The 1,151,018-nt window shown below is 38.6% G+C and overlaps 6 protein-coding genes, 10 long non-coding RNA genes, 1 other non-coding gene and 3 pseudogenes across 44 annotated transcripts, besides 19 other annotated features; 10 read left to right on the forward strand and 10 right to left on the reverse strand.

Moving 5' to 3' along the window:
- Positions 9,314–9,608: an enhancer, noted in NCBI's record as "tiled region #10947; HepG2 Activating DNase matched - State 8:EnhW". NCBI's record gives its function as "activates a minimal TATA promoter and a strong SV40 promoter by Sharpr-MPRA in HepG2 cells {active_cell/tissue: HepG2}" and the evidence as "EXISTENCE:reporter gene assay evidence [ECO:0000049][PMID:27701403]".
- Positions 25,214–149,458, reverse strand: EIF3H (eukaryotic translation initiation factor 3 subunit H). Of its 8 annotated transcripts, none has more exons than XM_047422385.1 (10): positions 149,388–149,458; positions 148,599–148,741; positions 147,203–147,266; positions 138,750–139,103; positions 41,897–42,064; positions 40,299–40,398; positions 38,940–39,089; positions 31,890–32,010; positions 29,555–29,687; positions 25,214–28,187 (listed from the first exon to the last, which is right to left on the reverse strand). In XM_047422385.1, the coding sequence occupies exons 4-10, from the start codon at positions 139,075–139,077 to the stop codon at positions 28,090–28,092; spliced, it is 1,098 nt and encodes a 365-aa protein (XP_047278341.1). In that variant the 5' UTR covers positions 139,078–139,103; positions 147,203–147,266; positions 148,599–148,741; positions 149,388–149,458; the 3' UTR covers positions 25,214–28,089. The 8 variants fall into 8 exon arrangements, with proteins under 8 accessions (XP_047278341.1, XP_047278339.1, XP_047278342.1 ...); XM_047422383.1 differs by having other exon boundaries at positions 148,599–148,967; XM_047422386.1 differs by lacking the exon at positions 148,599–148,741 and having other exon boundaries at positions 147,203–147,254.
- Positions 32,894–32,943: an enhancer, noted in NCBI's record as "active region_27825". NCBI's record gives its function as "activates an Ori minimal core promoter by ATAC-STARR-seq in GM12878 lymphoblastoid cells {active_cell/tissue: GM12878}" and the evidence as "EXISTENCE:reporter gene assay evidence [ECO:0000049][PMID:35858748]".
- Positions 33,004–33,073: an enhancer, noted in NCBI's record as "active region_27826". NCBI's record gives its function as "activates an Ori minimal core promoter by ATAC-STARR-seq in GM12878 lymphoblastoid cells {active_cell/tissue: GM12878}" and the evidence as "EXISTENCE:reporter gene assay evidence [ECO:0000049][PMID:35858748]".
- Positions 35,179–35,318: an enhancer, noted in NCBI's record as "active region_27827". NCBI's record gives its function as "activates an Ori minimal core promoter by ATAC-STARR-seq in GM12878 lymphoblastoid cells {active_cell/tissue: GM12878}" and the evidence as "EXISTENCE:reporter gene assay evidence [ECO:0000049][PMID:35858748]".
- LOC105375713 (uncharacterized) lies at positions 35,184–37,709 on the forward strand. The gene is made up of 2 exons (NR_136278.1): positions 35,184–35,540; positions 37,243–37,709. It is a non-coding gene; the product is annotated as an uncharacterized LOC105375713 (long non-coding RNA).
- Positions 35,869–35,918: an enhancer, noted in NCBI's record as "active region_27828". NCBI's record gives its function as "activates an Ori minimal core promoter by ATAC-STARR-seq in GM12878 lymphoblastoid cells {active_cell/tissue: GM12878}" and the evidence as "EXISTENCE:reporter gene assay evidence [ECO:0000049][PMID:35858748]".
- Positions 61,192–62,105: an enhancer, noted in NCBI's record as "H3K27ac hESC enhancer chr8:117690347-117691260 (GRCh37/hg19 assembly coordinates)". NCBI's record gives its function as "activates a minimal SCP1, AML or CMV promoter by ChIP-STARR-seq in primed H9 embryonic stem cells {active_cell/tissue: H9 hESC(primed)}" and the evidence as "EXISTENCE:reporter gene assay evidence [ECO:0000049][PMID:30033119]".
- Positions 73,407–73,912: an enhancer, noted in NCBI's record as "NANOG hESC enhancer chr8:117702562-117703067 (GRCh37/hg19 assembly coordinates)". NCBI's record gives its function as "activates a minimal SCP1, AML or CMV promoter by ChIP-STARR-seq in naive H9 embryonic stem cells {active_cell/tissue: H9 hESC(naive)}" and the evidence as "EXISTENCE:reporter gene assay evidence [ECO:0000049][PMID:30033119]".
- Positions 113,140–113,691: an enhancer, noted in NCBI's record as "NANOG hESC enhancer chr8:117742295-117742846 (GRCh37/hg19 assembly coordinates)". NCBI's record gives its function as "activates a minimal SCP1, AML or CMV promoter by ChIP-STARR-seq in primed H9 embryonic stem cells {active_cell/tissue: H9 hESC(primed)}" and the evidence as "EXISTENCE:reporter gene assay evidence [ECO:0000049][PMID:30033119]".
- Positions 113,251–113,300: an enhancer, noted in NCBI's record as "active region_27829". NCBI's record gives its function as "activates an Ori minimal core promoter by ATAC-STARR-seq in GM12878 lymphoblastoid cells {active_cell/tissue: GM12878}" and the evidence as "EXISTENCE:reporter gene assay evidence [ECO:0000049][PMID:35858748]".
- LOC124902006 (uncharacterized) lies at positions 116,214–130,210 on the reverse strand. Its single transcript, XR_007061066.1, has 2 exons — positions 120,321–130,210; positions 116,214–117,438 (listed from the first exon to the last, which is right to left on the reverse strand). It is a non-coding gene; the product is annotated as an uncharacterized LOC124902006 (long non-coding RNA).
- Positions 149,525–149,674: an enhancer, noted in NCBI's record as "active region_27830". NCBI's record gives its function as "activates an Ori minimal core promoter by ATAC-STARR-seq in GM12878 lymphoblastoid cells {active_cell/tissue: GM12878}" and the evidence as "EXISTENCE:reporter gene assay evidence [ECO:0000049][PMID:35858748]".
- On the forward strand, positions 149,608–157,768 carry UTP23 (UTP23 small subunit processome component). The gene is made up of 3 exons (NM_032334.3): positions 149,608–149,875; positions 153,276–153,450; positions 154,540–157,768. The coding sequence occupies exons 1-3, from the start codon at positions 149,688–149,690 to the stop codon at positions 154,924–154,926; spliced, it is 750 nt and encodes a 249-aa protein (NP_115710.2). The 5' UTR covers positions 149,608–149,687; the 3' UTR covers positions 154,927–157,768.
- Positions 149,685–149,994: an enhancer, noted in NCBI's record as "active region_27831". NCBI's record gives its function as "activates an Ori minimal core promoter by ATAC-STARR-seq in GM12878 lymphoblastoid cells {active_cell/tissue: GM12878}" and the evidence as "EXISTENCE:reporter gene assay evidence [ECO:0000049][PMID:35858748]".
- A 4,289-nt stretch (positions 157,769–162,057) lies between the features above and the next one.
- LOC112268030 (uncharacterized) lies at positions 162,058–233,672 on the forward strand. Of its 2 annotated transcripts, XR_002956724.2 has the most exons (3): positions 162,058–162,670; positions 169,587–169,733; positions 231,972–233,672. It is a non-coding gene; the product is annotated as an uncharacterized LOC112268030 (long non-coding RNA). The 2 variants fall into 2 exon arrangements; XR_007061065.1 differs by lacking the exons at positions 162,058–162,670; positions 231,972–233,672 and adding an exon at positions 163,664–163,792 and having other exon boundaries at positions 169,587–170,378.
- Positions 229,018–257,860, reverse strand: RAD21 (RAD21 cohesin complex component). Its single transcript, NM_006265.3, has 14 exons — positions 257,695–257,860; positions 249,670–249,845; positions 246,214–246,343; positions 244,925–245,024; positions 241,436–241,542; positions 240,351–240,557; positions 239,730–239,855; positions 239,250–239,372; positions 237,329–237,552; positions 235,633–235,792; positions 235,032–235,180; positions 233,702–233,851; positions 232,030–232,113; positions 229,018–230,775 (listed from the first exon to the last, which is right to left on the reverse strand). Exons 2-14 carry the CDS (start codon positions 249,811–249,813, stop codon positions 230,584–230,586), a joined length of 1,896 nt encoding a protein of 631 aa, NP_006256.1. The 5' UTR covers positions 249,814–249,845; positions 257,695–257,860; the 3' UTR covers positions 229,018–230,583.
- Positions 257,168–257,217: a silencer, noted in NCBI's record as "silent region_19473". NCBI's record gives its function as "represses an Ori minimal core promoter by ATAC-STARR-seq in GM12878 lymphoblastoid cells {active_cell/tissue: GM12878}" and the evidence as "EXISTENCE:reporter gene assay evidence [ECO:0000049][PMID:35858748]".
- Positions 257,378–257,697: a silencer, noted in NCBI's record as "silent region_19474". NCBI's record gives its function as "represses an Ori minimal core promoter by ATAC-STARR-seq in GM12878 lymphoblastoid cells {active_cell/tissue: GM12878}" and the evidence as "EXISTENCE:reporter gene assay evidence [ECO:0000049][PMID:35858748]".
- Positions 257,508–259,952, forward strand: RAD21-AS1 (RAD21 antisense RNA 1). Its single transcript, NR_033886.1, has 2 exons — positions 257,508–258,069; positions 258,505–259,952. It is a non-coding gene; the product is annotated as an RAD21 antisense RNA 1 (long non-coding RNA).
- Positions 257,808–257,857: an enhancer, noted in NCBI's record as "active region_27832". NCBI's record gives its function as "activates an Ori minimal core promoter by ATAC-STARR-seq in GM12878 lymphoblastoid cells {active_cell/tissue: GM12878}" and the evidence as "EXISTENCE:reporter gene assay evidence [ECO:0000049][PMID:35858748]".
- Positions 257,812–257,884, reverse strand: MIR3610 (microRNA 3610). Its single transcript, NR_037404.1, has one exon. It is a non-coding gene; the product is annotated as a microRNA 3610 (primary transcript).
- Positions 284,871–284,960: an enhancer, noted in NCBI's record as "active region_27833". NCBI's record gives its function as "activates an Ori minimal core promoter by ATAC-STARR-seq in GM12878 lymphoblastoid cells {active_cell/tissue: GM12878}" and the evidence as "EXISTENCE:reporter gene assay evidence [ECO:0000049][PMID:35858748]".
- Positions 285,011–285,090: an enhancer, noted in NCBI's record as "active region_27834". NCBI's record gives its function as "activates an Ori minimal core promoter by ATAC-STARR-seq in GM12878 lymphoblastoid cells {active_cell/tissue: GM12878}" and the evidence as "EXISTENCE:reporter gene assay evidence [ECO:0000049][PMID:35858748]".
- AARD (alanine and arginine rich domain containing protein) lies at positions 321,291–327,571 on the forward strand. Its single transcript, NM_001025357.3, has 2 exons — positions 321,291–321,651; positions 325,642–327,571. Exons 1-2 carry the CDS (start codon positions 321,328–321,330, stop codon positions 325,783–325,785), a joined length of 468 nt encoding a protein of 155 aa, NP_001020528.1. The 5' UTR covers positions 321,291–321,327; the 3' UTR covers positions 325,786–327,571.
- Positions 321,561–321,660: a silencer, noted in NCBI's record as "silent region_19475". NCBI's record gives its function as "represses an Ori minimal core promoter by ATAC-STARR-seq in GM12878 lymphoblastoid cells {active_cell/tissue: GM12878}" and the evidence as "EXISTENCE:reporter gene assay evidence [ECO:0000049][PMID:35858748]".
- On the reverse strand, positions 328,434–331,008 carry LOC105375715 (uncharacterized). Its single transcript, XR_928565.3, has 4 exons — positions 330,926–331,008; positions 329,469–329,702; positions 328,970–329,121; positions 328,434–328,704 (listed from the first exon to the last, which is right to left on the reverse strand). It is a non-coding gene; the product is annotated as an uncharacterized LOC105375715 (long non-coding RNA).
- On the forward strand, positions 333,301–559,798 carry SLC30A8 (solute carrier family 30 member 8). 6 transcript variants are annotated; one of them, NM_001172813.2, is made up of 11 exons: positions 334,059–334,203; positions 390,075–390,197; positions 518,316–518,482; positions 529,903–529,932; positions 530,038–530,237; positions 536,028–536,174; positions 540,775–540,928; positions 544,822–544,972; positions 546,509–546,614; positions 554,118–554,252; positions 555,620–559,798. In NM_001172813.2, the coding sequence occupies exons 5-11, from the start codon at positions 530,114–530,116 to the stop codon at positions 555,763–555,765; spliced, it is 963 nt and encodes a 320-aa protein (NP_001166284.1). In that variant the 5' UTR covers positions 334,059–334,203; positions 390,075–390,197; positions 518,316–518,482; positions 529,903–529,932; positions 530,038–530,113; the 3' UTR covers positions 555,766–559,798. The 6 variants fall into 6 exon arrangements, with proteins under 6 accessions (NP_001166282.1, NP_001166284.1, NP_001166286.1 ...); NM_001172815.3 differs by lacking the exon at positions 390,075–390,197 and adding an exon at positions 422,303–422,342 and having other exon boundaries at positions 518,364–518,482; NM_001172811.2 differs by lacking the exons at positions 390,075–390,197; positions 518,316–518,482 and adding an exon at positions 333,301–333,469 and having other exon boundaries at positions 334,103–334,203.
- RN7SL228P (RNA, 7SL, cytoplasmic 228, pseudogene) lies at positions 401,030–401,332 on the forward strand (annotated as a pseudogene).
- LOC105375716 (uncharacterized) lies at positions 467,521–903,804 on the reverse strand. 7 transcript variants are annotated; one of them, XR_928571.2, is made up of 9 exons: positions 903,638–903,804; positions 902,123–902,261; positions 848,754–848,991; positions 824,044–824,296; positions 792,248–792,345; positions 777,816–777,915; positions 689,840–689,914; positions 687,998–688,169; positions 686,937–687,060 (listed from the first exon to the last, which is right to left on the reverse strand). It is a non-coding gene; the product is annotated as an uncharacterized LOC105375716 (long non-coding RNA). The 7 variants fall into 7 exon arrangements; XR_007061068.1 differs by lacking the exons at positions 686,937–687,060; positions 687,998–688,169; positions 689,840–689,914; positions 777,816–777,915; positions 792,248–792,345 and adding exons at positions 467,521–469,753; positions 555,699–555,829; positions 556,444–556,572; positions 834,242–834,390; XR_928572.3 differs by lacking the exon at positions 792,248–792,345.
- On the reverse strand, positions 481,544–490,763 carry LOC105375719 (uncharacterized). The gene is made up of 3 exons (XR_002956725.2): positions 490,700–490,763; positions 489,081–489,199; positions 481,544–481,618 (listed from the first exon to the last, which is right to left on the reverse strand). It is a non-coding gene; the product is annotated as an uncharacterized LOC105375719 (long non-coding RNA).
- Positions 547,052–547,339, forward strand: RN7SL826P (RNA, 7SL, cytoplasmic 826, pseudogene; annotated as a pseudogene).
- On the forward strand, positions 656,838–694,167 carry LOC105375717 (uncharacterized). Its single transcript, XR_928573.3, has 6 exons — positions 656,838–656,924; positions 657,429–657,510; positions 667,731–667,880; positions 668,516–668,600; positions 693,232–693,435; positions 694,061–694,167. It is a non-coding gene; the product is annotated as an uncharacterized LOC105375717 (long non-coding RNA).
- Positions 740,837–741,338: an enhancer, noted in NCBI's record as "NANOG hESC enhancer chr8:118369992-118370493 (GRCh37/hg19 assembly coordinates)". NCBI's record gives its function as "activates a minimal SCP1, AML or CMV promoter by ChIP-STARR-seq in naive H9 embryonic stem cells {active_cell/tissue: H9 hESC(naive)}" and the evidence as "EXISTENCE:reporter gene assay evidence [ECO:0000049][PMID:30033119]".
- Positions 771,163–772,362: an enhancer, noted in NCBI's record as "CDK7 strongly-dependent group 2 enhancer chr8:118400318-118401517 (GRCh37/hg19 assembly coordinates)". NCBI's record gives its function as "activates an origin of replication core promoter dependent on BRD2, BRD4, P300/CBP, MED14 and CDK7 cofactors, with strong dependence on CDK7, by STARR-seq in HCT116 cells {active_cell/tissue: HCT116}" and the evidence as "EXISTENCE:reporter gene assay evidence [ECO:0000049][PMID:35650434]".
- MED30 (mediator complex subunit 30) lies at positions 903,797–923,346 on the forward strand. Of its 3 annotated transcripts, none has more exons than NM_080651.4 (4): positions 903,797–904,137; positions 911,735–911,893; positions 913,807–913,911; positions 922,967–923,346. In NM_080651.4, the coding sequence occupies exons 1-4, from the start codon at positions 903,961–903,963 to the stop codon at positions 923,060–923,062; spliced, it is 537 nt and encodes a 178-aa protein (NP_542382.1). In that variant the 5' UTR covers positions 903,797–903,960; the 3' UTR covers positions 923,063–923,346. The 3 variants fall into 3 exon arrangements, with proteins under 3 accessions (NP_542382.1, NP_001350111.1, NP_001269915.1); NM_001363182.2 differs by lacking the exon at positions 922,967–923,346 and adding an exon at positions 919,185–921,445; NM_001282986.2 differs by lacking the exon at positions 913,807–913,911.
- Positions 906,301–906,810, reverse strand: RPS10P16 (ribosomal protein S10 pseudogene 16; annotated as a pseudogene).
- A 70,634-nt stretch (positions 923,347–993,980) lies between the features above and the next one.
- Positions 993,981–1,115,223, reverse strand: LOC105375721 (uncharacterized). 7 transcript variants are annotated; one of them, XR_007061069.1, is made up of 10 exons: positions 1,096,583–1,097,163; positions 1,096,129–1,096,187; positions 1,094,422–1,095,985; positions 1,075,368–1,075,477; positions 1,066,673–1,066,773; positions 1,017,873–1,017,967; positions 1,017,051–1,017,200; positions 1,015,777–1,015,831; positions 1,002,060–1,002,252; positions 993,981–997,358 (listed from the first exon to the last, which is right to left on the reverse strand). It is a non-coding gene; the product is annotated as an uncharacterized LOC105375721 (long non-coding RNA). The 7 variants fall into 7 exon arrangements; XR_001746050.1 differs by lacking the exon at positions 1,075,368–1,075,477 and having other exon boundaries at positions 996,422–997,358; positions 1,016,955–1,017,967; positions 1,094,422–1,094,542; positions 1,095,561–1,095,985; XR_001746049.1 differs by lacking the exon at positions 1,075,368–1,075,477 and having other exon boundaries at positions 996,422–997,358; positions 1,016,955–1,017,967; positions 1,094,422–1,094,581; positions 1,095,561–1,095,985.
- Positions 1,115,224–1,119,244: 4,021 nt separating this feature from the next.
- Positions 1,119,245–1,123,980, reverse strand: LOC107986970 (uncharacterized). Its single transcript, XR_001746051.1, has 2 exons — positions 1,123,887–1,123,980; positions 1,119,245–1,121,414 (listed from the first exon to the last, which is right to left on the reverse strand). It is a non-coding gene; the product is annotated as an uncharacterized LOC107986970 (long non-coding RNA).
- Between the last annotated feature and the right edge of the window lie 27,038 nt (positions 1,123,981–1,151,018).

Below are 1,151,018 nucleotides of genomic sequence, written 5' to 3' on the forward strand. Positions count from 1 at the left end.
TCCCACTCGAACAGAGATGGTAAGATCTGTACAGCAGACCTCACGCTTCTGACGTAAGCAGTCAAATAGATGAGGCTGACCAACCTGTAACAGGGACCGTCGGGGATGGTTACTGCCCTGGAGGCAGAGGGCTTAAAGTAGGAGACTTAGGAAGCAGGCAGAGAGAGGAGAGGGGATAGGTTCCATCAAGGCTTCAGCCTCTGACTACCCAGATTGGAGGCACTTTCTCTTGTATTGGGATGAAGCTAAGAAATGGGGGGGTGAGAAGCTGAGCACAGTGGCTCACGCCTATAATCCCAGCACTTTGGGAGGTTGAGGCAGGCGGATCACCTGAGGTCAGGAGTTTGAGACCAGCCTGGCCAACATGGTGAAACCCTGTGTCTACTAAAAATACAAAAAATTAGCCAGGCTTTGTGGTAGGCGCCTGTAATCCCAGCTACTCAGGAGGCTGAGGCAGGAGAATCGTTTGAACCCGGGAGGCAGAGGTTGCATTGAGCCAAGATCCTGCCATTGCACTCCAGCCTGGGCAACAAAAGTGAAACTCTGAAGAAAGAAAGAGAAAGAGAGAGAGAGGGAGGGAGGGAGGGGAAGGAAGGAAGGAAGGAAGAGAAAGGATGGAAAATTCTTCACCTCCATTAGGCAGAAGTGAGAATACAGAGAGAAGATCCTGAACATTCCCCTCCCACTACAGAAAGCTGGCCTGATGCGGAATTGAGGGTCCTAGAATCTAGGGTGTCTGGACAATCAGGAAAACATGGGGGGGACCATGTCTTAGAAGAATTAGGAAAGAATTCGAGGAAAGAAAGGCTAAAAGAAAGATGCAAGACATTAGAGAGATCTTATGCCCTCTTTCGCTGTTTTCTCAAAAGTCTTTCTGAATTTAGAGATTTTTTTTTTTTTTTGAGATGGAATCTCACTCTGTCGCCCAGGCTGAAGTGCAGTGGTGCGATCTCCACTCACTGCATCCACTGTCTCCCAGGTTCAAGCGATTCTCCTGCCTCAGCCTCCCCAGTTATCTGGAACTACAGGTGTGCACCACCACTTCCAGCTAATTTTTTTTTTTTTTTTTTTTGTATTTTTAGTAGAGATGAGGTTTCACCATCTTGGCAAGGCTGGTCTTGAACTCCTGACCTCAGGTGATCTGCCCACCTTGGCCTCCCAAAGTGCTGGATTACAGGTGTGAGCCACTGTGCCCGGCCCAAAATTTAGAGATCTTATATGAACTTAGCTGTAATAGCTCATAAACGCATAGGTGACCGTCTCCTATAGATTGAGGCTGAAGAAGGCAAAACTCTCTCACCTCTTGCTGGGCCAGCATAGCTCCATTCCTTTCTAAGAGAGGTTTGTTAATAAGTTGGCATTCATGTTACTCTGGTGAGTTTATTTCATCACAGACTCACTGAGAAAAAAAAAAAAAACATTGCAACTTACCACAATAAAGTAAATATCACAAGATAAATGACAATGTTGGAATGGAAACTACTTAGGGACTCAGAACGGTCAGACGCAAACAGTTTCAAGACTATTAGCTGTTAAAGGTTATGCCTTATGTCACCCAAAAGGGTTTTCCCCTAGATTTATAGCACAAACTCATGGAAGATTTATTGCCGTCTTAATTTTTTCCCCAATTTTAACTTTACGAACAGTCAGCCTGGAATTCCTCCTAAGTCATTTAGGAATGAGGAGCTGCCGGTTCTTAAGAAATGCTTTGTGGCACATTTTCTGCAACTTTAGTGTCTTTCTTATGAATTCGATTATGATCAAATCATCTCATGTGCCTCTCCAGATATACCCTCTGCCCTTTGCCACCCACCCTGTTCTCTGTCCCAGGAAGCTGGCCTTTAAGAGCCACATAACGAAGTCTCTTGCCTTTGGCTTTCAGATGGGCACAGCCACAAGGGGGAATGACCAGAGATTGGCAGAAGGGAAGAGACGGGCTTGGGCTGTTTGTTTCCCCAGATCCTTTCTGCATGCTCCACGGCTGGCTGCACCTTGGCAAGGTCTCAGCTCCTGTCAGGCAGCCTTCTCACAACGCTCTCTGCCTCCAAGTTCCAGTAACCATTCCGTCCCAGTGACAGAGTGTACATTTGTTCACAATATTCATTCTCTCTCTCAGGGCCCACCCCACTTATTTTGGCTTGGCCATTTGATTTGCATTGGTCCATGGAATGTAAGCGGGCGCGTCGTCCATCTCACGGAAGCAAGAAGCTTTAATGTGCTCTTGGATGATGTGGCTCTGCCCCTCGTGCTTCTGACCTCCATCATGAGAAGAGTAGGTCCCAACGTGAGACCACCGTGAGCCTGCACTCTCAAATGAGAAGGCCATGTCGGGCCCAGCCAAGCCCAGCAGAGTCCAGCAGAACCACAGCCAAACTACAGCCCTCATGCAACATGCACGAGAAATGATGTTTGTTATCATAAGCCACTGAGATACCGAGGTTGTTGGTTATCACTGCAAAAGTCAACAGATGCGGCCGGGTGCAGTGGCTCAGGCCTGTAATCCCAGCACTTTGGGAGGCCGAGGCGGGTGGATCACAAGATCAGGAGATGGAGACCATCCTGGCTAACACGGTGAAACCCCGTCTCTACTAAAAATAAAAAAATTAGCTGGGCGTGGTGGCGGGCGCCTGTAGTCCCAGCTACTCGGGAGGCTGAGGCAAGAGAATGGCGTGAACCCGGGAAGCAGAGCTTGCAGTGAACCGAGATACCGCACTGCACTCCAGCCTGGGTGACAGAGCTAGACTCCGTCTCAAAAAAAAAAAAAAAGTCAACAGATGCACTCCCACCCAGTGCCTCTTCAGACCTAGGGGTACCTCTGACATCTACTGCTACTAGGCACAGTGTTCTGCTATACGCCTTGTGGGTTCTCTACTCCCTTCCCAAACCTTTATGAATGGTTCCTTTATTAAAGACTCTTCAGTATATCCAATTCAATTATGTCACCTGCTTCTTGTTGAGACTGTGACTGAAACGTGTCATGTTTAGAATGGAGAATATTAGAACAAACCACAAAGAGATTTAATATAGCATGATATTGACTGACTCTCTTTAATAGCAAACAATAACTAAGAGGAAAAGGAAGAGGGGAGAGAGGAAGCAGAGGGAGACAAACAAAAGGAGAGGAGAGAGAGAGATAAGGAGAGGAAAGGAAGAAAAAGAAGAGGAGGAGGAAGAGAAAAAGGAAGAGGTGGAAGTATGGAGTGGGAGAGAAGAAAGTAGTTATTGAGGGCTTACTACATGCAGATATTGTGAAAAGAACTTAAAGATAATCTTGACTATAGTAAACAATAATTGAATTGTTCGTTTTTAAATGATTAAAGAGTCTAACTGGATTGTTGAAAACACAAAAGATCAATGGCTGAGGTGATAGATACCCCACTTACCGTGATGTGATTATTATGCATCGCATGCCTGTATCAAAATATCTCTTGGAACCCATAAATATATACACCTACTATGTACCCACAAAAATTAAAAATAAAAAAAGGTGATCTCATTTGATCCTTACAACAACCCTAGGTACTATCAATTATGTGCATTTCGTAAATGAAGAAATAAGATAAAAAGAAGGTAGGGAGTTTTCTCAACGTCACCCTCAGAAATGTCCAGAAAAACTGCTTTACAGCCTCAAGAAAAAGAGAGCACAAAGTGGATGGTAGGAAGGCCTCGTGGTGATAACATCTTCGAGGGCCATGAGGGGTGACAGAGTGATGCTACTTATTCAAAACTCTTGGACAACATATGCCAGGAAATCTTGCTGGCTAACGGAAATACATCAACAACTACAGCTTGTGAAACACCAACAGTCTGTAAGTAGCTCCAGAGTTCATTTGGATTCTGTGCTTTTTTAAAAAGAAGCTCCATTAAACTGCCATGATGAGCTGCTCTGATGCTGGGATTATTCACTGTAGTGCAAAATAAAGTCAATTATGGGGCTCTCCTATGAGTGAGGGACTAATCGGCAAGTTCCCATTTTCTCTTGGGCTTTATTTCTGTTTCAAGATTGTCAAGCAAAAGTGATAATTACAAAGACGACTCTATCTTGCACCTATTTTTCACACCAGTCACCCATTGTTCATTCACAGGTGTTCCATGGAGGTCGATCTCTACAAATGCATGCAGATGTGCTATGATTCAATTCTAATGAACCTTTCAGAAGAAGCCACACACAACCAGCTCTGCAACATCACTACTTTCACCACTTACCAAAATGATCAACACACATCATTTCTCTTAACTGTTTTATGCAAACTTAATACATATTCTGAAAAGTAAGAAAAATATAACTCACATTCGGAAAGAGGGGAAGCAAAGTAACATTTATTGACTGATTAATAGGTTCAGCTCTCTATCTACAATCTCCTTTGAGAGGAAGAAATCATTACTCCCATTTTATCAATGAAGAAACAAGATCTCAGAGGCTGAATGTAATCGTTAATATTGAGTGTCAACTTGATTGCATTGAAGGATGCAAAGTATTGTTCCTGGGTGTGTCTGTGAAGGAGTTGCCAAAGAAGATTAACATTTGAGTCAGTGAACTGGGAAATGCAGACCCACCCTAAATCTGGGTGGGCACAATCTAATCAGCTGCCAGCACAACCAGAGCAGTAGAACGCGGAAAGACTAGACTGGCTAAGTCTTCTGGCCTCCATCTTTCTCCCGTGCTGGATGCTTCCTGCCCTCGAACATCAGACACCACTTTCTTCAGCTTTTGGATTCTTGGACCTACATCAGTGATTTGTCAGGGGCTCTCGAGCCTTTGGCCACAGAGTGAAGGCTGCCTATCAGCTTCCCTACTTTTGAGGTTTTTGGGACACAAAACCAGGTTTTGGCTTCCTGGCTCCTCAGCTTGCAGACAGCCTATTGTGGGACTTCACCTTGTGATCGTGTGAGTCAATTCTCCTAATAAATTTCCCTTCATATATACACCTATCCTATTAGTTCTGTCCCTCTAGAGAACCCTGACTAATACACGAGTAAGCCCAGGGTAACATAGTTGCTTCATGGCAGAAGCAAGGTCCTAACAGACTCTTGCAGGCTGTCTTCCTACTGTGCGCTCCTGTTCCAGCACAGACCTGGCATGGGCCAGTCATAGGCCAGCCATGCCCAAAGCCAAAATTGTCTCAGGGAATGGTGAAGCCTTGAGAATATGTGCTAGCTGTCTGTGGTTGACCATGTTGATATTCAAAAGCATGCAATGCCCTTCTTAGGGAAAGATTTGTTCTCTCCCTATCAGCAGCAGCCTTGGTTGGACATCTTGATTTTGCCATAGAAACATGAACAGAAACAAGTGAGCTATTTCCAAGCAGAGGCTTTAAAAGCCAGCTCAGAGCTCTCCATGTTCTCTTTTCCTTTCACTACAAGCAGCGTGTCATTCAAGGTAGAGGCTGTTCCACCAGCCTGGGTTGTGGAGTGAAACCCCCACCATGGATATGAATCGTGAGTGCAAGATAAAACCTTAGACTGGTAGGTCACTGAGATGGGGTCCTTCATCACTGCAGTGTGACCTAGCTGGGGTTCAGGGTTCTGAAGCCCCAAGGGGCACATCCACTGCCAGATGTTTGTATCTTTTTAAATTTATGACAAATACCAGAGTGGGGAAAGAACAAGTTGGGTTTGAATCCTGACCTTGCCATTTACAACCTGAAAATAAGCCATCTTGTGCCATCTTTCTGCATCTTCATTTCCCCATCAATAAAAATAAAAATAATAATGCCTACCACTCTGATATGGTTTGGCTGTGTCTCCACCCAAGTCTCATCTTGAATTGTAGCTCCCACGATTCCATGTGCTGTGGGAGGAACCCAATGGGAGGTAATTGGATCATGGGGGCGGGTCTTTCCTGTGCTGTTCTTATGATAGTGAGTAAGTCTCATGAGATCTGATGGATTTATAAAGAGAAGTTTATAAATCCTTATAAACTGCAGAAGTTTATAAATCCTTATAAACTGCAGAAGTTTATAAATCCTTATAAACTGCAGAAGTTTATAAATCTTTATAAACTGCAGAAGTTTATAAAGTTCTGCACAAGTTCTCTCTTACCCACTGCCACGTAAGAAGTCCCTTTGCTCTTCCTTTGTCTTCTGCCATGATTGTGAGGCCTCCCCAGCCATATAGAACTGTGAGTCCATTAAACCTTTTTTTCTTTATAAATTACTCAGTCCTGGGTATATCTTTATTAGCAGCGTGAGAACAGACTAATACACACACATACACTTCTCTCCCACTCCATATTTGAGGTGGAACGGAAATGAGATGCCAAGGCCCTCAATCTGTTTCCAGTACTCCATAAGCACACCTCAACCTTTCTCTATCTTCTCCCAGTTCTCACCCCCTTTCTCCATTCCCTGTGAGCCCTGTCCCATCCTTAAGGATGTGTGTTCAGGCCACCTCCTGCCTGTCTCCACACTTCTGCACTTTCCCTTCTGTTGCCCTTCTCTCTTCCCAGAACCCGGCTGTCCCCTGCATGCACACTCAGATCTTCATCTTCCTTCTGATGCTTTCCCTTCCTCCTGCCTTCAGCTACTACAACTGCCTCACTTGAGAGTCTCGACCTCCTTCCCTGCATCTGTAATCGTCAGTGAAATGTTGAGCACAGCTGGATTTTCTAAGCCAATGGTTAATTGCAGGGAGCTGAGGGTGACCCAGTGGCAGTTTCAAGTATTTGGAGTGTGAAGTAATGAAGACGCTGGTGAGCAGACCAGCTGAAAATCAGCAAACAGGCCCCCTGAACAGCTTCCAAGGAGTCTGATGATAGTGGCTTTCTCTCCCCAGCTGGCAAGGCTTGTGCTTCAGCCAGAAGCAGACAAGAGTCAGAGACCACCCCAGGGAGATGCACAGTGGGAAGAGTGTGTCCTCAGACCTGCAGAAGGATTTTGATAACTACCCCAGTTACCATGGCAGCTGGGCTCACAAAGGATTACACAGGAACTAGGCAGCAAAATCTTTAATGAAGTGGTGACCCCAAGAGCCTAGGTCTCCCCTCACCGGCAACAGTGGCCCCTCAATCCCCATCTCTGCTAATGAGGGACTCACTAACACCCCTCACACAGAGGACAGTCTGTACCGCCCCGAAGATGAAGGGGACAGCCAATCACATATGTCATGACCTCAGCTCAGGGTTGTGAAAACCGTGAGAACAGTCCATCTGTGCCCCCTACCGTCTCTTTCTTTACCTGTCCACAAATCCAGACAACGGATGGGCAGATAAATACTCCAGGAGGCCACTCTGCAGGCCACTCTGTGGTCCCATGGGTTTATCTGCACTGAGGGAAATTTCTTGAAAAGTCTTCAATTTTGAAAATGCAGGATTTTAAGTGCTTACTCTATACAGGCATTGGGGGCTAAGCAGTGAAAAAAATCTAAGCACCTACACTCAAGGAGTTTACAGTCAAAGTGACTGAAATGCGAATAAACTAGCAGTTCTAACAGAAAAGCTTAGGGTTCTGGGAGTGAGGGAGTGATGAAAAAATGCGTATCATATGACAGGTGCACAATCGATACTTAAATGAATTTGTTTATTGTAAAAGTGATCAATAAATTGAATCAACAATACACCAGGCACCTTCCTACCCCAGAATATTTGTACTTGCTCTTCTTGTCTGGAACATTCTTTTTAAAAAAAAAAAAATTTTTTAATTTTTAGTTATTTTTTTTAGCCCACCTGAATTCACCAGCACTGTCTGGAACATTTTTCCCCCGAATACCTTTGTATGAATTTCCTGCTGCTGCTGTAATAAATTACCACAGACTTAGAGGCTTCAAACAACACAAATCTATTCTCCTGCAGTTCTGGAGTCTGAAATCTAAGATCAAGGCATCAGCAGGGCTGCATTCCTTCTGGAAGTTGCAGAGGAGCATTTGCTTCCTCACCTTTTCCAGCTCCTAGAGTCCTCCTGCATTCCTTAGTTCCTGGCCCCTTCCTTGCCTCACTCCAACCTCTCACTTCAGTCATCCCATCTCTTACTACCGACTCTGACCCTCTTGCCTCCCTCTTATAAGTAAGTGAAGACATTGGGTCCACCAAGAAAATACGGAATAATCTCCCCATCTCAAATCTTTCGTCACATCTACAAAGTCTGTTTTACGAGGTAAAGTAACATATTCACAGGTCTGGGCATTGGGATGTGGATATATTCATGGGGGGTCACTATTCAGCTTACCTCAACCCTCAGGATGCCTGTCCTTAAATTCTTTCTTTCTTTCTTTTGAGATGGAGTCTGGCTCTGTTGCCCAGGCCAGAGTGAAGTGGTGCAATCTGGGCTCACTGCAATCTCCGCCTCTCAGGTTCAAGCAATTCTCCTGCCTCAACCTCCCAAGTAGCTGGGATTACAGGTGCCTGCCACCATGCCTGGCTAACTTCTTTGTGTTTTTAGTAGAGATGGTGTTTCATCATATCGGCCAGGCTGGTTTTGAACTCCCGACCTCAAGTGATCAGCCCCCCTAAGCCTCCCAAAGTGCTAGGATTACAGATGTGAGCCACTGTGCCCAGTCACTCTTCATCTGTAAGGCATTCTCGGTCAATCTAGCATAAAAGAGATACACAGCCATGCCTCTGGCACTCTGTCTTCCTTACCCTGCTCAGTTTTTCTCCATTTTATTGATTCCCATCAGAAATACCAGGTATCTGCTCATTTATTATTTATTTATTTCCTCCCTCGACTCCATTGGAACGTAAGCTCCAGGAAGGCAAAGAATGTCCTTTGTCCACTCTTACAGCACCAAAGCCCAGAACAGAGCCTGACACTTAAGTGTTCATTCATATCTGTTAAATAAATGAAAACATTCAGCCCATAGGTGAGATGGCATTGATGAAAACTCAGCCAGGCAAAGGAGTAGCAGAGAAAAAGGCGTGAAGAGGGCCCCAGATAAAGAGAAAACATGAACAAAACAAGAAGGTGTGGTTAGTTCCAGAAACAGAAAGACATTTGGTATTAGTCAGTGGTGCTCACTGTTGGTTGCCTGGCCAGAATCCATCCACCCACTCCTCTTCTAATAGATCCCCAATTTTGAACATATGCCCACCACCCCCATATACACACGCCCCACATCACCCAGCAGAGTCCGCCCCACGCGTTGTTATCATACAAACGCTGGTCCCGGTAGGATGTATTTCCTAGGTTCCCATGGCAGCCACCGGTTTGACCCAAGGGAGGTGCTGATTAGAGATAGGAGGTGCTATGGACTGAACTGTGTCCCCCCAAAATTCACACATTGAGCCCCTACCTCCACTGTTGTATTTGGAGACAGGACCTTAAAGGATGAATTAAGGTTCAGTGAGGGTGTAAGGGTGGGGCCCTAACCTGATAGGACAGATGTCCTTGTAAGAAGAGAAAGAGACCCCAGAGCCCTCTCGCTCTGCATACACACAAAGGAAAGGCCACATGAGGACACAGGGAGCAAGTGGCCATCAACAAGCCAGGAGGAGGGCCCTCACCGGGAACCAACCCTGCTGACACCCTGATCTTCGACCTATCTCCAGAACTGAGAAAACAAATGTCTGTTGTTTACACCAGCCACTGTGTGGTATTCTATTATGGAGGGGCAAGCTGACAAATCCAGGAAGAGAAGGAAAGAGCCAGGATATCCCCCTCCCTTCTTCCTTGACTCTAGCAGCATTCCCGCTTCCCCCAGGACGAGAGGCCCACGTGGCTCCTGTTCCTGCCAGGTGACTGAGGCCCAATCTTCAATCTTCGGACGATGTCCTGACAACTGTGTCTTGCTGCCTGCTAACCTCTGGGTGGCCACAACTTCCCTTGCTGGCTTCTCAGCCCTTCGTGACCTATGTGACCAATTCCCTTCATTCATTCCCCTCTGTATCAAGAACTCACACTGATTCCTGTGTTCCTTGCTGCACCCTGCCTGACACCTTCTATGGAGCATAAGGTGCCTGAGGGGAAGGCAGCACCAGAGCAGGTTCAAGGGCATGCAGAGGCCAGTTCACCAGACTCCTTGCCCATCTAACTGCAGAGTTGGAATCATATCTAGAGACCAATGAGGAGCCATCCCTGCAGGCTTTTCAGCAGGTGGAGGGACATGTTTAGGGCTCCATTTTAGAAAGATCAAGTCACAATGAGCATCTACCAGCAGCGCCTGGAGAATAATTCTTTGCGGCCTATATTTTCCACGTGGTTTCTCTAATGCTGTGTAAACATAGCCCAAGACTTTTTTCCCCAAAAGAAATGATAGTGGACAGAGAACAGAGAAACAACAAAGAATAGAAGGTGAGAGCTGGCCTTGCACCTTCCCTAGAGCTAGGCCTTCTGGCTTCTAAATTATGTCTAGCTCCTAAATTGTGTGCAAACCACAATTTGGGGGGGCCCACTACTGAAGCAACAGTGTCCCCACTCACACTCATTCCCTTTACAAACCCCAGACTCTTGAATTTAAAAGGGAAGAAGGGGTCAGGCACAGTGGTTCATGACTGTTATCCCAGCACTTTGGGAGGCCAAGGTGGGCAGATCACTTGAGGTCAGGAGTTCAAGACCAGCCTGGCCAACATGGTGAAAACCCATCTCTACTAAAAATACAAAAGTTAGCCAGGTGTGGTGGCATGCGCCTGTAGTCCCCACTACTTGGGAGGCTCAGGTGGTAGAAACACTTGAATTGGGGAGGCAGAGGTTGCAGTGAGTGGAGATAGCACCACTGCACTCCAGCCTGGGTGACAGATTGAGACTTCGTCTTTAAATAAATAAATAAATAAATAAAAGCAAAGAAGAGTAGAGGCTGAGAAAATGCAAACAAGAAACACCCCAGGCAGCACTTTGCATATAGGATTTATCAATTCCAAGTAAGGGTGTCATATGGGGAATGCCAGCTGGTAGCTATAATTGAAAGGGCCAGGAGTTTGGTCTGTATGATTAGTCACACGAAGCTAGGAGAAGCCTAATTGTTCTTTGTCATTCTTCAGCAAAACTTCTCTCTCCCTTCTTTTAGTTGGTTTGCCTTTCTCCCTTTTTCCCTTCCTTTTCTTTTTCTTTTTTTTTTTTTTTTTAATATTCTTGGAAACCCTTTTCTGCCAATCACTGTCAGCGGCTACTCAGGCCTGAGCAGAGCAGCAGCAGATGCACAATGAGATATGCAGACTTGGAAATGAGCTGTGGACGGTGCGTGGGAGGGAGCACTCCTCTCACGAGAAAGAGCAGAGAAAACACTCAATGCGAATACAGCCTTAGACAAATTCTAATCTAATAAGAATCATTCTTCAGGTGCACAGACGGGCAGAAAACAGAAGTAAACGCTTCATCATGCAGAACTGATTTCTTTTAAGTAATCATAGGAATGTAATTCTCCAAGAGGTCGCTGAGATTCATACATATTGCTAATATATTTAAAGCTGAAGAGGGAAAGACAGCAGTCCCCAAACAGTGGTGCTGGAACTAAATGGAAACAGACAGTGTCAGAGCTCAAGGTGAGGCTTCCTGTCCCAAGAGGCCAGGAATCATGAGAGATGCTCCTATGACAGGTATCCTTAATTCTCCAGGTCAGAGGGTCTGGTTAGGGCAGTTAGGGGAGGGGAGACAGGTTTTAAGAACACTGGCTTCTTTTACAAAACAGCAAATATTTCCTAGTGCTTGAGAAATGCCATGGATTTCAGGAAAAGGCTCATGAGGAAATTCAGAAGATCTATTTCTCTCCTGGCATCTCTCACTCATCATCAACCTAGACTCACCTCTGTTCATCGGTGTGTGCAAGTGATCCTCTGTCATCTTCACAGCCACCTACACAGAACCACTACACAGGGCCTATGGCTGGGAAGCAGCGTGGGGTGGGGTGGACAGGACGCCATCAGCCTTCCACTTAGGCTCTTGTGGCTAATCTGGGAACATTAAGGTGACATATGGGGTCCTTGAGATACACTTGCAGGACTAGTTTTATAACCTGTTTCAGCATTTCATCATTTTTTAATACAGTGGAGATGACTGGGACTTCTCTTCAACTCTGAGATGGCCTTGGAATTAACGACTTGATGAAGAAAGTCTTCATCTGTAAGATCAGCATGTCCCAGTGTCCCCCAAGGAGCAGATAAATCCTGATTCCTTTGATATTTTATGTACAAGGTCTCAATTGGATCTCCTTAGAGTGTATGCTTTAGGGTGGGTGGAAACCCTTTTTTTCTGAAAAAATACGCAACCATTGAATTCCAAGGAAAAGAACATTAAAACATTAACAACAAAAATGATCCTTCTTTAAGCCCCTAGAACTTTATGACAATTTGTCACACATCAACTGTGCCTGCGTGTTCTCACCCTGTCTGTCTCTGTCTCTCTCTGTTCCAGCCTGTCACTCTCTCTGATATACTTTTCCCTCCCCTCTTCACCTGGCCAACTCCAGCTCATCTTCCAAACCTCATCCCTGAGGAGTCCCTTCCTCAGGGAAGTCCCTACCTTTACTAATACAACCCTCTATGATACTATCTCATGGCCTCCTGCACTCCTCCGTGGTGCCAGTCACAGCTGCAAATCACTGATGGTTGACGTCATTATTTGTTTAATGCCTGTCTCCCCTCCCTGACTGTGAACTCCATGCAGGCAGTATGAGAGCCCTAAAAATGTGCCACTCAGGTCTCCTGCTGTAGGGAGGATAAGTGAACAAATGGCCCCAGCTGCTCTGCTCTGAACCCACCACTGCATTGTGCCCACACCACGCTTCCCAAGGGCTACTCCCAGCCACTGGCTGAGCCCAGCACTGAATGCAGTCCCTTCTGGCCTCTGGGACTCCTCTGACAAGCTACCTTACATCGAGGGCTCGGTAGTCACCTAACCAAAACCTTCCCAGCATGGGGCTTCAGCCTGAGACTCTTCTTCCCCACCACTCCTTCCCGTCCTGCCTCCTTCACAGGGGCAGACTTGCAAGGTCATTCAATGGCTTGCGCCACTTCCTCTGGCTCCCTTTCTTGAGGACCTGTAGGATTTGCCTGTTGCAAGCAGCAGTTTCCCCTTATTACCCTCTGTTTCCTCAGGGCCTGGCACAAGGCCTGGTATATAAGAGGTGCTCAATTAAGATGTGTGAAATGCATAAATGCTCACAAACATGGGGGAAACCAGTTGAGAGAGGATGGACCAATCAGGGCAAACATGACTCAGTCTCTGGGAAACTCCTCCAATGGCATTCCCTACAGAATCAATAACAGTGCCCTATTCCTCAGGGCCTTTGTGTTATATGAATGAGCACACCTAAAGGAAACAACTGCAGGCCGCGCATGGTGGCTCATGCCTGTAATCCCAGCGTTTTAGAAGGCCGAGGTGGGCATGTCACTTGAGGCCAGGAGTTCGAGACCAGACTGGCCAAAATGACGAAACCTTGTCTTTACTAAAAATACAAAAAAAATTTACAGGTATTAATTTGTCTGATTCGAATAGTTTAAGTTTTCCCATGGTGACAAAAAAAAAAATCTTTGTGGCTTAAGACTCTCATCTGTAAATCTGAATTCTGTTCTGGACAGCCTGCATTGTCCTTCTCATTTTCCAAAGACAGAAGCTAATAAGGCTTCTGAACACACAAGGTATAAAGCTGGACCCCCAAATCCAGAGAAGGTGAGGCCCTGGCTGGCTCAGGCCTGACTTCACTCAGGAACACCTATGACATATTTCATATTTGCTGGAGTTGAGATTCAGGGACCTGAGGTCATGTCTATAGATTTGTTCTTGTGCTGAAACTCCCTTCTCTCATTAGATCTGGCAAATCCAAATCAGTTGGCTTTCCTAGCGCCATGCAAAGCACAACTGCTGACCCATTCTTGTCCCTGATGAGAGCTGGCACTCAGCCCTTTTACAGACGTGACATTTTGTTATTTTCAGTCTTTACCTTATCTCCATGACAGTGTCCAGAATTCCTTGCTCTGGGCTTGTTGTATCAGCCAGGCAACTAGAAAAGAGTCTAGTTTTATTTCTTTCCTCCTCTTTTTTGTTTTTAAATCCATGTTTCCTTTTCATAAACATTAAAATCTTCCATCCTTCCGACAATGTTTAGAATCACTGGTTATCCCAAGTGGCCAGGAAAATGTGACTGAGTTCCACTGTTGGTAGTTCACTTTTGGCAAATGCCAAAGTAGGCAAATTACAAAACCAACAGGTTCTCTTTTTTTTTCTCTCTCTCTCATTTCCAAAATACAAAGTTAAACTATAACATTAAATAAACGTATTCAAACTGTACCTAACACTCCCAGTCCCCCAACCTTGTCCCCACTTTTGGAGATTCTGATACGCTCTCCTTGTTGGTAACCTCTGCCATGGATGGGGGTGAAGGGCTGAGACATTTTGCTCCAACACTGGACGGGCTCAGAAAAATTGAAAGTGGCAGATGATCCCAACCATCTCAGCAGGAATCCATTTTGGTACCAGGACCCTTCTCCACCGAGACACAATCTTACTACAGGCCACTCATGGGACAGAAGCGACCCACCCACGAAAGGAAAGAGAGAGGCCTCTTCTGCACTGTGCCGCTCGTCTCTGACAGATGCAGCCTCCTGACTCACAGCTCCAAGGCTGCCAAAGTTCTTTCGCCCTGAAGCAGCATCTGGTTTCCTGATTAGAGCCTCTCCTTCGTCAAAGTCAAAAAACGGGTTCCCTCCCAGCAGGACCTCGAGTCCCTCTAACGCTTCTTAGGTTTAATTGGAGTAGTGGGTCGGAGAAGTCTCAACTGCCCTGGAGAGTAAGGCAGTCCCAGGGAGAGAGGCCTTCAGCCCAATCCTAGGGCTTGTCACATTGGCCTGAGTCCTATATCCAGCAAGCTGTGATCTGAGTCAATTCCATAACCGTTTCAGTACCTCCGTTTCCCCACCCATAAAACTTAGCTCTGGGACTTGGGAGTCTTAATGAGCATTGGCCTTTCCTGAATAAATTAACCAGGTGCCGGAAACATCTGTGGCTGGAGGCAAATCTACTGTATAAACAGAATATGGTATTCTTATACACACGACTGTAGCTAAAGCTCAAATACTAAGCCTGACTTCATCCTAAGTCCTGCGCAGTGGGTATCTGGGAAAAAGCCAACCTCTTCTCCTCTAGTCTAGGTTCTATTTGGAGAACTCACCTTCTCCTTTACGTTGCTCTGTTCTACTCAGGACAAAGGGGTTTCTGTCAAAAGTAAAGGAATCAATAGTTCTTACAGCATCACTTTTCATTTAAATCATATAACAATACTCCAAAAATAAATACCCCCAGGAGAATGTATGCTTCATCCAGACAAAGCCAATATCTGTCTTATTCACCACCATATCCTCAGAGTTCAGCACAGTACTGATTCATGCTAAAAATAAATTAATTGAATGAATGAATAAAAGCAATAATAGCTCTAGAAAAAAATATTATATGTTTGCATAGTTGCTTTATAGCAACTCCTTCCATGCTCTCCTCAATATATGAGTTTATTAGAGCAGAAAATACTAAGCAACTTGGTAAACTAGTGAATTAAGCCTCAGATTGAGCCTTGACAGTGAGTGGCAGAACTGGAACCAAAAGCTAGGTCTCCAAACACTCAATTCTGTCTTCTCACCTTAACAACTCACTGCTTCCCTTTATCTCTAGTTAGGGCCAGAAAACTACAGCCCTGAAAGCCGAATCCAGACCAATACCTGATTAATAAAGTTTTCAGAACACAGCCACACCCATTCATTCACAGACTGTCTATGGCTACCTTTCCACTACAGTGGTAGAGTTGAGTAGTTGCCATAGAGAGCATATGGCCCACAAAACTGAAAATATTTACTACCTGGCCCCTTACAGGAAAAAGTTAGCTGGTGCCTGCTCTATATCCTCCTTCCCCTAGAATCCCATATCAGTCCCATATCAATCCCATATCAGTCTTTAGAAACAAGGGCTCTACGGGCCGGGTGCGGCGGCTCACGCTTGTAACCCCAGCACTTTGGGAGGCTGAGGCGGGCGGATCACGAGGTCAGGAGTTTGAGACCATCCTGACCAACATGGTGAAACCCCATCTCTACTAAAAATACAAAAATTATCTGGGCATGGTGGTGCGCGCCTGTAATGCCAGCTACTCAGGAGGCTGAGGCAGGAAAATCGCTTGAACCCGGAAGGCAGAGGTTGCAGTGAGCAGAGATCGTGCCATCACACTTCAGCCTAGGCAACAGAGAGAGACTCCATCTCAAAAAAAAAAAAGAAAAGAAAAGAAAGGAAAGCAAAACAAGGGCTCTATGATTACACTGTTTTGGTCACACAGCCCCACAATCAGAAACCACTAATGAGTGCTTGCTATTGTGAGATCAAAAAGCTTTACCACATCATCTTATTTAATTCTCCCAATAACCCTATGAGATATGCATTATTACATGCATGCATAATGTGATAATAGAATTGGCCTGAACCGTATGAAATTGCCAATTTTTTTTTTTGTCGATTGAATAGTGGCAATTTCATGTAGATGAAGAGAATACCACTATCTGTTTTAGAGCTGAGAAAACAGGAGAAAGTGGTGCATTGGCACACAGTTAATAAATGAAAGAATGCTTTTTCTTCTTAAAACTTTACACTCCACTTTATTTATTCAAAGTTTTGCTAATTTTGAAGCAAAACACTCAGTCCAATGATGCTTAAGCAAGCCTTTCCCAAAATTTATTTTAGAAAATTTTCTGTTTGTCTTTTTATCACCAAGTAGTACCTATGAATATTCCACAAAACTACAGTTCCTTAGAATAGACTTTGGGGTTTCACCGTGTTAGCCAGGATGGTCTCGATCTCCTGACCTCATGATTCACCCGCCTTGGCCTCCTAAAGTGCTGGGATTACAGGTGTGAGCCACGACGCCGGGCTAACATGGTGAAACCTCATCTCTACTAAAAATACAAAAACTTAGCTGGGCCTAGTGGCATGCGCCTGTAATCCCAGCTACTCGGGAGGCTGAGGCAGGAGAATCGCTTGAACCTGGAAGGTGGAGGTTGCAGTGAGCCAAGATCACGTGCCATTGCATTCCAGCCTGGGCAAGAGAACGAGACTCCGACTCTGTCTCAGAAAAAAAACCAACAAACTTTGGGAAATACCTCCTCTTCCTTCATCCGCATCAAATTTCCCGCAGCATTTCATAGATGCTGCCACCTCTGTCCCCCTAGCTGCAGTCATCTCCTGCCTCCCCAGAACACCCACGCAACTGCATTGGGCATGCCCAATTTGAAAACACACTGTACCTTGCTCCACTGGCAAGTGAAACTCCATTTTCACTGAAATAACCTGAATAGTCCATGCTACTGCTGAAGGCTAATTCCATGTACAGGAATAATGAAGCTCCATCCTTGTGTGGCCTCGGATGTCAATTTCATACACTTGACCCATCCCATACCTCCCATTTGTGATGCAAATAAACTGCATGTTCCATCAAAACTGCTTGCTCTCCCTCTAAGCTCATGTTCTTTCAATTTATGTGCCAAATCAGTTGTAGACTCTTTCTCAGCAGTAGTGTCCAAAATCTGAGGCTGCCCTCTAGCCCAGGTCAATTAAGCAACATAATATATGTTTAACTGTGCTTTGCTTTTTTTAAAGAGAGAAAAAATTGCTTATATATATAAAGTTTACCATCAGGGTTCCATTGATTTCTGTTTTCCTTAGGAGTAATGTAAGTCCGTAATTTGTCATAATCATCCTCCCTACCCCCTCCTAAAATATTAACTTGGTAGGGAGGTTGGAAATCTATCACAACCAATGGCAGACATCTGTGCACAAAAATAGCAAGTCTCGTATTTAATATTTTACTGCCATATTTTGAAACAACTGGTTAGGCAGCTGCTACTGTTATCTTCCAATTACTTCTCATTTTTCCAGAGACTTAAATGCAAGCTGTAACAAATTAAATCTAAATTTCTATATTCTCTTTTAAAAAAATAAAAGACTTTCAGAAAATACTGCAAAAAAAAAAAAGTCATTGAGAGGAAAAAAGGGATAATGGTGGCAAGACAGAGGACTTTATTCTCAATGCCTCCAATGATTTGTTTCATTTGCCTTAAGGTGTGAAGATATGCTGACCCCTAAGTGATCCAAGTATTCTCCATTCTACATAGGCTCTTAGTGCTGAGACTTTGCAGTTTGCTAAAAATGCACTTTTCCCTGCAATCTTGTAAAGGTGCCCCAGAAGAAATTCCTTCACCAAATGTTAAATATTCTCTGTTGTACCACTCTATCAATGGTGTTCAAATACACAAGAAATCTCTCAAAAGCCTTAATAGGTCATATTTTGGAGATACCAATTCAAACAAAATTGCACATGGTTCCAATTGAACAGCAAGGCGGAGAACAGTGTAATTATTTTTTTTCCAACATCAACATGCTTTTCACCTTAAATTATGAGGCTTGTGCTTAGAAATTATATTTTTGCTAGAAAAATAACACATTTTCTAATCTTGTCTGTTTTCATTTTTCATACGATTCCTTGATCCTAATTAGGGGGCACTGAGGGTGAGGGTAGGAGGCCGACTGTCACAATTTGTCCCTCTGACTGCCAGGATTCAACATAGATTTCAAAATAGAACTTACGTCACTGAGGCTTTTTTCAGTGCAAGGTTCTGAAGTGGAACACACTTGCTGTTCTTTTGGATGCGGTATCTACACTGCTCCTGCACAGTGGCTGCTGCAATCAGCACAGCCATGTAAACAATGCGCCACTATCATCTCAGGCTTATGGCATACGAGGCTCTCTAGACCTGGATCCTTCCAGCCTTCTGTGTCCCTCCTCCTCCTCCTCTTCCCTGTCCTTGTCCTCTTCCTGCACAGTCCAACATAACTATTACTCTTAACCTCTCCAGAGAGGTGGCTATTCTATAGTGAGTTATTAAATTATGTCTTCCCAATATCATCTGGTAACTTTAAAAATAAAAAAAAAAAAAAAGTCCAGGCCTTATTGAAGCCTTTAGTTTAAAAGAAAAATCTTGGCTGGTCGCGGTGGCTCACACCTATAATCCCAGCACTTTGGGAGGCAGAGGCGGGGGATCACCTGAGGTCAGGAATGCGAGACCAGCCTGGCCAACATGGTAAAACCCAGTCTTACTAAATATTAAAAAATTAGCTGGGTGTGGTGGTGTGCACCTGTAATCCCAGCTACTCAGGAGGCTGAGGCAGGAGAATCACTGAACCCAGGAAGCGGAGGTTGCAGTGAGCTGAGATCACACCACTGCACTCCAGCCTGGTTGACAGAGACTCCATCTCAAACAAACAACAACAACAACAACAAAACTTCCTTGGCAACACAGCCAGATTCAGGAACAACAGTATGGACACCTCCTGACTTAGGATGGCTTAACTTACAATTTTTCAACTTTACGATGGTGCAAAACAATGCACATTCAGTAGAATTTTGTTTTGTGATTGCCTTTTTGTTTTTTGTAGAAGCAGGTCTCACTGTTTCCCAGGTTCAGGTTGATCTCAAACTCCTGGGCTCAAGCAATCCTCCTGCCTTGGCCTCCCAAAGTGCCGTGATTAGAGGTGTGAGCCACGGCACCCAGTCTGAATTTTCAATTTTGATCTTTTTCTGGGCTAGTGATAGACAGTATGATACTTTTTCATGATGCTGGCAGTAGCAGCAAGTTGCAGCTCCCAGTCAGCCACCCAATCACAAGGCAAACAACAGATACAGTGTATTGTATTCAGCAAATCACATGAGATATTTACCACTTTATAACAAAATAGGCTTTGTGTTATTTTGCCCAACTGTAGGCTAATGTAAGTGTTCTGAGCACGTTTAAGGTAGGCTAGGTTATGCTATGGTATAGGTTAGGTGTATTCAATGCATTTTCAACTTACAATATTTTCAACTTACAATGCATTTGTCTGGATGTAACTGCACTTCATGTCAAGGAGCATCTGTACTAGAGCAAACTTCACCAAGCAATAGTCACCTGGGGTGCTGGTGAAGACAGGTGCTTGGTTAAGCTTCATCCTCAAAGCTCTTGATTCAGTTAAGTCTGGGTTGAGGCCTGAAAATTTGCATTTCTAACAAGTTTGCAGGTGATTTTTACCCAGGGGCCATACTTTGGGAACCACTGCTCTTGGTTAAGTCCCATGTGGGCCAGGACTGACTGCCTTTTCATCCTGTGTTGAGCAGTGTTTGGCACATTTGTTGAATGAACACCAAAAGGTGCTCTAACACTACAGAAGAAGACCCACCACAACAATCACCATTCTGAAAGTGTAAGTTCGCAATTCTACTTTCCCCTACAGTGTACTCCATTTGCAAAGCTAAAACCCACTCACCAAATTACAGATAGAGACTCAGAAGAGCTGAACTGACAAGGTAAGCAACACTCACTTCTTTAGATGGAAAAGTGCCACTCTTGTTGGTTGGCTGGTTAGTATTTTTTTCCTAGAGGCAATGAAACGCAAGCATCTAGTACATAAGAGCATCAGCAGAGGATCATCTTTTTGTCCAAGTGTGCTTTAAATCAGGAGCAATGATTTACTGCTAACACCGAATATATTTGGAATTCATGGAGGCTTTGCATTGCCAGCCTCTAATCACTTCTCAGCAGAGTACCCTAAAATTGCTACAGTCCGTCAATACAAGATGGGAGATTGTCATCTGAGACTTGCCACATCAGGGATTCATCAAAATGCAAAATCAACACCTTCCCTTTCTCTCTCTCCTACTCCAGATGATTTCTGAATTTCTGTACATTTGTGAATTCACAGAAGCATGAACAAAATGACATGAACATTACAAATGCAAATGTCTTTTTTCCTAACAAATTACTCCAGTTTTCCCTTCTTCCGTAAGTCTGGGAGTGGGAGGGAAGGGACTTCACATTACCATTTCAAAATCACCATACGTTTAGAAGCCAGAGGCAAAGGTGAATTATAGTTTCCCAAAGTTTTTTTTTTTTTTTGTCAGGGATAGCTTTTAAACACACACAACCTCAAATATTATTTTTCCAATGCTGATTTGTACTTTTATAAACTGACATCTGCATCTCTAAAGAAATACTTCACTGTCAAAAGAATCTAGCTTAATTTTGTTTGCTTGAAATGTTTTCATCTCAGACCAAATTTAGAATACCCCACCACCTGTTGACACCAGTCTCCAGCAAAGCAGCAAAAGCTCACCTCTTCGATTCACTTCCCAGCTGGAACAGTCAAGGTGATGGGAGTTGTAAGATGTTTTAAATTAGCCTCCAACTCCTTGTTCATTTCTGAGAAAATGTGCTACCCTTGAGCTCCAAATGCTACACACTTCAACTCCAGAGTACATCAGGGAACATCTTTGCAAACAGAAAGCCTCAGTCATGTAAGGGACGACATTCTGCAGAAAATGTTGAGGCACAGAACAATACAAAAGAATGGTGAATAGGCTATTTTGGAAACAATACTTAAAGCTCTTGGTACCTCCTTCCACATCTGTGAATGGGGGTGTTAGTGGTCATAGAGAGACAGGGCTAGTTCCTCTCGTTCTAAAGTTCTGTTAACATATTTGCAAAATACAATAGCTTTTATTCTCCAATTCCCACTTAAGGCTGCACCTTCTAAAATCTTTTGAGGCCTGATAGCAAATAAGCCTTGGCATATACATGAGTTGGGTTAGGTTTTTTTTTTTTTTTTTTTTTTTTTTTTTTCAGGTTGAAAGCAACAGAAACCAATTCATACTTGCTGAAGAAAAAAAAAAGGCAGTGTTATTAAGAAGATTCAAATGTGTTTTTGTGAGATTCAAAGGCAAGAATCTAAACAGGTCTCAGAAAGAGACTGGAAACAGAAAATGCCAGTGTTAGGAACCCAGGCAACATTCTTTTATTCTTGCTCCAGCTGATTCTTCCTTCCCCTGTGCTCTGCTACTCAGCCCTGAATTACAAAGTAGTCAAGAGATTAGACCACCTCTACTCAAGGAATGAGCCTGGATGGACACTAGCATCCCTTAATTGTTGTTTATCTGAAAAGGGTAACTGATTAAGATATCCACCTTGGTCCAGTTATAAACACAGACACTGGGAGCTCACCACTGGGATCCTGTGAATCTTGGGATCAGGGTGAATTAGGAGGTGAAACAGTTCCCAGAAATCGGTGGGGGAAGGAGAGAGAGTGGCTCACCACAGAAGAGATGATATTGCATAATATCTTGAAACAAGAACTATTTTTCCAGTCCTGTTGAGAAGGGAGGTTGTGCCACATATTGGTACGAGTACGATGGCACTGACACCCAAGACTTGAGCTCCAGTCCCGGTCCTGCCACCTAGGGGTGGGTTAGCTTTAGTCAATCACAACCTTTTTGAAGTTTGGTTTCATCATTACTAGGCCATTACTGTGTTTCAAACCTAGTATTTTCTGTATCAAGTGCATTGGCTTCATAATGCATTTTGTACTCTTCTCACATTCCAAATGAGAAGATACATGAGCAAGTACTTTGTGAACTGTAAAATATTAATTTGGAGATTGCTCTTAAAAAGCTACTTGAAATATAATTTGTCTATTCATTTTCTTCTCCAAGTACCTAGGTCTTTTGCCTCCATAATGAGGGCCCCCTTCAGCAGGTATGGAACATCAGACACTACAAGCCAAAACAATACCTACATTAAGACTAGGCAAGATATTTTATATAAGCAGCACATGCATTTTGGTTTCTTTGGCCCATTGCCTCCTGAGTATGCATTTGTTATAGTACAGTGGGCTAGAAGTGGAAATCATCAGCTGCAATTCCTCTCTGTATCTCATTAGAGGTCTAGTTTCCCCTTAATGCACATGAAGACCTTTCATTAGCAATAATGGGAGCTGCATGCATCAAAAGGAAAAATAGACCTTCTCCATTGTGATCTAGGAGATGAGGTTATTGGGACACTTGCTTGCCTGACTGGAGAATTATGACATTCAGAGATGCATGATTATATCATGGAAAAATTAAAATCTGTGACTGTTTTAATAAATAAAATGCAATTTTAAAACCTCAAAATGGAGGTCAAGAATCAACACTAAAGAATCATAGGCAGATTGAAATTAGGAATGAGTTAAGTAAGTGAAAGCCAAATGACAAGATAAACAAAGGTAGAGAAAGATCACCCAGGGGATTTGACAAAATAAGAACTGTTTCCAATACACACATAGTTAAGACACTGGCAAGAGAGACTACAGTCCAAGAAGAGACGGCAAGGACCATTTACTGTCAGAAACGGTAAACACTGCTGAAAGTTAAACAAATCCTTTGCTTCCATGTCCACAAAGGAAGATGGAAGATGCCAGAAATGGCTGTGCCCTGAAGAAGGGTCAATGAAATAAAATATTACTCAAGGAAATAAAAGTGACACCTGAGTTTGTCTTGAGGTTGACATAAATGCCAGAAGTAGTATTTTCCTGCTGCAATAAACTTTAAACAAGGACACTTGGAAATTGGCCATTCTGCATTGTTAAGGGTCTGAGGAAGAAGTGGCACAGTCCTTCACTTTTGTTCAAATGTAAAAACAGTAATCTGTGGATTAAAGAAGAATATATTTTCTTTACAAGACAACATCAGACAATGAGACCTATTTTGGGGGTTAGGTGGGTGGAGAGGGTGGAGAATGCTCAGGAAAAGCAAGCAAACATGTACCTGAATCCTATTAAAAAGACTTCAAGCAAGTCCTAGAATAAGCATGAATTCAGCACTCCATCTCCTATCCTCTCAACTCATGATGGTTCCAGGGAATACTCAAGTTAGTAAGACTCTGAGGATGTATTCAATCTGTAGCAGACTGCTTGCCATTGAGTCAATGAAGATTGAAAATTGGTTGCCTAACTCATAAAAAAATGCAAATGGCCTCAACATCTAATCTCATGGAATCAAACATTTTTTAAGGACAGGTGCAGTGGCTCACATCTGTAATCCCAGCTCCTTAGGAAGCCAAGACAGGAGCCAAACCAGCCAGGACAACAAGGCTAAACTCCGTTTCTACAAAAAAAATTAGCCAGGTGTGATGGTATGTGCCTAGGGTTCCAGCTATTCGGGAGGCAGAGGTGGATCACCTGAGCCCGGGAGGTTGAGGCTGCAGTGAGCGGTAATTGTGCCCACTACACTCCAGCCTGGGTGACCGAGTGAGACTCTTTCTCAAAAAAAAAAAAAAAAGTATAGAGATGGAGTCTTCACTATGCTACCCAGGCTAGCCTTTAAAAAAAAATGTCAATAGCTTTTGGGGGTACAAGGGGTTTTTAGTGACATGGATAATCTGTATAGTGAAGTCTGACATCTTAGTGCATCCTTCACCTGAGTAGTGTACATTATACCCAATATTCAGTTTTTATCCCTCATGCCCCTCTTACTCTCTTCCCTTCTGAGTCTCCAAAGTTCATTATACTCTGTGTGCCCACAGCTTCACTTAGAATAATGGCCTCCAGATCCATCCGAGTTGTTGTAAAAGTCATTATTTCATTCTTTTTTATGGCAGAGTGGTATTCTATGGTGTAGAAATCAAATTTTGACTTTAATAAACTCATCACATGGCAACTACGCGAGGGCTTAACAGCCTGTAAGAATAAGAATGCAAGTACTCAGACAAAGAAATGTCTGGGAAACACCGAACTCCTACAGAATGGCCCAAACTCCCCACATTGGAGCAGGGGTATAGCACTTGGAAACCATTCCTTGCATACCCGGACTATATCCCTAAAATCACCATTGAGGCTTATGCAAAGCCATTTCAGGTTCTGCCAGTAGCTGTGGAGCCAAACAGGCTCAAGGTGCATTATAGGGAAGTGTCTATTTATATAAAATGAAGTCTCAAGGCAGTAAGTACTAGGCCACAGCAGTTTGCTCCAGCAAACTGTAATTTCCCAATAGTTCTGGCTTCCTATTTCTCACTCCCTGTCTCCAGTAATTTGGAGTCAAATGAACCCCTCTTCCAATCCATCCAAAGAGGTTCTGACTCCAACTTGGGAGTCACCACTTTTCAATAATAGACTCAGATCTTTATCCTTTTACCACAATGACTATTAACCACTGTCACCCCTTCTGTACAACCCAATTGCAGAAGGATCCTCTGTTAACATGGCCCAAAGCACTCTCCAAGGCACTTATGACTTCATACTCTATCAGCTTGTAGGACTTCATGTTCCCTTCTTGGGTCATATGCTGATTAATAAGCTCAGAGGCAGAATCTGTGTCCTGTCTGCTTTGGAACATCAAGAGTGCTTGACATAGTAGGTATCTGATAAATACTTCTTAAATTAGAAAAAAAAAAGAGAGAATTTTTAAAAATACAGAGCTAGCATAGAAAAAGATGCCCAGTGAGATTTTTTTTTAAAATGACAGTGTATTACATACTTAATTTGGTTGAGAAGTGTTTATTGTAAAAATGGAGTTTATAATGAAAATAAAAAATTATTTCATAACATTCTGATACCACTACACCTGAGTTCGATGCCAGCATGGTTTGAAAGTGAAGCTGATACAAGTTTTCTAAAGGATGTTAAAAAACTATAGTATGAAGAATGTAATAATATTTTAGAAGACATTAAAACTTAAATATTTAGATGCTGTATATGAGAAATCACACCAAGCTCTCTTAATTAGGTTAACATTAGACAACTACATCTCAATTTCCAAGCTTCCAAAAATAGGTAAAAAAATTATTTTAGTTTAAGTTGATATTAAAAACACATTGGGAGCAGGAATCCATTCTTTCAGGTTTTAAGAATAATGTTATGATTATTAGATTATTATCAATGATTAGAAAGTTAATGTCAAATATCTTCTACTTTCTTGGTTTTTTAACATTCGATTTTTTCATTAGATTAACATGCTAGCTTTTCCTGTCTTTCTGTTCTTGGGTAAGTGAATGATTTATTAGACCTGGTGCTCAATTTACGAGCTTTTCTCATTTCAACTTGAAGAAACTGCAAATATTTATAGAAGATGAATCACATGTATTTGTTCCTGAAAAATGTCAGAATACAGCACTCAAATCAAATGCCGAACAGAAGCTATTCCCTAACACTACATACTGTGGCGAGTTAATTTCCACTGACATGTTTTCCTAAACAGTTTTTCCCACTATGATTAATTCCCAAATCAAAAATTACTGAAATCTTTCATTAAGTGTGTATTCATGTTACCAAGATATAGAAATCTAAACAATCATAAAGAATTTAAGAATCACACCTTTAAAAACATATTGAATTGACTCAGTTAAATTACTCTTAATCCTAAAAAATACATAAGTTATGTTCCAACTGATTTTCCTTGCTTTTATTTTGCTCGCTTGCTACTTTAAGGGTGCTTTGTTTAACTCCACAATAAGATCCCAAGTCTAGAAAATTAGAATGCAGAGGAAATGAACCAACAGAGCATATACTCCACAAGGGCAGGGGCCATGGCCAGTTTTACCTGTTAATATATCCCTTCTGTCTAACACAGTCACACTCAAATTTGTGTTGACTCCAATTTAAGGTTATCACTATGGGTAGGAGGGCAAAACAGCAGAAACTTTTGAAGGCAATTTGGCAATACAGGTAAAAGGGCTGACATTTTACATACCCTTTGACTCGTAAGTCTATATCAAAGATTATCCTAAAGAAATAATTATATATGTGAGCAAGTACTTGGATTCTAGAATGTTCTAGGCCCTGAGCTTTTTAAAGTAAAACCCAGCCAACAACCCAACATCCTGGAAGGGGTGCCTAGAATGCCTCCCTCATCATAAATACAGGCTGAGTGGCTGCCACATACCAACCAGAGTTTGCATGCTTCACCCAAACCCCCAACAAACGTCTTCAACACTCACAGCCACCTTGTGAGGTAACAGACCTGCTCTCATTTCTTATCTTATCTGGTTGACAAAAAGTGAGGCACAGGGAGGTTAAATAACTTAGGAAAAGGAGGAGCCAGGTTTCAATCTGGCTGCCTGATCCCAGAGCCCCAGTAGTGCCTTCAAAACAATGTTGTCCAAAAAATGAATTTCTCGACTCTCCTGATCTTTCACCCATCTCCTTTTTTGATAACCCTCCTAGGGGATCATAATCAAAAATTCTCATAGGCACACCCCCACCAGCTGGCAGATCTCACTGATTTTGGTGATGCACAAACAGCAAAATCTGTGATTATCTTTAAAATATAAAAATTACTAAAATATGTTTTTCCCAATGTACTACCATTCTCCTAATTCCTAATTCCTCATTCACAACACTTGCTGTTAGCAGAATTATACTTCATGGTTTCGGAAGACAAATGTGAAGTCCTAAATAATATAAACAAAATGAAGTTTACTTGTGGTGGCATGATTCTTTTCTTTAAAATTTCTGTGGCCTGTCCAGGAGTGGTGGCTCATGCCTGTATTCCCAGCACTTTGGGAGACAGAAGCAGGTGAATCACTTGAGGTCAGGAGATGCAGACCAGCCTGGCCAACATGGTGAAACCCCATCTCTACTAAAAATACAAAAATTAGCCAGGCGTGATGGCACACGCCTGTAGTCCCAGCTACTTGGGAGGCTGAGGTGGGAGAATCGCTTGAACTCAGAAGGTGGAGGTTGCAGCGAGCTGAGATTGTGCCACTACACTCCAGCCTGGGCAACAAAGTGAGACTCTGTCTTTAAAAATAATGATGATAATAATAATCTTGTGTCCCATGGCCTATGAGTACGGGGACTGGTTGACCATCACCTGCAGAAATGAAAAGGCAGACTGACCGGAATTAGGCCAAGTGATTCCGGGTCCGGGGACAAGGAATTCCTGGGCAAGTACATGAAGCCTGGACTTCTCTCGGGGTGCTCATTTGGGAGCAGCGAAGTATAAAAATTCAAAAAAAAAATATTCACAGTAGATGCCAGGGCCTCGGGGTCAGGAGCTGGGATAAGTAGTTGGGAGAAGTGGGTTGAAAGGTGGCACCTGAGAGGCAGCAAAAGTGGTGGAGCCTATAGGTTTCTGCCTGGTGAAACTTCCGGTCAGGGCTTGTTTTAGCTTTTAGAAATAAACAAGTATAAGCAAACAAAAGTAAGCCAGAGAAAATACATCTAAAATCAAATGAGCAAGCAGTCAAGATTTTGTTTTATTTTATTATGGCTAGAAAGACACTGTTATAGCCAAAATCGGCAATGACACTAAAGAAATCCTCTGTGCTTTTCAATATGCAAATATATTTCTTCCAAGAGTTGCCCTGGTGTGACTTCAAGAGTTCATGTTAACTTCTTTTCTGGAAACTTCCTTTTCTTAGTTGTTGTATTCTTGAAGAGCCTGGGCCATGAAGAGCTTGCCTAAGTTTTGGGCAGTGAACTCCTTGATGTTCTGGCAGTAAGTGTTTATCTGGCCTGTGCATTTGAGAAAGAGATAGAGCCATAATGTTCCACAAATTGTAAAATGATCCAGAAAGCTAGTCAAACAGAAAAATCAGCATAAAACAGAATCACCTGTTTATTGTTTTGAATCCAGAGTTTATTTTTCCATAAGGGATAAGAAATACAAGTTCTTTTGAAAATAAGCTACTGTCCACTCTCAATTACATGGAGAATAAAGAAAAACTACTCCTCAAAAGCTTATCAGCCCTAAGGACATAATAGCTGTCAGTCAAAAGGACTGACTAAATAGATCAAACCAATGCTGTACAACTGAGAAAACAGCGCTGACTAGCCTTCACAGGTAGAAAGGAGATACTAACAATAAATCACAGAGCTGCAAACCAGCCAGACCCACTGGACCCAGATGTGAACAAGTACGGTAGGTTTTCAGTTTGTGCTTTGGGAACGTTAAGGAGTTTTCTCCTACGAGCCAGACAGAGTAAGAGTAAAGAGTTCACTTGAAGAAAGGGCTCCATCATTGCTTTTTATGTCTTTAATGATCTAATCCCATGCAACAGTTACATCAGTTACATACTTCTTCAAAATATAAGGATCTCAATTCTGTTTGAATTGGACCTTTGGGAAGGAATTGTGTCTCATTTCCAAATTTAATTTGTATGTACACTAGAAAATGTTAAGGAATTTGGAATTTCCTCCCACATTACAAATGTATCAATATAATTTGAGAAATTGCCAATCAGCTTTTGAGTAGGATTTTCACTTTGATAAAATCTTCTCACAGGTAAGGATCTGACTGAATCAGATGGCATTTAACATTTCTATAAGATTATAGCCAAATAAGGGCATGAATGTCATATATTCAAAATCAAGTCCTAGTACAGGACACAGGACCTCTCCTGCTTAAAGGTGGTATTAAACATTAAGTATAACCAGAAAAAGTTTATCCGGAAATACATTTGTGCTGCCACAATTTAAGTCCAAGTAAGGGAAATAATTTCCTAAATTCAAGTCAAGTACCCACTGTACAGTGCTGTGCTGGAAAAGGAAGAGTAAGAGGCCTGAGCTAAGTGGTCTTCTGCATTAAGACTGTAAACAATTTTTCTGGGTTTCCATGAAAAAGGACTCATTTTAGAAAGTTTATGCCATCTCAAAAATGTTTAGAAACACAGAGTGAAGCACTGAAAGGACCTGGACAAAAGAACAAACTCTTACAAGTTCTTAGATTTCAGATATTACAGGTGCTAGATTCAAATTCATCCTGCAACTATTTCAAACATACTAGCTTTTACGGCATGCTTTTCTGTTTGTAAATTTCTCACTGTCTTCTGCTTCCTAAGAAACGAACAAAACCAGCCAGGTTTTGCACTGGGCAACAATACCTGCAATGAGCAGCGAGTCCATCCTGGCAGGCGGCTGTGGTGGTTTGAAGAGTTTGGACAGGTCCTCCTCAGGGAGCGGGGGTTCTCCTCGGCTCTGGCGCTGCATATTCTCCTGCTGGCGACGCTGCTGATACTAAAATTCAAAGGGAAAATGGTTTGGTTATTTTTCTCCATCTGAGGAGGAAAAAAAGATGTCCTTCCCCTACACAACCAGCAGAACCCCACTGCTCTGAATTCCAACCTCAGTTTTTATCATTGGCAACATTTGGTAACTTGCGTCTAAGAAGCTAAATACGCCAATAGCAGAAGAAAATTCCTTTGTTGAAAACTCTAGTGTCACTCTAGCTCTAAGAGTCTATAACTAATGATTCAGAAAACAAAACTAGTTATGTAAGTAACAGGGGGCTTAAAGGGAAAGAAGCTCATGACTAGTAAGGTAAAGGGAGTTCCTTTACCATTCATGACAATGAGGTAATAAATGATTCATCCTAATTTTAATGACTAAGTAATGAACTACCACACTGGAAATTCTTTCACCTTTACTCCTATTGACCTAAAATAACAATACAGATGATGTTATTACTGCTATGTTCACTACTGTTACGGCTTTTTTTCTTTTCTTTTCTTTTTTTTGACACAGAGTCTCATTCTGTCACCCAGGCTGGAGTGCAGTGGCACAATCTTGGCTCACTGCAGCCTCCGCCTCTCCGCCTCCCCGCCTCCCCAGTTCAAGCAATTCTCCTGCCTCAGCCTCCCGAGTAGTTGGGGTTACAGGCGCCCACCACCACACCCGGCTAATTTTTGTATTTTTAGTACAGACAGGATTTTACCACGTTGGCCAGGCTGGTCTCAAACCCCTGACCTCGTGATCCACCCGCCTCGGCCTCCCCAAGTGCTGGGATTACAGGCGAGAGCCACCACTCCTGGCCTATTGTTACTATTCTTAACAGATAATTGTCTGTACCTTAGCTCTATAACTAAAGATGGATAATATTAATAGCTCAGATAATGCTTCAAATACTTTCAAACTCTGGATTCCTATGATTCGCTGAAGAGAAAGCAGGGATATATATAAACTTTAACTATAAACTTATAGATCAACTACAATAAGAGCTAACAGCTATGACTGCTCCCAACAGTGAAGCACGTAATATCCCATACACAACCTTAAAATGTCAGGTAATGAGAAACCAAGCTGGGCTAGTAAAAATTTAGTCTTTGGATTCCTAAGAAAATCAAGGGAAACAACAATTCTTTCTAGTGAAGGAACGTAACTTGCTTTGTAAAGATTCCTGTATTCATTATGGGGTACTCATAGGAAACAAATATTCAATTTGATACCCTGGATGAGTCCTTCACCTACAGGAAAAACCAGCATGAAAATGAAATCCAGCTGAGATGACTTTTTTCCCCCTCAGTTTATCAGACATTTGTAACCACTCCCATCTTTTTAGTTAAAAAAAAAAAATACTGATTTACATATGTTTTCTCAATTCTAAGCTGGTAGAAACAAAGTACTTTAAATTTCACTATATACTGAAAATGAACTCTGATATTAAGAGAAAATTTAAATACAACATTCTTAGAAACCACTCAGTTGTGCTTAGAATTCTATATTTAACAAAGCTCTGTTTAAAGTACATTTTAATGAACAGAGTAGTCATATATAAATACTACTTTCACAGATAAACATTCTGGAATCAACTAATCTATGAATCAAATGCTAAGAACACTTTAGAGCAGTATAGTCCAAATACAATATTCCAGGAACTGTGAAAACCATGTGGCCTGCAGGCAACATGAATAAAGAAAAGGTTATATGGTCACAGCCGTAGATGTGTGCATATGAGAATATTCGGATAATTCTAGGGTTTTTGTCTGTATTATACTATCTACTTCACAGCAGTTGGTCTATTATTTCCTATCAACATTGCTTGCTCTTAATCACAATTGCTCCGTTTTTTAAATGAACTGAAGATTGCTAACTATGCCACAATGAGCCACTGCCAAACCAATTATAGTTAGTAAAGAAATGAGCTGTGACATTCTGGAATCTCTTTGCTTCTGATTTTCTCAATAAATGTATCTCTTATTTGCATAACCTTGGCATTACAATCTGAGCTTAACAGCTCTCTTTAACACAGGTATTTTTAAGTATAACCTGTAAATAATATGTTACAAACATGCCATAAAAATAATAATCTTTTAAAAATATAATATAGAGTAGCTAACGGTCAATAATTTACCAAAGATAATTTAGGTCATTTTGAACATGACTCTTGAAATACATGAAACTTAGAAATAGCTGTTTGTTGAATTTTTCCACAATACCAACCTGATGTTTCTGCTGCTGTTGTTTACTAGTATTCCTCATGTATGTGTTGTATTTAACTATATCTTGGCTCATTTCATCCACTCTGTCCATCAGCAACTGTAGATTCTTCCCCAAATGATTGCTGAAATGTAAAGTAAATATACTGACAAGTCTTACTTTAAATTATAGCTTTGCTACTGCTCTAAACAGTTTTAAGATATGAACTTGAACTGGCTTTTGCTAAAAGAATGAGAGCACACATATGCATAAAAGCAAGAGCAGAGGAAAAAATCTGAGTCAACTTGTTACTAAACTTTCCATACCGAACTTCCAACTATAATCTCAGGGATACCTGAAATAGCTGAGTTTCTTATTGTGAGAGCACAGGTATGTTAGGGTAGGAACTGTTAAACATACCTAGTGAGACATCTATAATACATATTTTTTATACCAAGTTCAGTATTCCCAAATTCTTTTCATTAACTTACTCCTGCCCAAATGCATTCCATAACATTTTTATCAGTAATCACAGGAAAGAACCACACAGATTATGACATCTGGCACATGATTTCTCTATCTAGGTTTTAAATGAACAATGGTAACATTTATTCTACAAAACATGATGAAGAGGCTCCTTTCCTCTTACCTTTCCTAGAATCTGTAGTACAGTCTTTCATATTTCTTATTCTCTCCCGAAATTTCTATTGCAGCTCAGTTACCAACATCGCTTTATAAAGTGATGTAATGACTGGCACAATGACCACCATATTCACTGATTTCTGCCTGCAACTTATCTCCTACCATGGTAACGCCTGGACAGCTACTATACATATATATATTTTTAAAATAGCAAGCTTCTAAAGAGTAGTACCCATTCATTAACTGCAAACAGGTATTTACTAAACTCCTATTATGTGCCAGCCTTAGTACTAGAAAACAGGGAGACAACAGTGAATAAGACATACATGTTCTATATCTTCATTGATCTTATAACTGATTAGGGATGGAGGAGAAAGAGAAGGGGGAGGTGAAGAGACACTTACTTTAGATAGCATGATCAGAGTATCTCTTTGAGGAGATGACAGACTGAAAGTGAAAGATGAGTCAGCTATGCCAAAAATATTGTAGGCAAAAGAAAATACAAGTACTGAATGCCTGAGATGGGCAAGAATTAGGCAGATTTGATGACACAAGAGGCCTGGCATGGCTAGAGCACAGGGATTAGGTCAGGCAGACCAGACAAGCACATGTAGGAAGCTCACTAGCACCATACAACTCCCCAGCAATGTAGTTTGTTGTGAATGAGACCTCACAACTGCAATGTGAATGATATCCTGGAGTTGTGCATGTTTATGACACATTTTGCTTAAATTTTAAAATGATCATTCTGCTGCTATGCAAATAGACTGGAGAGGAGAAACCAGGAGGTTAGTTAAAAGTCTACTGTGGGGTGTTGGCGAGGATGTGGAAAAATGAAAACACTCATACACTGGGAGGGAAGGTAAAGTGATACAGCTGCTGTGGAAAACAGTTTGGTGGTTCCTCAAAAAGCTAAACCAAATTACCATATAACCCAGCAATTCCACTCTTATGAATATACCCTATGAATATGTTTATACCCTAGGGAATTAAAAATATATACTCACACAAAAACTCATACATGTATGTTAATAGCTACATTATTCTTAATAGCCAAAAACTAAAAACAATCTAAAATTCCATCAAATGATGAATAGATAAATAAAATATTATATATCCATACAGTAGAATGTTATTTGGCCTTAAACATGAATAAAGTTCTGATATACCCCACAACATGGATGAACCTTGAAAACATTTGCTAAGGGAAAGAAGGTAGACACAAAAGGCTGCTTATTGTAGGACTCTTTTCTTTTTTTTGAGACAGAGTTTCACTCATCATCCAGGCTGGTGCAGTGGGGCGACCTCCACCTCCCGGGTTCAAGCAATTCTTGTGCCTCAGCCTCTCGAGTAGCTGGGACTACAGGCATGCGCCACCACACCTGGCTGGATTTTTTGTATTTTCAATAGAGACAGGGTTTTGCCAGAACTCCTGACCTCAAGAGATCCTCCCACCTCGGCTTCCCAAAGTGTTGGGATTACAGCCATGAGCCACTGTTCCTGGCCAGGACTCCATTTTATAAAATATCCAGAATAGGCAAATCTGTAGAGATAGAAAGTGACTAGAGGCTGCCAGGGGTTAGGGGAATAGGAATGACAGCTTAATGGGTTTGGGTTCCCGTTCAGGGTGATGAGAATGTTCTAGAGCTAGTAATGGTTGTAAAACATTGTGAATATACTAAAAATGACTAAAGTGTACATCTGAAAAGGGTTTAAATGGTCAATTTTTTCTCTATATTAAAAACTGCACCTCCAGCAAATAATCTATCGTGATATTACAGAGAGAAATTGTGGTGACTTGAACTAGGATGGTGGCAGAGCATAGAGAAAAGTGAGCAGAAATGAGAGAGATTCTGGAGGCAGAGCAGGCAATCTTTATTTGATAGGAGGCATCAGAGAGGAATGGAGGGTGACTCCCAGTCTTCTGGCAGCTGGTTACTACATTTACAGAGAAGGGAAAGACTGAGAAGGAAACAGGTTGGGAATATTGAGAATGAATAAAAATAAATCCAACTAAAATATGGATTCTATCAGTAACCTCAAGAAAATCAGGAAGTTTTGGCTCTTTCTCAAATAATGGAAGGAGCATAGAACTAAGGTGTATGTGAGTAAATTTATCTTTTAATCCCAGCCTGGCACTACCTAGATAACCTTGGTCCAGTAACATGGTCTGATGACTTCACCTGCTGAGGAATCAAGTGCTTCTTTCATATTTATTTTGTTGTGTTGTAATTTTTTAAATCACTTTTAACTTCAAAACATTTCTTCTTCTCTGGATACAATGTATTTGCTTCTGTTTTACCCTAATTTCTAAATAGTTGATTTAAATTCACTCCGACTTAAGTATTAGAATTGGGCAAGACTGAGGAAAAGAGAGGCAGACAACGGTCAAAGTGCAATGACTTAAAAACATACTACAAGTCTGGAATCTGTCCTAAGGACAGTGGGAAACCAGCTAAAGATTTTAAGCAAAGGAGTAATATGAGCATCTAATTTGCATTTAGCAAGATCATTACAATTTTGAAAGAGGAAAAGGTCAAAAAACAGGAAGTGAGGAAGCTGTGAAAGTAATGAGGAAGAGAAATAAGGTCCTAGACTAAGGCAGTAAGTCACAGGAGTAAGACAAAATCGCCCCACGAGTACATGTGTGAGAAGACAGACCCTGAGGAACACGGACAGAGATGAGCACAAGAGGGGGTTCACTGTGGAGAATGAGAGGAAACCCAGAAGAGCTATAGTTTCACAGGCTCCTAGGAAAGGATCTCAGGAAGAAGGCCTTATCAACATATTACATGCTGAAGAGTCTAAAATACTCAGTGACATAGTGACATCAAAGTCTTCTGTGACTTTGGAGGGAGGTCTTACTACATATAATGGGTGGAACACCACAAACTGTTGACAATCACTGGGAAATCAGTGGGAAATGAGGAAACAGTGACATCAAAATTCTATCGAGAAGTTTGATTATGAAACAAATAGAAAAATTTAGCAGAAGACAAAAGGAGATGGATACTAAAGGCATGAGATTAAAAGGTATTCTTTTCATAAGTTTTTCTTTTGAGATGGGGGGATGTAAACAAGTTTAAATGTCTTTGTTTTTAGGAGATGCACGCATTTTAGAAGTATTTAGGGGTTAAAAGTCATGTCTACAATTTACTTTCAGATGGTTCAGAAAGAAAAAGTGTTTACGTACGTAGATAGAGTGCAAATGTGGCATGATATACAATTGGTGAATCTAAATGAAAGGTTTATGGATGGATGTTCACTGTATTTTTCTTTCAAATTGTCTAAAGAGTTGAAAATTTAAACATAAATTTTTAATTGGAAAAATGAGCCTATAAAGATTGAAAAAAAAAAACTAGTATAGAAAGAAACTGAAAATCTATGAAGAAGGAAGGAGTAGATCAACCTAATGAGGTCCTGAGAAGGCAAGAAGACAGGAGGCACTAGCTTCAGGTTTCTGATCCTTTCATTTTTACCAGTGAGCAACCTGAAGCCCAAAGGGCTATACTAAGTATAGGAAATGTCGTTAGCTACATGATTAGTTGTTAAGTCATTTATGTCATTAATTGCAAAAGGAAATCAGAGAAAGAAAAGATCATCACCAATGCTGTGGCTGGGAGGTTAAGGGGAAAGCAGTGACAGTAGGGAAAAAATAACAGCACAGGAGAGGTACTGCCATATGCAGAGAAAATACACCTAGACCTTAAATCTTGGAGGTTGTTTACAGTAATGAGAAAGGCACTACTAAAACAGACCCACTGTTTCTACCAGAAAAGTCTTTAATATAAAGTACTAATATTATCTGCTGCAAGTATATGAAGTTATTGTGAAAGAACACTGCTACAAGCACAAATATGTGGACTTTAAGCATTTCATAACTTTTATATTATGATAATGCTCTTCAGAAAAAAAACAATCAGAAACACACACACACACACACACACAATCTGTGTACTACAGGCCTTAAAAGGGCATCAGAAATTAACAATGACAGAAAATCAGACCACTACCAAGACCAATTTTGTGGGAATCTTTTCAGTACCAGTTTAACTAGGATGCTGAAACAGGGACTTATTGTTAGGAGTTTCAGTAACATTGCCTTTTCTTTTATTGCCAAGCAAATAAAGAACTGAAAACAGATAAACAGATGTGAACCAGGACATGAAGTGTTAAGTCTGCTCTGGCTACAGTATCAATTTATGCTTATAATCCTTAATGTATGATGCCCACCCTTAGTTTACTTTTTTTAAAAGAGGAAATAAAAACAGAATTGTTTTACATGTGTGAAAAGCTGAACGCCTGTGATACACATTTTTAAAAACTAATAAAGGCTGTTATGGAATAACTATTACTAGAACTTCCATCTAATAAAATTAAAATAAAAAAATTTGAATTTTTCAACAAAAGCAAATACAGTATGTTTTAGTCGTCGCAGAGAACAAACTTATCAGGCACATCAAAGAAACTGGTGCCCATGTCTATAGGCTGTGAAAGGAAAGACCAAGTTTAAGCACCTGCATAAGAATTATTTCTGATGGGGTTTCTTATACAAACTTTTATGGCAACTGGCCTGAGCCATCATCACACAATTACTGTCAGAAATTAAAAATTGAGATGTACAAAACTTATCTTTCTGTCTTTTAAAATAGTATGGTCGATTTGGTTCAATGTAAGTGTCTACTAGCAAAAAAGCACTGCTTCAAAGTTGCTTCATTTTTTTTCCTCCTAACAGGAACACCAATTTACACTTTAAATAACTTCATATGGAAAGCAAAGAAATGGGACCTCTTTTTCCTCATTTACGTAAAAATACAGAAGACAAAAACTATAATAAAATATTTGTCTAGGTCTCAGTTGCTAGGGCAAACTGAGAACATTTTCTTGGCTATTATAAATGCTGCTTTGGACAAATGGACATTATAGACCAGCTCATTGGTAATGTTAAAGCACCATCAGGGATGTATTTCTTTTGTATGCTCAATAAAGGCAGCCTGGGAAAAGGTGAAGACATGAATTATGTAAGCAAAAGCTTTCATGCAGTAAATTTAAAAGTATTATATAACTATATACTTAATACATCAAATTGTAACCTTGTATGCTGAAAAAGGTTCTTAGCTAAATGCTTTAAATACAGGTGTGCCCAATGTGTTTGTAAAAGCAATAAAGAAAAATATGACCTTCTAAAACAGACAAATTAAAGGACTATTATGAATATATGTTTGCAGTCAAACAGTATGCTTTTTGGTGCCAAATTAGCCTTGCAACCTGGCTGTGTTACTGAGCACTCCATTTACATTCATCGTCCATCTCCCTGCCCCGTTAAGACTTTCTAGTGGCCTTTGTGATCAATTAACGCAATGGAAGGCGGCGCTTCAACCACAGTCCTACCCGTGCCAGAGCATAGAGAAGAACATTGATGTCTCTGGCCCTTCTGGGTTCATCCCACTTGCCTTATATCGAGGAAGTACAAAGTCTGTACACTTTTTTTTTTTTAACAAGTCTCTATCTAAGATAACTAGAAATCTGATAAATAATTTAGTCTGCTCCAAACTGGTTGCTTAAGAAAACACACCTTGTTTCTTTCAGCCAACAAGCATATATTGATTCTTTACCTACTCTGACCATTTAATTTCATTCCACAAGTCTGCTGCTAGCCTCCTTCCACCACAGACAAAATAATCACTAACATAACGCTCAAAGGGCATTTAAGAGGAGCTATACATGTGGCTCTATTCACATTTCTGTTAAGAGTAATAGATGAGGGGGAAATAAACATTAATTTAACAAAGGGAACAATACTTCCTTTTGGAAACCTCAATCTGCATTTTACAAATATAATAAACATTATCTCAGCAACTAGATAGCTAAGGCAGTCACGGTGGAGGAAATCGTTATCACCAACTAAAATAGGTGAAGCCAATGTCAGGTTCAGAAAATTCAAATTTTAGTTGAAAACTCAAACAACTGTAATTTTACAACTGCAAGAGTCTGCATCTGAACAAGGGTAAGTACAACCAGTAAAAGAAAAAAGCATTTCTGTTCTTTTCCTGAGCATTATTAAATATCCAGACCTAATACCCTAAGCCTCTTAGGATCGTGTACAAGAAATAAAGCTGAGCCATATAAAAAAGCCCTCCCTCTTGGGCACTGACCTTATCAAAGCACAAATGATACAGCAAAGAAGGCAGCAGAGGGTTCTTCTAATATGAGCAATTAGTATTCAAATAATGTGTTGTTTCATGTTATCAGTTTGGCGTTTTTCCCTGACATCCTAACAGGGCCAGACTATTACTCCATGTTATACATGTTTTAAGAACCTATAAACGTTCTTAAGTAACTGTTTTCTTGTTTCACAGGTAAAGTTTATGTGAAAGAATCTTTTGCAAAAAGTTCTAAAACATGGGCTTTTCATTAGGCAGGGCCACTTACCTGCTGGCAAGGCTGAGCAATTCATGTTTATCTGCAACAGCTGACTTCTTTTCAAGTTCCCACATTAGGACATTGATCAGATGTGAATTTTTAATTACAATCGGCACTTCTTCAAACATGTACTCAAAGGTGATATTTGCTTTTTTCAATCTGTGAAGCATGTTAAAAATACTTTAGTCTGATGGTCAAAAGTAAGTGCTAAACTGACTACTTCATAAAATTTACCTAATTACAGGCCCTATCCAAGATCTTTGTTTCATTAGCACTCTTAAAAAAAAAAAAAGTAGAGAAACTGGAGTTTTACAGAGTCAAGCATAAGTTGAGTGATTTGAGTAACTTTGAAAATGATGCGAATTTGAGCTAAAGCCCAGAAAATGAGATTCTTGGCAGAAGAAACTACTCATTCTTTGTTATCAGGTATCTTTAAAATTTCACTGATACTAAAATGTAAATGTCACAGTAAGTTATGCTACACAACCTACACCTACAACTTAATTTAAAATAGCTAGAAATGAGAAATACTCTATTTCTTGAAAAGTTCATTTAAAAAGCCTCTTGAATTAGAGTTTAACAAGTAGCAGAACACAAGGAGACTCCAGATACAATAGTTAGAACATGCCAAGAACACAGTTTCTCATAGATTAGTTATAACCACCACATCCAGGAATTGTTCATGAGTTAGCTTTTCTTTTAAAATTCTCTGCACCTTAACTTTTTAGGAGCCAAATGGGAAACTAGAGAAGAACCGTCCTACATGAAGTCAAAACCATTAATTTTGATTCAATAAGAACTAAAAATTTCTATAATTAACAGAAAATGGAAGAATTCTAAGTATTTAATTTATTTAAAGTAAATATTACAATGCCATTAAATAGGATCCCAAAACAGCTCCATCAGTTAATTCTCTGCATAACTGTCACCCATAAAATTTCCAATAAGCCACATTCTTTACCAAATTCTTAAAATGTTTATATCTTTCCCACCCCCTCATTAAACAAGGGTTCGGAAAATAAGACACACAGCTCACAACCAGTCTGACACAGAGCTTACAATCTGACAGCCACTGATCACTCTTTCCACCTCCCTTTATTCAATCATTTATTTCTTCGAATCCAGTAGCTAATTAATTCCCATTCTAACTGAATTCACCCTTGGTGAGAACAACAGATGAGATATTCCCTAAAGAATAATTTAAACATGGAAAGGGAGAGAGCAAGCAGCACTCGGCATGCAGAAAACTTCTACAGTCCACATGGCAAAAGCATTACCACACCACAACCAAGGATTCAAGAGATGTGGCAAAGAAAAATCTTAACAGAAAAATACCCAACCCTTTACCAGATGCCCCCAAACACTTACGCTTCAGGGGAAAAATCCTTTTCTTTACAAACTTCCATCAGTTTAGGAGTCAGTCTGTATGCCTTTAGTGAGAGAGATCCTTGGGCAGTTTTTATGGGATCTCAAACAAGGAAAGAGAAATAAATTACTAAGAATTTTGTCACTGCCAGGCTTGAATGGCATTGGTTCTAGGCACATTCTGTTACATATCGCACAATCTTTGCAAAATAAAGATCAAAATAAACAACCAGAACACAACTTGAAGCAGACTCAAAGCACTATTGCAAATAGCACTTGAAAATGCAGGAATACCTCTATCCTACTTACAATAGAGTAATTTCCTCTGTCAAAAACTAAAGATGCAAAAGAGTTATTTTCAAATTCATTCCTCAGCAAGAACTAGTAACCTTGCTGAAAATTAAATGTATCATATGTTCTAGACATATTGTATAATTAGGAAATCACTGATAAATATTAAACATGAAAATTCACTGCATGTACTTGGGTAGCTCCTCATTCAACTTAAAATGAATAGCCCCGCACACAAAATTTATCAATCCTAATAATCACTGTTCACATTTCTTCGTTAAAACAGATTGTAAAAACAAAACCATTCAAGTCAAACTGCTATCACAAAAGTGTCTTTCTGGTTTTGGAGAAACTAATTTTGTCAAAGCTAACCGCTGAAACACTCCATGAGTAAGGGAGCTTAGCACTTGCTGCATGATAACGGCTCTGGCATGCCAATATTCGCCTAAAACCTGTGTTAACATTCATGTTGTCTGAAACTTAACACAGTGAAACTTTTAGCAATAGGTGATAAAATGAAAACCAAAATAGATTGAAACAAGTGGAAAATTCATCAAGGTCTGATGATGCAATGTTTCCAGCCAATATAAGTATACTTTAACAACTTGTTCTTTACTGTAATCCAATTGTTAACATACTGAAACAATTTTGGGGCAGCTCATAAGATTGATCGTATTCATTAGTATTTTTTCTGACAGATACTCAGGACGTTACATTTACTTCTCAGCTGGAAACTATATGCAAGTCTGCCAGATATGGCAAACTGTGAGTGTTTGGGGAGGGGGAAGGCTATAAAGCTGTTAAATTGCCTACAGTTCTGATACAGCACAGAACATCTGGTCTGGAGAGCTTGAGGAAACACCATTAAATAGGCCGAAAAGAAAAAAATCTTTGTGCTAAGAAACAGTCCAGGTTTTGTACGCTGTTGTCAGAGGTATAAAAAAAACTTGGCACACCGTATTATGATTGGTCAGTCACGTACAGAGCCAGACACTCTAGCAATCGGGGTTTGTTAGACATCTGGTCTAGTTCCACCAGCCCCTTCAATGAGGGAGGGGAGATGGAGGAATAGAAATGAAGCAGCTACTCCAGCATTCCAAAATGTACACATCAGGGCTCTGATAGCAAGAAAAATAAACAGAAAGAAGGAAACCCTGTCTAGACTGAGCTGCTGCTGAGGCTGCTGCAGAAACAGGGTTGGTATTTACTTGAGAAGGCCTGCCAGACTGCTCTTAGAGGCAAAAAGGACAGAAAGCAAAAATAGTAGTAATAATATTAAGGGAAAAAAGAATAATAAACCTCCTACTAACCATAAATGAGAACGACAGATTCTTCAATGGCATGCTGGTAACTAAACTGAGAGTCCAGGAGTGCCCGGGTAACGAATGAGCCATAGTATGTGGACTGATACCAGCCCACGTGAAGATGATCAATGTTTACATGGCGAAGGCTCCGCATCATTTCCATCTGATATTGGACTGGATGATGGGGAAGAGGAAATTAAAAGAAAAAACTTTTTAATGATGTTACCAACATCAAAAACAAGCCGTTTTGGAAACAAATGTCTACATAACAATTTATTAGCAATAGGGAACAGGATTCCAGATTTAAAATTCATTCAGTTCACATATAAAGCAAAACAAAATTAGGCTTTTAAATCATCAGGGGTTTCCTTTTATTCTTTAATGAAAAAATATTTTGTAGAAAATGTATTACACACAATATTAATACCTTGTTCTAACCAAAGAATTATTAAATGTGGCGTCTAACTCCCCTTTTTGAAACTCTCAAAATAGTAAATGTTTAAGAAAAATTTGTGTAATTACTAAATTGGTTGGTTGTAAGAAGTTTCATTTGAATTAATAAAAGAGGAAGAGTTATCAATCTCTTCTTCAACACAGCTTTTAGAGCTGAGAAACTAAAACCATTAGGAAAACTAAGGAGAAACAACTACCAACCACACTGCTTATATATGAAGAGGATACAGGCTGTAGCTGATTCAAAATGTAAGAGTACATTTTTGCCTTCATCTGGTGCCCCCTGCTGCATATGCTAAATTTTTTAAAGAATTATTTTTTCTTGTCTGTGTGTTCCTTTAAGTAACAGATACTATGTTTTCCTTAGAATAAAGTTATATTTTAATGACCATGTATAGAATGAAAAGGTTTAGTGACTTTTACTTTTGTCAAATTAATGACTACAAAGTATAGTAATGACTATAATGTATACTATATTAAAGCAGTATTACCAGAAAAACAGATTAAAACTAGCAATATAATAAACGACATTTTAAAAAGCAATATAGCACAATAATGCACAGCAAATATATAATACAGGAGAAAACTTTATAGTCAACATAATAGCCATGCTATTTCTATTATTATTTATTATTATTATTATTGACACAGGGTTTCACTCCCATTGCCCAGGCTGGAGTACAATGGCCTGATCTTGGCTCACTGCAACCTCTGCCTCCCGGGCTCAAGTGATTCTTTTGATTTAGCCTCCCAAGTAGCTGGGACTACAGGTGTGAACCACCGCACCCGGCTAATTTTTGTATTGTTTTTTTGTAGAGATGGGGTTTCACCATGTTGCCCAGCCTGGTCTCGTACTCCTAGGATCAAAGAATCCACCCACCTCGGCCTCCCAAAGTGTTGGGATTGCAGGCATGAGCCACTGCATCCAGCCCCAAACTATTTCTATTATAATGAATACATGACCATGCTGAGTAAACGTATTTGCTTAACTTGAAACCTGTTTCATTTTCAAAATTCTTACTCAGGTTTTAGCAAAAGAAAAGTTATATATCTGTCATTCTTTTGGTTATACCACTATGGTTTTACAAAGCCTACAAGACTCAGGATCATAAAGTATAAAAGAGTGTTCCTCAGATGGACACAGTCTGATTTTTCATTACTTGTAGGAGAAGAAGTTATAAATCTGCTTATTCCAAGGAAGGTTACAGTTCTCATGCTAAAAGATGGCAGCCAACTCATCAACTACACAAGAATTGCGTGTTTTTTGAGATTTTTTTTTTGCTATGTAGAAAAGCTAAACAAACAAACAAAAACAACCAAAGTTATTTTGCCACTATCTGAAGAGACTTTCTTAAGCCTACGGCAATGTTGCAACAGAGCTGGAAACTGCACTACTGTAAAGATGTACAGTTTAAGTGCCTGTTTTGAAAGTGGGCTCATTTATTCATAAAAAGGAAAAAAAGTGTTAATATAGAGGAAGTTAGGCTACTAAGGGTATGGGGGAGAAGGTGATACCAGACACCAGACACCAGATACCAGACACCAGACACTTTGTATACCAAACCAGTGTTTCTGTATATTTATGAATAAAATACAAAATCAAAGTCATATAACCTATGCTATACTCTAAACCACCATTAAAAACATCACTACCTTAGAAACCTATTTTATACACAATATGACAGCCGAAAAAGCAGTATGAAATATGATAATCTTACACCAATTATTTTTTATCTTCATATTTTATTTCTCTAGCATGTAAGAGGAACCTCACCTCCCCCCAGCTAGTTTAACAGATTCACATCAACCACATAAATTTGGCAAGTGGGATAGAATCACTGCTATGATCTCCTTCTGTTTCGAAATTCCATAATTCTTTTAAATCAAAGTAAAATCACTGATTTGGCTAATAAATTTTAATCAAATTTAATTTATGAGTGAAAAGTCCCAGTATTATAAGTAAAATGGGAGCTGAAACTGAATTTGCTATTTATTTTAAAGGGAAAGGGAAGAGGAGAGATTAAGCAACTGACAGAACGAGTAAGATTTTAAAAAACATTATTTTTAAATCAAAACTTATGCAACGTATTAGTATAAAATTTAGCTACAATATAAGAAGAGGTTGGAGTCTGCCAACTTATAATAGCAGAAAAGAAAGACTTGGAATCTAGAGGTCGAGGTTCTCATGCCAGCTCTGAGATTTCCCCTGTGGGGATCTTGCTGTACAGTTAATAATTCTTCTTTGATATTTAATTTTCCCATCTCCAAAGAGATCTGAGAACCCAATCCCAGTCAAAACGCTATTATTCCACATTGTTCACTGGACATACTAATTATAAATAAAGAATTTTCTATTAGCTAAAGGGGCCTCCAGCATGCATTATGATTTAAAATAAAAATACATTCCTCTGAAAAATATTCTGTAATCTTGCTAAGTCTGTCCTCAAATAGCCTGAATACAAGAGATTCTCTAACAGCATTTCAGGATACACAAGGTAAAAAACTCCAAGATCCATAGCAAACTTCCAAATTTCTTCTTTATCCAGAGTCTTACCTATTCTACAGCACCTCTGATAAGGGTAAGAATGAAAATGAAACGTTCCTCTAAACTAGGGAAGAAAGTCAAGAAAGCCTATAGCCGTGTGGAGATACCACTCCTCCAACATATTTCTGGGGACTGAGGAGTAAAGAGAGATCAGCTTCTTTATTAGGGGAAATGAGGGGAGCATTTCCATTTCCTCTTCCATGGTTTAGAATATGACATAAAAGATTTTGCAAGATTTTGGACACATTTGTAAGTCATAAGAGTTTTCATATCACCTAAATATCAAAATAAAGAGGCTAAAGAGCAATGATTGGTCAATTAAGAAAATCACTTTAAAAATATACAATGCACTAGAATTTCACTAATAAACAATGTATGTGTTGGGCCTAATCTATGTAAAGTGAAGGAGATTCTCTATCTTGGTTTGGACTTACCACCCCAATTTTAAAATTAAAAACAAAACTTTTTTTTTAAGTGCCCTCTCAGAGGCATCATATAAAGAAAGGACCTAAACAAACTGCAAGTGAGTCTTAAAAGGTGGGGCTGGGGATGCTAGAGCTCCGAAATGAACCACAGTGCACAGAGGCCCAGTTCTCACCATGACTGCTCCTATGAAGCGCCAACAAATGCAGTGTTTGAAAAGAGCTCACTTTGATGTAATAAGGTAAAAAAATAATAAGTAATACTGTTTCTGTTTATTATAAGCCAAGGAACAAGAGACACAACTCACAAACAGCCACATGAACTGCGTTATCTCTGTAGACTTTCAGGTCTGTGTCCCCATTCTTTGAATCCCATCTCCCTTCACCCACAGTTTATCCTCCCCTTCCCACCCAAATTTTCAAAAAGTAGAAAGCCAACTCCTGCAAAAGCTTCCTGGTAAACCTAAGTAGGAATACGAAATGAAAAGCAACTGTCCCAGTGACCTGTCTGAAAACCATGCTCCTGGCAGGCACCATCAAGGGAGCTAAGCTGCCACACCAGCTGACATGTATTTACCCCTTTGGCCTATGGACAAGGGAACAATCGTGAAATTATGGCATGCTGGTTAAGTTTTACACAGAAAATAAGAAATTGTCTTTCCAGATTCCAATCTCCTGGATGAACACCCTTGCTTTTGTGGCTATGCTAGTTTCTCTCAGGAGTTACATTGGGTAGGTAGGTAAGGAGAGCACAAGAGACCCAGTTTGGCTACAAAACAGGTAAATGAGGGAGGGAAGAAGCCTCTGCATATCTGGAATTGGTTTGTGATGAAGATGCCATGTCATAGCCCACAGGCTCTGGTGACTATGAGGTCCTGCTATTTGCCTCCTCATATGCAACCAGTCCTCACTTTTCTGGCTGGAGTTTTGGTATTTCACTCTCGAGAAATAAGGCTCAGGAGTGGCTCACACCTCAGAAGGAAGAGAATCATCTCAAAGAAACAAAAGGAAAAAGGAGGAGGAAAAGAAAAAAAGAGGCTCCTTGACTCGAAGTGCCAGCTGCCTACTACTGTGTTAATGCAGATCAATGAAGAAACAGGCACTGATTGGCAACTTTGCAGAGTTGGTCCAGGGTTAGACAAGCTTCAATTTTTGTTCTCATATTTAAGGGAAGTCAAAACAGCAATTTCAACTAATGACATTCTCTTCTAAGTTAATGTCTAAATATTCCTGGAGAAATTTCCCAAAGATGAATGGCAAGAGGATAATCCTCTTGGGAGGGAGAACTATTTTAAAATTCATAATGTTTAAGAGAAGGACTTAGTAGAAAAGAACCTTTTAGGCATTCTTAGTACAAAAAAGCAAACATCCCCACTGAGGAAAAGTAGTATGCAACACATAAATTTCAAAGACAAACTGGTCAGCTGCACGCCGTGGCTCTCGCCTGTAATCCCAGCACTTTGGGAGGCTGAGGCAGGTGGATCACTTGAGGTCAGGAGTTCGAAACCAGCCTGGCCGACATGGTGAAACCTCGTCTCTACTAAAAATACAAAAATTAGCCAGGCGTGGTGGCAGGCGCCTGTAATCCTAGCTACTTGAGAGGCTGAGGCGCAAGAATTGTTTGAGCCCGTGAGGCAGATGTTGCAGTGAACTGAGATCACACCACTGCACTCCAGCCTGGGAGACAGAGCGAGACTCAGTCTCAAAAAAAAAAAAAAAAAAAGACAAACTGGTCGTTACTATTAGGCCAACTCAAACTACTAATACAAAAAGCCACACTTGGATGCAGTTGAGCTCGTGCCGCAAAATTTGGAAGGATTATAAAAACGAGAAGTTTTATAAATCTCTTCAACTTCTGCAATTGTTTTAATTGGTAAGCATGTCCCAAGCAAAGGAAAGCCTGCTTTACAACACTGAATAACTGCCTGAAGTTTGGCACCAGTATATTCATATTCAGTTTTTCCAGATATCCTCTTTGCAAAACAGTCCATTTTAAAGCACCTAGAGCTAAATCTGTCTTCACTGAGGTGGACTGTCCAACAACTATCCCTTTCAAACATCAGCCACATTTGTTGGGCTTTCTCTTGTTTTACTGTCACATATGAAAACACTGAAAATAATATGCTGTCTTACATTTAAATGTTATATATATCTGAAGTTGCAATGGCAACCAACCAAACAACAGTATGAGATTCAAGAGCTCCTGAAGATCACTGGAAAGGACAACAGAGTAGAAGCTTTTCAGTTCAGCAGAATAACGAAACAGCATTCTTCTCACCTTCAATTCTTCATCCTCATTTTTAAAAAATCATCTTTTTGATTGTGTTAAGTGAGCCCTTGTGAAATACAATTTCTCACTGAAAAACAGGAACAAAGAATTGCCACCAATGGATAGGCTGGGATGAGGAGAAAGTAGAAAAGTAAAAATGGAGCTTATTCAAACTCGAAAACTCAAGATATGTTCAGTAGATCAAGAAAAAAGAAGTGTTTTGCAGATGTGTTATTAGGGAACTCTTAATTAACAAAGTCATTTAAATTCTAAAAATTAAAAACAATTTAAGAATCTACCATCTAATATTTAATGACTTAATATTTTATCAAATAAATCCAAATTATTTAAAAATACAATAAAATTATTTCTAAAATAAACACAGCCTGTAGGGAAAGAGTAGAGCTAGGCACAGAGAAAGAAATTACCACTTAGTGAGCACTTATTATGTCAGACTTCCTGCTAAGTGTTCCACATATGTTATCTAACTTTATATTCCTCACAATAACTCTAATGAGCTAATCATGATTATTGAAATCCTTTTAGAAAAGCTGTTTACCACAGCTATTACTTCAGACTCTGACTCCAAAGGCTAGCCAGCCACCCATTTTGAGAGCCTCATTACTTCTTATTGGTGAAGTATACAGTAAATTATTTCTGAATCATTGAAGCACAGCACAAATACAAGAGAAATACACAACAAATTTCTAGGTTTCCAGAAACCACATCTTGTCTATATTTGACATTAAATTAACCAATAATAAACCAATAAATGCCTGTAAAATTTTAAGTGATAAAACCACCAAAGATTTTTAAATACTACAGTTGATAATTATCACAAATACATAATCAAGCCCCTAAAATGCTGCATTCTATGTTACTATTTGAGGCTTGTGCCATGACTACTTTGTAACTAAATACTGGCTTAGATCAAAGATGACCTATACAGGTATATAGATGGAACAGAGATCAGATCTAGTACATGTTCTTTGCAGCAAAAAAAACCCACAAAGCTCAATCAGGAGATGCAAATAGCTTAAAAAGCAAGCAAACAAACAAAACCCCACAATTTCCCAGAAACAAACCAATGATTTCAACAAATACGACAGGGAGGTGGAATGCATAAAAATCTCCTATCTGTTCTGGCATGGGAGCTAACCAAAGTAGGACTTTTAAGAATAAAATTATAGGCCTCCTTCCCAGCTGCAACATGGGACACCAGTGAGCACTAGGCTGTGAACAGTGAAGGCTCTGTGCCATTATTTAACAAGACAAACTTTATTCTGTGCTTTCCTCTTCATATCAGACTTTTTGCCAAGCTGCACATACGTTTCAGGCAATGTTCAAAGCTACTAGCAGATGTAGACTTAGGCAAACAGAATGTGCATTTGAAAAAAGAATTAAATAAGAGTCTACTTTGGGTGGAAAGAATTATGGAGTACACAAGTTTCTTAAAACGTCCATATTCTCTGCATCCAATCTGTACCACATATTCCTCTCGTTTCAATTAATACATCTGTTATTAATACCACCCTGTGACTGCTTAAAAATTTTAGTAACAGTTCAATTTTTCACAATGAAGTGTCCAATATAAGTTCTATTCTACCTAGACACTAATCTGTTGTATTGTAAAAGAAGTAACAAAAATACTGCCTTTCTTAATCTTACAGAAATATTTTTTAAAATAATGGGTGGTTTAATGTCTTCTTTAAAGTGTTTATGAATTCTGAAAAAATATTTTTTTGAATGCCAAGCTGGGGAATAATGGAATGGGAATAGGGTGGGGGCAGGCATTGTCGCCCTATTTTATCTTTAAAACTAGTACGAACTTTGACAATTATTAGAAATCAGGTATTCTGAGGTTTTACTGTGTCTCAAGAAGTCTTCTATGAAATAAATTGGATTCTTCACACAAAATAACACTTACATCCTGTAACAAATTTATATTATCTTCTTAACCAAATCATGAAATAAAACCATGAGATCTTATTTCTTTGAGGTTATAACAATCTGAAATACATATATACATTTATGGCGTTGGTCATGAAAACACATACACATAGTGGAAGATAGAGAGCCATCAGGAAGTTAATTCTATGTCATTTGAGATGTGTTTATACAAACAAACTGAATTTACCTGGAAGGGCTCACCATGAAGAACTCTCATATAAAGAATAGCTTACTGACCAATGCTACCTCTTGCTACAATTAAGAGCATGGTATGTTAGAAGACCAAATGAGAATCTTTAGTGTTAGGCAAAAAAAAAAAAAAAAAAAAAAATTACACTATGTAATAGGCTCTTTCATGAGGACAAGTAACACCTCTTGTCATATTTCCAGGTATTAGATTAATGTTAGCAGAGAGGTGCTGAAAATATTTCCAAAGAATGGAATATTTAAAAAACGTGATTGTTGTTAACATACTTGAAAAAAGTCACAACTACTGGGAAAGTATAAGTGTGTGTGCATACACCTGTGTGCATGTGTACACGCTCTGCCCCATTCACAAAGGACTTGAGGTAGCTTGCATTAAACCATACAAGGTGATAAGTAATATCAGAACTACAAAACATCTTAATTAGAATATAGAAACTAGAAACTGAAGGAGAGGCAGAGACTTGAACAAAGTGAATCAGGCCATGGATATTCTGATTAAAACATACAATTTGGCTCCAAGCCAAATCAAAGCAAAAAGGAAAACATGGTCATTCATATCCAAAGGGAGACAAATATCAGATCTTAAAGTAGGTGAAACACTTCCTAGTACTTAACCCTGAATGAAATTACCCTAACCCTAAAATGAAATTTTCATGTGGGGCTTCAATGAAAACTATTTTAAGAAGACATTTCTGTTATAGAAAAATCATGCTTGATTTGCCTTTCCTATAAATCTCAGTTTCTAATGTAAATCAAGGAGAGAACGACCTGAGTACTTTTCTAAACACAGAAAACTGTTTGTACAACTTCACAAAAAAAAAAAAAAGATTAAGGGGCTAACAAAATGAATTAATAGTTTCCTTCTATTTACAGAAACAATCTGTAATCAAATTTACAGAAACAATCTGTACATTTCAAACTCCACTTGTTTACAAAACAGAAAGAGATCTATCAGAAGTGAGCACTAAACATTCAAAGGAGAACAAATGATCACTTTTTGGAGGTACTGTTTGTAGTGTACACACAAAAGTGTGGTGATAATAAATGACCCACAGAATCACTTAACTTTCTTTGCTCCTAAACCATTTACTGGGCACTGCTTGCACTAGGAGCCTGATAATGCTATAGTGACCTCATCTTCTAAAAGATACTCTCTTCAATAAGGTTGCCCAATGAACTGGTGGTAGTCAACACATTTGTCTCTCTAGGCCTTAATTTCCTCACCTAGAAAATAATAGTTTCAACTTCCAAACACATGATGATGGCAATTTAAAAAACCTTCCTACAAGCCCAAGGGCTCTTTTGTTTAATGAGCATTTTCAAAAGTCCCATAGGTACCACACACCATAAAGGTATAGACTGAGTTTATTAACCCCATCCTCAAACTCTACTACTTCCATATTTTCTCCCTCAGTTAAGAGGATTTGAGCCGTCAATTGTGACTACTTCTCCAACACTCGGGTTATAATAGTCAACTACCTTCTGAGTAGACTTTGTTTTCCTCAAGGCAAAAATCATTTAGAACATTTCTAAAAATTTTAAATGGCATAGGAAAATGCTCATGAGGTGCTAAGAGAAAAAAGCAGAATATAAAACTATAAAACATCTATAAATGCCAGTATGTAAACAGTGTGGACTGCACTCTCCTCCTAAGGAGAAAGACTGGAAAGAAATATGCTAAAATGGTAACGGAATTGTTCTCCAGAGAGTGAGATCATACAAGGTTTTTGCTTTCTTATTTATTCTTATCATCATTTTCCCATGTTTCTTTGGCAAACGAATTATTCAATGCATACAATGTTAAAGAAGTACATACATATACATACATACATAGTGACAAAAGTTTTCTGTTGCTTGCCAATTTGCTGATTTTCCCATAGTCACCTATAACCTGGTTACTAGTGCTCCTAAACTGTGGGAGCAGCAGGATAGGGTACCAGACTACTCTGAATCTGAAGCACCTAACCTGGTCTGAATAACATCTTTACCACACATTAATTGTGTGACCGGCGACAAATTAACTAGACTGGCCTCCTCTGTTGCCAAAAAAGAAAACATGGGGAATGTGGGGGTCGTAGGGGCTGGGCAGCGGGGGGTGGGCACAATACTATCTACTTCATAAGGCAGTTAAGATTGAACAAAATCATTTGCATCAAAAGCTTGGTGCACTGGAAACCTCAGGAAGAGCTCAAACCCTTACCACCATCACCTATTATTCAGAAGTGTTCCTTAGAACCCAGGTACTATGATACTCATCTGGGTCAGAAGGAAATGTTTGTGTAGAATTGGATTGGATTAACTTGGCCTCCATGGAGTGTTACGCAAGCTCCCCTTTTCTCATCTCCATATTGGCGACGGGGGAAATCAGGAAAATGGGGAGGGGGACTGGAGATTGTATGTGTCACTACAAAAATCAAAGTCTATGCATTTCTAACATTCATGTCATGAAACAGAATTCATATGTACAAATAGGAATATGATCAAAAAACAATCTACCATGAGAAAAAAATACTTCTAAGATACTAAAAACACTAAGCTAATTATATTCAGTACAATAAAGAACAGATTCAATAAAGAAAGAGACAAGCTACAGAAATTAGATTTCAAGAAAAGGTAATCTTGGGTGTTCCATTATTACTGTGCATATAACAATATAATTGCATTGTACCATATAAGTTTCTATCTCCTGATTCCATTAATAACTCTTCCAAAGAGAGGAAATAAGCTTCCTGCCCCTATCCCCAACAGGTGACTTTTTTAAAAAAGGAAAACACTGAGAAGAGCAGTGGGGATGGGAAAGAGGAGTGAGCAGTAATGCCAGCTTACTCAGGGGACTGGGACAAGGCTATCTGAAAAAACTGCCCACCCAAGTGAATAGCTAAAGTAGGTTAAATATAGCAAACAGCTTTATCATACACCATGTATTGCTTAGGAGAAGGGCCCACTCCAGCAACCTCAGCTGCCCAAAGATAAGCTTCCTTTACCTTCAAACATCAGGATGATTTGGATTTTAAAAAATAGTATCAAAGATATTATAAAAGAAAGCCTGAGGAATATAATTTTTGAAGACTATCCTTAACTGTAACCTAAAGAAGTGGAAGATGGCAAGAATGGAAAGTGACAGCAGTTATAGAAAAGGTTAGGAAGAGCAAACAATTTCCTATGGTTTAGTTAAACCAGAAAAATAGAAGTTTTTATAACCACACACTCCACCCATCCTTTCTTGTCCTCACTTCCTCACCTCTTTCCCTACACACTCTGCTTCTACCAAACACTTTTCGTAGGATAGGAAATACAGCATTCCAAGCTAAGAAAAATGATCAAGCAGAAACCTTCATGGCAGCCCATGATAAACGACAAATCTGAGGTTAGGAACCTATGGTTTATTTTTAAATGGGGCCATGTTACATTTCCTGTTATGACAATATCTAACCCAGGAATCCTTATCCTGGGATTTCAAGGAATGTGTGAATTTCCTATAATCATATGCATACGCACTACTATGGAGATAGTCCAAAGCTTTCACCAAATTCTCAAAGGGGCTCAAGATCTAAAAGGGTCACAAGTACTGAGATGCAATGGAGAACAAACCAAATGTGCTCCTGGAACTCCCACTGCCTCACAAGTATGTGGGGAGAATGCGGAGGTGAGGCTAGGTGTGAGGCAGTTATCAATCCAGTTCCGGGGCAGCTACAAAGTAGCACAGATCAGTACTGAGATCACCAAAGATACACTATCAGGACAAGTACAAATGACAGACCAAGGGTTCAGAGAAATCTCCAGCTTTCAGCAGGACAGCCAATAGAATGTGACTTTTACCCTTACCCTTCTCCTACCAAAAACACAAAGTGCATGATGAGGGAAGCTGGATGGAGGCTTCACCTAACTACTCTGTGATCCAGACTATTACTTTCCAGGGTGGAGAAAGAGAAAAAGCTGTGCATGCCCTTACCCGCAAGGTGATATGACCAGAGACTTCTACATTTGAGAAGAATACGTGTTTATAATTTGGGGGAAAGTTAGTCTCTAGCAAAAATATCACATTATCACATTTTTGATACTCTCAGGACAAATTTTATCCTATGTTAGAAATGTACCTTAGATATAAATAGCTCTACTGTCACATACTAGGGACTAACTTCAAGCAACCAACAATCCTGTTACTTTTTGCAGTTTTTACACACAGATCTCTTGAAGTCATTACTGAGATTAGCCTTATCAGCTGCCATTAGGTAATCTGAAGCTCATGAAGATACTTTCCTATGGAGGGCCACTAGGATTAGAGGAAGGTGAAATACAGTATATGAGGCGGAAGTAAAAAATATTGGACGGCAAAAACATTACTACAGAAAGATGTCCGAAGGCTACAAAACAGATCAAATAATTATCTTCTGCAATTGGCAAACAGGCTCCTGCCAGATGTTTAAAATAGAATTAACTTCTATGGGCTATACTGATAGAAATAAACTGTACGACTATAAATAAATAAACATCTAGGAAAGCATAAATAACTGTCTAGGGAAGGACTATCTTTGTTTTACTTTCCCTAAACTTGCTTCAGCTTGTTTGTCATCCCCTAACGCAGCACAAAAATTGTCGTTCAATGTAGTATCCACTGATACTAAGCTAGCAGTGTATCCCAAGGCTTTTGAGAATGTGTCAAAGGCAGACCAAACAATATCTGCATAGGGAGCTAGGTTTAATCAGAGTATCTGCAATGTTTCAAAGCATCTCAAACCAGGTAATATCATCTTAACAACAACAAAATCTTCCTTTTCCCCTGAAGAATATACATCTTTTCCTTGCAGAAAAGATTATGAGGCTCAGTTAGACCAACGCGTTAAATGGCTTTCTCCTTATATTTTGGGGGACAAAAATCAGAAAGAATGAATTCATGCATTCATTCCCATGACAATTATTTATTCTGTGTTCTAACTGTGCCAGACCTTCTAGGCGCTGTCCAGCATAGGGCAGTAAAGACAGAGAAAGCTCCTGCAGCTGACATAGTAGTGTAGAGGAGCAGACAGGGCACACAGACTGACAGTCAGCATTCTAGGGTCTACTCAAATGCTTAACGTTTGTTCCCTAAAGAAAATATCTGGGTAATCCCACAGAGTTCTCCACACCTTTAAATTAAACAAACTATCTCTGTCAAGAACCACCAAAAAATTGAGCTTGGAAGTCAAAGGCCCAGCTTCATACCTTGTAAAATAATACAGTGTAGAAGAATAGTTGCAGGCTGAGAAAACAGAAGATCTGAACTGCAATTTTGGCTCTGCCATTACAAATAATAAATCAAAGCAGAGAAAAACCTCCGCAAAACCTAAATGCCCTTAAAAATAGTTTAAAAATAACCTAATTTTTAATTTATTCCAAATGAAAAAATTGTCTGGTTTAATGTTTATTACAATGGTATGGAGGCAAAATAGTAAAACAGCAATGAGTATCCTTGTTAGATAGAGAAAGCTGACATTTTAAAAGAGTTAAAGCAGAGACAGATAAAAATCTGCCGTGAATAAAATTCCATGTATTTCTTTGCTAAGTTTTGGTATTAGAATCAATTATCTCTACTGTGTGTTCAAAAACTAGTATTCCATAGAGATAAGTGGAAAAAGATAGTTTCACTAAAAATATGGTCTAGAAATCCTAATAACCTGAAATGAAAAGAAAATAAAAATAAGACTCAAAACAGGCCAGGTACAGTGGCTCACGCCCGTAATCCCAACACTTTGGAAGGCTAAGGCGGGAGGACTGCTTGAAGCCATGAGTTCGAGACCAGCGCAGATGACATAGCATCTTTACAAAAAAATTTTAAAAATTAGCCAGGCATGGTGGCTGTAGTCCTAGCTATTCAGGAGAAGGAGGTATTCAGGAGAACGAGGTGGAAGGATCACCTGGGTCCAGTAGTTTGAGGCTGCAGTGAGCTATGATCATGCCACTGCACTCCAGCCTAGTCCACAGAGTGAAACCCTATCTCTTAAAAAAGAAAAAAAGAAAAAAAAAACTTGAAACAGTGGTCAGTGGTCAGGAGAGGGAGAATACCAACAAGAATCACAATTTAAGAAATGACAAGATTTCTAGTCTAAAGATGACACCAAAGAGCTTATGTGGGTTCCCTGACAGAAAATCGGCCTCAAGATAATCTGAAAAGGAGGAGGAGGCAGCTCAAGATCTGTCATCAGATCTTCCTCCCAACACTTTAAATTTTATTCCAGACAAACAAGAACGCCTCTCTCAAACATTTACCATTTGCAGACCCTTTAAAAGACATATGGCACTCATGAAATCCACTGAGTCCAAGTTTTAAAAAGTTATCCCAATCTTAATTATATAACTTAAAGTTTTAATAAAATTACAAAAAAAAAAAAAAAACACCACAAAAAACTGCTGTGTGCCAATGACAGGGACAAAGATGATTTGTACCTCTCCCCAGGGTTTCAATACACAGCCAGGAGGCAATGGCTTGCACTATAGGTTCCATGTCTAGGAAGCTTATTTTCTCAATTTTTACTAAATTAGAAGCTCTTTACTCAGACTTTTAAAACATCAGCAAAAGCAGCAAGCATTTGGTCACTGCCGGAGGATCCTAGATATATAAACAAAATAGAGACTCCAAAATTAAGACTCCACCCTAAATGTCTAAGAAACACACTATATCTAAAAATTAATATTTCAATTACGGGGATTTGATTCCGATCCTTTAAAGCTCTGGAAGCTATTCATATCATACTGTGGTATTTAGATGCGGTTTTCAAAAATATGCCCAGTAATCTCATCAATTTCTTCCTCTAATAAAATTATCAAGGTTTAGTAAAGAAAAAACATCTTACTAACTCCAGTATGATAACCTAAATGTTAAAAAACTGTGATATTTTTGCTCAGAAATAATGCTGTCAAGCTACCCAGGAAACTATATGTTTAGCAAAGCATGTCACTTTGGCAAATTATTTATAAAAATAGAAATGGCTTTATTGGCATTAACTGTGTCATAAATAAGGGGTAAAAATGTAATCTCGTCTCTAACTTCGAAGATTCATGCAAGCATCTTTCTCCTCACAGGCAGTATGGAAAAGCAGGGTCAGACTTAAGCTCATGCCACACGTTTTTCATTCAGCACACTGTAAAGAGGAATACTTGGGCCGGGCATGGTGACGCATGCCTGTAATCCGAGCACTTTGGCAGGCCGAAGCGGGCGGATCAGAGGTCAGGAGATGGAGACCATCCTGGCTAACATGGTGAAACCCCGTCGCTACTAAAAATACAAAAAATTAGCTGGGCGTGGTGGTGGGCGCCTGTAGTCCCAGCTACCCGGGAGGCTGAGGCAGGAGAATGGCGTGAACCTGGGAGGCGGAGCTTGCAGTGAGCCGAGATCTCGCCACTGCACTCCAGCCTGGGGAACACAGCAAGACTGTCTCAAAAAAAAAAAAAAAAAAAAAAAAAAAAGATGAACACTTAAAGGTGGAAATTTTAAATTTATTATTTTGACTACTTCCTTCCACAATGAATTAAGATTAGAAAGTATAATACATTATTTCATAAAGCCCAAGACTCTGCTGAGTAGAAGAAGGAAAGAGAGCTGGCAATTTTAATTCTAAGACATCATATATTAACAGATGCATCCCAATTTCATAGAGTTCAGGTGCAAAAAAAGAGGCCTGGGGGTGGAGGTGGGGGGGGGTGGGGGGGAAGGGATTCTAAAGCAGATAAAGCTGTTCCCAGCAAACGAAGTAGTGGATGGGGAGGCACTGTGGTAGCAATATCCTCTTCTTGAAGCACAGCTGCATTCTATCATACGCATTCTATCCATCCCACTTTTTCCAGTCTATGTCATAACTCAACACAATTGTTAAATAGAAAGTCTCTTCCCTTGAATCAGGGATTTTCCATTACAAACGAAAAAAGAAAACACCTAGTACCTCTCCATACAAGAACACATATGTTCAGAATGAATACTCCTGAGCAGATCAACTACGAGCCTGAATATCTAGTAATGTGCACAATTAAAATAAGTGCTTTTGTGTATTGTATGTGACTGATATTGACCAGTATTATCCAACAGTCATTTTGTAAAGGAAATATAATTACTATACTTTCTCTCCAAATAATATTTGTCAGTAACTCATAAAGCCCAAGACTCTACTGAGTAGAAGAGGGAAAGAGAGCTGGCAATTTTAATTCTAAGACATCATAGATTAACAGATGCATCCCAATTTCATAGAGTTCAGGTGCAAAAAAAGTTGTTTTTTTTTAGATGTTTTTACAAGGTTCTCTGCTACTACAGTGAGACTTCTGCTTTTTTGTGTTAAACAAAGTGCTACTTTGAACACTGCTCCTGTAGTTGGAACTCTTGTCCATCTTTAAAGACAAGATTCATTATTTTTGGAAATAAGCCTTTGGAAAATATAAAATATCTCATTTCACATCTATCCTCAAAAACTTTATTGATTTATAAAAAAATCTCTTTGTATTTTTAAATCACATATGTCCTGATGGCACTGTGCTACCACTTGATAAAGTCATAAATACACAAAGATTCTTGGAACTAGGAGCGAATGACTCAAGCAACCAATAAAACCTATTTCAGACATATGTCACTGAAATTCCTATTTACACTCTTGTTTTTCAACTGCCTGTGTAAATCATCAAACTCCTAGATTCTTATTCCCAGTATATACAGATCCACATTCCATTTTAACCAGAATTTCCCATCCTGGCCACTAATGATGACATTTTGGGTAGGCTAATTTTTTGTTGTGGAGGACTATCCTGTGCATTGTAAGATGTTTCATTCACAGTGCCCCGGCCTCTATCCTCTATATGCCAGTAATGAGCGCACACACACCTCTTCCCAAGTTGTGGCAACCAAAAGTGTCTCCAAACACCTCCTGATGTCCTCTGGGGAGTAATCCCCAATACCCCTCCAGCCCTGAACACTGATTTAAGCACTGGAATTCTGTTTAAATGTCAAATTTATTTTAGTCAAATAAAACAGTGCTATGTTACTATTTTTATGATTGGATAATCTACTGCTGATCCACTTTTGAGAGGGGATTATAACACAAGGAGAATGAAGCATCTGAATGCAACAAATATGTAATTGATGTAAAAATGTTAACCAAAACAAACTACCCTATTAATTGAATATTATCTGACACATGGTAACCAACTTACTATCCTTTATGGTACATATACAACCTTTAAAAAGTTAATAATTACTAAGAACATAAAAAAGCATTCTAGAAAACACATAACCAATCTTACATTTCAATGTGTAAAACGTATATGAATAAGATTGTTTCAATGCCTTATCCTCCAAAAACATCAAAATATGAGGATCTTTTAGAAAGTAAAGGCCAAGTTAAAAAAAATTAGCTGCTATTTTAAGTAATAAGTATTTAAGCTAATTCACTACCATCGAAATGTGATATAGGCCCCAGAACATGCAGGAACCTTTAAAAGGTTAGATTAAACTAACAACAGATACATACGCAATTAAGATCTTGAAGTTGGTTGTCAACTGCAGCAATTAGGACTTCTCATAAAACTTGTCTCTTGTTACAATACTATTTACTAATACTAATGAGAGAAAGAATACAAAGTGGGGAAGAACACGTAGTAGTCTGTTTTTATACTGCTATAAAGAACTGCCTGAGACTAGGCTGTGTAATCTAGAAAGGACTTTTAATTGACTCACAGTTCAGCATGGCTGGGGAGCCCTCAGGAAACTTACAATCATGGAGGAAGGCAAAGGCGAAGCAAGACAACTTCTTCACAAGATGGCAGGATGAAGTGCTGAGCAAAGGGGGGAAGAGCCTCTTATAAAACCATCAGATCTCCTGAGAACTCACTAACTCTCATGAGAACAGCATGGGGGAAACCGCCCCCCATGATTCAATTACCTCCACCTGGTCTCTCCCTTGACAAGTGGGGATTATGGGGATTACAATTCAAGATGAGATCTGGATGGGGTCACAAAGCCTAACCATATCAGACCACAAGCCTGAATTAGTATGACAGTATTACTAATGTAAATGGCAAGGAAGAGAAAGGTTAAACATACGATGTTCATCCTTCAGTCTTGGCTTAGAAGCCCCTTCTTTCTAGAAACGTACTTAGTTCCCCAAAATTCAGGTTCAGTTTCTTCACTTGGTGCACTATATTTCTGCTTTCATAAGATTAGCCCTAAATTATGCTATAATTGTCTTGTTTTGTCTACATTTTCCAAATAAGCCACTGTGTCCCCAGCACCATGCAGATGATTGGCACCAGTGGGTGCTTTACTAAGTCCTTGCTTTAAAATAAAAAAAAAAAATTCATATGAATACTGTGATAGCTCTCCTTATGGTATGTAAAAGAAATAACATACACAAATTTATCCAGCATAATTAAGAATATCAAGGAAAGGGGAGAAATTCCTGATAGCAATCTAAAACACTGTAAAGACTCCAAATTTTTACAAATCTCAATGAGCTCTGTGTATGACGGTCTCTATATTTAGAAGGGGTGAACTGAAATTATATAGCTAATTTTACTTACGTCTTTTGCAGAAAAATACTCTGTGCAAAAATAAAGATAATATGTTAGATGATGTTTAAATCCAGAATTTTACTCCACTGGGCTTATCCAAATAAGCAGCTTACAAATCAACGTACTTTGCAATCAAATACATTTTCAACTAAAACATGTAATTTTCACCTGAAAAATGTGCAATTGAAAAAAAACTGTTCGATGATGGTTAAGATGTGTTTTAACCATAGAGGGGCATATGTTCTAATGTGGCTGGATCCCCATTTTTACATGTCCTAATGTCCCCCATGATTTAGCATTTACTTGGGAGTAAGGCATTCCAGTTTGTATGGTGAATTATATGGTCACAGTTAAATGCCATTCTCATATACTGAGAGCAACAACGTTGAAGAAAAAATGCTGGCACTAACAATAATAGCTTCCATTTACTGAGCACCTATTACACTTCAATCAATAAACCTGACAGTTTCCATACTGCACGTAAGGTAGGTACATTTTTCCAATCGTCACATGTGTAACTTGCCCATATAATAATAAGTGACAACTACAGCTCAAGGCTAGACTTTCTCAGTTACCAAGCTCATGTTCCTTTCAATATACCATAAAATGTTTATGTCCTGTGATTCTTTGATTCTGTTGATAGAAATCTAGAATAAGGTTACAATTCTAATTTGAAAGAAAAAATATTTGTTTTTAAATGGTTACCAAAAACTATGTATACTAATAAAAAAATCAGAAATTACCTAACAGGTCTGATGACAGGAAATGTTAAGTTAAATGTAATATATTCATGCTTTCAAGAGTTTACAGCCCTCTCCCCCTTCCCACGGTCTCCTTCCACGGTCTCCCTCTGATGCCGAGCCAAAGCTGGACGGTACTGCTGCCATCTCGGCTCACTGCAACCTCCCTGCCTGATTCTCCTGCCTCAGCCTGCCGAGTGCCTGCGATTGCAGGCGCGCGCCGCCACGCCTGACTGGTTTTCGTTTTTTTTTTTTGGTGGAGACGGGGTTTTGCTGTGTTGGCCGGGCTGGTCTCCAGCTCCTAACTGCGAGTGATCCGCCAGCCTCGGCCTCCCGAGGTGCCGGGATTGCAGACGGAGTCTCGTTCACTCAGTGCTCAATGGTGCCCAGGCTGGAGTGCAGTGGCGTGATCTTGGCTCGCTACAACCTCCACCTCCCAGCCGCCTGCCTTGGCCCCCCAAAGTGCCGAGATTGCAGCCTCTGCCCAGCCGCCACCCCGTCTGGGAAGTGAGGAGCGTCTCTGCCTGGCCCCCCATCGTCTGGGATATGAGGAGCCTCTCTGCCTGGCTGCCCAGTCTGGAAAGTGAGGAGCGTCTCTGCCCGGCCGCCATCCCATCTAGGAAGCGAGGAGCGCCTCTTCCCAGCCGCCATCCCATCTAGGAAGTGAGGAGCGTCTCTGCCCGGCCGCCCATCGTCTGAGATGTGGGGAGCACCTCTGCCCCGCCGCCCTGTCTGGGATGTGAGGAGCGCCTCTGCTGGGCCGCAACCCTGTCTGGGAGGTGAGGAGCGTCTCTGCTCGGCCGCCCCGTCTGAGAAGTGAGGAAACCCTCTGCCTGGCAACCGCCCCGTCTGAGAAGTGAGGAGCCCCTCCGTCCGGCAGCCACCCCGTCTGGGAAGTGAGGAGCGTCTCCGCCCGGCAGCCACCCCGACCGGGAGGGAGGTGGGGGGGGGTCAGCCCCCCGCCCGGCCAGCCGCCCCGTCCGGGAGGTGAGGGGCTCCTCTGCCCGGCCGCCCCTACTGGGAAGTGAGGAGCCCCTCTGCCCGGCCAGTCGCCCCGTCCAGGAGGGAGGTGGGGGGGTCAGCCCCCCGCCCGGCCAGCCGCCCAGTCCGGGAGGTGAGGGGCGCCTCTGCCCGGCCGCCCCTACTGGGAAGTGAGGAGTCCCTCTGCCCGGCCAGCCTCCCCGTCCGGGAGGGGGGAGGGGGGGTCAGCCCCCTGCCCGGCCAGCCGCCCCGTCCGGGAGGGAGGTGGTGGGGGTCAGCCCCCCGCCCGGCCAGCCGCCCCGTCCGGGAGGTGAGGGGCGCCTCTGCCCGGCCGCCCCTACTGGGAAGTGAGGAGCCCCTCTGCCCGGCCAGCCGCCCCGTCCGGGAGGGAGGTGGGGGGGTCAGCCCCCCGCCCGGCCAGCCGCCCCATCCGGGAGGAAGGTGGGGGGGTCAGCCCCCCGCCCGGTCAGCCCCCCGCCCGGCCAGCCGCCCCGTCCGGGAGGGAGGTGGGGGGATCAGCCCCCCGCCTGGCCAGCCGCCCCGTCCGGGAGGTGAGGGGCGCCTCTGCCCGGCCGCCCCTACTGGGAAGTGAGGAGCCCCTCTGCCCGGCCAGCCGCCCCGTCCGGGAGGGAGGTGGGGGGGTCAGCCCCCCGCCCGGCCAGCCGCCCCATCCGGGAGGAAGGTGGGGGGGTCAGCCCCCCGCCCGGCCAGCCGCCCCGTCCGGGAGGGAGGTGGGGGGATCAGCCCCCCGCCTGGCCAGCCGCCCCGTCCGGGAGGTGAGGGGCGCCTCTGCCCAGCCGCCCCTACTGGGAAGTGAGGAGCCCCTCTGCCCGGCCAGCCGCCCCGTCCGGGAGGGAGGTGGGGGGGTCAGCCCCCCGCCCGGCCAGCCGCCCCATCCGGGAGGGAGGTGGGGGGGTCAGCCCTCCGCCCGGCCAGCCGCCCCGTCCGGGAGGGAGGTGGGGGGGGTCAGCCCCCCGCCCGGTCAGCCGCCCCGTCCGGGAGGGAGGTGGGGGGATCAGCCCCCCCCCTGGCCAGCCGCCCCGTCCGGGAGGTGAGGGGCGCCTCTGCCCGGCCGCCCCTACTGGGAAGTGAGGAGCCCCTCTGCCCGGCCAGCCGCCCCGTCCGGGAGGGAGGCGGGGGGGGGGTCGGCCAGCCGCCCTGTCCAGGAGGGAGGTGGGGGGATCAGCCCCCCGCCTGGCCAGCCGCCCCGTCTGGGAGGTGAGGGGCGCCTCTGCCCGGCCGCCCCTACTGGGAAGTGAGGACCCCTCTGCCTGGCCAGCCGCCCCTTCCGGGAGGGTGGGGGGGGGGGTCAGCCCCCCGCCCGGCCAGCCGCCCCATCCGGGAGGTGAGGGGCGCTTCTGCCCGGCCGCCCCTACTGGGAAGTGAGGAGCCCCTCTGCCCGGCCACGACCCCGTCTGGGAGGTGTGCCCAGCGGCTCATTGGGGATGGGCCATGATGACAATGGCGGTTTTGTGGAATAGAAAGGCGGGAAGAGTGGGGAAAAAATTGAGAAATCGGATGGTTGCCGGGTCTGTGTGGATAGAAGTAGACATGGGAGACTTTTCATTTTGTTCTGTACTAAGAAAAATTCTTCTGCCTTGGGATCCTGTTGATCTGTGACCTTATCCCCAACCCTGTGCTCTCTGAAACATGTGCTGTGTCCACTCAGGGTTAAATGGATTAAGGGCGGTGCAAGATGTGCTTTGTTAAACAGATGCTTGAAGGCAGCATGCTCGTTAAGAGTCATCACCACTCCCTAATCTTAAGTACCCAGGGACACAAACACTGCGGAAGGCCGCAGGGTCCTCTGCCTAGGAAAACCAGAGACCTTTGTTCACTTGTTTATCTACTGACCTTCCCTCCACTATTGTCCTATGACCCTGCCAAATCCCCCTCTGCGAGAAACACCCAAGAATGATCAATAAAAAAAAATAATAATAAATAAATAAAAAAAAAGAAAGTTAGCAAAATGTCAAAGATCATGAAATTTCATGTTTATTGCGCATGTCTGGGTGCTCTGTTGATGGGCTGACAATATTGGGATGAGTAATAAAGATGTGGAATTTATAAATTAAAAAAAAAAAAGAGTTTACAGTACAGCTTAAATAATGATCGTGATGAGGATTATTCAATAATACAAAAATGTACTTAATCTGAAACACATACAAAAGGTAAAAACTGGCCAGGCGTGGTGGCTCACACCTGTAATCCCAGCACTTTGGGAGGCTGAGGTGGGCAGATCACCTGAGATCAGGAGTTCGAGACCAGCCTGGACAACATGGTAAAACCCTGTCTCTACTAAAAATACAAAAATTAGCCAGGTGTGGTGGAGCACGCCTGTAGTCCTAGCTATTCAGGAGGCTGAGGCACGAGAATCACTTGAACTGGGAGGCAGAGGTTGTAGTGAGCCGAGATCAGGCCACTACACTCCAGCCTGCGTAATACAGCAAGACTCTGTCTAAAAGAAAAGGTACAAACACTCTATGACCGGGCACAGTGGCTCATGCCTGCAATCTCAGCACCTGGGAGGTCGAGGCGGGCGGATCACCTGAGGTAGGGAGTTCAAGACCAGCCTGACCAACATGGAGAAACCCCATCTCTACTAAAAATACAAAATTAGCTGGGCGTGGTGGCACATGCCTGTAATCCTAGCTACTAAGGAGGCTGAGGCAGGAGAATCGCTTGAACCCGGGAGGTGGAGGTTGTAGTGAGCCGAGATCGAGCCATTGCACTCCAGCCTGGGCAACAAGAGCGAAACTCCATCTCAAAAAAAAAAAAAAAAAAATCTAAAATTTTAAAGCATGTTTTAAACGTTTAGAAAGAATTATACCAACCTAATAACTACTGTGTTAAAGATGACACAAGATAAACAATTCTTTTCTAAATTCTGTAAAATACTGTTCTGATAATTTTATTATTCAAAAACTTACCAAGGGCTAAAAGTTCACAGAGAGTACATTCTGTTCTCTAATTCATAACAAAATTCACATGCTCACAAAAGTGATAGTTAAGTTTAAAGATATAGATAAGATAGGGAGAGAAAAAGCAAATGAGAGATGCAAGAATTTAAGGAGTTCAGTAACGGAAGTATTTCAAGAGGTAAACCAGATGTTCCTATGGAACTGCATCATAGAATCCAGGAGACAGAAAATCATAATGTCAATAGCTGTACTCAGATCAAAGAGCATAAAAGCAGCGTCCATCCACTACAGAAATGTCCATTATACTCAAAGGATCAGGCCACTCTATGCTCTCAGCAAAACCCAGAATTAAAATCAGTTGAAGGCTGTTGATTAAGAAAGTACTAGAAAGATGAGAAGATTGCTTCCTCAAACTTTTCACTGGTAAATGGAAGCTTGGCAATCGGGGCAATACATAGAGGTCAAAAGCATAATTTAAGTCAATAAAGTCTCAATTGAAGCTTTAAAAAGTTACTAACAGTGATTGGTATAGATCCATTTTACTTGCTTTTGCTGCCACCATCATGCCTTCCTTTCCAAGCATCTCTCTCTTGCTTTACTTTTACACAGGCAATGTTGTAGACAATGTTGTAGGCACTCCCTCCAAAAACCTCTCAAAACCAGATGAAAAACTCCTTAAGATATTCCTGTCTCCAGAGGCAGCACAGTTCAAATGCCGTCACAAAACACTTCCTAGGTCTATATCACCTTTCAAGAGGATAAAAGATGAATACTCTGGTTAAATTACTCACAATAGGTAAAAAGTAAAAATTATTCCAAGCGATCTGTACCTATTAAATTTACCTTCCCTCCAAAATTAAAATGGAATTAAGGTTATACAGAGTAGTATGTAGCTACTTAAGCTGAGAATGTTTGGTTTATTGAGGGGTAAAAGTCTTACTTTCCAATTGCCTGTTACTTCTATTCAACAACCTAATCAAGAGAATATATAAAATGAAATGCTGTAACATGTGGTTTGCTACGGTTGTGACCCATGAACTTTTCCATAGAGAACTATGCTTAGATGATAATCATCTGACACTGAATTATGACTACTACATTAAGTGCCTGTCCAGAGAAGATCAATTAAATTTCCATGAATGTTAAAGGTCAAAACATCTCAGGCTACCTACCACCTACTAAACAATAACATTTTACAGATGGCATCATAAAACAAAAATTTCAATAGACATCCCTTCTATCAGGAATAAAGGCAGATAAAGCTATACCCCACACATTAAGCAGAATGCCTTTTCATTATTTCATGTTCTATGTAATGAATTTATCTCCTTAGTATAGATAGAGATCAGGCTGCTTCATACATATTTGCTCCAATTTTCAATTTCACTTGTGTATTGCTCTGCTCTGGCTGCCATTACAAAACAACATAGACAAGGTGGCTTAAATAACAGGATTGTATTTTCTTACAATTTCTAGAGGCTGGGAAGTCTAAGATCAAAGCTGCCAGCCAATTATACTCCTTGTAAGAGACCCTTCCTGGCTTGCAGATGGCCGGCCATTTTCTCACTGTGTCCTCAGGTGGCAGAAGGAAGAGTCACGCTCTCTTGTGCCTCTTCTTATAAGGACATGAGCCCTGCTCTCATTACCTCATCTAACCCTAAGTACCTCCCCAAAGGCCCACCTCCAGCTATCATCACACTGAGGGTTAGAAATTTGACGTAAGAATTTTAGAGGAATGTTAGACATTCAGCCCTTAACAACTCTTATTTAACTTTCTCAATTTGGTGATGGTACGTGTGCATGGGGATGGATGACATAAATTAAAAGTTTTTATTTAAACCGTAAATTTTGTAATAAGAAATGGTTGATATCAATATTCACAAAAAAGACTATATAAGAAAATAATACCAAAGTTGGGTAAAGCAAAAAACAATCTCTGGTTACGAAGATGCTATTTTATAAATGCTAAAGGTCACATTAATACTTGGTGATTTATATAATCCAGGCAGGTTACATATGTTGAATTCTTTCTAATTCTAGCTATCCTTATTTTTTTCTGAAGCCACGGGCATGATTAATAGTAGCCCATATTTATTCACAGTTTACTACACAGTAGCCACTTAGCATGTATTCATGTTAATCTTCCCAACAGTTCAACAATAAGACTACTGTTTCTGCCCCCATTTGACAGGTGAGGAAGTCTAAGCACTGTCCCCTGCAGTAGTACAACTTTAAAATACAGAGTTTAGAAAAGAGAAAAATAAGATATGTCACTAATAATTCCATTTCTGCAAAAAGAACTAGTCAAAAATCTGTAGCCTTTCATTGGACTATTAATAAAAGGAGCCTGTCTTTGTTCTATGTTTTAATCTCAAAGAGATGCTCTTATACAACCACTGGAGAGGGCCAAGATGAAACTGGGCAGAAAGGATCAAGTTCTTCCCAGATGGAAGTCCTGCAGATGTGAGGGCTTTTTCCAAAGTATTTGATTGAAAGTAGAAAAAACAGAGAGTGAATTTTCTAAAATATATCCACTGTAAAACTGTTCTTTATGGATCCCCCCTAAAGTGAAGATCTAGAATGAACACAGTTTTAAAGCAGTTTCCAAAAGACACGGTGATTCTTCCCTTTCTTCAATTAATATAAACTTTAAAATTACCTTGCAGCTATTCTATTCCTATTATTCCAAAGAAACAAGATGATGCATTTCTCCTTAACTACTACTGCTATTTTTTTTTTAAAGCAACAGTCCTTAATGTTACATAAAACTGCTAGACAATTATTGATGGGAAGGAAAAACACAGAAATCTGGAATATCATGAAATCTTTTCCAGACTCAGAATTATGACCAGGGCTAAAATTCAAAGATTGAAGGAAATAGATAAGAAAATAATTCTTTTGAACTGTACACATACACTACAGGAAATATGCATAGCATCAAAACAACACAGCATTTTACAGTGTTTATAAATCAACATCCTGCAGATGTTATCATTAGGAATATCCACAATTTGTTCAATTATAAAATGTTTTAAATTGTCATATTAACAAGAAACTCATATCTGCTTCAAATGCTTTTTTGGAAGGAGTATGTAAATCATAAATATTTGCTGTACAGTCAAGAAAGAATACTAATTTACTATTTATTCGTAAGGGATACTTCTTAAAAGGTATTTTTCCCCAATGTTTTCATACAGAGTATAGATGCAATATGAATCAGAAAAATATTTATAAAATGTAGCTGTAGCACAACTTATTTGATATTGATATTATGCAAATCACTCCGTCTTTAGGTTATACAAGACTGTGTGTTCTCCCTCTCTTATGTGTGTAAAACAAACTTCAAATTCTGATTTCTTATGATGTTTGATGTAAGAAACTAACCAGGAGGATACCCTACAGAGAAACAGAACATCTGGTGAAACGTGTAACATGCCTCAGGATTATGTCTGCTACTAAGGTTAGTGTGCAATGTGAGAGCTGCAATCTCCGTGTTAAACAGTAAAAGCATAAGAAAGAACTAGGTAGCAAGAAGCCTGTTCTTCAGCCACAGAATACTTTCTTCTCAGCAATGTGTTAACACTGAGCCTCACACAGTATTTGGAGAAACAGTTTTATAATAAGTATACTTCGGTTCAGAACACGTAGCTGTTCAATAGACTGCTTCTCCCATATGACTGCTGATTACATCCCTTCCCCAAATATACTAACCTAGGCATTCATCAAGACAGGATGTATGCTGTTGCTTGTCTGTGATTCATCAATCTATTCTGCTTTTATTTTTCAACCCACCAGTAAAAGAATTTGGAGCAGAAGAAATAGGAAAGAAAAACTGAGCAAGTCCAGGTGACCAGGAGAGATGGCATTATTAACTCAAAAGGCACACAATGCTCAGCAGCCTTGCTCCTCCATTTGTTTTTAACTTTCAATTTTCGACCATAAACAGCAACAACCAAATTCTACGCTTACTTCAGTATAAATTGCCTTACATTTGTGACATTTTTAAAAGCCCCTACTGTGTCATGAAAGGTTCCCAAACAAGGAAAGATCTGCACAGCAGGAGAAGAACCTACTTGGATTTTCTGACAGCTGTGAAGGATCAGTCTCCTACAGTAATAGAAATCAACGGCAAACTGAAAAGTGTTTAGAAATAAAATGTTTCCATCACCTCACACTATCAGCTACTTCCATTAGTACCCATGAAAAAGACACTGGATTTTACCCAGCATTTTAATACAATAAACTTTACTGACAGTAGAAAAGAGAATACAATTACAAACTAATCCTATTATTAAACATAGGAAGTCATCAATGAAGAGAAAGAATACTTCTATCCCTTCCCTACTGGACTATACTAATCACAAAAGCCTTACACAACAGTTTACAAACGCTACTCATGAAGCTTATTTTGGGCTCTATATTCTGAATCAAAACATTATTACTTCAAATATAAAAGCATCTCATCAGGAGTTGATTTTACATCAAGTTCAAAGTCAATGATAAGCTCCATGGAATGAGTTTTGTGTGTCTGTGGATATCCTGACTACCTACTTATCAGAAAGAATAATACAATCTACAAACCCTGGAGACCAAACGTGCTCGAGTCATCCATATTACAATAAAAATAAAAAGGTTGTGGAAAGATAGTCATCAGTCATTACAGAGTCAGTCCCAACTCCAGTTCTTGATTTCTGCCAGTATTTCCTGAGCACTTAGCTCTGTTTCTAGGATCTATGGTAAAAGCTGACACAGCCAGCTAAATTAAGACACATTCCTTGCCTCTGAGCAGTTCAGAGTATGTTTAAAAAAAAAAAAAGCCACATAAACAATACCAGCTGATCAACAGGTTGTAGGGTACAGAATTAATGCAAAGGGGATGACTGTGGGGACAGGGGAATTAGGAAAGGCTTTGCAGAGGAAATGATACCTCTGCTAGGTTTTGCGGGATGGGCAAGAGTTTGCCAGGCCAAAAAAATAAAAAATAAAAAGTGAAAGCAGTATTTCAGCCAGAGGAAACCACTGTGCAAAGGGATAAAAATGTGGATAAATTTTTAGGGTAATCTTCAAACAATCTTATACTATATATAGGAGAAAGAATAAAAAATAAAGCTGGGAAGGCAGGCCTGAGCCATTATCTCAAAGGGCCACAGGCCAGGGAAACTTAGACTTTACTGAACTGGCAAGAAGGTGTCAGACAAGGGTTTAGTTGAAGAGTGACACTCAAACTTCTGCTGTAAGACATTACCTAGGAACAGAGGATGGACTAAAAAGGAAAAGACTTGGATGAGGAAACCCAGTAAGAGGCCACTGCAGTAATTCATGCACAAGATGATAATGAAAGCCTGGAGTTAGGAAATGTGAATAGGCAGTTAGCATGAAAACTGGAATATAAGCAAGAACTGTATGTGTTACCTTTAAAAGGGGCTCATGGAAAAGTGCATCAACAAGAAAACATCAAAATTCCAGGAAGAATTTTAGGCCAGATACAGTACTAAAGGAATATTGCAAAACAAATTCAATTATTAAGAATCAACAAAGTTTACACATTCACAAAAATGACTAAAAATCTCCATCTTACTTGCTGAAACTTTTGGAGCTTCAGCAAAAGAAAAGCAAATCACAAATTGATGGCACTAAATTCACAAATCAACAGTGTAATCTCCAAATTTTTAAATAACTGCTACAATTTATGATTACATTGTTTCATTACTGTATCACATAAAGACAAAAGTAGGAATTCACAAAAAATTGATTTGTCTGTTTGTGCTTTATGAAGGGTCAGGAAACATTTGTTTAATTTGGGGCATTTTTATAGGATTTTAAAACTGCATCATTTCCAATGCTGCTTTCATTTCTGAAATAATTTTCAAATCTATGGTAAACCATCTAAATTTAAAGAAAAAAAATCTCTAACAATGAGGGTTGCTAAGTTATTTGTGTACTCCATGATTCCTTTTAAAGATACTTAGAAACAGCATCATGAAAGCAATCATTCATTTAAATAAGCAACCTGAAATGTCCAAGATACCCATCTAGAATGAATCAGTTCTGACTACTGTCAGCATATCCTTAATGACACAAGCTAAGAATATTTGTAAAAAAATAAAGTACTTTAGAAGGTCCCGGCCTTCTAAATATTGACCACAGCTTAAGTTCAAAACAATAAAGTGTTACTACCAATGCAAAGAAACAATCTGAAGATAAAAATCATATTGAACAGTCCAATTTAACTCATAATTTCCTTCACTTATGTAAGATACATTATTGGGGAAAATTGTAGAAACATACCTGAATTCTAAGGGAAACATTCCAAAAATTTTGCAACAAGCCACTACTGACAAGCTTACCACAAGCTAGACAGTAGTGAAATACCTTCTACAGAATATGCAATATGCTTGAAACACAGAATGTTGTCTTATCTCTCTGGTATTCAGACCTTAGATAAGGGCTGTGAAATGGCTAGCTCTATAGGACAATTTCAGCATACAAATGTTCTGACATATACAGGGCTTTAAAAGAATCTAGAAATTTTACATAAAAAATGGGAACAGCCAAAATCCCTATTGACAGTAGAATGAAAAAATAAAATGTGATATATTCATAACAAAGGATATAGCAATGAAAAATGAACTACAGAAAATGAACCCACAAACAATGCTGAGTAAAAGAAGCAAGACATAAAAGATATACTGTCATTACATTTATAAAGTTTAAAAACCAACAAAATTAAATTCATAATGCATGTAAACACTGCTGCAAGAACTACAGAAAACTGAGTTTCATGAAAGTCAATATACTGGCTACCTGAAAATAAGGGGGAGCAACAGGAACACTCAGGGAGAATCCATGGTGCTACCTATGTTCTATTTCTTGACCAAAGTAATGGTTACATAGATATTTGCTTCATAATTATTAAGTTGTGCATCTGTTTGATGCACTTCTCTTGTAAATATCTTTTGCAACAAAAAGTTTTTAAATAGAATACGAGAAGTAATAAAAACTAATGGGTAGTATCTTGATTTAAAAAATAATAGAAACGTGTAAATGGTGCAACTGCTTTGGAAAACAGCTTCGCACTTCCTAAAGGGATTGTATGTAGAGTTACCATATGACCCAGCAATTCCCTCCTAGGAATATACCCGAGAGAAATGAAAGCAATGTCCACACAATTTTGTACACACAGATTTACAGCAGCATTATTCATAATAGGCAAATGTTCAGATGAATAACAAAAACGTATTACTTACATACATTTAATGGAATACTACTCAGCAATAACAAGGAACGAAGTTCTGATGTATGCTGCACTATGAATGAACCTTGAAAAGATCATTTTAGTGAAATAAGTCAGAGACAAAAGGACAAATATTGTATAATTCCACTTACATGAGTTATCTAGAAAGGGCAAACTCATAAAGACAGAATGTAGATTTGAGGATACCAGAGACTGGGAAGGAAGGGTGATGGGGTTTCTCTTTAAGCTGCTGAAAATACTCTAGAATTGACGCTAGCGATGGATGCACTTATCTGTGAATATACTAAAAGCTACAGAATTGTACACTTTAAACGGGTGAACTATAGAGTATAATAATTACACCTCAATAAAACTGTCAAAAAATAATGTGTAAAATATTTCAATACAAGTGAGGGTAATGTTTTACCCCCAACTGTTTAGAAATAATAATGCAGATTCAAATTATATATTTTAATAACTATAGATTTCTGAATTAAGTATATAAAAAGCATCCATGAGCAGAATGCAGAAACAGGTTTCATTCTTTTCATCTAACAATTAATTACAATTGACTATTTTTAAGAACCAAGAAAAACTAAAGCCAAAGAAAATAAGTGTAATATAAAAGAGCTCAGTAATATGGGTTGTATACAAGTTCATTAATCAAAGTACTAAAACCAATGCATTGCTATTACAAAATCATCAAGAACGCTGGAAACCATGTTTATATTTATTAAAAACTCAAATGTAGTCAGAGGCTCTATCACATTGAAAGGTCAGATTTCCTGAATTTTAGTTAACTAGTATGAGTAAAATGAATGGCACAATAGGAAAAGTATATATCATATGAACACAACCCAAAAGATGCAAGAGGTTTGAGAGCTGGTGGCTTGATAATGCCATATCTACCCCTCCCATATATAATAACATATTCGTATCTATAATAATCCCTATCAGTTTAATACCTGCTTAAAATAATTTCCACATTTAGAATTATTTCTAAAAGTCAGTCATATCTGTTTTTTCAGAGGATACCACGTCTCAGGTCCTTCTCCATACTGGCTCTCCGCTCATTCTTTTCTGTTTCCTACTATTCTACTATTTTGTGTTAAGTGAAAGCAAAGAGCTAGCATAGATCTCAGAGATGACAAACCTCTGATGGACCACACAGCAGAAACTACTAGAGTCACATGCTCTATTACAGAAAATACAGCAATATAAAACTATCAGATTGAAGGGCTAATACAATTCAAAAGAAAAACAGGTCCTCTCTTCCTTTACCCCTCAACCCCACCAGTAATAATGGTTATTGGAAATAAACTAGAAAAAAAAAAACCCATAAAGTTTGAAAAGAATGGGCTGGACAGAGCGGCTCACACTTGTAATCCCAGCACTTTGGCAGGCTGAGGAAGGAGGACTGCTTGAGCCCAGGAGATCATGACCAGCTGGGGCAACACAGTGAGACCTCATCTCTAAATAAACAAAACAAAACAATTTGAAAAGAAGTTCTAACTGAGCTAAGGCACTTACTGAAAAGGCTGTAATAGCAGACATTTAAGCCTAGGAAAAGGGGCACAGAATGTACTAATCCTTGTAGACTGCTATAACATTACTTTGATCCTAACTGCCACTTCCAGGTGTGATTGACATTAGGATCTAATTATAATGTATTTTTCTTATAATTCTCAGTATGTAGAAGAAAAAATGCTTACTATAATCACACACAGCAAATATTCAAAGATTATCTCTGCTCTCTGCACTCATTTTAAATAAAAAGTAAAAACAGGTAGAAAATACTTTTCCTCTGTTAAATTAAGCAAATGAATCAGAAACCCATTATTCTCAACACATTAAAGGCTCTGATAAGCAAAATGAAAATGTATCATGGCTAAGTCCATACTAATTTTCACCAAAATCAGTGATACTGCTCTGTCTCTGGGAATACATTCAACCCTAATGCTTACTGTTCAGTCAACTCTGTTGCCCCTCAGTATTCTTAGATCAAAGGGGCATTTTATAACCCTAGCTCAAACACAGTTTACTACGTTACTAAGTTTGATGGCAACTCCCAATGAGAGCAAACATTGGTTAAACTACTTAGTTAGGAAATGTAAAAACAACTTTAATTTACCATTCATAAATAACAATCCATTTGCAGACTGCATCCACAAGAAACACACATATACCACACTTTGAAAGAAATGTTGCCAGCAGTACTAACAGCTGACTGCAGTTCAAGACCAAATGCCACCTTTTGGTTTTGACTCACTCCCCAAGCTCCTACAAACCTGGGGGAAGAGGAGTGGGGGGAGGTGCTGGGTATTACTCTGTCTAAAAAGCCCCAAGACATCCCAAATATATGGACTCTCAAGTGTTGTTTCCTTTGGTCAGTTAATATGTACTACATAATCCCCATGCATTTTCTGCCTGACATACCATGTTCTTCAGTCATCTAAATTTTGCCTCAAAATACCACCAACAGGAAGCTCTATTTTAATAGGAAAAAAAAAAAAGCCTATAAAAGAAATGCCCTTTTAGGCCAGGCACAATGGTTCACACCTGTAATCCCAGCACTTTAGAAGGACAAGGCAGGAGGATCACTTTAGGCCAGGAGTTCGAGACCAGCCTGGACAACATGGCGAAAGCCCGTCTCTACTAAAAATACAAAAATTAGCTGGGTGTAGTTGTGCACGCTTGTAATTCCAGCTACCTGGGAGGCTGAAGCAGAATTGCTTGAACCCAGGAGGCGGAGGATGCAGCAAGCAGAGATCACGCCACTGCACTGCAGCCTGGGTGACAGAGAAAGACTGTCTCAAAAAAAAAAAAAAAAGAGGAGGTACAACATTTAAAGTTTCTATTTTGAATGTTAAGGTTTTCTGGGTTAGACACAATTACCTTTTATGTTATTCCTCCTGGAACAGAAGTTTTCTGATAGCTTGTGCAAACACTAATACAAACTTCCCTCTTCCCAAATGCTCACTGTTTCACATTGTTGTCAGTTTAAGTAGTACAGCTTTCTAGATTACCAATCTCCCAAGAAATCCTTCCTAGGATCCCACTCTGGCACTACCTTCTTTTACTTATTGGACTGAACTAAATCTAACAGACTACAGGGGTAAGCATAGACAGATACACATGCAACTCTGCAGGCACTCTGAAAGACTCCCTAACTCCAATAATTCCACAATTTCAATAATATGAAATAACCCAGAAGAAACTGGGAGAAAAGAACCATTACCATTCACTTTATAAAGACCTTCCCAAGATTCCTCTCAATAGAAAATTCTCAGCACATTTAAAAGATTATATATTTACAAAAATACAAGCTACATATTTTTCTAGGGCCTTGATTATATTAAAAAAAAGCATCAATATGATAAAGACCAATTAAATCTTCTAATTTAGAGAAAAGACCACCTAGCTTATTAACTCTGAATAAAGGTAAATATTGTTTTAAAATCTAACCTAACTGGAACTTGAGCAAAACATTTAGAGAGTGCTTTCATACGATAAATGACTGAGACTTACTTAATTAAGACAGGATTTCACAGCACAATTAAAGAACACTCAGGAAAAGTACAGTTTGTCCTACAGAAAACAAACCCCTTTCCTTCCACTCAGATTATATTTTCACTTTATATTGTGGCACTCAGACATTTATTTTAAAAGACTGTATTCGTAATGTTTAATGAGTTTATTCTCCAAACTAAAATATTAAAATAGTAGTTTAATATCAAATTTGAGACACTAAGAAAACAACAAGCCTTCAGCTGGTTTTCACAATCTGTTGAGAAGCTATTTTCTTAATAAGCCCCAAGTTCTTCTAACTGGCACAAAGCTTAATTTTATCTTTGTATCAATATAAATTAATTTTATCTTTGTATCAATACCATACTTCCTGATCTTTCCACTTGGGAATAAAATGGAATTAATTTATATATGCCAAAGTAACTTACTTTGTAGAGAAGATTTTTTATAACCCAAATCTTTAAATACTCAAAGTTCATATCCTGAAAAGCATATAATTAAATAAAAATGTTATCCTTCCTGAACCCTAAGTAAGTTTTTCCCTTTCAGTGACAATAAGGCAGGAATATATTTGGAAGTCAAAGTACTAAATTCAGTTATGTTAAATAATCAAATAGACCTAAAGTATAACTGAAATATAAAGAACATTCAATTTTTAGGAAACTACATTCTTAATTTTATAACTAAGTATCATTTGACATCAGAAAATTTTAGCAACTGCTTGTTAGCTCAACAGAGTGAGCTCCTTAAGAGTGAGGAGTGCTACTCTTCAGGGCCATTTTTTTTTCCAGAAATAAAGTTTCAATCACTTTTAAAATGGCACCACCTACGTGGTAACAAATAGAGAAACACACTGCTGCATTGATAAGTAGAAGTTAAATGTTGAACTGGGTGGCATGCTAAGCTAATTTCACCAAATGATTATATATTCTGTCACCATGCTGGAAGTAAGAATGATAAATCTGTTAATGTCAACAGTCCACTGTGGCACTTTAAATGGAAACCTATGTTTCAAAATTCAGTACAGACTGAAAACTAGGTCTCCCTCCCACTGGTATCTCTCTCATACAGAGGTAACCACTCTTTCCAGTTTATGTACATTTCTTTTTTTTTTTAAGAGACAGGGTCTTGCTCTGTCTCCCAGGCTGGAATACAGTGACATGGTCATAGCTCACTGCAGCTCTGAATTCCTTAAGGGATCCTCCCGCCTCAGCCTCCCAAAGAGCTGGGACTACAGGAGTGCACCACCACGTGGCTATTTTGTGTAGAGTCGGGGTCACTCTGTGTTACCCAGGCCGGCCTTGAGCTTTTGGCCTCAAGAGATCCTTCTGCCTTGGTCTCCCCCAAAGTGCTAGGATGACAGGCATGAGCTGTCACACCTGGCCAGATGTATCATATTTCAATCATTCTCCTACTGGTGAGCGTTAAGATTTTTTCAATCTTCTGATATTAAACATTCCTATAATACTCTTGTATGTATATCACTTTACATATGTATATGAATATGAGTAAGTCAAATTCCTTTCAGAGAAACTGCAAGGTCAAGAATTATGAGCAAACCTTTTTTTTTTTTTTACATTGCCAAACTTCTCTTCACATAGTTTGTACCAATTTAAACTCCCATCAGCAATCAGCAGTACATGAGTGTGTCTTGTTTCCCTCCAGTGTCTGTCAAATTCATCATGCTATAAAACTTTTAATCTTTGCAAATCTAAAGTGTGAAATGTCATGTTTTGTTATAATTTGAAATTGCATTTCTTTCATTATGAATAAGGTTGGGCATCATTTTACACATGTAAGTGCCATTTGTATCTTTTCTTGTGAACTGTCTAAACCATCTTTGGCCTGCTGTGGCCACTGGTCTGTTTGTTTGTTTTCCTTCTCAATTTGATTAGTAAAAAAATCATTCATATATTAAAAATTTAGCCTTTTGCCAGTGCTAAATTGCGATAATTCTCTTTCATTTTGCCATACAGATTTGTTTTACTTTTATTTGTTTTAGGTATAGACCATTTATTTTGTGCCTTCTGGGTTCTGTGTCATACATAGAAAGGTCATATCTAGTCTCACACTGCGGTGAAATCATTCATGTTTTCCTTTAACTGTTTCACAATTTTTTTGTTTTATGTTGAAATGTCTGACCTACATGTAAATTATTTTTGAAAAGATCTATAACTTCTACCAAAAGAAGTTTTCTTAACACTAAATTATCTTCAGGAGAGATGGAGATACATACTACAGGAGATGAAGACATATACTAGCAAGGCAGATAGTGTAATCCCTTAAAGAAGGAAGAATGAGACAGAACTGACTTGTATAGCTGTATTCCAACATAGTAACAGAGAATAAGAAAATAAAAATGTATCTCCATACTTCCTCTGTTTATCCCATGGTCCTGCCCGCTGTCTTTAAAAAGAAAGTGAAACAAAGCAGCAGCAACAAAATGATGTAGTGCAAAAAAAACTAAGGTAAACTTCCTAATTCTTTTTTTTTTTTTTTTTTTGAGACAGAGTCTCACCCTGTCGCCCAGGCTGGAGTGTGGTGGAGCAATCTAGGCTCACTACAACCTCCACCACCATGTTCAACCAATTCTCGTGCCTCAGCCACCCAAGTAGCTGGGTTTACAGGCATGCCCCATCACGCCCGGCTAATTTTTGTATTTCTTAGTAGAGATGGGGTTTCACCATGTTGGCCAGGCTAGTCTCGAACTCCTGGATCTCCTGGCCTCAAAGGATCCGCCCACCTTGGCCTCCCAAAGTGCTGGGATTGCAGAGCCACCACGCCCACTGCTCCTGAATTCTTATGCATAACTTGGCACACAGGTACATTTTTTTCTGAAGAAAAGGTCTACAGCTTGGTGGGAGAAGAAAATGCAATGGCTCAGAGCAGTGTTGCAGCCCAACCAGGTAAGTAGGGTATCAAAGTAGGAGGCCTGTCCACTTTACAGTGTCAGAGACTAGACCATGCAAGAAAGGAATACTCATAAGATAGTGGTTGTCATGGGGATTCAGAGACTCAGTAAAGTGAGGAAGGTATTGGGGATAGGAGGAGGAATAGCACAAGGAGTCAGCATCTGAGCAGGGTAAGGAAGGCAGGGCAACCCATGCATGAGGCCTGGCATGGGTCTTCAAAGCCCAAGTGGGATGGTATGTGGAGTCAGAGACTGAGCAAGGTGGGGAGGGCATCTGAACAGGAAAAGGCTTGGGAGCAGAAATAAATTAGTTACATAAAAAGGAAATTAACCAAATAAATAAATGTATTAAGAATAATATGAACAAGTGTTTCACTATCAGAGAAGGGAATTACAAATATGAAAAGGGAGAAAAGTAGAATAAACTCAGTTGTAATGAACTGGAGTTGGAGCTATCAGTGTAAACTCATGGTTTTCAATATAAATAAATACAGAAATACAGATGTAAATGTGTTTATCTGTGTGTTATTTGTATATTCAAATACATGCTCAGTCAGCTCAAAAGCCCTTCAAGTAGTAATATCCCAAGAGCAATGAGCATGCTCAGGGTGTTCTTGGCATCTAAATACCATTCTTCTCTTGGACGATCTAGGGCTCCTTAGAAATGACTGAATCCAGAGATGGGACAGGGAAGGTACAAAATGAGCCTGGAACATTACATTATGCCAAAGAGTGAGAAATGCTCAAATAATTGATGGAAACATTGCAAAAGGGCACAAGCTACCTTGAATGGGATTCCACTGATCAAACTGGGGATAAACTGAAAATTAAATAATGACAGTAACTTGTTAATAGCCCACTGAATAAAACAGGAAACCATAAGTTTATACAGCTACATGACTAAATTGAAAATTATATAGATACATGACTAAATTGAAAATTTCTTAAAAGAGAATAGTTACAAAGTTCCCCATAAAATACTTGGGAATGGTTCTTTCCTGAGACTATTTAAAGTTTACTAGCTCTATAATACAACTAATAATTAGGAATAATGATTGAGGTTTGAAAGAAGATAGGCATACTTCATGACTGCATCAAGGATCAGATTCCAATGCACTAAACATACTGTTTTTGAAATAATTTATTTCTGCCTAAAATACAGAGTTCAATGACTAAGGCTTCAGAATACTTACAAAATAGTGGGGGTTTTTTTTTGTTGTTGTTAGCATGATATTGAATCTCTACTGAGTACTCATTTATTTATTCCCTGTATCATGCTTAGTCTTCTCGAGGAATAAAATCTAAATAATTTGTAAGGGCAAAATGATAAAGTACAAGTTTGACTACAAAACATATGAGGCAGAACAGCCCTGCACACACAAAAAAGTCAAAAGCACAGGTGACAAAACTTTTGTAAAAGAAAACACAAAACCAACAGTTAAGGCAGAACATGTACACAAACAAAAAAAGCTAGGACACCAACCCTCTCCATATTACATGTTAATACAATTAGGGCACAGAGATAACAGTAGTCTCACTGTGGACAGCCCTGGCTCACCTCTCCAGCTGGGATCTCTCTCCTGAGAGGCCTCCATCACCACCCAGCTGTCCCTGGTGAATCTCACTCTCTTAGTGTCCAACCAAATTCTGCTTCCCTTCCCTCCCAAACCTGTGCCTCTTCTCCTGTGTGTGCTTGTCCCTTTTTCCAGGGGTTGACAGATCACCCCAAAGGAAATACTGGGCCTAGATGAAATCAGAAGAAACAAAAAAAGAATAGATTTTTAGGGGTTTTCTTAAAGTGTAAAAAGAAAAAAATTGCATGCCTGCTTGCAAACATATGGGATACTGAAGAACTATTGCTGCTTTCACCAACCCAATTGCTGGTCAGTGTCAGGTGCTGACAAACTTGCTTGCTTTCCTCCACTGTTTTACTACCTACATCTTCTTAATGACTGGGAACAAAGAAGTCCAGTCCTTTCACCAGTCAGCTTTTGAATTACACTGAAATTGTAGGGATGACCACAACCTACTCTGTACTCAAGCCGCTATCCCTATATTCCTTAAAGCCACTATAAAGAGGTGAGATTCCCACTGCATTATGTTACAAATTTATGTTTACCCCCCTTACCAGAAACCTCTAGCTGAGCTTGTCCTCTTCACACTGAGTAATGGTTTATGTTTCTTCCCTGAGGGCCTAAACTTTTATTTGTTCTTATTAAATATTATTCTCTTTTAAAAGCTTCTAAATTTCAACTGGCCCTGATTACTTTGAATTATGCAATGCAAATTAGTCTACTGAATAAAGATTGGTCTTGAAATTTGATGAGCATCTCAATTGATTAAGTTAAATTATGCTTTAGTGGGGGGCATACCCTATATACTTCAAATACTTCCAGACACACAATGAACTAATAATTGTACCAAGACTTTTGTGAAAAATAACAATATCTACTACACATTAAGTGCTTACTAAAAGGCAGGCACTGCCTTAATGTATTCTATGCATTCCTTCTTAAACTTCAGAACAACTCTTAAGGGTAGGCAGAATTATCATGCTCAGGATCAGACTGGATTCAAATGCACCAAGTCTGTTTAACTCCAGAGACTATGTCTTGATCATTATACCCGAGGGCCATTATCATGGCTACTAGGTAGCTACAATTTCACAGGCAAAGTAATTATAAAAGCAGTTTTTTTTTTAACCATGGCTTTAACAAGTTGATCAATATGATGTAAAATAAATTTCACAAGATGGAATACTCAAAGAAGTAAACCATACACATTTCATTCAAAAGGGGCATAAGGTACAATTTTCCAGATACTCATGAGCCTGGCCCACAAGTCATGAGTGACAAGTTAGATGTCACTCATGAATGAAAATTACCCCTCTCCTCAGTAGACACCACATTCTCCTATCTACCCCATCTTCATTCCCGCCACCACTAACTAGTCTTCTTGCATTCAACTATTATTTTTTTCTTAAAACAGATCTAAATAATGTCATGATACTTACAAAAAGCCTTCATGGTTGCCCACTATCAATAGTATAAAAGCCAAACTCCTGACCAAAATGATCACAATTAATACATGTTATGCTGTAGATATCAATTGTCTCTGTTTTACAGATGAGGAAACTGAAGCTGAAAGACTAAATTTTAATATAACCTGCATCTCTCGGCATCCTTGCCCATGCCATAGCCTCTATTTCAAAACCTCTTGCCACTACCAATCTCTTTCTGCAACTTAATGTTGCCAACTACCAACTTTCATTGTTTAAGATGATTTTTTTTTCTACTGAGACATAAATCACTGTATACCAATGGCTCATTAGAGCAAGAAACAGAGGTGGAGCTGTTAAAAATTTATATATAGGCAGAGTGCAGTGGCTGACATCTGTAGTCCCAGCACTTTGGGAGGCCAAGACAGGCAGATCTTTGAGCTCAGGAGTTTGAGACCAGCTTGGGCAACATGGCAAATCCCCGTCTCTACAAAAAAAATACAAAAATTAGCTGGGCGTAGTGGCATGTGCCTGCAGTCCCAGCTACTCTGAAGGCTGAGGTGGGAGAATGGCTTGAGCCCGGGAGGCGGAGGTTGCAGCATGCTGAGACCATGCCCCAGCAACAGAGCTGGAACCTGTCTCAAAAAAAAAAAAAAAATTGAATACACACATACCCACATATTTACTTGGGTGTACATGCCTAAATCCACTGAGTTATATATAGGTCCACCATTCTTAAACTACTCAACTGTATCATATGAATTACAAAAAAATACTGATATCATGACATACACTTCAATTTTCATCCATTTCAGAGTTCAATTTCCCAACAACTTTTGTCAAATTTTAGACATTTGACTCTAAATTCAACAAACTTTTTCTTTAAATCTTGCTAAAACAGGTAATCTACATGAACACTGATGCATGCCATTATCCTAAGCAAATTAACCTAGGGACAGAAAAACAAATACTGCATGTTCTCACTTGTAAGTGGGAGCTAAAAAATGGGTACTTATGGACATAAAGATGAGAATAGAAGACACTAGGAACTACTAGAGTGGGTAGGGAGGGAGGGGTACAAGAGTTGAAAAACCATTGGGTACTATGCCAGCTACATGGGTAGCAGGATCATCTGTATCCCAAACCTTGGCATCATGCAATATACTCACGTGGCAAATCTGTACATTTACCCTGTGAATCTAGAAATTGAAATTATAAAAATAAATACATATAAATGAATGCATAGGCGCCCTAATTATTCTCTTCTAAAGGTGAGGGTCTTAATGGCAAATGACAGTGCAGGTTTTTTGGTTTTTTTTGTTTGTTTGTTTGTTTGAGATGGAGTTTCGCTCTTGTTGCCCAGGCTGAAGTGCAATAGTGCGATCTCAGCTCACTGCAACCTCTGCCTCCTGGGTTCAAGAGACTCCCGTGCCTCAGCCTTCCGAGAGCTGGGATTACAGGCATGCACCACCATGGCTAATTTTGCATTTTTTAGTAGAGACAGTGTTTCTCCATGTTGGTCAGGATGGTCTCAAACTCCAGGCCTCAGGTGATCCTCCTGCCTTGGCCTCCCAAAGTGTTGGGATTACAGGCGTGAGCCACCGTGCCCGGCCGTAGGTTTTTTATTTTTATTTTTTAATGGAAACAATAAAATAGAAGACAGTATTTTTAACAGTGCCAAGTTGCCACTTAGAAGTCTGGCACTGGAGCAAGAGCTCCCTAAATTAATTGCCTAGGGAAAAATGGAGGTAGAGAAAACTCAACCTTCTTGGGATGGTGGCAATAGCAGCTGAAACAAAATATTAAAATCCATCTCCTAAAGCAAGTTTGTACAACCTGCGGCCCAGGACAGCTTTGAATGCAGCCAAACACAAATTCGTAAACTTTCTTCAAACATTATAAGATTTTTTTCTTTTCTTTTCTTTTTTTTTTAAGCTCATCAACTACCACTAGTGTTAGTGTATTTTATGTGTGTCCCAAGACAATTCTTCTTCTTCCAGTGTGGCCTAGGGGAGCCAAAAGATGGAACGTCTCTGTCCTAAAGTCTTCAAGTTATTAAGGGAAAATCCTCTCTACTTTTTACCAACTATTTAGCAAAAAAAGACAAAGATCAAATGCAAGTATGGCTTACTGTTCCTGTTTCTAGTGAGTCAAGCAACATAAAGAAAAGAAAAAGATTTATATAGTTTGATCAGGGAGGCCGGAAGACATCCATAAGTAAAACTGGCAACTACTATGAAAGTTAAATTTAGCATGGTTGGGGTTCAGGGAGTCCATTTGTAATGCAAAAGTTAGGGTAAACATAATAAATTGATGCTTTTAAACACCTTTTTTGAGAAATGGGAAAGAATTTTTCTATCACTGCTAATTTACTTACAAATTATATGCTTTCCCAAGTCAGTCCACCCTTCTAAATATAGGGTATACTCAAAACATTGAACTAGCTATCTTTAATCATAAAGTAAGACTTCTGGTCTAAATTTATATTGTTAAATTACTTTATTCTAATCAGTTCTCCAAAGCCAGAAAGAAAAATTACTTTCTAAATATTGTGTTAAATTTAGGAAAGAATATATTCCTCAATTTCAAACAAATTTAAAACAAAGGAAACTGACACAGTAATTTTTGGGGGGCTGGAGGGTTCACATCATTCAGTTAATATTGTTCTATACCTACAGGATTAAATTTAGCTACTTTAGCTTCGTATGCAATTCACAATCTCCATTTAATCCATTCAACAAATATTTTATTGGGCATGTATTATATTCCACTATTCTAACAATAAATATTGGGGATAAATAAATCTCAGCCCCTGAGCTCAGTGAGTATCCAGTCTAGCAGAAGTGAATAATAATTGATAAGATATAGTGTGATAGTCCCCATAATATTAATTAGTAGGGTGTTTTTCATATACCTCCAAAAATTCTTTGATGTTCCTTCCCACCAAGCGACAGAATTTAATTCCCCTCCTCTTAATTATGGGCTGGACTTAGTGACTCAATTCTAAGTAATAGAGTAGGGGAAGGAATAAAAAGTAACTTTTCAGTGAAGAAACCTGGCAGTCACCACCTAAACTAAGTAACCAAGGTTAACATCATCATCATTAAGACATGTTGAGATGATGCAATGAAAGGGCCAATTCACTTGTATAATTCCCCAAATCATGGGGATTATTCTTCCCTACAATCATGAGAAAACATCAGATAAGCCCAAATTGATAGATAATGTATAAAACAGCTGACAAGCACTCTTTAAAAGTGTCATGGCCAGGAAAAACTAGGAAAAGAAACAGACTGGAACATACTAAAGAGATACAATGAAATCCAACATGGCATCCCGGACTGCATCCTACATCAACAGAAAAAGAACATGAGTAAGAAAACTGGAGAAATCTGAATAAATTCTGCATTTTAGTTAATGGTACTGTACCAATTCTAATTTCTTACTTTTGACAAATATCATGGTTACATGTTAATGGTCTTTGCAAGTTCTGTAAATCTAAATTTTTTTTTTAAATAAAAGATTTAAATATATACAGTCTGGTAAGAATCATCATGAGATAAGCATATGATCTATGAGACATGCAGCCAGGGTCAGCACCAGGGGTTACGTGTGTGAAGTCTGGGAATAATGTCTCAACTTACTCTTGAAATATGGGAAGGAGTTGATCAGCTGGAATGGGGAAGGGGGTAGAGAAAACAGAATAATCCACTATCCAGGAACAAGGCAGATTTTTGGTTTGTGTAGTTAACAAATGGTTCATTCAGCATGGCTGGCATAACGGGAGAAGAAATGGAAGTAGTGTCAAGAAATAAGGTCAGAGAGAAAAGCAGGAATTACTTGTCTTGGAGATCCAGCCTCAAATCCCACATATATCATATCAACCTAGGGCTGAAGTGACTTCATCTCCTGAAATCATTTCCTATACCAGTCATTTAGCCATAACCACGTACTGCCTTGTGATAAGTTTGTCCTATTATTTTAATTTTCCCAATTTAAATCTTACTCCACAGAGTGAGATAGCAGGAACCAAGCTTCACATACTCCCTGAAATTTACCTTACTGGTTTCTACCTTATATCATGCCTTAGACAGTGTCTAGCATAGTAGGGACTCAGTGGATGAGCAATATATAATATAAACTGGTCATCAGAATTAATCTGAAGAATATGGTATCAATGAGAAGCTGATTTTAATCATCATAAGCTGATTCACTGGGGAGGGGGAGGGTGCACAGAGAACAACAGTACAGATATTTCCAAAATCAAGTACGAATAACAAAGGACAACATATTAAAAACCTTAGAAATCATTTTAGGGCAGTGGTACCCAACCTTCATGGCACCAGTGACCAGTTTCCTGGAGGACAATTTTTCCATAGAAGGTTGTGGGGATTGTGGGGGGTGGCAGTGATCTTGGAATAAAACTGTTCCACCTCAGATCATCAGGCATTAGATTCTCATAAGGAATGTGCAGCCTAGATCCCTCACATGCGCAGCTCACAACAGGGTTAGCGTGTGGGCGGCAAGCCACCCAGGTGCCAAGGCAAGAGACTGAAGGCAAAAGCTGTTCCAGTATAATAAAGAAGATACTTAAAATAAGAATAGTTGTATTAGATGTAGAATGTAGATATGATTATATATGAATACTACTAATTATTAGTTTATGGTATTATTCTTTATTCCAAAATAATAATCTTTCTTCTACCATTATAACCTAGGAAAAACGAGGGCATACAGAGATAGGAGCTGAAGGGACACGGTGAGAAGTGACCAGAAGACCGGGACAGGGCCACTAGAGGGCTCCCTGGTCTAGTGGTAATGCCAATGCCTGGGAAGCACCCATTACTTAGCAGACCGGGAAAGGGAGTCTCCCTTTCCCCGGGGGAGTTAGAGAAGAATCTGCTCCACCACCTCTTGTGGAAGGCAATGTCAGGCCTGCCCGCAGCCATCCGGAGGCCTGACCATCTCCCTGTGATGCTGTGCTTCAGCGGTCACGCTCCCGGTCCACTTTCATGTTCCACTCTGTACACCTGGCTCCGCCTTCTGGATAGCAGTAGCAGAATTAGTGAGAGTACTAAAGTCTTTAAAATGTGTAGAAGAAATAATGATGTAAGCTGTCCTCTCTCTCTCTCCGCCTCGGCTACCAAACAGGGAAGGGCCCCTGTCCGGTGGACACATGGCTTGTGTGACCTTACCTATCATTGGAGATGGCTCACACTCCTTACCCTGCCCCCTTGTCTTGTACACAATAAATAACAGCACACCCAGGCATTTGGGGCCACTACCGGTCTCCACATCTAGGTGGTAGTGGTCCCCCAGGCCCAGCTGTCTTTTCTTCTGTCTCTTTGTCTTGTGTCTTTATTTCTACCATCTCTCGTCTCTGCACACGAAGAGAAAAACCCACAGGCCCAGTAGGGCTGGACCCTACATTAGTGCTCCTATGAGAATCTAATGCCACAGCTTTTCTGACAGGAGGCAGCACTCGTGGTTCTTAACAGATCAGTACTGGTCCGTGGCCTGGGGGCTGGGGACTCCTGCCTTAGGGGACTTAAAGACTAAGAAGATAAAAACCGTTCCACATAACATCATTTCTGCCTATCATTCTGATACTCTGCTCCATTCTACCTCCTGACAATTAACAATCAACAAAAGGGTGTCCTATAAAGTGGTTAAGAACCCAGGCTTTGAATCCTGATTCCATACATTGTAGCAAAGGCTCTTGGACAAAGTACTTAGCTTCTCTAGCCCTCAGTAAAATGGGAACAGTAACAGTACTCAACTCTTAAAAGAGCCATATGGATTCAATGCATGCAAGTCTTCAACACAATCAATGTTTGGCACATGACACGTGCTCAACGAATGTTAGCAATTACAACTGTGACTGTAATGTTATCATTACCAGTACAATAATGGCGAGGATGATGATACCATTCAAGAGTACTGCCTTGCCACTCTGCTCACTTCTAAGTCTCACTTTTTAATGACCTTCTCTAGCTTAAAAGATAGAGGGGAAAAATTTCTTGTTGCTGTGTTCTCCCTAAAAGCTAGTAAAAATATCTATTTTACTAAAAGTAAAATCTTCATGTACAGTTGTTGTTTTATTCCACATACAGAAGAGTAAGGTTAATCGACAAACAGGAAGATATCCTCGGCGTCAATAATCAGATAAACGTTGAAGAACAACTGCATAAAAGGGAAAACAAAGGAATAGCCCTAAAATTTTACTGTTTCTTTTCCTATTATTTTTAACTTCAACAGTTTAAAAGAGGTCAAGCTAATACATTTCAAGTATCTACAACACAAACTACTTACGGCTATTTTAAAGCAAATTATTTCAAGCATTTTTTTTTCTTCAACTATTTAAATAATTTCATAGATTGTATGCAATGTGTAGCTCTCACGTTGACAGTGTACTCTGTGATAGTGGCCAAAGGTACATTATACCAAATGTAAAGGTCTAGAGAGTTCCTCTGTACAAAAGGTACTTTCCAGTGGAAACCAACTATGCCAATAACACTTTGTAGCACTGCCCACAGGAAACACTAACTGCTGTATCAAACATTCCTGATGCTGTAGTGCTTATTATCTACAAAGAATGTTCTTCAACATCTAATTCATACTCGGTCAGAGATGGATCCTAATGCACCCATATGAATTTAGATAATCAACAGTATGACCAAGATACCTATATACATATTTTCATATGATATTTGTAAAAAGTTATAGATAAAGGCACAGAATATATTTATACATTTACCCATGTTGTTCAGACTATGAAAATATTAGCAAGAATCAATATAAGGAGAAAAGCTGTTCAAGTTGTTTTATCCAAGAGAAATGAATTTCTAATTTCTTAACCAAAAGATTCATGCCCTAATGCTTCCTTAGGTTATAAAGATTCACAAGATAGTAAGGTAACTCAGAAAGACATTAGACACTACCTTCACCAAGTGACCAAGGTTAGCATCACCAGTGATGCCATGTGGGTAACATGTTACACCCCCCCCCACCACCAACACCCCAGGAGAATGCAATGACAGGGGCACTTCAACACTGAGATTTCTTCTCAAAAATCTGTAACTCCAGTTTAATCATGAAAATACATCCAACATATCCAAACTGAGGAACATTTTACAAAATACTTAAGCAGCACTCTTTAAAACTGCCTAGATGGTGGGAAACAAGAAAAGACTGAGACAGTCACAGACCAGAGGGGCCTAAGGAGACATAACCAGCGCAACGTGGTATTCTAGACTGGATCCTAGAAAAGGACGTCACCAGAAAAACTGGTGAAATCCAGATAAAGTTAACAGTAAGATGTCAATGTTGGTTTCTTAAACTAATGTATCTCAGTAATATAAGATGGGAATATTAAGGGAAAACTGGTTGAAGGATATAGGGGAACTCTGTACTATCTTTGCAACGTTTCAGTAAAATCTAAAATTATTCCAAAACAAAAAGTTTATTTAAAAAAAAAAAAAACTCCAGACACACTTGTTTACAAAGGTTATCTAGCAGCCATGGATAAACTTTCTTGGAGTAAACACTACCACCGATAAATCCAATCACCAAGCTGAGTTCCCATAAATATTTCAAATGTCAAATGAAAAGTCCTAGATTAAGTCACAGAATTATAAAGACATTGATGACAGCTGATGAGTCATCAATTCAACTAGATTACTACAGATAGCTTAAAACCTTTTAGTAGTCTCTTACAGTTTACAGAATAAAACCTAAACTTCTGTAAGCTCTGAAGAACACAGCCCCTTGGTTTTCATTCAGCAGGATTTATTCAGACAGATTAACCTTCTGAAAGTTCCTGAACAATGTCAAGCTCATTCCCACCTCAGGGCCTTTAGCACTTGGTTTTCCTCGTCTGTCTCTCTTCACACAGCTAGTTACTTCTTATCTTTCAAGTGTCAGCTGAGCATATCTCCATTCCAGGGACTCTCCAAACACTCCATATAACCACTCTGTTTTTCATGTTTCAATACAGCATTCAATAAATTATGTGAGATATTTAACACTTTATTTATTTATTTATTTATTTTATTTATTTAGAGACTGGGTCTCACTCTGTCACCCAGGCTGGAGTGCAGTGGCACCATCTCAGCTCACTGCAACCTCCATTTCCCGGTTTCAAGAGATTCTTGTGCCTCAGCCTCACGAGTAGCTGAGACTACAGGCGAATGCCACCACACCTGGCTAATTTTTGTATTTTTAAAAGATGGAGTTTCACCAAGGGTTTTGACATGTTGGTCAGGCTGATCTTGAACTCCTGGCCTCATGTTATCTGCCCGCCTCAGCCTCCCGAAGTGCTGGGAATACAGGCATGAGCCACAGCACCCGGCCAACATTTTACTATAAAACAAGCTCTGTGTCAGATGATTTTGCACAACTGTAGGCTAATATAAGTGTTCTGAATACATTTAAAGTGGGACAGGCTAAGCTATGACGTTTGGTAGGTTAGGTGTATTAAATGCTGGGTTTATCGGGACGTGACCCCATCATAAGTTGAGGAGCACTTGTATTTTATTTGGTTAACTAATGTCTCTCTCCTCTACGTTTTCAACATGTTATTCCAGAGACAAGGCAGAATTATCCACGGAATCCCATCCTATAAATGGAATATTGCGTTGAAAAAGTATCTTATTTCTCTTTTAGTAATCTTAGTTCTGTCTTTTGGAGCTTGACAGTAAAGATTAATCCTCTCTCCAGAAAACAGGCCTAAAAAATATCAGTCCACATACGTATTACACTGACTCACTACTCCACATAATGAATGTACTTTTTAAATGGTCCAAAAGGATATCTATAATTTCTGAATTGAAAAACCTTAAATATTTCATATTTTAGTGAAGTTGATATTGTTATAAGTACAGGAATTCCCCCACTGGTTATCAGCAGCTTACATTTATTCATCTGCTCTGTAATACATACTATCATCACAGAACAGGTGCTTTTTACAAAGTATTCAAGATAGAAGGGAAGGCAAACAGGAATTTAATTCTGTATGTGTGAGGTATTAAAGTTATTTGATAATATTCAGTCAAATATCTCATACGTGAGATACTTATTTGATAATATTCAGTCAAGCCCCTAAAACATGAGTGTACTCTTTTACTCAATCTTTTGTCATTTCTACCTCTCTCTAGTGTTCATCTTTTCATTCTCATTGCTACTGTTCACATATCAGTAAAGCCCTCATTATCTGTTTTCCCCACCTTCAGCCACAAAATATTGGTTTTATATCAACACACCTCTGCCAGAAAACCCAGAATGATTCACAACTACTTCAAATCTAAGCTTCATTTTGAAGAGTTCAAAGTTTTCCATAATCTGACCCTATTATTATTCAGACCATTCCCCGAACTAAGTCTCTGATCTAACTAATCTCATTTTTCTATGCTCATAATACATGCTTGTTTCTAATTCTATGCCTTTGTCTGTTATATAAATTCATGTTTCCTGATTCAGTCAGTCACGAATTTCTAAAACTTTAAGTACAGTCCTACTCTCAAAAAAATAATATTACAAACTCTTGGTAAGCAGTATTTGCATTATTCAAATCTTTTCCTTTTTAAAATACTTTTCTCCTTTATCAGGAAAAACAAAAAGGCTGTTGATTGTCACTTCCAAAAAGACGGTAACATTCTTAGGTGTCTTTAAGTTACACCGGAATTTGGAAACTTCAAGCCAAATTACAACAATATAACAGAGTACTCAAAAATCAAAACAGCAAAAAATAATGGGCACATGAATAAAAGTACAAAGCAACTTATTGTAAATTTTCAAAATGTCACCTCATTATTATTATTATTATTTATTATTACTATGCTAAGGACAACAGTATCTTAAAATTATAAACCTTCATAGTCTTCCCTTTACTAATCAAAATGAATATTTTTCCAAGACAAAGCAGTCACTTAAATACATAACAAAGATACCAATAAATACCTGTAAAAGACTATTCCACAGTATAGAAAATTAGTAAAAGTGCTGATATTGATGACTATAAATTTCATTCAATTATATTAGGCTAATTAAAATTTAAAGATTTCAAGTTCAAAGGCCAAGTGAGATAATTTATCAAGCAAATTAAATTCTGTGATTAGTGTAATTCATTCACTATGGGTAAAGTAGTTAAAAATCTTTCCGAATTCTCAAAGATGTTCATCAAAACCACTTAATACCAGCTGAAGGGAAACTGAGAGCAGTACTTTATTCTTAAAACATGAAATATATATTTTAAATGCACATATTTATATCAAACAGTAACTAATTGAATTATACCAAACATCCTTATGGTACTCACTACCATATGATAATTATGATCCAAGCAAAAAACTAAAGAAAAGCAAGGTCAGATGAACTTAATATTCAACTGCTGTACTTCTAAGCTTTCCATTTTTTTATGTTGAACAGGTTTTCTAGTTCTAAGGTTTGCCTAGCTGTTGAACTTGTACCTCCTTAACAATTTTGGTTTAGCCAGGGCCTTTCTTTAAAAAAAAAAAAAAATTTTTTTTTGCAATAAAAGAAATTATGGTCTAAATCGCAAAGATGACAAGAAACCTTAGCAATTTAAATAGACAAGCCTTGAAATAATACTGTGATCAAAGTATCAAGCAGCCTAATATAACCCAGCTGGCTCAGGCTTATCATATATGGTACTCATTACCACAATTGCACTATTTAATCTACTTCCTGGTGTCAACAAAAACTTTCTGTTATTAATTCCTCCCAGTTATGGATCTGCTTAAATTATTGCACTTTCTGATAAGACAACCCTTTGCCCAAAAAATTTTTTAAAAAGGAGCAGGTCTTATTTTAAATGTTTTAGAAATGGAACCACAGTTAGTAAAACCACAGAAACCATCGTGGCTTTGTATTATTAGCCATCTATATAAGGGTATGTTAATTTCTATGGAGATAACAGATGACTCATGGTTAACACAATTTTGTAAGGGATCACATGTTTTATCAAAAAGGTAACCATATGCACGTATGCAAAAAGAACTATTGTACAAATTTTTGAAATTCAAGTAAGAGATGTATCCACTGACAAAGGTATACAGGTTAGATTCTGCTAGCCAGTCCTCTTATCCATACACAACTTCATCACTCATGTATATCCTTGTTGGGTTACAACTTGTAAGATTTTGAAGCTATAGCTCTTGTCTTTAAGTAGTTAAATGTTTCTTAGGAACTTGCTTTTACACATAATTTGTTTCCAAAAAGACTCCATTTAGGCAAAGTAAAAATGCTAGGATTATTAAATCTACCTCAACATTGTGCCAAACACTGAAGCAGCAAAAAATTAAATCAAAAAATACGAAGAGATAAATAAGAAAAGGGTAGCGTGATCATGATTACTGTCACTGGATTTACTGGTCTGTCTCAGCCATAGGTACCAGGACATTGAAAAGATGAATTGTGAGAGTTGTTCACGGTGCACACCTTCATTTTTTACAAAGAGCTAGTTGGACTGGTTACAAAGGAGTCACTAACTGCTCAGTGTTTCATGAGTGGCACCCAGCGTTCACACAGATTCCTTACAGCTAACTGATCCATTTCCTTTCCATGCTCTTTTCTCATTCTGCTTGCCCAGATGGCAGTCACGGCAGATTGGAAGCACTGCACAACATACTACTTAACCATACTGTGTACTCAGTAAAGAAGGAAATTCACATGACAGGCTTTATCAGTATTGTCTGTTTAAGTCATCTGCAAAGCAATGTATTCTAGAAAGTCTTCCTGTGTCATCAGTCAGGCACTGATTTCCTAAGTCAAATTAAACCATCTATTCAAACTATTATTTGTAATGGCATTCAGTGATATTTAATAAGAACACATTTTTCTTCCCCTACCCTACCCAGCTTGATCTGTATTTTCAGTTAGTTTCTCCATTCCATGTAGCAAAATAGTAGAGGCTGTGCTGACTTTCAGCAGTGAAATGGGTTTAGTGTCTGTATACATTCAACCACCGCTAATTTTCTGTTGACCTTCATTTTTATTTAATATAATACCTAGTGTACACCCACAAACTTAACTTTCTAAAAATCTGGTGTTAAATTTAATATCATTTGATTTCAGTTGTGCTGATAGTAAATAGTAATGCCAAGAAGCAGCCTTTTAAGTAAATACAATATGTCTACAAGTCACAACTGCAGGCAACTGCATCACTCACTGTGCTTCTGAAAACATACTGGAATTACTGCCACCTCCCTAAATTGTGATGGATTATATATTAGATGGGCATACTGGGTTTTCTGGTTCTGCATTTGCCATTAATTTTAAACTTGGGCATCTCTGGGACTTAGTTTCCCATCTGCTAAAATAATTACAAAAGTTCCTCCTGTGATTCTCTTTGTAAACATGAAAAGTAAGGCTGTAGAGACTCAAGACTCCAATTAGCAGTAAAGCCAAAATCATCAGTAGCCAGAACTCAATGTAGATTTCCTGTTATGCCTATCTGAAAGTTTGCCATACATAAGAAATATATATATTTGCTATACATACATTTTAGAAATATATTCTATTTTAGAAATTTTCTTAACTAAGAACTATAATGGTATATGTGTACACACATTGCTTCCATAATTGGATACTAGCATCTTTTCAGGTTGCCCAGAAGATGAGGAGACAATTTAGACAGAAATGTAAATCTGGATTCTGAAAAAAACATCAGAGTCTCACTGTCGGTCACATCAAGTATCTCTGAAAGGGGCAGGGAGGCAAACCAGATATGGCTTACAATGATCTTAACACTGCATATAACTTCTATACCACCCTATTCCCCATTTTATCAACAGAGAAAATAGCTCATACCCATCAAGGTATTTTATCATCATCCTTTATACAACTCCTCATCCTCTTCTAGTACTGAATCTTTTTAATGTTTTATTTTATCTTTTTTCATGGGGTTGGTGATGCTGGTAGTTGGAGGAAGAAGAGAAATTAAAATATTAAGAAGAAACAATCCACATTACCAATAATCCTGGTAATAGACTTTTTTAAAAACTGAGTACATTTAAAGTATTGGGAGTTGCTACCAAATGACAATGAATCAAAAATGAAAATAAAATACTTCTAATATGACAAAGAAAAAAAGATGGTCAACTTACAAATTTTCAAGAACAAAAGTATCTTATGAAACAAATACATTCAGAATGACTTTGAATTACAAACTTGGAGATACACAGTTACGTAAATATGTGTTTATAACCCCAATACATTCTCCAGGTAAACAAAAATATATTCCAGACACATTTACCTGCATATTAATGTAACATTCACCTTTCAATAATCTGATTCACTAACATAATGCACTAAAACAAGTCCTCCTCATGCTTCTCATGTTCAAGTCAAATACACTGCTTAAAACCACTAAGTTCTATAAATAACAAACATTTCAAAAAATATGTGTAGCAGAAATGTAGGTAAGCAAAGGCCAAAGTGCCCAGCACACAGTTTCCACTCAAATATTGGTTTGATGAATAAACAACAAAAGAAGAAAGAAAGAAAAGCAAAAAGGAGACACTAAAGTGAGAGCAGATGAGCTTGGAATCTATAGTGACTTGAGAACAACTGGAATTTGTAGGACTGCTGCTGCCGCCGCCGCCGCTGCTGCTGCTGTCATTGCTGTCTGCTGAGGATAACAGCATGCCACAAGTCTAGGGAGCCCCATCGAGGGCTCTGCTGCCAAACTCCTTCTACCACAGATGCTGGTTGTGAGGTTAGTAGCCTACCACCAAAATATGTCTCCATAAGGGAGTCACCCATCCAATTCTATACACCAGAAAAAAGATGAGTACAATTCTGCAAAGACCACTAGAATAATTGTATGGCCCTCTCATCGGTCACAGGAAAGAAGGGCTGTCTATCAAAAGACAATGTCTGTAGGTTAGATGTTAGAGGGCAAAAAAAACAGTAAATATGTATATAAGGGTAAGGAAAGAGGGAGACGTGGGGTTTCATTATAAACCTACACCATTACATTATTACTTAAAGTCAAAATAAATACTGCCTTTGTTTTCAACTATATCAGAAAGCATCTAAAATGTACTGAGTAAAAATTACTGGTAGAAAAAAGCATTAAATAATACTCATGGTGGAGAAGTGTTAACGGTATGAAAACACAATTCTGAAACTGCTAATAGGTAAGCCACGAAGAATAATCTCAAACAGATATAAGAACAATCTCAAAACAGATAAAGTCCCAAACTATCAAAATTTCACCTGAAGAGAGATGAATATAAAGCAAACAGAACACTTTACTGGCATAACTAAGATAGCACTCTTTTAGGATGAAGAGCAGTTTGGAAAACTCAGTATTAGCACCAAAACATCAAATGTAATTATAATTAATTATCGATCTGTAAAACATACTTTAGGTAATATATCTAATTGGGGGAACGAAACTGAGTACCATTTCTCCTGGGCAAGATAGGAAGCAAGTCTGAACTTGAAAAAAAGAAATAGCAAGGATCTTTGGTTACATACTGTAATTGTGACTTTTTGACATTTTAATTAGTACTAAAACAGTTCATTTTAATGGCTATTACCTTAAAGTTTAGTAAGAAATTCAAATATCTTTACGTAAAGTTGTTGTGGGTCAAAAGTAAGACAGTTTTTATTTAATTAAAATTTAAACCACTGGGAACAGTAATTTAAGGATTACATTTTTAGACTTGGGGAAACTTAGGAATTTTAAATACTATTTAAGCACTGTATCCACCTGTAATTTTCAAATCTTACGGTATTACTTTAAGTCTGCACAAAATTTGAACAGGTTTTACTTGGCTTCTTTCCAAACCATAGCACTTATGCTTTGGGGACTAAGGGAGAGTATAGCGTAAAGCACTTTAATTTCTTTAAGCAGAAAAATCTTTTACCTTGACCACATTTTCAAAAGTATATCCTTTCATGCACAAGAGTTTCTCAACTCATTTTTAAAAAAGAAAAAGAACTAAATTGTAAAACATGAAGTAAATGCAAAAATATTTTTCAAGCTTTCAAAATGAAGCTAGACTTTGTTCCTACTATTGTATTTAAAATCTTGAGACACTCAAACTGAAAGAACCAAAAAGCCATGAAAATACGAGAACTGATGCTTCCTATTCAGATTTTGCTTCTCGTATATTCTAATCACCTTAATAAACCAAAAACCAAACACATAAAGTAAATTTAGGTTTTTAAGTTAAAGTTTTACATCACAAACCAGGCTTTTCTGAGTTATCCAAAAAAATGTAAGTGAGCAATAATCTAAAGTTCATTGCCCTGATTATTTAGCAGTAAATCACTAAATGTGAACAGTTTTAACATTTTCAAAATACTACGTAACAAAAAGATGAGTATCAAGGGGAATTATATCATAATTCAGTGTACAGATTCTCTCTAGTTACCTGCATACATAATGCTTCTAAAACCAAGTATCTATTAAGTATTTTACTAAATATTTTAAATAGAACCAACTGCAATATGGGCCCCGAGGTTCTATAAACATGACACTAACATCATTATCAGGAGAACTTTCATGTATAAAAACAAACGTCAAAAACAACTTCTCTACCTGGATACTAAAGCAACAGCAATATCTGAAAAGTATTTTCAAGGAATCTGAACAATAAAGATGTCAAATAAAAAATATATACATATTAGTTTGTTCTTGATTTCTAGAGGTGTGTGTGCCACTTATGAGGACCCAAACATACAAATAATCAGAACACATTCAAAAGACACAACTTTCTTGTTTAACAGTTTCTTAAAATTGCAACTGACATCTATCTATAGAATCAAACTTCACCTCTCCTGTGAAGTCATCCCCGAAAGGAATTAGTGGCTGATAGCTGAGTGTTCGCATCATTTTTTCCTTCCGTAGTCTGGACTTATATCAATTCTGTTTTACAATTTTTTTATGTACACACTTGTCTCTCCCACTTAAAATCTTCTGAGGCAGTAAGCAGGATTTGGTGTCTTTGTATCTTTTTTACTTCCCACTCAAGTAATTTGCTGGCTAAATGCTGAAGTGAATTACAGTGGACTAATTTTTTTTTCTGGATATTTGAAACATTTTATTATACCTCCACACTTGACCACAACGATATGAGGTCACTAGGTAAACATGCTATTTTTCTGCAGTAAATTTCAAAACATGCCCCCAAACTGTCTACATATTATTTCTAACAGTTCTACCAAAAATATATCATTTTTAAAAATGCAACAAAAGAAAGAGAGTTTTGAAAAAATCTGTCAAACAGACCACAACGATCACTGACTAGTCATACAGATAGGGGGTAAGACAAAATAATAAGTAAACACATGTCTATTCACAAAATGTCCCCATCTGTCTAAAAAATATTAAAAGCTTTCTCTGTCCAAATTCAACTCTTCTCTGAGCTCTAAAGCAATACAAAGGCAAAATAGTAACCACAGACTAGGTTTCCAGCAGTTTTACCCTAGGTGTGGGCTGCAGGAAAGCTGAGAAGGAAGGTGAGATTTGAGGAAGCAAGTAACTAAGCAGAGATTTTCTCCAATGTAAAACATGACTAACTTGCACAGAGAGCACTGCAAATAACATCACCATACAAACTTATTCTCTCCAACCTCAGTCACACAAAAATAACCCTATGCTGGGAAAAACTACTCTAAATACATCAATATTTTAATTACAGTTTTGTCAATTCATATTTTAGCCTCTGAAAGGATTGATTCTACAACTCTGCTTTTCTTTTCAAAACTTAAACAAAATATGTTAACAGTCGACACTAGTATCTCTTACTCCAACACCAAATTTGATTAATACAAAAACAAATAATTTTCAAGTAACAATTTTCTCCTACTGAAAATGAAAAAAAAACAGATAAAAGCTATGTGTTTTATTTATCACTACATTGTGAACTATCACTTTAATAATTATACATGGTGCACACATGAATACTGTCTGAGTAAAAAGATATTATTTTAATTCCCCTAACTGAATTTTAGGAGTACAAGGCAGTCTTCATGCTTCGTTTTGAAATCAACCTATTTTGAAGGCTAAGGATCATCCTTTGTGTTGTAGTAAGCAAAATTAAAAATTGGCCACTCCAAATATGAAAATTATGGATTTGGCTCTGACGCAAAATAAAGTAAGCTTCCTATATCACCTGAAATAGTAAATCAATTTAGCCTGCTGAAAAGCAAGGCAGTGAGTTATTGAATCTGTGTTTAATTCAGTGCACTTTATAACATATTTAAGGAATTCAGTTGTATAAAACAGTATCTGAATCTTATAAGATGAAAATATTTCTCCCTTTTAGCAAGCCTTGGGTTGCACGTTTGAGAAAACAAATTAGTCTCCAGTTCTGCTAAGCTTGATAACAGTGCCCCCTAATGGGAATTTTAGTATGAGTTTTTCTACTCTTTTTTGTTTGAAAAAGCATATATTCTCTAATATGATCAAATTATTTCACTTTCAACTAGAAGGTAAATTCTGTAATATAAAAGTTTATGAAGACTGAATCCACTCAAAGGAGTTACCACATGTGCAAAAACAAATTGTGAATTAAGAGAGAGACAAGCAACAGAAAACTTATAATAACAGTTTTCTAGGTTTTGAATCATCCACTAGCATAATCTAACACAGAACAATACAAAACATTAATCTCATAAGGAAATTATCATTCTCGTTGTTTCTAGTACTCAAGTGAGCAATTAAAAAGATACTAGAGTCAGAAAAAATTGGTTCAGAAGTTATTCTATGTTGCACAGCTCCAAAGTATAAAGCTGAGATTTCCACCCAGGTTTTTTGGCCTCATACCATTATCTTTCCACAATGCCTAGTCACAGGTCAGCAACCATGAATTACAACTTAATATGTGTTTTCTTTTTAAATGAAAAAGGCACTAAAACTAAAGCAAAAACTACCTATTCTGATACTTCCTAGGTGTGCCAGTGAAACAAACATCCTATAGTGTATTTTCGTTTCAGTGCTCAAAATATATTCTGAGCTCCGTCAAGATTAAAGGTAACATCAAGAACAAATATCGCACAAAAAATTATCAATTTATGATGAAAGAGAGGATTTACTGCCTTATTCTTTAACTTTACAGGAGAGGGAGAACAATAAGACATGAAGTTACATAAATCACAGGTGGTCAAAATTTCTTTAAGGGTCAGACAGTAAATATTTCAGGCTTAGGACCCATATGGTCTCAGCCACAACTACTCAACTGTGCCACTGTAGCGGGAATGAAGCCATTAAAAAATATGTGAATGGGCATCACCGTGTCCCTACAAAACTTTATTTACAAATCAGATCATTGTTTGTCCATCTCTGATTTAAACCATTTATTAACATTTCACTTTTGGACAACAGATTAAAAATCTCCTCTTTACATGAGGCACCAAAACAAACAAACAAAACACCTGAAATATATACTCATTAAAATTATGAAATATTTGGTATATTACCTCCCCGAGGTGGATGGCACAAAAAAAGATCTTCCTCTGAATAACTGCTAGTTTTAGAGAGCACAAAACAATAGAAAAGCAGTAAGAAATGCAATGGGTCTTTACCATGATTTTTAAAAATCAACATACAGGACTATTCTAATATATATCCATATAACAGAAAATTATAGTTTTTATCTAAGTTTAATAAAAATCTACTGGTGACTACATTTTAATGCCCATTAATATAGAGTATATGGGTTAGCAAGGAGGTGAAAAACCTCTACGAGGAAAACTACAAAACACTGCTCAAAGAAAACATAGACTACACAAACAAATGGAAACACATGCCATGCTCATGTATGGGTAGAATCAATATTGTGAAAATGACCATACTGCCAAAAGCAATCTACAAATTCAATGCAATCCCCATCAAAATACCACCATCATTCTTCACAGAACTAGAAAAAACAATCCTAAAATTCATATGGAACCAAAAAAGAGCCTTCATGGCCAAAAGAAGACTAAAGCAAAAATAACAAACCTGGAGGAATCACATTACCTGACTTCAAACTACTGTGAGGCCATAGTCACCAAAACAGTATGGTACTGGTATAAAAACATGAATATAGACCAATGGAACAGAATAGAGAACCCAGAAATAATGCCAAATACTTAGAGTTAACTGACTTCGACAAAGCCAACAAAAACACAAAGTGGGGAAATGACACCCTATTCAACAAATGGTGCTGAGATAATTGGCAATCCACATGCAGAAGAATGAAACTGGATCCTCATCTCTCACCTTATACAAAAATCAACTCAAGATGGATCAGAGACTTAAATCTAAAACCTGAAACCATAAAAATTCTAGAAGCTAACATTGGAGAAGCCCTTCAATACAGTGGCTTAGGCATATTTCACGACAAGAACCCAAAAGAAAATGCAACAAAACCAAGATAAATTGATGGGACTTAATTAAACTAAAAAGCTTCTGCACAGCAAAAGAAATAATCAGCAGAGTAAACAGACAACCCAGAGTGGGAGAAAATCTTCACAATCTATATAACCGACAAAGGACTAATATCCAGAATCTACAACGAACTCAAACAAGTCAGCAAGAAAAAAACAATTGCATCAAAAAGTGGGCTAAGGACATGAAAGAGGATATACAAATGGCCAACAAACATATGAAAAAATGCTCAACATCACTAATTATCAGGGAAATGCAAATCAAAACCACAATGCAATACCACCTTACTCCTAGCTAAAACGTCCATAATAATAAAAAAAAAATTATAGATGTTGGCCTGGATGGGGTGAAAAGAAAACACTTTTGGTGGGAATGTAAACTAGTAGAATGACTATGGAAAACAGTGTGTGGTGACTGCTTAAAGAATTAAAAGTAGATCTACCATTTGATCCAGCAATTCCATTCCTGGGTATCTACCAAGAAGAAAAGAAGTCACTATACAACAAAGATACTTGTACATGTATGTTTATAGCAGCACAATTTGCAATTGCAAAAATATGGAACCAGCCCAAATGCTCATCAATCAATCAGTGGATAAAGAAAATGTGTTGCATATATATATATATTATGGAATATTATTCAGCCATAAAAAGTAACAAAATAATGGCATTTGCAGCAACCTGGATGGAATTAGAAATCATTATTCTAAGTGAAGTAACTCGGGAATGGAAAACCGAACATCATATGTTCTCATTCATAAGTGGGAGTGAAGCTATGAGGATGCAAAGGCATAAGACCGATACAATGGGCTTTGAGGAATTGGAGAAAGGGTCGGGGGCGGGGTGGTTAAGGGTTGAAAGACTACACACTGCATACAGTGTACACTGCTCAGGTGATGGGTGAACCAAAATCTCAGAAATCACCACTAAAAAACTCATTCATGTAACCAAACACCACCTGTTCCCCAAAAACCTATTGAAATAAAATATATATATATTAAAATTAATAATAAAACCTGCTTCCCCCAAAAAAGAAAAAGTTAGGTGTTACATTGTATTGAAAATGCTAATTGTGATAAAAACACAAAAGAATAAAGAAAAATTACTACGGTGGGAAAGAAAATGAAGACAGAAATAATTATGTCCAGTATCTGTATATCTAGAAATACGTGAATAGTACATTCGAGGCCAGGAGGAATGAGCCTTAGTTTAATAACTGACCATTGGATCACATCACAATTCACTGTCTTTGTGAGGACAACGGATTGAGAAACAGCACTTGGCAAGTTTGTAATCTTCTCTCAAATCAGAGTTGGGTGAAATATCAACTGCATAATAATGGGCCCTTTAATTCTGAATAAAAGACAGTTACTAACTTTGCATTTTTTCAGAGCTACAGTTAGAATGGAAACTGTGGCTATCACCATCAAGCCTGTCATCTCACCAACTTCTTAGAGAAACTATGGCAAGGCTCTGGAAGACAGAAAAAGTAAATGTTTATAGGGAATGAATAATCTGAGATGAAAAAGAAAGAGTGGAAAGGATAGAAGTAGGGAAACTTAAATGGAGAGAATGTAATATGGGAAAATGTTTGAATGGAAAGCATAGTCATCCAGGAAAAAGGCCAGATAGAGGACAGCACACAAATAAAAAAGAGGGAATGTTACCATCACCAAGAACACAGTCATTCTAAAGGGTTGAGGAGTAAATGGTTGTCAGAAAATTTATGAATATTTTTAAAATTCTCATGAAAAATAAAATGGAGAGATCAATGCAAATATTTTTAAAAAAAGAATATATGGGTTAGGTGAAAGAACCTAAAATTTAAATCTATCACATGAGGTTATGAAAAACTAAAGAAGACTGTTGTCTTAGATTTTTCACATGTATAAGAAAATGACAATTCCGATTAATTTCTAAAGGCAGACCAAGAAAAACTTATTTACTTGTTTTACACAAAAAGCGGATTTCAGATACGGAATAATGACCTACACTCAACATCCTTTAACCTCTGGCATACACTTCACTAAGAGTCTAAGAGTCTATTATAGTAGAAAAACCATGGTATTTGGAATCCAGCCAGCTACCAGTTTCAGTCCCTGTATTACCAATTCCTAGTTAAATGATTTCTGATAAGTTATTTATGTCACTAAACATCAGTATCCTAATTCTGGAAAATGAGACTGAAAAGACCTTCAACTGTGCAGATTAACAACTAATCATAGGCAATTTATATAAGTACACAGAATACAATGCCTATTTTTATTATTTAATGCTAAACTTAAGTCTCTATCTCAGGACTGTTAAAATATATTTTAATATTTACAATTGTTTGATTTAAATTTAAAATTTTTTTAAATTGAAATTTTAAAAACTTCAATTGTTGTAATGTTTTTAAATTTAAATTTTTACATTGAAAAAATATTAAATGTTTTCATTTAAATGTTTAACATGCATGTTCATGCTCATTTTCTCTCTTGCCTGCCACCATCTAAGACATGTCTTTTGCCTTCTGCCATGACTGTGAAGCCTCCCCATCCACGTAGAACTGTGAATCCATTAAATCTCTTTTTCTTCAAAAATTGCCATGTCTCAGGTATGTCTTTATCAGTGGCGTGAAAATGGACTAATACAGTAAATTGGTACCAAGAGTTGGGTGCTGCTGTAAATACCCGAAAATGTGGAAGTGACTTTGGAAGTGGATAACAGGCAGAGGCTGAAACAGTTGGGAGGGCTCAGAAGACAGAAAAACTGTAGGAAAGTTTGGAACTTCCCAGAGACTTGTTGAATGGTTTTGACCAAAATGCATAACGAAAATCCAGGCTGAGGTGATCTCAGAGGAACTTGTTGGGAACTGTAATAAAAATGACTCTTGCTATGTTTTAGCAAAGAGACTGCTAAATGATTTGTGGAACTCTGAACTTGAGAGAGATGATTTAGGGTATCTGGTGGAAAAAATTTCTAAGCAGCACAGCATTCAAGAGGTGACTTGGGTGCTGTTAAAATCATTCAGTTTTAAAAGGGAAACAGAGTATAAAAGTTTGGAAAATTTGCAGCCTAACAATGCGATAGAAAAGAAAAGCCCATTTTCTGAGGAGAAATTCAAGCAGAAATTTGCATAATGAGGAGCCAAATGTGCATCTCCAAGACAATGGGAAAAATGTCTCCAGGGCACGTCGGAGACCTTCACAGCAGCAGCTCCCACCACAGGCCTAGAGGCCTAGGAGGAAAAAATGGTTTTGTGGGCCCTTCTGCTGTGTGTAGCCTAGGGACTTGGTGGCCTACCTCCTAGCCACTCTAGCCATGGCTAAAAGGAGCCAAGATACAGCTTGGGCTGTGGTTTCAGAGGGCGCAAGTCCCAAGCCTTGGCAGCTTCCACGTGGTGTTGAGCCTGCTGGTGCCCAGAAGTCAAGAATTGAGGTTTGGGAACCTCCGCCTAAATTTCAGAGGATGTACGGAAATGCCTGCACATCAGGCAGAAGTTTGCTGCAGGGGCAGGGCCCTCATGTAGAACCTCTGCTAGGGCAGTGCAGAAGGGAAATGTGGGGTTGAAGCCCCCACACAGAGTCCCCACTGGGGCACTGCCTAGTGGAGCTGTGAGAAGACGGCCACCGTCCTCCAGACCCCAGAATGGTAGATCCACCAACAGCTTGCACCATGCACCTGGAAAAGCCGCAGACACTCAATGCCAGCCCATGAAAGCAGCCAGGAGGGAGGTTGTACCCTGCAATGCCACAGGGGCAGAGCTGCCCAAAGCCACAGGGACAGAGCTGCCCACTTCTTGCATTAGCTTGACCTGAATGTGAGACATGGAGTCAAAGGAGATCACTTTTGGAGTTTTAAGATCTGACTGCCCCACTGGATTTCAAGACTTGCCTGGGGCCTTCAGCCCCTTCATTTTGGCTCATTCTCCCATTTGAAATAGGTGGATTTATCCAATGCCTGTACCCCCATCATATCTAGGAAGTAACTAACTTGCTTTTGATTTTACACGATCACAGGTAGAAGGAACTTGCCTTGTTTCAGATGAGACTTTTGACTGTGGACTTTTGAGTTAATGCTGAACTGAGTTAAGACTTCGGGGCACAGTTGGGAAGGCATGATTGGTTTTGAAATGTGGGGACATGAGATTTGGGAAGAGCCAGGGTGGAATGATATGGTTTGGCTGTGTTGCCACCCAAATCTCATCTTGAATTGTGGCTCCCATAATTCCCACATGTTGTGGGAGGGACTCAGTGGAAGATAACTGAATCACGGGAGCAGTTGCCCCCATACTGTTCTTGTGGTAATTAATAAGCCTCACGAGATCTGATGATTTTATAAGGGGAAACCCCCTTCACTTGGTTCTCATTTTCTTTCTTGCCTGCCACCAAGTAAGACGTGCCTTTCACCTTCCACCATGATTGTGAGGCCTTCCCAGCCATGTGGAACTGTGAATCCATTAAACCTTTTTCTTTGTAAGTTAGCCAGTGTGGGGTATGTCTTTATCAGCAGCATGAAAATGGACTAACACAAATAACATACACTTGTGTCCTTGCTAGCTAACTTAATTTTACCAATAAAGCTGAAGTCTTCTGTGTCCCCTCTATACCTCCCCTTCCAGACGTAACTATTACCCTGAATTTGGTGTTTATTATTCTCATGCATGTTTATACTCTTACTACATATGTATGTATCTTTTATCAGTATGTAGTATTATATTTTTTTAAATTTCACACAAATAGCAGCATGTAGTGCTTATTCTGCAGCTTGCTTTTTCTCTAACCCAAGTGAAGAAGCAGAGAAAACTGGCAGGAAAACCAAAGAATTGAGGTTTTGTTTTTCTTATCAGTTAAAGGTCCTAAATGATCATTTTTTTTAAAAAATCTACTCTCGCGAAGTCTACCTATGTAAATCCAAACACACAGTTATTCTTCTGTTCTCAGTTTTCCAATCTGTAAAATTAGGATAATAATCTGTGCTTCTTATTCCATGTGAAACTTTTGAAATAAACATTCTTTTAAAACTTTGAAAATAAAGAGCTTGTAGAAATTTAAAAAATAAAGTACATGTTCGTGAAATAAAACATTGGTCAATTCAAGTACTTCAAGCTCGTAAAAGAAGTTAGCTTCCAATGATCTAGAATTAGTAATATATTTTGTTTCGTTCGCCTACCATAATTGCAATGAATATTATTTCTTCATATTCTAAACCAAGAATATGATTTAAAAAATTAATTACCTGAGAAAACTGTGTGACAGTGTTAACTGTTCTGGAATAGATTCTACTTCCAACTGTGCCACCAACCCAGTAACCAAACAAAAAACTTAAACCTCTCAAGCTCCTCACTTGTAAACCAAAGAAACTGCATTAACAATCTCTTCTTTTCCAGACCTAAACTAGTGATTATTTAAATATAATTAAGTACCCCCACATATGTGCATGTATAGAGAAACAGAGGTATTCTAATACTGCCAGAAAGAACTACAGAGAAATCTCAACCTTAATTCTGTGGGAGGTAATTCAAATGAAATAGGGAGAGCATAGCCAGGTTAAAAAAAAAAGATGCACACTGCATAAGGGTTTAAAAAAATCCAAGTATGCTAGTGTTCAGGTGCCTAGAACAAAAGTAGCCCTGGTTAGTTTCTAGAGGAATTACTTTAATGAAAACCTGCTTTGCAGACAAACTGCAAGGTATTTCACTTTAGCAAGCATATACTTTGTGTTTATTATATGCTCAAGGTACTATGAAGGTGTGTAAGTCAAATGAAGCAAGTAACATTCTATCAAAGTTAATGTGATCAGTTAAAAGTCATATCAAAAATGACAAAAAGGAAATTAAGAAAAATCCAATTTACAATAGCATCACAAAGAATAAAATACTTAGGAATACACTTAACCAAAGAGGCAAAACACTCGTAAACTGAAACTACAAAACGCTGCTAAAAGATGATGTATATAAATGGAAAGAAAAGCCATGTTCAGAGGTTAGACTTCATCTTATTATGTTGTCAATACTACTCAAAGACAGATTCAATGCAATACCTATCAAAATCACAATGACATTTTTTGTAGAAATAGAAAAATCTATTCTAAAATTCATATGGAATCTCAAAGGACCCTGAATAGGCAAAACAATCTCAAATGAGATGAACAAAATTTCTGACTTCAAAACCTATTACAAAGCTGGAGTAATCCAAAAAGTGTACTTCTGACATTAAGACAGACATACAGACCAGTGGAATAAAACAAAGAGCCCAGAAATAAACCCTGGCATATATGGTGTCAAGTGATCTTTAACGAGGGTGCCAAGATGGGACCCTCAATGGGAAAGGACAGTCTCTTCAACAGATGGTGCTAGGAAAACTGGATATCCACATGCCAAAGAACGAAGCTGGACCCTTACCTTGTATACAGCACAAAGATTAATTCAAAATGGATTAAAGACCTAAACATAAGACCTGAAACTTCCTACCAAAAAACAGAGGAAAAAAGCTTCATGACATTGGATTTGGCACTGATATCTTCAATACAATACCAAAAGCACAGGCAACAAAAGCAAGAACAGACAAATGGGAGTATATCAAATGTAAAAACTCCTGCCCAGCAAAGGAAACAATCAACCTAGTAAAAAGGCAACTTACAAAATGGGAGAAAATACATATTGCAAACCCCATATCTGATAAGAGGTTAATATCCATAACTCCTTCAACTCAACAGGAAAAAAAAAGCCTCCAATTTTAAAATAAGCAAAGGACTTGAATAGACATTTTTTCAAAGATATACAAATCACCAACAAGCATATGAAAAGATGCTCAACATCAGTAATCATCAGAAGTGCAATTCAAAACCACAATGAGATGATCACCTCACATCTGTTAAAATGGCCATTATCAAACACACAGAAAATAACAAGTGTTGACAAGCATATTAAGAAATTGGAACCCTTGTGCAAGGTTGGAAATGTAAAATGGTGCAGCTGCTATTAAAAAAAACATACAGAAGTTCCTCAAAAAATTAAAAATAGAATTACCATGTAATACCACTTCTGGGTACATATCCAAAAGAAAATGGAAACAGGATTTTGAAGAGATATTTGCACACCCATGTTCACTGCAGCATTATTCACAATAGCCAACAGGTGGGAGCAACCTAAACTTCCATCGCCAGATGGCTGGATAAGGAAAATGTGGTATATACAGATGATGAATTATTATTCAGCCTTAAGAAAAAAGAAGAAAATCCTGTCATTGCTACAACATGGATGAACTTTTAGGACATTATGCTAAATAACATAAGTCACTCACAAAATAATAAATGCCACATGATTCCACTAACATGAGGTATCTGTAGTCAGACTCTTGGAAACACAAAGTAGAATGGTGGTTGCGGGGATGAAAGAGGTGGAAAAAGGGATTGTTCGATGGATACAGAGTTTGAGCTTTGCAAGATGAAATAGTTCTAGAAACCTACTGCACAATATGCATACACTTAACACTACTGTAATGTATACTTAAAATTTTTATGTGCTTTTTACAATAAAAAGTTACACAGAAAATGAAACCAGGGATTTCAAACAAGTGAGAAGTTATTTTCAACTTGATTTTTAAAAAATCTTCTAGATGCTGATTTTAGCCTTTGATGTGAGCTTTTAACTACTCTCAGCCTTTGCTAACAAAGGAACTACACCTATAGTACAAAAATAAAATTTCTGAAATGCTTGAGGAGTATCTTCTTTCTGAAGCAGAAAATTGAACTCCATCTCTTTCTAAACACTGACTTATTCAAAAGAGGATAGAAGGGAATGGATAACAGACACATAAGGATGATCTTTGTCCCTCAAAACTTTATTTAGCAAGCTGATTTCATGTTGACAAAGTCAACATCAGCACAGTTCCTATCCAATCTATGACAAATCAGAATCACAAATTCCAAATAAGTAAAGGCCAAACTAATGATGTCTATAGTATAAACCCTCATTTCCCAGAATTTATATAATTTTCCCAAAGTATCAGACATCAAGTGAAGTAGGCTAGCCTGACAGATTCCCAATTCACACATTATCAAAAGTTATGGTGAGACCTGTGTCAATATCCATTTGTATGCACTGCAAAGACACACTTGTGATGAACACCCTTACCTTCATCAAAGTCAGCATCATCCTCTGTGTGCTGAGGGAAAGGAAAGCAGTTGGTAATTTCAAGCCGATCTTCTACAACCAGACCCAAAAGCACTCCTTGAACAACTTCAGTTCCTTGTCCTTCTTCTTGATAATGTTTGATTATCTTTAATACCACCTAAAACATACACACACAGAAGGGAGCTTAACAACCATCCTAGTTTATTATTTCCTTTATTTCTAAGAAAAAACAAAAGAAACTGTACTAGGTTTGCAAAACCACAAATTAAATAAGAGGAATAAATAAATGTCTTACAAATCCTTTCCTTTACCCTTACATAAATAATAAAGCTCACATAATCTAAACGCAGATCTGAAACTCCAGGAGTTTGATTACATGTCAAAAACGTCCATCTACAGCAGTTATGCTCTTAAATCAAAGCTTCCCCATGGTCTGGCATCCAGGAGTTCCTTCAGCCAAATCAAAGAATACCCCCTCAACCTGAGGCTATTATTGAGAAAGTGATCCTGTTAATAGACACATAAATGACAAAACTATCAATAAGACACAGAGATAAAGGTCTCAATTATCGGGACACCTGAAAGCAGAGCCTTCTGATAAATTCTCATTTTGCCTTTCTCAACAGATCATCTCCATAGTCAGAGGATGCAACAACGGGAACACGTACCCACACATATCCAACAACAATCTGGTTGGTATAGTCTCCAGCATGATCTAGTTTTCCTCAACCAGAAGGATTCACTAAGCAACCTCTAATGGAATAACCAGGTCTTCTACTACTCTCTCCTTTAATATTCCCATAAAGATAAGAGGTAACACCGTGCACAGGTGGACAAGAAATTAAAGTCTGCAATAATCATAATCATTAATAATTCCTACAACATGGCGTTAATATATGTAAAGTGTTTTATAGTGCCTGGCACATATTAATAATAATAGCATTAATATTTAATATGAGCCCATGGCCTGAAGACCCAAAAGGCAACACATTCAAAATTGTAATGTAAAGTTCTCAGAGGAAAAATAATTCTAACAAGAAAATGACAATTTATTTGTACGTTATTAGTGTTTCATTTAAAACAAATATATTATTGTTAGAAACGAAGTAATGGGTGGGCCAGGCACACACAGGGTGAGCAGCTACTTCTGTGTGCAGCCTGAGCCCACAGGTCAGCTCAGCCACACGGATGGTGAAGAAACAGCCTAAGAGAGAATCAATGCGGTTGTCAGCTAAACCTGCTCCCGCCAAAGTGGAAACGAAGCTAAAAAAAGGCAGCAGGAAAGGATAAATCTTCAGACAAAAAAGTGCAAACAAAGGGAAAAAGGGAGCAAAGGGAAAACAGGCCAAAGTGGCTAACCAGGAAACTAAAGAAATTTACCTGCACAAAACGAAGAAACTAAAACTGAGAAGAGTCCAGCCTCTGATGACGCCAGAGATAAAGAAGCCAAGTTTGACTGATATCATAACACACTGTATCTTATCAGTGGTCCCTATTTCCCATCTTGTACAACCCAGAGGAATACTGTTACCAACTATTTTGTAAACACAGGTTTGTGTGAGATACTGAATTATGGGAGGGTTTGACTGTCCTGAGTGTCAGCTTAACATTCCATAGTTGGGGGGTTAGTTTTTATATCCTGTAATACAAAGCATACTAAATGGCAATATGGAGTTGCAGTCCTGCATTTAATGTCTTGAACATTTTAAATTACTTTCATTCCCACATTATTTTTTAGTAGAATTGTTTCCTAAAGAAAAACACTCTTTGATCATGGCTCTCCCTGTCATAATTCTGTGCACTGTAACATCTTTGGTCGTGGTAGTCCTGCTTTTCTAATGAACTTTGTTAATGTGCTGTGGAAGATTGAAAATTTGAGTATGTAGTCTATATGGTATTATACTGTGAATTGGTGAGATCTATGTAACAGCTTACTAACATGTGAAGATACTGGTACTTGATAGCCTCTTATGGAAAATTTGCTTCCCAATTTTAAGCTGGAAAGTCACTGAAATAACTTTTTAAAAATTACAACACATGGCTTTTTAGATTTTCAGTATATATGTTAAGAATTGTGTACAAATTGAAATGTCTGTGTACTGATCATCAACACGACCAATAAACCAATTATGAAAGAAAAAAAGAAACTAATGACCAGTTAATAACAGCACATTACATTTACTAAACATTGTATGACAGGCAATAATCTAATTATTTCACATGTATTACCCTATCATGTAATTCTCACAACCACCTTAGGAGAAAGGTACTGTTAATACTCATTTTATAGATAAGAAAACTGAGGCAGAGAGAAATTAAGTAAATGGCTAAAGGTCACACATCTAGGAAGTAGTAGAGCCAAGATTTAAACCTAGTTTAAACCTAGTTTTAGGTTTAAAAGTAGGTTTTTAAACCTAGTTTTTAAACCTGGGAGATGATTTTCATATTAGTAACTAAATTGATAGTTAAAATAACCAGGTAGTAATAGACAACAGATATGCAGTAAAAACTGTGTTATGAATAGACCCAAAAAGACTACACCAGTAAGATACAGAACTCCAAAGGAGAGCAAGCAGTCAGCAGGGAAAAGAGCTCAAAATGGAGTAACACCAACTAATAAGATTGGCAGACCTTCAATACTACGAAATGAAAGTGCACAACCTACACATTCCTGTATGAAAGACCTCTCCACTTCTTGAAAGGCACAAAAATGGACTTGATGAGTCATACAAGTATGGGTATGAGTTCCAGCTCCAGCATTTACTAGCTGTGACCTTGAGAAAGCTATTTAATCTTCTCAAGCCTTAGATTCTAATTTGCAAAATAGCACTATTTCATAGCATTACTGACACTACTAAAAATGACACAGTATAGAGTTCTCTGCACAGAGTCTGCCACATAGTAAGTGCTCAATAAATGACCAATATTGTTGATATTTGTCAATAACTATTTAATGCTTATTCAACATACCTCTCTGCCAAGAAAAATTATTTCTACACTTAAAAAATAGAACAAATACAGGTGATCAAGACGGGATAAACTAAACTGATAAAGAGTTATTACAAACACAACTACCAATTCACCTAGGTTACCTAGATTCCTTTATACTTACCCCTACTAATGAGATTGCTAAACCACTACTGAAATCAAAGTAAACAAGAGATATTAGAAGATATATGAGCTTAACATAGTTCTTCAGACAAATTCTAGAAGTGATTCCTAAACAGCTGATTCCTACATATGCAAAAGGGAATACTGGTGACTAGGACCAGCACAGTTTCATAAAGAAGCCAGATGAAAATAACCTCATTTCCAGTTATGAAGAAAATAGCAATAAAAAAATTAATATATTTTAAAACAAGTTATTACAGTTCAAACTATATTGAAAACTGTCTTAACTCTAACAAAAGTGAATTCTAAAGGGATCAGTAAGGATAATGTAACCAAACAGCACACCAGGCTTGACATGCTTGCCAAACAGCCAATGCAATTTTATGTAGTATCAATAGAATACAGCGCTCCAAGTAAAAGAAATAATTATCTCGCTCTTTCGACATCACTGAACTGTTATCCTCAGTTCTTTACAATGACCCAAGAGAAAATTTACCAGTAACAGTACCAAACTAAGAAATGAGAAAAGCACAAAAAACAATCAGTATGAGTAAGAATCCACAGAAAAGGGTAATTACAAGAGAGAAAGCTTAAAATCCTGTGATGAGAACCAGTAAAATTAATGCAAATCTCTCTCTAGGCAAGGGACACTCAAAAAAAGCACTTTCCAAATACTGAAGAGTTCTTTGGCTGCTTAGAGGATTAGTCTTACTTTGAAGGCAAAACCTAAGAACCACAGGTGACAGTTTCTGGAAAGAAGATTTCAACTCTAAGGATAAATTCTCTCTAGTACTGAAGGCTGTCCAAAAAAGAAAGCATTCAGGAAAGACTCAATCACTAAAATAATTTCCAACTTTAATATTTATGATCTTGTCATTTTAATATAATCTGATAAAGTACTCAGGAAAAAATCACTATTATCAAAACTAAGCTAGCTCATTCTTCATTGTGACATTTTATGATCGTCCTATTTCCTACATACACACTAAAACCTCAGTTCTTTAGTTCAAGAAGTAATGTCATGGAAATGCCTTACAGTAGGATTCATTTGGAGCAGGGGTTCCCAACCCCAAGGCCACGGACAGGTACTGCTCGGGAACTGCTCTGTGGCCTGATAGCAACCTGGCTGCACAGCAGGAGGTAAACTGCCTAAGCTCTGTCTCCTGTCAGGTGACCAGTGGCACTGATTCTCATAGGAGCACAAACCTTTACTGTGAACTGCACATACAAGGGAGCTAGGTTGCATGCTCCTTTGAAGAATCTAATGCCTGACAATCTGAAGTGGAACAGTGTCATCCAGAAACCATCCTCTCACATCCCCGCAACCCCCCACGTGGAAAAACTGTCTTTCACGAAACCAGTCCCTGGTGCCAGAAAGGTTGCAGACACTGATTTAAATGTTAAAAGGAAAGGAAATTCCTGATTAAATATAACTAAATGACATACATACTTCTGCTATTCTACATAGATAACCAAGAATTTGCCATGTATATATATTTCAAAGTTTCATAGATTCGAAGTATCTTTTAATAGAGACAGAATCCATGTTGTGCTCATTGTTTCCCCTCGTGAATGTTCCCATAAAAATGAAAGGATGATTTACTCACCACATCTTCAACACCTAACACAGATACTGGCACATAAAAGATACTCAAAATATATTTTGCTGAAGGAATGAATGGCAAACACTTATCACTTATGATATGTCAAGCACTCCACCGTCTTACGTGCAAGGACTCATTTAATCCTTACAACCACCCTGTGAAGTCAGTTATATTATTTTCCCATTTTACATAAGGAAACAAAGATAAGCTGACAGGGAATTTAGCCAGGGAAGTGAGATCTGACTTCTGAGTCCAAAGCACTTCTAATTACTTCACAATAAATGAGTGATACCAAACTGAGTGCACCAAATATGTTGATAACAGCAAGGCTGAAAAAGACACATGGAAAGCTTAACCATTCTTCAAAACAAAAACACTCTCCTGTTATATTTTGCTTATATGTATCACAAATGACCCCACATTTGTGATACATATACACTCAGGAGCCCTATTTACTCATTCCCAGCTGAGCAAAATCACCTAAAGAGCTTTTTTTAGATAAATGAAGAGGGGTCCTCATTCTGGATACACATTAGAGCCATCTGGGGAGCTTTAAAGTATACTAATGCGTGAGCACACTCCTGAAATTCAGCTAACTGATACCGGCTGGGTTCCTATACTGGGTTTGGTAGGTGGTGTCTGTTTTTAGTTCTCCAACTTACTCTAACATCCTATTTAGTTCTAATTTCTAATGAAGTTGTATGGCCTAGCTTTCCTTTGTTTTTGTTTTGTTGTAACTCCTCAGGTGACTACAATACACTGCTGGTCAAACCCCAATTTCCTTTCCTCTGTTTTAAGACTTCGTGGGTTGCTGAAAAGTGAAGGCACTGAGAAATACAGACCCAAAAGTGAACATGTTGTTTATAAAAGCATAAATATCACCCTAATAAGAGGAATTCAAGCCCTAGTTGGAACAATCTCTACAGCATATAAACAAGAGGGAAGGTAATACCAGCAACCCATCTTGAAACATTCATGTTTTCTGCAGCACAGTAAGACTTACACCTTAGCATCTGACCCCGTTATCTAAGACTGTTAAGAACCGATGCTGACTAGATTTGTTTACCCTATAAATTAGTGGGTAAATGAGGATTCTTCCATGAATTATGCCTCAAGGGACAGAAGCAAACTTGCCAGTAGAAACCCAACTTAGCAAATTCTTCTACACCTTCTGAAACTTTGTCATGTTCTGGGTGTAAATGCTTAAACTACTCTATGTGCCCTAAACAGTAAGTATTGTTCTCTGATTAGGTCAGTTGTCTCTCAAACTGTTTCCCAGATTTCTGAAGTTTACACAGTCTCAAGTTGGGCAGATCTTCAAGGAATCCCAACCTGCAAGATAGTAAACAGATGTCCTGTCTGCTGAAATTACCCTGCAGGGAACAGTTTTCTACTATTGTTCATTATTCAGTGCAAACTATTTGAAAAAGCAAAGCAGACTATACGCCATCTCTAATGAACACAATGCTACTTTTTAAAGTGTCTGGCTTTAAAAAAAAAAAATTAAAACCTATCTTTGCCCAAAAATCTAAAAGCAAGAACGGATTTAACTTCTATGACAAGTATTCTCTGTATTATAGGGTAAAATATAAATACCAATCTAAAATAGCCAAATAAATAACATTATAAGTCAATAAATCTAAAATTTAGAAGAGTTAAGGATGGCAGGTAAAATCTCTCATCCTTCCTAAAGGGAAAGATTTAACAGAATCTCTAAGACCTCCCTATCAAAATCATATCAAAGACTCAGTTCCATGACAGGGAACAGTTCAAATTTGACCAAAATAAATATTAAAGCTTTCTGATGAACTAGAATAATTTCCTATCAAACATAATGTCTGCATAGACCAGTAACTACAGAAAGATTTGAAATCTTTCTGCATAGAATCACTAGGCTTCTGTTATTTTGACTTCTTTCATTCCCTCATTCATTCATTCATTCATTCATTCACTTAGATATTTACTGAGTGACTTTTCAGATCAGTCACCTCTGCCAGGCCCTGGGAATATGAAACTAAATCAAACACATAGGTCTTACTTTCATGGGGCTCATATTTTTAGAACAGCAAGTCTCAAACACACTGTTTCTCTTTATTCTCACACAACACTGCTGACACCAGATGTGTGGGTTCTTTCTATACCACGTAATTCTTCAATTCGCCCAACACCAGCTGGGTATCTTACAATTTAATTCAATTTTTGACACTATCTTCCTGGAGTTAGTGTCAGATTCCCAAAGTTAAGGACACAGTCCTACAAGACTGCCCTCACTTCAGATGCCAATCCCAAATCCAGGCCTCCAGTACTTCTGACCAACCAGTTATAAATCAGGAGTTCCCACAAAACCCTCCTCAGATTCAGTAATTTGCTAGAATGACTCACAGAATCCAGAGAAACACTTTACTTACATTTATCACTTTATTATAAAGGACATGACAAAGGACACAAATGAAAAGCCAGATGAAGAGATGCACAGGAGAAAGTATTGGAGGTTAGGGGGCAGAGCTTCTCTGGGCCTGCATCCTCCCAGCTCCTCCAAGTGTTTGGAAACCCAAAAGCTCATCAAATCTTGCACAAGAGTTTTTACAGAGCTTAACGGAGCTTCATCTCCAGCCCACCTACCCTCTTTCCCAGAGGTCAGTGGGGCTGAAGGTTCCAACCTTCTAATCACTTGCTCTTTTGGGTGACCTGCTCCATCCTGAGGGGCCTGACCTAAATCACCTCATTAGCATTAACTCAGGTGTGATCAAAGAAAAAGCATTATGAATAAAAGACAGTCCTATCACTCAGGAAATCCTAAAGGTTTGGGGAACAGTGTGACAGAAACCAAGAACAAAGACTAAAGATATTTCATGTATTTCAAGGCCCTTTAAAATTTAAAAAAAAAACAAACTCTTAAAAAATTTTAAAAATCCCTAAAATTTTCATGGACCCCCAAAAATCTTATACATTGATATCTGCATATCAGAAATTCAAACCAAGAAATGTCTGAAATATTTATTTCTCTTAAAAATAACCTCTATTGCAAGCTTTGAAAAAAATTAAAAATAAATGCATTACATGCTAATATAAACTATGTTTTAATGAAAAATATTTTATAAAACAAGGTAATTTTATCAGAATATTAGAATGACAATGTTTCACATTTTTGTAAAAAATCTACATTTTCAAAAAAAATTTAATCCAGGAGAGGAGAAACATAGTTTTACATTTTTGTAAATCTTTTTAATATCTGGTTTAATAGAAAACAGATGGATAATCGTATCTGTTCTTGCAGTCAATCCTTTATGATATCACACTAATCATGTAGCATCTGGAAACCTCCATTAAACAGTCGTGAAAGAATGAGAGTAAAAATGGCAAATTATGTATTATTATGAAAATAAGTTTTGACCTTGGAGACTCTCTAAAAGGGTGTCCAAGATCCTCACACTTTAGGAGCCACTATTCTAGAATGACAATTAGGAAAATTAATGTGATTACAGATTGCGGAAATTGCTAAGAAAAGGGGAAATGTAACAAGGAGGGGCAGGGAAGCAGCCTTACCTTAGGGGGATCCAGGAAGGGCTTCTGAGAGGATACCTGACCAGAGAACTGAAGAACAAGCCATCAGCCCTATGAAAACTTGGGAGAAGAGAATACTTGACGACTATGGATTTTTAATCTTTTAATAAAAATGCTAATATTTACATTTCATAAATCACACAAGTTGTATTTTAGGGGAAGAAAAAGGCCTCTAGATGGATAAGCACTAGGGTGGGAGTGATACACGTTCACGTTTTTACTAAAAGAACTGGTAGATAAATAATAACCCCACCTACTGGCAGAAAGTTGTTTGTTTTTGAGACAGGATCTCGCTCTGTCACACAGGCTGGAGTGCAGTGGCATGATCCCAACTCACTGCAACCTCTGCCTCCCAGGTTCAAGTGATTCTCCTGCCTCAGCCTCCCTAGTAGCTGGAATTACAGGTGCACGCCACCACACCCGGCTAAGTTTGTTCTGTATTTCTAGTGGAGACAGGGTTTCACCATGTTGGCCAGGCTGGTCTCACACTCCTGGCCTCAAGTGATCTACCCACCCGGGGCCTCCAAAAGTGCTAGGATTACAGGCGTGAGCCACCATGCCAAGCAGGAACAGTTATATCTTAAAATAACATTAAGTAATTCAAAACTACCAATTTCATTTATTTTTTGTTAATGAATTATAAAACACAATATACTAGTAAAATCCTTTCAGGAAAAGTTACCATAGCTTTTAATTAGCAATATGCGTATTCCTAATGCCAGGGTCAGGGTCAATCTTTACCTAGTAGGCATGTCTATGAAGCTAACACCAGAATTCCTCCAATATAGGTTGCAACTCCAATAAAGTTCAGAGGTAAAAAGAAAACTATTCAAGAAACACATTGGACTTTCAGGACCTGCAAGTTAATGCAGCCATGCCCCAAAATACATCAGACATAGACATAATCTGCAAAACCTAGGAGCTAAGTAATAATCCAATCTCTGTTCTTGGGTCAGGATATGGAGTTTTGAACTTGGCTGAGCCACGAAAGTAGAAACTGAGACCTTTCTAAAAAGCTTCAACTCTATGAAAATTGCTAGTGCGAAAGCAGAAAACAGTAACTACAGTATCTTATAAGCTAAACATAAACGCACCAAATGACTATACCTAGTCCCAGGAATCTACCCAAGAGAAATAAAAACATCCACACAAAGACATGTCTACAAATGTTCATGGTAGCATTATTCATAACAGCTAAAAACCGGAATCAACCCAAACCACCAAATGCAGATGAATAAACTGCAGCACAGGTTGAGTATCCCTTATCCAAAATGCTTGGGACGACAAGTGTTTTAGAGTTTGGAATAGTTGCATTTTCAACCCTATCTTTACGCCACAGAGCAGAGAATAAGCCAAAACACCACCACCACCACCACATAATGAGTAATGCAAATAGGTCGTCTTGGCCCCATGTGGATCATCGTGGGGAATCTGCTGTTGATGTATCAAGCCCCCACTTTATTACGCTCTGCAGGTATGCTTGCAGGAGGCGATTTGGGCATGCAGAAAAAAAAAAAAAACGTAACACAGCTAAAGGAGGCTGGGAGGGTCTTTTTTCCCTTGGAGACCCCGAATAAACTGTGTGGTGTGCAACTGTGTTTTGACAACAATCCATCACATGAAGTCAGGTGTGGAATTTTCCAATGTGGCATCATATCAGCGCTGAAAAAGCTTCACATTTTGGAACTTTTCAAATTCTGGATTTTGCAATTAGGGATGTTCAACCTGTATATCTATTCTATGGAATTATACTCAACAATAAAAAGGTAAAATACCAATAGACAAAACAAGGAGAAATCTCAAAAACATGCAAAGTGAAAGAAGTTAAACAAAATGTTATGTATGACACATATGATTTCATTTATATGAAATTCTAGAAAAGGCAAAACAATAGTAACAGGAAGCTGATAGATAAGTGGTTGCCTAGGGCCAAGGTGAGAAGGCAAATACTGACTGCAGAAGGATACCAGGAAACTCTCCAAGTGGGGAAACTATTCTATTAATACATCTTGATTGTGGTAGCAGTTAAACAATTGTTTATAGTTACTAAAGTTCATCCAACTGTGCATTTAAAATGAGTGGAATTGCCAGGCGCGGTGGCTCACACCTGTAATCCCAGCACTTCAGGAGGCTGAGGCCAGCGGATCACGGGGTCAGGAGATTGAGACCATCCTGACTAACACGGTGAAACCCCACCTCTACTAAAAATACAAAAAAATTAGCTGGGCGTGGTGGCACGCGCCTATAGTTCCAGCTACTTGGGAGGCTGAGGCAGGGGAACCGTTTCAACCGGGGAGGCAGAGTTTGCAGGGAGCCGAGATCGCGCCTTTGCACTCCAGCCTGGGCGACAGAGCAAGACTCCGTCTCACAAAAAAAAAAGGTGGAATTTATTTTGTATAAATACCTTAACTGAACAAAACTGTACACACTTTAAAAGTCTGATGAAGAAACAATTCATACATGCGCTGACTCCCAATTTTACTCTCAATTTCAGAGTTCAAAGGTCCCCTGAGATGCTATAATACCCAAAGAGCTAAGAACCACAACTATAACCCTACCTATTATGTATAATATAAAATAAATATCTATTGACTCATGTTTTTAATAAACCTAGGTCACCAAAAATAAATTAAATTGTATTATTGTTGAAGACAAAGTATACTGCTTAGAATTTTGCTGTTTACAGTATTTTGGAATTTAATGAGATTATTTAGACAACAGATAATTTGTTCCTAGAAAAGCCTGTTTACGTAAAACAAATTCAAAGAAATTGGAAAATGTTAAAATATTTACCATCTCCCTGCCCAAAAAGACATGATTTTTTTAAAAATTCACACTACCCAATATTCTATATCAAAAAGCATACTTCTCAAAGTGTGCAAGCCCTAAAAACAAACATTCAAACCTGAAGGACAGGTAGGCATTTGAAAAGATCTACGAACCTCTTAAAATCATCAGCAATATTTTCTATCTACGTACTTGAAGGCATTTCCCTGGGGAAGAAAAAAAAAAGACTTTGTCATTCTTCAAATTCCCAAAAAAGCCCATAACCCAAAAATAAAGTTTTAAAAATTAATAGGGCTGGGCGCAGTGGCTTGTGCCTGTAATCCCAGCACTCTGGGAGGCTGAGGCAGACCGATTACCTGAGGTCAGGAGTTCGAGACCACTCTGGCCAACATGGTGAAACCCATCTCTACTAAAAACACAAAATATTGGCCAGATATGGTGGCTGGCACCTGTAACCCCAGCTACTCGGGAGGCTGAATGCAGGAGAATCACTTGAACCTGGGAGGCGGAGGATGCAGTGAGCTGAGATCCCACCACTGCACTCCAGCCTGGGCAACAGAGTGAGACTCTGTCTCAAAAAAAATAAAAAATAAAAAAATTTTAAAAAAAATTAATAGTAATAAAAACTTATTACCTACATGCAGTTACGTGTTTGAATGAAGAACAATGAGGCCAGGTGCGGGTGGCTCATACCTGTAATCCTAGCACTTTGGGAGGCCCAACTGGGCGGATTGCCTGAGCTCAGGAGTTCGAGACCAGCCTGGGCAACATGGTAAAACCCCATCTCTACTAACATACAAAAAAGTAGCCAGGCCTGGTGGTGTGCAACAGTAGTCCCAGCTACTCTGGAGGCTGAGGCAGGAGAATCGCTTGAACCCAGGAAGCGGAGGTTGCAATGAGCCGAGATCGCACTATTGCACTCCAGCCTGGGCGACACAGCGAGGCTCCATCTCAAAAAAAAAAAAAAAAAAAGAATGGTATGGACGGACATACTTCTTCCTTTATACATCTGCATTTTAGTTATACTAGAATGGAGCATGTGTTTGTTTTTAATTCAAAAAGCATCAAAAAAAACTAAGGAAAAAGATTTTTAAAATACAGCAGTAACTGATTTGCTATGTGGAGTTTCACAAAATAGAACAAACTAACGTTTCATTTTTTCTGACAGTACTACTGAGTTGACAATGATGGACACATAATATATCTTGATTTTAGCAGGTTCCTTTACATTTGTAAAATATGGGCTGAATGAAGCAGTTAAGACTTGAAAGGATGAGAAAAAGAAGCCCACACACTACAAGCCAAAGCATCTGCTGATTTTAAATTCTCATCTCTTGTTAACCTGACTCCTCTTCAACTCTGTGAATATCACTGCACACATATATACAAATTGCCAGAAAATATGCACATATACACACACCATCAACATAAAGAGGTAACTAACGTCTGGCCTGGTTTTCAACAAGCAGAAAGGCCGTTTAAGAGAAGCCTAACTTATGCTTCAACAATTGAACAATTTGTTCAAACTTACTACAATAAACCTTCACCAGGAAAAGCAGGTTTCCCATCATCTTTGTAACAGACACAATAAGGATCTGCTGAAAAGCCCTGCTAAAATAATTAGGGACGGAAGTAATTTTAAACTGTTAGAACCATACCACCTATCATTTTTAAGCCTGCTTTATAAAGCTGAGCTACGGAATGCCGAGGTTACAACCTGTTCATCTTTTTAAACATTTCACAGTATTAAAAAACACTGAATTATTAAAATGTTTTACCACTAAAACTAACTTAAAAGTTAAGTAAATCTAATGTAATGGTATTTAGTGATCACAATACTATTTTAAATACAGTTCAATTAAATTATTAAATTATTACTCTTGTTGGGAACAGGCCCCAAAATCCGGCCATAAAGTGGCCCCAAAACTGGCAATAAACAAAACCTCTGCAGCACTGTGACATGCTCCTGATGGCCTTGACACCCACACTGGAAGGCAGTCAGTTTACTGGAATAAGAGCAAGGAACACCTGGACCACCCAGGGCAGAAAACCGCTTAAAGGTGTTCTCAAACCACAAACAACAGCATGAGCGATCCGTGCCTTAAGGACATGTTCCTGCTTCTTAAGGACATGCTCAAGTCTTAACTAGCTTCTGCTGCAGATAACTAGCCAGACCCATCCCTTTATTTAGGCCCATCCCTTTATTTCCCGTAAGGAATACTTTCAGTTAATCTATAACCTACAGAAACAATGCTTATCACTGGCTTGCTGTCAATAAATATGTGGCGGCCGGGCGCCATGGCTCACGCCTGTAATCCCAGCACTTTTGGAGGCCGCGGCGGGCAGATCACGAGGTCAGGAGATCGAGACCATCCTGGCTAAAACGGTGAAACCCCATCTCTACTAAACATACAAAAAATTAGCCGGGCGTGGTGATGGGCGCCTGCAGTCCCAGCTACTCGGGAGGCTGAGGCAGGAGAATGGTGTGAACCTGGGAGGCGGAGCTTGCAGTGAGCCGAGATGGTGCCACTGCACTCCAGCCTGGGCAACAGAGCGAGACTCCGTCTCAGAAAAATAAATAAATCAATCAATAAATATGTGGGTAAATCTCTGTTGGAGACTCTCAGCTCTGAAGGCTGTGAGACCCCTGATTTCCCACTCCACACTCCATGTTTCTCTGTGTGTGTCTTTAATTCCTCTAGCGCCGCTGGGTTAGGGTCTCCCCGACTGAGCTGGTCTCGGCAACTCTGGTTACAGGAAGATGCCATTAGCCAAAATAGACATGAAAATAGTTTACAGCAATGCTTCTCAGGTTATCAGTGGTAAAGAACCCATTTTCCCCCAATCTATCACAGACCAACACTTTAGTAAAATACAATAAAAATTACTCACTAGAAAGATGAAAATAAAACACACACACACACAAAGCCCAGGGATATCACTTGGATATCACAGCAGTGTCAAACTACTATAATAAAAGTTTCTAAACACTCTATCTTAACCCTGTGTTTATACTGTGCAGACCAGTGTTCCCAAACCATACCTCATACTTTGAATAGCACTGGTTTACAGAATCAGTAACATTAAGCACGTAAACAGTTATTTCCCAACTCCCAAAACTGAGCATTTAGACTACAGAAGCAAACACTTCTTAATTTATGTCACGAAGTCTCTCAAAATACGTGACCACAATAGACATGAGCTCCAAACTGTGTAGCTACCAAGCACTTATGTAACTGTAAGCCCAGTGGCATAAGACTGTGGCAGTAGTTGAGAAGAGCAAGAAATGAATAGTTTTCTCTGCCACTCCTTGCTGCTTCTACAGGAGATGACAGGCATACTCCTCCACTGAGGTCAGATCACGACTCCCTTAGCTCTAATTCTATTCTGAACATCGTATTTTTAAGAATGGTAAAAACAAACTTTTTTCAGCAGCAGGGCCCACTTTGAATCACAACTTCTGTAAGACAGTGATTTATTTATTCAGTGAGTAAGCCCAGATGAAACCCCAACATTCAAACCTCTCACTGCTGTCTTCTACTTGTTGTCTAGTACACAGTTATTCTAGAAATCTTTATTTCTTTGCAAAAATGTAATGTTTGAGTAAAAGAAAAAAATTTTAGTAAAAGCTTAAACATGAATTCTTATGAATGTACACACCAATGTGACTAACTCCCCAACCCTGTAGTCTACACAAACAGAAAAATCCTACAGCAGAGTGGTTGAGGGGCTGGGAACCAGAATCCAAAACAAAGTTTGAGTGCCAGCCCTGCGGCCTTAGGCAGGTTACCTTATCTACCCTACCCATACCTTCCTCCTATAAAGACAGTACCAATCTCAAGCACTGTTGCAAAGATTAAAAAATAATCCCACTCAAACTACCTAGCACACAATTACTAGTAAGTCCTCAGTAAATGTTAGCTACTATTATAACAACTATCACAACAAACATTTCACCTCTTCTCTTTTTTCCTTTTTATGTTTTAGAATCATCAAGTCTGATTTCTTTTTTAATTTTTTCTATCTTTTTTTTAGAATTGTCATATTTCACCTATTCTCATTCATTCATCTATCCATCTGTCCATCCAAGGAATATTTAGTGACTAAAATATGCCTAGTTACCCTTATGGCACAGACACTTGTCTCCCCAGAATGTTTTCAGTTCATTCCTCAGAGATTTTTTTTTCAGCCTAATAAGAGGTGAATTATAACTTATTAACCCAACTGATGCCAAACTTCCATTTTCTTTAAGACGCATCAATCAGCTGGACATACTATCTCTCATAACAACCAATACCACAAAGTTTTACAACACGATGTTTTGAATCTGCATTAAAAAGAGTTCAATTAAATTTACTCAAAATATTCTGTATACATATGTGTGTTTATGTGTAATTTTCCCTTAAAACATCATTAAAGACAAAGTACAGTCCACAAGTTTCTTAAAAGTCTGAAATAAAAAAGACAAAGCTCAAACTATACCAGTCACTGCCTAGTTGAAGAAGAGGTCAGGCAGGATGCACAATTCCTACTCGGCTTTATTACAGTTTTGTAGCTTCTGGGAGGTAAGGCCCACAGCCTGAATTTCTCACATCAATCACCGTCAAAGAACAGCTATTACTGTAGAAGATTTTTATTCTCAAAGAAACTGTAATGCTGTAAGATCTCCCTTTAGCATATTCTGCAAAGTCAGTATCTAGACTTTCATTTAATTCTGTAGACTTTCATTTAATTCTGGCTTCTTTCACTGACTGGTCTGTGAACTTGGCAGTTTTCTTATTTGGTTAAGCCTAGATAATTTTTTCTAACACTGAACAAAGATGGTAGTTATTGCCAAAATGTAAATTCAAAAAGCAGAAAGCTGCATTAGTCTTAAATTTAACACATTTTATGGCTCAAGTGGGATAGGGTTCCATTTCATAACTGGCTGAGTCAAATAATAAACGGGATTTAAATCACTGCTGTTAAGTTTGATGTGAAAGAAATTTAAGTAACTTCAATAGGAAAAAAAAAAAAAAGATTTTCTGCTCCTGACACACATGGGATTAGTTACAATGCTCCAATACACTTAATCAATATCAACCTCTATAATATTTCAGTTTGAAAGGGCATATTTCATTGCTATTCTCTTGGATCTAATGCTCACTGATGGTCCACATTTTTAAAGTTAAATCAACTAATAATTGTTGGGAAAAAGAGAAGATAGAGGATTTAGCCTCAAGAAATTCAAAAGAATGGTACTAATCTTATAAAAATTAGTCACATGTAAGTATAATGATGCAATCAAATGTACAAATATATAATCATAATTAAGAATTAACTGATAAGATGTTTAATTTATAAGTTTCTGCTTTACCAATTCAATATATATAACCAACCTGCAAATTTTCCCACATGTACCTGGTTGGTAATTTTTCTAAAATAATATGAGTGATTAAAAAGCTTAGCTGGAACAAAATTCATTTCCTTTCTCATAAAACAAAAAACTTTTCAGAATTGTTAAGATCTACCTTCTAACACATTCTAAGTTTATTACATTCAAGTTTATTAGATTCAGGAGCACTGGCCACTGCTTAAATAGAAGGCAGGACTTTAGGTGATTTGGGGGCACTCTCATTATAATTTGTTTCTGCCTCCTTGCTAAGGTAAGTGCAGAAGGAAACATGTATAAAGCAACTATGATTGCCTCTGGGAAGAGGGTGCTTGGAAGACAGGGATGACAGTGAGAGTTTCTCTTCACTATATACTTTCACTTTGTCTTTGATTTGTGTGCCATATGCATGTATTATCCAGTGTAATGGCTGTGTTTAAACAGGTTTAATAAATTAAAAGGGTTCCCATTTTCCTGTATAAAAAGCGCACCACAGTAAGTCCACAAGGTGGTTATTCATCATCTTTCTAGTCAAGAGGTCCTTTAGAATGAAACCAAAGCTGATGCATTTCTGTGTAAAATGTAAAATGGGAGTTTTCTTCTCTCCAAAAGGAAATACTTTTTATTTTGTTTTAAAGGCTACCAGTAAACCACACTTGAAAACACCATCTACAAGCCCTCGTTTGGAGGATGAAAACAAAAGCTGGCAGGCAAGGCCAGGTGGTGGTGGCTCACACCTGTAATACTAGCGCTTTGGGAGGCCAAGGCAGGGGGATCACCTTAAGGCCAGGAGTTCAAAACCAGCCTGGTCAATATAGAGGCCCCATCTCTACAAAAGAAAAATAAAAAAATTAGCCAGGCAAGGTTGCACACACCTATAGTCCCAGCTACTAGAAGGCTGAGGAGGAGGATCACTCAAGCCCAGGAGTGGGAAGCTGTGGTGAGCCATGACTGCACCACTACACTCCAGCCTGGGCAACAGAGCAAGATCCTGTCTCAAAAAATAATAGGCCAGGCACAGTGGCTCATGCCTATAATCCCAGTACTTTGGGAGGCTGAGGCAGGCGGATCACTTGAGGCCAGGAGTTCAAGACTAGCCTGGTCAACATGGCGAAACCCCATCTCTACTAAAAATACAAAACAAAAACAAAAATTAGCTAGGTGTGGTAACATGCACCCATTATGGTCCCAGCTACTAGGGAGGCTAAGGTGGGAGGATCACTTGAGCCCCAGAGGTGGAGGCTGCAGCGAGCCGAGATCGCACCACTGCACTCCAGCCTGGGCGACAGAGCGATACCCTGTCTCAAAAATACATACATATATATATATATATATATATATATATAAACACACACACACACACACACACACACACACACACACACATATATAAATAAGTTGGGAAATAAAGTTTGATTTTATTTTGTGTGTAATAGTGATTTTCCAAAGGGTTGAGTTTTAGGACTACAGCTGTCCATTGAGAAGATAACTTAGTCAGCAGCACTGTCCAAGTACAAAATAAAGTCTGTAAGACCAGTTATACAGGCTTTGGTGATAGTTGAGAAAGAGTGCAAGAACTGAACAGTACAGACAATGTAGTTATAAATTCAAAGAACTAAGTAAGTGATCTTAGGAAAAACCTCAAGAAATAGTCAAAGACGATACCAGAAGCCTTCATGACTTGGGTAGACAGTGGTTATCACTAATGGACAGGAAATAAAATCAGATGGCGACAGGGAGAGGTGGAAACATAGAAAGTATTAAAAAAAAAAAAAACAAACAGTAAGCCTCAAGATACAATAAACATCTGTGGCACTTAAGTACCACTTTAGGTACTATTTTGGAGGCAAAGAAAATCTTAAAATTTTATGCCAAAATGCAGCTGATGTTTAAAGGGTCAAAGACTCAAAGGATTAAAAATATATATATTTTGACTAAGTTAATACTGAGTTATCACTGTTTTTCCTGAATCCAATTTTTCTCTTATATGCTTGAGCATGGTACCAACATTAACAAGAATATGGCATATTACTCCAGCATATTTAAGCATCCACTTCAGCCCTTTCAGTTTTGATGAAACAAGTACAGTTTGTCATCAAACAGCTAAGTAAATTACACTACACTTTGCTATTAAACCTAATCTTTACTGCATATAGCCATTTTAAAGAATGATCTACCTACCAGTAGTAGTTTACAAAAAACGAAGCCATATTCTCTTTAAGATATTATCTAAAACCTTGCCAAATAAAATAACATCCAAGTACCGTAAATTAAATATTTTACGAAAAACATTATAAACTAATTTTGAAAAGAAAGCAAATGCAACTAAGTTTTCTGTAAGTGCTAAAATTAGGAGCTTTTATCTAAGAAACGACCTATGGTAGACTTGATGAAGTAAAAGAAAATCTAAACACAAAAATAAGAACTTGCAAAGATTCTTTTCAAACTTCATGCTTTGTAGAGGCTTTTTTCTCCAAGGTATGGGCTAGGACTGAGCTGCAAGTCCAGAGCATTGCTGCCAAGACTTAAAATACCTGGAGTTGCTCAGCCAAACCAATGAAGTCCAAGATATTGAACAAAAGATCCAAATTTATCATATACAGAAACCAGTTGAAGCAAAAGGTGACAAGAAGGCAAAAGATAAAAAATGCTTATTGTACACCCACACCTTTTAATGTTAAATAGATATGTGAGGCATTAACCATATAAATCCAGGCCAGATTTGCTGTAACAACTAAAGTTAAAATATTTTGATCATATTCCATTTACTTGGGAAACCATCCAGTTTGGAATCCAACAGTAACTATTACCAACTATTAAAATCAATATCTACTACTAAAAATCATATCAACAATGTAAGAAATTACCCATTCAGGTTCTCTTTATTACAGTAGGAAGGCCATTCACTATCTTCATATCAAACTAAGGCCTAGAGATCATAACTGATTTATTAAGTCATCTCCTCCATGAGAAGTACTGCATATGCTGCCTTAAATAATACCCAAGAAGACAGCTACAAGAAACAAATGATAGATTGTCATCACTAGCATATATGTCACGAACACAGTAAGCACTGTCAAAAAGCAAATGGCAATGAATTTCAATAAGGTGTCTGACCTTAACAGAAAGGACCAATGGCCCAGGATGTTTGCAGGTTTATCCAAATCTTGGGAGGAACATAAAAACGGAAAAGTCTGGCCCAGTGTGGTGTCTCATCCCTATAATCTCAGCACTTTGGGAGGCTGGGGCGGGTGGATTGCTTGAGGCCGGGAGTTCAAGACCAGTCTGGCCAACATGGCAACACCCCGTCTCTACTAAAAATACAAAAATTAGCAGGGCATGGTGGCACACAGCTACTCGGGAGGCTGAGGGGCACGAGAATCGCTTGAACCTAGGAGGTGGAGATCACAGTGAGCCAAGATCGGGCCACTGCACCCCAGCCCGGTCGACAGAGCAAGACTCTGTCTCAAAGGAAAAAAAAAAAAGGAAAAGTCAGATGGACTTAGAATTACCACCCAATGCAGGTAAACTAACTTACTTAGGGACACGTACCAGTACTCTTCCCAATGCTCCTTAATATGCTGATTTTCTTTACTATTGATCCCCAGTATCTTAATATGTGAACTCAGCAGTTTAAGGTTGCATTTTTCCAAACTTCAGAATATTTACTAAATTGACTTCTTATAGCTACAAATCTTCTACAATATGACTGATTATCAAACGTAAAGATTCTAATGTATGTTTTCTCATACATTTTAAAGTTAGAAGTCTGTAAGACACCTGAGTTCTGAAAAACATATTTCCCAATGCTCAAACAAGAAGCACTAGATTAACTATTCTGTACACACCTTAACTTCTATTTCCTCCATCTGTACATTAATCAAATCACATAAACTATTTGTACCCACGTCTCCCCATTGATAAAATAGGGATAATGATGGTTCCTATATCAAAGAGTTGTTGTATTGCTTCAATGCCATAATAAATACACAATACTTAAAACAGTACCTGTCACATAACACAGAATAACTACTGGGGTCTTCAAGTATATGAAGCTGCTATAAAATGTAAAAGAAAATGAGTCAAGGATGGCTAGATGTGATCTGAATTCAAGCTCCAGGATATATTCACTTTATGTCTTTGAAAAGCCACCCAGCTTCTTGGAGTGGGAGAATCACATGTATAATCCAGATAATACTAGTCCGCCCAGTTCCTGGAGCTACCAAGATATAATAATGTACGCTAAATGATTTTTCTATTATAAAAAGTTACTATTTGTAAGCAATAACATCTTACTTGCCTAAGCAAAAAATATAACTAAGCAATCAAAATGTCAGACTGCATAACGAATTTAATCCTCACTCACAAATACTCAGGTTAGAGATAATCCTGCATAACTGGTTTTTCACTCACAGCAAAAAAAAACCTGAAAAGCAAGGGGATAAGAAACAGATAAATTTAACAACCAAAAAAGGCACCAACTAGAAACATAAACCACTCAAGGCACCTAAAGTTCAACAACAGGGGACATTTATTATAGAAATAACAGACTACCCGAAGGGATTTCTTGACAGATCTACTGTCCTGTCTGGTTCAATAACATGTTTTTTTGTTTTTTTGTTTTTTTTGAGACAGAGTCTCTGCCTGTCGTCCAGGTTGGAGTGCAGTGGTGTGATCTCGGCTCACTGCAACCTCTGCCTCCCAGGTTCAAGCAGTTCTCCTGCCTCAGCCTCCTGAGTAACTGGGATTACAGGCATCCGCCATCATGCCCGGCTAATTTCTTTTGTATTTTTAGTAGAGATGGGGTTTCGCCATGTTGGCCAGGTTGGTCTCGAACTCCTGACCTCAGGTGATCCGCCCACCTCAGCCTGCCAAAGTGCTGGGATTACAGGCGGGAGCACGGCCCAATAACATGTTCTTAATGATAATACTATGCCATCAAAACATGGTTAGATTGTGTTCCATGTTCTCTGACTAAAGCAGCAGAAAATTATGTATTACACTTCAGAAACACATATAATTAAAATAGCTAAAATGTGCAAGTTTTGGTGCTTGAAAGGATTTCAAATTATCTGACTGAAAAAATTATCTCACATGTCAAACAACTTACGTATGCACCACTCAAGTCAGAAAACTGGAAGAAGAGGCCAAGGGTCATATAATTTTTTTTGTTGTTAAAACATTAAAAGGCCAAACTGTATTATACTTCAGACCAGGATCTCAGAGAAGAGCTTCCATTTCAATGGAATTTAAACAAGCTGTTGTCCAGTCTCTTTAAATTCATAAGAGTATCACAAAAAATCTACAGTGACACATGTGATAGCCTGGCATTACAAATTCGAAGTATTTGATTCAACTCACAAAGCATTCCCACCAGCCTGCTGCGGTGGCTCACACCTGTAATCCCAACATTTTGGGAGGCCAAGGTGGGTGGGTCACCTGAGACCAGGAGTTCGAGACCATCCTGACCAACATGGTGAAACCCCGTCTCTACTATAAATACAAAAAATTAGCCAGGCGTGGTGGCGCATGCCTGTAATCCCAGCTACTTGGGAGGCTGAGACACGAGAATCGCTTGAACCTGGGAGGCGGAGGTTGCAGTGAGCCAAGATCCACTTGAACCTGGGAGGCAGAGGTTGCAGTGGGCCAAGATCATGCCATTGCACTCCAGCCTGGGCAACAAGAGCAAAACTCTGTCTCAAAAACAAAAAAAAAAACAAAAACAAAACAAAACAAAATAAAAAACAAAGTACTTCCACCAAAATTTTTCCATTAGATTTGAATAACCATCAGGTAGGTAAGGTAGTGATAACATTTATCCCCAAAGCTGTTGTGAGGATCACAACATCTAAAATTTAACAAAAAATTTAACCAAACAACACAAAATTTAACCAAACATCCCTGTACAGGGTCTTATAATAGGTGTCCAATTAATATTAGTGATTTTTCAAACAGATAAGAAATCAACAAATAAAAAGATGGAGAAATATGAACAAGCCCAGAAAGCTAACTAGCTTATCCTCAACTGTGTGCTCTTTTCTCACCAACACTCAAGCATTTACTAACCCAGTTTCTTCATGATTGATTTTCAAGAAAATTTCCACACAACAGGAGTATATTCATTCATTCACAACATCTGAGTGCCTTCTATACACGAGGTACTGTTCTAGACCCTTAGAAATACTGTAGTGAACAAACCTGACATGGGTGCCACTTTCAGGAAGCTGATATTCTAGTGTGAAGAAATAAGCAACAAGTAAAAAGAGTTTCAGACAGAAACAAGGACCAAACTGGATACCAAAATTCGCAGATGCTCAAGTCCTTTATATAAAATGGTGTAGCATTAGTTATTGCATATAACCTAGGCACATCTTCCTATATATCATCCCTAGATTGCATATAACATTTAATACAATGTAAATGCTATGTAAATAATTATTATACTGTATTGGTTTTTATTTGTATTTTTAGTTGTTTTTTTCCTAGTATTTTCGATCCATGGTTGGTTGAATCCATGGATGTGAGATTGCTGGATTCAGAATCCAAAGATATAGAGAGCTGACTGTATATGTAACTCATACTTTTCTATTTATTAATAACATACTCTACCTTACTTACAAAACCAGGGGAATAAGGTATCTAATAAGATAACTTAAAGGGGAAAACAAAATTTAAAAGGTAAGAAATTTCAATAGCAATGGGTTTCAAGCACTGAATTATGGAGGAGACAAATGTTTTATACTTCAGCCTTCAAAAGGGTTATCATCTCAATGAGAAGGGGAAAATATATTAACAGTAAATCACTAACAGTATGGATCACATACCAAGGTGAATGATACAAGCTGTCATTAAAAAGCTCAGAGAAAGGAAGAGAGCAAGCTTCTTCTCAAACAGTAAAATGCTATAAATCACCTGATTGTGTAGGTCAGGAGAGGGGCCTGAGATTCTGTGATACGTATGTCTGCATTTCTAACAAACTCAAGTGTAGCCAACATTGCTCATCTTACTGGACATGGATCATACTTTGAATAGCAAGGTCTAATGAACATAAGAAAGGTAAAATTCAAATGTTCTAGGGAACAAAGTGGGTTCAACATGAAAAGTTTAACGGGAAGAATTAGCTTGATCTTGTCTAGGAACAATGAGACCACCTGACAGAATGAAGACCCATTCTTTCTTTATTTTTGTTTTTTTTCTTTTAACTCATCTGTATTTGTTACAACTTTAAGCAGAATGTGACTCAGGCACTACATTTCCATCCACAAGACTAGCTCTGAGTTATTTTTGAACAGCTTTACGACATGCTTAGGTAGGCTTATAACTTTGCTCCTCCAAATGATACTTTTCTTTGGAAAACAAGCCCTGTGGAGGGCTTACTTTTCTTTGGAAAACAAGCCCTGTGGAGGGACTGCTACATTACAGATACAGAGGAAGTGATGAAACAGGTCTAAAGGTAGGAAAGGAAGGGTTCAAAAATACAAGAAAAATTGGTCTTGGCCACTATCAATGTGCCAGGAAGGAACAAATGTGTTAAAACATCAGGCTAAACATAGGATGAGATTAATCTCTGGGTTCATCTACATCTATATATGACTGAGAATGGTCATGAGAGTCGGGACTGGGTTCTACCTTGCTCACCTATATAATATCTTATATAGGTTACTGCAATATACCCCAGCATGTAGCAGGGCTAGACCTGGCATGTGGTCGGCAATCAATAAATATTTGTTAAATGAATGAAGAACAGAATACATCTGGAGTATACAGATTCAAGTTAAACTATATGGAGAATTTTTAAAAAAACAGAGTAAGTCGATTAAGTCACATTTTTTATTCAATATGTGATGATGAAAGAGAACAATTTCAAAGAGAAAGAACTTCATGAACAAAAGCAAGGTCATGCTTACTGCTTTGAATAAGGATGTGACTCTAGGTCTGTCTTTAGCATGACTTTTTTTTTTTTTTTTTTTTTTCTGAGACGGAGTCTCGCTCTGTCGCCCAATCTGGAGTGCAGTGGTGCAATCTCGGCTCACTGCAAGCTCCGCCTCCCCGGTTCATGCCATTCCCCTGCCTCAGCCTCCTGAGTAGCTGGGACTACAGGCACCCGCCACCACGCCCGACTAATTTTTTGTATTTTTAGTAGAGACAGGGTTTCACCATGTTAGCCAGGACGGTCTTGATCTCCTGACCTCGTGTGATCTGCCTGCCTTGGCCTCCCAAAGTGCTGGGATTACAGGCGTGAGCCACCACACCTGGCCTTTAGCATGACTTATTAAAGAAAAAACTAAGTAGTCTGAGGGGCTGGAATGTACAGTTCCTACAAAGCTTGGAAAGAAAGGAAATAAACCTGAACATAAATGCAAGAAACAAGGACAACATTTTGGTCCTTCAATTCAATGGAAAGTCACTGAAAACATCTAAGGAAAGAAGTTAAAATCTGAATGTTCACGTTAAATAAACGTTTTAATAAAAGTATGAGGCCGGGCACGGTGGCTCACGCCTGTAATCCCAGCACTTTGGGAGGCCGAGGCGGGCGGATCACGAGGTCAGGAGATCGAGACCATCCCGGCTAAAACGGTGAAACCCCGTCTCTACTAAAAATACAAAAAATTAGCCGGGCGTAGTGGCAGGCGCCTGTAGTCCCAGCTACTTGGGAGGCTGAGGCAGGAGAATGGCGTGAACCCGGGAGGCGGAGCTTGCAGTGAGCCGAGATTGCGCCACTGCACTCCAGCCTGGGCGACAGAGCGAGACTCCGTCTCAAAAAAAAAATAAAATAAAATAAAATAAAATAAAATAAAAGTATGAATGGTAGACTGAAGAAGGCAGGGGAAAACAATATTAAAATAACCTGCATAAGATATTAGAACATAAATTAGTATAAATAATAAAATGGAATACATACTCATTCATTTATCCTACTTTGTGAATTAACAGGTTCAGCACTGGAGATAAAACAGGTGAAAAAGCATAGTCCCTGCCCTCAGTAGCATACATTCTGATGAGGAAAACAAAGAAGAAAACAAACAAGATAGTTACAGGCTGTGGAAAATTCTAGAAATATAGGGTGCTGTGATGGAAAGTAAGGAGAAGAACAAGTCTATAATTCTATTTTGTACATGTTAAATATGAGATGCCTATGAGATATCCAAATAGTGACGTCAAACAGGCAATGGGTATTCAAAAGAGGCATTCAAGAGCCATTACTGGCAGAAATATAAATCTAGGACTTATTAGAATATAAATATTTAAAGCCGTGAGCACAGATAAGAATACCTTAAAGAATACTACTATAATTACTGCAAATAAAGCAGCAGCAAAGCTTAAATGGTGACTTATTCTGTCCCAGACATTGTTCTAGTTATTGACATATATTCAATCCATTTAAAGTCTCAAAACAATTCAGATGAGGAAAATGAGGCACAAAGACTTGCCCAATGTCATGCAGCAAATTTCAGAGCTGGGATTCAAATCCAAGCAGTCTGGCTCCAGAGCATGTACTTTTATCAACTTCGTTACACTACCTATGTCAAGCAGAGACTAAAAGAAAAGCCAAAACCTAAACCATGAGGCACTCCAATATGCACAGATGGAGAAGAAACATAAAAGGAAAGGAGTAAGTGGCCTAAAAGGAAGGATAGTGATTGACTGGGGTCACACACCAATAAGAACCCTCAGGATTCAGGTATGAAAGCAAAAGAAAGAAACCATAAACCATGAAAATTGATAGGGATAGTGGCAATCATTTTGTGGATGAGAAAATGTACCTTTGGAGTAAAACAATCATAGAAGTGTTGTTAGTTACTGGTGGATGCAGACTGGAATGCATGTCTCCTGATTACCAGGAGCACTGAAGTGCTCTTTCTACAATTCCAATCTACATTAGCAAAGTTAGCATTCGAAATGATTTGAGAAACATTAATAAGGATGAGAGTGGTAAAGACACAGTAATCTGAGTGTTTACGATGACACAGGTACTATACTAAACACTTTAAATACCTCGGAATTTCATTCTCACAACCCTTATGAGTTACTACTTTATCATCATCCCCATTTTACAAAGGATACACCTGAGGCCTAGAAAATTTAATAACTTCCCCAAGGTCATGCTTACTGCTGGAATAAGGATCTGAATCCAAGTCTGTCGTCAAGATTCTCTTGGCTAGTATGTAATATTGCTTTCCTAAGAGTAACACTGTTCATCAAGACAGAAATGAAGAAAGAAAGAAAGAAAGAAAGAAAGAAAGAAAGAAAGAAAGAAAGAAAGAAAGAAAGAAAGAAAGAAGAGAAAGAAAGAAAGAAAGAGGGAGGGAGGGAGGGAGGGAGGGAGGGAGGGAGGGAGGGAGGGAAGGAAGGAAGGAAGGAAGGAAGGAAGGAAGGAAAGAGAGAGAGAAAAGAAAAGAAAAAAGAGAGAGAGAAGAGAAGAGTTTAAGGAAGGAGTTTTTTTTAAATTGTATCTGGGCAAACGTGGGTATACCTATCATCCATGTGGAGATAGTATTCAAGATGGATGATTCTTGGTTACTCCATCTGCAATAATCCATTAATAAAATTTAGAGTAACCAGTATTCCCTGTATTAACAATGTAAAACGCATAAAGAACATACCATTTAAATGTTCCCTACATGATTTATGGTAACTGGAAAACATTCACCATTAAAAAATGAGCAACCAAGATAAAAGAACCTTGCAACTGCAATATAATCTAGCTGCCTAAAACCATATAAATGACAGAAAGGCAGATGTCCAAAAAGGGGGAAAGTTGTTAGGAACTTATTTTGTTAATATCTACCCAACCGATGGAGAACAAAAGCACAGAGGTACCCACCACCGTGAATAAGAGATAATTCACTAAGTTCGTCAAGAATCTGGATATAAATAACTCTCAAGTAAAATAATCCTTTACCTGCTCTTATTATGATTGATTTTGGAGTCACTGGTAAGCTTCTGATTTTTTTTATTCGATTTCCAAGGTGCTTTGGTAATCAAAAGGGTCTTTTTGGTGGTAGATATGAGCGTTTTCACCACTGAAAAGGTATGTCTTCCACAGTAAATGAGTAAATCAACATTTACATGTATATAAACCAATCTCCTGTGAGAAGGACTAATTGGTTCCTTAGCATTAATCAATTCTGAGAGAGCTGATAAAAAATAATAATTTCTGAGTCCAAAAAATTGAGAACCAGTCTCTTGACTAAGCACCCTTGTGAAACCTGAAGTGATCCAGTCCATCTCCACCTGCAGGTCTCTGTTTAATTCAACAATCCCTCTTAAAGCTGCCAGGACATTGTTACTGAAGTGCTTTTACCACTGCCCTGTGTTAGATAGTATTTGGCACTTAACAGAATGTCCTAAAATATTTGCTAAATAAATGATCTCCAAATAGATTTATGCCACCGACCTGTTGCCTTTTTCAACTCTGGAAACTAAGTGATTCAAAGAGTGCTGTTGTGACATAGCAAATTTAATAAGAAATATGTTTCTAAGAAATAAACATTTCCCAAGTGCATAAGTGGTACTTATTTTAACAAGTGTAATCTAAGTCCACCCACTAACTTTAGAGATTTGCAATCTCTAAAGATACGTCATTTATTCCTGAACACACATCTGCCTCCCATGAGCCAGGGAAAGCCACAGTGCCAGTACACAGGCCAGATAGTACTCCATTTTCTTTTTTTTTTTTGGACGGAGGCTCGCTCTATTGCCCAGGCTGGAGTGCAGTGGCACAATCTCGGCTCACTGCAACCTCCGCCTCCCAGGTTCAAGCGATTCTCCCGCCTCAGCCTCCTGAGTAGCTGAGATTACAGGCGCGTGCCAACATGCCCGGCTAATTTTGTGTTTTTAGTAGAGACGGGGTTTCACCATGTTGGTCAGGCTGGTCTCGAACTCCTGACCTCCTGATCCGCCCGCCTCGGCCTCCCAAAGTGCTGGGATTACAGCCGTGAGCCACCACGCCCGGCCTGCATTTTCAAAGTATTACACAAGTGACATTTAGAACAAAACATTCCAAAGTTAATCTCTTGCCTGCATCTTTCAAACTCTGCTAACCACAGACATTAAACTCATAATAATAATCATAATTAACATTAAGTGATTACACTGTACTACAGGTCACCACATAAACTTTTTCATTTAATCCAAACAACTCTATGATACAGATACTTCTCATTCCCACTTGACAGATGAGGAAAGCAAAGCCTGGAAAGGCTAACTTGCCTTAAAGTCACAGAGCTGGTTAAGTGGAAGAGCCTAGAAGACTGAATGAGCTCTTAACCACCAGGCTACACTCTTGTATCCAGTTTAACTAAGTCAGTTCAACAGATTCAATTATATGCTGCGTTTAAATTATCAACAGTTTCCACTTAAAAATACCTGCTTGCAATTACAATTTTCACATGAATTTAAAAGTACTTTCTTATTACAAATATCTAAGATCTGCATTAATAGGAAATAACCTTTAAAAAAATCAAAGGAAGAGAGGATGCTTTTTAAAAAGAGGGCAGGAAGGATACTTTTAAAACTAGAACGTCATATAAATGCATTTTGCTTCGAAACAACAGAAATAAAATTTCTCATTCTAGATTTTCCTCTTCCCAGCTAAGTCCATTTCCTTATCAAGAATTTCCTTGGATGTCCTAGTTCATGAACCTTAACTACTAAATACATTTAAGGCCCTTCTCTTTGATATTCTTTTATGTTTTTCAGAATGAACACTACAAAAGAGTATTCTAAATTATACGGTTTCAGATAAAGCGCCGAAGTACAGGCTCAAAAGAGTGGCTACAAAGTACATCTCCACTTGGAACGTTATAGATGTCAGATCCCAGCAGGGAATCAGTGGAGTTTCCTTACTCTCTCCTTCCCAGAGCCCTACTAGGTCCCTAAATCCTTCTCGACACCTTCGTTAGCTGCTGGTCTCCAGGAGTCTTTCTTCAAATCCCCCCACCGGTCATCTCAAAACAAGACCCCAGGAACCTGTCACTCACACCCCTATTCTCAGTCCCCTTCCTGAAGCCCCAACTGTCCCGTTAGAAGACAAGAGAAGGCTGTCGAAGCTCCTGAACAAAAAGTGAAGATGAAAGAGAAACGTACTAGGGAAAAACTTTGGCCCAGCCACACCAAGCCCAAGGGGGAGAATGCTAGAAAGTACGTCTGGTGGGACGGGGCTGGGAACTGCGCTCCCCACGTGGGCCAGAGGAAAAAGAACAGCACTCACAAGGCCATCTATCTGCACTTGCTTCACGGCTGAATCTCCCGAGCCGCCTTTGCCTTTGCCTTTCCCTGCTGCGCCGGCGGTGGAGCTGGAAGAGGTGGCAGTAGAGCCGGTACCTTCCTTGCGGGACGCCATCTTTCCAAGCAGACAGGAAGAAAGAGAAACGTGAGTTACCGGAAGCGGAAGTACAAGTCTCGCGTGACGTCACTCGCAGGCCGGCGTTCGAGGGGCGGAGACGGAAGGAGAAGCCAAAATTGGGCCCCGCCTCCCTCCTGTTTTCCAGTTTTACCTTCTTTCCAGGCGGTATCCTTTGTGCATGCCTACTGTACATTTTCGACCTCTTTCCGATGGAATGATCTAAGATGAAAGTAAACTTTTTAAATGTTTAATCATTCACCACTAGGCAAACCGTCATAATAGCATTACAGTTCGCATTATTTCTGTAGTGTCTCTTATGTAAAAATGCTTTCATTTCTGATCTTGCAATGAAGTGCTGTACTAACTCGCATTATGCATATTAGAAAACTGATAAGTGATTTGTCCGACATTATTCTGTTAATTAGCGATGAGCCAGTATTGCACAGCTTGTTTTACGTAATTTTAGATAGCTGCTTGTAACCACTTAGATTATATAGAAATTAAGACATAGAAACTTTTATCAGAATTACCAGAAATAGTAGCCTTTTGCTATTAGCTTCATGTAGAGATTTACCTGAGTAAAGTACCAAAGAAGTTATCTGAGGTATTGTTGAAGGATGATACAGAATATATTTTCTAAAAATCACGCTGATTTATGACACATTACTCTGAAATACACATCTCAAGTCCTTAAAAGAATATATGACAACTGTAAGAAGCCATTTTAGATAAGTAATTTGAAACATTCTTTTCTACTTCCAAATGACTTTTTTCCTATCCCTTATTTTTGAAATGTTTATTCAATAAATATGTATACAGAACTGATGAAATAATTAAATCAATAAACGGCATATCCTGCCCTGAAGTTTTTTGTTGTTTTGTCATTGGGATCTGGTGTTATATTTCAATCTGGGAGGAGAAATAGTTACATGTTACAAATTCTTAACACTACAAAATGAAAAGTTAATATCCACTCATTTCAAGTGTATATGAAATATTTATTAAAATACACCAAACCCTAGGTCACACAGAAAGTCCACAAATTTAGAGGTTTTAAAGGTTGATCCTGGTAAAATTACACTAGAAATTGGTAACAGAACATTCACAAAAAGAAGAAAGAAAATCTCGCATGGAAGAACCAGACTGGAGGTTTTTGCCTACCACTAGGTAGCTGGAATGATGAGCATTAGAAAACAGTGAGGCTACTTATAAACAATAATACATTTATTTATTGCTTTATCCTACAACATACATAACACAGTTTTGTTTCAGAATTACAATACCAATATCCTCATAGCAGTAAAACTACAAAGTAAAGTTTAAAATATTTTGCAATTTTTTTGTCCTTGAAAATATCCAACTAAGGTTTTGCAGCCACGTGTGCTAAACATACTACAATGGGTTATTTTCATCTGTCCTGAGACAGTTCATGTGGGCCCTCTTTATGAAATACACTAGATGTAAGAGGTACAACTGAGAGAGAGAGAGAGAGAGGGCCAGAGAATATGAAGAATTTGAATTAGAAATCAATATGATCACCTTGACAAGAAAGGGCCCAGAAGCATTGACATTTCCGTCACTTCGGTTCCTAATTTCATTCCTATCTCACTGGCTACCTCCTTTATTCTCAGTTCCCATTGCTGATTTTTCTACCCCTTTTCAACCTTTAAATATTGAAGAGCACCAAATTTAGACTTTGAACATCTTCTTTCCCCTATTTTTGTTCTCTTTTATGGTGACCTCATCCAAGCTTTACAAAGAGATACACTCAAAATAATGTAAATAAATCAATATATTATTTAAAATGTTCAAATAACCCAGAAGAATGAAGAAAAAGAAAAGAGAGAAATGAAAACAGAGAGAATGAATAAAAAATAACTTAAATGGCAATCTTAAGCCCAAATATATTAATAGTTATGTTAATTTTTTTTTTTTTTTTGAGACAGAGTCTCCCTGTGTCACCCAGGCTGGAGTGCAATGGTGTGATCTTGGCTCACTGCAACCTCCGCCTCCCAGGTTCAAGCGATTCTCTCGCCTCAGCCTCTTGAGTAGCTAGGATTTCAGGCACCCACCACCCTGTCCAGCTAATTTTTGTATTTTTAGTAAAGACGGGGTTTTGCCATGTTGGCCAGGCTGGTTTCGAACGCCTCACCTCAGGTGATCCGCCCGCCTCAGCTTCCCAAAGTGCTGGGATTATAGGCGTGAGCCACCGCACCTAGCCAATATAAATGTTTTAAATATACCAATTAAAGGAAAACAATTGGATGAATGAATAAACGGATAAAAACATGATCTATCCATAGGCTATCTATAAGAAACTCACTTCAAACATAGTAATATAAGTACAAAGAAAGTAAAACGATGGAAAAATATATCATGTAACCACTAATCAAAAGAAAGCAGGAGTGGCTATATTAATATCAAATAAGGCAAAATTCAGAGAAAAGAAAATAATCAGAGACAGAAGGAGACATCAAATAATGATAAAATGATCAATCACAAAGAACACATGAGAATTCTCAATGTGTATGCCCCAACAGAAATCAGAACCTATGTGAAGAAAAATCTCATAGAGCTGAAAGGAAAAAATGGGCAAATCCATAATTATAGTTGGAGATGTCAACTCCCTCTCTCAACAATGGATAAAACAACTATGGAGAAAATCAATAGGATATAAGGAACTCAACAATACCATCAACCAACAGGATCAAATCAGCATTTATGGAACACTCAAAGTAGAAAATACACACTTTTTTGAAGTGTCCATGGAATATACAGGTCATATCCTGAACCATAAACAAACCTCAGCAAGTTTAAACCTCAACAAATTAAATAATTTCTGAGTTGAAATTATTCATAGTATGTTCTCAAATCACAATAGATTTAAAGAAGGAATTAAAACATAGGATAACAAAATTTTCTGAATATTTGGAAACTAAACAACATACTTCTAATAATATTAATCCACAGATCAAAGAGGAAGTCTCCAGGAAAATTTTAAAACATACACACAAATTGAACTAGATGAATATGAAAATATAAAATATTAAAATGTGTGGGGCACAGATACATCAGTGCTGAGAAAGAAGTTTATAGCTAACTGCCTACATTAGAAAAAGGAAATGTGTCAAATCCATCATCTAAGCTCTCTAACATCCTAGACAAAAAAGAACAAAATAAACCTGAAGTATGCATAAGAAAGTAAATAACAGATTGTAGCAGAAACTGAATGTATTTAATCACTTAAAGATGGTTGGTCACAACCATTAAGTTGTCTTTCTGGCCTCCCATAAGGAAGTTCAATATTGTGGGTATTAATTTCATTGTGGATATTTATTTATTGTATGAAATAAATTTATCTTGTATTCGCAACAAGATGTTCTTCATTCTCTTTGTCACAGAAACTAATGTTTTTAGCATACTTCTCCAATTGCTGGAAATATTTCTAATTTAGTTACAGGCAAAAAGAGAGAGGCTGATGAGGGCCTTCCAAACTAAGCTGTGGGCGCTGCCCATGTGTGATTACTGCCTGGGGACAGGAAGCAGAGGATAGCCTGTCACACCTGAGTGAGCAAATAAAAAATAAACAGTCTAACTAGTTCAGCTTTTGTGGCATAATAACTCTACCCACTAGAAAAACACTGCCCAGTAAAAGTCAGGCTGTGACCATTCCATGCCTCAGAACTACCCAGTATTGGAGCTGCTTTCCCTCACTTGGCTAAGACACTTAAACCCCTTTCAATGCAGTAAAATGAGTCAGGACACCAAAGATGAGCCCCTAAATGTTGTTAAATGTCATTTTATTACGATAGAGAGTGCTAACTTACAACAGAGAGTATACATTTCGGGGTTCACCTGGCTCGTTCTATATTCAGATGAGCCAAAAGATGTGTGGGGTGTGTTTGTGTATGTGTGTGTGTGCGTGTGCGCGCGCACACACGCACATGCTTGCCGTGTCTTACTTTGTTGCCCAGGCTGGAGTGTAATGGCACGATCTCAGCTCACAGCAGCCTCAACCTCCCCAGGCTCAGGTGAACTTCCCACCTCAGCCTCTCGAGTAGCTGGGACTCCAGGCACACAGCACCACACTTGAATAATTTTTGTACTTTTTGTAGATAACCAGTTCCACAATGTTGCTCAGGCTGGCCTCGAACTCCTGGGCTCAAGTGATCCTCCTACCTTGGTTTCCCAAAGGGCTAGGATTATGGGTGCGAGCCACCATGCTCAGCCTGCCAATTTAAATTATTTTAAACAAGAGGGAAATATATGCTATCATGGATCTGGATGTCTAGAGAAGGGCATACTCCAAGTGAAGCAGCATAAAGACTACAGTTTCATTACTTCATGACTCTCTGGACTCTGTCTCCTGCCATGTTTGGGTTCTGACCAAAGACTGGCTACCACTATAATCTCAAGCTCACAGTAGCAATTGAAACAATACACTTTTTGTTTTGTTTATTTTAAGGAAACCTCTCCCCCAGTCATAGAAAAAAGATCTTGCTCATTAGCCTCATTGAGATCAATTTAAGTCATAGGCCTCCTTTTGTCTACAAATGTGAAATAAGACTATGGGAGGTTATACTTTGAAGAGCTAGGTAATTTGTTCAGTGTTATGAAAGAAACTACAGAGAGTATAAAGTTGGAGCCAATAAAAAGAAAATAATATTCATTTACACATAAGAATTAGCATGTGGTCATTTTCTGTATGTTTGCTAAAATAATAATAATTTTTAAAATGACATTGGACTTTTCATCCCAGTATTTTGATTCATCACTTACCAACTAATATTTAAACAAAGTAATCTTGCAGTAAAAAAAAATTTGAGAGGATTGTAAGAGTGACTTTTATTTTGTATAATATCATGTAATTAATACTTCATATTGGTGTAATTCAATTATAAATACTAGACTTTGAAATAATATTCTACTGGATTATTGAAAGCATGTTTAATTTCTTGCCACCAGGAGTTCAGTTTCTGCCCTGAGTCCTCCTGCTGCTTAAAAATATATACAAAACCATGAGTGAAAGAGTTGGCTTCAACATTTTGTTAAATATAAATAGTGTTTTTTAGAAAATCCTTTTAAAGCTGTAATCTGACATAATTTCCAATCTTTAAACTTCTTTAAGTAACAGTAATAATATTTGGTTACCTAGAGTAATTTTATAAAGATTCATTAATCTTCTAAAGTGCTTTGATAGATTAAAATGAAAGACCCATTTAGTGTGAACTTCTCTATCAGTTTGAATAATAATTAAATTTCAAATGGCAGTTTGCTTTGCATTACAGTAAAACATGTTTGCCACTGGTACTATTTCTTAACTTTTTGCTCTGCTCTACCAGTTTTTATTTTCACCATTTAAATTAATGCCATTAAACATTTTGTAGTAAAATGCCAATGGAGAGCACTATTTAAATCTGTTAGAGACGGGCTGGGTGAGGTGGCTCACACCTGTAATCCCAGCACTTTAGGAGGCCAAGGTGGGCAGATCTCTTGAGGTCAGGAGTTTGAGACCAGCCTGGACAACATGGTGAAAACCTGTTTCTACTAAAAATACAAAAATCAGCCAGGCGTGGTGGTGGGCACCTGTAATCCCAGCTACTCAGGAGGCTGAGGCAAGAGAATCGCGTGAACCCGGGAGGCAGAGGTTGCAGTGAGGCGAGATTGCACCACTGCACTCCAGCCTGGGCAACAGAGTGAGACTCTGTCTCAAAAAAATAAATACATACATACATACATACATCTGTTAGAGAAATAATAAATTTCTTTCAATTTACCTAACATGGTAGTATTTGTTCTAAGTATGATTTCATCCAAATAAATTATTACAGAAAGCAAACTTGCTAGTCTAATTTTATAGTGATCCGACAATAGTCATCTGATAACTGATGATGGGCACTTCCTGTTTACTGTCTAGTTTAGAAATATCCTCGAGAAACAGAAATCTCTTGAAATCTTTTTCTAAGAGACAGCTTCTCCTTTGTCATTTGACCTGAAAGAAGAGCTCACTGATACTGGCAGGACCTATATACATGAATTCCGCTTGCTTTCTTTAACTGACAACTGGATGACACTAACATTTCCTTGATGTTCCTTACCCAAGCAGCTGGGGCTCTTCATATTTAACTAACTTTTCTCAACAGGAGATATATCCCACTGACACACCAAATTCAAATCAAATTGTTTATACTTTCAAGAGAAACAAATGTCAAGACAGTTTCTATAGTATGTAAAGAAAGATTTGGTTTATTTAACTTGGAAGACTTTCCACCTTTTAGAGGAAACATATAAACTAGTATTTTGAACCTGTTCAAAGGAAGGGCAATTGTATTGACTGACATCAGCTAACATCAAGGTCTCATCAAACATATTTGTTCATATAAAATTATCTAATTCTGGCAAGTAGTTTTAACTTCCTCTATCATTTAGCATTGAGTTTGGCTACATATAAAATAAACTTATGATAACTTTTTTTTAAAACCAAGGTAGAAGTTTATTTTTCTTCTCATGTAAAAGAAATCCAGAAGTAGAAAGTCTATGTTTGGAAAGACACTTTCACAGTTGCGAGCGATCCAAGCTCCTCTTATCTGCTTTGCCAGTGTTAAGTGAATGACCTCCATTCTCAAAATTACCTCATGGTCTAAAATCGGTTGCTGGAGTTAAAGCTATCACATCCAAATTCCAGGGAGTAGGAAGGAAGGAGATATAAAACACAAAAGTGCCCACTGCCAAGCTAAGTTGACTTCCTTTAAGCCGGCTTCCCAGAATTCCATGCAACACTTACACTTACATATCTTTGGCTAGAACTTAATCCTGTGGTTCTACCTAACTGCACAGAATGCTGGGGAATGGGCTGGCTGCTGTGGCTCACGCCTGTAATCCCAGCACTTTGGGAGGCCAAGGTGAGCGGACCATTTGAGGTCAGGAGTTCGAGACCAGCCTGGCCAGCCTGGCCAGCATAGTGAAACCCGGTCCCTACTTAAATATACAAAAATTAGCCGGGCATGGTGGCCTATGCCTGTAATCCCAGCTACTTAGAAGGCTGAGGCAGGAGAATCGCTTGAACCCAGGAGGTGGAGGCTGCAGTGAGCCAAGATTGTGCCACTGCACTCCACCATAGGCAACAGAGCGAGACTCCGTCTCAAAAAGAAAAGGAAAAAAAAAGAATTCTGGGGAATGGATTTGCTTATCTGGGCACATTACACTCCAGAATAAAATCAGGAGTCTATTCCTACAAAGAAGAGAAGAGATATTGGGTGAAAATTCATAGTCTGTGTCATATCTATTATGTTATATTTGGTGGTTTTGTGAGAAATGTCATGCAGCCATTAAAAATAATGAATGAGAACTCTGCCAATTGACTTTGGGTAGATGTGTGTAGGGATTTCTACAGGATTGTTAGGTGAGAAAAGCAAAATGTATAGAATTGTTAAATATGATTCAATTTCGCATAACAGAGTATCTCTACATAAATATTAAATTGTATATATATGCATATGATATATCAATATGTAAATATGGAAACATTGCCAAGAGATACATAATACATCATCAAAGTGTTATCTGGGCAAGGGGAGAAGAAATTACTATCTTCATGTTCTTCCACTTGTTTTAAGAGGCATATGTTATTTTTGTAATTTGAAATACATAAAGTTTTTGTTATTTTATTTTATTTTAAAGATTATTTTAAAAAGTGACAGCCTCCATATCTGACCTTTGTAACACCTTCTGACATATTTGAAATTTCACAGTAAGGCATTCCATGATGGAGCCTATCCTAGGGGATCTTAGCGAAGAACCTCATAGGACCTCAATACAAAGTGCTTTACCTAAGTTGTCGTAAAATATTTATTTAGCTAAATTATTTATTTAGGCAGTATGTTAGATAATGTTAGGTAGAAATTGTTTTTGAGCTAATGAATGTTAACAAATGTTTATAAATATTTAGATATGAATATAAGGAAGAATAATACCACAATAGATATGTTAGCTAAATTGTCTAACATTTACGAAATTAAACAAAATTATACTAACATTGATGAAATTCAACAAAGTAACCTTTATGAATTATATTTAATGTTTACCTCTTTAATTCCATTTAGGCCATGAATCTTTCATGAGAAAGTCCTATTTGGGAATTAGTCATACGTTTCAAAAATAAATTATTCTCATGTCAACTTGGCTTCATCAAAATTTCATGAAGAAAAAAACTTCAAAATCATGTACAACAGCATAATATTATAAAACTATATTTGATCCAGACATAATAAAATGAAGAACATAAAAAATAAAGAAAAATAAATTAATCGCCTACTTACTCCAGCTGAATGTGGATTTCTATTTGGCATGGAAAATGTCCAGTGGACTGACCTGAGAAAAAAGCTAAAAACTAGCAATGCTGTTATAAATTATTGTTCCTTCAGTATAAGGTCAAAAAAATTTCAATGAATATTAAATATTTTAATAATGACATAACTTTCAAAATAAAATTTCAGATTTAAATTTATATCCAAATGGTTCACTCAATAATGGCAGTATTTGGCTTCTGCCTTGGTTGTGGCTAAATATTGATTTTCCATTACAGATCATTTGGCATCTAAACAAAAGTGTATTAAGTGGACCAATTAATAAAAATATCTTATTGGATAAACGATGCTTTATTACAAAAAAGGTCCTTCAGGAACACTAATGAGCATAATAATGATTTGGGGAGATTGTAATAAATGTCACTTCCTCTTTGAATAGTACCCCTCTCCCTCAATACTTATTCTGAATCAGAAATGGGCATTTTAAACAAGCACACTAAGAGCTTTTTCTGCATATCCCAGGACCTTGTTTTGAGAAACACTGCTGTAATAGAAAACTCTATTTTTTTCTCTTTTTGTCTTCTTTTAATTTAGCAGAGACAGGGGCTCCCTATTTTGCCCAGGCTGGTTTCCAACTCCTGGGCTCAAGTGATCCTCCCGCCTCGGGCTCCCGAAGTTCTGGTATTACAGGCATGAGCCACCATGCCCGGCCGAAAACTTTGTTTTAAACTTGATAATCACCATTATAGACCATCTTCATGTTTTCATAATAAAGATAGGGTGCAAACTGGCACTGTCATATACATAGAGCTTGGGGAAAAAATGTGCTGTAGCTTGGTAAATTAAAAAACGACAACAAAAACTAAGATAAGACTAAAATCCCTAGTGCTGCACCACATTTTTCTTAGTACTGAAAAGTGGCCAAGGAGCTGGTAGATAAATCTGAGGCTATTTAAGAAAAAATGTTTTAACTGTTTTGCAAGACTCAGGTGGTATCTCGTTTCTCTGTCTGTGGTGGGCGCATAGTTGGAGTAGAGAGTTGGCATACAGGGATAAAAAGAGGATTCAAATTGAAAAGTACTGAGCAATTACACTCAAAGACCTTGAATCCAACCCTGCAAAAGTTTTCATGGCTTCCAATTCCTAAATTCATTTTAAGTTTAAATGAAAGCAACCATCTAAGTGATGTGCTGGGACTCAGATCAGGGCTAACATTATAGATCTTATTCCAATTTCATAAACCTACATATTGAAATAAAACCCCAAATGCAAACAATGCATTCAATCACGTTGTAAATCATTTTCTGTGCTGGTTCTTTCAATCTTTAGCCAAAACTAGATCTGGGACAGATTCCAGGCAAGGACAAAAATGCAAAATTCCATACTCCCCATTCTTTGATTATTTTACCTTGAAGTGGATACTCGACAGTTAGCCACGGGAGAACTTGAAATTTTCTGATTCATTCTCCTCATTAATCAAATTGACCAAGTAATTTTTAAACCTCCAGTCAGCTTTGTGCCTTCCTGTTACTGGCCCAGTATGTAGTCTTCCTATGTCAGAGACCATGCACATAAAAAGAGTACTTGAAACTTATCTAGACCTACAACCAGTTTGACAGTGAGGAAGTTGAACCCAGCTTTCTTCGGGAGTTGCCCAAGATCAAACGGCTTGGGTTTGTGGCAAAACCAGGACTCAAGGTTAGGAATTCTGACTCTAGGCAAACGAAGCTCTTGAGAGTTCTTCCAAAACACTCCATGCGAGTGATTTAGGATGGTCCTAAGGCAGGAGGAAATGCAAAATGGTGGCACCCTTTGCCCTGACAAATGGTTCCTGAGTGACGTTAGTTTCTATGGTGGTGTAGCAAGAACATTTGAACTTCAGGCACGAAAACTGGGTTCCAGACACTAACAAACTACGTGCCCTTCGTGAACGTGCTTAATTTCTTTATGGGAAAGCAGCCAGTACAAACCTCCCCACTCATAGCTATCCAATATATCATTTCCTTCTTTCACTTGGGAATTATAAACATTCAGGGGAATAATGTAAGGTAAATCACTTAGGACAGTGTCTGGAACATATTAAGGCTCAATATTATCACTGACTACTACTATACTGCCAGTCTTTCAGAGAAGCTCTTGCTACGCGCCTCTAAAACGTAGGTAACACGCTAAATGTATTCTCGTAATTTTCTTTTACCGTGGCCCCAGACTGCGCATGTGCGCCCCCGTGCGGAATCGCGCACCCCAGCGGTTTTCCAGCGTACGCACAAGTTCCGCCCTAAGGGACCGCCCCTTTAAGCGCGGGCACTGCGGTGGAAGCGCGCGCTGGTCTGGACATGACGTAAACCAATGGGCAGGCCCGGAAGACAGAGGCGTTTGCTTCCGTGGCCAAAGGCGCTTCATTTCCGGGTGAAACTGGCATTGAGGGTACTGGGGCGTGCGTGAGGCGTTTACTGATGCTTCCTGGTCCGGTGGCCTCGGTCCCGGTAAGCCAGGCATGAAGATCACAAGGCAGAAACATGCCAAGAAGCATCTTGGCTTCTTCCGCAACAACTTCGGAGTCCGCGAGCCGTACCAGATCCTGCTGGACGGCACCTTCTGTCAGGCGGCGCTGCGGGGCCGCATCCAGCTGCGGGAGCAGCTGCCCCGCTACCTCATGGGGGAGACGCAGCTGTGCACCACAAGGTGGGCCCGGGGGGCTGGGGAGGAGGCACAGAGGGTCCGTCGGGTGTTGTAGAGGCGAGGCCGTTGCTCACAGACCTTCATTGCGAGCTCAGGAGGTGCAAAACGCCCCGCCCACGTGGAGTTGACAGTTAAGTGGAGAGGTGAAGGTGGTCAGGCGAATACCTATAATAGAGGCAGATTGGACAGTGCCCTGTGAATATCACGTGTCGTTAGCCTGGCGAATGAGAGCACATTATAGCAGAGAGATCCGACTTCGAATCTTGATCCCAGTTCTACCAGCTCTGTGATTTCTGTCAAGTTATTTAGCCTCTCTGAGCCTCGGATTCCTCATTTGTAAAATAAAGATGATAACTGCTTAGAAGATTGCTGTAAGCTCAAACGAGTATAGTGTACTAGAGCATTTTTCGGTATCCAAAGTGTACCCGTCTTCAAATGGTTGCTGTCATTTGCATAGCTTTTCTTAGTTTAAACCAAAACTCTGCAAGCCTCACAGTGAACCTGTGAGTTACCATCTTTGATGTCCAGGGCAAAAAGTCAGTACTTGAGATTAAGGAATCTGCCCAAGCACATTTGTTTATTCAACTCGCTTTATTAAGTACCTCCTATATGCCACATACTGCTCCCTCATGGCCAGTAAAGTGCATAAGTCAGTCTGCAGTGTGTGTTTTCACTCTAGGTCTGATGTTTCCCCACTTCATTGAAATGTGGGAACACTTAGGATGGAAGCTTGTCGGGATGAAGAGGAGAGAGGAGAGAATTGTGACAGATTTCAGATAACATTTGAGCCCATTCACTTGTTCAGTTCTGAGAGGAAGAACTATTTTGAATGACAGAAAAGAATGACACTTCTTGTTGTGGAGACCTCTTCACACGAAATGGAGTTATGAAATGCCTGGGAAAGAGGTTGCAGCACAGAATATATTTGGGAGTGAAACTAGGAAGAAGGCAAATTGAGGCTAGGCCATGAAGAACTATTAAGAAATTTAGTAGTTTTTTCATTGTAGAATATTTACTTTTAAAAAGCAAAAAAAGAAAATTAAAATGACTCATAATACCACTACTCACGAATAATCACTGTTAACATGTGCAGTGTCATCCATCCAGTTCTTTATACACACTCACACAAGCACAAGAATGGACTTTTAAGCCAGGCAAGGTGGCTCACACTTGTAATCCTAGTAGCTACACAGGAGGCTGAGACAGGAGGGTTGCCTGAGTCTAGGAGTTTGAGGTGAGCCTGAGCAACGTAGGAAACCCCCATCTCTAACTACAGCCATAACAAAGTATGGGCTTTTTCTGTGTATACTGTGTTAATAGTCTCCTTTTCCTCACATACGATTACTTAATGAACAGCTATCTGTATTTGTTCAGAATTTCTCAAGCAGGGTCTCGGCTGGGTTACAGATACCCCCAAAGTTTTGATCCCCTTAGTCTTTAGGGCTGTCTAACAAATCCTTCAGTAGTCTTTGCTCCTGAATTGATTGCTTTTGTCTACAAGCAATTTGTCCATATACTCCTGTGTGCCATAGAAATATTAACATTTTAAATATAGTGCTATGATATTAAAAAGGTTGAGAAGTGCCACATAAAATTATATTCTACAGCAATTTTTCTAACAAATTTATTTTAACTCTGGAATTTTTCAGACAACTCAAAGGTAGAATAATATAATGAAACCTCTCTCCAGCTTTTGCAGTTATTAACATGGCCAATCTTGTTGAATCCCTCACCTCTCCTTACTGATGGGTTGCTTTGGAGCATATTATTTATCACTTCTTTGGCATGTATCTTGAAAAGATAAAGAAGGCTTTTAAAAATCAGTATTCAAACTAAATACATATATTACATTTGATTTATATGTCACTTAAGTTTTTTAAAAAAATTTATTTTTGAGATGGAGTCTCACTTTATTGCCCAGGCTGGAGTGCAGTGGTGCGATCATGGCTCACTGCAGCCTCCGCCTCCCGGGTTCAAGTGATTTCCCTACATCAGCCTCCCAAGTAGCTGAGATTACAGATGTGTGACACCACGTCCTACTAATTTTTGTATTTTTTAGCAGAGACAATGTTTCACCACGTTGACCAGGCTCGTCTTGAACTCCTGACCGCAGGTGATCCACCCACCTCGGCCCCCAAAGCATGGGGATTACAGGCATGAGCCACCATGCCAGGCAGTTTTTAAAAATTTTGGCAGTTTCCCCTCCCTTTAAATTTTGCAATTTATGTTTTTAAGAAATCAGGTCATTCGTTTTTCAGTGGAATATATTTCTTGGCCACTAGTAGTTAGGTCTCTACAGAGTTTACTGATATTCAGGTTTGAAGATGTGTGGAGTTAATTGATGAAGTAGAACAGCAGAATGTTATCAGGCCTGGGTTTTATTTTAGAAAAGATAACTGCAGTGATGTGAAGGGTAAATTGGAGAAACAAGAGAGCAAAGGCATGAATCTGTTTTGCGGTTGTTTAATCAAGAAGTAAGGGGAGCCTAAACCTGGGAGAGGAAAGGCAGGAACCCAAGGGTTCTCCAAAGAAACGCTACGTTACTGAGATAGATAGGTTGAGCAGCTGATGGCATAGGAGTATGGGTGAAGAAGGGCAGGAAGGTCAAATGTGATTTCTGATTTCTATCTAGGGTGTCTGGGAAAATAGTAATTTCAAAGAGATAGCAAGTCTTGGAGGATAAATTTGGATACAGGAAAGTGGTTTGATCTTAGACATGGTGAATTTGAAGAGTTGATAGCAGGACATCCACAGGCTGGCAGTACTCAAAATAGAGGTCAAGTCTAATGACTAAAGCAAGCAAAATCTTCTTGAAACAGAAAGATGATAAAGGAGATGAAGCAAGAAAGAATCTGGCAAATGCTGGCTAGGGTTGAGGAACTCTTATGACTAAATGTTTTTTTAAAAACAACTTGATGATGTGAGAAGTTTTACTGTTCTGAATTGAAAATGTTTTGAAAGTATACCAATTTGTACTTGAAGCAGAAGCTTATTACGCTATGGTTGGGACAAGGGAGCTGTTGTCAAACTGCAAGTCTCGGTACCACTTGCTAGTTACTTGAACTTTGGCATGTTACTTGAAATCTCAGAATGGGGTGCTCTAAAATAAGGATAATTTCAAGGTAAGCGACCTAACTTCATAGGGTTACTTTGAGATTAATCAAGAATTTATGTAAAGAGCAATTTGCATACTACATGGAACATAATAAGTGCTCAGTTAATTTTAACTGTTGTTCTTCCTACTTGGTAAATGCATTTTTCAAGTGATCTTTTAAAGTAAATGGTTACCAGATGACAAATTTAGATTGTAACAGCATAGTTTTATTTTAAGAAAAAATCGACTATTGTTTTTTACACCTTATGTAAACAAGTGAAATGTATCTGCTATAATTTTTCTTTTCAGATGTGTGTTAAAAGAGCTAGAAACATTGGGAAAGGACTTATATGGGGCAAAACTGATTGCACAAAAATGCCAAGTTCGAAATTGTCCTCATTTCAAGAATGCAGTGAGTGGATCAGAATGTCTGCTTTCCATGGTTGAAGAGGGAAATCCTCATCATTATTTTGTGGCAACACAGGTGATACTACTTTTAAAACCACAGGCAATTTTCACCATTTCTATTTATACTTCATATGGAGCTATTTATAATCAGAAAAAAGTTAGAATGATTAGACTTTTAAAAATACAGGCTTCTAAGTTAATTTGCAGTCAGTAAAAGCAATTGTCATTTGAGAATTTGAGGAAAACTTTAAGCATGTTGATATTCTTTTTAGTAGTGGAAGGTTGGGTTTTGTTTTTTTTAATGATTCCTTTGTTTTGCTTTTTTTGTTTGTTTCTTGAGACTTGAGGGTCTCACTATATTGCCTAGGCTGGTCTCGAACCCCTAGGCTAAAGTGATCCTTCCACCTCAGCTCCTGAGTACCTGGGATTACAGGTGTTTGCCATCATGCTGGACACTGGCAGAAGTTTCTTTTTTTAAAACAAGAAATTGTTGACATGAGATGTGATGATTTGTTGTAGGGTTCTTGAAGGGAAGATAAGTAGAGCAAAGTGCCTGTATTCTGTTAATTTTTTTCATGTTCCTGTATTTCATACTGTTTCTCAAAGTCATGGTTCATACTGCTTAAGACTGTACCAACAGTATGAAATATTTCAGGCTTTTGAAGAAAAATATTCCCATCTTCTTGAAGGCAGGAGAAGAGAGACTTTTGGGGGTGATATTAAGTTCACATACATACAGATTTGATTATCAGAATTATAAAATTACACAGAGGTAGAGCTGAATTTAGAATCTGAGTAGCTAATTACTACCCAGTTTCTTTTCCTTTAACCTCTTTAAGCATTCTTGACCCTTTCCAAAGAATATCTTAGAGTGGAAACAGGAGAAACCCACCTAACACATTTACCTTTGCATTAGTTTGTAATTTGTGGCTCTAGAGTATCGATAAATCCGGTTCACACAGCTGCTACTAACACTGTGCTCAGTTTTTATGTTTTTCTTCCTTTATCATGAAATATACCCCCATTACTCAAATGAATAAGTGAGGCTTACTCATTTGAAAAATAAAATCTGTGATCTCTTTTATTTTTAATACAGTTCTTGAAAACCTATTTAAGGTACCTTAATTGACATTTGAACTAAATAATTCTGTTTTCTTTTAAATAGGATCAGAATTTGTCTGTGAAAGTAAAAAAGAAGCCTGGAGTTCCTCTCATGTTTATTATTCAGAACACTATGGTTTTGGACAAACCTTCTCCCAAAACAATTGCCTTTGTAAAAGCAGTGGAGTCAGGTCAGCTTGTCTCAGTGCATGAGAAAGAAAGTATCAAACATCTCAAAGAGGAACAGGGTTTAGTGAAAAACACTGAACAGAGTAGAAGAAAAAAGCGCAAGAAAATAAGTGGTCCCAATCCTCTTAGTTGTTTGAAGAAAAAGAAAAAGGCACCGGACACACAATCATCTGCTTCTGAAAAGAAAAGAAAAAGAAAAAGAATTCGGAACAGATCTAACCCAAAAGTACTTTCTGAGAAGCAGAATGCAGAAGGAGAATGAATCCTTTGGATACTTTCAAGGACATTCAAATGTGAAAATGAATTTTTTACAACTAGAAGTATTTATAATAAAAGACCAAACTTATTTTTGTAAATGAACCCATATGCTTTAGCTAAAATTAATTATAAAATAAAAACAGTGACCAGTCTAGCCAGCATGGCAAAACCCCATCTCTACTAAAATACAAAAATTAGCTGGGCATGATGGTGCACAGTTGTAATTCCAGCTACTCAGGAGGCTGAGGCATGAGAATCGCTTGAACCTGGGAGGCAGAGATTGCAGTGAGCCCAGTTCGTGTCACTTCACTCCAGCCTGGGCAACAGAGTGAGAACATGTCTCAAAAAAAAAATAAAAACAGTGAATGGGTGTAGGTGTGATGGAATTCACTTTACTTACTAAATGGTTTCGGGAGGTTGTTTCTCCAGGTAAAATTGTCGCCTCTCTGGTCCCATTCCCACCTTCAAACATTATATGCAAACAGTTTTAAAAAATCTTACAGTTCTAAAAGGCTTGTGACAAAAAAAGAGGCAGTCCCTCTTTCACATTGACAGAAGAAACTTCCTCTTTCAATTCTAGTAGTTGAAGAATTTATATTTCCAAATTGTATGATTATACCGCTACTTTTTGATACATCAATTATTTATTGACTTCCTACTAGAAAGAGTGAAATTTTGCCCATTTATACTGCACCATTTTTCCAGTATATGAATATTTTACTCTTTGTACATCAGAAACTCAGTATTTTCATTATTATGACTAGAGTTTTTTTGTTTGTTTGTTTGAGTTCTACTTGTCCAATAAGGATGATGATTTTCTTTTAGATGTAAATGTTAACTTCAATAGCAAGAATTCAAAAATAATATTCTCTTTGAGATTGACTGTGAATGTTATTGAAAAGTGTCTAAATTAGTCTGAGGATCAATGAGGGTCAATTCAGTTAGGAATTGAATAATGAAACGTGTCTCTCTGAATTCCCCCGGCAATTGTTTTAGTCATTTATCAGGCCAAAATTAAAATGTTTTTGTACTACAAGATGGAAGTATAAAATTATTGGACAAGTGAAATCGTATCAGTAGTTCCTGACTGACAGCTTCTGGAGCCACACTAGAGCAGTGATTCTCAGTCTAACATTAGGTTATCATGATGACGTATGAGTAAATTCTTAATGGTTAAATGTGAGACAGTTCACATTTATTCCCATAGAAATGTCATTCTCATTTGAATTCAGAGATACTTCTTTGCTGGAAGTTGGAATTATAGCTTTACACCAAGGAGTGACACGTAGACTAATCTGGCAAGCCAAGGTAGTGTTTGGATTGCAATGTCATGATTCTATTTTAAATTCTTGATGGTAGAAACATTTTTAATAAGGAAGGTAAAAATACTGGAAAAAAGTGAATAGTGTAGGTTTTGTGAGGAAAGTTAACATTTGTCAATGACAAGCATTAAGGCCACCTAATAAAGTGTAGACAAAGTGATAAATGAAATATACACTGATGATACTCATTTCAATATGCTAAAATACATTAAATTTAGGTATTACTCTTAATCTATTTCTACTTAGTCAGTGCTATCTGATTACCTGTTAATAGCATCTGAACTGGAGAGCTGGAAAAATCCACTTTTTTATGAAGCAGTAATTATAGAAGTACTAAAAATTACAATGTATTAGTAAGTTTAATATTTTGACAGGGCATGGTGGCTCACACCTGTAATCCCAGCACTTTGGGAGGCCGAGGCTGGCAGATCACAAAATTAAGAGATCAAGACCATCCTGGCCAACATGGTGAAACCCTGTCTGTACTAAAAATACAAAAATTAGCTGGGTGTGGTGGTGTGCGCCTGTAGTCCCAGCTACTCGGGAGGCTGAGGCAGGAGAATCGCTTGAACCCAGGAGGCGGAGGTTGCAGTGAGCCAAGATCATGCCACTGCACTCCAGCCTGGTGAGAGAGTGAAACCCCGTCTCAAAAATAAATAAATAAATAAGTTTACTATTTTAAAACTGGTTAATCATTTATGTATTTTGCCAGTAAAATTACTTTAAAAGATATTTTAACAAAAGTCTCATATCCTTGTACTTCAGTTTTTTTGTGTGTGAATACTATCCCTATACCACTACCCCTAAAACCTCAGAATTATTTGCTTTATTTTTTCATACAACTTGGGGAAGGGAACCATGGGAGTATGCACATGGGATCATAATCCATTCTGTGGTTTGGAAAAAGAAAATGTTAACCTCTGCTTTAGAGGGTAGCTACTAGCTTTGTTGGGGATAAAAGTGTAATACATGCACTTTTGAACTCTGAAAGTTTGCCAATCTGAAAAGGGGTGTTTCTGAAGACCACTATCTTTTACGAACACTTAAAAATAAGTGTTTGCAGTTGTGTATGGGCACGATACTGTATTCTTTACATTTTTATGGCCCTACAGCTACTTCTTATCCCTGCAAGTATATAAATTAAAACCAAGTCACTTTAGAACAGCTTTGAAACTAGAGTTTCAAAGGTAAAAGGATCTCATGTTTCTGAATCTGCGTAAAGCAAGATGGCTGTGATTTGACAGGTTTAATTGCTAGTTTTTTATAGGTGGATAGAAATGAATAGTTTGGAGTCTTTAAAATGTTTTAAAAAATGTTTGCTTACTATCTATATATATGACATTATTCCCAATTAGTTTTATATCTCCAAGATATATATATGTATATAGGTATATACACATATGTATATATACATAGTCTATATATTCTATATAAGAATATATTCCAATAAGAATATATTCCATACGGGAATATATTAGTCATTGATGTATTTTGCCGGTAAAATTAAAAGATATTTTAACAAAAGTCTCATCTCCTTGTACTTCAGTTTTTGTTTTTTTTTGTTTTTGTTTTTGTTTTGTGAATACTATCCCCATACCTATATTCCATACAGGAATATAGTCTATATATTCCATATAAGGATATATTCTATATATTCCATTTAATATATTCTATAAAAATATATATTCCATATAAGAATATAGAATGTATAATACACGAATTTGTACTGAGTAGAATGTGTCAATACATATTTGTTGAATGAATGAAAATGAAGGCCAAGTGTGGTGGCTTATGTCTGTAATCCCAACATTTTGGTAGGCCAAGGTAGTAGGATCACTTGAGCACAGGAGTTTGAGACCAGCCTTGGCAACATAGGGAGATCTCATCTCTACAAATAATCGAAAAATTGCCAGGTGTGGTGGCATGTGCCTGTGGTCCTAACTACATGGGAGGGTGAGGTGGGAGGATCACTTGAGCCTGGGAGGTTGACATTGTAGTGAGTCTTGATCATGTCACTGCACTACAGCCTGGGCGACAGAGCAAGACCCTGTCTCAACAAACCAACAAAAAAGTAAATGAAATAACGTCAGGTCTACCAGAAGGGAGAGTCATGACTCATCCAATTTCCAGACTAAAATAGTTCAAGGGCCAGAACTCCTTAATTTAAGGGGACGCTGGGTTCTCTTGAGAAAGAATCCAGTATATAAAAATTACAGTATATACTTGTAGCAGTGCTTCAAGTCCCCTTTCCCAAAGGGACCTGTGGCCACTTTCTAGAGGGACTGTGAATTGGGGAATAGAAATACTCAGACCTTTGGGAATATTTCTGGTTCTGAATTGATGCTAGTTGCTAGGGTCTCAAAATGCTACTGGACCACCATTTAGAGTAGGAGTTTATGGTGGTGAAGTGACAGAAAAATTGAGTTTTAGGTCAAATTTGAGTCCAGTGAGCTCAGTAGGTACTTGAGCCCATCCTGTTTATTCCCAGTTCAGAAAGTACAGTCGTTAAAGACATACTTGGTAACTGGTCATGTCCCCATATTGGCTCTCATTTATGGGCTAAGGGTCGTTAGGATAGGAAGGGTCAAGTAGAAGCTGTTGGAATTTCTCTTTTCTGCTGTATAATAAACCAAAAGATAGGACATCACTGGGGGAATTGCAGAGATTATTAACACTACTATCATCAAATGATAGAATGAGGTAGAAGTGTTTATTCCTATTACATCTCCATTTAATGCATCTATTGGGCCTCTGCAGAAGGTAGATGATCTTAAAACCAATGACTGTGGATTATTTTAATGTTAATCAGGCAAGATTTATTTCCAGCAGTTTTTTCAGATGTAATGTCTTCACTGGAACAATGAATACAGCTCTTCACACCTGATACAAAAATGTGCACCGCCCCCCCCACCCCCACCCCACCTGGCCCCTTCCCCATACCCTGCTCTTTATCAATGTGCTAGGACCACTAAAAGAACTTTGTTTTTTGGCTGACTGCAGTAGCTCACGCCTGTAATCCCAGCACTTTGGGAGGCTGAGGCGGGTGGATCATGAGGTCAGGAGTTCAAGACGAGCCTGGCCAACATAGGGAAACCCGGTCTCTACTAAAAATACAAAAGTTAGCTTGGCGTGGTGGTGGGAACCTGTAATCCCAGCTACTGAGGAGGCTGAGGCAGGAGAATCGCTTGAACCCAGGAGGCAGAGGTTGCAGTGAGCTGAGATCATGCCATTTCACTCCAGCCTGGGTGACAAGAGTGAGACTCTGTCTCAAAAAATTACATAAATAAATAAATGAAAAGAACTTTGTTTTTTCTTGACAAGGTTAATAGTACACCTTCACAGTCTTGCATCATGCATATGTTGGCTCATAGGCTCTCAGCCATAATATAGTCTGAAGAGATCTCGATTATCTTGACATTCTACACAACATCACATTGGCCCACTACAATGATTTATTTGTATGAAAAATAGTTGCACCATCTTAGGTGAAAGAGGGAGGGCCAGGTGCAGTGGCTCTCTCCTGTAATCCTAGCACTTTGGGAGGCTGAGGCAGGAAGATCACTTGAGGCCAGGAGTTTGAGACCAGCCTGGGTAACATGGCAAAAACCCTGTCTCTACATTTTTTTTTTAATTAGCCAGGCACTGTAGCATGCACCTGTAGTCCTAGCTAGTCAGGAGGCTGAGGCAGGAGGTTCTCTTGAAACCAGGAGTTGGAGGCTACAGTGAGCTATGATGACACCACTACACTCCAACCTGGGCAACAGAATGAGTCCCCATCTCCTAAAAAAAAAGAAGGAAACAGATTGTTCATTGTTGTATGAAAGTTTAAATATATGTATAGAAAAATATAAATATATGTATAGAAAGTTTAAATATATGTATAGAAGGGTGCATATGGATGCAGTGTAGGCAAAGGGGTGGGTTGGGCCAGTTCCAAGCTCACCTTTCTATATTCTACATTGTGATGCTGGAGCTGGAACTCTGCAACGTGCAATTTTCCAGTGACAGGTACTTTTTGTTGGGTTCTGCCAATAATGGGCTCTAGAGGCAGGATCTGGAAGGTTAGTGGGGGAGGAAAAGACTGAATTCCTCCTGTTGCTTCCTGTGAGCTTACTGCTTTTAGCTTTTGTGAATATCATTTCTTCCCTTCTAGCAGCAGCAATTTCTCATCCAAGTAGGCTTCAGATCAAGTTTGCAACATTTGCAGAACCTGCTATATTGCTTCAACCCACCTCCCTCCCATCAGAGAACCAGATACCAGCACTAGCTGGCTGGAGCCCACTCTTCTGAGATTTGTCTGGGTACTTGGCCCTGCCTCTAAGCTGAGAGACATCAGCACCTGTGGATTAAAGCCTAGCTTCTCAGAGGTTTCAGCTCCATAGGGATCCTTTTTCAAGCTTTTAAATTTTAAGAATTCTAACCCTTTCCTTTTGTCCCCCTTGACTTAGGGACAGAAACTGCTTCCTCCAGTTACTACCTCCAGAATCCTGAGTTCACTTTTTAGCTATTTAATTATCTGGTTAATAACTTTATACCTAATTAATATTGTTTATATTAAATGTTCTCTGTTTACATTACTGCTGTGTTTTTTCTCTTAACTAGACCCTGATGGACTACAATAATTTTGCTTGGCCAGCCTTGCTTCTTGTGTCCATTCTGGAGCTAGAGGAAGAGATCACCTCTACCTAAATTAGATAGACTGAGATTGAATAAGGCATAGTCTACTAAAGCAAAAATATAAGGTCCTATTACCAAGACAGGAAAGGAGGTATCAGAAAAAAATCATATCTAAGCACTAAGTTTATCTTTAAACTTGGGAAGTTGAAAAGACAACCTCCAGAATGGAAGAAAATTTTTGCAGCTAACATATTTGATTAAAAAACTTGGCCAGGCATGGTGGCTCACGCCTGTAATCCCAGCATGTTGGAAGGCCGAGGTAGGTGGATCACCTGAGGTCAGGAGTTCGAGATCAGCCTGACCACATGGAGAAACCCTGTCTCTGCTAAAAATACAAAAAAATTACCCGGGCGTGTTAATGCTTGCCTGTAATCCCAGCTACTTGGGAGGCTGGGGCAGAAGAATCGCTTGAACCTGGGAGGCAGAGGTTGCAGAGAGCCGAGATCACGCCATTGCACTCCAGCCTGGGCAACAAGAGTGAAACTTCGTCTCAAAAAAACAAAAACAAAACACTTGTATCTAGAATATAGAGTAACTACAAGTCAATAATTTAAAACACCCAATATTATATCAACATAAAAGTTTAAAAACAACCCAATTAAAAAATGGGCATAGGATATGAATAAACGTTTCTCCAAAGGAATATACAAATGGCTAATAAGCAGAGGAAAAGATTTTCAACATCACTAGCCATCAGGGAAATGCAAATAAAACCACTATGAAATGCCATTTCATACCTAGTAGGATGGTTATAATCAAACAGAAAATAACTGCTAGAGAGGATATGGAGACATTGAAATCCTCATATATTGCTGGTGGGAATGTAAAACGGTACAACTGGTTTGGAAAACAGTCTGGCAGTTTTTCAAGTAGTTAAACATAGAATTACCATATTATCCAGCAATTTTACCTGTAGACATATACCCAAGAAAAATTAAAACAGATACATGTACATGAAAATTCACAGCAGCATTATTGATGATACTCCAAAATGGAAACAACTCAAATGTCCATCAACTGATGAGTGGATAAACAAAAGGTGGTACAATGGAATATTATTTAGCAGAAAAGGAAATGCTACACATTACAAGATGAATGAACCTTGAAAATATGCTGAAAGAAACCAGTCATGAAGGATCATATATAGTATGATTCCATTTATATGAAATTCCAGAATAGGTAAATACATAAGACAGAAAGTAGATTAGTGGATTCCTTGGGCTAGAGGAGATGGTGATGAAGAGGGGGGTATAGGGATTTTCTGGGAGGGTAGTGAAAAAATTCTAAAGTCAAATGTTATGATCGATGCCCAACAACGTGAATATATTAGCAGCCATTGAATTGGTATACTTTAAATGGGTGAATTTGTGTATTAGGTAAATTATTTATCAATAAAGCTGTTTAAAAAGTGTTGTACACACAGTAAGCATACAATACCTTCTTATTCATGAATTAGTCAAGAAACCAAGTGGATTGAACAAATTATACCTCTGCACTTTAGGTGTATTTAGTGGTAGGTAAAGAAGAAAAGCAAATATATCCAATTGTTTCCAGTTTCCTTAAAGGGGGAAAAAAACAAAATTTACTGACAAGCTATTTGGGTGCTAATATTTTATTTCTTTTTCTCCTATGAATTAATCTCAAGTGGATCTCTGCTAGCTTACTAATGCTCACTGTCCACCACCTCATGCAGTCAGAAAGATGCCATCTGTTCTCTTCAGCTGCCAAAGTGTCACAGGTTACCCACAGGTACTAAATGCTGAAAAGATAAATCTTCCAGATGCTCATCATTTTGCCCAACTATTTTACAATGATATTTTGTTTAACTTTATATGAAAATGATAATCCCTATGTGATGAAATATTTTGATCTCCAAAATTGAATTAGCAAACAAATCTTTTATGTGCTGAGCAACATGAACATGGTGCAGTTTAGCTATCGGAAGTAATAGCATTCATACTGGGACTTACTTAGTTTTCTGCATTCAGAAAGAGCAGGGCATGAAAGGAATGTCATTGAAGTTTAGAATACCCATGTTTGCTATTAGCATGTGCTCTCCCCATCCGAGGCCCCTGAGAATGGTGGTAAAGCCAGGTAGCTAGTCAGGTAGGCAGCAGCCCTGATTTCGACAGCTCTGGGTTTTTCTCTCTCATCATCATTCCCTGAAACCGTACATTTTGACACTTAGAACTGTAACTAGGATTTTCTTTGGTTAAAGTTCAAAGACATTATTTTATTCCACTCTTGTTTTCCAGTAGTGCTTGATGTCATTTCTGGCACCTAAGTGCTTAATAAATGTTGAATAAATGAGTAAATGAATAAATGAACAAATTGAATTGAAGTAAATAAAGTATATTATTATCACCTGTTTCATAGGGTCTCCAGCCTTCCTGATTCATGACTGTCAGTATCACAGACATGTTCTCACTCTTTCTTTTATGTATGACAAAACAGGAGCTATGTAACTTTTCTTGTCAATACAGCACAGGTATTGCTCAAAGCTTTATGCCTGGAATGCTTGTACATTTGGAAATAATCAGCAGTTAGAGAAAAGAATCTTACATTGTGGTCAAAAGGAAGAAATAGTTAGAAATCTATTGTTGGCAAATATGTATTTTTTTTATAAATATGTATCTTAACTGAAATATTACTAACTTACTTCTAAAAATTATTTACTGCTTTTCTCATCACTATATATATATATATATTTTTTTTTTTTTTTTTTTTTTTTTTTTTTTGAGTCAGGGTTTCACTGTGTCACCCAGGCTGGAGTGCAGGGGCACCATCTCAGCTCACTGCAACCTCAGCCTCCCAGGCTCAAGTGATCCTCCCACCTCAGCCTCCAGAGTAGCTGGGACTATGGGACTACAGGTGGGTGCCACCACACCCAGCGAGTTTTTGTAGTGTTTATAGAGACGGGGTTTTGGATGTTGCCCAGGCTGGTCTCAAACTCCTAAGCTCAAGCTATCCACTCTCCTTGGCCTCCCAAAGTGCTGGGATTACAGGCGTGAGCCACCACACCCAGCCCTCATCACTCTATTTTAATGGATTATTTTGATTGGGAGTATTCTGAATATGTGTGTGGGTGTGTACACACTGTTGCACATAAAACACCTATTATTTTTTAGAACAAGTGTAATTAATAGTGCAAGACTGCCTGCTGCCCCTCACCTTCTAGCAATCCTAAAGCTGTTTCCCAGAGATCATTGCTAATTTCAAGAGGACAGAGACATACTCTTTCATTTCTCTCTCCGTCAACCAAAAAAAGCTGATGATAAGAGAGCCATCATCTGACCAGTGTCTGACTCGGTGTCCTCCCTACTGGGTCATTATCCTTTGTACTGACATCTACTCTGTACTGGCTTCCTGGAAGACACCTAACCATCCTCCATTATTTCTCACTGCAATGACGAAGTACTGTAACCTTTCTGGAAATAATGGCCTATCATTATGCATCTGGTCCCTACCATGCTCTGGCTAAACATACCCAGGACCTTCTGAAAAAAAGAAATCTGAAAAAGAAAAAGGAAGTCAGAAATAGGTATATGTACAATCAGTGTGAGAAGCAGAATGCTGTGAGACAACGATTCTCAGCTCTTACTGTGCACCAGGATCATGGGGAACAGTAATAAAACTAATAGATATCCAACTCCAACCTGAGAGAATTAGATCCCTTTAGTCTGAGATGGGTCCAGCCATTTGTGTAATGTAAATGTCCTCCAGGTGTTTCTAATGTGCAGGTTGGTTGAGAATCTCTGGTGTAGGAAAGAACTTGAGTTTGAGAGTCAGGTAATTTCAGGTTCAAATAATCAACTTGGGCCTCTCCTTTTCAGTTTTCTAATAGGTAAACTAGGGTTGATAGGGGTGTAAATAATTATAGTGTCTGTCACCTGATACATGGTCAATAAATAGTTTCCAGGTTAAAGTGGATTACTATGCAGCCATTAAAACTTTTGGTGGGTAGATCACCTGAGGTCAGGAGTTCAAGACCAGACTGACTAAAATGGTGAAACCCTGTCTCTACTAAAAATACAAAATTAGCTGGGAGTGGTGGTGGGTGCCTGTAATCCCAGCTACTAGGGAGGCTGAGGCAGGAGAATCACTGAACCGGGGAGGCAGAGGTTGAAGTGAGCCGAGATCACACCACTGCACTCTAGCCTGGGCCACAGACTGAGACTCCATCTCAAAAACAAACAAAAAAACAAAAAAAGGGATGTATTGTCTCACAGTTCTGGAGGCTGGAAGTCTGAAATCGAGGTGTTGGCAGAGCCAGGTTCCCTCTGAAACCTGCAGGGCAGAATCAATCCTTCTCTGCCCCTTCCTTGCTTCTGGCAGTTGCTGGCAATCCTTAGCCTTAAGGAAGGCCTCCTGCTGCAGCACTGCCACCTCCACGTCTGCAGTCACAGGGCGCTGTCCTCACCTGTGTCTATGTCTCTGCATCTCTTTTCCTCTTTTTTTTCCTTTAAATATTTATTTATTTATTTATTTTAGCTATCTCCTACTAGAAGGATTTTGTTGTTTTTTATTTTCTTTTTAGTTTCCTTTTAGTTTCTTTTCCTCTTCTTATAAGGACATCAGTCATATTGGGTTACAGGCCCATCCTACTCCAGTGTGACCTCATTCCCAACTTTAGTTACATCTGAAACGACCCTACTTTCTTTTCTTTTTTTTTTTTTTTTTTTGAGATGGAGTCTCACTTTGTTGCCCCAGGCTGGAGTGCAGTGGCACCATCCCGGCTCACAGCAACCTCCACCTCCTGGATTCAGTGATTCTCCTTCCTCAGCCTCCCTAGTAGCTGGGATTACAGGCACCCACCACCATGACCGGCTAATTTTGTATTTTTAGTAGAAACGGGGTTTCACCATTTTAGCCAGGCTGGTCTCGAACTCCTGACCTCAGGTGATGCACCCGCCTTGGCCTCCCGAAGTGCTGGGATTACAGGCTTGAGCCACTGCGCCCGGCCCCTACTTTCAAATAATGTCACATTCCTAGGTACTGGCAGTTAGAACTTCAACAAATCTCTTTAAGGAACATGATTCAACCCACCACAGAATGGAAAGAAAAGAGGTAAAATGATGGGTTTTGGCTTGAGCAACTGGAAGGATAAAGTTGCCATCAGCCAAAATGGAGAAGGCGGCAGACAAAGCACATTTTGGGGGTGAAGATCAGCATTTCCAAAATATTTCAACTCATACTACATACACAATCAGCTGCTTGTTCCACAACTAAAAAGGGAGGGGAGAATTACATTCTTGTAAATGTATGTGGATTATGGCAAAAATAATTCTGAGAGCTACTGCTCTCATAAGAAATTCATATATATTCAGAAAACAGTTATTCAGTTTCCTGAATAAAAGCTTAAATTGTTTAAATGAATGGGAAGTTTAAAAATTGCATTTCATATTTGTCAGGACCCACCCCCGCCCCTTTGTTTTTTTGCAAATTTACCTTTAGCACACAGTTTCGGCACTGAAGAGGAAAAACTCTTTTTGAAAATCTATAAAAGCTTTCTGAACTCTTTAAGTAGGCAGAGACGACTCTTAGGGGATGAGTCTAAGTAAACACTTAGCTCATTATGTAAATTTGATGTGTGGGTGCCAAAGTCATTATAATATTTCAGTTGAAAGTTACTGAATGTTCATAGCTTTGAATCATTTTCAGAGAGTTTCATCTTTCTTTGAACACCTTGTCATATTTCCAATGTCCTAGGGATTATTTGACTGTACAGACTAAAATCTATTCAAAATGACATAAACAAAGGAAAGGCTCTACTGGAGCATCTCCCAAAATGCCAGGGAGGGGAGAGAAGCTGGGCTTCATGAAGACCAGTAACTGGAAACAGGGCCCAAGGCAGCTGCCCTCTCCAGCCCCATCTCTTGGGTTCCCAGGGCTCTTGTCTCTGCATCTGATTTGCCTTGTGTTTTTGCTTCATTTTCCCCTCCCAGATGGGCAGTTGCCCCTCTTCTGCCTGCTCATGCTGCCTCCCCATCCTCCAGTGGCGCCCTTAGCCTCAGAGTTTATATCACTCTAGGAAGCCAGGGCTGACGGCTCAGGAATCTATTCTCTCCAGAACCTGAATTCACATCTTTGCAAGAGGGAATCTGATTGGCCCAGCGTCCGAAATTGTTTACTTATGGTCTAATCAGCTGTGTCAGGGGGGCATGGTCATGTTCATTCATTAGAAAAATGTTTACTGAGAGCCTACTGTGAGCCTCTTGCTCTTATAGGTTATATGGATATTGCAGAGTAAAGTCCCCACTCTCAGTGGAGCTTAAAATCCACTGGTGTTGAGGAAAAGTGTCTGTTTTCCACCCTGTGTATATGTGTATGGAACGGGCTGGTGTTAGAGCAGGGTGGACAGACATCCTAAAAAGATAATATTCTATTTTGAAATCTGCCAAAATAAGAGATGTCATATCTGTCTGGGCTAGGCTATACTTTCATTTTTTTTAAATTGCAATTGCAATAAAGAGATTCACTCTCCCTTTATGCCTTATCAGAAGCGGAGAGATCTGCTGCTTAGAAGGTGAGATTCTTCGTTTGTTCACCCATTCCTGCCCCAGGGCTGACATAGAGCTTTTTGTGATAGGAGCAGGTACAGGGAAGGGGGAGTGGGGTGTGTGCTCCAGTCCACAGTCAAACCTCTATTCAGCTAACCAGCTGGATGTTCTACCAAATTATAATAACAATAAGGGCTGACCTTTCTGGAGGGTTTACAATGTTGCTTTGCAGTGGTCTATGATAATGTGTATTATCTTACTTAATCCTTACAACCCCATGGAAAAGGTCCGCATTTTACAGATGAAGAAATTAAGCAGAAAGATTAAGTGACTTGCCCAAGATCTCTCAGTTAGCAAACGATGAGCCAGGATTTGAACCTAGAGTCAGTGGAACAGTCACTAAATTACAAGATCTCCAAGGCACCCTGGAGATGGCGATGGTTGAAGCTTCTAACTACTGCTAGTATCTTTCCTAGACAGAAACTAAAAGTTCATGGAGATGTCCAGTTATTCTTTTCATCCACCTTATTTGGGATGCAAAGTGACAAGTACTCTGATTTATAGAACTCTGTACCTTAAATGAATAAGCAGGCAAGCTTTTTAACCAAAAAACCCTTAAGCAGAGGACTTGTGGGAGTTACAAGTTCTCCTCCCTCAAGACTCACAACTTACCTTTTTGAAAAGACCATAGCAACCTTTAGAGTACCTGTCTTCAGTGTCTTGCCCAAACTTGTTCAGCAAGCAAGTGGTGAAAGGAAGACACCACCTAAAGCCCGTGGCCTTAACCACTAAAATACGCAACTCAAAGGCACTTGTGATGGTAGGTAATTCTAAGAGACTCCAAGGTAATTGTGGTCTGTTGATCCCATCTGCTATCTCTAGTTGAAAGAAAACCTTTGATGTTGTATTGGGGTGTGCGTGGCAGGATCCAAAGCTCCTTATAGTGGATTTTCCTAAAAATCTCCACTAAAATCTTTCAAGTCCAACCCTTATAAAGCCTTCTGTGAATTCTCATCCCCTAAAGCAGAGTTGATCATTCCTTCCTACCTCCCACAATGTCCTTTGAATATATTTCCATTAAATTATGCAATTATCTCATTACAATACTTTTATTTTTTGAATTTATGACCTGTGAGCTTTTGGAGGTCAGAAGTTTCTGCTGTTCTGTGCGCTGCTGAATCCCCATTGCCTAAGCGCTGTCCCCAGCATGTGGCAAACACAGATTAATGCTTGTTGAAGAAAGACCAGAAAGAAAGAAAAAAGGAAGAAAGACAAAGTGATAACCAACTTCTGTGACTATTTTCAAAATCTTTACAACTATTAGTTTTCTTATTTCTAGAACTAAAACTCTTTAAAGTGTCTAGATGTCTTTCACATTATCAAAGAAGGAATCTGATGTCTTTGTGGTATCTGTTTATGACCTTGTTCTGAGCCCAAATCCAATTATTCTTGGGTAATCTTGATTACATTGCAAACTTTCAAATTCTCTCTCATCACACACACACACATACACACACCACAACACACAACATGTGACAATCATTCTATTAATAGTTTATATATCTTATCATGCTGTATCTACCATTTACTCAGAAGTCAAATTAAATCTCAGGTGGGATTAGTCTGTCATTTGTTTTGCCCATAAAACACATAGTTAGCAGAAGTGAAGTTTATTCAGCTAATTAAAAGCTTACTAATTGAATTTACTTTCAAAGATATTACTCTTATTATAAACAAATCTATGTGCTTTAGGAATGTACCATTATCTTAGTTATAATTTGAGTTTAGGTTGAAAACAGAATGGGCTAGGTTTAGGGTGGCTGGGATCTGAAATAGGAGCAACCAGAGACTTACAGCTGATGAAGAATGGGAATTGCAGTAGTCAGGACACTTATGGTTGCAAATGACAGAAAATTGGCTTTTACCAATTAATTATTGGGCCACATAATAACCTAAAAGTCCTGGGATAGCATTAGCTTCAGTCTCAGCTGGATCTAGGTGTTTGATTTCATTCAGACCACTCTCCAAATCCATTTTTCATTTCTGCTTTGCTTTGCTCTGGTTTTACCCTCAGGTACATGTTTCCCATCTGGTAGCCTCCCAGAGGCTGTAGTTTCAAGATGCAGAAAAGAGTTCATTTCTCATTTCTCTCTTTCTTCTCTCAGTATATCCCAAGAATGTACACATTCTGCACCAATTATGGAGGACAACAGTATGTGATTGATGCTCTGATTGGCTAGCTCTGGACCACATGACCAACTCTGCTCTGGTGGTAGAGCTAATTCCACTTAAACCACATCAACAGAGAATGGGTAAGATGTGTTTCCTCAAGGGAGACTGTAACACTATTAGAAGGAGGAGTGAAAGTTGGCGTGTAAGAAGCAAATGATCACTACTGATATGTGGGCATTTGAGGTGAATTAAATTTTTACTTGAATTATTTTATGTTTTCATACTCATCAGAGTTTGTATAAACTATGGTAAAACTTACTGTCAGCTCTCAGCATGCTTAACTGGTCTTTTACTGTCATCATCATATGAAGACAATATCTGTTATGGTCTGAATGTTTGTGTCCCCTTCAAATTCACATGTTGAAACCTAACCATCATTGTGCTGGTATTAGGAGGTGAGACCAGTGGGAAGTGATTAGGTCACGAGGGCAGAACCCTCATGAATGGGACTAGTACCCTTGTAAAAAAGGCCCCAGAGAGCTGCCTTGCCCCTTCTAGCATGCAAGGACACAGTGAGAAGACGCCATCTATAAACTAGGAAGCAAGCCCTCACCAGACACCAAATCTGCGGGCATCTTGATCTTGCACTTTGCAGCCTCCAGAACTGTGAGAAATAAATTTCTGTTGTTTGGAAGCCACCCAGTTTATGATATTTTTAAATGGCAAGCCAAATGGACTCAGACAATACCCAACATCCAAATAAAGAACTTTATAATTTATCTTCATTTGCTGCTGCTCATCCCTCTTATTTCTTTCATCTGACTTTGGTCTCCAGGTAAAATGAACAGAAAATGGGCATAAATTGAGGTATCCTATGACAAATGCATTTGCTTTTTCTATAGAATTACATCCTAAAAAATTTGAAAATTCACTTTCTCCTACGACTACCTTTTTTTTTTTTTTTTTTTTTTGAGGTGGAGTCTCGCTCTGTCACCCAGGCTAGAGTGCAGTGGCGCGATCTCGGCTCACTGCAAGCTCCGCCTCCCGGGTTCATGCCATTCTCCTGCCTCAGCCTCCCGAGTAGCTGGTACTACAGGCGCCTGCCACCACGCCTGGCTAATTTTTTTGTATTTTCAGTAGAGATGGAGTTTCACTGTGTTAGCCAGGACGGTCTCGATCTCCTGACCTCGTGATCCTCCTGTCTCGGCCTCCCAAAGTGCTGGGATTACAGGTGTGAGCCACCGTGCCCGGCCTCTTAAGACTACCTTAGAAAGTAGATTGCAAAAAAACTTTAAACATGTATGTATTTAAAAATTTAATAACAAAACCCCCCAAATTCTGTCATGATCTTGATCATTAGAAAGATTTATGTAATTGGAGAATTTCAGAAATATCTTGGCGGCAGAACTAGATGCCTTTTGAGGTTCAATTTAATTCTAACATCCCGTTAAAATTTAATGTACAATATGTAGAGAAGGACAGCAACTACACACTGTACACCCTAAGACTGATTTTTAAAAAAGCAACATCAACTTCAACATCCAAGTATCCTATACTTTACACAGTGCCTGGTATGTAATAGTTGCTTAATGTTTGCTGAATGACAGTGTGATCAAAGGAGTGTTGTTACATCTGTCACTCTGAGGTCCTTCTGGTGATGTTGCCATATCTTATAACATCAACAAATGTTTTCTTAAAAATGAAATTTTCAGGTGCATTGGCTCACACCTGTAATCCCAACATTTTGGGAGGCTGAAGTGGGAGAATTGCTTGAGGCCAAGAGTTCGACACCAGCCTGGGCAACACAGTGAGACACCATCTCTACCAAAAAAATTAAAAAATTAGCTAGTCATGGTGGTGTGTGCCTTTAGTCCTAGCTATTCCCAGGAGTTTGAGGTTGCAGGGAGTATGATTGTGCCACTGCACTCCAGCCTGGGTGGCAGAGCAAGACTCGGTCTCTATTTTTAAAAAAAGAAAGAAAGAAAAATTTGCCTTCACTGCCAGTTCTACATTGTGGAGGATACTTTGTTTTGGCCCCTAGAGGGAGCGCTAGCCTCCTCTATAAATCTCATCCTCAGCACTCTCCTCCAGGGTTTTCTTACGCTACATTAAAAGAGAATTGAGAAGAAACTGTTAAGGTCAAAAACGTTTCATGGGCATGTTTGTAGGAGCGTGGATCAATCCAGTGAGTGTGGATCACTGAAATCAATATGTTGAATGGATATCTGTGCTCTCACGTTCATTACAACATTCTTCAGAATCCCAAATATACAATCAACCTGTGTTCATCAACAGAGATGGATGAAGAAAATGTGGTATATATGAACAATAGAATACTATTCCACCTAAACAGGGAGAAATTCTGTCATTTGTGATAACGTGGATAAATCTGGAGGACATTATGCTAAGCGAAATAAGCCAGGTACAGAAAGACAAATACCTCTGACCTCACTTATATGTGGAATCTAAAAAAGTCAAACTCACAAAAGTAGAAACTAGAATGCTGATTACCAGAGGCTAGGGAGGTGGAGAAGGAGGAAATTGGGAGATGTTGATCACAAAATACAAAGTTTGAACAAAAAAAAAAAAAAAGAAAAAATACAAAATTTCGACAGACAGGAGGAATAGGTTTTGAGATCTATTGCACTATTGATTATAGTCAATAATAATGTATTCTATATTTCAAAATAACTGAGTAAATTTCAAATGTATCACCATAAAAATGATAGGTAAGTGAGGTGATGGATATGTTATTTGGCATGATTTATCATTCCACAAAATGTACATATATTGAAACATCGCATTGTATCCCATAACTGTATGTAATTATGATATGTCAATGAAAAATAATATTACTAATAAAAATTTTAATTTTCAGTTGAAAATTAATTAATTAAAAAATAGCACAATGATCAAAATATATTGGTTCTTATTTTCTCTGTATCACAGATGAGAAAACTAAGGCTCAGACAGCTCAAATGTTTGCCCACATTTAAACCAATAACAAGTGACAGAGCTGGGGCTTGAACTGAAATCTTTAAATCTAAGTAATTTGGGGGGTCTGGGTAAGGGACAGGGATGGAATCGCTATGACAGGATGAGACTAAAATATTTAGATGTCATCTACAGTGAGATTTGTACCTTCACTCTGGCGATTCACCATCCTTTGAGAAGGAATTTGACTTTTGGAAACAGCCTAAATAAATTTATAATCAATTCTGGAGAATAAAGTGTTTTGGGGAAAAATGAAACAGCAAGTCAAAATAATATTTCTTGTTCTCTTGTGTGCTTTTGAAACTTGTTCTGAAGATAATTTCAAATTTGGAAGGAATTTTATGCAGTGTCAGCATTATTGAAAAATGCACTCTTTCCCGAGGTACTACTTTGAAAGATAACATTTGCTTGGTGTTTGCTCATATATGTGTGTCTGTATTCATTTCCTGAACACCTACATGTGCTGGGATTCAGTGATGAATAAGATACAGTCTTCCCTCATGAAGTTTGTGATCCACTTGGGGAGGCAGGTAGGTAAATAGTGACTTTTATTATGTAGAGATTAGTGGTATAATAAAACTCCTTCCAGCCGTAAAATCACTGGATTGTATAATATGTAACATCAGTCTAAATTCTTTTTTTTTTGACACCAGGCAAGATAAACTATAGATGGGTAAATAAATACATTTATTTACATATAGTTTTCAAAGAGTCATTCTGCCTGAGAGCTTTGGGAAAAGCTTGACAGGGAGGTGACATTTGATCTAGGGCTCAAGGTAATTTTATAAAAATGTGCACCAGAGACAAAGAGGTATTCAATAAATATTTCTTAAATGAACCAACGACATAAGGAAGCACCAGTTTTTCTTGAGATCTGTATATATAGTGTTGTGCCTGTCTAAAAGCTGACCGTCCTATTTAAATTATGTCCATTCTGGTAGAAAAAGCCCTTTTGAAGTCGTCTTATATAGTTGGCAGAGTTGGCTAACTGAATGAATAAAAAATGTAACATAACCAAATATAGGCCAAATAAATTTATGTTGCTCAACACTAAAGCTTTGACAGGTACAATCAATGTGCAGCAGCCTGATTTCTTGTCTCAGCTGTTTCATTAAACCAGCCCTGAGATCTTCCTAGCATTAGGCCACAGCTTTCAGGGTCTTTATTCTTTCCTAGGTTGCATATTCTGTATTTGCTCAAGATTAACTGTCTTTCAGTGTTATGTTTCTGAATATATTTAGGCACTCCCTTGTGAAGTCACAAGGATGGGAACAAAGCAAGAGCTGGACCCCACTTTTCCTCGTTTTTTTTTTTTTTTTTTTTTTGACAGGCTCTTGCTATGTCACCCATACTGGAGTCCAATGGTGCAGTCATGGCTCACTGCAACCTTGAGCTCCTGGTCTCAAAGTGATCCTCCTATCTCAGTCTCCCCAGTAGCTGGGACTACAGGCACACACTGCCATGCTTGGCTTTTTTTTTTTTTTTTTTCAGAGATGGTATCTCGCTGTGTCACTTGGGCTGGTCTCCAACTCCAGGGCTTAAGTGATCCTCTTGCCTTGGCCTCCCAAAGTGCTGGGATTACAGGTGGGAGCCACCAAACTGAACCTACTTTTCCTCCTTCCCACCAGTGATGTGCGGGCATCACTACAGTAGGCAGAACTGCTCTGCTGTGGCCAGCTCTGCAGTTCCAGGGGGGCCAGTGTTTCTCCAGAGTGGTGCATGGACCCCTGCCTCAGCGTTACTTGGACCATTGCTTGCTTAACATGCAGATTCCTGGGCCCCACTTAAACCAATAAAATAGAAACCTTTGTAGATGAGACCTATAATGTATCTTTATTTTTCATAGGTTTTTGGGGAACAGGTGGTATTTCGTTACATGAGTATGTTCTTTAGTGGTGATTTGTGAGATTTTGGTGTACCCATCACCTAAGCAGTGTACACACAACCCAATTTGAAGCCTTTTATCCCTCACCCCCTTCCCACCCTTTCCCCCAGAGTCCCCAAAGTCCGTCGTATCATTCTTATGCCTTTGCATCCTCATAGCTTAGCTCCCACTTATGAATGAGAACATATGAGGTTTGGTTTTCCATTCCTGAGTTACTTCACTTAGAATAATAGTCTCCAATCCCATCCAGGTTTCTGGGAATGCCATTAATTCATTCCTTTTTATGGCTGAGTAATATTCCATCACATACACACTACAGTTTCTTTATCCACTTGTTGGTTGATGGGCATTTTGGGCTTGTTCTATATTTTTGCAATTGCGATTGTGCTGCTATAAACATGCGTGTGCAAGTATTTTTTTGTATAATGACTTCTTTCCTAAAATGTATCTTTAACAAACACCAGGTGACTATGATTCTTGCATACCCTGAAGTTAAAAATCTGTGAAGAGAGAAAAAACAAAGGAGATTCTTACTTTTTTTCTGTGGTTTCTAGTTTTCTTGGGAAATGACTGATTATATGTAGTCCCCTCCTAGGGACCACCCTGGACTTCAGCCTTCTTCTCACGTAACAATCCACTGGCGCGATTATTATTAACTTGTTTACTAATGACAAGTTGGAGTACAAGGGACTGAGTGCTCTCAAAATTCACATGTAGCTCTAGGCCTTTACAACTGGAGAGTCTAATTTGAGGGGTGTTAAGCGATAATTCTGAATGACTTGCCTGCAGAGGAAGAGGTACAGAGGACATGGCTGAAATCCTGAGGGCCAAAGATAGTGGCACCTCCAATGCGTGAGGGAGACCACGCTGCCAGCTCTTGAGAGATGGTATTTTTGCTTGTTTTGAAGCTTTTCTCTCTCTTTCTTTTTTTTTTTTTTTTTTTTGGCATAAAAAGTATTACATATTTATAGGAAAAATTAAAACACAGAAATGTGAATTGGAAAATGAAAGTCAATGGCTTAAATACCCTCAATAGAGGAGTGGTTAAATGAAATGGGGCACATCTGTCTTTTATAGAATTCTATATAGCCATTAAAAAGATTAGATACACGTATTGACCAGGCGCGGTGGCTCATGCTTGTAATCTCAGCTCTTTGGGAGGCCAAGGCGGGCGGAATACCTGAGGTCAGGAGTTTGAGACCAGCCTGGCCAACATGGTGAAACCCCATCTCTACTAAAACTACAAAAATTAGCTGGGCATGGTGGTGGGCGCCTGTAATCCCAGCTACTCAGGAGGCTGAGGCAGGGAGAATTGCTTGAACCCGCGAGTTGGAGGTTGCAGTGAGCTGAGATGGCACCACTGCACTCCAGCCTGGGGGACAGAGGAAGACTCTGCCTCAAAAAAAAAAAAAAGATACATGTATGACTACAGGAAGAGCTTTACCAAGGAAGGTAAATAAACAAGAGGCAGAACATACTATAGTATGATCTCATGTATGTTTAAAACAAGAAGATGCATGTGAATATATGTATATATATGTATATAAAGTATAGAAATGTATATAGCAAATAGAAGGAAAAATTGCTCACCAAACTGTTGACAATGGAGTGGAAAATGAGATGAATTAATATGGGACTTTCATGTTTTGTTCCATTTGCTTCTTTTTCTAAACAATTATTTTTCTATAGAAATGTATTTTATCTTTTTTTTCCTGCTCCTTGTCGAGCAGAGCTACCCCATAGGCCGTGTGCCCAGAGTAGCTGGAAACATAGTTTTAAAAGACATGCAATTTTTTAATTTTTCAATTTTTTTTTTTTGAGACAGAGTCTCGCTCTGTCGCCCAGGCTGGAGTGCAGTGTCAAAATATCCGCTCACTGCAAGCTCTGCCTCCCGGGTTCATGCCATTCTCCTGCCTCAGTCTCCTGAGTAGCTGGGACTACAGGCGCATGCCACCACGCCTGGCTAATTTTTTGTATGTTTTAGTAGAGACGGGTTTTCACCGTGTTAGCCAGGATGGTCTAGATTTCCTGACCGCGTGATCCTCCCACCTCAGCCTCCCAAAGTGCTGGGATTACAGGCGTGAGCCACCACGCCCGGCCAAGACATGTATTTTAAAAAAAAAAAAAGCTACAGTTTTTTCTTAACTGAAAGTTCCATGTGGGAGACTATCTTGAAGGCTGTATCTTTTGCTTTTTTTTTTTTTTGAGAAAGGGTCTCTGTCACCCAGGCTGGAGTGCAGTAGCGTGATCACAGCTCACACCAGCCTCAACTTCCTGGGGTGTTTCCCCCACCTCAGCCTCCCAGGTAGCTGGAACTATAGGCATGCACCACCGCGTAATTTTTTGTATTTTTTATAGAAACGGGGCTTTGTTATGTTGCCCAGGTTGGTCTTGAACCCGTGGCACAACCATTCTCCCACCTTGGCCTCCCGAAGTGCTAGGATTACATGCATGAGCCACCGTGCCTGGCCAAGGCTGCATCTCCACCTTTGAAGGGAATGCCCAGGGAAGGAGCCTAGCTAGGTGGAAATGAAGAGCTGGGATACACGTGTTCATTCACTCACTCCATAAAAATTTCTTTGCCAGACACTGGATTAGGTAATGGAGATCAGTGGTATCCAAGACACCATCCCTGCACTATTACAGGATCCTGGGGGAGACCAGTGAATAAAAACACAATGGAAACAGTTTGATAGGTGTTAGTATTCGGATATATAGGAGGTATTAGGGACTTGGATTTGGGGATGCAGGCAACATTTCTGGAATAAGTGACATAAACTGAACCCTGAAGGATGTGCAAGAGTTAGGAAATGAGAATGAGAAACAGTTCTGGTTTAATAAGGGTACAGTAAGGGTGATGGCTCAGTGGGGGTGGGCAAGCAAGCTGAGCTGTTTCCCTCCTCTTAGAGAGAAATACTTGGGCTGTGCCTTTCTGGAGGCAAGACAAAGTCTGTTTGTCACATGGAATATCTAGGTGAGAGCCAGGAAAGGGAGAAATGGCTTGGGATTTTATTTGCTCTTAATCTTCTCCTGTCTCAAAATGCAGACCAGGAAGGTTGGTTTCCCAAGACACACTTGTAGTTTGTCCACTAATCCTGGACAGTATTTAAAACATGTTGACTTGTTTGCCAACACTTAAACATTGTGGGATTTTACATAAAAATACAGATTTTCAGCCTTTTTTGAAATACTTGATAATTGGGCCTCAACAGTCTTTTACAAAGGGCAGGAACTTGCCAGTTTGTTCCCTCCATGTTTGTCTCACTTATTGGTTTCACTTAAGTTTTTGTTTTTGTTTTTTAACAGCAAGTTTTATTGAAGTGACAGTATACAGCAGTAGCACAGGTACTGTTCCTTGCAGAGCAGGGCCATGCCATAGGCACTGGACCCAAAATAGCAGCCCAGAGGCAGTTCGGCAGTGGTATTTATACCCACTTTATTTTATTTTGTTTTTTTAAGTTCCAGGGTACGTGTGCAGGATGTGCAGGTTTGTTACATAGGTAAATGTGTGCCATGGTGGTTTTCTGCACCTATCAACCCATCACCTAGGTATTAAGACCAGCATGCATTAGCTCTTTTCCCTAATGCTCTTCTCCACTGCACTCCCAAAACAGGCCCCAGTGTATGTGGTTCCCGTCCCTGTGTCCATGTGTTCTTATTGTCCAGCTCCCACTTATAAGTGAGAACATGCGGTGTTTGGTTTTCTGTTCCTGCATTAATTTGCTGAGGATAATGGCTCAACCTTGCAGTGGCTGGTACTGGTTGTTCCTTTCCTGGAACAACTGGAAGCTTCATCCATGTCTCTGCAAAGTACATGATCTTGTTCCTTTTTATGGCTGCATAGTTTTCCATGGTGTATATGTACCACATTTTCTTTATCCAGTCTATCATTGATGGGCATTTGGGTTGGTTCCATGTCTTTGCTATTATGAATAATGCTGCAATGAACATACGTGTGCATGTATCTTTATAGCAGAATGATTTGTGTTCCTTTGGGTATATACCCAGAAATGAGATTGCTGGGTCAAATGGTATTTCTGGTTCTAAATCTTTGAGCAATTGTCACATTGTCTTCCACAATGGCTCAACTACTTTACATCCCAAGCAATAGTGTAAAAGCGTTCCTATTTCTCCGCAACCTTGCCAGCACCTGTTGTTTCTTGACTTTTTAATAATCACCATTCTGACTGGCTTGAGATGGTATCTCATTGTGGTTTTGATTTTCATTTCTCTATCAGAGATATTGAGCTTTTATTTCATATGTTTGTTGGCCGCATGCATCTCTTTTTTTGAGAAGTGCCTGTTCATATCCTTTGCCTACTTTTTAATGGGGTTGTTAGTTTTTTTAACTGTAAATTTGGCTTAGAGTTTTTAACCTCTTCTATAGTGGTTGTATCTTCCCTTGGCTTCTTTCGGAAATCCTGAGGAAGACTGGCAATCCTTCACTTGGCAGAGAACTAGAAGCTTTCATGGTACCCCAGTGGTGGTGGATATATGACCCAGCAGGTGTGGCAGACAGCAATCTTAATGTCCAAAAAGCAGTCATGGAACTGTCACTGAAAAGACTTCAATGACGATATCTATCAACAGTGGTGCTTTGCATGTTGATATACAATTTGCCTAGCATCATTTGGGAAAAAACTATCCTTTCTCCTTCAAGTTACCTTTGCACCTTTGTAAAAAAATCAGTTGAAAATAAATGTGTTGGTCAATTTTGGGGCTGTTTGTTCTGCTTCATTGATCTATTTGTCTATCTTGATACCAGTACTATACTTTCTTTTTTTTTATTACTGTAGCTTTATTATGCTATCATAAATGGGATTGTTTGCTTGATTTCTTTTTTGGATAGGTTGTTAGTAGTGTATTAAAATACTGTTGATTTTTGTATATTGATTTTATATCCTGCAACTTTACTGAATTTATTATTTCTAACAGTTTTTTGGTTGAGTCTTTAGGATTTTTTATATATAAGATTATGTCATCTGTAAACAGATGCAATTTAACTTCTCTCTGATTCGGACACCTTTTCTTTCTTTCCCTTACCTAATTTCTCTGGCGAGAACTTCTAGGACTATGTTCAATAGAAGTTGTGAGAGTAAGCATCCTCATCTTTTTCCTGATCTTGGAGGAAAAGCTTTCACCTTTTCACCATTGAATATGATATTAATTTTGGACTTGTCATAGATTGCCTTTAATGTGTTGAGGTACATTTCTTCTATGTTTAATTTGTTGAGAGCTTTTATCATGAAAGGATATTGTACGTGGTCAAATGATTTTTCTGCATCTATTGAGATGATCATATGGCATTTATCCTCCATTTTAGTAATGTGATTTATCACATTTATTGATTTGTATATGTGGAACCATAGTTATATCCCAGAGATAAATCTCTCTTGATCATGGTAAATAATCTTTTTAAAGTGCTGTTGAGTCAACTTGCCAATATTTCATTGAAAACTTTTGCATCTATATTCATCAGAGATGTTTGCCTATAATTTTCTTTTCTTATAGTGTTCTTATCTGGCTTTTGTATCAGGGTAATGCTGGCCTTGTAAAATTAGTCTGAAATCTGAAAGTATTCCTTCTTCTTCAGTTTTCTTGAAAGAGTTTGAGAAGGATTGGTATTAGTTATTCTTTTTTTTTTTTTTTTTTTTTCAAGATGGAGTTTCACTCTGTTGCCCAGCCTGGGGTGCAATGGCATGATCTTGGCAACCTCCACCTCCCGGGTTAAAGTGATTCTCCTGCCTCAGCCTCCCAAGTAGCTGGGATTACAGACATGTGCCACCATGCCTGGCTAATTCTGTATTTTTAGTAGAGACAAGGTTTCACCATGATGGTAAGACTGGTCACGAACTCCTGACCTCAGGTAATCCACCGGCCTCGGCCTCCCAAAGTCCTGGGATTACTGACATGAACCTCCATGCCCAGCTGGTATTAGTCATTCTTTAAATGTTTTGTAGAATTCAGCCATGAAACCGTCTGGTCCTGGGCTCATCTGTGATGGGAAATTTTATATAACTGATTAAATCTCCTTACTCATGATTGATCTATTCAGATTTTCTATTTCTTTATGATTTAGTCTTGGTAAGTTGAATGTCTCTGGGAATTTAACAATTTATTCTAGGCTATCCAGTCTTTTGACTTATAATTGTTCACAGTAGTTTCTTATGATCTTTTGTTTTTCTGCAGTATCAGTTGTAATGTCCCTCTTTCACTTCTAATTTTAGTTACTTGAGTTCTCTCTTTTTTAGTTAGCCTAGCTAAAGATTTATCCATTTTGTTTCTCTTTTCAAAAAACCAACTATTAGTTAAATTGATCTATTTTTTTCTAGTCTCTATTTTGTTTATTTCTGCTCTGATCTTTGTTATTTTCTTCCTTCTACTAACTTTGGGCTTAGCTGGCTTTTCTTTTTCTGGTTTCTTGAGGTAACCTTAGTCTGTTTATTTGAGATCTTTCTTCTTTTTTTTAATAAGTCATTTATTGCTATAAATTTCCCCTCAAAACTGCTTTTGCTATATTCCATAAGTTCTGGTGTGTTTTGTTTCCATTCTTGTTTCTCTAAAGATATTTAAAATTTTTCCTTTTCATTTTTCTTTTGACCCATTGTTTGTTCAGGAGCATGTTGTTTAATTTTAGTTTCAATTTTTCCTACATTTCTCCTGTTACTGATTTCTAGTTCCCCTTCATTTTTTAAACAAATTTTTATTAGGTATAGAATTCTAGGGTGATAGTTTTTATCTTTTAGGATTTTAAAGATTTTGCTTCACGTTCTTCTAGCTTTGTATTGTTTCCAATATGTAACCTCTGTCTTCTTTTTTTTGTTCCTCTATATTTAATGTGTCTTGTTCATCTGGATGCTTTTAAGGTTTTTTTTTTCTTTATTACTGGTTAGATGCAATTTGATTATAATGTACCCTTGTATAGTTTTGTTCATGTTTCTTAAGCTTGGAATTAGTTGAGCCTAGGGTTTGTGAGTTTATAGTTTTCATCAAATTAGAAAAGTTTTCCACTATTATTTCTTCACGTGTTTTTTTCTGCTTCTGTCCTTTCTTTGCTGGACTCCAGTGGCACATACATTGGGTTTCCTGAAATTGTCCCACAGCTCAATGATGCTCTATTTTTTTTCAGTGTTTTTTCTATTTGTGTTTCATTTTGGATCATTTCTGTTGCTATACCTTCAAGTTTATTAATCTTGTCTTTTGCAATGTTCAGTTAGCTATTAATTTTATTCAATTGTTTGTCTTTGTGTTTTTTTATTTCAGACATTATAGTTTTCATTTCTAGATGATTGATTGGGGTCTTTAAAAATTTTGCATTGTCTTTATTGAATGTGCTCCATCTTTTCTCTGGCTCTTGAACAATGGAATACATTACAATAAGTGTTTTTGTGTTTTTCTCTACTAATTCTATATCTGTGTCATTTATGGGTCTGTTTCCATCGACTGGTTTTTCTCCTCATTATATTTTCCTGTTTATTTGCATGACTAGAAGTTTTAATTAAATGCCAGACATTGAAAATTGTACCTTGTAGGGTGGCTACACTTTTCTATTCCTATAGATATTGAGATTTTTTTAGGCAGTTAAGTTACTTGGAAACAATATCATTTTAGGTTTGCTGTTAAACGTTATTAGGTGAGATCACAGTTGTGTTAAGTCTGAGGCTAATTCTGCCTCACTTTTTTGGAGCACCTACCCAACATTCTGTAAATTGTGATATTCTTCATTCTGGCTGGTAGGAACAGGAATTTTTTTTGGTGGGGGGGGCTCTGTTTGAATTCCAAGTGTTGCCCCTTATAATGCTTTCAAATGGTTCTTTTCCTATCCTTAGGTAGTTTCCTTACATATAAGCTGATCAGTACTCAGCTGAAAACTCAGGCACCCTCTGCAGATCTCCCAAGTTCTCTCTCTCCGCAGCTCACTCATCTCTGGTACTCTGTCCTGGGAACACGAGCCAGCTTATCTCTCTGGACTTCCAACTTTGTCTCAGGAAGTTTGATGGGCTCCCCTTCCATGCTCTGTAGCCTGGAAACTCTCTCTAGGCAGAAAGTTACAGCAACTGTAGAAGTCATTTCATTTCTTTTTACTTCTCAGGAAACATATCTTTGTTGCTGATGTTCAATATCTTGAAAACCCTTATTTTATATATACTGCTGTTATTTCAGCTGGGTGAGTAAATCTAGTCCCTGTTATTCCATCTTGGTTAAAAACAGAAGTTTCTCAACTGTGGTGTTTTGAGACTTCAATCCTAAAATATTAGTGATATTTGGAAATGAATGGGTGGAGGTAAGAGGTCAATCATGGGTTAATTTCCAAAGAAGAGGAAAAACTGCATGGATATGTACAAGGTTAGTCCAAATGGGAATATTTGAGTTATTTGTTTATTAGTGATGAGTCTTCTCTCTTTGGTGGTGGAAGTTCTATTGACTAAGAAGAGCATATTTTTCCTTATGGTCTCACTGTAGATGGGGCTATATAAAAGCAAAAATACCAGGGACGATCTGTCTTCCAAATCTAAATCTAGGGTAGTTTGGCATATACAGCATTGGGCCTTATTCTCTCTGGAGACTCTTGTGTGGGATAATTATTATTATTCATAATAGTAACAGCCATTACTTCTTGAGCACTTTCTATGTACAGGAATCCTTCTATGTTACACAAATTTATATAAGTATACAACAATCTCAATAGGTAGATACTTTATCATCAGTTTTTAAATAAGGGAACTGAAGTTCAGATAGATAAAATAACACACCACATGTCTCATAGCTACCAAAGTTACAGTTGGAATTTAAACCCAGATCAATATGACTTCAAAGCCAAAATGCTTATATAGTATGGCATGCTAAAGGAACTCTATACAGCCACTTTAGAAGCTTCTTGAGAAGATCCTAAGGAATCAAGAATTCCATAGCATTTTTACATCTCCACACACATTTAGCAAAACATCCTAAGGAGGAAGGGATAGAGCTGGCATTAACCAATATTGGCCTGGATTGAATCAAACCTAGGGAAGAGAAACTAGGGGACTTGAATGGGGCTCTCACTCATCGTAGATGCTTTTGGAGTTCCAGGGCACTGTCCGAATTTTAACCTTTGAAATCTAAACCCAAGTTGAACAGAGATTGACAGGTCTTTCCGAGAAGAAATCTCATGTTTGCCGAAAGCCTGGGGGAAGAGTTGGTCAAGACGTCATGTCGTTCCACTTTAGCAAAGTACTTTGAAGATAAAATCAAGAAAGTTGAATTCTTATTATGTTGGGTAAGAGCTCTAAAGTTCTGTTGCTAAGGCCAGGAGTCAATTGAATTTAATTCAACAAACATTTATTAAATGCCTTCTCTATGCCAGACACTGTTTTAGGGTGGAAAATCAAAGAAGAATAAGACACAGCCCCTACGCTAGAGGAAACCAAAGGTCTAGCTGGGAAAGTGGGTGCATAAACAAATAATTATGATAGGATGGGATAAAAATGTACACAGACAACTCTGAGGGTTCAGAGGTGGGGCCAGGGAACCCCATCTGGGGTTGGGAATGTTACAACAGGATTCTGCAGCCTTGTGTGTTTGCTTCATGAGCAGCATTTAGAGTTTTAAGATTTTTAGTATTACACTAGACTTCCTAGGGCAAATAGCAGTCATGTCACTTTCCTTTTGTTTTTGGTGATTCCAAAGCCACCATGCTGGGAATATACTGAGAGGAGAAAGGAGAATTCAAAATAGAGTCAGGAGCTTGTTCTGCCTTCAGTGTGCTCTGTGATTTGAGTGTGCCACTGGGCCTTTTAATTATCAAAAGGTGTTGATCTTGTGAATACACATTGCTAAGTCACCTGTTGGATATTAATAGCAGAAGCCAAGAGTTTACCCAAGGGAGTGATGAGATCAGAATTCTATTATTAAAGGGTGACATTCTCTTGCTGTGTTGAAATTAGACTACACTGTGATTATATCCTACAGTCCTAGAAAACAACAGCAACCAAGCTACATTCAACTGTTAAAAGTGTTATTCATAATACCTCTTATAGCAAGCTATACTTATTCCTTCCTTTAAATTAAGTTGCCTTTTTCTTATAAAAGTAGCATATGTTGATTAAGTGGAAGTACAGAGCCAATTATTGTGTTAGTTTCCTATTGCTGCTATAACAAATTAACACAAATTTAATGGCTTTAAATAACACAAGTTTATTCTTCTGGAGATCAGAATTCTGAATTGACTTTCCCAGGCTGAAGTCAAGGTGTGGGCAGGGCTCATTCCTTTTAGAGGCCCTAGGGAAAACCTGTTTCCTTGCCTTTTTGTTGCTGGGGGCTACCCACATTTCTTTGTAACCTCCTTCCCTCATCTTCAATTTTGCTTCTGGCATCATATCCCCTTTTCCTCTAACTCTGCCTTCTCCTGAGTTTTCTTTTTTTTTTTTGTTTTTTGAGACGGAGTCTTGCTCTGTCGCCCAGGCTAGAGTGCAGTGGCGCAGTCTCGGCTCACTGCAAGCTCCACCTCCCGGGTTCAGCCATTCTCCTGCCTCAGCCTCCCGAGCAGCTGGGACTACAGGTGCCTGCCACCATGCCTGGCTAATTTTTCTTGTATTTTTAGTAGAAACGGGGTTTCACTGTGTTAGCCAGGATGGTCTTGATCTCCTGACCTCATGATCCGCCCGCCTCAGCCTCCCAAAATGCTGGGATTACAGGCTTGAGCCTTCTCCTGAGTTATTATAAAGACCAGTCTGATCATATTGGGCCAACCCAGGTAATCCAGGATAATCTCTCCATCTCAACGTCCTTAATTTAATGACATCAGCAAAGTCTCTTTTGCCATATAAAATAAAATTCATATGTTCAAGGGATTAGGATATGGAGATATTGGAGGGGGTTATTCAGTCGACCTTAACTACTGTCTATGTTTTGGAGCATTTACTTAATATTCTTCTCGAATTTATATAATTCAGATTATTCTGTATAGATACATTGATGTTATGCCTTTGTCATTTACCCTTGTATTATTTGTCCATCCGAATAAGTTTTTTGAAATAATACTTTTTGACAGCTGTATAATTCTTCTGTAGGGATATATGATAATTTATGAAGTCATTGCATCACAATTTGGACGCAATCGTTGGAGCAATCATGGTTCTAAGAGATAGAGTCCAATTCAACCTGCTTAAGCAAAGCAAGGAAGTTATTGGCTCTGGCAATCCAATGCACTGTTAACAACCAGACTCCATGGGATTCAGCAGGGCTTCAGGGGCCACTGCAACCATGGATTCTAATAGTGCCAGGACAAACTTCATCTTCATGTCCTTTTCATGCCCTCTCACATGTTATGATCTCATCCACTAGAGAGGCACTAGCTGACCACAAGCCCTTTGTTTAACTAAGTCAATCCAAGCCCCTTAAAAAAAAAAGAAAGAAAGAAAAACCCCAGTTTCTTTCATCATGGCCTGAATCTAATCTCAGGGAGTTCAATTGCAGGTCTTGGTGAGCTGGGTCCTTGTCCCTATCAGCAATGCCTGGCAGCTTGTTAGAAATGCGGAACTCAGGCTCCACTCAGGACATAGTGAATCACAGCCTGCATCGTAACAATATCCCAGGCAGCTTGAATGCCCATGGATGTTTGTGAAGCACCGTTCTAGTAATTGCCTTAGTTCTGTCTTTAGATTTTTGTGGATGTGGACAAAGCCTGTGTTGACTGACCAGCAATCAAGGTTTATAGTTGTAGGAGAGGAACAGGTAAGGGCGGTTTAGCAAGACAGAGCAAAAACAAATAGTTTCACAGATTTTTGAGAACCATACTCATAAAAATGATCATTGCCTCTGCACAGCAGTTTCTTGCACCATGAGGCAGCTAAATCTGAATAGCCAAGACCTGCAGCTGTGTCATCTGTAAGTTGTCTGAAGCACCTCAGGAAAATATGGTCTTGCCAAGTAAATCTGGTATCTCTCTGGTTTAGGCTCTGTCCCTGCCTGGTTCACCCCAGAGAGTCAGCTGATTTGTCCTTCCATGTGTTTGCAATTAAATGGGTGGACAAGGGTGAAGCCAGCACAATCTGGTATCATTTTGTTGATTACCTATGAGGCTTCTTTTCCATTCTACAAACATCACCTGCAGGGACTTACATCTGGGACTGTTGTGATTCCTACCTTTTTGTTGTTGTTGTTGTTGTTGAGACAGAGTCTTGCTCTGTTACCCAGGCTGGAGTGCAATGGCACGATCTTGGCTCACTGCAACGTCTGCCTCCCGGGTTCAAGCAATTCTCCTGCCTCAGCCGCCCAAGTAGCTGGAATTACAGGTGCCCGCCAGAAAGCCCGGCTGATTTTTTTTTCGTATTTTTAGTAGAGGCAGGGTTTCACCATGTTGGCCAGGCTGTTCTTGAACTCCTGACCTCAGGTGATCCACCTGCCTCGACCTCCCAAAGTGCTGGGATTACAGGCGTGAGCCACCGTGTCCAGCCCTCCCATCCTCTTAAGAAGCACGTAGTTTTCACACTGTTGCTAGCCAGGGAAACAACCTTGAGTAACACGTAGAGGAAACACTAAGCAAATTTGCAGAAGAATGATTTTAAAATATTCTTCAGATAAAATAATTGGTAACATGTATATGACTAGGAAATACGGACCTTGGTATCAGATATGTCTTACTGTCACAGAGTAAAAAAGGGCATAGATTCCTCTATATCTGGGTTCTGTGGTGCTAGAGAAGGATTTAAGGAACAGCGACAGTCACTCTGACATATTAACAAAACGTTTTCCAATGGCTTTTCTTGTAAAACAAATATAAGTCTCATTACCAGAAGTAGAAATAACATTAGAGGTACAATGATATGTTTCAGAGAATGGAAATCATCGCATTTTCCTTCTGATATGGCTTGGCTCTTTGTCCTCACCTAAATCTCATCTCTAATTGTAATCCCCACGTGTTGAGGGAGGGACCTGGTAGGAGGTGATTAGATCATGGGGGCGGTTTCCCTCATGCTGTTCTCATGATAGTGACTGAGTTCTCACGAGATCTGATGGTTTAAAAGTGTTTGGCAGTTCACCTCATTGCTCGCTGTCTTGCCTCCACGTGAAGAAGGTCCTTACTTCCCCTTTGCCTTCTGCCACAATTGTAAGTTTCCTGAGGCCTCTCCAGCCAAGCAGAACTGTGAGTCAATTAAACCTTTTTCTTTCTACCTAAATTATCCAGTCTCAGGCAGTTCTTTATAGCAGTGTGAAAATGGACGACTACACCTTCTAATACACCAGATAGGAGGTAGAGCTCTAGGGATCTTTTGGACCATAGGTGGAAGGGAAGTGCGGTATGGGGAGCAATGTTGGGGGTATTTATAAAAGGGCAACATGAGGGATCTTTGTGTGGATGGGATGGAAATGTTCTGTATCTTGACTGTACTAATACAAATGACCTAGTTGTGATATTGTACTATATGGTATGTTACTACTGGAAGAAACTGCATAAAGGGTGCCTGGAGTATTATTTCTCACAATTGCATGTGAATCTACAATAATCTCAAAGTAAATTGTTTAATTAAAGCATTGCGCTGAAGTAGTATCTATCTTAATTACTGAGGGTTTTTTTTTTTTTTTTTGCAGCTTCTTAAATTTTTCTCCCATGGCTAGTTCCTCTCCTGCCTCCTCTCAATTTCATCCCTACTCAGGCTGAGTGCCTCGTTCTAGCAAATAAATATGGGGCAAATAAGGTATCCTCCCTAGCCTCAAATTCCTCATCTGCAAAATGGGAATGACGGGAGTTCTCACTTCCTAGGGTTTTTGTCAAGATTAAATGAGATAACGCATGTAAAATAATTAGTCCAGGGCCTGGTATATAGTAAATTCTAGTTAAATGTTAGTTATATAACCATATCGGAACACGGTAATCAGAGTGTCTATGTAAAAATGTGCACACATGGTTACAGGGGATGGGATTAGAAGGAGCGTTCATTTTGTTTAATGACTCTACTTCCAGGTGACAGGGCCCGTGTGGGTCCTAAAAATGCTGTGTCCTCTCGGGGCAGGCTTCATGGGTGTGTGGCTTGTGCAGGCTTACAGGGTCACATGCTGGGTTTTATGTTCTGCTATGTATTAGGGATTAATACGACGTGTGTATATATGGAAGGGAGTTTGTTAAGGAGAATTGACTCACACAATCACAAGGTGAAGTCCCACGATAGGCTCTCTGCAAGCTGGGGAGCAAGGAAGCCAGTAGGGGCTTAGTCTGAGTTCAAAAGCCTTGAAATCGAGGAAGCTGACATTACAGCCTTCAGTCTGTGGCTGAAGGCCAGAGAACCCCTGGCAAACCACTGGTGTAAGTCTAAGACTCCTGCCCTGGTGTCTGATGTTAAGGGCAGGAAGCATCCAGCATGGGAGAAAGATAAAGGCCAGAAGACTCACAAGCCAGCTTATTCCACCTTCTTCCACCTGCCTTTTCTAGCAGCGCTAGTAGCCGATTGGATGGTGCCCACCCACATTGAGGGTGGGTCTTTCTCTCCCAGTCCACTGACTCAAATGTTAATCTCCTCTGGCAACACCCTCACAGACACACCTAAAAACAATACTTTGCATCCTTCAATCCGATCAAGTTGACAATATTAACCATCACATGCCGTCACCACTTTTCAACAAGAGGCCACACATTTTTTTTCTTTTTTCTTTTTGGTGCTGGCCCACAATTATGTAGCTGGTCCTGTCTCCCCTTAATCAAAGTCAGTGTTTCCCCAGAGAGGGCAAGACTGATAGTCACTAGCTCCTCTTCAGAGTAGAGGACAATGGGACTTCTCCCCAGTATCCCAGCAGCCAGGGCTGTTAGTTCAACTCAATTAGAGGGAGTTCTGCTCGCAGAGCTGTTCTACCATAGCCCCTTCTTTTTGTGCACCTCCTCATTCATTCGAAGAGTCTCCTCAGATCCCACCACAATAACTACTCTCACATGAAAACTTTGTTGGCCTGTGAGTATATGGGTGGAGGGTTTTCCCTCCAACTTTGTGGGTTTGGGTGCTTTTGCTTGATCGTTTCTCATTAGACAGAAAAGATTTTGTGGACAGGATTAGAGCTCTGCTCAGCCACAGTTTAAAAAAAAAAAGTTGGTCTTGAAGAAACAGGAGGCTTAAGACAAAACACACATAAAATCACTAACCTTTCACTTTAATGGTCTTTCCAAATTGTCAAAACCACTGTGGTCTGTCTTGCTCACAAGAGGCATTCTTGGGGTTTACAGACACTGAGTTGAGAAGGAATTTCTCTGTTGGATGGCTGAGGATGCAGCCAGTAAAATGATCCTGTGGAGCAATATTGCCCTTGGAGCAGACAAGTTTGAGTCCTGTTTGTCCAGGTGCAATGCTTGTGTGCAAATCTGTCCACTCAGCCACTCTGCCATAAGGGTCTGTCAAGACAGTCAGGTGAGTCCTGGGCTGGCCGGTTTAGCCCTGGGGAGGCTGCACCTTGCACGGAGCTGGCGGGAGCCAAGAAGGGGGCCTGGCTCCTCTTTGTGAAATGATGTGTCTGGAATAACAAAGGGAAGAAATCACAATGAAGGGAACCCACAGCATATGAGTTCCTACCAAGCTGAGAAGTGATGAAAGTGAAAAGAAAACTTAAGCTGGAGTTCAAACTGTGGCTAGGGTTATGACAGTTAATAAATCAGTGAGTCTGGAAAATGTTGTCTCAACAATAAAATTAGGAAGTTGCAATACTGTCATTAAACTAGTGTTATTGGCCGGGCGTGGTGGCTCACATCTGTAATCCCAGCACTTTGGGAGGTCGAGGTGGGAGGATCATTTGAGCTCAGGAGTTCAAGACCAGCCTGGGCAACATGGTGAAACCCCATCTATAAAAAATTAGCTGGGCATGGCGGTGCATGCCTGTGGTCCCAGCTACTTGGGAGGCTGAGGCAGGGAAATCATTTGAACCCGGGAGACGGAGGTTGCAGTGAGGCGAGAGTGCGCCACTGCACTCCAGCCTGGGCAACAGAGTGAGACTGTCTCAAAAACAAAAACAAAAAACAAAAAAGTAGCGTTATTAAAAAACAGTAATAATTAATTTGTGTGTGTCTCCTCTCTGCAGATGTCTTTAATTTATTCATCAGTAAGGCTTGCCTTCTCCAGGAGAGAATGTGGTATATTAAAATGGTAAATAAAAGGGGTTCTGTCATTTGCTCACTGAGTAGATTATTTAAGATCTCTGAGCCTCAGTTTATCCATCTATAAATTGGATTTAGTAATAACTGTATCTATAGGTGGTAGTTTTCAAATATTTTAGCAGCAAGCTAAGAAATATCTAATATTACAATGTAATATGCTAGATACATACAACCACACTTATATAACTGAAACAAAGCTTTTATAAAGTAGTGTGTCCCATAGCTGAATTTGATGCACTTATATTTTTTAATGCTTCTTTTTCCATCACATTTTATTTAGAAATACTGGTTGTGACCCATTAAAGTGGTTTCATAACTTAATATTTCAAAAATGCTATGGTAGATTAATCTGCCCATTAAAAAAGATATTATACATAAAGTGCTTAGCTCACAAAAAAAGGCCAATAAATATGAACTTCCTTCTTCCTCCTTTGGGAGCCAAACTTACAGCTACAATTTGTACTTTGGGTTTCTGTGACATTTACATGTGTGATGCTTATAAATTTTCATAATATAGTAAACTAAAGATATTATTTTGGGCTTCTCAGTATCAGTGTTAAATCGATCAGAGCTGATGACAAGCAGTTAGAAACTTTTGACTATTCACCAAGAAACTTATATGATCCTGGGTCATATTCAATCTACAATACACCAACAATCCAAGAAGTAAACATTTGCAAAGGATTACTACATATGAATTGTTAAAAACTGCACCAGGTGCAGTGGCTCACACCTACGAGGCCGAGGTGGGAGGATTGTTTGAGGCAAGAAGTTCGAGACCAGCCTAGACAACATAGGAAGACCCCATCTCTACAAAAAAGTTTTTAAAAATTAACCAGGCATGGTGGCACCTGCCTGGAGGCCCAGCTACTGAGGCAGAAGGATCACTTGATCCCTGGAGATTGAGGCTGCAATGAGCTATGATCATGCCACTGCTCTCCAGCCTGGGCAACAGCAAGACCCTATCTCAAAAATAAATACATTAATGAATGAAAATTGCATGTATGTTCTCAACCCTGGCTGCAGATTAGAATAACTTGGGGGAACTTTTAAAATATGATCAATGCCTATCCATTCTCCAGAGATTCTGATCCAAATGGTCTGGATATAGCCTGAACATCAATCAGTATTGTATTATCTAAAAGAGACTCAGGTTAACCCAGCATATAGTCACATGCTGGACTGGTTGAGGAACATCGGGTTACTCAGTGCTGAGATTAAGAAGCTGATATGATAACTAAAACTAGATATAATAATATAGTGAGAAATTTTCACCATTCCCAGAACCTCCTGTGCCCATCAAACGTTGTACCGAAACAATTTCTGCTGAAAATCAGTTCTGGCAAGTTGTTTGAATCATTGTACGTATTCACGAGTTAGAAAAAGAAATTGCCTAGGAAATATTCTCAATGCAAACTTCTTGCTAATTCTGACTGGCTTGTTTTCTGAGTTAGTGTGAACTGTGAGATCTAACTGCTCATTATCCTGTCTTCACGGGTAGCCTCGGGAGGGTAGAGACAGTCCTGCTGTCTCAAAATCCTGTCTTCACAGGTGGTTTCAGGAAAGTAGAGACAGTCCTGCTGTCTCAAACCTGGTAACAATGGCAGCTAATAATAAGTCACTTCCCCCTCTTTGTCTCCATCACTTTGGTTCAGTCCTCTGCTGTCACACCCTGCAGATTATATTGTACTCAATCTCTTTCCAATCTTTCTTCACTCATAGGCTGTGAGTCTTCAGGGCACTCACCATGTTTTAGACACCTTTGTGTTTCCAAGACTTAGTACAGGGCCCAAGTTGTTGCAGAGGCTTAAACATGTTTTATTTTATTTTATTTTTTGTAAAGAGATGAGTTCTTGCTATGTTGCCCAGGCTGAACTCAAACTCCTGGGCTTAAACCATCTTCTCGCCTTAGCATACCAAATAACTGGGACTACAGGTGCATGCCACTGCACCCAGCTTGCTCAACAAATTTTATTGAATGAATAAATGAAGGATTTTGGTGCTCAGAGCAGGTCCCTGGCTCTCTGGGAGGACAGAACTGAAGTTGCCTTTTACCGTGTCTTTTGATCTGTTTCTTCTACTACTCAGCCCTTTTGCTGGAAGGATGGGTTTTCTTTATCATGTCAAAAAGAAGTGGGTTTTTTGATCAATATTAAGACACCATAAAGAATAAAACCCTCTGCCGCAGAGTCCCTCAGATTTCATGGTGGATTTCTAGTTCCTGGGCAGCAGTGGCACTGCCAGCTGCCTCCTGGTTTGGAAGCCAACACCACACTGCAGGGAAACCAAATCTCCTGAGAACCTAAAATCCTTCAAAGGCAGTGCTCCCAGGCTGGAGCTGGCATTGCTATTCCAGGCTTGGGGTTCTGGCCATTGACAGTGATTATGATTTAATACACCACATTGGTGAAGTAGCAATTCAGGAAATATTGTTTTTAAAATCAACCACGAAACTTGGTTGATTTGTCTTGGAAGTTGAAATCCCACATTTTAAGGATGGATGAGTCTGGGTGGTCCTGGTAGGAAAGCAAAGGAGAGAAAAACATTACAAACACGAAATGCGTATGTTTGATTTCTCTGCTTCCCACTTCCAGGAACATTTTAACCCTTAGTAGCTTTTTACTTCTAATACAAACTTTAGTTTCTTTCATTTTAATTTGATTTTTTTTTTTTTTTAATGACAGGATCTTGCTCTGTCGCTTAGGCTGCAGTGCAGTGGTGTGATTATGGCTCACTGCAGCCTTGATTTTCCAGGTTCAAGCAATCCTCTCACCTCAGCCTCCCGAGTAGGTGGGACCACAGGGGCGTGCCACCACACCCAGCTAATTTTTGTATTGTTTATACAAATGGGATTTTGCCATGTTGCCCAGGCTGGTCTTGAATGCCTGAGTTCCAGTGATCTGCCTGTCTTGGCCTCCCAGAGTGTTGGGATTACAGGCATGACCCATTGCACCTGGCCAAAACATTTTTATTTTAAAAACTTTTTTATTTTACTTCTAATATGATCATCAAAGCACTATAAACATCCTCGTTTTTTAATTCTTAAAATTTCCCTTATCCTTAAATATCTCCTCAAGAACACCATCTCTACTGAGTCCAGCAATGTTACCAGGAATTTTTCATGGTCTTTGGTGCATCATCTATGTCTGTCAGGGTCCACCACACTCTTCTCTGTTTACAGAAATCACATTATGCCCTGTGCACAGCAGGCTCTCAGGGAACACACTAAGTGTTCAATGAGGTGAATGGGATGGAACAACTCAGCCGTTTCCACAGCCTGCTCAAGTGTTAAAGTGAGTGAGAGTGTATTTGGCAGAGGTACCGAGGAGTCTTTCAGGAAATGAGGTCCCATCTCGGGGTATTTTTTGCATGAGACAGCCTGTCATTCTGGAGCTTTAGTGACATAACTGGACATGTCTGGCCCAGTATCACACTGACCTAATAATATAAGACCACAGGGTCTGCTCCATCATGGATTTGTTGAAGCCCTCCATGCCTTCATTTCCTTATCCTGGTGATGAGCCTAATACCCACCCCACAGGTGTTGATGTAGTGAACGTGAAAGTTCTGGGAGCGGTTGTGAAAATAAATTCTCTATAAACCCTCAACTGAGTGGAATTTCTGCCCTTTTTAGGCCACACATAAAATCACAGCTTTTCCAAGTTCCCGTTGATGAAGAAATAGGACTAAATAGGCATCCTGCAAAAAAAAAAAAAAAAAGAAGCTCTTTTTTCCCAAATTAAAATTGGGAGTTCACTTTTTTTTTTTTTTTTTTTTTTTTTTTTGAGACGAAGTCTCACTCTGTCACCAGGCTGGAGTGCAGTGATGCCATCTCTGCTCAGTGCAACTTCTGACTCCTTCATTCAAGTGATTCTCTTGCCTCAGCTGGGATTACAGGCGCCCACCATCACGCCCAGCTAATTTTTGTATTTTTAGTAGAGACGGGGTTTCACCATGTTGGCCAGGATGGTCTTGATCTCCTGACCTCGTGATCCACCTGCCTCGGCCTCCCAAGTGCTGGGATTACAGGCGTGAGACACTGCGCCCGGCCACATATTAATATTTTTATTTATGTTGATGACACATGCAAGCAATGCACCTCTTGGTCTCTTGGGATCTGGTTTGTTTCTATTGGCATCTTCCAGCTAGACTTGATTTGCATCAGGTGAGCGCTCCCTCTAACAGCAGGCTTAGGTTATGCTGATTGGAAAGGAAACTCTGGAGACCTGTGTGGTTTATGCATTTATTTGCCTGTGCATTAATACATTTAACAAACATTGTGCACTCACGTTTTGCCAGGCTCTGTGACAGGTGTTGGGATACAGAAACAAAAGAGACTGTCTTTGACTCGTAAGAGCTCACATTCCTGACTGGGCGTGGCAGGAGAATTGCTTGAACCCAGGAGGCGAAGGTTGTGGTGAGCCGAGATCGCGCCATTGCACTCCAGCCTGGGCAACAAGAGCAAAACTCCATCTCAAATATATTTCTGTGTGTGTGTGTATATATATATATATATTATATATATATATATGTGTATATATATAATATATATATACGTATATATATATTATATATATACGTATATATATTATATATATGTATATATATATTATATATATATGTATATATATATATATTATATATATGTATATATATATTTCTGTGTGTACATATACATATATATATTTCTGTGTATATATATACATATATATTTCTGTGTATATATATTTCTGTGTATATATATATATTTCTGTGTGTGTATATATATATATATACACACTAGTATAAGGGGGAAGTTATGATTTGGCTGTTATAGGCATAGAGGTGAGGGCATCTAACTTCATCTGGGGAATCACAGAAGACTTCCTGGAAGAGATGATGTTTGAGCTGAGCCTTAACAATTGAGTAGGGGTTTTCTGAATGAAAGCTACAGGAGGTGGAAGCTAAGGGGGAGGATATGGAGCAAAGAAAGGGATTTCCAGCTGTTTTCCAGAAAAAACAGCATCTGCCAGTGCAGGTGTGGTTACATTCTGGGAGTGGACAGAGATGAAAAGGTCAGATTACAAAGGAACATACGTACTTTAAAAAAGGAATTTGAACTTCAAAGATGTTGGACTTTATGCAAAGGCTCAGCATTGTAAGGTTTGTGTTTTAGAAAGGGTTTTCAATGGCAATATGGCAAATGGATTTTTGGGGGATGTGGTGGGCAGTAGTATTGTCAGGGAGAAAGGTTAGGAGTCAAGTCCAGTTGTCTAAAAGGAAATCAGTGCTTGAACTAAAAACAGTGGTGTTGAGAACGGAGAAGGGATAGATTCAAGAGAAACGTAGGAGATAGAGTCTACAGATCTATAGAATGTGAACTGTGGCATGAGATGAGGAGCATTAGAAGACGTGGAGGCCTGACATGGTGGCTCAAGCCTGTAATCCTAGCACTTGGGAGGCTGAGGCAGGAGGATCTTTTGAGACCAGGAGTTCGAGACCAGCCTGAACAACATAGCAAGACCCAGTCTCTACAAAAAATAAAAAAAATGAGGCTGGCATGGTGGCTCACACCTCTGGTTCCAGCTACTCAGAAGGCTGAGGCAGGAGGATAGCTCATGAGGCTGCAGTGAGCTATGATCGCACCACTGCACATCACCTGGGCGACAGAGCAAGACCGCATGCCTAAAAAAAAAAAAAAAAAAAAAAAATTAAGGATTACATTTTAGGATTCTAAATCCTAATTTTATGATTAAATTACTTAATTCATGGTAATTCCTGAGACTTGGCAGTGTTTAAAAAAAAAAGAGTGGAATTCAGAGGGACTTCTAGGTTTCTGATTTTAGTGACCTAAGTGGTTGTCACATGCTGATGCTGCAGGGAGCATAGAAAATCATCCTGGGTGTTCGTTTGCTAATTTTCAGGTTGCCATGTAAATAAGGCACCACTGTCCATGGTGCAGACAGCTTGTTGACTTGTACAAGTCCTTTTAATCTAGGAATGCAGTTTTATACTTTTTACATGTATAAATGCATGTGTGCATGTGTATGTAAATTCGACATATGTACTGATCTCCACTTGGCTAAGAGATCACCCATGTGTTTATGACTATCTCTTTGCTCTATTTTGAATGCCATGTTAATGCAGCAGTACAGTGCTGAGGTTACGTGCATGGGCTCTGGAGCCAGACTGCCTAGGCAGAAACCCTGTCTCCATCCCTCACTTGCAGAGTAACCTGGCGTGAGTAATATAACTATTTCCTCCCTGAGTCTCCTCCCCCTATAAAGCCATCATAACAATTATACCTGTCTCATAGGGAAGTTGTGAGGATTAAATCAGTTAATTCACGGTAATTCACTTAGAACATGGCCTGCCTGGTACATAGTAAGTGCTGTGTAACTGTTATCTCTTATTATCACAGCAAGAATGTCTCCATTGGAAAAATCCTTCAAGTGTCCCTGATCCTGCTTGAGTGGCATGTTTACCTGTTGCTGACCTGCAGAGCCCTAGCTCTAGGCCAGACTCTACCCTGGGGGTCTGCATGTATTACCTCCTTCAGTTGTCACCACAGAGCTCTCTGGTCCTGAGTAGGGCATCATGATCCCAGTGTTACCGGTAAAGACATAGAGATTGGAGATGCTAAGCAACTTGCCTGAATCACACCACTAGCAAGTAGAAGAACCAGGATCCAAACCCAGGACTGCCTTACTCTAATGTCCCTGGACATAATCTGGGCTGTTGCTAGGGCAGCCAGTGCAGCCAGCTATTTCCAGCAGGACACTGGTAGGAAGGGCCTCATTATTCCAACATCAAGAGCCACCTTGGTTCTCTGAGTTCAGGAGCCTACTCCAGCACCGCAAATGGTGATGAAGTGCAACCTAAGTGGTGTCATTCACTAGTTAAAAAGAAATTGGGCTTTTTCTTTTTATCTCTCCAGCCATCCAGCCAAACACAATTAAGTTCCCCTACCTCCTTATTTTCTTTTAAGGATTTAGATCTGCTTATAGAAGCCTTGAAACAAAAGACCCAATTTAACAGGTAGCAAAACATTGTAAGGCTGGATGCGGTGGCTCACACCTGTAATCCCAGCACTTTGGGAGGCCGAGGCGGGCAGATCACTTGAGGTCAGAAGTTCGAGACCAGCCTGGCCAACAAGGTAAAACCCATTTCTACCAAAAAACACAAAAACTAGCCAGGCATAGTAGTGCTTGGTCCCAGCTACTTGGGAGGCTGAGGTTGGAGGATCACTTGAACCCTGGAGGCAAAGGTTACAGTGAGCTGAGATCTTGCCACGTTGGTCCAGCCAAAAAAAAAAAAAATTGTAGCAATGTGATCTGGAAAAGATCATTTTAAATGGTAGTTGCCTCAGCTGTGCTTAAGTAGCTTTTATGTGAGTCATAAAAGCTACTTGGAGAATATACTTTGAATACACATTACCTGTGTGCCCAGTTCATCCATTTCCACATCATTATCTTCATGTCTTGTTGGAACTTGGTAAATATCAGGTCTCATCTTTCATTTTGCCTCTCAATCAGGTTTCTGTACATGTTGCTGACAGTTCTGACCAGTGAGTTGCCATTTTTCATGAAGCTTTCTCTGATGCAAAAAGATCATAGATCCTTTGATACAAGTGTCAAATATTACCAGTCACATTGTCATTTCCAATTGCAAGCTGAGACAGTAAGGGGGAATTTAGGACTAAGTTATTGATGTGGGTTATTGCCAGGGTGCTGAAGTCTGAGAACTTTGTGCCATCCCAGGTCACTGTTTATTAGCTCAGTGCAGACTCATATTTCTTAGGAACTATTTCAGCCAAAAAAGTCTTCCACAAACAGCTTTCATGAGGTTGTGGAAATTGAATTTCCTAAGCTTTGCATCTGCTGCTAAAAACAAATGCATTTTCCCACTCTCTGAGAAACACCACTCTTACCAGTCTCTCATGTTATACTCTCCTGGAGAAAGAAATCTGGCTTTCACCCAAGAGAGATAACCACTTTATCTCAGCTGGATATTTGAACATCTACACATTGAAAGCAGATAAAATATATAAACTGGGTCAAACTAGCAACAATGCATTGCTTTTCTTAAGGATTCACTCTCAATATTCTTTATATTGAAACCACCATTGTACCTTTAAGATGATGTACAAAACCTAATTTACACAAAAGCTTTTCAAGAGCTTATATTTTGAGTCAAGCACTGTTGTATTAGTCTGTTTTCACACTGCTATAAAGAAACACCCGAGACTGGGTAATTTATCAAAGAAAGAGGTTTAATTGACTCACAGTTCCACATGGCTGAGGAGGCCTCAGGAAACTTACAATCATGGCAAAAGGCAAAAGGAAAGCAAGGATCTTCTTACATGGCAGCAGGATAGAGAAGAGTGAGGAGTGAAGGGGGAAGAGCCCCTTATAAAACCAACAGATCTCGTGAGAACTCATTCACTATCATGAGAACAGCATGGGGGAAACTGCCCCCATGATCCAATCACCTCCCACTAGGTCTCTCCCTAGACACGTGGGGATTATGAGGATAGCAATTCAAGATGAGATTTGGGTAGGGACACAACTAAACCATATCCACAATTGTCAGTATTGTTTCGAAATCCTTGGTTAGCAGGGCTTGAGTACAAATCTCAAAAAAGGAAAAAGATAAACCCTATATCAATCATTTTTAAATGTGGTCTTTTGGCACTATAGGCATTACAAGAAAATGAGAAATTTACCAAATTATCGGTTTGGGAGGAATTCATTCTTATGGATGCAGGTGTGGTTCCCATATTTCATTTCTGTACACATTGATATATGGACGGTGCTGTCTCCTGAGTCTGAAGGTGAATTGGAGGCTTCATACAAATATTCACCAAGTTGCAGACAAATGGAAAGAACAGAGGGAGGTGTGTCCCTTTGTCTTGTTTTCTTTTAAAGCTTCCATTTTCCTGGGTGCTTATTATGGGGTGAATGATTTGCAAAGTGCTTTATAGATATTATCTCATTTCACCTTTGCATGAAACTTGTGAACTAAAACTAATTGTGTTCATCTTGCCCATGAGAAAACTCAGGCTCTAGGAGGTGAAATCATTTGTCCAGGGTCACACAGGAGTTTTTGATTCAAAACAGGCTTTTGCAGAGTCATAGCTAACACTCACTGGGCTCTTGCAGTGAACTCAGACGTGGTTCTAAATACTTTACCAGCATTAAATTCATTTAATCCTTACAACAGCTCTATGTGATAGGTTCTTACCTCCTTCTCATTCCACAGATGAGGAAATGAAGGCATCAAGAGGTTAAATGACTTGCCTAAGGGCACAAGGTTAAAAAATGAGAGACATGGGATAAAAAACCTTGTTCCTCTGGCTCCGCAATGTTCTCTCCTAACCATTGTGTCTAGAGGCTCTCTCTAAAATTCTGCCTCATGATTTTTCCACTTCCACTGCATTGTCTAATTCTCTTTCCTACTTCATTTTTACTGTGACACTTCTCATAGCTGACATACTTTATACTTGCTTGATGATGTTTGTTTGTTTCTTTTTGTGTGTCTCCTCACACTAGATTGTAAGCTACAAGAGGGCAGAGATCTGTCTTTCTTGTTTACTGATGTTTTCTTGGAATAGTTATACTTCCTGGCACATCTATGAACTATGGCACATTTATGATAAATGTAGGATGGCACCTGGAACATAGCAGGCAGTGAAAAGATCAATGGGAGAATGATGGAATCATGGGCATATCTGTAAGCTTATTAGAACTGACAGCTACTCAGGATCCATCCTGCTTGCAGTGGTGATTTTGAATCCAATTTAGTAGAATGGTAGGTATATAAAACAAATTGCTGTGGGTCAAAGAGCGGATGAGAAGTCAAGAAGTAATTCAGATGAAGGGAAGAAAGATATAGGATGTAGCTGGAAGAGGCGTCTGTGGTGGGGGAATATATCTATGGGTGAAAAGGTTTACAGCCTAAGAGGAAGGAGCAAGTGGAGAGGAAGATCTGAGTGGAGGTGACTGATGTCTTAGCAAAGAGAGCGAGGAATTGGCCTAAGAGCTGTAGTGGAAGGGCCAACCTTGCAACAAAGGAGAGCTGCTTTCTGAAACAGGGCAAAGGGAGGCAATGATTGACAATTATGAAGAGAGATCTGAAGGAAAGAAATTGAGAGAGCTCCTATTGCATGCCCTTGCTCTTCCCAGGGTAATAGCAAGGTGAAGCCCTCTACAGATGATGGTGAGGAAAATTCTGCTTTAAAAAAATGTTGTCAGATAAAATGATGGTTTGCTAGGACTGAAACAGGGAACAGGGGACTGAACTTCACCTCATTTAAGACATAAATTTCTTATAGGCAATAAGCAACAGTGACAGGAAATCAAGACCAGGCTGCAATTAATGTGAAATTGCTCTCTGTGAAACTGTTAGTAAAAGGAGATTGTGGATGATGAAGGGGCACTGGCTTAAGCTGTTTTCATGGACTCCACTCGTGTAGAAACAGAGCAATTGCTTCATGTCTTAGTGTTCCCACAGGATCAACCAAAGATTCATGCCAGTGGACAAAACAGATAGCTTTCCTCCCAAAGTGATGTGGTCACTGGATTTCTCAGTCTGAGGGGACACCAGTGATTCCTGGTTACTGGTGGCAGTCATTTGCTCCACTTAGATCTCTGGCTACATTCGTCTAGTCAATGTGAGACCTGCTTCCAGCTTATTCCTTGAAACTTGCTTATGCCCCTTTCTTTCTCTTCCCAATATCCTCCAAGGCATGAATCTTCCCTCTTTTTTCCTTTAATGATAATTATTTTCATTCTCCAGAAATCCTCCTACTCAGGAACTCACTCTTCGTATTGGTTATCTGTTGCTGAGTAACAAAATTATCCCTAGACTCAGTGGTTTAAGACAACAAACATTTATTATCTGTGCTGTGTCAGGAGTTTGAGAGCAGGCTTGTTGGTGCCTCTGGCTCATGGGTACTCATAATACTGCAATCAGGGTTTTGGCTTGAGCTACCATCTCCTCTGAAGACTCCAATGGGGAAAATCAAGTTCCAAGTTAGGCCTCGCCCATATGGAAGCTCACAGCTTAGTAGCTGGCTTCCCTTAGAGTGAGCAAGTGAAGGCGAGCAAAATGAAAGTCAGGGTATTTTTGTAACCAAATCTCGGAAGTGACATCTCATCACTTTTGCCATGTTCTACTCATTCGAAGCAAGTCCCAGTTCCAGCCCACGCTCAAGTGGAGGGAAATGTATGAATGTCAGGAGGGGAAAATCTTGAGGACCACCTTAGAAACTGCCTACCGTATTCACATTCGTTGCTTCCCCCATCCTATGCTAGCAATTTATTTTCCTGAAAGTAGTGAGTAAAAGGAACCATGCCCAGATACCTTCTTGAACCCAATTGCCATAGTCATTCTGTATAGATGGGATGGACTCTCCCCTCCCTTGTTCCCAAATTTGTTTGACATGCTGAAACTGATGCCACTACACATGCACCAAGAGGATAATGAGCTGGCTCCCAAGTTGGTCCAAAAACAGCCTGAGAGAGCAAGGAAAGAAGACTGGCATAGGGTTTTATGTTGATTAGGACCTGGGGCTCACAGGACGGTTTCTGTGTGGGGCCTGGGGCTTGTGTTCTTGCCTGTTAGAGCCAATGAAGATCATGTATAGGCTTTCTCATCAACTTTTCCAGATGTGGGGCTAAAAGGGAAAGGGAAGTCATGGGGCCTGAAAGCTGTTAACAGTCAAACATCAAAAATGGAGTCAGACCCTACATTAAATTATTGAACTTGAAATTTGATGGATAAAATCGGATGTTGAGATTCTGAAGTCTGACTCTGCAGTGGAAGCACATGGCTGAAAAGACTTCCACACCCTCAGGGAGAAGTGACTTTAAATAAATGTGGCTGATCTCACTTACATGTGGAATCTAAACAAACAAACTGAACCTAGAGAAGCAGAGAGTAGAATGTTGGTTACCAGGGGCTGGAGAGAGAGGGGGACTGGGGAGATATTGGTCAAGGAATAAGAAATTTCAGCTAGGAGGAATAAGTTCACCTGTTGGTGAACATTATGGGATTTGTTCCAATTTAGGGCCATTGTTAATTAACCTTCTATGTAAAAGTCTACATAGGACATATGATTTATTTTTCCATTGGGTAAATACTTAGGAGTGGAAAGACTTAGACATATGTCAAGTATCTATCTACCTTTTTAAGAAATTGCTAAACTGTTTTCTAAAATGTGGTTGTACCATTTTGCATTCCCATCAATGGTGAATAGAATTTCCACTTGCTGCATATCTTTACCAACTATTAAATATGGTAAAACTTTGAATTTTAGCCATTTTACAAGTTACATGTTGTGGCATTTCATTGTAGTTTTAATTTGCCCTTCCCTAATGACTAATGTGGAACAATTTTTTTATGGCCATAATTTGCTCTCCACATCCTTTGTCTGGTGGATTTGAATTTGGTGTCTATTTGAACTTTTGTCCATTTTTATTTTCATTGGGTTGTTTGTCTTATTATTGAGTTGTATGTGTTCTTTATACATTCTAGATACAAGTCCATTGCTGTATATATAAAGTATATTCTCCTAGTCTATGGTTTGCCTTTTCATTTTAACAGTGATTCTTTTTTTTTTTTTTTTTTTGTAATATCAACTTTTACTTTAGATTCAAGAGGTCCATGTTGAGGTTGGTTACATGGATATATTGTATGATGCTGAGGTGTGGGGTATGAATGATGCCCTCACTCAGACAGTGAGCACAGTGCCCAACAGGTAGTTTTTCAGCACTTGGCTCCTTCCCTTTCTCCCCTCCCTGTTAGTCCTCAGTGTCTATTGTTCCCATTTTCATGTCCATGCTTGCCCATGCTAGCTCCCACTTAGAAGTGAGAACATGCAGTATTTTATTTTCTTAACAGTGACTCTTGAAGAGCAAAAGTTTATGATATCAGTGAAGTCCAATTGTTGATATTTTTTCTTTTAGAGTTTATGCTTTTTGTATTCAAGGAATCTTTGCCAAACCCAAGGTCTTTATAACTTTCTCCTTTGTTTTCTTCTTGAGTTGTACAGTTTTAGCTTGTATACTTAGATCTACGATCCATTTTAAGTTAGTTTTTGTGTATGGTGTGAGGTAATAGTTAAGATTCATTTTTTCTACATGTATAGCCAATTACTCCAGCACCATTTATTAAAAAGAGTATTCTTTCCTCCACTGAACTGTTCTGGTACCTTTGTCAAAAATCAGTTGACCATTTATGTCTTGGTCTATTTCTGGACTCACTATTCTATCGTCTTGATTTATTTATCTCTCCTGATGCCAAAAATGAAATTGCATTGACTATTATGACCTTATAATAAACCTTGAAACCAAATAGTATAACTCCTTCAACTTTGGTATTCTTTTTCAAGTTGTTTACAGGTTGAGCATTCCTAAAATGAAGATTCAATATTCAAAATGCTCCAAAAATCTGAAACTTTTTGAGCAACAACATGATGCCACATCAGTGACTGAATAGTGACACCTTTGCTTTCTAATGGTTCAATGCACACAAACTTTGCTTCATGCACAAAATTATTTAAAATATTGTATAAAATTACCTTCATGCTATGTGTATAAGGTATATGTGAAACATAAATGAATTTTGTGTTTAAGACTTGAGTGCCATCCCCACGATATTCCATTCTGTTATGCAAATATCCCCAAATCTGAAAATATCCAAACTTCAAAACATTTCTGGACCCAAGCATTTTGAATAAGGGATACTCAACTTATACCTGGTTCTTTGCATTTCCATAGCTTGCTGGGCTTTTGACTGAGATTCCATTAAACCTATAGACCTCCCAGCACTTTGGGAGGCAAGGCAGGCGGATCAATTACGGTCAGGAATTTGAGACCAGCCTAGCCAACATAGTGAAACCCTGTCTCTACTAAAAATACAAAAATTAGCCAGGCGTGGTGACAGGTGCCTGTAATCCCAGCTACTCGGGAGGCTGAGGCAGGAGAATCCCTTGAACCCGGGAGGCGGAGGTTGCAGTGAACCAAGATTGCGCCACTACACTCCAGCCTGGGCGACAAAGTGAGACGGTGTCTCAACAATAATAATAATAATAATAATAAAATAAAATTAAAAAATAAAATAAACCTGTAGATCAGCTTGGAGATAGTGACATTTTAACAGTGAGAAGTTCTTTGTCTTGCATCCTTGCCTAAAGCATTTAAAAATACATGTCCTAGAATTTTGTACTTAAATAGTCAATGTTGCCTCTGAATATAGCTGTAGGGTTTTTGTAGATGCCCTTTACTAGGCTGAGAAAGTTTGCTGATAATTTTGATCAGAAGTGGATTTTTTGTCAAATAAATACTTTTTATGCATCTATTGAGACAATCATATGCTTTTTGGAATTTTAGTCTGTTAAAATGGTAAACGACATTGCTTAATTTTCAATATTTAAACAACCTTGAATTCCTGGGATAAACCCCACTTGGTAACTGTGTATTATACCTTTTTATATTGTTGGATTCAATTTGCTAAAATTTTGTTGAGAATTTTTGCATCTATGTTTATGAGAGTTATTGGTGCGTAGTTTGCTTTTTTGTTAATGTTTCCTCTATGATTTTTCTCTTGCCGATTTCACTTTTTAAAATTTTATCTTTATTATTTCCTTTCCTATGCTTACGTTGGGTTTAATTGGCTCGTCTCTTCCTAGTTTCTAAAAGTGATCAGACATATATGCTTCAGTACTATAAATGCTGTTCTATGTACTTCTTTAGCTGAATTTCATAGATTTTAATAGTTTGTGTTTTTATTTTTACCAGTTTAAAACAATTTATAATTTTCCTTTTGATTTCTTCTTTGATCCTTGGATTATTTAAAGGTCTGTTATTTAGCTTTAGGAGTTTTCAGCACATCTTTTTGTTAATTTTTAATTTCATTTAATTGTGATTAGAGGATATATTTCGTTTGCTTTTAACCCTTTTAATTTTTTTGAATCTTGTTTTGTGGCCCAGTATATGGTCTGTCCTGTTAAATGTTTCATGTACATTTGTAAAGAAAGTGTATTCTGCTGTTGTTGGTAAGAGAGCTTTGTAAATGCCATTTAAGTCAAGCTGATTAATAGTCTTGTTCAGGTTGTTCATATCCTTACTGATTGTCTACTTTTTCTCACAATTTTTATAAAAGGGGCAATGAAATCTCCAACTCTAATTATAAATTTGCCTATTTCTTTTTGCTTTTTTCTCTCTCTCTCTTTTTTTTTTTTGTATTAGAGTCTCATTCTGTCATCCAGGCTGGAGTGCAGTGGTGTGATTACAGCTCACTGCAACCTCTGCCTCACAGGTTCAAGTGATTCTCCTGCCTCAGCCTCCTGAGTAGCTGGGACTACAGGTGCCCACCACCACACCCGGCTAATTTTTGTATTTTTAGTAGAGACGGAATTTCACCAGGTTGCTCAGGCTGGTCTCGAACTCCTGGCCTCAAGTGATCTGCCTGCCTTGGTCTCCCAAAGTGCTGGGATTACAGGTGTGATCCACTGCACTGGCCTGAATTTGCCTATTTCTTTTTGAGCTCTATCAGATTTACTTCTTATATTTTTAAGTTCTGTTATTAGGTGCATAAATATTTAGGATTTTATATCTTCTTGATGAATTGACCCCTTTATCATTATGAAATGATCGTGGTAATATCCCTGGTAATATTGTTTGCTCTTAAATCTACATTGTCTGCTACTAATATCGTCACTCCAGTTTTCTTTTTTTTGTGAGATGGAGTTTTGCTCTTGTTGCCCAGGCTGGAGTGCAAATGGCGCGATCTCGGCTCACTGCAACCTCCACCTCCTGGGTTCAAGTGATTCTCCTGCCTTAGCCTCCTGAGTAGCTGGGATTACAGGCGTGCACCACCACGCCCAGCTAATTTTGTTTTACTAGAGACGGGGTTTCTCCACGTTGGTCAAGCTGGTCTCGCACTCCCGACCTCAGGTGATCCACCCGCCTCGGCCTACCAAAGTGCTGGGATTACAGGCGTGAGCCACTGCACCTGGCCCCAGTTTTCTTTTAGTGTTTGCATGTTATGTCTCTTTCCTTTCTTTTATTTTTAATCTACTTGTATCTTTATAGTAAAAATGGACTTCTGTAGGTTGCAAGAAATTTGGCTTGCAGTGTTTCTTGTTGGAATTCTCTTGTTATTTTTATCTTGATTTCTTTCTGCATAGTCTGTCTTTATTCTTTGGCTGCTTGTAAGATTTTTTATCAGTCAATGATTTTTAACAGTTTACTATGATGTACCTTAGTGTAGGATTCTTCATGTTTATTGTACTGGGGGCTTGTTAGCTTCTTTATAATTTTTTTGTCAAATTTGGGGAAATTTTGACCATTATTTTCTTAAATATTTTCCATCCCCCTCCACATTTTTCAGGGACTCTATTTATACAGTAGGCTGCCTGAATTTTCCCCAGAGCTCACCGTGCTGTGTTCAACTTTTAAAAATCTTTTTTCTCTGTGTGTTTCATTTTGGATAGTTTCTATAGCTATGTCTTCAAGTTCACTAATTTTTTTTGCAATGTATAATAGTCTGTTAATGCCATCTAGCACATTTTTAATTTCAATCATTGTATTTTTTTCATTTTCAGAAGTTTAATTTTGATCTTTTAAAAAAGATTTTACAGGATGGCTACCAAAGTAAATTAAAATTTAAAAAAAATATATATATATATACACAAAGATTTTACTTGTCTTTAACTTGATTGAACTTAACATGTTCAATCTTTACCTTCTTCAACATATGGAATATAGTTATAATAACCGTTTTATTATCTTTGTCCACTAATTCTATAATCTATGTCATTTCTGGCACATTATGTATTGCATCTTCCTCCTTTTAGGCATGTCTAGGATTTTTGTGACTCACAGAACAAAACCTGTGAATTTAACCTTGTTGGATATTTTCATATTCCTATATTCTTGAGCTTCTTTTATGGGGTGTAGTTACATTCCTTAGAAACCATTTGCTTCTTTCAAGTCTTGCTTTTGAGCTTTGTTAGGCAGATGCAGAACAATCTTTAGCCTCAGACTAACTTTTCCCTACTACTGAGGCAATATCTTCTTTTTTCTTTTTTGGGACGGAGTCTTGCTCTATCGCCCAAGCTGGAGTGCAGTGGTGTGATCTCAGCTTACTGTAACCTCCACCTCTTGGGTTCGAGCAATTCTCCTGCTGAGGCAATAATCTTCTGAGGACTCTACCCAATCTCCCCTGATTACAAGATTCACCACTATGGATGATGGAATACAAATTCTTCCCATGTTCGTGTGATCTGTTGGTATTGACCCCCTGTTCTCTTTGTGTGATGCTTTCCCAAGGCTTGGGCAGCTTGCTCACATGCATGCACTGATTAGTATTCAGCTGAAGACACAAGGTGGACCCTCTTCAAAAAGCTGAAGTTTTTTCTTTTTACGCTTCTCTTCTTGAAGGTGACCCTCTGAATTCTAGTTGTCTTGACCTTGTTGGACTCCCAGCTTCATCCCCTCAACTCAGGAATACTGTCCAGCTCTATTTTGGTTTCTCCTTTCTTCACTGCAACCTGGAAGTTGTCTCTAGGTGGTAAGCTTGGGAAATCAGGGGGCTCATCTCTTTTCTTTCTCTTGGGCACTGCTGTCCTAAGCTACCTGATGATCAATGTCTGAAAACCACTGTATCATATGTTTTGTTTGTTTGTTAGCTTTGTATAGGAGGATAAACCCAATCCCTGTGCTCCATATTGACTGAAAGAAGGTATCTCTCAGAGATGTTTTAAAATGTGTATTTCTCTATTATGTGTGAGATTAAGAACCCGGTATTATATTTAAGGGCTATTTTTATTTCTTTTGCCTTTCTTTATGTTCTTTGTTTTTCCCTTTTTGTCTCATTGAATTGTTGGTCATTTTCTTCTTCATTTCTAGAAGCTCATAATATATTATAGAGATTAGTTCCCTTTTTTTTGGGTAAATTTTCCCGTCTCTAATTTGTGTTTTTACTTTGCTTATGTAATTTCTAATTTATGTACATTGTTTCCATTTTTATGTACTCAAATTTGCTAATATTTTCTTTTATTGAACTTGGGTTTTTGTAGCCAAGATTTTATATTTGACCTTTATTGAAATAGTACAGTATTACTCTAAGTAGATTGTGATATGTTAAAGATGCATATTGTCCTGTATGAGGTGTAATTCTTTGTTTGTTGAGAATATGTTTGATTTTTACCAATAGGCTAAAATTATTTGGAATAAAGTCTAGTGAATAAGGTGAGACAACAAATTGAGTAATGATAATTTTGAGTAAATCACGAAGTTTTTTTTATAGTTAAGAGACTGATTTTAATATCAAATGCATACATTTGTTCTGAAGTTGGTTCCAAAGTGGAATTTTATTTTATTTTATTTATTTTATTTTTTTGAGACAGGATCTCCTTCTGTCGCCCAGGCTAGAGTGCAGTGGTGTGATCTTGGCTCACCACAGCCTCCGCCTCCCAGGTTCAAGTGGTTCTCGTGCCTCAGCCTCCTGAGTAGCTGGGATTACAGGCACCCACCACCACGTCTGGCTAATTTTTTTTTTTTTTTGTATTTTTAGTAGAGATGGGGTTTCACCATTGGCTAGGCTGGTCTCGAACTCCTGGCCTCAAGTCATCTGCGAGCCTTGGCCTCCCAAAGTGCTGGGATTATAGGCATGAGCCACTGCGCCCAGCCTAAAGTGGAATTTTAGAAATGTACAATTGGATAATAGGTTTAAACATTCCTTCCCTCCTGTTATTCCTCTTTTCCCTTTCCCACATTTAAGCAGGTGGTCTGTCCTATACTTAGTTGCCTTGGAGGACATATGTGCAGAGCTATCATGGGGAGATTGAGGGCTCCGGAGTGGAATGGCTGTATGATATCTGTATGAAGAAAGGCGCTAGGCAGACATAAAGAAAAATGTCTGTGTCCCAAGAAACGCAGAACCATTGCACTGAAAGTAGCTCTAAGAGAAGGACAGGGGACATCACAATGGTACCCTGTATGCACAATCAGCATGTAGGCCCTTCCTGAATACTGTTAGACTGGGGAAGACCCTGGAATTATGACAAATTCCTATAGCTGGTGGGGAAAGACACCAAAACTGACCGGCATGAGGTTTCTAATTAGCTTGATTGTATGGAGGCTTGAACTTGAAATTAAGTCAGTTTATAGAAAATAAAGACATCTTAATATTTAGACGAGATCCCCCCTTTACAAATATTTTGACAAGTGGTTAACAAATTTGTTGCTCTGCAAAGTAAGCAATTTGAAGAGTTACATCATTTGCCTCTCTGTTGGGAAAAGCAGTCAACTGAATTAGTTTCCATTACCTTATAATAAGGCTTTTCATGTGAAGCCCACAGACTCCAGCCAGGTAAGGTGACTCACACCTGTAATCTCAACATTTTGGGAGGCTGAGGCAGAGGGATTGCTTGAGGCCAGGAGTTTCAGACCAGCTTGGGCAACTTAGTGAAACCCTATCTCTACAAAATTTTTTTTCTTTTTTAAATTAGCTGGATGTGGTGGTGTGTGCCTGTAGTCCCAGCTACTCAGGAGGTTAAGGCAGGAGGATTGCTTGAGCCCCGTAGCTTGAAGTTACAGTGAGCTAGGATCACTCCACTGCACTCCAGCCTGGGCATCAGAGTGAGACCCTGTCTCTAAGAAAAAACAAACAAACAAAACTGAAGTCCACAGACTCCTAAGGGATCTTTGAACTTGAAAGCAAAAAGATTGCATCTTGACCAACTTCAATCTGAAATGTAGCACTTCCTTCAATTATAAATGTCGACAACAAATCACAAGAGTATTAATAATACCTGTGACTTTATCAACAATATGAAAGCATACACATTTTTATATCACAGTACAATTACTGCAGACATATGCAAGTATCATTTATTTTAATTACTATTCATTGCTACTTCAAAATTATGGTAGCTTTTAGGCTTAGTACCAGTTATTGTTATTTAATTCATTAATATGAAGCACTATTACAATTTTATCACAAACACATTTTTATTTTGTTTTGTTTTTTGAGACAGTCTTTCTTGCTCTGTCACCCAGGATGAAGTGCAGTGGTGTGATCTTGGCTCACTACAATCTCTGCCTGTCTGGCTCAAGCAATTCTCCCGCCTCAGCCTCCTGAGTAGCTGGAATTACAGGCACGCACAACTGTGCCAGGCTAATTTTTGTATTTTTTTTGTAGAGATCGGGTTTCACCATGTTGGCCAGGCTGGCCTTGAACTCCTGGCCTCAAGTGATCTGCCCGCCTCAGCCTCCCAAAGTGCTGGGATTACACGCGTGAGCCACCACACCCAGCCACAAATATGTTTTTAAAATCTTTTGGCAACTATATTTCAGTATAATGAGTTTTCTTTGTAATCAGATATTTTATTTTGTGCATATATAAACATTATTCTGACAAGAATTGGCTTTGGGAGATAGCTGAAAGGATAAAATAGACTAGGAGCCCTTATTTTAGTTATGCGTCGTATAATTCCTAGCTGGAGTCACCTCAAAAAGAGAAGAGGCAGCAAAAAGCAGTTCCTAGCTTTTCATTTCCAGCTCCTCCCCAGCTGGAAATTTGAGGATGTAACCTAACTCTGAGAGAGTCCGACCTTCTGCACTCACTGCAGGCTCAGTACACTGTAGGAACCCGGCAGTTTATACATCGGATGTAATAGCTTCCACCAGGAGCAGGGCTCACCAGGTTTTTGGGGCTGAAACTTCTCTGCAAGCCTTAGCTGATGACAGATTTCCCTCTCTTCTTTCCTTGTGAGCTGGTGCCAAGATGACTTTCCACATCAATGGAAGAGCTTTAAATCTGACATTCTGAGCTTGCGGCCTCCTTTCATTTAATCAGCACCAATTTCATCCTCTGTCTTGGAATCCATTGCATTCAGGGCACAGGGCCTGTGTCATCTCACTTCCCTCTAACGCTGCCTCTGCCCTCCCTATACTCCTTCTCCTCTGTCCACACTCCCTCCAGCAGTGTCAGAGATGATGCCACGATACTGGAGGATTCCAGCATCCAAGCCTTGCAGGCCCCTGCTGAGACAAGCTATCAGCTTGCACTATTTGACAAAAAGAGAGCAGAAACAAAATTGAGCCAAAAGCAAAGGCCATGTGGAGTTACATCTCTGATCTTGTCATTCTTTGACCACAAAACTTGCTGACCCAGAACTCTCTTTTTCTAAGATTAACTCAATGACAAAACTTTTCAGTCTCTTTTACCTGAAAACGTTTTTACTGCACACATCTCATTTTCTAGCTTAACTGTAGTAATGAAAATGAACATTTTACAGTTTATAAAGTGCTTCCTTTTTTTGTTGTTGTTGATCAGAGCGTAGTTTTAATTGTATTTTTGATACACTTGTGAAATATTTTATAGAAATAAAAATTTTTACTTAGGAGCAAAAGAAGTGTGTTATCAATCCCAAGGTAACTCTCTTTAAATGTGGACATATAAAATTCCAACTGTATGTAGAAGGGCCTCTGGTTAAATCTAAGTTGTAAGAAGGCATACTAATTAACAGAACAGATGTAAAAATAATGAAATTCTGCCATTTCAGCAACATGGATGAGCCTGGAGAACATTATGTTAAAAATAAGCCAGGCACCAAAAGACAAGTACTGCATGTTCTCACTCATGTGGGAACTAAGAAATTTGATCTCACGCAGGTCTAGAGAGTATAATGATGGCTACCCGAGGCTGGGAAGGATGTGTGTCTGCGGAGGGCTGGGATGGGGGATAAAGAGAGATTGGCTAATGGCTACAAACATACAGTTAGCTAGAAGGAATAAGTTCTAATGATAGATAGGACAGTAGGGTGACTATAGTTAACAACAATGTATTGTGTATTTCAAAAGGGATAGAAAAGAATATTTGGGATGTTACCAACACAAAGAAATAATAAGTGTTTGAGGTGGTGGTACATATCCTAAATACCCTGGTTTGATCATTACCCATTATATGCATGTATCCATATATCATGTGTACCCCATATACAGGTACTACTATTATCATATATTAATTTTTAATAGCCACTTTGGTATGGTCTAAGAGTAGAGGATCAGTGTTGAGGGAATGGGCAAAATGTATCATTGTACCATGCTTGTCACTTAGATCACCCTCCAGCCTGGCCCCTGAAATGCATACCTGAATGATAGGGAGATATGCTGAAAGAGCGTTCCATTAAAATGCCTGTCACACTCAAGGATGGCAAATTTCTATACTTGAGGGTCTGTGGACCCTCATGAGCATATTACCAGCCAGTGGTTTCTGCAGCAACAGGAAACCACACCTGGGCAAAGACCAGCAAGCTTCATCAGCAATGGCCATTCCTTAGAATAGGCACAGCAGGGGGACCAGCTTTACAGGAGCAGGGGCCCCTTTGCAGCAATCTTCACCTCAGTAAGTGGAGCTCAAGGAAAATGAAGGGTGCTGCATGGAACCCGAGAGTGCCGAGTTCATTGAGTACACATGAGGTTCACTTTGGGAATCCCATACAGAGCTGAAAGAGTTATGAGCATGATAAAGTGCTTTCTTAGGAATGATTTCATTTGATTCTTAGAGCAATTGTGTACTTGCTTGCATTTCACAAATGAGATATATGAGCCCAGAAGGGTTCAAGGCTAGCTCTATAAATGCACTAGAATGAAGAGCTAACCTAGGATTCCTGCCTCCAGAGGCAATGCTAGTTCCACGGCCCTGTACTTCCTGCTATAGGAAAAGGAAAATGTGCTGACACATGAGACCTCAGTTTGCTGGCTTGTCTGCTCTTTGTGTTGTGCACATTGGTTTTGTTTCATTCAAACAATGTTTTATAAGAATTCGTATGAGTTTCCAACATTTAAAAATTTGTAAATTTCACATCAAAATCTATAATCCTGGCCAAGAGCAGTGGCTCACGCCTGTAATCCCAGCACTTTGGTAGGCCGAGGCAGGTGGATCACCTGAGGTCAAGAGTTCAAGACCAGCCTGACCAACATGGTGAAACCCCTTCTCTACTAAAAATACAAAATTAGCTGGGCGTGGTGACGCATGCCTTTAATCCCAGCTACTTGGGAGGCTGAGGCAGGCGAATCGCTTGAACCCCGGAGGCAGAGGTTGCATTGAGCCCAGATAGCTCCATAGCACTCCAGCCTGGGCAACAAGAGTGAAACTCTGTCTCAAAAAAAGAACAAAAAAATGACAAACCAAAATCTATATTCCTGATCTTTTCCCCCTTCAAATGAATTAAAAGATATGGCCATATAGGACCCACATTACCCCAAGGCAACCATTAGCTTGATCTGAGTAGTGGTGCTCCTTTTAGATGGGATGTGAATTTTCCAGATACTGTGGAGTACATCACTAACTATCATCTCAATATTACGACTATCAGTTACGAAGACATTTATTATTGTCTTTGTGCTGTTGTTTTTCATATAGTGGATTTAAAAAAGGAAGGAAAATAGTTCTGAAACTCACTTCCATCTCAAAAGTGGAGAAATAAAATATGAACCTAGATAACTTTTTGTTTATTTTTAGACTGAATTGCCTGGGTCCATTGTAATCATTTGGGAAGCTTTGAAAAAATACAGATCTCTGGGCTACACAACAGACCCATTGAATCAGAATCTGCAGGAGTGGGCCCTAGGAATCTGTAATTTTTAAAACTCCCCAGATTATTCTTATTGGGAAACCACTGATTTAACTCTTATGATCCCTTTTTTTGGGATATACTCTGATGGAAAAGAGATGCCACTTTCTCTGAGGCTCTTTTAACAACCCTGTGCTAGGAAACCCAAGTACGCCAGAAACTGATGGTTAGCTGAAGGCAGCCAGGTGGAAACAACCCATTTGGAGTTTGTAATACATGGAACATCAGTTGAGTCACTGGTTTGGCCTATAAGGTCACCAACAAAAAAGGCATCAGGAGATCACATCAGCGCCGATTCCCACCCCTTGGCTAATCACAGAACAATATCCTGATTCACGCTGAAAGGAACTGCTGTGGTTTGAATGTGTTTTCCAAAATTCATGTGTTGGAAACAATCCTTAATGCAGTGGTGTTGGGAGGGGCCTAATGGGAGGTGTTTAGGTCATGAGGGCTCTGCTCTCATGAATGGATTAATGCCAATTATAAAAGGGCTTCTGAGAGTGAGTTTGACCCCTTCTACCCCATGCCATGTGAGGACACAGTATATTTCCCTTCCAGAGGATGACAGCAACAAGAGTCCTTCTTGAAACCCAAGATTGAACCTTCCAGTGCCTGGATCTTGGACTTCCCAGCCTCCGGAACTGAGATAAATAAATTTCTCTTCTTTGTAAATTACCCAGTCTGTGGTATTCTGTTAGAGTAGCACCAGATGGACTAAGACAGAGACCTAAAATCATTCAGCATTTCTGAGAAGTTACTTCCCTTCCCTGTCTCCAGCTTCTAAATATGAAAAATATTAATAAAAGTGTAAGAAGAAACAGAGACTAAATCAGGGCTTGAACACTGGTTTCCTAAGTCCTAAACATGATTCTTCCAATATGGACTTCATTTCATAGAACTGGACTTTTTCTCTGAGAATTTTTTTTTAAACCAAATCAGGATGGCCTAGGTTGGATATAAACACATATACCTTAAGGCAAAAATGAAAAATTGGCACTTTCTTGTAATTTATTTGCTACCAGTTTTCTTACACCAAAAACAAATTTGTTATAATGTTGAATACCCTGTTGTCTGGGCCAACTATTTAAGGGAATCAGAGACGTGTTTTCTTTCAGGCTTTTTAGAACAATAATAATGGTAGTAGTAGTTGTAGATACCTTTTATTGATCACTAATTCTGTGGCAAGAACTCCTCTCTTCACTTTTTATACATTATCTTATTCACTCTTTACAACAACCCTCTGCAGTAAGTATTTGCTTCCATATTTTACATATAAGGAGTTGGAATTGAAGCTCTGAAAGTAACTGCTTACTATTTATTGGGCAGCTACATGGCACAGAGTATGTAAGTGGTGAAGTTTAAAATTTGAATCTCATCTTCTGATTCTCAAACCTATGGGACCGCTGTTTCTCAGGGCTCTGTTTTGTCTTTCCCTTTGGTCCTATGCTGGCCTCCATTCTGCCTTTGGTTCTAATAACCCTTCTTTTCTTTTCTATTTTGTTGTTGTTGTTGTTGTTGTTGAGACAGAGTCTCGCACCATTGCCCAGGCTGGAGTGCAGTGGCACAATCTCGCCTCACTGCAACCTCTGCCTCCTGGGTTCAAGCGATTCTTCTGCTTCAGCCTCCTGAGTAGCTGAGACTACAGGCATGCACCACCATGCCTGGCTAATTTTTATATTATTTGTAGACTTTTCACCATATTGGCCAGGCTGGTCTCAAACTCCTTACCTCAAGTGATCCTCCTGCCTCGGCTTTCCAGAGTGCTGGGATGACAGATGTTAGCCACTGTGCCTGGCCCTAATAACATTTCTTAATATTAATTTCTCTACTTTATTTGATAAATATCCTGTCCAGAACAGGTCTCCAGAGGCTGGAGCCAGTCAGTGCGTGGGTAGGGTGCACAGGGCGGGTGGAGGGTGGAACAGGAAGGGCTAAGCTCTGGATGCCAGGGCACCTCCAGGAACAGCCACAGGGAGGCTGCTGCTCTGAGGCAGGGGAGCTGGACACATCTCCACAATGTCAGGATTTACCTCTTGAGGACAGGTGAGACAGGGTCATCACATCATAAATCTAGTGGGTCACAAGTCAAGCAACATTTCCATATAACTCAGAAACAGACCATAGTCTGAGTGAATTGAGTGAAGGGATAAAGGTAGGAAATACGAAAATATAATTAAAATTATCAGTACATTTCGAAGTTACTTTTTAAAGCATTTCCACATATATAATGTTATTGGATGCTCAATTAAATCCAGTAGCATAGCAGAGATTCTGTACTTAGAGCGGGTCAGATACTGTTGACAGCTACCGTGAGTCATCCTTCCTTTAGCCTCTCAGGAGCCCTTTCATCTCCAATCAAAGGACTGCAAACAAACCACACAGATGCTAGGCCAATTCCTGAACATAGTTCAGTGGAATACTTACATTATGTGTGCATCATTATAGAAATGGTTTCTGGGTGAGACCAAGAGTGTTACTTTTGAAAAACCTGGGGTGGCCCTTGGGGGATGAATGTGAGGGTGTTGAGATCTTGGGAGACCTTGGGAGACCCTGGCAAACAAATGTAAAAGTTGCAGGGAAAAAAAGCGTTAAGGTGGTATGAGAAAACAAGGTAGGGAGCTGAAAAGGATTTAGTTTTATGCCAAAGGAACAGAATGTTGGAACATAACTACCCTAGATCACACGTTACAATATGATCCTTTGGGAAAGCTGCACATAATCTGGCTTCTGTATGTGAGGATAAGCCTATATCATTTTAATGGAATTTTGATAGAATACCAAAATTTAAAAGTAACAGGGCTGTGCTTCCTTCAAGAAGTAATTCTCTTCACAACCCATTTTTCATTTCAATGTGCAGTGGGGTGGCTCACTCATTGCTCTTTCTCTTTTCTTTTTCATGACCATCCTAAGTGTATTTTTTTTCCCAAAAAACAACCACTGACAACCCCAGAGCCATTGTTCCGAGCTCTTACTTCTGTGAGTGTTTCAGGTAATACTGTTCTTAGCATTCCATGTCATCTTTCTTATCCTTTCATTTACTTTCTTGGCTGCCAAAAGTCTCCCATTTATCTGTCTCCCCTCTGTGCTGTCTGAGAGGTAATTTTTCATCCTGTCTGTTTCCTTATCCCAATGGTCCATTCATTTCCTTCAGGCTGCTTTTCCTTGCCCTCCATGCCCCCTTCATGACAGCACTTTCTCTAGTGAAGTTTTAAAGCATTCAGGAGCTGACGGCTGAAGACGGTGATTGGGTTGGAATGAGAGGATGAGCTGATTTAATAGCTATTACAGGGTTTCAAATCAGTCAGGGCTCTTGGCTGCACGTGATGAAAACTCAGCTCAAGCTGGCTTAGGGAGAAGGGAGTGTGTTGGGTCACTCATCAGAAAAGGGTATTTTGGTAAAGCAGAATGGAAGGAATTACTGTAGGAACCAGGACCTCTTAAACCAGAACCAGAATTCAATGCCCCTGGGTCACTGCCTCCAATTTCTCCTCCCTGTTTTGCTGATTTGTTCCACTCTGCAGACAGGATTTCTCTATATGCTGGGAAATATGGCGGCTGACTTTTAGCTCCAGATTCATACCCTCCAGCAGACAGAGGGTTCCCTCTACCCCACCCCAACCTATCACTCCCAGGGAAAGCATGTGATTGGTTCTGCCTGGTCATGTGTTCTCTTCCTCGACCAGCCTCTGAGGCTTAGCCAGACCCGAGTCAGGAGGTGGGATGGAAAGGATTAGGATAAAGCACCGTGACTGACAACCTCACTAGAATCACTGTATGGAGACAAGTGGTTCTTCAAAGGAAAGGATGCTAGGGAGACAAAAAACAATGCATAAACCCTGCAGAATTAAAACAATGCATTTTCAAATAATTTGTTTTCCTGCAACAGTGTACAGGGAAGAAGTTTTTTTTTTTTTTTTTCTGGTGTTACCCTGAATTATTCAAATTTTAAAAATTGCTTTCAGGAGAATTATAGTACAGAGGGCTCCCAAATAGTTTAAAACAACAACAACAACATCATGTTAGATTATTTTTTCAAATGTCCACAATAATAATCCCCTTCCCCGAATCCACACTGCTTGAGTACCACCCTCTCATACTGAGTCTGGGCTTAGAAATTTGATTTGTGGTCAGGTACGGTGGCCCACACATGTAATCCCAGCACTTTAGGAGGCTCAGGTGGGCAGATCACTTGAGGTCAGGAGTTTGAGACCAGCCTGGCCAACATGGCTCTACTAAAGATATAAAAATTAGCCGGGCGTGGTGGTACGCGCCTGTAATCCCAGCTACTCAGGAGGCTGAGGCAGGAGAATCACTTGAACCTGGGAGGCGGAGGTTGCAGCGAGCCAAGATCTTGCCACTGCCCTCCAGCCTGGGCAACAGAGCGAGACTCCATCTCAAAAAAAAAAATTGATTTGCTTTGGCTATTTAGGCTATTTGGACAATAACAAACATGATAAAAAGCTGAGCTTTGAACCACGTTTGTGCATTGGGGCTTGTTCTCACTTGCTGCTCTTGAAAACCCTCTTAAGCCTGGGTTAGCCTGCTAGATTGTATGTGGCACATTGTCTAGTTATGTCCATCGTCCTTGAACACAGCCACCGAATACCAGACACGTGAGGGAGACTATGGACCACCAGCTGACCACAAATACAAGAGTGAGTGCCTGAATGTTTCCTTAAAGCACGTAGCAAGTTGTCTGCTAAATTTAAGGAGGCCGAGGGAGGGAGTGTGAGCAGATTTGGGGAGAGTCTTTTAAATTAATCATTAAAAGTACAGGCACTGGTGAAGGAATTGACCAGTAGTATCAATTAGTGCTGAAGGTAGAAACCAATCTATAATTGGTTAGCGTAATCCTGTGTGTGTGAGACAATGAGAGGGTTTCTCCCATCATCATTGATCATGAAGTTTTACCCCACATCTTAGGAAAGCATACAGGGATAGAAAAGGACAATCAGACTACAGGATCCCCTGCTGGTTGAAATTTGTACAAGCATCTATTTGATGCCAAAGATAAAATGATGCTACACAAGAGTGCGTGCTCACCTACCTAAACACCCATTGCCATCTTTGCCAGATGTTGTGGTAAGGAAGAACTTAATTCAGCTGAACAGAACCTAGGAGAAAAATGTGAGAATGAACTCCCCATAAAGGGGCAGTGCTCTCAAGAACTTGGGAACAGGGGACTTCAAATGGAGCTGTTCTTTGAGAGTCAAATTAACAATCAGCACATAATGGACACAATGTAACTCTACAGAAGATAGAGAATGGTTCCTTAACCAAAGTAAGCTTCAACTATCACCAGGTTGATGATAACAATATGTTTGAAGAAAACAAATAGATCAATTTTTCAGGGGAATTACTTCATTCCTGAAAGATAACATTGGCAGTGGAAAATCAGTGGCCAAACAGACTGGAATACTTTGGTCACTATGACAGGTACATCTGCATTCTAAAATGATGCCATTAAAATATTTAGCTCATCAGATACTGTCCCTGTTCAAATCCATGCTCACCAGGCAATATTCTACACATAGTTTGCTATATGTATAAGCTGTAGAATAATTATTTATCTAAAACAGGTATCAAAAATCTTCTATGCTTTAGGGATTTTTGTTTAGGTCTTGAAGATACAGGGGTGAATTAATAAAACAAAACCCCCAGCCCTCATGAAGTTTACATTTATCATTTATTCTAACGGAGATCCATGCATGTACGGGCACGCACACACACATGCACACACACACACACACACACGCACGCACACACACTACATAGTACTTTAATTGTGGGCCATGGAGAAAACTAAAGCAGAGGAGAGGTATTGGAATTGCTAGGGGTGTTTCCATTTTTGTTATGTTGGTCAGGCAAACCCTCTTTGAGAAGATCAATTTAAACAAAGACTTGAAGAAGGCGAGGAAATGAGCCATGTAGCCATCTGAGGGAAGACCGTTCTGGGCAAAGGAAGTAGCCAGTAGAAATATGTTGAAGTGGGATGGGTTTGGCTTGTTCTAGACATAACAAGGAGGCTTGTTCTAGACATAACAAGGAGTGGAGTGAGCAGGGGGGATAGTGGTAGAAAATGCGATCAGAGAGATAATGGCATGGGGCAGGGGGAAAAGGAATTACTATAGGAACCAGGACCTACAGAAGTTGCATGGGACCTTATTGTCCATTGTAATGACTGTCGTTTACTCCGAGAGATGGGAAGCCATCGGGAGGTTTTGAACAGAGGGATGACGTGATCTGACAAACATAATCACTCTGACTTCTGTGTTGGGAAGAGTTTGAGGGAGGGGAGTATGCTAATGGAAAGGAACCCCAGTTGGGAGGCTGCTGCAATGATCTAGGGAAAGAGAGGATGGTGATTTGAACTTGGATAGTAGCAATAAAGGTGGTAAAAAGTGGTCAAGTTCTAGCTATTTTTTGAAGCTAGAGCAGTGGGATTTGTCGGAGGGCATGAAGTGGTGCGTGTGAGAGAAACTGATGAGTCAAGGGCTATTCCAAGGTTGTGGGTCTGAGCAACTGATAGGACAGTTCGACTAATTATGATGGTGAAGGAGCAGAAGAGCTCATTTGTGGGTGAAGATGAGGAGGTCAGCTCTGGAGATGGTAAATTTGAGATGTCTGTTAGATATCCCAGGGAAGATATCAATCAGTCAGCCAAGAGTTCAAGAGAAAAGTCACAGCTGGAGGGAAACATCAAGTTAAAAGTCATCAGCATGTAGATGGTATTTAAAGTCCTGAGAGTGGAAGAAATTACTATGGGAATGTAAAGACGGAAAAGAGAAGTCATGGACTAAGCCTTGGGGTATTTCAGTATTAAGAACTGGGAGATGAAGAGGAATCAACAAAGGAATTTAAGAAGGAATTTAAGAATAAGCTTCCAGTGAAGCAGGAAAAACAAACATCAAAGAGATTAAGAGTGAGATATTGCAGAAGCCAGGTCAAGAATTAGTCTCGGGGATGAACTAGTGATCAATTGCATTAACTGTGAGAATGTGCTGATTAGTCAGGCCAACAAAATCATTGTGAGCCATGTGACAACTATATTTCTTATTGTAAATTAATAACTTGAATTTATTCATTTATGTTTTAGAGACAGAGTCTTGCTCTGTCTTCCAGGCTGGAGTGCATTGGCATCATTATGGCTCACTGCAGCCTTAAACTCCCTGGCTCAAGCAATTCTCCTACCTCAGCCTTCCAAGTAGCTGGGACACAGGCGTGTGCCACCTGGCCTGGCCTTTTTTTTTTTTTTTTTTTTTTTTTTTTTTTTTTTTTTTTTTTTTTGTAGAGAAGGGATCCCACTATGTTTTCCGGGCTGGTCTTGAACTTCTGGGCTCAAGTGACCCTCCCGCCTCAGCCTCCCAAAGTGCTGTGATTTACAGGTATGAGCCGTTGTGCCCACCCTCAACATGTCTTAAATACTGTCAAGGATCAAAAGACAAACTAAAATGTGTCCCAGGCCACTAGACTTAGTGTTCTGCATTTTGGGATGGACAAAGATTGAGAGCAAACAGAATCTCAAGCCGTTTCTCCCCTTCCTGGCTACTCACCTAGAAGCCCAGGTAATAGACAGCCTTTCTCTTGCTTCCAGAAAGGCCCTATTTTTCTGCACTCTGTGGAGGGAAACAGCTCAGCAAGCTTGTTCACCCCCTGAACCATCACCCATACTGTCCCTTTAAACCAGAACTCTGCTTGCCACTCTCCTTTCCTAACTCTTGGGCATCCTTCAAGGCTCAGTATTTGTCACTTCGTCCAGAAATGTTTCCTGACTCCCCAATCCGAGTCCCTAATACCTGCTGCATAGCCCAATCCGGCATCTATAAAATTGTTTCAATTGCATTCTTATTCATCTGTGTCTCCTAAGACACTGTGATAGGGCAGGAATGGTGTCTTGGATATCACTGATCTCCAGTCCCAGTCAATAAATTGGATTTCTGATTTAAGTCTCCTATGATCTGGATACTCCAAGTTGGAGCATTCAGAGCAAAGAATCTGCTTGGAGTTTCCTTAGCCAATTGGGTAAGCCCCAGGCTGGTGCAGTGGCTCACGCCTGTAATCTCAGCACTTTGGGCTGCTGAGATGGGAGATTTGCTTGAGCCCAGGAAGTTGAGGCTACAGTGAGCCATGATTGCACCACTGCGCTATAGCCTGGATGACAGAGTGAGACCCTGTCTGAAGGAAAAAAAAAAAAAAAAAGCAAATTGGGCAAGCCTTAGGGTCTGAACCATGGTAAATTTCTGTTACTTTGTGAGGCTATTTGGCGACCACTGTGCTTGTAAAATAGCTTTAGTGACAGTTAAGCTTTGTCACAAGCAGGGTCTACTTTGAAATTCAGTCTGCACATCTGCCTCTAACCAGCCTTCCCTGTCAGAGCTCATAGATTAGCTGCCATGAAGAGTCATCCCAAATGTGTTGGGTCTTTCATGGATAGGTTCCGAAGTCATTCCTACACACCAGAGTGGATGGTGCAATGGAAGCTATGGCCCTTATCACAGATTCGGATTTGTGTAGTAGAAAAAAAGACTTGTCTGGGAACCAGGAAATTGCGGTTCTAGTTCCAGCATAATCACTTAACTCAATCTATAGTTACTAAACTTCTTGAGGCCTCAGTGTATTACCTGGATACACTAGGTTACGTAGCAATAATAAATTAACAATGACCTCTCAGTGGCTTCACACAACAAAGGCTTATCTCTTGGTCCTCGTGTGTATCTATTCCAGGTCTGCGAAAAGGCTCTGTTCCCTCTGGTCACTCAGGGACCCAGCCTGATGGAGGTTCCATCACCTAGTAGTTTCTGTGGCATTTCTACCCTCCTTAACCACCAGGGGTCCAGGAAAGGAAGAGATGGAGGAGACGTGCACATGGGCTTTCACTGCCTTAATTCAGAGCTGTGCTTCACTTCTTCTCAGAGCCCATTGGCCAGAACTTGTCATGTGACCTCGCCTAACTTTAGCTGAGCTGCGAAATATAGAGGAACAAATGGAATCTTCAATGACAATTATAGTCTAGGCCATATTGAGTTTCCACATCTGTTGATAAAGTTATGATAATAATAGTATGATTTACCTCATAGAGATGTTGGGAAGATGAATGCATGTGACATGATTAACATTGTGCTGGCTCATAGAAAGTATTTCACAAATTCTAGCCATAATAAGTATATTATTATTATTATTATTATTAAGTGGGAAATAAGTTGTAGCATTATTATCACTATGTAATTCTTCTAAGAGCAAAAGTGACTGTGCCTAAGCTCTTAACCATTTGTGCCTAAGCTCTTAACCTGTTGAGCCATCCTGAAGGCATTCTGCTGTACACTCTGCTCAAGGAAGAAGAAAAGCTTGTTCCAGGAAAGCTTGTTGTTGAACTGTATGCCCTTCCCCCCTCTACCTTTGGTCCTACCCCTTCTGCCAATCCTGGCCATGACTGCCCCTGTCAGCAACCCAGGGAAGGGTCTGAGGACATTGGAAGCCTCCAGCTCTTTCTTCTCCTACATGATTTTCCAGGGCTCAGTGTTCCCCTGATGCTCCCAGGCTGTCAGTGTGAGACACCCCTGTGGCCTCCAGAGTCATGATGGGCCCACTCAGGTTTCCTGGCAGTAAGGCTCATATGCAAACAAAACTGGAACCAGAAGGAATTATAAAAATGGTTCCACTCCTCAAGCACACTCTTGTCTGGAAATGTTTTTCAACTTTCTATTCTGTTTGGTTTGTGGAGGTTAAAAAAAAAAAAAAAGAGAGAGAACGAAAACAAACCTACAGGATCTGATTAAAAGCCAAAAAGGCTGTTGTAGGAGAGGCCACACTTCTTATAAACATACAAATGCACAGCAGACTATCTGAAGTCAAGGTGGTCTTTGAGCCTAATAATTGGTAGCAAATTTAGCCAAGCTGCTTAGCCTGAGAGTGATTTCTGTCCTCTGACTGCTACGTTGGCTTTGCTTGCTTACATTTGGTCTTCCAAATCAGTGCCATTCCTTTCTACCTCCATGCCTTTGCCTGTGCTATTCTTTCTTCCTGGAACACCCTTTCTTCCTGTCCCTTGCACGCCACCTGTTGAATAAATCCCACTAATTCTTCAAGGTGTAGTTTAAATGCCACTCATTGTTTCCTTCTAATCTTTCAAGGTATAATCACAAGGATTATGTCTTTGTATGCTATTAGCACCTAGCATGGTGTCTGGTGTTCAATAAATGTTGAGTTGAAATCCCCCTTTTCTTCATTAATTTTATCCCTTAGTGTTATGTTTATGGAGACTATCAACGGGGACAAAGTTTCAAGAAATTTGGGGAAAGCTGCTTCTGCCCCAGAGTCCCTTCAAGAAAAGCCTTAAGTGCTGAAATTCCCTGAGAAGTTTAAGCTTGTAACACTTGCAGTGGTTCCCCCAAGAAATCAACCCGAACTATCTTGTATCCTCTTACCTTGCTGAAATTGATTTTCAAATGAAGGCATAATGTTAGCTTCATCTCATATGAGGACTCTTCTTCCCAAGGAAGCTACCTTGTTATTATAGCAACTACCTTTATGGAGCTTTCCCGATTGCAAAGTATATGTGCATACATTATCTTGTTTAGCACTCATTGTGATCATGGGGCTTGGTAGAGCAGAGGATGACATTGCGTACACAACTCCTATAATCAAGGGAATCTGGCAGTCTCTGTTATTTCAGCAGAGTCAATCTAAACAAATTTTGGATGGCTTGGGGGAAAGAAACTCAGAATTTACCAGCTGCTATAACCTCCCAAACAGCATGAAGAAAATGACACTGTTGTTTTCTGGAAAGCAAGGTTTCATACCCAAGAATTATTGTAGGGATTTGGAATCCCAAATCAAGTATTCTCCTGTATTTTACCACATATTTAAACTCTGAGGTGCTTGCTTCCAAACTGGTCAATGTAGCAACTGAATCCGGGGCCATTAGCCATTTGTTCTGATCCAGCCACGTCGGCTAGCAGGGCTCTGAATCAATTTCAAAAGGACATACCCATAAGAGCCTTTTGATAGGTGAGGTAGGGGTTAGCTTGGTGGCCCTGGAAGAAATGGGTAACTAATGTTCCAAGAGCAAATCTTTGACTGGTGGGAGATGGAAGGCGGTAGATAAATTATTCTCCCGTTTTTTTTTTTTTTTTTTTTTTTTTTGCAGGGGGTTTGAGGGGAAGGAGTCTAGCTCTGTCACCCCGGCTGGAGTGCAGTGGCGTGATTTCGGCTGACTGCAACCTCCGCCTCCCGGGTTCAAGCGGTTCCCCTGCCTCGGCCTCCCAAGTAGCTGGGATTACAAGCACGTGCCACCATGCCCGGCTAATTTTTTTGTATTTTTAGTAGAGATGGGGTTTCAGTATGTTGTCCAGGCTGATCTCAAACTCCTGACCTCAGGCAACCCGCCAGCCTTCGTCTCCCAAAGTGCTGGGATTACAGGCGTGAGACACTGTGCCCGGCCCCTTTGTTTTCTAAGCAAAATAACACACACTTACCAAAGTTTACAGGAACTGTATGTTTAGAAACTCTAAGAATTCATATTCTATTCTCAAAACCAATTTTCACAGAAATTGGCTTCATAGGAGTTATTTTATTTTCATCCTTTACGATGGTCATGCTGAAGCCAGTAAGACTGATTGCACCCTAACTCAGAGTCACACACTGGATTAGGTAGTTCTGGAATTATAGACAAGTCTTCCAAAAATCCATAGTCAGCTAGTCAAGAGAAGTAGACAGGTAAAGTATGACATATTGTGAAAAGTTTTATCAGTTATGAATAAAATATCATGGAAATAGAGAAGATGGGGGAATAGTTTCTCTAGGGGAATTGAAGGAAGGTTTACTTCTTTGGAGATGTCCTTTCTTGAACTTACCAAAAACTTACCAAAACTTACAGCAACTCTGTGTTTTGTTCACATCAGTACACTTAGTTGTAGTATCATTCCTTGTTCAGAGCAAAGCATTCAGTAAGTATTTTGGCCTGAAAAACAGCTAATATATAGCGGCGACCACTGGCCAGGCACTGTGTGCTTTCCTTGCATTATGTTATTTAATCCTCACAGGAGCCTTACGAGCTTCCTCAGGAGAGAACCAAGAGTTAAAGAAGTTAAGATGGTCACCACAGTTCCTAGTTAGAGGCAGACCTAATCCTGAACTCACCTCTCTTGGATTCCAACCCATGTTCTCAACCACTGGACCAAACTCACTCCATTAATTAGAGAAGCTGTGTTGCTGTTTTGATGATCATTGCTGGTATGATTACTGGCCACCCATTGGTGCCCTTAACTCATTTTCATAGCAAATAGGAGACTGTCACAGCTGGGGTAATTAGAACAGGACCTGAGAACCCCTTTGGCCAGATGCCTTCTAGAAATAACAGTGTACCGGTTTGCTCAAGTTGGAGAGCTTCATTCTCTTGAATTGTATGAGAATTCCCTGGCTAAATGTCAAGCCTACAGGTTTACAATCTTCCATCTGACTCTTGAGCTAACTAACATCTGAGAATCCCTGCATTGTTTGGCTTTGGAAGATATGAAGAAATTAGACTTTTGTCTTTAGGTTTACATTTTTCGAGTCCTGCTTTTCAGAAGACATTTCCACTAGGTTGGGAATGTTATACAACAGCTGTCACACAAAGTTAGCAGGGCGCACATGAAGTATAAAGTCAGGTGAGGATACTGCCTATGGGCATGGAACATCAAATAGGGCCTTAAAAAAATTGGACAGCATTCTTTAAGAGGAATCAGCCAGCCTGTGGCCTTTGAAGCAGTGACAGGAAAGAGCCCAGAAAGCCTTGCTTCTTTAAGTGGCACAACTTGCTTTCCTTGTGGTCCTCAAAGTCAGCTCAACAGAAGCCACAAACCTGAGGTTTATGAGCTGGATCTGTCTGCCAAGGTATGGGTGGCCCGCATGGTATTGAAACAGTTTTGAATCATTTATCACGTTTTAAAATCAGGAGTGAGAAGAATCTGGACCTCTGGCCTTTCCTGAGGCAATGAGGCAATATTCTGTCTCCTTTTCTGAACCAGCAGTTAGTGACATTTGAGCAGACACTGTGCTCAGCTCAAAGGGAGCCCCTGCCGTTTCATCCAGTTCAGCACTGTTCCTCCTCACCCTCCACTGCTAGTCACCTGGCTGCTTCACTCATTTCCATGACCTGCCTGGCCACTAAGCGTTTGCACACATGACCTAGAGCACAGCTGGGAAGACAGCTGGGGGAATACAGAAAGCAGGGCAGATGGCTGCTAGGGCATGGTCTTGAAATAAAAACCTTCCTGTCCTACCTGTTTAAAAGTCCCTCTGCTGACTTGCCAGTTGACTCTAATGTATTTGGAGGTAACAGTCTAAATTTTGAGTAGCTGGAGCTGTTGAAGTCATCTCTGCAAGTCTTCAATAGTGTGAGCACAGGAATGGTTATTTGAAATATAGAACACTGAAGCACCAGGTCGAGAGGACATCGAAGGTGAAGGAGCCACTCACCAAAGATGAAGCATTAGGAAGGTCTAAAGTAGTAAAGTAGAATTAATTCAGTTTTAGAGAAACTAAGTTAAAGTGTATGTAGTTCCTCCAAGTAGAGATGTCCACCTCACGACGTACTTTAGAATTAGAATCCAAGTTTAAAACCTTGCCCAAGTGCGTGCACCTAAGCGGCCTGAATGAAAGCCAATGTTATCTTCATCATACAAATGTTAGCTGCTTTTCAAACTGCTTTTAATTAGCTCATAGGGTTTTCACAACTCTTGGAAATCGGTGGGACTCGACTTTCACTTTTAGACCCAGATACAGAATGACACTTATGAAGTTTCAGGTTCTATAATCAAATTAAGATTACAGCCTGGGGCCTAGGCCTCTGGCCCATTGCTCTTCCCACTGTACCACTCTGGTAACTCCAAGTTTCAGGACAGTCAAGAGACTGGATTCTACTGTCTACACCTAGGCCTTTGAATTCAAACACGCATGGTTCTGCTCTAGCTAAACATCATTTCACTTTACTCACTATGCCAAGCCATCTTTTCAATTTTAGCAAAAGCTTTTTATCATCTGAGAATCTTTTATTTCTGAACTTCCCCCAGGTACTGTGGCATGCTGTATTCTAGGCTCTCAGCACTTTCACATTAATCATAATTCTTTACTAGAGGCATCTATGGCAGTGAGCCCCAAATTCAAGCTGCTTTGGGTTTCAGGATAATTGATGCTTAGTAAAATCTGATTTTTTTCTTTTAAAAACAGCAACAAATTTACACTCAAATCAGGGTTTAAACCATAAAATCGCAGGGCTTTAAAGCTCACAGTGGGGGCCGGAGCGGGGGCAGGGGCAACAGGCCTAGTCAGAGGCTAGAATGTAAAAGTGGGTACATGTCAGGTTACTGAACGTCCTGGTTTTGAGTTTGGCTTCTCAGATTGACCTAGGATATTTCTAGCACCTGCCTACCCACCTAGCTTGTTTGGAGCACCAAGGATGTACACACATAGCATGTCAGTTTGTATGTACTTAGCAGTTACAGAGATATATTTATGCCCCAAAGCTTCCTCTGTACCAGCCATTTGTTGGTTTCATTTTTAATCTTAATACCTTCACACATAACAATTATATATTTATTAAAATTTCAGATCACCTAGTTCTGTTAACAAAGAAGGTTGGAGACAAGCTAGTCTGTCTTCCATTTTTTAGTCTAAGACCTCTTTCTTTTGAAAAATTCATTTGGTTTGTATGGATAACTATTCTAGATAAGGCAAACAAACGAAGTGTTTGGCTCTATTAACTTTTTCAGCCAACTTTCCCTTGGGGACCACCACCAACTGAATAATGAATACTCAAAAAAGTACAGCTTATAACACAACTTTTATTAGAAAAGTTATACATAACATAGCATCAACTATTTTCAAGAACAATATTAAACCCGATAAGCAACAAAAACCAGACTAACAAAATGTGTAACAAGAAACTAATGACCTTTCTAAAATCAAACATTCAATTATCTACAATGTCTTTTTACAAACGGGGAAAACTCCTTGGTTTACAGGCACATCATATTGAATGTAAAGCTGCAATAGCAATTTTATACAATTACCACTCTGAAGAAACTGAATCATTAAAACAGTAATTACGAGTTCACAAATTTAAAACATTTCACATAATTTTAAATTATTGGGTATACACTGAAGTCTGAGTTTCAAAAGTGATTTTTTTTTCCCACAAAAGTTTCAACACTTAAGCTAGAACTTTCAGTGTTAACTTTGCCCTAAAAAGTTAAGACATTCTGATAATCATAACAGTCACATGATTTCTGATGCTATCTGGTCTGTTAATAATAAAGTCTTTATTTGGATGTATTTTTCTTCAATTAAATTACAGGAAACTGGATATAGGATTTCGTTGCAACGCTATTAAAGTTCCAAACCAGGAGTGTGCAGCACTGGAAAAGGAGATCAGTACTAAAACTTACAATAAATATCAGAGAAGCCGTTAGTTTTTACAGCATCGTCTGCTTAAAAGCTAAGTTGACCAGGTGCATAATTTCCCATCAGTCTGTCCTTGTAGTAGGCAGGGCAATTTCTGTTTTCATGATCGGAATACTCAAATATATCCAAACATCTTTTTAAAACTTTGATTTATAGCTCCTAGAAAGTTATGTTTTTTAATAGTCACTCTACTCTAATCAGGCCTAGCTTTGCTCATTTTGGAGCCTCACTAAAATAACAGATTTCAGTATAGCCAAGTTCATCAGAAAGACTCAAATGGAATGATTTACAAAATAGAACACTTTAAACCAGGTCAGTCCTATCTTTTTGTAGCTGAAGGCTATCAGTCATAACACAATTTCGCGTACACCTCTGCTCATTATGGAATTACACTTAAAACGAATCTCAAGAGGGTGACCATTGTTGTTTCAGATACCATCCCTAAGGAGAGTGGTTAACAGGAAGATTGCCAGTGTTACTGATGGAAAGAAGTGTTTGTTTGTTTTTTTTTCTTGTCAAAGACTTACACCATAGTTTTAAATTAAACTGTCAGGCATTTTCTCAGACAGGTTTTCCTTTTCAATGCAGTAATGAAGAACTAAGATAAAAATCATGACTTTTGACTGCCACTCAACATTATTACATGCACCAATATTGCACACATCTGTTCTGAACTGTTAAAATCATCTTCTGAGTCCTTGGGGTGCTGTTTTCTCCATCAGAACACAAACACAACCCATCTAATCAGTTTCCCTCAAAGATGAAATTGACAAATTTAATGTACTGGAAAAAAATGAAGAAGGAAAAAGGCAAAGACTTTGTACAGACAAAAATCTAAGTTTTCTCAAAGGGTTCTGTGTCCCCTACACATGGGGGCAATTTGTAAGCACTAGTGAATCAAACACTAGCTATAATGCTTCTAGCTCCTTATATAATATGGAACCTTGGTCCAGGTGTTGCGATGATGTCACTGTACGGTTCTTCCTGTGTCAGCTCAATAGCTTGCTGCTTTTTAAGAACCAAGAAGCTGTAGAACTTTGCGGCAGCTTGTTTTCTGTTCGTATTTCGACATAACTCAAGCAAACTGATAGATTCAGCTCCAGTTTTAGCAAGAGCACGCTGAAATAAAACCAAAAAAGGGTAACTTAATCTGTATAATAAAGTAGTAATTCAGTGAGGATGCTGATACAGTTTGAATATTTGTCCCCTCCAAATCTCATGCTGAAACGTAATTTCCCAGTGTTAGAGATGGAGCCTAGTGAGGTGTTTGTGTCATGGGGTGGGGATGGGGGTGGTGGTGGATCCCTTATCAATCACTCCCTGTGGCAATCAGTGAATTCTTGCTCGTTAGTTAACACAAGAGCTGCTTGTTTAAAAGCGCCTAGCCATCTCTCTCATGCCCTCTCTTGCCATGTGACACACCTGCTCCCCCTTTGCCTTCCACCATGACTATAAGCTTTCTGAGGCCTCACCAGAAGCAGATGCTGGTGCTTTGCTTCTTGTATAGTCTGCAGAACTGTGAGCCAAATAAACTTCTTTATAAATTACCCAGACTCAGGTATTCCTTTAGAGCAACACAAAACAGACTAACACAGATGCTAATTTTGGTTACTGGAAAAAACAAACTATATATTCTGCTTAGGACAAAGATTGCACTTTTTTAAATAGTATGTGATTCTCATGTTAATCAAGAGGGTAAAAGGCCAAAGTATGTTATGGTACATCTAAAATCCAAATAAGAAAGTCCAAGAAACCAGCAAAATTGTTCTGACATGTATTATTAAAATAACCAATTTCTTTAGACAGCTAATGTAATATAGTAGTAAAATCTAGCACTTATAGTTTTTAAAGTAAAAAATTAATAAACACATGTCAACTGTCCTATTTTAAGAAACCTTGAGCAACTTGCTTGGCATTTTGCAGACATTCAAGATATCCTGTCTATGTCTAGGACATTAAAGCACAAGGAAAAGTAACGTCTGATGCTACACAATGACCCAATAAATTTAATGATTCAGCACATTAAATTTACTCAACAAAAAACAAGAAGGTGCAGGCATACAAAGGAGTTGTGTGGTATGTCACCATGGTTCTGCTTTTCAGGAAAACCACAAGCATTCTCCTCCATGCTTTTCCGGCTTACTCTTGGCCTAACAGTTTATGTATTTAATTAAAACTTAAACTATAATAAAAAAAAAAAAGAAAAGAAAACTCTCCCTCCAGAAAAAATAAATAAATAAATAAAAATGTAGTTTTGGAAAAAGTTTGACAAAGGTATGCTTTCTGTTTCCAGCATCTAACTTTTTTTTTTTCAGGGAACAATGGCAAAAGCCTTTGATGAAGCATTTTCCTCTGAGACAACAGCGGCAATACCTGAAGACCATGAAGCATCTGCTGAGTCCTTTTGTTCCATCTTCTTTCTTCCTGATCTTGATCGCCCCCTGATGCATCTTCATCCTGAATAAAAATGACCCCCAAAAAGCTGACAAAACAAGTCCAATGAAAAATGAAGTATTTCTACATCTCCTAAAAGCTCCTAAATTACCTTGAGATTGTGTATTTTGAACTAATAGAAAACTGTACTTAATGCTGCTGAGCAATCACTTAGCATTTAGAGTACAAACTGAAGAGTCTGTTTTTCTTAAATTACAAGGCAAAGTCCTCTATGTGCAAGCAAACATTTGGCTGAAAGTATGCTTCTATATTGCGCTATAAGGATGCTATCTACACACACTATGTGGTCTGTGGACTGCTGCTGATCATGGAGGTTTTGGTTACTGGCCCCTCTTAAAGAACTTCAGGATATAAATCAACTGTACCACTAAATATACTGTTTATTTCAACTAAATATACATACATAAATATTGCAACATGATTTTCTAGATGACTAATGTTCTGGCAGACTCTTAATCTCATTGTGGAGCAGTACCAAAGAGCCTGCAGACTACCTAAGTTGATTTATATGGTGTTTTAAAATGAATGGGCTATACTCCTTATTATATATTTCACTTGAGCAACCTAGTTCTCAGCCACATGCTGCCTAAATGACTTTTTAAAGTCCAAGGTGGGTGCAAGGCAGCAGTTGTGATGTTCCCAGGCTATGGTGAAACTATATACCAGCCATAACAGAAACCACAACTATTTTAATACTCATTCACAACTAAGTCTGAGATAATGGCACATCCTCACACATAGGTAGAAGTGGCTCTGAAACTAATTTTGGCTTTAAAATAAGATATTCATATTAAAGATAAGCACTATTATTAGAATTAAGAACAGATGCTACTGAAAATTTATCCAATCCATAACCTTTTTTGGTCTTGAAGAAATTTAAACAGCTTCAATGCTACCTAAAGGACACCTTATTTTAAATTTAAAGGTTTAAGTAACATATCCGATAGAGTATCAAACAGAAGAATAAATTCTAAGTCTTAAACAACAACCTCAATGATCCAGAAATTAGGAAGAAAAAGAAGAAAAAAGACCTTCAACAGTGTAAACATGCCCCAGGAAAAAGAAATTGATTCCTAAAACACCTCTTACTTTGTAAAAAGAAAAAGTCATTTAAGCCTTCACTCAGTCTAAGTGTTTTAGCAAAGTTATGCTTTACCCTGGTCCAAGTAAAAGAAAAACAAAAACAAAACCCAGACAAGTGGAAAACATATGGTTATCTGATTTCCAGGCCACCACAGATACAGAAAAGGTTATATCAGAAGCAGACAATAACAGCAGTAAGAATCGTCCACTGACCACAAGATAGTAAAAGCAGCTACACGCAATTTAGAAGCCAAGCAAGAAATCAGTGTAAGGACAATTCCATGTCCTTCAAAACCCCACAAGAGAGCCAATGAGTTACAGCGAAGCATAAAATTTGATGTTCCTAATGATGATCAATACCACGAAGAATATGGTAAAATTTTGCTTATATTCTAACATTTTTAAATAACTCTGATGCTCAGCATCAATTAAGTTAGCCCCAATATGAAAAATAAAGCTGGTTGGAGGTTTTTGCTAAATCTGGAATGAAAATTATTAATTAGTTTACCTCTTCCTCTTCATCATCTTCTTTTTCCTTCTCTTTCTCCTTCTCTTTTTCTGGCAGAAGTTCTAACTCTGGTATTAGCTGACAGATATTTGGAGGTTCTTCTGGGGGAAGCTCTACAGGTGGTATTTCCATCTGCTCTACCTGCTGAGGCTTAAAGCAATACAAATAAGACAATTTAAGATATATGCTTTTAAAGTAGCTTATTTTAAATATGAAAATACACAGTGGCTGAAGTTTTCTAGTCAAAAAGAAATACTGAGATTATATCTCTATACTTCCCCACAAGGAAAAATTTATTACAGTATATATCTTTTTTGATTTTTTATAAAACTACATTGAAGTAGCTTACAAAAGAAACTGACTGCTTATCCTAAACCATGTTTCATTTTCATACTTACTTTTTAGGAGTCAAATGCTTTTTAACTACTAAAGCTTCTGTAAGGTTATTATATTGTAACTTATAAATCATAAGCTTTCTCTCTGAGAGTCTTGAATGTCTCACGGCAGCAAATAATAGGAGTGAGGACATTGCTTTTCTGGGTCCACTTCCTATATCTTCTCTCAGGCTTTACAGAAAGAGTTAAGAACATTAAAACCAAAGTCTTTAAAAGAAACTAAAGAATTACCAGAAGGAGGGTGGTTATGAAAGTCACCTACTCATTACTGTGTTCCTATTCCTGAGCTCATACAGAAAAATGCTCTTATTGACAACTCTTACCACCAGAGGGCACAGAAAACTAGTTCTTAAAATTGGCAGAGTATTCTTGATGGAGGCTGAACAAGAAGCCTAAGGTTATCTAAAAGCCTCCCTTTGCACAAATTCATTTATTCTATGGACTTAAGATTGGAAAGCCCTAAACCAAACCCTACTATTTCCTCCTTCATACTTGCTTAGCTTTCCTATCCTAGCTGAACTCAATGGTAGTCAAAGTTTGAATGAAGCAGACAGATACTGCTTTACATTTTCTCAGGTATTTGAAGTTTATTCTGATTACTTAATAAGATGACCTAAAACTGCCTAGTACTGAAGGTGTGCAGGAATGTTTGCCAAATAATAAATCAGAACCAACTTCAGAGTCAAGGATGCTCACTCTGGAGCACTCTAAAGCAATACTATTCAAAAAGAGTCAGGAAAGACTGCACCGACTCCCAGAACATATTCTCTCACTCCGAGTGGACTGTCTATATCCTGTTGCTCTTCTTCCTCTGGACTCATTCCTTACCATTTTCTGTCAAAACCAAGATACTTTAAAAGGCCTCCCTAAATACCACTTGCTACTGACTGTATGAATACCTTCAAATGACTTAATGGATAGATTTGCTTACTTACAGGCATCACAGGCTCTGGGTCAATTTGTCCAGCTTTTCGCTTAACTCCCTGAGGTGGTGGTGGAGGCATAGCTGACTCATCTATGTTTGTTCTGCTGGCCTCCATCACTGACTCCTGGAGGCGGCTTGGCTCTTCAATAATGGGCTCATCTGCAATTGGTCATATGAAGAGAAAACATAGGTCATACAGTTTTGAACAGTATTATAGAACCATTTATTTTTTAAACTAGTACACTAAGACATACATAATGCTTTCTTTAATGAAGAAGGCCAGATAAAATTTTAGCTCCATAAAGATTTACTCAATTTTTAGCAATATACGTAAAGGGGAAAGGGGATCTTAAAAGGACAAGTCCTACCCTCAGTACAATGTAGGACAATTCTTTAGCAGACTATCTACCCTGCCAGTTCTGAACCTTAAAACTCTGGAAAGACAGGAGGCTTCATACTTAAATAAGGCAATCAGATCCAATGCATTTCCCTGCCCAAACATTTGAGTATATCTTTGATTCCTCATTTCTTTCACTCTGACAGTATAAAGGTAAATTTTAAGCCAAATACTCATGTGAACTTCATCAAGGAACTATTCCAACAGAACAAACCGATAACATCACGCTGCTGATGCTGCTGTTGCTGGTCCTCTCTAGGAACCTCTGGATTTTCAAATTCTTTGAGGAATTCATCCAAATTATCTGCCTCTCCTCCTTTCCTCCTTTTTCTAAGGTCTTCTGGTACAAGCGGTGTAAGACAGCGTGTAAAGAGCTATTAAAAAAAAAAAAAAGAAAAATTTCAATTATAAAATAAATCTAATTAAAAAGTCACCACTGATTTCTATCTTCCAAAGGTATGTTCTAATAAATATAAGTGTATAATTTAGCATGGCTTTTATCATATTCACATTTCATTCCATCTGAAAATGATTTTAAATGAGTTTTCAAATTATAACTGCAGACATTTTAGATAAACTAAAAAAACTGTATCCATTATCTCACAACCTTAAGGGCTTTTCTATTTATCTGCCTGCAGTTTATTTTCATATTCATCAATTAAAACTCATCCTAACTGGTCTCATACAAAATAGCTTTAAATTGTGTTTTCTTCCCTTACATATGGTAACCTTATTAGCTATCATTTAAACTATTTTTTTTTTGAGATGGAGTCTCACTCTGTCGCCCAGGCTGGAGTGCAGTGGCACAATCTCAGCTCATTGCAACCTCCGCGCCCCCGGTTCAAGTGATTCTTGTGCCTCAGCCTCCTGAGTAGCTGGGATTACAGGTGTGTACCACCACACACGGCTAATTTTTATATTATTAGTACAGACGGGATTTTACCATGTTAGCCAAGCTGGTCTCAAACTCCTGACCTCAAGTGATCCACTCGCCTCAGCCTCCCAAAGTGCTGGGATTACAGGCATGAGCGACTGCTTCTGGTCTCATTTAAACTACTTTTAATGGCTACATAATATTTCATTTTGAACCATTCCTCTACTTTTAAAATTTCAGGCTTCTCTCTTTTTAAACTGTAAAGAACAATGTAATCAACATTTTCACAGAGATAGCTTTTCCACACTTTGAATTACTTCCTTAGGAAAAATTTCTAATAATGAAATTACTGAGTCAAAGAATAAATAGTTTAAGGACCTTCTTAAAAATAATTATATGATAGGGCTTACAATAAAGAGCACAATGTTGTTGCTCTGGGATACTTTAGATTTAGAATATATTACTATATTCTAAATACACGGTAAAATCAATAGGTTCTGTGCATATCTCAACTTCAGACAGAATAGTAGCCTAACAGCACTGCTTCATTCACCAGACACCTGTGAGTCTTATTTTGGAATACTGTGGAATGTGAGCAGAAAAGAGCCTATAAATGGAAAAACAAACAAACAAACAAAAAAACAAAACAACAAAAAACCTCCTGAAGCCAGAATTCTTTACTGTGGAAAAAGGAGAACCACTCATGTTTCATTCAGAAAACATTTCAAGAATTCAGATGTAAAACACACTAAGACGATATAACTAATAATTTATTACAGAGAGAAGTATTATTAAACACGTCAGTGGCTTTTTAATGTAAGGAAAATTCATTTTACATCTTTTAGAAATGCAGGTCTCACTTATCCATATATTTCAGATGAAGTTATGCCCAGTACACTGTGATTTAAGGGAGAAAAAAGAAAATGTGCCATACAGTTGCAAAATACTTGATCAAAAATGATTCAAAGGTTTTAGAATCTTTTTTTTTTAGATGCTCAAAATGTATATGAAGTAAAAATTCTGCAAACTATATTACCTTCAGTAGTCTGTTATTCCACAAAGGCTGAGCAGGTAAAGAAAACAGTTTTTCTACTCCTCCTGTCTCTTTCCACATCATCAATTTCTTGGTGGGCGGTGCCAGATCCAAAGTAGTAACAATATCTGAATAATCACTAAGTTGGGCTCTAATTGTCTTGCTATCCAACTCTTTGACACTGTCAACAATTAGCTTCCTCTTCCTCTTGGCTTTTGTTTCTTTAACTGGAATGATAATAAAAAATAAGATCATTTTCCTGAGAGGCCAGCATGGAACACACAGCTACAAGATCTGGACTGACTATATTCCCCTGCTTTTCTACACACAGACTCTAGCAGAGAAGTTAAACTTCATGAGGATAGAACGTTTTAACTCATGTTTTCCAACCACCATTCAGAAGAGAGGCTGGAACACAACGGGCATTCAACAAAAATTTGCTGAATGAGTATGTATAGACTTTTAGCACAAAATAAGCAAAATGACGCAAGGGCCAACACATTTTTGCCTATGTAGTTTTATACTGTAAACAATGAACATATCACACTCTTCAGAGTTGGGCTCATTTTCTCATTTGAAACAGGGCCCATCACTCAAACTCACAGATTGAGTTTTCTTTAATGATTGTAAATACTGTTATTTTTATTAGAAAAGTTGTAATTCACATATGGCAGTTGTGGAAGCTGCTTGATAGAATGAAACAAGCCCAAGCCCAGTCAGATAGACCTGTTAACTCCATCCTAGACATTTTAAGAGTCATTTCTAATCCTTACAACTTACAAGTAGGTTGTATTGCCTCACTTTTTTAAAATGCAGAAAAGCGCATGGGGTTAAATAAAATCCTCAAGATTTCACCCTGTCAGACATACCCCAAAGGTTTTTGGTTCAACACTTAAAAAAAAAATACAAAAAGATGTTACACAGTGAGAGTCTCTCTCTAATCTCACCATCTAATACAGTATATATTTTACTTAATTGCCCATTTCCCTCATCAATGGGAAACCCAAAAGGGTAATCTTGCTCTACTTAAAGGTAAAAACTATGTCTAAATTACACTGTAATCAATTTCAAGTATTCTATCCTACTGTCCTCATAAACCATCTAGAAATTGTTAGGTTTTATATCCCCATTATCTCAAATTGTCTGTCATTCAGAAGCAGCCTTCCTCAAATTAAATAATGTGTCTTGCAATGTTACTTAAAAAAACTACAAGAAAAAGATTATTCTAGAAATTTTGACATTTCCAGTTTTTAAATTTAAAAAAATTTCTTTTTTCAGAATGTGTGGAAAAAGGCAAATTCTAAGAGTGCATAAAATTTTTAAAAAAATTTCTTCTTGAAGAGACAGGTCTTACTATATTTACTGCCCAAGCTGGTCTCAAACTCCTGGCCTCAAGTGGTTTTCCTGCTTGGGCCTCCCAAAGTACTGGATTACAAGTGTGAGCCACCACACCAGCCTCTAGTTTTGTTTTTTTTTTAAAAAGAATACTTTTAGTTTTTTCCAGCTCGTAGACCAACTGCACAGCATTTAGAATTGTACTTTATTGAAAAAAGCTTTCCAATGTTTTCCAGTTGTTACACAAGTAAGCTGCTAACTTTCTGGGAACCCCAGGAGACTAAGATATGCATTATCAGAAAGCTTGTTCTATACTTTTGTATTTCACAGCAACTTGCACAGACATTCTACAAAATACTCAAAATTATAATTGGATAGAAGAAAGACTCTATGACAGATGACTGTGACATAAAAGCAAGAAGCTAGTTAACTAAAGCAACAGTAGCAGATCAGTAGACAGGCCAAAAAAACAGAAAAAAGCAAGAAGCCTAGTTATCTAATACAACAGTAGCAGATCAGTAGACAGGCAAAAACCAGAAATAGGACCTTATGTTGTATGCTGTATAAATCTAAAGGTTCATATGCTTACCAGTTATATCAATAGGCTCCAATGCAAATGCTTCTTCCTCATTTGGAACAAGTGTTGTTTGATCAGTCATGGTTGGCATTGGTTCAACGGGATCCACTGAATCAGGACTATCAGGCCCACCCACTGTAAAAAAAAAAAAAAAAAAAAAAAGTCACAAAAAGCTTTGGTATATAACATATATCCCACAAATGGGGAGGAGAAAAATCTCTTCATGAAATGGAAAGAAATCCTGTTATTACTAAGAAAAAATATTTTTCTAGTTAATGGGAAAGCCCCGCCAGACTTGAACCCAATTGGCCAAAAAAATGGGGAGGGGTGCAAGATTAAACATAGAATCAGAACCAGTAATCATAAGCACTGTACTTAAAGATATTTATAATTCACTAAAAACTACAACTTTTAGTTTGTCATCTTCTATGGTAAGTATCTTTCTGGATGCCATACAATCATCCCCAGAATCACTGAACATGAAATGCTTACTTGATACATTATCATCCTCATCCATATCGTCATGTGCAGGCTGCTCTGGCAACATCACCCCTGCCTCAGAGAGGGCAGGGGGATCATCAAAGATACCGCCATCATTATTACTAATAAGTTTGTCATCTGAAATAGGGAATGTAAGTTAGTTATAATTTGAAAAAGAAATGCCAAACCACAACAGCCAATCAATGGAAAAACAAAATTATGTTAAAAGGGATAAAATTTAAACGTATACTCAACTTTTATCTGTTTCTCCTCCAGGTAGTTTATAAAAGTATAAAACACTTGGTATATAAAAAAAAATTCTCATTCTTCATTTGTATTTTCTAGTTTATTTATCTATTTTAAAAAATATTTTACTTAACACAGCTATCAAACACAAACAGAACAGTTTTAAGTACTAATAAAATTTAGCATTCTGAGATAAGCATATTTAGGTTTTGTTACAACATTTTAAGAGGCTAGTTTTACCGAAATGTCCTATTGAACCAACTGATCACAATTCACTCATATATATCTAAAAGCTGTTCAAGACTCAGAATTAGCAACTGTTTCCAAAACTTTACAACTTAATAAAGAAATTCTGTTTATGCTGGAATAACCATCATTCCCACATACCTAATATTCCACCATCATTTCCTTCTCCAAAATTATCATCCTTATATTGATCTTCATATTCTAAATGGTTAATTTTCTCATTCAGATTGCTGGTGCTCTGTTCAGACTCTAATAGGAGGTTAGAAGTAGTAGTGCTTACTAACATGTCGTCATCCTCAAAAGCACTGCCTTCTCTCATTATCTCACGATCATCCATTCCAAAATCACCTAAACAAATTTTAATTTGTCATTAGTTTAGAAAGATTAGAAATAGCACTGTGATAAAAGAAAACTGCTAATGATTTATTCTAATTATGTCACATTTGCTTACTGAAGTCTTACTTCAAATGTTAAAATATCTAGTTTAAACTTTAATTCTTTAGCATCTGAATTTTTTAAAATGACTCAATTACACACAGTTACAACACTGGGGCATGACTAGCAAATTCAAACTTAGATCTAGATTTAAATGATCCTAAAATATGTTTGATAAACTCTAAATATGTATGTATGTTAAGTTACATTAACAGTCACAGCTGAAACTTTCCCGTTATAATGTGTTTCATCAAGAAAAGAATCTGGTTCTGGGCACAGTGGCATGTGCCTGTAGTCCCAGCTACTTGAGGCTGAAGTGGGAGGATCACTTGAATCCAAGAGTTCGAGGCTGTAGTGTGCTATAATCCAGCCTGTGAAGAGCCACGGCACTCCAGCATGGATAACACAGCAGAGACCCCGCCTCTTAAAAAACAATATGCCTTGCTAACTAGTTTTGAATACCTGTTTTTGAATAGCAAGTATAACAGGGAAACTAACTGTTCCAAAATGGTTGGTTTAAACGTGATCACCACTTCAATGTTGGGACTCCTCGCAGAAATCAATATATAGGTTCTATGATTGCATATAGGGAGAGAAGTAGGTAAACAATTAGCTCCAAGTATGAAAATAATGCTTAATCTACTGGTAGAAAGCCAAATTCTTTTCTTGATGAAAATGCATTACATGAAATTTTAAGTCTTTCTGTCTATAGTCTGGTTTTCTTTTGAAATTGCTATTAGCAACACAATATAACATTATAATTAATGGCTAATAATTTGTTTCTCTTTTACCAAAATCATTTTCTTGTAAAATACTGATGTTCCCAACTTCTTCTCTCATGGTTATCTCTTCCACTCTACTCTGATTCAAGCTGAACTGCTGGGCCACATCGATGTCACTTTAAAAGAAGGTCAAATACATTTTAGTTTCAAGTCTATGTATAAGAAAAACAAATCCCAATTCTCTCTATAAGAAAAATTAAAAAAATATATATGTATAACCCACCAAGTTTTAGAAGCCTTAATATTTAATACTTTCACACATTCCAGTACAATCCAAGAATGTAAGTGATTTGGAAATTAACTTGTATTTAAATTTGAAAAGCATCAATAATCAGCAAATACAATGTAATATGCAGAAGTCACTAAATCAAGTACAGAGGAAAAAATTAGAAATCATGGGCTAGATAGGCATGGGTTTTCATTAGGACCCTGCAACTTACAGGCGGTGTAAACTCTAAAGTTCCCTGACTTCCCTGAGACTCAGTTTCTTTCTCTAATAAAGAATAATCTCTCATATAGTTTAAAAATACTAAATAAAAAATAAAAAGTATGTAATGCTAAACACCAATCTAAACACTATCAGCCATATCCAGAACATTAATACCTCAAAACAACTGACCAAGTCTGTACAAAAAATAGATGGCAAGGAAAAAAAAAATAGGAGGCGGCAAAGCTGTAATAGATTCTCAGGAGACCCATAAGCTATATCAACCAGATGCAGTTTGTAGACTTTGTTTAGCCTCAACTCGAACTGGGAGAAAAAAAAAAAAAAAAAAGCCGACATGTCAACTGGGGACATTTGAATGCTGACTGGCTATCATATAGGCATACCTTGTTTTACTGCACTTTGTTTTACTGAGTTTCGCAGATGCTGAGTTTTTAACAAACCAAAGGTTTGTGGTAACAGTGCCTTAAGCAAGTCTGTTGGTGCCATTTTCCAACAGCACAAGCTTACTTCATGCCTCTGTGTCACATTTTGGTAATTCTCATGCTATTTAAAAATTTTTCATTATTATATTTGTTATGGTGATCTTGATTAGTGATCTTTAAAATTTTTTTCCTTATTTTTTAGTAGACATGGGGGGGCGGGATCTTACTATATTGCCCAGGCTAGTCTCAAACCCCTGGCCTCAAGTGATTCTCCCACCTAAGCCTCCCAAAGCACTGGGATCATAGGTGTGAACCACTATACCTGGCCCAGTGATCTTTGATGCTAGTATTTTAATTATTTTGGAGTGCCACAAAGGATGCCCAAATAATATGGGCAAACTTAATCAAGAAATGTTCTGTGTGTTCTGACTGCTCCTGCCCTCCCCCACCCCCGCAATGTTTCTCCCTCTTCTTGGGCCTCCCTGTTCCTTGAGACACAACTACATTGAAATAAGGCCAATTAATAACCCTACAATGGCTACTATTTGTTCAAGTAAAATGAAGAGTCACATGTATCTCACTTTAAATCAAAAGCTAGAAATGAATAAGCTTGGTGAAGAAGGCATGCCTAAGCTGATTTAGGCTAAAAGCTAGGCCTCTTGCACCAAACAGCCAAGTTTTGAATGCAAAGGAAAAGTTCTTGAAGGAAATGAAAAATGCTACTCTAGTGAACATGAATAAGAAAACAAAACTACCTTATTGTTCATATGGAGAAAGTTTCAGTGGTATAGACAGAAAGTTTGGAAGAAATTAACATTAACCCTGATGCATGACTTTGAGGGGTTCAAGACTTCAGTGGAGGCAGTAACTGCAGATATGGTGGAAAAAGCAAGAGAACTAGAATTAGAAGTGGAGCCTGAAGGTGTAACTAAATTGATGCAATCTTGGAATAAAACTTTAACAAATGAGGAGTTACTTCTTATGGATGAGCAAAGAAAGTGGTTTCTTGAGATGGAATCTACTCCTAGTGAAGATACTGTGAATATTGCTGAAACAACTACAAAGGGTTTAGAATATTCCATAAACTTGGTTGATAAAGCAGTGGTAGGGTTTCAGACGATTAGCTCTAATTTTGAAAGAAGTTCTACTGCGGGTAAAACGCTATCGGGTAGCATTGTACGCTACAAAGAAATCTCCCATGAAAGAGTCAATTGATGCAGCAAACTTCACTGTTGTCTTATTTTAAGAAATTGCCGCAGTTACCTCAAACTTCAGCAACCACCACCTGTATCAGTCAGCAGCCATCAACATGGAGGCAAATCCTCCACCAGCAAAAAAACTGCAACTTGCTGAAGGCTCAGATGATCACTAGCATTTTTTTGCAGTATTTTTAAGATAAGCTCACTGCTTTTTTAAACATAATGCTATTACTGCACACTTAATAGACTACAGTACAGTGTGAACATAACTTTTATAGGCACTGTGAAACCCAAAAATTTGTGTAACTTGCTTTACTGTGGTGGAACCAAACCCACAGTATCTCCAAGGTATGTCTATATTAAGGAATAACTGATAATTTTTTTAAAGGTGTGATGGGTCATGGAGGCTTTAAAAATTCTTTACCTCTAAGAGACAAATATCGAACTATTACAGATGAAATAAGATTATTGTTACTTGATTTAAAATAATCTGGTGGGGGTTGTGAGGTAAGCTGGGGAAACAGATGTAATAAGACTGGCAATATACTTGTAACTTAAAAAGCTGAATAACTGACATATAAGGTTCATAATCCTAATTTCTCTAGTTATTAGCTATGTTTAAAAATTTCCATAATAAAAAATTTTCAAATAAAATGTCAAAAAGAGAGAAAAAAGTAAAATAGCTAGATAGAGCCTAGAACTAATCAACACACATGCAGTAACAAAATAGGTCATAACTTACTCTAATTAGAAGCCACAGATCATTTCAAAAAGCAGAGAAATCTGTAATGGTGTAGAGTTTCTTGGTTGTCAGTTATGCTAATAAGTCACTTGGAAAGCTACAGTCACGTTCCAACATCATGGCATGATAGCTGGATCGTAAGGGCTTGAGAAAAGGGAAACATAACTACAGTACTCTGCTATAACAGCCATCTCTGTGTAACTCTCTCCTCTCAAATGTGTGTCATGACAATGACCCTTTGTTGCTCTTCATAAAAAGTTATCTCGTATGTTCATTTAAAACAAAAATAAAAACAAACCAGAACAGAATTATGGCTCTGAGTATAGCCTGGCCAATCCAGTAGCTGACTTTAATATATAACTCTGAAAAATATCATGAAGCAACAGTTTACATTCCCTGCTATCATTATATAACAAGCGTATCTGTTTCAGTTTACGTAAGCTTTGGCCTAAGCTTGTCAAAACTCTCACATCTTAGCTGTGTTAAAGCTGACATCCACATGATTTTCTTACAGAAGAACAACTTTCTAGGTTTTATGTTCCATATTTATATACTATCCTATATAAATATATATATGCATTTTAGCTGTTAATGTAAAACATTCCAAGGAAAACTATACATTTGGAAGCTAATACTACTGCTTATTGCAGACCAAGTCAACAATTTTTTTTAAAAGAAGACACATACTCTAAGTCAGGCAGTGGCTGATCAAAGTCATGAAATTCTTCAGGTAAAGTAATGGCATTATAAGCTGCTTCCCGATTTTCCTCAGGCAGGTCAACCACACCTAGAAAAGAAATGCTAAGCTTAAATATCTAGCTACCCATAAATTATCTAGGGATCAGAGGGAGATAAGTAGGTATAACTTCCTAAGTTTATATTCTCATAGAAAGGTTGATAACATATGCAAAATACCTTGAAGCACAAGTACTTCTCTTTTTCCATGCTCATAAATTGTATTCCTTGCTTTAGGAAAAAGTCAAAGCACTAATTATGCATTAAGCTCATAAATGTTTAAACGGACATATCAACAAATAACTAGTAATAGTTTCCTAATTAAACATGATATTTATGAGGGGGAAAAAGAATAACTGCAGAAGAGTACCTTAAATGTTAAAAGGAGCTGGTTATTTTGGAGAAAGAATTACACAATTTTAATTTTCTTTATCTTTTTCCTATATTTTTCAAGTTGTCTATAATAAATATGCCTTACTTTGAAAGACAAAAAAAAGCATGTTATTTAGATAAAATGTGCTTATTGGTCACATGTTAATTTAAGTATTGTAGTCTTTTTCTAAATATTTTACTTTTAAATAAAATCTTAGATCTCAGACATTTTACTGTTCACATACTGACATAAACTGAAGTACTAGAATGTATCCTCAGTAGAAACTGTTTAAGGCATTTCTTAATAAAATACACATTATTTTAATTAGAATAAAAATTTCATCAATGCTTTTAAAAATTATAGAAAGATATGTGAATTTAAATATTAATTATCTTCTTAGATGGTGGTGTGGTTGGCAGACTCCAGTTTTATAACCAATCATTACCTAAAACAAAATAACAAAAAACTACGAAGAATATTTACTTAGGAAAAAAAGTTTAAAATCCTAAAATTGTCTTTTCTGAGCTATATTTTAAAAAATCATCACATAACAATTAGTTTCCAACATTTTAACCTCTTGATGACTCAAGTCTATGTAAGCTGCTGAAAAAAGTATTAAAAAGGCAGCTCCAAAGGAAGAACAAATGGGGGTGAGCTCCATTACTTCACAGGGAGAACAGACGCAAGTAGGTTTCCTCCCTTGAAGCACTGCCTCCCCAAGCCTTGCTCTATCTTTGAAGGGTTCCTCGTATTTCAATTAAAACAAAGCATGTAGATTTAGAAAATGTGTTTAGCTACAGTAACACAAAAAACATGAGAAACTCCAAAGTAAACAACAACAACAAAAACCAAACAAGTTTAACAATACCTGGCCGAAAAGCCATCTTTATCTTAATGAATGCTTCATTACAGTCTGCAAGAAGGTATTTGGCTTTCCTGTGATAGATTCGAACTACTCCCAGTAAGAGATGTCCTGATGTCCGTAATGCCATTTTCACCTATGAATAAAACATTAATCATATTCCAAAACCTGCATTTCGTGCCATTCATAGTCTTCTTTTTATCTTTTTCCTTTAAAGTTGCCTTATAATCACATACATTTCTCTGTCCTTACCTATAAATTCCCTGAATATCGAATATCCTGAAAAGACAGAGTGACTGGAAATTCACGAATTAACACAAACATGAAGGAAGCTAGGAAGCAAGCACTAAACCATTCCATGAATTGTGTCATTAGCACATTAAGGAGCACGTAACACTTTTGGTTGCCAATCCAGGGCCATTGTTTCTTGCTAAGTCAATTCTGATTTTGTTTGAGAAGCAAATGTCCCCCACATTGACAGATGTCTCATTCCTCTCTGCTAATACCTGTTCTTCAGTGGGCATGAAACACAGTTCAGCCAATTGAGTAATAGGTGAAGTATGCCAGAGAGTTTCTGAGAAAGATTTCCCCCCCAAAAGAACAACGCCTCTCTTCCTTCCCTCTTTCCTGCTTTGTGAATAGGTAGGGCTTGCTTGGTGCTTCATGCAGTCACCCTGTAAACCACAATGCTAAAGTATGAGGACAGGAAGCTAACACACTAAGGATGGAGAGTTCTTGGATGACATAATCAAGCTGCTGGACCAATCTCAGATCTCCCTGTTTCCAAAATTTTAGTTAATTAAGCCTGTTATTTCCCTTATTGTTTAAGCTACTTTTTAACTAAGTTTCCATTAATTGGAAAGCATACCGATTTAAAAAAAAAAGTTTGGAAAGCATACTAATTGATAAAGAACAATAGTATCCATAGCTTTTTTTCACCAGAAAATATACTCCCAACCTTTTTTCGAGGCAGATCTTGATCAACATTAACATGGGATACAGTATGTGGAAAAGCAGTAGTTGATAAAACAATGAGATAAGACTCCATCTAAACACAAGTATTCAAAATTCCTCTAGCCATAAGGAAAATTTACTGAAAGAACAAGGCAATATGAACTCAAACATCCCCAGATACTTTCCCAAACCACGCCATAAAGCACAACAAGTTCTAAGGTAACAAAAAAAGCTTTTAAACATTTGCTTAATGTTTAAATTATGATTAGTATATTGTTATTTGTAAAAGAAAATGTTGTATTTTAAATTTTATGTGTATTTTCTACAGCACTCTAGGACCCTACTTATGACTCTCAGGTTCTGTATTTATGAGCATTTTATGTGACTTACAGCATAAATGATGATGTATATGGCCATACATTTTTAGACATCCAAAATTATACCAAATTTGTGATCAAATTCAGAATTTATCAGACAATGAATCCCTAATTTTAAAAAAATTCAAAGTAAAATGTTGCTCCTAATGGAAAAACAGAATCTATTTTTATGTGGTGTTATAAAATTTAAAATTAATATTGATTGAACCTTCACCTAAGAACAAAGGAGGGAAAAAAAACCTCTGCTATTATCTTATCTAGAACTAGCAACTTTCAAAAAGTGGTGTTTGGGCAAAAGCTTTCTTTCTGGATTAGTCTGGTTCAGAGTTTAGCCTAGGAGTAGGTAAAATGAGGTATGGCATATGTTTTTGAGCTAGTGTGTGTTAAAGTGTAAACATAAATATAATAAAGATTCCAGGCTACATATTCTGGGAAAGCTCTGCAAATAGGGCCAGTGGTTCTTCCAGTGGGGGAGTGGAAGAGAGAAGAGAAAAAGTATGCAAGCTTGCAGTTGCAAATGAGCCACGTGTGACACTTATGCTAAACAACTAAACTGACATTTTCACAACAAGAACTGCACACCAAAGCAAACATTAGAAATTTCAGGCCCGTTCACTCTGTGGAAATATCTTTACATCCTGTTACCAAATAGATAAAAGCTCAGTTAGAAATGGTTTAAAAAATTTGAAGAGAAATCACTTTCTCTCATAAACACATTACAATCTTTTACATTATTCCTGAACTGTCTGCTTTCCTTTGTGGCTGTTCGTGTATATGTTCAATTATCAGATTGTCTCATACTCGTTTGTAGTGTCCCTAAAGTGGCACAAAGTACTCGGTACATATCATGAAAAAAATCTGTTATCCTTTTAAGCCACTCAATATTTGCTTACGGATGTTAAAGATTAGCCACACATATACTTTCCAGAAAGGAGTACGATTTCTACGTTTTCCATTAACTTATCCCAGTAAGCATACCTATAAAAAAAATTGAAAATACCAATGTTCTCATACAATTTGACCAGCAGTGCAAACTGGTATGATCTCACCAGAACAAACTGTTAGTGCATATCACAAATCTCAAAAACATGTCCATCACTTGGCCTATCAATTATAATCCTAAAAATAAATCTTAAGAAACACTTAAGGGCGTGAACAAACATTTAACAAGAAATGTTTACTAAATGGCTAGTCTTTAAAAAGAAAATAAAACAACCTGTAATCCTACCATCTACAGAAATCTGTAATAATCTTTTGGTATGCCTTCTAGGCTTTCCTGTGTACATGTACACAAGTTTTCTTTGTGTATATACATAAAAACTAACACAATGATTGTTAGAAGGCTGCATCCAGGAAATAGAGCAAAACTTACGAAAAGGCACAGATTTCTTATAAACACCCCCTTCCTCACACACAGATAATCTTCCCCACAATTGACACCTCCCATCGGTGTTTCATTTATTAAAATCGATAAACTTATATTAACACATCATTACCAAAAGTCCGTAGTTTACATCAGGGTTCACACGTGGTGTTATACATTTTATTAGTTTGTACAAATGTAAATGGCATTTAACTATTATACTATCATGCAAAACAGTTTTACTGCTCTAAAAAGAATAGTCTGTGCTCTGCCTACTCAACCCTCCATTCTCTCCCCAACCTACCATCTTTTTACTGTCTCATTTGTATAGTTTTGGCTTTTCCAGAGTGTCCTATAGCTGCAATCATATAATATGTAGCCTTTTTAGATTGGCTTATTATACTAAGTAATACGCATTTACAGCACTTCCACGTCGGTTTTTTTTTTTTTTGAGACAGGGTCTCAAATAAAAGCTCCTCTGAGGAACAGATCAGTAAACAATATTTGGGCATTGCCCTGACTGATGCTTATTTGCCATTAAAAATAGGCAAATCAAAATATATGCACTTAGAGATTTTTTTTAAAATCTAATCTGTAATCATATCAAGTCTATCTAGAGGTGATAAGGACTTCACATAATAAAGAAACATTTCTAAGGATTTTCCTTGCACTCCAATGCCCCTACCTAAAAAAACTGTTTTAGAAGTTCTATTTCACATATCAATAAACAATCAACAAAGTGAATAAAAATGTCAACATCAAACATACCTTTGGTGAGATGATACTCTCCACGCTGCTCTCTAAATTACACTCGAACACATGGGCTTTGGTTAGCTTCTTATCCCAATGGGCCGCTAGCCAAATTTTGGCCAGAGGCCCTCTTTTACTGAGAACAAAATGTGCGTAGAACATTGTTCTGGCTGGCTATGAAAACAGAAGAAAACCTAAGAGGGGAAAAAAAAGTTAATGTAAACATCATCTGACAATTTAAATACTTATCAAGACATAAGAAATTTAAAATTTTTCTTCTCTCTTTAATATGAAAACTATAAAATGCTTGAGTAAATGTTTAATATGTATTTTAAAAACAACAGATTTAAAACAAATCTATTGTTTTAATTTTGAGAGAGGAAAAAAAAATAGACCCCAAAATACTAAGAGCTGAAAGTAAAAGGGACAAGAGTCAAATTGCTTTCATGCCTTGTTTCATTTCTATCTTGATTGACAGTAGAAATAGTCTGTTTACTGGCCAAGAGCTAGAGAATATATTTTTCATGGCAAGAAAAGAAAATCTATGAAGAAAGATACTCAGGCACAGATAAAAATCTGTGGAAATTTCCATTTTTAGAATGCCATTAAAAATCGCGATTCTGGGATAAATTATCTGTAAAATTGCTACTACACGAAAAGTACTGTACTAAGCATTTCATATTCCACCAAGCAAAGCTAAGCAGATGGGCTGGCCCCATTTTACAGGTGGGTAGTTTAGAAAAATCGAAGTTCAAAAAAGGTAAAGAATTATATATATAGTTTTCTTAACTTAAGAACTTACAAAGCATTTATCTACTTATAATTTAAATATTAAATCAGGGACAATGGTACAGCAGATTTATCTTATGACTGAAAGTCTTGGAATCACAAATATGTTACTGACATTCTACTTTCCTTCAGCACTCTAATGTATTAAGAAAGGCCGCTTGAAAACCCCAGTTCAGAAGAGTACATTAACTGCAGGATATTTCCTTTATATCATTTAATTCCCCTCTTTCACGGATTTAAAAGAAATCTACTTCAGAGAATGAATTTCCAGATTTAAAACAAATCTATTGTTCTGATTTTTTTCTAAAATGTCCACGACTAGAAAATGATATATGCCTTGCTTTACAGAAATAAAATCAAGTGCATGTACAATACATAAAATTTTAATTTGAAATAGAGTCACAGGGAGTCATAGATAGCAGGTCCCATGTACTTTTTTAAACCTAGTTTCTCCCAATGGTGACATCTTAAATAACTACAATATAGTATCAAAACCAGGGCACTGACATTGATTCAATGTGTCTACAGACTTTTATACCATTTTGTCACATATGCAGATGTGTATAATCACCACTGCAAAAAGATACACAGCTATTCCATCACTACAAAACTCATCACATTCATCCCTCTCTCTCTGCCATTTCTAAGTCTTGACAAACACCACCTGTTCTACATTTCTAATTTTGTCACTTTTTTTCTTTTAAGAGATGGGGTCTCATTCTGTCTCCCAGGCTGAAGTGCAGTGATGTGATCACAGCTCACTGCAGCCTTGAACTCCTAGGCTCAAGCAATCCTCCTCCCTCAGCCTCTCAAGTAGTTGGAACTACAGGCATTGAGTCACCACACTGGACTTAATTTTGTTGTTTTGAGAAAATTATATAAATGAATCATATGGTATGTGACTTCTTGAAATGGCTTTTTGGATCTAGCACAATGCTTCTGTGATCCAAGTTGTTACGTTTATCAATAGTATATTCCCTTTTACTGTTGGACAGCATTCCGTGAGATTCATATACCACCATATGCTTGGACATTCACCTATAGAAGGACATTTAGTTGCTTCCAGTTTTTGGCTATTACAAATAAACCTGCTATAAATATTCATGTACAGACTTTTGGTGAACATTAAGTTTTCATTTCTCTAGGACAACTGTCCCGAATGTGACTGCTGACAAGTATTGTTAAGTATATGTTTAGTTTTTAAAGAATCTTTAATACAATTATCAAAATGAGTTTTTTTATATTTATAGGCAAGATTATCAAATTTATATAGAAAAGCAAATAAACTAAAAAAGCTAAAACTATTTTGAAAAATAGTGAGAAAAATTAGTCTATTTGATTTCAAGACTTACTATATAGCTATAATACTCAAGATTGGTATTAGCAGAGGAAACACAGTCAATGTAACAGAACTGAGAACCCAGAAATAGCCCGCACAACTAAGTTCAACTAATTTTTTTTTTTTTTTACAAAGATGCAAAAGCTATCTAATGGAGAAATGATACATTTTTCAACAAATGGTGCTGGAGTGATTAAATACGATCTGAAGACCAGAAAACATGCACGCACGCACGCACACACCCCCCACAAAACAAAAAAGGCAAGGAAAAAACCCTCCACCTAAATCTCACACATTATATAAAAATTCAAAATAGACAAAACTTTTAAAAAATGGCAGAGGGGAACCTTCAGTACCTAAAGCTTGGTAAAAATTTTGACACATCAAAAACACAACCCATGAAGGAAAAGTTCTTGCTCAATAAACTCGCCTTTATCAAATTAAACTTTTGCTCTACGAAAGAAATGCAAAGACAAGCTATAGACTGGGGAAAAAATATTTGTAAACCACACATCTGACTAGAACTCAGATATAGAATATGTAAAGAATTCTTAAAACTTCAGGGGTAAGAAGAAAAAAAAACTCCAATTAGAAAGTAAGCAAAAGAGGCCAGGCAGGCTGGCTCATGCCTGTAAACCCAGCACTTTGGCAGGCCAAGACAGGCAGATCACTTGAGGCCAGGAGTTCAAGACCAGTCAGGACAATTTGGCAAAACCCTGTCTCTACTAAAAAACACAGAAACTGCTACGTGTGGTGGCATGTGCCCGTAATCCCAGCTACTCAGGTGGCTGAGGCAGGAGGATTGCTTGAACCCAGGCTGTGGAGGTTGCAGCGAGCTGAGATCGCGACACTGCATTCTAGCCTGGGTGACACAGCAAGACTCTGTATAAAAAGAAAAAAAAAAGTGAGCCAAAGAAGAGAAATTTCACAGAAGAGGTTTACTGATGACAAATAAGAACATGAGATGTTCAATTATCCTAGGCATTTGAGAAATACAAATTAAGGCCAAAAACATTATCACCACACACTTAATATAAGAGCTAAATTAAAAAATAGTGGCAACATCAAATGCTGAAAGACACAGAGAAGCTGGATCTCTTACACTGCAGGTGGGACTAAAATCTCTTGAATTAGCTTTTCTCTAAAAGATACAGAGTAATTATTTTTCATTTTTTCACAGTCTGTAAATCTTAAAGAATTTTGCTTACTGTACTTTCAATTAAAAATGTGCCAATTCTTTCCCATGATGTAGAGAAAATATATTTTAGTTACGCGTATCACAAGCAACAGATTTCTTACATGTCAAAAATATTTTGGAGGGTGGGGGGCTGTGGTGCAAGACTACTGCAGTCAGGTTTGCTTTATCTCCATTTCCATCACTTAAGAGTAAAGAGTCTTGAAATTCTCATTCTCTGAATCTAATGTTCCCAAAGGATTATTAATTCATACTAAAAAAACTTTTCCTCAAAAGAAAAAAAACCAGGCTTTGTCAACTGTCTAATGTTGTAAACTCTTCCTCCCAAATTTGGAGTTAAGGAAGGAAGAAATTGGCTAGCGGTGGTGGCTCACGCCTGCCATCCCAGCCCTTTGGGAGGCCAAGGTAAGAGGAATGCTTGAGGGCAGGAGTTCCAGACCACCCTGGTCAATATAGCAAGACCCCGTGTTTATTTTTTAAAAAAAAGAAATTAAAGAATGAAGAAATACTATATTCTATACTAAGAACTCAGACAAAATATTCTTAAGGTACGAGCATTAAATAACACCTCAAAGGTGCTTTATTTGCCATTTGTTATTTTATAGATTAAAACATGCTTCCCATACCGGAAGAGAGCCTCCTATGTTTCAAATCAGTGCCTACTTCAAGCCTTAAAATGTTATCACAAAACTTAAGCTGCTCCTACTATGTTATAAATAAAATCTAGAGAACTTTACAGAAATCCAACATAGCAGCATGTTCTGAGAAATATAATCGCTGTTGTACAGGACAAGCCCCAAGTTCCACTATGGAAGCAAGCAACTGTATCCTAAACAAAAAACTCCTTAATATTAAGCTTCTAGAATACTATCTGTGGCATGACAATTACTAAATATGTGCTTAATGAATAAGTAAGTAAGATCCACCAAGTGATCTCATAATTGGCATATGTAAAAAATTTTAGACGTTTTAAAAATTAAAACTACTGGCATTTTTCAACAGGTGTCAGTAGCTCCTGGCCAGCACTTCAGCTGCTGGTCAGAGCACCGTGCCTAAAATATCCCAGCTATGCAGAGGCAGAGATTCCTAAACAGAAGCCTGTTTGGCATAGGATGGGGCTAAGGAAGGCAGAGTGATGCTAAAATTAATGTGGGAAACAATTAGCAAGAGGAAATCACTCTAATAACTAAAGGAAGCCAAAGGAGCAGTGGTGGATCGACTCCTGGTGTATATCTGAATAAGGAGAAAGTGTAATTATAATTGCCTTTTAAGCCTATTTTTTTTTCCTTGATAATACCAAACTTCATCCAATCTTTAAAAAAGTCGATTAATCTGTTTAGATTTTGAAGATTCTATATTCTGCTAAATCCTTTATGAAAACCCTGTGCAGAAAATCTGCATTTGATACCAGAGCACAACTTAGCATTTCATGATTTGAGAATCATTTTTTTCTAAAGCGGCAAGCAGTTTTTTTCAATTGACCCTAAAAAATTAAAGTCTGATGTGAAACAGCAGAAAGATTGCTATTTTAGAACATATTCAAGAATACAAAAAATGGCAATTTAAGACTGTTTCAAAGAATCAAACTGAGGCTCATGCTTCTAGGATAGTATCAGTCATTACCAATATTTCACTCATTAGAAAGCATGGCAGGACTGCGGTTGTGTAAATTGGTACTGTCCTCTCTGAAGGACAATATGACAACATTTTATAAAAATTTCACTTACACTTTCTAGCCAGAACTTGCACTTTCAGTAATCAATACAAAAGATATACTTGGAGATGCATATTACTAAAGACAAAACCAAAAAACCAAACACGAAAAAATCCTAAGAAAACTTACTAAGCACTACGTGTTTTATGTATCCAACCTCTTCATGACTGTCCTACAGAAGTAAATTACTGGCCCATTTTAGAGATGGAGAAAACAGATGAAGATAAGTAAATGTCACTAGTATTTAATGGAAGTGGAACTTGAACTTCAGAATCCACACTTCTAACTACAACACTATGCTGCCTTGCCAGAGCAGAACAGAACATTCGAAATAACCTACTTGGCCATCAATAAGTGATATGAAAAATTAATAAACCCAAACAACGGAATATAGTCGGTCCTCCTTATCCATGGCTTCTTGCATCCATGGACTAAACCAACCCAGGATCAAAAATTGTTGGAGGGGGGGACAAAAAAACACAATAATAAAAAATACTACTAATAAAAAACTATAACAACTATATTAACTATTAACATAGCATTTACATTGTAATATCATAAATGGAGATGATTTGAAGTATATGGGATGTTAGTAGGTTATATGCAAATACTACACTATTTCATATAAGCGACTTGAGCATTCGTGGTTTTGGTTCTGGAACCAATTCCCCTTTAATATCAAGGGACAATTGTACAGTACAACTTTAAACAAGAATACAACATTTGTACTAACATGGAAAATCTCCAGGTTAAGTGCAAAAAAGTTGGAGTTTTAAAAAAGAATGCTCTTTCTCTATATATTTACGAGTTCTTGAATAAGCTTAAAATACCTGTGGCGTACACATGAAACTGGTGATACTGGTTACCTCTGGAAAGTAGGTATGCAGGGCAAGTGAGGCCTACCTTTTTGTACTGTTTGATATATATATATACATACACACACACACACACACACACACACATATTTTAACTCGGGACATAAATGTACACCACCTATTCAAAGTAAAAACTACTATCTCAGAAGTAAAGACATAATCCTGCTATTGTCATTAACTAGCAGTTAAGCTGCCTAACCTTTATGCAGTTCAGTTTCCCTACTATGAAAACCTGAAAGGTTGAAATCTGGTGGTTTACCTAACCTTTGAAAACGTCAATACCTAACTCAGATCAGAACGGAGCTACCTCTTCAGGGGAGTAGGGGGAAGGATCTCTGAAGATATTTCTAACCCTGCACACTAGAAATCTCCTCTGTTTTGGTTCTAACATCCTTTGACCAAGAGTTTTACAATCAGACAGTCGTAGGTTCAAATTAAGCTCCCTCTTTGCTCAGTTGTTTTGTAACGGTGAATAAGTTACTTCTCAACTATAAACTGGGATAATATTCATCAAAAAAGATTATGAAAATTAAATACAAGGGCACACCTAACATAGTGCCACTGCTGATGCGAAAAGTAACTCTGAAGACAATCTTGCAGCAAAACATTAACCAGCCAGTATAATCATGCCTAACAACTCTGGTTTGACATTTAAACTAAAAACACAACCTTATTTCTCAAGAATTAGAAAATTTCCATTCTGTACCAAACTGTAAAAGCGTTTCTTAGAATTTGTATGTTTCACAAAATAATTCACCAGAAATTCTTTTGTAATTCTGACTTGTGTATAAAAAAAAGCACTATGTCTATTAGTTATGCACTGCTGTCACCTCAACTATACAAACTGTTAACTTATTTGAAGATCAGATATGGCGTATGTCCTCATCAATGCCTTTCCAAAAATAATTAGTTGCCTCCGACATTAACAAAGGTATTTAATGACTTCACGATTTGAGAAACCTTCTCCTGCCTGTCTCCAAAATTCTATAGACTCGCACTGCCCGCTGGCATTTACACCCAATTTAAGAAAATAGAAATTTTTGCCTGAAAACCAATTACTCTTCTAACCAGTATAATGACAACAAAGATTAACTTTCCCTTGCAAAAAGAAGCCGATAAACACAAGCCTTTCCCAGAAACTCTTCGCACAAACGCTGTTTTTTTTTTCACGCTGAAGACACTAACAAATCAGAGTGACCAAGTAAATCCCCCAGGGTTTCCCTCTTACAAATTTGAAGAAGGCCGCTAAGTCTGGCAGCACAACCCGACAGTGTCACCCCACACTATCAAAGCGGATCATTCGCAAAAAGCCTTTTTCAGCGACGAAAAGGGCATCAAGCATTTATCAGAAACACACACCTCCCCCAGAGCGTCTCTACAACACCCGATATCCTTAATCACTTTAAAGAATGATCAGAAAAGTTCAGGGGAAAACCAATTATGCAAATATCCTTGGAAAAAGAAGCAACTTCCCTCCGTCTCTTTTTCCACGCGTCTGTGAAATATTCAGCATTCCCAACGTAAAAATTATCTTTTTAAAACGGGAGGGCAGCAGCAGTCACTGGCCGAGGGGCACCCGCCGACCCCCCGCCCCACCCCGCCCAGCCCCACCAGCTCCGCACTTTCTTGAGCCCCGCACCCGAGTTCGGCGGAAGGTTGCTGCTCCCGGGGCTGGCACCGCGGGCGCCGGGCCCGCCACCGCCTCCTCCCAGACAGCCATTTTTACCCGCGGAGTAGGCGGCCCGGTCCCCAGAGCGGGCTCGTTCAAACCTCCTCCCCTCCCTCCGCAGCCCAGGGTTTCCCCGGCCTCCTGGGGGACGTGAGATGGACCTGCAGGGTAACAGCCTTTGTAGATCTCAGAATGGATCAGAATCATTTGTTACCGAACAAGCGATGATGCGGGCCCAAGCTGCATGGGTCCGGGCCGAGGGCGGGCCCGGGGCGAAGGGGGCTGGGCGGGTGGCGCCGCCGCTTGGGCGCCGGGAGGGTGGCAGCACGCGTGGGCGCGGCGAGGGCTGCCTTCTCCCTCGCCCTCCCGCCCCCAGGAGTCCGGCTCCCCGACGGCAGAGCGGCGGGGAAAGGGTGGGGGGAGGGAGCTGGAGGAAAAGAAGGGGTCGGCCGAGTCTCTTACCTTGCTCTCCGCTGGGAGTTGGGCGGGCTGGGTGGCCCGGGGAGGGGAAAAGGGTCGGGGGAGGGGGTGGGGAAAGGGGGGAGCCCTTGCGAGGTGTAGCTTCCGAGCAGCTCCCGCCGCCGCCACAGCCGGCGCCTCCTTTCCGATTCACTCAAACAAACAAGATGGCTGCCGTTACGCCGCGGCTCTTCCTGCCGCCCAAATCCTCGGTTCAAATCGGCAGGATGTTTACGGTCAAAATGGTACCTGTGCGCCTGCGCAGCCAGCCCAAGCCCCCCCCTCCCCCCAGAAGGAGCGGCGCAGGCGCAATGACTATTTCCTTTTCTTTGGAACCCGCCCTCTGTTTGTGGAGTCCACAACTGAGCAAGCGCAAAGGTGATTCTCTTGCGAGGGTCTTTGAGAGTTGCGGTGTTAGCCAATAGCGTAAGATAGCGCACGCGCAGTGCTTTCCAGTGCGGTGAATATTTGCGTTTAGCTTTATTCTTGTGCTTGTTTTAAAGAAAAAAGCTGTCGTGGTGCAATTTTGTGTGCCCCCACCAAAAAATTCATTTTATGGCTCTATAGGGATGAAAGTAACATAAAAACCTCAAACTAATTCCATAAAATATAGAGGTTCATTTATTCAGTCAACCTATATTATAGAGGGTCTTCTGTTTGCTACACGTTGGGCTCTGGATATAATGATTAATATAACAGAGATAATAACTGCCTTTTGGAAATTTTCAGTATTGCTTGGGAGGAATCTTAAAATTTCTTATCTTAAAAGACTTACTTGTACCACGAAGAAATTTACTTTTGTTTTTATTGTAGAGATCTTTCCAGTGATGAAAGAAATTGAAGAGGACACACAAAAATGGAAATATATTCCATGTTCATGGATTGGAAGAATCAATATTGTTAAAATTTCCATACTACCCAGAGCAATCTACAGATTCAATGTAATCCCTATCAAAATATCAATGACATTCTTCACAGAAAGAGGAAAAAAATCCTAAAATTTATATGGAACCACAATAAGACCAAGAATAGCCAAAGCAATCCTGAGCAAAAGAATAAAGCTGGAGGCATCACATTACCTGACTTCAAATTATACTACAAAGTGATAGTAAACAAAACAGCATGGTGCTGGCATAAAAACAGACACATAGACTAACGGAACAGAATAGAGGACCTATAAATAAATCAATACATATACAGTCAACTAATTTCTGACAAAGCTGCCAAGAACATACGTTGGGAAAAGGATGGTCTCTTCCAAAAATTGTTCTGGAAAAACTAGATAACTATATGTAGAAGAATGAAACAGATCACTATCTTTTGCCATATTAAAAAAATCAAAACAAAATGGCTTGAAGACTGGAATCTAAGATTTGAAACTATTGAAACTACTAGAAGAAAACGTTAGGGAAATGCTCCAGAACCAAATATTTCTTAGTAAGACCTTAAAAGCATAGGCAAGCAAAGCAAAAATGGACAAATGGGATCATGCCAAGCTAAGAACCTTCTGCAAAGCAAACAACAAAGTGAAGAGACAACCCATCAAGTGGGGGAAAATACTTGCAAACTACTCATCTATCACAGAATTAATAGCCATAATATATAAGGAGCTCAAACAATATAATAGGAAAATAATCCAATTAAAATTGAGCAAAAGACCTGAATGGTTATTTCTCAAAAAAGACATACAAATGGCCAACAGGGATATGAAAAAATGCTTAACATCACTAATCATCAGAGAAATGCATATCAAAACTAGGATGAGGTATAATCTCATCCCAGTTGAAATGGCTTTTATCCAAAATACAGGCAATAATGAATGCTGATAAAGATGTGGAGAAAGAGAAACACTCGTACACTGTTGGTAGGAATGTATGTTAGTACAGCACTGTGAAGAACAGTATAGAGATTCCTTAAAAACCTAAATATAGAGCCACCATATGAGCCAGCAATCCCACTCCTGAGTAAATACCCCCCCCCAAAAAAAAAGGAAATCAGTACATCAGAGTGGTATCTGCCCTCTCACATTTATTGCAGCAAGATTCACAATTGTCAAGATATGGTATCAACGTAAGTGTCCATCAGTGGATAGATGGGTAAAGAAAATGTGGTACACATACACAAGATAATATTTTTCAGCCATAAAAAAGAAAAAAAGTCCTTTCATTTGCTGCAACATGGATAGAACTGGAAGACATTAAGTGAAATAAACCAGGCACAGAAAGACATTAGTGTGAATGTTCACACTAATATGTGGGAGCTTAAAAAAAAAAAAAAGAACTCATTGAGATAGAAGGTAGAATGATGGTTACCAGAGCCTGGGAAAGGTAGTGGGGAGGGGGCAGATGAGTACAAAATCTGCCCCCTCAGATTTGGTACAAAAATACAATTAGAAAGAAGGAATAAAGTCTAGTGTTTGGTAGCACAATAGGGAAACTATAGTTAATAACTTACTATATATTTCAAAATAACTAAAAGAGTGGAATTGGAATGTTTCTAACACAAAGAAATGATAAATACTTGAGGTGATGGATACCCCAATTACCATGGTTTGTTACACATTGTATGCTTGTATTGAAATGTCAGACGTACCTTATAATTGTGTACAACTATTATGAATCCATAATAATAAAAACGTATTTTAAAAAGAAATTTTGTGTCCAGTTTCTGAATGTATTTTCATTTTAAAGTAAAACACACAGGAAAAGCAGACATTTAAGTCCATATACTCCTCATTGTCAGCAACCACTACTTCTGGACACTTCCAGGATTTTAATGACACACAGAACACCTCACTTTTACCCTTCTTATGCTGATATAGGAGATGGATAAGAAAGTGGACAGTCTTGTGCTCCACTCACTGTGGGTCCACTGTTTTTGGGTTGGGGCAAGGTTCGTCTCACTGGCTGGAGTCCATTAGCTAAGTGGCCATACTGGCCACAGCTCAAAGCTTTATCAAGTGAATTTCTGTTGTAGTTAGCCAAATATTTTATGTTCTTTTGGTTTGTTTTTAATGGAGACTTTAAGAAATTGGCATTAAGGATAGTTGTTAAAATCCCAAGCTGGGGAGTGAAGGAGTACAAGCACTTTTAACATTTTAAGCATGCTTTCCCTCGACCAATATAGATTAGATGCTCAAAGCACTTAAATCCTTCCTGCTGGTGTGGCTTTAAGCAAACTCAACAGTGGCAGTTGTTGCATCATCTCAAAAAAAAAAAAAATACAAGCTCATTAACAATTAAACTCCTTGCAACAGAAATTAGATTTCTGCCAGTGAACAATTTAATTCTTCACTTCAAAATAATTTCGGTGTATCAGCTGCTAAATGACCTCAAAACTAATCATGTGGGAAAAGTCTCCTGTCAGGTTAAGAATCACACAACCATGTTGCATGGTGAAGACGTTGTCGTTCATATTAAATTTCAGTTTAAATCAATCCCAGCTTCAAACTATGGCCAGGTGAATATGCATTGCCACTTCTTGTCTCTCTTATATTACATTAGCTTTTAGAGTTTTTGTTCATGGAACCATATATTTTTCATCTGTATTTGAATAAAAACAATTCTCTTTTCCTCATTTCTAGCAGCAAGTCTGATTCTAATATTTAAATCAACAGGCTTACCTTTTTCTTAAGACATTTATTTTTCTACTTTTGGGGGATGGTTATGAACATGGGCTTTGGGTTCAAATTCTTCTCTTCTACCTCCCAGCTGTTTTAACATGTACAATTAATGTCTGAGCTTTGATTTCTTTATTAATAAAATGAGGGTAATACTTGTCATGATGTTTGAAATAATTCAATAGGATCACATACACAAAGTGCTTAGTATAGTGCTTGGAACTGAGTAATTAATAAATGGCAGGTATTACTCTAGTTTTATCTGCTTTCTGAATAATAAGATATCAAGCAAGGTATGGGAAATATTTATCAGATATTCAATTTATAAGAACATCAGTAAACACCGGGATACTCTGCCCCATTCTGACTATATCCTGTTTTATGTTTATATTTGAAAATTATTCTCTCTCTCTCTCTGTCTTCTCTCTCCTCTCTCTCTCTGTCTTCTCTCTCTCTTCTCTGTCTCTCTCCATCTTTCTCTTACATGCTGTTCTCCTACCCCAAGTTACCTCCCAAAGTACTACATTTCTTTTCTCTTGAACTATTTATTCTTACTCAGAGCTCCCAACTCTGAGCCCGCCTTCCCATTTGTAGATTTTAATATAGTTTCTTCACATACAGTCCTAATCCCCTAAATGGCTGGATTTGATTCTTTGAACAAGTTGTATGTTTTATTCTGGCTTGGAGTCTCCTCTTATCAACATACCCATCCACCTCCTTGTATTAAAATGTCAAGTTAAATTTCTTATTGCAGGAGTTAGCTGCAGTATCTCTTCTCCCTGGAAATACTTATCTGATGAATGTGCATTTGTCAAAATTAGTAATTGTGAATTTGTTTGACTAAAACCATGAGAGGACAGATTTCAGTTACAGATTTTGTCTTTCTTCAGTTGCAAATGGTATGCTTTCCTTTTCTGATTAGTCAGTTGATGACTTGTATGATTTGGGGAAATCACTGAGAAACTGGGTGTTGCCACTGTCTTGAGTATATCTATAAAAACAGCTGCGTTCTGTCTATATCACGTTATTTTATGATGACACCCCCCCCACACACACAACTGAGAGTTTTTTTTGTGAGATAAAAACTGTTATGGCAAAAAAAGAGAGAAAATATACTGTTATAGAAAAAGATGATAAAACTTACAGTAGCAGATTTGTTTAAGATTTACATATACTGTTGTAGACTTGCTCCTCTGAACTGGCAAACTTTTAAAACAGGATTCTCTATAACATTAAAATAATTATAGAATCCCAGCACTTTGGGAGGCCGAGGTGGGTGGATCACAAGGTCAAGAGAGCGAGACCATCCTGGCCAACATGGTGAAACCCCGTCTCTACTAAAAATACAAAAATTAGCTGGGAGTCGTGGCACATGCCTGTAGTCCCAGCTACTAGGGAGGCTGAGGCAGGAGAATTGCTTGAACCTGGGAGGCAGAGGTTGCAGTGAGCTGAGGTCATGCACTCCAGCCTGGCGACAGAGGGAGACTCGAGTCTCAAAAAAAAAAAGTATTATTATTATTATAGTAAGTAGGAGGAATTAGGTGAAGAGAAGAATAAGACAAGAAAATAGATATTTCAATGTTCGGGAGGATGGGTATTAAACATGTGGTGCACCAGGTTTTTAAAAATTTTTATTTAAATAAAAATCAAAGTATAAAATATGATGATCAAAGAAAAGTTCAGAAAGAGTGAATAGCCTTTTTAAGGTTTTGGGCTAAGCAAAGAAAAATGGACTGAAAGTGACTTTAAAAACTGTAGATTCTGGCTTTCCTTCTAGTGCCAACAGTATCCTTACAAGGGGTTTTGGTCAAAAAGGGAATGCATTTTAAGGACAAAATTCAAGGAAGAAATGTCATAATCAGACATAAACATTATATGAGATGTAGGGGAATTAAGGACAAAATGTCATTATTTGAAACAATTCCTAATTCACTAGATATTAATTAAATTAGTGATAATAGTGTGTGCATGTGTGTGAGAGAGAGAGAAAAAGAAAGAGAGAGAGAAACCGAGAGAAAGAGTTTTGTAAGCCTTAGAAAACATAGGTTTCATTCACAGTCACATCCTCAACTTCAAGCAGAAGCTGAGGTTTGAGTTTTAACGTTTGAGCTGAGGTTTGGGGTTTGAGGCAGGACTCCAGAAAGCGGCTGCAAGCATCCCTATTATGGCTGGGCTAAGGGTCTGCTCACGCAGGTATGTATCAGCAGTGGAAAATCACCAGGGGCCAGGAGTGGGCCCAGGGATAATAGGGGGTAGTCTCTGGGCCAGATGGAAATGTGAGTTTATCAAGGACCGAAGTGGAGATGAGGGGAAGCCTCAGAGGCAGAAGCTGGGTCAAGGTCTTATGTTAATCACTTGGACTTCTCTCAGAAAATTTCATTATGCTAATATTTCAATACTGGGAGCATTTTTAACTCTAGCTGGGAATTTTTCTCAGTGAGTATTTTGATGCATTTCCTCTATTTTAAAGCCCATCATATCTTCCACAATTGTGCCGCATCTTTGAGAATAATGAGTGCTAGCTGGATAGGTAGTGTGCACCTGTAGTCCCAACTACTCAGGAGGATGGCTTGAGCCCAGGAGTTCAAGTCCAGCCTGGGCAACATAGCAGACCCCCAGCTCCAAAAACAGAAAGAAAAAATAATAGTTGCTTTCTAAAAGCAGAAGGTTAGTGTTTATTCTGAAATCCCCTCGCCATTCCAGAATGCAGACATTTTTGTTTTAATACAATATACATTGTTCCTTTGATTCTGTGAAATTGCTTGGAAAAATTATTGGGAAAACTCAGGAAAAATAGGGTTGAGATAGATTTCTTAAAACCAATGCAACTAACAAAAGTGCTAACAATCCTAATAAAAATTATTAAATATATGTTAAATTGCCACCAATCAAGGAAATAATATAGCAAATATAGTACTTTTACCACAAAGAAGGTGAAAGTGCTTGGAGAGAAGGGTGTAACAAAAGGTAGAAGTTACTGAGTTATGAGAAAAGAGTCAAATGCAGAGATTAAGTGCTTGCTGCAGTAAGCAGTCCAAAGACACAACATGGAGATAAAGTGAGCCAAAAGCTAACTTGAAGTGAATGGGCACTATGTGCAGTCCTTTGTTCTCTGTGGCTAGATGCTCAGCTGTGTTAATGTGTTTTACATGAACTTGATGGGATCAAAAAATTAATGTGCTGGGAAACACAAAGTTACAAAGGTAACTTCCATGCCGTTTGGAAATCATTCCCCTATTTGTTAATGACATATGAGGAATTAGTGTTATTATAGAAACTCACACTGCAACTTAGTACCTAAGACTAAATTTGGGGTTTTATTATCAGTGAGATCTGATATATTTATGGTAGGGTGGTAGAGAGTGATATTTCTCCACTTATAATGGGCTATTTACCTTGGGGTCTTGGCTAAATCAGGTTAAAATTTAGTAGTTTGGGGTGGGGCTGGGGAGTCTGCTTTTTTAACAGCTTCAGGTAATTCCAAGGCTGCCACTATGGGGACCACACTGAGGATTTTTCTTTGATTTAATTTTAAATCATGTTTAATTTATTTTTATTTTCTTTTATTTATTTTATATTAATTTCTTTATTTTTATTTTGTATTGTTCTCTAACCCTCGTAGATGAAGAGGATTTTTGAAAAATAGACTTTGGAATCAAGTAGAACTTGGTTTGCATCATGGCTCTTCTATCTAGTAGCTGTGTAACCTTCAGCAAGTTGCCCAACCTCTCTAAGGCTGAGTTTTCTTATTTGTAAAATCAGGTTAATTGTATCTACCACCTCAGTGCTGTGTTGTTTATGTCATGCAATGATGTATATAAAGCATCTAGCATAGTGTTTAGCATGTTATGTGATCTCAGTAAATAATGGTTAAAGAGCATCACTCTTTTGCCCAGGCTGGAGTGCAGTAGCAATCACAGCTTACTCTAGCCTCGACCTCCTGTCTCGAGTGATCCTCTTGTCTCAGCCTCCCAAGTAGCTGGGACTACAGGCATGCACCACCATGCCTGGCTAATTTTTCGTAGAGACAAGGTCTCACCACGTTGCCCAGGCTGGTCTCAAACTCCTGAGCTCAAGCAACCCTCCTACCTCTGCCTCCCAAGGTGCTGGGATTGTAGGTGTGAGCCACCATGCCCAGCTCTAATCACACACTCATTTGCCTCAACATATTTACTATTTTTTTCCTCCTGAAATGTACTTATTCTCTCTTTTCTGAATCGATCTTTATTCTATGCTGAGTTCTATGGCAAAAGCTGAGAATTGTTTCCCAACATCTTTGTTTTTTTTTTAGTTTTGCACATGGCACCCAGCTAAATGATTACATTTTCCAGTGTCTCTTGCATATAGGTGTGGCCAAGAGAATATGTTTTACTCAAATTTTATGTGGGCATTACTAGAATATATCTACAAAATGGAGCAACCTTTCTTCTCATTCTTTATTTTGCTGCTTGGAATATAGATAAAATGGCTGGTGCTCCAGCAGCATTTTGGGCAATGAAGACAAAGGATAAGCTAAGGATAGTAAATCAGTGATATGGACAAATCTGAGTACATAACAACTTTGTAAAGCTGTCTCATAAACCCGCAACTGGCTACCTCCAGACTTATTTTATGTAAATGAGAAATAAAGTCCTGTCTTGATTTTTTTTCCTGTTATATGTAGCTTACTCTAATCCTCACTGATACAAGCACTTACCTGGTTCAAAGAAAGATGAAATACAGGGGGCACAAAAGTTAATGTCTGATCTCTCCTGGCGAGTAGTTCAACCTTCTATGTCATATCAGTTGTCTTTCACAGAGTACTATTTTATAACTTTTTTGAGAGAATTTTCCCTCCTATAAACTTCACTTCCAAATGCTCTTCCTCCCTTATTATTCTTTTATTTTGATCACTCTGGTAAGTCTCCCACAAAATGTGTTCTTCCAAGTCTAATCACACATTCCATTCCTCTTAAAAACATAAACTATGGGGAAGAGAATCAGGATCTGTAAATCAATATTTGTATGGCCAGTTTATCTAATGTCTTTTATTTTCAGAGTCAGTACCTTCACAGTTGAAAAACTGAATTTACGTGTTTAATCTCAAAACTTGCAGTTCCCTAACATCTGGAGACTTTTGGCTTCCTGACAGTATGCATTTCCTCTAAAGGCAGCATTTCATTTTATCTGAAATGGTTAGTCTTTGATAAATTTAATGAATCCTGGAAAACTCTCTATTATCTCTCTCCAAGATGCTGCCCTTAAAACCAAAAAGCATCTCTCTTTGACCATGTCAAGTCCATACAGGGCAGTTGTTGAACATCTCAATAAAATGATCAGGATATGTGGTGGGTGGATAGAATTTTCTAGCTAGCACCTTTCCTCTTTGATACACTATTGAGTATAGGTAACTATAGCCTTTTTCTCTGAATGTTCCAGAATCAATCACTCCTCATTGGCTAAGTTGCATCTGTTATAAAACTTTTTTCTTATGAACTGTGCACTTCTTGTCTGAAATTAACTGGATTCAATTTATGTCAGTGTTACTTCAACCACTGATAGAATTTTAAGTTGCAGAATATAAGTTTTTGCACTGGATGAACTCTTTGTCAACTAGATAGTGGAAGGTCAGGTTAAAAGGGATGATATTTAGCAATTATTATTTATTTTTTATATGAAAATGGCATGGTGGTTTTGTTTTTAAAGAATGGCCTTATGCTTAAAAGATACATACTAACATAGTTACAGGTAAAATGGTACATTATCTGGGATTTACTTCAAAATAATCCCCAAGAAGTAGAAAAAGGAGTGGATGTAGTTCAAAACAAGATTGGCTGTGGGTTGATAGTTGTTGAACTTGGGTGATACATATATGGAGGGTCATTTTAATCCTCTTTCTACCTTTGTATATATCTCTCTTTACCTTTGTATTTCCATAAAAAAAGGATTTAGAAAAGTAAGATAATTAGATGGAGATATGAATACTAATTTTAATAATTTAATAATGGGAATCTTCAATAAGCAGATTTCTAATGATTCATAGAATATTTTCAATCCGCATTTGGAGTTTATCAGTGCATATTTATATGCAACCATCCAGTTCTATGAGTTATTCATCTGATATATTCACCAACAATGTATCAATAGGAATACGATTTCTCATTCATACAACCAGCTATTAGCACACATGAGTGAGTTTATCCACTAACTCACTAGGGGAAGACAAATCGGGGTGAAATCTAATTGCTTTTCTAAGCAATGCATCGGTTATTTTCTATGGTCATCTATATTTTATATTGCTTTCCTAGTGCCATAATTCATTTCTTTAGCATAGTGAGGCCATGAGTGTCAGTGGAAAAAGTGGGTCATGATATCTGTTATGGCTCTAAAGATTCAATGTCAGTCTTCATCTATTCATCCTGAGGTGAACTCTGACACTCCCTATGCCTGTTTGGTAGCCATACCTCATTTATTCATTCATTCTACAGCATCTACTTAATAATTATAAAATGCACCTATCTTCAATATTTTAAAACCTTTCCCTTTGCTCCATATCCACTGCACCATTTATCAACTCCCCCTTACAGCAAAAGTTCTGAAAGAAATGTCCATGTTTTCCCTCTCTAATTCCTTCCCTTTCATAATCTATCTTTTTTATTACAGTACAAAACACATAGTATAAAGATCACCATTTTAACTGTTTTAAATTGTACAATTCAGGGGCGCTTAATACATTTACAACTTTGTGTTACAGTCACCAGCATCTAGTTCCAGCACATGTTCATTACCCCAAAAGGGAACCCTCTACCCATTAAGCAGTCCCTTCCCATTTCCTCCTCCCTGTAGCCCCTGGTGACTACTTTTCTATGGATTGATCTACTGAGTATATTTCATATAAATCGAATCATACAGCATGTGGTTTTCTGTGTCTGAATTCTTTCACTTGGTGATATGGTTTGGATCAGTGTCCCTGCCCAAATCCCATGTCAAATTGTAATCCCCAGTGTTAGAGGAGGGGCCTGCTGGGGGGTGATTGGATTGTGAGGGTGCATTTCCCCCTTGTTGTTCTCATGATAGTGAGTGAATTCTCATGATATCTGGTTGTTTAAAAATGTGTAGCACCTCACCCTTTGCTCTCTTCCTCCTGCTCCAGCCACGTAAGATGTGCCTGCTTCCCCATCACCTTCCGCCATGACTGAAAGTTTCCCAAGGCCTCCCCAGAAGCCAAGTAGCCAAGTAGATGCTGCCATGCTTCCTGTACAGCCTGCAGAACCGTGAGCTAATCTTCTTTTCTTTATTAATTACCCAGTTTCAGGGTATTTCTTTATAGCAATGCAAGAGTGGACTAATACACTTAGTGTAATGTTTTTTAGATTCATCCACATTGCAGCATGTGCAGCATGCTGCTCTAAAATATGTAACATTTTAGTTTCATCCACACTGAAGCATTGTTTTTTCATGGCTGAATAATATTCCATTAAATGGATCTACCACATTTTGTTTATGCATTCATTAATTCATGGACATTTGCGTTGTTTCTACTTTTTATCTACTATGAATAGTGTTGCTAGGAACATTTGTGTACAAAAATTTTTGTTTGACTATCTGTTTTCAGTTCTTTTTGGTATATATCTGGGAGTAAAATTGCTGTATCATATGCCAATTTTATGTTTAACTTATTGCAGAACAGCCAAACTCTTTTCTATAGCGCTGAACCATTTTACATTCCATTAATAATGTATCAGGGCTCCAGTTTTTCACATGCTCACCAACTTTTATTACTTTCTGTTCTTTAAAATTAAATCCATCTCAGGCCAGGTGCGGTGGCTCACGCCTGTAATCCCAGCACTTTGGGAGGCCGAGGTGGGTAGATCACCTGAGGTCTGGAGTTTGAGACCAGCCTGGCCCACATGGTGAAACCCTGTCTCTACTAAAAATACAAAAATTAGCCGGGCATGGTGACACAGCCTGTAGTCCCAGCTATTTGGGAGGCTGAGGCAGGAGAATCACTTGAACCCGGGAGGCGGAGGTTGCAGCCAGCTGAGATTGAGCCACTGCACTCCAGCCTGGATGACAGAGTGAGACTCCATCTCAAAAAAAAAAAAAATATATATATATATATATATATAATATCCATCTCAGTGGATGTAAAATGGTATCTCATTGTGGTTTTAGTGTGCATTTTCCAAATGACTGAATAATGTTGAGCATCTTTTCATGTGCTTATTGGCCGTTTGTATGTCTTCTATAGAAATATGTCTATGCAAGTCCTTTGCCCATTTTTAATTGGGTTGTTAGTCATTTTATTATTGAGATGTATGAGTTTTTAATATGTTTAAAATGTTAGACCCCTATCAGATTCCTTATCAAATATATTATTTGCAAATATTTTCTCCACTATTAGTCATTCTTGAGAAAGAATAGCACAAACTTAAAAAATTTAAATATTCTGAATTCAATTGTGTGGGTTGAAAGTATATAGGTTAAAAGAGTAGTTTGTCTATATGCTCACTGTTAGTAGAAGTAAAAAATATTTCAAACTCTTGAGCTGTAAGCAACAGTGGAGTCTACTTCTGGTATCCAAACACTTCCCCAAACATTAAAGCATTTAGATGTACAATTTAATTCTCAGGCTGATCTTCAAAATCATGTCTTGGAGACACAATTAAAATACATGTTAATTGGTTTAAGGAAGTCTACCCTAATAGAAGTTCAATTTCTTTGAGACTTTTCTGATTTTTGGATCTTTGCAAAATAATATATGATAATTAATTAATGTGCTAGATTATTTGGCCTTACATGCCTGACATTCCACCATATAAGTTAATTTAGTTTAGAATGCAGTAAGCTCCTGACATTTGTGACAAAAAAGAAACCCCATGCAGAATTCCTATGAACCTCCTAGAAATGTTGTGTCAGTCAGGGTACAGTCAGGAGATAGAAACTACTCAGTAACTTGAATGGAATATTTCAAATATAAAGAATTATTATAATGAACTAAGAATTAATTAATAATAGGATTAACTAAGAAGCAATAAGGAGAACGCTACAGAATACAATAGTAGCAGATATTGGAAGTAACTATTACCTCTGTAGCTGAGGCCAAGTACCCATTGAGGGAAAAGACTTCCAAGGAGGCCAACATTGAGATCTAAACTCCTATATGGAGATGGTGTGGCCCAGTTCATGGCAGATAAATTTGCTGAGGTCCCAAAGGTCAGGGGTGGCTGGAAACTGCCTGTTGGGGTTACCAGTGAACTAACTGGGAATCAGGCCTCTGGAATGCTGGTGAAACTCACTGGAAAGCCACCCTCTAAGGAGCTAACAAGACTTTACAGGGGTGCTGGCAAAACTTGCTGGAGCATGAATGCCACTGGGTGTTCCACACACTGCTAGCTGTCAAGTGCTATGGGAGCAAAAAGGCACACAAAAATCAGGAAAAGTCCCTTCCTCCTGCAATGTCCCTCTTCTGCCCTCTGTTGACAAAGCCTAACATTGCACCCTCTGACAAAAGAGAAACCTTTACGTAGTCCAGCTCCTGTATCACAAAGCAAGACAAAGGTTAATCTGGAACTGGGATGCTATAAATTGATAAGTGGCACAGATAGTGATTTGTGATTCTTTGAGGGAATAATCCAGCAAAAAGATGGTTTATGAGGAAAGTTTCAGAAGTGGTTATTTACACAGGGTAGCAGTGTGATTACTTAGAAGACAAAAGCTTAATAATGGCTAAACCAGAAAACCTGGTTTAAATTAAACAATTAAAATTATTTTAATTTCAATGATCTAATTAAAATAAAAAACAGATAAACAGATATGTTGAGGATAATCTGAATCTATGAGCCAAAAAATCTCCAAAGCAGAGAATTCTCTTAAAGCAGATCCCAAAGACAAGGTCAAAGGTAGGTCCTATACTATCAAGTGAGAATTGATACCACATGTCCTAGGTAAGTTGTTCTATGAAATGACGAATTGCAGATATAAGCAAGCAAGTGACTTTATTTGCTTGTTTTGTTTTGGGCTGCTGTGGTGAAGGAGCCATCAAATCAGAGTGGGTATATTTTTGAGGATCTTGAAAAAATAAAAATTCCTCCTTTTAGAAGTACATCAATAGAAGTACATAAGTTAGGTGCTGCATTCACTGCTATTACTAAAAAAAGAAAAGAAGAGAAAAAGAAATACATCTGTTAGGAATGCTTTTTGCTGTGTGTAATAAATGACCTGAATAACAGAGATTTCAGAAATAAAGAATAAACACTTTTTTTTTTCTTTTGAGATGGAGTCTCACTGTGTTGCCCAGGCTAGAGTGCAGTGGCATGATCTTGGCTCACTGCAGCCTCCAACTTATGGGTTCAAGTGATTCTCCTGCCTCAGCCTTCCCAGTAGCTGGGACTATAGGTGCACACCACCACACCCGGCTAATTTTCGTATTTTTAGTAGAGACAGGGTTTTGCCATATTGGCCAGGCTTATCTTGAACTCCTGACCTCAGATGATCTGCTGCCTTGGCCTCCCAAAGTGCTGGGATTACAGGTGTGAGCCACTGCGTGGACTAAAAACAGTTAATAATCTCATATAACAAATGATCCAGAGGAAGCAGTTCCTTGATTTCTTCAAAGACCCACCTCTTTTGCATCTTTCTGCTCCAGTATCCTTAGACTACTGTCTTGTTGCTTCATGGACAGAACTTGGTGTTTCTCGTTCTTTCACCATTTAGACAAGAAGAAGGAAGAAAGGAGTTAATATGTGCATCTGCATTTATGAGTATCAAGCTGTTTGACAGATATTAATTGAACAATCATGTGTGTGTGTGTGTGGGGGGGCAGTGTGTCTGGCTGTGGAATTTAATAATTAGTCAAAGCATGTACAATTTTGGCCCTTTAGCAAATCTTACAGATCCAAACATGAGACTTCGTCCTAGAAATTTCTTTTTCACCTTATACATGCCTGATTACACAGAGGGTCATTCCCCAACCCCTGCACACTCATAGCAATTCTTCTGCTCTGAATCTTCCTGGTGCATTCTGGGAGTTATCCTACTTATTTATACTTACTACATAATATATTGAGGATGACATTTTATGTAACAGATTTTTTTCTGGTGCCATAATTCTCTAATATAAAATCCTTAAAAACATAATATATATTGGTAACAAAGATTTTATTCTCTTTCTCTAGTCTCCCTCTCTGCTAAATCTAATAAATGATTAAATAATAGGAAACTGCAGTTCTTAAAGGGCAGTCTCTTTGTTGTTAGGATCTGATTTCCATTTGAGCAGTGGAAGATTTAATGTTGCAATTGCAAAGAGAGAATCTCTCTTTTATTAACTTTTATACAATTTCTCATTATCTAATTTATAACTTTGAAGGGACTATTCATTCCTTCTGTACTTTTTTGGACCACTTTTTAAAAACTTATGAAATAACTCTTTAAATAAATAGAAAAAACACAGGGTCAAGTGCAGTGGCTCATGCCTGTAATCCCAGCACTTTGAAAGGCTGAGGCTGAGGCTGGTGGATCACTTAAGCTCAGGAGATCGAGACCAGCCTGGGCAATGTGGCAAAACCCCATCTCCACCAAAAATACAAAATGAACAAACAAATAGCCGGTTGTGGTGGTGCATGCCTGTGGTCCCAGCTACTCAGGAGGCTGAGGTGGAAGGATTGCTTGAGCCTGGGAGGCAGAGGCTATAGTGAGCTGAGATTGCACTCACAATGAAACAGTGTGATAAAAGTACAAAAAATTAACCCATGTATTGTTTAATAACTTTGCATTGCTAACTTTCAAATATTTCTGAAAGAAAACATATCGGGCCTATTCATCCTCTGCTCTCTCCAACTTCATTTGCTTTCTACATTGTGAAATCTCCTGTTTCCAGATTTAGTTCTTCAGAGAAGCAGCCTGTCCTTGGCTTGTCTGTTTGATGTTATGTAAATAATGGATAGAATTTTCCCTGTCCATGTTTTTTCTGAGATGGTTTTCTCAAAAAAATTTCCATTTCAAAAGCAAACTCCACAAATACACAAAAAATAACTAAACATGGAAAGAGGTTTAGTTGCCTTAGATTGTGCAAAAGACTAGAAGTAACCGCCAGATTCTCAGCCCCTGATTGTCCCAAATCACACGTCATCAACTGACTAACCAGAAAAGGAAAACAAGCCAGTTGCAGATGAAAGAAGATTTGATTCTAATACAGATTGTAAACCCACAATGACTGTTTTATAAGCAAAGAGTCACTTTTGTGACTGAATTTGAGTTTTCCACTGCAATGTTTCTTGAAAATTCCTAAAATATCATACATTATACATTATGCCAAACACTCAACTATTGAGCGGCAAGATTTTATTGTTTTTGGGAACACTCTTAACAGGCATTGGTAGGAAATGCAAAGAATTCCAGAAACAGAGCTGGACTGGAAAGAACACATTTATCATTAGTTCCATAAATCTATGTTTCTTAGGATTAGAAGAGGAATTTCTTGGACTGAGTAGGTTTTAAATATTCTGAGCCATTGGCAGAGGGAGCTAGGATTGTTCTGTGATGTTGTGAAATACATATTTGATCTTCATTCCATTTCCTGGAGTACAGCTCCTAAAATCCTTGGAATCTCCTGAGTGATAAGAGTTTTTTTTCTTTGTATGTTACTGAGATAACAGTGGCTAAGAGCACCTAGGTAGTTTCAGGATGGGGGTCACTGGAAAGACCAAGGCATGATTAGAGAGTTGGGAGTTTCAGCCTCCCCAACCCTACTCCCCAATCCCTGCAAGCAGCAGAGAAAGGCTGAAGGTTAAGTTGATCACCAATGGCTAATAATGTAATCAATCATGCCTATGTAATGAAGCCTCCATAAAAACCCAAAAGAATAGTGTTCAGAAAGGCTTCTGGATTGCTGAACACGTGGAGGTGTCTGGAGGGTGATATGCCCACAGAGGGCATGGAAATTTCACTTTCCTTTCCACATACATTGCCCTATGAATGTACTCTGTCTGGCTATTCATCCATATCTTTTGTAATATCTTACAGTTCATTTTGTTTGTGGGATCATATAAACTTGGGCTTGACTTATTGTTGTCATTTTATTTTCCTGATACTTTGTTTTCTTGTTGTGAAATGGGGATACAATACTTTATTAGTTGGGGCTCAGTTGTAGGTGACAGGAAACATTAGGATAATCAGAAAAGAAAGAGGTTAATCATGGGGAAGAGCTGGTTTTAGGCTATGTCTCTGGGATTGACTTCCAGAATGTCAACCAAGAACCAGCTCACCAAAGAAAGGGCTACCTCTGCAACCTTCAGAAAGCTGGGGAGTCAGGAAGACACTATCCCAAACTCTTGATTCCAGCGTCAGACCACCTTAGCTATGAACTGGAGTAAGAAGCTGCCACCAGCATTATAGACTCAGAGTCACATGGTGCATACAAATCCATTCAAGCAAAATGTATGTCACTGGCATCCCTACTTTCCTTCCTTTTATTTACTGATTAATGCAATACATATTTACTGAATTGTAGTAAAGAAGTAAAATATGTAATACATTAGAAAGAGATAAACGTAATACATTAGAAAGGGATAAATGCAATGACGAAAAGTAGTGTAGGAAATGGGATTACAGAAAATTGACAGCATCGGCCTTAGTCTGTTCGTGTTGCTATAAAGGAATACCCGAGGCTTGATAATTTATATATTTAAAAAAGAGGTTTATTTGGCTCATGGTTCTGCAGGTTGTACAAGAAGCATGATGTCAGCATTTACTTTTGGTGAGAGTTTCAGACTACTTCCACTTGTGGCAGAAGGAGAAGTGGAGCTGGCATGTACAGAGATCACATGGTGAGAAAAAAAGTGAGAGAGAAAGAAGGAGGTGTCAGGCTCTTTTTAACAACCAGCTGTTGTAGGAACTAATAGAGCGAGAACTCACTCATTACCTAGAACTCACTCATTACCTCAAGGATGGCACCAAGCCATTCATGATGGATCCACCTCCATGACTCAAACCCCTCCCACTAGGCCCCACCCTGAACATTGGGGATTATATTTCAACATGAGGTTTAGAGAGGTCAAGTATCCAAACCATAGCAGAGTCAAAGAAGACCTCCTTCAGAAGGTGATATTTATGTGAATATCTGAAGAAGGTGAGAGGACGAACCATGTGAGTCTTTAGGGGAGAAGTGTCCAGGAGAGGGAGGAGAAAATGCAAAGGCTCTGAGACAGGAGATTCCCTGGAAGGCAAGCAAAAGCAAAGAGGCCAGCATGGAAGGAGTGGAGTGAGTGAGGGAATGAGCCTGCTGTCAGAAATTCACATTGATTTCAAAGTAGAAATTTCCTAAGTAACTATTGCTTGGTTTTCTATATAGACAGTGTATAAGTATTTTAAACTAAAATATTCAAAGATTTTGATATAATTTAAATGAATATATGCTCCTTTAAATGAAAGGACAGAGCTACCAATATCACTATATTTGAAGCTACTGTTATTTTAAATAATAATCCGTGCTATTAACAATGTCATTATCTGGTTTGGTTTTTCTTTTTCCTCTTTTGGAGACAGGGTCTCACTCTGTTGCTCAGGTTGGAGTGCAGTGGCATAATCATGGCTCACTACAACCTCCACCTCCCTCCCACCTCAGCCTCCCAAATAGCTGGGACTACAGGCACATGTTACCACACCCAGATAGTATTTTTTGTATTTTTTTTTATAGAGACAGGGTTTTGTCATATTACCCAGGGTGGTCTTGAACTCTTGAGCTCAAGCAATCCACCTGCTTTAGCCTCCTGAAGTGCTGGGATTACAGGCATGAGTCACCATGCCTGGCCTTTTTTCCTTTTTTTATAAGACTTTTTTTAATCATAAAAAAAAGTCTGTCTTTGATGTGACTTTTTCATGTAGAATTAATGAGTTACATGATTGACTTCTACCTTTTGAAAGATTCTTACAGGCTTCATTTTTATAATAGCACAGTTATAATAGCTGAAAAAAATCTGAGTATAGCTTGTCAGATTCATCACTGAAATATGTTTTAAGGGTGCGGAATAATAAGTAGGCTGGCTTTGACACACTGCTTTTTTTCAATGGAAGGCTAAAAGTGAGAAAATAAACTCATTTCTGTAGGAGATAGAGATTTACATTTGTTTTCCTTTGACAAAATACTCCATTCTCACACATTATACACCATTTTAAGAAGATTAGTATTTGTCTGAGACAAAGTGATCTTAGACTTTCAGTTTAAATGGTGGCATAGAAGCAAGCTGGTCTTACTACCCCACCTCCTTGCCAGAAAACCAAAAACAAATATACAGCAACAACCCAGAATCAAATATGAGGATGAGACAGATCCTGGGGACACAGAGAAATGAGAGTACTTTGAGCAGATGGTGGGAGAATCAGACTTTCACATCCATGACACCCCATCCCCCCATTCTGCCTGGCAACTAGCACCTGGAAAATCTTCTCCAACTCATGGTTTCTACAAGGGAAGGAGTGAGATTGAGATGGCCAACCAGCTTTTCTACCATCTTGGATATCTTGGGAGGAGACCTGTTATTGTCTTAACCCAAGGGAAGCACTGTGGCTGCCTGAAGGGAGAAACTTCACAGAGGACAGGTGAAGACAAAGGAGGGAAGTGGAACTACCACCCCCAGCCCTGGAAACTCTGCTCTGCAACTTGGCAAAAGAAGACATCAAATCAGAATGGTTGTTCAGGAGCATCACACCATAGAAGGTACGTTTCATAGTTTCCTTGGGTGTAAACTCCTAGCTAGCCTTCTAACAGTGCCAGGTCCCTTTAGGACCTCACCCATTCAAAACGGACATCACTCTGATCATTTACCAAAGCCAAGGTGAACCTGGACTTAAGACACACCTAGGGCCAAAAAGAAGGCTGCAACATAGTGGTAAAGATTTTCTAGGCAAATATATCCACTAAAAAAACAAAACAAGCCTGTCAGAGGAAATTTGAAAAAATAATTAATCCTTCAATACAAAGGCATAGATGTATCCAGGAGGGAATGGAATGACATTTTCAAAGTGTTCAAAGAAAAGAAAATCTGCCATCCAAGAATATTGTGCCCAGCCAAATTATTCTTCAACTATGAAAGAGAGATAAAGTCTTTCCCAGACAAGCAAAAGTTGAGAGAATTCACCACCAGCAGATCTGTCTTACAAGAAATGCTGAAGGGAGATCTTCAGTCTGAAATAGAAAAAAAAATAATGCACAAAAAGAAAACTTTTCAAGGTGTAAAACCCACTGGTAGAATTAAGTACGTAGACAAACCAAGAATACTCTATTCCTATAATGGTGGTGTGCAATCTACTCACAACTCTGATAATAAAGCCCAAAAGACAAATCTGTCAAAAACAATAATAGCTACAGCAACTTATTAAAAGATATGGAATGTAAAAAATGTAAATTGAGACAACTAAAACTCAAAATATGAGGGTGATAGAGTTAAAGTGTAGATTTTTTCGTATGTGTGTTTTTTGCCTTTATTTCTGGTCTTTATTGTGTGATCTAAGGTAAATGTCATCTGTTTAAAATAACTTGTGATATCTATGGTTTTTTTTTGTAAGCCTCATGGTAACCATGCAAAAACCTATAATAGATTCACCAAAAATAAAAATGAAGAAATTAAAACATACTACCAGGGAAAATCACTTAAACATGGAAAAAAAAAAAGACTGAGAAAGGAAGACAGTAGTCTCAAAACAACCAGAAAATAGGCAATAAAATGGCAGTAGTAAGTCCTTACTTATCAATAACACTGACTATAAATGGTCTCAATTCTCCAATTAAAAGTCATAAAGTGACTGAATTGATAAAGAAACAAGACCCAACTATATGCTGCCTTCAAGAAACTCACTTCACCTATAAAGGCACACATAAGCTGAAAGTGAAGGGGTGGAAAAAATATTCCATGCAACTGGAAACCAATAAAAAGCAAAAGTAGCTACACTTATAACAGATAAACTAGAGTAAAAAGCTAAGGTTATAAAAAATCACGAAGAAGTTCACTATATAATGATAAAGGAGTCAATTTGGCAAGAGGATATAAAAATTATAAATATCTATGCACCTAACATCAGAGCTTCCAAGTATATAAAGCAGATATTAATAGATCTAAAGGAAGAGATACACTGCTGTATAATAATAATAGGATATTTAACATCTCACTCTCAGTAATGGACAGATCATCCAGACAGAAAATCAACAAAGAAGCACCATGGTTAAACTATATACCAGATCAAATAGGCCTGACTGAAATTTATAGAACATTTCACCCAACTGCTACAGAATACACATTCTTCTCATCAGCACATGGCACATCCTCCAGGATAGACCATATGTTAGGACACAACGCAAGTCTGAACAAATTAAAAAATATGTAAATTGTATCAAGTGTTTTTTTCTGACCATAATGAAATAAAACTAGAAATCAGTAGCAAGAGGGACCTCAGAAAATACAAAAACACATGAAAATTAAACAACATGCTCCTGAAAAACCAATGGGTCAATGAGGAAATTAAGAAGGAAATTTTTTAAATTTCTCAAAGCCAATAAAAATGGAAATACAACATATCAAAATCTGTGGGATACATCAAAAACAGTCCTAAGGGAGAAGTTTATGGCGATAAATACATTTATCAAAAAGTAGGAAGTCTTCAAATACACAACCTAACAGTGCACCTGAAGAAACTGGAAAAGCAAGAAGAAACCAAGCCCAAAATCAGTAGAAGGAAATAAATAATGAAGATCAGAGCCAAAATAAATAAAATTGAGACAAAATTTACAGAAGATAGATGAAACAAGAAGTTAGTTTTTTGAAAAGGAAATTGACTAACCTTTAGCTAGACTGAGAAAAAAAGAAGACCTAAATAAATAAATTCAGTAATGAAAAAGGAGACATAATAAATGAGACTTCAGAAATACAAAGAATCTGTGGACAGTATTATGAACAACTATATACCAACAAATTGGAAAACCCAGAAGAAATGGACAAATATCTGGACATGTACAATTGATGAATATTGAACTACGAAGAAATAGAAAACCTCAACAAACCAGTATTGAGTAATGAGATCAAAGGCATAATAAAAAACCTCTCATCAATAAAAATTTCAAGACCTGATGGCTTCACTGCTGAATTTTGCCAAACATTTAAAGATAATAAACTAACACCAATTCTACTCAAACTCTTCAAAAAAACTGAAGAGGAAGGAACACTTCCAGACTCATTCTATGAGGCCAGCATTATGCTGAAACCAAAACCAGACAAGTACACAAGAAGAAAAAAATAAAATTACAGGCCAATATCACTGATGAACATAAATGCACAAAATCCTGAACAAAATACTAGCAAAACAATTTCAACAACAATCAAAAAGATCATTCATCTTGATCAAGTGGGATTATTCTAGGGATGCAAGGATGGCTCAACATATGCAAACTAATAAGTGTGACACATCACATTCACAGAATCAAGAACAAAAACCGTATGGTTATTTCAATAGATGCCAAAAAAGCATGTGATAAAATTCAGCATTCTTTATGATGAAAATCCTCATCAGAATGGGTATAAAAGGAACACACCTTAAAATAATAAAGGCCATATATGACAAACCCATGGCTAACATTGTACTGAATGGAGAAACATTGAAGGCCTTTCCTCTAAGGAATGGAACAAACACAAGGATGCCCACTTTCACCACTTTTTTTCAACATAACACTGGAAGTCTTGACTGGAATGACTAGGCAAAAAAAAAAAAAAAAAAAAATCAGTAAATTTGCAGGATACAAAATTAACATATAAAAATCAGCAGCATTTATATATACAAATAGTAAACAATCTGAAAAAGATATTAGGAAGGTAATTGCATTTACAATAGCTACAAAAATATCAAATACCTAGGAATCAATCTAACCAAAGAAGTGCAAGGTCAATACAAGGAAAACTATAAAATTCTGAAAAGAAATGAAATTAATATAATAATTAATATTGTTAAATTGACAATAATACCCAAAGCAATGCACAGATTCAATGCAATCCATATCAAAATACCAATGACATTCTTCACAGAGACAGAAAAAAAAATTCTATAATGTATCTGGAACCACAAAAGACCCTCAATAGCCAAGGTAATACTGAGCAAAAAGAACAAAACTGAAGGTATCACACTACCTGATTTCAAAGCTTACTATAAATTTATAGTAACAAAAACATCATGGTACTCACATAAAAATAGATACATACAACAACGGAACAGAATAGAGAATCCAGATATAGATACACACATTTACAGCCAACTCATCTTTGATAAAGGCACCAAGAAATAAAATGGAGAAGGGACAGTCTTTTCAGTAAGTAGTGCTAGAAAACTGGATATCCATATGCAGAAGAATTAAACTAGACCTCTATCTCTCACTATATGCAAAAATTCAGTCAATATGGATTAAACACTTAAATCTAAGACCTAAAACCATGAAACTACTAGAAAGAAACATTGGGGGAAAATCTCCAGGACACTGGCCTGGGCAAAGGTTTACTCTGTAAGATCTCAAAAGCACAAGTAACCAAAGCAAAAATAGACAAATGGGATTACATCAAGCTACAAGGCTTCTGCACAGCAGAGGAAACAATCAACAAAGTGAAGAGACAACTTACAGAATGGGAGAAAATATTTGCACACTATCCATCTGAGAAGGTATTAATAACCAGAACATATAAGAAGCTCAAACTATTTAATAGCAAAAAAATTAATTAAAAATGGGCAAAAGATTGGTATTAACATTTCTCAAAAGAAGACATACAAATGGCCAACAGTTACATGAAAAAATATTCAGCATTTGATATGGTTTGGCTGTGTCCCCACCAAAATCTCAACTTGAATTGTATCTCCCAGAAGTCCTACGTGTTGTGGGAGAGACCCAAAATACCCAGGGGGAGGTAATTGAATCATGGGGGCTGGTCTTTCCCATGCTATTCTCATGATAGTGAATAAGTCTTGTGAGAACTAATGGGTTTATCAGGGGTTTCTACTTTTGCTTCTTCATTTTTCTCTTGCTGCCACTATGTAAAAAGTGCCTTTTGCCTCCTGCCATGATTCTGAGGCCTCCCAGCCATGTGGAACTGTAAGTCCAATTAAACCTCTTTTTGTTTCCAGTTTTGGGTATGTCTTTATCAGCAGCATGAAAATGAACTAATATGGTAAATTGGTACCAGTAGAGTGGGGCGTTGCTGAAAAGATACCCAAAAATGTGGAAGCGACTTAGGAACTGGGTAACAAGCAGAGGTTGGAACAGTTTGGAGGGCTCAGAAAAAGACAGGAAAATGTGGGAAAGTTTGGAACTTCCTAGAGACTTGCTGAATGGTTTTGATGAAAATGCTGATAGTGACACGAAAAATAAGGTCCAGGCTGAGGTTGTCTCAGATGGAGATGAGGAACTTGTTGGGAACTGGAGCCAAGGTGACTCCTGTTATGTTTTAGCAAAGAGACTGGCAGGGTTTTGCCCCTGCCCTAAAGATTTGTGGAACTTTGAACTTGAGAAAGATGATTTAGGGTATCTGGCGGAAAAAATGTCTAAGCAGCAAAGCATTCAAGATGTGACTTGGGCGCTGTTAAAAGCATTCAGTTTTGAAAGGGAAACAGAGCATAGAAGTTTGGAAAATTTCCAGCCTGACAATGTGATAGAAAAGAAAAACCCATTTTCTGGAGAGAAATTCAAGCCAGCTACAGAAATTTGCATAAGTAGCAAGGAGCCTAATGCTAATCCCCAAGACCATGGGGAAAACGTCTCCAGGTCATGTCACAGACCTTCATGGCAGCCTCTCCCATCACAGGCCCAGAAGCCTAGGAGAAAGAAGTGTTTTTGTGGGCTGGGCCCAGGGCTGCCAAGCTGTGTGCAGCCTAGAGACTTGGTGCCCTGTGTCTCCGCTGCTCTAGTCATGGCTGAAAGAGGCCAATGTACAGCTTGGGCTGTGGGTTCAGAGGGTGGAAGTCCCAAGCCTTGGCAGCCTCCACATGATGTTGAGCCTGTGGGTGCAGAGAAGTCAAGAATTGAGGTTTGGGAACCTCTGCCTAGATTTCAGAAGATGTATGGAAATGTCTGGATGCCCAGGCAAAAGTTTGCTGCAGGGGCAGGGCCCTCATGGAGAACCTCTGCTAGGTCAGTGTGGAAGGGAAATGTGGGGTTGGGGTCCTCACACAGAGTCCCTACTGGGGCACTGACTAGTGGAGCTGTGGGAAGAGGGCCACCATCCTCCAGGTCCCAGAATGGTAGATCCACTGACAGCATGCACCATGCACCTGGAAAAGCCACAGACACTCGACGCCATCCCATGAAAGCAGCCAGAAGGGAGGCTGTACCCTGCAAAGCCACAGGGGTGGAGCTGCCCAAGACCACGGGAACCCACTTCTTGCATCAGCTTGACTAGGATGTGAGACCTAGTCAAAGGAGATCATTTTGCACCTTTAAAATTTGACTGCCTGCTGGATTTGACTTCCCCGCATGGGCCCTGGAACCCCTTGTTTTGGCCAATTTCTCCCATTTGGTATGGCTATATTTACCAATACCTGTACCCCCATTGTATCTAGGAAGTAACTAGCTTGCTTTTGATTTTATAGGCTCATAGGCGAAAGAGACTTGTCTTGTCTCAGATGAGACTTTGGACTGTGGACTTTTGGGTTAATGCTGAAATGAATTAAGACTTTGGGGGACTGTTGAGAAGGCATGATTGGTTTTGAAATGTGAGGACATGAGATTTGGAGAGGCCAGGGGTGGAATGATATGGTTTGGCTGTGTCCCCACCAAAATCTCAACTTGAATTGTATCTCCCAGAAGTTCCACGCATTATGGGAGGGACCCAGGGGGAGGTAATTGAATCATGGGGGCTGGTCTTTCCCATGCTATTCTCATGATAGTCAATAAGTCTCACGAGATCTGATGGATTTATCAGGGGTTTCTGCTTTTCTTTCTTCCTCATTTTTCTCTTGCTGCCACCATGTAAGAAGTGTCTTTTGCCTCCTGCCATGATTCTGAGGCCTCCCCAGTCATGTGGAACTGTAAGTCTAATTAAACCTCTTTTTGTTTCCAGTTTCGGGTGTGTCTTTATCAGCAGTGTGAAAATGAATTAATACATCATCACTAATCATCAGAGAAATGCAAATCAAAATCACAATGAAATATCATCTCATTCCAGTTAAAATGGTTTGTATCAAAAAGGCAATAACAAATGCTGGTAAAGATGTGGAGAAAGGGGAACCCTTGTACACTCTTGGTGGGAATGTAAACTAGTACAGCCAATATAGACAACAGTATGGAGCTTCCGCAAAAACTAAAAACAGAACTACCAGCAATTCTAATACTGAGTATATATACAAGAAAAAGGAGATCAATATATCAAAGAGATATCTGCATTCCCACATTAATTGCAGCACTATTCACAATAGCCAAAATATGGAATCAACCTAAGTGCCAATGGATGGATGAATGAATAAAGAAAATGTAGAATATACACATAATTATTCAGCCATAACAAACAATGAAATCCTGCCATTTGCAACATGGTTGGAACTAGAGGCTATTATGTTAAGTGAAATAAGCCAAGCACAGAAGGACAAATATCACATGTTCTCACTCATATGTGAGAACTAAAAGAGTGGATCTCATGAAGATAGAAGATTGTTGGTTACCAAAGGCCAGGAAGAGTGGGAGGGAGAAGGGTTTGAAGGGAAAAAAAGAATATAAATGGAGCCATTATCACTTAATTGTACACTTAAAAATGGTAAGAATGGTAAATTTTATATGTATATTTTATCTCAATAAAAACCCCACAAAATTGCAAAAATTATTACTTTGTAATTATAAGCATATACTAGCCTAGGGATTAGAAGGAATACATGGTGGTGGGTTGAGGAGAAAACTATGCCAAAGACGTGTCTAAGAGAGCAGTCTTAAAAAAGGATTTCTTAACCTTTGCATTGTCATTAGGGGTGGACAATTTTCTGTTGTGGGATGCTATCTTCCGCCTAGGATGTTTATTAGCAGTAATCCTGGTATTTACGTGCTAGATGCCAGTAACATCTCCCCTCAGCCCTCCACCCCTGCCCTGCCCTGATGTAATAACCAAAAATGTCTCTAGACATTGCTAAATATCTCCTGGGGGCAAAATTATTCAGGGCTGAGAACCACTAAGTTGGAGTCAGAAGAGTGAAACAATTTTAAAAATTAGCTGGGTGTGGTGGTGCATGTCTGTAGTTCCAGCTACTCAGCATTGCTTGAGCCCAGTAGTTTGAGGCTAGACTTGGCAACAGCTCTGCATGCTGTATAGAGGTAGAGACCCTGAAAAAAGAAAGAATGAAAGAACGAAAGAAAGCAAGAAAGAAAGAAAAAAGAAAAAAATTGATCTAATCTTGAAATGTGAAGGAGACATCTCACTGCACAGAAACATAGAGAACAACTGTTTGTAATAATTATTAGTTTAATATATATTTTCTTTGCTAGATTGTAAGATGCACGAGGACAGAGACTGTAACTCTTATTTTTATAATCAGATCATAATCTGAAAGTTAGTCGACAGGTGTTTATTGCATTGCTATGGGTCTATCAATGGGTTATGTGCATTTGAGGCAGGATAGGTAGTCAAGGAAGTGACCATGTTGCCAGGACGCAGTGATCGTGGTGGCCATACAACCAACACAGGCCTCAGCGTTCGCAGTATAATTGAGCTCATTCAAGCAAAGCTATCTGCGGTGGGGACTTTTCCTTCTAGAGAGCATGTGCACTTGGATTTTACCAGTCCTCAAATTGGCGCTTTGCTCATTTCAATAGTGAAAAATACACTCCTGGGTGGAGATTTCAGATGCTAATGAGACACACGATGCATGAACAAGCATGTGCAGCTACTGTGCATGTGCACCCAGAGGACCACCCAGAACATACCTACTAGTAACGCCTCTTCCCACCTTCTTATGAATTATTATGTAAAACTCCCATAAAGGGAGTCTCCCTAGTGCCAGTCTTTGCTGGCTCATCCTTATGGGCAGCCCACCCTGAATCCTCTCTCTCTCAGGGTGTCCTGTCTATTCTGTACCTACCTTTCAAAATATTCTTTTTCTTTTGCAATAAATCACTGTATGCTGCACCTTCTTTGCCAGGTGCTCTTATTTAAATTCTTTTAAACTAAGGAGACAAGAACTGAGGTCTCACAGAAACCATCAATATTTTGGAAATAAAAGAGAGGATTTAGAACTGAGTCTGTTCTTAAAGTGCTTCATGGCTTATTTTCTAATTGCTTACTATACAGTAGCTCTTTTCTGTGCTACTAGATAACAAAACCTATAGTACTAAAAACCATGTTCTTTTTCAAAGAATGCAGAAAAGAGTATGAAGTAGAGGAAGTAGAGGAGGAAGTAGAATTAAAGTTGATTCTTGATGAATGGACTAGTTTTCAGTGGGTGGAAGAAAAAAATGAATGAGGGATTCCGGATGTGGTGAACAGCATAAGCAGAGCTATTCAGTTAGGAATTAAAATCATTTTGGTGTTGAGAGCAAGCAACTATTTTTTTTTCTCGAGTACTTACTATGTGTCAGTTACTCTGTTAACTGGTATGTATATATTATTTCATTTATAGGACTCAGCCAGTGAAGGCATGAAAGTGTTAGAATCATTTTAATGGACTTGATTCAAATGAGGGTGGGGAAGTATAAGTAAAAGTCAATCCAAGATATTGTCTCAGCTCCTGGAACAGTGGTTCCATTGATGGCATGGCTGCTTGGAAAAGTGGTCAAAATTTATTGGTAATAGGAATTTTCTTTTTGCATTTTAGAGCTAAAAGGGGGCCTTCAATGTCATATTTGAATCTGGCAACAAAACAACCAAAAAAGATATCCTCTATGTAATAGGAAATATGAGATCAGAATCCCTGTGAGAGGACACAGGTAAAGATGTAAGTTTGGAAATCATCTGTCACGGGAGTGGATGAAATGGCTAAATGGGTAAATCAAGAGAAGAGCTGCTTGCCAAAATGAGAGCCTCAGTGGACACTACCTATTAGAACACCTGACAACAAAGAGAAGATGAAGAAGAAATCAGAGAGGAAGGAGGAGAAACAGGAAAGTACAGAGTTGAAAAATATTTAGAAAGGAAATGATACATGATTATTAGGATTTCCTACCACTCTGAGATGTAAAAAGAGGCAAAGTCAGTTTGGGGAATTCTTCAAGTCAAGAAGCCTGGTTATCTTCATTCAGAGAATGGAAGAGCTCAGCCTCACCTTTCAATTCTCATTGGCTCTGAAACATCATAGGGGTGGGGTGGATAAGTTACTTTGTAGCTTTTATTTCTATTTGTGGCTATGATCTGGGTTGTTTACACTTTGTAAATAATTTTACAGAAATATAACGATATTAATGTTTTGAAAAAGGAATTGCTATAGGAGAGCAAGTGTGGAAGGATAAGACCCACAATGGAATCCAACGTAGATTAGTAATGAAGTTCTTTAAACTTGTCCAGCATGACAATGATCTAGAGCAACAGAAATGTCTTCTTGGATTCATTCCATGCGAGCTAACTTGGCCTCCGTGCTCCTATTCCATTGTTCCTAGAACATAACACTCATTGTCCATGCACTTGCTGTCCCAATCTACTCAGGAGGCTTTTCCTCCCAATATCTACAAGGCTTACTAACTCACTCTCTTCAGATCTTGCTCAAATGTTACCTTATCAAATCAGCCTTTCCTAACCACTCTTTCGAATACAGTAACTACCATTTTTACCCTAGACACTCCTTACTCTCCTTACTGTGCTCAAGGAAATTAGGATAGACTTATTACCATCAGATAGACTATGCATTCTCTTATTTATATGTTTATTGTCTGATCTCCCCTTACCCCTGTGCACATACCAGCAAATTATCTCTATCATGATGGAGATCTTTTATTTTATACTTGCTGCTACATCCCCCATGTTCTAGAACAGTTGCAGGTACTCAATAGATGTGGAATGAATGGATGAAAAGGCACTATCTTTATAATACCGTGTAGTGGTTAGGACAGATGACTTTGAAGCAATGTTGCCTGGGTTTCAATCCTGGCAGTACCACTGATTCTAGTTGTGTGGAAGGTTAGTTAACTTCTGTGTACTTCATTTTTATTGTCTCTAAAAAATACCATAATAAAAATATTGTAAGATTGTTTAAAGAATTAAATGAATTATCTCATGTAAAGAACTGAGGACAGTGCCTGGTACAGAGTTGTTGCTCTGTTAATGTTAGCTATCACTATTTTTTTTTTTTTTTTGAGACGGAGTCTTGCCCTGTCACCCAGGCTGGAGTGCAATAGTGCGGTCTCGGCTCACTGCAACCTCTGCCTCCCAGATTCAAGCAATTCTCCTGCTTCAGCCTCCTGAGTAGCTGGGACTACAGGTGCGTGCCAGCACACCCAGCTAATTTTTGTATTTTTAGTCGAGATGAGGTTTCACTATGTTGGCCAGGCTTGTCTCTAACTCCTGACTTCCTGATCTGCCCACCTCGGCCTCTCAAAGTGCTGGAATTACAGGTGTCAGCCACTGCGCCCAGCCTTAGCTATCACTATTAATGTGGTTCTGTAATGTGACTGAAAAGTGTAGTACTTTCAAATCTGGACGTATAAATACATGCTATCCAGAGGTCAGAAGGGAAGGGATTGTTGGGGCCAGAGAGGCAGTGAGGAGCTATAGTAGACTGAATGCAAGAATGGTCACCACCAATTCCTTCTACCCTAAAACATGCCATTTCTCTGTCAAGAGGTAGAGTCTATTTCTCCTCTTCCTTTAAATCTGGTCTGGCAAAGAGTGCAATGGAAGTGATGTTTTGAGACTTCCAAGGAAGATCATAACAAACTTCAGCATCCTATGGGGCCTCTTAGAATGCTCCAAGTAAAGCCAGTCACTATCTAAAAAGTTTAACTACTGTGAACCACCATTATGTAAAGACACTCAAACTAGCTATGTAGTAAAACCATATGGAGAGAGAGTGATGCAGGTCAGCCCCTAGCTGTTCCAGCCATTCCAGTCAAAGAACAAGGAATGTGAGCAAAAAAGACATCTTGGACATTCCAGCCTCAGCAGATGCCATAGGGAAAAAAATCAAGGCCACTGTCTTATGGCCCCAATTTAGTCACCTCATCCCTCTTCAGCCATTTGTGCTACCCTAGATGAGGGCCCAGATATTTTGGAGCAGACATAAGCCATATCCATTTTCCCCCAACCAAATTTTATATACAGAGAATTGTGAGCATAACAGACTGATTTTTAAATGCAATTGTATTTTAGGGCAGTTTGTTACACAGCAACATGTAATGGGAGCTGGAGACATTCAGTTTGCAGAAATTAGGAAAACTTTAAAATGCTCTTTATATTATGAAAGCAATAATAATGAAGATCATGATAATGACAACAACACTGGTAGGCATATTTTATTAAAGGTCTAGTATATCTTGGGTACTCTAATTACTAAATTTACTTCTTATAAGTTTGAGTAGTGTATGTGTGATGGTTAATACTCAGTGTCAACTTCATTGGATTGAAGGATGCAAAGTATTGATCCTTGGTGTGTCTGTGAGGGTGTTGCCAAAGGAGATTAACATTTGATTCGGTGGCTGGGAAAGGCAGACCCACCCTTAATCTGGGTAGGCACAATCTAATCAGCTGCCAGCATGGCTAGGATAACAGCAGGCAGAAGAATGTGAAAAGACTACATCTTTCTCCCGTGCTGGATTCTTCCTGCCCTTGAACACCAGACTACAAGTTCTTCAGCCTTGGGACTTGGACTGACTTCCTTGCTCCCCAGCCTATTGTGGGACGTTGTGATTATGTGAGTTAATACTACTTAATAAACAAACTCCCCTTCATATATATATATATGTATATCTTATCAGTTCTGTCCCTCTAGAGAACCCTGACTAATACAATATGTTAATGTAGTTAGACAAGTTTGCACATTTGCATATGGTGATGGAATCTATCCAACCACAACTCATTTTGCTTGTCTCCCCACCACTCACATGTGAGGGGTCTTGTGAAGCATATCAAGAATTTGAGACTTTATGGGTTTTTTTTTTGTTTCTTTTTTTTTTTGAGATGGAGTTTCTCTCTTATTGCCTACGCTGGAGTGCAATGGCACGATCTCGGCTTACCGCAGCCTCCGCCTCCTGGGTTCAAGCAATTCTCCTGCCTCAGCCTCCTGTGTAGCTGGGATTACAGGCATGTGCCACAATGCCTGGACAATTTTTTTTTTGTAATTTTAATAGAGACAGGGTTTCTCCATGTTGGTCAGGCTGGTCTCAAACTCCCGACCTTAGGTGATCTGCCCGTCTTGGCTTCTCAAAGTGCTGGGATTACAGGTGTGAGCCACCGCCCCGGCCGAGACTTTATCTTAAAGGCAATGAGCAATCATTAAAGAAATTGTATCAGGTTGCTGGTACAATCATATTTGAATAATTATAAATTATTTTGGCTGCAGTGGGAAGAAATGTTGTTGCAGTGGTCAAGTAGTCTTCAAATGATTCACTAGGGTGAAATGATGGGTTTGGCACTAGGGTGGAGATAACTGAGATAAAAAAAGAAGAGTTGACTGATTTAATGGAGGTGGGTAAGTATTGGAAAGATTGTACCCAGGACAAATTTGAAGGATTTGGGGTTATTCTCCAAGTTTTTATTCACATATTCCCAGAAAAGTCTCAGGAGTTATTCTATCTGGCCTGGGTGGCCTGATAAATTACATGTAATTTAATTTCCTTTAATATCATTCTAAGACGGTAAACTTAACTATAATTTTTTTGGGGAGAGGATAGGAAGGTACTTTGATACTTTCTCATTTACCCAAGAACAGGGCTTTCACAGGCATGGAGAGGGTGGGAGAGAGGGTGTTTGTTCTTAGATTCATGCTCTTATAGGATGCATGGTGGCAGGTGTGATAATGATGTCTTACCTTGCAAAATAAAAGGATGATGCTAATAGTTCAATTCCTAGATAAAATCAGGATAGCAGAGGAGGAATCTTGTGGAAGCTTTTGGTTTATTTGGGAGGGAACTGTAATTATGAAATTGGGTAAGATGGTGGGAGGCTTCCTCCCTCACACCATCACGTTTGTTTCTGTCCTTTTGGCTCACTGTACATGGCCAGGAATAATAGTCTTCAAGTGTCACTTTCAAGCTATGAATTTCCCAGAAAATGGAACATGGATGATTTTTCTTGCTTAGTTCAGGGCCATGTGTATTGATTTGTATCTGATCTTGAATTTTTCTAACTCAAGGTTTCTACATACTACAAGGTTTCTAACTCAAGAACATTTTTCTAACTCAAGGTTTTTACTACTAATAGCAGCAGTTGACATTTATATAGTGGTTTCTCTGTGTCAGACACTGTTCTGAACACTTTTCATGTGTTAATTTAATCATTATGAAAACCTTATGAGGTAAGTACCATCATCATTCCCATTTTACAGACAAGAAAATTGACAGCAGAGAGGCTTTGTAACTAACCCAAGATCACTAGGAAGCAGTAGAGGGTGTATTTAAATCCTGGAACTCTAGCTTCATAGACTGTGCTTTTTAACCAATGGGCTTAAGTTGGTAATTCTTACTGATTTGGTTAATCACTTACTGATTTTGATAATCACTTCTATTTCTTGAGTATTTACTATATTAAAGACACTTTGATACGTAGTAAGTGAAAGTAGACACTGGCACTATTTAGTTTCTAGAAAGAAATAAAATATTACCTATATATTCTTATATAGGTACTATTTTCAATCCCATTTCATGAGGGGGAAACTGAGACTTAGGGGGGTTTAAGTATCTGCTGGTAAGTGGCATAGTCACTTTGAATTGAGGTCTACCTCATACCACAACCCATGGGATCAACTGTCAGCTAATACCTATCTAGCTTATAGAAATTTGGTTTTGCCGGTTGTCTCTACTGCATCCTGCAGGTCTTTCCTAATATTACAGGATCTCTTGGGAATAAAACAACTCTTTGCCTGAAGTCCAATGATCAAATAAAAAAGCCAATATCTCTTTTAACTGTGCAATTCAAGCACATCTAGTGTAATTTTACAACTCATCCCAGATTGCATTTATTACTCTGATGGCTTGTTCCAAATACAGACTATGGAGCCCATGTAGCTTGTTTCATGAAATATAGGATAGAGTGAGGAGTCTTTTGGTTTTCTAATATGGAAGTAGAGGATGCCAGCAATAACTTTCCATATTTCCATTAAGACATATTTATTAGTGCTTACACTCATATAGTTGAATCTATAATTTTATAGGAAATTATAATAATTTCTTCATCCCAGAAAGTCAAACATTTCCAAGTAGGGAAGAAAATTGACTTTCATGTAATTTTCTCAGTTTATTTATGCTGAAGAGGCTTTTGCCATGTGAAGTTTTCTGAGTATGGCTTAGAGGCAAATAAATCTTTCATTTTAAATAGCATAAAACATCTGGGAATTAGTTCTTATCTATTAAATTAATAGTTCATGGAACTCCAGTTTTGTGGAGTTTGTCCTAAATTCAGGGTAGAGTGGAAATCATGTTCCCTGATGGAAAAAACTTGGCTGCTAGGCCAAGATTGGTTTTGACAAAAATTGCAGTTCACTCGTTGATTTACTTAGATGATTCTCATTCTACTTTACCTTAAGAAGATGTCTTCATGGGATTCAGCGAATGTTTTTAAACAGATATATGAGGCAAACAAGAATGAGTTATCAGCTAATATCACAGATAGTTGATTCCATGAATAGACTGTCAGGCTGAAGTGACCCAAGATGATGAGATACTTTTCAAGAACAGTCTTCAGATGGTAAAAATTAGACAGTATTCCACATAAGTACTCCCATTATAGTAAAAACATCACCTTTTAGAATTCAAAACAAGTGGTAAGCATGAAATTCCCTGTTAAATGCTTTCTGTTATAGCTACTCTGATAAACATTTTCTGTGGCGAATTTATTTCACTAAAGATTTGCAGACCCAAACATGCATTTTCAACATACAAAATTGTTCCCTTTTGTTTTAAACAGAGCACTGTTATCAAGATGGGGTATGACCTTCACAGAATGAAACTGATTGATTCCTTCTCTCATTATAAACTTTTAATGATGATATGGAAGACCCAAACCCATACGCAAACATAAACCCAATATAAGCACTTATCTTAGTAAGGACATTTTACGGAAAAGAGGATGGTTAGCTCATCTTTGTTGGAATAAAAATTTAATATTTCTTAACAGTCACTGAGTGAGAGTCTGCTGGGAGGGTAGATTACTGGTTTCTTAGAACAAGTCCGAAACCCATTAAGCCTCACGAAAAATTGTTATGCATTTTATCAGGAAGTCTAATTTCTTCCCAGAGGTAAGTCTTGAATAACATTACCAAATAGGGTTTTATCCCATACCAGGTTTTGGACAATTTTTCTTTTATAGAGATAATAGGGTCTTGTATCTATAAATAAGCCTGATTAAAAATTAAATAAGTTATTTGGTTAAGTCTCATTAAAGAATGTAAATTTAGCTCCCACGCTCGGATATCAAAGGTTTGTGTTTATGAGGAAAATAAAGAGAGAGAATATGTGTGTGTGTGTCTCTCTGTGTGTGTGTGTGTGTGTGTGTGTGCACACATGTGCTCTCCACTCCCTCAATCTGTGGACACATGATTAGAAAAACTACCCTTAAGCATTTTGATCACTTATGGCAAAGCAAGTGTTACAGGAGCATGTTGCAACAAAACCAGAAAGAATGCAAACTGGCTAGCCATATGTAGAAAGCTGAAACTGGATCCCTTCCTTACACCTTATACAAAAATTAATTCAACATAGATTAAAGATTTACATGTTAGACCTAAAACCATAAAAACACTAGAGGAAAACCTAGGCAATACCATTCAGGACATAGGCATGGGCAAGGACTTTGTGTCTAAAACACCAAAAGCAATGGCAACAAAAGCCAAAATTGACAAATGGGATCTAATTAAACTAAAGAGCTTCTGTACAGCAAAAGAAAATACCATCAGAGTGAACAGGCAACCTACAGAATGGGAGAAAATTTTTGCAACCTACTCATCTGACAAAGGGCTAATATCCAGAATCTACAATGAAATCCAACAAATTTACAAGAAAAAAACAAACGACCCCATCAAAAAGTGGGCGAAGGATATGAACAGACACTTCTCAAAAGAAGACATTTATGCAGCCAAAAAACACACGAAAAAATGCTCATCATCACTGGCCATCAGAGAAATGCAAATCAAAACCACAATGAGATACCATCTCACACCAGTTAGAATGGTGATCATTAAAAAGTCAGGAAACAACAGGTGCTGGAGAGGATGTGGAGAAATAGGAATACTTTTACACTGTTGGTGGGACTGTAAACTAGTTCAACCATTGTGGAAGTCAGTGTGGCGATTCCTCAGGGATCTAGAACTAGAAATACCATTTGACCCAGCCATCCCATTACTGGGTATATACCCAAAGGATTATAATTCATGCTGCTATAAAGACACATGCACACGTATGTTTATAGCGGCACTATTCACAATAGCAAAGACTTGGAACCAACCTAAATGTCCAACAACAATAGACTGGATTAAGAAAATGTGGCACATATACACCATGGAATACTATGCAGCCCTAAAAAATGATGAGTTCATGTCCTTTGTAGGGACATGGATGAAACTGGAAACCATCATTCTCAGCAAACTATCCCAAGGACAAAAAACCAAACACCGCATGTTCTCACTCATAGGTGGGAATTGAACAATGAGAACACATGGACACAGGAAGGGGAACATCACACATCGGGGCCTTTTGTGGGGTGGGGGGAGGGGGGAGGGATAGCATTAGGAGATATACCTAATGCTAAATGATGAGTTAATGGGTGCAGCACACCAACATGGCACATGTATACATATGTAACAAACCTGCACGTTGTGCACATGTACCCTAAAACTTAAAGTATAATAATAATAAAAGAAAAAAAAAGAATGCAGCTGTTAACAAAAGTATATTTCAAGCCAGTAAGGTCTAGTTAAAAAATACTGAGACCTAAAAGACCTGCCACACATTAAAATTGTGAGGAAATTGATTTTGCCTTAGCAAAATGATAACACATCAATGTAACCTGAACAATAGAAGAAGGTAATTCATGAGGATTATCTAAAACAAGTGAGTTTAATGTCGTGAATCTGATTTGTTTTGGAAGCAGATCATTTTATTTTTAAAAATATATATTTAATGCTATTTAAATAATTTTATATGAGACCTATTTTATATGAGACCTTGATTTATGTTAATCTAGAGTTTGACAAAAATACGATTTTTTAAGAATGTACATCCCAGAGGCTGACAAGGGATTACCATATAAAGTCACCTAGGGCAGGGATCATGCTTAATTTGTCTACTCAGTAGGCAATTGGAAGTTTTGTGTTAGGTGAACCTGTTCGGTAAAGGTGAAAATGTATTCTGCAGTTCTTTTTAATCTATTAAGGGCTAACCAGGATATGATACTGTACCAAATCATAGTCTTTTGATAATGGATGAAAGAAAGAATGTGCTTAGAGTTGTGTTTTACGATTTATATTTTCTGCAACTAGTATGAGTTACTTTTTACATAAAAAATGTGTAAAAATATCTTAAACCTCAAGTTTATATAGTTTTGGTTTAATTCCTGAGTTTTCTCATACATAGAGATAAATACTCACATGGCCTTCAGACTCCATTCCCACACTCCCAGTAGTTATACTAGAAGAATTGTGGAACTGTGGAAGGAATTCAGCCAGAATAAGGTTGGGCTAGATTTTATGATTCTGCAACATTCATTATATTTCTAGCCATTTTGAAGCACATAATTAGTGTGCTAAGTCCTAGGGATAACAAGGTAAATAAAACCATATCCCTGTCCCCATCTAGCTTGCATGTAGGCAAGTACACATCTCATCTGAAATACATGTAGTTAGTCCTGAGTGAGTGAATGATTTGGGATCCTACAGAGCTGAAATGATTTCGTCACTCATTCCACCTCCTGGGAGGCTTAGAACAGACTTTATAAAATAAGCAATTGACTTCTCTTAAACTGAGTCTTGAAGGGTTGAGTTGTGAAGTAAAGAAGGGAGGAGGGATCAATCCAGATAAAGGTAAAGGAACCTGTGCAACTGTAGCCGCCCAATTCTGTGCTCTTGCTGGAAAGGTGTTGAGATCATTTGGAGGAGAAGAGGCACTCTGGCTTTCTGAGTTTTCAGCGTTTTTTCGTTGGTTCCTTCTCATCTTTGTGAGTTTGTCTAGCTTTGATCTTTGAGGCTGCTGGCCTTTGAGATTTTTGTGGGAATCTTTTTGCGGATGCTGTTGTTGTTTTTGTTGCTTTCTGTTTGTTTTCCTTTTAACAGTCAGGCCCCTCTTCCGTAGGGCTGCTGTGGTTTGCTGGGGGTCCACTCCAGGCCCTATTCACCTGGGTGCCTCCCTTCCCTGGAGATATCAGTGGAGGCTGCAGAACAGCAGAGATGGCTGCCTGCTCCTTCCTCTGGGAGCTCCCACCCAGAGAAGCACCTACCTGAGCCAGTGGGAACGCTCCCCTATAAAGTGTCTGGCGACCTCTACTGGGGGATCTCATCCAGTCAGGAGGCATGGGATCCAGGATCCGTTTAAGGAAGCACTCTGACTGCCCCTTGGACAAGCGGGTGTGCTGTGCTGGTGGGAATCCCACTCTTCCGGACTGCCCGGATTCCTCAGAGCCAGCAGGGGGAAAGACTGAGTCAGCTGATCCTGCGGAGACTATGGCCACTCCTTCTGCAAGGGGCTCTGTTCCAGGAAGATCAGAGTTCTGTCCTTAAACCCTTGGCTGGAGTTGCTGAAATTCCAGCAGGGAGGCCCTGCCTGGTAAGGAGGTATGGGTCTGGCCTAAAGAGGCAGTCTGGCCACAATTTGCCATAGCTGCTGTGCTGCACTGTGGGGAATTTCTCCTGGGTCCAAACTGCCCAATCTCCCTGGCACTGGCAGGGGAAAATGGCTGACAGGAGCTGCGGTGTTGGCTGCCACCCCTCCCTCCAGGAGCTCAGTCGTCTTAGACGGACTCCAGCCCAGCGGCTGCTGAGAATCTGCACAGCTCCGTGCTTGAGACCCAAGGCCCTGGTGGCATGGGCTCATGAGGGGTCTCCTGATCCATGGGTTGCAGATCTGTGGAAGAAGCATGGTTTCCCAGGCGGGGTAGCACAATCAGTCGCCGCCTCCCTTGGCTGGCGGTGGGAGCTCCCCTTGTCCTGTGCAGCTCCTAGGTGAACCACGGCTCCACCCTGCCTTTCCTCACTCTCCATGCGCCAGCCACCTAGTCAGTCCCAGTGAGAGAACCTAGATACGTTAGTTGCCAGTGCAGGTCGCTCACAGTTTTCATTAGTCTGGATGGGAGCCTCTGACCCCAACTGTTCCTAGTCGGCCATCTTGGTCCTCTTAGCTGTTCTTTTCTAAAGACCTTTCGTCTTCCATATAAATGTTAGATTGAGTCAGTCAAGTTCCTAAATAAATCGAGCTGGACTTTTGATTGGGATTGAATTGAATTTGTAGTTTGAGTTGGAGTATATTGACATTATTAATATATTCTTTAATACTGTATATTGTATAGTATATCATTTTAAAGATATTATATGTATGTATTTAAATATAAAATGTTCTATATGCATTCCATATTCTGTGTTCTTCAATATTCTGTTAATTCCCAGGTACTTGATGGTTTTTGTTGCTGCTGCTGGTATCTTTTTTTCTATTATATTTTTCAGCTGGTCATTTGATATTACTTTGTAAATAGGAAAACATGTACATCTAAACAAAATGTTTATCTTTAAAACCAAAAGATTCTCTGCTGAAGTTGCTACACTAGGAGTGTTCATTGATGCCCAATAAAAACAGATTTTTACTCTAATAATTGTTCATTTTCCTGTAACAAGCTTGGGGGATTCACAGCAGAGAGAAAATTATAAATTTGCTGTTTGTCTTACTTTCTGTTGTCTACAGTAGAAAGTAAGAGGATAGTGGGGTATAAATCTTAGATAAGTTAAATAAACATTAACTTTCCAAAACTAATAGTAATAGTAACACCTATTGTAGTGGACACCATTGGTTGCTCCCATGTCATCCATTCCTCTCTTCATCTTTTCATACAGAATCTCAATTGTTTTCCTCACACAGCTGTGTGCTTCAGGAGAACCTGACCTACCTACAGATCCAGGGGTGCTCCTGATTGGTTTAAAGACAGCCCATTCTCTCGCCAGTGATTGGTTCAGGTATGGGGAACATGATCCAATTCTGGCCAATTAAATTATATTTGCTGGGTGGATTCTGGGGCAAGTTTTCTCATTCCCAAGGAAGAGACACAAAAAGACGTGTTTTCTCTATCTGCTTGCATCAGAGTGTTTCTGATTTAAATGTGGATTTAATATAAAGTCTTTATATAAAAGAACTGAAAATAGAACAAAGGGTATTTACATTAAGTTCAAAATGCACAAGAGATTTTGGCAAAAAAATAATAACAAGTTTTATAGTTAAAAAGAGTAAGAATAATATCAGGTTAATCAATTTTTAAAATTGGGGTAAATTTACATACCATAAAAAGCCGTTTTCAATGTTTAGTTCAGTGAGTTTTGACAATTTTATACACACCTGTAAGTACACCCCAAACAAAATATAAAATATTTTTTATCACCCGAGGACGTTCTTTCCTGTCCCTTTCTAGTCAAAGATCACCCTTTCAAAGGAAATCACTTTTTGAGTTTTGTCGTCACAGATTAGTTTAACCTGTTCTTGAATGTGACATAACTGGAATCATACAATATATATTTTGGTGTGTGCCTAGCTTTTTTATCTCCATATAATGTTCCTGAGATGCACACAAATACAAGTAGTCTGTTATTTTTTTTTTATCGGTGAGTAGTATTCCACAGTACAAATTTAATGAAATTTGTTTACCTGTTCTTTTATGGATGGACATTTGAGCAGCTTTTGGTTTTATGTATTACGAGTAAAACTATTGAATGTTTTTGTATAAATAGTTTTGTAAATGTATGTTTTCAATTCTTTTTGATAAACGTCTAGAGAGGAGTCATATGGTTATATGGCTAGTACATGCTTAACTTAATGTGAAATTTCCTGAATTTCTTTAAAGTGGTTGTATCCTTTTACACTTTCACTGAGAGTTCCAGCTACACCATATCCTTAACCATCACTTAGTGTCATGAATCTCTTTCATGTTAGCTCTTCTAGTCAGTGTGAAATGCTATCTCGCTGTGATTTCAAATGGAATTTTTAAAAATTACCAATGATGTTAAGCAACTTTGTCATGAATTTACTGAGGATTTGTATATCTTCTGTTGTGTAGTATCTCTTCAAGTTTTCACCTATTTAAATAACTGGATTTGCTCGTCTTTTTTTTTTGTTTTTGATTTGTAGAAGTTCTTTTTTATTCTGGGTGTTAGTTTATAGATTAGATGCCAGGTATATGTATTGTAATATTTTTCCTAGTCTGTGGCTTGCATAATCATTTAAAAATGATGTCCTTATATGAAGGCAACTGTTTAATTTTGATGAAGCCCAATTTAATTCGTTTTATGGTTGGTGAGTTTTGTGTCCTATCTAAGAAATGTTTGTCTAATCCAATGTTTCAAATATATATATTTTTTTCTAGAAGCTTCATATTTTTGGATTTTATGTTTAGGTCTGTGATCAATCTCAAATTAATTTTTATGTGTCCAGTTAGATAAGGATTGAAGTTCATTTTCTTCCATATGAATATCCGGTTCCAGTAGTGTTTTGTAAAAAAAAAAAAACTTTCTTTTTTTCCTACTGAATTGATCAGATCCCTTGGCCAAAAATTAATTTACTGTATTTTAGTCAGTTCATTTCTTGACTCTTTATTCTGTCCCAGTGATAAAACTTTCTTATTAGGTGCAGACATATTAAAATGTGTTATGCCTTCTTAATGATTAAAATCCTTTAAGCCAGTGTCCTTCCTAGCACACAAAATTTTTGAACAAAGTCAGGTTTGTTCTACTAAGATTTTGATGTACAGTCATGCATCACTTAACAACAGAGATATGATGAGACATGTGCCCTTGGGTGATTTTGCCATTGTGTTTACATCACAGAGTGCACTTACACAAACCTAGATGGTATAGCCTACTACACACCTGGGCTACAAACCTTTACAGCATGTTACTGTACTGAATATTGTAGGCAATTGTAACACAATGGTAAATATTTGTGCATCTAAACATATTTAAATATAGAAAAGGTAAAGTAAAAGTTTAATATAAAAATAAACATGGTGGACCTATACAGGGCACTTACCATAAATAGAGCGGCAGGACTGGAACGCGCTGTAGGTGAGTCAGTGTGTGAGTAGTGAGTGAATGTGAAAGCCTAGGACATTACTAGACACTACTGTAGACTTTATAAACACTTACTCTTAGGCTACACTAAATGTAGAAAAATACATATTCTTTAACATACATATTCTAAAAATACATATCCTAAACATACATATCCTAAAAATACATATTCTAGGGAAACTAAATTAACTGTAGCTTACTATAACTTTTGTACTTCATAAACTTTTAATCTTTTTAAACTTTTGGACTCTTTTAATCTTTTTTAAACTTAGCTTAAAACACAAGCATATTGTACAGCTATAGAAAATATTTTCTTTATATCCTTATTCTAAAGGCACTTTTTTCTATTTTTAAATTTTTTATTTTTATTTTTTAGCTTTTTAAGCTTTCTTGTCAAAAATAAAGAAACAAACACACGCATTAGCCTAGGCCTACACAGAGTCAGGATCATCAAGATGTTGCTGGATGATAGGAATTTTTCAGCTCTATTTTAATCTTATGGGACCACCATTGCATACGTGGTCTGCCATTGACCCAAACATTGTTATACAGTGCATGACTATACTTGTCTAATACTATCCCATCTCACAAAGCAACCTCAGTGAATTAAAACTCATCAGTACCTCAAGTTTCCAAGGCCATGTTTAGCCCCTGAGGACTCAGTTGCTCACTTTTCCTTGTGGCAATTTAATGCTGCAGCAGTGTAAGAAAGATCATCGTAGCTGCATTTCCAAGCCTCATCCTCCAATAAAGCTTTTGTCAATAATTTTATTTCTTAGTGAATGTCAAGCTCAAGAGTGGAAGAAAAGAGTATTACTTATTGGCCTCTTAAAACGTCACTCACTTGAAGGGCTGCTATGTGGGGTTAAAATAGATATAATAGTTTGGTTTTCTATTAGACTTTTGACATGTTAACTGATAAGCATTCTGGTTGGCTTGACAGTTGTATTTTCTTTTTGCAAATTAATAAATGACTCTTTTGGTCCATGAGAACAGATAGCAAAAATGTGCCTAATTATACCATAGAATCAATTTGTAGGTCAAATCAACTTTCACCAGAATAGTGTCTCCCTGCAAATTTGATACATAAAGCTTATTAATTGTGAGTCTTTCTTCTAATGACAACATTATAAATAGGCTTTATCTAACATTTTTAGAATTCTCACCAGAATGGGAACATTTCTACTTAAATAGAAAAGCTAAAAGCAAAGATATTTTGCCAGTTAGTTATTTTAGTTACTAAGCACTTCTCAATAGATATTTATGATTGCTGGACTATGGCATCAAATTTTGTCTCACTAATAACTTCTTGAGATTACAAAGTCCAATAGCAATAATTTATTATATTAATTAAGAGACATCGTAGTGATGTGTTTAATAGTAATAGGAATTAGACAATATTATTAAGGATTTGGTGTATATATAAAATAATGCTATTCATGACTAAAATTTATCTTGATTCATTTTCTAAAAATAACTCAATATATTTCATGTCTCTAGTACTTTTATTACAATTCTCTATGAATATCCTTTAGCTTAGGTAGGATATTTCATTAAGCATACATCATGCTAACTCAAGGCAGGAAATAATAAAATTATGTGAAGTGTTAACATATCTGAGAGTAAATGATAAAAATTAATCTAACCAAGATGCCAGCCATAAAATAAATTACATGGGCTGAAGAAAAATGTGAACATCAAATAAAAAAGAAGAATTGCATTCTAAATCTAAGGCAAGGTAGATGAGTAGAGTTGAGTTCCTTATAAAGAAATATTTGAAGTCATAACTATAACTAGACTTTACTTCAAATGAACAAATCTCAATTCAGATTCTTTCTTGCCCTGAGCTGCAGCTAATATGTCTCCATTTCACGACGAATACTGTCAGGAATGACAATGACCGATAAGTAGAACCAGTACAAAGTTCCTCCTAGAATGGAATGTCACCCATGTGAGGGAAAAGAAGACAAATTAAGACCAAAATTAAAATATATCACCAGCAGCCCCAAAGCACTGACTCAAAATCAGGTCAGTTTAAACGTTTGTTATATGTTACTTCAATTTTTAATATTTCCTGGATAAGTAACCAGTAAGTGGGGGATTTTCCCAACAGAAAACAAATGTCTCTCTAGGAAAACTAAGGCAGTGAATTGTCAACAAGAGGAACAGTCAATGAAGGCAAAAAAAAAAAAAACCAAAAAAAAAAAAAAAACACAAAACACTGGTTAATTGCTGTTTCAAATTTTTCCATTCAATTTGTAAAATTTCGATTTTTTTTTTTTACAAAATTTCCTCTTAGTTGACACATGCTTATTATAGAAAAAATGTTAAAATAAAAGAAACAGAAAGCAGAAAAGTAACCTATGCAATGTTTAGCACTCAGAGAAAAGCAATTTAAATGTTGTTCCACACCCTCCTGAACTTTTATTATTTTTTTAACATAATTGTGTTCATATTGAATATACATTTTTTGTATTCTGGGTATTTACTCACTTAATGTGACATAGGTGTGTTTGCATATTATTACATACTCTTCATAAAGATAATTCTTAACAACTTCACAATATTCTGACAAGTATATGTGTTCCCAGAAGTATGAATATTTTATTAATTTGACACACATTAAATTGATACATATAGACAATTACCTTTCCAAGAATTGTACTGATTTACACCATTATATTATGATACCATTATATTGTGTGAGCATGCCTATTTCACCACATTTTCAATAGCATTAATCTATTTCTGGACTGTTTATTCCAAGATTTATCTTTTTTCACCAGTTTTGTAAAAACTATTACACACTTTCCCTCACATTAACATTGAAATTGCTTCTAAATGCAATTAATAAAAATAATATTGAGATTTTGATTGTGTCTCTTTCCGTCAAACCTTTCCATGACTTCCCTTTTGTCTAGTTCAGTGGTGCTCAGCCAGGGGCGATTTTATCCCCCAGGAGAAATTGGACAATATCTGGGGGCATTTTGGTTGTCCCAACTGGAGGGTGGGACTGGGGGAGGCAGGGTTAGTGGAGAGTCTTGCTACTGGCATCTAGTGTTTAATGGCCAGGGATACTGCTAAACATTCTTCATTGTGCTGCATAAGACAGACCCCCAACAACAAAGGATTTCCCCAAGTTTTCCAAAATGTCAATAGTGTGGGTGGGGGTCAAAAAACTCTCATCTATGGGATATATTGGAAACAACTTTGCTTGGCACACCAGCCTGTCTTTCATCCAACTCAATAGTCTTCTAACTGAGGTACTTAAAAGCCCTGGTGGTTGGTTTCTAGATCCTCAAAATGATTTGCAGGATAATATATCCATGTTCAAAATAATACTACAGGAGAAAGAGGAGAGGAGGGAGGACGAGAAAGAGGTATATCTTTCATCTATTTCAAATCATGCTATGTTGCAATGCCTCTAGGGTGAAAAGAAAAAGCAAACTAGGAGCACGACTTTAAAGATTAATCAAGGTAACGCATAAATCCATGTGGCTTCAAACTCTTTATAACAAAATGAGATACAGTGTGCATTTAATATTTGGTAAGGATAGTCTTATCTTTTCTTGTTTAAATTTTTTCTAGATATTTCCACAGACTTACAATTTCCATTTGAACCTGAAAACTGGTTCAGTTTAAAAAAATTCCCGTCCAATTTTTTACAATCAATGAACCTACATTGAAATATCATTATATGTACATATACATATAAATTACATTTCTATAAATTTGTCCTAAGGAATGAAGTAGAATTGGATAGAAAGATATGCAAATAACACTAACATTTACAGCATGCTTACAATGTGCCAGCATTCTAATACATCTTAATGTCTCAGTTAATCATCACAACTACGCTCAAGTTGGTAACACTGCGATCTTCACTTTATGAAGAAAACTGAGGCTCAGAACAGGAAGTTGTTCCAAGTCACAGATCTATGAAGATTATAGATCAAACCACATTCTGTGTGATGCCAAGACCCTATATCCAGCTTTTTCTAAATAGCAGTCTTTTGGGTTTCACTTATGTGTGTGTGTGTCTTTGTGTCTGTTTCAAAGTAGTTGAACAACAATATCAGGGAAATCATGGTTTTAACGTTTTAGGTATATTTCTTATATTTCCCAAAAAACCAATTTGAAAATATTCTACCTACGAGCCTCTCAGAGAGGCTGTCTCTTTTATATCCAGGAACCAGCACTTTGCTTCAAAGGCTAACACAACAATGGCCTGAAGGCAGGACCAGTGTTGTGTTAGTAAAGTTGTGTAGAGTAAAACATGTTTCAGGATCTGTCAGGGACTTCAGATACTTTACTGATGGCATTGAATTCCTGGGCTTGACCTATTACTGCACCTCCAGCATCCAAGAGCACTGTCTTACAACTTACTCCTTATGACTCACCTATAACAAACATCACTGATTACATCAAAGAAAATTATTGTTAATGCCACTTAGACTAATTAACACAACCTTTGGTGTAGATACCAATAAGAATAGTTTAAGTACCAAGTAATCTACTCTTAAAATGTTGATTCTTCTTAGGATATTTCAGTGCTAATTAATTGTCCAGAGGATGTGGATTAGGGATAATGTGCATTATGCTATCAAGGGCAAGCTCACATGCGTGTAGGCACACACACACACACACACACACACACATCACCCCCCAAAATGTTTATATTGAAGCAATTTAAAGTAAATTATCACACAGACTACAGAATAGTCTCAGCAAACAGTAACTACCAGAATTATCTTTCCAGTGTTACTTATAATAATAACAAAATTTATTGAAATGTCTAAGACGACTGGCTTGATTTAGAAAATATCTTCATACATTCTTGAGTTTCTCAACTTCACTATTTTTGATATTTTGGGCTGGAGAATTCTTTGTCTTGGGAGAGATTGTCCTGTGCATTGCAAGAAGTTTAGAACCCTTGGTGTCTCCCAAGTACATGCCAGTAGTAGCTCCCTTTTCTCAGTAGTGCCAATACAAAATGTCTTTAGACATCGTCAAATGTCCCCTGGGGGCAAAATTGCACCTAGTTGAGACCTATAAAATGGACTACAACCCATGTAGCTATTAAGAGTATGTTAAAAAAATATTTACTTATCTACGCAAATGTTCATAGTATATTTAATGGAAGAATCAGGACAAAACAACAGATAAGTTAGACCTTGATTTATAAAATAAAAATGGATACATGCATTGAAATACAAAGACAGCTAGCCTTTTTTGTGTGCTTACTCTGTACTGCACACTAACCTTTCACATGTGTTATCTGTTTAATTTCCATAATAACCCTCAGAGGTTGGTAATTAACCCCATTTGATAAATAAGGAAACAGAATCTCAGACAGGTTAAGCAGCTGAATGATAATTTTATAATATTAACCGCAGTCATGTCTGGGTAGTGAAATTGGGTGTAATTATTTATCTCTGTATTTTCCAAGATTTCAACAATAAGCATCTATTATTTTTAATCAGAAAACTTAACAAATGACATTATTGGGCCGGGCACAGTGGCTCACACCTGTAATCCCAACACTTTGGGAGGCCGAGGTGGGAGGATCACTTGAGGTCAGGAGTTCAAGACCAGCCTGGCCAACATGATAAAACCCCCTCTCTACTAAAAATACGAAAATTAGATGGGAGTGGTGGCAGGCACCTGTAATCCTGCACTCCAGCCTGGGTGACAGAGTGAGACTCCATCTCAAAAAAGAAAAAAAGACATTATTAAATCATAAACCTTTCTTTTAGAGAATAAAATGTATGTATTGAGTGCTTGCCTTTTGCTTTCTTTCAGATAACAAAATATAGTTAATGAATGCTATCTGGTTGTTTTAATGAAATACTTATATTCTTAGCCTCTTTTCCTATGCCCCAACTTCTTTTTTGGTAACATTTTCTTCCCAGTTATTCAATTACTGAAACCTGTAATAGAGAATCTTTCCCATTATTCCAGCTCAGGTGTATATTTGGTACTTCAACTTAAATCACTGAACTACAATCTTGACAAACTCTTTCTAGATAAATAAAGCATTTATTGAAAATTTGTTCCCTTATTTCTCTAGAAAGAGTCCAAATTTCTTGAAATAATTTTTTAAAATTAACTTAGAACTCACTAGAAAACTCTCAAAAATCCTGCTGAAGATCATTCGAAAATATATCAGCTAACGTTCCCCTCCTTGGTGAACTATGTTAACAGGCATAGCAAGTTAAAACAGTGTTCCTATTCCTTGAGGCTAAATAAAGCTTCTTGGAGATTCTGGAGGTTCCCTTCACTGGTCCGTGATTAGGACGTGATACTGACATTGAGGAAAGTAAGCCCTTTCTCACACCGGGAATTATTTTTATGTTGCTTCTTGCTTGCTTGAAGGTTATTCAAAGGGGCAAACTAAATTGGTTTATGATTCATTAGCTAAGGCATTTTCTGTATACTGCTTATTTAATACGTGATTTTCCTGGTGTGGCCAGAAAAAGGAGTCCTAATAATCATGGTCAACCTCTGCTTACTCTTCTGGTCATGACTTTTCTTTCCTTTTTTTTTTTTTTTGAGACAGAGTCTTGCTCTGTTGCCCAGGCTGGAGTACAGTGGCGCAATCTTGGCTTACTGCAACCTCTGTCTCCCGGGTTCAAGCGATTCTCCTGCCTCAGCCTCCCTAGTAGCTGGGATTACAGTTGTCCACCACCACGCCCAGCTAATTTTTGTATTTTTTTTTTTTTTTTTGAGATGGAGTCTCACTCTGTTGCCCAGGCTGGAGTGCAGTGGCACGATCTCGGCTCACTGCAACATCTGCCTCCCAGGTTCAAGTGATTCTTCTGCCTCAGCCTCCTGAATAGCTGGGACAACAGGCATGTGCCACCATTCCCAGCCAATTTTTATATTTTTAGTAGAGATGGGGTTTCACCATGTTGGCCAGACTGGTCTTGAACTCCTGACCTCAAGTGATCCACCCGCCTTGGCCTCCCAAAGTGCTGGGATTATGGGCATGAGCAACTGCACCCGGCCTATTTATTTATTTATTTACTTACTTACTTATTTATTTATTTATTTTTTGAGACGGAGTCTTACTCTGTCTCCGGGCTGGAGTGCAGTGGCATGATCTCGGCTCACCGCAACCTCTGCCTCCCGGGTTCAAGCGATTTTCCTGCCTCAGCCTCCTGAGTAACTGAGACTACAGGCACGCACCACCATGCCCAGCTATTTTTTGTATTTTTAGTAGAGACGGGGTTTCACTGTGTTGGCCAGGATGGTCGTGATCTCTTGACCTCGTGATCCACCCACCTCGGCCTCCCAAAGTGCTGGGATTACAGGCGTGAGCCACCGTGCCCAGCCCAATTTTTGTATTTTTAATAGAGATGGGGTTTCGCCATGTTGGCCAGGCTGGTCTCGAACTCCTGACCTCAGGTGATCTGCCCACCTCGGCCTCCCAAAGTGCTGTGATTACAGGCATGAGCCACCACGCCCATCCTGGTCATGACTTTTCTTGGCAATTCCTCTGAGTTCCTGACCCTCATTCAGTCTGCTTTGTTGCCCTTTCCCCTTGTATCTTCTGAGAGCCCCGCAAGCCACAAAGAGATTTATCACAGTGTCATTTGTGAAAACTCATCACACTTTGCAAGCTGCCTCTGTGGGGAAGTAGATGGTGTTTTATTGATGCTTAGGTATTGTTGCGGGATCCTGAGGACCAGAGAGAGACCTTGGGGTGTAAACAGGAGGATACATTTATTATTGAATGCACTCAGACCTAGCAGACTCAATGTCCAAAGACTGGGCCCAGAACAAAGACAGCACTTGACTTTTATACACACTTCACAAAAGAGGTGGGCTAGTTTGAAGCAGGCTTATGGTTACGGTCACGTGAAAGCAAGGATACAGAGGCAGAACAATTAATTAAATTGTGACAGGTTTATAACTCAGGATTACACATGACCATTGCCAAGCAACCCAGATGTCCATTATCTAGGTTTTGCTCTAAAGAGCCTTGCACTGGTTCATCTCATAACGTTTACTATGGTGCCCAGGCAGCGGTAGTTCAGGCCTGCTCAGGCTTCTGATGACCTTCATTGTACTTCTTAGATAAAACAGAATACTTGAAGTTACTAGTTACAGAGAACAAGAATCTATAAACTCATTCCATAAAACAAAGGAAAATTTGTTTTTTCTTCTCCCTGTGTTGAGGGAGTGCTGGGAGAGTCTCCAGAGCGCATTAGATAATATTATCAGGACTTTTCCTGGGTCTGGGCTGTGCCTGTTGCTATCTCTGGGACAAGTCAGCCTAATACAGGAAAGCTTATTTTTCTTTCTTTTTAATTTTATTTTTCTTTAATTTCCCACCTCAGTATCACTACTAAAGTTTACATCATTTTGTGTGTTTTTTAGATAAATTAATTACTATACGGTATTTGACTCTAGGCTTCAAAGTCAGGTTTCGAATTATGAAACATTCAGTTCTACTTTCCAGTCTTCATTCCCACAACATACTTGCCAGGAAGATATTTCTCAAAATAAACACCTGTCTAGCACACTGAGGTTTCACAAGTATATTGGGTCCTTGCCCAATTCTCTCTGTATTTAATATCTCTTTCTTTGGAGTAAGTAAGTCTATAAGAAAGCAAAAGTCAGGTATACAATTTTATCCGAGGGCTCTTTAAAATAGATAACCAGAGGCTGGGCGTGGTGGCTCACAGCTGCAATCCCAGCACTTCAGGAGGCCGAGGCAGGCAGATCATGAGGTCAGGAGAGCGAGACCATCCTGGTTAACACGGTGAAACCCCATCTCTACTAAAAATACAAAAAATTAGCCGGGTGTGGTGGCGGGCGCCTGTAGTCCCAGCTGCTCGGGAGGCTGAGGCAGGAGAATGGCGTGAACCCGGGAGGTGGAGGTTGCAGTGAGCCGAGATCGTACCACTGCACTCCGGCCTGGGTGACAGAGCGAGACTCTATCTCAAAAAAAAAAAAGAAAAAAAAAAGTAAATAAAATAAAATAAAAAAATAAAAAATAAATAAAAAATAGACAGCCAGAGTGGAGGAACTAGTCAGTACTAGCCATTTCACTATGTCTGAGCAAACTTGGAGTCAGTGAAGTTTTCTCTGGCTGGGTTCTGCCTCTGAAACAAACACTTTGCAGCCAGGAAAGTTATGCAACGTCTATAATCTAGGAGGCTCAGACCATCTTTGCCCACCATGCGTTACCTTTTTTTCTTGCCTACCCCCTACCCTTTTCTGGCCAGATATGAGAAATTTCAAGCTATTATGTATGTGGTGGGGAGGGAAGATAATTTGGGGAGTGTGGAAAGAGAATTAGCTCAGCATATTCAAGTATATTGGAATATATCTTCTATACAAATAAAAATAAAAATGTTATTCAAATGTTATACCATTCATTTGTTTGAAATTATCTACTTTACATAGTAAAGTGCACAATTGTTCATCTATATTCAACCAGCACACATTTACTGCTGCATTTTGCTGGTAAAATACTGCAATAATTAAAAAAATCAGTTATTAACGTCATTTGCATTTGCTCTTACAAAGTTTATCTAACAGTTATTGTTTATGCTTATATCTTAGGCTTCACAAAATAGCGCATTGCTGGTGCAAGTTAGGTAGTCAAAAATTATAGGTATTATTATTTTGAGGTTTTTGTGGAAGAGAGAGTTAAGAGTATGGTACTCTGTAATTTTTAAAACCTCACATTCATTATCTGTACAATGACTTTGGTTCGGGGGGAGGCTTTCAAATATCCAGTATCCAATTAGGCTAGGTGATAAGTGTTATTCAACATTACAAAACTGAAAAGTAACTCTGTAGGGATTTAAATCTGCCTGCTTCCAAAACCAACTCTTACCTATTATGCCAGTGCTAAGAGAGTTAGAGTGAATGAAGAATACCAGGGCTGGAGTGGCGTTGTCAGTGTTTGACAAGGGTAGCAGAGCAGGCTGAGTGAGACTCATGGACTCACCACAACATAGGGGTGAAGGAGAGATGAGATCAGACAATGCTGTTGGCTTGAAACATGGCCTTAGGGTTTTAAAGGTCAAAGTCTGCGAGTTCAGAAAGAGTAGGGAGCTCCAATATTAGGTACCCAGTTAACAAAATTAATAAAACCTTAATGGTGAAATATCAGATTTTAGTTGAATGAGAGAGGCAGAAGGTGAGGAGTGTAGCTATGACTCTGATTGTAGTTCAGGTGTGATACAATGAGAAGCTGAATTGCAGTAGGAGCTGGCCTCGCAAGGAGGACATGGGCTGGGCTTGAAAAAACAGTGTGTGGGAAGGAAGCAAGTGGTTAAGGCTTCTGCAGCTGAATTCTTGATTCAAGTCCCAGCTTTGGTCCCTGCCATATATATAACCTCAGGCAAGTTAATTAACCATCCGAAACCTCAGCCGTCCTCTCACTGAAATGAGCAGCATAGCCTGACTTATAGGGCTATTGAGAGATTAAATGATATGTAATGCATGTGAAGAGCTTAGCTCAGAGCCTGGCACATAGCCCAAGTTCAAGAAACAATAGCAACACTGCTGAAAAAATGAGTAGGGGCGGGAAGAATGGGGGTGGGGGTGTTGATCCAGGGTGATTTGGATCATGGCGGTACCATTAAGAAAAGTTAAAAACCCAGAAAGAGGACGTGGTTGATTCAGAAGGAGGATAGTAAGAACAGCTGATATTGATGCTCTGGTGTATGAAATGGTAAGTTTTAAAGATTGCATGTTAAGTGTCCAGCGCTGCCTTATTAGCCTGGGGAGAGGCTGCAGTGTCTTTTGTTTTTCTGGACAGCAGGGGGCTCCCAGGTACTGGAAAGCAGCAAGTGAGGGTCTCCTACTGTTTTCTGTACTTTGCTCACTAATGCTTGCAAAAGTGAGCTAGCATCATCTGATGCTATGGTTAAAAAGAAGTTGTGTATTCCTGGACTTATAAATGCATAATTTTCTCTATGAGGTACTTGAAATCCATTGAATCTTATAGAGCTGGAGTGTAGCTTAATATCCAGCAAAAATGGAACAGATCAGACCAAAAAAAGAGAAGGTGTGTGTGTCACAAACTCACAGATTAAAAGGAATAATGGGGACTAGAATGTAGCATAAAAATCAGGAACTAGAGTTGTGGATGCAGTGGTAGGAACACACAAAGGAGAGAGAGTCTTTTCTTGCCTTGGGAATCTGGGGAAGACTCATTAGAAGAGCTGGGTAAGGCAGGAAGGGCATTCCACGTGAAGGAACAGCACACGTGCAAAGACACGGAGAAGTGAAATTGCCTGAGAAATTTTCTGAGCACAGCAAATGTAGTTTGTAGAAAAGTAATGATAAACCTTAGACAAATTAAAATTAATAGAGTTTAATTGAGCAAAGAATAATTCATGAATGGGGCAGTCCCTGCCCAGAACAGGTTCAGGGAGGCTCTGGTGCAGCTACATGGTCAAAGAAGATTTCTGGACATAAAAAGAAAAATGATGTACAGAAAACAGAAGTGAGGTACAGAAACAACCAGATTGGTTACAGCTGAGCATTTGCCTTATTTGAACACGGTTTGAATAGTTGGCCGCCTTTGATTAGCTGAAACTCAGTGATTGGCATAAGAGTAGGTTACTGTCTGTTTACACATCCAGTTAAATTACAGTTCACTATGTACACAGACACGCTTAGGCCAAACTTAAAATATGTAAGGAGACAGCTTTAGGCTAAACTTGATTTAACAGTAACAAATGAGAAAAAAGAGAAGCCCGGAGAGAGAGCGTTTCGCACGGAGTCAAAATCTGAATAAGTAAGGAGCCCACATTTGTAGATTTCTAGTACCCTTTTCCTTGCACTTTGCTGGTCTAATTCCTTCTACACAGTTAAGAGCTCTGAGTAACTGAGTTACTGAGTTTGCAATTTCCAGACATAATGTTTCTACCAGTATATTAATTATTCTCTTCCCCTTTCAAAGAATCACTTCTCAGGAGTCACTTTTCTCTTTCTAATTTTGATTTTGTTGAGGCTCAGAAAGCAATACTCCAAAGACTTGTGCTTTGACATGCTGAGAGGCCTTAGATGCTGCTTCAGAGGCAAGAGTTTCTAACCTTGTCTCGTTCCCCACTCCAACTTGTCTTGTTCCTTTAAGTGCAGGAAGGGACTCTGGAATTTCTTTAATTGACCAAGAAAGTTTCTTTCCAAAATAAATGCAATTGTCCTTTTTTGTTGTTGTTAGACAGGGTCTCACCCTGTCACTCTGTCACATAGAATTGAGTGCGGTGGTGCAGCTGTGGCTCACTGCAGCCTGGACCTCCTGGGCTCAAGCAATTCTCCCACCTCAGCCTCCCAAGTAGCTGGTACCATAGGTGTGCACCAGCATACCTGGCTAATTTTTTAAAAAGAATTTTTTGTACAGATAGGGTCTTGCTATGTTGCCCAGGTTGGTCTTGAACTTCTGGGCTCAAGCAATCCTCCTGCCTCAGCCTCCCAAAGTGCTGGGATTACAGGCGTGAGCTACTGCACCCTCCCTCAATTGTCTTAAACCCCCTCTGTAGGGATCTCATTAGATAACTAGGAAAGATCAACCATCAGAGAAGAGAAGAGACTGGGAGTCAGCACCACGTTGAGAGAGACTTTTCATCTGTTCTTCTGAGGACAGCCCTAAGAAATTACTTGGGGTACTTTATTTGCCTAATAAGACAAACTTTGTGCCCATACAGCACCACGTCTCACCTTCCCTTAATGTCTCTGCCTTCCACTTTTGGAGTCCATTCATTCCTAATGACTTACCATCCCTCAAAACAATGGTCTATATTCCCCATCTTTCTCTTGACCTATGAAAAAGTGTATATAAGCTTCTGTACTGCATTGGGTTACTTGATAATCACTCTGTGATTTTTTTCCCCCTGTACATTAATAAATTTGTATGCTTTTCTCCTATTAATCGGTCTTTTGTCACTTTATTTTCAGGGAACCTTCAGAAGGTGAACGGGATCCCTGTGCCCCTACAATTTGTTATTTTCATCTAGGATTTTTCTGTAATTAAAAAAAGTTTTTTGAAAAACAGGTGTCTATATTGTTTTACACTAAACTAAAACTGAAGTAACTAACAAGTACAATTCACTGCAGGTACTCTCTTCATCTTGTAGTTCACGCTTAAGCACTGAACCTGTGCTAAGAAATGTGAGTATTCCTGTAGTCAAAGAGAGTCATCACTCAACCAACAAGCTACGTCCCTGTGAAAATTTTAGCATCTAATCATTAAATTGATTTAAAGCAAGAGAGATAGTATTGCTATTGTCTTATTAATGGAATGGTTTCAGTCATGTATGCTAATTTTCAATATTAGTACTTTTCAAGACTGGGAAACTCATTTGTTTTTCACTGAATGTGAATTTGAAAGGGTGAAATGAAATAAACTAAGAAAGGACAATCAAATTAATGTAAAAAAGGCAACAGTAATAAAAACAGTGTTCATACCAGTATTTAGCATAGTGCCTGGCAGATGATAGGTACTCCAAAATACTTTTTTTTTTAAAAAGATGGGGTCTTACTAGGTTGTCCAGGTTGGAATGCAGTGGCTATTCACAGGTGTGATCATTGTGCACTACTGCCTCAAACTCCTGAGCTCAAGCAATTCTCCTGTCTCAGCCTCCTGAGTAGCTGGGACTACAGGTGCAGCCACTGCACCTGGCTTCCCAAAATTCTTCTTGAATGAATGAATATTGAATGAATGAATGTTCCTTAATTCTAGGTACATCAAAAGCAGTGTGAATTGGTGCACATGATTTTAGATGTTAGGCTGTTTCAATATTACACAGAAACTAAGTCTCCACATGATAACCCTAGTGTTTTCCCTAAAACAACAAACCATTAAGTTGAAGTACCAACTGTTTCTTCTCATCTTCATGATCATTTAAAATATCTGGCTCTTTTCCTCTCTTTTATGCATCATAATTTTTCAAATGTTTTTCTATTCTGTGTCTACTGGAGGTTGTTAATGTTGTTATGACTGTTAATTCTTCTTTATAGAGTTATAGAAGGATCTCATAAAAAGTAATATTGGTGTGTAAATAAGATGCAAGAAGCAATGACCTTCATTTTTCTATTCAATAGAAAGGAGATAAAATAATGAGTAATAAAATCCTTCTAGAAATTCTGATTCTTTTTTGATCAACTTGATACAGGTCAGGTAGAAGTGGTCTCCTGACAGAAGTAATAGTCTTTTTCAATCCAGTGGAGAAAGCCTATGTGCTCCCAATAACCCCACTTAGTTTTGTTGATATTTGAGCATTAGTGGGTAAGTTGTGGTTAAATATCACCTTGTTTTTTCTTACTAGAAACTTAATGTTACATTTTTAACATTTAATGTTAATTTTATTTAATTTCAATTTAATTTTAATGTTATGTTGATAGAAGAGATAACACTTTATGGTTAAAATCTTGTTTAGGATCTGTATAATTTGATTTCACTTCTCAATCAGATGGATTCTATGAAGAGTTCAATCAAAAAGATAGGAGGTATGTTTCCATTTCTATTCAGAGTTTTAAGGAGAGAATCTTATCTTTTGGGGTTCCTCAACCCTTTTTGATAAATGGTAAAGGAACATTTTGAAAATGTTGTTGTACAGATATATTTGCAGATATATGGTGCAGATATAGTTGGTATTTCCTAAAAAATCAACTCATATAAATATTTGAGAGTCTGTTGTTTTGGTGAAACAATGGAACCATTATGTGATTGGTATTATGTAACTGAAGGTTTCAAATGGCTTCCTGCATTTACCAATAATTCACAAGGGATGCATTTAGGTATATTTTCTACCAAGCCCACAGCATTTTGGCTGAGATTTCCAAGTCAGGTGAATCTCTTCTATTGTTCACATTGGTGTCTATGCCAAAGAGGAGTGATTCAACAGAAAGGCAGTCTTGCAGCACATAGCTGCCAGGTTTCTGGATCATACCTATTTAAAAGATGTAAATTTGGGACCCAGTCAAGACACAAGAAAAAAAATGCAGGTTAATGAATGGCATAAATATTTATATTTTACCTATGTATGTAATACCTAAAACTAAAGCCCAAAGAGAAATGAAAATCAATAGAAAGTGAAAACAAATGAATCTGAACTTTCAGATTGTATTTTAATTCACTGCCTGATATGTTTAGACGACTGCATAGCATTCCCTCTTTTTTTTTGATGGAGTTTCACTCTTGTTGCCTGAGTTGAAGTGCAATGCCATGATCTCAGCTCACTGCAACCTCCACGTGCCAGGTTCAAGCGATTCTCCGTCCTCAGCCTCCCAAGTAGCTGGGATTACAGACATGCACCACCACACCTGGCTAATTTTGTATTTTTAGTAGAGGCGGGGTTTCACCATGTTGGTCAGGCAGGTCTGGAACTCCTGACCTCAGGTGATCCACCTGCCTTGGTCCCCCAAAGTGCTGGGATTACAGGCATGAGCCACCACGCCCGGCCTGCATAGCATTTTTTTTTTTTTTTTTTTTTTTTGAGACGGAGTCTGGTTCTGTCGCCCAGGCTGGACTGCAGTGGCGTGATCTCGGCTCACTGCAGGCTCTGCCTACCAGCTTTACGCCATTCTCCTGCCTCAGCCTCCCGAGTAGCTGGGACTACAGGCGCCCACCACCATGCCTGGCTAATTTTTTTGTATTTTTAGTAGAGATGGGGTTTCACCGTGCTAGCCAGGATGGTCTCAATCTCCTGACCTTGTGATCCACCCGCCTCAGCCTCCCAACTGCATAGCATTCTTTACAAGTTGCCCCATGTGCCAATGAAGCAGAACCCTGTCCAAAGAAATCCCAAGTAGTTAGGGTAGAATGGGTTCTACCGACTTCTCTTTTTCTTCACACCCATTATTTTTATAACGCAAGTAATGCAGCATGTATTTGTTGTTAAACATTGAAATAATAAAGAGATACACATATTAAAGAATAAAAGACTCCTACATTCATTGCTGCCCAGCTCCCAAAGATAACCACTGCTAACAAGTTTGCACTCATTTTTCTAAACCCTTTTAAATACACATGCAAACACATTTATCTATAGTGTGTAAAAAATTCTACCATATGTTACATATTATTTCACAGTTTACTGTTCTCTCTTATTTTTTTAAAGAGATGGGGGTCTCACTATGTTGCCCAGGTTGGAGTGCAGGGGGCTAGTCACAAGCATGATCATAGTATACTACAGCCTCAAATTTCGAGGCTCAAGTGATCCTCCAGCCTCAGCCTCCCTAGTAGCTGGGGCTACAGGCATGTGCAACCATGCCTGGTTACTTTTTTCTCTTGACGGTATGTTATGGACATTTTCCCATGCTAGTACATGGATCCACCTTTTTAAAGATTGAGCCTATGGAATTCTAAATTATGGGTATACCATAATTTATTAAATATTTCTTCTCATTGTGTTAGGAATTAGTTTTGGCACTAGTAACAGAGACTAAAAAATTTGGCAAAAAATTAAAAGTTTTATCTTTCTCATGTAACAAAAGTTGTATAGTCCTGGGCATATGTGATAATTCTGTGGCGTTTTCAGAGATAGACTGATTTTGGTGTTCTAATACTGAGTGTAGCTCCCATCCTCAAGGTAATATTATGGTCCCAAAGTGACTGTTGGAGCTCTAGCAATCAAATCTTCATTCCAGTCAGGAAGAAGTGAAAGGTAAGGAACACACTGGTGTTCCAGTAAAGTCAGTCCACCTTTAAAACACTTTTGTACAAGTCCTACCTAACAATTCCTGCTTATATCTCATTGGTCATATCTTAACACATAGCCATCCCTTTCTGTCAGGAATTAAGGGAAATTTAATACTTTAGTCAGATATATTGATACCACCAACAATCAGGTTCTTTTAGTAAGGAGGAAGGGGAGAATGGAGATTGACTGGGTATCAAGCAATCTTACCACATGTATTGGTATATATTTTGGTTGTTTACAGTTTTCACTATAACAAATAGTGCTGCAATGAATATACACGAATGAGTTTCTTTTCATTATATTTGTTTCATATTTTTCTGTAGCCCGTTTTTTACTTTGGTTGATTTATTAATTATCTTCTATATGTTACGCCTTTTCATTATTTATAACTTCACCCATTTTTCATCTGTTCTTGGCTCAAAGGAGGAAGCATCCTGCTCTCTTCTAAGTGTTCTCTCTTGTTCCCCCTTTGATCTTGGTGGTGAAAACAGAATAATAGGTTAAGATGTTGATGTTTGGAGGTAAAAGAAATATAAACTGAGGGTGTCTCCACCTGATCATCTTTATGAAAAGGCAAGGTACCAGGAGCAGACAGCACAGAATGGGGCTAACTTCTCACTCCATGACTTTCTAAGGGTTGCGACCTTCAAGGAATTACTTAATGTCTTTGTGCCTTAGTTTTTCCATCTGTAAAATGTTGTTAGTTTTGGCATTTACCTCATAGGGTTGGTGTGAGAAGGGAATGTAAAGCAAATGGAAATAGTAGCTGGCATATACTAAGTGCTATGTGAGTTAACAGTTGTCAATTCTCACCTCAGTGAAGTAAAAAATGGTTTCTGTGCAGTATAATGGGAATGGAGACACAATGAGAGGGTAGGTGGTGGTCAGAGTCCACATGGTCTTTGTGAGAGATTTGAGGTGGTCAGGGAGGTATGAATCAAGGGATGGTTGTGTAATGTTGAGAGGACATCTGAAGTCGGGCATCACATTGACTGCTTAAAAACAGGAGTAAAGACATTGAATAAATAGGATTGAAATTAACTGGGTAGGGTTGGCAGAAGGCCAAGTGGATAGAGCACTAGAAGGTGCTGATATGAGTTAGCTGAAATAATTTACCACAAGATTCTGGGTGGGAAAAGAGAAACAGAAGAGTACTTCAGAAAGTCATTTCTCTTGAATTGAGGGGTCAGAGTGAATTGTGGATAGAAAAAAGGATGTGGACTGAGAATAGATTTTCAGAATTCAGGCTTTTAAAGATATCATTCTGGGTGATAGCATACTTTCAGGTGTGGCTCATGTGACTGGATTACTGCAGTGAAACAAATGCCAGAGATGAAGATCAGGGAAATAGAGGGAATCAAATATTTTGTTCAGTTTAATTAACTAGGCAATTGATCACCTAGTATGTGCTAAATGGGTTTTGTGTTGTTGTGAACAAGATATAGGTATTTCCTAACCATTAAGTTAAAAAATGTATATAACAATATATATATTTGTTTTTTAAAAACATATATATAAAACCATATGTTTATTAATTAAGAGGAATCAAAGTCACTTACGTATACCTAGATACTTACCATTTCTTATGTTACTCATTTCTTCCTGAAGATCTGTGTTTCCCTGTACTATTATTTTACTTCAGCTGAGGAATTTCCTTTAGTACTTCTTATAGTGTAAGCCTGCTTGTGACAAATTTTCCTAATTTTCCTTTTTTAAAAACATGCTTTTTGAGATTGGTTTTTGGGAGGATATTTTTGCTGAACTTAGAATTCTGTGTTAATTTAGTTCTCTCTGCGTTTAAAAATATCTCAATGTTTTCTGGACTCCTTTTTTTTTCTGCAGGAAGTCAGAAGTCATTTGTATCATTGTTTACTTACGTGTAATGTACATATGTTTCTCCCATGGTAGTTTAAAAATATATTTGGAAATTTTTGATACTCCCTACTTCAAAAGGTGGAGCTGAGGTTCCTCCCCTTGAATATAGCTCCAACTTAGAGACTTGATACTGATCAGCAGAATGGTAATAACTGACTTCCAAAGCCAGGTCATAAAAATGTAGTTCAGAGCACATGTAAAGAGCTTCTCTCTGGCTCTCTGTATTTCTCTCTTCTTGTTTTGAGGGAAGTCTACCCACTATATCATGAAGACGCTTACACAATAGTAGGAAAGAGTCCACATGGAGAGGAACTGAGGCCTCCCACCAAGTGCTGGCTCCAATTGCCTGGCATTTGAGTGATTCATCTAAGTGATTCACCTTGCCAGCAGATCCTCCAGCGCCAATCACATCCAGCTTCAGAGGATGGAGACCTTGCCTGACATTTGGTTACAACAGCATAAAAGCTAAGGACCATAACCTAAGCTGTTCCCAAATTCTTTCCCACAGAAGCTGTCAGAGAAAATAAATGTTTATTTTTTTAAACCATTGAATTTTGGAGTAATTTGTTATGCAGCAATAAATAATTAATACATTTTCTAATTCAAATGTCTGTGGATGTTATATTCAGTGCTCCAATTCTTCAATTTGCTTTGCCTGTGTAAGAGAAAGAAAAAAAATTGTAAAATTCAAGGTGTACCACAACTGAAAAATTAACCTATAGAGGAAAATTATTAATTTGTGGTAAACCAGTTTATTTTAAAAAAACATTTTGTCTCCTTGGTTTGCCATTGTAGCTTGAGCACCTTGTGTAATGCTTGGTACATAATAAGACATTAAATAAATATTGTTAAATGAATGAATCAATAAATTTGCTTCCTCAGGTTTTAAGCTTCTGGGGGACAAAAACTATGCCTTATTCATCTTTGTATCTCCCTCATATGGCACAATTCTTAACACTGAACATGCGCCATTCACTGTTGAGTTAAATTGAACTTAACTGAAATTCTTGTTGAAGTAAATGATCTGGAAATGGAAGTGAAAAATCATAGCAAAAAATTCATTTTAAACGTTTATATTGTACATTGACTAGTGGTGGTTTTCAAGCCCCATCAACCTATCACCAACCAACAAACAAAAAACCCTAAATTCACACTCCATTGCTGCATGGCAGACCACATGGATTTTTATAATTTCTACCAAGACAACACATCTTCAGATGTTTCTAGGGAATCTTTATGAAGCAATATACAATGGTAGGAATTTTACTGTGCTTGGGTTGTAAACTATTGCAAGCTGTTCAATTTAGTAGATTATCTGCACAGGCTGAGTAACCTGTATTGTTCCTTATCCAGTTGAGCCTTAAGCCATTTCAATAGAGCCGAATTTTATGAACATAGTGAATTTAAACACTTATTCACTCTTACTCACTCACTCATGCAACATATAAACTGAGCAACTCTCTTCCTCTTTGGGAGATAAAGCGTATCCAGGGTGTATCCCAGTGGTTTGGAGCACAAGCCAGACTTCCTAGGTGCAAATTTCCAGTGGATCCCTTACCAGCTTTGAGATCTTTGGTGTACGTCTTAATCTCTTGCCTTAGTTTCCTCAATTGTAAAATGCAGAAACTAATAGTACTTACCTCACAAGGTTGCTGTGAAGATTAATACATAAAAATTGCCTGGCACATACTAAGCATGAATAAAAATCAGTTGTTATTGCCTTCAATGCCTACCATGGACCCTGGAACATTGCAAGTGACTTGTAACTTTTGAATGAATGAATGAATGAATGATGAATAAGATGAGAGTTGTGTCTAAACTATGTTTTGTTTTTTTTTGTAATTGCATTCTTTGATCATACAAAAGTTTTGATTGTTCACTCCTTTTTAGAAATTCCCTATTAGATCAAAAAGAGGCAGAATATGTTCTTTGATAAAGGATATACAGGTAATATTGGCACATGATTACCTGGAGTTGGTGTATTAGTCTGTCCTCTCACTGCTATAAAGAAATACCGGAGACTGGGTAATTTGGAAAGAAAAGAGGTTTAATTGGCTCATGGTTCTGTATGCTATACAGAAAGCATGGCAGCATCTGCTTCTGGGGAGGCCTCAGGGAGCTTTTACTCATAGTGGAAGGCAAAGCGAGAGCAAGTGTCTTACATGGCAGAGCAGGAGTGAGAGAGAGAGAGGAGGTGCCATACACTTTAAACAACCAGATCTGGTAAGAACTCATTCACTATAAAGTACCAGGCGGGAATGGGGCTAAACCCATTCATGAGAACTCTACCTCCATGATCCAATCACCTCCCACCAGGCTTCATCTCCAACACTGGGGATTACAATTCCACTGGAATTTGGTGATGACACAGAGCCAAACCTTATTAGTTGGGAATTAAACACACACACTTTGGGCTAAGGGGAATTTTGATTTTTCATTTTAACCCCTTCATAAACGTGGACATGGCAGACAGGAGTCAAAATAGAAAGGAGCATGGAGACTCAGACTTCCAGGTATGCCTTACTGAACCTGTAGAAGGTACATTCTAACTAGCAAGCAGGGCCAAGGCTCTCCCCCTTGACTGCGGGCAATACCTGGGGAAAGGTGAGGGGTCTAATTAAGCCTTTGCATTCCCCAAACTTGGCAAAGTGCCTGGCAGAGTAGGAAGAAAAAAAATTGTTTTTAAGGAATGACGTATTAGACGATCAAGGCAACCAGGAAGGCTTTGGGTTGAAATATTCTAACCTTTGGTCATAAACCTTCCACCTGTACCTCAACTTCCACTTACATAGGCTGACTGCTCAGTTACCAAGCCTTCTCCTTAGAAAGACTTCCTTTCAATGCAAGCAGCAGAAAAAAGCGACTCAGCTTAAACTTCTCCTGGAGTTATGGGAACCGCCTCCTTCCTCTGTCGCTAATGGAGGACTAAGATGGGACTGGGAGCAAAGGAGCGTCTCTGAATGGCGGGGCAGTTGCAGCATCCCACTTGGCAAGGGTCCTTGAATTACCTCCGCCCCCGCCCTGACCCCGCCCTAAACATCAAACTTAGAAACTCATCTTTCAGCAGCAGCGGTAGAGCAGTGACCAGGCGTCTCCGCGATGGGCCCCGGGGACTTCCGCCGCTGCAGAGAGAGAATTTCCCAGGGGCTCCAGGGACTCCCAGGTAGAGCGGAGCTTTGGTTCCCACCTCGTCCCGCGTGCGACTTCTTCGGGGACGGCAGGAGCACGGACATCCAGGAGGAGGCCCTCGCCGCCAGCCCGCTGCTGGAGGACCTCAGACGACGGCTGACGCGCGCCTTCCAGTGGGCGGTGCAGCGCGCGATCTCGAGGCGCGTGCAGGAGGCGGCGGCGGCGGCGGCGGCGCGGGAGGAGCAGAGCTGGACGGGCGTTGAGGCCACCCTGGCCAGGCTGCGGGCGGAGCTGGTGAGAGAGCGGGCTAGGCGGACGGCTCCCAGGGCTCCCTCTCCCGGGTCCTCTCCTCCAGCTGCAGAGCCGCTGGCCGCGTAGCCCACCCGACGCCTTGGGGGGCCCCTCAGGTCTGGACACGGCGTTGACGCCCCCGCCTCCCCAGCATCGTTGGGAAGGAAAAGGGCCCTGCAGGACCCATGGTGGGGGGTGGGGGCGGGGGTGCCTGGTCTACCAGTGACATACCCAAGATGTCTCCTCCCCAACCCGTTTCTATAGTTTTCTGCCCTGTAGGGAACTGTGACTATGTGTATGTATGGCTCGCGGAGGAGGAAATTTCCATGAAATAAACTCTCTCTTGCGATTGATGGAGTGTGTCCATCAGTAACTCTTTCTTTATGCCCCGCAAGTTTTATTCTTATCTTTCCCGTGGGTAATAATTTAGAAAACTGGAAGTGATAAGGTATTTTGTAAAATTGCACCATTTCGAACATTACACAGGTTACATCCGAATATTAAACAGGAGGGTGTATAGGTAAATATTTTAGCTGACTGATTTTTTTTAATTCAAAAAACTGGAAATTAGTCACAACTTGAAAAGGACACAATGAATAGGAGCAATCAGACTTTAAAATGGTGCTGCCTAGGAAAGTGTGCAGTGGAGACTTGACTTGGAAAATTCTTCTCTTTTGCACTGATTACTAATACAATTAACCACTACTTTAGAACTGAGCCAACCATTAGTAAATTGTCTTATTTAAGAATGTTATCGCATTTCTAAGTTTAAGAAGAACAGTATTAGGCCGGAGCTGTGGCTCATGCCTGTAATCCTAGCTCTTTGGGAGGCCGAGGCAAGTGGATCACCTGAGGCCAGGAGTTCGAGACCAGCCTGGCCAAAATGGTGAAGTCCTGTCTCTACTAAAAATACAAAAATTAGCCAGGTATGGTGGCTGGCACCTGTAATCCCAACTACTCCAGAGGCTGATGCAGGAGAATCGCTTGAACCTGGGAGGCAGAGGCTGCAGTGGGCTGAGATTGCGCCATTGCACTCCAGCCTGGGAGACATGAGTGAAACAACGTCTCAAAAACAAAAAAAGGACAATATCCTAAATTCCGTGTCAGATTCAGATTGTTAACATGGGTTACATTAGATTTACTACCAGATTTACTATCTTATCCAACAATGTCAAAGAAACACCTGGTTTTCACCCTGAGTCTAAGCAGTGAGTCTGAGCTGCAGGGTAGCCGGAGCCACCTCATTCGGCCACTGGAGGCCTGTGCTATGGGCCAGGATGCTAAACTGGAAGGCTGAAACCTGGCGCAGCCATCTCTGCATTGTAGTCTTGGGATCTGCCGGTACTCCTTCCTGAGCCTCAGGGGACTCATATTTAAATCAGATGAGGAGATTACACTGAATAAGCTCAGAGACAGCTTTCAATCATAACATTTTAATAAGTTGCTTGTTAGGAGCTTTAGACAAGCAATATGTTGGGGGTGGCAATAAAATCTCACGAGATCGGGTGCGTTCAGGGTGGTATGGCTGTAGACCGCTGGTGGCAATAAAATCTAAACAGATGAGGGCTCAAATACCAACATTACCATTTACAGGTTCTGCTAACACTTGTTGGCCTTACAACTTTGGGATCGTTACTTAGCCAGTTTGAGTTTGTTTACCCATCTGTAAAATGGAATTTATAATCTCATAGGATTCCAGAGCTTATGTGAGATAATATTCCATGAAATGCTTAGACCATGGGTATTGTTTAGTGGCTCTTATTATTATAATGATTACTATAGACCTTGGACTCTGACTGTACCAAAAAAGAACTGATACATTCCTATAAAAAAATCAGGAGTTTTTCTGGAAAGGAACCAGAGAAGTTTACACATACACAAATAATGTGTCCTTGGGTTACAGACGATGGTCAACATCTTGGTCAATCATTTTATCCTGGTCATAAAGAAGAGGCAAAGGAGTGTGGATACTGTACCTTAATATCATTACCACTAGAAGACTTAGTTTTCAATTTTCGGCTATTAACTGGATTTTTACAGGAACTGACATATATTCCTATACAAGTGTACATGTATCATATATTAGGATGATATTCGTAAGGAACGATGAACAAATTTAATTAATTTAGAGTTGTGTTGCAATTTATACTATTTTCTATTGTTTGACTGGGTTTTCTTAGTAAGAATCATTCACTTCTAGGGTCTGTGAGTGCATCTCAGGGGTTCTATATACCTAAAATTGTATGCAGAATTTTTGATGTGCATATAGTTTTTCCTCAGAGAGGGTTCATAACTTTCATCAGATTCTCAGAGGGATCCTTGATGAAAGAAAAGTTAAAGAACCATTGATGTTTGAATTTCCTAAGTAAGTGTGAATTATACATACTTATTTTACTTAGATGGTAAATCATTACCAATAATTTTTCTCCTTGATTCTTGCATGAAAGTACAGGACGGATATTCATCAGTTAATTAATTAATTAATTAATTCACTCACTCTTATAACAAACACACAGAGAACCTACTAGGTTGTGTGCCCAGGCAGTGCACTCTTAGTTGGGGATACAATTATGAATAATATACAGCCTCTACCCTCAAAATCATCAGTCTCGTCTGGTCAGCGTGTTATGAGGCACTTGTACAGAGTGCTGTGGATGCACAGATGAGAGGCAATTATGTCTGCCCATGCAATCAGGGAGGGCTTCTCAGAAGAGCTGGCATTTGACTGGGTTCAGCAGAGAGAGGTGGCAAAGGGCATCTTAAACAGAAATGGGGACAGAAAGAGGTGAGCTTCAGCTCAGCATTTATTTAGGGACTGGCAAGGTTTCTGACCAGCTGCAATGGGAGCTGGCATGGGAAAGAGGGCCAGGAAAGGAAGCTCAAAGTAGGGCAGGATTATAGAGCATCTGGGCCACCCTAGAGAGCTGAAGCTTCCTGCAGGCAAGGTGCAAGGGTTTTTTGTTGTGGTGGTTGTGTGGTTACTGTTAGTGCTTGTTTGCTGGATATTCATTTACTTTATTCTTTGCTAATTCTTGCTGTCAGAAAAATGATTCTAGGTGCTTCAGAATGGAGAGGAATGTCTCAGAGAAAAACTGAAAGATAATTTTATCCAGTAGCTTTATTTTGCAAATCAGATGACCATGAATATTTGCTTTTTACCAACACACTGTCCTGGTTCATCCTGGGGTGGTTTCTATTGACAAGCTGATGAAGCTTTTTTAGCAGAGAGAACAAATTCCTCGTGAACTGCATTAAACAAGCCCTAGCTGAAGAAATTTGCAAGTAGTTGATCATTAGTTTTCAGTTATAATACAAAGATTATGTTGGACTAAGCTTTCTTGGACTGCCCCCGGGTAACATGCCCTAGAGATCTTTTTTTAAACGCACGAGGACCTTCATAAACTCCCATTGAAGGATGGTATAAATCAGCCTTGATATGAAACAGATTTCACTCCAGAGTGAAAAATGTTAGATTATATAAGTACACATAACTATACATGTGTCTCTAAGGTGTCATTAAATGTTTTTGCTCAGCAGGTAGACCATTTAAAATCCTGAAAACTTGAAATGATAAGTAATCAAGTAAATAGCACAGATTCTGAATACTCAGGTGGCTGTAGGCAGTTATCCTGTGGCTCAGAAGGCGCATAAAGATAAATGATTTCATTGTGGATCACATGCTATTCCTTGAAAACAGCCTTCGGTGCATAGGTATTTTTCATATGGACAGCTTTGTGCATCAGCTACTTTTGTTTTCATTTCAAGCCATTTCAAAAACTATTTATATATCTGGATTTTACCTTGTCATATAGAAAGTCAGTTTTATAGCCAGACCAAACAGTTAAAACTGGAGAATAAGATGAGAAATACATCTTCCTTGATATCTTATTTTCTTTTCCTACAAACTTCTTATTTCTTCTGTGTAGTCAGAGAGTGGTTTCATTTGATCTGCATCTCAGGCTAATAAAATTTTTATTTTTTTCTAACTTTTAGGTGGAAATGCATTTCCAAAACCACCAGCTGGCTAGAACTTTACTGGACCTAAACATGAAAGTGCAGCAATTGAAAAAGGAGTATGAACTGGAAATTACATCAGACTCCCAAAGCCCAAAAGATGATGCTGCGAATCCGGAATAAAGAAATGCACACGCAAGGGCTGGGCGCGGTGGCTCACGCCTGTAATCCCAGCACTTTGGGAGGCCGAGGCGGGCGGATCAAGACGTCAGGAGATTGAGACCATCCTGGCTAACACTGTGAAACCCTGCCTCTACTAAAAATACAAAAAATTAGCCAGACGTGGTGGCAGGCACCTGTAGTCCCTGCTACTCAGGAGTCTGAGGCAGGAGAATGGCGTGAACCCAGGAGACAGAGCTTGCAGTGAGCCGAAATCCTGCCACTGCACTCCAGCCTGGGTGACAGAGCAAGACTCCATCTCAAAAAAAAAAAAAAAAAAAAAAGCACACGCGAAGCTCTGGATCCTAAAACTAACGCATACAACCCTGAAACAATTCTGATGAACACATTATGCTTTGCATAAGTTTTGAGGGGCAATTTATAGACCCAAAACAAATGACAGGGGAAGGTGACAGAAAAACATCTAAGAGAGGGGAGAGAAAAATGATGTATTACCAAGTTTTAAAGTTATTTATTTGTTATTTTTACTGGGACATAGAAGTAAAATATAACTATAGATAAATCTCTCTCTGTCTCTCTCACTCAAAGAATGCTTTAATGCCAACTTTCGGTATTCAACCTTGTGTCACCTGACCTTTCTGGCATTGCCTGAGCTTTCAGAGTTTGTGCTTGTTTTGTTTTACTTGATTATTCTCAGTTTGTCTGTCCAGCAGCCTGCCCTGCTTCTTGTGGAGAATTGTTTCTACTTGGATTCTAACCATGCCCTTTAGGTGGTCTGTGACTAAGGGTATTCCATCTTCCTGGATATAGTCATGCAGCTCAAGGCAGGCAGATGGGTTTGTCCTTAGGATTTTTGAATGGGCACTAAAAGAGTAGATGACTATTTCTGCCAGTAGAAGCTGTGGATCAGGGGCTTGGAAGCTGCTGGTGGTCACCATGTGAGAAAGCCCACACCCTAATGGAGGTGACTGAAACGGAACCACTAAAAGCACAAAAGGGGAGGGAGGGAGGGAGGGTGCTTCGCTTCCTTGTTCCTGGGGTCAAGCTGTATAAGACTCCAGGCCTTGCTCTTGTTTATGTACATGAAATATTCTGATATCCTTCTCATAAAATCTCTTTTTGCCTAAGTAAATTCAAGCTGGAGTTTCATGACTTGTATCTAGTGTTCATAACTAATACAGTTGTTCAGTTTTAGGAGTTAAAATGGTTCTTACTGTTGAATTGGACTATCTAACTGTACCCGAAAAGTGCTGTCTTTTTAATGCAAACAGTAAAGTTAATAAAAAATAGTTGCAGATCTAAGTGATATTTATAATGGTTATTGTCTGCAAAATACAAATTAATTTATAACAAGCTATGTAATTTTAATATTTAATAAACTATAAAAATCAGTTCTTGAAGACAAAGGAGAACAGAAGAGACACAGTCTTTCTCTTGTTAAAAGAAATACAAGGACAAGCATGGTGGATCACGCTTGTAATTCCAGCACTTTGGGAGGCTGAGGTGGGCAGATTGTTTGAGCTCAGGAGTTTGAGACCAGCCTGGTCAACATGGCAAAACCCCATCTCTACTAAAAATACAAAAATTAGCCAGGCGTGGTGGTGCTCGCCTATAGTACCAGCTACTCAGGAGGCTGAGGCATAAGAATCACTTGAACCTGGGAGATGGAGGTTGCAGTGAGCCGAGATCATGCCCCTGCACTCCAGCCTGGGTGACAGAGGGGGACTTGGCCTCGAAAAAATAAATAAATAATAAAAATAAAATAAATGCAAGTTGTTTTATGTGTGTGAGGATCTGAGAATTATCTGGACTAAGTTTAGTTTGTCCTTAACTTTTTTGTCCACAATAAGTAAATTATTCTAGCCCTTTGGTACTTAATTTCCCTCTGTATAAATGAGGAATTACCAAATTCAGCATTGGCAGATGAGCAGTTGCCAGCATCTCAATATCTGACCATTGTGTTCCTTCACACATTTTACGTATGAGCTCTTGGCCTATAAATATACGACTACTATATTAAATTTCATTTGTAAACTAGATTTCCTGTTTATTTCTTCCTTTGAATTTTATAGAAATTTTTAGGAAAGGGTTGGCATAGTTCCTTGTGATCTGTTTTTTGAAAAAGCTTCCACTTAACCTTTGGGACAATCATTCTCAAGTGCATTTTAAAGATTAACATTTATAAATTGTTGTAATTTTGTGTTTAAAAAATACTCGAGGTGATTCATTGTATGAGCTCAATTCCTTACAGAATACAGACTGCTGATGTTGGTTAATACTAATGTCATTTGATTATACTGATAATATATTGGGGATCAAAAGAAAGAAAATTTAAAAGAGAAAGTATGAAAATTGATGCATTGATTTTCACATTTTTAGATTTAAAAAGGTCCATTATTGTATTGCAAAGTTTTGATCACCACTTTTTCCCCACATCTTTTAGTGATGAACTTTGGATCACTGTATTTTTTAGAGGCGACAGATACAGAAACAGAACGAGAAACTCCTTTGTGTCCAAAGTGTCTTGTTTATGGAAGTCTGAGTCAGTGGAGGTGGCCTCTGATATTAACTGTGCAATGTGGAAATACAATGGGAGATTGATACATGGGACACTATCATTATTAAAAGTTTTTATTTTGTTTTCTCTCCAGTATGCTATCTCTTGCCTTTTGTTTGTAAAGTAGCAGAAGCCAGATGATTGTCTTTATATCGTTCTTTGCCATGGCGCTCAGCTGTTGGTCATTAGCTTGCTGGCCTGGCATCCTGTCAGCTGGGACACATGAGAAAGCAGAGAAACTTTTCTGAGGGCTGAGGCTGCCCTGCAATCTCCACTTCCCCTCTTTCCAGGATTTCTAAATAAGCTGGAGCAACAGTGTGACATTGTAAAGATCTATGAAATGGGAGCGATCAAACTGGTGCCAGCTGGAGGGGAAAATGAGAAAATAATTATAACCTAAATTATGCATCGGGGAAGCAGTAGCTGGATAAAATGAAGAAAGTAAGATGTTCATAACAATAGTGGGAGAGAGAGGGCCAAAAGAAGAGACACTAAAAACAGTTTTGTGAGGAAAATATTGTGCTTGGGTTTTTCAAATGACACAATTTCTCACAGCTTTAATTATGTGGGGGATTAAACCACGTTAGCAGGAAATGGGCTTTCACCATATGGTACTTGTTTAGCACCTACCAGTGAATAGATGCCAAATTAATTATGACAATTAGAAGCTTTGCATAGGTTGTTAGGCATTAAATTCCTTTACAGGTGGCCTGGATGAATCCGCATTTTGTTTGGCTTGCCAAATGACTTCTGCTGTAACAGGTGCTTCTGCAACTCCCAGCCTGGGGACAGATCAGAGTCCTCTGTGGGTAACCCCATGATGGCTGAGTCTAAACGAGTGTAATTATAAGAATCTCATCTCCCCTGCTCCCTTCCTGGCAGGGCCTAGGGTCCCGGCACAACCATCAGCTCTATTTACCGCTGTAATCACTGCCAGAATCCCTCTGTGCCTGGAACCTGGCACGATGCCCTCCAGTGCCAGCTGCCTTCTCTCTTGGTTGCTTTCACTGTTGCTGCTGCTGCCATTGCCGCAGCCTCTGTTTCCTTTTTGACCATGTCAGTAACGAAGGTTATGGTAGGGTGAGAAATACAGTTAGGGTGACAGTTGAGTCTGTGCCACCTTGCCTACCTCTCGTCTGGCAGCCTCTTGTTCCATCTGAGCTGAGTGCTGGGCAGTAGGATTCAGATGGGTGGACACCTATTACAGTAGCCTGTGTCAAGCACTGCTTCTCAGGGGGCTGTGTACCTCTCATCTGCTTCCTGATTCTGACATTGATGCATATTGGGGGTGAGAGGGCTTCACCTCTTCCTGAGGAGCAATAATGTCATAGTCTTTCTCTTCTGGGACCAGTACAAGAGGGATCTGTTGAAAAGTAATAATGATGAAACTAACAAAGGAATCAGCCACCACTCCCGTACCAGCCATTGTGCCAAGAACTGTGCATGTATCAGCTTATTTAATCCTCACAGTGACTTGTAGGTGTATAGGACCTGTTTTTGGAGCTATTTGAACTTGGTGTTTAGTCCTGGCTCTGCCACTTACCAACTATATGACCTAAAGCAAATTGCTTTAAATTCTTTAGGTCTCTCTAAGGAAGCCAGTGAAAATGGGACCTGTCTTATTTAAATCTTAAGTAACTCAAATCAGGTTTGGGAGAATGAGTTAATGGCGAATGAACTTCTACGTCATGTGTTTATTCCATATCTTTAGTTTCATATGATCTTACTACCTTTTTGGACTGATACTTTCCCTGCGCCCTTCTCTTCCTCACATCTTTATGTCTTGGTGACCCTCTGCCACCTGCTCGCTGTTAGGATGTTGTCTCAGAGTTCCCTCTGTTGATTCAAAAATTGACTTAGCAAACATGGGAATAGGCAGCAGGAAGATAAAAAGTGAATAGTCGCTGCTACTTGCCAACCCCTGAATCTGCCTGGCATGCAGCGCTATGTATGTTTACAACGTAATTGTCCCAACAAAACTGTGAGGTTGGAACTATCGCACTTCCCATTTTACAGAAGAAGAGAGTGAGTACTGGAGAGATGATGTAATTTATGACGATCCACTCAGCTAGCACGTAGAGATGTCAAGATTCACATCTGATGTTTGGAGTGGTCTGGCTATTGGGCCCCTCCCAAACTAATGAGAGAGACCTGGAACTAGTGAGTAAATTCAATATTATAATAGAAGAATGTATGAATTGCTAGGAGGGATGCTTTTTGCAGGAGTCAGACAATGAAGGTCTCATTGAAGACATGCCTCCAAGTTATTACTTGGTGTCCACCTGAAAAAAAGCCCTCACATCCTGTCTAAACTAGTTGAGTGATCTTGGATAAATTACTCCACCCTATTTAGCCTCATTTTTTTTTCATTTGAAAATGAGAGAGATAGTGGAAATGCCCCCTAAAACATTCCTCTAACTTAGAGCCTCTATTTTATTCTAATCCTGCCGGCTTGTAACTGGACCCTTCAATCACTTGCTCCTGACTTGCCAAGACTTTCTGATTCCCGTTACAGCATGATGGACAGCTGACCATTTGTCCCTGGCCCCTGGCAATGAAGTAGACTCTCCTGGTCTCAAACCTTACCTGACCACAGCGTGAGCTGACGCAGCCTTGATGATGACAGAAAGCAATTCTTGTCACTCTTGGATGCCCCTCTGCTCTTTTCACCCACACCATGACTGCAGCCAGGGGCAAATGTCACATTTGCACTTCTGAGACAGACAAACATCACTTAGAACTTTTACGTGTTATGATTTTAGAGGCAGCCTGCTGTGGCAGACGCTGCTGGCTGAGAACCGCGCCTTGTGCAGCCTCTGCGGCCGGATGGTGGAGTTGGAATCTTGGCTCCTTCACTTCCTCACTATGTTAACACTTCTGCAGTTCAGTTTGCTTATCTGTAAATGATTATGAATCATACTTACCCCAAGAGTTTGTTATGAGGATCTAGTGGACTAATACACATAAAGTGTTTAGAAGCATGAAAATAGTGGCTTATTTTTACAACAGCCAACCCAACAAGTGTTTTGCTCATCCTTCTTGCCTGTTGGAAGTGCCCAATTCCAAGATAGGGACAGAGATGATAGCTTCACTTTTCCCAGTCCCTCTTGCAGTTCAAGATGGCTTTTGAATCCAGTTGTGTCTGATAAAACATAAAGGGAAGTTTACTGGGGGGTTTCTGAGAAACAATTTTTTCCCCTTACATGAAGAGAGAAAATAAGGTGTCTTCCTCCCTATCTCTTTTTTTCTTTCTTCCAGGTATTTTCACATGCAATTGTAAAGCTTGCCTATGCTGCAGCCACCCTGTGACCTAGGTGGGAAATATAGCGGCACTTTGAAGATGACAGGACAGAAAGATGAAAAGCAGTGTCTTCAATGACATCAATGAGCTTCTGACCCCACCCTGCAACTGCCTACCTATGGCTAGTCTTGTTCTGTGAGACAATAACAATAATAAAATCCAATTGTTTGAGGCACTTTTATTGGGGTATTCAGTTTCTTGCACCTGAAAGCACCCTAACTGATAACTTAATCCCCCAAAACCTCCTGCCACAAAGGTTTGTGATAGTGCATCTCTGATGGCAACTGTACATATCATTGGAAACTATCGGCACAGGACTTCAGAGACATCATTACGTTGCTTAAATGTTTCACATATGCCTTTGGCGAGGATGAATTCTATGCAATAGTGTGTCCAGAATTTGGTGGGTTCTTGGTCTCACTGACTAAGAATGAAGCCACGGACCCTCACAGTGAGTGTTACATTTCTTGAAGACGGTGCGTCCAGAGTTTGTTCCTTCTGATGTTCGGACACGTTCAGAGTTTCTTCCTTCTGATGGGTTCGTAGTCTTGCTGGCCTCAGGAGTGAAGCTGCAGACCTTTGCAGTGAGTGTTACAGCTCATAAAGGCAATGCAAACCCAAAGAGTGAGCAGCAGCAAGATTTATTGTAAAGGACAAAAGAACAAAACTTCCACACAATTGAAAGAGAGCAGAGCCGGTAGCCACTGCTGGCTCTGGCAGCCTGCTTTTATTCCCTTATCTGGCCCCACCCTCATCCTGCTGATTGGTCCATTTTGCAGAGAGCTGATTGGTCCGTTTTGACAGGGTGCTGATTGGTGCGTTTACAATCCCTGGGCTACACACAAAAGTTCTCTAAGTCCCTACTAGATTAGCTAGACACAGAGCACTGATTGGTGCGTTTACAAACCTTGATCTAGACTCACGGTGCTGATTGGTGTGTTTACAATCCTTTAGCTAGACATAAAGGTTCTCCAAGTCCCCACCAGATTACCAAGATACAGAGTGCTGACTGGTGTGTTTTACAAACCTTGAGTTAGACACAAAGTGCTGATTGGTGTATTTACAATCCCTTAGCTAGACATAAAGGTTCGCCAAGTCCCCACTAGACTAAGGAGCCCAGCTGGCTTCACCTAGTGGATCCTGCACTGGCAGCAGGCGGAGCTGCCCGCCAGTCTCGCGCGCCCTGCGCCGGCAATCCTCAGCCCTTGGGCGGTGGACGGAACCGGGCGCCGCGGAGCAGGGGGCGGCGCTCGTCGGGGAGGCTCTGGCGTCGCAGGAGCCCACCGCGGGGGTTGGGAGGAGGCTCGGGCATGGCGGGCTGCAGTTCCCCAGCCCTGCGCCGCGGGGAGGCAGCTGAGGCCTGGCGAGAATTCGAGCGCAGTGCCGGCACTGCTGGGGAACCCGGCGCACCCTCCGCAGCTGCTAGCCCGGGTGCTAAGCCCCTCACTGCCCGGGCCGGCCGGCGGCTCCGAGTGCGGGGCCCGCGGGGCCCACGCCCACCCGGAACTCGCGCTGGCCCGCGAGCGCCGCGCGCAGCCCAGGTTCCCGCCCGCGCCACTCCCTCCACACCTCCCCACAAGCAGAGGGAGCTGGCTCCCGCATTGGCCAGCCCAGAGAGGGGCCCCCAGAGCGCAGTGTCGGGCTGAAGGGCTTCTCGAGCATGCCCAGAGCGGACGCCGAGGCCGAGGAGGCGCTGAGAGCGAGCAAGGGCTGCGAGGGCTGCCAGCATGCTGTCACCTCTCAATAGGAGATCAGTTAATGCATACTGAAGGAAGGCTTGTTGGAGAAGAATCCTCTCCTGAACCCTGTGGAGACTCTAGAATCCTGCGGTAAATGTTCTAATTATTGAAAACATTTCCCAATGCTCACCCTCATTAAGGATGTTCTAATGCCTAGGAGACCTACTACCTATCTGATTCTGTCAGAGAAGCCATTTTGTTTTTTGGCAACTGGAAGCAGTGGGGATGAAATATTTTCCTAAGGCGTCTCAGGACTGAACTGGCAGCAAAATAGTAAACTGTTTATCAGCTCTTAAATTTTTATACCAGGGAGGTTTAGCAAACTGTCAGAAAACAGCCTGAATTGAATTTCTATAATTACTGCTTCCAAATTGGTACTGAGGGTACTAGTTGCTCTAAACTTCTGCAGGATTCAGTCTGGGACTTTTCATGCTAAGAAATATCTCAAGATTTTAAGGTGGGATTGTCAGGGTCAGAGGACAATGTCCTCTGAAATCCACCAGTATTTTACTGGACTTTACGGTTTACAGTTTACCAGGTACCTTACAGTTTACCAACTGCTTTCCAGTTTATAATTTACCAGGTGCTGCCATAGCTGATAGCTCGTTAATCTTACAGTAACCAGCTGAAGTAGGTGTGCCGTGAGGCTATTGAATTTTAAGAAGCATCAAGAAAGCCTGCCTGTCTAACTTTGGAAATATCACCCTCATGCTGTCTTCCCAGGATGTCTCTCTCCCTAAGTAAGAGATGTTACTTCCTGGAGGGAATGCAGTGTTGGGAATCTGAAGACCCAGCTTTGAGCTGAATTTGCTTTGTGATACCTGGTGAGTCATTGATGTCTCTGGGCTTCAATTTTCTCATTTGTAGAAACTTGTAGAGTAAGGCATCGAACTCATAATCATCTTTAAGATTCTTTGGGTTAAGCATGGGCATCTCCTGCTAATGGTTTTAATTTGAAACAATGTTGTTACCAACTCATTAGTGTGAATTAACCTAGGTGGTGATACCAAAAGGTTGAGCTTTATTTAAAGTGTGCTTAGTGAGCAATTAAACAAGGGAAGCTTGTTTAAAAAGAAGAGTAGAAAAATACTGAAATTAACACCATTTGTCCCTGGCCCCTGGCAAGGATTGCTATCTGCTCCTCCTCCCAACCTTCTCTTGGCTATGCTCCAAAACGCCTTCTCTCTTGTAGCACATCCGATGTAAGTTTGCTTCCTATTTACTCCCTTAGCACTCAAGTTTCCCCTATGACAGCATCTACCACATGTATCGTAATACCTTATTGAATTATCTGTTCCCCACCCCGCCGTCTAGACTACAAGCAACATGAGAGCCCAAATCCCATCTTCCAATTTTTTGGTGATTCCTTGTATTTTTATAATTTTGCCTTGGGTTAACTTTATTGAACAGCATGAATCTAACAGTGCAAATTTGCTCTCTCTTCCTGTCATTCATTCAACATTTTTGTTGTGTCTACGGGGTGCCAGCCACTGTTCTAGGTATGTGTTGAGCATCAGTTTTAAAATAAGCATCTTTCTGGATGCTGAGCGTAGGACAATAAACCTGAAAAGATGGGATTGGGCTCTCATGTTGCTTGTAGTCTAGATGGCAGGGTGGGGAACAGATAATTCAATAAGATATTATGATACATGTGGTAGATGCTGTCTTAGGGGAAAGTTGAGTGCTAAGGGAGTGAATAGGAAGCAAACTTACCTTGGATGTGGTACAAGAGAGAAGGCGTTTTGGAGCATAGCCAAGAGAAGGTTGGGAGGAGGAGCAGGTAGCAATCCTAGAGAGAAACAACAGCTCATAGAAGGTGCTAGAGGTGAGCAAAGTCATCATCTGTATTAGGGAGTAAAGAAAGCTCAATATAGTTGGTGCTTAGAAGAAAGAATGAAGGTGTTAAGAAGTGTGGCTGAAGTGGTTGACAGAGGTGGACATATCATGACAGGCCTCACAAGCCATGCTTTGGGGTTCAGACTGTATCCTAAGAGCCTGGGTAAACCATTGAAAAATATTTTAAAATTTAACTTTTATTATAGCAATACTTGCACATAATATACAAATAATTAAATAATTCTAAAAGTCTTACACAAAAATTATCAGTCCCTTGAAGGCATCATGGCCCCTCACCCCAAAGGAAACTACTTCCAATTTTTTTTTTTCCGAGACAGAGTCTCCCTCTGTCACCCAGACTGGAGTGCAGAGGCATGATTTCTGCTCTCTGCAAACTCCGCCTTCCGGGTTCAAGCGATTCTCCTGCCTCAGCCTCCCGAGTAGCTGGGATTACAGGTGCTCACCACCACATCTGGCTAACTTTTTTGTTTTCTTAGAGAAAAAAAGTAGAGATGGGGTTTCACCATGTTGGCCAGGCTGGTTTTGAACTCCTAACATCAAGTGACCCGCCCACCTTGGCCTCCCAAAGTGCTAGGATGACAGGCATGAGCCACCGGGCCTGGCCACTTCCAATTCTTTTACCTTCTAGATAATGTGAGTAAGCATCTTTGTTTTATAGATTTTAGACATTATGTCTTCCTATTATGACAAAGAAGAATTTTATTTATTTATTTATTTATAATGTCAATTTTTATTTTAGATTCAGGGGGTATATGTGCAGATTCTTTTTACCTGGGTATATTGCGTGAGGCTGAGGTTAGGGGCATGGTTAATCTCAGCACCGAGATACTGAGCATAGTGCCCGGTAGTTTTTCAATGCTTGCCTCCCTCCCTTTCTCTCCCCTTTTAGTAGACCCCCATGTCTATTTTGCCATTTTTGTGTCCATGAGTACCTAAAGTTTAGCTCCCACTTATAAGTGAGAACATGTGGTATTTGGTTTTCTGTTCCTATGTCAATTTGCTTAGGATAACAGCCTCCAGCTGCATCCATGTTGCTGCAAGGACATGATTTTGTTCTTTTTTATGGCTACATAGTATTCCATGGTGAATACGTACCACATTTTTTTTCAATCTAATCCATCGTTGATGGGCATCAAGGTTGATTCCATTTGACAAAGGAGAATTTTATATCTCTTATGCTTTCTCTTCCTAATCCCTTTATTCTTTCTAATACGACTATTTTGTATTTTTCTTACATTTCTATTTATAATTTTAATTATTGTTCCATGCTGAGTCAAGTAGTGGACTGTGATTATATTTTCTTCTTGTATAAATTTTCATTTCCTTTGATGTTGATAATTACATTGCTTGTTCTGCTTAGCTTTCTTTGAATCTTTGGCCGAATCTTCTCATATCATTCCACAGCTCTGTAAAAACACTTCTACTATCATCTCATCTCTACTTCCTGTATTACCTGGAACTTGCAGCTTTCTAGGGTTCTATGTGGGCAATTTTGCTTGCTTCTTATGAAATTCTTAATTTGCAGGCACTCATGTCTGACTTTCCCTGCTCTGCTGGGTTTTGTAGCATTTTTCTATCAACTTTTTTTCTTCATCTCGTTTTCTGTTTTCCCCCATTTCAAGTTCTATTTATTTCTGATTTAATCAAAGATGAAATCTGAATTCCTGTTTCTTTCTGGAATAGAGTTCCAGAAGATCTCTACTCCATCTTAAAACTGTAATTCATTCATGAGATTTAAGTAGAGGATTCTCATATTTGCTTTGAATAAGCATCTCTCTGGCAGCAGTGTGGAAAGAATGAATCTGAGGGGAGTTGGATTAGGTTTAGGGCCAGCAAATAGGTCAGACGATAAGAGACTGGAGTAGGGTGGTGTTAGTGAGGATGCAGAGAGTAGTCCTAACTTAGAAATAATTAGGAGAAGAATAATCAATAATTTTTGGTAAGTAATTGGATGTGGGAGTGAGGGAGAAGTTGGAGATAAGATAATGAAGATAATGCCCTCATTTTTAGCATGGAAAGATGAGTAGATGGTAATATCATTTATGACAGTAGAGGGCACCAGAAGAGGATGGGACTTTGGAATGGGGAGACATGAGAGTTCAGTTTTGGACTATTGAGTTTGAGGTGTCTTTGATACATTTAAGTAGAGACATCAAATAGGCAATATTAAATGGCATTTGAAACCCATGGCAGTGGAAGAAATTAACTAAAACCAAGAGGAGAGAAAAGAGGAATTGGATAGAATCATCATAAATGTCAACATCTGATGGCTGGGCAGAAAAAGAGGACCCTACAAAGACGTCTGAAAAGCTATTAAAGAGAGAGAGAGTATGGTGTCAAAGAAAACTAGTAATGAGGGCTTGTCTAGTGGTCAAGTATGATAGACTAAAAATATCTTTTAAATTTAGTGACATAAAGGCCATTGAAGACCTTGGAAAGAACAATTTCTGTGGAATGGTAGGTGTAGAATCTGAGTAATAATGGGTTAAGGAGTAAGCAGGAGATGCGAAAATGAAAACAGTGAATGTATAACATTCTTTCAAATAGTTTGGTTTTTAAGAGGAAAGGAGGAGATAGCTCAGTAGCTAGGCAAAAATGTGATGTCAAGTTTCTTTTTAGTTATTTTTTCTAAGTGAGATATTTGAGTGTGCTTAAATGTTAATGGATAGCCAAATAAGAGTAGAGATCAATGATGTAAATAAGAGTAGAAGTCAGTGATAGAGTGAGGGCCTTGAGAAAGTGAGAGGGAAGGGTCTACAAAGTACAGGTATAAAGCTTAAGATTGGAAGAGGAACGCCACATCCATTGTTATAAGTGGGCATGGTAGAGGGCCAGGTAAATGTATCAGTTGATGAAAAGTTGAGAGAATTCTTGATGGCTTCCGTTGTCTGTGAAGTAGTAAAATTCAAGGATTCAAGGTTGTGTGCCTACAGTGAAGAAGAAATAAATGATGGGATCTGAGATCTGAGGAAAGTGGGAACAATTTGAAATAGCTGGTGTATTGGGTTGAATAGTATCCTTCCAAAATAGATGTCCACCTAGAACTTCAGAATGAGACCTTATTTGGAAATAGGGTCTTTGCAGATGCAATTAATTAAGATAAGGTCATTTTGGGCTAGTGTGGGCCCTAAATCTGATGACTAGTGTCCTTCTAAGAAGAGAGAAACAGTGACACGGATGCAAACAGTGGGAAGATGGCCATGTGAAGACACAAAAAGATACACAGAGAGAACACCATGTGAAGACAAGAAGAGAGTGGAATGCTGCACCTACAAGCCAGGGAATGCTGAGGTTTGGCCGGGTGCGGTGGCTCACACCTGTAAACCCAGCACTTTGGGAGGCTGAGGTGGGTGGATCACTTGAGGCCAGGAGTTTGAGACCAGTCTGACCAATGGGGTGAAACCTTGTCTCTACTAAAAATATAAAAATTAGCCAGACGTGATGGTGCATGCCTATAGTTGCAGCTACTTGGGAGGCTGAAGCACGAGAATCGCTTGAACCTAGGAGGCAAAAGTTGCTGAGATCACGCCACTGCACTCCAGCCTGGGTGACAGAGCGAGACTCTGTCTCAAAAAAAAAAAAATAAAAAAAAAGAAAACAAAAAGACAGAGATGCTGAGGTTTGTTGGCAACCATCAGAAACTAGAGGAGAATTGTGGGACAGACAGATTCTCCCTCAGAGTGCTCAGAGGACTAACCCTGCTGACTCCTTGATTTTGGACTTCAGGCCTCCAGAACTGTGAGAGAAAAAATTTCTCTCGTTTTGAGCCATCCAGTTTGTGGCAATTTGTTATGGCATCCGTAGGAAACAAACAGGAAAAAATGGAAAATGAGAGTGCATTACCAAAACTCAGAAAGATTATAAGCACTGTTGAGAACTTAGTTGAGGTTGGTGATCATGAATTTATGTTGGCAATAAATGTACAGCAGCCCAGGATTAACTGTGAAAGGTGAATAGATACATTAAAGCAGGATTCATATTCTGTCATGCATAAGCAGACTATGGACAAGGTGGCAATAAAACTGAAAATATTTCAACAGAATGGATGCAAAGATGATGAAATAAAGTGTGCTTTGAGTAAAGATTAAAGACTTAAGGTGACTGGAGGCAGGCAGCAGAGGGGTTCAAGGGACAGGCTGAAAATAGCTATAGTAAGAGAAATTGAGTAACAGTCAAAATAAGGGGTTAAGGTGAGAGAGTAAGATGAAGCTGAAGCATTTCTAGGCCATGACAAATTCCAGGATGTAACTGAAGTGTGGTAGAGATGACATTTCGATTTCATCGAAAATGAAAATTTCAGGGCCAGAAATTTAGATGGGTCGTCTATACTATAGTAAAAACTTCACTTTCTAGTGATTCTTATCTTTTAGTAAAAATCATGCTTACAACGAAAATACAATTCATTGGATTTAAAAGCATGTTAAAAAAACAGTGTATATCTATATAATAGAAATTCATATCTACTAAGGGGATGCCATAAAAAAATCAATTGGATAGTCTCTCTCTTATTTAATCCCATGGAGAATTACAGAAAGTGGACTTCATGTTTTAAATCAATGAAATGCCAACTTAAATGAAGTTGAGTTCTATTTTGAAACTTGAATTAAGTAATCCTGAAATGTTTCAAAATTAAATTCATCATCAAGGCACCGAAGTAAAAATGTTAAAATATAATAAATCTGTATCTTTCTGTCAGAATTACAAATGACTGGTACCAATTACAAAGTAGTCAACATCTTATTCATAGGCCTTAAAGCATACCAAAAATGACTATCATTGGCTATGTGATCACATTTTCATTTAATAAGTGACATGTAGAATAATTTTGACTCAAATAGTTTCAATACTCATGATATGAGTGCAAAACAAATATACAAATACTACAGATTATCATCTGTACAGCATAATTAAGAAAGACCCTGTCAGGGTACAGATGGTCTTACACATAAAAAAGTGGCATTTTTTATATTTCTTTACTTATAAAATCATCCTTCAACTCATGGGAGTAGTTAAAGAAACTGAGATAGCTATTTTGTAGGTGAGAAGACATAGGGCTAAGATGATAATTTCTTTCACATAGTTAAAGGGCTATTATGGGCAGCACCATTCTTTTTTTTATTTTTTATTTTTTATTTTTTTTTTGAGATGAAGTCTCGCTATGTAGCCCAGGCTGGAGTGCAGTGGCGCCATCTCCTGCAACCTCCGCCTCTTGGGTTCAAGCGCTTTTTCTGTCTCAGCCTCTCGAGTAGCTGGGATTACAGGCATGTGCCACCATGCTCGGCTAATTTTTGTACTTTTAGTAGAGACAGGATTTCACCATGTTGGCCAGGCTGGTCTGGAGCTCCTGACCTCAAGTGATCTACCTGCCTTGGCCTCCCGAAGTGCTGGGATTACAGGCGTGAGCCACCATGCCCTGCCTAGACAGCACCCATTGTTAAACTCAGGCAGTCAGCCCCTTCCCCCTGCAATGGGTCAACATGATGCCCCGAGAAACTCTGAGACTCAAAACTAGGGGACTGTCTTGAGACTCTGGCCCTAGGACAGTGACTTGGTGAGAGGATCATTCTTGCTGAATGGTGAGGTATTTCTATTGTGGGATTGTATGATATTGGCCAACTAGACTGGTGCTGACATGCTGATTTTGGGTGATATTTATTCCCATCAGAAAACAGGAAGTATCTGGGGCACTGGGCAACCAAAAATCAATAGCCATGCACCAGCTTTTTCCCTTCATGGTCTTTTTCTTACCATGGTGAACATCCAGTCTACAGCACCTGAGGGCAGCCCTGTGTCCTCCCACCACTGTCACCCATCTTCCCCACAGGATCTATGCCTCGTGTCAGGGAATCATCCAGATTTGACTGTGCCTATCTCCTTTGAGTGCTTTCAAGGCTTCTATTCCATGATTCTAATGTGCCTTTGTTAGCAATATCACTTATTTTCTTCAACTGATGTTGAACACATTGTGCTCTCCCAAGCAGGTCTTAAGTCATGCCACGTCAGGGCTGGACCGCTCTTCTTATTCTGCACATGGGCCCTCACTTAGGCAGGGGTGCGGTCAACATTGAAAGAGGTTCCATTCTAGGAATGTAGTGGTTATGGCGTTTTCTAGTGCTCTGCATTGTTTTGTATAGACCCATGTTTCCATCTGGTATTATTTTTTTAATGCCTGAATTATTTCCTTTAACATTTTTTTTTTTTGTAGTGCAGGTAAGCTGATAATGAACTCTTTTAACTTTTGTATGCCTGAAAAAGTTTTTACTTCTTTTTGTTTTTGAAATATATTTTTATTAAGTATAGACTTGGGGCTGACAGTCTTTTCTTTCAGTGCTTTAAAGATGATTCTTCACTGTCTCTTGCTTGCATCATTTCCAGTGAGAATTCTACTGTCATTTTTATCTTTGTTCCTCTGTAGGTAGTGTGTCGGCTGCATTTAAGATTTTTCTTTTTATTACTGGTCTTTAGCAATTTGATTATGATGTACTTTGATGTGTCTATCTTTGTGTTTCTTGTGCTTGGGTATTGTGAATTTTTGAGGGTCTCAAGGTTTATAGTTTTCGTTAAATTTGTAAACAATTTTATCATCACTTTAAGTATTTTTTTCTTTCTATCCCTTTTCCTTGGAGAATCTACTTATATGTATATTAGACCTCTTGAAGTTGTCCTATAGCCCACTGATGCTCTTTTCATTTTTTTTTTTTTTTTTTTTTTTTTTTTGAGGCAGAGTCTCACTGTTGGCCATGCTGGAGTGCAGTGGTGCGATCTCGGCTCACTGCCACCTCCGCCTCTCGGGTTCAAGCGAGTCTCCTGCCTCAGCCTCCCGAGTAGCTGGGACTACAGGCGCCTGCCACCATGCCCAGCTAATTTTTTGTATTTTTAGTAGAGACTGGGTTTCACCGTGTTAGCCGGGATGGTCTCGATCTCCTGACCTCGTGATCTGCCCGCCTCGGCCTCCCAAAGTGCTGGGATTACAGGCATGAGCAACCGTGCCCGGCCCACTCTTTTCATTTTTTAAAAATTTACTTTCTCTCTGTGTTTCGAGTGGTTTCTATTGCCATATCTTCAAGCCCATTAATTATTTTTCTGCAGTATCTAATCGGCTAGTGATCCCATCCATTATACTTTTGATCTCCCACATTATAGTTTTCATGTCTAGAAATTTTCCATATCTTCCATGTTTCCACTTATCTTTTAAAGCATATAGAATAATTTTATAGTAACTGTTTTAAGGTGTTTATCTGTCAATTTTAGTATCAATGTTAGTTCTAGATTGGCTTCAATTGATCGATTTTTCTTCTCATTATGGATCATATTTTCCTGCTTCTTTTTATGCCTAGAATCCTTAATTGGAATGCCAGACATTATAAATTTCACATTCTTGTGTGCCAGATATTTTTGTGTTCCTATAAATATTCTTGCAGTTTTTTTTCTGGGATGCAGTTACATTACTTAGAAACCATTTGATCCTTTCAGTTTCTGCTTTTCATAGTTGTTAGATGGAACCAGAGCAGCATTTAGTCTACTGTTAACTATTCCCAGCTATGGAGGCAAGATCCTTCTGAGTACTCTGTCCAAGGTCTTATGAATTATAAAAATTTCCACTATGGCTGTTGGAGACAGGCGCTATTCCCAGCCTGTGTGAAGACTGGGTTTCCTTTAGCCCTTTCAGATCGTTCTTTCTGTGCACATGGGCAATTTTCTTATATGCATGTGTTTATAAACATTCTGGTGAATTATCAGGGCATATCCCCTGAAGATCTTGAGTCTCTTTCCTCACCTTTCTGTCCTGCAATCTTTAGCTTCGTTGGTCATCATGCTCTCAACTCTATCTCTTCAACTCAGAGAGCTTGTCAGGCTACTCCCTGCATTGAAGCCTCGAACTTCTTAAGGCAGTCATCTGGGTCACTTGTAGGGATTCCCATGTTTGTTTTCCATCTTTCAGAGATCACTGACCTTTGTTGCCTAATGTGTTCAAAACTTTTATTTCATATATTTTGTCTGTGTTTATTTTGTTTGTTTCAGGTGGGAAAATGTATGTAGCCCTAGCTGAAGCTGCCTATCTCATCATATTTTAGGAGCTGTTAGTTTGTAAGGACCAATGAAGTAATGTATCATAGAATGCTACGTCATTTGATAGAATAGAGGATGACATTTGACCTTCACTTTTTTTGAAAGGATGCTCTTTATTAATATTAACAGAAGAAGATAGAAAGTTCAAAAGGTCTTGTTTGCTTAAACTGATGTTAATCATGAAATTTTTAATCTAAGAAAAGATAATTACTGGGACATTGTGGTAAGAAGTTGAAAAAGCATGTAACTTGTCTCACTTCTTTCATTACTCTCATTGCCTTTACAAAGGGAAATACCGTAAGTATTCGTAATCAGAGACATGATCTCATCACCCCAGTCCATAGACTTGTCTCCACATACAACGTCGCAGTAAGAGGTAGAAATAGTAGAATTTATTTATACATCCAGTTATTTTGAGAACAACTCTACAAATTCATTCAACTAATTGACTAAATATATTTGGAATATGTATGTGTATGTGTGTGTTCCTATTTCTTTCTACTTGTGTAGGGTAGAATGGGCAGAATCTAGAGTAACTAGAATAATTGAAGCAATCACATCTGAGAAACTGTGGGAAATGCAGGTCTTGACATCTTTAACAAGACTGTAATATGAGGAAAATCTCCTCTTTAATTTTCATCTTAAAGAATGTGAAAGACCCTAATGTTTGCATGCTATTGTGACTTGCTTTTATACCTCTGCTCTTTATGACTCTCCTATTTTAAGCAATGAGTATCCTTAAGATCTCTGTAATATTATTAGTACAGAAGGAAGGAAGGAAGGAAAGAAGGAAGGGAGGTGGGGAGGAAGGGAGAAAAGAAGGGAAGAAGGAAAATGAAATAAAACTGTTTATTCACTTGCTAATTTATTAAAGATGTAGTTGTTATCTATATTAATGGAGTGCCTTGTTTTAAAAAGATTTATGGGCCAGGCGCGGTGGCTCACGCCTGTAATCCCAGCACTTTGGGAGGCCGAGGTGGTTGGATCACGAGGTCAGGAGATTGAGACCATCCTGGCTAACACGGTGAAACCCCGTCTCTACTAAAAATACAAAAAATTAGCCGGGCGTGGTGGCAGGTGCCTGTGGTCCCAGCTACTCGGGAGGCTGAGGCAGGAGAATGGCTTAAACCCGGGAGGCAGAGCTTGCAGTGAGCCGAGATCGCGCCACTGCACTCCAGCCTGGGCAAAAGAGCAAGACTCCGTCTCAAAACAAATAAATAAATAAAAAAGATTTATGGCAACCTACAAGTATATATGCAATGTAAAAACAGAATAAAAGACATGAATGAGATGGTTGGACAAAGAGAAATAAAACTGCAGAATGGTTGACAGTGGAGCAAGTTTAGGGTCTCATTCTGTTTGTGCTGCTATAACAGAATACCACAGAATGGGTAATTTATAAAAAACAGAAATTTATTTCCCATATTTCTGGAGACTGGGAAGTCCAAGATTAAGGCCCTGGCCTCTGGGGAGGGCCTTGCTGCATACTATGGAGGGGAAGAATGCTATGTCCTGACTTGCTAAAAGGGAGAAGGGTAAGAGAGAGAGAGCACCTACTTCCATGAGCCCTTTTTTTGTGTCGCTCAGACTAGAGTGTAGTGGTACAATCATAGCTCACTGTAGCCTCAAACTCCTGTATGAGCCTTTTTCAGAATGGTATTAATCCATGCATGAGGTCAGAGCCCTCATGACCTAAACGCCTTCTAGGCCCCACATCCCAACACCGTTGCATTAGGGATTAAGTTTCTAACACTTGAATTTCTGGGGAACACATTCAAATCACAGCAGTCAGTACTTGAAATATCTAGTCTTGGATACTTGCAAACAATAAGTTGAATGTTGAGCTCTAAGCTTTCTAGCAGCTAATAGCAACAACAAAAAAGATAATTTAATCTATTTCTGGTGTTCCATTGAAGACAAATTGTTTGCCATATACGTGGCTAGAAACTAGATAAGTTAACTCATTTTATTGGCTCATTAACTGTAAGGCAATTAGGTTCAGTGATGGCTGCCGGCAGTGATGACTTTTGGCTTTAGGACAGTTGAACAATAGACCTTATAGAGCAGTAACTAACAATAAGCACCAGTTTTCTGTGTAGGCCGATCCTAAGTTATGCCAAGAAAAGCCATGCCACCTGCATATAAAAAATGATTATGTTAATGCTCTTAAGTAATTCCTCCCTTTTTCCTGTCTTCATTTTAACCTTCTCCTTTTACGTTAGTGTCAACACATTATCCCATCATAGCTTTTATTCTCCTCAATCCGTCCCCAAACTGTTCTTACTGATGCTCACTCTAGTCATGGCATTAAGGTCACAGGATTTTATGAGCATCAGTAGCCTGGGAATAGTTTGAGTTTGTTCAGTTTAGTCACTAGTTGATTCGTTTTCACAGAATTAGAAATTAAAGAGCAAACAGTAAAAGTCCCAAAAATTGCATGTTGCTCTCAATACATTTATTCACGAGGTAATATTGTATAACCAGAGTCATGTCTAAAGGTGCTGCTTTTCATGTCTGACACTGCCCTGCAAAGCCCTGGTTTCAGTTTATTGGAAGAAAAACTGATATACCCTTTATTAGAAGGATTACTTCGTGAATTAACAGGTTAATAATTTGGGAGCAGCGTATGGTTATCATTTTAACATATAAGATAGAGTAATTTTTGGAAACTTTCCCATGTGCCAAAGCAGGGTACAAGGCAGAGTACAAGGAAAAGTTGCAGGCCTCAAGGAACCCGGAGTCTGGCGGGGAAGGGGACAAGTCAGCAAAGTTATGATGTGACCTGGTAGTTTGGTGAAATTAAAGAGAGAGAAACACGCAGCTCAGTTGGCCTGGGAGTGGAAGAGGTCAGGAAAGACTTTAAGAATGTAGGAAATCTTCAGGCTTGAAGGAAAAATCTCACATCATGGAATTGTGGAAATTACTTAAATTGGGCTTTATTTATTTCTCTAGAACCCAAGGCCCGTGAGAACCCTGCAGCTGTCAATAGCCCTCTTAGATTTTGAGCAGGACTATGGTTAAGCCCTTCCAGAAACCTGATAATTGAACTAACTTGAAAGTTAAAAATAAAAGCTGTGGTAGAATACACATAACATATAATTGACCATTAGTGACACTTAGCACTTTATAGTGTGATGCGACCACCATGACTACCTAGTTCCAGAACATTTTCATCACCCCCAAATGAAACGCTGTATCCATTAAACCATACCTCATCTCTTCCTCCCCAGATCCTGACAACTGCTAATATACTTTATGGATTTGTCAATTCTGAATTTTTCATATAAATGGAACAATACAATTTTTGTATCTGGCTTTTCACTTAGCATAGTATTTTTTAGGTTTCGTCCATATTGCATTAGTGCATCCTTTCTTTTTATGGCTGAATAATACTTTATTGTATGGATATCCCACATTTTATTTATTCATTTTTCAGTTGATGGGCATCTGGGTTGTTTCTACTTTTTGGCTATCGTGAATAGTGCTGCTATGAGCAACTGTGTGCAAGTTTTCATTTGAACACCTGTTTTCATTGCTTTGGAGTGTATATCCAGGAGTGGAATTACTAGGTCACACAGTAATTTTTTATTTAGCTTATTAAGGCACTACCAAATTGCTTTGCACAGCAGCTGTACCATTTTACTGAACTTACCTTTAATGAGAAAGTATTTCCTTCAAGGTTACTGTGCACCTTGGTAAATTATTCTCCCTACCAACTTCAAAAGATTGTTCTGAGGATTAATAACCTTTGTGAAACGTTAAAGGCCTTCTGAAAGCAGCCTTTATATAAATTAAAGGTATTATGTACTCAGGCATTCATTCCAGTGTAGTTCACAAGGAGTTTGATAGTTCAATAAATTTACATAAAATTCGATCTGGATAGGTGTGGGCTTTTACAATCTTATAAGACCTGAAGCTGAAAAGAGACAAATTGAGCTGAATTAGTTTGTCTTAATTTGACCTGTTTTTCCTAATAAGATATTGGAGGCATTAAAAAAGAGTACTATCCTTTTGAAGTATGAGCACGCTGATGCTGGTTGTTGGATCCATTAATTAATTTATCTCTATTCAGAATATTCTAATGAACTAAAACCCAAGATTGCTGTTAATTTAAAGCAGAAGCAAAAGCGTGGCTGAACAGATGATGTTTGCCACGTTTTAACAGACTTCCACAATGGTTCCTGAGAGATAACCAAGTGAAAAACAAATTTGAACTATTTTGTGGCTCTAAACTGTGTTTTAAAACTCTAATTAAGGGGGGCAGCCAGCTCCTATTACATATCTGGTGCACGTGGAGCTTTTAGGGGAGCTCATCATCCTAGCAAAGTGTTTATGCAGCACCTGCATCCTGGATGGGAAGCTTTCTGAGAATAACCCATTTCCTAGGTTTGAATCAATCCATGACTTGCCTAATGGATCAAGGTGCCAAAATGAGCTCACACAGCAGGCACAGAAGCCACATAAGATACCCAGAGCTCTGTTTTTGTTTTTCTCTAATTTAACATTTCTAAATGGCCTGAGGTTACTCATCATCTCTTATTAACCTACTAAAGCCCCACATTGGCTAAGGTAGATCCTTCACATACCCTGACTCAGTAAACACTTGGGAAAGAGTTTTAAAAGTAGTAAATCTTTAAGTATCTACTATGTGTTAATGAATTTCAAATTTGTTATTTCAGATCCTTACAACAACCATGTAAAGTAGGTAGTGCTTTTTGTTTGTTTGTTTTTGAGACGGAATTTCACTCTTGTTGCCCAGGCTGGAGTGCGATGGTGTGATCTCAGCTCACTGCAACCTCTGCCTCCCAGGTTCAAGTGATTCTCCTGCCTCTGCCTCCCAAGTAGCTGAGATTACAGGCGTGCACCATCATGCTCAGCTAATTTTTTGTATTTTTAGTAGAGATGGGGTTTCACCATATTGGCCAGGCTGGTGTCAAACTCCTGACCTGAGATGATCCACCCGCCTTGGCCTCCCAAAGTGCTGGGATTACAGGCATGAGCCACCACGCCTGGCTGGTAGTACTTTTATATTCATTTTGGAAGCGAAGAAAGTGGGTCTCCAAAGGCTAAGTAATCAGCAAAGCTAAAATACAAACTGAAGGATAGTTGATTCTAAAGCCTGAGATCTTGCTAATATACCAGTTACCTTCTCAAACAAAATAAGAGGGAAATGTAAAAGTAACAAGAAACATTAAAAATTAAAAAATATGTTCCTCCAAGTCAAGACATAAGATACATTGGACTATTTTAAAAATGTCTTACATTTACCTGCCCACTAGCTAGGTGTCTGCTGAGGTTGTTCTGTTCTTTGAGATCCAGATGAATTTGACTGGAACCCTCAATCTCCTGTGTGGTGTGAATTCCACATCTTTGCAGGATTTTGAGGGGCTTCCCATCGCCTATTCAGTCTGGCTCCAAGCTCCAGCATCTTCTGAATTAGTTTAGTTTATTGAGCATTCTCTTTCCCCTCCTGACCCCTAGAAGTGAAATAACAAAAAATTGACTGGTTTAAATCAATTTTGGCTTAAATAACTATTCTTTCTTTATGTGAACCCTGGGCATTAAAATCCCTGGATAATTCTTGACATTAACCTGTTTTTTTGCTACTCTAAAATCTTCTTGCTAGAGGCTCTTCCCTAACAATATTTTTAATTTTTTTTAATTTTTTTTTTTTTTTTGGAGATGGAGTCTTGCTCTGTTACCCAGGCTGGGGTGCAGTGGCGTGATCTCAGCTCACTGCAACCTCTGCCTCCTGGGTTCCAGCAATTCTCCTGCCTCAGCCTTCCAAGTAGCTGGGATTACAGGCACACACCACCATGCCTGGCTAATTTTTGTATTTTTAGTAGAGACAGGGTTTCACCATGTTAGCCAGGCTGGTCTCGAACTCCTGACCTCAGGCAATTCGCCCGTCTCGGCCTCCCAAAGTGCTGGGATTACATTTAATTCTTAACAAGACAAAGCAAACTAAGAGTGTAGCTGAAGCATGGTATAAAGATGGCGAGTGCAGGAGATGGAAGAGACTTGAGTGATTTGTGCCTTCAACACCTTTATATTATAGTTGAGAACACAGTGGATCAGTGTGGGTTCTGGTTTGCTCAAGTTCAATGGCTAGTTACTTGGCATATGCGACCCGTAGATATCTTGCTACTCCCTTTTCAGTTGTGTCTGCCTTTTTCAGGCCCTTTAACTGAGAATTGGAGTTTCTGGCATTCCTAAGTTCACCCAGCCCTATGAGACAGAAGCAGGGAATGAGGCCATAATCCTATAAACATGTTTTGCCTTAAAAAAAAAATCCTACAAGTCGGTAATACCTCTAGGTAACTTTAAGTAATGTTTTCTTCTTCTCTGACTTTCACAATCACAAGCAGCCTCGCACACTGTCACAGCTTAGGTTCTCCAGGACTGATGAATTATAAGGGGATAAGATTCTAATGAATTTGCCCACAGAAAACCTATTTTAGAAAAGAGTAATAAGAATCTCAGTTCTCCTAGCTGACATCAGATTCTTGAAGAAATATTTTCCCAATAATAGAAGAAAATTACCAGGGAAATAAGAGAGGAGGATGTTGTTACTCAGGTATAAAACAAAAACAGAAAGCCCATCAGTGGCATGATGGCAATGGAATTGAATCTCACAAAACACTTTATTGCTAATTTTCCATTTTCTAAACATGCATCTAAATATAATGGCCAAGGATTTGAATAAAAATCATTCTCTGATTCTTTCACCAAAGGGAGATTCAGAACAATTTGCAGTGATCTATTCTCATTTCTTGAGCATTTCTGACTTTTCAGCTGCTTCTTTTAAATCTTGAAAAGTAGTAAACAGCTATAGCTTGTCATTGTCAAAAGTGAAATGTAAGGGTATGCATTCTATAAAGGACCAAGATAATATCATGACTCAAATAAAAATTCCCCAGGGTAGAGGAATGGACTTTTAGCAATGTAGAATGAATATATTTTCAAGATTTCTCTGTCTTAAACGGTAGCCTAAATTTAAAAACACAAACAAAACCCACAAAAGCTGATTTAGCTTATATTAAAAGTAGATGGAAGAGAAGAGAGGAGATAATAAAAGAGTAAAAAAAAATTGAGGAACAACCAAATATCTTTTCCTTATGATTTTTAGATTGCCTGGAGAATTAATTTAATTTGAGCTAGTGTCTATCTGATGAAAATTGTCCAATAATGTATTTTTTTCCACGTTGCCCTGAAGATTGTCTGCTCAGGACATTGGTAGTTGACAAGAGTGTGATGCTGCCTGATTTCTATACTGATTATGCTACATTTTACCTCCATAGCTCTGAACCCTCAAGTCGAACTGTATTTTCCAATCTGCAACATGTAATACTGTGTCTTTCAGAATTCATAGGGGGTAATAAATGGGTACCTGAATGAACCAAGTCCTTAAATAAAAATCAAGTATTGATAAAATATACAGTAGGTTTCTTACGGTGGCGTGTAAGTTTGGAGAGCATAATCAGCCACAGTTAGAAGTGGCAATTCTTTCTAAACAATATGATATGATTTTTTAGATTAATACATGAAACAAAATACTGTGACACATCCAGCAATTTAGGGGTACATCTAGCTCAAGTTGGTTGAAGGTTGGAGATTCTGTTTCAAGCTGTAATGTCACAAACTCTCTGTAGGCAATATGAATCGTCCCGGTTTTCTCTCCTTCTGGAAGAAGATGCAATGCAGTATCATAAAAAAGACCTGTGGCTTGGGGCTGCACAAACAGATGAGGGTTGGGCTGGCTTTGCAATACTAATTCTGTGATCTTGGCCCAGTTACTTAAAATCTGAGATTACCTGCAGATAATGATATTTTCCTGATAAACGTGAAGATTCTTGACGTACTCAGATTTACACAAGTTACCTTTGTGGATTAGGAAGAACAAAGTATTGTACTTGGCAAAATTTGATAATTTGTTTCAACTCACTTGGCCTCAGGAGATGGTAACCACACTAATCAGCTGTCCTGCAGCAACAAATAATCCCCAGATTTTATTAGATTTATTAGATTACAACAAAAAGATTTATTCTCAATAGCTTATTATATAGCTATAGTATAGCTTATAGCTATACTATAATAATATATAGTATAGCTATATTATATAGCTTAGTATATATAAATAAGCTATAGTATATTATATAGTATACTATATTAATAAGCTATAGTATAGCTTATTGTACTCAATAGCTGTGAGTCAGATGGAGCAGCATCTATGTGGGGACTGTTTTATTCATGGCAGAGACAGAGAGATTGAGAATTTGAGGAAACTGATGCCTCTTCAAACTTCTGCAGGAACTTGGAAGATTGACATTCCATTGGCTAAAGTAAATCACATGACCAAGCCTGCCATTAGAGGGAAAGGAAGTATAGAAGTGCCACCAAAGGCACTGCAGGTCTCATGACAATGAATATATATATATATATATTCCATTCTCTTATAGGAAAGAGGAGTGAATAGTTGGGAACTACCTTCTGCCACAATGACTATTTCTTTTTTTTAATTTATTTATTTTTTGAGATGGAGTCTCGTTCTGTCACCAGGCTGGAGTGCAATGGCACGATCTCAGCTCACTGCAATCTCAGCCTCCTGGGTTGAAACGATTCTCTTGCCTCAGCCTCCTAAGTAGCTGGGACTACAGGCATGCACCACCATGCCTAGCTAATTTTTGTGTTTTTAGTGGAGAGGGGGTTTCGCCATGTTGGCCAGGATGGTCTCCATCTCTTGACCTTGTGATGTGCCCGCCTCAGTCTCCCAAAGTACTGGGATTAAAGCATGAGCCAATGTGCCCAGCCCACAATGACTATTTCTATTATCAGAGAAGGTGCATGAGATGCATGGACTTTTGAGCCTGGGTTTGTATCCCACCTCCAGTGTTACTTGCTGTAAGAACTCGGGGCTTGACATGGTGGCTCAGGCCTGTAATTGAAGCAATTTGGGAGGCCGAGGTGGGCGGATCATTTGAGGTCAGGAGTTCGAGACCAGCCCGGCCAACATGGTGAAACCCCATCTCTACTAAAAATACAAAAATTAGCTGGGCGTAATGGTACACGCCTATAATCCCAGCTATTCGGGAGGCTGAGGCAGGAGAATCACTTGAACCCGGGAGGTGGAGGTTGCAGTGAGTCCAGATTGTGCCACTGCACAAACTTGGGCAAGTTACCTGATGTTTCTGTGCCTGGTTTACCCATCTGGAAAACTGGGATAATAGAATCTACTTCATCTCATAGGGTTAAAAAATGAAGTAACTTCGTATGTATTTATCTATATGTACAGGCATGCATCACTTAATGACAGGAACACATTCTGAGAAATGCGCTGTCAGGTTTTTGTCATTGCGCAGACCTCATAGGGTGTACTTACACAAACCTAGATGGCATAGCCTACCACACACCTAGGTTGTATGGTATAGACTATCGCTCCTAGGCTGCAAATCTGTACTGCCTGTTACTGTACTGAATCCTATAGGTAATTGTAATACAGTGATATTTGTGTATCTAAACATATTAAAACAAAAATATGGTAAAAATATGGCATAAAAGATAAAAAATGATATACCTGTATATCAGTTACCATGAATGGAGCTTGCAGGACTGAAAGTTGTTCTGGGTGAGTCAGTGAGTGAGTGGTGAGTGAATGTGAAGGCCTAGGTCATTACTGTATACTCCCATAGACTTTTTAAACACTGTATGCTTAGGCTACACTAAATATAGAAAAAAATTTCTTTCTTTGATACTAAATTAACCTTAGCTTACTTTAACATTTTTACTTTATAAATTTTTAAATTTTTTATACTTTTAGTCTTTTGTAATAATGCTTCACTTAAAACACACATTACTCCAATGTACAAAAATATTTTCTTTATATTCTTATTCTATAATTTTTTTTCTATCTTTAAATTTAAAAAATTTTTAGAACTTTTAAATGATTTCTGTTAAAAAACCAAGACACAAACACATACATTAGCTCAGGGTCACGATCATCAATATCATTGTCTTCCACTCCCACATCTTGTCCCACTGGAAGGACTTTAGGGGCAATAACACACATGGAACTGTCATTGCCTATGAAAACAATACTGTCTTCTGGAATACGCCCTGAAGGACCTGCCTGGGGCTGTTTTACAGTTCACATTTTTTTAATAAGTAGAAGGAGTACACTTAAGTGACAATAAAAGTATGGTATAGTAAGTACATAAACCAATAACATAGTCCTTTATTATCATTATCAAGAATTATGGACTGTACATAATTGTATGTGCTATACTTTTATACGACTGGCAGCACAGTAGGTTTGCCTACACCAGCATCACCAGAAACACATGAGCAATGTGTTGGACTATAACTTTATAATGGCTATGATGTCAGTAAGCTATAGGGATTTTTTCAGCTTCATTTTAATTGTATGGGACCACCATCATATATGCTGTCTGTTGACCAAAACGTCATTATGTGGCTCATATCTGTATTCATACCTACACACACAAATATATAAAATCACTTAGAACAAAGGCTGACATACATAGCCTCAGATGTTAGCTATTTTTTTTATTACTGATTATATTATGAAAATAAGGCCGGGGGTGGTGGCTCACACCAATAATCCTAGCACTTTGGGAGGCCGAGACAGGTGGATCACCTGAGGTCAGGGGTTTGAGACCAGCCTGGCCAACATGGCGAAACCCCGTCTCTACTAAAAACACAAAAGTTAGCCAGTTGTAGTGGTGCATGCCTGTAATCCCAGCTACTTGGGAGGCTAAGGCAGTAGAATAGCATGGACCCAGCAGGCGGAGGTTGCAGTGATCTGGGATCACGCCACTGTATTCTAGCCTGGGCGAAGAGTGAGACTCTGTCTCACAATAACAACAACAACAACAACACACACACAAAAAAGAAAAGAAAAGAAAATAGTTAATGCATGTTGAGCTGAATACCTAGGTGATGGGTTGATAGGTGCAGCAAACCACCATGGCACGTGTTTACCTATGTAGCAAACCTACATATCCTGCACATGCATCCCAGAACTTAAAATAAAATAGTAATGTTATAGAGGCATTCCCTGTAGGAAAAAAAAAAACAAAAACACATCAACTAAATTAAAGTAGCTGTGGTGGGGAAATGGTGTACGTATTTCCTCTTAAGTGACTTCTACACAATTCGATTGCTCCATGACATTGATTCTTTACTACTTTCTTCCTCTGTCTTATAGTCACCCATCTTTAGAGATGAACTGGCAGAAAATGTAAGCAGTAAGAATTCATGCCTAATATTATGGTATAAACCACTAACTTTGTTTCCTATCTTTGAGACTTTTTGATGATATTCCTATTTTCAACAGCTTTTAGAGGAAACATTTTTTTTTTTTCCAGAATCTTTTCCTCTGTGTTTTCAAAGAATCAAATTCAGAAAGATGTTGGGTTCTGGGAATGAACAATTAATTTTTCATTCTGCCCTAGGCTTGTCTCTGTAGACAATGAATATTGGACCCTTCCACTATTTTAATACTCTATTTTGAGGAATAATCAAATAGGCAATTTCCTAAATAGCACTGCAACTGTAATAATGCAAATGCCTCACCGTCATAATGATAGAGGTTCTATAATGCAAATTGAGTATGGCTTATTTCCTTTCTCTATATCACAGATTCTGCTGGAAAATTTAGTGTTAATTTCCTTTGAATAGCATCTCTGAAATTTAGTAGGTGAGGAGAAATATCTATAAACTGAGATATATATACTAATAAATGTTTAAACTAGAACAATGATAATTTTTCCTATCATAAAGAAACCTAGTGAAAAACTAGCTCAAGTCTTGTAACTGCTTATTTCAAATACTATAAAAGCCCTACCAAGTGGAAAAGAACCAGTTATGTAATACCTTTGTTCAAAAATTTTTATTTTCTTCTTCTTCCCAAGAAACATGTCTAATTATAAATTTACACCTCACCCTCTAACCATTAGAAATATCATGCAACATTCTTCATGCTCCTGATGGCACAAAGATCAGTCATCTGGGGAGCAATTTATACTTTTGCTGAAAAGGCTGTCTGGGCACCAGGTTTGAATCAGAGATCTGGTAACAATTCTGTAGGCATCTCCATCAAAACAAAGGCAGCAGAGCTGTGAACTCTTATTAAATCGATGCAGAGAAGTGAGTCAACGGGCAAGTGACTAACCGTGGAGGAATAAGCGACTGCTGTTTTTGACTTGGGTTAAGATGGTTAGGACCATGGGAAGAGACGTAGAAAAGAAACCAACTCCATGCTTGTTTCCGATGTAGGTTTTTCACCTTCAGCAGACCTAAGCTCACAAGGAGGAGAAGCTTTAACTTTCAATGGATGTTTGAGTTTTAATTATTATACTGGACTAAACATACGAATTAGTGAACTGAGACTATTTTGGGGGACCATAGTGACCAGTAGACTTTTTACAATTTGAGAGTAATCAGAAAATCATAAGGCTGACTCTAGATTTTACTCAAGTGGTCAGAGAACTGCTTTCTAGAGCCAATATGCAGGAACTGACGTGATAAATTATATCTTCTTTTCTACTTAGGCTTGCGGAGGGACCACGAATTGTTCACAATTTCAAGTCCATTTGTTTTCCTTATTAGTAAAAAAGCCCTCTAATTTTTAACTAGGGATGTGAATTTCCACTAGTGACTACATTCTAGGATTCTGCTACTGTCTGAATGTTTTAGTCTCTCCAAAATTCATTTGTTGAAACCATCCCCGATCTGAGGATATTAGGAGGTGGGGCCTTTGGAAGGTGATTAGGTCTCATGATGGTAGAATCCTCATGAATGGGATTCGTTCTCTTATAAAAGAGGTCCCAGAGAGCTGCCTTGTCTCTTTCTAACATGTGAGGACACAACAAGAAGATGCCTTCTATGAGCCAGGAAATAAGCCCTCACCAGCCATCAGATGTGGTACCTTGATCTTGGACTTCCCAGCTCCAGAACAGTAGGAAATAAATGTATGGTTTTTATAAGCCACCGAGTTTGTGGTATTTTGTTGTAGCTGCTCAAACAGACTAAGACACCTTCCTTGTAGTTAATTGTGGCCACATGACTAGATTTGGACCAGTGAGATGTGGGTGGAAGCACTTTATGCAACTTCTAGGTCACTTTCTTAAAAATAAGCTCCTATACACCAATAACAGACAAACAGAGAGCCAAATCATGAGTGAACTCCCATTCACAATTACTTCAAAGAGAATAAAATACCTAGGAATCCAACTTACAAGGGATGTGAAGGACCTCTTCAGGGAGAACTACAAACCGCTGCTCAACGAAATAAAAGAGGACACAAACAAATGGAAGAACATTCCATGCTCATGGGTAGGAAGAATCAATATTGTGAAAATAGCCATACTGCCCAAGGTGATTTATAGATTCAGTGCCATCCCCATCAAGCTACCAATGACTTCCTTCACAGAATCGGAAGAAACTACTTTAAAGTTCATATGGAACCAAAAAAGAGCCCACATTGCCAAGACAATCCTAAGCCAAAAGAACAAAGCTGGATGCATCAAGCTACCTGACTTCAAACTATATTACAAGGCTACAGTAACCAAAACAGCATGGTAGTGGTACCAAAACAGAGATATAGACCAATGGAACAGAAAAGAGCTCTCAGAAATAATACCACACATCTACAACCATCTGATCTTTGACAAACCTGACAAAAACAAGAAATGGGGCAAGGATTCCCTATTTAATAAATGGTGCTGGGAAAACTGGCTAGCCATATGTAGAAAGCTGAAACTGGATCCCTTCCTTACACCTTATACATAAATTAATTCAAGATGGATGAAAGACTTAAATGTTAGACCTAAAACCATAAAAACCCTAGAAGAAAACCTAGGCAATACCATTCAGGACATAGGCCTAAGCAAAGACTTCATGACTAAAACACCAAAAACAATGGCAACAAAAGCCAAAATAGACAAATGGGATCTAATTAAACTAAAGAGCTTCTGTACAGCAAAAGAAACCACCATCAGAGTGAACAGGCAACCTACAGAATGGGAGAAAATTTTCACAATCTACCCATCTGACAAAGGGCTAATATCCGGAATCTACAAAGAACTTAAACAAATTTACAAGAAAATAAACAACCCCATCAAAAAGTGGGGGAAGGACATGAACAGACACTTCTCAAAAGAAGACATTTATGCAGCCAACAGACACATGAAAAAATGCTCGTCATCACTGGCCATCAGAGAAATGCAAATCAAAACCACAGTGAGATGCCATCTCACACCAGTTAGAATGATGATCATTAAAAAGTCAGGAAACAACAGATGCTGGAGAGGATGTGGAGAAATAGGAACATTTTTACACTGTTGGTGGGAGTGTAAACTAGTTCAACCATTGTGGAAGACAGTGTGGTGATTCCTCAAGGATCTAGAACTAGAAATACCATTTGACCCAGCCATCCCATTACTGGGTATATACCCAAAGGATTATAAATCATGCTGCTGTAAAGACACATGCACACGTATGTTTATTGTGGCACTATTCACAATAACAGAGACGTAGAACCAACCCAAATGTCCATCAATGATAGACTGGATTAAGAAAATGTGGCAGATATACTCCATGGTATACTATGCAGTCATAAAAAGGATGAGTTCATGTCCTTTGTAGGGACATGGATGAAGCTGGAAACCATTATTCTGCACAAACTGTCACAAGGACAGAAAACCAAACACTGCATGTTCTCACTCATAGGTGGGAATTGAACAATGAGAACACTTGGACACAGTGGGGAACATCACACACTGGGGCCTGTTGTGGGGTGGGGGGAGGGGGGAGGGATAGCATTAGGAGATATACCTAATGTATACCTAATGACGAGTTACTGGGTGCAGCACACCAACATGGCACATGTGTACATATGTAACAAACCTGCACATTGTGCACATGTACCCTAGAACTTAAAGTATAATAAAAAAAGATAAGCTCTTTTCCTTATGGATAGGGAATAGTAATAATGGAGCAATCTGGGCCACAAATTGAAGCTAGCAGAGCTACACTGCCAGCTTTAGACTGCTTAGCTCTGGGATAGTATAAAAGAAAAATAAACTGTGTTTATTTAGGACTTTGCATATTCTATATCTTTGTTATAAAGCTTAATACATACCCTAGTTAATATAGAAATTAGTGCCTAAATTTATGTTGCTGTTGTCACAGAAAATCTTTAAAATATGTGGTCTGTCTTAGTTGTCAAGTAGAAGGTAACCAAGGAACATATTAAGGCTAGAAGGCTGGAAGGGTCATGAGCATTTTTTAAGGCCTTGGCAATATGTTTGGTAAAGTGTCACCTGCAATGACGTAGAGGACAGACCACTTTAGAGAAGTGGTCAGAAAAAGGTAGACTATCATGTGTGTTAACTGTTTCCTTCTGCATTTAGCAAGATTTCAGAAGGAAGAAATGAGCTTGCGCAAGAATTGGCCAGTTTTAAGCAGAGATGGAAAGAATTGAAGCTGTGCTAAAGGAGGCTTTTTCTGCCTTTGATTTTTAATCTAAATTGAAGGTCCAGAGATTTGAGGCCAGCAAGGTTGGAAAAGCCAGCTCTATCTTTACCTGGAATAGCAGGAGATAGACTTATTCATAACTTTTTTCAGAGGTGTCCTATTAAGACTCTCAGCTCGTGGGAGGTAGCCCTCAGACAACGATCATTTGAAAATTATGGCCTTCTGATTCAAGCCTTAACAAGACAGCTCCTGTTCAAATATGGGAGAGGAGAATGGGTTGAACTAGAAGCCAATAAGGAAGGGGAGAGCCAGCAGGCTTAGGAAGCTTGTCCAGAAGAGATCTTGGGAATAATGATTACTTTCATATAGAATCAGTGAAGCTGGTAAATGTTTTTTTACCAGACCATCTTGGCCAATATGGTGAAATCCCATCTCTACTTAAAATACAAAAATTAGCCAGGTGTGGTGACGCACGCCTGTAGTCCCAGCTACTCACTTACCAGTGAAGCTGGTAAGTTCTCTCTCTTTTTTTTTTTTTTTTACTTCCAAGGTATAAATGCTCCCACCCATGACCTATTTCATGATACCTACAGGGTGTGTCACTGATTGTGTGGAGTTGGAAAAAGATGTGCACAATAGGCTCCTACAAGCCGATGTAAGCCAGACCCAAAACACCACTGCATGGAACTGATTGGAAGAAAATAGGCTGTCTACTAAATTTTGCAAGTAGTTGTATTCCCCAAGAAACTAAAACCCTAGCTGACAAAAGCCTGTGAATGTTCTGATCCCTAAGGAATCCATCAAACTCTCAAGCACGCAAGAGCAGGAAATCAGGAAATCTGTTGCCTAGAAGGGCATACTCTCCAACGTCTTCAGCTGGGGCTACAGAGACTAACTGATAAAGAGGGCTCTTCCAGAGGGCAAAGCCAGGAGCGCAGAGGGCAATTGACAGGGAATCATTCCCAGACATCACAATGTAGGTTACCTGTTCCTCTGCTGGGGTAGGGGGGTCTTACAATGACTACTTAGCAGGATGTCATCATTGCTGTGGACCAGGGGATGCTGAGTTTCCCCTTTTATTTTTCTTTCTTTCTTTCTTTCTTTCTTTTTTTTTTTTTTTTACAGAGTCTCTCTCTGTTGCCAGGCTGGAGTGCAGTGGCACGAACTCAGCTCACTGCAACCTCCACCTCCTGGGTTCAAGCGATTCTCCTGCCTCAGCCTCCCGAGTAGCTGGGATACTGCAAGCATGTGTCACCACACCTGGCTAATTTTTGTATTTTTAGTAGAGACAGGGTTTCACCATGTTGGCCAGGATTGTCTTGATCTCTTGACCTTGTGATCTGCCTGTCTCAGCCTCCCAAAGTGCTGGGATCATAGGCAGGAGCCACCGTGCCTGGCCTTTTCTTTCTTTTTCTTTTTCTTGCTTTTTTTTTTTTTTTTTTTTTTTGAGATTCAGTCAGTCGCTCTGTTGCCCAGGCTGGAGTGCAGTGGCACGATTTCCGTTCACTGCAAGCTCCGCCTCCTGGGTTCACGCCATTCTCCTGCCTCAGCCACCCGAGTAGCTGGGACTACAGGCGCCCGCCACCACACCTGGCTAATTTTTTTTTTTGTATTTTTAGTAGAGACGGGGTTTCACTGTGTTAGCCAGGATGGTATTGATCTCCTGACCTCGTGATTCGCCTGCCTCCACCTCCCAAAGTATTGGGATTACAGGCGTGAGCCACCGTGCCTGGCCTTTTCTTTCTTTTCCTAAATGGGAGTTTATTGTAGACACACTGTTACTACTTTACCACTTTTTTTTTTTTTTTTTTTGAGATAGAGTCTGGCTCTGTCGCCCAGGCTGGAGTGCAGTGGTGCGATCTCTGCTCACTGCAACCTCCGCCTCCCGGGTTCAAGCAATTCTCCTAACTCAGCTTCCTGAGTAGCTGAGACTACAGGCGTGTGTCACCACACCTGGCTAATTTTTGTATGTTAAGTAGAGATGGGATTTCACCATGTTGGCCAAGATGGTCTCAATCTCTTGATCTCATGATCCACCTGCCTCGGCCTCCCAAAGTGTTGGGATTACAGGTGTGAGCCACCACTCCCAGCCTGCTCTACCACTTTCTATTGGATGTGGGGGAAGGGAAAGCCTGTTTTGCCTGGCAATGAATAAGCTCAGCTTAGTTTTCTCAGCTCTGATGGTTATATTTTTACATGAATTTCTTAAAGATAAGCTGTTTCCCATGAACGTTCCTTTTCTTCCCTTCTGCTTGCTGGGAAATGGCTAGTACCCGAAGAGCATGTTAAAGATGGCAGAGCTATCTTGCCAACTTTGGTCAGTTCCCCTCTAGGTTGTCCTGAAAAAGAAAAGCACCCTTCCCATTTAACCTTCCTGTAACCTTCCTGTATTTTGGTCACTTTTTCAAACCAGTATAGCCTAGTCTCTAACTAGTACTCAACATAAAAGTCCTGGTCTATCAACATACTGGTTACATACATAAAGTCTTAGCCTGGTACCTTGCATATTGTATTTTTTTTAGTCAGTGTTTGATATTATTATTAATAATGAATATGCTTGTTGACTGACTGAATGAGGAATAGGTATGTAAAATCTATGTTACTGTTAAAAGACTTTGGGAAGGATGGGGTAAGAATTTTGGATACCATTTGCATCATTGAATAGAAATGAAGAAACACATAAAACCACTGGCTATGATGCTCTAACAGTTATTTTGAGCATACATGATGCTTGATGCTTTATATAGTCTTTTCTTGGCACGCTTCTAATCTAAATGAGGTGATTAGTAATATTGCAAACTGAGGATAAAAATGCACGTTAAGTCTGACAGGTGGTGATTATTGCTTGCTCTTTTTTTCCCTTTGTCTCTTTTCTCTCTTATTACAGTATGTGCAAGAGCTTAAATAAAATATCTCACAAAAATGTTATGAAAGAAAGCCACATGCTGTGTATTTACTACAAATATGTCTTAAGTGTTCAGACATAATCTGATGCTGCCCCTTGGAGATATTCTGCATAGATAATTATTTTCTGGAAATTTTCTGAGACCAGTCCAGTGGCCTTAAAAATGCATCAGTCTCCAGCAGCCTTAAGAATGCTTCATATATATATGCATATGCTCACCTATATGTGCATTTCTGTTTTAGAAACACCTGTGAGTCACTGTCATCCTACCTGTGAAGGGCTGTATCTTTTTTTTTTCTTTCTTTTTTTCTTTTTTTTTTAAATCATAAGGAGGCCGGGCACAGTAGCTCATGCCTGTAATCCCAGCACTTTGGAAGGCCGAGGAGGGTGGATCACTTGAGGTCAGGTGTTTGAGACCAGCCTGGGCAACATGATGAAACCCCGTCTCTACTAAAAATACAAAAATTAGCTGGGTGTGGTGACACACGCTTGTAGTATCCCAGCTACTCGGGAGGCTGAGGCATGAGAATGGCTCGAACCTGGGAAGCGGAGGTTAAAGTAAGCAGTGATTTTGCCATTGCACTCCAGCCTGGGCAATAGCGTGAGACCCTGTCTCAAAAAAAAAAAAAAAAAAAAAAAAAAGAAAACAAATCATAAAGATAATTGTGTCTCTTTTAAGCACTCATTCTAGGTGTGACTGGGTTACAATTTACTCCAACGTTATCCTCCTCGAAGAAAACATAAATGCATAAAGCAGAGAAGGGATAGAGACTAAATGTCTTGGGGAATCCAGAAATGGAGCAGGACATCTTTCTTTCCCTGTCGTTGGCTTCCATTCTGCCAAGGTTAGATAGGACCGGAGATTAGTGGTCCTCTGATGAGACTTTAACGAATCTTTGGGTACTGGTGGTCTCAGACCCATTTCTGAACGGCATTTGTCCAAGTCTTGAAAATTTCTGGACCAAGTTTCCTTACAGTGTCCTCAGGGGACTGTCTGAAGAAAAATGGCAGAACCTATGCCAAAGGCCATGGAGGCACAGAGCAGAAGTGTGAGGCCAACGCAAGTGGATTCTTCATGTACTCACTTGTCCCGGGAGAGGTGAGCTTCCCCTAAGAGGGCCCCTGAAATAAGGCATTTGCAAGATGTCGCTACCCATGAAAGCAGTCTGTTATCTTCTGCCCTGGACCTTTTTACCCAGGAGCTTGATTGCTGGGACCATGCCAACAAATAGCATTCTCTTGCAGCAGAAATAAAATGAGAAGGAAAATTAAAAACTTTTATGAGGTAAGGATAGGATCATTTCCAAAGAAACAGAAGCTTAGAGGAAGGAAGAAAAGAAAGTGAAGACAGCATAACATCAGGTTTGACTTTTCTGAAAATCACAATGACCAATACCCTAAATGATGTTATTAAAACAAAGGGAACGACTATGGATGTGATTCCTTGATCCCTGCTCCTTCTGAGGCTTGAGAAACTTTATATAACCTTAGTAGAGATTTTATAATCTGGGCTGCTGAAATTTCAAATAAGTACATATTGCCTTAATTTTATCTTAACCCCTGCCATGTGATTGATGCATCACTTTTTTTGGTAGTTTTGGGCTGTTTAGTTATTGTGATTTATTTGTAAAAATAATACATATTTGTCTTAGAATGGATTCTACAGAGGCTGGGCCTGAAATGGGGAGTCTTGTCCAGGTGATCTGTAGGGAGAGTCTTCTTGGGAGGAGGGGACTGAGGTAGCAGGAAAGGGCAGGGGGAGAATTTAAGCAGTATGTAGTCTCAGCTGGAGACCAGCTTTAATCTCATCCCACAGGAAGTTCTGGAGCAGAAATCACACCACACAGTTGGTCCTCCCTTGAAGTGAGGAGGCTGGCTCTGATTTCCTTGTGTCAGTCAGTCATTGGCTGAGGTCTGGGGATATAAAGTGTCATCTTGGCAAAAAGACTTTCATTTGGCCAAGAGCAATTCTCCAGAAAAAAGGACAACTGTGAGTTATTTATCAGCCAACACACACAGCAACTGGAAGATGAGTCTACAACTGGAAAGGGGAATAGAAAACTCTATGCTGCAGCAGAACAAGGTAAAGAATGAAGGAACACTCTCAAAACACACCCCCATCGAAAGGCAACTACCATCACCTTTAGGTGATTATCCTTCCAGACATGTCTGTTACCTCTCAACCAATGCACATATGAATATTTCTGCTAATGTGATTTTCACATATTAATTATTATAAAGACACTATCATTTCTGATGGTGCCATAGGATTTCACTATGATTTGGTTAACAAATTTATTTAATGAATGGGTGTTCTAATTACTATTGCTGCATAACAAGTCACCCTAAACTTAGTGGCATAAAACAACAACCATTTTATAAATGCTCACCAACACCGAGGGTCACAAATTCAGGCAGGGCCCATGGGATGGCTCTTCTGCTTAGTGATGTCTTGGCCATCGGCTGGTACTGGAGGTGTTAAATGGTTGGACTGAAGGATGTACTGCCACAATAATTTCACTTCCATGTGTAGCAATTTGCGGTGATGTGTTGGCTGGAAGGCTGTGCTAAGCTGGGACTCTCACTCTAGTATGGTGACTTTGTGGTAGCTGCACTTTTTGCTTGACAGCTTGGTGCTCTAGAGAACCAGGTGGAAGCTACATGACTTTTCTTGACCAAGGCTCAGAACTCACAAAGCATCCCTTCCACAGTCCTCTCTTGGTTCACACACTCATGTGAAGTCACAAGTAGGCCCTGATACAAGAGGAGGAGAAGTCAGTCCTACTTATTTTTTTTAAAGTTATATTTTAGATTCAAGAGTACGTGTGTAGGTTTGTTATACAGGTAAATTGCATGTCACAGGAGTTTAGCATACAGATTATTTCACCACCCAGGTAATAAGCATAGCACCTGTTAGGTAGTTTTTCGATCCTCCCATTCCTCCCTCTCACTACCCTCAAGCAGGTCCTAGTATCTGTTGTTCCCTACTTTGTATGCATATGTACTAAATGTTCAGCTCCCACTTGTGGGTGAGAACATGTGGTATTTGACTTTCTGTTTCTATATTAGCTCACTTAGGATAATGGCCTCCCACTCCATCCATGTTGCTGCAAAAGACATGATCTTGTTCTTTTTTATGGCTGTGTAGTATTCCATGGTGTGTATGTACTACATATTTTAAATCCAGTCTATGATTGATGGGCATTTAGGTTGATTCTGTGTCTTTGCTATTGTGAATAGTGCTGTGATGAACATATGTGTGCATGTGTCTTTATGATAGAATCATTTACATTCCTTTGTGTATATACTCAGTAATAGGATTGCTGGGTTGAATGGTAATTCTGCTTTGAGTTCTTTGAGAAATTGTTACACTGCTTTCCACAATGGCTAAACTAATTTATATTCCCACCAGCAGTGTATAAACATTCCCTTTTCTCTGCAACCTTGCCAGAATCTGTTATTTTTTCATTTTTAGTAATAGCCATTCTGACTGATGTCATAGATGGTATCTCATTGTGGTTTTGATTTGTATTTCTCTAATGGTTAGTGATGTTGGCCATTCTTTCATATGCTTAATGTCAAAGAATTTGAGGTGACTGAAAAAAATCTTCACTGTAAACATTTAGGTTGTTTCCAGTTTTTTTTTTTCATATCTTGTTGCTAACAATGCCACTATGAATATTCATACACAGTAAGTTTTCACTTAACATTATTGTCCATAGATTCTTGGAGACTGCAACTTTAAGCAAAACAATATGTAGGGAAACCAGTTTTACCATAGGCTGATTGATGGAAACAACAGTGATATTCCTACAGCATATTTGTAGTCACAAAACATCACCAGACTTCTAAAGAGAGATAAAATACTTCTAATATTTTACATTACAATAAATGTGAGCTACACACACAAGAAAGATTAATAAAAGCAAATAAGATAGTTATTTACTTAATTAGTCCAGTTCAGCATGGTGGGTGGCTGGAACCTGTCCACTGATCAATCAATCCCATTTATTCCAGTCAGAATCAATTTTTTTCCCTATCAGTCCAGAACAAAATGACATTGAACCAGATTACATTGTTCCAGAATCTGCTGCACAAATAATCTCTCACACGTGAAACATTATCACCTCAGGGGAAATTCCTTTAGTGGAACTCCTAGGTAAAGGGGCACATATATTTTTTTAAAAAAATTAATTCATGCTCCCTGGAGAACCTGCATCAATTTATACTTCCATCAAAAGTGTAAGAGAGTACCTTTGTGTGCTTGTGTATTTGTGTGTGTGCATGTGCTGAATTTGTCACTATCAGGGCCACACATTAGTAAAATGAATGAGAACTTTTTCACTTTTTAAATATAATCTCTATACTCTGTCGTATATCATTATTTTTATATTTGCTTTGATAAATTGAAAGAATCTACCTTTCAAACCATTTTGACCAAGTGCATTTTTTGGGAAGTCATTGTTACATTGTTCTGAAATTATTGGTAAGTTAGTGTTTATAACTTCTATTTTAGTAGTGTGTACTTTTTTATAAAACCATGTATTGAGATTGTCAAATTAATCTTGAGTAATAAAAATTAAGATGCATTCTCTCATTTAAAAAATTTATGTCTACAGATATAGTCCCTTTCTGAGATATAATTTTGCATATTTCACCTTTTATTTTTAATTGTAATTCCTGGTGAGTCTTTTAGGGCAAAATGATCAGAGGCTGTGAGCTCTGGAATTTCTACTTTTTGAAATTTTTGAGGTTATTTTGTAGCTAATATGATACACTTTAGGAAATAATCCAAGGTACATGAAAAGAATATTTAGTCTCCATTTGTAGAGTGCAAGGGTCAATATACTTCTCAAAAAGTGTTACTGGTGTGTTAAATTTTCCCACTACAGTTGTATTTTGTGGCATATGTCTCATGTACTTTTTTCATAGACTTTCATGCTTTGTCATTTGGCTTTGTAACTTTTATCAACACGAAATGTCCCTGTTTAATAATATGATTGGAATTTCACTTTTTCTATGTTATTTGCTTTCTTTTTTATGTGTTTCTTAATATATTTTTGGTCTTCCTTTTTTCCCCTCTACTATTTTAAATGCTTTTTCATTTGATTCCATGTATCATTCACCTAGTTTGTTTTAATGGTAACATCTTGCTTAACTACAGTACAATATCAAAACCAGGAAATTGACATTGGTACAACTCACAGATCTTACTCCAATTTTACATGCGCTCATTTGTGTTTGTGTGTGTGCAGTCCTGTGCAATTTTTATCGTGTGTAGATTAATGTAACCACAATCACAATCAAGATGCAGGGCTATTTCTTCAACACAGGCTCCTGTACTGATCCTTTACAGCCATACCCACCCTCTTTCCTCACCCTTAACCTCTAGCCACCGCTAATCTGTTATACATTTTTATAATTTTTATTTCAATAATGTTATTATGGATAGAGTCATATAACATGCAACCCTTTGAAACTGTGTTTTTTCATTCAGATTGTTGTGTGCATCACAAATTCATTCCTTTTTATTGCTGTGTAGTATTCCATGGTATGGATGTGTCATAGTTTGTTTAACTTTTCACCTATGAAATGACATTAGGATTGTTTCTAGTTTTTGTCTATTATTAATAAAGCTTCTATGAATACTTATGTAAAGGTTTTTATGTGAACTTAAGTTTTCATTTCTCTGGGATAAATATCCAGGAGTACAACTGTTAAGTCATATAGTAGTTGCATGTTTAGTTTTTTAAGAAACAGCCAAACTGTTTTCAGGATGGCAGTGTCATTTCCATTCCTACCAGCAATATATGAGTGACTCAGTTTCTACATGTCCTCACCAGCTTTTGGTATAGTTATTATTTTTTTATTTTAGCTATTCTGATAGTTGTGTAATGATGTCTCATTGGGGTTTTAATTTGCATGTGATGTTAAACGTCTTCTCATGTGCTTATTTACCATCTGTATATCCTCTTCAGTAAAATGTCTGTTCATATATTTTGCTCACTTTCTAATTGGGTTGTTTGCGTTTTATTTTTTTCTCTTTGCATTTCAATGGCTACAAATGTCTGCTTTTTAACTGCCGAGTTTTGAGAGCTCCTTGAGTTTTTAGAGTATATATTCTAGATACAAGGCCTTTGTCTGATATGTAATTTGCAAATATTTTCTCCATGTCTGTAGCTCATCTTTTTATTCTCTTCCCTGGATCTTTCACAGAGGAAATTTTTAATATTGATTTAATCCAATTTATAATTTTTTTTCTTTTTGAATTGTGCTTTTGGTGTCAAGACTATGAACCCTTTTCTGGCGTTAGAAAGTACCTTTTAATGAGTTCTCCCCTTTGGTATTAAAATGTAAAAATAAAATTACAAGGTTCAATTTGTTGGTCTTTATATTTATGGTTTCTGTGTTTGTGTGTTGCTTGAGAAGGTTGTTGCAAACCCCAAAATATAAAATTAAACCATGTATTATTTTAGATACAAGACTTTTTTACTAACTAGTTTTATATTATAAAAATAACATGCAGAAATGTAGAAAGGTCAAATTAGAAAAAAAAATTTGCCTTTACTTCTTCCACTTTCATTTCCTGGGGTAGCTACTATAATTAATTTCTTGTATCTCTTTCTAGAATTTCTCTAAGTATATGCAAGCATGTGCATGCTCACACACATACACACACACACACACACACACACACACACACACACACACAAGTATGTATATCTTTTTTAAAACCCAAAGGGGACATTAGATGTATCTCTCTGCAGCAGTATCTAAAGATCATTTTCATTATTTTTTTAACAGCTGCAAGGATAATATATATAACCTTCCTGCTAATAATAGAAAATTAGGTTTTTATAGGAATTTTCTTTGCTATGATGAGTAATGCTGCAATAAATGTTCTTGTACATAATGTTGTACAAGTATGAAGAATAAATTCTCAGACATGAAATTCTTAAATTACAGGTATGATTTTACAATTATTAAATTACAGATACAATTTTACAATTTTGATAATATCAACAAATTCTTCTTTAAAAATGGAGCATCATAATACACTTCTACCAACAATGCATGAAAGTACCAATTTTCCCATGTCCTCACTTACTCTGGAAATTACCTTACTCTGGAAATTACCTAATTTTTTATTTTCTGCCTATCTGAGAAGCAAGAAATGCGTTCTGTTTTTTCTGCATTCTAAATAGATTTAAGACATGGGGTGTGCATGCATATGTGTGTCGTAAGAAAGTTATCAAGGAACACAGTTTTATTTTTTATCCTGTAAAATTAAAATTGTTTGGAATATGTGCTAAGGTTTTACAAAATAAAAAAGATGCTTCTGAAACCAACTGGGATGAGTCTTTACACTCTGGAAAACCAGCAACTTTCCACTTTCTCATGCTAATAAGGGAAGGAATGGGATTCTTTTGAGGGGTCATCAGTAGGAAATATCCCACCCGTCACATAATTCTAGAAGTCTAACAGGAACACCTAGTGGTTATTGAATGAGGGAAGATTCTTTGTAAACAGAAAAATACCCAGTACGTAGTTTCTTCTTAGTTTTCTTCATAGTTTAGTCATCAGTTCACCCACACATATATGTGTTCATCTAATTACTATTTATTCATCATCCTATTGGCATTGGCCTGAGCACTGGGGACATAAGCATTGTGTTCATTGACCGGTCTGGTAGGAGAGTGGGAGAGAACTGAGCAAACACCTCCTCACCCTAGTGCACTAAGAGCCTCTGTAGTCTCCTGGTTGGGGAATCAGGCGGAGACAGGAGGTCACACTAAATCCCATACTGATGAGCAGGCAATAGGGTAGAAAGGGCAGTTCTACCTATTGGACATTTTGGAAGCTGGATCGAAAACTTAATTAAAATTCAAATTAAAAGCCGGATCAAATACTTAATTTCCATTAATGATCTGCAGTGGGAATCAATCATCAAGTCAGAAGATAGACCGAAAAACAAACAAAATTAACAGCTCATCTTGTATGGTGTTCAGGGAGAATTAATCAGTTACACCCCAGTCAGGAAAGCTGGATGTGACAGCCTTCTCAGTCATCAGCAACCACAGTGCAGGATTGGGGAAGGGAGAGCAGGCACTCCGAGGTTTTGTAACTAGGCAGATGGCTTGAAGTGGATTTTCACTGCAACTCATAATGATGATCCTCATAAATGAGCATATTTTATAGTTTAAAAGCTGGTTATGATAGAGAAAAAAATGTAGACCCAAGAAAAATCAAACGTTTCTACTTTGTATATCTTTATTCTTCTTGCTTCACCACCTTTCATGTTCTAAGAAGAAATGTAAATGTAATGATACATCACATAGTCCTTTATAGGTCTATATCATTATTGTTTAGTCTTCTCATATTGAGACACATCTCTAAGTAAAGACACAATATGATAGCGCACTGACAATGGCACATTGGTATGGAAGAAAAATCAGTTTTCAGACTGAAAAACAGGATAAATATTGCCCAAGTCAGGGAATCCAGTGTCTATTCATGTCATGGTATAGAACTTCTATAGGATATCTTTCTGAAAGGCTTTTTATAATTAGGGGAAGGTTCTGTTAAGGATGGATGATTAAAATAAACATTATCTAGAGATAACATGGACACAGGAAGGGGAACATCACACACCGGAGCCTGTTGTGGGGTGGGGTGGGGTGGGGGGAGGGGATAGCATTAGGAGATATACCTAATGTTAAATGACGAGTTAATGGATGCAGCACACCAACATGGCACATGTATACATATGTAACAGACCTGCACGTTGTGCACATGTACCCTAAAAGTATAATAAAATAAAAAATGCACACGTAAAAATAAAATAAAATAAATATTGTCTAGGCTAGGCTAGACTAAGGGAAATTTAATTCTACATCTGTTAAGTCTCTATATTCTTCTTTCAAGTCTTGAATACCAACATGAAGTTCCGTCAGCTGTTTAATTAGCTTCTGATCCAGGCATCTCACTACTATTTACCAAAAAAGAAAAAAAAAAATCCATAGCCTGTGAGCTAGGTGAAGTGTGTCCTTAATACTTTTATTATTATTACTTTTTTATTTTTTATTTTTCTGAGACTGAGTATCACTGTGTTGCCCAGGTTGGAGTGCAGTGGCACGATCTCTGCTCACTGCAACCTCTGCTTCCTGAACTCAAGCAATTCTCCTGCCTCAGCCTCCTAAGTAGCTGGGATTACAGATGCGTGCCACCACGGCTGGCTAATTTCTTTTGTATTTTTAGTAGAGATGGGGTTTTACCATGTTGGCCAGGCTGGTCTCGAACTCCTGACCTCAAGTGATCCGCCTGCCTTGGCCTCCCAAAGTGCTGGGATTACAGGCATGAGCCATTAAGCCCAGCTGCCCTTAATGCTTTTATTTATTATTTTTGTTTTTTGGTGGATGCTCTCTTCCCCTCTCTCCTAAACTGAGATATCCCCATTTGGCACTTTGCCTAGTTGGAGTCAAGCTCCAAGATTTAGACTTATAAGAGTGATGTATGTGCTCATTCTTCTTCTGATAAACTCACCCATGCAGAGGGGATGATGGGTGATCTGGATGGGCAACACTTCAAAAGGGCATTTTGGGGGCAATATCTTAATCCAGAGGAGCTCATGGCAAATAATTAGAAGATATTTTAGGGTAAGCTCCACTTTTCATGCTGTTATATTGCGTACTGCATAGTCAACTGATACCGTTAAGTACCGTGAAGCTCAGGCCTTCTTCTTTCCGTCTGCTGGCTAGCAATCCAGTCCCCCTTGCATGGACAACTCCTTTTCCTCTCATGGTACCAGGTATATCATGATGTCTCTTGCTTTATGGGCTTCCCCAAGCCCTTCTCTCTTTGGGAGCGGTGCTTTGGCCCCGTTCACATAATTACCTTCTGTTCATTCTTTAAAACTTGGCTCAAGAGTTACTCCTCTTAGAAGCCTCCTGGAATTTTTGCCTTTATATTAATCCTTTTTAGATGATTTTCCTCTGAGCTTCCTTAATATCTTATGCGTGTTTCTCTTAGAACAATTGTCAAAGACCATGCTGGTAATATTGTTTATTCAGCAAGAATAAACTCCATATTCTTGTTATTTTACTATAATCGCCAGCCTCTGGCATATACTTAAAATTTGATAAGTATTTTTAGACCAGCTGGATAAACTAAGGCTTACATTGGCAACTATACTTGCCTTCTCTACTACTTCTCTGAATTATCTCAGTGAGAAGGAATCCCTATCTTCTTAATGCCTGTAATACTCTTCCCATTCATATAGATTTTCATTGTATTCCTGACTTGTGGAAAAGTCTCCTCTTGTAGGGTATAAATTCCTCAAGGGCACTAATACTATGCTATGAACCTCTGTGGTCCCTAACACAAGTGATTGGATAAGATAGATATTCAAAAACCACTTTGAATACATAAGAAGAGATAAATAGGCAGGATCACATTTATTGATTTCTTAGAACTATATCATATTTATGCTGAATTAAGCATGAAGGAGGAGGTGAATAAAGATGCTGGCAACTTTGAATGTGCTGTACAGCTTTAATTCCCCAATAAAGACTGTTGAGTCAAAGCTAAAATGCTTGCTGAAGAAGAAGGGCAAATTTGTGGTGGTGTTTTTCAATACTGGAAAGCAAACTAAGAAGTGATGTTAGGTGTCTATTTATGCATCTACTGCCATTGCCAATGATTTAAGCTAAGTGTAATGACAAGATAAATTTCATAGTAATGGGAGGCATTTTTAAATTTTGTAAAGTATATGAAAACATGTCTGAAGCTGTTGACCATAAGTTCACCAAATTGTTCATTCTTTCTCTCACCTACCTCATCCTATATTGTTTATTATTTACCTAAATTGTTTATTCAGTTAAGTAAATTAAACAATTTAGTTTACTCAATTTATTCAAAATAATTATTATTGTTTATTATTTACCTAAATTGTTCGTTCTTTCTCCCATTTACCTCATCTCAAGACTATTGTCATCTAATCCTGAAAGAAAAGAAGTATAATAGAAAAATGATGGTGAATGTGGATATATCAGAAGGATGCAGTAGGACACGAAGTTGTATACAATTGAGGATAACAATAAGTGTATGCAGAAGAGGACATTTCAGTCTCTACTCTGAGGATGGATCAGAAGTAAAACCCCACCTGGAAATGTATCATGGGAAACAACTTCTTCCTGGGCCCAATGGTCAGTCTTCTGATCACATTTGCCAGGAATGGCAAACAGTTTTCAACTTGTGTGCCAATGATTCTAGTGTATTGATAATAAGAGAATTCCAAAGCTACATCAGGTAAAATTAGGAGAGATTCCTTGATTGATTAGTGGTGTCTGCCATGAGACAGAAGATGGGAATAGCTTGCCTGTGCATTTACCATCTCAGGTCTGTGTCATATTCCCAGTCATTCAATTGAATAGCAAGAACTGCAAGCCAGTTTCCAATTCCTGAGGCTGAAATAATGATATTTAAATTTTTATTATGTTGGATGCTGAAATAACATGCTATATACTGGTTTAATGTTGTTATTGTTTTTGAGAAAAGAAATTTGGATTTTTTTCCCATTTTCCTGCTTGTTCCTAAAACCTAGGTTTCAGAAACATTGATTGCCCCTCCGGGAGGTGACACCCAGTCTTACCTTTTCTCTTTGAATATGGCTTCTGAAGAATAGTGTTTAGAAAGGAAAAAAAAAATAGCTCTACAGTGGAGGAATCTGGCAAACCAAGTGATCAAGGTTATCCTCCCCAGTGATGATAGTTGCGTTGATATTATGTACTTTCCGATATCATGTAGCCTCTTCACCTTGTTGTATTTCTCCCTAAAACTTAAAACTCTTACATTTAATCATAAGAAAGCACAAGCAAAAATCAAATCTAGGAGAATTCTACAAAATATCTGACCAGTACTCCTCAAAACTGTCTAACTTATGCAAAATAAGGAAAGAGTGAGAAATATCAGAGCCAAGAGGAGTCTGAGGCAACGTGATGACTATATGCAATGTGGTGTCTCGGAATGGAAAGAGAACATTTGTGGAAAACAGGTGAAATCAAATAAAGTCTGAAATTGAGTTAATAGCAATGCACCAGTATTAGTTTCTTGGTTTTGACAAATGCACCATGATAATGTAAGATGTTAACACAGGGGAAACTGGGTGAGAGGCACACAGAAACCTCGTACTATCTTTGCAACTTTCTGTAAATTTATAATTATTCTAAAATTTAAAGTTTATCTAAAAAACAACCAAATAAGTGAATGAAACTTGTTAAAAGAGAGTTATGTATTTTTGCATCTGTGTGTGTCTGAGACAGAAAGACTGAGAGAGAGAGAAAGAATTAGTATTTTGTTCAAATAATATAGACCTGAAGAATCTGGGCTTTGGAATAAGAACATTTATCTGGGGAGGGTCTTGTGGGATGAGTCTTATTGGTGACTTGCTTAGTTATTATTTGCCATTCTATTTTTGAATCTCCTTTACCTTACTATAGAAGAATTTTTCCTCCTTCTTTTCCCTTTACGAATGAGATTCTAGAAGAATAGTCATCGTTTTAAAAATTTTCCTTGCACTTTTACTCTCAAATACTCATTCTACTATCTTTAGTCAAGAATCTTTTCTTTTTTGATGTCTAACTGTATTTTCATATGATATTCCAAACTATTTTACCTTCTATTTTCTTTCTTTTTTTTTTGTTTGAGACAGTTTTACTCTTCTCACCCAGGCTGGAGTGCAATGGCATGATCTTGGTTCACTGCAACCTATGCCTCCCGGTTCAAGCAATTCTCCTGCCTCAGCCTCCTGAGTAGCTAGGATTACAGGCACCCGCCACCACACCTGGGTCATTTTTGTATTTTTAGTAGAGACGGGGTTTCACCATGTTGGCCAGGCTGATCTTAAACTCCTGACCTCAGGTGATCGCCCATCTTGGTCTCCCAAAGTGCTAGGATTATAGGCGTGAGCCACCATGCTCAGCCTATGTTCTTTCCATTTTCTTACAAAACTTAGATATCTTTTTTATAATTTGTGGCATCAGTTGTAAATCTTAATCTTTAAACCAAATAAAAGATTTGCCATGACAATAGATAAGTAAATTCAGATCTTTTTTCTTTTTCCCCTTGCTGATATTTGTCAGTACACATTCATAATATTGGAATTTAAATTACTTTTTTTGACTAAAAAAATACTTTCCCTTTGACTTGTAGCCTAAGGAATCATGCAAGGGTCCACTGCTAATGCGGAAAAAGAACACAACAGCCACATCTGATGATGCTTATCAAGGTCCATTTAATTTTGCAGTGTCTTGTGGCCCTGAAGATGCAGTGCAGGGTCTACATCCAACATCTTGCTCTTCAACAGTTGTGAAATTAGCTTCAAATTTATGGTTCTGGCGAATACTTCTGGCTTTTTACGTGTTACTTATTAACTAAGAATATTTCACTAGGGAGATTTATTTGACTGAAATGCATTAAAATTACTTGCGTCAATGAACTATATTATAGGTGAAATGGTATAAATTATGTAGGAGGGGGTTCAAAAATAACAAGGTGACAAAGCCGAGAAAAATCAAGAGTCATGTCATCTCTTGATTAGGTGTTATCTTATTTTAACTTTTAGGCCAGAATGTGAAAGTTAAAGTGAAAATGCAAATGAGGAGTTTTGCAATGAGCGAGTAACTTGTATCAGACTAAAGCTTCCGCCAAGAATAATTATAAACGTTGGATTAAAACTGAAAACAAAGCAAAAAGCAGCTGTTTGAAGGTGACCAGAAGCATAGGGCCAAGATTCAATAGGCAAAGAATGTACACGATGAGCCCTAAATTGTCATGGGTTTTGTCTTCTTAGAGCATTTGCCTAGACACAATATGAGACTTAGAAGTTAAGAAAAAAAAAAGTGCTGTGTTGAAGCTTTATGGAAGTGTCATGGGTGGGAGGGACAAAAATTAGAGAGCAGGACTAGCAAAGCAGTCCCAAGTAGGTCCAGCAGTTTGTATGCAGTCTCTCTATGAGGAGCTTATCAGTTACCAAGGGCTACCTGTATTGAGAAAAAAGTTCAGAAACCAAACAGAGAGAGGAGGCTATGAGGCTAACATCTAAGTAGAGGAGACTTCTCTTATCTTGCATTGGACTTAAACTATGGTAATGAACATATCTAAGAGTTGAACAAAGCATATAAAATAATTATTTGCAGCCATGGGGTAGCAATGAAAAAGCTGTAATCCTTGAGAGAAATAGAGCATAAGAAGTGATCCAGCATTCCTGATGCTTTTTCTCTGACAGAGTTTTCCAATTTGCAGCACAAGAATACAGAGCCTACGCAGAGAATCGTGGCCATGTCGAGTAAAGAAGATATAGAGATTAAAGTTTCAGAGTGCCATGGTGGCTGAGACTTAGTAGCATGGTCTTAAAGAAAACATAGCCAAATTATTAGTGGGGGAAAATCTGTCAAAATCTGAATAGATAATCTCCTTGAGTTCCTGGCCTAATCCCAAACTACCTAGTCACAGGGTGCAACTCTGAGAGGCTTAGTAGAGAATAGTTGCTTGAGAGCTGAGCAAAGATTATAGAAGCTCTGCAGTGCTAGAGAGGCAGAGTTTGGAGTTGGGATCCAGGCAAGATGGAGCAACCTCAGGAAACCCTAAAAAATTTTACCCAGGACAATAGGAAGTCCACATTTTAGGAGTCAGCACAATACTCTACAAGTGTGGGTAAAACTAAACCCTAAGAACTGAACTAGCAAAGCCTTGACAGAATCAAGATGATTTGTTTGTAATTTAACTGTCTACTAGAGGAAGAAAACTGAGTTCACAGTGTAATTCAAAGCATCTACAATGTCTAAAAATTACTGACATGCAAAGATGCAGGAAAAGTGATCTATCATCAAGAGAAAAGACAGACCCAGACCCAGAGACAATCTAGATGTTGGAGTTAGCATCTAAACCTAATCACCAAAATTATTATGTTAAAAATAGAGGAAAAGTTGAAAAACATGTGACAATATGGAGAATAGAAACAGGTAACCAGAATCTACAAAAAAGAATAAAATGAACATGCTAGAACTGTAAAACACAGTATCTAAAATTGAGAACTCATTGAAAAAGCTTAAAAACTTACTGGATATGATAGAAGACAAGATTAGTAGCATGAAGGGCATATCAGCAGAAAATATCCGATCTGAAAGACAAAGTAAGGAGAATAACAGTAATAAATAATAATACAAAATTCATAAAGAATGCAAGCAAGAGGCTATTATAAAAAGTTATACCAATACATTTAAAATATTAGGTTTAATAGAAAATCTTTTGAAAATGCAACTTGATATAACTGATAGAAGAAATTTAAAAATCTTAGCATTTCTATACTTACTAGAGAAATGGGATCTGTAATTAAAAATCTTGCTACAAACAAACAAAAAACTAAATAAAAAAAAAAGAAAGAAAAAAAGCACACTCTAGGCTCAGATAGCTTCACTGGTGAATTTTTCCAAAATTTTAAAGAAGAAATAAAACCACTTCACAGAAATGATTCAAGGGAATATGAATGGAGAGAATTTGGAGCAACTGGACCTCTGTGATTTGTGGGAATGTGAACTGGTGCAACCACTTAGGAAAATAGTTTGGCACTGCTACTGAATCTGAATATATGCAGGCCCTGTGACTACATTTTGCTACTTCCAGATCTAGACTCAACAGAAGAGATTACATCCGTGCACAGAAAAGAATGCACAAGTGTTCATAGTATCATTACTCATGATAGGAACAACCAGATGTTCAGGCAGTGTCAAATGGAAAAACAAATTGTGGCAGGTCACTTGATAGAATACCATACAGCAATGAAAAAAATTACAACTACACATTTCAACATGAATGAATCTCACAGAAACAGTGTTAGCTGAAAGAAGACAACATACAGTTCTGTAGGATTCTATTTGCTCATGTTAAGAAACAGGCAAAAACTAATCTATGCCGATTCAAACAGGAAGTGGCTACTTGGAAGGGTGATTTCGAGAGAGGGACTTCCAGTCCTGGTAATATACTATACGTTGATTCAGGAAGTGGTTACACAGGTAGATCACTTTGTAAAAAACTCATTGAGTTATAAATGTGGGATTTATGAATCCTTCTGTATGTATATTATACCTCTCCTGTCTTTCCCAAAAGCGAAGTTAGTCCTCAAAATTTTAACATGTATAATTCATGTACTTTGAGGCATGGAGAAATGACTTGTGTGTATGTTTTAGCTGGTAGAGGAAGGGCTCTTTTTAAATTAATTATGCATCTGATTATGGAAGAAGACTGCAAAAATGTAATCAGGATAATAATGTTAAGCACATTCTTTTTACTTTCTCTCAATTTCCCTTTTTTCACTTGTGACTGTGTGTTCACATCTGTAATTAGCAAGTTCATGGAAGGTCATGCTAATGCCTCTTCGATTGTTAATGTAATGCGGTGTAAATGTAACATAAAACAGATACAAAGCTGCCCTAGAAGAGATCTCGGCTCTAAACTGATTCTGCCCTACCTCAGCCTCTAAACTGATTCTGCTGTACCCTGAGATGGCTGTGATGCCATTTTCCTTGCTTTGAAGCAAGGTTTAATGCATCTTTGCTTGAAAAGTGCTGAAAGATGCTTGGGTATGGAGAGCTCTTGAAATTCCAAGAAATCATTTGAAAGACCCATGGGTTTTAGACGTAAATAACTTTAAATAAGCCACCAAATAAAGCCATCCAAATAGGCCACCTAGGGTCAAGTTTCTTAGTTATTTCATGGCCACACCTCACAGATGAAAAAACTTCATTTCCCACTAGATGTGATTCTCCACTGGCAGTACCCAGCAGAATCATGTTTATAAAAGCATGAAAACCCCTTCCTACTTACGGAATTTGTATCTGGAGGTGCAGGTTGTGGGATGTGTCCCTTTAGAAAGCCCTGTTGGTGACTTGTATGAGCTACTGCAGCTAAGACACTATGTGAACAGAGCCCAAAGGGGAGGCACTGAATGTATTGGGGGCACAGTAGGGAGGGGAGTCATTTGAACAACACTGTGCAGGGTTTTGTATCCTCAGAATAGAAGAGTCTCTAATAAGTGAAGTATGTGGAGTCCTAATAAGGAAAAAGGAGCCAGGCTGGTGGGAGCAGGGGAAAAGCAAAAACCAAAAGCAGATAAGCTGTAAGTCTGGCTTTCTTCATGGTTCGGGACAGATAGCCGTCCTGCACAGATAACGCACAATCTTCTTGCACCTGAAATCACCAGACCATCACTTGATAGAAAAAAATGCAAGTTAATGCACTGCAACCTTGGCATTTTCTGTACTGCATGTAGCCCTCTCCAGCACAAGCACCATCCTGTAAAATCCCCGGTAAGCCTTTGTCTCTTTGCAGTCAGCTCTTCTTTTGCTGATCTGCCCATTGCATCCTTGCAACATATTTTCATATTTTCTCTAATAAATCTGCCTTTCTTTACTTCCAACTGTCTTGGTAAATTCCTTTACCATCCACACCACCAGCCCCAGTTAGTCGCTACCCATGACAAAGTGGATTGTTCAAGTATTTTTATTTTTAGTCTCACAAAATGTTAGCTCTAAAAGAGATCTTAGACATTGTCTTGTCCAAAGCTCTCTTCTTATAGGAGGAAACTGAGGCTCAGAGACTAAGCTGGGGTGAGAACTCAGTGCTTTGGGCTTTCAGTCAGGAGCACTTTGAAAATACCCATTGTCTGTCTTTATTTTATTTTAATTAATTATTTTAAATAAACAGATTAAAATTTGTAAATTTATGGTGTACAACATGTTTTGAAGTATGTATACATTGTAGAATGGCTAATCAAGCTAATTAACATGTGTTACCTCACATACTTATTTTTTTGTGGTGAGGGTACTTAAAATCTACTCTTAGCTATACTTGTTCTCCCTAAACCCCAACTCTCTTTCTGTCTCTTTGTCTCTACTTGTCTTTCTCTTTCTCTCTCTCCCTGAGCAGGAAGGGTGATCTTGGCCAGACAGAGACCTTATTCTTATCCCGTGTAGGGCTTATAGGTCATCACACATTTACCCTTGTATAGGCAAACCCCGTGTATGCTGTTCTACAAGTGTAAGCTTGTGAGACATGTTGGTGGCTGTACATTTATTTGGTAGCTATGAAACTTTGAAAGTTTGATGTTTTGCATGTATATATGGCTCCTACTCAGTGGTATTCAGGCATTTGGAAAGGCATGCAGAATATTGTCATCAGAAGAAAAGTGCAAAAGCAAATGAAAACTTGGCCCAACTCCAAACCCCATTGTTTGCATTGTTTCCTAAGTAGAAAATGATTTAAACATAGAGACTTGGAGTGCTTCAAGAAGGAGGCATTCTTTTTTTTTTTTTTGAGACGGAGTTTTGCTCTTGTCACATAACTTCACTCTTCAGAGTCCAGTTTAGCAAAGACAATATGTGTAGTGTTTCTGTCTCTAAGGAGCAGAATGATAGTTGGGCACAGTTTCTAAAAACCTGTTTGCATGTTTGAACTGCAAGAGGCAGAAGACGAAGGGGGTGAAGCACACGATCCCATGCTTACCATCCACCTCTGAAGCATGATCATCTAGGGGCTAATGGGTTACAAAATGAGGAACTGCACAGTTTGCCTGTTCTTCTGATGATAGTCTTTATGAGATGGGAGCCCAGAGCACACTTTAAAATGTAATCTATAATTCATTGCAGGTGAACCATAAAATGCAAAAACATTAATTTTTACAATGTCTCATTATTTATGACATTTTCCTGTCCTCTATTAAAAATATTTTTTGTTAGATGTATAGAATATTCACAGCTGCTAGATTATTTACAAGGAAGATGATAAACAGTTTTAATGATTTAGCTATTAGAAAATTAAATCAGTTTTTTTTTTAAAGTAGCTTGCTTTTGGGATGTTTTTGCATTGAATGTAGATCAAAACAGGGAAATGAAATTTACTTACCAAAACCTAATTGTCAAGTAAAATTTGATCTAAAAATAGGACTTGGAAATTTTATTTTAGTCAGGGTACATAGCAAAACACCCCAGACAGTGTTTTGAAAATGAAGAATATTTATTAGAGGAATTTCTTTGGAATGAGGAACAGGTAGAAATATGAGTAAATGAGACCCAAGGCTTGCGAAGTTATTGGAGTTGCTCCAGTCGTTCATTCATTCAATCAGTGAGCATAGATGGGCCTCCTGGGAGCCATATATAGTGCCAGATACTGGGAGTATAAAGATGATAAAACAGGGTCTGTTCTCTCAAGTGGTTCCCAGTCTAAAGATGAGACAGGCACATGGAAACAAAGCTACCACTTGGTCATTGCTGCAAAGGAGCTGTGTATAAAGCAGAATGGGCTCTTCTTCTGTGTCTGTGGAGTCTAAAAAGACTTGCCAGAATTCAGAATGTTTGATCTAAGCAGAGATTGTAAGGTGACAGAGGCTGATTTTATTTGACTTATTCAGCAGGCATAAAAAAGTTGAAGAGGAAATTCTTCAAGGTGATGTAGTAGACTGATGTCTTGATGAACCCAAACACATAACAATATGAGATAAAATATGAAAAAAGAAAGCTTAGCAGACACAGGTTCAAATCAAGGCAAACATCTTCAAAAACTGGAAATGGAACAGAAACATGAACAGGTGGTAGAGCTAGAGTGAAGATGCACTGTGCTCTCAAGTGGCAATGATGGCCAGAAATTTGGCTTCTTCAAGAAGCAGAGGGTCCACTACAGGAGACAGAAGTCCCTCCCATACTATTTAAAATGAAAAGCTGGGAAAAATGCTGCAAATTACTGCCTGAGTCAAAGTACCAAGAAACAGCCTTGTGAGCTGATAAAATCATCCTACTGTCTTGGTAACTGTGTCTATAATTCTCTTCAATTTCATCTAAGGGCCTATGCCCTGCAGTGGGTTGAAGAGCGTCCCCCAAAATTCATGGCTGCTCAGAATCTCAGAATGTGATCTTATATGGGAATAAGGTCTTTGTAGATTTGCATATGTAATTAGTTAAAGATCTTGAGATGAAATCAACTTGGATTAGAGTGGCCCCAAACCCAATAACTGTGGTGTCCTTATAAAAAGAGAAGACACAGAGACACATAGGGGAAAAGGCCATGTGAAGAGAGGGACATAGCTTACAATTAGCTGCAAGCCAAACCATGCCAGGGAATGCTGGAGCCAGCAGAAGTTAGCAGAGAGACAGGAAGATTCTTACCTAATACCTTCGGAGGGAGTATGGCCTTGCTGACACCTTGATTTCAGACTTGTGGCCTCCAGAACTATGAGACAATGCATTTCTGTTGTCTTAAGCCACGAGGCTTGTGGTAATTTGTTACAGCAGCCCTAAGAAACTAACATATGGGCCACGCGTGGTGGCACACGCCACCCAGCACTTTAGGAGGCTGAGGCGGGCAGATCACCTGAAGTCAGGAGTTTGAGACCAGCCTGGCCAACATGGTGAAACCCTGTCTCTACTAAAAATACAAAAATTAGCCCAGCATGATGGCGCATGTTTGTAATCCCAGCTACTCAGGAGGCTGAAACAAGAGAATTGCTTGAATCCAGGAGGCAGAGGTCGCAGTGAGCCGAGATCATGCCATTGCGCTCCAGCCTGGGTGACAGAGGGAGACTCCGTCTCAAAAAGAGAAAAAAAGAAAAAGAAACTGACATATGCCTCACACCTCCTTTAGAAGACCTGGTCTGGACTTGGGGCTGGGTGTGGAAGGCATGTAAAGGCAACGATAGAGGAAAGCAGGCAAGCAGGCAGAGGTTGGTAGCAAGAGAAGTGAGCATGAGAGTGACAGCAAGAGAGGGAGAGACAAGGCGAGGGACAGTGCAAGAGTATGTGGGTGTGAGGAGACATAAAGTCCCTGTCCAAGCCCAAACCAAAAGGCTTTTGTTCAAAATGACACTGCAACCATGAATTCATAAACACATGAAGAAAACTAGCATTAAGAAAAACCAATGGAATCAGCTATTGGAACATAAATGTATTCCAGATGCAATTAATTCTATTGCAGTGCCTGACACAGACTTTACTTATTTATTTCATTGATAAATGAGGTTTCCTGTTTCTGATACCATTAGTATCCCACTTCACACCATAAATTCTTTGATATTTTATATTGACATAGGCTTTAAAATAATTATAGTAGGATATGCAGAGGTAAGTTAAAGTTTCACATTTATAAGGAAAAGAAATTATGAAACAAAAAAGCAGACATAAAAAATTAATAAACAGATATGAAAATAATTATATAGAATGTTATTAGCTGCTAAGAGAACAACAATAGACATATTTTCCTAAAAGTTTTCTGTTCATGAGAAAGTAGGTCCCAGGAAGCCCTGTGACCTAACATGGCCCTGGGCATTTTAGTCTTTGGGAGATCCTTAGTGGAAAATCTGGTCCTTTGAGGACGTGCTTCCACTTACAGTAGAAGGAGAAAAAGGCCCACAATTTTCTTCTCCATTTCAAGCTGATTGAGCTGGTTGCTCTATTTTAAACGCTATGAGTCAGATCAAGCAATGTTAGCCATGTCTTATGTGTTGTGGATAACAGTTCTTATTTCTTGAAATCAGAACAGGCCTGAGAGTCAAGACTGGGGCCAGTGAGGTGGGTGTGGGCAGTGATGGGGGAGTGGGCGCAAATTCCTATGACCGAGTTGTCTGGACCTGGGCGAGGGCAAACATTTAAATCTTGTGTGAAGATTTTTAGTCAGTCCACCCTCACTGTGGGCCCTGACGCTTCCAGTCCAAGTAAGGCTTGTAGAAATTGTGACCAGGTTTGTCGTAAGGATCAAATGAGCTAATCCAGACACTATTTTGCAAGCTCTGAAGAGCTGTAAAAGTGTATAAATTGTAAACTTAAAATGAAGGCCAAGTATTTTATCTAATGTGCTTAGTTTTGTGCCTGGATCTAGACATTTGTTGACTTGAAAAGTGAAAATAATTGTAAAGTAGCATATTAATCCAAATTATTTGGCTGTATCTGCTGATGCTCAAATGTTAAGACAGAAAAAAAAGAAAAAGCAATACAAGAAAGCAAAATAGTCTAGCAGTTATTATTAATATCTAATAGTGGGTGCTGTGCCAAGAATTGTTCTAAGTGGTTTAATAGTAGAATGGGCTTTGGAGTTAGATGGCCTGGGTTCAAATCTTGACGTTACTACACGGTGGCTGTGTGAACTTGGGTAAGTTACATAACCTTTCTAGACTTAATTTATCTCATTTAAAATGGAAATGATAATGGGCACATTGTGAGGATTATATATAATAATACATAGAGTTTAGTAATATACCTAGTATGTTAATGAGCTCTTAATAAACATTAGATAATGTAGAAGTATTTGTTGGTTGCCTTCCCAGAATCCATTTTCCCCTTCATCTTTTTTCAGCATAATATTGAATTTCTCCACTATGTGGTTTGTATGAGAGTAACCTTACCTTCCGTGTATCAGGGTGGGCTCTGACTGGCCTAACCCAATCAGCTGGTTCTCCTAAATTTTTGGCCATAGGTATTATGTTAGGGATAGGCTGATGACCCAATTTGAACCAATAACGTAGGAGAAAATATTTGCTAGGGGCTTTTTTTTTTTTTTTTTTTTTTGGAATTTTCTCTTTGCTCATTGGGTGAATAAGAAAGCACATAAACTTGGTGCTGCTGATAGCCATTTTGAGAATACAAGGGGCATCTTTTATGAAGTTGATATCACGCAAGGCAGACTGTGGAAATGGAAAGAAACTAGGTCATTGGTGAAATCATTGAGCAGCTGGATCAAGTAGCACCTGCAGCCTGACTATCTCTCTTCTCAGTTATATGAGTGAATGCATCTCTTTTATTGTTTATGCTGTTGGAGTAGGGTTTTTCTATGACTTGTGACTGAAAGCATCCTGATACAAGTATTATTATTGCAACATGCCAAATGGCTGACTCATTCTAAAATGATGGTAATTATTGGCATTGAGAAAAATATTCAGGTGACTAGAATAGTTTTTTTCACGTGAACATTTAAGCTTTGAAACTGGGCTAAGATTGTATTTCTGAAATAATAAAGTTGAGCTTTAGTTACATTGGTTAGGAGATGGAGAATAAAGAAAATCAAACTGTAAAAGTCAGATTTCCTCCAGATATGCTGGTTTATCTGGATATGGTTTCCTTGCCATAGAAACCATAATATCATATTAGCTACTATTCAGCAGTCACCTATTGTATTTAAGGAGCTCTGCTAGGTGCTATGCTTATATTTTCTTTAGTTATTTCTTAGAATTTTTAAATAAAGCAATGGTTTATTTATAAACCATTCTCTAAACAGAAGCTTAGGGAATGGTTTTAGGTCCTAGTGCCTAAAATAGTGCCCATTATGCTGAGCTCTCAATAACTAATTGTTGTGTGTTAATTAACTGCCCAAGTAAATTCAAAACTAGGGCTCAGACCTTTGTCTGCTTTCTTCCAAAGTCCTTGCTTCTGTCACTGTACCACATTGGTTCAGTGCATCAAAAATTCCATCCCATTATTACTAGAAGTTTGTTTATGGTGTAATTTACTGGATTGGTATCTAAGGCAAGTAGCTGTCAATTGAGAAAGTTTAGCTTTTTCAGAGTCAATTCCTAATTTCATCACATTTACCATTTTTTGACTTAGATCATTGCCAAGAGCAAGAGAGATAAGATATATAAACTCCAGGTTGCTAAGCCCAAGTAGTTTCTAGCCCTCAATGGAATTCTTTCTGTTACAAATTACATGCCTTAAGTTGACATCCGAAAGACTTGCCCCAAGTACTTTAAATAGAACTGACAACCTGTATTCCAGATCTAACATTGGTTATTCCAAATAAGGCTTTGGAATTCTCACCCCACCATAAAATACCTTTAAAAATACATTTTTTTTCAATTTGCCCTGAAAGTTAAAAATTTCTAGAGTAAAAATGTGATTTATAATGAGGATTCAGTGTTTCTATTGAAAGATGGTTTTTTTGTTTGTTTTGTTTTTGTTTTTGTTTTTTTGAAACGGAGTCTTGCTCTGTCACCAGGCTGGAGTGCAGTGGCGCAATCTTGGCTCACTTGAACCTCTGCCTCCCGGTTTCAAGCAATTCTCCTGCCTCAGCCTCCCAAGTAGCTGAAACTACAGGCACTGGCCACCATGCCCAGCTAATTTTTGGATTTTTACTAGAGACGGGGTTTCACCGTGTTGGCCAGGATGGTCTCGATCTCTTGACCTCATGATCTGCCTGCCTCGGCCTCCCAAAGTGCTGAGATTATAGGCGTGAGCCACTGTGCCTGGCCAAAAGATGTTATTTTTTTTTAGCATCCATTCGTTGTGAATTTCAATATTTTGAAATATTTTATCATGCCCAGATTAACCAACTTGGATCTCATACAGTAGATAATAGTCAGAAGTATTCTGTGTCTATGAAAATGGCCTTATTTTCATTAAGAAATAAAGAGAAATGACAGATATCTAATCTTGTTGAATGTCATAGCCTTCAGTACTTTCTGCTGCAGCACTTCTGCTGCTGAGTATAAAATTCAAGGTCCACATTGCCTACAGTAAATGTAAAACTCAGGCCCGCTAAGACCACAGTGGTTAATATGGTCTTTAAAATTTCCCATCAGAGCCTATATGGTTAATCAAGAAACAAAATGGTATTGTCAACACGTATGTAATAAGAACTACCATTTATTGAGTACCTACTAAGTGGTAGGTAAAGTGAGAAAGGTAGCATAATGAATTGGCAGGGGCATGTTGGTTGAAGTTCTATACTAGCTTACTGAGTGTGTTAGCCTAGTGAAATTATTTAACTAGTCAGTTTCCTCAGCTTTAAAATGCACATAAAGCTTTGTGTATGGTAAGATATTGATACCTATCATGATTGTTATTATCCTTGAATTTGAAAAGCAGAGCGGCAGAGCTGGTACTCTGATGTAAAGGTTATCAAGAAGGTCTTTAAATTCTGCTGCCGTTCTTTTGTATAATAGAGAAAATAGGCACTATGGAACTTGGCCATGGACATGAAGGGCTTCCTGGAAGGGATGATATTTGATCTTTGCCTTAAATGATGAGTAGGGTTTTGGTAGGTGAAAATAATTAGCATTTTATTCTCCAGGCTGTTTAGAATCTTAGTAGCATAAGCAGTGAAAGCAAATAGGTTTCCCTACTAATTTATTTACGATAATTCATTGGCAGAGTGAAGCAATTAATTAATGCTGTTTGTCATATGGGCCAGAGGAAAACATTTTGACATCTCTGTCTTGCTTATTATCCTCTACAAGTCTTTTCTCTCCTCCTTAATTTTTGGTCCTGAAAAGAATGTTTCCATTAAAGCCAGAATATTGAATGTAAAAAAACCCACTTTATCAATATGGCTTTACATAGACGTGTTTGAAGGAACAACTATAAACCTTTAGTCAGAAACATGGTGGATGATATTGAAAATTAAAACCAACTTTCAGAATCTGAGCACTAACAAAATCTGGCAGCACCTCATTGTCCAGTCCCTGTTTATGTGCCTCTATTTGATACAGCTGAATCGAGTTCAAGGGGATATTAATACCCACAGTCACCTTTTAATCTGCACATGTTCTCATTTTCATTCTTCCAGACATCTCATCCTGAAATTCCTATCACAGCTAATGGACATGTTATTTAAAGTGTCACAAAGTTATTGTAGAATAAAGTTAGCCACACAAGGGGACTGGGAGACACATTTTGAATAGATCTTTCTCAGTCCTTTTCAAAATAGTTCTGCCATAAGGTCTAAACCTTGAATAAAGTCCTGGGAAATATACACTAAGCTGAGCATATAGATGCTTGTTAGAAAGTGTTTCCTTTTTGGATCTTTGAGTTCTTTGGCATGAGTCATCATCAACTGTAAAAGAGCTTTTGATGGCGTCAAGAGCGTGTCCCTGTCTATATGGACAGACTCTGACTCCTTCTCGGAGGATAATTGATACCAGAAAAGGTGCTCTGAAAGCAAGTCTACTTCATGGTATTTCATGGTAAATAGTTAATCATTCAATCAATGAAAGATTAGATTGGAACGTTATCTTTAAACAGAAACCAAAAATTATGTACATAAGGATGCTTTCTCTTACATTTGATACAGTGAGGGTATGAATGTCTGCACTGATTAGAACCAAGAATGTACCAAGTGTTGATTGTTTTTATTTTTCTTTTTGCTATAATTTTCTGGGTAAACTATATAATAGTAGCAAATGCCATCTTTCGATGCACGTTTGACTCTAGCAACTTGTTTATAAATAAGAGCATTTTTTGCAAAAATTTTCAAAGGTTGATATATTTTTCCAGGAGCCTCTCTCAATTCTCTTATATTGGAATAATTTTCTCCCCTCCCCACCTTTAAAAAAAACAGCTTTATTAATATATAACTCACATATCACCCAATTGACTTATTTAAAATGGGCAATTCAGTGGTTTTACTATTTACACAGAGTTGTGTAACCGTTACCACAGTTAATTTTAGAACATATTTATAATTATACCCTTGAAAGAAATCACATGCCCATTAGCTGTCACTCCCCAATTCCCACCAAACCCGTTCCCTCTCCCTCTGACTCCCAGTTCTAGGCAACCACCAATCTTTGCTGTGTCTGTGTAGATTTTTTATTCTGGTCTGTGTAGATTTTCTTATTCATTTTCTTATTCTGGACACTTCATATGAATGGAATCACATAAATCATATGTCTTTTATTACTTTTATGATTACCTTCTTTCACTTAGCATAAGATTTTCAAGGTTCATCCATGTTGTAGTACGTATCAGTGTTTCATCAATTTTTATTGCGGACCAATATTCCATTGTATGAATATACCACATATTGTTTATGCATTCATCAGTCGTTGGACTTTTAGGTTGATTCCACCTCTTGGCTATTGTGAATAGTGCTGCTATTAATATGCATGTACAAGTACTTGTTTGAATATATCTGTTTTAAATTCTTTTGGGTGTATACCTATGTGGAATTGCTGGGTCATATGATAACTCTATGTTTAACCTTTTGAGGAACTGCCCGAGTGTTTTCCAAAGCAGCTATCCCATTTTACATTACCACATTCTTTCAAAATAGCTATTTATCATCATCATATTGTTTTTACTTCTTCAACTGCTCAGTTGTCTGACTTTGACAGATCCTCATTTATGGATAGTTTTGGAAATAACCTGAACAGTTTTCCAACCTAATTTCGTCAACTTCATGAAACTGAGCCTCCAACAGATTTTGCCATTTCACTTGGCAATAGATTTACCCTCAAGTGACAGATACTGCATCCAGTTTGCGTATTTCTTAAAACAACCTCAGAAAGTAAGTATTATTAGTTGTAACTTAAAAGTGAGCAAATGTAGGCCCAGATAAATTAAATAATCAGCTAGTAGGTGGTTGGACCAGCAGTCAAACTATTGTGAAAAATGGAATTGGATTTTACAGGAAAAGTAATAAGATTAAGGGTAGTGTTATCCAGAGGCACTAATAACCTCTGAGCCTCCACTTAAGCTACCTTATATATTCCTCTCAGGAACTCTAAGCGAATAGGATAGAAATTAGGATGTTGGTGATGCAAGTAACATAAAACCTGAGCAAATGTGGCTTAAACCATTGTGGTTTATTTTTCTTACATAATACAAAGTCTTGGGGGAGGCAGTTACAGAGTTGATTCAGTGGTTTAATGTTGTCAGGCTTTTGAGTCTATTTCAGTGTGATCCTATTGGGTTTTTGTTCACAGTTGCAAGATGGAGTGTAAGCATTATGCCCTCACCCTGCTCTTCCCAAAACAGGAAGGGAGGAAAGATGTTTCTTTCTTCTTGTGTGTTTCTTTTATTTTACCAGGGAAAAAAATGTTTTCCCCAGAAGACCCTTGTAGACTTTCTGTTATGTTTTACTGGCCACAGAGGAGTTCCATTCCTATTCCTATTTCCAAGAAGCTGGGAAAGCGAGTGTCTGACAATTTCAGCCTCTCTATTGTATGTAGGGATCTGTTGGCTTGGAAAAAGTGGGGGCAGAACGGCTGGTGCGTCATCAGTCTACCATGTCTGTTGCAGTTTGGAATGAATATCTCTAGTGTAAGGATCCCTGAAGCTCAGAGATGCTAAGTAACATCACACGGCTAGTTAGTGCTAAGACTGAGAGTTGAGTCAGGTAATTTTTTTTTTTTTTTTTTTTTTTTTTTTGAGACGGAATCTGGCTGTGTCTCCCAGGTTGGAGTGCAGTGGTGCCATCTTGGCTCACTGCAACCTCCGCCTCCCAGGTTCAAGTGATTCTCCTGCTTCAGCCTCCCTAGTAGCTGGGATTACAGGCACCTGCCACCCCGCTTGGCTAATTCTTGTTTTTTTTTTTTTTTTTTTTTTTTTTTTTCTGTAGAGACAGCATTTCCCCATGTTGGCCAGGCTGGTCTTGAACTCCTGACCTCAAGTGATCCGCCCGCCTCGGCCTCCCAAAGTGCTGGGTTTACAAGCGTGAGCCACCGCGCCCCGGGGGAGTCAGGTAATTTGAATTCTAAAACCTATGCTGTAGCACATGGTCTCAGAGGTGATGTGTCTATTTGAAAAATGTACCTATAGGTAGACAACTGTCTTACTTATCATACAAGTAAGAGAGATAGAGATGGTTAAAAAACATTTATTTTCTAGAGTATAAATTAAAGTTATTCTTGTTTATGTGTTGCAAAACAGGTTTTGGAGGCATTTGGTTTTTGATGAATTCTGTATATTTTTGGCTTCATAAAAATTAAAATCTCTTTTCCTCTCATATTGTTTTTCTGAAGTAGATTATTTTGGGAAAATGTAAACTGAGATTTTAGAATTGGAAAACTGCCCTTTAGTTACTAACATTCTGGATTTTTGCTTGGAGGCAGGTGAAGAAAGTGATTTTAGTATTCCTTCAGCCAAACAAATGTGTTTTCCTTCTGAACAGCCATGTGCTTACCTGGCAGAGGAGCACAATCTCATGTTAAGTCCATTTCAATTCTTTTCTTCAAATACATAGTCATGATGTGTGAGTTAAAGAGATAACACTAAAGGTTTTGCATACCTTATCTCATTTGACCCTCACAACAACTCTGCTGGATACCTATCGATTTCCATTTTATCCCTGTGGAAACTAAGGCATAGAGAGATTAAATAACTTGTGTAAGGGCACACATTAGTAAACAGTAGAACTGAAACTTGGACCAAAGGCTTTCTGATTCCAAAAAATATTCTTTTTTAAAAAAAGTCACATAATATCTTTTAATATATTAAAAATTGATGTACACAAAAACACTTAAAAACACAAATATACAAATTAAACAAATTAGAATCATTGCCCAGGGAAGGAGAGACAAAAGAAAATGTAAAATGATATATGGTAATGGCTGTGCAAGCATCAATTCTACATTCAACCTTAAGGTAATGGGTATTAGGGGAAATGAGCAACCGATAAGAGGCTGGTAGTGGCAAAACCCATATTCTTAATCACATGCTGTATTCCCACTACATAGTAAACTATTTGAGCTTCATTGCCAACATTCCAAGATGAGAAAAGGCTACTACTAGAATTGTGGTTAATGAATAAATAACTTAGTATAAATTTTTTTGAGCTTGGATGAACTTTGCTCTTAATAATACCAATAAGAACCCTATTGTATTTGGAGGACTAAAGTTGACTCCAGAAGTATTTCTGTATGACTTAGAAGTATATTTTTAACTTCAAACTTGTAAGTGCTTTTCCTCTTATAGGGAGAGGTATTGTCAATAACTTTAACAGGAGAGAATCCCAAAGAAAAGCTATTTTATTTGAGAATGAATATGTAGCCTCATGTAGAGACCTACTCAGGTTTAAGTGCCTTACATTAGATACCTTCAAGTCACTCTCTTTGTACCTGCCCCCAAAGTCCTATTCAGAGCAACCTCATTCTGTCTGAGGGTGGGCTGTAGAAACTGTTGGTAAGATTGATATGTCAAATGGTCAAGTATCTGCAATCCAGAGTGGACTATCTCTGCCATCTGAGGTTGCAATGAGTTTATAGATGTTCCTGACCTTGTTTACAGAGGTGGTGGCCATTCTACAATAAAGTACATGAGAACTATATCTATCTGTTGGGAAGGATCCTTTTACCTCAAGGCCCCCTTCTGCTTCAGGTCATGCTTTGTGTAGCCCAGTGTTGCCTTCAGCCCCAGAGCCTAGCCTGATGATACTCATGAGGTCAAGCATTTGTTTTGTATCTTAGTTTCTATTTCTTCTTAACCCTTATCAGCCCAGTGTTTTTAGGGTAGATGACTGTTATGTTAGGTAGGCCCACATCCGGAGTGTCTAGTTATGTGATGTTGGGCAATCTACCTATTTTTCTAAAACTCAGTTTCCTCCCCAGTAAAGATGGAATAATACAGGATTACTTGGGAATCAAATGAGATGATGTTTGTAAAGTATCCTGAACAAATAACTCTTCTACCAATGCTGGTTTCCCACCCTGTCCTTCTACTCAAGGACTTAGTAATCAAAATCCCCTGCTTAGAAAGTTGCTGATAAACTCAGTCATACTCAAACTAAACTGCTGGACTTCGATGGCTTAAAGAGTTTCTATTTCCTTGGAGACCTTTGACTGACGTTAAAAAAAGAATCTCTAATGGTGGAATTGCAAATACTCTTAAGTCAGTGAAGGGAGATATTTGAAAGAGCATGGGCCTTTTCTGGAACTCCAGAAATCATAACTTGGAGGCCAGAATTTCATATTGAAAAAACTGAGAGGGAAGAAAAAAAGACTATTTTCTGAAAATTCTAAAAGGACCAAATGAACTTGAATTGCCCTTCAAGAACTAGGTGAACAAATTGCTCTTTGTTTTTTGTCATTCTTATGTGATTTCTGTTGCAATTCAGTTTAAGATGGGGCATTGGCAATTTTGTGATCTTGTGACAAATCATGGGGACTCAATGAATATTAACAAATCCCCAGTGACCTGAGATTGCAGGACTCCATAGTTACTCTCAAAGGAAATAGTTTGTATCAAAACACTTTCTGATGTGAAGGCAGGCTGGGTTTTGTAAAACTTTGTAAAGGAGAAGCTGATAAATTCAGGCTGTTTATCAAACAGTTTATTTTGCTGGGGAGACAGAAAAGAGTAAACCAATATGATGAAGGCCTTCTTCTCAGCTTTGTAACAGAGAATATACAGTATTTACCTGGGAAGATTGTTGACTGGGTCCACAATTCACATAAAATTATGCAGGTTTTCTGAATATGTCATGGGAACATTTTTTGTCCTCTCTTTGGAAATTGCTCATTTTTAAAACTTCATGATTCATTTTGTAATATTTTTTCGGAGTGAAGCAGGCAAAGCCAACGCACTTGACTTGAAGAGGTTGCTTATGAGAAAGGTTTGAACAGCACAGGCTTTGAACCTGTCTGAGGTTGATTCCCTGGAAATGGACTCTGAGATGGAGTTTTGTGTATATGAGTTTTATCAGAGGGTAAGCCTAGGGACAGCACATGTAAAAAAATTGGAGGAATTAGAATTAGGCAGGGGAAGAAGTTTAATGGGGATAGAGTTGGAACAGAGGCCTCAGAAGACCCCATGAGAGCTTTGTTGTACTCTTCCAAACTGAGGCAAAGCGGTTAGGCTCTGGAACCACTTCTTATCAATGGGGCCTGACTTTGGGTGAGGGAGCTCCCTTTGTGGAGGGAAATTCCAGGAAAGGTCAGTTGTGAGTCCTCAGCAGACAAAGCTTCAGCCAGCTCCCACAGTGTCCAGAACAGGAGTCATACCCTCGGGTTAGAATCTGGCAGCTCCACGGCCTAGTAGTTGTGAGAATTTAAGCAGTTCATTTAAACCTCTGAGATTACCTCACAGGATGTTGAAAGTTCAATGAGTTTTACTGCTTAGTAAAGTGCCTAGAATTTAGGCAACGGTCGAAAAGCATTGTTATTATTACATGGTGCTTTATGAAAATTATTAGTTCATGTTTTTCTCCTGAGTTCTACATTCACAGATGTAATTGGTGACTGACGTCACTGTATTAGTTTGTTCTCGCACTGCTATAATGAAATGCCTGAGACTGGGTAATTTACAAAGAAAAGAGGGTTCATTGGCTCACATTTCTGTGGGTTGTAAAGGAAGCATAATGGCTTCTGCTTCTGGGGAGGCCCCGGGAAGCTTCCAATCATGGTGGAAAGTGGAAGGCAAACAGGCACATCTTATATGGCACAGCAAGAGCAAAAGAGAGATGGGGGAAGTGCTGTACACTTTTAAACAACCAGCTCTTGTGAGAACTCTGTCACAAGAACAACACCAGGCGGATGGTGCTAAACCATTAGAAACTGCCCCCGTGATCCAATCACCTTCCACCAGGCCCCACCTCCAGCACCGGAGATTACAGTTTGACATGAGATTTGTGCAGAGCCACAGATCCAAACCTTATCAGTCGTATATCTGGGTGTGCCACAGTTTCTTCAAATTCTATTCTACTACGCTAAACTCTTATCTACTTCATCCTCAGGCTACAGCCCGAGAGAACGAGGGTAACTCATAGGGAGAAATAGCCATAAGAACAGGAGCAAGAAAGAGAAGGGCAGTGGGGGAAGGGGATGCAGATTTTTGATGACATGGAGGAGCCCCTGAAACCAGATCCTCCCCTGGACTTTGCAGTATGTGAACCAACTCTCTTTTTGACCAGGTGGTTTTAACTGGGTTTATGTCACTTGTAATCAGGAGTCTTGACCAACGTTTCATTTTTCAGGTTGTGTCCTCTTTGCCTGAATGAAACTTATCATTTTAGTCTGCCCTCTTATTGCGAAGTTCCTTGAAATGCCAAATAGCTCGTTTGTGAAACTCGTAAGGTAAACTTGCAATGGAGTAGATAGTTTCCAAATTAAACACTTCTACCCTGTTCTATACCAACTCCTGCACCTGAGACAGAGAGAAGCCTAGAGAGAGCTGACAGCAGAAGTCACTTTTTGCCAGCCTCAAGGCTCTAGACTTGTTAATTTAGAGTTCGTGGTGGACCCTCTGTAATTTTGCACTATCCTTGGGCACTGCCAAAAATATAGCATTCAATTTTATTGTGCAAAAAGAAGCCAGGGGTGATGTTGGACCTCTTTGGGAAAAAGAAAATACTCAATCCTCCAAAACTTCTTAAAGTTTAATGGCATTTTGTTACATATTAATAATCATCTAATGGCAAATAACTTTTAACTACTCAATAAAACATAAGCAGGACTACTACGTGAGAAATATTTTGGAAGCTTCCAGTTTATGAAAATGTTAAGACAGTTATTTCAAAAGACCATGAGTAATGTGAATTTTATTAATTCAGAAGATTTTCTCATTCCATGCACTTGTTTCACAGTGGGTAAGTTTTACTCTTTGTAACATAATTCATACTGATTTCGAGCTCCTTGAGGATAGAAATTTTGTGTACTTAGCTTACTTTGAAAAGAACCCAGAATAATTCCAGATTGCTTTCTCCTCTGAACTTTTGTATTAGTTGCTCATTCAAAAGTTGAGCAACTAATTAGTTGCTCACATAAAACTCATTTTGTATTTAGCATATGCTGTTTGGAGTTTTAACTTTTTTTAAAATTTGAAGAGTATATACAAAATTAAAGATAGGTAAACAATACAGAGTTCCTTTCCTGAAAGTTCTTTTACTTCTTATTTTTAATGTGTACATTTTCTTTTGTTCAATGTTTTCTGTCAGTGTTATGCCATTTTAATGATAGCTAATTACAGTATTTTAGCAGTTAATCTTCCTAATTTAATTTTCTAATTCCAGACTTCCCAGTGAAGTCAACCAGTTGTGGATTGAAAATATTAAAAAAAAAATGTGTCCCTACTGAACACATACAGACTTTTGTCATGTCATTATTACCCATACAATACAGTATGACAACTATTTACATAGCGTTTACATTGTATTAGGTATTGTGTATAATCTAGAGATGATTTAAAGAGCACAGTAGGATGTGTGTAGGTTATATGCAAATACTATGCCATTTTATATCAGGAGTGTCCTCTGGAGTTCCTGGAGCCAATCCCCAAGGATACAGAAGGACGACTGTATATAAGTGTGTGTGTGTGTGCATGTGTGTGTGTGTGTTGTGCATGTACATAGACATATGTATACACACACACACACACACACACACACACACACACACGGTGGATCCTCAAATAGATTGTAGGCCTTTGAAGGCAGTCAGCATATATTTCTTATAATCTTATAATACTCTAGAGCCAATCATAATGCTTTTGCACTTCAGAGAAACTCAGTAAACAGTGTTTTAATTATAGTGGTCATGACAACAGTGTATCATCTGACAGCTCTAAGAAAAAGATCTAATAATTCACTATTGGCATGACTGCCTCATTCTAATGGGGCTACTTTTGATGAAAGAGCAAGCAGACCCTGGCATTTCCTCTGGCTTTCTCTGCAACTATTAATATTTCTTATACTTTCTTGGAGATTCATTACTACCTGTGTCAGGAGAGGTATAGCTTTGAGAATTCAATTGTGTGAAGAATGTTAGCAAAATGGATTTGTATTCCTTCAGCTCAAGGGTAGAAATGTCAAGAAATTTGGAAGATAAGAGGGAGTAGAGGCATGGACAATGAGGCACAAGGAAAAGCATAAGAATGTTTCTTTGCCATTTTAGCATTCATCTTTTTGTGAATTTTGCTTTCTGTATACAGCTCACCTTCCTCTGTTATCTGTCTCTACTGCATGATTCCTTCTCATTCCCACATTTGAAAGAGTTGTAGAAGGTAACAAGTATTTAATAACAAAAGACTGGGAATACAAGGACTGAGCAGCAGAGATGTTCAGTGGGAAATGTTATCAAATCATCTAGGCACCCCTTTTGAGCAGCACCTAGCATTGCTCTAGGGTAGATAAAAGAAGAAAATGTGGAAGTAAAAAAGAAAATAAAATATTAATATTCATTCATTTTTTTCTCAGTAAATTCTCTTGTCCACAATGTGTCAGGTATATTAGCACCTTACAGCTTAAAAATGACAACCATATATATACCTGGACTTGGTGGTGTCAAGCTTTGGGATGAAGATGGAAATCCTTCTTATGGGAGTCTAAAGGGGCCAAAGAATTATCTAGGAGGGACAGAGGTGAAGGAATGAAGAGTGTTTTCTTTCAAGTCCATTTTAATCCCTCTTTTTAACTTTGCTTTCCTATTTAACTTCATTTTTTTCTTAAAGATTTTAGTTTTACATAGAGATGTTTAAAAACAAAGCCTCTCTGTAGGTCATGTGAGAATATATTAATCATTATCAGTCATTTTTTTCAATGATAGCACATTTAAGGATAAATTGTTAGCCATTAAATTCATGAAATCCTTCACCCTTAATACAGAATCTTTAACTTAGAATATTTTTGAAAAAAGTGTGAAACAGACTATCAATATGTTTTCATTTAGCTCTTGGTGAACTTGGCATTGCTGTTTTATTTGGTTGGTGCAATAGTATTTGCAGTTTTTGCCACTGCGTTTAATGGCAAAACCGCAATTACTTTTGCACCAACCTAATATAGGGGCACATGAATGCTGAAGATGAGGGGATCAGTAATGATTCTGAAAAGGTGGTCAGATCCCGACTCACAAATAAATATTCCCATTAGTAACTCACTGGGGTTTCTTTTCAAGTGTTATCATATTAGCCTTTGGCTGCTGAACAGTCCTTCTTAGTTTCCAGAATGTGGCTGAGAGTAACAAGGGTGTAACAAATGAAGTCTTTACAAAGAATGAGCCTATCATCTTTGAGGAAATTCTCAATGGGTTGGCCAAGGAAAGAGAATGGCTGATGAGTCTGTGGTGGTGAGTCCCTATACCTTGATTCTATTCCTTCAATTGCCATGAGTTAGCTGTTTAAACATGATGCTAGTCATGCAAATATGCTGAGCATATTTAGATCTGAAAAATATAGGATGGTCTTTTTAGGTCCCTTTTGGACTTAAGGTAAATCAAGTGTGTGAGAGGATAGGTTGCAAAACAAGTACGTAGTGTTACTGAAATGGATCCAGTTTTAACTTACTGATGTCTTATCTCAGTTCCTTTCTCAGGGAACTGATCATCAGGCCTTCTGGCAAATATCAGAGAGCTGAGGCTTTCTATTGATAGGTCACTGCCCCTGGGAAATGAGATGCACCTACTGCCTGTTGTCCAACTCCCTTTTCTTACCCTTCCTCAGTTCCCTGCTATATAAACCCCTAACTTTAGTCTGTGGGAGAGGGATGGATTTGAGGTTTGTCTTCTGTCTCTCTGGCTGATGTCACATGAATAAAACCTTCTTCTCTGCTAATATCTGTTGTCTCAGTAATTGGCTTTGCGTGCAGCAAGCAAAGGGACCTAGACCGAACCCCTGGCATTTGGTAACATCACAACTATATATCTATATATATTACAAATATATATATATATAGATATACCGAGAGCTGAAACCAGAATTTGGGATGAAGGTGGAAATTCTTTTTAGAGGCTGTTGAAAGGACAAGATGTTGGTGAGGGGAGCTTATAGGAAACTGCGTGGCACAAACAAGAGGATTAAGGATCTTTCTATCAACCATAAAACTTCTTAAAAGTTCCCCGCTATCTGACTTTCTTTATATGTTCTACACCACATAGAGATTTAGGACAAAAAACCATGTATCATTATTCCAAGGAAAATACGATGCCAGTCACCTTACAATGAAACTTAGCAAACAGCCCATTCTTATAGTTTCCCTCTGCTCAGACACACAAACACATACACCTGTGCTTTGTTTACTCTTATTTTCTGCTGTTCATTTTTCTCCATGGTCCATTCCAAGATAAAGGTCCTTTGAAGGTGGAAAAAAATATCTGGTTCATCTTTGTCTTCTTAAAGCTGCATTTCCTAAAGTGGGTCCAATGGGAAACATTACAGTAATAAATTAGATGCTATTATGCACCCCCCCCCCCCAAAAAAAAGAGGGCGAGGGAGGGCTTTGTGTCAAACCTGTTTGTGAAACAAGAAGGGGACATAGAATACAGGGTTTTCTGCACAGAACGCTTTCCCACCCACCTTTTTTTTCTGGAGGGGAGCATTTTTCCTCATGACATCTGTCTTAGGATCAGTGTTTGTTGGGACTCACTTTGTGACACAGGCCTAAAGTAGGAAACTTTGTAGTAAGCAGAAAATAATAAATATAGCAGATGACTCTAAGCCATATGTTTTTCTCTTCAAATGATCCTAATTGGTGTTATGCTTTATTTCACTGGTGTTTTACAACCTGGTACATTGGGGAGAGCCACAGGGTCATTTATTGAACATTCAGAACAATGGGCAGAAGTACTTGTTGAGTAGGTTAACTTCTGCCACAAATGACAGGTGTGTCTAATGGTTTGGGAGAAGGGGAAGGAGAAGCAGCAATGGAATGCGCTTGAATAAGAAGGAACAAGAGCAAACGTTGGTAAGAGAGAAGGGGGATAATACCGGGCATAAGGTTACTTTCAGCCAGGTGAATCAGTCCTGGAGAGGTCACCTAGGCTGTCTGTTTAGACCAGGCAGAAGAAACTAGAAATCCAGAAATCCAAAAACTGGGATATTGAAGGGAAAAAGGGATAGGTTCCCAGGAAAGTAGTTTGTGGAAGCTAGGTGTTGTTTTAACCTTGCGCACAGAAAATGCTCAGTAAATAGCCTTTGAAAAATGGACACCAATGGATAATAGAAGTCGATATTGAATCAAAGAGTTTTTGAGTTAGGTGGTTTCAAACATTCTTTCTGCTGAGGATCAGATATAATGTCAGACTATAGTTGGGCTGGGCACTGCAGAAAGAGGAAAATCAAGTTAACGAAACTGAGCAGGAAAAGACAGGGGCAAAGAACAAGGCAGCTATCAACTCCAGGCTGAGGTGCCAAATAAATACATCTCTCTCAAGTCTCTCATTTCTCCTGTTGAAATGCACGCTAACAGCTGCTAGTTTAGTATCCACTTTGGGTTCCCTGTTTAGTCACTGAAAACAAATACTGTCATCATTTCAGCAGAGAATATCTGTAGATAGCACATATTTTATATATATTTACATAGCAAGTTTACAGCTAACAAAAGATTGCTCTGATGAATATACAAGGAGAGAGATTAAAATGTACAAATATGCTTAGAGCTTAAGAGAAAACATTTACCTCATTTTCTTCCTGTCATGAGGGTAGACGCTTAAGACAGCATGAAAAATAGTGATTCTTTCTCCATTTATTCTGAAGCTTTCTCCATTGTTATGATGATACTGCCATTCACATTTTAAACAGATTTTTAAAAGATCTATATTTCTAATTCACGTTATGTTATATTCATCTAGCATGCTCACAACAAGATAAAGCTAATAAAATCAGGGAAGATCGTCGAGGTTTAAGGTATAGTAAGGTGGTTAAGAGAGTTAGAGTGCCTGGGTTTGTATCCTGGCTCTGATGCTTGATACTGTGTGACCTTGGGTAAGTCACTTTACTTTCTGTGCCCCAGTTATTTAATTTGTAAAAGGGGGGAAATAGTGTCTCATTTATAGGGTTATTTAGAGATTAAATTAGTTAATATATGTGAGGCACTAGAACTGTACCAGGCACAAAGTAAATGCAACAGAGTACTAATGTTGGCTATTGCTGCTGTTATTAATATTATTATTAAAGATCATAGTTACAGGGCCCAGTGGCTGAGGGTGGATTTGTGGTTTTCTCTTGTGTTCTAATATCAACCTGCTCTCAAGCACTTTGCTTCAGTTTCTGAAGTTGCCAAATAATATTAGAATACAAGGTTTCTTCATCCCTGTACTTAAATTTTATCTCAGTTGCAACAGCATTTCATTTCTGTATTTTCTATGTTTGTAGTGCTTTCTCTCAGTCAAAATATTTGCTAAACACTTACTCTCTGTCTGGCATAGTTTTTGGCCCAATAGAAGCAAGGCACCAGCCAACACCAAAGTCAAATTGACGTGGAGCCACAGTGAAGAGGATGTGAAAGGGCCCTGCACTTGTGGAATTGACACTAGTTCAGGCAGGTGGAGAATAAGTAAGGAAAGAAGCGAATACAACAATTTCAGAATACCTGTGAAGAAAATGAGGCATTATATGAGAGTGACTAAATGAGGCAGAGAAATTTAACTTTTATTGGCTGCCCAGGCCATGGAAGACCTTGCTGAGAAGATTCTGGGTTGGAGGAGAAGATTCAGAAGAGATGAATTTCTTTTTATTAATGAGTTCATTTAGGATGATGGCTTTCTGCCCAACAGGGAAGTTATCTAGACTCGTCCTGTCCCATAGAAATAAAATGTGAGCCACTTATATAATTTTGAGGTTTCTTGTAACCATATTTGAAAAGTTAGTAGAGCTGGGCATGGTGGCATCTGCCTGTAGTCCCAAATACTTACTGGGGAGGCTAAAGTGGGAGGATCTTTCCAGTCCAGGCATTCTGGGCTATAGTGCACTATGCTGATTGGGGTCCACACTAAGTTTGGCATCAATATGGTGACCTCCCTGGGAACAGAAAACCACCAGGTTGCCTAAAGAGGGATGAACTGGCCCAGGTCAGAAACAGAGTAGGTCAAAACTCCTATACTGAACAGCAGTGGAGTTGCACCTGTGTATAGCCACTGCATTCCAGCCTCAGCAACGTAGTGAGACCTTGTCTCTTATAAATAAATACATACATACATACATACATACATAAAATTGTAAAAGGTAAGAAGAATTAGTTTTAATAATATATTTTAACATAATATATCAAAAATATTATTTCAACATGTAATATGAAAAATCATTGAGCTATTTTATATTCTTCTTTTTTTTACTAAGTCTTCAAAATCCATAATGTCTTTGATGCTTATTCAGCACATCTCAATTGGACTTACCACATTTCAAATGCTCAGCAGCCACAGGGGGTTGGCGCCACCATGTTTGGATAGCACCACTGCCTTGATAGCACTGCTGTGTTGGATAGCACCACTGTGTTGGATAGCTACACTGTGTTGCATAGCACTGTTGCGTTTGATAGTGTTGGCCTAGACCACAGGTTGAAAACTGCGGCCTGTGGGCCAAATCTGACTAGCCCCCCCCCCCCTTTTTTTTTTTGATGGAGTCTTGTTCTGTTGCCCAGGCTGGAGTGCAGTGGTGCAATGTTGGCTCACTGCAACCTCCGCCTCCTGGGTTCAAGCGATTCTCCTGCCTTAGCCTCCCTGGGACTACAGGGGCCTGCCACCACGCCTAGCTAATTTTTTGTATTTTTAGTAGAGATGCGGTTTTTCACCATGTTGGCCAGGCTGGTCTTGAACTCCTGACCTCAGGTGATCTACCCACCTCGGCCTCCCAAAGTGTTGGGATTACAGGCGTGAGCCACTGCGCCCAGCCCACCTCTTGTTTCATATGAACTACCAGCTAAGCATTTTTTAAAAAATTTTTAACATGGTTAAATTTTAAATGGTCATATAAGTACCAAAAGTAGTCTTGGTTTCATCTTAAAATTTAAAATATTTAGTCTCTGGCCCTTTAAGAAAAAGTTTTCAGACTCTCTATTGAGATTATCACAACAATCCCCACAGAGACTGTGAGGTCCCAGAAACAGGACCCATCTTACTCCATGTTATATCCTGAGTATTCAGCACAAGGCCTGGCAATAGCTGAAGCTCAACGCATTTTTAAAAACTGAATCAATGTATATAACAATGTAAACTAGTGCTCACAGTTATGGAATTACTTTTAGAGCAACAGATGTTTACTCCTCGTGATCATTCTGTCACAATTTCATACAAAAATAAAGGCAGTTTCTAATTTTGAGCACTTTCCTTATCATTTCCCCTGCCTCAAATTTCACACATTGATTCTACATTGCCTAATTAAGAGCCATTCCTCAATGCTCCCTCTATTGTTTCATTTGTCCTATTACAAGAGGGCAACAGAGTTCAGTTTCATAACTCCCAGTTCTTTAAACACACATTTGTCTTAAACAATGATTTCATCATTTGTTGTTTAATGTTCCTTTCTCCTTCCTTCTTGAGGGCAAGAAATGGATCTATTTTGGTCGCAGTAGTAATCCCAGCACCTAGCTCAGGGACTGGAACACGGAGGCTGTGCTGTATTGAAAAGAATGTTTGAAAACATGCTAAAGTCTATGAAATGGGCTCTTGGGATGGTGTGTTGGAAGAATGTTCTAGACAGAGGAAACAATGCAAGCAAAGGCATTGAGGAGCAGTGATACAGGAAAATTAAGATTTGTTTTGAGAACTGCAAATAGTTGGTATGGCTGGAATGTTGAGGGCATGGCAGGGGAGAGTGTAGCAAGTGAGGCCCTGGATTGCAATAGGTCCAGCACACATCTTCAAAGAACATGTAGGACAACAACACTTTCAGATTTTATTCTGAAGGCTAAGAGCTTAAGTACTTAAGAGTAGCCAGGCAGGTAAGAAAAGGCACAGCTGAGCACAGGATGATAGAACGCAATTGCCTGTCCGCCTCAGTGCAGGGCTCAGTCATAGGAGGAGAGGACTCTGTTGAAAGGGGAGGATTTGCAGCCAGTTGTTGCAACTTAGCTTCCAACAGATGAGAAAATAAATTCTTCTTCAACACATGGAGCTTGTGTAAAATTAGCCCTACATTTGGCTACAAAGAAAATTTATTTAAATAATTTTTAAATAAATGGAAATTTTATAGGCCCATTCTACAATGAAAAGCCAATAAAATGATAAATAATAGAAAGACAAATATAAACTAAATTAACTATCGTTTTATTCATGAAATTGGCAAACATTGAAATTATGGTAATGTTAAATATTGTCAAGGGTAGGAGGAAGAAATTATATCTCACTGTGTTGGTGAAAATGTGAATTATTACAAACTGTCTGGAAAGTAATCTGGTACTAATTATTAAAGTTAAACATATACATAGTTCTTGACCTAGCAGTCTTATTCAGGAGAATCTAGTTCTTACAAATAAAAATCCAAATAATTAAGTATATATGCAGAAGAATATTTAGTGCACCATTGCTGTGAAAAAAAGAACAGGAAAATGGTGAATGGGGAATTGTTGAATAAATTCTGGTACATCTATATAAAATTGGATATACAGCTATTTTATAAAGAATGAACAGTATCTTTATCTTTATTTTTTGACTTGGAGAGATATTGGTATTGTATTGTAAGAAAAGCAAGACACTGATAAGAAGATGTAAAATTATCTCATTCTTGAATATCAAACAACGTTATGACCCTTCTCTCTTTATAAATATCTGTAGATGTTTTTATATGACTATAAAAACCTAAAGAAAAGAGTGGAATAATAAGCGATAGACTTAATAGACCCTTAAATCTGGACTGCAGTGGTATTCGTCGGAATGGAAAAGAAGATGGAGAAAAGGGAGAGAAGTAAAATTTTAGAAAGACTTTAAAAAGAGGGTCAATGAGAAAAAGTAGAATGTATGATGGTGTCATTCCTGGGTGGTGAGATTTTAGTTGCCTGTTTTTTATGGTCCAAGGGCTAATAATGATTGTCATATTTTTAAACAGTTACCTTTTAAATGGTTATATAGGTACCTAGTGTAATAGCCTTGATTTTTTTCCTCTTGGTCCTCAAAGCCTACAGTTGTTACCATGTAGAGCTTTTCAAAAAGGTTTGCTGCCTTCTGATCTCTTTAAACTTTTGAGGATTCCTACTTGTACTTTGAAAACAATATGAGGTAAATAGATAACACAACTTTTCTCTATTATTTAGTGACTTTGTTTGAGGTCACCTCAATTTCTTTTTAATATTTTTGTTCTTTTCTTCTAAATGCACCTTGTTTTCTTAAAATGTCCTTCTAGAGGATCTGCTGTAGTATCCTCCAACCAGCCACAGTGTCCTCTACAAAAACAAAAACTGCAAGATTTTATTGAAGGAGATTAAAGAATACCTAAATATGTAGAGGAAAACCATGCTGATGGATTAGAGGATCCTATAATGTAAAGATGTCTTTTCTCAGCACATTCATCCACATTTTCAAGGCAGCGTCAGCAAAAACCCAAGCAGGTTTTAAAAATTGCTATTTTTTTGTGTGAAAATTTACAAGCTGATTCTAAAATCTGCATGGATTTGCAAAAGGTCAAGAAAATCCAAGGGAATCTCAAGGAAGAACAAAGCTGCAGGGTTTACACAACCATATATCAAGACATGTATTATACAACAATAATCATTAAAACAGTGTGGTATTGGTTCAAAGACACACAAGTTAATCAACAGAACAGAATAGGAGAGCCCAGAAGTAAACCCACACAGATGTAGACACTCAATTTATGACGGAAGGGCTGCTGCAGAGTAATGGGGAAACATGACCTTTTTAAAGAATGATATCAGGTCAATTGGATAGTCATATGGGAGAAAAAAATGAATCTTGATACTAGATAAATTGTTGTGCAAATGTAAAAGTTTAAAAAGGTAAGTTCCTTCTCTACTAAAAATACAAAAAAATTAGCCGGGCATAGTGGCCGGCACCTGTAGTCCCAGCTACTCGGGAGGCTGGGGCAGGAGAATCGCTTGAACCCAGGAGGCGGAGCTTGCAGTGAGCCGAGATAGCGCCACTGCTGTCCGGCCTGGGCAAAAGAGCAAGACTCCGTCTCAAAAAAAAAAAAAGAAAACAAGTTAAGTTCCTATAAGAAAATAGATATATGATCTTGAGATGGATAAAATTTTTTTAAACAGGTCAAAAAACACTAACCATCAGGGGAAGATTGATGATTGAACTGTATTTACATTAGGATCTTCCTTTTTTTATGTTAGGTACATGAAGATGAATTAGGGATAATACATGCTGGATTCAAATGGCAGAACAGGCAAAAAAGAGGTCTGGTATGAATGACCTTTAGTGTCCCTCTTATAAACCAGAGATCACTACTGGATTCAATGATAAATTAGAAGGAGACAATCTCATACTGGTACCAAAACAGAGATATAGACCAATGGAACAGAGCAGAGCCCTCAGAAATAATGCTGCATATCTACAACCATCTGATCTTTGACAAACCTGACAAAAACAAGAAATGGGGAAATGATTCCCTTTTTAATAAATGGTGCTGGGAAAACTGGCTAGCCATATGTAGAAAGCAGAAACTGGATCCCTTCCTTACACTTTATACAAAAATTAATTCAAGATGGATCAAAGACTTAAATGTTAGACCTAAAACCATAAAAACCCTAGAAGAAAACCTAGGCAATACCATTCAGGACATAGGCATGGGCAAGGACTTCATGTCTAAAACACCAAAAGCAATGGCAACAAAAGCCAAAATTGACAAATGGGATCTAATTAAACTAAAGAGCTTCTGCACAGCAAAAGAGACTACCATCAGATGAATAGGCAACCTATAGAATGGGAGAAAATTTTTGCAACCTTCTCATCTGACAAAGGGCTAATATCCAGAATCTACAATGAACTCCAACAAATTTACAAGAAAAAAAACAACCCCATCAACAAGTGGGTGAAGGATATGAACAGATACTTCTCAAAAGAAGACATTTATGCAGCCAAAAGACACATGAAAAAATGTTCATCATTGGCCATCAGAGAAATGCAAATAAAAACCACAATGAGATACCATCTCACACCAGTTAGAATGGCTATCATTAAAAAGTCAGGAAACAACAGGTGCTGGAGAGGATGTGGAGAAAGAGGAACACTTTTACACTGTTGGTGGGACTGTAAACTAGTTCAACCATTGTGGAAGTCAGTGTGGCGATTCCTCAGGGATCTAGAACTAGAAATACCATTTGACCCAGCCATCCCATTACTGGGTATATACCCAAAGGATTATAAATCATGCTGCTGTAAAGACACATGCACACATTTGTTTATTGTGGCACTATTCACAATAGCAAAGACTTGGAACCAACCCAAATGTCCAACAGTGATAGACTGGATTAAGAAAATGTGGCACATATACACCATGGAATACTATGCAGCCATGAAAAATGATGAGTTCATGTATTTTGTAGGGACATGGATGAAGCTGGAAACCATCATTCTCAGCAAACTATCACAAGGACAAAAAACCAAACACCGCATGTTCTCACTCATAGGTGGGAATTGAACAATGAGAACTCATGGACACAGGAAGGGGAACATCACACACCAGGGCCTGTTGTGGGGTGGGGGAGGGGGGAGGGATAGCATTTGGAGATATACCTAAAGTTAAATGACGAGTTACTGGGTGCAGCACACCAACATGGCACATGTATACATGTGTAACTAACCTGCACATTGTGCACATGTACCCTAAAACTTAAAAAAAAAAGAACATTATCACCCTAACTAACTTGAAAAAGTCTTAAGGTGCTTCCATGGGACTCTTAAGTTTTTTCTTTTGATAGAAACTACCAGTTTCATTCAATTGATGGCATATTTTAAAATATTTGCTTTTTATTTTCTGGCTATTTGGCATAAGGTAAAAGCACAACCATGATTAAACTTGGAATTACCTAATAATGCAACCTTACTCATGGTTGGATGTCTAGTATCAATGTTTTGAAAATAATCAGTTGATTTGCTGTTGGATAGATATTGTTTATCTGATAAAACTACCTAGCTATTTTGAAGGAATGACTTTTATGTAATGTTATTTCCTCCCACAGTCTGCAAAAAACAAATTGTGTTTTCTAAATGGTAAACGATTTTAGGAAATACTGTCTTTAGGTATTTTTGTCATTCTGCTGAATGAAGAAATTAATTTTCCTTTTGGAGTTTCGGCTAATTCTTTGAGCTATTACAAATCAAGAGCCTTCTGGCTTTGAATATGCTTTGAAAAGAGGTCCTATTGCAAATTCTATTTCTTCCACAAAGCCTTCCATGGTCTCTTTCCACTCCTTTTGGGCGTAATCTCTTCCTCCTCCAATTCATTGCATTTAACCTGCATCTTCCTTATGGCAACTGCATTTGCCACCATGTGCTATAATCTTTATTGTACTTGTATTACCCCTCTGCTAGACTGTAACTGCCATGAGGGCAGGTCCATGGGCATATGGTTCAATTTTATGAACCCTAGCATACACAAAAGCATATACCAATAGTTTTGAACACTTCACTCAGAGGCCAGTGAACACATGAGACTCCTTTTGTCTGTAATGGTTTGTTTTGGTGATAAACAAAGGTGCAGAGCAACATTCCATAAATATTTATGTTCTTTTTCTCCCCTATCAGTGTCTGCCCATCATTATTTGTTTTTTTTAATTTTTTTCCAAGTTTTATTTTAAGCTCCAGGGTACTTGTGCAAGATTTTCAGGTTTGTTACATAAGTAAATGTGTCATGGTGGTTTGCTGAACAAATCAACCCATCACCTGGGTATTAAGCCCAGTATCCATTAGCTATTCTTCCTGATACTCTCTCTTTCCCCATCCCTTACATGCCCCAGTGTGTAGCATTATTAAACTCAGTCATAGGAGGATAAGATTTGTATTTTTCTACTGAAGCCCAAAGAAATGAAGTATTCATTCTGTCACTTAGTTTAAGCAGGAAAACAACTTGTCAGAAATCTAAAAAGATTATCTTGGCACATTTGAAATTCGGAGAGTTTAAAAAATAAATTTGGGACTGATTAGCTACAGAACTGTAGCCTTTACTAATGTGTGCTCCATGAAACACTAGCTCCATAAGTTGTCGATAGGTTTGGTTGAAAATGGGAAAGGGGTCTTAAGACTAGAAATTTGAGAAATGCTGGATTAAATAAAATCAGTTTTTTTAAATGCAAGACTTCTCAGAACTTTTATGCATTTTGAGCCTTCTGAAAAAGAGTAGTCAGCATTTCTAGATTTATTTTTTAAATTACAAAAGTAGATTTCTCAGTGAAATTCTTGAATGATTAATGTTCTGTGGGATACATACTGGAAAGATTATGTCCCTTGCACAATTAAGCATGTAATAAAATATATTTTGAGTGAATGAATGATTGAACTCCTAGTGAGTTAGGGACAATGACAGCGCTATTCTCCCTCCAGACAGCCAAAGGAAATGAGCAACAGATGCCAAAATCCTTATTTCCAGTTCCATTCATATTCTCTTTTTCCATGCTTTTCTTTGATCCAGGGCTGATTGATCCTATATCTCTAGGGCAGAAAATCTGATTGCCTTTTCACAGGAACCACAGCTCTTGAAATCTTACCTAAGCTTCCTAGTAGAGCTTTAATAGCAATCAGTACCTGCCTGAATTTCTGGTGGCCTTGCAGCTAATCATATTTCAGGGAAAGATGCTACTATGCTGAATACCTGATGATGGATGCTCTTCTTAGGAGAAGAAAATGGCATTTAATGGTCTCAGGATTAAGATTACAGAGATAGCACCAGGCTATCTGCAGCCTCAAGGCTTTTAAAGCATCCCCTGGGCATGAGCCAATGCGAATATTTCCTTTCCTTCGCAGGGTGATGGTGCATTTGTTCGTAGCATGGAGCTGCACTTTAGGAGTTATGAAGGCAAGGCAGAAGGGAGATGCAGGGGGGAGAAAAGGAGAGAGAACTGCCTGTCCCTTCACAGCAAAGAACAAAGTGTTCCTTTAGTGAATCTTGTTGATTGCAATCCCCTGGCTGACTTTGGTGTGCTTCAGTTATAATTAACTTCCATATATTTTAAGGGATTAGTGACATGTCAACATTTTTGAAACGTAGTTCTAATCATTGCATGTAATAACAATATTTGTCTTCAATAAGGGGATATTTTAGGGTGACAGATAAAGATAAGTCAAGAGCGCTCACACAGTTTCATGAAACTTCCATTTGTTTTTTCTTTTAAGAAAGCATAGGGCAGAATATATGTATTCTTTTGCTCAGCAGAAACGGCAAAGAGAAATGTTTAATGGAAAGCAAGTATGCCTGGAAGAAATTCTTGTGTAAGAGTTTTTAGATCAATACTCAAACTAATCTCACGCTCCCAGGAACTGACCTCCCTCTCTCTGTACATGATACCCTCTCCCATAGGGCAGAAGCAGGTTTATTAGCCTCCTTTTATTTTGCAGTGATTCACTGCGGTAGACAGAGAAAAGCTCTTAGATGAAGTATCCAAAGTTTGGTGCTCACCCTTCCTAAATGTACACTGTTAGACAAGCCACTTTATCTCTCTGATTCCTGCTTCCCTTATCTGCAGAACAGGGGAGGAATGGTTAAAACACGTACATGTATTGTGCACTCTTGCTATCTGCCAGGCCCTATGCTATGCAATCTGGATACTTTATCTTGTTTAATCCTCACAAAATAAATGCAGTGAGAGAGATACTCCTATTTTAAAACAAGAAACCTGGGATCTATAGAGATTAGGTGAGTGACTAATCTGAGGTCACATAGCTGGTGGGGTAGCAGAGCTTTGATGTGTGTCTAGGTGTGACTGATTCCATGGTCCGGGCGCCACTAGATTACCCTAACACTTTGGTTGTGAGGAGTAAAAGAGATGTCTGAAAGCCTGTTGTAATTTGTAAATGCCCATATAAATGTGAGGCATTATCACTGAGTAGCACTCATAGTGGTTACTGAGACCTAGGTCTTGCAGGAGGTATACTGAGAATGAAAACATGGTGTATTTTTCTGGCTGGGCCATCATCCAAACTGAAAGGGCATGTGTTTGGCGACAGGGATAGAAAGTTGAATACAGGGAGAAAAAGGAGGGGCTCATCTTGGCCTCAAGGCTGCATCTACCTCTCAACACCATTTCCTGTCACCCAAGCAAGTGCTCATGAGGCTACATTAGCCTGTTTTGTCAGGTTCTTCCAAGTGAAACTCTTTCTTGCCCCAGATCCTTGCATTTGATATTCTCTCTGCCTAGAAAATTCTTCCTACAGCTGTTTTCTTCCCATTCTTCAGGTCTCAATTCAAATGTCAATATGTCAGGAAAACCCAGGCCTCCCAATTATTTTGCTTTTTTTTGTTGTTTATTTACTTGTTAATTGTTTGGCTTTTCTGAATGAAGACTCTAGTTCACTGTGCTGTATTGTTGACTCCCACAGTGCTAAGCTCTTACTAGGTGCCCAGTAAATTGGTGTTAAATGAAGAAATGAATGTCTGCTTTAGAGGAGACCAGAGAAACCTAGGCAGGACCCTGAGTTGGATGCTAACCTATACTCTAGTCTCACTGTGATTCTTAAGGGTCATTTCTAGTTTAAGAACAAGATAATAAAATTCTCATTTCTTCATTTCTGAATAGGTTTTTCTTTTTGTTTTTATATTCACCTGCCACCCTGCTGTCACCTTTGGAGAAGGTGTAAGTTTTGGGAAAAAGGAGGGTCTTTGGAGTTACACAGGACTTGGGTTAAATCCTAATTCTGTCATTTACAGTGTGACCTTGGGTGTGTCATTCAAGCTCTCTAAGCCTAAGCTGCTTCACGTATAAAATATTTCATAGGATTATCCTGAGCTTAATTAAGATATTTACAAAGAATTTAAAACTGTTTGGCAGACTATATTTCCTCCTCTTTCCCAAGGACTCTAACTTTCTTGGAAATACATTTTGGTTTTGAAGGCTGCCGTGCGTTGGTCGACTACCATTTGATTTGTTGATGCTGGAGGGAAAGAAGTGGAGAAAGAGAGGAAGAAGGCTGTTTTAAATGACATTGTGATTTCCTTGGAGGCAAAGATTTTTGTCTAATCTCATATCACAATCACTTATACTTGCTAGGCTGTTAATAGGCACAAAAAATAAAACTCAGATGGAAATGTTAATAGTGGTATTTTTAAAATGCAGCATAAAAGCTCAGATCTTTTACATAGTGAACCACTCAGACCACTTTCCTGAAATATGAATACAACAAACATTTCTTGAAATGGTTAAAAACAAAAAGGGTAAGAAGTACAAACATGGCACTGTTGCCCCTGATTTCTGGGGACAGTCTCTAGACCTCAGAGGGTTGCTGGATAGTGTCTGAAAATTTTGGAATTAGAAACATGAGCTAGCCTTAATGTCTTCTGACATGTATAAATCTCTGCATCTTCTCACCACAGTTTTTTTTTTTTTTATTGTAAGGAGTACTAAATTAGGAAGACTAGGTCAAAGAGGAATGGTCTTTTTGTTGAAGTAGAAATATAATTCTTGTAAAATCTAAAGTTTCTGAGCCTCTGAATCTTTTCCCCTTAGCTGATATAAGCAGGTAGAAGGATTACATATAATATACATATGACAAATATATATATATGTAGTCATATATATCAAAAGAAATATATATGTGTCTGTAAATAATAAAGCAAATATAATTAACAGATAAAGGTTATCAAACAATTGACACCTTTGTCTAAGGTAACAGTAAAGGACAGTGTTAAGGACAAATTGAGGTGGCCTCAATTTACTAGAAAGAAATCAGTATGAGTTTTCATTTGCCCTAGTGACATATTACTTCTTAATGAGCAAATAATGTCAACAATATTTTATTTTATCCATATAACCAACTGGAAAAGAAATAAGTATTAATGAAAAAAATGCATTCATTTAAGGAGATACCACTAACAAGGCTAAGTAAAGGTAAAACTTCTGTTTCCAAAATTTTCTAAACAGAAATAGTATCTTTTGCCCCTGTGCCGAACTATCCATTTTTCTAAGATGGGCTACTTTGACCCTGCCAGGATTACTCAATAATTCCTCCATTCATTCACAGGTAGTATCAGTCGATGAGTTCATGATCTTAATTATTGTCAACTTTTGTATTGGCTAAAAGGTGGACTAACTACCCACTTTTAATACTCAGGTCCTTGCAATTGTCATAAGAAATTCAGCATTGCATTCTGGTAACCTACTCACCTTCTAGTTGTGGGGGTTTAGTGCTTCTAGTGCATAGATTATTTGTTTTATTTTAAGAGAATTTCAATGAGATTGGAAATTTAGTTTCAGAGCCAGACCTTCAAGGTTAAAACATCAAAACAAATCTCCAAAGAAGAAAGACAACCACAGAAACTATTTGAATAATTTTGACTTGCTTTGAAAACTAAAATTAAGGCTTTTAAATTCATCAGCCCATCATCATAACCCTCGCATTGCTGAGGTGCTTTGGAAGTGGATCAGTAGTTCTGCCTTTCCCTGGCTCACTGTCATGGCTAATAAAGCTATGTCTGTCTCTCACACAAACAGCTAATGTAATGGAAAGATAATTACAAACAAGTAGATTACAGGAATTGAACAGAAAACTGATGTTGAGACAGTTTTTCTCCTGTACAGAGTTTTTGTGTTTGTTTGGAGTCATCTAACACTGCAAACAAATTCAAAATCATCAAGTCCAATGTCGGAATATTTGACATTGAAGATAAATTCACTCTTTGAGTAGTCACTTGGAAACCAATTATTAGACAAGACAATGAAGATGATTTTCCAAACACAATGGCAATATTTAAAGTACAGAAGTTCCTAATGGTGCAATGTTTGTTTGTTTTTTTAAAACTAAGAACCTGTGCCTAATTTTTAAGTTTGATGAAAATGTAGCATTTAATAAGGGCAGATCTTAGACATTTTCAGAGCATAGGAAATTCCCTGCAGATTACAGTTCTAAGAATAGCCTAGAAACAGCAGTAGAGCAAATAAAGAAGTGACCCTCAGTCGTTCATGGGTATATCAGGGGACATGTAGCTATATATCAATAAATTGCTGATGGCTTTATAAGTTGTCAGATGTTAGGCAAATCAGAACCATACATTGCTATTATGGTGGGCATTTCTTGCTTTTGTTAAAAAAAAAAAAAAGGCACCCAAAACAACTTTTACTAGGAAAAGATGCTCTGCATGTAAAAATATATGCAGTGTTTTCTGCTCTCTTAACTAATTTTTAGTTGTTCACCAGGCATGTTACCTACTTCTCAGTTATGGTTCCCATGATCCAGTTAACGTTGCCTCCCATCTTTCTCTTTGTGTAAATTTAACAATATTTCCAATGTTCTTACCAGTTCTTTTTTTGAGTGAATCTAAGGCATGCTCAATGTCTGAACTTGATCTCTTTGGTCTGTCTTCTTCTTTGTCATGCTGGAAGGAATAAACTTCTGCCTGGGTGCAGTGTTAAATATGACAGATTTTGAAGAAAAATATTGAAGCCATGTCAGAATTATCTCCATTTTTCTAAATTTAAATTTACTTGAGTGTAGATTTAGTCAAGGTAAGTCTAGGTTTTGCTGAGTTATTTAGATAGTCTGGAATGTAAATCTTTGAAAAGTTACAAGGACTTGAATAGCAAACACTAATGTAATATACTCGAATGATGTTAACCAATAAAAGACTACCATTATTAAAAGCTTGAGTTCTCTCTCCTAGTCACACTTGACCTTTATTCAGGGGTATGTTCAAGAAGTATGGGAAAATATCACAGACATGTGTGCTTTCTCAGCTGAGAACACGTCTTGGAAATTCTCAAGAGAAACAATCTATTTAAGATTCCACAAAGAACTAGATATCATAGATGTTTTTCTTTCTAAGCTTACTAACAACAACAACAAAAATCCTGATCTTCTCGGAATTTTTGTGATAAAGATTTTGAGGCCATAACTGACCCCATTGACCCAAATATTTCAGAAGAGAAAGCTGAACTAGATAGTTTTTCCCAAGTATCAGATCAGTTTGACTTCATAAAGCCTCTTATCAAGAATATTAGGCCACATTTATAAATGCTTACTGTGTATTCGATACTATATTTTGTATGCACATTTTGGTCATTTAATCTTCCCAAAATCCTACAAGATAGATGTTGCCATTAGGCCATTTTGCTGGTAAGAAAACTGTTGTTTAGAGAGAAACAGTAATCACTCAGGGCTGTTCAATTCCAAAGCTTATATGCTATACTATAGGGCTTTCTAGAATTTTGAGAAATGCATTTAGAAATTCAGAGAAATGCCGTTCTAAAGTCTTGAATTCTTCTTCTTCTTCTTTCTTCTTTCTTCTTCTTCTTTTCTTTTTTTTTTTAATGGAGTTTCACTCTTGTTGCCCAGGCTGGAGTGCAATTGGCGCCATCTCGGCTCATTGCAACCTCTGCCTCCTGGGTTCAAGCGATTCTCCCGCCTCAGCCTCCCGAGTAGCTGGGATTACAGGCATGCACCACCACACCCAGCTCATTTATTTTGTATTTTTAGTAGAGATAAGGTTTCACCATGTTGGTTAGGCTGGTCTCAAACCCCTGACTTCAGGTGAGCCGCCCACCTCGGCCTCCCAAAATACTGAGATTACAGGCGTGAGCCACCGCACCCAGCCGAAATCTTCTTAATAATGCCCCCAGAAGTAAGTCACACATTCCTGCACGTGCTTGATGCCAATGCTAAGCTTCTGTAGGCTGCTGATACCCGAAGGACTCTCATTGTTGGGGAGTGGGCTGCTCTTCAAGGAGATGGTCAAATGCTGGCAGAAATCCCTTCATCCCCTTCATTTCTGGCTGGTAAGATATTTCCTTTCCACTTTCACTCCTCATACTTACCTTCACATACTCTATTATTTCTAAACTTGATTATTTAAGGATTCCCCAAATTTATCTTGCGGTTGTATGCTCCCAAGCCTTTGATTATAGCACCTTACGCCTCAGCCCATCTCTGAGGAACACATTCCTACGCATGCTTTGTGATCTAGCTGAAAATCTCTTTTCCTGCCATGCTTTTTTTTTTTCAGCTTCTCAGGCACAGTAAACTTCTCTATCTACTACTGAACCTTCATAATGCTTTACATACCCCCTTCTCAGTACTTGTCAAAGTTTAGTATGATTATTTGCTTATCATCTGTTTTCTTAGCTAGATCATGAGTTCTCTGAAAACAGGAATCATGTTCTGTAATCAGTTCACCATGCTAGGCACACAGCAGGCAGTTAATAAGTTTTTGCCAAATGAATAAAAAGGTGTAAAAAAGATGTAAAAAAATACTTTATAGAGACTGTGAAATTGTGGTTGTTTCATTTTTCAGCTTCTAAAAGCCAGTTGGCTTATTTGACCTTATGCTATTCCTCACATTCACTAAACACTCAACATGTTTTGGGCATGTGCCTGTCATAAAGCAGCTTCATCAAAGTTTTTAAAATTCTAAAACTCTTTAGAAAGACTTGTTAACCTTTGGCTGAGTGCAGTGGCTGATGCCTGTAATCCTGGCACTTTGGGAGGCCCAGGTGGGCAGATAACCTGAGGTCAGGAGTTCAAGACCAGCCTGGCCAACATGGCTAAACCCCGTCTCTAGTAAAAGTACAAAAATTAGCCGGGTGTGGTGGTGGGTGCCTGTAATCTCAGCTACTCAGGAGGCTGAGGCAAGAGAATAGCTTGAACCCTGGAGGCGGAGGTTGCAATGAGCTGAGGTTGCGCCATTGCACTCCAGCCTGGGTGACAACAGCGAGACTCTGTCTTTAAAAAAAAAAAAAAGAAAAAAGACTTGTCAACCATCTAGGTATTTCTGGCAGTCTTGCTTGTGTGGAATGTTCCTGCTGTAGCTAATGTCAGAGGAACCTCTGCAATCCTGGGCAGCATTGGCAGCCACGTGAAGGAAGGGAGTGGAGTTCTGTGCAGATGTATTAAAATTAAAAGTAATTTGGTCCAGACTCTGTGGAAAACAGTTTGGTGGTACTTGGCATGACCATGGGACACAGAGTTCCACTCTTAGGTATACATCCAAAAGTATCAAAAGCAGGTATTCAAATAAATACATACACAAGCATGTTCATAACAGCACTATTCAAAGTAGCCAAAAGGTGGAAAGAACCCAAATGTCAATCAGTGGATGAATGGATAAACAAATTATGATGTATCTATGCAATGGAATATTTATTAGCCATAACAAGGAATTGAGTGCTGGCATATGCCACAACATGGATGAACCTCAGTATGCTGTGTGGAATTATACTGTATGATTCCATTTATAAGACACATCCACAATAGGTAACTTCATAAAAACAGAAAGCAGATTGGTGGTTGCCAGACAGTAAGGATAACAGGAAATGAGGAGCACTGATTAATGTGTTTGTGGTTTCCTTTAGGGGTGATGAAATGTTTTGGAAGTAGATAGAGGGAGTGATTACGCAGCATCATGAATGGACTAAATGTCCCTGAATTGTTCACTTTGAAATGGTTAGTTTTATGTTTTGTGAATTTCACCTCAATTAAAAGAAATAAAGTAGAGTGAAGGTTGAAGGAATAAAAAGTGGAAGAGGAGGTCAGAGTGATACTATGGGAGAAGGATTCTATCAGCTGGTCCTGGCTTTGAAGATGTAGGGAGGTCAGAACCAAGCAATGAGGGCAGCCTTGAGAAGTGGGAAAAGGCAAGCAACAAAACCTTCCTTGAAGTCTTCAGAAAACAACATGGTCCTGCAATCACCTTGATTCTGGCCTAGTGAGAGCATGTATTACTGAACTGCAAGGTAATACATTTGTATTTTTTCCTAAGCTAAAAAAGGCAACAAAATACCAAGCATTGGCCTCATTGCTGAAAAGAACTTCAGAGGTCAGCCCAATTCTGATGAAATAGGGCTGTGGAAGATTATATTACTTTCCAAGGTCACATAGCTAGTTGTCCTATATACTCAGAAACAGTGTTTCCTCCTAGAAATAAAAAGATAGGAGGAGAATAAACAATGAGTGAGGTTATTGTCCTGATTTTATGAGAGTGGGAGCAGATTCAGTGAGATTAAATAACATGACTAATATGTAACATCTAGTACTGTGGGTTTTATTTTTTAAACTTTTTCTTTTAAATCAAAGTAATGCATGTACATGAACAATAATAAAACAATCACATCATAAGCATTATAAGGGCTTATGATGGAAATCATCAGTTTCCAATACTCCCACATCCAGTCCTGCTTCATTGCACTTACCATTTCCTCTTTTAACTGTCCGTTGTAATTTAAATTTTACTACATAATGCTATTATGTGTTAATACTTAACAAATACTTATATAGTACTTAGTAAGTCGTTTCCAAAGACAGTTAATTGAATCTTCATAACAACCCTGTAAGACAGGTACTAGTATTCACCCTACTTTATGGTTGGGGAAACTGAAGCATGGAGTGGTGAGACTTACCCAACATAGCACAACTAGAAGGTGCTAGAGCTGGGGTTTGAACCCAGGTGTTCTAACTTCAGATTCCAAGCTCTTGACTACTACACCATGCTGTTTACAAACATGAGCTTTGTTTTACCAGAGAGTAACTGAGTGTATTAGTCCATTGTCACATTGCTATAAAGAACTGCTTGAGACTGGGTAATTTATAAAGAAAAGAGGTTTAATTGACTCAACAGTTCTGCATGGCTGAGGAGTCCTCAGGAAACTCACAATCATGGCAGAAGGGGAAGCAGGCACACCTTACATGGTGGCAGGTGAGAGACAGAGAAAGAAACAGACAGAAAGAGAGAGAGAGTAGGAGGAACTGTCAAACACTTATAAAACCATCAGATCTCATGAGAACTCACTCACTAACATGAGAACAGCATGGGGGAAACCACCCCCATGATCCAGTCACCTCCCACCATGTCTCTCTCTCGACACTGTGGGGATTACAGTTCAAGATGAGATTTGGGTGTGGACACAGAGCCAAATGATATCATTCCACCCCTGGCCCCTCCCAAATCTCATGTCTCTTTCACATTTCAAAACACAATCATGCCTTCCCAATAGTCCCCCAAAGTCTTAACTCATTTCAGCATTAACCCAAAAGTTCAAGTCCAAAGTCTCATCTGAAACAAGGCAAGTTTCTTCTACCTAGGAGCCTGCAAAATCAAAAGCAAGTTAGTTACTTCCAAGATACAGTAAGGGTACAGGTATTGTATAAATGCTCCCATTCCAAATAGAAGAAATTGGTCAAAACAAAGGGGCTGTAGGCCCCATGCAAGTCTGAAACCCAGCAGGGCCATCATTAAATCTTAAAGCTCCAAAATGATCTCCTTTGATTCCATGTATCACATCCAGGGCATGCTGATGCAAGGCGTGGGCTCCCACAGCCTTGGGCAGCTCCTTCACGGTCTGACATTGAGTGCCTGAAGCTTTTCCAGGTGCAGGGTGCAAGCTGTCAGTGGATCTACCATTCTGGGATGTGGAGGACAGTGGCCCTCTTCTCACAGTTCCACGAAGCAGTGCCCCAGTGAGGACTCTGTGTGGGGGCTCACACCACACATTTCCCTTTCACACTGCCCTAGCAGAGGTTCTCCATGAGGGTTCCAACCCTGCAGCAGACTTCTGCCTGGACATCCAGGTGTTTCCATACATCCTCTGAAATCTAGGCAGAGGTTTCCAAACCTCAGTTCTTGAATTCTGTGTACTGGAAGGCCCAGCACCACGTGGAAGCTGCCAAGGCTTGGAGCTTGCACCTCTAAAGCTGTACCTCAGCCCCCTTTAGCCACAGCTGGAGCTGGAGCAGCTTGGACTCAGGGTGCTATGTCCTAAGGCTGCACAGAGCAGTGTGTCCCTGGTTCTGGCCCATGAAGTCATTTTTCCCTCCTACTCTTCCAGGCTTGTGATGGGATCAGCTGCTGTGAAGTTCTCTGAAATGCTCTAGGGGCATTTTCCCCATTGTCTTGGCTATTAACATTTGGCTCCTCTTTACTTACGCAACTTTCTCCAGCCAGTTTGAATTCCCCCCCCCAGAAAATGGGGTTTTCTTTTCTACCACATGATCTGGCTGCAAAATTTCCAAACTTTTATGTTCTGCATCCCTTTTAAACATAAATTTCTCATCTCCATCTGAGAACACCTCAGCCTGAAGTTAATTGCCCATATCACTGTCAGCATTTTGGTCAAAACCATTCAACAAATCTCTAGGAAGTTCCAAACTTTCCCATATCTTCCTGTCTTCTTCTGAGCTCTCCAAACTGTTCCAGCCTCTGCCTGTTACCCAGTTCTAAAGCTACTTGCACATTTTCAAGTATTTTTATAGCAGAGCCCCAAACTCCTGGTACCAATTTCCTGTATTAGTCTGTTCTCATATTGCTATAAAGAACTACCCAATACTGGGTAATTTATAAAGAAAAGAGGTTTCATTGACTCACGGTTCGACATGGCTGGGGAGGTCTTACATGGCTGGGAAACTTCCAATCATGGCGGAAGGGGAAGCAGGCACGTCTTACATGGCGACAGGCAAGAGAGGAAGTGTGTGGAGGAGGAACTGTCAAACACTTATAAAACCATCAGATCTCATGAGAACTCACCCACTAACACGAGAATAGCATGGGGGAAACCACCCCCATGATTCAATCACCTCCCACCGGGTCCCTCTCTTGACATGTGGGTATTACAGTGTGAGATGAGATTTGGGTGGGGACACAGAGCCAAACCATATCACTGAGACTCGATGTGGCCCAGTAGCATGCCCAAGTTTATGGCAAGGCTGGAATTTGAGCCTAGTTGGGCTCCAAGGCCTTGATACTTTCTGATAAATCTTTCTGCCTTAGAAGGCAGCTGTCCATTGGAACCATGTCTGTCTTAGCCCTGCCTGGGATTAGAGAGAGAGAAAGAGAGATGTGAGTAATAGAGCTTTCTAGCACATCAATTTTTAAATTTTTTTTCATGTTAGGAAGACAGGCTTTGTAGGTATAACCTTTGTAACATTTTCTTGGCATCATGAAAAATTAAAATTCTTTCTATTCTCACCTTTAAAAAAATAGATTCTTTTTTGGCAGGCAGGAATCTGTTTAGCTGCCATTTTACTAATGTGCTGTGGTTTTCCTAGAAGGCTGCTGCACAAAATGTTTTAGGCATTCTCTGTAGCTCAGATTAGAAGACCTAAATCCTAGATCTACATTCTCCTTATTCACCATAATAACTGCCTCTTTCTGAAAATATTGACTTGAGCAGATTTCCCATACTGTCAGCTTTTCTTGCTCTAGATTAGAGGTTTTCGAAGACTAACTGTGGAATCCTAGCACCTTTTGGTGATCCTGCAAAATTGTCCATAGGGTTGGAGGAGAATGGAGAGGAAGGGTAGGTAGGCAATGGGATGAATACGTGAGCAGGGGAGTCACCATACCACTGCCCCCCTCACCCACCGCTTAAGCCAGAGAAGACAACTTTGACTCTATGGATATTTCTACAATTTTTTTTGAGATAAAATGTACCATTGAGAAGCTCCCCCTCCCACAGAGTTGGTATAGAATAATATACTCACTATATAGTGGATACAGCTGGAGGAATAGGGGTTAAAAAGAAAATAAAATAAAAACACCACTTAGAATAATGAGAAAACAAGGCATATGCATCTATGGTGTCTAAATGGGATTCCCTGGACAGGGAAAGATTCTGGAAACTGACCACCCATCAAGCTAGTAATTGGAAAACTTCACTTCCGCAGATGCATTCTGTGGTAAGGGAGGCAAGATTGGGCTGGTAAGCATTTAAAAGAGAGAGAAAGTTAGAAAAGAAAATGATCAAGTGGATTAAATAGAATAAAACCAAAGTCTTCCTTTTGGGGAAGTAGCTCCTTAATAATTGAATTCACTGCAGATTCAGACATTGCAGGTGAAGTTAGAGAACACGCAGAGGAAATCCAAATTAAGTTCTGGCTAGGGTAATGAAAAAAATGGAAGAACTAGACTGCCATCCTGAGGCCGAATGTGGTATCTAAATACCCTCAAGCTTTTCTATTTCTCTAAACAGTAATTTTATAAAATTGTTCTTCAAAACTAATATGGATACTCGGTAAAAGCAATGCAAATGATACAAGAAAGTTTACATGATAAGTTAAGCCTCTCTTTTAGCCCCCAAATTTCCCTTCCCCAGAGACAATTATTATTTCTAGCTTATTGTACATCTTTTTTTATTTTTATTTTTTCCAAAACACCAGAGATCGATATGTACATCTTTAAAAATAAGTTCTATGCACTTAACAATAATTTATGTGTGTATGCATTCCTTTGAAACCACTGATGATATCTGCTGCTGTATATCTTGATTTATTTTCAATTTAACAATGGATCTTGGAGATGGTTTCTTTTTTATTTCTTGATTGTATAGTCTTTATTAGATGAACACACCAGAACTCATTTGGCCATTCCTGTACTAATGTACATTTACTAGGTTTTCAGTATTTTGCTTCTACAAACAATACTGCAATAAATATTTTCATCCGTAGATCATTGTGCATGTGGACATAGCTGTAGAAAAAAATCACTAGAGGTGGAAGTGTTAAAAGGTATATGAATTTAAATTTGCAATGGGTAGAGTAAAATCGTACTCTAGAAATGTGAAGACATTCTATCAACCATGCTTGAGAGTGTTCGATGCTCCACACTTTGGCCAATCTGAAGCATTTTCTGTATTCTTCACAATTCCCCTGGGTAACCAATAAGATGATTTTAAACTAAAAGATAGCTTGTTGTTAGGTCATCACAACCATCCCACAAGTGTTTGCCTTGGTGTTTTCAAAGGATCTCTGAAGATGCTTTATGAATCATTTCTTGTTGTTAGATGCCTAAGTGCAGTTGTCAAGGCTGTAGAACTGCCAAGGAGGAAGGGAAGGCAGTGCCAGCTGAAACAGCAGAGAGATTCAGGAGAGTGATGCAGAAATACTCGTGGAGACTCTCATTTCTGACCTGGATCTCAAATAATAAATGATGATTTATTCCTTTATCATTCAGACAGTCTTGTGCACCTACTGCAACCAGACCCCTGCTGGATCCTGAAGCTCGAAAAGGGAATAAGATGTATTTTCCACCTTCAGTTTAGTTGCTCATTTTTTACTTCTCTTACAGGAGAGAAGACGTGTTTTCTTGACAACAGCACAGTACCTAGGTATATCTATATTTACTCTGTGTGTGTGAGAGGGAGATCAATATGTATAAATTTGGTAGTATGCTTTATTTTTTTCTTTAATTTTCATTAAAATTTTGTTTTACTTGTTTTCTTTTCTAATAATATATCTAATGGCTTACATCTTTCTTAATAGATAAAAATATCCTTATGAGCAAATATTTCTACTCAGCTCTGGTGCTTCTTTTTCTGCTACACATTCTATGCAGCTCAAATCCCATTCTACTCATGAATCCTTTTTGATACCTGTAGTCACGTTAGGCTCTGCCCCATACTTTATACAGACAGTCTTGTAATGTAATTGTCTTTCACTAGTGCCTCCAACTGAGCTTTAGTCTCTTCAAGGACAGAAGAGGACATTGTTGAGGCCTTCACAATATTGTCTATCCAAGTGGACCCTTGAGGGCAATGGTTTGTACTCCTAGTGGGAGGCATCAGTGAATAATAGCTGAATAATATCTTGCTTTTATTATGTTTTTAGCTTTTCTGTATGTTTGTGACTAGCATGCATATAGTAGGTGTGTAGAAAGTAGATACATTTATTTAACTGTTATTTGAGATGCAGGACAGAGTTTCCAGTGCCATTTTTTATAGCTTTTGATTTTTTTCTGACCTCTAGACCTTTCTAGGCCTTTTGATAAATTATCTTCTCCTCCCCCCGAGCTTTCCCCTCAAGGAGAGGATACTTCCTTTAGGTCATGATGCTAATATGTCTGTGCTAACATCTGAAATTCAAGTTCACTGTTTTTCTTCCCCCATCTCACGTAGCCTGTGTATGTACATATGCCTGTGGACATTACACTTACAGACACATACAAATTTCTTTCTGATCACTGTGACTTTCTGAGCCCTTGTCTTCAGAGGTCATTTTCCTGAGAGCTTGTGACTAGTTCGGAATACAGAGGAGCTCTTAGATATCTTCTCATACAAGAGAAGGAAGCAATTTGCGACCTAACAATAGGGTTAATGTCAGCTGGTCATAGTTTAGTGAGTTTAATTACTGGAATTTCTATATAATATTACCCCAAATGACATCTGGGTTGGAATGAACATGAGATTCCTTTTGGGTGAGCAAAATAAAACAGGCCATGCAAAACTATGCTCTGTCTAATCCTTGTGCCTGATGCACACGGGCTTCAGTGACATTTCTGGAACTGATTTGTACTTAGCCAAGATGCACTTTTTAATAAACTGCAAGAGGAAAATGGCATTAGCTACTTTAACAAGGAAGCAAAATATATAGTTGGAAAGTGAGAATGAAAAATGCTTAAGTAAAAAGATGAAAGAATTTTTCCTTGTTCACCCACCTCATTCCCCGGATTAATTAATACCTATTTTGCCTCCAAGTAAATACAGGATCAAAATGGTAATGAAATGAATTCATTTTTGCAAGCATTGTGAATTGGACTAATTTCAAATTTGTTTTAATGAAGGCAAGCGTAAGCACTGACAATTGCAGGAAGCTCAATCTAGTATTGAAGATGAGCTAACTAATGCCTTTCATTTCAAAGTGTAATCCATGAACCAGCTTCATAGCATCATCTAGAAGCTTCTTAGCAATGCCGAGTTTTAACCCCTATACATAGATCTCCTGAATTCGAATCTACATTTAGCAAGACCCCCAAGAGACATATATGCACGTGAAAATGGGGAATCACTGGCCCATGATGTTGCATTTCTGTTAGGGGCTTTCTCCCATAGAGTAACCAAAGAACCAGTCACCCAAGGGAGATAAACTGAGGACCAGATTTGAGAGGTTTCCAGCCACACAGGGAGGAATGCACAGATGCATGCTGGATTCCGCGGTGCCAAACCAAACAGTTTGCCATTTGCTCTGACTGTTTTATTGCCCTGAAACTATGCACTCAGCTTCTTCTGAGGCTTCCAACACACAATGAATCCACAGAAAAAATAAATAATGTAAAGGTTTTCTAAGGCACTTGGCAGCAGAAGGAATTTTTAGTGGGGCTCAGATTGAGGGAGGGGTGGAGAAGAGGAAGAAATGGAATTTGGACATATAGCAGAAAGGAATTCCTAAACACTTTCCGAGTTTCATCACCTTGGCAGGTTGAAAAAGGAATTTGTATGTGACAGATTCTAGAATTTGCCCTGAAAAATTTCTGATGGCGGGCTGGGCACGGTGGCTCACGCCTGTAATCCCAGCACTATGGGAGGCCAAGGCGGGTGGATAGCCTGAGGTCAGGAGTTCGAGACCAGGCTGCTTAACAGAGTGAAACCCCCGTCTCTACTAAAAATACAAAAAATTAGCTGGGCGTGGTGGTGGGCACCTGTAATTTCAGCTACTCGGGAGGCTGAGGCAGGACAATTGCTTGATCCAGGAGGCGTAGGAGGCAGTGAGCTGAGATCAGGCCATTGCACTCCACCCTGGGCAACAAGAGGTAAACTCTGTCTCAAAAAAAAAATAAAAAAATAAAAAAAATTCTGATGGTTGAGGGAATGAGAGTCTAAACATTTTGAGCAAAGGACTTGACACATTGATTGCTTTAGGTCCTAGGTCTTGTGTGTTTTAGTGAGAAGTGAGTTGCTTCTGCCGTCTTCAATAAGATACATTTCAGTTACAGCCTCTTCATCCCGCCATTCGGTGTTTTCATTTGGGCAGTAGACAGCTAAAATATTGGCCAATGAAGGAAAACAGATTTCCCAATGAATAGTTCTACGCCATGAATAAATGAGATTAGAGGGATGCCTAAACTAATTCCAGGTTATTACAGTCTTCATCTCTATCCTAATTATCTTTAGTTTCACTCCTGGTTTATGGACAGAAATTTAAAGCCAGTACATTTTATCTTCTGTATCATTTAGTCCCCTTTTGACTGAAGCATTGCAATATTCTCTTTAATTTTCATGAGAATGAATTTCACCTTTTATGACATTCAAAGACATTATGATGTCTTTATGAAAAATGATGTCACCCTGATATCAGCAATAAAATAACAATGTCCTAATGCCAATAAATGTGTTAACCATATCAGTCATCTTTCAGCTTTTCTGGCTTTGCTTCGGAAACTGCAGAAAACCTCAAGGTTTTTAATTTGTGAGCTCTGCAGAAGCAGTCATGGCACTTTACATTTTCGTCTGGTTGAATGCTCAGGAAATGGACCATAATTAAGTGACTATCTTGGTAACAGGCAGGGTTATTTGGATAATGCCTAAATCAGACTGGATTTTGCAGACTTTCATGTATCTGTGTATGTGAGGCGGGGCGGGGTTTGGGAAATGTATCCTCAGGTACTATCTGGTCTGGACCCAAGGAAGCCGGTGCTGTTTTATTCCTTACATTTAAAGTCCTGCTTTGGGAGTCATCCTCTGGGAAACAGCCTGCTGAGACTTGGAATAGGCTAAATAATACTAGATTTGGGGGCTATGAATTTAGTGCTTTTTTTTTTTTTTAGAAGGAGTTTCGCTCTTTTCACCCAGGGTCAGGCTGGAGTGCAGTGGCATGATCTTGGATCACTGCAACCTCCGCCTCCCGGGTTCAAGCGATTCTCCTGCCTCAGCCTCCCGAGTAGCTGGGATTACAGGCATGTGCCACCACAACCGGCTAATTTTTGTATTTTTAGTAGAGACGGGTTTTCACCATGTTGGGCAGGCCGGTCTCGAACTCCTGACCTCAGGTGATCCGCTGGCCTTGGCTTCCCAAAGTGCTGGGATTACAGGCGTGAGCCACCGCGCCCAGGCTAATGTAGTACTATTCATCTGTCAATTTACAGGGTTACTTATGTGAATCAACCTTTATGGAGGGTTTATGCTTAGGATCATATCAGAAACCCTGCAGGATATCAAAGATATATAACATAAAGCTTTCTTTGAGCAGCTTATATTTTTTTGGTTGGGGAGAATAAGTTTCCAGACAGTATATAATTAGAGAAAAAGCAAAAATGTAGAGTTTTCACTCCCAGTTAGCATGGAGCCTGTTTTTTGGGATTCTAGCATGCTAGAGCTTATCAAGTTGTGATTTGAATTACAGAAACCAAGGACATTGGATCCAGACCCTCCAAACTGTGGACTTTCAGAGACAGGAAATCAGCATGGGCTTCGTTGGTCAGGAGAAGCTTCCGGCAGAAAGAGAACTTGAGTGGGTTTGTGAGGATGAGTGGGAAGTGCGTGAATAGAGAGACACCAGGGAAGTCATCGTATGTCAGGCAGTCAGAATAATCACAAAAGTGAGAGAAGCCTGGCATGTATTTGGAAAAATGAGAGATACTCCTGGTTGGGGAGATACCACACAGGTGATAAAGGTGATTGATAAAGATAGGGTCAGATTTCAGAATAACTTGACTATAAAACAGGGGTATTTTAACTTGATCCCATAAGGTCTGACACCAGACACTTTTCCCCCATAGAAAAATATAATACGGATAATATTGTGACATGTGCCTGTGAGCTACTCAGAGATTTGTGCAATTCTCAACATTTTCCATTTATAATTCTCTCCACCTGCCTTGCCCCACCACCACCCTGGGTTGAAAATGGCGTACTGAAATCCACGTAAATGAGATACCTCAAAAAACAGTAGGTAGAATTCATAGTTACATTATATGAAAAGGTAAGTTCAAAAATTTCAGTATGTTTTTTAGTTCTGCAATTATTTTATTCAATAAGTGTTGAGGAGGCAACTTTAAGCTACAGGCTATAAGGTAAACTAAGTCAGATGGAGACACTGCCTTTGAGGAGCTTACATTCTTTGGGGAGAGATGATCCATCAACTAGTAGTTATTATATAGTGTTGGAAGAACTGTAATGATGGAAGCGTAGGATGTGATGTGAGCTTTGTGAGGGGACTCTCATTAGAACTGGCCTTGACAAGTCTATCCAAAGGAGGTGACATTTAGATTGAGGACTGAGGAGGTAGTGGTCTTACCCAAGTGAAGAGCCTGGGGTAAAGTGTTCAGGCAGAGGGGTATCCGCGTACACAAAGGCCAAGAATTCACCATTGTTTCTGGGGCTGCTGTGCAACAGAAAGTCAGTATGGAAGGAAGACTAGTAAATCGGTAACATTGTTTATTCATTGGACAAATGACTGAGTACACATTGGAGGCTGTTTGTCCTTATTAGGTGATGTTATTCTCTGCAAAAGGGTGATGGAGAATCCAGTAACGAGGCCTGGAAACCAAAGGGCAAATTTATCACCTTTTTAGACGCGCCCACCAGTCCCCAGAGGACGCGTCCCAGCAGATGATTCTTGTTCAATCAGCCAACAACTGGGTTTGGAGGAGAAAGCCAAAGCATCCCCAGGGGGTCGACTGCTTCCCTAAGGCGTGTCAGCGGGTTGACAGAGCACAAGCATTGCTTCTAGAGCAAATATTGAGCGTGGTTTTCAGAGAAAAGGTTTATCTTTGGGGTATAATTATTTGGCCCACTTAATAGACGTCTTGAAAAATAGGGCTCTCTTCTTTTTAGCAGAGCTTGAACAAAAGGAAACTTAAAATCAATTAGAGGGAAAGAGAAAACCTATTTCTGTCCTTTTGGAGACAAAAGCTGTAACACAATTGGTTAAAATTCGGGGAATCAGATCCTCCTGGGCGGTGGGGGAAATACTGCTGCAGGACCGCGGAGCCCTGGCTTCAAACGCAGGCTCCTGCTGCCATCTTGTGGCGAGAAGGCGCCTTCTGCCTCAGAACTAGCTGCAAATTCCGAGCTGTTGTGCTTCTCGTGGCTCCATCCACAAGATGCATTAAACAAACGCGAGCCAGGGATTCCAGTAGGGAATTTAACACTGGCCTGCCAGGAATTAATTTCTCTACTGACAGCATTGCCTTCTGCATCCTCCTTCTTTTGGAAAAGGCAAAATTTCATCCTTTCAGCGGTGTAACTGGGAGCCAGCCCAGCTTTGATGGAACCACGATTTGACCTTTTAAAGCATGTTGGAGGGTAATAATATGGACCATTAGCCTTATTCTTCTCCTAAAGGAAGGTTCTGGTTTTTCTAGTGGAGGAACCTTTTACAATCTGGATGGAGGAAATGCTGAGATGCTCTATAACATCAGGGAAGAATATTGCCATCTTTCTCCTCACCAGGCTTCCATTTCATCGTTCCCCCACCGTACTTGAAAGGTTTTTTATGATCCAACAAATTACCTTTTTTTAAAAAAAGCAGTTAATTTATTGTTTATTTGGTATTCATCAAAGAGACCCCTAAGTGTCAATTTTGGTTTCTGGAAACTGAGAAATGACAAACACAGCTAGCCTGGGTTAATATCATTCCAGCCCAAAGCAAAGAAGTTGGATGTTTTGGCAGCTTGTGCAGTTTTATTGTGGATAAACAGGCAGTGTCTGTTAGGTTTGGAAATACTGAACAGAGGCCACGGGCTCCCACTCCCATATTTGAAGAAGCAACTTGGAGTCCGTGACCTAGGTGGGCTGACTCCAGGTGACTGCAGGGTAAAAGCCTGACATATACTCTGCTCGCAGCAGCAGTCCTTTCAAAGCGTGGCCAGTGCAGAGCTGTGAGGCTAGTAAACATCCATGTGACAAGCCATCTGTTTGTTTAACATTTGGACACTAACGTGAATCTGAACTTACCGACCTCTTCAGACCAGCCGATGGCCCCGCGGATCTCTGGCATGGTCTCTTTCTGCCTCTGGTTCTTTACCCTTTTTCAAGGAGAGCCTGGGCAGACTGTTTTTTTTTTTCCCCCTTCTTTTTTCTTTCTTTTTTTTTTTAAAACTGACAGAAGAAAATATCCCATAGAATTAAAGCTGGCTTATGCTGGGCTGTCAACATCCTTGTGACAGATGATGGTATATGAGAAAGCCTTAGGAATGAGCAGGGGGAAAAGAAACACACTTTCTCGAGTCATGAAGGGCAGGATCAGAGGGAGAGGTTGTGAAGGTTCCTCCCCAAATCCCGCTTGAGGCATGTTGAGAGAAATACAAGAAGATGTAAGTTTAAACCTAAGCCTGGCAGTTTACTGTTGGCTTTGGGGCTGATGCTGGAGCTAGCAGGGCTGATGCTGCTCAGAATTAGAGGGGTGGACCCCCCCACCGCCACAGACAATTTGATAAGTCTTCCACTAATTCTCTAAACATCTTTCTCACCATTAGGATCACTTCTGCATGCGTCTTGTCCCCTTCCCTAATGCCCAGATAATTCCAAACATGTTATTTGGGAAGGATACAAGTTAAGCCCTCAGTACAAATATGGCAGATAGAATATACCTGACACAGAGTAGGTGGTCAGGAGTTATTTAACTTAGTAAATAAATTAAAGAATAGGTGCCTGAATAAGTGATGAGACAAATAATTAACTAAATAAGTAAATAAGGCAAGGGAACTAAAATTTATTGAATGCCTGATCAGACCTCTTTTGTTCAACCCAAGTTATCTCAATAAAAATGAGGCTATTCTAAGAATCCCCTTAGAGACATAGAATCAGAACAGAAGGCTCAGGAACTAAGACGAAGCTGTGTCCTTCTCTCAAGATCTTTCTCTTTCTCTGCATGTCTGCTTTGTCTGCCTCTTTCTATAGCTGTCTTTCTCAATTTCCACTCTACGGATTTCCTGCCTGCTCATAAATTATGCCTTCCCATGACTTTAGCTTGCCATTGCACTAAAGCAGCCATTAGCTTCCTTTTACTTTTTTCTTTGTTATTAACTATCTCAGCCTCTCCTTTTTCTAAATTTGTAATAAATTCCAAAGAGAAGAATTTGATTGGCTCAGCTTGCTCATTTGTTTGTTTGAATGTTGACCCAGGCCAAGCCATCATGATAGCTGATTGGTCCATGGATTGCCTGCTTTTGGCTCAGGTGACCACCTTGGTTTAGTCACTGTGGATGAGTGGGAGACGGGATCTCGGATCACAGGAATGGAAATTAGACAGGCTAAATAGCATTAGCAGGGACTACTGAGGGAGTTTTCCTTTGGAGGGAGTGTGGGTGGATGGGTAATGTAGTCATGTCTGGCAACCTTGGTAAAAGTATTCTCTCACGTATTCTCTTATATAATCCTCACCATGATATTGTGAGGGTCGCAGCCTTGTCTTTGTTTTGTACATGAGGAAACCAAGGCTCAGCTACTTGAAGAAATATGCTTGAGACTACAAGGCCGTTGAGTGACAGGTCCTGGATTTGATTTAAAGCTCAAGCTCTATCCCTAATTCTTCCTCCAAACTAGAGGGAATGGAATATAAATAATATTTGCAAAAATGCTTTTGAGTCTGACCTGGTCCAGGAGGTTCAGAGGCTGATAACTCCTCTGAGGATTATTATTGAGTACAGTTTCAAGGTGACTGACATCAACTCCCAAGTCCAACAGGTAAGGTGACCTTGGAAAGGACTACATATAGTCCTTTCTAACCTTTACAGCTGAGAAGTAAAAAAGGTCAGGATAGGAGAGTGGATCTTCTGGTCACAGATCTTTAGGGGTCATTTCGTCAGAGGCGTTTGAACCAGGGCAACTCCATCTTAAGTAGAAGCTCGTTAAAATGAGGCTGAAACCTACTGGGCTGCATTCCCAGACAGGCATTCTAAGTCACAGGATGAGACAGGAGGTCAGCACAAGATACAGGTCAAAAGACCTTGCTGATAAAACAGCTTGCAGTAAAGAAGCCAGCCAAAACCCACCAAAACCAAGATGGTGACAAGAGTGACCTCTGGTCATTCCTCACTGCTACACTCCCACGAGTACCTTGACAGTTTACAAATGCCATGGCAACATCAGGAAGTTACTCTATATGGTCTAAGAGGAAGCATGAATTATCTACCTCTTGTTTAGCATATAATCAAGAAATAACCATAAAAATGGGCAACCAGCAGCTCTTGGGGCTGCTCTGTCTATGGAGTAGCCATTCTTTTATTCCTTTACTTTCCTATATTTGGTTTCACTTTACTCTACAGACTTGCCCTGAATTCTTTCTTGCACAAGATCCAAGAACCCTCTCTTGGGGTCTGGATTGGGACCCCTTTCTGGTAACAATTTGACTTTAGTAGCATTCTGTGCCAAGGATGGTCATATGGCATGTGTTCAGTGGGACTGATCAGGCTGGAAAGAATTGAATGTGTTCATCAGATTTAAGCTCAGGAGATCAGTGACCCAATGACTGTTGGAACAGGATTGACGAGCTGGCAGGTAGTGTATAGTGGGGGAGGAAAGAGGCCTAGAATAACATCTAGATATGTTCTATTCTTATACTCCCCTCGTATATCCCTCACATTTTATCTCAAGTGCTTTAATTGCCATAATTGTTCAAAAATGCATCTTTATGTACCTATCACGGTAAGCAATTTATGCTTCCCATCCTTTGGTTGAATTGCTTCATTTATCACTAGATCCTGCTGATTACAATCATTTTCAATGTCCATAAAACAGCCTCACTTTATTTTTCCTAATTTTCTTTCTGTGTCTGGTTTAGTAGGATGGCTCAATATATTGTAGATATTTAAACAAAAATGCTGACTATTGTGTTCTATAGCCTGCAGAAGTGCCTGGCATGAGTGCTCAACAAGTATTTGTTGAATGAATGAATACAATAAGTCTTTGGCCTAAAAACATAACATTCATTGCCAAAAATAAGACTTTGTGTTATTTTAAGATCATTACCCTTGCAACATTCCCGATTGGATTAAAAAAATCTCAATTCCATTTCTTTTTACAGGGTAAGCATGAGCACAGCAGGAAGAGAAATGTATCTTGATTTACAAAGTGCTGTCTTCACTGATGAGAGTTCAATTTCTACCAATGTTGGCATTACTGACATTTTAGAAAGGGAGCTTTCTGAAGCATATATCTTGATTTGAAAGACTGAAGATTTCTAGTATCATACAGGGTAACTTCATAGCATTTTAGAATGGATTAAATAAGATCAAAATGAGGGCTTTGTAAACTAGAAGTTACTAAGCAAGTAGGGAGATTTTGGGGGTATGCAGGACTTTGTGTCCCTCAAGTTAAAATGTAGAGAGCTATATTTTTATTCTGTCTACCCTGCATTGGCCTTTAATGGTGTTCTAGTTATCCTTGTGGTCACTACATAATGTTGCCCACATGCCAACCACTGGCAACTTATATAATTCTCCCAATAACCCTATGAATTAGATGTATACGTAGTTACAGAAACACATGAAGAGATTATTTAACTTTACCAAGGTTGCAAATAGCACGTTCTATTGCCTCTCCAATGCTAGGCAACCATTTAGATGATGACATTATCTGAATACGCTCTGTAGTCAAGCCTTTAAAAGTCTCCTTTCTCAATCCAAGGAGGTCCCAGCTGCAATCATTGCAATTTAGAGGCTGCAAAGTTCCCCTCATCACTTTCAGAGCCCTCAGGAATACATCAGTCATTTGGAAGCTTTGAAAATGTTTTTACGAACTGCCATCCTCTTTATCTACTGCCTGATATGTGTTCCCAGGTGGGCACTGTGCCCTTCTCCTTCTGAAAACACCAAATAAATCCTTTGAATCACTTCCTGAAATGATAGGTCTCTTTATCAGAATAAGCAAGAGCCCCCTGGCCCTATTAGAAAATGGCTTTTCCAAAAGTGAGAGCTGATATATAGCTGCTCACGAGAATGGCCCACAGTGATTAAGAAGAGCGACTCCATTGTCACTCACAGAGGTGGCACCGAGTGGCAGTCCCCACAAGCTGCCTCTCTCACTCTGAAAAACAATCTTCCTGATATATAGGGATGCCTCATCTGGGATCTATTTTAAAGTGTTTAAAGTGACCCGGGTATGTGTCTTTCTTTTTGGCACTGTATTTTTTTCATTCAGTATTTCTGTACTGAAAAAGAGTGACAATGTCAGGACCTTGCACAAATTGTACTGACTCGACCCTTGGAAGGCAACAGCATGCTCTCTTCCACATCATTACTTTTTATTACACTCTCTGCCACATCTCTGCAAAGCAGGGAGACAGGAGGCATGATGCGTGCCTTGTTCCATGACCTAACGAGTCTGTGGCCCGGCTCTGCTTGATCACGTCTAGTGTGTTCATCATCCCCTCAAACACTTGAGCAGGTTCAGAGATGGATTTGCTCTCTATAGAGCAGTAGCCTTGGTGGTGGCTCGCAGTCCTCTAAGAGCTGGATTGCAATTAATCATGCAAATGAGGGGGAGCAAGAGCTTGGATTAATGGAAACTGATTTCGGGGTTCTTCTTCACTACTGATTTCTTTCTTTTTTTTTTTTTTTGAGACACAGTTTCACTCTGTTGCCCAGGCTGGAATGCAGTAGCATGATCTCAGCTCACTGCAACCTCTGCCTCCTGAGTTCAAGTGATTCTCCTGCCTCAGCCTCCAGAGTAGCTGGGATTACAGGCGAGCACCACCGCGCTTGGCTAATTTTTGTATTTTTAGTAGAGACGGGTTTCACCATGTTGACCAGGCTGGTCTCGAACTCCTGAACCTCAGGTGATCCGCCCTCTTTGGCCTCTCAAAGTGCTGAGATTACAGGCGTGAGCCACCACGCCTGGCTGACTGATTTTTTACTAGAGGAATTAACAAGGAGCAAAACAGTGATTTGAGCTTTTATCTGCTTTCCTACTCACTCCTTAAAAAAGGAATGAAGTCACAAGTCCAAGAGGGAAGTAGAAGGAACAGTGGAGAAGAGCAAAGGAGTTCAGGGGTCACTGAGAGATACAGGTTCTGGTCAACCCCTGCAGGCAGGTTGTGGCATGCCCTTGAATGAGCCACCTGATTGATTCCTCAGTCTCTCTTCTGCGAAATGGAGCTAAAGTTACTGATAAATAGGTTTCTAATAACCACTTGTGGTGGATGAAAGGTTCTGAGAAGAGATGTAATATTCTGGTCAAATAAGAGTCTCAAAGTGGTCAGAGTATAATCTAAAAAGATAATTTGATTTAAAAGTAGAGACAGAAAGAGAAAAAGTGGCCTAGGATTTCTGGAATGAAAATGGAGCCAAGAGAAAGGAACAGATTAGGAAGTTACTTGATTACTATAGTTTTATTATTTTGTTAAAATTGTACTGACTCGTTGGCCAATCATCCTCTAGGGAGTGTGTTTGAGATTTATGGGGCCATTTTGGTTATCACAATGATGAGGAAGCTCTTAGTGGATTAGAACAGAGATGCTAGAAACCCTTTGATGTGTGAGACAGGATGTGTGTCCCCTCTAAAACTCATGTTGAAATATGATTCCCAGTGTTGGAGGCGGGGCCTCATGGGAGATGCTTGGGTCAAGGGGGCAGATCCCTTATGAACGGCTTAGTGTCCACCCCATGGTAATGAATGGATTCTTGCTGTGGTACTTCATGTGAGAGCTGGTTGTTTAAAAGAGCCTGGGGCTGGGCGTGGTGGTTCACACCTGTAATCCCAGCACTTTGGGAGGCTGAGGCGGGCGGATCACAAGGTCAGGAGATCGAGACCATCCTGGCTAACACGGTGAAACCCCATCTCTACTAAAAATACAAAAAATTAGCCAGGCGTGGTGGCAGGCGCCTGTAGTCCCAGCTACTCGGGAGACTGAGGCAGGAGAATGGTGTGAACCCGGGGGGCGGAGCTTGCAGTGAGCCTAGATCGTGCCACTGCACTCCAGCCTGGGCGACAGAATGAGACTCTGTTTCAAAATAAAAAAAAATAAAAAAAATAAAAAAACCGAGCCTGGCACCTCCTCACTCTGTTTTGCTCCCTCTCTCACCATGTGATATGCTGGCTCCCTTTCACCTTCGGCCATGATTGTAAGCCTCCTAAGGCCTCACCAAAAGCACATACCAGCGCTATGCTTTGTGTACAGCCTGCAGAGGCAAATAAGCCTCTTTTATTTTATTTTTTATTTTTGGAGACGGAGTTCCACTCTTGTCACCCAGGCTGGAGTGCAATGGTGACATCTCGGCTCTCTGCAACCTCTGCCTCCCGGGTTCAAGCGATTCTCCTGCCTCAGCCTCCCAAGTGGCTGGGATTAAAGGCGTGCACCACCACACCCAACTAATTTTTCTATTATTAGTAGAGACAGGGTTTCATCATGTTGGTCAGGCTGGTCTTGGACTCCTGACCTCAGGTTATCCACCTGCCTTGGCCTCCCAAAGTGCTGGGATTACAGGCATGAGCCACTGCGCCCAGCCAAGCCTTTATTCTTTATAAATTACCCAGCCTCAGGTATTCCTTTGTTCCTCAGCAATGCAAATGGACTAACACAATCTGCATCTAGGCATTTATTAGATGAAAAAACATATTTACCATTAATTAGGCCTGGGAATGAACTATGTTTTGTATCAGCACAATACATTTTTTAGGTACAGTTTTAACACAGTATTCTGAATTTTCTAAGAATGCAGCCACTGCATACACTGAGAGAACATGACCTTTTTTATCTTACTCAGAACATAATCAGGATTTGTTCATTTCAGAAAATTATTTCACCAGTAGCAACACCATTCCTGGTGTGTTAGTTGCTAATATTATAGAGTTGTGGTTCAGCTGGATCGTAACCTTGGGATTCTACATAGAGGCATGAGCTTATGCTTATTTCATTTAATCTCCTGGTGTTATCACCTCCAGCTCTTTCTGAATTGCAAATGATTTTACTATAAATTACTTTTCTTTTTATTTCTCCTTCATATTATAGTTAAGCCATTTTTATTGTTTCTTAAAAACATGAGGTTTTATTATCTCTGAATTTCATTTCAGGGTAATGTAAGTATGTGAAGTCTCCTTTTTTTTCTTTTTTTTTTTTATTGAGACGAAATCTCGTTCTGTCGCCCAGGCTGGAGTGCAGTGGTGCAATCTCAGCTCACTGCAACCTCCGCCTCCCAGGTTCAAACGATTCTTCTGCCTCAGGCCTCAGCCTCCCAAGTAACTGGAACTGCAGGCACCCACCACCATGCCCGGCTAAGTTTTTGTATTTTTAGTAGAGATGAGGTTTCATTGTGTTAGCCAGGATGGTCTCGATCTCCTGGCCTCGTGATCTGCCGGCCTCGTGATCTGCCCGCTTCGGCCTCCCAAAGTGCTGGGATTAGAGGCGTGAGCCACCGTGTCTGGCTGAAGCCTCCTGTCTTAGTGTTCAGTTGTGCTTAGTAGTGGTCTTCCTCATTTACTAAGATTTTTTTCCCTTCAGGATCCTTATTTTCCTATCGTCTGGTTTCCACCCATTCTCAGATCCGTTCAGAGAATCATGTCTGCATGTACATGTATTTAAAGCCCACTTAAAGACTTGGGTTCAAGTTTTCTCTGTGTCTCTTGCAAACAGATGGTGCAGACGGAAAACAGAGGCCGTGTTGCTCAGATCCATATCCTGGGATGCATCTGTATGGATGGAAGAACCATTTCCTGGATGTCTGAGCCCGAGCCCGAGCCCCAGCCCAGCTATTATAGGAATGTCTATTATAATAGTCTTTATTAGCCCCACTGAAGAAATGGGGACAGTGAGGCTCTGACAAGCAAATCATGGTAGAACTGAGATTGAACCCTTTTCTGTCTGAAGCCAAAGTTTGCTACATTCTCTCTACCACAACCCACACCCTCTCATATGAAAGCAATGCATGCATAGTGCTGCATACAGCAGGGACTTAATGATAAGAGCAACTGAAATAGTCAGTGATACCTGCAGGCAGGGATTTTTAGGTTTTTGAAATGAACTTGAAAACTACCAGCATATTTGATCCTTCCTATAACTTAGAGAAGACTGAACAAGTATCAATACTCACACTAGAGAGAGGAAGGAGGTATTTCAGAGTTATGGAAGTGAGCACTCAGTGGTAGATTCACAACTGGAACCCAAGCCTCTGAATTGACTCTAATCTATGCTCTTTCCATTATGTTGCAATAATGATTCATTACAGATATGTGAGAATATTTAATGAGAAATAATAGCTAACAGGCACTGAACATACACTAAATGTACTGCAAAAATCTTTTTTTTTTTTTTTTTTGAGACAGGGCCTTGCTCTGTCTCCTAGGCTGGAGTGCACTGGTGCAAATATGGCTCACTGCAGCCTGGATCTCCTGGACTCAAGTGATCTTCCCACCTCAGCCTTCTGAGTAGCTGGGACGACAGGCGTGTGGTACCGCACCTGGCTATTTTTAAATTTTTTTTTGTAGAAACAGGGTCTTGCCGTGTGGCCTGGGGTAATTTTGGACTGCTGGGTTCGAGCAATCCCCTTGTCTCAGCTTCTCAAAGTGCTGGGATTACAGGCATGAGCCACTGTGCCCAGCCTAAATTCTTTGCATTTACCATCTGATTTAACCCTGTGAGGTTGGAACATCATTTTGTAGGTGAAGTAACAGATGAGAGCAAATGGTATGTGATTCTTAATGGTATCCAGTTTGTCACCATCAATGTGCAAACATACAGAAGAATACTGAAATCCCTGCCTTTTTGCACTAATTAGCACTGAACAAGTTTCTAGCTGTGACTGGTAAGAAGCCCACCCCCCACCCACCTCCCTTACATGGTGAGATTAGAATCATGATGGGGAAGGGTTGAAATTGTCAGAGGTATGTAGAATATCATTTTGATATGAGGTATTCCAGAAAAATGATAAAGGGTTGCAGAGGATAAGGAAAATAAAGTTTTCCCAGAGCTAACCAGAGTCAGAAAAATCTGTTTTCAATAATTTGACAAAAACCATGAGCTACCAAAGTCTCAGGTGGCTTCCACAGAACATTTTATTCAGAGCCCTAAAAGTCATATGACATGTTTAAACTTAACTCTCTGATTCTCTGAAAATATGTATTTTTTTTGATAAAGGAGAGCAAATGGTTTCTAGTGTAAAAAGGGCAGACCTTGGTCTCCAGCTAAAAGATCTTGCAACTCAGTAGCTGTGAGGCTTCACTCGCTATTTAACCTCACTGGACCTTAACTTGACCATCTGTGAAATGGGTGGATAAAATTGAACTACCAAACCATTTTGATGATAATGAGCTTCAATCAGAGCTTGAAAGTGCGGGGTTACCAGTCCCTCTCCAGGGAGCAGAGCTCAGAAAGTTCACAAAGGGGCTCAGCACTGATAATTTTCAGATAGAGCTGGTGGGTGATCATTTCCTTCTACTTGGTCTGTTTTCTAATTGGAAAAAGATGACAAAGAATAGAAAAGCTGTGGCATGAGCCCAAAGGTTCTGCAATGTGGATAGAAATCTCCTTGGTTATATGCTGGTGGAGTGCTCGGTTTCAACTCCCAGTGTCCTTACTCTTAAATTACAGCTACTGAAGCAAATCTTAACTTGGCTCCCCCAGGGACAGCAGCAGTTGCTGGGCTGCATAGCATGACTTCACGTATCAACAACAGCAATCCTAGGACCAGCGGGGGCCCTTCTCCAGCTCCTTGGATAATGTCATTTTGATTTAGATTACAAATGTCACTTAAAGTCTACATTTCTTGTTGATATTTCTTCAATGAGTATTTCTTTTTCTATATTCTGTGTATTCTTACCCTAATGTGATCATCATTATATTTCCAGTTCAGTAGAACTTGTGGTCATTTGAACATTCCACGTGAAGTAATGAAATAATGGAAACCATTTAGATGACCACTAATATAATGAGTGTTTGTATAGAGAATTTACACGTGTATGTCCTTCAGTAATAGCTACAGTTCCAAGTGTAAGGCCTGGATAATAAAATGAGTCAGTGAAGTAGCTCCATCATTCTTAGCTGGAGTCAAGAAAAAGAGCAAAATTAAGACAGAAACAAATGAAGAGGGATCTGCAGACTTGGCTAATCCAGATGCTTTTCTTGGTGGTCTGACTACTTCTAACTTTTGCAATAATTCCATGCCCATAAATGGTGATAATCTGGAAAGCAAGCAACAAATGTTTTAAGAAATGAATTCTGTGTGTGTGAAACATCCACTGTCTGTGCAGTCCATTTGTGCTTATAACAGAGAAACATCTCTAGGTAGCTTGTTTCTGTTGGCTTAACTCCTCCAGTAAAGATGGTTGATGATTTCCCCATGCTACCAAAGTATGTCTGCTTATTATAGTGTAACATCTGACCAAGGGCAGTATAATTAATAATGTCCAGAGCGGCCCTTCAAGTTCACAGCATTTCTAGACTCACAATTCTCCCCATCTCCTCCTGTGATTGCCACCTACTGTTGTCCAACATGATGTAATCAGTGGGGACTCTCTTGCTGCTTCCCTTTCCCTGCTCACTTTCCATCACCACAGCAGTAGCTTTAAGGAGGAAAGGCTTCTGGCCAAAGTCAGGGCTCGCGCTGTGGGGACCTTTACCACTCCTCGTCCCTATTGTAAGGCATGGGTCTGTGTTTACCCTCCCTAAGCAGCCACCATCCTGATCCCAAAAGGCTGGGTAGGTCCCAGGATAAGTACAAGCATGGATTTCTCTTTTTCTTTCTTTTTTTCTTTTTCTAAAACTGAGCTCAGTAGGCTAAGAACTGCAGTCCCAGGATGAGGTCTAGTTGAGAAGGGGGACCAGAGAAGTCTAACTAAAGCCTGGTCAAGGAGGGTGTCCTTGTCCATGCAAATTCACACATATTTTTTGCATTTAGTTTTTGGGGACAGAGAAGCAACAGACCACTTATAAGCCCTTTGGGGAAAATAAAATTTTATGCTTTCATGGTCTTTTTCAGATACTCTTCTCCCTGTTGGATGCAGTGTTCACTGCTTGGAGAAATAGGTGGCCACTCTTAGATGTTTCCAAATATAGGGAGGCATTGCTGTAGAGTGATGGGACTAGAATTCTAGTCACAGGAAGTGGACTAGAGTTTCACTAGTAATACTGATACCATTCTGTGTGATTTCAGACACAAGTCATATTAACCTTTGAGCCACAGAATCTCACTTGTATAATGAGGATAGCACTTGCCTTAGTCCACTAGGGCTGCTATAACAAAATACCATAAACCATGTAGCTTATCAGCAACAGAAATTTAACTGTCACAGTTCTGGAGGCTAAGAACTCTTAAGATCAAGGAGCCAGCAAATTTGATGTCGAGTGAGGGTCTGTTTCTGATTCCGAGATGGCATCTTCTGTGTCCTCACAAAGTGGAAAGGACAAACAAGCTCCCTGAGACCATTTAAAAATACTTATTACTTATTTTAAAATGTATAATTGACAAATAAAGATTATACATGTTTAAGGCGTACAGTGTGATGATTTGGTATACATACATATTGTATAACGCTTACCACAATTGAATTAATGTATCCATTACCTATAAGATGAATAAATTCTTGGGTCCTATCATTACCTACTACAATTGAAATAACACATTAATTACCTATAAGATGAATAAATTCTTGAGACCTGTGTTGTACATTAGGTCCCAAGAATTTATTCATCTTATAATTAAAAGGCATACCCTTTGATCAACATTTCCTCCAACCCCTACCCTCTGGAAACCACCATATTACTCTCTGGTTTTATGAGTTCAACTTTTTTTAGATTCCATGTATAAGTGAAATAACATACAGTATTTATCTTTCTGTATCTGGCTTATTTCACAGAGTAATGTCCTCCAGGTTTATCCATGTTGCCAAAAATGGTAAGATTTTCTTCATTTTAATGGCTGAATGATATTCTATTTTATATATAGGCATATATACAACACACTACACTATATTTTTAAAAAGTCCATTCATCTGTTGATAGACAGTTGGTTTGATTTCATATCTTGGCTATTGTGAATAATGCTGTAGTAAACACGGGAGTGCCGATATCTCTTTGAGATACTGATTTCATTTCCTTTGGATATATACCCAGAAGTGGAATTGCTAGATCATATGATAGTGCTATTTTTAATTTTTTGAGGAAATTCCATACTGTTTTTCATAGTGGCTATGCCAATCTATGCTCCACCAACAGTCTGCAAGGGTTTTCTTTTCTCCACACCTTCCATAACACTTGTTATCTCATGTCTTTTTGATACCAGCCACCCTAACAGGTGCAAGAAGATATCTCATTGTGGTTTTGATTTATATTTCTCATGATTAGTGATGTTGAGGACCTTTTTGTATGTCTGTTGGCCATTTGTATGTCTTCTTTGAAAAAATATCTATTCATGTCCTTTGTCCATTTTTAATTGGGTTATTTGTTCTTTTCCTGTTGAGTTACATGAATTCCTTATATATTTTGCATTTTAATCCCTTATCATATATATGCAAATATTTTCTCCCATTCTGTGGATTGCCTTTTATTTTGTGGATTGTTTTCTTTGCTATGCAAAAACTTTCTGGTTTAATGTAGTCCCACTTGTCTGTTTTTGCTTTTATTGCCTGTGCTTTTGGTGTCATATCAAAAAAATCATTGCCAAGGCCAGTGTTAGCTTATCTTATTCATGAGGGCTCCACCCTCATGACCTAATCACCTTCCCAAAAACTTCACCTTCTAATACCATAACCTTGGATGCTCACATTTCAGCATATTAATTTGTGGGGGCATGGGACACAAACATTCAGACCATGATAACACCATAACAGGAGTTAGCAAACTATGGTCAGTGAGCCAAATCCAGACTGCCACCCGGTTTTGCATGGCCTATGAACTAAGAATGCTTTTTAAAATGGCTTAAATGGCTGGAAAAATAGAAGAAGTTTCTGTGGCACACAAAAGTTATATGAAATTAAATTTTGGTGTCCACACACAACTTTTTTATTGGAATCCACACACACACCCACTCACCCATTCCTTTGCATATTGTCTGTAGCTGATTTCATGCTACAAAGCTAGAGTTGAGAGGTTAAAACAAAGACTGAAAGGAACACAAGCCTAAAATACTTATTACTTAACCCTTTCTTAAAAAATGTTCTGATCCCTCCACCATACCTTTTTTACCTAATTTAAAAAAATTGCAAGGATAAAAGTTCACAAAATGTGTGACAGAAATTTCATACTGCAGAACATTATAAAGTTGGGGAATTATTGTTATTGTTATTTTTATATTGAAGTCACGTTTATGGGAGCCTTAATATCCAACAGCAGGGCTAACTTATTCCTAAATAGTTTGAATTTACAGACATTTCATTGACCAGATGGATGCACTGTTAGTTGAAAAATGAAAGAGAAAAGGACTGCTGTTATTAATATGACTTCAGGGAAAGTTGTTTCTTTCTCTTCATCAAAAATATAGCCAAGTCGTAGCCTGGGGAATGCATCGGTAACAGCATGTATATAGGCAGGAAACTACAAATAACAAGCCACATTGATTTAGAAAAGCTTAAGAAAACATCTGCTCTTTGGCTGATATTTGTCCAAATGTAAAATCCTAGCTTAAAATGCAGTGAAAGCCAAGTTGCTGAACAAATATTCATGTAACATCTACTAGTATAGAGTAATGAGCTGTGGAAAGAACTATGCAACTGTCAGGTCTTATCTTAGGCAACCCTCCTTTCCTTGGGCCACATCTTGACCTTCCTACACCCCTACTCATGAATAATATGCAGACCTGCACTTCAGGCAAAAGCCCAGTTCTGGACCTGACCTTTCTTGGTTTCTACTCCATCATGTTGGTTTAGTTGGACGATAGATCGTAGTGGTGGATAAATCTCAAAAGTTAGGTTGAATTCATTTGTAAAGTTACTTGAGTGGCAGGATAAAATGTTGGCACTTAATTCCAAAAACAGTGAGCTGTTTTAAAGTTTTATAGCTGGGGGTGGACACGAAGATTGGGGCGTGTTTTGGGATGATTAGTTTGGTAGCTGTGAGTAGGATGGATTAGAGTGGGTGAAGACAGAGATCAATGGGGTCGTTTTCCCAGTAGGCTAAGGGAAAAGTAATGAGGTTCTGAGCTAGTGTGGAGGCAGAGGGGGTGAGAAGGAGGGAACAGATACGAGAGTTAGAACAGAAGCAACTGACTGGATGTGGGAGTTGAAGAACAAGGATAGTTTTGAGCTCAAGATGCCATTAATGGAAGCAGGGAAGTTAAGGGGAGGAGCTGGTTTGGGATGGAGATAATGAGTTTGGAGTGAAAGTGTCAGCAGGACATGCAGGCTGAGCAGTGAAAATAGAGAATGGAGATGCTTTTTTATTTTTATTATTTATTTTTATTTATAGAGCTCAGGAGATAGTGGTAGAATATGGAAGAGGAGAAGCAGTTGTACTCTGACACAGAATAGGGGTCTGCACAGAGTTCAGATGCCAAAAGCAAGCAAGCAAGCAAGCGGGTGGGAGCATCTATATAGCCAGAGAAAGATTTCAGAGTTTCATCTTAAGAACTCTGATGAACAAGGGGAAGAACAAGTGAGTGGTATTGGTGCTGGTCAGAATGAGAAATAAAGGAGGAGAGGACGGCATGAGAGTGGCAGTAAAAACCCCACTGCCAGACAAGATAGCTCAGCAAAGGGAGGTGCATAGCCAAATATAGATGCAGGAAACAAAGCCAATTTGTAGTAAATATTGCAATAAAAATTTTATTACCTGCTAGCTTATCAGTGTTCCAGAGAGAAGTAAATAATGTTCTCCCAATGTGCTCTATAAAGATTCTTCCTTCCATTTCCCTACTCCAGAGACAATTTGGCTTTTCTTAAATCTGATTAGACTTAAATCCCCTGTTGATTCATTTATGTCTTTGTTTTATCACATATGTTTTCTAGCTGCCAAAAACTGGGGAAGGAAATTTTCTAAAGGAAAATATTCTCTTTCTTCTTGAAACCACCAGGTGGTTTATAGCAGGTTTCATTTTCCCCAGGTAACTTTGCCTCTCATCACTTTGTTTATTTATTTATTTTTAGTTCAAAATGTATTTTGGAGATAAAAATATTTCAATGAATTTTGTGGACATATTTCTCTATGCTTGTCTTCTGTTTTTTTTTCTTTCTCTACGTTTGAGCAATAATTGGGGTTTCTGAGTCTGTAAAGAATTAGAAGACTTCTTTAGTATTGCTACTTACCATAGTTTTATTCAGCAAGCCTGCTCATTTGCTTGGACAGAAAACGAGTATTGTTTTGTTCTCAATAGATGGAAGAGTATAAATTGATGAGCTTTCTGGCTAATACAGCAGATCATGTTTTCCATAATTGAAGTCCTTTTTCAGTGATTCTCACTATGACTCTAGTTTGGGTTTTCAGTGATAAAATTCCAAACAGCAAAACCTAAGATCATCTACCTATCCATCACCCATTTGCATGCATTTGGTGTATTAGGATGCACACACACATACACAGTGCATGTGCACATACGTGCATGCATACACCACTGGAAAAATATGTGCAAACCCAGCCAGATAGGCTTTCTCATAGCATTCCTATAACTGATACATAGTGCCTTAGAGAAAATTCACATGCCAAGGTTTTTGCTTATCTTTACCTTGAAAATGAGTCCTATAAATATGAACATGTGAAATAAAGATCATCTCAGAAGAAGCAATCAAGAAGTTCATAAAATGTATCCTAGGCTGTTTCCATTTAAACATGGAAATATTTTTTCCATCTTTAAATAATACCAAAATATTAAAAATGCTGTTTGGACAATGACCTTCTTCTAGTTTGTAATGTCCAGCACAATCCTTTATTACTTATAAGCCAAATCTGGGCTGCTCAAGCTGTGGGCTGCACTGGGGCATGAAAAGGCTTGGCAGACCTGAGTGTGTTTTCAGCTATCAGCTTTGTCTGTGATCCGGAAAGCAGTATCAGCAAATGGCATTTTACTTATGGAGTCCCTGAGAGTCATCTTAGCAGGGCTGAGCAGGAAATCATGTGAGATAGCCAAGTAAGAGGGACAAGAAGAGAACCAAATGAGGGACAAAGTCTGCAAGTGGACCAGAAAGAACAGCTGAATATCACAGAGAGGAATAGGGCAGGTTACTGTGGCAGGGTGTTATGTTATTGAGAACAGGACCAACTTCTTTTCTGGCCTTGCCCCCATCTCCCTTCATGCTTTTCCCCACATGTTTGAAACCATTGAGATGTGCCCTAGAAATTGCAGTTATAAAGCAGGGGATAGACTTGGAAGAAGTGGACTTTCCACACAGGATCCAGGGAGGTAGATGTTGAGACTAAGCCACTGGGTCTGGTTTAATAAACTTAGGGACAGAGGCAGTCTTAGTCCAATGCAGAGTGTGGAGTTAGCAGACGGTGTCAAGAATGGCATGTGTGTTAGTTAGGTTGTTCTTGTATTACTATAGAGAAATGTCTGAGACTCGGTAATTTATGAAGAAAAGAAGTTTAATTTGCTCATGGTTCTGCAGGCTGTCCATGCGTGGCAAAAGCATCTGCTCAGCTTCTGGGGAGGCCTCAAGGAACTTTTACTTATGGTGGAAGGTGAAGCAGCAGCAGGCACATCACATGGCAAAAGTGGAGCAAGACAGAGAGCGGGGAAGGTGTTTTTTAAACGATCAGATCTCACATGAACTCACTCATCACCAAGGCAAGGGCGCTAAGCCATTCATGAGAGATACACCCCTGATCCAAACACCTCTCACCAGGCCCCACCTCAAATATTGGGGATTACAATTCAACATGAGATTTGTAGGAGACACATATCCAAACCACATTACGTGGGAAGGAGGAGTCTGCATTCAGAGTGGCACATAAGTGTGGCCATAGGGCTGGGGTCAGAAGTAGGAAACTATAGAGGGAGGTGAAGCAGCATGCCTGTGACCTTCAGAGTCTGGTTAGACCCCAGGAGTGGCTGGATGATTCTGTCTTCCTCTCTCTTACTGCAGGGCCGAGTCTCTTTGATGGCTGTGATCTCATTTCGGGCTTTACCCATAGTTTTCGTCCACAGTGGTCTTGTGAGAGGGAGTTTAAAGCCCCTTTGGCAGAAATCATTTTTTCCTGATTGGAATCCTCACTTAAAACAGATCGCCTCCATTTATACGGTGCAGGACCTTTTGTATGTAACACCATGAGAGGGCTTCAGGCAACAGCTGCTGATGACATAATGCTTAATGACTTCGAGTCCAACAATGCGAGTTCATGGGAAGTATTTAGAGACCACACAAGCCAGAATGTAATCAGCGGCTAGGGCTTCCCATCAACAGACAAATCCATAAATATTTATTCTTGGCAGAATTGCTTTGGATGGCTGCTCACCTTCTTTCCAAAACACTTCCTTTTCTCAGCTCATTTAATTATATTAGCAAGAAAGTCTCTCTTGTTTTTTTCTTTAGCAGTTGCTAAATCTCTCTTTTATCGGGGAAATTATGGTCCAGGCAGAGCAGGATTTTGCGTGGGTCAGCCAGAGGGCTCCCCTCTGGTGTCCACTTATTTAGGGATGTGAAAACACCACAGGAATAAATCAGAAATGTCCTAAGTGCCTCTCTTATTCAGGACTCCACATGTGACTTCTAATAAAGCAAGCAAAATATAAATCAGGCCATTTTTTTTCCCCAAAGCAGACAACAATTTCAAATGCAAAGCAAAAGGCATCTTTGATAGCACTGACCATTCTTTGATGCAACATACACATGCAAATTGGAAAATATATTGGAAATATTATAACCTAGGTTTTTAGTCCACTTCCTCCTATGTCCTGTTCCCTGGCAACCGTCAATATAGAATCAGAAAAAGTGGGACAGAAAATTCTACCTTGAGAAGGAGAAGCACACAATATAGAGAAAGTTCTGGTTTAAAAGGAAGAAGTAGAAAAATCTTAACTCTTTTGCTTCTCAGTTGACTGTCAAAAGGAGAACAGAATGAGAGTAAGGGAAAATAGGAGTTGAGACACATTTGACATGTGATTTTTCTCTTCTAGGTAGAAAGTCTAATACCAGAGAGGTATTAGATGAAGTGAGGGAAGCCCTAAAGGAAGCGGCTGTTTTGTCTTACTTTTCTATTAAGAGATCCGAGAAAGGACCACCTTTCATGATGGCTCCTTTCACTCTCACACCAACCTGTGGTGGCTACCTTAGAAAAAAATCCTTTTTTTTTTTTAGAGGGAATTTCGCTCTTGTTGCCCAGGTTGGAGTGCAATGATGTGATCTCCACTCACTGCAACCTCCCAGGTTCAAGTGATTCTCCAGCCTCAGCCTCCTGAGTAGCTGGGATTACAGGTGCCTGCCATCATGCCTGGCTAATTTTTGTATTTTTAGTAGAGATGAGGATTCACCATGTTGGCCAGGCTGGTCTCAAACTCCTGACTTCAGGTGATCTGCCCACCTGCCTCGGCCTCCCAAAGTGCTGGGATTACAGTCATGAGCCACTGGGTCTGACCTAAAATCCTTGATGTAGAGTGTTTATTCAAGAAGACTCAATCTCTATAAGGGTGAAAGCTATCAAGACATTCTCACATGTTCTTCAGGGACATGTGGGAAGTAGCTGATGGTGCTTGTTGGTTAATTTACCAGGAGGATGTCTCAGGGATGTGAAGTGATCATATAGCTGATGATAATTGAGCACACAATTCTGCCTAGGGATCAACAAGATATTACAGCGAGATCTCAGAGTAGACACAACACCAGCAATTGCTGAAGAGGGGCAAGTTCAATAGGAGTGATCACAGGTTACTGATCAAAGTAAGAGAACCTGTCACAGATTTTATCATTTGATGGCAGGGGGATGACTCACCATCGGACAGCCGAAGAGCATTATCTCAGTGATCAGGGGACCCAGAGGAGAACACAAGGACCTATGTGTGGGAAAATAAATGAGACTTTCTCTGCGCCAGGAGGCTATGTAAGCCCTCCTTCCCCAGCCCCTCCTCACCCAGCCCCATCTGGGAGAGGAGGAAGAGGAGGGGAGAGAAATATGTGAGGGCGGGAAATTTATCTGAACAGGAGTGGATCATTGCAATGGCACTGTTCGATTTATTGAGTTGGACTAAGTTTAATAGATAAAATCGATTGAAGCGTTCCCTCTACTATCCAATAAAGTAAAGACTTGTGAGGAAGATCAGATTCATTCTGGGAAATAAACTCAATGTCTTTACACATTAAAATGTGTGTTTAACTTTGACCTCACTGTGTTAATCATGTTTTATGTTTTACTTTTATATTTTATTTTATTATATGCATTTTAAATACTTTAGTGTGTCTCCCAGAAAGTTATCTGGGTCAGAAAGATTGCAACAGAAAACTGGAGACCATAAACTATGGAAAAGTGAGAAAGACGACCTGAACATTAAATCTGGAAACAAAATTTAAAGCCTTATAAATATATGAGTATATAACTTTTCTCTATGCTTAGTGAGATTGGGTGTCTAACATTTGTGAGTTGTTTTGCTGATAGAAAAATTGGTGAAATGAGTTTAAAAATTACATAATAAATTCCTTATTTAGAACCTAAAGAAGGAAGGATATTATTTATATTAATAGAAAACTTTTTCCCCTTATTTATCAAAGAAATGAATGAATATGAAATTGTAGCCTGCTGGTGTCCCTACATACCTTAGTAAATCCCTGGCCTAAGAGTCAGCATTTTCCCTAGGCAGCAGCAGTAGGAGCATATAGCCAGTGCAGTCAAATTGCTCTGGCCTGGTCACCTGTTGTATCATCTGCTCTTCCCTAACCCTAATTCTTTGGAACTATCTCCGCTCATGGTGACTTTACACGGTCTCTGTGGGAGCAGCCATTTTGTTTTTTGTGTCCCACTCTCTTGGTCACAGGATAACTTGAACTGGACAAATGATGCAAGCTGGGGCAATTGGTTGCTTCTCCAGGAATTCTCAATCCAGGAGGAAAAAGAGAGAGCTCAGTCTTGTCTGTATAGTTAATACAGGCCTTGAAAAGTAAGTGAGTAGATGCGTCTAAGTCTACATGCAGGATCAGATGTAGAGTTTTCAGAAGATGTCCTGTGGAAGTTGGTGCCTTCCATTATGTGACTAGGGCTGGTGGAGCCTGGGCTGGCTGCCCCTTAGCAAAACTGAGAAAACTGGGAAATTTGCCACAGATGGATCCCATGGCCCCATTCTGTATTATTCCTTCCCTCAGCACTTCAATTGGCCTCTCATGTGTTGGTGGAACACACAGGAAGGTTTTTTCTTGGCGATAAGGAGACCATCATCTTTCTATCACTTGCTGACCCATGGGATGTCAAACTGTCAACTTCCAATGGGGAAAAACAACAATGTGAAAGAAGAGACCCCAGTCAAACAAAGACTGGGCAGTGAATGCAAGTAGGCAAGCGCCTTCTTTCCACTGTCCTGTTGCTTTATTGGTCCTGGGCAGCAAGCAAGCTGGCTCAAGCTCTGTTGTTTTGTGTTCAGTCCAAGGAGGCTCTCACTCTACCTATTGCTTGTACATCTGCTGTCCTTTCTTCCTAGTAACTTGTTCAGAGATTTTAAATTAGAGAGAAAGAAGTGGTGGAAACAGCTTCTTTCTTGGAGTCAGGGCCCTGGTGATCCAGGTGCTGCTTGCCTGCTGTTATAGACACCTGTTGTTTATACCACCCAACCTCTTCTAGTAACAGAAAAGTGATTTTTTTTTCTCCTGAGGAATCATCCTGACCTCACACTCACTTCAACTGTTTCAGGTGGAGTTTACTCCTACTGGCTTTGGTGAGACTGTGACACAGATTGGGTGAATCAGAACATTATGATCTCCTGGATGTTGTGATTGGTTGAAGACTGGTGACATGACTCAATCAGTGTTAGGGAGATCCAATCATCTCATAGTGCTAGGACTCCTGGAAAAGATGTGTACTTTTTTTTTTCCTTCTCTGGGACTTTTGGCAATAAAGGATAGGTTGGCCTAGATTTCCAGGCATCATCTCCTGAAGCCTGAAAGTGAAGTTAATAATTTGGAAAGACAAAACTGAGAAATAAAGAGAAACCCAGCCTTGATGACATGTTCTGAGCTTCTACATCCTGTTATGCCTGGAAGCCTCCTGTATTAGTCTGTTCTCACACTGCTATTAAAGACATGCCTGAGACTGGGTAGTTTATAAAGGAAAGAGGTTTAATTGACTTACAGTTCAGCATGGCTGGGGAGGTCTCAAGAAACTTACAATCATGGTGGAAGGGGAAGCAAATACGTCCTTCTTCACATGGCAGCAGCAAGAAATCTGAGTAAAGGGGGAAAAACCCCTTATAAAACCATCGAATCTCTTGAGAACGCTCACTATCACAAGAACAGCATTAGGGTAACCAGCCCCATGATTCAATTACCTCCCACCAGGTCCCTCTCACCACACGTAGGGATTATGAGAACAGCAATTCAAGGTGAGATTTGGGTGGGGACACAGAGCCAAACCATAACATTGACTCTACTGGATTTTAGTCATATAAATCAATAGGTGTTTTTCATGCTTGAGCCACTTGGAGGGCTGTTCTTTTTCGTTTTTTTTTTTAATCTCTGAAAGATTTCTTACTGCCATATCACCATTATTCTGTGATTTTGTTTCAATCTCTGTGGCCAGGAGAATGTGATTCTCTAATCGACCAAGTCAGGTTTTGTGACTTCTATGGGCCCTTCTAATTCAACTCTTCAAAGTTTGTAAACAGATTGACTTTCAAGTTTAACGAGAATCCATCTTGAAAACACAAGGTTAGTCCATACAATCTAAAGTGGCTACAGAATCTGGAGGACTCACATTTATTTAACATCTTGCAAATGCAGATGTCTGTGAATGAGATCATATTCTGATGAAGCTGTTCAGTTTTTTGTTGATACTTAGGAAATACGGAGTAATCATTTTTAACTTTTAGGGACTATAAATTCAGTGTACTAATATTAATAACTATCTCCTGTTCCTCCTTTCTTCTATAACCTACAATAAGAAAAAAAGGCACAATGTTCTAGTCATACTAAATGTCCTTTTCAAAAATAACATTTTACTGGGAAATGGGGGGCTCCTAAATTGACGGCAATTTAAGCTGCAAAATTTCACCAGATAATGGAGTATTCTAAATTGACTATGGTGGTGCAGGGCAGCAAACTGTGTAAAAACTTACCTACAGTTTCCAAGAAGATCAGAAATATCTTGGACCTTGAAAGACTTTGAACAGATTCATTTTTTATATAAGAAGTAAAAAATGTTGAAAGTCATGCCTAATGAAAATCAATCTTTTTGTTCTATTATGCATTGATGAAAGAAGTTTCATGATCATTAGAGTGATTGAAGTCTGAATTCTTTTTAATGAATATTACATTCCTACCCATTAAGAGGAGGCACTGCAGCAAGCCAGACTCGAACCCAGTTTTCACTCCCTGTAGTGTTTCCATCAGGGGTTCTGGGAGCCAACTCCTCTGAGCCTGCCTGCTGTAGAAGAAGGGTGCTTCACTAGTAAAATGTAATGTCAGGCAAAATAAAAGCAAGAAACAGCTTTAGGTTCAGATAGACATGCTAAAAGTGAACAAATGGGGCAAATTTTCTAAAACAAGGATGATTATGACTTTAATTAATTGGCAGAAGAGTCACACTGGCACGGTGTGCTCTGCCATCTCATCTGCTCCACATGCATCATTTTTGCACGTAATTATCATCACCATCCTCTCAACTGCTTCTCTCCACATGTGTTGCCCATCTCAGTGAGCATCACCACTTTATTTTTATTTTTTTGTTTTGTTTTGTTTTTGAGACAGTGTCTCACTCTGTCACCCAGGCTGGAGTGCAGTGGTGTGATCTCGGCTCACTGAAACATCTGCCTCCTGAGTTCAAGCGATTCTCCTGCCTCAGCTGCCCAGGTAGTTGGGATTACAGGTGCCCTCCATCATGCTCGGCTAATTTCTGTATTTTTAGTAGAGACGGGGTTTCACTATGCTGGCCAGGCTGGTCTCGAACTCCTGACCTCAAGTGATCCGCTCAACTTGGCCTCTGAAAGTGCTGGGATTACAGGCGCGAGCCACTACATGTGGCAACCACTTTTTTACCAACTGCTGAAGCCAACAGCCTGGTCCTTGCTATTGGTTCCACCTCTCTCTCACCTTTAACTGTCAACTCTCACTCTATCTCCAAGATTCACCCAAAATTCCTCCAAAATGTATCTTGAATTTCGCCTTTATTTGCCATTTTGCTACTTCCCTGGCTCAGGGAATTAGCCATAGATGACTTTTATAGTTTTGTATACTCTTTGAGTAATTTTTTACTTTTACAATTTTATTAGAGAGCAATGCAAACTCATTATTAAAAAAACAAGAAAGTAAACACAAAATGATAAAGAATAGCTATAATCCCATCTACATTTCAGTTGCTTATTAAAAAGGAATTAGAAATGAGAGGATAAAAAAGAAAACAAAACTGCTTAAAGTTACATCAGGTTTTGGAAAAGTATATCGTGGTGTTCCAAAATTTAAAATATTGGGGATATTTGTTTTCAACCAAAGAGTTATTTCAGTAATTATCAAGGATCACCTTACAGAGCACTTAGCATATTTCAAGTACTTAGTATTTTGTTCAGCTGAAACTCAAATGATGAGTTTTATATTATAATTGAAAGTGACTGTATTATGGGAAAGAATATATCTATGGATCCTCAGGGGTCAGTGGCCCCCAATTTAGAGAGTTAGTGACTACTTCCAACATTTGTGGGGTTCCAGAGAAGAGTACAATGGAGGTCTGGATAATACATGTCTAAGTATTTTGAAGTTTTGAATCAAGTTAACAAACTTAAATACATTTTATTATCTTCATCTCTTGGCAAATCTACCTCTATCATGAAGGCTGGGTTTGAATTTAGCGTTCTTGAATTTTCAGACTTCTGTTCTAGAATATGATGGTGTTGGTAAAACCCACAAGTCCTTGCATTGTCTCCCCACAGTAGCAGTGTCCTGTGCATTGCGGCACCTTGTTTACCCAGGGGTGGGCGGGCACACTGGCAGTGCAGTCTGCCTATGGGAAGATGGCCCAAACAAGGCCACACACACGCTGGAAGTAGGTTTGATCATTAGTTTTGGTGTGGTTTGCACATATAATTTGACTTTATTAATTACCTTTTCCTCTCATAAACACACACAGCTTGATTTTTATCAATTTATATGTGACTCTTTCACATTCAAACTCAAATGACTTCATTTTCCTGGAAGGAATTTTGATGATCTATAGTTTCCTACATTTCTATTGTAGGATGAAACTGAAATCAATCAGTGATTCAGAGACATGTCCAGTGCCTCTTATGGAGTCCATATCTGTTAATGATTGCTGAGAAACAAAACAGCACCAAAATCTAATGAATCAAATAATGACAGATTTTTTTTTCTCTCATGATTCTGTGGGTTGGCTGTGAGATTCCACTGCTGGTTTTGCCTGAGCTTGCACATGGGGCTGCATTCAGCGGGAGGGTGGACTGGGCTGGAAGGTCTGATATGGCTCATTTCCATGCTTGGCCGTTGGTGCTGACCACCCACAAAGACACTGGTTCTCCTAAAGTACCTCAGACGCTCCAGCAGGCTAGACAAGCTTCCTTACTTGGCTGGTCAGGGCAGCATTTCAATAGCACAAAAGCAGAAGCTGCAACATCTCCAGAAACCCAGACTCTGAAATTCCCATGACATCACTTCTGTCACATTCTATTTATTGGTTAAAGCAAGACATATCCATCACCTTGCTTACCTATCATTTGTTTGGTTAGACATTTGAAATTTATCCTCTTAGCTATTTTGAAATATATTATGTAATATGTTATTATTGACTTTAGTCATCCTGTTGTGCAATATATCTCAAAACCTATTCCCCTGTCTATCTAAAACTTTGTACTCTTTGATCAGCAACTTTCCATTCCCTCTCTCACACTTCCCCAGCCTCATGTAACCATCATTCTACTTTCTACTTCTATGAGTTCAACTTTGTTAGATTCCACATATAAGTGAGATCATGCAGTATTTGTCTTTTTGTGGCTGTCTTATTTACTTAGCATGATGCCTTCCTTTTTTAAGGCTGAATACTATTCCATTGTGTATATATATCACTTTTTCTTTATCATTTCAGGTGTTGATGGACACTTAGGTTGTTTTCATGTCTTGGCTACTGTGAATAATGCTGCAATGAACATGGGAGTGCAGATACTCCTTCCACATATTGATGTCAGTTCCTTTGGCTATATATTCTAAAATGGAGTTACTGGGTCATAGGATAGTTCTATTTTTAATTATTTGAGGAGCCTCCATACTGTTGTCCATAATGGCTATACTAATTTATAGTCCCACCAACAACATACAAGAGTTCCCTTTTCTCCATATCCTCTTCAACACTTATTGTCCATTTTTTTGTTGTTGTTGAGAGCCATTCTAACAGGTCTGAGGTGGTATCTTATTGTACTTTTAATTTGCAGTCTCCTAATGATGAGTGATGCTGAGCTTTTTTTTCATGTGCCTATTGGCCATTTTTATATCTTCTTTTGAAGTATTTCTGTTGAGATCCTTTGCCCATGTTTTAATTTGGTTGTTTTCTTGCTATTAAGTTAATTGACTTTTTAATATTATATTTTGGATATTGACCCCTTATCAGAAGTATGGGTTGCAAATATATTCTCTCATTTTGTGGATTATCTCTTCACTGTGTTAATTGTTTTCTTTGCAGTGCAGAAGATTTTTAGTTTGATGCCATTTTGTTTGTCTATTTTTTCTTTTGTTGCCTGTGCTTTTGGGTCATGTCTAAAAATCATTGCCTCAACCCATGCCATGGAGCTTTTCTACCATGTTTTCTTCTTGTAGTTTTACAGTTTCACATCTTATATTTATGCCTGTAATTGGTTTTGAGTTGATTTTTGTATGTGGTGTAAGATAAGGATCTAATTTTATTTATTCCTCAAATACTCATTGATATCATGTTAAATGAAAGTTTAATATCCAAAATTAACTGTATACTAGATTTACCATTTTAATAAACATGCTAGTTTTTCTCTGTTTGTTCATCTCCCATTAGCCTATCTCCCACCCTTCTCTGCCTTGTTTTATTCTGTTCATCTCCCATTAGCCTATCTCCCACCCTTCTCTGCCTTGTTTTGTTCTGCGTTCTAAGAGCCTAACTCTTACAGACTGTATTTTGCAAGCTTCCTCATCAGGAGCTTCCTTCCAATTGGTTTTGGTTTATCGGAGGCATTAACATACGATTGGAGGGCTGGGCTGGAGAAGAAAATGGTCTGGTGATTGATTTCTTACTGCTTTGGCACCAAATCTATGGGTTACCATGATTACAGTTCCTGCTAAGTAGCTGTATGTTCTTCCTTTGACTTTGGCTAAGGGTTGGTGACAGCTTTCCACTTTTGTTATTCATTCTGTGCCTCACTATCCACTGCTTAATCCCTCGCCCATCCCACTTTTCTGAAAGCAGCCTCTTTATTTGACCATCTAGAGTGAATTCAAGTATATATCCATAAAAGATATATGTTAGTTGTCTCTTTATTTGACCCTTTATTAGGAATATGCAGATATAGTGAATACATTTTTAAAAGCCTATCCCTAATGACACCAAAAATTAGAATATGCCTGTGTTTATTTCTTTTTGCATTTTCTAAGAGGTAATGTTTCATCCTTAATACCTAGTATACATCTAATCAAGGATAACATTCATCATACAACCACAATAAGATTTTCCAGTTCTTTATATTTCTTTCTTACTTTAAGTCCTTTTTCTGACTTTCCTTCACAATATCCTACTTTTTTCTCCACAGTATTTTATTTTATTGTCATCACCTACCTTTGATTTTATTTTCCTCATTCATTCCCAGATGTTTTATAGACCCATCTATGTGAGCTGTTTTGTCAGTCTCTACATTAAAGGGACATAAAAAATGAAGCCCAACTGAGAACATCTTCATAAGCCAATAGCAATTTCACCCCCTACCAAAGAAAAAAACTGCTCAAACCCCCAAATCCTACTACTTTTTTTTTTTTTTTTTCAAATACAGGGGATTTTTTGTCCAGTTTTTAGGATTAGCAATTCAAATCTTTATTTCATGTATCCAAACTCTAGAGTCCTTGCACATGTAAAATTTCCATTAAATTTAATGTGGTCTTTGGTATAAAATATACTGTGTCTGACATTTATGTGTGATGTGAGAGTAGTGTTGTGTCTGGAACTTTATTTCAGTTGCTGAGGTTGCTTTATATCTTTTGATTTTTGGATCATTTTGCTGCATTTCCATAGCCACCATTGTGATTCTAGTTGAAAAATGTTCATTTTCCACTTTGTAAAGTAGATGCAATTCTACATGCTTGAGTGCACACTACTTCTAAGACTAGAGCTTTTTGTTAGTAACATTGCTTATGTTTCCTTCTCTAGTTACTATAATATTTCTTTCACTTTTTTTTTTTTTTTTGAGACTGAGTCTCACTCTGTCACCCAGGCTGGAGTGCAGTGGTGTGATCTCGGCTCACTGCAACTTCCTCCTGGGTTCAAGGAATTCTCATGCCTCAGCCTCCTGAGTAGTTGGGATTACAGGCATGTGCCATCATGCCCAGCTAACTTGATTAGATTTATTTTTAGTGGAGATGGGGTTTCACCATGTTGGCCAGGCTAGTCTTGAACTCCTGATCTGAAGTGATCTGCCCCACTTGGCCTCCCAAAGTGCTGGGATTACAGGCATGAGCCATTGTGCCTGGCCGATACTTCTTTCTACTCTACAAATAGTTCTTGCTTTTTGACTTAAAATAGGCCACTATTCTTTAAAAAATTTCCTCTGCAATCTGGTCTGTCTCATTCAGTACCATTTTCACCTCAACTATTCAAAACTCTTTCCCTTTGGAAAATAAATATCCTCTTACTTATAAGTTTAAACCAGTTTCTCAAAAGAGATATTATTTTAGCCTAGAGAATACTGTGGTCTGAGTCACATGGATCATAAAACCCAATGGCACAGTGGATGACATGGCTCTTCTGTGATCTAGTGCCTGCCTAAGTTCCCCGTCAGCCCTCCACAAATAATTCATAGGGTTGATACGTGGGACCTGACAGTCTACTCATTCTGTTCTTTCTGCTTGTTTATGAATTAAGGTAGATGGCATTGGGAAAGTTAATCTTTCTTGCCACAGGAGAGTAAGTAGAAGGCAGCATCGTACTTGGTTAATTGGGGCGGGTGGGTGGGGGTGGTTCTTCTTTCCCAGTGACAGAAGGTGGAAGACTTCAAAATGTACCAGAAGGAGACAGATGCCAACTGTGAGAAGAAGGTAATAACTACCTAAAGGTCTTTAAGAATGAAACGCATGCACGTTTGTGTGTGTTTGTTATGATTTTAGTGCACTGGAGAATCTGATATTTGTTTCTAAGTGATTAGATTTACTCAATTTGAAGGGCGCAGTATTATAAGCCTCATGGCCCTTCCTGTGGACTTTGCATACAATGGTTTCATTTTGAGTCAACATGGAACAAAAGAAATCTAAGAATCCAAACTCTAGCATAGACTCATGAATTTGGGCAAGTTTTATGTTGTCTAGTTCCTAGTGTTTTCTTCTATAAAATGGGAATAACTACATATGACTTGCTTACCTTAGAGGGGATAGTATTATAAGGCAAGTGTGCTTTGAAAATTGCTACATGCTATACAGATGTATAGAATCGTTATTTCAGGGGGCATTGATGTTATAGCCATCACTGTCACTAACACATTGATAATATTTAAATCTTTATCACCAACCCCAGTCTCCCCCTTGACCTCAGATCCATATTTTCAGTGATCTGCTCGATATCTCCTTAAATGTAATTAAAGGCACATCAGTTCAGTATGTCTTAAGTGATACTCGTCATCTTTTGAACCTGCTCTTTCTACTGTACCATGGTTAATGACACCACTGTATTTCTTGTCACTTAAAACAGAAATCTAGTAATACCCTTTACTCTTTTCCATCCTTCATATCTCATTAAAATAGTAAGATCCGTTTATCTGCCTCTATAAAATTGCTTGATTCTGTTTTTTTCTCTCCATTATCACCTATGTTCTAGGTTAGGACCCTTGTCATTGTGGGAGAAACAAACGGTACATGATTTACAATGAACGTCTTGGAATTATGCATTAGTTTTTTTTTCTTAAATAGGTCTATAGGGAGAAAACCAACAGCAACAGTCAATACTGTCTAACCAGCAAGTTAATTCATGCCTTTATGTAGTGGAAAAGTTACAGAAAGAAGTTAGTATCCAATTTTAGTGAATAAACTTGATTTCTATAACTAATATAATCTAGCAAACACAACTTCCTATAACAAAAAAATAGTGAGCAAAGACATACGATCACAAACATAGTAAACAAGCTTGCAGTAACCTTGAAATTAAGAATTATATTTCATAGGAGAAAACTATGTCTTTCTGGTTAGGAAGCAAAATATTACTGGAAATCCTTCTCCCTCTTTTAGCTAACTGGGCAGAATCTCAAGTTTAAAACAATAATATATGAAGTACTATAGGTTTAACTTTTCAATATACTTGACTGATTCTTTCTTTATCATTCTTTTATGAAAATGAGCTTGTAAATATTTCTTAGCTTCTTCCATATTTTTATAACAGAGCATGGATTTCTAGCCCAGTGCTTTGCAGTCTCAAGGACTCTTATACCAACAACTTCCTTTCCTCTTGAGAGTTCTCATAAAATGTCATTGTGATATGTGCTTTGTGGCTTCAAATGCAATTTTAATCAAGTTCATATGAAAGTTTGGGTGAGTTTACAATTTTTTCTTTCTACATTGTCTTTTGGACTGTTTAAATCGTCTTTTTATTGGTTTTCTCATCTTTAGCTTCACCTTTCTCTAATCCGTTCTTCATATTGACAGCTATGACCTTTGTAGAATGCAAATGTAATCAAGTCACTTTCATGTTCCAAACCCTTCAGTGGAGTTTGAAACCTATAACATGCAGGCAAAAAACCTTGATAGGGTGTAGAAGTTCCTCTATGATCTGGCCTCTCTTGTGCCACATTTGTCTAGTCTCTTCCCTGTACCCTCTGTCTCAGATATCTCATCTTCCAGCCTTTCGGACTACTTGTAGTTATTCAGATACACAATATGGGTTTGTGTCTCCGTGTACCTTTACCTAGAATTTCCTCTCTCATTACTTTCTCTTGCCCTTCCCACCCTGGTGAAATCCTGCTTCCTTCTTCCTCTCTCTTCTTTTCTCTCTTTCTTTGGTATTTAAACCAATTTTAATTCTGAAATAATTTCAGACTTTAAAAAGTTACTAAATAGTACAATTTTCTGTACCCCCTTCAGCTAGAGTTCCTTAGCTTTCTAGCTGCTGTTCAGTTTTATTATATCATGCCAGATATGCCAATAAAATGTATTCCAAGCATTTCCTATGAAAACATCCAGGTAACACCATCTTCCAAATATTTTTGGTTAAATAAATGTCTAAAGAGGAGAAGTCTATTTTTCTGTATTTACTGAAATTGAAGAGCTAGAGTTTTTCCCTTTGGGAAGGCAAGACAACCAAAGGTAATCAGATATGAAATTCATTCCTTCTGCCTTTTCTTGGCTTTAGAAATTTAAACTGCAGCGAATTTTGAGAAATAGTTACTCATCAAGATGAATGAAGAAAATTACAGAGCTCTCTGCCACAGTCATCCTACCCCCTTGTCTTGTACTCTGATTATCTAAAGAAAGAGGGAGAAAAAAAAAGTGGAGTGGGAACTTCCAGGAAGAACCAGGCTATTATTAATTAAACACAGGAAGTATTCCTTTCTCCAAGACACACCTATTCCAGTTTTTAGGTTGGGATTCAGTTACTCTTTCTTCTTTCAACTAAACTACATGTCACACTCTTTTTTAATCATTACCTTATTTATCTATCTCCACTGGACTCTGATTTCTTCGAGGAGAGGGGTCAAATAGTCATTTTTTTTTTTTGGCGGCACCTATTAAAGTGCCTGGCAAAGAGGAGGAATTAATGATGTTTGTTGACTGATTGACTGATGAACTAAACTAATAAAGTGTAGCAGCAATTAACAAAGGTGATCTTGATGTTTGCAAAATGTCTTCCGAAGGGATATTTCAGCATTAAAAGAAGACAAGATCTCTTGTGATGACTCTTGGTAGGGTATGTTCTATTTCTCTAAATTTTCTTGGCTGACATAGGTAATTATAAAACTTTTGAAGACCTACTGGAATGTTTTTCAGTTCTGCAAAGTTATTAGCAAATGTAGCTCTTGATAGACCACCTGTTTACACTCATGCAAACTGGGATATCCTCCCAGGTTACTCCTGTCTGAGCTCTCCTATGTGACCTAGGTGAGTATGGGCCACTGGCAGTCTATTCACCCAATAAAGGTGATGCCTCAGAATCCCCGGAGGAGCTTGTTAAAAATACCAATGTCAGGGCTCTAGCTCATAGTGACAAAGGGAAAGCCTTAGATGGAAATTTCAATATTTTTGCACTTCAAGCTTCTGATTCTTTTCATCATTCTAAAAAGAAGAAAAAAATATCTTATGGTTGCTTGTATAGGCATCTCTGTGCTTATTTTCTCTAATCAATAAAACAAGGTACTTTTTCAATTGAACTTTTTTGATGTCTGTGCTATTGGCATTGGATTTTGGTTTTAATCTAAGGCCTATGATCTTTGGACGCAAACCTATAAGAATAAGAGAAAAACCAATATGAAGAATATGACTACTTTATTTCATCATCTGTAAGATGTATATCTCTCCTATCTTAAAATCTCTGAAACTGGGATGTACCTTTTAATTGATGGCATTTTATATTATCTCTCAGGGAGGCAGCAGTTGTGAAGTGGTTGGCATGACCTGTACATGCATTCAAGATGTCAGCATCAAAATTTGTTGAATGCATGTCAACAGCTTGGAAAAAAATCCTGGAGACAGAAGTGGATCACTCTTTTTAACCACTAGAAACCAATTGTTCAGATTATTGGCAATCTTTCTAGAGCGAGTCAAAGAAGACTAGCTGTACATGATTGCAAAACTATGTTAAGAAGACCTAAAGTAAACTTGGTTTTTGATATGGATTTTAGAAAATACTTTATTATCAACTTCATCATTAGCACTTTTCGTGGCACGGATTGATATTGTGTAGGAGAAGTTGGATATTAAGGACTCAGTGAAAAAGTGATGAAGATTTAAGTCTGAATTTTAGAGAAATGTCAGGAATACCTTAACCAGTTTATTTCTCTTACATTTTCCTTTTCATGTATGCACAAAAGTAATTTATGATAAAAATCTATGATTAATTAAGCCAAAACCATTCTTCCAATAAATATAATATAAAAATTCTAAGTGATAAGGCAGTCTTAGGTTATAGTTTAATTAGCAGGATATTTTTCTTTCTTTCTTAGAGGTCCCACAGTAATGGAATTTCTTCCCATTGATGGATAGTTAGATTCCATGAAATGAAGTAATGAAAATTCTAGTCCTACTGCTTGCTTCCTAAGTGCCAGACACTCTTCCAAGCAGGCCACATGTATCAACTCATTTAGTTTTCACAAAACCCTATGAGATAGGTGCTATTGCTGTTCTCATTTTACATAAAAGGAATGAAGTCACAGAGATGTGATTCTAACTTTTGGCTACTTTCTAGATTTTTTTTTTCTTTTTTTCCCCCATGTTGCTGAGTCCATGCATGTAGCTACTTTCTAGATTTTAAAACCATGACATTCCTCTCTTACACTCAGTTCCTCATCTGCAAAGTGGGCATCATAAAGTTCATCTCATAGGACTGTGGTGAAGATTAAATTAGCTGATATATTTATATTATGTCACTTAGCACATCAAAAGGTTTAAGTAAGACAATTCCAAAAGTTATGAATTCTGTCTTTTTTCTTTTATTCCACTGTGTTGTCCAGGCTGGAATGCAGTGGTATGAACACAGCTTAGTGCAGCCACCACTACCTTGGGCGCAGGTGGTCCTCCCACCTCAATCTCCCGAGTGGCTGGGATTATAGGTGCATGCCGCCACACCTAGCTAATTTTCTTATTTTTTGTAGAGGTGGGGTTTCACCATGTTGCCCAGGCTGGTCTTGAATTCCTGGGCTCAAGTGACCCACCTGCCTTAGCCTCCCAAAGTGTTGGGATTAAAGGTGTGAGCCAATGTGCCTGGCCTGAATTCTCTTTTTTCTTTTCTCTTTTTTGTCTTTTTTTTTTGAGACAGAGTCTTGCTCTGTCGTCCAGGCTGGAGTGCAGTGGCATGATCTCGGCTTACTGCAACTTTCGCCTCCCCGGTTCAAGTGATTCTCCTGCTTCAGCCTCCCCAGTACCTGGGATTGCAGGTGCGGGCCACCATGCCTGGCTAATTTTTGTATTTTTAGTAGAGACAGTTTCGCCTTGTTGGCCAGGCTGGTCTTGAGCTCCCGACCTCAGGTGATCTGCCTGTCTCGGCCCCCTAAAGTGCTGGGATTACAGGAGTGAGCCACCACACCCAGCCTGAATTCTCTTCCTTTTACTAATGAAAATATTCACATAGTAGTCATTGTTGGTTGCCTACGTGGCTTTTCTCTTCCACCATAAAAGGATCTTTATTTTGTTCACATATCTAGCACCTCCACCAAGTAGCCCCTGTGTCTCAGGGTAAACTAACCCTTCAGAACTCTAGCAGTGACGTTTGATTATTTTAAGCTTCATTGTACTATTCTCCTTGCTAATGATGGGTTCAGGAACCCAGGGCTAAGCCAATCAGATCATGATATTTCCCCTAAGAACAAGGAAATAGCATGGGCATTTGACCCAATGGGGTATAAAGATAAGTTGATGGGTACTTCTGGAAAAAGATGAAGATATAGGAAAATATATATGTTTCCAGACTATGAAGCCCAGCACTGCCACAGCTATTTAGCTACCTGCCTGAGGATGGAGTGGGTCCATAGTAAGGAACAGATCTAAAACAGCTATAGAGAAACAGACAACTGGGGCTACGAGAGTAAGTCAACTGCAAAACGCACCATAATTTTGAATTCCCCGTTGTTAAACTGAGTCAATTCTTTTTTGTTTAGACTAACTTGAATTGAAATTTCTGTTATGTGTAGCTAAAAGCATCCAGAATCCTAACAGAACAAATATCTCTAATTACTTTGGTCGTGTTTGTTCCAGGCCCTCTACTCTGCACTTGGTGTACATTGGATGCATCCTTACATCACTATCTTCATTTTAAAGTAAGGAAATGGAGTACAGACAAGGAGCGAACTCAGAATTTTCTTTTCTTTTTGCTTCTCAATCAGTGATCTTAACCACCCTATCTTTCTTAACCTGATATCTGGTACAATTTTTTAAAAATCTTTTTTTTAAGATTCATTTTTACTCTTGTTTTACAAATAATCCATGGTCATTATAGAAAAAGTAGAGCATACAGAAGCAAAACTGAATATAAGAACAATTCATATTTCCACTTTCTTGAAATAACTACTGTTAACATTTGGCGCATACCTTTTATTTTTTTAATTATTTTTTCTTTTTCAATTTTTATTTTAGATTCGGGGATACACACGTATCCCCTGTGTAACAAACACAGGTTTGTTACAAAGGTATACTGTGTGATGCTGTGGTTTGAGGAACGATTGACTCTCTTACCCACGTAGTGAGCATAGTGAGAAGCCCTTGCCCCTCCCTCTCTCCCTCCTCTAGGAGGCCCCAGTGCCTATTGTTCCCATCTTTATGTCCATGTGTACCCAGCGTTTAGCTCCCAATTGTAGATGAGAACATGTGGGATTTGTTTTTCTGTTTCTGGATTAATTTGCTTAAGATAATGGCCTCCAGCTGCATCCATGTTGCTGCAAAGAACATGATTTCATTCTTTTTTATGGCTGCATAGTATTCTATGGTATATATGTATCAGATTTTCTTCATCCAGTCCACCATTGTTGGGCACCTGGGTTGATTCCATGTTTTTGCTGTTGTGAATAGTGCTGCAATGAACACACGGGTACATGCATCCTTTTGCTAGGACAATTTCTTTTCCTTTGGGTTTATACTTAGTAGTGGGATTGCTGGGTCAAATGGTAGTTCAATACTTAGTTCTTTGAGAAATCTCCAAACTGCTCCCCACAGTGGTTGGACTAATTTACTGTTAAAATTTTGTGATGGTCTGTTTTGTGACAAAAATATCTATCTTAGTAGAAACTGTTTTCACCTAAATATTTAATCTTGTTTCATTTTATTTACTTTAATATCTTCCTCCAAAGTCATTTTTTGTAAACTGCAGAGTCATCTGCATCTTATTATTGGTGAAATTGATATCATGGGTGACAAACTGTACTCAGGCAGGTAATGAGTGAAAAGATCAGGGTGTGGGAGAAAAACCCTAAAGTGCAGGCATGGTGATAGATGTTGAGGGCACAGTGAATGTATTAGTCTACCAAGGCTGCCATAACAAAACACCACAGACTGGGGCGCTTAAATAACAGAAATATTACAGCTCTGGAGGTTGCAAGACCAAGATCAAAGCGTGGGCAGATTTGGTTTTTCCTGTAGCCACTCTCCTTGGCTTGCAGATGGCCGTCTTCTCACTGTGTTCTCACATGACTTTTCTCTGTGTGCAAGCATCCTTGGCATCTCTTCCTCTTTTTGTGAGGACATTAGTCAGATTGGATTAGGGCTCTACCCTAATGGCCTCATGTAACCTTAATTGCCTCTTTAAAATCTCTATTTCCAAATACAGTCATGTTGAGGCTAGGACTTCAACATATGAATTTTGGAGGACTGCAATTCAGTCCCTAATAAAGGGATATAGTGGGGCTCTGGTGACCTGGAGAATGAGCATTCTCTTGTCCTTTTGAAGGAGACCCTCCCCTATTTGGCCCCCATTAATTACTGCCACAAGGAAGGAGGACTTGGCATTGTCAGGTCTGCCTTTTCAATTCACACTTGGAATACAAGTTTTTAAGTAAAGTCTTCCAATTTCAAAAATTGTCACCTAATAACAAAAATATGTGTTTGTGGCCAGCTATCTGTTTGTGAAGTCTGGATCAAATAGGCAATAATTGCCGATTCACAACAATGGGTTGTTCTGTCACCATTTTCTGCTCTTCTCCTGCTCTCTCTCTTCCTCTAGGTACCATTTCACTGCAAATAGAGAATGTTGGAGCTGGACTCAAGTAGTAGCCCAGCCTCAGTCAGACATGGGTCAGAAGTCATTTAGTTGTCATTAGTTATCTCCTGAGTCCCTGAGATAGAATAAGTCAAGTTTTGAGAGGTCAGCTATTCTTCAATAGACTTATTAACTGTAATTGGTTCCACTAAGATAGAAACATATAGTTATATTTAAAGAATCAATAGTCTCAGTCAATTATTAAAGTAGGTGAATAGCTACTGAGTGTCCAAGGACTAATACCATGTATGCAGTGATCCATACCCTGCTTTAATTATAATTGGTCTAGGTCTTTAAAGCACAAGGCACTGTCTAGATGAAGTATGTAATGACTCCCTAATGATGAAAAGTAATGTGTATATACAGAGACAGCAAGAAAGAACCAAATGATTAAAAGAGAAAAAAAAATAGCTGATCACAGAAAATGCACTTTCAAAGAATTTTAAGGTTGAGAAGGTATTTATTTCTTTTTATCTCAGTGTAGTGGTCTTGGCTGAGTTCCAGTGCTTCAGGGTTTTCAGGTACCAAAAATTCAACCAGGTGGGTGGTTAGAGAGAACAGTCTAGAAGATCCAACAAAAGGCAGTTGGCAGATGTCCAGGTAAGGATATTGATCATGATGATGTGAAGATAAGAGTAGACAATTTGAAAAGAAGTGAATGTCATGTGATAGGACCTACTAGAATAATGTAGAGTTCAGGACTCTGAATCAACAGAGAGGACTGACAGAGAAAGCCTTAGTTTGGGAGAAACGATAATGTAAGAAGTGTTCAGTCAGGACTAGAGAACGAGCCTGTTTTGTTTTTGATTTTTGTTTTGTTTGAACTGGAGCACCAGAAGAGAAAAAAAAGCACTAGGAAGTTTGACTTGATGCCTAGACAAGACAAGGACAAGAGCTCAGGAGAAGGGTCTGATCTTGCAGCTGGAAGGAAAGGAGGCTAAGCAGTTTTCAGGAAAAGCAGGCAGAAACCAGACAAGTGATTACAAAGTCATTGGATGCCAAGTGCAAAACAGAACCTGTATTATGACCGTGACTAAAAGACATCACACCACTGGATGTAGAAACGAGTAGCTCCGGAGGGACATCTCTTCTCCATTGTGGCAGAAATAATGATCCTTCCCAAATATTCCATTTACTTTCCCCACACTTCCCAGGTTCCTTCCAATTAGAATCATGTGACTCCTTTTGGTCATTGAAATGACAGCAAAAAATGGCATATGTCACTCCCAGGTGGAGGCAATGAAAAGTGCACGCACTTTCCCCCTTGTGGTGGATGCTATGATATGCTGCCCAGATCTGCTCTTCAGGACTGAGACTCTGATTCCTCCCATTGCTGACAGCTCTCAGCTGAGTTGCTCTCCTGGAATTATCCTCAGTAGAGGAGAGCCACTTTACTCAAGGTCATAACCTCTCTCTGGGGTCAAGCTAATCAAATGACTGGTTGATAAGGGATAATAAAGGCCCAGGTCCCTTGCCTTAAGGTGAGAGAACTGTGAAGAACCATTTGAGCTCCAGGACTCCCTTTTGGGTTGGTCAAGACCTTTGTTGTTACTACATACATAGTAAGTAGTTCAACAATTGTCTGCTCAACCATTCTTGCACTATCCCTGGCAGATATCAATTAGAGTTCCCTCCCCAATAACCTTTTTGCACAGAAATCTTTATCTTGATCTGTTTTCCAGGTAGCCTGACCCAAGACACTTTCCTTCTGCTGATGTTTAGATCATGTAGCTATGAGATGGCAAAGAATGTTACAATCTGGATCTGTGAGTGGAACAGAGCCCTTGTGGACCTGCAGTAGACATGCTGCATGAATAAGCAATAAGCCTTTATTGTACCAAGCCACTGAGATTTGGAGATAATTTGCCACTAATGCCTAACCTAACCTATCCTGACTAATAATTACACTCACTGTGTCACCCATGTCCTTGATCCTCCTGATGGGCTCCTCCTGACCAATTGATTTCATCTGACCAATTGATTTCAGGCTACTTTCAAGATAGCCCTACTGAGCTTTGCCGCCCCAAGATAAGAGCACAGAGATTAAGTAACAGAGCCCTTATATATTCAGTACTGCCCTAAAACTTGAAATATTTTTGACTATAATTTTCTCTGAGAGTAACATAATGGATCTATTTAATAGATGAGACCTCTTGAGGCCAATGAAGTACAACAAGGCTCCTTATTTTTCTGTTCCACACTGTGTTATTCTCCCAAAGCTAATGAGGTGGGGGGACAAGCGGAGAAGAGGAGAAGAATAAAGAAATTGGCCTCTTATTGTCTTATACTTGTGGAGTCTGCCAGTCAGAATTTCTTCCTGAAGTCATCCATGAAGAGACGACTGGTACCACATTAGGAAACCATGTTCCCCAAGTTTTGTAGTAGGACTAAACAGATGTTCCTGAGAAGTACATGTGGGACATTATGACTTTATGTATCAAATTTGACCCTTGTATCAAATAAAAGAAGAAATCAGGAAAAACTTTCAGTTTTATTAGAGTGTTCCAGAAAGATGCAACCATTTCTCTTTTACCCCAGTAATTACCTCCTAATCTTCCTTGTACAGTCCATTGGTCAAGCCAAGCTGTATTCTCTGAGAAATTCCATTTCTTCTGCTTAGGAAGCACCACTTTTACAGGTAGAAGTCTTGGCTCTTTGGATCTCCTAATGTTTAATAAACCCCCGGACTTTTGTGTTTTTATAGGTGTGAACTGTCACTCTAAGTGGGTGGGGAAGCTCAAACCCCTAAGTAGATCCTATAATTCCAGTACAGTCTCTCCGCTAAAGACTTACAACTAGTTTCTACATGAGCTACTTAAAATCAAGGACATCGTGCCTCAAGGAGTAATGAAGAAGTTACAGTCCTCATGTGAATGGAATTTTGACTCTATTCCTTGCAAAATAATAACATTGCAATTATTGAGTTAAGGAGTGTTTGACTCCTCTTCTTCCTGATGACATTATAAAGGTTTGTATTTGTGTCTCTGAGGTATGGGAAACAAGCAATAACAAACCCAAAGAGATTGATTTTTTTTTAAATGTTCAAATCCTTCCTTTGATGAGGTTCAAGGAATTGATTCTGTTTCTGGAACAGATAGGCACATAACAGAGAAAGATAAATGGCTTTGGCTACAAAATCTTCATTTTTCCCTTGGCTCTTTGGCAAGTTAAGAAAAAACTATAACTTCTATTTGTTGAGCAGTTGCTATATGCCAGGAAGTTTACATACTACCCTCTATTATTAAATACTCATGACAACTCTGTTTTTAAGGTGGGAAAAACTAAAGATTAGTTCTCTTAAGATCATACCATTATTAACAGTACTCAGCAGAGTGAGGGTTTAAACTCAGTCTCTTTGACCTCCTGACCTTCTACTCAGTTCTTTTCACCATTATACCCATTGGTCTCTCTATAATGAATAAAAATTGTAGAAATTACTCATCCTCTAGCGATTTCATTGTTGATGTCTACACTAAATGGAATTCCAAGTTGTTTCCAAACATGAGAATATATTATTAGAATTATTCAACTCTGAAGCAACTCACTCTAAAACAATCTTAGAATGTCATGGGACAGATGAATTGTACAGTAATGGATACAGGGAAAAATATGAGACCCCTGCCTAGACAAGTATTATCAACAGCATAATAACTTTCCCTTACTATGCCTTCATTATGTGGCTGGCACTGTGTTAAATGGTTCTTATGAATTATCTAATTTACTTCTCAAGACAATCCTAGCAGGTAATAACTATTATTATCTTATAATGGGGGAAATTAGATCTGGAGAATTTAATTATCTTTCCCAAAGTAATACAAGCTAATAAATGGTAGACCCAAGAGTTGAACTAGGGTAGTCTGATTCCAAATATGTGCCCTTAGCCACAAGGAGCTTATGTGAGATAACTATAAAATAAAGTCCAAGACAAGAGTAAGATATTTGTTGGGCAAGTATGAAGAACAAAATAATTCCAAGAGAGTTGAAGGATTTTGGATAAGGGATGATGGATAAACTGACAAGTTTGGAACTGCTTATTTTTCCTTGCATATTAACTGAGTCAGGTCATGGCTCTTTTGAAAATGTTTTTCCTACTAGGTGTCAAAAAATAGAGGATTAACTATAAGCAGACACTCAATTTCCCAAATCAAGATTTTGTTGGAAGTGTAGGTATGTTACAGTTGGTTATTGACTGACGACTACAGAACCAATCAAGCTCTTTCATGTCTTCCAGGGAACTAACAACTGTGAGTGCCCAGTAAGCGTCAAGAGGCTTAACCCTGTTGACAGAAGATGAACACTCCCGTTAGGGCTCCACTTCAAAATGAAGTACACTAGTTCTTAGGCAGAGGGCTAGAAGAAGGAAATTGGAGGACTATGTCACTTGTAACATTTTTGCCACCCCACTAATAATGGGCTTCTGCTTTAAAAGTCTAAGCATGCTTAATTTGACTTCCCACAGTGTGGAAAACTATGTGCATCTATGTCTGCAATGACAATATATTTTTCAAAAAGATCTCAAAATTTAACTGGCTTCCAGCAACAAGCACCTTACTTCTGGCTCAAACATCTGTGAATTGGCTGAGGTCAAACTGGTTTAGACTTGGCTAAGTTAGGCTTAGCTCCAAGCTGTAGAGTTGGATTTAGTGAGCTCCATGGGTCTCTCATTTGCCTTGATCCAGCAGCTGCCAAGGTGTATTCTTCTCATCTATAAAGACAGAAACACAAGACAGGAAGTTAAACTATGCAAACACAGTTCAAATTTCTATTTATGCCACATCTACTAACATTGTGTTGATCAAGGCAAGTCACATGACTAGGCTTAAAGTCAAGTGGCTGGAAAGTACACTCTACTCATCCTGATGGCATGGGCAAATTGTGAGGAATTAGAATCACTAATAAAATCTAACATTCATAGATGGATCAGGAGAAAATAAAGTATCAAAATGAGTGCAAAGAGCTGTAAGTGAAAACCATCTTAGACACAAATTAATTGTCCCCACCAATATTTTATCTTTCTTTGCTGCTGGCTGTATGTATATAGGCATTTCACATGGCTATCTCCTTCTTCAGGGTCAGCATTTAGAGGTAAACTCTATGGAAAACATATTCTAACACAGAAAATCTGGGGTTATAATGGGATTTCTCGGAAATGGAATCTAGGGATATGGTAGCTTTGAAGGAAAAAACAGTACGTGATTGGCATTCAGCTTTGTCTGGGATCTAAGAAGCTGTGCTGTGGTCAAATAGAAAGTCAACAGTGGTAATTTACATTAGTAGGAAAAGAGAAACCATTTCATAGAGAGCCAGAACTTGATGCCCAAGGATGAGGTTAAATTATGAAGCAGATGATAGTTAGGTATTTAATTAGCTAGTGTGGCAACCGATGACCACAAAAATGTATTAGGAAAGCACATTTAATCTGTCTTGGGATATGTTTTCCTCTCTCAGCCTTCATCTGAGGTGGCTCATCATTTTTAATTCCTTGGGCCATCTTTCCTTTTTCTGTTCTGTTCAAGCAATTCTAGCTAAGCCTGTATGATATCATACTACCTTTCAAGCTGGCTTCGTCTTTTTTTTTCTAATCTTCTATATTTTCCCTGTGTTATTCACAGATCTTATTTGTCTTGCTGTATTTGGTACTCTCTATGAGTTTCTGGAACTCCAATCTTAGATTTTTTTTGATTCAGGGACTTCTGACATTTCTACCTCATTATATGCCACTCTTAGCAACTGATGATACTTTTCTCTGGCTCAGTGTCAGCTGTACCCTCTCATAATAGGGTAGGTGGCTTATTGTCCCATACTTCTAGGCAGATCTATTGCTTCTTTTTAATGTTTCCTGGTTCCAGGTCTAAAAAGTTTTTTATATTCATTTTAGACTTATATAAACAGTATTAAGTCTGATTTCTGTCTTCTACTTCTTCCTGTGTAGCTATCTTACCCTGAAGGGGAGATGGGGAGACAGGGAGGAAAGAAAGAAAGTAGGCGGTGGGGGAGAGAGAGATGAACAGAGAGGAAGAAAGGTAAATGTGTCAAGTGGGAAAGAAAGGGAGGAAAAAAGGATGATTGAATGGAGAGAGGGAAGGAGAAAGGGAGGAGGGACAAGGGAAGGAGAGAGAGAGAATGGAGGGAGAGAGAAAGAGAAACAAACAGAGAGAATGCATAAGGCAGAGATCCAGAAAGCCAAGAAAGAACTTGGACAGGTGAGAAAAATTGCATGGGTAGCTGATACCTAAAGGCTTTGCCATGAAGACCCCCTGACCCTATGATTGTTTTATGTGCAACATTCCCCTCTACTATACAAATGTAAGGGAAAGTGCTAAAGAAACGTAGAAAACTGATCCTATAAATTAGAAGAAACTGAAAGTTTGTAAACATTCAGTACAATGCAGATGCCCAGGTTTCCCCCCTTATTCCTGGAGTCCAGTATTACTGTTAGTAGACCTCTTTCAAATTAGAAAGCTACAGCCTTCCAACCATGCACATTAATAACCCAAATACCTGCCGAGAGCTGCTACTTCGTAAGTATTCCATCACTGCCTCTCAAGTTCCGACAGTGAAAAACGTGCACATCTCCCTCATCTCCCATTTCTGTAAACTAGATTTGCCAGTTGCAGCTGCCGAGGGGTGAGAAGCCTATAAACTTGGGGTATTTAAGACAAATTTGTTTTCCTGTCTGCTAGCTCCTGAAAAGACAATTAAAAAATTATGCTTAAGTAAACCCCGTAAAGCTTTCAACACCTTTAGGTAATACACATGTTTTTCCAAGTACCCCGTGTGCACGTAGACCCTATGATTTCACAGATGGTGATGGGATACTGTTGAGTCCAGATGTTGGAGGCAGAGCTTGTATTTGGCTGACTGTATTAGATGACGTTGGTTGGTAGGTGGATCCTGATATTGCACCCAGTGCTGGAGGTAGCACATGAATGTATCCATGTGTGCCATTCCAGGTAATGAGCTAAAAGTCCTGTCACCAAGGTGATATGTAATCTTCTTTCTCCCAAATCCACTTGAACATGCATACATTCTTATCCTACTTGTCCTCACTGCATATTTCACCGTGTTGGTGTCTTCCTCCTTGAAGTACTCCCTTCCTTGGTTTCTGTGACATTACACTCTTTGGGTAAACTTCCATTTTATTTCCTTTCAGGTTTTCATTTGCTCCACTGTATTTGTGTTGGTATTCCATTTTCTAGCCTCTTTGGTTTTCACTGTACAATCTACCTAGGTGGGCTTTTCTAATTACACAACTTTAAATATATATGAAATTCTCTAAATATTTTTTCTAGCCCCAAATTCCATAGCTCTTGACTTATATAACTGACAAACTACCCAATAGTTCAGCATGGGTTTTCCTTAGCAACCTCAAACCCACCATATTCCCAGCTGAATTTTGCATCTCCCATCTCCCCAAACAAGATTCTTTTTTATGGGGGCAATGGTGGATTCTTATTTCAGAAATGGTGCCAACATTGACTACTTGCCCAAATCTGAAATCTGACTCCTGCTTCATTCACATCCCAATACCCAGTCATCAGAAACTCTTATGTTTGTACTTTTTAATATCCCTTGGGCATTTTCACTTCTCTCCATCCCCACTACTGCCTCCATTGGCAGTCATTATCTCTGATGACAATCTGGATTATGGCAAGGCTCAGCTAGCATCCCTGTATTCATATACTAGCTGTCTGCAATGTATACTTAACACTGCAGCCAGAATGAGCTTCCTACTACACAAATCAATCACACCTCTTTCCTCCTTCTTTCTACTCTTTTATGGGCTCCCATTGCCCTTTCTGTAAAGTCCAGTACCCCAGCATGACTTACGAAGCTCCACCATAACTGACTCTTGCTCACTTCCTCATGCACATTGCTTACCTCTCCCTTTTGCACACCCTACAGTCTGGCCACACTTATCTCTTTGGGTTTTCCTGGACATGCCTTGCTGCCTTCTGCACTTGGGATTTTACACGTGTTCTTTCTTCCTGAAACAATCTTGATAATTCCTAATAATTTTTTTTTTTAGACACATTCTCACTCTGTTGGCCAGGCTGGAGTGCAGTGGCATGATCTCGGCTCACTGCAACCTCTGCCTCCCAGGTTCAAGCGATTCTTCTGCCTCAGCCTCCCAAGCTACAGGCATCTGCCACCATGCCTGGCTAATTTTTGTATTTTTGGTAGAGATGGGGTTTCACCATATTGGCCAGGCTGGTCTCAAACTCCTGACCTTGTGATCTGCCTGGGTCAGCCTCCCAAAGTGCTGGGATTACAGGCATGAGCCACTGCACCTGGCCAACTCCTAATAAATTTTTAAGACTAGCTTTATCTACTAACTCCTCTAAGAAGCCTTTGCTTCATTTACTCATTCATTTGTGCATTTACTAAATATTTATTAAGGAGCCTTTCTGTGTAAGGAGCCTGTCTTTGTTGTTTGGGCTACTGTAAAAAACTATCATAGACTGGGTAACATAAACAAAAGAAGTGTATTTCTCACAGTTCTGGAGACTGAAAGTCCTGGATCAAAGCACTGGCAGATTTGTTGTCTAGTGAGATCTTGCTTCCTTGTTCCTAGGTGGCCATCTCCTTGCTGGGTAGAAAGGGTGAGAGAGCTACTTAGGGTTTCTTAATAAGGGCACTAATCCCATTAATGAGGGTTCTGCCCTTATGATCTAAGCACATACCAAAGGCTTCACCTCCTAATCCCATCACATTGGGGATTAAGATTTGAGCATATGAATTTAGGGAAAGCACATTCATTCCATAGCAGAGCCACTAAATGCCTGGGCACTGGGTTTGTTGCCAGCCCTTAAGATGTCCCATGGCAGCCATACTTAGCTCTCTGTATTTGTCACATTGCATTTAATTTGCTTTTTATGTGAATGTCTCTCCCACTAGACTTAGAGTACCCTCTGGGCAAAACCAATGTCTTATTGGTTTTATTGTTTTGTGTTTTTGCAACACCCAGTTCAGTACCTGACATATAAAGTAGGTGTTCATAAAATATGTCTGGAATAAATGGATGAATAAACCACTTTTTGAATTTTTTCTTCACTCTTAGAACACAGAAACAGCAAGATTAGGTTAATCATTAATCTGAAAACATCTTTTTTTTTTTGCACTTAGATTGGCAGAGCCACTTCATCTCAGCACCTGCTCCTGAGGCAAAATCACAGAAATCTTTCTAGAATCTCTTGCTAGCTCTTCATGGTGTAACACCCCTAACTTCAATGAGTGCAAGGGACAGAAAGCCAAGGCTCTCTTAATCTGCCCCAGTTTCCCTTTCTTGCTGTAATGTATCTTGAACGGGGCATGAACAAAACCAGTTTCAGGGTGAGGAAGTGTGTAATTTTGTACACACTGAAGATGGGGACATAGTTTCCTGTACAGAATCTCTCTAGTTTCCTGTACAGAATCCATTTTTTTTCTCTTTCAGAAGTCCTTTATTCCATTTTACTAAATATCTGTGTGTTTCCCAGGAAGAAAAGCTTGATCTCCAGGCAGCTTTCAGTTTCTGCCCTGCCTCCGTAGATGGTCTTGGGATTGTCATGGCAAGCGTATGGTAAAACTAAATAATATTTGTTGAATTGAATTATCTTGGTGGTAAGGGAAATAAACCCTGTGGACCCCACAGAGCCACAATGGTCAGGATCTTTGTTTGTTTTTAATCTGCTTTAAACCCTTGGGACTAGAAATAGATGAATAAAAACTGGCCTCAGAAATCCCGTTATGTATTTCCCTCATTGTCTTTCTTCACTTTATTTCTAGCCACAATATATATGTGGCTTACCTTATAAGCCACAATCTCATAAGGTAAGAAAATGAAGGTATTTCTGTGGGCTATGTGAAAACAGTTCAGTTGACCTAGACTTTGATGTCAGTTTCAGGGCTGATCCAATTGCTAATGCATTGTGCACATATATAGCATAGAGAAAATGCACACAGGGTCCTCACTATGATTCTTAGGGACAGGCAATGGTGTTCAAATAAACATAAAAGACCAAGGAATCCCATCATGTCTTTTCTTACATACTTCCCTGTATTATGCTGAAAATGATGACATAGAAGGAATGGGAAAGAAAGGACAACGCATCCTTCTTTTTCTTTACTCATCATTAATCGTCAGTAAGTAGAAGGGAGAAAGTATTGGTAGAACTGTAACAAGGAGTGACATAAAAACTGTTGAGTTAGTTTTGTGCAGCATTTCAACTGTTCTGGTAAAAACAAAATACAAATACGTGACTTACGAAATACAAATTATATTTTCAGTGACTCCTCATATGAGCAAAATGTTCTTATATTTGCATTTCAAATTGTCATTGCATGATATAAAGATAAATAGCAAAATTAATGCTAATAATTTAAATTTTTATTTTTTCTTTACCTACAACAAATTAAACAGCAAATTAAAAAACACTATGATGAGTTAAGAGAGAAGACATGGAAGGAAAAAAAAAAACCCTTTGGATCTTAGTGCCTTTAACAGCCCTCTTTTTCCTGTCTTTTGAAGGAGAGATTCCAAATTTTCATTTTGCACCTGGCCTGGCAAAATTTTTAGCTAGCCATGATTACTAGACTAATGATGTGAACATTCATTCAACAAAGATTTCCTGAGTGCCCACTAGTACCTAGACTTAAAGAGATAGATTAGAGAGATGCCTAAAGAGATAGGTAGAGAAAACTAGCTGAGACTACAAAGTAGAATGTAAGAAACAGAGCTGGGGAGGCACAGGCAGGTGCCCTTATAGTGAGACCCTGGTACAAGCTGGGGAGGTTCCTCGTCTTGTTTGTTCCAGGGAGACACTGAGATAAGGCTCCCAAGGATGCTGCCTGAGCAAAACTCCATTTTGTGCAGGTGAAAGCTGTGCTGTGCCTCCTTGCTTCGGACTGGAGTGAGAGTCAACTTATTTGAGCAATCAGAGTCTTTCACAGGCTGCATGACTTATTCTGGGGTCTTCTCTGCTCATAGTATAGCTTGTATTCCTTTGGGAGGAATGTCATATATCCCCTGTGTCAGCTAAAGGATCTAAGATGTGGGCTACTAGCCTGTCTCACTACTTCCTAGTCTATCCTTACCAGGGGCTGGTAGAATTTAGCCCTTAATACTAAGGTCTTAAAAAAGAACAGGATCTTACTTACTTGAGTTTAGTGGACAACCTCCTCTCCTCCTTAATCTTCCACCCTTGGCCATGAGGTAAGATACTCTCATGGCCCAGGTATCCTTCTCTTAGAATGAAAGTAGCTGATGATAACCATGTCTGTGACTCCTCTTAGACCATGGCTTGACAGCTTCTGGACCCACAATTTCAGCAACGTTTAAAAAAAGAAAGTCCAAGGAGTTGAGATGGGGTTTGAAATGTCAACCAAGTAAGGTGAATGTGTACTCATTCTTATTAAGTCTTATCTTACTTAAGCCAAATAAGACTTAATAAGAATGGGTACACATTCACCTTACTGGGTTGGTTCTTCTAAGTATTTCTCTCCCATTGCCCCTCAGTGGTCCTGAGCCCCCTGCCACTACTCCACACCAAAGCTGCTTCATCAGATGCAGGAACTTATATTGGTTTATATCTTGTGAGGCCTGGTCATTGCTAGTGAGGGCCTATTTTTATTATTCACTCAACTGTTTTTCTACTAGTTAGTGTTACAAATGAATAAAACTAACTAGTAATGCTAATTAGTAACACTAACTCATTAGTAACACTACTAACCAGAGTTACTGTCATGGGATTTTTGGGGTGTTGCTTTGCCAGCCAGAAACCTCTGTGGCCAGTGGTGCCTTTGCCTGAGTTTTGCTTGGGCCCTCTGGACTCATTCTGCCAACTTGGCCTGGCAGGCTGTGCTTGGCTCGTGCTACTGACCTGAATCCCATGCCTGCCAAGGGAAAACCAGGTGCAAAGTGGCAAGGGGTATGTGAGTGAGCATGGGAGGGTCCAGCCACTGTGCACAGGCAGGCACACCAACTGGGGCAGGGTGGGCAGCTCCACGGACCAGCACTGGCGCTGGCTCCCTGCGAGGCTTTGGCTGGACCAGGCATCCTGCAAGCAGCTTCCATGGCTGGCACTGGGAATGTGGTAGTGCCTGGAAGGTTGGATATGCCAAGAACTGCAGAGCCCCAAAGAGGGTGTCACAGCCCTGACTAAGGGAGCCCCTAGGTTCGGGCTCCCCGAAGGGCCACAGCTCTTCTCATCTTCTCTCTCTTCTCCTTCTTGGTAATGCCAAAGTAGTGAGCAAGGGGCATGTTTCAGCCCTGTTTGTGTTACAGCTCTTTTAGCCCCACCATTTGGCAGGTCCCGAGTTCTTGTCCTGTGTCCAGGAAGAATGAAGTACACAGACAAGTGGAGGGTGAGCAAGGTGAAGAGGAGTTTTATTGAGCAGCAGCTCAGAGGAGAACAGCTCAGAGGAGACCCGCAGTGGGTAGCTCTTCTCTGCAAGCAGGGTGTCCTGATGAGTGTCTAGCCCTCAGTAGAGGGGAGACCCTGGAATGGGCCGCTCCTCTCTGCAGGCAGTGTGTCCTGATGAGTGTCCAGCTCTCAGCAGAGAGGGGACTCTGTTGTGGGTAGTTCCTCTTTGCAGCTGTTTGAGTCTGGCTGAGTTGGAGCTTTTATGGGCCTCAGAGGGGAATAAGTGTGTGCCAGTTGGTCCATGAGTGGCCATGGGTGGGCCTGGAAAAAGCACCGCAAGTTCCCACTCCTGTTTGTGGGACCAGCAGCCTGGCCCCCAGGCTTCAGGCTCTCCCTGGCTTGAAGGTGGGGCTTTACCTGGGACCCGTCCCTTTCCACCCAGGAGCCTGTCTGCCTCCTGCTGTCATTCATGGCGTCCAGGCTGTTCATGCCATGGGGCACCTGCAGGTGAGTACTGAGCTGCCCTTAGCCCCACCTCAGCCTCCTTCCCATGCTTGTTGGCACCCAAAGTCCAGAGGGGGCCTAGGTGGCAGGGGGCTGGCATAGCAGTGCTGCCCTGAGTGTGTGCACGCCTGGCCAGGCTGTGACAGCACCTGGGTGTGGCCCCAACCTTGCTCCAAGATTGGAGCAGATGCCAGGAGCAGGCCAGGCAGCGGGAGCAGATATCTCTGAGCCTTGGGGGCAGGTGGGGCCTTCCCAGGCCCCTAAGAGTGCAGAGATGCCCAGATCTGCAGCCATGGCTTAGGTGGCTGCAGCTGCGCCAGGGAGGGCAGGGCTCCTGCCTACTCCCAGCCCCCGTTGGCTCTGTGTAGCACAGAGCCCTGGCTGTACCTCTCCGACTGTAGCCAGTGTCATAGCAGCAGCTGCTCTAGATGGGCCGCTGCTGTCATCAATACTAGTCGGTTTTATTCACTCAATGGTTTGTTCTACTAGTTAGTGTTACTAGCATTACTAGTTAGTAATAATAGTAACATATTACTAGCATTACTAGTTAGTAATAATAGTAACATATTACTAGTTAGTAACTAGTGTTAGTAGTTAGTGTTACTTTTAGTAACACTAGGAACTAAAACTTGAGGACAGGGTTTTTTTTTGCATAAAAATATATTTATATTGCCAAAATGTTCTTTTTTTCTTAAAATGGGACTTTCTTGACAAAAGTTGTCATTCATTCTGCTTTGCTCATCTCCCAAACGGAGTTAATCACAAAGTGAATTAAACAAAAAGCAACAACAACCTTGTACAAATAATATCTTTTGGAATAGGGAGATGGTCAAAGCCTCCCGATAAAGCTTCCCCAGAATCCATTGCCTTGTTCATTCCTTTAGTCAGGTATGCAATATTTATTGAGGGCTTCCACTTGCTAGGCAGTGAGGTGGGAACTGGATGTGAATGATGCAAAACAGATAGTTTCAGCCTTTGTGGAGCTCAGCCTAGAGTTTAGTTAGAGGCACATAAGTTTTTTAACTGATCATAAACTTATATAATTACAAACTGTATTTAGTATTATGGAGTAAATGTATAAAAACCTGTGATATCACAGAATAGGAAGTCACACCCAGTTTGGGTAAGAGTTCAGGGAAATTTTTCCTGAGAGTATGATGGGCTGAAGCACTGAGCTGCTGTTGAGAGAGCAACAGCCTCAACTCTTTATTTGCACATTGTTGGGCTCACCTTTTCATCATCTTTCTCTCACACCAGCTCTTGTGGCCGTAGTTCTGGCCAGGAATTCTAGAAAGGAGAAAGACTGTCTTGATGTTATAGTCTCTCTGAGGCACTGATGGGGTTTGAACTTTGCTCTTTCCACGAGCATTATTAAGAAGGAGAACTCGTTTTCTCTGCAGAAGGGCTGGGTTTGATGAGTACCTTGAGTGACCTCTGCTACTCCTCATCCATGTATGTGGTAAACATTGCTAACCAATAGAGGCACTTGTTCCTGCTGAGCTTAGATGAACAATTCTTACAAAATGTCTAGATATTTGCTTCCAAATGATTGGAGTTGCAGTGAAGCATGAAGTCTACTTGCTGTTCCACATCTCACATGCCTGCCTTGCTTGATGAATGGAACCCAATTGGTTCTATGTGGGCTTGAAGAAAGTAGATGCATTTAATGACTTGAATCTGCCTCTGACTTAAGATTCATCCAACATTTGGGTCAAGGAAATCTCCTATTCTACATTTGCAAATCAGACTCAGATACTGTTCTGGCCTCCTGGGAGCACACACAGAAGTTATAAAATTACTAGTGTAAATGCTTAGGATAATATTTGACACCTCATATTTGGTAAATAGATAATAAACACCAGTTTAAACCCTCATCATTATTAATAATATTATTATAAGTGAAAAGTCATCACTCTTAGGAAGAGTGGGAACTACCTGCAAAGATGGAGCAAAGTGAGGAAATGACATATTGTCATATGACCATTGTCAGATTTTTCTTAGCAACATTTTCACTCCAAATTCTACTTGTCTTTGAAGCCTGCACCTCTCCCCACCTCCCACTCACACACAAAATCATGGAGTACTGGTCCATCTGGCACTCGTTGTCTTATTACTGCCACTGGAGCTGGAGATGCCAAGAATAATGACCATAGCCCCTATCTTTAAGAAGCTTATATTCTAGTGGGGAGGCAGAAAATAAATGAATAGAGTCATCCCATTTTTGCCTTCATGGAGTGTGCAGACTGGAAGAGGGAGAGAGATATTAAATCAATAAACATATAATTTAAAACTTATATAAGTTCTGGGCTGCGTGTAGTGGCTCACGCCTGTAGATCCAGCACTTTGGGAGGCCGAGGTGGGCAGATCACGAGGTCAGGAGATCGAGACCATCCTGGCTAACATGGTGAAAACCTGTCTCTACTAAAAATACAAAAAATTAGCCGGGCATGGTGGCAGGCGCCTGTAGTCCCAGCTACTCGGGAGGCTGAGGAAGGAGAATGGCGTTTACCGGGGGTGGAGCTTGCAGTGAGCCGAGATCGCGCCACTGCACTCTAGCCTGGGTGACAAAGCAAGACTCCATCTCAAAAAAAAAAAAAAAAAAAAAAATATATATAAATATATATAATTATATATTATATATAATATGTATTTATTTTAAATAAATATATTTTAAATATATATTATATATAATATATAATTTTAAATAATATATATTATATATAATATATAATTTTAAATAATATATATTATATATAATATATAATTTTAAATAATATATATTATATATAATATATAATTTTAAATAATATATATTATATATAATATATAATTTTAAATAATATATATAATATATAATTTTAAATAATATATATTATATATAATATATATAATTTTAAATAATATATATTATATATAATATATAATTTTAAATAATATATATTATATATAATATATAATTTTAAATAAATATATATATTATATATAATATATAATTTTAAATAAATATATATATTATATATAATATATAATTTTAAATAAATATATATATTATATATAATATATAATTTTAAATAAATATATATTATATATAATATATAATTTTAAATAAATATATATATTATATATAATATATAATTTTAAATAAATATATTAAATAAATAATAAATTTAATAAATTTAAATAAATATATAATATATATTTATTTTAAATAAATATATTAAATAAATATAATTATATATAATTATAATTTAAAAATATAAATATAATTATATATATTATATATAATATACGTTCTGTGAAGCTAAGTAACAGGGTAGAAAAGAGGGAAAAAGAGGAAGAGCTAATTTAAAATTCGAACATTTAGTCAATCAAGACCTCCCTGAGAAAGCAGAATTTAAGGTGACGGTCATCTCATTTTTCTATGAATACATGCTTGGTAGGATGAGGGTTTCTCTGGTTATTTCAATAGTGTATCATACATATAAGGCCAAAGACATGCATTCTGATCAATCAGTATAAATCAGCAAACTCACCTGCCTTTGTCCTGCTCTTAGTGGAAAAATGGGAATGTTAAGAATACTCAAAATCTTTGGTAGAGTATCACTCGTCTGTCCTACTTTAACCTTTGTCTTCATATGAAACCAGATTATCAGGAAAGCGTGTAGCTCCCTCCTATCCACGGATGCGTGTCTGGGATAAACTGCTACTTGAACTAGCCATTTCTGGAGAGAGAATATTGGAAACAGGCACTAAGTGAGAAAGACACATCCTGGAAAGCTGGCCACAAGAATGGCATAGGAGTAGTGGGCAGAAAAGCAGACTTGATTTTGTGATGGGATCAGGTAACAGAAAATAAACAGACTGTTTGGGATGGGGCACAAAGAAATGCCAAATAAAGCATGCAGGGGAGATTGTCCCTCTGTTCTTTGGTAATACTGTTCTTAGAGAAAAGGCTATTCCATTTTGTTAGCTCAGCAGCAAAAAAGATAGAGATGAATTGGAGGAAGTTCAGCAGAGCAGTGAATGGGGTGGATAGTTAGCTTCTGGGGAAAAAGGTGATAACATATAATGCTTTTGAGGGACTGTCATAGTTTTCTGTTACAATGCTAGAAACCAGAGACACCAAGTGGGGAGTGAAATTACTTGGGTACACAGAGGTTTAGTGGAAAATGATTGCATATGGTTAAGAATATAAGAAAATAGGTTAAACTCAGGGATGAATTCTAGCAGAGAGGGAATCAATTTATCAGCAAATTAAGTCAGCATGCTAGAAGTAGGAGCAGCTTAATATAAAGTATAAGATATGTATCTTTCCTCATAAACTTTCAGCTGTGGAATGCCTACAGCCAAACCATTCTGTCTCTCACACACTTTTTTGTGAACAGTCTTGGTTCTGTCCTGAGGGCATTTGCACCTGCTGTTCCTTATGTCTAGATTTGTCATTGCCTACCTTTTCTCCCTCCCACCCAAGATCTCTGAATGGCTGGCTTCTCATTGTTATTCAGGTCTCACGTCTCAGCTACAATGTCACCTTCCCTTGTTTTAAAATGAGGCTGTGAGTAGTTAGCAACTTGACAAATATCACACCATGTCTCACTCCAGAACCCAAGCCCTCCAGTCTCAATGCTGCTTTACTTAATAAGAAATAGACATTTTAGTTAGAGAAAATATAGTTTAGCTTATATGATGGGAGATCTAGAGGTAGCAGTTTCTCATCTGAAGTCTAGGAAGGGTCAACCAAAAAGAAAGAAAATATCTGGTGACCACAAGCCATCACTTGTGGTATCTTAAAGAAAGCTTTATGGCAAAAATAGACAGGGGCCTGTAGGAGAGCCACTAGCTTACAGAATATTCAATGGATGGGCTTTTACCTAGATAATTATGAATAAGATTCCTGCTCACTAAACATCATCAGTCTCTTTTTGGACAATAAACATACACTAACCGATGGAAGGGTTTATTGATAAAATAAACTCTGAGTACTGTACCATTAAATGAGATGACATGTATTGTTTGTTTTGGAGCCATATATTGAAGTAAGTGCTTTACATACTGTATTTCATTTAATCTTGACTACAACCCTGTGAGGTAGGTACTATTGTTATATATCCATTTTACAAATTAGGGAAGTGAGGTTTAGAGGTTGAATGACTTTCTGAAGGTCACAGTGCTATAAAGTAATGGGAACAAGAGGTGAGCCAGATAGTCTAAAGGTACCACATCTATAAAAATGCACTGTACCCTCCACCCCTTCCTGTACCCTCAAACCCATATTGACAACCATTTTGTATAAATAGAAAATAATAACAATTATCTACTATTTGCCTATTCTATCTCAGGTGCCATACAGATTTTTATATATTTCATTAAATTCTTTACATATATATCATTTAGTATTTACAAAAATTTTAGTGGATGGGTATTATTGTCACCAGTTAATAGATAAGGAAATAAAGGATGTAAGTTGTTAAGTAGCTTGAGCAATATCACAGTGGAAAAGATATATTTGAACCATGCTCTTTTAATTATCTGGTACTTTCTCCATAAAAGTATTTTGAGCACCTTGGGGGAGGTATTCAAATCTTAATCTGTGAGAACATAACCACTTTTTTCCACAGCTCCTCTTTGAGGCTCTAAGCCCCCAACACAAGCCTGCCCTCCTACTCTGTGTCCCATGCTTTCCCCCGCTGTACAACAGGGCATGCATGGGTGCTCTTAGAGCAGGCAATGGAGTACTGGTTTGTGCTGGAAACAAGAAGCCAGTATGGCTACTGGAGGCACTTGCAGGTCTTCTACAGTGAGCAGATCAGGGTCTCCTGGAATAGCATTTCTTCTGCTCTTATAATTGTTAAGTTCATTTCTTCTGCTTCAGACTTCAGTTCAATCTCTAAGATCTGAAATAGCTAGTTGCCTGTTTAGAGTAGATACTATCAATATTTGTTCAGGGAATGCTTGAAGAAACCTGTACTCATTTAGTCTTTTTTTCCTTGTTTCTCCAACTGGAATAATTCTGTTAATTTCATAAAATTGTTACCCAGAGCTGCCATTTTCTGGTCTCCTAATTCATGAATGTAACTCTTCTCTGAATCCTTCTTAATGTCTCCATTATGCTCTGTAGTGTCCTTTACTAGAACTAAACATACCACTATTTAGGAGTATAAACAAGTTCAAACCTGATTCTCCATGTATAGCAAGATGTAGGAGAATGGCAAGTCAAAGAGTAAATCGATTGATGACGAGTGAATGATAGAAGCTACCAGATAAGTTTTAATCTTAGACTCTGTATTATGCTCTGTTTTCAATTAAAAAAATATTATTATATCCCTTCCCCTACCCATGAACCCATATGGCCCCCAGGACAGAAGGATAAGATAAAGTGTTTACTGACTTTGTTGGAGACCTCCCAGTAAAGACAAGTGCGTCTTTCCAGGGCCTTATATCTGAATTTTTATCTTGCACACCAAAAATATGCTCAATTAAAAGGGATTCAATGGATAAATAATTTTGGAGTCGTTGGACACACCATCTCCCTCTTAGAGTGTCTCAGTGTACATAAGCATATTTAAGTCCAGTAGTAAAGCCCTGTAGTCAGGAGACCTATTTAACTCAGTTGGCTCAGATGTATTTACATACTGCCTGTGATCAGCCACTGAAGACACTGGAAAAATTCAATTTTAGAGTAATAGAGTTTGAAAAGAACATTTCCTTTTATTTAGATATATGATGTGATGGTTAATAGTGCTTATCAACTTGGTTGGATTGAAGGGTGCAAAGTATTGTACCTGGGTGTGTCTGTGAGTGTGTTGCCAAAGGAGATTAACATTTGAGTCAGTGGACTGGGAAAGGCAGACCCACCCTCAATCTAGGTGGGCACAATCTAATCAGCTGCCAGTGTGGCCAGAATAAAAGCAGGCAGAAGAATGTGGAAAGACTAGACTGGTTTAGTCTTCTGGCCTACATCTTTCTCCCCTGCTGGATGCTTCCTACCCTTGAATATCGGACTTCAAGTTCTTCAGCTTTGGGATTTAGACTGACTTCCTTGCTTTTCAGCTTGCAGATGGCCTATTGCGGGACCTCACCTTGTGATCGTGTGAGTCAATATGCCTTAATAAACTCCCCTTTATATATCCATCTATCCATTAGTTCTGTCCCTCTAGAGAACCCTGACTAATACATATGGTATCTGAGAACACAGACTTCCTATATGAAGTTCTACACAGGTGTTATGTCACTGTTGAGCTGGGGGATTTCATGCTAGATTCCAACTTGTTCGGTTTTTTTAAAAAATCATATTGATGTTTTTGAAAACACTCTTCTAATCTTTATAGAAAATCTGTCTCCAATAAATTCATGTAAACCCCTTCAATTTACTTGAATTTTAGCTTGTGCTTCCTTTTTATACAAAGTTTTCCATAAGTTTAGTATTAGTGGTATGAAGTGGTTCTCTGCTTCAATTCATTTGTCTTAAATATACCTATTTCATGCTCTAAGAGATGTCTTTTAAATTAAATGAATGAGTTGCCTAAATAATTTATTATTCCATAAATTTATATTACATAATTCTTTTATTAGTTACCATTCATCTCTCTGACTTTAAAAAGATCGAATGTTGCTAGTCAGGTTTTATTTAGCATTTTATCTCTCATCACCCTGGTTACCTTGAGTGCTGTATTAGTTTACAGGCTGCCATAATAAATCACTACAAACTGAGTAGTCCAAAGAAACAGAAATCTATTCTATCCCAGTTCTGGACTCTAGAAGTCTGAAGTCAAGCCATCAACAGAGACATGCTCACTCCAAAGGCTCTAGGGAAGACTTCTTCTTTGCTTCTTCTAGTTTCTGGCAATCTTTGGCATTCCTTTGGCTTTGGCAGCATAATCCCAATTTCTTCTTCATCTTTGCATGGCCTTCTTCTATGGGTGCCTGTGTGTTTCTGTATCCAAATGTCTCTCTTCTCATAAGCACACCAATCATTAGACTTAGAGCTCATCCCAATACAATACATGATGCATCTCAACTTGATTACAGATTCAAAGGCCTTATTTCCAAATAGGAAACAGTTCCAGATTCCAAGTGGACAAGAATTTTGGGGAGACACCACTCAACTCAGCGTAGTCCACTCTCTGGGTCCCAAAAGTTCATGTCTTTCCTATGTGCAAAATACATTCCCTCCATCCTAACATCCCCAAAAGTCTTGAGTCATTCCAGCATCAACTCAAAGTCCAAAATCTTACTACATATAATTAACTTGAAAAGTTCAAAATCTCCTCTTCTAAATCATTTAAATCAGGTATGGGTGAGAATCTGGGTAGGGTCCATCCCGAAGTAAAATTCCTCTCTATTAGTGCACCTGCCAAACTAGAGAACACATTATCTATGTCTAGAATACAATGATGGGACAGCCACAGGGTAGAAAATTTTCATTCTAAAAGTGAGAAACTGGGAGGAAAAAAGGGGTGATGAGTCCCAAGCAAGTTTGCAACCCAGCAAGACAAGCAGAATTTCAAGGAGTGAGAATAATTCTCTGTGGCTTGATGCTCAGAGAGCCTGAGGCATCTGCCCTCTCTTCTTGGCCCACATGAGTGGTAGTGCTGTCCTTTCAGCCTGTCACTCTACCCTCAGTGCCCTCAGAGTCATGTTTCCTTTTGCTTTAAGGGTAACATACTTTGTTTGTTTGTTTGAGACAGGGTCTCACTCTGTTGCCCAGACTGGAGTGCAATGATGTGATCTTGGCTCACTGCAACCTTCACCTCCTGGGTTCAGGCAATTCTCTTGCCTCACCTTCCCAAGTAGCTGGGACTACAGGCATGAACCACCATGCCTGGCTAATTTTTTGTATTTTTCGTAGGGACAGGTTTTGCCATGTTGGCCAGACTGGTCTCGAACTCCTGGCTTCAAGCAATCCATCAGCCTCCCTAAGTGCAAGAATTATAAGTGTGAGCCACTGCGCCCAGCCATGGGTAACATACTTTTTCAGCTGAGTTGCTCTATCAGCCTGTTTCCTGCCTGTAGAATCCCAAAAGTCCAACAGCTTTCTTTCACTTCATTCCATCTCTGTCCTGTTTAGTCCAAGCTACGGCTTTTAGTTGTATAACATTCTCAAAACCCTGAATAGTCTTCTGTGAACATCATGTATAACATTCTCAAAACCCTTAATAGTCTTCTGTGGACATCATGGGGATCATGCCATTAGACAAAAAGTTTCTCCACACATTCCTCCTGGATACCCCGTCGCTATTCCTGGCCTTTGCTGACATGGCTGATTGAATGCATAAGTCATATGCCTAATCTCTTCAGCAAAAGAATGTCCAACTAGACCCCAACTTGGGGTTCTCTTCTAGAACTTGCTTTCTCATATTTTTGCAATGTGACTAGGCTGAGAATTTTCTAAATCATCTGGTTCTGGTTTATTTTTTGCTTAGTAGTTTCTTTCTCCATTTCTTTCCTTTCACATTTTATTATAGGCTGCAAGGAGAAACCAGGCCACACTCTGTTTGGGAACCTCAGTTAAATATCCAAGTTTATTGCTCGCAGGTTCTGCTCTCTACCCAACAACAGACTACAATTCAGCCAAGTTTATTCTACTTTCTAACAAGGATCACCTTTCCTCCAGTTTTCAGTAGCATGTCCCTCATTTCCATCTGAGACTTCACCAAAGCATCTTCAATGTTCATATTTCTAGCAACATTCTGTTCATGACAATAGGTATTCTCTAAAACAATAGAAATTTCCCTACAGTCCTCCTTCTTTACTTCTTTCTGAGAGCTCATCAGAATTGCCTTCAATGTCCACATTTCTGTTACCAAAAGGGGGTCCTGATCCAGACCCCAAGAGAGGATTCTTGGATCTCATGCAAGAAAGAATTTGAGGCAAATCCATAGGGTAAAGTGAAAGCAAGTTTATTCAGAAAGTAAAGGAATAAAAAATGGCTACTCCATTGGCAGAGCAGCCCAGAGAACTGTTGGTTGGCTATTTTTATGGTTATATCTTGATTATATGCTAAACAATGTGTGGACTCCTCATGAGTTTTCTGGGAAAGGGGTGGGCAATTCCTGGAACTGGGGGTTCCTTCCCCTTTTCGGCCATATAGGGTAACTTCCTGATGTTGTCATGGCATCTGTAAATTGTCATGGCACTGGTGAGGGTGTCTTTTAGCAAGCTAATATATTATAATTAGCGTATAATGAGCAGTGAGGACCACCAGAGGTCACTTTTGTCACCATCTTGGTTTTGGTGGGTTTTGGCCAGCTTCTTTATTGGAAGTTGTTTCATCAGCAAGGTCTTTGTGACCTGTATCTTGTGCCAACCTCCTGTCTCATTCTGTGACTTAGAATGTCTAACCTCCTGGGAATGCAGCGCAGTAGGTCTCAGCCTCATTTTACCCAGCCCCTGTTAAAGATGGAGTTGCTCTGGTTCAAACGCCTCTGACATTTCTATTAGAATCTCTTCAAAGCAATCTAAGATTTTTCTATCATGCACCTAAAAACTCTTCCAGCCTCTATCCATTATTCAGTTCCAAAGCTACTTCCATATTTTTATTTATTTATTTATTTATTTACACAATAGCACCCTACTTCTTGGTACTAAAATCTCTATCAGCGAGGGCTCTCAAGAGAAACGAAACCAATAGAACATACACACACATATACATATATGTACACATATGTGTGTTCTTTATATGAGTGTGTATATTAACGAATACGCATACATGATTTATTTTAAGAAATTGGTTCGTAAGATTGGGGCCTGGTATATCTGAAATTTGTAGGGCAAGCCAGCAGCCTGGAAGCTTAGTCAGGATTTCTATGTTGCAGTTTTGAGGTCAAATTTCTTCTTCCCTGGCAAACCTCAGTTTTTGCTCTCAGGACTTCCAATTGATTCAGTGAGGCCCACCCACATTATTGAGGATAATCTCTTACTTAATGTGAGCTTATTTTAGATGTTAAACACGTCTACAAAGTGCCTTCACAGCTGCACCTAGATTAGTGTTTGACTAAATAACTGGGTATTATGGCCTACCCAAGTTGACACATAAAACTGCACGTTACAAGTGCTTTTCCCTATTTCTTCTGCATTTCCAGATTATTTCTCTTAAATTGCAGAGAGCAGAGCTATACATAGCTATCCAGGTCTAACTTCACGAAGAATAGAATGGTTTCTTTTCATTTTCAATGTACATCATACTTTGTCAGACTTTTTTTTCAGTTGCAGCTCTTCGTTGGACTGGTGATAGTATTGGCTTTATTAATCTCTCATTCTCTCACTTATTCATTCCACAAACATTTGTAGAAGGCCACCAAGCTCTAGGGAGAGGAAAATGGTTTTATAAATTAGTGCTTTCTGGGATAAAGGAAATTTATAATCTGTACTACTTAATAGTAGCCACTAGCCACATGTGGTTTTCGAACACTAGGAGTATACTTAGTATTACTGTGGAAGTAGATTTTTATTTTCATTTAATTGTAATTAATTTAGGTTTACATTTAAATGTCTAAATGACACTACTGTATTGGGAAATATAATTTCCCTTATGCAATTGTGGTACAAAATTCATTGTGGTTTTTATCATTAAAAGTAATGGCAGAAACCACAATTATGTTTGTACCAACCTAATACATTATTGAGTTTCTTTTACTAAGATACAGGGATAAATTAGATTTTGATTATTGTTTCAGAGATTGTTAGAGTAAGAAGGAACTTCGAGCAAAAGAGGATTTTAGAGTTGTTTTTCTTTTGTGGATGAGGACTCAGAGGTCATATGAACTGCTGAGAATTAGAGCTTGTTAGCAGTAGTGCAGGACCCAGAACTTGGATTGGCTGCCTGTCAATTCAGTGTTTATTTCCCTACCCTGTTCTATGTCCCCATCTAATTAGACCATTTGATTTTCCACCTGGAATCCCCAGCCCACTTTGACTCTAATTAACAAATGCCTCTAAAAATAGAACTCAACTTTGCACACGGTTTCAGAATGATTGCATCTTCCCTGCTCCATGGCAGAATGATCTGGCATTTTCTTTCAGGAGCTAGTTGGCTTATGACACACCTACCACCTCTGCAGTGATGCCAAAGGGATGTTCTCTCTACCTGACCTGCATATGCTTTATTGGAGAAGGAAAACCATTCTATCTGCATAGCACTGAGTCATCAGTATTTTCTTTGGAGAAAAATGTCACTTGGCCCACATGATGCAATTTTTGCCATAGCACTTTCCTTGATAAATCTTTAGCTGACAAAAACAGAGTGAGAAGAGCATCCTAAGAGTTTCTCACAGGACTATTGATCTATTTTCTTATACTAGTGAACTTCCTTTGTTCATTTGCACTGTGTAAAATAAATGCATTTATATTGACAGTGTGCCTTTGTCAGGATACCATCCTTATTAAAATAAGCTTGAAAATATTTTGCACTATACCAATAACAGGATGTCATATTGACTCTGCATTTAATATAATATCAAAGTATTAAATATAGCCCATGAAGCACTCAAAGTTTGCTTCTGCTCTTTTTAGATAAAGTAAAATTTAAAAATAATGGCAATCAGTTGCTGCATAAAATGGACCTGTGCCTTGCAATGGGCATTGGATTTGAGGAGCAGATGGAAAGTATCTCTGAGATGAGAACGATTAAGTAATATAATTTTAAACATGCTTTGCCAACAACAGATTTTCTGTCACACTGGTCAATTATTAAAGATGAAATTCTTATACCAGCTAGAAATGAGGATTGTTATTTAAGGGAAGGAGACGATACTATCTCTTGGTGCAGAGCTTTATTATTTGGGGCCAGACATCCAATCTGCTACCTGTGATTGACAAGATGATCCAAGTTCTATCATTCCTATGAGAGGTGAGTCATCCATCCATTGCTATAAGAGAACCAAATTTAGATTGGATATTTGAGCGATAAACACAACTCCCCCAAATCTCTCAGGTAAAAACCAGTAATAACTAACCCTGAAAAATCTATGGGATAAAGGTCAGCAATTATAAAATCAACCACAATATAAAGACAGTAATCTGAGGTTGGGTAACTATTTTATTTTTATGGCAAAGTATTGTAAATTATAATAAATGTAGCAAAACTGAATCAATCCAAATGGCCTCTCTTTCATTCTAATCACCTTTATCATTCTGTTATAAACCAGCTTGCTCTGAAATATATAACTAGTGAAGTATAAGGTCCCCAATTTTTTAGGGAAAGAATTCTAGGAAAGTTTATTGTTTAATATTTATCAATATCATTTGATACTTGTATAATATCTTATTTCGATGAGTAAATTATATTTTTCCTTTAATCAGCCTTGGGACACTACTGGGAGTAATTAAAACATGTAAGATAATTATCAGCAAGATAAATACAATATCAGACTCTTCCTAACAATATTTTATGTTTAATACTTTCATTCAGTTAAATGGGAGTTTTGCCTGCACAAGGACTGCTGGTTGGGAAGTCTATAGAAGCAGCCAATATTTAAGTGGATAGATTAAAAATCAAATGCCCCTACATGACAAGAATAAGCAGAATGGTGTTTAGAGTGATAGGTACCAATGGCCATAACATTTCTCATATGCTAAATTCAGACTTTTCTAATTTTATTTGTATAGAACCTCTTTCCAGAAATGGCTCCAAAGAGTGACTTGCCAGTGCTGTTTTAGCAGGTGCTCAGAGGAGATGCCTCCAATGCCCAGCCTGAGCTAATGAATGGAAAACAATCTTTTCCCTCTCACTGTCTCAGATTCTTATAACGATCCTAAAAAAAGATGAGAAAACCATCATTACACCTTGTTCACAGATGTTGAAACCAAGGTATATAGCCTGCTTCACTCACACGGCTTCTTAGTGACAGATAGAGGACTTCACATGTTGCTGGGAACCCTTGGAGTTGGATGAAGAAGCCTGGAGCTCTAGTCTTAATGACTTCACTCTACAAAGAAAATAAACCAATATTCATGACACAGAGCAGCATTTCAGAATTGAGCAACAGGATCTAAAATGTTCTTATCTATTCCACTAACAAATTGTTATCGAGGTCCTAACTGTGTATGATCTTGTCCTAGAAGCTGTTGGCTATTTGAGGATTTAACAAATTCACATTTCAGCTTTCAGCGTCACCCTTTTATTGGAATACTTTCTTTCCTTTGTGCTAGTTTTGCTCTCTGGCAGGCTTTTCTCATGACGTGGCATCCCAGGGCTCTAACTTTCCTTCTCCTAGCCTGGAAAACTCACAGAAAAAGAAGGCGTCTTGACTGATGGTTCCAGTAAAAGTCACGAGGTTGAGTTTTACTGGATTGATCTGCATCATATACCCGTAACTGGACCAATCACAGTGGCCAGAGGGATTGGACACACTGATTGGCCAGGCCTGTGTCATGCACCTAGCCTTGAAGGCAGCATGTGTTGGGACAGCCCCGTGTAAAAGTTATTATAATGGGGTAGGCATTATTCTTTGAAGGAAAGTAGGATGTTGTCACCAGAAAAGGAGGAAATAGTGATGGGCAGGCAACAGCTGTCCTCCAGAGAAAAGTTAAAATGATTTCCATTTTATAAATGAAAAAGTTGAGGCTCAGTATGGTTAAGTGGCTTGAATATGAAAGGGAAAAAGATAAACAGTAGGAACAAAGTTCTTAACTTCTAGCCCTTGAGAAAATCTTCCCGGACATCCATCACATCTCTGAGGTCAGAAAGAAGTGTTCCAGTCACCTTTTAAATCCATTCACTGCCAATAGGAAAAAAACAAGAGAAGGAACTAATCAGATTTTATAAATTCCTAAGAGCCCCGTGTATATTTTGGCTGGAAAGTTGTTTGTTCACTTGTATTTAATGAATGGCCCCTTATCTGACAATGCTGAAACACCCATTTAAACTGCAACATCGGTATTTACGTCTGTTGAAGACATGTTGTTATTAAGTTGAAAAATTGCTATCTCAACAGACTCGTAGGCTTTTCAACTTTGTCTCCTAAGGTAAAAACTCTTTAACAAAGAGCCTTAGTGCTGTTAAGGACAAATGCTGAGAATTCAAAGAAGACACACTTTTGAGGGGATGATCTAAGAGGAATTACCACCCTGGATACCAATCAGGAAATGGCTGGCTTCACAGAAGAGCCGGCTCAGCATTTATAGTGATTAAGGTGCTTAGAATTACGCTTTCTTTATTGACTTTTCCAAGCCCTCTCTGTTTTGAAAAACTAAACTGAAGTGCAAAGCATTTTGTTAACTTAATGAAGAATTTCTGACTTGTTTGTATCTTCATTACGCCTTGTAAGATAGATACACCTGGAAAGAGTATTAGAATAAAAGCATGTTGATTCAAAAAAACCCTCCATAAGAAAATGACAGAAGCTGTGGCTGCTATTGATGTTTGGCGTGGGCCCCAGAGAGAGGTATTGAGGCTTGCTCAAATTCTTTCCACTCCTCTGAATTTTATAGAGACTCAGCAACATTACTTAAAAAAAAAAAGCCATCAAATAGGTTAAATGGTAGTCTAACATCGTGCTTTCTGTCACTTTGTCATTCTGATTGACAGAGGTGAGGACTTCTTTCCAGCCCTGTGGGTGTAAGTGCCAAGAAGATAAAAAGAGCCAAGGAAATGACGTAAGGTCACCATGTGTCATGATGTCCTGAGTAGGGAATGGTGGCCCAGAGAAGTGGAAGGGCAAGATGTCCTCTCAGGGGCGGCCATCAAACTCGTAGAGCAGGACTGTGAAATGCTGAGAGCAAAGGATCTGCAGGAGCTGGCTGGATGCCAGGGCATGCAGGGGCACATGACGAAGCCTTTCCTTTCAGGGGGATAAAGTGTCCTGAGCCCCAGACTCTCTGAGAGGATCAAGGAATGGGCTGAGAAGGGTCCGTCCTCTGCAGAGCTAGAAGTGAGTGACAGTGAGAACTGGTGTGATGTACGTGTATGTGTGTATCCAAATTCATGTTCATATCTGTCATTTTGCTTGATTTATAAGGAATAATCCTAATTATAATGCTACATGTATATTGACTCATTAAATCCTCACAATAGCCCCGAGAGATGAGACAGGCAAATGAGGAAGCCATCCTCTTTCTTGCTTTACAGAGGAGGACACCAAGGTTAGAGGCCGTCGGGTGATTAGCCTTAAAACAGGAAAGCATTAATTGTAGGCAAGTCCATGAAAAGGTAGCCAGGTAACATGGCATAGTGATTAATGGCTTAGAATCTGAAATCAAACAGACTTTTATATCTTGGTTCTTCCATAACTGTCACATTCTCTTAGGAAAGCTACCTAACTTTGAGCCTCAGGTGTCTCAGCTACAAATGAAATTGTGATAAAACACATCTTTGTAGGTGTTTGTAATAATAAAATTAGAAAAAATAGTTAACACAGGACAAATCCTGGCACAAGCTAAATATTTAATAAACATTGGTAGCTATTTTTATTGTTGTTTTCTGACATGTTCCCAAGACAGGATCCAGATATAAGAAAAGATAGGTAGCTTGTTGTCAAAAGTGGTGTTCAGGTTAGGAACTGGGTTTTGGAAGCAGGGAAAAACCTAGTTATCAGAATTCAAACAAAAGGTAAGATCAGACTTTAGCAGTAGACCACTCTTATTTGCCTACTCACCATCTCTTCTTTCTTCTTTTAGTAATAGCACCCTACCTTTCCTTTGGGTCACTATGTTTTCCAAATTATTGGTTGCTGTGCTTCAGTGGGGCTCCATTTTCCAGACCATGACAGAGTACCCAACCAGGCCTGGCTGCTTAGAACACCATGTTCCCTGACTGTGATAGTTTAGCTTTGGACATGTGGACTAAACTAATTAGAGTGCATTATGGGACTTTTTTTTTCTTTCAAACTAGTGGTAAAGAGGCACTGTCTTTCCACTGGCGCTGCAAAGCTACTACAATATAGGTCTGAGGGGCTGGAGGCCATCTTGCTGCCCCAAAGGGAGCATCTTTTTGATGCCATGAAGTCGACCTGGAGGAAGCCACAGCTGAGAGATAGTGGGAAACTAACTCCCCAATTACATGGTTTGAGGTAACTGTGCATAAAACCAGCTCTGCTCCTGGTTGAGGCATTTTTTCTTCCTCTTTATAAATGGACAGTTTTTGATTCTCAAAATGTCCTCCTTGTTTAATATCTGGAAATGTCTAGAAAACAAGGCCAATCTATGCCTCAGGTGGGAGCCAAGGTACCCCAAGTCATCTAAGAAGAAGGCTGCAGGGACTCAGAGACAAGCAGCAGCATCTGGGCTATGCGTCCCTCTGTAAAAAAGAGGATGACATTTCTTCCGTCTCTATTTCAGGTATCATTTTCTCTCCTCTAACCCCATTTCTTGAAAAATTTAACTACTAGGAGTTTGTGAAGATATCACCTCATGGGTTCATTGATAAATGACAGGTGATTTTATGCTTTCCTGAGATAGGTTCAACATGCCAGAGTGTCTTGTGCTCCAGACCTTGAAAGATGAGATTCCTGGAAAATGTTTTAATGTGGGTTGTATTGTTCTGTCTCACCAACCATTCAGAGAATTTTAATTAAGCTCTGTTGTATTCATCCCTTACTCTTAATAAAGCCCTTTATTTCATAACTCAGTTCAGAATAGTTAAATATTTTGTTTGAAGTACAGCCCCTGCCAATTCACCACACAGGAGGGGTGAACAGTTAAAGGAGTTGGTGTAAATGAAAAACCCCTTGAGACTCATTGAGTGTCAAGGTCTGAGCTGGGAGGGAGAAAGCCCCGGCTCTAATTTCAGCTCTGCCGGAGAGAGACTGGGACAACTCAGCCTTCTTTTCCCAGAGCAAAAATGAAGATGCTGAATTTTGTTTACTTCACTGAGCATTGGCAGGAAGTTTTAGGAAGACAATGTCTTCAAAGCATAAAAAGTACTTGGAAAAAAGTCATCATATTACTTGTAGGGCCATGAAGATTCTCTGATGGATGCAATTGCATAAGAAAATGTGTTATTACAGACTCAATATCTAGTCCAGGGCGAATGCTGGGGTGTATCCCAAGGACTTTCCTGCTCTGCAAATTCTTTGTTTTTCCTTCAAGTGTGATCACATGCAGTTTTGCGGAGTCAGCACTTTCTTTGTTTCATTGACTGTTGATTACTTCATTAACTCAGTACTTATCTCCTGAGTGTTTTACTATTTGTTCAGCACTACAGATAGAAAAAGTGGGTCAAGCATGACTGTTCCTTTATTCAGTCAACATCTATTTATCAAGCACCTACTATGTGCCAAGCAGTGAGGATATAAAGATGGTAGCCATAGTCACTGCCTTCTATAATCTTGCTACTCAAATTGTGGTGAGGGGACCAGGAGCATCAGTATCTCCTAGGAGTTTGTTAGAGAAATACAGACAAACGGAATCAGCTTTTAACCAGGATACTAACAAGATCCCTAGGCAATTTGTATGCACATGAAAGTTTGAGAGGCAAAGCTCTAAGCAGACTTATGTCATGGTGAGTTTAGTGGGAAAATAATGAACTAGTGGTTTAGAAGACTGACTGATACTGGTTGCCAGCTTTCTGCTCTGATGCTTGTAATGGAATGGAAGCAAGTCATTTTTCCATGTTATGACTCAATGTATTATCTTCAAAATAGAGATAATATTATTTGCCCTTCCTCCCTCATGTATTATTATGAAGATGAGATAAGAAAATTGTTGCAAAAGTGTAAGTGTTATCCAAAAGTAAGGTATTGCTATTGTAACATTTAAGATTTGGAGAAGCTTCTGTATACTAAGCCTGGCTGCATTGCCCAGGAACTGGAATTTTATTCTGATTTAACAATTGCCTGCATTGTGATTCTATGTTAGGGCATTCTTATCTCTACCATTCAGAGATGTGAGTAACAGGATTGCCAAGGCGCCAGCATGCAGAGAGGTTCTAGTGCTTCTTAGCTCTAGTTATACAGAAGTTGTTGTGCTAGACATTTTATGTATTCAACCAATTTAATAAAACTTAATGAGGGCTTGTCTACTTGGAAAAACTTTGGGGTATGGCATGCTTGGTTCCCGCCCTCAAGTGGTGTTTAAGATGGTGAGGTAACATACAAAATAATTGTAATTCATGATACAATAATGTAGATGCACTGAGTGTGGTTCAGACAATAGGTGAAGACATGGGTAGATTTATAAAACACAGAAGATTTGTGAAACGAGGACAACAGATTAACTAAAGATTATGTTTTTATCATCTGCTTCTTTAGCAAACTCACAGGGCAGCTGGGTCATGAGACCTCCCAGATGTTGGAGAACAGTATCACTAGATTACTGGAAAATGATGACCTGGCTCCAGGTACAAACAAATGCCTTGTCTTAGCCATCAAGTTGGAGAATTCAGACACACAGCACTTAGAACAGAAGCTCTTTTTCTTTCCAAACATTTATATTGTTTCTCCAGGAAAGGGCTGTCCTACTGCTTGTCTACATTTAGGAATAATTATTAGATGAAATGAGATTAGGATTTGAATGGAAAAAACTGCCCATATTCAATTGACAAGGACCATCACTGAACCCATACCTTCCTGTCTATATATCCCCTTCCACCTTGCCCCTCTGAACTACTATTCGGATTCCATGACACAGAATTTGAACATTAAGGGAGTATACTTGGTGAACTAGCAACAATTTGGTGATGAAAGAGAGCAGAAAATCAATCTGGAGAAATTAAGTTTTCTTACAGAACACTTAAGCCCTGGGGTAATCACCAGAGTGAATTCCCCACTCAAAGGCTAAGCTGACCCCCGTCAGCTTTAAATCCCTAGCCCTCCTATTAAAACTGTTTCATATGATAAAGTGAATTAATTGGCTGTTAAGTAAGCCAAAGGGTCTCGAGTTCCTACCTCTGCTGATTCAGCAGATTCTCATCTAAGTGAGATTTAAGAGACTGGAGTCTACTGAGAGAAAAAGTGGGGGTGTTCAAAAAGCCACTCTTGTAGGTTATGCTTCCCCAGCTATAAAATATTCCATAGCAGTGTGAAAATGACCAATTTCAGCCTCCAGAATCACAGAAGCTGGGAGCAGCCTCAGAAATGGGAATGTAGAGATCTGAATTATACTTTAGGCTCTGTAAGTTAATTGCCTTCTTTGTCTTTCTCTCTTCTGTCCTCTCTCTCTCTCTCTTTCTGTCTTAGAGACAGGGTCTTGCTCTGTCACCCAAGCTCTAGTGTGGTGGCTACAGTGATCATAGCTCACTGTAGGCTCAAACTCCTGGGCTCAGGTGATTCTCCTGTCTCAGCCTCCTGAATAGCTGGGACTACAGGCTTGTGCCCCCATGCCTGGCTAATTTTTGAATTTTATTTTTTGTTTATAATTTTAGTTTTTATTTTTTGTAGAGACAGGGTCTCATTCTGTTGACCAGGCTGGTCTTGAACTCCTGGTCTCAAGCTATCTTCCTGCCTTGGCCTTCCAAACTGTTGGGATTATAGGTGTGAGCCACAGGTCTCATCTAACCTTCTTTGTCTTCTTAAATAGAAAACCAGCAGGAGGAACTGCTCTAGTTGGTATGTGATGTAAAGTGAAAATAGCGAAAGGTTGTCTTTGCCCAGCATCATCCCTGTCTGCCATTTTGATCCTCTTTTCTCCCATCAATCTTCTAATTTTCTTTGTTCCTTTTTGGGGTACTTCTTCTCTTGTCCTACTGCCATTTTGAACTCCCTTGGTCCCCCTGCAATTTCTTCACCAATTTTGCATTTTGCTAGCAGCAGTAGGTATTCTCTTTACAATCATTCTTTCATTGTTATAATTTTATTTCTCTCCACAAATAAGCATGAGCACCTTCAGAAGACAAACACATGTTTTTTCCTCAGTGAAATTCCTTTTGGGTGAGAAAGTCATATGTCAATCAAGCAAATTAGTGAAATAGGTTAATTTCAGTTACCAATAAATGCAAAACAGTTAAACAGTTGGAGGTCTGAAGATGAGGGTGAAGGATTAGGAGCCACTTTCTTCAGAGTGGGTAGGGAAGGGCTCATTGAGGCTGTGGCATATGAACTGAGATCTAATCAATGAGGAGGGGCTAGCTGTTCTGAGATCTGGGGAGGCTCATTCCATAGAGAGGAAATGCAGATGCAAAGCCATTGGAAGTGCTTGAGGGTGGGCTAACAGGAGGGGGAGTTTTGGGACTTGTCTGGAAGTTGCATTTGCAGAGCAAGCACATTGTTTTGCTTATATTGTGTGTTGGTTGTGCGTTTATATTATGAGTGGCTTAAGGAGGGTTAGTAGAGATTTTTGTGGAGGGGAGAAGAGCTCCCCTACCAAACTTCTGTACGCCCTTTCTTGAAGACTTTGGCAAAGACTCAGATAAAAACAAGAAATGACAATAGGACCAGTGTGGTTGGAGTTTGCTGTGTTTGGGCAAGGTAGGATGACCCAAGGCCTAAGAAGTCTACAAGGCCTTATAGGTAGGCAGTGATGGCAAGGCGTTTGAATTTTGTTCTGAGTGTAATGGGATGGCACTGGAGGGCTTTGATTAGAAGTGACAGAATAGTGGTTTTCATGTTTTGATCTAAAAAATACCCAATTCACAGGCAGCTCCAGAATATGATTAAACTGAACTAAAATACTAAAACAATACTGATGTCACGGACAATTGAAATTCTGTATAATTATCATTTATGATTACTGAAGCTAGGAATGGCATATTGTGTGACTCCTGTTCATAAGGCAACGGCTCAGATGAAATGCAAGATAGAAAAAGGCAATTCTAAGTATCTTAGCTGTAAGTGTACTCTTTCTATTCTGCTCCAAAAAACATATCAGAATGCATGAGTAGCATAATTTTGGGTACTAATTTCAGGTGTGTCTGGATTTTATATAAAGAATTAGAATTAGAACTCTTCATTACACATTACTCCCAGCATGCCTCCCAAACTGGTAGGTAACCTGTCTGTCCTTGAAGTTACTCTTTTTCTTCTTGCCACCATCAAAGTCTTTTCTCAGGTACCCATCACAGTGAAATCAGAAAAGTTCTGATGGTTTAGTTTACACTCAAGTGTCCATAGGAGACAGTGACTTCATATGTTTATTTGCTAAGAATGTGCATTTGAATAGGAGCAATGGTTTCATGTGAGTGAATGCAAGTATGAGTCAAGGTTATAGAAGGCCAGTATTTGGGCAAGAGCCCTTCTTAGAAGTCCTGAAACTACCCCACCTATACAGTCCTAATGGTTTATAATACTGTTTCTTCCTACATCTTGTGGCTTCTACGCCCTCAGAAATGAATGCTGTAGCCCTCCAGAAATGCCTGAGACTAAAAAGGTAATGAAAAATAATTTGTAGCTATCAGCATTTTTGTCTTTCCGAGGAAAGACCCATCTTTAGAATAATTTATCTTTATATGAAGCAAAAGGGCTCTTCTGAATAATGCAAAACCACTAACAGTTAAAACAATAGCTGATACTGTAGTATTTTCTGTGTGCCAGGCTCTTTTCTAAGCACTTATTTATATTAACTTATTTAATCCTGCAACAACCCTATGTAACAGGTATTATTGTCATCCCAATTTTATGAACAAAAAAAAAGACAGTTATGGTAAATTCATATACTCTAAATATGTGGATAATTTAGGAGTTCTGAATATGTAACATCACCTCAGTAAGAGCTTCAGCCACAGAGTCAGGTCCCAGAGGATCCGATTTATTAATTACTAAACTCATTTCTGCAGAATGCACCAAAGGCTTCCACTGTTGGGAAGGAAGATGCTTTATGAAAAAATTTTAGTCTTGTTAAGAGAGTGCAATAAAGCTATGGAGAGGTTTTCAACTTTTAATTATTTAACAGTGAAATAGAATTTCAGATGAATCCCCCAGATGTAATTTATATTGTAATGTTTTACACTGCTTTATGTACAGATGTCAGGAAAGATGGCTCTAAATGAATTTTATAGGACTTAAGGGAGAACTTGCAGTTCTAGCTCTAGGGATGAAGGCCTGTCTTCATCTCAGCAGGGAGCTACCAGCATCTCACGAACCAATATGATGACATCTTCTTTAAAATCTGAAGAGGTCAGAGGTAAAAAGTCCATTCAGACTAAATATTTGACATCTAAGGTAAAATTGTAAGTTAATGCTAACTTTCCTGCTCTGCAAATTCTTTGCAGAGGCCTAGTTTGAAAAGGACAATCCAAGTTTTGATTACCTCTATCAGAAATAGTGTTCTGGAAAAGGCTCCAGATAGGCTGTACTTGTAGGCTAAGAGAAACTTGAATGTGATGCTGAGATACTGTCTTTTCCTTATGAACATGAGCAAGAATTTATTTGTTAGAAGTCACCAAAATTGTGTGATTACTCTTGTTCTAACTTCTTAAAGACTTAGCTGTTGCAAATTTAACTCAGAAACATTTTGGGTTACTTTTTCAGTTCAGATGGTATACCTTCTCTCTGTCTCAAAAAAAAAAAAAAAAACCAAAAAACAAAAAACAAAAAAACCTTGCAAAATAACAGTTGCTCTCAGATAAAATAAAAGCAACTGCCCATCTGTCATCATTGGTCTTTTAAAATCACAAGTTGTCTTTCTAATTTCTCTTCAACTTTTGACATACAACTCAAAACACCTTTTCACAGAGAGGTTATATGGTTATTTCAAATACTGTCTAAAAACTCTATAAAGAGATTTGATTAAATTGGAAGCACAGATGACTGATACTCTTAAAATAATTGCTGCCTTAGTGATTCAACATGTGAGCTCTGCCATTTATTACACTTTTAAGTGAACTAATCTAAATTAAAATCTTCTAAGATCAATAGCTCATTTTTTTTTTAACCACGGAGCATTCTTAATGCATTGCCAAGCCAGATAAGTCATATTTTCAGACCTTGAGAGTCTACAGCAGCCTAATGTATATTTGGTAGCATATTTTACAGCAGGCTCCTTTTTTCTTTTTGCACAAATATATTAAAAAATAGCCATTCCAAGTGTGTCTCTAAACACATCTAGTTCCTTTTCTAAGCATACCTCCTCACTTGAAAGATATCATTATTATCTTTTGATGTGTAAAACTACTTATCAATCTGGTCTTTTATTAACTGAACAACAATTTGAGTCATTCATCTGCATTGCTGTCAGGTGATGGTAAAATTCTGGCAAATTTATAGAAAGAAAATAGTGTAAACAATTCAGTTAACATCGAAACTCACTCAAAGATGCGGTGTTGGAAATAAGGCAAATTCCTATGGGCCTCTGAGACAGGCCTAATGTCTGTGGGGATTCGGATTGGGTAGAAGTCAACTAAGTTAGCCTCCTTTTGTTTGGCTCCCATGGTAAGGAATATAGAGGCCTAATTTGAAAAGGACAGTCCAAGTTTTGATTACCTGTATCAGAAATAGTGTTCTGGAAAAGGTTCCAGATAGGCTCTACTAGTAGGCTAAGAGAAACTTGAATGTGATGCTGAGATACTGTGAGGCTAGCAGTAAACAATCATCTCAGAGATCCATTATGTTCCCAAAGCAACTCCCAGCTTTGGCTGTCGTCTTCAACACCTTTAGTTCATCTGTTTTATGTTAGGGAATTACTGGAGATCCACCTTGGGCTAGAATCTTTGGGGAGTCGGTCCATATTGCTTTTTTCCCCCATCTTCATAATTTAGATTGAGTTTCTAAAGGAAAGGGGAAAGGAGACTGCTGGCCAATGCCAGGGTTTTGGCTGCTGAAGTAACCTCCCTATTTGCCACACCCATGTTAGTCCAAGAGGAAGTCAAGGGGAATGAGAGAAGACTACATTCTTTTAGGAATTATTCTACGTGATCACCCCTTCAGTCACTCTTCTTTTGTGCCACAACCTCCCCTGCCCCACCTTACTCCCATATCACATCATCTGTGTGTATGCATAATCATTAAGTTTAAGTTTTATTCTCCATGGCTAATATATAACGCCTTATCCTTAAAACCCTTGCAGGAGACAGAGAGTTTTGGGAGATGGTAGAAGCTATAGTAGTACAGCAGTGCTATATTAAGATAAAATGTAATGTGTTTTTAGAAATAAATTCAGTAAAGCTGCAGGATATAAAATCAACATATAAAAATCAGTTGTGTTTCTATACATCTATACACAGACCATGAACTATCAGAAAAGAAAATTAAGAAAACAATCCCATTTACAATAGCATCAAGAATAAACTACTTAGGAATAAACCAGAGGTAAAAGACTTATGTGCTGAAAACAACATAACATAGATGAAAGAAAAGACATAAGTAAATAAAAAGACATCTTGTGCTCATAAATTGGAAGACTTAATATTGTTCAAATGTGCACACTACCCAAAGTGACTAACAAATTCAATGCAATTTCTGTCAAAATTACAATGGCATTTTTTGCAGAAATAGAAAAAAAATCCTATAATTTGTATGGAAACACAAATGACACAAAATAACTAAAGTAATCTTGAGAAAAAACAAAAATGAAGGTATCACACTTTCTGATTTTAAAACATATTTCGTATCTGTAGTAATTGAAACAGTATAGTACTTACATAAAGACAGATATACAGACCGATGGAACAGAATAGAGATCCCAGAAATAAAACCACACATATATAGTGAACTGATCTTTGACAAGGTTGCCAAAAATACATGATGGGGAAGGGATAGTGTCTTCAACAAATGATGTTGGGAAAACTCAATTACAACATGCAAAAGAATGAAATTGCACCCTTATTTTAAACCATACACAAAAGTCAACTCAAAATGGGTTAAAGATGTAAACATAAGATCTGAAACAGAAGAAACCATAGGGGGAAAACTTTACAGTATTGGTCTTGGCAATGATTTGTTTGATATGACACCAAAAGCATAGGCAACATAAGCTAAAATGGACTAGTGGGACTACATCAAATTAAAAATCTTCTGCACAACAAGGGACACAATCAACAGAATAAAAAAGGCTACCTACATAATAAAGGAAAATGTTTGCAAACCATATATCTGATATGGGGTTAATATCTAAAATATATAGGGAACTTCTAAAAAAAACTCTAAAATCAACAAAAACCCAAAACCTCTGAACCCAAATAACCTGGTTTAAAAAAGGGGCAAAGGGCTTGAACAGACATTTCTCCAAAAAAATATATTCAAAGGGCCAATAAGTATATGAAAAGATGCTCAATATCACTAATCATCAGAAAAATGCACCTGAAAAGCCACAATGAAATATCACCTCACACCTGTTAGGATGGCCATCAAAAACAAACACACACACAAACAAAAAATAAGGGTCTCTGAGGTTGTGGAGAAATTGGAACCCTTACTCACAGTCACTGGGAATGTATAATGTTGCAGCCACTATGGAAAATAATAATATGAAGTTTCCTCAATAAATAAGAAATAGAACAATGGGATCCAGCAATCATACTTCTAAGTATTTATCCTAAATAATATAAATCAGTATCTCAAAGAATATTTGCATTCCTGTGTTTATTGAAGCATTTTTCACAATACCCAAGATGTGGAAGTAGCCTAAACATTCATTAATGGATGAATGGATAATGAAAACATGGTATATACATACAATGGAATATTATTCAATCTTAAAAAGGAAGGGGATCCTGCTGTCTTAGTCCATTCAGACTAATATAACAAAACACCATAAACCAGGCTGCTGATACACAACAGAAATCTATTTCTCACAGTTCTAGAGGGTGGGAATCCAAGATGATGATAATGGCAGATTCAGTGTCTGGGGAGGGCCCACTTTCTAGTTCCCAGATGGTGCCTTCTTGTTGTGTCCTCACATGATTCTCTCTTGTGCCTCTTTTATAAGGACACCAATCTCATTCATGAGGACTCTGCCCTTATGAACTGAATCACCTCCCAAAGATGCCACCTCCTAATACTATCGCATTGGTGATTAGATTTAAACATGAATTGGAGGGGTACACAAACATTCAGACTGTAGCACCTTCCTACACTGCAACATGGATGAACCTTGAAGGCATTCTAAGTGAAATAAGCCAGTCACAAAAGGACAAATACTGCATGATTCCATTCATACAAGGTGTCTAAAACAGTCAAACTGAGAAGCAAAAAGTAGAATGATAGTTGCCGGGGATTGTGGAGGAGGGGAAATAGTGAGTTGCTGTTGAGTGGGTATGAAGTTTCAGTTAAGCAACATGGAAAAGTTCTAAAGACCTAAACATTGTGCTGATAGTTAACAATACTATACACTCAGAAAAATTTCTTAAGAGAGTAGGTCTTATGTTTTTCACAATAAAAAACATATAAAATGTAGTTTGTCACTATCCTCTATGATATGCGGAATTTAACTGAAATGGAAATCAGGGTATTAGAGTGGCCCTTTTTATGTCATATTGCTTTATTGGGTGTTTATACTTAAGCTAATTACTAATTAGTAACTGAGGCTTAGAAGCAGTGATAAGACTGGCCTTTGTAAGGCCTATAGACTTATTCTAATTGCTTTATAGTAGGATTGTATGTGGGAAATTGAGATTAAGAGAATTGCTTACAGCTGCAACATTTAGGCCCTGACATCCTTTAATAATAGGTGACATGTCTTGAGAGCTTATGAAGTGTTAGGCACTATTCTAAGCACCATTCATTATCTCACTTGATAATTACAACAATACAGTAAGTTGGATGCTGTTATAATTGTCCACCTTTTACACATAAGGAAACTGATTAAATCACTTTCCCAAAGTTATCTAGCTCATGAATGGCAGAACTGGGATTCAAACCCAGGCCTTTCACCTACAAGGCTTGTAACTCTTAACCATCCAACTTTTCCCTCTCCTTGTCTGTTCTCTTCATTGCTTCCAAGAGCTGGGCTTACCATCTACAAGCACTCTTCATCTGAGTACTGACATCTACTGTGGCCCCAGATGAATGCACAGTTGAGGTAGGCAATTTTAAACATTGTCTTATTCACTTTTAGTGGAACCCAGTTATAGGCCACATGCCACACTCAGGCTCTGGGTGTTTTAGTGAAGACCTCCCTTATTGAAGTCTAAGTCTCTTTTCTGGCAAGGATCACAGAGCTTTGTCGTGTCTTTGGTGTCCTGGTTGAAGACCAGACTGCCTTTCTTCCACAGAGAACCACAGTCTCCTTTCCCCTCTGTGGACTCTGCTCCTCTGTTTTAGAAATGCTTAAGTCAATTGCTTCCCAAATCATGATGGAGCTTGTGATGGTTTTTGCAATGTACTGGGCGTTCCTTTATATTATTAGAATATACACTGCACTGGAGAGGAACCAGTTGGACTTATTCACTGTTGCACCTTTATCACTAAGCCCATTGCTTGACATGGACTAGGAACATAATTAATATTTGTTGAATGAATTAATGGGAAGTTTCTCCGTCTTCTGTCTCACCTTAGAGGGCAGACCTCAGGTCAGGCTTCATCTCCTCTACTTTCATCATTTGCTCCTTGCCACTGGGAAACTAACCATCCTCTTCTGGGTCTAAGTTTTAATAATGGCGACAGACAGGATGTGTCTACATTTAAACCTTCTCATTTATTCAGATGACACAGAGACTAAAGGTCTACTCCCTGACCAAATACCTTAATGTTTTAAAAATGTAATCTAGCTGATTTTATGCAGTGCATAAACAGACATCAGAATGAGACTAATGGATGACATTTACATAAACAGGCTATCAATATTAAAATAGCATGAAGGAATCTTTAAATGTAGCATTAATTAGAAACCTGAACTAATTTCATTATTAGGCATTGATACCCTGGGAAAATGATCATACTTCTTGAAATGTGGAAATAAAAGTTTGTGAGATACTTTTTGTGTGAAGAGTAATACAAAAGTTTCATAATGTAAAGCAATATTTGATTTTTAAAATTATACTTTATAGCAATTACATATTTTACTTTGTCATTTTTAACAGCTTTTATGAGGTATAATTCACCTACAATAAAGTTCACGTAAGTGTATAATTCAATGATTTTTAGTAAATTGACAGAGTTGTACAATATCACATTTTAATTTTATAACACAATATGTCATTCTTAATGTACTTCACATTAAGATCTGCTGTACAACATAATTAAAGTTGCTTATTTTAATTTCTCAATTCATTTATAAATGGCTGAAAGGACATTGAAGATTTTGGAAACTATTGATGAGGAAATTGAACAAAGAGCTTGCATTGGGTATTGGCTAGTGCAGTTGGTATGTTAACTTGCTGTGGGGAATCCTCTCATCTCTCACCCTTGGTGTGCACATTCTTATTATATCTTTGAGAAGCAAGTGCCTGATTAATTTCAACATGATAGGCTCTTGACAGGAGATGTCCCAGGAGAGGCAAAGCTGGGGAAGAGTGTGGATGGGAGTTAGGACCAACTGCTTCCCAGGAGCACATTTTCCAAAAGTAGTGCCTTTTCATGTATTGAGACTCATACAGATTATTGTGAAAGGATAGAACCTGTTTTATGAGCTCATTCCTGTGATTGTAAAAACTGGTCTAGGGAGATGAATCTTTAGTTATAGGGAGAGGGGAGTAAAGGATTGTGCCATGCTTTTACAGTAAGAATATTATATTAGTCAGAAAAGGCTAGTTGATGCTGCACAAACAAATGAGCAACAGATCTCAGATGCTCACAGCTACAAAGATTTGCTTCCCCTCATGTTACAAGCCCAATGCAGGTCAGTAGAGAGGCTCTGCTGATTCATTGTTACTATTCCTGCACCCGGGCTCATGCAGGCTCAGTTTCCACACAGGCTTTCATGGTTGCCACAGCAGGCAAAATCAGAGCTGTGGGATCTCACATTGGCATTTAAATACCTCCACCAAAAAGTAATTCATATGACTTTCGCTCTCAACCCATTGGGAAGAATTAGCAACATGACCACATCCAATTTCCAATCTCAAAAGGGCAGAGAAGTCCTCCCTTGTATCCAGAAAAAAAAAAAAAAAAGATTAGAAAATCAGTGAATAACGGTAAAGGAACAGAAAATCAAATACTGTGTGTTCTCACTTATAAGTGGGAGCTAAACATTGAGCACATTATGTACATAAAGATGAGAACCATAGACACTGTGGACTACTAGATGGGGGAGGGTGTGGGCTCCTATTGGGTACCATGCTTACTACCTGGATGACGGGATCCATACCCAAAACCTCAACATCCCACAATATCCACATGTAACATACCTGTACATGTACCCCTTGTATCTAAAATAAAAGTTGAAATAAAAAATCAGTAAAGATTATTACATACATAGCATCTAATGAAATGAAGGAAAACATCAACAATAAAAAAAATATTGAGATACCAAAATTCTAACATCAGAATTTCTTTTTAGTGAAAGAACTCTTTTCATTTGGGAAAATAATTTGATATGCATCTTGGGGTGAGGGTTAAGAACTAACAAACTGAGCAACCGATCTCCAGGTAGTTTAATCAGAATATATACAGGATTTTTATCAGAATAAGAAGTTTTGGTGTTGCCATGATTGCATTTGAGATTCTTGAATCTAGTCTCCAAATTTGCATATGTAGTTTTGTCTTATGGGTTTTGGTAATTTTCATTTACTCCATTCTTTTACAGTTTTTATCATTCTTTCTCCATTTTACATGAGCCCAGATTTGTGTGACTCTAATGTGGTCAGCAGAGGAACCAGTAGTTTATGCCACTAATTTCCATTCCTACTTCTTGAGCCTCAGACAGCACTAACATGTTAGGACTGTCTTTTTAGCTCAAGAGAAAAATTGACCAAATATTTTTGTGAATGGAGATGTGTATGGGAAACTTGTGCTATTAGCAGGAGTGGCACTATGAGGGACCTCCATCAGCAGCATCTCTTGAGGTTGGAAAATCAGTGTGGCTAGGATGCTTGGAAATGAAAAGCTTCCTGCTCCAGATTTTGCCAGGTGGTTGTGCCCTTTACTAATTTCAGCTGCAGTTACAAGAATGATAAAATGGAAAAATAAAGATCTGTGCAATGACTGAGAAAAGGCAATTAGTTTTGCACCAATGAGAAATAATGTAGAACTCCTCATGTCTCATAATAAATTGGTTCTCTCCATATATATTTAAGAATGCATATATACAGTACAAATGTACTTAAATTTAAATAGCACTAGAATAAAACATATTCTGCAAGTTTTAGTAAAAGAAGAGGCAATATAATTTCTGTATTTTAGGAAGAAAAAATTAAAATAGTATCTGTAATAAGAGGATCTGGGTGTATAATAATTGATCTAGTGAATGTCAGAGTTTTTTGTTTTCTCCCAGAATGCATCAGCTTCAACGATCTTCTCCTCTCTCTAGCTGTGTTTTCCCCCCTCGATGAAGCACAGAAGAAACTAAAACCTGCCAGTTAGCAATGCAATTTCAAGCTTAATATTCTTGCCAACTCCAAATATTATTTTTTTATGGCAAAAAACGTCCAATCAAGTGTAGCTTTTTCTCCATGTTAGTTGACTTGACAACTAGATCTCAAAGTACTTTGTGATTTTCTTTTTTATTTGATGAGGCAGAATTGCCTACATGATAACAGGCTGGTTTTATGTATGAAGTATTAATATGATAGTCTTTATTTATTAAGCAATTACTCTGAGCTTTATATATGAAATTTAAATTACTTCATTTAATTTTTATAAATATCTTAGAGAAATTAGGATTAGAGAAAAATCATTTATCCCCATTTTATATGTAAGAAAACAGGTTCAGAAAGATTTTGATTACCCGGTTGGTGAATGGTACCCAAGTCTTCTGACTTCAAAGGCTTTACTCTGAATCACTCACTATGTAATGGCTTTCTCATCAGTACATTCCATCCATCATCCACCAACCCATCCATCCATCCATCCATCCATCCATCCATCCATCCATCCATTTATTGATTTATAAAAAATATATTCTTCACCCATGATATGCCAGATACCGTTTATGAAGAACTGGGGAGACAACAGTGTGGAAAGAGCTGAAGCCCCTAGCCACTAACAGCTTATATTCTCATAGGAGTAGATGAGATGAGAAACAAACAAAATTAAAGATGGAAGAGAGATAACAATAAGGGTGCTGAAAGGAATGAAGAGCACAGTGTGGAAAGGAAAAACTCGAAATAGCTGAGCTCACTGTGCTTCTCACAGGGGGATCTAAGAGGGGCTGTCTGAGGAGGTGATATCTGGCAGGATGAGAATGCAGCATCTGTGTGCACAGTCAGCGGGAGAGCACATGTTCCAGGCAAAGGCGACAGTACTGGGGCATCTAATAGCGCCATTTCCAGGTAACTGAAGCTTACTCTTGAGTGCCAATTTTAAAAGCAAAGTAGCCAGTTCAGTGGAAACTGTCTACAATTCATTACACACCATACTGCTTTCTAGAAGAGAGGCCACTGGACCTGTCCTTGGGTTTTTGTTTATGAGATTATCCACAGGTATATAAATGTATTCATTTTAGCTAAGCATCGCGTACCTAATTGGTACGCGTTCCAAATTATTTTTGAAACCTAGGAAAAAGAAGTCTCATGTGGAAGTTCTTAGGGAAAAATGATGGGCAGCTCATACTTATAATTAGTCTTTTCACATTACTTAATGTTTTAACTTACTTTTTCTTTGGTAATCTTCCCATTTCCTCTTATCTACTGAATAATAAGCTGCTGAGTGTTTGTAAACACTATGCTGAAGAGCAATAACTAAAACTCTTCATGAAAGAGATCTGCAGTGTAGAGCAACAAATATAATATTGCCCTTAGGTTGTTGGAAGAGACATTATTTCTTGTGCTCTGTCATTGTCTCTCACAATTAGACTAAGCAGGAAAAGATTCACCTTCTTGTGACATTTTCCTGAAAGACAGGAAAATATTTGAATTTATATGACAAAGTAAATGTTTCATTTTAAGTTGTCTAACTGTTCAGCACAATGTTATAAGTTTGTATCTGTAATTCCAGGCTCTGGAGAGTATTAAAGCCATGAGAAATTATCAGATGATGTGTGGTGTGTGATGTTGTTTTTGATTGACAGAGTCAGATCTAATAATCCCAGGGGCTAAGATAGGTGTTTCTAATTTTTAGTGTTGATGCTGAAGGTAACTGGCCTGGAGGTATTTACTTTTTTCCTTCCTCCGTCTTTATTCTGGTTTTATGAATGAATTTATATACTTTAAGGATAAAATGTTGGCAATGCTGTGTGACATGTTGCTAGCTTGCAATGAGTTGTATATCACCCAGTACCAATGTATTTCTTTTCAAAGGCAATTCTCTCTTATATTATAAATTCTCAGAGAGCAGAAGTTACATCTGTCTAAATTGCTTGAGTTTAGCATCAGCTTAGAGCTTAGCCATTAGAAGTAGGAGTTTTGTTAAGGCATAGATAGAAGAGAACGTGGCGATTGTTGGGTTGAGCAATTACCTGAGTTATCTCCTAGGGCTCCTTGCTTTCTTCTTTCAGTTTTCTCCCAATGAAAAACCACTTCTGTGAACTATAGTCTGTTTAATTTGCTAGTAAACAAGAAGTGAGTGAGAAGTGGGCATGCACTTGCTGACTTACGGGGAATTATGGCACAGCGGCCACAAACATCACATCTTCCCAGTCCAGGAGGCAGAGGACTAGGAGTTTCCTAGCAGCTGCCACAGGAAAGGAAATAGTCTCATTATTGATGCTTCATTACTGATGCTACCTTATAGTCACCAGACTGCTGTCTGTCAAATTTGGTATAAAAAGGCGTGTGTGTGTGTGCTTGTGTGTGCTTGTGTGTGCGCACGCACGCGTCTGTGTGTGTGCTCATAAACACACAAAGAATTTGATAAAGACATTCAGAATATTCTTTTAAAAAATAATATGCTCCCTGTGTTATTATTGCCTAGGGTAAGAAGAAGACTTGCTGCCCACTGTCTACACTCTTGAAATTTAAAACACCTTGCTGAGCACATGTGTTACTTTTTAAATTAAAAAAATGTTAAAAGTTTTATTTAGCTGGCAGTTAATTGGTAGTACAATTTATTTATTTTAGCAAGAAATAACTTCTCAATCCTTAGCATAAATAGTGTACACAACAAAATACTTGGGAAGTGTTTCCTTTAGTATGAAGGAAAAAGGGGATTATTTTTACTGACAAGAGCTTTCTGAGGTTTCACAGTGGTATCATTCACTTTTTTTCTGGTTAGGAAATTGGGGCGGAAAGAAGCAAACATATTCAGTGACACACTGAAAATCAGTGAGAGGGAAAGAATTCGAACTCACAGCCTACAAATATACCAACTGAATGCATTCAGCATGAAAACATGTTAGTTTCAGCAGTAACGTTAGTTAAAATGGGTGCTTGGGCTGGATTCAGGTGTCAGGTGTGCTAGTCTTGAGAAGAACTATCCTCAGAGCAGAATTTAATACACTGTTGGGTGGCAATTAGATAATCACATCTACCCAGCAAGGAGTTTCAGTTAGTAGCTAATGACTATGTTGAATAAAAGTAGAATGCTCCAGGACTTTTCATCTGGCCAGTTAGCACTGCAATGGATGTGTTTGAGCAGACAATGAATCCGTTGTGCTCAAACTTTAGGACTAGTCAGTGTACCTCACTTTAGTTGGGAGCCTTGTGTTTATTAAAAAATTAGGAGAAATGACTGTATGGTATAAAGTGGATTAAAAATAAATATTCTTCATTTGTTGTCAGCAATATCCATATAATGATGATTCTAAGAAGTGATGGAAAATTAGTATCCACTGGGACATCATTTTAATCATAGAATTGATTTCTACTTTTGTTTCCTTCCATAGGAAAAGTTCAAGGGATGTCTGAGTTTATTATTCACCAGGTTTCTTGGGAAACTAACTTGTGACTAGGAAATGCAAATTATTCCAAATTCCATTCTAACAACTCTTATTAAAAATTTCATATTGCTTTGTCATATTGATTTTTCTTATATATATGTAATACCTAAAATAGGAAAACATTGTAATTGTGTCCTGATATTATTTTTTAACAGTTTAATATGAAAGTTTAAAATGAAATTTTTATTTTGTGAATGATAACGTATTATATTTCTGGTGGAGACTCAGAGAATAATCTTTGCTTTAGATTCTGAATGGTAAAGGGGAATATTATCCTAGGTATATAAGGCTTTTAAAAATCTGTTGCTAAATACAATGTTTTCAATAATGTTTTGTGTTTGCTTGTTATAATTAAATAAACATTTTTGTTCTCTTTTGGAGTTAGCTGACTGCGAAGGAAATGGAAGCTCCTGTCATCTGCTCACTGATCAATATCTGGGTGACTTGGTCGAGAGTTTAGGGTTGCAAAAGGTGATAAGGTGCCTCACTTGTCTTCATTGGATACAGATTAAAATAACTCATCTCCTGATGGTAGTGGTGAGATTTGCGACAATTGGATTAGCAGCATTTTAAACTGTAGACTTACTGGAAGCAAATTCACTAATACCAAAAGAAGAGATGAATTAGTTGTAACGCCTTGTGGTTGTGCTTCCAAGCAGGAAAGACAGCTGCTGTCCCTTGATGCATTTTGGATTCAACGTGAAAAGCAACGGTTCAGTCTTTCATGGGAAAGCTCTGAGGAAGCTTTGTCTTGTCTCCTGGACTATCTCCTGAGAGAAAGTATTGTCAGCCAGGAGTCAAATAAAGCCAGGCCTGGAGATTCAGAGGAGACGATGAGCTTTGCCTTTGCTCTGTTGGTATTCATCTGGGAATGCTCTGTGAAAATCCATTTCCCAAAGATGAATTATGATCCCCTAAAACCTTTCACTGAAGGAAAATAAACAGTGCTCATGAAAATTAAATGGTGGCATTCCAGATAATGACAAGAGGGCTCTATTATTATTATTATTATTAAATTTGAGCATTTAATGTTTTAGTCTTCAGTGATGCTCTGTGCATTTATAGACCAAGGGGTTGGAATATTAGAAAGTATATTTTTGTCTACTTTTCTATTCTAATCTTTAAAATAATGGATAGGTTCTTTGTAATCCTCTCTTGCCTTTTTATATAAATAAAAAGACATATAGTTGTGAGATTATGAAGCCAAAAGGCCATTGTTTTGGAGTTTGTAAGAAATAACAACCATATCTCACCTAGAGGGCGTTTTTGAGGGTTAATTAGTTCAAATTTGCAAGTGCTTGGAAAAAGAAGTGTGGTATATGGAGAAGAATTGAAGAAATATACACTTCATAAACACTTCAAGCAGCTAGCCCCAATATTTCTCCCCCCAAAAATAATGCTAGTTCATTTTTCTGTCATTTATTTGCATCTATGAGACTTAATAAAATATTTCTTTTATTCTTTTAGTATCAATATTTTATCAAGTCTTTCTATTCTTAACAAATACAAATTGCATTTTCACCAGAACATTCCTATAGCTCAATCGCTTGAAAAATAGAAATAGTAAAAAAAATTACATGGTCCTAATTTATCAAGAAGGAAATAAACATCATATTGCTTTCGGTCCATTTTCAAGCAGTGTATAAAATATTGGAAATGGTTTGTGTTTTATACATATTTACTTTAGATTAAAATAAAATTTTCATAATGCTCTCTAAAATACAATCCAATTAAATTTCTAATGTCTTTGTTTTCACATTTCTAGATGAAACCTCTGAAATACTCACACTGTAGTAATAACCATAAAGCTACCTTGCTAAGAAAATACTACTCAACTTAGAAATAATAAGATCTTTATAGTTATGTGAGAATGCATGAGTCCAGAATCTTTAGTGGGTGATTACACTGGTTGAGTTTGAATTGCCTCCCCTGTTGTGGAAGACAGCTCCATAGTGAAGATCATTCTGAATGGCACTCTACTGGTGAGGGGGTAGAATGAGGCAGACATCAATCTAATTTGAGAAAGTAGAGTCCAGAGGGTTTGAGAGATCTACCCAAAGTCATAGAGCCGATAGCTGAAGTCCCCAGATCTTCCTTTTTCAATAACCTTTATTTCCTTGATGGATGCTTCATTCACAGGTAATTCTTAGCCTTCTGCTAAAGCTGGAGCCAATTTCTCAGCAATAGCCAAAACATTTTACTTAGACATGGCCCAGTGTATAGAAACTCACAGTTACATAAAACTGGTTATATATCAGAGACTATGCTAAGAACTTTTATACATATTATCTGTTTTCCTCTTCACAAGAACTCTGTAAGATGGATTCGATTAATACTCCCATTTTACAGGTGAGAAACGGAAAAACACAGTGGTCAGGCAACTTGTTCAAGGTCACATATCTAAGAAAGTGGTCAAACTGGAAACTAAAATTGTCTACCTAACTAACTTGAAAACCCATATATTAAACCACTTCACCACACTACCTCTCCACACCAACAGGAAAAAGCAAAACATGATGAAAGTCCACATTTGTTATTTAAAAACAGGCACATTTCTATGTCTGATTTAAAAAGATGGTTGCATGCACACATTGGCAACATGAAGTATTTCTGAAATACGAGTTTAAATATGGGGAACACAAATTGTAAGTACTTGGTACTTTAGTATCTAGGGATAATGATGGTAGCTTTTTATAAATCCATATGTCCTTTCTACAAGTGAAATATCCAACAATGTTTAAGATACTTGTGAAATTATTTTTGCACAAGTATTAGCTACTGTTTGTAACACCCTATTAAGAAATTGTTGCTGACAACAGCTAGGACTGAAGAGCCAAACCAGTTCTTCAGTGATGTTGGTGATGTTCTTGTGGCTGACAGAATACTTATTTCCACAGGTAGCTGTTATAGATTGTGTGTTTCCCATTCAGTTACTCCAAGCTTGTGAAGGAGAGTGGGCGGAGAAGACAACCTGTAATTCGGGATGGTTTGGAAGCTGGTTGCCTAGGAAACTGAAATGAGCAGCGTAATGCCCACTAAAACCAATGTCTACAGGGGATGGGATTTTCCTTTTTGATCCAAGTTGCTTTCCAAATATATATTCTATGCTGCTTGTGGAGCCCAGTTAGGCCGTTGGCCCTTGGTGGGCAGTTCATGCCAAAGTAGACCAAAGGTTTGTCAGGGAGGATGAGAGATTTTTCATAAATGTTGTGATGACAAAATATTTGAGAGAGGGAATGACGGTGCAGTTAAAATGAACTTGTAAGAGAATAAGGTGATCAGCAGATGCATATTTTACATGATATAATATGCAATTCTTGATCATAACATCTGCATCTAAATTTATGGCAGCAAAACTTTTTAAGCATAATTTTATTTGCTGTAATCTACTGTTCTCTGTTCTTATGCTACTCACACTGGAAGCTTTGCTTTATGGTAATCATCTTCAAGAGTAACTTTTGGGATTCATAAATCTTTGATGAAAATCATAATTAATTTCCTAGTACTTTATAAATATGTACATTTTTATTAGTAAATGTAACATACATATCCACACATATATTTTAGGTATCTATATATGTGTGCATGTATATTTAAGTTGAACCATATAAAATTGCTGATATTAGACCACATAGGACTTATATAGTTTATCTTATAGACAAATAGAAGAGATCATAGGATACATTTTTGACAGGGGGTAGCAGTATTTTTTGTTGTTTTGCTTGGGTCTCTCATTGTCTCTTTTCCCATCTTCACTTTTCCCTGTCCTACATCAACCCCATCCTACTCTCACTTTATTCTTGCCCCATAGGCAATCCACATTAACTACCTGGCATGTATCCTTCACACTCATTATAAATTATATGTCAATTATGTATGTATGTATGTCAATTATAAATAGATCTGTACATCCGTATTTGTACTAGAGGCAAAGTTCGCATGGAGGAATCTCAAACTTCCAGATTGTTTATTTCCTGTTGATATCTATAGCCAAATATTCTCCTTCCTGATTTGAAAATATTGCTTATCTCTTTTTTTTGTACTCACCCTTAATGAATTTCAGGCTGATTTAAAGTAGTTTCCTCATTTTCTGACATTCATTCACTTGAATTCTATTTCTCTTGTCTGTGCTAGAAACTATTCACAAATGATTCAAGCTGTGACATATGGCAGTGTGTCACACAGGTGGATTAGTAATTCTTTTCTGGTTTTCTACTTTCGCCTCCACAGAATAACTGATTACTTTGTAAGGTTAAGAGTAAGAATATACGAGAAAAAATACATTGGTTTTTATTCTGCTAACAGTAGACCCAGGATTTCAATGCCTTCACTTGCAAGGAAAAGGCTCCCCCAGAGCCTCTTAGAGGCTCCAAACTGTGTGAGCAAAGTTAAGGATCAGTAAGAGTGGGGTCATATGAGAAGACCTTAGAATTTATGTTATAGATGAGAGTGTTTGAAATCTTAAGATAATAAGAGGTACAGCTACACCACAGATGTGATAGGAGACCTAATAGTCTCATTCTGAACCAAAGGTGACTTCTCCTGTCACTGCCTATGACAATTGGCATTGAACCCCATCCTCCTTTTAGAGCACAATATTCATTTTATTAGGCCATTGTGAGAGATCTCAGCTCAGCATAATGGGCAACTTCCCGTGACTCTGGGCCACTGGGTTATTCTGGGACTTAACTACTCTGAGTTTTCTCACTAGAAAGTTAGTGTTCACACAAGGAAAAGGCAACAAGAACCTGGTGGTCTGGGGTTTACTCCTGTTCTCCAGTCTGCACAACCCCCTCTTTCTCTACCGTTGTGTACATCTTTATAGGTCTTGAAACCTTTTGCCCACACACAAATGCCTACTGTTTGTCCAGGCTCTTGCCATAAGGCTATAGTTCTTTCTCTTATTTGGGAAGGAAAGTGCTTTGTATGAAGTAAAATGCTGATTCCTAGGAGTTGAGGAGTGTGAGGTCTCCCAGGAGCAACTCAGAGGCTTCCTTCCTCGGAGCTGGAACTGGCATGCCTGATAGGGTTTCCTTGGGTGAATCCTTGATCCTTAGTAGAGGGTACCTTGGCCAGGAAGAACAAAGCTCACTCTGGTTCTTGTATTTTGGAGGGCTGTTATTTACGTAGAAGCAGAGTCTGTCCTTCTCTTGCCAATCAAAAGGATTTCAAAGCTGCTGTACCAAGAACTGTTTTCAGATTACTGGTTTCAGAAACTATTGACCCTTGTCCTCCCTTTCAATAGTGAAATCCCAAAATGGTCCTAGGAGAGACAAGTAAATTCTGACAGCTGCTTAGAGGTCATCTTAGAACTAAATTCCAAAGAAATAATTTTAGGCTGATAAAGAGTCCAGAAAAAGGAGGAGGGAGAGAAAAAGAAAGAATTAGTTTAGTGTAGCGAATGGTAGCTATTTGCAGCTCACCCACGTGTGCTCCGAAGGTCAAAACCCTACATCAGCAATTTGTAGCAAGCTCTTGAGCTCCTCTACCTCTTAGAAAGCACAATTGAATCAGATATCATATGAAAGACATACACACTTCATGTAATGCTACCTGCAAGTCTCCCTAGAAAAGCAGTTTTTGTAGGTGAAAACAATGAAGCCAGGTAATATTGCAAGGAGGCTGTAATTTTAGCAGACCTACCAACAACACTGATGTAGGAAGCTCATTATTTTAATTTCTGGAGCCTTTTAATTTTTTCTTTAGAAAGTGTATAAATAATTGCAGTGCTGCTTTGCTTCCAAAACTGGGCAGTGAGTTCAACAACAACGACAACAACAGCCGCAGCTCATCCTGGCCGTCATGGAGTTTCTTGAAAGAACGTATCTTGTGAATGATAAAGCTGCCAAGATGTATGCTTTCACACTAGAAAGGTAATAGATGTCTGTGTCTGCTTCACAATTTTCTCTGTTGAATATCATCCAATTCCTATACCTTGTTGCTTCTGAATTGTAGGCCTTTACTCTGCAACTTGGGGGCACTCTGGAACATTTTATAAGTTGTTGACTGACATGTATTTTATATTCTGAAAAATGCAATACTTTATATAGTTGATTTGATTCCTTAAATATCCTAAGTGCATAAAGAACACATTTTACTGATGTGTTTTTCATCTGTCATGTTTATTCCAGAAAATAGACCTATATAATCTGTTTACTTTTCCTTTTCTCAATTATTCTCAATTTTAAGATAGATAGTAAATTTTATTATATTATATTTAGAAAAAGTTAAGACTTCAGCTACATGGCAAAATTGTGGTTGTATTGATCTTAAAATGAGCTGTTGTTTTCATGCTTATAAAGTATCATTATTAATATACATACCTATAACAAATATAGCTGATTTTAATGTTCTACAAAGTATTCCATTTCTTTTTAATGTCTCCCACAGTGTCACATGCAATACATTCATTCATTTTTCACTTGGTTAACAATTATTGATTGAACACACCTGTAGTAAGTGCAGAACTTATAATGAGAAAGAAAAAAATGTCTAGTTTCAGATCTTTGTCCTCTTGAAACTTAGTCTAATGTGAAATACATATTAGAACTAGGCAATTACAAAACAGTGTATTTGTGTCATATTGAGGGTGTTCAATAAGAATAACTGGACTTTGGAATCAGAGGAAGCTTTCTCAGAAGTAATAGGCTAAGAGCTAAAAATAAAAAGGAATTAAAGTAGGGTTAGGGATAACCTACATAGAAAATAGTTTTAAGGAAAGTTTCCCAGACTTCGATAATTGCACAGTAAATATACTTTCACATACATAAGAATGTGAGCTTGGTTTGTTTGAGGAGTTGAATCTGAATGGGGTTCAAAAAAGGAACACATTCAGTGAATATAAATGAGCTAATGAAAATCTGAAAAGAATTGATGTTAGAAGAAGAATTTAAGAGAATACTTGCCCATTAATAATACGTGTAATGTTCTTGTTTGTTTCACAAAGCCAAACTAATATTCTAAGGAGTAGTGATACTATGTTTGGGAGCATCAAATATTTTAGTAACAGCAAAGAGATTTTATAAAAAGGATATTTATAACTTGGCTTAAAACAAAGAATCTAGCAATCTCACATTAGAAGAATTATTTTTCTTAGAAAATAATATTAGATATGATGTATTGAGGTTATTAACATAAAAAACAAAGCCTTGTGGTAAGTCAGGCAGAAGTTTTGGACAAAAAATTGTTAACCCTATGGATACTATCAATAGAGCATCTCCACATTACTGAAATAACAATATTTCCCTTCTTATTAACATAGACTATTAGCATTTTGTTGCACAAATAAGCCAACCACTTATAGTTACAAAGTCTCATTCACCCCATAAATAGGTATGGTTTTCAGGACACAGTGTTTATAAGAATTGTCAAACTCATTTGTATTTTCTTGTCAAGGGAAATAAATTAAATCTGGAAGAGATTATTTATCTCGATCCCTCATTTTACCATGTAGGAAACTGAATGCCAGATAGAACAAATGCCTTTCTTGAGGTCAGAATAAATGTGTTTCTTGAGGGCAGATGGCTAATTACAACAGAACTGGGCTGTGGACCCAGGCCCCCTTCTTGTTAATTTAGTGTTCCCCTTCTCCGTCTACATCTCCTGTACCCATACATGCACCATGTGGGCTCCTGAATCCTTAATCTATCTCCTCCTTAGGTCACATGTCCCTGAATTCCCTCACTTACTCACTTCTTCCCCCACCTCTACCAATCTATCTCATTTATTTTGTTCTGTCTCTATTAGTTGTGGATAACTTTATCCCCTGATATTCCTCCTCTTTTCTCCTTCTACCTCTTTTTCTTTCTACTTTCTATTATCAGCTTTCTATTTAAATGGTTACTGGCTGTTAAGAAACTTACTCTGAAGAAAACTTTATTATCTAATTCCACAAATGGAGTGTTCCATTTATCTATGGCTGTGCAACAAACTACCCCAAGATGTAGTGGCTTAAACAACAACTATTTTATTACGATTCTCTGGGTCAGGATTTGGGCAGCATTCCATGTGAATTAGTTGGAATAGAAGGCTGCATTCTGCTGGTATCTGGGCTAGGCTAGAAGGTTTAAGATGGCTTCACTCACATGACTGAGATCTTTGTGTTGGCTTTTGCCTGGGGCGGGGGTCTTAATTCTTCTTCCCATGGCTTCTCTCCCTGTATGATGTCTCACTTTATCTGGTTAGCCTGGAATTCCTTATGTGACAGTCCAGAGTAGCAAGAGAGCAATAGTGGAAGCTGACCATTCTCAGATAGCTTAAGCCCAGAACTGGCACAGTATCATTTTTATCACAATTTATGGGTTAAAGCAAGTCCCAAGTCTCAGATTCCATGGGTGAGGCAATAGATTCTATCTCTTGATTGCATGTGCATATTGGATGACAGGAATTGCTGGAGGTAATCTTTACAGGCATTTTACCACAGGAAGTAGTAATATTGGACCCAGTAGGTGCCATGAACCATATTTTTTTACCCTCTCCATTCTCTCCAAATCTGTTTCATTGGTGGGATTCTCTGGGCTTTGGGTTCATTGTAGCAAAAAAAAAAAAAAAAAAAAGAAAAAGAAAAAAAAAAGTCGTGTAAAGTTGAACTACAACACGAAAAACAATCAATGTTTTTCTTGGTGCTAGGTGGAAGGGATCAAGTTTCTCTTTTCCCCAAGCCATATGTTGAAGAAGTGCAGAGGAAGTAAGGGCAGGAATAGATGGTAGAGGTAAACTGCTAGAACCTTTACAACAACTATTTAACTGCTAAAAATTATAAAAAAGAAATGAAAATCTCTGGAAGTTGTCTTAAGGGCATGCAGAAAATTAATAATTATTTATTCAAGAAAATCTAAATCTCAGTAAGAAGTGAGCGTCTATGGCATTTGAGCCAAGATCTGCTCCATTAACCTCTGTTCTTCCCAAGCTCAGTATGATGAGAGCTCAACTCTGAGTGGATGTAGCCAAAAGACTGGGCTCCCTCTCCTCCCAGCTTCCAGTTAAAGATCATAGTTCACCCCTAGAGCAAAAGGCTGTTGGAATCTCTTATTGTCCCAGCTTCAGGTTGCAGAAATTCTATTCATTGTAGACAGGACCAAGAGGACTATGGTTTCCTTCCTCTACCCAGCCTCCTCTCATAGGGTATAATCTCTAGCCCAGGAGCAGCAAGGTCCTGAATATCCCTGCCCTGGATCACTCATAGTGTATAGGATGTATTCCAGGAGGCATAAGCAAAAAAGACTAGGGACTACGATCCGTATTCAGTGCTCCACTTGTGGAGCAAGAGTATTGCTCCAGGAGAAGTAGGTCACTGTCTCTTCTGCCAGCTCTGGTGCAGTGGTGTAAAGGTACTACTCATAGGAGAGGCAGGCCATAAGAATAGAGGGCTATGTATCTTTCCCTTAGAAGACTGATGATACATAAGCTGGAATTTTATTTGTAAGACAGCATAGGGTATTTCAAGCATAGGGACACTGTTGAAAACAATGAAGATTCTTCTGGTGGACAATTAAGAGTAGGCTTGTTGCTTCATGATAGCAACAAGATAGTGGCAGACCAGCTAGAAGTTAAGCAAAGACAGGCAGAAAAAGAGGTAAAAAATGCCCTCTTGGATTTGGCACTAGCCACAAAATTTGGCCTCAAATATTACCCCTATAAAGAAGCCTGTTATAGATTGAATGTTTATGTCCCCCACAATTATATGTTGAAGCACAAATGCCAGTGTGGCTGTATTTGGAGATAGGGCCTCTAAGGAAGTAATTAAGGTTAATTGGGGTTATAAGAGTGGGGTCCTGATCTGACAGAATTAATGTTCTTATAAGAAGAGACTCCAGATAGCTCACTCTCTCTCTCTTTTTGGGTGCACACACTAAGGAAAGACCACGCGAGGAAGTAACGAAAAGGCAAGCATCTATTAGCCAGAAAGAGAACCCTCACCAGTGAATTTGCTAGCAGCTTGATTATGGACTTCCATCCTCTGGAGCTGTGAGAAAATACATTTTTGTTGTTTAAGCCACACAGTCTGTGGTATGTTGTTATAGTAGCTGAAGCAGACAAATTTAATTGGATCAGATTGTTGGTCAATTCATACCTCAGGGTATTATTGAAAACCATAGAGCAACAATTCAGCAAACAATTAAGAAGGCCAAAATCTGGGTGTGATACCAACACAGGCAGAACAATCACTTAACAGTGAGATAGTGGAAAGAAACAGTCAAAGTGAACACTACTAAAATGATTATTATCCCTTGGAAATGGGAGAGGATAAGAAAGACTGCATCTACCCAATGATGCACCTTCTGAGGAATGGCAACAGAGGCTGCGCATGCAGGGAAAGTCAGACAACATCTGGTAAAAAAAAAAAAAAAAAAAGTAGAAACAGTCCAGGTGTTGTATTTAGAATTTGAATATTTCAAAACAGCTATTATAACTAGGTTAAAAGAATTAAAGAAAATCAAAGAACAAAGAATTAAAGATAGATATGATTTAAAATGTCTCATAAAATTGAGAATATCAATGAAGAGTTAGAAATTATTTTTTAAAAAAGAACCAGATGAAAATTCTGAAGTTGAAAAGTACAATAAATGAAATTAAAAATTCACTAGAGGGGTTCAACAGTAGAGCTGTACTCATAGAAGCTGGCAGAAGAAAGAATCACTGAACTTGAAGATAGATTGGAAGATATTATGCAACATGAAAAACAGAGAAAATAGAATGAAGTAAAAAAATCAACAGAGCCTCAGAGAAATGTGGTACATTGTTAAATGCATTAACATATTCATAATAAGAGGGCCAGAAGGAGAGAGAAAAAGGAGCAGAAAAACAGTCAAAGAAATAGTGGCCCCAAACTTCTGAAGTTTGTTGAATATTAATCTACACATTCATGATGGTCAACAAACTCTAAGAAGAATCAAGCAAATAGATTTACATGCTTGCACATTACAGTAAAACTATTAAAAGCAAAACACAAATAAAAAACCTTGAAAGCAGCAAGAGAAAAAAGAAAAGATTCATTATGTATGAGAGCATCCTGATCAGATTAACAGCCAACTTCTACCAGAAGCAAAGGAGGATGGCAGTGAGATGACATTTAAAGCTGTAAAAGAAAAAGAAATTCCTATCAACCAATAATCTTACATCTACCTAAACTATATTCCTAAAATAAAGATGAAATAAAGACAAACAAAATCTAAGATAATTTGTTGCTGGATTCACTTTACAAAAATCAGTAAAGAAAGCAATAGTAAAGGAAGAAATATTAAAGAAAACAAATGACACCAGATATTAAGTTGAATCATTCCTAAAAAATAATAGCACCAATAAAGGTAATAATGTGGGTAATTATAAAAGACAAATGATTTGTTCTCCTTTTTCCTCTTAACAGATTTAATAGTAAACTGCATGAAATAAAATGTATATAATCTTAGATGAAATGGATAAATTCATAGAAAGACACCGACTACCATATGAACTTAAGAAGAAATAGAAAATCTGATAAGTAAAGATATTGAATTATTAATAAATTTCATAAAACCTTACACAAAGAAAGCCCAAGTCCAGATGTCCTCACTGGTGATTTCTACCAAAATTTAAAATAGAATTAATATTAACTCATCACAAATTCTTCCCCAAAATAGAAGAGGTGTAAATACACTTCCCAACTCATTTTATGAGGTCAATATTCTGCTGATAGCAAAAAAGGAGGAAATATCACAGGAAAATAAAACTACAGAACAATATCCCTTATGAATACAGATGCAGTAATCCTTGAAAAGACTAATGAACTGAATCCAGCAACATATAAAATTACGAACAATGATAAAATGGGATTTATCCCAGTAATGCAAGCTTAATTTAACATCTGAAATACAAAGTGATACAACATATTAATAGGATACAGAACAAAGCTCACATGATTATCTCACTAGATGCAGAAAACGAATGGACAAAATTCAACACCCTTTAATTATATAAACACCTGTGAAACTAGAAATAGAACGAAACTTCTTCAAAAGCATCCATGAAAAACTTGCAGCTCATATCATAATTTTTTTCAATAGGTTTTTTGGGAACAGGTGGTGTTTGGTTACATGGATAAGCTCTTTAGTGGTGATTTCTGAGATTTTGAAGCACCCATCACCTGAGCAGTGTACACTGTACCAATGTGCAGTCTTTTATCATAATTATGGTGAAAGCCTGAAAACTTTCCCCTAAAATCAGGTACAAGATAAGGATGTCCACTTCAATGAGTTCTACTCAACGTGGTACTGTGTGTTCTAGCCAGAGCAATTGGGAAGACAACAAAATAAAAGACATTCAGACTGGAAATAATTTAATAATCTGTGCATTCATCTTGTTCCAGTTACACTTTGAAGTGGTTTATATGAATTAGCTAAAAATCTCTCAAGCAGCCTATGAGAGTGATGCTATCATTATTCCTATTTTCAGATGGGGAAATTGAGGCACAGAGAGGTTAAGTAATTTTCTTACAGTCATATGACTAGTGAGTGGTAAGGGTGGGAGTTCAACTGAGGTGGTGGGTTGCCAGAGCCCAAGCTCTCAGCCTCTATACTGCACTGCCTGCCACTCAGCCCCATCTTGGGAATTGGCATGCCCTTCTCCAGGTTACTCTAACCAGAAACCAACAAGTCATCTTTGAGTTGCACCTCTCTATTATTCCCCCTTAACTACTGTTATTTATTAGCAAGTCCTATTGACTCCACCTCCCAAAAGTCCCTCAAATATGACTACTTCTTTCTATTTTTATTGTCACCACGTGGGTCAAAGCCACCAATGTGTTGGCTGTAGTCACCTCCTAAGGGTTTCTATGTTTTGATCTTTTACACTCTAGTCTTCCAGGCAGCACCCAAAGTGATCATTTTAGAAATGTGAACCATGTAATGTTACTTCCCAGCTCAAAACTTTCCAAATTTTTCCTTTTAGACCTTGAATTAAATTAAACTCTTTATAATGGCCTGAAGTGTTCTGCAAAATCTGATCCCTTTTTTGACCTCTTTATATTTCACTCTTTCTTTACGCCACAGGGGACACCTATGTAGTTTTCTTTCTGTTCAAGACAAGCACTTGAACAAGAAAATCCTTCTTGTCTTTGGGCATTTGCTCCAGCAATGCCCTCTACTTGGGATAGCCTTCACTCACATAGGTTTTCTCCTGGTAATTCTATAACTTGCTGCTGAGATATCACCTCCACAGCGGTGCCTTTCCTTCCCACACAATTTAAGGTAGTTCATCTTCCCTTGCCTTCTCACCATTCATCATACTATATAGCCTCTGTTACTATTGATTCATTTACTCTTTGTCTCCCTCTACTAAAATACAAGATCTTTAAAGAAGGAACTTTGTTTTTCTCATACAACATGGTATCATTAACACTTCTGATGGTGCAGGCCCTTTTTAGGTATGCAGTAAATATTTAATGATGAATGAATGAAATGTTAGACATTCATGGTGAGGCTGAAGCTTTTATCTCCCCTTCTAACAGGAATAGTGATTTGAGGTTCTTGGGAAAATTGATATGAAAGTACAAAAGCAAAGTGATTTTTATGTGCTCAACATTTGAAATAAGAGGATAAAAAAATACAAATTTTACCAACATTATTTTGGAGATAGAAGCAAAGTTCTACCACTCAACAAAAAAACATTAAAAAATAAAAGCTTCTCCAAGATTGCAAAAATAAAGTCCCATTTTCTAAATCCCATTTTTGGAGATGAAATCAAAGTTTTAGAGTACTGGCATCAAATTTTCTAATATTTCTGTACTTTTTCATCTCTTTTTCTCCGTCTTTTTTCTCTTTGATGCTACAGTAAATTTCTTTGGCCTATTATTCCTAATTTTTAAAGCTTTGGCCATATTTGAATGCATGGGAATCTTCCAGGATTTATTCATTAACAGCAGATTCACAATTCAGTGTTTGTTGCATCATAGCATTTGCTTTTTATAACTTTCTTCTTAAAATAATACTTAAAATTCACATCATTGTTCTGATCAAGAGCCTGTTCTGCATCTAGAGATACTTAGATGACTTGACTTTAATGAGATGATAAGGAATATATCTTAACTTTGGTTTTTAACTTCTTTGAGGTCACAGGCTCTTTTGGGAGCCAAGTGAAGACTGTGTACTCTTGCCTCTCCCATAAAACACACACACACACACACACACACACACACACTCACACATGAACACATCGTATACAATTCCAATGGACCTTATGAAGCCCACTTTTGGATTTCTGGCTTAGTTCTTCAAGGAGCAGTCTCAGCTCAGAGTATATCCATATTTGTTAACCTTAGAACCCAAGACAGGGAAGCAGTACACAAAAGTAAAAATTGCCCACATTTTCACACTTTCCTCCTTGTGGCATTGCTCAGGGGCTTTTCTCCAGGTTTGATTCTTGCTTTGGACTGGCTTCTGAGCTGCTCCAGGATAAATTATCTCTCCTGGTCACTGACTACTTGGCTTTCCCTGGTCATAAGATTCATGAGAAACATAAAATAAAGCAATGCTTCATATGACCACAGCATACCAGGCAGTTCCAGAACAATTGGTGAGCCTGCTTTGCTCATGCTGTCTTCTCAGCCCAAGGAAACAGTAAATCTCAACAATGTGTTCAAGTTAGTACTCAGGTTCCTCTGAGATGATGGCCACTGGGGACCCAAACTACCAAATTCTGTGGTTATTATTAGGATATTATACATAACAAAAGCAAAAGTCTACTCATTTAAGATATAAATACTTTATTTGTTACTTTCCAAATTGTTCTTATTCCAACTAAGAAGATTGTTTGGAACTACTCAAAATCCTGAGTGCTATTCACATAACTGATAAAAAACCAATGTTGTAAATTGGCTTTAATGTATATTCCAAAGCCAGTTTGGCAATATATGTCAAAATCCTTAGAAATGTAGGTACCTTTTGACCAAGTAATTTCCCCTTTAAGATTCCACTTTAAGGAGATAATATATTGAGCAAAGATTAATTATAAGGATGTGAATCATAGTAGTGCCTATATGAGCAAATAATTGGAAAAAAATGAGTTGTCCAATAATTTAAAAATATTAGTTAATTATGCTATGATATAGCTATATTAAATATATACTGCCTTCCATATTTTAAACATAATGATATAGAAAATTTTATAAATGGAGAAAATATTAACAATATTGATAGCTGAGAATCAGGTTCAGAATCTGTATCTTTGGTAGGATCCTCTTGTGATGCAATCATCTTATTCACATCCATTCTAGCGCTTCCCCACTGAGGAGCAGCCCTGTGGTTTAGGTAGAATTTTCCCTATTCTCAGCTCTATGAGTCAGCATGGCTGGGTTTTGCCAGTCTTCTGAGTATAATAATGCCTAAGTCAATCAGCTCATCCATATTCCCCTGGCTATAGTGGTTGTTTCTCATTTAGCTAAATCCACATGCACATCAAGACTGTTGTGTAGCAGTTTGAGAGGGGATAATCTCTCTATGTATCTGTTAAAAAAGAAATACATAGTTTGATTACTTTTGGCAACCATCCCACTACCATGGGGAAGATCAGCTTGAGGTTGAAGAATAGCTGAGAGCCACAGAGAAATGAATCTGGAGACCTCGTCAAAAAGTATCTGAAACCTGGCCCCTCTAGATGTTTTCAGTTGCAGAACCAATAATTCTTATTTATTAATTATTCTAGCAAGAGTCTTGTTTTCTGTGCTTATAACCTAAAGCATCCTAATTAATATGGAATCTAATTATGTAAAAAATATATTCATATATTACAAAGCTACACAATAAAATATCAATAATAATTGTCTCTTGGAGAGGATTACCAGTTATTTTTCCCTCTACTTTGTGATTTTTTTTTGTAATCCAGATTTTCTATAATGAATATATATTATTTTATTCAGAAAAATCAAATATAATAATAGAGTCAGAATAATAATTGTCATCTAAGCCAAAACCATCAGACTTTTAATTGTGAATGGTGATAGGCTAAATGAAATGAAGTGAAAGCTAATATATTGTTAGTTTTGTTTGTTTGTTTGTTATTACCTTTCAGAGTCAGGAATGCAAAGTTCTTAATTCCAAGACTCTTATTTATTTCTGTACATGAGTTTATTTTTAAAAATTTAAAAATCTGATTAGTTCAAGATCCATGGATTTTGACATCTGCCTTCCTGACTCAATATTAGGACACCTAAAATTGGTTTTAGGCATGACAGAAGAAACACTGAGCTTGGGATTCCCACTCCAAAATTTCCTGGATATTTGACCTCAGGCAATTACTTAAACTTCCTGAACCTTAGTTACTTCAGCCAAGAAATATGGGGTTGCAGTTAAGTGAAATAAGCCAAGCACAGAAAGACAAATATCACATGTTCTCGCTTATATATGGGAGCTAAAAAAGTGGCTCTCGTGAAGATAAGAGAGTAGATTGGTGGTTACAAGAGACTGAGAAAGGTAGAGAGGAGGAAGGTATGAAGCAAGGTTGATTAATGGGTACAAATGTATGATTTGAGAGAAGAAAAAGATCTGGTGTTTGATAGATCTGTGAGATGACTATAGTTTGCAATTATCTATCATATGCTTCAAAATAGCCAGAAAAGAATAATTGAAATGTTCCTAGAATAAAGAAGAGAGAAATATTTAAGGTGATGGACATCTCAAGTTTACTGATTTGATCTTTAAAAATTATATGAATGTATTAAATTATCACATGTACCCTAAATTAGTTATATTTATTATGCATCAATAAAAATTGTTTTAAAAAAAGAAAAAAGGGGTTAGACCAAATGTTATCTACCTTTCCATCTGTGAAATTCTATGAATGAATCTAAATCATGCTTTGTATTTGAGCAGAACTGATATTCACTGCCTGCTTTGGGAAGCATAAGTAGGTTTCAACTCTTATCATAACATTAATAATTGGTAGCCACTGTCTGCAGAGCGGTGGTAAGAATGTCTCTGAGAGTACTTACGGACTCAGCAGGAAACAGTGCTATGATCTGTCAATGATGTTGATGTGTATTTGAATCCTCAGTCTGGCTCTTATACACATATCGTAATGTACCCTAATTTATTTTATTATTATTTTTTTGTAGCACAGTGTCCACAGTCTTTTTAGAGTGAAATAACTGGGAAGAAATCCCTTCAAAATGTATCTGCTTCTTTTCTCCTATTCCTTTGATATCTCTTAATAATTGGTGGCATTGACTGAATAAGAGTTTGACTGAATAAAAGTAAAACTTTTAGTAGTTGAAGTTTAGAAGGAAATTTCTAGCTTGTTTCTAACACTTGATATTTTCTTGTAGAAGGAGCTGCAAATGAACACTTCATAGCAAGTAAGCAAATGTCCTAATAGCGGTTCCAAGTATGGGCAGGGTGGGTCAGTGAGTGGCTTGTTTGCAACTATGTTCACTTCTTGCTTCTGTCAAACTCATCCATAGTGTGGAACTCCAACAGAAACCGGTGAATAAAGATCAGTGTCCCAGAGAGAGACCAGAGGAGCTGGAGTCAGGAGGCATGTACCACTGCCACAGTGGCTCCAAGCCCACAGAAAAGGGGGCGAATGAGTACGCCTATGCCAAGTGGAAACTCTGTTCTGCTTCAGCAATATGCTTCATTTTCATGATTGCAGAGGTCGTGGGTGAGTCTTTCTGCAGACTTTTTTCATTAAACAACCAAACAAAACTCTGCATCATTATGGGAGGGTTACCTAAGTTCTTATAAAGTAAGATTTAATATTTTCTGTAAGTATAAGGTAACAATATGCTCATTGTAGATAAGCTGAAAAATAGAAGGAAACAAAATAAAATTCATCACTATTCCATATTTGAGCTATAGCCTTCAATAATTTTAGGGAGTGTTTTGTACAATGCATTTTGTATTCATAGCTCACAGGTTTTATTTTTTAAACATAACTGAGAGCATACTGAATGCTTTTGACCATACTGTCAAATACTCCTCAAAAACATTTTTATGCCTGAACAATATTCTCTAATATGCTCCACTGTAATTTACATAACCATTTCTCTATTGTTAGAAATTTAGGGAGTTTTTTCCTGCTTATGGACAATGCTGCAATGCAAAATCTTGAAGAAAACTCTGCCTGTCTTTCTGGTTAATCCCTTCAAAGAGATTCCTAAAAGTGAAAATAATTGGTTGAAGGACATGAATATTTGTATTACTTGATTCATATTGCCAGAGTGCTGTTGAGAAAGCTAAACAATTCGTCTCTACCAGCTCTACTTGAGAATGATTCTGACTCCAAATCTTAATGACACCTAATTTTAATCTCTAAAATACTTTGCTACTGTATAGATGAATGTTTTATTTTAATATTTATTTCTTTAATTGTTACTATTAGACTATTTTTGCATGCTTATTAGTGATCTGTATTTCCCTCTGTTAATGCATTTTCTCCTTGTCTCTTAATGTCTGTTACTCATTCGTTTTTTAGAAAATTTTTAGTTCTCTATATTGATCTCTGGGAGCTCTTTATATATTAGGATGTTAGACCTTTGTTATATTAGTTATAAGTGCTTTTCCAGTTTGTTGTTTAACCTTTTGATGTTTATTTTGACTTAGAGATGTTTTAAATTTTATATAGGTAACTGTTTTAAACTTTTCATTTTGAGCTCATTTCTTTTACTACTCTCACTATTTTAGTGCTTAACAATCCTTCTCCATCTACTGAGAAGATAGCTTTTTTGTTGTTTAATTTTTGCATTTGGTTTTAAAATTAATGTTCACATTAGATATATTGTATGCTCTAAGGACTGAATTTTTTTCTAAATAACAGTTTTCAGCATCATTTAGGAAATAATTATTTTCCCCATTGATTTTTTATATTTCTTTAATCACTTATCAAAACTTTATAAATAGCAGGGTCTGTTTCTAAGGTGTTTCACTGATCTGTGTTTCTGGTCTCTGTCAAGGACATAATTAATGTAGATTTATATGTTATAATATCTGTTATTTCCTACTCATGATTTTTAATTTAACAAAGAAAAGCAAAGGCTATTCATCTCTGTTTATTATCCTAATTAAACATGAGAATTGTTCTGTTCAGTTTTCCCTCATCCAATTATGATTTTATTAATATTCAAGTTAATTTGAGAACACAGTATCTTTAAGTATTCAGCTTTCCCTCCAGGAATATGTTATGTTTCTCCGTTTATCCAAATATTCTACATGTCTCATCAAGGTTTTATGGTGTTCATCTTAATACATGGACAGCCTATTTCTTGCAAGACTTATTTGTGATTATTATATGTGTTTGGCTTATTCTTTCCAAGGGTGAATGCAGTCCACCGTTTTTCATGTTTTGTTTTCTAAATAGTTACTTTTTGTATTCTAAAGTTTTGATTTTTGTATATTCACTTTGTACTCAATTATATATTTGAATTATTGTCAATTCTAAATATATTTCAGTGCATTTCCCTTTTTCCTGTCTCATGGATCTTCCTCATCCCAGGACATCACCCTGTCTTGTGCAGAAAACATATTTCCCCTCATTTCAATATTTATATCTCTTTTGTGTGTTTCGTGTTTTTATCACGTTAAACAATACCTTATGCTAAATCAAATCTATGTTTGATTATTTAGCTGTTAAGCAAAATGCTTCTTGAAGGGTTAAGTGTTTTGTATTATGTTAATGAAATGTTTCTTTGTTTCAGTTTTGTAATGATTAACAAAGAATCAAGGATGAGTGTTGACTTTTAAGCAAATACCTTTACTTTTGACTTTGTTTTTTAAAGCTTTTTGATTCTTGTTTGAGGTGTGTTATGTTAAGAGAAACATGATATGATCTTTGCATTTTTGGCATTATGATAGTAGCTATTATTTATTTAATGCTTACTATGTGTTAGAAGCTGTGACGAGTGCTTTCCATGTATTACCTTAATTAATCCCGGTGAATTCCCTAAGAGGTGGCTCTTATTGTTAATCTCACTTTATAGAAGGAACTAGAAGCACAAAGGCTAAAACACTTTGAATATTAAACACTGAAATAAACGTGAGCTATACACACATCTAAGAAAGATGATAAACACAAGTGAGATAATTACGCAATTTTGGGTGAATCAGTGCGTGAGGGTGGTCATAATGGTGGTGGTTACATCAAGGAATAAATGTTTGCAAAGTGAAAATTGTCAGGAGTGCCTCCTGCTATCACACAGTTCAAACTCAAGAAAAAATGAGCTGGGCTTGCTGAGCACTTTCATACTGTGTCTTTTTATGGGGGGCATCTGTATGATGATCATCTACCTTACACATATTTATTTTACAATCGTTTGTTTCCATTCATTCCTTTTTCAGCCCGCTTATTTCAGTTTCATAGCTGGAGTCTGTCCCAGCAGCTCAGGGTTCAAGGTGGGAAAACAGCCCTCCCATCACAGGGCACAGTCACTCACCCACACTCACTCCCGCCAGGACCATGTAGACACGCCAGTGAACCTCATGTGCACAGAATGTGGGAGGAAACCCTAGTACTCAGAGAAAACCCATGCAGACATGGGGAGAACATGCAAACTCCACACAGACAGCAACCCTGGTCAGGAATCCATTTTATTTTCTTATCGACATTATAAACAAAGGAAGTTGAATGAAATGATGTTATTTGAGGACGTGTTGTTGTACTTGTTAAGTAACAACTCAATGGGGTTTTGACACAACATATGGTATAGTATAATAGTATTCACAAAATAATTAAAGAAGAATTTAAAAATATGTTAATTAATAGCACACAACTGTAGCCCAGCAATGGGACACATGGCTAACGTTGTCAGATAAACATTCTTTCATTGCTGTCAGTAAGTCTGTGTTCTCCATGGAAACCCGCATGGGGAATTAACACCATCTCAGTTGGAGGTGGTTTGTGAGACCCAGGCCCCATCGTTCCTCTGCTCTATTGCTGTCACCTTCACTCCACAGGCCTTAAGTCAAGTCTTCCAGGTCTGAGTCTTTTCTGTGTGTCTCTTATCTTGTTATAAGTGTACTGCTCTGCACATCTTGTCAAGTATTCCAGAAATATGACTGCTGCTGCCCTAGTTCATGCCTTTATCATAATTTCCCTTCGCTAACACTATCGAGACTTTAAAAGAAAATTTTTTTTTTGAGACGGGGTCTCGTTCTGTCACCCAGGCTGGAGTGCAGTGGCCCGATCTTGGCTCACTGCAAGCTCCGCCTCCCGGGTTCACGCCATTCTCCTGCCTCAGCCTCCCGAGTAGCTGGGACTACAGTCGCCTGCCACCACGCTCGGCTAATTTTTCATATTTTTAGTGGAGACGGGGTTTCACCGTGTTAGCCAGGATGGTCTTGATCTCCTGACCTCGTGATCCGCCCGCCTCTGCCTCCCGAAGTGCTGAGATTACAGGCGTGAGCCACCAAGCCCGGCCAGAAGTCTCTCTTAAATACAGATCTCAACATGCCACAGCCTTGCCTCAAAAATAATAAGTAGATCTCCTTAGCCATAGAATCACATTCAAACCCTTTGGCTTGACATATAATACCCCACACAGGCGTTTCCAACCTGCCTTCCCAGGCTCATTTCCCATTTTTCCTCCAACATTCCATACCTTCTGCTTTTCCCGAAAAGTTCTATGTTCTTTCACTCTATTTTAGTCCGTGCTTTTATCTCTTCCTGAAAACCCCTTCTCTTTTTGCTAATTCTTACCCCTCTCTTTGTGAAAAGTTCCTCACTCTTCCCAGTGAGGGCAGCTCTCTGATCCCTTAGCCCATTAACTTGTCTCTGGTACAGTGAGTGTTAAACAAGGAGATCACTGAAGAGAGGCTGTTATTTGTTTATCTTTGTATACCCAATCCCTGGTACCATGCACAGTAAGGGCTCAATAAATATTGGCTGGATAATTGAATTAATTGTCAGTAATACTCCATGCTTTCAGAAGCAAATGCAAGATCAGTCACAAACTACCTCTTGCAAGCAGTTTGCTCTATGCATCAGTGACTGCCCGCAGTTTTCTGGATGGCTCTTATAAGTAGCTCTGAAGGTTGCAAAATGGTTCTCAGTTTCCAAGCCTCCATAGTAACATGCTTATTCCAAAGCAAGCCCTTTTTCTTTCTCAGGTGCCTCCTGCCTCAGCTGAGACTGTTGAAGAGAGTTTATAAAACTGACTTCATTTCCTTGATTTAGACTATATTTCAGCCCAGCACATAGAATCGTCATCACTCATTGCTGTGATTGCAGCGTACTGCTTATCTGCATGGAGTTATTCTCTGGGCAAGAAATAATGCCTTATTAACACAGTTTTATCATCAGGACCAAGTTTGGCAGATAGAGCAACATTAGAGGATAATTGGAAGGACAGCTGATTTGTTAGCAAAATGTTGCTTTTTGGGTAATGAATCATTCTGATTTTTGCAGTGACTGTTCAGTAACAAGCTTGAAGATTACTTTGCTTCAGCCCATTAAACCTTGACAAACCAGTTATTAACTACGGCTAGAGCCAATGGCCTGTGGGGATTATTGCAATTATGAGCCATCTATGTAATTTTTAAAAATTAGGCGAGACAAGGTGAGTCTGATGATGGCGGGGCTGATGGCTGACAGTCTCTGCTATTTTGTAGTACACAAGGCAATAAACAGCTGTAGGGAGAACTAATCAGTCAGCAAAAGCCCTTTGCTGGGAAGATGTAGTAAGAGCAATAAAGGTTATTGCTCTCAAACAACAAACCATGTCTGGGAAGGAAAGGGCAAGGTTTTTCTTTAACTTCTATTTTGGAGGCTGGAGGTCTTTTCTCAAAGGAGGATTAGAGGGAAGTAGAGGGAGCACATCAAATAAAGGGAAAAGCCAGGCAGGACTCTCATGGCTTACATTGCATCCCTATGCTTTATTGGATTGTAGCACTGAGGACGCCCATTGGAAGGTACCTGCCCTTTCTCCTTTCTGCTCCCTGTTATTTCTTACAGGGATTTCAAGCTCAGGTGGATAATATATATTAATAGAGAAAAAGGAAAGGGTAAAGATGCTGATTAAATTATAAGTCAAATAAAAACACATCTGTGGGCCAGATCGCAACATCTAGTTTATAAACAAAAGTCCATGTCCTCAGTCTGGATTATGAGACTCTTTGAATCTGACCCGCACTGCTTCAGCCTGATTCTCTTGTATTCTCCTCTTTTGAATCCTTATACCCAGTCTAATTAAGGTGTTCTCCAGATGTGCCTGCCCCACACTTTCTAGTCTCTATGTCTTTTCTACCCCAGGAATGGCTTCTCCTTTGAAATTGATTTCTACATGTTCAAATCATATCCCCTCTCTGAGTCGCAGAAGGGGTGAATTAAATCAACTTTAAGATCTCTTTTTCCTCTAAAGTTTTGTGAGTCTGTGGCATTTTCACCCATGATGGTTAGCATGTCTGTGAATCTAGCTGCATTCTGGGACCTTAACACAGTGTACTATTTTGCATTCTCTAGGTGGGCACATTGCTGGGAGTCTTGCTGTTGTCACAGATGCTGCCCACCTCTTAATTGACCTGACCAGTTTCCTGCTCAGTCTCTTCTCCCTGTGGTTGTCATCGAAGCCTCCCTCTAAGCGGCTGACATTTGGATGGCACCGAGCAGGTACGGTTCATAGAGTGAGCAATAACAGCAGGCTGGTGCTGCAAAGTCAAACCAAGGGTAAAAGTGGAAGACACGAAGCAAAGCCTTGTTGGAAAGTCCTTAGAGACACATTTCTGATGCACAGGATAAAACAAATGTGTATGTGGGAATGTGTGTTTTCAATATTAATTCAGATAACAGACAGATTAATGGTGCTATCTCTAGTCCTCTGGGACAACAGGAACACGTGTATCACTTCAGCAACTGCCCCAGCCTCAGGGACTCTGTGTATGGTGACAGACATAACGCAATTCATTAAATTACTCTGCATCCCTGGAAGAGAGGATAGGAGTAAAGCTTCTGCCATATTGCAAAATGAGGCACAGAGCACCCAAGAGAGTTATAGAGATTGAAGAACTTCTTATAGAGGATTCAGGAATAGAATATAGGCTTTCCTGCTCACACACAGCATTTAGCCATTCAGCCATTGGTCCAATTGAATATCTTGCTCGCTCAATCAACAATAATGCAAAAAAGGAGGAGGAGAAGGAAGAGGAGAAGATGAAAGTTTACTTTTTCTCCTTTCTTGCGCTGGTTCCTTCACTGAATAACTGCTTACTCTTGTATAGGCAGTAGCCAAGGTCATGATAAGGGGTGTGTGTGTGTGTGTGTGTGTGTGTGTGTGTATTCATTCTTTATTGCTCAGTTGACTGTTGTAACAGGAGGAAAGCAAACACGTGCTGAAACATGTGCCTGAGCCTTGCCTGCCATTTATTAAATGTGGTTCACGTGTGCTTCCTTAAATAATTTCACAATAGACAAATGAATCCACTCTGATTAAGAAAGGGAGAGAAGAAGTCTAGTGCAAATTCCAGCCTTCTCAACTCATAATTATAGGGATTTCAAATAACATGTATGCACTAAAACAGACATAAATAACTTAACCAAGTAGCATAAACAACTTGGAGGTCTCTAAATTTGGTATATAACACATTTGACTGTATGCTTTTTTAAATTTTAATTTTAATTTTAATAAGTTCTGGGGTACATGTGCAGGATGTGTAGGTTTGTTACATAGGTCAACGTGTGCCGTCATGGTTTGCTGCACCTATCAACCCATCATCTAGGTATTGATAAGGGTTTTTACTTTGACTCATTTTTACAGTCCCTCCCTAACCCACCCCCACAACCCCCACACTCTGCAACTTCAATTCTTCTCCTCTGTGTTATTCCTTCTATCAGCTGGAGGAGGTTCCGGCTGAATATTTTGTGCAAATCATGTGAACAAATAGCCACAATTCCACATTTTCACACTGGTTGAGAACATCCATGTAGAGGAAATTGGAGAGCTGAGCAAGGGTGGCCAGCCTTCACTGAAAGGGCTGCTAGACACATATCACAGCTTATAGACTGATAACTGTGGACTGCGGCTTTTCAAGTTTAGAATGGCAGGAAGTCCTAATTTCATACTAAACAAACACTTGATCATCGCAGGTGTTTTGACTTGCTTCCCTTTAACATTCAGGAGATGAGGCAATAAACAGCAGTAAAGAGAGTTTGTGACAACGTGATCTGAGAATGTTTTTGCTGGTGCTTGAACAGCGCTACACTTGGAAAACATGGACCTGTAGCTAAGCACCCATTATTTGTCTGTGTAAAGTTTTACATGTACTTGACCCTTTCTGATACCATTTGTCAAAGCAGTTTTGTAAACCTAGGATGATTTGAAAATGTAGGGTGAACTCAGAATTTAGATCTCTGCTTGTACTTTGGCATCGTGGCCATGGAAGACCCTGAGCTATTAATAGAACTCTCTGCTGCGAGGGCAATATTCTGTAATATACAGTAAAATGTAGCTATTGAGCACTTTAAATGCAGCTAGTGCTACTGAAGAACCAGATTTTAAAATTTACTTAATTTCATTTTAAGCAGCCATGCATGATTGGTGGCTACCATATTAAACAGCACCTCTATAGATACAGAGGTGAGTCCAACACATTCATACGCAACACACCCATAATCTGGCCAGCCCAATGAGCCCAGCTAAGCTAACTTATTTCTTTTTTAAGCAATCATTGTAACATTTACCAATGATCCTCATGTGCCTCCTGTTCTAACTAGTTACTTTTGGATTTCTGACTCTTTGTTTTGTCTTAAGATCTGACTCCTGACTCTTGCTCTTGGTATTGAGCTTTACCTCGCCAGCTCTTTTCCCACTGTGCTTCCTAATCATGGGTTTTGAGTTAGACACACTCCACTTTCATACCCTGTTTTGGATTTTCATGGATAGGAAGCACACTACCTGACATCCACAGACTCAACCTCCATTTCCGGCTAACCAGAAATTCTTGGGCTTGGTCCTCATAAACTTCTGCAAAGGGGAGTCGTAAGTAGCCTGAGTAGACTAATAAAATAACAATTTCTTGAGTGTTTGCTATATGTTATATTAGGTTCCTAGGGCTGCCTTAATAATGTACTACAAATTGGGTACAGTATTTTGGGGGGTACATTATTAATTTTCATAACAAATTATGAAGGTTGTCTATGAATGAGGTCGGGGAAATAATTGCCATACACTGGGTAATAATATATTACATTACTTGGTTTTAAATACATTTCTGTTTAAACAACAGACATTTATTGTCTCACAGTTATGAGAAACAGAAGTCTGCAATCGGGCGTCAGTGGGGTTGGTTCCTTCTGAGGTCTGTGAGGGGAAGTCAGTTCCAGGCCTCTCTCTTAGCTTCTGGTGGTTTTCTGGGAAACTTTGTCATTCCTTAGCTCATAGAGCTCTGCTTTCATGTTTACATGGCATTTTCCCAATTTGCATGTCTATGTCCAGGTTTCCACTTTAAACAAGGACACCAGCCATATTGGGCCCATCCTACTCCAATGTGACCTCATCTTAACTAACTTAATCTGCAGTGACCCTATTTCCAAATAAAGTCACAGTCTGAGGAACTGAAGATTAGTACTTTTTTTTTTTTTGAGACAGAGTCTCACTCTGTTGCCCGGGATGGAGTGCAGTGGCACAATCTTGGCCCATTGCAACCTCCACCTCCCCGGTTCAAGCAATTCCCCTGCCTCAACGTCCTGAGTAGCTGGGATTACAGGTGCACATCACCATGTCTGGCTAATTTTTTTTGTATTTTTAGTAGAGATGGGGTTTCACCGTGTTGGCCAGACTGGTCTTGAACTATTGACCTCAGGCAATCCGCTTGCTTCAGCCTCACAAAGTGCTGGGATTACAGGCATGAGCCGCCGCACCCAGCCAAAGATTAGTACTTTAACATATAAATTTGGGGGGAACATAATTCAACCCATAATCTATGGCAACTTGTTTTACATATATTCTATTATTATAATACATATAGATAAGAAAATTCAGGCTCAAATAGGTTAAGTGACTTGTCTAAAGTCACATAGCCAGTCACTGGCAGGCCATATACGTCTGACACTTGAGCTCATGCCTTAAACATCTGCATCAGCATTTCCCATAGTGTGAGAAATGTTCCACAGTTGGTTAGTCAGATAATTTTAAGTGTCATATGGACAATAATTACACATCCTGATGCACATTACAAAATAAACTAGCACATCAAATATGTAATTTCATGGATAACATTGTTTAGGAAGAAGCTAAGTGTAAAAAGTGAATTTATTTGAAAAAATATCGAGTGGTTAATAAGACAGGTAGCATGTGGATTTGGAAAACGTTATGAAGGTTGTCTGTAAATGACTAAAGTCTGGGAAATAATTGCCACACAATGGGTAATAATATATTACATTACTCTGCTTTAAAAGGAACTAATCTCTGGGATTAGCTTAAAGTGGGGAAGGACTAAATGATGGATTGTACCTGACCACTGACTCACAGAATGTTTCTAGACCTTTCTGGGTTTTTAGAATCTATGGGTTTGAATTAAAGGTCAGAGTGAGGTGTTAACTCCTAAGTGAGCAAATGCACTTTTCTCAGTGGGCAGATTGAACACCATTTTATCTTTACATATTGATGTAAACACTTCTATTCTGATGCTTCTTTTTCGTACTGTTGCTCTTAAAATGCAGTCAGAGTGTTAGTCAGCCTCTGAGCTCACCTCTGTGTTTATAATATGTTGCGTTGGCAAATAAAACTCATTTTCTTCAAGTGCTCTCTGAAGCTTTCCCTTTTCACTATTTTATTCCATTGAAGGTGCTGGCACTGGCAGGTCGTAAATTTTTTATGGCAAAATTAAGAGTTTCTAAACACATTTTACTCTCTGTGTCTCATTATTTTACCTCCTAATAAGTTTCAATCATTTTAGCACCTGTTTAAATTAAGATCCCCAAGGAAAACAGGGGGTAGGGGCAGGCAGCAATTAATATGTTCTAAAAATTTGCTGAAAAATTACTTAGTAAGATGGAACATAGTGACTCAGATGCTGGTGTTTTATGAATGCAACATTAAAATACTTTCTCTTAGTTTTAAAATCCATCCACACTTTTACTTTGTGAATCACTGGATGAACTAATGTGAAGCCTTTTTGGGGGAAGTGGCAAAGTGTCTTATGACTCTTGGGGGTGTAGGTGTAGGTGATGGAGTTATCTGTGTGTGGGTTTCTGTGTGTGTTTGAATTCCTAGAGATCCTTGGTGCCCTGCTCTCCATCCTGTGCATCTGGGTGGTGACTGGCGTGCTAGTGTACCTGGCATGTGAGCGCCTGCTGTATCCTGATTACCAGATCCAGGCGACTGTGATGATCATCGTTTCCAGCTGCGCAGTGGCGGCCAACATTGTGTAAGTCATCCCCTGGTCCCCACACACTGCTCATGAGGCTCTCCTGTAACTATCTGGACAAAGTCGACCTTTTAAAAAACTCAGTACATGTGAAGATGGTAGAGACTGGACAGAGTGTTTGAATGGCTCTAAGATTGAAAATAAGGTTGACTGCTTTCGTTTAAGCTAAAGTGTTTTTTAATATTGGCTTCTGCTAGCTATCATGTTTTGAAAGCTTCTGGTGTGCTAGAGGCAGGGTTAGGATGTTTGAATATATATTACCAACTTTAATGTTCACAACACCCCTATGTTATAGATTAGGAAACTAAAGCCCAGTGAGGTTAAATACACTGCCAGTTAAGTAGTACAGAGCCAGGATTTTAATCCAGATTCGCAGACCCAGAATTGAGCTGCTTTACATTCTGCTCTCAGGCATGCTGATGGTTCCACATGGGGCATGACTTACTACTGTTCCATTTCTATGGGGTGAGCAGATGGTGGCTTCCCAGTGAGCTGGGTGGAAAGGGACTCTAAAATGTATTTACTTCAGTCCCCATTTTACTTTTGCATTTTCTTTTGCAACATTTCCATAAAATGGTCATTAGTTTCATATATTTTAATAGAACTCATAAAAGGAAATTTATTTCCCTCAAAAACAGCCTCTTTTATCTTTGCAGCATTGTGACTGCATGAAAATTCTTCCTTATGCTATGTTAGTTAAATTCTCCCTTAAGTTTCAACCTGCTTGTCCATTCTTTTATCTAGGCAGTCTTAAATCATTCTTACAGGAGATGAGCATATGTCCCTTGACAAATGAGTCTACCTTTCCCAAAATGAACTACTGGATTGCCCAGGCAATGGGGTTTTGAGGCCAGGACTTTGATTTTTTTGAGTCAAATTTCTCCTTCCCATTTGAGGGTCTAATTCTGGGCAACTCTACTTAAAACTCCATCCATCCATCTATCTATCTAGTGATCTAGCTAGCTATCGTGTTGGTGGACAGAATAATGACCCATTCTCCTAAAAAGCTTTAAACATCCTAACCCCTGGAACTTCTGAATATGTTAAATCATATGGCAAAAGGAACTGTGCAAATATGATGAAGGATATTAAGATGGGAAATTATCCTTGATTATCCAGGTGGGTCCACATAATGACAAGCGTCCTTATAAGAGGGAGACAGGAGATCAGAGAGGAGAGAAGATGCTGTATTTCTGATGTTGAAAATGGAGAAATCGGCCTGGAGCCAAGTGGCCTCTGGAAGCTAGAAAAGACAAGAACATGAATTTCCTTCTAGAACCTCCACAAAGGATGCAGTCCTAGAGACCCACTTTAGATTTCTGACCTCCAGAACTATAATAAGTTTGTGTTGTTTTAAGCTGCTAAAGCATCATGGTTATTTGTTACAGAAGCAATAGGAAACTCAGCCTATTTATCATCTGCCTATCTATCTTGCAATACAACTTGACACATGCTATGAGGTAGATTTTTACATGAAGGTAGAGAAGACAGTGATCGAAAAATGAAGTTTTAAACAGTGGATTTTAAGAGGGGGCACAATGACATCTCTGGAATTCAAGAATAGCTGAGCATGTACACTTTGAAAAAGGTCCTCAGGTCATTCTAACAGCCTTGCCCCTTGACATCTCACTTACTCAGCTCTCAGTTTGTGAACCATTGCTCAAAATCTCTGAGCTAAATAATTAGAAGAATGGTGTTTGATCTGCTGTCACTGACTAGATCCCCATCTTTAGCCAGTTAACTTGAAAATGTGTTTCACATTGGCACTGGGAGAAAAAGTGTGAGTAGATCAATGTAAATCTGTCACCTCTAGGAGACAAATATGCCAGAGCACACATATTGCTGACTACGGGTCAATAAAGTCCGCTTTGCATAAGGAGAACAATATGGTCTTGAGGCAGAAGGAAGAATGCAAGTATTAACTTCCTGAGAGTCATATGTCACTTAGGCTGTCTTGATGCTACACAAAGATGAAGGCTACAAACCTACCCAACTATCACATCAATCTGGGGCCTCAATGATCAGGTTTGATTTTCTAAACAGATATCATCCAAATTTTCTTTTTCTCGTAACTGCTTTTGAACATTGACCTTAACATTGCAGGTGCTTTTTACACTCAGAAAGTCAAGGCAGTTGGAAAGCTCTGCCTTCTTTGTGCAAGTAGATAGTTATTTATGGATAAGAATGCTGAGTGACTATAATATTTTCTCCAAGAACTGGGATTACAGGTTTCAAATGCTGCTAGATGCTGTATTGTTTGAATATAGAGATATCGGAATTGCGATTCAGGAATAAATCTATTCCCTGGGGACTCAAAATCAGGACAGAAAGTTCCAATAGAAGTTGTGAAGAGATTCTAGGATGAAGGTTATAAATACAGCCTTAAGGCTATTGCCTGCTAAGTTTTCACTGCCTGAAACATTTCCTCCCATCAGCATATTTAACTCTAGCTTAAGCTTTTGAATTCAACTCAGCTGCTACGTCTTTCTAACTAAATCAGATTCCTCTGTTGTATTACCCATAGTACCAGTGGACTTATTGTAATTAGAATTTTCCACTTGTGTGTGTGTGTGTGTGTGTGTGTGTGTGTGCGCGCACATGTGCGCGCGGTGGGGGAGTGGGGTGTTTAATCTTTACCTTCTCCAGCACATTTAAAGCTACACTGGGGAGTGACCACAACTGTTTTCACTCACCTTTATGGCCCAAGCTTTTACAAATGTCTGCATATGAGTGACTACACAAGTTTTTTTCCTCTCTCTTTTTGTCAATAAGATGAGTAAAAGAATGAATGACAACGTGATGAACACACATGGCAGATCAGATGAGGTTCTATGATCTGTCAGCCATATCAGGCTGTCTAAGGAACCTTAAATGTTAACTCCTAGGTGAGAGTGAATTTCTACCCAAACAATGAACACCTGAAAACTGCACATTCAGTAGTGATCAGATCTAGATGGCTAGCGGTCATTCCACTTTGTGGTGATGACCTGAGATTTAACAGACACTTTACCTGAAAATAGAATGGGATACATGGTGTTGAACAATATGTTGCTGCTTTTAAATCTTTGTTCCAAAATGTTTAGAAAAAGTTCAGAAAGGCAAAACACTGTTAGCTGTCAGTGAAAATGTTCTAATTTTACGTTTAGTCTAATACCTCTTAAAGTTATAGATAAACAGAATTATGTACATAGTTTGTAGTGTTTGCTACTGATCACTTTGACTCAGACAAGAGATGCTCAGCTTTGCAATATATTGTGTGTATATGTATGTACACATACAAGATCATTTTTCATACATTAATATATTTCTACTTCTGGATTAATAGCTTTATATACATGAGCACAATATTCTCATCATTGGACAGTAAGAAATCATTCAAATTTAAAATTCTTTTGAAAATGCACAAAATTAGGTAAAATAAAACCTCAATAAAATTCACTACTTATCTTATTTTTCCCTTATTTATCCCTTCCTGTGTTTTTTGCATTTGAAACCAGTACTTTTAATTAAGCTCCCAATGAAGCTTGACTTTAAGCCAGCTTGGTGCCTGACAGTCAGTCAACCTTCAATAAAGGAGATTTCCTCCCTTCATTATCAAATGCTTGATTTTCATCTAAGAAGTGATGCTTTCCAGTTTCAACATGAAACAGATAAACATTAGGTGGATGAATGAGTAAACTGGATGGGTCTTTGTGGTTTGTTTTTGTATAAAAGTATTAAAATTCTATGACATATGTATTTAAACATTAGTCAAAGATAGTTCTTTTTAAAGCATAAATATTTCAACTATCCATCATTTTGGATAATGCATGTTATTGCCAGCTTCTCCATTATGCTGCCTACGTTTTTAAGACTGACCTCATGTGTGCTAAGAACATTGTTCTCTCTTTCAGACTAACTGTGGTTTTGCACCAGAGATGCCTTGGCCACAATCACAAGGAAGTACAAGCCAATGCCAGCGTCAGAGCTGCTTTTGTGCATGCCCTTGGAGATCTATTTCAGAGTATCAGTGTGCTAATTAGTGCACTTATTATCTACTTTAAGGTGAGTTTGAGTTTACCCACCATCCTAGTACTTATGTAGATTAGGTAGTACAGAAGCTGACCCTCCAACATTAACTTAAAGAGAATGGGCATCCTCTGTTTACCTATACAAACTACTTTGCAAAGCTAAAGCAAGCAAACACTCAACCATGGTGTTAAGATGAACAGCAACAAAACTGTGAATACCTTCAGGTTCTTGGATTATAAGCAATAGGGAACATCTCTGGCTCACTTTAGCAAAAAGTATATTTATTGGCTGAAATTTATTGGATGTGCTCCTAGACAGACATCAAAGTAGAAATAAGGGCAAATTTTGATATCTAGGTTTTAGAAACGATCCAACTTCTGTCCCAGACACCACACTGAAATAAATGTGTCTCAACAAATTTTTTTTTCTGTTTTTGTCACTTCTGAAGAATGATATTTCTGTGAACGGGAGTCCAGTTGACCTAGGTTGTGTCTTGTATCTGCTGCTTGGCCGAAGGGAGGTTAGAGCACCTGATTTATTGTTCCACCAGTATTGCCCACAATGGGGGAGAGGTAACTTCTCCCCCAGAAGCCAAGGTGCTAATGAAAAGTGGGAATGACTTCCCGGTAAGCCTCTGACCCTAAACAAATAAATATCCACTGCAGATCTCTACCTGGTAATACTGATAACAGAGATGGGTTAGCAGGCAGAGAATGGAGAAGAACATTTAGCTCTGTCTGTTTGCATCACAATTGTCTGATTTGCAGAGACTCACAGCTTTTCCTAAAAAAGTGAAAACATGGAAAGAAAAATTACAAAGACATATCTAAATTCAGTTGAGCAAAATGATCACTGAAAGCTTTAGGTCTAAGGCAAAACTAGTTTGAGGGTCCACTTACAAAAGTTGAGTTGATGCTGAATTTCTTAAAGATAGTGGGGCACAGACTTTTCTGTGGCATAGAACTTTCTCAAGGGTAGAAAAGCAGACATTTCACCCTGAGGCGACTGAGCAAGGATGATACTTTGGTTCACACCTTTAAGACTGCATCAAAGATGCCAGCCTTGAGTATGTGCAATACTTGAGAGGCAAAGAAATAAACTCACTCCAGTCAGCCAAGAGCATAGTCCAGCTGTATGCTGGCCACATGCAATTTCTGAACAAGTTATGTCCTTTCTTCTGCTCATTATAATTAAGGCCAAAAAGTCTTTGGATCTTGTGGGCATATTTGTGCATACTTTCATCACATACTCTGTACTTTTATTAATCTGCAAGAAGTTAAATCAGGGCTCTTGAGAGCAAACTTAAGAATATTCTTCCTTTTAGTTCTTAAATTATGGGGAGAGCATGACTTGTAGTCTCACTTCTTTATTTGCTGGTAGTTTAAAGCTGAAAGGAAGGATTGAGTCTTCAAAAACAAAGTCTTCCCTCTCAGTTGGATGACACATGTCAAAAGGGTAAATGAGTGACAGAGAAGGAAAGACACAGGGAGGTTTACTTATTTTATTAATCAGACTTTCTGAAAGAGAGGTATGAATTCAGTTAACCAAAATCCCTGTTTTTTTTTCTAGCCAGAGTATAAAATAGCCGACCCAATCTGCACATTCATCTTTTCCATCCTGGTCTTGGCCAGCACCATCACTATCTTAAAGGACTTCTCCATCTTACTCATGGAAGGTAGGAGTGATTTTATTATTACTCCCAGAGTCAGTGTTTTCTCTTCCCTAGAATCACAAAAGGGAATGGCTACAAGGCATGCTCACTGTTAATTTGAATTATGGGAAAAATTTAAAGTGAAAAGGAATTTTTGTGAAAACAATCATTTGATTTTTTTTCCTATGGGAACAAGTAAAAAGAACTGGCTTCTATTCTTGCTCTAGCAACTGTTATGTAATAGCTCACAGTGTAAAAACAGTAAGTATAAACACCATGCGGAGATACTACAAAAATATAAATATACCTGGAAAAGACCTAAGAAAAAAAACTACATAAGTTTACCCCCCAGGCTGCATTAGAGCTAAACATTTTTATCAAATTGTATCTCAGAGTAGAATAAAACAAGGGTGACCTTTTATTTGTTTGTCCGGCAAGTGTTTATTGAGCCCCAACTCTGTGCTAGGTAGTGTGCTCAGAACTAGAATTACAGATATGAGCAGAGCAGAACACAGCTCTCTTCTGAAGTTCTGGGCTGTAGTGTGCTATGAGGTTCAGGTGTCTGCACTAAGGTCAACATCAGTACGGCCTCCTGGGAACAGGGTGCCACTAGGTTGCCTAAGGAAGGGTGAACTGGCACAGATGAGAAACAGAGCAGATCAAAGCTCTCATGCTGATCAGTAGTAGGATTGTGCCTGTGAATAGCCACTGCCCTACAGCCTGGGCAACATAGTGAGACCCTGTCTCTTAAAATAAAGTATAGTAAAATAAAATATGGGCTGGGCACAGTGGCTAATGCCTATAATTCCAGGAATTACAGGTTGGGAGGCTGAGGTGGGAGGATTGCTTGAGTCCGGGAGTTTAAGACCAACCTGGGCAACATGGCAAAACCTCGTCTCAACAAAAAAATGCAAAATATTACCTGGGCATTGTGGTGCATGCCTGTAGTCCCAGCTAGTCAGGAGACTGAGATGGGAGGATCGCTTGAGGCTGGGAGGCAGAGGCTGCAGTGAGCCGAGATGGCACAACTGTACTGCAGCCTGGGTGACAGAGTAAGACCCTACCTCAACAAAATAAAATAAATAAAAAAAGCTTTGTCCTCATGGGGATAATACTTTAATAAGAGGAGAAAGAGATTATTCAAAAAATTACACAGAAATGCAGTAGTGGGAACTGCTACAAAGAAGAGGTGTGGGCCTCTTATTAGAGATCTTAACACGGCTGGGAGCAGGGGCCAGTGGTCCCAGAGGCTTTGCTAAGGCCTGCTCTTAGCCCCGAGTAGGATCTTATGTTATTAACCTCATCATCTACAGCCCCATTATCCTTGACTACTCTCCTGGGCCTGTGAAATTTCTCTCTGGGCTCTTTGAGTCTTCCAACTGTCCAGGAATAGATCACATAAATAACCCTCACTGCAAAGAAATCCGTCCTTATGCCTAAAGCTTACTGCCTGCCTCCTCTCCCCCATTCTGCAGTTTGGTGATTTTCTTTTCATTTGGCATAAAATGGTTGAAGAACTACTGGTTTCTGCCCTTTCTAGGCTACATCTTTACTGGCAGAGTTAGCGCAAAGAGACACATCATATAGTTGAAAAAGCAAGATCTTTGTATCAGACCCACCTCTGTTCAAATGCTAGTCATGCAAGTTTCTAGCTGTGAGACCTCAGACAATCTCCTCTGAACTTCAGTTTCTCAACTCAAAAATGGGAATATCACATCCACAATATAGTGTTGTTGAGAGGATTAGATGAAATAAATGGCATTATGTCTAGAACACAGTAGGAGCTCAGTAAATATAAACTCTCAGCTAGCATTTTGGGTTGACTGGAATATAGGAAATATGAAGCTACATTGTGGAGATAAACACTGTACTGTATATTTATCTGCACAGCAAGATATTCTCAATTTTTGGTTATAAACTGTGGCCATAGAACCAGTCAATCATAGATGCTGATGGCCTCAGAAAGGCCAGATAAGAGAGTCTTGATCAGAATAAATCCATCTTCATTACTAGAAGAACCATTCAGTAGTACTTGAAATGGGAGAACTACTGACTCCCATTGACATTATCTTGGAATATTAAAGTATGTCAGAGAGTGACATCAGCAAGATGGCTGACTAGAGATGCTGGGGCTAGTCCCCCCGGTAAGAAAGGGCCAAGGCAATAAATAACCAGAGGAGATTTGACTGGAGCATCAAAGGGAAAGTGTGGGAGTGCAACCTAGGTGTCCAACAATAGATGAATGGATCAAGAAAATGCAGTGTATATACACAATGGAATACTATTCAGCTATGAAAAAGAATGAAATCCTGTTATTTGCAGAAACATGGATGGAACTGGAGGACATTATGCTAAGTAAAATCAGCCAGGAAATGAAAGTTAAACACCACATGTTTTGGCTCATATGTGGGAGCTAAAAACAAATTGTTCTCATAGAAGTGAAAAGTAGAACAGATAGCAGAGGGAGGGAAGGGGAAGAGTAGGATAGGGAGAGAGTTGTTAAAGGATGCAAAATTACAATGAGATAGCAGGAATAAGCTCTAGTGTTCTATAGCACTACAGAATGACAAGAATATAGTTAACAATAATATATAGTTCCAAATAGCTAGAAGGAAGATATTGAACATTCCCAATACAACGAAATAATAAATGTATGAGATGATGAATTTGTCAGTTACCCTCATCTGATCACTATGAATTATCTGTATGGCAACAGCACTGCATGTCCCATACATATGTACAATTATCATGTCAATTTAAAACTGTTTAAAATTTAAAAATAAGGTTTATTGGAGACCTGAGGTACTTGATTATATTTACAAGGTGATTTATCATTGCTACATTGGCCATTTGTCGTTAACAAATGATATTATTTTCTATCTTACATTCCAGGAAAACAGGTATTATGAAGGACTTGCCTAAAACCCTTATTAGACTAACCCAGCAGTTCTCAAACTTTAGTGGCATCAGAATCACGTGGAGGGTTTATTGAAACACAGATATCTGAGCCCACTCCCACAATTCTTGAGTCAGTATATCTTATTGGGGAGTAGGAGGAGCAAGAATTTGAATTTCTAACAAGATGCTGGTGCTGCTGGTCCCAGGACAACACTTCAGGAACCACTGGACTAATCTTTTAGTACCACTGAAGGGATTCCCACATGCTGGCCCTGGGAATGGCACCTGTAAAATTCAGTGAGAGCTAGAAGTTTGCATCATATCAAACATCCAGATGATTGAAATATCCAGACATTAGCTGATTTTTTTTTTTTTTTTTTTTGTCCAGCACATTTTGACATAAGGTAGATCTGGTCTCAGAGTGCAGTTGCCTTCAGTGACAGCTCACACTTCGTTAGTGTTCACTGCTAAGTATACATTTAAAGGTTTGTTCTTGGTGGTCACTATAATTGTTGAAAGATAATAGTGTTGACAACAGTGAAATGGATAACGGAGTCAAATGTCACAGAGTAATAGTGAATTTTCTGTCTCTAAACATGAGAATATTTGGTTTGTCAAGCCACAGAAGCATCCATTTTCTTTCCTGAGTGCCGAATGCTGAGCTGCAGCTGTTGTTGCTATTATGGAAGTTATTGACTTAAAGAAAGATAAAAGACAAGTTGGTGTACAATTTGAAATGACTTATATTCCGCTTTTCTTTGTGTGTCTCGCTATAGCTCTTCCCTGGTGATTATCTTTCTTATTTTACTTCAGGAAAAGTGCAGAGACTGGACTACGTCAGCTAGTTATAGAAACTGGCAGATAACTCCTTTCTGGAAGACACTTAATTTTTAAATTAGGTTTTCAAACTATGTTAGTATAGTACTTAGTAAAATTTAAAAATAATACAGAAAAGTATGAAATAATTTTAAAAAGTCTCCTTATAATTCCGTCTTTGACTTCTCAGTCCTATTCTTCAGGGATAATACCTGTTAATAAGTTGACATTTATCTTTCCAAAGATATTTGTGCATTTGCATATATATATATACATACATACATGTATATGTATATGTGTATGTGATGTAAGTGTGTACCTTTTTTTATAAAAATGGGATTACATATTGATTCACATTTTTTCTCTGCACCTGGCATTTTTCATTTGGAGATCTTTTATATTAGCACATACATAGATATACCCCATTCTTCTTCACAGCTGTAATTACTCCACAGCATGGAAGTACTTGCTTGTGATTGACATTATAAACAATGATGTAATTACTATAAACAATGATGTAATTACCACCCTTGTACATATATATTTTTAGCACTTGTATATCTGTGGAATAATTCCTAGAAGTGATATTGCTGTTTCAAAACTTACATGCTTTATTAGTATGTTTTTTCACTGCTCATAAAGACATACCTGAGACTGGGTAATTATAAAGAACAAGAGGTTTAATGGACTCACCGTTTCACATGGCTGAGGAGGCCTCACAATCATGGCAGAAGGCAAAGGAGGAGCAAAGTCACTCCTTACATAGCAGCAGGCAAGAGAGCTTTTTCAGGAGAACTCCCATTTGTAAAACCATCAGATCTGTGAGACTTATTCACTACCAGGAGAACGGTATGGGGGAACTGCCCCCATGATTCAATTATCTTCACCTGGCCCCCACCCTTGACACGTGGGGATCATTACAATTAAAAGTGAGATTTGGGTGAGATTTGGGTGGGGACACAGCCAAACTATATCACATGCATTTCAAAATTTGATAGATATTACCATTTCTACCAAAGATACAGTATCAATTTCTTTCCCCTCAACAGCATATGAAAGTGCCCCTTTCCTCACATCATCACAACCACTGAGTATTATCAAACTAACTGTTCATTCTTTTCTACTCTAATAGGTGAAATATTATATCTTATTGATTTCAAATGCAATTATTTAATTATGAATGATCAGTGGTTTTTCAAATACATTTATAAGTCTGGGAAGTTATTTATTAAACACTAATTTAGATATTTTCCTGGATGCATTAATATTTTTTCAGACTCCCCCCCAAGTAAAAGAAAGTTCTAGGATGTGATGGAGCATTGAGTCCAGTGGGGCCATGCCTCTTGCCTGGCAACACTATTTGTTATAATAAAATAAGTCATGGTGGACCTATGTTCTCTATAATAGTAATGAGATGAAGGAGACAAGTGAAAAAAGGGTAGTGGGATCATGACTTAATTTCAAAGGGCCTAGATGAATGATAGCAAGTCTTCAAATGGTCAACAGAACTTCCCCAAAGAGATGACACACATTAGGCATAACAGACAGTGTTTTGATTGCAATTCCTAGACTCTAGTATTTGCGTAACACTTTATACTCAGAGCACAGACATTGGGATCTGATATCCCTGGTTCTGCCACTTCTCTGTGTGGCCTTAGCAATGTTCCTTAATCTAACTGACCTCAATTTCCTCTTCTCTAGTTAAATAAGAATTGTAACCTTAATAACTAGCTTCTAAAGTTTTTAGGACTATTAAATGAGATAATTGCTATATATAAAGTACTTTGCACAAACTTTACACATAGTGGGCCCTCAATAAAAGTTTGTTATTATTATTATGACAATTTTACCCATGACTTTATTCACATTGTATGGCTAATTTGAGACAAGAACTCCTTTCATCTGCTTCTAGGAGCCTAGGTCTTTTGCCACTCATAGAGTAAAATAGCATGATAACCAGCTCTTTGTTACTTCCCCAAACAATATGAGGTAGGATCAAAAACTCAGCTCATGCTGTAGGGAATTTTGAGTTAACTCCAAGGAGGAAATCCCCCATGAGCAAGGTTCTTAGCCCATTTTTTGCCGAGTGTTCCATTATTGGAATGCTAAGCATGTGAGAGTTATTTATATCCTGCTCAAGGTCATTGCCAAGGTCTGATTGCAAAAATTCAAAAAATTGCAACCCCAGGCATAAATGGGTTAAATTTTTCAAAAGGAGGGTTAAGGGTTCCCCATTTCTTTAAGTAGATGTTTCTCAGTTCTAGCTGTTCATTATAATCCTCTGGGAAGCTTTTAAACAATGCTTATGCTCAGGCCTCCCATACCCAGTGTTATTAGGCTGTTCTCACATTGCTATAAAGAAATACCTGAGACTGGATAATTTATAAAGAAAATAAGGTTAATTGGCTCATGGTTCTGCAGGCTGTACAGGAAGCATGGTGGCATTTGCTTCTGGGGAGGCCTCAAGAAGCTTCCAATAGCGGCAAAAGGCAAAGGGGGAGAAGGCACGTCACATGATGGGAATGGAGCAAGGGCAAGGGAGGTGCTACACACTTTTAAATGACCAAATCTTGCAAGAACTCACTCATCATCGCAAAGACAGCACCAAGCCATGAGGGATCTGGCACCATGACCCAAACACCTCCCACCAGGCCCCATTTCCAGCATTAGGGATTACAATTCAACATGAGACACTGGCAAGGATAAATATGCAAACTATATCACCCAGAGATTCTGATTTAATTGTCTGGGGTTGGGGCTGGCTTTGGTATTTTTAAAAACATGTAGTCAGACTAGAGAACCACTGCAAAGCAGAGCTGCTCAGTGGCTCATGAATGTTGGTGCAGTGGTTCTCAATCTTGGCTGCCTGATAGAATCACCAAATGAGCATTGATGTTGGGCCTTATCCACAGAGATTCTGATTTAATTGGTCTTGGGTGTAACTTAGTCATCAGGATTTCTAAAATCTCCTCTGGTAATACTAATGTGCATCCAAGGTTGAAAACCACTCTGAAAGACTCTAGATTTTGGAGCTTCATCCATAGAAATTTCCTTTTAGGTCTGGAATGGAGTCGTGGTACATTTATTTTTAATAAACACCCCAGGTGTTTGTGTTGTTTGTACATAACTGAAGTAGAGGCTAAAAAAGGGCTGTACTTAGACATCTCTTCTACAGCATCCTCCAATGTAGCTAAAATAATAGAAAACTTACAAACCGAATAAGATGGTATTATACAATGTTAGGATCCTCTATTAGCACAGTTCACTAAATGACCTGTTGAGTAACTAATCTTTGTACAACATTGCTGTTCATAATGATTAGATATTTTCTGAATTGCTCCTCAAAGATCTCTGTGATCTATGTGTTGTTCTTAACACCCTTATTTTACTACAAATGTGCTGAGGGTCAGAGAAGTTCTGGGATTTGGGTAAATTCACAATAGTTGTCGTCAGGATGCTAACCCATGATTATTTGATACCAAATTTCATGTTATTTCATTTTACTTTCCAGAGTGTATATAAAGATAGTTGGAAAAGGCACAGTTAGTTTAATAGTATACCATAAAAACTAAGGATAATTACCATTGTTGGTTATTGCATAGTAAATTCTGCAAGTATTCTGAGTGGGAAATTTTGATTGATGGTAAACCTTGAAGTAGTCAGGTAAATCTTATTTGTAAACATTTGAAGTAAGAAACCAGCAAAGGGATGAACACATTGAAATTTTGGTGAGGACTTTGCAGCTTGTTTAGGTAATTCAATGAGCTGTATCTAGTTGAATAACTACAGCCTCCATCTCTTCCCTTTTGTCAGGTGTGCCAAAGAGCCTGAATTACAGTGGTGTGAAAGAGCTTATTTTAGCAGTCGACGGGGTGCTGTCTGTGCACAGCCTGCACATCTGGTCTCTAACAATGAATCAAGTAATTCTCTCAGCTCATGTTGCTACAGGTCAGTGAGTTTTGTAAACACCCTGGAAAAAATTCAGTCCTTGTCCTGTAAAGTCAGTAATTTCCCTTCTTTTTGTAGAGCTGCCCTTATTGTCTGTTGCTTGTCAAAACATTATAAAGTGTTTTCTATTACCAAGGGCCTTTGAAACCAGCCCACTTATTGATGTTGTCATAGCAACAATGATACCCACGACATTCTTGGGGCTGACTGCAGAGGGCTGAGGACAGACAGAACAAAGGACTAAAATGCACCCGCCACTTCAAGGCCTTGGACTCTGAATATTCAACTTCATCTGTTTGGCTTGGTGCCCTATCAGTCAAATAATAGGAATGAATTAAAAACTTAATCTTAATTGAGTATCTCCTATGTATAAGATGTTTTTCCTGGCACTGAAAATAGGAAGATGAAAGAGACACCAGCCCCACTCTTAAATTTCTAACAAGCTAATGGATGTGCTAATAGGAATTATGGTGGGGTCCCACACTGTATGATTAGAAATTCTGTAGCCATGTGAGAAAATTCTTATAATACTAGGTTTATACTAAAATTACTTTTTCAAGAAGTTAATTTTGTCTCTGATATGTCCTAGAGCTGGGAGGATAGGCAGTGGGAGGGCATTTACTGCCTCAAGAGAAAGCTCAGGCCAAGGATAACACATTAGGCTGCTAAAAAATGACTCAAGGAGTTACTTAGGGGCAGGGGACAGGAACACTAGTGACAGTCATTTGAAAACTGTGCTTTCTCAGACATCGTCATCTTCTCGAAGGGGCTTAGGTCTGACTTGAGGGAATTTACAGCATTCACTATGCCAATATTTCACTGCAAATGGAAGAATCTAGTAAACACTCAGGTTGCTATGGAGGAGACTTTACAGCCTGCTGATAGCATTTGGGACAGGAAAAAAATGGCAGTGAGGGTTGCTGCTCTAAGAAAGGTCTGTGGGGAGCTCTAAACGCTTCCTGGTTCCTGTCACTATCCTTGATATAAATTCTGATTACATACAAAGCCTGCAACCCAGAGATCCCTGGGAGCTGGTGAGCAGGGCTGTATAAGAAATAATAGTTCTGTCTTGGCTTTTTCCAGGGCTTGTCTCCCCTTCCATAGTAAGCTCCTAGGAATGCCAGACTCCAGAGATAACAGTGGACAGAAAGAGTTCCCATAGCGACAGGGCACTTTGCTGCACTAGAGTTTCCCCTGCCTTGTCTGTGTGAATGTAGCTGATTATCAGAGCAAACGTGGCTTCCTCTGAGTGCCCTGCCTCTGCCCCACCCCAGCAGGTCAAAGACAAAGTACTTGAAGTTGGAGTCAGAGCAGTCGCCCATGCGTGTGCAATCAGTGCTAATCTCCCTGTGCTTCTTTATCAACAGCAGCCAGCCGGGACAGCCAAGTGGTTCGGAGAGAAATTGCTAAAGCCCTTAGCAAAAGCTTTACGATGCACTCACTCACCATTCAGATGGAATCTCCAGTTGACCAGGACCCCGACTGCCTTTTCTGTGAAGACCCCTGTGACTAGCTCAGTCACACCGTCAGTTTCCCAAATTTGACAGGCCACCTTCAAACATGCTGCTATGCAGTTTCTGCATCATAGAAAATAAGGAACCAAAGGAAGAAATTCATGTCATGGTGCAATGCACATTTTATCTATTTATTTAGTTCCATTCACCATGAAGGAAGAGGCACTGAGATCCATCAATCAATTGGATTATATACTGATCAGTAGCTGTGTTCAATTGCAGGAATGTGTATATAGATTATTCCTGAGTGGAGCCGAAGTAACAGCTGTTTGTAACTATCGGCAATACCAAATTCATCTCCCTTCCAATAATGCATCTTGAGAACACATAGGTAAATTTGAACTCAGGAAAGTCTTACTAGAAATCAGTGGAAGGGACAAATAGTCACAAAATTTTACCAAAACATTAGAAACAAAAAATAAGGAGAGCCAAGTCAGGAATAAAAGTGACTCTGTATGCTAACGCCACATTAGAACTTGGTTCTCTCACCAAGCTGTAATGTGATTTTTTTTTCTACTCTGAATTGGAAATATGTATGAATATACAGAGAAGTGCTTACAACTAATTTTTATTTACTTGTCACATTTTGGCAATAAATCCCTCTTATTTCTAAATTCTAACTTGTTTATTTCAAAACTTTATATAATCACTGTTCAAAAGGAAATATTTTCACCTACCAGAGTGCTTAAACACTGGCACCAGCCAAAGAATGTGGTTGTAGAGACCCAGAAGTCTTCAAGAACAGCCGACAAAAACATTCGAGTTGACCCCACCAAGTTGTTGCCACAGATAATTTAGATATTTACCTGCAAGAAGGAATAAAGCAGATGCAACCAATTCATTCAGTCCACGAGCATGATGTGAGCACTGCTTTGTGCTAGACATTGGGCTTAGCATTGAAACTATAAAGAGGAATCAGACGCAGCAAGTGCTTCTGTGTTCTGGTAGCAACTCAACACTATCTGTGGAGAGTAAACTGAAGATGTGCAGGCCAACATTCTGGAAATCCTATGTCAATGGGTTTGGTTTGGAACCTGGACTTCTGCATTTTTAAAAGTTACCCAGAGATGCTTCTAAAGATGAGCCATAGTCTAGAAGATTGTCAACCACAGGAGTTCATTGAGTGGGACAGCTAGACACATACATTGGCAGCTACAATAGTATCATGAATTGCAATGATGTAGTGGGGTATAAAAGGAAAGCGATGGATATTGCCGGATGGGCATGGCCAGTGATGTTTCACGTCATTGAGGTGACAGCTCTGCTGGACTTTGAATTACATATGGAGGCTCTCCAGGAAGACGAAGAAGAGAAGGACATTCTAGGCAAAAAGAAGACTAGGCACAAGGCACACTTATGTTTGTCTGTTAGCTTTTAGTTGAAAAAGCAAAATACATGATGCAAAGAAACCTCTCCACGCTGTGATTTTTAAAACTACATACTTTTTGCAACTTTATGGTTATGAGTATTGTAGAGAACAGGAGATAGGTCTTAGATGATTTTTATGTTGTTGTCAGACTCTAGCAAGGTACTAGAAACCTAGCAGGCATTAATAATTGTTGAGGCAATGACTCTGAGGCTATATCTGGGCCTTGTCATTATTTATCATTTATATTTGTATTTTTTTCTGAAATTTGAGGGCCAAGAAAACATTGACTTTGACTGAGGAGGTCACATCTGTGCCATCTCTGCAAATCAATCAGCACCACTGAAATAACTACTTAGCATTCTGCTGAGCTTTCCCTGCTCAGTAGAGACAAATATACTCATCCCCCACCTCAGTGAGCTTGTTTAGGCAACCAGGATTAGAGCTGCTCAGGTTCCCAACGTCTCCTGCCACATCGGGTTCTCAAAATGGAAAGAATGGTTTATGCCAAATCACTTTTCCTGTCTGAAGGACCACTGAATGGTTTTGTTTTTCCATATTTTGCATAGGACGCCCTAAAGACTAGGTGACTTGGCAAACACACAAGTGTTAGTATAATTCTTTGCTTCTGCTTCTTTTTGAAAATCATGTTTAGATTTGATTTTAAGTCAGAAATTCACTGAATGTCAGGTAATCATTATGGAGGGAGATTTGTGTGTCAACCAAAGTAATTGTCCCATGGCCCCAGGGTATTTCTGTTGTTTCCCTGAAATTCTGCTTTTTTAGTCAGCTAGATTGAAAACTCTGAACAGTAGATGTTTATATGGCAAAATGCAAGACAATCTACAAGGGAGATTTTAAGGATTTTGAGATGAAAAAACAGATGCTACTCAGGGGCTTTATGAACCATCCATCAATTCTGAAGTTCTGACTCTCCCATTACCCTTTCCCTGGTGTGGTCAGAACTCCAGGTCACTGGAAGTTAGTGGAATCATGTAGTTGAATTCTTTACTTCAAGACATTGTATTCTCTCCAGCTATCAAAACATTAATGATCTTTTATGTCTTTTTTTTGTTATTGTTATACTTTAAGTTCTGGGGTACATGTGCGGAACATGTAGGTTTGTTACATAGGTATACATGTGCCATGGTGGTTTGCTGCACTCATCAACCTGTCATCTACATTCTTTTATGTCTGTCTTTCAAAGCAACACTCTGTTCTTCTGAGTAGTGAAATCAGGTCAACTTTACCACCAGCCTCCATTTTTAATATGCTTCACCATCATCCAGCACCTACTTAAGATTTATCTAGGGCTCTGTGGTGATGTTAGGACCCATAAAAGAAATTTATGCCTTCCATATGTTTGGTTACAGATGGGAAATGGGAATGTTGAAGGACATGAAAGAAAGGATGTTTACACATTAAGCATCAGTTCTGAAGCTAGATTGTCTGAGTTTGAATCTTAGCTCTTCCCTTTATTAGCTCTGTGACCTCGAGCTAGTTACTTAAATGCTCTGATCCTCTATTTCCTGATCAGTGAAACCTCCCTATTCAAATGTGTGAGAGTTTAATAAATTAGGACACTTAAAAATGTTGGAGCAGTGCATAGCATGTAGTGTTCAGTACATGTTAAATGTTGTTTTTTATTATGTACAAACATGAGTGGGCACAGAATTTTAAATCATCTCAACTTTTGAGAAATTTTGAGTTATCAACACCGTTCCCACAAGACAGTGGCAAAATTATTGGTGAGAATTAAACAGCTGTTTCTCAGAGGAAGCAATGGAGGCTTGCTGGGATAAAGGCATTTACTGAGAGGCTGTTACCTAGTGAGAGTGATGAATTAATTAAAATAGTCGAATCCCTTTCTGACTGTCTCTGAAAGCTTCCGCTTTTATCTTTGAAGAGCAGAATTGTCACTCCAAGGACATTTATTAATAAAAAGAACAACTGTCCAGTGCAATGAAGGCAAAGTCATAGGTCTCCCAAGTCTTACCCCATTCCTGTGAAATATCAAGTTCTTGGCTTTTCTCTGTCATGTAGCCTCAACTTTCTCTGACCGGGTGCATTTCTTTCTCTGGTTTCTAAATTGCCAGTGGCAAATTTGGATCACTTACTTAATATCTGTTAAATTTTGTGACCCAACAAAGTCTTTTAGCACTGTGGTGTCAAAAAGAAAAACACCTCCCAGGCATATACATTTTATAGATTCCTGGAGAATGTTGCTCTCCAGCTCCATCCCCACCCAATGAAATATGATCCAGAGAGTCTTGCAAAGAGACAAGCCTCATTTTCCACAATTAGCTCTAAAGTGCCTCCAGGAAATGATTTTCTCAGCTCATCTCTCTGTATTCCCTGTTTTGGATCACAGGGCAATCTGTTTAAATGACTAATTACAGAAATCATTAAAGGCACCAAGCAAATGTCATCTCTGAATACACACATCCCAAGCTTTACAAATCCTGCCTGGCTTGACAGTGATGAGGCCACTTAACAGTCCAGCGCAGGCGGATGTTAAAAAAAATAAAAAGGTGACCATCTGCGGTTTAGTTTTTTAACTTTCTGATTTCACACTTAACGTCTGTCATTCTGTTACTGGGCACCTGTTTAAATTCTATTTTAAAATGTTAATGTGTGTTGTTTAAAATAAAATCAAGAAAGAGAGAGTTTGGGTTAAGTCATCATCTTTTTATCACCAAAATCATGGCAGGACATGTTTTTCATGACACCAGTGAGGACTGTAATGAGAATACACTCTTTCACTCTCAGTCATTTATTGGAAGAGATATAACTCATTTGGGGAACATACTTGTCTAAGAGAGATGGAAGATAATGTGTTAGAATCAGGGGTGCTTTTGAAATCATTCTGGTCATGGGCATAAAACCCCAGTGGAGGAAGAAGATGGTGGTCAGAGGTGGTAGGAGCCCTTGACGGTTGTAAAAAAGGAACTTGTGCTTCTTCAACCATAAAGCCAGGAAGTGATGAGAGATGTCAAGCTGAATTGCACCCCTTTCAGAAGTGTCAATCAAGTCCTGGAGACAATGTATCATTATAATTGCCCTATATTTCCTTTCTTCAAAGGGGTACCCATTTGTTAAAAACACGATTATCCTATTTACAGCCATTAAAACCCTATGGTTGTTATACACAGTCCAATAGTACTATCAAACATTATTTCCCTGAATCTGTAGAGTTTAGGAGTGTTTTGGGGTGCTGCAGAAGAAGAAAGGGCACCAGCTGTACTGAAGATATTGTAAACCATGGTGAGTTAACCTGTATAATGGAATTAGGATCAGATGCAAATTTAGGGTCTCCTTTGAAGTTAAACTGCATTCTTCAAATGGGAATCAGTAGAGATTTAATGAACTAATGCCCTGGTTCGTTTCTAACTCCTCCTCCATTTTTATAGCGATGAATAGGGGATTTTATTGGGCATATATGTGGGATTGATGAACAAGAATTTCTGTCATGGCCTTATTCTCCACTCCAAAATTGCCTCTGACATGGCAAAAGTCCATGGTCGGGAAAATAAGAATACCCTGTGCTGGCATTTCTTTACAGTAATACTTTCTATGAATAATTAATGGCCCAGAAAGATGAAGGCTTTTTTTTCTGGTTTCCACCTACTCATAAAGTTCAGCACCTTATTTCAACTTGGATGGGGAAAGGACAGTAGATTTCCCTGGCTCAATAAGCTCTGAATTCATAAACAAGAAGCAGGTTCCCTTTCCATTCAATCTCCAATCCTTTATAAAGATAAAGCTGTGGAGATGGTCTTTCAGGATCTTAGATTAGGTAATTTTTCATGTTCTAATAATAAAGTTATGAGGGAAGCACTGTGATCAAACATAGCTGATGAGAATACACAATTATTTTTATTCTTTTTCTTATCCTCCTCCTTTTCCTTTCTCCTCCTCCTCCTACTCTTCCCCCTTCATCTTCGTAGCTCTTAAACACTGTAGACTTTACCACTTATCCTTCAACGACAGAATTCTTTTTGCCTGAGAATAAACATTTGCACAATACTAGAGATATTACAATATATAGATTTTGGGGAAAAAAACCCTCAAATCCTATACCCTGAGACTTTTGTTAATTCAATTAATGTATTCATCAATCAACTGCAAGTCAAAACAACATCAGGGAGTACAATATTGCTTTAGATACATTTGTATTTGTCCAGAATATTTTATTAATATTTGGGATTAAAACACTACTGAATTGCTAAACCCTAAGGGTCCTGAAAAATTCAATACTGATACGGTAGGCATCAACTTTAGGAAGTCAACATACCTGCATTGCTTCTCCCTTGAAAAATATATTTCATTAAGGTACTGTTCATGTGTTGTCAAATCATGGAATAATTTACATTTCCTGATGAAATTTTCCTGTTTATTCCAGAACTTGGTAGGTATTTCACTTTACTTTCCTTCTCTCATTACTGAGATGTCAGTTTCTGCATTGTACAATGGTAAATATTGGGCAATGATGTGAATGTTGGTGTTAGGCTTGGACTGCTAGTGCTGGAATAGATCTCGGAAGTAGAGCCAAGAAAGATTAGAGGGGAGGATGCCTATAAGATGGGGCAGGATTAGGAGTTTGGTATTAGGCAAGTTGAGTTATTAAACAAGCATGTAAAGATGTCAAATAGGCACTTGTTTATATAAGTGTGGGCTAGAGTTACAAAAACAGTATTTTCATCCCAGGAGAGAAGTCTGGGCTGCAGTTACAAAAGTCATTATCTTGTCAGGGCCACACAATTACACAGGTGTTAATAGTAATGAAGGCCCTCCCATCTTGTCATTGCACCATCTGGAACATTATTTAGCCTCTGAGGTAGTGGGGGAAGAGAGAGAAGAAGGGAAACCACATCTTAAATTTGTTACAGTCCCTTTTAAAATGGACGCTTTTCACTTCTGCTTGGAGTCCATTGGCCAAAATTAATCATATAGCCCTAACCTAACTGAAGGGAAGCTGGGAAATATAGAGAAACACATGGGTTCCTGATGGGTATTAACTGCCATCAACTCAGAGAGAGAGGAGAGAATTGCTGGAGTGGTGTACATGAGGAAGCAAGAAATGATGGAATCTAGTGCACAGGTCGTGTGCCTGGTTCTAGACGGGAGTATTTATATACAACACAGAGCTTTTACAGTAACAGAATTCTGCTGGTAGATGGCTAGGTACGATGGAGGCAATCTGGCATTTTCTTCTGATTGCTTCATTTTTCTAAGTGAAGTAGGAAGCAACGTTATCAACTGAGTGTGACAATGAAAGAGGAGGTATTAGTGACGTAAAACAAGAGGAGCAAGAGTGAAATCGTCATCTAGGAGAGTGGAGAGTGAAAAGGCCATGATGAAAGTAAGATTGCCTGGTTGTGCCAGTTATTAAGCTGTTGTCTCTCAGCCCCCAACTCTCTCCAATATTCTTGGCATCATGATGCTGGGGGCAGGGACTGTGTTAACTACATTTCTCCTTTGCTGGCTGCCCCTTGTTAGGAGGCCCTAGAGGGAGATGAGAAGCCTAGAGGGAGGAAAAGGGGACTTTCTTCTTGTTTTGTTTCCTGCTTGATCCTCTCTCAAACAGTGTCAACCCAGTAATACTTCTTCACCCTGGCAGCAGCACTTCATTCTCTTTTCCTGCAGTATTTCCAGTTTGCAGTTTACCCCAAACTCAAAGAACCAGCCTCATCACATCCCCTCAGAGAAAAGTACCAAGTTACTGTACTCTTTCCTTAGAGGTCTAGATCCCAGCTCCACTGTAGCTTCCCCCAGGCTAAGATATCAGCATTAATTAATCAGTGTCTCGTCCTCAGAGGACAGTGTTTTAGCTTGGGGTTTACTCCTCCAAGCTTCTGGGTTCTATTAATTCCCTAAGCCCTAGGAGGGTTAACTGCTTTATGCAATTCTACTTCTGTTATTTTTTATTCTCTTTTTGCTTTCCACTTCTTCAATATCTGGCTAAATTTTACATATAAAATAATATAAAATAATTGTTGTGATCTCATTGGACCATGTTTGATACAGTGGCTGGCTGAGCACCAGCAACCTAGTCAACCTATCTGTCTCAGTTTTTTACCCAGTGAAGGAATGAAAACTACCCATTTTAGAGTAGTTGTGAGGATTAAATGAGAAGCTGCATGTAAAACACTTAATGCAATTCACTGCTCATAGTAAGTTCTCAATAAATTCTAGTTATCATTTTTTGAGAATCCACTCAGATGGCCCTTAGTCCAGAAAGCTTTTCCTAATATTCTACCCGATGCCAATCATTCCATCTTCAGTGCTGCCTTTCAAGCAATCACCTTTTTGTGTTCTTGCTTTTGTCACTTTGTGTCTTGTCTGTTGTGTTTTTCTATGTTCCCCTCCTTAAAGTATTTCTATTTATCTCTGAATAATAACACCTAGCACCGGTCCCAGCACAGAGTAGTATTATTACATTATCTGCAGGAACACACCTTCATCTAGCAGACCTCAATAGATATCAGTAAGATAATGAAGCATTTTAATTCTTTCAGATGTTTCATTTTAAACACCAGACATCTGTGTCTAACCTCTAGCCTTATATTCACTCAGCCTCTGCTTCTAATCCAGTACATCTTCTTTCTAGCTGCATGGTTTTGGCCACATTGTGAAGCAGGATTCAGTTTCCTTACAATAAAATGGGGAAAACGACACCTATATCACAAGGTTGTTGTAATCATTAGATAACTAATGTGCTTCTCTCAGCACAATGGCTGGTATATAATGTGAACTGAGAGCATTAAAATTTCTTTTTCTCTGAACTAAATCCCTGCTTTTAAAACCTCACTGATGGTGTCATAGAAGGCATGTGTTCTTTACTTAAAAAGAAAGATTGATGGACTATTTGAAGAACCAAGTGATCAAAATATGCCATAAAAATTGTTCTGGGGTATATCAAAGGACCTTTAAAATTAGATTCATTTTATTGGATATACAACTATTTTAAGGAATTGGTAGAAATAAGTAGGAGGTGAAAAGATAGAAGGTAAAAAGGAGTTTTTGGTTTTTTTTAAAAAAGCAGGTAGGTGGAACAGTTATAATGCAAATGTGTAGGGTCTGGCAATATTTAGAAGGTGTTAATAATAAATCACCTTCAGAGATCATACTTAAAAAGTGGGTGAAGGATATATACAGACACTTCTCAAAAGAAGACATTTATGCAGCCAACAGACACATGAAAAAATGCTCATCATCACTGGCCATCAGAGAAATGCAAATCAAAACCACAATGAGATACCATCTCACACCAGTTAGAATGGTGATCATTAAAAAATCAGGAAACAACAGGTGTTGGAGAGGATGTGGAGAAATAGGAACACTTTTACACTGTTGGTGGGACTGTAAACTAGTTCAACCATTGTGGAAGTCGATGTGGTGATTCCTCAGGGATCTACAACTAGAAATACCATTTGACCCAGCCATCCCATTACTGGGTATATAACCAAAGGATTATAAATCATGCTGCTATAAAGACACATGCACACGTATGTTTACTGCGGCACTATTCACAATAGCAAAGACTTGGAACCAACCCAAGTGTCCAACAATGATAGACTGGATTAAGAAAATGTGGCACATATACACCATGGAATACTATGCAGCCATAAAAAATGATGAGTTCATGTCCTTTGTAGGGACATGGATGAAGCTGGAAACCACCATTCTCAGCAAACTATCGCAAGGACAAAAAACCAAACACCGCATATTCTCACTCATAGGTGGGAATTGCACAATGAGAACACATGGACACAGGAAGGGGAACATCACACACCGGGGACTGTTGTGGGGTGGGGGGACGGGGGAGGGATAGCATTAGGAGATATACCTAAAGCTAAATGATGAGTTAATGGGTACAGTACACCAACATGGCACATGTATACATATGTAACAAACCTGCACGTTGTGCACATGTATCCTAAAACTTGTATAATAATAATAATAATCAGTCAAACAAACAAACAAACAAACAAAAAGAAGTGCTTAGTGTGGTACTTGGTATGGTAGGGCATTATACCAGATAGTGAGCTAAGCATAAATTTCTTCCCTATCACTCACAGAAATAGAATAGATAGGGGGAATGGGGACATGAGAAGGAGAGTGAGGTGGGGTGAAGGGTCAGGAGTTGGGGGTAAAGAAATAAAATTGATTCACAAGTTACTTGGATGAAAGATATTAAAATAATGTGATGAAAGTGAAATAATATATGGTTGTTTCTTTCTGTAGCTGGAAAAGTCAAGTAGAAATTGTGGTATTTGAAATATTGATGCCAATGGAAGCAGAATTTAACTCTCCCCAAAACTACCTTTGCTTTTTCTTTCATTTTTTTATTTAATTAGCATTTAATGGGTGACTATTTTGTGCCAGGCCTTGTGGTGAACATGGGGATCCTGGTGATAATGACACATTATAGTGGGAGATATGGACAAAAAACAAAGACCAAAATAAGACATTTTCAGATAGTGATAGGTAGTAAGACAGAAATAAAACCAATGGATATGGTAATAATTAGGAGAGGGCTACAGCGAGGCAGCTATATCTACATGACCTTTATGAAGAGGTGACATTTGGGCTGAGCCAGCCATGCAAAGTGGAGGAGGAAAAGGAAAGATAGCTTGGACAGAGGCCCCAGGTAGGAAGAACCTGGCAGCCTTGAGAAAAAGAAAGGAAGCAGATGTACTGAGTGTAGTGAACAAGGCTGGGGGAAGAGGGGTGATCTGGGCTGGACTGGGCAAAAGCCCTGTAGGCCATGAGAAGGAGCTAGAATTTTATGGTAAGTACAAAGCTCTCAACTGAATGGAAGAAGAACCACAGAAAGCTTGCATGCTGCAATTCTTTAGTTAGGTTTGTATTATTTTGGCAAAATACATTTTCTACCAAATTTGTCAAAGATGTACCAAGTACCCCAAAATCCCTTGTAAAGAAGTGTTTCACATATTTATTTATTTGTTATTTAATATATATTATCCACATACACACACTGCAAAGCACTAAACAGGGAAATATAACCCACAGTCAGTACAGGAGAATCATCAGGTGGAGAGGTGGGAGGCTGGAGAATTAGTCCATCCCATCTCCATGCTCTTGAGACACATCTCTTCCTGGGAGTCTTTCTGCTATCTGCTATCACCAACATGTAAATAAGATTATAATAAATTAGAACCATATATATATATATATATATATATATATTTTTTTTTTAGACATGGCTTCCTTCTCTGGGTCTGCATGAGCTGTCCCTTTTCTTCATGCGGCCACCAAGAGATAGCCATGGCACCCAGACAGTCTCCACTATTGATCTCCAGGCCCATATCCTATCTACACCTGTCTTGGAACAAACTTGGCCTTCTTCCACAGAAGGCATTTCAAATATTGATGTATTTGGTACTTGGTATTGACCAAGTACTTAGGTGAAACGCTTATTTACAAAACTTGTTTTTTAAAAAATTAAATTCTGAAAATATATATAACACACAGGTTTAGGAACTAGATTTCTCAGTATGGAGCCACCTGGCCTGATTTTATTCTGTAGTCTCACCTATTACCAGTTTTCCCAAATATCCTATAATGTAACAGTCTGAGCTGCTCATCTTTTCACAAGTAGGCTGTATTTGTTCATGACTCTGTGCCTGTGCTCATTTTCCCTTACTTAAATACCCTCCCTTCTCTTCCTTTCTCTTCTCTGCCTTGAAACTGTTACTTATCCTTTAAAGCCCTGCCAAAGATCAACCCTTTCTGAAGCTTCACTGACTTCCACTCTCGGAAAAGTTTATTCTTCTCTCTTCTTTGCTTATTGAACACTTTGTAGGGACTTATCACATTACACAAAAATATTTACAATTTTTGACTTCTCCAAGTAGACTTTAAATTCTACAAAAACAGTGATCTTTATCTTATTTAATGTTTTCTCTTCCTCCACAACCCATTATGTTGCCTACTATCTAAGTAATCACTGGACAATTAATTGAATAAATAATTATGCAATATGTCAACTTTTAAAATTAGGAGTGGATTCAGTGATCCCGGATTAGCCCTTAAGGAAGTGAAGCATCAGGAGCAGCTGAGAATATGTAATAGGGAGTGTAGCAGGATAGGTGTCAACATGGCCAATTCTGTCACTGTAAATTGCTCACAACTGACTCTAGGAGCTCTGCTTCCCCATGGATATAACAGGAATAAGAATCCTGATCCTTCTTACTTCCTTCAATTGTTACGGAGATCAAATGAGATACCATAGGCAAAAGCCCTTTGTGAACTATCATATAATCAACAGTTAGTATCATTATTAACTAAAATGATTTCTGTGGCAATATATTGTAGATATTTTACAATATATTTACCTCTTTTCATGGGACTACAGATATTCCTCCTTTCCTCCTCTCCTCTCCAACTTCCAACATGTCTAGAACACACACATTCATATCTACATTGACTATTTGCTTGTCTGGTTGTGCAGAATTGCTTATTGAGGCCTTCCTGTAATACTACCCGATCATGAAGTTTGGAAATAAATACCAGTGGAGCTAAAGTTGCAAATAAAAACCCATGGAAGCTGAGGAATGGTTCTTTTGGTTGTACTGTCTGTAGCAGACAATGGACCAAGCACCTTCCATGTGCCTGTCACTGTATCTGGGGAAGTAAAGATAATTCCATGAAAAATGAGGCAGAGGGTCTGATCTGAAATTTCCCTCAGCATTGTAGGTGAAATGGGTCAAATTTATAAGATAGGGTTTTAAAAAGAAGGTCTTGCTTAATTCTCTGTGGGAAAGTGGATACCCTTAGACTTTCCTGAATACCATTTGTCTGGGCTGAAGCAAGTAATGAAGTAAAGAAAGCAATTACAGGGTGCATTTTGTGACTTAGAACTGAACCCTGTCACTAATCAACCTGTTGGAGGAGACAGCTTCTGTACTAATGTTATGTCCAGAATTCAGAACACCCTTGGCCTTGAAGCAATTTTTGGAAGGTTAGGAGGTCAAGGACTGGGCAATTCTAGAAGCAATGCTTGGCCCTTTTTCTAAAAAGAAAGGGAATTTGGCATTTTTTCCGGTAGAATTATTACTGGACTGGCAAGGCCTTAAGTCCCCAACTGTGTTCAGGGCTCTTAAAGTGAGGGTTTGGCAGTGGTGTTTATTCAAATTAGGGTTTTACTTTAAGGGGAAGGTCTCTGTTTTCCAGGGGATCAACCTAGCCGACAGAAGTGAGATGAGGCAGAAGAAAAGAGCAGCTTGATTGATGTGGGTGCCTATACATCACATGCCTCTTTAGGAGAAATTAGCATCTTAGATGGGAGGGCTTGGAGAATGTTAATGTTAAGTTGATTAGAAGCCAAATAACTTAGTTTAGTCAGAGGCCCCACAGATTTCCTGGGAGCCCTGGTTGCACTGGTCCAGATGGTCTTTTTTGGCTGTGCTGTTCTCAGCCACACATCCAGCCAGCTCCAGGTTTCCTTCTCCACTCAGAGTGGGAGAGGCTGCCCCTACCTCCTGTGTTACCACAAATGCTGCATTCTCTCAGTGCTCAGTGAATACTAAATAATCAAAATGGCAATAAATCCTGAGCTTGGCACATCCCTTTAGAAGTCTTGGACAGGAGACGGGTAATGCTTAACTGGCTGTTGGAGGGAAAAATAGGGTCAACCTTTTCTCATTATAAATGATAATTATAATTGCAATATAAACATAATATCAATAATAATGATAGCAGTGCTTGGCAAGATGTCAGGCACTGGGCTGAGAAATTAAATTCATAACTTATTTAACCCTCAGTAAAACAATGATGTATGTATGATAACCTTCATGTTACAGATGGAAAATAGTTCAGAGAGTTTAAGTGACTTGCCCAAATCTAATACACAGTAGAACTAAGATTCAAATTCTGATTTGTGTCGTTCCAAATCATGTGCTCTAGAACTTTATTCTATACTCCTCCTCTAGTCTATTTTCTATTGTGGCTACATGAATATATGAATAACTTTGGATGGCAAGACTGGGCCTTCAACTTCCTCATTTGGCACCAAAGGGCAAAATTTCTAAGAAGTAGTAGAAGGTGAGGTGAAGACTTGTGGCTGGAGTGAACAGACTAATAATAAAGGGAAAATCACACTATGCTTTTTGCATTCTGTCTCTTAAACCCACTACCCCAAGGCATAGTGCATTTTGCCTCATCAGAGAAAGACAATTATACTACTAATAATGGTGATTATAATGGCCACAAAACTTCAGAGAAAATGTTCCCAGTTGTTGAATAATAATAAAAATATTACCAAGATTTGTTAGCTATAGAATTGTAAATGCAGCCCCCATATATGATGACCTGGAAGCATCAAATGGCTTAAGAAACTTACTGGCATTAAATGTGCCCCAATTTATTCTACTTAAATGAGAATCTAGGATTTGTGCATGCCCTTAGCTATTGTTGAAATAGAAACTGAAATGGCTTTATTTGAGAATGTCAACATCTTTCACATTCTCTTTTTGGTTATCAGGAAAAACAAGTAGACTAGGAAAATTAAAACATTTATGCTCTATTTTCAGTCACTCTAGGAGATGGATGTAATATTGATTCCAGTATATGCATAAGGCTTTCACCATTAGCTAGTATTGAGCAGAAGATGCATGTGAAAAAATGAAGCATAGAGAGAGGACCAGTAGGACACAAAAAGCAGATCTAAGACTTGTACTTGTAGCCAAAATGGAGTAACAGAGACTTACCTTCATGTCGAACAAATAAAACGTGGACAAAATCAATGAAGGGATGGCCCTCAAGACATTGAATGTCAGTCAATGAAGGACAGTTATTTCCAGGAGTCAGGTAACAAAATAGTGAGCCCAATAATTTCCCTAGTTTATTGTGTTGAAAAAGTGTCCAGACTGTGTCACAGGGCAGGGAACTGCAGACAGTCTGGCAGTCTTCCTGAGTGGGAGAGATAGAGCTAAGAGTCTGAGGATGCCCGAGTGGGTAGAGTTCACAGGACATAGTACTAGAGGTGAGAGAGATATACAGAGAGAGAGAGAGAGAGAGAGAGAGAGAGAGAGAGCCAGAGATCTTCAGGAAGACTTCCTCAAGTCCTCAGCTGAGGAGTGATCAGTGTCTGTCAGTGGGAACACTAATTAAGTCTGGAAAGGACCGACTGAAAGAATAAAAGGGAATCATTCATAACTCAAACAAGGCTGAAATAGTGCCTGTTCCCAACACTCAGATTGGAAAACTTCATAAGTTAGGAGGCTTTAGTTAGAGTAGTAAAAATGGGTCTTTATTCAATAGCAAAGAAAATCAACCCTAGACTAAATAGTGCTCAGCTAAACAAAGCTAAAAAATAAGGCCCAAAAGGATGAAATTCTTTTAAAGTAGCCTAATTAGTAAAGGAGATTAAAACAGCTATTATGAGTGTATTCCATAAACTTGAGGAGCTAGATTGGGCATGAAAAGCAGAAACAAGAAAGATTTATAAAAAGACGAAAATCAAACTTGTAGAGATGAAAACCATGTCTAAAATGAAAAATACATTGGATGAGATTATCAGCTGAACAGACATTGCAAATAAAAAGTGGTGTATTTGAAGATATAGCAATAGAAACTATCTAAAATGAAACAGAGAGAAAAAACACTGGAAAAAAAAGAAATTGAGCACTATTACACTGTAGGGCAACCTTAAGTGGTCAAATGTGTGTGTAACTGGAGCCCTTAAAGGAGATAATTGGGGTGATGAGGCACACGGAATGTTTGTGAACATACCAGCCAAAAAATTTTTCAAACAATGAACCCCCAGGTCCAAGAAGCTCAACAAATGCCAATCACAAAATATGAAGAAAACTATAAGAAAACTTATCACTATCAAATTGTTTAACCCAATGATAAAGAAAAAAAAATCTTAAAAGTATCAAGAGAAAATATGCATTGCCCAAAGAGGAACAAAAACAAGAGTAATATTATATTTCTCATTTGAAACAATGCAAGCTAGAAAACATTAGGAAAACATTTTTAATGTAATGAAAAAAAGTTTTGTCAGCCTATACTTCTTTACCCAGTGATAATATCTTTTTAAAAAGACAAAATAAAACATTTCAAATATAATAAAGCTGAAATAATCCATCACAAGTAGACCAGCACTACGAGACATATATTTTTAAAAGCTCTTCATTCAGGAGAAAAATAATATGAGACAAAAATGTTGAGCTCTACAAGGTAATGAAGCACACTGAAAATGGTAGTTACAAAATTAAAAAGCAGACATTTCTTCTTATTAATTCCTTTTGAAAGACGGTTGACTTTTGAAACAAAATTATATATGGAGTTTATACAATATGTAGAAGTAAACAAAGGGCAACAATAGCCGAAATATCAGAATAGAAGAATAGCAGTAAATTGCTGCAGTATGTTTATATTACATGTGATGGGGAAGACTATCACTTGAAGATAGACTGTGATAAGTTAAAGATGTATAGCATAAGTCCTAGCAACCCATAAAATAATACAACATAGAGCTGTAGCTAATACATCAACAAGTGATGAAATTAAATCATTAAAAAATATTCATTTAACCCAAATGAAGGCAAAAAAATGGACAAGAGGACACAAAGAACATATAGAACAATAAACAAGATGATGGATTTAAATGTAATCAAATCCAAATCACATGAAATATAAATGGCCTAAAGACTCAATTTAGAAGGTAAAAATTATCACACTGGATATAAAAGACCCAACTAAATGCTACCTACAAGAAATTCACTTTTTATATAAGTACAGAAATACACAATTATTTAGACTTGTTGTGTAGATATAAATTAACCCAAATATTTAAGAAAAAGAATTTTAAAAGTTAGAAAGAGGTAAAACTATCACTATTTCCAGATGATAATGATTATGTATATACCTTGGAAACCAAAGATAATCAACTAAAAACTATTAAAAACAATACAAATTTTCAGAAATACATACTGCTATGAAATTATTAAATTAGTATTTTAATATGTTAAAGCAAGAATAAATTATTAGATATGATAAAAATCATATTAACATAAATAATAGCAAGAAAAGAGATAAAATACCTAGAAAAAAATAAGAAATATGCAAGACATATATGAAGAAAAAGATAAAATATCATAGGGCATCAAAAACAATTGAAAAATTCGATAGATACTATGACTTGAATAGGAATAGTCTATATCATGAAGAATGTCAAGGTTACCTAAGTTAATTTATAAATATAATGCTAACCTGATAAAAGTATCACCATTTCAAAAACCAGATAGACTGTTTCTAGGGTCATATGGCAATATAAGCAAATAAATATATCCAGGAATAGGAAAAAAAATTAAGTTCTTTTGAGGAATCAGTCTATTAGATTATTAAAACAAAGAATGCATTTTAAGGAGTCAATGAGAAAAGCAGCATGGTGCTGAGACAATAATAGGAAGACAATCCAGTGGAATAGAAAAGAAAAATTTGAAAATATTAATGTGAGAATTTATTATATAGATACTAATTCATATTAGTGTGCAACTATGTTATGTAAAATGGTGACATTTCAAATTAATAAAAACAATAAGTTTTGATAGACCAAAAAATCAGAAAAAGATTATTGTAAATCTTTCTTACATCTTACTCCAGGATATATTTCAAATGGATCAATTACTTACATGTAATAAATAAAAGCATAAATGTTCTAGGAAAAAAAGACAACGGAAATTCTAATTGCCTTGGCATAAAACAGACACTTCTATTTATTTCTAATAATCAGAAACTGTATATAAAAATCTCTAAATTTTACTCAATAATATTTTTTAAAATCCTGCATAGCAAAAAGTAAAAAAAAAAAAAAAGAAAAAAGCCAAGTTGCATTTTCCCTAATTTAAAAAAGTGCTTTTATAACTAAATTATAACCATATTGTAAAACATCAGTATCCTCATTAAAAGATAAGCAAGGCCTAGGAATAAACACTGAAAATAGTAGACCCTAAAATGGCTCCCAAAACATGAAAACAATGCTCATGGTCACTAATGCAGAACTATTAAAAAGACAAGTATCCAAAACTTTGATACCACTCAGTTCCCAAGCCTGTGATCAAATGATCAATTTCATGCATGACTTGCAGAAATGTAAATGGATTCCAGCTCTACAGAGATTTTAAACAATATATATCAAAACAGTTCTTTGATAACAATTCTACCTCTGAAATTACATACATATGGGCTGACTCATTGCAGCATTATTTGTAAACAGTAAGCAATTAAAAAACTCCAATGTCTATCAATATGGAGCAATAAGTAAACTATTCACACACTGGAATAATATACAGCTCTAAAAAAAGGAAGAGGGGCAAACCAAATCCAGCAACATATGAGAAGGATTATAAACCATGATCAAGTGGAATTTATCCCAGGAATGTAATGTTAGTTTAACATCCAAAAGTCAATCTGTATAATGCACCATATTAATACAATTAAGGACACAACTCACATGATCATCTCAATAAACTTTTTTTTATCATGAAAGGGTGTTTGATTTTGTGAAATATTTTATCTGTAAATATTTGACAAAATCAAACACCCTTTCTTGATTAAAAATATGTTCAACAAACTAGAAATAGAAGGTAGATTCTTCAACCTTATAAATGATATCTAATGAAAACCCCACAGCTAACATCATAGTTAATGGTGAGGGACTGAATGCTTTCTTCTTAAGATTAGGAAAAAGGCAAGAATGTTTGCTTTCACCATTTCTAATCAACATTTTACTGTGCATTTTAGCCAGGGAAATCAGGCAAATAAAAAAAATTTAAGATGTCTAGATCAGAAAAGGAGAATTACAATTATCTCTCTTTATAAATGGCATGATCTCTCACATATAGAAATCCTAAGAAATCAACTGAAAATTTATTGGAACTAATTAATGAGTTCAATAAATTTACTATATATAAGATCAATATACAAAAGTTAACAGTGATTTTATGACTATCAATGAACAATTCAAAAATGAAATTAAGAAACAATTCCATTTGTTATAGCATCAAAAAGAATAAAATATTTAGAAATAAAGGAAACAAGGGTAAGACTTATACAATGAAAACTAAAAACACTGTTGATAGCAATTAAAAATCTAAGTAAATGGAGACAACCCATAAACATGGACCAGAAGACTTAGTTTTGTTAAGAAAGGCTTATTCTGAGAATTGATTTACAGACTCAATGACATCCCTAACAACATCCACCCTAGCTGTTTTTTTTAAATTTCCAGCCAATGACAAGCCACTGCCAAATTCATATGAAAGTGCAAGAAGCCCAGAATGACCAAAACAATCTTAACAGAGAAAAATAAAGTAAGGAGACTCTCACTTCCTAATTTTAAAACTTACTACAAGACGGGGTGGAGCCAAGATGGCTGAATAGGAACAGCTCCAGTCTACAGCTCCCAGCATGAGCGACGCAGAAGACTGGTGATTTCTGCATTTCCAACTGACGTACCGGGTTCATCTCACTGGGGAGTGACGGACAGTGGGTACAGGACAGTGGGTGCAGCGCACCGTGCATGAGCCGAAGCAGGGCGAGACATCGCCTCACCCAGGAAGCACAAAGGGTCAGGGAATTCCCTTTCCTAGTCAAAGAAAGGGGTGACAGCCGGCACCTGGAAAATCAGGTCACTCCCACCCTAATACTGCACTTTTCCAACAGGCTTCACAAACGGCATAACAGGAGATCATATCCCACGCATGGCTTGGAGGGTCCCATGCCCACTGAGCCTTACTCATTGCGAGCACAGCAGTCTGAGATCAAACTGCAAGGCGGCAGCGAGGCTGGGGGAGGGGTGCCCGCCATTGGTCAGGCTTGAGTAGATAAACAAAGCGGCCTGGAAGCTCGAACTGGGTGGAGCCCACCACAGCTCAAGGAGGCCTGCCTGCCTCTGTAGGCTCCACCTCTGGGGGCAGGGCACAGACAAACAAAAGGCAGTAGAAACCTCTGCAGACTTAAATGTCTGACAGCTTTGAAGAGAGTAGTGGTTCTCCCAGCACACCACTTGAGATCTGAGAACAGGCAGACTGCCTCTTCAAGTGGGTCCCTGACCCCTGAGTAGCCTAACTGGGAGGCACCCCCCAGTAGGGGTGGACTGACACCTCACACGGCTGGGTACTCCTCTGAGACAAAACTTCCAGAGGAACGATCAGGCAGCAGCATTTGTGGTTCACCAATATCCGCTGTTCTGCAGCCACTGCTGCTGATACCCAGGCAAACAGAGTCTGGAGAGGACCTTCAGTAAACTCCAACAGACCTGCAACTGAGGGTCCTGACTGTTAGAAGGAAAACTAACAAACAGAAAGGACATCCACACCAAAAACCCATCTGTACATCACCATCATCAAAGACCAAAGGCAGATAAAACCACAAAGATGGGGAAAAAACAGAGCAGAAAAACTGGAAACTCTAAAAAGCAGAGTGCCTCTCCTCCTCCAAAAGAATGCAGCTCCTCACCAGCAATGGAACAAAGCTGGATGGAGAATGACTTTGATGAGTTGAGACAAGAAGGCTTCAGAAGATCAAACTACTCTGAGCTAAAGGAGGAAGTTCGACCCAATGGCAAAGAAATTAAAAACTTTGAAAAAAAATTAGCCGAATGGATAACTAGAATAACCAATGCAGAGAAGTCCTTAAAGGACCTGATGGAGCTGAAAACCATGGCACGAGAACTATGTGACGAATGCACAAGCCTCAGTAACTGATGCCATCAACTGGAAGAAAGGGTATCAGCGATGGAAGACGAAACAAATGAAATGAAGCATGAAGAGAAGTTTAGAGAAAAAAGAATAAAAAGAAATGAACAAAGCCTCCAAGAAATATGGGACTATGTGAAAAGACCAAATCTACGACTGATTGGTGTACCTGAAAGTGACGGGGAGAATGGAACCAAGTTGGAAAACACTCTGCAGGATATTATCCAGGAGAACTTCCCCAATCTAGCAAGGCAGGCCAACATTCAAATTCAGGAAATACAGAGAACGCCACAAAGATACTCCTCGAGAAGAGCAACTCCAAGACACATAATTGTCAGATTCACCAAAGTTGAAATGAAGGAAAAAATGTTAAGGGCAGCCAGAGAGAAAGGTCAGGTTACCCACAAAGGGAAGCCCATCAGACTAACGGCTGATCTCTCAGCAGAAACTCTACAAGACAGAAGAGAGTGGGGGCCAATATTCAACATTCTTAAAGAAAAGAATTTTCAACCCAGAATTTCATATCCAGCCAAACTAAGCTTCACAAATGAAGGAGAAATAAAATACAGACAAGCAAATGCTGAGAGATTTTTATCACCACGAGGCCTGCCCTAAAAGAGCTCCTGAAGGAAGCACTAAACATGGAAAGGAAAAACCGGTACCAGCCACTGCAAAATCATGCCAAATTGTAAAGACCACCGAGGCTAGGAAGAAACTGCATCAACTAATGAGCAAAATAACCAGCTAACATCATAATGACAGGATCAAATTCACACATAACAATACTAACCTTAAATGTAAATGGGCTAAATGCTCAAATTAAAAGGCACAGACTGGCAAATTGGATAAAGAGTCAAGACCCATCAGTGTGCTCTATTCAGGAAACCCATCTTATGTGCAGAGACACACATAGGCTCAAAATAAAGGGATGGAGGAAGATCTACCAAGCAAATGGAAAACAAAAAAAGGCAGGGGTTGCAATCCTAGTCTCTGATAAAAAAGACTTTAAACCAACAAAGATCCAAAGAGATAAAGAAGACCATTACATAATGGTAAAGGGATCAATTCAACAAGAAGAACTAACTATCCTAAATATATATGCACCCAATACAGGAGCACCCAGATTCATAAAGCAAGTCCTGAGTGACCTACAAAGAGACTTAGACTCCCACACATTAATAATGGGAGACTTTAACACCCCACTGTCAACATTAGACAGATCAACGAGACAGAAAGTCAACAAGGATACCCAGGAATTGAACTCAGCTCTGCACCAAGCAAACCTAATAGACATCTACAGAACTCTCCACCCCAAATCAACAGAGTATACATTCTTTTTAGCATCACACCACACCTATTCCAAAATTGACCACATAGTTGGAAGTAAAGCACTCCTTAACAAATGTGAAAGATCAGACATTATAACAAACTGTCTCTCAGAACACAGTGCAATCAAACTAGAACTCAGGATTAAGAAACTCACTCAAAACCGCTCAACTACATGGAAACTGAACAACCTGCTCCTGAATGACTACTGGGTAAATAATGAAATGAAGGCAGAAATAAAGATGTTCTTTGAAACCAACGAGAACAAAGACACAACATACCAGAATCTCTGGGACACATTCAAAGCAGTGTGTAGAGGGAAATTTATAGCACTAAATGCCCACAAGAGAAAGCAGGAAAGATCCAAAATTGACACCCTAACATCACAATTAAAAGAATGAGAAAAGCAAGAGCAAACACATTCAAAAGCTAGCAGAAGGCAAGAAGTAACTAAAATCAGAGCAGAACTGAAGGAAATAGAGACACAAAAAACCCTTCAAAAAATTAATGAATCCAGGAGCTGGTTTTTTGAAAGGATCAACAAAATTGATAGACCGCTAGCAAGACTAATAAAGAAGAAAAGAGAGAAGAATCAAATAGATGCAATAAAAAATGATAAAGGGGATATCACCACTGATCTCACAGAAATACAAACTACCATCAGAGAATACTACAAACACCTCTATGCAAATAAACTAGAAAATCTAGAAGAAATGGATAAATTCCTCGACACATACACCCTCCCAAGACTAAACCAGGAAGAAGTTGAATCTCTGAATAGACCAATAACAGGCTCTGAAATTGTGGCAATAATCAATAGCTTACCAACGAAAAAGAGTCCAGGACCAGATGGATTCACAGCCGAATTCTACCAGAGATACAAGGAGGAACTGGTACCATTCCTTCTGAAACTATTCCAATCAATAGAAAAAGAGGGAATCCTCCCTAACTCATTTTATGAGGCCAGCATCATCCTGATATCAAAGCCAAGCAGAGACACAACCAAAAAAGAGAAGTTTAGACCAATATCCTTGATGAACATTGATGCAAAAATCCTCAATAAAATACTGGCAAAACGAATCCAGCAGCACATCAAAAAGCTTATCCACCATGACCAAGTGGGCTTCATCCCTGGGATGCAAGGCTGGTTCAATATACACAAATCAATAAATGTAATCCAGCATATAAACAGAACCAAAAGCAAAAACCACATGATTATCTCAATAGATGCAGAAAACGACTTTGACAAAATTCAACAACCCTTCATGCTAAAACTCTCAATAAATTAGGTATTGATGGGACGTATCTCAAAATAAGAGCTATCTATGACAAACCCACAGCCAATATCATACTGAATGGGCAAAAACTGGAAGCATTCCCTTTGAAAACTGGCACAAGACAGGGATGCCCTCTCTCACCACTCCTATTCAACATAGTGTTGGAAGTTCTGGCCAGGGCAATCAGGCAGGAGAAGGAAATAAAGGGTATTCAATTAGGAAAAGAGGAAGTCAAATTGTCCCTGTTTGCAGACGACATGATTGTATATCTAGAAAACCCCATTGTCTCAGCCCAAAATCTCCTTAAGCTGATAAGCAACTTCAGCAAAGTCTCAGGATACAAAATCAATGTACAAAAATCACAAGCATTCTTATACACGAATAACAGACAAACAGAGAGCCAAATCATGAGTGAACTCCCATTCACAATTCCTTCAAAGAGAATAAAATACCTAGGAATCCAACTTACAAGGGATGTGAAGGACCTCTGCAAGGAGAACTACAAACCACTGCTCAATGAAATAAAAGAGGATACAAAGAAATGGAAGAACATTCCATGCTCATGGGTAGGAAGAATCAATATCATGAAAATGGCCATACTGCCCAAGATAATTTATAGATTCAATGCCATCCCCATCAAGCTACCAATGACTTTCTTCACAGAATTGGAAAAAAGCTACTTTGAACTTCATATGGAACCAAAAAAGAGCCCGCATCACCAAGTCAATCCTAAGCCAAAAGAACAAGCCTGGAGGCATCACACTCCCTGACTTCAAACTATACTACAAGGCTACAGTAACCAAAACAGCATGGTACTGGTACCAAAACAGAGATATAGATCAATGGAACAGAACAGAGCCCTCAGAAATAATGCCACCTATGTACAACTATCTGATCTTTGACAAAACGGAGAAAAACAAGCAATGGGGAAAGGATTCCCTATTTAATAAATGGTGCTGGGAAAACTGGCTAGCCATATGTAGAAAGCTGAAACTGGATCCCTTCCTTACACCTTATACAAAAATTAATTCAAGATGGATTAAAGGCTTAAATGTTAGCCCTAAAACCATAAAAACCCTAGAAGAAAACCTAGGCATTACCATTCAGGACATAGGCATAGGCAAGGACTTCATGTCTAAAACACCAAAAGCAATGGCAACAAAAGCCAAAATTGATAAATGGGATCTATTTAAACTAAAGAGCTTCTGCACAGCAAAAGAAACTACCATCAGAGTGAACAGGCAACCTACAAAATGGGAGAAAATTTTCGCAACCTACTCATCTGACAAAGGGCTAATATCCAGAATCTACAATGAACTCAAACAAATTTACAAGAAAAAAACAAAAAAACCCATCAAAAAGTGGGCAAAGGACATGAACAGACACTTCTCAAAAGAAGACATTTATGCAGCCAAAACACACATGAAAAAATGCTCACCATCACTGGCTATCAGAGAAATGCAAATCAAAACCACAATGAGATACCATCTCATGCCAGTTAGAATGGCAATCATTAAAAAGTCAGGAAACAGCAGGTGCTGGAGAGGATGTGGAGAAATAGGGACACTTTTACACTGTTGGTGGGACTGTAAACTAGTTCAACCATTGTGGAAGTCGGTGTGGCGATTCCTCAGGGATCTAGAACTAGAAATACCATTTGACCCAGCCATCCCATTACTGGGTATATACCCAAAGGATTATAAATCATGCTGCTATAAAGACACATGCACACGCATGTTTATTGAGGCACTATTCACAATAGCAAAGACTTGGAACCAACCCAAATGTCCAACAATGATAGACTGGATTAAGAAAATGTGGCACATATACACCATGGAATACTATGCAGCCATAAAAAATGATGAGTTCATGTCCTTTGTAGGGACATGGATGAAATTGGAAATCATCATTCTCAGTAAACTATCGCAAGAACAAAAAACCAAACACCTCATATTCTCACTCATAGGTGAGAACTGAACAATGAGAACACATGGACACAGGAAGGGGAACATCACACTCTGGGGACTGTTGTGGGATGGGGGAAGGGGGGAGGGATAGCTTTAGGAGATATATCTAATGCTAAATGACAAGTTAATGGGTGCAGTACACCAGCATGGCACATGTATACATATGTAACTAATCTGCACATTGTGCACATGTACCCTAAAACTTAAAGTATAATAATAATGAAATAAAATAAAAAAAAGCAAGTCTGAACCACTATGCCTGGCCTGAATTATACAATTTAAATGAGTGAATTATGTTATGTGAATATTATCTCAAGCTATTAAAAGAGAAATTGTTGTTCTAGTCACATGCTCAATAATCACATATGACAAATAGTTTAAAGAAAAGTGATCCTTTTAGGATCCTAAATATTTATGTTATATGAAAAACTGCTATAGAATAGTGTGCATAGTATGCTCTTTTGTGTAAAAATGAGGAAAAAAAAATCAGTCTCTTGACGGGTACAGAAGAAACTAATAACAGAACTTACCTATTTTGGAGAGGTTTGGTGGAAACAAGTGACTTAGAGTAGGAGGAATAATTGAAACTCTGTTTCCGTATACACAAGTATATGTGCATATGCATGTACACATATATCTCCATATATATGTACATGTGCATATATGTATATATGTATGTATATGCATATAATTTTTAGTGGGATGAGTGAAAAATTGTATTTGTATTGCAAATATATTACTTATTTAAAAAACAGACTTTGAATAAAACTTTCAACAGCTTAAAATGCTTAGTTAAAATACACTTACTGTAGAGTTCTACATCTATATTCTCTGAATTTTCCATATAAAAAAATACACAAAACACAGCTATACCATTAGCTTTTTGTATTATATTTCCCTTGTTTCTCACACTCAGGAGCTAGATGGGGGAGAGTTTTCCATAGTCGGTGGTTCTGAAGAAGCAAAAGCTCAGTATGTTTCTAGCCTTTATTAAACATTGCTACAGTTGCTAAGATTCAGAACTACCCAAGGGCCCAAGATCTGGGTTTGACCTTGTGCTTCTCACCTTCAAATTATTGCACTATGACATCAGGAGTAGAATACAGGATGGATGGGTAAATGAGAGAAGAGCACTTTCACTAAGTAAGGAAGATCTTATTAATCCAAGGCTTGCCATATGGCAGGAAGTGTGGGAAAGGTACATGACAGCTTAATGGAAGTTGCTGAAATATGGACTACCTTCCATTTTTTTCAGAGGCTTTTAAGTGCAAAATGTCTAATAGGTGCAGAAAGTACTTCTGGTTGTGATGTTCACATTTGTCAAAAGGCCTCCACCAGCTGTACAAAGCCAAGGCAGATAGATGCCCAATGATTTCTTCTTGAAATCCTATTCTACTCTCATTCATGGACATCCAACTGAAGAAATATGTACGGAACACCTTTAACAATCTGCTGCCCTCTGAAGCACAAAGCTGCTCATTAGGGGCAATGTCAGGTAACAGTTCAGCTCGGTTCTTGAGGCAGGCTGCCTGGTGTGAATCCCAGTTCAGCTTTTTTGCTGTTTGTCCAACATCAGTTACTGAGATTTTCTAAGGCTGAACATCCCCATCTGATAGAGGAGATCAGTTTATCTACCTAGTAGGATTGTAGAGTTAACGGATTGTAAAGTTAACAAATACAGAATAATTCCTGGCTTGTCATTACTATGTCACACCCAAGCTTAAAACCCTTCATGTGACCTCTCAGTGTCCTTAGATTAGTCTGAAATGCCAAATGTGGTTGATGATGGCTTCCCTTATAATCCATCTTTCCAGTCTCTCTAACACCGCTCTTGCTTCCCTCTGTTCATACTCCAGCCACATTCCCATGTATCAGAAGTCCCAACTTTCTTCTTCAGGAACTTCACATATTCTATTTCTCTCCTTCGAAGATTCTTACTTTCTTCCTTACAGAACAAAAGCAAAACTCCCATTGAAGTCTGAATTTAAATTACACACAATTAGGCCTGGTTTAGATCCCCTACATTGAATTTCCGTAGCATCCTGGACTTCTTTGTAGCACTAATCACATTGACAATTAAACATATATTTCTGTATTTTTAAAATGTTCTCCCCACCCTAGATTGACTGTAAGTATATGTATGGTGCTGGCATTTAATAGATGCTGGAGAAATATTGGCTGAATAAATAAATGAATGGATGAATTCAAATCTACTGTGCAACTTGTGTTACACAGTAATAGACATAGTTCCAAGTTTATCAATAGGGGCCTGATGTACAAGTCTTGGATAATGTTGAACGACAATACTTCTGGCATGTTTTGTTGTAGATCCCAGCAGCTGCTGATGTGCCTATCTCCTGAAGTATGTAGCTCTCAAAGACAGAAGCTGATGGTTGAACTACAATAAATCTAACATAAAATCTGCAGAAATTAAAAATAATTTTAAAAGATTGGTTATTCTGTGTTCTACAAACCCACCTAGCCTGGTGAACATCATTCTCTGTTGCACATAGTGTGTAAGAATTCACCTAGAAGTTGACACTTTAGGGGTGTTACTACTTACAATTATCTGAGTGCTGATAATGCTCAAGATTATGCACGTGGCACCTGACCTCTCTGTGCTACATTCCAGATAAGCATCTCTGTCTACACCTGGATGTAGACAGGTGTAGACCTGGATGTCACTTTGTTTTGGTCTTTCTCCAGTGGTTGTCAGTGCTTCCTGCTCAGAATCAGCCTATCTCATTACCACATATGCCAGTGGGTCTTTCTGCTACAGAGGTGTCTTAGCTGCACTATGCTTCAAGTAGGGTGTGTGGTTGTCCTGTATCAGTGTTTCAACCTGCCTGTCTACTATTATTTCCCTCTGAGCCATAGCTTCAGCATCTATAGGTGAAGGCACCAATAATCTTGATCCAGTGGTTTCCACAATAGCTTCTGTGCAACACGTAAGTTAGCATGATCAGTGTCTCTAGAAACAACATGGAGAGGTAGGTACGAGCATGAACTGTGAAGTGAGATGAACCTGGGTTCATTTCTGCCATTGACATGTACTAGCTGTGTGGTTTTGATAAATCTGAGCCAGTTTCATCAGCTTTTAAATGACCATCTTGCAGAATGTAAAAATAATTTAGTGAAAAATGTATGTAAAGTGATTAACATGGTGACTATTACTACTATGACTATTACCAGTACTACTGCTACTATTAATATTTCAGGTTATGCATGAGCTGAATGAATTTCACTAATCCATAAGATCTATGGCAGGTATCCAGAGACCACTGTCCTACAATTAAAAGTGCCTTAAAATATCCAAATAGACAGTTCTGTACTCTTTTGGGAAGCCCTCAGGCAATTCTTCAGAATCTTCATGCTGATAGATCTGTTTAGGTTCAAATGATGTTGAAGAAAAGAAGGGCAGATAAAAAGTGAGGACAGATAAAAGACTTGTAAATTGAAACTTATACTTGAGAATCACGTGGAAGCCCTTGTTATCTATTTTGCAAATTAGTTTGCTTTTTAAATTTCCAAAAAGCTCTGCTTTCTTAGCTAGCAAGTCAGCAGGAAGCAAGGTTTTGGTGAGTTTCTTATGCATACTGCATATTCATAATAATTCATTTCATAAAGTATATAAACACATGTGTAATATATCCTTAGGTACAAATACATAGGCTCCTGCTTGGAGTCTGATTTTCAAAATTACCATTTGTCAGCACTAGATAGCTTTGCCCCAGGGCTACTAAAGATGGTGGAGAACAGAGAAAGAGGCATGGTGGCTTCTGTACAGATGGCTATTGTCCCTTCTCCCCAGTGCCCTTGTAGCTTTCACATGGGGGATATTTTCCCTGGTATGGTGTAAGTAGAAGCAGCATATCAGGCCCATTGGCAGGTGAATTGACTATAGGGTGTTTTCAGTAACATTTCAAGGTAGAGGAACATGTTCATATTCTTCATCTTGGGTGTTTTTGAAGTTTTAACCCACTCGGTTGGGCATGGGTGAGATGATAAAATGATTGTTCCAAGTCTTGAATTCCAGATATTAGACTCAGGGTAGGGTCATATTTACTTCATCTACCCATAAAGCTTCCCTTCTTTGGACTTGGGGCCCACTGCCATGACGATTTTTACTTAATTTTACAGATAACTTGTATCTCAGTGAATTTTAATCTGAAACTTATATGAAACAACATCTGCCACCATCTTTGGTAATTTACAGAGATGAATTTATGATGCTTGTAAATATACTTGTGCATGAATATATATACACATACATGCATATACATATCTATATCTATGTAAATGTAATATATACATACATAAAATAGGTGTACAAACATACATATCTCTGTGTGTGTGTGTATATATGTGTGTGTATTTATGCTGTCCAATGAAAGAAATTTCAGTTTTTGTAAAATTATTTTATAAATCTTACAACTTACAAACAATATTTGTATAGCTATTCTTGACCAGCTCAGAAATGGAAGAGAATCTTCTGCAGATACCCTCCTGTGCCACTGCACCTAAACATTAAAATTATGTTATGTATATTATGTTGTATTGTATGTATCACAGACTGATGATAATCCTGAAGCAAGTTGCTAGGGGCCTCACATTACAGCTATGGAGGTTCAGATTTCCACCTTATCCCATTTCTGAGGCATCCCATTTGGGGGTTGTCTGCGCTGGGGAGCAGAGGAGAGATGCCAATTTTTCACTTCTCACCTATAGGGAAGTGATATCTCCTGAGGCTGCAAGCTGTGTTCATTTCTTCCTTTAGGCTTACTGGCCAATTCCAGGACTCTGAGCTATTTGTGACTATTGGGATTATACTTTCTCAACCTCAGCAGCCTTCTGTGGATTGATACTTAGAAGTTTCCAGCACACTGAATATGAGTTCTGCTGTCGTTGCTCTTTTGACATCAGGCAAAGACCACATGTTTCAGTCCAGATGGTGTCAGTTTAATCACTGGCACCTAATGTAGCGTGATATACTAGTATTGACCCAATGTACATTACGGGTAATTTTCTGAGATTTTGCTTTGGAGAAGAGAATAGAGAAGATTTTGGAGAAAAAAAATATTTGTAGTGGTATGAAAAGCTGACCTAAGATTTTTATTTTCTAAACTAGCATCAAATATGTAAATATTGCCATTTTAATAGTAGTAATAATCATTTATTGAAAACCTAAAATGTGCCATTGAATGTAACTGGCTGCTTTGAATGTGCTCATAATCTTTAAATTCTATACTCTTTGCCATGCATGGTCTGCATGGCAATAGTAACAGCTAGGAATAGTGGTTTTGTGTTAGGTAAAAGAAAATTCAACAAAATGAGACAGTAAAGGAAGAAATCAACTTTTCTTGTGTAACAGTTTTTTCTAAAGCAGAAAGTCTGAGCAGATAATCAAGAGACTCATCCAAGAGCCCAGGCCCCTTCTATCTTTCTCCTATGCTCTCTTTAACGTGGAGTTTTTGTCTTTATGGCCACAAGATGGTTGCTGCGTCTCCAGATACTGCAGCATCACTGTTCCAGGCAAGAAGAAAGAAGTCTAAAGGGCAAATCTAAGAGTTTGATATTGTTTTCAATTCAGAGAGAAAGGCTCTCCACTGGGAATTATGCCTCATCTCATTGGCTAGAGCTGTGTCACATGGCCAGCCTCATGCAAGGTAATCAAAGATATTAGGAGCAAACAGGGCAGAATGGGAGTCAGTCAGTGTCTGCCTCAATAACTGCATCTTACACCACTCTGTGCATCATTCCCTGTGCTTCAGTCACACTGGTTTCCTTCAATGTGGCAAGCTCTTGTCTCCTCAGAGGATCTTTGCACTTACAGCTTTTTCTGCTTGGAATATGCTAAGCAGAGCCATGGCTATACTATGTCAGGTGGTACCCCTACTATTCCTAACCAGTTATTCTCTATGTCATGACTCTAGCCCCTGTCCATAATGATACCATTTATTTGTTTACTTGTGTAATATCTGATTATGTGAACTCTCCATACAGCTGTTTTCTATTTTTTCTGTTGCTCATCCCTGTGTTCCTAGCACCAAACATGTCAGCTGCATAGAAAGTGCTAAATAGAAGTTAATTAATTGAATATTCTATTTTGTCTAATATTTTCAGAAGTCCAGTGGATAGGTAGCCACTTCCTTGCAGTCACAGAAGTATTGAATGTATCAGAGCCAGAATTAGAACCTATGTTTGCTGGCTCTTTCCAAAAACACTGTTTCTCACAGAAGGAGGCTCATCTGGCAGTTCTCAGAAGTCTATTTCAGAGCCCAAGGTCATGCTCTCCACCAAGCTAATTGATTTGTTTGTCACTTCCATAATAGCCTGGGGTTACTGACATTAGCACTTCTCTAGAAAGCCAGTTTTTCATTTGATTCTCCCAAGAAGGCCAGAAGCGAGAGTATTTGTGGTTTCCCTTGAATGGCTTCATCCTCAATGATGGAAAATTAACTTCATTTTGCTGACCAGTAAATGGAAAACTGAAGTCCTTGTCCTTAAGATATTGATTAACAAACCTTTTTTTCTCAGAGGTAAAAAAGTTACTATTTTCAGAGAAAGGATGGCTTTTCGATTCAGTTTAGTTATTTCCAAGCATTAGTTCTAAATTGTAGTCAAAATCCATTTTGCATATAAATCCTGTTTAATGAGACACTCTCCTGATACACCTTCTATGAAACTATTGACCAAAGGCTCTGGTACTGGAAAATGACTCTGACATTAGAAATGGATCAGCTCTGGTGATCTAGTGTACAGCATGGTGGCTATAGCTAATAATACCACACTGTATACTTGAAATTTGCTAAGAAGTTTGATCATTAAGTATTCGTACCACACACATATACACTAAATAGTTAACTATGTGAGGTGATATGTTAATTAGCTTGATTGCAATAGTCATTTCACAAAGTCTATATACAAACATCAAAACATTACATTGTACCCCTCATATATGTACAATTTTTTACTTGTCAAGTATAACTCAATGAAGCTGAAAAAAAAGCCAGGCAACCATGGCTCATACCTGTAATCCCAGCCCTTTGCGGGTCTGAGGTGGAAGTGTCACTTGAGCCTGGGAGGTTGAGGCTGCAGTGAGCTGAGATAGTGTCACTGCACTTCAGCCTGGGTGACAGAGTGAGACCTTGTCAAAGGAAAAAAAAAAAGCAAAGAAATGGATGAGGTCTCATTAGTTGTCTTATCCTCTTGGCAATTCAAAATTTCTCCCTCTTGCACACTTGGTAATCTCTCCAGTCCATTTTGAGAGCTCTGAATGTGTTTCTATTCCCACTCTGGAAGCTTTGCTGCACATCTGGAAGGCTTATTTTTGTTATTATTGTTGTTTATTTTTCTGTCAGCCATGCTTCTCTGTCTGCTTCTGCCTGAATCACCACCAGAACACAGACTTTTAAAAGCCTTCAAATTCTTTTTGAAAATTTTCACGGGTTTGTGTTTAATTTATCTTGGAATAAGAAATAAAGACCCAGCTTGATTTTTCTTCCAATTTGTTCCCAAACATTTTCTTCAATTTTACATCTTTTTCCCATTGGCTTGAAATGCCACATTTACCATGTATTAAATTTCTATCTGTATTTGGTTCTAGTTCTTCATTTTCTTTAGCTCCATTGAAATTGATACTCCTTTGTAGTATAAAATGTTTTATATACCAAAGTTTTGCTTATCTGGTAGAGGTAATTCTCCTCAATGCTGTTTTATAGAATTTCCCCACACATTCTGCATTCATTCAGCAACTATTTATTGAAAATTTTACCATGTGCCATACACTATTCTAGGCCCTGGAGATATGGTAGAAAACAAAACAGAAAAAGTCCTTGTGTTTGTGGAGCCTACAGTTTTGGTAGAGGATACAGACAATCTATAGGAAATTAGGACTTGGAGAAAATTAGAGAAAGGTAAAGGAAAGCAGGGTGCCAGGAGCCCTGGAGGGTGGTTTTAAGTGAGGCATCACTGAAGTGACATTTGAATGGAGATTTCAAGGAGGTAGGAATTAGCTATTTGGGGGATGAACATTCTATGCGGAACAAAGAGCAGGCACAAAGTTGCTGATATGAGTACGCACCTTGTTTCTTAGAAAAATAACAAAGAGGCCAATGGGTCAAAGTGAACAAAGTGGGCAGGGAGAGTATTAGGATACAGGTTCAGAGGGTGATGTAGGCCAGATGGTGTCAGACACTGAAGGCCATTGTAGAGATGTTGGCTTTTACCCTGCCCAACGTTGGAAATTATGAGAAGGTTTTGTCTAGTAGAGTGACATGATATGCCTTAGGTTTTAAAATAAATGAGGCCGGGCATGGTGGCTCATGCCTGTAATCCCAGCACTTTGGGAGGCTGAGGCAGGTGGACCACTTGAGGCCAGGGGTTCAAGACCAGCCTGGCCAACATGGTGAAACCCTATCTTTAATAAAAATACAAAAATTAGCTGGGCATGGTAGTGAACATCTGTAATCCTAACTACTCGGGAGGCTGAGGCAGGAGAATCACTTGAACCCAGGAGGTGGAAGTTGCAGTGAGCACCACTGCACACCAGCCTGAGCGACGGAGCAAGACTCCATCCCCCCAACCCCCAAAAATAATAATAAATAAAAATAAAACATAAAAGAAATGACCTGACTGCTTTTTTAAGAGTATACTGTGGGGTAGCGGCAGATACAAGAGAGCAGTTGAGAGACCACAGCTGTATCCAGGTAGAGAGATGATGGTAGCTTGGAGCAGAGTGATGGTAGTGGAGGTTATAAGAGGTGGACAGAATCTGAATATATTTTCAAGGCAAAATTGGAAGTATTTTATGACTGATAGGATGTGGGGTATTGGAAAAAGAAAGACATCTTTAAAAACTCTAAGGATATTTTTGGTCTAAACCAAAGGACGATTGGAATTGCTGCTAAATGAGATAAGGAAGGCTGCAGGTAGAATGGCTTAGGGAAAGTCAGGGCTCTGCCTGGATATGTTCTTCTATGATATCTTTTGTCATCTGATTGAAGATATTAAGTAGGGAGTTGAAGACATGCATCTGGAGACTGAGGAGATGTCTGAGGAGATGTCTGAAGTGGATCTGTACATTTATGGGATTTTGGTATATTGATGACATTTAAAACATGAGATAGGCTTTTATGATTTTTTGAAAAAATATGCCTAAATCAAAATTTAAATCAAAATTCAATTAACTTTATAGATTAAATAGATAAACTACTCAGCCTCCCGAGTAGTTGGGATTACAAACATAATTAGGGAGAACTGATGTCATTGAGTTTTCTCACTCAAAATAAAAAATCTTCCATTTTCCAATTATTCAAGACTTCTTTTTAGTCCTCAATCTGATTTTTATGTCTTCTTCATATAGATAGTACACATTTCTTATTAAGTTTATTCCTAGATATTTTTATAACTTCTTGTTATGAAATATGAACATCATATTCTCTGAATTGGGGTCAGCACTTTTTTTGGTAAAGGCCAGATAGTAAATGTTTCAGTCTTTTCAGGACCCTGTCACATATGTGTGTGGTGGTGTGTGTGTTTTGCAATCCCTCTACCATTTAGGGGCTGGGCACAGTGGCTCACACCTGTAATCCCAGCACTTTGGGAACCTTGGAGAGATCAATTTTAGTAGGATAATTAAGGTGGAGTCTAAATTTCAAGAGGTTAGACCTGAGTGATATATTAGGAATTAGAATTAAACAATTAGATAATAAGGAGAAAAGGAGCCAGCAGAAAGGAAGAGACTGCAATTATCAAAGGACAAATTTGGGACAGACATTTGTAAGGAATAAAATGGGGAACATATAAAAATTTTTAAAATGGGGGTTGTCCAGGAGCAGAGGCAAGCCAGAAATGCCTACATCTTGGCATGGTTTGCTTTGTGTATGATGCAAACTGTTAAAGTGTTTTGGGCACGGGTGCTTTCATTTGTTTCTTCATATGGCAAAGTGTAGAAATAAAAAATCCATGAGGAATGATGCCAGTGCAGTTGGTGATCCCCTATGCATTTGCCTGTTAAATAAATGGGAAGTAAAAAGAGCCTTGAAGATATACAATCAGAGACATTGCTGTTACAACAGAAAGTTGTGAAAAAATAAATAAACCTACTCAAAACATTTTTAGGCTGCTGAATGGAGTCTCAAATGCCTCTGCCAGCAAAAGATGCTGTTAGGTAGGTCTTCTCCACTTCCATCCTTCTCTGTGACATGAACTGCCCTTCTTTACTTTATTCAACTACTGGTAGAGAAAGAAGACCAGAACTAGCTAGACCACAGTCAGTACTTTGCAACTGTCTTTGGCTGAAATCCTATAATGAACAAAGGAAGATAGACGGCTCTGTGCAAAAAGGCCTCTTGGGCAGCTGTGATAGGAAGTGAATCCGAAAAACATGATCAAGAGCTTTTGTTTTCAATGGAACTCAAAACCCTCATAATAGATAAACTAGAAACCACTGTAATTATAATTGGAAGTAGCAGTACTCAATCCAGAGCCAAGACTTGTGCCCATAATGTGAACTAGAGAATTAGCTTGGAGCTGGGTATGTGTACACATGTGTATATTCTGGGCTTTCTATTGCCTTAAGCAAGTGCAACATGGGATACTGACGTGAGCACTGCAAAGAATGAACCATTTTAATTAATGTATTACCCTTCAGAGTCTGATCTTGCTTCAATATGGCATATGAGTTTTAAGTAACAACCAGTCATTTTCATATACACTGATCCATTTGATGCCGCCAACAATCTGTGAAAAGTGCTGTCCTTATTACCATGGAAAAAACACTGGTCAAAGAATGAGCTAAGCTCAAGTATAATTAATACAAGCTCACATTCACCAAGGACACACTGTGCACCCATCACTTTATATGTATTTTCTTTAATACCTGAAAATACACTGTGAGGTAGAGATAGTAGTTCTCAACTAGAGGCTATTTACCCCCAAGGTGATATTTGGTAATATCAGGAGACATTTTGGGTTGTCATAACTGGGGGTGAAAAGGTGAAAAAGGTTATGCTATTGGCATCTAATGAATAGAAGCCAGGAATGTTGCTTAATCTCCTACAATGCACATCACAGCTCCACACAAATAATTATCTCCAGCCCAAATGGTAATAGTACCAAGATGGAGAAACCCTGCTCTACATCTCATTGTATAGGTGATGAGATGATGAAACTACAGCTCAAAGAGGTAAGATGACATTCCAAGCACACAACCAGTAATAATAGAGCCTACATTTGACATAGGTTAAGTAGCTCGAAAGTTTCTGCTGGTCCCACTACAGGGCACTGATCCTGAATTTTCTATAACCTTAAGTAAAACATTCAACTTCTTGGTATCTCCATGTTCTGATTTGTCCAAATGAAGATGTCACTGTCTGTCTTGCTCTCCTGAATATAGTTTTTTAATAATTAAATAAGGTCTCACATCTGAAAGTGTTTCACAAAGATTTTATTTTTAGAGGGAATGTTAGCATGGTGATGGAGAGCACAGACTCTGCTGTCAGGACGACCAGAGTTCAAAACCTAGCTCTGCTACTTGTTTTCCCTATGACCTTGGCCAGCCTTGTTGAGGTACCTCTCTTTACCTCACTTTTCTTATCTGTAAAATGGGAGATGAAAATAGTGCCTCTTGGTAAGATGGTTGAGTTAGATAGCATATGAAATGGGTTTAGACAATTGCCTGATACATGCTAAGTAAGGGTTAGCTCTTATAAGTCTTATTATAAATATACCTGCACATATCTAATTATGAAGGATCTAGATTGAGAATCCAGCCAGATTCACAAACCCACATCCCAAGCACCTCTGTCAACAGCCCCTATAGTTTGTAGGAGCAAACCCAAACCACACTAAATCAGGTAGAGCAATTCAGACGATTAAAGAGCCTCTAACTCAGAGGCAAACAACAAACTACGCATTCTTTCCCTCACTGCCACCAGAAGACTAAAAATGAAATTGATTGGACAAAGGTAGAGTTGAATTACATGATATGGGGTTGAAAAGACTATGCTGTGGACAAGCTTCAGGGTGTACTCATTAAGAGTTACAGAATATTTTATCTTGAAGGAAAAACTCTCCATAGTATTAATTATTGCAAAAGAGCCCCACAGGATTAAATCGTAAATGTACCTGTGTGTACTGACCTTCGGGGAGTTGTTGTAAATTTTCATTGGCAGCATCCTCCTCTAAGAATCTATTTGAAAAATTCCCAAGTTGATCCTTGTAAAAGGTATAAGATCAACTTAATACAGAAATTTAATTTCAGGCTGCCGATTGATACAGTGACAGTGCGTGACTACATTAGTTTTAGGTCCTAGGTTCCAACAGAGTGCCGGCCTTTCAATGAACCAAATATAAAGTCACTCCACTTTAGAAATAATTTTCACATTGATTCTGAACAGTCACAGTGACTGGGTTCTTCACTGTGAACATTCCAGTGGAGAATAAGACAATCATTAAGAAAATTGGACTCACAGGTAAACATTCCCATCTGCAGTAAAACTAAAGTAAAGAAAAACTATTGATTCATTCAATTAATTCATTCAAAGTAGTTATTGAATGCCTGTGTTTTGTGTCAGGACTGTTTTAGAGGTTGGAGATAGTAAGACTGATATGAGCCTTGTCCTCCAATGAGGGGAGACAAGCAATGCACAACTGAACAAATCCACAAATGGGATGATTTCAGATAGTGGTGAGTACAATGAAAGAAATAAACAAAGAAATAATGCGAAGAGTTGGGAGCTTCAAGAAAGAGACAGGAAAAAAGAACACCCAATAATGCTTTAAACTCATTGAACAAATATTTCACAGCTGAAAAGTTCAGGCCTGATCATGAGGGATCTTGCACCTTTCCAGCTTATTAGTCTTTAATTCATTCTTAAGGCACCAACCTGTCCTCATGGTTCAAGATGACTAAAGAGTTCTAGCCATCACATCTCTGTTCCAAGCAGCAAGATGGGCAATAATGAAGACAAGGAAATATCTCATCCCTTTGGAAGACTGCCTAGTATTCCTACAGGACACTTATGCTCCCACTTCATTACTCTGAGCTAAGTCACTTGGTCTTACATACCTGCAAGAGGATGTGAAATGTAGTCTTTAAGTCGGGTAGTGATGTGTCCAATGAAAAATTGCAGTTTTGTTAATGTGAAAGGAAAGAGAAGATAAAATATTGGGCAGAAAGCCAACAGTGTCTGCCATGAGGGATACTTTAGAATGCATAGTCACAAATGGTTTTCTGCCAACATAGTATTTGACCTACAGCCTGAAGAGGTAAGAAGGAACAGATACTTGAACAACTCTAGGAAAATCATGAGCAAAGTGGTGAGAACAAAGGCCCTGGAGTGGACATAAGTGTGGCTTTTTAAAGAAGGAAGAGAAGATGTGTGAGAGGTATGACTTGAGTGTTGGGAGCCAGGCAGAAAATGGCCTGGGTAAGAACAGAGGTTAGCATGGGTGGGTCACACTGGGCTTTCAATGGCAAATTGGTGAAGGTTTTGAGCAGAGAAGAGATGAGATCAGATTTACAAGTTTGTAAGATTACTCTAGATGCTCTGTGGAAAATGAAGAACAGGGAAGATGAGTCGAAGTTTGGGAAAAATATATAGGCTTCTGATAAAATTCAACATCCCTTCTTGTTAAAAACTCACAATAAACTAGGTATTCAATGAACATATCTCAAAATAATGAGAGTCATATATGACAAACCCACAGCCATTATTATACTGAATGGGCAAAAACTGGAAACGTTCCCCTTGAAAACCGCTACAAGACAAGGATGCCCTCTCTCATCACTCTTATTCAACATAGTATTAGAAGTTCTGGAAGAGAAATCAGGCAAGAGAAAGAAATTAAGGGCATTCAAATAGGAAGAGAGGAAGTCAAACTATCAATGTTTGCAGATGACATGATTCTGTATCTAGAAAACCCCATCATCTAAGCCCAAAAGCTTCTTTTTTTTTTTTTTTTTTTGAGACGGAGTCTCGCTCTGTCGCCCAGGTCGGACTGCGGACTGCAGTGGCGCAATCTCGGCTCACTGCAAGCTCCGCTTCCCGGGTTCATGCCATTCTCCTGCCTCAGCCTCCCGAGTAGCTGGGACTACAGGCGCCCGCCACCGCGCCCGGCTAATTTTTTGTATTTTTAGTAGAGACGGGGTTTCACCTTGTTAGCCAGGATGGTCTCGATCTCCTGACCTCATGATCCACCCGCCTCGGCCTCCCAACCAAAAGCTTCTTAAGCTGATAAGCAACTTCAGGAAAGTCTCAGGATACAAAATCAATGTGCGGAAATTGCTAACATTTCTATACACCAACAACAGCCAAGCTGAGAGCCAAATCACAAAAGAACTTCCATTCAAAATTGCCACAAAAGAATAAAATGCCTAGGAATACAGCTAATAAGGGAACTGAAAAATCTCTACAAAAAGAACTACAAACCACTGTCCAAAGAAATCAGAGATGACACAAAGAAATGGAATAATATTCCATGCTCATGGATAGGAAGAATCAATATCATTAAAATGGCCATTTTGCCCAAAGCAATTTATAGATTCAATGCTATTCCCATTAAAATACCATGGACATTCTTCACAGAACTAGAAAAAAATGATTTTAAAGTTCATGTGGAACCAAAAATGAGCCTGAATAGCCAAAGCAATCCTAAGCAAAAAGAACAAAGCTGGAGGCATCACACTATCTGACTTCAGAATATACTGCAGGGCTACAGTAACCAAAACAGCCTGGTACTGGTACAAGAACAGACACATAGACCAATGGAACAGAATAGAGAACCCAGAACTAAGACCACACACCTACAGCTATCTGATCTTTAACAAACCTGACAAAAACAAGCAATGGGGAAAGGAATTTTAATTCAATAAATGGTGCTGGGAGAATTGGCTAACCATATGCAGAAAATTGAAACTATACCCTTTCCTTACACCATATACAAAAATTAACTCAGGATGGATTAAAGATTTTAATGTAAAACTCAAAACTGTAAAAACCCTGGAAGACAACCTAGACAATACCATTCAGGACATAGGCATGGGCAAAGATTTCATGATGAAGACGTCACAGGCAATTGCAACAAAAGCAAAAATTGACAAATGGGATCTAATTACACCAAAGAGCTTCTGCACAGTAAAATAAACTATCAATAGAGTAAACAGACAATCTACAGAATGGGAGAAAATTTTTGCAAACTATGCATCTGACAAAGATCTAATATCCACCATCTATAAGAAACTTAAATAAAATTTACAAGAAAAAAACAAACAACTCCATTAAAAAGTGGACAAAGGACATGAACAGACAGTTATCAAAAGAAGACATACATGCAGCCAACAAGCATATGAAAGAAAGCTTAATATCACTAATTATTAGAGAAATGCAAATCAAACCCACAATGAGATACCATCTCACACCAATCAGAATGGCCATTATTAAAAAGCCAAAAAAAGATAGATGCTGGTGAGGTTGTGGAGAATAAGGAACACTTAGACATTGTTGGTGGGAGTGTAAATTAGTTCAGCCATTGTGGAAGACAGTGTGGCGATTCCTAAAGACCTAAAGTCAGAAATACCATTTAACCCAGCAATCCCATTACTAGGTATATACCCAAAGGAATATAAATCATTCTCTTATAAAGGGTCACATGCATGCATATGTTCACTGCAGCACTATTCGCAATAGCAAAGACATGGAATCAACCCAAATACCCATCAATGATAGACTGGATAAAGAAAATGTGCTACATATACACCATGGAATACTACACAGCCACTGAAAAAAATGAGATCATGTCCTTTGCAAGGACATGGGTGGAGCTGGAGACCATTATCCTTAGCAAATTAATGCAGGAACAGAAAATCAAATACCACATGTTCTCACTTATGCATGGGAGCTAAATGATGAGAACACACAGACACATAGAGGAGAACAACACACACTGGGCTCTATCAGAGAGTGGACGGTGGGGAGGAGGGAGAGGATCAGGAAAAACAACCAATTGATACTAAGCTTAATATGTGGGTGATGAAATAATAGGTGCAACAAACCCCCATGACACGTTCTCCCATGTAACAAATCTACACATCCTGCACATGTACCCCTGAACTATCTATCTATCTATCTATCTATCTATCTATCTATCTATCTATCTATCTATGTATCTATCTTCCATCTATCTACCCACCTACCCAAAACTCTTAAGTGGAAGGCATGAAAGGAAGGAAAGAAGGCCGCCTTTGTTGTCAAATCTGGATGTCTTCATTTGCCCCCTCCATCTGCTCTCCACCTTTCTCTCCCCTGCCTTTGCATCAACAGCCATCCTTGCTCTCTGACTTGTCTGCTAATCTGGGTAGTGGTAGGAATGGAGGCAGGACACAAGAAGATCAGGCCACACGAAGTGAGTGAGTTTGGGGTATTTTTCTGCCTATCTCCCTGCTAAGTTGTCAAGGGTCCACTGGATCTCTCCACTGCACTCAGCTCCTGCTAGGTGAGCTCTTCCACACCTGCCCTCCTTAGGACTGGTAAACACTTCTCACCAGCTCAAGGCTAGGAATGGTAATGGGTCCTCACTGTTGCTAGCCCTGGGCTGCTACACGATCCCTTATAGCTCCCTAAACTTTATCCTCAGCTTTGTAAAGAGTTCAACAATTAAACATTCTCCAGTGACTCAATTTAAATGTACTATCTAATTATTAGCTGGGCAAAGCCAGCAGAGCTACTTTCAAAGTGCCGCGTACTGCGCGCTATCTAACTTTCAAAATAAAATGGTAGGGGTGGAATTATAATCACTGCTTTAAACATGAAGATATTCATTTCTGAAATATTAATTAACATAGAAAGTGGCAGGGGAGCCAGATGTCTTGACATTTCTTTAACCTCCCTTTGTTTCTAACTACAAAAACCTGACTTTAGTATGTTTTTCTTCTTTCCTTTTATTTCAGTGCTCAAGGTCTATTCATTATTTTTTCTTTCAGGCTCTTTTTTTCCCCTGTGTTATACACACTACATATGTGCACTTGAGGGACTTCCCTGTCAACTTTCTTATGGATAGCCTGTGAAAATGAAGGCACAGAGAAGGCCATTTCTCACCCACCACCGGTACCTAATAGCAGTAAAGAAAATAAAGCTCAATTCTTGCAAATGACAACCACAGATAATAGATACTACCAAACCAGGAATTTGAGGGTGGATTATAAATCAAAACAACAAAATATGCAATCAAATAAACAAGCAATAGGAGAAATAAAGGCTCTTTTCATCTATATATTTATCCACTCTCAGCAAAAGTCACTGACTCTGGAGAATTTGGGCTCCCAGAAATGCCAGTTCTCATTGCTGAGCAAGGTTGGATGCTGACATGTTATTTCACACACCAGGCATCAAGCTGCCACTGTGGTCTCCATGGCAAAATCTACCAAGCACCTGAGAAGCCTGTGATAGAGGAGTGCGCATTTTCAACATGGGTAAGAAAAATAATAAGGCCCAGCAATGGAAACATCCACCAGAGCAGAAGTTGACAGTTGTCTTTGACAGCGAAAGGGTCGACTGCTCCTTCACTGTAATTCCATGAGAAGCTGAGTGACACTTTTATACCATGATATGATATCGCTATTTAAGATTTATAATGCTTCTTTTATTCTGTAGGAGACAGAGAGTGGGAAAACCACAGAAAGTATTGTGAGTTTTGCTCATTTTGTGCTAATTGCCTCAGCTATAAAATAGTTCATGGAGTCTGGACAATATAACAAGCTTGCTTATAACTTATCTTGCTTCTAAATTAGTAGTTTGCTGGTTCTGAAAATATGGTGTCAATTAATGATATACAGTAGATCTTTTTCCTACAATATGCAGGTGCATAAGATATTACATTGTTTTGTTTTCTTAAACCAGATTAAATTTGGTTCTGAGTGCCCCCAGAACTACGATGGAATAGCCAATATCTGCCTTTATTAAGGAGTCTTCTTTTCACCTTGGTTGTCCAGAGTCCCAAATAGCTTACGTAATCCAGTGAACTTGAGCAGGGGTCCTTCAGCTTCATGGCATCAGGGCTTTCCTTCCAGGAAGCAAAGCCCAAGATCTTTGCCCAGGGCTTCCTAGTCCATTTAAATGTACCTGCTTTCACCAACTTGGTGCTAAGCTGGGACACAGAGAGCTCTGCCAATGGCTCCCTAGGCCACCAACCTTGGTGTTTGCTTTCCACTCCATCCCTTTTGAAACCCATCTATTAGCCCATCCAACAAAGGCACTTTCACCCCTAGGTATTTCACAGAAGTGGAACTTGCTCCTCCAAACTCTTGGAATTCACCATTGTCCTCCTCTCTTTGGTCCCAAGGAAAGAGGTCCCTAAGGAAAACTGCACTTTAATCCTCCTCAATCAGGGGTTGACAAACTATGAGACCTACCAAAGGCCAAATCCAGCCAAAAGCCTCTTTATTTATGGCTTGTAACCAAATTTTTAAAAATGTTTTTAAATAGTCGTATTTCCAAATGGTTATATAAGTACCTATATAATATCCTTGATATTTCTTCTTGGTCCCAAGTGCCTAAAATATTTACTATCTGTCTCTTTAAGAAAGTTTGCCAACTCCTGCTCTAGATTCCCACACAAAAGCCCGGTGACCTGGAGTGTCTGGGTCAGACTCTGAAATAGGAAAGTCATTAACAATCCCACTGTAAGCCAGAAAACAAATTAGTATCAGTTAACTATGAGGAAATGGAAGAAGAAGGGAAATGTTATTTTGATAATTGTCTAAGAATTTGCTACAATATGAGAAAACAGAACTGTGTACCTCAATAAAGTATGCTGTCATAGAAAATCTTGAAAGTTTCTGAGGACAGGACTCATTTTCATTTTTCTCACTCATGTGCCTGAGTTCCCCTAATTTTGACTTGGTAAATCCTAGACATAAATCTGGCCCAGTGACCACTACAGAAAACAAGAACGACCATGAAAATAACTACCTGTCTGGTTTTCTACATCCAGCCTCTATGGAAGAGGGGGACACTCAATACATTCACAGGCCATAATTCCTTCTCAGGCTTTGAGAACACCTATTTTCCTGGTATTAGGGAAGCTAAGGGATGCTGAGGCAGCAGTTTAGTGACAGCATCACCAGCTTTGCTGCTGGAATCACTCTGTTGTTTTACCACTGGGGTAATAACAAATTACTTTCATCCTTACAGTTTTGTTTAGGTATATAAGTTATGTTATATAATTTACATACAGTAAAGTACACTCATCTTAAGTATATAGTTTTAAGTTTTGACAAGTAAAGATATCATGCGCTACTACCATATTTAAAGCATTCTTTTCACTCCAACAAGTTTCCTGGTATCTCTTTTCATTGAATCTAGCCTCTATTCTTCTAACCCAGGCAATCACTGATCTGATCTCTGCTGTTATACATTAGTTTTTACTGCTTTCTAATCTAGATAAATGGGAAGGATATAGTAAGTATTCTTTTGGTTTGGCTTTTTTGCTCTGCAATGCATTTTTTTCAGATTAATCCATGTTATGTGTATCTGTGGTTTGTTCATTTATTTTGGTTATTATGAATAAAGCTGCCATGAACATTTAAATATAAGTTTTTGTGTGGATGTATGTGTTCTGTTTATTTGGTAAAAACTTAGAATTGTTGGGTCATATGATAAGTATATATTTAACTATATAAGACGATAATCGTGTTTTAAGAGTGATTGTCCCATTTCACATTCAGCAATGTTTGAGGATTCCATTTGACATATATAATGGGTCTCAATTTGGCTTTAATTAGCATTTAATTGATGACTAATGATATTGAGCATCTTTACACTTGCTTATTATTGTCTGTGAAGTCCATTCAAGTCTTGTGCCAATTTTTGACTTATTATTGAGATGTAGGTATTATTTAGGGATTCTGGATGTGAGTGTTTTGTCAGATATGTGGATTGCAATTATGTATTGCTTGCATTTTTAGTCTTTTTATGCTATCTTTCAATAAGCAGAAGTTTTAAAATTTAATACATTCCAGTTTATCAATTTTTAAATGATTTGTGCTATTTGTGATCTATCCAAGGAAATCTTGCCTGTATCAACTGCAAAGATTGCAAAGATTGTTCCTTTTGTTTTAACCTTTGTACTATTAAGAACTGGCAGCATTTTGCCTCCATATATCTCACCTTAGCTCCAAATTTAATTGTCTGCCTATTTCTTGATTTTCTAGAAGAATAAGGAGAAGGAAGTAGTGGTATCAGTCAACCATGATTTTGGGTTTTAATGATGTAGAAGACATAGGTAGTGAGGCCTTACAGACATATAGGGCTAGGAGTTGGAGTTAAGACTGTTGCATAATTCTGGGACCCTTGAAGAACTGCATTTGTTGTGAACACCTATAGATTGTAACAAGTAGAAAACAAAGACTGTTGTCTAGACTTGGCTTATGACAGAAAAAATAATTACAAATTCAAGATTTATGTTGCACTGAGGTGTATGTTTTGAACTACACCACTCATGTAAGTTGGAAACCCTAACCCAAAAATTCAATAGGCCTCAAGCGGTTCCTGTCAGAAACAAATGCAAACTAACCCTCGAAAGAAACTTCTAGAATTCAGGTCACACAAAATACTCAGTTAAAACAATAACAAAATATATCACCTAACGATGAGCTTGTTATAAGAAAGCATATGAAGAAACAATTTAAATGGCTTAGAGTCCACACACAAAATAACAGTGGGATTAGTGTCATAGAAACTTGAGGTATTTGAATGACAGTTTGAAAAAGAACATAAAGTAATCTTATTTAAGATGAATGAGAGTTAAAGAAAGGAATCAAAACATCAAACAAACACAAAACATTACATGCAAATAATAAAAAGCTTTGGAAACGTAAATAAAACTTGTAGAAGTAAAAGAAAATGCATAACCACTGGACCTAAAAACTCAATAAATGTGCTTAACATCAGATAAACACAACTAAAATGGAATTAATGAACAGAAACATGTATCTGAGAAAAAATCAATAATGCATCATGAATGATAAGAGACAAAATAGGAAAGCAATGTTTAGAAATGAAGGCAATGAAATGAGAAGGTCCAATATACATCTAATAGGAATTCCTAAGGAAACTCTAGAGAGAATAACACAATGGCCATATTCATATAAGAAAATAGCTGCTAATTTTTTTAAACTAAGAAAAGAAAGGGGTCTACAAATTCATAAGTAGAACAATACTGAAAAATAATAAATTAAAAATTAAAAAAAGAAAAATAAATTATCTTTAATAGAAATAGAGACACTGAAATGAAACTTCTCAACAGCAGTGACAGACATCAAATACCTTTGATGCTAAAGGAAAATAATTGATAACCTAGTTAGCTTAAGCCACACAGAATTGCTGATGTTAAATTATATACCTACAAAATGGTAATTACATACAGTTTAGTTACACACCAAATTTTATTCAGACAAATTCTTATTTAACAATGAGGGTGAAATTATGGCATTGTAAGTAAAAGAGAGCTATTCACAGTTTTATTACAGACACAATTTTGCTTTGTTCATTACTGTACTCCAAGCATCTAGAATAGGGCCTAGTACTCATAAGTAACTAAATGAATACTTTAATGCTTGGTTGAAATAATAAAAATTGAGTTGAAATCCTATTATTTTCTATTTACAAGTGACACATTTAAAACAAAATAAAAAAACAAAAAAAGGCTTAAAAGGGACAAGTAAAAAATTCACCAAACTACTACAAATTAAAAGAAAGCTAATGTTGTTGCATGTATAACACAAAACACAGCATAAGCAATTTATTAAGGATAAAAGCCTCATTAGGGATAAGGAATCACTACATATATTAGTGACATAAGAAAGGTTTTGCTTCAGTAAAAATTAGCCCCGAATCCATATTGTTTAACATGTTTTACTCATATTATATAACCATTACATGTCAGAATGGTGTTCTATTCCACACAGTCATCTGGAAACTCAGGCTGATACAGCCTCTATCGTCTTGTAATGGCCCTGTCAGAAATGCAAAACCTTCTTTTTGCCATGGAAAGGTAAGAGAGCACTGGATTTTCTCATGCTATAAATTGAATGCTTCAGCCTGCAAGTGACATTTACTTCTTCTCATAGAAACTTTGTATGAACTGGTCACTTTTAGTCTTGCCTTATTGCAGAAAGTCAGGGAATTATTATATTCTACTGTACCCAGAAGGAGAGAAGAATTATGTATATGCATTAATCAATTTCTGCATTGCTATAAAGAAACACCTGAGGCTGGGTAATTTATGAGGAAAAGAGGTTTCATTGGCTCATAGTTCTATAGGCTGTACCAGCATGGCTCCAGCATCTGCTTCTGGGGAGGCCGCAGGAACCCTACAATCACGGAAAAAGGTGAAGGGGGAGCAAGTGCATCACATGACCGGAACAGGAGCAAGAGAAATAGTCAAAAGGTGCCACCCACTTTTAAATAACCAGGTCCCATATGAACTCATGACCAAGGGGATGGTGCTAAGCCATTCATGAGGGTGAATGATGCAAACACCTCCCACCAGGCCCCACCTCCAACACTGGGGATTACATTTCAACATGAGATTTGGAGGGGACAAATATCCAAACAATATTAACGAGTGAGCACTGGAAGCCTCTATCATAACAATAGAATTACAGTTCTAAACTTTTATGAGCCTAATATGCCCTCATATAAAGCAATATTTAGCAGCTTTAAAGGAAAAGCACGTCCAATCTACTACCATAAACATAGGTTTCCATGCATTAATTAGTAATTGATAAGCTGACAAAAATTAGTAAGGATAAAACAGTTAAACAACATAATAATATATTTTAATGACTCACTTAATAATTACATCTAATAAGCAAACACGGAATTCAACACCCAACAATTACGGAACACTTATTCTTTCCAAGAACACAATTATTGAAAAAACAAAAATTTTAAAGTAGAATTTTATACCTGGTGGTAATATCTTTCAAAAAGGAAGTTGAAATAGACACACAAAACATTTTAAAAAATTATCACCAACAAGTCTGTTCTACAGCAATATTAAAGGACATCTTTCTGACAGAAAGACAATGGGACCAGGATGAAATGTGGATCTACAAAAAGGAATGAAAACCAATGAAAATGGTAAAGACATTGGTAACAATACATAGTCCTTAAAATTGTTTATAAATGACAGTTTAAACAAAAATATTAACTATGTAATATGGGGCTTATAACACATGTTACAAATAAATTGTGGCCAGGCGGGGTGGCTCACGCCTGTAATCCCAGCACTTTGGGAGGCCAAGATGGGTGGATCGCAAGGTCAGGAGATCGAGACCATCCTGGCTAACACGGTGAAACCCCGTCTTTACTAAAAATACAAAAAAATTAGCTGGGCTTGGTGGTGGGTGCCTGTAGTCCCAGCTACTCGGGAGGCTGAGGCAGGAGAATGGCGTGAACCCGGGAGGCGAAGCTTGCAGTGAGCGGAGATCGCGCCACTGCACTCCAGCCTGGGCGACAAAGCAAGACTCTGTCTCAAAAATAAAATAAAATAAAATAAAATAAAATAAAATAAAATAAAATAAATTGCATGGCAATTAGAGTGCAGTCATCTGGAGGGGAGAAATGGATGTATACCATGATATCATTCTTATACTGCAATGTGAAGTTGTATCATATCACCTGAAGATAGACTGTGATGAGTTAAAATGTGTACTAGAAACCAAAAAGTAACCACTAGAATAGTAAAATGAAGAAATATACCTAATGATTCAAAAAAGGAGATAAAATGGAAGCAAAACTCAAAAGGGAGCAGAAACAGAGGCAAAAGAGAAGGAAAAACAGAAGCAAAAGAAAAAAAATAGCACAATGATAGATGGAAAACTAACCCTATCTGTATTCACATTAAATGTGGTGGTGGAAAATGGTATAACCACTTTGGAAAAAAGTTTGGCAGTTTCTTAAGATTTTAAACATACATATACCATATGCTCCAGTCATTCCATTCCTAGGTATTTGTACCAAAGAGAAATGAAAGTATATCTTGTGAAAGGCTTGTTCACAAATATTTAAAGTTTCCTTATTTGTAATAGCCTCAAATGGAAAATAGCCAAAATGTCCACTAACAGGTGAATAGTTAAATAAATCATGGGATATCCATACAATGTAGTACTCCTCAGGAATAAAATGTAATGCACTATTATACACTCATCAGCATGGATAAAGTTTGAGTTATTATATAAGTGAAAGAAGCCAGACAAAAATAATACATAACTAGATGATGTCATTTATATAAAATTCTATAAAATGGAAACAAATATAGAGTGACAAGAAGCACATCAATGGCTTCCTGGGGGTGGGTAGGGGACAGGAAGGAGTGGGAGGCACAATGATTTGGAGGATGATGATATGCTCATTACCCTGATTATGGTGGTTGCTATGGTTTTGTTGTGTCCCCACCCAAATCTTGTCTTGAATTGTAGCTCCTATAATGTCCATGTGTCATGGAAAGCACCCAGTGGGAGGTAATTATATCATGAGGGTTGGTTTTTTGCATACTGTTCTCATGGCAATGAATAAGTATCATGAGACCTGATGGTTTTTATAAAGGGCAGTTCCCCTGCACACACGGTCTTGCCTGCTGCCATGTAAGATGTGCCTTTGCCTCCTTTGCCTTCTGCCATGATTGTGAGGCCTCCCCAGCCATGTGGAACTGAGTCCATTAAGCTTCTTTCCTTTATAAATTACCCAGTCTCAGGTATGTCTTTATTGGCAGCATGAGAACGTACTAATACAGTGGTGATAAAGGGTCTATATATGTCAAAACTTATCAAATTACACAGTTTGAATATGTGTGGTTTATTCTGTGATAAAGCTGTTTTGAAAAAAATCTCAATTTCTACTGCTTCTCTATATCCTCTATCCAAGAAATTCACATCAAATAGACAACATAGGTTAGGGGTCAGTAAACTATGGCTCATGAGCCTACCACTTGTTCTTACAAATAAACTTCTATTGAAACACAGACATGCCCATTCATTTACAAGTTGTTTTGGCTGATTTCATGCTACAACAGCAGAATTAGGTAGTTATGAAACAAACCACATGGACCACAAACCTAAAATATTTGCCATCTGACCCTTTAGGAGAAAAGTGTGATGACCCAGTATAGATAGGTTGAAAGTAAAAATGGAAAAAGTATATAACATGCAGACGCTAATTTTGAAAAAGCTGGAGAGGCTGTATTAATATTAGACAAAGTAGACTTCAGAGTTAAAACCTTATGAGGGATAAAGAGGTATGTTACATAATGATGAAAGACTCAATTTAAAAAGACTTAATCCTAAGTAGTTATGCAGTTAATAACAATGCTTCAAAACACATGAAGCAAAAACTGATAAAATTAAAAAGAAATGGACAAATGAAAAAATGTAGCTGGATATTCCAAGACTCCTTTCTCTGTAATTGATATAACTAGGAGACAGAAAACGAAACATTTTCTTAAAACCTTTGACAAATGATTTTAAGAATGCTCGGTATATATAGTTTTCTTTTGATATTATGTTTTCAATAAGTAGATTATATATATATTAAATACATGTTAACACACAGTGTGATTTATTTTTAATTTCTCATTTTATTATAAGCCATTATAAGCTCTCTATATTGTAGTATATAACATCAGACTGAATTTCCTGATTTTATAAATAAAGCACTTATGTGGTAGTAGCTATTCTTTCAGGAACTAATAATTAGAAAAGTAACATATTTTGAGAATTGCACAATTAGTAACAAAACATTAATTTGCATTTTTTAATGTTTGTTTTGTTTTCTTTTTTGGTCTTAAGTGCATCTCACGGTCTCAGCTAAGATACTGTTTTGCAGTGTGGTGGAGTATATAGCCAGAAAATCTGCCTGCAGCAAAACTTCCAGAAATGCTGGGGAAAATAGAATTTTAAAATGTATTGCTCAGCTCATAAGAAAATAAGGGAAAATCCCAGGATGCTGAAAATTCAATAGCTGCACTTGAGGTGGGAACAGGGTTAGAAAAGGTCTGTAGGTTGCAGCTGAAATTCAGTAACTACACAGAAGCAAGAGAAGCCTTCAAGTCTTCACAATACAGTACATTGGCATTGGGCCTCAAAATGCTGCATCCTGGTTGAAATGACAGTGTAGAAACAATTCATTCACCATCATTAGAAGAAGCTAAAAGAGTTTCTACATTTTTACCTGGAATTTGGTGGGGGAAGATCGCTTCTAAAATTGGTAACCAGATAGATTTGAGGTTTGACTTTCTACTGCCTGTATTTTCCAAAAACCACTCAAGTAGATATTAACAAAAGAACAGTTCTATGTTAGTAATACTGGGGCACTTGGTGGAAGCAAACACCAAATCTATTTTTTGGGACATATCTTAAATTCAGACCTCTCAGGACATCCACAAATGAATATCTTGAAGGTGTGCTCACAATTCAAAATTGGAAAGCTCAAATGAAAAACAGTGAGCAGATTAAGTAAGTAGCAAGTTGGTCTCCCAAAAACCTCAGAAAAAGCATGCACAGATAATGTTAACTGGAAAAAAATACTGCCACATTTTGTAGTTAATTTAATTTAAACATTATTTATTTCTTTGAACTGTGGTCTTTTACTTCATAAAAATCACTGCTATCTGTCATAAAATAATAATGCTTTGAATTTACCAAACAAATGTATGGATTTCATGATGATATATTTTCGGGGTTGGGACTAACTCGATAATTCCACATGTAGTTCTCTGTTTTAAAATATTATCAGAAAGCTCTCATTCTCTCTTCTGATTTTCTTGGTTTTGAGGTGTTCAACATATAAACAATATCACATCTAACTTGAAAATAAAATTATATAAATTTAGAGGTCAGTATTAATCAATGTTGAAGCAGGAAATAGACTTTAAATTTTGGTTTATTTTATATAAGGCTTAATTTTTAACACACCATAGTATGTATATTTGTGTGTGTGCATGTGTGTGTGTATGTGTGTATGTAAAAAATGGCTATTAACAGACTGGATTTTTTAAAAGAGGGTGTCTTGAGAACCAAACAAAGGTAGGCAAAGATTGCCTGATTTTACCTGATTTTAATTTTATTCAATAATAAAATTTGAGACTTTTTAGCCTAATAGTCATTTTCTTTTGAAAGCTTGGCTTGTAAGACATTATTTGGCTGAGCTCATTTAACTTCTGCAGGAATCATGAAATGATTGGTGCAACTTGGTAATGACCTTGCTTACTTTATACTAAGCATTTAATATCACCGGCATGTTAAGGGGACTTAGGATTGTTTCATAACTGATTTCTTTTTCCAGTGGTGCTCTAATTGCGATTTGCACTCAGTCTATTGCTCCGGCAACTAATGAGTTCAGTAGTTTCAAGGACTTCATGCATTATTTGCTGTGGACACAAAGGATCTTGGCAGAAAAGTAAAGAAACACAGAGACGGGTTTTATACAGGGGCATTTCTGGAAACTATATTGAAATTCAGGAAAAGGAATCTGACTAAATCCACCACAGTTCTCCTATTCTACTCAAAATTGTGGTTTGGAATAACCCACTGTGTAAGAAAAAGAAAGAAAGAAAGAAAATGATTCAACAAATATTTCAACCTTAGTACAGATGTAGACTGCAAGTCCCAGGAAACGCTGAAGCTTTGTGGAAGTGATTATAAAATTTCCTTTCAGGACAAACATTGAGATTATCACATCTGAATTTCAGATTTCTTTTTCACCATTAGAAAACCTGAAGGGCTGTAAAGAAGAGAGTACGTGGCCTAGGCCTTCAAATTCTCTAATTGAGGTAAAATTCCACTTTTTAAGAGAGATTTAAGTAATTTCATAATAGCATGACTCAGCCATGGTAAATTTTACCATGGTATTATTAGTGGGATTGGCCCAGGCTAAATTGTAGGATAAATGATTCATGATTTCTGATGCCTGGAACATTTTATTTCTAGCACCCTGCATGTGGGCCAACCCTCCTGAAGAGTCCTGTCCGCCAGTGCTTTTTCAACCACCCCAGCCACCAAAGATTAGTGGTTTACATCATAAATGTTTATCAAACGCTTTAAATATTTGAGTCTTTGAGTCAAGGGTGCTGAAATTAAAGAGAGGAGAGACAGACAACTGACCAAGAATTCATGATGAAGGGGGACCACTGCTCAGATAGGGAAGGGTGTGGATGTTCTGAGAACACTTAGAAAAGGTCCAACATGCATCCTGGAGGATCAATAAAGAACTCCTGGGTGGAAAGTGACATTAGGCTGAAACCTGGAGGAATAGAATTAGCCAAGTGAAATAAAGATGAAGGGTGTTTCAGACAAATGAATGGCCAAAGGGAAATAAGCTCACATGTCTAGGGAAGAGTAGTTCTTACTCGGCACTCGTCAAAACACTCGGCACTTCCTTCAGAAATGCTTGGCAGCTGCTGTTTTCAAAAACATTTGCTCCTTAACTATCTGATATTGGCAAACCTGTGTTGACAGGTGGTTTTGAAGACTGGCACTTTTAAGACTTGTTTAAGAATAAGTTCTTCCCAGAAGGTTGTGACAACATTGCCAGTGTGAAATAATTCTGCAGGGTGCTTTTTATTAAAGCGGCTGAAATTTAAGTTCCTAATTTTATTCCAGTGACCAATCCTCCACAATTGCATAGACCTTGGAGATAGCATCTTCTTTGTGACTCATCTCTAGAGTTCATCTGGTCCCTCTATCACCAGACATTTAATAAGTGTATCCTCAGTGCCAGGCACTGTGCCAGACACCAGGGCTAAACAGATTGGGTTGGGAAGAGCTCCAGCAATGATGACCACTCAAGGTTTGCCTCTCCTCAAACCAGTTTCATGACAAATGTTCCATTACAGAAAATTCGTTCAAGTAATAATTTCTTCATTTTGTTTCTGCCTTATAAAACATTCATTCATTCGTTTACTCATTGATTCAAAAATATCTATTAAATACTTATTATGAAATAGAACAATTGCACCTTTTGTGGGGCCTCTTAGGGGAGACTCATGAAAATCAGTGTACAGTGACAAGCAATTAATTATTAATTAATAATTAATATGATAAAGGTTGTCATTAAAGCCCCAGAGAAGCCCCATGAGTGCTCAAAGGAAGACATCTCTTACTTCTACCCAGAGAAGTTATGAAGGGCTGTCTGGAGGAGGTGGTATTTGTCTTAAACAAATACTATGGCCTTGCATTTCCCTGAGAATTATAAAAGAAGGGAGAAACTGAAAAAAAAAAACAGTTTAAATATTGGCTAATAAGAAATGGCAGAATGAAGGGAATGGGTGGACAAGGAGGAAAGATCATCTTGAGATGGAAACTACACATGCAAAGATATAAAGATGAGAAAGAGAACAAAATAGTATGCTGTTGGGTACTGAGCACTGGGTGAGTGACTGAGCCTGGGTGGGCAGTGAGATGTGGTGGCAGATGTGATTGGAAAGGTAGGCAGGGTTGGATAGTAAATCCTCACAGCCATCACAAGTAATAAGTACTTGTATTATCTAAATGTCAACTCCATAATTCCACCTTGAAATCTACTTGGCCTTTCAAGCTACACATAGAAAACCAAACTCCAGTCCTGCCCCCGCCAACCTGTGGCTTCTGCTGATTTCTCTGACTCAGTAAATAGATCTTTATAAGTACTGTAGCTGAAGTCAAAGTCAGCCTCAACTTCTCTCTTTCCTCACATTGCACATTTTACCTATCAGTAAATCCTGCTGATTCTACATAGGAGATACACCCAGAATTCGGCATTTCTCATCACATCTTGGCCCAAGCCACTACCATCTCTTGTTTGAATAATGAGTGCAGCCTGTTGAGCTATCTCCTTGTATCTGTCCTTGTTCACCCCCATCCCCTTCTGTCCCAAAACTGGTGGTCAGAGTGACACTTTTAAACTCTATATCACTCTGTTCAAATCCTTATTACTCAAAGGAAAGCTGACACAGTACAAAGGATGAGAAGCCCAGAGATTTGTGCCTGCATCAGCTCTTTTAACTTTATATCCTATTACTCTCCCAGTCTTCTCTTTTCTCCCACTGCTCCAGGCTCCTTGCTTTTCCTGGAACTCAATTATTCTACCTTATCTGGTCCTTCTATTTCCTTGTCATCCCCCCAAGTATCTCCATAGTTCTAGCCCTCACCTCCTTGCAGGCTCTGCTACAATGTTACCATCTCAGAAAGACCTTCACAGTCTCCCCTATTTAAAACTGCAACTGGCCGGGCACAGTGGCTCATGCCTGTAATCCCAGCACTTTGGAAGGCCAAGGCAGGTGGATCACCGGAGCTCAAGAGTTCAAGACCAGCCTGACCAACATAGTGAAACCCCGTCTCTATTAAAAGTACAAAAATTAGCTGGGAGTGGTGGCACACGCCTCTAATCCCAGCTACTCAGGGGGCTGAGGCAGGAGAATCACTTGAACCCAGGAGGTGGAGGCTGCAGTGAGCCAAGATCACGCCACCACATTCCAATCTGAGCCACAGAGCAAGACTCTGTCTCAAAAACAAAAAAACAACAAAAAGAAAAAACTGCAACTCTCACCTCCACTTCTATTCTCCTTTCTGTGCTTTACTCTTCTCTGCAGTAATTTATTTATTTAATTTTTAAAAATTGTCTAAATCCTCTTAGTAGAACGTATGCTAATTTAAGGTACAGATTTCTTAATTTGTTGCCTTTTGGCGGGGGTCACTGATGTAGTCTTAGTAACTAAAACAGTTCCTGGCACATTCAGAAACATTCGAAAAATATTTGCTAAATGAATAAATTGTCCACATTTTACAAATGAGAGTCAGGGGCACAGAGATGTTAAGAAACTTGCACAAGGTCCCACAGCAACTTGCATGTCATGCTGATCTCGGGCTGGCTATTTTACAAGTGGTGAACAAAGTTTACAGAACTGAAGGCTTTTATGCCGAACCCTATCATTTTAGAAATATGAGAGCCGGAATCAGAGCGGAGGACTGGCGAAGGTCAGAGGGTCTCTTTAGGGGCGAAGGGCACTGACTTCTTTCGCTGTAGAAAGTGGTTTCAAGGTGACCCCACGGAGCTGCCTCACATGAGCTAGAGCTCGTGTCATCTCTGGCTAACAGGTCAGGGGCTCTTCCTGCCTTTTTGTCTTTGCAGGAACTTTGCTTCTGCCTCCTCTTCCTCTGGGTCAAGAGTCCCCTTTGAAGTCTCAGATAGGGTGAGTATCGAGTGTGAGGGACTTTAGGAGTCCCTATTATGAGACTGACACCCTCTGCTAAAGGAATGCTTTGAAGACTTGCTTCTAAAAAGGTCCTCTGATGGTTCCATGGGGTTTGCCTTTTAGAGGCTCTCTATTAAGAAAAAAAAAAAAAACACTTCTATGGTAAAAGTTGCTAATTCTGCTTTGACCGTTTGATAAATATGTGTGAAATTTTAATCTCATTTAAAAAGGAAAAGGTTGTCCTTATTCAATGGAATTCTATTAAAAAAAGTTGGAGAGAGAAGGGATTTATCTATTGTCAATTCATCTTTATGTAGAGAGACAAGCTTTGATGTAACTGATAGCTTGGTTACATAATAGCCCAAGAATACAAAAACGGCATGTGATGTATTATGCAGCAATTGAGACCAAAAGTTTGCTTCCCTTAGACGAGCATGAAAGTTCAGCCTGAAAGCTTTTGTTGAAAAGGGACTGTCTTTGTAATAAATCAGGAGAACCTGTAAAAGTTATCTTCAGTAGGCACCTCATACACACTTTGGAAAAAAATTGTTAACTCATTAAGCTTAATGGCCCCAGAAGCATCCCAGAATGCTACAGGAGCTAAACCTTTAACAAAGAACCTCACTTCTAAGGAGGTAGTATTGAACCTACAAAAGAGAAATTCTTTCAAGTGGAGATCAGAAAGCTGAGCTATTATTATGAAAGAGCCAGAAACGAAGTCATTCTTTACTAAGGGCAGTTAACAATTTCAGAGATGGATTCTACAAATTATGTACACCAGGGAAAACACTTAATAATGATCATCTGGTAAAGGCCAGCTCCTCAAAAAGGGCCAGGAGAAAAAGCTATTTAAATTGGGAATCCTTGTAAGAGCATATCTGAATTTGTGTGTGTGTGTGTGTGTGTGTGTGTGTGTGTGTGTGTGTGTGTGTATGCTGCACACACAAAATATTCATCCTGAACATGGTATGAATTGAAAAGTGCTGAAGACAGTAAAAGTATACTTGGTCATAGGGCCTTCAATCTTCAATTAGTAGTATGCAAATAAAAGACTAAAAAATTCTAGTTTTGTGATCATCAGTTCAACCTAGAAAATGTAAAACTAAATGCAAAAGTGAGTCATAATTGCACATAAAGGAACTTAATACTTTCTGAACTCCACATTTAATGCAATAATAAGAATGTTGAGCTTAGTGTCTGGCTTATAATAAGAGCTCAATTATTATTAGTGATCATAATTATTATCATTCCAGTATAGACTAAGCTTTGTATTATCAGATTTATATGCACTATTTTATTTAATTTCATATAAAAAGCTAAAAAGACTGAATTGAAAATTTTTTTCAAGCTAAAGTTAGTAGCAACAAATTAATATCTCAGGAAACCTAGATATGAATAAAAAGAAATCCAGTTCCACATTTGCCTACAGATAATGCCTTTCATCTGACAATCTGAGACCATCAAACTGAATTAGGCATCGAGCAAACATACAGCATGGCTTACATTGAATCACTTTTCTAATAGTTCAGATGTTTGTCTTCCTAATTTATTATAGCCAGACACTCACTTCCAGTTCTTTTCCCATCTTTTCTTCTGGCATTGCAGTGCAAGCTCCCATTAGTCATCCAGAGATATATTACTTGTCTTATTCTTGTCCAAATTATTTGCAAAGATGCTGTAATTTAGTGTGGGCAACTTAGGTGAGTGCTACAGTTAAAATTATTGCTTGCCTAAGGTTTCATTTTGAAATCCTGATAAGTCATTTTGAATGTAAGCTGTGTTGAGTACATTTCAATTTATTACTTTTTCTAAGTAAACTAATCTAAATTAAAATCTAGCAGAATCAATACCTCATTTTTATCATAGAGCATTCTGATTCTACCTTCCAATCATTCATCTATCGTTCACTGTGGCTTGGGAATTGCTAACAACGAGAAGCTATTTTATATCATATTACGGAAATGATACATTTGTAGCCTGTTGTCTCATATATATGGGCCCAGGTTCTACACTAAAATTGCATCACCCTAACCCCCTCATATTATTTATTCTGCAGAACATTCTTCTAACATCATGAGGATTATCTAATGTTTATTATGTGTTCACGATATGTGTGATTGCAATCTGAAAACTGTCACTAAAAACTGTCTCATAATTTGTTTGGATTTAGTTTCTTATTACAGTATTAGCCATCACCCTAGACAAATGAGTAGATATTTTCAGGTTTTCCAAATGTTATCCAGTGCCCTTCCTCCAAGGTATTCATTTTGGGTATTTCCTTTTGGTACGTAAAGGTCTAGTGTTGAGTTGGAGATATTGCAAAGATTTTTAATATGCATGCCATTCTTCTAATATATTTTCATTTTTAGTGACCTAGAAAAGAACAGAAGCAAAAACCAGTACAAGGAGAATTTATTCTCATGACAAAGTGTTAAGGAAAAAAAGCTCTCAAAGGATTTATTTAGTCAGGTCTCGTCTTTTCCATTATTCTTTTATGTCCCACTTGTATTGCATAGTCTATGGCCAATCCATAAAAGAATAATAAAAAGGCCCCATTTTATGCAACCACATACCAGCATGTCTGCATAAAACAGGTGATGCCTATATTTTATGTCCAGAATTCCAAATGGCCACTCATATTTCTTTTACCTCTCAGCTTTCAAGGTTGGGTTCATAGTCTTCCAAGAGTGAAAGATCTTCAGTGCATTTGCTCCATGAGGGCAGGATCTGTGTCTGTCTTATTCACTGATTAATTCCAGAACCTAGGATGGGTCCTAGCTGATAGAGGGATTTTAATAAATGTTTGTAGTTAATCTTTCTTCTCTAACTAGTTACTATAGTTAACATTTGAGACAGGTATCCTGGGCACTCTCATTGCCTAAAAATCTGAGAAAGTGGTTGGCAGTTACCCAGCAGGTTCTGTGCCAAACTTGGGCATACATCATCGGTGGCTTTGCCCTGAAATCTCTAGCAAACAAAAGAGAATCTATGGTTCATAATTCAAAAAGGATGAAAAGAAAGTAACTTACTTCAAGATACTTATAATCCAGCTGAAGACAAAACACATTTTTAAAAAAGATAAATGAGAACACAAGTCCAAATATGGTGAATGCCTAATAAAATGAGGAGAAAGAGGTCCTATTAGGCTCTGATGGGCAGAAGAAGCTTCAGGAAGGTTTTGGATAAGATCTGAGCCTCTAAGAACAGGTGAAAATCATAAAATTGGGGAGGAAGGATATGGGGTTGAGGAAAGGTGAAAAAGAATGAAAGTTACTTGGGGAAGAAGGAATGGTACCTGCTAGTCATGTTTGGATACAGGAGTGAGTACAGCACTAGCTAGTGATGTTTGGATACAGCAACACATACAAAGGGGGTTTGTTCTGGAAAGTGGTAAAACAGTAAGCCAGGATTGGTGCAAATATCATAGTCATAGAATTGGATGGGCTCAGAGTTTTTCCAAAATACATAAATATGTTTATGCACAAGAATATATCTGGTTGCTGACTGCAAATGAGTCATTTGGCCAAGTGTTGACTGAGAGATTATATTCGCCACTGGAAACAGAGTTAAAAGCTGAGCAGAATGAGTCTCACTAGTGCCCCAGGCAACAGATGGACTTCGGAGTGTTGTTCTTTGTGGTTGATTTGCTTCTTTTTTGTGACCAGCCAACAGCAGAAAACAAATAAGAGGGGGACTAAATGCACTTGGCAGGGGAAATGCAGATGAAACATGGGTACTTGGTGACTTGTGCAGTTAACTCAGCAATTCCATGGGCTGTCTGAGTGCAATTCAGAATAAGCACACACATTATCGCAAAATCTTATCTAGGAAGACAGAGGTGCTCACCTGCTCCTTCTGTGGCCAACTTTACACTTAGTGAAAATACATATCCCAATCCAGAATAGGGATCAGGGCCAAGCAGAGAGCTGGTTTCCATAGAAATGCAGCTAATGGTGCTCTGTCTGTTCCTGAATGTCAGCACCTCTTGCCCGAACAGTCACTACACAGAAACCATAAGATTTCCATTGCAGAGGAGGGATGACTGCATTCTCATTTCCAGGGTGCAACTTTAGTGACATTCAGAGATGGTTTTATAGCTTATACATCAAGAGTGGGTCAAGACCATGCATCCTAAATTTAGAAATCTATCTAAAGACAATAACCATGGCTATTGTGCTACAATTTACAAATGGAGGTTGAAAATTGCAAAAGCATGGTAACAAAGATCCATCAGGAGGAGTTTGGTTAAATAAGACGGGATCATGCACATCCACTGGGATAGTGGGAGTGTAGCCCTTAAAAGAAGACGAGATCTATGAGGTGCCAATCGGTGTTCCTTGGAGGAAAAAAAAAGAACTCCCTGTTCAAATACACTTGAGAAACACTGAGTTCAACCCAGCAACTGAGTTAAACTAAGCAACTTGTTATTTGATTTCTGAGAACCTTTAATGTGTGAGGGTACCCAGTGACTCTCTTAGAGGCAGATAGAATAGATAGGCTTTTCTGAGATCATTAACTACCTTGGGAGTGCGGGATACATTTGCCTAGCACAATATTTTGAACACTGAAGATCTCAAGCATTGTTGAAGGTCCAAGATAGGATTTTATGCTTTAATTTGCTTTGTTTCTTAGTCTTGATGGAAAGGGTGGGTGTCATCCTCTGCAAAAGTCAAGATAAGTCAAACTTTCTGTTTGTTGAACTCCTAATAACTCTGGTTTACCCTGGAGTTCAAGTCTGGTATAAACAGTCATTTTTTAAGGATACCATTTAGAATTTCTTAAATTAATGTGAAAATATATATATTCTGGGCAAGAGCAACAAATTTTATTAATAAGCACCCTATTTATCACTGTATAATGTATGCAGTCTCTGGAAATACATACGAAGGCATGAAAAAGTGGAGCTGATGAATTACAGAAACCTTATACATATTCTAAATGCATTAAACACTTTCTACTCACCCTTTCCCTCAAACTCTCAGCAAATATGTCCCAAATAATTTGAGATAAACAAAGCCCCTTAATCACCCTTAATATTCAAAAAGAGAACATGGTTGGTTAACATGCTCAATTTTAAAATATGATCACATTTTCCTATGTGCCAAACTTAGCTGTATTATTGTTTATACCAAGACTGTTAACTAAAGGAAAAAATGGAAATTTGCTCCCAACTCCAGGCTCCTATTAATTATAAGTATTGTATGTCCTATCAACTTGAATAATTAAAAAGTAATTCATAAGTTCAGTACTTGCATAATCAATAATGTGGATCACATTTATTATCCAAAACTAAGTAATGGGCACCTGGAACTTGGAGGCTTTTAGCTTTTCAGTTGGTATTTAAAGTTAGACTATAAGAAGAGTCTATTTCAAATCAAATCATAAGAACCAACCCTATATGAACATACACAGTCATTTACTCATCATGTGAGTGCAATATTCACTCACCTGTTACCATGAAGACTTTTGGTTAAGAGATCTTAGACTGCAGATTAAAAGATTTTTATGTATTTTAGGTTAAAAGATTTTGCTTCAATAATTTTATTTTTTCTTGTTTGCAACCTTGAGAAATTATTTAATGAGCAATTATTTAATGTTTCAGCTTCTGTTTATGTGTCTCCAAAATGTACCTACTGTGTATTGGCATTTACTTCGTGCCAGTCCCTGGGCTGATCCCTTTAGATTTTACCTCATTTAAGCCTCATGAGAATTCTATCATATTTGAGTTTACAGACAAGGCAACAAAAACCCTGGGAGGTTAAGTAACTTTTCCCTGCGTGACTCAGAAAATAAAATATTAAGAGAGGATTTGAACCCAGACCTATTGGGCTGCTTTTTGATAACACATTTTAAAGTGCTCCCTCTTGATGAAGAAAGACTAAAATATTTGCCTTAACCATCTCCCAGGCTTCTGTGAGGGAGGTTGTGGCAAATTGTTTTTTGTTTTTTTTTTTTTTGCCAAAGATGTTTGTGCCAGTACATATTTCATTCTGTGTGCTCTTCTTATCATGTAAATGCTGACAAACCTCCTTTGAGAGGTAAGGTTTATATTTCTTCCACTTGCATCTAGACTGACTTTGTAACTCCTGTTCCAAGAGAATCCAAGGAAAACGACATTGATGACTTCCTATGTTGGGTCATAAATGGCAAGGATGTTTTCTCTCTCTCTGGTTGCTTGCTCTGGGGGAAGCTGGCCACCATGCTATGGGGACACTTAAGTAGCCCAAGAGAGGCCCCTACATGGGGTAGAACTGAGGCTCCAAGCTAACAGCCAGGACCAACTTGTCAGCTATGCCAGTGAGCCCCATGGAAGTAAATCCTCTAGCCTTTGTTAAGCCTACAGATGACTGCAGCCCCAGCCAACATCCGACTACAAACACATGAGACCCGAAGCCAGAAGCACTCAGCTGAACAACTTCCAAATATCTGACCCACACATAGCATGAGAATACATGAGAAAATACATGATTATTATTGTTTTAAGACACCACTCTACATCTCAGGGTATTTTGTTATAAATCAAGAGACAATGCAGTGCTACTAATAGAGGTATGTATTTTAAGTGTTCTATAGACTGAACTAATGACTTATAAATTGAAATCTTGCTTTCTACATGGAATTGGGTATATATATTCTGAGACAGGAAATTTAAGTAAATATGAACTTTTCATTGAGAAATATGGGTTGTAGCTGTGATACAAATAATCTAAACTCCAACTTACACCAACCTTACTGCAGTGATATTAGAAGGGTAGCCTTTTTAACATACTTTGTATCAGGTGACAGCTCTGGAAATGGGAAACATGGAAACAATACCTTTCATTTATACAGTACTATAGTTCACAACTCATGACAACCTTTAACAAACATCATCTCAGAAAGTTGTTTACCATAAAGCTAACTGTATTAGTCTGTTCTCATGCTGCTAATAAAGATATACCCAAGACTGGGTAATTTATAAAGAAAAAGAGGTTTAATAGACACTCAGTTCCACATGGCTAGGAAGGCCTCACAATCATGGCAGAAGCCAAAGGAGGAGCAAAGTCACGTCTTACATGGTGGCAGGTAAGAGAGAGAGCGTGTGTAGGGGAGCTCCTATTTGTAAAACCATCAGGTCTTATATGACTTATTCACTACCATGAGAAAGACCCCCCACCCAATGATTCAGTTACCTCCCACTGGGTTCCTCCCAGGATGACAAGTGGGAATTATTGGAGCTAAAATTCAAAATGAGATTTGGATGTGGATACAGCAACACCGTATCATTAACAAAACTTTAGCTTCTGGGCTTTTCAATGGTACTAGCGCCTTTCAATGGAAAACACTGCTTGCAATGTATTCATATAGTCTGCATTTTTTTATAAAATTTGCAAAGTAGGCATTTTAACTGTCGTTTGTTAAGACAACTTTCTTTACTTCAACTTCCTCTCTATCATGTTGCTCCCCCTGGCTGCTGGCTTTGGTGTGACCACAGGTATTTTTGGCAAGTGGCTATGATAAATTTGAGCTGGGAGTAATTTTTGGTTGTTGTTGTTTTAGTTTGTTGTTGTTGTTGTTTTTTGAAGGTGGATACAGGTTTTTTCATAATGTATTATGATTTCTTTTCATATTCTAAATTTCTATCTTTTTTTTTTATAATTTTGTGATCTTTTTCCTTAAAGAGGGTCCCCCAAATTCTATTAGTTTCAGGCTTCACAGAACCTGGACCTTCTCTGATCACCTTTTGCTGTAATTGCAATAGCCCTGTGAGGTTACTAAGGAAGAGATGCTATTAACCTAGTTTTACAATAAGAAAACCAAGATTCTAAAATTCCCAATGACTCATCCAAAGACTGTAGTTTGTAAGAAACAAAGATTCAAACCCCAGACCTCTGATTCTTGGTTCAATTCTCTTTCCACCAACCCACTCTACTGGAAGCATGTGTCCTCTCTTCTTCTTCATTTAATTTCCCAACAAAACTGATCTATCCAATGTCCCATTCTTTTGCACCTTGGTCTCTTTTATGATTAATACGATAATGTGATTCAGCTCAATTAACTACAAAAAATTGGAAATATTTAAGACCTTCCTTCAAATTTATAACCTTTGAAATGACTGGTGTGGGGATTTCAGGCACCACAGCAGACTCATGTCATTTACATTTTAAGTGCAGGACTTTTCCCAGTGCTCAAGAATCACATAATCCACCTGTACTTCAGACTAGAAAAGGGAATACCAGGCAGAGGGTACACCAAGTGCAAAGTCAGGAAGGCCTGATGATACTGGGCTGTAGTTTCCTGAAAGAGTCATGGGAGGTATACCATAAATAATGTCTCCCTGAAGATGATTTGGTTGAACCATTTTGACACTGCCTCAGGGAATTGCCCCTCAGCTTCACATGCCCTTAAGCTGACCAAGCCATCCCTCAGTGAGTGTCACACCATCTTCCCAGAATCCCTCCTGCTCTGACTTCTCATGAGAAAGCATAGACCCCAATTCTGCATTCCAGTGAAAACACAGTCGGTTTTGAAAGCTGAATTATTAATACATCATTGAGGCCTCTTGTATTTTTGTAACAGAGCTAACAAATCTGAACCCTGTTTGTTGACTCAGATGTGGGAAGAGATAAAGCTTTCCCAAGGGCAAAACAAAACTGGGCAGAGTTGAGGCACTGGAACAATTGATTTCAATTAGTCTTAAATAGTAATAATGAATGCTCAAAAGAACACTTCCCAAAATGTCCTTCAGCTGATAATTTATTTCCACTCCTTTCCCTCTTCAGAGGCAAAACTTTAATGGACTGTCTTTTTGCAGCAAATCTTAATATAACAGTTAATATGCAGACAAAGTGACCGAGTCCCCTTGACACATGTGTCTGATTTCCATTTAGCAGGAATGGGAGGGAGAGAAGGAGGAGGAAGTACTTAAGTGAGATGCAATCCCCTCCTCCACTGCAAAGTCCAATGCCTGTCTGTGTCATTAAGATTCTTCCATTAGTTTCTTACACATCTCTCCAAATGCAGCAAATTGTGGGGCCATCATATTCAATTCTGCTTATGGCATCTGAACTAAAACATAATTTCTCCATTTGCTATTGTGAATATTACTTGCAGTTGATATTTTCCATTATGTAATATTTTAGTCATTTCATTTAATCCATTTCATGTTAAACAATGAAGAAAATGGCATTAATTTGACTAGCTCTTTTTTCTTCATTCTATATTTAAAATGTCCTAACTGGGCCCTTCTCCTGTCTTTGCTTTGGTTTATCTACAATTTCCTAATAAGCCACTCATTAAAACACCCCATTAATCTGCACATCATTTGGGTCTAAGCCTTCTTGTGCCTTTCACTTCTTAACTCTCCCAGGATTCCACATCTTGTTCATAACAGTTTTTTATTTTCTTCCCTTCTTTCTATAAAGAGGTTTGTATTCTAGGGAGATGCCCTCAGAGAGAAGTGAGCAATCAGACCTGGATGGACTGGATGTCCTGTGTGCTGGAAACAGCTGCAGGTCAGCTACCTGGCCGCAAGTGCTAGAGCTTGGGGAAGGAAGTAGGACGTGAGAGAGGCAAGAGAACTGAATAAAGGGAATGGTTGAGAGATGATGTGGCACCAAGTGACCCAGACAAGAGAATCTAGGAGAGGAGATTTGTAAGTAGGCCTCATGAAGACTTCAGCAAGATGGGTACAAGAAATTTTAGTATGCTTTGCTGTGATTTATTGTGTTCCTTTTTCAAGAAAACCTACAGTAAAGAAATACTTTATTCTCTAACTTTTTCTGTAACTGAGTTGTGTGTGTGTGTGTGTGTGTGTCTGTGTGAGTTGTGTAGGGGATTGAGAGACACAAGTATCAGCTTTGAGGTAGCCTAGAAACATTTGGGGACAGCTCTCTCCCCTGGTCTTCCTTCACAGCCTTTACTCAATTTCTGCTTACAAAAAAGCCCCATCCACTTTCATAAGAAAAGGAAAAGACCCCCCAGTAGACAGGACTGGCCTTGGGTTGCACTTCCATTGAGAGTTTATTACAGAGACATGGTATTATTGATGGCTCAGTGCCTGCTGTGGGCACCATGGTTGTATTGGCTTTGACTTCTGGCAACAGGTGAGATGTCTTTGCTGCAGTAAGGAAGTTGTTTACAATATTTAGAAATGAGTGGGAATGACCAAGCTGCAGGGCATAAGTGTGATATCTCAAGTTTCACAGCCACAAGGACTCCCTCATTCACACCCAGAGATTCTTTCTTTTCTCAGGTAAAAGGCTTGTAAATGCTGGTTGCTAACCATCACAGCCCATGTGCCAATTTGACCACTTATATTTCTGGAACAAAGCTGTAGTCTTTCTCCTCATCTTCATGAATAAAATAAATAGGAAAATTAGTTATAATTGTGTGTTCTGGGGTGTGTGTGTATGTGTGTGTGTCACCCTCTTCCCCTGCTGTAAACAGTTGTTTTAAAAAGGAAAGACCTTAGAGAAAGAATCCTGGGCCACCTACAATCTCAGCATCATTCATTGGTTAGTTTCAAGGAAAGAACTTTATGCGTTGAGTTGAGTTCAAGAACAGGAAAGAATTTCAGGAGGTATCTGGTTAGTAATGTGGATGTATCTAGCTGATAAACTCTTTTGTCACACAAAATTCTTAAGCCAGATCCTGATATGTGAGGTTGAAGCTGCCAACTGGTTGTGACACCTGACACCTGTTCCAGCTTTCTCCTTACTACCCTTCCCAGCCCCCTTCCCCTCATCACACAGCTGGGTGACCTTGGGCCAAGTCTGACCTTGCTGAGTATTTTCCAGTGTCTTCCTCTTCCAAAGAGGAAAGATAGTATGATCTGCTGCATAGAGTTGCTGTAAGGATCAAACAAGAGGGTACTTGGGAAACCCTTAGCACCATGCCTGGAAAACAGCAATCCCTAATAAATGTTGCCATGAGAGTTTTTATTATTAATGGCACAATGAAGACTAGAGACCTTCTCACTCCTCATTTGTGCTCTTACATTTCTCTACACTGAAATACACATACAATCTGTTTTAGCTTTATTTTTGGTAATCCTGTGGTGCATTTTTGCTTTACTGTTGTTTTCACTAGTCCCTCACTTGCCGGTTCCTGGTTGTATCACTGCCTGCAGTGCAAGACAGCTTTAAGCTGTCTTATCTCTCAGTGTTGCTCCTCAGGTCTCCCTCTCCAGCAGTGTCACTCTCTGTCTCAGCCTCAGTCTTGACCTCTTCCCCTTCGCCGTTTAGGATGAGACTTTCTCTCTCCTCCTTCTCCCTCCACTTTAAAAAATCTTTCCGCCTTTTCCTCCCCTTGCTTCCCTTGCAAGCTTCTTTTGCCTCCCTTGTCTTTCCTTTCTCCCACTCCTGCCTCCTTTCTGACAGATAAACCTGCTCAATTCCGTGTCTGGTTCTAGTTTATTCATTGTGCCCAGTGAGTTTCCTCAGCCCCTGCCTTGTTCTGGGGGCATTCTGTTCAGAAATGGAAGTGCCATGCTAATGCTTGTGGCAGTGCCATTGTCTCATAGCAGGTCTGAAGGCCACAGCAGGGCCCTGCTCGAATAGATACAGGGAACCAGGACCACAGGTGGCACCAGGAAGAGGACCCTAAGCCCCAGCCAAGGGCTTTACAAGACCCACCGTGATTTACGACCAGATGAATGAGTGCCATCTGCATGCTGCACGTCTGGCGAGGAGGGCAGTAAAGTCATGGTGCTCAGTACTTAATTTTAATTTCCCCTGAAAAATTCAAAGTGAATTTTACAATTTGCAGTATTGTGAATTTTGTCAAAATGTGGGGAAGTATAAACACTGTTTATCCAGTGCACCCTGACTAATCACACCCTGGCTGTCTTTCTGATTGCAGATTCATTTTATTCATTCTTACAAGGAAAGAAATGTATTCCAGAGAAAGCATTTGTCTAGATGGGCTTTGAAGACAAAGCAAAGGCTGAACTACTAAGGATAATTGGGTTCAGAGTTAAAATGTGCTGCTTCCAGTGGAAAGTAAAGTTACAAATACCAAAGGAGTTAATTTCTCGGATATAACAGGAATAAATCAATGAGTCTTGAAGTTAAATTTAGTTTCCCAGACTCCCTGGTCATTCAGGGTAATTATTTCTCCATCATATCTTTTATTGACCAATGACAAAACTAGATTCTTTTACCAAAAATTCTGTCAGCTAGAAAATTCTATTCACCAGAAATCTCTATTATTGGTGATTTGCAATGTATACTTTTAAATTTGATATATTATATATAATATATATAATAGACATAATTATATGATATATAAGCAGATATTGATGTAATCTATATCATATAAATAATCTATATCATATGGAATGTATACTACATGTATAACATATAATTATTGGTGTTTTGCCAGTAAAATTAGATATGTAATAAGTATGATGTAATGTGTATAAAGAACCCTTGGTTTTATGAAACTATAAGCCACATCTCTAATAATTTAATAAATTTATCCATCATTTTGACAAATATTTAGGAAATTTCTGTAGGTGTGAGAGGATGTGGAATACAAAATTGTGGTCATTTAGTTCCCATGTTAAGAATATTTTATTTCATTTTAATTATTTAAAGATTTGTATGCATACACAGGATCCAGTTTGGTTTTTCTTTCTTGTTGAATGCCATAAATTGAATGATAGAGATGATTCCATATATAATCTGTGCAAAGGACATATGCTTCCTTTGTCTGCCCAGCATGTCTTTCTTCTTCATGTGAATAGTACACCAATGTATCTTTGGGGAAATACCTCTGCTGCATTGCAAAAAGTGAAATAATATGTAGTTAAAGGGCATATTTTTAATCAAATAGCTTCCACAGATAATTTACTTATTTTTCCTCTTTGATTATTTGCAAATCAAGTGGTTCCCTTTTGTTTCCTCTTCAATATATTCCATATCCCCGCAAATCAATTACATTGAGGCCATTGAGGCAATGTTTTTCTCAAATTCATAATCCAAATGGTTATCTTTCTTCTCTGCCCCTCCCTATAACTTCCCCTTTCTTTGAGCTCATGATTTCAACTGTATTTGATTTTCTGGGGTCTCTGTGGCTTATGGGCTCTTCAGTCAGAAGAGCAGAGAACAAAGGGAGTTAATAGGAGCATGTAAACAGGCATATATACCACTGTGTCTCACCTCTTCTGCAACGTTTAGATGGGTTTAAGGACATACTTGAGGTCTTTTTCCTCTCCAAGCTGGGAGATTCAGCCATCAGGCTAGCCTGTAGGACCTCATTATAACTGTGCCACCTATAACCTAAGCCCATGGCCTGGACCCAAGAACTGCGTAATAGAATGGGGTAGCAGCATCATGAATAAATGGGAAAAGCTTGAAGCTTTAATAACATTTGCTCCCTATATTGCAAGTTTTACATCCCAGTGACTTTTTGGAGAATTAATTACAGTTTTCTCTAAGAGCAAATTGTGAAACTTAGTAGCTCACCCGACTTTCCTGCGGGGAAGATTCTCATTTGGCTAAAATTAATAATTTAAATAGGTACCGGGAGCCCAGGTAGCTTAAGAACTGCCTGGATCCTCTTTACAGCCGAGTTATGTGCTGCAAACTCCTGTTAGAGAAACCACCTGTGACTGAGATGTTGCAGAGACTGCTTCTCATATTTACTTCATTAATTCTTCCCTTCTCCTTCTCCCAGTAAAAACCTGACATTTAGGTGGCCTGTGTGGGTAGATGACAATGACATCCCTGTTTAGGAAGTCCACCGAGGTGTTTTGTCATTCCTCTGTCAATGAACCATTTTTCTGTCAATTTTCCTGATGTGATGTATTTATCACTCTAATTCTTTTCTCTCCTATTTACATATTTCTCACACTGTTTACTATAGAAGATCTTGGGGGAAAAAGAGAAGACATATGTGTCGTTGCCTTGGTTGAAAAGCACCTGGTTTGAGTGAGGAGATAAATGCCTCCCACCCACCCATCCCACAAGCCAACACCCTGCTTACTATTTCTTGCTGAGAATTCCTCCACCTGAACTAATTTTGATGTCTGTAGAAAAGTGTTTTTGTATCATCTATCTCTAAACAAAAAGCTTATTTGTGTATCCATTGCACTGCATATCAATGAATTCTTGGAATAAATATTGATTTAATCTAATTGTCTAATGTTCTAGATCGAATGATTTGGAATCAGACACCATGCATTTAAATTTGAACTCTGCCCCTTAACTGTATAACCTTAGTCAGGCTCTATCCCTCTGTACCTCAGTTTTCTCATCTGTAAGATGGAGACTGATAATAACGGTACCAATATCAGAGGGCGTTGTGATGAGGATTAAGACAACCTGTGAAAGTGTTTACCCCACATCTGTACCTGGTAAGTACTCAATTAATGTTAGGTATTAAGTTGCTACAGGAAAGATCACTGTAACTGGGCCTGCATCCTTTCTTTACTCAAACATTCACCAAGCATCTACTGTTCAGGTGTTTCTTGTCTCTGAGCAACAATGATGAATAAAATACAGTTCTTATTCTCAAGGAGAAAGCAGTTCATTTCCCTGGACTAACTGCTTTCTCCTTGAGGATAAGAACTGTATTTCTTATCAGTTACGTGTCCTATGATATGGTTAGAGAGAGTAATAACCATTAACATTTATTGACTCCTTAATACTGTGTTGGATTACTTTATTTAATATTTTTAGAAACATGAGGTAGGGACTATTATTTTATTATTGCTCAGATAAAGAAATTGCAGCTTAGAAAAATTAAGTTCATCTCTGTCAGACTCCAGAACTATGATTTTCACCATTTTTTAAACTGAGTGTTAACATATGAATATGTAACCATGTGCAATGGGTGCCCATAAATAAAGAAGATAATGCTGTGTTTTGAAAACCTGTAAAGTGGCAGTGACATATGATATAGGTATTGATGGAAAAAGGGAAACTTGGCTGGGCGCGGTGGCTCATGCCTGTAGTCCCAGCACTTTGGGAGGCTGAGGCGGGTGGATCACGAGGTCAGGAGATCGAGAACATCCTGGCCAACATGGTGAAACCCCATCTCTACTAAAATACAAAAAGTTAGCCAGGTGTGGTGGTGCATGCCTGTAGTCCCAGATACTCCAGAGGCTGAGGCAGGAAAATCGCTTGAACCCAGGAGGCGGAGGTTGCCGTGAACTGAGAGCGCGCCACAGCACTCCAGCCTGGTGACAGAGCAAGACTCCGTCTCAAGAGCAAAAAAAAAAAAAAAAAAAGGAAAAAGGGAAACTTACCAAAAGAATGAGGGGGTGAAGGAAGGCAGTTTACACCATGTGGTGTGGCCGGGAGCATAGCAGGACAGAGGGTGCAGAGGAAGGGAAGGAGATGAAAGGAGGGCGGGCCATTGGGAGTGGCCTGGTGTACAGCGCTGAGGAACTTAGATTCTGGTCACATGCTCAAGAGTTTTTAAGAAATGAGAACACCGGATCAAAAAAAAAAGTTTGCCAATGCCTGCCCTACAGGAGACCCTTGAACAAAACTCAAGAATAAAATAAAGGTGTGAGTCCTCTGGTATGGAGAGGAGGTGTGCAGAGAGTGTTGGGCAGCACATTTATTGGGGTGACTATTTACTGACTTTCTATTTCCACCTCTGGACTGTAGATTTTATAAATGCAGTGCCCGTGTTAGTTTTGCTCATGATTTTAGTATTAGAACTGAACACAGTACTGGTACTTAGTAGATGCCCTATAAATGTATATGGCTCATGTTTTTGGGTGACCGGAAACTCAGAAGAGGGATCAGACATCATCCATGGTCAGGCAATCAAAATGTGGGGATCCTTGGGCTGGGCCTTCGAGGGCAGTTAGTAACAGGCAAATTATGGCAAAGAGAGATATGTTGGAGAAGAAAGATCATTGATCCCAGGTATGGAGGCACAACAGGGTATAGTGCATCCAGAGAACTCCAAGTAAGTTAGTCTGGCTAGAGTAGGGTTTTTCAGCCTCAATATTATCAACATTTGGGGCTGGATAATTCTTTGCTGTGTGCAGCTGTCCTCTACATTGTAGGATGTTTAACAGCATCCCTGGTCGCTCAGTGTCAGTAGTTTCTCCCTCCCCCAGTTGTGACAACCAGAGGTGTCTCCAGACATGCCAATTGTAATCCAAGGGGCAAAATCCCTCCCCTCCACACCTAATTCAGGAGTATCATCAGGGCTTTGCAAGAGAAGGAAACAAGCATGAGGACATAACACAATATGCTGCTAGAGAGAAAAGCAGAGGGGAGATTATAAGACATTGTGTGTCAAGACCAAAGAGGATGGGCATTAGCCAAGACCAGTGGAAAATTCCTGGGAGATTCAAGCAGGGCAGTGCCATTGTGTTTCAGGAAAATCTCTTGGCCTTTGTGGTTTGCAGGAGGTCAGAGTTGCCTACAAGGAGAATGGGTGTTCCAGTCTTCCAGGCAAGAAAAGATGACAGTCATAACCAGGAGGTCACTGCAGGAGAATGGGAGGAGGGCTGAGAAGTACCTTGGAGATGGAGCCAAGAGAACTTGGTCCTGAAGAAAAGAGATGGTGTCAGCATAGATGAAATGAAAGGAACCCTTTCAGGCATGAAGGGAAAGCTAACCAAGAGCTCACTCTGTGGAAGCTAAACAGTTAATTCGCAAGAGGAAGCTGCTAATCAAATGAACAAGTGTGAAGTGAAAATGCCAACCCCAGTGAAGACGCAGCCAAAGCTGGCAAAGGCAAATGGAGAAAACGCAGGCAGCATCAGTGAGCTGTTCCTGGAAATGGAGTCTAACTACATTAACGCATTCAGACAGAGGGAAACAGATGGTCGGTGTGATGTCCTCAGTCACTTCACAAGCTGGATAAATAATTGTTGCCAGGGAAGGAATAATAAAAGCAGGATTTTGCCAACATGAGCTGTTGCCCTGGCCTTTGGTTCCGGGAGTGCTTCTGGAGGTGAGGAAAAAGAAAATAAATTGAGAGTGATGGAGGGAAATCAATTAGCCCCTCACAGATGGGCCTCTGACATCCTAGTGACTGTTATTGTCGCTAATATGAGAGGTTAAGTAAGATGGGAAGAGAAATAACATGGAGGGATTGTATCCAGGGCTTCCTGAGATAACCTTACAGCAGCAGGAGCACTCAAAGTGCTTGTGGAACAGCTGTGGAGGACAGGGCAGGGACCAAGCCAGCCAAGCCAAGCTCCCCCGAGGGTGTGGAAAGTCAGGTTGACAGGAATGGCCTGAATCCATGATGGATCCCCAAAATTCCACTGACTGGAGAAACCCACAGGGTGTATGTGGGGTTCTAGTGTGGGGAAAAGATAGGTTGATTTTCTAAACACAGGCTGTTTCCTTCCAATTAAATATATTACTTACAAAAGTGTATATTATGCAAATTTACATTTTGAAGTAAATATTTAGCACAATTGGCTTGATCAGGGAACAGAAAGAGCATAGAAAAAAGAATAACACATAATTAAAGGTGAATAATTATATAAAAGACATGCTAGACTCTGGCTTTAGGAAATGCTTAGCAAATTGAGATGGAGAAGGAGGGAGAAGAAAGAGGAGAGAGAAGAAGGAAAGGAGAAAGAAAAACAGGATGAAAGAGGAGAAGGAGGAAGAGAAGATGAAGGAGATTAAAGATGTAAGAAAAATCATGTTTTTTTCTAACCAGAGAGAGTATTTATCAAGCCAGAGCCTGGGGCAATAATTTGAGATTGTGCTAATGGTGCGTTTATCATTCATATTTGAAATGTTATTGACATTTCTTGGGCATCTGAAGAGGAGTTTATTTTCATCTTTTCTGAATTTGATATCAATAATACACATGAAGCCACACAGTGCCTAAATGAGACTTCAAGAGCAGTTACTATAAATAAAGGAATTACTTGCATTTTTTACACCTTCTTTACATGATTTTATTTGATCCTGACAATAGTTCTGTGAGGGAGGCAGGAAAGGTGTGATTATCCTTCATTTTTTTGTCAGTAGATATTGCAATACAGCCTGACAAAGCCTAGTGAGTCTTTCGAGCTTCTCCAGCCTGTTGTGTTAGGATTAGGATGAAAAATCAGGTCTTTTAATTCTTGGTCTAGTGTTCTTTCCACTACACCATGAGGCTTACTTAAAGAAGACAGATTTACACATTAGAATCACAAACCCAGAGCAACTGTGAGACTCCCTTTGTCAGTTACCTGGGTGCATCTTTTGATGATTAATGCGAAGTCCCATTTCTCACTCAATCAATTTGCCTTTCAAGCAATTCATCACCACTAAAGCCATTCCAGCACCTAATGTGCTCTGAGTGTCCCTGGTAGCTCATATCCCTGCCTTAAGACTAATACAGCTCATTTCTTCTGGTAAATTATCTTTGACTAATTCTACCTTAGTTAACCCACTTTCAGACTAAAAGTTTCTTAATTCTTTGCTTGCACCATGTTTGGTTATGCTTTTTTTAAAGCAGTAATTTGTGCTACAGTAAAGCCTTTTGATAACCTTTTATGTAGGGGAAAAAGGTTTAAAAAATTAGTTGAACAATTTGAAATTGCTATTTTGTAGGTAAAAAGGGTTGAATACTGGAGTTTCTTATGGTTCAGCTTAATCTTAGCTATGATTTTTGTGGAGATTGTTTTCTTCCAGCTTTCCCTTCCTCTCATTGAAGAAACTATGGTAGCCTGAGCTAATTGCTTGCCTAGGCCCCAAAATAAAAAGTGATAACAGAGAGGAAAATGAATCTTTTCTGCCTTTTAGATTTCAAAAACCTGGGCCTCTAAGAGAAGAAAACGGAGTAAAGGAGTAGATAAAAGTTTAGGAAAAAACATTTTGTGTAAGATCCTGACCTTTTTACCCACTTGGCTGGGGGAAGAAAAATGATTCATCAGAATAGAAAGAAGATAAGAGAGGGAACAGAGATGAGGGAGGATTAGAGCAAGCTCTGTAACTCTGTGTGGATTAGCCCATTTAAAATGGTCTAAGACAAGAGGGTTGGATCTGAAGGGACCATGGTTATGAGATCTGGGTGTGCAGATCACCTGCACACCTTCTCAAGTGAACACTGCCATCATCAGCAGATGGAAGCCACAGGGAAGCCGAGACAGCACCTGGCATTTGCTGGGCTGGCGAACACCCAATGGTGTCTGAATTAGAGCTATATTTACTGTCCTTTGATGGTCACCAGTATGATGCTTCTTGATCATCCCCAAAGGAATGACTGCACTCTGTGCCCTGGGACCTTGCGTGGTCCCAATCTCTAGTCCTACAGGCAGCAGCCCCTTTCACTCAGCACTCCAGCCTAAGCATTGTCTTAATGCTTTTGCAATGTGCTTGACCAATTCACCCGAGGAAGAAATGTCTTTCAGGGACACTATCCCCACCTTACACTTGCATATGAATTTACAAACCCCAAACCACTTTTCTATCCAATCTTTCTTTAGGTTTTTCCAACAGATTTTTCAAGGAAGCAAAAAAGACAGCAAATTACTAAGAATGAAATTCACTTTTTAATTTTTCCCACTGAGTCTTCGTCAACGGATAATCCCTACCTATCAAGACATATGACAGTTCTCTCTCATTTCAATGTTGTATGCATAAAAAGGTAAGAAACTTAATGAAAATTTTATTCTAGACACTTCAAGAAGATAATCTGACATTGATGGGCTACATTGATGAAGTGAAGGGAACCCAGATCTCGGGAGGTTTTTGCAGTCGTTCAGGTATGTGGTAACGCAGTACCTCTTCAAAGGTGCACTATTGCACCAGGCTTTGTTATCTAAACCTAAGCTAGTCACTAAAACAAATAATTTATTCATAGAGTTCTCATTTTTGGGACCCTAAAAATGTTGGGCTAGAAAATATTTATGAGACACATTTAAAGGCCCAAAACAGATTGTTGAAAGAAGAAAGATTAATTTCATGGAGATTGCATCCTTTTCACTAATGCGGTCTCTCTCCTCTTTAAACTCCTTCCCATGTGTTATCTCAGCAGCAAATTCAGAACCTTCATGTGAAATGGAATTGTAAAGGACTCTGGCTGCAACGCTATTTGTTGATAAAGCAAAAATTGATTTTCAACAGAAGTTAGAATGAGGAAAGTCAAATTTGGAGGACAGTGTAAAACCTCTAACATTTTCATGAGCTTTGAAGGTAGACTCTGCTGTTCAGAGATTGCTCAAGACTAAACTGGTCCCTGCCGAGGTATCTATGGACTGTGAGTAGAACCCAATTTACAAAGCACTTGCACATTGTTTATCTGGATTTTTATTTTTCTCTTTACTGCCCAGTTGCTCAAGCCAGAAATTGGACATTATCCTTATTTCTCTTTCTCTCCTTCAATCTGCACATCCAATCACCAATTTCCATAGCTTGGTGGCTTTCAAATTTTAGCATGCATCAAAATTACTTTGTGGGCTTGTTAAAACACAAATTGCTTGGCCTCAGCTTCAGGGTTTCTGGGATAGGGTCTGAGAATTTAAATTTCCAACAAATTCTCAAGTGATCCTGTTGATTCAGAGACCACACTTTGAAAACCACTGGTGTAGATGGATTCCTTAGCATCTTTCACATTCATCCGTTTCTATTTCTATGATGACTAATTTGAGTCATCATGGTACATCACTTGTATTATTGCAGTGACCTCCTTGGAAACACAAATCAGTTAATTCAGGCCCCTGCTTAAGACTTCAGTGGCCCTCTGGAGCCCAAAGGATGGTATCCACACAGACCATCCATAATTAGTCCTAGACTTACTTCTCTAAACTCAACTCTTGCCAGATCTGCCCTAAACTCCAGTAGTAGTAATGGATGTGTTCTCCCAATGGCCTGGAGCTCTGTCACACCTCCAAGCCTCTGTTCTATGCCATTTTCTCTGGAATATTTTCCCCACTGTCTTCTGCACAACACCTATGGGCCCTTCTGATCTCAGATTTCAAGTCATCTTTCATACAATACTATCTGCAATTTCTAGGGCTTCTGTAACAAATTACCACAAATGGGGTAGCTTAAAACAACTGAAATTTATGATTTCTCAGTTTGGAAGCTAGAAGTCCAAAATCAAGGTGTCTTCAGGGCCATGGTCCATCTGAAAGCTCTTTCTTGCCTCTTCCGTTTCTGGTGGTTGCCAGCAATCTTTGGCATGTCTTCATTTCACTCTAGTCTCTGCTTCTGTTTTCACATGACCTTTGCTGTGTGTCTGTGTGTCTCTCTCTTCTTATAGGAACACTAGTCACTGGTGCTAGGGCCTATCCCATGCCAATATGACCTCCTACTAGTTTATTACATTTGCAAAGACCTAATTTCCAAATTAGGTCAAATTCACAAGTAGTAGGGGTTAGAACTTGAACATGTTTTGTGGGGGAACAAAATTTAGCCCACTACAGATGTCTTCAAGCTATCCTCTAGCCTGGGTTAGGTCATCTATGATGGGGCACATTACTTTAATTGCCTATTTGCTTGCCTGTTGTCTCCACTAGAATACAAGCTTCTTGAGGATAGTCACTGTCTTAATATTGTATCTCCAAAGGACAGCACATGCTATATGTCATAAACGTAAGCAGATTTTGATCAATGAACTAAGACATTTCTTGTGTGAACTTCTGCAAACTCTTTAAGACTAGTGGAAGTAGAACTTGCCAGAAATTGACAGTGATAAATTATAAAGATTTTTTTGAATAGGGAAAATTATATTTTATAATTTGTAGGACACAGTTTGAAAACTGATCTAATATTATATTTCTGGCACATGTGCTGTTTAGACTCAATAAATGTGTGTGTATGTGTGTACATATATGTGTGTGAGTGCGTGTCAATTAAGCAGAGGTTGGAAACCTAAAAAATAAAGCATCACACAAATATTTTGGTTAAGAACATAAATATTAGCACACATACTTTCCCATTTGTTTGTTTGTAAAGTAGCAAAACGAAGTTTACTTAAGATACACTCAGAAGATGAAGCAAAGGGAAAATAAGACTAGGAAAATAAGGTAAGACCAAGAAGATGGTTGCTAAATAAAATGTAGTTTATTTATTTCACCACTGTTGTCCTTTTTGCACTAATCCAGCACCATTGACGTGAAAATACTTTCTTTCTTTTTTTTTTTTTTTTTGAGAGGAAGTCTCACTCTGTTGCCAGGCTGAAGTGCAATGGCGTGATCTTTGCTCACTGCAACCTCCAACTCCTGGGTTCAAGCAATTCTCCTGCCTCAGCTTCCCGAGTAGCTGGGACTACAGGCACGTGGTACCACGCCCAACTAATTTTTGGATTTTTAGTAGAGATGGGGTTTCACCATGTTGGCCAGGATGGTCTCAATCTCTTGACCTTGAAGTGAACATTCTTTTACATGTCTTCTTGTGTACCTACTAAATAATTCCTCTGTTATGGAAAGTCGTGGAAGCATAACTTCAGCTTTACTGGGTATTGCCAAGTTGCACCCTAAAGTAGTTGGGACACTGTTCACTCCTCATTCCTGACTGTAAATGGCAAGCTTTTGTGGTTTAGCTATTATTTGGAATGTTTGCCATGAGCAAACATTTATGGTGTTGAATTCTATCAGATTTTTTAAAGTGTTCATTGAGTTGATAATTTAGTTTTAATTTGTTAACAAAGTTATATATGCATATAGTTTGAAGAGTCAAATATTTCTACAAGTTTTTTTTTAAAGCTACAGTTGCTTTCCTACCCCTCACATCTTTCCTAACCTCATCCTTCCTCAGAGACAAAATTTTAATCCTTTACTTGTTTTTTTTTGGTATATAGCCCTATGTTTTGAAATAATATACTTGAATTACTATTTATTACATGTCTAGTTTTAGACATTATCAATTGAACTACCACTATGGAAGGTAAGATTTTACCTCTCTGTAGAGTTACAAACCTTCGTAAATCTTACAAATCCTCCCATTCTTTCATTATAATCCTTTTGGTTAACAATAATATTCAATGTTTGTATATTATGACTATGTAAAGGCCATTCACAGTCCATCCACCTATAAAAATTCTGTTTCCTGAACAACTTTTTGTTTTACTTACAACTAATAATTTCTTAGGCTTTGTTTGCTTAATTTTGTATATACTTGTTAGAATTCAACCTCAAACTTTGCCAGGTGTTTAAATCTCATCCTAAGATAATTAGATCCTTCAGAGATTCTATTATTTTATTTTTCTAAGTGAGTTTATCTTGGAGCCTTCTGACTTGCTGCTTTCTGGACAGGTGCCTTCTACGTATAGCTGCTATCCTGGCATCTCCCTAAATGATCGTCCCAGGGGTTCTCTTCATGTCTATTTCATGCGTGATCTTCTGTTTACTGTATCTGTTGTATGCTTTCCCCCAGATTTTCTTGGTAGCTTTTGTGAAGTACATTCTCAAGTAGTTTTTAGGAAAAGGTTACATGGAAAATAAATTTACTGACATTTAATATGTCAAAAATGTTTTTATTCTATCCTGATGTTTAATAGTCTGGCTCAGTATCAAATATGAAGATGAAAATAATTTCCCTTTAGATTTTTGAAGGTGCTTATCTGTTGCCTTTGAGTTGCCAGCATTTCTTTTGATGATCTTTTATTTTCTTCCGGAAATCTACAGGATGGTTTCTTTGTCCCCAGTGTTCTGAAATTTCTCTATGATGTAGCTTAGTGTGAGCCTGTTTTAGTCACTGAGTTAGGTACTTGATGATTCCTTCTATCTAAAAACTGATATGTTTCATTTTTGAAAAATTTAACTATTATCTTAATAATTTTATGCCTTTCATGTTTCTATGTTCACTTTTTGTGCAACTCTTAAGTTTTTAATGTATATTTATACATATATACACATATATACTGAAAACATTAAAAATAATTTTCCAAATGGATGTATTAGAAAAAAGGAAAGAATGAAAATCTATAAAGAGTGCTTGTATGTACATATATATTTTATACACATACACACACAAACATATGGTTGAATCTAGTAACATGGTATTTCTTTGGGATTTTTGCATTATAGTCATTCACATATGAAGTTTTGCCTAATTTTCTCTTTTCTCATACTGCCCTTGTCCAATTTAGAAATCAAAATTTTACTATACTTTAGAATGGATGAGAGTTATATTAGTTTCTTGTGGTACTGTAACAAATTACCACAAACTTGGTGGCTTAAAACAACAGAAATGAAGAAGTATGAAATCCAAGCATTGGCAGGGTCATGCTCCCTCCTCTCTAGACGAAAATTAGCTTCTTGACTCTTCCAGCTTCTGGTGGCTACAGGCAGCTGTTGATTTGTGGTCATATCACTCTAATCTCTGCCTCTGTGGTCACCCTCACCTCTCCCTTTCTGTCTGAAAAGTCTTTCTGTCTCTGTCTTATAAAAATAAATCTGATTGCTTGACCAATTACACATAACAGATGTCTACAGAATACTCCACCCATCAATCACAGAATATACATTTCTCTCCTTTTCACATGGAACATACTCCAAATCAACCACATGCTCAGCCATAAAACAAGTCTTAATAATTAAAAAAAAAATTGAAATCATACCAACCATATTTACTCTTGGACCACAATGGATTAAAACTAAAAATCAATACCAAAAAGATCTCTCAAAACCACACATACATGGAAATTAAACAATTTTGTCCTGAATGACTATTGGGTAAACAATAAAATCAAAGCAAATATAAAAAAATTTGAAATAAATTAAAACAGACACACAATATATCAAAATTTCTGGGATGTAGCAAAAGCCACTGTTTTTTTAAGAGGAAAGTTTATAGTGCTAAATGCCTATCTCAAAAAGTTAGAAAGATCTCAAATTAACAATCTAACATCATACCTAGAGGAACTAGAAAAATAAGAACCAACTAACCCCAAAGGTAGCAGAAGAAAGTAACAAAAATCTGAGAAGAACTGAATAAAATTGAGGCCCCAAAATCTATATAAAGGATCAATAAAACTAAAAGTTGATTACTTGAAAGGATAAACAAGATTGAAGGACCACTAGCATTAGCAAAGAAAAAGAGAGAAGATCCAAATAAGCACAATCAGAAACCACAAAGGTGGCATTTATAATCGATCCCACAGAAATACAAAAGTTCCTCAGAGACAGTTAGGAACACCTCTAAGCAAACAAACTAAAAATCAAGAGGAAATGGATAAATTCCTGGAAACACACCATATTCCAGGACTGAATCAGGAATAAATTGAAACACTGAAAAGACCAATATTGAGTTCTGAAATTGAATCAGCAATAAAAAACATATCAATGAATAAAAGCCCTAGACCACATGGATTCACAGCCAAATTCTACCAGATGTACATAGAAGGGCTGGTACCAATTCTACTGAAACTATTCCAAAAATTGAGGAGGAGCGACTCCTCCCCTAACCATTCTATGAAGCCAGCATTACCCTGATAGCAAAACCTTGCAAATACATAATGAATAAAGAAAACTACAGGCCAATATCACTGATGAACATGGAAGCAAAAATCCTCAACAAAATACTTCCCAACTGAATTCAACAGCACATCAAAAAGTTAAATCACTATGATCAAGTAGGCTTCATTCCTAAGAAGCAAGGTTAGCTCAACGTATGCTAATCAATAAATGTGATTCATCATATAAACAGAATTGAAAACAAAAATCATAGGATCATTTCCAAAGATGCAGAAAAAGCTTTCAATAAAATCTGCCATCTATTCATGATAAAAACCCCCAAGAAACTAGGATCAAAAGAACATACCTCAAAATAATAAGAGACATCTAGGACAAACCCATAGTTAACATCATACTCAATTGACAAAAACTGGAAGCATTCCCCTTGAGAACTGGAACAAGACAACGATGTCCACTCTCACCACTCCTATTCAACATAGTATTAGACATGCTAGCCAGAGCAATCAGGCAAGACAAAGAAATAAAAGGCATCCAAACAGAAAAAGAATAAGTCAAACTATTTCTCTTCACAGACAATATGATTTTACAGCTAAAAACCCTGAAGACTCCACCAAAAGGCTCCTGGAACTTATAAATGACTTCAGTAAAGTTTTAGAATACAAAATCAATGTACAAAAACCAGTGGCATTTCTATATATCAATAATGTTCAAGCTGAGAGTCAAATCAAGAAAGAAATCTCATTTAAAATAGCCACAAAAAGTACCTAGGAATACATCTAATGACGGAGGTAAAAGATCTCTACAAGGAGAACTACAAAACACTGATAAAATAAATCATAAATGACACAAACAAATGAAAAAACATTCCATGCTCATGGGTTGGAAAAATTAATATTGTTAAAATGACCATACTGTCTAAATAAATCTACAAATTCAATGCTATTCCTATCAAACTACCAACATCATTTTTCACAGAACTAAAACAAATCTATTCTAAAATTCTTATGGCACCAAAAGGAGCCCAAATAGTCAAAGAAATCCTAAGCAAAAAGAACAAACCTGGAGTCATGGCATTATCTGACTTCAAACTATACTATAAGGCTACAGTAACCAACCATCATGGTACTGGGTACAAAAACAGACACATAGACCAATGGAACAGAACAGATAACCCAGAAATAAAACTTCACACCTACAGCCATCTATCTTTAACAAAGTTGACAAAAATAGGCAATGGGGAAAGGTTTCCCTATTCAATAAATTGTGCTGGAATAGTTGGTGAGCCATATGCAGAAGAATGAAATTGGACCCCTACATTTTACCATATGTAAAAGTTAACTCAAGATGGATTAAAGCTTTATTTGTAAGACCTCAAACTCTAAGAATCCTAGAAGACTAACTAGGAAACACCAAGAGCCTTGGGAAAGAATTTATGACTAATTCCTCAAAAATAATTGCAACAAAACCAAAAATTGACAAGTGGACCTAGTCAAACAAAAGAGCTTCTGCACAGCAAAAGAAACTATCAACAGAGTACACAGATGACCTACAGAATGGGAGAAAATATTCACAAACTATGCACCCAATGAGCTCTAATATCCAGAATCTATAAGGAACTTAAAGCAACAAGCAAAAACCAAATAACCCCATTAAAAAATGGGCAAAGGACATGAACAGACACTTCTGAAAAGAAGACATGCAAGTGGCCAAGAAACATATGACAAATGCATCACATCATTACTCATCACAGAAATGCAAAATCACAACTCGATAACATCTCACACCTGTCAAAATGGCATTATTAAAGAGTCAAAAAACAATAGATGCTGGCAAGGCTGTGCAGAAAAGGGAGGGCGTATACACCATCAGTGGGGATGTCAATTAGTTCAGCCACTGTGGAAAGCAGTTTATAAATTTCTCAAAGAATTCAAAACAGAAGCATCATTTAATTCAACAACCCTATTACTGGGTATATATCCAAAAGAAAAAAAACTATTAGATCTCATTTGTCAATTTTAGCTTGTGTTGACATTGCTTTTGGTATTTTAGTCATGAAGTCCTTGCCCATGCCTAAGTCCTGAATGGTATTGCCTAGGTTTTCTTCCAGGGTTTTTATGGTTTTAGGTCTTACGTTTAAGCCTTTAATCCATCTTGAGTTAATTTTTGTATAAGGTGTAAGGAAGGGGTCCAGTTTCAGTTTTCTGCATATGGCTAGCCAGTTTTCCCAACACCATTTATTAAATAGGGAATCCTTCCCCCATTGCTTGTTTTTGTCAGGTTTGTCAAAGATCAGATGGTTGTAGATGTGTGGCATTATTTCTGCGGCCTCTGTTCCATTCCATGGGCCTATATATCTGTTTTGGTACCAGTACTGTGCTGTTTTGGTTACTGTAGCCTTGTAGTATAGTTTGAAGTCAGGTAGCATGATGCCTCCAGCTTTGTTCTTTTTGCTAATTAAACTAAAGAGCATCTGCACAGCAAAAGAAACTATCATCAGAGTGAACAGGAAACCTAGAGAACAGGAGAAAATTTTTGCAATCTATCCATCTGACGAAGGGCTAATATCCAGAATCTACAAGGAACTTAAACAAGTTTACGAGAAAAAAACAAACAACCCCATCAAAAAGTGGGCAAAGGTTATGAATAGACGCTTCTCAAAAGAAGACATTTATGCGGCCAACAAACGAAAAAAAGCTCATCACTGGTCATTAGAGAAATGCAAATCAATACCACAGTGAGATACCATCTCATGCCAATTAGAATGGTGATCATTAAAAAGTCAGGAAACAATAGATGCTGGAGAGGATGTGGAGAAATAGGAACGCTTTTACACTGTTGGTGGGAGTGTAAATTAGTTCAACCATTGTGGAAGACAGTGCGGCTATTCCTCAAGGATCTAGAACTGGAAATACCATTTGACTCAGCAATCCCATTGCTGGGTATATACCCAAAGGATTATAAATCATTCTACTATAAAGACACGTGCATATGTATGTTTATTGCAGCACTATTCACAATAGCAAAGACTTGGAACCAACCCAAATGCTCATCAATGATAGACTGGATAAAGAAAATGTGGCACATATACACCATGGAATACTATGCAGCCATAAAAAAGGATGAGTTCATGTCCTTTGCAGGGACATGGATGAAGGTGGAAACCGTCATTCTCAGCAAACTAACACAGGAACAGAAAACCAAACACTGCATGTTCTCGCTCATAAGTGGGAGTTGAACAATGAGAAGACACGGACAGAGAAAGGGGAACATCACACATTGGGGCCTGTTGCGGTGTGGGGGGCTAGGGGAGGGATAGCATGAGGAGAAATACCTAATGTAGATGATGGGTTGATGGGTGCAGCAAACCACCATGGCACATGTATACTTATGTAACAAACCTGCATGTTTTGCACATGTATCCCAGAACTTAAAGTACAATTACAAAATAACAATAATAAAGAAACTATTCTACCAAAAAGACACATGCAGTTGTATGTTCATTGCAGCACTATTCATAACAGCAAAGATATGGAATCAACCTAGGTGCCCATCAATGGTGGATTAGATCAAGAAAATGCAGCACATATGCACCATGAAATACTACACAGGCACAAGAAAGAATGAAATCATCTCATTTGCAGCAACATGGATGGAACTAGAGGCCATTATCTTAAGTATATTTCAATACTTTGGGATTATATTGATGTTTTCATAAAAAGGATACTAGTTCTCTACATATATTTATACTTGTTACTGATCAATGTGGATGCATTCTCTTATCACATGTTAAACTGTTTCTACACTTTTTTCTCCTTGTTTTCTATCTTCTATTAGAATGTTCTCTTTATTCATTTATTCTTCCTTCACAATGGTTTGGAAGTTTTATAATTTACAATGAGTTTCTATTTAGATTTTAAGTTTTTCATGTTGAGCAAGTTACCTAATCTACGTATGAGTTTTCATATCTCTAGAAATGAGTTGATGAGAAAAAAATTCTTAACTGAGTTTCTGTTAGAATTAAATCAGATAATATAGCTAACACATTCAGATATTTAGCATATTGTCTGACTCTCAGTAAACAATCAAAGTAGATTGTGATGATGATGATGATGATAATATTTTGAACCTTTGCCAAAAATGATCTGAAAATCTTTCCAGACATTCAACTAACAGACAATTTTTGAGAAATAGATTGTATTGCACTAGTGCAATAGTGTAGTTTATTAGTGTGCAGGGAGTTTAATTATGTGCCTTCCTGCTAAAGCCTTTAGTGGGAAGTTGAAATATCAGCACTGTGGGAAATTGATTGATTAACTCAATCAAGATCATCCTCAAAGATGACTCCAAAAATATATCTGACAGCTTGTGGCTGAGGAAATCAGTCAGACTTCAGGAGTAGGAGGAGACAGGCAGAGAGATCATTTTCTTTTAATGATTTGTTCTGTATAAGAGAGATGGTATTTGATAACCCCATGTGGAGAGTCCTTCCTTTTGTGTGTGGAGTTTTGAATATATCTTTTTAAAATTCACTCCAAGAAGATTTTCTATTCAACCTCTGGGGCTTATGGGTATTTATTTGCCCTTCAGGATGTACTTTTTAACATAGAATATATACCACAAAATAAACTGTAATTTTAGTGGAAATGCACTGCAGAAAGGTCATTATGAAGCACTGGTTCTGAAATAGTGAAGGGTCTATTTCACATAACGAGGTAATGGAGGCACAGACCACTGCCTGTGCTTTCCAGTCCTGAGATAATAATTACAGATACCTAGGTAATGTACCCGGGACAATTGCAGGGCAGGGCATCCTTCTTTTTCTCCCCTTGTTCTTGACTAAGTGGCTTACCAGTCAGACTCATGAAAAGAACTGAGAAAAGACCCCCAGTGGGTACTCCATTTTTCACCTCTAGCAAATGTGCCTGTGCACGTGCGTACATGCCCGCCCCCACTCCCACACTCACTCTCTCTCTCTGCTCCTCTGAGTCTCTATTTCAACTGCCAGTGTCAAGAAGAAAGTTGGCATCTCACAAGCCACCTCATTACATTCTAGGGCTGCACTAACAGTTAAAAAGATAAAATCCTAATGCTGTCATTCCAAATTTTAGTTAGACCTAACAACTTATGTCATCAACTTTTTATCAGCATGCCTTCTGTGTGCTCATTTAAGACCCTGAGAAAATTTTAGACAGGATAGAATTCAGAGCAGAGCTTGTGATACATCATTAAAGACATATTTGTTAATCTGTATGCTTCAGGTATATTCATTGTAAGAAGCTAAAATTTAAAGGAAACATTGGAATGTTTCACTGAAAGCATTTCGATGGCTCTATGTCATCTCCATCAGTGTCACCTAAAGTGTGGTCTATGGGCTGGCGTTGGACTGCAATTGTTCATTTTCATTCAGCAACAAGATAAGTACAGAAATGAAGAATAAGTATAGTTACTTGGAAGAGTGGTTTTATGTAGTTTAATCTCATAATTAAAGATTTGGGTACTATGTCATTATTTTTTTAATTATTCATTTTAATGTGTTTTACAAAAAGATTGGCCTGTGAAAGAATGAAAGTTAAAAAGAAAAATGAGTCTTTTGCCAAAGCAGTTTGCTAAATGTTGAACTATAGGGTTAAGTCCCAGATCTTGGTATGATCCACAAAGTCACTGATGTCCTGGTCCCTGCTCAATTCTCCAACCTTAGCACCTGCCTCTTCCTCTCCCATTCACAGCACTGAGATCTCACCATATAAAGTCACATGTACTGGTCTTTTAGAAATGCTGGCCCCTCTGCCTAGAATGCTTTTATATTCTTAGCTGGCTGCTAGATTTCTACTTATCAGTTGAGCCCAGCCTTTCTGTGTGAGTCAAAGCCCTTAGCTGCAAGTGACAGACACAACTCAAATGATTTAAACAGGAAGGACATCATGGACGGAGATGGGGCTGGCTTCACACTCAACAGGATCCAGATACTAGAACAACAAGAACTACTTCAGTTATCTCTCTCTCTGTGTGTTTCTTCTCCTCACTCTCTCTCTTTCTGACACCCCTACCATGCTCTAGTATTACTGTTTTACTCAGTTTTACAGTAGACAGGCTTGCTCCATATAGCAGAAGACATTGTAGAACCAGCTATGTCAACCTAACTTAACAACACAAGAAGAAAGGGATGTCTTCCTTGGTTTCAGAAAAAAATCATCCTAGAAAGGATTCATATTGTTTTCAATTGTATTAAGTGCTCACTTTTGGCCTTTGGAAGGATTTCTGTGGCCAAGGAGAAGGGACATTCTCTGCAGTTCAATTTCCAACCTTCCACTATAGAGACTGTTTTAAAATACAATTACAATTTTATCTCTCTCCATCTTTTGGCCCTCTTTTTCTCCTGCATCTACAGGAAGAACATCCTAGATATTTTGTACTGCTGTTTCCCACCACTTTTACTGGAGGAGTCAAAAAATGCAACCATTTCTTGAATCTGTGTCTTTCATATGCTGAAACAGCCTTCTCCCAGCAGTTCATGTCGCGAATCTCTAAGCATCTCTTAAAATTGACTGCAATGTCGCCTTCTCCGCAGGTTTTCTCTGATTATCTCTAAATAAAGATACTACTTACTCATGGAGACTATTTTACACTTCATATACTTTTGTTGGTGTATCTCTAATGTTCTACTATAATAACATGTCTTTCTTTTATAATACATTTTCTACTAAACTCTGAGCTTATCCAGTTGTCTAGCATAATGTTTGGCACATAGTAAATGTCAATTTTATGTTTGTTGAAATAAATTATAGCACTGATTCTTCTTGTATTACAGATGACCTGTTTATATACCTTCCTTTCATACTAAAGTCTGAACGTAGAGAAGTCATCATTGCATCCTCAGGAATTCACACACTGCTTAACATACAGTAACTGAAGAGAAATAAAAGATGAATAATTAAATGAATAAATTAAGTGGAAAATGAGTATATTTGGATTGCCCTTAATGACTGTACCAAGGCTTCATGTGCTAAACAGAGTGGCTGGTCTTGTGGGGTCACCTGGGCCTTGTTTTTCAGCCTCCCTTTCTTATAACTTATCATATGACATTGAGTACAAGACAGGTGAGCAGGGGCTACTTAGCTTACAGAGACAGAATTGGTCATTGGGCCCTGGGCCATAGCTGAGGCCCATGACTACATCCTAGTTCTACTCAATGTTTGTTAAATAACTCCTCAGGTCAACTCACTTCCCTTGTAGTCCTTGGGATCTAAAAGGCAGGGATCTTCTACTCTAAATTATTAGCTGGCTACAAAGAAACATACATCTCTAGAGGAGCTGTTTATACAGATTCTCTCAAGGCATAAACAGCCAGCTAGCGATCTGGTTCTGCTGATATTTGCCTCAGGAACTGTGTATATATCTTGCATATGGGGTTAAAGTGGGCAGCACAGAAAGGAGGAGCCATGGGAAGGGTGGCTCACCATTGTAAATAAGAACAAAGTCTGACCATGATAACCATTGCCATGGTGACAGCCATTTCTATGTCTCTAGAGTACACACAACTTATCATTAGCTGTCCCTTCCACAGTGTCAGGCTGACACAACCAGAGGAGTCTTTAATGTCTCAAAGCTGCACACAATAGAGGGTTACACCTTAGCCGTTTATTTCCGTTAAGCAAAAGCTAAGAACAATCTCTTATGTCCCTGTTTTCTGGGATTCCTCATCATGTTGGGAGACTGGAAAGCAGACATATTTGGTGTAGGGCCTTGATGTGTCTTGTTTGAAAAAATGCCACGATCTGATTAGAAATAATCACTTTGGAAGGGACTTTGTAAGAGTAAGATATTTTTGTTATTCTTGAGCATTCTATCTTTTATAAAAATGCTTGATAATTAATACTTGGTAATCTGTTGATCTCTTGTAAAATCCTCTAGAGAAGGTCCCTGTTAAGTTCACTCTTTGATCAATGCATAAACAGGAACAGATCTGTTTCAAAATATGCTTATTGTGTTAGCATGATTGTGCATTATAATTTGCTAGAATGATCGTGACCTCTACAATAAAATTGCATAGCAGAAACATTATTTAAAACTTTGGAATAGTTATTTAACTATATTTAACTACTATTATTCATTCACCTCTTATGACTACAATTATGAGATTTCACTATACCAATAGGATCAGATTTGCTATGTTGCCTAACCCACAGCTGATACTCAAAAACATTTATTGAATAAATAAGTAAATTAACAACAACAAACCTGTAGGTGTGTGATTATAAACACAGCGGCTGAGTGAAATCCCGAGAAACATAGGAAATGAAGGCAAACACTATATCCAATCTCAAATATTTGCTGTTTTTCAAATATGTTAGGCTGCTCAACCTTCAACATCTTGGAGCATGTTGTTCTTTCTGCCTTGAATGTCCTTCTATACTTTGTCCACCTAATAAACTCCTACACAATCAATTCTGTGCTCACCTCTCCCCAACCTCAGCCTCTCTTACCATCTCAACTAATGGAAGAATTAGTGATTCTTTCCTGCACATCACACTATAAATTGTAACTTCCTATCAGTGTTGATTCCACTAACCACACGGGACAGGACTGTCATGACATCGGCACTTAGAACTTCATCCGGCTCTCTCAAGGCCAAATTTGTCTTACTTAGCTTTATATTTTCAAGGCCTGCATAGAGTTAGGACTCAATAAATGTTTCTTTGAAAAAGTAATTTCAGTATACAGATGAGAATAAGATTCACATGCACCCAGAATTCATACACTGGAGGCAGAGGAGCATTGACTCAAATCCAAATTATTTAAAGTCACACAGCACGTAAGTGGTGGCCTCTGAAGACCTGCTAAGATTGGAAACTGGCTCTGTCTAATGCCAAAACCCATGTTCTTTTTGCCATATTGTGAAGTACGTCTGGGGCTGTGGAAGTGGACTGGAGCAAGGAGGAAACGTTCCTGAAGTGGGTCATTGGATTTAACATCTGTGAGAGCCTAGGAAGGGGCTGGTCCAGAGAAGTGATCGTAGAAGCAGGGAGAAACAGAAATACAATGCCATTCCTCAAGGCTCCATAATGCCTAGATTTCACATGCCAAGAGAGGATTCCTGGTATAGCTCTTCAAATCATTCTCCACAACCAGTATAAGAAAGCAAAGGCATGCACTCTATTTTGAAACAAGACTGTAGTAAACTCTGAGAGAAATTCAAGTTTTGCTTCCCACTACATTCAGGCACATAGCAGGCACTTAATAAATACTTGGTGAATGAAAGAACATAAACCCAAAACAATTATGTGGCTGGAGTAAAATTTCTAGCTCTCCTTATGAAGTTGTGGGATCTCAATTTTTAGTTGGGTTTATTTTTACCTTAGAGTTAGGGGAGGTGATGGAGGTAAAAACAGAACTTCTCTGAAGGAATGTGATATGGCTTGGCTGTGTCCTCACCCAAATCTCATCTTGAATTGTACTCCAATAATTCCCATGTGTTGTGGGAGGGAACTGGTAGGAGATAATTGAATCATAGGGGTGGTTTCCCCCATATTGTTCTCATGGTGGTGAATAAGCCTCATGAGATCTGATGGTTTTATCAGGGGTTTCCGCTTTTGCACCTTCCTCATTCTCTCTTTGCCTGCTGCCATCCATGTAAGATGTGACTTGCTCCTCCTTGCCTTCTGCCATGATTGTGAGGCTTCCCCAGACACATGGAACTGTAAGTCTAATTAACAATCTTTCTTTTGTAAATTGCCCAGTCTTGGGTATGTCTTTATCAGCAGCATGAAAAAGAATGGTGCTTGTTTTGAATGTTATTCCTACCATTTGGTATAGTGAAAAGGAACTTTTCAGGAGTTCTCTTAAATACTTCACATCTCCAGGCAGTGGTACTTTAATATCTTTTAAAATATGAAAAGCTTTTCCCCCACAGTCTTCCACCTGGCTCTATCCCCAGGGTGACTTGCTGAACTGCACAGCATCTCTGCTGCACCTGTGTTTGATCTTGCAAGCACTGAACTGCAGTCCTTGGGCCTTGGACTAAAGACAACTTTCAGCACTTACATAAAGCTACTTTGAGCACTCTGCCAAGGACTTGGGAGACACTTTTTTCAAAGAAACAAATACATTTGGTTTCTGGAGGTAGCAGAAAGCCAGGCCAATTTTTTTTCCTGCCTTTTCTTTGTCTCTGTCTCAGTCTGAGATATAACTAATTATATACAGGGGCTAAGGGAGCAGCCACCAAAATCACTTCTTCACACAGACTATGGGCTACAAGGAAACCTAGGTCAGCATTGTCTTCCAGAAATGCAAATTAAAATAATAGCTTCTGTCTGCATATCAGGGATCACAAGCTTGAAAATATGATGGCAATACAGGAAGTACAGTTCACAAGCTCACAACTGGAAAAAATGTACTATTTCTTCTTGGACAATAGAAATCTATTTTCTGAGGCTTTGAGCATTGTCCCAGAATGCCTTCAATGTTAAATCTCTGAAGTGTCTACATAAAACAAGAAGGTCTGGGTGCCTGGAATAAACTTTCTTTGGCCTTGAAGACAGTCTGAGTACCTGGTTTCCTAATAGCAGCATTGCAGTCAATTCCAGGGCAGAAGCTATACTCAATTGCATGCTGCATCCTAGATGTACATAAGCAGACTGTGTTACTAAATTTAATACATGCACCAGGGCTGGTCAACATCTACGAATATAAAGGCATATGTCTGGTAGAATTTTGTATAACCTCGGTGGAATCAGTTCATATAGGAATGAATATAAATGGAGAAATCTTCAATGGACTCTCTTCTCTACCTATTGGCATCTTGATACTTTTCCTAGCCTGATAGCAGAGGTCATCCTACCCTAGTAGTATTTCATTACACATTTTTTTCTGATCTCACATTACATTTCAAATTGCATAACTTTTCAATAATGAATTCTCTGCATGTGTACATGTGACCAACACTCTACTAAGAGCTTTACAAATATTTTTTATATTCCTCATTCATTCAAAAACTATCTATTGAGCACCTACCATATGCCATGCATTGCTTTAGGCTGTGGTGATAAAGTTTCACAAAGCTTATGTGCAAGTGCAGAGACACAGAAAATATCAACATGTAGCTCATTAATTCCAGAACATAAGTGATAATGAGAAAATAAATTCAAGTAAGGCAAAATAAGTTTTAGGTAAGGGCATTTAATGAGGGCATTTAGGAAAAGCCTCTCTGAACAGCCACCTGAATTATCAAACGCATGAGTCATGCAAAAATCTGGAAAGAGATTCTTCCAAGCAGAGAGGACAAGGAGACCAAAAGCTCTTACTTGGTTCCAATTTGGTGCATTTGAGAAACGACTTGAAACAAGTCAGGAAAAAAATAATAGAAGATGAGGTCAAACAGAAAATCAGAAACTTAAACGTGTTGGGCCTTGGAGACCATGGTAAGGAGTTTGCATTTTATTCTAAAGATAATGGAAAGCCTACTTGTACATTTTATTTTATTTCACACTTTTAAAAAATTGAGATAAAATATGCACATGAAATTTACTGTCTTTACCATTTAGCTATGTATTTTAAATATTACACTGGCCATGGAGTGGAAAATCAACTACAGAAGGCAAGAGTAGAAAGAGACAGGATGCTCTTGCAATTCAGGTCAGAGGTGATGGGGTAGCGAGGTGAATTTGGGATGCCTTGCATAGCTAGTGAGTCATGCTCATTTGATCATGCAGTAACCCTTTCAGATGAAGACACTGAGATGGTGGGGTAGAGTTGTAATGTATTTAAAGGTGAATTGAATAAGTTAACCTTATAATAATCCAGAGAGGTGAAAAATAACTGATGATAAGGAAGCAAGCCTCTATTGCAAATTCAAGAGAGGAGTTGGGGCAGCTGGGTAGTTAATTTGTGTGAAAACCTCTCATAACCATTTTCTTCAGTTACTATCTGGAAATTTCCATGAAAAGTTTCTATTTTGGTTGATTCTTGCAGACAAGGGCATCATCATTCCTTCACTTGATGTCTTTTTACCCCAAGGAACACTCAGAAACTCAACATTTTGTTTCTTACTTATTTTGATTGTTCACTTTTCTGTTTGAGGTTTGCTTCTCTCTCCTTTGCTGATGAGTCACCAGAAAAAAAATGCTTTTACAAACTCCCATAGCTGCCTTTTTTGCTCTGTGTTGACAAAGAGAGAATGCTGTTGGGCAAAATTTGATGTAGCTGGCTGTTTGTTTTCTTGGAGGACCCAAAGGTGAATATAAATAATTTAAAATAGCCTTCAATGACCACTGTGTCAGTATCTGGGTTACAAAATTAAGTAATCAAGCTAAAATACAAGAAAAAGAAATATAAAAGAATTTGAAGGAAAACCTAAGATTTGATTTGGCGTAACACACATTTATTGAGCACTCAATGTTGAATACCCACAAAAAAAGAGCTAAAGACCTACACTTACTGAGTGTCATGTGCCTATATACACTTGAATCCCGAAAAGACAATGCAATGGGTACAATTATTATCATCATTTTCTACATGAGGAAATAAGCAAGTTTAGAGACATTAGAGCAATTACTCTAATCCCATAACTAGAAAATGGCAGAGTGGGCCTTGGCTTGTGATGGCCTGATTCTAAGGTCCTGTTCTCAATGACCAGAGGGTCTGCTTCTCAAATAAGAGGCCCTTTAGGAGTTCACTATCTGGTGGTGCACGATAAAAGAAAGCTATTGTATTATCTGTTTTCACACTACTATAAATAATTTTCTGAGACTGAGTAATTTATAAAGAAAAGAGGCTTAATTGACTCACAGTTCTGCATGGCTGGGGAGGCCTCAGGAAATTTACAATTATGGCAGAAGGTATACATACTTACAATTAAGGGGAAGCAAGTACCTTCCTCACAAGGCAGAAGGAAAGGGGGAGTGGAAGTGCCACACTTTTAAACCATCAGATCTTGTAAGAATTTTATCACAAGAATAGCAAGGGGGAAACTGCCTCCACAATCCAATCACCTCCCACCAGGTCCCTCCCTCCACACATAGGGATTATGGGGATTACAATTCAAGGTGAGATTTGGGTGGGGACACAGAGCCAAATCATATTATTCCGCCCCTGGCCTCTCACAAATCTCATGTCTTTCTCACATTTCAAGACACAATTGTAGCTTCCCAACAGTCCCCCAAAGTCTTAACTCATTGCACATTCAATCCAAAAGTCCATGTCCAAAGTCTCACCTGGGTCAAGGCAAGTCTTTTCTTCCTATAAGCCTGTAAAATCAGAAGCAAGTTAGTTACTTCCAAGATAGAGTGAGGGTACAGGCATTGGGTAAATGTTTCCACTCCAATTGGGAGGAATTGGCCAAAACAAAGGGACCACAGGCCTCATTCAACTCTGAAAGCTGGCAAGGCACTCAGTAAGTCTTAAAGCTCCAAAATAACCTTCCTTGACTCCAGATCTCACATCCAGGGCATGGTGATGCAAGGGGTTGGCTCCCAAGGCCTTCAGAAGCTCTGACGCTGTGTATCTGCGGGGTTCAGCTCCAGCAGCTGCTTTCATGGGCTGGTGTTGAGTGCTTGAGGCTTTTCTAGGTACAGGGTGCAAGCTGTTAGTGGATCTACCATTCTGTGGTCTGGAGGACAGTGGACCTCTTCTCACAGCTTCACTAGGCAGTATCCCAATGGGGACTCTGTATGGGGACTCCAAACCCATATTTCCCCTCTACCTTGCCGTAGTAGTGGTTCTCCATGAGGGTTCCTCCCCTAAAGCAGACTTCTGCCTGGACATCCAGGCATTTTCATACATTCTCTGAATGCTAGGCAGAGGCTCCCAAAGCTCAGCTCTTGTCTTCTGCACACCCATATGACCCGTACAATGTGGAAGCCACCAAGGCTTGGAGCTTGCACCCTCTGAAGCCATGGCCCGAGCTGTACCTTGGCCCCTTTTAGCCACAGCTACAGCTGGAGCAGCTGGGTCACAGGACACCATGTCCTGAGACTGCACAAAGAAGTGGGACCCTGGGCCCAGCCCATGAAACAATTTTTTCCTCCTAGGCCTCTGGGCCTGTGATGGGCCATGAAGATCACTGAAATGCCTTGGAGACATTTTCTCTATTGTCTTGGCTATTAACATTTAGCTTCTCTTTACTTACGCACATTCCTGCAGACTGCTTGAATTTCTCCCCACAAAATGGGGTTTTCTTTTTTACCACATGATCAGTCTGCAAATTTTCCAAACCTTTGTGTGTTGCTTCCCTTTTAAACGTAAGTTTCCTTTTCAGAAATCTCTTTGTGAACTCATAGGACTGTAAGCTTTTAGAAAAAGTCAGGTCACATCTTGAATACTTTGCTGCCTAGACATTTCTTCTGCCAGATACCCTAAATAATCTCTCTCAAGTTCAAAGTTCCACAGATCTCTAGGGCAGGGGCAAAATGCCACCAGTCTCTTTGCTAAACCATAGCAAGAGTCACCTTTACTCCTATTCCCAACAAGTTCCTTATTTCCACCTGAGACCATCTCAGCCTGGACTTAATTGTCCATATCACCATCAGCATGTTTGTCAAAGCCATTCAGTAAGTCTCTAGGAAGTTCCAAACTTTCCCTCATCTTCCTGTCTTCTTCTGAGACTTCCAAACTGTTCCAATCTCTGCTGGTTACCCGGTTCCAAAGTTGCTTTCACATTCTCAGGTATCTTCATAGCAATGCCCCACTACCTTGGTACCAATCTACTGTATTAGTCTGTTTTCACACTGCTATAAAGAACTACCTGAGACTGGGTAATTTATAAAAGAAAGAAGTTTAATTGACTCACAGTTCTGCATGGCTGGGGAGGCCTCAGGAAACTTACAATCATGGTGGAATGTGAAGGTGAAGCAAGCAGCCTCTTCACAAAGAGGCAGGAGAGAGAGGGTGGGGGAAGTGCCACACTTTTAAACCATCAGCTCTAATAAGAAATCTATCATGAAAACAGCAAGGGAAAACTGCCTCCATGATCTAATCACCTCTCACAAGGTCTGTCCCTCCACACATGGGGATTACAATTCAGGATGAGATTTGGGTGAAAACACAGAGCCAAACCATATCAGCTATTAACAGCCAGGAGTGATTTGAGGGTTATTGAGCAAAGTTATCTGGAAGAGCTGTCATTTATGGTGGGATTGGAACAAAGTATATGATTTAAATAAGAAGCTATACCTTATCTTAGGCCAAACCAATGGATAAAAAGTAAGGAATCCAGAGTATTATATAATGAATTTTTTCTCTGGGTTGCCAAGGAATAATTTTTGCATATGTATTTATCTTAACCTTTATATATAATCTACAATAGCATGTATATTAGACATATAAAAGCATTATTATATATAATATATAAGATACATTATATTATTTAATATAAAATATAGGTTATATATAATTGATATAGATATACAAACAATTTTACATATTATAATTCTTTTTTTTTTTTTGACAGAGTTTCACTCTTGTTGCCTAGGCTGGAGTGCAATGGCACCATCTTGGTTCACTGCAACCTCTGCCTCCTAGGTTCAAGTGATTCTCCTGCCTCAGCCTCACAAAGTAGCTGGGATTACGGGTGCCTGCCACACACCCAGCTAATTTTTTTTGTATTTTTAGTTGAGACAGGGTTTCACCATGTTGGCCAGGCTGGTCTTGAACTCCTGACCTCAGGTGATCCACCCGCCTTGGCCTCCCAAAGTGCTGGGATAACAGGTGTGAGCCACTGTGCCCAGCCTACATATTATAATTCTACATTATATTTGTTATACATTTGTGATCTATAACATATTGATATTCTATTTCACTGCGTACTGTATATATATTACATATAAATATATTTTATATATATATATACACACACGTCTTTCATAGGTTTGACTAGTGGACTTGGTTTAAATGACTGAAATTAGGAGTTACGATTTTCCATAATTTTTGTTAAGTCCCTTGATTTCTCAGTTATCATGTTCCTTCTCTAAATCATGAAAAGCCTGAACTAAATAAATATTTCTAGGGTCTTGAATTTGACATTTATCAAAAAAACATACAAATGGCCAACACATATATGGAAAAATGCTTGACGTCACTAATTACAAGGGAAATGCAAATTAAAACCACAATGACAGATCATCTTACATCTGTTAGAATGGTTATTATCAATAAGACAAAAGATAACAAGTGTTGGTGAGAATGTAGTGTACAAGGAAACCCTTGTGGAATTTAAATTAGTATAGCCATTATGGAAAACAATATGAAAGTTCAGTCACTCTTCCTAGACTGTGAGCTTTCTAAGATCAGGATTGGTGTCTTACTTACTTTCAACTCTAGTGTCTAGCCTATAGTAGAAGCCCAATGAATGAAATACTGTTTCTCTTGTAAAATATTCTGTTTTAGATTATTCCATCTCAATATTTATTGAAAAATACCACTCAGTATATGCTTCAGTCCTCATTATTTCAAAATGGTTCATTTCCAACTTGATAAAAATAAACAGTTCATGTTAATTGAGGTTTAGATTGAAATCCCTTGTTGGAATGTTGCTTAAAAGGCTTCATAATTACTACACATTTATCCTTTCAACAAGAAATCTCAAAACAATTTACTAAGAAAGCTATTACTTCATATTTTAGGCTGAGGTACAAAGAGATCAGCAACTTATTAAAGGTTAAATTATTCACTGATTGGGACTTGAGCTCCTCAGCCCCAGCCTCACAACTTTCTGTATAAACCCCCAAAGAGCAGGCAAAGGAAATGGTGTTCATAGATTCTGTGTACCCCGTGTACTTAGCATAATCAGTTCACCTGTGTCAATTTCATTACCGTTTATAAATAGGGATGCTGCCTCATGGGAAAAGAAAAGCTTCCCTACTCTTTCCATCTTCAAGCAGGGTAATTCGCTATTCAAATCTATTCTGAAAGGGTACAGAATTTATTTCAGCCGGCTCTGAGAAAGCAAAGAGCTCCCTGCAGAAACAGCCCCTCTAGGGTTTGATCGGGGTTGAAAGTATCCTAGGTTGGGTGTTACACATCCCTCAGCCATTCATTCTGGCTGCCTTCTTCATCAGAACCGTGTTTGAAAATCCCTTTATCTCCCTTTGACCCTGCTAGGCTGCTACCCAAAGGAATATACTCTAATCCTCCTCAGCCTGTCTGGAGAGATTTAGCTCTCAGTCAAAGGGCTTTCAAAGAAAAGATTTTCAGCAGTCCTGGAAGAGAAACGTATTGTCTATAAAGAAATTGGTCACATTTACTTGTTTTTGTGAGTGACTTGGAGATGCTTTGGGAAATTTATATACGTAATATATATACATCTATATCATATGCATATACATACTAAACATATGTATACATATACATATATGGATATTATCACTTCAATATTTCACTATTTCAGGGAGAAGATAAGTCATAAATTTGTATAGACTTGAATAAAGCCAACTCCTTGTTCCAGAAGAGCTTGAATTAGGGGATATTCACACCAAAAAATGCTCTTTTGTTACTTTCCAACACAGAAGTGACTCAGATTAAAGAAATTGTGCCTAATGAAAGTCCTAAGGAAATTTGCTTTCATGCATAGAAAAGAATTGCCTAAAATTAGATTAACTGCATGATAATATAGAACAAATTTTCTTGAGGGCACTTTAAAATTTGACTTATCCTCTGTTTCTTTATCATTTAAAATATTTCTTTCACAAACATATTTACACTTTTAAATTGCACACCGTTTGTGTCTAAGAAAAGAAACAAATTGTGTCCTAGAAATAAAACGCACTTTGGAATCATACCTCAGTGCAATTCCCACCTGGCCACTTGCTGGTTAGATGTACTTGGAGTGTTTTGTAACCTCTCAGAAATCTCAGATTCCTTTTCTGTAAGAATGATGAGAAAATGCTTTTCTTGAGAGATTGTTGTGTGAATAAGATAACTAATGCACGCTGCCTGGCAGTTGGTAGAAATTTTAAAAATGTTGCTTTCCCTTTTTAAGCCAAGTCTTGTCCCAGTTTCCCTAAATGCCAAAATAATTGAATTAAGAAGTTATTTACTCTGTGTTATTTATCTCTTCCTGTGCTCACTTATCTCCTTCTGTGTATTCCCCATGGTCTAGGTATTTCATATATGTCTAACTAACTTCTCTAATGTTCAGTTTTTAAATTTGAATTGTGGTAAATTAGAAAAGAAAAGAGTTAACTTTTGTACTTTTCTTTGGGAGGAAGAAATGTCAAATGACAATTACTGGAAAGCAGTCACTTTTTCCCCGTAACTCCAACACTATTACTAATTTAAAGACATTCAAACTCACAGTTATATGAGTCAAATGGTAGAGACATACCTGAATTTGGGGATTAATATGATGAAATAAAGCATATTAAATTTTTCCCATCCCAATACATTTCTGTCTATCAGCTGTGAGACTTGAAATAGAACATCTGAATTCTCTGAGAATCCAGTTCTTCAATAACAAAATGAGAAAGTATTATTATAGGGATTGAAATCTGAAATCACTGCAGGGACCAGACAGACATTAATGAGATAAGTGGGCCAGTTGAGTATAATATTAGTTTCTAGTAGCTAATTCAAATTATTTTTTTAAAAGTGGCCCAAACAGTGACCTCCACTTCAGAGGTTCTTGTCGGTTTCTTCCTGATAGGATTTAAACCTTATTAGAAACAGTCCTTGTCTGTAATAAATGACTTTAATAGATTCCCTTTCACAGAGCTCAATTTGTCTAATATTACAGGGGTCTTGTGAGAATCAAAAATTCTCAGAATTTTTGAACAGTGGAGATGATCAAAGATATAGTGTATCTGTACAAAACCATAAGAAGGAGGGTGATAATGGAATGTTTCTGAAAGGTCATTTTGAGATCATAGATAACATTGCATTGCTTTCAAGGAGGAAATTTCAGTTCTTTGATATTGGTGACTCCCTGGAATTCTTCCCTGGACTTAGGAAACTCAGCATTACATGCACAAATAACCAATTTGTCTTGATCCTCTCTTCTTTCTCCAAAGGGACATATGACTATATGCATCTTTAAAGGAGAAAATATACATAATTTGAATATCTAATTGGCTGCCCTGTTTTCTGAACTAGAGAAAGGGCAGAACCTGTGTACTTTTATAGGCTTTATCATTCCCAGTGATATTGCACTTAACATTTTTAAGTGAATACTTGATTTTTAGTGATTTATAACCTGTGTATCTTTTTCTGTGAAGTGTGTTTATATGCACATAATTACTCTCATTCAGTGACATTAGAACTTACAGAAAACGAAATACATCACCCTGTCCTGACTAAACAAACAGTAATAGCTGGCTTGGAAACTGTATTAACTGAGCAACCCTGTAATATAACTTTCGAAGCCAATCTGTTTAATAAGACAAGACAGGAAAATGCACTTTTCAAGGATTCTTATTGGTGGTAAGAGAGTGTCTAGGAAACTAATAAAGCTATAATACAGTAACAATCACTTTATTATTAGATGTTAAAGAACATCAAGGAAGATTTATATCTTCTTTTAACTTTACCCTGAGACAGTTTCAAATTCAATTGCTGGGTTGTTTTAGAGTAAAACAGAAGTTCAAGAGGAGAATGCCTTTGAACAGGCTTATGAAAATTTGGAGTAGGTTTAATCATCTTCTGCTTTCTCCCAGAAGATTACTGACATGACTTAAGCAGCAGCATGTACACTGATTTCATCTTCAGAGAGGAGGAGAGATACTAAAAGCTCGTTATGAACAAATGCATTTGCATCAGCCTGCTTCACATTCAGAGAGTGAGTGCAGATGCACAACACAGAATCTGAAACAGAGCATTTAGAATGTAGAACATGGTGTGGCTTCTAATGTAATAAACAGAATTCTTAGAGCCTCAGGCTGTTAGCATAAACGAGCTACTTCCTAACTGCAAACTTAACGCCCATGTTAAATAACTTTAAAATCTGCATGTGTATATGAGTAAGTAGTTTTTGAGTGAAAACCAGTGGATTCCTCTGTTTGGGGATTTATGTGCAATGTTTTTATTTTCTGAATATAGTCCATCTCTCGCTTCTTTGCTTTTCACATCCTGATTTCCAACCAAGCAAGACTATTTCCAATTCCCTATACACTGAATTTGTTTTACCCTTACTTTGAGCCATTGATAACACTTTCTTATATTTCTAGAATGCCCTTCCTACACATTCGGTAAGCTTAAGTCTTAATTATCCTTTAAGGCCCAATTCAAGTATTAACTCCTTCTGAAAAACTTCACTGATCTTTGCAAATGGAAGTAGCATAACTCTTTTTGAACATTAATAGCTTTAATATGTGCATAACGGTACCACTTTGTTTTATAGTATAGATATATATATATATTAATACATCATATTTCTTATTTCCCTTACTCGCTCCTCAAAGGCAGGACTCCAATTCAAGTTTGTACCTTTCACAGTACTGAAAATACCCTTTTATCCTTAATAGATTTCTCAGAAAATTCATCAGAGGAACTTAAAATTTCAATCACTGTTATTCTTTGGTATGGAGAAAAAAATCTTACATGATGGTAAGTTTTAATTCATTTATTACACAAATATTTATTGGATGCCTGCTGAGTACCAAACTCTGTACTAGCACTGGGAATACACAGATGAACAAGATCACTTATATTCTACTGAATAAACAAGAAAACAAATAGAATTGTAAATAATATCCCAAATTAAAATAAGATAATGTGATGGTAATGACAAAAGGAAGCAGTCTGTTATCTAAAACATCAGGGAACAGACATAACATTACAAGAAGAAAGATGAGATGAAAGAAAGGTACAAAGCATAAAATTTGACATATGTGTTAGTCAGGGTTTGGACAGGAAAGTAGAAATCATTCCAGACATTTCAAGCAGAAAGGGATTTAATACAGGGAATTAGAGGCTTTGAAAACCTTTGAAAAGGCTGGGGGATCAGAAGTTAGAGATTGTACCATCTAGCATTTGGAAAACCAACACTTAGAGGAATCGAAGGAAACTGCCAACGAAATGTGTAACTCTCGGGTGGACACCTAAAAGCAAATACAGGTGATGTTACAACAGGCTTCTATACTGATAGAAATGATCCAGGAGATAGGAATACACTGAGAATGCAGAGAGAAAGGTGTAAAATTTCAGATGTATATTCCCTGCAAAGTCTACAGGGGATGGGACCTAGAGTACAAGTGGAGGTGCTGACCTTTGATGGGAGTGAAGACATTTCATCTAGAGGTACACGGGTAGGCAGAGGATACTGGAATAGATGCAGGTGGCATTGTAAGTTATGGAGTAGACAGAGGAGTGTGTTCCTTTCTGGTAGGTTCTATTTTATTTCCATGATGTATGTGAGGATGAGGTGGAGGAGGGTATTTCCCTGAAACTTTTAAGGAAGTCAGAGACTTTGTGAAGCTTCTGGAGTAAAAAGACCCCTCCCTGTTCTTGCTTGCGATTCAAGCTTTCCATGTGTCTTTTTGTGCTGTTTCTTGTTTACCTACTAAAAAGAATAAAGATTTGAGTACATTAGAAAGTAATATAAAAACGAATAAAAGCCAGTATAAAGAAAAGTAGACAAGACAATAGAAAATGGATTCTGATTTATTTTTAAAATGTTTTAAAGACCAATAGAGACCTTTTACTTAAACTGAAAGACCTGAAATAAATTAATAATGCCCTGTGGATAAACAGAAAACCCTTTGCCTTGCCCCTTAGGCAAGAGTTTGAATTCCAAAGATGATGATAATTAAAATGATGATGATAATGACGCTGATGATGACATTTTTTTGAGCACCCACTATGTGCCAAGCACTTCATATAGAATTAATTTTCCATTTAATTATCTCAATGCTCTATTTTATAGATAAAGAAACTGAAACACAGAGAAGTTAAGTAACTCATCCAAGTAAATAAAGCTGGTAAGCTTAAAACTCTAGACATTGACTCCAGAGGTCCCTCTCTTAATGACTACAATTTATTAGCTCCCATTTTCATGTGTGCCTGTATCATAGACACACAAAGCCGTCTGTTTATCTGACCTGCAAGTCAAGCCAGTCTTTCTTGTCAGCTAACTGGAGACTGACCAGACAAGGGTTATGTTGGAAAAAAACAAAGCCGCAGGATTCACGCAGACTAGGGTAGGAATTACAGATTGGCCACATACTCACCACTCATCTTGAGAAAATCATTTAATTTTTTTGAGTCTCAGTTTTCTTAGCCATAAAGATGGAGAAAATATCAATGCCCTTACTAGCATTAATGGAAAGATTAAATGAGACAATCTTTGTTCAGCTTATGGAAGATTTCTTCCTTTCTTGTCAATGTGAATAAAATGGGTCCTATTCATCTTTATGTTACCTAAATAATCTACTAAACACCTTGCAGATAGTGTTTAATAAATATGAGACAAGGGATGAATGGATAGATTAATGGATCATCATCTTAAGGTTATGGTAGCTTTAAAAAAAAGAAATAAAAGAAAGGTATAGGTGGGGAAGAGGTATATTGACTCACTGACTATCTATTATGCCTGCCCTAGCCTCACATTTCTTAGCCCTTTGCAGTAGGGCAGCACAGTATGACCAGTTTTGGCCAATGAGCTGTAACCATAATGATGTGTGTGACTTCGGGCCCAGATATTTAGGAGCCATTGAATGATTATTGTAGATTTCTCTTGCTTTGCTGCAGCAATTGTGGAGTACCTAATTCAGACCAAACAGCCACAGGATGGGAGCAGCCAGGATGACTAAATCGCTATTGGTAAAAACTGGCCCTGTAGTTAAAGGATTCCCAGATTTTGAATAAGCTATGACTTTATTGAACTAATTTGTTTCTGCAGCATAACCAACCTTATCTTGCCCCATATAAAAAGCTAGGTTTTTTTTTGTGGGGGGCGGGGCACAAAATCATCTTTCTGACATACCAAATTGTTGAATTTCAAACTGAACTCAAAATCATTAGAAAAAATGTCAAGGATAAAATAAATAAATAAAATTTCAACAGAGAAAATGCTTTGGATAAAATTTGGTGGTTTCAATAGCTTAATAGAAGTTACTGATGCTGTATAAAAACACAATTTAAAAGGTGTCATCTAATTAGCTGTAAAATTTGTATTTTGGGGTATTAGAATATTTTGTTGAACCCCATCTTATTATATACTTCAGAATATCAGGTATAAAGAGATCTCAAAGGACATAGAGTATGACCTCTATCTTACTGATGAAAAAACTTGAGGCTTAGAGTGGTTAATCAAGTTCTCATGGTGACTCAGCAACTCAGGGGCAGAGCTGAGCTAAATACCCATCTGTGGCCCCTCACCATCATTTCAGCTCTACACTGGAGACTTTTTCCATTGTTTTGATTGCCTCATGATATCTGTGTGCTCTGAAAGAGTTAATGTGCCTTCCAAAGGGCTTTTTTTAAGCTCTGCAGAGAGCCAAACTGGATAAAAGCCAGCAGAGTATTCTGTTCCATCCTTCTTGAGGGTTCTTATCCAGAAAATGATAGAAGATGGAAGTTATCCAGAGAGGGTCTCAGTGAAATACTTGTAGGAGAAAAATAAAAAAGAATTCTAGCTACTCAATTTAGAAATTTACATAAGTCTTTCGAATATTGATGTCAGTGAGGTCAGCAGTTCTCTCAGGAGGGTAATGGGATCATGCCTTAATTCTCTTCATTTTTTATTTTTGAAGTTCTACCACTTGATATATCTGAGTGAGTCAGCAGAAAGTGAATCTTGTTAAGGAGATGGTCTGTGAAATGCAGTGTTTATCACATGGTGATTACTTATCTGTTTGGAGCACTTTTCAAAGTTTTCTGAAGTGCCTAACTTTCTCTTCCCTGATTCTTTCTGCTTCCTTAAGAAAATTGTTCTAAGGCCCCTATCTAAAGTACCTAGCATATGCCTTCAAAAAACTCCAGAGATTTGGTTATGTACAATAATAGGAACAGGTGTTAATTCTACATATTTGTCACACTTCAGATTTTCAGAAACTCCTGATTAATTTTGGTCTTTGGAATAGCAAATGTCTTACGTGTAAAAATAAAGCAAAAAAAATAGCCTGTGGTTACAAATGTTGTCTCCATGAAGGCATCCATAATCATGAGAGGAAGTATCTCATGATTAGTAAAAAGCTGTAGTTTCCCAGGAGAGTATGGAATAACCATTATAAGTATGTTAGATTTTTGTGTTTTGATTTAGTTTTCTTATTTAGTTTGTTATGAGTTTTATCAATGAAAAAAATCAATTAATTTCAACAGATAGAGAAAAATTAATATGGCTCTTTCAATAATTATTACTGGCATTTCCAAATCATTGCATACTGTTTAATTCCTGAGAATCCGATTGAGGCTTTCCTATCTCGAGTCAAACAAGAACGTGTATTCACATCCTAATGTAATTCTGCTATCAAACTTCTGAATGTTTGCAAATTAAAAAGATGAAAGTATTTCAAAGCTTTCATTTGCTCTGATTATTAGTGATATTGTTAGCGCTATTAAGCATCTTTTTGTATGGGTGTGTGGCCATTGTGTTTTGTCTTCTGTGATTTGCCTTCTCCTGATTTATTTCTTACCTCTTTGGCTTGTTTTTTTTTTCCCCATTGGTTTACAGGATTTCTTTAAGCATCATTACCTTCTTTATGGGTAGGTGGCAAATCTTTTTCCCCAAGTAGTCATTTACATTTTAACTTCACGTGTGGCTTCTTTGACTACATCAAGGTTCTTGTTTGTCATATAGCCAAATATGTCAGTCTTTTATTTTATGGCTTCTGGGTTTGGTTCATGCTTAGAAAGACCTTCCCCATCTCAAGATAGACAAATATTCTTTTAAATTTTCTTCCGGTATTTTCCCAGATGTCTCTGGTGCCAGCCCTGTGCATATCCAAATGACCACAGTACAGACTTAGTAAAGAGTACAAACTCCAGAGCCAGGTTGCTTTGATTCACATGCCAGCTGCAGTGATTACTAACTGTGTAACCTTGAACATCTGGAAAGGACCAATAATAGTTCATATATCCTGAAGTTGTGGTGGGAATTAATAAATTTTCATTTATATATTTAGAATGATGTTCCACAAATATTAACTATGTAAAGGTACAGAACATCATTTATCTCTGGGAGCCTAGCACAAGCATGCTTTCTGGCATATAGTTCAAAACTCTGATAATAAAAGATTAATCAATTTATTCAAATTATGTTTACCCCTTCTGCCTTTTCATCAGTTATTTATTACTAAGTCTATCTGGCCACAGTCCACATAACCATTTCTTAGCATAAATAGCTGTCTGATTCTCAGTTGATCTTGGGGCTCTTAGAAGCAACTTATGAAATTGCTTTGCAGAAAGATTTAAACCAACCTATGGGTGACTAAAATGTGGACTTTCCTCACATACCCATCATGGCCACAATTCTTTGAAAGGCAATGAACATTTGTTAGCCTGAAGGCATAAACAAGGATCTTACATCTTTCTTTCTCAAGTTTTATTGATGTATTTTCATCTCGCAGTCTCTACCCAGTAGTTCAATGATGATTGCCATGGTTATTGGAAATATACTCCCCATTCTTTGGTACTGATAATTCAGAAGCCAAACCATGGGGTAGGGGAAGTTTGTTTTTTTGTTTTTTGTTTTTTATTTTGCCCTGGAGGATCTTACAGCTTTACAAGAAAGAAGAAAATGAAATTGAAAGGACATAAAATACAAAACCTCAAAACTCTGTGTGACAGAGTTGTTGATGCTATTCACAGAATAGAAGCCAGGAACCAGGGCAGCGTATCCCTCAATTTATCAGATATCTTTCTTCCAACCCATGTCAGAATTGTACAGACTCAACTGGTTGCTTTAGCTCCATGTGCCATTCACTTTTCATGAGCCACTAATGCTACAAAAAAAAAAAAAAAAAAAAAAGGCTTTTCCCTCTTTCACTGTTGTATATTCTTTCCAGCCAGGGCAACAAACCACACAGGCTAGCTGTCATAGAACCCACTCCAGTTGTCTTCCGGGTTTTGATCTTTCTACAAATAGATAGAAACTAGGAGAAGTTTGAAAATTTTTTCCTGCTCCGAAAACCTGACCGCAAGCTATTTTCCTTCCTTGACCGCAAAATAATTTCTATCTTGATGTCAGAAGTTCAACTTTACCTTGTTCCTTCTCAATTATTTCTTAGGGTAAAATTTTATTTTCTCTTGCTGGATGGATGCCTCAACCTCGGTAGAGAGAAGATCATGAACCTAAAAATGCAAAGGAGATAAGGGCATTCATATTTTTCCAAAATGTTATCCTGACTAAAAATGTATAGTGGCTCTAAGGCAACTATCAGGGATGTCGTATGAAGTGCACAATAACTGAGAGGGTCAGGAAGTCAGAGCAGTGTTGTGGGAAAAACAATTTGATAAGAACCTTGAGGCCTAGGAGGAAGCATTTTACTTTAATTTGTTGGAAAACTAGAAGCTTTTTAAAAGTTTTTTAAAAGAAGGGGTATTCTGATCAAAATGACACTTTGGAAAAGGAATCTAATACTTCATATAAAAACAGGGCATGTAATGTTAAGGGTAAGAATGAAACATAGTAAGAAGTAGTAGAATAACTGAGAGTCTCATAAAATCATTCTGGAAAAATATAAGTGGTTCTGGCCTGAACAAGCCTTGCAGATCACATGGAGGAATGGGCACAAGATTATTGCTCCATTGGAAAACAATAATTAATAAACTAACATATACCTCAAAGACTATATGTCACAGAGTTACTAAGGTTATATAGAAAACTGAAGTCAGGAAAAGAGCAGTATAATTCTCAATTCATCTGATATACTCCCCTACCTTTATCTCATTCCTTTTTCTTAGTGACCAGTAAATGGTAGTGATCGTGTGAGGTAGGTACTATGATCATCCCCATTTTACAGATGCATGGAGGAATCCTGGGGAGTTTAAATAATTTGTTCAGGATCATAGACTTAGGAAGTGGCAAAGCCAGAATTTGATCAAGACTCTGTGACTCTGGAGCCTGTACATTAAACTACTAGTCTTTCAGGTCTCTGTAGAGACCTTCTCTGATTAAAGAAGAAATTAGGGACTTGGGATGAATTGGCTGCAATGGACAGTAAGGAAAAAGATTTGAGATGACATCAATGTTGCTAATTGAGTGGGAGTGCCAAGGATGGAGATAGAGAATTGATAGTTTAATAGGGGAGATATTTAAGCTCTTCAGTCCTTCAACAGTCATTTCTTGAGGGCCTACCAGGCACCAGCATCCACCAAGCATTGTGCAGGTTTATGGAGATAAGAAGGTAAAGGAGGTTTCCTGTCTTCAAGGAGTTCAAACTAGCAGGGTGGTTCAACTCTTTATTTTATTTATCACCATAATTAATCTGTTTAAATTTAATACCTCATGCAAAGCATGCAGATCAAGGTAAACATCTAGGGTACTATCAGTGCTCAGAGGAATGTGCCTACCTGAGAAAGGGATCAGTTAGACTTCTTAGACAAAGTGATGCACAAGGTAAGTCATAATGTACAGTAAATGACATTAAATGGTAAGGTTGGTACATTCTCCTGAACAGGAGAATATGCCAGGAGCAGGAATGGCATGTACAAAGGGACATAGGTAAGTTGGACTGTGCAGGGTGACCATGGCACAATCTTGGGCTTCATCCAGAAGAGAACAAAGCCCCATCACAGAGTTTTAAGCAAGTCAGGCTCATGGTTCGTTTTGCATTTTGGCTAGATCTCTCTGGCAAATGTGCAGATGCTATATTTGAGTGGGATAATACTAGGAGTAGGGAGGCATATTGAGAAGTTCTTCTACAAGTCCAGAAAAGATGACAATAGCTTGAACCCAGAAAGTAGCAAATGACTTTGGAGAAAAAGGCTAGATGAGAGAATTAATCAGATACAAAGTTTGGCAATTGGTTGGGTGAGGGGGCAAATGGTGGGGGTGAAGTCAAGGATAACAAGCTGTGTTGTCTATGTGATAGTGGTGTCACAAAACAAGTTAGAAAGTATGAGCAGAGAAAGGCTTTCATAGAATCAAATGACGAGTTCAGTTTGGGATATTGGATTAGTTAATATCTAGGGCTGCCATAACAAACTACTACAAACTTGGTGGTTTAAAATAATAGAATTTTATTCCCTCAAAGTTCTGGAGGCCAGAAGTCCAAAGTCAAGGTGTCAACAGGGTTGTATTTTTCTTGAAGACAAGAGGGAGACTTCGTTCCATATCTCTCTCCTAGATTTTGATGGCTGCCAGCAATTCTTAGTGTTCCTTGGCTTGGAGACATAGCTTTCCCATCTGTGCCTCTGTCTTCACATGGTCTTCTCCCCTATGTCTGTGTGTCTTCTTTTTTTTCTTTTCTCTCCTATAAGGATACCTGTAATTGAATTTAGGTCACACCCTAATCCAGGATGATCTCATCTCGAGAACATTACCTCAATTCCATCTACAAGGACCCTTATTCCACATAAAGTCACATTCTGAGTTTCTGGGGGGCATATCATTTTGATAGCAGCAAGAGGCAGTCAAATGTCCAGGTAGGTAGGGACAGGTCCCGGGTGAAACTCCACCTTCAAGCAAAAGACAGTTCAAAGCCTGAAAGCCAAGCTACAAGTCAAATCCACAGACCAGATTTAGAATATCTCTTCCTGTTTGTCGTGCTTTCTTCTGATTGATCCTCAGCCTTCACCTATTTTACACATATCTACACTTCCCTAATTGGTTTTTTCACATTGTTGTGCTCACCTTTGAGTGGTGTCTTCGTTTTAGCTTTTTTGCATACTCACAAACCAATCAGCATGCACTCCCCCATTCTGAGCCCACAAAAGTCCTGGACCCAGCTACACTGGAGGAAGAGACCACCTGACTTTGGATGCAGGAATCACCCTTGCATCCCCTCTACACTGACAGCTGTTCTGTCGCTCAATAAAGTTCTTCTCCGCCCTCCTTACCCTTCAATTGTGAGCATAATCCCATTATTCTTGAACATGAGACAAGGTCTTGGGAACCACTGAATGTGGGTATGAGCTGTAACACAGGTGGGCTGGGGCATACCCGGCCCAGCCATGGGCTGAGCGAGGATCCTGTGATGAGTGCGTGCAAGATCCAGTCTGGTGTGCAAGCCAAGCACAGCCCAGTGGGCCTAGTTGACAGGGTGCCTCCTGTGGCAGGCCTGGGGCCAAGCAAGGCCTGGGTGGAGATGTCGCCAGCCACGGAGGTCCCCAGCTGGAAAAGTGACCAGGAAAAGTCCTGCAGCATTTTGGGGGTTCACTATTCAAGTCACTACAGACACTTTGGAGATACCCAGGGGTGAGTGTGAAGCTGAAGAGTGAGTCTGAAATCTGAGTCTGAAGTATGAACTGAGAGGCATCATCATTTGAGTGCTAATTGAAACCAAGATAATGGATGAGAAACACAGAATAAAGAGATCAGTGAGCCAATAATGAAACCTGGACACATTCATATTTACTTGACAGGTAGGAAACAAAGGTATCTGCAGGGGCAAAAAGAAGGCACGGACATGTTGTTTCAATAAGAATCAAAGCATTTTATGGTTTTTATATATCTACAAATGATTGAGCACTTACTCTGTTCCAGTTCTTTACATCAATGTTCCCAAACAGGTTGTTCACAATAGGTGTTTTCATCTGCTTTATACATGAAGAGAATAAGGCTTGGGCATTTTAAATAACCTGAGCAGGATCCAAGAGCTGATTAGTCATGAACTCAGAATTTGTCTGAGTCCACCTTTGTCTCATTCCAAAGCTTCAGGTCCTTTTCCTCGTTGCTGTCTTTTTAGCATTTCAACAAAGGGAGCGTTTGAGGATAGAAGAAATGGTTTAAGATATTATGGCAGGGACTATGAGTTGCCTACTCAAATTCATTGTTACCTTTTATATTTTTAACAGAATCCTTTTTTTCTTAAGGTGGTGATATGCCAAGTTTTAAAGGATTTTTGTCTTGTCTTTCCTTGCAGATAGGTCTGGCCATGCAACAGAATGCTGACCAGTGAGATATAAGCAGAAATTGTTGGGTCCAGGAAATCTCCTTTAAAAGATGACTAAGTGGGAAGATATCTTTTGGACTTTTTTTCTCCTTTCCTCCTCCTTACCTCCAGGCATGTGGACATGATGGCTAGAGCTACAGTCACATTTTTTTTTTTAATACCATGAGGCAAGTCTTTGGATGAAAGTTAAGGGTTAAGTAAGGAGAAACAGAAGAATCATAGGCACCTGGGCCACTGTTGTTACTACAGAGCTTCTGCACCAGCTCTACCTAAGAAGAATATCTCTTCCTAATCTTAGTGATATGTAGGAAAAGAACTCTCTATTTGTTTAAGCCATTTTTTTTCCTAGACTCTCTTATAAGCAGCAAAAAAAGTCCCAATGTGGTGGCCCCTTCCCATAGCCTCTGAAATGAAAGAAATGGATTAGAGGGCAGAAGTGGATATAGATGAATTTTGGCAGGACAGTTAAGGGACATCAAATTCAATGGTTGCAACTTTAGGATGAAGTAAAAGGCAGCGTTTACTAAGACTGGGTGTGGCTGGATTTGGAGTAGGGAGGTTTTAAGCACTTTAATGGTGTGCTAAAATGAGATACTGTACTAACTGCTGATCCAATGTACCTTGCCTACTTTGTGCTGTAACCTGTCTCTGAAAAAAAAAAAAAATGGAATAGCATTTCTCCCATTCTGAACACAGAGAACATTTGAGTTTTGTCATTGTGCAGACTAATTCCATTTTGGTAACTCATCATGAACCTTTGCAATTTTTTAGTGGCAGTATAATAACCTGCAAGCTGGTTCAACCTGAAGAATACTCTTCTGTTTTTATACTTCAAAAGAGCTACTAGAACTTACTTGACCTTAAAAAAAAAAAGTCTTCAAAGTGGATCTGGAGGTGGTCAGACAACAAGGGAAACACAGGGTAAATCTTAGCACTTACCTGAAAGAGCCTCTTCTTGAAAGACAGTGATTGAGATAAGATGATTTCTGGGAAAGACTAAGGTTTGCTAATTTTTTTCCCCTTTCTAGGATGTTTAATTAATTTCTTAAGTCAATTTTCAGTGTACCTAGAATAATCAATATTCTCATATTTTTATCGCTAACTTCTTGGCTACAGTCCCTAAATTCACTGCATCTTGATTTATGCTCAAGTGTGGGTAGTTGTGAGATGAATTTTTATTTTTATCAAGATTTGCTTTAATTATAAGATCCCATGGTGTTTTCATTTTCATAGCCAGGACTCATATTCACAGGAACATGCCCTTTTAAGAGAAAATGATTTTATTCTTCAAAGTCCTTTGTTAGTGACAATTCAACCTGAAATTTTAACACATTTTAACTGATGCCACATTGAAATAACATTAGAGAGAGAGAGAGAGAGAATCATTGCAAAATATGCAACATCACTATCAAATAATGATAGTGATGACACACACATATATGCACATGCTGAGACTGAAAAAGATAAATGTTAGGATTACTGGGTTCATCTGACTTTAATTTTTCAATCTTACTTGTTTGTGTGTCTGTTCTTTCTTGTCCTCTATGAGCTACCAGAGAGCACAGATGATGTCTCAATCATCATTGTGTCCGCAATGTCAAGAAAGCACAATTCTCATCACATAGCAAGTCCTCCAGAAATGTAAGTTGGGTGAATTATTAAATAACTGATTGAATACATAAAAGATGTCTAACACACAATTCCTTCAACAAGCATTTCATGTGCACCTTCCATGGTCTAAGTGTGGCATTAGGCACTGGGAATGGATCAAAGACTAAGAAACCATAGGCTCTACCCAGAGTTCACATACACATGTGCAAATACATACATATAACACCATATGATAGTACTTCAATACAAGTAATTACCAGGTGAAAAGGGGGATGTAGTAGGAAACACGTGGAAGTCAAATTGTCAGAATTTGGAAGCCAATGGGGTAAAGGAAGTATAAGGAGAATAAAGAGTCCATAACGATTCTGAGATTTGGGCTTAAACTGGTAGTGACTGGTGGTGCCCTTAACCAACACATGGAATATGAAAGGAAAAGCAAGTATAGGGAGAAAATGCATTGAGTTTTGGACACATTGAAGTTAAAGTTCCCATGTTAGAGATGCGCAGTAGGAAACAGAATGTGAATCTTCTCTAGAGAGAGGCTGGACTAGAAATACAAAGCACGCCATCATTAACATATAGAAAGAGGATTTGAAATTGTAGCAATAAAAGAGCTAACCCAGGAGGAACATGTAGAAACTGAGGAGAAAGCAAAAATGGCATGGCCCCAGTCACACACTCCTCTTCTGTACATGGATTAGACAGCTACTTATTTCTTCAAATAATGTACCATCCTTAATGATACAAGCATGGCCACCAAACCCACACTGCTCTCTCCTCTCTGAATTGTGAATGCCATGATGTTCTAACCAGGTTTCTTACAGATAGGGTGCACGCTTCTTCATGCCTCCACATCTAACACAGCCCTTTGTGCAGATAAGTACTCAATAAATGCTTGTGGATAAGAATGATGACTACCTGTTTTGACCAGCAGATGATGCAATCTAATAATAGACAAGAGACTTTATCAGGTGGGATGCCAAAATCACTGTCCTCTCAAACATCGAACACTTTGTTTACTAAGAAAAAAGAAGTGTTTTGAATTATTCATACTCTGACCTTAGCCACAGCAGCAGAGATGCCATAAAACAAACCAGACATTTTTTATGAATTTTATAAAAGTTCCCATCTAGGTAGGCCAGTTTTTCCTTAAGATAGGTTTTATTATACAACTTCAAATGCTATATGGAAATTCTGTGAGTAAAACTCTTTCTTGTTAACTTATTCAAAAATCCAAACTTAATTAAACCCTCAATCACTTTTCCTGGAATTGAGATGATGAGATGAGATTTGGTGATCTGTAATTTTTGGAATCTCCTTTCATTTCCTCTGTTTTTTTCCCTCAGTGTGGCATTAGCAATTTTTCCTCCAACCTTCAGGAGAGTTGCTATTTATAGAGAGAATATATTACATCCTTACTGGCAGTGCAACTATTTCACAGTTTATTTCCCTCAGAATTCTCAGATGAATATCAAGGAATACTAGTGATTTACTATATTTGGGTTCCTCAAAGTTGCTCAAGAAGTACATCCTTAAAGACTGAGACACATTTGAATTTCCCATAAGGAATATTTGTGCTATAGAAATGCAAGTATTTTAGCCTCTACTCACCCAGTTACAACATAATAACAAACAAGATTTTCTCTTTTCAAATGTGGTCTCTTTGGCCATAATTTACAAAATTAAAATAATAGAAAACATATCTTCATCTTATTTAATGAGATATTCTGTATTTGAAAATCATTTTAGAACCCAAATGTGCAGATCAGTACTCAGTAAATGTGTGTGGATAAGAAACTCTGAATCTTGTTCAGAGTTCAGACTTGTATTTAGTGTTTAGATGCTATTCTCAAGTTGGCAAGATAAATTCTCTTGACTGTAAGAACAATAGCTTCCAGAATACAACAGGGCTCCAACACTTTTACAACAATAGTAACCACTCTTTGCTCAACCTGAATAATGAGCAGATGTGGTTTTGTTGTTTGTATCTTCCCAGCATCCATTTACTCTTCTTCTGGAAATACCACCTCAATGTGAGAACATTACCCTCATTCCTAGTTTCAGTCCATGTAGTTCAGATGGAGTCGAATTCACCATTTGGCCTCAGAAATAGGATAACCTAAGATGGGCCAATCAAAGCATTGCATTAGCCTGGCCATAGTGACTAATTTAAGAATGGCACATCACCCAAGCCAGACTAATAACTCTCAGTCCTGGTTTATTGTTGGGAATTCCTCTTGACTAGTCTTCAGGATGATCATTTTAAAAGAGGGTAACATAATATCACTTGGCTAACTTCCAATAACTTTCATTGTAACAAGGATTAAATCCAAACTCCTTACCATGGTCCATAAAGCTACTATAATCTAATTTCCACCTACCTCATTTATCTCATCATTTGTTATTTCTTCATATTCACTTCACTCGATACCTCAAATAGGCTATGTTGCTTCCCATCTCAGGAGCTATGCACTTGTCATTCTTTCTATTTGCAATATTTTTTCTTGGATCATTCTCTTGCTGTATTTTCCCCATGATCATTTATGTTTTAAGCTAAATGTCTCCTACACAAATAGGCCTTCCTGGATGACCAAAAAAAGCATCCATCACATAGTCTTTACTGCATTATCCTGTATTATCTTTTTCATATTAATTTCAGGGTCCCAAATTATTTTACTTGTTCACACCTTTATTGTGTCTCTCATTTCACCAGAGTGTAAGCTCTCTGGGGGCAAGCACATTAATTATCTAGTTCATCATTGTATATATCCTGTATTCCCTAAGTATCAGGCTTTCAATAATTATTTGCTGACTGATGGAGGAGCTACCTTTTTGCTGTGCTTGCTAACCTAGCAGAATATAAGCCAAGAGCTGCTAATGTCAAATTGTCAGCCAACAAGGCCAATGCAGGGGTAAGGAGAGCTGAGAAATGAAGAGAAACAGATTCCCCACCACACAACTGAAGCCAGATATCCAGAGATGTTGTTTATATAAGCCAGTCATGCTTAATTCACTTTGAGCTAGATTTCTGTCTTTTGTAACCAACAGGAGTCCTGATGGAAAAGTATGTAAAAGAACTTGTGGAGAGCCAAGCACCATACTTATATAAGTGCTGTGTTCTTGGACAATATCCATATTCTGTCACTTACACCACGTATCTTTCCTTTTTTTTCCTGTTTTTGGCCAAAATTATAGTTAGCTAAAAGGGTTAAATGTCTTATTTAAAGATATTCAGGTAATTTATCAGTGAAAAGTTATTTGAGATTTATCTGCAAAGACAACCCATGTATTAAGGTAACCAGAATATTTGACTTTATAGTATGGCAATGGTATTTTTATTGTTGTATTTAGTTGAAAAGGTGAATTGTTTAGTTATCTGTGTATCTAAGCATGGTAGAATAACTTTACTAGACTTGATCTCCTACTAAAAATAATTATAAATTAAAAAAATAAAATAAATACTCAATAAAAATAGATAAAATATGTGAGACAACTTTTTAAAGCATTGAACAACAGACAGCACAGTACTGCAATCTTTGAAAGAAGAAAAACACAGAACATAGGGGCCATAATAATATCATGATCACTCAGACTTCTCTGCTTCAGACCAGGAAGAAGAAGCTCAAGAAGAATTGGGGTCTCACTAAGATAAGAAGGCAGAAGTTGTAATTACAGATTTCTGATGTGACTGGAATTTGTAAGGCAGTATATCCGAGAAGCAAGCACTGCAAAGGAATGGTGGGAGTAGGGTAGATAAAAACTGCATTGAGATTCAATAACTGTATAAAATGTAAATGGACTAATTACTTCCATTAAAAGGCAGAGATTTTCCAGTAAAAACACAAAATCCAAGTATTATCATCTATAAGAAATTTGCTTTTAATATGAAAAGAGTCTGAAAATAAAAGGATAGGAAAAAATATACCAAGAAAACAGTAAGTATTAGAAAGTTGGAGAAACCATTTTTAATATTAGGCAAAACAGACTTTGAGACAAGGAGTATCACCAGAGATATCCTTAAATTTGCAACCATAAGACTTTATATAGCAATATTAAATTTTAATACAAACCCACAAGTTACCTTCTATTCTTTCTCCTTTCCATATTTCTAACTTCTTTCTCAGAGTGAGAGACCTGGCTATCATTCTCCACAATACATCACTCATTTTCTCAAACCTACACAGAATATGGTTTTAGAATTACTAACAAATACTATTGTGAAAAGCAAGCTTACTGGGGCAGGAAATATACAACATAAGCCTGAAGCATCTTATAGTGCCAGAAACTAAGGAAGTGCTCAAAAACCAATCAACCCAAACCAAATTGATAGGGGAATGTCAAAGGGACAGAGGAGCCAACTGAAAGAGCTCTCAATGGCCAAAGCGAAAACCCTTAATTTTAGCAACAAAATAAATTAAGTAGTAATGGATTATAACTCAAAGTATAACATACATATTCATGAGGTCTTATTGATATGAATAAATAAATAAATAAGTAAATGAGAGAGAAGAGACAAAGCTTCCAGGCAGAAGAATTCCAAATAATTTATGGAAATACTTTGCTCTTAAGGAGGGAAGCACAGTGTGGTCTTCCAGTAGTGATCTCCCTGTAAAGAGTACAGTATAAAAAGGTGGGGATGGAAGAGAGTAACTTTACAGTGGAGAAACCTGACAGACACACCGGCAAAGTGACCCAGATCAACTTCAAGAGTGCTAAATCCTGTTGATAATATGTATTCCTAATAATGATGTGCTTAAGTTGGCACTTTACTTTTGTGGTCTTCTTCCAAAAACCACACAATCCCAGTATAACCATAAGAGTAACATCAGCTGGGTGCAGTGGCTCACGCCTGTAATCCCAGCATTTTGGGAGGCCGAGGCAGGTGGATCACAAGGTCAGGAGTTTGAGACCGGCCTGACCAATGTGGAGAAACCCCGTCTCTACTGAAAAAACAAAAATTAGGTGGGTGTGGTCACGCACGCCTGTAATCCCGGCTACTCAGGAGGCCGAGGCAGGAGAATCGCTTGAACCCAGGAGGCAGAGTTTGCAGTGAGCCGAGATAGTGCCACTGCACTCCAGTCTGGGCAACAGAGCGAGACTCCCTCTCTTAAAAAAAAAAAAAAAAAAGCCAATAGCGAAGTATCCTATACTCTTCAAAACTGTCAAGGTCATAAAAACAAGGAAAGTCTGAGAAACTATTGCAGTGAAAAGGAGCCTAAAGAGAGGTAACAACTACATGTAACATGGTATTCTAGACGGAACCCAGGAAAAGAACATTAAGTAAAGCTAAGGAAGTCCTAATTAACTATCTTCTCAACTTTTCTGTAATCTTGTAATCTAAAGTTGTTCTAAAAAATGGTGTCTATTTAAAAATATGATTCAATACTGATTGAATAAAGCTCCTTCAACACAAAGGCCACAAAAGTGACACCAGAAGCAATAAGCACACCTATGACTAGTTTCTAAATCACATTCTCCTCTGAAAACCAATAGGGTGACTATAGTCAATAGTAGCTTAGTTGTATATTTTAAAATAACTTAAAGAATGTAATTGGATTGTTTGTAACACAAAGGATAAATGCTTGAGGGGATGGATACTCCCCATTCTCCATGATGTACTTATTTCACATTGCTTGCCTGTATCAAAACAGCTCATGTACTCCATAAATATATATACCTGCTATGTACCCACAAAAAATTTAAAAAATAATAACATTTTAAAAACCCAATAGGCCTCTTTGGAGGAAAAGTTGCTTTTAGGGTTTAAATACAAGCTAAGTCTGCAACATTTTCCTGCACCAAAAAATTAGAAAGTACTCAGAGATGATGAGGATGTATCAATAGGGCAGGAGAACAAGTTGAAAGGTCCCCCGTGGCCACATCTGGGTCAAATTAAACTTCACTATAAGTAAATATATAAATGATTACATTTAGTAAAATAAGAATCTATGAGTTCATATTGACATAAATAAATATATAAACCAGGTCTTCCTTACAGTAGGATGCTATAAGATGCTTTAATGTGGAGAAAATGATGGAGTTTAAAATATCAACACTGGATGCTAAAATTAGTTTCATGAGGAACATGTATTTACGTATAAAAGTAATTCCCCACAAATTACTTACAAAGGGGAACATAGACATTTTGCAGTGGAGAAAACTGGAAGACAATACAGTAACCAAATGATCAAAGCTAATATCACCAATATTGGAACAAATCAACATCATAGGCCTCCTGATGTGATGCACTGTGGAGGAGGACACAACACTGTGTCTCTAGCGTTCCTGAGAAAAATACTTAAATTTAATCAGGAAATAAAAATCAAAATTTAGGAACGTTCTGGAAATAACTGGTCTATGATCTTTAAAAAAGTGTCAATGTGTCAATGCCAAGAAAGATAAAGAAAAGCTAAAGAACTACTACAGACTAAAGAAGACTAAAGGAGCATGACAAATAAAGGCAATGTGATTCTGGATAGGATCCTTGGCTGGGGAAGAAAATAGCTATAATAGGTCTGTTGGCAGAAATGATCAAACTTGAATATTATAGTGGATGACGTAAATGGTGTTTTATTAATTCTGAATTTTCATATTTTAATAATTGCACTACAGTTATGTAAAAGAATATCCTTTTTTCTGAATTCTGCCAACAATGTGAGTTTGGAAGTGAATTTTTCCCCAGACCCTCCCAATAAGAACCTGGCCCATTCGACACTTTGATTTCAGTCCTGTTTGTTGTAAGCAGAGAACCTGGCTGAGCCTGTTCAGATTTCTGACCTACAGAACTCCCAGCTAATAAATGGGTGTTGCTTTAAGCCATTAAGGTTGCTATAATTAGTTCTGTGGCAAAATAAAGGAATACAATCCCTCACCTACCCATACACACTAAACACACACACACACACACACACACACACAAATGCATACATATGCATTGTCACACAAAAAAACCTACCAATAGGGATGAAATATATATCTAATAAAGTGTTGAAATCAAGATGTAGTTATGGATGAAAATCAAGCCAACAGATAAAAATCGCGGTGGTTAAAACATGGCTCCCTTCAAGACAGATTGTTTCGAATAACATTCAATTTGAGGTGAAATTTCTGTGGTGATAGAAGATAGCTCCCAGAAGGAGAGGAGCCAAGAGCACACATCTCTTCTTGATCCTAAACTCACAAAATAAGATGTCCTGAGAGCACTTACGATGACACATTCAAAGCTATGCTTGGAACCAGAGACTTTTAGAGAAGGCGAGAGACAGAAAGGAGATGAGTGTAGGAAGTTTGAATTCAAATGAGAGGCTAATTTAGGCTATGGTCAAATTAGATAAGTAAAAGAAATTTTGATTTATTCTGCATTCTCTTCCCAGGGGTTCAAAATGCTATCCTAGCTGTTACTGCATTTATCCTCACAATTACCCTGCAGTCATTCATTCCTTCTTAGAAACCTAATTTAAACCAATGTTGGCTGTCCCTTAATCACAGGATAAAATCCAAACCTCTTTCAGGTCAAGGAAATTTACACCAAAAGAATTTTACACCAACTTGCCTCTCTAGTCTCATATTCCTGCTGCTACCCACCTTCACTGTGTAGTTTCACACCATAGGACACGGCCTTCTTCAATGATTATTTTGATGATTAATACCTTTCTGCCTTTTTTGTGGATTACACCTTTTTTTTTTTTTTTTTTTTTTTTGAGATGGAGTCTCACTCTGTCATCCAGGCTAAAGTGCAGTGGTGCAATCTCGATTCACTGCAACCTCCGCCTCCCTGGTTCATGTGATTCTCATGCCTCAGCCTCCCGAGTGGCTGGGATTTCAGATGTTTCAGATGTGCACAACCACACCCAGCTAAATTTTGTATCTTTAGTAGAGATGGGGTTTAACCATGTTGACCAGGCTGGTCTCAAATTCCTGACCTCAGGTGATCTGCCTGCCTGGGCCTCCCAAAGTGTTGGGATTACAGGCATGAGCCACCACGCCCGGCCTATAACTCTTATAACTGAGTTATAATCTGCCCTTCCATATGTCCACAAAAATGCTCCTCTCCATATTAACACCCTGAGAAATCCAAATCCTCACTTATCCTTCATTGATGCAGGCAATAGAAGTTCAGATTTGCATCAGGTCTCCTGTAGAGAGATGGTTCCAAGTATGGAATGAGCTCCCCTTTTCTCCTAAATTATTATGCTATCCAGTCTAGATTAGATTGCTACTCACAGCAGGAAAGTGAAAACAAAAGCATTTAGAAAACTAATCTTAACATACTTTGAAGACTGGTAAAAAAAAATGAATAAATAAAGTAAGCAAACGCATCCAGTAAGAAGACAATATTGGGATAAAGACTTTGGATGGTAAGTTGAGTTTTGATCATTCAATCTTTCAGCACATTTCGAGTTGACGCTGAAATGTTAAAGATTCTTTCTAGCCTTATGTAATATGTTCTTCCATCTGGATGACTTACTATTTCTCAATTTTCTTTTTATAAACAGCTTTACTTAGATATAGTCCACATACCATACAATTCACTCATTTCGTGTGTACAATCCATTGGTTTTCAATATATGCATAGAGTTGTGCAGCCATCCCCACAACTTAATTACAGAATATTCTCAATTCCCTTTTGTGCTTATCCTACTCTTTACCTTTCATTCATTCACTCATTTATTCAACCACTTAGAACATATTTCTCCAGTCAATGTAAATTCGGGGGATACCATGATAAATACAAGATGGTCCTGCTCTCAATGAGATCCTGAGAGAGGCACACATTAAAGAAGCAATTACAATACAGGGTGATAAATCCTGTCCTGGGCAAAGTGCAGGGTGCTGTGCTAGGACATACATGGGGGTACCTGACCCACTGATGGTCAGAGAAGTGATTCTGGAAGGAAGCGAGGTCTATGCTGAGACAGAAGAGTGAGATGGAGATTTTCAGGTGACAGTGAAAATGGGAGCACAGATGAAGCGTTCAAAGGAGAGGGTTACAAACATAAAGAATGGCGTCCGCTAAGATCCAGAGTGAGACGGAAATGGATTCATGGAGCTAAAAAGAATCCAGCCTTTTCTTCCTGTCAAAATCCAAGCCATCATTATTTTTAGATACGAATGTTCATAGCAGCTTTATTGGGTAATATTCAAAAACTGAAAACAACTCAAGTGCCTGTCATCAGGCAAATGAATGAACTGTTGTACATCATACAGTGGAATAATACCCAGCAATGAAAAGGAATGAACTATTGGTGCATGCAAGAACATGGAGTGAATAAAACCTGATGAAAAAGAGTAAACACTGCACAATTCCATCTGTATAAAATTCTAGAAAACACAAGCTAATCCATAGTGACAGAAGGCAGGTCAGTGCTTGCTGGTGGGTAGTAGGGACAGATTATGAAGAGGCAAGAAGAAACTTTCAGGAGTGATAGAGATGTTCATTATCTTGATTGTGGTGATGGCTTCATTGGTGAATACATACATTAACAAGTATCAAATTGCATATACTAAACATATATAGTTTATTGTATGTCAATATACCCCATCAAGTTGTTTTTAAAAAGGCATCCCTGTTTCGACAACCAGTTCTGTGATCTCCCTGTTAATAAAAGATCTGGCACCTAGTGAGGGCTCAGTGAGTGTTGGGCACTAGTGTTGGTGTCAGTGTTAAAATATGACTATTAGTATGATCCTATTTGCCATGGTCAGAAAGGCCCAGGAAAGAAATGAGGTCTAATCTGCAGATTGGCCCAGACAGTAGACCTGGGAGTGGAAACTGGGAAGGCCGGGCAGTCCAGAGCTGAGACCTAGAGTTGGGGGATGGGAAGAACTAGGGGGTTAAACTCCCTCTGCCACTTACTAGCCCAACTCAAATGTTGCCTCCCCTCAGAAGCCTTACCTGATTCCGATTTATTTATTTATTTATTTATTTATTTATTTGAGATGGAGTCTTGCTGTGTTGCCCAGGCTCTAGTGCAGTGGCATAATCTCAGGTTGCTGCAACCTCTGCCTCTCGGGTTCAAGCAATTCTCCTGCCTCAGCCTCCCGAGTCGCTGGGATTACAGGTGCCCAGCACCATGCCCAGCTAATTTTTGTATTTTTAGTAGAGATGGGGTTTCACCATGTTGGCCAGGCTTGTCTTGAGCTCCTGACCTCAGGTGATCTACCTGCCTCAGCCTCCCAAAGTGCTGGGATTACAGGCATGAGCCACTGCGCCCGGCCCTGCTTCAGATTTAGTTACGTCCTCTTCTGTGTTTCCTTAGCCTTTTGGGGACATCTCAATACACTATTTTCCTTCTCACAAAATACATCTTTAAATCAAATAGTAATTTTAAACCAAACTTTGAGTAGTCCACACAGACTGTAAGATAAAGTTAGGAAACAATAAAGTAAGATGAAAAAAATAATAATAACCACTATGAAACGTGAAATGGCATGCAGTCATGGGAATGACTGAAATCATGAAAAATATCTTTAATTCCCCTGTTTATCGGAAAACTATTTAATTCTTTGTTATTTTATTGCCCCCAAAAGCCCACTTGTTATAACCTGCAGTTATAAATATTACAGAAACATCCAATTAAAAAAATCAAAAGGCTCCTTTTTCCTATATCCCCAGAGAGTGAGGGTGAATTGCTATTCACACATCCAGTTGTCTCAATCCTTAACAAGAAGATTGATCACATTCAGAAGAAAACAGAAATAATCTGGAAAATGGAGGGCTCAAATACTTTATAAATAAGAAAATAAATGACTGTTTCTTATGATGAATAATTTAAGTAAATGTCACATTGCAGTAATTGCAAATAACATATAACACCTTTGAGTTAATGACAGTGGAATTAGGAAAGCTTTTTCTAATCACTGTCATCTTTTAAAAGCTCAATAAAAATATGTAAGATAACTTCATCATTTTCCAATCCTGGAATCAAGCTCTTTAATATTTTTGCACAGAACTTACAAATTTATAAGTGAACCATCACACTTAGAAATGGGATGCTTTTTTCTAGGAGATATTCCATACCAACTCATTGAATTGATTTGTCCATCTCAACGGTTCTTAAAAATTGTTAGAGTTACAAAACTTTAAAGTAGAGAAGAAATCATATATATTATTTATCCCAAACTTTCTATTTTACAGATAAGGAGATTAGGTCCTAGAGAGAAAATGTTCTGATCAAATTCACACGGCAATTAGTCGCAATTCTTAGTCTACAATTCTAGGTTCCTACTACCCAGGTTCAGTGACTCTTCTCAACAAGATACCTCTTTCGCAGAACAGGTTCCTCAACCTGGAACAAGAATTAAATTTTTTCCACAAGGCCTTGTTTGATTGGGAAATTGATTTAAATGCAGCTAGACACCTACTCAAGCTTTTTGTTTTGAGCCTATTCTAGTTACTGTTGCTCCACAATGTAGTGATAGAAGATACCTATCATTCTATTTTGCTCACCATTTGGCCAGTCAAGAATTACAGAAGGGTTTATCTGAGTAGATGGTACTGAGAGTCTGTCATGCAGTTGCAGTCAAATACAGGCTGGCACTGCAGTCATCCGAAGGCTGTAGCAGGTAGGACATCAGAAGGGCTCACTCACATGGGTGGTAGTTGGTGCTGGATTTTACATGCTGGAAGCTAAGCTGGATTTGCTGACTGGAGAGCCTATACAGGGCCTGTGCAGCATGGTGGTCTCAGGGGCTCTCACATGGTGTCTGGCTTCCCCCAGAGTGAGTGTCCTGAGAAATCCAACCAGAAGCTGCCAGGCCTTTCCAGAGGTAGTCTCTAAAGTTATGCAGCTGCATTCCACTCTTTACAAGAAAGTTACTAAGGCAGGCTTAGATATTAGTAAAAGAGAGGAGACAGAACTCACCTCTCCGTGTGCAAAGTTTCAAATAATTCATAGACATGTTTTAAAACTGCCACATGGCCACAGAGGGAGAAATCTCAGGTAAGCTAGAAGATATGACATAAATGTAGAATAATTGATCAGTCACTCACACTCATCAAAGAAACTTTGGAAAATAGAATATATATTCCTCTCTTTGTTTATCTCCCTAACACCCTACAATAGAAAAATGTAACTAAGAGTTTTCAATCTCAGATTTGCCCAGCTTCCAAGACAATGAAATTGATATTCAAGATAAAGTTCCAGGAAGATGACCTAGAAGGCAAAATAATAATCTTCAAAGTCAGGATCTTGAGTTGCAAATCAAGTATTTAATATTAGAGTTAATGAAGGACCAAAGAGACCTTTTATTGTTCCCCCAATGAGCATGTGGAATTAAATTTTATTGAACTCCTTAGAGAGTTGTGACCCTGTCTTTTAAACTTGATTTGTATGGCTTTCCATAGATCCCAATGCAGAGATTAGTGCTTCACAAATTTCAAATGACAGATGATGATTTAATTGGAACAGAGTAGTCCATAAATGTCTTATGAATATAAAAACATCACGGAGACTGTGATATAGACTGTTCTGTGATTCCAAGAGTTGGGATGAATGGGACTATTTTTAAGCATCCGAGATTTTAGAAAATAAGAAATTGGAACAATTTCCAATGACACTGATAAGGGCCACAAGTACCTCTTAGCATTTAAAATTACTTCAAGAAAGAGACACAGAGATTCAGAGAAACAAGCAAATATTTACTAGAGAACCATTAGGATGTTGAATTGAAAATCCTTTTCATCTCTTATTTCTTAACCTTTTCAGAAAGTAGTAATATTTATAGGTAAGTTGGAAAATATAATGTGTGTGTACACTATAAGAATGGTATGAATTCTCATACCGTGAGGAGTGGGACAATTTGAAGAAGTTGTAAAGCTATTTCTCTTCTTTAAATTTTACTGTTGCCAATAAAGATATAAAATTCCAGGTTTCCAAAAGGTTGATGGAAATTATTGTAAACATAAATTATTTAAATCAGGGCTTATGGATTATATGGCCCAAATCCAAAAGAAATTAAAAATGAATTTTGTATTATTTTTTGTAATTTTGTAGTATGGCTTTTTCTTTTGCTGATCCCATGTGGGTTCTCTGACATAGCTCCATTCTGGACTGGGATTGAAAAGCCAAGCTGGCCTCATTCACCTATCTGGTACCTCAGTGTGGGCTCCGGATTGAGGCTCCTTTTTTCTCCTGTATTTGATCTCAGTAGTAGACAGAAAAATGATTCCCAAAAGATGTGCATGTTCTAAATCTTCAAAATTTGTGAATACGAATATGTGATGTCACACGACAAATGAAACGTTGCAGATGGGGAGTAAGTTAAGGATCTTGAAATGGGGAGATTATCCTGAATTATCGAGGTGGGCCCAATCTAATCATAAAGAACCTTCTAAGAAGGAGGCAGAAGAATCTGGGTCAGAGGAGATGTGATAACAAAAAGCATGGTTGGAGCCATGTGAGGAAGGGACCACCAGAAAGAATCCCAGCGGTGGCTAGAAGCTGGAAAAGGCATCAAGGTGAATTCTCCCCTGGAGCCTCCAGAAGGAATGCCATCTTGCTGACTGATATAGTTTGGATATTTGTCCCCACCCGAATTTCATGTTGAATTGTAATCCCCAGTGCTGAAGGTAGAACCTGGTGGGAGGTGTCTGGATCACAAGGACGGATCCCTCATGGCTTGGTGCTGTCTTCACAATAGTGAGTTCTTGCCAGATCTAGCCATTTAAAGTAAATAGCACCTCCCACCTCAACTCTCACTCCCTCCCTCCTCCTTTCACTATGTGATGCACCTACTCTCCCTTTGCCTTCCACCACGATTGTAAGCTTCCTGAGGTCTCACTAGAAGCTGAGCAGATGCCAACACCATGCTTCCTGGAATGCCTGCAGAACCATGAGACAATTAAACCTCTTTTCTTTATAAATTACCCAGTCTCAGGTATTTCTTCACAACAATGCTAGAACAGCCTAATACACTGACCCATTTTAGGCTTCTGACCTTGAGAACTATGGGAAAATAAGTGTGTGGCATTTTAAGTCACTGAGTTCACAATAATTTGTTATAGCAGCAATAGGGAACCAGTTCAGCCCCTCATATACTTCAATAGAATAGAACAGGTCTCAAGTAATGTTCCCACAGAGCCAGCCCCTTTGCACACACATGCTTTTCAAGCTTCTGTGTCACAGGTGCAGAGGTCCCATTTGCTGACACAAGTTACGTGGCTGGCAGAGTCCATGTGAGAGGGGCTTTGTTTGACTACACCTTTGGATAGGAAAAGTCACAAAATCTCATTGCTTGATTTGGGATGGGAGAAATTTGTGGCCATTTATAAATTTGTTACAGGGGTTGTAATATGCTTTATGTGGCTTGTGTTTTGAAAACCGTAACCCCTTGAATCAATGCCTTAGCCTGATGCTCACAGTTGAGATAATCTATCAAATATTCTATAATGCCTAACCCAGTCACCACCCTGTCTTGCCTGAAGTTCTGGTTGATTATGACTTTTCCTTCTCTCCTTCTACCTGTCTTCTGCCCTCTGCTCCCAACTGCTGTCTCCTTCCCATTCTTTTCCATTTTAGCCCCACTTCCAAATGAACTTCTCAGACTGCTGAGCCATCAGAAAAGTGTTTTATTGAGCCTACAGTGTTTTCAAGCCCTTCTTTTTTGTGAAGAAAGTTACTTCACATGCACTTTTATGTGGCACACAGTTTCTGTGACTCAATCCTGAGGTATTCATTTGCAAAAAATACAATGCCAACTGCCAAGGCCAAATAGCAAATGTTATTAGGCATTTTTTTTGTGTGTATTTCAACTTGAAGGATGGCACTTGTTCCAGGTATTTTAAAAGGCAGAAAGAAAATTCCTTCAATGTTCTTCAAATTTGCATTTTGCTTCATCTTTTAACTGAGAAATAAAATACATTAGAATTCTCACATCATTAACAGAAGTGTGTGGGTAAACTTAGAATTTGCATTTAAATACATTCAAAAGCAGACTTCTGCAGAAATTGCAAGTAGATCAGGGGAAGATGCCAGTGAGAAGAGAAAATGAATAGTACTTTTTTGCCAAAAAAAAAATCATCAAAATTGAATTTGTATATGTTTCGATTGTCACATTTGTTTACTTTTAAAGTTTGTATTGGTCCAAACATAAGACTGTGAATTTCTTGAATAATTTGCTTCTGTGATCAGTCTTCTGCATTGGTTATATATTTTACAAATTAGCTTATTTGGCTAACTGATAAAACTTCATGTGGGTTCATCAAAGTCAAAAAAAAAAAAAATAGTCACTTTGAGGCAATGTTTATGGCCAGGCCAGACTGACCAATAAGAAACTCTAGGAGGGCGTGATCTTGGAATGAATTACATAACCAGGGACCGAATCCTCTGACTTAACAGTTTCAGAAACTGGATTTTAGTTGTTTCCAGTGACCCCAAACTTCTTACCGGCTGTCTTCTTTCCTGGTCTTGGTGAACTTAGCAGCTGAATTAAAAGGCTCCATTGAGCATAGAATTTGAGCAAAGAAAAATAGATTCTCAAGGGTCCTGATGCCACAATGAAGCCTGATCAAATATGTCTGCCCCTCAACAGCATTCACCTGCCTACAGACCTGAATATCAGAGCCTCCCAGATTCAGGAATGCCGTGGCCCCTAACCTAGGTTGCTTCTCTGATCCTTGTGTTTCCAGACATTCATCTCAACTTTTCCATGTCTTCTTTAAATATGCCAATATTATTGATTAAGCCATGGTGTAGTGAAAGGTTAACAAATGTATGCCATGTGTCACCCCCTGTCTTCCTAAGCAATTGTTCATTTGAAAAACAATTCCTCTTTCCCACTAAGTCCTGCTCAGCATGGCACTCCAGGCAGCCACTTCAAATCAATTCGAATTGATAAATGAGATGAAGCCTAGTACATTTGCCACCTCTGGTGCAGAGGCTCTTTCTAAGGACCTGGGAGACTACCTATCTCTTCTCATTAGGTGTTTATTTCATTTGACCATGAATGACTGAATTCTAGCTCTGTAATGATGACTGAGGCAATGGATTCACATCCTTGTGTTTGTTTTTCTCTGTCTCATGAGCATTATTACATATTTCCTCCACAAATGTGTGATCATGAGCAAAAAACCTCTTGGTGGATTAACACAGGTTCATATTCATTATGGGAATATAGTATGTGTGTATTTTCTTGTCTAAGATCTGTTGTCCTCACTAGATCTTAAGCATCATGAGAAGAGGGACTGTGCCTGTTTTGTTAACTCTGTTATCAGCAGTGCCTAATGTACTGCCACCACACAGGACCTCAGCAAATGTTTACTAAGGACATACAAACAGCAGGTCATTGCTGTATGTATATTTAATGTAAGGTTTCCTAGCTATTAGGGATACTCTCAGTAATATATCCAATTCTCACATTATAGAATCCAGTTACTCTACTATTTTTTCAGCTCTACTTGCTTGCAATATTATGAGAATGTCTCCAGAAGGAGAGGATTTTAGATGAAACTCAACCTAATTATTTTTTCTCTCTCTTTTTTTTAATTTTCATAATACCAATGGTAGGAGATTCCGAAACTATGTGTCAAAAGTACCTTTAGAAATTATAAAAATTATAGTTGTATTTCATTTTACTCGACAAATATTTTCAAACAGCTTTTTGTGGAGGTATCAATGTTATGGTTGTTGAACTGACCCCAAGCAAATTTTTGTCCAGGTGAAGTGATGAGGTTTATATAAAAATGACTTTTAAAAATAATATCATATGTAGTCAAAATTCAAAATATATAATAGAAGCAAAAATCAGTCAACAGAAATCATCTATTAAGAAGAAAACAATGTTCTTTAAGCCCCCTGAAGATTGGAAAACAGTAACTTTTTGGCATCCTGTTGTGGTATGCAGACCTGGCATATTACCTTATGAAAAGTAAATGATCCATGAATGTTGTTTGAATGAATGAATTGAATTAATGAATATTCATTAAATAACCATAGTTTCATGCTATTTACATTCTAACAAAGCATACTGCACATTATCAGGGTTTAGAATTAACTTTCTGCCTAGTATTATACACAGTTAATGGCAAAATAATCTCTGCAGTCTCCCCAGATGAAGGCCAAGAGGTTATTCTTGAGAATATAGTTAATCCTCACTTAAGGTCGTCACTAGATTCTGGGAAACCGTGACTTGAAGTGACATAATGCATAACGGAACAATTCCTTTTCCTCATCAACATTTTAACAAACTATGTTGAACAAAAGGATGTTATTAGAGGACCTGCTGTACATTGTGTCACTCGAAGTTGCAGTTTCCAAGAACCTATCAACGACTTCACGTGAGGAGTTCCTGTATTGCTATCTTACCCCACATATATAATTAAATCTCCAAGTATCCTTTCTATTCGCCTAATAACCCTTTCCCATTGACCGGCTTCTGTCTATCCCCTGGCTGCTCTTTAGTTGTGGCTATCAGAAATGCTGAGCTTAACTTGCTCCCCTCTTGGCTCCCTCTAACCTGTTCTCTAATTGCCACCAGAATGACCTGTCTAAAGAGCAAATGTGACCAGGACATTGTACATTGGCTTTCTTGGCTCCCCACGGATATGGTAAATTTAGGCTAATGCAAGACGCTTTTTAATCTGGTACTTGCTCTCCTTCCCTGCTCCTCCATTGTCATCATTGTCTATATTTCAGCTAGACAACTTCTTAAGTCCCCAAGTGACAGCACTGTCTCTCATTTTAGTTGGGTTATATTCTTCTCATCTCTAGGTTGGACTCTTGGTTAGAATTTTCCTTTCCTGACTATTTGCCTGGCTCACTCTTAGTTGTCCTTGAGATGTCCTTGTGGTCTTTACCCCCATGAGAAAGTTTATCTGTGATGCTAAAGAGTCCTGTAACCTAATTGTAGCAATGATCACCTGTCTTAATTGCCTACCTGCCTGTGTCTCTCATACCTCAATTGTAAGCTTCTTGCAGGGCCTATGTTTCATTTATGGTTGTATCCCTAGCACCTATTTCACGGTAGGAGCTAGTGAGTAAGTAAGGCAAGTATATTAAGATATATACTGAAGGCTGGGCGCGGTGGCTCATGCCTGTACTCCCAACACTTTGGGAGGCAGACGCAGGCGGATCACAAGGTCAGGAGATCGAGACCATCCTGGCCAACATGGTGAAACCCCGTCTCTACTAAAAATACAAAAACTTAGCCAAGTGCAGTGGTGCGTGCCTGTAATCCCAGCTACTTGGGAGGCTGAGGCAGGAGAATCGCTTGAACCCTGGAGGTGGAGGTTGCAGTGATCCGAGATCATGCCACTTGTACTCCAGCCTGGGCGACAAAGCGAGACTCAGTCAAAAAAAAAAAAAAAAAAAAAAAAAAAAAGATACACACTGAAGGGAAGAGAAAATGAATGAGCAAATAACAATCGTGGCAGAGAACAGGATTTATTCATTACAAGTAGCCTTGACCTCTTGTATCATTCCCAGTAGAAGCCGAGACTCCCAAACCCAGGCATATTTAGGACCTTCTTCAAACAATTGCCAGTACCATGGTGCTGGGGAAAAACAAAACAAAACAAACAAACAAAACAAAACCTTTCAGACACCTTAAACTAAAGCTGCTCTGTCATCTTGCAGACCCACCCTGGAGTCCAACAGGACAATTTTCAAAGCCACCCATCCTGGCAAAGTGCTTGACAAGCTGCAGGAGAACAGCATTCAGGATTGCAATTAGAGTTGGAAGAGAGGAGGAGGAGACAGGGGTCACTGGGCCAATCAATACTCAGCTACCCTCTCCCCCCACCCCCTCACCGCCGGTGTTCAGAGAAATGCCAAAGCTTGCCGCTTAATCGCGGTTCCCATTTTAGGTAGTGCACTCCTGCCATCTAGTGGTTCCCCCACGCTCTCCACAATGCCTTCAGCAGAGATGGATTTCATGTGCTGAAAACCCAGCAAAGGCAGAACCAAACCAAAAAGCCAGACTTAAAAGAGTGCCCTAAAAGAGTGCCCAAGTGCAATCAAAATCCACCTAGAGAACCACAATAGCATTTGGGTTCCTTTGTGACTGTTGAGAAGTGATTATCTTAGCTGGTGCGGAATGCCATAGAAGGTCCAAGTCTTGAATCATGGTGTCAGTCAAACTGGTAATCAGATTTGAAAACTGGTTTTTATTTCACTAGGAAATAGGAAATGATTTTAGTTTATCATGGATTGAATGTGTCTTTTTGCCCCTTCTTCTCCTAAATGATTCTAAATGTGTTGTGAATTGCCTAGAAATTATTCTTACCCAACAGTGAACTAGAGAATTACAAAACTGAAGAAAAAAAAAAAGCTAAGCTAAGAATGTCTCTGCTACTCTCAGCATAGAAGTGCCAAAAAAGCCAAAGATGACACAGCTGAGATTTAACAAGAAAAACATTTCAGGCAGCAGGACTGACAATGGATGAAAATGTCCCTGATTTCAGAGTCCCTGAGGGAAGCTGGCACTCTTACTGTTTTTTTCATGGTGCTCCTTAGGTAATTCATTGAAACATTAATAGTCTGTGTTGGCCCTGGGGCCATGAACTGGGACCCATCCAGTTGCACAGGAGCACATCAACCTGCAGAAGATACAGACCTCTGCTGCACATACTCTATGGCTGAGAAAACTGGTCTTGAAATAATTCTGAAAACAGAAAAGAGAAGTAGTCAGCCTGGCCCCAGAGAAACAATAGCCTTCACCACCAGTTTTACAGAAACAGAATTTCTCGGGCAGAAAATATATTCTTATGCATATATATATATATATATATATAAACATATTATATTAACTTATAATGTAAGTTTAATATGTATATAATATATTTAACATATACATATATACTTAATATATACATATTATATACTTTAAATAAACATATTAAACTTACATGCCTCAACAAAATAACCAATAGCCAGAGGAAGTGATGGGGGCCACGATAAAATATTGAGAGGTCTTGCATGTGATTTACAATTTTTTTTCCTCTTTCTAAATACTCCAAATATATATAATCACAGCTTCTGATACTGTAATATGATCATTAGCTGAAACTTGGAACAACTAATATTTACAAACCCCACTTAGGAATTTCACAAGATTCCTATTTTCTTCTGCATTCTATGCCAAGACAGGTTTGCTGTTTATTTAGATAAACATGTAATATGTAAGGGATGAGACCCTGTCTATTTTTTAACTCAATTTTCCAGTTGGGTTAAAAAATAGGTTTCTGGAGGAAGAAAAATCAGTTAATCTAAATATTTGAAGTCATATAAGTACAATCAATTAACTTGCACATTAAAAAAATTTCCATCAGCTGTTTTACCACGGTGACACAGCCTTATGTCATAAAGAACTACCTTTAGGTTAGCTACTACCTGAGAATGTAACTACATTTAGTATATAAAACAAAGACATATGATTGTTAGACAAATGATCTGCTTTATCTTTGTGGACAAAAAAGATGATTAATGATACTCAGGTTTAAAAAACATTCATGTTCAAAAAATATCTTCTTGGAGAAAGTTTCATTTTTATAAAGTTATAAATGTATACAAAAATATAAGCCAACCAGTCATTTTAGGGGGCAATAGTCCTTAAACAGCCTTACTCCAAAAGACCTTTAGGAGTGGTACTGCTTGCCACTAAGGAAGAATGACAGAAGGAAATTTGGTAAGAATATAAAGATTGGGTTAAGATTTTTAGGGAAATAGAAAAATAATAAAAATGTTGCCTAAATAACAAACTTCCTGGATGACAAAGCTTTAGGCTCCTTGGTTAATTCTGCAATAGCATGTAATTGACAAGGGGTTTAAAATACAGTTTTATTAAAATGGCATTCTCAACTAGCAGGCTGTCAGGCATGATGTCTGAAGGCTTTTGCTGTGATGAGAGTGGTCTTCAAAGAGTCAGCAGTATTCCTCTGGTGGGACTGGCCACTCTATCACTCCCCCATGACATCCTTGTTGTCTGCATAAGGTGCCCAGCCTCCCAGGTCACACATAGTTAACAGTGGTCAACCTAGTCAGACTGATTTAGGTTTGAATAATACCAATTCCAATACCTATTAGCTGTTTATCCTTGGGCAAATTACTGATGTTCTCTGAGTCTGTTTTTCTTATTTGCCAAATGAAGATAACAATCATTAAGTTAAAATGCAGTTTTCACAAGTCAAAATCTATCCAATAACAACAATTTTATTGCTTCCACAATAAAGTCACAACTTTCAAGACCTAGGAAGCAGTGGAAAAAGTAGAACTTGACCTAGACCTACATGCTCATTTCTAACTAGCTGATGGACAGATTGTGAAAAAACTTACTCAGGCAAGAAGGTCCCAGAAAGACAGGCCCACACCAATTTATCTGTCAGGATCTTTGTCGGCTGTGTCAAAGGGCTATGTAAGAACAGAAATACATGAATTTTTCAGTGCCCTGCACTGGAAGGGTGAAAAATCACTTTAGGGAATCTACAGAAGCAAGATTTGCTTAGAGAACATGTTACAGTGGTTAGCGTGCTGGACTTGACATAGGTGAGAACCACTTCTCTGCGATGAAATAGCTATGTGAACTTGACATCAGTCTCACCTCTTCGATTTTTTGCTTTCTCATTTATATGATGGAAATACTAATTGGAGCCCTAAGTGCCACAGAGGTGATAACTATCATTCATTCTGCACTTGTTATATGCTAGGCACTTTACACTAATTATCGGATTAACTCCCCACAACAACCATATGAGGAAGGTACTGTTATTGAAATTCCCAGTTCAGAATGAGGACACTGGGGCTTAAAAACAGTAAGTACACGATCACACAGAAATTAAAAGGTGGAACTGGGATCCAAACCCCAGCAGTTTAATTCTAGAGCTTTCTTGCCTATGAACATGCTATACTGCTTTTAATCAGAAGGCCTAAATTGTAGTCCAGGTTCTATTATTCATTTGCTTCACTGGACTTTGATTTCCTCTTAAGCTAAATGAGGGGATTGTACTTGAATCAGGTTCTAAATGGATTATGTCAAATATCCACCCTCGTCATTTCTGATAGAAGTTTCTAGGAGCATAGCATTCAGAAAGATTGTAAAAGCTGTCTTGGTTCAGTGGGAAATAATGCTGTGATTAACTAGTGATGTCTGCCAAGGGCATGGCACCGGAGAGGCATGGAGGCACTTGTAACATGTTTTGCATCCCTGGGAGAAATAAGGACGCTTCTGGCTGTTATATTTTATTATTCTGTTTATGCATTTTCTCTTAGTAGCTACCAAGAGGGCAACCAATGGTAGTCTGGCCAGGCAAGGGCTACATTGTAGGACAGGGATGTCTAATAGAATTTTCTACCAGGATGGAAATGTCCAATACAGTAGCTACTAGACACGTGTGACTATCAAGTACTTGATATCTGGCTGAGTAGCTCTATATTAAATTTTTTAAACTTTTCACTTCAAAAGTATAAATTCAAATAGACTTATGTGGCTAGTGGCTACTATATTGGTCAGGCCTAGGACAAAGTTCAGTTGGCTGTGGATGAACACCATGAGCATGAAAACTGGGAGGGAATTCACCTAGAAGGCTGAAAGTCAGGGAAAGGTAATTACAGTTTGACCAAAGGGGATGCTAGGGAAGGATGTGGATATCAAAGCTGACAAGTGATGCCAAAGAGAGCAAGTAGTTGGGGATAGATAGGAGGCAAAAGACTAATCGTCTGACTTCCTAGCTGTGTAAATCCTGCACTAGGGTGTCCTCACTGATTCTGAAATGAACAGGGCCTGGGCTTTGATCATTTGAATGCAAATTGCCATGATATTCTTTTATTAATGGCATAATTTGCCTCAGCATCCCTGCCCATTCCTAACTACCCCTCAGAATCTTCCCCAATCCCCACTATTACTTAAAATCTTCCTATCAATGTCCATCCACTGGCTAGATGAAATAGTCCCAACTGCTTAGCATTACTGCCTAGTGAATTGCTAGCACACTTAGTAGGCACTCCAATAGTTTGGCTCTTTGTTACCAAAATTTAAATTTAGTTAGCTTAATCAAAATGAGGAGTAAACAGGAAGAGTATTGGAGCATCTTATACAAGAATTGAGGATCCAAGCCACAGGAATGGATACTGCTAGACTTCTGCAAGAAATAGGATTCAGTCAGAATCTTCTGTCTCTCATTTCAGGACTTTGCTCTCCACTCTGTCCTTCTATACATTGGCTACCCATGCTTTGCCTTGCTGCATGGTAGAAAACATGCCTGCCAAGGACTTCAGCCAGTAAGGAAAGGCAGCGTGAGGCTCTCTATGTTCCCAAGTGTTAAAATATCAGGGAAGGAACTCTGACCCATCCTGATTCTAGTGCCCACCCCTTGATCTGTAGTGGAGAGAAACAAGGAGCAAGAACACGTTCAATTATTGGCATTTATACTGAAAATCATGAAGTTGGAATTGGGGGGAAGAAAGGACAATTCCCAGAAGACAGCAGGTGCTGTCTCAGGAAAAAAAAAGCAAGAGAAGTTAGAAAAACAAAATGGTAAGTTTCCATTGAATAAATAATAGGATAACATAACACACATAACAGATATTCATTAGCAAAGGCTATTTTTTTTTCTTTATAAAGCAGTCCAAGAATGATAAAACTTTGCTATCTGCAGAACTCGGATGATTTTTCCCCACTTATTAGGATCCAAAAGGAAAGCAACCAGATGCTTTAATTACTTTGATTGTGGAGGTAAAGGAAAGCCTTGCTTTTAAACGAACATTGTATTCATCCATTAATTGTGTCAGGAAATTGAAGAGACAGTTTGGCTTTATATTTGATTATCTCAATATCTATTGAATAAAAAAGTATTTTTGCTTCATTAGCAGTAAAATATATAGGAATCTTGATGGATCATGCTAAGTATTATTTCCTTACTTCTGGTCTTAATCACTATATTTAATAAGGAAAGGCCAGGTTCAATAAAGAATGCATCTGGCTTCAAATGATTAATCGATTTTTATAGAACTCACATGCTGGCGATTCTTTAGGAAATTAGAAAAGACACCATGAATCACAACTCCCTGCACACCCTCCCCTCCTACCCTCCAGCTTTGCTTTTACTAATCAGCCTCAATTGACTATCTTGGGGCATTTTTACAGAGGTACATTTTTTGTCTCTCATATCCTGAATTAATGCTGTAGGTAATTAGCTTCTGGGGCTGAGGTCTCTTTCATCCCCATGCAAGTCAACTAAATGGTTTTTCTTTTCGGCTTGAAATGTGAGTCTCTTCCTTTCATTCCCTCTTTGACTCTTCTCTCTGGTTACTTTAATTGGGATGTCAAATTGTATCGTTCTGTAGGAAGCTGAACTTTTTGAAATTGGTCCAGGACAGAGTTTTCTTGAGTCAGGGGGCAATTTTTCTTTGTAATGTCATTTTCAATTCCTTAAGGCAGGAGATGAATTAGTCTTGTGCATTAACAACAAGGAATGAGGCTGTGGCCGGCTGCCGATGCTGCAGATCCAGATGCAAACATGAAATCAGTAGGAGAAAAATACAAGTACATGTCAAGATTGGCAGAGTTGGCTTGAATGACTGAGGGACATCTTTTGGAAAGGGAATCTGAGCCTCAAAATGTAATTTAATTTAATTTAATTTAATTTAATTTAATTTAATCCTGTGAATTCTTGTTGCCAGGGAATTTAACTAAAGATATGCATGCATCTTATTTACTGCTGTATCTCTAGAGACTGGAACACGGATAACAAATACCTGCTGGGTTTGCTGCCACTACTACTTAATCCTTCCTCTATAGCTGGCATTGCTAATCACTCATGACACTTTCCTGCTGAGCCCACATGTAGACTCAGATGGCTACAGGCAGTAACCACCAATTGATCAGAGCTGGCACACAAGATGGAACCTATTTGCAATCCCTGGTCTAGAACATTGTAAGTACTTAATGAATACTTGTTGAATGAAGTAAATGAAGACATGTTTCTAGAGATGATGGGACATTGCGTTACTCCCTTCCCTTGCATTTAAAGTGCACTTTTTAGCTCAGACGGCCTCCAAGGAGTCAAATCTGGTATTATTCCATAATTTATGCTCACCACATTACCCTCTAACTTTGTCTAAAGCAGGGATAGAAATAATTGCCTTCAAGCCGTATTTATCCTAGCATGCAGGCACATCTGGGCATGTCTGAAGACCTGGTGAAGTGGGTCTGAAAATTTCATCCCAAAGCCTGAGAGCTGAGCATGTGGATTAGGCTCTACAGCAAGGGGCCAGAATGGAAGGGAAGTAATCATGGGTATCAAATGTGACACTCTGATAATTCGCCAGCTCAGGCACATGCCTACTTCTGAGGACAAGTGGGCTGCAAGAGGTCAGTTAAAAACCACAAAAGGCTAGGTCAATAAAGTGGTCATAATATGGTGCAAGTACAAGGCACTGGGCAGTGATAGGAAATGCCATCCTTATCAACCTTTTCAGCGCTGCTCCTTTGGCAGCATGAGTGTGCAGGGCAATGTTTAGCAGCAGCTTTTTGGCATCTTCCATCTTTATCCTAAACAGGTACCATCTCTACTGAGCTGCTGCTTTGGGACTGACTTTACCAGGAGGCTCACCACAGGGGGTTGGAGTAGTCCTAGAAGGTGAATAAATGGCAGAGCCCACATGGCATACAAGAGGACAAGGTTTGTCACTCACAGGTGAAACACCACTTAGGGACTCTCAGAATTACTTGGGGGAAATATTGAGGTAGTGCACAAGAATTCATGTCACGCATGTGTGGAGAGGTGAGAAGTGGTATTATGTTATCCTGATCCCAATTTACCTTCTATGAGCTAAAAGACTCAGGTTGCAAGCATTTTAAGGACTTTGCTATCTCAAGGACTTTGGGTCGAAAGGACTCAGGATGGAAAGCACTCACACACACACACACGCACAAATATTTCAAAAGAGAAATATTTTCTTCAGAGAAGCTTGATCATCAAAATGCATTAATTTAATACCTAATGATATGCAGCATTTAGCTTGCTACAAAGGGAATTCCACAGAATTCAGACACAGCCCTCCAGGAGGTTATACAAATCAAGAATACCTGTACACACTATAATGGTCACATGAAAAGCTCAAAGCAATGCAAGGACTGTTGGTGCAACATTTCTATCACATATAGGTCATTTTGCTAAGAGGATTGCAAACTGTTTTAAAGCACCTGAGAGTATTATCCAATTTTCTCTACAAAAATAAAGGCTCAGAAATTCGAAATTACAGGAGCCAGGTCTGTATGACTGTAGGAAAACCAAAGGAGTCTAGAAAATTTGATTAACTCAATTTGTCCCAGTTCCTTGGGGAGGCTTCAGAAACCAAAATTACTATTTAATAGTCCAGGTACTAAAGTTGGATAGAAAAGATCTTTCTGACCTTTCTGCAATTGTTTTTGAGACACAGTCTTAACTGAAAGGTCAGAACCAAGGGAAGAAGAAACATGACAGCATTATTGAGCCTCCGAAATAAAAAAATGTTTCCATCACCTCCAAACCTCCACCTTGGCCAAAATCAGAAAGCAATAAAAACAAGGATGTCCTAGAAAACTTTGATGTCCTTGAATTAGCCTTAATCATCCTTGATTTTTCTGCAGAATGAAGTAATGTGAGCCAGTGTGACATAAAGCAGTTCTTAGCTTTTGATTTCCGTTAAAATCACCTGGAGAGTTTGTTGTACCAGAGATTGTTGGGCCCCAACCACAAAATTTCTGATTTAATTGGTTTGGGTTGGGAACCAAATAGTTTCATGTCTAACAAATTCTTGGGTGATGTTTATGCTGCTGCACAGGGGCGTAGCACAATTTTGTAAGCCACTTATGAAATGACTGATCACTACTGTCTGATTCTGTTATTTCGTTGGGCTTGTAAAATGATGACTTTCAATTCTATATCTTTGTATTTTTTAGTGGGAACTACTCTCTTTTCATTATTATTATTATACTTTAAGTTTTAGGGTACATGTGCACAATGTGCAGGTTAGTTACATATGTATACATGTGCCATGCTGGTGTACTGCACCCATTAACTCGTCATTTAGCATTAGGTATATCTCCTAATGCTATCCCTCCCCCCTCCCCCCACCCCACAACAGTCCCCAGAGTGTGATGTTCCCCTTCCTGTGTCCATGTGTTCTCATTGTTCAATTCCCATCTATGAGTGAGAACATGCGGTGTTTGGTTTTTTGTCCTTGCGATAGTTTACTGAGAATGATGATTTCCAGTTTCATCCATGTCCCTACAAAGGGCATGAACTCATCATTTTTTATGGCTGCATAGTATTCCATGGTGTATATGTGCCACATTTTCTTAATCCAGTCTATCATTGTTGGACATTTGCATTTACCAGTGCAATGACCCTAATTGCTCTTTTTTTTTTTTTTGCCCTGCTTTAATTTTGTTCCAGTTGTTCTTAGATTTATTTTTACTATGCAATTTTCTTCTTTGGGAATAAATTGACAATTTTTGGTTTCAAGGCTCATAGGATCCTTTTATCCTATTTCTTTTTGTCACTAATGCCACAGAGATGCTGGTCCCTAAAGTCACTGATCATTTGGGTTGAAAAATTAACTACTGACAAGTACTCAAGAAAGGCTGCAACTAGATCCCATTAAATAGAAATTTCTGAGGCAAGTCATATAACATGCATGGCACAGAGAAAACTCCAAACCTGCAAATGAGTTTTTATCTTTATGTAAATTTCTATCCATCATTCAAGGCCCAGTGCAAATGTTCCCTCAGGAAGCTTTTCTTTTCCTGCCTACGTATCTACCTAAATTTAATCTTTTCCTCTGCATTCTCATCATATCTCCTCTTACTTACCTGTTACTTACTTGTTCTTGTTCTATCACCTCTGTTGTAGACCTTTTTATCTTTTTTGTAATTTTTCTGCTTATATAACTATTCAGGACTAGATTTTAAGCTACTCCAAGACATGTACACATTCCAATATTTTTTCATATCACCAAAGCCTAGAAGGCCCTCAAGTATTTAATTAAATTTATTATCAAATATTTATGAGTACTTGCTATGGATTAGGCACTGCTATGGATGCTAAAAATTCAAAAGTGAATAAAACTGCATCTATGTGGACAGACCTAGAGCAGTTACTGTCTGCTGCTAAGCTTTCCACTACAGATGCAAGTTTTTAAAAAAGTCCTTGTGCTTTCTATCTCATTGTGGCAGCCAATCTTGAATGGGGGAACACAGGAAAAAACACGGTCATACAGGGAAAAACATGGAAAGAAAAAAACATTTTTGCAATTCATAAGAATTTTCGTAAATCATAAAAAGCCTGTTTTACCAAAAACAGAATAAAAATTTTCAGTTTAAATAAAGTATGTAAAAAAAAATAAGCTCTGCCCTCTTGGAATTTTCATTCTAGTGTTGTAATAACAGATAACACCAAATTAAATGTCATGTCAGACAGTGGTCTAAGAGCATCAGGCATATGTTAATATGTTTAATCTTCACAACAACCATACAACATAGATACAACTATTGTTTTAGTTTAGATTCTCCAGAAGCAGTCCTGACATAAGAATTTATGTGCCAATAGTTTATTTGAGTAGCTATCCCAGGAAACACGATAGGCAGTGGGTGCGATAGGGGAGAAAAAAAGATAATAAAATACAGGTTGTCAAGTGAGTTATCATAATATGTAACTGGAGCTTAATCTCATTGAGAAACAATAAAATATAGGCAGAATAAACCTTAGCGTTATATCAAACTAGGGGTGAGGAAGATGAGATATTTGTCTACTATCTCTGTGCCTATTATTGGTTGAGTGCTCCTCCTGAGTCCTCTGGATGGGCTGACTGTACTTCTATGACAAGAGGAAAAAAAAGAAAGAAAATAAAAGCTCTTCAGCAGAGATTCGTAAGAGTTTTATCGTTAGCAGCCTTCAGGACATACAGGTAAATGCTAAGGGGATGTGGTGGGACAACAATTTTTGTTGAAATGATGTTATTCCATTTTACAAATGAACAAACTGAGGCACATGGCGGTTAAATGACTTCCTAGAAATATAGACCTAACAACTAATAGAGCAAGAGTTTAAATCCTTGAAGTCTTGCTCCAGAGTATGTGTTCTTAACCATTATACTATGCCCCATCACAATATGGAGAGGAAAGAAGAATGAAAGGAAGGAAAGAAGAATGAAAGGAAGGAAAGAAGAGAGGAAGGGAAGGGTTATAGTTCCTCATGAACATATTTTATTTCTACTACTAGGCTTATGCTTCTAGAGAGTAGAACTCAGATTTTATTCCTCTTTATTTCTCTCCTTCAGCCAACTCTTCAACCTACCCTGAACACTGCCAAAAAATGTCTTGCACAAAAGAGATAATTATAAGGCCCTCATCACTAGGATTTTTATTATTAAAAACTATATTTTTAATTCATTATACAGTGTAGACTAGCAGGCTTTGTAGTCAGAAAGACTTGTATGAATAATTTATTCTCAACATTTCACCTTCCACAGTTCATAATGGGTGCTTCATAAATGGTTTCCTATTTGTAATATTACATGACATTTTACAATTTACAAAAAAAGTTTATATTTCCTTATTCTATTTATCTCTCCATGAGTTACTTCATGTGCATATTCCTATTTGCACTCTCAATTGCCCTAAATTGTATGGAAGAGATAAACAAAGGTCATAGTCTGTAAAAATAAAAATAAAGATGTGTTTTATTAGATTATTTTTTAGCAAATATTTTCTCTCTGTCTCTCCCATGGGGTAGAGTATATTTTCCTGGTCCACTGACTTGAGAACATGTGATTTGTTTTGACCAAAGGAATATGAACAAAAGTGGTAATGCGCCAATTCCAAGAAGAGGTTTTAAAAATCACAGCTAGGCCGGGCGCGGTGGCTCACGTCTGTAATCCCAGCACTTTGAGAGGCTGAGGCGGGTGGATCACGAAGTCAGGAGATCCAGACCATCCTGGCTAACACAGTGAAACCCCGTCTCTACTAAAAAAATACAAAAAAATTAGCCGGGCGTGGTCGCGGGCACCTGTAGTCCCAGCTACTAGGGAGGCTGAGGCAGGAGAATGGCGTGAACCTGGGAGGCGGAGCTTGCAGTGAGCTGAGATCGTGCCATTGCACTCCAGCCTGGGCGACAGAGTGAGACTCCGCCTCAAAAAAAAAAAAAAAAAAAAATCACAGCTAGTTTTCTCTAGCCCTATTGTGTTTCTGCATTTTGCCATGGGATGAACATGACCATGATTCTGCATCTTGATCTTAGGTTCTGGAAGGAAAGGTACAAGGAGCTGACATGAACCTGATTTTTAACCTGAAGCAGACAGAGTTGGGACCAGCTGGCCTGCAGTCCTGTGAGCAAGAAATCGATGTGCATACTCATGAGTAAACCATAAACATTTGCTGTTATAACCCAGGAAGCTTTGGGAGTTGATTTTTATGTGGTGTTATGGCAACAATTGTTGATGAATGTGGGTATACAGTATTGGAAGTTCTCATGTGTCTTTGATGGCCAGCCTCTCAGTGCTTACAGAGCTCCTCAGCCTCACCAGATATTTCCCACTTGAATAATGAAGTTGTATGGTTGGGAATAGACATTTTGGCTATTTGGGTCAATAGGTTTAGGACCTTTGGAGGATTCAAGACTGGTAGAAAACCACAGCATGGTCTAAGATGCAGGTGTTCATGCCTGCAGGTAAGTAGATGCATCATTAACTTCAATAATAATAAATAAAATTTAAAGAGATTTTTCGATTATCATAAACTGAATGAACTAAAATTAACTTTCTAACAAATAGCCACAAATTTCTAGCGTGTTTATCTTTCCCATATGTTTCCCAGCTCTGCTAAGTTGGAAGCCTCAAAACCATCAACCAATAAATCATTCCTTGGGTTTCACTTTGGGGACCAATTAAAACTATCAACATGTTTTCTTCCATTACACTGGGAGTTTTATCTCCAGCTGTTGGGATCTGAGCTTCTAAAAGTATGAAGCATGACTACCCAGGGAAAAGGCACGTGAGACAATTGGAGGAAAATAGACTCTATTGAAAGCTAGTTTATGTAAGCTTAGTGCTTCCACCCTCCTCACTTCATTCAGAAGGCACAAGCTTTACTAAACATGTGGTAAATAATACAGCTGGCACCACAGCAGGAAAGGTGCTGCCCCTAAACCTGGAGGGAGAGCTCCTGGCAGATAATCCAAGGGCTGGTAATTTATCACTTATGCAAACACAGCACCTCTTGTGGGTCTCCTTTTACATCTCCTGTTCTGTGAAACTTTCCACTGAAGACTTGGATAAATGTTTTCCAGATGGTATCAATCATGGAGTTACCTACTAATAGGAATCAAGGAAAAGTCATTGAATTAATTAGCAAGTCAAACAGGAAAGGAAGAAGGACTGTGCTTGAAAGTAGAAAAAGAAGAGACCACTTGGAATTATCTAATCATCTAGAAACAAGGTCATTCAGGAAAAGGGGGCTTGATTAAGCATCAGGAAACCTGAGACCTGGCCAACAGCCTGGTTCCTCCAAATCACAGGCTTTGGAGTCTAACAGATAGAGGTTAGAATCTCAGCTCAGTCTCTAACTATGCATAGTGGGCAAGATTCTTGGCCTCTCTGAGCCTCTGTTTCCTCATATGCTAAGGGAAAAAAGGATGAAATATGCAAACTATGTAATACCATTTTACAGACTTAGATGTGTAGCATGTGAAGCACTTAGCAAAGTGGCTACCAATAGGCGGCACTTAAAAAAAAAATTCTTTACTCTCACCTGTGATCAGTTAAATGATTGGAAAACTATTCACCCCTGTCTGAAACTACACCATTGCCATGATCACATCTTGAGCAGAGTGCACTTTCCCACTCCTTGCTTTGGGCTGACTACATGATTTGCTTAGACCAAGCAATGTGGGTGGAAGTGACAATGGGCTCGTTTTTAGACCAGGACTTAAGAGGCATTATGTTTCTACTTGCCCTTTGCACCTCCCCCATCACCACAAGAAAAATATACCCAGGCTGTCTTGCTGGTCCAAGAAGGAGGATAAAAGACACGAGAAGCAAAGCTGCCAACCCCAGGAAGCAAAGCTTCCAAACCCCTCCCAACACGAAGACATGCGAGTGATAATAAATAATGGTTGTTTTTAGCCACTGAGTTTTGACGTGGATTAATTTCAGCTGCTGTATCTCACAGATTATGTTATCTCACATTCCTTCTCTGGGTTCTAATTGCATATCTGCTCAGGACTTACTAAATGAATATCTTTTACAATGCTGATATTAGAGGTAAGGCCCAGAAAATGGCAAGCTAAAGATGTCCCAGAAACTTCTACCGTATAGTTGGCTTAAATCTTAAACTCCAAACTTAGATGTGTAAGAAAAGTAATTTAACTTGGTTATGACAAGACCTTTTTATTTTTTAACAGTTTTATTACAAATCCCCTATTTTGCTGGTTAGCAGAAACATCTCTCAGTCAATTCAGGGTTTCTCCTCCCTTAAGGATTGGGTTTAACTTTAGGAGGCTCTGCATGATGAGGAGGTGGAAGGTGTTGGGAGGGAGAACCAGGGCACTGTCGTTCCTGTTGTTGATCTCTGCAGTGCTCTCTCTTGGTCTACGTAAGTGAGGATCTAAAATCTGATTCATTCTTGGGTAATCTTCTTTTAGAAGCCCATGATTAGACCCAACTGGAGGAAGTTTGGAGCTTCTCTCAGACATGTAAGAATTGTTCTGAAGAATCTGCATCTTGTTGGGTGAAGGACTTCAGAATGTGCAATAAAAATGCAATAGTCTTGGACCTATGTAACTGGAAGGAACTGGTGGACAAGCTCTTACTGCTTCTCCAGGTTCTCACAAGAAAGCAGGCATGGATTCCTTTTGCACAGCTCCTCCAGGCTTTCTGGGCCCTGTCATTCCTTCTTCTATCTTCTGGGTTGAGCAACATGCAATCTCCCCTTGTGCAGAAGCCCAAATAGCTACTGAAAATGTGTCCTCTCTGACTTTCCCCATTTCTTGAACTCTGAGAGACTTTTTCTAGTATCAGTTCTGAGGAGCATTGCTGTTTTCCTTCCTATCATCTGGAAGACCTAGACTTTAAAACTCAAAACCTGAGAAAAACTTCCTTTTTTTTCTCTCTTTTGTCTGGATCATCACTACCTTGAAATACTAAATTAGCAAAGTCCTAACTAGAAACTGAATTGGCTAAAGAGTCAAGGAGCAACAGGTAATTCCAAGAAAAACAACAGCAAACTTACATCAGTTAACATTTCAAAGCTATTTTCCTTTGCAATTTTGTGTATCTGTTTTTATGGAATGCAAGAGATAATAGGCTAAATGCTATTTTGCATATGTGTTACATTGGATTTCTCACATATTCTACTACTTAACTCAAGATGTTGAGTAAATAAATGAGTTAATAAACTGGAATTTCTATATCAGCTCTTGGTTCTAGTTATGTTTCGTTTGTTTTGGATTTTTTTTCTTTTTGAATGCTTATTCACTGGCCCAGCTGTATTTATGCCTAGATTAACCAGATACATTGCCAGCTGTGATTTGCAGATGTGCTCCAGCTCCACAATGCCAGAAAAATTCAATTATGCCTACTAAGGTCATCGCTATAAATCACAACCACACTGACATTTTATGGTGAATAGTGGCAATCGAAATACTTAGCCAGCAGCAGATTGTAACTGCTTATATTACGATGGCCGAAATAACCATGTGTGAAACCATTATATTAGTTATATTTACAGCCAAATCAAACCAGGCAGTGGTCCAAGCAATGGGTTGGCAATCAGCCCGATTCAAGCTGAGCAAGGGTGATTTCATGCTGCAAAATGTGAACAAAAACATGAGCCATTACAGCATGTATTGAGAGTTCAAGTGGAATAGAACCTCTCAGACAGTGTAGACATTCGAATGAATAAGCTGGTTCCCAAATATTTACCTCAATTTGCAAGTGTGTGTTAGGTACAAGATAGGATTCTGAGACGCACTACCTCCCTATGGGACAGACTTAGAGAGATATTTTCAATATATTATGTTCCTTAGAATATTAGTATCCATAAAGTACTTCATAGCTTTTATTTTAGGCCATGACCAAGTATAAGGGAAATGATTTACCTTGTTACCTTAAAAAAACTAAGCAAACAAGCAAAATATATGAAATAATGGTTTTCAGACATTTGGAAAGAGGCTATGCAAGAGAATGAGACAACAGAAACAGATGAGAGGAGGCTTATGTTTTCCAATTTACTAGCTGGAGAGTTTTTACGTTGTTTTGCAGGAAAGGGAAATCCAAACAGTGCCTGGCAGTCTCCCTGAGGTGACCAGAGAAAGTTGAGAACTTGTACATTCCAAGGTGGCTTTAACTTACAGAGACAACAACCAGGCACGAAACTGCTTCACAGATAAGAGAGGCCTGCAAAGACAGAGAGCTCTGGGGATTTGCAGAGAGTTCCTTTGGAGACTTCGATTGAATACTACTCAGTGCATATATGTGAGGAAAGTCACTAGGACTAGAAAAGGAATCAACGGCAAGGATTCAAAGGAACAACCCCTGAGATTCCCACAGAGCCTGGAAGAGTTTATGCTTCTACCTGCTAAAGTTGAATGAACATTGTAATACAAGGGAGCATCAGGTAGAGTACTCTAAGTATCACCTGAGCACTGGGGCAGAATTAGCCTTTGACTGAAGTCTTCTGATCCCACCTTAAAATCAAGCCTTGAAAGGATCAATAATTTCCATGTAACTTAATTGTGCCCCAGAACAAAGATCAAGAATATTTAAAGGTACACAAAACTAGCAAACAAGGTAACTTGTACAATGTCAGGCAGCCAATAAAAATTACCAAGCAGGCAAAGAAGCAGGAAAATATGATCTGTCATGAGAAGAAAAATCAATCAGTAAAATAGATTCTTGAAACATGCTAAAAATAGCAGAAAACATTGAAATATCTATTACAACTATATCGCAGATAATCAGAAAGGTAGAATAAATATGAGGATATTAAACAGAGACATGGGAGGTATAAAAAGGCCCAATGTAAACTTCTAGAGATGAAAAATAAAATGTCTGAAATGAAGAATGAGATTAATAGCAGATAAACAATGCAGGAAAAATGTTAATAAATGCACAATTAAAACTGCATGTGAATGTTCACTGCAGCACTGCTCACAATAGCAAAGACATGGGATCAACCTAAAAGCCCGTCAATGACAGACTGGATAAAGAAAATGTGCTGATATGCACCATGGGATACTATGCAGCCATAAAAAAGAATGAGATCATGCCTTTTGCAGGAACGTAGGTGGAGGTGGAGGCTGTTATCCATAGCAAACTAACTCAGGAACGGAAAACCAAATACCACATGTTTTCACTTATAAGTGGGACCTAAATGATAAGAACACATGGACACAAAGAAGGAAACAACAGACACTGGGGTCTACCTGAGTGGGGAGGGTAGAAGGAGGGAGAAGAGCAGGAAGATAACTAGGCTTACTACATGGGTAATGGGCTACTAGTACATACTGGGCTTACTACATGGGTGATGAAACAGTATGTGCAAAAAATGTCCATGACATGTGTTTACCTCTGTAACAAACCTTCACTTGTACTCTTAAACCTAAAATAAAAGTAAAAAGAAACTGCTCAAAATTAAATAGACAAAAATGACTTTAAAAATATAGTAAAGCAATGTGAACTGTGGACAGCTTTAAGATGCCTAATATGTACATAATTGAAATCTCTGACATGGGAATGATTACCACAAAAAGTATTGGAAGAAATGCCAATTTTTCCTCTAAATTGGATGAAAACTATAAACCCAGAGATGCAGGAAGCCCAGTACACTCTGAGCACAATAAAACTACTCCAAGGTACATCCTAAGAAAATGATTAAAACCAATCATCAATGGGAGCCTTAAAAACAGAGAAAATACACACATTTCAAAAAGAAAAACAAAACAAATGAACAAAAAACAGAAAAAAATAACTATAGACTTCTTGTTGGAAAAAATGTAAACCTGACAGTAGTGAGGCAATATTTTTACAGACCTCCAAAAGTTTTGACTTAGAGCTCTATTTCCAGTTGTATTAGTCCATTTTCATGCTGCTGATAAAGACATACCCAAGACTGGGCAGGTTACAAAATAAAGAGGTTTAATGGACTTACAGTTCCATGTGGCTGGGAAGACCTCACAATCATGGTGGAAGGCAAGGAGGAGCAAGTCATGTCTTACATGGATGGCAGCAGACAAAGAGCTTGTACAGGGAAACTTCCATTTTTAAAACCATCAGATGGGTTCCTCCTATGACACATGGGTATTGTGGGAGTTACAATTCAAGATGAGATTTGGGTGGGGACACAGCCAAACCATATCAACAGTGAAAATATCTTTCAAAACTAATGGTGAAATAAAGACTTTGTGAGACGTATGAAAGCAGAAAGGGTTCATTATCAATAAACCTCAAATATATGAAATGTTAAAGGAAGTCCCTTAAGGGGAAGAAAAGTGATATCAGATGAAAATCTGGATTTACACAAAGATGAAGAAAACTAGCATATATTAAAAACATAGGTAAAGATAAAACATTCTTTTTAATTTTATAACTTACTACTTAAATAAAAATAATAATAAATTGTGGATTACAAAGAGAAATAAATCATTGTATTAAAAAGACACTTGCACTTATATGTTGAAAACAGCACTATTCATAATAGCAAAGACATAGAACCAACCAAGATGCCCAATGGTGGACTGGATAAAGAAAATGTGGTACATATACACCATGAAATACTATACAGCCATTTAACAAAGAATGAACTCATGTCCTTTACAACAACATGGATGTAGCTGGAGGCCATTATCCTAAGTGCACTAATGTGGGACCAGAAAACCAAATACTGCATGTTCTCACTTATAACTGGGTGCCATATATATATATATATAAACAGATATATTTTGAAACAGAGTCTTGCTCTGTCACCCAGGCTGGAGTGCAGTGGCATGATCTCAGCTCATTGCAACCTCTGACTCCTGGATTCAAGCTATTCTCCTGCCTCAGCTTCCTGAGTCGCTGGGATTATAGGCATGTGCCACCACACCCAGCTAATTTTTGTATTTTTAGTAGAGGCAGGGTTTCTCCATGTTGCCCAGGCTGATCTTGAACTCCTAACCTCAGGTGATCCACCTGCCTCAGCCTCCCACAGTGCTGGGATTACAGGCGTGAGCCACGGCGCCCAGCCAGGGCATTACATATTGAATACACAAGTATGCAAAGATGAGAACAATAGAACTGGAGACTGCTTGAGAGGGGAGGTGAGAAAGGGACACGGGTTGGAAAGCTTCATACTAGGTACTATGATCACTACCTTGGTGATGGGATCATTTGCACACAAAGTCTCAGTGACACAAAATTTACCCCCTGGACCTAAAATAAAAGTAGAAAAAAAATCATGGGCTATAGAATATGTAGAAGTAAAATGCCTGTCAAATACAGCACAAAGGTCTATTTAAAAAGGGAAAATTGAAATAAACTGTTTTAAGTTTATTTTACTATATAGAAAGCTGCGTAATATTAATGGAACACAGACAAGTTTTATTGAATAAACCCTAAAGCAACCATTATAAGAACAAAACTGTTCACCTAGTAAGCCAAGAAAAGAGAAGATAAGATCATAAAAAATACTCAATTATTCTAACAGAAGGCAAAAAGAGGAATGGACCAAAAAACAGATTAGAAAAATATGAAACTAATAGCAAAATGTTATAAATTTAACCAATAATCACATTAAATGTAAATCATTAAAATCTGCCAATTATAGGGCAGAGATGGTCAGATTGAATAAAAAGTCAAGATCCAACAATATGCTACCTATAAGTCATACTGTAAATAAAATGACGCAAATAGGTTGAAAGGAAGTAAAAAGATATACTAATGTAAGTTTGGTTCAACATTTGAAAAATAATTCAATGTATTTCACCATATTAACAAACTAAGAAAGAAAAAATGATAATTTCAATCAACGTTAAGAAAACAAAATGTTCACAGCAGCTTCATTTGTAATAGAAAAAAAAGGGGGGAATACCATTCATTTGAATGGATAATCAAATTGTAACATATCTATGTAATAGAATATTATCTAATGTACTAATCAGAATTCTCTAGAGAAACATAAAACATAAGGATATATATATATTTTATATAATATATATATAGAGAGAGAGAAAGAGAGAGAGAAAGAGAGAGAGAGATTTATTATAGGAATTGATTCACATGATTATGGAGACTGAGAAGCCCCACAATCTGCCATCTGCAAGCTGGCAGGAAAGGTAATTATATAGGTAAATGTAAAAACAGTATAGTGTATTTTTTGTGTTTTTAATCTTCCTTTTGTTTGAATTAAAAAGACAACTACATAAAAGCAGTAATTATACAATATATAAAAATGTAGTTTTTGTGACTAACAACACAAAGGCAGAAAGGGGGACAGAGCTATCATGGAGGAAAGATTTTGCATACTGTTGAAATCAGCATGGTATTAATCCAAATTAGATTGTTATAAATTAAATTATTAAGTGTAATCCACAAGAAAACCACTAAGAAAATAACCCAAAATACATAATAAAAGAAATAACATTGGCATTAAATGGTGCAACAATGGAATTAAGTTAAATAGTACACAACAGTGAAATTAAAAGAAAATTATTTATTTAACATAAGTTAGTAATGGAAGAATAGAGGGAAAAAATAAGACACATAGAACAAATAGCAAAATGACAGACATAAATCATATCACTTAAGTAATACATTAAGTGTAAGTTGATTAAATACTCTAATCCAAAAGCAGAGATTGGTAGAATGAATAAAGAAAAAACAATTCTATTTCTAATATATGTAAAAAGGATAAAATGCTTAAGAGTAAATGTAACAAAAGAAGTGCAAAACTTGTATATTGATAAACGCTCCAACACAGATGAACCTTGAAAATGTTATGCTAACTGGAAGAAGCCAGACACAGAAGGCCAGATATTATATGATTCCACTTATGTGAAATGTTCAAAATAGGCAAATCCCTAAAAACAGAAAGTAGATTAGTAATTTCTAGGGAGTGGTAGGAGGGGAAGGATTGAGGATTAACGGCCAATGGACATCAGGTTTCATTTGGAGGTAAGTAAAATATTGCAGAATTAGATAGTCATAGCGTTGTACATTGTAAAGCTCTGTGAATATACTAAAAACCACTGAAACGTACACTTTAAAAGGATGAATTTCATGGTATGCAAAGTAAACAAATTAATTATTAATTAAAAATAATCAGCTATTTTAAAGTAGATTTACAGGGGATAGTGAAAATATAGAGATCAAGTGTTTTATAGAGTTAGAAAGGCTAACTGTTTCTGGATTCCCTATAGTAAGATTGCAAATTGAAAAAGGTCTTAAGCATAAAAAGCTCAATATGACTCTCAGCTAATAACTCCCTCTGAGACAAAGACCAGTTAAAAGAGTTACTTCCTCACCAAATCTCATGTTTTGGGTAGCTAACAAGCAGTTTCCATTAAGATGAGAGAAAATAAGAAAGCATGGGAAAGACAGAAAGGCATTGGGGTAAAGGAGAAATAAGGCAGGACTAACAATTGTATATATAAAAAAATTTGACTGTGATTACTGATATATAAAAGTAAATGGAAATATTTAGATTAGAAACTGCCAAGTTTTGAAGAATCTTTTATTGCAGAAGAATCCCAAGCCAAGTCTAATAATCTTGTAATTATTTGCTAGGCTTTAAAACTGTCATGGTAGATCCAAACTAGCATGGGCAGGAACACCAGCTTCAAGTATGAATAAAGAAGAAATTTGTAAAGGGTGGAGCCAGGAGCGCCAGGGAATTTTAAATTGTAGCTATTCTATACAGTCTTCATTATTTTATATTTAAGTGTTTTGGAGCAGAAGTATGTAGAGTAACTCATCTCTAGTTTTACAGGTTGCTGGGCCAAAAGGAACCACATCTGTACACAGCAGAAGGACTGTACATCACCTATAGATCCTGGTCATGTTGTGCATTGAATGGATGGGACCTAAAGTGTTTACCTTGATAGAAAGTAAGTCAGTTCTGTTTCTTGGAGAAAGAATGTGGCAATAAAAGTCAGTCATTGCTATGTTCATCCAAGCCAATTTTCATTTCTTCCTAAGTTAGACTGCATTTCCAAACCTTCCTTACAGTTAGGTGTGGCCAAATAACCCATGGAATGTGGGCAGGCATGATAAGTGCTTTCCACATGCTTTCTAAAAAAACTCCTCATTATCCTCCACTCTTTTTTTTTTTTTTTTTCATCATCTGCCCAATGAAGGGAGAGACCAAGGACCTACAGGAGGGCAGGTCAATAAGACCGAAAGAGCCTGGGTCTGTGAGTCACCACATGAAGGAGAATAGATCATAAGATCTCCCAGACTAGGGGGGACCTCATCAGATTGCTGCATGAGAAAGAATTTTTATTGTGTTAAGTGATGACATTTGGGGTTCTTTATAATAGCAGACGGTATTGCCTTAACTAACACAGTCTTATAGGTTAATAAATTTAGAAAACGCTAGTCTTACAAAGAAAAACTGATCCGCATCAGCCTTTGATTTGCTGCTGGATATGATAAGTTTTTACAACGAACAGGTCATATAGAGTATTTTCCTAGTTATATGACCACAAGACCCATTTTTCACTTAGCCTCCAGAATGACCATGAAATTTCTCCTCAAGAGAGAAAGGGGAAATTGGCTGGGTTCAAATTTTTAGAAAAGACACACATTTAGGAAATAGAAGGAAATAAAATACTGAAAAAATAAAGAAAAGAAACAGAGAGGAAGAAGTATGAGTGTTAGTACAAGGGTTCTCTAGTGGGAGAGTTTTAAAAGGAAGCAAACATTACCTAACAATGCCAAATGTTCACAGAGATCAAGACCAATGGGAGGTCACTAAGACCCTGTGAGTGAACAGAAAAGTTAGTAAGGTTAGAGCTATAAAGTTAAGTCATTATACTGGGAAGGGTGAACTCTGTCTAGACAGTCATAAACTTTCCCTTTATACATTCATCAAATAATTATTGGATACCTAACTGCATTTCAGGTTTAATTCAGAACCCAGAGCATACGATGACGATGCACTCTAGATAAGACTTTGCCTGAACTAACAGCTGGCTCCTTAGAACTTGGATATCTCTTAATTTCTTAGAGATGTTTCTAATATCTGTAAGAACAGAGACAAGTCCTTACACTCTCTGAGCTTCAGTTTCCCCATCCATGAAACAGAGAAAATATTAATATTCTGCCCCCTGACATCATAAAAAAGCTTGCAAGAGATCTTTGAAAGCTATTTAATCCACACCTGCCATTCTTACCCACAGCATTTACACAGGCCCACATTGGTGCACAGGCACACACACACACACACACACACACACACCCCAGATTCCATAAATTGTAACACAAATTATAACTTTGTTCTTTTTATCAGAAACAGGCAAGCATTTCCCATCTTTAACAGATTAAAGACATTTTTATTGGTTACAATGTCATTTCTGAAGCTTGAAATTAACATCAGCCCACTGTCAGTTTAATCCCTTTCCATTTGTCAGATGTTCAATACCATTCCAGTTTCAAAGGGAGGTGAAAATAAAACTAGCTGAACGTGTGTGGCCCTATTGTGTGTGGTTATTGAAACACTGAGACTACATCGGGCTGACCGCAGCTGCCTCGGCTGCTGCTAAGATTATTGGAGCAGCTTATAGGTTGCTTGTAAGCATGTCTCCAACATGCATGCTCATCTGGGGTTTAACTTCTTAAAAAGTTTCTGGGAATATATTGAAGTAGAGCTGAGGATAGGAAAAGTGGTAGTTTGGAAAATGAAGAAACAAACACTCGACCGTGATTAAAGATTTGTTTTCAAGTCAAAATTATAGCACACTCAAGCCAATTTTAACAAAATAAACATCTGCTCTTTAAGGAATCCAGGGGAAAAGTCGCCATTAAATTTTACTCCTGCTGCCCTTGTTTCTCAGGCATTGCTATATCCTTGTAGTAGAGATATTTTATTGGTTCAAATTCCTACCGTCTGTAGTTAAAGCAAAGGTATTCTCTATAACTTAGCCAAACTGCGAATGTCATTTGTCTTCTGTGATGATTTCCACAAGGAATTTAAAATATCTGAGGTTCCTCTAAGGTCAGACTGGACTGAAGTTGTGTTAGGAACCAGAAAGGTGATCAATATTTGTCTGGAATCTGGATCCAGGAATTTGTCTGTTTCCTTCTTATAATAAAAAGGTGCTAAATGTTTTACCCAGGTTATCTCCAGATTATCAAAAAGCCCTCAGTGGTTGGTAATACTGCTCCAGTTTTACAAACCATGATTCATATTATTTTACAATTTGTCCATATTTATGTAGCTAGTAAGTAGCTAAGCTGAGATCCGAATGTATTTCATCTGATTCTGAGTGACCCTAGACACTCTACCACTTGATCCAAGATGACATATGCGCATCCATTTTCCATATGAACATATGTTAAATGAAGATAAAGGCTCTGACTTATCTCATGTTACTTGCAATTATTTAAAAAATATTGTTTACTGTTCAAAAATAAGACACATAACTTCAAAATCATTCACTAGAAATATAGAACAAACCAGAAAAATATGTTATTAACCTCTTCCACAAAAAAGTGTTCTCTCCAAAGATTTCTAAATATTACTTGCTTCCATGGGACAATAACTCATCCCAAAAAGCTACTGTACATTGCGATGACAAATATTTTTGAACTAGATAAACAGATCTGGAAAATACAACCTATTAAGAACAACTACATTACTGGTTTACAAATCTTTCAGTTGCAGGGCATCTAACAAAGAAAAATTCGACAATTCTGTTTTCTGATTTTAAAAAAGAAGAAAATTCACAAATAGGCCAAGTTAATTTGACCATGAAGCAACAGCTCCTCCTACAGCATCTGAGAATGTAGCATTTCAAAGATTTCTTGTTAGGTTCATTTCTAGAAAATTAACCAGGCAAAAATGAGGTGCTCTGTTTTCCTGGTCTACTTTCATGTCTCTATCCCAGTTCAAATACGTTGATTCTTCTTCCCCTATTTCCCAGCAGTCTCCTCCTTTTATCAGAAACTCTGCCAGGACTGGATTTTAAGCTCACTCACACTAAGTGAAAGGAAGGTGACTTTTAAAAGCCTAATGACAAGGTAAGGGGACTACTTGAGGCCAGGAGTTCAAGAAAAGCCTGGACAACATAGTGAGACCCTGTCTCTATAAAAAATTAGAAACTTAGCTGTGCATAGTGGCACTCACCTGTAGCCCCAGCTACTTAGGAGGCTGAGGTGGGAGGATAACTTGAGGCCAGGAGTCGGAGGCTACAGTGAGCTATGATCATGCCACTGCACTCTTGCCTGGGCAACAAAGTGAGACCCTGTCTTTAAACAAACAAAAAATTTAAACTAATCTGCATAAGTGAAAAGTTAGCCTCAGGTATTAGTGAGAGGGATCTGATCCCCCTACCCCATCCCTGCATAAAAGAGCCTTGGGGATTCTAACTCAATTGATTCTGCCCAACTACTTGGAAATCCCAGACCAGACACTTCAAATATTGGGCATTTTGTCCACTACCTGTTAATTTCTAGACTTAATTTCCAGTGTGGCCACAAGATGGCACTACTCTCCAACTGTTACCATACTGTACCAGGCAGGGCCCCAGGGAGCATGGACACACAGTAGGCGAAAACCTTGGTAATAACACAAGGAGTGTTCCCTCACATCCCCTTCTACCACCATCCTTTCGTGTGTGTGTGTGTGTGGCCAAAGATATATTAAGTCAGCAAACTCTGCTTTCAAAGGAAGCTACAGACGTAAGTAAAATAAAATACCTGAATTAGGAGCAACTTCATCCTAAACTTTAGTCAATATTTAGGTATCAATCCTTGAATGCATGGCAACAGAAACTATCACTACTTAAAAAATAACAATACTGCAAGCCACTTTTAAAAAGCTTTCATTCTTTTTGTTTTACTGTATCAAAAATGATGAAAAAAAATGATGCTTTTTCTCTTAAAAAATATCTCCATGCTTGTGATGTTTTGCTTGTTTTTTCTTATAGGGCCGAAGCGATTGGCAGAATTTCTGCTGTGGATTTGTAGCTGACTTCAATCACTGATTCAGAGCACACACACTCAGTACGCACACACATACACATTCTCATACATGTGCAGAGATGCAGAGATGCACACGTGAACATATGTGCACATGCATGACTACTCTTCCAGTAACATCAATAGTAGCACGCTGTGCTCCGTTTCCCATGGCAGGGCCTGATGAAGGCCTCCGTCTGACCCCTCTCTCCTGAAACTGCTCACAGGCAAAGCCTCCGTTTTCACCAAAGCCAATGCTGATGCTGCTTTCTTAGCTGTCTGGCACCCTCTTTAGCACATGCGGTTAGAGTTACCAGGCCAATACTTAGAACATCACTGGTAAATGTCACAAGGATACTAGTTTCTCAAACACACAGTTCAGAAAATCGTGTAACTCCAGCAAAAAAAACGCACCTTCCCCGGAAAAAAGGCTTTCTCATGTGTGGAAGACAAATTATAGAAAGGAACCCATGTTGCAGTTATGAACTTACTCTAGACAGCCCACATTTTCTATCTTCCAAAAGACAGTTGGCCAAAGTGATGACATTTGAAAGAAATATGTGTTTTTGTTTAGTTTTGTTTAATCTCCCTCCCACGCCCAAATCTGCATCTCCTCCCCTCTCTTGAGGCACCTCAGCCTTCTTCATCTGGTCTGTGTCTCCAGCAAGCAGACAGGCCCCAGCTGTGCATGAAGCATGAGCTCCCCCTGCCGACAGCTGGGAAGAAAGACAGGCTCTCTCAAACCCAGTCTGAGATTTTTCTCGTAAGCTTAAGTCCAAGTTGTGCAAAACTGCTTGAACGTGCACACTCACACATACACACACACACGCACACACATGTAAACAAAGTGATAATTGAAACCTTGTGTATTTGGAGGAAGCATTTGGTTTAATTTGCTGCAAAAGTATTTTCACCAATGGATCGATAATGCAAATGTATGCTATGGTAAGATCAGCTTTCTATTCAGTTGTGCTGGGGTCTTGTTGGGTGTGTTTTTAAAAGTGTTGAAAGACTATCCTGCAACCTACTTATCTCTGCTGGTTCTGATAAAGTGCATGAAATTTCCTAATCCATTCCCTAACAAGGCAGTAAGCATTTCCTTTTTCTTAAGTCTGCTGTAATGGACATCGGAGATTAAAGAATAGGTCCCAGGCAGGGTCACAGGAGGCAATTTGTGAGTGGCTGGCACCTGAAGGGAACCACACAGTACAGTAGGTCCAAAATTGGATTTTTTTTCTCTTGTTCTATATTGAGCTGACTCTGAGATGGTTACTCTCCTTTTTTTTTTTATCTTAATATGAATTGATGGTTTTGTCCAAATTCTTACAATTTGCAAGACATTGTTCAGAATTACTCCAGCATTCTCTTATTGTTTGGCACATTCATTTGACAAATGCTTATGTGTTCTGACACTGTTCTTAGATTTTCAGTTATAAAGATAAAGAAAACACAGTTGCCACCCTCAAGACTCAAAGCCTCGGTCAGGAAACAGGCAAAGAATAGAGGATAGTGTGTAGCTTGTGTTCCATTTCCCCGAACGTGGGGGATTTTAAAGGCATTTCAGAAAAACTTAAAACACAGACAGGTGCCATGCTGACTTTACCCAGAGTAGCAAGCTTTTAGGGAAAGCCTGAGCGTGCCTCAAAAGATTACAGCCCACAGCAGCATTGGGTAAAGAGAACATCAGCTGGACTGATGGACCAAAAGGCCAGGGAAATAAGGCTGCACAGGTTAAGGGCCTTGTAGCTGGAGCTGATGGCAGAATGCCTGGCTACCAGCAATGGATGCCAGCATAGCATCCAACAGACAGGTGGGCCAGTGGCTTCTTAGGGACACCAATCTAGATGCTGGGAATCAAAAAAGGACTTGGGACTTCTCACTGGAGCCACAGATGAGCTAGAGGAAGTCCCAGCCCTGGAGCCCATGGTGCTTCTTTGCTGATTTACACGTACCCAGGTGATGGGTGGAAGCAGCAGCAGCAGAAGCCCCTGAAAGGGTGAAACAGTTCTGTTAGGGACGTTCAACCTGAGATTGAATATATATAATCTCTATATATGTTTTACATGTGGAAAAGAAATTATAGAAATGACTGCATGTTGCATAGCTATAGACTTACCCTAGACAGCACACATTTTCTCCCTCTCCCTCTCCCTCTCCTGAGAGATTCCTGACAAGTCCTGTCCATTTTGATTCCTGGCACCCTAGGTTGGTGTCCCTAAAGAGCCACTGGCCCACCTGTCAGTTGAATCTTATGCTCCTGAGAGGGAGAGTGGGATCATGGGCTGGCTTGCTTTGCTAGTGAAAGCCAATTGTGTGATCTCCTCCCAGTTGCACATTCAGTATAATCATGCTGGTAACTTGAAATTGACCAAAGTGAGACTATTTACGCTGTAGAAATTGAAAAGTGCTACAAACTAGGAGTTCCCTGTCCCCAAAAGCTGATTGTGAAACACTGACCAGCACACCACTAAATTTATGTATGTATGTATGTGTGTACACACATATACATTATGTACACATATACACATAGATATACATATATGGTATATGTGTATATTAAGAGAGAGAGTATATTAAACTAAGAGAGAGACTAAGTTACTTTTATTAAACATCTTTCCTATGTCTCAATCTCCAAACACACACACACACACACACACACACACACACACAATCATCAGGAATGAGAATTTTGAAGCAAGATGAAACCTGTTATTTAAAAGGAAAAGTTACAGTTCTTGCACATATGAGCCATGAAGAGTAAATTTCAACCCTGCTATGCTTAATAAGGAGGAATATCCCCTTTGGGTCATTACTGGAAATGTCAGCTGCTCCTGTCTCTGTCATCATACAGTTGACAGAGCATACACTTTGGATTCAAGTAAATTTGCATTGGACTTTCAGCTCAACCACTGACTTTGTGATCCCGGGTAAGTTATTCGACCTCTGAGTTTCCATTTCCTCATCTGCAAAACCTAGAGACAAAATATCCCTACCTAGTATAGTAGTTGAGAAGAGTAGAGAGATGCAAAGTGCCTGTCAACATTTGGCTTAATAAACGATGACTACTGATAAAGAAAAATTAACCCAGTAAATTAGAACAGACACTTTCTCTCATTCATCTGCTGATCGACTGGAGAGAACCCACTGGGAATGGGTGAGGGGGAATCACCCTCTGCAACAAAAGTAAGGCATCGCCCCATGTTAACAAACAGCTTATGAGTTTGCAGGTGATTAGGTGGCAAAGGGTGGTCCCCTAGAGAACGTGGGAAAGGGAGCCTCACTGCGGAGGTGCAGCAGGACATATGAGAGCTGATTAAATGTGAGTTTTCTCCACTCATTTGGCATAAAATGCTAAGGCTGAGCACGGAGGCTGGTTTTCACTTTCTTGAAACAAAAGCAAAAGAGTTTAGAACAAGCTTGCTTGCACATACAGCTCCTTGAATGCAAAATATTTATAGGGCGAAATGGTAGAACAACGCCAGCTGGTACTGAGGAGGGAGCAAGGGCTGAAACGGTATAAGGCTGAATTCGTTCACACGCTCCCCCCAGGAAACAAAAACGGAGGTGAAAAAAATCCTGGAGAGGTGAACAAGAGCATGAAAGGCCTTTTTTATTCCCAATTAAGTGTGGCATGAAAGGATACGATCCGTGTGAAAGGGAACAAGGCTGCTGATGGCAGAGAGGCAAATACGGAGCAGCGTTTTAATATTTGCTGTCTGCCACTAGGAAGGAAGAGGCTGGATAATTGCCCAAATCTCATAACCTTCAATTACCCACTTCCCTGAGGACAAATTAAAGAATGTGCCAATAATACCTGAAACAAAGGTTAGAGGTTCTAGAAGCTGTCAGACATCAGCTCTGTAGGAACGGAAGAATTTTCTTTGATATTTTCACCTCCTGTGGGGTAGTGGAGAAGGATTTGAGGGTCGTGGTGGGCTTGCTATGCTCTGTCTAGCCTCTTTCTTCACACATCCCTCCTCTCCGTCCTCCCCCACCAAGTCCCTCCAGCCTGCCACCTGCTTCCCCAAAACAGCCCCAAACACAAAAACACATCTTAGGCTGCAAAGTAACTGGCATAACATTACAAAAATAGTGAGGGGTTTCGAGGGAAAGATTTTGAGCAGTCACACTTACAATGTATTTTAGAGGATCAAAGGGAAGAATAGTTGCCATGGCCTGGCCTTCCTACCCTTCACAGTCTTCCTTTGTTAGAATTCTTTGAAGATGTGACATGGTACTCCTGGGGTGGGCCTTCTTTATTTAAGGTTTCAAGAGGTGCTTGATAAGTCTTCAGTGCCCGAAAAGGATGTATAAAACATGAGGAATCGGAGTAAGTAGATAAGATTGAAACTGAAATTGATGTCAGAGAGGGAGCTGGTACAATGGAGAATCTGGGCACTATGAGGATGCGCTAGAACAAGAGAGAAGGAAGCCATGTTCCATTATCTGCCCAGGATCAGCATAAACAAGCTGCATTTTAAGCCACAGATCTGCAGTGGAAAGTGCCTCAGTGTCTCTGTGGGAACCAAGCAAGTCTTCATTTGCATTAGGGAATTAGGGAAATGGAGTTAGAGAAACTGCTTAGTATGTTAAAAGTCCCAAAAGCAAGACTTCCCTACTGTCACATACACAAACACGTGTCATTGTTGTTGTCCTTTAGCTGATCAATCAACTCATGCATATTTATGAGCACCTGCCTTGCTTCATCACTATGCTGGGCATAAGGGTTATAGGAGATGGTCCCTGGACTCAAGACACATGAAGCTGGATGGCAAAGGTGAGTCCAGTGTCAACAGCAAAATCCCACACAGGATGAAATGTTACATAAATAAACAAATTCATGGAACCTAAAAAGAAGTAGCCACTTGTTCTTCTAAAAATTCCCTGAGAGCAAGGAAGATAATCTTACTCTTCAGTTTATCGTTAGCACTGTATTAGGGTTCTCTGGAGAAACAGAACCAATAGCATTTAGATATTTATAAATATATATAAGAGGAGAATTATTATAGGTATTGGCTCATGCAGTGATGAGGCTGAGAATCCCACAATCTGCCATCTGCAAGCTGGCGAACCAGTAAAACCAGTGGTATTATATAGTGCCAGTCTGAAGGCCTGAGAATTGACGTGCCAATGTAAGTCCCACTCTGAGTCCAAAAGTCTGAAAACCAGGAGCACCAACGTCCAAGGTCAAGAAGAAGATGAATGTCTCAGCTCAAGCAGAGAGAGTGAATTTATCCTTCATCAGCATTTTTGTTCTATTTGGGTCTTTAACAGATTGGATGATGCCCACCCACCTTGGTGAGGGTGGATCTTTTTTACTTAGTCTCCTGATTGAAATGCTAATCTCTTCCAGCAACACCCTCACAGACACACCCAGAAATAATGTCTTACTAGTCATGTGGGCATCACTTAGTCCAGCCAAGTTGACATAGAAAATTAACCATCAAAAGCACCTATCATTATACCAGGCACAAAATAACCCTATAAATGTTGTTGTAATCAACTTACATCTCCCATTTGTGGGAGATAAAGTACACCTGGAAAGTTTATGCTAGAAATGCTCTTTCCTGATGGCGCAGGAGGTAGTACTCAATGGTGGAAAGAGAACGAATTTTAGCTCAGAACATTTTGCTCAGGGTCTTCCTCCACTATTGCTTACTGTGTGTCCTTGGGCAAGCTGCTTTAACTCTCTCTGCCTTACTTTTGTCATTTGTACAATTGGGATAAATATAATTTTTATCAGGCTCTATTTTGAGGATAAGATGAGAGTATACAAATAAAGTGCTTTGCAAAATCAAAACAAGGCATGAGTAATGAGTTATAGTAATGATGATAGTATGTACAGTAAGCTTTCCCAACTCTGGGCTAAGCACTGCTTTCTTTAACTGTAAATTCCTTTGGGAGATGGTAGCAGCAGTGTTTCTGTCCCCTCTGTGTGAATGAGGACAGCATATTCCTCTGGAAATTGATCAGGTATAGTGGCCTGGGCAAAAATGCCTTTCCTCACTGGATTGAGATTCACAGGAGAAGAAGGTCTTAAGAAGGAAATAGAAGGAAAAAATGTTTCAGTGCTTGTTGCAAACCTAAATCTTCATATCAAATGGGAGAGAAGTGTTCTGGAGATGCTGCTTCTAATCAATGACAGCCAAGGTCAAGTGTGAGACCAGCATCAATCAAATTTCTGCTGTCTTTCACCTCAGCGTCTTTACAGGTCTTCTTGTGGTGGGAGTGCCCAAGCATTGTAGGAGAAACAAGGGAGACAGTCCTCTCTTCAGTGAACACACAACTGTCCTTTGGAAACCTTTGCTATAGGGTAGCAGACAGCAAGCCCTCCCTTCTTCCTTTTCCTTTCTAGCCCTTTAACTCTAGGCTGGGCCTAGGACTAGGTAAGGCAAATGAGGTAACTAGGGCCAGAGTTTAAGGAGGCAATCACCCTCAAGGTTGTGCACTCCCAGGGTGAGATTTGCTAGAAAAGGAACATCAAAGGCTTCCTTAAATAAGGAATAGAAATGGGAAGAACCAACCATTAGCCTGACGATAACTATGAAGAAAAATGGGGTCAAGGAAGCCATGTTCTCTTGAACAGGTGTGCTTTATATATAAGATTCAGACACCTGTAATACCAACTAATAGAGCTACTACCCTTCTTCTTGCTGCCTTCCCTGATTCACTGACCATCTGTCGCTGCAAACTCACAGGACCTCAGAAGTGCTAAGGTCAGGGAAATTGTTCCTCTTTGCTTTGTTTCACTCTGGAGGTGCTAAGGAGGGAATCTTGTTAGTTGTTCCATCCTCAGTATCCCCAAAGTACTCTTTACCAGCATCTCATTTATCAGTGAGATTCGGCCTCTTTGGCACATTGATAGTGTTTAATATGTTTCATGAAATATAATAAATGCTCAAATTCACTTCCAAGCAACATCTATTAATGCTATACTATTATTCTAGTCTTCAGTGGAGGGACTCATTGGCTGCTGTTCTTGGGGAAAAGTTTCCTGATAAACATGGAGTGTATTTAAGAACACAGACTAGAAAGCCCTTTTATTAAAAAAAAAAAAAAAAAAGTACTACTACAAATGAGCTAGCAAAGGTGTAAAAAAAAAGTCTGCAATGCTGTATTTGATTTAAGTCAGGAATTTTCTTGACAGCATTTGGCTGGCTGATTTTTCTAGGCTGGATTATTTTTAAGAAATTGGTTGAAGTTAAGACAGCAAACAAAAATATTTTTGCCTTATTGGGTGGAAAATTTGCCTGGACCCTAAGGCGACAATATTGGGGGAAAAAAATAAAAAATTTTAAAAAAAACCTTTCTACCAGTATTTGAAGAAAGTCAGTGCTAAAATATTTGATATTGTCCTATAGTGAGCCTACATCTACAACAGAAGTTCTTAATGAGGGATCCACAAATGGGTGTTAAGGTCCTAGAACTCCCTGAAAATATATGCAAAATGTTCTAAGGAAACATACACGTCCTTGTGTGCATGTGGGTGCACATACATATGCTGCCAAAATTTAAAAACAATTATGCCATAGTCAAGTTTTTTTTAATCTGTTAAATAAATATCACAATTTTATAGTGGAAAGAATATTACCCGGGAGCTAAGAGATCCAGTGACTTACAAATATCCAAATAAAAGACCATAAACAAAGTCATTTAACTTCTTTGCAGTTCAGTTTTCCTTTTTTTTTTTTTTTTTTTTTGAGACAGGGTCTTGCTCTGTCACCAGGGTGGGGTGCAGCGGCGCGATCTCGGCTCACTGCAACCTCTGCCTCCTGGGTTCAAGTGATTCTCCTGCCTCAGCCCCCCCAAGTAGCTGGGACTACAGGTGCACACCACCATGCCCAGCTAATTTTTGTGTGTATATATATATATATATATTTAGTAGAGACAGGGTTTCACCATGTTGGCCAGGATGGTCTTGATTTCTTGACCTCATGATCTGCCGGCCTTGGCCTCCCAAAGTGCTGGGATTACAGGCATGAGCCACTGCGCCCGGCCTGAAGCTAAGTATTACTGTCAATTGATACAATAAGGGCCTCCCAATTTAAGATGAATATTAACAACAATTAACAACATCTCCCTTAATCTGATGATGAAATAGTAAATGTACTAGGGCTTAATTCCAGGCTCCAAGTAGTCTCTCCTCATAGATGAAATGAAGAAATTGTGCATTCTTTGGTATAAATCCTAGGAATGTTTTATCTACTGTTGCCAACACTGACCATTTCTCCAAGGGGCCTTTAAAATAGTGCAAAAATTTGACAAGACAGATACCTGGACAGTTTCTTCTCTTAGAAATAAAATAAGACATCTAGATAAAGAAAGTTAAGGGTCAAAGTTTAGAATGCATACCCCAAGAATTTCATACCCCATCCTCAAAAAGGAAAAAAAGACCCCAAGAATATGGCCAAGAACTGTGTCATAGTCTGCTTGTGCTGCTGTAACAAAATGGTGGAGACTGGGTAATTCATAAAGAATACAAATTTATTCCTCACACTTCTGGAGGCTGGGAAGTCCAAGATCAATGTGTCAGGAGATTCAGTGTGTGGTGAAGGACTGTTTCTTGTAGGTGGGCCACCTAGGTGTCATCACTTGGAAAAGGGATGGAAAGAACAAAAGGGGATGAACGTTGTGTTCTCACATGGCAAGAGAGTGGAAGACAGTGAATCTACTCCCTCAACTCCTTTAAAATGTCCCTAATCCCATCTTTCAGAGCTGCACCCTCATGATATAATTACCTCAAAAAGGCCCTATCTCTTAATACTATCATGATTACAAATATATCATGATATAATTACCTCACAAAGGCCCCATCTCTTAATACTATCATTATATTTCAACATATAAATTTTTGGGGACATGTTCCGACCATAGCAAAAATAGGTAATTAAAACAGAGATATGGATACTCCCTCTATGATTTTGGATAAGACCAAGGGTTAATCTGAACTGACAACAATTTAACCTTGATCACTTGCACAAATTATACACTTTTACACTCCCCTCCTCACAATTTGTTTTTGATGACATATTTTATATATTTTATAGTTTGTGTCCCTTAACAAATTACTGTAGCTATAGTTGTTTTTAATAATTTTGTCTTTTAATCTTTATACTAGTGATATAATTGATGTTCACATCACCACCACAGTATAGGAGTGTTTTCACTTTGGCTATATGTTTACTTTTAAGTGACCTTGTCCCTCAGCTTGAAGGACTACTTTTAGTATTTCTTGTAAGGCAAGTATAGTGGTAATAGATTCCCTCAACTTTAGTGTGTCTGAGTAAGGTTTTATCTCCCCTTGATTTTTAAAGCATAGGACTGTTAGGTATTGTATTCTTGCTTGGCGGAATTTTTTTTTCTTTCAGCTTTATAAGTATCTTATCCCATTCCCTCTGACATGCAGATTTTCTGTTAGAAACTCTGATTTTTATATGTAACTTTTATGTAACATGATTCTGTATGTAACTTGTATCTAATAAGTTGCTTTTCCCATGCAACTTTCAATATTCTCTTTTTGTTTTTCACTTTTGACAATTTGATTTTAATGTGTTTTGGTGTGAGTCTGTTTAAATTTATCCTTACTAGGTGTCCATTGAGATTCCCTGAATCCAGATTTCTATTTTCTTCAGAATTGAAAAATTGTCTGCCATTATTTCTTTGAATACATTTTCCATCTCTTTGTCTCTCCTCTTCTGGTGGAAATTTAATGGTTTATCGTAAATACTTTAGGCTGCTTTTACTTTTTCATTTTATCTTTTTGTTTCTCAGATTGGATGATCTCTGTGACCTATTTTCAAGTTAGCTAAATTTTTCTCCTGCTTAATCTAGTCTGCTGTCGAATCCCTCTACTGAATTTTTGAGTTCAATTATTGTACTATTCAGCTCTGTGATTTACGTTTGGTACTTTTATATGTTTTCTATTTCTTTGTTGAAATTCTCAGTTTGTTCATACATTGCTTTCCTTACCTCAGCAAATATATTTATGACTATCCTTTTGGATTTCCTGTCAGGTAAATCGCATATCTCTATTGCATTAGAGTCAGCTTCTAAATATTTATCTGGTTCTTTTACATGGAACATATTTCCATTTCTTCATTTTCTTTCATTCTGTTGGCTTCTTCACATAAGATAAAAAAACACCTCTCCCACTTTTGTTAGACTGGTCTTGTACAGAAGATGTTTCTCTCAAATCAGCTCAGCAAAAGATTCTAGGTGCCTCTAAATTCATTGTCCTTGTCCAATCTCCTGTGTTTGTTCTTACTGCCTCCCAAGAAATTAGAAAGTATTGAGTTATGTTATCGCCTCAAGAGAGATGGGACAGAAACCAGTCCTTTGGGGTATAGCTAAGGAGGTTGGGGTGATAGATATGTGTTCCAATTACTTCTTTTCTTGGTGAGAAGATGAGAGCCAGAGTTTATCTCCCAATCATTCTACCCTACACCAAGAAGAGGGTGTGAGGCAGATGCCTGCACTCTTTTTCAGACTGCTCAACTTAAACCTGAGGAGACAGCTGATAAAAGTTTGCAAGTTTAAATATCACTTTTTTATTCTATGTGGTCTAGCAGACTCAAGAGGACAGAGCCCCATCAACTGGAGTTAGGTAATTTAAGAATCATTTCCTCAGGTGAAGACTGTAAAAGTTGGGGGTACACAATGTATGTGGAAACTACTTCTAGGGAATGTCTACAGATTTGGATTTATTGCTGCAGTATGCCAGGGAAGAAGGCACAGGGAGTGCCTTCTCTCTTGTTCGAGCAAGCAGAAGTCTCACACCCTCCTAGCAGAAGACTTCTGTCTGGATATATCCCTAAAGCAAGCCAGGGAGGAAGTCATAGAAAGCACCTAATTTCCTTTCAGGCAAGGAGAGATCCCCCAGCCTCCTTCTAATGAGAGATTATAGGAGTTTATCTCAAGAGAAAGCCAAGGATGAGGGTGCAAAGAGTGCCATCCCTTCTATTCTTGCAGGCAGAGGCCTTCAACCTCTTTTGCTAAAGAGATTTCAGGGCTGGAATTATCACCAGAGCAAGCTGGGGAAGGGGGCACAGGGAGTACCTGTTTTCCTATTCAAGCAAGTAGAACTTTTACACCTTCTTTGTAAGGGGAGTACTCTAGTCTGAAGGTAATGCTGAAGCAAGCCATGGATGAAGGCATAGGGAATGCCTCCTTTCTCTTGTAAGCATGGGTGGTCCCCTAGCTTCTCTCTAATGATTGCAAGAATTTATTGGGGAAATGTAAAAATGTAAATTAGCAGAGCCATTTTGGAAAATAGTGTGGAGGTTCCTCAAAAACCTAAATATAGAACTATCATATGATCCAATGATCCCACTTCTGGGTATATATTCAAAAGAAATGAAATTCGTATGTTAAAGAGATATCTGCATTCCTATGTTCATTGCAGCATTGTTAACAATAGTCTAGATATAGAATCAACCAACTGGCCCATCAATAGGTAAATGGATAAAGAAAAGGTGGCATATATACAATGAAATACTATATAGCCTTTAAAAAAGAAGGAAATTCTGTCACTCATGTTGATATGGATAGAACTAGAGGATATTGTGCTAAGTGAAATGAACCAGACACCAAAAGACAAATTCTGTATGATCTCACTTATACGTGGAATCTTAAAAAAGTTGATCTCATATGAACAGAGAATAGAAAGGTGGTTACCGGAGGCTAGGAGGAAGGAGGAGGGACTGAGGAAGGGAAGATGTTGATCAAAGATTATGAAATGTCAGTTAGATCACAGAATAAGTTTTAGTGATCTATTGCACTTCATAGTGACCACAGTTAATTATAATGTATTGTATATTTCAAATTGGTAATAGATTTTTAACATTCTCACCACACAAAAAAATGACAAGTTGTGAGGTGATGGATATGTTAATTAGCTTGATTAAATTTTTCTACATTGTGTACATAGATCAAAACATCATATTGAATGCCATAAATATACACAATTATTATTTGTCAATTTATGAATTACATTAAAATATCTGAGGATTAGTCAACTTCAGAAAATTTCACCATGAGACAATAACATCAACTAGGTATGACCAAAAACTGTCAAAATTTGAGTTATTAAAACTCAAATCTGTTTAAATTTTTAAGTGTATCAAATATTAAAAGATATGAAGATTATAAGAATAAGAAAACCATGACTTAATAATCTTAGCTCGGGAAAGAAATAAATTTTCCTAATCCCTCTCTCTCATTTTGAGAACACTGCAAGGATAAACGTAAATATATAATCTGAGACAAAGAGAGCGTGAAAAAAATCATAATATCAAAACTTGTGCTGAATCCTTGTGCTCTCTAGGCTGGAAAGTTAGAGTAATGTTCTTTTTGTCAATAAAAATACCTGATAGGATCTTTCCAGCTGAGAAAAGCAAGCGTCATGGGCCGAATTGCCAGAAGCAGTTCCCAGTTGGGTGCATATTAAAATTAGTGGGAAATTTTAAAAAATAGAAATAGAGGTGCCCAGTTTCAGCAGGAAATTCTGACCTTGTTGGGTTTAGTAAAGGCCCAGGAAGTAGAATTTACATAAGTTTCTTTTGGTGATTCTAATGAGCAGCGAGAATTTTAAAACCACCATTCTAGAAGGATAAGATTGAGGAGAAAAATCTAAGTTGATCTGCTTAATCAAGTTATAAAAATTCTTTTTTTTTTTTTTTTTTTGAGATGGCATCTCACTCTGTCATCCAGGCTGGAGTGCAGTGGTGTGATCTTGGCTCACTGCAACCTCTGCCTCCCAGGTTCAAGTGATTCTCCTGCCTCAGCCTCCTGAGTAGCTGGGATTATAGGCACCCACCACCATGCCTGGCTAATTTTTGTATTTTTAGTAGAGATGGGGTTTCGCCATGTTGGCCAGACTGGTCTTGAACTCCTGACCTCAGGTGATCTGCCCACCTCAGCCTCCCAAAGTGCTGGGATTACAGGCATGAGCCACTGCGCCCTGCCAAGAATTCTTAAGTTGGGGTTGATAGCTTAAGAAAGAGGGATTGCGGTTTATGCAATTGGATAAAGAATGGAAATAGGAAAAGGGATAAGAAAAGGAGAATGAATGAATCCCAAAGGATGGCTCACACTTAGGCCTCTCTGTAGGACAGATGTATAGTAAAAAATTCCCTGTCAGGAATACTCCAGTATCTTTAAGGCTGTTGATGTCAAGTCTTCTATTTTATGTCCCTACTTGTCATCTGATATAGTGTAATGTTACTTAAACTGACAACATATTACCAATTTTTAGTAATATACTGCCACACAAAATACATTGCCTTGCTGATTTTTTTGGAGAATGGATGAAAGAAATAACAGTAATTCAGACCAAGATGTACCTTAGGAGTGGAGATACGTGAAGAAAAAAATCAAGAAAATATGAGTATACCCCACAGAAAACTTTGGATAAGCTTAAGGGAAACTCTTGGAAGATCATGGAATGAGAACTTCAGATTCTTTGTTCAACAACTACTCTTTTTTCCGGTCATAATGAAAACTTGATACTATAATACCCATTTCACATCAATAGCTAGAAAACTGGACGAAATTTATTTGAAAGAAATCCAGTCACTAGATAAAGAACAGCAAAGGACTGTAATTCCCAATAAAGGAAAACAAAAGCGGTAAGCTCTAGATTCTTTCCAACTTTCCAGCTGAATAATATAAAGGACTCTGGAGCGGGGAGAGTTAATTCAAGCAGTGATAGTCTCACTGAACTTATATAACAGAGATCAAGTTTGGAAAAACTGAGGTACCTGAAATTTTTAGGGTAACATACCAGAAATAAGTAACAGAGGAAAATAGCTCTGTAAAACTGTAGATATTTATCTAAATATTAAGATGCACATGCATAGGCTGAAACTCTATGAGACCAGGGTTTCAGGGTTTTCGATGAAGACAATAATGATGGAAAGAACTATTAGGGGGTTGTAAGCAAAACAACAAATCTGGTTTATACGAGGTTAAGAAAATTCTGAGTTTTGACCAACAAGAGCTGGGAGACCTCACTGAACACCCAGGGCATTTAGCAGAGATGCTATAATGACCACACACTGAAAACAGTGCTATAGGAAGTGACACCAGCAAGATAGTGAAATAGGAGTTTTCTGTCATTGTCTCCATGTAGAAGCATGGATGCTGACAACCATCCATGGATGAGAGTACCTTTGTGGGGGCACAAGAATCCGGCAGGGAAGTTTGAGCACATCACTGGAGCAAAAAATCTGACATATTGGAGAAAGTAAGAGGAGTAGCTTCACTTTACATATATCAGCCCTCCCACAAGGTGGCAAAGCTCAGTGCCAAGACAGACACCCTGGGCCTGTGATTTCTCCTACAAGGAAAAGTGAGAGTGTAGTAAGTGAGCATCTGGCTCCCTCAGCCATGTGGGATGCTGCTCATGAGACCCATGTCTTTCTCATCCCACCCAGAATATTGGTGACTGGCACAGTCGAGTGGTTGAAAGGGGCTGGGATCAGGAAAGTGAAAGGGGACTCAAAGCAGCCAGAGTTCAGAAAACAACAAAGGACCATGAATCCTACTAACTACTTTGTGGATTTCATCAGGAAGTCCATCCATGAATCACTTGGAATGCCTTGCCTATGGACCACTGTAACTGAACCAAAAGCAGCCATGACATTTGACACACCTCGCCAAATCCCTCTTACCCCACCTCACATTTGCCTCTGTGAATGACAGGTATGAGCCTCTGCAGATGGCTCATGAGCAGATGCAGACAGCTGGCCCAACTCCGCAGGATTGTGAGAAAGCACACAAACAAGGATTGTAGGACACCAGCCTACGAAAAACAAACGGGAACTCCCAGAACCCAGCTTGGTTTCCAGCATCAAGAGAAGGTGTGCAATCATAATTACTCCCCAAGAGGGAACACAAAGTGTAGAGTGCACGCATCCAGAGAAAAGGCCTAAGAGGGACTCAGAATTCCTATTCAGGCTGACAGGTGAGGTGTTTATCCCCTGAAGCTAGTCAGTAAGAACTGGAGAAGTTGATTGTGTCTTCAAATGCAGCAATTCAAGATTTTCTAAAAACATGAAAAATCAACTAAACATGACATCAATGAAAAACACAATTATTCTAGTAACCAATCCCAAAGAAATAGGCATCAATAAATTGCCTGATAAAGAATTCAAAACAATTGTCTCAAAGAAGCTCAGTAAGCTAAAAGAGAGCTTAGACAACTCAATGAAGTCAGGCAAATAATACATGAACAAAACAAGAAGTTGCACAAAGGGATAAACATTTTTTAAAAAATAGAAACTCTAGAGCTGAAATACGAATGAAAAAAAATTGAAAATGCAGTAGCGTGTCAACAGCAGATTTGATCAAGCAAAACCAAAGAGTCTGTGAACTCAAAGATGGATCACTTGAAATTATCCAGTAAGAGGAGAAAAAAAGATTAAAAAGGAATGAGAAAAGCCTACAGGATGTATGAGAAGCTGTTTTAAATGAAACTCTATCAGCTTAGCTGGTAACTTCTCTTCTCAGCAGCTGAGGTTCAGACAAAAGAGCACCAGCAGGGGATCCACCTGCATGGGTCCCTTTGGGGCAGCCTCACCAACAGGGGTTTGGGTTGGACTGTGGGAACAACTTCAATGACACAACCACAATGTGAAAGTCTAAGAGTTTTTAGTATTTACAGATCCTGGAGGATACACAGCACCCCTGAAGCCCACACAAACACAGAGGCAATGGAGCACAAGCAGAAAGAGAGAAGGGACCCATGAGTCAATGCATTTATTGAGTCCAGGGTGTTATAGAAACAGGTTTCCCCCAGGGAGCTTTAATTCATGGGTTAAAGCAAACAGGCACTAGTTCCAGGAGGTCATGCTGTAACCGAGAAGTGGTCCCTTTAAGTTCATTGGAAAATGTCTGAATTAAAGGAGGCAGCAGGAAAGTAGGGAGATCAGCCTGTGAGGCAAGAAAGATGCCTCTAATATTTATCTCTAGCTACTACCTGGAACCATTTGAGTGGGGTATAGTATTAGAAACTGTCAAGGCTGGCTGAGCCCTGCTTCTGATGTGAGAAAATTATACATATTTTAAAATGGATGCTGAGGCAACATAAAATTACAAGCACTAACTACAAGCACCATTCAGAGAAATGATATAAAATTAGGAGTATCCCACAAGAAGAATGGAGAAAGAAACAAAAAGCTTGTTTAAAGAAATAAAGGCTGAAAACATCTCAAAGCTGGGGAGAGAGATGGACATCCAGATATGTGAAGCACAAAAATTTCCAAAGAGTTTCAACCCAAAAAGGACTTCAGTGAGACACATTATAATCAAATTGTCAAAAATCAAAGAGAATTTTTGAAAGTAGCGTTGTAAGCAACAAAACCCTCATAAGATTTTCAGCAGAATTTTTTTTTTTTTTTTTTTTTAGCAAAACCTTACAGGTTAGGAGAAAGCGAGATAATATGTTCAAAGAGCTGAAGGAAAGAAAAACACTAATAAGAATAATTTACCTGGTAAAGCTGTCTTTCAGAATTGAAGGAGAAATAAAGAATTTCTCAGACAAATAAAAATTGAGGAAGTTCATCACCATCACCACTAGACCTTTTTTTGATAAGAAATAATGAAGGGAGCTTTTTAAGCTGAAATGAAAGAATCCTAATTAGTAATATAAAACATATGAAATAATAAAACTTGCTGGTAAAGATAAGTATCCCTTTACCCTATTACTGTAATGGTGGTGAGTGGCTCACCTTTAACTCTAGTAGAAAGGTTAAAAGACAAAATTATTAAAAATCTATAGTTACAGTAACTTGTTAATGGATTCACAAGATTCACAATATGAAAATATACAAACTATGAATCAGCAACAGAGAATTTGGGAGAGCAAAAGTTTAGTTTTTATATGCAATTAAAGTTATTATGAGCTTAAAATAGACTGTTAGAAGATCTTTTATGTATACCTCATGATAAGCACAAAGCCAAAAACCTATAGGAGATACACAAAAGATAAGGAAGAAGAAAACAAAGCATACCGTTACAAAAAAATCATCAAATCTACAAAAGAAGACAGAAAGGGAAGAAGAAACAAAGGAACAACAAAACAGCCAAAAAACAATTAACAAAATGTCAATAAGTTCCTGCCTATCAATAATCACTTTAAATGTAAATGGGTTAAATTCTCCAATCAAAAGACATACGGTGGTTAAATTTTTTTTTTTTTAAAGCTCCAAGTATATGTTGTTTACATGAGACTCAATTCAACTTTAAACACATACATTGGCTGAAAATGAAGAAATACGAAAAGATTTTCTATGCAAATGTAAACCAAGAGAGGATAAGTAGCTGTATTAACATCAGAGAAAATAGACTTTAGGTCAAAAACTGTAACAAAAGACAAAAAAATCATTATATAATAATTATGGGATCAATTTATCAAGATGATAAAACAATTGTAAATATGCGTTCATTTAACCTCAGAAGAAAAGAATTCCTAATCAATGATTTCTTACCCAAATATATAAAGCAAACATTAACAGATCTGAAAGGAGAAATACATAGCAATACAATAATAGAAGGGGATTTCAATGCCCCACTTTTAATGAACACATTATCCAGACAGAAAATTAATAAGAAAACAGTGGTGGTGATATGGTTTGTCTGTGTCCCCACCCAAATCTCATCTTGAACTGTAGTTCTCATAATCCCCACATGTTGTGGGAGGGAACCAATAGGAGGTAATTGAATCATGGAAGTTGTTTTCCCCATGCTAGTCTCATGATAGTGAGTAAGTTCTCATGAGATCTGATGATTTTATAAGAGGCGTCACCCTTCACACAGCTCTCATTGTTCTCTTTCCTGCTGCCATGTGAAGAAGGATGTGTTTGCTTCCCCTTCTGCCATGACTGTAAGTTTCATGAGGCCCTCCAACCCTGCAGAACTGTGAGTCAATTAAACCTCTTACCTTTATAATTTACCCAGTCTCAGGCAGTTCTTAACAGCAGCCTGAGAACAGACTAATACAGGTGGTATGAAACTAGATGTCAACGACAGGAGAAAAACTGTAAAATTCACAAAAATGACATACTTCTGAATAACTATAAGGTTAAAGAAGAAATCAAAAGGGAAATGAAAAATATCTTGGGACAAATAAAAATGCAAACCCAACATACCAAAATTTGAGGGATAAAGAAAAAGCAGTTAAGCTTATACTGATAAATGCCTACATTAAGAAAAAAGAAAACTCTCAAATAAACAAGCTAGCTTTACATGTAAGGAACTAGAGAAAGACAGATAAATGAAGCACAAAATTAGCAGAAAGAAGGAAAACAAAACAAAGACCAGAGAATAAATAAATGAAATAGAGAGTAGAAAAACAATAGAAAAGATCACTGAAACTGAGTTGATATTTTGGAAAGATTAAAATTTTAAATCTTTAGCTAGACTAAGAAAAAAAGAAAAAGAATCAAACATTGTAAATGAAAGGGAGATAATTACAACTAGTGCCACAGAAATACAAAGGACCATAAGAGACTATTATGAACAATTATATGTCAACAAATTGGACAAACTAGAAGACATGAATAAATTTCTAGAAACGTACAACCTTCTAACACTAAATTATGAAGAATTAGGAAATATGAATGTATCAATAATGAGTAAGGAGATTAAAGTATGAATCAAAGACCTGAATGAAGCTAAGCATAGGACCTAATAGCTTCACTGCTGAATTCCATCAAACATTTAAAGAGGAATTAATATCAATCCTTATCAAACCCTTCTCAAAAAGTGAAGAGGAGAGAATACTTCCAAACTCATTTTACAAGCATAGCATTAACCTGATATCAAAGCCAGATTTGGACAGTACAAGAAAAGAAAATTACAGGCCAATATCCCTGATAAACATATGAACAAAAATTCTCAAAAAAATACTAGCAATTGAATCAATACCACATTAAAAGGATTGTGTACCATGATCAAGTGTGATTTATCCCTGGGATGCAAAAATGGTTCAACATATGGAAATCAATAAATGATACACCACATTAACAGAATGAAGAATAAATATGATATAATTGTATCCATAGATGCAGAAAAAGCATTTTACATTTTCAACATACTTTCATGATAAATATCAAAATATTAGATATAGAAGGAATATATCTCAATATAATAAAGGTCACATATGACAAGCTCTCAGCTAACATTGTACTCAATGATGAAAAGCTGAAAGCTTTTCTTCTCAGATAAGGAACAAGTGAAGGATGTCCATCTCATCACTCCTGCTCAACGTAAGACTAGAAGTCCTAGCCAGAAAAATTAGAAAAGGAAAAAAAAAAGACATTCAAATAATAAAAGTGGAAGGTAAGCTGGGTGCGATGGCTTATGCCGGTAATTCCACACTTTGGGAGGCCAAGTTGGGTGGATCACTTGAGGTTAGGAGTTCGTGACCAACTTGGCCAACATGGTGAAACCCCATCTCTACTAAAAGTACAAAAATTAGCTGGGCCTGGTGGCATGCCTGTAATCCCAGCTACCTGGGAGGCTGAGGCAGGAGAATCACGTGAACCTGGGAGGCTGAGGTTGCAGTGAGCTGAGATGGCACCACTGCACTCCAGCCTGGGTGACAAAACAAGAACTTGTCTCAAAAAAAAAAAGTAGTAGATAAATTGTCTGTTTGCAGATGGCATAATATTATATATAGAAAACCCTAAAGACTCAACCAAAATAATACTGTTAGAACTAGTAAATTCAGTGAGGTTTCTAGATAAAAAATCAACATACAAAAATCAGTCTCATTTCTGTACACTAACAATAAACCATCTGAAAAAAAAAGAAAACAATGTCATTTACAATAGCATCAAAAGTATGTAAGAATAAATTAACCAAGGAGATGAAAGATTTGTACACTGAAAACAATTAAACATTGACAAAAGCCATGACAGAAGACACAAATCAAATGGTATTTCTAGTTCTAGATCCCTGAGGAATCACCACACTGACTTCTACAATGGTTGAACTAGTTTACAGTCCCACCAACAGTGTAAAAGTGTTCCTCTTTCTCCACATCCTCTCCAACACCTGCTGTTTCCTGACTTTTTAATGATCGCCATTCTAACTGGTGTGAGATGGTATCTCATTGTGGTTTTGATTTGCATTTCTCTGATGGCCAGTGATGATGAGCATTTTTTCATGTGTCTTTTGGCTGCATAAATGTCTTCTTTTGAGAAGTGTCTGTTCATATCCTTCACCCACTTGTTGATGGGATTGTTTGTTTTTTTCTTGTAAATTTGTTTGAGTTCATTGTAGATTCTGGATGTTAGCCCTTTGTCAGATGAGTAGATTGCAAAAATTTTCTCCCACTCTGTAGGTTGCCTGTTCACTCTGATGGTAGTTTCTTTTGCTGTGCAGAAGCTCTTTAGTTTAATTACATCCCATTTGTCAATTTTGGCTTTTGTTGCCATTGCTTTTGGTGTTTTAGACATGAAGTCCTTGCCCATGCCTATGTCCTGAATGGTATTGCCTAGGTTTTCTTCTAGAGTTCTTATGGTTTTAGGTCTAACATTTAAGTCTTTAATCCATCTTGAATTAGTTTTTGTATAAGGTGTAAGGAAGGGATCCAGTTTCAGCTTTCTACATATGGCTAGCCAGTTTTCCCAGCATCATTTATTAAATAGGGAATCCTTTTCCCATTGCTTGCTTTTGTCAGGTTTGTCAAAGATCAGATAGTTGTAGACATGCAGCATTATTTCTGAGGGCTCTGTTCTGTTCCATTAGTCTATATTCCAGCCATCCCATTACTGGGTATATACCCAAAGGATTATAAATCATGCTGCTATAAAGACACATGCACATGTATGTTTATAGCAGCACTATTCACAATAGCAAAGACTTGGAATCAACCTAAATGTCCAACAACGATAGACTGGATTAAGAAAATGTGGCACATATACACCATGGAATACTATGCAGCCATAAAAAAGGATGAGTTCTTGTCCTTTGTAGGGACATGGATGAAACTGGAAACGATCATTCTCAGCAAACTATTGCAAGGACAAAAAACCAAACACCGCATGTTCTCACTCATAGGTGGGAATTGAACAATGAGAACACATGGACACAGGAAGGGGAACATCACACACCGGGGACTGTTGTGGGGTGGGGGGAGGGGGGAGGGATAGCATTAGGAGATATACCTAATGCTAAATGATGAGCTAATGGCTGCAGCACAGCAACATGGCACATGCATACATATGTAACAAACCTGCACATTGTGCACATGTACCCTAGAACTTAAAGTATAATAATAAAATTTAAAAAATAAATAAATAAATAAAATAAAATCTAAAAAAAAAAGAAGACACAAATCAATGAAAAAATACTCCTTGTTCATGGATTGAAATAATTATTATTAAAATGTTCATGCTACTTAAAGCAATCTCTAGTTTCAATGCAATCCTCATCAAAATTCCAATAGCATTTTTCACAGAAATAGAAAAAAATTCTAAAATTTGCATGGTACCTCTAAAGACCCTGAATAACAAAAGAAATCTTGAGCAAGAAGATGAGAGCTGAAAGCACCATACTTCCTGATTTCAATTTATATTACAAAACTATAAAAATTAAAATAGTATGGTATTGGCATATAAACAGACACATAAACCAATGGAACAGAATCGAGAGCCCAGAAATAAGCCCATGGATATCTTGGCAAAGAGGCCATGAATACAAAGCAGGAAAAGGATAGTTCTTATTAAATGGTGGTGGGAAAACTGAATAGCCACATGCAAAAGAACAAAATTGGACCCTTATCTTACACCAGACTCAAAAATCATCTATGAATGGATTAAATACTTAAATGCAAGACATAAAACCATAAAACTCCTAAAAGAAGAAAGCACATAGAAAAAGAGCTCCTTGATATTGTTCTTGGCAATGATTTTTTGGATATGACACCAAAAGCACAGGTAACAAAAGCAAAAGTAAACAAGTAGGCCATACAACTCAAAAGTGGAAAAACAAATAACCTGATTTAAAAATGGGCAAAGGATATGAATAGACATTTTTCCAAAGAAAATGCCAACAGGTATATGAAAAGGTTCACATCACCACTCAACAGGGAAATGCAAATCAAAACCACAGGGAGATATCGCTTCACACCTGCTGGGATGGCTTTATCAGAAAAGCAAAAGACAAGTGTCGGTGGGATTGTAGAGAAATAAGAACCCTTGTACACGGTTTGTGGGAATGTAAAATGGTACAGACACCATGGAAAACAGTATAAAAGTATCCCAAAATGTGAAAAATAGAACTACCATATAACAATCTCACTTCTGTGTATACATCTAAAGGAAGTGAAACAAGTATGTTGAAGAGGTATTTGCACTCCCATGTTCATTACCGCATTATTTACAATATAATTGTTTGTGTATATATATATATACAGACACACACAATGGATTATTATTCAACCTTAAGAAAGAAGCTGGAGAAAGGGCTGGGTGTAGTGGCTCATGCCTGTCATTCTACTTGTGATTAGTTTGGAGGCCAAGGCAGGAGGATTGCTTGAGACAAGACTTGGCAACATAGCGCAACCCCTGTATCTACCAAAAATTAAAAAATTAGCCAGGCATGGTGGCACGTACCTGTAGTCCCAGCTATTTGGGAGGCGGAGGGGAGAGGATTGCTTGAGCCCAGGAGTTTGAGGCTGCAGTAAGTTATGATTATGCTGCTGCACTCCAGCTTGAGTGACAGAAAGACCGTGTTTCAAGAAAAAAGGAAACAGCCTGAAAGACATTATACTACATGAAATAAAACAGACACTGAAAGTCAAACTTTGCGTGATCTCACATATATTGAAATTTTAAAAGTTGAACTCATAGAAATGGAGTAGAATGGTGGTTGCTTGGGTTGCGGGTGGGGTAAAGGGGTCATGTTGGTCAAAGGGTGCAAACTGTCAGTTATAAGTTGAATAAGTTCTGGAGATCTAATATATAACATGGTGACTGTGATTCATATTAAGTTAAAATATAGTTAAAATTTTCTAAGGGAGGAAATCTCAAGTGTTCTTAACACACACACAAAAATAACTGTTAGGTGATTGATATGTTAATTAGATTGATTGTGGTAATCATTTCACAATGTATACACATGTCAAAACATCACATTGTACACCTTAAATATGTAGAATTTTTATTCAACAGTGATAGCCCAGTAAAGCTCAAATGAACACAAAACAGTGTTGCACCAGTTGAAGAGTTTACACTTCTCTATAGAAGCTTATACAAAGCTTTAAAACAAGACTGGAAGGGTGAAGTTAGCCTAGATGCAAACTGACTCTCATAATAAAGAAAAAAAATATGACACTCTTTTTAGGAAGAAAACAAAATCCAGATACTCAACCAGGTAACAGTTACAATACTCAGCATCTGATCTAAAATTACCAGGCATGTAAAGAGATAGAGAGTTAAGATCCATAAACGGGGTAAAGTTAGTGAATACAAAGCTTACAAAATGACAGACGGCTGGGTGTGGTGGCTCACACCTGTAATCCCAGCACTTTGGGAGGCCAAGGCAGATGGATCACTTGAGGCCAGGAGTTCGAGACCAGCCTGGCCAACATGGCAAAACCCTATCTCTACTAAAAATACAAAAATTAGCTGGGCATGGTGGTACACATCTGTAGTCCCAGCTACTCAGGAGGCTGAGGCACAAGAATTGCCTGAACCTGGGAGGCGGAGGTCGCGATTAGCAGAGATTGTGCCACTGCACTCCAGCCTGGGCAGCAGAGCAAGAATCTGTTTCAAAACAAACCAAAAAATAAAAAAATCAAAGAAATGACTGATATTATGGAATTAATAGAAAGGATTTAAAAACTGTTATTTTAAATATGTTCAATGATGTAAAAGAAAAATGAACATAAGAAAGAGAAAAATGAAAAGTATAAAAAAGAATGAAATGACATTTCTGGAGTTGAAAAATACAACACCAAATTGAAAAACTGACCGAATGCACCTAACAAGGGACTAGACACCACAGAAGATCAGAAAACTGAAAGCAGAACAGAAGAAATTATTAAAACTCAAGCACAGAGATATGAAAGACAGAATACATTTAATATAGCCTCACTGACTATGGGACAATAGCAAGTGATCTGATATGAGTATAATTGGAATCCACTATTCAGCGTTGTACTGGTGGTCCTAGTCAGTCTAATAAGGCAAGACAAAGCAACAAAAGGCATACAGATTGGAAAGAAAGAAGTAAAAATGTCTTTATTCACAGAGAGCAGAAAATTCCAATAATCTACCAGAAGTTACTAGAACTACTTCATGAGTTTAGCAATTAAATGAAAGGTAACTAGATGTACAAAAATCAATTGTATTTCCATATCCTATGAAGAGATAATTGGAATACTATGAAACACTTAAGGATAAGTTTAACAAAAATTACACAAGATTCATAAACTGAATGCAACAGAACACTGCTAGGAGAAATGAAAGAATACTTAAATAAAGGAAGAAATATATGATGTATATGGATCATAAAATACACTATGTTAAAAGGTCCATTCTACTCAAATTGCTGTATCAATAACAATTTCAGCAGGCTTTTTTTGTTTAGAAGTTAACTAGCCAATTAGAAAATTTGATTAGATTTGCAAAAGACCATAGAAAAGCCAAAATAATTTTGAGAAATAACAATGTAGGAGGACTTACACTTCCTAATGTTAAGACTTATTATAAAACTATAGTAGTTAAAAGATTGTGGTAGGGACACAAGCATAGTAATATAGATCAGTAGAAAAGAAAATCGATTTTGGAGAAAGTTTCAGATAATTTAACTGAAAAAGAATACTCCTTTCAACAAGTTGGGCTGGGAGTAACCGAATAACAATATAAAAAAAAGTGAACCACGATTTTTACTTCAAACTATAGACAAAAAATAACTCAAAATTGATTACATCTAAATTTAAAAATAGAAAACTACATTATTTCTAAAAGAAAACATAGAAGATAAAAATCTTTGTAATCTTTGGGCAGGCAAGATTTCTTTGATAACAAAAATCACTCACCATAGAAGAAGATGACCAACAAATTAAAACTTTATGAAAATTAAATCCTCCTCTTTAAAAGACACTATTTAGACAATGAGGAGGGAAGCTGCAGACTGAGAAAGAATATTTACAAACTATATTGAGATATCTAACAAAGAACACTTCAAAAATATGTAAATTAAATTTTACATCATATTCAAATAGTCAATACACACAAGAAGAAATGTTCAACATCATTATGCATCAAAGAATGCAAATAAAGTTATAATGAGATACCACTAAACACTACACTATTTAGTTTAGAATAACTAAAATTTAAAAAGAGTGACAATACCATGTGTAGGTAGAGATGTAAAGCTACTTGAAATTTTAGCTTGCCAATGGGAGTGTTAAATGGGACAACTACTTTGAGAAACAACCTGGAAGTTTCTTCTATAGTTAAACATACATTTACTGTATTACCCAGAAATTTCACTCCAAGAGAAATGCAAACATAGGTCCACACAAAGGTTTGTACACAAATATTCACAGCAGCTTCATTTATAATAACCACAAACTGGGAACAACACACATATGCATCAAGAGGTTAAGAGATCAACAGATTGTGATGTATTCATATAACAGATATTATTCATCAATATTAATACATACAACATGACTTACAAACACAGCATATTGAGGTAGGCACAACATCACTGTGTGATTCTACCTATAAAAAATGAATCCTTACATATAGAAAATAGTTTGGTGGCTGTCTGGATTGGAATTTGCGAAGGGGATTGGTTGCAAAGAAACACGAGGGAAAAATTAAGGATAATGAAAATATTTTTTATTTTTATTGCACTGAAATAACCAAACACGTTTCTCAAACCCCATTAAACTGTATGAATAAATTTGTATCATTGTATTGTGTACAAATTTTACCTCAATAAAATTGATAACAACCAATTATGTAGAGAGAGGTTGTCTATAAACTGAGCACAAAATGCAATAGACAATCTAGTAGCTTCAGATTCTTAAAAATTCAATCAGTGAGATAATTTGCATCAGGAACAAAACAGATATTTATCAGCCTGGCTGTGGTTTTGTTTTCTCATGGTAAAATCTGAATCATACAAGTATCTCTTACCTAGGATGGCACTCAGGATCAAATTAATAAATATATGTAAAGCATGTAGAGTAAATCCTGGCAGATATTAAGAATTCAATAAAGACTGGCTATAGTTGTCATTGTTACCACCAAGAGTTGGAGGCTATATCAAACCTGGGGAGGGCTACAATGATAAGCAACGTTGCCCCCTGGGGAGGCTTAGGTTTTAGTGAGAAACAAGGCCAGTCAATTCTCCTCAATGCACAAAAGGATGTTGTATTAGTCGGTTCTCATTCTGCAAATAAAGACATACCCAAGACTTGGTAATTTAGAAAGGAAAGAAGTTTGATGGACTCACAGTTCCACATGGCTATGGGGGCCTCAAAATTATGGTGGAAGATGAGTCATATTCACTATCATGGGAAAAACCCACTCCCATAATTCAATTACCTCCCACTGGGTCCCCCCCATGACATGTGGGGATTATTACAATTCAAGGTGAGATTTGGGTGGGGACACAGAGCCAAATGATATCAGGTGTTCCGGGAGACCTGTGGACAAGTTACACCTCACTGATAGGGAATTTCCCTAACATGTCATCTAACTATTTATTTTCTGCCTTCTCTTTAAAAATCCAGGGGTGGGACTGGCAAATTGTGGCTGCTTCTTTATTGTTACATAATGTATTCTATTATCTGCATGCACATTTCTCAGAAGACAATTTATACAGGCTGAAAAAAATGTATCTCTTGAAAACTCTGTTTGAAATATTACTTGCTTGATACTTTTATGTTGATCTTAGAGAAAAATGAGGGAATGTTTCTTAAAGGAGGTAATAAAATTACAATTGGATGCCAGCATGAGTTATCATCTGAGCCTGAGGAGGTACACTAAAAAGACCAGGACTCAGACTTTGAAGAAGTCACTTGGACATGCCCATTGGTCATCAGCTGAAGGTAACCATTCCTGCCACCACCTTCTACGACCAATGTGCCATAATGTATTAACTTCCAGTGGCACCTGTAACAAATTGCCACAAGCTAGGTGGCAGAAAGCAACAGAAATGTATTCTCTCAGCATTCAGGAGGCCAGAAATCCTAAATCCAGGTGTCAGCAGGACCATACTCTCCCTGGAGGCTCTGGGAAGAGAATCTATTTCATTTTTTTCTCTTGGCTTTTGATGGCTGCTGGTAATCCTTGGAACTCCTTGGCTTAGAGCTGCATCATTCCGATCTCTGCCTCTGTGTTCACATGGCCTCAATCTCTTCTGTGTCTTCTTTTTTGTCTCTTATAAGGACACTTGCCATTGGAGTTGGAGCCCACTTGGGTAATCCAGGATGATCTTATCTGAAGATCCTTAATTATACCTGCAAAGACCCTTTTTTCCAAATAAGGTAATATTCACAGGTTCCAGGAATTTGGATGTGGATGAATTTTTTTTTTTTTTGGTAGAATCAGGGAGAGTCACCATTCCACCCACTACACATGCCACCTTCCTACTGTGCTTGGACTTTACAGGTAATCCCACCTTCAACAGAGGACAGAAAAGCAGTTCAGGGAGTGCTGAATATTACTTGGCATTGCCCAAATGAGGGAATAAAGGAAAGAGAGAAATAATTAAATTTAAGATTCATGAGGGCAGAAACTGTGTGTATTATTTATTCTTATTCCACAACACCTATAACAGTGCTTGGCATACAGAGATTTTTGATAGATGTTCATTAATTTTATGAATGAATGAATAACTCATAAATTAGTCTTCATCTCTCGGTGTCCTGAAGGAATCAAATTTGGCCTCACTTAATCACTGAAACTTTGGTATCCCCAAGCAAAAAGGCTATCACCAGAGAAACCTGACACTGAGTCCAGGAAACCTGGGTTGGTGAAAATGCTCCTGGGAACCTGAGTTGGGCTGGGTTTGGTAGGAGAATGGGTCCTGGGGTGCGAGTACAGCTGCAGGGGCCAGAAGGGAAGCCAAGCTTCATTGTGGGTTCTAGAGAATGAGCATGTCTCTTTTGGCAATCATAAATATCTCCTCTTCCCATGATTGTTTAGCATCTTCATTTACAATAAAACAGCAGTTAAGAATGTGACTACATCCTTTTTGAACCTTCCAATGATAGAAAGCCATAAATTTTAAAAGTCAAAAACAACAACAAAAACTCACTCTTAATTCGCATGCTTTCCTGTAGAGAGAAAGGGAATAAAGGACTCCTAGGAGCATCCATTCTTTAAATTCTCTTCTTCTGGGTTTCCTCAAAGAATCTGATTAGCAGCCTTTCACCCAGAAACAATGAACTGCAGGGAAGCTCAGTGATTAGAGCAAACAGATAGCAGTCAGAAAATTCTCTGAGTGGCTCTCCATGGCCTTCCAAAAGACACTTGACAATTCTGTGTCTCAATTATTGGCAAATTGGGGACAGTGGTAGCAACACTTGCTTACCCTTCAGGGATGCTGTAAGAGCCAATTAACCATGGGTGATGTCAGTGGAGATTGAGGAATGAGCACCACTGCATAGTTAGAAAGCATTATTACCGTAGTGTGAGTGGTGAATGGAAAGTAGAGGTTGAGCAAGGAAATTCATGGGTTTGCCTTGCAGCAGCTTCCTGATAAGTTGCCAGTAGAGTCTTCCTAATTTATCTCATTCTGCCTGCATGGGGATTTCTATCTAATAGTCCCTGTAGATGACAGAGAGAAAAAGTGAGGAAGCCAGGTCAGGCAAAAAACATTGACAAGAAGAAAGAAGCCACTGCAGAAGGGGTTTTTCTAAAGCTGAATTTTAATCATCTTTTTAAATTATATCTAGAATGTGGATTGAGGAAGGGGCATGAGAGGAGTTTGACATGAAGTTGGAGAGGAAGCAATCAATCTTGAAGATGCATTTCATGTGGAATCTAGGGAGCCAAGATCCTGAGCAGTGACCTTCAGGACTTAAACTGGTGTTCACCAGCTTGACTTGAGATCTTCTAGTAAGACACAGGACTTTGCAAACTGAGCTGCAAGGCCAAATAGTGCAGGCTGATAGCTCTGTATAACATGTTAGCAATGTGTGAATCCAATTTGTGCAATACCAAAAAAAAAACCGCTTTAAAAATTGAAATAAGAATATATAAGTACTTACAAGGCTGCCGGGTTGATGATTTGGGGAGAGAGCCTGGAAAAATTAAAGATTGCCTTCAAACCGAAGCCAATATGCCAATCTCCACCTGGGAATTTTGGCTCAATGCCAGTTTTGATGTGTTTATTACTAACTCCTTGTGGTGAGCAAAAGAAAAAACATCAATTTGCATAAGGAAAGAAGAAGAGGTCTTTAAACACTGAAACCTAGGCAGCTGGAAAAAAAAATCCTCAAAAGAAATGTAATCCGATTCTGCCAGTTGGCCGAGAAGGAAATTTGGGAATTTAGGAGAAAATCCATAAATCTGGACTACCTCGGAGGGCTAATATATGTTGAAGTTGTTTAGAGATTGAGCAATCTTTTGGCCATGGGATTTTAGGGATATTGGGAGTGGGAAGTGTTAATCTCACCATGGTTTGAATCCCACAAATTCCTTCTGCCTTTATATAGTTATCATTACTGAGCTCTTATTATACAGCAGACGCTGTGCTAAATGGTTTATATATATTAATATATTTAATTGTTGCAACATTCCTATAGAGACTGAAGTTACTTTCATTTTAGACACGAGCAATCTGAGACACAAGAAAGGTTACAAAATTTTCCCATAACCATACAGTTAACAAGCTGTGATCTAGGACTCAAACCCTGAGATTCTGACTCCAAAGCCCTTGTTCTATGATTACTGTTGTTCCCTCTTGCAAAACACCTGGAAGATATACACACACACAGTTTTATATATATACGTGTGTGTATGTGTATATATATGTGTGTGTCTGAGATAGATAAAATTTAAATTCTTATCCAGGTTTATAGCTCAGATGAAATGGGATGAGTGCCCTAAAAATGCTATTGAGAAGATGCTATGGGAGGTTGGTGAGGGACGAGACTAATTCTACTGGGCTTAGGGAAATGGGTGAAGTGAAACACTAGAGAGAGGGGGCAGTAAACTTGTAGAGACCGAAGTTCTTGCTGGCTTTATTACATATTAAGTATTTGCTGTCTCATGAAATCCCATAGCAGGCCTATGAAGTATGTAGTATCTTATCTATTTTACAAATGGGGGAATTATAGCAGAGAAATGTGAAATAAACAATTGATAGTCATACATGGAATGGAAAGAATAATGGCTAGAGTGTCAAGTTGGAGTTCTGAATGCAAAAGGCCTCATCCTTTCTTCTATTTTTTTAAGATGGAGTCTCGCTCTGTTGCCTAGGCTGGAGTGCAGTAGCATGATCTCTGCTCACTGCCAACCTCCGTCTCCCAGGTTCAAACGATTCTCCTGCCTCAGCCTCCTGAGTAGCTGGGACTACAGGCATGCACTACCATGCCTGGCTAATTTTTGTAGTTTTTTTTCAGTAGAGACAGGATTTCACTATGTTGGCCAGGCTGGTATTGAACTCCTGACCTCACGATCCACCTGCTTCGGCCTCCCAAAGTGCTGAGATCACAGGCGTGAGCCAACGCACCCAGCCAGCCCTCTTCCTTTCTATTAAATTACGTTGCTTCATGAAGTGCCAGTCAAGGTGGGAAATGCACAATGTCTCGGGTTTCCATAGCAGAATGGGAAAGATTTTCAAGATAAAAAAAATTATGCATTTGAAAATGCAGAGGCGGAAAAGTACAGTGAAGTTTTGGAAAAGTATAAATAGTCTAATTTAAATGAATATGAAAAATCAGAAGAGGCTGGGAAGGAATGGCTTACCAAATCTTGGATTTTGCCTTGTCAGAAGAGAATAAACCTCTACTCTGAAGGCAGTGAGAGTTACTGCAGGTGTTTTAGCTGAAGGGAAGGTGATCAGGGTGGTGAGTTAACATCAATGTACAGGCTGCATTCCTCCCCCTGAATACAACCCTGGAGGTTCCATGAAAGCAAAAAGAAGACTGAGGAATCTATTGAAATAAGAAATACAGCAACATCAGGGCAAGGAAAAGCAATGGGTTAGGTCCTTGCATAACCTTTGGGTGGAGTAAGGGGTGGAATAATCAACCCAGACATCTGATATGGAGCAGGGAAGCAATTTTCCACCTCTGACAGCTATTTTCTCTCCCTGATATTGCCTTGAGACGACAATAATCTATGTAAATAAAAAAACAAACTACAAAGCAGAACAAGAGCAACCAGCCTATCCCCTATAGTGATGGCAGGGAAAGTCTTGGGGTGCTGCTGAGTCCACTTGGGGTGAAATCAGCTAACCCATAAGTGCAATGGGCCTGGTTAGCCTTTCGGTGTTCCCTTTCCTTCCTGCACATCCTCTCTATACATCAAGTGCTATGTGATTACAACTCAGGTTAAGAATTCTTGATCAAGAGCAGTGCCAACATTGACATATAAGTGGTAATTTCAGAGGTTCCCTGCTCCAAAGTGTTTACCCTGTTACACACACACACACACACACACACACACACACACACACACACACACACACATCTTAACCCCTTATATTTACTATCAGGGGCACACGCTAGCTTCTGGCTTTTTGCCCTTCCTGCCAAAGTCACATTTCCATAGAGGTAAATTAAGTTGCTAAAGGAATATAAATTTATGGAAAAAGATAAAGATATTTTCAGAGCATAACTGCAATGAAAGAAAGACAACTGATGAATTCAGCTATATCAAATAAAAGCAAAAGTAATGTATCAGAGTAAGAATTTAAAATAAATATATTTTCTAAAATATGTAAGAAAAAATATTAGATCCATGCAGCAAACATGAAAAATCATAAGGAAGAATCAACTGGAGATATTAAGAAAAATGTTACGGTTGAAATAAATAACTGGACTGAATAGCGGAAGAATACATGTAAAAATCATTTTGTGAAATTCTCTCAGACAACATCAAGATAGGATAAAGAGATAGAAAATTTTAAATTAAAAGACAAGGAGAGTAGAATCGGAAGTGTCAAGGTTCATATCAATGAAGTCCCAGATGGAGAGAGAGAGAAACCTATGAGAAAAAACAAAAACGATGAAAAGTATTGATCAATAATGTTGAGATTACTTTTAAAAAATCAAGAATCGGCCAGCCGTGGTGGTTCATGCCTGTAATCCTAGCACTTTGGGAGGCCAACGTGGGTGGATCACCTGAGGTTAGGAGTTCAAGACCAGCCTGGCCAACATGGCAAAACCCCATCTCTAGTAAAAATACAGAAATTAGCTGGGTGTGGTGGTGCGTGCCTGTAATCCCAGCTACTCAGAAGGCTGAGGCAGGAGAATCACTTGAACCCAGGAAGCGGACGCTGCAGTGAGCTGAGATCATGCCACTTCACTGCAGCCTGGGGGAAAGAGCGAGACCCCATCTCAAAAAAAAAAAAAAAAATCAAGACTCAGATTGATGCTAAAATTTTTAATAACAACATAAAATATATAGAGTAAAATTTTAAAACTTTAAAAAAAACTATCATTTAATCTGGAATTGTGTGTCTAGGTAATCTATCATTAAAATCCAAGAGTTAAATAAGTATACTCTCAGTTTATCACAAAAACTTCCTCTGAAAAAATACTCTTGGATAAGTTATTTCTTCAAAAAATGAAATCAGACTGAGGGGATATAATAAGGCATGGGGAAATTGTGACTAAAGGAGTTAGTAAAACTTACTACTGACTACAATTTGGTGAGAAAGGAGGTACCAGAGGGAGAACTTGCTTATGTATTTGTCCAGAAAGGGAGTTGTGGGGTGGGTGTGTGTGTCTGTGTGAGTTTGATAGGAAAAATATGCATAAATATGGCTCTCAACAAGTTAGGGGTAAACTCCAAAACCCTACAAATAGACTATGATACTTAAAAAGCAGGAAAATAAAATTTGATATATCCAATGAAAAGTAAGACGGTGGTAAGGGAAAATGAAAATGAAGTATGTAACATGGAAATTATTGAATATTTAGATAAGAAATAATGGTATTTGAAATAAATAAAAATTAAAGACAATTACATTGGATTTTTTTTTAAAATGAAGTAAAACAGTATGCTGTTTACTGGAAATATTCAAAAGAATGCATTTTGAAAAGAGTGAAATGTAAGAATGTGTATCAGGCAAAATAATGCAAAAGACAGCCATGACAGCAATTTTAATATTTGTCAAAATATATTTTTGCATCTGAATATCTGTAAAGGTATACTTTAAAAAGCAATCATATACTGGTAACAGAAATAATATATCAAGAAATTGTAGCAACCACGAATGTATGTGTAACAGACAATAGAGCCTCAAAGTATACAAAGCAACAACTAAGAGTCAAATGAACACTAGATAAATTAATAATTTAGATATTTCAGCATGAACTTTTCAGAAACTGGTGGATTAAGATCATTAACATAGGTTGGAAAGGGAGAGAAGCTGGAGAAAGAATAATTAGAATGTGATTGAAATAATTTAGATTACAGTTATGATGATTCTGTGCTAGGGTGGGGATAGAGACTGTAGTTGTAGGCCCAATGAGAATGAGTATATTTTGAAATTTTTGGGTGCCATTATCAGATGAAAATAAGTTAAGGGAAGTGGGTTTGGGGGATATAAGATAAATGTATTTAAGGTGTATCAATTATAATCCACTTCTTTAGAAGTTACAGATTGCCATTAGATCTCTGTGAGAAGAATGGGGTAGGATAACTTCCATCATTAGAGTTCCCAAGTCTCTTTAGAAATAGTGTTTCCTTTGGTGAAAGGCATTGAAGCCTTCTCAAATATTTTATCTGGAAGGGATTAATGCATTAGGCTCTCACTAGCCATTAACTCCTTAGCACAGGTAATTTTATCAGATTAGCCCTAGTAAAGAGAATGGAGCATTTATATGACATGGACACGATACAGGAACATTCTGATGGAAGAGAAAAATGAAATCAGAGAAAGAAAGTAGATTCTTTTAAATGTTTTTAAAATACCGTTCTCTTAGTCAATCTATATCTTCACTATCAAAAATACAAATTTGTTGTTCCCTCCTCTATGCTCCCATAGCTTCTTTTCCAACAATTTATTGCAAAAAAATTGTCAAACACACAGCAAAGTTGAAATATTTTTTCAGTAAATAATTCTATATGTCCACCATCTAGATTCTATCATTAGCATTTTACTCTTTATTTGCTTGATCACATATCTAGCCATCTTTCTAGTCATTCATATATCCTTCTCATTTTTAATGCATTTAAACTACAGACAATGGTATACTTTATATTTTTCAGTATTTTCTTATAATATTTACATACAACAAAAAGCATATATCTTCACTATATATTTTCCAAGTTTCAACAAAGGTATACACCTCTATAAACCCAATAAGACATTATCATCACCACAAAAATGTCCCTTCATGCGTCTTCCCAGTCCAACTCAGCCTTTGCTTCCCAGAGGAGATTGTTCTAGAATATCTTATATATGAAATTATGCATGCAGTATGTACTCTTTTTGGCTAGTTTCCACTCAGCCTAACATGTTTTGGATTCATCTATACTGTTGCATGTCACAGTTGTATATGAGTATACTGCATAAATTCACCTCCATTTGTTTCTTCATTCTCCGATTGGTGGACACTTGGATTATTTCTACTGCCTATTCAGTTCTTTCATAGTGTCTTGTGAGTGGAAGTTTTTGCTTTTGTCATTTGTTTGCTTATGAAGTCTAATTTATTATTTTTTCTTTTATGGTTTTTCTGTAATCTGTCTAAGAAAGCTTTGCCTGCTGCCAAGTTATCAAGGGAGATGGCTCCTGTTCTCCTCTAAAAGCTTTATGGTTGGGTTTGGTAATCCTTTTGTTTTGTTTTGAGACAAGGTTTCTCTCTGTTGCCCAGGCTGGAGTGCAGTGGTGCCATCAAGGTTCACTGTAACCTCCGTCTCCTAGGCTCAAGTGATCCTCCCACCTCAGCCTCCCGAGTAGCTAGTACTACAGGAGCACCACCATGCTAGGCTAATTTTTTTAAAAGTTTTTTTGGAGAGACAAGGTCTCACTCTATTACTCAGGCTGTTCTCAAACTCCTGGGTGCAAGCAATCCTCTTGCCTTGGCCTCTCAAAGTGCTGGGATTATAGACGTGAGCCACTGTGCCCAACCTGGTGATCCATTTTTAATTTGTGCATATGTGTGTATGATATGAGAATCATCATGGCAAGGCTCTTTTTTTTCCATATGAATATCCTGTTTTTCCAGCAATATTTGTTGAAAAAATTTTCCTTTTCCATTAGATTGTTTTGATGCTTTTGTTGAAAATTATATGACCATGTAAGTGTCTATGTCTGGACGTTTTACTGCCAGTTGTGTTGACCTAATAATGAATCCTGAATGCTAGTACCATATTTTCTTGATTATTTGAGCTGTACAATAAGTCTTAAAGATGGATAGTGAAAGGTCCTTCAATTTTGTTCTTCCAAGATTTCCTTGGAGGTTCTAGGTCCTTTACCTATATATTTCAGGATAAGCTGGTGTCAATTTCTAATAAAACACCTTCAGCAATCTTGAAACTCATTGATTCTATAGATCATTCTGGGGAATATTGCCAACTTTAAAATACTCAATCTTCCAGTTCAATAATACAGGATACCTATCCACTAACTTAGCAGCTTTGCAATTTCACTCAGCAAATTTTTTGCAGTTTTAAAAATATAGGTCTATATCATTCAGCTTTAAAAAGGAAGAAAATTTTGACATATGCTGCAATATGAATGAACCTTGAAGACATTATGCTAAGTGAAATAAATTAGTGATGAAAGGGCAAATCAATTAGCAGTAATGGCAAGATCACTGCTGTTCAACCCAAGATTATCTTAACAGTCAGACTTGAGAGTAGTGGGATGGCTGTCTTGGAGAGTAGAGAATACCACATTTTTTTCTGGAAGGTTCCAATGGAGGTGATAAAGCAGCACTCACATGGAATATTATTCAGCCTTGAAAGGAAATTCTGACACATGCTACACAAGGGTGAACCTTGAGGACATTATGCCAAGTGAAATAAGCCAGTCACAAAGGGCAAATATTATGTGATTCCACTTTTATGAGGTACCTAGGGCATCCAAATTTATAGAGACAGAAAATCAAACAATGGTTTTCGGGGGGTAGAGGGAGGGAGAAAATGGGGAGTTATTGTCTAATTGGTACAGAGTTTGTGATGATGAAAATGTTCTAGAGACGAACAGTGAAGATGGTTGCACAACAGTGTGAATGCACTTAATGCCAATAAACTATATACATACAATGATTAAAACAGAAAATTTGTCATTATGTCTATTGAACCAGAATTAAAAAGTAGCAAATTTTTTCATTAGGTATACCTAACCACAGTAAAAAAGTACAAGTCTTCATTTTTTAAAATGATACCATTTTGAAAAAAGAGTACTAGTTTAGATGCTATTTTGAAAATAGATACTATTTTGAAAATAGTTTAGATACTATTTTGAAAAAAAATTTTTAATTTTTAAATTTTGTTTTCTAATTTTTTTATAGTATATAAACCCACAATTTTTATTTATACTAACGTCGAATGCAGTGACGTTGCTAAATTTACTTATTAATTCTATTATTTTTCAAAGTCCTTAGAATATTCCATGTAGACAACGATATCAGCAGCAAATAGAGGGTTGTATTTCTTGCTCTAAAATTTATAGCTGAAATTAATTTTTCTGATTTCAGTGCTTAATAATACCAGCAGTGAGCTAGGAATTCCTTGCCTTATTCCTGATTTTGGAAAGAAATCATTCAATGTTTCACTGCTAAGTGATATGTTAGCTGTAGGTGTTTTTTGATACCCCTTATCAGAGTGAGGAAGTTTTCATTTATTTCTAGTTTAAATTTTTTTTAATCAGAAACAATGTTATTAAATCAAGTTTAGCCTAAAGTTGCCACCTTACACATTTTAAGTTCACTCTACAAGTTTCTCCATACACAGTGAACTGTGACCTAACTGGATGTGTAAACAGACTATAGCCTACCCTTATACCAATCTCTGAGCTTCATTCAATCAAAGGCGACCAACTTTTCAAACCCTGTTTAAATAAGGCAAACACCGACCTGTAACCAATTCAGCAGTTTCTGTACCACACGTCCATTTTCTGTACATCACTTTGCATTTTCTATCCATAAATGCTCTCTGGCTATGTGGCAGTGCAGAGTCTCTCTGAAACTATTCTGGTTTCAGGGGCTGCCTGATTTGTGAATTGTTCTTTGTTCAATTAAACTCTGTTAAATATAACTTGTCTAAAGTTGTTCTTTTAACAGTGTTAAATTTCATCAAATACTTTTTTCTGCATCAACTAAAATTATCACATGATTTTTTTCTTTTATTCTATTGTTATGATGAATTAAACTGACTGACTTTCAAATGTTATACTAACCTTGCATTTCTAGGATAAACCCCACTTGGTCATGATATAAAATCCTTTTTATATAGGGCTAGAATTGATATTTTGCTAAGGATTTCTGTATCCATGTTCAAGAGCGATATTGATCTGTAGTTTCATTTATGTATTTGTTTTGTAATTTCTTTGCTGGGTTTTGAATAGAGTTTTGAAGGCCTCAAAAGAAGTTTGGAAGTATTCTTTTTCTACTTTCTGAAAGAGATTGCATAAAATTGGTAATAATTATTCCTTAAATATTTGATAGCATTCACTAGAAACCCACCTGGCCCAGGAATTTTCTTCATGTGAAGATTGTTAACAGCAAATTCAACTTCTTTAACAGAGGTAGAACTATTGATATTTTCTGTTTTATCTTGTGTCAGTTTTGGTAAGCTTTATTTTCAAGGAATGTGTTTGTTTTAATTAAATTTTGACCTAAGTTTGTTTATAATATTCTTACTGTTCACTTAATATTTGTAGAATCTGCAATGATAATCCCTCTTTCATTCCTGATATTACTACTTTATGTTCTTAATCTTTTTTCCTCTATCAGTCTATCAATTTTGCTCATCTTTTCAAAGAATCATCTCTTCATTTAATTTTTCCTCATTTCTCTGATTTCTCTTTCATTGACATTTAATCTAATATTTATTAGAAAATCTTTGTGTTTACTTTGCTTTTCTTTTTGTTGTTTCTTAAAATAAAACTTAAGTAATGGATTTTAGACCTTTAGTTTCTAATATAGGCATTTATTTTTTACATATCTAAAAAATTTTAATTTGTTGTATTTTTATTATCCAGCTCAAAATAATTATTTTATGCTTTATTGACCTGTATTATTTAGATGTGTGTTTAATTTTCAAATGTTTAGAGTCTTCTAGATTGTTATATTTCAATTGCATAATCAGATAAGTTACTCTGTATAATCTACCTAACTAAAGATTTGTTGAATTTGTTTTTATGGTCTATCTTGTTGATTTGAAATTATTTTTATGGTCTATCTTGTTGAATGTGTCACGTGCACTTGGAAGAGAATGTGTATTCTGTATATCTTGGGTGTGTTGTACTATAAACATCAATTAGACCAAGGTAGTTTATAGTGTTTGTCAGATTATCTATATCTTTACTAATATGTTTTGTTTAGTTTTTTAATCAATTGCTAAGAGACAAGTGTTAACATTTCCAAATATTATTTGAAATTTATTTTTCCCTTTAATTCTGTTAATTTTTGCTTCATTTATTTTGAAGTTATTAAGTGAACCTTCATTTAGAGTTGCTGTGTCTTCATGATAAATTGACTCTTAATAATGTGGAATGCGTCTATTTCTGGCAACACCATTTATCTTGAAGTTTTTCTTTTATTTGACATTAATATGGCAGCCAACACTCTTTGTGTTTGCTGTTTGTACATTATTTTTCCACTCATTTATTTTCAACTTATCATTGTATATATAAATTGTGTTATTATACAATATGTAGCTGAGGGTATGAAATTGTTTTTATTCCTATTTTGATAATTTCTGCTTTTTAGTTGTTTGCTTCACACTAATTAATTATTAATGTTATTTTATTTAGGCCTACCTTTCTATTATTTGTTCATCTCCATTTTATCTCTGTTCTTTATTTCTTGACTTCTTTTAGATTAATTAATATTTCATTAAAATTTTCATTTCAATTTTGTTGCTAGCTTTTTGGTTATGTCTCTTTGTAATTTCTTAAATTTGGTACTCTAGTGGATTACAATAAATAACCTTGACTTTTCACAGTACATTTTAGTTAATATTGTACCCTTCATGTAAAATGTGAAAATCTTACAATTGTATACACCTGTTTACCCCCCCAAGCCTGTTTCTTATGCTACAGTAATCATATGTACTACATATACTTCTATCATGAAACTAAAAACTAATTTCTGCTTTCAACAGTCAAATGTACTTTAAAGAAATTAATATGAAGAATATATTTTACAATATTTATCATTTCCAGTGCTTTTTGTTGTTTGCAAAAGACCTCAACTTTTTTCAAGTATCATTTGCCTACAGCCTGAAGAATTTCTTTTAGCATCCCTTGTAATCTCCAACTACTGTCAATGAATATTCTTCTTTTTGTTTCATCTGAAAGGAGTTTTACTTTGCCTTCATTCTTGAAGGTTATTTTCATGGGATATAAATTTCTGGGTTGAAAGTTTTGTTTTTCTCTTAGCTTTAAAGACGTTTATCTTCTGTCTTATGGCCTCGCTAGTTTCTGATGAGTATTCAGAAGTCTTTTGAATTATTGTTTCCCTATACATTATATGTTGTTTTTCTATAGCTGTTTTTTAGATTTTCCTTTCATTTTTGTTTTTAACACTTTGTTTTATTTATTTGTTTTTCAAGTTTCCACCATTTCATGTTTTTAGCACTTTGAGTATAATGTTCTTAGGCATAGTTTTCTTTATAATTATTCTGCCAAGGGCTCACTAACCTCCTTTAGTTACCATATTTATGTCTATGGCCAAATTTGAAAAAAATGTACACCATCCATTCTTCAAAATTTTATCAAGGCATTATATATACAACAAAAATTAACTATTTTAAAAAATATACAATTATTTTAAAGCTTATTGTATAGTTTAAAATACACAATTGGTGGTATCTAATACATTCACAAGGTTGTGCAACTGTGGTCTCTAGCTCAAAAATGTTTTCATTACCCCAAAGAAGAGCCTGTACCCATTAAGTAACCACTCTCCACCCTTTCTCCATCCAACCCCTGACAACCACCAGTATGCTTTCTGTCTCTATGGGTTTATCTATTTCAGATATTTTATATAAATAAAATTGTATAATATATGACCTTTCATGCTTGTCTTCTTTTGCTTAGCATAATGTTTCCAAGGTTAGTCCATGTTGTATTTAATAGTATGTGTCAGTACTTAGTTCTTTTTGCCAAAAAATATTCCATTATATGTCTATATCACAGTTTGCTTGCTCATTCATCCACTGGTGGACATTTGACTTGTTTTCACCTTTTGGCTATTGTGACTAATGCTTCTGTGAGCATTCATATGCAAGCATTCATGTGCAAATATCTGTTTAAATACCTCTTTTTAATTCTTTTCCTCAGTGGCTGCACCATTTGATGTTCCCTCCAGCAATATATAAGGTCCCAATTTTTCCACATCCTCACCAACACATTTTTTTTTGTTTTCTTTTAAATAGCCATCTTAGTGAATGTGAAATTGTATCTTTTTGTAGTTTTAATTTGTATTTCTCTTATAACTAATGATACCAAGCATTATTTTTCATGTGCTTCTTGGCCATTTGAATACCTTTTTAGAGAAATATCTTTCAAGTATCTTGACCATTTTAAATTGAATTATGGTCTTTTTGTTGTTGAGTTGTAAGAATACCTTATATATTCTGGATATTAGACCTTTAATAGATATATTATTTGCAAATATTTCTCCCATTCTATTGGTTGCCTTTTCACTATCTTTATAAGGTCCTTTGATGCACAAGAGTTTTTAATTTTGATGAAGTCTTATTTTTTGTGTGTTTGTTCCTTGTGCTTTTGTGATCTCAATTTCTTCTGTTCCATTGTATATCTTTTATCCTCAGCAATTACAATTATATACACATTAGATTTTAGACATTGTCTTACAGTTTTATGAGGCTCTCTTATCTCCAGACTCTTTTCCTTTGCCATTTCCATTCAGTTTTTAAGTCCACCCAAAAAATATTTCTTTTACATCATCATACATAGCTGCTTTAAAACCCATATAATCTAATTACAGTTGGTCTTAGTAGATTGTTTATTCTCTTGAGAGTGGATCACATTTTCCTAGTTCTTCAAATGTCGAGTAACTTCTTATTATATCCCGAAAGGCGATATTATAGATTCTGTTATATTCTTCCAAAGAATGGGCTCTTTCTTTTAGTAGACAGTTAACTTGGTTGAATTCAAGTTACAAAAAAATCTTTTTGGGAACAGCTCAGATCTCAATTCAGTGCCCTTATCTCTAGCTGGACTGCTTTGATTCTGCCCACGTATGTGTGGTTCCTTGGTTATCTAGAAATTTGGGCAGAATTTATTTCCAAAATGTGGGGCTCACTCTCTTGTTCTTTTTTTTTTTTTTCTGAATCCTTACCTACCTCAGTTTTCAGCAAAGGTAATTTCCCTGAACTCTGTTCTCTGGTTCTTTAGTTCAGAAAGTCTGTCTCTTTTCTGTTGGAGTTTTAGGCTTTAGCCTACTTTCAGACTAATACCTGCAATAATGAAAAAATGCACCTCATTCTTTTTCCTTCTGGCAAGTTTTGGCACTTATTTACAGTCTGTCTTATTTTGTTCACTCCCTAGTTTCTACAAATATTTTTATGTTTTGTTCAGAGTTTAGAATTGCCATTCATAGGAATGTAGACCATGATGGGGCTTACTCTGCCATACCAGATACAGAATTGCCTCTAGTTCGTTGAAAATATTTCTATCACAACACTATATTTGATTATATAATAGCTATTTATGCTTTATTTTTCCTGTCCGACTACATTCTTGTTGTGCATAAAGAAGAGTCTTCTTTTAAAGTTGTGAAAATATATAGTCTTTTTTTTTTTTTTTCTGTTTAATGAATTCCTTTTGGAAACTCCTGCTACTGCTTCTGAGATAGTATCTCCATCACACAGACTCATATTTCCCTGTTTAAGGGATTTGGCCATTTGGAGACAGTTTATCACCTTATGTTATTAAAATTTGAATGGCCCACGTAAGCCAGAAACTGCCATGAGTCTCCTTCGCGACATGTAGAGAGAGGTTTCCTGAAATGAAAACCTGTAAGGAGTAAGATGACCTGAGAGAAACAGAATGGAAGAGAGGATCTTGGTGGCATAATTTAACTTTAGAATTCCCTTTTGCTTAAAGCCAATTTCACTCCTTTGCCCTCCAAGTTACAAAAGTCATAAATATCTATGAGAAAAGAGTTTGCATTCACTTTCTGACACTGACAACATATATAATACTAAATCCTCTATACCTGGAAAAGATAGATAGTGAATTCTTGGATAATAAGTGAATGACTGATGATAGGTACATATACAATATTACTGGAAAGGGGTAGCCTCTGAGTGAGCATGGCATAGGCATCCCTAATTATCAATGAGGTCACTTACAGGGAAATCAAACCACCTTAGTTCATCTTTCAATGTTGTTCAGGACTGACCTGACCTCTATCTGGAATCTGTGTATCCATTTTCACCTCTGCTAATATCTAGGCAAGCAATGAAATAGACATTTGATTTTTGTGGACAGCCTTCTTATACATTTCCTCATTTTCAATAATAAGAGCAAACTGGTGACATGCATGTTTGCTAATTTTTTTATTGCTTGTGCTAAGTGTTCCATTTTGAGAAGAAAGCAATTTGGCAGTGTTTAGTGACCCTCTTTCTTAGTGTCTTCACCTTGGCATGTTTTTCTGTCTCTGTCAGACCTGTGAGAAGATAGTTGTTGCTCAGTGATATGTTGTTCACAGAGGGGAAAGCCTCAGTCACAGGGTCTGTCTCCAGTAACATTTACAACACAGGGAGTACCATAACCAGCAGAGTTTGTGAAACCTCTTTCTTACAGCGTGCCAAGAATTCAATCTGTTTCTGGTTCCTGCAAACTAACAAAGCTGTTGCTATGTTATCACTCTAAAAGATGAAGCCATATAGTCATATGTAGGCTTCCCTTTATACAGTAAATACTATCCACTGATAGACCAAAAGCTTAGAAAACTGTATCTCAAAGGTTAACGTGTCTATTAGCAGCATGTTGACAATCTTCAGCACAAGGTGCGTACCTTGTTGATAATGTCTAAACTAGTCTATATCCTTCCATTGACGTCAGCAATAGCTTAAAATTCCAACTGCTTTGATTGACCCAAGATTTAAATTTAATAGCAGAAACATAATTATAAGAGAAATAAACTTTGGGGGGGGGGAAATTCCAACTGTGATATAATTAATATGTTTCTAATACATAACTAATAAAAATTATAACAACAATCCATCAAGGATCTCAGAAGAAGACGACAAAATAAAGGTTAAGAAGATAAAAAAATTTCTTAGAAGAGGAAAAAATAGATTCTGTGTGAAAAAGCATTTAAGTTACTAATCAAAGTAATATAAATTAGGAGATATTATTTCTTTACACATTATATAAGCAAAGAAGTAAAAACAATGTTATTGATACAAGTAGAGTGAGGCAAACATTTTTTATATCAGTTGGTAAGCATGCAAACACAGAACCTTTATGGGAAAAATGGAAAAAAATGTGTTTTCTGTATCTATTTACATATTAACTTTTTTCAGAAAATAATTTCAAGTTTATTAAAAGGATACACAAATATAACAAAAGGGATATTTGAAAAAAGAAAGAAACAAGGAAAGAAGGAAGGATCAGAATAAAGAGGAGAGGGGAAGGTGAAGAGAGTAGAGAAGAGGACAGGAGAGGAAAGAAAAGGAAAAAGGAGAAGAAAGGAGAGATGAGAGAAGAGGAGAAGAGAAAGGGGGAGGGGAAGGGAAAATAAACTAATGTTGGAGGCAAAATGCAGCTGAAAATAAGTTTGAAAATCAATACCTTGAGAACTTCACCAAGCTTTTTAAGCCATTTACCAGTCAATGGGATAAGAAGAATTACTATGAAGGAAAACTTTTCTTTCTATCATAGTCCACTAAATCTTTTAAATTACATGTGGATGCTTCCACACAAACCAATGGAAGTTACCTTGCTTGCTTTTCAGAACCTCAGAGATGGTTACTGCGACAGTCTTCCAGAAACACATACTATAACTATTGGAACTTCTCCTCTCCCCACTTTGGATAGAAGAGGTCATCTTTGTACAAAGAGATTTTTGTTGTTTTACTGAAATTTAAGTATATGTAGAAGGGTGTATACAGATTATGAATAGCCAAAGGGGTAGACGGTATTGGTTATTAAGATATTATATCTCAGCATCAAACCTATGCTTCTCTGCTGTTTTCTGATGCTGGAGTTGGACCTCTGTAAAACACATTTCTCCTTTACCAGCTGCATCTTGCTTAGGATCTGCTCATAGGGATGCTGGAAGAAAGACTTGAAGGCTGGAAGAGGAAGAAGCACTCATTTCTATTTTGCTTCTTGTTCCCACCATGTCACTGTAGCAATGGTTTGTTAATTACAGCTTGTGCCAGCAGCATTACTTCCAATGTGTAGTTCTCTCTAACCCTAGAACCAGCATCGCTGCATGTGCTCAGGAATGCAAATGCAACTGCAAGCAGCACCCCTTCCTCAGAGGTCAGAGTCCTGAATCCACAAGGTTCCTCCTTCATGTTCTTAGGTTTCTATAATTCCAACTTCTTCCCTTTTCTCTTCTCTGCAGGCTTACAGGTGCAGTTACTTCCTCTGGGATACCTCCCTGTCACATTTTGCCTTGATACCTTATATTAAATTTTCTCTGTAGAATAACTCTCCTGACTGAAGCTGGACTGATACAATGGAAATAATATCTGTATTATAAAGCTGTGTGGGTGGTGTGTATTATACACTCTAATTCTCTAAACAAGTCTATGTATTAGTATATGTTTTGTACGTATTATGTATAAATATATTTTGTACATAATATACTTAGAACAGTATGTGGCACATAATTTATTCTCAGTAAATATTAGTGTTACTACTAATAAAAATTAATTGCACTGCCTTGAGAACTGGCATTTTGATGTATAAAAGTCCTGATTTCAGCTAATAGAGTTCATGTTAACTGCAAACTTCAAGACACTTTCAAAAAAGTGAAAAATATATATAGCGAAGGCAAGGGAGTTTACCTAAGTTTTCTGAAATGAGAAATAACACAGTATTTTTTTCACTGAAATAACCTTGGAATCTTTATTTCCTTTCCTTTCTTTTTGGATATCATATGGAATATGGAATATGGTGGTCGTGAATCTTGATATGCCAAGAAATATATGAAGCAAGAAGATAAACTACTATGCATTAACCTCTTGCTATGTACCAGCTAATTTTCAGTATTATCCCATGCACCTTCACCATAAATCTAGTGGGTTAGGTATTATTATTCTCATTTTGTAAATAAGGGAACACAGATTCAGACAGCTTATAAATAGCTAGTCTTGTGTTACATATATTGGCAGAGGCAGAGCTAGGATGTGAAATGAGATTCGTATCTACAAATACATAAATATCATTAGAAAGGAAATGTCAGGGTATGCGCACATGGATGCGGAAGATTGCAACAAATGTAAGAGGTAAAGAGTTAAAGTCCACACAATGTTGAAAACTTTTTATAATCCAGTGAGAAAAAACTCCAGGAAACTCAAAGAAGAAACTTGAGCAGGGTCACACAGCAAGCGTGTGCTATAATCAGAGTTACAACTTGAGACTGATCAGTAGACAGTAGTCTTCCATCTAAACCTCACTTATCATGGAATTAACACCCCTACTGCTCATTTGAAAGAATAACCCAACTCCAGTCATGAAATCCATTGGCTTATATGAATTGTGAACTCTGTGGGATTAAAAAAAATCCCTTTCGACTACTAGAGGAATAAAACACGTTATTTACTAAAGTTTAATTAGACATATAATGACTTCTTCACAGGGAGAAAGAAGAAAGAAAAATCTACATTTCCAAGTGCATGGAATGATATTGCCAGAAGAGATCTGGCAAAGAGGGCCATTAGTGGTCATTAGCCTTTGTCTGCCAGGAAAAATTAACTTTTGTCTTCTTATAAAAAGGTTTACCCTGAAAGGTTTCTATTGATGTTACTGAAGTAAAGAAATTCTCTGCAGGTAAATTTTACATGGGGATATGTTATTTAATGCTAACGGGCTATAGAAGGGAGAATTTTCATGGAAGCATGTCAATGCTAAACATGAAGAAATATTTCCATGTGGGATTGGCTTGAATCCCATTAACATAGGTACTTCGCAATCTAGGAGTCCCAGGAAATGCAAATTATCCATTTCTAAAAGTATCAATTTTTAAAGGTTTTAAGTTTACTCTGTCATAGACTCCATTAAGCACTGTATTAGTCATAGACTAGGTTTATGCTGTGATAACATAAACTCATAATATCAGAAGCTAAAGACAACGAAGGTTTTATTTTCTGCTCATATGGAGTCTCTTCCAGGCATGGCTGGCTCTCCAGAGCAGCTGCCCACGTGATGACTTCGTCCTCCAGGCTTCTTTAACTTCATGTCACCAGCACACCAATATGAGCCTCCACAATCATTGTGTAGCGAAGGGCAGACTGCAAAGTCCAGCACTAGCAATGAACTATTTCTACTTAGAAGTGACAGATTATCTACACTCATATTCCATTGGCTGTGTCATGTGACCACTCCTGGCCTCAAGGACATGGGGAAAGCAAACCAGATAATGGCAAAGTGTGGCAATGTCTACCCAGTGTCTCATTTACACTTCCCACAACCCTGTGATGTAAATACAATATTATCTTCTTTTTGCAAATAAGAAACCTGAGTCATAGAGTCATTAAATACATTTCCCGGTGTCACAGAGATATAGAGTGACAGAACTAGGATTCAAACATCAGTTGGCTAACCCCAAAAATGTGCTCTAGCCACCGTGCCTTCCTACGTTCCTGGATGTATTTTGCATGGGCTCCTGAATGGATGTCTAATTTCTGCCATGATTATTGCTCTCAGGGAACACTCCCCTAAGAACAGAGTTGAGAAAAGTTTAAAGTAACTTTGAGTCTCTATCTTAGCAAGAGAGAGGAACAACCCACCAGGGATCACACTAATAATGTTGCAACAGACTACTTAAGCTTTTTAATTTCTTCGAGTTTTTTTCTTTTACCTCCTGTATTCTCCAGACCAATGAGCAGGAAAACCTTTATAGGGAAAAGGATCCTGTGAGCTTGTCTTTGGGTGAAGCAAAGAAGACAATGTCTAGGGAGATGACATTCCTTCTCTACAGTCTTTTGTGCAGAAGATCCGCCCTCCTATAGCTACCAACAGATAGAGTGGTGGTAACCTTAAAGAGAAGAGAGTAGACTGTGTCCCTGAGGTCTGCTGTAGGAAACAGAAACAGCCCTCCCTGGACGGAGAAATGCACCTGAACAAAAGCAAGGCTCTGCTGCTCTGACCTATCCACGTTAGGATGTGGTTTTGTTTCTCTGGCATTGAAATGGGAGGGCAAGGTTATCTGCTGTTCTCTTATGACCTCTGTCACATTTATTGTGACACATACGTAGTATGTCTAAGGGATACTACTAGCTTTAAAGAACTTATAATCTGGTAAAGCACATGATACAGGAGCACAAATAAGGACAAATGGCAGATGCAAGAGAGGTCCAAGCAAAGTGAAAGAAGAGAAATTGATTTCATCTGGAAAGACAGACCCAAAAAGAGTTCATACGAGTGAGCATCTACACCTGGAATGGGCTTGGAGATAAGGACAGAAGCTGTGCTGGTACAGACAAAAGGCAAAAATATATAAAAGAGAGCAAAACAATTAGAAAAGGAATGAGGTGCCTGTAGTCCCAGCTACTCAGGAGGCTGAGGCAGGAGAGTGGCGTGAACCCAGGAGGCGGAGCTTGCAGTGAGCCGAGATCGATCGTGCCACTGCCCTCCAGCCTGGGCGACAGAGTGAGCCGTCTCAAAACAAAAGAAAAAAAATAAATAAAAAAAAAAAAAAAAGAAAAGGAATGAATACAAAAAGGCCTAGCACTGATTTGAGAAAAAGTCAGCAACCCAATTTGGATAAATCATCCAATTTGTAAAAGATTTATATCAAGATACATAGGGAAAGCTATGTTAGAATATACCCAAAGGATTATAAATCATGCTGCTATAAAGACACATGCACACATATGTTTATTGCGGCACTATTCACAATAGCAAAGACTTGGAACCAACCCAAGTGTCCAACAACGATAGACTGGATTAAGAAAATGTGGCACATATACACCATGGAATAACATCCAGCCATAAAAAAGGATGAGTTCATGTCCTTTGTAGGGACATGGATGAAACTGGAAACCATCATTCTCAGCAAACTATCGCAAGGACAAAAAACCAAATACCGCATGTTCTCACTCATAGGTGGGAACTGAACAATGAGAACACATGGGCACAGGAAGGGGAACATCACACTCCGGGGCCTGCTGTGGGGTGGGGGGAGGGGGGAGGGATAGCATTAGGAGATATTCCTAATGTTAAATGACGAGTTAATGGGTGCAGCACACCAACATAGCACATGTATACATATGTAACAAACCTGCATATTGCACACATGTACCCTAAAACTTAAAGTGTAATAATAATAAAAAAATAAAAAAAAGAACTAAGTCATAGAGATCTTGGAGGATTTTTTCTTGTGACAATCTACTGGATGGCTTAAGTTAGCACATTAAGACTAAGACCCCTACAGTAAAAAATATACAGAATATTTGATGTTGCCAAAGAAAAGAAGTTAGACTGCGTACTCAGGTTTCAACTGTAACTCCACCACTTAATCACTATGAAACTTTGAGAAAATTATTTAAATTCTCTGTTCTTAATTTTCTCACATTTGAAATGGGAATAATGTTAATTAGGGGTTGTTGGGGATTCAGTTATAGAAGAGATGTGAAGAGATCAAAATCATACCTGGCACATGGTAATCAGTCAATTAATGCTAATTTTTATTAGCTGCTCTTATTTCTTGACACATACTATCTCCCTCTTAATTTGGGATATGGCAATAACTGACACAATATTAATTTCCCTGTAGGAAGGGTTGGCACTCAGCATAAATGTTAAGTTCACTCACAACTCCCTGAACTTAAAGTTAATTCTCAAGTTAACACAAATCTGCTAAAAACACAGAACTCATCTGCAGGCTAGAAAAGAGCAAAGATGGGCTCAAAAAAAAAAAAATCAATTTAGAGACTACCCACACAATGCTATTCACTAAAGTGTTGTGTCTCAGAGTGATTCCCTCTTATTTTACAACATACCAACAAACGTAGAGATAAACTGAACGTGCCTGTTGACAGCCTCTACGGAGCTGCCGACTGAATGGAGCATCTTTGAGGTAGAATAAGGTGTTAAACCATTATCGTTGTCACTGGTGTTTTGATTGGGTGAAAGGGCTGGTTGTAGATTTGGTCTCTACACATATTCTCATGCCCCCTCTATTACAAGCCAGAGGCTAGGGAGAACATCTTTTTTCTAGGCTTGACTCAACACTTCTAGACCCTCTGCTTACTCCAAATTTAGGGGAAGGCATAAAAAGTTACCTAAGTGACTTGAATGTACAACTTAGGCAATACATTTTTTTGTTATTGTTGTTTAGAAAAAAAAGTAGTTTTCTCGGTTCTCCCAAAGGCTGTACCTGTAGCCAACACTAAATAACTTGCTTAAAATGTGGCCAACTGTGCCATTTATTTTATTTAAATTGTGGTAACAAGGAGCTGAGTCATTATGAAGACTGAAAACTCTGTCTTAATTTCTTTTTGATCATGCAATTTCACAGTGACTAGGAAAAACAGTTCAAGACAGAATAGCATAATAAGAATGATAGTTGTGGAGATTCAGAATATTTAAAAGGAATTGTTTAGCCAAAAGGGTGAAGGCTGAGAGGTGACATAGTAATCATCTCAAGTATTTTTTCTTCTTATGAGAGAAAAAGTAGCACTGATTGAGTTTCTAATATATTTTTATGTGCTATGCCATGGATTTATATATGCTTTCATGCCATCACATAAGAATCTCATATAATAAACAAGGGAACAGAGGCTTGGAGAGGTTAAATTACTTACCTGAGATTAATCAATTAGTGGATAACAGAGACAGAACTTAGTTGATTAAATAGGTAGTTAATCAAGAGAAAATATATTTGATAACAAAGCTGTTACTTCAGAAAATTGGTTGCTTCCTGGTATTTATTGTAATAGCATTTGAAATTTACAAAACAAAGCAGAACAGAAAACTTCTTTTATCTTGACATTTATATTAGATTCAAGTATATCACTAGGTAATATAAGGCCTGGAAAATATTTCTTAACTAGTGTTTTATGATATAAAGCTGCACATGTGGGACATGAATTCTAAGCCCTGAAATAACAAGGAGGGAGAGGGTGCATATCTGTTCTTAAGGTTGTTCACAGCACAATGCTTAAAGAATTGCTTTGAATTAAAAATGTCAAAATCAGTGTTACTTGGCTCACTCTCTTGAATCTTTTCAATTCTGTACTAACTAGCCAAACATATCACTTCAAACAAAGATAACAAAAATCCATTCTTTCCATATTTGTATGAAATTTAATTTCTTCTGCTCCTACCCCCACATTTTCAAAATGCCTGAACCACAAAATGAAGGGAATGAGTAACAACAGTGGTTTGGACAATGCCTTCAGGAGCTTTCCTATCAGGAAAATGGTTTATAAATGAAGTCTAGCTAAACCAAGATAATTCATTGATTTAAATATAGTCATTCTTTCTTATTTGGCTCCTAAGATTAGTTCTGAATTCTGACCGATGGCCACACCATTGCTTACATGTTATTCTGCCCTTTCTCATCCTGGAGGAAAGCTCTGAACCCAGAATCATTTCTATGCAACAAACAACAGTGAAGCACTTTCCCCATACCAGGTACGGGGCTGGACACTCAGGAGGGAGATGAACAAGCAGACCCTCTTCTCAAGGAGCTCACAGTCCCTGTGTAGTGAAACAAATCATTACCATATATTGTGTAACAATAGAAAGTGGCCCAGAAAAGGGAGAAAAGCTGGATTTGTGGGAGATCGTCTTGAGACTGTGGAATCTTAAAAGAAGAAAACAAGTTATGGGATTAACAGGAGAGAAAGAGACTTGCTGCTGTACCAAAGAAAATGCTTAAATGTCCATCTCTGGGGAAGACTTAGATCTTATTGTCTGTAGAATCTTACCTGGGAAGTTTTTTAAACTTCCACATGAGAGGACTAATTTAATCATAACTTGAAGCAGCAGCAACATAGGACATATTTATTTATAAAATCTTTCTCTAGACATTGATTTTGTGAGAGTGTGAAAAATCAGACAGATTTTCAACTTATGAAAGGAACAGCCCTTTGTATGTGTTATTTTAATTGTGTAATTTGGCATCTATACCTGAGAAATAGCAGATGGACCTTACAGGATAGAGCAAGCAACATGGATAATTTTTTCCCTCTTCTTTTAAAATAGCTTCCAATAATAAATATTAATAAATTCTAAAAAGACTATTTAGTCATCAACAAGATCGTCTTTATTTTTCTGTTGGCTGGAAAACCCTTAAGCAAACTCATTTATTTTCTTTAACTATCACAAAGTAGTCACAGTCCTTTAGGGATTTCTTGCTTAGCATTCTAACCATGTGTGTGCCTCAAGGTACTCCTTTCAATGGGATGAACTTAGACTACTTACCAGAGGAAACAAGGAGGCAGAGGAAAACAAGGAAAAAATGTAATAAATTACATTTTTAGGAAGGAAGGAAAAAATGTAATAAAAAAGAATCTAGGCTGGGTGCAGTGATTCATGCTTATAATCCAAGCACTTTGGAAGACCAACATGGGAGGACTGCTTAATCCCAGGAGTTTGAGAACAGCCTGGGCAACACAGTGAGACCCAGTCACTACAAAAAAAAAATTAAAAATTAGCTGAGTGTGGTGGCATATGGCTGTAATCCCAGCTACTTGGGAAGCTGAGGCAGGAAGATCGTTTGAGCCCAGGAGGTTGAGGTTGCCATGAGCCGTATTTGTGCCACTACACTTTAGCCTGGGCAACAAAGCAAGGTCCTGTCTCTTAAAAAAAAAAAAAAATGTAAACCACAAAGTCATTCTGAGTTGAAGCCATCCTCTGGAGTCAGGCTCCCTGAATGTGAATCTCACCTTTACTGTTTATTACTTAATAGACCTTGAGCTACTTACTTACCCAAGGCCTTCTCCTCTCATCTGTGTGGGCCTAATAACAAAACCTACCCCTATGAAGTTGCCATTTGAAATAAAGAGAAAAGACACATCATACATCTTAGCACAGTGCCTGCCATAAAGCACATAATATTAATTTATCTTCTATTATTTCAAAAAAGCCCAATGTTCAAATTGAGTGTCTTTGGATGAACAAATGTTATCCTCTCTAAAAGGGATGGGTTGATGTTTGTTCAAGACTCTCCATACCCTTAGGTTCCTTCCGCCACCTGCCAATATGCCTGCTGTCATTTCCTGCAATTATTCCTTCTTTAATGATCTCTTTTTTCTATTTAATTTGAATTTATTTAGAAAAACATAGGTTTTGCTATAAAGGAGTCACTACTTTTCTCAAATTAAAGTACTGAAAATATCCAGTAAATAAAACAAAACAAAACAAAAAACGTTTCCTAGAGTCTCTAGATTGATACAGAGCACCAGGCTATTTATCAAAAGTAGAGTTTACACATTTAAATTTTGCAAGGGTAAAAATATTCCTTGAGCAGGATTTACGGCATGAGCAAAAGTGTAGAGTCATAGTTGTAGAATTTTAGGATTCAAAGCGATCCTAAAGAATGTCAAGTCCAATGTCTTCATTTTACAGTGCAGAAAGCTAAAATCCAGAAACAATTAGTAACTTTTTATTTATTTATTTATTTTTTTTTGAGACGGAGTCTCGCTCTGTCGCCCAGGCTGGAGTGCAGTGGCGCGATCTCGGCTCACTGCAAGCTCCGCCTCCCGGGTTCACGCCATTCTCCTGCCTCAGCCTCCTGAGTAACTGTGACTACAGGCGCCCGCCATGACGTCTGGCTAATTATTTTTTTGTATTTTTAGTAGAGACAGGGTTTCACCGTGCCAGCCAGAATGGTCTCGATCTCCTGACCTCGTGATCCGCCTGCCTCAGCCTCCCAAAGTGCTGGGATTACAGGCGTGAGCCACCGCGCCCAGCCGACAATGGGTAACTTTTTAAGAAAGTTTAAGCCAGTTCATGAACTATAGGACTCTCTCACAAGTCCTCCGAGGTGCAGTCAAGTGGCCTTTTGCTGGGCCTAGAAGAGGCTAATAAAACCCCACATAGTTCCAGCATCCTAAGGAAAACAGAGAAAAACAGAGAGACAAGTACCGTTTCTCAGGCCCTGCCCCAGAATAGACCCCTGCCACAGTGGAGAAGTTGGGGCTGCTCTACCTTTGCCTCAACCCCCATGGTTCTGGTATGACAGTAAATCAGAACTGAGAGGCATGGTGACCCAAAACTGTTCACACTGAATAGTGAGAAGCAGATTCACTGTGCACTGGTTATCAGCGTTTCTGAGTCAAGTGACAGAGAAGCCCACACACAAAACAAGTTATCTGAAATGCATTTATTACACACAGGCAGCAAGGGACAACAGAAGCCTAGGGTCCATTGTGAGGCATTCCCCGAAGGCTCGGGAAAGCTGCCTGGTGCAGATGGAGTTTTTTCTACATATGTCCCACTTGCACCACAGCTGAGGGACCCCCAAAAGGCAGCCTACCCCTGGGTTATATACCTCAGGGTCACGTGACCCACTGGGCTAAGGAACTGAATGATAATCTTTTTCTTAAGACGGTCTGGAACAGAGACCAGGCTCTTCTAGCCAGTCCTTCTTCATCTCAGGCTGTTGCATTTCCAACACATTCTACAGTTATTCTTAAAAAGGAAAAGTAGAATAGGGGAGAACTGGGGGATCTAGGGTCACCCAAAGAACTATCCTGCAATTAGTCCAAGATTACAGGACCTATTCAGACCAATTAAACCTGGGAGAGAGATCCTCTTCCCTTGGTAACATGAGTGACAATGAGGTCTGTTTCAGGCTGCCTACTGTCAATTTGTCCATCATACAGAGAAAGTCTTTCTGTAGTAGGATAGAATGAAGTCAACAAGTTAAAAAAAAAAAAAAAAAAGCCAACAAAAACAACGAGTGAGCTGGAAAATGATGACAATATATGATGACATAGTTAAGCCACCCAAATCCCACCATGCAGAAAGGCCATTCTTCCTTGGACTTCCTGGCCACATGAGCCAATAAATTACCTTTTCAGCTTAAATGGATCTAAGATAGGTTATTTGTATTTGCAATGGAAAATGTCCTAATGCAAATACTTATAAGTTGTTTTACCACTATATACGTAATATCCACCTAATTTGACAGCATTTGTTTAGTGATTCACCTTTATTTAATCTTTTCAGAGAATTCAGCTTAATTTCTACACAAACAATAGCTCCATTTCTTTGTACACTCATATTTTATTGGTTTTATAATAATTATATAATTACAATAATAAATGCAACTGGCATAATTAGGCTTGTGAACAAATAAAATGGACTTTTTGGAAGCTTAAAATCCAACCTGTGGGAGCAGAAGTGCTTGGCACAGTAGAGAGTAGTCTACTGTTCAGGAGTAAGTGGAGTGCCAAGGGCATCCAACATTTATGCTTTTTACAGGGGAAAAGAAGAACATTGATTAACCCATCATGATAGTTAAGTAGAGATTGGTTAAAAGAGCTTTTGTTTTACATTCTTTTATTTCACACTCTTAGCACATTACCAGGTACATATTAGGAGCTCAATAGATGTTTGTTAAAGAAAATAACTCTATAAATACTTCTAGAGCTCCTACTCTGGGCAAAGCTTTGTCCTAATCACTGAGGGGGAAACAAAGAAGTATAAATTTTCTTTTCAGCTTTCACAGAGCTTATGTGTAACAAGGGAGTATATTAATTAAAAATTGCCTCTGGCTGCCAGTAACAGAAAGCTGAAATAACAGTGTTTAAACGAATTAGGTGCTTATTTGTTCACATAACATGAAGCCCCGAAGTTTAGCAGCCCAGGACTAGTATAATCATTCAGTGAAATTGTCAGAAGTCAAGGCTCCTTCTATCTTCCTGCTTTATCATCCTACAGCACACTTTCTGCCTTCAAAGCCACCTTACGGATTGTATTAATCAGAGTTCTCCAGAGTAACAGAACTAATAAGATATGTGTACCTATAGAAAGAGATTTATTGTAAGAAACTGGTTCATGAGATTATGGAGGCTGAGAAGTCCCAAGATTTGTAGTCACCAAGCCTAGGAGAGCTGATGGTGTAGTCTTAGTTCAAAAGTCAGCAGGCTCCAGACCCCAAAAGAGCTGACATTTCAGTTTGAGTCCAAAAGAAGGAAAAGGTTCTATTCTGGTCTTTAGCTGATGGGAGGAGGCCCATCAACATTGGGGAAGGCAATCACTCAGCCTACCAATTCAAATGTTACTCTCATCCAGGAACACCATCACAGACATACCCAGAATAACATCCAGCTGAATGCATGGGCACCCTGTGGTCCAGTCAAGTTGACACACAATTAACCATGACATCAATCCAGTTGGTTGCTACAGCTCCAAACCTCAGAACCAATTATCAGATTTCAGGGAGGAGAAATGTATACTAAGGGACACATTTGTCAGTGAGTTAATAAACTTTTGAAACCTTACTCTACTTTTCATGTAACTTCTTGTTGACATATCATTGGCAAGAACCAATTATAATTTCATGGGCACACTTAGCTGAAAAAGAGCTGGGGAAATATCTTCTTTAAACTGAAATCACTGTCACCCAATATTAGGTTGGTACAAAAGTAATTGCGGTTTTTGCCATCCCTTTTAATGAAAAAATTGCAATTACTTTTGCGCCAACCTAATAAAACTGGGGTTCTATGACTAATGAAAAAGAGCAAACTGACATTGAAGAGGGCTACCAGCAATCTCTTCTACAGGGAGCTAAATTGTGTGAAACTCCAAATTCTTCATGAGGACTTCAGACTAAGAGCAGACATGAAGCCTTCCTTAAAAATAATTAAATGCAAGTTCATGCAGAGGAAATTTAATAGAGAAGAACATTTATTGCCCCTCAACATGAAGCAGAGAGTCAAATGGGCACAGAATAATAAATGGTTTGCTTCCTAAAAACCTCATTATTGCCTTATGTTTTTCAAGATCATCTTCATTGGTAAAAGGTTTTCATTCAACTTCTAATTAAAATTCTAACGTTCAGAAGCCACTTTAGTCTGAAAGGCAAAGCACAAATGGTTTAGGATAAAAAGATGCCCCATGTCATGACACATTTCTTAAGAATGACTACAACAGCATTCCCCTGAAGTGTGAATGTGACTTTAGTCTTACCACATACATGGCCCAAAGAGTAGAATTCCAAAGCATCTAAATAAATTGGAGCCCCCAGGAGTGATAAATACTACGTTTGTCTCACTGCCTTCCTCCCTTTGACAGCCCTTCTCCTTGTTAATAAGCATTTTTTAGGTTCTTAACCTCGCAACAAGCCTTGTTTCTCAGATCACTAATGATTACCCCCTCTTGCAGTGACATGCTCAACAAACACTCCATTTCAGATCCTGAAAAACTTGTGAAAATGAAACAACACCAGATTTTCTCACTGACATCACCCTGCTTCTAGTGACAGATCTGAAATGCCTGTGCATGCTAAATTTAGTGTTAAAAAAACTTTAGCTGGTGTTCAAACTGTCAGAAACGCTGTGGAGGGCCCTGACTTGTAAGAAGATGTGGCTTATTGTTTTGACAATTCTAGTTTTTCCTCCTTCTATGTCCTGCAAGGTTTTAAAAACACAGGTGAGATAAGAGTAAAAGATTTTCCATCTTCCCTTTGGATCAACAATTCTCATCCTTTGGGGAACTCACCTTTTGCTTTATTCTATGATACACCTTTCCTTTCACCTTCTGAAGACATTTTATGGCAGGAATTTATTGTTTCAATTTCAATTAATTTTGTTTTGACAATCTCTTGACACTATTTTATGGTTGAAGACACCCTGGGGTGTGGCAAAACCAAGATTGTGAATTACTGATCCCTTTGTTCAAAGAAAACAGTTTCCCTTTTATGAGAAGGCCAAGATAAAAAGGACTAGAAGGCAGTAAATTGAGACTGCAAATTCTCTAACAGGACTCCAAATTTGTTATTAACTCTGCCTTCCTTAATGGAAAATATAGAAGAGAAAATTGCAACTGATGAAGAATGGTTTAAACTCCTGAAAAAACTTGAAAGGATTCTGGATTTTTTTTATTTTTAAGAGAAATTTTATTTCTTTTTTCATGACAAAAATAAAAGAGAGGAAAAGGAATGTCTCTAAAATTTGTGAAGCATTATGACAAGGAGATGCTTATATCATTAATCTCAAGGCTCTATGGTGTAGTAACATTATTTTCAAACTGCTGCTTGGAACCATTTACACAAGAAGAATATGTTAGGGGATTTAAGGGAGGGGTCACTATCCTGGAGGCTTGGACGAGAGAAGATATACATACAGAGACACACAGAAACAAAAGGAACACAAAACTGTGAGTAAGAAACTTATTTTATTACTTATTCTTCCATTAACCAGCTTTATAATTATGGGCAAGTCAGTGCTTGTCTGTCAAATGAGAAGGTTAGATGATAATGAGGTCCCTTCAAGTCCTAAGTTCCATGCTTTTAAGACTTTTATAGTTTCAGTTCTACAGAGAAGAGGGGAGAAACAGACTTTGGAATTGCAAGAATTATAATGATCTTGGATGAAAGCAGGTCGTCCTTCATTATGAAACCCTCTTCTGGAATACAATTAAAGATCAGGTGAGGGGAGGAAAGAAATGCAGAGGAAATTTAATAGAGAAGAACATTTATTGCCCCTCAACATGATTTAGAATAACTAAATTTATTCTGCCTGTACCTGAAGAGAATATTGTGACTTTGGAGATGGATTCAGTCTTCCTATTTAGCTACATATTGAGATAATATATTCATTTTTGTGTCCCCAGTGGAACATGGCTGGAGACAAGAATAGAAAGGAGATCACCCAAAAGCACACTCAGCAAAATGCTCCATGCTTCCAGGCCCCGGGGGGAAGTCTGGTTAAAATTCATGTCCAAGTGGCCCTGGAATCAGGGACATAAGCATAGAAAATTGTCTGTAGAAACCAGTGACCCTCTAACCATAACAAAGCAAAAGAGTCAGGAAGACGTTTTCCCCATAGGCTGGGACAATGCAAAGTGCAGGCATTTCTAGAGCAGTTATGTTGCTTTCTTTGTTCATCTATTCATTCTACCAGTGAGTATTTGTTAAATATCACGCTCTGTGAGAGACGCTACTGAAATGCATAAAGGAAAAAGGAATCATGAAGTATCCACATTTTATAGGTGGAGGCATTTTCACAAGCAGAATAACATGTCAAGTGCAGGGATAGGGAGGTATATGGTTTCCTGTAGTTGCACAAAGAGAATATTCACCATCCAGTTTGCAGTAGGTCATCAGAAGGCTTCCTGAAATAGCTGATATTTAAAGAAATTCTTAAAGTGAGTAAAAAATAGCTATTGAAAAGACCTGAGAAACTGGGGGCAATATTACCCCAGGAAGAAGAAAAGTGTACAGGTGAGAATCTGCATAGCCAGGCCCGAGGACAGTGGAAGGACTGTTAGTCACGAAAACCCTCCCAATGATTCATTCTCTGCCTCACCCTCTGTGAGCCAGGGTGTGGTTAGGATGGATGTGGTGAGTAAGATTGGGTGCCCTGGAGGATTGCTTGCACCTGAACAAGGCAGAAAGCATCTCACCCTTTTCTTTCTTTACCTGAGGAGTGAAAGTGAGTAGTCAAACACATTTCTGAGCTCTGTCACAGCTTTATTTTTCTAAATCTTACTTCTGACAGTCTTCTGCTTAAAACCTAATCATCTGGTTTTTCTAGATTTACATAGAATAATGGCTGCCTCTTAACTCTAATTCTTTCTAAATATTCACCCAAAACCCACCTGGATAAATAAAATCAGCAAATAAAACGACCCATAATCTATGCTTTCTGCAGGAAACAGAAAATACAATAATGTGAGCTTAAAACACTGGCAAGTAGGGAAATTTTTTAAAAATCCAGTTTAGGGGAAGAGTAAGGCAGAGATATGAAAGAGGCCAAAAGAAGGAGGAAAGAGGAGCAGGGGCCACAGGAGAAATAGGGTAACAGAATCCAAATAGAATTCCCTCCAAAAGCTAAATCCCCACCATGCAGTGGAAAATACCAAGAACAAATGTAGAATCTGGTAGATCTGAGTACTGGCTAGAAAGAAAGGAAAACAAGAAAGAAAGGAGAGAAATGAAAGGATTTGCATGTAATCAGGACCCAAAGCAGCAACATTGGAAACTAAAACTTCTGCATGGGAATGGGGCAACTTGAGAAGGAAACATGCCCCATGGGCACTTACTTGGTAGTGAAGGTAAAAAAATATATATAAAAACAAGAAATTGAGATTTCTGGTGTGTGTGCACGTGTGTGTGTGTGTGTGTGTGGGTGTGTGTGTGTGAGAGAGAGAGAGAGACAGAAAGTGAGAGAGAATCACAAAACAGAATACACAAAAATTTTCCACACACAAAAATAGCTAAATTAATTAGAGAAACTACACTTCACCACACTAAAGGAAGAGGGTAGTCTTGAACTAAGAGAGAGAGAAAGTGAGAGGGAATCACAAAACGGAATACACAAAAATTTTCCACACACAAAAATAGCTAAATTAATTAGAGAAGCTGCACTTCACCGTACTAAATGAAGAGGGTAGTCTTGAACTAGGGAGCTTGATAAGCCTGTCAAAACTTTCACTTTTGTGTGCATACAACTGCTATTGCTGGTCCAGAAAATTAGACATTCAAAATAAGTATGAAAAGTAGATAATATCCATACAAAGTTAGACAAAAAAGAAACAAATTAAGAATTAAAATGTACCAGCTGTTAAAAATACTCCCCAAAATGTCAACCATGAAGTAGAACAAAACTGCAACATAAGAGCTCCATCTGAATTAAATATCTGAAAACAAGAATTTGTATATGTAAAATAAGTATCTCAAATCAGAAAGGTAAAACTCATAGCAAATATGAACAAAAATTAGGAAGATGTAAAATGACTGAACACAGGAAAGAAATAGTAGAAAAAATCAAATTCATCCTAGAAGTGAAGACATTACAAATTGCCTGAATGAGAAAACATTGGATTGAAATTTAGTAGGGACAATTGAATAGTCAAGAAAATAAAAACAGGGCAGAGAATAAAAATAACAAAAAGGAAATAATTTAAAAGGATCAAGGGAAAGTATTTGGCATAGGCAAAGCAGATGCAATATACATATAATTGGAGTCTCTGGGGGACCAAAAACAAAAAAACAACACAATAGAACAACATTTTAGATCACAATCCAATTTTTTTTTCAGAAATAAAAGACCTATTTGCATAAATTAAAAGGACCTATGGTGTATAATATGTAGTGAAAATTGTCCTCATGGTCTGCAAAGCAAAACAACAAAAAAAGCCCCACATTATTTATAAAGGAAATCAAATTGGCATAAGATTTCCCTACTGCAACATGCAAAGACAGATAACAGTGGAGAAACCTTTTCAAAAAACTCAAAGAAAGTGCGAGCCAAGGATTTCATATCCAGCTAAGCTGTCCTTCAAGTGTCAAGGTTATATAAACACATTTTTAAGATATGCAAGAATCTAGGGATACTGTACATGTGCCCTTTACAAGAAAATCTACTAGAGGACAAATTTGTCCAAAGTAGAAATAACTGAGGAAGCTTTTTTTAAAGGCAGAGAAATGAAAAAGGAAGGTGAGAGTCAAAGTATGTAAGTTAAAGCTCAGAAACCAAATAGTCAAACACCAACTAAGTAAAAGGAGAATGAAGAACATTTTTCACCTGCTAGTGTATAGATAACTACTAGAACACAAATAAAAGTACTTCTAAGTACAAAAAGATGTAAGAAAAAGTAAAACAAAGAAAATAATAGACATTGACCGATAGATGCTGTGAAATACCACCCAAGTCCTCCTTCACTGATTGAGAGAAAAGTATAAAAGCCCAGCTCCCCTTTTTACTCTAACTCAGGATAACTCTGAGAGGCCATCTTAGCTTCAGAGATTTCTACGGGTTTCGCTGAGGCCTTTATTGTGTTTGCATCACTGCACAATTTCACTTTCTTCCTTATCCCACTTCCTTTACCTTCCTTCTACAGGTGTTCATCAAAGAGTATCTACTAATATACACCTAGCATGCTAATCTGCATCTCATAGTTTACTTCCTAGAGAATGTAACCAGTGATGGTTGACCAGAAGTGGTCTTGCAGATGCTAAAATTGAATTTTGGAGCTGGATCACTTACCAGCTAGCTGGCCGGCAATGAGAACCCCATTACTGATGGTTAATCAAGCATAAAGTAGCAGTGAAACACTTTCACTGGGGCAATCTGGGATGGTGTATTGTTTAATGGGAATGCACTAATTGCTGCAAGGTATCAGCCATTGGGAAAAAATTAAGGAAATAGAAGCTCTAAGGAGAGTGGAATTGGGTGACCTATTGCTAAACTATTGCTAAGCTTGATGGATGCCCTGGGGAAAGATAACATCATCATCAAATCATAATCAATAATCACCAAATAAAATCTAAATGTGAAAGGCAGAAAGCCTCCTTGGTAGCATAACAAAAACTTCCTAATCACTTGCAACAGAAAGGTAGTGAAACCTAAGGATTGGTTTTAAGATTTAATAATAAGAGTAACTGCGTTCCAAAGAAGGTTAATCTCTATCATGACACATGAGATGGCAAAATCTGAGTTGATGGACCTGAAAATCTTGAATGCCCTAATTCCATTGAATCCTTTGAGACTAAGAAAGTAGCCTACTCCTCCTACTAAGCATCAGTACATTCCCTCAACTCTTGGGTAAGGGAGTGAGAAAATCACATTAAACAGAATGCACACAACTCCTCCCCCACAAAAAGAGAACAATTGATTAGAGAAACCACTTCACCATTCCAACAGAGGAGGGCAGCCTCTTCCTGATATAGGTGTCTCTCCTTTAAACAATCAGCACCCACTCATGATCTTTCATTATCTCATTTCTTTGCTTTTAAGTCCAAACCTAGAGTTAAGTCATAGTCTAACCCAGCCAGGAGTGTGTTCAGCCTGGAAAAAGGTGGACGGTGACTGCACAGCTGCATGACCTAGTCAACATTTACCAGAAGGAGCTGGAAGAGCACACATGAGACTGATTACAAAAAATGTTCTGCCAAGGGCAAAAGAAAAAAACCTGGATAAGAGGAATTTATCAGTATGGGAGTATTTAACAGCCTGGCAAAAAGCCCTCGGAAGAGGGTGCAAACACACTGTAAGGATGGCCACTAGAAGTATGAAAAAAGCAATGGCCCCCATGTGGTGAGAAATAAATTCCAGAATTTTTGTGGCAGATAGTAGAAGAAACAATTAAAAGAATCAAAGAAGTGGACATGTTAGAGTGGATATACTACAGAGTGGATATACTACATAAAGTGAGAAAACTCACCAGATAGTGATATTCCATCACTGAGGCCAGAGGATCCACTATTTGTCAAAGGGCTAAGGAAGGAGCTGGTGAGAGGGACATCGGTGTCATTGCGATGTTCATTAATGCTTGTTAGTCTAGGGCTGACAACAGAAGATGCCATTCCCAAACTATAGCTCTCTAATAATAATGAGAATGATAAAACTTCAAAACAAAAGACTAAATAGCAATGTGTGAGCTTCGTCAGCAGCCTTAAGGATGAAGCTATTGTAACAAGTGGTAAGATTGGAGCAGCAGCCAAGAAGAGCTGAGAATGGAGAGGGTTATGAGATGGTATTCCTAGGGGCAAAATAGAAGAGTAGCCAATTAGGGAACTGCTCAATGTGTGCAAGCCAAAGAATTCAGTGGCAGATAATCACAAGGCAGATCAGGGGGAAGTTCCCAGCCCCCAATTCCAAATATAAAAGTCATGATTCCATGCCAGTTTCTTGTCCAAATGAAGTTACAAATCCAGATCCTATAGACTGGAAGGGAGGACAGGTTCCCAGGAGAAAGGAACCGACAAAATCATGGCAAGGAAAAATGGCAATGATTTCTTCAAATAGTTCTCTTTCTTTCAAATAGGGACCCAATCCTGGGGAATAGCAAACACTCACACATTTCAAGGACTGTTGCATGTAGGGACCAAGTAATTATTAATACCCAAAGTGTTATTATGCCACCTCCACATTAGAGTCCTGGCCCAGGTCCAGCTCACAATGGGTCCACAGGATTCATGGAACCACTTAGCAGTCATTTCTCTAATCTCTGAATGTGTAATTAAAATAGACATAGTTGGTAGTTTCCATAACCTCCAGATTAGGTCATTGTCCTACAGCATTAGAGCTATCGTAGTGCAGAAAATAAGTGAAATAGAATAGAAATACCTGAAAACAAAATGATTCAGAAAGGCAAAAAAGAAATGAGTGGAGCAGATGGGACAAAAGTATACTAGTCAAACGAAACCAAGGAAAAGAGAGGATGCATCCTTCTATCATATAAGAATTTATGCTCTAAAGCAAAAACGAAAAAAAGAGAGGCTTTCTTGTACTAAAGGCCATACTTTTCAATGAAGACATGACACATATAAAATTTTTGTATCAGAAACACAGAAACCACCATCATAAAGCAAAAATTACAAGTGATATAGAGAGAAATGAACAGAAGCACACAACTATCAGGAGAATTTAAGCCAGCACTTTCAGTCCCAGACAAAGATTAAGTGAACAGAAAATAATATATTGATTATATATTCATTATATATTTATATTTCTATAAATATCTATATTTATATATGTATATGTAATTTGCTCCTTGATTAAAAAATGTAGAACTTCTCAAATGCACCTAAAACATTTGTAAACATTGACAATATAGTCATGACTCAAAGAAAGCATAAAATACATTCACAAAGTAGAAATAATATTAACAACAATATCTGATCACAAAGTAATAAAACTAGAAATTAATAACAAAACCACAAAACAAAACAAAAATTCTACTTGGAAATTAGAAAAAAAAAGAAACTATTATATTACTCTTGGGTAAAGGGAAAATGAAAATCAGAATAACAAGTTTTGTAAAAATTAACGATAAAAACACTCATTATGTCAAAATGTGTGGAATACATTTAAAGCAGTAATAAAAGGAAAAAATTTATAATCGTAGATATTTTTGTTAATAAAATAAAAAAAGAAGAATTACATCCAATGAAAAGAGGAAAAATAAAAACAGTTAAGCCAAAAAAATTAAAGGAAGGAAATAAAAATAAAACTGAGATACTAATGAAAGACAAAACAATAATCAGTAAAAACAATTAATAAAATGCTGAATCTGTGAAAATTAAAAAAAAAAATGGACAAGTCAACCATATTGGTCAGGGATAAACCAAAGAAACAAACCAGTAGGTGATACCTATTAAGAGATTTATTTCAGAGAGTTGGCCTATGTAATTGTGGTAGCTGGGTAGGCACATCCAAAACTCATAGGGCAGGCTGTTAGGAAGGACAGGATAGAATTCTCCTTCAGAGTTGCCGTCTGTAGGAAAAATTTTCTCTTCCTTAGGGAAGCCTCAGTTCTGCTCTTAAGATCTTTGAACTGATTGAATTGAGCCCAAAGATTACTGAGGATAACCTCTCTTACTTAAAGTCAACTGTATTAGTCTTCTCAGGCTGCCATTAAAAAAAAATACCAGAGACTATATGGCTTAAATAACAGAATTTGATTTTCTCACTGTTCTGGAGGCTGGAAAGTCCAAGGACAAGGTCCAGCAGAGCTCGGTTTCTGGTAAGGGCTCTCTTCCTGCCTTTCAGATGGCTGCCTTTTTGCTGTATCTTCACATGGCAGGGAAAGAAAGACAGAGTGAGAGGGGAGAGAGAAAAGAGTCTCTTCGGTGTTTCTTCTTATAAGGACATTGATCCTATAGAATCAGGGGCCCACCCTTATGACCTCACATAACCTTAATTACTTCCTTAGAGGCCCCATCTCCAAACACAGGCACTGGGTGTTATGACTTCAACATTTGAATTACATATGGACTGAGATGCAATTCAGTCCATACCATCAGTTAATTATAGACTTCAATCACCTCTACAAGTTATCTTCACAGCAATACCTAGGTTGATGTTTGATTGAATAACAGAAAAACTAAGACTATAAACCTAAACTAAGTTGACACATAAAACTGACCATCACACCAGTAGATAACCGAATTTGATTCCTAAAAACAGGAATAACAGTGAGATTGTAATGTCGCCAGGAAGTCTTGATGTACCCCATTGAATTTACCAGAATAACCTCCCCACCCAGCCCCTGACAGCCAATAATTTTATCTACACCAGAGCCATTCTAACTTCAAGGTGCCTAAGAAGCACCTGGAGATCTTGCTAAAATATAGATTCTGATTTAGCAGGTGGGATGGTTTGGGGCCTGAGATGCTGCATTTCTAACATGTTGGCAGGTGAAGCTGATGCTGCTGGTCTAAGGACTCAAGTTTGAGGAGCAACAGTACAATTAGAATATAATTATGAAACTCCTGAATGTCCAATTTAGTCTTACTCTACCTTTCAAAAATATTTCCTTTCTATTATGTGTCTAAGGATACGTTGGAGTGCTCATTTGTGCTGAGGAACCACCTCCTGGAGGTTGTTGCTACTGGCCCTGAAACATAGAAGCACCAATATTACACATAGACTTTAGCAGCTCATGCCAGATTTAGTCTGGCCTGACAGCTTCTTGGCTTTTAAATTTACTTGAATAGCTATTTTCTTAGGTCATGAACCTACTACCTGGATGGCTGGGTCAGAACCTCATGGACGTAGAACTACTCTTCCCCTTTTATCCACTCATCTTGGTTTAGGGCACACTGATCGTATTTTTCCTACTGCAATGAGCATAACTCAGAGGCCATTCCATGTCATAAGATCTGCTCTGGGCTACCTGTGTCCACTACAAGAGATTTTAATAACTTTTAATATTGGAGAAAAAGAGTTGGGAACTCTATATTTTTATGCCCAGAAGTCACCTTATCTCTTTGGAGAAATCTGTCTATATTTTTATCTATTTATATTTTACCTATTTTTTTATCTCTTGCTGCATAAGAAAGAATATAAAATCTCAGAGGCATTTTGTATTGTTATGGGCTCAATTGTTCCTTACATTCATAGTCATGAAGCACTAACTCCCAGTACCTCAGGATGTGACTGTTTTTTGGAGATAGAATCTTTAAAAAGATAATGAATAGAAAATAAGGTCATGATTTTGGCCAATGGCACATTGGTAGAAGGAACAGCATGACACTTCTGACCCTAGGGCATAAGGGTGAGGTCTAATGCTATATGACTGATATCCTTATAAGAAGAGCAGGCAAGGACACAGATGTGTATACACACAGGAAATATCCTATGAGTACGCACTGAGAAGGCAGTCCTCTGCAAGCAAAGGGAGAGGCCCCAGACAAAATGAAACCTGCCAACACCTTGGTCTTCGACTTCTAGCATCCAGAACAATGAAAATATGGATTTCTGTTGTGTAAGCCACCAAGTCTGTGGTATTTTGTTATGGGGGCCTGAGCAAACTCACACATATCATGATAAGTGCTGCTATAAAGACACATGCACACGTATGTTTATTGCGGCACTATTCACAATAGCAAAGACTTGGAACCAACCCAAATGTCCAACAATGATAGACTGGATTAAGAAAATGTGGCACATATACACCATGGAATACTATGCAGCCATAAAAAATGATGAGTTCATGTCCTTTGTAGGGACATGGATGAAATTGGAAATCATCATTCTCAGTAAACTATCGCAAGAACAAAAACCAAACACCGCATATTCTCACTCATAGGTGGGAATTGAACAATGAGATCACATGGACACATGAAGGGGAATATCACACTCTGGGGACTGTGGTGGGGTGGGGGGAGGGGGGAGAGATATCACTGGGAGATATACCTAAGGCTAGATGACGAGTTAGTGGGTGCAGCGCACCAGCATGGCACATGTATGCATATGTAACTAACCTGCACAATGTGCACATGTACCCTAAAACTTAAAGTATAATAAAAAAAAGAAAAAAAAAAGTGTTTGCTTCTTATGTTCCTGCAAGTTGGTTGGGATAGTTTTGCTGTTTAAGTATCAGCGCATAGCCCAGGGGTCAACTGATCTAGGCTAGAAGAGCCTGGATCTAGGTATCTCTGTATCAAACTGTAAGCCTGCTGGTCAGCCAGGTAGTTCACTATGGACCAGGGGGTTAGCCAAGACATGTCCTTCCCATGAAGATATCAGAGGGTTAAGACAACAGCAGAAACCTGTGATGCTTAAGGCCTAGGGTCAGGAGTGTCATGCTGTCTCTTCCACCAACGTGCCATTGGCCAAAGCAAGTCATATGGTCAAAGTCAAGTTGTTGGGAAATATATTCAGCTCACACCAAGGCCATGGTAAAAGTGTGAATATAGGGACCAGTAATTCAGTCTACCCCAGACACCAGGTACTCTTTGAGTTCAGAATAGTTTCTCTTGGAAAAAATAAAGCATAGCTTACCAGCGTATCCTTCGTGATAATAATGTTTTTACATTTGTCTTCTAAATTTGATTTTGAGCTCATCAAGAATGGAGGCCATATCTTATTTGTTTTTGAATCCAAAGAGACTAGCACAGTTCCTGAACACTACCACACTAAAAGGTATAGTATGACATGGTGATAAGACCATACATTATTGCATCAGACTCCCTGGATACAAATTCTACTACTTATTGGCTGGGTGATCTCAGGAGACTTACTTAACTTCTCTCTGTCCCTTTTAATTGTCTGTAGAATGGCAATAAAATATTACTTGCCCCAAAGATTGTTCTAAGACTTTAAAAATTCATTATGTAGAAAGCCATTCAAACAGTACTTGGTACATAGGAAGGACTTGCTAAATGTTAAATAATATACATTGTAATTATGTGGTTACTTACGTTCCTATCCTCTCCTACTCTTTACTCCTCTCTAGATTGTGAGCTCCTTGAGGTCAAATATTCTGCCTAAAATTGTTTTATGTGAGGTGCATAGAGTTGGAGCCACTCAAATCTGGGCATGAATCTTAATTCTGTTACTAATCAGAAATTATTTAACTTCTCTTAACCTTGGCCTCTGCATTCACTTATTCATTCATCAAATATTTATTATCACCCCTGCTAGACTATAGGCTCTATAAAGGCAGGGATGGATGTTTACCTTGCACTTAGCTTCATCCCCAGGGGCCAACATAGTGCCCAATCCACTGTGGGCTTGATAATTGATAAATTTTTTAAAAATGTCTTCATGAATGAATATGCCAGACACTAGGTGTAGCAATCAAGAACAGGATGAGAAATAAGGCTTGATGTTAACCTTGCCGGAATTTGTAATCAGGAAACAAAAAATAATATAGCTTCTCATAGGGTTATAGTGAAACTCAAGGAGATACTGTATGAAAAATTAAGCAGAGTACCTGGCACTTAGTAAGATGCTTCATGGTTGTGACCCCAGCAATGGCTCAATTAAAAGTATACATAACTCATATTTTAATAAGACATATTACTAGAGTAATGTATCAAAAAGATGTTAGAGATAGAAATGCATTATTTAGTTTGTGTACCCAATTTTAAGCAAAATAGTAAATCAAGTAACATTTGTGCAACTGAAGTGAAATTTCCAGGAGTTGGTTAATGTTGAATTATAATTGAAAGAGTAAATGAGCAGGGAGAAGATGAATTAAAGAATGAATGAAAGAATAAATGCAAAGTCACAATAGCCAAACAGAAGAGCAAAGAAATAGATGGTGTTAAATTTTGGGTAGTGCTTTTTCAGCTAAAGCTAAATCATTTTCATGATTTGCACAGCCTGCATCTCAGCCAGAAACAACTTTCCCTGGAGGGTTCACAGCCTCTGAGAGCAAATATTCTCAGAGGAAGTTAGATGATTCATGAGATGACTCCTAGGGAGACTGGCAGAAATAAAATCTCTCAGGAAAAAAAAAAAGAGTCAGAGAGAGAGAGAGAGAGAGATCAAGGTGATTCATCAGATTTATTTTCTGTTGATCATTCATTTGGTACTATTTCTAGGCAATATACAGTGTAAAGAGAGGCAAAGTGATGTTGAAATGGGAAGTTTACAAAACAGGTTGGCTGAGCATACTAAAAGGGTGTTTGTCTCAAGATGGTACAGGAGAAGTAAGTTTGGCTTCAATAATCTCTGAGGCTTTGGGCCTTCTAGATTCTTCCTCTTGGCAAAATTGCCATAGCTGCATATTTTGAGGAGCTCTGTGGCATCTCTTATTGAATCACCCAATAGATTTTTAACAGCATCACAAGTTACTCCTGAACGGTTAAGATCACTTCTTTTATCCTGGTGTGAACTATTAAAACTAATAAAATTTTATCTGGCTGAGGGAATCACAGAATTATAACATTTCAGAGTTGGAAAGGTCTTAAAGGTCACAGAGTTTTCATTCTGCACTGAGCGTTGGGAGGAGTGAGAAATTTTATGCATTTCTGAACCTGTGAGACTATTATGACAGTCCAAGAGAACAGATTTAAGATGAAGACGACGTTTACTAGCCAGGCGATTAATTGATTAAATTAAATATTAAGAGCATTATGAGTGAGCTATGATCTGACTTTAGCAACAGACATTTTAGAAAATGCTTGTCTTAGTTATATACTGGAATTATTGGCAATTTTCCTGCAACTGTTTTTTCAGAACTCAGGCAGAAGCACTTACTAAGAGTGAATCCAAGATCCAAGATCCTGCCTTTACTTCCAAGGCCAGTCTTTTTCAAAATATGTTAGCAAAGTTAAGACTTTGTTTTTTTTTCAGGGTTGAACGCTGAGATCTCTTCCCACCCATAAAAAGCCCAGAGAACAAAAAGTTGGCCCAGGTATTGAGTGCGAAGTCATTTCTGTATGTTTCTGGCTCTTGTAAAACAGTAATTTCTTTAACAGTTTAAAGCTTCAGAAATTTTACTTTGCAATAAGCCACTGCTGGAGTCAGGTGAGGTCAAGGTTAATATGCAGAGGGTATGCATTTATTCAATCAGGATTTATTGAATAACTAGCATAGGTTAGTCCCTGTAATACAGACATGAATAATAATATCATCACTGGTATAGAAATATGAACAATGGAGTCTCAGCAAGGAAGATGACTAAGGCTACCTGTAGGGGAAACAGAGCAAAGCAATCTTGAACAATCTTGAAGGATGAAAGATTTCCTGGTGGGGAAGTAGGGAAAGATATTCCAAGCACATTTTTATTGTTATCATTAACAGCTAACATTTATCAAGTGCTTTCTATGGGCCACATGCTATGCTAAAGGCTTCATGTGCATTTATTTGGTTCATCCTATAACCCCACGAGGTAAATACTATTTTTTACATTTTTTAATAAATGAAGGAATTGAAAATTCAAAAGTTTGAGTCCCGTACTCAAGCTCTTATAGCTAGTGGTCCTCTGACCCCATATAAAATATACCCCCAAACTATCATATTCCATGTTTTGATATGAAGTTTGCTCAACAATAAAATGATCATTCAGCTTCCCAAGTTTATTATTCATTTATCATTGAGGTTGTCTCAATATTTAATGTTTTAATTTGGGGTATTACAAATTTAAAATATACATCAATTTATCAGTTAGTCTCTTCTGGACAAACTACATATCTGGTCTATAAAGCCAAGCACCAGAAGCTGGACTGGGATTGCAGCTAGATAGTAAGATCTGAAATAACTCTTAATTGAAGACTTCGATGGAATTTCAAAGGCAGTCATGAAGCATATGGTCTGGAGACAAGTTCTAAATCAAGTCAAGGCAAGAATTGAAAAGAAAGCCAATGTAGAAAGCTACAAGTCCAATAATTTTGAAAAAGAAAGGTCAAAGGAGGTGCGAGTGATTTAAAAGAGTAAAGTACAAGAGAATACCTTGAACCTCTTAGCATGCAACTCAGTTTTGTATCTCATTCCTATGGCCAAGGACAAAGATGTCACCTGTTAATGGACAACATCACCTCAATGCTTTTCCAGAGGAGAGAATAGATAAGGAGTGGGCACCTTATCCCTGAGGCTCTTGTTAAGCACCTAAATTTTTGTCCATACATTTGGTAATATGACTGGTCTAATTGCTCAATATTTTGTCATGTTTAGATAGAAGTGCATGAGGAAGGTAATAATGTCTATTCTGTGTTCTGTGCAGTGCATTGGTTGATACTGGCCCCGCTTACTAAGTAAATCTCCACTGATGCTCACCTCTCATGGTTTCTAAATGATTTGGTAATTACTGTAAAGCCATACATAGGCATTAGGGACAAACCAATGGTTTAATGGCTTTCATTTATTCATCCAGCAAATATTTCTGGAGTGTCTTCTATCTACCTGGCACTATTTAAGGACAAGGGACACGGTGATAAAGAGAATAGAAAAATGGCCTTTTTTTTTTGAGACAGAGTCTCGCTCTGTCACCCAGGCTGGAGTGCAGTGGCACAATCTTGGCTCACTGCAGCCTCTGCCTCCCGGGTTCCAGTGATTCTCCTGCCTCAGCCTCCCAGGTAGCTGGGATTACAGGCATGCACCACTAGGCCCGGCTAATTTTTGTGTTTTTAGTAGAGATGGGGTTTCACCACGTTGGCCAGGCTGGTCTCGAACTCCTGACCTCAGGTGATCCGCCCGCCTCAACCTCCCAAAGTGCTAGAATTACAGGTGCGAGCCACTGCACCCGGCCAAATAGCCTATTCTTAAACAATGTGTTTTCATTCTAGTGAAGGAACCAAACAATAACCTTATACACAAATACAAGATAGTTGAAGAATGTGATGGTACAATAAAGAACATTACCAGGATAATGGTGTCGAGGGTTATTAAGGAGAGGGGTGGTATGTGCTTCTTTGCATGAGGTAGTCAGAGGCAGCCTCTCATGGCACTTGAACTGATCCTGGAAGGATGAAAGCCTGGCCACCATGCAAAAGGACAGGGAAAGAAAGTTCCTGACAGAAGTGACAGAAAGAACAAAGGTTTTGGAGTGGTAGAAAGCTTAGTGTTCAAAGAACTTAGACTTGATCAGGGGAAGTTGCAAAGACCATGGAGCTCCTTAGGGAATTTCACCATATCAGACAGTGAAAGGAATTACCAGGCTTGGAATTTACAGAAGGCACTGAGACTTTGGATCAGAAACTTTCTAGGCAGCTAGACTCTTTTGGAAGCTAAGGTGAAGCATTCAGATGGCTGCTGAGCTAAGCTCTGCCCACCCACTTCAGTGTTAATATGTTCATTCCTATAAAATTTGTTTGATTTTCCTAAATAAAGAGTAGCAGTGGTTAAGAGATGGTGTCTGGAATCAGATAGCCTAGCTTTTTATTCCAACTCTAGGCTAGGCATACATGTATCATCTTGGATAATTTACTCAACATAGATGAGTCTTCTTCCTATTTATTCCAGAGACTTCTGTAAACTGCCTTGTATTGGCTTGACTTCACCTCTGACTCCAGCTCTAGTTATAGCAAATAGTACTTATGGCCTCTGCCTTACTGGCAGCTTCCTGCCTTAAGCAAGAACCACCTCTTCTTCATTTGCAGCCCCAGGTCTTATCTAGCACAGTGGCATGGTGACCTGAGAAAAGCATGCTCTGCCCTCATGTGCAGCCTCAAAGTGAGGGAAAGTTAATGTCCCCAGGGCATGTCTCAACCAATGAGTGGAGGAACCTGAGAATCCTAAACCACCAGATCCTCCTGAACACTCCAGGCTGGCAAAAGGACACCACTATCTCCTTATTCAAAGAAAAACTTCCAGTTGCCTAGACACCTTGAAAAGGCCTCACCTGAAGAATATGCCTTACAAAGTGATACTTTTTCTTCTCAAGATCCACCACCACTCACTCCTTTTTGCCAATACCAATAACTTGGGTCTCTTCTCAGCACAGTCTGAACAAGGATCCAGGAGGTACTGTCCTGGCAAAGAGATTCTGGAACCAGTCCTAACCTACTGCTGGGATGGTTCATTGAAGGCGGTACACAATAACAGTGCAGAGTAAATGAGGTGGAGATGCCAGAACTGTTTAGACAGAACAATGAAGGAGCCAAAAGGCTGAAGGAAGTGAAAACGTTAGAATGGATTTATTATGCGAGAGCAAACCCCACTAACTGCCTGTTCATTTGAAGGACCCATAGAAACTCCTTTACTAAGGCCATGAAGGCTCTGCTGAAGATGAACAGATTTGAGAAGCCCAGTGGAGGCTTCCATCTGTTGTTGTGATAGTAGAGTCCGCTACCTTGGCACTGGGCTGCTTTGTATTGGCGTGTTTATAAAATGATCCCAGAAGAACAAAGGCCCACGGGCAGCACTTAATTTTCAGAAGCAAAGTAGATGTGACTATCATAATGGAAAGAGCCAGGTAGAAATCAAGATGCCTTTACCTGAAGGGATCTATGGTAATGAATCATAGATTAGAATATTCCAGGGGACAAGATAGATGGACAGCCCACAAGAGTGCTATTCAATTTGAATTAACGTAAATCCCTCCCTTCCCTGACATGCCCAAAATTGAGAACTGTCCAATGTCAGCTAACACAATGAAAAACTAGTCCTTCACCAAATTTCCGGATCTAAATTAGTTTACAGACCCAGAGGTTATTGATCAAAGGGCAGGCTTGGTTTCCTTGAGGAAGGACTCTATAATATCATCATTTGTATATGTAAGAAATATCTCCCCAGATAAATTTTCCAGAGTAGCTGTGCAAGAGGAAAATAGAACATCTAGACCTTTCAAGGACAGTTGAATACAGGGTCTGAGCTGACACCATTCAGGGTCCCAAAATACCATCCAGGAGCTCCAGTGGAGTGGAGGCTCACAGAATCCAAGTAATAAACAGATTTCTGATACAAGTTCATTCCACAGTGAGTTCATTGAGTCCACAGACGTATTTCCCAATTCTCAAGTATATAATTGGGATAGATATACTAAACAGCTGGCAGATGTTGTTATTCCCTGACCTATGGAATATGAGTCAAAATTATAGGAAACTCCTAAGATTGCCTCCACCCTTGCCAAGATAATAAAGCATAGATCATAATGCATTCCAGAAGGAATTCTGGAGACAGCCCTACCACCAGACATGCAGGATACAGGGACGATAGTTCCTACATATTCTTATTCAATTCACTTGTATGGGACCAGAAATAATAAAACCTATTAGTTGTGGTAGAAGACAGTGGACTCTTATAAACGTCACCAAATATTATGATCACCCTCACAGCTCCTCTGCTGGATGTAAAATCCTTATGAAACAGATCAACAGAGGCTTTGGTACTGGTCTGAGGCTACCAACTTGGTGAATGTGTTCTCCAATTGTACCACGAAGGAGGATCAAAGGCAGTTTTCTCTTTTGTAGGAAGGACAACATTATACATTCACTTAATTTTTCCAGGGCTATATAAGTCTCCTGCTCTCAGACACAATGTAGTCAGCAGGAACCTTCATCACATTAGCATTCCTCAGAACATCATATTGGTCTACAATATTGATGATATCATGTTAATAAGATCTGGTGAAAAGGAAGTAGTAAGTACTCTAGATCTCTGGCAGGATAAATACATGTCAGAGGACTGGAGATAAACCACAGGAAAAATTAGCTGCTTACCATGTTAGTGATGCTTTTAGGAGTCCAGTGGTCTAAGATAGGCTGGGACATCCCCTCTAAGGATGAGCAGATTTTATATCTTGTACCTTTTACTATCAAGAAGGAGCCATGGCACTTAGTGTGTCATTGTGGATTTTGAAGGTAACATGCTGACTACATTTGGAAATAGTTCTCCTTTGGGTTTATCTGGAGACTGAAAAGACTGACAGTTTTGAATGAGGCCCAGAGCAAGAGAAAATCCTGCAGCAGGTCTTGTTTGTGGTATCAACTCTCCTGCAACCTGGGCCACATGACCTGGCAGAGTCAATGATGCCCTCTGATAGATAAGTATGCCATTTGGAATCTCTGGCAAACCTCAATAGAAGAGACACACAGATGCCTTCCATGGTAGAGAATGACTTACTATTTAAAAGACACCACCTGGAGTGCTGTTGGATCCTGGTAAAGACTGAGTACCTAACAACAGGCAACCTGGTAAGTGAAGCCATCAAACACGAGCTAGGTATTATCAGATTCTCCTAATCGCAACATCGGGTGGGTACAGCAGCAATCCACTAGACACTGGACAATAGAAATGATCTGTTCTGGATCAGGCCCAAGCAGGAGATATAAGTAAGTTAATGAAGGTGTGCCTCAACATATTAGTGATGCTTTTTCTGAAGCTCATGACTATGGCCCCACATGATGAGAGTTTTCCTACGACTACATGATGAAGGCAGAAAAAGCCTGAGAGCTGGTCCACAATATGTTGTTTTTTACCTCCTGCTATGCTGATTTGAGCTGAAAATGGACTGCTACATCAATACAGCCCCATCTAGACTTGGCACTAAAGGACAGTAGTGAGAGTGAATCCTCTACACTGGAAGTATGAGCAGTACACTGGATCATTCCCTTTGCAGGAATGGAGAAGTACCTCAAAATAACGACAGACACAGATCTTTGAGGACTCCTAAAAGGCATGGATGCTTGGTCATCGGCTAGGAAAGAGAAAGATTAGATCAGAGACAAGGGGAGCTGGGAAAGAAGTATGTAGATGTACCCATGGAAGTGGTCAAAATCCATGTTGATCTTTTTATCTAATGTTAATAATGTCCACCACAGACCATCCATTGCAGAGGCAGCACTTAACTGGGTGGACAAGATGATGCATCCACTGGTTGTCAGCAAGCCTCTACCCTTAGCCACTCTTGTGACTATGCAATAGAGCCATGAACTGAGTAGCCATGGTGACAGAGGTGAAGGCTATGCATGGGCTCTAAGTTTGGGGTCCCTCTGATCAAGGCTAGACTATCTTTTGATACTGTTCAATGTCCAAACTGCCAGCAAAAGACCAACACTATGTCCCTTTATATAGCACTAACGCCCAAAGAGATCTTCCATCACTTTGTAGCAACTTGATTACATCACACCTCTTTCATTTTAGAGGGGTTATCAGTTCACCCTTAAATAAACTGACACTTATTCCAGATATGTCTTAACCTTCCCTGCCTGCTGTATGTCTCTCAGGACCATCACCCAAGGGCTTTCTGCATGCCTGATTTATGGACATGGGATTCCGCTCAGCACTGTCCATTAAAGGGATGCATTTTACAGTATAGAAGTTATAATAGTGGACCACTGCCCATGAAATCTTACCATATCACTCAGAAGCAACCAGACCAATATAATGATGGGGGAAGACCTATTAAAGGCTCAGCTAAGCCATCTGCTTGGGGACAACACTTTGTCCTCAAGGAGGAGATAAATGCTTTAAACTGATGGCTGGTATATCTCTGCTCTTCACAACTGAAAATGGGATCACTGTTAACATTGCTTTCATATGTAGCCAAATATATTTGTTTTTATACCAGAAGAAAATGCCATGTTTGTTTTAGCTATTCATACTGAATCCCTAGTATCTAGAAGAATGTGTGGCAACTAGAAAACACTTAAAAAATACTGCTGATGCAATGTATACACAACATTTAGTATATTAAATGCTAATATACTATATGCTATAATACTAAATGCTATAATACATTTAGTATAATAAAAGGTTATTATCACAATTATGATTATTCATGCATTGTATGCCATAGATAAAGACATCTTTAGTCTGGTTGTCTCTGTTTTAACCATGATACCACCTAAAAAGCCTCCTTGTTCATATGTTTGTTCAAAGGAAATTAGCCTAGGAAAGACGGCTGCTGCTGCTCTTCCCAGCCTCTCACAGCTGCACTGATCAATATGGAACTGGGCTTGAGAAGGCCATTATGGGGCCTCCTACATTTCACCCTGCTTGTGGTCTCAAAACTTGGATTCACCAGTCAGCCTTTTCCTGGGCACCCTGTTGACATCCAAACTTGAGAGAATCCTCAATATGCATGAACACTGTAATTACACAGACTTAAACTTCTCCATTCTGAGATAATTACAGAAATGAACTATGTTTCTCAAGCAAATCAGACTGTACAGATACAGGGAAGGGTGTCTTGGTGGGCATAAGGGATCTCAGACTTATTCTGGCTACATGCCCAAAATTGGCAATACAACGAGCCCTTTGCCTTAGCAGAGAGAAACCTCCTGTTAGAATCCTTATGGGAAATGCGTACAAGCAATTCCTACCCTCAGAAACAGGAATCCTGCTGGCAGTTTGTTCTGTTTAAAAGAAAAACAGAAAAGAGAAAAAGAGCTGATGTGGCTTCATCAAGACCTATATCCTGGACTTCATAAAAATAAAAAAAAAGCAAATGAAACAATTCCTGATTTGTGCCCTGAAGGGGTTTTGCAGTTTTCTTATTCTATCTTGCACAGAAGTTCTGAGCTCAGAAAAAAAATAAGGAAAATAAATCTAATGAATAAAATATTGAAGGGGTTGCAATTCTTGAGAACCAAAAACAAAAGAAAAATCACTTCCTCAGCTGGTTTGGGTTTGAGGGACTGGGATTCAACTTACAAACATCTTTGAGTGATGCAGCTCATGACCCTCTTTCTTTCTACTCTAATCCCATAGTTTGTACTTAGAGATCAGTCCATTTGCAGCCTAGTCTGGAAAATCAGTGTTGTCATAGAAAAGGTGAGGTAAGATGCAAGTTGGGACACTAAGACATCTTTTGTAGAGAGGTGAGAAAACATTTCAGTAGCATCAGTGTCACCATAATGTAGGAGGACACGAGCGGGGGCATCTCGGACACAGAAACTCCAAAAAGCCTCAAGACCTGAGGTGATTCAGGCAATTGCCAGTGTCTATCTGAACTGTGGCACACAGGGATGAAGATCCCAGTGGTGAATGATATCTGGAAGAGGCAAAGAGCAATAGACACTAGGTTTGTCCATGTGGATTTCTCACAATTGGGTAGAAATATAGGGGAGCAGAATTCAGCTTTGGAACAGAAACCTTGTAAGAGCCAGGCATTCACGGCAATACCCTAAGCTTGACTTGGTGTCTAATCAGGGACATTAAGCAGAAACTATGAAGGTCAAAATAAAAACAAAGAAGTTCTTACCCTTGGCTGGGACCCATATATAAGTGGAAGGAAAAAGGCTGTTGTTTAGGGCTCCACAGATGCTCATTCCTGGTACATGGGGTCCTGAGCCAGGTTGGCATTAAGGTAGCTCAGAGGGCATGTGGCATCCCATCAATCATAGCTCAGACACTGGACTTGGGGTCTGAGACATGAGACTTAGTTCCAAGGGCCACTGGATGGGGGTAGAGAGGGTGAGGCTTCCAGCATACTTCTTGCTCTCATCAGGAGTGTCTCAGGATCTGAGATGAGCATTGATTCACAAATGGGGCCTGGCTGCTCTTGTTTATGGAGGGCATAGTATATACCAGGCATTAGATGATATAAATCTGTTATCTCACTTGTTTCCAGGAAATGCAATTGGGAAGCTGAAGAAGATTATAGTATTTCTGGCAGTCAAGATTTGGAAAGTTACCTACTAAGAAGCTACAATATGCTCAAGATACTACTATATCAGAATAATTTTTACCTAATTAAGAGAATGAAAATTTTATTTACTCAACCAAATAGTGAGTTAATATATAGGAAATATATGTTCTGTATCAAACAGAATAGAAAACAATGGCATTGAGATGTATACCAGTGCTCTCATAATGACTGACCTGTCATGTGTAATTGTGTGTTATTTTCTATATACACTCCATCTGAATGAGCAATAAAACTAGCTTGAGGAAGAATAGTTTCTTCTCTGATCATTGTATTTCTTCAGGATTTCTCATTGCTCTCAGACATGCTACTTGTGATTTTCAGTTAAACTTGACACATTAGCTTTGCTAATATTTTAAACTTACTAAATTTGTTCATGTCCTCTTTCCTGTGTGTCTTCCCTCACTTTTACCTTGTGTATTAAGTACCACAAAAGAATATTGTCTGAAACAAATGGCATGCAATCCTTGGAGGATAGATTTCCATGCTACTATAGAGTGAACGTCTTCCATAGTGAAAGGCTTATATTTAATATGTGAATTGTGCCAGAGGTGGTTCAGCCAGGTAAAATGCTGGTATTACCTTGAAAACATGGGCGTATCCATCTTCCACTGAGCTGTGTGTTCTGGTTTGGGCTTTTGTTGATATGGTTTTGATGCCAAAGCAGGAAAAGCTGTTTCCTGATAAAAAGCAGAAACCAGACTCCTTGGTGCCATTGTTCATTACTGCCTGATCAGACAGGGAGAGTATGATATAATCTGACAGCTGAGAAAGTTGTGCGCTCCTCACCCACTAAGCACATGTATCTTTTTGAAGAACCCTGCTGAAAGCTTGCACTCTGAGCCCTGAAGCCAGATTTTGCTAAAGTTCTGTGATTCCACCATGGTTCCCTGATGAAGTAAAATATATTGTGTATAGACTGCAAGCTAGGATTGTACTGCTGAAATTTGAGATCTAAATATAAGTAATCTAAACTACAAGTAGTCTACATTACTGTGCCTGTAAAAGTTTACCTTGTGACACCTGGATTTAATATATCCTGACAATAGGTGCAGTTTGTTCAGAGAACGACCTTCAACTTTATATAGAAGATAAATGCCTGATTGTAGGTTATCTACATGCGTTTTGGATGGAGAGAGCAGAGGCAGGAATGCCAATGCAAATGTTAAACATACCCTTTCTATTGTTTTATTAGGACTATACATTATTAAATGGGACCTTCTTTACTCTTAATGTTTCTATTAGAGTAACATTCTTGGCTTCCTCTGCATCCTCACTAATTTTTCCTAATGGGAGGAGGATTAAAGTATCTGAATAGCAAATTTAGGAACAAAAACTGGTCATGTTTGACTGAGTCCCTTCCCTTTGCCTTTCTTCTTTGGATCTATGTGATTTTAGGAAAATATACTCTACTTTGTTCTTGGTCATACAAAGAGCTTCACAGTAGCAACCTTGTCCTTTTGTTGTGGAAAATCAGTGGTTGACCAGTGCTACTTGACATTGAGTGAATAAGTCTGTATTAATGTGGCTACATATTAGGAAGCCCATTGTTTTCTCACAGGGCCTAAGCCTCAATTTCCAGTAATTCCATCAATAATGAAGTAGGAATCTTTATGTTTGTCTGCTTAAATTTTTGTCTTTCTCAGTGAAATCAGAACTCAGGCAAGAAACACGATAATATACTCTATTAGGTTGCCTAAAACCCCAATATATTCCATCAGTAATTTTCATGTTGTACAGGTTTGTTAATTTATGTCCTTTAGTTAACCTCTAAACAGCACCATAAAGATGATTTTAAAGGGTGACAATTACATTTCTAATGATGTAGTCCTCTTATAATCTCTCCCCTCATAATATCCCCTTATTTTTATCTAGCCATAAGGAATCTCTTATAGACACCTTTGAGATATGGTTGATGTATGATCAAGGAGTAACTCTAGGATTATAGAGAGTTTGGCCAAGGGAAAATTTTTAGAAAATAATCAAAGGGTGTTCCACTTCATTTCAAAGTAAAATTTAGACACATTTTTTTAAGCTGTGAGGTTTTATAAAATGAAAGGTAAAACTTCTAAAAAGCAATTAGATATTTTATTTCAGAAACCAGAAGCCTTGGGGCAGGGTTAGGGAGGGAAGCTGAAACATAAAGTAAGCATTCTGGAATGAAAATCCTCCCACATCTAATTTGACACGGCTTGGAAATACACACATTTGGCACTCAGTGTGTATGGACAAAAGCAGAATCAGACTTTCACCTAGGTTTGAGGTAGATAAAGCAGCAAAGATCAGTAATCCAAAAGTAGATCACCAAGTTTTCAGAGGCTTGATTTTTCTCAGCAGTATTCCTTGCCTCTTTCTTTAGAATAATCATAAGTTAGGTAACTAAAATGACATGTTTTGAAGGTCTATTTCAAAGAAAGCTTTCAGCTCTCCATTTATATGGATTTAAGACATGTCATTAACATTTATACTAAAATACATCCCATTAGGATAAAAATCACACAGCTTTTATGGGTAAACTTTTAATGAGGTTTTCTCAAATGCAATGTAGTGTTTTTAAAGAGTTTATAATTAAATTACTAGTCTCCCATGTTTGAGTCCAAATCATTTTCCAAAAGTAGTTTATCTTGATAAACATCCTTTAAAATATTTCCTGATGAAAAGTCTAACCTCCAGAATCTATAAAAAACTTAAACAATTAAACAAACACAAAATGAACAACCGCATTAAAAAATGGCCAAAGGACATGAAGAGACACTTCTCAAAAGAAGACATACAAGTAGCCAACAAACCAGAAAAAAAATGCTCTGCATCATTATCATCAGAGAAATGCAAAACCACAAAGTGATCATCTCATACTGGTCATAATGGCATTATTAAAAAGTCAAAAAACAATAGATGATAGCAAGGCTGTACAGAAAAGGGAAAGCTTATACACCATCGGTGGGAATGTAAATTAGTTCAGTCTCTGTGGAAAGTAGTTTAGAGATATCTCAAAGAATTTAAAACAGAACTACCATTTGACTGAAGAGTCCCATTACTGGATATATATCCAAAAGAAAACAAATCATTCTACCAAAAAGACACAGGCTATGTTCATTGCAGCACTATTCACAACAGCAAAGACATAGAATCAACCTAGGTTCTCATCAATAGTGGATTGGATGAAGAAAGTGTGGTACATATACATTATGGAATACTACACAGCCATAAAAAAGAATGAAATCATGTCCTTAACAGCAACATAGATGTAACTAGAGGCCATTATTTTAAGTGAATTAATGAAGAAACAGGAAACCAAATACTGCATGTTCTCACTTATAAGTGGGAGCTAAACATTGGGTACTCATGGACATAAAGATGGGAACAACAGAAACTGGGGACCCCTAGAGAGTGGAGAGAGGAAGAGGGAAAAGGGCTGTAAAATTACCTATGGTGTACTACACTCAGTACCCAGGTGACAGGATCATTCATAACCCAAACTTCAGTATCGCTCAATATACCCAGGTAGCATACCTGCACAAATACCCCCTGAATCTAAAATAAAAGTTGAGAAATAAATATTTCCTCAAGGTTAAACACAAATTTAAAATATTACCTTAATATCACATGTAATGTACAATATGTAATGTTAACAATATAATCAGTTCTCAAAGTGAAGAAAAGCTTTTGTGGATAAGAAAAAAATTTGTGATTCAGGATAGTATATCTCGCTTTTAAAACAGTGCATTTTAAAAATAAAACCTTTTTAATAAAGACATTCTTTTCATCTTCTAAAAGTTTTTAAAACATATTTTGTGTTATAAAAGGATACATGCCAAACTGTTCCCATTGTTACATCAGTGAGCTGAAACTGAAACAAAATGGGGGGGAGATTTTTAGAATTTTTCTTTTAGTTAAAAATGTATAGAATCAAATTTTTTCAAAAATTCACACACTGGATTGTGTTTATTCAAAGTTTCCTAAGAATTTAAGAATTTTTAAAGTGTTTTTATTGTAGGCTGGATAAAAGAAATCAGTGTTAATACCTATATTGTCATTTCACACCTCTAACTAACACAGGTACACAATCTCTTACCTGAAATTCTTGGGCAATTGTATTTCACAGAATTTGGAAATTTGGGGCTTTTTGACTAGTATATTAGTCCATTTTCACACTGCTATAAAGATACTACCTGAGACTGGGTAATTTATAAACAAAAAAGCTTTAATTGACTCACAGTTACACATGGCTTGAGAGGCCTCAGGAAACTTACAATCATGGCAGAAGGGAAAGGGGAAGCAAGGCACATCTTACGTGGCATCAGGAGAGAGAGAGCCAGTGAAGGAGAAAGTGCCAGACTTTTAAACATCTCTCTTGAGAACTCACTTGCTATCATGAGAACCGCATTGGAGAAACCACCCCCAAAATCTAATTACCTTCCTCCAAGTCCCTCTCTCAACACATGGGGATTACAATTAGAGATAAGATTTGGGTGGGGACACAGAGCAAAACTATATCAACTAGGAATACGGTACATGGACTGAATGATATAAAACTATTCCATCAGAGCCTAGAATAAAACCCTATAATTAAACACATTCAAATTTCTACAGTAAAACATATAAAATTCATAATGCTTGCAATTAAGACAACAATAACATTCATACTATGTGTGATACATAAAAGGTCTAAATAACCTCAGGTGAGGTTTTGTCACCAAATGAGTTACAAAACAACTTTGGGTTTTCCATAGTTTGGGGATTTCAAAATTATAAAGAAGAGATTATTGTCTTGTAATAGTAATAAGTATTAACAATAATTATGCCAAGCAGTTATATATATTATTTCATTTCATCCTCTCAGCAACTCTCTTAGGATACAGCTATCATAGTTTTGACTTAAATATAAAGAAACAGAGATATGCTAGCTATTAAGGATGGAACCAGGATTTGAATTCAGGCATTCTGTATCCAGAGCCCATGGTTGTAACTACTGTACTTTACCATCTTCCTTTCTAAAGGAAGTGTTGGCCTCAACAAAGAAAGAATCTGACCCCACATATCATTGGTGTTGCCATTATGAATGGTCAAAGCCAGTGGCTGTGACCTTGAACAATAACTACATCACATTTTTTCCCAAGACAAAGTCTCCTACCAACTCTGCCTTCCTCTCCCCTGTGCCTAGTGCAAAGCTTGGCATCCAGTACACCCTGACTACTGTTGATGGCCTGACTGATGCTTTCTTTGGGGCCCTCACACAGAGGTGAGGCCATGACAGGAAGAAGAAAGTACAGAGTCCATTTATGCTCCATTGCAGAATTGCTTCCTTCTCTCTCACCCACCTGTGTAGTTTAAAATCCCATCATGGATGGAAGATGTGTTTGAGCCTGTGCCTCTTCAGGCTCTAGATCAAGAGATAAGAATTGTGTTTATTTATCTATACATGAATAGTCTAAATAATGAGTGTCTATTTACTGTGATCTTCAAAATGAAAACACATCAATGTATAAGCATGTAAAATCCACATGTTGCCTAGAAATTAACACTACTGAGGATCATTTTGTCTCCTAAAGCAAGATATATATATCTATTCAACCTCCTTTACAAAGGAAGATAATTCATATGGAAAGCTGAGAGGGGCCTCTTTAAAGAGTTCAAAGGCCCATTCTAAAGGTATAGAAACAAGCAGTTTGATCCTTTTTGCTAAGACTCTTTGTAACTCACAAATAGTCCTTCTTCCAATTTCTATACTCTATAAATCCCCTTTATGTACCACTTTCATATTAACCCCCACAAAATAACACTTTTGATCATGTCATCTTCTAGAAAACCTTTAGCTGTTTCTTATTTGTTAATATATTACATGATCCCCATCCAAAAACAATGTCTCCCATAAGACATTCCAAATTCTCCTGTCTTCTCTCCCATTAGGTCCCTACTCTATATTCCAGACAAGCAATGTATTGCTCCCTCTGTTGGCCTCATATGTAACACCTTGCTTGCTTTCTGGCTGGCATAGTCCTAGCGAAGGTTTGCACTTTCCCCTAGGTCATGGAGGCAGGTCACTGTCACTACTACTACCACTACAGACTGAAGAGCCCTGCTTATGGCACTGGCTGGCAAAGAGAGATAGGCATGCATGCTCCCTGGCCAGACTGAAGGCATGGAGGCTCTTACTTTCCCAGCAACGACTCAAGAGGCTGGGGTGACACAACTCAGAAGTGCAGGGGAGTTAATGTCCAAGGAATGAATTGGTCAGTAGAACAAAAGTGAAAGGCATTGAGTAGATTTATCTCCCTTCTTCATCCTTCCCTACCATGTAAACTGTTCTGAGACATGGAAATTCATAGATGCTCCAGGAAAATGCCACACCAGATGCAGGAGCCAGCTGTCCTTGTTACGCAACTTGGGCCAGCCTGGGACATGCCCCCCTCATATGTGCACACCTTCCATCTCTGCCTCATGCCCTTTTCTCCCTCTTTTCTGCTTCCCTGATATTGCACCACCCCGTGAAGTATTAGCACACAGTTTTTTTTTCTCCGATTCTGTTGTCTAGGGAAACTGGACTATGACATACCCCAAATTTCTTAGCATTCCTTTTAGTGCCTGGTCTCTATGCTGTTTTCTTGCCTGGTGCCCATGTGCCCCACCACTACCCTCAAAAAAATTACAGCCATCCTTCAAGATATATTATTGACATCAATATAAATTAATTTTGTGATCCTCCAATCAGATATGATTTCTTCTTACTAAAAAATCCCCACTATATTTTGTTTGGACTTTTCTATAATATGTATCTCATTCTGTCATGTGCATTATTTAATGTCGCATTCTTCCTTTTGGAGGTTGAGCTTCATGAAGGCAGATATTATGTGCTATTAATTTTGGGCATCTTGCCATGCTGTGTCTGCATATGAAGTTCTCAGTACAAGTCCCTTTCAAGTATGATCTGTGTTCTATCAGCTGGTCTAGCTTCAACCCTTCATTCTTAGTCACCCACCCAAAGCTAAGCTTTAGCCAGTACAAACAATGAGCAGATTCCTAAAATTCACATAATATTTCACGCTGCTATCTTTGTCACTGCCATTCCCAAAGCACCACTCTCATTTCTTCATGCCCAGAAATTCCTTTAAATCTTTCAAAACTGAAATCAAGTGTCACACATCAACTCTTCTTTGAAGCTTTCACTAACACCCAGGCTTCTCCTCCTAGAATTTATTAAATGCCAATATAACTCCATTATGACCATTGTATGTATTTAGTGGTCAGAAAACTATTTTTGTAAAGGATCAAATAATAAAATTTTTTATATTTTCCCACACATTATTTATTTAATTAGTTCAACTATTAATTACTACTAATTGCCACTGGTACTTTATGCTATTACTGTTTTGTTTAAATGCTGAAATAATAGCATTTATGTAACAGAATATTAAATAACAGAATAATACATAATTTCAAATACCTGTTTTTTACATTTGTATGTTAAAGTCATAACTAACAGTGGACAGTTATATAATATATACTATAATAGTAAATATTTTTACTTTCCCAGGCTATGCCATCCTCATTCCATCTACTCAACTCTGCCATTTTAACACAAAAGGAGACAGACAATACATAATAAATGGGTCAATAAACTACAAAAACAGGCAGTGGGTAGATTTGGTCCACAGGCCATAATCTGCCAACTCCTGGAATAACCCACTGCAATTCCTTAAATATCAATAAGCTTTTTATTCTTAGAATCTACAATAATGTTTGGCACTTATTAGGTGTTCAATGAGTATTTGTTGCATGAGTGAATTAAATAACAACAAGTAAAAATGAGTCCTTAAATCTTGACTCTTATATTACTCTCTCTCCGTTTCCAATGTGAACACCCCTTCCTGGGTAAGCAGTAGTTTCTTGCCTCTCTTTCTAAGTGTGAAATTGGCCTGGCAAGATATAATAGACAGAACTTCACGCCAAGCCCAAAGAACTCTTGTTGTTTTTGCCAAGTATTTTCTGCCAAAATCTGGAAACAATCTTTTCATTAAAGAGCCTTAGTAGCTATTGGAATTGTAGCATTTATCTGGTTAGTAAACAATTTTGTTCCTGACTCACTTCCTCTCTGCCTAATAGTTTTCTGGCTGTGAAAGCTATTGTTAAATTACAAAGCACTATTGAAAGCAGGGGTAGAGTTTAGAGGTTGAAGAGGTGTATAGCCTCTTCTTTAAATTCTGTATTTTTGTTCTTCATCTGTTACTGACTTTTCATTCTGGAGTTGACCTTCATCTTTGTCAATTGTTTCACCATCATCTGTTTTTCCCATCAGCTCTTCTGAATTTTTCTAGTGTCTCAAATGCTTCTTTTTCATTTTTGGCTCCACTTGTACTCAGCCTCTCACTACCAGTGCTGCCCTCAATTATTTCATTTCTGCTATGCTAAGATTGCCATAAACCAGAAGTACCCAGGCTTCAGATTCTCCTTTCCTTCTCCTCTCTCTTTTAAAATCCTCTAGCCCACTTCTGCTGATCTTTGTCCCTACCAACCTCCAGAGTTCACAATTTCTACATTAAATAATTTCCCTAAGTGCAGACCTCAAAAGGCAAAAATAGAAAATTATAAAAGATCAACAGAAAAATAGACAAATATTACAGAAAAAGATAGAAAAATATGATAAAAGATCAACTGTATCAACACATTTAATGGCAAATGGAATATTTCTGTGTGTGGTTTTAAAACATACTTGATTTATTAGGGCATATTAATATGCCAAAGGATTCTTATTTTAAAAATCCATGTTGATACCAAGAGGAAAAAAAAATGGCCATCTAAAATGCAAACTATGCTAAAAATAACATTTAGATGAACTGCAATGGAAACTGATGGGATAACCAAATGCATCAGCCTCACTGGAGGACTGGGGCATGCAACTGAAACAAGCTTTCATTATCTGGCAGTATTTTTTTCACCCATGGGAAATTCAGTAATTTATGTTGATCAAAGATAGTAGTGATCAAGAGTCCTGTAGACTGCCAGGAAAACCAGTTAATTACAAGCTCCCTAAACCATTCCCATGCTAAAATGTTCTGAACTCACCCATAGGATTCTGAAAGCCTCCAATTAGAACTGTGATGGAGGTGGGGAACAGAAACCAAACAGTTCTTTTTGTAGGATGATACGAGAAAAATCAATGATCCCTGAACTTTCTTTCAAAATATCATTATGGCTGAAGCCACTCAGCCCCACCCAGACAGATGCCTGGAAACACGATAACTCGTTGGCCCATCCCTGAATGCTTGAGGAAGTTCTGAGTGCTTCTAGTGAACCACCTCCATAAGGCTTGGAGAACGGGGGCAAGTGCCCAGTCTTAAAATAAGTTTAGGGTGAGCAGGGAATAAGAAATAAGTATAAGGAATAAATGGCCTTAAGATTATTAAAGATTCATTAAAGAAATTATATGGTAAAATAGTAAAAAAAACTACTGTCATAGTATGTATATTAAAACAGTCAATCCTTTAGGAGGGTTAGGAAGGAGACAGTTTAGCACTGGAGGGGAAGATGGTAAAAGCAAAGACTTCAGGGTGAAGATAGTACTTGATATGGATTTGGAGAGCTGGGAATTAGGTTGTGAGAAAGAACAAGGTAGGGAGGGCACACAGAGGGTCAGTAGGGGACCAGAAAGTTTAGAGCTAAAGCTCCATATTATGGAGATGTGGGGAATGGAGAGGAAAGCGAAGTGACATGTAATTGTGTACAGCAAACTAGCACCTGAAACTGTAAGTCATGGTGCTTTTAAAAAAAAGGAGGCTGAAGAGGGGCCAAGATGGTTGACTAGAAACAGCTGCACTCAGAGGCTCCCACCAAGAAGAAGGAAAATGAGGAGTGAATTCTGCACTGGTAACTGAGGTATCCAGGTTCTCTCACTGGGACTGACTATGAGTTGATGCAACCCATGGAGAGTGAGGAAAAGCAAGATGGTGCATCGGCCCACCTGGGAGTCACACAAGGCAAGGGGAGCTCCCACCCCCAGCCAAGGGAAGTGGTGAGTGATTGTGCTACCCCACCCAGGAAACCACACTTTTTCAAGGGATCTGTGTAACCCTTGGATCAGAAGATCCCCCTTGTGAGGCCATGCCACCAGGGCCTTGGGTCCCAAGCACAGAGCTGTGCAGATTCTCATGGCCACATGGCTGGAGACTGTCTAAGACTACCGAATTCCCAGGGGGAAGGGCAACCGTCATCACTGCAGCTGCCTGCTCCCTAAGACAGCTGAGCTCCTGGGGTGGGAGAGAGGTGGCAATCATCACTGCTGCTCCCTAAGATGACTGAGCTTCTGAAGGAGGGGCAGCAGACATCACTGCAGCTTCAGTCTGCCATATTTCCCCTGCCAGTGTTGGAGAGACTGAGACTGGATGGTTCAGACTCAGGAGTAATTCCCCACAGTACAGCACAGCAGCTATGGCAGATCATGGCCAGACTGCCTCTTTAGGCTGGATCCTGACCCATCCCTCCTCACTGGGTGGGGCCTCCCTGCAGAAATTTCAGGAACTCTAGCCAGGGATTTAGAGACAGAACTCTGATCTTCCTGGGACTGAGCCCCTCGGGGGAGGAGCAGCCATGGTCTCCATGGATCAGCAGACTTAACATTTCCCCTGTGGCTCTGAGGAATCCGGGCAGTCCAGACAAGTGGGATTTCCCCCAGTACAGCACACCCCCCAGTGCAGCACACCTTCTCTGCCAAGGGGCAGCCAGAGTGCTTTGTTAAATGGGTCCCAGATCCCATGCCTTCTGACTACATGAGACCCCCCAACAGGGGTCATAAGACACCTTATACAGGAATGTTCCTGCAGACAGCAGGTCAGTGTCCCTCTGGGACAGAGATACCAGAGGAATGAGCAGACAGCTACCTTTGCTATTCTGCACCCTCCACTGGTGACACCTCCAGGTGTGGGAAAGGCCCAGGCAAATAGAGTCTGGAGTGGATCCCCAGCAAACCACAGCAGCAGTACAGAAGAGGGACCTGACTGTTAAAAGCAAACAAATAGAATATAACAACAACAGCATCAACAAAACCATTCCCACAAAAACCCCACCTGAAGTTCAGCAGCCTCAAAGATTGAAGCTAGATAAATTCACAAAGGTGAGAAAGAATCAATGAAAAAGTGCTGAAAACTCAAAAAGCCAGAGTGCCTATCCTCCTTCAAATGATCGCAACACCTCTCCAGAAAGGGCACAGAACTAAGTGGAGGCTGAGATGTATGAATTGACAGAAGTAGGATTCCGAAGGTGGGTAATAACAAACTTCAGTAAGCTAAAGGAATATGTTCTAACTCATCACAAAGAAGTTAAGAACCATGATAAAACATTACACGAGCTGTTAACCAGAATAACCAGTTCAGAGACGAACATAAATGATCTGATGGAGCTGAAAAACACAACACGAGAACTTCACAATGCAAACACAAGTATCAATAGTTGAATTGACCAAGCAGAGGAAAGGATTTCTGTGCTTGAAGACTATCTTGTTCAAATAAGACAGGCAGACAACATTAGAGAAAAAAGAATGAAAAGGAATGAACAAAACCTCCGAGAACTATGGCACTATGTAAAAAGACCAAACCTACAACTGATTTGGGCACCTGAAAGAGACAGGGAGAATGGAACCAAGCTGGAAAACATACTTCAGGATATCATCCAGGAGAACTTTCCCAACCTAACAAGAGAGGCCAAGATTAAAATTCAGGAAATCCAGAGAACCCCAGTAACATACTTCATGAGAAGAACAACCCCAAGACATATCATCATCAGATTCTCCAACGTTGAAATGAGAAAAAAATGTTAAGGGTGGCCAGAGAGAAAGGCCATGCCACCTACAAAGGGAATCCCATAAGACTAACAACAGACTGCTCAGCAGAAACCCTACAAGCTAGAAGATATTGGGGGCCAATATTCAACATTCTTAAAGAAAAGGATTTCCAAACCAGAATTTTATAGCTGGCCAAACTAAGCCTCAAAAGTGAAGGATAAAAAAACCCTTCTCAGACAAGCAAATGCTGAGGGAATTTATCACCACCAGGTCTGCCTTGCAAAAGCTCCTGAAGGAAACACTAAATATGGAAAGGAAAATCCATTACCAGACAATGCAGAAACACACTGAAGTACAAAGACCAATGATACTATGAAGCAACTACATCAACAAGTCTGCAAAATAACTAGCTAGCATCATGATGACGGGATCAAATTCACACATAACAATATTAACCTTAAATGTAAATGGGCTAAATGCCCCAATTAAAAGACAAAGAATGACAAGCTGGATAAAGAGTCAAGATCCATCAGCATGTTGTATTCAAGAGACCAATCTTACATGTAAAGACACACCTAAACTCAAAATAAAAGGATGCAGAAAAATTTACCAAATGGAAAACAAAAAAATCAGGGGTTGCAATCCTAGTCTCTGACAAAACGGACTTTAAACCAATAAAGATCAAAAAAGACAAAGAAGGGCATTACATAATGGTAAAGGGGTTAATTCAACAAGAAGAGCTAACTATCCTAAATATATATGCTCCCAATACAAGAGCACCCAGATTCATAAAACAAGTTCTTAGAGGCCGGCAAAGAGACTTAAACTCCTACACAATAATTGTGGGAGACTTTAACACCCCACTGTCAATATTAAACAGATCAGCAAGACAGAAAATTAACAAAGATATTCCGTACTTGAACTCAGATCTGGGTCAAGTGAACCTGATAGATATCTACAGAACTCTCCACCCCAAAACAACAGAATATACATTTTTCTCAGCACTACATCACACTTACTCTAAAACTGATCACATATTTGGAAATAAATCACTCCTCAGCAAATGCAAAAGAACTGAAATCACAACAGTCACTCAGACCACAGTGCAATTGAATTAGAACTCAAGATTAAGAAACTCACTCAAAACCACACAACTACATGAAAAAAAATTGAACAACCTGCTCCTGAATGACTTCTAGGTAATTAATGAAATTAAGGGAGAAATCAAGAAGTTCTTTGAAACCAATGAGAAAAAAAGGAGACAACCAACAGAATCTCTGGGATGCAGCTAAACCTGTGTTAAGAGGATAATTTATAGCACTAAATGCCCACATTAGAAAGCTAGAAAGATCTCAAATTGACACCCTAACATCACAACTAAAAGAATGAGAGAACCAAGAGCAAACAAAGCCCAAAGCTAGCAGAAGACAAGAAATAACCAAGATCAGAGTGGAATGGAAGAAAGACAGAAAAAAACCTTTAAAAAAAGTCAATGAATCCAAGAGCTGGTTTTTTTTTTTTAAAATAGAACAGACAACTAGCTAGACTAATAAAGAAGAAAAGAAAAAAGAATCAAATAGACACAATAAAAAATGATAAAAGGGATATCACCACTTACCCCCACAGAAATACAAACAACCATCAGAGAATACTATAAACACCTCTGTGCAAACAAACTAGAAAATCTAGAAGAAATGGATAAATTCCTGGACACATACACCCTCCCAAGACTAAATCAGGAAGAAATTGAATCCCTGAATAGACCAATAACAAGTTCTGAAATTGAAGCACTAATTAATACCCTACCAACCAAAAAAAGCCCAGGACCAGATGGATTCACAGCCAAATTCTGCCAGAGGTAAAAAGAGGAGCTGGTACCATTTCTTCTGAAACTATTCCAAACAATTGAAAAAGAGAAACTTCTCCCTAACTCATTTTATGAGGCCAGCATCATCCTGATACCAAAACCTGGCAGAGATACAACAACAAAAAAGAAAACTTCAGGCCAATATCCCTGATGAACATCGATGCAAAAATCCTCAATAAAATACTGGCAAATGGAATCCTGCAGCACATCAAAAAGCTTATCCACTACAATCACGCTGGCTTCATCCCCGGGATGCAAGACTGGTTCAACATATACAAATGAATAAATGTATCTTATATAAACAGAACTAAAGACAAAAACTGCATGATTATCTCAATAGACACAGAAAAGGCCTATAATAAAATTCAACATCCCTTCATGTTAAAAACTCTCAACAAACTAGGTATTGATGGAACATATCTTAAAATAATAAGAGCCATTTATGACAAATGCATAGCCAATATTCTACTGAATGGGCAAAAAACCTGGAAGCATTCCCCTTAAGAACTGGCATAAGACAAGGATGGCCTCTCTCACTACTCCCATTCAACATAGTTTTCGAAGTTCTGGGCAGGGCAATCAGGCAAGATAAAGAAATAAAGGGTATTCAAAAAGGAAGACATGAGGTCAAACTGTCTGTTTGCAGATGCCATGATCCTGTATCTAGAAAACCTCATTGTGTCAGCTCAAAAGCTTCTTAAGCTGATAAGCAACTTTAGCGAAGTCTCAGGATAAAAAATCAATGTGCAAAAATCACAAGCATTCCTATACACCAACAATAGACAAGCAGAGAGCCAATTCATGAATGAACTTTCATTCACAATTGCTACAAAGAGAATAAAATGCCTAGGAATACAGCTAACAAGAGAAGTAAAAGATCTCTACAAGAAGAACTATAAACCACTGCTCAAAGAAATCAGAGGTGACACAACAAATGCAAAAATATTCCATGCTCATTGATAGAAAGTATAAATATCATTAAAATGGCCATACTGCCAAAATAATTTATAGATTCAATGCTATTCCCATTAAACTACCATTGACATTTGTATTAGTTTATTTTCACACAGCTGATAAAGACACAGGAATTGTTGGAGTTACAATTCAAGATGAGATTTGGGTGAGGACACAGCCAAAGCATATCATTTAGCTCCTGGCCCCTCCCAAATCTCATATCCTCACATTTCCAAATCAATCATGCCTTCTCAACAGTCCCCAAAGGTCTTAACTCATTTCAGCATTAACTCAAAAGTTCACAGTCCAAAGTCTTATCTGAGACAAGGCAAGTCCCTTCCACCTATGAGCCTGTAAAATCAAAAGCAAGTTGGTTACTTCCTAGATACAATGGGGACACAGGCATTGGGTAAATGCAGCCATTCCAAGTGGGAGAAATTGGCCAAAACAAGGGGCTACAAGCCCAATGCAAGTCTGAAACCCAGTAGGGTAGTCAAATCTTAAAGTCCCAAAATGATCTCCTTTGACTCCATGTCTTACATCTGAATCATGCTGATCCAAGAGGTGGGTTCCTATGGTGTTTGGCAGCTCTGCCACTGTGCCTTTTCAGGGTATAGTCTCCTCCCTGGCTGCTTTCATGGGTTGGTGCTATCTGCAGCTTTTCCAGGTGCACAGTGCAAGCTGTCAGTAGATCTACCATTCTGGGATCTGGAGGACAGTGGCCTTCTTCTCACAGCTCCACTAGGTGGTGTTCCAGTAGGGACTGGTGTGGGGGCTCCAACTCCACATTTCCCTTCCACACTGCCCTAGCAGAGGTACTCCATGAGGGTCCTGCCCCTGCAGCAAACTTCTTCCTGGACTTCCAGGCATTCCCATACATCCTCTTAAATCTAGGCAGAGGTTCCTAAACCCCAGTTCTTGACTTCAGTGTACTTGCAGGCTCAACTCTATGTGGAAACTGCCAAGGCTTGGGGCTTGCACCCTCTGAAGCCATGGGCTGAGCTCTATGTTGGTCTCTTTCAGTCACAGGTGGAGTGGCTGGGATGCAGGGCACCAAGTCTCTAGGCTGCAAACAGCATGGGGACCCTGGGCCTGGCCCCCAAATTATTTTTTCCTCCTATGCCTCCTGGCCTGTGATGGGAGGGACTGCTGTGAAGACCTCTGACATGTCCTGGAGACATTTTCCCCATTGTCTTAGGGATTGACATTTGAATCCTCATTACTTATGCAAATTTCTGCAGCTGGTTTGAATTTCTCCTCACAAAATGGGATTGTCTTTTCTATCGCATTGTCAGGCTGCAAATTTTCTGAACTTTTATGCTCTGCTTCCATTATAAAACTAAATGCCTTTAACAGCACCCAAGTCACCTCATGAATGCTTAACTGCTTAGAAATTTCTTCTACCAGATACCCCAAATCATCTCTCTCAAGTTCAAGGTTCCATAAATCTCTAGGGCAGGGAAAAATGCTGCTAGTCTCTTTGCTAAAACATAACAAGAGCCATCTTTGCTCCAGTTCCCAACAAGTTCTTCATTTCCATCTGAGACCACTTCAGCCTGTATTTTTATTCTTCATATCGTTATCAGCATTTTGGTGAAAGCCATTCAACAAGTCCCTAGGGAGTTCCAAACATTCCCATATTTTCCTGTCTTCCTCTGAGGCTTCCAAACTGTTGCGATCTCTTCCTGTTACTCAATTCCAAAGTTGCTTCCACATTTTTGTGTATCTTTTCAGCTATGTCCCACTCTACTAGTATCAATTTACTGTATTTGTTTGTTTTCATGCTGCTAAAAAAGACATACCCAAGGCTGGGCAATTTACAAAAGAAAGAGATTTATTGGACTCACAGTCCATGTGGCTGGGGAGGCCTCACAATCATGATGGAAGGTGAAAGGCATGTCTCATATGGTGGCAGACAAAAGGAGAGCTTGTGCAGGGAAACTCCCATTTTTAAAACCATCAGATCTCATGAGACTTATTCACTATCACAAGAACTGTGCAGGAAAGACCTGTCCCCATAATGCAATCACCTCACACCAGATTCCTCCCACAGCATGTGGGAATTATGAGAGTTACAATTCAAGATGAGATTTGGGTTGGGACAGAGCCAAACCATATCAACATTCTTCACAAAATTGGAAAAAAACTACTTTAAAATTCATATAGAAGAAAAAAGGACTCTGTATAGCCAAGACAATCCTAAGCAAAAAGAACAAAGCTGGAGGCATCATGCTACCTGACTTCAAGCCATACTACAAGGCTACCATAACCAAAACAGCGTGGTACTGATACAAAAATAGACACATAGACCAATGGAACAGAATAGAGACCCCAGAAATAAGACCGCACATCTACAACCATCTGGTCTTCGACAAACCTGACAAAAACAAGCACGGGAAAGGATTCCCTATTTAATAAATAGTGCTTGGAAAACTGGCTAGCCATATGCAGAAAACTGAAACTGGACCACTTCCTTACACCTTATACAAAAATTAACTCAAGATGGATTAAAGACTTAAATGTAAAACACAAAACTATACAAACCCTGAAAGAAAATTTAGGCAATACCATTCAGCACATAGGCATGGGCAAAGATTTCATGATGAAAACATCAAAAGCAATTGCAACAAAAGCAAAAATTGACAAATGGGATCTAACTAAACTAAGGAGCTTCTGCACAGCAAAAGAAACTATCATCAAAGTAATCAGACAATCTATAGAATGGGTAAAAATTTTTGCAATCAATCCATCTGACAAAGGTCTAATATCCAGAATCTACAAGAAACTTAAACAAATTTACAAGAAAAAACAAACAACCCCATTAAAAAGTGGGCAAAGGATATGAAAAAACATTTTTAAAAGAAGACATTTATGTGGCCAAGAAACATATGAAAAACAGCTCAACACCACTAATCATTAGAGAAATGCAAATCAAAACCACAATGAGATACCATCTCACATCAGTCAGAATGGCGACTATAAAAAGTCAAGACACCCTCAACCTCTCCCTCTCCCTCTCCCTTCTTTGGTCTCCCTCTGTTGCCAAGGCTGGACTGTACTGCCGTGATCTCAGCTCGCTGCAACGTCCCTGCCTCGGGCTCCCGTGATTCTCCTGTCGAGTGCCTGGGATTGCAGGCAGGCGCCGCCATGCCTGACTGGTTTTTGTATTTTTGGTGGAGATGGGTTTTCGCCGTGTTGACTGGGCTGGTCTCCAGCTTCTGACCTCCAGTGATCTGCCCGCCTCGGCATCCCGAGGTGCTGGGATTGCAGACGGAGTCTCACTTACTCAATGCTCAATGTTGCCCAGGCTGGAGTGCAGTGGCGTGATCTCAGCTCGCTACAACCTCCACCTCCCAGCCGCCTGCCTTGGCCTCCCAAAGTGCTAAGATTACAGCCTCTGCCCGGCCGCCACCCCATCTAGGAAGTGAGCAGCATCTCTGCCTAGCCGCCCATCATCTGGGATGTGAGGAGCCCCTCTGCCCGGCCGCCCTGTCTGGGAAGTGAGGAGCACTTATGCCCGGCCACCACCCCTTCTAGGAAGTGAGGAGCATCTCTGCCCAGCCACCCATCATCTGGGATGTGAGGAGCACCTCTGCCTGGCTGCCCCCTCTGGGATGTGAGGAGTGCTTATGCCTGGCCACCCTGACTGGGAAGTGAGGAGCGCCTCTGCCCGGCCACCCCGTCTGGGAGGTGAGGAGCACCTCTGCCCGGCTGCCACCCCGTCTGGGAGGTGAGGAGCGTCTCTGCCTGGCCGCCACCCCATCTAGGAAGTGAGGAGCGCCTCTGCCCGGCCACCACCCCATCTGGGAAGTGAGGAGTGCCTCTGCCCAGCCACCACCCCATCTGGGATGTGAGGAGCGTCTCTGCCTGGCTGCCCCATTTAGGAAGTGAGGAGCGCCTCTGCCCAGCCGCCCCGTCTGGGAAGCGAGGAGCGCCTCTGCCCGGCCGCCCCGTCTGGGAGGCGAGGAGCGCCTCTGCCCGGCCGCCCCGTCTGGGAGGTGAGGAGCGCCTCTGCCCGGCCGCCACCCCGTCTGGGAGGTGAGGAGCACCTCTGCCCAGCCGCCCTTCGTCTGGGAAGTGAGGAGCGCCTCTGCCCGGCTGCCCCGTCTAGGAAGCAAGGAGCACCTCTGCCCGGCCGCCCCGTCTAGGAAGCGAGGAGCGCCTCTGCCCGGCCGCCCCGTCTGGGAGGTGAGGAGCGTCTCTGCCCAGCCACCCTGTCTGGGAGGTGAGGAGCGCCTCGGCCCGGCCGCCCCATCTGGGAAGTGAGGAGTGCCTCTGCCCGGCTGCCACCCTGTCTGGGAAGTGAGGAGCGCCTCTGCCTGGCTACTGTGCAATCTTCCAAGTGTGAAGTGACAGCCTTTCTGCAGGTGTACCCAACAGCTCCGAAGAGACAGTGACTATCGAGAACAGGCCATGATGACGATGGCCATTTTGTCAAAAAGAAAAGGGGGAAATGTGGGGAAAAGAAAGAGAGATCAGATTGTTACTGTGTCTGTGTAGAAAGAAGTAGACATAGGAGACTCCATTTTGTTCTGTACTAAGAAAAATTCTTCTGCCTTGGGATGCTGTTAATCTATAACCTTATCCCCAACCCCGTGCTCTCTGAAACATGTGCTATGTCAACTCAGGGTTAAATGCATTAAGGGCGGTGCAAGATGTGCTTTGTTAAACAGATGCTTGAAGGCAGCATGCTCATTAAGAGTCATCACCACTCCCTAATCTCAAGTACCCAGGGACACAAACACTGCGGAAGGCCGCAGGGTCCTCTGCCTAGGAAAACCAGAGACCTTTGTTCATGTGTTTATCTGGTGACCTTCTCTCCACTATTATCCTATGACCCTGCCACATCCCCCTCTCCAAGAAACACCCAAGAATGATCAATAAATACTTAAAAAAAAAAAAAAGTCAAGACACAACAGATGCTGGCAAGGCTGTGGAAAAAGAGAAATGCTTTTACACTGTTGGTGGGAATGTAAGATATTATGGCAATTCATCAGAGACCTAGAACCAGAAATACCATTTGACTGAGCAATCCCATTACTGGGTATATACCCAAATAAATATAAATCATTCTATTATAAAGATACATGCACACAAATGTTCATAGCAGCACTATTCACAATAGGAAAGACATAGAACCAACCCAAATGCCCATCAATGATAGGCTGGATAAAGAAAATGTGGTACATATACACCATGGAATACTATGCAGCCATAAAAAGGAACAAGATCATGTCCTTTGCAGGGTCATGGATGAAGCTGAAAGCCATTATCCTCAGCAAAACTAACACAGGAACAGAAAACCAACCACCAAATGTTCTCACTTATAAGTGGGAGCTGAACAATTATGTCATGTGTTTCACATGACACAGGGGAGGGGAACAACACACACTGGGGCCTTTCAGAGTCGGGGGATGTGGGGGAGAACATCAGGATAAATAGCTAATGCATGCTGGGCTTAATACCTAGGTGATGGGTTGATAGGTGCAGCAAACCACCATGGCACACATTTACCTATGTAACAAACCTGCACATCCTACACGTGTATCCCAGAACTTAAAATTAAGTTAAATTAAATTAAAACAAAACAAAACAAAAAACAGAGGTCATGCTGAGAGTTTACTGTATATCTGGCACAGTGGTAGGCATTGTGAATTAAAAGACATATGAGACTCAGTCTTGCTCCCAAAGATTTCATAGTATAGCAAAACATACTAAAATATAAATAAGCAAATGGAATGTGATCAATGTTAAAGTACTGTAGTTAGAATACAAGGTTATAAGTTGACATGTATGACTAACTAAGGATGTCTCTCTCAGGGAAAGGGAGCAGGCCCCTATATTACATATGTTGAGTATAAATCAACACAATTTTTTGGAAAATAGCAATTTGATAATAGAAGGTTTTTTAACATCCTTTGATTCAGTAATTACACTGTTACTATTTTTTTCATTGGAAAGTGTTAGAGATGTGGACAAAGAATTCTGTTTTAGAAGAATTTCTCATGATTGTATGCATACTAATTAGCACAGATTCCTGAGCCAAATCTTCTGTGTGAGAATTCTGGCTTTATCACTTAACAGCCATGAGCTTGGATGAGGGACCCAATCTCTACAGTAAGCTTGTTCATCTGAAAAATGGGTATAATCAAAGCATCATCTCCAAAGGATTGTTACAGATATGTAACTGTCACTGAAGATAAAGGACTCAGCAGAATGCTTGGCCCATAGTAAATACTCAATAATTTTTAGCTCATTTATTTGTAGCAGTGAAAAACTGGAAATACCTAAATGTTTCATTATAGGTGATTGGAGAAATTGTGAAACGGCTCAAGTAATAGAATATTATGTAGCCATTAAAAAGCCCTTTTTAATGAAGATTAAATGAAGAAAATTGTGATATTAATTGCAAAAAGCAAAATATAAAACCACATTTTCTGATTCTTCTGGATTATCCTATAAATAAGCAAATAAACAGAGATGAATAACTTGAGGGGGGAAATGAAAAAACTAAATACCCTTAGAAGTTATCTCTGAGTGCAGGAATTAGAAATCATTTTTATTTTCTTTTTGTATTTTCCAGAAAGTCTATAATGAACAAATATTACATTTATTTTGAAGAACATAAATTATTTAAAATAGTACATTTTTCAAAATACCAAGTTATTGGCCAGATTCTGGTACTAATTGTTGACAAATTAACATCTCAGTTTTTTGCAATCATTCCATATATAAGGCTTTATACTTTCTTAGTGCTTTTTCCACCAAATAGTAGCTCACTCACAGAGTGAGACCCGTGATTACATTAGGTTCTCAGTACTATGGTAGATGTGCAGAAGAGAGGGAAAGTGAAGGTCATGGCCTTTATCTTTGGAGCATCTGGGAGAAAAGCAAGAGGCGTGAGTTATTTATACTGCAATGTAAGGTAAGTACCACCTGAATGAAGAGAAAAGAGGGCACTATGGACAAGAATAGTTGGGGCAGGCTTTAGGGAAAGGAAGGAATTGAAGTGGGTCCTGGGGATGGGTAGAGTACATGAGGCAGGAGATGCCAGATGATAAAAATGAAGCAACTGTAACAACTAAGTGATGTATACAAACCACCATCTGCAGGGAACCATTAGTGTGTGGCCTAGAAACAGCCAGTTTCATATTGATGATGACAAATAGGTCCCATCTCACTTGTTAATATAAATTTTTATAGGGAAGTGTAGAGAAAGATCAATATTATTATTGATAATAATTATCTATTATTATTTTGATAATTCTGAGGCAACATTTGAAGAGAAAACAGTGCCATTGTAGAGTAGTCTTATCTGTCATGGGCAAGTGAAAGGGAAGTTGATTTTTACCATTATAGAGCCTATGTTATAGACTAATGGTTTATATCATAGAGCAGTGGTTTTGAGTGGACCAAGGTGGATGACAGAAATGTAGAACATATATGGGTCTCTGAAGATTTCTCAGGAGTACCACAAATTAAAAAGGAGGACAGATTGGGGGCAGGAAGAAGCTAAGGATGGCTTAAGGAATTCTAACATGAGAGATGGCAAGGAAGTTGGTCCGTGTAACAGAGATAGATAGCACAAACCATCAATTGTCATTTTGTAATTTGGATATGAAATCATTTAATTCTTCACATCAATTCCTTGAAAGAAAAAAGATAAACTTGGGGATTGCTGATATTTCTTTTAATTTATTTTAATTCTATTAATCTATGACTCTAGGACTCCTAACATGTTTAATGTAAAATTAAATAATTGAAATCTAAATCTTTATCTTCCACAGGCCATAATTCCAAGTGACAGGCTATGACCTTTCAGGCTTCCCTGGTTTGTGTTTTTTTCTTTTTGGAGTGATTAAAAAAAATACTGAATGTTGAATGCATAAATGTAATTAGCTTTAACAGTGAATACTGAAAGCAAATGAAATGTGTATCAAAAGAGAAATGACTAAATAAAATAGAGGAATAAGATGTGGTCTATTTGGATTATGGAATATCATACATTAACTGATAGGAAAGATTTGGATCTGTGTATCAATATGTAAACATCATAAAAATATGTAGAGTAAAAGCAAATTGCAGAAGAGTATGTATAGTATGATCCCATTTACCCAGTAAAGAAAAACCTACAATACTATATGTGTTCTATGAAAAGTACACACAAACATGGATATTAAAGGGCATGGACACTCAACTCATAAGGGATTATTCATGATGACAGGAGTAAAGAACTAAAATTAGTAGTGCAAATTATTGGTAGTGGATATAGTAAAGATACAGTGCTTCATCTGTAATGTAATACTTAAAAAATAATAAACATATTATTTAGGTGATTAAAAAATGGAAATAAGGGGAAAATCAAACAGAAAAGCATAACATGCAGAATAGTGGAGTAGCAATCAGGGCTGAAACTCCAAATGTGACTCTGTCAATAACAACCATTTAGCATGTGAACTCATTTATTCTCTGAGTACCAGTTTCCTACCTCAGCTAAAGCATAAGGACATCAGCCAAGAGAATCACTAAAGTTCGAAGTTTTCAGACATTGAGATGTTTTTGAATTGTTGATATTTCATAGGATAGTGAGCAAATAACCAATGATATTTAGCACAAATGTCAGAACGTCAGTGGGTGAAAAAGCACAGTGACCTAAACTGCCAGGACACTTCAATACTGTTTAGTGATTTAGAAAGGTTAAGCTCCCCAAGTAACACATCTTGTTAGAATTCCAGAATAGAGATGCCTACCTGGGTTTTCCCACTCAGGGCTCCTGAATCTGGTCTCTAACTGCATGATCTAATTCCTCCAAGTATCTATGTGTGACAACACCCACGTGAGTATTTAACTCAAGATTTCCATGAAGATGACCACAGGATTTGTTGAAAATGAAAAAAAAAATCTACAATTTAATCTCTACAATTAAACATCAATCTAAAAACAATACACAATAGATTCTGGCAACAATCTCTGGTTTCTCCTCACCAGGAGGATTGATGGTAACTCTTGACTATAATGGCTAAGAAAAGAGCCTCTAGGCCGATCTTATCTGGAGCTTTCTTCATATTTTCCATGTTGTTCTCCTATCCCCAAATCTACTCTGGGATATCCACTTTTGGTGTGAAAGGTTTCCACTAAACCTTAGCCTTACGTGAGAGTTTTGCTTGATTTCAACACTCATTTGCCAATGCACCACTGCAACCCTCAGTCTCTTACTTGAACATTCTTTCTATACCTAAAACATCCTTGCAGGAATGCTGATTCTGTGATGACCCCATTCCACTCCAGTGTCCATGGGAAGAATTTTAAAGTCACTTTGCTGGGATAAGTGTTTTTCCTCTCTTGGGGTGCAAATTGAAATAAGTTTTCTCTTTGAACAATGAAATGGTCACCTCCTGTATGTAGCAGGAATTGATATTTCCATTCTCCCTCTTTTAGTAATAGGGTCTTCAAACTTGAGTTCAGCATATGACCACCAAACTAGAAATTACATATGGTATCTTCCCTTACAGCTAAATATGGCATGTGACTAATTTCAGGCCAATGGAATGCAAATGTGATGTGTGCAACTTTCAAGTTATGGCCCTAAAGGGAAGGTGTGTGCCCTTCACTTCCCAATTCTTCATTCCAGTAACTAAAATATGATGACGAATCTTCTTCAGCCATGTGGATGGAAGCAATACCTAGGGATGTCAGAGGAACAAGAGAGAGGTCTGAATTACCAACCCTTGGAACAGCCCTGGTCTGCTTCTCTTCAGACTTACGTAAAATAGATTCATGTTCTATCTTGCTTAAGCCAGAGTTATTTTGGGTCTTGTCAGAGGTATGAAACAATGTACTAATGAATAGAATCTGGTACTTATAGTGGGATAATGGCATAACACAATTGAACATATATGACATTGGCTTAATGGTTAGGCAGTGAGTGGCAAGGACAAAAAAAATTCAGGCTAAAAATTGAATTGCAAAACATTTGGTAAAAACGCTTCTTTCATTTCCTATGGCTGCTCTATAAGACTACCACAAATTTAATGGTTTAAACCAACAGAAATTTTTTTATCTTACAGTTCTGGAGGTCAGAAACCCTAAATGGCTCTTACAGAACTAAAAATTAAGTTGTTATCATGGCTATGCTCTGTTCAGCAGGCTCTAGGAGAGACCTATTTCCTTCCTTTTTCCAGCTTCTAGGGATGCCTGCATTTTTTGGATCATGGCCCCTTCCTCCATCTGCAAAGCCAGCAACAGCAGGTCAAATCCTTCTCACTACAAATCGCTTTGACCTCTTCTTTTGCCTCTTTCATCTACCTTTAAGAACCAATGTGGTTTTGAAGAATCCACTTAGACAGTCCAGGATAAAGTCAACTATTTGATCTTAAAGTCAGATGATTATTAACCTTAATTGCATCTGCTATCTTAATTCCTCTTTGCCATGTAAGGTATGTAGTCACAGGTTCTGGGGATTAGGGCATGGACATCTTTGGGTAAGGGTGAGGGGTGCTTATTATTCTGCCTATCACAATGTCTCCTGTGATAACTTGGACATCAGAACCCATGCTAACTGAACCCACTTTAGGAATGCGTTGATTTTTTTCAGAATATCAGTGCAGGATATTGTTGACTGCTTCTTGTCATTTTTAGCAAAGTCCTGTAAGAACGGGCTGAATCCTAGCTAAAGTCAGCCTATTTAAAAGTAGAGGTAGAAGGTAATTCAGTTCCATTTGGGTCATTTTTTTCTTTTTCTTTTTTTTGGGGGGGGGTGGGGTGGGGAAGGGTCTAGATAGTTGGAACCCTACAGGGTTGGAAAGTTAATGGCTTCTCTATTCTGGTGACTCCGAAGAAGCAGCCTTAGCTGGAGACAAGCCTATAGGCTAGGCTTTGCTCAAGCACTTCCCAGTAAGTTCTCTCTGCCAGACAATGGGAGGGGGCACAGAGGCACAAACTGGACTTAGGATCTTTTCTTCCCAACCAAATATATTTTTTAATGACCTCAGCTACCTTCAAAAAAAAAAAGTCAGATTGAGAATGGGCAGCACATAGAGGACCGAAAATAGATTGAAATCTTCATGCTTAAGAGGTATGTTGGATGAGACCATTGGCTGTTATTACTGTCCTATAGAATTGATTAGAAATAAATAGACCCGGGGGGTGGAGCCAAGATGGCCGAATAGGAACAGCTCCAGTCTATAGCTCCCAGTGTGAGTGACGCAGAAGACGAATGATTTCTGCATTTCCAACTGAGGTACCAGGTTCATCTCACTGGGGATTGTCAGACAGTGGGTGCAAGACAGTGGGTGCAGTGCACCAAGCATGAGCCAAAGCAGGGTGAGGCATCGCCTCACCCGGGAAGTGCAAGGGGTCAAGGAATGCCCTTGCCTAGCCAAGGAAAGAGGTAACAGACAGCACCTGGAAAATCAGGTCACTCCCACCTTAATACTGCACTTTTCCAGTGGTCTTAGCAAACGGCACACCAGGAGATTGTATCCCACGCCTGGCTCGGAGGGTCCTACGCCCACGGAGCCTCACTCATTGCTAGCACAGCAGTCTGAGATCAAACTGCAAGGCGGCAGCAAGGCTGGGGGAGTGGCGCCCGCCATTGCGGAGGCTTGAGTAGGTAAACAAAGCAGCCTGGGAAGCTGGAACTGAGTGGAGCCCACCACAGCTCAAGGAGGCCTGCCTGCCTCTGTAGACTCCACCTCTGGGGCAGGGCATAGCCAAACAAAAGGCAGCAGAAACCTCTGCAGACTTAAATGCCCCTGTCTGACAGCTTTGAAGAGAGTAGTGGTTCTCCCAGCATGCAGCTGGAGATCTGAGAATGGACAGACTGCCTCCTCAAGTGGGTCCCTGACCCCCCAGTAGCCTAACTGGGAGGCACCCCCCAGTAGGGGCAGACTGACACCTCACACGGCTGGGTACTCCTCTGAGACAAAACTTCCAGAGGAACGATCAGGCAGCAACATTTGCTGTTCACCAATATCCACTGTTCTGCAGCCACCACTGCTGATACCCAGGCAAACAGGTCTGGAGTGGACCTCCAGCAAACTCCAACAGACCTGCAGCTAAGGGTCCTGACTGTTAGAAGGAAAACTAACAAACAGAAAGGACATCCACACCAAAACCCCATCTGTACGTCACCATCATCAAAGACCAAAGGTAGATAAAACCACAAAGATGGGGAAAAAAACAGGGCAGAAAAACTGAAAATTCTAAAAATCTGAGCGCCTCTCCTCCTCCAAAGGAATGCAGCTCCTCACCAGCAATGGAACAAAGCTGGACGGAGAATGACTTTGACGAGTTGAGAGAAGAAGGCTTCAGACGATCAATCTACTCGGAGCTAAAGGAGGAAGTTCAAACCAATGGCAAAGAAGTTAAAAACCTTGAAAAAAGATTAGATGAATGGCTAACTAGAATAACCAATGCAGAGAAGTCCTTAAAGGACATGATGGAGCTGAAAACCACAGCACAAGAACTACGTGACGAATGCACAAGCCTCAGTAGCCGACTCGATCAACTGGAAGAATGGAACCAAGTTCACAGCCAAATTCTACCAGAGGTACAAGGAGGAGCTGGTACCATTCCTTCTGAAACTATTCCAATCAATAGAAAAAGAGGGAATCCTCCCTAACTCATTTTACGAGGCCAGCATCATCCCGATACCAAAGCCAGGCAGAGACACAACAAAAAGAGAATTTTAGACCAATATCCCTGATGAACATCGATGCAAAAATTCTCAATAAAATACTCGGAAACTGAATCCATCAGCACATCAAAAAGCTTATCCACCATGATCAAGCGGGCTTCATCCCTGGGATGTGAGGCTGGTTCAATATACGCAAATCGATAAACGTAATCCAGCATATAAACAGAACCAATGACAAAAACCACATGGTTATCTCAATAGATGCAGAAAAGGCCTTTGACAAAATTCAACAATGCTTCATGCTAAAAACTCTCAATAAATTAGGTATTGATGGGATGTATCTCAAAATAATAAAAGCTATCTATGACAAACCCACAGCCAATATCATACTGAATGGACAAAAACTGGAAGCATTCCCTTTGAAAACTGGCACAAGACAGGGATGCCCTCTCTTACCACTCCTATTCAACATAATGTTGGAAGTTCTGGCCAGGGCAATCAGGCAGGAGAAGGAAATAAACGGTATTCAATTAGGAAAAGAGGAAGTCAAATTGTCCCTATTTGCAGATGACATGATTGTATATTTAGGAAACCCCATCATCTCAGCCCAAAATCTCCTTAAGCTGATTAGCAACTTCAGCAAAGTCTCAGGATATGAAATCAATGTGCAAAAATCACAAGCATTCCTATACACCAATAACAGACAAACAGAGAGCCAAATCATAAGAGAACTCCCATTCACAACTGCTTCAAAGAGAATAAAATACCTAGGAACCCCACTTACAAGGGATGTGAAGGACCTCTTCAAGGAGAACTACAAACCACTGCTCAATGAAATAAAAGAGGACACAAACAAATGGAAGAACATTCCATGCTCGTGGATAGGAAGAATCAATATCGTGAAAATGGCCATACTGCCCAAGGTAATTTATAGATTCAATGCCATCCCCATCAAGCTACCAATGACTTTCTTCACAGAATTGGAAAAAACTACTTTAAACTTCATATGGAACCAAAAAAGAGCCCACATTGCCAAGTAAATCCTAAGCCAAAAGAACAAAGCTGGAGGTATCATGCTACCTGACTTCAAACTATACTACAAGGCTACAGTAACCAAAACAGCATGGTACTGGTACCAAAACAGAGATATATACCAATGGAATGGAACAGAACAGAGCCCTCAGAAATAATGCTGCATATCTACAACTATCTGATCTTTGACAAACCTGACAAAAACAAGAAATGGGGAAAGGATTCCCTATTTAATAAATGGTGCTGGGAAAACTTGCTAGCCATATGTAGAAAGCTGAAACTGGATCCCTTCCTTATACCTTACACAAAAATTAATTCAAGATGGATTAAAGACTTAAATCTTAGACCTAAAACCATAAAAACCGTAAAAGAAAACCTAGGCAATACCATTCAGGACATAGGCATGGGCAAGGACTTCATGTCTAAAACACCAAAAGCAATGGCAACAAAAGCCAAAATTGACAAATGGCATCTAATTAAACTAAAGAGCTTCTGTACAGCAAAAGAAACTACCATCAGAGTGAACAGGCAACCTACAGAATGGGAGAAAATTTTTGCAATCTACTTATCTGACAAAGGGCTAATATCCAGAATCTACAATGAACTCAAACAAATTTACAAGAAAAAAAACAAACAACCCCATCAACAAGTGGGTGAAGGATATGAACAGACACTTCTCAAAAGAAGACATTTATGCAGTCAAAAGACACATGAAAAAATGCCATCATCACTGGTCATCAGAGAAATGCAAATCAAAACCACAAAGAGACCATCTTACACCAGGTAGAATGATGATCATTAAAAAGTCAGGAAACAACAAGTGCTGGAGAGGATGTGGAGAAATAGGAACACTTTTACACTGTTGGTGGGAATGTAAACTAGTTCAACCATTGTGGAAGTCAGTGTGGTGACTCCTCAGGGATCTAGAACTAGAAATACCATTTGACCCAGCCATCCCATTACTGGGTATATACCCAAAGGATTATAAATCATGCTGCTATAAAGACACATGCACACATATGTTTATTGCGGCACTATTCACAATAGCAAAGACTTGGAACCAACCCAAGTGTCCAACAATGATAGACTGGATTAAGAAAATGTGGCACATATACACCATGGAATACTATGCAGCCATAAAAAATAATGAGTTCATGTCCTTTGTAGGGACATGGATGAAACTGGAAACCAACATTCTCAGCAAACTATCACAAGGACAAAAAACCAAACACTGCATGTTCTCACTCATAGGTGGGAATTGAACAATGAGAACACGTGGACACAGGAAGGGGAACATCACACACCGGGGCCTGTTGTTGGGTGGGGGTAGTGGGGAGGGATAGCATTTGGAGATATACCTAATGTTAAATGACGAGTTACTGGGTGCAGCACACCAACATGGCACATGTATACATATGTAACAAACCTGCACGTTGTGCACATGTACCCTAAAACTTAAAGTATAATAAAAAAAAAAAAAAAGAAAGAAACAGACCAGAAATTGACTAGGTTTTTTAGGAAATTATATGCTGAATGAATGGGAAACCTAGCTGACCAAAGCCTGGTGTTGCTACACACCTAAAACCAACATAACGTGGTTTGGTCACTGGGAAGGATATTCTCTCCTGTGTCCACTTCAGATGTAGTGAAGGGGGGATGGACAAGAAAAAATTTCCAGAGGAAAAAGCGAAGGGTTGGAGGAGGAGGGAGCAAGATGAAAGTAATGCAAGTTGAGTCCCTGGCCTCAGGTACAAAATTTAAGGTAGTGCAAAAACAGTCAGTAATCAAAATACTATTTTAATACAATGCTTTATAGAATCAGAATCAGTGCAAAACATCATGGATGAACAAAATAGCAAAATTTTTAATACTAACACGATCTGTAGCGGTGCCATAGGAAGTCATATCAGATCCTGAGATGAAAAGGAAAATCATCCATACAATCCTATCTTTATTAAACAGTGTTATTTTGTTCACCACAGATTTATAGATCATTTACATTCATTTTGTTTGTTTAAAATATATCATTAAATTTTTTTTGATTATCAAGTCTTTTTGTGCCCCCTTAACTTTTATGCCCCCTTAACTATGAGCTGGGTCCTAGAGCAGACACAGACATGAATTCAGAAAGTTCTGCCCAGAGAATAAAGCCAGGGATGCCAGATGAGCTAAAGAAGGGATTTACTCCATTGCTAGGGAAAGGAGTTGTTATGGGCTGAATTGTACTCCTCACCCTCTGCCAAATTCCTGTGTGGAAGCCCTAACCCCTAGTATCTCAGAATGGGACTCTATATTTGGAGATAAGGCCTTTAAAGAGGTGGATAGATTAAAATGAGGCCACTAGGGCAGGCCCTAATCCAAAGTGACTGGTCTCCTTATTAGAAGAGGGAGAGACATTAGGGCTGTGCGCAGAGGAAAAACCACATGAGGACACAGCGAGCAGGTGGCCATCTGCAAGCCAAGGAGAGGCCTCAGAGGAAACCACAACTGCTGACACCGGGATTGTAGACTTCCAGCTTCCAGAACTGTGAGAAAATTAATTTATGTTGTTGAAGCCAGGCAGTTTGTAGTATTTTGCTATGGCAGCTCTAGCAGACCTAGTACAGGAGCCTTTGGTATTCCTGTACATCAGCACTTGATCACTGTTATAAAGTGAGTACTGCCTCTTCAGACTCTTCTTTCTAACTCGGAGGCTTTTTGACTTTTGTTTGTGTGTTTTAATTGCAACTATACAGCTCCTACTCTGCTGTTTTACACTGGGGAGAAGTCAAATAACTAGTCTTTTAGGTTACAGTTCCCTGAACTATGAGCAGCCACACCTGGTTCTAGTGAAAGTCTATACATCACCTGCAGATCTGGGGCTTTGAGCTAGATATAGTACCTGGCATGCGACCCTTGGGGAAGGTTGAGTGTGTTCTAGGGGCAAAAAGAAGGATACATAAGATTACTAGGGTGGCCAAAGGAACTGACTGGGACAGAATTACTATTGTCTCCAATATCTACTTTCTCTTTGTTCATTAGTAACTGAACCCCACAATCTCAGCTGCACAGATGGCCATCCAGACAAAAACAAAACAAAACAACAACAAAAACAAAAATCTTAAATGGGACTATATATTATTTTTGAGCCACAGGAAATGACTGGAAGAGATATGTGCACCTGCAGATTCATGTCCTAAAAGGGAAGTGGTACATCCTCCCCTCTGTTTCTTCAACAGGCTGTTCCAAATGTCGACATTGTGACGAGCCATTTTCAACCACAGATAAAGGCTGCACCCACTGAAACCACAGTTGTTTTTGTCACCCAATTTGCCCCAGCAAGTTTAGATAAGAACACATCACTAGGAAATATTCATGACTATGTCCCTAAATCTGCAACAAAATAAGCTAGATACTACCGTTCTCTGGATTTGAGCAATTTTGGAAATTCAAATTTTGTTAAATATAAAGTGATTAAACAGTTTGGGGAATTAGTTAGCTGTAAGACAGCAAATAATAAGTGCTTCAGAAATCCAAAATCATTCTTTCTTCTCACATAACATTTCAAGTATAAGTAGTGGGGTTTTGAGGGTGGCACCATAATATCTAGGATAAAAGCCTCTCCCATTTTGTAACTTTGCCATCCCAGATTTATATTTCTAGCCCTGACCCATCTCCTGAGCTTCAGAATCATTTATCCCATTGCCTAATCAACATCTCCACTAGGGTATCTGAAAAAGACCTCAAACTAATTTCTAAAACAGAATTCTTTCTTTTCTCCTGTAAACCATAGCTCCCCTGTCTTTCCCATGTCAGTAAATGCACTACTATTCATCTAGTTGTTCAAACTCAATGGCTTAGACCAAAATTCTGGGAATTATTCAAGACAATTTTTTGTCTGCTTGAAAATGTATCCCAAATCCGACCACTTCCCACCACCTTCACTGTTGTCCCTGTTGTCAAGACCATTTTCCCTGAATTCTAAAATCACAGGAACAACCTAATTGTACTCCCTTTACTTTTAGATGGTACAGTTCATCCCCAACACAGAGGCTACAGTGTATTAATATTCTATTGCTCCTGTAACAAACTGCCACAAACTTGGTGGTTTAAACAATATAAATTCATCATCTTACTCTTTTGTAGGTCAGAAGTCCAACTTGACTCTCACTGGGATAAAGTCTAAGGATTGGCTGGCTGCATTATTTTCTAGAGGTGCCTGTGTGGAATCTCTGCCCCAGCTTCTGCAGGCTGCCCGCAATCCAGGGCTCATAGCCCCATTCTTCCATCTTCAAAGCCAGCAGTGGTAGACTGAGTTCTCTTCGTATCACTCTGACCTCTCCCACCTTCTTCCACTTTTAAAGATCTTTGTGATTGCATTGGGAGCACCTGCAAAATCCAAAACAATCTCTTTAAGACTAGCTGATTAGCAACCTTACTTCCATCTGAAACTTTCATTCCCCTTTGACATGTAATGTGATATATTCACAGTTCCAGAGATTAGGGTATGGGCATTTTTGAAGGACTATTATTCTGCCTGTCATACAGTGTAATTTTTTTTTTTTTTTGAGACGGAGTCTTGCTGTATCACCCAGGCTGGCATGTAATGGTGTGATCTTGGCTCACTACAACCTCCACCTCCCAGGTTCAAGTGATTCTCCTGCCTCAGCCTCCTGAGTAGCTGGGATTACAGGCATGCACCACCACGTCCGGCTAATTTATTGTATTTTTTGTAGAGACAGGGTTTTGCCATGTTGGCCAGGTTGATCTTGAGCTCCTGAGCTCAGGTGATCCACTCGCCTCGGCCTCCCAAAGTGCTGGGATTGCAGGCGTGAGCCACCGCGCCTGGCCACGCAATGTAATTTTTAAACATGTAAATCAGACCTTATTTCCCCCTCTCTTTTAGATCCTCCATTGCTTTTTCATCCACACCTGGAACAAATCCAAAATCCCAGCAAACAGGCCTTTCACAAGCTGCCGGCCTCTACTCTCTCATTCTATTCCTCATCACTGTCTCCCCATTCATTAATATGCAGTCTCACCAGTTTTATTGCTGTTTCCCAGAATGCCAAGTTCATTCCCATCTCAGAGCCCTTGAATATTCTCTTTTTTTTCTGCCAGGAGCTTTTCCCCTAGTTATCTCTACATGGTCCCCACCCTTACTTCATTCATTCTCTACCCAAAGGGTCCTTCCTCAGAAAGACCATCCCTGATCATTATCTGTCACTGTCATTCATCATATCTGGTGTCAGGCATTATGGTACCACCATATCAATCTTACTGTGAGTTATTGTTATTCATTGATGGCATTATGTATTTATTTGTCCATTTATTCATTGTCTGTCTCTATCACCAGAATGTAAGCTCCATGAGGACAGGAAATTTGTTTTGTCCTTTTCTCTGCTTCATCTGCAGCACATAATGGGTGTCCACACCAAATGAGTGAATAAAATGGTTGAATGTATGAAAAAGTAGCCTATATACTCAACAGTTTTACCTGGTCTCAAACATTGAAATAACCCAACCACTCTTCTGCAAGAGATGAACCATTTAGATTCAGAAAAATCTAGGCAGAATTCTACATTTAAGCCTCACTCAGTCCTATTTGCAATGCAATTGAAAGCCAGAGATTTGTTCCATTTTCTTCTTTGTGTGTCTTGGTTTTCAAATGAGGTGTTTAATAATTCCAGCCAGGATGCTGAGAATGCAGCAGACTCTGTGTTGAGCCTCCTGTTCCACCTTGGGGATTCTCACACAAAGCAGGACAGCGTTATTAATCCACTCTCTACAGATGCTGCGGTCGCACCTTGCAGATTGTCAAAGAGAAGTGACAGATGTGCAGTGCCTAGCAGCCTTGAAAGTCAACTTATGGGGTTCTGGAATTACGGCTTTCAGAAAAGTCATTATTGATCAAGTAAAGTTTCCAACTCAGAGAAAGTGAGGGCTTGAGGAAAACAACATTGTTTCAGAACACAGCTGGCTTGATCTGGATTGTTCTTAACATTCTGAACCTAAGCATCTCAATTGAAAAAAGTGTATATGGAGAATCTGCCATGAACCAGAACTTATGCCAGAGACCACAGCATTCAAAACAGAAGGAAACACTGTCTTTGTTCTCTGGACTTTCATACTCATGGTAGTGAAATTGTGATTCACACTAAAAAGTCCACAGATGTGTCAATAATGTGTCTCTTTAAAACTTAGAAAAATGGCCATCTTCCAATCACCACTTAAAATATTACAGGTGGACTTTGATATTTGCTATAGAAAACAAACAAAAGCCACTATCAAAATTACTATTTTTTTGTACCATGATTATAGAGTAGGTTTGTGGAATAGGATTAAATTCCCTGATCATGTAAGCAACAAAGAAAATAATTGCAAAAGTTGTTGTCATCTGTACCTAGATTTTAAAAAAGCTTTCCATTCATACTAGTTTGAGATTCTGTATCCTGGTCACTGAGTCTTGACTGAATGTATCTAAAACTTACCTCCTTTTCCATTTTGACTTCCTCTCCTGGGATTTATCTGCCTCTTCAATTCTTAATGCCTGCCTCAAGTCTTGGCTACTTTGGGGTTTCTGGTCACTTATAAATGACCACTATTTGAAACCTTGAACACAAGGTTTCTAAACCACTCAGCTGGCACACCAGTGCATAACTCCTGCCTGGCTTTCTGCCCACATCCTGCAAAGAGAACCCTCTTCTGTTGCTCTCTGAATCGCAGAATGACAGCCATAGAGATGGTGAAGTGAAACTGGGCACTCTTAGAGATCAGGCTAGCTTCAGATTCCTTCTGCTAGACACACTGACATTTTCTGAATAACTAAAATTTGAGCTTTGAAGATAGGAAGAATTTTGTTTGAATCTCTTCAAAAGAAATAATGTGCTACTACACATGGTAGGGACTTGTCTTATTAAAGAAAATGTAATTAAGATACTTTATAAGATAAATAAATTAAATGACAAAAGCAACTGATTCGCTTTTCACCCTGGAAACCTATTTCTCAGTATTCTACACAGGTCTCAAATCAAGAAAAATATATTTGATATCAGTGTTTCCACAGGATAGATGAAAAACATAGATAATAGATAGATGATGTTGTTGTTGATGAAGATAGATTAGATAGATAGATAGACAGATAGATAGATAGATAGATAGATAGATAGAATAAGAACTGAGTTCTAGAAGAAACTCTAGAAGAAGACAGGAACATTAGCCAACAGGACATATATTCAGTCCACCTAAGGCAATTCTCAGCTTGGCTTCTCTGAAAGAAATGAGATAGTAAAACACTAAGAAAATCTTTAAAAGGAAGAGCTGATCCTTTGCATTGTTTTTGGCAATAAAACACTGAGCTTTCAGAGATTAGCAAGAAAGCCAAGCAATGACCTGACGTTCCAGGTCACTAGAAGATGCTGACTTAGACATGATTATATTAGTGCTTTGTTCAGGGACTTCCAAGTGAATGCACATACAACTGATAGCTTCAAAATTCGGTCTTTTAAGTAAGCATTGCTTGAAAGCGATATCTTAATCCATTTTAATTATTTTTTTCTTAACCATTTGCATCTCTGTGTTCTCCTGGTAAAAGAAGTGTGGTGGCTCTACAGCAAATATGTTTTACAGCTTTTGTGTTTGGAGAAGGTGGAAGGAAAGCAAGGAAGCTGGTGTTTACTAAGTTTTTCCTATGTACCAATTATTTCACATATATTAATAGATTTCATCCTTAGTAGTATCCAGTATTTGTCTAATAATCTAACTGTAGAAATAAGAAGCCTAAAACTCAGCAAATTTTCTAATCATATGGCTGGGGTTTGCACTCAGGTATGTCTGACTTTTGAGGTCACACTCTTACCAATATACTGGCTGCTGAAGAACTTTAGGTTTAAAGAAAGGGAAAAGGAAAATTACAGGGAGAGGGAAAGCATAGAGCTGCAGTCAAACTCCATTTGTGCCAGACCTCACAGTTCAAATGCATAGCAGCATAAGACCACCTGTCTGGTCTGTAGTGGAGTGCAAGTAGTAGGTAGACATAAGGAATCTTGACATACAAAGGGCTTTGGTGAACAATGAGCTCAGAACCTTTATCTTAGAGTTAAGGAAACTGAAACTGAGAAAGCTCCTTGTCCAAGGTTATACTTGATTTTTGAAAATTTGTCAACATCAGAGCTAAGCCTAGAACCCATAAATCCTCATTCTTAGTTCTAAACTCATTCCATTATTCCATTCATTCTACTTGAGAAGGAATTCTCAGACATAGGACCTGCAATAATTTCCTACGGAGATCAAAATCAAGTGCAGAAGAAAAGACTTTAGCCTGCGACCTGAGACTACTCAGAAATCCTAACATTTATTCAAAGTAATGAGTCCTTTGAAAAGACTCTTTCTTATTACAGTAAAGCATAAATTTAAATTGCAACCAAAAGAAAATAATTTCACCCTTAATCCCAAATTTATCTTCTGTGCATAAAGAGCATGGATTAAGAGACAGTATTTACTTGCTGTGTTGCCTTAAGTCACTAAACTTCTCTGAGCTGCATTTTAATTATCTATAAAACGAAGATAGTAATAATACAGAGGTTCCTCATTATCTCAATTTTATTATCTGAGTCTGCAGCATAATGAGACTGCACAAGAAATCAAAAGCCATCATAACATGAAAATATCCTCTAATGCTCTAATGAGTTGCTCATTTATGAAATTAGTCTGCTCTCTGCATCCCTTCTCTTTTAAGATTTGTATTTATCTCTAACCATCAAATCAATGCCTTGGATCATTAGTCTATAAATATCTTGCAAATCCTTTGGCAAGCAAAACTGTAAATCTCAGAAAAGTTTCAGACTCTCAAGCGATGAATGAGAGGAGTGCTAGAGAATAGTGCAAAGTCACACACAAAGCAACGGACATGGAAGGATCTGGCCTAGTTAGCATCTCAAAACCACAGAAGAGAGAAAAGGTAAGGTTGGTGACAGGGCAGGAATTTTAAAGAAAATGATTTGAGTATCAAAATAACAATAAAAATCTTTGGGAAAGCTGATTAAACCTTGAATGTTTCTCAAAAGTGACCTTTGAGGATTCTTTGAAAGTTAATAACATAAAAGGACATTGCATTATGTTCTCATTTATAGTTTTGCCAGAAATCATGTTTTTTTTTAAAAAAAGGACTCCATTATTTTCAGTAAACATGTCTTATTGTCATTATAACCAAAATTATTACATTTATGAAAAATATATTATTTTTATTACCTTTACTTTTTAAAGGTAAATTCTCAATTGAATCCTTTTTCCCTTATATACTATGAAATTTTTGTTGCAGCTTTAAGTGAATTTTTTGTAGTGAATAATTAAATTACCCTTGCATAATAAGGCTCTCTTTTATCTGTACCATCTTCTATTGTTATAGTAAACAAATGAGATAAAACTTGCAAATGCATTTTACAGATTCTATAGTGCTACGTTAATGTTAGAATTTACTTTGTTTCCAAAAAAATGTTTATTTATTATGTGCAAGTTACCTCCACATACATTATTTATTTTATTCTCAAAACAACTCTTGGAGGTAGGTATATATCATCTCCAAACTATAAATTAGCCAAATGAAGAAACTTGTTCAAGGTCACATAGCTATTAGGTGGCTTAGTTATACTGAGCACCCACATTGGCTGTTCTCAAGTCTAAGGTATTCATTCTATTAATTTGGACCATATGAAGCCACCAATTTTCAGTTCAATAATGGCTGAACATCTGCCTTTCATATGATTCTACCTTTCACATTCATTCAAGAAGTATTACTGTCTATTCCCCATCAGATACTAATCTGAATTCTAGGGATATAGTAGTGATCAATACAAGCAAGGTCACAGTTCTCATGAAAGTTACATTCTAGTATAGACCATAACATATAAACAATAAAGCAAATAATTTAAATAAACAGAACAAATGGCTTACTGTTGTTATGTGCTATGCAGAGGATTAATAACAAGTAGCCTATACAGAGTGTCTGCTATAGGTCATATAATGTAGCACTTTGCATATATTAAGTTATTTTATTCTCATAACTCTATGAAGTAGGGAATATTACTATCCTCATTTTTTGGATGAAAATGCTGAAGTACAGAGAGGTTAAGTTACTTGTCCTGAGTCATGTAGCTGGTAGTGAAGGAGCCAAGCTTCAAACCTAACCAATCTGACCCTCAGAGGTACTCTTAAGCACCATGCTGTACAACAAGTCAATGGGATAAAAGTAACTGATATCTAATAGATAACTAGAATTGCTTCTCAACATCATATTTTTTATTAGTAATAGTACAGTGTTCAGTCTTCCTACACAAATACAAAATATAATGGATTATCTCAAATAATAAATTCTTCCCTCTAGTTCTTTTGCCAAATGGGGATTGTAGGAATCGGAGCACATTAGCCAAGAACAGTTTCGCTCAAAGTCTACACAACTGCTTAGGCTCTCATCGTCTCCATATGGACCCCCTGCAAGATTGTATTAACATGCACAATATATTCATAGTCTTGAGGACAACAGTTTACCACTCAATAATACTGGAACTGCACCATACAGTCCTATGACTACTCCCTCCAGGAAGGTGCAAAATTGGAAAGAAGTGTTGAGTGAACTGGAAATAGCCGACCTCAGGATGATTTCATCTCTCTCTTGTTGCCTCTTTACTTACTGTTCAGCTGTGATCCTTGCTCATCCCCAGATCCGAAGATCAGAGGAAATGATGATCGTATTTCCAATTAGAACAAATCGTAGCTATCTTGAGCTGTATCATTAATCCTTTCAGGGACATTTGTATTGTGTTACTCATTCTGTAGCCTAATGAGGCATAAAAGAAGAATCTCTTTCCTTTTCCTGTATCCAAATGTAGGTCCAAATAATTGCTCCTGCTGCTAGAGACTAAGGTTAATTTAAAGTAAAGACCCAGCAGGGGAAATGTTCACTGTCTAAGCAATGGAATCAAATGTGGATAGGCACTGTCATAAACCTATCACCTCGAGACTTTCCTTTTTGCAATTTGATCCTCAATTTTGTAATGCCTATTTGCCTACTGTTTATGAGTGTCAGAATTTTCCATTCCTTATGGAACAATGATTTTTTTCAATAAAATTATTTAACATAGTTCCCTATGGTGAGGACATTTTCACAGGCCCTTTCACTGGAGGGTCTAAAGTATGCTATAAATTCACTCATTTTTTTCTGCAATCAAAAGGAAATATATATATTTTTCCACTCTGTTTTGAATAGGATTAGAAAAGAATCCTCTCTTCGGCATTCTCAGACACAGGAAGTGTTTTCTGGGCTGTTGCTATGTGCTTTAGCAAATTAGTCTGCCAGTCTCCTTAGGAACTCTGTCAGTTAGGTAGTTTGCTATATGTGCTTCCAAATTATTGATTTTGGATCAAACTGTAAGATGCAATAATAAGAACATATTTACCAAAAGTAAGTGAGTTGAAAACCTAATCCAGATTTATGTTTGAAAACTACTATTATCAGAAATGAAGGGACTAGAGTTAAATCTACCCAAGAAATGCTACTAAGTTGAAAGCCAAATAGTATGTTAGGAGAAATTTGGATTATCACTCCAAACTTCTTTATTAGTTCACTTCTTGCTCAATGACATCATTCCCTTTTAAGTATTCAAAGTGTCTATAGTATGTTCACCCATTTCCTAATCAAAACTTGCTCTTAGAAAAAGATCAGATACTTTACTTATGTTAGAGATGTATATTTGAAAATCAATTCCATGTGAAATAAGTAATTCTAGTTGTAGTTATGAAGTGTCAATAATCATAAAGCAGGCTAAGGAAATTTTGTTTTGTCCTATGAATGAGGCATCTTGATACACTGAAATCACACAATGCAGGCTAGGAATATAATTGCAACTTGGTAAACAATCAAATTCCTTGAAGACTTTAGAGATTTGTAGCTACATTTATTGAATTATAAAGCCAGTGCTGATTGTGCAAGTGAAAACTATCTCTTTTATAATGTATAGAAGACAGATAATTAACATATTAATAAAGATGAAAAAACTAATATTTAAAATCAAAACAGACTCTATTGCTAACTACTGAGAGCATACTTTATATCATTGGAGAAATAAATACTTACGTAGCTCCTCTGCTCTCATACCCTTGCAGAAACTGGAGAGGGAGAATAAGACCACAAGGCAGTGGCCTGTGGCTTTGACTCTGAAGTCCTAGGATGAATTTCAGAATAAGAGCTGGAGAAAACTTCATGAAAAAAAAATAATAATAATTTGAGGAGGGGTAGAGTTTCTTCTCAGGGGAAGGACATTGGGAAGAGAGAAGAGAGCAGAAGAGAAAGGATAGTGTTGATAATAAGTCTTCCTAAAAGAATAGCAAATATTGGTTTATTTTTGTGATTTCACTGAAACCATCTCCATCTTCACAAACAGGAAAATATCCAAGATTGAATCTGCCAATATGCCTCATGGGAGCATTTTTGTTTTTCTTTTTTGTCATTTTTGAAGGAAATGGAAGAAAGGGTTTGTGTTCAACATATACATCATGGAATGAGGACAGCACACTTGGTATTAGAGGATAATTCAGACACTGTCCTATTTGATCAGAAGCCAGATCTCAGCCCCAAAGACGACCAGGATGATGCAGACATCACTGCCATTACCACTCCCACAACTGCACAATCATATATACACACATGAACTATCTCTGCCACTGTCCATAGGAAGGAGTTTGAGCCAACTTTCTTTGAAACTCAAAGGTCAACTCGCATCTCGGCCACACATACAATATGTAGTTAATACACAGTATTTATGAAAGAGCTTTAGAAATATATTTAAATCTATCCAAATACGAGATGTAACATAGACGTTAGTATTTGTGTATTTTGATGGTAGCATTTGGTTGTTATCCAATTAAATTCCCTTAATTGTTTTGAATTTTACTAGGCAGCAGAGTGGGCAGACATATGGGAAAGAGGGAGGTAGAAAGGGACATACAGTACTCAACCCTAAAAGGAGCTTCCAGTTCGACCCTAAAGTATTATAAATGGAAGCATCCTGCACTGCAACTTTCTACCTTCACCCTAATGTAAAAATTTATGTCCTAAGATTTGGTGAAGGAACCAAACATGTATGACTCAGTTGCTACCTCATTCTTTTTATTCATACTCCCACCAATTGTGCATCCCTGAGGTGAGGACACATAGATCGAAATCAAGGTATTTTGTCTAGATGTTGGTCTGCATGCCTGTTTCTCTCAGTCACCACTAATAGACTTCAACATTTGTGAGGCAATAATTCTAGATAAGTGATTCTACTTGGCAGATCCAACTTCTTCAGCTATGCCTAGGGATAAAGGTAGCAGAAAGCCCAGTGGTGACCATAGATCCCAGTAAATTTCCCAATCTATATTTACAAATAATTCTAGTATTTTGATCCCTGTTCATCTTACTCCTAGCAATTTTCTCATAGATTTCAGACTTGAGCTCGGCTCAGGAGATGGATGATTAATTAACACCCCAAAACCCCAACAATATAATTAATTTCCAGTGAAAATTATACTATAACTAAAACAGAAGTAACCTGGTAATTGATGGTGATTGCCTTGCAGCTATGTCTTGGCTGCCATCTCTAAAAAGGAAGCCAATTTTCCAAAAATGCATGTTAAATGCTGTACACAATTGATTCTGCATGTCATTAAGCCAAGGAGGATATTACTTACAGGGTTATTCATTTTTACTTTACTTTAATTAATGTTTAAAACCTCTAAATCACTTATAACAATTAAGACAATTAACTTTGGGGGGAACTATGGATTTGGAACCTCGTAACACTCTTTAAAATCGCTGATATTTTCTTCTTTTACTAGAATTCACTTTGATAAACCACAAGTCAGAATAGCAATGTATTTGGCTCCCTTTTTAAACACACTGTGTATGTTCCTATTGAATTTTAGTTTCCTTTTTAGAGTTCTGGGGAAAAAAAGAAATAGTAACCTTTCCACATATTTTACAAGGCTGAAATATTTTGATGGATCCTGATTACTGAAAGATTTTAAGTTCTATATTTCACATCAAATATACTTCTTTTTTATTGAGTGTTCTAATAAATAACAAAAAAAGCCTGGATCATGTGGTATTTTAGTTAGTAGAAGCACTACATATATAGATGTGTGTGTGTGTGTGTGTGTGTGTGTGTGTACTGTATCTAATTATAGTCTCTGAATAGGATCAAAATATTTCACATATTGGCATATTTATTTAAAATATCTTTCTAAAATATATGGAATAGAAAATAGTATAATAAATACCAGTATTTATTAAGCACTTACATTTCAGGTGCTTCATAGAATATGGCTCATTTAATCTTCATGATGGCCTTATCACACTGTTTTCAAACTTTACACAAGGGTCCTCTGTGCAACTTGGTAAAAAGGCAGATCCCCAGAGTCAATTCAGTCAGGATTCTGATTAAGTAGATCTGGAAGGATTTAAAGGATCTCTATTTTTAACAAACCTCTCCAGATTCCTCTGGTATAGGTAGCCTGTGGAACACACTGTAAGTAACATTGCCTATTAAATATTGCCTAGGCCGGGCGCGGTGGCTCACACCTGTAATCCCAGCACTTTGGGAGGCCGAGGCGGGTGGATCATGAGGTCAGGAGATCGAGACCATCCTGGCTAACAAGGTGAAACCCCGTCTCTACTAAAAAAAAAATACAAAAAAAATTAGCCGGGCGCGGTGGCGGGCGCCTGTAGTCCCAGCTACTCGGGAGGCTGAGGCAGGAGAATGGCGTGAACCCGGGAAGCGGAGCTTGCAGTGAGCCGAGATTGCGCCACTGCAGTCCGCAGTCCGGCCTGGGCGACAGAGCGAGACTCCGTCTCAAAAAAAAAAAAAAAAAAAAAAAAAAATATTGCCTAATAAAATTTGACCATAATCTTAGATGAATAAACTAAGAATCAAGAAACTTAAATATCTTGTTTAAGTTCCCCTATTCATGAAAAATAATGCTTTTGCTCTTGAGAGTAAGCATTTAAGTCTCATGAGGAATGGAGAAAAGGTTAAGAAATAGGAACAAAAACATGAGACAGTGGCATTGGAAAGTGATGACTATAAAAATAAGGAATAGTGGTGAGGTCTTTGGTTCTGGTCATGGCTGAGTATCTGGTATCAAACCTATCCTCTTCTTATCATAAATTGGTATAAAAGGTGGATAAAATATATAAAGTAAGTGTTTTCAGACACTGTTTAGCAATTAATCCTAGGCTCTGGCCATTGAAAGAAAGGAAACATGAAGGTGAGTACTACATTTACCCTGATTTTCACCCTGAGAGTATTTTCTAATCTAGGACAAAGAGAAATAAAGTCCTAAAAGACAGTGGCAGTCTTGCTGGATCAACTAAAACGTTTAGGGCTTCCAGGACACTTGGATTTCGAGATATGGTATTATATAAGAAGGACCCAAAAGCAAGAGGCACCAAAATGTATGTAGCCATTTCCCCTAGGACATTTGGCCAACTTCTAAAATGCAAACTTGTAAGGCAAGATTTCAAATGGCCTACCAGAGAAAAACTACTAGAAGGCTAAACAGCTTAGCAAAGGTTTCAAGCCTGCAGAGTATTAAGAAAATGTTGGAGGCTGGGCGGGGTGGTTCATACCTGTAATCCCAGCACTTTGAGGGGCCAAGGCGGGCGGATCACAAGGTCAGAAGTTGGAGACCAGCCTGTCCAACATAGGGAAACCCCATCTCCACTAAAAATACAAAAAAATAGCCGGGCGGGGTGGCATGCACCTGTAATCCTAGGTACTTGGGAGGCTGAGGCAGGAGAATCACTTGAACCTGGGAGGCAGAGGTTGCAGTGAGCTGAGATGGCACTACTGCACACCAGCTTTGGTGACAGTCCAAGACTCTGTCTCAAAAAAAATAAATAAATAAAAAAGAAAGAAAGAAAGGAAGAAAGAAAAGAAAATGTTGGATCTGAGGCCCAACAAGAGTACAGAGACCTTTGGGAACATCTCAGGCTTTCAGCTGAGACCTTGGAATGGCCATACTCTGGAAGTAATGACCATGTGCCAGCAGTAGGGGACACTCTCAGACATGAAGGGCAAAACTGCAATAGTTCCATCCTAATAAACTCTGGAAGCAAGCCTCATCAGAATCAAGTGGTCTTCCAGTAATTTAAATATGTATCAGAACAAAATTTAACTCCATTAACTCTCACTAGAGGATAACAACAACATCTAGAGACTTTATTACCCACAGTGTCCAGCACATAAAATAAAACTTACCAGACAGCAAAGGAGGATGATACAGTGACTAGTAATCAAGAGATTAAATAATCAATGGAAGAGACTGAGAGATATTACAGACATTGAAGTTAGTGAATAAAGTCTTTAAAATAACTATGATTAACATCTTAAATAATACAGAAGAAGAGATGGACAAAGTGGAGTATTTCAGTGGGGTATTAGACAAAAAGGACTCGAACTGGTATTAAAAATCTGTAAAATAAAATATCTGAAATTTAAAACTCATTGGATAAATAAAAAGTGGACTGGACACAGTGGAAGACAGTATTAGTGAATTAGAAAACTGTTCAGTAGAAAAATATCCAAGCAGAAGAATAGAGAGGAAAAAAAGAACCAGAAAACTGTGTAAGACACATGTGAGACACATTCAAAAGGCCTAACACATGTGTAATTAGAGTCCTAGAAGAAGAAAAAATATCCTCTATTTGAATAAAAGTTGGCTGAAAATTTTTCAAATATGATAAAAAAAGACAATAACCCATAAATTCAAGATATTTAGCAAACTTTATGCAGGATTTAAAATATAAAAATAAAAATCTAGGCACAATGTAGTCAAAGTAATTTATCAACAAAAAGCAAATAACAAATTTAGCCAGAACAAAAAGGGTACTAGCTTCAAAGGATCAATAGTAAAAATAAAGTACATTTTTGCATAGAAACTTAGAAATTTCTTTAAACAGCAGAAAGAAAAAGTGCTACCAATTTAGAAGTCTATACCCATAAAATATCCTTCAAAAATAAAGTCAAAGACAATAGAAAGTAAGAATGAAAAAAAACTGAAAGAAAGATAAAAGTAATTTTATCTTGAAAGAAATTTATTCTCAGTAGACTTATAAAAATAAATGGAGAACAACAGAAAAGGGTGAATATTTACACTATTCTGCAGGTTTATTGAATAAAGAAGCATTCAATGAAGGGCTCCATTTTCTCAAAGAATTGTCGTATCACTGAAGCATGAGGAATATTATTGAATTAGACTCAGAAATTTTAATTCAAGTCTTCCTATAAACTTTAAAATGTGTTAATTTTATTATGACAATTTGTTAGTAACTAACAAGATGAAGTATAGCGATGAAATTGACCCAATCCAACATAATAATCATAAGTCATATATGCCAGAATCTGGTCTGCTAAATCTCCAGTTTTCATTTTCATGACCTCAGGAACTGCTACATAAATCAGCATGTTCTCACGACAGACATTTCGTGACATGTTGTCTGAAATTAACAGAGAAAGAAATTCAATGTGCAATTGTGGTTTCATTCGGTAGACTGTAAGCTTTGATTGCGTGCCCACTGAGGGCAAAGAATCAGAAGTAGCTCCCTCTAAATACAGATACAAGAAGCAGATGACACTATGCAGGATGGATCAGCTCTAACTGCCTGGAAAATAATGCATATCAAAGAAGGGGAGTCGTTGAGGGTTGTTACAGAATTTTACCTTCTAAATTTCCTATTCGTGTATCATTTATTGATGATTGACTTTGTACTTGATGCTGTCCTAACTACTGGGAAAAAAATATTAAGTCAACAAAGTCTCTCTCAAGAATTTATAGTCTATTAGGAAAAGAGATAAACAGAAAAACAAATAAACGTGATGAAGCATCCTAGGTAGCATAATAGAAATCTAGAAGGTTACAGTGTGACACAAAGGAGAAAATAAGCAATTAATCCTGGGATATGTCAGAAAAGTGTTCATAGGGGAGGTGACATGAGTTCTAAATTCTGAAAGATGAGAGGCCATCTGCCAATGGCTATGAAGGAGAAAAATATGTCAGACAGAAGAGTCAGAAAAGAAGGGCATGGGTTAGAAAAATAGTATTACTAATTTGGGGGTGAATCTGACACTCTGTGAGGTGAGGCATGGTTAAAAGGGATGCTGTAGAAGTTCACAGAAGAGGGATTATTGAGTATATCCTATGCCATGTATAAAATACAGGGTATTATTTTGATGGCAAAAAATGATATTACACAGTCCGAACCCTCTTCAAAAGAAGTAAATATAACTGAGCTCTATTAAAACTGCACTGTCCAAAAACCACATGATTATCTCAATAGATGCAGAAAAGGCCTTTGACAAAATTCAACAGCCCTTCATGCTAAAAACTCAATAAATTAGGTATTGATGGGATGTATCTCAAAATAATAAGAGCTATTTATGACAAACCCACAGCCAATATCATACTGAATGGACAAAAACTGGAAGCATTCCCTTTGAAAACTGGCACAAGACACGGATGTCCTCCCTCACCACTCCTATTCAACATAGTGTTGGAAGTTCTGGCCAGGGCAATCAGGCAGGAGAAGGAAATAAAGGGTATTCAATTAGAAAAAGAGGAAGTCAAATTGTCTCTGTTTGCAGATGACATGATTGTATATATCTAGAATACCCCATTGTCTCGCCCAAAGTCTCCTTAAGCTGATAAGCAACTTCAGCAAAGTCTCAGGATACAAAAGCAATGTGCAAAAATCACAAGCATTCTTATACACCAATAACAGACAAACAGAGAGCCAAATCATGGTGAACTCCCATTCACAATTGCTTCAAAGAGAATAAAATACCTAGGAATCTGACTTACAAGGGATGTGAAGGACCTCTTCAGGGAGAACTACAAACCACTGCTCAACGAAATAAAAGAGGACACAAACAAATGGAAGAATATTCCATGCTCATGGATAGGAAGAATCAATATCGTGAAAATGGCCATACTGCCCAAGGTAATTTATAGATTCAATGCCATCCCCATCAAGCTACCAATGACTTTCTTCACAGAATTGGAAAAAACTACTTTAAACTTCATATGGAACCAAAAAAGGGCCTGCATTGCTAAGACAATCCTAAGCCAAAAGAACAAAGCTGGAGGCATCACACTACCTGACTTCAAACTATACTACAAGGCTATAGTAACCAAAACAGCATGGTACTGGTACCAAAACAGAGATACAGACCAATGGAACAGAACAGAACCCTCAGAAATAATACCACACATCTACAACTATCTGATCTTTGACAAACCTGAGAAAAACAAGAAATGGGGAAAGGATTCCCTATTTAATAAATGGTGCTGGGAAAACTGGCTAGCCATATGTAGAAAGCTGAAACTGGATCCCTTCCTTACACCTTATACAAAAATTAATTCAAGATGGAATAAAGACTTAAATGTTAGACCTAAAACCATAAAAACCCTAGAAGAAAACCTAGGCAATACCATTCAGGACATAGGCATGGGCAAGGATTTCATGTCTAAAACACCAAAAGCAATGGCAACAAAAGCCAAAACTGACAAATGGGATCTAAACTAAAGAGCTTCTGCACAGCAAAAGAAACTACCATCAGAGTAAACAGGCAACCTACAGAATGGGAGAAAATTTTTGCAATCTAGTCATCTGACAAAGGGCTAATATCCAGAATCTACAAAGAACTCAAACAAATTTACAAGAAAAAAACAACAATCCCATCACAAAGTGGGTGAAGGATATGAACAGACACTTCTTAAAAGAAGACATTTATGCAGCCAACAGACATATGAAAAAATGCTCATCATCACTGGCCATCAGAGAAATGCAAATCAAAACCACAATGAGATATCAACTCACACCAGTTAGAATGGTGATCATTAAAAAGTCAGGAAACAACAGGTGCTGGAGAAGATGTGGAGAAATAGGAAACTTTTACACTGTTGGTGGGACTGTAAAGTAGTTCATCCATTGTGGAAGACAGTGTGGCGATTCCTCAAGGATCTAGAACTAGAGATACCATTTGACCCAGCCATCCCATTACTGGGTATATACCCAAAGGATTATAAATCATGCTGCTATAAAGACACATGCACACATATGTTTATTGCGGCACTATTCACAATAGCAAAGGCTTGGAACCAACCCAAATGTCCATCAATGATAGGCTGGATTAAGAAAATGTGGCACATATACACCATGGAATATTTATAATAGTATCAAAAATTGTAAAATACCTAAGGATAAACTTAACCAAGGAGGTAAAAGACTTACAGTGAAAACTACAATATGCTGATGAAAGAAATTAAAGAAGATACAAATAAATAGAAAGATATCCCATGTACACAAATTGGAAGACCTACTATGGTTAAAATGTCTGTATTACCCACAGATATATACAGATTCTATCCTATTTCCATCAAAATCCCAGTGACACTTTTTATAGAAATAGAACAAACAATCCAAAATTTATATGAAACAACAAAAGACCCAGAATAGCCAAAGTGATCTTGACAAAGAACAAAGATGGAAGCATCACATTTATTGATTTCAAAATATATTATAAAGCTACAGTAATAAAAACAATATGGTAGCGGTATAAAGATATATATAAAACAATGGAACAGAAGAGAGAGCCCAGAAATATATCGAGACATGCATGGTCCATTGATCTACAAAGTACACAATGGGAAAAGGAGAGTCCCTTGCAAAAATAGTGCTAAGAAAATTGAATATTGACATGCAAACGAAAGAACTTGGACCCTTATCTTATACCACACACAAAAAACTAACTTGGAATAGCTTAAAGACTTAAATATAAGATCTGAGAGTGTGGAATTCCTAGAAGCAAACAAAGGGGAAATTTTTATGACATTGGTCTTGGCAATGATTTCTTGGATATGATGCCAAAAGCATTTTAGTTTTATATACATCAAACTTAAATGGTTCTGCATAACAAAGGAAGCATTCAACAGAGTGAAAAAGCAACCCACAGAATGGGAGGAAAATATTTGCCAACCATATATTTGATAAAGAATTAATGTTCAAAATATATGAGCAACTTATATAACTTAATAGCAAAAAACAGAAGAAATATTTTTATTAAAAAATGGGCAAAGGACTTCAATAAACATTTTTTACAAAGAAGATACACAAATGTCCAACACTTGTAAGTGAAAAGGTAGTCAATATCACTAATCAGTAGAGAAATGTAAATCAAAACCACAATGAGATATCACCTCATACCTGTTAGGATACTACTATCAAAAAGACAAGGGCTAACAAGGGTTAGTGAGAGTTTGGAAAAAAGAGAACCCTTGTACACTGTTGGTGTGAATGTAAATCAGCACGGTCATTATGGAACAGCATGGAGGCCTCTCATAAAATTACAAATAGAACTACAGTATTATCCAGCAATCTAACTTCTGGATGTATGTCCAAAAGAAATGAAGTCAACATCTTAAAGAGATATCTGCACTCCCATGTTCATTGCAGCATTACTCACAATAGCTAAGATACAGAAACAACATAAGTGTCCATTGGTGGATGAAGAAAATGTGATGCATAGATATCATATATTTATATATCTGTATGTGGGTGTAATGAACCATTATTCAGCCATAAAAAAGGAGGAAACTCCACCATTTGCAACAACATGAATGAATCTGGAGGACATTATGCTAAATGAAATAAGCAGAGACAGAAAGACAAATATTGTATAATATCATTTATATGTGAAATCTAAAAAAGTCAAACTCATAAACGCAAAGTCTAGAATGGTGGTTGCCAAAAGCCAGGTGGGAGGTGCATGGAATAGGGTGATATTGGTCAAAGGGTACAAACTTTCAGTTATAAGATGACAAAGTTCTAGGGATCTCATGTACAGCATGGTGGCTGTAGTTGTCAGTTCTGCATTGTATACCTGAAACTTGCTCAAGATTAGATCTTAAATGTTCTCACCACACACAAAAAGGAAACCACATGAAATGATGAATGTTTTAATTAGCTTTATTGTGATCATTTCATTTAGTGAATATATGTATGTATATCAAATCATCACAGTGCACACCTTAAATATATACAATTTTTATTTTCCATTATACCTCAATAAAGCTGTTCATGGTTAATTCTGAGGCAATCCAAGAGGTAAAATCATTGATTTAATAGTTTACATTTTGCTTTTTTAAGGAAGCAGATGGAATTGGATTGGGGTCAGAAGTCCTGGGTTCTAGTATATTGTCCATCAATTTTACTAATAGCATTTTCTTTTCAAGCTTTTAATTTTAATCTGTTATGTGATCATTGTATGTGCCTTTTCTAAGTCATAGGATTATTTAAGAGGCTCAAGTGAAATAATTAAAGTAAAAGTATGGGATATATTACAAACCACTATATAAACATAAAATACTGTTATAAGAACCTTCCTTCCTTCCTTCCTTCCTTCCTTTTTTTGGAAACCACAATAAAATATTTTCCATTATTTTATCTCTTACATATATATATAGTTGTTTTTTAGTGCCAAAAAAAGGTGTTAATGTTCTTGATAAAATTTTAAGATGCTTACTGTTGTTGTTGTTGTTGCTCTTGTTGTTTTAATTTGACAATACTAGATGACCTCCCACTGTGCCTTTTATAACATGGAGTCCAAAGCTAAATATGTAGTTCATAACAGGAAGCTCACCCAAATGCCTCCTCTCACATCTCTTTATTTTTTTAATCTCTTATTTAATTCCCTCTATTTTTTGTTGTAGTTTAACATCATAAGTCATTTCTGGTTCTGTTTTTAATTATCTACTTACACCTCATCTCATTCTAGAAAGGATTAAAACATTCATATTTAGAAGTAGATTAAAAATAATATGCCACAAATAAGGATAATGTATTCAGCCTCTAGTGTAATAAACACTCCTAGTTGATTCCCTGTCCAGAATCTTCCGAGGTCTCAATCTCTCACACTCTCTTAGCTGCCTTAAGAAGCATCCCTTTAACATGTTTCTTTTTCTCTCTCTCCCTCTCTCTCATTATTTCTCATTTTTTTTGGACTTTCTCTTGCTGTTCTGCCTTCAGCCAATCTTCTTGTCTCTATTCTGTCTTTCTTCTTTCTGTCTCTATTACCAGGTCATTGGATGTCTTAGTGGAGGAGCTATAACTTTTCAAAATTTCTCCACCAGGTCAGTTCATTACTTGTTGCTTAGTGAACATTTCAGTGTTAGAAGATTGATGCTAGGAATGCACATTTGTGTGCAGTATAGAAATGTCTTAGCCTTGCCCTGATAAATTGTGTGTGTGTGTGTGTGTGTGTGTGTGTGTGTTTAAATCATGAGATGATCTGTGATTGCACTTCAGATTCAAAGTGATTGGACCCTACACACATTTCCATGAAGCCCATTTATCATCTGGGAGTTTTGAAGATTTGATTATGACAAAAAAATAGGGAGAATTCTGGCTTCACACATTTTTGTCATAATGAAATTCTTCCCCACCAGCTACTTCACTTTGGGACCCTAAAAATACAGTCCATTAGACAAGCGAAAAATTTATAGCTGATGCCCTCTTCTTCAATTTCTTGCTTCTGGTGCAGGCCCCACCTCTCATAATTTCACCTCAAGCAGTCTTGCTGGCAGCCAGAACTTACAAAATGGCCTGTTTTCATTAGATGTACAGAAACCATTGGTTGTTAAGAGCAACTCTACTTTCTAAAAGGAAAGAATGCGTTGTTAAAGGAGGTACAGAGCAGAGGCTTGGGTGGCAAACTGGACATAAAATTTACTGAGAAACATCCAGTGTTTCCTTTAAATTCTGCACAAAACCTAACACATTTCTGGAGCTCTTAATCTCACAGTGTTAACAGTTTGAGTGAAGGAGGAGGAGCCACAGGGAGTGTGGCTTTGCTTAACTAAAAACCCCTAAATACTGTGCCGTTCCCTCCCTAAGAGGGATTATAGAGAGTGCAAATGGAAGACTTGAATTATTTATGAAAACTGTTAATCACAGGCATGGTTGCCAAGGGAATGAGGCAATGTGTCCTCAGGTAGACAGTCTCCTGCCAAAAATCTGACTTCTTTTTCTTTTCTTCTTTTGCTAATTCCAGTGATCTGTTAAAACTTTTCAACGGTAGATCCTGGAGATTACATGTTTAATGTGGCAAAAAAACCTAGAAACACCTCCAACAAAACTGAGACAGAAGTAGCTTACAAATGAGAGCTCAGGTGGGAATAGAAGCTGTTTTCAAGATGGAGAGTACAAAAAAATGAGGGACTGAGGCCCCTCTATTCAAAGAAATGTGGTTATTTTACCTGTATGCTTTGTTTCACAGCTATGATGTCATCTCTTGTGATACTGACATTCCTTAGAGGAATTATGAGGAAAAAAACAGATTCGATCAAGCAAAGGATAATTTTCATTCTCATAAGCCTCATTCTCTCTATTTCCAAAATGGAAAAAGAAATGCAGACATCAGGGTTGCTCTTTCCTTGCAGGGATACCTTAAAGATGTAAAATTGCAATAAGCACAGAATTATGTATCAATCTTGTTATACTGTGGACAGAGACACATTTGCAAAATGCAAATCTGATCATATCACAGATCTCCTGGTTTAAAACATTTCAATGATTTCTATCTCTCTAGAGTTAAAGATGAGAATCTTTATCCCATCCCAGGCAAGCTATGCCCTGCATGATCTGGCTCTATGCCAAAACCCTTCCTAGCTCCTTCATCCAACCACACTGGTCCTCCTTCAGTCTTTCATAAGCTTTGTGGTTACTTGAGCTGCAGGATTTTTGCAGAAACAATTCTCCCTGTCAGGAATGATCTTCCCTCCTATCTTCACCTAGTTAACCCACTCATTCTTCCAAGTTTATTTCCTGAGGAAAGCCTGGGCAACATATCTAAGACATATTTCCCTCTTACATGCTTGTATAGTTCCTCTCCTTGGTAATACTGGACTTATGTCTTGTTTACTAACATGTATTTGTGGGATTGTATGTTTAAATCTCTCAACAATACTCCAAACTCTGCTTTTGTTCACCATTTTATCTCTAGGATCTAACAATTAAATAGTACATATCTAATGTATCGTGAAGAAAGAAAAAAAAACAGATAAAATGTGTGAAAAATTTTTAAAAATGAAGGAGACAAAACAAGGAAAAAGAGAAGGAAAGAGGAAAAGAAGAAGAAGGAAGACCATCTAATTGAAGCAGAAACATTGAAGTCAATGATTATTTGATGTAAAACAAATCTAGCAGCACAGTTAAAACTATTTATTAGACTAATAAAGGTACTTTTTGTTTCTTTTTACTTTCCCAAGGTACCATTTCATCCTTTCTTAAAATCCACCTCCACCACACATGGCTACTCTATACTGCTAGTCTATAAGCAAAAGCTTGTTTACTGTGTTATTATCGTAGAATACTGGCATGGATTAAGATGAAGCAGGCTCTGAAAATAGTCAATGAGTCAGATTTTAATATAGATGAATCTAGCATTCATTACACGATGTTGGAACCTTACATATCACATGAATTAGGAGAATCTTTTCTTGTAAAAAGGCCAGTTCTTTTATGTAAATTTCTCCATATATTACTGGTAAATAGGGAAAGATGTTCTTATAACACAGAAGTATTGTTGGTTCTTATATATTGTTTCCCAGTAGCTTAATGTTTTAAAGTTATCCACGGCAAACTTTGTCGCAAATAAAGAAAAAGCATAGCAACCCACGATGATCTTAAGAAAAATGCTAAGAAATCTACAAAGGCACTTTTCTTTAGTGCTTCAAGCACATGTCTACATATTCAATTTTGTTAAACTTGCTGGTGAAAGTGCCAACACAGATTCAGAAGCTGCAGACATTAATCCCCATATTAAAATAATGGATTAACAAAACAGGCTACACATTGGATCTGATTTTTAGTTTTAATAAAAATGGTCCATATTGGAAGGACGATTTTTACATTTCAAAGGAGCAAGTAAAAGCCCCACGTTTTAAAATTGCTAATGACCAATCATCTCTGAAGCCACGTGCCAATGCTATTAGAGGGTTATCTATGCCAGCTTTTTTAAAATAGTAATTGTCTCAGTGTTTTTAGTGCTCTACTTTCCAAATTTCACAGTCTTGAGTCATCTCTCCACACCTTATTTTTCCCATAGACCTTATTATTTTCAGTGTCCAATTTTGCAGAATGTAAGGTTATTCAATAGTGCAAACATTGGCATTAGAGTAGAAATGCCTGTATCTGTGTTTTATGCCATTGTGTCTGGCTAGAAAGAGCTAAGATTTTTGTCTAGCTACCTGATTATGTTCAAGAACTTTTGAAATTAAGAAAAATATGTATTGTTTCAATATTTGAGCTGACTTCTATAGAATCTAGTCAAGTGAGAACTTAGGACTTTTGATTTTAAGTGAAGGTACGATTTTACTCTGGTCAGCAGAAAACATTCCCCAACTACCTCCATACGTTTTGTAGGGGTCAGTATTATTCATCTCCCAAATTTTGTATTTGGGTCTTTTACAATTACAAATCTTTTCTTTAAAATGATATAACTCTATATCTGTTTATAATCCTAATACCCCCAAGGCCCTGGATAGCTAGACTCCTTCTCTGTTTCTCCATAATGTCCTAGGAGATTTTATATACAAACTTTTCCTGATAAGCTATATACATATATCTCTATCATTCATATATATATTACAGAGGTATGCAGATTAGGCCCTACCATAACCTTGCTTCAAAGATATAACTATGCATAGACATCTGTTCACTTGAAGAAGCTCAATGTTTCTCCCACTAATGAGCCAAAATACCCAAGGGTAGATTTACACCAGTTTATACAAATATGGCACAAAAACCATTAGCCTTGAATGTCCTCTTAGAGAAGGTGATCATCTTTACAACCACTTCCCCTTGAACATGCATGTAAACACACACACACATACACACATATGTTAAAACAACAAAACCCATGATTTACAGTGTAGTATTCGAATAAAGAGGAAATCCTCTGGAAAACCAACTTCAAACTCTGGGTTTGTCCATCTATGTAACCTTGAGAAAATTACCAAGCTTCTGTGAATCTCCATTTCTCCATCTCTAAAGGGGGATAGGAATACTATACACACCGTAATAAAGAGCATTGTAAAAATTAAAGCAAATAAGGTGATGAAAGTGAATCCCGTCTTAGTACCTGGCACATAGTAAGTGTTCAATAAATGTTTGATATTCAAATAATCCACAAATATTTATAGAACATTTGCTGTATACCGAACATTAGACCATGTTCTGGGAATAAAGAAATAAAAGATGGGATTCCTGCACTGTATGAGTTTACATCCTAACAATAGTACTGGTAAGCAAATAAAATCAAGCTACTGTTGTTGAAGAATGCATATAAGGGCCAGAGGCACTCAAGGAGGGCCACACAAACCAGACTCAAAGAGTTAACGAAGGTTTCCCTGAGAAGTAATACTTGATCTGAACCTTAAGGACTAAGTAGACATTAGCTAGGTAAAGAACATGGTAAACACTATTCTAGGCAGAGGGAACATGTTTAAAGACATGGAGGCAATGAAGTCTGCATGACAAATTCAAAGAAATGCAAATAATTGACAATCTATCTAGAGGATGGATAAAGTTGACAGCCCATTATCTTGGAACTTATGCTTTCACTGGTATTGTTTATTTCACTGTTTTATAATTGTCTGGTTGTTTATCTTTGTCATCTACACTATGGCCCATGAAGACAGGAACACTATCTTGTGCAATGTTGTAACTCAAGCAAAAACTGCAGTAGCTAGAACACAGAAGGAATGCAATAAATGTTTGAAGAAGTAAATGAATGCTACCTGTCCCAAAGTGTTCATTTTTAAATACAGAAGCATAGACTCAGAGAGGTTAATTCACTTATCTAAAGATACATGGTAAACCTGATATCAGACTCTGAACTACCACCCTTCTGTCAAGTCTGCATGATACCACTTCCATTGTAAGTGGGCAAAAATTGCCATTGAATTGTATCAGAGAATCATGAGAAGAAGTCATATGATAGCATTCAATACAGCTCTAGGCATTTAACCAGTCTGAAATTTCCGAATTAGAAATGCAATTTACTCTTTTCTGAGATCATTCGGTAACTGAGGATTGAAGCACAGAGACACACAAATTATAAACTTTATAAATTCTACTCCGGTAACTGGGAAGAAACAATATACTTTTGAGAATTAAACAGATTTTTTTCTCTTCTAGAAGATCCAAGACCTGTCGTTGTAAAACTTTATTAGATGAGAGTCACAATAATAATATTTAGGAATGAGAGGCATTTCCATAATAAAAGTTTACAGGAAAGCAGTGTTAAGCCAATAAGCCTGAGTCTGTTTTCAGAGACTCAGAGGCAGAGGACTAAGGAAGTCTTAAGTAGCCCATAGAACTTCCAAATACATCCAGATAGAAATAAGATTTTCTTACACAGAAATCTGTAAGAATACTATTTATTTCGCCCACTGGTCTAATTATAAGTGTCTTCACTTCAGCAGCTTGTTGGAGGCAAGCCTCTTAAAGATCTTTGTGTACAACAATTCCTGAAGAGGTTCTCTAATGTACCTTTATTAAGATTAACAAGGATTGTTTGAGAATCGAACTCACATGCAAGAATGAGAACTAATATAGTTTACTATAGAATTAACCTAAACATAACTATTCAATAAGCTATACATAATATTCAGAATCCCAAGTCTTCCTCATTAGAAACAAGCCCACCATGACCAAAGGAAATACTTTTCTTCTTGTTTTGTCAGGATTTCTTACCTTTCATTGACCCTCTTCCTTGTCTTTAGAACTGCTTTACTTTCATTTCTTCATATGTCTAAATGGCTGTTTGGAATTACAAAAGAACTGCTTTGATTCGACTTCTCATAGTTCAGATCTTAAGTGGAGAATGCTCATCAAGTCTATTGCTCAGTCTGGCAGAATCCTTGGCTCTTTGAAGATTCCAGGCCCTCACAATTTCATGAGATATTAGTTTCCCTTAAAAGCTGGATGAAAGCTTGGATTCAGTAGTTGAGACAGAGGCAGAAGTAAGATAAAAGAAGGAGAAAAGATCATAATTAATACTGGCACAAGTTAAGAGAGGAAGGCAAAGATATCTTGAGGGACTGAAATAGGAAAACAAAAAAAGTACATGCACAGTGAGCACAACACAGCATATGGCAATCAAAGGGATGCTTGCTCATGGTACATGGTTTAAAGAGAAAAAAAATAGGGCTTATATTTGCTGGTTGTTTCTAAAAGAAGGGCCTGGATAGCTTGGTAATGGCTTCCCATTCTGCATAATCAAACTCATGTTAAACAGACATCAATACTCTTTAAGTACTTTAATAAACTTGATTCTAATACTTCAGAATCTCTTCACATAATGAGGATAGTATGTGGGAATATTAAAATTCTAAAAAAAGTTTGCTTCATCCAATATGATTCAAAATGGAAGGCAACTTAACGTGTTGTTCAAGATCCTTGATTGTGTACAAATCCAGATATCTTTCGTTATTGCCTTTGTGAATAGGCAAAGTAATTAACCTTTCTATTTCCTAGTTCCCTCAACTGCAAAATTGAAACAACCAGACCTACCTAATTCATTTACTTACTTAGCAAATATTTATTAAGGGCCTATAAACTGCCAATCACCATCATAGGCACTGGGAAATGCTGCAAAGAGCAATATGTAGAAAAATCCTAGCTTTCATGGGGCTTCTATTCTAGTGTGCTATGGGGATTGAGCTATTGCAGATAAAGAAATTAGCACCTCTCTGGCACATTTGGTATCCAGCAGGACTAATGAGTCCTGCAGAATGCCTTTCACCAGCTACTTCTTTCTCACGGATGGTGTGTGTGCATGTGTGTGTATGTGTGTGTGCACGCACACAACTTTGGGCCTTTGAGGTTTTCTTGTGCCTCTGGCATCTGTGTCCCTGCCCAACTGCCTCTGTGCTTTCTCCACACTGTGGTAATATCCTTAAATTCTTTCTACCTTCTGGACGCTTACTATAAGCATTCAGTAATGCTACAGTCTCTCTGTTTTAGAAAAATCAACGTAACAACAATTATATCCTCCCTGAATCATGTATGCCTCTCAAGCTACTGACCCTTCCCTCTATCCCTCTAATAGCAACTTTTATCCAAAGAGTATTTGGGCAAGCAGCCTTTATTTCTACACTGTATTCACTGTCATGTGATTCCACTCTGGCTTCTGTTGCTACTACTCAACTAAGTGTGCTCTTCCTTAGGTCACAAATGATCTCCTCCCATGTTGTTAAGCCCAATGTACATTTTCCAATTCTCATCATAAATGATGCCTCAACTTCTGCCTGTTAGAAATATTCTCTTTCCTGAAATTCCACAATGATATGCTCTCCTGACTTTTATCCTCCCTTCCCAACCACTCCATATTAGTCTCCTGCGGAAATTTCTCACACTCAGTCTCTCTTCTAAACATTGAAATTGTTGAGGTTAGATCTTAGGCCTCTTGTGTCTTCACTTTTGCTCATGATCCCTTACTTTTGTCTTACTTCACTCTCAATCATCATCTCCATCACTCTCACGGCTTCAAAGACCATTTAATTTACTTGTGTTTCCTTCCAAGACCTTCTTCTGAGTACTAGATACATACAACCAACTTCTCATTCTAGATATTCACTGGTCTTATAAATATCTCAAATTGAAAGTGCTGCAACCTGAACTCATTTTCTTTCTAAACAACCTCCTCCATTCTAAATATACTCCTTCTTCATTGCAAAACACAATTCACCCAGTTGCTCATCCCAGAAACCCAGGAGCCTTGCTTGACACCTTTCTGTTCCTTATCCCCACATCCAATCCAGCACGGAGTCCTACGAATTCTACCTCTTAATTGCATCTCATCTCTGTCCATTTCTCAGTATCTCTGCTCCCGTCACTCAAGATCAAGCCACTTTCATCTCCAAAAAACCTCCTAATAGTTCTAGCTCATTTATCATTTTCCTCTTCTAATTTATTTTCTCCTCAGAAGTCAGCATATGAAATTAAGGTAAATATCTCATTATTTCACTCCCCTACTTAAATCTTTAAAGATACTGTATGTCCTTTTTGAAGACCAAACTTTTTGATACGATTCTTGAAGCCCTAAACAGTTCAACCTACTAAACTGACAAAGGGCATTTGTTTTTGTATATGAAACAGATAAAAATTATTTTCCTTCCATGTTAATAATTTTTTTTTTTTTTTTTTTTTTTTGAGACGGAGTCTTGCTCTGTTGCCCAGACTGGAGTGCAGTGGCGCAATTTCGGCTCACTGCAAGCTCCGCCTCCCGGGTTCACACCATTCTCCTGCCTCAGCCTCCTGAGTAGCTGGGACTATAGGCGCCAGCCACCACACCCGGCTAATTTTTTGTATGTTTAGTAGAGACGGGGTTTCACTGTGTTAGCTAGGATGGTCTTGATCTCCTGACCTCGTATTTCACCCGCCTCGGCCTCCCAAAGTGCTGGGATTACAGGCGTGAGCCACCGCGGCCTGCCATGTTAAGAATTTTTAAATTCATAGGGAAGTAACCAAATGCATACACATTGTCATTCATATGCACGCATGTGAGCACACACATACACACACACCACAACTTGAATCTAACCCCTGTACAATTCATAGTTTTTATTGATTATTTGTCTTTATTTTAGGTTTTAACATGCATTTGAGTAAAGTCTCAAAAACTCTCACCCAAAAAAGTCCAAAGTACCTGGATAGGCCATGATGGCAAAGAACATTAAGGGATTCCTTCTTCTTCCCTCTCTTCTTCCCTCCTCACTTCTGTTTCTCTCACAAAAACCATACTGTGCGACATGAGACAAATGAGCCCCTCCAGAAGTTATTACAGAAATTGTCTGGGCTCCACTTTTCCTTGATATACAGATCAATCTAGGGGAAAAAATGTCCTTTGCATCTTCACCAATAGAATCTTGATCAAAGGAGCCACATCTACTAAAACAAACATGTGTAAAAGGTTGCCCTGAATTTGTGCTATTTTTCTTGTTTGTCTATGTGTCTGATGAGACACACATAAATTCCCCTTTTGCCCCTTTCCACAACATTATCCTGTCTGTCTAAAATAAATACTGTGATAGTTGGATCATCCACTGAATGCCAGTCTCTGTCTTTTGTAGCTGACTGTTGGACAGAACAACCACTCTCTTGCTCACCTTTTAATGTTTCTCAGCAATCTTCTAGTCTCAGCAATCAGGTGTTTATGGTCCAGCTGGACAGAATGTATACCTATTTACTCAGATGTCTGGGAACAGGAAAGGGTCCACTTTATAAACAAGTCTTTGCATTGCCTTGCCTGGGGATATGTTTCTGCTGTATAAAATTTAAATAAATCACTTTCTGAAGAGTGGTAAACCACTGACACCATTTATCCCGCATGATGGTTCTTCCCAATGGGCCAGAAAGGTTTCAATTATCTTGGATAGGAACCACTTCAGAAGTGACATGATCTATATTAGGTTAGCTTTCATTGTCTATAGCCATCTTAATGGGGCCATGTCTCAGTGTAATAGAAAGAGAAAGTGGCTAGCATTAAAATGACTTGTTTGTGCAAACACCATCCCTAACAACTCCTGAGATCAACAGGCACAGAATTTGTCCTAGAACATCACTAATTAGACCAAGAGATACACATTACAATGCACTGTGCATGCAAGCACACACAAACGCATGCACAAACATGCAAGCATTTTCCCATTATGGCAAAAATTCATGAGCACTGTCACTATATCAGATAATACTGATATGACTAATAACAAGAAACTATTGGCTGGGCATGGTGGTTCATACCTGTAATCCCAACACTTTGGGAGGCTGAGGCAGGAGGATCACTTGAAGCCAGGAATTTGAGAACAGCTTGGATAATAAAACAAGACCTCCATCTCTACAAAAAATAAAAATTAGCTGGGTGCAGTGGCATGCACTTGTAGTCCCAGCTACTTGGAAGTCTGAGGTGGGAATACTGCTTGAGCCCAGAAGTTTGAGGCTACAGTGAGCTAGAATGATTCCACTGAACTACAGCCTGGGTAACAGAGTAAGATCCTATCTCAAAAAAAGAAAAATAAAAGCAGAAAAGAAACTATTTCATTTTATAGTAAGTGTCATCACATTTAGTTAGAGATTGTTGGGTAGTGAGCAGATTACTTTCTAATGATGGGCAAGAGAAAGTTAAAGAAAGCTCCAGGTGAAGTGGTGGATGGGAGCATTAAAGAAGAGCCAGAAAGAATAATGTCCAGAGTTAAAAACAGACTGACAAATTAATAAGGGGGAGTTAGAATGCAGCGGTAACCACAATAGAACATATTTACTTAACAAGATGTCTAGCTATAGATGAAGTTTAAAAATAGGAAGGAAGGACTCACATTGTCTATTTAATTTGAAATTATGTAATATTGGGGAATCCCAACTGTAAGCATATGCAATCTAATTGATGTGCCTTATAGAGTCTAGGTGAAACTGACATTTTAATTACCTGATTGTAAGAAATGTGATGGGTATGATAATATTGTTGTCTTGATCTTATGAATGGTGTACCCACTGAACTCTGGGGTTACTCTTGAGCTACTAATATTAGTCATGCACATGTAATAAACAAAGAAGAGCGAACTCGGAGGATACACAGGAGCATGGCTTTACATGGGCTATCAGCCAGAAAACCCCTCCTGAAGACCAACATAGATGAGGTATCCTGCTGAACTGCCTCTAGAATAGAGAGGCTTGGAAAAACTCAATCAGGGGAGTCACAGTTTAAGCAAAGGTGAGAGTTTTAAGTCAGCAGGTAAAGTAAAAAGCATATGTAGACAAAATTACTCGAGAAAATCTCTTTCTTATGAATATCAAAATTAGAAAATGACTGATCTACATTAAAGAAAGAAAGAACTCTCAATCCAGATGTCGAGGATGAAAGACATCTTGTTTTAAGATAATTATGAAATACCTTGTGGTAAATGAGAGATCAGGGAAAATTTTAAAATATTCCACTTTCCTAAATGGTTTGCCCCTTCTGTTTTAAAAGTAAGTCTCTACGACTTTAATGTATGAGAGTAGATCTGTGAATTTGTTTGTTGCTATGAGGACTTGGGTAGGGGGGTTGCACGTTAAATGCAAGTAAGAGGGGACTCCACTGGATGGCAAGATTGACTTAATATCCCCTATTTCTCCAATGGATACAATCATGGTCCCCAAAGGACCATGAGGAAACCATTTGTGATTCACTTTATTCCTTCCATGATTTTTTGCTCTGTATTGTTTGAGTCAAAAAGAACAAACAAACAAATTACAAAATTAAAGACAGTAGACTTATCCCCACTACTGGAGAGAAAGCTTCTGGTTCCAGAAGCCTTGTTTACCTATTTCCTCAGTGAAGAGGACATTCAGAGTCACATAGGGCTTCTTAAGTGCTTTCTCTTCTTCCCATCTGCTTCTGGAATCCCCTCTCCCCCACCCCACTCCACACACACACACTTTAGATGATGGGAGCAAGGGCCAATTTCATGGTTCTAAGGAGTCAAATGATGTCTTTCTTGTCCTTAAATGAATCCACATTGGTTGCTGTGTAGACATTAACCAATGAATTGAGTAAATGCTATGTGATGATGATGGTGATCATGTTCTCACTTGCAAGAGTTCATTCAGAGCACCATTCCCTCATAAAACTCAAGGAGGGATATCAGTTCCAGATGTTAAGTTATAATCATGGGCTTATATATCATGACATCTCAGATTGAATTTTTTCTCTTTGTCATCGTTAAATTTGCCATTTAAGAAGAGATCAATATTCCCCAATTAACTTTCAATAAGGAAAAGAACGTTTTTATAAACAATTGTTTCTCTCCATCATTAATTTAATGGAAATAGTGCAATTATGGTAAGAGAGGAAATTGCAATCACAAACTCTTCTCTGCTACTCACTCTTCCTGTGTTTAAAAATAAAAATTATTCTTCCAGCAAATGTTCTCTACAAAAATATAAGTTGCAGGATAGGATTATTTCATGACTTCAAATAAGTTTTCTTATTCCAAGAAAACACTTTCCAAAGTTCCCAAAACTTTAACTGAGCTACAAGATATATAAGCAGTTTAGATATGACCAAGACAGTGTCTTCCCTCCCAGCTAACCTTTTATTAAAAACCACACACTTTATTTCAACATTCTGAGCAGATCCTAGACAACTCTGTGCATACAAGTCCCAGAGCAGACATAAAAACCAGATGGGAAAGAGATTTACAAGAACCAATCTCAAAAGAATATTTGCAAGCAGAATGTCAACTCAACACTGATTTCGGCAATGTATTTTGATTTACAATACAGATGTCTTTTCAGAATTTTCATTTCTCCTTATATATGAACAAAGTGCAAGGAGGATATAGTCCCAGCTGCTCCCTTCAAATGTTCCAGCCCTAAACAAATAGAAAAAATTTTATCATTTACTTTTATCTTCTGTGAAGTTCAGACATTTTAGTAGACTTTATAGGCAAATTGTTAAATCAAGCAGTTGCCCTTATACTTAAGAACATTTTCCTGAGGATACAACTTTGTCGCATCTCAAGGATCTCAACAAGGCAGAGAGAATGAAAGTATTTTTTGTCAATCTCTCATTATACAACAACAATATATTGAGATTCTTTATGATGGTGACAAAGGGCAGTGTGCTGGGTACTGAAGATATAAAAAAATACCTTCAAGTAGTTCATAGTCTCCTTGAAAAAGAGGTTAATAAATGCAATGTGTTGTAGAATATACAAAGAATTAATTGAACATTGGGAAGGAACTACATCACTCTACTGGGAAAAACAAGATAAGAAGGAAAAAATGGAGGCTACAAGATCAAGCTGTCACAAACATGCAAATAAAATGAAGATTGAACCTCTAAGGATAGATCATTTGCTTCTCATCTTCTTTGGTCATAGGAAACAAAATAAATTCTGAAAGAATTAAATATCAGAATCATCAGCAAACATTTACTAGACCAATTATATAATGATTTCCAGTTGATAAAGAATACCCACTCCATGGAAGATCTGAAATATACTTTGGTAATCCATGTGCAAAATGCCTCTGAATTTTTTAGCATTTGAAAAATTGCAATATTTAATTTGAACATTCTTCCAGGGAGCTTGATGTTTCTACCATACGTAAGTATAACGAGTACTTTCATCCAAGATTTATTGAGCTCCTACTGATGTGATTGGAATTGTGACATTGGGGAAAAGAGAAACGTGGTAGAAAGTCAATAATAGGGAAACTGAACGTAAAGAATATGTGTATATTCACACAGCACTATGACCACACAACCTGTTATTTTTGGAGGACTGTATGTATCAGTTGGTTTATGTTGATTTTGATAATGCAACTTACGCAAAAATACTCAAATTTTACTGACCCTATCAATCTATGTTAAGTTAGAAAGATTTGCTGACTCAAAAAATAAATCTACAATAAACCTTCCAAGATAAAATTTCTTTTTTTCTCCTTTCTTTTCAAATGGAAAAGAACAGGATTTAGGGAACAACATCAACTTTTAAAAATCCTTAGTAGGCTGTCTACTATGTGAAGAGATAATGCTCTCTATTGGGCCAAATGTTATTCAGTTAGCCATCTCTCTCTATTAACCAATACTTGTACATCTTTTGGTATGCAGTGTATCTCTGAAGTAATGGTATTAATTCCACATACCACCCTCACTGACAAATTTTACCAGAAAGCTCAGCTGGTCACTCTGAAAGACCTATCTCACTGTTTCATGGCCATTATTTTCATCACAATAGTTTTTATGGTTTGCAAAGTACTTTCACATTCATTATTTTATTTAATCTTTGAAGCAACACTTTGAGGTAAGTAAAGTGTTAATAGGCCCATTTTTAGATTAAGAAAACATTTCCAAAGTGCTTATGTAACTTAGTAAACGTTACACAGCTAGTAATGAATATTCATAATGGTGAACTATAGACCTCACAAGAATGGTTGAACATGACCTCTATCACTTGTGTTAATTATCTGGTCTTCTTTTATTCCAATTCATTGAAAATATGCAATTCAACTATGATAAAAGGGGTCACCCAGGATTAGCCAAAATACTTTATTAACTTAAATGCCCTAAAAAAATATTAAATATGATGTTTCCGTTTTTTAGAAATGCAGCACAAACTGATAAACTTCTTAAAGAAAGCAGAATAACCCTGGGGTAGAGTTTTTGGGGTGTAAATTTCCAACCTTTCCTTGAAAGCAATAATTCATCAAAATGTGCATTTGAAGAAAAACTGGGCTAAGACCTTGAAGGCATATGATTACAGTCAGTTTATGTTCTAAGCTTCCAAGAACATATTCTGTGCAGCTGATGTGATTCAAGAATGACAGGAGGAACTGTATATGTTTTTGTTTGTTTGTTTGTTTCTCTCCAGTTCAGCCTCCTTGGATTGATAAATGGGCTTAGGTGCATCTTTCCTGAAGGACATTATTTAATGTTTTGTTAGTTTAATCTCCCAGTACTGGTGGGGTCCAGGAAGGGGAGCTTCTTGAAGGAAGGTAAATAGTAGGCAAAAAGAGTTTTAAAGCTCAGACTCCAGTGGAGGGAGCTCTAACTCAAGTGCTAACTTGCCTTAAAAGAAATACACTGAAAGCTGTAAGGAAATCCCAGACTTCAACTACCTGCACTTACGAAAAATACAAAGCACCAACCTATAAGAGCACTTCTAGGACTATGTTTATACATTGTTCAATACAGTACGAGTTTACTAAAATGAAAAGGAGAGTTTGAAGAGCAAAAAATATTTCTCTCTCCTTTTTTGCCTCAACTAAGTATTATTTGGCACACTGTGTTACTGTTTTCTAAATTGGATCACATGACTAATATATCAATTCCACAAATATTTTTTATTACAAGTGCACTAAAAAATTAACTCAATTATCATGATCACTAAAACAAAATTTTGTATTAAAAGGTCTCTTTTGCTTTGATTGTCTTCATAATCACAAGTAAAAATGTTACCATGGTCTATTTGAATTTTTAAGGTTTGTCTAGAAACAGTTTCACTACTATACTGCTAGAAAATATTTCAGTCTATTGGAAGTCAAAAACTTTCAAGATATTCTAAAACATCTGCAAAGAATAACATTTTTCTCCAAGAAACTCAAAAGTCCTTTACAGGCAATGTAGTACTTATACAGGTAAAAGCTCATTGGAACGAATTCCCCAAGACATCAACTTGCTTGTAGTGGATCTGTGTAGTAACGAAGGCATTGATAGAAATGACTACACCAGTCTTCTGGAGGAGGGAATGAAACTGACACTCTGTAGCAAACTAACAAGTTGGAGAAAAAAATTAGCACTGAATCAAGCAGGGACAAAATGAAATTCGTTATGCACACAACCTCACTGTGAGTCCTCTCCTCCCAAGCCCTAGTTTAGTTAGGTAAATGTTTTGGATGAAGACAACTGAGGCAAGATGGGGAAGGAATGACAAAAGGCAAAAGGCTAAATTATTTTCTTGATAGTACCCAGCATCGTTTAGTCTGTCTTGCACACGGGATCTTACCAAAGTTTCTATAAAAATTTCTCTTGCTAAGTTATTCTTTAAAAATCAAACAAACAAACAAAAACAGAAACTGATGGCTGTCTAGTGCCTTCAAGAGGATGAACATATTCTTGAGGGGTGCGCTGCAGGTTCTCAATTCTGACTTTGGCCTGTTCACCTGCCTCTTTCATGTCTTGTTTTCCTTCCTCACTCCATGCACTTTCTGCCCAGACCAGATTGTTGCCCAAGTGGCTAAAACCAGGACCTGCTACAGACCCCTCCCCTACTCTAGGTCTTGTTTGGAGTGGTAATCTTTTTTGTCACCTGCTATAAGAGCCAGGGGCATTGCCTCCAGACCTCAAAGTGGCTGACCAGGCATTGTGCTTCTTTCTTTATGGTAGAAGGTAAATGCAACCATTTACTTGAAAGAAAATGACACAACACATCCTTAGGCTCTGGACCTCTAAAATCTTCAGCGAATGGCAGGTCCCTGAGTCTTCAAAGGATTTTCTCCTATGCTCAGGAGGGCTAGTCCCCTTCCAAGGCCTCCAGTGTGCTGGGTTCCCTCTAGCTCATTCCCTCTGATCAAATGACATCATCAACATAAAAGATCAATGTGATGTTCTGTAGAATATCTGTGTGATCCACAGCTCTTCTGACGATAAGATGACAGGGGGTGAGAAAGCTTTTTCTTGGGGGCAAAATGATAACATAGCTTTTGGTTTTTGCATATGAAGAACTGTTTCTGATCTTCTTTTCCGATTGAAACAGAAAATAAAATATATTCACCAAATCAATGGTTCCATATCATGTACCTGAGTCCTTATTAATCTGCTGTAGCAATAAACCACATCATGCATAGCAGCTATGATCAACGCTACAACTTGATTGATATTGTGGTTGTCTGTAGTGATTTTCCAGGATCCATCTGGTTTCTGCATGGCACAAATTGGATTAAATTGAGATATGATAGGGACCACTACCATTGAATCCTTTAAGATTAATATTTCTAACATTTTCCCCCATACGCACCTATTGGATGTGATACTGATTTTGATTTATGATCCTGGCCAAGGCATAGGGCAGACAATTTCAGAAGTTTTCACTTGACATCCTCAACAGGATAGCTATTATCCCATAGGACCAGGATGCAACATAGGAGTTGCTCCAAAAGTCAAGTACATCTAATCCCAGTTATACTTTTAGGAATTGAGGAAATGATTATTGGGTGTGTCTGCAGACCCATTGGACTCACCACAGTCAGAATTTGGCCAGGACCCTTTTTATCATCTGCCTCCCTTATACCCCATTCTGACAGAGGAGGCGTAAAGATGTTTCAGATTACTAGGTAGAAGTGTCAGTACAGACCCTATGGCCATCTGTCTTCTGAATATTTGGGTATTACCTTTTTCCAGTACACAGTCACTTGATCAGGCCGTTGGCTCTTTTGGAGAAGGATTGAGAGGAACTTTACAGTGTGTAATAAGGTCCTTCCCCTGAGATCCTCACTCTCTTGAGTCAGTGGATCCCAGTCTGAAAACTGGCTTGAGTCCAAAAACTGGGCAAGGGAATGTGGCTTTATTTGAACAATAGGCTTCAGTGTTGTCAAACAATATCAATTATCGTTTTCTATTGATTAGGTTGGAAGTCCATCTATTTTACCCAAAGGGATAGACCATGTTATATTAAACCATCTCCATAGTTCTCTGCAGGTCAGGCTTCCTTGGCTATTACTCTGATCTTGTCTGTTCTTATGAAAATAATAATCTCCTAGCTTTTGGTGTTAAAATCTGTTTACTTGTCTCTATTGCTTTAGGGTCCTAGTATCCCCATTGCTGTTAGTGAGCCAAGTTCTCTGGTGGTTCTTCTACCTCCAGCCTTGGTCTACAGAAGAGAACAAGCAGTGAACTCCATAGTGAGGCTCATGTGCCTCTTAACAGTGTTTTCTTGATGGTCTGGGTTAAAGTATGATTTGGGGGACTTTCCTAGGTAATGTAAGTATTTCAGCCTCACTCATTGTGGGCCACAGCTTTATCCAGGCCCCAGGACCCACCCTAGATGCAAGTTTGAAACATCCTCTGAACCCTGTTCCAGGATATTGAATCTTATACCCCAAAATAGTGCCCCCAAGCCAATAAATTCTTCAATAACCAGTCATAGGTCCAGGCCCCCTTGATTGTGCATCCTCAGCCTTCAGAATATGGGTCCTGCTGCTCCATACGGCTAGGTCTTGTAGCTCCTTTGGCCAGGTCCTTGTAGTCCAAGTCCTCCCTTATCAGATGCTGCTCAACCCTGGCTGGGTTATGCTTCCACTTAACTCTGATTATAGGCCAGGAGGCAGGAAGGCAGTGGGGGCAGCTTCTGAGGTGAGACGCCTGTTGTCTTGTATTCTGGCTTTGGGGCGTGGGACACTAGCTCTCAGGGGTGGAGTGAGCAACTTCTGCAGGCTCAGAAGATCAGATAAGTCTGGGAAATAAAATCTTTGGACCAAATGTCTCCATCCCATGTGTCAGGGTCCCTAAGTTTTTCCAGCTAGAGTCTTGACTTTGACAGATCTTCCTCATTTGGACATTCAACTATTCAGCCACTCTGACTATCAAATCCTGTGCTTAATCTTCAGCTTTTTCTGCTCCTTCACTGCATAAGATAAGGGCTTCTTTATAAGTTAGTACAGTAATTCAATGCAACTTAGTAATAACCACCCAATTGCATTATTTTGATCTTTATTATTCCTCAGTACATTTCAAACCCTGGACCATTGCATCTACCAGTACACACCCTTTCTCCGGGACATCATCCCAGCTCACCATGGGAGAACATTTTAACAATTGAACAACCACTTTGTGCTAGGGGCTTTCTATGAGGGATGGAATCCTCATAATCAGACAATCAGTGAGTGGTCAAGTTCTAAAATATAAACTTATCATTCCTGGTACCAAGTGGGCCATTTTAGACTCTCTAGGAGGGGAGGCTGAGATGGAATTTGGAATACAAGGAGTTTCTTGGGGAGTAACTCCTGTAAAAGGAAAAGGAAAGGAGAAGGATGGGGCAGTGGGTGGGGTTAGACTGTGATGCAGATCTCACAAATTTCTACCCACCAAAGGACAACTCCAGATCAAAGATTGCTCTTCAGAGGAGGCCTGCATTGGATGGAAATGGCCAGGCCCTTGTATGACCACCTGGTTTAGTTGTTCATCAGAGACTGACCTAAAAATAGTAAGACCTTGATTCAAAAGACTGGGTTGGATCACAATGAAGCAAACAGTTGAAGACTGTTGTCTAAGCGCACCCTTTGTAGCTGGGCAGGGAATCCTTCTTGAAAGGGTATCTGAAACTACTTTAAAGTTCATATGGAACCAAAAAAGAGCCCACATTGCCAAGTCAATCCTAAGCCAAAAGAACAAAGCTGGAGGCATCACACTACCTGACTTCAAACTATACTACAAGGCTATAGTAACCAAAACAGCATGGTACTGGTACCAAAACAGAGATATAGACCAATGGAACAGAACAGAGCCCTCAGAAATAATGCCGCATATCTACAACTATCTGATCTTTGACAAACCTGAGAAAAACAAGAAATGGGGAAAGGATTCCCTATTTAATAAATGGTGCTGGGAAAACTGGCTAGCCATATGTAGAAAGCTGAAACTGGATCCCTTCCTTACACCTTATACAAAAATTAATTCAAGATGGAATAAAGACTTAAATGTTAGACCTAAAACCATAAAAACCCTAGAAGAAAACCTAGGCAATACCATTCAGGACATAGGCATGGGCAAGGACTTCATGTCTAAAACACCAAAAGCAATGGCAACAAAAGCCAAAATTGACAAATGGGATCTAATTAAACTAAAGAGCTTCTGCACAGCAAAAGAAACTACCATCAGAGTAAACAGGCAACCTACAGAATGGGAGAAAATTTCTGCAACCTACTCATATGACAAAGGGCTAATATCCAGAATCTACAATGAACTCAAACAAATTTACAGGAAAAAAACAAACAACCCCATCAACAAGTGGGTGAAGGATATGAATAGACACTTCTCAAAAGAAGACATTTATGCAGCCAAAAGACACATGAAAAGATGCTCATCATCACTGGCCATCAGAGAAATGCAAATCAAAACCACAATGAGATACCATCTCACACCAGTTAGAATGACGATCATTAAAAAGTAAGGAAACAACAAGTGCTGGAGAGGATATGGAGAAATAGGAACACTTTTACACTGTTGGTGGGAATGTAAACTAGTTCAACCATTGTGGAAGTCAGTGTGGTGATTCCTCAGGCATCTAGAACTAGAAATACCATTTGACCCAGCCATCCCATTCCTGGGTATATACCCAAAGGATTATAAATCATGCTGCTATAAAGACACATGCACACGTATGTTTATTGTGGCACTATTCGCAATAGCAAAGACTTGGAACGAAGCCAAATGTCCAACAGTGATAGACTGGATTAAGAAAATGTGGCACATATATACCATGGAATACTATGCAGCCATAAAAAAGGATGAGTTCATGTCCTTTGTAGGGACATGGATGAAGCTGGAAACCATCATTCTCAGCAAACTATCGCAAGGACAAAAAACCAAACACCACATGTTCTCACTCATAGGTGGGAATTGAACAGTGAGAACACATGGACACAGGAAGGGGAACATCACACGTTGGAGACTGTTGTGGTGAAGGGGGAGGTGGGAGGGATAGTGTTAGGAGATATACCTAATGCTTAATGACGAGTTAATGGGTGCAGCACACCAACATGGCACATGTATACGTATGTAACAAACCTGCACGTTGTGCACATGTACCCTAAAACTTAAAGTATAATATTAATAAAATAAAATTTAAAAAAAGAAGAAAAAAAGAAAGGGTATCTGAGTAATGGATCTCCATATCTGCTACACCTAGGCTCTCTCATACAAATGCCTTGGGAGGTGGATGGACTAAGCTCTAAATCACAAGATATTTATTGAACTGTATTTTGAGTAGATTAACAAAAAACTTTGACTTTTTGGTCAAAAGAATCTCACTCAATAACTATTTTAAAATGGAGATGTAGGCCAGGTATGGTGGCTCATGCCTGTAATCCCAGCAATTTGGGAGGCTGAGGCAGGTGGATCATTTGAGGCCAGGAGTTGGAGACCAGGCTGGCCAACATGGCAAAACCCCATCTCTACTAAAAATACAAAAATTAGCTGAGCATGGTGGCATGCACCTGTAATCCCAGCTACTCGGGAGGCTGAGGCAGAAGAATCACTTGAACACAGGAGGCGGAGGTTGTAGTGAGCCAAGATCACACCACTGCACTCTGGCCTGGGTGACAGTGAGACTCCACCTCAAAAAATAAAAATAAAAAATAAAATGGAATGGGAGGAAAAGGTTGGACTACTTAATTATAAGGCAGCGTGTCTCAGCAGGGCTTCTGTGGAATCCTAGGACTCTCAAATTTGTGGCTAGGGGTTCCAAGACAGAGTATGATTGAAAAAGAAAAAAGAAAACAACTTAACGTGCCACACAATGCTAGTGCTTACAGAGGTAAACAGTGACTGAGAAGTCCATTTAGCTATTTTGAGAGAGGCTCTTCAGTTCTGTATACCAGTAGGACCATGTTCATTTGATTAAGTCGATTTTCGGTTTTTGATGTGGATGTGGAAAGAAGAAGGTCATTGATCATTTGTGAGTGCTTTATTACACAATAAAGAGGACAGGAGGCTTATGATATCAGCTTAACTACTTCAACCTCCCATCATGCACCACCAACTGATTTATGAGAAATATGTTTCCAAAAAAAAAATTATGTGCCATAGTTGAGCTGCTTTTGCCACTTTGCTGTTGTTGTGAAAGTTGCAAAATGAGGGTTGTACAAATTCACACTAAATTGTGCTTGAAGTTTTCATATTTGGGAGAGTTTGTTGTTCAGTTATTTTTTATGCCTTTATGATTTTTATGTTTTTGAACGTTTTAAGACTTGTTTTGTGAACTGACATACGGACTAGCCTTGAGAATGATCCATGTGCTGAGGAGAAGGAATGTGTATTTTGCAGCTGTTGGATGAAATGTTCTGTAAATGTCTATTAGGTTCATTTTGCCTACAGTATCTCTGTTTAATTCTAATATTATTTGCTTTATATATCTGGGTGCTCCAGTGTTGGGTGCATATATATTTACAATTGTTATATCCTCTTGCTGAACTGACCCCCTTTATCATGTTCTCTTACGTTTTATACACTGTTAATGTTCGTGTTTTTAAAACATATTTGCTGATACAATGTGGGGAGTTTTTAAGGCAGGTATAAGATGGACAGAAAGATTCTAGGCCTAGACCTACAAACTCATCATAAAGACTACTCATGTCTACTTATAAAGAGTTACAATCTTCTAAGTCATTTATCTGCACTGGTGAGAAAGACACACACACACACAGTCTGGCATGACAATGAAAGATACTTGTCAATTATTTTAAATGGTCTGGTAATACAAGTTGTCCAATTTTTTGTGCATTATCTGTGGCCAAGAAGAGCTGAAGCAAAATTGAAAAGACACATCTACAAATCATATCCATTTGGCAAGTTAAAAGGAGAATTATTTCAAAGGGTTACTGGATAAACACCGTAAAAATTTTGTTAAGAATAATAAAATTCAGTGAAAGGACTCAGGAGCCTATTTAGTAGTAGAACTTACTGCCCCAAAAAAGTAGAAGTACCACAATTGATAAGAACCTAGTAATGTCAGTGAATAATACTCAAGTTAGTGAAATGCAAGGACAGATTTCGTATCAGAAGCTGAAAAGCCTCCACTATCACTACAACACAGCAACATATTAATGACATGGTCAATACTTTTCATATTGCAAATAATATTTGCAATTTCTATTTAAACATATAAAGCCTATCTTTAGAAAAAATTATTTTATACCAAAGTCAAAATTATTTTCTTACCTAAGTCAGTTATTTAACAGAAATTTATTATTTTTGCCTTCTGGGCTTTAAAAAACTATTAAAAGCAAAAAAGGAATTAATTTCAAAAAAGGTGAACTGAGCTTACTTACCTAATCCTTTGTTTTTATTTGAGAAAGTCTGGCAACAAACTTTTTTTGAGTTTTAAATAGGGATAAAAACTACATTTGTACATATCATCTACTACATTTCATAGCTTTTTAGCAACTGTGTGGTAGAAATTACTAATATTTTCAAATCTATTTGATTTATTTAGGGACTTTATGGTTTTTTAAAAATTTTTACTATGATTTTCAAATGTGAATTGAATATTACACTAGCAAATCAAAACTGTTACCACTTTAAAATAATATTTTATCTCGTGATAAATCAGAAATAGGACTTAATTTTTTGACTTACACTTTTTTAAAAAAGTGATGATTAAAACTGATGACTGGATATTATAAAAGTTTTAAGTTGTACATTTTTATTATACTTACTTTTGTTTTTATCTTTTTTTTAAATAATATCAACTTGTATTTTAGATTCAGGGGGTACATGTGCAGATTCGTTACCTGGGCATATTATGTGATGTCAAGGTTTCGAGTACAGATGAAACTGTCACCTAGGTACTGAACACAGTACTGAATAGGTAGCTTTTCAACCTTTGCCCCCTTGCCCTTACAGTCCCCAGTGTCTATTGTTGTCATCTTTATGTTCATAAGTATCCACTGTTTAGCTCCCACCTATCAGTGAGAACATGTCATATTTGGTTTTTTGTTCTTGTGTTAACTCGCTTAGGATAATGGCCTTCAACTATATCCATGTTGCTGCTCAGGACATGATTTCACTCTTTTTATGGTTGTGTAGTATTCCATGGTTTCTAGATACCACATTTTCCTTATCCATTCCACCACTGATGGGCACCTAGGTTGATTGCCAGTCTTTGCTACTGTGAATAGTGCTGTGATAAACACATAAGTGCATGTGTCTTTTTGGTAGAATGATTTATTTTCTTTTGGATATATACCCAGTTACGGAATGGCTGGGTCAAATGGTAGTTCTGTTTTAAGTTCTTTAAGAACTCTCCATGCTTCTTTCCATAGTGGTTTAAGTAATTTACATTCCCAACATCAGTGTATCAGTATTCCCTTTTCCCCATGGCCTTGCCAGTGTCTGAGTTTTTGGTTTTTGTTTTTGTTTTAGTTTTTGTTTTGACTTTGATAATAGCCATCTGACTGATGTGAGATGGTATCTTATTGTGGTTTTGATCTGCATTTATCTGGTGATTAATGATGTGTTTGTGTTTGTTGGCTGCTCATATGTCTTCTTTTGAGAAATGTCTGTTCATGTCCTGTGCCAATTTTTTTGAGGGGTTATTTATTTTTTGCTTGTTCAAAGATTTAAGTTCCTTATAGATTCAGGATATTAGACCTTCATTGGATGCATGGTTTGCCAATAGTTTCTCCCATTCTGTAGGTTGTCTGTTTATTGATTTTTTTCTGTGCAGAAGCTCTTTAATTAGTTTAATTAGGTCAAAATTAGTTTAACTTGTCAATTTTTGCTTTTTAGAACCTAGTCATAAATTCTTTCCCAAGGCTGATGTCCAGAATGGTGTTTCTTAGGTTTTCTTTCAGGATTCTTATAGTTTGAGGTCTTACATTTAAATATTTAATCCATCTGAAGTTCATTTTTGTATGTGGTGAAAGGTAGGGGTACAGTTTTACTCTTTTGCTTATGACTACTCAGCTATCCCTGCCCCATGTATTGAATAGTGAGTCCTTTTCCCATTGCCTTTTCTTTCTTTCTTTCTTTCTTTTTCTTTTCTTTTTTTTTTTTTCTTTTTGCCAACCTTGTTGAAGATCAGATGGTTGTAGTTCTGTGGCTTTATTTCTGGGTTCTCTATTTTGTTCCATTTGTCTATATGTCTGTTTTTGTACCAGTACCATGCTGTTTTGGTTGCTGTAGCCTTAGAGTATAGTTTGAAATCAAATAAGGTAATGACTACAGCTTTGTTCTTTTTGCTTAAAATTGCTTTGGCTATGCAGGCTCCTTTTTGGTTCCAAAAAATTTTACAATAATTTTTTCTAGTTCTATGAAAAATAATTTTGGTAGCTTGATAGGAATTGCACTGAACCTGTATATTGCTTTGGGCAATATGTCCATTTTAATGATATTGATTCTTCTAATCCATGAGCATGGGATGTTTTTCCATGTGTTGGTGTCACCTATGATTTTTTTCAGCAGTGTTTTATAGTTCTCCTTGTAGAGATCTTTCACGTCTTTGGTTAGATGTATTTCTTGTTTTGTTTTGGTAGGTGTTTTTTTTTCAGCTATTATAAATGGGATTGTGTTCTTGATTTGGCTCTCAGTTTGAACATTATTGGTATACATAAAGGCTACTGAGTTTTGTATATTAATTTTTGTATCCTGAAACTTTACTGAAATCATTTATCAGTTCCAGGAGCATTTTTGCAGAGTTTTTAGGGGTTTCTAGGTATAGATTATACCGCCAGTGAAGACAGTTTGACTTCTTCTCTTCCTATTTGGATGTCTTTTATTTCTTTCTCTTGCCTAATTGCTCTAGCTAGCACTTCCAGTACTATGTTGAGTAGGTGTAGTGAAAGTAGACATTCTTTTCTCGTTCTAGCTCTCAAAGGGAATGCTTCCATTTTTTGCCCATTCAGTAAGACGTTAGCTGTGGGTTTGTCATAGATGGCTCTTATTATTTTGATGTATGTTCCTTTGATGCCTAGTCTCTTGTGAGTTTTTGTCATGAAAGAATGTTAATTTTATCAAAAGCATTTCTGCACCTAGGAGATAATCATATGATTTTCGTTTTTAATTCTGTTTATGTAATGAATCACATTTATTGATTTGCTTGTGTATGTTGAACAAATCTTTCATCTCAGAAATGAAGCCTACTTGATCATGATGAATTAACTTTTTAATGTGCTGCTGGATTCAATTCGCTAGTATTTCATTAAGGATTTTTGCATCTCTGTTCATCAGGGATGTTGACCTGAAATTTTCTTTTTTCACTGTCTTTGTCAGGTTTGGTATCAAGTTGACGTTGGCTTCATAGAATGAATTAGGGAGGAGTTCTTCCTCATAGCTTTTTTTGAATCAGTTTCAGTAGAATTGGTATCAGATCTTCTTTGTACATCTAGTAGAATTTGGCTGTGAGTTCATCTGATCTGGGATTTTGGGGTTGGTAGGTTTTTTATTACTCATTTAATTTTGGAACTTGATATTGGTCTGTAAAGGATTTTAATTTCTTCCCGGTTTAATCTTGGGAGGCTGTGTGTTTCCAGGAATTTATCCATTTCTTCTAGATTTTATGGTTTGTGTGCATAGAGATCTTCAAATGATCTTTTGTATTTCTGTAGATTGGTTATAATGTCACCTTTGTCATTTCTGATTGGTTTATTTGAATCTTCTCTCCTGTTTTCTTTGTTAATTTAGCTAGCGGTCTATAAATCTTGTTTCTTGTTTCGAAGAACCAGCTTTTGGTTTTGTTGATTCTTTGTATGGATTTTTGGGTCTTAATTTCATTCAATTCTTCATTGAGTTTAGTTATTTATTTTCTTCTGTTCACTTTGGGCCTAGGTCATTCTTATTTTTCTGGTTCCTCTAGGTGTGATGTTAGATCATTAATTTGAGATTGTAACTTTTTGAGGTAGGTTTTAAGTAGTGTAATTTTCCTTTTAACACTGTTTTTGCTGCATCCCAGAGATTTTGGTGTGTTTTATCTCTGTTTTCACTTATTTCAAAGAATTTTTTGATTTCTGCTTTGATTTCATTGTTTTCCCAAAAGTCACTGTGGAGCAAGTTGTTTAATTTCCATGTAATTGTGTGGTGTTGATAAATCTTCTTGGTATTGATTTCTATTTTTTCCACTTTAATCCAAGAGTATTATTTGGTATAATTTTGATTTCTTTGAATTTATTGAGATTTGCTTTATGGCTGAGAATGTGATCGATCATGGAGTATATTGCGTGTGAGAAAAATGTATATTCTGTGGTTGATGAGTGGAGTAGTCTATAGATGTCTGTTAGGCCCAATTGGTCAAATGTCAAATTTAATTCCATAATTTCTTTGTTAGCTTTCTGTATTGATCATCTAATGCTGTCAGTGGGGTGTTGAAGTCCCCTGCTATTATTGTGTGTGATTTAAATCTTTTCATATTTCTAGAAGTACTCGTTTTATGAATCTGGGTGTTCCAATATTGGGTGCATAAATATTTAAGATAGTTAAGCCTTCTTGTTGAAGTGAAACCTTCATCATTGCCCTTTTTTGTCCTTTTATCCTGTTGTTGGTTTAAGGTCTGTTTTGGGGGTGGGGCCAAGATGGCCAACTAGAAGCAGCTGCGATCAGAGGCTCCCATTGAAAAGATTTAAAACAGCATCGAACCCTGCACTGGCAAACAAGGTATCCAGGTTCTGTCATTAAGACTGACTAGGTGGCTGGCATGACCCACAAAGAGGAAGGAAGAGCAGTAGTCCCACCTGAGAGCCACATGGGGCAGGGGAGCCCCCACCCCCAGACGAAAGAGGCGGTGAGTGAGCGCGCTACCCAGCCTGCCAAGTTCCTGGGGATAAGGGTGGCCATAACCACTACTGCAGCTGCCGTTTAAGCCATCTGAGCTCCTTGGCGGTTGACGGTGGGGGGATGTTGGTGCGGGGCAGCAGACAACACTGAGGCTGCATGGCCTCCCTGCAGAACTCCAACTCCAACCAGGAGCTCAAGGACAGAACTCTGATTTCCCTGGGCCTGAGCCTCTAGGGAGAGGGGTGGCCATAGTCCCCATGGACCAGCAGACTTACTCTTTCCTCCTGCTAGCTCTGAGGAATCTGGGCAGCCCAGATGAGTGAGTTTCCCCCAGTACAACACACCCCCTCCACCAGTGGACAACCAAAGTACCTCATTAAATGGGTCCTGCTTCCCATGCCACCCAGCTGGGTGAGACGCCCAACAGGGGTTGTCAGATATCCTATACATGAGCTTTCCTACTGGCATCAGGTTGGGGCCCCTCAAAGACAGAGATCCCAGAGGAAGGAGCAGGCACCCATTTTTGCTGTCCTCCAGCCTCACTGAGTGACATTTCCAGGCATGGGAGTGAACCAGAAGAATAAGGCCTGAAGTGAACCCCCAGCAAACCACAGCAGTCCTATAGAAGAGGGACCTGAGTATTTGAAAGAATAACAAACAAATAGAAAGCAACAACAACAACATCAACAAAAAAAGGGTCCCCACAAAAACCTCACCCAGGGTCAGCAGCCTCAAAGATAGAAACTAGACAAACTCATGGAGATGAGAAAGATTCAACAAAAAAATACTGAAAACTCAAAAGCCCAGAGTGGCTCTTCTCCACCAAATGATTGCAAACCCTCTCCAACAAGAGTGCAGAACTGGATGGAGGATGAGATGGACGAATTGACAGACGTAGCTTCAGTAGGTGGGTAATAATGAACTCCACTAGCTAAAGGAACATGTTCTAACCCAATGCACAGAAGCTAAGAACCTTGAAAAAAGGTTAGAGGAACTGCCAACTAGAATAACCAGTTTAGAGAGGAACATAAATGACCTGATGGAGCTGAAAAATGCAGCATAAGAACTTTGTGAAGCATACACAAGTATCAATAGCTGAATCAATCAAGCAGAAGAAAGAATGTCAGAGATGGAAGACCATTCTGCTGAAATAAGGCAGGCAGACAAGATTAGAGAAAAAAGAATGAAAAGGAATGAACAAAATCTCTGAGAAATGTGGGACTATGTAAAAAGACTGAATCTATGACTGATTAAAGTACCTGAAAGAGACAGGGAGAATGGGACCAAGACAGAAAACACACTTTGGGATATTATCCAGGAGAACTTCCCCATCCTAACAGGACAGGCCAACATTCAAATTCAAGAACTACAAAGAACCCCATTAAGATACTCCATGAGAAGATCAACCCCAAGACACATAATCATCAGATTCCCCAAGGTCAAAGTGATGAAAAAAATGTTAAGGGCAGCCAGAAAAGCCAGGTCACCTATAAACGGAAGCCCATCAGACTAACAGCAGACCTCTCAGCAGAAACCCTACAAACCAGGAGAAAGTGGAGGCCAATATTCAACATTCTTAAAGAAAATAATTTTCAACCCAGAATTTCATATCTAGCCAAACTAAGCTTCATAAGTGAAGGAGAAATAAAATCCTTTCAGACAAGCAAATGCAGAGGGAATTTGTCACCACCAGGCCTACCTTGCAAGATGTCCTGAAGGAAACACTAAATAAGAAAAGAAAAAAATGGCACCAGCCACTGCAAAACACACAAAAATATAAAGACCAATGACACTATGAAGAAAGAGCATCAACTAGTGTGCAAAATAATCAGCTAGCATTATGATGACAGGATTAAATTCACACATAACAATATTAACCTTAAATGTAAATGGGCTAAATGCCCCAATTAAAAGACACAGACTGACAAATTGGATAGAGTCAAGACCCATCAGTGTGCTGTATTCAAGAGACCCATCTCACATGCAGTGACACATATAGGCTCAAAATAAAGGATGTAGGAAAATTTACCAAGCAAATGGAAAACAGAATAAAGCAGGGGTTGCACTCCTAGTCTCTGACAAAACAGACTTTAAACCGACAAAGATCAAAAGAGACAAAGAAGGGCATTACCTAATGGTAAAGGGATCAATTCAACTAGAAGAGCTAACTGTCCAAAATATATATGCACCCAATACAGGAGCACCCAGATTTATAAAACAAGTTCTTAGAGACCTACAAAGAGACTTAGACTCCCAACACAATAATAGTGGGAGACTTTAACAACCCACTGTCAATATTAGACAGATCAATGAGACAGAACATTAACAGGGATATTCAGGACCTGAGCTCACCTCTGGATCAAGTGGACCTGATAGATATCTACAGAACTCTCCACCCAAAAACAGCAGAATATACATTCTTCTCAGTGCTACATGGCACTTACTCTAAAATCAACCACATAATTAAAAGTAAAACACTCCTCAGCAAATTGAAAAGAACTAAAATCATAACAAACAGTCTCTCAGACCACAGTGCAATCAAATTAGAACTCAGGATTAAGAAACTTACTGAAAACCACACTACTACATGGAAAGTGAACAACCTGCTCCTGAAAGACTCCTGGGTAAATAATGAAATTAAGTCAGAAATCGAGAAGTTCTTTGAAACCAATGAGAACAAGGAGACAATGTACCAGAATCTTTGGGATGCAGCTAAAGCAGTGTTAAGAGGGAAATTTATAGCACTAAATGCCCACATCAAAAAGCTAAAAAGACCTCAAATTGACACCCTAACATCACAACTAAAAGAACTAGAGAACCAAGGGCAAACAAACCCCAAAGCCAGCAGAAGACAAGAGATAACCAACATCAGAGTGGAATGCAAGGAGATAAACACAGGAAAAACCCTTCAAAAAATCAGTGAATCCAGGAGCTGGCTGTTTGAAAAATTAATAAAGTAGATAGACTACTAGCCAGACTAATAAAAAAGAATAGAGAGAAGAATCAAATAGATACAATAAAAAATGATAAAGCGGATATCACCAGTGACCCCCAAAGAAATACAAACAACCATCAGAGAATACTATAAGCACCTCTATGCAAATAAACTAGAAAATCTAGAAGAAATGGATAAATTCCCGGACACATACACCCTACCAAGACTAAATAAGGAAGAAGTCAAATCCCTGAATAGACCAATAACAAATTCTAAAATTGAGGCAGTAATAAATTGCCTGCCAACCAAATAAAGCCCAGGACCAGATGGATTCACAGCCAAATTCTACCAGAGGTACAAAGGCAAGCTGATACCACTCCTTCAGAAACCATTCCAAACAAATGAAAAGGAGGGACTCCCATCTTCCTGATACCAAAACCTGGCAGAGACACAAAAAAGAAAACTTCAGACTAATATCCCTGATGAACATTGATGTGAAAATCCTCAATAAAATACTAGCCAACTGAATCCAGCAGTGCATCCAAAAGCTTATCCACCACAATCAAGTCAGCTTCATCCCTGGGATGCAAGTCTGGTTCAATATACACAAATCAATAAATGTAATCCATCACATGAACAGAACCAATGACAAAAACCACATAATTATCTCAGTAGATGCAGAAAAGTCCTTCGATAAAACTCAACATCTCTTCATGCTAAAAACTCTCAATAAACTAGGAATTGATGGAACATATCCAAAATAATAAGAGTTATTTATGACAAACCAACAGCCAATATCATACTGAATGGGCAAAAGCTGGAAGCATTCCCCTTGAAAACTGGCACAAGACAAGGATGCCCTCTCTCACCACTTCTATTCAACATAGTATTGAAAGTTCTGGCCAGGGAAATCAGGTAAGAGAAAGAAACAAAGGGTAGTCAAATAGGAAGAGAGGAAGTTAAATTGTCTCTGTTGGCAGATGACATGATCCTATATTTAGAAAACCCCATTATCTCAGTCTGAGAACTCTTTAAGCTGATAAGCAACTTCAGCAAAGTCTCAGGATACAAAATCAATGTGCAAAAATCACAAGCATTCCTATATACCAACAGAGAAGCAGACAGCCAAATCATGAATGAACTCCCATTAACAATTGCTACAAAGAGAATAAAATACCTAGGAATACAGCTAACAAGGAACATGAAGGATCCATTTAAGGAGAACTATAAACCACTGCTCAAGAAAATAAGAGAGGACAAAAACAAATGGTAAAACATTCCATCCTCATGGATAGAAAGAATCAATATCATGAAAATGGTCATACTTCGCAAAGTAACTTACAGATTCAATATTATTCCCATTAAACTACCATTGACATTCTTCATGGAATTAGAAAAAACTACTTTAAAATTCATATTTTAAAAAAGAGCCTGCATAGCCAAGAAAATCCTAAGGAAAAAGAACAAAGCCAGAGGCATCACACTACCTAACTCCAAACTATACTACAAGGCAACAGTAACCAAAACAGCATCGTACTGGTACAAAACAGACATATAGACCAACAGAACACAATAGAGACCTCAGAAATAAGACCACACATTTATAACCATCTGATCTTCAACAAACCTGACAATAACAAGCAATAGGGAAAGACTTCACTATTTGATAAATGGTGCTGGGAAAACTGGCTAGCCATTTGCAAAAAACTGAAACTGGACCCCTTCCTTACACCTTATAAATAAATTAACTCAAGATGAATTAAAGACTTAAATGTAAAACCCAAAATCATAAAAACCCTAGAAGAAAACCTAGGCAATACTATTCAGGACATGGGCATGGGCAAAGATTTTATGATGAAATCACCAAAAGCAATTGCAACAAAAGCTAAAATTGACAAAAGGGATCTAATTAAACTAAAGAATTCCTGCACAGCAAAAGAAATTACCATCAGAGTGAATAGGCAACCTACAGAATGGGAGAACATTTTTGCAATCTTTCCATCTGACAAAGGTCTAATATCCAGAATTTACAAGGAACTTAAATAAATTCACAAGAAAAAAAAACCCATCAAAAAGTGGGCAAAGCATATGAACAGACACTTCTAAAAAGAAGACATTAATGTGGCCAATGATCATATGAAAATAAGCTCAACATCACTGATCATTAGAGAAATGCACATCAAAACCACAATGAGATACCATCTCATGCCAGTCAGAATGGAGATTATTAAAAGGTCTAGAAACCAGATGCTGACGAGGCTGTGGAGAAATAGGAACATTTTTACATTGTTGTTGAGAATGCAAATTAGTTCAACCATTGCGGAGGACAATGTGGTGATTCCTCAATGATCTAGAACCAGAAATACCATTTGACCCAGCAATCCCATTACTGGGTATATACTCAAAGGAATATAAATCATTCTATTATAAAGATACATGCATACGTATGTTTATTGCAGCACTATTCACAAAAGCAAAAACATGGAGCCAACCCCAATGATAGACTGGATAAAGAAAATGTGGTACATATACACCATGGAATATTGTGCAACCACAAAAAAGAATGAGATCATGTTCTTTCCAGGGACATGAATGAAGTTGGAAGCCATAATCATCAGAAAATTAACTCAGGAACAGAAAACCAAATGCCGCATGTTCTCACTCATAAGTGGGAGTTGAACAGAGAACACATGGACACAGGGAGGGGAACAACACTCCTGTTGTGGTGGAGGGAGAGGGAGGGGGAGCATCAGGACAAATAGCTAATGTATATGGGGCTTAAAACGTAGGTGATGGGTTGATAGGTGCAGCAAACCATTATGGCACATGTATACCTATATAACAAACCTGCACATTCTGCACATGTATCCCCGAACTTAAAGTAAAAAACTAAAAAATAAAATAAATAAAACATTTTAGAAATAAATAAAGTCTGTTTTATCTAATACAAGAATACTAACCCCTGTTCTTTTCTGTGTTCTGTTTGCATAATAGAACTTTCTCTAAACTTTTTTTAAACTTTTATTAATATTTTAGATTCAGGGGTACATGTCAAGGTTTACTACATAGGTAAACTCATGTCATGGGGTTTGATGTACAGATTATTTCATCACCTAGGTCTTAAGCTCAGTACCCAATAGTTATTTTTTCTACTCCCCTCCCTCCTTCTACCCTCTGTCCTCAAGTAGACCCCAGTATCTGTTGTTTCCTTCTCTGTGTTCATAAGTTCTTTTCATTCAGCTCCCACTTATAAGTGAGAATATACGGTATTTGGTTTTCTGTTCATGCATTAGTTTCCTAAAGGTAACAGCCTCCAGCTCCATCCATGTTCCTGCAAAAGACATGACCTTGTTCCTTTTTATGGCTGCATAGTATTCCACGGTATAGATGTATCACATTTTCTTTATCCAATCTTTCATTGATGGGCATTTAGGTTGTCCACATCTTTGCTATTACGAATAGTGCTGCAATGAACATTCACATGCATGTGTCTTTATGGTAGAATGATTTATATTCTTCTGGGTATATACCCAGTAATGGGATTGCTGGGTCAAATGGTATTTCTGATTTTAGCTCTTTGAAGAATTACCATACTTCTTTCCACAATGGTTGAACTAATTTACACTCTCACTAACAGTATATAATCGTTCCCTTTTGTCCTCAACCTTGCCAGCATTTGTTAATTTTTGACTGTTTAATAATAGCTATTCTGGCTTGTGTGAGTTGGTATCTCTGTGATTCTGATTTGCATATGTTGAGCTTTTTTTTTTTATATGATTGTTGGCCGTATGTATATCTTCTTTTGAGAAGTGTCTGTTCATGTCCTTTGCCCACTTTTTAATGGGGTCATTTGTTTTTCTATTGTAAATTGTTTAAGTTCCTTATGGATGCTAGATATTGTGTCTTTGACAGATGCATAGTTTGCAAATGTTTTCTCCCATTCTGTAGGATGTCTGTTTACTCTATTGATAGTGTCTTTTGCTCTGCAGAAGCTCTTAAGTTTAATTAGATCCCATTTGTCGATTTTGCTTCTGTTGCAATTGCTTTTGACATTTTCATCATGAAATATTTGCTTGTTCCTATGTTCAGGATTGTATTGCCTAGTTGTCTTCCAGAGCTTTTATAGTTTTATGTTTTACATTTAAGTCATTAATCCATATTAAGTTGACTTTTGTATATGGTGTAAGAAAGGGGTCCAGCTTCAATCTTCTGCATATGGCTAGTCAGTTATTCGAGCACCATTTACTGAATAGGGAGTCTTTTCCCCATTGCTGGTTTTTGTCAGTTTTGTCAAATATCAGATGGTCATAGATGTGCAGCCTTATTTCTGGGCTCTCTATTCTCTTCCATTGGTTTATATGCCTGTTTTTGTACCAGTACCATGATGTTTTGGTTACTGTAGCTGTAGTAGATTTTAAAGTTGGGTAATGTAATGCCTCCAGCTTTGTTCTTTTTGTTTAGGATTGCCTTGGCTATTTGGGCTCTTTTTCGGTTCCATATGAATTTTTAAATAATTTTTTCTAATTCTATGAAGAATGTCATTGTTAGTTTGATAGGAATAGCATTGAATCTGTAAATTGCTTTGGGAAATATGGCTGTTTTAATGATATTGACTCTTCTTATCCATGAGCATGGGATGTTTTTCCATTCGTTTGTGTCTTCTCTGATTTTTTTGAGCAGGGTTTTGTAGTTCTCATTGTAGAGATCTTTCACTTCCCTGGTTAGCTGTATTCCTAGGCATTTTATTCTTTTTGTGGCAATTGTGAATGGGATTGTGTTCCTGATCTGGCTCTCAGCTTGGCTGCTTTTGGTGTAGAGAAATGCTACTGATTTTTGTATATTGAATTTTTTATCCTGAAATTTTGCTGAAATTTTTTATCAGCTAAAGGAGCTTTTGGGTCAAGACTATGGGGATTTCTAGATATAGAATCATGTCATGTGAAAACAGGGATAGTTTAACTTCCTCTCAACCTATTTGGATGGCACTTACTTCTTTCTCTTGCCTAATTGCTCTGTCTATATTTCTCTCACCCTTTACTTTGTGTCTATAGGTGTCATTATACGTAAGATGGGTTTCTTGAAGGTGGCAGACAAATGGACTTTGTTTTTGCTTTTTTTATATCCAACTTGCCACTCTGTGCCTTTTAAGTAGGTCAGTTAGATCACTTACATTCAAGGTTTACATTTATATGTGAAATTTTGATGCTATCATGAAGTTGTTAGCTGGTTGCTTTGCAGTTTCTATTGTGGTTGCTTTATAGTGTCTATGAGCTCTGTACTTAGGTGTGTTTTTGTGGTAGGAGGTATTGTTCTTTCACTTCCATGTTTAGAAACCCTTAAAGATCTCTTGCAAGGTTGGCCAAGTGGTAGCCAACTCCCTTAGTGTTTGGTTGTTTGGAGAACATTTTATTTTCCCTTCAGTTATGAAGCTTAGTGTGGCAGGATTTGAAATTCTTGGTTGGAATTTCTTTTTTTAAAAAATGCTTAAAAAAGGCCTCCAGTCTCTCTTGGCTTATAAGGTTTCTGCTAAGAAGTCTGCTGTAAGCCTAATGGGGTTCCCTTTGTACATAATGTGACCTTTTTCTCTAGCTGCCTTTAAGATTTTTTCTTAGTTTTGATCTTGGACAGTTTGGTGACTATATGCCTTAATGATGTTCATTTTTTATAGTATCTCACAGGAGTTCTCTAGATTTCTCATATCCAGATGTCTCCCTCTAGCAAGATTAGAGCAATTTTCTTGAATTATTTTATTAAATATATTTTCCAGGTTGTTTTATTTCTCTTCATTTCTCTCAGAAATGCCAGCATTTGAAGGTTTGGTCACTTTACATACTCCCATATTTCTCAAAGACTTTACTCATTTTTTAAAATTTGTTTTTTCTTTATTTTTTTCTGACTGGGTTAGTTCAAAAGATCAGTTTTCAAGCTCTGAAATTCTTTTTCTGCTTGTTCCAGTTTATTGATAAAGCTTTCTTTGTATTTTCAAGTCCTTTAAGTGAGATTTTCAATTCCAGAAGCTCTGATTGAGTTCTTTTTAAGATGTTTATCTCTTCCTTCATTTCCTGGATTGTTTTAGAAGCTTCTTTGTGTGGATTTTCAACATTTTCCTTGATCTTGTTGAGCATTCTTTCAATCCATGCTTGTCTTGTTTACCTGTTATTTCTGAGCTTCTATTTTGGTTAGGAACCATTGCTGGAGAGTTAGTGCAATCCTTTGGTGGTGATGTCCCTGCATTCAGATTTTTCATGGTGCCTGAATTCTTGCTCTGGTACCTTCTCCTCTGGAGATGCTGGCACTAATTTTTGTAATTATTTTTTGTGCATAGGATTTCTGCACAGGAAGGGTAGGGAAACCCAATCTGCTAACCCATGTGAGTGGTTGCTCCAAATGCCTGGAGATCTGCCTGTGTGTAAAGCAGAGAGGGCCCTACTGCACCACAATCTATGTCCATGAAGGGTAGAATGGCTCAGGCTGCTGGTCCAGGCTGTCTTAATGCTTTATTTCTGCCTGTGGGTAGAGTAGAGGGCCCCACCGTACCAAAATCTCAGGGGAGCAGGCTGGAACTCCCAGCAATGACACACACAGACCCATTCCAGATTTCCAAGTTGGACCTGGCTATAAGTCTCATCATCTAGAAGAAACTGCTGCTATAGAAATTCTCCTCCCACCCCAGGCTTGTGATGGGGGATAGCACAATTCCAGCACCTACTGCTAAGGCACCTTCCACAGTTCTGGCTGTGGAGGCCCCTGTGCTCCAGAGCAGGAACTTCAATCTGTGGCCCAAGACTTAAATGATTGTGCATCCACACTGCCTGTTGCCAAAGAACGGCTTTGTATCTTCAAGTCTTTTTGAATGAGATTTTTAAAAGATCAAACAGGAATATAAAAACCAAAAGAATTAAGGTTCCCTCCGCCTTCACTACTGACTAGTATTAGAGTATGAGAAAGGCAAACTATACAAATAGAATATTCTAGAAGTAAGTCAAATAAATTGATCTACAGGAAAATATAATTGTACACTCAAAAGAGTGTTGAGATTATTAGTGGATTATTATGTCCACAAATTACTGATAACACTAATGTATAGAGAATTGTTGATATAATAATTTTATGCAGGACATCTCTGAGATCTGAAGATTATTTCAAGAGTTCTAGGGTAAAAAGTTTAAGGAAGGCTGCTTTAAGTTTTTTCTCACCATTCCTCCACCCCACCATGCACAACTTCTAAATCAGGGTAGAAATTTCTTTAAAAAAAAACAAAAAACAAAAAAACAAAAAAACAGCTACTAAAGATTTTTAAATGACTTGAGAACTCTTTTCTTGATGCTTTGCTGGACTAACCAACATTGTTTCTTCTTAACTATATTGAGGCTTAGTCTGAGACACAAACTACTAACTCAAATACTGGGAAGATAGGAAATATGAATGGTTAATGGTTAAAATGCACAGTTCTACAGTGAAAGGGACCAAAATACCCTCAGGAGAAGGATCTCTGAATAAAATTGAAGTCTAAACTTGGAAAAATAAATTTGGAGGAAAGCCATGGCAGATTTAGAGGCAGGCAAATTAAACTTAGTGAATTTCAAATTAATTTCACAGATGGTATCCAATTCTGGTGTTGCTGGCAGGGTTCCAGGTTATATTGGAAACATAAAGAAAAAGCAAAAATCTTACTTCGATTTTCTCTGGAGATGTGAGATGTCTGATCTTTGCAATTGTGTGTTTATAAGTATGATTATGTGTGTTTGTACATATGAGTATATGTGTTTTGTGTGTATGTGGTCAATACCATATAAAGATTAACAAAACGAAACAGTATCCCAGCCTACAAATCTTGTAAGAAACAAATTCTCAGACACTTGTCAAGGGAAATATCAACTAAATATTTATTGGGTCTAGTTTTAAGAACTGCCAGATATATCTTTTTATAACATTGAAAATACACTTAATCTTTACTTAAGGGACAGGATTATATATTAGTGATGTGTATATTATAGCCAAAATCTTGATTCTATACTTCTTCTTGTGTAGAAATAGAAAAAATGCCACAGCTTCCTGAAAAATATATATAATATTAAATATTTAATATCCAATGTTATATATATATATGTACATTTTACTATTCCAGGGAATTATAGGATATTATTTTACTGATAGTTATATACATTGAAGATTATTCACCTTTTCAATTATTCTTGTCTGCTGAGACACTGTGCTCTTTTTAGATATTAGCAAGCAGATTCATGGCAGTTTTGGGACTTCTTAGTCCGCCAGCTTTCTAAGTTTAGAGACTTTCATCCCATATCATTTCAAACATATAAAAATACACCCACATCAGATGTTAAATATAACTTCCCTAAAATTTTTTCAAAAGGTTTTTTAAAAATGGTTATATTTGAGTTTTCTTAAAGATAAATGATTTATTTTGTTCTTGTGGATTACATTTATATTTAAGTTTATATTTAAGTAGAGTTGGATTGAATTACACTTAACATTATATTCTTTAGACATTTAATTATACTTTTGTTCATTTTTATTTTCCAGGGTTTTTTTTTCTTAATTTGAAGCCAATAATTTTTCTTCCAGATTTAAAAAATTCCATTGACAAGCTCATAGACTAATCTAGACACTAAGCCTATAGTACCAAATGGATAAAACTGTTTTTTAGTTACCACTAATGATGCTGTACTTGCTATAAAACCAAGTTTTTTACTGTGGCTTATAATGTCCTACATGAATTTTTCTATTCCTTCTTCTACGACCCTAGCTCATGCACTTGTCTTATTTTCATTCTGTTCATATAAGCAGTCTTTTTGTTCTAAGCATCTATCATTACTTGAGAAGATAAAGTAGCAGTAGTAGTTTGAGAGAGTATCAGCGTTGAGGGAATACTTTTTAAGGTTTTCGCTTTGATTTGTACAGGATAGAAAATACCTGGGCATGCTTGTAGGCAGACAAGAAGTAGCTGAGAGAAAAACATCCAGAAGAAGAACAAATGGGCTTCATCTTTTTCATAATTGAACTACTGCCTTAGCTTAGTGCCTGGATAGCACATAGTGGTGATACATAAATTCTAGGCAGACAGGGGTGTGACCCTGGCAAAACCCCAGCTTCCAATCGAAAAGCCTGAAACCTGCAGCCCAAAGTAAGAACTTCCATCCCAGTGTGCCTGCTCTCTCCCAGTTGGTTCTTTCTGAATAATGTCTTTCCACCAACTGAATGTTTCCTCTTCCACAACTACCTATGGCCCACCCTGCCCCCACCCTGTGCCTATAAAGATCCCAGATTCAGCTGGCAGAGGAAACAAGCGGCTGGACGTCAGGGAGAGGCGGCTTTGACTTCAGAAACAGTGGCTGGGCAACTTGACTTCAAAAGAGACAGGAGGTTTGACTTCAGGGGAGTACAACCTGCTTTTCCCGTCCCCTTTCCACCTCCTCTCTCTGCTAAGAGCTACCTTCATCACTCAATAAAATTCTCCACATTCACCATCCTTCAATTTTTCCACATGACCTCATTCCTCTTGGAAACTGGACAAGAATCTGGGATGCACCAAGTGCAGGTACCCAAAAAGGCTGTCACACTGGCCCTTTGCGCTCACTGGTAGAGCGCAGCCACCCCACGCCATGAGGCAAAGATCCCACTAAGCTGATATCACACTGCTGTCCAAAAATGGTGGAGCTAAGACAGCACTGTAACACACCCTCTGAGGCCTTGGGGTCACAGGCACCCCCACCTGGATGCTGCAACGGGGCATGCATAAAGTTTGCTTCTGCCAACACTAAAGCAGCCGGCCAGTTCCTGCACTCTCCTGCTTGTGTGCTCCCTCCCAGGGAGGGTGGAGTCCAGCGGACCTGAATGAATTCAGTTTGCACCTACTGGGCTGCTGGCTGGTTCCTGCACTCACTTGCTCCAGTTCCCATACTCGTTCGCTCGCATGCTCCCTCCTACAAGGAGTTGAGTGGAGTGGGCTGAGTAAATGCGGCACCCCATCACAAGTCCCATGAAGTGGTCAAGAAAATATCCTGCATCAGTAGGAGATCTAAAACCAATCTTTTTTGAAGGACAGTGTCATGCAATAGATGCCTTATTATAATAGAGTATGGTTTTCTATAGCTGAGAAAGAATCTTCTTCCAAGCTCTCTCATGCAGTTGTAGACAGGATTGTTTCTCATAGGATGTTGGACTAGAAGGTCTTACTTCCTCACTGCCTCTTTGTCAAGGGCTTCCCTCAGTTCCTTGCAACATGGACCTCTCCATAGAGTGACTTACAACATGGCAGCTGTCTTCCTTCAAAGCAGGTGAGAGAGCAAAAGAGGCTGAGTACCCAAGACAAAAACCAAAGTCTTCTTTTATAACCAAAGCTTGGAAGTGGTATCCCATTATTTCTGCCGTATTCTATTCATTGGAAATAAGTCAGTAAGTCTAGCCTACACTCAAGGAGAGGAGTGATATGAGGACATGAATATCTGGTGGTAAAGATCATGGGAAGTCATCTTAGAGCCACATTCACTATCTAGCAGAAGATTCAGGCTTCTAAACAAATAACAGTTTAAGATGCTGAGTAATATTTTTAAAAGCAGATAACCTAGAATATTCTTATCTGGATCAGAGATGAAAATCTCAGAGAAAGTGACATTTGAACTAAGAATTGACTTTAAGAAAATAGTCACTAGGCAGAGAAAATATTATGAGCAGAAAAACAGATGCACAGATGTTTATGGCATGTTTCTGGGACTTCAAAGACTTCAGTGAACTTGAAGGATATGTTAGGGAAAGTGGCTGATAATGAGACTGCAACAGACTATTGTAGCCTATGGAGTTTCTCGTCTGTTATGCTGAAGAGCTTAAATTCCATCTTATACTTGAAGAGAAGTTAATGAAGGGATTAAAATCCTATCTCAGAAAAATAATCCTGGTCACAGAGCGCAGAATAAGTGAAAACAAAAAAGAAAGAACTAGGCCATTCAGGAGCATGCTGTGACAGCATAGACAAAGATATGGTACACTACACTAAGCCAGTGGTCATGGGTATGGAGAAGTGGAGACACATAGGACAGATATGGTCAGGGGTTGAAAGAGAGTAAGACATAAAGAATGACTTCAAGGCTCCTGGCTTGCATGACTAAGCAGATGTTGATGACGTGAATCATAGATGGATGGATGAAAGAGAATGAATTTCTTTCTGGATATGTTGAGTTTTAAGAACCCTACAAGACGTCACACATACAGTATGGATAGGCTTTCCTTCATAGACAGTGAAAGGGGGAGGAAATATAAAACAACAATCACTTGGATGGAGCCAAGTGGGAATGAATTTAGTTTAACAAACATTTGTTGAATGTTTGCTACAGTCTTGGCACTATCTTAAATATGCTATCATAGTGCATTTCACCAAAGTACTAACATGTAGATTACATTCTAAAGAAAAATAAAGAACTTCTAAATTATCCTTAAATTCAGATGTACTATTTTAAATAAACTATCATCAGAATTAATTCTAGACTTCCAAAATAAACACAGAAATCAAGATGAACATGAAGAAGAAAGGATATTATCAAAATACACACCAAGCAACTATATTCAACCATATTTGAATCATGTGTACTGTTTCATTTCCCAGAGTTTGCCTTTTATTGTTATTTATTTTCTCTTGATTCAATTAGGAATGTAGCCTGCAATTTGAAAGCAATTCTACATGTTATGTGACTGAGTTTCACACAAACCACTAATAAAATGTAGGAAAAGACAATACTCAATGATTCTCTTATGTATTAATTTGATTACTAGAATTAAGTCAGCTAGTTCCATTCCATAGAGTTTAGCACATAATGCTCATGTAGCTTAGGACAGTTTGCAATTCAGAGCTTCGTTAATTAAAGTTTGTAGTTACTTGTTAAAATTTTAATTGCACCATGCCATGATTGAGGGTCTTTTAAAAATTAAATTGTGATTTACCCAAGTGGTGCTGAGTTTTTAGTGGGTGTATGTGCACACCACACAATTACACACGTTTTAATTAGACAATATTTAAGATATTTTTCCTCATTAATGTGTTCATAGAAAAAAGATATGTGCTGCAGCTGCTTAGTTTTGGTGGAAGGTCTGTGTGTTCTGGCCCTAGATGCTCCCCTGTTTGCTTTCTTGCACACTCTTCAGAAGCATTTGCTTCTCTTCTCGAGGCCTTTGCTTCTCTTCTCAAGGCCTCTGCTTCTCTTCTCGAGGTCCAAAACTTTACACATTTTACAGAAAATGATGCATATGCCATTGATTTCAATGTTGTCTGTCCACGTTAACCTCACAGTTTGAACCAAAGATGTTAAATTCCTAAAAAGCCCCTTCCTGATACATTAATACTCTGTCCTGATTTCTGTGTCCAAGCAGTCATCATCACAAATCTTTGACAGTTCTAATGATGACAATAACCAGGGAAATGGGGAAGTGTGAAGTCTTTTTAAAATTGTCCTCAACATATACAGAACTCCTCTTCCTAGTGAGTGAAAGAAAGGGTTATGTTTTCAACCATATGGAAATTAACACCTCCAAAACCAAGAAAATGTCTTCAATTTTGTGGAGTAGGATAAACATTGGATGTGGTAGATGTTGAATTAAAGCAGTTCCCTCAGTTTTACACTTTGTCCAAAATAGCTATAAAAATTTTTACCTTTCCTTATATTTAGACCTGAAAAAATACTATAATAGACAAAATACATTTATTCAACTAGCTTTGCCTTTTCCTTTAATTCCAATTTAGTTGGCTTTTTATAGAAATGTGCTTGCAAGTGAATTTTGATTTCTTAAGCTTTTCTATTAATTCTTGAAATGCCCCAGTGTATATTTTCATTTTTTACATGCAACCTGATAGAAAATCCATAGAACTCAGAGACTTAGGAAAAAATGTAAGCACATTAGTAAACAAATTTCTCAAAATTGGAAAGAGTTGTGTCTAATATACTGTTGATTTAAATATAAGAAGAGTGATTGAATAAATAAATGAATGATTGGGCTGCATAAATGAAACATGGCCCTGTATTCAAAATAAGAGAATCAAGGAAGGGAGAATGGGTAGGCACTGGAATTAGATAGATCTACCCACCCTGGCATGGCTCTGGGCAGATGGAAGGGCAAGCCAAAATGGAGTGATTTCAGTGTTGAGATGTGCCAGTGTAGAGAATCCAATCTGACAATGCTCAGAATCCAAGTTAGATCAAGGCCCCTTGGAGTAAACTCCAAGATATGATAAGCAAAAGCAAGACAAAGCTACAGTGTCAAGGGATAAGAAACGGGATCTCAGAAGCAGTAGGTGTGAATGGAAAGCAAAGACAAGGCTCATAGGTTTCACTTTGAGTGAGCTGGAGCATGCAAAGTGAGGAAAACCAACGCAATAAATGTTGTTGTTGAAGAAGAAGATAGAAGATAGAGGAAGAAGAAGGAGGAGGAGGGGGAGAAAAAGATGAAGAAGAAAAAAAGAAGAGGAGGAGGAGGAGGAGGAGAAGGAGGAGGAGGAGGAGGAGGAAGAGGAGGAAGAAAGTGCAGAAGGAGGAAAACTACCTACATAAGGTTATTGATAGAATAAAAATGAGTGCAAACAGTTTTAAAGTGTTTTTGCACAATGACTGCCATCTGGTAAATACTTCATAAATTATCATTACTGTTATTACCTTTTAAAAAATCATTTCACTATAGTAAACAGCTGCTAAAAACTCAAGACAAGAGAGTAGATATGAGATGCATTCCTACCAATGAGATGGTAAAGCTTAAGTCTCAGTCAGAAAACTGATTGACTCAAAAGACAATAAGAATTCTATGTAGAGACTTAAGGAAGCAGCATAGCACCCAAACCGAGATAAGTTGGTCCAGGGATAATATTAATAGTATGTGTCTCAAGGATAAACTGGAGAAAGTGAGGCAAAGTTATCCAGTGAAGTTTTTACTTACACACTTATACAATTATCAGCCAATTAGCTTCACCTCCTATTAGTTGGTTCATGGGTGTCGAGCACAAAAAAACTATACAAATTTTCATTTTAAAATATTTGAATTTTTGGCTCATTGGGTTGCAAAAGATCTTCTCGACCAGCCTGACGCACGTGGAGAAACCCCGTCTCTACTAAAAATACAAAATTAGCCGGGTGTGATGGCACATGCCTGTAATCCTAGCTACTCAGGAGGCTGAGGCAGGAGAATTGCTTGAGCCAGGGAGGCAAAAGTTGCAGTGTGGCAAGATCGCGCCATTGCACTTCAGCCCGGGCAACAAGAGCAAAACTCTGTCTCAAAAAAAAAAAAAAAAAAAAAAAAGACTCAAATATCAGCTTTTCTTTACCAATTATCTCAAGGTTTAAGAAAAATGAAAAAACATTTTCATACCTCAAAGGATTAGTGACTCTTAGCTTACCTGAGTTTTATTACTTAAATTAGCTTACCTGAGTTTTTGAGTTTTTAACTTTTGCAATGGGTTCCATGCAGTTTATTCCACGCAATTCCAATTTATTTTTATGAATTGCCACCTAACATCAGTATCTTTGGGGTTTGGACATCTCATTTATCATTGGTAACCAAGGACTCCTGGATGAGTGACATTTTTCAGAAAGCTGAAACTTATTCCATAAAAATGTGAAAATATTTATTTTAATTGCTTTGACTTACATATTTTTCTACCTTAATAGAAGATATTAAAAATAATTTAACCTCTTGGATAACCCAAGATCATGATTTGAGATTTCATTACTAGAAGTAATAAGATAAATAGATTTGAGTCAGAAAACCTAGAATTAAGATCTGGTTCTGCCATCTATGTCCACGTAACTTTGGACAAGTAACTTAACTAATTTGAGATACCAATGTTTTCATCTGCAAAATTGGTATCAATAATACATAACTCATATTATGTTGTTGTCGTGGTTGGGTGAAATAATATGAAATATATAAAAGACTATCATTTATGATTTCCTCTTACTATAGGCTTACTGGGTAATATGCTTTTTGTTGATATAAATTTTTTTCCCAGAAAGATATTCCATTTGAAGTATTATGTTTACCAATTGAGGTGTGATATGGTTTGGCTGTGTCCCCACTCAAATCTCATCTTGAACTATGGAGCTACAGCTCCCATAGTTCCCACGTGTTGTGGGAGGGATAAGGTGGCAGGTAATTGAATCATGGTGGTGGGTCTTTCCGGTGCTGTTCTCATGATAGTGAACAAGTCTCACTAGATCTCATGGTTTTATAAAGGGGAGTCCCCCTACACAAGCTCTCTTCCCTGCCATCATGTAAGATGTGACTTTGCTCCTCATTCACCTTCCGCCATGATTGTGAGGCCTCCCCAGCCATGTAGAACTACAAGTCCATTAAACCGCTTTCCTTTACAAATTGCCCAGGCTTGGGTATGTCTTTATTAGCAGTGTGAGAACAGACTAATACAAGATGGTAACTTTTTTGTTTTGTTTTTGTTTTTGTTTTTGAGACGGAGTCTTGCTCCGTCGCCCAGGTTGGAGTGCAGTGGCGCCATCTCGGCTCACTGCAAGCTCCGCCTCCCAGGTTCACACCATTCTTCTGCCTCAGCCTCCTGAGTAGCTGGGACTACAGGTGCAAGCCACCTTTCCCAGCTAGTTTTTCTATTTTTTTTGTAGACATGGAGTTTCGCCATGTTGCCCAGGCTGGTCTTGAACACCTGAGCTCAGAGCTCAAGTGATTCGCCCACCTTGTCTTCCCAAGGTGATGGGATTACAGCGTGAGCCACCGGACCTGGCCTCAGTCTTACAATTTTTAATCTTCCTTTTGCCAACTAAAAGTTGTGGCAATTGGCAATTGGCAGGAAAATTCCACAAGCACCTGTCTCTCTGGCAATGTATTCAGTCGTCCCTCCTATTACTCTCCATGTACTGTCCATCCCCTTACCTTCTATGCCTGCTCACTGTTTTGCCCAGTAATTCTCTACCCTCTCCCCTGCATTATCATTTCCCATTTTCATTGGATAAATCTCAAGAGCAAACAAACATGTTGTGATTTCTCCCATCTTATTAAATTTAAAAAACTCTTGACCCTCCATCTCCTACAGCTACTCCCTATTTCTCTGTCTCTCTTTTTGACAAAAATTTTTTTAAATGTTTTTAATATAGAGAGAATATAGAGCATTCTCGGTATTCATTCTCTGCAGTCAGTTCCTCTTTTCCAATTATCTCCAAAATTTCTTGCAGCTAGTGTTTTGGCCAGTCCACTCTCATAAAACTTTTTCAACATGACCATGACCTCCAATGGCTTGCACGTTGTTGTTCCTCACCTTATTTGACCCTGTTAGCAGCATTTAACACATTGATTGCTGGCTTCCTTGAAACAGTTCTTTAATTTGGGTTCTAGGACACTGTGTTCTTCTCCTTTGCCTCCTGCAATTCACTGACCACATCTTCTCAGTCTGTTGTTCTTGTTATTCCTCAGCTCCTAAATCTCGTGATTTTATAGCACTCTGGGGATTCATGGTTAATCTTAACCATACACATGGTATTAAATATCATTTAATTCTGAAAACTCCCACAGTTGCACCTCTAGCCTGGACCTCACCCCTAAACTCTGGATTCTTGTATCCAGTTGCCAACTTGACCCCTTTCTTGGGTGACTGATGGATGTGTCACACCTCACACGTAAAAACTATGTTCTTATTCTTATATCCCTGGCATATTCCTTCTACAGCCTTCCCTCTCAGTTAACGACAACTAAATTTTTCCTGTTGCTCAGGCCACAATTTTGGGTTCATTCTTGACTTCTCTTTCTCTCTCGTATTCCACTCAGCAAATCTTTTTGGCTCTCCCTTCAAAGTATACCCAGGGTGTGACCACTTCTCACCCCTTCGTCACTCCCATGGTCCAAGCCTTCAAGATCTCTCCTTTGAACTACTTCAATAGCCTCAACTGCTTTTTCCCTCTGATCTTAGCCTCCTAGAGTCTATTCTATTCAGAGCCACCCTGCTGAAAGGGACCGTTTATCTCCTCTGTACAATCCAACCCTCCACCCCAGTGTCTTACTCAAAATACACGCTCTTCCTGATGTAGTAACCTCCTGCCGCCTGCCCCTCCTGCCCCCTTCCTTGTGGTGTGCTAGCCCCACTAGCCTGTTTGCTGAGTCTTGAACATGGCAGGTGGCTCCCTGCTCAAGGCCTCCCTATTCGTGGTCTCTATACTTGCTGTTCCTTCAAGCAATTGATCACATAAAACAGATAACAAGCCGTTAATGACTTTCAAGTTGTCTGGAATGTTTTTTACTCAAATACTCCAAAGCATAATACCTCATCTTCTTTAAGTCTTTGCTTAAAGATTATGTACCATGTGATTATGTAACTCATGGTACATAATCAGTTCTCTGATTACCTTATGTAAAACAGTACTGTCTATTCCCTTTCTCTGATTTATTTATCTCCATAGCCCTTCTCACCACTCACATAGGATATATCTTGCTTTCTTGTTAAATTATTTTATTTATTTAATGCTTATTGTCTTTCTCTCCCATTCATATGAACGGCAGTTTTTTCTTTATTTTCTTCACTGCTTTAGCTCCAAGGCCTGGAACAGTGCCTGGCACATATTAGGTATTAAATAAATGTTTGCTAAAAGAACACTGAGTGAGAAAGAAAAATAAAAGAAAGAAAAATAAACTAGCTATTTCAGGAATAATCAAGTTCACTGACACGAACAACTCATATTCTGTTCATAATATTATTAATAACATTCTTAATATTTTCTATGACAAATACAAAAAGAATTCATGGACCAAAAAATCCGTATTTTTAACTCTGAAAAGATAGTCTTCTTAAGAATGTATAAAATGTCTCTGAATTTGGCATGTTTGTCAATTAGTCTTCATCTCTTTTGTGAAACAGCAAGAAAAAAAAATCTAAGTGAAAGCAAACCATTGATCATAGGAGACAGAGAACAAGCTGTTAATGAGTTTCAAGTTGTTACAATGTACGTGTTAAGGCACAATTGAAGGTGCTGATACATCTCTTAGGTTCTGTGTGATTTTGAACAGGCACAGCTATTTCAATGATTCACTTGATCTCACTAACACTTTCCCAAGGACTCAGTTCATTTCTAAGAGCTTTTATTGAAGGCTTATGTAGCCAATACTTGGAGTGTACTTTTAGATGAAAGAGGAGAACTACCTAAGGATACCAGGCTGGGCTTCCTTTTGCAATGCAAATAAAATTCTTCAGTCCCCAGTTTTTGTGCATTGTATAAATACATTACATAGATAGTCACTCCTTAGGGAGAGATCAACAGCCCCTTATGTTAACAAAAGTAAATGATTTTACATCAGAATAATATGGAGAGACACCAGGGTAGAACTGGAGCCTGAGAGGTTGGGTGATCAAGGGAAAACGAATTGGGCTCTGGTGACACACACACACACACACACACACACACACACACACACACAAAGATTTGTGTCCCAAACTTCACTACTTTTAAACTATGTGACATTGCACAATGTGTTTAACCTTTCTAAGCCCCATTCCCTAACATATGAAATAGAGTTGAGAAAAATCCTTAGTCCTTGTAGACATATAGATTAAAGATAATGTATGAAAAGCACCAGCTACAACGTCTGCACATAGTAGATGTTCAATAATGGTAGAGATCATAAACAAGCAGAAAAAAAAAGCAGGAAGACTAACATTTATTGGCAACCTGCTTAAGACTCAAAATATCTATTCTGTGATACTTAGGAAAACTTCGACACTTTGATCTCTTCTGCAAACACATTCCCAAACTTTTCACTTTCGTTTGCTTCCTCTATGTCCTTGCATTTGTCTTGGTACCATATATTCATAGAGAAGCAAAAAGAAAAATGATGGCCGGCTCGCTCAACCCCGGCTCAGGCCCTAAGAGACTGTAGGGAAGGATAAAAGAGATAACAGAATACACAGTGAAATTTTAGTTCTTGTATGGTGGCGTAACTCCCTTACGGAACCATCTTCCCACCCATAACAACTACAGAACCAGGGGAAAAAAATCAAACCTAATAATCTTGACAAGTAAACAACAGCAGGCAGATTATGGAGGTAATTGGAACCTCGGAGCAGCAACAAAAGAATGGGGGTGGGTTTTGTGTTCCTTTATGGCTTTGACTCAAAGTTGGGGTACGGTTGCAGAATCTCGCTGCAGTACAGGAAGCTAAAACTATGTGGGAAGCCCCATCGTCTTTCTGACTGCAGGAACCAAGGAAAGAAGCTAGGACAACAGCCACCGTGGGAAAATGAGGAGGGAATCCCAGAAAGTAGAGAAGCAGATGAATAGATCCCCTAACCCTATGTACAAAAACCAAAAATAGTTCAGGTTGACCCCTTAACCATACGCGTGTGAGACAGACACCAGGTTAGCTGGTATTTAAAAAAAGAAAACGTTAGCAAAATTCCTCAGAGGAATATAAAATAACTCGAAGTCTATATAACAAAACATTGAGAATATCCAGATGGAATCCAAAATAAAATATAAAGAACGAGAAAAATACAACACATTCTCAATGACTTAAAGTTCCACATCAAGAAGCTATATTTAAAATTTAAAACTCATATCAGACAAAGGACTTGAAACCAGAATAAAGAATTCTTACAATATGCCCATTTAAAACTAGGCAAAATATTTGACAGACATTTCACAAAAAAAGATATACACATGAATAATAAGTGCATTAAAATGTTTATCACCATTTGTCATCAAGAAGAAAAATTAAAACAATAAGATACCATTAAACATCATGTATTTATTTATTTATTTTTAAAATATTTTTTGAGGCTGCAACTTTAAACTCCTGGGCTCAAGCGATCCTTCTGCCTCGGCCTCCCAAGTAGCTAGGACCACAGGTGCAAACCACTATGCCCAGGTAATTTTAACTCTTTTGTAGACAAAGAGGGGTCTCACAGTGTTGCTCAGGTTGGTCCTGAACTCCTGGCCTCAAGTGATCCACGCTGGCCTCCCAAAGTGCTGGAATTACTGACATGAGCCACTGCACCCAGCCTGAACATCTTTTAGAATAGCTAAAATGTTCTTAAAAATTGGCGATATCAGGTGTTGAGGGTATTGTGTCCTCGTAAGCCACTTGTGGGAATGTAAAAGCATACAACCACCTTAGAAAACACTTTAGCAGACTTTTGGAAAGTTAGACATATGCCACCCATAACCCAGCCATCCCACCTCTAGAATCTACCAACTAGAAATGAAAACGTATGTCCACACAAAGACCTGCACACAAATATTCATAGCAGCTTCATTTGCAATGATCTCAAACTCGAAATAACCCAAATGTTCATCAGCAATGAATAAGGAAAATATGGTATAACCATATAATGGAATAGTATTCAGCTACCAAAAGGTACTTCCCTACTAATACATGCATCAATGTGGAGTTACTCCGGAAATTATTACATCTAATAAAATAATCCATTATATCTTTAAAAAGAGTGCCTACTGTATATTTCCATTTTTATAGAAGTTTAGAAAATCTAAGTTTACCTATAATCGACCAGAGGTTGCCTGAGGTAAGAAATGCAGTGAAAGACAAAGTGTAAGTGACACGGAGGAACTTTTGGAGGTGATGGAAACATTTGGTACCTTAGTTGTGGTAATAGATTTTTAGTGTAAATATATGTCAAAACTTATCAAATCGTTCACTTTAAATATGTGCAGTTTTATCGTATATGAATTTTACCTTAACAAGAAATAAAACATTAAGATAATAAATGCTACTTGTGTTTTAAAAAGAAGATATGGTACCTACTTTCAAAGATTTTTATAATCTGGAAGTAGAGTGAGATGAAACAATAATTTAAAAAAAATTAAGGGGTCTGGCATGGTGGCTTATCCCAGTAATCCCAGCACTTTGGGAGGCCAAAGTGGGAGAATTGCTTGAGGCCATGGAATTCAGGGCCCATCTGGGCAACATAGTGAAAATCCTCTGTCTCTACAAAAATAAAAAATAAAAAAATTACCTGAGTGTGGTGGTGGACACCTGTGGTCCCAGCTACTCAGGAGGCTGAGGTGGGAGGATTGCTTGAGTGGGAAGTCAAAGCTGCATTAAGCTGACTGTACCACTGCACTCCAGCCTGGGTGACTAAGACCTTCTCTCAAAAAATAAAATAGGGGTAAGATACAATAGCTCTCAAAAGTGAAAATAAATACAATAATTTTGAGTTTGGAAATGTAAGCTAATAAATCTTAAAGTCTAGTTTTTGAGTGAATAAGCAAGGCTTACTCACCATTTATGACTTTGTTCATACAAAGGTAACCTGTGAATCTGATTATTAGCGTTCAAAGAACAAAGGAGGTGCTAGTTGTGTGTTTAAGCTTTAATTGAAATACACATTAGAACTATGTTTGAAAATAGACCTTAAAAATTCTCCAGTGCTTATTCCAGAGCTCTGCATCTGTGGACCTTCCATTTTTGATCATTAGGACAATGTTGGTAGAAACCACAGTTTTTTCCTCTAAAGACATTTTTTCCTAATGTACAAGCCTCAAAAAGTAAGTCTCCAGGATTTCATGGCACCTTGAGCCTCCATCTTTTGGCTCAGTCACTGAAAGGGACTTTGTTATAGGCCACCAAGCGTTTATCAAATATTCATGACAGGTCTGGCACTGTGCTAGGCATTTTGGAGAAGAAAGGGGTACATGGAAAGAGTCACTATACCTGCTTCCATTCATGTAAAAATTAACTTTGAATACATACAACAGTTAAGGAATAACAGCAGTATAATAAATACCTTGTAGTGGTTAAACTATAAATGCAATTAAAAGAGCAAAGAAGGCAACACTGAGACAGAGAAATAAGCAAAGGGTCTTGAGTCTGGACTTGAGAAAGGTAGAGGGAAATCAGCAGAAGTGGGAGAAAAATTCACTATCATTCATTCATTCAATGAATATTAAGAATCTACCATGCCGAGGCACTGAGCAAAATACTAAGAACACAGTAGTGAACAAAAATGCACTAATCCTTGCCCCCATAGGTTGCTCCCAGCCTACTAGAAGAAGCAGTTATTGAATAAACAGATATGCAAATAAAAATACAATTGCAAAAGATTATTAGTGCTGTGAAGGAACAGTGCACAGGTGGAAAAGATGCAAGAGCCGAGGAGAGAGGACATGAGCAGAACACACAAAGCCCCCAGGGGATGTTCAGGATTCCAGATTTTAAGTGCAACATTGTGACCAGCTGGTGAAGAAAGCATGCCCTCTAAGGTCAAATAAAGTTGACTAAATAAAGGGTACACTAGGCTGCTACCGAAGAACAACTTCACTCCAGTCTTCTCTTCTAATGCCACCAGCCTCTCTCCCAGATCCTGCTTCTCTTTGGGTTCACTTCTCCTCTGGCACCTTTCCCTTTGTCTAATTCACTCTTTATTTCCCTATTCAAAGTCCTAAGAAAGACAATCTGATTGGTCCAGGTTATTACCTTCAATCCTGCTTGGGTAAAGCTTTTTGTACCAGAGCAGGTTACACATCACTGGCCAGCCTAGAAATTGGTTGCCCTTGGGCCAGATGGTCATCCTGATCCAATCAGCTATGACCAGGAGTCATATGGCACAGAAATGGCTAAGGAAGAAGAACCTAAGATGGAAATGAAGATGGCAAATACCATTGCCAATGTTATTTGTCAACCTCCTTAATACAGCAAAAAAAAAAAAAAAAAAAAAAAGGTTGCTCTAGTAGAGTGAAAGTAAGCAATAGAAGGCTTTGAAAATCAGAGAACTGAGCCTTTTTATGGAGACCACTGAAATCCTACAAAGGAAATATGCAGAGACTGACATGATGAAAGCAGAATTTCAGGAAGACAAGTGAATTTGTCTTCATTTTCTATTTCTTTTTCTATTAAACCATACATTGAGATTTAAAGGTCATAATATTTTCTCTTACCCTCTCAGATCAAATGTGATGAGAAATCGGTACAGAGAGAGATGAAGGTAAAATAGCAGCCTAATTATTGGTAAAGCTAGATTACAGAATATGGCTTAGCATTGACTTCCCCTTGAATTGACTGCCAATCCCTGGCAGGGCAGGGACAGAGCCCAAGAAGTGGAGGAGAAGGCACTATTCTGTTCAGAGGGCCAGTCTTAGGAAGAGAGAGAAAAGGTGGGGGCAGCCCAGACCCCAACTCACCACACAATCACCTCTTTGATCTTGGGAAAGAGTGAAAGAAATGCAGGAGCTATTTGTCACAACTGGTGTTTTCTGAAGACTTGGCATGTGGCAAGTAAGTCCTTTCCTGCAACATTTCTCTATCCTGAAGGCTTGTCATTCCTTACCCCTGATTTGCCTGTTTCATCCTCTGCCAATGCATAAGAGGTTCCCTCCTCCTCCTCACCATTCTGTTTCTCCTCACTCAAAAGTCTGCTCAGAATTCAGCCTTTATATAGGGTCCCCATAAGAGAAATATCTTGATTTATCATATCTTTATTTTTTATCACCCAGAATGTATAAAATATTTTATCATATGGGTATTTTTCACTTAATATCATTACCCTAACTCAACAAAATTGGTTGTAAAACCATTCTTTCTGAAGCAAGAGAACTATGCACTTTTTAAAAACAAACAGCCTACTCTGCTTTTTCAAATGTCACCCATTAGAAAATAAAGCAGTAGATTTTTTTCTGGTTTGGGGCAGGGAAATTGTGGGCACTATAGGTATCATTGAACATGAATTCAGTCATTCTAATACAGTACAAAATCTGAAGACTACTTTTTAGGCTGTTAACAATAATTCAGAAGATATTTCCCTGTAGTACTCTGAGAAAAAATATGAAAACAGAGAAGTTCAAGAGAAGCTATAGCAGAAAATAGTACTGGAAATTCTGGCAGGTGAATTATTTGCTTTATTCTCTCACTACTCACCTTGAAATATCGCAATCACAAAGATCTTAATAATTTTTATTAGTTTGATGACTATAAAACTTTAAAAGAGGGAGAATATTTACTTCTGGCAAAACAAAGAAACACCCATTATGTGGTAGCACATGTGGTTGTAAGACAATCAACCACAAACAACTGGCAACTTCACACATAACTTGACTCTTTTTATCCCAAACCATGTTTATTTAATTACAGCCTAGTGCCTTCATTAACGATGTTTTCAAATATCTCTTGATCCTGGCTAAGTGTTTCTAAATATTGACGTTGGGTAACAATAATTGTGACATGTATAAAAAGGAGATATTAGGCAATTAAACTGTCCAAAACAGTTGACCAAGCCATGCAAATTCTCTAAACCTAGAGGAGGATCAGTCTTGAATGTGAAGCTGTGACTTAATTCATGCACTTCTTAAGTATGAGATTCTAAGAGAGCATTGGGAAGCATAGGAAACCTTTACTAATGAACCTTCAGGGACCAGTTAGCACAGTGTGTTAAATTGGAATGCTAATTAGGTCTAGGCAATAGTTTAAATCAACCTAAATGCTTGTTAGTTTGACCAATTACAGGTGCCCAATAAGTGTTTGTTTGAATTCAGTAATTCTCTGTCCAGAGGGAATATTCTGGTTCATGAGTGGCTGAATTGAAAAATATAAGCTATTAGTCATGAATAAATTGCATATAAACTGGTGCATTTCAGCATTACTACTGGAAGTCCAAGGTCGCAGCAGTGATGGCTCAGTCAGGTCCCTTTCCTTTGGTAGGTCCTATGCAGCGATATTTCCAAATGGTCCTAGATTATTTTGAAGCTTTTCCATGGCATGTGTAATATAATGGAAAGTACAAGAGTGAAACATCTGGGTTATAAGTCAGTCCAGAACCACCAAACTATTTAATGACAAAGCAAGTCTAGAACCCACTGTGCTGACTTGTGGGGAGTTTTCCTTCCATTGTGGCCCCTCAAATCTCTCGAGTCTACATTTCTCCCTTTCCTACCCCCAAAGCCGGCTGCTTTCCCCTCAGTGTATTCTCAAATATTGAGTCTTAGGTTCAGACTAAATACTGTAGCCTGTATGTAGACTTTTGATTCAACGACTGGTATCCTGACTCCACAAAACCATCCCAGAATTGTTCACATGTCTCCCAGGTGGTAGAAACTGCAAAGCCCAACACTTCCCATAACAACATACACAAAGATAGCTCTAATCCTGCAATTACACAAGAGCCAGGGGCACTGCTGCAGGTAATGAGTCAGGTCAAGAAGGATTCTAGTTTGTCTTTTGGGTAATTTAAAGCAGAGGCAATGAATCATTGTGTTAGAAGAAACGACTTTGGTATCAGACAAAACCACATGGATCTTAGGGCAAATTTCAAATTTGCCACTTCGGCAGTAGCAAATTAGTATTAAATTCAGTTGTATGTGACAGAAAACCCCCAAATAAGCACTTAGCTAGCTAAGCTGTAGCCATGATTTCTGCATCCCAGCTAGTAGGAAGAAGGAACTGGAGGCCCCATTCTTCTAAGGACAACTGCCAGTAGTCTCCCACGTCATGCATACTTACAGCTGATGGGCCAGAACTTAGTGAAATGTCCCTGTCAAGGCTGAAGGAAGGCTGGGACATACAGCTTCCACCCTGGGTGCCCTGCTAAAAACCAGATATTCTCTGGCTAAAAAAAAAAAAAGGCTGGAGATGGTGGCTCACGCCTGTAATCCTAACACTTTGGGAGGCTGAGGCAGGAGGATCATGAGTTCAAGAGTTCAAGACCAGCCTGACCAACATGGTGAAACCCCATCTCTACTAAAAATACAAAAAATTAGCCAGGCGTGGTGGCACGCACCTGTAATCCCAGCTACTCGGGAGGCTGAGGCAGGAGAATTGTTTGAACCTGGAAGGCAGAAGTTGCAGTGAGCCAAGATTGTGCCACTGCACTCCAGCCTGGGCAACAGAGCAAGACTCTGCCTCAAATAAAAAAAAAAAAAAAAAAAAAAAAAACGGCAGAGGAGATATTGTATAGAAATTAAGACTCTGTTCCATTCCCTTCCTAACTATGGGACTATGGGTAATAATTTTGTACTAAAATCTTCTTCTGTGATTTAAGATAATACTTCCTTTGTGTGGATTATTTTGCTTAACCTCTCAGCGGTGTCTGACACTGTTCAGCACAAGCTCCTTCCTGAAACAATCTATTCTTCCTGTGACTTCCATAGCCGGACTCTCCTGATTTTCCTCTGACCTTTCCAGTTCTTCCCAATTTTTGTTGTTAATGGTGTTGCCTCCTCTTCCTCTTTCTGTTCCTTAGTGTTCCCATTGGCTCTGTCCTGGAACAGCTTCTTCCTCACTTCTCACTTTATCCATTTTCCTCACCGTTACCCATGGTGGAAGGAAGTATAGTGCACATTTATTGAATGCTTAGTATACACTAGGAACTATAAGTGTGTTATATATAGCATCTCACTTAATCCTATCAACAATCCCAAAGCTAAATACCATTGTTATTGATGGAGGTTGGTGTCATCTGTCCACTGTTGAGTAATGCCAGGTTTGGATTTTAGTCCAGGACTATCTGACTCCATGGATTTTGAGCTTACTATCACACCCACCCACCTTTCTCTAACCATGTAAAAGGAAAACCCTACCAGGTCCCAGCACACACTCAATTGCTTACTGGATATATCCACTGATGATCATGCACACATTTCAAACCCAAGATGCCCCCGAGTAAACTCCTGGTTCTTTCATCAACTATTTATTGAGCACTTATTATGTGCCAGGCACTGCTGTAGGTGCTGAATCTACTGAAGTAACCAATAGAAACAATCTCTAATTTCATGAGATTTACTGTTTAGCTGAAGGGACAAACAGTGAAAGAAACAACATCAGTTTGAGAGAAACACTACAAAAAATGAAGCAGGCTAAATGGACAGAGAGATGGAGAGGGCTGTACTGTAGGTGGAATAATGGCCCCACAAAGATGCAAACCCTCTAATCCCTAGAAGCTATGACTATGTTGCATTACATGAAACAGGGAATTTTACAGGCGTGGTTAAGGTTAAGGGTCTCGAGGTGGGGAGTTTATCTAGAATAACGTAGATGAACCCAGTATCATCACATAGGCCCTCAAAAGTGAAAGGTTAGAGGTATGTGACAAGGACAATGGAATAAGATGCAGGAGAAATTTAAAGCATGAGAGAGACTTGCCTGCCATAGCTGGCTTTGAAGATGGAGGAAGGGACCACAAGCCAAGGAATGTGGCATCTCATAGAAGCTAGGAATGGCTGTCAGTTTACAATCAGTAAGAAAATGGGGACATAAATTTCTGCTGCTTTAAGCCACTAAATTCTGATATTTTTTTCCAGCAGCAACAGAAGACTAATGCAGGCTATTTTTTTTCTTTTTTTTTTTTTTTGAGACAGAGTCTTGCTCAGTCGCCCAGGCTGGAGTGCAGTGGTGCGATCTCGGCTCACTGCATGCTCCACCTCCCAGGTTCACGCCATTCTCCTGCCTCGGCCTCCCGAGTAGCTGGGACTACAGGCGCCCGCCACCATGCCCAGCTAATTTTTTTGTATTTTTTAGTAAAGACAGGGTTTCACCATGTTAGCCAGGATGGTCTCGATCTCCTGACCTCGTGATCCACCCGCCTCGGCCTCCCAAAGTGCTGGGGTTACAGGTGTGAGCCACAGCACCCAGCCTGATGCAGGCTATTTTAAGTAGGGTGGCCAGAAAAGGCCACTGTAAACAAAGCCTGGAGAGATAGCTGAGAGAAGAGCTTCCCAGGCCAAAATAAATGAGTCTGAAGTGAGATGAACTTGGAGTGCACAAGGAATAGTAAGGAGGTGTATGTATCTGGAGTGAGGGGAGAGCTGTGGGAACTGAGAGAGCAGGAACAGCCTAGGCCAGCACATGTGGAGGTGTGCAGGTCATGCAGCTTTGGATTTTATTCTAAGCACGATGAGAGGACAGGAGAGCAGGGGAGAATCATAACCTGACTTAGCTTGTAAGTTTGCCTGTGGGTGCTGTAATGAGTGTGGACTGGATGGGGCAAGTGTAGCAGGAAGGGAGTTCAATTAGGAGACTCTTGATTGTTATCCAGCATTCTAAATAAGAGAAGACAGCTTGGACTAGGTTGAAAGGGGTGAAGTAATTGGTCACATATAGGATATATTTGAAAGTCAGAGTTCATTCTATTTTCTGATGACTTGGAAGTAGGGTGGGAAAGAGAGAAGCCAGGATGGGCAACTAAATGCATGGTGGTGCCAGACAATGACATGGGAAAAGTGTGGTAAAGAAGGTTGGGAGGGATCAAGAGTTGGGTTTTCTTAGACATAAGTTTTAGATGCCAAATAGCCATCCAAGTCAAGATGTCAGGTTTTTAGGTATGTGAGTTTGAATTTAGGGACAGTTTGGATTGGCGGCATGTGGTAGGCAGATTTTAGTTACTCCCCGAAGATGTCCACATCCTAATTCCCAGAGTCTGTATGTCATGTTACATGGCAAGGGGCGATTAAGGTAGCAGACGGAACTGAAGCTGCAAAACAGCTGACCTTAAAATAAAAAGATATCCTGGATTATCTAGGTGGACCCGATGTAATCAAAATGATACTTAAATGAAAGAGAGGCAGAGGACTCAGAACCAGAGATATGGCATATTCAACTAGCCAATTCTGGCTTTGAAAAGGATGAAAGCTGGTTTTTGCAGTTGGTGGAAGTGGTCATGAGCCAAGCAATTGCGGCAGCCTTCTAAAATCTGGAAAAGACAAGGAAACAGATTCCTTCTGAGAGCCCCCAGAAGGGAACACAGCCCGCCAACACCTTGAGCGTAGTTCAGCGAGAACAATTTCAGACTTCTGAGCTAAAAAGCTATAAAATAATAAAAGGTGTGCTGTTTTAAGCCACAAAGTTTGTGGTAATTTGTTACATGTGCAATAGGAAATTAACATAAGGCATAATTTCTCGGAAACTTATTTTTTCTTCAGTGTATCCTGTCTTGGTAAATGACATAAACTTCACCTGAAGTTTCACATGAAAGCAGAAATACGTGCCATCCTTAATTCTTTCCTCTCCTTAATGTTCCTGATCCAGTTACTATCAAGTTCTCTAGATTCTACTTACTAAATATTTATTCAAAGTTACCCTCTGTCTCCTTTCTCTGCACAGGTCATGATCATCATCATCATTCCCCTTTGGGAGAGAAGACAATAGAAACCCACCATCTGTTCCCCATTTAGCAACCAGAATAAGTGTTCTAAAATGAATATTTCAAATTATTCCTCTCACCTTGAAACTCTTCAATGGCTTGCTATTTCACTCCATAAATTCTCAACTGCTTGACATGGGTTAGAAGATCCTCCAGGGTTGCCTCTGTCTTCAGCCTTATTTCCTAACACTCGTCCTCACACTGAACTTCTTCCAGATCCTAGAAAGCATTAGGAGGCCTCTTCACTTCAGGTGTTGGCACTGGCCTTCCTCGTCCTCATAGAAAAGACTCTATCATTCGTTACTCCCTTCCCTATCCACCTTCAGGTTCCACACTGCTCCCTTCAGGTCGTTCTCAATCTCCTAAATTGTTAGCACCCTGATATCAGGAACTTTTGCTTCAAGACGCTCATCACAATAGTGTTCTGTTTGTCCCCATGACAAACATGCTGCAGGGCTTTTGCCTGGTTTGTTCAGTACGCTATCTTCACTCCTAGCACCCAGCACATAATAGGTGCTCAGCCAATATTTGTCGAATGGTAATTACCGAAGACCTGCGAATTACTATGTTTAAAATCTCTACCAGGGTTCCTATGACATATTTAGTAACTATTTCCTGGAAAGTCCGTACAATGGAGCATTCAGATACTTCTAAAAAATGCAATGTTTGTGCCTATCACTAATTTTACATTCTTCACTTTTCCCCACTTTGGAGATGAACAGTAAGTGAGAGACATTGTGAGAGACATTTTAATTTCTCTTGCATTTATCATGTCACTCAACAATCATTCAATAAGTATTTATTGATACTTGTGCCAATCACTAGGTGTTGAGAATAAGTGAATAAAATAGTCTGTTTTCATGGAGTTGGCAGTGTGTGTAGATAGGGTGAGATAAAGTCTGAAAGTAAACAAACTGAAAGCTATATAAAATATCAGACAGTAGGCCGGGCGCGGTGGCTTATGCCTGTAATCCCAGCACTTTGGGAGGCCGAGGCGGGCGGATCACGAGGTCAGGAGATCGAGACCATCCCGGCTAACACGGTGAAACCCCGTCTCTACTAAAAATACAAAAAATTTGTCGGGCGTGGTGGCGGGCGCCTGTAGTCCCAGCTACTCGGGAGGCCGAGGCTGGAGAATGGTGTGAACCCGGGAGGCGGAGCTTGCAGTGAGCCGAGGTCGCGCCACTGCACTCCAGCCTGGGTGACAGAGCGAGACTCCATCTCAAAAAGAAAAAGAAAAAAAAATCAGACACTAATAAGAGCCAGAGTCAGAAAGAAGTGTGTGTGTTGATCATTTTTTTTGCTTACAGATACTGGGAAAACTCAAAGAATAAAACATCTGAGCAGGGACCAAGAGCAATCGGGGAGTCCGTATCATGTCACAGAGAAGCGTACAAGCTTAGGAATCTTGTTTTCTGAATTCGAATCGCAGGTTGCCAGTTACACCTGTATGCGACTCAACAAGTACTTTAACCTGTCTCTTAGCTGTTATACTACAAACCTCAGGCTTGTTAAGAGAAAATGCTCCGCAAGGAACTAAACACAGAAGGTTCTAACGCTGAGCCAAGACTGGGAAACGAACTCTGGGAACTCACCCCAGGCTCCCCAAGAACATCGCCCCTCTGGCTGGAGCGCAATTGGTGATTGGCTACTTAACCCGTCCGTCCTTTCCCGCCCAGGGGTCCAATCCAATCCAGCCCGGCTCCGCTCGGAGACAGTTCGCCGAGTGGGCGGTGTCTATGACGTTTTCTGACGTGTTACGTCACAGTGGGCGGAAGTCGCGGCCGCTGTTTTGAAATCGGGCCGCGGGGGGTCTCTCAAGCTGGTTCCAACGCTGAGGCCCCACAGCCTCCCAATTCCGGGCAGACCCCTGACACCTGCTGTCTGGCCCCTTCCGGCCTGAAGCTGCAGCCGCGCCATGTCCACCCCTCCGTTGGCCGCGTCGGGGATGGCGCCCGGGCCCTTCGCCGGGCCCCAGGCTCAGCAGGCCGCCCGGGAAGTCAACACGGCGTCGCTGTGCCGCATCGGGCAGGAGACAGTGCAGGACATCGTGTACCGCACCATGGAGATCTTCCAGCTCCTGAGGAACATGCAGGTAGGAAGGCGGGCGCGCGAGGCCAGGGGGATGCAGCTGGGAGGGAAAGGGCCTCTGGTTTCCTCTTTACGTGGGGCCCGTGGATGTCATCGGGGCTGCCCTGGGCAAACCTTAGGTGTAGGGTCTCCCCCATTCACACTCAAGAGTGTCCCCAAAAGTCGGATTTGTAGAGGTGATGTTTTCCAGACCAGATTTCTGCAGAATTGAAGCCAATTTTTTTTAGATTCAATCGAGCTCTTTAGTTACTCTGTAAACTCTTGCACCTTTCAAGGCAGAGATGGGTCGCACTCCACTTCCCTCTTTAGGTTGCTTTAAATGTTTTTTCCAGCATTTCTTCTGGGGAGGTCCAAGGAGTTGAAGAATTTACATTTTTTTTAAAAAAACAGTCCTCCTTTTTTTGGCATAGTTAATATACAGTAAACTACACTCACCTAAAGTTTTGATATATATGTGTACTGTAGTCTGTATACTTGTGAAATTATCACCACAATCAAAATAGTGTACACATCATCCCAGAAAGTTTCTTCATACCCCTCTGACATCTTTGCTTCCCACCTTCCATCGCTAAGCAACCATTGATCTGCGTTCTGTAATCATAAATTAATTTGCATTTGCTAGGGTTTTATATAAACGGAGTCTACAGTATGTGGGCTTTTTTTTTTGTCTGAGATCCTTCACTAAGAATGCATCAATAATTTCCTTTTTATTGCTGAGTAATGTTCCATTGTATCCATGTATCACCATTTGCCTACCTTTTCTTCTGTTGATGGACATTTGGGTTGTTTCCACTTTTTGGCTGTTGTAAATAATGCTGCTATGAACTTTTGCTGACAAATTTTTGTGTGAACGTATGTGTCATTTCTCTTGGACAGATTCAGGAGTGGAATTGCTGGATCATGCAGTACATGTCTGTTTAATACTTTAAGAAACTTTTCCAAAGTGGCCTGAGCCATTTTACGTCCCGATTATTGCTAGTGGGAATGTAAACATTGCTGTTTGAGGGTTCTAGTTTCTCCTCATCCTCATCAACACCTGTTATGTCTTGATGCTTTCCAAATACTTCTCCCAGTCTATCCTGCCTTTTTATTCTCTTAATACTGTCTTTTGAAGAACAGACATTTTAAATTTTGATGGAATCCAGCTTACTGATTTGTTCTTTTATAGATTTTGGTTTTGCTGTCATACCTAAGAAATCTTTGCCTAACCCAAGGTGACAAAGGGTTTCTGTTTTCTTCTAGAAGTTTTGTACTTTCAAGCTTTATATTTAGGTCTACAACCTATATTTAGTTTTGTGAGTTTTTAAATATGTATACATAGTGGCAGATACGGATCCAAGTTCATTGTTTTGCATTTGGATATCCAGTTGTTCCAGCACCATTTTGCTGACCCATTTTTAATGCTTGCTTATATTACCCACTACATGTAGTAGATATTATTTTTGTTTTACAGATGAAGATTCTGTACTTCAGAGAGATAAAGTGACTTGCCCAAACCTAGTCAGTGGTAGGGTAAATTTGAAACCAAGTTTTCAAAAATCTTACAGCTCTTATTTCTGTGGGTGTCCAAAAAAGTGTTTTATTGCTTTTTTTTTTTTTAACTGGTCAAGACTTTTTTTTTCGTCCTGATTATAAGAGTAATTCAGTTTCGTGGAAATTTTTAAGACCATGTGAAATATAGTACAAAGGAGATCCAGGAGAAATTATGACATTCTTTGGCAATAATTTAAAAAAATGAATAGATTCATATCTAGAATGAATAAAGTACGGATTAAATAATGTCTCAGAATTTAGCATACTTTAAAAAAAATTTTGTCCTGTTATATGCAAAGCACCGAATAATACCTAACACTTACGAAGTACTTTCCTTGGTCAGGTACCCTGTTATAGGAGCAGTTTTAAGGAGTATTTTTATCCCTATTTTACAGTAAAGGAAACTGAGGCTTAATGAGAGAAAAAATAAATTACCCAACATCACACACGACTAATAGCTCTTCCTACTAACCTCTTTTTAATACTAACTTGCTGTCAATGTACATTATTAAAAGATATAATACAGGTTCATGTTCTACGCAGAACTAAACTTTTTCAAAAAAAGTATTTTATCAATAACTAGATTACATGTGGACCTGCATTCAAAGCCAACTTTTTTTTTTTTAAGTTTTTTTTTTTTGTCTGTAAGTTTATTCAATGCAAAATAATCCTCTCCAATTTTACTGAGGTGGCTGACCATGTCCACGACCAAATCCGCCTCTAAACTGGAATTCGGTTGTTGACCCAGCCCCAGTCTCGGCTTTCTTGTCGGCACCAGGGGGCACAGCACTCCGTCTGTAGGTATCTCTGTCGGCTTCCCCTCTTGTGAGTCTTGCAGGTCGCTCACCCTCCAGACCTTTAGGCTGAGGCCTGCCAGTCTCTGGACGGCTGCGGCGTAGGGTGGCAGGAACAATCTCCGGGGGCAGATGAAGGTAATCACAGAGATACTGGATACCCTCATTGGTAAGGTACCAGTAGAAATGTCTCCAGGCAAACTGTTCCTTCACGTAGCCTCAGGACTTGAGAAACTGCATGGCCTTCATGACATGAAGGTTGGACACATTCTTGTCTGCCAGCTCCGGGTGCTTAGGCATGTGGAATCCTCCTTGGCCACCATGATTCCCTCCTTAAAAAGGAGTTCATAGGCTAGGCGCGGTGGCTCACGCCTGTAATCCCAGCACTTTGAGAGGCCGAGGTGGGCGGATCACGAGGTCAGGAATTCGAGACCAGCCTAGCCAACATGGTGAAACCCCATCTCTACTAAAAATACAAAAATTAGCCGGGCGTGGTGGCGGGCGCCTGTAATCCCAGCTACTCGGGAGGCTGGGGCAGGAGAATCGCTTGAACCCGGGAGGCGGAGGTGGCAGTGAGCCGAGAGATCGCGCCACTGCACTCCAGGCTGGGCGACAGAGCGAGACTCTGTCTCAAGAAAAAGGAGTTCATAAATGGCAATACGTTTCTTCTTAAGCTTCAACATTTCGGCCACTGTAGGGTCTGGGACCCAAAGCCAGCTTTTGAGGGACTATGATAATTATATGTGTGCTTTTCATTTTGTGAAATCTGTGATCACTCATCCAGGACCCTTTGGGGCCTATCATAATTGGCTGAAAAGATAACAATGGGCTCCTTCATTTCCAAAAAAACTAGAAGAGGTGATAGAAATAGGATATTCTTAACTATATATAACCTAGTGATTTGTTAATACATTTTTAGTATTCACATTTTAAAGTAATCGTCTGTATTATTGATCTACGAGAGTAAAGTGCTGTGAATACAAACTGCTAAGAATTTTTCTAAGCATTTGTTTTAAAGAAGTGGTTCCTGGTATACACTAGATGTCCGTTAGCCACTTGAGAGTCTGATGAAAACTGTGAGCTCTCTTCTGAGAAAAATACACATACATTTTGAAAATTTCAGGGGTTAAAGGAAGATTTAGGGATACTCCCCAAGTATCCTTAAATCTCAGATTAAGAGTCCTTGTGGAAGATACCATTGCTTTTGTTCTGTTTATTATTCTTTGAATCTTTAATTTTTAAAATACATAGTACATTCAGAATTTAGGAATAAAAAAGGACAGTGCAGTGAACATTTTCCTTCCCATTCCTATCTCTTATACTATGTACCTAACTCCTCTCCACAGGCAGTGATTGTGACTGATTCTTACTATTTTTGTGTATCTTTCCAGATATTCTCTGCATATTAAGCAAATGTTTATGTATATTGTTTCATTTTCGCCTTTTTTGCACAGATAATAGTATATTATACACAACCATTTTGTACCTTGCTTTTTTCAGTTGATATATTTTGGAATTTATTCATACCCATACAGAAAATACTCCCTTATCCTTTTTATAGTGTATAGTTTACACTGCATGGAAATACTGTAATTTATTAAACCAGTTCTCTAGTGAGGGCATTTGGCTGTTTTTCATCTTTCCCTGTTAGGCTGCACCAAATAACCTCCTACACAAATTTGCACGTATACCTGTCGGATACGTTTTTAGAAATAGCTATGTGCTTTTGTAATTAGATACATTTTGATGAATTGTCCTCCACAGAGATTGAACTAATTTATGCTACGGCCTAAGACCAGCACAGTGAGTTATAGCTTTTTTGGATCTTTGATCACTTGATAGGTGAAAATTCTACTTTACATTTCTCCTAGTTTGACTGAGTTTGAACATCTCTTAAAATATTTTAATTATTTATATTTTTTTCCTGCTAAATGCTTGTTCACTTATTATTCACCCATTTGTCTGTCTTTTTTTTTTTTTCATCTTTTTTACCTACCTTAATTGTAGGATTTAGCTATTTACATACTAGAGAAACCTGCTCTGTGTGATACAACTTAAAGTTATTTTTTTCCCTGTCTTTTACCTTTTGGCTCTGCTAATGGTAGTTTTGCCATGCATTTTTTTTAAGTAGTTGAATGTATTAGTCTTTTAGGACTTCTAGGCCTTATGCCTAGTTAGAAAGGTCTTCCCCACTCAAATTAGGAAGAATTCTATAATTTTTAAAATTTCAGCCTTTACATTTAAAACTGTGATCCTTATGGAATTTATCCTATAAAATGTGAGGTCTGGGCCTAGCCTTAACTTTTTCAAAAGGTTCACTGAATAATTCACTTGCTTCTTCCAGTGATTTCAGGTAGCTTTTATATAAGTGAATTTGTTTCTGGATGTTCTATTCTATTCCACGTAGCTGCCTATCTTTTATGTATTAATGCAAAACATTCTTTTAATTTGTCAGGATCTAAATGTGTTACACTTATTTTTCAGAATTTCCCTGGCTATTCTTGCTTATTTTTCCACATGTATTTTAGAATCAGCTTATTCTAAGAAAAAGCCTGTTAGCATTTTTATTAGGTCCGTTCGGCCTAGAAAGACTTGACATCATTATGATGTTGACTCTTACTAACCAAGAACATGCAGTATTCTTTTTCTGTTTTCCTATAAGGTATCTTAAGTTTTCATTTTTATCTTGAGATTTTAAAAGTTTTTTTCTAGGTATTTTATCTTTTCTGTTGCCATTGTAAATGGGGTCTTCTTTTCCCATGTTTTTGTTTGTGTTATAGATGAAAACAGAGCTATTGCTTTCTCTTTGGACCTACTTCCTTATTGAATTCTTTTATTTTTAGTAGCACTTTATCATATTATTTGTAAATAGATTATGATGCTTTCTTTTTAATGTTTCAACATTTTTTTCTCTTTCTTCTCTAATTGCATTGGCTAGTGCTTCCAGAACAGTGTTCACTTACAGAATTAGGGTCTTAGTAGACATCCTTTTCTGTTTCTGATCTTAGTTGGAATGCTTCTAATGATTCCACATTAATCATAGTGCTGACTCTTTAACTGAAATAAATGTATGTTGTCACATATTGAGGATTTTTTATTGAGTTTTATATTGATTTTTTAAATGGGTGTTGAATTTAGTTGAATGCCTTCTTGGTGTCTATGGATACGATCATGTATTTATGGGTTTTCATCCATACTCATGAGTGAGATGGTTATTGATGAGCTTTTCAGCTGAACAGCTACACCGTGGTATATACCAAGGGATCTTAGGCATTTTTACCGTGTATACTCTGTACTATGGAAACCTTGTCTCTCTGATGTTTACTGCTCTATCCTAGCTTCTAGAACAGTGCTGACACATGAAACGTGTGTGGTATTTTTTCTTTTTAATGATTTAGTAAGTTAAGTTAGTAAGTTTGGATCTTAGATTTAACATCTAATATCTTTCTAAGTCAGCAAATTTGGGGAGTGTGATTCTTGGCATTTCAAAAGGATTTTTGTTTTCTTTATGACAGTATTTATCAAGAGTTCTTTTACATAATACATCTTAATAAATTTTAAGTATAGATTTATGGGTAAAATAACTCGCTTAAGTAAAATAATTCACACTGTACTTTAAAGCCTTCTGTATGTGTGCACTATGCTCAATATGGTGATATGAACCTAAGTTCCAGTCTTTACTAAGTAGAAAATATGGGCAAAGTATTAAACCCCATAATGCCATAATAAAGGTACAGAGTGCTGTTCTAGGCAAGACATAATCATCATGCTCCTTTCTGTCACCTAAACAAGAAAGCAAGGATCCACTTAAACTTTTCTCTGAATTTCTAGTTAGTGTCTGTGGAATTTCATAAACTGAGAGTTCAGGAGGAGAAATCTTACATTGTACTGAGAAATGAACCCTTAATGCCTTTCTCCTTTAAAATGTTTTGACTAGTTCAGCCTTTGATATTTTATCACATTGCTTTGAGGCATTGTAGACTGTTTTAATGCTTGAGAATTTCTGAAACTCCTAATAATATCACACTTCAAATAATTTCAGGAGATCCATCTCCTTAACTTGTAAACCATAACAGTACTGGAAATTTAGAAGTATGAGAAAAGAAGAAAATAAATTATTCAAGCCTATTTATCTTACACATCTTTTATCAACTATGTATAGGGCTTTCCAGTCTTTTTTCATGTTTATGGTTTTAATCATTATATGTCCTGTTTACTTTTCACTCCAAACATTGTATCATGCTTTTCTTTTTTTCTTTCTTTTTTTTTTTTTTTTTTGGCATTCCTACCTCATGTGTTTAAAAAAGAAAAAAATGCAAACTGAGGCTTGGAAAGACTGGACTGATCACCTAGCTATTATACATGTGAATTCCTACAAATGAAAATGCCCGAATACTAGAAAACGTGGTACTGTGTAAATAGTATTGATTCAAGTATTAGGGTGATGACACAGATCAGATTGTGGGAATAAAATATTGTACAGCTGTACAGAGAAAGATTTTGTTCATGAGTTTCAGCAATGCAAAGTACATATTTAGTTATAAATTCTAAATAAATAGTCGATTTTTGTTTACCTGTCATTTTATTATTTCAATATATACTTTTCTTCTTTTGATAAAATTCCTGAATTAAAAATATATCCATATCTAAGGCAGAGTTATGATCATAGCAGTTACTTGTAATAATTTATTAATGGTGTTCAAGTATAGATGGCACCCATATCTCCTGCTATTGATTTTTTTAAGTAAAACTTTAAATGACAGGTTTATATTTTAATGTATGCCTTAAGCATCTTAATTATCTTATCAGAGTTAAGGCATTTTGAGAATATTTTTGCAATACCAGCCATATATTCTTCATTTTCTTCCACTAAAATATCATCAGATTCACTTTTTTTTTTAAACTGTACTTTGTTTTTAACTTCTTGGTTGAGGTCAGCAGCATGCTGCATTTATATAATAGTAATATTAAAATTGTAAATTTTTTTTTAAAGTTACACTTCAAAAATTAAAGGGGAAAAAGTATTTCAAGTCAGAGGGTTTATCACAAAGTTTTTCTAGGTCTGTTTTATAGCAGTGAAACAGGTATGCCAAGTTGTTAATAAATGGGCATGCATTGCTCTTAAATTCTTAAAATTAAACTTGATCAGTTGTGAGGGACAGCTTATGTCTATGCATTGCCTAAAAATTGTTTCTGTTTGTTGGCTTTACTTATAGAAAATCTTGATTTTTTTTTCATTACTTGATATTTTTATTCTTTGTTTTTCCTGATAAGCTGCCAAATGGTGTCACTTACCACACTGGAACATATCAAGACCGGTTAACAAAGCTACAGGATAATCTTCGCCAACTTTCAGTTCTCTTCAGGAAGCTGAGATTGGTATATGACAAATGCAATGAAAACTGTGGTGGGATGGATCCCATTCCAGTCGAGGTAATTTTTTGTGATAGAGGGAGGATGAATATAAGGTGTGAACTAGTGTCAAGACAGTTGTTAATCTTTTTCCTCTCTCTCCTGTTTTAGCAATATTTCCAGGTTTCGAATTTTATTGGTTTTACTTTTGACCAGAGAAGATGAAAATGTGATATATATGCATAAAATACTACTATATTTTTACATTAACAATTTCTTGTAGACTTTGACAGGCTTATAGTAATTTTTGTTGTTGTTAGGAAGAAATGTTTTCCTATGGCAATTTTTATTGCTGTCAGTGTCTCCTTTTAATTAAGTCAGGGATATTTTTAGTAGGAATTTTAATAGTATCATATACTTTTAAGGTGGTTTTCATGAAGTACTTTACAGATAAAATATTATTTTTATTATTATTAATTTGGATTTTATATTTAGCCCAGTGGAATCACTATATTTTAAAAATATATTCTCTAAATTTAATCTTGGGTCATACCTATTTAGTTAATTAGGCATATATTTCTATAAGTCACCCTTTCCTGTTGACAAATTATATCTCTGCCACCAAAGGAAGCTGGTAAGAGATGACCAGAGAAAAATTAAACTGCAAAAATGCCTAAAAAGAAGGGGTCAGAGATGTGGGAGAAAGATCAGAAATGTGGCCTACATCGTCAGATGCTACAGAGAAGTCAGGGAAAATAAGGAATGAAAACTGTCCAGTAGATTTTGCTAGATGAAAATTGTTGGTATATTTGAGTAGAGCTTCAGTGAAATGATAGCAGCGTGAAGTCTGATCCTAGTCGGGTGAAGATTAAACAGGAAATAAGAAGCTGGAGCCGGCAAGTGGATATCAGTCTTTCAAGAAGCTTTGAAAAAAATAAGAGAGGAAAGCAGTAGATGGAAGGAGAGATGGAATCGAAGGTTTGCAGGAGGAAGAGGAGCTTCCCTCCAAATAGAAGAGATAGGAACATGTTTGAATAATAAAGGAAGAAAGCTGTAGGGAGAGGTTGAGAGAAAGGTGTATAAATAATGAAGACAGGAGGGCAGAGTAATCAGGGCACAGGAATGGAGACTAATCGTCTTCAGGAGGAAGGACAGCTCTGCATTGAGACAGATGAAAGAAAGAAAAGGAGAATGTAGACATGGGTGAGTTTATATATATCCCAAGAATTTGAAGAAGTTTTATCAGGTGAATCCTAGTTTTACCAGTCATTTACCTTTAGCCTATTCTTGCATTGGTAATACACGATGGTAAAGGCTAGGTGATTCCTGAAGTCTGCCACACTTATGCGGTAAATTCCATCACTAACCATGCATACTTAATTACGATTCTGCTAGAAGTTTCATTGCTATATAAATTTGTTTCTCCTACAAAGAAAAAGTTCTCACAACTGCGAAAACTTAAGACATCTAGAAGTTTGCATAGACTCTGAAGTTTTAGATTGCAAGTTAATGACAATTATATAATACAGATCCGTGAAGTTCTTTTCTTTTTATTGCAGATGAAGGAAAGCCTGTTTTATCTATCTCAATAGACTACAAATCTCTTAGGGGCAGGAATCACATCTTGTTTGGCATTACTTTTATAGTGTTTCATAATTAAATATTTGCTGATTGAGTAGGGTTTTTTTAAATTTTTATTTTATTTTATTTTATTTTTTACTTCTCCCATCTTCCTGCTGGAAGTATTGTTTAGTTGTACATGACAACCAATGTTATAAAGGCTGTTTTGCAAAAGAAACCTGAAAGGGTAATGCATAGAATGCATTGAAATGGTCAACTATTAAAGCTCTTATTTCAGGCCATCACCTGAATTGAAATTATTTTTATACAAATAAAAGTATAAAAATTGACCTTAATCTGATATATTCTCTATACAAGTGATTAGAAAACTTGAATTATATTTTTGCCTTTTAATTTTTGTTAATCATTCCCAGCAACTTATTCCATATGTGGAAGAAGATGGCTCAAAGAATGATGATCGGGCTGGCCCACCTCGTTTTGCTAGTGAAGAGAGGCGAGAAATTGCTGAAGTAAATAAAGTGAGTTGTTAGTTTTTACATTTTATGTTTTAGAGTTATTGATAAAAATTACTAGGGAGTCTGATGTAACTCCAAAACATAATTTGAATTATCAAATTACATGAAGTTGTTTCTGCGGCAAACTTCACCTATTTAGAATACAGCCAAGAAATGAAAGGTAAGCAGAAATGCTGTCTGAATAGTCAGAAGAGAAATTGCAAAATTCATTCGATAAAGCTCTTAGAAGAGCTCCTTAGACACTTAGTCACAATCCATTTACTTTTTTCTTTTCTGGGCAGAATTCTACCTTTCTAGCTTATAGCATATTTGGAGCAGCAAATGATAAAAATTTACAAATATGAAATGTGAATGTCTCAACACCTGAATAAAAAATTTAGAGAACTATCCCAGCATTATTATCTACTCCAACCCCACAAAAAGCTTGTAACTGGAATGTATTTATCGCTGAATACTTTCAAAAGTTCAGAAGATAATGTTCAAATAGTTCTCGTGAAACAGAGAGAAATAGGGAAAGGTGTCAGTTCATTCTGGGGATGGAAATGTGGCCCCAGCTTAGCAAAACCTACCAGAGATAGCACAGTGAATAAAACTTTCAGCATCACTCTTTCACTGACAAATATAGATTGCCCCTTCCTGAAATTCTTAATTCTAATTAATAGAACTCATCAGTGTATTAATAATCCACCACTGCCAAAGAGAGTCTTCTGAGGTATATGAAGATTTTATAGTTCAGTTTGTATGTATAATACATGATGTCAGTAAACTACCTTGAAAAAAGATTTTCTCACATGTCTAAAAGACATCTGATAAAATTCAATACTGTTGCTGATTCAAAGGACACTTAAAACTATTAGCAAGACAGTGTGTTTTTTTTTTAAATCTTTTTCTTTTAGATAAATACCCAACATTTTTCATAAGGTGAAATATAGAAATATCCTTATTAAAAACAAGCATGAAATAAGATACTTTATAACACTATGTTTAATATTATTTTAGAAGTTATAGCCAGTACAAAAAGACAGTGGACAAATGACAGTTGGGAAACAGGAGTTACTATGTATGAGCTTGTTAGAATGGTCAAAGAAACTCAACTGATGAACAACTAGTCTATAAGAGTTCCGTAAAAGGGTCTAAGACAAGACTGATACCATGCTCTTACAATGCTGTAAACCTATTAGATTATAAGATTCTATTGACTCTTGTAACAATTAATATTAAGTAGATAGGAATTATGTCAATAATGTGTATGAATAAACTTATTAAGATACATAAAGGAAGCTTTGAATGATTAAAAGAACATATAAAGTTCTTGGATGAGCAATACATATTATAAAAATACCAGTCTTGATTTAATACTCACAGTTTTAATACAGTAACAATCCAAATCCTAATAAGAAAGCATGCAAAAACAATAGGATTTTAGTGCAATACCAATCAATAAACAAATCCAAATAAAACCCAAATGGAATTTTTTTCTTGAAAGTATACAAAAATATCAAAGAAAATGTTGATAAATACGACTAATAAAGCAGAATTCTTAGCTTCAAAAATTAAACTGTAATATGAAGCATATTATAAAAATGGTAATTAGGTGTATAATACTGGCACAAGAATAGGCAGATTAGTAAAATAATCTAGCCAGAAAAACAGCCTTCTTATTGTACATGAGAATTTAATATGACAGAAGAGGGCTTGTGTGGAAAATTAGTCTTTAGAAATAGAAACTTTGGGGGCGAAATTAAGCTAGCTTTTACATTACACCATAAATCAAAATGAATTTCAGAGTTGAAAATAAGACCTGCAAAACAAAATATTGGATAATTTTTTAAGTATTTTAAAACTCGGAAGAAAGGAAAAAGATGGATAGATTTTATAAAATAAAATTTTGTAACTTTTTTAAAAGGTGAAACACACATTTAGAAAACTATTTCCAAAAAATCTGATTGTAATACATGACAATCATAATAAAAAACTCACAGTAAAAAATTGGTAGAGGGTGAGGAGGAGAATGGGAACTTTTAGTTTAGATCTTGAAAAATAACTGGTGTTTGGTAGTCTAGATGTATGAGACATTCACTTATTAAGACGTGTTATATGTTTCTGTTGATAAATATGTATTACCTCAATAAATGTGTTCTGCTTATGTTTCTCTAATGATTTTTTTATAAAATATAATGAAATATGTATATAAATAAAACACCATTATAATAATAACTTTGGTTTCAGAGTACCACATGTGTAACTAATGTAAACATAGTTTGTTCTGTACCATAGAGGATTTTATAATATTTTGTAAAAAATAAAGCTGTGTAAATTCAGAAAGATACTTTTTCTATATTTACATTTCTCTTCAATTTTCATTAAGTTTCTCTTTTTTCCCAATTTGATAACTTAGAAATAACATGTCTTTGACTTTTAAAAGTTCTCTTTTATAATCAAAATATGGTAATTCTTTGGCAGCATGTAACCAAAAAAAAAAATCTTACTATCTACTGACATAGAGTTTTGTGGATTTTAAGTAAAGGATATAATTGAAACAAGGATATGATGTATAAAAGGACTTCTTTCTCCCCATGAGGATTTAGCTCCCTACAGCCTCTCTCTCCTGGACCCACCTACATAATTGTTTCCCTCAAACCTTTCAGTGCACTTATATCATATTTGGGGTTCAGTAAATAATCTGTATCATATAATTATGGCTTCATAAGTATTGTTTATTGCTAAGCCGCATAGTATACTAGGGTCATATTTCCTTGATTGAATAATTTTTTGTTTTTCTGAAGTTAATTCTTACCTCTTTAATTTTCTAAAATTTTAGTTAGTTTTTTATGCATCTATGACAACATCTCAGTACTATTTTCCAATTTTCCACAGTCAGAATCATCAGACAGTTTCATGGTTCTCATCCCACCCTCCCAAGTTTTCTATGGTCTTATAGGTCTGGATGGAATGCTGGCTAGGCCTGCTTTTCAGCTCTGGGGCTTTCCTTCACCTCTTCTGTTGGTTTCACTATTTCTTCAGCTCATGTCTTCCCTTTTCTTGGTTTTCTTCCTTGTTGGTGATGTGCATACATCAGTGACTTCTTTAGAAGGAATGCAGACACTTAAATTTTGAGTCCTTACATATTTGTCCAGTTGATAGTTTGGCTGGCTATAAAATTCTATGTTGTAAGTTATGTTTCCTCAGAAATTTGAAGGCATTCCATAATCTAGTATAGGGTTTGGCAGACTTTTTGTTTAAACTACTAGATAGTCAATCTTTTAACCATTCCTCCAGTTTTCATTCCCAGGGCTCACCTGGTGCCTCTGAGATGGTCTCTGTCTGTGGTTCTCCATGGTGGATCAGGCGTATTCTCGGTGGCATCCCTCTTGCATGCCCAGGCCTTCTCTGAGTCACTGACCACTCCCTCTTTACTTTTCATCTGAAAATTTACCTTGCATCTGCTGTTGTGTCCTTTCTGATCACTTTTCTCTGCATCAGTTTATAGCTTTTTTTATTCCTCTCCTGCCACACACTCAATAGATACACAATGTTTCTGAAAGTTTGTGTATATTTACGGAATGAAAGTATTTTAAATTTTTTTCCCCATTTTTACTTCTGACATTGAGATCTCTTCCTTTGATTAAATGACTTGGATCTGTTCTAAGTGCTTTTAACTTCAGGATAAAACATGTTTTAGTTAACGTGATATCAAACTGATGGGTTATTACAAAGAGAAAAGAATCAGTTTAGGTGTTTTAAATGAACCAGGTTTAAAGCTAAACTCTATTTCTGTGGGAATTGCTTTTTAAAAGACAATTTAGAGGTAAAGTACCTTCTTGAGTATCATGGGGAAGAACTCATTTGATGACCTCATAACTCTCTTTGTATGAATTCTTCTACCTATATTTTGAGAAAGCACTGAAAGATTAGGTGGTGGGCACAGGGAAAAGATGGGAGAGGGCTAACATTTGGTTAACTTAAATTTAAATCCCAAATAAGGAAGAAGAAAATAAAATTAACTGCTAAAAGGCAAACAAATTGTTTTTTTTTTTTTTTTTTACCAAAAGGGCTTTTTAATTCATTCCTTAAAAAAATATATAAATGTGAATTAAATGTAGCATATTCTGTTACTAGAATAATCTTACCTACAGTTAACCCTAGCTACTGACATAGAGTTTTGTGGATTTTAAGTAAAGGATATAATTGATACAAGGATATGATGTATAAAAGGACTTTCTCCATATGAGGATTTAGCTCTCTACAGCCTCTCTCTCCTGGACCCACCTACATAATTGTTTCCCTCAAACAATTTTATTTTATTATTTTCCTCAACTTCTTTAAGCTCTGTGTCTCCATTCTAGAATATAAGATTAAAATATATGATTAAAAGTTTTAATTTTTAAAATACTGAGCTCGTGATCCATTGATACTTTTTTTTTTTTTTTTTTTTTGAGAGACAAAATCTCTCTCTGTCACCCAGGCTGGAGTGCAGTGGCACGATCTCGGCTCACTGGGTTCAAGCAATTCTCCTGCCTCAGTCTCCTGAGTAGCTGGGGTTACAGGCGTGCACCACCATGCCCGGCTAATTTTTTTGTGTTTTTAGTAGAGATGGGGTTTCACCATGTTGGTCAGGCTGGTCTCAAACTCCTGACGTCGTGATCACCTGCCTCGGCCTCCCAAAGTGCTGGGATTACGGGCGTGAGCTACTGCACCCAGCCGATACATCTTTTTTTTTTTCCGTAATGGCACACACACCCGAGGGTGTTTCTCGTAGTGAAAACTGGCTATAGATGATAATGTACTGATTTGATTATTTAATCACATAGATGCTATTAAAAATAAAGTTCACTGATTTGATTTGACCACTATTTATAAATAGCTACATTCATAAACTTAAGTTTTTGTCTCTGTCAATTATGTTAATCCACATTCTTATGTAAATATAGGTTTGCTTTTTTTTTAGTTCATGCATTTACTAGGTGATAGAGTTTTAAAGTTCACGGAATCTTAGCTGGTAACACTAAAACATTGAAAATACATCTTACCTATTATGGTATGGAGTATAAAATGCATAGTTTTTAATAATGGCCATTATTAAATGTCTTTTTTTTTTATACTGAGGAGTTATTTAAACAAAAATAAGTTTTGAAATGATTGGCAATAATTTTTGTTTGCTTGCTTATTTTTTTTCCATTCTTGTAGGTTTTGGGAGAAGCTTTTTGATTTGGCTTTTGTTATTTTTTCTTCAAACATGAAAATATTTAAATATTTGTGTGCCTGCTCTCTGACAGGCATTGTCCTCAGTACCAGAATTTCTTCCATGAAGCAGCTGGATGTGTTGTCGGCTATATACTCATTTCACATGAGTGGACAAGTTTCTTCTTGGAGAACATAAGACTCCAGTGGAAACAAAGCAGCACCTGTTTCATGTACCCATTTCATGTTTTGATGAATATTTACAGAAACAAAAGTATTGTGCCATATTTTTAATACATTGGCATTTGGTTGTATTAAATAAGTTGCTTTATAGATCTGTGTAATTTATAATAAAATTATATTATTTGCATTCAATTAAAAAGTCAGAATTTTATTACAATGAATATTTTCTTTCTTTCTAAATAAGCTACCTAAAATAAGTAGATTTATATACCCCTCAGCTGACCCTCAGTCATTTTCAAGATATTATCATATCATTGTGTACTTGAAATTGTGCAGAAGAACATATTGATGGTGTGTTTACTATTTAGTCGTTATGGTCTGTCTGGTTTCTAACAATACAAAAACCACCAATAACTATCCTGGTGCTATGAAACTTTGAGGCACATGATTTGTAGTCAGTATTTGATGTAAATCATCATAAGACAATATGGCTGGTTTTAATAGTCAAATTCGTGGTTTATTTAAATACTTTTCATTTTCTCTTAATATATCCTGGAATCCTTAAGCCAAATACCCATTTAAAGGATGGACACTTGTTTGAGACCATATGCTTTAGGTGCAGGGGTGTCCAATCTTTTGGCTTCCCTGGGCCACATTGTAAGAAGAAGAATTGTTTTGGGCCACATATAAACTATACTAACATTAATGATAGCTGAGAAGCCAAAATATAAAAAAATCACGAAAAACATCTCATAATGTTTTAAGAAAGCTTACAAATTTGTATTGGGCTGCACTCACAGCCGACTGGGGCCACATGTGGCCTGTGGGCCACAGTTGGACAAGCTTGCTTTGGGGACATCAGAATGAGTTTTATTTTGCTTAACGCTCTTTTCTTGATGGTAAAATGAAATTGAAAAAGATAGTAGGTAGTATTTACAAGGTTGGCATTGAGTCCATGCATTTAGAAAGTAAACCATTTTTTGTCAAGTGTCACAGCTTTTGTGTGAATATTACATTACATGGTATCAGTTAGCATCAACTTTTTTTAAGTATTTAGTCTACTTACACATTCGCCTGTTAATGTACAAAATTGGGCACAGCTGATGGATTTTGAAAATAGCAGCTGTCAACGTCTGTTAAAATCAATCAGTGGCAAGACTGTGTATATTAAATCCTATATCGTGTCATGAAAATTTATTTACACTTTAGCCTCTAATAAGCATAAGTGTCAGCTTTGCTGTTGATCATTTTCATGACATGTTTTGACTCTGGATATTTTATTTGTATGCTAATTTTTTTAATTTAAAACTTTGTGGCATCTTTGAGAAACGCTATCCCAAGAGCCTTATAATATATTAATTATTTAAAAATTTTCTATTCCCCAGTGTTGAATATTATCTTGAAAATACCCTACAAATTTTAGTTGTTACTTTTTTAAAAAACAATTACGAGGCTTAAATAAAAAAGAGTACCAGAATGTATATTTCCAAATGAGGATTCTTGAGAGTAGTCTTATTGGTAGGTTATGCATTTATTTCAGTGGTGAGACCATTGTGATAGCCAGCTGCAAGCCCTGAGTTGATACTGATTATAAAGTCTGTTTTTAACCACCCAGATGACCAATTGTCATCTTATGTATGGGTATGCAGAAAGTACAACTGGCAGAGACCTTAGATTTTATAATCCAATTACATAAATGAGAAAACCAAGAAGAAGGAATTTATCTAAGATCAAATACCAAGTTAGAGGCAAAGTTGGAACTGGGACCGAGATTGCCAGCCTCCCAATATAGCACTTTTATATTCCTCTGTTTTGCTGCTACTCTTGATTGCTGGCAGAAGTGTTGGTTTCTTGGTCTCTGTGATGAAAAAGACTTTATAGGCTTGGTTATTCTTCATCTTTCCCAGCAATTTGAATCAATTTTGTTAGATATATACAACCACTTAAATAACAGACTATCACTTACTTATGATAACAGAATATAGAAGATGGGTCATCTGAAAACTTGTGCAAGGGAGACTAACTAAAAATACCAGCAGTTTTTGTTTCCCGAAGACTGTGTTAAAGTGAGCTTTAGAGTCGAGCCCTGTGTACTGTATAGTCCTGTTTTTCTCTGACTGCATTGTGCTAGTTCTCTTTTCAAATGTGAATTAAATTCAGTTATGAAAGATTATTAAAGTCTCTGTAAATTGATTTTCTATTTTCTAATAAGAGTTTCTTGGTCTTTCCTTTTAGCCACCTATTTCTTGTTACTTCCCTAACTCTGAATAGAAGCAATACAAGCAACTTCATTTTAGTTTGTTTTTTAATGAAATCAAAAGTAAGATTGTTAGGCCTCTTTTTAATAAGCATACACCAATTTATCTGGAGGTAGTTTAATATAGTGTCTTAAAATTAATTAAGTATATTATCTCCAAATGTAATGTTTCCAAGGGGTTATTGAATAATAATAATTATTGTTATTATAACTAGTAAACACTCTGACCAGAAGTTCTCTATTTCTATCTTGTTTTATCTAAGCAGACATTTACCACATAGGATTTGAAGAAAGAATGGTTAAAAAGAAGTCTACAAATCTTAGTCAAGTAGAATCCAAGTGTAGAGATACAGAGACACATGCCGTGCACATTTCAGGCATTCAGCAAATCTTAGTAGAGAAGATTGCATTGGGTACTCTGCCATTTGTCTTCAGTTTTTAGAATTAGAAGGAGATTGCAATTCATGCTATAGGCAAACAGTGATTTCTGCCGCACTTTTGAAAGACTGATTGCATGAGGCATTGTACTTTTATTATATTTTCTATATCGACAGTTTACATTTTGTGCCTAACAGTAACATTTGTTGAATGTTTACTTATGTGTCAGGCACAATTCTAATACTTGACATGAATCAGACCATTTAATCTTCATAACAGCTCTTATGAGGTAGTTTCAATTATTATTTCCATTTTTCTGATGTGGAAACTAAAGTACCGGGAGGTTAAATAATTAGGTCAGTGTTGTAAGTTTCATAGTGAAGGATCTGGCCGGGTGTGATGGCTCATGCCTGTAATCCCAGCACTTTGGGAGGCCAAGACGGGCAGATCACTTGAAGTCAGGAGACCAGCCTGGCCAACATGGCAAAACCTCCTCTCTACTAAAAATACAAAAAAACTAGATGGGTGTGGTGGCTGGAGCCTGTAATTCTAGCTACTCAGGAGGCTGAAGCAGGAGAATCGCTGAAACCCAGGAGGCTGAGATTGCAGTGAGCCAAGATTGCGCCACTGCACTGCAGCCTGGGAAAAAAAAAAAAAATTCGTAGTGAAGGATCTGAATGACTTCCAGAGATCTGGCTCTAGAGTATGGGCTCTTGACCGTTAGGTTATGCTGCCCCTTAGAAAACTTATATGCTTATGTTTTATAACAAATAAATGTTTAGCTGATTTATTGATTTGTTTATGGTGGAAGTGGAAGAGTAAGCAGGGCCTGGGGCCGGGGCTGGGGCCATAGACCTCTGCAGGCTGGATTTTTAGAATTCAGGATCCCTGTCAGCAAATATTTAAGGCCAGAAGAGGGTTGAGACCATCTGCCTTATAGGGTTATTTAGCTTAATTTCTGTCTGTATCATTATAATCCTAACTTATGATATTTTAATCTTCTAACTTCATGGTCTATATTTCCTGAAACATTTTTGATAAATTCTTTTGTTTCTACAGAAACTCAAACAGAAGAATCAACAGCTGAAACAAATTATGGATCAATTACGAAATCTCATCTGGGATATAAATGCCATGTTGGCAATGAGGAACTAAGCTGATATTTAAATTTCCTGCTTTACACATGTTATACCATTGTTTTTTCCCTCAAGTATTTTTTCCCTGTGAAGAAGATTATTTATCTGCTTTTATTTTAGTCACTAAAACTAAAGTTTTTATTTTTACATTGTGATTTTTACATTAAAATATTAACTTTTTTTAATGCTATTTTATGAAAGATTATTGTAATAAACTTTGATGGGGTTTGTATTTTGGTTAATCTTCATGAATTGAATAATTGTTTTTTTAAAGCAAAATAAAGTTTTTTAAATAAATGTTAATATTTGATTAATGGATTTACTCATTCCAATTACCCTTTTAGAAGAAAAATATTTAAATATTTCTGCAGATAAAAGTATCAAATACAGTCAATCTGTATACAAATCAAAATTAAAGATATATTACCATATCAGCTCAAGTTTTTAAATTCAATGTTATTGCCAAGCCAATTAAAATGTATATTTCTATGAATAGATGAAAATTAACATATTCCTCCAGTGTTTGGTCTTAAATGATCTGTCTCTAAAAGGAGAGAAACTAATGATCTAAGGACAGCACAAATTGAAATCACAACTGTGTGCTTATCTGCTATGTGCTTTAAGCTAAGAAGCAATCACTTACCTAATTTTTTAGGTATACCCTAAAGTAATCATAAGTGTGTTTTGGAAACAGTACATTTGCAGGGATTTTAAATGAGATAGTTCTATATAACAGGTGATTTTTTTTTTTTTTTTTTTTTTTTTTGCCTATAGTCAATCCTGTTTAGGTCTCCCTGTGGGAGCTGATCTCTCAACTTACAAATAATATATATTCTCAAATAAGAGTTGGAGTCTTCTCAGAAAGGACTTTTCCAGCTTGATTCAGAAGGCTCTTCTATCTGGTCTCAGTTCTGACTCTATGAAAAATATTGTTTGGGCTTTTCTTCTAAATGTTTCTCTGGAAGGTAACACAAGAAACTGTAATAGGCATCCTCTGGGGAGGGGAAGTGGGTAGTTGAGGATCAGAATTAAGAAGGTGCTGACTTTTCATTGTATATCATTTTGTACCTTTTGAATTTTACAGCATGTACAAATACTGGCTATTCAGAAAACAGGAAACTATTTTTCATTTTAACTTATGCAGATTCCCACCTAGACAGAGTACAAGAAGACAAGACAAACCATGCAAGCATCTTTAGACCCTCCAACTTGACATTTGTCAAGGCAGTTCTGAGCAAGCCCAGTGTTAGATGGGGCGCTGACTGCCTACAGTGGGAAGCTCTTCAGAGTTAAAGGGCAGAATGAAAAGGTGTATGAAGCTGTGACAAGGAGAAGAAATAGGACTAATAGTCTAACCTACTGTGGTACTTCTTAGTATCTAAGTGTATTATAGTTTATTTGGACATGCAGGATTTTTTAGGTTTTCACTGTATATTCTTTGCACTATTATGAATTTAGTGCACTATCGTTGGGTACTCTTGTCAATTTATTTTTGTATTGATGTCTTCTAAGACACTTCTAAAATGTTCTGACCTAATGTTTTTGTTTTAATTATCACACTCAACTACGATTATTCAAGGTGCCATAAACTCAACTCTTGGAGGGAATGTGGAAATTGTATTATTTTGGCCTTAGTTCTATAAATAATATTTCTACTGTAGAACAATAATCAATGCAGCTACACTCTGCTACGGAGCTGTAGCAAGTTCTGAAAGGTTATATTCACAATTCAGAACTGACATGGGTTTACCCAGTTATTCACAAGTCTACTTGGGGCCAATTATGAACGTGGCAGGGTTTATTAAATACATGAACCTCACAAATTCTCAAAGTTTCAACTTTTTCTTGAAGGAGAGCATACTAATAGATTGAGGAGTAAAGAAAGGTGAATTAAGTTGTTGTAATGTGTTCCCTTGGGCAAGTAAATCTCTGTTTTCTGTAAAATGATGGGTGAGACTAGATAATCTCATATTCTATGTTAGAATTTTGGTCGCAAATATTAGAACCCAATTCTAAATGGCTTAAGCCAAAAGGGATTTCTTAGTTCCTGTAGTGAGAAAAGATGCTAGAGAAGAGCTCACAGAATAAAAGAAAATGGCAGGAAACAGGGCTTCAGGTATTGGAATCAAGTTTCAGTGCCCTCAGGATTCTGTGTCCACCCCTAATTTTAGTCTGTCTCTGTTTGCTCCATTCTCTCTCATTGCAGATCGGTTTTTTCCAAGTGGTGGGGAAAATGGCCTTCCACTGTCCTTTCACCTTGCTGTATCCTGAGCCCAGAGCTAGGTTGCTTCTCCAACTCTAAATTGAGAAATCCTAGAATGAATTCTAAAAAGTTTGGGTTATATAACCAACCCATGGACCAATGATAGTATAAATGGGTAGTATGATTAGACTAATCCAGGTTATAAGCTCATTCTTGTGGCCAGGAATCGGGTATGGGAGTTATGGAAGAGTGTACTGTGCAAGGAACAAATATTCGAAAAAGAGGGGGTCAACCAGGAAAATTTGCAAAAAAAAAAAAAAAATCCACAAACAACAGCAACCACAGTCCACTGTTGTTCTTTCTTGGTTATAATACTATCTCAGATATAATACTAGTTATCCAATCTTTCAGAAGCCCAAGAAAAGTTTACAGAAAATCAAATGCATCATTGACTGTCATGGGAATTACTAGTCTTCATATTTTTTTTCTGAATTTGTGGACTTCTGTACTAACATTTTTATTTGCAGCTGTTTCTTGCCAGCTCTTTCAATTAATTGCTATGTGATCTTGTCAGGTCTTGGTTAGCCTGGGTAAAAGCACAGCGAGGAAACAGCTAAGAAAAAATAAAATGAAAGATCCAGCATCCTGGTAAGGACATTATCTTTAAAATGGTTTAGAAATCTACAGCCCTGATTATTCAGGCATTAGATCCCTTGGCACCGTTACAAGCCAAAATGTGTTAACTTGACATTTTGATGTAGTTTCAGCTTGAGTAATTCATTTTCTTTCCCTAAATTCCCACTGAAGTTTAAGCTAGATAGAAGATTTTTTCAGCTTTAAACTAAAATGTGTACTTGTCCTAAAGCCTCAAAGAGTCTGTTATCCTCGGTGTTCTTAAATTTGTTCAACAAAACTAGATGCCTTAAATTTTTGTCTAATGCTTTGAAACACTCATTCATCAAAGACTAATTTTAAGCCTAAATTTAAAGACATTCTAGGTGTGTTTAAACACAAAAGCAGTCTTGAATTACTTCATGCCTTTTTAAACTAAAGAATTAAAGTTATTAGTCATTTAAATTAATATTTTTTAAGTTTATATTTTTACATTAAATAGAAATTGTGCACTGATGCAAAGAATTAATACTTTTTTTGAAAAATTCTTACTGTTGCTGGTATGTAATTTGCATTCCAAAAACTGCTAGAAAATTTACAAAGAAAGGGTAAAACTCTATTTTCTCTGTTTTGAGATCTTTATTATTCTTCCATGACACCAAACCACAAGACTACCAAGTGGCATGCTCTTTGTTATAATTGCCTAAAGCTGTTATAATGCTTTCAGATGTCTTTTTGAGGCAGTACTTCCAGATTTAACGTCTACGAGAATCATTTGGGTGTGTGTTTAAAAAGAACGGTTTTTATGTTTACCACAAATGTACTGAGACAGAATTTCTAAAGTGAGGATCTAAAAATCTACATATTTAACAAGTTTTCCAGGTGATCTGTCACTGACATTTTGAAAAATCTTGTTCTAAACAGTGTAGTGAGAATTGTTGAGTATTTCAAAAAACGGCAGATATAAAACACATTATGCCGTATTTAGAGTTCTGGCCTTTTGAGTATTTAACAATAATATTCTATATCAGCAGTTCTCACCCCGGGCAGCACATTAGAATCAACTGGAAAAATGTTAAAATTCCCTAGGCCAAAACCACACCCCAGACCCATTAAATCAGAATTCTAAGGTGAGATCCAGACATCAATGTGTTTTAAGCTTCCCAGTTGATTCCAATCTGAAGCCAAAGTAGAAACCGTAGCTCTGTATAAATTTATAGGCATGGAAAGAATCTTGAAGGATTGTGTTTTCAAGTAATAGTTAAATACCTGGAGCAAAGAACTTCTTCTAGAGGGCAGAAGTCTAAAACCTATACAGAACTAATCTTACAGTCTTGGGTATCAGAGTCAAAGGACCCTCACCCTTGTCATCCACAATCACACCACTAATGAAAACACAGTAGAGATAACGCCATACAGCTGGCAACTCTTATAAGCGAAGACAAAGAAGGGGATCGTTGCATGCTCTCCCAGCCTTGTAGGTCATAACACTTTGAAGACATTGCAGAGGTAGAGTGAAGTCAAAAGGAAGGCTACATTTCTCTTTGTTCTCTGTTCCATGCTAAACATGGCGAGCCACATCTTGTTTTAGACTGCTAATAGAACTAAACTGTATTTGTAATTTACTCATTAAACAGTTATTTACTGATCACCTGCAGGCTCCAGGCACCAGGCTTCGAGCTGGGCCTACCATGCTGGAAACCTTTGCCCAAAGGTTATGGAATGTAATATAGTTTTCAGGGTGATCTGTCATGGACATTTTGAAAAATCGTGTTCTAAACAGTTTCCTTACCATGCTGGAAACCTTTGCCCAAAGGCTATGGAATATAAGCTAGAAGAGAGCTATTCATACATGCAAATCCTAGGATAATCAGAGGCCTTCTCCACATTCAGAAATTGGACATCCATCAACCAACGCCCCAAAACAATGAACTGCTTTTACTCCATTGATACTTAGATTTTCATGGTGCCTATAAAGCAGACCACAGAGCTCATTAGAGGGCTCCTTCCCATGGGATACCACACAAAGAGAGTATCTACATGGTTTAAAAATTACTATATGTGCCCAGACCTGTACAATCTAACTTAGGATAAAGATACAAGAAGGTAACACTATAAAAATGTTCAACTCCGGAAGATGAGAATGTAGCACAGCTTTAATTGCAATAAGGTGAGGGAAATAATTTTCAAAACAGCTTTGAGAAGGGGGAAAAAAGTCATTTGCAAAAGCTCAGTACTTAAAATCTACAGATGGCATAGTGAACAAATAAATCAATTAAAGGATGCAAAGTGTGAACAGAAACATAAATGTGAATTAAAGGCATACAAACTTCAAGTTATGTATGAAGTAAGTATTTTAACCACTGGCACTAAAATTTTAAATTGAATTCTCTGATGAAACAGAAAACTGGCATAATTGCCTCAGTAAAGAGTGGTTTGAGAGTTACAGCTGGTGGGGAAAAGATAAATGTGTTTCTGTGTTTCGAATAGACAGTAAAGCATGACAGATGAATAGAAAGGGCTTGCCAAGGTACCAACAATAGTCCAGGTGAGAAATAACTAAAGCATCAAACAGTCTCAGAGGCAGAATTTGAATTAAATAGTAGCATGTTTTTCTCCTACAATGCTCATCTTGATGGATATTACTACATGCGGCTAGTTCTTACCAATCCTTCCAATGTTGTAGCCATTGGCCTAGTAAGGTCAAAGAGTTTGGGGTGTTTCCTAAAGCTACTGGCCTCTGTTTGGAGAATTATTTTTTTCCTTGACCTTTAAAGGATTTTGTAACAAGTGTTTTGCACCAGTCTTGTGTCCTTTCTTGCTTGTTTACAACTGTTTCTGTATTTGTGGGGGAGAGGGAGAGGAGTCGGTGGGAGAAGGGTCTTTTTCTTTCAGATGGTGGAGGGCAATACCATCTTAGGGCATTCTCACCCTCTCCTATGGCTGAGTCCTGAATAGAGGGTGAGAATATGGACCCTGGAGACAAACTGCCTGAATCCCAGCTCTGCCGCTTACCAGCTGTTCCTTTGAGCAGAATTTTCGAGTTGCTTATGACTTGATTTTCTCTTCTATAAAAGGGACAAATAGTATGTTCTTACACGAGTTTTATTTTTAAACAGCTCTGAGGAACATTTATATTTACAAGAGCCAAATACTTTAAAAATCTACCAATGCCTTACCTAGCAAACAACTCCATCATTTGCAAGGATGAAATGAGATAAGGAGCTAGCATTGTGCCTCCACGAAAAGGGAAGGGGATCTGTAGATGTCAGATATCATCCCTACTTGGATAAAAACTAAAGATTTAAAAAATAAATGCATAATCATTTATTTCCCCCTCCCCATAAGCCAGCATTTTCTCCAACTGCTTTCATCAAAGCAGTGGAATTTCAACAACTCAGTTAGAAAATGGCATCACCACTGCCATTTTCTCTTTTAGCAAAGCCCTAACTCCCTGCCCTGCCCAGAGCTATTTTGATCCTATCTGTCTCCTTCTATCATTTGTCTTATCCATCTCCAATTTCTGTCAGTCTTTATTTCAAATATGTTTTATAAATGTGTATCTCCCTTGGACACGCCAAGTGCAATAACTGCCTTTCAGGATGCTTCACCTCTCACCTCAATCACATGTGTGGACAAAGCCAGCCTTGGCATGACCTCTTCTTCAGCTTGCATACCCTACTGTCCCCTCTTTGTTCTTTCTGGCTAAATCCTGAACCATCCTTCAAGATTCATCTCAAAGCCCACTGCTGCCCCCGAGATCTTTCCACACTGATTTCTGTCATCCCTGAACTCTGAGGGCTCATGGATTCATCACATCTGCCCTCTGCTCTAATGTTTTAGTTTCATGTGTGTGAAGCTTTGTCTGCCCAAGTAAATGAAAAGCTCCTGGGAATGGGATTAATTCTCCCTCTTTCCCCACCCAGCACAATGCAATGACACTCACAGATATCCAGTTATAGTGGTTGAGCTTGCTTGATTCAGAATTCATTGTAGTTTGCAAGTTCCACAGATTAGGAAATAATCTTTCTACTTTTTATATTGCCTCAAGCAGTTACTTCTTTTTTAAAAACAACATTTGATGCAAGAAATAATACTTCTGAAGTCAAAATAATTATATGTTAATGATTAAATTTATATATGAATGCTTTCATTGTGGTACCCATAAAATTAAAGATAAAGCAAAATCTTAGAATAAGCTTCTATACTATGATATCAAGAGTAGTCCAAACTCACTGATTGACAGCCTGTTATGAAGAGGTAGTAATATACAGTATATCACTAAATCATGAAAACAATCATATGAGATAGATATTACATTATTGCCTTTTTACAGATCAGGAACCTTAAGCACATGATAGAAAAAAGGGTGAAGACTGAAAGCAAGGCACATGTTTTTCCCTGGAGAAGTTATAGAGAATCAACAAAGGTGGTAGATTTTTTTTTTCTGCCAGACCCTGTTCTAAATGTAGTAACTCATTTAATCCACACAACTTCCTAAAATAAAAACTATAGTATTCCTTCCATTTTACAGACCAGAAAACATAAACCCAGAGAGGTTAAATCACTTGCCCAAGGCCACACAGCTAGAAAGTAGCTGAACTGGCTTCAAATCTCAGTCAGTCTGGCTCCAAGAGTACTGGTGCCTTTTTTTTTTTTCTTTTTTTGAGACAAGGTCTTGCTCTGTCACCCAGATTGGAGTGCAGTGGCACAATCATGGCTCACTACAGCCTCAACCTCCCAGGCTCAAGCAAACCTCCCACTTCAGCCCCCCAGTTATTCAGGTGCAGCAGCTCACATCTGTAATCCCAAGGAGGCTGAGGTGGGAGGATTTTTTGAGCCCGTGAGTTCAGGACCAGCCTGGGCAATATAAGTGAGACCTCCGTCTCCACAAAAAATAAAGAGTCCTTGTTTTTAACCAATAAACTTACTACACAAGTCAAAAACATGGTTATAACACTGACAGATGTGTGGTATTAAAATCTCAATGTCTCTGAAAGAGTTAGACTCTTCAGACCTTGAACTCCTCCCAGCAATCAGCAAAACCCTTGCCCTAAAAACAACAACAAAAAAAGATAATCATATCTGTGCAGACTTAGCATGGACCTGATTGATAACAAGCACTTGGTAAATGTTAAGTACTCCTGTCCACACCACCGCTACCACCACATGTGCCCTTCTACTATGGCTACATGACCAACACCAGTTAAGAATCATAGCTTCCTGGAACACATGAACAGCATCTTGCTTTTTTTCTCAGAGTCTTTTCTCACAGAACGCTTTATCTTATTTTCTGCTTCTTCAGGGTTGTAAAGGTCTTTCTGAACAGGTCGTGGAAAAGAAAAAGAGCATATCTGAGAATGGCGCTAACATCATCTCTCTTTATATTTCCCACCCCTAGATGTCCTTTGCACTTTCATCTATTTTTCTTGTCTCTAGGTACATACTTGCTCAGAAGCCACCAGGCAAACTCAAGGCTTTTCACCATCAATGGATCCAAAGGCAGCTAGCAAATCAAAGCAATGCTTTAGCCTTTCACTACGTGAGGCTCGTTAGCTGTAAATTCAGGAAGACCTGTGCTCCAAGGACTCTCGCAGGGCATTGAAATCCTCTCACAAACCAGGTTTGGTAACAGAGCACAAAACCTGGGTGAGAAGAGGTTTGACTTCCTGCTACGGGGTGGACTGCCTTCTTTTGGTGGGGCAGTGCTTTCTAAGGGAAAGTGCTGATTAAATAGCACCTGCATAGAGATCTACAGCTGACTGGGATGGGGGTTGTAAGCCACGAACCCTTCAAGGTGGACGCAGCATTTTGAACATTAGCAAAAAGAGAATATTTCCTGGCACAAGAACAATACCTGGCACATAACAGGCACTCAATAAATATTTGTTGTATGAATGAGTGATCCACAGGAGAATATGAAGTATTTATAAAAATAAATACTGACCCTTGAACAGATTTGAACTATACAGGTCCACTTACATGTGGATTTCTTTCAACAAAACACAGATTAAAAATAGAGCATTTATGGGATATGAAACCCATGTATCTGCAGGGCCCACTTCAGGACTTGGGTACATGCAGATTCTTGTATACTTGGGGATTTGGGTATACAGGCAGGTTTTATTAAAACCCTTGTTTTACAAATGAGGAAATTGAGGTTAAATAATTTGCCTTCAGGACATGTAACTAGTAAGTGACAGAAGCAAGATTCAAATTCAGATCACTCTTATTGTAAAATCTATGCTCATAGGTACTATGTTTCACTCTTGAAGGAGTGGCTTGCTTGACTAGGTATGTCCCAGAATGTTCTAAAAGTATTGAATTTCTGCCTCCAGGAGTTAATAAGACTTATGAAAGCTGTACTTTGACTAATATTTTGGATCTGAATTCAGCGAGATGCCACGATCATATGACCTTAACCTGTATGACCAGTGTGGATGTGTGTGCCGGCTCCCTTCCCCAGTAGCTTGTCAATTCAGCACCAGCTGATGCCAAACCAGCTGCCACAGCCACTTTTACCATAGAAGTGTATCTCTGCATCTTGAAGTGTAGTGTACTGCAAAAAATAAATAAGAGGAAAATATTATATAAGAAGTTGTCAATTCTGCCCCTCTTGAAAACTATCCAGTGAGGGAGGGCAATTTTGTACACTTTGCGGAAAAGGAAGAAAGGCACAGGAGTACTTTACTCAGGCACTTCAGGAGCAGAGCCTCGGCTCTTTCTTCCCCTTTGGAATTGGAAGAGACCAATGCCTTTTCAATTCCACTCAAGACAGAAAGAAGACTGTAAGGGCCATTGTTGGCCTGACAATGGAAGATGATTTTCATAGACAAGTTGATTGCTTTCTAAGAAGCAGAAAAATAAAGCTGAATTCAGCAACTACCCAAGAGTCTGTGAGAGCAGCCACTTCTGAAGGGACAGAAGAAGGCAGCTTTGCCAGCAAGCTCATTTCCCTTATCTGGGAGGAAAATGGGTTTTGCAATATTTTCATATTAGAGCAATGAACATCCTATCCAAGGTCTGGTAAAGTCTGTGGCCTGCTGAAGCTAGTAAAAACTTGGGAAATGTTACCAGGAAAATCTGATATCATGAGGCTTAAACTAGCCTAGACATATGTAGAGAGATCTTTTAAATGGATAGATAATGTAAGTAAACAGACTATTTTCTGAGCCTTTAAACTCTATTATGATAAACCTGCTTTCTCAGAGAAGGGAAAAATAGCTCCCTAACAAAGCACTGAAAAGTATGGTTAAAAAAAATACTTAAATGTAGGTATGAATATTGCTGTACACATGACATTTATATAAAAAGTAATAATATAAAGCAGCGTAAAGCAAAAAAAATCATTGTACTGTCTATTCATGCTCTACATCAGAAGGTTCATCAAGTAGCTGTACCAATATTCATATCGGCCAAAAGAACTGCTTAATACTATGAATTTTTCTTCACATTTAGCTAAAATGTACTGAATACCTGCACTGAGTACACACATTACATCAGGTGACACTATGTGGACCAAATTCTCTAATTACCAGTAACTCTCTTGGGTGATGTTAGCCTCACTTTTTAGATGAGGAAGTTTAGGCTCAGAGAGATTACATAACTTGGGTATCACTGAGGGTGCTTTAAACCACGGGTAACCATACCTAACAATGGCTTAAACAAAATTCATTTCAAGTAATCCCCCGTAACAAAGAGTTTGAAAGTCTTTGTCTCAGGGCTGAATCAGCAGACTAACGATAACACCAAGGACCCTGGCTCTACCCATCCTTCCATGCATCCTTTCTTGGTGTGTTGGCTTTTAGTTTGCAAGCTTCTAGTCTTATGGTTATATGATGGCTGCAGCAGCTCCAGACATTACTTGTTTACACAGCTAAGACCACAGGCCAAATAAAAGGGTGCAAAGGCTTCTCTTCCTGCAACATCCTTTCCATCATAACAGAAAATTTACCCAGGGCCCCCTAACAGATTTCTCCTTAAATCTAATTTGGCAAAATGGATCACATGGCCATCTGTAGCTGTAAGGGATGAAGAGAAAGTGAGTATATAGCATTTTCACCATTACTGGAGGATGGTTTTGTCAGGAAGGAAGGAAGGAATAGAGGAAGAAAGGGAGGAAGAGGAGAGAAAGGGAGGGAGGGGAGAGAAGTGGTAGCTGAACCAACACCAACAGTGTCTGGCATATTATCAAAGTTAGAAGTTGATATAGCTAGAACTGAGTCTCTTTTCACAAAGCACGTTCCAACACAACTTCATAGCAAAAAAACAAATAACCTGATTTAAAAATGTGCAAATGACCTAAATAATTTCTCAAAAGAAGATATACAAATGGCCAAACAGGTGTATGAAAAGGTGATCAACATTACTAATCATCAGGGAATTGCAAGTCAAAATTTCAGTGAGATATTCCCTCACTTGTTAGAATGGCCATTATCAAAAAGACAAAACATAACACGTGTTGGTGAGAACGTGGAGAAAAGGTAAACAACCCTTGCACACTATGAATGGGATTGTCAATGAGTACAGCCATTTTTCAAAACAATACAGAAGTTTGTCAAAAATTTAAAAATAGATCTGTTAGAAATCCCACTTCTGGGTCTATATGCACAGGAAATGCAATTAGCTTGTTGAGAAGATATTTGCACCCCTATATTCACTGCAGCATTATTCACAATAGCCCATATACGGAATCAACCTAGGTGTCCATCAGTGGATATATGAATGAAAAAATATGCTTCATAAACACAATGGGAATACTATTCAGCCATAAAAAATGAAGAAAATCCTGTCATTTGTGATAACATGGATGAACCTGGAGGACATTATGCTAAGTGAAATAAGGCAGTTGCAGAAAGATAAATACTGCATGATCTCACTTATATGTGGAACCTAAAACAATTGAACTCATAAAAGCAGAGAATAGAATAGTGGTTACCAGGCGTTGGGGATGAGGAGAGGAATGTGGGGAGATGTTCGTGAAAGGGTATAAAGCTTCAGTTAGACGAGACAAATAACTTCTAGACATCTATTTACAGCATGGTGACTGTAGTTAATAATAATGGAATGTACACTTGAAAATTGCTGAGAGTAGATCTTAAATCTTCTCCATATGTGAGGTGATGGATATGTTAATTAACCTGATTTAGTAATTTCAAAATGTGTGTATATCTCAAAACATGTTGCACACCATAAATATGTACAATTTTTGTCAATTAAAATTGAACAAATATTTTTAAGTAAGACAAAACAAAAACCCACATACTTTTTACCCCACGCCAAGCAAAAGAGGTAGGGAAGTCCTTTCTCAGGTAGTTACAGCCCACAACTTTTAATATCAGTGCCATGACCTTGAAGGGGCTGCTGAAAGGTTATCAGGAGGACTGCTGGTGATGATAGAGCTGAGATGCTCCCTTTAAAGCATGGGGAATCTGACACCCTTCTCTGAGTGTCCTTGAGTTTGAGGTCTCTAGGGAGCCAAGCTGACTTCCCTTTGGGGAATAGAAAGTCATCCAGATTTTGCGTGGACTGAACTCAAACTCCTGGAGTCTGAGGAGGGCTTCTTATACCTAGCTTGACTCAAACTCGCCACTGAGTCAAGACACTTGTCAAGTCTTTAAATGTCCTTCAGTCCTGTGCCAATTGCAATGTACAAAACATCTCCAACTCCATTCTTCTGTTGGTTTGTTGATTTCTCTCTGAGTGGTCCAAATGCATTCTCATACCATACCACATATACATTTTTTTGTGAATCATTAATAGATTCTAACAGTTGCATATAATATTGAAAATTATATGCAAAAATTATAAAGTGGCCAGGCACAATGGCTCATGCCTGTAATCCCAGCACTTTGGGAGGCTGAGGCTGGTGGATCATGAGGTCAAGAGATTGAGACCAGCCTGGCCAACATGGTGAAACCCCATCTCTACTAAAAATACAAAAATTAGCTGGGCGTGGTGGTGGGCAACTATAGTCCCAGCTACTCGGGAGGCTGAGGCAGAAGAATCACTTGAACGCGGGAGGCAGAGGTTGCAGTGAGCCGAGATGGTGCCACTGCACTCCAAACTGGCGACAGAGTGAGACTCCATCTCAAAAAAAAAAAAAATTATAAAATAATATTGGAATTATTTACATCACATTCACCTATAGGAACATATAAATAACATAAATATGTATGTAATATGGATTTAAAACTTTTATTTCCATTTGCAAAGTTATTCTCTGAGAGCCTGATAAACAAAGTTGAGTATACACTTTTTGTGTATATAAACACATGCACACACCTGCATGTACACACACACACCCATCCCTGGGTAGCCAATGGTGAAATAAAGAAGAGAGAGCCATAATCCACAGTCTCAAAAGTTTCATATACAAGAAGAAGCACACACACACACAAAATATCAGAAGGTCCAACCCAAGTCTTTGGGTTGGAATCCTGGCTCTGTCACTTGCACCTTGGCATTAGGCACATTTTGTCATCTCACTGAGACTCAATTTCTCATTTGAGAATGGGGACAATAATACCCACTCCTCATAATTGGTGGGGAATTTAGAGGAAATGTAAATGAAACATCTAGTACAATGCTTAGCATTACCCATAAACACTCACAAACACTGTATCGTTCAGACAAATAGAGGAGAGATTTATTATGTCAGTAACACATTTGGATTTCTTGGCTCTCAACTCTTCAAAACTCTTCAGAAATGTTTTAGGAGCTCTAAAGTGGTACATCTAAAGGAGTGACATCAGGCAGAACCCCTAATTTCAGTGGATGTTCCTAGAGCTTTCATGTCCCATGTGGCAGCTACAGGCAATTGATTTATCATGTCTGTGATGGGCAATTGATTTATCATGTCTATAATCGTCTCTAGTAAATCATTTTATCATGTCTATAATCATCTCTAGTAAAGCAGATTTCACAGTCAGCTTTTTTCATGATCTCCTTTTTAAGTCACTCACACAGATAGGGAATTGCCCTTTATTTTGGTCTCTACGCCAAAGTCTCTCCTCCTATTCCAGTTACTACATCCTTGGGGAAGAACACTGTTAAATTGATAAGCCAAATGCCAGGACAGTTTTTCTAGTGTTTAGAGCTCTCTGTTTCCATTTCCTCCGAAGCTAATTAGGTAGGGTACAGCTTTTTAGCCCCTTAGAGTGGTAACTTTTGAGGCTTTGTTTAGGATGCCAGGGAAAAGGCACAGTGAGTCGCTTTGAGTCTAGGCTGAGGTTCTCCAAATATGGACCATGGTCCAGCATCATCAGCCTCACCTGGAAGCTTCTTAGAAACACAAAATCTCGGATCACCCCTCAGAGCCTACTGAACCAGAAGTTGCATTTTAACAAGATCCACAGGAGATTCAGACACTCAGTTTCAAGATATCCATCCCAGATCTATAAACTTACTTCATTTAAGTAAAGGAAGTTTCTGCCTAGTTCAACCTAGCCATCTGAAACATGACACTGGGATTTGATATAAATTTCCAGTTGGTTAAAATTATTCCTTTTTTGTAACATTGCCATTGTTCCCTGAACTTAGATCTATTTCTGGGTCTGCTTTGAGAGGGCCTCCTCTGTGATGAGCTGGAACGAACTGGCACAGGCTCTTGAGAGCCCATTCTGCCCATCCCTTCCCAACTTTGTGTTCAGAAACATCACATTGGTAACATGAAATTGACCACGGCAGGAGTATTTACACCACTGAAATAGGAAAATACAAGTCAGAACATTCTTTCCCCCTAAAGAACTGGCTTATAGCCCAGACATACCTGACATAAATCAGGGGTGTTGGCTCCCTGGCATAATAACATCATAGGAGCATCCTAATACTATTGTCACTTCCTCCACACTCCAATTCTTGCAACAGAGAAAGTGCATTTCTTTTCATTCTAGCCTTGGTAGAAACGGGGATCAATTGGCTACTACCAAACATTGTCTCATGGAAATGCTATAGCTCAACAATTTTAATATACATAACAACCATCTGGGGTATCTGTTAAAATGCTCTTTTATAAATTTACTCCCAGGATTTTTACTTAGTAGATTTGTATTCAGACCTGAGATTCTGCGTTTTACAAGATAAAGAAATTCTAATGCTGGTAGTCTTTAGACAATGCATTGAAAAAAATTCAAGTGTCGGGCATATTGACAGGGAAGCAGCTCATTACGTTTACCTGGGGGTTCTAAGAGCTTCCACCACCCAATGCCCTGTGTCTCCCCAGAGAAATAACACTCTACTAATCAAACACACTAACTCTGATCTCAATTGTATATTGCCAACTTGCAGAGCTTATAGCAGCTACCTGTTCAGATAGCCATGAAGTAGTGTGGTCTTCAAGCTCTCAGATTTCCTGTCAAAAAATTGAAGCCCCATTGGCAAGCTGCAGGTTGCCAGCTGTCCAAGGATATCATCTCCAATTGAAATCAGCAATGCAGGCTCAGAGTCTTTGGCTCAGGTCTCCCAAGCATATAATTATTATTCTAATGAATTTGGAAAATTACATGTTCTCTAATAATAGCCCATGAAAGGAATATACAAATAGAAATACAGAAAGAAGTGACTTGCTGTGGGCCCTTTGAAGAACTTGGTGACTGAGTTTGTTCAGTTGTTTTTAGATAATAGAATTAGACTTAGACTATTGGGCCTCATTGAATAAAAGGGAAGTTTTTCATTAAAATATATATTCTGGGCTTCTGAAACAAAATCATAAGTTCAGGCCCACATTCTGTGCAGCATCAATCCAGAGCGGAGTAATGGTAGTTGTTTAGGGAAGAGGCATGAATTCTCCAGTTCTGGTAGTTTCCGTCATTCTCACTTTGTTTTCCTAACTGGCCTTGTCTGTGTAGTTATCTGAGTTTGCAGCTCCTGCTAAGCTTTATTTTCTTGCTTGGTTTTCTTTTACCCTCCTTCCAAGTTCCCTTCAGATGGCTCACAACATAAAATCCTGGGAAGCTCTTCTTCTTGCTATCTGTTGAAAATTAGTGTAAGCCAATCTTGTGTTTGATGATTATTGGATTATTAGAGAGATATCAATAACTGTCTAGAGTTAGTAGTTGAAGTCTGTAACAGAACTCCTCAAACTTTAACTTGGCTATGAATTGCCTGGTATCCTGTTAGTTACATTTGTTAATTCAGTAGGTCTAGAGTGGCCCTGCTGATGGTTGCATGCACCATCCATTGAGTAGAAAAGGTATAAGTTTCTGCCTCTAAAACTTTGTTCCCAGGTTCTATCAGAAGCAGGAAGCAAAACAAAGTTTGCCATTCATACAAGTGTTTATTAGCAATAGAATTTTTAAAAGGCATACAATCTGCCTTATAAACTGGATAAATCTCAAATCTTTGCCCTCTTAATTATCCTGACCATGTCTTTGCATAAAGCAAAAGTAACAGTGTTCTGGAAGTAGGGATTCTGTTAATCTGTTTCTTTTCTTTCTTTTTTTTTTTTGAGACCGAGTCTCACTCTATCACCCAGGCTGGAGTTCAGTGGCACAATCTCGGCTCACTGCAAGGGCCGTCTCCCGGGTTCAAGCGATTCTCATGTCTCAGCCTCCCAAGTAGCTGGGATTACAGGCACCCACCACCACACCCAGCTAATTTTTGTATTTTTAGTAGAAATGGGGTTTCCCCATGTTGGCCAGGCTGGCTTCAAACTCCTGACCTCAGGTAATCCACCCGCGTCAGCCTCCCAAAGTGCTGGGATTACAGGCGTGAGCCTCTGTTAATCTTTGAGGATTAATCCAGCAATCTCAGAATCAGTTGCTAGACAAAGGACAGTTTCAGAATCAAGCTTTGGTACCACTGCGAAGAATATGGACTACTGAGTGCCCTGCATTATTTTGCCTTAAACAAGTGCAGAAGGGTTTCTATAACATTTATCATAGTTCTAGCCAAGCCACATATTTTGAATACCAGCAATTTTATCAATGTAAACCCAATTATAAAAACATGCTAATGTCTAAACTTCTGGGGTCAATTGTAGATAAAGACAGCTAGATGCTTGTAGTAACTTTCCTTGCAGTGTGGCTCTTTGATTAAACTCTGTGAACGATTTCCTATAACGTGTATCCCAATTAGGGCAACCAGCAGCACCTATTTTTATTATACTGTCTTTGATAATATATTATAAATTAAATTACACACCACAGGACAGACTCTTCACAAGAAATGGATGCTTCAAACCAGATTTGGCCCAATTCTGAGGTGGGAAGGATCGGTTTTACATTTGAGAGAGATCAATGTGAAGGAGGCAGGAAGAAACAGCCCCTTCCAGTGAGGTGTGGAATTTTCCACTACCACCTTCTAAGCAAGACCTGAGGGTCCCCTCACCCAAAACCCTTCTATTCTTGGCACACTCGTTTTTTAGATTAATTTCTATTTGGGCCCCTTTCCCATCATGTCTTCAGTACAACATTCTCTCATGTGACTTCATGACAAACAGAAACAGAAAATAAGTAGAAGCAACCCTAGAGATTGCCAAAGCCAGTGGGTTTTCCATCTTAGCTTTGAAGTCCTTTGTTCAGACCTAATATCACCCTGGGATGCAGACACATAATCCATATAGGAAACAGAAATGCTCTGGATGAAGCAGTGGGTGGATGCAGGGAAAGCAAAAACATAGCTCTTTTCCACGCTCCCAGTCCGTTCATCTGTTTGTGCTTGAGTGACTTCCAGTGGACACCAATAACCTGATCATTCTTCTGTCACCCATTTTGCAGATTAGGAAACTAAGTCCTTGAGGGGATAAGTAAATTGCCTGAGTACACATAGCGAGATGTGGCAGAACAGAAACTCTCTTTCTGTTGTGGGTCAGACTACAGGCTTTAAGGGAATGAGGTGAAGGCACTCGCTCTTGTCCTGAGACTGATGGCTCAGTGGGATAACGACTCAGACTCCAAGCTGGTTGTCCATGCCCCTAAGCCTCCCCATCCAATTAGCTCATCCTTCAGTTCCGGATAATGGCTCAACTTTTTCCTTTCCGGGTTCTAGATGAAAACCTCTCTCTGCAGTCCTGGTATCACCTGAAAAGCAAAAAATAAGGATTTTCTTCCTTCTCAATACCATCTAGCACTTGAAGAAAAACTGCCAGCCAGCCAGATGGTAAGTTGTCATGGGGAAGATGACGTGGCTGCTCTCCACAGGGAGAGACTTTTCTGACTTTCCTCAAGTGAGTTACGCTCTTTTTAGTCTGCTTCGCAGACAGCCCATTTGCTAACATTGCATCAATATGTGCTCATCTCATTTCCCTAAAGGCTTCTGTTTCTCTCTAGGTCTCCTTTTCCACTGCATTTTTATATCTTCCTATCCTTTCCAGTGCCCTACAAGAATTTTATTCATACAAAAGCAGGCCTTCCCAAAACACAGAGTTACGTTTGGTGTTATCAACCACACTAGTGGTTATGATTGAAGATACGTTCTCCCCATCCTAAGATGGTAAAGCGCTCAAGGAGATAACTTCCTGTTCATACTCTTTACACTGTGGGCGTGTCACCCTGAGGATTCTGGGGGCTCCTTTTTATCCATATCTCTTTCCATCTTCCCCCTCTTTTCTCCTTTGTTCACAAGACCCTCCCTGTTGCCCCTTTCTCCACCTACCTGCCTTCTAAGACAGGAGTTGTAAGAAGGGGTGTTCAGCCTCATAAAGTACTGACATTGACAGCCTGGATCCTACTCACCACCATGCCACATTATTTACCAAAATCACATGGGTCTACAGCCTATTCCCAGAATATTATGATAGTATTAGATTGGTGCAAAGGTAATTGTGGTTTTCACCATTAAAAGTAATGATCATGAGAAAAAAAGAAACAAGAAAAAAGAAATCTTAAGAGGAAGAAGGAAAAGAAGGAAGAAGAGAAAGAAAAGTAAGAGAACTATGCACCAGTATTACTAGTAATACTAATAACTGACATTGACTGAGGAACTGTTTTATCCTGTACTACTCTGTGTGTGTGTGTGTGTGTGTGTGTGTGTGTGTGTGTGTGTGTGTGTGTATTACATTAAGGCCTCATGAGTACTATATTATTTCCCCTTATTTTACAAATGTGGAAATCTAGGGACATTTAAGCCCAATGAGCAAATAGGAAGCCAGGATTCAATGCCTGGGGAATCTGACTGCAGAGTCTGAGCTATATAGACTGCTGACCAAAGGTGGGCTAAGTGCCCAGCTTTCAGGGTTGGGAATTATTACGGTAGCGCCCATGTTTGGGGATTACACATATTGGTGGTTCCATGATTCAAAGGGCCAAGGATGTCACAAAGCCAGGGATTCCCATATCAAGGACATAGTATGGGAGAGGATTCTGAGGTGTTAAAGACAAGTGTTTTAAGTCAACAATCCAGAGGACATGCTTTTATAACAGGTGAAGTCATGGGGAAGGAAAGACTGAAGCACTGCTATGTTTGTCTTCCTAAGATCATTATATTGATAGTTTTCTAGACTCTCATCTCTTTGAGGAGGCTTAAGCTAATTTTTTTAAATTTTACTTTAAGTTCTGGGATACATGTGCTGAACGTGTAGGTTTGTTACATTGGTATACATGTGCCATTGTGGTTTGCTGCACCTATCAACCCATCATCTAGGTTTTAAGCTCCACATGCATTAGATATTTGTCCCAATGCTCTACCTCCCCTTTCCCCCCACCCCCCAATAGGCCCCAGTGTGTGATGTTCCCCTCCCTGTGTCAATGTGTTCTCATTGTTCAGCTCCCACTTATGAGTGAGAACATGTGGTGTTTGGTTTTCTGTTCCTGTGTTAGTTTGCTGAGAATGATGGTTTCCAGCTCATCCATGTCCCTGCAAAGGACATGATTCTTTTTTATGGCTGCATAGTATTCCATGGTGTATATGTGCCACATTTTCTTTATCCAGTCCATCACTCATGGGCATTTGGGTTCTTTTTAAAATCACTTTGTGAGTTGTGGAGTTTCTTCCATCTTAAATGCTGTCTTGCTATTGTGTTTCATTCACCTGTTACTCACATGTGGGTTATTCACTTTGGAGACCATTTCTGGGAAGTTTCAAATACTAACATGGCTTTTACATGCCACCCCTGGGCTCTTGCCTCGTTTTTCCATTGCCTAGCCATAACACAAATTAATTTCTATATTCATTGCTTCCAAATGGTTTTCTCAGATGTTCTTTAAGTGAATCCCTGCTTATTTTTGAATTTTCTACATCCCAACCCACTGCTCTTTTCCTCCATCCCTCAGAAGAGAGGGATTGATAGATGGTTATCCCACTGTGCTTTAAAGCAGACTCTACAAGTGCAGGAATTATGTTCATTTACAATTTGAAGGAATGTTAATACAACCTCTCCTTCCTTGCAAAGTACCCTCCACTTTAGTTTTTCCTTTTCAAAACTGACAGACTCTTCTTTGGACAACACTTAGGAGCCAAACATTTTGGCCTTTGTCTTAGATGAAATAATCCTATTAAAACATGAATGAGAACTGACACTTCCCATTTCAGAATGCAAATCATGCTTCTCTGCCATCAAGACCCCGCGTGCTCCACTTCCTGCTACTCTTCTGACTTCCTCCCCTACACTTTCCTCTTGTACCCTCTGCCCTGACTCCACCCCATTTTCTTGCTCCATCCCTTTTGTGGCCAGACACACTTATGTGCCTTGGGCCTTTTGCACTTGCCATTCCCTCTCTCTGCCTCTGCCTGAAATTCTCTTTCCCCAAATAGCTGCCTGTTCATTCTTATTATTCTTTGCTCAGATGTCATCCATCAGAAAGCCCTTCTCTGCCAGCTCAGTTTATAATAGCTAACCCCAAACATTTTCTATTTTTTACCCTGCTTATTTTTTTCACATCACAGCTCAGCACTTTGTTATATATTTCTTTACTTGTTTGTTGTCTGTCTTCCCCATTAAAATGTAAGATCTATAAGCTATGTTCACATTTTAAACAAAAACAAAACAGAAAACAACAGCAGTAGCAGCCACAACAACATCAACACTATCACGTCCTCAGCACCTAGAACAACACTTGGCCGGTAGTAGCATTTGTTTTGTTTGTTTGTTTGTTTGTTTGTTTTTATTATTATTATACTTTAAGTTTTAGGGTACATGTGCACAACATGCAGGTTTGTTACATATGTATACATGTGCCATGTTGGTGTGCTGCACCCATTAACTCGTCATTTAGCATTAGGTATATCTCCTAATGCTATCCCTCCCCACTGTTGAATGAACAAAGGCTGAGCTATGGTGAGAGAGGAGGCTATGCACTGGTGGGAAACGTACCAGATCTCCAGAATCACATATTACAAGTTTCTGGATCTAACTTTGTTCCTAAGATATAAATTGCTTGATTGCTCGTGGGAGTTCTGTTTACCTGTTCAGCGCCCTAGTTCTGCAGCAATGACTATTACTGGGCCTTGTTTTCTCTTCTATTCTTCAGCTGCCATCTTTCCAGAGAGGTTGCTCCCACTCATCCTCCCCAAGGAAGACATTGGCCAAGCAGACCTTGGCTCTCACATGCTAAGTGACTGCCTGAGGCATCATCACTAAAAGTAAGGGTCCAGTTCTTGCTTTCCACTTCCCTAGGTGCCTGGGCCAAGTCTCACTCTTAGCTTCTCCCTTGGGCTCCTATGTGCACAGAGCAAGAGAATTCTGGCAATTAAGGGGACCTGTCCATATGGGGACCAAGAGACTCGGCAACATATTTTGTGTTTCATTCCAACCATAGTGCCAAGTGTAGAATTAAATTTACTTTCTTAAGTTTGGAGTCTAACATGAGCCTTTGAGCAGTACCTGAGACACAAGGCTACAAACATTTCCCTTTCTTTCCACCTCAGTTCTGCTTTGCCCTGCAGCTGCCTGAATTAAGTATACATGTCAGAAGGCTTTAGTTGGTTCCTGAGAAACTTGTGTTCAAATCATGGCTCTGACAATTATTATCCATGTTTCTCAGACACTGGAAGGAATCCGTCTTAGGAAATAACACTTATTGAACAGTTACCTAGATCTGGGTCAAGCACCTTCTACACTCTAACTGTCTTAATCCTCAGAATTCTATAAGGTAGATACCGTAATTAACCAGGTTTTACACATTTTTAAAAAATTAGGCCAGGCGTGGTGGCTCAGGCCTGTAATCCCAGCACTTTGGGAGGCTGAGGCAGGAGGATCACTTGAGGTCCAGAGTTTGAAAATAGCCTGGCCAATATGGTGAAACCCCATGTCTGATAAAACTACAAAAATTAGCTGGGAGTGGAGGTGCGCACCTGTAATTTCAGCTTCTCAGGAGGTGGAGGCACAAGAACCTCTTGAACCTGGGAGGCAGAGGTTGCAGTGAGCCGAGATCACATCACTGCACTCCAGCCTGGTTGATGGAATGAGACTGTCTCAAAAAAAAAATTCAAGAGTTAGATAAACAAGGATTTGAACCAGAGCCCTAGCTCATTACCACTTCACTGCATCATCACTACTATGACTAGTTATCATTTGTGATATGACATGGATACCCTGATCCATGTGCCCAGGACCACCTGCTCCCTTTCTCAAGTACTTCAGACTTGTCCTATTGGTATACCTGGAAAGGCTCAAAACTGGGTACAATCTCAGGAAGAGTAGGTCTTCCATTTCGGAGATCCTCCTTTCATAGTAGGAGACAGTGTGTTATAATGGACAAAGGCTTTCTTGGTGACTCCCACTAACTGCATGTCTTTTGAGAAGTCAATTTAACCTCCTGGCCACTCAACTTTCTCAACTATAAAAGAAAGGCTTGAACCAAAGACTCAAAAATATTAATGAATGAATAATGAATAACATTTATTCTCCAACATCCAATGATTCTATAGCCAATATCCAACTTCTAACAGTTTTGGTTTCCATAGCCTCTCCAGGCTTCATTTGCAGGGCTCTGTGCACATTGATCCATTTCCCCCAGCACAGAAATCCTTATTCAGAGGATCTATGATGCTTTATATCAACCAGATAATACAAAGTAGTCTGGTCACCCAGCTGCCTCTTTGGGAGAACTATGAGTTCATTTCTTACAACCTGCCACAACTATTGCTAATAATGATAGCTAACATTTGTCGTACCACATATTCTTCTAATCATCTTACATTTAATTAATAACTTAATATAATTAATTGTTATGATTAATTAATAATTTAATCTTCACAACAATACCATGAAGTAGTTACTAGTATTAATACCCATCAGTCAGCTAGGCGTGGTGGCTTACGCCTGCAATCCCAGCACTCTGGGAGGCCGAGGCAGGTGAATCACGAGGTCAGGAGTTCAAGACCAGCCCTACCAACATGGTGAAACTCTGTCTCTACTAAAAATACAAAAAATTAGCTGGGGGTAGTGGCGGGCACCTGTAATCCCAGCTACTCAGGAGGCTGAGGTGGGAGAATCACTTGAACCCAGGAGGCAGAGGTTGCAGTGAGCCGAGATTGTGCCACTGCACTCCAGCCCGGGTGACAGAGCAAGACTCCATCTCAAAAAAAAAAAAAAAAAATACCCATCTGTCAATAAAGAAGGAATCAGCATCCTAAATTATTTGAGCTCTTCTCTTCTGAAGTTTCACAGCAGCCTAAGGCATTCACCAGGGCCTCTGGAGTAAACAAGGGGGAAGCAGGGCCTGCCTAAGTTCACAATGAAGGAGAGGCAGAAAGGCCTTTCCCTAGGTTCCCTGCAAGAAGATGCTGTCCAGCTGGTGCTCAGGGCTCATGTGTCATTTCAGCACTGGCAGCAGCTGTTCCTCACCAGTCCTGTATAAATCTGGAAACTGGAGAACATTGTCAACCTCTGTCCTGTTGCACTGGTATCTTCTTTCCCCAGTGAGATGCCTTGGAGACTGAAATGTCCCTGTTTGGAAATGTCAACAAAAGAGACTGCTGCTTTGATTTCCTTGTCCTTCTTTTCTGTTAACACTCTGGAGAGTGTGACGCAGCTGATCTCACCTTACAGAGGCTACCTTGAGTGGTCATTCGGAGAAAGTAGAGGTACTGAAGGTGGAGGAGGTGGCTTTCTGGAAGTCAGCAAAGATGACAAAATGCACCAAATGGGAGCTGCCATCAGCCTTGCTCTTTGACCAGCTCTGTCATTTTATAACTTGGGGGTGAATTACAGGTTCGAGTGATAGAGAAGGGGCCATGGCATGTCACCATCTATTTAAAGAGCTGTGAAGACACTGTCAGCAAGCTTTGCCTAACGAGGATGCAGGGATGACCTGCCCTTTATGTTTACTCCTTCAAGATTGAATGTGTGTTGCTGCTTTCCTGCCAGTAAAGGCAACAGTTGCAGTTACATTATTTTTGCAACAAAAGAGTCAACATTTTTCAAAAGTGACACAAATTCACCTTTAACTTTGTTCGAGGAGATTGATTTTTTCTTTCTTTAAAAAATGTTAAAGGTTTAGGTAGTTTGGAAGTTTTTTTAATTTTAGCAGTTTCCAACTCATGCTGAAAGAGTTTGTGGATTTGGTCATTCCGCTAAGCAGTTGCAAATATGCACCTTGCTTAACAACATAGTGGTTATGCTCCTCAAGAGTAGCATTTTACGTTTTACATTTCCAAGTGTAAAAAGATAATGATAACATATTCTCTTCTCCCCCCAAAATTCAATAAGTATAATTGAATATTTAGGCAATATCTTCAGATGCTTTTTATTTTAATACAAATAGCAGTAAAATGTTTATAGTAGAAAACAGCAGTTATATCTCCCACTATCAACAACTTTTGGCTTTCTTAGTTGCTTCTTTCAGAATATACCTCCATAATTTTATAATGTATTTATTCTTATATTTTTTATGTATTGATTTAATAGCATTGACCACTTATACTTATAGGCTGGGCGCAGTGGCTCACATGTATAATCCCAGCAATTTGGGAGGCTGAGGTGGGTGGATCACTTGAGGCCAGGAGGTCGAGACCAGCCTGGGCAACATGGGGAACCCCATCTCTACTAAACATACCAAAATTAGCCGGGTGTGATGGTTCATGCCTGTAATCCCAGCTACTCAGGAGGGTGAGGCATGAGAATCACTTGAATCTAGGAGGTGGAAGTTGCCGTGAGCTGAGATTGCACCACTGCACTCCAGCATGAGCAACAGAGTAAGGTCTGTCTCAAAAAAAGAAAAAGTAGCATAGATGGCAATGTTTGGTGAAGGAAGTCTTCCTGTTAATTCACGCTGCAGTGCCTGAACTTCTTTATCTGATCGTCTTAGAAATTATCAAGAAGATAATTACCCTAATTTGATCATTTTATGCATGTATCAAAACATCACACTGTACCCCATAAATATGTACAATTATTATGTGTCAATTAAAAATACAACAACAAAAAAAAGAAATCCTCAAAACATGGCAGCAACACCTAGCTCTTTGGCTTTGGTACCTTGTCTCTTGATATTCTCGATATTTTTCCTAGAAGTTGATGTCTACAAACACTTAAATGGACCAGAGGAAGCTTCTACCCAAAGGAATCCTCCAAAACATCTCAGTGAAGTATGGACTTCTTCCGATGTCAGAAATAGCTTCAAAATTTAGTTGCTTTGTTAGTATTCAGTTTAATAAATCTTTGATGTTCATAGGAATGTAATCAAAGATCTTCAAGAATTTCCAAATGTAAAAAGATAATGATAACATATTCTCTTCTCCCCCAAAAATTCAATAAGTATAATTGAATATTTAGGCAATATCTTCAGAAGCTTTTTATTTTAGTACAGCATAGTTCACTTTTTAATTTGTCCCAGACTTCTATTTTCTGGATAAGAACCAGTCATCAGTTGCACAGATCTATTCAATATCTTCTTAAAAAAATTTATCCATGCTTCTTATTTTTTAAACCAACTTTGATTTTTATCAAAGTAATGCACAAAATTGTTGAAAAATCAAATAGCAGTAAAAGGTTTATAGTAGAAAATGGTGGTTATATTTCACACTATCAACAACTTTTGGCTCTCTTAATTGTTTCTTTCAGAATGTATCTCCATAATTTTATAATGTATTTATTCTTATTTTTTTTATGTGTTGGTTTCATAGCATTGACCACTTATACTTTGTTAGATAAAGGTTAGCTTTCCTCCTCACATACACTGACACACATACTCTTATCCATATAACTATCCTTTAAGAGTATTACTGTTCACACTTCTGGTTAAATAGTACTGTTTGTTTATATTTTATGACTATAGGAATATTATACTCTGCTGAGCAAAACATCCTTTCTTACAGAAATTTTTGTTTTTCCTAGAGTTTACAGTGTCTTGATTTTTTCATTTGATTAATTTTTTTGTGTCCAGTCACTGACTCTTTCCTACACCTCTGGCAGATCTACACTATTCCACCATCACCACTACCACCTCCGTGCTGACAGTATTCTCCATGTGGTCAAATGCATCCAATAGTTTATCTTTACATTGTCATTCTCAATCCAGCATCCTGAAATGGCATCCATTCCAGGATATTTTTTAACAAAGAAATAAAATCATTATTCTCTTAAGAGTTGTTATTCTTCCGCAACAAAACTTCACTGCAGTGTGCTTGCTGAGTTAGCAATAAAGTTCACTCCATATATAAATAGCTCAAACCTTGCAGGAAAAAATTTAAATTTGTGCCTCAGCAAAAAGACAGATCATAACATCAGGAACTTTTAGGGGTTGTGTGACTGGTAAATATCTCCAGGTTTAATATCCCAAACCATTCTAAAGGCCCACTTTAGATGTGGAGAAGCCCTGGGAAGCTTATGGAGGGCTTGCAATACATAACACACCACACACACACACACACACACACACACACACACATACACAAATGCACACATTTTCCCTAGGTCCCAATAAGTAAAGGGTAGCTGGGTGCACAAGGAAGTTGTTAGTTTCCATTATGTATGAGAGAGGGAGGTTCTTTTTTAAAAGACAAGACACTTATTATCAATCCTAGGACTGTCAGTTCTGTCTCCATGGCTGGTAACCTTGCCTCTAGGCATCTTTCCTAACTGTTGTTCACCTGGAATGTGTCCTTGCCAAATGGGACTACATTTGCTTTCTACACCCATCTTCCTCTGCCAAACAAGGATGCAGCTGCAATCAATAACAGTCTGCTTCCAACTTCTGATGTAGTGCAAGCTTCCAGATGATGAGGGTCTTCAAAATTCAAGTCCCATAAAGAAAAGTGAAAGCCCTAGCTGAGAATAAAGACTTCACGTTGCTCAACCATCAGAAACCCTCACCTCTTCTGATTCCTTCTCTGGCTGTATTCCAGGATTACGGATATACCTGGAGCCAAGGGCAGCTAGACAGCGTGGCAGAGAAATGCACAAAGCAGCCCATGACTATCCACAGGGTGTTTAGGAAGATCACCTTGACTGCTGCTTGCTAGTAGCACCTTCCTATTACAATGAATCTTGCCTATTTATTCTAATGAGTATTCTTTCCTCTTGTAAAAAGAAATTAGTGATTTTTTTTTTGTAGTTATCAAAGCAGGGGATGATGGGCATGGCCCAGTGGTGAGGTTGAAAGCAGCATTCAAGTGGACACCAGAGTTGAGACAGAATCTCCTGGCAACCAGGAGCTTGGGAAGAAGCTAGAAAGAGACAATTTCACTCTCCCAAATGTCCAAAACATAGATGTGTTTTACAGAACAACCATTATAAGGAGCTTCCTCTCTTTATGTAAAGAGCTTTTCAATCAGATAATTTTTTTTCTCTGATATGATTGGTTATTTAGCCTCATGTTCATGTCTCTAATATCACATTTTGGTGAAAGATATCCTTTTTTAAATAATAATTTTAGCTGTCAGTCTTTTCAGTGGAGATGATACATTCTTACACCATCACATTAACAATTCAGACTGAGTCAACAACAGCTTGATGGGGCACCTGATTTTGCATAAAGAACACAACACATTGAACTCTCTGTTCCTTGCACAGGCGGAGGAATCTGTTCTTTTGTTTATCAACATTAGGTCATTCTGAGGTGCAGTACCAAGGGCTCCATTTTAGTAGCTCCTGAGACAGCCTGGAAATTAACTGGTCAATTAGACATACAGCCTGGATGTACCTCTAATTGACAATGAATACTTTTTGATACTATATCTGTTTAGGAGATTATCTACAAATTGCTTTAGGCATTGGATGGCTCCAAATGGTTATATGGACATCTGTTTTTGTTGGCCACGAACATGCTATTCACAATGACAATTTTATCATTAACTGAAATCATGGCTTCATCTACTATATTATTCTGAAAGTTTCTAACTTTCTTATAATGATCAGTGGGGAGTGTGTCTATGATATTTCTGTGGTGAAGGATTTCTAAAGAAATGTGTTCTTTTATTCATTCATTGAAAAGAACATATCTGTCCTTGATGTATATATGTACACTTTTCCTAAGAAACTCATTTAATACTGACCCTGGAGTAGCATAGAGGAATTGCTCTTCTCATCTGCATGCCTAGGCTCTGGCAATACAAAGCTTATTCTAGATATTCTCCTGATGAAGCATCATGCATTTGTTTAATACTCAAAATAGATCCCAGAGAGCACCATCTGAGAGACCCACACTGAAGATTATGCTATAAATTATCTGATTATTACTCCTCAAAACTGTCAAGGTCATCAAAACCGAGGAAAGTCTGAGAAACTGTCACAGTCTAGAGGAGGCTGTATTGGTTTGTTCTTGCATTGCTATAAAGAAATACCTGAGACTGGGTAATTGATAAAGAAAATACTTTTTATTGGCTCACATTGCCACAAGCTGTACAGGAAGCATGGCTGGGGAGGCCTCAGGGAGCTTTCACTCATGGTGGAAGGCAAAGCCAGAGCAGGCATCTTCGTATGGCCGAAGCAAGAGAAAGAGAGAGGAGGTGCTACACACTTTTAAACAACCAGATCTCACGAGAACTCTATCATGGGAACAGCATTAGGGGGATGGTGCTAAACCATTAGAAACCACCCCCATGATATAATCACCTCCCACCAAGCTCCACCTCCAGCACTGGGGATTACACTTCCATATGAGATATGGTTTGGATTTGTGTTCCCACCCAAATCAGATGTTAAGGAGATATGATAACTCAATGAAATGTAATATTCTCGATGGGATCCTGGGACATAAAAAAAGCATTAGGCAAAAACTAAATAAATTATGGAAATTTAGTGAGTAATAATATAGCAATATTTCATTAATCGCGATAAGTGTATCACACTAATGTAAAATATTAACAATAGGGGAAACTGGGTTCAGAGTATATGGGAACTCTGTACTCTTATCTTTGCAACTTTTCTTTAAATCTAAAACTATGCTAATTTTTTAAAGTCTTGTTTTAAAAACATTTTTCAAAAAGATGACATTGAGAAGGATTTTCCAGTTTGCTTCTGATGGGGACATTGGACTCCAGGTTAAAATCATTGAATCCAGGTGAAAATTATTGGGCTCCAGTTGAAAATTATTTGTTAGTCTCTAATTTTTGTGCAGTAGTTAAGAGTACAGATCTGGTCTTAAATCATTTTGGACAGTTTGGTAATTTCTCTGAGGCTCTGCCTCCTTATCTGTAAAATGGGAGTAATGATGTCAATCTCACAGCTACCTCCAGAGAATCATATGAAGTAAGGTTCAAAAATGCTACCACAGTGCCTACAAATAGGAAGTGTTCACAGAAATGGTAGCTGTTATTATAAATAATAATAAAGGAAATTTGGATTTTCCTATTGTTCAGCTCCCAGCTCCCAGTAGAAGATCTTAAAGAATAGCATTTCATTTTCTTGCCAACAGAGCTTCAGGGTTACAAGAAGCTGAGGCATGAGGATGTAAGGCATGGTCTGTGTTAACAAGGATAGCAGGTGGGATCTCAGTGAAGGGAGGAAAGTTGTTGAATGCAGAAGCCTCTGCTAAATTGAAATGGGAGAAATGGCTTAGAGCTGCATATAGATTAATCACAGATTATTACTTGGCTTAAATTTACGGGCACATTTCAGTGGCAAATTGGGGTGGTGGGAGCAGAAAGCAGAGAGAAGTGGCTAAATCAAGCTGCCCTTGCCTGTTCTTCATCAGGCATGTCCTTCCCTGCATGGTCTACTAATCATGGCATGGCTATCTACATGCTTGTAACTATGATGGGTCATTGATTTTCACATTCAGTTTGATGCTTGCCTTGTGGTTTGTGATTTGAAAATCTATTCTACTCAGAAGGAAGCTACAAATGACCATCAAACATAACAAATCTTGAACTCTAACTACCCAGAAAACAACAGTCTCTTAAATTGATGACCTAATAGTCAAGGACATTTTGTTTTCTGTTTCCAGAGCTCTGAGAAACATCAACTGTATTAAAGGAAGAGCGGACACACCTTCCATTTTTCTAATCAATTGACAAATGTAAGTTCTTCCTGCAAACGTTTTGCCTACTTCCTCCAAAAGTCTTAGGAGGGACAAAATTACCTTAACATACTCATTACAAGGTGATTACTTGTTTAGATTAGAACACTACATATGATGATTGGCTTGTTGCACATCCAAATGGTAGATTGTATCAATAGCCATATGAAAATCAGTTCCTGTAAGCATTATTTCAAAGGATGGGTCAAAGCCAATGGGTATCTAACAATCTACTTCTCCTCACTTTTCCATTGTTAACTGGTAGAGAGGCTCAGTAATTGGCCACTTCAAGAAAAGGTGTCACCGGAGTTCACAAAACCTACTCAGAAATAGCATTACATTGATCAATCTTCAGTTCAAGCTCATTCCAGTAAAAGCATCACAGGAATATAAGTGACCCTTACAAATAGGCTAGGAAGAAAATCAGAATATTTCCCAGCTAATGAAACTGATTTTAAAATCCACCAAAAAATGCTGCAAAGCAATATTCTTCCTTTAGAGTAAATTAGAGGGCAGCTGATTCTATAAGAACACAAGCGCAGTAGTGATACAAGATGGTGTCAACTTCTCAATTAGAATGAGTTAGAAGGCTTATAGGTGATAATCCATTTTAACAAGCATCCATCAAAACAGAACTCACCATCTCATAAAAAGATTCCCAAGCTCCAACTCATGTCCAATTATTTTAAGTCATCATCCATTCAAGAAAATTTCAGGACAGTGAAAGAGCCTATGATACCCACTGAGGGTTTTTTTTTTTTAAATTATACTTTAAGTTTGGGGATACATGTGCAGAACATGCAGGTTTGTTACATAGGTATACATGTGTCATGGTGGTTTGCTGCACCCATCAACCCATCATCTACATTAGATATTTCTCCTAATGATATCCCTTCCTACCCTTCCCCACCCCCCCGGAGGCCCCAGTGTGTGACATTCCCCTCCCTGTGTCCATGTGTTCTCATTGTTCAGCTCCCACTTATGAGTGAGAACATGCAGTGTTTGGTTTTCTGTTCCTGTGTCAGTTTGCTGAGAATGATGGTTTCCAGCTTCAACTACGTCCCTGCAAAGGACATGAACTCAACCCTTTTTATGGCTGCATAGTATTCCACAGGGTATTTGTGCCACATTTTCTTTATCCAGTCTATCACTGATGAGCATTTGGGTTGGTTCCAAATCTTTGCTATTATGAATAGTGCTGCAATAAACATACATGTTCATGTGTCTTTAAAACAGAATGATTTATATTCCTTTGGGTATATACCTAGTAATGGGATTGCTGGGTAAATGGTATTTCTGGTTCTAGATCCTTGAGGAATCACCACACTGTCTTCCACAATGGTTGAACTAATTTACACTCTCACCAACAGTGTAAAGGCATTCCTATTTCTCCACATCCTCTCCAGCATCTGTTGTTTTCTGACTTTTTAATGATAGCCATTCTAACTTGTGTGAGATGGTATCTCATTGTGGTTTTGATTTGCATTTCTCTAATGACCAGTGATGGTGAGCTTTTTTTCATATGTTTGTTGGCCACGTAAATGTCTTCTTTGAAAATCTGTCTGTTCATATCCTTCATCCACATTTTGATGGGGCTGTTTGTTTTTTTCTTGTAAATTAGTTTCAGTTCTTTGCAGATTCTGGATATTAGCCCTTTGTCAGATGGATAGATTGCAAAAATTTTCTTACATTCTATAGGTTGCCTGTTCACACTGATGCTAGTTTCTTTTGCTGTGCAGAAGCTCTTTAGTTTAATTAGATCCCATTTGTCCATTTTGGCTTTTGTTGCCATTGCTTTTGGTGTTTTAGCCATGAAGTCTTTGCCCATGCCTATGTTCTAAATGGTATTGCCTAGGTTTTCTTCTAGGGTTTTTATGGTTTTAGGTCTTATGTTTAAGTCTTTAATCCATTTTGACTTAATTTTTGTATAAGGAGTTAAGGAAGGGGTCCAGTTTCAGTTTTCTGCATATGGCTAGCTAGTTTTCCCAGCACCATTTATTAAATAGGGAATCCTTTCCCCATTGCTTGTTTTTGTCAGGTTTGTCCAAGATCAGATGGTTGTAGATGTGTGGTGTTATAACCCCATCACCTCAGCCCCAAATCTCCTTAAGCTGATAAGCAACTTTAGCAAAGTCTGAGGGTACAAAATCAATGTGCAGAAATCACAAGCATTCCTATACACTAATAATAGACAAAGAGAGCCAAATCGTGAGTGAACTCCCATTCACAATTACTTCAAAGAAAATAAAATACCTAGAAATACAACTTACAAAGGATGTGAAGTACCTCTTCAAGGAGAATTACAAACCACAGCTCAAGGAAAAAAAGAGGACACAAACAAATGGAAAAACATTCCATGATCATGGATAGGAAGAATCAATATCGTGAAAATGGCCATACTGCCCAAAGTAATTTATAGATTCAATGCTATCCCCATCAAGCTACCATTGACTTTCTTCACAGAATTAGAAAAAACTATTTTAAATTTCATATGTAACCAAAAAAGAGCCTATATAGCCAAGACAATCCTACGCAAAAAGAACAAAGCTGGAGGCATCACACTGCCTCACTTCAAACTATACTGCAAGGCTACAGTAACCAAAACAGCATGACACTGGTACCAAAACAGATATATAGACAAATGGAACAGAACAGAGGCCTCATGGGGTGTTTTATCAAAGACTACAAAATGAAAAGAGGAGTTGATTTGAACAACGAAGATTTTCAAACATATTTCAGAAACATAGGTATTACATGAAGTGAAATATACCTCGTGAAGTTGCTGCTTAGAAGGGGATGACCTTCTCTTTCCCCTGAACTCTTTCTAGGTTGCCTTCTCTCATTGCTTTGAGAAAGGAATCAGATGGGGAAACGAGTAATAACTGCCAAGTTGTTCTCAATAAGTTCTAGCCTCACAGTTCCTTACAGCCTGGGTACTATGGCAATATTCTTTACCTCTCTGTAGCTCAGTTTGTTCATCCTTAAAATGGGCAGCATAAGTAGTACGTAACCTAACTCTTGAATTCTAACTACCTAGAAAACAGCCTCTTAAACTGATGACCTGATAGTCAAGGGGTATGGGTTTTAGTGTGGATTCTATGAGTTAATGTATGCAAAGTCATTCAATGAGCACTTGCTATCATTGTTATTACAATTGTTGCTCAAGCTGGAAAAGAGGTGATGATGACAAAAAAAAGAAAGCATTATTTAGGTAGTGAGATATTGGGGATGATGGAGAGTTTCCTCCAAAATATCAGCTTCACTCAATGGCAACAGTAGACACTCCAGGCTTAGGCCTGGCAGTATAGCATTCCCTAGTCTTCTAAAGCCAACAATTGATTCAGTGATAGACACTTAACTTAAGTTACTCCCATGAAGTGCCAATTTAAAAGGGCAGAGGCTTCACCTGCTTTGCTCTTTGCTCTGTTTCCTGCCACCCATTTGAAGAATGTTCAATGAATTTGGGACTTAAGAAAAAAAATTCCCTTTCCACTGGGCTTGCCCAACTAATAGAACAAAAGCCTTGAGCTACTGACAGCCATTTATTTTACTCTTATGAAAGGAGCGCCTGTTTGAGAATGAAGCCAAACCAGAGGACAAAAGAGCCAAGAGAAAAAAGTTAGGTTCCTGAAGATGTTTGAGCACCTGGTTACAGCTGTGCCTGAAGGAAACATACTCTTGATCCTACTAGGTAAGGGAGAAATAAAATCAATCTCTTCCTCTCTGTGTTGTTGTTTTTTATTGTTATTGTTGTTCTTTTTAAATCCATTTGAGTAGGGTTTCTGTAACTTGTGACTCACAGAGTCTTGACTTTACTGTCCCTATGCTTGGGTTTACTCAAACAACTATAGGTTAGATTAAATCGAGAAGCAGAGGACACAATCCCAAGGAAGATGGAGATAGGATAGGATATAGAAGAGACAAGTGAGATTCCCCAGAGCCCTGCTTTAGATGGAGTCAAGAGACTCCACCTTTTCCTGTCCTAACAGAAACCTCAAGCAGGGGGCGGGGGGAATCTCACTCCCTATTGTTTCTACCACAGTTCTTGTGGTCAGGATGCTTTCTAGATAATCTGATCCTACTGGGACTATAGAGGATTGGAGAAAGAAGAACCCAGAGCTCCCAAGTTTACCTGGTCTGGAAGTCTTCACACATTAAAATTTTCATTTAATTTCCTGAAAAGTTGATATTTTGGAAACACACATTTGTTTCATAGTTACACCCTTGTGAAAAGCTTTTAATTTAATTAATTTATTTTTTAACTAAGCTTCTCCTTTTGAACTACCCTCAGCCACTTCCACTTTAGTGGGAGGAAAACCTCTCAGTCCAAATCACTGAAGATAAGGACAGCATCTTGTTTGTGTTTTAATTCCTGTTCGGCAGAGTACCAGGAAGCATGCAAGAGCCTCCTTTAATCAATTCCTGCCGTGGCCAAGCCAGACATATTTCATCTTCTGGTTGGACCCTCAGGGCTGAATTTGCAAAGAATGCATTCTAAGCCATTAAGCCAATAAATGAACCTATATTCAAAAAAGACTGTTTAAGTAGTTAGTTTAGTTACTTATAGGGGATTTAAAGGTATAAAATCACTGGCTTAGGAATGGACAGGCTGCAGATCAGAGCTTATCTCCCACTTGGCTGAGCTGTCATGGAGGAAGCTGGCAGCCACTCAGAACAGACAGTCACCCGACCAGTCGCTGTCACCATTTGCAACTAGAGGCACACACACAAAAAGATGACCATATGGCACCTGCCTCAACAACAACTGTATCTAAGTAGACACTGAAGTTGTATGTCCTTTAGCTGTCATGAAGTTGAATTTCAACAGAAAGTGAGTGGTAGTTAAACAATTTCTGCCAGAAAGATTAAAATTGAAAGGCTTAATTTCATCCCTATCTTGTATAAACAGTACAAATGTCTTCTCTTTATCACGGTCAAATCTTCCCAACTCTACATTAATTATGATCCAATTAACAAATGGAACATGATAGCCTATCTTCTCCCTTGCAGTTTGTAAGAAAAATCAGGATTTCTTAACTTGGCTTTCTCTTGGCTCACATTGTACATCTGTCTCCTAAAGATCTTGGGTAAATTTAAGCTTTTATTCATAAATTTACTCCCATACAAAAGTCATGTTTAATGAGCATGTTTCTCACACAGTTGCAATCCATATTAATGTATACCTCTCTTTAATGTTTTCCAAAATGTGATCCATAGAAAACTAGTCTTACAGGTCCCCCCCATCCAAAAAAAGAGGATACTCCATGGTAAAATAAGTTTGGGAAACATCAGATCATCAGATGTCACATTCTCCAGTCTGAGATTCACAATGCATGACACTGCATGCAAAAGACTCTGAGAAGTTATGTAGAAAACAAAACATTTTCTTCCAGGGTTTTTATAGTTTGGAGTTTTACATTTAGGTTTTTAATCCATCTTGAGTTAATTTTTGTATGAAGTGTAAGGAAAGGGTCTAGTTTCAATTTTCTGCATATGGCTAACCAGTTCTCCCAGCATCATTTATTAAATAGGCAATCCTTTCCTCATTGCTTGTTTTTGTCAGGTTTGTTTAAGATCAGATGATTGTAGATGTGCGGTTCTTATTTCTGAGTTCTCTATGCAACAAAGTTGCACATCCTACACATGTACCCCAGAACTTAAAATTAAAATTAAAATTAAAAAAATAAATTTACATATCCCTAATTACTAAAAAATAAAAGAAAGAAAGAAATTGTGGTAGATATACCATGGAATATTATTCAGCCATAAAAAAGAAATGAAATAATAACATTTGTAGGAACCTGGATGGAATTGGAGACTATTATTCCAAGTGAAGTAACTGAGGAATGGAAAACCAAACACTGGATGCTGTCACTCATAAGTGGAAGCTAAGCTATGAGGATGCAAAGGTGTAAGAATAATATAATGGACTTTGGGAACTCACGGGTAAGGGCGGAAGTGGGGTGAAGGATAAAAGACTACGAATTTGGTACAGTGTATACTGCTTGGGTGATGGGTGCACTAAAATCTCATAAGTCACCACTGAAGAACGTATTCATATAAAAAAACACCACGTGTTCCCCCAAAAACCTATGGAAATAAAACATTTTTAAAATGAAAACAAAACAAAACAAAAAACCTGTTTAACTGTCTTTCATCCAGTATTTAAAGAATCAATTTGTCTAATGGAGAAACCCCATCTCTACTAAAAATACAAAATTAGTCAGGGGTGGTGGCACATGCCTATAATCCGAGCTACTCGCGAGGCTGAGGCAGGAGAATCACTTGAACGCAGGAGGCGGAGGTTGCGGTGAGCCGAGATCGTGCCATTGCTCTCCAGCCTGGGCAACAAGAGTGAAACTCTGTCTCAAAAAAAAAAAAAAAAAAAAAAAGAAAAGAAAAGAAAGGAAACTTTTCTTCATAGACCTCTGTTAACAGTCTACAAAGCCAGCAGCTTGGGGAACTAAGTGTGGATCTAGCTTCAGAGACAAACACTAGACCTTCATTTATGTCCAGAGCTGAGGAAAGACAATTTTTAGTATGTATTAATGGTGTGTGTATGTGTGTTTATGCTTAAGATAATATTCTATTTGTTTAATTAATTCCCTTGGCTTTACTCAGAAGTGTTTCGGGATGGGAAAATGACAGGTCATCACGGTTTTCTGGTCTGAAGTCCAGGATTTTGCTAAGATATTTTAAATGCACATCTTGATTAGACAATATTTTAATAGTGGTGAAAATGCAAATAGTAATAGAGTTCATGAAAGTTCATATCATTGATTTTATTCTGTCACCTAGACAGAATCTGGGGTGGGCTTCCTGGAAGCCTAAGTCTAAGTCTAACTTTAACTTAAGTGCTCCCTACCTCCCAGCCAAACTAGCACCTCCTCCATCCCCATTTGCTATCCTCCTTAGTCTGTGATCCTGGCTTTGACAGAGAGGCAAGCAGGCAATAGGCCAAAGCTGGGAAGGCAGGAAAACCTGTACTGAAGGACAAGTGGAAACAACTTGGGAGGGGTGGAATTAAAGCTCCTATGCTGCTCTCCACATGCTTCCCAGTCTCAAGTACCTCACCCAGGAGAGTCATTAAATCACTTAATTAAATTACTCAATTAAAGGGGCCAAGCAATACCTCTGAGGGGAAAATACTACATTTGGATTCTTAAGATATTTCTGATGCTAAAAACTTTAAATGTTTTATATGTGTTTTATACATAGATATACATATGTAAAATTACTTATATTCTAAAAAGATGCCTGTGCCATTGAATGAGGATGTTAGCACCCTCATTTGACCAATGAGATCACAAAGTTTGCACAATGAGTCAATTACCCCAGGTTACAAAAAGAATCACCAGGAAGAGTGGGCCTCCCAATTATTTCTTCTTACCCAGTATATTGAATTCTGTTGTCACATGAGAATTAAAGATGTACACTTGGCTTGTGACCACATTCTTATTTGCTAGTATATGAAATATTGTTAGATGTATATCTTCTTTAAATATGTCCTCCTTTTCTCTTGCTCCTCATCCCCCATCTCAAACTGTCAAGTGATTGTGTATTTCTGAAATAATTAATGTCCATAGAGTACCTGAAATTCTAAGGACATTTTATGTAACAGCAAAATAAATAAATAAAAACCACCATATAAAGCAGAAGAAATTCAATCTACTTGTTTTGTCTACAAATGTCAAACAACCAAACACCTGGTTTGATTGATTTTTTAAATTGTGCTGATTGAGTTGACTGGTGGTTGTCATGTAGCAAACATGCAACTTAATCCTTCCTTTTCCTAAAAGTGGCTTTGTGTTCAGCATCAAACCCCATTATCACTGATTATTAAGATGTCCACATTATGAAATATTTTAGTTGGAAATAAGTCACTTCATTGTATTAAGTGGCAACTATGTGTTCATTAGGCAGCTTTTTGTTTGTTTTTTAGTAGAGCCTCTACATAGCATTGTGAAAAAGAGCAAAGTCAAACAGACATGGCCTGCATCTTAAGAATTCTAGAAAGGAGGATGAACCTTATGTGCAACTGTCATTAACAGCAGAAGTAAGGACCAAGAAACAGGGCTTCATGGAGATGTGGCATTTGTCTTGAGTTTGGAAATATAATAAGGGGCCAGGCACAGTGGCTCATGCCTGTAATCCCAACACTTTGGGAGGCCAAGGTAGGTGGATCACTTGAGGTTAGGAGTTCAAGACCAGCATGGCCAACATGATGAAACCCTGTCTCTACTAAAAATACAAAAACTAGCCAAGAGTGTTGGTGGGTGCCTGTAATCTCAGCTATTTGGGAGGCTAAGGCAAGAGAATTGCTTGAACCTGAGAGGCAGAGGTTGCAGTGAGCTGAGATCACACCGCTGCACTCCAGCCTGGGCGACAGAGCAAGACTCCATCAAAAAAAAAAAAAAAAAAAAAAAAAAAAAAGAAGCAAAGAAAGAAAAGAAATATAGAACGAATTTGAACAAATCCAAAAGGAAGGAAAGAGTATAAGCAAAATTACAGAGGCAGCAACATCACTGTCTGTTTTGGTATGGCCAAGGTGTGATAGCTGAGGGTGGGCACTTTGGAGAGTTAGCTTATGGCCAGCTCACAGTGGACTTAGATGCTTGGCTACAAAGACAGAACCTCACAAGGTGTGCACAGAGGGTTTGTTATCTCACAGCCCTCTCAGAGGGATAGAGCAGAGTGGCCAAGAGCAGGGGCTCAAACCCTAGCCCCCTTGCTTCCTGGGAAGATTATTTAATCCCTCCCAAGCTTAAGTTGCCTCATCTGAAAAATGAAGAAAATAGCTCTTTCCTCCTGGGTCTGATGCAAGTTAGGTAAGTGTATTCATTTATGCACAAGTGTTTATTGAGCACCTATTATTTTCCAGGCACTCTTCCAAGAATTGACAATACAGCTGTGATGAAAAAAGGCAAACTTCTTAGGGGGGTTACATTCTAATGGAGGAGACAGATGGGACACTAGATAAATTAAGCTTCATGATCATGATGAGTGCTATGAAGAAAAAATAAACCAGGAAAGGAAGATTGAAAGCAACAGGTTGATATTGGCCAGAGAAGACCTCACTGAGAAAGTGACTTGTGAGTAAAGACTTTTGGGTGTGTAATGATAAATATCTGTTGTCAAAACATTCCAGGCAAAGGAAGAAACACATGCAAAGGTCCTGGGGCAGGAGTGTGGCTGGAGCAGAGTAAGAGGTAAGTCCATATAAGTTACAGTGGGTTGGGGCTAGGGCTGGTGAGAGATGAAGGTCATGTAGGTCCTTTGACGTTCAGAATAAGGACTTCGCCTGTTACTTTCAGTGATACAGGCAGCTATTGAAGCTCTTCAGGAAAAGGGTGACGTGATTTTTACTTTAACAGGATCCTTCAGGCTGTTCAATGATGCATATAACGTGCTTAGCACGGGCTGGGGATATGGTATGGCCTCAATAAATGTTAGCTATTATCCTTGTGTTTTTTTAGTGTTGGCATGACAGGGTCTGGGGGATACCAGGATGTCTAATACTATCTAGGATCCGCAGGATACTGGAGTCTGTTCGAACCCTCTTCCCAGTCCTATTTTAGAAGTAAGACTTGCATGACTGTGACAAATGGGCTGCTCACTTCCATGAAGGGATCAGACAGATCTGGCTGTTGGCTATGCTTTTCTTGTGATAATGTGCCCTGCAATTGCTAGGTGAGGTGATTGCACGTGTACATATCAGGCTATTGTTAAGCTGCCCTGCGCAGACGTGGTTAAAGTGTGAAGGCAGGAATTGGCCAGGAAAACAGTTTTCTGGAAGTGCCAGAAGCTTCTGGATGCTGCACTGGGTTATTCCCAAGCCAGCTGATGACATCCTGTCATTGCAAACAGCCCCACAGTACTGAAAGCCCCAGAGTTACCTGGGGGTTGGGAAGTGGAAGCTTCTAGTGTGTGTTAAAGACCTATTTGTTCCTCCCTTGTTCTCAGGAACTAATGATCATATAGTCAGTATAAAATAATAGTAACTATAACATAGGTAAGGGTACGCTCCATCCACTGAGAGTCACTTTCAAACACAGCCAGTTAAGCATAAATTGATAAAAACTTTTATGAAAGGTAATTTGGGTAATAGTTATCAAAATTCTTCATAAAACCCATACCCATTTACCTAGTAATTCCACATGTGGACAAAAATATAGTTGTGAAGTGATAGATGCATGTAAAAAAGTAACTTAAAATATATACTCTGGTTCTCAACTACTTAAGACATAGGGGCTGGATTTTGTGTCTTTCTTTCTTCCTTCCTTTCTTTCTTTTTTTGGAGACAGAATTTTGCCCTTGTCACCCAGGCTGGAGTGCAGTGGTTCCATCTCAGCTCATTGCAACCTCCACCTCCCGGGTTCAAGAGATTCTCCTGCCTCAGCCTCTGGAGTAGCTGAGATTACAGACACCTGCCACCAGGCCTGGATAATTTTGTATTTTTAGTAGAGATGGGGTTTCACCATATTGGCCAAGCTGGTTTTGAACTCCTGGCCTCAAGCAATCCACCTGTCTTGGCCTCCCAAAGTGCTAGGATTACAGGCGTGAGCCACCACACCCAGCCAATTTTGTGTTTTTCAAGGTCACTTCGATACTTACCCATCACAATTGTAGAATTCAGTGTAGTGTAGTCACGTAGCCAATAAGTGGCATGGGCAGGAAGCAGAAGTTCTCTGTGGTGGGGTCACTAGAGAAGATATAATTGTCATAAAGACTCTCAGCTGAGCCTTGCAAACTGGATGCACGACCTTTCAAACACTGACTCTTCTTTCACTGGCTCACAAGGCCCTGCCTGTGTTTTTCAGGCAACCCACATCTGTCTCCTCTCTTTCCACAATTAAAATTACTGGGTCATATTTGGAAAAATTATGTTTCAGGGAATGAAGGCCTTTTCCCTATGCTATTTTTTTTTCAAAATGTGTTCTGCACAAGGTGAATAGTGTCAAAGTCAAAATAATATGTGGAGATAAATCTCTATATTAAACATCTTATTTGGTAATCACGGAATTGCAATTCAAGGCGTAAACAGGGTTGGTCTAGGCTAAGTCCAAAGAACAAAGAGAAGGTTGGCATTTTTGTTAGAAAGAGAAACATTACATATTGTTTTGAAACAAAACTCATTGGCACAGTAAACAAAGCTTTTGGGAGCTAACAAGCTCTGATTGGTGAGGGATAGTGGTAGATAAAACTAGTCTTTGAGTCACAGCAGGTCGACGCAGCAGTTACCAGGTAAATCTGGTTTTAGGGTTATAGAAGTTGGGCTTGTGGAAAAATGTTTGGAGCTGGTGCTATGTGCTCCAGCTGCTTTTTCCCCAGCCCTTCAAGTATGATTTAGTTAGGTATGACAAAAATGACCCAAATTGTGTAATTAACTTTATAACCACAATAGGTATTAACAGATATGAGTAGGTGCTATTTGAAAGTATCCCACAATTAATTACTTGAGGTGATGTGGCTGAAGTTATTCGAGCATCCTGGCTGAAGAGCTTCTCAGAACGCTTATTATATACCAAGAAACTCCAAGAGTGAGGCATTGTGGTCAAAAGAACACTCCAGGTTTATTTGACTATGGAGGTTGTTTGTTTTGCACCTCTTAACATTCTGCAAGCCAAATGTCTTGAAGAATACAACTTTGGAAACTTCTAGATTGGCCAGAATATTGGGCCTTGCCAAGGTAGGAAAAAAAAAAAAATTCTCCAGAGCAGACTTTGTTACCATAACTTCAGGAATGTGACTTCTAGTTGGTGCCCTTCTCATCAGCTCCAGTCAGAAAACACCCATCAGTCAAAGAACCCAAACTTAAAAAAAAAAGCACATGGTGGTATAAGGAACCAACAAATATAAAGAGCCATCACATTCAAGATCTTAAGCCCCTTCAATAAACAATGCATATGCAGTTGCCAGAAAATTTACATGTTTAGATGACAAGACTTCAGTGCTAGCTGTCAGTCAAGAGAAGCCTGGGGAATTCTCAAGAGGGTTTTAAAAAAAAAATACCCAGGCAGATGTGCATCTGGAAGGCAATCCCACATTCCATTCTCAGCCTGAACGTTGCCTTCAGGCAAAAGACCGCATATCTAAGAGGATGGCAAGATTCACCTTGTGTTGTCAACAGTGAATATGTCAATCACACTCAGAGAAGGCTTGACAGACTGTGATTCACATTTGCATCAAGTTCAGGATAGCTGTCTACAGCTGTCTTTGGATTGGTGGCAATCTCAGGACCCAAAGAGGAGTCTCTCCAGATCACGGAGTCACTTCCTCTTCACTGATGTCTTGAAGATGGTGTGTTGGGCAACCTCCACATGGGGACCTTGGGACTGGTTGTCTATTCCCACATCACAGCATCACACTGTGGGATATGGTACCCCAACATGACAAGACAAAATAAAAATAACATAGGCCAGCCCAGTCAGCCCCTTCTTCAACTTTAAGTAAGCAAAGCTGAGCAGACAAGCTCTGCCTGCTGGCACACTGTCAGATCTCTTCAGAGTGAGTACCCATAAGCCTTACTGCTTAGCCAAGGCCAGTTGAGAGGATTTGAATTTACAGCTAGAGTGACAGCAGTTTTCTAAGTAAAATGCAAGCTTACATCAGGAAGTGTGAGCCTAGGAAGACTGTCAAGCCTTCCAGAGAGTTGGAAAGACATGTTCTGGAAGCCAAATGTTTGGATTCGAATCTTTGCTGCATCACCCGTGACCATTGTCCATTTAAGTGTGTTTAATTTACCTCTTTGTGCCTCAGTTGCCTCAACTGAAAGTAAAAATAATAAAGGTCCCTAACCCTCATTCTAGTTTCTGTGAATATTAAATTAGATTACTATATAAATAGATAAATAGATTTGGGGTAAGTACCAGGTACCTAATACATGCTCAATACATTATTAGGTTTTATTATAATTCACTTGCTTTATTAATAGCAGGCTTAGGTCAATAGAGAGTATGTATATATTTCTCTTATTTGAAAGTCTGTAAAGTCAAAACACTGGGTACTTTCTCCAAAGCTGAGAAATTCCATTTTTGAGCAAGAGTCAAATGGAGGATGCTTGCATTTTTCCTTTCAAATATTTTCTGTACCTCTGTTTCTTCCTCTTACCCCAGGTGTACTCTTGGAAAAAAAAATATGGTTCTCTGTGGACAAAACAACTATACTCAGATATACCTTTTTGTGTCCAAAATGTGTTTCATAAACCATACAGAATAGATAAGAAAGGATTATAAGTATGGAGGGCTTTATGCTCTTGCTGCTTCTGGCCTGACTGGATTCTTTGATTTCTGTCAGCCTTTTTTAAGGAGTCATTGTAAGGCTGTCATGGGCATCTCAGGTAAAGTATGTGCTTTGGTTTGGTAAGGGTTTACTTGGGAAACTATTTCTAGGAAACTAGTTTATTCCATCCCAAAAAATAACCCCACCCTGTTAAGATAAATGAGTACAGCAAACAGAAGTTACCCAAGGACTTGGTCGCCAGGGCATGGGTTTAGCTGTGAAGCCAGTGATATATGTCTTGCCCTTGGGGGACAAATGACCACTGAAGAGACAGTCTTTGTGCCAAGAAGGACCTCAGAGAAGGTTGGAAAATAAGCTGTGTCATAGGGATCAAGCCTAGAATCACAAAACAGTCCAGAAGGAAATGAGGAGGCAAATGGAATCAAAGGCAGCAAAGCAAAGCTGAACCAAGAAGGCAACACACAGGGCGCATAGGGGCTGGAGAGGGACAAAGGCTGGGGAAGGCCAATGACAGGAGGGATAAGAAAGCACACAGGTAAAAGGAAAGCGAATGCCTGAAGACAGGCAATTAGGAGAGCAAAATCTGCGTACTGGATAAACCCAGAAGGAGATAAGAAGTATCCTTCTTATACATGTGGAGAAAAAAGAAGAGAAAAGAAACTCAAGATCAAGAAGTCACAGGAACAAGGCTAAGACCCTGACTTGGTGAGAAGGGATTGGCAGGCTGCTGGTAACTGGTCATAATGGTTAATTTAACTATTTAGCAATCTGGGAAATATGTAATTTATAGGAGGAAATACATTATTTGCAAATAGTTTTTATTTTATTTTTACATTTTTCAGTCTCTTGTGGACACTTCCAGTTCAAGGAACTGAGATAGGACAAATGAGCATGGGCCCTTCCTACATGGAGCCTGAAAGGCTATCGCCCACAAGAGGCCAACTGGACTTTCTCTGCACCTCTGGTTCCCTAGAAGGAAGAAGGAGAGGCTGGACAGGGACTCAGAAGCAGGTGGGTATACCTTCGTGTCTAGTATTATTTGGGTTTCACAGGAAGGTTAGCTGTTTTATCTCCATTTTAGGAAACTGAGGCTAGTAGAGGTTAACTAAAGAGTCTCAGGATATAGAAGATTCAGAGAAAACCAAACTAGAATTCAGAGCTCAATCCTTTTGTAAGAAGCCAATATTCAAACGAGTGCAAAATTTAACAGCCAATTTCACACACACTTTGGGATTGGGAAAGGAAAAGAATACCAGTGAATACCAAGTCTGAATAAGGCTCTAATAATGCTTTTGGCATCTCCCCTGTTCCACTGGAGAGCCATTATGTAACGGGAAACTTTGTGCAAGCATAATTTGATACTAATAACAATAGCTACAATTTACTGAGAACTTTCTTTAGGCCAGGCATCGTTCTAAGCACTTAATATAAATTAATTCACTTGACACTCACAACAATGCTGTGAAGTAGGTGCTATTGTTGTCTTCATTTTATAGATGAAGATACTGAGGCATAGAGAGGTTATATAACATGCCTGAGGTCACACAGCAGTCAAAATCAGGGCCAGGCTTGGTACTCAGACAGTCTGACTGCAGAGTTTGTGATCTTAACCATTATGTTCTCCTGTGAGTTATATAAATAACATTGCATCTTTGGGCAAGATCTGAAAACTCTACTAAATCTGTTCCTTTCGCATTCATAACCCAAGTCTCTAGATTAGAAATTTTTGCATTCAGAGATTCATGTGCCATGTAACCAAGCCTCATCCATGCCTCAAAAAAGACACTGAGGCCGGGCGCGGTGGCTCACACCTGTAATCCCAGCACTTTGGGAGGCCGAGGTGGGCGGATCACGAGGTCAGGAGATCGAGACCATCCCGGCTAAAACGGTGAAACCTTGTCTCTACTAAAAATACAAAAAATTAGCCGGGCGTGGTGGCGGGCGCCTGTAGTCCCAGCTACTTGGGAGGCTGAGGCAGGAGAATGGCGTGAACCCGGGAGGCGGAGCTTGCAGTGAGCCGAGATCCCGCCACTGCACTCCAGCCTGGTCGACAGAGCGAGACTCCGTCTCAAAAAAAAAAAAAAAAAAAAAAAAAAAGACACTGAGCTGCAAAGATGGAGCCCTCTGTCTCTGTATTCTTATGGTCTAACCAAATACTTGGCATAAAACACATGCCCATTATGCATTTGGTAAATGGATGAAACAGGTACTGGCCAGCTTGCACCACCAACAACACTCATTTATAAAGGAAGAACCCTAATTCTGCACACAGCATAGTGAATTGTAAGAATTGTAATTAGCTGTCTAAACATCTGTCTCTCCCACTAGGCCCACAGGCTCTATGAGCACAGGGACTGTGCTTTATTTTTCTTTATATCCCAAATGAAAGTCAACATGCCTGGGGCATAGCAGTACTCAGTAATTTTTTGGTGAATAGGTAAATTCAGTTTATAGAACCTCATATCTATATGCAGAGAAAGCTGAATTCAGTGCCACCAGTTATCAAATGAGTGTTGCTTGGATTGCCAGGACTCTACTGTGGTCTCATTCTGACTGTAGGAAGGGATTTATTGGGTCAAGTCAGCCAATGCCCATTGAAATGACAAAAGGCATCATTTTCTGAGCACTGAGCAATGCATGTGGCATAGGAGGGGAGGGGGTGACAAAAGCTGCTGAGGTGGGGACTATGTACTGGGAGGAGAGGGAAGTTTAGATTTCAGTGAAATTACCAAGTGCTAGTCATAGGCACATCTCTGCCCTGGGCAAAGGTATGCAACTCAGAATGTTCCCTGAATGTGCTGAGAAATGCCAAAAATTAAAGTTGGAAAGAAATAGTGCATCCATCCGTAGAAGGCCATTAAGGCAGATGTGGTAGGTGATCAGGAGCCTTGGTTAAGAGGGGGAGTAATGAAGGGAAGCAGCAGAATTTCAGGAAAAGGATACAGGTTCTTATTGAATGAGAAGAGATTAAAGTAGGGACCCTTGTGTATAAAGGTCTGGAATAGAACAGAATCTTTTTTACTGGTGGACTATCTGGCAGCATGGCTAGATAAAAGGAAGACAGTTTTGAACAAAGAAGGGCCTTCTCAGTGCCACAAATCACACCTTCCTACTAGTAATGCCAACCCTAATATACAACCTGAGATCTTAAAAACAGCTTTGCCTATTTCTCATAAACACAGCAGGGCTCCCTGAACCACCAATGATTCTCATTGTTTCTTGTTCAGTTTCCTGGGGGAATTCCAGTTTAGCCTCTTCCCACAAGTCTCACAGCTATGAAATTAGATATGGATTATCCTAAAGGTATTCCTAAAAGTATTGGTATTCTGAGAAAAGTGGTGCAATGGTCAAATAAGATTGGGAATCAGAGTGTCCCTGAAAAGAGCTCTGGATAGGGAATCAGGAAACCAGTGCTCTAGTCCTGACATAGTTTGCCTGTGTCCCCACCCAAATCTCATCTCAAATTGTAATCCCCATAATCCCCACGTACTGAGGGTGGGATCTGGTGGGAGGTGATTGGATCATGGGGGCGCCTTCCCCCATGCTGTTCTCGATATGGAGTGAGTTCTTATGAGATCTGATGGTTTTATAAGGGGCTTGTCCCCCTTTGCTCATTCACTCTTTCTCACCTGCCACCATGTAAGACATGCCTTTGCTTCTCTCTCACCTTTTGCCATGATTGTAAGTTTCCTGAGGCCTCCCCAGCCACGTGGAACTGTGAGCCAATTAAACTTCTTTTCTTTATAAATTACCCAGTCTTAGGTACGTCTTCACAGCAGTGTGAAAACGGACTAATACAAGTCCCTGGCTTGCAACTTCTTTGCCTTATGACATTGAAAAGTCACTTTATCTCTTTTAATTCTAAGTGTTTTGAAATCTGAAATGCATAAACATCAATCTCTAATCAAATAAAATAGTGTGTTTGAATCCTTTGGAAATATATAATGGAGTAAAACCACATAAAGAATGTAGTGAGGCCAGGCAAAGTGGCTCGTGACTGTAATCCCAGCACTTTGGGAGGTCGAGGCAGGCAGATCACTTGAGGTCAGGAGTTCGATACCAGCTTGGCCAATATGGTGAAACCCCATCTCTACTAAAAATACAAAAATTAGCCAGGCGTGTAGGCTGGTGCCTGTAATCCCAGCTACTTGGGAGGCTGAGGCAGGAGAATTGCTTGAACCTGGGCAGCAGAGCTTGCAGTGAGCCAAGATGGCGCCACTGCACTCCAGCCTGGATGACAGAGTAAGACTCCATCTCAAACAAATAAAAATAGAATGTAATAAGAATTTGTTATTAAACTTCAAATGCTTATCCATTGCTATGGATCAAATTTGTCCCCACCCCCAAATTCATATGTTAAAGTCCTAGCTCACTGTGACTGTATTTGCAGATAGGGCTTTTAGGAAGTTAATTAGGAGGTTAAATAAAGTCATAAGGGAGAAGTCCTAACCTGATGGGGTGGTAGCCTTAGAAGGAGAGAGAGAAGTCTAGCTATGTTTACACATGTGCACATGCGCGCATGCTCATGTGCGCGTACCCCCGCCCCCCCCCCAACACACACACACACACACACACACACACCAGGGAAACGCTGGGTGAGCACACAGTGAGAAAGTGAATGTCTGGAAGCCAGGAATAGAGTGTTCACCAGACCCTGACCATGCTGGCACCCTGATCTTGGACTTCCAGCCTCTGGCACTGTGAGAAAATAAATTTCTGTTCTTTAAGCCACCCAGTCTATGGCATTTTGTTATGGTAGCCTGAACAGGCTAAGACATTCATATATGTTAATATTATTATTCATGCTTCTATTTATATTTTTATACTTCATATGAGGCATTCAGAAAGAAAAGCTGGCATAAACATGAGACAGAACCCACTCTTGTCAGAAAAATCCTCTGTGGAAGCAAAACTGGATTTTTGAGACTCGGGAAGATAAAACACCTAGAAGTTTTTTTTTAAAAAAACAAGGCCCTCTGTGACACAGGTGACCTTGTACAGAACTCAGTGCAGGATTTCTAAGATGCAAAATGAGGCTTGAAAGAAGGCAAGTGATGTCAGGAAGAAACAAAAATGTCAGGCTATGGAGTTTAGTGAACAATTTTTTTATGTAAGGGCCAGTTCAAGAAAAATATACTTTATATTGTATATATGATAAGCATTATATTTTTTCACTCAAAGTGCAAATGACTCTATTAAACTCACATCAAAAAGTTATATTCCTATACCTGAGATTTTTCTTTTACTGTGTAGGGAATTAAAAGTAAGAATATTAGTCACCCCATTTAACTCAGGCTAGGAGCTCTGGAATCATGAAGAGGTGGCTTAAAATGATAGCTTGCATTTTCCTTTTCTTCATTCTCCCTTAAAATTTTAGGTTAACTTCATCTCCAGCAATCTATAATAGCACAAGGCATCTACGGTTTTCATGGCCTTTATCGCTGGTAAAGATTCTGGGGAAGGCTTTTAACTTCTCTGTGGGTAGCTGACTCCATAGCTTAAGAGGAGGCATGAGATATTGCTTTGGAGGTCATTACCCACCTCCTCCCACCCTCTTTCTTAATCCATGATATTAACTCATTGGTTCATTCACTGATTCACTTTTTCAGCCAATATTCACTTGTACTAGTGCCACGGAATTTCGTGGAGCCTACAGAATAGAGAAGAAGACAGACAATAAACAGTGAGTTATATAATTCATTTTGTTTAAATACATTTATGATAATGGCTAGAAAAGAATTATCAAGTACTCTGAGAGTGTAAAATAGGGTATCCTAATTTAGCCCAGGATGGATCAGGAAAGTATTTTCTGACAACTTGGTATTATAGCTGGAATCTGAGAAGGTGGTAAGAAGGGAAGGACAAGGAAGAAGGACATGCCTGGGAAAGGGCCCGTACGTATGTGGGAAGGGACAAGGAGAATGTGGGGAGCCAGAAAAGACCAACATGATCAGAGTATAGAAAACAATGGGGTGCTCAGCACAGGAAAAGAGGGGTACAGGAGGCAGAGACCAGGTAACTTAAAATCTTGCAAGCTTTGGTGAGAAAGGTACACTTTTTAAAAGCAAAGGAACACCACTGAGTGGTTTTAAGCTGGGAATACAATGGCCATGTGGTCACATATCTCAGCTTCCTGTAGCATCTCCTGTCATCCCTGGGCTTTGCTCTGCAAAGCAACACAATCCTGGTTAGAGGAAAATGGAAAGTGCTGTCTGGTATTTGATGATGTCATGCACTCGCCTGGACAATTAGTGGGTTTTCTTTTTGTCCTTTTCTGAACACAGTTAAATATGTAAAGGCAGCACACTGGACAGCTATCAACTCTGAGCAGAAAAGAGTAATTAGTTAATGGCGGTGAAGTGTTTTGTGGATGGAAAGTTAAATGGGAAATATTATTAAAATGACCATGCATAGGCAGTGGCAGTTGATGAAACCTCAGGGCAAGCTTTCCCTCTGGGGTGTTTTCCCACATCAGGGCAGCTGGTCCTGCTGCCATAGATAAGCACAGACCATTCTAGGGGGAAGAGAAAATCTACAGCGTGAGCAAGGCTTCATTTGCTTCACTTTAATCTCAGATAAATGTTGTCCCATGGAGAACAGTCAGAGTGGGCAGTCATTTCAGTTTAATACAAAGTCATCAGACATTGGGTAACTGATCTGCCTTCCTAATGTAGTCATCTCCTAGGGAGCAGGGGGTACCAGCAAATTCTGCAGCCACCACCAACTGTGTGAACTTAGGCAAGTGGCCTTAACTAATTTTAATTAATTGGCCTTAATTAATTAAGCCAAGCCTTAGATTGCTCAAAAACAGATTTGTCTATTTATTTATTCGTGTAGCTGTTCATGCAAGTGTTCATTAAATAATTTGAAAACCACTTGCTGAACGCCAGACTAGACCTGGAGACATAATGGTAAGCAAACCCGGATTCCTCAAGAGAGAAAGATACACAAATAGTGGGTTAAGGATACTGAATTGGTAACAGCAGTAAAATAAAATAAAATAGTTACAGACTCAAAGGAAGTTTCAAAAATAATACAGAGAAATTGGTGTACCCTTTCCTCAGCATCTCCCAATGGGAATATCTTACATAACTATGGTGAAATATCAAAGCCAGGACACTGATGTTAGTACCATCTACAGAACTTGCTCAGACTGTACCAGTTTTTACATACTTGCCTGGATATGTGTGTGTGCTTCTGTATTGTTTTGTCACATGTATAGGTTTGTGTAACCACAACCAAAATCAAGATAAAAAATCATTCCATCACCACAAAGGAACTTTCTTATACTCTTTAGAATAATATATCTTTTAAAAAATATACGTGCATATACGTGAAACAGATGTTAATGACACTCAGGAGAAAAATTAAAGTTTTTGCCCTCAAGGAGTTCACAATTATTTGAGTAATTGGGTACTTTTTAACTTTGAATTATTATATTGGAATGTCAATAATAAAGTTGACATTCCTGGGCCTCAGCTGAGGCCACGACGAGAAAGAAGAGAGCTAGTGTTTTGAAGACCTACTGTGTCCTAGGCACCTTGTTAGGAACTTTACCCTGTTAACTCATGTTCATCTGACAGATCTCTTCCACCTCTGTGGTTCTGCCCATTGCTGAACCCGTGAACTGGCTCGGCCAGTTCTTAGTGTGGGATAGTTTCTTCTCTAGGCAATCAGGTTCTTAGAGAAGGTCATGAAAAAGTCAGAGAGTAGGGATGGAGCACTGGATTCATTAGCCAGAGGAGCAAGTTCCTGGTCTCACTCCTATGTACCACTAGATCATAAATTCCTTCCTGGCAGGGACCATTCCATAGACATATTTATATCCTCAATGACCAATAAACACAGTGTCTGCCATTTGAGGGATACCCAGTTTAGGTTTGCTGCTCTCTCTTACCCTGGCTTACCTCTCTTACCCTCAGCTAGAGCAGTGGAGTCAGTCCTTCACATTGAGACGAAGATAGAGGATCATATGAGATGGGGTGATATAGGAATGAACTTTGCTATCAATCTGCTTTTTTCCAGACACAGCAAAGAGCCTGTTACATTACCTCATTGAATTTTACATGAAGCCTTAATGCATATATTATTATTCCTATTTTATTGATAGTGACTCAGAGAGGTTAAGTAAATTGCCAAAACCTATGTATCTACTGAGCAGTTTAGCCTTATTTGAGCTCAGATCTCTGGCAGCACAGTCCTGCTCTTCTACAGGGAGGCAATTCCAGAAGAAGAACACTTCCTGCCCAGCACCAGCTTATTGTCCAATGCCTAAAACTCTACCCCTGTCACTCAATTCCTTTTGGTTCACGCTATGAAAAAGCACAGTGAGACTCAATGCACTTTGTCTTTATCCATCATTTATACCCCAGTGGGAAATAAGTTATAAGCTTCTTTCCTAAAAACAGCTGGAGAGCAGGTATGAAAAGTGGAAAATAACTGAAGGATAGATCAAAGAGGAGCAACCAGGATACCAAAGACAAATTCTGACTGTGTCAGAGGGTGGCCACTCTATAAAATCAGTTCAGGAAGGACTGACACAGAAGTACTGATTCCTCTCACATAGGTCTAATCTAGCTTTGAAGGTTCATCATGAATCATTCAGCGATAAATTGTCCTTTAACCTGGAACTTTTATGCACAATTGGGTATGGTAAATTGATTGCAAAAATGGCTCTACTTCTCCACTCCTTCTTGAATTTGTGCCCCTTATATGTAATTTTTTTTTCTTTGATGGCGTCTTGCTCTGTCACCAAGGCCGGAGTGCAATGGCACGATCTTAGCTCACTGCATCCTCGGCCTCCCAGGTTCAAAAGATTCTTCTGCCTCAGCCTCCCAAGTAGCTGGGACTACAGGCATGAACAACCACGCCTGGCTAATTTTTGTATTTTTAGTAGAGACAGGGTTTCGCCATATTGGCCAGGCTGGTCTCCAACTCCTGACTTCAAGTGATTCGCCCGCCTCAGCCTCCCAAAGTGCTGGGATTATAGGCGTGAGACACTGCACCTGGCCTATATGTGATTTTGAAGCTCTTCCTACAACCTTGAACCTAGGTTGCCCTTGTGGTTTGCTTCAGCTGACAGAATGCAGGGAAAGTGAAGCCCTATCAGGTCCAAGCCTAGGCCTCAACAGGCCTTGGATGCTCTTAGAGCCCGACCTCACTATGTGAACAATCCTACATTAGTTTGCTGGAGGATGAGAGGCCATATGAAACAAAGCCAAAGTATCTCGGCCAAGGCCATCATAGACATCCAGGCCCCAGCTGATCTGACAGCTGACCACAAACACATGAGTGAGCCTAGATGAGGTCAGCTAGACCTGACCCAGATTAGCAACAGCACCTCACCAACCCATAGATGCATGAGCAAAATTTAGTGTTTATTAATATATGCTACTGAGGTTTGTGGTTGTTTTTATACAGCATTATTGTGGCAATGGATAACGGATATAGCAAGAATCTTAATCCCTTCCCTATCTTGGGAATTTCTTTTTCTCTGCCTAGCTACAATGGATCTAGAGCTTTTTCTGAGTTATGCTAGATTTCTGCTTTGTGAGAGCAAGCAGCACCCTGTAGTAGAAAGACAGTGATGTGTTTTGCTCCTGTGTACAATACAGCCCACAAATCTCTTGCAGGCTGCTCTCTGGCAAGGCTGGAGGCAGGCTGCTAGCATCATCCTTCAGCATGAAAGAAGTTAAATTGAACACTAGCTCCTGGGCCCAACCACTTCCCATCCAATCCCCAGCATGAGTAAGAGCTGACTAGGGAATTTCGGGCACTAGGTTTCCAGTTTCACAGACCAGAGCCACAATATTTCCACACGCAGATATTTGTTACAAATATTTATAGGTGGGGGAGATAATCTCTCAGTGCAGCCTGAATTGTGATATTCTCTACCGTCAGTAGATGTCATGTAACTCCATAGTTTCTCTGACCCTGATGGATTTTTTTTGTAAGAATGTGCTTCAAACAGTATTGATCTTCCTAAATTCCTTTTCAAAGGCTGAAATGTTCTCCAACAGACAAGGAAAGAATGCATTATTATGATCTATTAACAAGCATTTCACCAATTAATTCTTATTTATACTTTATGGCTAAATCTAGCAAATCAACTAGCCCTGTGTACCCTAGTAACTGATTCAAAACACAAAGCCATCAATAACTTCGATGACTACTTGCTTTCATTACCCATTCTTACAATAATACAATAAAAAGCTTTCATTTCTAGGCAAGCCACAAATACAACTCAACAACTCAATACTGCCATTGCTGCATATCAGCTGACTCAAGCTCGTCCTTAACCAATCAATATAAAGACTGAGCTCTCTTCCTCCAGTGGAAAACAGAAGCCAAGGACCCAGAATCAGCAAATCAGTCTGGGCTTGGATAAACCTAAGAAGGGTTATTTGTATGCTGTCTCTTAAATGAATTAGCATTTCCCCTACTCAAAGTCTGCCTACTTAAGGGCTCAAATTGCTTCACATAAGCTATTCTTAACAAAAAATGCAGGTTAATGCAATAATATTCTGGGGCTTGTAGGCACCTATAAAAAGTAGATAAATTATGGAAATCTAGATCCAGCTGACATTTTACATCAAACTACACACATTGTATATACTCAAAAGCTTCTAGAACTGAGTACCCCTCCATTCACTGTCTGCATTCTTATTTTTTAGAAACAGTAGTTGCAATAAGCCAACTTTAACAATTAAACTAAAAAAAATTATTTCAGTAGAGTTATATCTACTGAACTGGTTAGGTTCTGATTAGGTTAGGTTCAGATTGAGAAAACAGCTATTTCGCATCTCCCATTTTCTACTGCATTCAGAGAATGTATTCACTGAGTTGACGTAGGACAAAAGAGCTCACTCCATTTAAATGGTTAATTTTTTTTCTTTCTGAGTGCATATCATTTAATTGGCAATTGCTAAAACATACACAGTGAAACACCATTGGTGCTGTAATTATTTCCCTCGCTAGGTCGTAAGCCCTTTAAGGTCAGGAACCAGGTCTTCATGTTTCATTGCTGTCTACACAGTGCCTAGAAGGGCAATGTCTGGTACATAATAGGCATGCAAAACATATTTGCTGAATAAATGCATAAACTAATGCATCAACAAACTAATTGACACACCAAAGACCACGGTCATAACACTTACTCTTCTCAGGCAGCATTTAAGGCTCTCCAAAATTATGGAAGCTTTTTCTGGACCACTCAGCCTATAGAGACCTATTTTGTTATAATAGAACTAGTGGCACCTTGCCCAGATCCCTTTATAAGGCTGGTGCGCTCATCCTCCAGCTTTAGTAAGTGTTAACTTCTAAGGGCACATGGCTGTACCTTTCTCTTGAAAATTGCCCTAGCTCCCAGGAGCTACCTCACCTGTGGATGTCTGGAAGGTTACATAACCCCTCCTTGTGGGTAGCCAATAGCCAATGACGTAATGATCCAAACATACGAAAGTCTGGACCCCTTGGCTCAAAGTGGAGCAATTCTGTGTTGTCAGTGACCAGAGCTCCCTGTGTGAACAGGAGTAGACTAGATTTCAGCTAATGTTGTCTTTGCTTAATTTCTTCCCCCATCATATCCTGCATCCTCACTTCTTTAAAGGTTTCTCCTGAGAGCACTTTCTTAATAAATTAATTGCACAGGAGTCCCCATCGTCAGCTCTGTATGGTAATGAAAGCCCCATCCCCAGAGACAGATGAATTATTGAGAGTCCCTGGCATGTGTAGCTGCACCTGAATTTTTCACCTAGAATGAAATGGGTCAGAATACAGGTGGAAGGGCATACACTGGCTTCTGTGCATTATCCCTGGACTTTGAGAAGTATTGAGGAAGTGGTAATTATAAGGACTATATAATTGCGTAGCTACTTTATGAAGAGAGAAAATGCAGACTTAGGTAGATTGATCACCAGTGTGACGCAAGGTGTGAATTTCAGAAAGCCTCCTTGATGCTGTTTAAAAAGACCTTCACCTTCTGTGGCTGGAGAGACAGTTATGCTGAAAATCAAGCCCACAGCATAATTGTAAGAGTTGGAAAACTTCAGGAGGGGATGCGATTCTCAGTTTTGATAAGACCCTTCGTGCAAAATCAGGGCATCAGTGGGAGAAAATTTAAGCCTGGGAGAGGATCTTGAGGGTATTGTCAGGGATAAAAAGCTGGAAAGGAATAATTTATGGATATGGCAACACCTTCCCTGACACAGGACTTTACGTCTTGGTAAGGGCCCAAGAACTGTACCTGATACCCTGCTGGGGTGGTTCTCAAAGACTGGAAAAAGTAATGGTCATGTTAAATGCAGTAGAGTTTCCAGAATTTTAGGCACAGAGTATGGAGAGAAGAATCAAAAGGCTCAGAGAAGTAAGCATGCAAAACTGGGTATGACCAGAATCCATCATCATCTGCCTTTGCTCCTTTAGAGGGCCGAAGGAACAACTTGTTTTTTCAGGGTTCTGGTGTTAGTGACAGCAGCATTGTTGAAAAGTTCATTTGTGTCTATCCTCTGCAAATCAGGACTGACAATGGGCAATGCTGTTATAAAACTGGCCTTTCTGCCAGCAATGTGGGTGATGATGGTCCAGAGTGGCAGAAGCCAGGTGGCATCACTCAATCACCAGGAAGAAGATGGGCACAACTACCTTACTGGCATCCAGGTTGAAATTGCTGCCACATGGCCTTAAACCATGGGGATTTATAGATATGGCTAATAGATAATGGTATTTTAAAGAGCAAAATAGATTGGCAACCAACAAAGGTATTCCTTAATGTAGATAATCAAAAGGAATCAAGGATGGAAAAAAGAATGCTGAGGTCAGCTGCCCCAGAGGAAATTCATGATCCTTTGCCTATTTTCTAGAGCTGAGCTGATTCTCAAATCTACAACCCATCAGTTGAAGGAGAAGAAGGATTCTATAACACCACAGCAAATACATGCAGCCCTTCCCCAGAATGCTTATAGCTGTTTCCTTGAGTAACAATATGCTGGGGAAGTGGAAATATCCAGATCTTTTGAGGGTTGTTGTGTACTGGTTTTAATACTGAACCTGGAGAACCAAAATGCCATCATGGCCTACATGGAAGATTAAAGTTTCATGGGGAACCAATAATGAGTAAACTCCTGGTTCAGGGTAATCTCAGTGTGTCTGACAGGAAGCCTAGAACTGAATGTTTGCTCAGTTCACAGATGTATCATTAGAATGGGCATGTTTAGAAGTAGGCAGAACCCTCTTGGCCAAGACAGTAATTAAAAAGCAATATCAAATTCCAGGGCAAAGGTACAGAGTGGCATGATCCTATGTGTTCAAGAAGTAGCATATACAGAGGTCCAGGAACCAAGGGATGAAGTAGAAATGGTCATGCTCTCCATCACTTTCAGAGACCTAGATGGGAATTTGTGCTTCTCATCTCTGTAACTTTAGGTTGTGTGGTTACAGAGTTTGTTGTTCCCAGAGATAACGTTTCCATCAGGGATTCACTAAGACTCCCACTAAACTTAAGACTATTGCTTCTGCCAGATCACTTTGGGCTCCTTGTATTAGTAGACCAACAGCAATAGAAAGGGGTTAACATGTGGACAAAGTTAACTGACTTGGATTATCATGAGGATATGGAGCTTCTGCTATAGAATAAGGACAGTGAAAAATATGTTTAGAACTCAGGAATTCACTAGAACTCAGGAATTCACCTTGGTACTCCTATCCTCGGTTTTAGTTGTACACAGGCAGGGACAGAAACCACTGCTTGATAAGGACCTGGGAGCCAGAGGCTTAAACTCCTCAAGGATGAAGTTCTGGGTGACCCTACCAGACAAACCATCTTGCCCAGCAGAGGTGCTAGCTTAGAGGAAAGGGGACTCAGAAGGGGTGGTGAAGGAGGGAGATGATGGATACCAATTATAGCCTTGGGATATAAGCTTCACCAATGCCCAGCATTAAATTTCCCCAGACATGTAATCAGTTAGAATCCTAGAGAAGCTTTGCATGAATGGGCTAAACATACTGTGAAAAGCAAGCAGATATGAGCAATGCAAGCAGGAGACTGGAGCAGATGATTGGGGCCCCATCCACATCCCCTTTACAGGGGCACTGCACCCATCTTCCAGACATAGTGAGTTTTGGCAACTAATAATTCCTAGCTTTATCCTTCTCTGGAGAATTGCCATTGGTCCATGGGAATCGCCTTGCACAGAAATGTCTGGGAATTATACACTCCATTTCAGACAGCAATCTACAGCGAATGACACACTGATGCCTCAAGGTGAGACAACCCTGTGGTACCATTCATGCCTCAGAACTCTACATGAGATCGGGATGTAGCTAGGCTTCCCTCCAAACCATATCTTTCCTTTACTTCTTCCTCTGCCTTACCTTGCTTCCAGTTCCCCACAGATTTCTTGGGGAGAACAGCTTCAATAACTCACTTGCACAAGAATCCCTATCTCAGGCTCAGCTTTCAAGGAACCTGACCACTCGTCAAGAACATACATTGCTCATTATTACCACTCATCAAGAACATCCACTGCTAAGACTTCCTTGACATTAGCCCTTCCCTCCTGTGCAAGATGAGTTAAATCTGTTCCAAGCAGGCTCCTTTTTCAGCCTGTTTCCCCCTATCTTAGCACTGACCCTTCTGCACTGAATGGAAGTCTTGTGTGAGTGTAAAGCTATCCCTGAATCTCAGATTCAATGCAACTCTAATTTTTCATATAAACAAGGGTATGAAATATTATGACTGATTAGCCTGTGACCAAATATTGTAAAATGTATGCATTTTAACCAAACTAGTGGTTTGGCCTCTTTCTGTCTCTCTCTCACACACACACACACCTACACACACACATACATAAAACCATGAGTTACCTGCTGATAGTGTTAAAGTGTGAATTGCCTCTTTTCACTCTCTTAGGTTAAGCTATTTTCTGTTTGTAAATATAACCTGGAGATCATCCTGCAGTGAGTTCCTGTATTCAAGGCAATGAAGCATGTCCTCAGAGCCATCAGATATTTTGGAACATCCTTGATTTCAGACCTTGTCTTGTAGAACAATGGCTATATTAGTTAGAGCAGGTTAACTACTGCAAATATTATCCCCATATCTCCATGGATTAGCATGATAACAGTTTGTTTCTCATTCACATCACAAGCAAATGAAGGATCTATTGTGCATGGTCTTCCATGGGCCAGTCTTTGATTCTATGGGCCAGTCCAGGAAGAGGCCATCCTCCCTTCTGCCCACACTATGGCACATGTCTCTACCTAAATGAGAAGGTTTTGGGAAATATCATTCAGTACAGTTTCTGGGAAGAAAGAGAGAAACAAGATATTGATGAGCACCAGCTCTCTCTCTCTCTCTCTGCCATTGTGAAATTTCCACTGAAGTGTTATGCTGTTTAGCACTTCCTAGGATATTCAAATAGATCCTTATGGGAAGAGCCTCTAATGAAATTGAATCTCCTTCTCTAAGATACACAACTGTATGCTCTTTAGCGTGGCAATGCCACTGGTAAATGCTGGTTCACCACCTCTTCCTGAGACAAATGGATCTCAGCAGTAGGAGTTTCTAACAAATACCACTTTAGAAACAATACTACAGGTTAACTTTTTAGGTCTCGAGTTTTTACAGTGCATTAGATTTTTTGTGCCACTGATTATAGTAGCTAAAGTATTGCTAAACACACTTGACAACTGCCAACACTTGAAAGTGCCCCTGCTATTCCTAATGCCTGTTTCAATGTAGCTTGATACAAAACTAGTTTCTGCTGCTTGGGGACAATCTAATTTAACTGAATTGTCATTTGTTTTTCTCCCACTTTCCCTTTACATGAACTTATCACAATCATGCCTGCCACCATGGAAAGTCAAGGCCAGAGCCCTCCATTTTGGCTCGGGAAATATCTTAAACAATGGATGTCTAGCCTCATCTTTCACTGGTTCCCCCCATCTGTTTCTCTTTGGTTTTATACGTTCTACCCATTTCATTGTGCCTCTATACTGGGATAGACAGCTCACTTGTAGGTTATCTACCCATCCCTGACTCTCCAGCCCTTTCATGTTGGAAGAATGGAAATTGTGCAAAAGTCTTAAGAATGTACTTAGTTTATTTGTTGAATGCTTAACACATGCCACAATACAATGATGAGCAAAATGCTCGTGGTCCTACCCACACAGAGTTTACAGCCTATGAAAAAAGAACTCCTTCTTCCCTCCCTCACAAAAAAGTAAGCACTTGAATAAAAACATTGCAAGTAGTGATAAAGACTATGAGAGAAACAAACGATGGAATATCATATGAGATGTTCCAACTGAGAGATTGGGAAAAGCATGGCATGTCTGAGAAACTAAGTGAAAGGAGTTGGAACATAATGTACAAGAGTAGAGGAGGAGCGGTTGATGTGCTTGGAGAGATAAATAGGGGTCATTTTTACCCTACCCATCACCACCTGGGATGGTGGACAATGGCTGATATCAGGCATGTACATGTTCTCACATACACACACACATTTAAGCATACAATTTTTCATCACCACCATGATACTTCTGGCTTCTTTCCATCAAGATCACTATAATAAATCCAGTACTTCAGGCAACATTCATTTCTGTAGAAATTCCCTAGCTATTCCTCAATGTTTAATACTCCAAAGCAAGCTATTCAGAGTTAGGTTATGCTCTGGGTTCACAAAACAAGCTGAGGCTATCACATTGTTGATTTGGCACCCTCTAGGATAAAGAATTGTACAGAGCTTTACCCATGGAGTACTCACATTGTAAGGCTGGCTTGTAGGGACAGCTCAAATACTCTATTAGCAGCCCATGGGTGTGGCACATAACTACCAGAGGTCCATCTAGCCTACCAGTGTCAGGACAGCTTTTCCAGTTCTCAACTTGAGTTCAATGCTGACCATAGAAAAGGGTGTTTTTCGTCTCAGTGGAACCTAGAGGAGAAGGTTCTTGCCTGAAAGACTGAGACCTTAGATGTTTCTCACTTGATAAAGTAGAAAACTGCCATGCTTCCTGTGGTGGATACCAGTACCCATGAGGTCAATCCCAGCAAACAAAGCATAGAGATGTACTCATGTTGGGTATCCCCACCCTGGTCCTAGCCTCCCTAATGTGGAAAGGCACAATTAGGCATATCCTGAAATAGATATCCATAATATCTATTCCTTATACCAAGGCCTTTACTACTATTTGCAAGAAATCTTTGGTATTTGCTTATTAGTTTGCTGTTGTCCCTCTTTGTATAGTCTTTGACATTGTTATTTCTCTGGAGACTGGCTTCTTTTAATAGACTGAAAAATACCAATTGACTGCCTCAGTTACTAACGTCAGAATTTTAACTCAGTGCTAAAGCTATCACAGTCTTCCCCTAATATGATCACTCTATGTGTTCTATCATTTCTCTTTACTGTGACATAAAGAAAGATATTTTTAACATGCTCTTGTGATATACAACCTCTAAGATGGGGCCCAGCAATCCCTGCCTCCTGATGTTTATGCCTTTGTGTGATCCTCTCCCCTTGAATGTTGGCTAAGCTTTTTGCCTCACTTATAAGAAGAAGAATATAACAGAAATAATGAAATGTCATCTCCAAGTTGATTCCAAAGGACTGTGGCTGCCATTTGGGTGCTTGCCTTCTGTCTCTTACTTATTTTAAGAAAAGCCAGATGTCAAGTTGTGAGCTGACTTTTGAGGAGGCTCAAGTGGCAACTGAGGGAGAACTCCCTCAGTCAACAACCAGTGAGGATTGAGGTTCTCAGTCTAACAACCCATGAGGAGCTGAATCCTTCCAAGAGTAAGCTTACAAGCAGATTATCTTCCAATTGAGCGTTTGGATGAAACCACAGCACTAGCCCACAGCTTCACTAAAATCTCATGAGCGACCTTGAGCCAGAGGCACACCCATTATTGCATTTCTGATCAATGAAGATTGACAATGAGATAATAATTGTTGAGTTTTTTATTTTAAAATAATTATAGATTCACAGGGAATTTCAGCAATAGTGCAGACGGGTCTCACATACACTTCACCCAGTTTCTCCCAATGGTTACACCTTACATAACCGTAGTAAAAAATCAAAACTATGAATAAAACCAGGTACCATATTTGTGTAGAGTTCCATGCCATTTTACCCAGTATATAGATTCATGAAAACACAGCAATCAAGACACAAAATTTTTCCATCACTACAAAGATCTTACTTGCACTACCCGTTTGTAGCCATATCCCTCCAGTATACCATCCCTCATTCTTGGTAATCACTAATCTCTTCTCCAGCTCCACAATTTTGTTATTTCAAGAATGTTATATGAATGGAATCATACAGCATATGACCTTTTGAGGTTGACTTTCTCATTCAGCATAGTACTCTTCATATCCATCTGTTTTTTGTTTTAAGCCATTAAGTTTTTGTAGTGATTTGTTACATGGCAATAGATAATTAATACACCACTCCTATGGGAAAAATTACTTTCTGATTAGAGTGTGAGCTGAAAATAGACTTACCACTGGGTACAGAAACATGAATGCTGACTGATTGCCTCTTATAAGTGTTCATCATATCATAGAAAAGAAATTTACAATGACCTTAAACTCATGTTCCTAGGGCTCATCTATTCACACAATGGATGAGTTAGAGAGGAATAAAATTGTGTACATATAAACCAACTTTTTTCAAAATATATTTCACCAAACAAAGTGCCATGAGAGGTATCTCTTTGGGCAACACTCCCGTACAGTTAAGCACAGAAAACAAAGTATAACACATTGGTGATCATGGATGGTCACTAGGTATGTAAGAATTACTTTAGTTTCTTGGGGGAAAATGCATATGCTTATATCCTTGAGATTCACACCAGGAGACTCTGATTCTGTAGTCTAAAGTGGGATGAGTTGAGTTGTTTTTTTTCCCAGTTTTAACAAGCTTTTGAGCTGATTCTGAGGTAAGTGTCTTAGGATCATATTTGTGAAAAATACCATTCTACAGCTTTTTTCCCTTTTATTTTGCCAGTCTCGGAACACTTCCTCATTTCCTTTGGTCTTTGATAGCTTAAATTACTATCTTAATATTGTTCATTGAATAGTAGGGAACAAACAGGAATAAGAATCACAGATAGGAAACATGACGCTAGATCTGCCATCTTCTACCTGTGCTACCTTAAGATAGTTCCTTAAGCTGCCTCAGCCTCAGTTACAGTCATCTCACACAGCTGGTGTGAGGCTTTCAAAATAGTGTTTAAATCATGCTGGTACGTGGTAGGAGCACTGTAAATCCTAGCTAGCTTTATAGTACTATTCCCCTCCTTCCTTTCATTTAATTATTTGGAAGCTGCTCCATTTAATGGTTCTCCAGCAAACTTGTCTCTTTCTTTTTAGCTGCTGGTAGCCTCGTGCTTTGCCATTGTGTCTGGGATCTTGATAATCACAATGCATTTTGTCATTGCTTTTGCCACTGTTGTTCATGCAGCAGCTCCATGGCAGGACATTCCTCTGTATAAATCATTATTTATGGGCCAACTGCCAATAAAAATAACCACAGGAAATATCTAAACCCTGATTTTGTTTTCTAATACATTTTCCCCTTTGGAAAGGACACCATTATTAAGACATTTTTAAACAATTTCTGGAACCAGTTACCTCTTTACTAGAGTCTCTAGTTGGCAATGAAAGAACGAACATTAAATGCTTTCACAAAAGTGGCTGAGGGAAAAATAGGAATCGTCGTGTTAAGAAGAACAGTTATTTAATTATGAGCATTTTATGGTGCTGTTAAGGTATCAGAACCCCACAGCTTGCTTTACTAACGCTGCATTTCTAAACCTAGCTGGTGCTGGTTTCCTTCCATTTTCAACATTTCATTTCCTGGGCAATTTAAAAACAGCAGGCCAGTTTGGGGATAAACATTAAAATACAAATACTTCAGCTCTAGTGATTTTGCAAAGCAGCCACACAAAGCACTTGCGGTTTTAAGCATATTTTTAAAAACACACATTGCTTTGGGACCGCTGTGCCATAATATGTTACCCTGAATAGGTTGTTGATTCGTGGCAATGCATTTAATGTCAGTGCTTTTATTATTTAACATAAAATTTGGGCAACAAAACTGGCCCAGATTCAGAGGGAGGGAAAGCTGACAAGTTTCTATCTTGTTGATGTGCTATTTAGCAGAGAATCTGGGTTTGCAAAACACATTGACCTGCTGCTTCAGGGGTCTTCCAGGGGGCTTTCTTTTAGGACCAGCAGTGGCGAGTGCTGGTTTTTTAAAAATCATTATCATTGTGGTTATTACTTTTGCAAATACAGTTGTAGCCAAGTATACTAATACGCAGATCTCCTATAACGCTTGCAGTTTACTAAAGGTTTCCTCCTCATGGACTGGCTCTATTCTCACAACAGCTCTGTCAGGGTGAATGTTACCACTCCCACTATATAGATGTGGAAGCCGAGGCCCAGATGAGTTAAGTGATGCATGCAAAGCTCCTAATTGGCAGAAACAGAAGTTGAACTCAGGTGTTTGACCCAGTACCAGAACTCAGCTGATCTTATTTAGTCAACGTCTCTCCAAAATATCAGAATAATTACACATTTCAGGTAAACAATAGAACCATTTGTTAGGAACAAATCAGGCAGGTTAGCTATTTGGGAATGTTCCCTTTGTTTTAAATGTTCAAATGTGCATTTCCCCCACTGAACTCCTGTATACCCTTCAAAAGCCAGTTACTCCTACACATGTCTCTTCCCAGTTCTACCAGACGTCATCCTCTACTTACATCTTTCTAAAATAGTTGTAAAGTACTTCTGTGCTTGGCACTGTGCTAAGCATTGAGGCTTTAGCAGCAAGAAGTACAGACACTGTCTTGAGTATCAGGAAATTACAAGTGGGACAGGTATTAAACTCAAAATTGCAAACATGATTTTTAAATTACAGTGGTGATAAAGGCTACAAAAGATAAGAACATGGAGTTTTAAGGATGCACAGTCAGGATGCCTAAGCTAGATGGAGAGAGAGAAGAGAGGACAGAGAAGGTAGGGAGGGGACATAAAAGAATCAAGGGCAGGTTTCTCTAAGAAAACAATATGGCTCTTATTCTTCAGACTGCGACTAGTGGTTTATATGTTCTTTCCCCCATTATTCTATATAGGTCTTGATGACATGAGTCATATTTTGTCTATATTTCATTCATCTCTGAGCTTAGGGTAGGGGTTCAATGATATTTGTAGCTGTTTTGTTGTGCCCTACTGAGCCAGCAAGGCAACAACCCTCTTCCTAAACCCCAAGATAAAAGCTAGGTGATGCATAGTTTCCAGCTGATTGTTACCTGGTATTTTAGGGAGATTAAATCACACACAAGGGTTGCTTACTAGTATTTCCTCTATCACTGCCTCTATTACTGTTACTGTTAATAATCTTACATTTATATATTCCTGTATATGTGTTGAAATTATACATGTCCATCCATCATGTTCTTATAACAGGCCTCTATATATGTCATAATATTAAGCATTATGAACTAATATTAATGAGATTCATAATATCAATATTTAGAGCACTTACTTTGTGCTATGCCCTTTTCTAGGACCTTCATAAATATTTCCTAATTTAATCTTCACAGTATTCCAATAAGAGAGGAATTATTGTTTTACAGATGAGGAAACTGATAAAGCAAAAGGCTCCATAACTTGTTCATGGAACAAGTAAAAGGCGGCGGCACGATTTGAACTAGTAGTCTGCATCTGGAGCCTATGATCTTAGGCACTCTCCTTAAATACTTTGTATTTTTGAGACAGTCTCACCATGTTGACCAGGCTGGTCTCAAACTCCTGGCCTTAAGCAATCCTGTTGCCTCAGCCTTCCAAGGAGCTGAGATTACAAGCATGCCCCACCATGCTCAGCTACTCCAAAGTACATTTTTCCATGATTTGTCTAGTCTAGGACCCACCTAGTCCAATGGTCTTCCTCATTCAGTACTGGCTTGCTGCAGAATTTTAGTCTTTATCTAAAAAAAAAAGTCATTGGGTGGATGTACAACATGAATCAGCGCATCCAAATGACATAATTCACAGGGATATTCATCCATGAGGAGAAGATGGCATTGCCCTGAATTTGAGGATGAGGCAATACAATGCCTATATTCATCATGTTCCATCAGTTAACATTTGGATTGAATTGACCCATTAAGAGGGTGACTGACCTGTTGGCTATTTGATTTGATAGGTTTCATAGACAACAAGAAGGCTTCAGATGTAGCAACTGATCAGCCTGTCCCAGAGGATTCAAAACTATTATCATATAGTTGGAATCTTCAGCAATTCTTCATAAGCACAAACTGAAATAGTCATTTTCTTTTCAGTTCCATTGATTTTTTCCCCCTTTCTATCTGAGAAGCCCTATGCAGGCAGAACAGAATCTTTCAATCCAGCTTTACTGCTCCCTAGAGTGGTGCCTGTTTCCTAATGAACCAAGTTCATGGAGAGGGGAGGACCACACAGACTTTCAATGTCCCTCCTTTACACTTTTTTTCTCCCTAACTAGTTGTGTTAGATTTTTGTATTAGTCTGTTCTCATGCTGCTAATAAAGACATACCTGAGGCTGGGTAATTTATAAAGAAAAAGAGGTTTAATGGACTCACAATTTCACATGGCTGGGAAGTCTCACAATCACGGTGGAAGGTGAAGGAGTAGCAAACGCACTTCTTACATGACGGCTGGCAAGAATGCTTGTGCAGGGAAACTCCCATTTATAAAACCATCACATCTCGTGAGACTTATTCACTACCACGAGAACAGTATGGGGGAAACTGCCCCTGTGATTCAATGATCTCCACCTGGCCTTGCCCTTGACATGTGGGGAGTATTACAATTCAAGGTGAGATTTGGGTGTTGGTGGGGACAGCCAAACCATATCAATTTTCTGGGACAAGAAACATCAAGACAAATCTATGGTCCATTCATCTCCTTTGAGAGCCATCAGTGCTCTCTCCTTTTAATATCATTTCAACATTTATAGAACCCTTTCATTTTCACATTATACTCATGCACATAAAATTTATTTGCTGTCTTAGAATTTTGCTCTTTATGAAAATGTCCCTTGTTCAGGCTTTTTCTATGTGGGCTTTTCCTAGTTTCCTTTATTTCCTGCTACTCAGCCTATCATATTCAGAGCATCCTACTTCTCAAGCTATGAAGGCTGGAAAGTGCTTTGGCCTGGTGGTCAAGTTTGGAGTTCTAGTTTGGGTTCTCTTCTGAAGCCAATCATGTGATTACATCCTCTCTATAGTCCTCCTCTTTTTCCTTTGTAAAATTAGGTGTGGGGGTTGATGATTGGATCATTGTAAAGAACTGTGCCAGCTGTAATTTTTTTTTTGTTCCTATTTTTCTGATTTTTGTTAAGAGTTAAGTGCTAGAGTTACTTATGATCAGAGTAGATGGAGGGAGACCTGGAGATAAGTCAGCCAGGTATTTTTGTGTGTGACTTGACCAAATTGCATTAATGAGGAGAGAGGAAGAAATTGCCATTCCTAGCTCACAATGACAGCATCTGAGAAAACAAATCACCCTTCCCTCCTGGATTCCTTAAATGACAGAGCACACTGGTGGATAAGATAAACTGGAACTCAGCTTTTGCCATGACCACACTTGACCCAATTGCCATGTCTTATCCAAGTGACTGTATCTTATCCAAGTGACTCTTGACCAAACACAGGCAGAAGAAGAATTTTGTATGTGTCTGGATTTCAGTGGTTTTTTCTTCTTTATATTAATCACTTGTCAGTGGATTCATCCCCGAGCTCAGAGCTAGCACTGTACATAGGATAAGAAACTAAAAGGACTAGTTTATTTTATTTAGTATTTCTAAAACTTTAGATATCATTCTGCACAGCTATAACCCCTGTAGATTTGCAAGCCACCCTTCATGAACTTCCCAGAGAGTCCTGGTCTGTTAGCTCTGACAAGCTTCTTATTTCCTTCCATTTCTGACTCTCCAAAAGATCCATCCTGGAGCTCAGAAACAGGCAGCATATTAAAAATGGACACTAATGTCTGCACTTTCTGCTGCAACCATAGATGTCTATTACAGCAATTGGATCTGCTTGTTTAAACCCTTCCCAGTAATACGAACCAGGCTTTGGAGCTGACAGCCACAGCCCTTCAACAGCTACTCTATACCCCCAATTAATGTTCTTAACATGTCTTGAATTTTGAGTTGTTTGAGTTTTTAATTAAATATTGAAGAATTTTTGTGGCACAACATGACAGCCTATTGCCAAATCATTTACCTGATCATGTTACATTATATTTAAAGCACTTGCCCTAGTATGCAAAATCCTCTAAGACATGCAACCAACCAAAATCACTAGGGTTTTCCATAAATTAAATTTTAAGAAAAGATACTTATAATTTTGGTTAGCATTTCTCCTTCTAAAAGATTCCAGAGAAAAATCTTTCCTTCACAGAGTTATTAACATTCAACAGCTCAACATATTTTAGGAATTTCATTCTTTCATTCTTTTTTTTTTTAAAAAAAAAGATGAGGTCTCACTGTGTTGCCCAGGCTGGCTCCAACTCCTGTCCTCAAGGAATCTTCCCACTTCAGCTTCCCAAATAGCTGGGATTATGGGCCTGAGCTACCATGCTTAGCTGGAATTTCTTTCTTTATAAAAGCATTTATGAGGTATTGTGCATGCTTTAATATACTATCTTATTTAATCTTTATAAAAATTCTGTAGCATAATAATTTCTTACTTCCCTTGAAGAGATGAGAAAACTGAGGTCTAACTAGTAGAACAGCTTGTACAAAGTCACAGAAGGAGAAATTGGCAAAGCCAGGATTTAAACTGATTCCAGTTCAGAACCCTTTCTCAAACTCTAGCCCTTTGCTTCTGTCTATTAGACTCACTAACACCTTTTCCTTGTGGATTAAGGGAATGACTGATAACCTCACAAATTTTCTTTCAGACCTATGATCCTATGATATTAACTAATTCCTCCCTTCCTTCCTTCCTCCTTTCATTCCTCCCTCCCTCTCTTCCTTCCTTCCTCCCTCCCTCTCTTCCTTCCTTCTTTCCTTCCTTCCTCCTTCCCCCCTCCCTCCCTCTTCCCTCCCTCTCTTCTTTCCTTTTCTCCCTCCCTCCTTCCCTTCCCCCCTTCCTTCCTTCCTTCTTTCCTTGCTCCCTTCCACATTTACTGAACACCTATTATGTACTATAGGCCAAGCATACAAAAAAGATGCTGCAACCACCTCGGAGCATGTTATAACGCACTTTTCCAGTCCTAGGATAGTCTCTGGCCTTCATCTATGCATCCACTCATGCATTAACTGAGAAAATATTTATTGAACACATAGTAATGAATTATACTAAGCTTTAGGGATTCAGCAAATAATTCAGGCTCTGTCCTGGATCACATAGAACTTCTGCTCTGGTGTTTCTACCTGGTTCTCTCTTCATTTTCTCTTTTGCTTCCACATGCTTATTCATAAGGGCTTTGCTGAGTCAGGAGGGGTTGGCAGGCTCATGAATTCAGGGTGCATATTTTCAAGTAGGAATTGAGGTTATGAGATGTTCTATCAGCCAGTCATTTCCACTTATTTGATAGTCAATCATGGTACCAAAATATATTTTCATTTATCTTATTTCTTCTCCTCTTCGTTTTGTTTTTATTTAACCTTTTCTATGTGCAGTTCTCACCTCCCCCAATTTGTCTGTAAGCTCTTTGAGTCACTCTATGGTGACTACACAGAGTATAGGCTATAAAAATATTCACTGAATAAATTCCAAGTCCATTTCTCTGTCCCTTGTTGTTGCTATGTGTCTATAAACATGAGGTAGCAACTCTAAAGTCTTGTTATAACAGGCTAGCCTGTAACTATGAATAATACATATATCTCAAGCAAACTCCCCACCCTGGATAGCAGGCGCTGCCAGTGAATGATACTACCAGTGACTATAACTTCTTGAGGAATATAGCAAGTGCTCTCCTAAAAGTTATGCAACTCCCCAAAGTGGATTTCAGACTTTTCTTTCCTTCTCAATAACAACATTACAGAGCTGGGTGTGGAGGATGGTGTGGGAGGGACAATAAAACAAAAGTTGTCACATTTGTCTTAATCTGTACCTTGATTTCCTTATCTTGGATTTAAGCTTAACAATAAAAGACACTCCATCTGTACCTCTATCACGTGAAAGTGTTTTTATAAGCAATAAACATATTATTTATATTGTGACCAAAGTTTAAACCATATATTGTATTGCAGGCCAATTTAATTTTTGTTCTTTCATTGTCCATTTTGTGCTTTTACCTTACCAGGTTTGTGGCCCATTTTTTGGGTCAGTCCTCCCAGCTTTGATACTCATTTATGCCAAGATGTTTTTGCTTGATAATAGTTTAATTATCAACAATCTTCAGATACTAATAACATGTAAATACTGAGTATCATGACTTTTCCAAGTAAGGAAATATGGTAGAATAAAGAAACCTTGACACTATTCATCCTACAACATGTAGAAATGTGTCTGATCCACTAATCTTCCCCCAAGGCCAATATTGCTAGAAGATCAAATGTTGAAATGTTGCAGAACATTCATTTTATTGATGCTTGAAAGGGACACATATAAGAGTTAATAGTTTTTGCACTGTAATACCTATGACAGGTACAATTCTAAATGTCTTTCATGGGTTAAATCTTCACTGCAACCCTGTGAAGGGGACGATATTGTCCCCCTCGACACCTTTTTTTTTTTTTTTTTTTTTTTTGAGATGGAGTCTCACTCTTTCACCTAGGCTGGAGTGCAGTGATGCGATCTTGGCTCACTGCAGCCTCTGCCTCCCAGATTCAAGCGATTCTCCCGCCTCAGCCTCCAGAGTATCTGGGACCACAGGCATGCACCACTATGCCCAGCTAATTTTTGTGTTTTTAGTAGAGATGGGGTTTCACCATATTGGCCAGGCTAATCTCTAACTCCTGACCTCAAGTGATCCAAGCTGCCACTCCCGGCCTCCCAAAACGCTACGATTACAGGCACGAGCCACCGCGCCCGGCCTATCCCCAATATATAGAAGAGAAAATTGATAAAGGGCAGCCTATCCCCATTTTATAGAAGAAATTGATGAAGGGAGAAGCCAGGTAAACAAACTGTGCAATGGCACTCTAGTAGCAAGAAGAGAAAGGTTTGAACTCAGGCAGTCTGACCTCTGAGCCTACCCAGTTAGTCACCATGACACACTGAGAACCACTGCAGTAGTAGCAATAGAAGAGTGATTCAAAGTTTCAGAATACCTCATGGGAAAACAAAGATCCCTTACTGTGTAAACTCAAACTACCTAGCCAGTCACATTTTGTTTTGATTCCCACCCCCTCATCTCCATGTTTCATACCTTCTCATACTGTCTCATGCCTATTTTTTTGTGCACTGTGTGACCTCTGTGTGACTTGTGCTCTCACCTTTGCCTAAGGCTTATTCATTTTCTGAGTTAGCTTAAGGCTCATCTCCTGTAGGCAAATATGGATGCTTCCTTCGTATAAAAGAAAAACTTCAGCTGAATTAAATTTAAAGGAGTTTAATTGAGCAATAAACGATTTGCAAATTGGGCAGCCTTCTGAGCCAGAATAGGCTCAGAGACTTCAGCACAGCCACGTGGTGGAAGAAGATATATGGACAGAAAAAGGAAGGTGACATACAGAAAACAGAAATGAGGTACAGAAACAGCTGGATTGGTAACAGCTCAGCACTTGCCTTATTTGAACACGGTTCAAACAGTTGGCTACATTTGATTGGCCAAAACTGCGTGACTGGCACAAGTGTAGGCTACGGTCTGTTTACACCTCCACTTGTTATAGGTCACGAAGTACAGTAAAACCATTAGACTGAACTTAAATATATATGGAGGCAGCTTTAGGCTAAACTTGATTTAACACTTCTATGAGTTCCCATTGCCCAATACACATACCCACCGTGGTGCATTTATCTTCACATACTGTAATCATCTGTTTACCTCTTTGTTCAATAGACAGTCAGTTCTTGAGAGCTGGGATGAGCCTTTCCATCTCCATTTCACCATCATCTAGCATACTATCTGATGCCTGTAGAAAGATTCATATGAGCCTACCATCTGTGAGTGGAGCTGGGAGGAAACTGACTTTATATTAATGAAAACTACCCAGAGTCTGATTCACTTACAAATGTATTTCACTATTTGAAGCAGAATTCTTTTTCTAAAAAATTGTGGAAGGCATCAAACATTTCAGTTTTCTTTTGTGGTTTTCCAAATCACAAAACTACCTAGAAGGCATATTATATGTTTAAAAATTAAGAAATAAAATAAATCACTTTTTTTTTTGAGATGGAATCTTGCCCTGTCGCCAGGCTGGAGTGCAGTGGTGCCATCTTGGCTCACTGCAACCTCCGCCTTTCAGGTTCAAGCGATTCTCCTCCCTCAGCCACTGCAGTACCTGGGACTACAGGCATGTACATCACACCGGCTAATTTTTGTATTTTTAGAAGAGACGGGATTTGACCATGTTGGCCAGGCTGGTCTCGAACTCCTGACCTCAGGTGATCCACCCGCCTCCGCCTCCCAAAATGTTGGGATTACAGACATAAACCACCACACTCAGCCCCAAAACAAGATTTAGGATTGTGTGTTTCCTGTTTCCCTGGTTTCTTCACCTCTTCTGCTTCTTAAAGGCGGTCTTTGTCACTAGAATATTGTGATGCAGCCTCAGGAAAATAAGAAGAGAGGGGTAGATCCAGAAACAGAAGACAGAAGGAAGGACTGAGCCAAAACAACTAAATCAATCTACACGATGAAGAGCAAAGCAACAGGGAGAAGGCCAGAGAAAAGAAAATAAGCAACCTGGACTGGAATAGAGAAAGTGAAGGGTAACCATGTGAAGGATTCTGGATGAAACAGTTATAAGAGGAAACTGGGGGGTGTACTGGCAGCTATAAGAAATAAGACAGGACATGGATATTCTTTTATTTTTATGAGAGATGTGAGCAAAAACATTTTAGAAATTATTTGTGGCTAATCAACTGTAATTCTTTCTTTCTTTCTTTCTTTTTTTTTGAGATGGAATCTCGCTCTGTCATCCAGGCTGGAGTGCAATGGTGCTATCTAGGGTCACTGCAACCTCCCAACCTCTGCCTCCCAGGTTCAAGCAATTGTCCTGCCTCAGCCTCCCCAGTAGCTGGGATTACTGGTGCCCGCCACCATGCCCGGCTAATTTTTTTTTTGTATTTTTACTAGAGATGGGGTTTCACCATGTTGACCAGGCTGGTCTCAAACTCCTGACTTCAAGTGATCCACCTGCTTGGGCCTCCCAAATTGTTTGGATTACAGGCGTGAGCCACTGCACCTGGACAACTGCAATTCTGTAAATATGACTCCTTTAAGAAACAGAGCCAGGATACCTAAGGCTATATGTACCATTTTATTCCAGAATTTTGGCCATAGCTACATGCGTATTTTACAAAAATGCTCAAAAGATATGTCAAAAATTTTTCAGTTTTTAATTTCACTCAAGGGCAGTGTCCAGTAGGAGTGAGATGAATTTATACTTTATCAACTTACTCTAGTAATGTTTTCTTTTTCCTTATAGAGGGCACTCCAGAGGCTGACTCTCTGTTCTGTCCTTCAACCTAGCTTTGCCTAAGGCTAGAGACATCCTTGATTCAGAGAGATTTGTGCCATTTACTATGGAGCAGTATTTCAAAAAGTTTCCAGGTCCTGAATCCCTTTGAGAATCCAATGGAAAGTATGGACATGCTTCAAAAAAATAAATGCACTGTATTAGCCCATTTTCACACTGCTGATAAAGACATACCTGAGACTGGACAATTTACAAAAGAAAGGAGTTCAATTGGCCTCGCAGTTCCACGTGGATGGGGAGGCCTCACAATCATGGTGGAAGGCAAGGAGGAGCAAGTCACATCTTACATGGAGGCAGCGGTAGAAAGAGAGCTTGTGCAAAGAAACTCCTGTTTTTAAAACCATCAGATATTGTGAGACTCATTCACTATCATGAGAACAGCACTGGAAAGACCTGCCCCCATAATGAATCCCACCAGGATCCTTCCACGACATGTGGGAATTGTGGGAGTTACAATTCGAGATAAGGTTTGGGTGGGGACACAGCCAAGCCATATCATGCAAATAAGAAAATACACACAAAATTTTGCTTACACTTTGAAGAGACTCAGGAATTCCTGAAGTCTTTCTGTGAGCCTTCCAGGCATCCACAGACCCACATTACCAATCCCTACTGTCCCTAGATGGGCTCATTTGCATATCAAGCTCCGCCATGTTAGAACACTTCATCTTACTTCTCATCTCAAATAAGCAACATTTCTGGCTAAATTTTCTCTGGGAAAAGATGGAGTTTTGCTTAACCCTAATGTGATTCTGGTGTCTAGAAATCTCAAATCTGATCCTTTCACCTGTGACTAGAGACCACAGAATCACTCAGCATGTTAACAAAGACAAATGTTGGTCTTTATCATTTCCAAGATAATTTAAAGTCACTGTCCTGCATGGGACATTGTTTAATAATTGATATGCAGTTCTGAGTGGCAGGTTTTTGATGAACAGTTGAGGTCTTTGGGTTAGAACGGTCACCCATGAAGGAAGAGGTCGGAGATAACAAAAGCCCGCAAGGGTACTCCTGCTGCTATACTGGGTACCATCTGTAATTGATGAGTGGTTTTCAAAGCCATCCCCAGCTAAAGCATTTTGCAGTAATCCACTCAGACAATACTTACTTGCTGCCAATAAATCCCGTAATTCAGGCTGTCCACCTGAATCACTCCTCAAGGAGTGTGAGTAAAGGCTTCTTCCTCCTCTCTACTTCCTCCCTCTCAATCATCTCTCTCTCAGGAGCAGGCCAGCACTACTGAAGGCAGTTAAATTCATCTCAGATCTCACTGTCAAATGAAATGTTAAAATTCCCTCAACCTCTCAGAAGAAACTTTTGACAATCAAGTAATATAACAATTCCAACCAGATGTCAAATACTTTTAGAATACAATTTTTCATATCTCGCTTTTTTCCTCCAATCATTTTTATGGCAAACATTAATAAAAATAAAATACTATGTTCTTAAGAATTATGACACAGATGCTTTTTCCTTGCTGAAGTATGAGCCTTCCTTTTTCAATGAGATACCAAGGGCAAAAAAAAAAAAAAGTATTCTTAATGTTAACCACAAACAGCATTTATACTTCTGGGCCAGAGTAGGACCTCAATGTTATATAATTGTATTTACATTATATAACAAAATAAGATTTGAATAAAAAACAAAAGTTTGTGAGTCCCTGCTATGCACTAGGTACTGTACCAGAGCTGAGGGCCAGGTTTTCTTTCTGAAAAATACGAGTTGAAAATCTTTTGAAACAAAAAATGTCAACCTCATATAGAATAATGGTTTTTACAAAAATAAATACAAGAGGAAAAAACCTTTAAAAGTGTGGGAGAAAACAAAACAAGATATCAATGTCCAGAATAAGGGATATTCTGAATAAAATTAATCCAATTGAAAACAAAGCGTTCCCATTTTTCATGTAATGTCAGAAGTGGTTAAACCTCATCAGGAATAATTTCTTCCATATTAACCCCACTATGAGTATATGTAAGAGTAAGATCCAACATCTCTAAATACTTTATTCCTCTCAGATTGAGGGAAATGCATTTTCCTTCACTTCTACCTTCAACAGAGCAAGGCCCAGAGTATTATGACATCCTAAGGGAGAGAACTGCAAACACTATTCTGTAACGAACATTTGTCATTCTTGTGTCATTCTTGCCATTCATGTGTCATTCTTGCATAATAGCTGAAACCCATTCCTCCTTGGAGAATCCCTCCCTTTGTGGGCAAAGCACAATTTGTGTGTCCCTGTGGAGACTGAAAATGTCTGATACTCATTTTACTAGCCTTCCCTTGCACCTAGAGATAGCCCCACAACTTGGGCTCTATCAATCTGATTTCTGCACCTGGACCTTTAATTTAATGTGAATCTAAAAAGCAGAGGTACTAGAGATAAGTCTATGGCATGGGTGGTGGTTATAAAAAGATGAATCATCCAGAGCAGCTGTGCTGGTGGTGGTATAAAGTGTGGAGTGCCAGCTACAGCAGCAGGGTAAGCTGCAATGTGTGGCACACCATAGTGGTGGCAGTATTGTCCACGGGGTTCAGCTCTGGGGTGTGAATTGGACCATGGTTTCCTGTTCTGAAATCTTTCAGCCAGGATCTCTTGCAATCTAGTCTGCTCTTAAGCTGTTCACTAAGTATCCTCCTCATTGTCTTTAGAGGTGTATTAAAGGTGTATTAAAGCAAGTTTTTGCCTCACTGCAATCTTACTTTTCATCTTCTTGTATCACTAAACATTTTTTTAAATTTGGACATAAGTTAAACTTATACAAAAGTTGCAAGACTAATTCAAAGAATTCCTGGATATCGCTTTGGCCAGATTTCTAATATTAATATTTTTCTACATTGACCTCCTCCTCGTCCTCCTCTTTCTTCCCTCTCCCCCTCCTTCTCCCTCTCCTCTCTCACCCCCTTTCTCTCTGTGTAGTTTTTCTAAACTGTTTAATAGTAAATTGTAGACATGATGCTTTTTCCCTAAAATGGCATTGTGTTTTTACTAAAAAATAATTATCTTACATAATCACAGCCTACTTTTCAAAATCAGATTACATACAACACTATGATCTGATCTGCAGACCTTATTCTGAATTTGCCAATTGTCCCAATAATGTCTTGTCTAGCAAAAGAAAATTCAAAATCATTCTGGAACTAGTTTAGTACATTTGAAATAAATGTATATCTTGTTTAAATCAGCCAGAGTTGTTTTCTGTTTCTTGTGACAGATAACTAAAATTGATTTTAAAAAAATGGAAGCAGGGATGAAGTTCTGCAAGTAACACATTTTGAAATGTCTAATTACCTATATGGAAAAAGTAGGGACAAAGGGGAGAGAGGACCTCAGTGTGCTGGGCTGACATGTTGTTAAACGATTGTGTGCTGAAGCCTTGAGACCATTTACATCCTAAAGAAGCTGCCCTATGAATGAAAATTGTAGGAATTGTTCAGAAGGTTGACAAATGCCAGCAATTTCTTCTGGTCATCAGTAGCCTCCTATAAGAAAGAGACCTAAGGAAAACATGGCCCTTCTTCTTTCTCTAGAATCATGTCTGAACATGATGCCTGGGGCTCTAATATTCATTTTGCAACTAGAGGGAGAAGACTAAAGGCAAGGACAAGCCTCTGAGGAAGGGATGGCGTAGATGTGGAAACAATGGGCACTTTGGAATACGGCCGAGCAATCCTACCTCCGGACTTTGAGCATTCTGCGATACAATTTCTTATTATTCAAGCCAGTTTCTGTCACTGTTTCCTATTACACAGAGCCGAAAACACCCTAAAGATAAACATACTCAGTTAAATGACTCCAGCTCTGTGTTGACACTTTGTTTGATGTGTTAGATGTTCTCATAAATATAAAACTAGAGGAGGTGTCATTATCCTCTATTATATCATACAGCTAGATTGCTAGATCTTCCAAACATGGTATTTCTTTTTTTAAAGCATCAGAGAGGATGGAATAAAGTTTTAAAACCACCAAAGATCTATAAAATAACACTGGTGAAAACAATATGAAAACGCCTCCTAAAAATGAGCTTCTTTGTGTTCTTGCATAACAGATAAAAATTTCAACTTTTATTTATTTATTTACTTATTGTTTGTTTGTTTATTTTAGATTCAGGATCTTGTTCTGTTTCCCAGGCTAGAATGCAGTGGGACAACCATGGCTTGCTGCAACCTCGAACTCCTCAGCTCAAACAATCCAACAATATTGTGATGGTTAATACTGACTGTCAACTTGATTGGATTGAAGGATACAAAGTATTGATCCTGGGTGTGTCTGTGAGACTGTTGTCAAAGGAGATTAAAATTTGAGTAAGTGGGCTGGGAAAGGCAGACCCACCCTTAATGGTAGGCACCACCTAATCACCTGCCATAGAATCTAGAATAAAAAGCTGGCAGAAAAATGTGAAACGAGAGACTGGCCTAGCCTCCTAGCCTACATCTTTCTCCCGTGCTGGATTCTTCCTGCCCTTGAAGACCAGACTCCAAGTTCTTCAGTTTTGGTACTCGGGCTGGCTCTCCTTGCTCCTCAGCCTGCAGATAGCCTATAGTGGGGCTTGTGGTCATATGAGTTAATACTTAATAAACTCATATATATATATATATATATATATATATATATATGTAAAACTTAATAAACTCATATATATATAAAACTTAAACATATATATATATTCCATTAGTTCTGTCCCTCTAGAGAACCCTAATACAAATATTTATTAAGGAGCTAATAAGTACTAAGTTGTTAGTGCTAAGTAGTCCTTTGTATGAATTAATGTATTAGTCTATACAGTATGCTATGCAACAGTTATTAGTTCCATTTTATAGATGAGGAAACTGAGGATTAGAGAGATAAACCAACTTTACCAATTTCACAGAGATCATAAATAATGCAGTCAAGATTCGGGATTCAATAATGCAATCTGCTACTTTTTTTTCGATAATTAGGCCAAAGTGATAACTCTCCTCGAGGGAAAATTAAATTAAAGGTTGCATTTAAACTGAAAAATAGGTATGTGTGTTATACGGGTATAATTTCCAAACCCTTATGGATGCCTTTGAAGAGATGGAGGTGTTAGTTTGAAGGAAGGGGATTGATATATTTCCATCATCAATGACCCCCTACCCTACTCCAGAGCAGCCACAGCCACCCAACTCCCTCCACAGATAAAGAAGTGGCTGGCACAGAGGCACCATAGCAGAATTGTAATGTTTTCAGAGGACTCGTCATGTTTAACAAAGGACCCTCACAGAGCAGCTAGGGCTAACGGCTTCATTTCCTGGAAAATGAATCTGAGATACTTGCTCAGTTATATCCCTGACCCACTCTCTTGTGCTTCAGAGGGAAAGATAGGCTTGTGTGCTGCCCCAAGGTGGGGAAATTCCTGCTTATTTTTACAGCGGTCATGACCCATTTCAGCTGTGCAAGGATTTCTATCTTCACTATATCTGCTCACTGGCAGCCTGAAACTTCAGTTTCAAAGACAGGCCTGGATCATTCTTCACCAGAGAAACACAGAAGTATGTTTCTATCACTGATGCTCCATCTTTAAAACATCACTGATCTGAGTTTCACACATCCTGTCTCTGAAAGAGACAAGATATAGGGTGTTTGCTAGAGGGCACAGGGGCAATAGCAGGGTTTTGTTTATAGATTGAGTATTTAACTTCTATTCTGCAGCAATAATATGTAGATATTATCTCTCCAACATAGGTCTAAACAATTAACTATGTTTAGGGCCAAAACACTAGGAATAACCCTTATTTTCTCACTTTTCTTCACATCTGTCATCCAATCTATCTGCAAATCTTGCCTACTCATTTTCTAGGATTGCTTGATAGTGATCCATTTCCATAGTTAGCCAATCATCATCTGGGAAAAAAATAATAAAAGCTACCATTTGTGATCTACTTACCTTCTGCCAGACACTGAGCTACCACTTTGTATGCATTACATTAATGAATCCCCACAACAAACCTGTCATCTGATATTGTCATCTTCACATAACAAATGAGGAAACCAAGGCTCTGAGTGGTTAAGTAATCTTCCTACATCTCCACAGCTAGTGAGTGGTGGTACTCTAATATCAGTAATGCCAATGTTGAAAGGTAGATCCAAGACCCTCCAGATCTGTCAAAATGCCATTTTATCCACTTCCTAAAATAGCAGACTGAAAAAGAAAAAAAAATAGAAACAATTATTGTTCTGTAATTAACCTCCTTTCCAGTAGAATCAAATGCTAAGGAGAGGGGCATGGTATTGTGGGTGTTTGGGAGAAATATAAAGCAGAAATGGGATAGAGCATTAGTCAGTTTTCAGCATATGGCTTTTCTTCTTGCAAAAATATCTCCATTCGGCGTTCACAACACTACTCACACCTGATTTTCTTCTAACCTGAAACTTGTGCCTTCTTGGACTCCATTTCTGGTTCCTCCGCCTCTGCTAACCCTTAACTCTGTCCTCCACCCTCTTTTCTCTCCAAATTCCTTCTCTAGGTGATCTCATCCTCTTCTATGGCTTAAAATAACATTTTTGTACCGATGACTCATAAATCTCTATCTCCAGCTCTTACCACTCCCCTGGGCTCTAGATTTATATACCCAACTGCCTACTTGACATCACCTCTGAGCTGTCTAATAGACATCTCTAATTTAGTATTTCCAAAATAAAATTCTTGATTTACCCACAGCCATCTTCCCCATCTCTCAGTTGCTGGTATCACCACCGATCAAGTTTCTTGGGCCAAAACACTAGCAATAACCCTTATTTTCTCACTGTTCTTCACATCTGTCATCTAATCTATCTGCAAATCTTGTCTACTCTTATTTCCAAAATACATTCAAGATCCCACCACTTATCACCATCTCTATTGCTACAACCCCAATCGAAATGACTAATTTCTCACAGCTGGGCTGCAATGGGCTGCTTCCACTCTTCCCCTGCCAGAATTCATTCTCCATGCAGTAGCCAGCCAGAGTGATCTTTTTAAAGAGTAAAACAGATCAAATTGATCCATTGCTTAAAAGCTTTCAATGGTTCCACTGGGTTTCGAGTAAAACAGAAACTTCCCAACATGACCAGCAAAACTGTACACAATGCACTCCTTGCCAGCCTCTCAGACATGACCACATACTTCTCTCCTTACCATTCTCCCAACTCCCTGGCCTTCTTTCTATCCTTCCAATACACTGAGCTCCTTCACGTCTCTGGCCTTTTTCACCAGCCGTTCCTTCTGCATAGACTGCTCTTTCCTCAGATCTTCTATGATTGCCTCTTCCCCCCCTGTGAGTCTCAGCTCAAATGTCCCCACCTTAGAATGGTTTTACTGGCCATTCCAGCAAAAACATTTTCTTCCATTCTCTCCTCCAATTTTCACTATATACCATTACCCAGTTTTATTATTGTAAAAACACATTATATGAAAACTGTTGTTGTTTTTGATTTTTAATTGAGACAGTCTTGCTCTGTCATCCAGGATGGAGTGCAGTGGCGCAATCTCAGCTCACTGCAACCTCCACCTCTCAGGTTCAAGTGATTCCCATGCCTCAGCTTTCCTAGTAGCTGAACAGGTATGCGCCATCATGCCCGGCTAATTTTTGTATTTTTACTAGAGACTGGGTTCCGCCATGTTGCCTACACTGGCCTCAAACTCCTGGCCTCAAGTAATCCGCCTGCCTCGGCTTCCCCAAGTCCTGGGATTACAGGTATAAACCACTGCACCCGGCCCAAAAAGCATTTCTTCATGTTCATCATTTGTCATCTTTCTCTGCCCCCCTAGAAAATGAGATGCAGAAAGACAACCCTATCCAAAAGAAAGTCTTGTACTTTGGGAGGCTGAGGTGGGCAGATCACGAGGTCAGGAGTTCAAGACTATCCTGGCTAACACAGTGAAACCCCATCTCTACTAAAAATACAAAAAATTAGCTGGGCGTGGTGGCATGCATCTGTAGTCCCAGCTTCTCAGGAGGCTGAGGCAGGAGAATCGCTTAAACCTGGGAGGCAGAGGTTGCAGTGAGCCGAGATCCTGCCACTGCCCTCCAGCCTGGGCGTCAGAGCAAAACTCTGTTTTGCTCAAAAAAAAAAAAAAGTCTCCTGGTCAATGAAAGCTGAGCTCTATGGTACCGAAAGGGAGATCAAGATTCTTCAAAGATTAAGTGAATTATCCCACAATAGTATCCACTCATGATCAAAGAATTCATTAAAAGTCATCAAGAAGGAGTCAGGCTGGGTTCAGTGACTCACATCTGAAATCCCAGCACTTTGGGAGGCCAAGGTAAGAGGATTGCTTCAGGCCAGGAATTCAAGACCAGCCTGGGCAACTTGGTGAGACCCCATCTTTACAAAAATTAGAAAATTAGCTAGGCATGGTGGTGTGTGCCTGTAATCCTAGCTACTTGGGAGGCTGAGTCTGAAGAGTTGCTTTAACCCAGGAGTTCCAGTCTCAGTCACCCATTATTGTACCACTGCACTCCAGCCTAGGTTACAGAGCAAGACTCTATCTCCAAAAATAAAAAGAAAACAAAAAGAAGAAACATTCAGATTAAAACACTGGTTTCTGGAATCCATTGACCCACGGAATATGTTCTAAGTTAGAAAGTACAGATATTCTAGTCATTTAGGTGGACTTTCAATTTTAAATAAACAAATCAGCACTTTTTTCTGTAATCTCTTAGAAGTTTGAATGTGTATTCCAGTTGCCTGGGACAAAATCATTTAATAACAATCAAGTTTCAGGGGTCTACAAAACTGAAAACTAGATTTCTCTTATTCTGGTCAATTTTTTAAAGCATCTTTTTAAAAAAAAAAATTGGAGTAATACATCAAAAACAAAGTCTGTGGCATTGGCTCAGTGATCAGGTGGCAGGCAGCAACGAATCTTCAGTTGCAGCTGGAATGACAGCAATCTATGTTATGCACAAATGAGCTATTTTGTAAAATTGTCACCTGTGAAAACTTAAAAGGAAGGTAATGTCCTCTGTGAACTTATAGCTATAGGCAAAATGATTGAAAAATAGAACTTCTAGCAAGTGTCAATCACTGTTGGCTTCATTTGACAAAATACTACTATAAAACAATGAGCTAAAAACGAATTAACAAGCAAGCAAGTATGAAAGATAACAGAGATGGTCAAGAAAATTTGAAGACTTGGAGAATTGGACAAGGCAATTGTTTCTTATCACTAATTAGAGACAGACTGATAAGAACACAGTCTTGCATCAAGGAATAAATCAAGGATATGGTTTCCACACAAGTTTTTAACCTTTGAATGGGTTAACATAACAACCCAGTTAGTATTTCATATGGACAGAATGACTCAATTTTTTTTTAAGACTGAAGCTGCGGCTCTTCTACTGAAGCTTAGCTGACTTAAGATATCTACAGTTCAGAGAAAACACAGAGAAGCATGTATCAAAAAAGTTGTGTATGGGGCTGTTGGCACAAGAAATTGACCATAATCAACTATAAAAAGAAGCTGATTACTTTTTTGAGAAACTTGTACAGCCAAAGAAATAATGAACCTTCTAAAACTTTTGTGTAAAGACAAAAACATTAACATGGTTAAGTACGTGAACTTCTTAGAGCAAGTATCAGACTAAGAAAGCTTCTCATCCTTGAAGGAGTGTACATTCTATAACACACTCTGCAGACATAGCCAAGGCAACAATAGAAAAGGAAGAACCTCCAAAGAACAAAATTAAGGGCCATGGACTGGAGAACCCCTTCCCAGGCGTCAAATCAGAACATAATTAAGAGCTTTCCTCATCCCAGGGAATGGGGACTGGCAGTAAAATATCAGAATTTATACAAACCAGCCTTGGCAATATTATAGACACCTTGCCCCATTCTGCTATTTTGTACTAAGTGTCAGGGGAAAGAGATAATCTTTTTTGTTTTTGTTTTTTTTCAGTTGATTTTATAACCAAAAGGAGCCACACCCAGACCTGATAAAGAGACCACTTGGTTACCACCCAGAAACTATAGACATAAGAGTTTTATGCCATAAAACTGGATACGTTTATTCTGTAAGATGGGATAAGACTTTGGGGTTGTTTCCATAGGGACACACTGAGTGAGCTGAATACTGATGACCATAAGTGGTATCCTTAGTACTGCTCACAAAATATTTCTAATTCTCTCATACTCAATTACATAGAGGATTATAATGTCTTGCTCTCTTTTGCATGGATGGGACATGTGTCTGGATCTGACCAATGAGTTTGAATAGAAGCAACATTTTACTTCCAGGTTAGAGCCATGAATTCCCAGTGTGAAACCTTCCAGGGCTCCTTTCTATATGACATTGTGAACACCATTTATTTCAATGCTATCTTCAGCCTGGCATCCTGAGTGACTGATGAGCAAAGCTTCCCTGCTGATTCACAATAGCCATATAGCACATGTATTGTTGTTTTAAGTCACTAAAATTTCAGAGTTTTTGTTCTTTGAGACTGTGCCTGAGTCTCTGGTAAAGTTCCTTCTTTGACAACCTTTGAAAAATTTTTTATTTTATCATTTTACAACAATGGATTAATACTCTGTGCACTGTTTTACAGCCTACTCATAAAAATAGTCACATGTATCTTTCTGTATCCTTTATATATTTTTATGCAATGTCAGCATTCATGGCTGCCTAATAATCCATAATAGAGATGTTATATAATTTTTACTCAATCCCACATTGATAAAACTAAATGAGATATTTCAAGCATTTAGTATTATAAATAATAATATAATGTGTATTCCGACAGCTAAATTTTAACAGTAGATTCATGATGACTTCCAGTTCTTAGGATTTGTGCATCAAAGCATATGCAAAATTTTAAAGATTTTGACATTTATTCATTTATTCAGGTTTTCTTCTAGGCATTAGGGATAGTAATGAATAAGATGTACAAAGCCTTCACAGAGCATATTTCCAAGTTGTTTTCAGAGTCTGCTGATGTCCTCTAATACACCCTACTACCAAAAAAGTGAGTGCCCACGTTCCCACACTGTTGGCCACGTTGCTTATGAGCATGTAAAAATTGTCTCTCTTGTTAGCCATAACATCATCTGTCCAGAATGTCTTACCTATATTTGAAGATGACAAGAGTGGTAGTAACCCCACAACCACAGGCCAACCAAAAGATGTTTGTTTATTCTCAGAAGAGTGCACAACACAAACTACAATGAGCAGTCAACCTTCTCTATCAACTTGGGAAAAGGGGCAAATCCTGCATGACTATTGTCTACCTTGTAGCATTTCTTCCATTATACACGTTGTTTGCATCTCCTTTTCTCAATAGACTATCAGGTCCTTGAAAAAGAACAAGGAAGAATGCTTAAAGAGGTGTTAAGGCAGTCAGTTACTCAAGCCAAGCTGCAGGAGATAGGGGATGAATCACAACCCTGCTTACACCTTGCAGCTTCACTATGTCAGTTGCAACAAACAGTGAGTGCCTGTGCTCGCCTCTGCTCACATCATCTCCCTCCACCAACAGGCAAGTTAATTATGCAAATAAAGGCAGCAACTGTTGTGCAGTTGAAAGAGCCTGGTCGCAGAAACCAGTAATCTTTTGCAGAAAAATGGAGTTAGAGAAACAGCTGTAATTTGGCACCGTTTATGTAGATGTAAGTTTCCTACTTACATTATAAGAAAAAACAAAATAAATGAAAGTAGATGTCTATAGATTCTTTTTTCACACTAATTCCACATGCACAGCAATGGTGATGTGGAGAACAGAATTTCATACCCCAAATTCAAGGAACTTAAAATTCAAACTCAAAACAACTATTCACTGAAATTTCACTGTAAGTTTGTATGACGAAGTGTTAAGGATGATTTTTTTTAAGCCTCTCAAGGGAGGATTTGGGGAAGAGCCTAAAAGGATTATGATTTTGATATTTTATAAGGATATTATTATTTTTCAATAAGATATAAAATATTTACTGTCAGTGATGGTGTGCTGAGTGATTTGTAGATATTACAGTGACAACATAGCATTTAAGCATGTACTTCATCCTACATAAGCAATAATTTAAGCTATATATCAAAACCTTAAAAAAATCCAAACCCCAGGGCAATTGAAATTGGCTATCTCTGAAAGTAAGTGTGTGTATATCCTTAATATTATTAGTTCTCTGTGGGTTTTCTCCAAATATTCCCACTTAGATTTTTCCTACCAAACTTGTAAATTTTAGTCAAACACCGTGAAGTGGTGTGCAATATAGAGATGGAAAAGGAAATCTGATAGACTTACTGCCCTATTTAATTTGCCAGAATGATTTTCGTTTCTTTTGAGTTTCTTTCTGGGTCCTTGAGGAATGTTTTGTCTTTCTCTAGAGTGGGAGTGCAATGTATAAATCTTCCAAAAGCTTGGCTTACACTTCGTCTCTTACTCAGAGAAAAAATTTTCCAGCAGGCATTCAGCTTTCTTACATCAACTGCTCTCACCTCACTGACCCAACCTAGTTCCTCCACCTCTTCCACAGAGGCTCTCTGTGCAACTCAGGGCCATCTTCACTATTTTTGTTGATCTTTTTTTAACCTGATTGTATCTTTTTTTCTGTATCTCTAATGTCTGCTTAGTTCTGTTGCCCTGCATTTATTTATTTTGTTTGCCACAACTAAAATGTCTTCTTTCCAGCATATACGACCTCACGCTCTGTATTTCCTTAAAGTACAGCTCCAGGCTCACCTCTGCCCTTAAACCTTCCTTGAATTCTCTTGCTCAATGGCGAATATTCTTGGATGTCCCACAGATCAGGCATGCAGGATGATCCCACACTTGCTTACATAATAACTTGGGATTACTTATTTTCCAACTTTTTAGGCAGACAAACATATCTGACTTACCCAATAAATATAGTAGAAAACTTATTGGACTAGGAATTAGAGCCCTGTGGCCCACCACATAAATTTTTAAATATTACCTTAAGCAAAGTACCTAACAACTGTGTCTTTGTCTTGAAAAGAGAACATAGAATTACAATAACATCATTTTTTAAACTACCTTCAGTTTTAACGTTATGTGAATCTTCAAGAGTAAAGATTATCTTTTGTTTCCCTTGTGTCTTTCACAACATCTACCACAGAGCTGGACAAATAGTAATTTAATAAATGTAATTTAACAAATTTAATAAGTAACTGTCGGGAAATGGATAGACGGTGGATGGGTTGGTGATCGCTCACTCTGTGATCTTATCAACTTTATAATCCTTCGTTTCTTTGAACCAGCCTAAAGCAAAATCACCAGATACTTAATTGTTCTCTTTCTATATTGATCACATATGAATATTACTTTTTTCCTTTTCTTGTTTGCTTCCCAGATTGACTTCAATAAAGGAAAACACTCTGCCTCGCATGGTTTCTTCAGAAAAGCCCTGTGGAATCTACCTGTTGAAATAAGCACGTCTAGCTGCTTCTACAACTTTAATTACTAAAAAAAGAAAAGATCCAATGCAACACTGAGAAATGTTATATATTTTTTAAAATGACTGCTTCTTATGAGAAAAGATAATGTTGCATAACCAAGACCTGATATTCAATTCTCATCTATGGTAACTCTGGCTGTTTCAATTATGTGAAATCATGTTCATCAACAATTTGACAGAGAAAAGCAAAAGAAAATTATTTCATGTCTTCTAACAGCTGCAGATTTGTGAGCAGAGAGCAAATGACAGGAGTATATTTGGATCAAAATGTGAAGATGTGCTTAATTCTATTCCAACACTCATTCTCAGCCCCATTTTTAACATATAAGAATTCATTCTCATGTACACCAACCAGATCCAGACTTCCATGGGATTTACTACCATGAGGGACGGTGGAGTTTGTTATGACATAAACCCTTACTCCAAATATCCAACCTACAAGATAAGTTTCCTAATTCATACAACACTCTATCCTGTTTCAGGCACAATTAAAATATCTTTCTTTATTCCAAAATCAAGATATTCCATGGTGATGAGAATGAGAACCACCCATTCTGGCTTGGATGGTCTCCATTTTAAATGTTGCGTAGGAAGATTATCTAAGTATAGACCTACTTGACAGGTTGTACTTCAATTTTTAATTTCGATCCCATGGTCACCATAGCTGTGGGTCATAAACTAATTTTAGTGATGATCTTGGCAATATCCTTCTCAATTTATAATTACTCAATAATCATATATCAATTAGAAATGTACTCAGTCAGCCAATATTGCAAATATTTACTGGGTGCTTATTAGGTGTCAGGTTCTGTGACATGATTTGAAGACACAATGAAAAACAAAATACAATATCAACCCTCTAGAAAAGAGGTCAACTAACTTTTCTGCAAACGGCCAAGTAGTAAATCTTTTAGGCTTGTGGACCATATTGTTTCTATCACAGCTATTCAACTGTGCCATTGTAACGGGAAAGCAGCCATAGGAATATAAACAAATGTGCCTGGTTGTGTTCCAATAAAACTTTATTTCAAAAAGCAGGTGGCAGGACTAGATGTGGCCCATCCATCATAGTTTTCCAATTCCTGCTGTAATTGCCTAGGGTCTAAAGCAGTACCATCTAATAAGAATATAATGCAAGGCACAAATATGAGCCATGGATATACTTTTAAACTTTCAGTTAGACACACTTTGAAAAGTAAAAAGCAATAAGTGGGGTTAATTTTAATAATATGTTTTATTTGACTGGGTATATCCCAAATATTATCATGACAACACGTAAACAAGTACTTAAAAATTACTAAGCAACATACTAGGTTTTTGAAATCTGATGTTTGTTTTACATGTACAGCACTGTTCAATTCGTCTCAGTCACATTTCAAGTGCTCAGTAGCCACCACAGTGGTTAGTGGCCACCATGTTACACAGCTCAGGTCTAAACAGATGCATAATTGGTAGGGATAAGCATGAAGTATTTAGAGTGAACATGAAGGAGGAAAAGCCAACCTTATATCCATGGTGGTTATGGCTGGTGATCAGGGAGAGTTTTTATAGAAAAGAAATCCAGCATGAAGAACAGGAATTCCCTAGTTGAGGATAGAAAGAAAGACGATTTTGAACAGAGAGGAAATATGCATAAAAACCTCAAGAGGGAGAAAGGTGCAGCTTCTTAAAACAATTTAAAGCAGCTCCATATGTATATGTATAAAGTCAGGGTGGGTGGTGTGGACCCTGAGCTAAGGGAGTGGCATTGGGAATGGAGGGAAGTGACTTAGATGTGAGAGATATTAATGAGACAGAATAGACACAGCTTGGAGATGGATTGGACATAGATCAGATGAGGAAGAAGGAAGCAGCAAGGATGAGGTGGAGGGTTTTAGCTTGCACAGAATGCAAAGATGAAGCTATCATTTGTTGAGATGGGACATGCAGAAGCAGGAGTAGAGTTGGGGAAAGGTGAAGAGTTCAGCCTGTGAGGCCTCAGGGAGATGGGCACAAAGATAACAAAAGACGTGCAAAAGCCACATCCATGTGCAGAACATGCCTTCATGCTCAGGAAGGCCTTTTACGGCAAGAGCTGCCCTCATGCTGTGAGCCAAAGTCTCTCTCCACACTCCCTCCAACCTAAATTTTTATCTAGTAGCTCTGCCACCACATGAAGGGCTAAAATCCTGATTCTGTTGGCCTAGACTGCTTGTTCTTTCCCTTCTGTTTTATGTACTTAGCTCCTGCTCATTTTCAGGTCTCAGTTTAAATGCCACTTCTCAGGGAGACTTCTCAGATACCCCAGATGATCCCCTTGCCACATAAATTCATGTATCTTTCCTCGGTGACAGTTTTCACACTTGTAATTTCACAAGCATTTGTGTAATTATTTGATTATTGACTTTCTGTCTTGAAAATAAAGTTTAGTAAGCAAGAACTGTGTTTATTCTTGCTTGACACTGTGATACTACCCTCTGCCATTTACCTAGCACATCATGGATGTTCAATAAATATTTGTGGAATTAATTAACATAATATTAAAAGTCACTGTTGAGATTCAAACTTATCTGGAAAAGACTGTGAACCTTAGCATGAATCAATACAATGGATTCCAATATTCATCCACAAATACAATCTGGCAAGACGTATTACTTCTCTTTATTTTTCTATCATTGAATCTATTTTTATTTTTAATTCTTCATTTACAGCTAAGGTGGCAAAAAATTAATCTCAGTCATTTTATGTTTCCTGACATTACTGGAGGCATTCCCAGTCCAGGAATCCTTTTCTACTGAATACAGAAATTAGATCCCTAATTTCTCATAAGTTTTTTCTATAATTGGGGTTACGCCCAGAGTCTTCACCCTTTCTTTGAGGGGATGGGCTTTTAAAAACCACAGCCAAAATGATTGATTTCTCCCCCAGTTTTCTGCCATATAATAGCCATTTCCTTAGGTAATGAATGTACAAAACTTTAGCTGCATGACTGGAAGTAGAGGGTGGAAGAGAGGGATAAAAGATAAATTTTGGAGAAAAAAATTGGTCAATAACTTTAAAAAGCTGTTGTCCTATCACATTCATCTACCTAAAACATAAGAGGTATTGCTTCTCACCCTTTTGGCTAAGATCAAGTGTGAAAAATAAGGGGTCATAAATGATTTTGCATGAACAGATTTAGCATCACAGAAATTTTAACTGCAACAAGACAGATGAGGAAGAACAAACAATATTTTCCAGGTAAGGTCTATCCCTGTGGAATGTAGCACAATCTGGGATAGAGTAAGCTCTCAGCTCATAGTTCCTGAATTGAAGAGCATCCTAAATTTCTCCTCTGTAATTACTCATTAAGTGCCTGTTAAATTGTCATCTCCATCTCTGGATCATAAGTTCCATGAAGGGATGAACTTTGAATCAGGGACCTTGTGTCATGCTGCCAGCACCTACTATAATGCCTGTCACAAAATAAGTGCTGGACAAGTATTTATTAAATAAATAAATGTATTAAACAGGAAAAAGGAAGATGAGAATGTACAGAGCCAAAATTCCTCTTTCTTCAAATCCCAGCTCAAATTTTAAGCCTTCATCTTCTTAGAAGCTCCCCTTAGAAGTTTTTGCTCACACCTCTGACCTCCCCCAAATGCTTTGTTTAGTCTTCTTAGAGTATTTATTAGGAAACAGTATACACAATGGTAAGGATACAAACCCAGGAACCAGAATTTGTTTGAATACTAGCTCCCGCTGTTTGTAAGCTGCATTATCTTGAGCAAATTACTTAAGGTCCCTGAGCTCTGCTTTCTTATCCACAAAATTGAGAAAATTATATGATCAATTTTATTAGGCTTGTTGTAAGGATTAAACTACATAATAAATGAAAAACATTTAGTCCAATATCCAACACATAGTAAGCACTCAACAATTATCTATTACATGTATCACTCTCCACTTTGGCAATGATAGTTTTAAAACTGCTGCGTTTATTGAACATTTACTATATTCCTAGTACTATGGAAAGCCCAGAATATGTTTTCTTAAATAATATGGGTTTATATGAGTTTTCACAATGCAGCCATAGTTGATTCTATGGGTTATTATTTTACCTATCAGCCATTATGAAACTGAGACTGAAAGGGATTACATAAACTGTCTGAGTTCTCATAAGTAGTAATTAGATTTACTGTCATTTGAGCACAGCTGATATTGCAGGAGCCCCACACACTGTCTCCATAGATGTACACATCTTATGTCTTGTACTGAATTGTAAATTCCATTGCAGGCAAGGATTTGATCTGATTTATCTTTGTATCCCCTGATGTATCTAGCTTAATACCTTATATGCCAATGATGAGTAAATATTTATTAAGTGATTGTATACAAAGTGAAGGGACCTCAAAGTCAAACTTTATCAATGTCACAATTCTGTCCTAGCATTAACTCTGCAGAAGTTGTTCACATGCATTTTGAGTAGAGGGAATCCTTTCTAGCAGCACCCATACTAACAGTCACATTCTAAAGGGCAGTGCTGCCCCAACAAAAATGGCATGTAAATAGGTCCTTTGTGCCACCACGTCTATCTGCACATTGGCTGGGCTCATCCAATACTTAGTACCCTAGAAAGTTGGTATTTATACTATGGCAGCAGCATGGACTGTACATATTTGAAATTTTAAAAATTGTTTATGATGGATGCAGTGATCTTCCTCAGAAAATACTAATAGCAACCATTGTTCAGAATAAAGAATCAAGAACTTGAGCATCAGACACAAAACAGGAGCAGCTAGGAAGTGAATTGCCAGCTCCAGAGAGGAAAGGACTTAACTGGTAAAGAGTATAAGAGTTCACAGTAAAATAGAGCTACCATTCAACCCAGCAATCTCATTATTGGGTATATACCCAAACGAATATAAATCTTTCTACCATAAAGACTCATGCACATGTATGTTCATTGCAGCCCTGTTCACAGTAGCAAAGACAAGGAATCAACCTACATGCCTATCAATGGTGGACTGAATAAAGGAAATCTGGTACATATAAACCATGGAATGCAGCCACAAAAAAAAAAAAAAAAAAAAAAAGGAATGTAATCATATCCTCTTCAGCAACATAGATGGTGCTGGAGGTCATTATCCTAAGGGAATTAATGCAGAAACAGAAAACCAAGTATTGCATGTTCTGACTTACACATGGGAGATAAACATTGAGTACACAAGGGAGGGAACGACAGACTCTGGGGCCTACTTGAGGGTGGAGGGTAGGAGGAGGGTGAGGATTTAAAAATTACCTATCGAGTACTATGCTTATTACCTGGGTGACAAAATTATCTGTACACCAAAACCCCAAGACGCAATTTACCCTTGAAACAAACCTGCTCACGTACTCCTTGAACTAAAATAAAAGTTGGAAAGAAAACACATAAAAATAATAAAAATTTTACAAAGAGTTCACAGGATTCCAAAACTGCTAGAGCAGCAGTTCTTTAAGTTTGGTCCATGGACCATCAGCACTGGCATCACCTGGGAACTCAACAAGCAATGTAAACTCTCAGGCCCCACCCAGATTTTTGAAATAAGAAACTTTAATATGAGACCCAACAAACTGTTACAAGAAGCCCTCAGGATGATTCTGATGAATACTCAAGTTTGAGAACCACTGAGTAGAGCATAGATCTTCACAATGTATAACTTCATTCTCCAGATATGAATTCTGAGACACATAATTTTTTCATGACCACACAGCTAGTTAGTAACGACCAGAATAGGTACCTCCTGGTTCAGAGTAAGGAGGGCTGGGAAAGGTAAAGGCAGATGTAAGGAAACTTTATGTTCCTGGAGCCTAAGTCTCATTTTTAAAATATAGATTGTGAGAACGGCTGTTATTTCTGGATGAAGGCTGCAGGGACAGGCTCTGAAGACCACTGGATTAATGGTTGGAAGTGCTAGAGTAAAAAGAGTTAAACCAGTGTTCTTTACTGAAAAACATTTAATATGAGGATATGGAATATTAATCTTCTGGAGGATAACAGGGTAAATAGCATTTAAAAATTTTTTTTTGACCATAAACTGTGTTAGGTTATAAAAACAGAAAAAGTGAAATGCCCCAGAAGCTGGCCAGGTTGCCATGTGACCACCATACACTTCCGTTTCTGGTTCTTAATTTCAGAAGTTTCTTTCTAAAGCAGCATTCAGGGAAAAAAAATGGGAAATGCTGGCCTACATTTATGTCAAAATAGTAAGTAATTTTTGTTTTATAACTGATTTATGTTTTAATTTTCAATCAATCAGTCAGAATCACATGTGCTTACCTTGTAGTTCACAGGGTCCTAAAGGGTTCCTGGTTCCCAAGGTTCTATAAGCTCCCTGAAATTATAAGCAACATTTTGAGTATGTGTAAATGTGGTATTTTTCTGGGGGATTTCCAGAGATTTTTCATTAAATTTTCTAAGGGACCTATGGCTTATGCAATCACTAGATTTGTTAGCTCCCTGAAAATGCAGCTAGTGACATCTGGGTTTTCCCTTTATTAACTTAGAGTCTCACAATTTTTCACTTAATTCTACTACAGAATTCTCCTGATTGCTCATGTTACTTCCATTCCAGTCTTTCTTGGGTCTGTACTCTAATTTTCTTAAATTTCTAATCTATTACATTCATTTCTAAAAACCTTTAATGGCTCCACTGTTGACTGCCAATTCAAGTACAAATGCTGTAGACCTCCCACAATAAGGCTCTTATTATCTTGTCTTTCTCTCATTCTTGTGTATCCTACAGCCAAATAGACAACTTTCTCCAAAGATATACTTACCCATACTACCTCTATATTTGGACTGCCTAGGTCTATTTCCTTCTTCAACATTCTTTACATGCTTCTAAAAAGCCTTCTCTTCCATGAAGTCTTCTTGATTCCCCAAATATTTATTATGATTTTCACCTTCCATCATGAACCCAAAGTAAATATGTGCCAATCTCTTATGAAACTAATCCTACTTGGAATTCATATAATCATTATTGATGTGCTTACTACCCATCCTGTGCCAGGGCACAGGAACTGTTATTCCCCTTGTTTTAAATTTGTCATTGGGTCCTTTCACTGGATCACCCCATTCAAGGCTTTCACCAAAAAAGTAGTATTGGCCCCTATCATGTTTTAATCTGAAATGCTCAGATTTTGATTTTTAAAAAGATTTGTTTTCTAGTTCAGAAACCGAACCACAGACAGCGGCTTCTATGCAAGCTCGTCTTATTTCTAAGATGAAAGAATACTATTAAGGCAGATCAATAAAACAACAAAGATTTCCCCTTTCTCTTTGTTCTTTTGCTCCTTGTGTTGAAGAACCCTCAAATACATTTTCAGAACTCAGGAGTCAAAAATAATCATTTTTGTTTTTAATGGATCAATTGACCTCTAGTAGTCATCATTTCCTATTCCTACTTTTTTTCCTCTTCAGTTGAAATGCCTAACCTGGAGAAAGATGTCCCCTACCTCAACCCAAGGCCCTAAGCAGTCTGCTTCAGTCTGACATATGGACAAAAATCACAGTGAAGATGAAGTAGGAACAGAGTAGTAGGTAGCCACGACCATGGAAGCAGCAGAGTTCGGAGCCAGCTCTATCTGTGTGTGTTAGGACGGTGGGGAGCTCCAAGGCTAAAATCTTCTGATGGTCTAGGATCCTCTTTTATTCATTGCCATCATGAAAGAGAGTTTTAAATGAACCCATTGGCTCTGGATCTATTGACACAAACAAAATGTTTCTTGAAATAAAACTTAGGCACAGAACTTCGAGTTTCCACATTGAGAAAAATCCTACCATAGCCATCAATTTATATACTTATAAAAGATAATCGGGGCTCACTCCCCTTTTCCTAGCTCTCATTTCTCTCATTGGATAATGACTGATACCAACTGGCAGAGACTGATTGGCACACACAAACAGAATGATGGCTGAGTCAACACAAGCGCTTACCTACCACCCCTCCATGTGTTTACGCTTAAGCATCTCAATTAACTGTTCATGTTCAGTATATTTTCTTTATTCCTGGCAAACTCAGCTATGTATAAGTGAAAAGAGCAATCTACCAAAAATAACCTAAGTGGGTCCTAATCTCCTCTCAACATTTTCTGTCTGACTTTGGGCAAGTCTTCTTTCTACCTGTTGGCCTTGGTTACTCTCTATAAAACAGGAATAATGTCTTGCTTTTCTCATTAAGTCTTGTGTCTGCTCTAAGTTATGTGGATGCTACAATTCAATAAATGTTAAATGATGCTAACAGTTTGCCTCATATCCTTCAAAAGTACCTTGAATGCTTAGGATGAATCCAATAAATAAACTAACATAAATTCGATATCTAGGAGAACTGCTTAATGAAAGAGTAACTGAAGTATTGCCAAGTTAATTATTACCAATCAGGGTGGGTGTGAGAGATGATTTGCTTTTTTCAACTTCAATTTGAGAGATTGATTTTATGGTTTCTCAGGTCTCCTTCACTGTTGAAATCCTACAAAACAAATGGAGAATCGATAAAAGAAAAGTGTGCTATGGCTTAAGCCTGAGTTCCTGTTCCCTCCATCTTTCCAGTTTTTCCGAAATCAGTGTTGCTATCATGGTTCTGTTTTGATTAAAAATCTAGATACGCACACACAGTTTTTTAAAAATAATTCAAATATGTGTGGGCAATGATATTCTGCTATGGTCTTTTCCAAGTGCTGTGCACTATCCCAGAACATTGGGAAATTCTACATTCAAATATTAAAACAGAAGACCTGCATGAAATGTGCATTTACTTTTATTTGAGCTTATCTATTTAATAAGGCATTTGGTCTAGAACCTCTTTCTGTTACCATGCTTGAAATTTAACTAACTTGCTTCTTAAGAATGACCATAAAGGGTATGATATTGCAAAAAATCACATTTTATGATAATTTTATAATAATATAGAAAATATGGTCTGTACCACACAATGGCAGGCTCAGTGACAGACAGTCAGTCTTCATTTATCCAGGATGATTGGGAAATGAGGTGTCTCTGCTGTGATTTGTCCTGATAACTGAGGCTTATTCCCTTTGCATGCCAAAAGGTTTTATTTAAACTAATTTCAGTAGAAAGATTTCTCAAATGTGTCACAGTGTCCAGCCTAATTAAATATATACTGAAGCTATTAACCTGTTGTTAATGAGAAACTCAGCACATGGCTATCAGCCATCATACAGGGCCACATCATGGTCAGAGGGGAGCCTGAGAGGGGAAACCTCGCTTGTTCCTTTGCTCAGCACCCCCAACTTGTTCTGCTTTCTGAGTCGTGTCTGTAATAGGCTTTCTATTCCCTTTCTCACTATTAGTGGCCTTTTTTTTTAATCAGTTTTCAATACTCTCACTCCAAGCAATTTTTCATTCTTTTAAATTCCTGTTTTTAATTTGTAGAAAGCCCAATAATAAAGCCCTGTTAGGACTAGATAGTAAACAAGAATCATTCCAATTGGGGTACAACTAGGAGTCAGTGAGGATCAATGAGGGTTCGTGTGCAGACAAGTAGATGTTCCAGCTGCCTGGTTTTCTACCGGGACCCAGAGAGTGAGGTTACTGAGAGCCTTCCATCCGAGCAGCAAGTACTCTTATTATTTTTCTTTGTATTTTTATCTCATTATTTCACTCTGATAGCTTATATTACCTATGTTATATATAAAGTCCTTACCTACATTATATATAAAGTCCTTGAGGGCAGGAAACATATTTTATTGTTCATCTGTTTTGCCACACTACCTAAAATAGTGCTGAGTACATTTAAAAAAAAAAAAAAAAAAAAAAAGGCCGGGCACGCTGGCTCATGCTTGTAATCCCAGCATTTTGGGAGGCCGAGGGGCGTGGATCACTTGAGGACAGGAGTTAAAGACCAGCCTGGCCAACATGGTGAAACCCCGTCTCTACTAAAAATACAAAACAATTAGCCAGGCGTGATGGCAGGCGCCTGTAATCCCAGCTACTCAAGAGGCTGAGGCAGGAGAATCGCTCAAACCCAAAAGGTGGAGGTTGCAGTGAGCTGAGATCATGCCATTGCAGTCCAGCCTGGGCAACGAGTGAAACTCTGTCTCAAAAAAAAAGAAAAAAAAAAAAAAAAAGAATGCTTATGTAATTTGGCTATGCTATGCTTTCCCCCAGAACCTTAGAGAAATCCACATTGAAACGTTAATTCAATATGATACCTATTTCTGTCATTTGGCATTATTTGTGCCATACTTTTCTTCCAATAGCGTTGACTGACTTGCCCTAGACTTTGCTGTAAATAAATATAAAGATTTCTTGTTTAATTTGTGGTACTGTAATTGGAAACTAGTCTCCCCCTCAGCTATTCTCTTTTTTTGATTAGCAATCCTTGCATAGAGAATCTCCAGCTCTACCCTAAAGCCCAACTATAGTCCTTATTTTTCATACCTTGAAGGCCCAGTAACTCATCAATATTTCTTAAGCTGTGCCTAACTTAAACTTTTTGGCCTATCAAAGGATCTTTCTTTTTTAGGATCTGTCTCTCTCTCTTTTTTTTTTTAATGATGAGTAGAAAATGGCCCTCAGACCAGATGGATTCACAGCCAAATTCTACCAGAGGTACAATGAGGAGCTGGTACCATTCCTTCTGAAACTATTCCAATCAATAGAAAAAGAGGGAATCCTCTCTAACTCATTTTATGAGGCCAGCATCATCCTGATACTAAAGCTGGGCAGAGACACAACCAAAAAAGAGAATTTTAGACCAATATCCTTGATGAACATTGATGCAAAAATCCTCAATAAAATACTGGCAAACCGAATCCAGCAGCACATCAAAAAGCTTATCTACCATGATCAAGTGGGCTTCATCCCTGGGATGCAAGGCTGGTTCAACATACACAAATCAATAAATGTAATGCAGCATATAAACAGAACCAAAGACAAAAACCACGTGATTATTTCAATAGATGCAGAAAATGCCTTTGACAAAATTCAACAACCCTTCATGCTAAAAACTCTCAATAAATTAGGTACTGATGGGACGTATCTCAAAATAATAAGAGCTATCTGTGACAAACTCACAGCCAATATCATACTGAATGGGCAAAAACTGGAAGCATTCCCTTTGAAAACTGGCACAAGACAGGGATGCCCCCTCTCACCACTCCTAGTCAACATAGTGTTGGAAGTTCTGGCCAGGGCAATCAGGCAGGAGAAGGAAATAAAGGGTATTCAATTAGGAAAAGAGGAAGACAAATTGTCCCTGTTTGCAGATGACATGATTGTGTATATCTAGAAAACCCCATCGTCTCAGCCCAAAATCTCCTTAAGGTGATAAGCAACTTCAGCTTTGGGTATTTATAATACCCAAAGGATTATAAATCATGCTGTTATAAAGACACATGCACACATATGTTTATCGTGGCACTATTCACAATAGCAAAGACTTGGAACCAACTCAAATGTCCAACAACAATAGACTGGATTAAGAAAATGTGGCACATATACACCAAGGAATACTATGCAGCCATAAAAAATGATGAGTCTCAGGATACCAAATCAAGGTACAAAAATCACAAGCATTCTTATACACCAAAAACAAACAGAGAGCCAAATCATGAGTGAACTCCCATTCACAATTGCTTCAAAGAGAATAAAATACCTAGGAATCCAACTTACAAGGGATGTGAAGGACCTCTTCAAGGAGAACTACAAACCACTGCTCAACAAAATAAAAGAGGATACAAACAAATGGAAGAACATTCCATGCTCATGGGTAGGAAGAATCAATATCGTGAAAATGGCCATACTGCCCAAGGTAATTTATAGATTCAATGCCATCCCCATCAAGCTACAAATGACTTTCTTCACAGAATTGGAAAAAACTACTTTATAGTTCATATGGAACCAAAAAAGAGCCCGCATTGCCAAGTCAATCCTAAGCCAAAAGAACAAAGCTGAAGGCATCACAATACCTGACTTCAAACTATACTACAAGTCTACAGTAACCAAAACAGCCTGGTACTGGTACCAAAACAGAGATATAGACCAATGGAACAGAACAGAGCCCTCAGAAATAATGCCACATAGCTACAACTATCTGATCTTTGACAAACCTGACAAAAACAAGAAATGGGGAAAGGATTCCCTATTGAATAAATGGTGCTGGGAAAACTGGCTAGCCATATGAAGAAAGCTGAAACTGGATCCCTTCCTTACACCTTATACAAAAATTAATTCAAGATGGATTAAAGACTTACATGTTAGACCTAAAACCATAAAAACCCTAGAAGAAAACCTAGGCAATACCATTCAGGATATAGGCATGGGCAAAGACTTCATGTCTAAAACACCAAAAGTAATGGCGACAAAAGCCAAAATTGACAAACGGGATCTAATTAAACAAAAGAGCTTCTGTAAAGCAAAAGAAACCACCATCAGCGTGAAAAGGCAACCTACAGAATGGAAGAATTTTTTCAACCTACTCATCTGACAAAGGGCTAATATCCAGAATCTACAGCGAACTCCAACAAATTTACAAGAAAAAAACAAACGACCCCATCAATAAGTGGGCGAAGGATATGAACAGACACTTCTCAAAAGAAGACATTTATGCAGCCAAAAGACACATGAAAAGATGCTCACCATCACTGGCCATCAGAGAAATGCAAATCAAAACCACAATGAGATACCATCTCACACCAGTTAGAATGGCGATCATTAAAAAGTCAGGAAATAACAGGTGCTGGAGAGGATGTGGAGAAATAGGAACACTTTTACACTGTTGGTGGGACTGTAAACTAGTTCAACCATTGTGGAAGTCAGTGTGGTGATTCCTCAGGCATCTAGAACTAGAAATACCATTTGACCCAGCCATCCCATTCCTGGGTATATACCCAAAGGATTATAAATCATGCTGCTATAAAGACACATGCACACATATGTTTATTGCGGCACTATTCACAATAGCAAAGACTTGGAACCAACCCAAATGTCCAACAATGATAGACTGGATTAAGAAAATGTGGCACATATACACCATGGAATACTATGCAGCCATAAAAAATGATGAGTTCATGTCCTTTGTAGGGACATGGATGAAACTGGAAACCATCATTCTCAGCAAACTATCGCAAGGACAAAAAACCAAACACCGCATGTTCTCACTCATAGGTGGGAATTGTACAATGAGAACACGTGGACACAGGAAGGGGAACATGACATACAGGGGACTGTTGTGGGGTGGGGGGAGGGGGGAGGGATAGCATTAGGAGATATAGCTAATGCTAAATGATGAGTTAATGGGTGCAGCACACCAACATGGCACATGTATACATATGTAACAAACCTGCACGTTGTGCACATGTACCCTAAAATTTAAAGTACAATAATAATAAAATTTAAAAAAAAATGGTCCTCAGAAACAAAAGCAAAGACACCTTGAATATCTGGCCCATTTATATATTTATTCTGAATTTTTTATGTAATACCGTATGTTATTTCAATTCTTCTCATCCTGCACGTCACTACAGGAAATCATCTTTCCTTATGGCGTCAACTTTCTGAGCATCACCTTCTTGATTTGCCCAGAATGTGAAAGTGCATGCGCTGTCTTCCACGCAGCAAACATTTCTTGCTTCTGTCTGTAATGTTTTGGTTGCTTTTGAAGTCATTCTCTAAACCTGTAATGTGTGCAGGTCACTTGTCTGTAGACACTTGGAAAGTGGGGTCACTGATCTAAAGACAATATGCTAATACCAAGCTCTGCTTTATACATAGTACCTGTAACCAAATCCTCTTGAAAATCCATGATACCTTAAGTTTTATTTCAAGAAACATTTTGTTTGTGTCAGTAGATCCAGAGCCAACGGGTTTATTTAAAAACTCTCTTTTATGATGGCAGTGAATAAAAGGGGATCCTAGACCATCAGAGGATTTTAGCCTCGGAACTCCCCACCCTCCTGGCAGTGGTAAGGTCTATTCATTTTCTGATCTTATTGCAATCATTCACTGGATATCTCCTTTGACATGACCTTCTTTTCTCAAAGCTAACTCTTTAAAACCCCTTCTCATTTACTTGTGAGAAAAAAGGTATGAAAGTCACCTTTGTGCTTATGGCAAACATTCATTTTTCTTCACGATGCTCTTGAAAATCCAGAATGACCACAGCTTATCCTGATCCTTCAGCTGTACACTCCATAAGCACAATGTAGGATTCATACAATATAGTCCCATAGGTGGCTAAATAGATTTTACAGTAAAATATGTGTGCTGAGGAGTGAATAAAACAAACACATTTACTGTATGTACATCTTAGCGGGCAATAATAAAATACTCATGTACTCACCAAAAACTTGAGACATTCAGCATTACAACCCCGTAGCAGGCTGTGTACCCCTCCCCACTTGTCACCCTTTCTCTTTCCCTAGAGGTAACCACAGTCCTGAATCTTGTCTCTGTCTCTCCTTCTCTTTTGCTGTCTCCCTCTCCCTCTCTCTGTCTCTCAATCTCTCTTTCTCTCATAGTTTATCACCTTTATATGGTTTCCTAAATAATATTTCATTTGGTACTTGCCTTTTGTATTTATGCAAGTGAAATTCTATATGTAATTTTTTGTGATAGGCTTATCACATTCCATATTGCAAGATTCATCTATGTTGAAGAAAATAGCTGTAGCTTGCTTGCTTGCTTTTTCTTTCTCTTTTTCTTTTCTTTCTTTCTCTTTCTTTTCTTTCTTTCTTTCTCTTTCCTTCTTTCTCTCTCTCTTTCTCTCTTTTTTTTTTTTTTGAGATGCAGTCTCATTCTGTTACCCAGGCTGGAGTACAATGGTGTGATCTTAGCTCACTGCAACCTCCACCTCCCAGGCTCAAGCAATCCTCCTGCCTCAGCCTCCCAAGTAGTTGGGACTATAGGCACACACCACCATGCCTAGCTAATTTTCATATTTTTGTAGAGACTGGGTTTCGCCATGTTGCCCAGGTTAATCTTGAACTCCTGGGCTCAAGCAATCCTCCCACCTCTGCCTCCCGAAGTGCTGGGATAACAGGCTTGAGCCACTACACCAAGACAATAGCTATATTTCATTCTTTTTAACTATGGTATAGTATTCTAGTCTATGAACATACCACAACTTAGGAGTCTATTAAACTGTTGGTAGACAATTTGAATAGTTTCCTGTTTTCTGCTATTATGAACAATGCTGCTTGGACAATCTTGAATTTTCTGGTGTACACATGCTAGAATTCCTCAAGGGCATATATCTGGGAGCGTAGGTATGATTGTAGGGAATTTTCATCCACATCTCTACTCTATTTAGACACACTGCTTTCCAGTTCTACTAGTTTATACTCTTGTCCGCAAGAGATGACTATTCCTATTGCCCATATCCTCACTACACTTGATATTAATCACCTTTTAATTTTTTAATAAACTGGTAGGCATGAAATGATATCCTATTGAGATTTAATTTAGCATTTCCCTGCTTAACAATAAGGTTGAGCATCTTGTCTTATGTTTATGGTAATTCGTATTTCCTCCTCTGTAAGATGTATGTTTAAGTTTTTTGTTCTTAGTTTCATTGTGGTGTTCATCTTTTCGAACACAAATCTTTACTCATTGACATGGACCGCAAATCACTTATTTCAGTATGTCTTTCTCTTCATTGTCTGTAAGGTGTTTTTATTCTATAAATGAAAGCTTTAAATTGTAATGTACATACATTTTATCAACAATTTCCTTTGGACTTTGTAATTTGCTTAAGAAACTATTTTACTTCAAATTCATATGACTATTCCAAATATTCTTAGAAGTTTTGAAATACTGCCTTTTACATTTACATCTTTCATCCGCTTGGAATTGTAGTTTATAGTTTGTAATACAAAACTGTTTTTTTTTTATTTTTCATTTGTATAATCAATAGTCCAAGCACCATTTATAAAATAGTTGATTCTTTCCTCACTGATCTAAAATGGCTGAACTGACATAAATTAAGTTTCATGTATGCTGTGGGCCTGTTTCTGAGGTCCCTGTTTAGTTGAATTGACACTGATTAAATCCCTGTAGCAATAACACCTTGTTATAATTACAATAGCTTTAAACTAAAATTAAATCTGGTAGAACAAGTCCCTTTCCTTATATGAAAACATTGTTCTTCAGAAATGTTTGAACTAACTTTTGATTAGGTATTTAATTTGAGATGTTTCCTCCTTTTAATATAGGTGTTCAGAGCTATAAATTTCCCCTTAAGCATTTCTTATGCAAGATGAACACTTTAGATTCGAAGACAAAAATAGGTTGAAAGTAAAATATTGGGGAAAGATATACCATTCCAACAGTAATCAAAAAAGAAGTGAAGTAACTATATTTATATAAGACAAAATAGATTTCAAGACAAAAATTATTACTATAGACAAAGATATTTTATAATGATGAAAGGGCCAATCCACCAAGAAGATAAAACAATTATAAACCCATATGCACTTAACAGAAGGGCCCAAGAAAACATGAAGCAAAATTGACAGAATTGAAGGGAGAAATACATTAATTCAATACTCTAATCTCAATAATGGATAGAACAACTAGACAGAAGATCAACAGGAAATAGAAGACTTGAGCAACAGTATAAACAAACTGGGCCTTGCAGCAGCTGCAGAACACTCCATGAAACAACAGAATACACGTCCATCTCAAGTGCACATTGAACCTTCCCCAGGATGGAACGTAGGTTAGGCCATAAAAGACGTCTCAGTAAATTTAAAAGGACTAAAATAGTACAAGTATGTTCCTAGACCATAATGGGAAAAAAATCAGTAACACAAGGAAATTTAGGAAGTAGGAAATTCACAGATAGTGGAAATTAAACACACAATATTAAATAACCAGTGGGCCAAAAAAGAACTCACAAAGAAAATTTAAAAATACATAAGAGTTTTTTAAAAAGTGCTATGGCAACGTAAGTTTCACATGCAAAAGAATGAAGTTGGTTCCCTATGTCATATTATGTACAAAAATTAACTCAAAATCGATAAAATATCTAAATATAAAGGCTGAGATTATAAAACTCTTAGAAGAAAACATAGGTGTAAAATCTTCATGACTTTGGATTAGGCAATGGTTCTTAAATATGACACCAAAAGCACAAGCAATAAAATAAAAAAATAAGTACATTGGACTTCATTACAATTAAAACTTTTGTGCTGCAAATGAATACAGTAAAAAAGAAACCTAAAGAATAGGATAGCTTATTTGTAAATCATATATCTTGTTCAGCTCTCATATCCAGAATATGTAAAGAATTCTTATAATTCAATAACAAAAACACAAATAACACAATTTAAAAAATGGGCAAAAGATTTGAACAGACATTTCTACAAATATATATATATATGCAAATGGACCAATAAGCACATGAAATGGTGTTGAACGTCGATTGTCCTTAGAGAAATGCAAAGCTACAGTGAGATACTACTTCACACTCACAAGCCTGGCTATAATAAAAAAAGACAGGAAAAATAACCACAGGCGGTGTTGAAGATGTGAAGAAACTGGGACCCTCATACATTGTTCGGGGGGAATGTAAAATGATGCAACTGCTTTGGAAAACAGTTCAGCAGTTTCTAAAAAAGTTAAACATAAAATTACCTTTAAGATTCAGCAATTCTACTCCTAGATATACACCCAAGACAACTGGGTATATATAAACTTATATTTCCTTTATGCCCACATACACCCTTAGATATATGTAGATATAAATATATGCCTAAACAAAATCTTGTATATGGATGTTGCTAAAAGCATTATTCATGGTAGCTAAAAAATAGAAACAATCCAAATATCCATCAGCTGAAGAATAAAGAAAATGTGGTATATTTATATGATAAAATATTATTTGAACGTAAAAAAGAATGAAGGACTGATACATACAATAATATGGATGAAGCTTGAAGACATTATACTAAGTAACGAAATTGGTCCCAAAAGGCCACATATTGTGTGATTCCATTTGTACGAAATGAGAAATTTCTATGGATCTTTTATGTTTCCTTGAAAATTATATGTATTCTACAACTGTTGGATACAGTGTCCTATAAATGTCTATCAGGTTCCATTCAAATCTTCTACAGTTTTACTAAGTTTTTAATGTGCTTGATCTACCAATGAAAGACAAATGTTTAGATCTCCCATTTTGATAGTGAAATTGTCACTTTCTCCTTGTAGTCCTATTAATTTTCATTGTATATGCTTGAGGCTATTGGGTCCATACAAGTTTAGAATTATTACATCTTCCTAGAAAATAGAATATTTTATCATTATTTAATCAGCATCTTTATCTCTAGTAATATTTCTTTCCTTAAAATATATTTTGCCAGATATTAATATAATTACATCAACTAGCTGTAATTATATATATTTTCAACTAACATTGTAAGCTTATTAAAGGATTCCTTTACATTCAATGTGAAATAATTGATTACCTTAATAAGAACAATTTGGAGGATTTTAAATTTTATAAAGTGCCTTTTCATGTGGCCTTTTGCTTTTTCACTAAGGTATTTCATTCAAAAGCATCTGATGTTGCTGTCAGTTTCTCAAAACATCTGACAGTTGTAAGTTGCTAACCAACATACAATCATGTCCATGTCATGAGTTATGTCAAATGATACCAAAATATGCTGACTTAATTACCAACACACAAAGAACCTTCTTAATTAATCAGCTGATATGATGGACAATTACACTGTTTTAGAAGTTAGAATTACATAGTCATAAAACTAGGTTTAAATATTTTCTCTGCTCTGTAATATATAAAATGGGCTTTGACATGACATTAAAGTAAGTCTTTTTTTAAACCAATGCTTGCTCTGGATTATATTTACTCTGCAAAATATAAACCTTCTTTATCAATAACTTCAATCCATCAATTTATCTCACTACTTTTCTTTTCATTGCCTGCTCTCGTTGACCTGTATTTTCTCTGCAATTTCAAGGACAGTGCCATAACAACAGCAATAATACCTTTCATCTCATATAGTTCTTTGAAGTGTAAAAAGCATTTGTAGGCATATTAGTAGGTGCTCAATAACTAGTTGTTGAACTGAATTATCCTGCTTCTTCATGATTACCAAATAGGAATTTAACAATGACATAATCAAGAATGTTCTTTGTGTGGCGCTGAATGTCCTGGAAGCTGAGTGTGTTCCCAATCTCTATGACTGTGTCTCCAGCCTTATGCACTTAAAATGTCTACTGCAATTTCCTTCATTATTATGTACTAAGAATGCAGCCAAGAAAGACTGCTCACCTCTATGAAGTATACCTAAGCCAAGGATGTTAAATTCCATCCTTACCATCAAATATAGATTTTCTATGAAAAGGTCAATCCATTTTTAAAAGCTGAATGGATAACTGGAAAGTAATTTACAGCTGATTAATATTTAGGGACCAAAAAATCCAGTACAAGAATATTTCCCAGATTTATTGAACTTTGATTATGACTTGATTGAATTTTCATTTTTTTCATTCACTCAGTTCTTACCTTTTTTTGGTTCTGAACTAGTCAGTGGAATGTCACTGGCCATGTTGAGCTTCGTAATTCTGCTACCTTTATTGAATTAATCTATTTCTATGGCAAGACTGCCAGCTTGAGATAGTCTTTTGCCTGCTGAGCCATTTGCAGTGATGGATGACACAAGGAATAGTAACACTTTCCAATTTGGCATCTTTTAGGCATTAACTGGGTCTTTTATTACACATCCTTTCAGTCTTACTCTTATTTTTCTTTGAATTCATTGACTTCTAGACAAGAAAATGACACATTTCCTTAAGGAATCCCCTTTAGCTAGCAGTTGATGTCATTTTAAAAAGAACTTTTTAGAAAAGACAGAAGTGACTCTTAAAACTTAATGTTCTTCCTTTGGAAATAAGGTGAAAATTTTGTTAAAATAGGTGAACAAGTATTTGTTTACCTAATAATAGAATATATTGTATAGAGAGAACCACCTGAAGCTTGAAATTGGTATTTTATGAAAATTAAGAGAGAGTAATATTTAATAATTTACAACATTTGTAGTAACTTTATGTGTAAGCAATGAGTATTGCTGTTTGAATGATATTTTCACTTCTCTCCTTCCATATGCAGGACAGATTTATAGTTCCTGACCCCCTTATGGTTGAGTGGGGTTATTCAGCTAGTTCCACCTACTGAATTGTCTGATTATGAGTGTGTCATTTCTGAGCTGCGTCATGCAATGTGAGATCCTCAAGGGTTCTCTTTTCCCTCTGGCTGGCAACTGACAATGTTTGAGACAATGACTATCTTGTCAGTCAGTCTGATTCACCAAGTCACTACTTCAAGGAATCCACCTCTGCTGATTTGCAATGGACGGGTAGCATGCCAAGAAACAATCCTTTGTTACCTAAACTACTGGGATTTGGGGTTTATTTGTTACTGCAGCATAAACTAGTTTTATACTTTATTTTAAAGATACTATGGAATTTGCATTAGCCCACGATAGTGTCTAGTTAAATTTAGAGATGAACCATCCGTGACAGGCTCTTAAAGATTTCTAACTTTATAAGGTTGTTAATAAATTCTTTAAGTTTGAGGTTGTTAATAAGGACTACCATATTTTCTCACTAATTCTGCCTAGCATTGCTGAACAGTCATATACCAAACGTTCCGGATGTAAGTAAACCATGAACATTTTGAACTTTTGAGAAGCAATGCAGCCAGATTTGTTAAATCATGAATTTAGGAACATCAGTTTTATTTCTGACTGCATTTTTATTAACACTTCTGTAACTGCTTGAAGCCTTGGTTTTCTCATCTGTGAAATGAAAATGATAATATTTCCATGTGATGGTTATGGAAAAAACACCAGTGAGAACACCATAACCCTCTTATAAAAAAGGAGTAAGTGTTTGTTCCAGTGCTGGGCCTCGAGGAAGTGCTCAGTAAATCCTGCCTCTCCTCCTGTTTTGAAGGGATAATGACACAAATTCAAACCTCTTACCAACATTATAGGGAAGCTACTCCACACACCACCCACTTTTTTTCTCTTTTCTGTTCTAACTGATTCTTTCTGGTTCTGCTTTATTTTTCATAAGAAAAATCAGCCTGAGTCACAAACTATGGCGTTTGTGCCACCAAGTCATAGGTAAGAGGAGCACGGTGATAATGACAGCAGCCCTGTCTCATGTGTTGTGTGCCTGGTCTTTGCTGTAGGCACTTTCCACAAGTTTTTCTCCTTACAACAGCCCAGTAAGGTGGACATTTTTCTGCTCATTTTGCAAATGAGAAGATTAACAGTAGATATTTGGATAAGGTTATGTATCTGTTAATTGATGCTATCAGAATTTGATCCAAGATGTCTGAAGATTGTGCTCTTCACCACCAAATAGGGGAAGCATATACCCAGGTTTGCCTGCAGCAGTCTCTATGTATGACTAGTATCCTGGCATTCCATCTGGTTTACCATTTGTCTTAGATTTTTCATCTTTACAAATGTATTATTATTAATAGTTGCATTAAAACATGCCAGGTGATACAGTTTGGCTGTGTCCCCACCCAAATCTCATCTTGAATTCCCATGTATTGTGGGAGGGACCCAATGGGAGGTAATTGAATCACAGGGACAGGTCTTTCCCATGCTGTTCTCGTGATAATGAGTAAGTCTCATGAGATCTGATGGTTCTATCGGTGGGAGTTTCCCTGCACAAGCTCTCTTTCTTTGCCTGCTGCCATCCATGTAAAACATGACTTTTGCCTTCTGCCATGATTATGAGGTTTCCCCAGCCACGTGGAACTGTAAGTCCATTAAACCTCTTTCTTTCGTAAATTGCCCAGTCTCTGGTATGTCTTTATCAGCAGCGTGAAAACAGACTAATACACCAGATTTCTAGGCTTCCACTTCACTGCCAGCCTCTGCCATGGTTTCACCTAGTCTCAGTGCAAAATGCACAGGCCATAAACAGAGTTCTTAATTTAACATGTGGTCATATTTGAAAAACAACCAAAGATCACCTTTCTTTCTTCTCCTGACCCTTTCTGGAGGCAATGTAACTAGTACCTTTTTAAAGGAAATGAAGAGACTTTGTACCCTAGGGTCTGGGAAGAAGCTACATCCTTCTAGTCTGTGGTGGTAATGGTGGCAGAAGTGTCCAACAGGCCTACCCCTATCAATCAAATGGAGCTGGCATGCAGGTGGTAGCATGGCCTGTGCTACAGCCTACAAGATGCATGAAACATCAAACCAGGCTGCAAAGTCAGGAAAGCTTGGAAATGGTAGATTCGGTATATATAAAACATGTGGGAATAAAAACTGAGAGTTCTTTCACAGAGCATATAGAGAATACTTCCTAGTACAGTGGTTTTTGTCATTTATTATATACTATAAATCAATAACTTTTTATTTATGTTATTATTTGGTAGCTTTTTAAAAACTTTATAACTCTTTTCAGGAGCAATAAATTCTAAGGGGAGGGGAAGCACATGTTTAATAAAATTTTAAGTACAGAATTTCTATTTTGTAAGAAAATTGACAAATATGTAACTTACACAAAATGTTTGCTGGCATTTGACATCTAACTTGGGGACTGTAATGATATTAATTATCATTTGAAAAGGCACAAGTCTACTAAAGAAACATCAGCATCCATTTCAAAAGCTAGTAGTTACTTTGTGCAGGTTTTCTTGAAAGTAATGATTTACTGAAACTTATCACTAAACATATTAAAACACCAAAAGAGGAAAGAACAAATAAAAGGTTGAACCCTCAAGGGAGTGCTGTGTTTAATATTTAAATTTAGAATACTATAAATGCACTTTAGAGTATCTCAACTTGTGGTGTAATTTTTTTTGATGGAACTGCTATTTTTAATCAGGTGAACTTATATTCTGACTAGAAAGGAGTGAAAATAAGAATGCTTATGATTTTCCAGCATCTGAATTTAGAGAAACAGTCAAAGGAATCATAGATACAACTTAGTTGAAAAACTTTGATTAAAATATTTTTCAAAGAAAGATATGGAGGTAAAAAGAGAGTATGTGTGAAAAATATTTGAGCTACGTACACATTTTTATTTTTAAAATGGAATTAAATTTGAAACGATCAGCATATTTAATTTACTCATCCATGTACTATAATATTTTTAGTTAAGTAAGTATGCTCTTTTCAGATACTAAAGTACCTGGAAAACTAAAAAAAAAAAAAAATGCTACTACATGGTGGATATTTTCATTAGCCGTAAACTACTTAGAGTAAGACTGCAGGCAATTTTATGAAAGAAATTTTAATGACACTATGTTGAAAAAAATATCAGACAAATGGCATTAGAAACAAATATAGCAAAGAAATTGATTAACGTATGTGAAGTGTATCAAGACTATTATTGTTTATGTTATTTTTAATGTTTCAGATAATTGATGTAATAATCAAAGTGAAGATTTTTATTTTGCTTAAATGTAAATGCATATGCGTTATTTTCATTTTTAGGAAAAAATTATTTTTGAAAATGGTTTTTAACAGAACTAGTTTATAAATACAAATGTATTTTATAAAAACAATTGTATTCATTAACAAATGAATATTCCAAAAAGCATAATTTTAATTTTCAAGTGTGGCCTTGCAGTCTAACAATTATTTAGCTACTTGTCCCAAACGGGGAGTCTGTATGCACAGCCTGCAGGGTATGGTAAGTGACACTCTTTGTTTTCATCTCAGTTCCCTGGATATGGAAGGCCAGCTTCATCCAAGGCACCATGGTGAATTCTTTGGACAGTTGTTTTAAGTAAAAAATTGAACATAATTATTCTGCTGCCCCTCCTAATTTTAAAGGGAAGTGTCTTTCTTTTGGGTTCTTTTTGATTCACCAGCATCAAGGATTCCAGGACACAGCAGTCACCTGAGAGCTATGGCTGATAAATGTCTTCATTGCCTCAGAGAATTGTTCTGGGGCCGTGACGCTCTCCAGCATTGCCTGAATTCCAAACGGAACTACATGCCTTTGTGACTTTGAAGATTAATCTCTGTCACTCACAGCTCGTTGGCTTCCCTTGCTCATTTCTGCAATGTCTGCAGATGGTGTGGTGCTCTGTGCCAGAGTTATTTACCCACAAGTTCCTTCACACATAGCTCCCTCTTTGAGCCATTCCAGGGAGAGTTAAATACTGAACAATTACGCAACTCTTTTGTCAACCCGTGGGTCTTTCCAGCTCTGGTCCAAAAGAAAGTCTCTGCAGCAATACCTGCTATTCCTGGAGGCTGCTGCTGTCTCTCAACTGAATGCAGCAGAGACATTGCCTTCAAGAACCCTCTCACCACAAAAATAAACATTTTCAAAATATACACAAACAACACATTTTTCATTGGTAAACATTCCTTAACACACTTCCCAGAGTGCCTGCTGCTTCACTGCATTTTTCTCCCAGAACTCAAGTTGCAGAATTCATCATCCTCTAGCTTTTTATTAATTTACAAGTCAGCAAATATTTTGGCACTGAGTACCAAACCTTTGTCAGAAAGATGTAAGGTGGAAGGGAAAGATGGAAAAAGGAACAGGGAAAAATAGTAACTGTGGAGGTAAGTTCTTTATATTCGTTTTTTAATTTTTCCATAACCACTATGAGTAAGTATTTTTATTATCCTATTTTACATATGTAGGAGACTGAGACTCAAAGAGATTAAATAATTTACACAAAGTCACATCCCCAGTAATGACGGAACAGAGACTTGAATCCAGGCAGTTTACATTTAAAGCCTGCAATTATAACCCCTAAACTATATCTCTTCACACTGTAGAGAAAGTAGAAGCAGAAGAAAGAGGAGAAAAAAGAAAATATGGGGAAAGGGATGGGAAAGAGGTGAAGGCAAGTGGAAAGAAGAAAAGTGAAAGGTGGTGATCAGAGGAGTGAGGAGGAATAAAGAAGAAAACACTGGTGAGAGGGAGGAAAAGAGAGCTGAGAGAGAGAGAGAAGATGGGAACAAGGAGAGGAAGAGGCAAAGGGGGAGAGAGAGGGGACAGAGGGAGAGACAGAGAGGAGAGAGAGAGAAAAAAAGAGAGAAGGGGCCGGGAGAGGAGCATATGCAGTGAGTAATAATCCCAAGACTTTCTATGGTTCATATCTTGGGTAATCTGTGCCTTGATAAATCTGAAATAAGTATAACAATTTTTTAAAAGCCATCATCTTTTTAACGACTTTATTTATTTATTTATTTATTTTTGTACTTTAAGAGTCATTACCATTGATTCACTAGAGGAAACTTCAAGTATTAGAAGGACACTGGCTTTCAAATCAGTAAGGTTCAATTTCCTCTTCTGGAAATTAGAAATAAATACTCACTGACCTCATATATCATTATAAATAAGTTCTGTCAGTAAAGCATTGGAAATTGCATATCAACTTCCTTTGCACTGAGTACCATCACTTTGGTCATGGACCTAAGGCACAGAAAGGGAGAATTGGGAAAAAGAATAAGAAGAAATGGTAATAACAAATAGCTGGCATTGAGCACTTGTTATGTGTCAAGGACTGTGTGTACTACCACTGTGCACTCGGGAAGTTTAAGTTCTCTTGCTCTCTCCTCTCAAATAAAAGCAAGCGCTGGCTAGTACTTCTAGACCTAGACTTCCTAAACCCCAGCCAAGAGGTAGAATATAAAGTAGCGGTTATGAGAATAGGCCCAGAGCATTACTGTGTTTAATTGCCGTTCCTCCATTGAGCTCATTATTCTCATGACCCCCTAGATGCATTCTCTGCTTTGTGCTGAACTCTATGAACTGCACCCCTTGGCTGCTTCCTCTTCCTAGATCGCTGTGAGACACAAGCTCTCCTCTCTCCTCACTTCCTCACAACTACCCAAGACAAGGTTGATTTGGGCAGGAAAGGACTTCCTTTCCTTAAAGCTATAGCTCCCATCGAGGGATTTCTCTCACACAGTTAGTTGTTGCTGTTTCAGTAACACTGTTTCTAGGGATGCTAAAGGATTCTAATTGTTGCTCATCTTTGGAGACTTTGGAACTATGTCTTGTTGGTTCCCTTAATCCTACCCTTGTCTCCATAAATAATCCTATCATTAAACTGTTTCAATTATCTTTTAAGAATTTGCCATCTGTTTCTATCACCACTCCTTCCGACACAGATGTGAACTGTCTGTGGGATCTTAGATAAGTTCCCTAGCATCGCCAGCCTCAGTTTCATCATCTATATACTGGGGGTGTTGTACTTCATGGGGAAGATCTGAAGAGTGAATAAAAGTGCCTGTGCTTTGTTGCTTAACTTCTTGCCAGGCACATACACAGTAGTAGTATTTACAACCTACTTAGAAAATATGAATGCATATAAGGTCAGACTTAAACGTGAATTACCCCCCATCCCCCACCACTACACACACAGATCTTTACCCCAGGAAGTTCTCCGTAGTATCCAAAATGCAAGTGATTATCTTCATATCATGGTCTCTGGTAGTTCCTGCCTTATTCTATTTCTAGTGGTTCTAGGATTTTCAGCATTTTCATGGAGCTTGTGAAACTCAGAAGATAAAACAGAAAGCCATGTAAGTATATGTGGGATCAGTCTACCTTCCTGGAAGACAGAAGACTGGCCCTTTATACAACTAGACAGAAGCTAATCTAAATCCTAGTGGGTTCTGCCAGAACCCAAGGATCCCCAAAACCATCCTTTTAATTCAAGGAATAAATCCCAACAGTATCCAATGGTCTGGTCCTCATAATTATCACATTTCTTAGACATATCAGATATAGGAACACCCCACTGCTCTACCATTGCTCTGTGTCTGGGGATTGCAAATAGGTTTCTTTTTAAGTGCCAACTTGGATCAATTGGCAGTGTTGCCTGAAGTGCTGGGTGGAGAAAAATTCTCAGGCCAAGTGCAGGCTCAGCAGTAAAAATAAGCATTGTGATTGATTAACAATGTCTGCTATGGACGCGGGGTGAGGGGGAGAACTCCCACACTTGCTGCATGTTTGCTGACCATGCATTATAATGTGAAGGGATTTTCTGGAAGAAAGTAGAATGGGGTGGTGGCATCCCAGTGACTTTCAGGCATCAGGCCTGAAAATATTCTTTTTGCACCCTTCTCTTGTAGAATCTATTTCAAATAAAAGGTAATGACTGAGATTACAGATACATTTTCTCATTTAGACCTTTCATTTTTATGCGCATTTGCATTCAGCAGTAAAATTATAACACATATTTGGTATCTGTTGTAAGCATCTGGGGATGGTTTATATTATAGAGATTCAAGAAGTAGAGCTCTCTACTGGACAGTGATTCAGTCAGATATGTTCAACATAGCTCACTGAGCTCATCTCATCAATGATATGTTCACGCAGCTAAAGGCAAATGTTTAAACATTTAGTTAATGCACCATATGTCTTAAATGTTTTAGTTCCATCTGACATTTTAAAAAATCCATTTTAGTGGAAACCCGCCAAGTAAATTTACTTCTCTGGAAGATGATTATTCCATTCATCTTAAATCCAATTCTCCTGGACCTCTCAAACACAATGAACTCTTAATTTGTAGGCTTCTAATCCAAAGACAGGACTGTCTTCATGTTCTGCCTCCTGAAGTGTGGGGAAATGCCTGATCAGGTGGTTCCATGTAATATAGTTTATGTCCTGAGGGCCACACAGCTAGGTGTAGGCAAAGGTGGCTCCAGAAAACTAATTATCAACTCTGGGGGCTCAGCAGGGTGGTAAGTGAAAGGCAAAATGGAGGACTATGAAAATAAAAGGAACAAAGTCAGAGAAACATGAGAATCAGAGTAGGAAAAACAAGAACAAAAGACAAAGGCAAATAATGAACATTTACAACAGGATGTGGTTATAACTCTTATGTTTCAAGTCACACACTCCTAGCAATTAAAAACAATACAGAGGGTAAAAATAATAACCATAGAACTGTGAGGCTTAGGCATAGTGGTTAGAAACACAAACCTTGATATCAAATAAATTAAAGTCTCAAATCTTGGCTCTACCAATTACTAGCTGTGACCTTAGGCAAATTATTTCATCTCTCTGAGCCTACTTTCCTCACAGGGTTGATTAAAATATTAAACTTGTATAGTGGGTGAGTATAAAACTCAGATTTGCAAAAAAAGGTAACTTAATTTTTAATAAGTAAATTCAATTTCATGTGTAAACTCCTAGTCTGCCCATAGCTTAAAATATATTTTATCACATTGCAGTATACTCAATTTGTATTCAGTGATTTTTATAAAGCCACTTAAAGTATCATTCTATCAGTCTTTATCCCGTTCCAATCTTAGACATTTTTGGGTAAGAATTAATCATTTCTAAGGCTTCCCCTACTGCGCCTCACCATCTACCTGATGGTAAGTCGGTAGAGAGGAGAGGAATGTCATATAATGTCCTAGCCTCTAACCCTTGCTGGTCTTCAGTTGAGAGAACTCATTCTGCTTGGCCTTTGGCCACCAGCCTTTGTCCTTTTTCATCTCTTCTGGTGAAGTTACTCTCACCAAGCCCTGGACATCTTGAGTTGGCATCCATTCAAATCAAGCAGGTCCCACTTGACCTTTGTGATGGTTTGCTGCGACTCCTAGCTAATGCCTCTGGTCTAAAGGTCCTTGCCTTTAGCTTTGTTGTCCTGATCTCAGACCTCTTGCTGTCCATCAGTCCTCTCTATAATTCTGTGAACTTTGATTTTCAGAATCCAGGATTTTGATGAGGTATATTATTTGAACTCGAAAAGCTGAGCTTTACAAATTAAGAGGCAAGGGGTTTTATTTAGCATGAGTCTTGATGTGTGGAAGAGTGAGAATTGGACTGAAGGGCAGTTTTTGTCCCTAGGGCTAGAATGGAAGATCAGCAGATGGAGCCTAAGATGGGGAGAAGCAAAATTGAGATGCAGAAAAGTGAACTTATTTTCCCATCCCCTTCCAGTTAATGTTGGGGGTTGGTGGGGGCTGGATCTAGACACTGATAGTTAGGGTCAGGGAATATCAAAACTAGGTGCTTATTCCTTGCCTCCCCAGAGCTCATGCCTTTCAGAGATGACTTGAATCTCCATGGCAGCAAGGCCAACATGGTGTAGATGCTGGAATAGAAATGAATGAGGAACGTGCCAGATGGAAGGACTTGAGAGAGCATTCTCCCACCCCCTGCCCTCCACTCAGCCTTTATCCCATTCCCTGTGATCTGTGGGGAATTTGAAGTTTCCAGGAGCCTAGAAATGGAACAGGAGATACAGCCAGCCCCAAAGAATCAGCAGCTCCAGGGATAGCAAAGGTGAGACTCAAGTCCACCATAGAGAAATCACCAGGCCTTAAATGAGATGTGCAAACAAGTGACCCTGCTGTAGACACATTAGCAAGGGCTACAGCATGAGCCCTTTCCGAGGAGAAGGCCAGAGGGACCTCAGGCCCCAACACCTCAAGAAGCAGATATTCCTCTGCTCCCAGGGCCTGTCTGGGGAAGAGAGGGGAATTAACAATCCATACAGCCCTCCATTTTAAGCCAGAAAGCTGAGAACACTTTAATTGTTAAGAACAAATATTTTCCCCATCAGTAGGGTGGGAGAGCACGAGGTAAAGTCAGAGAAAATAATTGACCGACTTACGGAAAATAAAGGAAGACTAGGGGAGGAGTTAGTTCTTATATTTGTTTTTACTGTGTGTACTAGCCTGCTCAGGCTGCCGTAACAGAATACCACAGACTTTTCCAAGGTGGCTTAGAAAACAGAATTTTATCTTCTCACAGTTATAGAGGCTCAAAATTCCAGATCAAAATGCTGTCAGGATTGGTTTCTGATGAGGCCTTTCTCCTTGGTTTGGAGATGGCGCCTTCTGTTTGTGTCCTCATGTGGCTTCTCTCTATGTGCACAGAGAGACAGAGAGAGCTCTGGTGTCCCTTCCTCATCTCATAAGGACACCTGTCCTCTCAGATTAGAGCCCTACCCTTATGACCCCACTGAATTCCAAATACAGTCACATGGAGGGTTAGGGCTATAATATATACATTATGGAGGGAAAAATTTCTAGCCATAACAGTGTATGAACTTAACTTGAAACAAAAATTTTTTGTCTATATTATGCACGTAAACACCTTAGTCCAGCACTTGGACTTAATAAGTGCTTAACAAGAGGGAAATGTAACAATAATACTGTTATAATAATAAAATTAGCTAATTTGTAATATGTGCCAGGCATTTTTATGTGCTTTGTGTGTACTACTGCATTGACTCTAACAACAATTTATAAGAGATATACTATTACTCTCTGCCTTTACTCCTCTCGGTTCTCCTCGAAAAATAATCTCCCACCCCATACCCAAAGCTTGGCCTTATAGTTTTGATAATCCAAAACTGTGTGTCTTTCTTGGGACAGTAGCTTAATTGGAAACTATGAGGATTTGGCTTTCTTCCTCTTCATTTCCTCTGGCTTAGTAAGGTGATACCTTCAGTCACTTCTGACACCAAGAAATGTCAGTCATGCTTCTGGTACTCACTGAAGGCACAATAACAACTGCTTGGACCAATGAAGGCCTTGCCACTGATTCCACCATCACTGAGGATACAGAGCAACAAGGTCACTGAGACAACCATGTTCCTGTCACCACCAATGTTACTGTAGCTATGCCAATCCTGCTGCTTGTCCAAGCCATGCCATCCTGTTAGCACCCAAGCCAATGACCCTTCAGATCATACCACTGCTGGGAGTTCATTCATTGTGCTCTGCCCGTAAATATCCATCCCTTCTAAACTTCTGCATCTTTCCTACCCTTGGATCTCCCCATCCTCAATGTTTATGCTGATATTTCTGAATCTTATGATGAATATAGCTTGGGCTCCACATAAAGAAAACAAATGGAGACCCATAAAATACAAGAATAAGAACAACATCCAAAACGGATTAGGCAAGGACTAAGGTTGGAGGTGCAAAGCATAAAATAAAAAACAATTTTGGATTAAGGGATATGTTGTAGATGAAATCACCCACCACCGTGAATGTTTTTCTTGAAACTTAATCCCAATGTACATCATCTCTTTTGTGTTCAGTGGGTAATACCTCTAGAGATTTTTCCTGCCATTCTCACAAAATTTTTCAGGAAAAATATACCTTAAATATTAAGTAAAAGTAATCCTATGCACAGATTCCACTACCTTTATTTTTTAGCTTTATTTGATATAAAGCTGCCATTTTTCTCTGAACACACCAAAGCCCTGAGTTTAGGGAGAGAAATAAATCTGCAGTTCATCTTCCCGAAATGTTATTTTGGAGCAACTCCATTAGATGCTTCCTAGATAAAGCAATCAACCTGGAGAGGATTGAGGGGCCCATACACTAAAAAGTGATATATAATTATTACCATACCTATTAAGTGAATAAACCAGCCAGAGCCCAATTACATCGTTGCAACATACAATGAAATATCTCTTAAACAATTCTTCAATGAAGAAATAAACCTGTCACGGAAGAAAAATGTGCTGTACATCAAGGCTATGTATTGAGGAAGTAATGTTGCTGTCAGGGTCGCGCTGGCTGTAACTCAATGTGCAATTAAAGGAAATTAGAAGCAATCCTCATTACATACATTTTACACTTTGTTTACTGTGCTACAAATTCTGTAGTGGAACCACTGACTTGTAGCAACAATAGCTCATTTAATGGAAAATGAGAATGTTTAACAAAGGATATTTGATGGCTGAGGAGCAGAATACACCAATTTACATTTCTTGCCATGTGTCCCTTCTTTAAAACCACATCTTTGGATAGAGCTGGGCATAATGTAGCCACAACCAAAGCCAATATGACATATCTGAAATTCTGCTTGATAAGAGAAAAAAAAAAAACATTAAACAGGAAAGAAAAGTGTATTGTATTAGTCCATTTTTACACTGCTATAAAGAACTACCTGAGACTGGGTAATTTATAAAGAAAAGAGGATGAATTGACTTACAGTTCTGCATGGCTGGGGAGGCCTCCAGGGAAACTTATAATCATGGCAGAAGTCAAAGGGAAAGCAAGGCACGTCTTACATGGTAGCAGGATAGAGAGAGCGAGGAGGGAAGTGCCACACACTTTCAAACAACCAGATTTCCTGAGAACTCACTGACTATCAGCAGAACAGCAAGGGGGAAGTCCACCCCCATGATTCAGTCACCTAACACCAGGCCTCTCTCCTGATGTGAGAATTACAATTCGAGATGAGATTTGGGTAGGAACACAGAGCCAAACCATATTATGTATCGATGATTTTTAGCTCAAAGAATACATTTTCAATCAATCATTTTACAAAGAATCGGAAAGAGAGGAGGGAACAAAAGGGTCTGAGACAGCAACCTTGGGCTGAAACTCATTAAGAAGAAAATGCTGGTCTATAAAGATTACCTTTGAAAGCTCCCCAGTCCCCTCAGAAAATATTTGTTGAAAAATTGCTAAATCTTAAATTCTGACATATTCAGTCTGAAAACTCCACATTTGCCTGTAACCATTATTTCTACAAACTTCCGTCATTCATTTGCAGGCAATGCTAAAAGGTGGAACTTTGAAAGGATGAATTGCAGAGCAACAGCGTGGTAATCAGATGGCCTCCCTGATGGGAACCTTGGCTTGGGGGAAGGAGTGGAAATTGGCCACATAGAGTCACTAGCTGGTAAGCATTTTAGCCTGGCTCTTGGGTACTGGGTCACTTTGTGGACCTCCAACAGAAAGTGAGTGTTGTATTTTACAAATTAGAAATTATTCATGGCTTCTTTTAAACTCATTTTGACTTTGGAGGGGAGTTCAGATGTGTGGCAGTAGCGACAGTATTGGCAGCAGAGAAATGGGACCACATGGGCTTTGGAGAGCCTCTTACAAGAAGTAAGATCCAGGAATATTGTTGCATGAAGGCTCTGCCTCTGAATCATTTGAGTTCTTTTCCTCCTTGGAGCTTTTATAATCCCTGACATCTTGACCACGAACTCTCCCCAAATGAAACAGGCATTTGCATATTTGATGCTAATTATCTATGTAATCAGAGTACAGTTAACATTAGTTTAAGAAAAATTAAGAATGGCCCAATGACATTGGAACATCTTTTGCTCATTCGCTGTAGAATCTTTCCAAAAAAGGGTGCCTGGAGTCTGAAGTTTGGCAGATGTTTATTGTTGGGAGGGTCGTCAGGAGGACAGGAAAAGCTGCAGAGAAAGAGTAAAATGCCTAAATCGTTTGCCAGGATGCTTAAGGAGGGCAGGTTCTGCTTCTGAGCAATTAGAGGCATCCGCTGAAGTCAGAACTCTGGCAAGCTGGAAAGGAGGAGCTATTTAAAATTTTGCTTCTCTTCCACAGGGAGAAAAGAGACTGTCGCATCCTTAACCCATCCCAGATGTCACAAAAATATTTATAAAGTAATAATTTTAAAATTGTGTGTTCTCAGACTTCTCTTATGCTCCTTTTCTAAAAGTGGTTTTGCATTGCTGGAAAACATTTTCTGTTGGTACTTCCATGTCTAATCCTAAATGGGTCTTTGATTCATTGAACACTATAGGGAAAAGTTGGTGCCTAAGGTTGCTGAAAGGACTAAGTTGATGAAGGTTTCAGGGATTTGGTTTCAAACTTACTTATGCTTTTTGGGGGAAAGGATTTAGTAAACATTGTCTGCAAATATAATTCTGAAGTTTTTTTCCTGTAGTCCCTCATGGTGGTTGTGGCATAGACCCAAGACCTGTGAGAGGAAAAACTCACTCATTTACCCATTCAATGCCATGCATTTGTTCATTTATTCAACAAGTGATTATAAATGATTGGTGAGCATCTACTACGAATGCAGCACAGGCTGTAGTTGGTAGAGAATTGGCCAAACCTGTAGAAGGCTTACAGCCTCCTAGCTGGTATTATTACCATATAGTCATATTATATCTATTTTAGGAGGATTGCCTAAAATGAAGTAAAAAATTCTTAGGTTTACTACCACCTGCATTGTCAAATCAAAACACAAAGATTGCCCAAGCTGATAAAACACATAATCAAAGCTGAGTTTATTGCTTGCCAAGCAAGAGAGAGCCAATTCACTCAAAAGTCAGTGCAGCCAATTACTCTGAATTAAAACCAGAAGGGCAAGAAAATTGGGTAAAAACGGAGTTTTAGGCAAATAAGGCTGAATCCAGAAAGGTATCATTTGCATGGTTAAGGAGAGGGTAGTGAGGTTTCCTTGAGATTGAGCATTCTCTATGTATAAAAGCTCAGGCGTGGTTTGCAGGCAGATTAGGAATGGGCTCACAGTGCTCTAGTGGGTTCAGGATCACAGAGCAAGCAAATTCATATGTATATTCTCAAAGTTTGGTATAACTTTTCTTTAACAGGGTCATATTTTTGCCTTAACTGTATCTTACCTTGACCTATCTGAAGTTTCTGGGAAATGTTCCTAGCTCTTGCTGTTAGACACACGCACATGTCCGGGCAGAGTTGGAGGCCATTTTTCAGAGTCCGTTTTAATTGCTATGGTCTAAATGTTTGTGTCCCCTCAGAGTTTATATGTTGAAATCCTAAACCCCAAGGTGATGGCATTAGGAAGTGAGGCCTTTAGGAATCTCCACCACAATGAATGAGTGGGGTTAGTGCCCTTATCAAAGAGACCTCAGAGAACTGGCTAGCATCTTCTACCATATGAGGACACAGCTAGAAGGTGCCATCTGTGAACTGGAAAGCTACCCTCACCAAACACCAAATCAGCTAGCACCTTGATCTTGGACTTCCCATCCTCCAGAACTATGAGAAATAATTTTTTTGTTTATAAAATACCCAGTTTATGGTACTTTGTCATAGCAGGCTGAACATATTAAAACACCAATTTTTCTTCCAGAGTGAGAATTCTTTTCACATCTTTCTGTAAAATGCTTATCTGCTCTTCAGTGGTTATGTAAGGCTCCATTTAAACTCTAACAACTCATTGTCAGAGATCTTCCTTATAATGAACTGATACCATATTTCCTTAATAAGCCATTAGAACAACTGGAATATACTTTTTTGTGCTGTGCTTTCTGCCAAGAGCTTTAGGTGCATTTAATCATCACAATAACCAAGCACTATAGGTCTTATTATTATCCCCATTTCAAATAATAATGATAACTGGCATTTATTGAGGCCTTACTATGTGCCAAATACTTTATGGGTTGAATCACACTTTGTTCTCACATGGATACTAGCTTTATCCAAGGAGAGTATCAAGTTTTTTTTCTATTTATATTACCTTTGTTGACCTCTTTGCCTTTAGCAACACATGAAGCTTCATTTTTAAGGGAATATGTTTTTAGGAACGACTGGTTTCCATCCCTAGATTACAACTACTAACTCAGAGACCATTATCTTAAAAGTACTATTTGATACTCTATACCTTACACAAATATCTTTACCTTATACTTTCCCTTAACTAACATAACTGCAAGGCAAAAACCAATTCCACTGCTACTCCATGAAAAGTCCCACCGTTCCTTCCTAAGATGTTTAATCTGAACATCCCTGTTTCCTATTTTCAATCCAATCCTTACATGACTATCAAATTCTAGATTCATCTTTTCCTTATTTACAAAATAATTGCTTCTAGTGCTGGGTACAGTGACTCATGCCTGTAATTCCAGCATTTTGGGAGGCTGGGGTGACAGGATTGTTTGAGGCCAGGAGTTTGAGACTAGCCTGGGCAACATAATGAGATGCTGCCTCTAAAAATAATAATAATTAATTATCCAGGCATGGTGGTGCATGCCTGTAGTCCTATCTTCTCAGGAGGCTGAGGCACGAAGATCACCCGAGCCCAGGAATTTGAGGTTGCAATGAGCTATGATCATGTCATTGCACACCAGTCTAGGCAAAAGAGTGAGACCTTGTCTCTAATCATGATAATAATAACAGCTTCTGATTTTTTGAGGATGCTACCATTGACACTACAATTTTTCCAGGGAAAATATTTTTAAACACATGTATGTACATGGTAAATAAATTAAATACCAGCATCATTAAATACCCTGCAAGAGGAAATAAATCTAATTAAGTTATTTTTGCTGTTTCTCACAGTTCTGGAGGCTGTGAAGTCCAAGATCAAAGTGCTGGAAGATTTGTTGTCTGGTGCCCATTCCTCATAGACAGTGCCTTCTAGCTGTATCCTCACATGGTAAAGAGCTAACTAGCTAGCTCTCTGAGGTCTCTTTTATAAGGGCACCAATCCCAATCATGAGGGTGAAGCCTCCCAAAGGCCTCATGTCCTCATACCATCACTTTGGGGGTTAAGATTTCAACATATGAATTTTGAGGGGATACAAACATTCTGACCATAGCAATCACCTCCAAAGATGTAAGTGAATAAACCTCCAGATAATTTCAGCCTTCATCTTTCATGTCACTCCAAGTCTTCAGGTCTTCCCAAGTAAGGGGCCAGACATCATGGAGCAATGACCAGCCACTCCTGCTTTGTCCTGCCTTAATTCCTGATCCACAGAATCCAAAAGAAAAATAAAATGGTCATCTTTTTCCATTAAGTTCTGAAGTGCTTTGCATTACTCTATTACTGTAGCTCAATAATAGTAGCTAGGACAGGAATTACTCCTTCTGCGGGGATAGATGTTGCTTTGCCATATCATCATTCATGGTTACTGCTCCCATCCTAGAAAATCATCCCTACCCAGAGCCATTGGAGAAGCAAATAAAGGCAGGCATCATAGTAACCCCTGGAATAAGAGGCTTACCCAGGTTGTAACACCGAGAGCAAACCTAATTTGAGGGTAGGGAAAGGATGAATGGATGGGCTCACAGCCAATCCTTGACGCCACTCCTTGCCTCCTTCCCTCTCTGTTCCACTGCCTTGAATTCACACTACTTTTCTTAACACCTTATTAAGGGAATCCAAATAATTATCTTTTTAACATGTTTCATTTTTAAAAAAGTTTTAAACATTTCCCTTTTGTAGAATATGCTTCTACCTGGAAGTACAGCACCTTGGTGGCCCTCTCAAGGATGCTCTAAAAGCCTCTTCCAGTGGACAGAAGTGAGGAAAGTCACAGATTCAGCTGCCTGCTCTGTTCCCACTCCTATGGAGAACACATGGCTGAGAGTAGGTGCTCAGTAAATATTTGCTGACTGGATGAATGGTCAAGGCATTCCTTTGTTTGCACTGATGTTCTCTTTCTGGCTCTTCTGAAAAGCACAGAGAAAAGAGAAAGACTGGAGAGGTCAATGCATTCACCAAGCCACAGTCTGGAGAACGCTCTTGTCTTTTGGTGTCATCTATGCTTCCAGAGAAGACTTTGGTGTCGGAGGCTGAGCTGTCGGGGCAGGGATCTGGTTAGTGCTAAGCTGTCTTCTGGGAGAGCCCTTTCTGCTCTGTCACAGCTGGAGTGCAGCTGCTGGCCAGAGAGCTGATTTCCTGACAGCACTGGGATTTGGAAATCCCTGCATTTCGCATACGTACCCGCCAGCTGGTCTTATCCAACCCTTTCCCCTTTGGAAGGAAGCAGTTTGACTTCTGGTAGAAACCTGCAGACTTGACAAAGACAAGAGCTTGTTGTATGGTTTTAGCATATACATTCCTTGGAGGACTCTTTGAGTTATGTTTACATAGAGGTCCTTGACTGCTAGACAGAACGAATCACTTGTAACTCAGTATGCTAAACAGTCTTGAAACCTTTCTCTCTCTCATCACCACTATTGGCATGAAAGTCTCTGATTAGAAAGCAGTATTCCTTCCGTACTATTCCTATCACTATAAAAACAGCCATAGTCCCTGCCCTTTAAGTATTGCACAGTATGCACTTAATAAGTTCCTCATGTTGATTGACAATCTTTCATGGACACAGCAGAAAAGGATAGAAGATTTTAATCAATACCTTTAATTTTTTCATTGAGAAACTACATGAGTTATAAATGAAGATGTGATGGTTCCCTGAGAGGTGGAAGAAATGGAAATATTGACAATACCATGTTAACTGTGGTATTGTTTTCAGTGAGAAGAGGATGATACCATTTGTCTTGATTTGTGTACAACAAGGACTAGTGGTTTTTTGTGACTGACCTCAAAGTAGAGTGACCAACCATCCCAATTTGCTCAGAACGGTCCTCATGTAAGCATTGAAAGTCCCACATCCCAAGTAACCCCTGAGTCCCAGATAAATCAAGACACTCAGTCACCCTATACATCAGGAAACTTCCCTGGCAAAAATAGGTCCCCCACCAGCCTGTTAATCAAAAAATCTTCTAAAATTTATTCACTTTGCTTTTAAAGGCAAAAATTTCTAAAAGAAGGGACATTAAAATCTAAGCACAGATACTTATCAAATCAGCACACTTTATTCATTGATTCAACAAATATTTATTGAGCACCTATTTACACAGGATGAAGTACTAAGGATGTGAACATAAATAAGCCACAGTGCCAGACCTTAAAGCATTTACAGTCTAGTGGGCAAGAAAAGCAAATAAATGGGCATTAACAGTGGAGCATGATAGTTCCATACATTTGTGATAGACACAATCACTCTGGAGCAATACAGAAGGGCAGCTATCTGGCCTTGGGGAACAGGTGTCTGGATGAGGTGACATCTGAGACCTGGGTTAACCAGAAATTAATGAGGCGAAAGGCAGGGTCAGGGAAGAGATATTCCCTGGAGAGGGAAGAGTAGGGACAACAGACTCAAGGGAAAAAGAGATCATTGTTTTGCCATCATAGGAATCACAAGTTAATAGGACAAAGGAAACACTGGTTTTCTTGGCTTGGGGTACAACAGAAACCAGTGTGGGGGCTAATGGAAAACTCCCCGCCTTCACCATCTGAAGGTACACTGAAAATCAACTAATCAAAGGCAGATTCGTAGAAGAAATAGAATACAAATTTATTAGCGTACATGGGGGAGAATCACAGAGTGACTGCCCCACCAAAGAATGGGGTTATATACTTTTATTCTAGGGGGCGAGAAACATGGGAAGTGTGGATAATTTTAGGGGGATAGTAAATGATTTTTAAGGGAATTCAATGGCTTAAAGAACATACAATGTCCTGGAACAAAGTTGTTCGACCCACAGAGCAGATAATGGCTGTGGCAAAAAAATTTGTTCAGGTATGTTGATAGACAGTCTTTCTTCCTGTGAAGTGAGTTCATTTAATGGAAACGCCAAGAGACCAAAAGTAATTGTTCAAAATTTCTTCTTTGAGGGTTCTGGACTTTTATCTAGGAACTTCAGATAACAATTTTATCCTTTGTTTTGGGAGAGACAGAAGACTGAGGGGCAGGGTGGCGGGGGTGGAGGCCCAAAATACCTAGAGACTTCATTTCAGCAGGTCAAAGCACGACATTTTGGGGTATCGATTTCTGAGCCCCAATACCATTTTGCATAGGATCAGACTTTTTGATTACTTTTTAAATTGTAAATATGTTGGCTGGGCACAGCAGCTTACACCTGTAATCCCAGCACTCTGGGGGGCCAAGATAGGAGGGTCACTTGAGCCCAGGAGTTTGAGACCAGCCTGGACAACATAGCAAGACCCCATCTCTACAAAAACTAAAAAAAATTAGCCTGGTATGGTGGCTTGCACCTATAGTCCCAGCTACTTGGAAAGCTGAGGGAGGAAGTTGTCCTGAGCCAAGGAGATCAGGGCTGCAATGAGCTACGATTGTGCCACTCCACTGTAGCTTGGGCAACAGAGCAAGATGCCATTTCAATCAATCAGTCAATAATTTCAACACTCCATGAATATGATTCCTGGTTTTTCCTGGAGGAAAAGTCAATATTGGCCTTGAGAGAGAGAGACTATTTGCCACCCAGCATTCAAATTTCTCAGTTTTTGTCTTTGTTCTGTTGACTCAGGAAGGTAAACTGAGGCAGCAACTCATCATTACCACCTCGCCTCATTCTCCTCCTACTTCCTCAGCATTTGGGAACAGTCTCTGGAGTTAAGTCTTGGGTTATGTCTCTACAGAATGAATAAAGAACTCTTCTGTGTTTTGTTTATCAGAGCCTTGGCATTGCTTATAGATTTTTGTTTCTACTAGGACTCACAGTACTTTACAGGTATAATAATAAAATAAAAATCAATCATCAAAATTAGAACAAATATTCAAGCTAGCAAACACTAAAATGAGACTTTTCTTAGTATTTTATTCTTAAAAGTAACACATTGTTATGAAAAATTTAAACAGTAAAGAAAATTAATTAAATACCAAGTCTGTCTACTCTCTATCCCTCCTGCACCCAACCACTCCCCAAAATTCCATTTGTTGACAGTTTACTATATATCTTTCTATAATTTTTTTTTTTTTTTTTTGAGACAGAGTCTTGCTCTGTCACCTAGGCTGGAGTGCAGTGGCACAATCTCGGCTCACTGCAACCTCTGCCTCCCAGGTTCACGCCATTCTCCTGCCTCAGCCTCCCAAGTAGCTGGGACTACAGGCACCTGCCACCATGCCTGGCTAATTTTTTGTATTTTTAGTAGAGACAGGGTTTCATCATGTTAGCCAGGATGGTCTCGATCTCCTGACCTTGGGATCTGCCCGCCTTGGCCTCCCAAAGTGCTGGGATTACAGGCATGAGCCACCACGCCTGGCCTATTCAGTTTTCTATATATCTTTTCAGATATTTTCTATACAAATACAAGCAAAGATGGATGGATGGATAAACAGTTTTTTTAATGCCAACCATATTGATAATGTTGTCATGGAATTTGCATTTTTCAGTTAACATCCTCCTGACATTTTCTGTAAATTAGACCTATCAGTCAGGTTTTCCTACAGTAATGTTATGCAATAAACAACCTTAAAATCTCAGTGCCTCACAATAAGTATTTATTTATTGCTTATGTCACATGAGAGTTGCAGTGCATCTGTTGTTCTGTGGGTTTGGTTTAGCTGGGCTCATATGGCTCTGCCCTGGTAAGTTCTGCCCAACTCATTTTTCTCATTTTGGAATCTAAGCTGACAAAGTAGCCACTGTGTGACATTATGCCCATGTGATAGAGGGCTGGAACAAAGGGCCTCAGCCAAGGTAGGCAATATTTTATTTTATTTTATTTTATTTTATTTTATTTTTTTTATTTATTTTATTTTATTTTATTTTATTTTATTTTATTTTATTTTATTTTATTTTATTTTATTTTATTTTATTTTATTTTTTTGAGACAGGGTCTCACCCTATTGTTTAGGCTGGAGTGCAAGGGCACAATCTTGACTGACTGCAACCTCTGCCTCCTAGGCTCAAATGATCCTCCCACCTCAGCCTCCCGAGTAGCTGGGACCACAGGCATGTGCAACCATGCCCAGCTAATTTTTGTATTTTTTTGTAGAGACAAGCTTTTTCCATGTTGCCCAGGCTGGTCTCAAAGTCCTGGTCTCAAGAAATCTTCCTACCTCAGCCTCCCAAAGTGCTGGAGTTACAGGCATGAGCCACTGTGCCGGGTGGCAGTCAAATTTTAGAATGTGGCAAATATCACACCCATTCTTATCCCATGGTCAAGGCATTTTATATGGCCAAGAATGAAGTCAATGGGGGCAGGGAAGCATGGCAAGGATGGGAAGTAATTAAATAATTGTAAAGAAACAATATCAGCCAGGTGGAGTGGCTCATGCCTGTAATCCTAGCATTTTGTGGGGCTGAGGCAGGAGGTTCGCTTGGGCCCGGGAGTTTGAGTCCAGCCTGGGAAACACAGTAAGCCCTCATCTCTACTAAAAATAAAAAATTAGGCAGGTGTAATAGCATGCATTTGTGGTCCCAGCTACTCAGGAGGCTGAGGCAGGAGGAGCACTTCAGTGTGGGAAGTTGAGGCTGCAGTGAGCTGTGATTGATTGTGCCACTTCATTCCAGCCTGGGCAAGAGGGCAAGACCCTGTCTCAAAACAAACAAACAAATAAACAAACAAAAACAAGAAACGATGTCTCCTACTACATTTGTACCTATGCCCCATTCTTCTGAATGTCTGCATAGTATTTTATTAAGAGACATATCAATCGTATTATTTATTTTTGCAATCAATGCTGCAATAGACATCCTTAGAACTTTAAGGATATCCTTAAATACTTGTGGAAACACATTTGTAGAAGTAGAATTACTTGAACTAATGGTTTATGAATTTAATTTTTTAAATATTCCTAAATTGCTCTCCAAAAGTATGATATCCCTTAATTCTTTCCCAAGATATATGAGATACATGTCCACAAACCCTCTCCAGACTTTGTATTATCAAACTTTTAATTCAAAAGGTAAAACATTAATGTTTTTAATGGCATTTGTTTTGTTAATGATGCAGTATTTTTAAGTGTCCTAAATTTGGAGATAATTCTATCACAGTCCCAGAATTTGGATTCACCCAGATCTCTTGGAAAATATCTTAACTACATTAACACCAACCCAACATACTCACCACCCACACTATGTTTCTCTGTACCTTTGGTTTTATTCTGGAGAAAAGCAGAGCTAATCAGCTTGCTCTATGATATGGTTTGGCTCTGTGTCCCCACCCAAATCTCATCTCAAATTGTGACTTCTCCCTTGCTGTTCTAGTGATATAATTCTCAAGAGATCTGGTTGTTTTGTACATGTGTCGCCCTTCCCCTTCGTTCTGTCTTTCTCTCCTGCTGCCATATAAGACGTCCCTTGCTTCCCTTTCACCTTCTGCCATCATTGTAAGTTTCCTGAGGTCTCCCCAGCCATGCAGAACTGTGAGTCAATTAAACCTCTTTCTAAATTAGCCAGTCTCAGGTAGTATCTTTAAAGCAGCATGAGAATGGACTAAAACATCTCTAAAACAGAGACATTATGAAAGGTTTTCAACTGGAGAACCAAGTCCTATAACTTGGTCGTTGCTATGTTTAGTGCCTTGATGAGAAAGACTGTGAAACTGAGGACAGGCTCAGCAGGGAAGAGGGATGTGATCCATTCTTGATGTGTGTGGTGAACTCAGGAAAGGCGGCAGCATCATGTATAGTATCTATTTACCTTCCCCACCCTTGAAGCTGCTAGAACTCTATCAGCATTTTCATCTTTCTTTGTACCATTTGGTCTGTCCCAAATCACAGAAGATAAATATTGAGCAAGCAGATGAGCAGAAAAACAACTTGGGCTCTTTCCCATGCCTCTACTACCTGTCTGTATCACATGAAGCTTTTTGAAAAAGGTCACAGAAAATGATTTTGAAAAGAGGCCCAGTAAATATTTTGGTAATGTTTTGGTGTGGGCTTTGTTTGGCCTTTTTGTCTTTGCTGAACTCCGTGGCTTGGGCTTTTAAGATACTTTTACCGTCAGAGTAATATTATTTTGATAACCCACTTCCTCGTGATGTTTGAAAGATGGTTAATTATTGTAGGGGGTGTAAATACAGTGTCAAAGTAAATCATTACAGGATTCTTTGGTCAGGCTCAAGGTTAAAGGCAACCACATTTCCCAACAACAGAGCAACATAATCATTCCTTTTCCCACAGATAACTACAGTCTTCCTGTCAGCCTACAGGAATCCCATCCCCTTTCCTCCAGTGTAACCGGACTCCCTGCCACAGAGAAACAACACTCTCCTCTTCAGCTTTGCCACAGGGTAATCAGTCATTGGTACACCAGCTTGATCCCCAAATGCTGCAGTAACCACAGAAACCACACAGAATGTGGACTGACCACGTGGTTGTGGACATAGTCATCATTTTTAACACAGAGAGATGAAGTCACTCCATCTTTTCTCTGATGCAGTAAAACATTAAAATACAACATTGGAAACAAATGCTTTTCCAATGTAGAAATGTATGCTGTAAAGCCAAGGCTCCATTCTACATCCCTGAGTAAGGGAAGGAAAGACCAATGAGACAAATTCCTGAGAGCCCGTTAAAAATTGGTGTAACCCATTCTCAGAGAAGATAATGGGGAGGTGACACTAAGGGGGTACAGAAGATTGTCATCTGCAGAAAAATCAGGCATGTTTTCCCAGAAGAGAGAAAGATTGAACTACCTCAATTGCAAAAATGTGGGAACCCCAAAGAAAGAGATACAGCAAATTCAAAAGCATTAAGAAATAATAAAGAAAAGAAAATCTTGGCTTTAAAGTGGCAATTTTTTTTTTCTAGTGACTGAACAGTAATCTTCTAAGGAGAATAGTGAGAGCCCCTCCCCAATAGAGTTTTAAGCTTTCACTGTGAAAAGGCTATTCTTGGCTCAGCAACCCAGCTGATTTATTCTCACCTTGAGGCAGTTCTGTAACCTTGCCTTCTACCTCAGCTTCCCAGTCAGCCAAGTGGGACTTCCGACTTGCAATCTGCTTCATTTGCTAGGATGTCATGAAGATTAATTAACAACATTAATATACTAAATGTTCTTTGGGATGGGCAGAGAGAAAGTGTAATTATGACCATTATTGCTCTGGGTTACTAGGCAGAGTATTGAGATGGTTGCAGGGACTGTGCTTGGAAGTAGAAAAACAGGCCAAACGGTGATCTTTGCATGGTTTCAAATGCCCCTGGCCTGAAAGTACTTCCTCTATATTCTTGCCCAGGGACTTAAAATGTTCACAATTATGCTAATATAGCGGAAAGTGCGTTGGACTTGGAGTCAGAAAGCTTGTATCCCATGCTGTCTTTGCCACTTACTGGCTGTGTGATCTTGTACAAACTACTTAATTGTTCCAAGTCTCAGTTTCTTCATCTGTGAAAAATGCATAAGGATACCACCAATGTCTATATGCCTTACAGTGTTCCTGAAAAATCTAAATGAAATGTGAATATTTCTAAAAATTGGACTGACTATACAAAGATAAAATATTATTATCTCCTAGAAAAAAAATGCTGTAACCATTATAGGCTATTTTATCCCCTACTACAAGTTAGTTTATGAGACACAATCCACCAACATAAGTACATCTAAGACAGACAATTTTTGGCTCTAGAGAAAGATCAGAAAGGGTAATATGGTTGTAAAACTGAGGACCTCAGTTAGCCAGGCATCTATGTGGGGTGCTTGGGTGTCAGTGAGAAGTCAGGGAGACATCAAATAGGAGCTGAACCTTTTGTTGTTTCCTGATGTGAGGCCTCCCTACAGGGAATGGAGGGCAAACTTGTAATGACTTACAATCTTTGTATCTTAAAATGTTAGTCCTGGAAAGGAATTAGAGATCATTCTAGTTCAATTCTTTCATTTTACAAAATAGAAAACTAAGCCTCCACCTTACCTTGAAAATTCCCTTCTTCCTGATGCTTAGACCAGGATTATTTCCATTGCACACCATCTCCAATATGCAACTAGTTATTAAGGTCTGTGGGTGCACTTGCATTGAATTATTACTCATACCCACATCTTCCTGACCTGGGTCCAAACCCCCAACATTATAAGTTTGGACTAGTACAACAATCTCATAGTCTATCTTCCTCTATTTTTTTTCTGACCCCTAATCTTCTCTAAACACTGATCCCAGATTAGCCTTCTAAAAGTGTCCACTGAATAATGCCTTATTTGCTCAAAAACCCATTAATGGCTGCTGTGTACAGAAGAGTGGTAGCAATACCTGCCTGCCTTATCTGAGTTATGGTATATTCTCTGTTCCTAAGGGGATGACACTGTATGCCATCATCCCTAGTGTTCCAGTTCTAGAAAGGGATTGACAAAAATGATAAATGCACCACTTTCCTGGGTTTGCTGTTCATCTTAAAAAGAAATCCAATTACAGTTTGCAATTGCATTTTGGTAAAACATAATGAGCTCTCCTTGGAGTTGCCTTATTCAGATCAAATTACTTCTTGGTAATTTAAAGTACATTACATCTCCCAGATACCTCTCAATACACCCACAGTGTTTGAGGCCTTGTGTAACTATTGCACAAACACTGGCCAGTCAACTCTAGATGAGTTCATAACCAAAGGATTATTACATGTTTACCCACATACAAGTCACTCTTCATTTCCCTCATGCAGGGAGGTCAAAGGTCATGTAACTCTGCCAGAGCAAGTTACTTCTCAGGGACTGAAAATGAGAGTTAAGGAGAGCTTTCTTCTAAAAACATTACTGCAGAGAGGTCTAAATGTGTGTGTATGAATGATCAACATTATCAGTCAATGAACTTTCTCGGTCAGTTACTCTCATGTATTGACATAAATGACACTGAGCCATCTGATGACTAATAAAAATGACAAACCCTGAAACATTGACCAAAACTCACAAGAATGACATTTCCTAAAGCATTTCCATTTATAGAAAAAGTTAGAAAAAAGCAAAGAGGAAAAAAAAGTATATGATGAGAAGCTGTAACAGTAAGAGAAAAGAAGTAGACCTGAAACTTTATAAAATGGCACATTGTCCCCTGATTTCTCCAAGAAAGTTCAATATGTAAAATGTCAACAGATCTGGGTATCACTAAAATTTTCTCCACTAATTTCTACAGGCCAGAAAGGTCATCTAAGACTTTAAAAGTGCAGAATGATGTAAGTTTTCGGGAGTATTATTCAGCCAAGAGTCTCATCAAGATAGCTCCCCCCCACTCCCCATGCAATGAGAACAATAGCCCTCAAGAGCTTTTACTCTTGACATTTGCACCTTTATTTACAAGATGGTATGTCATTTGGGCTTTATAAACTTTACATTTATCTTCTTTTTGTTTGTTTTTTCATTTTTCTCTTTATACACACTATATCAATGTATATATTTAGAATTGTTTTTCTTTTTCTTTTATTATTATACCTTAAGTTCTGGGATACATGTGCAGAACGTGCAGGTTTGTTACATACGTATACATGTGCCATGGTGGTTTCCTGCACCTATCAACCCGTCATTTACATTAGGTATCTCTGCTAATGCAATCCCTCCCCTAGCCTCCCACCCCCTTACAGGCCCCAGTGTGTGATGTTCCCCTCCCTGTGTCCATGTGTCCTCATTGTTCAACTCCCACTTATGAGTGAGAACATGCAGTATTTGGTTTTCTGTTCCTGTGTTACTTTGCTGAGATTGATGGTTTCCAGCTTCATCCATTTCCCTGCAAAAGACATGAACTCATCATTTTTTGAGGCTGCATAGTATTCCATGGTGTATATGTGCCACATTTTCTTTATCCAGTCTATCATCGATGGGCGTTTGGGTTGTGGAATTTAATTAAACTAAAGAGCTTCTGCACAGCAAAATAAACTACCATCAGAGTGAACAGGCAACCTACAGAATGGGAAAAAAAATTTTGCAATCTATCCATCTGACAAAAGTCTAATATCCAGAGTCTACAAGGAACTTAAATGAATTTACAAGAAAAAAACAACCCCATCAAAAAGTGGGCAAAGGATATGAACAGACACTTCTCAAAATAAGACATCATGTGGCCAACAAACATATGAAAAAAAGCTTATCATCACTGGTCATTAGAGAAATGCAAGTCAAAACCACAATGAGATACCATCTCATGCCAGTTAGAATGGTGATCATTAAAAATCAGGAAACAACAGATGCTGGAGAGGATGTGGAGAAATAGGAATGCTTTTACAGTGTTGGTGGGAGAGTAAATTAGTTCAACCATCGTGGAAGACAGTGTGGCAATTCCTCAAGGATCTAGAACCAGAAATACCATATGACCCAGCAATCCCATTACTGGGTATATACCCAAGAGATTATAAATCATTCTACTATAAAGACATAGGCACATGTATTTTTATTTCAGCACTATTCACAATATAAGTTTTTATTAAGAAAAAAAACAGAGCCTCTCTGTAAAATTAATCCTTGGTTCTGACATTAGCTACCTGTATATTCTTTTTTTTTTTTTTAAGAATATTTCTTTCTTTTTTTTTAGGTTTTGTGAGGGTCTTTTTTTTTTTTTAACTTCCATAGATTATTGCAGAACAGATGGTGTTTGGTTACATAAGCAAGTCCTTTAGTGGTGATTTGTGAGATTTTGGTGCACCCATCACCTGAGCAGTATACACTGCACCCTATTTGTAGTCTTCTATCCCTCACATTTATCTTCTGATGACTATCTCTATCTCTGCTAGTTTTAAGAAGAAGCCTAGGGGCTGGGCACGGTGGCTCATACCTGTAATCCCAGCACTTTGGGAGGCCGAGGCAGGCGGATCACCTGAGGTCAAGAGTTCGAGACTAGTCTGGCCAACATGGTGAAACCCCCTCTCTACTAAAACTACAAAACTTAGCCAGGTGTGGTGGCAAGTGCCTGTAATCCCAGCTACTTGGGAGGCTGAAGCAGGACAATGCATTGCTTGAACCCAGGAGGCAGAGGTTGCAGTGAGCTGAGATCATGCCACTGCACTCCAGCCTGGGCAAGAGAGCAAGAGTCTGTCTAAAAAAAAAAAAAAATTAGGCTGGTGTGGTGGTGGATGCCCATAATCCCAACTACTCAAAAGGCTGGGGCAGGAGAATTGCTTGAACCTGGGAGGCAGAGGTTGCAGTGAGCCGAGATCATGCCACTGCACTCCAGCCTGGGTGACAGAGCAAGACTCCATCTCCAAAAAAAAAAAAAAAAAAAAAATTAAAAAAAAAGAAGGAGTCTAGGGTGTGAAGGATCTTTGCACAACAGAGTCAACTTCCCTTGTACTGCTCGAATCACATATATACCATTTCTGATAGATAATCCCCAAATGATGCTTTAACATTTCCAATGATTGGCAACATCCATTGTTAGCAGCCTTTTGGGCAGAAGATCAATTTGATTCCAAATTAAATTTGTGCTCTTTTCTGTCTACAGAAAAGAAAGCAAACAATAAGTTAGCAATACTGTAAGTTGGAGAGTCGCAATTAGGTGACTCCTAGAAACAGAAAAATAAATTGCCTTCTATGACTCAGAATGCAAAATAGAAACTACAGGTCAGAACACATGTATATAGAGAAACTTGATGGAGACAGGATGGTTTCTAGGCCAAAAGAAGGTTGCAGGAACCTATCTGAATGTATAATTGTAGTTTTTAGATTATGTCAGTCTTGGGATTGGGGGTAAAGAAAGAGATACATAAGTTGGTACATAAGTCATTCAATTATGAAAACAAGCAAAAAAAGGAAGTCACCAGGGCCAACATTGTCAGTGCCCAGCCAAACACCGTCTAGGGAGAAGAGGGCCTTTGCTATTAGAGCATTTTAATCTATAGGGCAATATAATTCCAGTGGAGATGGATAAAGACTGGATTTTCGATGGCTCTCTGATTCAATTAATTTATGATAAAATAGAAGGCTAAAGTTAACATACCTTGATGATATAAAATATCTGTATTATCTTGTTCCCTCTGCCAGGATCATCAGTTAGACCCATCTCTATCTCCTTTTTGACTGGCTCATGATGTTTTCCCTCTCAGATCTCAGATGTGAAGTCATTTCCTCCCTGGAAGTCTTTTCCAATATACCTAATCCAGATTTGTTGATTCTCCTATATATTTGCATTGCATTCTGCACTTCCTTTATCCTATCCCTCCTTATCTAGTATATCATTATCTGCTTTTAGGTAGTTAAGTATCTCCTTAAGATTCCTAATATCAGGGCCTACGTATTACAGAAGTCTGGTCCATATTTGTATCTCTCAATTTTATAATTTGCATGACAAACAACTTGATTCTTTCCAATTCTATTTGCAAGCTTTACAAAGTTTCTTGGGGAAAAGAAGAGGTGGGATGGGCATTTGAAGTTGTGAGTTAATCTGATCATTAAAATTATGAATATAAAAAAATTATTTTAGCAACTTTCAAAGGTTCTGTTGAAGACTTAACTGCTTTTGCTGCGTATACAACCTGTTAGAAAAGAAAATGAATGAAAGAACTGAAAAACGCTCTCCCAAATTACCCTATAAGAAAGGATGATAAATTTTAAAATGAGATGGTAGAAAGAATGCAATCAGAAAGCAATCAAGCAGGTTCCACTGGTAAGGAATAGAGAAACGAATGGTAAGAATTAGAAGACGAGAAGGTAACGCTGGAGGAAAGATGGGTAGAGAAAGCACAGCAGAGTGCCTTCTGGCAAAGAAATGTCAAACCTTCTGATGACATAGGACCATTTTATGCTGACTGCTAATAATTTAAAAGATCATACTTTAGGAAGGAATGATGCTAGTTCCTCAAAAAGGAAGAAACTCATCAAGGTAGTTTGTAAAGTCTAATGGGCTCAGACCTGGCCGGGCAACTGGGTGGGTTTGTGGTCTTGAAACATACATCCAGGATGTGGCAAAGAGTCTGACAAGACTCAGCAAGCCCACAAATTGCTACTCACTTTTGATGATTAACTGTGGAAAAATGACAAAGTTGGGGGAAAAAACTGAAATGTGTCTCTCAAAATTCCATGGTTTTGGTTAGAAATCAAAAGATGAGCAACGCCTTTATCCCTCTTTATCCCTTCTTCCAGTTATTTTTGAGACTGAAGAAAGAAAAGAAGACTTCAAAGTTTAAGCTACACAGGACAAAGACAGTGCCCACTGTGCTCATCACCATAAGCCCAGAGCCTAGTATGGAACCTGGAAAACAAGTACTTCTCTGATTGAATGACTGCAGACAGTGAATAAATGGCTACATAGATTATATAAAAGACGATGAGTTTGTTTACTGGTTTAACTATGGTTTAAGTTTTTAAAGTAGAAAGGCAGAATACAAATGGGGTAAAAACTGCAACTCCAGATTTCAGTGAGGACAGAGTTTAAAGAGTACCTCATTCGTTTAATAAGTTTTAATCAATAATACAAAGAGAATTGCATTCTGGCATACTAAAGAAACTCACAGGTATAATCTCAGCATGATTGCTAACATTCAAGGAATTATGAAAAATGAAAGAGGCTTCAAAAGTATAGAGATAGGAAAATATTACTGAGAATATTAGAAGTGGGGAAGGTAAGTTGGATATTAGAAATGACAAATAGATAAGTTTGATGTTCATCTATACCAAATTAACAATTAGTTGTTTTCTGAACATCTAGAAAAGATGATGGTGATTATGAGGAGCCATCAGTAAAGACCCCCCAAACAATTCTAAAATTAGCTTGAAAGTATATGTGTAGCATTATTAATGAATATTCTTAAAATAGCTATGAAGAGAAATTAGACTTATGAGATCTGTTTTAAAACTTTTTAAAGCAGTAATAATGGAACCCATATGGTAATATTTCAAAATTAAGAAACTCAATCCAGGGAACAGGATAATTTAACATGTGATTTAAAAGATACTGCTATAAAAAATGGAAGTAGGAAATACCATATGATATATGGGGTTAAGATAATAGTAACAAGAGAAAATAACATAGATATGTTTCAGTAAATTCCAAGAATCTTAAGTGTTTTAATTAGTCAAATAAATCCAGAAGACACAGATTAAACATTTATACCATTAAGAAGAGATGATCACTTTGGAGAGTTTGAGTAATCAAATATACATTTTATATAATAAATATTTATTAAGCAACTACTCTGTAGCAGGTACTATTCTAGGTATTAGAGAATTACTGGTGAACAGGATATCCAGGGTCCATGCTGCCAAGAAGCCTATATTCTAGAAGGAAAAGACAGGCAATACTAGGTAAATGGATTAGGAAAGAAAATAATTCTAGAGAGTGATCACATATTAGAGAAGCCATTATAAAATGTACATAAAATAAAAAAGAAATATAACCAAATAAGAAAATATGTGCATCAAAAACGACAGAAAAGAACAATTCCTTAATAACCTCAGAACACATACCTATATTTTTAGAAATTACCCTTAGGATTCCAATAACTAAGTGATCATGTCTCAAACAAACAAAATTTACACAAGAGAAAATACAAATAGGAAACAAATGTCTGGGAAAATGTTCCAACTAACATGTAATCAAGAAATGCAAATTTAAGCAACTTTTTAACATCTGCTAAGTTTAAAAAAAAAGTTTGAAAAAATAAAAACCAGACTTACAGGAAGAATGACAACATAAACGTAGTCTCTGCTCCCCTCCAGGAAAACGGCTGAAATTACCAAAGTGGAGGGAGATGGGGTGGGGGTAGGACATCAGCCGTGAACCAGGAATGGTGCCAACCACATGTCAAGCACAAAGTGAGGAATTTCTACCAGTTTCAATACCAACTGTAAAAAAGAATAACAACCTTTCCTCAATGGCAGTTGCAAGAAAGGAGAGAAGGAAACTATGGTGAAATTCATCAGCAGGTCACAAGCAGATGACAGACGGCCATATGTGGAGTCCTTCTCCCTATGCTTGGAGACAATCCACAGCTCTGGTGTCAAAGAGAAGAGAAAGCAACGAGCCACTCCTAGCCATTTTTCACATATGTGGCAACTTACTAGTGGAGGTAGTCAGTTGAATATGGGCTGGTGTGGGGTGTGGGGTGTGGGGTGGAATTTCTGTAAGGTCTAGGCATCCTGTTGGAGAGATGAGGATTGATCAAATATAAATAACAGAAGGAAAGGCAGGTGTTTGGGAGAATACACTTCTAGCCACATCATTCAGGAAACCCATAGGCCAAAGACTTTTTCTCATAAATGAATTACTTCTAGCAGTGTTTCTTTGCCCTAAGCCTGAGGCTCAATACAGGTCTGGAAAGACCTTCCCCAAGTGACTGGATACACCTCCAGCTCAGTGAGGCCACCCCTTCTGCAGAAGTTTCAACAGAGAAAAATTATGCCAAGTACCCAGGTTTTCAATGCCCATGGCTCAAGAAGCATTTCTATCATTTTTTAGGTTTGAATGAAGACATATTTGCTCATATGATGTTGCCTCATCCATCCCTCCACTTACTTTCTATGGGGAGGAGCCCAGTGGTACCCAAATAACTAGAGAAGAAAGATTACCTATTTGCATTATTTAGGAACAAATAGCAAGCCTGAATAGAACTTCTCACAGAGATAAATAAGGAGAAAACACCAGTATGGATCTAAAAAGACATCACAGAGTAAGGGGGGACTATTTAAGCATGCAGCATCTAGAATCAGAATCCCAGCTCTACCATTTACTAGCCATGCAACTTTAGGCAAGATAATTAACCTTTCTATGCCTCATTTATAAAATAAGGGTCATCATCACAAAGATTAAATCAGTATGTAAAATACTTTCCCAAATATCCACATGGTAAATGTTAGGTATTGCTATCATTGTCCCTATTTTATTATGTCTAAGCAAAAAAAATGCAATTAATAAAGACAATAAACTTTGGATACATCATTAATGCTTTTTTTAATCAAATATTTCTGGCTAGTCTTCCAGACAGATGTACTTTCTGTCTCCTTTAAGTTAGGCAGGATGGTGTAACTTGTTTTGATCATTAAAATGGGAATTAAAGTCATAGTTTAACTTCTGGGAGCTAAATCACCTGAGTTCAGGAGTTCAAGACCAGCCTGACCAACATGGTGAAACTCCATCTCTACTAAAAATACAAAAATTAGAATTAGCCCAGCATGGTGGCACACACCTGTGGTTCCAGCTACTCAGGAGGCTGAGGCAGGAGAATTGCTTGAACCCAGGAGGCGGAGGTTGTAGTGAGCCAAGATCGCACCATTGCACTCCAGCCTGGGCAATAAGAGTGAAGCTTCGTCTCCAAAACAAACAAACAAACAAACAAAAAGTTGGTGTGTGAATTCATCAAGTGATTTCTTTCTCAATCATAGCAACCTTCTACATGGTGGCAGCCCCATCAGCTTGTATGCTGAAGTGAAGATAACTTGAAGCAGAGCCCCAATCAATAGCTAAAGCATGAGTGAGGAAAAAAAGCTTTATTATACTAAGCCACTAAGAAGTCAAGGTTATTTATTACTGCAGCACACTGTAGCCTATACTGACTGATACAGAAGTAAAAGGTAAAAAAGAAAATGTTTTCAAAAACTTACTTCCAGAAAACAGTAGAGTGTTTTGGACAATAATTGCTGTATAGACCTAGAGACAGTAATGATAAAATAGGCAGATGAAGCAACAGCTGAAACATGACAAGTCGAGATATCCAAATGAGATTAACGGTGAGGCAGCAAAGTCAAAGAAAAAACGATTGGGAAATAATTGTGGCAAAAGCTTGGGCAAAACTAAAGGATCATGTATCATCATGTTGAAGTTAGGCCCTACCTCACAGTTTAGAAAGAATCACAGAGCTTTTATAGCCCAAGGATTGCTACAAAAATGTTCATTGAAGTGTTTCTTAGAGTAATTAAAAAAAAAACTGAAGGAAATCTAACAACTAAGAGTAGAGAATTTGTTCAATAAACCTGTGCAAATCTTTGTACCTTTATAACATCACTGTCCAATAGATCTTTCCACACTAATGGAAATGTTCTATGTCTGTGTTGTATTATGCAATACAGTAGCCACTAATCACATGTGGTTATTGAACATTTGAAATGTGGCTGGCATGACTGAAGAAACTGAATTTTTAAGGTATTTGATTTAATTTTAATTTAATTTAAATAGCCACATTGGCTGGTAGCTTCCAAATTGGACAATCCATATTTTTTTTCTTCAATTTTTGTTTTAAGTTCTGGGGATACATGTGCAGGATGCACAGGTTTGTTACATAGGTAAACATGTGCCATGGTGGTTTGCTGCATAGGTCAACCCACGACGTAAGTATTAAGTCCAGCAACCATTAGCTATTCTTCCTGATGCTCTCCCTCTCCCACATCCTTCTGACAGGCCCCACTGTGTTTTGTTATCCCCAAAGTGTCCATGTGTTCTCATCATTCTGCTCCCACTTATAAGTGAAAACATGCGGTGTTTGGTTTTCTGTTCCTGTGTTGGTTTGCAGAGGATAACAGAACAGCCCATATTTGAAACGATGGCATAGATCTGTATTTGTTAGCAATAAAAATGTTCATAATTTATTGATAAGATATTTTAGAGAGCAGTTAAAATTAACTTATTTGTGTGTGTGCATGAGTGTATTTGTGCAAATACATACTAACTGAGGACTCCACACCAAAATGTCATCATTGGGTACTGGATAATGGCAGTATGGATGATTTTTCTTTCTTCTTTAAATCTTTTTGGACTGTCTATGGTTTTCAAATAAGATTGCAGTACTCTTATATACAGAAAAGTAAAACTGTTTTTCTTTCTTTTTTTCTTTTTGAGACAGAGCATCCCTCTATCGCCCAGACTGGAGTGGAAGGGTATGATCATAGCTCACTGCAGCCTCAAACTCCTGGGTTCAAGTCATCCTCCTGCCTCAGCCTCCCAAATAGCTGGGACTACTACAGGCACATGACACCATGTCTGGCTAATTTTTTTTTACTTTTTATTTTTTGTCTTCCTATGTAGCCCAGGCTGGTCTCAAACTCCTGAGCTCAAGTGATCCTCTCATCTTGGCCTCCCAAAGCATTGGGATTACAGGCATAAGAAACTGAGCCCACCCCCCATTTTCATTTAAAAAAATAAAATTATTGAAAGCTAATGCTTGTAATGCTGCAGGAAAACTGTTGATGTTATTACAAATTGATATAATTATTTTGAAAAATGTTAAATAGATTTCCACCTCAAAAATGTATTTTAAGATAACTCTCAAAAGAAGGAAGAAAGATTTACTCAAAAATCCTGTCCCTAGGGAATAATTATTTCAATTATTTTGCAACAGATTAATTACAACTCTCTTAAAATGTGTCTGCAGATTATAACAGAAAGTGAAAAGGGAATCATGTTAAAAGCTGATTTAAGACAGTGGAAAGTTATCTGTTTTTATTTTCCTTTAATATTTTAATACTACTCTCAATAAATCTCAATAAATCTCTGTACAAGGGCCAGTACATCAGAAGAATAAGCAGCGCTAACCACTAAAACGTAATTCCCTGGTTCTCAGTGACTCAACACAGTTGAGGTTTAGCAGTTGTTTACATCATATTCTGATGCAGTGAAGCCGATGCCCTGGACAGCCATCTTCTGAATGGTAACTGTTTTCATCCCTTGGCCTCCACAGTCATCATGAAAGAGAGGAGAGAGCATGGAAGATTGTGCAGGGAGTTTGATGACCAGGTCTCAAAGTGGCTTCCATCACATCTGTTTACATTCCATAGACCGGCATCTAGTCACATAGCCCAGACTAAACTGCAAGGAATGTTGCAAAACATAATCCTTCTCTATGCCCAAGAAGAAGAATGGTGTCTGGGAGCATTCTAGCCAGTCTCTGCAAAACTTACATCAAACCAAATTCATTTGCTTTCTTAATAAGTTTATTAAGCAGGTTGATGGATGCTGCTATTGGAGGGCCCAATATTATATTTTGGAATTAAAAAAAATACAAATGGCCAACAGGTATGTGAAAGTATGTTCAACATCACTAATCACCAGGGGAACCCAAATCAAACCACTATGAGATATTATCTCATACTTGTTAGGATGGCCACTATATAAAAATAAAAGATAACAAGTACTGTCAAGGATGTGGGGAAATTGGAACCCTTGCACACTGTTGGTGGGAATGTAAAATGGGGCAGCCATTATGGAACACAGTATGGAATTTCTTCAAAAAATTAAAAATAGAACAATCATACGATCCAGCAATTCTACTTCTGCATATTTGTCTAAAGGAATTGAAATCAGGATCTCAAAGAGATATCTGCACTCCCATGTCCATGGCAACATTACTCACAATAGCCAAGATGTGGAAACAACGTAATTGTTTATCAAACAGATTAACAGATAAAGAAAATGTGACATGATATCCATACATATTATTCAGCCTTAGAAAAAGGCAATCCTGTCATTTGTGCAATACAGATGAAACTTATGGGCATTATGTTAAGTGAAAAAGGCTAGTCATGAAACAACAAATACTATGTGATTCCACTTACATGAAGTACCTAAAATAGTAAGACTTATAGAAGGACAAAATAGAATAGTGGTTTCCAGGGTCTTCAAGAAGAGGGAAATGGGGAATTGCTCAACAGGTATAAAGTTTCAGTTACGTAAGGTGAATAAGTTCTAAAGATCTGCTGTATAACATTGTGCTTATAGTTGACAATATTGTACTGTATACTTCAAAATTGTTGTGTTCTTACCACAATAAAATTTTTAAAAATCCCTTCATATCACTCTTATTCAGCATCATACTGCAAGTCCTAGCTAGTGCAATGAGACACTAAAAACCACAGATAATCAAAAGCATAACACAATAATGACATAAGCTTATACCACTCAGAATCAACCATTCTTAACATTTTGTCGTATAACATTTTTGCTATAATATCATATTGCATTGTATATATCACTCTGCACATTGCTTTTGTCATCAATGTGTTTTAAGAGCCAGTGTTCCTACTTAGCATTCCAGTTCATTTCTTTTACTTACAGCAATATAGTTCATTTTATAAGTATACTATATGTATCTATTTACCTGTTACTTTATATCGTGGTTATTCCCATTTTTCTCTATAACCATTCTGCAAGGAACATCCTTCAGCATGTCTTTTTATGCAGATGTGAAATGACACATGCCTAGAAGGGAAATTGCAAGATCAAAAACACTCATTTTTTTGAACATTATAAACATGTATAACTTGTAGACATGAATGAAAATATAAAACACATGTATATCAAATTTGTAGATGACACAAACTCAGAAGGGAGAGATGTTATGATAAATGACAAAAATCAGTGTTCAAACTTTTCATAAGTGAGAATACTGGGCCATAACTAAGAAGATGGAATTTAAGAAAGATAAAGATAAAATCTTGCATTTAGTTGAAAGAATTAAATGCCCATTGCAAAAAGGCCGCGTTATTACTTGACAGCAATTTATTTGAAAAATGTCTGGGATGTTAGTTGGCCTCTTCTTTGCTGTGAGCTAACAGTGTGACACTATTTAGACCCAAAAAAATGTAGAAAGACAGTCCCAGATTTATGATAGTTCCACTTAACTATTTTTCAACTTTATGATGGTGCAAAAGCAAGACACATTCAGGGGAAACCATACTTTGAGTACCCATAGAATCACGGTTTTTCCTTTCCAGTCAAATATTCAATAAGTTACATAAGATATCCAACACGTTATTAAAAATAGGCTTTGTGTTAGATGATTTTGCCCAGCTGTATGCTAATTTAAGTGTTCTGAGAATGTTAAGTTAGGCTAGGCTAAGCCAAGATGTTTGGTAGGTTAGGCGTATTAAATACATTTTCTGCTTACAACACTTTCAACTTACAATGGGTTTATCAGGACATAACCCCTCCATAAGTTGAGAAGCATCGTATTTATACAGCTATATTCATAGAAGAAAGTTTTGGAGGGTCTCAACGTTAACCTTAATTTTATTCTACCAAGTCATAACTCTATAGTGTTCAAATAAAACCAACTTATATTAACATAAGGAAAAAGAGAAAGCAGTCGTTTCACATACTACACTGCAGAGAGGATGGGTTTGGAGTAAGGCTAGAAGTAAAACCAGAGCTCCAAACGCTGCTGCAACTCATCCCTTTTACTGCCTCCCATCAATGTATCTCTCTGCCTACTGTATGTATTCTCTGAGCTACCAACCACATGAAGCTGGCTATGGCCTAAAGAAGATCTAGATCGGGGGGTCCAATCTTTTGGCTTCTCTAGGCCACACTGGAAGAAGAATTGTTTTGGGCCACACATAAAATACACTAACACTAATGATAGCTGATGAGCTAAAAATAAAGAAAAAAATCACAAAAATATCTCATAATATTTTAAGAAAGTTTACAAATTTGTGTTAGGCCACATTCAAAGCTGTCCTGGTCTGTGGGTTGGACAAGCTTGACCTAGATGATCCTCATCTGCAGCTTCAATTCATGAACTCCCAGGAGGGGTCTCTGCTTGGCCCAGCACAGGTCTTTTGTCAACTCCTTTGACAAATCAGGATGGCAGCCAACTTCAGAATCAATGGTTGGAACAGGAGAGGTACAACCTATAGATAGCCTTAGGAAGATTGTAGTTGACCAGGAAGCCCAATTTGTATCTTCCAAAGTTATTGTCCTTCATCTTGGAGTCACTGGGTATGTAGTTATCTGCAGACATGCTTAAACACTTAACTTCCTTTGCTTAGAAACCTCTCCTGATTCTGTTACTCTTAGGCTGTGTGGTCAACATCACATAAACAGTGAGCCCTCGATATTTAACAGACAAATAAACCCAAATACATATTTTATTCACTATGTGATTTTTTTTTCCTCCTGGGTTTTATATTTTTAAGATTCATAAAAATAAAATAGTTACTTATGTATCATGGCAGGTATCAAGAAATGTACTCCCATCAGCTGAATGGGGCCCTTGTAATAATTGCAGCAGATATAATCAGTATGCCTGCCTAAACTGTGAGTCTGGATCATTACCAAACTTGATAGTTACTGAGCTCTGACTGTGTGCAACACTATAGGTGTGGATCTACACTAGAGGATTTAAAACCTCACAGAGCCAACCAAACTGCAAACAACTGGGGAAGATGGATCACATGCAGAGGAAAGACTTAATCAGCTGAAGTTTCTGAGTAGTAGTCCCTGATTATCATCACATCTTAAGAGGGGGCCGCAATAGAATCCAGACAAGAAAAGGATATTCAGAATAAGTGAGATTTCCAATAAGACATAAAGGAGAAAAAGCAATTTGGCTAAAAAGAGAAAGAGACCTAGGATACAGATTCCCATTTGGAGTATTTTGCTGCACACTTTATATCAGGGGTCTAAACCCAGACTCAGAGGCAGAATCGTATGGAAAACCGACAAGATCAGGATCTTGGGTCCTAACTTGAAAAATTCTTATCCAATTCATCTGAGTGGAGTTTTGTGATTTATACTTTTAATAATAATTGTAGCTGATAATCTATAGCACTTACTACATGGCAGACCCTTCATTTAAGTGTTTTATATGTAATATTAACTCTCTAAGTCCTCATTTTAGCCAATGTATTAGGAACTGTTATTATCATCCTTAATGATGTGAAAACTGAAACCCAGAGAAGCAAAGTAACTTGACTAAGGCCATGCAGTGTTGGGATTTGAACCCATGTAGTTGGGCTTCAGAATCTGCTAATCACTTTGTTCTGCAGATTCTCAAAAAATAAAATAAAATAATGACTATGAAACTTGCAGGCAATTGTGATGAATTCAGTGTTGAAACCACTGCATTCTAACACATTCAAAAATTATTATGTACTGAGCACTGCTTCAGGATAGAGGCTCTATTATTCAAAGCCTGGCATATAGTAGATACAGAATATTGTTGGATATATTCCAAACAGAAGGAGTCCTTAGAAGCAAGATTTTGTATAGGGAAATCTGTTGGGCCTGCCTGCTACCGCAGAAAGGAAGTGGGGCAAACTGAGTGACTCATATCATGTTTTCTGTCCCCATTATAAGAAAGTGCCAAGAATCAGAATAAGAGACGCATCATTCTGACCCTACCTTTAAAGCTCTGCCCAGCCCCTTAAATCTGTGCCGCTTATGCCCACACACTACCTTAATTATTTGGAGAAACAAGACTTTCAACTTTTCTCTTTCAGCTCATCCTTTTCTTCAGTTCCATCCTTTTTTTTTTTTAAAGTGGTGTGATCATGGCTTACTGCAATCTCAGCCTCCTGAGTTCAAGTGATTCTCCTGCCTCAGCCTCCCAAGTAGCTGGGATTACAGGCACATGCCACCACACCCAGTTAATTTTATATTTTTAGTAGAGATGGGGTTTCACCATGTTGATCAGACTGGTCTCCAACTCCTGACCTCAGGTGATCCACCCACCTCGGCCTCCCAAAGTGCTGTGATTACAGGTGTGAGCCACTGCACCCGGCCAGTTCCATCCTTTTTAGAAACACCATGGAATATTAAGAGGATGTGAAACTCCAAGCAGTTGATTTCTCTGCTTATTTAAAGTGAAGATAAATGGCTTGTACATGATAAATATTTTTGGATGGATGGATGGGAGAATTAAACAAAGAGAATTAAACAAAGAATTAAACATTGAATAGAAACCCAGTGGTAGATCACTGTCCATGTCTCCTATGGGTCTGTCAGGACTGGCTGTCTTACTGGTAACATGCAATACGGTGTTATAATTAAGTGCACTGTCTTTGGATTAGGTGGCTTAGGCTCAGTCCTCCTTCTACCACTTACTAGCTGTGTGATCTTGGGCAAGTGACTTGTCCTCTCTAAACTTCAGTGTATTGTCTTTAAAACTAGAAATAATAATAGCACTTAAACTAGGGGTAATAACAGCATCAACCCACAAAGGTGTTGTGAAATAATGTACCTGCTAAGTACAATGTTCAATGCATAAAAATGCCCAATTAATAGCAATTATTTCACAGGAAATAATATCAGGTTTGGTGGCTTGAAACTTGCCTTCCAATATCTTTTGGGGTAAAACTTGACAGGCATTTTTTTCTTCCAAAAGGCAAGACTTTGGGGAACATGAGAGGCAAATGGCAGATTTTATTTAGACTGGCAAGGAAGAAAGAAAGGGAGAGAGGGAGGAAATATAAAAAGATAACCTTTCCTCTTCTGAAAATCACACATCAATTTTTTTTTATACAAAATAGGGTCCTTCTCTATCATCCAGGCTGGAGTGCAGTGGCATGATCATAGCTCACTATAACGTCAAGCTCCTGGGCTCAAGTGATCCTCCTGCCTTGGCCTCCCAAAGTGCTGGAATTACAGGTGTGAGTCATCACACTGGGTCATAACATTTCTTTATATTCATGTGACTCCAAAGGTTTAGCTACCAGTGATGAAGTTATCCCAATTACAATTCTTAGACAGGAAAGGAAATGCAGTCAACTTCTGAGAAAATGGGTTGACTCTCTAGAAAGTCTGGAGGGTGTAAATGGCCCATGTTCTGAAGAGGGAACATTTCAAGCTTATGAGCTAGGCTCACCTCAACCAAAGAGCTCAGCTAATACAATATATCCTTAGAGCTTAGTTTGTTTCTGGACATTTGGATTATTTATTTATTTAAGTATTTATTTTAGTGCATCAGAATCAATGTAGTACATCAGAATCAATGTAGTACATCAGAATCAAAGAATTGAACTAAAATGAAAATCAAAGAATTTTAGTGCATCAGAATTAGTATAGCACTTTGAAGTTAGACAAACCTTAATTTGAATCCCAGCTCTAACATTTAATAGTTGCATGACCTTGGGCAAATTGTTGACAGCTGTACACTTCAGTGTGTTTGCGTGTAAAGGGGAGGTGATACTGTTACCTTTTACATCCACATGTTGGGATGATTAAACAAGGTCATATGTATAAAGCACTCTATTCAAGACCTGACATACAGTAAGCACTCTATAAATATTGGCTATACTTATGTCTCATTGATATTATTATTTTCATAATGTTTCTTGTCTACTTCCTTAATGAAGTGCGTAATACTCTTCTTGGGCATTAACACAGGCTCCACCTGGCCTGTAAGTGAAACAGGGAGAGCCCTAGGCTTTTGCTTTGTTTTGCACAGAGCCTGCACAGAGCCCACCCAAGTAAACAAAATCTCCTCTTCTTTCTCTCCATTTTAATTTTTCTTTTATTCCATGCCCTATGAATAGATTAGTTTCTTTCTCTCTCTTTGCCGAAATACCTTCAGGCCTCCTCTCCTCCCTTCAGGCAAAAGTCCTTAAAACCTCCACTTTCCCCCAGTAATATTTTTCTCCAACTAACTGGAAGTGGAGAAAGATTTTCCTCTTTGTCTAGCACTGATTTTTGACTTGTAATTCCATTTCAACAAAACCACTTGCACTAAAGCTTACACACAATGTAAATAATTCATTAGAAATATATATTTGCTTGATGCTTATATACTTGCAGTGCATCTGCAGAGTCTATTGTATCAGTCAAGGAAATAACAGGACTCCCAGTCACCAAGGTGAATGGAAAATTTTCCTCTTTAAATAGGTAAAAATTTAAGTTGCATGCAAATTAATCTTGGAAATACAGAATGCTAACATAGCAGGGGACTTTAAAATGTGTATATTCTAACACTCTCTATAAATGTGGAAAATAAGTCCCAGAGCATGGTAACATGGCCATAACAGGCCTTGTAGCATTCTGGAATTTAAAAGGCTAGGTGCATAGAAGGGAAAATAGATACGAATGGCAAAGGCAGGTACATAATGCCTAAAACCAGGATGTGGTGTAGCAGTTACCATCGTCATCATCATCATCATCACAATGACAATCAATGGTAATGGCTACAATTTGGGAATTATGATCTTGGCACTAAGCAGAGGTCTTTACATTTATCTAGAAAGATGACCATGGGTAACACTGCATAAGACTGACTGATTTAGACTTTGAGAATTTTGCCAGTTTTGGGTGGCTGTGAGATATCTTGTCTGACCATAGGGCTAGATCATACAGCTACAAGAGAAGGTGGGATTTCTTCAGAAGGGAATGGACATTGCCACTGTAGTTCATCCCAGGCATTTTTCAACCTGGAAAGGGAATAGCTACACTCCAGTTAGAGGTCCTAGGCCAAGGCAAAGGAGAATCTCCTGCCCCACTCTGGCACCGAGAACCAGTTTGGTTTCTACTCCAAGGATGGGTGATATCTGAATTCCTCCCTGTGTGGTGGGAACCTACCATGGGCTCCATAAGAGCAGGCTAGGAATAAGGTTCATTGAAGGATGCCAAATAAAAAATCTTGTGGCATGTATAAGTTGTCCTCTGTGGTGTTTTTCAGTTCCATGCCCCAGGACTTCAAGACACCGATCTGCAATTGTGCCAGAGGATGTTAGAGAGGCAACTATGCCCTTGCTTGGGAGAAAACCACATGAGCAGACCATGTCTTTTCACCCAAGGCCAGAGGAGAGGAAGCAGAAGACACATTTCCCGGTGCCTGATTATTCCTTCCTCCAGGGCTTACGGTTGTCATTTTGGGCCATCTCACATAGAAGAGGTACCCAAATGTTTGTCATCTCTCCCTGAAAGCGTGTCTAGTCCTCAAATAGAGGAAAGCCATCACTATCTCTCTGCCTTCTCCATCGAGACCAAAAAGGAAGATACAAGCTGGGAACTAGATTTGAATATTTCTTGATACTGGAGAGGGGCAGGGTGATGTGATCTCTGGTGAGTTTCCTCCTCAAGCAGGGGTGCGGGTAGCCTGGGTTTCCTGGGCCCAGATTTCAAACCTGTGTCAGCTGTAGCTGCACACAGAGTGCCCAGAGCTGTTGGGTGCAGCTTAGGTATGGCAGTATCAGTCATCTCCACACCTGCTGCAGAAAGTCTCAGGACAGCACTGTGAGTGGGGCTGGGGAATCCGGAGAAGAAAGTTCTATAAGCACAACACGGTTTACTTTACAGACAGCTTGCTACCACATAACGATTTGGGTACAACCCATGAAAGGAGCCCCGCGGGAGTAGAAGAGGGTATCTCCATGTCTCTCTAGGAGACGAACAAGCAATATCCACTGGAATCCAGAGGCTAAAAATTGTGATGTCCCAGGCCTAAGCTAGACAGAGCAGAGAATGGGCAGGACTTGCCCCTAAAGTATGGGCAGTTAAACAAGAGGAGGAAAGAAGAAAAAAAGAAAAGAAAGGAAACACTAGGCCCAAATTGATTTACCGGTGAATTCTACCAAATATTTAAAGAAGAATTTAAACCAACTCTACATTGCTTACCAACTCTTTCTATGAGGCCAGCATTATTCTGATAAAGCCAGACAAAGACATTTCAAAAAAAAAAAAAAAACTATAGGCCCATATTCCCCTTGAAAATAGATCCAAAAATTCTTAAAATATTTAGCAACAAAATGTTATGGTCCAACAGGGCTTTGATCCGAAGAAGTCCAGGAGAAAGAGACAATTCAGGAAAAGAGGCAGCAAAAGGAAATGTGGGAAACTTGGCCCAAAGAAGGTTTGAAGCAGACGATGGATGGCATTGCCTGGAAAAATTGCCTGAGTGTCTGATCCTAGGGGCCAGTGTTTCCCTAAAGGATTCCTACAGTTGAGTTCATTAAGATTCTTAGGTTGGGATACCTAGAAGAAAAAACTGAGACAAGGATTCCAGTGTGCATGATTTACAGAGGGATTGCTGTCCAGAAAAAACAGCTAAGGGAGTGAGGAAAGAATAAGGAAGAGGGAGAAACATGGCAAGGATGTGGACCCAGATAAAGTCAGCCCTTGACCTGACCCACAGGGTGCTCTGGAGTATAAATTGCATGACACAATTATCACACCTGGAGCATCACCTGCACCCTGCGTCAGTCAGTTATTGTATGCCTCTGGGGAGTAGGAGATGTCAGCTCCCAGTATCGCTGAGTGAGGCCGATCCCGTCAGCCTAGGGTAATGCTCTGCAGAAGTCTGCAGGTGGATGCTGTTGGCTGTGGCACTCACTGCACCATCATAGCAGTTGTAAAGGGGCTTGGAGTGTGGCACCAATAACATCTACTGCGGAGGACTTCATACAGCCACTCTCCTCCCCCTGGACAGTTGGAGCCTGAAATAGGCAATGATAGCGGAGGTAGTTAGATGAGGTACTCATGAACTATTTAGATGGTAGAATTGGGAGGACACGCAGCTAATTCCATATGGGAGGCAGTGAGGAGGGACAGTGTTTAGCTGATGGACATAAGAAGTATAAGATTATACTCATGCCCTGGGGAACTGGAGGAATGGTGGGGCCATTGTCAAAGGTAAGGAACATGAGGAAAGGAGCAGGACTTGGAAAGGAACATAAATTCAGTCTCCAGCATTTTCATTTTGAAAAGGGAATCAATGGCTTATGAATAGCATACCTGGAGCTCCATAGGGGTTTCAGGGACCAATTATATTAGGAAGATGAGGCCAGAGAGAGGGGAAAAAAGAAAACCAAATAGTCTAGTGCTGGCCCTCATCCCATCCTACACTGGAGCACTTCTGCTATCTTGGTTTGATTCCCACAAATGCAGACTTTGAGGCAAGGATTAAGACACATTGAAAGACGATCTCACGGGTTAGGTGTGGTGACTCATGCCTGTAATCCCAGCACTTTGGGAGGCCAAGGCAGGTGGATCACTTGAGGTCAGGAGTTTGAGACCAGCCTGGCCAACATGGTGAAACCCCATCTCCACTAAAAATACAAAAATTAGGTGGGTGTTGTGGCTGGTACCTGTAATCCTGGCTACTTGGGAGGCTGAGGCAGAAGAATCACTTGAGATCCAGGCTTCAGTGAGTCTATATTGTGCCACTGCACTCCAGCCTGTGCAATAGAGCAAGACTCTGTTTAAAAAAAAAAAAAAAAAAAGATGACCTCAGGAAGCATAGGTGAGGATAGTGAAAATGAAAGAAACAGCCACCAAGGGAATACTCATGAATAGATTATCTCTGAAGACCACAGGGGCATGATCTGTTGGAAACCCTCTGACCATCCATGTATCCCACATGTTTCCCACTGAGGGATAAGAAGCTATTTTGCTACCGTGAATGGAACCTCTTTGGTTGAGGGTGTAAGAAACCCCTCAATGCCATGCTAGCTTGAAGACCAGCTGAGAGCCTGTGTAGAGGCTGCAGAAGAAAACTAGTGTGTAGAGAAGCACTCACACCTCAGCGGGCCACATAACCTGGGGCAAGGGATCCATGGCTTCTGCTGCACCTGCTCCACTCTGTTTTTCCATATAGCAATTTCTGAATTTCCATATAAGATATGTTTTTTGCTTTGTTTTTCTTTTTTAAGAGAAAAATCTCCTGTCTAGAAAAACAGGTTGGTCAGTGTCCTAAAATCAAAAGTCCGCAGCAGAAGGCACTTTGAACAAGCAGTTATTGCCTCCTCTGGTCTCACCTCCAATTCTCCATGTAAAATTAATAGTGTACTCTGGGGACATCCCTTCCATTATCTAGTCTTGGTGAAAAGGGACAATGGTAGAAGCAGGGTAATCTCTGCCATATCGATTTTCTGTGTGAGCTTCTTTGTGCCTCCAGGGAGACACCACTGCTTTCAGTGCCTATTAGCAGTTGTGTCTTTTAACCTCCCGGTCAGGCTGGCAGTGTGAGTCCAACAAAGGCTCCGGCTCCAATTACTTCGCCAGTACATAGCCTGGCTGAACTGGAGCTTGCGGCTCCACATGCTGGAAATTGCACTTTCCACCAATACAGAGACAAGCAAAGAGGGGCATTCAACAAATCCCCAGCTACAGCTCAGCATGGCAGGGAGGCAGAAAGGACCTATATACCAATTAGCCAGGCAGCTATGGCCATCAATCATGGGTGACCTGGGCACCCAGCATGTATGTCCATCCTGGACCCCACCACCGAAATCACACTGAAAACTTGTATCCAGAGGAGGCTTGAGACAGCCAAAGCTACAGGTGGCAAAAGCTTTCATTCCAGAAAGCACTTCAATCCCACAACCTGGAGAGGAAGGCCCATACGACCAGCATAAAATTAAAAGTGTGCAGTACTTACAGGACATAATTCTATGCTTACATGCATTTCTCAGAAAATTTTGGCAAAGACTGCTACCTTCTGAGCAAAACTGGACATAGAAATGACAATAACACATATTGGGTATTTATCACCTTCTTAAGAGATGCATAGCCATTTTCCTGTGGCTGAGACAGAGGTCTCTTTTAATACTTAACATTTCCTTTAGGTTGGCCTAATGCCCAAAGGGAAGCTGTAATAATCTCCCACATGTGAGTTTGGTAAAAAATTTCACAATGACAATTTAATTCACTACTTACTGCAGTCCTTATTATGGTCTTTGTACAACAGGTAATATCCCTGTTAATTTGAGAATCACTGTTAACCTGAACCTTTCCCATTGTTTTCAAAGCTTTCTCTTAAGTGTCAGAAACACACCCAAATACACCCAAACACACCCAAACTTGTATTTTAGCCCTTCTATTGTGAATATTCATTAAGGGTGGTGTGACATAGTGCTTCAGAGCACAGCTCTGGAGCCAGCCTGCCTGAGTTTGATTCCTGCTCTGTCACTTATTGACCTGCAACATCAAGCAGTTTACTTAACCTCTCTGAGGCTCAGTTTTACCATCTGTTAGATGAAGACAATAGTGTCTACTGAATAGGGTTGTCCCAAGAGCACTTAGAACCATGCTTAGCACAAATGCTGAGGCTACATAATGCTCAGCTCTTCACTTCCTGCTTCTCTGGTCATGGGTGTTATTATAAAAGTGCCCTTCCAGGAGTTTGAGACCAGCCTGGACAACGTAGCAAGACCCCATCTCTAAAAAAAAAAAAAAAATGTATTAGCCCAGTGTGGTGGTGTGTGCTTGCAGTCCTGGCTGCTTAGGAGGCTGAGGCAGGGAGATTGTTTGAGCCCAGGAATGTGAAGCTGCAATGAGCTAAGATCATTCCAATGCACTCCACCCTGGACAACAGAGCAAGACCCTGTCTCTTAAATTTTGTTTTAAAGTGCCCTCGAATTTTGTTAAGACCTCAGAAGCTGCTCCATGAGTGGGTGGTGCAATGTTATTGGAGCATGGGGGTCAGTGAGGAGAGCTAAGATTTCTGGGAGGCCAACAGAAGGGTTAGAATGTGCTTCAAAATTTAGTTGGGCATGGTGGTGTGCACCTGTAGCTTCAGCTACTTAGGAGGCTGCAGTGGGAGGATCACTTTAATCGGGTATGGTGGTGCACTCCTGTAGTTTCAGCTACTTGGGACGCTGAGGTAGGATCAAGGGAGGATCACTTGAGCCTGGGAGCTTGAAGCTACAGTGAGCTATGAACATGCCACTGCACTCCAGTCTGGGTGAAACACTGAGACCCCGACTCTAAAAAATATAAGTTCATAACAGTACATAATAGAGGAGGCTCAAAACACATGCCAGTGATGAAAATGAACCCTCGCTTCTGAAGAGAGCACTGCAGTGTCAACAGGTGGCTGCAAAGGTGGTGAGCATGACCCTGGACCAGGGAGGTTAGGCAGGGTCCCAGCCCAGCTAAGACTTCTTTTTGGAAACCAACATGGGGTCTGACAAGCTGTCTCAGTAATGAGGCTCTGCACTTTTTTCATTCTCCCCTTGCCAGATGGAGGCACCCCCGTTTAGCCATGCTGCTCCCAGGCCCTGCTCTCTGAGAAGGACTTGGTCAAACACTGCATCTCTGGATCCTGAGAAGTCAGACCAGTTATTTCAGTGCCTGGACCCTTCCTCTTTTCTGACCCAGTATTTCCAAAAGCAAGTCCATTGTTCAGCCTTGAAAACAGCTGATTGTGAGAGGGAGCTTATCACAGCCCAGCAGACTAAGAAAACATTTTAGAGAAAGAACATTTGGAAGGTTCATTAAAATGCTGAAAAAAAGAGCCCCCATTTTGGGGTACCTTCAGGGCTTTCTAACCTTTTTGGCAAGTGAGTTGTTTTTTTGTAAATAATACCTTACATAGGGCCCAAGGTATAAAATCAAGTGCAGGGCTGCTCTGTTGAAGGGGGGTCTATAGATGCTTCCACCTCCAAGGAGCAGGCTTTGGAGGAAACAGTTCTAGTGCATGTAGGGACAAACAGAGGAAGCAGAGACTACCTTCCCAGGGGCCCTCTCTTGGATGCGTGCCCTGCATTTCTGCAGCCTCTCTTTCCCTTTTCTGATGCTTTCCTCTCATTCCATCTGAAAAGTCACTACAAGTGCTAGAAGCTAGGCCAGAGGATAAAGACCTTGAAGAAAACTGAGCCTGACACCTAATATGGGATTGAGGAATAGAATGGAAAGGGGGAAAATACAGTGGGGAGGTGAAAATAACATCCTTAGCTGAGAAATGACAGGATGAACATGTCAAGGCAGTCTCAACATTTTAAACGTTTTCCAAGAAGAGAGTAAGCAGTGGCTCTTGCTAAAGGAAGTAAACGCTGTCACGGCCAAGCTCTCTGCACAGGTGGTACACCTAGGAAGGCTGGTGCTTGAAATGCTCCTCCCTGAATGTACCAGATAGCCCCTGGTTACGGAAGATTGTGCCTCCATGCACCCTTCTCAAACTGGCTACCCCATCCTAATAGGCTACAAGATTCCTGGCAGGGACTGCAGATTCTACACTGGTTTGGAGTCCTGCTACTTTAGCCGGCCAGGTAAGGAGATGTTTCACTCTCCTGCCCTTATCATGAAGAAGCATGAGACCAAGGAAAATCTGCATATATGAAAACTGAGGAATCCAGAAAAGATACCACAGGATTCTTTCTGCATGGGGTAAAAAACCTCTCTGTCATTTACAGAAAGTCTCCCCTAAGAGAAGAGATAAAGGTCATTATCAGGACTGGATTTGAAAAACTCTGATGTCAGGTTATACTCAAACTACTTAAAGCAGAATCTCTGGGGGCAGTATCTAGGTACCAGTGCCAGTGCACTATCAAGCTGCAGAGTCACTGCTTTAGAAGTTGTTACGGAGGGAGGGAGGGAAGGGAGGGAGGGAGAGAGAGAGAAAGAAAGAGAGAGAGTCCAAAACTTGGAAAGAAGAAAGAGGACTGCATGTCTTCTTTAGTGTCATACTGTCACATCGTTTTCCAGGCCCACCCAAAGATTACTGAACTACCTAGAGGAATATACCTCTGTTTGACCTTTTCCTTTCTATTGATTAGAACTCAGATACTGTTCAAAGTTAACCTGTACATTTGTAGCCAGTACACATGCAAATGATTTCTGTCCAGTAATAAAGAAAGCCCCTAAGGTTGCAGTTATATCACCCTATAGGATATTATGCAGCTTTGTATCTTATCTAGAAGTCTATCTCTAATTTGGCAATGTTCATCTAACATTCTTCTTTTATTGTCTGTCAATACGTAGTTCCTTTATTTTTCTTTGAATTAGCTTTACCATATTTTGGTTCACTCATTGATAAACTGAATACATTTTGACATGAATTCATTTTGACATGAATTCATTATATTTTGCATAAAAGTTTTTTTTAACTTTTTGAAAATTTTACTTTGAAAGTAGGCAACCACTTTTATATTCTCCATCAATGAGCTTAACTTGCTCCAATGCCAGCACTCTGTAAAAAACTTATCCAACCAGCTCCACTGATGCTGGAAATTCACATATTGGTAACTCATTGCTGAGTTAACTCTGCCATGTCGTCATACCTTAGATGAGTGGTGAACCAGATCATCCAGCCAGTCACTCATCTCTGACTCTGTGGGAATAGAACCATGAAGGAGTACATTTTGAAGAAATAGCATGAGTTGAGTAAAGCACTAGCATGTATGTAGGATGGTGAGGAGAATAATCTAGGAAGGGTGAGAGCAAATATGACAGCCTCTGAGGATGGAGGGGGAGAAGCAGAATGCCCAACTCAAAATGAGGTGATAGACACAAAGAAAATTAACTGCCTTCTTCAAAATTTTGAACTGGGGTAAGCCTGCTCCTGTTACATAAAGATGAATGAATGAGGGAGTAAGAGAGGTTTAATCAGTTACAGGCTGGATCAAATAGGCTCTATTGGTCTCATCTTTCAAGCATGCCTTACCTATTGGAGCAGCATTACAGGTAGCTTCAGGAGTGACTGCCACCCAGTGTGTGTGCCACCACGTTCAGGGTCCAAAGCTGGACCTAATGATCATTGACCATGTCTTTTCCATTGACTATGACCTTGACAAAGTCATATGCAGGCTGGTTCAAAGGAATCACTGCATCTATTTGAAAATTCACTGGCTTCCCTGATCATCGTCCTACTTAATGACCATATGTTATAATTTACTGTGGAAAGTCACCCTACTTCCTTCTTTGCTATAGTCGGGAAACCATATTTCCTGTTACATTAGCTTCTAAGAGACTCGAGTGAGCAAGCAAATTACAGATCTGAAGACAGGGATGCATCCCATTCCCATCCCTGACATGGGTCACACACCAGGCTAAAGTCAGCATTTTTCAGATAGTTCATCAGCAATACTAGGAGACCTTTCCAGCAAGGTTACTATATCACTAAAGCAATCATGTGTGTGAGTGCCCCCAGCCAGATTGAGCTAATTCAATGTGAAGTAATCAGAGATAAGAAAAAGCCACTGGAGTTATAAAAGTATACACATCAGGTACTTTACCCAAGAGGAAGGGGAAGTTTACTGGGAGGTGAAGGGAGTGCTTCAAAATGATAAGAAAAGTGAACTAGAGAATAAAATGAAGATTTTATTAGAAGTTAAGACAGATAATAGAACAACTTTTTTTCTACTATAAAAGGAATAAGAGGCCAACTAAGGACTCATCAGGGTTTTGCCAAGATAGGAAGAGTGGTCGTTTGCCAGAGGAGTTGGACATTACAGAAAAAATGGAGGAATGTGTTTTTTCAGTGCTCACCAGGGAGGAAAATGCACTGTGTGCCAATGCAGAAGTACCTTCCTTAAAGAAGAAAATGCAATCATGAAAACCACTGGGGCAAAAACATCTCCAGGAGGAAGAAGCCTTGGAAGTCCATTTGGAAATACTCAAGCCAGGAATTTCCAGTGCTCCTGAAAAGAAGAGAAGCAACTTCGAGCACATGAGGCAAGGAGAACGACTTCCATCTCTTTAGAGTCCCAATTCTTAGAGGTCAGGGAATAGGCACTGTCCCTGAGAACAAACCTTCTCATAATAATGGTAGGGCCTCACTGGCAGAGCTGAATGTCAATGCTGGGTGTAAGTTTTCTCTCACTGCCAAGTTTCATCATTTCTCTCCCTATTACTTGCTCCTTATGGGAGTAGAGTTGGGTTGAACATTTGGTCTTAGACCAAGGGGAACTAGTCAGAAAGCTGGGAATAAAAGCTTTTGCCAAAAGCCCGTGTTCTCAACTTCCACACCCAGCTTGGCACCAAGCAGAAATTTCCTGTTTAGTCCGGCCCTATTAGGCCCCAGTACTCTATTTCAGTGATTGGTGCTGAGAAAACTCATTAGCCATTGGGAAAATATCATATTATATCTCTACCTCACACCATATAGAAAAATATTACAAGTAGATTTTTAACCATAAAAATATTGGAAGAAAATATGATCAAACATTGGAGACAATTCTTCTACCTATGGACTAAGTCTCAGCAAAAATGATGCAAAAAGTGATGCTGTAGATGCTGTATATGCCTGGTTCAGGCACCTAGGTTCTTTTTTTTCTCTTGGAAGCGTGATGTGCCAGTTTCCACAGTTACTGCCACAAAACCCTCTCTGGAGATCTGTCCTTTGGCAACTTATGCCTCCTGAGCTGGAAGTCTCTGTCAGCTCTTCTCCCTAGCCTCGTGAAGCTGAGGCTAGACTTAATCCAAACCCACATCCTTGCTTCTTCCTCTCTTTCATCCTAATTCTCTCACTTTACTCACAGTTTTCTTAAAACTGAATCCTAATTCCCTTATTTCACATACAGTTTTCAAGAAAAACTAATAAATCTCTTGGAGGGCAGATCATCTGAGCCCAGGAGTTTGAGACCAGCCTGGGCAACATGGCAAAACCTCATGTCTACAAAAAAAAATACAGAAAATTAGCCAAGCATGGTGATGCGCACCTGTAGTCTCAGCTACTTGGGAGGCTGAGATGGGAAAATCACCTGAACCTGGAAAGTCAAGGCTGCAGTGAGCCATGAGTGTGCCACTGCACTCCAGCCTGGATAACAGAGTGAGTCCTTGTCTCAAAACAAAACAAAACAAGCAAACAAACAGACATCTCTGCTTCAGTGTCTGTGTCTAGGAAACTCAACTCTTGATACCTGACTTAACTAAATAAAAATGTAAATAATTATTATGCAGAAATATAAATACATTTAAAAAGTTATGTCTCTATGTATGCATACATATGTGTATAAATCTATTTCGATGTCGTGGGCTGAATTATGTTCCCCAAAATTCATATGTTGAAGTCCTAGTCCCAGTACCTGGTTATGTGACTATATTTGGAGATAAGGCCTTTAAAAAGGTAATTAAATTCAAATAATGTCCTTTGTGTAGACCCTAATCCTATTTGAGTGGTTGCTATCCTTATAAGAAGGGGAAATTAGACACAGAGAGAGATATTAAGGCACCAGTTCACAGAGGGAAAAGCAATGGTCACAGTGAGAAGGGGACAATTTATATGCCAACAAGAGAGACTCCAGGAGAAACCAAACTTGCTGACGCACTGATCTTGGACTTCTAGCCTCCAGAACCGTAAGAAGATAAACTTCTGAGTTTAAAACACTCAGACTGGTCGCAGTGGCTCACGCCTATAATCCCAGCACTTTGGGAAGCCGAATGGGTGGATCACTTGAGGTCACAAGTTCCAGACCAGCCTGAACAACATGGTGAAACCCCGTCTCTACTAAAAACACAAAAATTAGCTAAGCATGGTGGTAGGCACCTCTAATGCCAGCTACTGTGGAGGTGGGAGAATCGCTTGAACCCAGGAGGCGAAGGTTGCAGTAAGCCGAGATGGTGCCACTGCAGTCCAGCCTGGGCAGCAGAATGAGACTCCATCTTAAAAAAATAAAAAATAAAATGCCCATTCTATGGAACTTTCTTTTTTTTTTTTTTTTTTTTTTTTTTTTTTTTTTTTTGAGACGGAGTCTCGCTCTGTCGCCCAGGCTGGAGTGCAGTGGCGGGATCTCGGCTCACTGCAAGCTCCGCCTCCCGGGTTCACGCCATTCTCCTGCCTCAGCCTCCCAAGTAGCTGGGACTACAGGCGCCCGCCACTACGCCCGGCTAATTTTTTTGTATTTTTAGTAGAGACGGGGTTTCACCGTTTTAGCCGGGATGGTCTCGATCTCTTGACCTCGTGATCCGCCCGCCTCGGCCTCCCAAAGTGCTGGGATTACAGGCGTGAGCCACCGCGCCCGGCCTATGGAACTTTCTTATGGCAGCCTGAGCAAACTAATACAATTCATATAGAGATATATAGTATCATTATCTCTCTCTCTGCCTCTTTCACACACACACACACACACACACATACAACATACACACACACACACAGACACATGTGACATTTCAAAACATCAAAATATACAAAGAGCACCCATAAATCTCAAAAAATAAAATAGAAAAAATGAACAAGTGACTCAACTAGACGATTCAAAGAAGAATAAATCAAATGCCAATAAATACCTGAGAAGATGTTCAGTTTCATCGTGTTCTCCTTTTAGGTGGCACCTGCTCTACCGGCCAAGCCCTATCTCCCTATCACTCCTTTGCATGTTATTGTCCAGTCCAGCTCTCCTGCATTAGCAAGCCCACAGCAAGTGCCTGGACAGTTCTGTGCACATGGTAGGCACTAAATAACTATTGATGACAATGTAATAGTGCTCCGAGGTACACAGAAAACCATTTTTAAGGTAATTCAAGAAGCTATCATAATGGTTTTGAAAAATCATAAAAGAGGAAGAACAACTAGCTCCAGTAAGAGAGAAAACTGTTCATCACAAGTAATGAAAGAAATGCAAATCAAAAGGCAATGGGGTTACTTTTTGCAAGTTTGCATAATATATATAACCAAAAGCTAGAAAGCTTTGCTACTTCGGGTGCAATAAAACATATTTTTGGTTTGCTGATGGCATTGTCAGTTGGCAAATACAATTTGGCAATGCACTCCTGGCCATGAACTTTAAGGAAAAAGTCAAAATATGAAAAACACCATGTGAAAGACAATGTCTACAATCATGCTGCTTATGATAACAAAAAATTAGAAATACCCCCAAATGTCCAATAATAAAGGAATCATCACAGAAATTTCAGGACATTCACTCAAGGGAGTAATAAGCAGACACCAAAAATGGCAACTACAAAGACCAAATACCAATATAAAAATTAACATAAACGCACAACTTAGGATATAAATTTACATATGGACGATCATTATAGCTATGCAAACACATGCAAGTAAAGAAAGACAAGGATGAATACAGGAAAACTTGTGTTGTTAGGACTTTTTTTCTTTTTCTCTCTATTTCAAACTTTCTCAATCTTTGCACTGTGCATTTCTTGAAAAGCTAAAGTCTTATTCAGGAAAACAAGACATTCATATGTACCTGGATAAATGAAGTAAAAACAATGCTGGCCATTTTTAAAAAGTAAATTGTAATGTCAGAATCCCAAAATAAAGACTTAGATATTAATAATAGCCACTGACACTTCCTGAAATCTTACTAAGTGCTAATAATGTGCTCGATGCATTTTATGAACTGTCTCACTTAGTCTTCCAATAAGCCAATGAGGGAGATATGATTATCTTTCCTGACTTAACTTTTGAGAAGATGAGTCCTAGAGAAGAGAAGTAACCCATCCAAGAGCACATAAGCTCTGCAGTTAGTAAACAGCTGTCACAAGGTGGCTAGCTGCCCCCAAAAGCATGCATGCTTCCTGTTCTACACTGCAGAATTGTTGCTGAGAAAGAGCTGCTGAGCCAGGGACATTTCCCAGGGCTGCTCACTCCCTCCCCCAACCCATCCTTTCTTTTGCATCCAGATGGAGCCACCTTCCTAGAAGGCAGACAGCACATCTTGTAGCCTGTCCTTAGCAGGGCACATGCTGCTCTAGGGAGGAGAATCAGGTCTATAAATCAGTCAGAAGTCTGAAACTAATATCAGCAACAGAAATAATTACCCTTTTTAAAAAAAGATTGTATTAAACCATGGCAATACTATTCTTCACCAATTCAACTGCCAGCATTGAAAATATGTTACTTCCGAGAATAGAAGAGAGTGCCAGGAAATGGGTAATTTCCTAACTTGCTGGTGGAGAGTAAGTTGATGATTCTAACTTTCTTTGGGACAATTTATTAATATGAATCAAGACTTCAAGAACTTTAGAATTCTGTAAGACTTTTGACCCAGGAGTTATTTTGGAAATGATCTTAATGAAATAATAAGTAATGTGAGTAAAGATATATAGCAATTGTATTGCTTCATCTCAGAAATTTGTATATTAGAGACTAGGAGAAACCATTTAAACATCTAGTTACAGGGAAGTAGAAAAATTATACTTTGGCTACACAATGAGTTACTATGCAGCTATTTTAAATTATGTTGCAAGAGAATATTTAATACCAGGGAATGATTATGATACATTATACAGTGTGATTCCATTCTTATTGCATTTGTAAAAGCACAGCTATATCAGGCATGAATTTGCTCTTTCTGTGCAGGTGCAAGAACTATCACATTTCTTTTTCTAATTCGAATGAAATCTGGCTTAGAACCCCCATCCTACATGGCTGAAAGAGCCTTATTAAAAACAGCTGGGCCTCCCTCTCCCCACACCACACCCTGTACACATACACATCTTCCTGTAGATCTTCTGACTATCCCAATGCTTCTTGTGGTACCAAGAAATAAAAATGTGCAGGTTTTCAGGCCATGGTTGTTGCCTCTGCTGCCATAATGCCTCAAAATATACCTGGTATTGACAAGGGCTGCAGTTCTGGAAGGAAGGTGGAAAGAGAAATGCCTTTCATAGTACTGGCCTTGTCACAGGCTTGACTACAGGAGGCTTCTGCCATTGTACTCAAAGTAGTGGGGTTGGTGTTCTGTCCTGGGAGAAGCACCATCAGAGGTTTTGCCACTGTTGGTGTGTGGGGAGGGGGTGCAGGTCTTAGAAGACCTGTGATCATTTTCTCTTCTCAACCTCCCCTGGATACTTCACCTCTTTTCTAGGACCACTTTATTTTATTTTATTTTATTTTTGAGACAGAGTCTTGTTCTGTTGCCCAGGCTGGAGTGCGGTGGCACAATCATGGCTCACTGCAACCTCTGCCTCCCGGGTTCAAGCAATTCTCCCTCCTCAGCCTCCAGAGTGGCTGGGATTACAGGCATGTGCTACCATGCCCGGCTAATTTTTGTATTTTTAGTAGAGACAGGGTTTCTCCATGTTGGCCAGGCTGGTCTCAAACTCCTGACCTCAGGTGATTGCACCTCGCCTTCCCAAAGTGCTGGGATTACAGGCATGAGCCACCGTGCCCGGCCCACTTTACCTTCCATATTTAAACTCCAGTTTATCTCTCTCCTCTTCTTGTAGGACAATTCTGCCTTAATTCTATGACTAACCTAATCTTCCAAACTAATGTTTTGCCTGATTATTTCTTTGATGACCCCAAGACCCAAATAAACTGTTAGTCTCCATCCTTTAAATCCAATCCATATACCTTTGCCCACTTATACTCAGAGGCACACACAAACCCACACACAGATGAGCTTAAACCTTAGAATTCAAAGGCATGAGTGGCTTTTGAATTTTTTTTTCCCAGAGGTATGTGCATGTGTTGAGAGAAGAGGATAGAAAAGAAAAGGGTGAAATGAGAGAAGTAGGGAAATTAATTATCATTTTATTCTCTCTCACTTAAGCAGTGAAAACAAGTCAACAAACCTGCCACATATGTGTGCATTATAAAGCCTTGAAGAAAGTGTTTTTCTTTGTGTGATGGGGTTATAGGAAAATTCTTATTTTCCTCTTTGTATTAATTATTATTTTCCAAATTTTCTACAAAAACTATTTATTCTACAATTTAAAAGAATGCAATTTCTTTCCATGTTAAGATATCAACTATTTTTTTTCTAATTCTTTTACCACCTTTTGTATTTCTAAAACAAAGAACAACTGAAAAGCAATGAGAAGTACTTTATTGAAGGACACAGACCATGACTGTAAAGGCATTTTGAAAAACAAATGAGAAAGAAAGTCCAAAAATGTTTCTTAAGTGGTAGCTCCACTGGAATCAGTGTGCAGCTTTCTAAGGTAATGAAGTAAATAGTAACATTGATTTTGGATGTAAATATTTGAATTGATTACTTTGCTTGTCTTGGTTTTAATCTTTTTCTCTCCCCCTAAAGAACTTCCACACATGATGCCACTATGGGGGTGTGTACCCACACTGACTAAAAGTACTTATACTTAAAGAATGTTTTGCTATTCCCAATCCAATATACAATCCCATTAGAAGGTAGGTTAATAGATAGCCCCAGTTCAAAAAAGAACTGCTATTACCCTCCATTTTTCCTCTCTCTGAATCAGAGATTCTCTTGACAACTATCAACAGCCCAACCATAAGATACGAATGGAGATGGTAATCATGCCACAAAAAAAGCCCAGCAGCCCCATGGGGGTGCCTGGAATGGTGAGATTCCCATGTTCCCTTCCAGGGCATTTTTCAATCTAGAAACATTCTATTTCAGCAATCTCTCCTTTCAGACCCTTTTCCATCTGAGCACCTATCCAGACATTAAAATTCGTATCTTCCTTTAAGAAATCTCCGTCACAAAGCCATCATCACCCTTGGCTCCAGCATAGATAAGTCTTACATGTGTGATCAGAAGTACCCTGGAGGGAGATAGGAGGTGGGGGAGAAACTAAAAGGGCATAAACAGAAAGTGTTCCTCAACATTTTCCCCCATTTTCACCTGATTCAGAAACACCTTGAGTTCATTACCAAATCCAGAAATTATTTAACACAGATGTACTTAAGGAGTTCTTGCCTTTTTGTCTGTTTCTCAAGTTGCCCTTCATCACCCTGAAGTCATGACCAGGTTTTTTAGCAGAAAAAGTCAACACCTGCAGCAGGCTTGGCCAAGGACTGAGCTCATCTCCTAGTCACTGGCTCCAGGTTCAGGTGCTGCTTCCTCCCACGCTTCTGCATGTCCTTGGTTTACAAAGCAGATCCTACTCACAGGGAGCTCAGGGAAGAACAGTTCCTTCATATTCAGCTCTTCCAAAGACAGTCTTTGGATAGGCGGCTGTAGCCAATATAGCACAGTATTCAAACCATCCTCTCCCAAATTCACATTGTTCTGCATCCCACCACTAATAGATTGTGGTGTTCCCAAGGGCTATGTTTTTAATTAACTCAATATTTATTGATTTCTATTGTATGGCAATCATTATACTTTTTTGTCTTTGTAATACCAGGTCTTGGTCATAAGAAGCATATAATAAGTGTTTGTTTTTCAATAAATGAATATTTCCTCACCTAGAAAGTGAGCTCTAAGAGGTCAGGAACTTGTGCCTGACACCTCCTGGGTGCTTAAAAATTCTTCGTTAAAATTAATTAATTAGTTAACTCGTGAGTAAATAAAATAATCAACCCATACCAAAAAACTTTGTAGCTGACAGTAGCAATAAGTAATACATCTGTACAATGAAAATATTTTGACTTTTGGAATTAGACCCAGATCCAAATTCTAGGTTTATCTATATGTCCCCATATATAGAAGGAAATCGTATTTATCTGATTGAATCATGAGGATTTAATGAGTTATTAAACATAAAATGCTTGGCATATTTAATGGATATAAAGTGCCTGGCTTTTCTAATGAGTCAAAGATGCTAGTTTCTCACCTTTATCTCCTGTTTCTGAATCTCAGTTCGTCATCCTTAAAATGACAATAATAATGGCTACTTCATCATGATGTTGTGAAGATTAAATTGCTGTGGAAAGTTCCTGAAACAGTGCTCAGCAAAAATCATCTCTATTTTTCTTACATTTCCCCTAATTTCATTATGTAGCTAATGTGTGAAGCTGGAAGAAAGAAGTGGATTAGCCATTCTTAAGAGTCTTGGGACATGTGTTTCTTAATCTTCAAGACTCCCTGGTCTTCAACCCTTCAACAGCTCCCTGGAAGAAGAGGTTGTAACCAAGACTGGTTGTGTCCTGAAATTGATGCCTCTCTTTTTCTCCAGTCTAGAAATCCCTGAGATTTAATACAAGGATTCTCAGAATAAAACTACATTCCCCAGCCCCTCTTGCTGTTAGCTGTGGTCATGTGACTGAGTTCCAGCTGACGGATTATGAACAGTAGTGATGAATGCACATCTAAGTCCTGCCTTTATAGGGGAGGAATGTGTGTCTTTCTCTTTCCCACTTCCTGTATCTGAAACGCAGACACAGTGGCTAATCATCTTAGACAATGTGGACAAGGGCACTGACCTCTGGAAAGCAGACAACAAGATAATAGTAGCTTAGTCCTTCCTGCTGCTATAACCAGGGTCTCAGGAATTTGACAGGAATTGGTGCAGGAATGTCTCAGTCTATTACTAAGTATTAGTAATACTCAATATTATTGCCACTATTACCCCAGACTATGTCATTCATAAACAATAAAAATGTATTTCTCATGGTTCTGGAGGCAGGGAAGTCCAATACCAAGGTGCAAACAGGTCCAGTATCTGGTGAAGGCCCTCTATTTGCTTCATGGGTGACATCTTCATCCTGTGTCCTCATGTGGTGAAAGAGTTAAGGGAAGCTCATTCCAGTCTCTTTTATAAAAGCACTAATCCTATTCATGAGGATGGAGCCCTCAAGACTTAATCATTTCCAAAAGTCCTGACCACTTAATACTATCACCTGGTGTATTGGGTTCTAACATATAAATTTTGGGGGTATACCAACATTCAGATCATAGAAGTAACCTAACTCCCCGAACCATGGAGAAATCATGTGAGCCCCTGAATGCTTATGTTCAGCTATCTGAGAGAGAAAGAAATGTTTCTCTTGCTTAAACTACAGATACTTGAGTCTTTGCTGTTTCAGATGAAACTAAATCTGATCTAATACAGAGGCATTAGGAGATCTTCGAATATCCAGGCATTGTTAATGACAAATCCTTACCTTAGGCACTTTTTAAGCCTCCCCCATAGGGATCCCAGCCACCAGGCAAGGCTAATCTGCTTGGTCGGCACTGCCTGCTCACCCTCTTACTGGCCCGCCTACCCAGAGATTTAAAGTTCCCACCTAGGCAACCAACCAGAATCCAATCTAGCCTTGAAAGCCCCTTCCAGAGCCAATCTTGTCAATGAAGCTTTCCCTGCTGAATGATAGCTCTCTGGGATCTCTCCCTTGTCTGAGCTCCATAGCAGCTGACTAGACCATCTGTTGTTTGGTTCCAACCCCATTCTGTTTTCTAGCCCATGGGTTTTCATCCCTATGCCCTTCCTCTTTATATTAACAAATTCATTAAGAATAAGATCCATGTTTTAGGCGTTTTTATCAGATGTTTGTATCTTTATCTGATTTTGGAAGTCATTTCTAACCATGAAGCATCATACTCTGTACTCTAGAAGTAAAGTGGACTTTAGAGATTGGTTTCTACATCTTCCTAAATTGTGATGTCTTCAAAGGCAAAAAAAAACTGTGTCACAATGAGCTCTGTGTCCACAGTAACTGATTCATGCATGTACCTCAGTCAATGCTTACAGATTGATAGATAGATGAATCTTAGCAGGCCCCCGTCATCTAGAATAATGTCTTGTCCTTAATGCCTACATGCCTCTATAAACTAATTACTTAATGTGGGTGTTGCCAAGGAAAGAAACTGTGAAAGGAAAATAAATTTTGGGTACCCCAAATCACTAAGCTAAAGGGAAAAGTCAAGCTGGGAATTGCTCTAGACTAACCTGCCTCCCATTCTATTCAGTCACCCCTCTGCTCACTGAGACAAATGCATATCTGATTTTCTCCTTTGGAGAGGCAAATCAGAAACTCAAAGGAACACAACCATTGGTCTCTTACCTACCTATGACATCCCGCCTTTGCTTCAAGTTGTCCCGCCTTTCCCAGAATGAACCAATGTTCATCTTACATATGTTGATTGATGTCTCATGTCTCCCTAAAATGTATAAAACCAAGCTGTGCTCTGACTGCCTTGGGCACATGTCATCAGTACCTCTTGAGGCTGTGTCATGGGCGTGCATCCTCAGTCCTGGCAAAATAAACTTTCTAAATTAACTGAGACCTGTCTCAGATATTTAGGGTTCATGAAGCTTTTTGATCTTTGGATTTGGAACTTACATTTCCTAAAACACTTTCGTTTGTAGGCAATAGAGGCTTGACAAACTGATTTAGGCAAAAAGTAATTTTAGTTTCATAGAACAGGAAAGTCAAATGAGTACCTTCAGGTAATACTGGATACGGACATTCAAAAAAAGTCAGCAGGGTTCTGTTTCTTTCTCTCTCCATATCTTAGACATGTCTCTCCATACTTCTTTTCTGTGATAGCTTCCAGTAGCCCAAGACTTAACATAGCAAACTCAGCAGCCCAACAAAAAACATGTTCCCTAATATTTGTATAAAACATGTATCAAGGAGTATTTTGATTGCTTTACCCAGCCTGGACATGTGTCTATCTTGAATCACTATGGCCAAGAATTTGGGGTACTTTACTAGACACATCTAGGTCACATGTTCACCTGTGAGACTAGAGGAGAGGGCCAGCTGGGTTAGCCCCATACAGGCTCCAGAATAGAGAAAGGTTATGTTCCAGAAGAAGAGGGACAAACCAACATATGTCCATCACTGTCCTGTAGCTGATACCTCCTTCTAGACTCAGTCAGCTCAAAGGTTTTGCCTGGGATCCACATGATTCTAGATTTCTTCTTGGCCTGGCGCAGTTGCTCACGCCTGTAATCCTAGCACTTTGGAAGGCCGAGGCAGACAGATTGCCTGAGGGCAGGAGTTCGAGACCGCCCTGGGCAACATGGTGAAACCCCCTCTCTACTAAAATACAAAAATTTAGCTGGGTGTGGTGACAGGCACCTGTAATCCCAGCTGCTCAGGAGGCTGAGGCAGGAGAATTGTTTGAACCCAGGAGGTGGAGGTTGCAGTGAGCCAAGATCACGCCACTGCACTTCAGCCAGGTCAACAGAGACTCCATTTCAAAATAAATAAATTAATTAATTAATTAAGTAGATTTCTTCCTACCATCTTCTTGCCACTGTTCTCGTCCTGCAGTCACTTCAGTACGTTCCTTCAGTGTCTCCCCTTGGCTCCACCCCTTCCTGCACTGCCAAAGTGTAATTGATAGTTTAGTAGGCAGAAAGAGAGTGGGCATCCCAGGATTGGGGAAGCTGATTTACCTTCTGACTAATTCAAACCTAGGGTCTGAGGTAACTGGAGCAAGTCCCTGGTGATGCCACACAAGAGAATTCTGCTTCTAGGCATTCCTTTCTGACAGGAAAGAAATTCATGCTGAGCTTATTAATTGGCTCCATCAGCCTGTCAAAAAAGCACTTGGTAGTTACTCTAATCAAGTCATTTGTTTTTTCTAGTTGAGATCAGTTATTCTCCAAAATCTTCAGAAGGCACTGGATTCCTCTAGCCGCTGAAAAGATGGGTTCCTTGAACAATACAAGTGTCTAAAAGTCTCTGTTTGCCAAATTTGCCAGCACTTGGTGAATGCAGTTTTTCTCCCAATAAGAGAAAAGCTTCTCAAGATTGTACACTGAGAGTTTCAAGAATAAATTCTAGATATAATAGAGCTCTAGAGCCACCTACCCCTTTCCAGACCCTTGCCTCCTCCTACCAAGCCACACCAGAGCTTCTCTGAAATCTCAACCCAAGCCAGAATTTGTGTGGAAGACTTCCTAAAGTACTTTGGCCTGCCTGAGCATTCGTGAGGTCAGTGTCTTCTTCTGCTTTTCTCTCTAGCACTTCCTAGGATATATTTAACACTCCCATGATCTCATTTATTAATAATGTGGACTTACAACTTTACAGTTTGCAAATAACCTTTTTCAAGCATTATTGTGGATAACTTTCCCAAAAGCAAGGAGAGATAAATAGAACTATTGTGCTCTAAGAGGAGAGAAAACTGAGATTCAAAGAGTATTATGTAATAGCTTAAGGTTACATGGCTAGTAAGTGGCAGAGCCAGGTCTCAAACTTATGTCCTCTCATTACAAATTCCTTAACTTTTTGTTCCGTAACACAGTCTCTAATTATATCCTGTTGGATGAGTTTGACTCCCAATAAGTCTGCTACCTTGAGGATACAAGGCAGATTTTTGTTTTGTTTGCCTCTGAGTTCTACCTGTAGAAAGCTAGCATAGCTCTGTGTGTGTGATTGGTATTCCAAAATAATTTGTTGACTGAGGGAATAAACCATTGGCCGCTGTGTTCCTGGTGAACTGAGTTGTCTTGGGAATTCAGCTTTGTAGGCAGGGTCTTACTGTCAACTCTAAGAAAGGGAGGCCATACCTTCATTAGCATCTGGAGGATGTGCAAAGTGAAGCCTTCCTGTGGTAGTGGTGAGAATTGATCATTCACACAACCATTCATTCAACCAATACTATTTTCTGTCTTCTATGTACCAGGCAGAGTGATAGGTGCTGACTATAAATTGATAGATAATATACAGACACACCCAACCCAGAAGAGCTTACACCTCTTTGAGGGTCTTGGACTCTAATAGGAGTCATCTAATGATGATGTCTTCATTGTTCTCACCTGTATTCATTTTCTACTGATGAGTAACACATGACCACGAATTTTGCAACCTAAAACAATACCAACTTGTTAACTCAGACTGTGAAGACTCACCTGGGTTATCTGCCAAAGTTCTCACAAAACCAAAATCAAAGGTCAGCCAGGTGGAGTTCTTATCTGAAGCTTCTGAGGAAGAATCTCCCTTGCAGCTCATTCTGGTAGCAGAGTCCAGTTCCTTGTGGTCGTAAGATTAAGGTCCCTGTTTTCTTGCTGGCTGCCAGTTGGGGTTTTCTCTCAGTTCCCGCAGGCTACCCTTAGGTCTTTTCCATGGGGCCACCTCCACCTTTAAGTCTCATACTTCCCCTTTTTCTACCAGCTGGAGAAAGCTCTGCTCTTAAAGGATTCATGTCATTAGGCCAGGACCACACAGATAGTCTCCCCTTCTTATAGTCAATCTCCCAATATAACATCACCTGCTCACCAAGGAGCACTCACAGGGGAGAAGATTTTACAAGGCATGGATCACTGGGGTCACCTTAGAATCTACCAGCACACCACCTCTGCCCAATTTCAGTCACTTAATCACTTCACATGGGCATTTGCCACAATCTAACAAGTGTGTTTTTCCCTGTCCTGTCTCATCCATATTTAATCAGAGGTCACAACACTATACCTTTGCATATGCCCGTCTCTCTTCCTGGAATGCTTTCCTTGATGCTTATCCTCCAACAAAATCCCCTTTAAACTTAATCCTCCTTAAGACTCAAAGGTTACACCCTCTGAGGGTCTTCTCAGCACCCAGCCACCCATCAGAGTTAAATAATCCCTTCCCTCTGTTTTTTATGAGACAATCCATCTCATCACACCAGAATCTAATCCAGACTATTATCGTCTTAAACACCAGACTGTGAGGTCTCTGACATCAGAGTTTGTGTTTCATTCATCTTTGGTTTCCCAGGGCCTCCCACGGATATTGGCACATAGTAAGTGCTCGGAAAGTGTTTGTCAAATTTGAATTGACCTGAACTTTCTATCCTCTGTTCTGCGGATTCATGATTGGAAGAGCAGCACAGATTTGAAGTCTAGTTTGGGGCATAAAGTAAAATATCTGCAATTTTTACCTCCCAGCATGGATTATTTGGTGTTCTGATTATTGAACCCTAATAAGCCATTATGAAACCACAACACCCCCACTTTCCATCCATGCAATCAACATGGGATTTCCTTACTACCCCATCCAAGTATAGACTCACCTATGACTCAGGCTTTGCTAATAAGAGGCACCGTGATTGATTCCAAGATGGACACCTGATGCAATTCAGCTGATGACATGCCTTTCATCCTCTTACACCCTTTGGGAAAGCAGTTTTCTCTTTCCGTCGGACTTGTGGAGCTGGTAAAATAAAGACTTGAAGCAACTAGTGGCTTTCTCTGCCACCCTCTAAAGGAAACCTCATAATGAACCAACACAGAAAAAATAATAGAACTAAGAGATGACAACAGAGAAACACTGAGTCCTGAAGACATCATGAGCCACTGGACTGAGCCACGCCTAAAGCTTGTCATCTTTTGAATTGGCCAGTAAATGAAATCTCTTCTTACTTACATTTCCACTGACACACTTTCCCGTTTATTAATTAGCGTTGGGTTTCTGTTACTTGCAACCAAAACCAAAACCCTGAAAAACACAAGACAGTAATCTCTAATTATGGGGAAAAAATCCAAAAATAACTAACCCCTTCTTACCTCATTAGTCTTCATGAAAACTGAACAAATGGGGTCATTGGAAATGCCACTGCTTCCAAGCTCTTCAATACTAACCTGCTCAATCCTTTTTACTTTGTGTTGGAATGCAAAGACCAAGGATTTGGGGACTGATACTGTAATGAGTAACAGAACAGAGAGTATTGTTCATTACTTTCAGAAGCAGCAACTTAAGTCTTGAAGCCAAGTTTTTCTAAGGGACCCCAGGTGTGCAATTTGCAAGCAAATGACAATCTACATGACTATTGATTGCTTTGACCAGCTAATTATGAGTCTGTAATTTCCTGGGCCCTAGGATTTCTCTCCTATTTCCTATATTGGAACTCCCCTTGGATCTCATTTGTTTGCCCCAAATGATCCCTAGAGAGGAACTTCTCCTCTCATCAGCCTTCCCCACGTCCTTCTCCATCCTGCTGGCCTCTCAATAACTGTGTCACCAGATTTCAAAGGGACTTTCAGCTTATTGCATAATCAGTTCTTCCTCTGAGACATCCCCCACCCCCATCATTACCTCAGGGTGTTGGAACTTTGCTGTAAGCTGCTCACAGATCATTAAAGATCCCAGCTGTTCCTGGTCCATAACAACCCCTTTCAACTGGGTCTCCTTCCAGGAACAGCTGCAAAAGCTCCAGAAAGGAAGGGAGGAGACACATTTAGCATGATAACAAATCAGTAGGGAGTGGCCAGTTTACCCAGAAAGGCTGTGATGCAGTTATATCCACCCAGCAACTCTCCCCACCCTCTAGGAGAGAGACAAATTCGTGCTGCCTCTGTGTGAAAACTCTTCATATCTAAAGGAATGAAATCAAGAATCACAACCCACCCCTGCTCCCTGGAGAGGAACCTGGACAAGGTTCTTGCTTTTTCCATCATCATTCACAAAAAGGCCTGTCAGTGGTTACAAGAAGATTATTATCTTGCATATACATACATATAACATATACTCACACCAAATTAACAACATGGAAGAAGGAGCTGTCATCTATCTCATGCAGGGCACTGTGCAAAGAGTTCAACATATGTTTGCAGGCTGGGCGTGGTGGCTCATACCTGTAATCCCAGCACTTTGTGAGGCCGAGGCTGGTGGATCACCTGAGGTCAAGGGTTCAAGACCAGCCTGGCCAACATGGCGAAACCATCTCTACAAAAAAATACAAAAATAGTAGCTGGGTGTGGTGGCACATGCCTGTAGTCCCAGCTACTCGGAAGACTGAGGCAGGAGGATCGCTTGAACTCCTGGGAGGCGGAGGTTGCAGTGAGTCAAGATCGCATCACTGCACTCCAGCCTGGACAACAGAGCGAGACTCTGTCTCAAAAACAAACAAACAAAAAAACCAGATATGTTTGCTTGTGAATCCTTCTTTAAAAACAAATCACTTATTGATAAGGAAATCAAGGCACAAGGAGATTGAATAACTTGCCCAAGTTTGCACAACTCAGAAGTAGTGGAGCTGGGATTTGAACTCAAGTCGATCTGACTCAAGCCTATGCTGTCAACTCTAATCCCATTCCAATATAAGACCCATTCAATTACCTAATTGGTACAGAGTCTGGGATTTAGTGGGCACCATTAAAGTTTCATTTAATGAATTTATTTTAATGAAGGCAAATTCGTGCCACCATTCTTCCGAAATGCACTTTACCCCAATCACTTTATCTACCTGGAAAACATTGAATGATTGTGCAAGATATATCTTAATTTTCATGTACAGTATACAAAGACTTTACAAGAAGCCCCTTTCCCTTGTTCAGTGGACAGTCTTAGTCATTCCCTCCACATTGTCTCTATTATTGCCTATGTGGCACAATTCTGTATGTATCAAAGACTTTAGTTGTCTGCCTACCCCATGAGAGCTAAGCAACATTGCCTTGAACTTTCTCCTTTCATGGCTTCAGGAAATGCTCCCTCAATATTTCTGCTAATTCCCAAGGGTTTTACATCTCCTCCTCTGTTCTATCTCTCAAGCTCCAGCTTCCTCTATTATTGCTTTTGTCTATCACTACACCACTTGGGAATAAAATTTAACACCTTTAATTTCTATTATACATCAATGTCAGTTTTTCATGCGCCTCGTAATTTGGAAGGGAGGGCAGCAAAAGGAGTCAAGTAGTCTAGCACTCCACTTTCTACCATCTTGTTTGCTCCTACCCTTACCCCTCTCTGCACTCCTCTTATAAGCAATATAATTCCTCAATTTCTTCACACAATGTATACAGAGCAATTTCCCCCCAAATTCTGGTACCAACTAACATCCAGGCCTTGGAAGGAAGGAACAGCAAGAGATGAGAGTAGAGTATAGGAAAAGGGGTGGGGACTCAAATCATACCAAAATCCCTCATGTATTTAATAATTATTTCTTGAGTATCCCCTATCTGTGAGCTAATTAGGACACAGAGATGAAGAAAAACAAGATGTCTATTGTTATGAAGGTTACATCCTAGTAGAAGGAACACAAAGCAAATGAATAAACACAGTCCTTTCCAACTGTGATGATGTGAAAGTAACCTGTGAGGTGGATGGTGACTAATTAAGGTAGAGTGGCCAGGCATGGCCTGACCTTAGAGGTGATATTTGAACTGAGAGTTGGAGAGGTGAAAAATCAGCCATGCCATGAACTTGAGACAAGGGTTATAAACTGAAAGAACTATAAGGGCAAAAACTCTGAGGCAGCAACAAGCTTTTGTGTGTTCTGGAAAAAAAAAAGTGAGAAAGTAGCCGTAAAATATGAAGACAGAGACAGATAGTGGCAGAACACATAAAAGGTTTTTTTCTTCACTCCAGCGGAAATCTATGGGATATTTTTGACATATGAGTGACCCGATCTAATCACCAAAACATTTTTTTTCAAACAAAATAAACACTTCTTCCTATTTATGCATGTATTTTCCTTACCAGACTATGAGTTCCTTGAAACAGACAGGCATTGGACAAGTTACCTCATATAAAATGATGAAATGACATAGACATAGCTTTATGTTTTGCATTCTTCTCATTTCATGTTTTACAAATGAAAAATGCTTGAACAAATGAATAAATTATTATTAAAAATACATGCTTAACATGCATTTCAATATTTAAATGTATATATAAAGCAAAGTTGACAGAAATAAAAGGAGAAGTAAACAAATCTGCAGTCATCATCTAAGGGTTAAAGAAAAGTCATGAGAAAAATTAAAAATTATTTAAACTGAATGGCAATGAGAATACTATATGTCAAAACTTGCGATATAAAGCAAAAACAATGCATATATTAGAAAAAAAGATTTAAAATTAATGTTCTAAACTTTCATTTTTAAGACACTAAGAAGTAAAATTAAATCTAAAGTAAGTAGAAAAAAGGAAATAATAATAAAAGTAGGTATCAGTGAGCTAGAAAACAGAAAAGCAATTAAAAAATCAACAAAGGCAAAAAAACACATGTTTTAAAAATATTAACAACTTGTTAAACCCCAAACAACACTGATGAAGAAAAAAAAGATAGAAGACATAATATCAAGGGAAAAAAAGCAGAGCCATTTTTGCAATTTCTATAGAAATTGTAAGGATAATGCAATAAATATATCCTACAAAATGCTCTTAGCCAGAACATGTAAATATGTAAAGAATTACTACAAATTAATAAAAAGAAAAACAAATAATCCAATTTTTTTCAAAAGTAAAAACATTAAAAGGTAATTCACATAAGAGAATACACAAATGTAAATTAACAAATAAATGTATTAGTCGTCAAGAAAATGCAAAGTAATGGCAAAAACTGCAATTACTTTTGCACCAACCTAATACTACCACACCTACATAAGGATAACTAAAATTTTAAAAACTAACAAAATTAAGTTTGGGTGAAGATAAAGAACAACCAGAATCTGCGGACACTGCTAGAGGAACCACAAATTAATACCCTTTTAACACTGTTTATTAGTATCTATTAAAGCAAACATATATGTCTCTATAACTCGTCAGTTCCAATCCTGTGTATACACCCCTCCAAAAGGTGTGCTTATTTCACAGCAGCTCTGTCATCATATCCCCTAACTAGAAATACCAAGAGCAGGATGGATGAATCTCACGGAGAGTATTAGACAAAAGAAACTAGACACAATCAGCTTCATGCTGTATGAATCCATGTCTATGAAATTCAAAATCACAAAACTAAACCATAGTGCTAGAGATGTCCTTCCAGGTGGTGTGTGTTGGTAGTAAGAGTCATGAACAAGCCTTCTGGGGCACTGGAAATGTTCTATGTCTTGATCTGCATGATAATCCCATAAGTGTGCATAGATGTAAGAGTTTATTGAATCCTATGCCTAAGATCTGTTTACTTCACTGTTTGTGAATTAGGCCTCAGTTAAAAGGTACAAAACAAAAGTTATGTATTATTTAAACATTCCTTAAACAAACAAAAACAAGTTATTCATTAAAGCAATAGTCACGCTGCATGCAGTGGCTCATGCCTTTAATCCCAACACTTTGGGAGGCCAAGGAGGGCAGATCGCTTGAGCCCAGGAGTTCAAGACCAGCCTGAGCAACATGGTGAAATCCCATCTCTACAAAACACGCAAAAATTAGCCAGGTGTGGTAGCATGCATCTGTAGTCCCAGCTACTTGGGAGACCAAGGCAGAAGAACTGCTTGAGCCATGGAGGTCGAGGCTGCACTGAGCCATGATCATGCCACTGCTCTCCAGCCTGGGCCACAGAGTGAGACCCTGTCTCAAAAAAAAAAAAAAAGTCATGTAATAATAATATAGCTGATTTCTCCCCACTGGCAACATGCTCCCCCAGCATAAAACTATGACCAACTCATAATTAGACTTTTACTTCTTGGAGCCTACTAGATGTTCAATATATAATTGTTGAGTTTACAGAATTATAGTAATGGAAGGGCATAAGTTTATCTGTTTCCCCTTTTAGAGAGCTCTCTCTAACTCATCTGATGGTGCAGTCCAGATGGTATATCTCTAGGAATTCATTGTTTCCACTATGTTGGGCCAATAAATTATGCCAGCTACCACATGGAGATGTTCAAGCTTCTGAAAGTACCAACCTCACATGAGCTTAGAAGCTGGCAGACACCTGGGAATGCTGAGATGTAACAGAATGTCCAATAATGTGAAGTGACGTCAGTGAATGCTTGGGAAGGTGCAAAACATAAATAGAATTCAAAACAGTAAGACAATAGTGTAGCAAAAGTGAGGTGACTTTAAGAACTTCAAAATGAGGTTAGTCTCTGAAGATAAAACTGCTAAAATCTATCCCTGAAATATGAGCCATTTATCAATGTTGACCAATCAGTTGTTAGAGTTTGGGGAAATGCTCAAATTTTAATCAAAATACTTAGGGAATAGCCTCGAGGAAGCACAGATGATACTAGTCTACCTAAAACTGCATACACACAGCATCAGCTTGGCACATTAACATGAGCTAACTTATCAGAGAAAAACAAATTGATTTTTGGTAATTTGGCCAGAGCTGACACTTCATCAACTGCATTGACTCTCGTTGGAAGGAAAGGATGTGCAAGCATGGCGGGGATGATGGGCATGCCCGGGGATGACGGGCAGGCCATCCTAAAGGGAAACAGTGTATCAGCATTTACCAGCCCTGTCTTGACTTTGGATCAGGAAGCAGAAGTATTCTGGTTAATAGAAAAAGTTGACTGTTGAGGGATAAGTGGAGTTTTCTGTATCATTCTTGCCTAGCTACAATCACTTTGGGTTAGAACTACCTCCCTTTGCTCTGATCCCTTTACTCAGAAATGTCCTGGGAAATGTAGAGAGGCCTTGTTTAATTTCCCATGGGAAGCCACATATGAGGAACGAATATGACCCTGAGCACCAAGGTCTGGCTGCTCATCATGGTTATTAAGTAACATTTGTTAGTTATTCTGAGCAGTCACTTACTGAGCTATATTACTCAGGATAGGCCGAAAGTGCTGTTTCAAAAACCCTGAATCTCAGTGGTTTAACCCAATAAAAGTTTAGTGTTTTCCCTCACTTACGGTCATGCATGAGTCTTGGGTGGGAATGGATGAGGAAGCCCTAATCCACACATTCAACGAGGAACCTAGGCCTCTCTTATCCTTGACACCATCGTCCCCCAGGTCCTCAGAGATCTCTTATTTCAATTGATAGATTAATAAAGAGAGAAAGAATTGCACATAGAAGGTTTGCTGGGCCAGTTTGAATGGACATAAAATGCGTATTCACATTCCAATGGTGGGAAGTGATTCACATGGTCGCATCTGACTGCAAGAGAAATTGAGAAATACTTTCTGAGTACTCAGAAAAGAGAGCATAGAAATTGTCATGCCCTAATAATCTCTGCCTGTTGTACTAAATGTTTTATATTAATTATATTATGTAATCCTTATCACATTCCTTAAACGGTGGTAGAATCAGAGTACTGTAATCTTACAGGAGAGGAAACAGAAGTATAGCTGGGATAAGTAACTCGCTGAAGAACAGGGAACTAATTGTATTTGAGCCAAAGCAAGGTTAGAACACATCTCTGGAGTTCCTGCTTTTAACCACTAAGATAAACTATATTTATTGTGGCAAATTAATATTAAAATATTAGCCTTCAGATTTATAAGTTTCAGGGCATTTACAAGACAGTGAGTTTGAACTGGAAGACTAGATTCTAGAATACGGTGACCCTCCAAGGCACTTCCTCCTCTGAGGCCATGATGAATGTCCAGCCAAGCCTGCAGTACATCCTGTCTGGACAAACTAAAACAAATAAGGATATGAGTTAAGAGTAAATGAGGACTTATCACCAAGCCAAGCTGAATTCTTCAAATCTTACATGAGTTGAACTTTTTAAATCCCTACCACAACTCAATGAAATAGGTACTATTATGAAGATATTGCAACACAGAGAGATTAAGAAACTTGCCCAGGACCACACACTCAGAAAGGCCCGGAGCCAGAGTTAGATCCAAGGCAACTTCAGTTCTAGAATACGTTCTCTGGGCCACTATGTTAAAGAAAAGTTCAACAAGGATGACATTAACTCTGTTGGTATACTGTTTTCATCCACGGTGATTCCCATAATCACCCACATAGAATGAAAACTTGATGTAACTCATGTATCATCTCCTCTTCCAAGGAGGACAGGGCACTTCTTCACACAAAAAGGTACACGGGAAGTATTTATGAAACTAAAATTATTTAAGTTGTATTAAATTGAAGGTTGTAACATGGTGCCCTTTTTCCTTTCATCTATATCCATCTATATCCATAAAATTAAAGATAGCTAAGTATTTTATATAAATTATCTCATTTAATCCTCATAAAACTCACCAAGGATATAATTTTACTTCCATTTAACAGGTCATAACACCAGGTTTTATCATAAAGAAACAAAGTCTGATAATATCTGACTTATATGTGAGAACAAACTTCCTAACACTTTTATAATGATTTCTGAACATCTCTCTAAATGATGAGAAATATCCTACTCTGGCATTCCAAGAATATAGGCGGTTGAAAATTCAGGACTTTGCTTTCACAATTCTATCTTTTTTACTTCCAGGGAAGTCATTTCCGTGAAGCACTGGTGTGAACAACAGTCACAAGTGGGAAGAGCAATGGAACAAGGAGGAGGAGGAATGAAATGGTCCTATAATTTTAGAAAGAGTGTGAAAAAAAGAAGTTAGACTTCTAGGTTCTATTTCTGGCTCTGCTTCTGTTTTCAAGCCAGCCAGCCATCTTTCTACCTTTTTCTCCATTAATTGCCAAAGGTGGAGAAGAATATAGACTGAGTATGAAGCACCTTGTCATGCTTGGATGAAAGATCCTGTATTATGACGAGCGCAAAACCAGAATTGATCATGTTGTGAAATCCACACTGTGTTGTAATATATTGGTTTCAAGCTTTTCAGGAATACTTTTGCTCTGAATTCATAAGGTTAGAGAAGGCAAAATTGCATTTTAAGATGGGAATGCCAAAGATGGATGTAGCCCATTGAAAACAGGCAATGGCTTTGAGCAAAGCTAGCCCCACAATAACTTGTAATGGTAGTGAAGTTTGTGATCCATCATATGATCTTTTCTTCCTGCCTTTTTTCTTCCTCATTAAATAACCCATTTCCCTAAGTACCAGTTTGTATATATTATCTTTATTATTATTTGTATATGTGTAAGGAGCACAAATGCAATTTTATTACATGGATATATTGTGTAGTGGTGAAGTCTTAGTTTTTAGTATATCCATCACCCAAATAATGTACATTGTAACCCATTAAGTAATTTTTTATCATCCACCCTCTACTCACCCCCCAACCCTTCTGAGTCTCCAATGTCTATCATTCCACACTCTATGTCCATTTGTACACATTATATAGCTCCCACTTATAAGTAAGACTATGTGGTACTTGTCTTTCTGTTTCTCAATTGTTTTACTTAAGATAATGGCCTCCAGTTCCCTCCATGTTTCTGCAAAAGACATGATTTCATTTTCTATGTCCAAATAGTATTCTATTGTGTATATATACCACATCCAATCATCCACTGATGGACACTTAGATTGATTCCATATCTTTGCTATTGTGAATAGTGCTGTAGTAAACGTATGACAACTGTAGGTATCTTTTTGACATAATGATTTCTCTTCATTTGGATATACACCTAGTAGTGAGATTGCAGGATAGAATGGTAATTCTATTTTTGGTTATTTGAGAAATCTCCATACTGTTTCCATAGAGGTTGTGCTAATTTACATTGCCAACAACAGTGTGTAAGTGTTCCCTTTTCTCCTCATCCTCCCCAACGTCTGTTATTCTTTGTCTTTTCAATAATAACCATTCTGACTGCTGTAAGATGATATCCCATTGTGGTTTTAATTTGCATTTATCTGATGATTAGTGATGTTGAGCATTTTTTCATATGCTTGTTGGCCATTTGTATGTCTTCTTTTAAAAAGTGTCTATTCATATTCTTTCCCACTTTTTAATGGGATTATTTGGGAATTTTTTGTTGAGTTGCTTGAGTTCTTTGTAAATTCTGGACATGGACCCCTATCAGATGCATAGTTTGGAAATATCTTTGCCCATTCTCTAGGTTATCCATTCACTCTGAGGATTATTTCTTTTGCTGTCCAGAAGCTTTTTAGTTCAATTAAGTCCCATTTGTCTATATTTGATTTTGTGGCATTTGCTTTTGAGGTCTTTGTCACTGAATTCTTTGCCTAGACTAATGTCCAGAAGAATTTTCTCTAGGTTTTCTCCTAGTATTTTTATAGTTTCAGGTCTTACGATTAAGTTTTTAATCTATCTTGAGTTGATTCTTGTATATGGTGAGTGACAGGTTATCCCTCTCAAGAATACTGCGTATTCGAGGAAAAAGAATTCCAAGAAAGAAACTGTGTGGACAGCATTGTGGCCCATTAACTATCCTTCCAGTTTGATATTCACATAAATATCCTCCTGTTGAGGGAGGATGGTAAAGGAGAAGTAGCGCTGAAGAATTCTGAGGTCCTTTTCAATATTGTGAAGTATTCTTTATCAATGAAGGACAGTTGTTGTTGCATTTAACTGATTAGGGCTTTCCCAATACCCATCCTAAATTACTAGCAATAGCCATTCTAAATTACTAGCAATAGCCATCCTAAATTGCATAGGTTGTGGTAGTTTTCATCCTGAGCACTGAAATTTCATGAGACATACTGCAAGTTTTTATGGAGAAGAGTGTGATCGTGGTGACATGCTTAGTGTGGGCGTGGGTCCATATGGTCTTGATCCAGCGATGTAGTTTTGACTATAGGCCATTTATTTGTCACAGAGTTCTAAGAATATCAGGTATCTCTTGAACTCCTCCTTCCTCCAACTTAAACAACTGGTCCAGGGCCATGTCAATACTGATGTCAATGTCAAGCGTAAATTACTTGTGATCTGTAAACAAATCTTTACAATGCCAAAGCAGTGTCCTTCAGAAGTAGGAAGGTATCTCTTTTTCAAAATCTCTGTCATATATTGTCCCATATTTTTCCCAAACAGGACTTTCTCCTCAGGTCTCACTGGTAGAAATGGGTTCTTCAACCTCTACCAGACCCCTTTCCATCAGACATCAGTATGAATTTGTTGGTTTGTGTTCAGATACTCTGATGTTCTCCTCATGTTCTTCAACCCTCTTCCCTCTCACAAAAGGAGGCACATCATTCTCTTCTTAGAAGAAGTCCTCTTAATCTGATGTAAAGCACCTCAGATAAATAGAAGGCTAAAGGCTATTGTCTCTACCACTTCATAGATAAGCCCAGGCATCCTGAATCTCTTTTACACTCACCTGAGACCTCCCTCCTTCATCCTATTCACAAAAGTACAGATGACAGGCTCATACGGCTCAGCATCACAATGTCTTCCCAATCCTGTTTCATTAATTTCTAAAGAATTACACTAAAATAACAATCTTCAAAAAGTGCCTATGTCTAAGAACCTCTTTTAAAGTAACTTAATGTTTCTTTCTCTCATGCAACAGGTCTCTACTTTTAAAACTTATGTATGTGGCCGGGTGCAGTGGCTCATGCCTGTAATCCCAGCACTTTGGGAGGCCGAGGCAGGTGAATCGCGAGGTCAGGAGTTCGAGACCAGCCTGGCCAATATGATGAAACCCCGTCTTTACTAAAAATACAAAAATTAGCCAGGCGTGGTGGCAGCGCCTGTAATCCCAGCTACTTGGGAAGCTGAGGCAGGAGAATCGCTTGAAACCAGAAGGTGGAGGTTGCAGTGATGAGCTGAGATCACGCTACTGCACTCCAGCCTGGGCAACGAGAGCAAAACTCCATCTCAGAAAAGCAAAAAACAAAACAAAACAAAACAAAGTATGTATGTGACTCTCTTAACAACTAAACCTCCTCTATTAGGAATCTTACTACTGTGTTACTTCATCTCAAATCTTTTAATAGTCTCCTGGTGACTTTGAGAAGTATCATGAAGAAAACCTCTCCATTTTCACTCCACTTTGAAACTGGTCATGTCTTGGGAACTGACTCATTCTACTAACCATATAGCAAAGAGAAAAAACATAGTTCTTAGTTTAAAACATGAGCAGTTGTGTCACACATCTTTGTGTTTTGGTAAATTCATCATTAGAGAGAGAAAAAAACATCAGTGGAGTTTAAACCCTTTGTCTTGTTAAGTCACAAAAAATTCGTGGGCTAAATAAACCATGCAGTGTCAAGTTCATGCTGTTTCTATAATCTCATTATTTCTGGTTCCTCAATAAAAGCAGGGTACCAGTTATTCTAATTTCAAAGTGCCTCCCTACACTCTCACACAGAAAACCTTGGTTAAGAAATAAAAAGCATGCTGTCATTCAGGCACACATGAGGAGGTTAGTCATTTTGGTTCATTATTTCTAAATAACACAACAAGCCCCTGAAATTTTTGTAGTCTTCAAATGGTCCTGCAAATCGATGTCGACCTTGCATGTTAGAATCATGATTGCCTGTTGTGTCTCTTTGATTATTTAGGGGAAAAAAAAGGTATTGAAATATATACTAATGGATTATTTAGGGAATTAGAGTGTAATGAACATGGGTTAACTTTAGTGCTTCAGAGCAGTATGAGAGCTACACGGTTACCAGCAAAGGATGGGAGCCTCCTGAAAGCTGGAATGCTGCAAATATATCTCATCACCTTCAAATCCTGACCACTCTTTTTTTCACATGTATTAATTTAACAAATATTATTGAGTATTTAAAGTGTGCCATATTCTGCCTACATCTAATGGCAACAACAATAAAAAATCGTGATCCTTCCTCCAAAGCTCAAAAGCTACTAGAGACACTGATCTATAAAGGGATCATAATACTCAAATAATATAAAGGATATAAAGAATGAGGATAGAAAGTGCAATGGGAAGTCACCATATTAATAGATTAAAGAAAAAATTCTTAGCATCCTCTTCATAGGTGGTAAGAAGTCATGTGATGGCATTCAATCTCCTGGCCACAAAAGAGAAACCTTATTTCTCCTCACGAAATACAAGAAAACAAGCAGAGGAGCTTGTTTTCTTCCAGTAAGGTGGGCATATAACAATGCATGCTTATCCCCTTGTTCAATCAGCTACTGGTTTACTCTCTTCCCAGGACAGAGGGAGTAGCAAAGCTAATTGGTTAATTGTCATTCACTGAGCCTTGTCAAGGTAACCTCTTGCTTCTTTAGACATTTGGGCTCCAAGGCAGAAATGGTTCTTCTTTCTTCTCTGCTTCTTGTTTCAGCATGGGAAACTTTTCCGAAGAAGACCTTCCCTAATCCCATGGGTTAAAATTGTCTGCTCAATGACATATAGTTCTATGAGCTATATCACAGAGGGTGTTTCAGGTCTTTTGAATTTGATCTTAAAAGCAATAGGAAATCATTGAAGAATATTAAGCAGGGAAGAGACATGATCAGTTCTGTGTTTTCAAAAGTTCACCATAGCTGCCACATACTGAATGGTTTGCTAAGAGAGCAGTTCAGAGGCCTCTGCTGGGCCTTTTACAGGAGCGATGGATGGAGAAACAAGGATAGATTCAGGATACAGTTTGGAGTTAGAACACACAGCTCTAAGTAATTGAAGAGTTGCAGAGGACAAGGGAAAGGAAACTGACAAGGATAATTTCCGAGTTTCTGTCTTGAGCAACTGCATGTATGGAGGTGTCCTTTTTTTGAGATGGGAAATTCTGCAGAAAGAGCGCATTCAGGAACCTGGAGGAGGATCAGGAACTCCCTTCTAGACAAGTTGAGATTTAGGAGATATATACAGAAGCTGCTAGCAGTCCAGTTGGATATTCGAGTCTATAGCACGCACACACACACACACACACACACAAACACACTCTCTCTCTCTCTCTGTCTCTCACGAGATGACTGAGATGAAAATATAAATTTCAAATTTGTCAACATACATAGATGATATTTAAAGCCCTGAGTGTGAGGTGATCCCCTAGGGAGAAGAAAAAAATGAAAGGGGAAAAGAAAGAGATTAAGAGAATGAGACATGGTTATGGCTATAATTAGCTACTGTTAACTGTCACTGGGAAGGACTTGTCTTTGAGTACACAAAGAATAATGGGCAGACTTACTTTCCATTAAGATGATAGGATGAAGGTGTCAGGAATGTTTTCTATGATTTTTTCCAGGCCACCCCAGTAGTTGGCATCTCCTCCCCTCTCCCAATCCCAAATTTCATCCTCAAAGGTACAACACTATGGGATATAAGAAGCCTTGTTAAGTGATAGTAGAGGAATACTCTTTTTGATGTGTGTTATTTACTTCTAGGTATTAAGTTTTCTCCCCCAAGAGTGCCATCCGCGAATTTGTAGTGTTTGTATTCTCACTAGCTCTGTTAGCCCTGTTAACCAAGTGAAATCTCCATGTGAGAAGCCAGAGGGTAGCTATCAAATCCTACCATTCAGACACTTTATGGAAATGAACTGAGTAGATTACAAAAGGAAGAGCCAAATGCCAAATACCATCCTCCCCACATCAGTCCCTAGGTTGACATTTAGGCAACAGCCTCTGAGTCTATGAGGTTTTCTGAGATTGTTCAGAAATCTAGCCAAGGTTACTAAAAACTTCAATTCAAGAGCCAGTGGGTCTTTGCCACTTACTTAGTGCTTCATGAATATGCACTTCAGCATGTACCCCTTCCTGTTCTTTTTTTTCTCTTTCCTTTTCTCTGTGATTTTTATACATGATGCCCAGCTCACTATGGGTCCAGCACAAGGAAAAGAGGTATCAAGTGTGAGAAGAATATGTGACAGCTGGTGCCATAGAGCCCCCATCAAGGGGGAAAAAAAAAAAAAAACAGAATAAGACCAATTTCAGTTTTTCCTACAGTGCTTGGAAAATATTAGCTCACTTGTAAGCCAAATTTGGGTGTACTCATAGAAAGCATTTCAAGGCACAGAATTGTTATTTAGCTAAATGTGCCAAGTCAATTCACTCAAGGTTACAGTATAACCATCCATTTCTTCTTTACTCTTTCCTTTTATGTTTAATGACCCCTCTCAAAACGGGAGATGGTAGAAAAATACACCCAACTTTTTGCTGTTCATGGTGCTAACACTCAGGGAATCTACTATGACAGTCGTCCTCAAATTTTAATAGGTGTAAGAATCACCTGGAGCATTTGTTAAGATAGTTTTATGCACCCCTTCTGATTCAGCAGGTCAGATGAACTTGCATTTCTAACATGTCTGCAGGTGATGCTGATGCTGCTGGCCCTACAACCATATTTTGAGAACCAATTTGTACTTGATCTCCCAGAGGTCCCAGTGGAAATGAGCCCCAGTTGCTCACGTAGTAACCTACTCAGTAACTCACTCTTTCTTCACTTCTTTCCCTTCCCCGCGTGATGTTCCTATTCCTCTAACCAGTGTTTTCTGGGATCATCTCCCTAATAAACTATTTTCACTCAAATCTCAGGCTCAGTGGCCATTTCTGAAATTAATTCAAACCAAGATAAAGACAGAGCCACAGGGCAAATAAGCAAAAAGGAAAGCAATGGGAAACGTCTCAGCAGGAGGCTGCCCACGCTGCTGTGCAGAGCACTGCTGCAGCCTCAGGGCTCCTGGAAGTTTCAGCGGTATGCTCTCTGCAAGCCTCACTCCAGACTCAGTCTCAGGCCAGAGCATTAGGTGGACTAAGCCTTGGACTAATGCTGCTTTTTTGGCTGCCTAAATGCCCAAGTTCAAAATATCGATATAATCTTGGATTTCTCACTCTCCATTTCCCTTTATCATCCAATTGATCATCACATGTTGCCACTTCAGCCTCTTTACTTCAAAGATGTTTCCTCATCCACATCCTCTATGTCCAGTTCAGGCCCTCCCTCATCCTTTTTCCCTTGGCAAACAAGAGTCAAGTGACTGATGTCTCTGTCCTTAGTCTGGTCTCTTTCTTTTTTGAGACAGATTCTCTCTCGCTCTGTCGCCCAGGCTGGAGTGCAGTGATGTGATCTTCACTAATTGCAACCTCTGCCTCCTGGGTTCAAGTGGTTCTCCTGTCTTGGCCTTCTGAGTAGCTGGGAATACAGGCGTGTGCCATCACTCCCAGCTAATTCTTGTATTTTTAGTAGAGACGGGATTTCACCGCGTTGGCCAGGCTGGTCTCAAACTCCTTACCTCAGGTGATCAGCCCACCTTGGCCTCCCAAAGTGCTGAGATTACAGGCATAAGCCACTGTTCCCGGCCCCCTCTTCTTTACATCCTTAATACTGATGCTAGTATAAACTTTCTAGAATGAAAATATGACCAGTCCCTGAAAACCTTCTGGTGGTTCCTTGGATAAAGGCCAAGATCAAAGAAGGCCATCTATAACCAAATCCCTGCTTAGTTCTCCAGTCTAATCTCTCATTTCTTCCAAGCATACACTGTACACTTAAGTCACATCAATTTACTTTCATGATCCTATACAGATGCTCTCTTTCACCTCCATGCTTCTGCTGACATGCCTGGAACTCACTTATTCAACAAATATTATACTGAACTCCAAATCTATGCCAGATACTGTTCTAGATGGTAGTTATATAGCTGGGAACAAACATGATAAAAATTCTGCCCTCAGGGAGCCTCCCTTCTCACATGGTGAGACAGACAATATACGAAATCAATAAGAAGAATGTCAGATAGTGACATGTGCCAAGGAGAAAGAAGATACAGTGCGATAGAACAAGAAGTTCAATTTTAAATGGGATGTGAAGGGAGCCCTCAATTAAAAAGAATACATTTGAGCAAAATCCTCCTGGAGAGAGGCAGTGAGTCTTGCAGATATCTGAGACAGGTTGTTTCAGCAGAGGGAACAGCAAGGCTGAAAACCCATCCTTGTTCTCCTTTTCCTGCCTGGATTCCCTTATCTAATTCATCCTCCAGGTTGGATCTCTCCTGCTACCTGGAGCCTTGCCTAACTCCCATTGTCCATTCTCAACTAAACATCCCACCTCTGTGCTCTGAGAACATCTGGCCATGTGCTTATTACAGCATTTAAAATATTGATGATAATAAATTGCAGTTAACATGTGTAACGTACTTACTGAAGGCCAGGTATTGTGTGGTTCACTTGGATGACCTGCTTTCAATACTCATGTCACTGTAAGAAGTTGTGTATTTATATTATCTCATTTTATTATCTCATCCCTGTCTGCTTTACAACAAGGAAGAAATTGACACACAGAGAAGTTAAGTAACTTGTTTAACATCACCAAGAATTCTAGACTGGGCTTTTGGATAACAGGGACAATGTAGCTCCCATATGTGTGCCCTTCACAATGGTCTAGCTCTCAAAAAGGATCACTAGCTCAATGCTTCAAAAAGACCTTAACATATTCATTTAGTAAAATGGAACTTCTCTCTGTATCTTACCAAATCATGATCACATGAATCTATACATGTTTGATGAGTATGTTTGTGATGTATAACTTAAAAGTGAAATTTATTTGGTGAGACTCTGGGGTCACCTCACAAAGAAAGACTGGCATCTTTCAGAGAAGCTGGTATGGAAATGAATGCAAAGCTGTTTGGCTGCAAATTGGGAGAGACCTGCTCTATGAATTAAGACTCCATAGACTGAGGGAAACAGTAATGGTTTCAATGAAAAGCTCCAAATGGAAAATCAGATGTTCAGAATCACAGATGTTGATGTATCATCAAGCCGCTTCTCACATGAGCACCTCCACATTGCTCTCCAGGTGAGTGGCAAGTCTCCGGGTGAGTAACTCCAGGGAGTTATTTATATAATTATGGTCAACAATTCTCCCAAGCAACTCCATGTGGGCTTGCAAGTGTCTAATATTTGTGAAGTTCTGCCAGCTAATCTTACCATTTCTCAGCTCCAGAATTGTACTACCTGTCTTTCTAGCCTAGTGTTTCCTAAGTGGCAATGATTTTGCCCTTTGGGGGATATTCAGCAATATCTGGAGATGTTTTTGGTTGTCACAACTGGTGGGGTCAGGTGCTACTGGCATCTAGTGGGTAGAGGCCAGGGATGCTGTTAAACATCTTACACTGTACAAGACAGTCTCCCGCAACTGAGTTATCCAGTCCAAAATGTCAACAGTGCCACAGACCTGTCTTGTTGCCTTTTATAATCCAAAGTAGCTCCCTTTGGTTCTCACCCAATGATGTGTCAAGAGTATAAGCACTGTCCTTGCTGTTGTTTACTGGGGAGAATTATTGTTGCATTACATACATTTCCTGAAGTTGAATTGGGATGAATCATTGGAGCAAAAATGATTCTCAGGTTGCTGCTTCAGCCTGGCATGCTCTTCATACCCTGTCCTTGGGGTGAACACTAATTCCCCTTGAAACTCAGAAGTGCCACTTCCAATATGAAGACTTCTCTAACACCCCACAGGGAGAAATAATCACCTTTTCCTTTGCACCCCAACCATATCCCGTACATAATTCCAGCAAAGAAACCATAATACTTCATTGTCATTATTGTTACAAGCCTGTCTCCTTTACCACATCCCCATTAGCCCTTCACTGGAGCTCAGAGACCATGTCTTACTATTTTTCATTTCCCATGCCCGTAGCACAGCACCTGGCCCTTAATAGACATTTAATGCACGTATTTGAAATGAATGCATTTTCAGGGAGAAATCTGGTTCTCGCAGTTGTTCTACATTCAGCTACTCTAATTTTTACCATAAATGTGACTTTCTTCTCCAGTTTCCAAATAGAATAAAAGCCAAGCAAACTACGTGGCCCATCCCTTTGCCCTCAGCCTCATGGCCCATATTACTAATGTTCAAGTTCAGAAGACATTTATCCAAAGCCCCAAAACAGCAATATGAAAGTCCTAGTGATGGTGGGAAAGGATGATAAAAATAGGCTGCTTAAAAATCAAGCACTTTTGCACAGAAAAAAAAGGAGAGGCAAACAGCCACTGGCACCTTCCTGTGAGTAACAGAAGTTTCTATTTTAAAAGAAAGGCAGTCAAATAACAAGCAACTTTATCACAATGCTGCTTTCCCAGATTTTTTGGCCAAGGCAACACATCAGCCTGGATCAGACTCTTGGCATTCCATGATGGACCCCGCTCCAATGATGATTCATAGCAGCCATGTGAGGAATGGAGACTTTCACACGAACTCGCCTCTTAAAAAAAAAAAAAAAAAAAAAAGCCAGCTATTGCTGATATCTCCAGATATCAGCCAGTAAATGCAGCTCTGTCAAGCCTGCATGTGGCACTCAACTTTCCTCGGTAAATGACAAGGTAAGTGATGAGGTGGCCAAAGGCCTGGCCTCTCAGTGGTTCCCCATCATTTTACTCTCAGGTAGCCAGGATGTTTCCTCTCTTGGTTCAGTGTTCAAGTATCCCAGAAGTTTCATGAACACAGTGGAAAAACAAATCTAATCCTTGTTTTCTTTCTTCACTCTTAAACTTTCTTTGGTTTTGAGTAATCTGTGTAGCTTTTGGATGGCTTTCACATTAGGAATTTAAAAAAAAAAAAAAGTTCCCCTTACATCATTTTGACTTCCAGGTATTAAATAGTTGAGATGTCTAAGTTTGTTTGTGTTTTCATTAAGTTAACGTTTCTATCACCGTCTGCTCCTGATAGGCTTCAAGAAAACAATGCTGACCATTTAAGAATAAAACAGCACAGTTCATTGGAAGGAAACAGAAGGGATGAATGCTCCTCGTAGCCTAAACCGAGTTGATTATCATTCTTGGGCACAATGTTGGCTTCAAGTTTTCCTGAAGCTAAGCCAGAAAAAAGAACAGATTGCAAGTGTGTGCATGTCAACACTGAGGAATTCGGATATTGAAAAGCGGGGAGGCAGGCCCCCACATCTCTTTCCTGAGAAAGGCTCAGGAGCAGGGGGAGCAGCCTCCTGTCCCTCCTAAGAGTGGGCGGTCCTGCCCTACACAAAGTCTGGCGAGAGGAGGAAGTCACTCTGGGACTTTCCCAATGATAATGGCAACATGTCGCTGGACTTCTGTCTAAATGACGTGCTCAAGGGCACAGATCCAAAAGAGAAGGTCTAGAACCCAAAATGAGAGCCTACTAGGCAGGACAAGCAGGGTGCTTTTTAGGTCTGTGATGCCTGACTTTTAAAAAGCAGTCCCACCATGGAATTTCTAAAATTCAGTTGATTCTTTCAAAATAGCGAAGCCAGGTTGGTCTCAAACTCCTGACCTCAAACCCTGTCTCTACTAAAAATACAAACAGTTAGCCGGGCATGGTGATGGGCACCATTGCACTGAGTGACAAGAGTGAAACTCTGTCTCAATAAATAAATAAATTAATTAATTTAATTAAATAGCAAAGCCCTAACAACCCAGTTGCTATTATAAGTATCTGCCACTTATTAAGCATTTTTCAGTCAATCCTCACAATAACACAATAAAAAAAGTAAGGACACTTATTAAGAGCTTCCAGGTAGCAAGCACGGTTCCATGCTCTTTATGTACTTACATACTTTAATGCATTAAACTCTTTCAACAACTCCATGGAGTATTTACTATGACCCCAGTCTTGCTGGTGAGGAAGTTGAGGCACAGAGTTATTTAATGGTGTCACCATCACAGGAGTCCTGACTGGGGGAGGTCCAGTATGAACCTAGATTTCTATCTCCTAGATCATGCCTTTATTTATTTTTAAATAACAGCTTTATTTTTATTTATTTATTTATTTATTTATTTATTTATTTATTTATTTAGAGATGGAGTCTTGCTCTGTCGCCAGGCTGGAGTGCAGTGGTGCCATCTCGGCTCACTGCAACCTCCACCTCCCGGATTCAAGCGATTCCCCTACCTCAGCCTCCTGAGTAGCTGGGACTACAGGCATGTCCCACCAGGCTCAGCTAATTTTTTGTATTTTAGTAGAGACGGAGTTTCACCATGTTGGCCAGGATGGTCTCGATCTCCTGACCTCGTGATCCGCCCACCTTGGCCTCTCAAAGTGCTGAGATTACAGGCGTGAGCCACCGCACCCTGCCAATAACAGCTTTATTGAGATATAATTCATATATGGTATAATTTATTCTTTTAAAGCATACAATTCAGTGATTTTTTAGTATATTCAGAGTTGTGCAGACATCACCATGATGAATTTTAGAGTATTTTCATCACCCCCAAAACAAACCCTCCACGCATTACTGATCTCTCCCATACTCCTTCGTTAGACCTTGGCAACCACTAATCTACTTTCTGTCTCTCCAGATTTGCCTCTTCTGGACATTTTCTCTAAATGGGGTCATATAATATGTGGTCTTTTATGACTGGCTTCTTTCACTTAGCATAATGTTTTCAAGGTTCACCCGTGTTGTAACATGTTTTAGTACTTCATTACTTTTTATTGCCAGATAGGTCACAGGTTTAACTGCTACACTGTGCTCCTCTGAGGCTGGTATTATTATTCTCATTTTACACACGAGAAAACTGAGGCTCCATGAAATAAAATAAATGACCTAAAGTCACACAGATAGCCAAAGGTGGATCTGGCATCTGCTGACCCCAAAGTCATGCCTCAAAACCCTGCCCTATTGCCTCCACAGCATGTCCTTCCTTAGAGAAGTTACCTGCACAAGGGAATTTAGTCTCACGTGTCCTGGTAACTTTCTTTTAACTTCCATGAAAGGTGATAAAGAAATGATTAAGAAAATGCACTTCAGAATTAAGCTCAGGACCAAGCTGTGTGACTTTAGACAGATCATTTAACCTTTCTACACCTCGATTTCCTCATTTGTAAGAGAAGAATAATGACATCCACATCTTAGAGTTCAAAGACACTGATTGTAAATAGTGTGGTCCAGTGCCAGGCACACAGTAAGGGCTCAGTAAATCCTAATTCAATCAATTAGAACACTGTTCTGGGGCGGGGGGTAGGCATTGAGGCAAGTCCAGGACAAAGAAGGAGGTTCAGCTGCGGAAAAAAGGAGGAAAAGAGAGAGAGCGATAAAATTACGTTGTATGAGAATGTTGTGGTTGTTTTCATGCCTGTGTCTCTAAGACAAATCAGCAACATGGAACATTTGCAAACACTTGATCCACACCAAGACGTCTGGAGAAGGCCCCAAGGGAGAGCTGCTCCGTTCTGCCCTCCCTTCAGGCCAGCTGGGGGTGCCTCACTTGTTTCCAATCCTAAATCATTTGTTGTCAAAGAATTCAAAAATTTTGAGTTGGGGGGTGGAGATTTCAGTTTTCATTCTCTGGGAAGCCAAAATAGGCTAAAACAGTAACCTCAACACAAGCATGCCAATTACATATTCAATCAAATTTATTTCTGCATTCCACTTCATGCAATTAGAGAAGATAAGTACTAGTTTCAGGATACACAGTAGGTTTCTGAGTTTTTAAATTAAATCATTTATAATTAATTGAAAATTGTCTTTCTCAAAAGCAATGCAAGCCTACTTTTGAGATCTTACTAGCAGGCCCTGTATCAATTTGGAAACTGCAGACATACAACAAGGGATATGGAAAAGACAACAACTAAAATAAGCTCTTTTTAAAACAGAAGAGAAAGAGGCAGGCTATTTAATGTTACAAGCTATAAAAGAGCAAGTTATTTCAATCACTAAATGAATTTAATTTTTGGTTTTTTGCCTGCAAATAAAGCCTTTTATTCACTTATTCAGGTAATGTGCACCTATTGGTAACATACCGATTCTGCTGCAGGTTTCAGAGAATTCATTCTTTGTCAATGAAATTTTTTAAAAAACAGTTGTTTATGCAGGGGGAACAGGAGGAGGTGAGCTGATTTGAGGACATTTTTCGATGGTTCCGTTCATGCTCAAGAAAACTGTACATGTTAGACCTAAATCATTGATCTACCTAGACCTGGACTCTGCACACTAATCTAAAATGTTTATATTTTGGAAAGCAGAGGGTGAGGGAAGAAGCACATTAGCAAAGGTTGCTTGGCACCATCCCGGGCTATTTAAAGATCATGTGTGCATTGATTCAAAGAATAATTTATAAGCATCTATTACAATAAAGACTAGAAGCTGGTGGCTGGAGAATTTTCACTGTAGTAAACCTTACTTTGGTGGCCACTAATAAACCATGCATGCCAGCACCCATGACTGGTGTCATCCCCTCCCACACCCCATCCAATGGATCTGGACTTGCCCATGGGACTGGCTTTGGCCAATGGGATATTAGCAAATATGATGTAAAGAGATGTTTGTCTTCTTGGAAAGCTTGTTTTAGGAACAAACACTCTTAAAACCTAGACTCCGTGCTGTGAGAAGCACAAATTAACCATAAGCGGGAGATTTGAGGCCCTCGCTGAGAGCCTCAGCTGAGTTCTCCACCAACGGCCAACATCAACTTGCCTTGCCTGCCATCTTGGAATAATATCCTCCAGCACCTATTGAGCCTCCCCTCATGGGTCATACTAGCCAATGCTACATTGAGAGAGATGAGCTGATCCTGCTAACTCCTGTTCAAATTTCAGAATAATGAATAGAAGAATAAACGTTGTTTTAAGCCATCATTTAGTTTTGCAGCTTTAGATAACCAAAATAGTGGTCTGACCATAGCACCAAGCACAGATGTGAAGTGAACTCTGCTCTTCCAGCCCAATATGCACCTTCCTGAATCACCAAGAGGAAGAGAGCCTGCCTCTGACCTACACTGAGAGTTTGAGAAGGCTGGCTTATGCCCTGATATTCCCAACAATATTCTCTTTAATATCAACAGCAAAAGTATCATTTATTCTGCTCTTTTTAAGTGCCAGAGACTGCCAAGAGCTATCAATGTACACATATGTAGCATATCATTTTGTCCATACACAGCCTGTGAGAAATGAAATATCTCTATAAGAAGGTTGAGGAAACTGAGACTTAACGAAGTTAAATAATTTGCCCAAGAGGTTCCAGGCGACGTTCCAGTAATAAAATTAAGATTCTAACTAGTCCTTTACTGCTAAAGCCAGCTTTCACCCGGGATATGCCTCCTTTACACTAGGAAGGCATTGCTGACCCACTTCCATAGCCTGAGTCTCACATTCTGTTACCAGCAGAGGGGTAACTACTAAGGGGATTCTACTAATCTTACAACACTCTCTAGCCTTTATCTTCCCAAGCATACATTTTTTTAGTAGTTGCCAAACATCAGGCAACTTCTGCCTTCTAGGAGGGGAAAAAAAGGAACCCATTCTTGGCAACATCCCACTCCTCATAGGTGTTCTCATCCCTGGTTCATCTCCAGCCACCAGCCACCCACCTCAGCTTCATTAAAGAGCTTGAATCACCAATGGGAAAACACCCACCCCTGGCCTGACCTGTCACAACCATACTCCTTGATGTTCTCTAGGGAAATATGCACACAGGGGACAGGGCCAGGAAAAGAAAGTGTTGTTACTGGTTGAATGCTGGACCCCAGATGTTTGTACATGCCAGTATTGTATAATCATAACTTTTATTTGCACTAGGCAACCAAAAAAAAAGTTTGTGTGACTTTCTTTACTGCAATATTTGCTTTATTGTGGCTGTCTGGAACCAAACCTGCAGTATCTCTGAGGTACGCCTGTATGTTTCAAATGTTAATAATAATAATTACAAAGGGACAAAAGAGGGAAGATGGGAAGAGGAGGAGAATGAAGATGGGTTTATGGGGGAGAAAGATAGGAGTTCTGAGGTTGAGATCTACTGTTAACACTCCTTGTCAATACAGCATGCCACCCACTAATAATAATTATTCATTTTTAAGTCTATTTGACCTGTTAAATAGTGAATTCATTGACAACAGGGATCCTGCCTTAGGTAAATTTGTAACTCCATCTTATACAGCACTGACATATACATTTTTAGGATGATGGAGACTGAATGAATATTTTTTCTTAATTTCTACAGTTTTCCTAGTTGCTGGCACCTTGGCCCTGTGTCCAAACTCCTTGTTCCACCGTTTCAGCTTCTGTGGGCCATAAATCATGATATGACAGGAAGACATTGAGAAAATTGTATTTGGCCAAGATGCAGAATCCCAAAGTCTTGAATTATGCCCTCCCACAGACTCCCTTTTCAAGGACCAAAGAAGATATACGCAGAGAAGAACAGTAAAAAACACACAGTTGTTACATGAGAATTTAGCATAGTGAACAAAGCTGGATGATGTGAAGGCCCTGCCCAGCCTAAAAGCAGACCTAAGCAGGCCTTGCTTCTTTTCCCTCTGGATTCATAGCCACGATGAGGGGAAATGAGTCCTTGGAGAATCCCACCAAGGTCAAGCAAGCCAGAGAGCATTTGCCCTTTTTAGCTGGTCTAGTGGGCAACTGCAGGGCATCCCTAGAGCAGAGTAACTATCAAGCAGGTGCAGCATGGAGCCTATTTCTGCACCTGTCATGAGGAAGAAAGAGAGAAGGAGAAAGAATGCTCCAAGAGATGACAAAGGACTCCAGAGAAACTGCTGCCACTTGGGACCCAGGGCGGATGCCCCTTACTTATTAGCAAAGATGTTCAAGCCTCTAGCATTGTGGCACAGTAAATGGCCTTGACCTTAATCCATTATCAGCATTTATCCTTGAGGATACAATTTGGAGCTTGGTGTAGAAGAGGAGCTTCCCTCAGAGGCCAGGATAGCTCTGAAGACATGGCGATTTGTTTTTCCTGGTACCTGCTATCTTACTTTGAGCTGTGGTACTTTTACCTTACTGTTTCTTGTTTTTCTACCACATCTTTGCATCTTTGCATTTTTGGTCCCATCTCTCTTGACCTTGAACTCAACGTACATGCCTTATCTCTCATGAGTTCTCTGTGTTCGGTCTTGGGAAAAGAGAACAGGAATTTTCTTCCAGTGAATTCTGGAATCTTCATTTGTCACCTTTCTCCTCACGTTTTCCTTGCTGGAAGCTGCACACACATACTCACACAACACGCATGCATCCCTTTGCCTTCTGTGGATAAATAAGATTTTGTGTCTCAGAGCACAATGCTCTCTTGGGCTCTACCTTTTGGTGATATTTTTGAAATCAATTTAAAGTACCCTTGATATCCCTTGAAAGTTTTGTAAGATTTAACCCCTTAGGGGAAGAGTCAGAGGGCCTCTCTTTACACCTTACATCCCTCACCCTTTCAATCCCTTGGGTAAGAAGAGACATCTGAAAGGTTGAGATGCAGTCTTTACTCTGAGAACCTCCCTCCAAAACTGCTTCAACTGCTGACAGCTCACAAGACAGAACGTTGAGTTAATACCCAATATTAAACAAAGTCAAAAATCAAATACATCAATCACCTAACTAAAAGCACATTTCAAAGGAAGACATAGCCAACTGGATGGCAATCCTGAGCAACACTTGCCTTGGCAGGTATCTGATGAAGACACTGCTCTGTCTTGCTTCCAAAGTCCTTCTAAGCAGGCAGCTTGGCAGGCCAGTCTTGGATGGAGAGGGATGCCTCCAGTTTCCGGAGCCAGAGCTGAGGAAGGAGAAAGTAGACCACCTGCAGGCAGTACAACACTACTTCATACTTCCCTAATGCCTCACTCACATTAGCACACTGATCTTGCCTATGACCTTCACTGAGCTAGATCAAGATCCCCATGCTGCAGTGGGAAAACAAATATCCATTGTCTACTGATACCCACTGGGTCACTTTTGCTTTTGAATTCTTGAAATCTGGATTCCCTCTCAGTGTCCTCTAGGTTACCAGTACACTTATCCCCTCCAAATCAGGGCATAGTTGCAACTAAGCAATTAAGAGAAGACTGGAGACCAGTGGGATTGGAAGGTAATGGTGTCACTGGAGTTTCTAGGCTTTTATCTATCCAGACCTCTCCAATGTCTTGTCATGCATCAATTCTCTCATCCGATCTTTTTGGGAATGCCCTCATCCTGGGTTACCAAGGAGCACCTGAAGCAGAGGATAAGTGAATGCCTTTCTCAAGGCACAGGGCAAGACATTGGTGGTCTTGATTTGCTCCATCAACCCCACCTCCCAGATTTATGTTTGAACTGTTTGATCCTGGTGCTCACATGCAGGAACAGGACACTGGAGTGTGAAACGACAAAATACACCTCTTTCCTAAAGCAAAGCAATCTATCTTGAGCACAAAGCTTGTCATGACACTAAAGCAAATCAGTGTAAACAAGGGCAGAGATGAGAACCATAATGAAGAGTTTGAGAAATTGTAAAGTGGTCCTGAAAGGAAGTGGTACCTCTTGAGAATAGTCCTATAAAGTGTATACCTGTCACTAAAAGATGCCCAAGACACTGACCTTAAGCCAATTACCATGTGTAGATCTGCTGTAACCAAAGAAGGTCACAGATATTCGATTCTGCAAAAAGCAGCTTTTAAAAATAAAAGTCAATTCTTGGCATGTGTTGCAATACTTCCCCTGTTCCAAACATAATACTGAAGCCACCCACAGGACCGCTGTCTTAGCCAAATACAGTAAGGAAACAAGCCTTCTCGGGAAAGGCCCACATGAATAGTATCCAAGGGCCAAGGTCAGGTATCAATGCAAACCGGCTGCAAAATCTCCTCTTCTAGCACCACTGGGCATACTGTAGCTGAGTAAGCCAGCGATACTCTGTCCAGCTTTCTCAAAGTGCTGCTCATAAAGACAATTCCATAGACTACAGGGACAGATGTCCGCTGGCACTCAGAACTTCAGACTCTGGGGAAGGCTCTGCCCAGTTTTTGCCTGTGAACTCAATCTCTATAAAACAGAGTTATGGCAATTGAGAAAAAGGCCTCTCATACAGTCTCCATGTAATCCAGAGTATCTGCTTTCTGAAATAATTTACTGATCTTTTCCCTATACAATTTTTTTTTTTGAGACAGGGTCTCACTCTGTTATCCAGGCTGGAGGGAGTTCAGTGGTGTGATCACGGCTCCCTGCAGCCTCAACCTTCCAGGACCAAGCAATCCTTCTACCTCTTTCCCCCAAGTAGCTAGGACCACAGGCATGCACCACCATCCCCAGTGAACTTTTTTATTTTTTGTAGGGAAGAGTTCTCCCTATGTTGTCCAGGCTCGTCTCAAACTCCTAGGCTTAAATGATCCTCCCACCTCGGCCTCCCAAAGTGCTTGGATTACAGGCGTGAGCCACAATGCCCAGCCCTATAATTCTCATTGTCATAGCTAGATCATTACATGCAGGAGGGCAGAGACGATCCAGCTCTAGAAGCAACTTTAAGCCATTAGGACTGACTGCTTCCCTCCAAACTTACCACACACTTGGGTTCAAAAAAACGGGACCATATTTCAATGTTTTGCATTATTCATGCCATAGTCCTGAACTATTCACTCTAATTCATCTCATTTCTTGTTTCCTGCACTATTTTTCCTGGCTTTTAACCTTCTAGTCTGTCTTCTGACGGATGATCTTTCCTTGCTTCTTGAATTGGGTCCTGAACCTGAGACCTTCTTCAGCAGTGGGTAAGAGAACTGGCTTTGAAGCCAGTTTTTCTTTCTTTTTTTCATATTATACTTTAAGTTCTAGGGTACATGTGCACAATGTGCAGGTTTGTTACATATGTACACATGTGCCATATTGGTGTAACTCATCATTTACATTAGGTGTATCTCCTAATGCTATCCCTCCCGCCTCCCCCACCCCACGACAGGCCCCAGTGTGTGATGTTCCCCTTCCTGTGTCCAAGTGTTCTCACTATTCAGTTCCCACCTATGAGTGAGAACATGTGGTGTTTGGTTTTTTGACTGGATTAAGAAAATGTGGCACATATACACCATGGAATACTATGTAGCCATAAAAAAGGATGAGTTCATGTCTTTGTAGGGACATGGATGAAGCTGGAAGCCAGTTTTTCTAAATTCAAATCCTGATGCTGTCATTTATTAACAGTATGATCCTGGACAAGTTATTTTAATTTTCTAAACTTTAATTTTCTTAACTGTAAAGTGGTGCTCATAATAGCACCTACCTCTTGGTCTGCAGTCCAGTGCTCCTGGCCGGGCGCGGTGGCTCATGCCTGTAATCCCAGCACTTTAGGAGGCGGAGGTGGGTGAATCCGCTGAGGTTAGGAGTTCGAGACCAGCCTGGCCAACATGGCAAAACCCCATCCCTACTAAAAATACCAAAAAAATAAAATAAAAATAAATAGCCATGCGTGGTAGTGCACATCTGTAGTCCCAGCTACTGGGGAGGCTGAGGTGGGAGAATCACTTGAACCCAGGAGGCGGAGGTTGCAGTGAGCCAAGATTGTGCCACTGCACTCTAGCCTGGGCAACAGAGCAAGACTCCCTCTCAATAATAACAATAATAATAACAATAATAGCACCTACCTCTTGGAATTCTTGAGAAGATAAAATGGTTTATATCCAAAACAATTAGAACAACAACCCAGCGCAGCTGAATTGCTCAATAAATGCTAGCAGTTGTGAGGCATTTTTCAGCCACCTCTACAGCCATGTGGACACTTTAGTCAGCCTGAGAGAATACCCAGTACAGGTCATCTCCCAGATATTTTATACCTGATAATCCATGCTAGGTTCACTCAAGCAAACAGAGAAGAAAGCATTTATTTCTCTTTGCTCTAACACAGAGGAAAGCATTATGATAAGAGCTAAGATTTTCTTATCCAGTGATTAATTTCTTATTGGATCCAGCTATTTAAATGGAGCTCCACAGAGAGTTAGTTAAATTAAACACAAAATTTCTTCTTTTTTTTTTTTTTGTCAAAGAAACACTTGCCTTGCTCTTCACTATATAGTAAAACTCACTAATAAACCACAACATGTCTTACATGTCTGTTCCTGATCTCCATACTTGAGTGGTCACCAAGAAAGTATTGTACATTCAATCCATAGCATTTAATTTCCATGGACCCTGCCTTTAACAGGTTATTATCTGGTTGTTAAGAGAAGACTAACACATAAGACATTATCAAAGAACAATAGAAGGTATATAATTAAGCACTGAGCCAAGTAAATGGTGCCGATTATAAATTCAGTAGTTCTGGAAAGGACACATCAGGTAATGGGTTATAGTAACTCACCTATTCACTCAACAAACACTTACTGAGTACCATCCAAGTGCCAGTTTCTGTGCTAGGCTCTGAACGTAGGTGGAGGACATTGGGATCTTTCTTCCCTGCAGTCTTCCATTCTTTCCTACGGCCCCCCATGGTATAACCATCATGCAGCTGGGTCATTCATTCTTCTGAGCCAAGCATGGTAAATTCATTCACCTTGTCAGTGATTGGTTCCTAAATGACCATTGATGTTGAGAAGAATTGGCTTGAAACTTCTGGGAAAGTTCCTCCTTGGTCTGAAGAAACTATCCCAGGAAGACATACACCTTTTCCCTTGGTTGATGCCAAGCATGGATGTGAAGTCCTTAACTACCACTTACATCTTGCCACCAGCTTGCAAATAGAGAAGCAAGGGCAAAAAAAAAAAAAAAAAAAAAAAAAAAAACTATAGAGAAACAGAGTCAGTGCCATTAGATTAAGTCAAGTTTTCATAGACCCCTACTTTTGGGCGTCCAGTAAAGGAATCCAGTACATTTCCTTATTCACATTAGCTTAAGTTTTGCGCTTTTTTTTTTTTGCCCCTGTTATTTGCAGTCATACATATTCTAACTTATAGAACACATGAAAAAGACAAATGAAATACAATCAGTTCTCAAGGTGCTCACAGGCTAGTGTTGACAAACATGTAATCCTGCAGCATTGTAATTTGTTAGTTAAGTACAAGAGAATAATGGTTCAGGAATAAAAGTATATCAAAGGAAGGAGGAGTTGGCAAGATCTAAGAGAGGTAGCTTTACCAACTTTAATTAGTCTTTGAAGGCAGTCAGTGAATAATGATAAAACAGTGAGTAATTGGCAATACCCCAGCTTATCACTGCAAAAATTGGCTTAATTCCTATTGCTTTGTCAATTTCAGTTGTTATTACTAATGTCTTAAGATAGGGAAAGGAGAATCTCTTCCTAGAATTATAAGCTAAAGAATATGTTCCTTTAGTTTGATTCCTGTTTCTGGATTCAGTCTGGAAGTTTCTGTTTGCAAGGCTTTTTTTTTCTTTTCTTTTTTTCTTTTGAGACAGAGTCTCTCTCTGTTGCCCAGGCTGGAGTGTAGTGGTGTGATCATGGTCACTGAAACCTCTGTCTTCTGAGCTCAAGCAATTCTCATGCCTCAGCTTCCCGAGTAGCTGGGATTATAGGTGCCTGCCACCACGTCCAGCTAATTTTTTGTATTTTTAGTAGAGACAGGGTTCCACCATGTTGCCCAGGCTGGTCTCAAACTCCTGACTTCAAGTGATCCGCCTGTCTCAAACTCTCAAATTTCTGGGATTACAGGCATGAGCCACCATACCCAGCCTAAAGGCTATTTTTTATCTCTAAAGATGAAACTGGCTTCAGAATTATAGAAAATCAGAACATTTTACCCAGTGTGCATAAGTTTTCGTAATTATGTGCATGTAAGGAAAAAAACATTTTTTCTGTTTGATATCATTAGATGGTTGAAATTACACTTTCATCTATCTTTCTCTACAGAAAGAGATTTTTTTCTGCCAGCTAAAAAAAATCCAGATATTCATTGACTAGACTTGTGATTATCTATTTTACATAAGACTTGGGCTTCATCGTATAACTTAACTGTAATATTGAAGATTTCCAAGTTAAATTTGGGAAACAATGTTAAAGCCTTGCTAAGATTGTGGTTAGGAGAAGCCGTAGTATAGAAGCTTTATTTAGTTGAGCTTCAAATGCTCAAATTAATTTCCAGCATTTTCCAATGTTTATAAATAAAATCATTGCTCATGGCAATGTTTCCGTGATGGGACTTTCTGAGGAAGTCTCTCAGGAGACCACTCAGGTCCCCAGAGTTGGTTAGCAGCTCCCTACATGCTGTCTGGTGTGCTAGGAAATAAATTTACAGATATTAAAAACCTAGATTTTAGAATCAGACTGACCTGGGTTCAAATCCTGGTTCTGTACCTTATTAGCTGTGTTATTTTGAGCAAGTTACTTAGTCTCCCTGTGTCATTGTGGTAAAATAAAAACAAGCTAAGATTATTTTGAGAATTAAATCAAATAATATAGTCAAGTTTCTTAAAAGAGTGTCTGACATTCATTGTCTTTGAACAAATTTATTGAACTAGAGACATAAGGCAGACAAAAGTAACCCCCATGAGGCTTCTGTAACAAATGCTCAACAAATAATATCCAAATAGCCATTATTATTTTTAATAAGATCTGTTTATTTCCTGGGACATAACCATTATCAAGTGCTCGGAGAGAAAAATCAAAGAATGATCATAGATTCCTCCATTGCCTCCTGCCTCCCAGCCCATATCCATTCTATCATGTCATGCTTTGAGAATGGGTCTTCTCCACTTCACCTGCTGCCATGCCAGTCCAGGACCGTTATGCAAATCATAGCCCTTTTTTTGAACTTCTTATGACCATCTTGGCCATCCATTCTTCTTACATCCATTCTGCACATACTGGTTGCTGATTTTTTTTTTTTACCATTAACATCATTGATTTTATTTGCCCCAAACCTTCAAATGACAAACCATTCCACGTGAAATTAATGTCAACTCTTCCCACGTTTCTTGAGCGGGGTGCTGCCTTACCTCTTCTTAACATCATGCACCCTGTATAGCACTATTTTCTAGACACCCTAGCCTTCCTGATGCTCCTTCAGCAAACCAAAAGCCGTTGCTCTCACTCTTCTCCCTCCTATATCTTCATAGAGCTGGCCCCTTATCATGATTTGAAAGTCAGCTCAAATGGACTTCCTTAGGTTGTTCTTCTGCAGCCGGTCTCAAAATAATACCCTATTTTGTCTTCTTCATAATATGAAATGAGTTTGTCTACTTATTTATCTTTCTACAACTTCTGTAGCTTTCTAGAATGTAAGATGCTATAAAGGCAAATACCTCATCTACCCTGTCAGCTGCTAGATCCCTTGTGCCTTAAAAGAGTACATGGCACATAGTAAGTACATAATGAATGTTTGTTGACTAGTATCATACTGAGACTCCAAATGCTGCTTCAGTTTATTAACAAGTTTCCCAAGTCATTTAACTTCCTACTTGGGGGAGTTTAGACCCTTAGAGTTATGAGTTCAAAGAACAGAGACCCAGGGAGGTGATGAGTCTTACAGAATTAGTTAGTGTTAGAGCCTAGACAAGATCCCTGGGGCTTCTAAGATCTAGATGAGCACCTTGCCATAATATTGGTTTGCTAGGCATGAGTCCTCTGACCCTCTAGATTGTCCAGAAGAAGGCAATGAAGTTTGAAATCATATCAATCACTTTCAATGGAATTAAGACCTGGACTGGGTGGAGGAGGAGAACTATGCTACTGAAACCAAATAAAGATGGTACAAGGGCAGAGAAGGCACTAGAGTACAGAATCCCACACACACACAAATTACTTCTTTATCACCATGAGTGGAAGGACCTCAGATTCGGAGCTACAAGTTGTCAACATTCAAAGCATGTATCGAACACTGTTCTGATTAATAGAATTATAGAATCTCAGCATGGAAAGATAACCCTTCTCACATGTTTTACACCATTTACAGTATGTCTGCCTAGAAGTCATCCACCTCACTTTAAGTATCTACAGTTAGGAAGAACTCACTGAATCCCAAGTAAGCTTATTCTGTCTTTCAACAGCTCTGATTATAAGAACATTTTTCATTAAACTGGGCTAAAAACCACTGTTGTATATTTTATTGATTCTAGTTTTGCCATGTTGGGTTATCTAAAGGCAGCTATCATGTCACCCCCGAGTTTTCCTTTGTCCAGGTTTTTCTAATACTTTTTCTATGGAATGATCTTTCATTGACAAAAGGTTTATTTTTGCTGGTCTTTCCCTCTCTACATGGTTGGATATATCAGCATTCCTCATGAAGTAGGTCTTCAGGTATAGGAAGAGCAGTTTAGAAGCCAGAACTTTCCTTGCACTGGAAATTATATTTATGTAATGTAACTAAAGTTATTAGTCTATATGAGTACTCGCAACCACCCCCAAGCCACCTCCAGCCCATTAAAAATAATCCAGCATTGACTTCTAGGTTCCCACTCCCTCCCAGTCCTACTAAGGAAGGATTTTTGCTTGCTGAGAGAGAAGCTAAGTTGACCTACATAATAAAGTGATAAAGGGGTTGTGGCCTGGTTATCAAGGAAGAGTTTTTTTGGAGCTCAAGTTTATAAGAAGGAAACACTAGAGCAACTGCGGGTATAAGGGAATTGGAGAGAAAAAGAAAAGGTGGCATTATGAAGCACCAAGGTGGCTTAGTAATGGAATTCTCTTAGATGTTCTCCAAGAAATTCAAGTAGAAATTTCTAGTTCCTTTTAACTGCCTTTAGTTGTTACACTATGTTCCCTTGAATGTGACACACCACTCTATGACAACAGTGGTCACTGAATTTATAAAGTTATGCACATTAAAAATTAATTCCATAGCAATGATAATGATTTATACGTACAATTATTTCACTGTACTAAGGAGTTGACATTTATTATCTCATTTAATTCTTAGAGCAAGCCTTTGAGATACATGCTATTATAATCCCCATTTTTTCAGATGAGGAGACTGTAAAACAGAGGTAAAAGAAATTGTTTACAGCTAAGCAATGGTATAGTTCTCAGACCCATGTCTGTCTAACTCTAAATCCCGTACATTATGCCTCATGGTAGTCCTTGAGCAGAATGGCCTCAGTGCTTGTCCAGAAAGAAAAAGATAAACAGCTAGAGGGATGAGCCTGGAATCCAGGAATTATCTGCTGCTCCAGGGAGACCATACTACCTAAAACCTGTCTCAAGGCTGACAGTCCAGCACTGAGATCATTGAGATCAGAAACAAAATCAAACTGATATTGAGGTTTCTGGAACATTCCTTAGAAAAAGATCCAAACTTTCAAAAACTTCAATCTTATTTTCCACAATATTGATGGCACAATTTTAGCCCATGGCTATTTTTTTCCTTCTTGAACACATCAATTCAGAAACTTTAAAGAACAAAATTGTGTTCACAAAAATGTAATTGATAAAACTAACTCTTTCCTAGCTGACTTTTTATGGCTTCAGCTAAAATTCAAGCTAAACTGAATTCCATAATGGACCATACTTCATAATAATTGTAGTCTATTTGTATGCAAATAGCTGAACGACATCTCTCAATTTCAGACTCTGGCTGTAAACTCACATCAGTTTTGGGTAGATTCTAATTATGAATCTGATATAATAGGTGTTGAATTAATGAGAATCTCTGACACCAGTTTTGAGAGTTAACACTCATTATTCACTATTTGAACCTTAAAAATGGAGTATCTTTATGATAGAATGTATTGGGTGGTACCATTATCTAGTAACTATTTGATCTGAAATGGTTATTTAATTTCTTCCAGACCACAGTGTTAGAAAAATGAGAATAATAATGATTCCATGATAGGATTATTGGATAATGAAAAAAGATAATGTATACAAAGTACTTAGGAAAATATTTGTGGATCAATAAATTACAGTTTTTTCTGCTCTCTGTTGCTAGATCAGCTGAAGGTCCCTCCAAGTGGCCAAAACTTAGTAACTCCTTCATAAGGCATTGCCTTGCTACAGATGTCCTCAAAAAGCTTCCCTCCGTGATGAGAGCCCAACTTTAATGTGAACACAGAGACAATCTTTAATAAGAACTGAGGAAGCAGGAATCAAACTCATAAGACAGGGCCAGGTAGACACATACATAAGGTCTGCTCAGGGTCAACAACTTGCCCACCTAGTATCACATAACACCCTCTGGCATTAATGATGCCCATCCTGCCTTGCATTTCTGAGGACAAGGGCCATAGAAGGAAGGCAACGTTCTTTCCAGGGGATGTTTATTTTTCCATTAATAAAGGGAAATTACTTTGTTGGTTGAGAGCCCAGATTTTAAAATTACTCCCATGGCTGTATCTAAAACCAATTAAATGTTTTAAAACTCAAATTTGTTTGGCATAATAGAGTTGAGGCTGTCAGATCTTGTGACATGGCCAGTCATAAAATGTTCCCTGGGAACCGAATGGGGCATACTGGGGGGAGTGGGAAGAGAGAAATCATAATCACTTATGTTCAGAGGGGCATAGCAAATGCCTGGGTCAAACCCAGCTTCTGAGAACAGGAAAAAATCCATCCAAATGGGTGGAAGATGGTTATCCTACTTGTTGGCAGTATAGTGTGATTAAAGGACACCAGGCTTTAGAATTGGACAAACAGATCTTGGCTCACATCCGGGCTCTGCCCTTTATTATCTGGGTGACATTGGGTAAGTTACTGACCTTGCCAAGCCTCAATTTCTTCAGTTGTGAAATGAGGATCATAATATTAATTTTTTTATGGTGGCTAGGATAATGTAAGTAAAACACTTGGCTCAATGCCTCATGGATTATAAGTGCTCAACAAATGCTAGATGTAGTTATTGTCATTTTATTGTTGTCGTTTGTGTGTTAGCAGCTATTATGTACTAGTTAATCCACCTATTTTGTCTCTTTTCTTTAGGATAAAACACCCTGTGATGTTACTATTAACATACCATTTTATAGAGGAGAAAACTGGCTCATATATCCAATACCACATAGTTAAGAGAAAGCAGAGCTGAAATTAGAACCTAGGTCTGGCTGATTTCAAAGCCCATGCTATCTCCGTTGCTTCCATCACTACTGTGGAAGTGAAAAGCTTCACTTGTAAGATGTGGGCTGTAATCTAAGAAAGGCTTTGATATGTGAAAGTAAGCAATAACAGGACATCCTGACAGGTGAGTATGTAGAATCCTGGGGGAAATTTATTCAGAGATCTGGACAAACAGGGCTGTGTTCAGGGATATCAGCAAAGTCGATCCCAAGGGTGGATTCAAGGGCTCAAGGTTACAAGGCCAGACTCAGAACAGAGCTGGCTCACACACCAGGGTAGGTGGCTCCAGGTTACCCAGAAGCCCGCTAGGGTTTTTAAAGCCCCTGTTGGCAGAGGGAAGAACTAGGTTCAGGGTATGGGGTGGCACCAGCTAATCTGCAAGTGGGTCTCAAGTAGATCCAGATGTGGGGAGGAACAGAGGAGAAGCAAGAAATCAGGCAAGTCCTGACATCAGCAACAACTAGTCGATTGATGCTTTTTTTTTTTTTAGCTTTGCAACAGTTTCCCTGAAATTGTGCAGACAGTCTTAAACCTGTCAATTCTGGAGGCTCCTGATTTATATATGAACACTGCACTGTCATTCTCCAAGTGCAAAACTACAAAATGCAATGTTTCTTTCTCTTTATAGCTATCCATTCTTCCATGACCTTGAGTTTAATGACAGCTGCTTCTCTAGTTTTTCCAGTTATTAGGGACCTTCTCCATGAGCATTAGCAATTCTAGAAATTAGGTAACACTCCCTGGCCTATGACTTGCACCTGTGACCCATGACAGAGGCAGAATTCATCTATTGCAGAGTCAGCACATATGGAAAAATAGATGAAGTCACTGCCTTATCCATGTCCATGGCAGACATTATTAATCAATCACAGCACTCTTTGTAATTTGGCCTAGAAAATCTTCACAATTATGCTCCAAATCTAATCAATGGATTAGATTTAGCACATGATAAAACTTACTGACCAGTGAAGCCTAGTGGTTTACCTTTCAATAAATCACTGAATTAAAAATAAAGCTAATAATGGCAGTTTTAAATTGACTTTCTGGTTAATTGTACAAATAAATGCCTAAGTACATTGGAATCTGGACAGAATAAGAAAAGCAAAAACAAATTTTAAAAATCCTCATTATAGAAGAAGGAATAAGGAACTCTGAATTCTTTTATTAGCTATCTGACTTAATTCAGCTATGTGAGCTTCTACTATATGTCAAGCTGTATTCTAAGAACTTTACATGTTATCTCATTTAATACTCATAAAATATTAAATAGATATTTTCATTGATTTTTTTAAAAAATAAAGAATAGAATATTAAAGAGGCTAAATAACTCCATAAAGATCATGCAAGGTCATCAGAGATAGCAATGAGATTTAAATCCAGTCCACCTAATTTTGCAACCAGTGCCCTTAACCTCTACATTCTATACTGTCTAACCAGATATATAAAGGCCAAAAGAAAAAGAAAAAAGCTAAGTTGGCAAACAATGGGCATGCCCTAGATTCAGAATATTCTTAAGGTGATAGGAGTTGCTAAGACAGCAGCAGTTCTTTCAAGGCTTCACATCAGTCTGCCCCCTTGGGGACCAAAGAGAATCAGGAGCCATGGCAGTGCAGGACAATCATGCTCCACAATCCCAATGGATTGGGACATCGGAAAATTTCCCTTTGGGAAATTCTGTTCCAGCAGTTAACTAGGACATGAAATAAAGACTACGTGGGCACATGGCCCATGATTTTCTCTGCTCTATCAGGTTGACTGACTTAACAGAATCTCTCTTCTCTCTAGAGGCACATGCATAGCCCCAACAGATGCCCTTGCCATGCAAGGGAGGATGAACTATGACAGTCAATGTCAACCCATCAATTACAATGTAGGGATCAATCCTAAAGGTCTTGTCATTCCTGAAGTCTGTTGTAGCCACCACCTCTCATTTCCTTGGCTTATGAGTAGTTCCAAGGGAGACGGGAGCGCAGCTGGGAGCTGGAGGACCCCACTCCTGTTCAAATAGCAATTAAACCCCTCAAATCTTCTCTTGCAGAAAGAAAATTGTGGCCACTCTAGCATGAGCTTCCTCAACTTGTCTCCATCTCTGTTTTTCTCTATTATCACTTTTTTCTTCCTTTTTTGTGCTTTCAGAAGAGAAGCATCTCCGTATTGACCAATGCTGCTGCTGCTGCTTCTGGTGCTCTCTTCTGCAGTTTCCCTGGGACATTGCTCCATTGATTCTCTCCTCCCTATCTTAAAGAGAAGAGAGATAACCCAGGCAGTCAAAATTTTCCTATAGCCTGTAAAACATTCTTTCCTTTGAGCCTGCTACCCTGCTATTGCCTGATCTCTTTCTTTTCTCACTCTCCACCAACATTCTTGCAAAAGTAATGTGCACCCACCAGCCTCTACTTAATCACCACCACTCACTCTATTACCCCCAGAATAGCACATCTGTCACCACAACTCCAAGAGAAATGACTTCTTTTTGGTCAACCACATGGATATTTGTATCAGATTGTGCAGAGAAGACTTCCGTTTATAAATGAAAGAAACTAAGTCACCCTATTCAAGACTAAAGGGGGAAGGGAGTGTTTGTTTACTGCTTCACATGCCCAAACCTTGAAAAGGGCAGGAATGGACCTGGCCAGAGAACATCATCAGGATGCTCTGTGTGACTGCCCATCTGTCTCTCATTTCTATCGTTGTGTGCCAACAGGGAAATGGGGCCATAGACCATTCTGGTCTCACGTTTTTCATTGTGTTCCCCAGTTTGTTGGGAAAATCCAGAGAAAGGAATCAATTGGCCTGCCTTGATTTGTATAGCCACTTCTTGAACCATTTACTGTGGCCAGAGGAAAGCCATGGCAGTTGGATCAGCCTAGGTCCTGCGTCTACAAGGCTAGCTAGAAATGGGCAGCATTCTGGTATTAGAAGCAGCTGGGGAACCACATACATGCCTGCTGGGGAAATCATAAACTCTACAGCCACCATGATTTATGTCTACTAAACAGACTTATGTGTACAGTTGAGTATTGTGCAGAATAAAATAATAGATGGTGGAATGGTGGTCATCATCAAAATCACACAGTTATGAAGGCTGAGCAAAACTATTAAGATATATTTGCAATTCTAGCCAAACATGTATTTAAGATCTTATGTCAAGTAGACCTAATGCATCTATGGGATCTGAGCTCTTTGACCTGAAGGGACATCCAGTAGGGCCAGATGTCCCAAAATATGAGCTCCACCTGCCTGCTGCTTTTTTGCCTCTGGAAACCCCTTTTAGTTTCAAATTTTCACAATTCAAGTGCAAACCCCTATGAGAGGGCTCCTGTCATAGTTACAAATTAACAGCCCTGGAAAGAGTAGTTCACAGACAAATCTGAACAAAAAGACCCTGCAGCAACAGAACCAGAAAACTCCTGGGAATTTTGGGACAGTGGAAAAAGGAAGTGGAGCTGCAGGAGCAACAAGTCTTTCCCAGCTTGAATTTAGCAGACAGTAATATCATATGTCAGGAGAGTGCTCTGACATTTTCTAAACATTATTATCCCCCTCGAAAGAAGAAAACAGTGAGGCTGAGAAAGATTTGTTAAGGACTCGTCTTGTGTCAGGTGAACTAAATACTGCCCAGGATTTAGCTCAACCCCATTGTGCAGATGAGAAAACTAAAACTCCAAGAACCTGACCACATTTACACAGCTGCATAGTGGCAGGTTTGGAATTCTCACACAGATCTATTTACCTGGCTCCAAAAGACTGCAGATGGGGCAGTGAATAAATACGATAATTGGTTTCAGAAAGTAGGTTTTTTGACTTCCAAGTTAGTGCTCTTTCTGAGGAGTATACCACCTTTCTTATTTAAACCATAATGTTGAACAAAGCATTTCCACAAGAGCAATGTCCTTTTTTCTCTTTACATCTGCGAGGCAGGCAGGAGGTGGATGATTTTCCCTACTCAACAGCTAAAGGGACCAAGGCTCTGATGATAAACTTAGCCCAGTCAGGATGTCATTCTAAACCCAGCAGGGCTGGGAGCCCTGCAGGCACTTTGCTTTTGCTTTCTGTAATCACCTTCCCCCGAGTTCAGCCAATCCTGGAACCAGGGCCAGGCTGGCTGTGTTTGAGTGAGCTCATCTCTCCACGTTTTTTAGCTTCAATTCCTCATAACTGTTTTACATTCTGAGCCTTGCTCTTATTTTCAGTCTTTCATGAAGAAAAGTTGTTACATTAGAATTGAGTGACTGTCTGCCTCGTTCCTCATCTCGAATTGTATTTTTACATTATCAAGTAAATTAAAAGCCATACATTACAGAAACTCATTTAAAATTCTGTTTAGTGCATATTTGCAGAACTTTTGCTGATTCAATGAATGCCTCACTTACCAATCATGTGTAAATCAGCGTTTTGCTGTGGGGAATACTTTAGGGCCGGCTGAACTGACAGCATCCAGTTGGTACTTTCTCAAGTTTCAGGTTATCTCTAGCCCTCCACACCTGAGCCTGGGAATAAGGGGGAGCTGAGCCCAGGAAGGCAGTGTGACTTCTGGGGCATGTGCCCACGACTTCACACCTCAAGAAGAAGGGGGAGATGGCGCATTCTCGGTAGTGGCAGCATCTCTGGCAGAATCATCACTATTATAGTAACACTACCAATAGCCAAAACTGGCTTCCTGGGCACACTACCTGTGCAGTCATGAAAAGCACAGTGATGAAAGGGCCCCGTGCTTAGTTTAATTATCTGCTATTGCCAAATGAAATGCTTGATCATTTTTTAGCAAAAGTCTCTCATTTTCATTTTTGCAGTACACATCACACAGTCAATTTTGTTGACAGCTGTCACTTAGTGAAGATTTTTCTCTAAGTTAGACCTTGAGCTTCTCTTGCATCATCTAATTTAATACTTACAATATTCAGTTATTCAACAAATATTGAGCCACTCATTAGGTACCAAGCACTGTGCTAAGCCCCAGGGATGCTAGAATAAACAAGACAGGCGTGGTCTCTACCTTCATGGAACTTACATTCAAACAGTATAATCAAAAATAAATCAAAATTGTAATAACTGTTCTCAAGGAAAAAACAATAATAAAAGACCAAGGTAAATATATTAGAAAGGGTTCATTTAAAATAAAGTGACAAGGAAGGGCATTTCTGAGAGCCTAAGAGGTAACAATTCTTGTACCCATTTTACAGATAAAGAAACTGAATCTCAGATAGGTTAGGTGACTTAGCCAAAGTCATAGAGCCAGATAATGGCACTGGCAAGCTCTGAAATCAAGTCTTTCTGACCCAGGGGCCAGTGTGTTATAAAAAATCTTTTCAAACTTCAAATAATAGTAATCACTGGGGATTGTATTAAACTATAGATTCTGATTCTTGGATGGTGCTGATATTGCTGGGCCCAGAACCCCACTCTGAGTACAAGGCCCTAATCCCTGTGTTAGTGGACATGGTTGGGTGGCTGCAGACAGAACTCCAGGGCACTAAGCCCTGGAAAGGTGGTTCTTGCCATCAGAAGTGGTAGGGCTCAGTACCAGAGGGGCAGAGTGGGAACTCAAGGGCTGCAACTCCTGGAAGATTTCATGAATTTGCAAAAACCCTGGGGAAAAGAATGCAAAGATCATCCTAACAGTTCTGACCAAGAACTTTGAAGAGGGCTCACCTACAAGAGAAGGAGTTTTGCCCCCACTCTACAGATCCAAAAGCCTAGGTATATCACCTTGAGTGCTAAGAAATGTTTCTTTCTTATGTCCAACTACAATCTCTCTTATTGTATCTTAAGCTCATTTTCTTTTGCAAATTTCTTTAGGAAGAAAGAACACAAGCAGTTAGCATTTCCACATATTGAAGTTAGTTTCAAGTCATCTCTTATGTTTCTAAGTCCAAATCTAAATACCTCATTGCATTTTATTTTTGTCTTTATAGGAGTATGGGAGTCATTTTTTAAAATCTCTACAATAATCTTTTTTCTGATTCTTCTGCAGTTTTTATGAGCCAAATATGACATTATGAGATCTGACTAATTCATAGCAAAAATAACCACTTCCCAGCCCTCATAAAACACACTTCTTTTTTCCCCACAATGTATTAAACTTATGGTCAACTATGAATGCCAGGTCTCTTTCTACTGTTTATGTATATGTTGAGTCTCTGTTCTCTGTGTTTGTCTTTTTTGTTAAGTACTGAAACAATGGCAATTGACACAGTAGCTGGCGCGTAGTAGATGATTAATAAATATCAGTGAAATAAACGTATAAATAATCTTGAACTAGTTTTTGCTGAATTATAACCTGTTTTTAAAGTGTATTTCTGTGCTCAAATCATTAGGAACCTCCCTGAAGGGGGAAGTGACCTCACTTAGAGCAAAGACATGAGTGTAGAATTGCCTGGAGGCATCTAATAAATATTTTTCATGAGTGATGGTTGACCAAAGAAAGAGCAGAGTCTGTAATTTTCGAGATGATATAGAGAAAAGAAGGACTAAGAAAGACTATTGGACTGGGAATCAACCAGCAAAACTTCTAGCATTCGCCATACCCCAAATTAGCTGTGTGACCTTGAGGAATTCATTAGACTTCTCTGGGCTACAGGTATCCTAGCCAAGATACAATGGGTGGAATGAGATGATCGATCTCTAAGTTTCTCTTTAGCACTAACAATCTGTGGATCCATATGAACACTTGTATCAGGGTTTAGAAAATAGAAACCAGTTGCCAAAAGACAAAGATTTGTTTAGAAATGCAAGTTATCTGTCAGAGGATCCTTGGACAAAAACAGCTCTTGCTTTCTCCTTTGGAGTCATATTTTCCACCCTTGTGGCTTATTGCAATGGTCTTTAATGCATGCAGTTTTCTCTGTGACCCCTTTCAGTTTGTCATGCCTAGCTAGATTTGTGTGGTGCCTCATCACACCATTTGGCTCTGCGTCTGCCCGTGTTTGGTTGCAAAGTTCACAGTACTCCTCGTGGTGTGCTTGATTTGCCCTCGAAACTCCCATTGACTTTGTGTACTCATTGCCTGATCAGGCCCATTTAATCTGCACAACTATTCAACACAAAGATGGATAATTAAACATTCTATGGATTTCAGTCTCATTCTCCAAGATGTAAGGGGTTTCCTGGCAGTACTGTCTGCCTGAATCCCTTGGAGCTTCCTGAGAGCTCTCCCTTCATAACCTACAGATAAATCACTCTTCTTCCCCAGAAACACAGCCACTTTCTCTTTTCTAAGGGCATCTACTTCATTTGTACCTGGGCCATGGTTAGGATATTTCAGGTAATTTCAGCTCCAGGAGGGCAGCACTGCAATATCAGTTGGCCTCCATTTACCTCTGTTCCTTCCTGCCTGCCCTCTACTGAGGGCCTATTTTTGCCAGAAAATTTTGTTTTTGTTTGTTTCCAATCCAATACACAAGCTTCCCACAGGTACCTAATGTGCCATCTGCATTTTAGCAAATATTATCTCCTCATTCAGCCTGAATCAAGGGCTTTTCTCTTACATCTGGAATTTGTAGGTATGCTGTGTGCATTGGCAGAGCTAACCATGAGTGGAAACAAAACAGCATCTGTGAAATGGGATAATATAGGGACAGAGGCCAAGGAACTTTGAAGTAAGCAAAAGAGAAAACTCCAGCTGTGTTTAAGGGAAAGTTAATCAAAGCAACATGTGTTGTGTATTTTAGACCTACTATGTGCCTAGCAATGTGCTGAATGCTTTTAATTATGCCAACTACTCATCTCAATGTCTCCATATAGTATTAGTTTCAACTTAGAAGAAGTAAGGCTAGGAGAGAAAAAAATAACTTTCTCAAAGTCAAGCAACTAATAAGTGGGTTCAAATCTAGGCTTTCTTTTTTTTAATTTGTGTAACTGTATTGGGTAGAACTGTAATTTTGTTACATACATAGATTGTATAGTAGTGAAGTCAGTGCTTTTAGGGTATCCATCACTCAAATAACATACATCATCATTAAGTAATCTCTCATCATTCATCGCCCTCACATCCTCTCACCTTTCTGAATCTCTGTTGTCCATTCCACAGTCTATGTCCATGTAGACATATTATTTAGCTCTCATTTGTAAGTGAGCACATGCAGTAGTTGTTCTTCTGTGTCTGAGTGGTTTCCCTTAAGATAATGACCTTCAGTTCCATCCATGTCGCTGCACAAGACATGATTTTAATTTTCTATGGCTGAATAGTATTCCATTGTGCATATGTAACACATATTCTTTATCCAGTCTTTCATTTATGGGCACTTAGGCTGATTTTTGCTGTTGTCAATAGTGCTGTGATCAATTTATGGGTGCAGGTATCTTTTTTATATAATGATTTCTTTTCCTTTCAAACCTAGGACTTCTTAACTTTAAAATTTATGTTCTTTTCCTTTTTTATCAAACCGCTATGAGAGGGAAGAGTAAATGTGAGGACAAGTGCAGGAGAGGAGAGGGAGATACAGGAAAGGAAAGGATGTAGGTACATTCACAGCTGCCTCAAGTGGCACTCAGAGTGTGTCATCCATGCCAGTGATCTGTCATCAATACCAGAAACTACATACACTTTACAATTTGGTTCCAGCACAACAAAAGTCAATACATATAACTCTCTTCTGAATCTTTCATCATCAGGCTTCTTACTGGGGAATTCTCCAAGTGTGCACAAGTGTCCACATATCCCCATGACCTACTTTGTAGTTCATGTTTGGGGTGCAGGCCACCCATTCTTAGTTTCTAGCCTTTCCCACCCATGTATACGCACTGTGATCTCTGACTGTAAGCGAGCATGCTAAAAATGTAGTAGCCTACAACAACATCATCACTTTGTTATTACCTCTCATGGTTCTGAGGGATAACTGGGCTTAGCTGGATGGTTCTTGCTCAGGGTCTCTCATGTGGCTGCAACCAGACAGTGACCTATACTGAAGACATCTCGAAGGCTTCTTCATTTGCATGTGTGGTGGTTGGTTCTGTCATTTAATGGCTCATTTGTGTCCTCTCCATGTGACTGGAGCTTTCTCACAGCACAAGGCTGGGTTCTAAGAGAAGCAGCTTGACAGATCCTCTGGAAGCTGGGTCAACTTTTAGGCCTTGGATGTCTCACAGTATCACTTTGCCATACCCATAGCTCTGTCTAGATTCAAGGAGAGGGAACATAGACCTCACTTCTTGATGAAAGGAGCGTCACTGTCACATAGTAAGAGGAGTGTGTGCAATGGATCTTATGATGACCATCTTGGAAACTCTATTTTGCCAGAATCCTCCCATTTTATTTCTCTCCCATATGTGACATATACTCATCTTTTCTCCCAAGACCACCGTATCCCATACCATTACAGCATCATCTCAAAGTCAGGATCTCATGCACTAAGTAAGATATGCTGTGGGTGAAGCTCCTTGGATTCCTCTCCTTGACTACCGTTTCTGTATCTGAAGATGTATGAACTAAAGAGACAAGTTATCTGCCTCCTAAAGACATCACTTTTTAAACATTCACTCTGTATTGGGCCCTGAATCTGGCATTTAGATGAGTTACTTATCAACAGTCCTGAGAAGTAAGTAATATTATCCCTAATTCCAGGCATATCAAAGTAAGTACCCAAGAACTTGTAGCTACTGAGAGTCTTTAGCTCCCCAATGAGGCTAGATGAACACACATTATGCAAGACAAATTATAAATACCTTACCATGCAGTTAACTTATATTCAGTAGTATTCATTTATATTCAGTAGTAATTCTGAAAGTGTCCATAGACCACAAGGAGTCCCTGAAATATTTTCAGGAAACTCAAGAGGTTAAAATGGTTTTCATAATAATATTAAGACTTTACATGCCTTTTTCACTTGACATTTGCACTGATGGTGCAAAAGCATGAGAGTTAAAAGGAACCAGGCCTTCTCAAAGAAATAGCTGAGCCAGGGACTGGAGCAAAGTCAGTACAAAGATGAGCCAGCAACAATTTATTAGGCCAGAAAGTGAGAAAGTATTCAAGGAAAAAAAATAATGATTGGGACACATCACAGACATAGGATACAGCTTGGAAGGCTCCTCCTGGCCAGATCTGGGACAATTTTAGGACAAAAATAAGTAAGTTCTGGGAAATAATATAAACAATTGAAAAAAACACAAATTCATGAGTTTAGGCCAATAAAAGATAGCTAAATAGATGATAGAAAGATCATAGGAGAAGAACAGAGGGCTCTTGCTTACAGTAGAATGCTAAGGCTAATTGGCACACATGGAGGGGATGCTGAAACTGGAGAATCATCATTTTGCAATCTCCATAGTTGCAATCTCCAAAGATTGGATCAGGCAAGAACCATCATTGGATGCTAAATCTAGAAGAAGATTTTTATGAGAAGCTGAATTTGCATGGTCTTGAAGGATCTCACCACACACTACTTATTGTGGTAAAAGAGAAAAATAAAATAAATTTAAAATTAAAAGAGTGGAAAATTAAAGACTGGAAAACTCGAACCATGCCTTGAATAATGATAACAGTTAATGTTACTAATGAAAGGCATATGGTGATCGTGTGACTTCACATGTGGCTTCTGAGAAAGACACTCATGCAGTATTCTGGCATAGGATGCATAATGTGAACCTAATCACAATGCACCATCAGAAAAACACAAAATGAAGGATGCTCTGTTTTTTTCTTTTTATAAGTGGATACATGGAGGAAGGTGGCCTCTACTCTTAAAAAAGTGTCATAAAAAAAAGGTTGTGGAAATGTTTCAGATAAAAGGAGGCTGAAAAGACAAGAGAACTAAATGCAATACTACCTGATACTGGATCTTGTACCTGTAAATTATCACATTAGGTCAACAGACAATACTGGAATACAGACAATAAAAATGTTATCAATGTAACTTTATAAAGTTGATAACTCTACTGTGGTTATTGAAGAGAAAATTCCTCCTCTTAGCAAACAAATATTGAAATATTTAAGGGTAAATAGCCATGATGTATGTAACTTAACTTCATGATTCAGGGGAAGAAAAGAGGTGGGGAAAGAGGGTAAGTGATAAGGCAAATGGGGAAAAATTTTAAACTGGTAAATCAAAATAAAGAGTATCTGGGTGTTCCTTGAATTATTTTTATTTTTGAAAATTTTTAAGTTAAATATGTCTCCAAACAGAAAATTTAAAATAACAAAAGCAATGGTGGAGCAAAGCACTGGTGTTTTGAACAAATTGAGGCAGTGCCCCCAAATGGTAGTAGGTGTTGTGGTGTGTTCTTCACCACCACATACTCACAATTTAAAAAAGAAAGAAGAAAGAAAGAGAGAAAGAAAGAAAGAAAGAAAGGAAGGAAGGAAGGAAGGAAGGAAGGATGGAAGGAAGGAAGGAAGGAAGGAAGGAAGGAAAGAAAGAAAGAAAGAAAGAAAGAAAGAAAGAAAGAAAGAAAGAAAGGAAAGAAGAAAGAAAGGAAGGAAGGAGAAAGAAAGAAAGAAAGAAAGAAAAAGAAAGAAAGAAAGAAAGAAAGAAAGAAAGAAAGAAAGAAGAATCTGGTTTAATGTTTAAATGTTATGGATGAAATAATAAGAATTATTAACTTTATTGTGCTCTGTGCCCTGAGTACACGTCATTTTAATATTGGGAAGACTCAAATATTGGGAAATGGGAAGTATACATAAAGCACTCCTGCTGTGTGCTGAAGTGTGATGTTGTCTCAAGGAAACGCAGGAAGGTGTGCACGTGCTTGAGGGCTGAGCTGCAGTCGCTGCTTCTGTCCATGGAATTCCATTTTGAGTTGAAAGGACAATTGGCAGGCAAACTACAGTTATTCAGACAAATGATGGTTATCAAGCAGACACTCTCTCAAATATGAAGGAAATGAGCCTGTCACTTCAAGGAAAACAACTGACAAGATTTTTTGCTAATAATAAACTTTGAGGAGGTTTCATGTGATAATTAGAAAACTTAGTATCTGACACTATGACACTTGACAGCTTCCCAATATTTAAATATGTTTCTGATGAGACTGGTAGTGATATTAAGTACTATGATTTTGTATATTGTAAATGAAATGGGTCAATATTTGGAAGATCTGCATTACTCAGTGAACCAGTATTTTCTGAATGATCAACGCATGATGATACAAAATTGTGCCTGGGCAAGCCTCATTCAAAGTGTAAGAAATACTAATGGATTTTAATGTAACTGAGTATAAAAAGTTTATTAATAAGGTTTCACAGTTTTAAGAAACTACTACTTATTGAGTTTTGGTATAGTATCAAGAAAGAATCTCCATAATTATCTGAAAGGCTATTAAAATACTCCTTCCCTTTTCTACCACACATCTGTGTGAGGCAAGCTTTTTTTCGTATACTTTAACCAAAATAAAATATCACAGCAAAGTAAATCCAAAAGCAGATATGAGAATTTCTATGTTTTCTATTAAGCCAGACATTAAGAGATTTGCAAAAACAGAAAACAACTTTTGCTCTTCTCACTAATGTTTTTTATTTTGGAAAATACAGTAATTTTCGTTTTTAAAATATATCATTTATGTTCATATGAATGAGTATACTGTTGTTACTTATAGATGAATTAATAAATAAATATATTTAAAATGTTAATTTTTAATATCTAACATGGAATCTACAAAAAAAAAAGCTCTTTGGGATCCTCAATAATTAAGAGTATAAAGGGGTCCTGACATCATTTTGTGTTCTTAATGGAAAGGGTGGTAAACTCAGGTGCCTGTGCTCCTATTATGGCAGCTGAAGCCGTACTGGGATGCTGCCTCTACAGGTGCTTGCGTTAACCACACAGTACAGTCAAGGGCAGGCATGTGACCTAAGCTTGGCCAATTGGACTTTTTCTTCTGGCATTTTAGTTATTGAATGAAATGAAACTACAGTAGAAGATATAGTGTATGTTCATTCATTCTAGTTTTTGAGACCATATGGAGGTTCCTCGTTTCTCTCTGTTACAAGCCCAGTTTCTTCAGTTTTCCTGTCATTCTAGCAGGACAATACATCTCTCCACACTCATCACCCCCCGCATCTCCATATTTTAGCCACCATAGGATTCTGTTGCCTGCTACCAAAAAATCTTAATAATACATTAAATCTCTTACTTTACCCTGGAAATGACTTCTCCTTGAATTTCCTTCATGCTGCAATTCTGCTCTTTACCTTGAGTGTCTCATGTCCTGATTCGGAAAGCTTTTTGCTCCTGCCTGTGGGTGACACCCAAGAGTTATAGCCTACTCATTCTAGTCAATCCATTAATAGCTGGAATTCAGGCTTAAAACAACTCACATTGGTAAGAAACATGGCTTCTAAGACAATTTTTGTTTCTCATGAATAAATTTCACTTTGTCTAGAGGAGCCCAGGAAATTTCCTGTTTAGCCAATTAAAGCCCATTTTGTTTGTTTGTTTTTAAGTAGGTGAAGATATTTAGAGATCTAATAGGCCCTGTAGAAATAATTTATTATGTTTTTTTGTCGTGGTTATTGTTATATGATAAATGAAGAATCAAAGGGACCTCCTGGTGATAAAAATGCCAGATTTGGAATCAGAAAACCAGAATTACAGCTGTAACCTTTTTTAAAAAATGTATTTTCTGCTTATGTATATAGCTATACCTTTTTTTTTTTTTTTGAAATGGAGCCTGGCTCTGTTGCCCAGGCTGGACTGCAGTGGTACAATCTTGGCTCACTGCAAGCTCCGCCTCCCGGGTTCATGCCGTTCTCCTGCCTCAGCCTCCCGAGTAGCTGGGACTACGGGCTCCTGCCACCACGCCCAGCTATTTTTTTTTGTATTTTTAGTAGAGGCAGGGTTTCATTGTGTGTTAGCCAGGATGGTCTTGATCTCCTGACCTCATGATCTGCCCGCCTCAGCCTCCCAAGTATATAGCTATAACTTTTTAACTCACCTAAAGGTATGTCCTTGAGCAAGGACTAGATGATCTCATCAGGCCCTTCCAATTCTAGAGTTATGTAATTTAAAGTTCAGCAAAGCTTCACCAACTATCACTTCCTACTCTATCCCTCCCTAGACAAGAATTGACGCCTACCTTTCCTGAGCAGTGCTGTTGGCAGGTAATAGCACAGGCTCTGGATGCAAGTAGACAAGTGCCCAAACCTGGGCTAAGTGACCTCACCTCATCTGAAAAATGGGAATGATGATATTAAGGTATTGTTTTGTGGATTAATGAGGTAATGTGCATAACACATTTAGCACAAAGCCTGTAATAGAACAAATGCTTGGTGAAAGCAAGCCACAATGCTATTATAGCTATAGCTGAACACACTTTTCACAGATTATAGTCATCCCGCCACTAAATACATTTTGCAGACAGCTTGCTATTTCTTCTTCTGTAATTCTAAATGTGTTTTACCTACAACTCAGTAGGAGTTAGGCTAAATTTATCGCTTTGCATGGAATCAGCAAAAACTGTAATAGGGTATACTGTCAGTGAGTAATGGCATATATTTGTAAAGGATCAGTGTTTCCTGCAAAGGAGAGGAAGGATTCAGCACCCCATCTAGAAGAGCTCCTTTGCTGCTGAAATTGAATCTGTATGCTGCTCTTCAGTGTATTACTTTACTGTGAGGTGACTCAGGAGATAAGACAACAGAGCATTGTGGGCAAATAGATCACATTCAGAAGAAGCTGCCTCTTAGCACTTGTTTTTCTTGTGCCCTGCTATATCCCTTTTATGGCCTGAATTGTGTTTACCCAAAACTCATATGTTAAAGGTCTTTAGGATGATTCCCTAATCCAATATGATGTCCCTGGGAGAAGAAGAAATCTGGACACAGACGTACATGAGCAGAGGGAAGGCCATGTAAAAACACAGAAAAAAAGATGGTCATCAGAAGCCAAGGAGAGAGGCCTCAGAATAAACCAACCCTGCTGACACCTGGATTTTGGACTTCCACTCTCTAGAGCTGTGAGAAAATAAATTTCTGTTGTTTAAGCCACCCAGTCTGTGCTGTTTTTTATGGCAGCTTGGGCAAACTAATACAATCTCCAAGGCCTAAAAAAGTGTCTGGCACACAGTAGGTATTCAATAAATACTTGTTGGATGACTACAAGAAGAAATGGAGCAGTTGGCAGCTGACACCCAGTTTTAATGAAAGCAAGTCTCAGTTCACACAGTACAAAATAAGTCATTTACTGACAGGTGGCTGAAAACAGTCACACAAGCATGTCTGGAAACTCAGAGGACTCTGAGTTCTCTGTCCTTTTTGAAACTCAGAAGATGCTTTGGACAAAAGGTCAGTGGGGCAAAGGCAAAAATATGCCAGCAGCAGAATTTGCCTAACATCCATTGGACTGAGGACTAGGGCCATTTAGGAATCAAGAATTAAAAAAAAAAAAAAAAAAAAAAGAAGCAGCTGCTGCTTCTCACCTCTGAAGCAGAAGATGCAAATTATATAGCTATGTCACTGAGTCCTGGCTAACAGAGAAACCTCTCAACCTGTTTAGAAGAATCCACGGCCATTAGTGGAAATATTAGTACATCAGAGAGGTTAACTTTGATGATCCCCAAGCAGCACTTGTAAAATTCCATAGTTTACAAACTTCTCCATTCCTTTTCATTTTTCTCTGAGGTTATTGTGGTAAAGCAATCTGCTTAAGGTCTCAAATTAGTCAGTGGCTGTATCAATTAAGCTGATTTCAGAGACAAGTAACAATTCAACAGCTGTAAACAATTAGGAAATTTACTGATTCACATAACTGCAAGTCCAGGAGTGGTATGTAATTCAAGATTTTTTAATCTAGAAGCTCCATAGTGTGCTCCAGAGTTCAGATTCCCTCTGACATTCACAGTTTTAGTATTGCCCTAAAAACAGCTCCCTTAATGGTCATAGAATGGAGGCTTTTTCTTTCACACTCAGTAGATGAGATGGTTTGGCTGCATCCTCACCCAAATCTCATCTTGAATTGTAGCTCCCATAATTCCCATGTGTTGTGGGAGGGACCCAGTGGGAAATAATTGAATCATGGGGGTGGGTCTTTCACATGCTGTTCTCATGATAGTGAGTAAGTCTCATGAGATCTGACGGTTTTATAAAGGGGAGTTCCCCTGCACAGGCTCTCTTGCCTGCTGCCATGTAAGACGTGACTTTTCTTCTCCTTCACCCTCCACCATGATCGTGAGGCCTCTCTCCAGCCATGTGAAACTGTGAGTCCATTAAACCTCTTTCCTTTATAAATTACCCAGTCTCGGGTATGTCTTTATTAGCAGTGTGAGAATAGACTAATACAGTAGACAAAGAGAATCACTTAAAGAAGTTGTACCTGAAGGGTGAGCAAGAACTTTCTCAGAATCCCTCAGTCAGATCCCTTCTTATTTGTCAGTGGTCCAATTTGGATTCACATGTCCATCAAGGAACCAATCATTGCCAAAGCAGGGAGAAGATTGTCTTAAGTCAATCAGGCACACTCCTGAACAACAAAAAAAATATGGCTCCCTTAAGGAGGAAGGCAAAACATATGTGAGATAGGAAATCAGCATTGTCTACCATGGTGGTTCAACTGAAACATGAGCCAGGTCCTTCCTGTCTACCATGTCATTTCTTATCTGAAAAATCTTTACAACTTACAAGTAATTGACAAAATGGTTAATCACGTTGTTAAATAGCTGTTTTCCTCGCAAAAGGACAGTAAGTTTTCTTTAAATAGTGAAGTTCTTACTAGTAATTAAAAGAGGCTACAATATTGAAGGTTCTGATTTTCCTATGATTTCGATAATAAGTTACTAACATTAAGCCATGTCCTCCTGTGTGAAAATCATCCCCTCCCTCGTTCCAACTTTCAGGACATTAAATGTAACTGGGACTACTCCAGGAACACTAAAAGCCACTGCTTTATTACAAACGGTATTTTGCTGCTCATTAAAGTAGGTACATCACACTTAATGAAAGCTCAGTAAGTTATAAGCAAGCATTCTCAAGAGTAAGTCATCATGACTGCCAACCTGGTGCTTTCAGCTGTGGAGCATCCCCTAGGGACTAGGTGGAGAAGTGCCGGGGAAGCTGGAGCTCCTACCTACAGATGTCTTGGCACTGGAGGCTGCTTTCTTTGAGCCTAGCCTTCCAGGCAATTGATCCTGATCCTTTGGCTCAGAGAATCATTATCGTTTTTAGCTTTGCAGCAGGAGACCAATAGAGACAAATGAAGAAATTAGAACCATACTCAGGCTTCACCAAATCTTATGGCAGAGCCCAGAAAAGCCCACTGGGATTGCTCCATAGAGACACCACAGCACTTAAGCACTGACAGTATCAGGTTAGACTAGAAAGCGTGGGCTTCCACAGGGCAGAGGAAAATGGCCCAGGAAGAAGGGGTGAAGCCTCCCTCAAAGACAAAGCGTGCTATAAGGGATCCCAAATCCAATCAAGAACCTAAATCCCAACTCCATCCTCAATGCAGTTTCTCCCCCTCAATTCTTTTATTTTGTTAATGTCTTCATCATCTGTCAGATACTCAAGCTTGAAGCTTCACGGTTACATGTGACTTCTTCTCCCTTATCCCCCATTTCTGATCAGCTGTCAAGAGCTGTCAGTTCTATCTCCTTTACTCCTTTTCTTTCTGCCTCTTCCTCTCCATTCTATTTGCTGTCAGCCTAATTCAGACCCTCATTAACTCTTGTTGGATTATTAACATGGCTTCATCACTGGCCTATTCATCTCCTGCCCCTATGCTGTCCAACCACTCTATTAATTGCTGAATTGATTTTCTTTTTTTTTTTTTTTGAGATGGAGTCTCGCTCTGTCGCCCAGGCTGGAGTGCAGTGGTGCTAACTCGGCTCACTGCAAGCTCGCCTCCCGGGTTCATGCCATTCTCCTGCCTCAGCCTCCCGAGTAGCTGGGACTACAGGCGCTCGCCACCATGCCCCACTAATTTTTTGTATTTTTAGTAGAAACGGGGTTTCACTGTTTTAGCCTGGATGGTCTCGATCTCCTGACCTTGTGATCTGCCTGCCTCGGCCTCCCAAAGTGCAGGGATTACAAGGCATGAGCCACTGCGCCCGGCCCGCTGAATTGATTTTCATAAAGCACAGCTCCAATTCTGTCACTTCCCTGCTTACTGAAAAACTTTAAAAGTCCACTTTCCCTACAAAAACACATCACAATCCCTGTCTTAGATTTAAGAACTTTTGTGTTCTGATTTCCCCAGCCTTATCTTCTAACTCTCCCCTGAATATTCTCATTCTCACAAGACTTCTCAAAATTCCCCATATATACCCCACGTTTCCCTCTCTGATTCCTATCCAAGAGTTACTCTGTACCTGGAATCCCTCAAATCTCCATTTCCACCTACCATTTATCCTCTTAGATCCAGCTGTTATGTTATGGCCTTGGAGGACATATTCACCAGTTGTGATCTATCCATCTTCTGAAAATCCAGTAAGTATTACCTTTCTGCTGTTGCACAAACATCTCTATTTTTCAATTATAAACCATAGCTTTCCCACTGTATTCAACTCATTTTATCCATTAATTATACAAATATTTATTGAGTGGGGTATTATTACTGCTACAGGCACTAGAGACATCATAATGGATGTACAAAACAGACCAAAACCCCCACTATCTTAGAGCTTACATTTTATTAGAGGAGAAAACAATAAGATTAAGAAGAAAAATCTGTAATATATTAGGTAGTGGTGAGTACAATAGAGAAAAGAAAAATCTGAGAAAGGGAAAGGAAGTGTTAGCTCAAGGGGTTTGACATTTTAGATGCAGTGGTCAGGAAAGCACTCATTGAAAAGATGACTTGAAGTGAAATTCTGAAAGAAGTGAGAGAGCCAACCATGCAGATATCTTGAGGTAAGAGTACTCAAGGCAAGGGAAACAGAAAATGTGAAGGCTTTGGAGCAGAAGCTTGCCTGGTGTGCTCAAAGAACAGGAATGGGACCTGCATGGAATGAACATAACAGAGTGTCCCTGGATGTAAAGATTGTAATTAAAGACAATGATGGACATAGAGTAGAATATCCCCAAAAGCAGACATAAAATAGTATCTATTGAAATATTGAACATTTTAAATATATTTCTGTGCTTTTATGTTGATATGGTTTGGGTTTATGTCCCTGCCCATATCCCATTTCAAATTGTAATCCCCAATGTTGGACAAGAGGACTGGTGGGAGGTGATTGGATCATGGAGGACAAATTTCCCCCTTGCTGTTCTTGTGATAGTGGGTGCGTTCTCATAAGATCTGGTTGTTTAAAAGTGTGTAGCACCTCCCCCTTCTCTCTCTTCCTTCTGCTCCAGACATATAGGACATGCCTGCTTCCCTTGCACCTTCTGCCATGATTGTGAGTTTCCTGAGGCCTCCTCAGCCATGCTTCCTGTGCACACTGAGGAACCACAAGCCAATTAAACCTCTTTTCTTTATAAATTATGCAATCTCAGGTAGTTCTTTATATCAGTGCAAGAATGAACTAACACAGAAAAGTGGTACCAAGAGTAGG

Source organism: Homo sapiens, chromosome 8 (genome assembly GCF_000001405.40).
Source record: "Homo sapiens chromosome 8, GRCh38.p14 Primary Assembly".
Lineage (NCBI taxonomy): Eukaryota > Metazoa > Chordata > Mammalia > Primates > Hominidae > Homo > Homo sapiens.

Excerpts from the sequence above, each read along its gene's own strand:
- MED30 (NM_080651.4), top strand. The coding sequence starts at position 903,961 with ATGTCCACCCCTCCGTTGGCCGCGTCGGGGATGGCGCCCGGGCCCTTC. Across the intron at positions 904,138-911,734 it reads AGCTCCTGAGGAACATGCAG|CTGCCAAATGGTGTCACTTA; the intron begins GTAGGAAGGCGG and ends TTTCCTGATAAG. Across the intron at positions 913,912-922,966 it reads AAATTGCTGAAGTAAATAAA|AAACTCAAACAGAAGAATCA; the intron begins GTGAGTTGTTAG and ends TTGTTTCTACAG.
- UTP23 (NM_032334.3), top strand. The coding sequence starts at position 149,688 with ATGAAGATCACAAGGCAGAAACATGCCAAGAAGCATCTTGGCTTCTTC. Across the intron at positions 149,876-153,275 it reads ACGCAGCTGTGCACCACAAG|ATGTGTGTTAAAAGAGCTAG; the intron begins GTGGGCCCGGGG and ends TTTTCTTTTCAG. Across the intron at positions 153,451-154,539 it reads ATTATTTTGTGGCAACACAG|GATCAGAATTTGTCTGTGAA; the intron begins GTGATACTACTT and ends TCTTTTAAATAG.
- SLC30A8 (NM_173851.3), top strand. The coding sequence starts at position 518,412 with ATGGAGTTTCTTGAAAGAACGTATCTTGTGAATGATAAAGCTGCCAAG. Across the intron at positions 536,175-540,774 it reads ATTTGGATGGCACCGAGCAG|AGATCCTTGGTGCCCTGCTC; the intron begins GTACGGTTCATA and ends TTGAATTCCTAG. Across the intron at positions 546,615-554,117 it reads CTCCATCTTACTCATGGAAG|GTGTGCCAAAGAGCCTGAAT; the intron begins GTAGGAGTGATT and ends CCCTTTTGTCAG.
- AARD (NM_001025357.3), top strand. The coding sequence starts at position 321,328 with ATGGGCCCCGGGGACTTCCGCCGCTGCAGAGAGAGAATTTCCCAGGGG. Across the intron at positions 321,652-325,641 it reads CCAGGCTGCGGGCGGAGCTG|GTGGAAATGCATTTCCAAAA; the intron begins GTGAGAGAGCGG and ends TCTAACTTTTAG.
- RAD21 (NM_006265.3), bottom strand. The coding sequence starts at position 249,813 with ATGTTCTACGCACATTTTGTTCTCAGTAAAAGAGGGCCTCTGGCCAAA. Across the intron at positions 239,373-239,729 it reads TGAGGATGATAATGTATCAA|TGGGTGGGCCTGATAGTCCT; the intron begins GTAAGCATTTCA and ends TTTTTTTTACAG. Across the intron at positions 233,852-235,031 it reads ACCCAGAGCCTGTGATGCCT|CCTCAGCAGGTAGAGCAGAT; the intron begins GTAAGTAAGCAA and ends TATTGCTTTAAG.
- EIF3H (XM_047422386.1), bottom strand. The coding sequence starts at position 139,077 with ATGTACAGTAGGCATGCACAAAGGATACCGCCTGGAAAGAAGGTAAAA. Across the intron at positions 32,011-38,939 it reads TTGCTCAGCCTTGCCAGCAG|CAATCATTTGGGGAAGAATC; the intron begins GTAAGTGGCCCT and ends TTTACATTTCAG. Across the intron at positions 28,188-29,554 it reads GGACTCGCTGCTCATTGCAG|GCCAGATAAACACTTACTGC; the intron begins GTATTGTTGCCC and ends TCAAATGCACAG.